Genomic DNA, 1,122,285 nt, shown 5'->3' with positions numbered 1-1,122,285 from the left:
AGCTTGTTAGACATGCAGTCTCAGGCTCCACCCCCGACCTACAGAAACAGAATCTGCATTGCAACAAGATTCTTAGGCGATTAATATTCACCTTTTTTTTCTGGTGTCAGCAGGGCCACATTCCTTCTGGAGGCTCTAGGGGAGAATCCCCTTCCTTGCCTTTTCCAGCTTGTAGAGGCCTGCATTCCTTGGCTCCAGACCCCTTGCTCCATCTTCAAAGACAGCAGCATATCATTTAAAAAGAATTTAAGAGGCACCAATATGGTGAGCTGCGTCTGGGCTTACAGTCCTTCCATGGTCTCTGGTGTTGTCTTTCACAGAAGGAAACCAAGTATTTATTCCTGTTCATTCAACGGACATTTACTATGTACTCACCTTGTGCCAAGCATCGAGCTAGACTCTGAAGAAATGGCAGTAAGCACCACCGGCACAGTCTAGGTCCTGAAAGAGTGATTGCCTCGAAAGGAATGGAAAAGGCCGGGGCAGATGCTTCCCTGGCTGCACTTAGGGAGATGCCCAGAGCGCTGGACATTCACTGTGCCATTTTCTCTATAGACACCTCACCTTGCTGTTGACAGCAGAGCGTAGTATGACTGCAGGTGCTGGAATCAGAGCCTGGCATACAGTAGGGACATACTGTTTGTAGGTAGAACGGAATTGCTCACCTGAGGCTGACTGCCTCTCCTTCCTCCTGCCCTTCTCCATTCTCCCTTTTTCTTCTTCCCCTCCTCCCTCTTCCTCCAGAATCATCCCAAAGAGGCCTCCTTTATTGTTTCCTGCCATTTTCTCTTGTCTTCCCCAAATTCCCATGTGCACTTTACCAGTCTATGGAACAACAACAGACTGGGATCCAACAGATTTCAAAAGTTTGTTTTAAGCCAGGATGACATACACACATCAGCTCCCCCTGACGCACAGCACTGAGGAACATCTATAGCTTTGTAACGTGACTCTTCCTTTTGAACCCTCTTTGCATAGTTGGGGCAAGTCAGTCACCCGCCCACAGGCGCCAGGACTCTGGGACTCCTCCAGCCGCCAGGCTCTGGGAAGATTAAACACAGCTGTAATGCTGACGGGCCGGTGGCTCTGCAGCTGCACGACATTTTGAAGGTCCAAGGGGCCTCTCCTTTTCTGCCAATAGTAGCAAACACAGCTCAAACTCCGGGGGGGACAGGGGAACACAGAGTAAGCAGGGCTGTTTGAAGTGCTATAATCCAAATTCACATCCCAGCTCTGAGGCACGGATTCTAGAAATTCATTCCTACAAGGGGAATACAGCATTGGGTTGTTCCAAACTGGTGGCACAGAGCGGATGGTCTATCCAAGTGCCTGAGCCCATACCCCACCCCGGTTCTCCCCAACATACACCCAGAGCTAGACTCCTTGTCTGTGATCAACGTCCTGGAAGAGGCCCAGACCCCAACCTTCCCTGTAATTGCGATGGATGTTGTGTGACTCCATGCCAGGAGGACTGAACTTGATCTCTAGGATAGAATATCCAGCATAGATTCTCTCTTACTGAAAGGAAAGAAAGAAAATTGCCTCCGGCTTTCCAACTGGAAGAAATATAGACAGACTCCCTCTCTCCAAGCCCCTGTTTACAACAAAGTTGACGTAGATGGGCTAACGTGTGTTTACCCAAGGCACTCAGGTTTTCAAAATACAGAGAGGCTGAGATGGGGGAGCAGGGAGGAGAACAAGAGGGAATTAACGTTGGTTCAGAGCCTTCTCTGTGATGAAGTGGTGCTTGACCTCCTTCATTCTCATGACCGCAACACAATTTGTGAAGAAAGCAGAATAAATACCATTTTAGAGATGAGGAAACAAGCTCAGCCAGAGGAAGAGAAACTCCCTTGAAATACCCAGATTCACAGAGCAAAACCAGGACTCAGAGCCCCACTGGCTGATTCCAAAGCACTTTCGTCTACAACCCACTGAGTTCAGGAAACCAACAAAGCTCCAGAAACCTCCCCCAGGGAGGGCAGGAGCAGAGCCATGCACGGGAAATGGAGGCTGGTAATTAAAGCTTGGAAAATCCATGACATCCTTGGAAACTGATAGCTCACTCCACATTGTTTCCCAGCAGTGGAATTGGGGCTCAGGCATTGTCAGTCCCGCCTCCTGCAGGACGTGGTAACTTTCATCATCCAGACCCAATCCTGGCAGGTGTGCAGCCTCTCATCCACCAGCCATGGATAAAGTTACCCTTCCAGCCACAGACCTGTTGCAACAGACACCCACACGTCCACTAGCCCTCTTTAAGCCATCCAGTTACCACCCTGGTTCTCAGGTAGTGCCTGTTTCTAGGCCTGGAGCCTCTGCCTATTTGTCTGGTTCCTGATATGAAGCCTTGCCCTTGCTTCACCCAGCTCCAACCCTGATGAACTTTCGGGTGGCTACCCACCTACCCTTGCTTCTCGTCTATGCCAAGAGACTCCCCTTTCTTTGTCCCATACTTGGATCCTAGCAAACCCTCATCATTTGCCAAACCTAATTACTGATGTGGACACAGGAATTTTTTGGCCCCCTTCCTCAGAATCCACCTCCACAAATGGGTCACTCCTCCTTGTCCCAGTACCTACCTCATCCCCACTTCCATTGCTAAGAATCCAGCCTGCCTTCCAGCCCAGCCCATCCGAGCCACGACTATTCAGAGGTGCAGACAGTGACGGTGATGTGGCTGCAAGGACTTGACACATTATTTAGCATCAATGTGTAAAACATGTAGAACTTTCACTGCCTGACAGAAACACAGAATTACAGAATTTAATCACAGCACTGGGACAATTAATGATTTTTCACCAATAACTTTTCATTACATGATTTATTGATTTTAATATGACACATCTAACTCAGGCACTCCAGTCCCTGACCACATGTAGTATTGATTTATCTTCCCGTTGCTGAAATGACAAAGCACTGGGAGGCAGACTTGTGAAACATGGCCTGAAAGCCCAGTGAGGTTGACAGTGCATGTGGCATAACATCCAACTGTACCCCTCATGGGAGGTGATGCCCTCACATCGCCATGGTCAGGAGTGCTGGAAGATGGGAAGGAGAAGTATAAGAGGGGCCGGGCATAGTGAACAGTGAATGGAGAACTCAAATTGCTCATTGACAGTGTTTGCTCATGCAAGGCAGCCATGAAGGGCATTACCAAATAATGGGGCAGGACGCGATAACTCATTGACAGCCAGCAGCTTAGAATCTTTGGCCTGTACCCAAGAGCATAAGAGCACCTGGCTGAGACCAGCATCGACTCTGGCCCAGCCCGCACATTAGGCACTGGCATGCCTAACCCGGCCTGCCTATCCCAACTGGCTACTCCACCCTCCTCCTCAGTGGGGCCCCACCAGCTTCCTTACCTGCTATCCTTGGTTGGCCATGGCTCCTCTTTCTGGATGGGACTTCTCCTCCTAGGATGCAACATACACTGGAAAGATGCCTTAGGGCCTCTTCAAAGCCAATACCCCAGACAGGCCAGGACATACCTCCCCAGCCTCCCCACGACTCTCATTGCAGCCCAGAAAGACTGCCAGCTCTTGCTTACTACCCTTTTCAACGTTCACCTGGGCTCCTTCTAGAGCTGTGTTTCTCAGAATTACCTGGAGAGCTTGTTAAAACACAGATTGCTGGGATCCACCTAACTTAGTAGGCCTGGAGGGAATCTAAGAATTTGCATTTCTAACAATTCCCAGGTGACACTGATGCTGCTGGTCCCAGGACCACCTTTGGTGAACCACTGCACTAACAAGTGGCTGAGAGTGCTTTGAATCAGTGGAAGGCACAGCCAGCACTTCCCCATCCTACAAAACTTGCCTATCCTGAGCCCAAGACAGAACCAACCAGACAGGAAAATAAGTAAACAGCTCTGCTCTCTCACCCAATATGAGACATTGTTCACCCTGGGCAGACGCCTGGCTTTAATATTGTCCTTGAGTTTGTTTCGGGGCAATCAGCAATTAAATGAGACTTTTATGGCGCTTTAATAACACACCATGTGGGATGGGCCCCAACACCTCTCACTGAAATCAAGGCAGCTGCAGATTCCAGGTTCTTAGCCTGGCAACTGACAGGGGCCAGAGTGGTGGCCGGATGTCGGGCAGCCCCACCTGGGGAAGGCATGCTCTGAAGTTCCTCTATGGGCCTTCCCCGAGTTGCTGCTTCCTCCTGAAGCAGACCTCCAGAACTTCATTCATTTACAAAGCCAAAGGAATGTGGAGGTCCACACACTGGAGGTAGCGTGATTCAGCAGTCTGCTCTGGCCTCCCGCATTCTGGGGCAGAGAACACTAGGCTTGGAGTGAAGGAACGCAGGTTCCAGGCCTGCTCATCCCTAACTGCATATGTGACCTCAAGCAGCGAGTGTCTCAGTATTACTGAATCTGTTATTTCTTCTGTCAAGCGAAAAAAATGAATCCGTCCTGTCTAATTTATAAGGTTATCACAGATGGCATAATGATGCTGTATGACATTATTTATTAGTATTGTTGTTATTTTTTTCTAGGACAGGATTATTTGCCCAAAAGCAGCTTCACAACTATTCTGGGACACTTTCCTGAGCCCCTCCCTCCTATATTTTTTTTCCGATGGTATCTGTTGATTCATCAAACACTGTTTGAGCCTCTTCTCCTTGCCAAGCCCTGCACCAAATACCGCACTCCAAAAATGAAGCCGACAAGATTCTCAGCCTTAAAGAGCTGTCAGCCTGGTGGGAGTGCTCACGAGTGTCAAACAACCCCCTTCCAGCGGATGTGTTGATAGGAGGCTGTGGGGAGGGGGGAGGGCGGAGGGCGGAGGGCGCTCTGAAGCACAGGTGAGGCCTGAGGCAGAGACAGTTCCCACCCAGTATTTGTTCTTCCTTCTTTCTTAGTAACAGAACTCCCAATTTTTAGTTTGATATAGGACCACCCAGAGTAAAGACTATATTTTCCATTCTCCCAGGCAGCTAAATGTGACCATGTGACTAAGTTCCCGCCAATGAAATGTAATTGAGAATGGTATGGGGATACTTTTAGAAAACTTCCTTAAACAGCAATTGGCATGTGCCCTTTCCGCTTACCCCTTCCTCCATCCTGTTGCCTGGAATGCAGAGGTGTTGGCTAGAAGTCCAGCTGGATCTTAAACCACGAGGATAAGGATGTTCTTGAGATGATAGAGCAGTGAACTGGAAGGGATCTGGATCCCTAACAGCTTTGTGTACCAGTCCTGGGCTGCCCAACTCCAGAAATCATTAACACGAGAGAAAGGAAATGTCTATCTCATTTTTAAGGCACCATTATTTTGGCTTTTCTGACATATGCAACTGAGCCTAATTCCAACTAATTCAAGGCCAGATTGTGAGTGGCCTGAGGACTTGGACTTTATTTTACAGGCAATAAAGAGCTATAGATAGTTTATGAACTGTGGAGTAACTTGATGTGGAGAGAAAAAGGAAGAAAAAATAAAAATGACCCAAGATGTAAAGAGATTGTGGAAACTTATTTCTGTTGATAGAAATTAGGAACTCCAGTTTAGAGGGAAGGGTGATGAGCATGGTTTTAGACTTGTGGATTTTGAGGCAACTGCAATGATTCCATGTTAAAGAATCCAAAAGGCAGCTCGGGTAGAAGTGAATCTTGACAGAGAGGTAAAGACCAGAGCTAGAGCTTTGAAATCACTCATGTAAAAGTAATAGCTGACATACTACAACATGGATGAAACCTGAGGATGTTATGCTAAGTGAGATAAGCTGGTCACAAAAGGACAAATACTGAATGATTCTGCTTATATGAGGTACAGACAGCCATCAGATTCATAGAGACAGACAGTAGAATGGTGGTTGCTGGGGCTGGGGGAGGCGGAAATGGGGAGTTAGTGTTTAATGGGAAGAGAGTTTCAGTTTGGGAAGATGAAAAAGTTCTAGAGATGGATAGTAGCAAGGGTTGTACAACAATGTGAATGCATTTAACACCACTGAACCATACCATGGTTCATAAAAATGGTTAAGATGGTAAAACATACATACATACATACATGAATAAATAAAGGAAATATCTAGTAACTTTTTAAAAGAAAAGTAATAGCTGAAACCCCAAGAGTAGATGAGGTTTCCCAGGAAAGAGGGGAAAGTGAGAAAGAAGGGCAGACCTCTGAGGAACAAGAAGGAAACTGATCTAAAGAAAGAGAGACAAGGGCATGGGCAAAAGAGCTAAAGTGGCACAAATATATGGTGACAGATAAAAATTAGACTATTGGTGGTGAGCATGATGTAGTCTATACAGAAACTGATAAATAATAACATACACCTGAAATTTCACAATGTTATAAATCATTATGACCTCAATAAAATAATTTTTTTAAAAAAAGAAAGAGAGATAGTTGGACTGAAAGGTGGGAGGAAAGGAAAGAAAGACCCTGTGTTACAAAAGCCAAAGAAGGAGAGAATTTGTGACATGATTAGGAAACTTTTGGAAAGTAGCAATGCCAAAGAGAGAGAAGGAGAGATTATTCAACAAAGTCTAGCCAAATTGTTTTGCTAACAAAGGAGTCTCTGAGCCAGCATTCAGTTCAAGCCTGGAACTGCAGGTGGTGACCATCTAAATTGGATTTTCCAAAGCTGGTCAAAGAAAACGGCATGTGCAGCAAGACTGGGCCTGCATGAAGAACAACTCAGGCGCCCACGCCATTGTAATCACTTTCAAAGCAAAAGACTGCCTGACATGAAGTACAACGGAGAATCCGTCAAATCAGAAGTCAGTTTCTGAGCCATGGTAGAAATTCAGAGAAATACAGAGTAAAAAATGCCTGCAGCAGGCTAAGGGAAATGCCAAGGAGGAAGGAGATAAATGGTCCCAGAGAGAAGGGATTCTAGAGAAGAATCGTCACTGACGTGAAACTGCTCCTCTTTGAGTCAGTCTGGGGAGGTGACTTTTAACACTTGGTCCATCTGTGGTCACTTTAAGAACTGAAGCGTGTGAAAACAAAGCCTTAGCTTAATGTCTGGGAGCAGAATTCCTCTTAGGGAGGAAACTGTTTTCCCATAGGAAAGTACCCTTATAAACCTTCAGATAGCAGGTATGGCTGGAGGCAGAGGTTAGTAGGAGACAAGCTAACAAAAGAGAAAGTTAAACAGCTGCATCAGTGGAGGGGTGAGAGAACAGAGAGGAGGGACTGCAGAGTCCCCAGACAACTTCCGAGAAGTGAGGGCTCTTCTAGTCCATTGTGATCTGTAATGAAAGTCTGCTCCTTCTGTCTTCTCAAACTTTTTGAGGCTTAAGTACAAAGTAAAGGAATAAAGGATGAATTCCATGTTGGCACAACACCACGGTAGCAATAAAGGGAGAGGCCCAAGGCAAGAGCAACGAACAAGAACTCATTGGAGACAGGAAGCTGGAACCTGAGTGACCACGAGAATGGGAGCGGGAAGACCCCAGGCAACATCTGGTATAGATTACTATAAAGGACTGGCTTCACAAATAGCTGTGCTGAGGCTCGGGGCTGTTGTAGGAGCCAAACAATCTTTCTTAGCAATTTACCACTTGTGTCCTTATTCTGTCTCCTTCAATCCTATGTTACAAGTTGCAAGGATGAGGGGGTGGTACACAGTGTCATGTGAAACTGAGAGATCAAAGAAAAAGAGAACTAAGGAAAGGTCATCAGATTTGCAAAACAGCAAGTCACTGATGATCTTGGACAGGGAATTTTTGGCAGGAGTGGGGCCAAGGTCACTACATGCAGTGGTGCAGATTGTGCACTGCACAAAGGGCACCCATCTTCAGGGCACTACTGCCTTCCTAGTCACCATAGAATGGATGTTCATGACAATTTTCCTTCCAAAAGGAGAAAAGTGCCTTGAGGAATGAACCCCTTTTCTTCTTCTTCTTCTTTTCTTTTTTTTTTTTTTTTAGCCCTGAGCTAACTACTGCCAATCCTCCTCTTTTTGCTGAGGAAGACTGGAGCTAACATTTATGCCCATCTTCCTCTACTTTATAAATGGGATGTCCACCATAGCATGGCTTTTGCCAAGTGGTGCCATGTCCACACCGGGGATCCAAACCAACGAACCTCGGGCCGCCAAGAAGCGGAATGTGAGAACTTAACCGCTGCTCCACCAGGCCAGCTCCATGAGTTCCTTTTCTTAATTGGCACAAAGCACCTGATGGGCCAGCAGCAGCCTTGGTGGGAACAGAAGGCAGATGGTAAGAAGGTTATGAATGAGTTGCTAGTGAAGAAATGAAAGCCATGTATTTGGAGCTCCTATGTAGGATGTATTATTTTTATCTATCGCCGTATAATAAATTACTTGAAAATTTAGCAGCTTAAAGCAACAAACATTCATTATCTCACAGTTCTGTAAGTCAGGAACCCAGGAGCAGTTTAGTTGAGGGATGCTGGCTCAGGGTCTCTCATAAGGCTGCAGTAAAGCTGTTGGCTGGGGTTGTGGTCATTTCAAGACTTAACTGGGGCTGAAGGATCCATTTCTAAGTTTACTCATGGGGAAGTTAGCAGGCCTCAGTTCCTCAAGGCTGATGGGCTGAGGGTCTCAGTTCCTTGCCACGCCATGTGGGCCTTTCCATAGAGTTGCTCACAACGTGGCAGTTTGCTTCCCCCAAGGTGAATGAGCTGAGAGAGAGAAATAAAGAGAAAAAAGATGAGGAAGGTAAAGGAAAGGAGGGAAAGGGAGGGGAAGGAATGGGAGGAGGGAAACAGAGGGGAGGGGAAGGGAAGGGAAGGGAAGAGAGGAGAGGAGAAGAGAAGAGGGAAAAGTGGATGTCCAATATAGAAGCCACAGTCATTTTATAACCTAATCTCGGAAGTGACAGCCCACCCTTTTTGCTGTATTCTGTTCTTAGAATATATCCATAAGTCCAGCCCTCATTCAAAGGGAGGGGATTACACAAGAGGGTGAATAGTGGGAGATGGGGATCATTGGAGGCCATCTTAGAGGCCGCCTATCAGGATATAAAGGCTCAACCACTCTTTCAGAGAGAGGGCAAAATCTTTCTCTCATCCTAGGTGTGAAATCACTAAGACACAAACAGGATTGGGGAAAAGTTCTAAGCTCATTTGAAGCAGGGACCAGAGTGTGCTCCAGTTAGTGACACAGTGGCTGAGTCAAGCTAGATGGCAGAAATAATTGCCATTGGCTGCCCCTCAGCAGGAGCCTGCTCATCTGCTTCACAGGGCTTTGGATTTGGTGCCCAAGTGAGTTGTCTGCGTCTGCCTCATGTGGTTATGAAGAAAGTTCATGAATGCCAACAAAGGTTTCTAATGCAGAGGAAGAGCCCATGCAAAAATTGAAAGAGGGATTCAAAGAAAACAAAGGGCCTCATAGGCCAGTTTTGTTTCTGCTTTCTGTGTGGGCAGACCTGTTATGCAGAAGTGTGAAGGGAAGGAAAAACTCACCAGATCAGCCAATAACAAGCAGTGCCTGATTCCAGCACCTCCAATATCTGGGGCTGCCCAGGCTCCCTAGACAGCTGGACTTGAGGCTGCCAACTATCCCTAGATACACAAGTCCTATGTGGAGAGCTGTCCCTGATCTCGCCCAGATGCACACCCACCATGAGACGTGCTATGCTTTCTTTTAAACTTCTAGAGTACAGAGAAACACAGGGATGAAAGAGACGTATTCCCAACTTGGAACATACTGTTAGACGACAGCCAACTCTTGTGGATTCTTTTAGAGGTTCTTGGAATTTCTGAACCACTCTGGAGTTGACTCAATTCATAAATATTTATTGAGGGCCTGTTATGATGTTGGGTCAGTTCCAGACCATGGGTTGCCTCAAATGAAGTGGGTCAGGAAGAAACAGAATTAGGAGGTAGGCCAAGCTGGTGGGCATGGTGGCAGGAAGTTGTCTTGCCAGAGATTTCAGTTGGGGATCAGTTCGTTGGGGAAGGAGATGTGCAGTTACCATGAACCCAAATATCAAAGTCAAGGGCAGAGACTGACATGAGATCAAAGGGAAGACACACGTAAGACAGAACCTACGTAAGACAGCCAAGGCTAATGCTCAACAGTTCCAAGTGAACTGGGAAAACATGGATAGTTCTGGTCAGAGAGCAGAGGCCAGGAGCCAGCATCCATTCCTGCAAAGAGAGGCCACGTCTGACTTGTTCAGCATCCTATCCCCAATATCTGGCACAGTGATAAATTCAGAGGCTCAGGCGAAGCAGGAGAACACAAGGGTGTGGTCATCCATGTAGACACCCATAAGTCAAGATTTGGGGTCCAACTTGGGCATCAGGAAAAAGCAAGGAATAGTGTTCAGACTCGGAAGCTGGGAAAGGCAGCTCAGGAGCCAGAACAGGTGGGTGGAGCCACTTAACAGCCCAACCAAGTTATGAATGCTGATTCCAGGGCATTCTCAGGATTAATTGTAGAATTGATTAATGCCAGGATTAATCATTTTAAGCAGCCTTCTTGCTTCTGTTAGACTGAGGTCTGAACCATGTCTATCTTGCTTATTGGGTATCCCCCGGCCTGGCACAGGGCCTGGTATGAAATAGGTGCTCAGTAAACATGTGTTGAGGAAAGTTCTCCCAGAGAAAAGTGGGAATCTGCGGGGGCGGGGGGGGGGGGAACACAGATAGCACCCAGAGAGCAGAGGTCAATACAGAAGTAGAGATTTTTTTTCTTCGAGGTGGTAGGGAATGAGGGGGAGCCAACAGAGTCCAGATTTCAGACTGAGAGCAAGCAGTAAGAGGCCAACCTTCTATTCCACGTTCCTCACCCCGTCACTCTCCTGGCCCTCCTTCAGAGCAGCCATTCACCTTTCCCAGGGCCTAATCTCCAGCCTGTGGATATGTGTAAGCAGAAAGCAAGCTAACAACTTCACCATGAGACTATGAACTCTGCCCTCTACCCATCACTAGGTGGGTGGCGTTGAGCAAGTCATTAACCTGTCTCTATTATAGCTTCAAACTATTTCCTCATCTGTACTGAGCAGAAGGTTTTCAGTTTGATATAGTCCCACTTGTTTAGTTTTGTTTTTGTTGCCTTTGCTTTTGGTGTAAAATCCAAAAAGTCATTGCCAAGACCAATGTCAAGGAGCTTACTCCCTATGTTTTCTTCTAGGGGTGTTACAGTTTCAGGTTTTATGTTCAGGTTTTTAATCCATTTTGAGTTGATTTCTGTGTATAGTTTAAGTTCATTCTTTCACATGTGGATATCCAGTATTCCCATCACCATTTATCGAAGCAACTATCCTTTCTCCATTGTATATTCTTGGCTCCTTTGTTGAAAATTAATTGACCATATATGTGTAGGTTTATTTCTGAGCTCTCTGTTCTGTTCCGCTGGTCTATGTGCCTGTGTTTATGCCAGTATCATACCGTTTTGATTACCATAGCTTTGTAATATAGTCTGAAATCAGGAAGTGTGATGCCTCCAGGTTTGTTCTCCTTTCTTAAGGTTGCTTTGGCTATTTGGTCTCTTTTGTGGTTCCATACAAATTTTAGGATTTTTTCTATTTCTGTGAAAAATGCCATTGGAGTCTTGATAGGTATTGCATTGAATCTATAGATTGCTTTGAGTATTTGGCCATTTTAACAATATTAATTTTTCCAAACCATGAGCACAAAATATCTAAAGGAAATCATCAAGAAAATGAAAAGGCAACCTATGGAATGGGAGAAAATATTTATAAACCATATATCCAATAAGGGGTTAATATCCAAACTATGCAAGAAACTCACACTACTCAATAACAAGAAAACAAATAACCCAATTAGAAAATGGTCAAAGTATCTGATTAGACATTTTTCCAAAGAAGACAGACAAATGGCCAACAGGTACATGAAAAGGTGCTCAACATCACTAATCATCAAGGAACTGCAAATCAAAACTGCAATGTGATATCACCTCACACCAGTTAGGATGGCTATTTTCAAAGACAAACTGATAACAAATGCTGGTGAGGTTGTAGAGAAAAGGGAACCCTTGTACACTGCTGGTGGCAATGTAAACTGGTACAGCCACTGAGAAAACTGTATGGAGGTTCCTCAAGAAATTACAAATAGGGCCAGCCCCTATAGCCTAGTGGTTAAGTTTGGCACTCTCTGCTTCAGTGGTCTGGGTGCGGGTCCCAGGCGTAGACCTACACTGTTCTGTCAGTGGCCATGCTGTGCTGGCAGGCCACATACTAAAAAATAGAGAAAGATTGGCATGGATCTTAGCTCAGGGTGAATCTTCCTGAGAACAGCAAAGAAGAAGAAATTAAAAATAGAACTATGATCCAGTAATCCCGCTTCTGGGTGTATATCAAAAGGAAATGAAACCATTATCTCAAAGACTTATCTGTACTCTCGTGTTCATTCCAGCATTATTTACAATAGCTGGTACCAACCTAAGTGTCCATCAATGGATGAATGGATTAAGAAGATGTGGTATATATATCCAATGGAGTATTATTCAGCCTTAAAAAAGGAAGGAAATTCTGTCATTTGTAACAACATGGATGAACCTAGAGGGCATTATGCTAAGTAAAATGAACGAGACAGAGAAAGATATATATTGCATAGTATCACTTATATGTAGAATCTAAAAAATATTTTAATGTTGAATTCAGAAACAGAAAGTGGTTGTCAGGGGCTGTGGGTAGGGGAAACAGGGAGAGGTTGGTAAAAGGGTACAAACTTTCAGTTACAAGATGAATAAGGTCTGAGGCTCTGATGCATAACATGGTAACTATAGTTGATAACACTGTATTATATAATGGAAATTTGCTAAGAGAGAAGAACTGAAACGTTCTCACCAAGAACAAAGGTCAATATGTGAGGTGATGGTTGTGTTAACTCACTCACTGCTGGGGGAATCCTTTCACAATGGACCTGTATATCAAATCACCATGCTGTAACTTTAAATATCTTCCATTTTTGTCAATTATATCTCAATAAAGCTGAAAAACAAGACAAAAAACTATATCCTCATCTGTAGAATGAAGGCATTAGACTAAAAAGAAGATTCTGTGGTTTCCCTTCTTTTTAGATATTCTGTGATTCAATGATTCTGGTCTGTTCTCAAGAGGATATGGATGCGGATTGACCCACCATGAGAATACGCAGTGCCTCAGCTTTTACTGAGAACTGGAGTGGGCCTGGAAGAAATGCCGCACACACACCCTCTCTGTTCTGTTTCCATGGAGTCTAGTTCTCCTGGAACGCCGCGTCTGTGCAGGAAGGTGAAGCATATTTCCTGTAGGCAGCTGCTTATGTTTCCTAAGCCCTCTGGGGAAGAGGCAGCATGACAAAGCTGAACGCTCATTGGACTTGAAAATGAGAAGACCTGGATGCTGGTCCCAAACCAGGCGTGTGAGCTTGGCAGTTCAGCCATCCTCTTTGGAGCCCCATTTGCCCATTTGTCATGCACAGAATGCCTGCCCTGCCAACCTCACGAGACTGTTGGGAAAAGGCCCCTCCAAAACATTAAGTGCTAAACAGATGTGTAATATCTTTAGGGGAATCCAGTCCAAACGGCTGGTAAGACAGGAGAGAATGTGTGAGGCAAACAGTCTACAGTTTGGAAACACAAAGCCCTCCTTAAATATTTGTACATTCTAGAAAATTAAGATGAAAGCTGGACTTTGTGAATCTGTCTGGTGAGAGGCACTGTGGCATAGCTGTGGAACGAGTAAAACTGGAGCGTCACAATTCCGACATTGCCATTTACGAGCTGAGTGACTGTGTGCACATAACTTCACCTCCTTTGAGTCTCAGTTTTCTCATCTATAAAATGGGTACAATCATCTCGCCCTGCCTACTTCCCAAAGTTGTCACTGGATCAAATAAGGTCCTGTTTCTAGAAATGTGGCCCACTGTAAAGGCCCTCACACCCTGGGCATCAGCGCTTCTGAGAGTGTCAGGCACTTAGCAGGGGCTCCTAGTAATTAACCTGTCTGAGCCAGTGAGGCCCATCCCACCTGCAGCAACAGAGTAGATAGAATAGACAGGCTCCCGCATGAGACGATTTCTGGGTAACTACAAGGCTTCATCTCCCACAAAACCTTGCTCTCCTCCCCAGCCGAGAATCCTTCCCATTAGAATCACTCCTGTGGGGCACATTCAGTTGAGAGATAGCTTAAAGCTCGAGTGTCCCGAGCAAGGAGCAAGTAGGAGCTAGAATCCAAACTCAACTCCACATAGCAGGACCCGAGCCTCTCCAAGGGAGAGGTGCTTGTCTCTCATTCTCGCGGACGGCCTGCCATATGGACCAGCACATCCCTCACCTGGAGGTTAAGAAACAAGGGATCAGCGTTTAAGTGAACACATGTTCCGTGGAACAGGAAAGTCACTCTTCTTCTGCCTCCGATTAGGAAATAGAACTCTGGGGAAATGAAATGCCAACCAGAGAATTGTGTGTGTGTTTGTGTGTGTGTAAACCTTAGTCCTTGAGGGTGTAGCAGGAGAGGGTAGTATGATGGACCCATCCAGGAAGCCCAGTGTTGGCACTGGGAGCTGGAAGACATGGGCAAATGCTGGAAATAGACCCAAGGTCACTGCAGCCAGATGGACTCTGGTGACCCCTGTGCTCCTCCTTTCTCTCCAGATGAGGCACTTCATTGTCTGAGGCTCGTGAATCCTCCAGGGAGTTCTGGAAACTGGACTCTGGGCAAGACAATAAACAGAGACGGCAGAACGTGCCGTTAGGGGAAGGGAAGAAGGTTTTCCTTCAGAGAGCACAGCACAGAGAGCACAGAGAGCCCAGGGTGTCACTTCCCACAAACCTTGCCAGTTCAGCCTCACAGCCAAGGGCACGCTCACCTCACAGCAGGAGGGCAGAGCTGTGGCCAGGCAGCTTCTCCAGCCTTCTAGACAAGCAGAAGGGCCACAGACAAGGGCTTTCCTTCTGGTAGAATGAAGGCTCTAACCTAACCCTTCCCCGTGGAGTCCATCTCCTCACCTTTGGAGTCTGGGAAATTATCCATAGAGAGAAGGAAAAGGAAGAAGATGTATGTGGGTCAAACTGCACACCCTCCCTGAAGCTCTGTTTTGAGAAGTGGAGAATAAAGGCTACTTATTATAAGAGGCCTTGTTGGTCTGGGTGAAGGCCTAGAAGTGAACGCTTCAAAGCATTTTCAAAGGTTCCTTCAATTTTAAGGCAAAATTGATCTGAAGGCCAAAGTGTCGCCTCTTTTCAAGAATGGATATTATGTTCATACGACAGTGCAGCTGATTCCTCTAACCCCCGTTTACAGCCCATTCACATTTCTCATGCTATTTCTGCACTTTTTGATGTGTCTGAACATCTACGGGGCATTAGGAACAAGAAACACGCAGCCTCGCTCTCCCAGTCATCTCAGTGAGTGATTCTCTGTCTTTTTAAATGGAGTTCTCCTTGGGGCTCTCATAACAGATCACCATGAAGCAGGCCACCCCTAACATTTGTGGGACCCCAGCACAAGAGTACAAATAGAGCCCCATTTACATAGGTCTAATACTTAAAAGTTATAGATCAAGCTAACAAACAAAATATGTTATACCACCCTATCTTGACAAATACATATTCACAATGACTCAGAAGGCCAAGTTCAAATTTAGAACTCTCACCCTCCTTAAATTCTGCTACACAGAGAGAGCCCCCTCGCCCATAGGCTCAGCCCTGGGTTCATGGACTTCTCCTCCCCTCCCCTACTCCACCTGCCCGTGTCCCAACCCACATGCCCAAGCTCCATCCTCACACCCCACTAACAGCCACCCCTATGCCACTCTTTGTACAGACTGGGCATACTGGCTGTGACCTCTGCCTTTGGTAGGATGGCCTAGGGAAAGAGGCCTGAAGAAAGCTGGAAAAAGGCTTGGGGCCATTCAGGCAGGGAATCCTAGGTACTCTAGAGATTCTCTAGGTACCAAGACAATGTTCTAGAATTCTTTAGGTAGCCAGAGAATGTTCTAGAAGAGGTGCATGGGCTCCAGGTGCATCCCTGGGCCCTGCAAACTCCTGACCCATAGGGAGAGGCATGGCTGGAGGAGGGTCATAGTGGGGGTCCTATAAAGTTCAGGGCCCAGTGTAGGAGAGGGCATCTAAGGGCATTATTGTTACATAAAGTCTGAATCCAGGAACTCAGTGCTCACCCATGTCACGGCCCATATGACTCTGGGCAATCCACTTCAACCCTCTGGGTCCAATTTCTTCACCTGTAAAATGGAGAGTTTGAGCCAAGAATTTTGAAGTGCCTTTACAGAACTAAAATCCTATGTTTCCATTTTAAATTAAATTCCAGTAACACGTATAGAGTACCTACCGTGGGCCAGGCACTGTGGTGAGTGTTTTTGCCTACATGATCTTGTTTAATCCATGATTCCATCACTCCACATCTACTTCCCAGCCAGATAAGTTTAGAGCACTGTGCCCAGGCTGGACGTCCCAAAGACTTCCAGGGATGGACACTAAAAATGATGCACTGGTAAGTCCAATGGCATCCGGGAGGGAAAATCCAAGATTCAAACAAACCCACAGTCCACCAGCAGCAGCAATCACGAGGAGCTGGCAGAGAGGTGGACACTTTGTAACAGAGCAAGAGAGAATCAGTACCTCCTGCCTAGTCTACAGGCCAGGCTGCAGTTCAGACGCTATTTCATTCTCACAAAAAACTGAAAGCTCCTGGGTCATCACATTCGCTCTCAAAGGAAGAGGTCCGGGTTAGGCAAAGAGAGCAGTCGTGGGAGAAGGGAAGCTAACTGAAGGAGGCATGAAGGTCAATCTCATGATTCTTGTGTTAAGACCAAGGTGGGCCTGCAGGTGTTTGGGAACAAGGCTTCCCATCCTTTTTCCGTTTCCCTAAGATTTCCTAGAGGTTCACAGCCCCCAGTTTGTGAAAACATCTCTTATGAAGGCTCCTGTTCTTGAGGTCAGGCTGACTCTTGTACCTCTTCTCCTTGGCTAGTTGGCTCTCCTCATGTCATGACTTACTATTTGACCTTGAGCAAGTGTCTTGACTCTCCAGGCCTCAGTGGTCTCAGCTGTAAAATGAGCCTTCTGAGGACTAAAGGAGATAATATCTGCTAAGGGCCTGGCACAGAATAAACAGTCAGTAATTGCTAGGTATTAGTATCACTTTCCTCTCAAATAGGAGAGCAAGAAAAAGAGGATAGTCAATCTGAAGCAGATCAGGCCTGCGGTTTTCCCTAAAGGACAATGTGCCACTCCTTCCCTGAGGACATGGGTCCTTGGCATGTCACACGAGGCCCAGGACAGCTTATAGTCACACAGCAGAGCTGATCAGCCAACCACCCCGCACCTCCTGAGCCTCGTCAAATATTGATGCAGTGTATTATGTCTTCCGAACACAATACATCGCTTCTCCAACACAAGCCTGCCCTTCACTGACCCCAGAGGAGAGCGAGGGCTTTTCACATCCCTTAAGCAGCTGCATATCTAGTAAATCTTGCCCTCATCAGGGGCAAACATCACTTGCGCCATCCCTTTCATGGCAGGATGAAAGTTCCAGCTGGCCGCTTTTAGATTTTTCCTACTAAGCGAGCTCCGCAAAAAGGGAAGGGAAGGAGATGAAAACTAATGTTGGAAGCACCTCCTCTGTTCCGAGCTCTGGATAGAGGACTGTGCACACATGACCCAATTTAATCCCAACAGGAACCCTATAAAGTGGGTGGTACTGGCTGCAGTTTATAGACGAGGACACTGAGATGTAAGGGGATTAATTAGGTAGCTCAAGCAGGATCCCAACATTTGTCCAGGGTGGAGTTGAGATTTAGATTGGGTCTAAATGGACGTGCTTCTGCTGACACGACTCAGGAAATGAGAACTGAGGAATGTGGGAAATTGCCATGACCCCAGCGGGTCTGTTCCTGGGACCACTGCCTGGGGTCAGGCCCACTTCGTTAGGCTACTTTCCTGGAAGGCTAGTCACAGAGTTGAGCAAAGTCAAAACTGTAAGTTCTATTGGTTTCTGCTAATAGAATCTTCTATTTGACAGATCACATCTCTCAACCCTCAGAACCAAACCTTGTTTTCAGCCTCTTTGTAAATAAAATTATATCTAGTCCTTAAGAATCCACATTAATAACAGACATTTATTGAGCTTTCTCTGTGATGGGGCCCTGAGCCAGGTCGGGGCAGAATGAGATTTGGGTGAGGCACATCCATTTTCTTGGCACGGCTTAAATTCAGTATTGCCCTCAAGTTATTTATTATCTACTTATAAGTCAGGAATCATCATCATAATCGATGTTATTTATAAAATGCATTAGAATTTAGAAATTAACTCCAGCTTAAGGCACCATCAAAGGAAGATCATACGTTTCGTGTGATCTTCACGACAGTCCTATGAGGCCAGTAGGGCTTATTATGAGGAAACTTGGTCACAAAGTAATTAAGTGACTGTCCCAGAGTCACACAGCTAATTAATGGCTCGGCCAGGTTTGGAACCAGAGTCTGTCTTACAACTGATGGGAACCATCACTTTAGAGATTAAAAAACCAGAAAACAAAAATCTGAGGCTCCAAGAAATGAAATGGAGTGGCTCGCCCAAGGTCACACAGCTGGGATCTAAACCCAAGCAGTCTGGCTCTGGAGTCTGGATGCTTAACCACTACCCTCTTCCTCTGTGCGAACTAAATTTCTACGCCAAGTCCCCCTCCACTGGGGAAGCAGAAACCTAAGTTGTGTCCCTTCGTGACTCCTCTTCCCTTTTCCCTGAGGTGTATACATGGTCTGGGGGGCCTGCCAAGTGCCAAGGGGCATCTCACGCTCAGGTTTGTCTGGGGTTCACTGACCCATCCAGGCCTCAGTCATCACGCCCCATGTGGGTTGTCCCAGCTCTTCTTCGTTCTTGTCCTCCAGCAGGGTGCTCCATGCTCAGGGCAGGGCACTCGTTCCCCCATTCCACGCCGCACTGGGAGTTCTCTAAGGCTGGCCAAGGCCTCGTCAGCCAAGGGTCACCGAATGGCCATCCTCTCTGGAGGTCTGGCTACCTCCCCAGGGCCCTGCTGCAGGAAGCCGAGTGCAGGGCCCCTTTCTCTGGGCCCACAGCTCCCCTCCCTCGCCCCAAACTCAGATCTCCTGCTCTTCCCCAGGGGTTTGTCTGTCTATGCACATAGTCCCCTCTGGTCACCCAAAGATAAAGTTTATGGCACTCCAAAGACAGGAAGACGCCTTTGTTTCTTCCTCTGCCATGTCACATCCCTCCCCTGAGGTGACAGGTTCAGAAAGGCCTGGCTGTTTGAGGGGGGCCGGGGTAACAGCAGGGGAGTAAAATTCTTGGAAAGAAAAAAACCTTGATTAATACAAAAAGACATATAATTATCACATACATATATAATATACACACGCATATTGAGGGAGCTCTGAGAGAGTGAATTTAGTAAGGCTTCACAGAATAAATGTATTCGAAGGAGATCTTGCGGCAAGTAAACACTGATCAACTGAGAGGAGAGAAAAGATAAATATTTCCATCCAGCGAGCCAAGGGATAATAACACCACCCCTCACAGAGCCAGAGAAGGTGAGGGAAGAGACTGTGAGTTGCCTCCTTCATGCTCAAATTAAAGGTGAGACCACTCACTTCATTCCTTCCTGAGCTCCTACTATCTGCCTGGTACTGGGGAGTCAGCCGAGAACAAAACTCAAAGATGTGCTGCAGGTCCAGAACCAACGAAAGGCCAAGAGGTCCACCCTTCCAGGGGGCTGTCATGGCCACATGTCCTCAGGAGGCACAGGCTCCCGGGGGCGGGGTGGACATGAGGTCACACACAGAGAACTCCTGGCAGGGGGCCTGCTCGCAGGGGGCGCTCAGCCAACAGCAGCTGCTGTAACGATTATCGCTATTTTGAGTCGTCCCCATTCAGGAGCCACATCACTCTTTGGACTCACATGGGCACCTCCAGGGTAGGCACAGGCCAGCAGAGGAAGCTGGGCGCTCTCCATCATGCTCCGTGGCCCCAGGGACCTGTGCCTCCCTGCCTCGGCAGTGCAGCCCCAGACATTAGCCTTGGCTCCAGCACTCCCCGCCAGCCTGGAGAGAAACCTGTTTCCCAGCAGGACTCCCACATTCCTTCTGGATGGAATGCCTTTATATGGCCAAGTCCTGTGGGCAGGGATTTAATTAACTCTTCACATACCTTTACAAAACCCCTGTACCATTGGGAGAACAATTCCTCCTCTATCCACGGAAAGTGCTGATGCCGAGGGAATGTTTTTATTTGATTCTCCCGTCTCTGCTTGATGAGATCCTGTAGTGCTGGTCAACAGGGGCAGGGATCTGTCTGAGCACCTTAGGGACAGGACGGAATAATTCGTGGGGAGTAGGAAGAGTTTGTTTAGTTGGGTTTGATGTTGGCAAGAACGTCAGACGCCTACTATGTGCAACACATAGTGTGAGGTATACAACGTTGGAAAAGATGCAATTCTTGATTTCAAGGAAGTCCCTAATGCAAACAAGTAAACAAAGAGTGGTGAATAAAAAGGAACAAGGAATCTGAAAGGGGGGTGACCCTCCAGATCATCAAGCACTCATAAAAAGCCTGAGTTTCGAAGCAGCAGTCTGACTGGAAAGGGAAGAGCCAGGTACAGCTACTTGATCCTCTCCCCGCCCCCAAAGTGACCGGATAAGGTCAGGGCATGAGAGAGGATCCCGCTTATCTCTGACACCGGCACTGAGCTGCAGCCACTGCCCGGCTGGCCTATGTAACCGGGCCGCCTTATCAGGAGCCCTGTCTGGCACAGCAAGTGAGGGCCAGCACAGCAAGGATGGTGGCAAGGTGGTTCCAGGTCCCCAACAGGGAAATGATAAGCTCTGACTACTGGACTATGGCAATGGCCTTCTAGAAGGTCTCCCCAGTGCCAGGCACTTCCTACTTCAATCCACGCTAGGTAGGACTTCCATTCTGAACTCTCTAAAAGCCAGTTTGAATCATATCAGTGTTAGTCCCCTGCCTTAAACCTTCAGTGGCCACTTCCCACTGCCAAGCTCCTATTTAAACTCCTCAGCCCAGCATCCAGTATCCTTCTCCATCTGACTGTAGTTTACCCCTCCAGCTTTCCCCTCAGTACTCATGCTGGTCTCTCCACCTAGCATACCCTCCCCTGGCTCCACCTTTTGAAATCCTACCCTCTCTATCAGGGTGGCCTCAAATGCCCTTTCCCTCATACAGGCTTCCCTGATCCACCACATCCTCCCTCTTCCTTCCCACCCCACCCTGCCTCCTGAAATGACCCTGCATTTTATCTCTGCCCAGTGTCACTTGTCACACTCCACCTAGGACTGGGCCTCTCTTACTCCATTGACTTGGAAGCTCCCTGAGGTCAGTCTCTTTCTGCCACTCTCCATCTCCCTTCACCAGAGTCCCACACATTAAAGAAGCTCTCTGTGCTTTAAAAAAATTTTTTTGCCAAGGAAGATTAGCCCTGAACTAACGTCTGTGCCAATCTTCCTCTATTTTATATGTTGGTCTCCACCACAGCTTGGCTGACAAGTGGTGTAGGTCCGCACCTGGGATGTGAACCCACGAACCCAGGCTGCTGAAGCAGAGTGTACCGAACTTAACCACTACGTCACTGGGCCAGCCCCACGCTCTCTGTGCTTTTATCCTGAGAGTCTCTTCCTGTTCCTGCTCCCCTCCCACCTGGACCTGCTCCCTCTTACAAGGCAGGTGGTCAGGGCCACTCGGGCCTCTGGGGAGATCCTTTGTTGTTGGTGGTGTTGGTGTTCAGCTTCAGCACCCATAGAGAATTAAATTGCTATGAAGTCCTGACAGACCCCCCTCTCTCCTCCTTACTTTGAAAAGCTTGGTTCATCATTTGGTATAAAGTGAATTGACCAGAGAACCTCCCCAGGCGTTTCTTCAATACTGACTTTTCACTCAGAACTTTCCACAGGAACAAGACCCACTGCTGAATCAAGGAAGCTTGTCTTACCCCGGGTTTTCCTGTGAGGCGCCTCCTCAGGTCTTCATCCTACCTCTCTGATCCCACCTCCTGTGACCTCTCCACCGGTGCTTCCTCCTCCAGCCCCCCAGTCTCTCAGGCCCTCTTCCCTCCTTGATGGTCTCTCCCTCAGAGGATGGGTTTATCACCACAGTTCCAATCATCACTTCAAAGTTGTTGACCCAAAAACTCAAGTTCCTATTTCCCAACAGCCCTCTGGGCATTGGTGCTTGTACATGCAGTTAGCATCAGAGTCAGCATGCTATTGCCCCCAAAGTACCCCAATTCCTTTTCCAAACTCAAATCCCAAAGTGAAACCTTTCTCCTCCCCCTGGACTTCTCTGTTTCTGCCAACAACACTGCCCAGTGCCAGTGGGGCCTTTGAAATCCCACCCGTGGGCCCCAAGTGCTCAGTGACTCTGAGCAATGGGCACTCTCAGAATTCACTCCCAAACCACCCTACCCCCTACCCAGGCCTGTTACCCTTTGGCCTTGCTGCTGCTGCTGTCCCTCTTCTTCAGGCCACCCCCTCCAGTGCCATGCACAGAGGGACCTTCTTCCCTGGCTGTCAATCTTCTTGCTATTCCCAGCCACAGACTTGGGATCCCGCCTTTACCAAGCTGGAGTAACAGATCGCCCTTCAGCTGGGTCCTGTGTTGTCACACATTTCCCTGCTCGTGGCAGCCCTGACCAGGCTCGGGTATGTCTCAGACAGATGCCATCAGTTGTGCAGGCTGGAAATCCCAGAATCAGCTTGAACTCCTCCCTGTCCTTCAGTGCCTTCATCTCTCCTCTTCTGGTATAATGACTCTAGAATCGCCCTCTTCAGTTCCATCACCCTTGTTTGTCATCGCCCTCAAACATTCATCCTGTACCAGTTAGTCCCCTCTCCATGGGCTCCCCTGAGCAGCAGTCTCACTTCCATTCCAGTGCTGAGCACTTGGCTATGAGTCTGCATCTCCCACCACACTGTGAGGTTGGAGACGGGGCTCCTCAGTCCTGTATCCCTAGTGTCGAGCAAAGTTCTCTTCATATAGTAGGTGCTCAATAAACGAAGACATATTGGATGAGTGCCTGCCTGCCATGTGCAAAAGCTGATGTGAAGTGCTAGGTGAACCGAGAACCCCTGGCCCCCTTGGAACTGTTAGATGTGGACATACAAGATGGATAATGGCACCGGAGCCTGGGATTCAAGGGCATCCAGTAGGAGACAGGTAGACTTAGATAAGTAGAAAGAGTGTGAGGTTAATGCAGGGAAAGCAAGGGGAACAGACAGGAGAGTTCAAGAGACACAACGGCACATAGCTAATAAGAGACACTAAGTAGGCTTGTTTTGGGAGGCCAGATTGGAGAAATGGGCTGGAGTACAATTACAGGGGCAGATAAATACCAGGCTAATAACAATAATTTAGCTAACTTTTATTGAGTACCTACTAGGTACCAGACACTAATCTGTGTTTTGTTCATGAATTATCTTGTTTATTCCTTACAACCTTCTGAGTAGTTACTATGATTACTTCCACTATAAAGACAAGGAAACTAAAGCACAGAATGCTTATATTACTTGTCCAGGTCACACAGTGATTAAGTAGTAGAGCAGGGGTTCAAACCCAGAGTTTGATACCAGTTCTCACATTCTTATCCATTATCCTTGACAGCCTCTCAAGCTAAGTCTTGATCTTTATCCTGAAGGAAGCCAGGAGATATTAAAAACGGCAGGTAGGGAGAGGAGAGCAAGAAGAGTAGCATGCACCACTGGAGTTTTTGAAGTATTCATTTATGAGCACTCTATAGGGCAGATTTGAAAAGGAAAAGCCAAAGGCTATGGGGTTAATTCAGAGGAACGGTACAAAACAGGACCATAGAAAGAGGCCTGAACTTCAAAGAGAAACCTGGGTTTGAGTCCATATCATACTTATTAGGCAACTCAGTCTTTCTTTGGGACTCAGTTTTCCCATCTGTAAACTGATAGGAAGAACTAGAGTCCCTTCCATCTCTGAGGTTCTATGGTTTTATGAGAATTTTGCAATGTGAGCACATGGCCACCCGAATTAATCCATGGCATCGGCTTAGCCAGACCCCAGCTCCAGCCCCACACCCTTTATGGAGCCTTCCTGAAACAGCCTCTAACTCCTGTGCCCTTGTCATTAGCACCACACATTGGTCACTCAGCACACATGGCCTCATGCCGTTATGGGACTTTGAGGGTTATGCCCTCTTAAACCTACAGCCCTTGGACACCAATATGATCTTGTCTTATGCTTCCCTGGGCTTTTCTCTCAGCATCTATCTCTGTGCACATACACAACAGATCTTTACTAAAGACATACTGAATTTTGAATGACCCAGAGGGTATGAAGGCCTGAGGTCACCCTACCTATGTTTTTAGGCCTGTCATTTACATCAGGCACCAGGTAATCGGACATATTCCTGTGACAGTTCCAACCTGCACTGGTTTTGCGTCCTAGCCATGGTCATAGACCCCACCCCTGGATCAAGGCCCAGCAATGTCACTTCTTGGCTGAGTGATTCTTAATCATTTTAATGTCCCTTTTCTGTAAAATCAGGCTAGTAATACCTACCTCCCAATGTGGTTGTGAGGATAAAATAAGATAGTATTTGTTAATGCATTTTGTATTTTATGGAATGCCATCTAAATATAAGGTGATGTAAATTCTACAAGGCACTGAGCCAGGTTCAAGTTCTGACTCCAAAGAGAACTAGCCATTTAATTTCCAGTCCCTTCCATCCTCATATGCACTATATCCCTTTAAAACTCCCATGGTCCTTCTTGACATATCCATTCCCACCTCTCCCCACTCCCAGGCTCTGGGAATCAAATTCCTTCTTAGCCTTCAAGGCCTGGCTTAAAAACCCTGCTGCCCACTCAAGTCAGAATTGCTTGTCTCTTTTTCTGGGCTGTCAGTTTAGATGATTTATACCTTTCCTGCAACAGGCTTCATCCTGATTATATATCTATCTTCCTCTCCAGGGTCAGCAAAACTTTTTCTATAAAGATCGAATTGATAAATATTTTGGACTTTGTGGGTCATATGGTCTCTGTTGCAACTACCTGATTCCACCATTAGAGCATGAAAACTGTCATAGACGGTATGTAAGTGAATGGACATGGCTGTGTTCTAATAAAACTTTATTTACAAAAACAGGCACTAGGCCAGAATTGACCCATCGGTTGTAGTTTGCCCACCTCTGCTCTAGACTGTCAGCTCCCTAAAGTACTGACAGGCTCTTATTCATCTCTCTGCCTTTACCTGTAGCCTGGAGGCCAAGCAGAGTTAGCCCCAAGAGGTGTCAAATAATAAATTAATAAATAGCAGTAATAATAATAGTGTCCTTTTATTGAAGCATTATCAGGTGCAAAATACTTGGTACTCTATAAGGAGAGTATTTATTAGTCCATTTTACAGATGAGGAAAATGAGAGATTAAGTAATTTGCCTGCATAGCAGGTAAGCAACAGAGCAAAGATTCACACCCAGGTCTGTGCAAATCAAAACCACCATGTCGTGTCACAGGAATCTGCAAATGTTAATTGGATTGAATTCGAGTGGCGTGGTTGAAGTAGGTGTCTTCCAGCTCTTCCAGCAAAGTCAGCAAAAATCTTCCAGTCCCAGCCTGGCTTCCCATGCAGTCCCAGCCTACCCTGCCAGGCTATGGGGAAGCACATTTGACATGCTCATTTGTCTTCTCACTCACACAGAGCCAGTCTGTACATCTGCTCTGGCATACACAGCTTGGCAGCAGGCACGGTGAGACCTCTCTGAGCAGGAAGAAAGCCTGCTTGGGGAGCTGGCCCTTTTGGCACTAACAGCCTGGCTCCCCACCCATTCTCTCTCAGGAGCCCGGCATGTGAGAACCTCTGAGTGACCTCCAGGCTGCTGCAGTGGGACCGCTGTCCCACCCAGGCTCTTCAAGAGCCGAAAGGAATTATGGGGAGAGGGAGAGCAGGAGGTGGGGTCAAGGGCCAGATGTGAGTTTAGTTACCCAACTTTCTGTTCCCCAACCCTGTCCCAAGTCACGGTAGCATCCCAGGCCTCAAACAGACAAAGATGAAAACCGAGGAAGCAGGTTTAGGGAGCAGGTCTGAGGGTAAGGACATGTCCATCCCCCTACACGTTCCAGGAGGGGGGAACACTGTGAAGAGTCCAGGTGGAAAGTAGGGGAGTAAAGTAGAAGATGAGGCTCACAAGTACACGACAGAATTTAATCACTACTCATCCAGGAGCCACTAACACATTTAGGCTCAAGCAACTGAGATTGTGATTTTTGGAAAAGACCACTGAAGCAGTGCTCAGGAAGACTGGAGGCCAGGAAAACAGTTAGGAGGCTGTTGTCATAGGTGACCTGTTTGGAAGCCCTGAAGCAGGGTGACAGCAGCAGGAATGGAGACAAAGGTCCGCTTGGTCTTTGCCAGTACTACCCACACTCTCTACTTGTTCCGTCTACTTCCTCTAGTCTTTCATTCATTCAGCAAATACCCATTGAGCCCTTCTATGTAGAGACGCTGTGCAACACACGGATACACCTGTTCCATTCTCTCTTTCCCCTTCCTTTCCTTCCTTCTTCATGCCTCTCAGTCTCTCCTTTCACCAGCTCCTGGCTTCCCCAACATCCTTCTTTATGCTACTTTTCCAACAGGAACTCAGGGGCTGAGACCCGACTCCTGTCTTCTCACCAGGGCTGGGGCTGCAGGCAGGGGTCATGCAGAGTCTCTGAAGTCCAGAGGGCATGTTGCCTATGCAGAACTTGCACAGAGAGCCCTCAGAGCTCAAACTGAGCAACAATGTGGTCTGGCAGACCACACAAATGTATCCAGCTGGTTTGTTCATACACACACAACCTTGCCCCATAATTAACTGGAAAAATACAAAAAGAAATACACCACCTCCTCCAAGATAAACATCAGTGACCTTACTCTCTAAAGTACAGTCACTAACTAAGCTGGTATATTAGTCAGGGTCCAACCTAGAAAGGAGAAACCACTCTGAATACCTACAACAAGGGAGATTTAATACAGAGAATTGGTTACACGAGTGACTGCGGAGTTGGGAAATCTACCAGGTGATGATGAGGCAACCCCAAGCAGCCGGAAGTAATGCTCACCCCTTCAAGGGCTGGGTGCACAAGGAGAAGGAGAAGCAGAATTACCTGAGCCCAGGGGCCAGGGTCACCCACCAAAAGCCGGAATAGTAGCAGGTCTATCTGGCAGGAACCAGAGACCCAGAAACAGTCACTGTCAGAAATGCCACTAGAGAGAGACAGGGAAAAGTATCCTAGCTTTTCCCCTCCTCGCTCCCTCCAGCTTCCCACCAACACCTCCCATTGGTCAAACCCACCCAGAAGCCACTGACATGAAGCCTTCAGTGGTCAGCCTCCCTGTGGTTCAGAGCAGAGCAAGAAATAGGCAAGGAATAGATGTAAGAGCAAATGGGTTCAGCTGGTACCATGTACTTGTGCCAGGCCTCCAGAAGCCCACCTTTCTTTGCCTTTGATCCACAAGGTTGGGGCCTGCAAATCAATGAGAAGCTGCTTTCATCCTGGTGGCCAGATGTCATTCTGGCCTTCATTCCCCACTTCCCTGGATGTTGGCTTCTGGATGTTCAGACTCGCTTGTTTCTATCACATACTCCTTCTTTCCTTTATTCCTTCCTTGCTTCCTTCCTTCCCTCTTTTCTTGCTCCCTCCCATTATCCCTCCTTTCCTTCCTTCCTTCCTTCCAATATTCCTCATTCGCTCATTTGATCACATATGGATTGCACTCTGTGTGTCAGGCACTGTGCTGGGCTCTGGGGACACGTTGGAGAATGAGACTACTCCCTGCCTCCGGGAGTTCACAGTCTAGTGACAATCCCACATAAACAGACTTTTGCAGTAGAGGGCCATATATAACCCACCGAAGCAGAGGAAGGGATGTTCAGTTCTACCTGGAGAGCCATCAGGGAAGGTTCAAAGAGGAGCCGGTATTTAAGCTGGATCTTAAAGAATATTTCACAGCTAAGTAAACAGAAGTAGGGCTGAGCAGAGAGAACAGCATATGCAAAGACATGGAGACAAGAAAGAGAACTATAATCTGGTGAGGCAGAGGGTATGACAGTGTGATGAAGAACGGGGTGACATCAAATAGATAGGCAGGGCTGGTTGCTGCAGGATCCTGCGAGAACATTTCTCCTGGGAACTACTGGAGAGTTTTAAGCAAGAGAGGAAGCTTATCAGAACTGACCTTTAGAAAGACCACTCTGGCTACAGTATGGAGGAGGGACTTGGGGAGAAACCCGTGGTTGGAGGACCAAGGAGAAGGCTGGTGTCCATGCAGGAGTGCACACAAGCAAGAGGAAGTGAAATCTGCCTCCCTGGGAGGAATTCACAAGGACCTTGTAATAGTCAAGGTTTGATTATTTGGAAGGAAGGAAGAAGAAAGGGAGAGGAAGGAAGGAAGGGAGGGAGAGGAAGGAAAGAAGGAAGGAACGAAGGAAGGAAGGAAAAAGAAAAGTTGTTTTCAGAAAGTCAAGCTTTTTTCCAGTAAATCAGCTGTCAGGGGCTCAGGTTGCTAAGCTACAGGGAAAGTGGAACAGCCCGCACTAAAAGGAGCTTTGGGGAAGTGGGTGTAATCAGTCAGGTTGCTCCCTCCTCCAGGCCCAGAGTAGCACGGGCTGCTGCGGGGGCCGGGATAGGGGGGTGGCTGCTCCACCTCCAGGAGGGACCCACGGGCTTCAAACAGCAGCAGAATCACCAGGAGAGAAGGCTTCAGGGCCTTGGCTGTATCTGAGATGCTGAGCTGGGTGTGTTCCTGGTCAGTTACCGTGGCTGCTGAGCACTGCACTCCCCCAGCTGGAACAGCATTGTTTGCCATGTAGGGTCACAAGTTCCATTTACTCTTTTAACCTGTTTTCAGACCTGGAAGTGTGGGATTTTTTTGGATCTCTACTCTTCCAGGTTTGCCTTGGGTAATCAAAGTGGGGTTTTTTTTCATCATCAGATGATTTTGCCACCACCTGTAGCTTCTTGGACAAATTCAGAGAATGGGGGTAGAGAGTTGCATTGCAGCAAGAAGCCCAGCAGTGGGGGCTCAACTTACTTTCCAAGGCCTTGAATTGACAACTTTGCCCCTGAAATTCAAACTTGAAGCCACATGGCCTTCTCAGGTCTGGGTGACCAGGACCTCCAGGTGCCATTCCTTTGACTCTGTTTCCCTATACTAGGCCCAGCACATGCTAGCTCGGTGTTTGCTTTATTAAAGTACTCTTAAGGTCAATCACGTCCAACCTCCCTCCTTCTGCTCTGACATGCAGACGTCCTATAGCCTCTGCCTACTCCCACTGGGCCAAGTGCTCCTGGGAGTAAAAGTCTAGGGAGCTGAAGCCAGGATAAGTTGCCTCCCAGGATCAGACTCTAAGAAGAGACGATAGAGAAGTGATGGGGTACCTGGAAATAGAAAAACCAGAGGAGCAAAAGACAGGAAACTGGGTGTTCTACGGGGTGGAGATTGATGAGGCATGATGAAGTCAAGACCTCACTGAGGAGAGAAAGCCTGTAGGAGAGGTGAACTGAGTCACAAGGGCTGCAGCTGAAAAGCAGCAAGGAGGAAATCAAGGCTGGAGATAGACAGAGAAGCCTCTGGGGAAAATGACCAAGGCAGGGAGGACCTGGAAAAAGAAACTGATTGTTGTCAGCATTACCTGTTAAGCTCCCACCTGAGCAGAGACAGAGCAAGGCACAGTGGTGGCACAAGGCCAGCTCTTTCTCAATCCATGCAGATCTGCAAACCCCCAGTCCCAGGGGTTTTTCCGTGCTTCTCTTACTGAGTGTAACTTCCCAGTTGCTACCTATGGAGCCTTGTGCAACGTACTTAACCTCACTGTGCATTAGTTTCCTCATCTATAATATGGGGATTCTAATAATCTCTGTCAAAAGAGTTGTTATAAGGATTAAATAAGTTAATATATGGGAGGTGCTTAGACCTGTGTCTGGTATATAGTAATTACTCAATACATGTGAACTACTTTGACTTTCTTTATCATCATTATCTGCATTTTACTGTAAGTGTGAAATGAATGGCTTCTAAAACATGTAAGAGGCAGGAACTCTCACCCCCTCTATAACTTGAGAAAACGAGGCTGAGGAGGTCAAATCCTTGCTAAGGCCACACAATGAATGAGTGTTGGAGCCAAGATTCAAACTCAGATCTGCTGGAGCTACAGCTTGGGTTCTTTGCACTGTGTTCGTTCATCTGTCTTGGTTCCTTGGATCCTCGATAATGATGCACACGGGAAGCAGCTGTGGGCTGGTGGGAAAAGCACAGGCATGAAGTGGGCACACCTGGATCCCAGGTCCTACCTGCTAACTGGATGACCTGGGACACGTCCCTTCTAGTCTCTGGACCTCAGCTTCCCCATGGACAGTGGATAACAACATCATCTCAGAGGGTAGAGCTATCCTGGTGAAAACACCAACACAGAGCATTTTCTGTCTTGTCATAGACAATCAGAAAACATTAGATGATTCTAAATCTTCTTCCCATCACATGTGGATCTCTCACTGCTGTTTTCTAGCTCCCTATCTTCACCCCCAGCCCTGGGAAATCATTTTGACCTCAAATTCTGAAATACCTTTCTGCCCCTTGCTCATTCTTTGTGCTTCTATTTTCTTTCCCTGGAAGTTTCCATCTACCTCCGAGGCTCCAATCCCTGTTTGCAGTTAGTGCCTAGATCTGTGCCTGTACCTGGGCCTTTAGCTGGAGAATTAAAATACTGTTTCATTCCGAGGACCAACCCCAAGCAAAACGTGGGATGGGGTAGAGCTGGTCTCCAGCTGCTGGTTTTTGTACGCCCACCTGCTCTAGCCTTCCCCTTCCCAGCCCCCCGCCACCTGATCTCTGGACAGAATCTGAAATTCCTTCCCACCCAGGTGAAAGTAACAGATAACCACTAATACCTCCAAAGACCATTTATATTTTAGTGAGGGTGAGAACCTTCTGGCACTGAAATCTCCCTGCAGAATTTCACTTTGATGCCTCTCCAAAGGGAAGATGCTTGATTCCAAGCACAGGGGCTTCTCTATACCATGCGGGCCGTTGCATCAGCCAGGCCCTGGAGATGTCCCTGGAATGTTTCCTTGCTTTTTAGGCAGAGTTATAGTCATACTTGTCATGCCTATGACATCTCTTATCTTTCCATCTCAAAGAGTTCTGGGAATGTTAATTAATGCAAGACACAGTCTAAAAAAGCAGACTTGCAGGCGGCAACCTCCAGCTACAACTGTGGTTCTTTTTATGCTTATAAGCCTCCATTAAGAAAGAAATTCAAGGTTTTTAAAGCCCATGTCAGCCCTTGTTCTAGCAAAGACGTACAATGCCTCGAGGGTTTTGGGCTACGTTGCTAGCTGATTTCTAAAAAGCATTTCATGACTATTATTCTATTTGCATTAAATACCTGCGTCAGTATGTGGGTTCAAGTTCCAGCTCCCAATCCCAACTGCGTGACCTTGGGCAAGTCTCATGAGCTTTCTGTCTCAATTTCCTCATCTATAAGATGGGATAATAGTACCTAACTCTGAAGATTGTTGTGAGCCTTAAATGAGATAATATCTATAAAGTACCTACCTCAATGCCTGACACTTAAAGGCACTCAGTAACAGTCAGCTCGCTTCTCCCATCCTCCTCCACATTCCCACTCCTTTGCTACAAAGCACTGTGGAGAAATAAACACAAAGATACATTCAGGGCCCTCCAGTACCCAATGTTCTAAAAGGAGATGCATTTGATTATTAAAAACCTCAGACACATATTCTTTTGGTTTAGACACTGCAAATGTTCCCTTTCACCCTTTTCTACCTTTACTAGGCAAGAGAAGAATGAAAAATGAACCCAGGAGAAAGTTGTGGAGAGTTGTATGTGCTGATCCTTGCGTTAGACACACCAAAATAAACAGATTGCTTTGAATGAGATCTTTGAAAGAGATTATTTAAAGTCTACAAAGAGGAATTATTAACCTGACTTAAACCCCAGTGTATAAAAAAGAAGCCAGCCAAGTGTTTCCTCCTTTGGAAGCACCATGACAATTAAACTGTCAGTCGACGGGGCTGGCATTCATCTCAAGATCACAATAACATAGAAATCTTGTCCACTTCCTTACGGCCTTCTTTAACCTGCTCTGGGTACCTCCACCATCCTAGATCCAGGAAAGTGGGGCAGGTCAATAGCTGTAAATTACTAATGACCTTTTGAATTTGGAGCAGAACCAACAGAGCAAGTGCAGCGGTTAAATCCAAAGAACAACTGTGAAGCTATGTTCAGAAGGCGAAGCAGGATGTTAGGAGACGAAGTCAGAAAATAGAATCGCAAATTGCGGATGGATCCACGACGGGGTGCCGGCTGGCTGGAGCGGTCAGCGTCACTGATCCAAAATGCCAGGCTGGGGCAAACCTGTAGCAGGAGCAAGCGCCAGCCCTGGAAAGAAAAGGAGCAGATGGAAGAGGAGCAAGGACCAAGAAAGAGCCAAAGCTGGAAACAAGTAGAACAAGTTAAGGTCCTGGTTAAGGTCAGAACTCGATGTCTGCAATGCCCCTGCCAGATCCAAGTGTGAGTGACAGCAAGGACAGAGTCCAAGACACAGGCTGAGGGCTGGTGCAGTTCCACAGACTGGAAACACCGTGAGGGCAGGGGTCCCACCGCCTTGTGCTCAGAGCCTAGAGCACAGTTTGGCAAGCGCACAGTAAGGCCTTCCTCTCTCTCCTTCCTAAATCCTGGCTTAGTTTCCTCCGGCTGCTGGAATGAACTGTGACAAATTTGGTGGCTTAAAACAGCAGGAATGTATTCTCTCACAGTTGTAGAAGCTAGAAGTCCAAAATAAGTGTTGATGGGCCAAAATCAAAGTGTCAGCAGGACACACTCCCTCCAGAGGCTCTGTAAGGAAGGGGGAATCCTTCCTTGCCTCTTCCAGCTTCTGGTGGCTGTTGACATTCCTTGGTTTGTGGCTGCATCTCTCCAGTCTTTGTCTTGGGCTTCTCAGGGCCTTCTCCTCCTCCTCCCCTCCTCCCGCCCTCTTTCTCTCTTTCTCTGAAGTCTCCCTCTGCTTCTCTCTCATAGGGACACTTGGCAGTAGCATTTAGGGCCCATCTGGATAATCCAGGATAATCACTCCACCTCAAGATCGTTAATCTAATCACTCTGCCAAGACCCTTTTTTCTTATAAGGTAACATTTGCAGGTTCTAGGGATTAGGACCTGATCTCTGGGGAGTCATTATTCTGCCTAACAGGGGACCTAAGGCACCAGTGGTCGGGAGACGATTCTGGTTTGCCTTTCCCTGGAGTGACATGGCAGGGACAGGAGCGTGATGAGAGGAGGAGAGCTGTCACCAGGGAAGAGGCAAGACAAAGCAGGGCAGAGCAGAAATGTGGGGGAGGCTGGTGGGGACCAATGGCAATAGGCAGGGTGACATCAGCAAAGCCGTGGGGCAGAGTAGAGCTCAGCACCAACATCTGGGTAGGGGCATGTTAATGGCCTCCAGGAAAAAGCATGAGTTACTTGGACACCAGGCCAGGGGAAGGAGGAGACCAAGGCCTGGCTGATTGCACTGCTTGGGCTCAGAGCCATGGTGGGCTGCACTGGGAGCCTCCTGGGAGCCTTTCCTGGACCTGAAAGCCCGTGCCCAACCTCTCTCAACTGGGCTCAGCTGGGCCACAATGAATAGGAAACAATCCCTGTCCTTGACGAATTCACATCTTAGTGGGGGAGACAAGCATATCTCCATCTTCACAGGGCTCTCTTCCCTTTGTGTCTTCTCCAGGTGTCTCTCCTCCATATCTCTTATAAAGATACTTGGTCCTTGAATTTAGGGCCCACCTGAATAATCCAGGATGGTCTCATCTCTAGGTCCTTAACTTGATTACATTTGCAGGGACTCTTTTTGCAAATAAAGTCACATTCACAGGTTCCAGGATGTGGACATACCTTTTGGAGGCCACCATTCAACTCACTACACCTCCCCTGTCAAAATTTACCTGTCCTATGCTTCATTCCTTCAGGTCCCAATGAGATGTTAAATATTTTGAGCAAAATTGTTGATGATTTAATGTGTTACCTCTCTGTTTTATCAGAGAACTCCTAGAGACATAACGCCTTTGTCAAGAGAGTAGTTCTCTAGGAGCTGAAATTTCAGGCTCCACTCTGGCCTCTTTTTAGCTTTGAGAAAAGGCTCTTTTATCAGCAGCCCTCCCATCAGGACACAACTTACTGTGAATTTGCCACTTTGACCCAATCACAGGAAATCCTGGGAGAGTTGAAAGTGCTGTTTCACCATTTCATCTCCTCCTGGCTTTCTTTTCTTATTTCTTTTGCTTCTTTCTATTCCTAATCCTTCCCTTTCAAACCAGGTAATAGTAGCCCTGCACTGTGCTAAGTAATTTACAAGCATTTTACTTAATCCTTGCAACCTTCCTAAGAGGTGGATATCATCAGTACTGCACTTTGCAGAAGAAAACATTGAGGCTTAGAGGTTAAACGGCAGAGCCAGGACTTAAACACAGGCTCTCTCTTGCCCCAAACCCCATGCTCTTAACGACACTCCTGAGGAAGCCCCTGCAGACCTTTGAATAGCCTTGCTCTCAGAACTGGGCTGTCAGAAGCATGATGGGAGTGGTCAAGGGAACCGTGGTGGAGGGCACTGGCTCTGCTTCCAGAAAGCTAGGATGAAGGAGTGTGATGGTTGACCCTTGGGGTCGAGAGTGTGTAAGTGTATTTATTAGTGCCACCATGACTGGGAGACCCCCTTCTTTTTAGGAGTGAGCAGTCTCAAATCAGCAAAACTGAGAAGGACAAATATGCAAAATGACCCAGCAAAATCCTCCCCAGTGTTTTCCTATGAGCAAAGGGAGAGGGAAGAATGAGGAAGAAAATACTATTGAGAAAACAAACAAGTCTAGCTTCTGGTAAGGTGGGGATGCCTTTAACAGCCATGAGGGTATTAGATAATGCGCTTGTCCCACCCGCAGCAGAAACAGCATTTGCCCCAGTGATGGTCTGTCACACTAAACTGCCTTAAGTCCCAGGAAGGAAGGAAACTAACGCTTATTTGATCATGTAGATTTTCAGACTATTTCCCTTGCATTATTTTACTGAATCTTGAAAATACTCTTCTGAGGAAGATGTTACTACCCTCATTTTACAAATAGGACAATGGGGCACGAAGGGCGTTAAGTGGTTTGCCCAAGGTCACTCAACTCGTCAATGGCAAAGCCATGATTTGAGCTTGCGTCTTCTGACTCCAATTTCAGAGTTCTGTTTTATATTGTAGTTCCACGTTGATTATAACACTTTGGCAATGCTCAGTTGCCTGTTCAGGTGTGAAGAAGGAGCCACTTGTCTCATAGCAAGTTGAAATCAGGAAACATAGAAAGTCGTGATCCCTTTCCCAACCCCACATTCCTCCTTATCTCTCAGCCGGACTTTGTCCACCTCTGCCTAGAAAACTCCTTCTTGAACTTAAGACCCACCTCAAATGTCTCTTCTCTTTGAAAATTTCTAGATCTACCACCCTCTGGCTCCAGGTAGAGTAGCTATTGTTTTATATATGTTCCCTCAGACCCCTATAGATATGTGCATTACTAACAGAACACTTTTAACATCCCTGCCTCCCCCACTAGAATGTGAACTCATCAGACTGTCCTATTCATTGTGGCCCAGCTGGGCACAGTTGAGAGAGGCTGGGCACGGGCTCTTGGGTCTGAGGCTCCCAGTGCAGCCCACCATGGCTCTGAGCCCAAGCAGTGCAATCAGCCAGGCCTTGGTCTCCTCCTTCCCCTGGCCTGGTGTCCAAGTAACTCATGCTTTTTCCTGGAGGCCATTAACATGCCCCTACCCAGATGTTGGTACTGAGCTCCACTCTGCCCCACGGCTTTGCTGATGTCACCCTGCCTATTGCCATTGGTCCCCACCAGCCTCCCCCACATTTCTGCTCTGCCCTGCTTTGTCTTGCCTCTTCCCTGGTGACAGCTCTCCTCCTCTCATCACGCTCCTGTCCCTGCCATGTCACTCCAGGGAAAGGCAAACCAGAATCGTCTCCCGACCACTGGTGCCTTAGGTCCCCTGTTAGGCAGAATAATGACTCCCCAGAGATCAGGTCCTAATCCCTAGAACCTGCAAATGTTACCTTATAAGAAAAAAGGGTCTTGGCAGAGTGATTAAATTAATGATCTTGAGGTGGAGTGATTATCCTGGATTATCCAGATGGGCCCTAAATGTTAGTGCAAGTGTCCCTATGGGAGAGAATCCTAGGGAGATTTCACACACACACACATGCACACACACACACACGCACACAAAGGAGAAGGCCCTGTGAAGCCAGAGGCAGAGATTGGAGAGAGGCAGCAGCAAACCGAAGAATGTCAACAGCCACCAGAAGCTGGAAGAGGCAAGGAACAGATTCTCCCCTAGGGTCTCTGGAGAGCATGGCCCCGCCAACACCTTGATTTCAGCCCAGCAATACTGATTTCAGACTTCTGGCCTCCAGAACTATGAGAGAATACATCGCCATTGTTTTAAGCCACTAAGTTTATGGTAATTTGTTATGGCAACCAGAGAAAACTAAGATGGGCCCCAAAGGGGTTGATCTTGCTCTCCCAGTTTCTTTCAACACCCCCTCCCCTGGTTTAACAACTGTCTTGTCTGCCTCACTCCGCCAATTTCTTATGGCCCCTTCTCTAAGAACCTGAAACAATAACCACCATTTATTGAGCACCTACTACCTGCAAGGCACTAAGCCAGGGCTCTCCGTGGGCTGCGTCACTAATCCATGCACTGACCCTGTGAGATGGGCATTGAGGCTGGCAGAAGTTAGGTCACTTGCTCAGGATCACGCGGCTTGAAAATGCTGGAGCTGGGATCTAAACCCATCTGTGTCTAACTTTGAAGCCTGTGGCTGTAGCCTCGGTGCCTCACAGCCCGAGTGGGACCTTCCCTAATTGACTGTCCGTTCTCCAGAAGCCTATTGGCATCGCATACAAATAACCACTACTTATTATGTGCCAGGCATTGGGCTCAGCACTTTACATGTATCATTTTATTTTTATTGTCAAAGCAACTCCACAAGGTCAGAGCCATTATTATCCTTTTTCACAGACAGGAAAATAAGCACTAGTGGTAAAACCAGTGCAGGGCCCGGGTCTCCTGGGGGTCCTGGACCAGTGTCATTCCTTCTGATCCACTCTGCCTCCCCTTTGCTCTAGCACACTGGGCCGTAATTTGACTTGGATGCAGTTCAGATCTCTGAAAAGCTTCTGTGTTGCCCAAAGTCTGGAGGACTTCCATCCAGTGTATGTGTGGAGCTTGCTTGTTAGCTTCCAGAGAGTTCAAAACACCCACCATGCCGCAAAAATATTCCACTGCCCAGACATTCACAAACACCCTGCCCACATTTTCCAAAGTCTCTCTCCCTAGTCCTATCTGCACCCTCCTCCTTCTCCTTAGAAATCTTGAGAAAGTGACACTGCAAATCATGCACTAAAACAATCTGCAAAATATAAACTATTATAACATTTGTCATTATAACAACGATAATATAAAAATTGAGAAGGAAGAAAAATATTAAGGCTTTCGCCAAAATTTGTGTCTTAAAAAAAAGTATCTTCACGGAGGCGGTGCAAGGAAGAAAGCCAGGGAAGAAAGAAAGAATGAGAGGGAAAGCAAGATTCTCTATATTTATAAGCCCTGAATACCTAAATTGATTTATTTAGAATCAGTGGTAATTTGCATGCTTTCATAGGAAATGTTGAAAAACTTAATTGAAAGAGCAAGCCATACAGCATGGCCAACAGACAACAAATTGCCTTTGGAAGTGAATTACGATTTCCTGGATCATCTTGGCTCTTTGGGGGGTTTGGGAAGGAAAAAGAGTCCAGTGAAAGGGAGAAAGAACTCTCCATGGTTGTCAACAGAAGTAGAATAATGAAAAGAGAACAGGACCAGTTTTGAAAACCTGAGTTTCAGTCTTTGCTCCTCCACTCACTTGCTGTGTGACCTTGGACAGGGCACTCTCCTTCTCTGGGCTTCAGTTTTTCCCATTTGCAGATGACTTCTATGGTGCCTTCAAATTCCATAGGTGTATTTTTAACTAATATAGAGTCACAACTATGTTTTTTGTTTTGCTCTTGCTTTTCTTCTCACAGTCGCATAACCAGCTAAGAGAATGTGGCGAGGAGATACGGCTGCTACTGAACCCACACATTTATCCAGAGGACAAAACCACACACACATTTGGTTAAAAATCTTCTGACGAAAGCTGTGTCTCACACCCAAATCCTGAGCTCAGTGGAACTGCCCTCGTAATGCTGGCTGGAGCAGCCTTGCTAGGGAGGAGTTCCGTGGAGTCTGAATCTTTTTCATTGCAACACTCCCAGAAAGCCAGCCCTGTCATTAGTCTGTGAAGTAAACATCATCCTCCGCAAAAGCCCAAGTTAGCAGTCACCTAAAGCCACCCTCGGTCTTTTAAAGAGAGAGCTTTCACCATTCATCGCTCCACCAGTACCTGCTTTAAAATGTGAAAACACGGGGCTCCCCTAGGAAAACACTCTGGCCTTTCCTCCAAAGTCACAGAAGACTGTGGGCAGGATTTGGAATTATGTTTCACTGGCTGGTCCAGACCACAGCTTGGGGAGAGAAACAGACACAGTGGGCAGAGAGGCAGGTTTGGGCGGGGCGGGGTGAGGGGTGGGGAGGGGCTGGTAATAAAGGGCCTCTCTGCTTGATTTCCACAGAGCTATGAATGGTATTAGCACGTTCAGAAAATTTTACCCAGCACTCCAGAGTTTAGACTTGTCAATAAGCATTTCTTGCCCTAAACATTTATCATAAGTGTATCAAGTTTTTACCATGTCATTCTGTTCTTGTTAATAGAGATGCTTCCTCATTATTATTCTGAAGCTGCATCTTGTGTGAATGTCCTTGAATCCCCACCTAGCTGGCAAATTCTTCAAAGGCAGAGGAAGTTCCAATAGTTTGGGTCCCAAGCCCAATAAGATGCTCAGTGCAGAACTGAGCCAAGACTGGCAGACTGCCTTTATTGGGAAGTCAAAAGCAGCTCTTCAATGTGCCTCAAAGCCCCTCCCCCACCAACTCATCCCCGTCCATTTCTGTGACCCACAGAGCAGTACTTCCTCCCCAGGTCCGAGAAGACTAAGGAGGACACTGAGGAAAGTGTTACTAGTTTCCTACACAGCCTAGACTAGTCTATACCCCATCTTGGACTTTCTGAATAATAATATTAATAATAATAGTTGGGGCTGGCCCTGTGGCCTACTGGTTAAGTTCAGCATGCTCCACTTCAGCAGGCCAGGTTCCGTTCCCAGGCGCAGACTGACACCGTTCATCAGCAGCCATTCTGTGGCAGCGACCCACATACAAAATAGAGAAAGATTGGCACAGATGTTAGCTCAGGGTGAATCTTCCTTAGCAAGAAAATAATCATAATAATAATAATAATAATAGTTAACATTTATTGAATACTTACTATGTACAGGCATTGCTAAGTGCTTTATCTTGTAACATAATCCTCATGATAACCCTTTGAGATGGCTACTTTTATCATCCCCATTTTATGGATGAAAAAAATGAGACTCAAAGTACACAGCTAAGAAATGGTAGACCTGAGATTCAGATGAGGGCTGGCTGACTTGACTGCTGTGTTTTAACATCTAGGATATACTGCTTCCTGAACTAGTTTGTAAGTTCCTCAAGAGCAGAGATGCTGTCCTTCTTTTCTATACTCTTGCGGAGCCTAGAAGAAATCCTGCGCAACAGTAGACTCTTGGCATCTACCTGTTAACTGACTGATTGATGAGAGATCCATGCCCAGGGCAGTCAAACACAGAGATAAGAGTGACAGAAGGATAGAAAGTGACTTTGCAAGGAGAGTTTGAATTTCTGCTTAGGGGCAGGCTGATTTAGGGTGAAGGAGTGTAGGCACAGAGGCCCCCTCTAAGCAATACTCAGAAACTTCTAGAAAGCCTTGGGAAGGAAGGTGGTTTTCTCTCCTCTGAGGAAGGCTCTCCAAGGAATAATGAAGCATCCAGATACAACAAGGGCACAGGGGTGGCTATGAGACCAAACCTAATTCAATGTCCCCATCTTCTAAGGAGCTGGTGTTGCTCTTTGCAAGAAACTGCTCATCTGATGTCCTGTCTGGCATCCAGTTTAGAAAAGTACACAGTGCTCAACTGTTCTTACACTTTGGACAGTCTTCAGAATTTCTCTTCCTTTTCTTGCACTAAAGATGTGAATGATTGCAGCCCCACTTTCCTAATGGCTTGTGTTTCAATATTTTATTTGTAAATCAGTCATTTGGAACCGAGAACACATTTCCCATAGGGAAACCTTATTTAAAGAGGTTAGGATCTCTGGTAGGACCTAAAGGTCTTATTTTACCCACTGTTAATAGTATTGAGTCCAAGGGTACATATCACCCACAAATAATCACATTTGGCTAGGAAAATACCCTCGAAGTAAGGACTCCTAAGAAGGAAAAGGTTGGCAACTCTGTGTACCTAATGGCTTTCTAACTGGGTTTGGAGAGGAGATCAAGATTTGAGGGTATAAGTTCATGCTAGCCTTATCAAGTAGGTCACATCTACTGAAACAAAGAGTTTACCAACACCCCTGATATCTGTTGCCTCAGGATGGCACACGTGATGGTATAAGTCACACTCCTGATGTCTGTCGGGGCATCTTAAAATTCAAAGGGATTTCCACCATACTCAGCCTGTGAAATCCCTGAAGCAAAGAGATCAATATTTGCCTACTTCTAGCTCCATCCCAAGACCCTATCTTCCGCTTATTACTTTGTGCTGAGGAACAGGGGGTTGAAGAAGGAGTGCCTCCAAGAAGCTCCTTATTTATATAAAAAAAAATTATTATAATAGCTACTACTTTTTTTTTTGAGTACTAACTTTATGCCAAAGGGTTTATAATTTATTATGCTTTAATTTATTAAATTATCATGACAACCCTATGCACATATTTATCGTTAGCCTTCCATAGGAATGAGGAAACTGAGGTTTGGCATGATTGAGTAACTTGCCTTAGATCACGTGGCTAGTGCATGGAAGAATCAGAATCCAAACCCCAGATTCCACTCTGTCAACTGCTATACTTGTTTTTCCAGAAAAAAGAAATCCAAAAAAGATATCACAAAGCAAAGCTTGTCGTAAGTATGTTAAAAATATGTGTTTTTGTTTAAATGATAAGCTTAAAAATTGATATAAGCATATTCTGGATCATCGAGCAATCCAATTATAACTGAGTTCTGTCACACAATTTAATGGCATCTTAAACATACCATGTTTCTGTATGATTAATTTGTAACCAAAAGGAGGCCAAATACTATTATGGCCCACTGAATCAATGGGAGTTTTGGGACATATCATGGGAGAATTTCTTCCTCACACAGTCACACAGCATGTAGCAGTACAAGCATGCTAAGCTCCCCAGGATTTGCCCCTTAGGTACCATGGTCATGTTGGAAGCAGATATATTGTAGAGATTCCATCTTTCTGTATCCAGCATTATATAACGTGTTGAATCATCATTTTGAGGACTAGCTACTTGGCTGTTAAACTGCTTTGTTCCCCAGTGAGAATTGTTAAGAAATAAAGTTTTTATCCAAGTCTCCTCTTAGCTATTCTTTCTTGATGATGCAATGAGTAGTTATTAATATCCTCTAGAATCTTCTCATTTGCCTAGTTAAAAGACAAAACCCTAAGAAACAAGAAGACAGAAATCTGCTAGTTCAATCCTTACATATGTATAGCACGTCAAACTTGTTTATGAAAAAGGAAGAATCACAAAGTCTAAGTTTGTTACAACATTAGAAAAAACAGGAGAGAAGGAAGCAGAGAGAAAGCAGTACAAACAGGAAGCACAAAAAGAGATTATAGAAATTATTTATAGAAATAAATCCAAATATCAGTAATCACAATAAATGTAAATGGATTAAACTGGCCTATTAAAAATACAGAAAAATATTAGATTGAAAAATATTATAAATCTAGATATACTTTTTATAAGAGACTTGCTAAACTATAAGGATACAGAAAGACAGAAAATAGAAGTATGAAAAAGGATAGAGCTAGCCAATACTAAGCAAAAAAAAAAAGCTAATGTGGCTGTTCTTAATGTGAGAAAAATGAGTTCGAGACAAAAAGCATTATTAGGGATAAAGTAAGTCACTACATTTTGATAAAAGTTTTAATTCATCAGAGAGATGCAACAACTCTAAACTTATATGTACTTAAAATTCACATAGGAGGAGTCATTTGAAAAAGCCTCAAAGGATGAGTAGGAATTCACAAGAAAGACAAAGGGAGAGGCCAGGGAGAAGAGTGTGCCAGGCAGAGGAAATATCACACACTGAAGCCAGAGAGGTGAGAACACACAGCACGTACAGAGGTCTAGAGCATTGGATAATTACACTGAGAAAGAAAAATTAAAACACTTGAAGGGGTGATGTCTTCACATCCATGAAGCTTTAGTTTCTATGATACTTTCATGTACCAGAAAGAAGGACCAGACCAAATTCCTTTTCAGCATAAAATCAAAGCCACTAGGAAAATAATACTGCAGTACTTACATGGGGGATGGGAGGGGTAAAAAGAGCTAATGGTTTCATTTTCCTCAGTAAATCCTACATTGCAGATTTGCAAAGTCCCAGAGTAATTCTTCCTGATGACATCATTTTAGCCTAGGCTGATTGCACATCCTAAACAATCGTGTGACTAACACCCTTGGGCTGTCACCGAGAGGTTTAAACAAGACCAGTAGCAGAGTTCAGCCTGAGAGTGCTAGCAAGCTGCTTTCCTTCCTCACTTTCATAACTACAATCTGACTTGTTACACGTAACGCAAAGGGGTAAGAAAGGAGAAAGAAAAACAAGTGTGGAAACTCTTTCCTATGAACGCCATGACCTAACACATCCATTTGATTTCAGTTGGCAAAGGAAGCAGAAGATCCAGTTTGACAAAAAAGATCAAGAACAGTTGCACAATGGGATTCTGAGTTGGGAATGTCCTTTATGTAGTGTCAGCTTCTACCACAACAGGGAATTTTCTCTGTCGTGAACAAAACATCTTAGAGAATAGCCAAAAAGTCTTAGGAAATAATGTACACTTTAGAAGGAACTACTTTTTAAAATATCAGACAAAATTGTATTCTTTGAATTTAGATCCCATTTATGCTATTTTCAATTAAAGAATTGTCTAATATGCAGTGGGAATTGACACTTATCTACCCATTTTTTATTTAGTGATGAAAACTGGAAATTGATAAGGGGAGGCTGGAGGGATGGGAGAAGGGTTATCTCCTTTTCTGGTTTCTTCAAAAATGCCCTTTTCTGCAAGTTAAGCCTGATGTTTGCTTTAATCCAGCAGAAAGCCTTTCCACAGCAGAGAAAGTGGAGAACAGGCCTTAAACCCTGTGCCCTCTTTTCTCTCCAGCTATCCATGTTTGTCCTCTGCCCTGCAAGGAGCTCTTATCCCCTCTTCTCTTATTGGCGTCTCCTTCCTTTGTTTATTCCTCATTTCCTTTCTTGTCTAACATAGAATGGCAGAATTTATGCAACCTAGTCCTTTTTGCCAAAGCTGCTTTATTCTAATAATTCAGCAGGTATTTATCAAGTGCCTGCCATGATCCAGCTCTGTTCTAGTTGCTGGCAGTACTGCAGTGAATAAAGCAGACAGAAATTTCTTCTGTCACTGAGCTACATTTGAGGGTGGTCAGGGAAGGTGGCTCAGAAGAAGTGCTATCTGAGCTGACATCTGAGTAATGAAAAGAAGTGAGTCCAGGAGAAAACACCTGAAAGAGTGTTCCAGCCAGAAGAACAGCCTAATGCAAAGGCTTTGAGAGGAGCATCAGCTCCATGCACTCCAGAAAAAAGAAGGAATTTGGTGAGCCATTCCTGGAGTCTAATCACCCACATGTGAAGGCCACGTGTAGCTGCTAGGTCACTGGGCTGGATCCATGTCAAGAGAGAAAGAAGTGCCCTCTGCCAAAGGTGAGAAATTCACATTATGAAGGGCTTCTGATTCCATTCCAAGCTATGGGAGTTAGGGGTGTCCGTGATTTCAGCAAAATAATGTGGCAGCCATGTGGGCAATGGCACAGAGTAGAAAGAGACTGGAGTCTGAGGAGCAGAGAGGAGAGGCCAATGCAACAGTACAGGCTCCAAAGGTGGTGGCAGAGAGCAAGAAAAAGATGAGATCTCTAAGAAAGAGATAAAGGGGCACGGTGCCTTCAAGAGAAAATCATCAGTTTTGGGTGAGGAAGAATGGGGCATTGGAAATATGAAATAGAAATTAGTTTAGGATATTTTGCCCACAGAGTTCCAGAGTTTGAGTAGAAGCAGGAGAGAGAATCCTCTTTAGAGGTCTGAAGAGGAAGAACTGAGAACTGGAGACAAGGTAAATTGGAGAGGGAAGATCAAGTTCCTGGAGGGGGTGGAGGAGACCGACAGGCAGGAGCTAATAAACAGACAGGTCTGCGCACTTACACAGGCACACGCGCACGCAGCAGTAGCGGGTGCCTTTTCAAAGTGCCAGGTTGAGGGAAATGAGCTAATGTATCTTTTTTAATACAGGAAGCAGGATGGCCAAGGCTCTGCTTTTATAGACTGCATTCTCAACACCTTCTTAAACTTTGTTCCCTTTCAGTACACATAAAATTCACACACCCTCTTTGAAAGTTGTTTGAAATTTCAAAATAAATACAGTCACTAAAAACAGAGCAAGGTGATTTCAGAATATGTTTCTTCAAGTTACTTACACCCCATCCGCCCAGATTTTGGTCCGTACTTTCTGACCCCGGACTTTCTGAGTTGCTGCAGCCTGAAAGTGTGGCCAGATCTGCATACCAGCCTCAGGCTAGGTCCATTAACTCAAAAGGGAAAGGAAAAAGGCTTCAACTCAGTGGAATGCCAAAGCTTGTCTTTAAAAATGTGTAGATGGGTTTAGTCAAGTGAAGGAGAAGAATGCTGAGGTGAGGAGAGAGCTGCCATGCTTCAGAGAGCAAAACTAGACAAAGTGATGAGAAGTTCCAGATTAAAAAGAAAAAACGGTCTGGCTAAAGATCAGACCTTTGTGATAGTGGAAGGAGTGAACACCCAGCACTGCAGGTGAGCTATGTCATATGAGCCTGCCCTGGGTCTAAGGTGCCTCCTAAGGCTTTTCTTCTATGCATTGCTTTATATCTAAACACCATGAGAGTGGCATTGAGTGAAGGCGTTTGTTAGCAAAGCTTTTTGTTCTCTCTTTCACCAGGAATAGCCAGTTAAAAAGAACTGTCAACATCATTAGCCATTAGAGAAATACAGATCAAAATCACAATGAGATACAACTTCCTACCTACTAGGATGGCTGTAATAGAAAAGACAGACAATACAAGTATCGACAAGGATGTGAAGAAACTGGAACCTTCATACATTGTTGATGGGAACGTAAAATGGTGCAGCCTCTTTGGAAAACAGTCTGGCAGTTCCTCAAAAGTTAAATACAGAGTTACCATATGACCTAGCAATTCCACTCCTAGCTATACACCCAAGAGAAATGAAAACATATGTCCACACAAACACTTGCACACAAATGTTCATAGCAGCATTACTCATAATACCCAAAGAGTAGAAATAATTCAAATGTCCATCAACTGAGGAATGGATACATAATGTAATATATCCAAACAATGGAATGTTATTCAGCAACGAAAAGGAATGAAGTCCTGATACATGCTACAACATGGGTGAACCTTGAAAACATTATAAGTGGAAGAAGTTAGTCACAAAAGACAACGTACTGTATGACGGCAATTATATGAAATGTCCATAATAGGCAAATCTTTAGAGACAGAAAGTAGATTAGTGGTTGTCTGGGGCCAGGTAGGGGAGGGAGAAGGAACAGAGAGGGGTTTGAAGGGAAATAAGAAGTATCTCCTAATGGCTGTGGAGTTCATCATTCATTTTGGGATATGAAAGTGTTCTAAAGTTGATTGTGGTGATGGTTGCACAACTCAGTGAATATAGAAAAAAGCAATTGATGTTTACACTTGAAATGGGTAAAGTGGATGATACGTGAATTATACCTCAATAAGACCGTTAGCCAAAAATACGTAAATAAATTCTGGCACCAAGGTCAGAATGCAAATTGATCGATGGATCCCAGACCAGTTTAAATTTGTGCTGGTAACATATGTGGAGAGGAAAGAGGAGAAAGAAAAGAAGGAAGGAAAGAAGGAACAAGGAAAAAGAAAAGAAAAAAAAAGAACTACTCTCACAGCAAAATGGGAAGTAAAATTTTAGTGTAACTGTTATTTGTAATTTGCTAATTAAAGTGGAATCTCTACCACGGAAATTCTGACACTGAATCTTCGAGATAGTACCACCCTGAGACCCAGACAACAGAGACCCCTGACATGCACCCTATATTTACCACACACACACTAAATTGATTAAAGGACATACATGTGCATCTGGTCCTCAGGATCTGGGACTCCAGGCTGACTCAGTGAACCCTAAACGTTTCTTCCCTAGATAACACCATCCAGGACTCACAGAAACACCTCTGTACCTCTCTGCCCAATGTCTTCAAAAGAAAAGAAGATTTTTGGGTTGTGTTGCTGTCAATATTAGAAATAAAAACTGCTTTGGACAGATTTGAGTGGCGGAAGCTCTTAGGTGAGAAAAGACTAATTAATTAATTTGTCAAATCCTTCCTCTCAAAGAGTGTGAATGCAATAGATTCTTGCATAACGAAGTATCATTATCCAGGAGTACTGAGCATCCCTTTTCTTGCTTCTCTTCGTGTTTTATCTCACTGTCCTGGAGGGATTTGAGAGGTATTCGCAGCAGTTATCCCCAAAAACAGTAACTGAGGATATTTTGTAATAGCAAACAATTCATGTTACTTTTAGAATGTAAATATATAGATATAGCTGTAGCATGCACGAAACACTATACTGATTCTTTATATTGACAACTAGATGGATATTAAACACTAGGATTGCAATAATTTAATTTTCATAAATATATTTAATAAGATTTAATCAAATATTTGGAGTTAAATTTAAAAGTTCAGTCATATTTATGAGTGAAATAAGTCAGACAGAGACAAATACCATATGATTTCACTCATATGTGGAAGATAACAACTACATAGATAAGGAGACCAGATTAGTGGTTATCAGAGGAGAAGGGCATCAAGGCAGGGCAAAAGGGGTAAAGGCGCACATACATATATGGTAATGGATAGAAACTGGACTGCTGGTGGTGAACACGAAGCAGTCTATACAGAAACTGAAATATAGTGATGTATACCTGAAATGTACAAATGTGTACAAAATAAGCCAATATGACCCCAATAAAAAAAAGGTTCAGCTATATTTAAATAATTTTCATTTAAAATGTTGATATATTGGTGTATTTTTATTTTAATTTTAACAAATAATATAAATATTTTTAAACAATAACTTTTTGAAAATACACAAAGTAATTATAATTTACAATCTACATTTACTTTAACTTACATTTTGATAAAAATATACCCAAATTTTAAACATTTTGTATACAATTACACTTTATTTTTAATCTGTTGTATTGCTGTCACTTGAGCACAATTTACATGAAAATCTTTATGGTAACAACATAAGTAGTGTTTTTTCTAAAATGAAGAAAGTAAAATAAACGTTATAGAAGAAATGAATGATTTAGGAATTATTTATGTGTTTTTTTACTCATACAAAATGTCACTAGCTCATCCAAACATGGGCAATAATAATTAAATTCAGCCATCTTTGATATTTTCCTGCCTTTCATCATATAAAGACCAAAACTTTATCAGTCTTTTTGGATTTTGTCATTGATTTGTCAAGATTGAAGGATAGAACACATTTTATTTGACCTTTTTTACAACTTCTAAGTGTGTGAACATAGGGCATGTGGGTCTCTGTTGTGCCCTTACCCGGCCTGCTTCTAGACAGGTCCAGCTAATCTAGGCATTTTAAATATAAGAGATGAGTTCGGGAGTTCAGGGGAAGGCCTGAATCCTTGCCTTTCTCTCCGAAAATAAAAATTCCAGGAATTCTTTTGGGTGGTCATACTTCTCTGAGCACACTTAAAATTCACCTAAGAGAAAAAATGAATCAAGCCTCTAAAACTTTGGAGGTGGAGACATTTTATGAGTCTTTTCCTCTGGAGTAAAGAAATTGAGTGGAGGGAGGAAGAGGAAGACGAGAACCAATAACAAGCCCAAGTCTCCATGCCAGTTTTCCATACTAAAGCCGAACAAGGCCTGATGCACTAACACTTCCCAACAGGGGTGGAAGGAGCCATTCAGAGCCTCCTACCCTGCCTGACCAAGGCCCCTTCGAGCTGAGAGACTGCCTCCCCCTCAGGACTTGACTGTCCGGGAAACACTGCTCTTCGATGCTCATCCCGGGGATTCTCACCCTGGCTGGAGCACTACAAATCCCAGGGACATGCAGGCCAGGAAGGTGGGGACAGGAGCGGGGTCAGAATCTCTCTCAGGAACATTCAGAGCCTTGGGCCTGGGCCTTGCCAGTTCCTAAGACTTTTGTGCTAATAAGAACACTACATCCCCCTCAGGCAGATGAAACATAAAAGGTGCCCTTTCCTTCTTGCAGTAGCAGCCACAGGCCAAGAACCTGGGTTTGGCAAGACAAGCCAGGTCTGGATTTAAGCCCCAGTGGCCCCCTTGGCTGGGCATCAAGCACAGCACACAACTTGCACTACCATGCATGCAGCTCTGGCCTGAGAAGTGGCGGCCACACTAGAGCAGGGAAGGTGGCCCAACTTCTGGTGGTGACACATTGGAGCAGAGATTCCGAAATTCCATTCTATGCACGCTTAGGTTCCATTGAGGTACCTCTGACCCCCATCCCAAAACCACACATCAACCATAGAGGCTCCTTGTCGCCTGATGGGTAGTGTAGGTTTTGTTCTTGTTTTTGCTTTTGTTTGAAAGAAGAGATCATACAACTTTTTTTAAAAAAAAAGTTTCTTTAAACTCCAGATCTAGACCAGCCACATCATAGTCTCTGGATGCAATGGGAAAGGAGGGAGAACCAGTGTGGGGAGGGGTGCGTTTTCAGGGACGTCAACAGACACCGGCTTTTGCCACCTTATAAGCAATAGGTGTGCTCCTTGACTCCGCCAGGCACAGTCCTTTACAGTTACTTCGAATTTTTCAGGACCTTGGATGGGGAGTCTTTCTGCAATTCCAGATTGCTAGGCTGTATTAAACCTTTCACACGCCAAAGCAGGCAAACAATATATATTTTTTAAACATCCACATTTGCAAATTCTTCTAGGTATAATCCACTGTAACATACAGCCAGCAAAGCAACCATGACATTCCCTCATTTTCCTGACTAAATTTAGAAGCAAACATTTTCAGAATACGAAATTAAATAACAAAGGTCATAGGACAATGAATAATATGTTGTGTGTGGTTAATTATACTTCATTCTAAAGAAAAGTCATCCTGGCCTCTCTATAAAAATTGTGTGTGTAGTTATTTCACTTTGAAATGTCATAGGGTTACTTCGTTTCAAAAAGAAAATGGAAAAGCACAAAGATTTTATGTAACACTGGAAGAAAATATTTCCCAAGAGAATGCAATGTTTAATTCTTTATGGCTTCCCTTTGTCCTGTGGCTGGCTTATAAAAATGCAATGCACAATTCTCTGTGCCATTGAAATTAAGGGGTCACAGTATTTTTAGTCTTTTCAGGGAAAAGAACCAAATAATTTAGATACAGAAAAGATACGATTGTGTCCCAACAGTTACTAAATCTGATGAACTGTTATAATTATAAGGTAGACAGAATTACATTTAATCTATTTCCATGAGGAGATAACCTCTGCTTTTAACTTCAAACAAAATGCTATTTTTATCTACCCTTAATACTTCAGACTTCAAAAGTAAAACATTTCTGAAATACTTGAATGAAAGTCACTCATCTGCCTAATTTCTATTTCTGCTATAATTCAAGTAGGGAACTTAATTGTGAGTGAACTCATTCTAATACTCCAATGACACAAAATAAGCACGCCATGTTGTTAATAGCAATGATGGAAGTGATAACTCTGGGCAGTCTAGCAAATGCTCACCTGTGACTTGGGTGTTCACCTAAAAAAAGACACACTGAGGTCAAGCTCACTTTTGCTTTTTGGGGTAATTTTGCCCTGCCGTGCCCTGGAAAAGCAGAGAAGGATTTTTCCTTGAATTTTTTTTTTTCCTACTGCCCTAGGATTTACACTCCTTCTTCTGATCGGTTTAACAAACATTACTGGGCACTTGTTAAGTGCCAGACACCATACTAGATGTTTGGAATTCAAAGATGAAGAATACAATCTTTGCAGTCAAGGAGTTCAGTCTTTAGGACTCAGACAATGGGAATACTGTGTGATGTGTGCTATGTTATGCTAGAGGCATGCGGAGGGTTCCTGGCCCAGTCCACCCTCAGATTTTGAGTCCAGAGGAGGGGTTCAGTTTGTTCATCTGGATAACTTCTCTAGGGTCCATTCAAACTCTAAAACGTGTATGATTCCAGTTGATGACTCTAGGTTTCATGTTATTTCAGACAAGGTGTTTAGTAGCTACAATACATCTGTAATGCTGATGCCAGGATCAGTCTTAGTCCCTTCCAGGCTCCTCTTAATGTTTTCCTGATATTATTAACCTACCTAAAGCCTTACAGTTTCATTTTTTCCATTGAGGGGGAAAGATGTTGGTGTGGGTATGATCTGAGAGTGCAATACCCCTTCAGTCCACCCACATTTGATGGAGAATGGTTTTGTCATCTCACTCAAGTTACTTAACTTGCCAAAGATTCAAATTATAAAAGAATTTACTTGTCTTTGATCCTTTCAAAATGAATATGAGTCTGAGACATACTTTTCTCTTCTATTTTAGAAAAGAGAGGCCTTAAAATGGTTCTACCTTATGATTTATTGGGTGGCTTCTTGCCAGTAAATGAGGCTGATCTCAGCCACAGTCTCTTTGTTTGCATCATCCAAGCCCATAGGGTTTGCTGATTCAGGAATCATTCTGTTCTTTATGGCTTTTCTGCTGGCCACTTCTAAATAAGTAGAACCGTTCTCCAGCTTGAGTTGTAAAACTCATGTGTTTTTTTTGTTTTGCTTTGTTTGAAAAGGTCTCAAGAACACCCAAAGCAAAATGAGATGAATTGTAGATCAGCGAATTTCAACTGGGGGGTAAGGAGGGATAAAAGCTCCCCAACTTCTCTGTGATCCTGTTTCATCTTCCGGTTGGTTACACTAATCTGTTTATTTGCATATTTCGAGTTTAAATAAATAAAAATTTAAAGTGACAAATTCTGAAGAACGAACTAGATAATGAAAAATGTATCATGGAAAAAATATATTTAGACTGTCTACTATACTTATACCAAAAAACAAACAGCAAAGTTGGTTAAATTGGGTTCTTTCAGTTAGTCTTGTTCCCTCCACAAGAAAACAGACAATCAATTGTAGCTAGAGGATCCACTTTCAAAATGATGCCCGTTCATTCACCGGGGTGCAATTGAGGCACGTTGTCCAAACTCCTGGGGCAGATCCCTTTACTCAGACGAATGGTAGAGAGCTGACAGGGCCTAGCAGAGCCGGTCAGTTACAGAGCCACAGAGGGGTGAGTGTGAGCTTGGAGACCCTTATGAGATGTCTCAGAGAGCCCTTGGATTTGGTATTTTCCGCCAGTTACCTGAACTCATCTCATTCCTGGCCAAGGGCATTTTCTCCTTAGCCGTCTCTAGAAAGTCTCATCTTGCTCTGCCCCCTGCCTTTCGTTCTGATAACCCTTGTTCTCTCAAGTGTTCCCAGAGGCAACAGCTCTTGTGCAGCCGCTGTGGTCCTTGTTCCCCTATTGGGCCTACCTGTCTCCTTGGTTATCAAAGCCTAATGTATTTGCTATCTGGCCCTTTACAGAAAAAGTTTGCTAACCTGTGGACTAGAGTACTCATGGCTCCTCTATTGGGGATTTGTGGGTTCTTGAGGATGTGTCCAGCTAGAATACACTCCTGGCCTCTAGTCTTTCCCTCACTCAATAGCCCCTCAAGAAGTCATGTGAGTTATATGATTGGTGAACTTGAGAGAAAGAACTGAGCTTACGTCAGGCTTTGTCTTCTCAGAGCCAGCCTGTCACAGGCAGTATAAATTCTGGTCTACTCCATGCCGTGCAGTGTGGGGCCAAGCTAAGTCACTCTGCTCTAGAACTTTATCTCGGAAGTAGACTCACACAAACCCAGGCTCACAGAGGCTGCTATATAGCCAGAATTCAAATTCATTCCATTTTACTGATAAACATAGCCAGCCCTGGTGATCTAGTGGTTAAGATTCGGCTGTCACCGCCGCAGCCTGGGTTTGTTCCCTGTCAGGGAACCATACCACCTGTCTGTCGGTTGTCATACTGTGGCAGCTGCTTGTTACTCTGAGGCTGAAAGCTATACCACCGATATTTCAAATACCAGCAGAGTTACCCATGGTGGACAGGCTTCAACAGAGCTCCTAGATTAAACAGACTAGGAAGAAGGACCTGGCCAGCCACTTCCCAAAAAATTGGCCGTGAAAACCCTAGGAAGAGCAGTGGAGCATTGTCTAATATAGTACTGAAAGGTGAGGGGATGCTGGGAAAAGAGTGGGCAGGGTTCCACCCAGCTGTACACAGGGTCACTAGGAGTCAGAATTGATTCCACGGCACTAACAACAACGACAATGATAAACGCAACCAGCTAGCAGATGGGCCTTCACACTAGGAGATCAGGGCACTTGCTCCCTGTGGACAGGGAGCAAAGTGACTTAAATTCTGTATTTAGAGCATGAAACCTGAGTAAAGAGAGGTAGATAGATGGTTTATCAAAGAAAACATTTGCCACAGAGATCTGAGAGCTCAAGGCCTTAGGCCAAGGCCCCTTCTCCCCTCAACAGTATTTAGGAAGGTGCTAAGCTTCTGGTTTCTTGGGATTAGGCATTTCCATGCTGTAGGCTGACAGTGCCGATACACGCTGCCTCTGTTCATCCAGGCTTTCTCCAAACAATTGCTTAGCTTTACACTTGTTAAATTGTCACATTCTGGTCCTCATCATCCTAAGATTACCCCAAGGTCACCTTGGCTGAAGTTATAGTTGTTTCCAAGGTCTTTAGTTACAGACTGGTTATCTATCAATTTACTTTTTCGGTCGATTTACCATAATCTCTGTGTGTACGTGTGTGTGTGTGTGTGTGTGTGTCTTACTGATTTAACTCTTAGAAGGCAACCTCATTTCCTATTTCCAGGTTTCTTTGGAAGACATTTTACTATTACCCCATTTACTGCCAACAAGGTATTTTTGACCTCTTTGGAAAGAAAACCTTTATAAGAGTTTTTATTATACTTTGAAACTTAATTACCTGAATTCAAGAACTTAAGCAGTTTTTCCTGATTTCATGGTGTTGTAACTTATGAGACTGAGTTAATGATGACAAATATCTAGTAAAGACTCTCAGTGTAACTCATCTGTTTTTTTAACGGCTGTTAAATAGTCTTATGCAATAAACTCAGCACGTCTTTAAGGTCTCTGATTTATTTCCAAAGGAGGCAAATAAAAATACTTTACTCTTAAGCAAAGAAATAGCCAGTTGGATGCCTCTGACAATCAGAATCAGCCTCAGATAAAAAATGTCTTTCCCCAGTGTCTTCCTATTTTCCTTCCCAAACATCTTTCCTGAGTTAAGCATAGTTTTTGGCACTGTAGATATAGCAGTGAAGATATGATATAATAGAAGATTCTTGACCAAATGGGGCTTACGTTCTGGTTGAGGGAGACAGACTACAAGAAAAAAAGTAAGTAGACAAAAAACTATCACCAACCAGTAAGTGCTATACAGAGAATAAAACTGAATAATGTAATTGTGACTACTTTAGATGGGGTCATTGTAAAGACCTCTCTGAGGGGTGACGTTTAAGCTGAGACCTGAACGACAAGAAGGAGCCAATCATAGGAAAATGAGGGTGAAGAACATTACAGGTAGAGGAGGCTGGGGACAAAGGCCCAAAAGGAGGAGCAGGCTTGGTGAGTGTGGAAAGAGAAAGAAGGCTAATGCAGTGGAGTGCTGCCCGCAAGGAGCAGAGTGGCCATAAGAAGTGTTCCATCCAGAGCATAGGATGTGGAATGTGTGCAGGGGCAAATACCTCGATGGTTTCCTCAACTAGAGGGACTGTGGAAACTGAAACTGCTTTACCTTGACTCATGTTTTTGCTCTCTTTTAAAAATGTATAAGGAAAGGTAGTTGTGTCATATGGGTTGGTTCTGTCTCCATACACTGTCCCTGGCCAAGCTCATTTGTGCGTCTTTTCCAGATTTACCAGGTAGCACCATGTTCCAAATCAAACAAATGACATTTGAGAAGAACAAAAGGGCAAGGATGTTAAAAATTCGTCACCATGCCCCTCTGTATCTCAGAGGTCACAAGTGTTAAAAATCCAAGGGTGGAAGGGTAGGACCCAGGTGAATGACTTTTTATGAATTGTCATCTTAAACTTCATCATCTTACCTTTTTGGAGGAATGGAGGTATCAGGATTCTGGGGCTCAAAATTTGTTCTCCAGCTAAGTGATGTGTGTATACTAAGAAAAGGATAAATCAGGTCTCAAAATGTATGTTGGCCTTGAGGTTTGCATGTTTATAAACTCATTGCTCTCAGTTCATTCGGGACAGAGCTGACTCTGAGAAATTAATTTGCATTAATCAGAGTTATAGTAGACTGATTAATAAAGTACAATGCCATTTATTCATTTCCTGTGAGAATTATAACTACTGGCTGAAATTCCTGTCTGTTGGTCAGCACATACTCCTCCTGGTAGGAAAATCTATTTAAGAAATCAAATTAAAGTCAGAAGGTTAAATGTTAAATATGGAAGCTGAACAAATCAAGTTGGGTGTTTCAAAGGGCTATTTTCATTAAGCAATGGCAGCCTGATACAGTCTTTTTTCACTACAAGGGCATACAGTGCCAGCCGGGCAAATGATCTAGCAGTCTGACAGACTGGGCAGAGAAGGCCAGTGATGGTGAAACACTGGCCAATTTTTACTCACACCCTCTCATTTTTCTGGATCTGGACCACTGCTTCCCAAAGGGTGGTCTAAGGGCGACCTATGGTAAATTTGTCTTGGGTATTTATTAGAAATGCATTTTTTTTAGGTCCTGTCCCACACTTCTGCATCAGAATCTCTGGTCTTGGGCTGGGAATATTAATTTTAACTCATTTTTCAGAGGACTGTAAACACAGTAATGTTTTGAAAACCACTGATAGCTTCCAAGCTATAAAACCTTAGGCGAGTTAGTTACTTAACTTCCCCAAGCCTCAGTTTATCTTGTCTGTAAAACAGGGATAATAATAGGTCTTATTTTCTAGGGTTATTGTCAGACTCAGTTGAATCAAGACATGTGAAGCCCTTAGAACAGTGTCTGGCACCTAGCGAGCCCTCAGTATTGCTATTATTGCTTGCTATTATTATGTTATTATTATGATTACGTGCTTGCTGTTATTATGATTACCACCATTATTGTCATCATCTTCATCGTCATTATTCAGCCCACCACATTTCTGTTTGCTCACAGATTTGATTATTTTTTAATCCAGCAAAACCAAGTTTATTGGTCACTATAGTAATGGAGACCACACCCTTGACAGAGTCTTAGTAGCATCTCCCAGACTGTTTTTCCATTGATGACATTGCAGGCTTTCTGCTTTTTAAGGAGGAAAAGATAGTGTCCTAAGCCATTTCAAAATCATGCAGCAGGATGAATTAATTTGGGGGAAGGTTTCTAATGGCGTCCACAGTGTTTGACTTAAACCTTACCTTTGATCTCAGAGTTTGGCACATCCTCGCCCTGTCTTGAAAGTTGGATTGCATCTTACTTTAGGGCTACCAGTTCTCTGTCTGCTGACAACAGCAGCATATCAACTTGTTTAAAGTCATCTCCCTAAATGTTGCCACGTTATGAATTACCCTTCTATTTACACCCTCCTTTAAAACATGGACAAAATGTAGAAATGGAGTCCTTTTGACTAGTAACAAGTAAGTGACAGTGATTTTAACTAAATCAGATGGAATCTTGGGGGCGCCATGCTAGTACATTTAGAAGCGGACTACCACACACCATGCTTTATAACTTGTCAGAGTTCGTAAGTAGAACTTAGAGTGGCACCATTCTTATCACCTCTCTCTTCATCTGAATACTTCAGAGTGGGTTATAAACATTAATTAAGCCTCAAAACATTCCTGTGACACAATTACACTAGTCATCGTTCTTGCATTTTAAATGGGCACATTACAGGAGGAAGACATTAAATGTAGTTAATTCTTCAGGTTAGGCTGATTCAGCAGCAAAACCACTCAGGGAACTTCTCATCATTGCAATCGTTAGTTCTGCAACTGGTGTCCTCAGACTTAAGAATAACATTTAAAACTGAGTTGTTGAAAAATGGGTACATTTTTGCAAAAACAAAAATTAATAAAAGTCCAACCTAGTGAAGGAAAAGGAAGGGATTCGCCAGGCCTTAGCTCTTCTGACCTCCTTTATGTCTAACCTGGACCTCTCCCCTTCTGATCGATTTGGATTCCTGTTCCTCCTTCTCATTTCCACTTCCCCATTAAACCATGAGCCCACACTGTGCTGCTGGCCTGCCGTGGAAGAAAGAGCCAGTTTTACTGATGACGAGCGTGGCCCCAACAGTCTGCTGAGAGACAGCCATGTCCACCAGACCCCGAGAGCTCTGCTTGGTTCCAGTCCATTTCACTTTCATGCTGGTTTCTGCTAAACATTGCCCAGCTCCCAGGTCACCAGCTGGCAAGGCTCTGAACTATTTTTAGCTAGGTCCAGGGCTCAGGGCACTAAATCTGGATAGGTAGCTGAGATTCAGCTCTAGCTTTTAAAAATAATAACTTCTATTTTTCTCTTGTTAAAATTTATCATGTCTTCATTTTAGACTTTTTGGAAAATATAGCTGAGAGAAAGGTGAGAACATTTAGAACACACAGCAAAAGGAAGAGAATTAAAATTTTCTGTAATACTCTTTATTGAGGTATAATATCTATCTAGTAAAGCATACATTAAATAAATTAAATATACATTCTGATACACTTTTATGTAAGTGTATACTTGTTTAACCACCACCTAGATCAACATAAAGGACACTCTAGCACTGTGGAAAGTTCTCACTTGCCCCTTCCCAGTCAATATCCCCATGCCCCAGAGGTAAATTCTATTCTGACATTTATCACTTTTGGTCCATTTTATCTGTTTTTGAATTTCAGTGGAATCATACAGTATACACTTTTTATATCTTCCTTTTTTCATTCATTATAAGGTCTGTGGGTTTCATCCATGTTGTTACATGTAGAAGCAGATTGGTTTTTTGTTTGTTTCTGCTGTGTAAAATTCCACCCTCTGAATACACTACAATTTATCAATTCCCCTCTTGAGGGATATTTAACTTGTTTCCAAATTTTGGTTATCAAAAATAAAACTGCTGTGAATGTTTTGTCTGTGTCTTTTAGTGTCATATGCATGCATTCTGCTGGGTATATACCCAGGAGCAGAATTGCTAAGTCACAAGGCAGTCTTGCATCTGGCTTTCATAGATGTGCCAGTATTCCAAACTGGTTGTACCTTTTTGCAGTCGCGTCAGCAAGGTGTAAGAATTCCAAAATACATCCTCACCAACACTTGATATTTTAAGTCTTTTTAATTTTTAGCCATTCCGAAGAGTGTAACTTGGTATCTCATTGTGGTTTTCAGTTGCATTTCCCTGGTGACTAATGATGTTGAGCACTTTTTCAGACACATAAGGGACATTTGGACATCATTCTGAGACAGTTTTTTCAAGTCATTTGTCCATTTTTAGAATGGGTTGTTTGCTTTTTTCTTATTGGTTTATAGGATTTGGGTTCTTTGTTGGATATATATACATATATATTATTTATACTATATATAGACAAATATGATATCTTCTCTCAGTCTGTGACTTGCTCTTTCACAAAACTTCTTAATTTTAATGAAGTCCAATTTATCAATCTTTCCTTTTATGGTTAATTATTTTTGTGTCCTGTTTAAGAAGTCTTTCACTGCCCTCAGGTCATGAAGATACTCTCCCATGTTTTCTTCAGAAGCTTTATTGTTTTATCATTTAGGTCTATGATCCATCTCAAGTCAACTTTTTGGGTATGGTCTGAAGTAATAGTTAAAGCTCATTTCTTTTCCATAAGAATTTCTAATTGCTCCAGAGTCATTTATTTATTTAATTTTTTTTTGAGGAACATTAGCCCTGAGCTAACTGCTGCCAATCCTCCTCTTTTTGCTGAGGAAGGCTGGCCCTGAGCTAACATCCATGCCCATGTTCCTCTACTTTATATGTAGGATGCCTACCACAGCATGGCTTGTCAAGCGGTGCTATGTCCACACCCGGGATCCAAACTGGCGAACCCCGGGCCACCAAAGCAGAACATGCGCACTTAACTGCTGTGCCACCAGGCTGGCCCCTCCAGAGTCATTTATTGATAAGACCATTTTCCCCCCACCATTTATGTATGAGTCTGTTTCTGGACTCTATACTCTCTTCTATTGGTTTGTCTATTCTTGTACCAATACCACACCATCTTAATTACTGTCATTTTATATTAAATCTTTTAATCTGATAGCATAATCCACTAACTTTGTTCTTTCTCTTCAAAATAATCTTGTCTATTTTAGACCCTTTGCATTTCCATACACATTTTAGAGATAACTTGTCAATTTTGACCACCTCCCCATCACCCAAGAAAAAAGTAGTTAAGATTTTGACTAGGAGTACATTGAATCTGTAGATTAATTTGGAAAAGATTGATATCTTAATACTGAGTTTCCAATTCGTGAACATGGTATATAGCTCCATTTACTTATGTCTTCTTTAATTATAGTCTACTTTTTTTCACTTAACAATAGATTACGTATATCTAACTACATCATTAAATATTCTTCTACAAAATGATTTGTAATGCTGCATAGTATTCCACTATATGGAAGCACCATAGTTAAAATAACTCCTAATCATTAGATATTTAAATTATTTCTAATTTTTCACTGTTACGAGAAACTCTGTGATAGTTTTCATTGTAGACACAAATCTGTAAGGGGACTGCTTTGTAAAAGGGACTTTCGAGGAATCAAGGGTTTTCTCTCTGAGCCTGCATGTGTGTGTGTGTCTCTCTCTTTCTCCCTCTCTGTCTCTCATTTGCTTTCTTTCTTACCACACTAAGACATCCATCAAAACACACACACACACACACACACACACACACACACACACACAGAGTACAATAAACAGCTAGCATAAGGTGTTAAACAAAAGTTTCTTCTCATTCTCTGAGAATGAGGACACTACATTAAACACTACATTTACATGTTTTATGGCTCAAGCAAATCCTATTCTATACAGGAATATCTGGGATATTTTTTTAAAAACTAGAAACTATTCTATTCACCTCAGCTACAGGAGAAAATTTTGTTTTCAGCTACTGAAAAATGACAATTTTGTGATTAAGTTCGTCAGATTCTTGGACCCTCAGATTCCTTGTTTATGAAAAGAATAAGGACCATGACATTAAAGTTCCTCCAAGCTCTAACGTTCTACAATTTTACTTAATGAATGCCATTGGTAGAGACAAAATAGATGAATTCAAATAAACAAAACAGATCAGAACATAAAATACCTATTTAAAATAAAACACAGAATGAAGAAAAATACATATGTTAAATATAAACAATAGGATCTTCCGATCTAAAATATATTGATAGAAATTTATGCAAATATATAGATTCAAATATGCATGGCCAATATCCAATTATATTCCATAAGCAATAAAATAAATGAACCAAAAGTTTGCACATTTGATTATAAACGTAGTAAGTCACCATTCGGAAAAATGGAGAGGCTCGTTAAAAATGCAAATTAAAATGACTTTGATGTATCACTACCCACCTATTAAACTAGCAACAATGAGTGGAAATGATAAATACCCGGTAATAGCTAAACTGTGGAGAAACATGATATTCAATGGCTGCATAATATTCCTCTACACAAATATACTATTGTTTAGTCTCCTACAGTTGGGCGTTTGTCATTGGACAAATTTTACTGAACAACAATCTGTGAATACGTGTAAAAGAGCTATACAACTGTTCCTATCATTAACGGATCATTCCACTTTGGGACATAGACTCCAAGGAGGAGGGTGGGGAAACCAGATGGAAAGTTTCTGTTGCTGTCCCAATGAAAGGAAAGGTACATTTGAACAGAGGCAGTGCCAGTGAAGATGAAGGAGAGGGACCAAATGACAAGAATGTGGACCCCACCAATACACAGAAATATGTTTATGGAGTAGGTGGGCTAGAGGAGTAGGCTAAGGCTACAGAGTAAGTGGGCTAGAGGAATGGGGGCAAAGAGCGTAAATGACATAGATAATACTGATCACTTCTGAAAATGTGTAGGCACACATGCTGATCTCCAAGGGCACAAACAGAGGAGAGAATGAACCCAAACTGAGAATTATGGTCCTTTATGGGTGTTACCTCATTTGGTGCTCCCAACTCTGCCAGGCAGGTATCATTACTCCTATTTTACTGGCAGGCATACCGAGATGCCCAGAGCTTAGATGCGCTGCCTGAAGGGTGTGGTTGTTTGTGGTGGAGCTGGGGTGAGAGCCCTGGTCTGTATGATTCTAAGTTCTTGCTACTCTGTCACGGAGACTTCCTCATTCTAGTAGAAAGTAGTATAACATTCTCTTCTTCCATGAAGTTTGGATCATGACAATTGAGGGAGAAAATCAGATTTGGAAAACTAGTGTGGGAAAGATTTGGAATCTTCTTTGATTCATCACTCTCCTTCATCCCTCTGTAAATCCTGTCCCACAAACTTCTGTTAATCGCATCTCCAAGACAACTCTAGATCCATTCCCCAACTCCATCACTATAGTGTAGCCTGGGTCAGCCGAGTCCTGCCCACGCTGATCTGATACCAGGCTAATTTACCTGAATGGCATTGTATCCTGCTCTCTCTCTCTGATCAAACTGAGAAGGAACTCTTCAGGACTTCCTCATGAAGTTGCTTCCTAAATGGTCTTCCTAGTTCCACTCTAGTTTTCCCACACTTTCTGAGTGATTAGGTTGTGCCTCTGTTCTCAATACTCCAGTGGCTCCCATCACACTCAATATAATCCTGCATCCTTGACATGGCTCACTCCATCTGACCCTTCTCTGCTTCTGACTTTCTCCTTTCAACCTCTCTGCCAACTTGCTGCGCTACATCTGTGCCAAGCATGTTTCCACCTCAGGGGCCTTACATGGTACTTCTCTCTGCTAGAAGTAATCGCCCCCCTCCAAATGACCCTGAGATATTTATATGGCCCTCACTCTCATTTTATTCAGATTGCTGCTCATTTGTCATGTCCTCAGAGAGATCTTTCCTAGTCAGGAAAGCCCTGACTAAATAGCATCCTTCTTTATCCCAAACTTCTTACCCTGCTTTATTTTTCTTTATGGCCCTTAGCACTACACACACGCACACACACATAGTCCACCTCCTAGGAAACCAACCATCCTGGTTTGCCCGGGGGGTTCCTGGGCCAAGGGACTTTTAGTGCTAAAACCCAGAAAGTCCCAGGCAAACCAAAATGGATTGATCGCCCTATACTTCCCCTACCAGAATATAGGCTTGACAAGGAAAAGACTTAATTTTGTTCTTTGCTATATCCCCAGCACATAACACAGTGCCTGGCACAGAGTAGGTGCTCAGTTGATATTTACTGAATGAGTGAATACATGAATAATTTCCTGTTTCAAATAACATCAGGTCTAAACTCTCCTGCCCAGCATTCCAGTTCCTCCTTGACTGTCCGTCTTAATTACCCCACCCTATTTCCTACCGCTCCCTCTGTGCACCCCTCTGCCCCTCACATTCCAGTATCCTTACAGTTTTGCAAACTTCACCAGAAATGATCCCTTCACCTGAAGAGCCTCCACTGGCTCTTCTATCCTGAGTCAGTCTCTTTGATATGTTTTGTTTTATTTTCTGAGATCTATTCCAGTGAAAAGTAGAGGAGGGATGCATGAGTTCCTATCAGAATTCTGCAGGGTATTGTTTCAAAATACATACTCTTCCACTCCCAATGCTGAGAATTAGATAGGACGTCCTGGAGGCAGGAGGGGAAATCAAACTGGTATTTTGAAAAAGCTTCCCAGATGATTCTGACAACAAACATGCAACCACTATTTGAAAGGCATTGATCTAAACCCCACAGTACTTCACAACTCAGCTCAGGTCCCTCAGCTATATGATCTCTATTAAGGCCTTACTTGACCTCATTGTCCTCTCCCTCTTTGGAATTCTAAAAAGCTTAGGATGTGCACCACAATCCTGAGCATGAGTCCTGCAGGACTGGCATGAGAATATGGACAAATCAGGATTGCTTATGTGGGACTGTTTATTGAGCCCTGGAGCCCTCAGATGTGTGGAGCAGGCATTCCTTACCCTTCCCCTTGCTGTAGCTGAGAATGACTCCTCCTTTCCTCTCATTCCTGAAGACTCTGCCCCACTGCAAAATCACCCACATTCTGCCCGCTGGCATCCTGCCGTGACCTAGCCATCAAAGCAGATTACAGCCACTGGCCCAGTGCACACCTCTACTCACTTCTCAGAACAGTGTCCTAGAGCTGGTCCACCTAACCTAACTAGCCTCAACCTCTGAGTTGTGCTGCCTGGTTGTTCCAGCCAGGGCTTTGGAATCAGACTGACCCATTGACTAGAGACAAATCAAAACCTCTGAAACTTCCTTCCCACATCTACAAAAGGAAAAATCCTTACCTCACAGGACTTTCAGGGAGATTACGTGTGATAATGTCAGTAAAAATTCCCAGTATGTGGTACACTTAGGAACCTCCAGCTAGAAGCCTTCTTCCTGACAAAGGAGCAATGCCCATCCTCTGGTCCTTGGGACGCTGGTTCTCCCAGCCAGTTTGGGTTCTGTCTTAACAGAAGCATTGCTACTATAAGTAACCCAATGTTATTAGAATTTGAGATTACTCACTCTCATTCTCTGGGTGGTTTGTTCAAACAGGACTGGAATATGAGGGGCTAGGGCAACCTCTCTTCAGCAACTAGAAAGTCATTCTTTGAGCTGGTAGCTATGTTAAAACACACAAAATGGGAAACTGCTGTGCTGCTCGTTGACCAGGCTGCCCTGGAAGACCAGAGGATGAACAGTAGGATGAGGCTGGGCATGCGGGTGCAGGGGTCTAAAGGATTCCTGCACAGGAAGGAAGGGGATGAGAAGAGTAAGTTCTTTCACAGAGTGATAGCTTTCAAGTAAAAATGACAGAGAGAGAGACAGAGAGAGAGACAGACAGAGAGAGACAGACAGACAGACAGATTTGGGCTGAAAATCATAAGTTCCAGATTCAAGCGGTAGTTTTGCTATTAAGTCAATGCAATTTGACCTTCCTAGATCTTAACTTCCTCAAGTGCCCTGTGAGTGAGATTAAAATCAATTGTATCTTTTTTAAAAAAGTTCCCAGCACGTATGTTTACTCCCTTTTTCCCTTCTGCCCTTACATTCTCTATCTTTTGCTTTGGAGCCAACTTCTTCCTGGCAACCAAACCTCCAGATACCACGGATTGTCCTCAGCCCACTCCACTTATGGGATCAGAGGTATCAGAGCCTCCCTCACTCTCCAAGCTGCCGGTCCAGCCTTCATCTCACAGTTAGGGCCCAGGTTTCCCTGTGAATTAGAACTGGAATTGTCTTCATGCCTATTGCTCAGGGTAGCAGAGAACACTGATAGTTGTTTTCTGCCACGCTAAATTAGAAACCTCAATGGCTTTTCCCCATAAACTTTGTTATAATTGGTGGTTAGAGTCCACATTACTATGGATACTCTTCTACAGTTATATTAAGGATTAAATTAATTTTGCAGACTGATATGGGAATTAAACCACCACTTGTACCTCAGTGTGTGCAGGAAAATGTATTCCGTCTTCCAAACAATTGACCTTTTGGAGTCGATCCAGTTCCTAAGTTGAGGACAGCCTGTACAATATTATGTTACATTTTAGGTTTCATTTGTATGTCCTAGAATCAAAGACTTGTTAGAGCTGGAAGAAACTTTGGAAATCATTTATTAATGAACTAATTTTGTAGTTAATGAAACCAAGGTTCAGAAAGACAGAGAGATTTGTCTAAGGTTATTCAGCTGCTTTGGTCCCTCACCTCTAAGTCAATGCTTTTCCCATTATCCAAATCACTTTGTGGTCATTTTCCCATATAGTCATTAAACCACTTGAAAGTTGGGAAGAGCAAGTCTTCTTCAGCACAGAATCAAACATACTAAATGTTTCATAAATACTTAATTGGTTCATTATTCACTTTGATTTAGAAGTCTGTTCATTGTAAGATTTCCTTAATAACAAAGACCATTAGGGCATTTCAATTAAAAATTTATTTACAATAGACTGGATTTGGTGTAAATGAAGATTTGAATAATAATTCACAAATATTCTATTTAACCAGTGTTTCTACATAAAAGGACCCATTGGCGTTGGGTCTCCCCAATAAATATTTTTCGCAGCTCACAGACACATTTTGTTTTAACTTTAGGAGATACATGCCATTAATTTTAACATGTTCTTAGGGGAGTGCTACTCATTTCATAACTACATTAGAAAGCTTAATAATGCTTTGCTTGTTTTATTTACCAAAACCGATTGAAACAGAGTCTTATGAAACCATTCAGAAGTAAACCTTCTCCAAATGAAAAGGAGACTCATGCATTTGGATACACTGTATAAGGAGAGCAACCATCACTAGAAACAAAACATTTAAAATTGTTTTATTTGAAACAAACCTTCACATTTTGAATACTTTTCTTCACCAACAAACATAGTTATTTTCTGGTATCTTGTTTGAATGAGCAGGATGGGAGTGCACTGAAAGAGAAACAATCTCACATATGTAGATGACATGGTTTTATTGTAACAAACTATGAGTGACCTAAACAGACGGCTGGCCCTGTAATCTAATTAGAAGAAAGAAAGAAGGGCCACAGATCAACTCTTCAAAAATTAAATAGTCATCCTTTGTGGTAGCTGCTTCCAACTTTTAATTGCCTTATAGTTAACAGTTGTATGTAGCCTGTTAACTCCTTCAATTACTAGGAATTTATTTGGCAATTATTTTATCTTGAAGGATATACCAGGGATAGTTTAAGAGACAATGCACCACTGTGAGTTTGCGTTTATGTGCTGGGGGATCTAAAGGGGGCCAGGGGTGGGGATGGGAGGGTATGGGCCAAGGGCAAGGGAAGAGGCCTTTGGTTCCACCCAGCTTCCTAATTTGGGGGCTAAAATGACTGATGACATACCTATGACTTAGCTGAAACTTTGGAGCTTGATTATTTTTTCATATGTGTATTGAAATGAAATTCAAACTAAACTTTAAGGAAAAATCTTGGTCCTGCCTGGGTGTAACACCTAGGCCTGGCTCTGTATTAAGAGGGGTGGCCTCCTACTGATGCATGTGTCTTCCTCTGGTTTCTCAACATCCTTGAATTAAGCTGACTACAAAAGCCTATGGTATTTGATATTCAGAATGGCTACACTCAAGATCTATGTAGTAAAATCTACTGCCACTTAAGACTTATTAAAGATTTGATTAGGAAGAACCATACTTATGGAAGGACAGCCCAATGAATGTTGATTCACTCATTTATAAGCTATCTTGGATTAGTCAGGGCAGCAAACAGTTATATATCACTATCACAACTTCCACATTTTGCTACGTAAACTTACTCACTTTCATATTATATTGGCTATTGGCTAATATTGAGAGGCATATAAAATCCCTGTAAAAGTCTGGGCTAAAAGAAATCACGCGGCCGCTGTTCACTGTGTTCCAAAGTGCCTTCTTTGAGGACAATCCATAGGGATATCTCTCTGGTCTCAGCACAGTGATGGTTGGGTTTCTCTGAGTACTGGTCTGCCTTTATCTAATGGTTACCGGTGTGTCCAAGGCATTTCCTGTTAGTAAGTACAAATAAGATCATGATTTTATTAAGACCCCAAATCATAATTCCCCAAGTCTCTTGCAATCAGGAAGTCCAATTTCCCTTCACAGATGTTTCTGGGATTACCCAAGAATATTGACATATGTGACCCAAATGTCTCCCTAAGCCCAGTGGTGTGCTTATAAATGTTTAACAACCAGCTCCCTGGTGGAAAAAGCAATAGATTTATAGCATTTGCTAATTTCTTTGGTGTAAATATTTCCACTGTGGTCAATATGACATCACTGAATGTGGAGCTGGAAAAAGATGCCTAGTAGCATAACATTATGTAGTGTTTCCACCATACAGATACAATAGATGTAAACAACCTCTAGACTATACATAATAATAAAATGCAGCAACATAAATAGGATGTGATGAGTTTTGAGTAATCATTGTCATCGTTTTTAGTATAATTTAATTATTTCTGTGTATATAATTTAATTATTAAATAATGGCTCTGTTTAACAACTGGCTTGCAAAATTCCTGAAAGTTTAACGATTGACTCTCATGAGCCAGTATAAGCTGGCTCCAGCACACCACTAGCTAAAGCCCTACTGGTTTGGGAGTCCCAACTAATAGTTTGCCCTTTGGTCTGTTAGATTAACAATCCTAGTCTAACGAGGAGCAAGACCTTAGCCTGATTCCTTTCCTGAGTTGTGCCACATGTCCAGAAAGAGTGGGAGGCAGTTTCCTACATGCAATCAGAACCACTATCTGCCCTGCTCCAAAGTCTACTAGTCTCCAGGCTTGGGTGCTCTACAGGGCTGCTGCCCACCACAGTGCCTGGTCCAACTAATGTCTCCTACACCAATGGCAGCCTTCTCATGTCTCTGCTTCCAAGGTGCCAGCTTCCCCAACTGGTGACTTCCTCTCTCCCCACAGACTACTGCTTACACCCAGGCCAGAAGTCTCCTCAATGTCAGTATCTGCCAAGTGGGGCTTCTCTCGCCTTGGTACCCACCTACGTACCCACCTGCCCCTGAACCTCATGCTGGCTCTGACTGCCTTTGTTGCTGCTGCTACCTACAGCATTGTCTTCTCCAGTCTCCAGTTCTCCTCCTCTTACCTCTTTCTCTGTCCTCAACCTCTTATCTGTATTTTAAAGTCCAAATAAACTTTGAAAACTGAGTTTCATGTAAATGTGGCACCAAAACTCATTTAACAAAGTAGAATAAAATGGAAGTGAAGCATAATCTCAATTTTATAAAATAGGTATGTGTGTGTACATATAAAAATATATTTTTGCCCCAGAAATAAGACAACAAAGTGGTTATCTATGGCTGGTGAAATTATAGGTGATTTTTATATTTTTTCTTTGTTTTATAAATTTCCTTCAATAAACACTTTTTATTCTGAGAAGATAAAAAAAGGCTACTTTAATGGTAAATCTGACCTGAACTGATATAAGGTGTAACGTAGTCTTTATCTTCAGTGATGTAAATATTCATATGACTGTTTTTTAATTTAAAAAAATATTTTTTTGAGGAAGATTAGCCCTGAGCTAACATCCACCGCCAATCCTCTTCTTTTTGCTGGGGAAGATTGGCCCTGAGCCAACATCTGTGCCCCTCTTCCTTTACTTTATATGTGGGAGCCTGCCACAGCATGGCTTGATGAGCTGGGCGGAGGTGCCCGCAGCGAACACAGGCCACCTAAGTGGGGCTCAAGAACTTAACAGCTGTGCCACTAGGCCAGCCCCTTATATGATTTCTTAAAAAAAGTTAATGTTTCAGATTACAGTGAGCTGCACCAGAAGCTGCTGGGGTATTAAGTAATATATAGTATATGCACCAGTTAAACTTCAAAATCTGAAGAATTCTGAGTCTGAATTCTTATATAATTTTTTTGGAGGGAGATTCCCACAGAAAAGTTGGTTAGGCCCCTAATGATACAGCTTTTTCATTTTTATAGTAATTCTTTCTCAGGATTCCAAGGCACTAGAAAACCTGGTGGAGGGTGGAGAAGGGGACATCTGCAGGCAATACTCAGAACCACTCTCAATCCCTTCTGACTCTCAGGACTCTGCTGAGTCTGGCCTTTCTCTTCCCCACTGGTGGTGTTTTTCTCTCAGAGCTCATTCACTTTGCGTGGTCGAGTTTCCTTCGGGTGTCCTTTGTCCATTAAATATGTCTGCATATACTTGAACCCTAATTGTGGACAGGGTTCAAAGTTTTTTTCATGGAATTCATGGGCCCACGAAAATTGAAGGATAAGCAGACACCTACTCACGTGGTTCCAAGCATTCTGTTACTCTTTAAGAGTCTCATGGAAGAGATTTGGAAAAGGGGCGTCCAACTCCACAATCTGCTACAGCAGATTCAAGTCCCAGGTCCAGCTCAGCCTGAACACCTACTCCCCTCGCAACTGATCTTTTTCTTGATTGCTAGAAAGCTTAGAATCATATTTGTGACCTGTCCTTAGGAAACCATGCATTTTGCATGAAAACTGGTTTAATCTTACCTTTCCCACTCTCCGTTTTCTTTTGTCCTATATTTCTCTGTACTGTTCTTAATTTATCCTTTGCATTTACTTAACTAAGCTAGCTTAAACCCCTTCTTCTGAAATAAAGCAGAGTATAAATAAATGTTCTTTAACAGAGAGGACGGAGACGTAAGATTCACGAAAGCACTCAACAGAAGGCAGAGAGCGGTACCCACGTCATATATTACTACTGCTGACGCCTCCAGGGCCCACTTTAACTTATTTCACCCAGGGACACTTGGGCAACTAGCCTTGTGAAACGGTAGGGTATAAAACCCGTTATTTGCAATGTCAAACTCTTTCAGCAGAGGAACCCTTTCTTGCTTTCCAAACGCGCAAACTCGAGTTTCAAATATGAGTAATGCAGTCCGCATTTCCCGTTTAACGGAAACATGAGGAATTGCTTCCAAGACCAGGGAATAAAGCCAAGGAAAGAAAAGCAAGGCGGGAAAGGCACAAGAACGACTTCTGCAGAGCACCCCAACAGGGGCAGCTGTGAAGCCGGAAAGTCAGCATAGCCTAGACGCGCTCTGCGTAACGGGAGCTTCCTAGGCGCAGCAAACCGCGGGAGCCTCTCGGGCGCCTGCGCGCCGGGGCGATTCGGCGCAGTGAAAGTGGTGAGAGACAGCGACGCACCTGCGCGAAGGCGGCCGTGGCGGGAGAACCGAGCCCAGTGCGGTTGCGCGAAGGCCGGGGCGTGCGGGGGGCGGGAGGGTAGCCGGGTGGCTCTGAAGGAGTGCGCCGTGCGCCTGCGCGGAGGGCTGCGTGGCGCGGTGGCGGCGAAGGGCGGTGTAGAGTGAGTGGCGCTGCGGGTGGGGCCGTCGGCGGCGCTGGTGAGCTTTGCGGAGTTGGGCGGTGCCGAGGAGGAGGAGGTGGCGGCTGGGTCTGACGCGGCCCGGTTCGTGGGGGCCCCACTTGTTTATTTATTTATTTCTCGTGTGTGCCTCCGAGTGCGCGCGCTCACTACTTGGTGGGGTGGGGGTGGGGGGAGGGCCCGGGGGAAAGGGGGAGTTGGAACCGGGGTCGAAACGCCGCGTGACTTGTAGGTGAGGGAACGCCGAGCCGTCGCCGCAGCCTCCGCCGCCGAGAAGCCCTTGTTCCCGCAGCCGGGAAGGAGCGTCTGGTGCCGACAAGATGGCGGACGGGGAGCTGAACGTGGACAGTCTCATCACCCGACTGCTGGAGGGTGAGTGCGGGACCCGGCCGGCCGCAGGGGGCCGTCGGCTTCAGCCCTCGTTCCCCCTCCCCCGCCGACACCCAAGGGGACCCCCCTTTCCCTCCCCGAGGCTCCCGCCGAGGAGGGGACGAAGAGGCCGGCTGGTCGGGGGAGCGGCCTCCGCGAACACGGTCGGGGGGAGGCAGGATGAGAGGGACTGTCCCCGCAGGCAGCCGGTCCAGGGCCTGGCGGGCAGGGGCCCTGCGGACCTTCGGGGACCGGCCGGGCGGCGCGCCGGCCGGGGGTGCTCGGTGACCCTTCCCCGGGAGGGCGCCGGGATGTGTGCTCGGGTGCATTGTATGTGCGTGGAACGTGTATTTCTCTCGGTCCTCTTTGTGCATTGCTCTTGGCTGCCTCCGACTCTTGTTCCAGGAGTGAATATTCTAAAAACCTCCTCCTTGAGACGGTTATTTGATCTGTTCTGTGTTTTCACATCATGCTATAGAACGAAGTTTATTTAAGTAGAGGATAACAGCGGGAGTTGAGTACCTCCCATTTATTATTTAGCTTAAAAAAATAGTAAAACAAAAGTCTTTGAGGTGAAGATGCACGCAAGAAGTGTGAAATATGTAGGCACATTTGTTGCAGGGATTGGCTTTCGGGTTTGAGAATTTAACAGGTTTCAGCAGGATTTAATTTCTGCACAAACTTAGAAAAGGTCTGTTGTAAAGTCTCTCTTGTGTTTAAAAGATATTTACAAGTCTTCGCAGCGTTTGAAGTTTCCGGGCCCTTCTGTTTTTATTGAACAGTTTTATGTTGGGGTGGGGGATTGAAGGAAAGGGACGAGATGGAGAGGCCAGGATATTACTCAAAGTTAATCGCGGTCTTCTGCCGGTGAATCCCTGCACCCTGAAATTTGCGTCATCACTAATTGCTTTGTGAGTGTGTAGAAAAGAAATTAAGCCTTTCCATTTAGAATCCTCTGTGTCGGAAACCTTCGAAGGACTGCATATGCATAACTGTGATTACTTGCTTTCAAATTACCCGAAGGTAATTGTTTACTACTGTGAAGCAGTTTGTTGTTACGTTTGGAAAATCATCAGAGAAGATTGTATGATTGGGAATGGGGGGAGGGCGCTAGTTCCTTCTTTCAACCAATGTGTGGGTATCTCATCGGTTCTGTATGTATCCGTTGTGTAACAAAATACAGTTTATTTGCTCCAGATGTGAAAGCCTTCCAGCAGTCTAAGACTGGATAAGAAGCAGAGTTTCGCCAGGAACTCTTATTTACCTTTTCCTTTACTATCAAGTTATTCCTGGGAGGCCCCCTGGTGCCTGCAGTCAGTGTTCGCTGCTTAAGACTTGGTGGACTTGAACAGATGCGCACATCTTGCTGGGTCTGTGAGACATTTGCTCTGACAAGACTTGTATTTTGTAATTGTGCATTGTTCAAAGAGTGAAATGATAGCTATTTAAAAACTTCAATGTCTTGGTACCTTTGGGGGACATTTAGGGCCACCACCATTTTTATAAATCTTAAACTTAGCTTGTAAATTTAAATATTTAAAAAATCTAATATGTGTGGCTCAACTTCTTCACTTTTGTTTTCCGTATACTTACATATTTATATACTTTATAGGAATAAAACAGTAGATTTGTGTGTTTCAAAATGGTTGATCTGGAACCTTTTAAGTCGGACGTAGCTTTTTATGATTATAGATATGTAAGAAGCTTCGCTAGTGAATTGTTCATGGTTATTGGAAAAAAGATATGGCGTGAAAAATAGGCTAAGTGATTCCATTTGTTTTTGTGAATTCAAATAAAATGTTTGGTTTTGGTTTTGGATGGTGTTTTTTCCTTTTTTTATGGTGAGAATTCTAGTCAAGACATTTTCCCCCTTTTAAATTACCAAGCGTTTATTAACCTGCTTCGTGCCAGTCACCAGGAATCCAGAGATAAGACAGTCTCTTCACTTAAGGAGCTCCCAGTCTAAACAAGTGATTTTCCGGCTTTCCTAGCCTCCTTTCTGTTTATATGTTCAACACACACTTGTCAGTAAAGAATTTCATTAGTTGCTTCTTAATCCCCGAAAGTATATTTAGTTTGACAGAGTCTCCCTGGGATTCTTAAATTCTCCAGGCTCCTCCTTTCCTTCCCTCTTTCAAAATCCAGACTTCTTCCAAAACAGACTTTGATTTTCTAATAAGTAATTATTTTTAGTCTTCGGTTAAAAATTTTTTTTTGTCTGCCTTGATTTTCAGTGATGTTATATGCTAATTAAATTTAACTCAAATTCAAGTGGTGGTATTTTGTAAAACTGCCCAAGCAGAATAACTACAGTTAGATTTTTTTTTTTTTAGTATTGAATGAAAGTACACCTTAAAATTTGGTCATAATTTCTCTATATTGGGAAAAATCAACAGGACTTGATCTTATTTTAAAATGTTGATTGTAGTTCCATAGCATATACTTGATTCTTTTTTCTTACATCAAATTGTCAATCAGCTATAACACTTTTAGTAACTACATTTTTGAGTTGCTTCGTCTTTTTCTTTTTTAGGTGGGCATATCATTGATGTAATATTTTCAAAACACCTTTAGAACATTTTAAAAATTTTGTTACTTTTTTAATGCAAAACAATAGACTAATTCATTGTTTGGATAGTACGTTTTCCTCCAGTATATTTTCTTGGGTTAACGTTTTACTTAGAACTAAAAGCCAGAGATGCCTGCCACTCTATCCCCTGTAGAGACCCTGCTACCACATTCTCACGGGTTATCATAGTGCTCTCGACTGACTGTTTAAATTAAAGCTAGTTCCTATGGATGTCCTAGAAAATCCAGTAAAAGCTTTTTACTTTGATCTCAGTAGTTCCAAAAGGAGTTAGGATGGCAGTGAGAGTATAGCAGAATTACCTGGGCAACTTTATTCAAACTATAAATGTGAAGTTTATTTTGGAGGAGGTGAAATGGGATGAGTAGAATCTGATGTGTTTGGAAAGAGGATAGTGTAGAAAACTGCTTCCCGCTGATTAAGATAGTACTGGTTCTGTTCCTGCCACAGACTAGATCCAAGGGTTTAAAAACTGGCTGTACCAGTTGATGATAACATATACCTATTATATAAATATGTTTGATTATATATATCATATATATGTGTAAAACTGTGCATCTGGGATTTTTATAAATTTTTGTTCACATACTTTACCTCGTTAGAATGTTTATATAGCTTTATGAGTTAATTTTTCAAGTATTGGGCATCATGACCATTTTTCCTTGTCATTGAAATGTTTTCAGAAATACTTTAAAAGCTATTTGCTGTATGGTAGAAAAGTTTTTTTTAAGTTTACTTTGCAACAAAGCTAAGCTTGAATATTACAGCATGAATTGTAGATAGTTAGCACTGTATAAACTTTCATGGCAGAAAATGATTGTGTTTGTATTTTTGGCCCACTGATAGCTTTATGAAAATCTTCGGTTGTGTGTGTTCTTGTTTTGTTTTTTGATCCATTTTTCACTTACTATCAAGCCGTCAGATGTCTGAATTTGTGGAACTGCTGTCATCGTTTAGTGTATATCTCCCTTTCCTTTCTTGTGGATCATGTACTTTTTTTTTTTATTAATGTTATGATAGATTACAACCTTGTGAGATTTCAGTTGTACAGGATCATGTACTTTTAAAATTTAGCTAGGCTGACAGACTAGCAAATAGGAAATTTTCCTCTCATGGATCCTTTTGAAAGTTAAAAAAAGGATTGAATTTGAAAAATGAAATAGATTAATGAAACCACATTATTGCATGTCCTCCTTTTTAAATAACAGTTTTATTGAGATGTAAATCACGTACCATACAGTTCACCTATTGGAAATGTATAATTCACTGGTTTTTAATATATTCACAGAGTTGTGCAGTCATCACCACAATCAACTTTAGAACATTTTCACCACCACCACCCTCAAACACAGCCCTGTTCCCATTAGCTGACATGCTCTTTTTCTCTTCACCCATCCCCCTAGCACTAGGCAACCACTAATCTACTTTCTGTCTCTATGAATTTTGCCTATTCTGGGGATTTCATGTAAGTGAAATCATACAATATGTGGTCTCTTGTGATTGGCTTCTTTTAATGTTTTTAAAGTTCATCCATGTTGTAGCATGTGTCAGTATTTCATTCCTCTATGGCTGAATAATATTTCATTGCGTGACCATACCACATTTTATCCATTCATCACTTGATGGCCATTTGTGTTGTTTCCCCTTTTTGGTTATTGTGAATAATACTACTATGAACATTCGTGTACAAGTTTTTGAGTGGTCATATGTTTTCAGTTCCCTTGGGTATATAGTTAGGGGTGGAATTACTGGGTCATATGGTAAGTCTGTGTTTAACCTTTTGAGAAATTGCCAGGCTGTTTAAAGCCTCTTTTCTGATTAAATTGTTTAATTATGACCCAGCAGTCTAAAGGTTAGACAGTTTGAAGGAAGTGCTAGTTGCTTCTGGCAACCTCAGCTTCCGCATAGATCCAAGGCCAAGTCTGTTAGAAAAGAGCAGGTTGGGGAGTCGGGGAGATCATCTGAGGGACACTTTCTTTTCTTGGCTGCTTCTTGGATGAGAACCTGGAGGAGGCATACAGGTAATTTAACTGATTTAGAGATTATTTTCCTGTTAATTAGTTCCATCAGTTGTGGGAAACACAATTTGAAGTAGTCCAGAAGTGTTTTTATTTTGCTATTTGAATGCAGAGCTGGAGTTTTTCTGGTAAATGTCTAAATCCAAGATTAGGATTCATGGGGATTTAGGAGTCTAGTTGCATTTGAGTCTAGAGACAGGATTATATTAAGATTTAGGATTAGTGAGGAAGATAGTAAATTGTATCCAGTAGGGTTTTTTCTCTCATATCTTATTCTCGACATTTATTGTTTAACAGAGTATCCATTCAAGTGACATGCATTCTCAAACAACTCTAAAAGAAGTAAAATAATGTAGGTATATAGGAATATAAAGATAGTTAGGAATAATAACTGAAATCTCATTAAGTGTTTCTGAAACAAAGATTATCCTGGAAGTCTTGGAATATAGTGATGCAAGGAGCAGAAGTGGTTTGTAAATGTCAGTAAGTTTAGCAGTGGTGTTGTGATAGAGAATAGAGATTCCCAGTTGTATCATCTAGGATTTAATTTTGAGTGGATACAAATTTATACCCTTAGGCAGGAATCACTGCTCCTCTGGCAGCTGTAAATAGCCTTTTCAAGGCTTATTCCTGTAAAAATAGAGGATCAGTGAGGACTGGAAGGAGGAGGAGATAAAGGTCACAGCTCTTTCTTCTTGTGCACTGTCTTTCTTCCCCCAAGATTGAATTGGATTACCTTTGAGGTCTTGGTTATTAGTAAGTGAAATGTAATTTTTTTACACCTCATTCTCTGAAATACACGATACAACAGAGATTTTCTGTCTGTTAGATAAAATTAAAATGCTTTAATGAAATAAAGTCTTCATTCCCTAATTAGAGTTAGAAGACTAAAAAAGGAGAAACTCATTCTGACATTAAATAAGTATAAATAACCAGTAGCCAGTCTTTTCCTAGTTTGATGGAGGAATTCAGTCCCTGGTCTTGGTGGCTACTTGTTAGTAGAAAAAGTAGTACAAGAATAGTGACACTTGTCTTTTATTCTGCCTCTGCACTGTTCACATGTGTAGCAAAGTGATTGGTGAGGGTATATATAACCTTCCTGAAAAGTCACTGGCCTCGCAATTCTCACTCCCCATATTTACCTGAAGATTCATTTACGTTATGAACGTAATCTAGTGGGAGCATTGCCTTTGGATCTTGAGATGTGCCAAAACTGTGTAATTTGGAGGTTTTAACACAGTTTATTTCATCATAAAGGAATTTTATCTTCAGAATGTCCCTGAGTTCACATCTAGTCAGTTACAGGTTGACCAAAACATTTTCTTGCTTTGAGTACTTGTCTGACACCATTTTAACCTTTCCCCCAATCCTACCTCCTCTTTTCAAGATTTAGAGAAATCAAAAGTTACTTTTAATAAAAGAAGTTTGAGAACGTCTGTTATATAGCTTTCTCTAGTGTAATATTTAGCAGTTATAATAGCTTTTTATTTTAAATAGTAAATTGAGAAGGAAACTTCTTAGGTGTTTGAAGGTTTTGTCTGTGTGTTTGAGTATTTATCAAATAATTGGGCCAAAGTAGTGAGAGAAATGACCAGGCTTCTGAGTGAAAGTGAGAGAAAGATCTGGATTACATGATCACACAAAGGAATATATTTATGACCATCAGACCTTAACTGCAATAGTTATGTGAGTCCTGAGTGATAATCAGATGTTTACGCAATTAAGTGTTTACTCAAGATATATCAGTAAAGATGGATATAGTGGGAGGCCATGTTTATACTGGTTAAGAGTACAGGTTCTGCATGTATTTTAATTTCAGCTTTGCCCCGATTTCTTCTGTGTATTGAGGATGATAGTAAGTACCTACTTCATAATGTATCTGTACAGATTAAACAAGTAAAATACTTCAAACAAAATTCTTGGCACATAGTAAAAGCTCAGAAAATGTTAGCTGTTGTTATTGTTTAGTACAAACCTGAACTGAGAAATCGGTAATAGAAGGCTTCCTATGCTGATGAGCCATGGACCTTCCCCATAGTCATTTTTGAGAAGGCTATTCCTTGTGAGGATCTCACAGAAATTGTGTCCTCCACATTGTGGTTATTGCATACAACCCCTCTTCTCATATATTTGTATGTATAACATTCTTTCCTATTCCCATTATCCAGAGTTCATAATCTGGTTTGGCATGCACTGTTGGTGCTGAGGGAGAGAGAGATTTCTAGGCGGAATAAAATGGTGAAAGGTGATTTAAGGAGATTCGTTGTATGCTTTCTTTTGGCTAGGGACTAGAGCAATGGATCTGCAAACTTTTTGAGTTTTAATACCACTTTATATTTGTAGAAAGAATTGAGGACAAGAGCTTTTATTTATGAGTTATTTTTCAGTACTGTATTAGAAATTAAAACAATTTTAAAAATCTATTTGATTCCTTTAAAGTAACAATAATAATAACTCATTACATTTTAGCATAATAATGTTTGTTTTCTGAAAGAAAAAAATTAGTGGTAAGCAAATCTCTATAATGTCTGGTTTTGTAGAGAACAGCTAAATTCTCATATCTGCTTTACTTCAATCTGTTTTGAAATGTTATTTTGGTTGAAGCCTATGAAGAAAATCTATACTTGTACAGATAAGTAATTGAAAAAGGAAGGAGTATTTTAATAGCTTTTTAAGATAATTGTGGATATTCTTTAACATCATGCCAAAAATTGACAACTGGTAATTTCTTTAAGGTTAGTTGTAATATAGAATCTAAAATATTGGTGAATTTTTTGGTTTCTTGCATTAAAGTCCATTGACTTATCTTGCACTTACTTTAAATGGATCTTACACATGACCTCGTACTATGCATTGGTCATTTGGAAAATACTGGTTAAGCTGAGTTACACAGATTTTCAAATGTTGACACGTCTTATGCAATATAAAAAAAAATACATTTGTTAATGTTACAACAATATAGAAGAGTCCTTAAGTAGGGAGAAGCTGTCAAATTCATGGTGCTGGATACAACGTTTCCAAAATTTTAATTTTCATTTGAAAGCTTGAATTTTATCGTTAGCCACAAATACTGTCAGTTGTTTTCCTTGAAATGACAGACTCACTTTGTTCCTTTTCCTGAGTATCTGTTAAATATCTAACTGTGAATAACCATAGTTTGTCAGTTATGTTTTTCAGTAAAAAAGATGTTCCATGAAAAAAAGTGGCTAGATCAGCTTGGAACTAAAACAGTCACACAAGTGTTTTTCTTGAAGACAACCATTGTACTTTGGTATGCAGCAGAAATGCTTTATGGATACTTTCCATTTCATCATACAGAATGTTAAAAAGGTGTATGCTCAGTGGTGGAGTTTTTTTTTCTTCTTCTTCTCCTCCTCCTCCTCCTCCCCCAAACCCCCCAGTACATAGTTCTATATTCTAGTTATTGGTCCTTTTGATTCTGCTCTGTGGGACACTGCCTCAGCATGGCTTGATGAGCAGTGCCATGTCCACACCCAGGATCCGAACTGGCAAAACCCCAGGCCGCTGAAGTGGAGAGCCTCTGAACTTAACCACTTGGCAATGGGACCGGCCCCTATTTTTGTTTTTTAAAAATTGGCACCTGAGCTAACATCTGTTGCCAATCTTCTTTTTTTTCTTTCTTTCTTTCTTTCTCCCCAAAGCCCCCCAGTGTATAGTTGTATCTTCTAGTTGTGCTACGTGGGACGCTGCCTCAGCATGGCTTGATGAGTGGTGATAGGTCTGGGCCCAGGATCCGAACGCGAGAAACCCTGGGCCGCCCAAGTAGAGTGCGCAAACTTAACCGCTTAGCCGCGGGGCTGGCCCCTCAGTGGTGTTGTTTTGATAAAATTGATCATTTTTACTTCTTCATCAGGGGCATTCTTAAATGAAAGTGGACTTTTTTGTGTTGCACTGTAGGTGCATGGCAGTGAACACCACCAGTGATTACCAGTATAATTTGGCACCACTGACTTGGTCTGTGCTAAGATGCCAGCAGTTTTACTAACCATTGCTTTTGCTTTTGCACTGTGCAGATGTTGATGCAAACAGTGAAAAGGGGACACACTTTGAGAACTATAGGGCTAGGGCACTCTTTCCTCCATTCCTGAAATGTCTGTCCCCCATCCCTTACCTATATCTGTTACTTTTCTTCTTTACTCTTTTCTCATTATCTGTTTGTTTACCAGTGTATCTGGAATGATTTTTTTTAACTCATGATGATTCACACACTCCTTTGAGAATTCATGAAAGCCATGGGCCTTCTCAGGAAAATATATATGTTCATGTACGTAATGATACAGGCAGTTTGGGATATTAATTATACAGAGCTCCTGAAGGCCATCTGGAGGCTCTGAAACCACATTAATCATTCCTATCAGGCAGACTTAAGGAAATTGAAATTATGGCAGCTGCCTAGTTCCTTCACTTAAAATCAAAATTCCATATTTTAGCCAATTGTAAAAGTTTTACTTTTATTCCTTTTTTGTGGCTTAAAGGTAGAGTTGTGTGCTACATATGGAGAAATTGCCATTTCATCATACAGAAAAAATCAAGAAATCTGGATTTAAGTTAGCTTTGCTATTGATTAATATGTAACCTTGAGTGAATCTTTTTTGGGGGTGGGGTAGGGTAGAATAAGTGGGAATTAAAATATTAAAGGCTAATGAAGATTACTAAGATTTCATTGGACAGGTGTGATAGTGGAATCGGTTGTTTTTTCTTGGCATTCTTTCTGTTTTAGAGAAGGCAGTTAATAGTAAGAACTTCTGAAGGAAAAATCAGATGGTTATTGGAAGATAAAATTTAGTATACATGCACAGCACACATACATATATCATACACCATTTGTAATTTAAAAGACAAACCGTCGTTGACAAAGTTTTTACATGAATATGAAATTTGAAATATTAGTGATTGAGTACAGTTTTGTCATGAGAGGAGGGGAATTCTTTTGGGAGAAGGTAACGTTTTGCTTAATTAAGTTTCAGAGTTAGTGTTCTGTATTATCAAAATCAATTCCAAGTGTTCCTCTGTTAATGCTGATCTGTAATGAGATTTTACATATTTCATCTTGGAGGATCTATGACAGATAGGTAGCGCAAAATACTGATATCAATGTACAAGTGTATGATTTTAGTTAAGTGATTTTAGTCATCACCTGGAAGGCATTTATAGAATTCTCTAAGTCCTCTCTTGATATTTGCCTTTTAACATGTCATTACCTTGCCGATTAATGAATTCCAGTAGAGGATTAGGTGGAAGCTTCTCAAACTGCACTGATTTTCATATATTTTGCACTAGCATTGAGGTCTAAAGAATGCTGTTGAAACTGTGATTTGAGCTTAGGAAATAAATCTGATACACATTTGTGAAGGAATGAAGATCTTGTTTTAACTTTTGACAGCACTGGAAAGTTGAGTCATTAAGAAACATTACCAGGTTTGCAGCAAAATCGGGTTTATAAAACTACTCAGTGTTTGATAATAGTGATTGCAGGTATTCTTCTCATTCAGAAAAATTTCTGTATTGGCCCTGAGCTCAAAAAAATCATAATAAAACTTTATCACTACTAAGCTATCAAACAGCTGTGTAATAGGACAAGTCAAGATATTCAGCTTTTATTTGTGAGAAATATTCATAGAACTGACAGTGGTTAAGTTCATGAGAGCTAATGAAGTTCATCATTGATAGTACTGGTTCAGTAATCCATGATAGGGGCTGGCCCCATGGCTGAGTGGTTAAAGTTCCCTGTGCTCCACTTCAGCAACCCGAGTTCTGGGCTTTGGGTCCTGGGTATGGACCTACTCCACTCATCAGTCATGCTGTAGAGGCATCCCACATACAAAATAGAGGAAGACTGGTGCAGATGTTAGCTCAGGGCTAATCTTCCTCAAGCAAAAAAAAAAAAAGAAGGATTGGCAATGGATGTTAGCTCAGGGCGAATCTTCCTCAGCCAAACAAAAGAAAATAATAATAATAATATATGATAGCTTAAAATGTTTTTCCACTGAGTAATTGCACTATAGAGTTTTAAGCACCTTAAGTTTTCATAAACTTTGTAAAATTGTCTGGTTAAGTCTTTTTTTGCTCCATGCGTATTTTTACTACCATCAGGTTTTTTTTGGTCAGCTTCTTCAAGAATATGCTTGCCTCTATTTGTTCCACACAAACCATTCATAGAGAGTAACTCTTCAGTCACTTTAGATTCAGCTCCTTAAATAATGAACAACTAAGTATTGGTAATATCTGTGAACTCATCAAAAGCCAAGGAAAACCACTCAAAATCCTTTGTTTTTTAACTGATTATTGCTTCCAGTGTCCTCAACTCACCTGTTTTACAGAAAGGCTAATAGTCTTAAACAAGTTTATTGTCTTGGGACATATTTCTTTGGCTTTTCCAGTCAAACACGATTTAATTAATTCACTTTAGTAAATGGCTTTCCTCTCTTGCTAACACTTGAACCAGTTGCAAACTTATTTTGGTTGCAGCCTCATTTTAATTTTTGTGAAGAAATTCTACTGTGATGAGATTTCACTTAAAATTTTTAAGTGTTTCTGACTCACTTTCTTGTGCATTGGGAATGTTTTGATGAGTGCTTAGTCTGGTAATGTGAACATATATTGTATTCTTTTAGCACAGCTATAATGTTGTAGATACAATGCCTCACCATCTGATTCAATAACAAAATAATCCATACTCCACTGTGCCTTAAAAGCATGACATTCACATTCCACTTTTCTTGTTTTGACATCATGAGTATGCACTGGTAATAAAAGTAAAATAAAATGTTGCAGTACAGCAGTAAGCGTGACACTCAAGGCACTGTTGAGTTATAACTGCATCTGTATAATCTGTAGTACTCTGAGAAGCAGTGTGAAGTAACTACTCAAATGCCATTGTATTGTGAAAGTGCCGTAATAATACACAAACAAATAAGAGTGATAGTATTCCAGTAAGACTGATTTATGGACACGGAAATTTGAATTTCATATAATTTCTGTGTGTCACAAAGCATTGTTCTTTTTTCCCCCCAACCATTTAAAAAAATGTAAAAATTACTCTTACAAGTCACATAAAAGCAGACATTGGGCCAAGTTTGACCCTCAGGCCGTAGTGTTTTCCCCCTTTTCTAATGTAAACATGATTGTGCAGAAAGATTACCTTATCAGGAGTCAGCTAGACCTTGGTGCTCCCACCAAAGTTGTGTGACTGATTCAGTCAGGTAAAATATGGTGTTAGGGCCCATAGTGCCTAGTCCTTGGCAAGGTATTTCTCAAAATTCTTTATGTAATCATCTCAATTTCTAATATGTATCTGGTAATCATGTTGTATACCTCTCTGTTTTTAATTGAGCAGCCATTCCATTGTTGAAGAGCAACCAACACAGAAAGTTTTTGAGGATTTTGATCTTTGAGAGAAGGAAAGCACCAGTGAGCTCCCCAGTCACTCTGGCTTTTTTCCTGGAGGCATAGGAATAGAGCCCAAACAGAAGGTGGCAGTCTTACTGGACTAAAGAGGTCTGGGGCCACTAAAGCAGTTGAAACTTCAGTCCAAAAGAGGAGAGAACTACATAGATTCTGGCCTCAAAATCCCTAGTCAGGTATCCCAAAGTCATTGACTGACTTCTAAGGTACACTTGTGTAAGATAAGATTCTAAGGAACCCAGAAGAAAACAGTAGCTGGGAAGCTAAGCTCTGAACAGAGATTCCAACAACCCCCTAGTGCCAAAGAGGCAAAGTTGAAGTTCAAACTCTGCCAAGTTTTCCATTGAGAGCCCATCAGGGCCATTCCCTAAGATTGGGGGCAAAACTGAAATAGCCCAGCCCTCAAGAAAATGTGGGTGAGTCATTGGTACTCTTTCTGCTGCTATAAGGGAATAACGCTCTCTGGAGGAAGGTGTCACCTAGAACTTCTATAATTTTTAATCCATAATCAAATATTTCATTCAGGAAAATGCTGTAGGATGTTAATTGACCAAAAATCAAGAGGGGGGAAAAAGGAGTAAATCCACAGATAATTCAGATATTAGAATTATCACACAGAGACGTTAACAATTTTTTTCTTTTCCTCCCCAAAGCCCCAATATGTAGTTGTATTTTCTATTTGTAGGTCCTTCTAGTTCTAATGTGAACCACCTCCACAGCATGGCTCTTGACAGGCTAGTGGTGTAGTTCTGCACCCAGGAAGTGACTCCTGGCCACCAAAACACACCAAACTTTAACCATTAGGCCATCAGGGCTGGCTCGACACAGAGTTTAGAATAACTGATTTTAATATGCTCAAGATAAAGAGGAAAAAATTTTATCAGAGACCTGGAAACTCTATGACAAAGAAAATACGTTAACTAAATTAAGAATTTGGTAGTTGGGTTTACTAGCAAATTAGAAACAGCAGAATAGAGGAATAGTAAACTAGAAGAAAAGAATTGAATAGAAATTATGCAGTGCTAAGAGAGAAAAAATGGAGGGGAAATACAGAAAGAAAGAATGAGACGGTGGAGGGGTTTAACATGTCTAATGTGAGTCCCAGAAGGAGAGGAGATACAGGATGGACGAAATATTGACCACGAATTGTCCAAAACTGAGAAAGATACCAAAACACAGATTAAAGAAGCTCTATGTGAATTCCAAGCAGGAAAAATACAAATAAAAGCTTATTGAGACCTGTCGTAGACTAAACTGCTAAAAATCAAAGAAAAAGAAAATCTTAAAGCTGCCAGAAGGAAAGAAGTCATTACCTTCAGGAGAACAGTAAGAGTGATAATTGAGATGTCACCTGAAATTAAGAAGTCAGAAATCAACAGAATGACCTCTTAAAGTGCTGAAAGAAAAAAGAGTGCTAATCTAGAATTCTAAATCCAGTGAGCATATCCTTCAAAAGTGAAGGCAAAATAGGACAGACTAAAGCTAAGAAAATTTATTGATGATAGACTGGCACTAGAAAATACTAGAAGAAGTTCATGTTGAAAGAAAATTATCCCAGATAAAGGCACAGAACTGCAGAAACAAATAAAGGACAATGATGAGGATAAATGTGTGTAAATATAAATTAATACTGTTTAAAATAATTATGGCTTGTGGGGGTTAAAATCTGTGGAAGCAGTATGTGACAACTGTAGAACAAAAGGCTGGAGACTGGCAAATCAGTGAAAAGCACATTAGCTATCTCTAGAGTGACCACCCAGAGAAAAAGAATGTGTAGCTAAAAAGCTCGTAGAGGAGAAAGTGGAATAATAAAAGATAATTGATTCTGCCAAAGAAATGCAAGAAAAGAGAAAGGAATAAAGAACAGATGAGATAAACAAAATAAATGACAGGATGGTAGACTTCAGCTCAACCTAGTAATTAAGTAAATGTAAAAGGAACAAAAGCTTAAGACAAAACTTAGAAGACCTAACTATGCACCGTTTACAAGGGACATATTTTAAACTTCAGGTCACGGGTGAGTAAGTGAAAGAATGAGAAAAATGTATCGTGCACACGTTAACCAAAAGACACCAGGATTGGCTGTTTATGTCAGAAAAAGTAGACTGTAAGGCAAGAAGTATGATTAGAGGTAAAGAAGTGCATTGCATAGTGTTAAAAGGATAAATTCAACAGGAAGATATAAGAATCTTACGTCTTTTAGGTATTTAATAATACAGGTCTAAAACACAAGAAGGAAAAGATGGCTGACCCAAAAGTTTAAAATGACAGAACCACAACTGTAGTAGGCTTGTGCACCTTTCTTAGTAACTAACAGGACAAACAAGAAAAAAATTGCCAAAGACCTACAGTCAACTTGACCTAATCGACACCCATAGAACACTTTCGCCAACAACTACAGGATATACGTGCTTTTCAGATACAGGCATAGCTCATTTTATTGTACTTTTCATGTATTATTGTGTTTTTACAGGACCCTTAACCAGCAAAAAGATTGTGACTTGCTGAAGGCTCAGATGATGGTTAGCATTTTTAAGCAATAAAGTATTTTTTAATTAAGGTATATACGGTTTTTTTTAGACGTAATGCTTAATAGACTACAGTGTAAATATATGTTGTATATACACTGGGAAATAAAAAAGTGTGACTAGCTTTATTGTCATCCAGTCATGTGTCACATAATGATGGGGAGACGTTCTGAGAAGTAAGTCATTAGGTGATTTTGTAGCGTAAACATCATAGAGTGTACTTATACAAACATAGGTGGTATAGCCTACTTACTGCACACTTAGTGTTAGCTATGGTGTTACACTTAGGCTTTACGGTGCTAATCTTATGGGACCACTGTTGTACCTGCAGTCTGTGCTTGACCAAAATGCCGTTGTGCAGCACATGACTGTACTACATAAGAAGCATTTTCTGAAATATATCATATGCCGTACCATAAAGCAAATCTTAGTAAATTTGAAAGAAATGAGATTTCAGATATGTTCTCTGATTTCAGTGGTGATAATCTAGAAAGCAATAGCAGGTAACTGGAAAGTCCTCAAATATTTAGAAATTAGGCAGTGTTCTTTTTAAATATCGACTTGATGGCACTAAAAACAACAAACTTTTACATATTGGCTAAAGAAGAAATATCAGTTAAAATTATAAAATATATTGACCTGAATAATAATGAAAAAATGTGTCAAAATTTGTCCAAGGGGCCAGCCCCTTGGCCGAGTGGTTAAGCTTGTGCGCTCTGCTTCGGCAGCCCAGGGTTTTGCCAGTTTGGATCTGGGGCTTGGACCTAGTACTGCTCATCAAGCCATGCTGAGGTGACACCCCACCTAGCAGAACCAGAAGGACCTAACGACTAGAACATACAACTATGTACTGGGGGAGCTTTGGGAGAAGAAGAAGAAGGAAAAAAAAACGATAAGATTCGCAACAGATGTTAGTTCAGGTGCCAATCTTTAAAAAAAAAAAAAAAGAAAAGCTTGTGAAGTGCAGCTAGAAGCGATGCATAGAGGGATACATACAGCTTTGAATGTATAAGCAAAAAGAAAGGCTGAACATTAAGCTTCTATCTCAAGACAAGAGAAGAATAAGCAAATTATAACTGAAAGAAGGTAGAAGGAAAGATAAGAGCAGAAATCAAATAAAAAACAGGTCTATGATTTTGTTTAAATGAAATTGTTAAAAAGATTAATAAAATTGATAAACCCCTAGAAAGCCTGAAATGTAAAAAGTAGAAAATAAATTGCCAGTATCAAGAAAGATATGGGAGACATCACTATTGAAGGACACTAAAGAGATGGAATAAATGCAATAATGTAATCCTGGATTGAATTCTCTGCTAGAGAAGAAAATGCTATAAAGGACGTGACTGAAACAGTTCTTAAAATTCTAGTATAATCTTTAAGATTTTTAGCAATATTAGATTCCCTGAATCTGATAACTTGTACTGTGGCTATCTAAGAGAATATTCTTAGGAAATGTATACTGATGTATTAAGGGTAAAGGAGCGTGTTGTATGCAATCTATTCTCAAATGATTCAGAGAAAAGTAATATATGTTAAGGATAGTAAGATATTATAAATAATGCTAATAAATTTGATAATTTAGAGAAACTCATTTTGGCAAAACTGACACAAGAAGTAAAAAATCTGAATAGTCTTATCTCTGTTCAAGAGAATGAATTCATACTTGTAATACTTCTCAAAAAGAAATTTCCAGGCCCAGGTGGTTTCACTTGTGACCTAAACATTTAAAGAAGAAATTTACCGATTTTATACAGTCTCTTACAGAAAATAGAAAAAGAGATAACACTTCCCAGTTTGTTTTTAGAAGCTAGCACAACCTTAATACCAAAATCTGACAAATAACAAGGAAAGGAAATTACTGGTCAATATCTCTCATGAATATAGCCACAAAAATCCTGAGCAAAATATGAGCAAGTTGAATTCTGCAGTATATAAGAGAGAGAATGTCACATTTCGGTAGAGTTTATTCTAGAAATCCAAGGTTAGCTTAACAATATAAATCATATTAACAGAATAAAGAGAGGGAAATCATATTATCTCAATAGATGAGATATAGTATTTGACCAGTTTTAACACCATGATAAAATTTGTTAGCAAACCAGACGAGTATGTACAAAGCGATAGCTGTCATACTTAATGGTAAAATATTGAATGTTTGGGGCCGGCCCTGTGCCCAAACGGTTAAGTTTGCGCGCTGCACTTCAGTGGCGCAGGGTTTCGCCAGTTCAGATCCTGGGTGCGGACTTGGCACGGCTCATCAGATCATACTGAAGTGGCGTCCCACATAGCACAACCAAAAGGACCTCCAACTAGAATATATAACAGTGTACTGGGGGGCTTTGGGGAGAAGGAGGAAAAGAAGAAGAAGATTGGCTCAGCTGCCAATCTTAAAGAAAAATTGAATGCTTTTTCCTTCAAGTTCAGAAACAAGACAAGGAAGATCATTAGCACCACTTCTGTTCAGCATTGTCCTGGAGGTCCTAGCCAATTCAATAAGGACAAAAAATAAAAGATATAAATATTGGAAAAGACGTAAAACTGTCTTTTCACAGATGATATGATTGTGTATTTGGAAAATCCAAAGGAATCTACAAACTGTTAGAATAGGAAGCAAAGTCAGTTTTCAAAAATCAGTTGTATTTCTGTATACTAACATCAAATAGTTGGAAAATAAAGTAAAAAAAATACTTTTAGAATAGCAGCTGTCCCCCCCCCGCCAAAATCAATTTAATGAAAAATGTGCAAGACTGCCACACTAACAGCTACAAAACTGCTGAGAGAAACAAATGACAACCTAAATAAAAGGAGAGATGTCATGTTCATGGATTTAAAGACTCAAAATTGTTAAGATACCCGTTCTCCCTAGACTCATCTATTTGTTCCCAATTAAAACCACACTAGCCAGTTTTAAAACATATTTGAAAATGCGAAAGGACCTAGATTAGCCAAGTCAATCTTAACAAAATTAGAATGCTTACATTACCAGATACCAAGACTTTATAAAAAGCTGCAGTAATTAAGAGAGTGTAGTACTGATGTGAGAATAAACAGATTAATGGACTGTAAAGAGTGTCCAGAAACAGACCCATTCATGTATAGTCACCTGATTTTTCTACAAAGCTACCCCTGCAGTTCAGTGGAGAAAGGATGATCTTTATAATAAACGGTGCTAAATCAATTGGATATCTGTATGGATAAAAATGAACCTTGATCTTTACCTCAAACCATACACAAAATTAAGTTAGGATGAATTATTGAATGAGATAGGCTGAAACAATAAAGCATCTAGAAGGAAACATAAGGATATATCTTTAGAGAATGCAAAAGTTTCTTCAACAAGATGCAAAATACACTAACCAAAAAAGAAAAAATTGATTAAATTTAATTAAGATGGATTTAAAGTTATTAAAATAACTTCTGTTTTCATCAAAAGATAGCATTAAGAGAGGGAAAAAGCAAGGCATAAACTGGGAGAAAGTACTTGTAACACGTATATTCAACAGAGGATTCATCTGGAATATATAAAGAATTATTGCAAATAAATTTTTAAAAGACAGTCTGGTTTTAAAGAATCAACAAAAGATTTAAAAGGAACTTCACCAAAAAGGATATCCAAATGGCCCAACATTACTCAACAACATTACTTATTAGGGAAATGCAAATTAAAATCTCAACAAACACCACTGTACACCCAACAAAATGGCTAAAGTTAAAAAGACTAATAATATCCATTGTTGGCAAAGATGTAAAGCAACATTGTTGGTGGAATTGTAAATTGGTGTAACCGCTTTGAGAAACTGGCAGTATCTACTTCTTAATAAAGCTAGTATTCCCTGTGACCCAGCTGGTCTACTCCTGTGTCATATATATTTTTATATATACACACACCCAAGAGAAATGTATGTGAATAATCATAGCATTCATAATAGCCCCAAAATGGGAATGACCTAAATAGAGTAGATAAGTATATTATGGTATATTCATACAGTGAAATACTTCATATGGCCACTAAACACAATAACATGGATGGATCTCACAGATATAATAATGAGCAAAAGTATATACTGTATATTTATCTAAAGTTGGAAAACAGGTCAGATTAATCTTACTGAAAGAAATCAAGAAAGTAAGCTTGGGCATTATTATTGAATGGTTAGGGCTTAAGGGAGCCTCCTAGAAGTATTCTGTATCTTGATCTGGGTGGTGGTTACTTAGGTATATATATAGTTAAAACTCATTGAATTATGCACATAATGTTAGTGTACTTTTCTGTATGTATGTAATACCTCAAAATGTTTTCTAAACAGTAATAGTGTAGTAGATAATTTGCTATAACAGGGTTTTTACCTGATTTGCAATTATTACGTGCTGAAATTTCTTTTTCTGGGAAATTTTTGACTAAAAATTTTATATGATGGAGTAGAAAGAGTATTGGCTTTTGAGTTAGAAGACCTTGGTTCTAAATTCTTTTCTTCTGTTTTTTACTACCTCTAGTCTTATAAAACCTGGGCTCTGTAATCTTATACAAGTTATTTAATCTCTTAGCATTGTACAGTGTAGATAATAACTTCTCTTTCTAATTCCTGGGATAGCGAAAGGATTGAATGAGATGATTGATGTGAAATTGCTTTGTACCTAATGAATTATCCAGATTTATAGTATCTTCGTAATCTGGTGAGACACTTGGGTCTAGGCTCATGTACACAAATTCTGGAATCCCCCATGGATAGTGATAGTGATGTAGTTTCCCTACGTAACAGGGTGCGTTGATTTATTCCTTTTTTTCAGGTGACTCTCAGAAATTTTAATTGCTCTTGGAAGTCTGGGAGTACATACCGGTGGATAAGGGAACACAACTTTTGAATTGAAAGGCAGCTGGGATTGCCCTGAGCCATCTACCCTCTTCTCCCAAACATTTGGCTCATTTGTTCCTAAGATTTGGTTACTTGTCAAAGGCTTAACCTTTGAAAGAACCTTTAGCTTCTCTAACTGCATTTCATCAACTCTTAGAGGTGATTGATTTTGAAATGAACTATTATTTTATGTGCCATGAAGGGAGAAAAAAGCCACTGCCAATTACAATTGTAAGAAATGATTGATTGCGGGATATCTCCTAACTTCAGAGATGTTAATTGCAGAAAAAACATGAATCTTAGAATCGGTGAAATATAAGAGATTTTGTGTGGAATGTTTGTTTTGGTAAATTTTTAGTTTCTGTGGATTAGCATAGCTTATAAATTGAGGCATTTTTAGCTCTGTATAAATGTTAGTCAAAGTGCATCTTAGTGTAACCTAAATTATTCACTTGAGGTCAAAATTAAATAGACGTAATTTACAGAGAAAATAAAACAAATATGAGATAAAATATTTACCATTGTAGTTTAGACACTTTAAATCCATACATCAAAGTGACCCACACTAGTTTTGACTTAATAATGATTGCCATCAAGTTACAACTAAATTTTGATAACTTAAGTGTTTTATCACTACACAATCACAAAAGAAATTGTAGAAGCTTTTGCAAGAGCCAAAAGCATTTTGTCTGTCTGTTGCTCATTATCTTTAAATAATTACTTTTAGGTGTGTATTTATCATCCTGAAGCAACCAGAGATCTTTAATCCTTCAGGGAGAGTACTTTTCCCCCCCAAACTGAAACAGATAGATATTTGATGCCCTGATGGTGCAACTATATTTTTTAACCATCACTTCCCAGATTTAAAATTTAATGCCAAGATTAAGAAGTGTTCCTATTGCAGGACATTGAATCTAAGCAGCAGTCTAGATACTTAATGGAAGAAGGTACAAAGTTAGATGTCTTTTTCTGTCTTAGAGAAATCCAAATGTCTTTGGGAAGTAGATAATTGATGTTTGAGAGCTAGTACTAAGGTAGAAGCTATGCTAAGTTCCCATAATAAAAGTAGTTCTGCTAATCATCGTTTTGAATTTCAGGAATGGTGTTATTAACAGTCATACTTGCTGAAGCACATTTCAACATTGTCTCTGTCTCTTCTTTGTTCCTTATATCTTACTATATTAATTGAATATATATACATGGGTTGACTTTTGCATGTGGGGCCTTTTTTTTAAGCCTCTGGACACGACAAAGGAATCATAGCAATTTTTAGCAAGAAACGTGGACTTAATTGTAAATGGGGATTAATAGAGGTGTATAGAAATATAGTCTGTGTTTTCTCTTTTTAAATGCCTTTTCAGTTAAGATTAAATGGGAGCTAGCAGTATATTTAACGATTAAAGAGAACCAGTGGAGAAGATAATGTTGAAAGGAAATGATTACAAGTTCAATTCGGTAGGGCAAATAAGAAACTCTGCATTCACCATTCCTCCCCACTCTATCCCAGAAGTTACTGGGAACTATATTAGTTAATGGATTTTATTGCCCATTCATATGAAAAATGCCTTCTTCCATCTAAATAGCTAAATATAATGCCCTATTGTGAACATAATAATGCATTAAAATTTAATAAATATCTGGCACCTTTTTAAAATTTGTTTTGTTTTAGTCAGAAAATGGAGGTCGTGATTGCTAAATTTTTGGGACTGCTCATAATATTCCAAGGAAGTATGTGAAGCTAAACCACCTACTGACAGATATGTTTATTTGGTCTCCCTTTCTTCATAGTCACTGGTTCTTAATGATGCTATTTTGGCCTTCTACTAAATGCAAGACTTTGCTGAGAGAGTAGGACAGACACTGAAAGTTGCTGTCCCTGAAACTTTTTAGATCTCTTGGGCTGCGAGGCTTCCAGTTGGCTACTGGAAAGCAAAAAATAGGACTGCATTTCCATGGCAGCAGCCTCATCAGGCAGTAGCAGCATCAGGAACCAGCAGGAGTGTAGAGAGAAGCCAGAGATATTAGAAGAACCTTACTGTTAGTCATAGGACACAATAGAGTGTCCCGTGGTTTGCTGCCTGTGTGCCTTTTCTGGTCTTCGAAATAATGGGCATGACACTTTTTTAAGGATTATTATTTTATGGATAACTTTTGGAAAACTGACCATTTTATTCATTGTTTATCAGTACGAGGATGTCGTCCAGGAAAGATTGTGCAGATGACTGAAGCAGAAGTTCGGGGCTTATGTATCAAGTCTCGGGAGATATTTCTCAGCCAGCCTATTCTTTTGGAATTGGAAGCACCACTGAAAATTTGTGGTATGTAAATGGATAAAGTTAGGAATGATCTCTTTTGAATCCTGGTTTTCATCCCATATTTACATTGAAGATTATCTGCAGAAAACATTTAAAAATTTTTTTATAAAAGAGATTTATAGTTTTTATTACATAAAATTATATAAAAATTGAAACTTTACTAAAATGACAAGTTACAAGAAGAAAATAATTTGCTACATGTATAAAAAGATTGCTAGTCACACTATATAAACAGTTCTTAGAAGTTAATAAGAAAAAGCCACTGCAGTAGGAATATAACAAAAAAAAGAAGCAGATCTTAGAAGAAATTCAAACGGCCAATAAACATAAGATCCTCAACCTCACTAATTATCAGTGAAATACAATTTAAAAACAAATCTCAAACTCTGATCAGATTAAAAAGTGTCAAAAATTGATATCCAGTGTTGCAAGGATGTGGAGAAATGGGCATTCTGATGTACTGGTTAGAAAAAATAGAATTTGGAGGGGTCAATATGACAGTATCCATGGTCTTCTAACTTTGTTATAATCATTTTAATTTATTTTGAAGAATAGCTTTACAATCTGTATTTGTTAAGTTTTACAGTGGCTTTTGGCCAAAAGCAAAAACTTGTGACCTTGAGTTCAATGATTGCATTGTTATAGCCATAAAAATTATCACACAGAAAGCATTTTTCTGTAGTTCACATAACAGCAGAAAGTGGTATAAATAATATATTGTACTGGCTTTTGGTTTAATAATGCAGTTTTTATTTGTATTGGCTGTTAGTCTTTATGACATAGCTTTTATGAGCGTAATCATCAACTTTTGCTCAGTCAAGGCTTATTTGCTATATGCAAAAACTTTCATTCCCCTACGTGTTTCTTAGTTCTCCACATTCATACCATGTAACTTGTGGGTGCTTAGTGTGCCCCTTAAAAACTTTTTTTTCTTTATTCATGTGGTTTATTAAGTCATATGCTTGGTGCTCCTTTGTACATTGCCTAGCAAATAAGAGATATTAGCTAAATAAATGTTTGTTGAATAAATTAATTCGCTTAGAGTATCACCTTTAAGTAAGAGGTAGTAGTTTGGAATTTTGTTGAAATGGTCAGTCCCTTTTGTGAATTTAAATGAAGCACACGTAGTTACTTTTAAGTCATCATAAAATGATTTGAATTCTCAGCAAGATACTCTTTAAAAGGCTTTAATATAGAAATAACTTGAAGGTAATAGAAGTAATTTATACTAAATATTTCTAAGTTTTTGCTGTTTGTCTCTCTATTTGGTATAACAAAATGACCTAAGTTACACCACCAGATAATAAGAGTAGCTGTATTAGTTATTCATTGTTGTATAACAAATTTTCCCAAAACTTTGTGGCTTAAAACAACAAATATTAATTTGTCATCTTGTAGTTTCAGAGGGTCAGGAATTTGGGCACAGCTTAGCTGGGTTGTCTGGTTCTGGGTCTCTCACAAGGCGGCGATCAAGGTGTTATCTGGGCTGCAGTCATCTGAAGGCTCAACTGTGAAAGGATTAAGTTTCTTATGGGCCAGTGGACTGAGGGCCTCAGTTCCTAATGAGTTGTTCACCAGAGGCCTCCTTCAGTTCTTTTGTCATGTGTGCTTCTCCATAAGGCAGCTGGTGTCATTATTGAGCATGAGAGAACGCAAAGAGTGCAAGCAAGGCCAAAGTCACAAACTTTTGTAACCTAATCGCAGAAGGGACAGCTTATCTCACTTTTGCTGTGTTCTCTTTGTTAGAAGTAAGTCACCAGCTACAGCCTGCATTCAAGGGGAGAGGATTATACAAGGGTGTAAACATTAGGAATCATTTCATAGAAGCTATTTACCACCGTAACCAAATTTTCTAAAACTGACTTTTTCTATTTTTAGGAGATATTCATGGACAGTATACAGATTTACTGCGATTATTTGAATATGGAGGTTTCCCACCAGAAGCCAACTATCTTTTCTTAGGCGATTATGTGGACAGAGGAAAGCAGTCTTTGGAAACCATTTGTTTGCTGTTGGCTTATAAAATCAAATATCCAGAGAACTTCTTTCTCTTAAGAGGAAACCATGAGTGTGCTAGCATCAATCGCATTTATGGATTCTATGATGAATGTAAGTAAAAATAAAAATTTATTTTTATTAATTTAATTAATATTAATGGAAAATTCCCCAATTTTCCATTTCAAAAGAGTTCCTTCAATTCAGAGGTTTTTAAAAACGTGATCTAGCAAGCATAGCAAGCATAAGCCCAAGAAGAGAGCCTTTAATGAAAGAGCAACCTGAAGCTGGGAAACAGGTTACTAATTAAATTGATTCCTTCGGATCTCCTTGATCACGTAGTTTCAGGTTGACTGTAGCTTACTCAGCTGAAAGGCCTTGTTTTAATTAGTTTACCGGGTAAAATAGCCAAGTGAAACAGAGGTACACTATAGACAGTAGCCTCTGGTTTTCTAGTGTCCATTAAGGTTTTAGCTCTCAGCATTCTTATGATAGGACAGAAACTCCCATGGGCCCTGTGTGACAGAAAATACTGAGAACTTCTTTGAACTTATTTAAAAGTTGAAGTGTATTATTAGATTTTTAATCTATGCTTTTAAACCTAGAGAGATAAGGATACTGAATACTCCGGGATATCCTTATTTTATTGTACTCTTTTTCATCAGGAAGAAATCACTGATTTGCTGTTGTATAGTGGTGTTTCCAAGTGTTATTACTAAATTACACTACTACATTTGAATTTGGTCTTTTACTTTTGTTAGGGTATGGGAGTGAACATATGTTTGGTTAATTACAATTTACAACTAATTACAATGATTTTCAAATTGAATTTGTTTTTTAGTGCTGAATTCTCAATTAGAATCTATTTTTGCTTTTTTTCCATCCTTAAATTTAGTAGAGTCCTTATTTAAATTCTTACTTCCTTGATTCATGTAGTCATTTATTTGACAAGTGTTTGAAGAAATGTTATATGCCAGGCACTATTCTAAACACTGGGAATGCAGCAGTGCACAAACAGGTGATCTCTATTCTCATGAAGCTTATGTTCTAATGAGAATGATTCTATGTTTGATTTTATATTGCATTTTTATTTCTGAGGTGTAATGCATGGTTCCAATTATTTAAATCAGACCAGTAGACAGAAAGTGGGTGTAGTACGTCAAACTATAACCACTTAGCTAAAGCTAAATCAGAAATATATATTCTTAAAGGATAAAATATGGGCTTGAATATCCTTGAGGATAGAAATGACATCAAATGAAATAATATGTATGAGAACAGCTTGTGAAAACTGTTTTGAGTTATACTTATTTATTGAGAGGCAGGTTATGGCATAAAAACATAGGAAGTTAGTGCTTGTGTCTTTCATCCCTCCCCTGGGTTGGTTGTTGCAATTTGTTGCCAAATTCAGAAAAATCGGGTAACACTAAAAAAGGTGAACACTTGAGATTGTCTTTGTTGTAGCTCTTTATGCTAGACTTCAGGAAAATTATGGCCTCTGTGTTTCTATTTATACTTGCTACAGTGCCAAGTTATAATTCACTCAAAAGTGATTACCAGTTAAGCACTTGGAAATTCTCCTTTCTTGGCAGTAAGTTTATGCTGTGTTACTCAATGCAGTAGAGTTAAAATGGACAGTCTCCAGAGGCACCACTTTCACTTCTTACTAATTTGGCTAGGTTAACTAGTGTACATGTTGAATGGAAAAAATAAACTAATAGTCTATTAGACTGTTTCAAAGTTGTTATATTATAAATGTGATCTTAGAAGACAAAAGTTTTTCATGTATTTGTTTCATAAAGTACCTATAGGACAGACTTTGAAGTCTTTTGTAACTTTACTGAAGGTGCTGAATATTTATTACCTTTTTAAAAGTATACAAGTAACACTTAGAGAAAAAACAGATTGCTAGGTAAACAGAAGAAAATTGAAATCATTCGTAATCCTGTGGCTGAGATTTCAGATTTATTTACTCTATTTATTCTTTTTATAGGCAAGCGAAGGTTTAATATTAAATTGTGGAAGACCTTCACCGATTGTTTCAACTGTCTGCCTATAGCTGCCATTGTGGATGAGAAGATCTTCTGTTGTCATGGAGGTAAGCCGACTAGTAAATTTACCTTTGGATTTTTCTTACTATTCCATTATAGTCATGCGCTGCATAATAACATTTTGGTCAATGATGGATTGCATATACGATGGTGGTCCCATAAGATTAGTACCGTTGTGGGCTAGGTGTGTAGTAGGCTACATCATCTAGCTTTGTGTAAATACACTGTATGATGTTCGCACAACGATATCATCTAACGATACATTTCTCAGAACGTATCCCTGCCATTAAGCAACTCATGACTGTATTTAGAAAAGACCTATAATAATTAAGCTGCTATGGGAAAACAAAGCAGTGCTTGTGTGAAAACTCAAGTGATTAAAACTCTTTTAAACGTGGCTAAAATTTCTTTTAATAACTAGAAATTTATGGTTATTTATACATAATGAAAATGGAAATCTAGTACTTGCCTTTAAGGAATTTCACGTATGAGGAGGTTAACCAGAGTTTTGCTTGAAAAAATGTCTTCCCTTTGCCTCAGTTTTGACAGAAAGATAACCGCTATCAGTAAAAGGGAGAGGATCATGGGGCTGGTCCCGTGGCCGAGTGGTTAAGTTCGCGCACTCTGCTACAGGCGGCCCAGTGTTTTGTTGGTTCGAATCCTGGGTGCAGACATGGCACTGCTCATCAAACCACGCTGAGGCAGCATCCCACATGCCACAACTAGAAGGACCCACAACGAAGAATATAAAACTATGTACCAGGGAGCTTTGGGGAGAAAAAGGGGGAAAAAAAGGCGGGGAAAGAGGATCATGATGATTTTCCTGCCTATATTAAACACCTTTCATCAGAATCCAGATAGAATTGAGCTTAATATTTCCACATGCCAAGAGTTCTAGGTTTTAGGTAATACATCTGTTTTAGTCCTAAAAATAATTTTTTGGTAGAGTGATAATTTATTCTCTGGGTAAGCTTAAATATATGAACGTTCATTTGAAAAACTAAATATGTGTCTTGCACTTGGCTAGATGCCATGAAAATATATGGACAGTTTATGATCTGGCTATCTTGAGGAATTTAAAAACCTGTTGATAAAATGTATATTTCAAAACATTGAGGAATGAATGGAATTTAATTATGTCAAAGTACTTGTAGAGATAGTAGTTGTTATGAGAAGTCACAAAAGGGAGAGAATTATTGGGTGAATGTTTATGAAGGCATTGAGTGTGGAGGATAAATAGAGTTTGGAGAGGTGAAGAGCACTTGAGACAGTCTTTTTTATGTTGTCTAATTCAAGGAATGTGTGAGTAACTGGCCCAAGTAGAATGTCAAGTACATGTTGGGGAATGATGGCATCAGATTAAAGAGATTTGAATACTCAGCAAAGGAGTTTGTTGACTGGTTTAATAACCATATTGGGTTTTTGTACAGGGAAGTAATTTAGTGAAAATACTGTAATAAAATTAGTTTTTCATTAATATGTGGGAAGAATTAAAGGTGGAAAATGCTAAAAAGATACTTGTCTAGGCCTGAGGTAATCAATGGTTTATTCTCCGATAGAGCATAATTCACTATATTAATTGAAACATTCAACAGTGGATACTAAATATTTCAGAAATGGTAGCTCTTGCGCATCAGTATAGCTAAGAATAGAAATATAGCAGTATGGAATGTGAATATTTAGCTTTATTCTTTGTGATGATACTTGGATTGTCTACCAAAGAAAAATAGTAGCTTATATTTATGTCCTCCTTCAAAGCTTGCAAAGTATTTTCATGTGCTTTTTCTTGTTTATCCCTTCTGATCAACAATTGCGCTTTTATTGAAGATAATGAGCCTGTTGGAGTGGGATGTATGAAGGTCTTCTGGGACAGTGTGAGACACTTTAACTTGGAAGTAAACATGTTTAAGATTAGGTGGTAAGAAGTGGCAAAAGCGTAGGATTAGAATTGAGTACGTACCTGTGAAGGGCGGGGAATGTTTGGAAAGAAAGAACGTAGTAGGATTTCTTTCCTTGAGAAATCTTTTGAAATGAAAGAGAATTTCATTTCCCTGTTAGGGAAAAGTGGAGAAGACCTAATCATAATGTTCTATTATATCAATGTGGGATTCTGTTTAATAACTCAGTGTATTAAAGATAACATTAAAAGGAAAACTTTAAATATCTTTAATTTCATATAGTAAATCTACTTTGATTAAATACTTTTATTTTATTTGAGTGAAAAACTTTTAGATGTCAGTACTATGACTCATCTTTTTATTATAGGACTGTCACCAGACCTGCAGTCTATGGAGCAGATTCGGAGAATTATGAGACCCACTGATGTCCCTGATACAGGTTAAGTATATAGAGAAGTTTAGTTGTTATATATAAAATGTTGGCATATTTGAACTTAATTATACTTAGTGGAAGTAGGATTGGTTTGTGTAATAAATAATAGAGTTTTTTTTGTAGTCAGTAAGCTAACTACAGATTACTTGCAGTAATATAAGATGCTTCCACTTTCACTAGTTATTCCCCGAAGTGCAGAACTTCTAAATATGGTTCTGTCAAACTTATCACAAAAGATCTTGCTATTGATTTCCCTTACCTTCCTGTCTTTCAAAACTCTCATTCATATCACCATTGGTTATGTCCTTCAAAGACTTGTTAAAAATTAGTCGAAGTTTTTTAATTAATCTAATTTTTCTTGTGGCCAGCCTGGTGGCATAGTGGTTAAGTTCACATGCTTTGCTTCGGCAGCCCGAGGTTTGTGGGTTTGGATCTGGGCGCAGACCTAGCACTGCTCATCAAGACACGCTGTGGCGGTATCCCACATAAAGTAGAGGAAGATTGGCATGGATGTTAGCTCAGGGCCAATCTTCCTCACAAAAAAAAAAAAAAAAAAGGAAAATTTTTCTTTCTTAACCAAGAATTACAAGTACCTTCTTTTAAATTATCTAGTAGTTTTTCATTGTTTTCTACATCATCTCTATTTCAAATTTTTAGAGCTAAACTTTAAGGCTCTTGAGATGGAAGGCTCTTTAGATGTGTGGTGAATTATGAAAATTGTGTCTGAAAGATTTATGAAAATTGAGTATTCAGAATTCCAGATATCTCTTAGATAAGTGAAGCACGTCAAAACAAAAGCATTTAAGTTCCATTTGAGGATAAATTGTTGTGTTGATTAATAAATGAGCCCAATTTAATTTTAAAAATAAGTGCTAGGCACAGTTGCCAGTTATCCTAACTTTTCTGTTGCCTTTTAAATGGTAATTATTCATATTTGAGTACCAGTGTATTTACTAAGGTGTGTACTAGTCGTGGCATTCATATCATAAGATGCCATGAAGACCTGAGAATTTAGTGCAGTTAAGTTCTATTTCCGCAGTTCAGCTTTTGCTTAACACATCAATACCTTTCTGTGTGGCATTTTCTTTTTTCTTTTTGTGTAGAAGATTGGCCCTGAGCTAACATCTGTGCCAATCTTCCTCTGTTTTATGTGGGATACTGCCACAGTGTGTCTTGACGAGCAGTGCTAGGTCTCCGCCCGGATCCGAACCTGCGAACCCTGGACTGCCAAAGCGGAGCTCGGGAACCCAACCGCTACGCCACCTGGCCAGCCCCTGTGTGGCATTTTCTGACACCACTTCTTCTACAAGGGGGTTTCCACAACCACGTCCTCAGATGCTTAACTTACATTTACCAGTTTATTATGAAGGATACAATTCAGGAACAGCCAAATGGAAGAGATGCATAGGGCAAGGTATGGGGGGCAGTGTTGGTGAACGGCTTTCACCAACCTGGAAGTTCCTCAAATCTAATTGTTGAAGGGTTTTTATAGAACTGAATTTCCAGTTCCCACTTCCCTTCCCAGAGGTGGCAGGGACAGGGTGAGAGGGCTAAAAGTTCCAACTCTAATCACATTTCATCTTTCTGTTGACTAGCCCCTTTTCTGAAGCTGTCTAGGAGGCTCTAGGTCACCTCATTAACATAAACTCAGGTGTGATGGAAAGGGGATCCTTATGAATAACAAAAGATACTCTTATCACTCAGGAAATTCCAAGGGTTTTAGGAGCTTTATGCCAAGAATGGGAACAAAGACCAAATATATTTTTATTGTATCACACTGTCATACTATTAAAAACATTAGCATAAGCAAAACTGCCCTTTCCCTCAGTTTCTACCAGACTTTTTTTTTTTAGGCAGACTTACATTGTTGAATTAATTGTCCCATTGTCATTTGTGTAATCAGACCTACCCTTTATGTATTGTATCATCAATTCTCAACAGACTTGAATATCTTCAAAATGAGGATTACCTAGAGTGCCATAGGGTCTAGAAATCCTGTTATAAATTAGGAACATCATATATATGGAGAAAAAATCTTTTAGTTTACTGATACTGGGATTGTTTATTGGTAATTGAGTAAAGAGGAATTGATTGTTCATCAAATAGGGTTGAGCTGGTTAGTTAATAAGTTCATTTCCCACTCGTAAGATCTAAAGATTCTGTAGAAAGATAAACATTAAAAAATGTGTGTAACTCAGTCCCCGAGCAAAACATAAGCAAATCTTTAAATTGGACTAAGAATGTGCATTTGGTTGCTTGTTTTTTTCTCTCTCTCTCTGCTCTCCTTGGCCTTTTTTTTCTTTTGTGAGGAAGATTGGCCCTGAGCTAATATCTGTTGCCAGTCTTCCTCATTTTTTTTTTTTCTTCTCTCCAAAGCCCCAGTACATAGTTGTGTCTTCTAGTTGCATGTCATTCTAGTTCCTCCACGAGGGATGCTGCCACAGCATGGCTTGATGAGTGGTGCGTAGTCCACACCTGGGATCTGAACTGGTGAACCCTGGGCTGCCCAAGCGCATGTGGACTTACCATTTGGCCACAGGGCCGACCCCCCTGGTTGCTTGTTTTCAAGTATGATTGGATTGTTTTGCTCGGTGTACTGAAAGCCTGATAATATCACTTAAAATGCTACTCATGACTAAACATCAACCATTATAAACAATTGTATAGATCCTCTTTTGTTAGTAAGCCACTGACATATTGCATGTTGTAGTAAGTTGCCTCAGAACTTACTTGTGTAAGTAGCACAACTTGTCTTGATTATAAAAGAAAAAGCATGCATTTTACCAGATTTTGATTGTAATTATAGAATATATTTGACTAGATCTAATAGAAACTAGTATTAAAATAATAGGGCATTTATTTAAAATGCTGTTTTTAAAATAAGGTACAATATAAATATATATTTCAAGCATTACATCTTCAGGGTTTCTGTTAATGGTATAGTTCAGACATAAATCAGTTTCAGGGGTGACAAGTTTCTCTCTTTAACATATTCTAGTGGAAAGTTTCTGAGATGCTGAAAACAGTCATTTTAAGCTTTGATATTCTCTATAAGCTTCAGAAATTTAGTTTATAAATTTATAAATTAACACATTTTTTAAAGCAGTAGTCTAATGATTGTGATGCTTGTTCATTAGGAATTGAATTAGAAAACATTGAACTTTGACTCTCAGATTGTTATCTTGATTCCATTAAGGTTGAAGGATGCCAGATTGTTGTTGTTGCTATCTCATTTTGTATGTGTTGACACTGTCATATTTCCCAAATAATTCTGAAAGCAACTACATTCTAGTTTTATCATCACATAAAAATTACAGGGGCCAGCCCTGGTGGCCTAGTGGTTAAGTTTAGTGCACTCTGCTTCAGCAGCCTGGATTCAGTTCTTGGGCACGGATCTACACCACTCTGTTAGCAGCCATGCTGTGCTGGAGTCCCAGGTACTAAAAAAAAGAAATAGAGGAAGATTGGCACAATGTTAGCTCGGGGCAAATCTTCCTTAACAACAACAACAAAATGTATGTATATATTTAGATTACTGTCTTGGACTCCTGCTCACAGCTTCTCCTGTGGAAACACTAGAAAGTATGAACATTAAAGAGCCCTGGGAGGGTGTGTATGTATTTTTTTAAAGAATCAGCTTATGTTCTTTAGAAATCAGAGCTTGTAAATTGAGACTAACTGTCCCAATGGATTTTGTATGCTGGTGGATTTCTTAGAACATTATAGTAGGAGCTTAGGAAATAATGATAGAAATTAAGAGTACATTACCACTAATTGTGAAGGGTGTTTTAGATAATTCGCCTATCAAGACAAGTTATACTGTGACTCAAAATGAACATCTCCTTTCCTGATGACTGACCTATATTATGAAGTTTGTGGGCTATAAAAAAAAATCTTCCCTTAACACTAATTTTTTCTTCCCTTAGCACCATCGTTCTTAGAAAAGTACTTATCATCTTCTCAACATCCACCCCCTCTTAGTCTCACTACAATTTGATTCTAACCCACTCTCGTCCCATCAGCCATCAAGAAACTGCTTTCATTAGGTCTTATGATCTAATTCTCTGTGGCACTTTTGGTTTTCATCCTACTCCACTTGTTCATTGCACTTCAAACTTAATCGTTTCCTACTTCTAGATAATTCTTAGGTCTTTCAGGAGATCTTTGCTAGTCTAATCTCTTCCTTTTGTTTTGACCATTCCTACTCAATATTTTTTATTGATTCCCCCTCCTCAGCTTGCTTATTAAATGTTTAATTCCTCAGAGTTTATTTACTGGTCTTCTCGCTTTGCATTCCCAAGGTGGTCTCAGTCCCTTCTAAGATTTGCAGTACTATTACTATGATAAAGATAGCCAGATAAATATTTTTAGCTCTGACCTCTTTTCTTAAGCCCAAAACATTACTAAAGCCAATGATTTTGTTCCTCCATATTTTACTTAAATCCTCTAGGCCTTCATGGAAAATGTTTTCTTCCCTCAAATTGATCTATAGATCAAATGCAATTCCAATGAAATCTGAATTGAGTTCACAGAATTAGACAAACTGATTCAGAATTTTATATGTGGAAGAACAAAGAATTAAAAGTAACCAAAACAATCCTGAAGAAAAGTATTAAGTGGGGATACTAGTCCTACCAAATAAAAAGATTTATTTAAAAGCTCTAGTGTGTTATTGGCTCAAGGATACATAAAATAGATTAATGCAATAGACTGTGGCACCCAGAAACAGACAGTATAGGTAGCTCTGTAAGGAAAGGATGAGCTATTCAGGAAATCCTGCTGGGTCAATTGGTTATCACTACGGGAAAACTATATACAAAAGATGAGAAGTCTCTTCCACATATTGTGTGCTTAAAGTGTGCCATACACATATTCCCTGTCTGTGGGAAGGGTTGGAAAGGTTGCCTGGCTACCTTAAGCAGCCAGGCAAGATATATTTGTATGATTGCTTTAATAAAGAGTGGCTCAGTTCAGTGAGCTGGGCTTCTGGGGACCAAGCGATTGTTACTGTTTTTTAAAAGGTAAGAGGGCAGGAGAAGAAATGTGATATAGTTATACCTTATTTAATAAACTTTGTTCTGCTTTTTTCATTGCTGTGCTTTTATTCTTTAAAGGTCTGCTCTGTGATTTGCTGTGGTCTGACCCAGATAAGGATGTGCAAGGCTGGGGAGAAAATGATCGTGGTGTTTCCTTCACTTTTGGAGCTGATGTAGTCAGTAAATTCCTGAATCGTCATGATTTAGACTTGATTTGTCGAGCTCATCAGGTATGAAATATAAAACTTTTGGATATTTTAATATTTATTAACTTCACACAAGTTCACTCCTTTTATTTTTGAGGAAACTGAGATCCAAGAAAGCTAATTATACGAGGAAAGCAGTGGGAGAGGTGAAGCCTGAACCTTGATCTCATAATTAACAATCTTATGATTTGTTAACCCTTTCTCACTCTCTAAGAGGAAATATTTCAAAAGAATATATTTTTGCAGTATACTGCAGTGCCAGCAAATTTTTCAGTGATTGTCTAAAGCTTTCTAGAAATACTTGATCCTGTATTAATATGATGTTTACCTGTTATAGGTAATAATCAAATGAATTGTGTGCATTTTGATAAGAGCAAACCATATATAAAAAGACAATTTAACAATTTTTGAGACAGTTGGGAAAATTCGATTATAGACTGGGTATTATATCAAGGAGTCATTATTAATTGTTTTAGCTGTGATGATATTATTGTTATGTGAGAAGGATGTCCATATTTTTCAGAAATGCATACTCAGGTATGTAGAGGTAAAACGACATGTCTAGGATTTGCTTTAAAATGCATCAACAAAGAAAAAGGGGGATAAATGAAACAAACGTAGCAAAATTCTGGTAATTGAATCAGGGTGGTGAGTAAATGGGATTTTATTGAGCTCTTCTTTGTCTGCTTTTGCGTGTATTTGAATTTTCGTTCTTAAAATACATATACAATGTAGGTTTGTTTGTTTGTTTGTTCTATGTCCTCCTCTACCACTAGATTGTACATTCTTTAAGGAGGGGATCGCAACTTACTCACCTTTGAATATCCATTGCCATGTAAATTTACTGACATACTGTAGCGTGCATTTAGTGTTTGTTGAATAAAAATTAACAAAAGCTTGTTTTAACAATTTAATATATTAAGTCTTCACCATCTCTAAAACATAATTGGTATGAAATACATTGAAAGACATTTTAAAAAATCTTTTTTGGTTACTTTTAAAATACTAAAAGTATTTGAAATTCGTAAATATAATATTTTTAAATATTCTTTGTTAATTCTTTGTCTGTTAAGGTAAAACCTAAGTGTAAGCTATAGATCTCCATTCACTGGTCTTTTCAAAAATGGGTGATTTTAAAAAGTCAGGTTACTGATCTACCTTAGTTTGCACGGTCTTTTTCCAGACACCTCCAATATCTATTCTACTTAATCAAACATATTATCTCTAAAATTAAGAGATTTATAATGTGAAACACAAACTAAAGATATTTCCTTTAAAAAAACCTGTTCTTTAGTAAATGTCTGAATGAATGAATAAGTGAACATTCAAACTAAACTAAAAGGATGTACTGAGTGCCAGGCGCTATGCTGAGCTGGAGTAGATAAAGTAACCAAGGTCTTAACAGAAAAGGTTAATATCTAAATTCTACCATGAGATAATTACAGCAGGAACATGTACAACAGGAACATGTACCTGATACTAAGGTAGGAATTATTTTTTTTTAATGTAAATTATTTTGGAGGTACTTTCTTATGAGCAAATATCGTAGGATAATTTTGCTTAATCAAAAGATACCTAAAAGATTTCAAAAGTATTCTTGCCTGCTATAAATAAATATAAAATGTTTACATGTCATTGCCTACCTCTCAAATTTGTAAAGCTGAGAAACGTAAATTGTTTAAATCACTCTGGAATTGACAACAGATTCTAGAAATCATGTTAAATCCTTAAGAAAAAGAATTATACACATAAAAATCTATAAGCAGCTAATTTTTATTAGGAGCTTGGTCTGTGTAAATTAAGCTCAACTTAGTAAAGGTTTCAGTGTCTAGCTACATAATACTAATAGAAAATTAGAGCAAGAAAAACATTCTTGACATAATCTGTCTTTCATTGTCTGGTTATGATTCATTGAATTAAGGATTCTATAGTTGGATTGTAATGCCATCATCTTAAGAAGTATTTGGTGTCCTAGCTCCCTGTAGACTCTGTACCTATTAGCATATGGAAAGCCTTGGAACTGGCATGATTTTTTAACTTTTTAATAATCATAACTTTATTTTTATTTCATTAACAAAACAAGAGTGTTTTTCCAGGTCTTTGTCACGTTAATTTCAGTTAGTATAGATGGTTGAGAATTACCTATAAATAAGTGTTTTTTCTTTTGATGTTTCCTTTGACAGGTGGTGGAAGATGGATATGAATTTTTTGCTAAACGACAATTGGTGACCCTATTTTCAGCCCCAAATTACTGTGGCGAGTTTGATAATGCTGGTGGAATGATGAGTGTGGATGAAACTTTGATGTGTTCATTTCAGGTATGATATAAATATAAATTTATAACAATTAGAAATCTAATTAAAACTATTATCAGAAGAATTTTTCTTTTCAATTTGTGTTCTTTCCTTGAGCAAGTATAGAAAATTGGTTTTATTCAGAAGTGATGATCACTCATAGACTTATTAGAGATTTCTAGTTTCGTTCACAAAGGGGTTCCAGCCTTTTTGGTATATATCAAATTAATTAGAGTCTTAGGGAACCTACGGTATGTCAGTCATTTTTTTTTTTTTTTAAGATTAGCATCTGAGCTAACATGTGTTGCCAATCTTCTTTTGTTTCCCCTTCCTCTTATCCCTAACTTCCCCCGCGCCCCCCCCAGTACATAGTTGTATATTCTACTTGTGAGTGCTTCTGGTTGTGCTGTGTGGGAGGCCGCTTCAGCATGGCCTGATGAACCATGCCATGTTGGCGCCCAGGATCCGAACTGGCAAAACCCCAGGCTACTAAAGCAGAGCATACTACCTTAACCACTCAGCCATGGGGCTGGCCCCATGTCAGTCATTCTTGATGCAAGTGTTTAAATTGTTAAATTCCTGTATGACTCCTTGGATAGTGGCTTACCTGCTAAAAGAATGTGAATTCAGTGAATAGTTTATTTAGAATTTTGTTTTGTTTTGCAAGATGAACGGGTAGGACAGACATTGAGGAAAAAGAATTATATTGTAAACTAGATGAAAATAACATAGAATATTTACCTAAGAAAAAACTTTCCAAATAATCTTAAAGTACCCATTTATAAATACAGAACCATTTACATTTTAAAAAGAGACCAACTATAGCTTTAGTGTGCTACTTAACATCATTCTTGTTCACGGACTAAAACAACTTTAATACTTTGGTTTTGCAAAGATTATTTTATGTCCCTAATATGCACACACCTTTTAAATGTATAGGGACTTTCCCATCCCTTTTTCTCTTTATTGCATTATACTGTTTCTATGAACTAGTACAATTGAATGGTAAACATTTGACTTCTCACTTACAATTTAAGGATAGTAACCAGGCCTTATGCTTCACCAGTCACCATAGTGGAGTTGGATTACTATGTTTTTTTCACTGAGGCGCTATGATTCTCTGAAGAGTTCTAAGAAATGCTTCATAAATCTTCTCTACACACTTTTTGTGTAAATATTGAGATTTTCTATCTATAATGTAGGTTAAAGCTCTATTTATACCCACCAGAATGAATATAATAAAAAAGTCAGACAGTAACAGGTATTGGTGAGGATATGGAGAAGTTGGAACCTTCATACACTGATGGTGGGAATGTAAAATGATGCAGCTGCCTTGGAAAACAGTTTGGCAGTCCTTCAAAAAGTTAAAAATAGAGTTTCTAGATGACCCAGCAATTTTCACTCCCAGCTATATACCCGAAAGAATTGAAAACAGGTACTCGTATATTTATATGCATATTCGTAGGAGTGTTATTTATAATAACCAGAAGGTAGAAACAACCCAAATGTCCATCAACTAAAGAATGACTGGGGTGTGGAATGTCCGTAAAGTGGCATATTGTTTGGCAGTTAAAAGTAGTGAAATACTGATAGGTGTGCTGCAGCATGAATGAACCTCAGAAACATCTCAGTGAAAGAAGCCAGTCACAAAAGATCACATACTGTACGGTTCCACTTATATAAAATAAGCCAGAAAAAACAAATCAATAGAGAAAGAAAGTAGATTAGTGGTGGTTTGGAGTTGCCACAGGGTCAGGGGAGTGGAGAGTGGAAATGAAGAATGATTGCTTATGGGGACAAGGTTTCTTTTTGGGGTAATAAAAATGTCCAAAAATTAGATAGTAACAGTGGCTGTACAACTCAGTAAATATACTAAAGATCATCGATTTGTACATTTTAAATGGGTGAACGTTATGATATTTAATATATATAAATCAAACTATTTTTTAAAATCTATTTACATATAAAAAATGGTCTGAAGAATTTTTGACTAATTACTCTCTAAATAAATAGTGACAGAATTATGATGAGGACCTAGGTCTTGTGACTCCTAGACTAGTGTTCTTTCCACACCACAGATATATACTAATTTGAAAAAAGTTTTACTTAAATCTAAGGGTTGGATAGTTGATAGGACTCATGTACTCGAGCTTTTGTTATTAAATTATCAACGGAATGACAAATAATAGCAGTATTCCGACATTTGCACACTTTAAATATGAGAAATGTTTGGAACTTTGCTGGTTTTTTATGCGTTTTTATTGCACTTTTACAACAATGCATGTCACTTATTGAAAAACCCACTATTACAACAATTGTCTTAAACTTATTGCACTTGAAAGAATAACATTGTTAATACATTGTTTACTTTAAGATATTGAAACCATCTGAAAAGAAAGCTAAGTACCAATATGGTGGACTGAATTCAGGACGTCCCGTCACTCCACCTCGGACAGCTAATCCACCGAAGAAAAGGTGAAGAAAGGAACTGTGTAAAGAAACCATCAGATTTGTTAAGGACATACTTCATAATATATAAGTGTGCACTGTAAAACCATCCAGCCATTTGACACCCTTTATGATGTCACACCTTTAACTTAAGGAGACGGGTAAAGGATCTTAAATTTTTTTCTAATAGAAAGATGTGCTACACTGTATTGTAATAAGTATACTCTGTTATAATATTCAACAAAGTTAAATCCAAATTCAAAATTACCCAATAAAGTTACATCTTCATGTATCACAGTTTTTAAAGTTGAAAAGCATCCCAGTTAAACTAGATGTGATAGTTAAACCAGATGAAAGCATGATGATCCATCTGTGTAATGTGGTTTTAGTGTTGCTTGGTTGTTTAATTATTTTGGGCTTGTTTTGTTTTGTTTTGTTTGTTTTTGCTAGAATGATGGCAAATATCTTAAAATTTTTTCCCTAAACATTTTAAAAAATGAAATGTGGAAGAGCTTTAAAGACATTCACTGACTATTATTTTTCCCTTGCTTATTTACTTACAGACCTATTTGATCTTACTAAAACTTCTGCCTCATTACAATAAAAAGGAATTTTAGAGATTGATATTTTTAAAAAATAGGTAAACTGTCCAATCCAGTGATTTAATCAACAGTTTGACTGGGCAAACTTTACAGCTGATAGTGAATATTTTGCTTTATACTGAAATTGCCACTGATTTGGATTTGTGCACTCTAATTTTTAACTTATTGATGCTCTATTGTGCAGTAGCATTTCATTTAACTTTAAGATAAGGCTCATATAGTATTACCCAACTAGTTGGTAATGTGATTATGTGGTACCTTGGCTTTAGGTTTTAATTCGCACGGAACACCTTTGGCATGCTTAACTTTCTGGTAACACCCTCACCTGCATTGGTTTTGTTTTTTGGGTTTTTTTTTTGTTGTTGTTATTGTTGTTTGTTTTTAGATTCACAGAACATGAGAATCCTTTTTTGACAAGCCTTGGAAAGCTGACTATCTCTTTTTTTCCTCCCTCTGTACGAAGGATGTATTTAAATGAATGCCGGTCAGTGGGACATTTTGTCAACTATGGTTTTGGGTGCTTAACTGTCTAATATTGCCATGTGAATGTTGTATACGATTGTAAGGCTTATGTCACTAAAGATTTTTATTCTGATTTTTCATGATCAAAGTTCATATAATATTGTATAGACATGCTTTGTAGTGAACTATAGTAGCAATAATTTCTGTACATGATCAAGGGTTTATTGCAGCATTTCTTTTCCTGTTCTCTCTTTTTTTTAAGGGTTAGTATTAACAAATGACAAGGAGTAGAAAAGTCAGCATAGAGATTTTAGAAGGAGAACTTACAGGACACAGATTTGTGATTCTTTGGATGCGACACTTTTGGATGTGATTCTAAAAGCTTTTATTGAGCATTGTCAAATTTGTAAGCTTCATAGGGATGGACATCATATTTATAATGCCCTTCTATATGTGCTACCATAGATGTGAAATTCTTGACCTTAATATCGTCTTTGAAAATGTTAAATTGAGAATTCTGTTAACTTACATTTTATGAATTGGCATATTGTATTACTGCAAGAGATTTGATTTTCAGCACAGTGCAAAGTTCTTTCAAATGCATATGTCTTTTTTTCTAATTCCATTTTGTTTTAAAGCACATTTTAAATGTAGTTTTCTCATTTAGTAAAAGTTGTCTAATTGATATGAAGTCTGACTGGTTATTTTGTTCTTTTTTTTCCTTAACAGTGAGACATTTAAACACATTTTATTCAAATAGATTTTAATGTCTTTAACATATATTGAATTGATTCTTTTCTGAAAGTGTTCATGTACTGCATATGATGTATTAGATTAGGTCACACAGGCTTTTATCTAATGTGATTTAAATATCTTCCTAATTGGGGTGCAAGTTGAGCAATCTCTTAATTTTAGATGTGCTCGTAGTAATCATAGTGAAGTGGGTCTAGAAAATAAGCCTTTGGCAGGAGACAGGGCAGTCTTTTATTAATCTCAGTATTAGTCAAAACACATTAATTTGGATCCTACTTACTGGATTTTTTTTTTTAATAATTCATCTAGTCAGTACTGAATATGAAAAAAGTCACTAAGCAAATTAATATTTAGTCATTAAATTTAAAGGATAGAAATTTATCATGTTTAAAAAATTATTCAGGCAGTCTTACAACCACTTCACTAGATTCTGTTCATACAATGTGTTCATTACAAATGTTATTTACTTGGTAACACTGCTACTTGAAATAAATCAAACTTTATTTCTTAGGAGAAAAGTATCCTGTAATTCTAGTGTCACTAATGTATATCATTCTTCCTCTCTAATTTTTAATATTTTCTATATTTAAGTTTCTCCTTATTACAAATGTCATGACATTCAAAATCATTAAACACTAGATAACTGTGATGTGATGGGTCACGTGGATTATTAAGGTCAATTTCTATTAGTTCCTTTTTTGTTTTCTTTAAAGATTTTATTTTTCCTTTTTCTTCCCAAAGACCCCGGTACATAGTTGTATATTTTTAGTTGTGGGTCCTTCTAGTTGTGGCATGTGGGACTCCGTCTCAGCATGACTTGATGAGCGGCGCCATGTCCTCACCCAGGATTCGAACCAGCGAAACCCTGGGCTGCGGAAGTGGAGCTTGAAAACTTAACCACTCGGCCACAGGGCCAGCCCCAATTTCTATTAGTTCTTGAATGGCAAGAATGGACTACATTGGACCCCTTGTATTTGAAGCTTAAACATTCATTGTTTTAATTTTGCCCGGGGACAAATTTTAATCATGATCAGCAAGACTAATCTGTGTAAAATGTTGAGTCAAAGTGCCAGCAAGAAGAATTTTAAAGGCTAAAAGGTGGTTAATTGGAAGTGTGAGAGTGTTCAGAGGATTTATATGCCTTTCAAAAAATAAATTCATTTGAGGGAAAGCAAGGAATATCTTGAGATGTGTCATTTAAGAATATAAAGGTTTATTATATTGAGCCAAGGAATTGAAATATATCTTCTTTCATAAGTTCAGGTACATTCCTTTGTCTTCTTGGCAGCTGTCACTTTTGAACCAAAAGAAGAATTTTTCTTTCACATCTTTATGCTAAAAATGTCTTTAGAGAGGGAAAATGGTCAGGCTTACTCTGCTTTTGCTACCCTGACCGAATCCACCACCTCTCCTCCTTGTGAATCCATTCTGAATCAAAGCTGCACCTGAGAAGACACTTAATAACCTGATTATACCAGTGGCATCCACTTAGATTACTGTGTCCTCTTTTTGCTAGTAGATTTCAGTGTTTTACAGTGTTCTTAAATGGTTAAAAAGTGGTTAAAAGGATTTTAAAGTGCCAGCATACCTTACAAAATGAACAATAGTTAAATAAGACCTAAACTGATTCCTTGTAAGTATACAGCTGAAGTTTTAATATATTTATTCTCTTTATAAGGTTTCTTTGACAAAAGTGAAATCCTGATACAGTGTAACAATTTTGTTCTCCTGTTAAAATTGGATTTTACCTGTACCTTTGAAAGCCAGAATTTCTAAACAAATCCTGATTGGGAAATTTAAAAAGTCAAAACTTACTTCCTTCAGCCACCCCTTCCTACATTGGTTGACTTATCAGAAACTTCTTTAATTTTTCATTGTAATTTATTTTCTCATTCAGGTAGCCAGTGTTTAATAAAACACTTATTTTTACAAGAGGGGCCATAAATCTTTGCTTCTTTCCTCTTAGGGATCTTTGCCAGCTACTGTGATTATAAAATCTTACTTGTAACCTACACTGTTTTGGGTTTCAATAGGGTGGAAGATCACAAATGAGTGTGTCACAGATCCGTTAGAATGTTGGGCATTCCTTCAAAACTTTGTTATAGTTGGCCCTTAGAACCCTTTAGGTCTAGATCAGTCTAAGTGTATGCCACTAGAATGTAAGCTCATATGGGCAGAGATTTTTGTCTCTTGTTAACTGTTGTATTTCCAGCTCCTGAAGTGGTGCCTGGCACATAGTATGCATGCACGCACATGTTTGTTTAATGAATGGCAAGTGAGTTTCAAAAATTATTACTATTTTAACACCTTGGCCTTTTGGAAAAATTAGCCAAAAATAATATAGTTTCAGTTTTCATTTATCCTCATCTAACTGCTTTTTGTTTCTGGAAGAGTCTCAGGAGAAAATTGATCTGGGTGTGTATGGCCAAAATAAATAGTTTGTTGTCAAAACTGTAATCCTTATTTGGTAAAATATTGGTAAATATGAAAAGTCAGTGTTCAGTTACTTGAAGGAACATTTCACAGCTAGCACCTGACAGGCACATTGGGAAGTTGCCTCTTGTTCAGAATCAAACTTCCCAGGGTCCTTATTGTTACTTTCTTGCCTCCCCCTTTCTGTAGTCTAGGTTCTCTGCTTTATTGACCTTAAAGTCATCCTTGTTGTGAGCAACTTTATTTTTTTTTTTTAATGATTTTATTTTTTCCTTTTTCTCCCCAAAGCCCCCCGGTACATAGTTGTATATTCTTCGTTGTGGGTCCTTCTAGTTGTGGCATGTGGGATGCTGCCTCAGTGTGGTTTGATGAGCAGTGCCATGTCTGCACCCAGGATTCGAACCAACAAAACACTGGGCCGCTTGCAGTGGAGCGTGCGAACTTAACCACTCGGCCACAGGGCCAGCCCCTGAGCCACTTCAAACATTTTTAGGAACATAGTATAGTTCGTATAACATTTTGTCTTTCAAAAGTAACCTAGTAAATATGAACACTTAAAACAAGGAAACAAAAGTTCAAAGTGTAGAGGCTGTTGCCTCAATATAACAAATAAGGATTATGTCGTAGGCAGAAATAACTATGGGAAAAGATCAAGAAAAAGATATTTTTAGTAAGGAACAAAAAAGAGATATAGTAGCAAAAACTACTCTAGAGAAATTTAATACGGTCCTTTTATCTAATTAGATTGCTCATTATTCTATCCTGATACTTCTCAAGAGTTTTTATCTCTACCATATAAAAGAGCAGTCAGGGGGCCGGCCTCGTGGCCAAGTGGTTAAGTTTGCCTGCTCCGCTTTGGTGGCCTGGGGTTTCGCTGGTGCAGATCCCTGGCACCGACATGGCACCGCTCATCAGGCCATGCTGAGGCAGTGTCCCACCTAGCACAACCAGAAGGAACTACAACTAGAATATACAATTATGTACTGGGGGGCTTTGGGGAGAAGAAAAGATTGGCAACAGTTTTTAACTCAGGTGCCAATCTTTAAAAAAAAAAAAGAAAAAGAGCAGTCAGCCAGCAGCCAGGCTGAATTCTTGGTCTTAGTGCAAAATTCCAGGAAGGAAATTTGTCCCAGCTTGGATGAAGGGCCCTTATGACCTGAATGAATGAGGAAGGGGAAAGGTGATATTGCAGGAATGTGGCTGCTACTTCTGTACCCAAGTGGTTTGGGAGGTTGAGTAGAACGTGTCCTAGAAAAGGGACACTGAAAAAATCTAAAGCTGTCCTCTGTGATATACTTCAAAAGATAATCTAGTCATAAAAAGTCTGAAATATGAAATTGACAAGATGTAGACTGATAGGAACTCTTAAAAACTAGTAGCAACTATCTAGAAAATTAAGCATTCATAATCTTGTAAAGTTGAAAATGTGTATGCCCTAAAACCCATCAGTTTCACTTTAAAGCATTTATTAAAAACTACGTGTGCACCGTGGAGCGTATATGAGCAGAAGTAGTAGTCAAAATATTTGACTTTAAAAGATGGGAACCGACCGATTAGACTACCAACTAATCAGAACCTGTGCCAACTATAAATAAATACTACCATTGACAGGAGCATTGATACATTATGGTACATTCATAGAATTCTATGGGTCATGCATTAGCATGTCTAAAAGTTAAACATAAAGAATACAAAGAGTATTAAATTTACAAACAAGATTTGTACTTAAGGATACTTAGGGTAAATCTAAAGAAAAAGGAATGGGAAAAACAAAAGCTCTTCAGAGAAGGGGAGAAGAAGGAGCATACAGAATCTCGACAGTACTATATGTTGAATGTTCATGCTTTTTTGGTAAGTAGTGTTTAGTTTTTATTATGCTTTAGGCTGCATATCTGTTACATACATTCTTTTGTACATATCAAATATTCCATTTTTTAAAGTGTGTATGCAATCCCATTTATGTAAAATTGTATCTATATGTACACATAATAAAAATAATGTTTTATAAAAAAGATAGCTGGTTAATAAGAGTACATAAAGCAGAACTTTAGAAAGTGCTGTAAGAATTTAAGAGTGGCACAGAGCCCTGCATTTGTTAAGCACTCAAATGACTGGCTGCTGACTTAAGCTGGATCTTAAAGGATGGATACCAGATAGAAAATTTAAGTGAAGGTGATGAAGACAGAAGACAATAAATGCAAGCTCAAAGAAGTGGGAAAGTTCAAGACATGCTCAGAGAAAAGCAAGTATGTTAGTAAGTCTGGAGTAAAGAATTCTTAACGGATAAAAGTGGGGCAGTATATTTGAAAGCAGAATGGGGACAAAAGAGGCAATGCAGACAACCCAGTACAGGGCAGTGTGGGCTGTGGGCAATCATCAATGATTTTTTTAGTAAGGGAATAATAAAGCCATACTTTAGAGATGGTCGACTAGATGGATAAGAAGAGGAAAGGGACTGTAGACAATATCACAGAGGCTGTTCACTTAAATAAATGCTTGAGGAGTTATGCAAGTTCCAGATCAAATGAAGGAGGCAAGAAGGGAATTAAATGCCTGCTATGTGCCAGTCCACTGCTAGACACAGTATGTCCCATACACTCTTACAAAGAAGATAGTATCCCACATTTACGTTTTTTTCTCCCCCAAGCCCCAGTATGTACTTGGATATCCTAGTTGTAGGTCATTCTAGTTCTATGTGGGAGGCCATCACAGCATGGCTTGATGAGCGGTGCGTAGGCCCACGCCCAGATCTGAACCGGTGAACCTGGGGCCACCAAAGTGGAACACCAAACTTAACCACTCGGCCTTGGGGCCAGCCCCCCACATTTACATTTAACTGAGCATACAGAGGTTAAGTAATTTGCCCACATTCATAGAGCTGGTAAAATGGAAGTGCTTATATTAAAACCAGGTCTGTGATTCTAAAGTACATTTTCTTTCTTGTATGTCACGGGCCCAACATAGTAAAAAACTTAAGAATGAGAACACTCATGAAGGCCTCGCTGGTAGTAACCCTTAACTTGAAGCCAAAACTTAAGTGATAAGCTGCTTCTCCAATAGCTTGGTTAACATCTGTGTGTATTTGCTGACTTGTGTGTGCAAATTTCGCTTAAGTAAAAACAAATTCCTGTGAAAATTTTGGGATCCTAAGGAGTACCCTCCTAACTGTACTTTACCTTTGCATTATATTTGCATCTCTCTCATGGCACAACTCGTGTCTTATATTTCAGTTATTTGTGTATCTGTCTAGAAAGTTCTAGAAAGGTAGGGCCATGTCGTATTCATCATTGCCTACTACTTTGCCTCCCATTTTGTGACAGTGCCTTCCATATAGTAAACATTCATTGTTCAGTAAACATTCTGTACTCAAGACTGAAAACTAGTAATCACGGTAAACCCTGATACCTTGAGGGAAAAAAGAGAAGAACCAGGGAATGAGGGATGAGGTTTGAAGCAGTCATTTTCCTAGGAGAATCAATATTGAAAGTTTTCACAACCAGTTGATGCTTCTTGATCTGCCCCTCTATTTAAGGGCCACGGGGGAAATGTCAAAGGCATTTGTAAGGAAAAATGAGTTACCAGATTGCACTGTTATCTTCCTTGTAGGTGATTTTGCCATCATTTCGCTATGTGAGAGCCCAAGAAAGAACTAATACATTTATTCTTCAGTTGCTGACCAAAGAACTAATTGCTGGGTTAGTACCACAAATAGGCAAGGCCAAATTGCTTTTTAAATGTAGTAATTATAACAGCTGAAAAATCTGGAAGCAATCCAAATATAAAAATGATTTAAATTTGGCCACCCACTCTGGAGTATTGTGCATTCACTAAAAATACCTAGAAAGACTGTAGCAACATGTAAAAAACGGGGAGAAAGGAGGTTACACATCAGGTAAAAGAGAAGTGAAGAGGAAATCATGTCACAGAAAAAATTAAGAAGCTATGAAGAAGCCTTTTATTTATTCGTTTAACAAACATTTATTAAGCACCTACTACATCCCAGGCACCAGGCCAAAGGCTAGGATGAGGCCAAAAAGAAAAGGTACCTGTAGAATTTACAGCTTAGAACAGTAGATTTAACAGAATAGAGTAACATTAACCCTTCCCACGAAGAGCCGCGGTATTCACACCTTTCTTTTTTAGTTGGAAGTGGTCTCTTCCTCTGTTTATGTAATTATTTTTAAATAGCAGTAATTGAGTACACATTATAATTGCTGCTGCGAAGTTCACTTCTGATTCTCTGTCCTGCTACTGACCTCACCATTTATGGAGTTCCCGCCCGTGTGTGTGCAAGGCGCCGAGCTCCCGCCCGTGTGTGTGCAAGGCGCCGAGTTCCCGCCCGTGTGTGTGCAAGGCGCCAAGTTCCCGCCCGTGTGTGTGCAAGGCGCCGAGTTCCCGCCCGTGTGAGTGCAAGGCGCCGAGCCGTGCCGGGGCGGGGAGGTGAGGTAAGACCTGAAGTCCCAGCTCTGGGGGCCTCTCCATCTAGCTGGAGGGAAGATTAATGGTTCTACTACTAGCCTGGCTTTGATAAGTGTCCAAGGAAAGGGGTTACATTAGGATGCAAGAGGAGATCTGGGAGGGCCAAGGCGCTCTGCCAGGGCCTTGCCGGGACGGTAAGCAGAGCAGCCCAACGGTAGAACTTCGGCCAGCGGCGGGGACTCCGGTCGCAGCCGGCTGGCGGCCGGGAGCCGGAGACGCGGCGCGCGCAGCCTCGGGCCGGCCCCGCCCCCGGCGGCGGACCCCGCGCGCTGATTGGCCCGCGCCGGCCTCGCTCCGGGTTGGCGGGAGGTCTCCAGGCGGGGCTTGCGGCTGTGTAGCGACCAGCGAGCAACCGTCTGAGGTCCGAGAGCGTCTGCGGGAGGCCGGCCTCTGGCCCCGGCCCCGCTCCTCAGCCCCAGGTTTCGGCAGGTACCTCCGCCCGCGCCTCGCCGGCGGCTTTCCGCTTTCGGCTGCGCCTGGTCCCCCCATTCCCGCTCGTCCCCAGCCCCGCCGCCCCCGGCGTGTGAGAGTGTGGCGGCCTCGGCCCCTTCCCCTCACGCTTCTGTCCATGAGTCCCCTCAGGTGCTTCGCTGCGACGGGAACACTCCCTCCCAGCTCCTTCGGGCTGGGCTTGAGCGGGCGGGCGGGGGCGGCGAGGGGCGTCGAACCTGCGGGCAGCGGGCGCCGGCGAGGGCGCGGTACGTGCTCCGGGGGCCGAGGCCGGCGCCCCCTCCGCGCTCGGGTTCGCAGGGGCTGTCGCCGGCACCTCGCCTCGCGGCTTAGGTGGTGCTGGCCGGCAGGCCGGGCCGGGGACGGGACCAGGACGGGCCGCCCGGCGGAGAGGGCCCTGCGGAGTGGCCCGGCCCGGCCTCCCAGCTCGGGTCCCGTCGGACACGCTGTGTCCCGAGCCGGCTCGGCGCCACACGTGGCCTCCCTGCCTTCTCTCGACGGCTGGAGACCAACCAGCTTCATTCAAACAGACAAAAAGAAGCCTTCGAAGTAATATAGCATTTAAAGGCTGATGAACCCATGCTGTGTTAGAAGTCAGATCCTGTTGGTCTACAAATTTTATTCTTTAACGGAGCACTTTTAAAAATCCTCTCGTTACCCCGAGCTCCTAGGGGAGGAGACGGGGCTCCCGCAGTGTCGCGGCGCGAGGTCGCGGTGAGACGCCGGCTCTCGCTGCAGGTCTGGGCGGGGGTTCCCAGGGGCCGCCGCGGGCTCTGCTCCTGCCGCCCCAGGCACGCCCGAGAGCGCTGGTCTTAGAGCACCCTCGCCTGACTTGTCCTTCGGGCTGCCGCTCCTTTCCTCTTTCTCATCCCCGCCGCGTCTAACAAGCGGAGGGAGGCGTTCACCCGTTCCAGCTCCCGCTCCCCGCGTTCTGTCCACCAGGCTCCGAGTCGCCCCCACTCCGGCGAGGGGAGCTGCTCCGTCCACCCATGGCTTGGATGTCTCGTCAGGTTTGAACTTACTGAGGCAGCTGCGCGTGGAACTGCACAGACGCCGCAGCACCTAGCCCTTGGCTGAGGCTAAGTGTGCTACAGCCGTTAGATGATTAGTTAAATTAGAAAAAAAATCTTTAAAGCATCAGAAGAGTGGAGATTTGAGAACAGCCCCGGCAAAGCTTCCAACTACTTTGCCACAATATTTTTTTCTAAATTTGCTGTATTGTTTTTCAATAATTAGATTCTGTGGTTATGACAGAAAAAAATGCTTTAGTCATTTCAATAAGGATTCTTTTTTAAGAGTTATTTTATTTTAGCAAAAAGGTGATAAGCCCACCTTTCCTCCCCGCAGCGATGGCTTATTTAACCAAGTCACAATTTATTGTGCCCATTTACACTGCAAATGCTAGAATAATTTTTTTTTAATGTTGACTTATAGCTGGGTTTGTTTTCCTGGGGAGGAATGCAGTAAGTAATATCTGACCGCTTACTGTATGTCAAGTATTTTAATCTTTAAAACAATTCTTTAGTGGTTAAAGAATAGGGGGCTTTGGTGTGGGACAGTCCTGGATTCAAGTCCCAGCTTTATCACTCGCTAATTATGTGGCCATGGGCAAATTTCTTAACTTCCCTAAGCCTCCAACTTCTTACCTAGAAAATAAGGATACAATAGTACCCACCTTATAGAAATGTTTTGAGAATTAAATGAGATAATACATGTAAAACTTTTAGAATAGTGTCTGGCACATACTAAGTGCTTGGTGTGAAGCAGTTATAAAGAAGTTAAGGCTTACATGCCTGCCCTGAATTGCCAGTGGGTATTGCTATTAGATTTTTCATATAGGCAGATGAATCCCTATACTACTACTTCTATTGTATGATTCTGTGAACACCCACCCTGTCACTCTTTATATTACCCCCAGAGAGAAGAAATTATTTTAGATGCCTATACATTAGCTGTGGTCTACTTACCAAAAAAAAAAAAAAAAAAAAAAAAAAAAATCCTAGGCATCCTATTCAAGTGTGAATTCTGGTATGATTTTTTTTCATGGTGGTGGAGTCCATGTAAAAACTCAGTAAAGGATCTTGCCATATGAGCATAGTTTCTCGTAGTTCTCCCTCCTTCCTTATCTCTTGCCCTTCCCTGAAATGGCCCATATTTTAATTTGCCTTTCATTCTTTCCCTCTTGCTTGCCATCGAACCCCTAATTCTCTTTCTATATCTAAATGAAGAGCAAAATTTAAAAGCTACCTCAAGGTGCAATTTGACCAAGAAGGTAGCATTAATAGCTTCTCTCCTTAAGCTCCTTCTCCATAACTCCTGCCAGTGTTTGCTCGTTAACCTCAATGAATCTCTATTTTGGGAATTTCAGGTATTTCCTTCTCTTTCTGTTTTCTCCAATTTTATAGGAAACATCCCAACACATACATAAGGGTTTAGTGAAACAGTGTAAAGCTATACTGTGAGCATGATATTTATTTTTTGATTCATAGAAAATTTGCATCCTATTTCATGATATATCCATGGTTGTTTTAGCATAACAACACTATTTTAAGTTACTTAACATTGAGTAAATCTTACCTCCTGGTAGATATTCCACAGTTATTCTATATTCTGATACATTCCAACCCAAGCGTAACCCACACAAACACACCCCTCCCTCCCCAATTTGAGAAGCCTGACTATTTAGTTTTTTCCATCTAGATTGTAAGGCTGCTCTTGCTTCAGGAAAAAAGATGCAGATGAGGCCTCCAGCTGTCTCCCAGATGAGGTGGGTAGGAAAGAGCAGAAAGTTGTTACACAAGTCTCAGGGCTCAATTTATCACCCATTCCTTTTTCTGTGGAGCCTGTAGCACCCCTACCCCCAACTCCATAATTGCCTTCAATTTGGTTGGACCTTAGGATCTAGGAAGAAAGATGGGGAGAGAGGAGGGAAGCAAAATAGAGGGAAGAGAAGCAATTAGAGAATCAACTGAATAGAATTTCCTCTGCCCATTCTTCATAATCTAGCCCTGTACTGTCTAATATGGTAGCCACTAGCCTACCCCATAGGGTAGCTATTGAGCACTTGAAATGTGGCTGGTGCAACTGAAGAATTGAATTTTTATTTTAATTTAAAATTAAATACTGAAGGAGTGTAAAATATTTTTCCCTTACAGACTACTTAATTTGGTAGGACTGTATTTCACTTTAACTGTTGGAAATTTAGCATCCAAATTGAGATACACTGTAAGTGTAAATACATGTGAGATTTCAAAGACTTAGTACACAAAAAAAGAATAAAATATCTCATTAATTTTTATATTGATTACATGTTAAAATAATATGTTGGATTATATTAGGTTACATAAATTTTATTACTAAAATAAATTCACTTGTTTATTTGTACTATTTTAATGTGGCTTTAAAAATAGAAAATTACCTATGTGGCTCACATTATATTCAACAGTACTGATCTAGCCCCACTGTATCCAATCTTATTTTCCATTCCTTCCTTCAGCAGGGAAGTTTCTGAGGGTCAGGAAGGAGAATCTGTACCTAACTCTTTGAACACCAAGGGAGGCATGGCTGCCTGGGTCACTGTGAGTTATGGATTCAGAGGTTCTCATTAGGGTCTTAGACTAGTTTCCTGCTTTGCTTATTCATACCTCCATTTCCTATTGCCCTATAAATACTTTGACCACAAAAGTAATGACTGTAGTAATTACGTGAACTGATTACCACCAAACATGATACTGATTATGCATATTGTTAAATATTGATGGATTAACTGTTTCAAATTTTTTTCGATTATAACACTATACATTCATGTACACTTATAATCAGCCACTCAAATATAATGGTCATGCACTCAGAACTTTAAAAATTAGAGTGATCAGTGTATGAGACTCCCTCAAAGCACATATACCATACATTTCTTTGCTAAAATTGTTTTTAACTTTTTAATAAATACCAATAAATGCTTGTTGAATAAGTGAATTTTGTAACATATCAAGGAATTTACCAGTAATAAAATATGTTTTTGTGTGTGGGGGGTTGTTTTTTAATATAACACGATATTGATAATAATTTAGTTCTGGAAATAGTTTGCCTTGTTCTATAAAGAATTGGAGGTGGCATATAAGAACCATATGATAAAATTATGTCAAAACAAGCAGAATATGGGGGGCTTTGGGGAGAAGAAGGAAAAAAAAGAAAAAGAAGATTGGCAACAAATGTTAGCTCAGGTGCCAATCTTTATAAAAGAAAAACAAGCAAAATAAAAAATTATCAGGAAAAAATAATATCACAAATAGATTATAAACTCAGCAGTTTCTATAATTAACTTTCACATTTGGTTTTGAGTTCCCTTGTTGTCAAAGCAAAATACTATGCAGGATCTTATTATTTGGGAAGAGGAGGCATATTAGTTACCCACAGCTTTTCTTGGCACTGAATTTAAAAGCAATTTCTCTTGTGAGTCACTGTCACAAATAACATTTTAGTAACAAGCTTAGTAACATTTCATATGACTGCATCTGGTAGTGTCATTCAATTGTTTTTATATAGAAATGAACGAGTGTGATAAATAATTGTATGTTTTATTTTTACAGGAATCTTGGGAAACCAAAATGAGGCATAATCAGCTGTGTTGTGAGACACCACCTACTGTCACTGTTCATGTAAAATCAGGGTCAAATAGATCACATCAGCCTAAAAAAACTGTTAATCTGAAGCGTCCTATTTTTAAAGATAGTTGGCCAGCATCTGAAAAAAATGCACATAATAGCAAAAAGTCTAAACGCCCCAAAGGACCCTGTCTAGTTATACAGCGTCAGGAAATGACTGCTTTCTTTAAATTATTTGGTAGGTTTAAAATATTATAATAGTGGTAATTGTAAAGTACTTAAAAATGAGAGAATGTAAAGATTTATTTTATCATTTTCATAGTAACCAAAGAGGATGCTCTTGTTTTCTGTGTCTGATTTTCCATCTTTTGATTGCTTTTGGAGTAGAAATTTAGACTCACTTAGCTTCTAGACTACTTAAATCCAAGTGTCAAATGTAAATTCTAGGCAACTCAAGTTTATAGCATGAGTTTTGTTTAACTTAAAATAAAATACTACATAAAGTCTCAGGTAAGCCAACTGACTCAGTTTGATTGGGCCTCAGGGGTTTCCTAGGACTTTCAGTGCTAAAACTGAGCAAACTATGGAAAGGTTAGTCAGTCTAGAGAAGTTTCAGTATTTTATCTGGGAAATATTGTCCAAAATTAACTATGCTTTATCATCATATTCATATTATGAAATTGAGTTTGAATTTGTTCAGATCATCAGACAGTGCTACTTTGCTGATAAATTTTAAAAAAATAGCCCAAAAGAAACTTTTTTATAGTACTTCTCCTGGCCAAGAAAGAGAAGGGATTTTCTTTTTAAGTAAGGTAATGAGGTAGACAGATTAGAATAAAGGGTAGGGTAGATGGAATCTGGTAAATATCTGCAGGAATAAATCAAGTCAAGTAGATAACACAGTCTGGTAGACCCAGGTAACAGGATTCCTTGTTTCTAGAGGATGGCAGATGCATGTAAGAGGAGAGGGATGGGGATCAGAGTATTTGCCCCGCTGAGAGGACAGAAATCTTAAAAAAAATAAAAATAAAAGAGGGAAAGCTGGTTAATATTTAAAGAAAAGCAAAATAAGGAGATAAGAAGAAGAAAAAAAATCTAAGTAATATAAGTAGAAAAATGTTGAACTGTAAGGATGTTCCCTGTCAGGATCTAGAATGCTGTTAATACAAGTTTCCCTCTTAAGAGTAGAGCAAAATAATTTACCCACAAACTTAATTAATCATAACTGATCATGCTAAAAGAAGAAAATACCTGGCTCTACCATTTTCGGTAATTTAAGAAATAGAAATAGAATTAACAAGGCAGAAATTTTTTCAGAAAATCAGTACTTATTCTTGGAACTTTCCATACATTTGGCTTTTTTGATGATATTTCTAGGTTGTAAAAATATAAAGTTATGCTTTGTTACTTAAAATGAAGGGGAGATTGGAAAAAAGTAGATTTCCTCAGATTATATTCCAACAACTACCCATATATTTTGGGATTATATATTTTCTCCTTTTAAAATAGAAATAAGTGTTTTGACCTACTTTTTGGATGTTATTCTTTTTTTTAACAAGTTTTTTTTTTTTTGGTGAGGAAGATTGGCCCTGAGCTAACATCTTTTTAACAGTATTTTTGTTTGTTGATCTTTTTGTTATAATACTCAGTTTTTCCTAAATTAAGTGTTAAGTAACTAATCAATTATGAATCTTCTTTATATAGACATTTTCATTTGTATTTGGATAATAGAGATAAATAGGAGGAGAGCAGAGGAATCCAAAACTAAAAAAATACCCTGGGACCTCAAAGGAGAAAGTAATAGAAAAAGTAAAACATATTTAGAAAACAAAGTATTCATTAAGTCATTATTTCTTAAAGACTGAGTTATCTTTTATCAGATTCCATTTCCACCTGTTAAAGATTGATTTTGGAAAGTAATAAAGAGCTAATCTAGAGTTACCCAACACATATTTCTCAAAGAGCTATTGGAATATTTAGTAAACCAAACACTTCTAACATTCTCCCTCCAGTCTTAGCTAATATATTAAGGCAAATCAGATGGAAAGCCAAAGAATAAAGCAATAGCTTTTTGTACAGTGCTTGCAATGGTAAATATACCAAAGAACTCAAAATTACACCTTAGGCAACACTGGTCCAGTTTGTTTGATATCTAATCGTCATTTATAATCTCCTTATGTAGAAATTAATTCTTCAAAAGGAAACAATCTATTTTTAAAAGACAAGTCATAGCTATCTTTTGTTGTAGATGATGATTTAATTCAAGATTTCTTGTGGATGGACTGCTGCTGTAAGATTGCAGACAAGGTAAATTTGGTAACAATATAATCAATAACCAGCATTATTATATTACTAGACCACCAGAACTTTAACAAAACCTTATAAAAATTTTCTACCTTATTAAGGTTAGGAAAAGAACTAGCCTACATTGCTCCTTCAAAGTGAAATCCTTACACACTAATTTTTGAAATTAGCATACACTATAGATTCATTCTATACTTGAGGAGTTGTAGAGTATTATTGATAAATTTAAATGACCTTAAGTCTATATCTGTTTGATTGAAAACAAGAATCTGTGTAGACTTAATATGTTTTGATCAGAATTATTACCTTTTATCAGGCTGTGGAGAAAGAATATTCTGTGATTCATTCTACTAAGGCAGTCTGTTGTACATTTTAATATTTTGAAGGTAGTTTAGATAAATCATAAAGTAAAATTAGTTTATCTTGGTCTTTAAGGATCAGTGTTTCACAAAAAACATCATGATGCTAATTTACATACTAGGGATGATGATGTTTCTATACTCTTTAGATTTAGGTGAACAGTTCTGATTTCAGCTTTGTAAATACCATCTTAGACCAGGGAGTCATATCAGAAAATTCCACATGACTTCACATTACACTTAATGTGCCAACCAACAGAAAATGGAATGAACAGAAGATTAGCTAGTGATTAAATACCCAACAAGTTAATATTGATGTGAACTTTTTTATTTCAAGCTTAAGATAGCAAAAATAAAATCAGAGAAACTTTAATTTTGGAAATTTAATTTTGGAAAATTTCAAACATATACAACTTAGGGTAGAGAGAATAGAACAAAGACCCTCTATGTGCCTGTCATCTAGCTACAACAATCATCAACTCATGGCCATTCTTGTTTCTTTTAATCCATCTCCCCAAAACTGGATTACTTTGAAGCAAATCCCAGACATCCTAACATTTTATCCATAAATATTTCAAGATGTATCTCTTAAAAGACAAGATCTTTTTAAACATGATCACAATGTCAGTAACACTTTTAAAAATTAACAGTAATGCCTTAATATCAAATATCCAGTTTTTGTGGAGTTGTAAAGTTTTAAACTTTGTTACAGTTTTAAGTGCGTTACAGTAATTAAAGTTGTTGGACAGCAGAGGGCAGTGCTTTAAAAGTAACTAACCAGGAGCACTGAATCTTAACAGTTTCAAAAGACCTCTACTGAAAGTTACCTTGAAAACTTGGAATCACCTTTGTCACCAATCTTGTGAAGTTAGCATGAAGAGGCATTTTGAGGGAGGGAATCTAATGCATCAGTAGTACAACTTGTTTTTCATTTGAACAGGCAGAACCTGGCATAGTGTCCTAATATCAAGCTAGACGTGTCTTTCTAATAATACATTTAAAACACTTTTTTCCAATGACAATAGAGCCAAGTTATTCTAATTTCTGATTAGAAGTTATTTTTAAAAGATTATTTTAAAAAGAGTATGGATGTCTGCAACTAAGTCAAAGGGTTCAGGAAAAAAATTTTGTATATACACATACATCAAGCCAATGTAGCAACATGTTAACTGGTGAATCTGGGTGAAAGGTCTATGGTTATTTGTTTTATTATTATTTCAGCTTCTCTATATATTGGGTTTTGGTTCAAAAAATATTGGCAATAATAAAATTTAGGAGTTAATTCTAGTTATAATCTTAATCATGATAAATAGTCCAGAACTATTTCTCACTGTTCACATGGATTACAAGAAGCCAAAAAATAAGGACTCAAATAGATAATTCTATAATAAGGATAAATAATGCTTTATTGTTTTAGCTTATTATTCATCTTAAAGGTAACTTTTAAAGCAGTTTTACTTATGAAAGCAAAACGTTAATATTAATTTTTAACTTTTTTCCCCATAGTATCTTTTGGCTATGACCTTTGTTTATTTCAAGAGGGCTAAATTTACTATAAATGAGCATACCAGGATAAATTTCTTTACTGCTCTGTAAGTATGCTTTCTACTAAGTGATTTTTTAAAATTTTAGTAATAGTTTATAACATTGTGAAATTTCAGGTTACGTTATTATTTGTCAGTCACCATATATATGTGCCCTTTTACCCCTTATGCCCACCCTCCCCCCCAACCCCCTTCCCCTCTGGTAACCACTAATCTGTTCTCTTTGTCCATGTGTTTGTTTATCTTCTACATATGAGTGAAATCATATGGTGTTTGTCTTTCTCTGTCTGGCTTATTTCACTTAACATAATACCCTCCAGGTCCATCCATGTTGTTGCAAATGGGACATTTTATCTTTTTCTCTGACAGAGTAGTATTCCATTGTATATACATACCACATCTTCTTTATCCATTCATCAGTTGATGGGCACTTGGGTTGCTTCCATGTCTTGGCTATTGTGAATAATGCTGCAATGAACATGGGGTGCATAGGTCTCTTTGAATTGTTGATTTCAAGTTCTTTGGATAAATACCCCGTAGTGGCATAGCTGGGTCATATGGTATTTCTATTTTTAATTTTTTGAGAAATCTCCATACTGTTTTCCGTAGTGGCTGCACCAGTTTGCATTCCTGCCAGCAGTGTATGAAGCTTCCCTTTTCTCCACAGCCTCTCCAACATTTATTTTTTGTCTTGGTAATTATAGCCATTCTAACAGGTATAAGGTGATATCTTGTTGTAGTTTTGATTTGTATTTCCCTAATGATTAGTGATGTTGAACATCTTTTCATGTGACTGTTGGCCATCTGTATATCTTCTTTGGAAGAATGTCTGTTCATATCCTCTGCCCATTTTTTGATCGGGTTGTTTGTTTTATTGTTGAGTTGTATGGGTTCTTTATATATTTTAGAGATTAACCCCTTGTCAGATATACTATTTGCAAATATTTTCTCCCAGTTGGTGGGTTGTCTTTTCATTTTGTTCCTGGTTTCCTTTGCCTTGCAGAAGCTCTTTAGTCTGATGTGGTCCCATTTGTTTTTTTCTTTTGTTTCCCTTGCTTGAGTAGACATAGTACCTGAAAAGATGCTGCTAAGACTGATGTCAAAGAGTATACTGCCTATATTTTCTTCCAGGTGTTTTATGGTTTCACATCTTACCTTCAAGTCTTAAATCCATTTTGAATTAATTTTTGTGTATGGTGTAAGATAATGGTTTACTTTCATTCTTTTGCATGTGGCTGTCTAGTTTTCCCAACACCATTTATTGAAGAGACTTTCCTTTCTCCATTGTACGTTCTTGGCTCCTTTGTCGAAGATTAGCTGTCCGGAGATGTGTGGTTTTATTTCTGGGCTTTCAGTTCTGTTCCATTGATCTGTGTGTCTGTTTTTGTACCAGTACCATGCTGTTTTGATTACTACAGCTTTGTTCTACTAAGTGAGTTTTGTGGTAGTTAATTATAATATATACGATACCTTATTTAAAACAGAGGTTGTTTAAAACCAGATATATATCTTTGCACAAGGCTTTCCTGTATAAAAACTAGGTTTTTTACTTTAATAGGATAGTTTTATATTCTTTTCACTGATCTTATCCTGCTACATACCTAATATTTATTATTCAGTATTCCACTTGAGTTTGTATTGTACCTTTACATTTTTCAAAGTACTCCATATAAATTATCCCAAATTCTCCTCTTTTGGACTTAGATCTTTTTTAAAAACCAAAGTATTCTTTTAAAATTTCCAGTTAATATATAGTAAAAGTCATCATTATCATTGTCCTTTTACATTGAATAGTTTGTGGAAAATGCTTTGGACGTACTCATTGTATATCAGGAGTTATTCATATCTGATACCTTTAGTATCCACTAACTGTTTTACTCTACACACTAAACTGTGACCAAGGAATGTTATTTGTTTTCCAGTTCTTCCATTCACTTTATATTAGACAGTTCATACTAACTTTGTTGAATACCACAACAGCTGTTAGCACTGAAGAGTAAGTTTTTACTCAAAGTCTGTTTAATTCAGAATCAAAGTGTGATTCAAGAAATAGGACTAGAAGAAACTCATCTCTGCATGTAATCAGGAGACAAATTTCCCCATGCATACGGAAAAATGAACTTAGTATAAAATTTGGTGCTGATTGCTAAATTGGAAGAATATAATAGTATTAGCTGATATTGGATATGATGTACAGGGACCACAAAAATGTTTTTTGTAAGTTCATTGAACCTCCCCTAGGAGATACATTTTTAAATTATCCCCATTTTACAGATGAGGAAATTGAGACTTAGGAAGACTAAGTACTTTCCAAGATCACAAAAGTTAGTAAGCTGCAGAGCTGGGGCGCAAATTCAGGTGTGAGTTGCCAGTGGTCTAATTCAGCCACTGACCACTAAGCCATATTGCTTTTTACGTGTCTCTTAGTATTGTATGATATGTGTATGTTGATGCACTATCTATTTTGTAGTTTTTTCTCACCTGAAAATTAAAAACAAACCAAAAGAAGCTTTAGTTTAAATTTTACTGGATGCTTGAAAGTGGATTTGTTTGACTTTTTTTGTAAAGTTATTACCAGTAAAGCACTGTGTCAGCTTACACTATATAGTAGTCTATGTGGTTGCATTGCATGTTGTATTATATGATACATATTAAAAATAACATGAATCATAATTTCCATTTTATATCTAATCATACTTTTTGTATAGCCTGACTCAATAGTTCTTCTCATTAAATATTTTCTCAGCCACAATTCTAACTCAAGTTCTTTTCCTTTGTATATATTCTTATAACACTCTAACTTCTATTGTCATTCTTCATATTCTCTTTTTTTTAAAGATTTTTATTTTTTCCTTTTTCTCCCCAAAGCCCCCCGGTACATAGTTGTGTATTCTTCGTTGTGGGTTCCTCTAGTTGTGGCATGTGGGACGCTGCCTCAGCGTGGTCTGACGAGCAGTGCCATGTCTGCGCGCAGGATTCGAACCGACGAAACACTGGGCCGCCTGAAGCGGAGCGCGCGAACTTAACCACCTCGGCCACAGGGCCAGCCCCCTTCATATTCTCTTTTACAGTTATTTGTTTCATACTTACTTGCCTCTTCTACTTGACTGTAGGCTCCTTAAGGGCAAGAAACCTGTATATTACTTTTTTTTGCATCCTTCAGTGGCTAACATATGACAGCTTCTTAATTCTTTATTTGAATAAACGTAGCTATTATGCAAAAGAAATGAACTCTGCTCCAGGAAAATCTAACTAGTTAATTTCAAATTAGAAGATAACTTACATGTATGCGATACAGATATTTCATCACATTGAGACTTAAAAATTGTTAATCTAGAATAGAATCTTGATGTAATCCTGATGTCATAGTACCATAATACATTATAGATTTTCCATGTTTCACTTAGCAAGCATGAAAGGGGCCAACCTTTGGCTCTGTCTACCCCTCACTGAGAACTATCAAGGATACTAAAGTAAGAAATTACTTTATGCAGTTTCACAGAAGACATGATTTGACTCCTGAATAGGTTTGACAATGAGGTGCTTTATAATAAGGTAATATTAAAATATGTACAATTATTTTGAGGGAGGATAAAGTAATATGTAGGTGATCATTTTATATTAATGTAACTAAATATGAATATGCACATGGTTTTTAAAAAAAAGTACATAAGAGGGTATACAGTTAAAAGTAAGACTTCCTCCTATCTCAACACCTTGGCCTTGCTCCTCAAGGACAATTAACAGTTTCATCTCTATCTGTCTAGAAATGATTTTCTGTATATGAACCAGTGTGTATATTACATGAATAGAAGTGTATTATATACTTGTATGCCTTTAAAAAGTTTTAAATGTGAAATATCTACAAAAGAGTGTGTGGAGTGTGTATGTATGTGTGTGAAAGAATTAAAGCAAAACAAATACTCGTGTACCCATGACGCAACTCAATGATAGAATATTGCCAGAATCTTAGAAGGTTACAGTACAGTTTCCCAATTAGAGCCCTCCCTTCCACAAGTAATCATTTTCTTACTTTTCTTTATTCTATGTATATACCTCTAATAATATATTATTTGTTTTTTTCTGTTTTTGATCTGTATATAAAGGAATTGTGTACTATTCTTCTGTAATTTCCTTCTTTTGCTTTATAATATGATTTTGAGATTCACTTATATTGATACGTGTAGCTGTAGTTCACTTATTTTCACTGCGGAATAATATTTTATTGTTGCTTATATATTTGGATTTTTTTTTTACCATCGTGTTATGTACTTTCTGTATGTCCCATTTTTTCTATTTCTTCTTCCCCCTCCATTTTTATCTTCTTTTTGATTGAGATTTTTTTAATTTTTACTTTCTTTTTTTTGAGGAAGATTAGCTCTGAGCTAACATCTGCCTGCTGGGGAAGATTGGCCCTGAGCTAACATCTGTGTCCATCTTCCTCTATTTTATATGTGGGACACCTGCCACAGCATGGCTTGATAAGTGGGACATGGGTCTGTGCTGGGAATCCAAACTGGTGAACCCTGGGCCGCTGAAGCGAAGCATGCAAACTCAACTGTTATGCTACCAGGCTGGCCCCTAAATTTTACTTTTTGACATCTTTTTTTCCTCTACTTGTTTGGAAATTATACAGTGTACATCTATTCTTTTAGCAATTACTCTAGTTATTTTTAATCACAAGAACCTTAAGCATTTTAACTCTTAATCACCCCCTTCCCAACTTATATTCTCGTTTTGCAATTCTATAGTTCTACCTGATGTCCTCCAAAAAGTTAGACATTATTCTTGTTATTTTATACATTCAACATTTTAGATTTACCCACATATTTAGGGCTAGCCCTGGTGGCCTAGTGGTTAAGTTTGGCATGCTCCGCTTTGGTGGCCTGGGTTCGGTTCCCGGGCACAGACCTACACCACTCATCTGTCAGTGGCCATGCTGTGGGTTTGGCTCACATACAAAAAGAGGAAGATTGGCAGCAGGTGTTAACTCAGGGCAAATCTTCTTCAGCAAAAAAAGAAAAAATAGATTTACCCACATATTTATATCTTTGCTTACTATTCTTTCTTGCATCTCAAACCTTCCACTTGAGATCATTTGCCTTCCTTTCTTTCTTTATTTTTGTTTGTTTTGTTTTGTTTGCTGAGGAAGATTTGCCGTGAGCTAACATCTGCTGCCAATCTTCCTCTTTTTGTATGTGAGCTGCCACCCACAGCATGGCCACTGATAGATAACTGGTGTAGGTCCACACCTGGGAACCAAACCCAGGCCACTGAAGTGGAGCATGCTGAACTTAACCACTAGGCAACTGGGACTGACCCTGCCTTCCTTTCTTACTGCTTTTAAGACCTCCCTTTCTTTGGTGTTTGTCTATTAATTCCAGTATCTTCAGACTTCAGGGTTTGTTTCTGCTCATGGTAACTTGTTCTCTTATGTGTTTTGTAATTTTTTATCGTAAGTTGCCCATTTTTCTTGGAAAGTCATCTATGGGGCTTGTGTTGTTTCCCATTGGATATCCTGGGGGATTAGGGAAATCTCCATACCTCTGTTCCTGTGTTATCTAACATGTGTTTTATTTTATGACTGCTTTTAAGATTTTTATCACTAGTTTTGAGCAATTTGATTATGATGGGCCTTGGTGTAATTTTCTTCATGTTTTGTGCTTTGGGGTTCATTGAGCTTCTTTGTGAATTTATAATTTTCATCAAATTTCAAAAATGTTCAGGGCCAGCCTGGTGGCCTAGTGGTTAAATTTGGCATGCTTTGCTTCGGTGGCCTGGGTTCACAGGTTCAGATTCCAGGTGCAGACCTACACCACTTGTCAGCCATGCTGTGGTGGTGACCCACATATAAAAAAATAAAGGAAGACTGGCATAGATGTTAGCTCAGGACTAATCTTCCTGAGCAAAAAAAATAAAAAATTTTCAGCCATTATTTCTTCAAATATTTTTTCTGTCCACCCACTACCCTTTAGGGACTCCAGTTTCACCTTTATTAGCCTGCTTTAAGTTAAATCACAGCTCATTGATGCTCTGTTCATATTTTTGTTTTTTTCTCTGTGTGTTTCATTTTGGATAGTCTGCAATATTTGATCTGCTATTAGTCTCACTGTGTATTTTTCATTATACGCATAGTTTTCATCTTTAGAAGTACACTTTCAATGTGTCTACTTATCTTTTTGAACATCTGGAATAATTATAACTGTTTTAATGTCCTTGTCTGTTACTTCTACCATGTGTGTCAGTTTTGGTTGATTATTCCTCTTATTATGGGTCGTGTTTTCCTGCTTCTGTGCATGCCTGATCCCCCTCCAGTATATGGCAAGATACTTATTTCCATATGTGTATAAGGAAACTACCTGAACGTGGGGAAAGACCATAAGAAAGGCTTAGAGGGGACAGTACCTAACATTCACCCAGGACTGTAAATAGTGCCTGTTCCCACCCGCCAGAGAGAAAAAACTCATAATTCACAGGATATTGAGTAGAGTACTCAGGAATGTCTTGCCTCAGTAGTGGGGAATAAGTAGCTCCAGACTGAACATTGCTCCAGATCCACCTAACAAATCATAAAAGCAAGACCTGAGAGGATCAGACTGTTGCCAAGTAACATCTGCATTCCTAGAACAAAGCTCAAGATTTCTAGGAATACAAAAATATTCAGAACTCAACAGGGTAAAATTCATTGTATCTCAGTTTTTTGGTTTTTTTTTTTTTTTTTTTGGTGAGGAAGATTGGTCCTGAGCTAACTATCTGTGCCAGTCTTCCTCTATTTTGTATGTGGGATGCCACCACAGCATGGCTTAACAAGTGGTCTGTACATCCGCGCCCAGGCTCTGAACCAGCGAACCCCAGGCTGTGGAAGTGGAGCACCCAAACTTAACCACTATGCCACTGGGCTGGCCCCTGTATCTCAATTTTTGATCTACATTTCTTTAATTATGTGTAAAGTTGAATATCTTCTATGTGTGTGGTTTTGTTTTGTTTTTTTTAAAAGACTGGCACCTGAGCTAACAACTGCTACCAATCTTCTCTTTTTTTTTCCCTTCTTCTCCCCAAAGCCCCCTAGTACATAGTTGTATATTCTAGTTGTGAGTGCGTATGGTTGTGATTGTATGTGTTTATAAGCAATTTGCATTTTTTTATGAACTGCCTGTTTCTTGTCCTTTACCCATTTCTTTTTTGAGTTGTTGGTCTTCTTTATTAGGTATCTGGCTAATACAGTTGAAGAAGATGAAGAAGAATCCAAATATGAAATTTTTCCATGGGCTTTAGGGAAAAACTGGAGAAAACTGTTCCCTAATTTCTTAAAGTTAAGGGACCAACTCTGGGATAGAATTGACTATAGGGCTATTGTAAGCAGGCGATGCTGTGAGGAGGTAAGATTTTAAGATACTTTATATATGTAATCTCTGTCTTCTGTTTATGTAATTTTCCTTGTTTGTTAATGTGCTTCTAATGTTTCAATTTTTGTATATTTAAGGGTAGACCATTAACTTTCATGGTTAACACGAGTACAACTTTTGTATCACAGTGGTCATGTTTCACTTTCACACCACAATAATTAAAAATTGTCATTTCTGTTTTTCAGAGCAGTCTATTTCTGTAGTAAGTACTTTTATTTTAGTGTGTTTCTCTTGTCTTAAAAGATCACCAAATATATTGGGAAAGGACAGTGTACACATTCCAAAATATCTTATGGTAATAACACTGGAGTTGAATAACAATTTCCATTAAATAAAATATATGAAATTTCAAGTTCCCAAGATTGAAATGCGAACTGCATGGTATAACATTTAAGTAAATTTAAATATGCTTAAAAACCATACCTCTTTTCACAAAGAATAGATAAAGTGAGTTTCCTTGATGCCAGATTCTATTAAAATAAAGCAGAAAGACACTAAAAATTAAAAGGTCGGTTATTTTATTTAATGTTCTGGTTTTCAATAAAGAAGAAAGTTAATGTTTCAAACTAAAGAAAAATTCTAGAATAGAAAGTTAAATGGAAGGCACTGATTACTGTAAGCCAGTACTATTTCAGAAAAGTCTGGTAAATATACACTATATAATACTGTAATTAAATGAAGTTATATACAGTTAAGTGACTATAGGCCAAAAGAGCGAATTAATGGATTAGTGTCAAACCTGAGGGAAGACTTTAGACATGTGTCAAAGAACTCTGTGCAGAACTAACCTTGTTAATTATATTTATTAATGAGATGAAGATAAGGCAAGTATGCATATTTGTGGATTAAATTAGGAAGATTGTTAAATGTTGGGGGAAATAAAAGGATTCAGAAAAAGCTTACAGGAGTATACAGCAGGTTAAGTCTTTACCAGATTACATTCAATAGAAAATATGAGAAATTGGGTATATATGGCCCTCCCAAATTAATGGATCCATCCTCATTATACGATTTAAATTACTCATTCCAGTTACAGGACACTGAAAGAGTCCTGTATTGTTATTTTTTGTCACTATCTCCCCAGGTCAGGAGTGGGTTTTGCACACCAGCTGCCATTGTTGGACATGATAGTGAGCCTTATTTGAACACTCTGATTTTTTCAGAGTAAATGCTTCAAGCCCCATGGGACACTCAGCTAAGGGCATGGAGGGGGCACCAGAAGCAAGAAGCCAGGATAAGCAATGTTCACCTCATGGCAAACTGCCCACCCTCTCCTAAGATACAACTACTAGCATTTTAACTGCAACAACTTTAATTTACACTATTGGAGCTGGAATTACCTCAGTTGCTGACACCAGGCTATTAAAGAGCCAGAGAATGATGTGGCTTAATGGCAACATCATATCTGTAAAAGACTTTTACATTGTTTGTATAAAAGACTAAAAAGTTTTAGACAGTTCTAAATGGATTTACAGAAAAGTTTAGTCTTTCAAGGCTTCAACACTGAGAACTAACAGATCTCGCCCCTAATTCCAGATCTGTATATCAAGTTTCTTACTAATATCTCATTATCTAGTAGATAATAAAATTTAATATGCCGAAAATTGAGCTTCTGATTCTTCCACATAGACCTCCAAACCTGCTCCTCCTGCAGTCTTCCACATGTTAATAAATAACTTCATCCATTGTTAAGGCCAAAAAACTGTCACCCTAGACATCCATAACTTAAAAGTATCCAGCATCTTACCATTTTTTACCACCTCCACTACTAAACCCTACTTCAACTCTTGCCTCAATTATTGCCATAACCTTCCAAATAGTCTCTCTTATAACTTTCTTCCTCTAGTCTATTCCTGATACAGTAGCAAGAGTAAATCTTCTAGAAAGTTAGTCAAATCATGACACCTCTACTCAAAACCCTCCAGAGGCTTCCCATCTCACATAGGGTAAAAGACAAAGTCCTTATCATGGTTCTACATGGTCTGCCAACTCTCCTCCCTTATCTCTTTGACTTCATCTCCCATCCTTTCTCACTCCATTCCAGTCACATTGGCTGCCTTGCTCTTCCTCAAACACAGCAAGGACACTCCCACTTCAGAGTCTTTGCACTTGCCATCCCATTACCTGGAACGCTTTTTCCCCAGATATCAGTATGCTTCACTTCCTCACTCCATTCAGGACTCTGCTTAAATGTAAGCTCAGAGAAACCTTTCCTTACCATTCTATATCAAGTAGTATCTCCCTCAATGGAATAAAATTGAAGAGTCCAGAAATAAACCCTCACATTTATGTTCAATTTAATTTTGAGAAGGAGTACCAAGAAGATTCAATGAGGAAAGAATAGTCTTCAACAAATGGTGCTGGGACAACTGGATATCCACATGCAAAAGCATGCAGTTGGACCTCTGCTTCATATCATATATAAAAACTAACTCAAAATGGATCAAAGACCTAAATGTAAGCTAAAAGCTGTAAAAAGAAAACGGGTAAATCTTCATGACCTTGGATTAGATTTCTTGGATATAAGAACAAAAGAAAATATACAAGCAACAAAAGAAAATATAAAGTGGACATCGTCAAAAGTTAAAACTTTTATCCTTCAAAGGACACCATCAAGAAAGTGAAGAGACATTCAATAAAATGGAAGAAATTTTTTACAAATCATCAGTCTGATAAGGAATTTGTATATAGAGTATATAAAGAGTTCTTACAACTCAGTAATAAAAAAACAACTCAATTTTAAAAAGGGCAAAGGATCTGAATAGGCATTTCTCCCAAAGAAGATATACAAGTGGGCAAAAAAGCACATGAGAAGATGCTCAACATCATTAGCCATCAGAGAAATGCAAAACCAAAACCACTTCACACCCACTAGGATGGTTGTAATAAAAAAGATAAGTGTTAGCAAGGATGTGAAGAAACTGGAACCCTCATACACCTCTGGTAGTACTGTAAAATGGCATAGTTGCTTTGGACAACAGTCTGGCAGTACCTCAAAAGGCTAAACGTAGAGTTACTATATGACCCAGTAATTCCACACCTACTTATATACCCAAAAGAAATGAAAACTGTGTCCACACAAAAACTTGTACGTGAATGTTCATAGCAGTATTCATTATAGTCAAAAAGTGAAAACCCAAATGTCTATCAACTAACGAATGGGTAAACAAAATATGGTATATCCATACAATGATATATTACTTGGCAATTAAAAGGAATGAAGAACTGACACATGCTATAACATGGATGAACCCTGAAAACATGTTAAACGAAAGAAGCTGGTCACAAAGAACCACATATTGTATGATTCCATTTATATGAACTGTCTAGAATAAAATCCAAAGAAACAAGGTAGATTAGTGGTTACCAGGGATTTTTACCAGGGATCTTTATGGAGTGGTGAAAATGTTCTAAAAAAGACTGGTAATGGTTGTGGTACTCTGAATATACTAAAAAGCCATTGAATTGTACATTTTAAGTGGGTGAATTGTACGGTATTTGAGTTAAGTCTCAATAAAGCTGTTAAGTAGACCTCCTACTGTTACTCTGTATTCCTTTTCTCGGTTTTCTTCATAGCACTTAACCACCATATAACACTCTGTTTTACTTATTTATCTTGCTATTGTCCATTTCCCCCTACTAGAATATAAATTCCAAAAGGGCATGGTCTTTATTTTGTTCTTATTGTATCTCCAGTGCCTAGAACAGTGCCTGGAATATAGTAGGTACTCAGTAAATATTGCTGGCTGAGAGAATGAATGGAACTTAAAGCTTTGAATTCTTTTTCATACCTTTTTATCCATGAAATAGAAAAACAATAAACTATAAAACAATTCTTCACTGAGCTCACTTAGCACTGCCCCTTATTCTATTGGCATATAGATAAGCTATTTTTTTTCCCAGTTCCAACCAGGTACATTTGAATCATGTTGGTGCATAGGAAAGGCAATTACTTAGTAGATTTTATCCTGTTCTCTTAAGTACTCATTCAACAGCTAAATTATGAATAAGACAGTAAGTTCAGTGTCTTTATTGTGATATATTATAAAGAAGTATTACACATCCTTGCCCTGCAGTTTGCTGTGTTAAAGTAGCAAGACATGCTGTTAGAAATTTAGTTAAGAATTCTATGAATTTGTTATTGACAGCCCTGTTCTGTCATACTGCCAACCCATTTCTTTAGTCTCATATCCTAAAATCAACCCAAGTTATGACTGTAGCCACAAACTGGCTTACAATAATAATACTCTACATTTGCATTGTGCTTTACAAATTCACAAATATTTTCATATAAATTATCTTTTTTATCCTCACAAAAATTACCTGTGAAGGCTGTAGCATTCTCATTTTACAGCTGATGAAACAGAGGAGCGAGGAGATTGAGAGTTACTCAAGATCATACATCAGCTAAGTGGCAGAACCAGAACTTGACTTCACATCTAATGATTTCCCAGTGTTCTGTTTTCTCTGACATCTAGCCTCCACCTCTCATATTGGTTAGTTTAGAAAATGCATTTATATCTATTATTTTATCTCATGAATTAAATAGCATAAGTATTCTCTCCATTTTTTTAGAGGAAGCAACTGGCTTAGAAAGGTGGTGATTTATCCATAGTCATTCAGTTAATAAGTGGCAGGGCTAGGTAGTACTTAAACTGAGCACTCTTTCCATTATACACCATTGTCTAAAAAAACCTAATTCTCTCCTTTCAGATAATATGAATTTTGTAATTTGTCTCCTTTTTAAAAAAATCTTTCCTGCTGCAAAGAAGCTAAGCGCCAGGCTTTATCCTTAACCACATCACTCTTACCCTTCGTTACTGGCACGTCTGCTTTCTTCCTTTAACCAGATTTTCCCTTCAGGGTTCTAGCTTAAAGAAAAAAAAGTTTCATTTGCTTTTTTTGTCAGCTGCCTTAAATCTTTTTTTGGAATGAGATGAGGTATGATTAAATTGAAAAATATATGTAGGGCTGCTCCAGAAAAAAGTAGACTATTTCCCTACTTATTCTGATCTTATCTTTCTACAATCAGCTTACCTTTTTGGAGACCAGCTCCTCTGAGGTAGAATTTATTTAGGTTGATTATAGCTTAATTTCCAGATTGACTCACAGATTACGAAGGATGTCAATCTGATGAAAAGACTTAGACTCCAATTCTAGCCCCTTTATGCATCACAGGAGGTAGCAATTTTATCAAGAGGAAGCTTTTCTCTATTCTTGTTATGTACTCTGGCCTAGATGGCATAATATCATCATAGCTGATTTCTCTATCAGCTACTACTATAGGAATTTAGAAAGCAGTGATGTGATATAAGCAGTGTTTTGAAGAAAATAATCCAATGACAGTATGCAGAAGGGACCCAGTATAGGCAAGGTACTGGAAAATCCTAAACTTGCTATAGGTCAGAAAGCAAGATGTAAAGCTAGTGCTGAAGAAAAATAAATGTTACAAAATTATAATTGTAATTACTTGGTGACCAGTTGGAAATAGGTCATATGGGAGAGTGAGCTGTCAAGAGTTTCAAATCTATATAACAGAAAGAGTAATTGATTCCATAATGGAAACAGGAAAGGTTAAAGCAAACTGGTTTATTGGAAGATAAGGAATTTGGTATTAGACATATAAATTTAAGGTGATAATTGAATAAGTGAATGGTCAACAGGTATGAGTAACATGAGTCATCACATATAAGTGATGTTTAAAGCTTGGTAGTGTAGATAAAAGAGCCAAGGTGAAAGTAATGTTAATACTTTTTGAGCACTTGTTAGGCACTGTTCTAAGTACTGCACATGTATTAACTTTCACAATTCCTGCAGATAGCTAGGTAATCCCAGATGAGAAAACAGGCACAGAGAGACTAAATGAATTCTCTAAGGTCACACAATTAGTAAAGCCCCACACCAGTATTCAAATCTAGGCAGTCTGACGCCAAAGTCAGTGCTTTTAACACCTATACTATACTATCTCTGGAGAAAAACAAGAGTGTCAAGTATTAAATTTTAAGAACACCACAGAGGCATCAAAAAAAAATCACTAAAAATGACAGAAGAGTAAGACAAAGTAAAAACTAAGATAATGTTTCTAGTAGTTCAGGTGCTACCAGTGCTTCAGAAAAGTCACTTTCATAGAATCACAGAATTTGAGGACTGTAAGTGACCTGTTTTTTCATATATTAAAGACACCCTGTGGCCCAGAAAGTTATGTAATTTGCTTAAGGTCATAGAACTAATAGAATTAAGACCAAAATTCTGCTCTCTTAACCCTGGTACAGTTTTCTTTTTAATTCAGTGTTATCACAATAACATTCTAAATGTATGTGTATAAAATATATGTAAACTATATATTTAAAAGTAAAAAAGTGTGCACACATTTTTCTAGCTGGGTTAACAAGTGGAGAGACTATGTCTATAGCTTATTGCAGAAAAAACAGTTTACCAAATTTTCTATTTTGTGCTCTTTGTATATCCTTCTGCTCTTCTCACTAGACTGCTGTAGAGTTCCTCCAAAAATCACATTTTCAAAAGTTCATAATGGCACATGAAAAGATGTTCAACATCACTAATCATGAGAGAAATGCAAATCAAAACTACCCTAAGATGCCACCTTACACCTGTTAGAATGGCTATAATCTCTAAGACAGAAAATAACAAATGTTGGAGAGGGTGTGTAGAGGAGAGAACCCTCATTCACTGCTGGTGGGAATGCAAACAGGTGCAGCCACTATGGAAAACAGTATGGAGATTTCTCAAAAAACTAAGAAAATAGAAATACCATATGACCCAGCTATCCCACTACTGGGTATCTATTCAAAGAACATGAAATCAACAATTCAAAATGACTTAGGTACCCCTATGTTCACTGCAGCATTATCCACAATAGCCAAGACATGGAAGCAACCCAAGTGCCCATGGACCAATGATTGGATAAAGAAGATGTGGCATATATCTAATGGAATACTACTCAGCCATAAAAAAGAATCATCTCATTCACAACAACATGGATGGACCTGGAGGGTATTATGTTAAGTGAAATAAGCCAGACAGAGAAAGACAAACACCCTATGATTTTACCCATGTGGAAGTTAAACAAACACTCGGACAAATAAACAGTTCGGTGGTTACCAGGGGAAGGGGGCTGGAGGGAGGGCACAGGGGGTGAAGGGGAGCACATACATGGTGATGGACAAATAATAACGTACAACTGAAATTTCACAACGTGGTAAACTATTATGAACTCAATAAAAAAATTCATAATGTCAGTGCCCTCTAATTCTGAATTATTTTCATCTATCATTAAGAAATATTTAATGACTGCATAATATTGTGTGGAGGGCATTTGATAGGTGTATAAGAGACTATTCCTGCCCAGAGGAGACTTTCAGTAGAATAGGTTACATGCATAAAAAGATATATCTGAGTACTAGATACTTATATGCTAAAAGTCCTAATAAAAGCATTAACAAGAAAACCTGAGAGCTGGAGTTTTTAGAAAGATGGGACTTACACTGGGCACTGAAGAAAAAGCAATGCTAAGGCAAAGGGAGACGACATTCCAGACATGGGAAATAAAGATATAGAAGTGTTGAGGAAAAAACAGTACATAAATATAGAAGGAATAAGAAATTCTGATATTCTACTTCCTCACCTTAGGTAACTCTGAACCTAGTTTTACATTGTTACAGAAGTTTTTACAGTTAAAGTTAACATCTTTATTTCTACCTTTTTAAAGATATGTAACTTTATTACATGTCTTTGGTTGAAAGCTTTTTTGAAAGATTTAAGAAGTGGATTATAAAATAAATTTAATCCTAAAATATACTTTAAAAAATTAGCATGGCTAGTATTCCTTATGCCATTTTCTTGGGGGAAGCCACAATACCCCATTTTCTGAGGGGAATGGTCTTAATCTGGGGATTTTAAGGAAGTTTTCATTTTTAACAGCAAAAGCCTTCTTTCTTTCCAAACAAAATTTTACATACAATTCCCAAAGTTAAGCTTCTCTACCTGTTCTGTCTTCCCTTAGCACCTCCTGGAACCTCTAATATAGTGAAACCTGGGGGCTTCTCAAAACAGTTTCAAAATCACTGGTCTAGGCAATTAATAAGGTACCACCTAGCTCTCAAATTCTACAGTTCTCATTTACTTTGAGTCATTCATAACTGCAACTAAACATTTTTGCTTAGAAGTAACATTCTAACATTTTGCTTAGAAGTTTTAGACATCATGAGGTCAGAACATAGATACACTTTCCTAGCTTGACTTCTTAAATGGCTATCATTTTCCAGATGCTTACTATATGACAAGGATTTTACACATATCTGATCCTCAGAACAGTCCTGAGGCAGATAGTATCCTCATTTTAGATGTGAAGAAATTGAGCCTCAGAAAGGTTAAGTAACTTGCCCAGGATCATACATCTATATCTATCCTGATTCTAAAGGCAATGTTGTGTGTAACAAACCATAGAGAACAATGCCTTATATGTAGTGAGGAATCTTAAGTGCTTTATAAATAATTCCTCATCTAATCCATGCAACAACCCTCTAAAATAGACACTATTATTCTCTCCATATTACAGACAAGGAAACTGAGGAACAGAGAGGCAAAGTAACTTACCTGTGTTCTAATTCACCATATCCCTTGGCATAACTGCAAACATTTTAAGATTAGCCTAACACACATAGTTGGAAACTTAAATTAAAAATATTTTCAACCCAATATATTCCAAAATTAAGAATTATGTATTGTTTTGGGCTAATTGTATTATCTTTCCCAAACTTAGAATATTCAGAATTGAAAAACCTGGAAGGTGGCTTCAGTCCTATTTCCTATTTGAAATAATTTAAATACTTTGTCAATTATTATCTTAAGGACCAAAGCGACAAATCACTTTATAGGTAATTTTGCCATATCTGGAGATGCTTTTTTTTTTTAACATTTGTAGCTTGGGTTTTTAGATCTAGTTTTAGAGATAGCTGTTCTTGAGTTATAATTTTTGTACTTAATTTTACAAAATTTTAAAATCTTATTAAAATTCTAAAAGAAAGCTTTCCACTATAGGTTATGGCCATTGCTCCAACCCATTATATATGGCAACGAGAACGCTCTGTGCATCACAGTGGAGCTGTTAGAAACTACAACAGAGATGAAATTCAACTGCCCCGGGGACCTAGTGCCACACCGGTGGATTGTTCACTCTGTGGTAAAAAAGGAAGATATGTTAGACTGGGATTGTCTTCATCATCTTCATCCAGTGATACAGTAGAGGTGATGGATAAACATTCTCAGGACTCACACAACTCATTCTCAATGGACATGGTAGTTGATACTTCTCAAGCTTATAGCTGTTCTCAAGGTATGATTTGGTGATGTCAGAATTAGATTTATGCAAGTTATTAATAAATCTAAGTTATTTATTGATCTGTAGTCAGTCCTTACAAGCAGAGGTACATAATTTATATATAAATATTTATATACTAAGTTAATTACTATCAAAAGTTTTCCCCTTTTCAGTTACTACTTTTTGTCTTCTGTCAGTATCTGTTTGGTGGTAGCTTACCTAAACGATTTTTAATTTGACTTATGTTAAATTGAAACCTAATACACCATGGGTCTCAAGTATTTTAAGTATTACGTATTTTAAGAACCTGAACCGTTTTCTTTGAAATGTTTATTTTATTCAAAACAAGTTTCAAGAAAATAAATTTACTTGTAACCTCACCATCTAGCTTTATCAGAGATTAACTATTGGTTTTCTTCTATACACTTTTTTAAATTGAGATATAATTGACATATAACATTGTATTAGTTTTAGATGTACGACATGATGTGATATATGTATATATTGCTAAATGATTTCCACAAGTTTAGTTAACATCCATCACCACAGTTACACTTTTTTTCCTTGTGATGAGAACTTTTAAAATCTACTCTCTTAGCAACTTTCAAATATATAATATAGTATTGTTAACTATAGTCGCCATGCTATAAAATACTTATTTATCTTATAACTGGAAGTTTGTACGTTTTAACCACCTTCCACCTTCTGCCTCTGGCAACCACCAATTGGTTCTCTGTATCTATGAGTTCAGGTTTTTTTAGATTCCACATATAGGATTCCATGTATAGGATCACAAAGTATTTTTCTCTGTCTTATTTCACTTAGCATAATGCCCTCATCCATGTTGTCACAAATGGCAAGACTTCCTCCTTTTTTATGGCTGATATCCCATTGTATATATATATACCACATTTTCTTTATCCATTCATCCATCGATGGACACTTAGGTTGTTTCCATGTCTTGACTGTTGTAAATAATGCTGCAATGAACATGGAGGTGCAGGAATCTTTTTCAAGACAGTGATTTTGTTTCTTGGATAATAACCCAGAAGTGAAATTGGTGGATCATATGGTAGTTCTGTTTTTAATTTTTTGAGAAACCTCCATACTGTTTTCCATAGTGGTGCAGCAATTTACATTACTGCCAACAGTGTACAAGGATTTCCTTTTCTCCACATCCTCACCAACACTTGTTATTTTTTGTCTTTTTGATAATAGTGATTCTAACAGGTGTGAGGTAATATCTCATTGTGCTTTTGATTTGCACTTCCGTGATAATTAGTGGTGCTGAACACCTTTTCGTGTATCTGTTGGCCATTTATGTTGTCTTTGGAAAAATGTCTATTCAGTCCCTCTGCCCATTTTTAAATTGGATTTTTTTCTATTGAGTTGTATGAGTTCTTTATATATTTTGGATATTAACCCCTTATCAGATATATTATTTGCAAATATTTTCTCCCATTCTATAGGTTGCCTTTTCATTTTGTTGATGATTTCCTTTCCTGTACAGAAATTTTTAGTTTGATGTAGTCCCATTGTTTATTTTTGCTTTTGTTGCTTTACCTTTTGTGTCAAATCCAAAAAACCATTGCCAAGACCAATGTCAAGGAGCTCACCTCGTTTTCTTCTACTTCTTATGGTCTTACATTCAAGTCTTTAATCCATTTTGAATTTATTTTTTGTGCATGGTGTAAGATAGTGGTCCAGTTTCATTCTTTTGCATGTGGCTGTCCAGTTTTTCCAGCACCACTTATTGAAGAGATTATCCTTTCCCTATTGTATATTCTTGGCTCCTTTAATTAATCTACCATATGTGTGTGGGTTTATTTCTGGGTTCTCTATTCTGTTCCATCGATCTATGTGTCTGTTTTTATGTCAATACCATACTATTTTGATTACTATAGCTTTATAATACTATATTTTTCTATTTCTTTTTCTTTAAAGATTTTATTTTTCCTTTTTCTCCCCAAAGCCCCCCGGTACATAGTTGTATACTTTTAGTTGTGGGTCTTTCTAATTGTGGCATGTGGGACGCCGCCTCAGGATGGCTTGATGAGCGGTGCCATGTCCCTGCCCAGGATCTGAACTGGCAAAACCCTGGGCCGCTGAAGTGGAGCGTGCGAACTTAACCACTCAGCCATTGGGCCGGCCCCTGTTTCTATTTTCTGTTTTTAAAAAATTAGAGCCATACTATATCTACACCTGCTTCTTTTCACTTATCATAAAGCATTTCCCCATGCTATTAGTTAGTCTTTGAAAACCTGATTTTTAATCATCACATAGTATGAGTATCATAATTTGCTTATTTCATTTTTGTTGGGATTTAAGGTGCTTAGAATAGTATATTAATTAGAAAATAATCATATGAACTAGAAATACTTTTAGTCAATTACACCATAGTTTTCATTCAAATTATATTTATAAAGGTAGAGTATTTCTCTGACATTTCTCAATTTGAAACAGAACCAGAATAATATTCTACTAGCAGTGATCCTTTTCACTTCTTACAAAGCCTGTCTCCAGATTTTCACCCATCTGAAGATAGGACTGACAGATTTCTTATGGTTCTTTCTAACTTTATGATGAGACCCACATTATTTCAGAATTTCCTCTATTTATTTTTACCACATCTTTATGAAATTAGCAGTGATTGGCTACTGGAGTTTTACTAAAAGAGAAACTAGACCCTTAAGACTCTTCAAGATAGGGATCATGCCTCAGTCATTGTTCCATTCCCTGGCCACAGTAATTACTAAACAAATTTGACTGACAGTGTAATCTCTTCCCTTGCAACACTTCCAAGCATCATTTTTATCAGTTCACTCATATTTGAAGGTAAGTAAGGTCTACCATAAAGCTAAATATAAAATAAGAATTGCCTTTTAGTATCTCTTCCCTCTCTCCCAGCTCTTTTTGCCTACACTCTTTGATCCTTATAATACTAGATGTTTAAAATGTTCCAGGCAATATGCTAAGCATTTTACATTCATAATCTCACTTAATATTCACAGCCAACCCTAAGGTAAATACTGTTATCTCCACTTTGCAGATAAGGAAACTGAGGCTTAGAGAGGTTAAATAATTTGCCCAAGGTGGTGGTGTGACATTTGAACCCAGGTCTCTGACTCTAGGCTGCAGCCTGAATTCCTAACTATTATGCTCTACTGCCCCCTTTCATGAAATCTTGCCTTTGGTGGTGAAAATAAGCTGCCACAGAAGTCTTCTAGCAGACTACTAAGGACTAAGGAAGTGGTGTCACACACTAAAGAACCATGTCCCTGATGAAAGGCTGTATGGAGTGAATTAGGAGAGAATTCCAACCACAATTTGAACAGGTATTTACAGAAAGCAGAACAGAAGCAATTATATTTTATTCAGACTAGCCCCTGTAGATATCAAAAGTAGTAACATTATATATTTTAGGCTTTGATCCTGTCCCTGGATGAAAGCCCGGAAGCCCTGGTTTAGGATAATAGAGGTCCTATATGGGAAGGAACAAGTATTTACTCGACTGTTTTATTCAGAGTACTAACTCAAGGTTAAATGTAAAAAACCTTTTGTTTCAGGATGACAGAGGGTAGGCAATACAAAGAAAAGTACTGCTCATACATATGCTTGACCGGTAAACATTTACATTCATTTTCGCTCAGTAGGCTTTACAAGGGAGTGAGCTAATTCAGGGTGGGGGAGTTTAAGGGTAACATGATGTTATCAGCAGCAGTGATCAGTCTCTCACTGCCTCGGCAGCTGCTGATTCCCAGTAGTGACCTCTGCTAGCAAAATTTCTTCCTCTAGTCCACATAAGGTGGTTGAAATCACTTAACAGTTTGTGGTTGCAGAAAACTCAATTCGGCATTCTCCAAGACAGACACAAAGAAGTGATGCTCTGTCCAGCTTTTATGCTAAAACTTAGCTACAGATGGTAATCAATGCTTCCATCTTTCTTTCAAACACAAGCAAGCAACTCCTCGCTTTTCAGGTAGACATGTTTTTCTACCTTAAAATTTTTTTCTCTCAAAACAGCATGCTCGAAAAACAAGTTTTACATAAACATGTTATGACATTTATTAAGAACAAAATATTTTTTTGACAAGGTTGGGGGGGATAGATGAGGCATTCTTTACAAATTTACATACATCACAATCACCAATCATATACAAGCACTTTATAAAGACAGTCTAGTCTCATTTAGCACCTGACCCCCCAAGAAATCTTGAAGTGGCATTATGACACTGATTTCACTGATGAAGAAACAAACTGAGAAAAGTCACAGTTGCAAAGTAAAACAACGGCAACAACAAAAACAGCAAGATGGGAACCCAGTTCTATCTGAGTACTTAGCACATTTTTATACTAACTAAATTACACTGTTTCTCTTTACTTTATGCTGTCTCAAGCCTTATGATACCTAGACTAGTCCATCTGAAACATGAGTAAGTGTTATTATGTATTATCTGAGGACTCCTAAGATTTTAGAGTAGAGCCAAGGAAAAAAAACAATATACCAAACCTTAGTCCTGGGTCATGTAGGCAAGCATGGGGCATTGTTATATAATATAAAACCAAGTAATTTTTCCTCAAAAATAAATCCTTCTCTGAACTTTATTTTTGTCATTACCACTGTTCAATTCATCCAGGTTTAAAATCCTTACATTTAATGAAGGCATTATTAGGGCTTATAAATTAATGATATGATAAGGGCAATGCTAATTATATGATCAACATTTAGGAGCACAAAAGATTCCAGAATTCTGTGGGGTGAGAGACTTAGTGAAGGCTTTTCAGAGGAAGTAATGTATGAGCTGGGCATTAACTGAGTCCTATTTTGCCCAGAGAAGTAAGAGAAAGGGCTTCTGAATAGCAGATAAAAGTTTGAAAATACATAGCCTCTCTCCCTCTACATCCAATGAATCACCAGCTTATCTGGTTCTTCCTTCACAATATTTTTTTACATCTGCCCCTTTTCCACACCTCATAGTTGTATATTACTACCAATCACCTCATAGTTGTACACTATATATTACTATGAAACTTCTCATTTAACAGTTTTTTACTTCCTTTAAATACTCATAGACACCACTAAACAGACTTTTAAAAAATAGTCTCCTTTTACATGACGATGGAACTTTCAGAAGTTCCCTACTGCCTCTGAAGTATAAAGTTAAAACCCAAAGGCTTCCATAATCCAAGAGCTATATAACTAAATTTCCCCCTAGAATAACAAAGTCAACAGATGACACAATACATGACCGAGTTAAAGGCTTAAAGTCATCAGCAAACTTTTATCGATCATTTACTGGGTGGAAAAGGTGAGGCCTCTGGAAGGTACTGGGAAGACAGTTGTGAGTCAGTCACAAATCTCCACGAGTTTACAGTATGGTAAAAGAGAGCCAGACATGAACAGAGAAAGCTAGCTTTAGAAGAAGGCATCTGCCCCATGAGCCAGACTGTAAACATGCTAACGTTTGATGGAGAGATGGAGAAAGGGCTTAAGCTGGACTTTGATAACTATATAAATAAATGCTTAGTTGCTTATGTAGTTTGGTTTTCAATTCAACTCAGTACTAGAATTGACACTGTTAGAGAGGTCTTGTTCAATTCAACATCTTCTGAGCACAGTGTAGTGAACAGAAACTATTCTACATGAAATAGAAGTAGAAGGCACAACTTTTCTTTGCTCTCAAGTCAGCCCCTTCTCCAAGTAGTACATTTAGAGCTTGCGTTCAAAACAATAAATGAAGGACATAATTTCACTATAGTTAAATAGACTGGCAGAAGAAAAGGGAGTATTCCATCATGGAATTTAAAAACATACTTCGGAGCTTCTATATATCTGGAAATATTACGAAAACTATAAAGCCATTATTATTGTATGAGTTCAGATACTTACCATACAGAAATATGACACCAGAAAAATACCCTGCTTATGATTCAATCAGCTCTCCAAATGCAACGAGAGTGATTTTTTTCAAAACACAGATGTAAGGCTGTTACCCCTTACTTCATTAAATCCTTCAGTGGCACCCCATTTTTCTTAGGATAGACAAACTCCTTAATGGTCTACAAGATCCTGCATGGCCTGACTCCTACCTATCTCTCCACTCTCTTTCACTCAACCCCAGCATCACTGGCCTTTTTGTTCTCATTTTCCCTGCTGTAGTTAACTCCTACTTACCATTCAGGTCTCAGCTCAATTGTCACTTGCACAGATAATTACTTGACCAGAGCAAAACCCCTATTATAGTACCTTATACTTCTTTGGAGCATTTATAACAGTTTAGTTTTATATTTGTGTGATTATTTAATGTCTAGCTCTACCATAGATTGTAAAGTCTATAAAGGCAGAGATTTTAGGTTAAAATTTTCCACATAATAAAAATATGTAAAATGTTACTTAGCATATACTTATTACTTTAAATAGTGCTAGCCTAAGGGATAAATCCAGGAATGGCAGCATTTATCCTCTCAAGCACTACCACTTTAAAACCTATAAAATATCTATATTTAAACAATAACCTAAGTACTCTAAGCTTTTGTTTATCTGTAAGATATGGATAACCTTAAAGATGAGCTAGACATATTAAATGAAAAAACATTATAAAGTTCTTAAAACAACGTAAGGCACATGGTAAGTGCTAAATAACTGGTACCGATAAATGATAATAAGCCCTGGTCCTAATTATTTCATATTTATAAAGTGTATTTCTCCAACCATTTAATTTATGCAATAAAAGAACAAATCGGATGTTCTTTCAAACTGGTTAAAATCATTCTGCGAAGGATAAGAGATTCAAGAATTGTTACATCTTCTGTTATAATTTTTAAGGTGGTCAGATCATTCTTATCAGTTTTCCCCCTATTATTTACTAGAACCCAGATTTCTTTATTTTTTAAGATACATACAAGCCATTAAAACATGTATTTAAAATACAGAGATACATAAAATTTATCTTAAAATGCATATTTTATTTTGGTAGCCAATGATCATCAATCAAACAAAGAAAAGAAAACTAATTTCATGGAGAAAGATAAATCTATGGAGTGGTTTACAGGAAGTGAAGAATGAGATGGCTCAACTAAACCAATGTGGAATCATTAAGTACTAACTGCAAGACAAGTGTCCAAATGGGACATTTAAGTAGTTTTGAAATGTTAAACATGTTTCTTTAACTTTTGTTATTTTTCAAAATTATATGTAAAAGTTATACAAATCATAATAAGAGCTGAAAATACCAATCTATGAAAGTAGTGATTTGCAGTATAAAGTTCTATTTTAATACTTTTCCATCTTCATATCAGTTGTCATCTGAGGTACTCAGTTAAGTTGTGGTTTGAATTTTCTCAACTTGACAAGAAAAGCTAATTTAAGGGGAGAAAAAAGTAAGGTCATTACAATAATTAGAAACAAACACCACTTAATATGGCCTGAAAACATTACTCACCTGTATGACCAGTTTGCCAGTGTATAGGTCTAGCAATATAGGGAAATGATCCATATGGAAAATCAGAATGTGATTCTTCTGTTATAGAACAAAATACATATTATAAGCTGCATAAAATATTTTATAATTTGTTCACAAAACTGTTAAAATACAAATTACTGTCCTTTACTGTAAGTTTTTTCTCTCAGACATTTTTTTTAGCATTTGTTTTAGAGCTACTCTGCCAGTTACTTTATAGAAACAATTTGTCAAAGAGTGCATGATAAACTCATATATGGTTTTATAACCAAATGGATAAGCCCACATCATAAATCAATGGACATACGAAAACTTGTTCATGGCCTAAATAATGTGTACATACAACAAGGACCTAAATTTAGTTCTCTGAAAAATTCCAGCAGCATCTTAGAAGTTGCTTTATGGAATATTAGCTAGTTGCATATCAGGTCCTATTAAATTATTTTCCTTCAGTAATAATTACTAATCTAAAAAACATTCTTTAGTATATTTAAAGTTTTTCATAAGCCAACTTCCTTGTCACAAGTATGAATACTATATGAAGCTCAATTCTTCAAAAGTATCAGTTTTACATAGAAAAGAGAAAAAGTCATTATTCTGTCCCTTAGAGATTTTTAATTTAACAGAGTAAATACCATATTTTAATTTCTATGGGAAAAACAAATAAATCCCTGAGAAATATTTTTATAATGTATTGGTCAAAACATTCAGGAACCTATTCTCTATTTATTATTAGAAATACATTCATAAAATAAAACTGAAACTCACCATGTTCATCCTCTTGAAACATCTCATCTTCAAGTCTAATTTTCTCTAGAGAATGTAACTGTAAATCTGTGTTGATTTTAGGTTCTACTTTTTGAGCTAAAATTCCATTTTTCTGTTTTGCAAGGCAAACCAACCAATCTCTGACAATGACTTCACTTATCTTTTCACATGAGAGAGCAAGTTCACAGATGTGAATTCCATCTAAAAGTTCAATGACCTGTGTGATGCTTTTAGAAAAGTGAAATGTACTTTAAATTTCTAATAATAACCTTATATTTATTTTAAGTTCACCATACCTCTTACCCAAATTTAAATGCTATAGTTAAATTAAGGGGGGGAGTAAAAATGCAAGTTACGGCATATAATAAACAATTTCACAGAATACTAAGTAAAAAAAATACAGAGACCATAATTTCACATTATTGTTCACATTACACTTTTAAAACTTTTCTTCTAAATTGTCAGAAGAAATATGTATCTTATATTACCATTTATGTAAAAGATGGTTTAAACAGCAGTATGAATTTGGGACATATATCATTTCATAACACTTTTACGAGATGCCATACACCTAACTCAGTTATAAAATGAACACTTTAGCCTACTACTTAAGACAAAATAAAAGTGTGTTAAAATCATATTACTAAGAAGAACAGCTATATTACTCACTTTGCTAGGTAGACAGCACATACACCACCCTGTTTAAGATTTGGGTATAAAACAGGCAAAGCAACTTGAGGATTCAACATATCCAAAGCTACCTGTAGGGGGAGGAAAGAGAATCAGGCTGAGTTCTGTTTAAATGAAGCATAGGTTTTCGTTTCTTACTGTGGTGAAATGATACACTTTTGGAAAGCAATTATTCAAAGTATTTCATTTTTTAGAATATAAAACTATTAACTGTCATTTTGCTGCTCCCAAAAAGGCATATTTCTTATTATACAATTTATCATAGTCTTGACTACATAAAAATCGTAATGGCATGTCTTGCACTTGGCAATATTGATAACACAGGAATCTTTCTTTAGCTTTATTTTATACACATACTTATACATACATATATATAAAGTTTCAAAGCTTTAGTTCAGCTTTTGGCAATAGGAATTCACATTATTCCAGGTATTTTTATGTTCACAAGAAAAGTTCTGAATATTAATTTTAGTGATCCTAAAATGCAGGTCCCTTATTTCTTCATTCACTTGCAGAATACAGGGCTGTACTCATGAAATTTGTCAAATGAATACAATGAGTAAATGAAATTTTCAAAAAAAATCATTAGAAACAAAAATAAACTCAGTCAAAATAGAAAATAGGGGCCGGCCTCGTGGTCAAGTGGTTAAGTTCACACGCTCCGCTTCCGCAGCCCAGGGTTTTGCCGGTTCGGATCCTGGGCACAGACATGGCACCACTCATCAGGCCATGCTGAGGTGGCATCCCACATGCCACAACTAGAAGGACCCACAACTAAAATATACTACTATGTACTGGGGGATGTGGTGAGAAAAAGCAAGAAAAAAATAAAAACCAATAGTAAAAAAAAAAAAAGGAAATAAAGTGACTTTTATTGATAGATAACTCTAGAAAGCTAAAAATAGTTGGCACATCAATATATTTACTAAATTAGAAATTATTCTATTGTTTATGTGTTTTTTTAAAAAACAGTACTGATGGGTCAAGGAACATTATCCATTATTAATTTACCCACCAAATGTTTATTCAGCACCTTCCATGTGCCAAGCATTTTGCTAAGTGGTAACGATATAACAGGAGCTTATATTCTGTTTCATGGTAACTTATATTCTAATAAAGGGATAGACATTAAACAAAAGTCCAATAAATATGTAAGTCAGAGGGTGATGAGTGACATGAAGAACTACAGAATTATAAAGCAGAATGTGAGAGAGAGAGTGATGGGGCAGGGAAAAGAAGTGCTATTTCATACATAAGCTGATCAGTGAAGAGAGCTGAAGAAAATGTTTAAGCTTACCCTGTGGAAATTTAGGGGGGACATGTGCTCCAGGTAGAAAGAATAGAAAATACGAATGCTCTGAGGCTGTAGGATACTTGGTGAGTCTGAGAAGGCCGCTGTCGTGGCAGTGAAGACAAAACGGGGAAAATGGTAAGAGAGGAGTTCTAAGGTGGTGGGAGTGGAAGAGGGAGAGATTATGTAGACTATCACAGGCTTTAGCTTTACTCAGGAAGAGAAAAGCCACTGCAGAGTTTTAGACATGATCTGACTTTAAAAAAAGATTTTTTGTGTGTGGTAAACACAACATAAAATTCGTCATTTTAAGTGTACAATTCAGTGGCATTAAGTACATTCTGATTTATTTTGTAAATCCATACATAGAAAAGACTGGAAGAGGGCAAGAAAGGATGATGGTGACTCGCAAGAGCAAATAGCATTGAATGTCATGAGAATCTTTCCCAGCAAAAAAAAAAAATTTCAATGACTGAATCAAAGGGTCAACATTATGGACAGAAATGAGTTTCTTTGACTATAGTTTTACCATATTATTGACAATTACCAAAAATCAGATAACCAAGAAACCTGTCAATCCTCTTGAATGCTCTATTCCCAGTTAACATTACCATTCATCCAGTCACTCAAACCAGAAACTTGGAGTCATCCTTTTCTTTACCTTGGATTCTCTTTTGAGAATCTGTGAGGTTTTGATTCTTCTGTTTGGATTAAAATTATCCAGTCCCACAAATATACCTCTTAAGTGTTTCTCAAATTCATCGTACTACTAATGCCTTAGGTTAGGACCTTATATCTTGTTGAAACATTACAATAGCTTTCTATATAGACTGATAGCCTCCATTCTTCCACCAGAATTATTCTAAAATAGGAATCTGGACATTGTACTCCCCTATTTAAAAACTCATCAGTAGTTTTCCATTATTTACAAGAGAATGTCCATTCTCCCTAGCTTGATATACATATAAGTGTTCTTCATTATATAGCCCCCCATGACTGCATCTGCAGCTTCATCTCCTCACTATACCCAATTCTACAACCATGGTGTTTCACGTTTCTGAATCTTTTTTTTTTTTTTGCTAAGGGAGATTGCCCGAGCCAACATCTGTGGCAATCTTCCTCTATTTTGTATGTGGGTTGCTGCCACAGCATGGCTGCCAATGTGTGGTATAGGTCCATGTGTGGGGCCAAACCTGGGCCACTGAAACAGAGCATGCCAAACTTAACCACTAGGCCACAGGACCGGCCCCTCTGAGTCTTTTTAATAAGTGTTTGTATATCTATCTTTTCTTCTAGATTGAAAGCTCCTTTAAATGTATAATTCATTTTTGTGTTAGCCTAGTACATGGCATATAGCAGGTCTTTAATAAATGCTTGTTGAATCAAGAAACAAAGTGGTTCAGTAATTCAGAGGAAGATAGTCCTCCAGTTAGATGATTATGGTATATTCCATGGAGGAGACCTTTGATCTAAGCCTTGAAGAAAGAGTAGAATGTAAACAAGTGGAGAAAAGGGAAACAGAGATAAAATAATAATGATGAAAATCATAGCTAATATTTATTTAATGCTTACTATATACTAGGTACTTGTCTATGTGGTTTACATGAATTATCTCACTTAATCCTCACAACTCTATGAAATAAGTACTATTATTATTGTTATTTCTGTTTAATACATGAGGTGACTGAGGCACAAAAGGTCATATTGGCTCTTATGGAGCCTGGGAGTGACCCAGGCTGAATGGACTCCAAAACTTATTTCCTTCTATGCCCCCACCCCTCCTTTTCTCTCCTCAGAGGTAATCATTGTCCTGAAGTTTAATGTTCCTAAATAATTTTATACTTTTACAACATATGTATATAGCTACAAACAACATATGGTACTGTTTTGTGTAGTTTAAAATTTTACATATATGTGGCCATTCCATACATATTCTTTTATAATGCTTTTTTCAATAAGCACGATGTCTTTAAAGATTTATTGATGTATACTACATTTATTTCACTATGTTAAATAATACTATTGCTAGTATTCCACTGTGTCCATTTCTCTTCTGATGGTTAGGCTGTTTCTAAAATTTGTTTAAAATCTTTTATTAGCCATTTTTCTTTCTTCTGTTCTCTTAGTCTTTGTGGTTTAACAACTTTTTTATTCATTTACCATTATTTTGGATGGCAGGAGTATAGGCAGCTTACATAAAGGGCTAGAGAAGAAAGGAAGGTTGAGATCAGATTCTGAAGGACACCATAAGTCTTTGAATGAAAAGATCATAATTGGTTTTTCAGCAGGAGAGTAACAGTGCCAGAAGTAGACTAATCTAGAGATGAGGACAATGGATTGGAAGTGTGAAGATGGCATCTAGGAGAGGCATTAAGTAGTCAAAGGGAGCAATGATCAACCAGGATAACAGTAACCAGAAATCAAGTGGTCGGAACATGAATAGAAATTTATGTGTAATATACATCTCTTGACTTTTGGGTAACTGCTAACTTCAAGCAGTACTTTTACCAACTGACAATTTTTAGAGACTTTCTTAAAGAAAGGAAAAATCTTCATGATCTAGCTTTAACTTAACAGTTCTATATTATGGTTAATTTATTTATGAACACCAACTACAATTCTTTGCCCTTTTGCTGGGGAGTGACTCTTCCCCCAGCAGCTGACAGCTCTCTTCCCTTCTATATTCTCTCATACTGAGTATTCATCTGGTAGTATTATTCAAGAGAGATTTAACTCAATAAATCTACTAAGGAGTATTCTTTCCTTTAGATGAGATGGTTCAGCAGGTTTCTACAAAGCTTCAATGATATTGTTAAAATCCTTTGTTGTGTTTCATGCTCATCAAGCGAAATTCTGATGATCAGTTAACCTCCTAGGTGTCTGTGACATTCCTACGGATGGCCTATGCAGAGCAATTCTCCTTTTTTTGCCTTTACTGAGTTACAATATGCAAGCTAAACAAGGATGTGGAAAAAGAACTGTGGTCTTTGTGTCCAGGAAGCTGTGCCACTAAAATTATAGGTTTTAGTTAAATTAAAGATGTGAACCAGGCCCGAGAAAAATCTCTTTGAACTTTACTTTGTTTCCCACCTAGTTTCCCTTACAAAGGTCCCAAAATAATCCATCTTCCAACAGCAAATTAAAACAAGTAAAGAACACTCCTTAACCAGACCTCAGTCCATAGTGTCAAGCTATGAACTGATAATGGCATCATCAAGGACAAGACAACTTATCCTAGAATTCTGAAACTCTGAAGCCAACAATACCCTCCAAGTCCCACATCTCCACCATCACTGGTCACAGCTTAAAACGTCATCCTCTCATCATCTATCCTTTTACCTCGATACTACTCTGCTGCTTCTCCCATAACTCAATCTCCCACTGCTCCTCTTCCTCACCAATCCTTCCACTCCACTTTCTGGAGCTTTGTTCATAATAAATGCTTCTATCCTCAACATCTTTAATGAATACTCCTCTACATCCTGACTTGAACTGCTTAAAGATGCCCTTGCCTGTTTCCTTGCAAATAGAGGCTATTTATTCTCCCAAATCTCATAACATGAGGTTAGGCACTGGAACCTGCTGCTTCCAAATTATTCCTTTATCCCAGAAGTGCTGAGGTCCACGATGCTTAACTACTACTCCTAGTATTTGGTCATTACCCCACATTTATTAACAACTCTTTCAGTATGTACTTGATTCAGTATGTCTCTCTGCTCTAAATCCCATCATCATATTAAAGGAAAATATTCCTCCCACATCTAGAGATAGAAGTGGGGCAAATAATGAAGGAAGATCCATATCCATAGAGAAGAAGTATGATCCTTCTTTAATTTGTACTCAGTATTATGTAGTATCATAGGACCCACTTTAAAAAACTTACCGCATCAAATGTTAAAGATTTTATGTCTTCACTTGCTCCTGAAATATCCTTATGAATAAAATCCACATTGTCTGGCCACTCTTCTACATGACTCATTTTCCATGAATCACGCCAGTGTTTGTAATTTTTCTTAGCCAGTTCATGGTGGTCTTTTCGTATTTCAAAACTTATGACTCTTCCTTGTGATCCAACTTAATTGAAAAAGATAATTTATGATATTTCATAATATTAATCAGTTCATAAAAGAATGTCAAAAATTTATTTTGCAAAGGTATTACATGCGATGTGAAAAAATAATTCAAATAGTTCAAGGTTACAAAAGTTTCTATCCTATCCCAGATCCCCAATCAATCTCCCACTTCAGAGGCAACCATATTACCAGTTATTTACCCTTCCCAAGATAGGCAGTGCTCTGTCTGCTTTTAACACTCATTGTGACATGTTATATAGACTGCCCTGTACCTTCCTTATTTACCAATACTACTAGATTAATGATCTAACGTATTCTTTTTCACAGCTATTATGTTCCACTATATGGCTACGCCATAGTTTTATTTAACCAGTTACCTACCAATGAACATTTAGCTTGTTTCTAGTCTTATGCTATTTCAAACAATATTGCAATGAAAATTATTGTGCCTAAGTTCTTGTACACATGAGCCAGCATGTCTATAGAATAATGTCCTAAAAATGGAACTGCTCGCTCAAAGGATATGTGAAATTTTTATTTTGAAAATTACTACCAAATTGTCTTCCACAAAAATGATACCAATTTACACTCTACCAACAATGTATTAGATTGCCTATTACTCCAGACTCTCTCCAACAAAGAGTTATCAAACTTTATCTATGTCAATCTAAAAGTTGAATATAGTTTCATTGTAGTTTTTATTTGCATTTCCTTTGTTATGGATGCTGTAAAGCCTTTCATATATTTAAAGATATATGTATTTTTGTGTGTGTCTGAAGAACTTTCAAAGTTTTTAGCATAGTAATACTACAGTTTCACAGAAGACTACTGCATTTTAACTTAAGGCAATTAATTTTCCACCACCTCTATCTGAGGTGATCTGATACCATTTGGAGGCTGTCTCAGGACAATCAGTCTGTAGTTTACTAATGAAAAGTTTAAATTCCAAGATGTCTTTTGAAATGTAACTCCAGCTGCAAGTCATCCTGTTCTCAAGGGATAAAAATTAATGTTAACAGTAGCATAAGCTAAACAAGTGGAAAAGAAATTTATGGGGGAAAAAATCCATCCAAAGGTGTAAACAGCAATCATTTCTTGATCACTCATAGTTTTGGATCATTCATGCCATGATACTCCTCTGATACTGCAGATATTAGAAATATGGGCACTCCTCCTGCCTGACAAATTTTTATAAATTTACTTTGTCGAAAGCATTTAGGAACCTGTCACAGATTATGAAGAAATGACTGCCTTTAACTATGAACAGAAAAGAGTAAGACAAACGAATTGAGGAGCCTAGAATGAATTGCCTGACAATATTATAAGCTGGATTATGTTTGTATGTGATGGCATTAGGTCAAAGAACAAAAGGTTTAGGTTTAATTCAGTATATTTCTATCTGTAATCTTTATAAAATCTACCCATATACTGCTCTACCCTACAACTGCTCCAACAAAGTTGATTAGTTAAAAAAGAATGCACAAATAAAGAACAACATGAATGATTAAAAAACAAAATCTACCCAAAGAGAGTGCTGCCACTGTTCAGCAATCTACTATTAAGTGAAGAGGGGAACACTGCACAGGCAGCCAGACCAGTCAAAGCAACCCTGACACTCAGAGGAGTAAGTGGTCAAAGGGGGCAATAAGCAACTAGGATAACACTAACCAGAAATCAAGTGGTGGGAACATGAACAGATATTTATGTTTACTATTTACCTGTTGACTTTTGATCAGATGCTACCTTCAAGCATTACTTTTAGCAGTACTTGTACCATCTGACAATTTTTAAAGACTTTCTTAAAGAAAGGAAAATTCTTCATGATCTAGCTTTAACTTAACTAGTTCTGTATTTTGATTATTTATTTATGAACACCAATTATAATTCTTTGCCCTTAATAGTATATGATCCTTCCCAGCAGCTGACAGCCCTTCTCCTTCTATATTCTCTCGTACTAAGTATTCATCTGGTGCTATTACTAACCAAAAAATGTACATATGTGCACCAAAAGTCAAGAACAAGAATGTTCAGAGCAGCACCTATTCATAATATTCAACTCAAATGCTCATCAGCAGCAGAATGGATAAATTGTGATTTCTTTATAAAGTGGAATAACTATATAGCAACTAAAATGAAAGAATTACTGTTACATGGAATGACTGAATCTCACAAACAGAATGTTGAATGAAAGTAGCCAAACTCAAAAGAGTACATACTGTATGATTCCTTTTATATAAGGTTCAAAATAGGCAAAACTAATCAATGATGATAAAAGTCAGAGTAGTGGTTATCTTTGGGGAGGATAAGGACTGAGAGGGGAGTGGTGCAGTAACAGTTCCTATCTTGATTTGGGTAATTACTATGTAAGTATGATCACTATATAAAAATTCACTGAGATATACACTTATAATCTGTGCAGTTTTCTGTAGCTATGTTATGCTCCAATAAAAAGTTCAGTTTTTTAAAAAAGGTAGAAGCATTAAAAAGCAAGGAGGGAGCAAGCAAAAGCAAAGAAAATAGGGTTAGAACGAGAGTGACTGGGATAAATGTAAAAAATGGAAAGAAAAATAGTTGCTTATGTTTGGTTTCAAGTAGAATGCTCTCTATCACAAAGTTATGTGAATACTTTGCCAAACATCTTTATCTACTTAACTTTCTGTTATTACGAACAGATTGAATGTTTTCTCTGTCATCTAAATTCAGCTTAATTATCCCAATCTCTTACCTGCTCTGGATAAAAATAAACTCATTCCACCAGAGCCCGAGCCAGCTTCCAAAACAGTATCACCTGGGTGGATATTCATCATCAACAGTATCATATTCATATCCTATGATTGAAACACAGTATGGGTGACTCAGTGACCAATAAATATGTATCAAACACAATGTTGGACGTGGATAAGAAAGGAGTAGAAAAAAAAGGATTAAACTCTGGCCCTGCCTTCCAAGAGTTTACATTATACTTGATGAAATAAGAGATTCAAGAATCACTTAGCAAATAAAACAGCACTTCAGTATAATACTGAAATTATAGACAATAAGTACAAAAGAAGCTCAGAGAAAGAAGTCAGCAGACTGCCCTAGCTCAAACACCTAGAGTGGAGAATTTAAGGAAACAATCACAAGGTAGGAACAGCTTTAAACAAAACAGAGGGAGAATAAATACAGTTTGCCCATTCGGCTCAGGAGGGGAGATAAGGAGAGACTTGAACTTATTTGAACTTGACCTGGTGAGTAACTGGGGTATATCATCAAGGTAATAGAAAAGGCATTTTGTGAAGATTAATCTATCAAGGGAATACTGGATATACTAGAGTAGAGAAAAATTAGAGACAAAAGACCAGTTAGGAAGTTATTACATAATCTCTGCATGAAATGATTAACTCTCATTTAGAATTAGGGTACTAGGAACAGACAGGAGGACCAATTTGCCAAACGCTATAAATGAAGAATTGTTTTAACAGGAATATCATGGATGAAGTAACAAGAGCTGTTTATTGAAACTTTACCACATACTAGGCTTCTATAACTATGCAAACTGCTTTCACATATTATCTTGTTTAATTAGAATAAGAATATGAGTAAAGTATCATCACCCCCATTATAAATATGAGAAGTGAAAGAGGTTAAATAATTTGCTGAACGTCACACAGCCAGGAATTAAACAGGCAAGTCAGGAGTAGGACCGATGTCAAACTCCCAAAGACCATTTGGGATCATTACACTATACCAAGTGTTACACAGAGAATTTTAAATCTTACCATTTATTTCAACACTCCCCCAATATCAAACCTTTCAAAGTTGCTAATAAACAGCACATCTGATAAGTTTTTACTATCTTTTCCTTCTCTGGGAAAACCTGCTATGAAAATTCTAAAAGAAGGAAGGTTTCTAGGATCCTTCTGTCAAGTCACCACAAGGTCGTGTATTAAATATAAGGTTCAGGTCTGTAAGGAAATATTTAACAGGTACACTTGTCTACTTAAAAGCCAAAATGTATTTTCTGAAATGTTGGACCAAATGATATGCAGAAATGTAGTTTTTAAGATGTATTAGTTTCATTCACAAATGCTGAGTCTTTCAGACATAGCTAGCCTTTCCTAAGTGCCAGGCACATGGGGGCACAGACAACTTCACCCAGGAGTGGGAGGCAGCTTGAGTAGTCATCTCAATGGAATATCCTAGAGAAGGCACTTTTATTTTCTTGGATCTTTCATATAAGGATACAGAAACCTGTATCTTATAGCATTATAAAAAAAGAAACTTGAGCACACTTTAGCATTTGCTTCCTGCCATTCAGGTTACATGGTCTCAATGGGATGAATTTTCTAGGTGGGACCCCACTAAATAGATCCCAGCAATTTCAGTCCAAAACTTGGGTGGGACATTAGCATTTATTCATTTCCCTGCCTCTTTCCTAAAGAGATTTGAAGCTACTGGGAAACTCCTCCAAAGTTATGAAACATCACTCTACCATTAAGTTTTCTATGCATTTTAAAATTTCAGGCATTCAGACAAACCTTCTAGACTTATTTTTTTTTCTCAGCAGGAATTCCAATCTCTTTGCTGATTAACTCAATAATGTAAATTTAACCCTCAGCCTAAGGTCTTAATATTTGGGCTACACTTTTGTCTTCATTAAGTGGCAACAATTTCTACTCCCCCAGTGTCCTTATATAAGTGTTATAATCATGCAAATCCCCAGAGAAGATTAATTTAAAAATTGGAGGAGTATTGTGATTTATACTTCTACTCCAACCTAAAATATCATTTGATATTGACCAATGTGAAATGTTGACGTTTCACAAGCATCTGTTAGGAAGTTTATTTAAAATTGCTCCCACAGACCCACTTTTAATATTAAGATAAAACTACGTACTTCTAATGCAGAGATCAACTTTCAAAAATCAGTTGAAATACTCCCTTAAAAAGCATTTCCAAGTCGTAAAAGGTTGGGGCCAGCTCCATGGCAGAGTAGTTAAGTTTGCGTGCTCTGCTTCAGTAGCCCAGGGTTTCATTGGTTCATGCCCGGGCACAGACATGGCACTGCTCATCAGGCCATGCTGAGGCGGCGTCCCACATAGAACAACCAGGAGGACCTACAACTAGAATATGCAACTATGTACTGGGGGCTTTGGGGAGAAGAAGAAGAAGGAAGACTGGCAACAGATATTACCTCAGTTGCCAATCTTAAAAAAAAAAAAAAAAAAAAGCTTTAAAAGGTTGAAATCAAATCTCCTGCAGCTACCACTTGGGAGGTCAAAGAAGGGAGGTCAAAGAAGTCAACACCTAGCAAGTCCAGTATTTAAATCCCTCCTTAGAACGGAACACTGTGACTTTTATCTGTGATAAATGGAAGAGCAGAAAGTGCACTGATGATTTACCTTTATAACTTTATAAAATACAACTACTCTCTCACGGTTTTGTCTAGCACAGAGGAAAAAAGACATGGGGAAGCAAAATGAAGTTACAAAAGTCTTTTTTTATGGCTAGGTTGTAACAGTCAAAAGAGGAAAGAGAAGAGATACACTAAAACAAGGGCAAAGTTTCCATCAAGACCTTATGATATCCCACTGACGTAAAGCCTCCGGGAAGGTTTTGGTAGTCCCTAGGTAGACCTTTTTTTTTTTTTTATTTATTTTTTTTATTTTTTTAAAGATTTTATTTTTTCCTTTTTCTCCCCAAAGCCCCCCGGTACATAGTTGTGTTTTCTTCGTTGTGGGTTCCTCTAGTTGTGGCATGTGGGACGCTGCCTCAGCGTGGTTTGATGAGCAGTGCCATGTCCGCGCCCAGGATTCGAACCGACGAAACACTGGGCCGCCTGCAGCGGAGCGCGCGAACTTAACCACTGGGCCACGGGGCCAGCCCCCCTAGGTAGACCTTTTAAAATACAAATTGGATTCTACTTAGAAACTTCCAATGGTCACGCAATGCACATGGAATAAAATACTCTCATCCCTCCAACCACATCTCATACCACAACAGAATCTCTGCAATACTTTTCCCTTTGCAAGAATGCTTGGTTTCTAGATCTTTGCATGGCTGGTCTTCCATAATTAGGGTTATCAAATGTACTTCCTTCAAGACCTTCTCTAACCAAGTGACATAAAGTATTATTCTCCCCCAGGCCACCCAACACAATGTCATTGTTAATCTATTTGTCTTCATGCCACTAAACACTCCCTGAAATTATCTTATTCTTTCCTTTACTCGTTTGTTCTTTGTCACCCCCTCTAGGATGTAAGGTCTATGTTGAGAGCAAGGACTATGGTTCACCACTATATCTCCCTATAATAATGCCCCGAATATAGAAGGTAGGTGATATTTGCTGAATAAATAATAAATGAATCCTCATCTGGAGACAAGAGGAGTTGTCACAATTACAAAGGAACGTTCTACTCAAAGACTGTGACTGTGATTAAGGACTGAAATAAACCACTAGTATAAGATTGTAACAAGGAACTAGATAATTTATTTATAAAGAATATTCCTTTTATTTTTAGTCTTTAACGTTTGCTGTTTTAATACAAAACTCTATTTTTTTCCTAAAGGGAAAGGCACAGTAATATTTCTATTTTTGGTAAAATATACCTCTAGTAACATACCTTATTAAATATGATGACTAAAATATCACCATAAGGTACTAAAAAATTGTTCCCAAAGGAGTTCAACATTCTCTTGTGTGCTCAACTTGCAAATGGTAAGAATTATGGGGAAGAAACGTAAGTACTTATTATGTGCCTAGTGAGTCCACATCACTCTATATAATAAGTTGATATTCTCTTCACTTTACAGATAAGATAATCAAGACTCTCAAATTAAAATTAAAATCTAGCTTTTTCCTGCTAAAATTAGCAATAAGAAATGTAAAAGTCATATCCATTGGTTTAAAAAAAAAAGGCTGAGAACCATAAAAACTTTCAATGTTCTGAGATGTGCTTTAAGTACATGAATCAGGATGTAGAAATGCATCACTTTTGCCCTTTTGGAACCAATACTGTACGCACTAACTCCCATCGCATTACCTTTGGATACGTTATGGCAGGCCCTCTTTTCATCAGTAATACATAGTCTTCCAGTGCCGGCCTCCTCAGCATGAAACGCTTACCAGAGGAACTCCTCAGTATCTGGCCGGGAAACTTCCCCACGATCTCGCTGAACGGCACTGTCCCCCAGCTACTATTTAAGTGTCCGGCATTGCTCAACCTAAACAATTTTTTAAATCGTGTATCTCTCTTCCCAGTCTCAGCTAAGATCAGCTCCCCAGCCCGAAAGGGCCCCTCTCTGGGAGCTGACCAGGAAGAGGAGACGTGAAGCTCTTCTACCTCGGTCGCGGATTGGGCCAGGGCGGGCAGCAAAGGACCCCCGGATCCCCGGTGTGCGGGACAGCACTGGCCCTGGTCTCCGCTCGAGTCCTCGCGCTCTCGAGGGGGTGACTCCTCCTGCGGCATCTGCAGCCTGAGCCTTCCCAGTGACGAAAGACATCTGGTCCCAAAGCCCCGGACGCGCGGAGGAAGAGATGGAGGCGACTCCGCGCTGGGGGCTTTCCCCTGTGCGGCCTCGCGCTCTCCCTCTCCATCTCGTGTGTCTCTGGGCGAGGAATCGCAACACAGTGACCGGGCTCTCAAGAAGGGCTCTTGCCCGAGGCCGCGCAGGAGTGAACAGCCCCCGTGCCCTGGCCGCCTCGGCAGGCGCTGCAGCTGTAGCACGATCGCAACCCGGCGCCCAGCCGACAGCATGGCAGCCCGCGCAGGCGCCGTCTCTGGCGAGTGACGTAGACCCCAGCCTCCCGCTGCCCGGCGCGCTGACGCAGCCGCCTGGGGGCTCCACAGGCCTCCCCGGAGGAGCTCCGAGGGGACAGCTCCGCTACTGCGCCTGCGTCCAGGTCGGCGCGGGAGGCCGAGCCCTGCCCGTGGGTGCCCGGGGCCTAGCAGGGCAGCTGTGCCAGGAGCGAGTCCCACGCCCGTGCGGGGGTCCGCTTTCCTCTTCGGAGTGTGGGCAGAGGAAAGAGTTGACCGCTGAGAAGTCTCCCCGCGCCTCCCCCGGGGGCAGGAGGATAAGAGAGACAAAGCCTGTCAAAGCGCTGTGTAGACTGAAGTTCCGCACCAGGGGTAGCTCGCCAGTAATCAGGAGCACGAACGTCACCGAATCACCTGCAAGATCTATAAGTAAAATGGATCTGAGATATGTTTGACAGGCCGTGTTTGGACGGGCCACCCGCTGACCGGCGTTGCTTTCCCAGCTGGCCGCGACATTCATCCCCAGCCCTAGCAAGTCCCTTTTGACTTGGCTCTGGCCACCTGCTTGCCCGCCCCAGGCCCAGAGAGTCCAGGACGGCCGATTAAAGTGTCAGTATTCACTGTGTGCTTCTTTAACAGAGTTGTTTTTAATAACTAAAATATAACAACTAAGTATTTTACCCTTCCCAAAACTACATGGAAGCATCTTAAGGCGGAAAAAGCCGTTGCTAAAACAGGTGACAGGGTAGAGAGGTGTTACAGGCTAAATTTCATCCCCTCAAAATTCACGTGTTGTCTCAACCCCCAGCACCTCAGAATGTGACTGTACTTGGAGATCCGGTCTTTAAAGAGGTAATTAAGCTAAAATGAGGTCATTAAGGTGGGCCCTAATTCAATATGACTGATGTCCTTAGAGGAGAGGAGATTAAGGACACAGGCATAGAGGGAAGACCTTATGAGGACACAGGCGGAAGTGGCCATCTGCAAGCCAAGGAGAGCAGCCTCAGAAGAAACCAAACCTGCTACACCTTGATGTTGTACTTCTAGCCTCCAGAACTGTGAGAAAATAAATTTGTTGTTTAAGGCAGGAAAAACAAAAAAGAGAGAGGGAGATCATTGACTGTATTTCCTGATTCCCTTTTATTGAATCTCTTTTGAAATTGATTATTCCCAGATTTTGGCACTCCCAAAAATTAAATAAAAATAAATTTATTTAGGGGGCTGGCCCTGTTGCCAAGTGGTTAAGTTCCTGCACTGCGCTTAGACGGCCCAGGGTTTTGCTCGTTTGGATCCTGGGCAGCAACATGGCACCGCTCATCAAGCCATGCTGAGGCAGCGTCCCACATGCCACAACTAGAAGGACCCACAACTAAAATGTACAACTATGTACTGGAGGGATTTAGGGAGAAAAAGAAAAAAAAAAGATTGGCAAGTTGTTAGATCAGGTGCCAATCTTTGAAAAAAATAAAAAATAAAAAAATAAATTTATTTAATTCTAAAAACAAAAAAAGGGGAAAAAGTTACCTTTGGAGTCAAAAATCTCAAATAATATTAAATATTACTAACCTATTGGATTAATATTAATTCACTTGGCAAAAGTTTATTGAGGGTCTGACAATACCAGGCACATTAGATATTTATTTCATTTAAGTTTACAACAACCCTGTGTCAGAAATAAGTATTCCTGTTTTACACATAAGAAAAGAGACCCAGGGAGATTAGATGATTTTGGCAACATCCCATAGCTGACAAGCAGCGGGACAGAGTTTCCTGTCTAGGTCAATCTGGTTCAGCAGTCCATGCTCTTTGTACCGTAACACCCTTCTCAAAGACTGGTCAACAGTCAAATGAATTCAGAGATAAAGTCAAAATATGTTCAGAGGGCTATGAATTCAGTTTAAGTTTGATAAGTAAGTCTTGCTATTACTTTCAAAGACGTAAATGAATACTTTTTAACCTGTGCTTTCTAAAACATCAGTCACCATGAACTCCATCATCAGGATTTCTCTCTTTTAATCCTAAAAATGAATAAAGAAACTGCTCTCTCTCTACCCCAATTGCATGTGTCACTTTTGGTTTTGATTTGTTTTTTAAGAAAGGTTTTGATGACCTATCTTTTTATTATGCATGGGCCTAAGTTGGAACCTTCTGAGTCCTGAGCCCTAAAATGGTATTTGAATTTATCATTCCTACTTTATTATCTCTTAAATATGATTAAATTATATTTGGCTGTTATTTTGAAGGAGTAGGAAGTGGAAAGAAGGTATATTGACAGAATACGGGAAGTAAATTTACATATCTTTGATTTCTGAGATAAACTATAAATAGTAAATGGCATCCCTTTCTATTGTTTTAATAACAGACACAATGTTATAAATATCTTGTCCTACACACATCTAATTAAATACATTGATACATTTTGAAAAATGGAATTATTCCTTATGTATTCATGATCTTTCAGAGTATTTAAACTCTCAAAAAAAAAGTCCCTATGTATGCCTTTCTATTTCTGGCTATACTTTTCATTTCCTTTTGTCTTCCCTATGAAACTGTCAATCTGCACTTTGAAACTGTTCTCTGAAAATACGAGGCATTATCAACTCATTATGTTTACATTATGATATAAAGCCAGAAAGTCACCATCATCTAGTGGCATTTAGTCAGGCAATTACTTTAAAGTCCAAATAGCTGTCAAGAAACACTATGGCTGATAGCTGACATTTTTGAATCACCAAACTAGACCACTAGTTCTAGTTCCACAAATGTCTTCCTCGAGCTCTTTGCATGTGTTTCTTCCCTCTATTTTGTATAACTTATGCTTGTCCTTCAGGTATCAAGCTCACGTTACCACCAGAACAGTGGCTTGTAATGACTCTAAAAGTCTGGGAGAAGTGCCTCTCCTCTGTGCTCTTGGTGTGTCCTGTCTTTAGAACTATCATGGCACCAGTCATACTGTATGGAAATCGCTGTTTCTTTACCATTTCCCAGGTCAGAGGGTACGACTGTTGAGGGGGCTGTGTCTCACTCATCATTATAATTCCGGTGCCTGTCATAGTGCCTGGCACACAGTATACCCTCAATAAGCATTTGTCATAGGAATGAAGAAAGTAGGAAATGAGAAAAACAGCTTCCCTGGTACCTAGGTCCCTATACTAAATAGTTCAACGTGTAAATATGGTCCAATTATATTTAATAGTTGTATGTTTTGTTCTTTATCTGTACATGTATTTAACTTTTATTAGAGCTGTTGAAGTTCAAAGATTTTTTGTTACTGACTTTTAATGAAATTTAAAGTTTCTAAGTCAGAATATAACTGCTTTTCTTTTGCTTTTTCGTTTTTTTCCTCAGTTGCTGCTGAATTTGAATCTGGATCTTGTAGAACGTCTCTAGGGTTTACTGTTGTATTATTAGAAATTGCAAATCTAAATCCAGAGAAGTTTTAATTTCTCAAATATGTGTACAGGTTTTAAAGAAAAATTGCATGATATTTAGAATTGGAGGATCTTCTTGCTTATCATCACCCGCCACCACTCACTAAACACCTTCTTCTAGTTCCTAAATTAGAGGATTCTTTGAAGACGACCTCGAGTCATTGTGAGCCATCATTTTAGACTGTCAAGAACTGATCAGTCCTTCTTGGGAGTCCTTGCCTGGAGAGGTTCTTAGATCCTCTTTCCTCTTCCTCAGGGTCCTTCTTTCGGAGAGTGGACTGACTATCACCTCCATCTCCACCCCCCCCCCCCCTTTTGCTAGGCAAGGTCCAGCACTAGTCTGGGCCACAGAGAACCTCCACACTGCACCCCTTCCTTCTGCCCTCCATCTCTTCTTCAGGTGCCACCAACTGACCCGGGTCAACAACCAGTCCTCTGTTTTTAAAGTTAATTGTGAAGCATTTTTATTTATGTACTCTCTCTTTGTTTATGAATGCACATAAGAGAATGAAACTCTTCTAAACTTGAAACTTAAAAGCTTTTATCTTTCCTTTTGCTCCCCAAAGTCCCCTGGTACATAGTTGTGTATTTTTAGTTGTGGGTCCTTCTAGTTGTGGCATGTGGGATGCCGTCCCAGCATGGCTTGATGATCCAGTGCCATGTCTGTGCCCAGGATTCGAACAGGCGAAACCCTGGGCCAATGAAGCAGAGCGCGTGAACTTAACCACTTGGCCACAAGGCTGGCCCCTTAAAACCTTTTTAAAACTTAAAACTTTGAGCATATCCATCCATCTATCCATTCATCTTTGTTCATTCATTTACTTTGCATAATTGGCTCCTAATCATGCATATCTCACCTCAAGAGGACTCCTTGGAACATCCAAGACAAATACTATTCTAATCTTTCTTCTATGCATTGCTTTTTATATAGTTTTTATAAAATTATAGTCATACTCTAATCTTTTTCTCACATGACTCTTTATATTGTAGATTATGAATGAGTATAAACAGCAGCAAAACCTTAGCAAGACCATGTCCATGTGCCACTGTTGTGAGTTTTCTTATATAAGCAATTCTGCCTAATTAAGTGACTCTTGTTGGTGCACTTAAATTCAAACAATTTGGTAAGGTTGTATATTAGTTAGGATACAATTTGGCTGTAAGAGAAGGTAAAAAATTCAGTGCTAAGTGGCACTCTGAAATGTCAGATACTCCTAGGTGTGGTCTCCATTCCACAGGTTACCTTATACTTCAACATGGCTGCTCAAGCTCCAGCCATTACATCCCAATTCCAGTCAGCAAGAAGAGGGAAGAGGGAAAAAGATCCTTCTCTCGTTCCTTAAAAACGCTTCTCTAAAAATGCACATATCACTTCTGCTTACATTTTATTGACCAGGACTCATCACACAGCCAGATCTAGCACAAGGGAAGCTTAGGAATTTAATCTTTATTACAGCTGAACATGGGCCTAGCTAAAAATCTATTCTATTAATAAATAAATTTAAAAATTCATTTAATAAATGTGTTGTATTCCTAAACTTGTAAACAGAGGATTTGCAATGTGGTGTAAATAGCTATGTCCCCAGATCAGCTCAAAAACCTAGTTATGGATAAAGTAGCTGAAGCAGTGTTCACTATTGAAAAAGACAATGGAGGGGGGCTGGTCCTGTGGCTGAGTGGTTAAGTTCGAGGGCTCCGCTTAGGGGCCCAGGGCTTCACCGGTTCAGATCCTGGGTGCGGACATGGCACCGCTCTAATTAGCCATGTTGAGGCGGCGTCCCACATGCCACAACTAGAAGAACCCACAACTAAAGTGTATAGCTATATACTGGGGGGATTAGGGGAGAAAAAGCAGAAAAAAAACAAACGATTGGCAACAGTTGTTAGCTCAGGTGCCAATCTTTAAAAAAAATAAAAAGGAAACTATAAACAAGCCACTTGTATCTTTTAAACAAAAAATTAAATGTAAAATCCATATTTTCAACTGTCTGCTAGATATACCGTCTCTGGTTGACATGCTGGTATGTCAAACTCAGCATGGCCCAAAGTAAACTAAGTCATCATTTCTGTTTTTCCTCCATTCTTCTGTTCTTCCAGTTCCCTGGAACCCTGGTCCTCTTATATTCTCCGTATCAAGTAAAATCACACAATTTCCTATTATTTCTGCACTAGGAAGTTCCAGGTCATCTGTGATTCTTCTCTCTGTAAGTCTCTTCTGATACAGACAGACACATGCTCACAACCTCTGATCAAGTCCTGTGGATTTCCTTTCCATTCCCGTTAGCCACCACTGTAGGCACAGTTACTGAAACAGACCATTTCAACCACCACCAAATTTGACTACTTGCCCCTGAAGCCTCCCTAGTCCTATTCCACATTCTTCCATTCAGTTATTTAATAATGCGTGTTGAGCATCTGCTGTGCGCCATGCGTTGTGCCAGGCTGAGGATACAGAGATTGAAGAGGCGGGTGGGAGTAATTCTTGCCCTCAAGGAATTCACAGCCCATTAGGGGAGACACAGTGGCATGCTAAAGTGAGAGTGGTGGGAGCTCTCTGCCCAGCATCCAGGCTATAAAGGGGTACACTATCTGTGAAGAATTCAAAAACAATACCAAAACCAGGGAAAAGCCAGTCTGCTTCCTGTTATCACCAGACAACACCCATTCTAAACAATGTCAGTGTAAAATACTTCTCTCCCAAAAAATCTTTTGTTGGCTCATGTTCTAAACAAGTGGTGTGGTTACCAGTGAGTTTTAATTACATGTATGTATATAAATGCTTCAAATTAGCACAGTGTTGTTACTTATCCTAAGAGAGGGCTGTAGTGTCTAAGGAAGTTAATTCCAGGAACTCCTAATTATGTAAGTCGGCCCCAACACGCACAGACTCAGGTACAAGAGTTGTTTCTAAGTTCTGAAAGTTTCAGAATCATTCAAGCTTTCTACGGGCACAATTCACACCTCCAGTCCCTGTGGTACTACATACTCCTGTGTTACAACGGGAGATTTAAAATGAACGATGATAGCACAACATATAAACAGATGAAGAAGCAGAACTTGAATTACTTCAATCCTGTCATTCTGTGACTACTCGGATTTTTTGTTTGTGTTTAAAATGTTTTAGCTGTAGAGACATCTGAAAGCTACGTAGCTACTCAAAGGAACAAAGCCATGGACGGTATTACGATATCTGAAATCTGTTATGGAACAGGATTTCTACAAATCTCTCTGTCATGCTTATCCCAAGTTTGAATCTTTTCTTAACCAGTCGTGTATATGTTGTTTCATGTTAAGAAATGGTTTAAAATTACTGCAAAGTGTTGTCTGCAGTGTGAGCAAATATAGATTGACAACTCTAGCAGCACTGACTATTGAACTTGAATGTGTAAAGATCAATTTTGCTGAAGTTATTGACAAATCTGCAGAAGTTAAAGTCTTGAAAACAAAACTAATGTTATTATCCGATTACTTTAAAAGACCAATATATAGATATAAGCTCCCCTGTTTAAAAATGTTTTAATGTAATTAAAAATATGAATCTATAACTTTCTCCTTTTTGTACTATAATATTTATTATATAATTTATTTATCTTTTTTAACTGGCAGGATGTGTGAAGTCCAGTAAGAGAAAATTATCAATGTGTCTCTTTTATGCCCTTTATTATTATTTGTTTCATTTCATGATTACTACTAAAAACAATTTTGTCATCTGGAGAAGGGGGTTGTTTTTTAAAAAACGATCCACTCTTCGTGTTAAGTATGCTAGGTATGCCCTGAGGTGATAGACTCTGGAGCACATTATTTTAATTATTTAATTATTTTAAATGAGATGATAGAAATCATCATAGCGGAAACTCAGACACTGATTGTCCAAAGTTGGGTGTTTGACGTTGGGGATCAAGGAAGACTTTTTTTTGGTAACTTTTACGTTGATATAATTTCAAAAGTTGCACAAGGGTCTCCCATTCCTCTTGTCCAGATTTACCAACTGTTTACACGTTAACCCCTTTGCTGTTTCATTTTCTCCTTCTCCCTTTCTGTCTCTCTCCATGCACACAACACACACACACACAATTTTTTTTAATGCTTTTTGGTGAGGAAGATTGGCCCTAAGCTAATACCTCTAGTAATACTAATTAGTTGACACTGATAATACTAATACTATAAAAAAGCAACTTAGGAAAGGCTCTTTTTTTTTAAAGCTTCATTGGGGTATAATTTACATGCCATAAAATTCATCCATTGTAGGTGAACAATTCACTGATCTAAAAAAATTTTTAAAGTACAGTTGTGCAACCATTACCACAATCCAATTTTAGAACATTTCTATCATCCTAAAACATTTCCTCATGCCCATTCGCACTTAATCTCTGTTCCCACCTTTAGCCCCAGGTGACCACTGTATGTTTTCTCTCTACATAAATATTCCTTTTCTGGATATTTCATATAAATGGAGTTGTACATTAAGTAGTCTTTTGCGTCTAAGTAAACTTCTTTTACTTAGCATGATTTTGAGGCTCACTCATATTGTAGCATATATCAATACTTCATTTTTATTGCTGAACAATATTCCATTGTTTGGATATACCATATATTGTTTATCCGTTCACTAGTTGATAGACATTTGTTTATAGTTTGTGGCTATGAATACTACTGCCATGAATATACATGTACAAGTTTTTGTGTGGACGTATGTTTTCATTTCTATGAGTAGGTACCTAGGAGTGGAAATGCTAAGTTGTATGGGCACTTCATGTTAAATTTTAAGAAACTACCAAATTCCTTTCCAAAGAGGCTATACTGTTTTACATTTCCATGAGAAATATTTCTTCACATCCTCATCAACACTTGTTATTGTCTGTCTGTTTTTTTTGAGGAAGATTAGCCCTGAGCTAACATGTGCCGCCAATCCTCCTCTTTTTGCTGAGGAAGATTGGCCCTGAGCTAACATCTGTGGCCATCTTCCTCTATTTTATATGTGGGATGCCACCACAGCATGGCTTGATAAGCGGTGTGTAGGTCTGCGCCTGGGATTCTAACTGGCGAGCGCTGGGGCTGCCGAAGCAGAGCACGAACTTAACCACTCAGCCACTGGGCAGGCCCCTGTTGTCTTTCTTTTTATTATAATTATCTCAGTGGGCATGGGGTGGTATCTTGTTGTTTTAATTTGCATTTCCTTAATGGCTAATGATGCTGAGCATCTTTTCATGTGCTTATTAGCCATTCATTTATCTTATTTGATGAATTGTCTATTCAAGTCTTTTGCCAATTTAAAAGAAAATTTTTTTTTTCTTTTTTAAAGATTGGCACTTGAGCTAACAACTGTTGCCAATCTTTTTTTTTTTTTTCCTGCTTCATCTTCCCAAACCCCCTGTAGATAGTTGTATATCTTAGCTGCAGGTCCTTCTAGTTGTGGGATGTGGGATGCCGCCACACCGTGGCCTGACGGAGCAGTGCCATGTCCGCGCCCAGGATCTGAACCCTGGGCCGCCGCAGCGGAGTGTGCGAACTTAACCACTCGGCCACAGAGCCAGCCACTAAAAGAAAATTTTTTTAACTGAATGCATTTTTTTGAGTTCATAATAGTTTACATCATTGTGAAATTTCAGTTGTACATTATTTCTTGTCCATCACCACATAAGTGCTCTCCTTCACCCCCTGTACCCACGCCCCCACCTCTCTTCCCCTGGTAACCTCTGACCTGTTTTCTTTGTCCATGTGTTTGTTTGTATTCCACATATGAGTGAAATCATAGGGTGTTTGTCTTTCTCTGTCTGGCTTATTTCGCTTAGCATAATACCCTCCAGGTCCATCCATGTTGTTGCACATGGGATGATTTTGTCTTTTTTATGGCTGAGTAGTATTCCATTGTGTATATATACCACATCTTCTTTAGCCAATCATCAGTTGATGCTTTTGCTGATTTTTCAGTTGTCTTCTTAATTATTCATATATTTTTTGCATGTGGATATCCAGTTGGCCCAGTACTATTTATGAAAAAGACTGTACTTTGCTATTGAATTGTCTTGGCATCTTGTCTATATCAATTGACTTTAAATGTAAAAGTTTATCTTTGTACTCTTGATTTTGTTCCATTGCTCTATATGCCCATATTTGCACCATTATCACACTGCCTTTATTACTGTAGCTTTACAGTTAGTTTTGAAATTAGGCAGTGTGAGTGTACCAACTTTGTTCTTCTTTTTAAAAATTGTTTTCACTATTTTAGGTCCTTTGCATTTCCATATAAATTTTAGAATCAGCTTATCAATTTCTACAATAGTCCTGCTAAGATTTTGATAGGGATTTCATTGAATTGCATTGAATTTATAGAGTGAATTGAGAATTGCCATTTTGACAATATTGAGTTTACCAATTCACGAACATGCAATGTCTTTCCATTTATTTAGGTCTCCTTAATTTTTCTCAGCAATGTTTTGTTCTCTTCAGAGTACAAGTCTTGAGCTTCTTTTGTTAAATTTCTTCTGAAGTATTTTATTCCTTCTAGTGCTATTGGAAATGGAATCATTTTCTTACTTTTCAGATTGTCTATTAATACTGTGTAGAGATACAATTGATTTTTTGTGTATTGATTTTATGTTTTGTGACCTTGCTACATTTATTTATTAGTTTTAGAACTTGTGCATTCCTTGAGATTTTCTGTATGCCATCTGTGAATAAAGAAACTTTTACTCCTTCCTCTCCAATTTGGATGCCATAAGCTAGAAGCTTCAGTAGCTAGAACTTTCAGTAAAATACCAAATAGAATTGGTGAGAGTGGACAGGACTGACTTGTTCTCACTCTTAGTAGGAAAGCATCATTCTTTCACCATTAACTATGAAGCGAGCTGTGGATTTTTCGTAGATTCCCTTTATCAGGTTGAGGATGTTCACTTCTATTTCTAGTTTGTTAAGTTTTTTGGTTTTGTTTGTTTGTTTGTTTTTTACAGGGAAAGACTGGCCCTGAGCTAACATCTGTTGCCAATCTTCCTCTTCTTTTTACCTCCCCAAAGCCCCAGCACATGGTTGTATATCCTGGTTCTCAGTCATTCTAGTTCTATGTGAGCCACTGCCACAGCACGGCAACTGACAGAGGGGTAAGTTTTTTTTTTTTTTTTTTTTTAAAGATTTTATTTTTTCCTTTTTCTCCCCAAAGCCCCCCAGTACATAGTTGTATATTTCTTGTTGTGAGTTCCTCTAGTTGTGGTATGTGGGACGCTGCCTCAGCGTGGTTTGATGAGCAGTGCCATGTCCACGCCCAGGATTCGAACCAACGAAACACTGGGCCGCCTGCAGCGGAGCGCGCGAACTTAACCACTCGGCCACGGGGCCAGCCCCCAAGTTTTTTTTTTTTAATCATGAATGAGTGTTGGATTTTGTTCAGTTCTTTTTCTGTATCTCTTGAGATTATCATGTGTTTTTTTATCCCTTATTCTATTAATGTGGTGTATTGCATTTATTGATTTTTGAATGTTAAACCAACTTTTCATTCCTGAGATACATCCCACTTGATCATGGTATATAATCTTTTTTACTAATTGCTGGACTTGACTTGCTAATATTTTGTTAAGGATTAGAGATTGTTAGGATCTATTACTCTTTAGGATTTATAGGAATTAGTTTAGTTACTAAGTTGGATGAAGGGATGGAATTGCAGGCAGAGAGAAGACTGGGAAAGGCTAAATTACAGGCATGAACAAAATGAGCAGAACCCAGAACCGAGGTAGTAAGGGCAGGAAACCAGAAGCCACTCAGGGTCTGGGGTGTGATGTTTGAAGCAAGCCATAGTGAGTGATGATTTTGGGGAGGTCAATAGGGACCAAACTACAGATTGTCCTGTAATCCATATATATTAAGCAGTATAGACTTTCTTCTATAGGTGCCAGCAAGCTTGTGAAGGGTTTTTTTTTGTTGCTGTTGTTTTTTGGAGGAAGATCAGCTCTGAGCTAACATCTGCTGTCAATCCTCCTCTTTTTGCTGAGGAAGACTGGCCCTGAGCTAACATCCGTGCCCATCTTCCTCTACTTTATATGTGGGACACCTGCCACAGCATGGCTTGCCAAGCGGTGCCATGTCCCCACTCGGGATCCGAACCAGTGAACCCTGGGCCGCCGAAGCGGAACATGCGCACTTAGCCACTGTGCCACCAGACCGGTCCCTGTGAAGGGTTTTAAGTAGAGAGGGAGAATGGTTAGATTTATGATTTGCAAAGATCATACCAATGAACAGCCTGGAGAAAGGGAGTCCAAGCAAAGCAGTGGTGGCAGTTCAGGTGAAAGATATAAGGCTCAAATAAGAGCAGAGGTGGTAGAATTGGATGGAGATGAGGAAATTGAGAGGGGAATTATTTAAGAGGTAAAAAGAGTATGATGACTGATCAGATGTGTGTATGTGTTTGGATGGAAGAGAGATATGGGATTGGGTAATAAACAGGGCTAAATTCTGGCTTTTTACGGTGGTTAACTGGATGGCTGCTGGTCTCACCAACTGGGGCAAAGGATATAAAAGAATGAGAACAATTAGGTTCAGCTGCATGTGACACAACTCAAAATACAGTAGTTTAAACAAGAGGGAAGTTTATTTTCCTTTGTATAAAAGACGTTCAGAGGATTTGGTCCAGGGCATATATAATGCTTCAGGGTCTCTAGGTCCTTCTATATTGCTGCTCTGCCATTCTTAGCATGTTATTTTCCCCTCAAAGTCCAACATAGATGCTCCAGTTTGGGCCATGAGATTTGAATGCCAGGGATTAAGAGGAAAAAAGCAAAGATGAATAGCATGCCCTCTCAATTTAAGGATATTTTTGTACTGGCCCATAGTCACATGGCCTCATATTACAAAGAAGGCTGGAAAGTATAGTCTTTATTCTGGAAAGTCATTTGCCCAGGCAAAGAAGTGCCCCAAGGCACCCTGATGTTAGAGAGTGGGACATGAGGAAGAGCCAGGAGAGAAGACTGAGAGGAACCGCCAGAGAAGTCAAAGGAAGCCAGGAGGGTGTGATGTCATGGAAGACAAGCACACTAATGACAAGTCAAGGAAGATTCGGACTTAGAATGGATGCATCTTTGGCAGTGTGGAGGTTATTGGTGGCCTTGAGAAGGGTTTTTTGTAGTGGTGGGCGAGAATGAAAGTCCCATTGGAGGAGAGAATTTCAGAAAATTCGACTACTTTTTTTGAGTTTTGTTTTAAAGGAAAGAAAATATTAGGAAGGTAACTAGAGGGGGAAGTCTGGTCAAGAGAATTTTATTTTTTAAGAAGGGAGAAATATTGTTATGTTTCTATGTTGATGAGAAAGATTAAGCTGAGAAGCAAAAATTCATGCTGGTAGAGAGAGGAAAGACTTTTTGAAATAATATTCTTGAATAGGCAAGAGAGGATGGGATCTAGAACTTATGTGGAGGAGTAGCCTTTGCCAGGAGCATGGACAATTCATTTGTAGTACCAGGAGAGATGGAGGACATGTGGGTAGAGTCTGTGGTACTGGGAGCTTGTGGAAGTTCTCTTCTGATTGTTTCTATTTTCTCAGACAATAGGAAGCAAAGTCATCCACTGAGAGCGAGGATGGAGGAGGAGGTTTGAGGTGATAGGGTATAGATTAATGTCTAGGAAAGTGGAAGAGTGAATGAACTAGGGAGCAATTGATAACTTGGTAGCATTGACTTCCCACGTGATGCTTGTGACCATAAATTTAACGTGGGTAAGAGTCATAATAGAGTGGTTGTGGCTTTTCTTTAGTCACATTCGCCTCTTTTGGGTGGAGAGTTAGATTTTACCAGGCTTGCAGTTTTACCAAGGAAGGACTATGACGTGAGAAACAGGCAAGGGAGTTGAGGGTTGCAACGAGAGAGTTTAAGATGAATTAAAAGGGAAGGGCAACCATCAGGAAGGAGGGATGAGGGCTGGTGAAAAGATTGTAGGATCAATGAATTGATGGTCCAGTGGGGTAGAAGGACTGGCTGGAGCCTGGGAGTTAGAGGGAGCAAGCTGAAAACACAGGGTGTTTAGAGGGGGTGGTGGTTAGAGGGCGGTGTATGGAAACTGAGATTATGGAGGGGGTACAGTTATTGTAATGATAAGGTTTGCGATACAATCATGGGAGTGAGCGGCCAGTATAAGGCAGATCCCAATCATTGAAAGGGAGGAGGTCAAGGAATGACATGTTTGGGTATTGGAAGGTCAACTACGTGAACACTGAATAGTCTCATTGGGTCAGGTCATCAGTGCCCAAAGAGGACTTGGGTTAGAATTCCAGTTCCTCCTCCACTGGCCAGCTCTATACCTCAGTTTTCTTATCTGAAAAATGGAGATATTGATAGTTTCGACATCCCAGGGCTGTTGTAAGGACTACATGAATGAATACATATACAACACTTAGAACCGTTCCTGACATATAGTAAGTGCACAGTAAGCTTTTATTTGTATATTTATAACTAACAAATCTATAACTCTAGCTCAGATATTTCTCGACACAGACTCAGTTTGTTCTTTTATAACAAAAATCCTTGAAATAGGTGTCTATACTTTTCTGCACTTTCTCACCTTTTTCCCTCTCTACTCTCTAAAATAAATATTTTTCCCCATACCTTTCTACTAAAAATGCTTTTGAAAAGTCACCAATGACCTTGATCTTAGCAAGTCCACTGGTTAACACTGTCTTCATCTTATAGCATTTGACATGGCTTTGATCACATCTTGCTTCTGAAATTCTCATAAAAATTTGGTTTCCAGGGCATCTCATTCTCCTGGACTTTCATCCTGCCTCACTCCTACCTCTTCTTAATCTTCTTTGCTGGATCTTCTTCCTCTTCCTGACCTCTAAAGACTGGCACAGCTTGGGGCTAAGTTTTCTTCTCTATATATACTTACACCCAATACGATCTGACCAGTCCCACAATTTCAAATAGCATCTGTATCCTAATGCACCTACAGTCTATATCTCTGACTGTGATCTTTTCATATACCCAACTTCCTGCACAACAACTCTATTTGGATGTCTAACAGGTGTATTATATTTCACTGGCCAAAACAGAACTCTTGATTTCCACTCCACTTAAACTTCTTTCCCCACTGAGCTGATGGTATCACCATTCACTTATTTGCTTAGGCCTTAGAGTCATCTTTCACTCATGTCTTTTTCTCACCCTTCACAATCAATCAATTTAGCAAATCTGTTGGGTATAACTTCAGATTATATCTTCTCACCACCTTTACTGTTTTCATCTGAGTCCAACCCACCATTATCCTTCTATCTTGTCTGTCTGCTTTCATGCTTGCCCCTCTACCGGTCTCCACCTAGCATCCAGGCCTTTTAAGAATGTAGATCAATTTATGACATTCTAAATAATCTAAAATGCCCAGCACTCCCTAACTGTAAAAGCTTTAGTCTTCCCATAGCCCTGAGGTTGGTGTTTTTTGTCTTTCTGGCTAGGCAATAAACTCTATCTGGGTTGAACAGTACCTGGCATTTCTTGCATCAGAATGCATAGATTTGGTGAAATATTATGGAGACATTAAAAATTGTCTATTTGATGTAGTAACATGGTATAAATCTTGAAGAAATAAAAGAGAATAGCTGCTGCCACCGTTACTTTACACTATTATGACTGAATAAATTGTTATTATGTGCATACATGACAGGCTGGAAGCGGGTAGAAAAAAATAGAAACGTGTTACAATCATGGACTTACAAGTGAATATTTCTTTTAAACATTTCGTTCAATCATATTATTAAAATAAAAACCCCACAACCCAAACCCTTTTTTGAAGGTATGGGCCCCGCTCGCCAGGACACAGTCACGTTCCTCCACACGTCCCCTACCGCCCCAGTACAAGTTAGCTTTGGCCCACCCGGCCACCGTCCACACGGTGGGCCCGCCCAACGCTCGCCTGCGTTGTGAAGAGCCACGCCCTCGGCTCTCTGCGCTCCCTCCGCCCCACTTCCTCTCTCCAGACCCCGCCCCGCGCCGGTGCGCCTGCGCACGGGCGAACACGTGGCTGCCGCGGAGCCAGAACAGCAATGGCGGCGGGCGGCGGCGGCGTTGCTGACCCCCTGTCTCCCGCGGGGGTCCCCTGCGCCTTCTCCCCGCAGAGCCAAGCCTACTTCGCTTTGGCGTCTACCGACGGTCACCTGCGAGTGTGGGAGACCGCCAACAACCGGCTGCACCAAGAGTACGTGCCTTCCGCGCACCTCAGTGGTACCTGCACCTGCTTGGCCTGGGCGCCAGCGCGGCTGCAGGCCAAGGTAAAGCGAGCGGGACGGCGGTGGGCGGGCGCTGGTCGGATTCGGCTTCCGCGAGCCCCTGGCCCGGCGGCGCCTGACTCGGCATCGCGCATGGCCCTCGACGGCCCGGGGCGAGGAGGCACGGGGCGCAGCGGCGGCGCAGACTGGGCCCACGCCGCCAACCCTGTGTGTCGCCTGTCCCGAGGGAACGAGAGAGGGCGCGGCCCGACCCGAGGGGCCGTGGGCCGGAGCCCTGCCGGCGGGCTCCATGCAGTGTGCACCCCGCGCCCGGCAGTCGCCGGGCCGCCATGTTTGCAGAGGTCCCCGGCCCCCCAGGGGCGGCTTCCTGCTGCCTGGCCTTGCTCATCAGCGTGCGCTCTTTAGAGCCCTGGCCTTTGACAGAGCTCCGCTTTGGGGGTGTGTTACTCCTCCGACCCCAACCCAGCTCATCGGCTTTGCCCCGGGCAGCTGGAATGGACAAGGCTGTTTCCTTGCTTCCGGACAACTGCAACCCCGCTTGGGTGCCGGCTCACCACGTGTTCTCTTCCACGTCCAGGATGTGGGACTCGCACTCTTCAAACTCTTGACTTTCCCTGGCTCGTTTCCATTCTCAGCCGTTTGAACCCTCTTGCTTTTTCATTTTTAATGTCTGCTCGGCTTCCCTTTTATACACCTCTTTTCCCCCAAGGCTGAAGTCTGCATTAGGATATGGAGGTAGAGTGAAGTTGTAGTTTAGCTTATTGAACATGAGTCCAGGTGAAGTTTCTCTTGGAAGGGACACTGCCGAGTTAGGGAAGGCTTTTCACTTAGGGACCCGTCTCATTCACTGTTGAGTCACTCGACTACATCTGCTCTAACTCACACGCACGTGGGAACTGCAGTTACGGGGTAGCCAAACCGAATCAGTCCAGTGTGATTTGGAAGCAACAGGTATTGTGAGATGAGTGGTGTTCAGCTGACAGTATGTGTACAACTTCAAAAGCTAGTGATTAGTACAGATCTTAACTCCGTCTGACTGCTCTGGGGAACTTTCTGCTAAATTTTTAGGTTGAAAGTAGAGATACATCTAACTTATACTTTGGATGAGTATGTTTAGGTATTTTCCAATTTTAAGCTAGATTTTCATAGTCTGTAGGTAAAGTGACTCCTGTTGATTAATAAGAGAAGCCTTCTCAGAGCTTGCACTCAAGCAGAAAGCTTGGACTTTTTTTAAAAAAATGATAGTTGTCAGTGTTAGAATTAGTGCACTCTGCATATTTTTCCTTCTCAAAGTTGTTTTCTAGTTTGTGTTTTGACACTCCTGTAAAGTGATAATACTAATGAAGAGAGGAAATATGGAGCAGTGATTAGATGCAAGGACCCAAGCTGCACTGCTTACATTTGAATCCAGACTTGGCTTCATAGTAGTAATTGTGCGTGTAGTTCCCCATTTGTCAGATGGGAATAGTAGTATCCACCTGGTAGAGTGGTTGTGAAGGTTAACATATTTAATAATGCATATGGCATTTAGAATAGTTCTTGGTGGGCAAGTGCTGATTGTTATTGTTAGACATATGTGTATGTGTATACATGTACAAATATGAAGTACTTGTGTATTTCACATTCATGTGGTTAGTCTTGCAAGGTGGATAAAGATTAATTTTTTGCCTTGTTTGGGAAGAGGAAATTGAGGCTCTGGAAAGTTAAGCAACTTGTAGAAAGCCAAAAATGGAACCAGAACTGTATTTAGAACTCAGTTCTCTATTATCTGCAACAAGTAGTTAATATTAGGCTGGCAAAAATTTGTTACCCATTTTGCCTTTCTGTTGACTTACAATTACATTGTGTGCTTCAGGAATAAAACTTTTGCCTAGTCTTACATTTTTTGTTAAGAGTCTTAGTTTTAGAATATGTATAACACTCTTGATACAATAGAAAAATACCTGGATTTGGTTTTGTAATCAGGACTCAACTCAAATTTGCTTTGTTACATTGAGCAAATCCCTTTAATTTTGGGGGCCTGAATGAAAAATGAGAGTTGGGCTACATTAAAAAAGTTTTTACAGGTTTCAGTATCTTTTTACCTGTATAGCTCTCATTTTAGCCACACAACTCTGAGATGCCCTGAAATTATTATGTTTTTGAAAACTGAGAATCAGAACTAAAGTGTAAATGACTTCACGCAAGCTTTAATAACCAATAAAGTAGTTGAGGCCTCTAGAGTCGAGGTACCCTGACTCCTGGTCCAGTGCTCTTACACTGTAACCTTAGATCTTGAGTCACAGAATTGAGAGCTGGGAGGAATGTAGAGATATCCAGGCCTCATCATCTTGGGGGTTTATTCTCTTACAGCATCAATTTTACTTGAAAATTAGAGAAGCAGTTTTCCTGTATTAAAAAAATTTGCACATATATTATGGTGTAAAGTTAAAAATTCTCATGATTGTTAAAGATAGGAAATGAAGAGTGATTTTGAGCAACTGCCTCAGTCTCTGCCCTCAGGTCCCCAGGTTCCAATCCTTGGCACTTAGGTTTTAAGATGCTCTCGTTTTATTAAGTCCTTTTATTTTACAACTTTGAGGCTTAAGGTATGAGGCATGAAAAGAATGTTATTCTGAAGCCCATGTTCCCAGCACCTTGTTAAGATCTTGGTCCTCTCAAATGTGAAGTGGAGCTTATGCCAACCACCTTTCAGGGTCCTCAGAGGGTTAAATGAAGCAATGTATATGACTGTTATAGTATGGTCTGGCATGGGGTAAATGCTCAATAAATGTTAGTTGTTATTTTTGAATGAATCAATGAGTGTTCTGTATGGCCTCATTTTATCATTTACTGCTCCGTTCTTCAATGTAAATCAGTTGGTAAGAGTGTCCTGCATCTGGGTCAGTAATTGGCAGTTTGCCATCCAAGGAGAAAGTTTGGTAATGTTACTCTTATCATTGGAGAAATTTGAGTGCTGAATTTCTTGGGTAACAGGAGTTAAAGCAATGGTTCATAAATGTTTAGAAAAAATAGATTGCTGCTTCTTGTTCTTCATCACAGAATGATTATGATACTTTACATTTATGCCACAGTAGTTTTTAGAGGGTTTTCATATATATTCCACAGCTGAGCATTCCATTTTGTTGATGGATCCTGGGGAAGAAGACCTCTAATGATGACAAGTGGAAGGAGACAGATTGATGGACTATAGATGGGTGCCATTTTTAGAGCTTCTCTAAATTTGTGTGTGTAAACTGGAGTAAATGATATGCCCAAGCCACACAGTAAGTGGCTGAGCCACCTAGGAACTGACCCTGCTATTTTATTGCCCCCTTAAATCCCTCAAACTTGTCTGCTTTTCCTCTCCTAACTGCTGTAGAGCCCTGGAGAAACAGACCTTGTCTGCTCTTGGCTACCACAGTAAATGTACTTATGCTGCTTTGCTGTCACTGCAGTTAAAATGATCCCACACAGCTAAGTGCTTGTTGAATGAATCACATAGCATTTCAGACATTGGACAGGACAAGCACAGTAGCATTAAGAATATTTGTAGGAAAAATCTCGGCTGAGTATCCCCAGCACCTTTCCTTAGAGGTGCAGCACAGTCTACTTCCTATATAATGCTGTCTTAAGGTCTCTCCAGTATTTAAACTTTGAAAGAAGGTAAAGTTTGCAGATTAGATCCCATTGGCAGAAATAGAATTATAATTGTTTTTGATATAAATACTGTAGGTAAGTATTGTAAAATGCATGCATTTTGTTCACTGTTATCCGTGAAACTTAAACATTTGCTAGAATAAGTGATAGTAAGATAGGCCAAGAGACCGTGGCATAGGAGACTAATTGAGGAATGAAACTTGAGACTTTGGCATAATTTTCAGTGTCTAGAGGTCAGTATTTTTCAAAAACAGGTTTTGATCCATTAGTGGATTGCGAAATAGATTTAGTGAGTTGTAACAACATTAAAAAATAGACAATATCAGAGTGTGTTTTGTGTGGTAAAGGATAAAGTTTTTGTGAAACTTGTTTCAGTTATGTATACATAACGTTTTTGGGAGTGTGTATATTGACTCTCCATGTAAACTCTTTTGTTACTCTGGGATCTCAGTCTAAAAGTCTTTGCTTAATTGATCAAATTCAGACGTCTCATCACCTGGGTGTGCTTTTTCTCTCTGTCTTCACCACATCTGCAAACATCTTCTGTACCGTGTCTTGCTTTTATAAGTTGTGCACATGTGCCATTCAGACTCTCACTCTGATTGTCAGCCTTCTGGGTCAGATGCTCGTCAGCTTTCTTCAGACTGGTTTGGTATTTATTGCTTAGCTCATTCACACCTTCACATTGGAAAAGACTCTTCAGTCTAAGAAATCACATCCTTTGGTCTTCACTCCTGGTACATCCAGGAACTCAGATTTTCCAGTCACAAATATATGAACTAAGTTTTTAGCCTACCCTTTCCATTACTTTATTTGTGCATGTAGTTAATATGCACATGACATTGTGCTAGGCACTTTAGGGGAAACAAAACTGAGTACGACTAAGAAATCAAAGAAGAAATAACGACATTCAGATATACCATGTTTATAATGCAGAGCAGAGTATGGCTTGTGCCTTAAGAGAAAGAAAAGGTTTTTGTGGAGAGATATTTGAGATGGACTTTGAAACATGGATAGATTTTTAACCAAATGAAAATTGAGGTGAATAGGAAAAGGCCCCTCCAAGTGGAGGTAAAAGCAAAAGCAAAATTGGAAAGCTTATTTGTGATTAGGGAGCATCATGTAAGGACGGAATTGGAAATAAGCCTGGAAAAGGTGGGTTGGAGTTAAATTGTGGATGCTTTTGAATGCCAGAGAGTTGTTTATATTGATTCATTCTTCTCTGGGGAGTCATTGAAGTTTTTGATCACAGGCGTAACAGGTTCAGAGAGAAAAGACCAACAAAAGTCTGACATAATCTAATCATCAGTAGCACTAAACCTTTGGGTTCAGAAATATTTAGTAATGGGGTGATATTTATAATATTAGATTTCACTAAAATGCACATTGCTTATATAAACTTATCTGGTTGATGTGTTACCTGTTTGGGTGTGTTCACCTTGCTGAATGGGAAGTTATTTTTAAAAAGATCATCCAACTTGGAGAAAACTTGGATGAGTCAGTAGTTCTTTGTGATTAATTAATTGGATTATTATTTAAGTTTAGATCAGTGATCCTCAAAATTGGGCAGAGATTCTGTGGATTCTCCTCCTGCTTGACTGCTTGCTTCTTCCTGAAATAGAGATTTTGCTGATGGGGAAATTAGGGTTTTGAATATGTTAATGTTTAATTTCTAAAATTTCTTTGCCCTTCTTAATCCAAATTCATATCTGCAGAAAAACATATAAATGTTCGGACTAGCCTGTGTTTCACACATTAGAAACCTCAGTGTAGATAATTTCAATTTGATTTGGAAAAAGCAAGAGTTAGAAGAAATAATTTCTGGAATCTTTCATAGAAGAGTTTTCTGATGAGATAGTAGTAGGTTGGTATACTTTCCCCCACTGTCCTTGCCCAAAACAGGTGTTTGTGTTCATAACCTTACGCAGAAGCACATTCGCTCTCTGGAATCATTCAAAGGTGGCTTTAGAAATTCATTTAACTGAAGGTGGGACCTAGGACAGTCCTTGTGCTAAAGTTTCAGTGTTTCAGACAAATTAAATGTTACTGAGGAGACCATCAGACTTTTTAATTTTTATGGCTTTTAATTGTAACTTCTCTTTTGGATTTATTAAGGTAGTACATTTCTCAGGACTTGCAAAATGTGCATTACGTTTTTCTGTATGTAAAAAGTTACCTGATTTTTTTTTTTCACTTTTTTTACCTTATAAGTTTTTTACTTTTTGTTGACCTGAGTGTGTCCAGTGAAATCAAATTCTTCAAATGGAACATCCTCATGACTAAAACAAAAAAAAAAGAGAAAGTGCTTTATAAGTCTGCTCCTTGATAGTCTTTGTGCACTGGTAAGATTGTAGTTTTCCTTGGTTGTTTTCAAGTCGGGCAGATTTTTATGTATCCTGGGCTGCTTTTTTGTGCTGTAGAGCAAAGATCTTGCACTTGCTGAGAGAAATTCTGAAATTATAAATAATTTTTCAGCATTATAAACTCTGATTTAGTACTCTGAAGTTGTGATCATTGATTGTCTTTTTGATGGACAGACAGGAGCTGTTAGTATCATTTTTGAAATAAATCAAAGAAGTCTTGTGGCATTTGACGCTAGATTGAAACTTGTGCCTCTTAAGTCATTAGAATCAGCAAGACCACGTGGAACTTCTCAGACTAGCCCTTAGTCACAGGAGCAACTTCTGTAGAGTGCTCTGTGCTGCTCTACTAGTTACAACTATTTTTTGACTCAAATTGAAGTAAATGCATTCTTGTAAATATGAAAACACTCTGAGTCCCTTTTTCTGCAAATGAAGCTAGAATGCAAGGGAAGGTTAGGGGAGACGCAGGGGAGGCGTTGGCTGCTTTGGTAGGGCTCTAATCACTGCTGGGAGTGGAGGCTTCACTTTGGCCTGTTAGGAGTGGTTGGTTTCTGAGAAGTGGAAGCAGCAGTCGGGCTGCTTGGATCTGTTGAGAGCATACCAACAGCATGCCAAATTGTCCCATCTGACACCTTTCTTCCAGGAGGAGATGGGGGACAGAATTAGGAGCTCTCCTTCCCATTGGAGTGATTTTTTTTTTTTGTAAGTAGTGAGAAAGAATCATCTGAGAGGGAATCCCACCTCCCCTTTTTTTAAAGATTTTATTTTATTTTTTTTACTTTTTCTCCCCAAGGCCCCCCGGTACATAGTTGCATACTTTTAGTTGTGGGTCCTTCTAGTTGTGGCATGTAGGATGCTGCCTCAGCATGGCCTGATGAGCAGTGCCATGTCCGTGCCCAGGATCTGAATTGGTGAAACCCTGGGCCACCGAAGCCGAGCACGCTAACTTAACCACTCGGCTACGGGGCTGGCCCCCTACCCTTTTTTTAAAGAAGTGTCTTTTAGTAGCAGTCATGTTTCATTTTTTGTCTAGTGGGCATTTGCATTTATGCATTTACGATGTTTCAGTGTTTGAAATACAAAATAAAACAATTGTTTTTTCTTTTTTCCCCAGGAAACTCCTCAGAGGAAAAAAAGAAAATCAGAAGCTATCGGAACGAGTAACCAGACTGACTTGTTGGCTCTCGGTACAGCAGTCGGTAGTATTTTATTATACAGTACAGTAAAAGGAGAATTACACAGTAAATTAATAGTAAGTACATACTGTGTGTGTATGTATATTTTATATAAAAGAGAGATGACAGGGAAACTGATTATTAGAGATTTATTTTCAAAAAACGGGCTGGCCCATTGGTGTAGCAGTTAAGTTCACACGTTCTGCTTCTGCGGCCTGGGGTTCGCAGGTTCAGATCCCGGGTGTTGACCTACACACTGCTTATCAAGCCATGCTGTGGCAGGTGTCCCACATATGAAATAGAGGAAGATGGGCACACATGTTAGCTCAGGGCTAATCTTCCTCAAAAAGAAAAAACCAAAACAGTTCAGCCTATGCTGTAGGATCTAGACTATAGGGGTATTTTTCTGCCCCTTCTACAATTAAAATTCTGAGTGGGAATATTTGATAATAGCTATGCTAGGTGATATAGTCCTTATTATGGGTTAGAATATGAAGAATTGTTGACTAGGTTTTTAAAATAAGAAAGGGTAAACACAATTCTAAGTATCAGAAATAGCAACTGCAAGAAGGAGCTCACCACCTCTGGGGCTGGGGAACAAAGGAGGCAGTTGGAGTTATTGCTGAAACTCAGACTTCTGAGGAGCAGGTGTTGCTCTCAGTGCTGCAGTCTCTTGAGGAGGTGTGGCCCCATGGGCTTGGGGTCCAGACCTCTGAGGAGGGGGCTCCAGCTGACTGCTGGTGTCTCTGAAGGGAGGTGATGAAACTGATTCTCCAAGTATTGGAAAAATTGCATAGTGAGTTCAGCTTCTGCCAAAAGGATTTCCACTGCTAGGGTGAAGAAATGTTGGGGTGGTGCAAACTGGGAGACAGGAAGGAACAAGTCCCCGTTCCTTCTCCGGCCTTGTCTCCTTCTACCACCCCTTATTGGTGGAGCCTACTGGCGATCCAGCTGGCAAAGCAGAGGTGGTTTGCAGAGTGCCAGCCCCAGCATTGCAGAGCAGAGAAGTGAGGGTTTGGTGCTGCAAGACAGTAGCTTAACTGACATAATTTGTTTCAGACGATATCTATTATAATGTGTTTTTGGTGTTCACTGAACAGTCTGTATATAGGAATACTTTCTGTATATATGAATAAAACAATGTTTTCTCTTTTACGTAATATCTACATAGATATTACGTAGAAAGATAATTTGGAACTACATAACGTTGAAAAGGGAAAAAATTTATACCTACATTTATCACTGAGGGATCTTCTGCTTAATAGATTGTGTATTTCTTTGCTTTATGCATGTGTTTGAAAAAACAAAGTTGGGTTTTGTCCATCTATTTTGTATCCTGATATTTTTCATTAAATTACAATGTAAGCAATTTGCATATTTGTCAAGCACTAATTATAAACGTTTTTAATGACTGACTAAAATCCCATTACGTTAGATAGTCCCTTGGTGATTTAACTATTACTGACCATTTAGGTGGTTTCTGATTTTGTTGTTATAAATATTTGTTTTCCTTACGTGGATTCTCAGAATTGCTAACCTCTAATTAGTCAAAGGGTTTGAGTGTTAAGGCTTTTTACACATAGTATAAAAATACTTTCTGGAAGTTTTCCTAATTTGTTTATATCCACAATGGAAGGATAGTACCTGTGTTTCAATAGCGTCATTGCCACCATTGAATATTCCCATTAAAACAGCAATAACACTAACAAAAACTTAGCTGATTTGATACATGAAAAATTTTATCTGATTTTAGAAAAGCATTTAAAAATACAGTCATGTGTCCCTTGACAACAGGGAATAGGTTCTGAGAGATGCATCATTAGGTGATTTCGTTGTTGTGTGAACATCGTAGAGCATAGAGTTACGCAAACCTAGATGATGTAGCCTACTATACAACTAGGCTGTATGGTACTAATCTTAGGGGACCGTTGTCATGTGTGCAGTCCGCTATTGACCAAAACAGTGTTGTGTGGTGCATGACTGTTGTTTTCATATTAAAGATCATAAAAATAATACACAGCTGTAAAAAAAATTAAAGCATTCAAAGGTATGTATAGCAGGAAGGGAATCTCCCTTTATTCCTCTCTCCTCTCCTCCCAAGTTAAGTGTGGTCCTCATATGGGCTTTTACTCCACTGTAGTCGGGAGCCCATCCTTTGATTTGGTCAGTCTTTTGTGGTCAGCAGGTATCTGTATCCTGTACAGTGTGATAGCTGCTTCACTCAGCTGCGGTGGTTGCAGACATGATGCTGATGGAGCCTAGAACTTCTTTTTAGATCATTTCAATACCTCACAGGATTGTACTACCTAAATCTTTAACAGAGACTGAATTTATTAAAAAGGAACCAAGAGGATCAGGGTAAGGAGACTTGGGATCATGTGGCGGAGTGGAAGAGGACTCAGCATTGGAACTTGTCTGCTCGGAGGTTGAATCTTTCTAGTTATGGCATCATGGATGAGTAATTGAACTTCTTACCTCTTAAGTGGATATTGTATAACCTACCTTGCATGACTTTATTGAGATTTAGACATAATGATACAATTGAAAGTGCTGAGTGTAGTGCCTGGCATGTAATTGGTATTGAGTAAATGTTTGTTGAACAAATAAATGAATGAATGAGTGGACAGTTGCTAGATTGCTTTCCAAAAGGATGTATTAGCCCCTAGCAATGTGTGATAGTGCCATGTTTACTATATAACCTTACCAGCATGGGTTTTAAAATGCTGAACAGGGGCTGGCCCTGTGGCTGAATGGTTAAGTTCCCGTGCTCCACTATGGCGGCCCAGGGTTTCTCTGGTTCGGATCCTGGGCGCGGACATGGCACCACTCATCAGGCCTCGTTGAAGCGGCGTCCCACATGCCACAACTGGAAGGACCCACAACTAAAATGTACAACTGTATACTGGGGGCTTTGGGGAGAAAAAGCAAAAAAAAGGAAAAAAAAAAAAGAAGATTGTAACAGTTGTTAGCTCAGCTGCCAATCTTTAAAAAAAAAAAAGCTAAACAAATTGCCAGATGAATGGACTGAAAATGTTACTTTTTAAAAAATTTGTATCTCTTGGATTACTGACTTTGAAAATTTTTATTTATTTTCTTACGGAATTCTTCCTGTGGAATTTATTTTTGTTCAATTCTTTGTGTGTCTGTAATAAAGGACTTAGTTCTTTGAATAGATGAATGATAAGGGAGAAGGGAAATAACTGAACTAAACATTTAAAAATATTTTTCTTTTAAGATGGGAGCATTCTATATGATGGAAGTACTGATTTTGAGTTTTAACTTTTATCGTTAGCTTAGATACATGTATAGTGCTGTTTCATTGTATATTTAATTTATGTGAATTCAGGTAGAAAGAGTGAATGTGATAATTGCATGCAATGTAGGTGATTTAGCACTTTATTCTACTGAGTCAAGTTTGTCCTGGAATGTGTGAGAGATGGGAGGCTTGATTTGCCCTTCCACAGTTGATGTCTCCATTCCTATGTGCCTCTGAGTGAGCAAGCATCTTGCTATGCCGAATGTGTTTAAAGTATCATTCGTATGGTATGATCTGTAACACAAGGAAACGTTTAGTGTTTACCTGAAGAAACAGTGATTTCTTTATTGAGAGATAGTTTGGGCACTTTTTTAAAAAAAGGAATTTTCAAGGATAGTTTTGACTAGACATAATTTTCACCTTAAGTGTTGGCTTTAAACTCTTTACAATTTGACTTTACTAGTTCTCTCGTGTCTCAAACTTTGTGCCACTATACATGAAGTATTTTATTATGCTTAGTGCTGGTGTTCGTGTCAAAAGCAAGTGGCATTTAGGACTAGTATCCTTTCACTTAACGATGTGAAAGTATGTTTTTCCAGCAGAGGAGAAGGCAAGGTTAACATTTGATGAAGTTATAGCTGATTTATCATATTTTTGATGTTAGAAATGGATAGATGTAGGTGAAGGCTCTTTTAGATTAAGGCCTAACATTTTAGTTAACTGTTCAGTAACTAAATTTCAGGGTGCATATTATCATATTATACCAGATGAGTTTTATTTTTTTCTTTAATTTTTTTTAATCTGCAGAGTGGTGGACATGACAACAAAGTTAATTGCATACAGTGGCATCAAGACAATGGCTATTTGTATAGTTGTTCAGATGATAAACATATTGTGGAATGGAATACGCAGACGTGTAAAGTAAAGTGGTGAGTAACATTGATGGTTCTATGGTGTTGGATGGATAACCTGGTTACTGTTTAGAAATGCCTTAGAGTTTGACAAATCAGGACTATATTCTTGCTATAAGTAAAATTTGATATTGGACATGGGGGGAATGTAGATAATAAAATTATAGACTTTTCTCAAGGAATTTTTAATCAAAAATAGGGCATGTAAGATTTTAATACATAAAGGTTAAATAATGGTACAAGAGTGAAATAACTGCACAGGAGAGTCATAAGGTAGCATGTGATTACTGGTCAAATGAATAGGGTAGTGTTGGGAAGGCCTGGTGGAAGGGAGGAGATTTCACTTGGGCTTGCTAGGATAGGGTAAGATTTGGGTGGAAGAGGATGGGAGGATCCTTTCAAGGGCGGGGAAGGAAGGTGGAGAGGTGACAAGAGCAAGGCTAGGAGAAAGGGAAGTGAAAGATGTACTTGCAAATGAGTAATTTAGATGAGGTGCATACTAGGGGATAATGGCTGGTGGAGGATATGGGCCAAAGTATCTCAAGACTCTGGCCTTAAGGGTCATAGATAAAAATCTCAGACAGGGGTCAGCCTGGTGACATAGTGATTAAGTGTGTGTGCTCCACTTTAGCAGCCCAGGGTTCACAGGTTTGGATCCTGGGTGTGGACCTATACACCACTCATTGAGCCATCTGTGGTGGCATCTCACATAGAAAGTGGAGGAAGATTGGCACGGATGTTAGCTCAGTGACAATCTTCCTCAAGGAAAAAGAGGAAGATTGGCAACAGATGTTAGCTCAGGGCCAATCTTCCTCAGACACACACAAAAAAATCTCAGACTGCTCTTCTAGTTCAAGCCCCTACTTCTGTGATTGTCTATATAGTAGATGTTCAATAAATGTGGACTGTCGAATGAAGTTCAGTTTACTGTGAACTTGTGTAGATGAGGATAATGATGCCCACGGTCCTACAGCTAACAAGTAGCAGAGGAGTTTGAATTCTGGTAGTGTTTTTCTACCATGCTTAAACTGCTTTCTTGGATTCTATTCAAACCATTTCTTTAGATTCTGTCTGGTAAGCAGGAGAGAGCCATTAAAGGTCAGTGTCTTGAGAATAAGCAAAATAATGCTTTGGGAAAAAGTAACCTTTCAGCAATGTGTAGAGTATGTGGGAATGGGCTAGTTCAAAGACAGAGAAGCCAGATCCCAGGTGGTGGTTGTAATAGTCCAGGTGTAGGATGGTAAGAGTGGGAAGTAAGAATGGACAAGATACCAACCAAGAAGAATCAGCAACACTTGGGAAGGATGGAGGGGAGTATTGAGTGACAGAAAGGAGTTAAATTGAAGGTAACTACTAAGTTTTCAGCTTTATGAACTTATTGGGTGAGTAGTGGTGCAGTTAATAGAATTATGGTCAAAAGAGGGAAATAGTTTTGGAGTATTTAGACAAGTTGAATTTGAAATACATGTGAAAGGCAAGACCCAGCAGACAGATTGGTGATAGAGGCTTAGAACTTAAAGGAGGGCTTGGGACTGGAGGTGCAGATGAGTAAGTCATCTGCCTAGAGGTTCTCAGTAAGGGTTTGTACTCCATTTACCCGGAGCAGTAGTTTCCATACTGGTGACTGTCAGAAACCCGTATGGAGATTGTCATTCACTAGGTCTGGGGTGGGACCCATGCAACTGTATTTTTTTTTTTTTAATTGAGTTAATGATAGGTTACAATCTTGTGAAATTTCAGTTGTACGTTAATGTTTGTCAGTCATGTTGTAGGTGTATCACTTCACGCTTTGTGCCCACCCCCCACCCTACCTTTCCCCCGGTATCCACTAAACTGTTCTTAGTCCATAATTTTAAATTCCTCATATGAGTGGAGTCATACACAGATTATCCTTCTCTCGCTGGCTTGTTTCACTTAACATAATTCCCTCAAGGTCCATCCATGTTATTATGCAACTGTATTTTTAAAATGCTATCTGGATGAGAGTTCACAAAGTCAGGTCCTTCACAGAGGCACTAGTAATGTTCAAGGCACTGTTCCGTTGTACACAGTATCGTATTTAGTCATAACACTGTGAGCTGGGCTCCTATTTTACAGTTGAGAAATAGGTTAAATCAGAGCCTGAGCTCTCATCTAAACTGTGCTGTCTCATAATATTGAGTTCTAGTTGCATTCTTGGCATTCTTATGCTGGTGTTAATTGATTTTGTTTTCCGGTTTAGGTACTATCTCTTTATTTCCTTCTGGAAGGTGAAGATTTAGCTCTCATAACCTCTGCCCCCACGTAACCCTCCCCATTCTCCCAATAATGTCACAGTTTTTGATTAAGCAAGTATTCAGTGTTTACATTCTGACTACTTAAATATTGTAATAGATGAGCCTTGGGCTGTACTAGGTTTATATTTTTGGCACGTAACGTAACTTGCTTTTCTTGGGGTTTATAATTGCCTTATTCTTCATTTGCTTAGTTTTGTATATACCTATCACTAGTTCATTCTCCTACAGTAATGTAAATCTTCTCAGTTATTTTTGGACATCAGTTAATCAGTTTTATTTATTTTTTGGAGGTGTTCCTCCAGTTTCATTTATTTCTTGGAGGACTTCTCTGCTGTCTTCCAGGGTCTGCTGAACAGTGATTGTCCTGGGATTTCCTTTCACCATCATCTTGAAAATTCTCTTGTCAGATGGAGCCTCTATTTCTTGGATCTCATTTTTCTCTTTGTTGGTTTACTCTTTGCTTTTGGTGAAGTACAAGAACTGGTAGCTTCCTGAGAAAGGGTGTGTGGATGGTACATTTATTTATTGCTTGTCTGCCAGTGTCTTTATTCTACCTTCACAATTGATTGGTAGTTTGAGGTTATAGAATTTTAGGTTGGAAATAATTTTCCCTCAGGATTTTGAAGCATTGGTTCATTGGTTTTTTAGCTTTTGGTGTTAATTATCCTTAGTATTCTAAAAATATTATGAGTTTTGTTCTTTAATCAATGAACTACATTGGCGTTTGAGGGACCGTTTAGGCTGGAAATTCCTGTTGATTTTTTTGCACTTTGTGTTTGATAATTTCATCCCCTCTGTTTTCTTTGATCTTTCTCTAGTATTCCTTACTGTTATTTAGATGTTGCATCTCCTGGACTAATCCTTTATGTTTTTTTCTTTTTTCTCTCTTACTTTTCCCTTTTGTCTTTTTCTACTGTTACCTGGGAGATTTCTTCAATTTCATCTTCCAAATCTTCTATTGAATTTTAAAATTTCTCTCAGCATATTTTTAACTCACAGGAAGTGTTTTTTGTTCTCAATATTTTTTTTGTTGCATCATATTCCTTTTATGCATAGAATATTTTCTAATCCTCTGAAGATATTAATTATGGGATTTAAAGTTTTTTTTCATTTGTTCCTTACATCATCTCCCTCTTGAGGATGTGTTTTGATTTTTGTTTGCTTTTAGTCTCTATCTTCCGTCTTAAAGGCATGCTTCAGATGACTGGAGATCCTTGGCTGCCTGTTGCTTTTTGAAAATGAAACACTACAAAGCTGATTAGAAGGCCTGTGTGGGTGTGTGGCTCAACTGTTAGACTTCATCTGTAGAGTGATTGGGAAATGTCAGTATGTGTGGGTCATTTCTCTGGAACCAGTCAGGTTTTCCAGAGAGGGGTCTTCTTATCTAGTGCTTTCAGTGAGCTCTAATGTGGGTGTACATTACTTGTGCATACAGATAGGATTTAGTAGGTCTAGGCTGGTGCTCGGGAGTCTTTACGTCTAACAAGTTTTCAGGTGATGCTGATGTAGGAGGCTTATACTTTGATTCTCGAAGCTCTTTTAAAGGGGGAGGGGGCGGGGACCGTGGTGTTATTAGCTCTGTGCTCACATTTTCACTGCTGAGTGGGAAAGTAGATTCAGGAAGCTTGTGAGGAGGGTGGGGATATGTCTTTTTTTTATAAAAATTATCAATTCAGTGAATAGATGTTGAATAACGTGTATAAATGAGCATCAAAGCTGTGGAAATCGATGAGAAATTGTCAGAAATGTTAGGAACCAATGAGGGTAAAGGAAGAGTTCTCTCCTATGTTGTTGCTGCATTTCCTTGATTAGTAGTGCAGTTGAATGTTTACATGTTTATTAGCAATTGGTATTTCTTCTATGAATTACCTGTTTATAGCCTTTGTCTATTTTTGAGTTTTTTCTTGAACTCAAGAAGCTATTTCTTGGATATAAGGAGCTATTTATGTATTCCGAGTATTAATCCTTCATCTGTTGTATATATCTTTGGTATTTTCTCCTAGCCTTTTGCTTTTATTTTAATTTTATGACTTATTTTATGGTACAGAGTTTTATTTAATTAAATCAGGTCATTTTTTCCTTTATGATTTCTGGTTTGTAATTGCTTTGAAAGGCCTTTCCTGTCCCCAGGATTATAAAAACATTCTGCTATATATTTTTTAATGCTTATTTTTATATCAGTAAGTTTTGTGTATGTATAGTATAAAGTAGAAACTTAATTTTGTTTTTCCAAATGAGTAATTTGACATTCCCATGTGACTGGCAGAACAATATATTTTCTTCCACTTGAGAGTTAACCTCTTTTAGTAATAAGATTGCTCCTGTCATTTCTTGATTTTATAAATGAATAGCCAAGCTTCTTGTGGCTCTAATAGCCTTAACATGTGCAACCAACTGCGAGGTCTCATTTGCTAATCATATTTGAGGTGTTAGAAAGGGATCATCTATAACTGATTTATTTTACCCTATCAGATGAGGGCTCATCTGTGTGGATTTGGGGTACAGATCACCTTTCTGGACTGTGCTAAGTAAATTAAAGATAGATGGAGAGGATGGAATGGACACTCAGAATTCCAGCCAACATGGAAGTTTCCTGAGCATTAACAAAATCCATCTCATGGATCACAGGATATACAACTACTCATTTTACATTCTTGTAACTCTTAGTCACTCATTTTCTGGTACCTCTTAAGAATCTCTCTTAGGGGCCGGCTCTGTGGCCGAGTGGTTAAGTTTGCACGCTCTGCTGCGGCAGCCCAGGGTTCGGATCCTGGGCGCGGACATGGCACTGCTCGTTAGGCCACGTTGAGGCGGCGTCCCACATCCCACAACTAGAAGGACCTGCAACTAATGATACACAACTGTGTACAGGGGGGTTTGGGGAGATAAAGCAGGAAGAAAAAAAAAAAAGGAAGATTGACAGCAGTTGTTAGCCCAGGTGCCAATCTTTAAAAAACAAAAAAGAATCTCTTATCGTCCCATCAGGGAGGTTTTATCTTAGTGATATGTCCAAGGTTAGTTTACCTGACACAAATTTTTAGGGAATGTAATTTGCCGTAGAACCTTAGGTGGTATTTTTAATGCCTGATTTGTTTTTGTTATTCTTTTGCTCTGAATTAAGGTTTCTCCCTATTCATTCAGATATTTTTGTTTCTCTTCACAATACAGCAAATGGAAAGGTGACAATAGCAGCGTCAGTTCTCTGTGTATCAGCCCAGATGGAAAAATGTTGCTTTCAGCTGGTCGAACAATCAAACTATGGGTTTTGGAGACCAAAGAAATCTACAGAGTGAGTGAATCAAATTAGTTATAAGCGTAGCAGTCATCTAGAGTAAGTCTGAAGAAGGCAGAAGTCTGAGCCGTAGAATATTGGTTTAAGAATACAGTCTGTATTTTCAAGCTTACCAAAGGTAAACTTAATAGACAAAAGTTAGCCTCCAAATCTGCTTGATGTTATATAGGTTAGACATGTCTGCTTAACATGCATTGGAAAAACGAATACAATGAGTGGAATTTGAATTAGAAATCTTTTACTCTGCTATGCAGAGATTATGGTAATTTTGATCTCTACTTTGCATCCAGCATTTGGTGCACAGATAGTATTTAACTATGGAGATTGAGTATCACATTTTGAGTACACTCAAGGGTTACTGAACACTTGGTGCTGTGATGATGCCTTAAAATTGTGGTTTCGACTCACTGAGAGTAAAATGAAGACCTACAATTCCTTGGCTGTGTCTGAGCACCCAAGCACCCCTTTTACAATGGATAGAATTAAGTGATTCTTGAACTCAAAAATTGAAGAAATAGATTGTGGGCGGGGTCATGGGAGTTGAAAGGGACATCTTGATTTTCACTGTTTTCAGATAGAGTTTTTAAGAAGTGAGAAGAATTTAGCAAATAATCTTAGTTACATAGAATTAAATTTAACTGTTACCTTTAGTCTAGAGCTCTAATTTCAGTTATGTATCATATATATCTTGCTTGTGATACATTTGGACTCTTAGTTTTTGTTACTGATCTGTATCCGTCCTCTGCTAAATGAGATTTAACTTTCTCTAGCACTTCACAGGACATGCGACACCGGTTTCGTCACTTCTGTTCACTACTATCAGACCTCCTAATGAGAGCCAACCCTTTGATGGAATTACAGGTCTTTATTTCTTATCTGGAGCAGTGCATGACCGGTTACTTAATGTCTGGTATGTAGTCTTTTGGATTTGGAAGGTAACTTTGCTTTGAAAAGACAGAATCTGTCACAGCTTACATGGTTAATATAAATGATGAGTATGAGACTTGCTTTATTGTATTTAATGTTAAATTCACACTGACTTGTAATGAAGAATTGAGCCTGCCTAAAAACAGATCTTTATGAGAAAAAGTTAAGAGCATTCATTATATAATAGAGCCTCCTCCTTGCTTGTTGGGAGCTTCAGGAGCCTGGATGTTTTTGTGACTGGGCAATTTAAAAATAACCTTTTTTTTTTTTTTTAATTTTAGGAAAATCCATGATTTTGTTGAAGTAGATGGCTCCACTGGGTTAATCTAGTGCAGTAATGTCTATTTACTGATGATTTGCTGAGGACGTTAAATTCCTTGGCTGTCTTTGAAAATTTGCAGTAGTTGCTGTTACTCATTCCCTTTGAAACTACTTTTAAAAGTGAATAATTTGATGTTAAAGGGCTGTCAAAAAGTTTTTAAATTTAAGAAATATAGGAAATTCCTTGGATTTTATGACATCATCTGTTGGTGAAGTTAACTTTTTTCAAACCTACTATTCATGGACAAAACAAGTAGAGATTTTAAAAATAGAATAGTTTCTCATCTTAGTTATCAATTAGCTGAGCATGTTCTTGGCTATATAAAGTTACTCTGAATTTACACGGAATAATACTCAGAAGTGGGACTCATCAAATGTGTATTCCTTAAAGTAGTTTTGTTGGGAAAGGTTCATGAGGCCTAATGTGGACCTCTGTTCACCTTCAAAACCATCAGCTAAGGCCTGGTTTCTAATTATGCCTCTTGTATCAAATTGAGTTGGTTTTCTGTTCTGTATCTGATTTTTAAGGAGCTCTTGTTGGGATAATTTCTTTCAGTTTTAGAGGATTTAACACTTACTTAAGATATTAGTAATGTCAAAAAGTTAAAATCTGCCACCAAAGGCTCTTGACATTACTGAGGTGCTTCAGTTCTAAATGCTTCACCTTTTTGGCTCCTTAGACCTAGCGGTCTCCAGCTACAAAATTTCTTCTACGAAAGAAAAGTTGATTTCTCTTGTAAGATCCTGAAAATAATATCTGTATACCTGGGGGCTTCCTAGTAATCGGGGAGTAAACTTAAAAAACAAACAAATTAAAAAGCTGTATTGAAAGGCTGCCTGAAAAGGCCACTTTTGAAGCTGTGGAAGTTTTGTTTTGGTAGGTAGAACAAAGGTAGCAAACACTGTAAGGTCCCATAATTACCTTTGAAAGACAGTTTCTATAAGGAAGTAACATTTGAGAGTTTGCCACTGAATGAAAATTAAAAAAGAAAAACAAACCTTTCATATTACTGTAAGGAGACTGCTATCTCCTATTGATGGGCTAAGAGAGTTTCTTGTGTATATGGGGGTCTGATGGCAGAGATTTTGAACATGTATGAGTGACTTCATGTTAGACTGAATTTTGTTTTCTTAACACTTTATTGTGCCTGAAATCTTTAGAATTTATCAAATCAACTCTTAATTTTGGTCTCGACACAAAAATATTGGAAGATTGTTCACTGGTAAATGTATAGAATCTCACGAAAATAAACTGATTTTTCTTTTTTATTGAGATTATGATAGTTTACAACTTTGTGAAATTTCAGTTGTATGTTATTACTTGTCAGTCATACTGTAGGTGCACCACTTCACCCTTTGTGCCCACCCCCCACACCCCCTTTCCCCTGGCAACCACTAATCTGTTCTCTTTGTCCACATGTTTATCTTCCACATATGAGTGGAGTCATACAAAGATTGTCTTTCTCTGTCTGGCTTATTTCACTTAACATAATACCCTCAAGGTCCATCTGTGTTGTTGTGAAATGGGACGATTTTTATCCTTTTTTATGACTGAGTAGTATTCCATTGTGTGTGTGTGTGTGTGTGTGTGTGTGTACACACCATATCTTCTTTATCCAGTCCTCAGTAGATGGACACTTAGGTTGCTCCAAGTCTTGGCTATTGTGAATAATGCTGCAATGAACATAGGGGTACATGCGTCTCTTTGAATTGCTGACTTCAAGTTCTTTGGATAGATACCCAGTAGTGGGATGGCTGAGTCATATGGTATTTCTATTTTTAATTTTTTGAGAAATCTCCATACTGTTTGCCATAGTGGCTGCACCAGTTTGCATTCTCACTGGCAGTGTATGAGGGTTCCTTTTTCTCGGCAACCTCTCCAACATTTGTTATTTTTTGTTTTGGTTATTTTCGCCATTCTAACAGGTGTAAGGTGGTATCTTAGTGTAGTTTTGATTTGCATTTCCCTGATGATCAGTGATGATGAGCATCTTTTCATGTGACTATTGGCCATCTGTATATCTTCTTTCGAGAAATCATATCCCCTGCCCATTTTTTGATCAGGTTGTTTGATTTTTTGTTGTTGAGTTGTGTGAGTTCTTTATATGTTATGCAGATTAACCCTTTGTCAGATATAATTTGCAGATATTTTTTCCCAGTTGGTGGTTTGTGTTTTTGTTTCAATCCTGTTTTCCCTTGCCTTGTAGAAGCTAAAAAGAAACTGATTTTGAATTGTGTTTGTAAATTGCTTGTTGCTGTTACTCATTGTTTATTTTTTTGTGCCTAGATTTTTTTAGCATCCTTATTGAGGTATAATTGATGTATCATAAACTGCACATATTTAAAGCATACAATGTGATAAGTTTTGGCATATGCGTTCATCCATGAAATCGTTATCACAGTCAAGACAATGACCATGTGCATTGCTCCCAAGAGTTTCCTCATCTTTGTAATCCCCTTCTCCACCCCCATCTCCAGGCTTGTTGACATGTTTGGGACATTACAAATAAAGTTGTTGTGGAAATTTGTGTACAGATCTTTGTACAGGCATACGATTAATTTCTCTGGTAAATACCTAGGAGTGCAATGGCTGGAGCATATGATAGGTGTATATTTAGCTTTTTAAGAAATTGCCCATTTTTTTCCAAAGTGATTGTACCATTTTACATTCCCACTAGCTATAAGAGTGCTAATTTCTTCACATCCTCACCAGCACTTGATATGGTCATTTAATTTTAGCTATTCTAATAGGCATATGGTAGTATCTCAGTGTGGTTTTAATTTGCTTTTCCCTGTTGGCCATTGATGTTGAGAATCTTTCATGTGCTTATTTGCTGTTTGGCCTATTTTTTATTCAGTTGTTTGTTTTCTTATTGTGTTTTGAGAGTTCTGTGTATATTCTGAATACAAGTCCATTATCAGTTTTAGGCTTTGCAAGTATTTTCTCCTGGTCTATGGCTTGTCTTTTTGAAGAAAAGAAGTTATTAATTTTGATGAAGTCTCGATTATGTTTAGAAATCTTTGCTTAACCCAAGATCATGAAGGTTTTCTCCTGGAAGTTTTATGGTTTTGCATAGGTCTTTAGGTCTTGCATTTGGTTCTGTGATCTGTCTTTTTTTTCCTGAGGAAGATTTGCCCAGCACCCATTGCCAGTCTTCTCTTTTTGTATGTGAGCCCCCACCACAGCATGGCCACTGACAGATGAGTGGTGTCTGTGCATACCCAGAAGCAAACCCGGGCTGCCGAAGCAGAGTGTGCTGAACTTAACCACTAGGCCACCAAGGCTGGCCCTGTGATCTGTTTTGAGTTAATTTTGTGAATGTGGCACGAGGAATGGGTTTAAGTTCATGTTTTTGCATTGTGGCTATCCAGTGGTCCCAGTACCATTTGTTGAAAAGACTGTCTCTAGTGTATTGGTTTTGTATATATACCTGTGTATAGACATACAGTCAGTTCTCATTATTTGTAGCAGGAATGTTGTATAAGGTCCTCATGAGCACTGACTTAGTGATACTATTACTCTTGTGGGAAAACACAGGGTTAAGTTTCTGCAAGCCTCTCTTGTCACAACATTTTTGTCATCTAATCAATATATAACCTTGTTTTATGTGTGTTTGTATTTAAAGATACCTTATATATATTTATATATGTATATACACATGTGCATATGGTTAACTCATGTCAGAACAGTGTTTATCTAAAAGAAATATTTTCTTCATAAGGCACGTCACAGCTTTTTTTTTGTTAGAACGCTAAACAGCACTTCAGCACTACTCTTCGGGGCCGTTTTAAACAGTGAGATCACCAACAAAAAACACAAAAGCAAAAAACATGGCACAAAATAGAGTGTGGAAAGAATACTTGCTCATAGTATGAGAGCTGAAATAAGAAGACAGAGCACAGCCTTGTTTGACCTCGTGCCTGTGGGGTAACCCGTACTTTTACTGCTCTGTGCATGCCTGGTAAAGACCATGAAAGCGCCACAAATATTGATTGTGGGGGTTGCAAATAAATTTTGGCAAGTAGATGAATTCTCAAATAAGGAATCAGTGAATAATGAGAATCATTTGTGTATGTGTGTGTGTATATATATATATATTTGTGTCTATTTCTGGACTCTATTTTCTCAGTATTATTGTGATGTTCTCCTCAAATTAATCTATAGATTCAATGCAAACCCAGTCAAAATTCCAGCAGATTTTTTTTTTTGGTAGAAATTGACAATTTGATTTTAAAATTCAAATGGAAGTGCAGAAAACATAGAATAGCCAAAACGACTTTGAAAACAAGAAAACAGTTGGAGGACCAACATTGTCTGATTTGAGGACTTGTTGTCAGGCTACAGTAATCATGATAGTGTGGTATTGGCATCTAGATAGACAAATCGATTAATGGAAAAGAACAGAAAATGTTAACTCATTGTTTAAATCTGCCATAAACATATCAGTGCTTACTTTTTCCCCATACAACCATGTTATATGGTAGTGACACGAATGCTTTCCTTATTTTGATCTCTAGTCACCTTATTTAGCTTTTAAAAGATGAAAAAGCTTTTCATAATCTAATAATCTAATCTAACAACCTGTAGGTGTTTGCTTTTTTTTTCTTTTAAAATCTGTCTTATTATCTAATCATTGGTTTTGTTATCTAGGCAAGTCCGGTCAGAAAACAAAGAAAAGAATGCAGTGATGTCTTTTACAGTTACGGATGAACCTGTCTATATTGACTTGACTTTGTCAGAAAACAAAGAAGAGGTAAATGGCTCGATTTTTGAGAATTTGTTTTTGGATTTCATAAATATTACTTTTAAAAGCATGGTTTTGATGATTTAATGACTCGGGGAAGAGGGGATGTGGGAGGAAGAATGAAACATAAAATTCTTCCTAGACTGTTTGAAGTAACCATTAAATCACTGTGGTGAGCTCTTAGGAGGGGAAAGGATGGTCACAGTGGCATTTTCAGCAGCCCTGACTGCTCTGACCCGTGGGGCATGCCAGCTCCCTGTCGTCAGCCTCTGCACTTGGTAGTCACTTCGCTCCCTTAACTTCTAGGCTGCATTTAATTTTGATGTTAACAACATAAATTGTTATTTTCATGGCAGTAATTATTTCTAAATGCAAGAGTTGAGCATCATTGCTGTTCTTTTTCTCTGATTATTTAAAGGAGCAGGGAGGAGAGTTGAATTTTCCTAAGTATATCATGCAAGTAATTATCTATTACAGTAGAGTATGTTACCTATTAGAGTAATCAGATAAATGTTTTTTTTTTAGCCTGTCAAGTTAGCTGTTGTTTGCAAAGATGGTCAAGTTCATCTTTTTGAACACATATTAAATGGGTAAGAAATTTTCAAGTCCCTGACTTATTTCTTCATACTTCCACTTTTTCTTTGCATTATATTACTTTTCAGTTAGATTATTTTGAAAGCATTCTTAATTCTTTCTTCATATGACTATATACATTCTCAGGGAGAACTCAAGCTGTTGGAATTGTGGGCCATTTCTTCACTTCATATTTGTGGTTAAGAGGGTGGCTTTTTATGATGTATGCTTAGTAAATGTTGGTAGTTCCAGTGATAAATTTTAAAAGAAAGTGGTCCAGTCGGAGGACTTTGCTTATGAACTTTGGTGACTTAATTCCTGTTTTTGATAGTGCTTCCCTTTGGCACACAGATGGGGATCAGTGAGGCTGGCTGTGCTAGTGTTTGGGTGGACAGAGGGGAGCAGTGCTGTTGGTAGGTTGTGTAGGAGGCATAGAGCAGGGCCAGCAAAGTGTGGCCTGTAGGCCACATCTAACAGAGAACATGTGTGCCCCTCCGCCAGCATAATGAAATGTTTGCTATCTAGCCCCTTACAGAAAGTTTGCTGATCCTTGCCATACTTTATAAACATGGTCTGAGACTCAGTTAGGTGCACAGTTATGTTAAACTTTAAAATGGTTTCAACCTTTTATTGTCAATTGCTGTCCTTTCTTTTAAAATCCTAGTATAGGGATTTATTTAAATATAAATTAATTCTGAAAACAGTATACATTTATTTTAAAACATTCAGGATGCATAGACAATTGATTATAAAATCCAAGTCTCCTTCCATTGAGTTCTCTCTAGAGCTGTTAATATTTTAGCGTAAGACAATTGAGCCCTTTATTTACCCAGTTGTATGTGTGGTAATCTGGTGGTTAAGATTCGGCACTCTCGCCACCACAGCCCGTGTTTGTTTGCTGGTTGGGGAACCACATCACCTGTCTGTCAGTTGTTAAACTGTGGTGGCTGTGTTTTGTTGTGATGCTGAAAGTTATGCCACCGGTATTTCAAATACCAGCAGGGTCACCCGTGGTGAACAGGTTTCAGCGGAGCTTCCAGCCTCAGACAGACTAGGAAGAAGGACCAGGCCACCCATTGCTGAAAAAATTGGCCTTGAAAACCCTATGAAGAGCAGTGGAGCATTGTGTGATATAGTGCTGGAAGAGGAGAGGATGGAGCAAAAGACTGGGCAGGGTTCCGCTCTGCAGTGTACAGGGTCGTTAGGAGCCAGAATTGACTCAATGGCACTAACAACAAAAATGTGAACATGGAATGTATAATTGAAGGTCCAGAAGTAGTGGGCCTTGCTGAGGACTTGACCAGTAGTAAGCCCTTAAAGGATTTTAAGCAGAGAATTGATGGCCTTGACTTAAGTTATTCTTTCTGATGTGTCGAGAATAGACTACAGAGGGGCAAAGACCAGAGCAGAGAGCAGAAATCCTGGATAGAGATGGTTGTGGAGTCAGGGTACAAGGAGGAGTGTGTTGGAAAGATAGAGGTAGTGGGGTGCTTAGAATGGAGATTATGGGTGTGCACTAACTGGTGATAAGATGTCTGTGGTGTGAGGAGTGAGCGGCTGAGATACAGTGGAAGACAGTGTTGTTGGAGGTAGAAAAGTTAAGGAATTGGGAGGCCAGAATGTCAGAAGGATCATTAGACGCTAAGAAAGGAAGTTCTGGGCCAGCTCTGGTGGCCTAGTGGTTAAGTTCCACGTGCTCTGCTTTGGTGGCCCAGGTTTGGTTCCTGAGTGTGGACCTGCGCTACTGTTAGTGGCCATGCTGTGATGGTGGCCCACATACTAAAAAACAGAGGAGGATTGGCACAGATGTTAGCTTAGGGCAAATCTTCCTCAACAAAAAAACACACACAGACATATATATATATAAAAGAAGAAGAAAGGAAGTCCTCAGGAGTAGTGTTGGACAGAATGACAGTGAGCCACTAAAATCTTTAAAAAATGTGGGAGAGTGACCCAGAGATCATTGGATGATGGCAGGAGGGGAACGTAGCTGGTACCTGGTGACAACAATTTCAAAAGTTGTAGAGGTGAAGGAGAGAGAGACTGTTTGTCTTGAAGTGTCAGTGAAGAGCAAAGGAAGGGCACAATTAAATCACATCCAAGGCCCTGGCACAAAGGGTGTTGGAGAGAAAACACCTATAACTTGGGAGGGCTGAGGGATGAGTCGACATAGAGCAAGAAGGTGATGAGATCCCTTAGGGAAGAAACTGAGAGTATAATTTTGCTGGTTATATTTTGTTGATAATTTTGTTCCTGGAACTATGTGGTAGGGTCGTGGTGAGGCTCTTGAGGGTTGGGAGCGATTGGAGGTGGGGCTTGTTGGAATGGGAAAGTACAGAGCCATTGGGACTGAAGCTCAGGGTGGTGAGAGAACACTTGGGAGCTTGAGGCCTCATGTCGGGGTTGACATTGGGAAATGGGTCTCAAGGCAGATTTTGGTGGTGAGTACTTCATGTTGCGGGTGTTGGGGATAGATGAAGTCTTGACAGGAACACTAATGCTCTGGGGCTCTGATCTCTTCTGATAGTAGTGTGGAGGCGAGAGGAAGGTCACATTTCATCACTTGATGCCAACTTTGGAGAATCAGTATGAAATGTTCTTATTTCAAATTTTCTAATCTAATTTTCTCCCCATTTGTAGATACTGCAAAAAGCCCTTGACTTCAAACTGCACAATTCAGATAGCAACACCTGGGAAAGGCAAGAAATCAACACCAAAACCCATCCCTATTCTAGCAGCTGGTTTTTGCTCAGACAAAATGTCATTGTTGCTTGTATATGGCAATTGGTTTCAGCCCACCATTGAGCGAGTGGTACGTAGATGCTAATTTAGAGTAAAACAATAGAGCATCAACATGTCCAATGGGAAAGAATGATTTTAAAATGATACGTTGGTCTGCTTATAGGAATACTTACAAAAGTCATATTTTCCCTTTACTGAAGGACCTTTCATTGAGTGGTTTATTTTAATTTGTGACAACTTTCTTTATATAAATTTTACTTAACTCAGTACATCCAAAATATCTTTTTAATGCTTAGTCAATATAAAACATTATTTAAGATATTTTATTCCCTCTCCTCCTTTTTTTGGCATTTTGTCTTTGAAATCTGGTGTATGTTTTACAGGCACATCTCAATTTGGACTAGCCACATTTCAAGTGCTCAATAGCCACACATTCCTAGTGGCTGCCGTTTTGGTCAGCATAGGTATGGGTGAATTTTGCCTAATTATGCAAAAGATAAATCTTCAAAAAAGAGCCCTTAGAAATAGCACCCATTGAATTGTCTAAGCAGAGATATAATGGGCAGTGCAATGGGTTAGCGTTTCTGATTACAGAAGTTTCTTTGGAGACTGTCGGTGAGTTATGAACATGTCCAATAGGCGATTTCTTTTTTTTTTTTTTTTAAGATTTTATTTTTTCCTTTTTCTCCCCAAAGCCCCCCAGTACATAGTTGTAGATTCTTCGTTGTGGGTCCTTCTAGTTGTGGCATGTGGGACGCTGCCTCAGCGTGGTTTGATGAGCAGTGCCATGTCCGTGCCCAGGATTCGAACCAACGAAACACTGGGCCGCCTGCAGCGGAGCGCACAGACTTAACCACTCGGCCACGGGGCCAGCCCCCTAATAGGCGATTTCTTAAACTTGCATTTATAATAGTTTTATTCAGTAAGGTCCTCAGGGGGACTGTGAGTGGAATATTGCATGCCCAAGAAAGCTCTTGTTGAGTTTATTTAAATGCTTTTTACTTTTTAAAAATTTAACACATGGGGGCTGGCCCTGTGGCCGGTGGGTTAAGTTGGCGCACTCTGCTTTGGTGGCCCAGGGTTTCACAGATTCAGATCCTGGGCACGGACATGGCAGCACTCATCAGGCCATATTGAAGTACGTCCCACATGCCACAACTAGAAGCACATGCCACAACTAGAAGGACCCACAACTAAAAATAAACAACTATGTACTGGAGGGCTTTGGGGAGAAAAAGGAAAAATAAAATCTTTAAAAAAAAAATATTTAACACATGGATATGGTTTAATAAAAGAAAAGTCTTGAGCTGTAAACGTAAGTCTCCTTGCCACATGGGAACCCCTTAACCTCCTTCTGCAGGTGCAGCCATTGATTCCTGTTTATTTTGTGTCCAGGTATTGATTGATTGTATGGGCATGGAGAATTACATAAAACCTTAAAGCTTTATGGGTACATAGGTACTTTGCTGCAACTGACTTCCCTCCCCTGTCGAATACCATGTCAGAACATGGAGATGCGCCTTGGAGCACTTTGTTTTAATCAGTGGTGCTGTCTTTGACTTACTTGTACAAGGATAGCAGTAGAAAATTTTAGGGTAGGACTTTTTTTCTTTTAAAGCACAGATTATTCTTTACAAGGGTGATGAACTGATATGTTTTCTTTAAAATCTGTTACATTTTTTAAAAAATCTGTTGATCTTTTGAAACTATATATGTGAAAAATTTGAGTAGTATGTAATTTAAGAAGAAAGTAAACATTATGCCCAGTATCTTCAGTTTATCCGTTTTCCTCAGCCACTATCAGTCTGAATGGTTATCAGTCTGAATGGCTTACCATTTTTGTGTGGAAGCTGTCCATACTTTTTGTATTTTTATAAAAATGTACAACTGGACATGTAGTTTTTCATTTTATTCTTATTCCCGATTGCTTTGTTTGATATTGTCTCTCTCTTTTTTCCCCTTCTCACCCCACTCCCCCTTTAAAATTATATTTCCAGGCATTAAATTCCAAAGAATCTCATGTGTGTTTAGTAAGAGATATTTCAAACTGCTGGGCTCCAAAAGTAGAAACAGCTATAACAAAGGTGAGTGCATTATGTATTAGAAGTTGAGAAAAAAGATTTGGGTGAATTTAATTGTTATGTAATACTGTGTTTAAACTCTTTAATATCCTCTGCGATCTTGACTTAAAGTTTGTGGGATTAGGTTTGACGTATTAAGATTGTAAAACTTTCTTCATTTCTTTGCTCTTGATTTGTTGAATGAATGAGTGAGTTTCAGATGACTAGAAGTTGAAAACCTTAGATTTAGTTCTTCCTGACCCCTGTGCATGATCATTTGTGCAAGGAAGTATGTAGGAATATATATCAATATCAAATTTATCAATAAATTATTTTGTCAATCTCAATACTTAAAGGAGCATAACTTCGTTGAGAGGAATGCTGTATTTCAGGGTGGAATAAAACCTAAAATCATAATGGGGCTGGAATTTGATACCATATATAAGAGCATCATCGTGATGCTTTATTTTGTATATAACGTTGCGTCTACATGTAGATATCTCATGTTTGGCAGTTACGAGAAAAGGAAAGCCAAGATATGCTGTGATGACATCCCATATGGTTTCGCTTCTGGCTGAGTTTCAGAGATGACACCTTTCTCTTGGCTGTCTGAGCATTTCTGGCAAAGATCGATTATTGGAGATGGTTGTAAAATACACAGCGTCACTCTTCAACATTTTTAAGTCACTGTGTCCTTGTGTGGTAGATTTTGTTTTTCCTGGTTTTTACTCTTAGGTGGTATTAAAAGCTTTAAACCGTGAACTTTCTCGTTATCCCTTAAAAACTTATTTGCCAACATTTCATTAAAATTTATCTTTGTATGACCTCAGTAAAAAAATTTGTCTTTAATTCGTATTACATTAAGTTTCCAACAGGAAAACCTTTTAAAAGGTGTTAGTGTTCTCATTGGGGATAAATCTTGCAAGGACTAAGGTGTAATTTCCTTGGTCATGCCTCCGGTATTCCTGTTTAACAGGTGAGAACACCAGTGATGAATTCTGAAGCGAAAGTTCTGGTGCCTGGGATACCTGGTCATCAGGCAGCTATCAAGCCTGCTCTTCCACAAACTGAGGAAATAGAGAACAAGAGGAAATTAGGGGAAAATGAGGTAAATACAATCACTGACCATTTTTGAGTTTGAAATTTAGGATTGCTTGGGAGATTCTAACAACTATATAGGATAGAACCAAAGTTGAAACTTCAGAAACTTACTGAGATTGCTGCTGTTTTCCTCTCTCTCATCCCCAGCAATGTTGGTTCCCAAATTCCAGATTGTGACCTTTGTAAGACTTATTTGGCCACTGTTAATGGAGAAGACAGAACTCTTATGAACTCAGGAGGGTGCTGTTTTGGCCATTTGTTGATAGCTCAGTAACTTGATTGAATAGATTAAGCCAGGACTTGCTGTGATGATTTTCATTGGGTTTCGCATGTTGCTGACTTCCGATGATGCCTCTTCTCTTGGCTGTCTGAGCAATCCTGGCTGGTTCAGTGCTAGTTGGACTTTAAAAGTGATTGTCATTATAAGCTCTTAAAGTGCCTATAAACGTCGTTTTTTTCTCAACTCCCAGAACCCTTCTGTGGTTACTGTACTTCCCCATGTAGCATTCTTTTTCATCTTCCATTTACATTTGTCACTCTTGTCTAAGTGATCGAGAATTTTAACTGTTTTATCGTTAGAGAAAGATCATATTTCTTACCTGATTCTAAATGTCTTACTTTATTGAGTGGGGAGTTGGGAATAATATTGCTGTTCATAAAAATTATTCCTCAATAGTATGAGAGCTGTATTTAAAAATAGTGAACCAGCTTTCTTTAGCTTGGCCTAGATCCAACCCTTTAATGTCCTCCTGCCTTTTTTATGTTTTTCCTAAGTTAAGGTAACCCAAACAAGAGGCTTTACCAAGGTATATCTGTTTGCTTTGGTAGTCATAGAACATCTGTATTTTGATTTAGTTACCAAGGGGCTGGCAGAACATGGTTGTTAGACATGCTTTAGTAAGCGGTCAGTTCTGTACAGTTGAGTTTTTGTGTAGCAAATTGCATCATGTTTATTTACACTTAAATTTTTGGTATTAAAGAAACTTGGTTGTAGGATAGCATCTACTAGAAAATAACTCATCATTTGGAACTTATAAAGAGGAAAATAGAAAGAAATTTCATAAATCTTCTGGGAACATAACTGTCCTTATGCTCTTTTGCTAATATTTGTTTCCTTTTGCAAATCTGAGGTTGATGGCAAGGGATAGTTATAGAGGGTGAAGCTTCTGTGGTAATAGGTCTTGTCTTGTGCTTTAGTAATCAGATGCCAGATTCTTGCTTTCTTTGAATCTTCATGTAAAGGAATTTTTATGAATTATATTTTCAAATCATGGCTTCTTAGGTAGTTGTTTTTTTCACTAGAATCTGGAAACTTGCATAGCAAATGTTTCACTTTGTCTCCAACACTGGCTTTATGATAATGAGATTTTTTTGGAATGAGAAAGAGCGTTTTCATGGTTTTTAGGATTGAGGTGTGAATCACTCAGTGCTTGTTGTCTCCTAAGACATAAGCACAAAGTGATTTGACCAAACTACTTTAGACCTTGTCTGGTTTAACATTAACAGGTCATTTCTATTCTGTAGGTTAGCATTGAAGAGCGCCTGGGAGCACTGGATATAGATACAAGAAAAGAAAAGGATGACCTTCCACAGACAAATAGCTTTCCAGTTCTTCTTGCACAGGGTTTAGAGAGTAATGATTTTGAAATGCTAAATGTAAGTATTATAGCAGTTTTTAAATGAATTTAAGATGGTTAATTTTTCTTAGAAAGTGACTGACATAGCACATTCACAGAGTGAATAGTCATGTAACCATTTTGAATTTAATATTTTGTGTTGAGTAAAATATATATCACTTGGTGGCACTATACGGACAGTCACCAACCTACAAAGGGATTGTATTGAATTATTTTGAACCTGGAATGCATTTTCTCATAGAAATATTGTTCTGAATTGTTATTAGGTCCTTAGGCTTTAGTTCACAAAAGCCTTTTATAAACATAGTGTAGCTGAATTATAACACTCAGCATTCTAGATCACAATTTATATTTTTTTCTGTAGGAAAATGCGTTCCTGAGTTTTTACTCTGGATTCCAGAAACTTATTTCCCCCTGGCCGTGAGAGGGGGCAGTGAGGTGGAACCTTGGCAATGGGTAGGAGGTTTGGGGTAAAAATTCAAGAGGGTTGGGGGTTATGTTGTAAAGTATTTAGAGGTAAAAGTACTAGAAATTTTGTATAAAGGGAGGGATTTATGATTTCTTTGTTTGTAAGTTGGTGACTGTTTGTATGAAGTTTCTTAATTCTGTCCTCTTAATTCCAAAATTTGATAGTAGTCTGTAGAGAAAATTTAAGTGTAAAAAATTGTATTTAAGCACTCCCTGATCAGATTATAGCAATTTACGTTTGTTAAGTGCATTTATTCTTAGTGACTCAGTGATATGGTGCCACTTAGTATAGATGTGACTTTAATATGTAACCTATGAGTTGTGTCTCACTGACTTATATTTTGATCTAAATAGGAGTATCTTGTATTTGTGTCTGAGATGATTTTGCAAAACGAGGGGAAACCAGCATGTCTAAAAACCTAAAATTACTGTTAAAACAGTTTGTGAGTGTATGTATTTTGAAAGGTAGATTTTAGTTTAATATGGCGTGGAAGCTAGGTGAAGATTTGGTGAAAAATAAGAAGCTGTAGAGAACAATTGGCAGTGTTTTTAAAGTGAAATATAACTTATCTGCCATCATTGCCTTACTTAACTATGGTTTGAAACCTTCCTCAGTAACAAGTGAATCAGCTACCAAGTTTTTCTTCTTAAAAATTTTTGAAGAAACATTCCAAAACATGTAAAAATAGTACAGTGGACCACCATGAACCCATTACCCGGATTCAAAAATTATCAACACTATTAGCCAGTCTATCCTTGTTTCATCTGTCTGCCCATATGCCTTCCCAGGTGATAGTGAAGCAAATCTCAGATGTACCATTTCATTCATAAATATATCCCTGTTCAACTCTGATGATGACAACTCCTTTTAAAAATACAACCACATTCCATTATCACACCTATAAAAGTAATAGCAATTCCTTAAAATCATCAAGTATCCAGTTGGTGTATACAATTCCATGATTGTCTCATAAGCTTTTTATTTTTCTTTTTACTTTGTTCAAAATAGGATCCCAGCCATGTCCACACTGTATTTAGTGGATCTGCCTCTTTTGTCTCTTGGAATTTGTCTTTGGGAGAAGCTAGGTTATTTGCCCTATAGAGATTCTCACATTCTGGATTTTGCCTCCTGCAAAAATCCATTTTACTGGATCATTTAACCCAATAAATAGTAGCATTTAAAATGTTCCTCTTTCTATCGTATTTCCCTTACAGTGGTAGCTGGATCTAGAAGCTTGAAGAGATTCAGATTAGAATCTTTTGGCACTTCAAAGGTGACAGTGTATACTTTTATCAGGTATCATAGAATTGTTGGGAGGACAAATGAAATGATGTTTATGAAAGCACCTCTTAAATTGTAAAGGGTTGTACATGTAAAGCTCTTTCATTATTAAGGACTTTGAGCTGATATGTTATATTACTTAAGTGGAAATTAGTTGAGTCCTGAAAAACTGTGTGCTGGAAAAGACCTGTGAAAGTTATAGTGAAGGGCTTAAAATAACCCTTAAAACAAAAGTAAAAGTGTGCAAATATTCCCATACTGTTACCTGGGAGATTATGCATTTATGTATTCTGTATGCCACTCTAAGAAGAAAGAGGCAAGTTAAAAAAGAATCAAATATTTTTTCCCCCTAAAAATAGTCTTCCCCATTCCTAAAAGGTACTTTTTGAAGATACATGAAATACAGTGGGAGGACGTTAAAGAAAGGAATGAAAGAAGAAAGTGAGCAGTGGCAGGCATGCAACATGGGACCAGAAGTGAGGTTAAGAGAACTTCACATTAAAATTTATACCTTTAGGAAGGTGGAAGTTTGACCTAAAGAAATAGTCTATAGCTTATGCAGAAAGAGAAGCCTAGTCGTTTAGGTAATTCATGGCTCTCATAGGAGATAGATATTTTTAAAAATTTATTTAAATTAAATGTTTTTTAAAAGTTCCATTTATGGTAGTACCAAAAAATACCTAGGATAAATCTACAAAAGATGCCTCTACCTCTACATTGAAAATAACAAAAATTGAGAGAAATTAACAAAGATCTAAGTCATTGATGAAGACGGTTTGGAAGATTCAACGTTGTTAAGATCAGTAGTTCTCCCCAAACTAATCTGTATCTTCAGTGCAATCCCAATTAAATTCCAGCAGCTACCTTTCAGAAAGTCAGAGGGCATGTAATAACCAAAGTAATTATAAGATAAAAAGCAAAATTGGAGGACTTACCCTACCTGATTTCATAGTAAAGCTATAGTAGTCAAGATAGTTTGATATTGATGAAAAAATAAGTACAGATTAAGGAAGCAAAATAGAGTCCAGTAATAGATCACACACAGTTGGTTTTCAGTAAAGGTACTAAGTTGAGTCAATGGGGAAAGCAAAGTCTTTTCAACAAGTGGTGCTGAACCAACTGAATATCCATATGGACGAAAATGGATCTCAACTCTTAGATTGCTTACACAAAAGTGATCATAGACGTAAACGTAAAACCGAAACCTACAGAACTTCTAGAAGAAAACAGGAGAAAATCTGTGCAAACTTGAGTGGAGAATGGCTTCATCACAAAAAGCATGAAACTCTAAAGGAAAGATTGGTCATTTGGACTTCATGGAAATTAAAAACTTTTGCTCTTGAAATGACGCTTAAGAGAATGAAAAGCAATCCTGCAGGCTGGAAAAAATATTCACAACTCATATATCCAGAATATGAAGAAGTCTTAATAATGAGACTCAACTCAAAAAACAATTGGTAAATGTGTGAACAGATACTTCACAAAAGAAATCAAATGGCCAATAAGTACATGTAAAGGTATTATATAGTCATTAATCATCACAGATGCAGATTAAAATCACAGTGAGATAAGGCTACATACCCTTATAGATTGATTAAAATTAAAAAGACGGTACCATCTGTTGGTGAGGATGTAGAACAGCTGGAGCTCTCAGATCGTGCTGGTGGGAATGTAAAAGAATACAACTACTTTGGAAAACAGTTTGGCAGTTTCTTAAAAATTAAGGGTACACCTACTGTATGACCCAGCCATTCTACTCCTAAGTATTTTTACCAAGAGAATCAAAAACAAATGTTCATGGAAAGACTTGTATGTGAATAAGCATAGCAGCTTTATTTGATTAATAGCAACTTTATTTGTAATAACCAAAAACTGGAAAGAACCTATATGGCCCTCAACGTAACAATGGATAAACAAATTGTTTATCTAGCTCTATAAGGAATGTATTGATATATCAACAGCATGGATGAATTTCAAACTTTTGCATTGAGAAAGGATCCAGACAAAAAAAAGTACATAGTGTATGATTCCACTTATATAAAAATTCTAGAAAATTCAGACCAATATATAGTTCAGTGGTTGCTTGGGGATGGGCGGAAGGAGGGATAGAATGTAAAGGGGCCCAAGGAGAGTTGAGGGTGATAGAAAAGTTTATCGTAGTCTTTGTTTCATGGCAATTCATTTATATCATATTGATCAAATAGTACACTTTAAATGTGCACTATTTATTATGCTTCAGTCATAAAGCAGTAAAACTATAAAAGAAAGATCCTTCAGTATCATTTTGCTAGTTGTAGCTGTGGTTTTATAGGGTTATTTCTTTAAATACATTCTCGGCAAAAGTTAACACTCACTCAACTATCCATTATCATTTTGCTTGATTTGGGATACCTTATTTGCTTATTTTAAATTTGAAAATTGTTATCATAGAGCCTCTGTCTTTAGTGAGCATAAGAATTACCTGAGAGCTTGTTAAAAATTCTTCTGCCCTGCAATTTGGGGTAACTTCTAAATAGCTAGGCCACACCTACTCTTACTTGCCTGTAACAGTTCTGGTTTACACCTCTTGATGTAGTTAATAGTGACTCTTTTTATTCTCAGAAGTGTCCCAGTTTGGAGAAGAAATTAGATGATTACTTTACCTTTAGCACACTAGATTTCACAAACGTATGTGTTTTTCAAAGCTTCAGTTCTACATTATGTTTCTTAACCAAGCTTTTGGTATAAAAAATGTGCAGCAACAAGGTCAAGAGTGTATTGCTTCACCTGAAGTGCTGCTACTCTATTTGGCCATTTAAGACAGGGAAGCCTGGTGGTTTAGTGAACATCCTTGAAAGCTGAGGACCTTAACAAAAGCGTATCATCTCTCAAAGAGGAATTTGTAGACTAGTTTATATCACTGAAACTTTGTGGTAACTGATATTTATAGTAAAGAGGTGATTTGAGGGATGTTTAGTATCAAGCAGCTTGTGAATTATCGTTAAAGTTCTGATCATATTTTGCTTGAAATCTTGTATTTCGATTATTTGAAAATGAAAATATTATCTTAATTGGGACTACTAAATCAGGACAGTCCATCCCTCAGTTCTCCAGTGATTGTGTCTAAAAAGTTTATTTCTTTTGCGTAAGAAACTATATAATTATTGTCAGTGATAGTTTTTAAGTAGTACTTGATGGATTTGGAAGGGCTTGGTGTAAAAATACTTTTAAAAGCAAATAAAATCCATAGAGAATTCTGAGAGGATATGTTAGGGCTGTTAAAATAGGTTGAAAACTAACTTTCTATATTTTGCCCTTGGGTACTTCTGCTGTTTATATCCTGAGTATGACCTTTGTAGGAACAACTACCACCAAAACAGAGCGTGTGCCAACCATTAGGGAAGTTCCTCTAGGAGTAAACCCTTTTGAAAGAATAAATATTTAAAAGTTTTCAAGAAGAAGGGGGCAATCAGGATTTTGAGACCTGAAAGGATTCTTATTTCCCACCCCCTCCTATAGATGAAGCATCTGGGGTTTGGAGAAGTTGAAAGGCCGCTAGGATTGGGACTAATCTGCTCTGTGTCCTTTTCTACACCCTGGGTGCAGACTGAGTTTTGCCCAGTGATGCACCCTTGAAGGGTTTTGACTGAGCACGCATGTGATCTTTTGGTTGTCTTAAAATTTTATCAAGAAGTTGACATTTAATATTAAAACGTTTGTTGCTTTCTAAATGTGATTTTAGTATGGTTTGTTTACTTTATGTGGCTACATTGCTAATTTCATAAAATGAAGGTTTGGGAACTTCTTTAAAGTATATGTCTGTATTCAAATGTCTCTAGAGGTGTTCCTTTCTGTTTTATATACAAAAGTTCATAAAAGTTTAGAATTTTTAGAGAAGGAACTGTTTATTGAAGTAAATGTCCTGATACCTGAAGACTACTTGTCTGATACGACATAATATGATGTTCTTCAGTCAGTCCCTCTGACCTTTATTTGCTAAAATTGAGTTGGTAGTTTATTTCCTTGGTTTTTAAAATATTTTTTACAGACAGTTTTTCCTGTAGTGTTCTTAGCTACTGAGTATATTTATCTTTATATTTATTTTTTTACAGAAAGTACTTCAAACTAGGAATTTAAACCTAATAAAGAGGACTGTGTTAAGGATGCCCCTGCATGCTGTTATTCCATTGTTGCAAGAGGTAACTGAGTCCGCTTTTCATTTTAAAGTCCTAATGCTGTGGGTTAAAGATAAAATCCAGTATTTAGAGAGATGGATTTGCAGTACGTAAGCAAGCAGGGTATCAGGGTGTTTAGAGTGGATGATAGATGACTCGGGGGATCTCTTAACGTACTTGAGAAAGAAAAGTGAAATTGGTGAATTCCTGAGGCAATGAAAGGAGATGTCATTGGCGTTTTTACTTTTATTCCACTAAGGGTGAGTGTGTTTCTGTGTGTCTGAAGGGCACTGGGAACTTTTAAAGTGAACCATTGAAGGCTGTATCTGCGTGATGTCATCCGCATGGGATGATTGCTGTAGAAATCCCAAGACAGAGCCACCATATTCTCATTTTGGTTTTTCTCTCTGTGACCTGTTAGATACCCTAACCTAACGTTGAAACTGCTTTTGTACGTTTTGATTTTCTTTATTGTAGAATAGCTGTTAATTGCTAGGCCTGGCAGTGTGGAATTTGAGAGGGCGTTAATTGTCTAGTAGTTGTTCAGCCTTTGGCTTGTACAAGAGTAACTTTCACTGTTTCTGACAAGTGGTCACCCTGGTTTTGCTTTAGTAATTCTGTTGCAGGATTTTAAGAAAGGGATAGGTAGCAGCTAGACAAGAAAAAGCTAATTGGAGTTCTGGGGACAGAAAGCATATGTGCGATCGGTGACAGCCAGGGGATAACTCCAACTCAGTGAAACCCCAGGGTCTGGAGCCGTTTGGTGGCCAGTGAAGGTAGTTTACCGAGGTGTGTCATACATGCAATTCAAATAATTTGTAATCATTAGTTATCTAAAGGAAAATCTTTTTTGTCTCTTAAAAGTATACATAGTTTGACTGAAGATTGTCCTAAAAATATGGGTACAAATTGTAAAATAGGCCTAAAGTTGGATTCTTTGTAATTAGAGATTATACTTGGATTACATTTGTTTGACATGCTGAAGTATTTTGAGAGTGTAGTTCTGATGTTAATGTGGGCTGGTTTACCATTATTGATAGGGGAAACCCCTGTATTTAGAAAAGCAGTGTTGTATATTAGAAAAGCCGGTCATATGGCTTTAGAATCTTATCTACTCAAACAAAATTTGCCTGACCTAGATTTTTTTCTATGTATTTTTTTATTGAGAGATGATTCCCATACCGTAAGGTTTACCCTTTTAAAGTGTACAGTTCAGTGCTTTTTAGTGTATTCACAGGTTGTGCAGTTGTCACACGGAAAAGAAACCTCATACCTGTTAGTCACACCCCATTCTCCCTTATCTCCAGTTTCTGGCATCCAATAATCTATTTGCTATTTCTGTGGATTACCTATTCTGGTCATTCATTCATATAAATCCTAGCCTAGATTTTTATCAGATAGTTACTCTTATATTCCTAGATTATGTTATGTTGGTTAAACATTCAGAGATTGGGAAATGTAGGAATAATGATTTCCTAATACAGTCGTTAGTTTCCTTTGTTCTCATGGATGTGTGTTCCTGGGAGTTGATGGGGATTGCCTCTGAAGTGCTTTTGTTAATGCTGTTTTTCTCCCCCTCAGCTTACAAAGAGATTGCAAGGACATCCTAATAGGTAAGATTTTTAGATGACTTAAATTGTTTGATTTTATGAATATTTTAGAGGTAATTGTTAAAAACAGCAATGTCTTGACAGCATGAGATTACATGGTAGATAGCCCCAAATTCTAACTAATAAAACTCTTTGTGTCAAATATTACTCTACCCATTTATTTGAAGTAAAATGATGCTTATTTCTAAGATTTTTATCGTAGTTTTTTTCTTTCTTTTAGAAAACTCCTGTGTAGTTTTTTCAGCTTTATTATCAGGTCATTTAATGAATTAGTCTTATATAATGATTTGGTGCTAATCATGATATGTAAAATTGCCATTTGTAGAACTTCCCTAACCTCTGGTAGCTACTAAGACACTGTAAAGAAATATTTTGTAAAAAACTAAATTTTGTGGGTCTTTTTTGTTAATGATTTTATGATTAAGTATTTAAATAGGGAGTTATCTTAAAGATCCTAAGCTTCTAGTATAGTGTTATTGGTGTCTACAATTTACAGACTCTTCTTTTTCTTTTCTTTTTTTTTATTTTTTGTGGAAGACTGGCCCTGAGCTCACATCTGTGTCCATCCTCCTCTATTTTTATATGTGGGACGCCTACCACAGCATGGCTTGCCAAGCGGTGCCACGTCTGCACCCGGGATCTGAACTGGCCAACCCCGGGCCGCCAAAGTGGAACGTGCGCACTTAACCGCTGCGCCCCCAGGCAGGCCCCATCAGTCTTTCTTTTCTAAGTTATTATTTCTTGATGGCCTCCATTAACTTTTGGAGCTCACAGAGGAAAGCTAAAGAATCATTAATTAGGGGGCCAGCCCCGTGGCTGAATGGTTATGTTCATGCACTCTGCTGCGACGGCCCAGGGTTTTACCGGTTCAAATCCTGGGCTCGGACACGGCACCATTCATCAGGCTACGCTGAGGCGGCATCCCACATGCCACAACTAGAAGGACCCAAAACTAAAAATACACAACTGTGTACCGCGGGGCTTTGGGAAAAAGAGGAAAAATAAAATCTTAAAAAAAAAAAGAATCATTAATTAGGCTCAGCTTACACACTTTTGGTCTATATGTGTCTTTTAATGTTGGTGTGGAAATCTTATGCTGTTTGTGCCTGATGATGAGTAGATGATGACCTCAAATAGTCTGAGCATAAAAATGCAAAGTCAGTTGAGCCCAGTTTACTGTCCTGGTATCAGTTAATTATGAACTAAAGCATGAGTTTTATCCTTGAATTGTTTTAGAAGAAGGAATTTTTGTCGTTTTCCAGTCCATCCTGCTTCCCCTTGCCTCCCCAGAGATTAGTATATTACATAGATCTGAAATAAACTCAGTAAAAGAATGAAAGGACTATTACATTCACAGGATTTTTTTTTATTATAGTCATTTTCACAGAGCACAATTTATAGATGTTCACTTTGCCTTTCTGGGTTTTTCTAATTTTATAACTCAGTTGTATTTAATTTTGAATTTGTGTACGTTAGTTTACGTGGATTTTTTCCCCCTTTTTTCAGTGCTGTTTTAATGGTTCAGTGGCTAAAATGTGTGTTAACAGTCCATGCATCATATCTATCCACAGTAAGTCTTTTCATCTACAGTTGCTGAATAATTTGACTTTGATGAGGATTATAAACTGATGGCTTAACAAAACCATCCTCTCTCCATCTTTCCTTTAGCTGTCAGCTGTTGCTTTTAGAGGTTTTGTTTTTCTACAGATACAAGGTCATAATGTCACTGTTATTGCCTTTTATAAATAGGTCTTTTGTCCCCTGGATAAAAGTGACATATGGTATGAGAACTTGGAGAAAAGTTATGTATTGACGTGCTGGCCTTCATGTTTTTTCTTTATATGAACCTGTTCAGCAAAATTATCTTTAAATTGTATGTATCTCACCCCCTCCCCTCTTAAAAACTTAGCAGATTTTTAAAGTTTTGTGCGTATTCTAACAAGTTTGTTCTGCCTTCTCCCAGGAGGATAAAAGGTAGCTTGTGATAAAAATGATATAAATTAAAGCTTTACTGCCTGACATTTTGCTTGGGCTATTGTCAGCTCTTGATTTACGTGAACAGAAGGGAGGGAGCATAAGATCTTAAAGGAGTACCAGAAAAAAACAATTTTATATGTCACAACATGAATTAAATTCTTTGCCACATCATCAAGTGAGTTAAATTTTAGGTTAGAAATAAAATTATACAGTTTAATTTTTCTTTTGTTTCATTATCTAGCACCTTACAGTAGATTTTCTTGAAAAGTTATAGTGGATAGTTGAAAAAGTTCTTAATTGCTCTTTAAACTATAGCTCTTCCTTACCTAACACTGTTTCACCCAGCTCCTGCCTTGTCACTGCGCCTTGTTCTCTGTCTCAGGCTCCTTTTGCCTTCAGTAGTTTGAAATAGGGAAAACTATTGGATAACTTGCGTTGAAGTCAGCAGTTTGTTCTTTGTATGTCCGTGGAGAACTCTGCCAGCCTATTAGACTAGGGGAAGAGACAAACAGTAAGAATGGATATGGGTTTCCCAGCTTGAAGGAGTCGTGGGAAGTGAGTTGGGGGCAGTGGTGAGTGGAGTGGCCGAGTGGCATGATGATGGGCGTGGAAAGACACCATAAGCCTCATCTGTTGGGACTGTGTCTGGTAAACAGCACAACACTCATTTTGTGACCTGAGTTACTTGTTTAAATGTGGAAAGAGCCCTAGGAGGCCTTGTTGTAGTGAAATCCCTTCTGGAATCAACTCCTAAGGTGTAAGTACTGGAGTAGTAGTGTTAACATTCAAAGTCACGGCAAACAGACCTTCAAGTTTGGGATAGGAAGGACTCCACAGCCCACAGCAATTCTCTCTCCTCAGAAAACAGTGCTTTTCCTCTTGCCTTTCCTTTATACCTTCCTTCCTTATCAGATATCTTTAAGTACCTTCTCTAGGCTAAGGACTGTGCTAGGCATGGGGGTTTGGTAATGTACAAGATGCTCTGATCCCCATCCTCCTGGAACTTGTAGTCTGAATAGGGAGAAATACAAAGGAGATGATGGGAATTGAAGTGCAATCACGTTAAACTTTGTTTTATTCATTTTTGTGTCTGTTTACTATTTAAAGTTTAACATTTGAATGAAACACTGTTATTTATGCCAAAGTGTTGGAGATAGAAGGGCAGGTAAAAGCTAATTAAAGGGCAAAAGAGTGAGGGTCCCTTTTTCTGTAGCTCTGAAGGAACAAGTAAAAATTTCCTGCTTTAATTTCAGAGAATTCATTAACAGAATGTATGTTCAAAATACTGTAAGGTCAGCTTTATAACTGTCACTGTCCTGTTGGTCTCTAAAAGCTGTGAAAAGCTTCCTCTAGCTTGCTGGGCTTTATAAGGTAGAGATAATGTGATATCATCAGAGAGTAAGTTTTGGAAGAAAAGCTCCCTTTAGCCTAGAGATATGTGGTGGGGTTATCTTTTATTTAGTGTCTCCTGTATATTGACCTCCTCTGAAATACTGCGATCGATACGAAGTGCCACCCTGCAGTTTTTTCTGCCTTGCAATTTCTCCTTCTGACCTTGTATCTTTTTTAAATGTATTGTTTTTTGCTTTGAAAGCCTCTGAAAGTTTGAGTATTGCTAGGCTGTGTCACAACCAGCCACTGCCACTGGAAGTGCAAGCAGATGCTTGTGGTGCACTGCCTAAATACTCAGACATAGCTGAGCATGATTTCTGTGTGTTATCTATATTGTGTCATAATGATATCAAATGGTCTTTTTTTCCCCTAGTTGCCTGACTTGGTACCCCAGCTGGGGACACTGTATCAGTTAATGGAAAGCAGAGTAAAAACTTTTCAGAAACTCTCCCACCTTCATGGAAAGCTAGTCCTTCTAATCACACAAGTAAGTAAATTGTTTTGTCCTGAAACGTTTGGATGTTATAGGAATGGGGGGAGGAGTGAGGATCATTTCCCTGAACTTTGAAAGCTCCCTATTACAGTAAGAAATTAGTAAATCAGGATCTAGTCTTTAACTTGGAAATCTTATGTATTTGACAGTAAGTAAACTTAGTTTGCCTATTTCAACTTTTATTCAAAGGCTCTCACCATTATATCTCAATTGTTAATACAGTTAGGATGGTTGGGGTACTGTGAACAAAAGTTACAGGATATTTATACAGGTAAAAAATTTGGGCACAGAAGGAAATTCTGATTGCCTTGAAAGGTTTTTTCAACTTTTACAGAGTAATTCTTTTCCTCTTGTATTTGACGAATATGTTTTTTGCCCTGAATTTGATCTACATTGTATTAACGTCATCCATTATAGTGGTCAAGGGTGAGTTTTCTCTTGGGAAGAATTGGCTGTGGTGGTGGTTGTGATGCTTGAGATTAACTTATGTTCCACTTCATAATAGCACTTTATTGTCTTTCAGGTTACAGCATCAGAAAAAACAAAGGGAACGACTTGTCCTGCACAGAAGGCAAAATTGGTGTATGAAGAAGGTAAAGCTGGGGGTAGGGTAGAGTCTAGAGTTGGAACATTTAATTTTTCACATTGACTCTGTTCTGTTATCTTATTTGATAAAGACATCACTGTGAAGAAGATGATGCTTTGGCACACCTCTAAAAAAATGGGCGAGCTTGTGCCAAAAATATGATCAAATAAGAAAAGAGAAGTTAACAGATATAATACAATAACAGAAAAGGGCATTAGGTATGGAAGAGATATAAATAGAAAAACACCGAACAAACTTTTTGCCCGTACGTTAGAAAGCCTAGATGATATAGGTGATTTCTTAGGAAATATCAATGACCAAAATTGACTTGAAAGTAAAAAGAAGTAGAGGAAGCCTTGAGCAAGTCAATAACTTTAAAATTGACTTAATCAACATTTTTCTTCACGAGATTACAGACAGGTTCTACAGATGAATTTTATCAGTCTTTCAAGGAAGAAGTCATTTTTGTCATATACAAACCATTTAGGCATTTTATGAATCAAAACCAGAGAAGGATAGTCAATAACATTTTCAGCCATCCTCAAATATCCTGAGTATCAGCAGATTAATTATAGACATGCTTAAGGAAAATAATACGTCATTACCAAGTAGAATTTATTTGAAGATTGAAAGGTGATTTAGCATCAAGAAACCTATCAGTGTAGTCACCATATTAACAGATTAATGGGAAACACTATATATTGTTTTAATAGATATAGAAAAAGAATTTATAAAATTCAGTCTTCACATATCTCATTATTTTATAGTCTAAGCAACCTAGGAATTTAAGGGAATTTCCTCAATAAATTTATATCAAAGTTTAGAAGCATTCCCATAAAGTCAGGAACAGGACAGTAATGTACTTTTCATTGCTTCTGGATATCTTGCCTAGTACTGTATGAAAGAAATGAATTCTAAAACATTGGACTTCTAGAGTCACACCATTATTAATGAGATAATGCAAATAAGCAAGTTTACTGGATACCAAGATCAGCAAAAAGGAATTAGTAGCATTATTATGTCCCAATAATGTGTTTTATGTCAACTAGTTTATATCCCAGTCAGAAAACGTATTAGGAAAAAAGATCTCATTTATAGCAGCAATCAAAACTATGAAGTACCTAGATTACCTAGAAATACATCTGAAAAATGAAGCAAAATCTTTATAGAGAAAGTTATAAAACATAACTGAAGGACATAAAAGCATACCTGAATTAATTAATTAAACTTCTCGTGAAGTTTTTTCCGGTTTCAATGAGATATAATTGACATATAACACTATATTCATTTTAGATGTACAACATAATGATTTGATATGTGTGTATATTTCAAAATGACCACCATGATGTATTTCATTAACATTCATCACCACACATAGGTTTACATTTTTTTTCTTGAATGAGAACTTTTAAGATCTGCTCTCTTAGCAGCTTTCTAAGACACTGTACCTTATTGTTAACTATGGTCACTATGCTGTATGCTATATCCCCAGGAGTCATTTATCTTATAATTGAAAGTTTGTACCCTTTGACCTTCACACATTTCCCCCACTCCCACATCCCCCACCTCTGGCAACCACCAGTCTGTTCTGTGTATCTGTGAGTTTGGTTTTTTTAGATTGCACATGTAAGTGGAGGTCATACAGTATCTATCCTTTTCTGTCTGACTTATTTCACTTAGCACAGTGCCCTCAAGGTCCATCCATGTTGTCGCAAATGGTAGGATTTCCTTTTTTTATGGCCAAGTAATATTCTATTTTGTTTAGATATACACACATTTTCTTCATCCATTCATGTATTGATGGACACTTAGATTGTTTCCGTCTTGACTATCGTAAATAATGCCACGTGAACATGGGCTGCAGATATCTCTTTGAGATCCCGATTTCATTTCCTTCATTGTATATCCAGAAGTAAAATTGGTAGATCATATAGTAATTCTATTTTTAGTTTTTTGAGGAACCTCCATATTGTTTTCCATAGTGGCTGAACCAGTTTACTTTCCCACCAACAGTGCACAAGGGTTCTCTTTTCTCCACTCTCAGCTTTGTTTTTTAAGATGAGATTTTGTTAAGAGTTTTTTGTTTTGTTTTGTTTTTTGTTTGTTTTTTTGAGGAAGATTAGCCCTAAGCTAACATCTGCCGCCAATCCTCCTCTTTTTGCTGAGGAAGAGTGGCCCTGAGCTCACATCCGTGCCCATCTTCCTCTACTTTATACGTGGGACGCCAACCACAGCATGGCTTGCCAAGCGGTGCCGTGTCTGCACCCGGGATCTGAACCGGCGAACCCTGGGCCGCTGAAGTGGAACGTGCGAATTTAACCGCTGCACCACCAGGCTGGCCCAAGATTTTGTTAGAGTTTTATTACTTCGTCCTGCTCAATGAGATTTTGATGGAATGATACCATAAATGTGCTTTTATGTGGATAAGAATATTGTAATTTACTTCTTAGATGGTTGATAGCTGAATATAGTATTTCTAAAGTGAATTCAGGAATCTGATTCTGTTTAGTTTTCAAGGCTATGCCCTCTACTTTGATCACAAAATTAAGGCTGGGCTTTTTCCAACTCTTAACAGAATCTTCTGAAGAGGAGTCTGATGATGAAATAGCAGATAAGGATTCTGATGTGAGTAATTTGTTTCCTGGTACATAGATCTGCCTTTAGATCCTTGTGCTTTGTAAGAATGGGGCCTTCATGAATGCTTTCCTTGCCTTAATATTTCTACTAGGAGAATTGGGATGAGGAAGATGAGGAAGAGAAAGAAAGCATAAAAGATGAGGATGTTGACGAAGAGAATGAAGAGGAAGATGAGGATACTGAAGAAAAAGATGAAGAAAATGGTGAGGACCGAGATGTGGCAAGTGAAAAAGAATTAAATGGAGATTCTGATTTAGATCCTGAAAATGAAAGTGAAGAAGAATGAAGATAGAAAAACAAGCCAGTTGAACTGTATAAACTCTGGCTCTCCTTACCCAGGGCTACCCAGTTCTCCTAGGGAGGGTTATCTCTGTGACAGGATGCCAAGGACCGTTGCACATTTCCAAATTTCTAATGGTGGCCCCTCGTACCACCTTGCTGTCCTGAGCACCCCAGACTTAACTGTGTAAATAAGAGCGTTTCATTCAAATGTTAATAAACTTTACACAGTAAATAGATACATTTTCTGCTATGTACTGACATGTGTCCAATATATGGTATATTTTTATAATTCCCTAGTATGATTGGTTATACCAAGAATTGACAAAAGTGAAGATAAAGACATTTCCCATTTAGGGATTCAAGAACTGGACTTTTGTGAAGGAGTCAGCTTTTATCTCAGGTTGGTATCTTTCATCAAATCTAGATGTAAAACAGCACTAGTGAAAAAATTTTTAATTTGGTACATTTGATTTGGTACATTTTCATAAAATATAAAGGGGTAACTAAAAACTGGAGTAAAATGATTGTGATTAAAAAAATAAAATCACCAGTATCCCTAGCTTGTCTGTTAACTGTGGTGATCTGATTTGAGTCAGATTGAGTATTTGGAGTGCTTGCCAAAAACAACCACTTATTTTTTAAGCTGTCATTTGAAATATTTTTTTAAAACACAGGAAATTATGGTAATTAAAAAACTAAAGAATTAGCCATATTAAGGATTTTTCTTGACTTCTGGTTGCCTGTAAAGAATCATCAGTGTATAGATTTAGAAGTGCTCATTACCTACAACTTTTAAAAAAATTCAGTTATAGCTGCTTTTGAAGAGGTGTTCATTTTTATTTAAATTACTAATGGATCAAAGAACAATTGTTTATTTTTTCTCTTTGGTTTTAGATATTAATGATAACCTCGTTGGAGTTTTTTTCCAAAGAAAATATTTTTATAATTCAGTAATTTAATGTGTCCCTTCTTTTTCATTACCCACCCTTGGCAGTGTTAGGGCATCTATTACCTTTAAAATTATAAATCTGACTGAAGATTTTTTATGTATGTATAGATAGGTATTTTGGTGTGCAACAAAAGCTTTTCAAATTATTGGTAATCTTTTTTTTTTTAAGAATGAGCCAGTATTTGTTCAGTGCTCTCTAGGGAACATGCAGATGGAAGCTCAACTCTAAGGAAGAGCTGGGGAGAGGGGTTTATTTTTCCCACCTGTGAATATGTAAAACACAAAATCATTATCTCCGAGGGACTTTTTATCATCAGTGGCAGAACAGAGATGTCTGTGCTCAACTAATGGAGCTGGAGCCGTATAAGCATCGTGGGAAAGCAAGTTTGAGCCAGCTACTGGTGTAATGTACAGTTATATTTGTCTATAAATGGAGCTGTTTATGGCAATTTAATACCATTCTCTTTGTAAAGTGAATAAATATTCATCTTTACCCTGTGCTTGTCTTGTGGTATATGTAGAGGAACAGCTACATATTTGGCCTTGTGGTGTGAAGCTTTCAAAAAAGCAATCTTAACTTCACTAGCGTTAAAATAGGTAAATGCTTTCAAGGCTTGCTGGGTGACCTGGCATTTGTTTGGAAGTGGAAGAAACAAGAACTTTGTCTTAATCTAGTGGTTGTTTCTTGCTGAAGTCCCCCTTGGCCGGGTCGTTCTTCCCCAGCTCAAGGCAGCGGTGACAGGAGGGTGCACGTGCTCATTATTGGAGTCCGTTTTGGGTCTGTGAGTCTATTTCCCTGCTGCACCCGGTTCTCTAAAGAAGTAAAGAGCTGCGACTGAGTGGTACTTACTTACTAATTATTTTATGGTTTAGACGAATCCAGAGTTAAATTAGACTTGTTAGAGAATTTTCTAGTTTCAGGGTATTTCACCTGGTTATTCCGTTCCTAATCCAGACAAAAAAGTTTTGTTTGTGTGGTGGTGTATTTTCTGAGATTAAGTTTTCTTCCCAGCTTTTTATTTTGAAAATTTAACCCTCCATTCATGCTCAAATCCAGGATCACACATTGTAATTGGCTGTCATACTGCTCTATTCCAGAATATTCCCCGTTGTATATGTGTGTGTTTCATGATTTTGATATTTAAATGAGAGTCTTTGTAAATTACGCTGTGTTGCAGAATGTCCTACAATCTGGATTTGTCTGATTGTTTCCTTATGAGTATATTCTGGTTTAAAGTTGTTTTGGCAAGAATACTAAGTAGTGGTATTTTGAGATTATTTTGTAAAAAGTTCTTTGGGTATAGGTGAGTATACAGTTATGCCTTGTTTAATGACGGGATACATGCTGAGAAATGTGTCACTAGGCAATTTCGTCCTTGTGTGAACTTCATAGAGCGTACTTACACAAATGGAGATGTATAGCCCTCTGTACACCTGTCTAGACACATCTACTACGCACCTAAGCTGCATGGTACTGATCTTATGAGACCACCATTGTATATGTGCTCCTTCATTGAGTGACAGGTCATTATGCAGCCCATGACTGTATTAGTATGATTTGACCTAAGTAGATGTCCAGGCTTTAGTTTTGGGACTTTTGAAGCCTTAGTGCAGCAGGTTGTTTGAGGGTCAGAAATGGGATCTTGGTAGTGAGAACGTTGGGTATGTTGATGCTGTATAAGGCTGTTATAACAATTCCTGTGGAAGTAATTCTCAACATTGCACGTTCATTCATTTAACAAGTATTTATTGATTGCCTGCTCTATGCCAGGAATGATTTAATTGCCTGGTATACGCCACTGAAAAAAGCAAAAAAAGATGCTTGTCCTGAGGAGCTGACATTCTACCAAAGAGATAGAGGCAATAAACAGTGTGTAATGAGTAAGTAAATTCTATATAGTATGTTAAAAGATGGTAACTGCTATGGGGGAAAAAAGTGGAGTAAAGAGATCGGGGGTTGGGGTAGGGTAGTGCAGGTTGCAGAATTAAATACATGATCAGAGTAGGGCCTGTTGAGAAGACATGATTTGAACATAGACTAGGAGGAGTGACAGAGGTAGCTAAGTGGGTATCTGGGGACGAGTGTTCTGGCAGAGGAAACAGCATGAGCAAAGGCCCTACGGCCAGTGCGTGTCTGATGTGTTGAAATATTGAGAAGAGAGAAATACGACCTGAACAGAGAGAAAGACTGCATCAAGAGATTAGCAGAGAGGTCATGGGCAGTCAGGTTCCATAATGCCTTGTGGGCCGTTGAAGGGACTGGTTTATGCTCTGCCTGAAACGGAGTTGCAGCGTTTGAACAGAGCAATGATGTGGTCTGGCTTCTGTGTTGAGAATTTAGTGTCGCCCTGGTGGTGTGTTAAGAAATTGGAGATCTGAATCCTAACAGGCAGAAGCCAGTAGGATGCTTTTGTTGTAATCCAGGTGAGAGGTGATGGTGACTTAGACCAGGGTGGTGGTAGTAATGGAGTTTGGTCGGCTTCTGGGATTGTTTCAAAGTTAGAGCTAGTGGGCTTTCCTGTCAATTGTGAGAAAAAAGGAGTCACGTGGGACTCCCAAGTGTTTTTTGCTGGAGCACCTGGATGATGCTGTGGGTGGAACAGGTTTGGGAAGGGAGATCAGGAATTGAGTTTTGGACATGTTGAGTTATAGATGTTTATTGGGAATGAAAATACATACCCAGTTAACTTGCGGGGAGAGGGCGAGGTGGAGGTAGAGATTTGGTATTGACCTGTATGTGACAGTAAAGCCACAAGACTGGGTGACCTTCCCACGGGAATAAACGTACATAGGAAAAGCACCCAGGCCTGACCACTCTAGTATTGGAGTACAAGGGAAGAGAAACCCCCAGGGACACCAAGAGAGAGTGGTGGCACGGTAGGAGGAATTGACGTTTTAGTCTTCCATTCTCTTCAAATCTGAGTTCATGACATCCTTCAGCCATGATTTCTTTCCAAGGTAATTGATATTACTGGTGAATCCTCCCAGGCTGCAGTGGTTTTTATGATGCCCTTCATATTGACCATTTATTGATCCCTTCTTTGAAGGCAACTCAGGCATAAAATTTGTTTTTCTTCTAATCTAGCATAGTGATCTTCATCTTTGTGGCATCTCAGCACTGTCCCTTGTGCTGACCCGTTGTGCGTCCACATTGTGCACTGGCTCAGAAAACTGGCGGAACGAAAGGCCACAACAGTGTAAACGAGTGAGCAGGCATCATTCAAACAGGAAGCAATGTGGGAGAAATCATAGGATCCACGGTGTCCATTCTTCTGTGCGGTGCTGGCTGACTTGGTGTGAGAAAACTAGATTGACAGTGCTCATCAGTACTATAATGGATTTGCATATATGTATGAGTAATTTTTAATAGGAAGATAGTTCTGAGAAGAACAGGGAGATTATAAATGCACTTTAGGAGGTAAGGAATGTCATGTAAAATCCACAAGTTGAAAATCACCAGTTTAAAAATTGTCTGGCATTTTCTTTCTAGGTAATAATGGCTCAAAGAGGGAGAAAATATACTTTTTGGATGCTACTGTTTAAAAAAAGGATTTCCTAATGGAAATAAATAGGTGTGAAAGCGTGTTGTTATAGGCTTGCCCTCGGCCCTGTTGTAGTTGAATTTGTTCTAGTTTGAAAGAGGCAAGGGTGTGCTTGCCTGGTGATGCAGTCACTAAAGTCACAGACAACTTGGCAGCTGCCTTAGCTGGACCTATGTGGTCATGATGTTCCAAAGCTGGGCCAAAGCTTTGCAGGTTCAGAAACTTAATTTTGTCTTTGTCCCTAAAGTTGATGCAATTTCGTATAGTTGAACCATTAACTAGGCTTCCAAGAAAAATTGGTATTTCAATGGTGTATTTATTTATAATGAGAAATAGACCTGTCAGGTGGAGCAGAGCGTTCATGTTGGGTGGTGATGTGTCTTTTTCTGCATAAGAAAGTCGCACAGTAAGCCAGTTTTATAGTTAGAAGATTGTCTTTGACCCGGAGTGTGGAATTGGAATAAGAGAAATGAATTGGATGGTGACAGTAGTGGACAGTGTGTAGTCTGTACTGAGGGGTTGGAATTCTTGGTTTCCGTATGTGTTGCTCTGGGTCTTCTTACTTCATGTCCTTTTCCTTTCAACAGGACGGTTAACCGTCGTTGGAATGTCGGTGTTTTGCATCTCCTCAGGCACCACTTAGGACTGCTGGTTAGGATGTATTCTGATAATTCAGGGGGCAGCTTGCTCCTGACCGTGGATACCATCACATTATGGTTACACTTAAGAAACACACTTGCTGTTTTCAGGCAAACTTTGACCTTGTTAATTATTCTCAACCTGACAAAGTCTGCCTCCTCCCACTTTTTGTTTTAATTGTGGTAAATATACATAAAATGTACCATTTTAACCATTTCTAAGTGTACAGTTCTGTGGCATTAAGTACATTTACATGGTTGTGCACTGGCAGAGTCTGTTAATTGGTGATTTTTGTGATAGGATCAGGTCCAGGCAATGAAAGGAGGCAAACATGAATACCATCAGTCTGTTGTGGAGAGACCATACTTAGGGCAGAAGCTCTAATTCTGGGTCCACACTGTGGCATGGCGATGATAAATCTACTTAATTTCTTCTTTTTTGGGCGTGTGACAGGAGAGTGATGACAATGCTGTCTGTCGCAAGGATGCTGTGATAACCAAATGGAACAATGTCTCTGGGACACTAAACAGCAGTGTGCAGCACCTAGCAAAGATTGTTTTCAGCACAATGAATCATTCGACATTTTCCCACTGTGGGAAGGGAGGGTGCGGCACAGGTTCTAAGGGAAGCTCCTTTTTGCATCTGGCATTTTTAAGAAATTCAAAAGAGCCTTATGGGTAAACATAGCCCCCTTTTCCACTGGTGAAAAAGTGAACTTAAATCTTTTTCCTTTTCTTTAATGTGTCTTTTAAATCTATTGTTTTAAAAGTAATAACATTAACTAAATTTTGGAAAATACCAAAAAGATTAAGAAGGAAAATAAAATCGTAGTAATGAAGATAACCATTTATAATGTTCCAGTGTATTTCCTTTTAATCTTTTTCTCTTTGCATGAGTGCACACATTTTTCTTACAGAAGTGGAATCATAATATGTGTTCATTTTATCCTTTGTCACATATTAAATTGTTAATTGTCCTTTGAAATAATGATGCTTGTGGTTCTTGGTATTCCACCCATGTTATACTTTCAACGTTCTCCTGTTATAGTTTCTTAACAGGTAATGCTACAGTGAACATTCCTACTCGCATTTTGTTTTTTCTTTGTGTGTCCTTATGAGATAGTCCTGGGAGTGCATTACTTAATAAAATACATGAATATTGTATTCTCTTCAGACTTAAGAAATTTGCCAAAATCCTTTTCCACAAAGGTGGCATCAACTTTCAGCCCTACAAGCAGTGCTTGTGTTTCCATTTCATCAGGAACCTGAGTTCACCTGCTTTTTTCATTGCCACTTGCATTTCTTTACTGTCTTTTTGGGCTTGGGTTCTTGTCCATGCTTAAAGGGATTGTCTTATTTACCTGTAAAGGTTTTTGTGTAGGAATGATATTCATCCCTTACCAACCACATGCACCAAATATTTCCCCTAATTTGCCTTTTCATTTTTTTCATGGTGCTATTTTCCTTTATAGTTTTCTTTAAGCTTCAAAGACTTCCCTTTAGGAAGATACTCCTTGTGTTTTGTTCTGGTCGTTTTATATCTTCATTTTTTACACTTACCTCTCTAGTAACTGGTTGTGATTTATCAGTGCATTGTGAAAGGAAGTGGGTTGCAACCACCGTTTTTCAAGGTAGAAATGATCATTAATTAGTATTAATAGAAAATATCAGTGCATTGCATGTACTTAAGGGTGATTGTTTTAGAGGGGCATATGTATATACCAGGTTACAATGTAACATGTGTTTCTGTGGGTGAGACATTTGAAAGCTGCTGCTCTAATCTTTTTCTTTTCAGTGGAAAAAGAATTGTTTTTCAGTGTATGGAATTCTTTTTGGTATATCTGTGAGATGAGGCTCTAACTTATGGTTCCCATACACACACTAGTTTTCTTCACTTTATTTGTTATGGACTGATTTTGTGTCTCCCCAAAATTCATATGTCAGAACCCTAACCCCCAATGTGATGGTATTTGGAGGTGGGGTCTTTGAGAGGTAAGGTCATGAGAGTGGAGCCCTCATGATGGGATTAGTGTCCTTATAAGAAGAGACACAAGACAGCTTGCTTCCTCTATCTCATGAGGATACCATGAGAAGACGGCCATCTGCAAACCAGGAAGCAGGTTCTCACCAGGTACCAGATCTGCTGGCTGGCACCTTGATCTTGGACTTCTCAGCCTTCAGAACTGTGAGAAGTAAATGTTTGTTGCCCAAGCCACCTATTCTATGGTAATTTGTTAGAGCAGCCCAAACAGACTAAGACATACTTTTTCTGTCTATAGATGTTGATCATATGGTATGTCTGTTTCTGTGCTATCCATTCCATTCCATTGATCTCTTGTGCTGGTACATTCGTTTTAACTATTGTAGCTTTATAATTCATTTTTGTTGTTGATATCTTTATACCTCTTTGAAATATTTTCCTAAATAATTTTTGCCTTTTCGTTCTTCCATATTATTAAGTAAAGATTCTTTGGTTGTAAGAAACAAACTTACTAGAGGCATCTTAAGCAAAACAAATGTGTTAACAATTTCAAAGAACCTCAATACACAGGCAGAAACAGCTGGGCCCCAGGAAGGAATTACCTGTGGGAGGGGGAAGAACCCTTAGGGCCTTCCTGTGGCCCCTTATCTGCTGCCCTCTGCTGTCTAATAATAGTTCTTTCTCCTTGGCCTTTGGCTGCCTTACAGTCCCAAGTTTATGATGTTAAAATCCAGCCACTTGCTGATTCTCAGGAGAGCTAGATACTCTTTGCCTCTCCAGGCCCACTCCCCCTTTCTCCATCTGCTCTATGCCCTAGGAGGTTGAATTTTACAAATTGCATCAGCCCAGCTCCCTTCCCTGCCTTCTGGTTGCCATCAGCCAGTGGGCGGTACTGGCAAGAGGTTGGAGGGTGGGAGGTGAGGAGGTCAGAGTATTAATTCCCCTGGTGAGCTCTCTGCTGGCTGTGGTTTGGCAGAGGCTGCTGCCTTCCTCTGCATGTGCCTTAACTCGAGCTGGAGCCCAGGAACAACTCCCTTCCTTTGTGCTTTTGTGGCTCCACGTTAAAGGTTGCTTTCCTTTGTTGTCTGTCCCAGGATGCTTCACTTCCCCTTGTTCTCTTCCTGAACTCTACTCACACCTTTGTAAGTAGTCTCCTCAGATACCCTGTTTGAGTGTGTCATCTCTGTTCTGCTGGGAGCCTGAGCCAGTCCAGATTGCCCATTCCTGGGAGAGACTGTCCGGGTGCATCTTGTTTCAGGTGTCCGCCATGTCCAATCCTTCATGGCCGGGGCAGTGACACACCACACTGATGACTCCTGCCAGCCGACCCCTGTGAAGACAGCAGTAGTCCTGCCAAAAGCTGGGTTCATTGTGAACTACGTTACTGTCTACCTCACAGATAGCTTAGGCATTTAAAAAAATACACTTTTTAATTTTTTAAGTTGTAAAATATTTATAATAGAATTTATCATTTTAACCATTTTTTTTTTTTAAAGATTGGCACTTGAGCTAACATCTGTTGTCAATCTTTTTTTTTTTCCCCTTCTCTCCAAAGCCCCGCAGTTCATAGTTGTATATTCTAGTTGCAGGTCCTAGTTGTGGCATGTGGGACGCCACCTCAGCATGGCCTGCTGAGCGGTGCTAGGTCCACGCCCAGGATCTGTCTGGCCCAGGATCCCTGGGCCACTGAAGCAGAGTGTGCGAACTTAACCATTCGGCCACAGTTCCAGCCCCCATCTTAACCACTTTTTAAGTGTACAGTTTCGTGGCATTAAGTACATTCACATTGTTGTGTAACCATCACCACCATCCATCTCCAGAACTTTTTCATCTTCTCAAATTTAAACTCTGTACCCATTAAACACTAACTCATTTCCCCCTCCCTGCAGCCCCTGGCAACCACCATTCTTATTGTTGTCAGTGAATTTGATTACTCTAGGGATCTCATTAAAAAGTAAATTTTAATTAAGTAATACAGAAATGTGTTCCTGTAAAAAAGGATGAAAACATTACATATAAGGCTAAACTAACTTTGCTCACCACTCCTGACCCCTTTCCTGCTTGCAGTGGTTGTATGCAGAGGTCACCATGTTATTTTAGAGTTTAGATTCTTCCAAATCTTTTTCTGTTCATTTGCATACATACAGATCTGTGCTCTCAGGAAATGTTTCTTTTTTCCCACATAAATGGTATACTGTGTGTAGCATTCTGCAACTTGAACTTGCTTTTTATTATCCAGCATATCTTAGAGGACTTTCCAAGTTAGTAATAGAGAACTACCAGCTGGAAGGCTGGTTAAGGCAGGTTGCTGGTCCCCGCCCTGGAGTTTCTGAGTCAGCGAGGGTGGGGCCCTTGAGCGTGCGTTTATAACCAGCTCCCACATGGCGTTGATGCTGCCATTCTGTGAGCACACTTGCTTTTGAGGACCGCGCCTGCAGTTTCAGGCTGTTGAACCATTCTCTGATTGATTTAGGCGTTGAGATTGTTTCCATATTCCCAGAAAAATAAAGAGTATTGCGGTGACCTTGTGTGTGCTTGTAGTACACGTGTGCCAGGATCTTCCTGGAGCGGATACGGAGGAGGAGAAGTCTAGGTCACAGGATGTGTGTACTTTAAGTTTTAGTAGATCCTGACAAATTGCTTAGCAATGTGGCTGTAACAAACTACAGATGAACTTTCAAATGATTTTTCCCCCAAGTTTAAAATAAATCCAATGGGAATTTTGATTAGGCTTGAGATAAAGCAATAGATTAAGAGAATTGATTTCATCATGGAATATTACAACTTTAAAATTTACTTTTCTCATTTCATAGGAACATAGTATGGTGGTTAATTTTTTTTTTTTAATGATGGCTCTTCTACCTCATCAGGCTGGGGTAGTTACATTGGAAATAATGATCTAGTTGCTCCTTTAAGACTGTGTGTAGCTGAACATCCCAGTTTAGGCAAAGTAGATAAGACTCTTACACATTGTATTTAGCAAGCTCTTACCTCTTGAATGAATGATTTTGTGTTTTTATTTAGGACTTCCATAGGACAGGGGAAGCACTGGGGGTCTGCCTAGTTGGGAATCTCTTCAGTGGGAAGGACTATTTTTTGCCTTTCTCTCATAGCTGAGTGCTCAGTGCTTTGCACACAGTTGACTGCATTTGACACACAGCATTGGAGTGTCCCTGGGATGGGAACTATAGCACTTATAATTTAGGGATGGGGATGAGTAGGGAGATACAGTTAAGTAACTAATTAGAATATAAGGTAGAATGAAGTATATGTCATTTACTTTTAAAGGTAGAGTGCTGTGTAAGCCATGAGACAGGAGAGATTGATGATCTATTCCCAGCCAGGGATCAGAATGATTAGGGGCCTGAATACATTGACCCAGGCCTTGAAGGAGGGCCTTTTCTAGGAGGCAAGAATGAGTAAAGTGAATGGCAAATATTGTTGCTTAATAGGTGCTTTCTAGAAACTTGCAACTCCAGCACTTAGGACTGAGGTCCATCCCTGATTCAGTTAAGTGTGGGAGACTGTTTAATTTTAAGAAACCAAGTTGAGTTCTCATGGATGGAGATATGGCACATTTTTCTCAGTTATCCCCAAATGGTCTTTTCTCCCCACCGGACAGTCCACGTTTGGAGTTTAGAGCACTTGTGTGTCTAGCTTATTGCTCTCATTTAATTTGCCGAATTTAGTGGGTGTTGTCATCACATTTTCTCTCCTCTTCACCAGGCCTATCCAGATTGCCCTTATTAATTTCTCAGCTTGGAAGGACACTGTCAGTATGAAAAACAAACACTAGGTGCCAGCCTTGCTTTGTGCAAATTTCTTATTGCAGACCAGGCGTCCTGAGGAAGAGTTGCTAGTGGTGACCTCAGCCCGTTTAAACTCCCATAGCAGGCGGGGGTGTGTTTTGTGTACGGCATCTTCTGGAGTTGGCCCAGGGAATCTCCGAGGTGCTTCTAGCTCTGTTTCTTTTCTGGTGTCCAGGTCCCAAAGCAGAGCCTGAAGGTCTCTAGCCCAGGAAACAACGTGTCATGAGAGGGACCCAGAATGAAGCCCAGTTTAGTGGAAAGTGAGTCTCCACGTGGTGGGCTGGCACCTCCAGATACACTGATTCAGGCACTGCCCTCCGAGCAGACAGCTGGTCTACCTGTACCCGTCCTGGACCCGGCCACACCCCCACTGGACTACAAATGCCAGCCTGACAAAATGCCCAGCTGACAGGGACAGCAGCAACAGCTCTTGGTCTGGAACAGTCCTTGAGCATGGGAAGCTTGAAAGATGTTTCCCTTTCTGCCTTTCCTTCAAAAGTGAAGTAATAATGATAAAGCCAAAATCAGAGAAAAATCACACACACCATACACCAACTGCATTAATTTACCCCAGGGACTTTGTCCTTGAAAACCATGATTTTACATTATGTCAATGATAGTGGGGGGGGGGTAGAATTATTTTTTTCTCCTTTTCCTAATTTATGAAAATTTCAAATATACAGAAACGTTAAAAGACTAGTATAATTATCTGTATGCACACCTCTTAGATTAAGCCACTATGAATATTATGCTGTATTTTGCTTTATCTACATGTGTATACATATATTTATTTTTCCCTATTTTTTTAAAATGTCACAAACATTCAAGCATACAAAAGAAATAACACAGAATGATATAGAGATGTATGTGAACACTACTGGATTTGACACATTTACATTTATTTTTCCTTAAAGAAATATAATGTTGCAGATATGGTTGAACACTTTCCCATTCCATTTCCCTCTCCCCCCACCCCCCCCCCCCACCAGAGAACCCTGTGTCTTAAAATTAATTGGTTTGAATCATCCCATCCAGGTTTTAAAATCATACATATTTATCTCTCTGGATCCACAATGGATACTATTATTTTGTGTTCTTAAAACTTTCACATAATATCACACTGCAAGGACCGTTTTGCAACTTGCTTTTTCAAAGTTATGCTTTTAAGATTTATCTTTGTTGAAACGTATCTAAGTTTATTCATTTCACCTGCTAGATAGTGTCTCCCTCTCTGTCTGTGCGTATAGATGGACATATATTACTTAGCTAGTCCCCTGCTGATAAAAATTTACATAACTTTATGTTTTGCTGCATTTCAAAAGATACTGCAATGACCAGTGCATGTATTTATTTTTGCTGATCTTTTAGAAAGTAAATTGGCGATATGACATTTTACTCCTAAATACTTCAGTGGGAAGTTCCTAAAGATTATGACATCCTACATAACCGCCATACCAATATGACTCCAAAAAAACAAAAGGTAATTCCCCAATATCAACTAATATCTAGTTCATGTTCACTTTTTCCTAGTATGTCCCCAAAATGTCTTTTATAGCTGGCTCTTTTCAAACCAGGATCCAGTCAAGTTTCACTCACTGGGTTTGGTGGTTAAGTCTTTTTTTTAGTTACTTTCGTTCTACAACAGTCTATTCCTCTCTCCCCACTTACTTTTTTCTGTGGTGTTGACACATTGAAGAGACCAGGCCAGCTGTCTTGTAGAATGAGCCATGGACTGGATTTGTCTGTTTCCCTCTTGTGGGTTTAACTCATTCCTCCATCCCCTGTGCTTTCTGTAATCTGGAAGTTAGATCTCAGCACTAGCCAATAGAACTTTCTGTGATAATGGGAATGCTCTCTGCCATGTCCAATAAGGTAGCCACTAGCCACATGTGGCCATTGAGCACTTAAATTGTAGCCAGTGTCACCCAGTTACTGAATTTTAAATTTTATTTAATTTTCATTAATTTACATTTAAACAGTCACATGTGGCTGGTGGCTATAGTATGGGATAGCGCAGGTCCTAAGGCTTGATTAGATTTAGGTTTAATAGTTTTGACAAGACATCAGAGGTGGCGCTTATACTTCATATTGCAACTCAGCAGGAGGTGAGATAATGGCGCTTTTCCCCACTGTTAGTGATGCTAGTTAAAAAAAAAACTTTATTGAGATATAACGTATAGTCAATGAAAACATATATTTTAAGTGTACAGGTCAATGGATTTCAACATTCTTCAACAAGTGTGTATAACCACTACAGAGTCCAGATACAGGAAATTTCTGTCACCCCAAAATGTTCCCTTGTGCGTCTTCCCAGCTAATCCCAAATGTCTCCCCTCCCCACAAGTCCAAGGCAACCACTGGTACGCTTTCTATCACTATGGAATAGATACCTTTCCAAGAGCTTCATATAAATGTACTCTTTTGATTATGGGTTTCCAACGAAGGAAACTCAATAATGTTTTTGAGATTCGTTCATGTTGTTGCATATATCATATACTTATTGCCAAGTGGTATTCTATTGTATGGATATGCCACAAGTTGTTTATCCCTTTTGTTGATGGAGATTTGGGTTGTTTCCAGTACAGCATTAAAAGCTAAACTTTCCCTCTAAGTACTGCTTTAGCTGTACCCCACAAATTTTGATATGCCATGTTTTGTTTTTTTTTAAAGGTATGTGCTTTTTTTTTTTTTGGTGAGGAAGATTGGCCCTGAGCTAACATCTGTTGCCAATCTTCCTCTTTTTTTTCCCTCCCCAAAGCCGCCCGGGTACATAGTTGTATATCCTAGCTGCAAGTCATTCTAGTTCTTCTGTGTGGGATGCCTCCACAGCTGGCTTGATGAGCACTGTGTAGGTCCATGCCCAGGATCCGAACCTGGGAACCCCGGGCTGCCCAAGTGGAGCACATGAACTTAACCACTTGGCCAGCTGCCGTGTTTTAATTTGCATTCAGTTCCAAATATTCTCTAATTTCTCTTTTCTCTTGTGAGTTCTCCTTTGACTCATGGATTATTTAGAAGTGTGATTTTTAAATTTCTAAACAATTTGGGGATTTTCCAAAGATCTTTGTTATTAATTTCTAATTTACTTCTGTTGTAGTGGGTGAACATCCTCTATGTCACTTAATTCTTTTGATTTATTGAGACTTGTTTTATGGCCCAGTATATACCTATCTTGGTAAATGTTTCTTATGCACTTGAAAAGAATGTGTACCTGATATTGTTGGGTGGAGCATTCTATAAATATCAATTAGGTCAAATTGTTTGATAGTGTTAGTCAGGTTTCCTACTTTTTGTGTCTACTTATCAATTATCAAAATAAGTCTTTTGAAGTATTCAACTATAAACATGGATTTGTTGGTTTTTCCTTCAGTTCTGCCAGTTTTTGCTGCATGTATATTAAGCTTTGTTATTGAGTGTGTACACGTTTAAGACTGTTACATCTTCTTGATGAATTGACCTCTTTGTCATTGTGATATGTCTCTCTCTTTTTTTTCTGTGAGGAAGATTGACCCTGCACTAACGTCTGTTGCCAGTCTTCCTCTTTTTGCTTGAGGAAGATTGTTGCTGAGCTAACGTCTGTGCTCATCTTCCTCTATGTGGGACGCCCCTACAGTCTGGCTTGATGAGCCGTGCTAGGTCCACACCTGGGATTTGAACCTGTGAACCCTGGGTGGCTGAAGTGAAGCGTGAAAACTTAACCAGTATACCACCGGGCCAGCCCGTGAGATGTCTCTCTTTATAACTGGTAACATCTCTTGTCCTGCTGTCTACTTTGTCTGATATTAAATTAGCCATTCCAGTTTTCATATTCTTATTGTTTGCATAATATATCTTTTTCCATCCTTTTACTTTTAACCTATCTGTGTTTTTAATTTTAAAGTGTTTTTCTTGTAAGCAGCATGTAATTGGGTCTTGCATTTACCCAGGCTCTCTCTTCCTTGTAATTTGAATGTTTAACTATTTACACTCAATATATTATCAGCATGATTGGGATGAAGAGAACCTTTTTACTATTTGTTTTCTATTTGTCTGTCTCTTCTTTCTTCCTTCTTTTCTTGTGACTTTTGGTTGGATATTTTTAAAATTCCACTTTATCTTCGCTATTGGCTTATTTGCCCTACTTCCTTGTCTTGTTTCTTTAGTGATGGCTTTAGGGTTTGCCATATTCGTCACAAGATGCATGGCCCCACTGAGTTTCCCAGTGAGTGCGCTGAGTTATCACCAAGGACTCTGCTTTCCGGCTGGTTGGAACTTAACTGCCCTGTAAGCTCTGGGAACTGTTCAGCTCACTGTCTCTTGGTAGCTCTTTGTCTGGCCTCCTGGAATTTCACTCTGCACATGAGCATCTTGGTATTCAGTAAAGACTTAAGGGGATTCCTAGGCAGGATTTTTTGAGCCATTTTTCTATGTATCTGTCTCTTCGCCGGAACTCTGTCCTGCAGCTTCCAGCTTTCTCATGTTCTCTGAACCGCGATCTCTTTCTCCTCAACACAGCTGGATGGGGGTTCCCCTTCCCTGCCCGCAGCCTGGAATGTGCCTGTGAGCAGGAAGGCAGGACTGCTGAAGCGCTCACTGCGTCTGTGGCCCTTCTCTCAGGAATCACGGTGCTGCCTGTCGTCCACGTCTGAAAATAATTGTTTCATATATTTTGTCTGGTTTTCTAAGTGTTTCTTGAGGGAGGGTAAATCCAGTACATGTTATTCCATCATGTCAGAAGGAAAAGTCTCATTTAACTTTTGGTTATTGAGCTTTTTTATGTGGCTACGTAGTCTTTATTATAGTAATTTTAAAAGGCATATAAATAATCTATGTTCATAGTAGAAAACCTTGAAATACTAATTGAAGTAAAAATCATCTCTAATGCCCCCATCCTGAAGTAAGCAGAAATGATGTTTTAGCGTATATCCTTTCAGACTTTTCTCTGTGCATGTGTATCTATAAATACAAAAATAAGACCATACCATCCATTGCCACGGCGATGGTTTATAACGACTGCCTACTCCCCAAGAACGTGGGGAAGTGGCACCCACTTCTCATCCACATGACAGCTTGTGAGCTTCACGGGAGAGCCTGCTGCGCTTCAGAGACGTTTACAAGGCTCTAGACTTGAGAAGTTTCATGTGTAAAAGAAGTCCGTGAAGTATGCAGCTCTGCAAATGCAAGCATTTGCAAAAGGAAAGTTTTATTTAACCAAAAAAAAAAAAAAAAAAAGGAAAAAAGGAAAGAGAGAGAAGAAAAGCAGCAGGTTTGACCTTGCATTTTTAGGCCCCCAGGAGGCTTCTCATCAAGGACATTGTTTGAGTGGGAAAGACAGATGGATTTATGGATTGTCAGGTTTCAAGAAATTTATCCAAGGCTGGACTGTTTATTAACTTGCATGTTTTAAAGTTGAGAGGGAAAAAAACCAGATAGGCCACTCTGCTAAAAAAAAAAAAAATGTACAAATTAAAGCTTTGTAGCTCTTATCATGAAAGGCCCTACAGTGGCCCTATCAGAGGCAGCCGTTGCTGGCCCTGCGTGCTTTTTCCTGCGAAGAAATTGAGTATGGCAGGAGCTTTGGACTTCCAGGATGAGGGCCCAGATGCTAGCACTGCCTCTGTGTGACCTTTGGCAAGCCGCTTACCTTCTTTGAGTGTCAATTTCCTCATCCACAGAGTGAAGACAAGAGCAACGCAGCGGGTGGCTATGAAGATGAGACAAAATAAAGTGTATGTTGTGTCCAGTGAGCAGCACGACATGGCTGTTCAGTAAAAAACCTCAGATGTTATGAAACTAGCTTAAGACCACGGAGCCTGCAGAGCATCAAGTACAAAATGACTTGTTCCAACCTAAGTACATTTATTCCCTCTATCTTCATCTATTTTCGGTTAGGGCCACTCTTTTCAACAGTTAAATTGGTTGGTTCTTTTTTTTTCATAACACTGCAAATTCTACATGTGACCACCTTGGCTTCTACGCTCGGAGATGTGCTCTGCTGTTATAAGATATTCTCTCCCTCTCTCAGTCTCGCTCCTGTCCCTTCCCCTCCTTTCGCCTCCTCTCTGAGTCTGCTCTTTGCCTCAGTGTGTCTATTTGGTGGAGACCAGGCCATCTTAGTCCTTTATACTTTTGTCCTCCTTCCCCAACCCACACACACCCTAAGAAAACTGTGCATGCTGGATGTGCTTCTGGGGACAGCTCCCCCGTGTTACCCACAGGGTCCTTAGCCATGGCTTCTGCCGTGGTCACAGCCAGTATTTCAGAGGGTCCCCAAGCAGGCTTACCCTGCTTCTAGGATGGATGAGGCCATCTCCAGGCAGCCCTGTGAGCTCCAGGAAGATCAGCATGAGAGGAACACAGGATATTTGCTCTTTGATCTCACCAGAAGAATGTGCCATCGCTATTTATGGCAAGAAGGACAAAGGTCCCTCTGTGCTTTTATGATGAAGCGTCGGGGTCTGCTGTGCACAGAGAGGCTCCAGGAGGATTCTAGCTGGGCATCAGCAGCTTCACAAGGTTTGCACTGCAACCCACCTCCGGGGCTCTTGACTTTCCATGGCTATCTTCAGTGCTGGTGTTAGCCCCACTGAAAGATGAGGCTATTGGGTCTGTAACCAGCTGGCAGGATATGGGACAGAGCAGCAGGTGATACAGAGGACTCGGAGGCAGGGCGTCTTGGGCTAGGGCGGGCACCTTGCCCGAGTGCAGATGTTGGAAGCTGCAGCCTTTCTGTGGCCAGTGAGACAGAACATGCCTACACCGATGGGCAAATGAGTATTCCAGAAGATCAGAGTCCCAAGGGGACTTGGGTTGCTAATGGGGTTCTTTTTGTACCCGTGACATGTTGGTGTACAAAAACATACAAACACAAAAAATGTAAAAACCAAAAGTTTGGGAATCAGAGAGACCTTTGTTGGAATCCAGACTCTTGGGCTTCCTGACTATGAGGTCTTTGACACAAGGCTTTCCCCTTAGGTTTCTTATTTTTCTGGCAGAATTAAAGATAAGCTATTGTAAGTAACAGTGTAACTGCTTGGCCCAGCAGGTGATTGACGAATATTAATTTCCTTTCTTTTTTTTTTTTCTGCTTTTTCTCCCCAAATCCCCCCGGTACACAGTTGTATATCTTAGTTGCAGGTCCCTCTAGTTGTGGCATGTGGGACGCCGCCTCAACGTGGCCTGACGAGCGGTGCCATGTCCGCACCCAGCATCCGAACCCTGGACTGCCGCAGCAGAGCGTGCGAACTTAACCACTCGGCCACGGGGCTGGCCCCTCCTTTCTTTTTCTCTTCGCTAAATTTGGATACCTTTGACATGATGCTTATAACAATCCTAGGACATAAGCAGGGAAAATATTTTTATTCCTGTTTTAGAGATGAGAAAATGGGACACAGGGACATTTAATGATTTTCATGAGGCCACAGGCTCAGAGCTGTATCTGGATTCCAGAGGTCCTGACGGCACGGAAGAACTGCTGTGGAACTAGACAAGCTGGGTTTTGATCCTGGCCCTACAACTGTGAGCTGAGTGACCTCTCTCAGCCTCAGTTTCCTCATCTGTAAAGTGGGAATAATAAGAGTATCTACCCCCAAAGGTGGTTTTGAGGGTAAATGAGCTAATATCTATAAAGCATTTCAACTGGCAAGTAAGTGGTAGCTCTGATTATCAAATGAGCCATTAGCAGGCCCTCCCTCAGGGGCTCCTGTTTGGATGTTTTCTTGGGGTATTGTGGGGATGTGTCTTGTAGAGTGCTGGGTTAATATGAAGGATGCTTCTCTATGTTAGGTTACTTCTCCCTGATGAGAGTGTGTGCTGTGTGCCGTGTTAGGAACCCAAGTGGGCTCTCCGGAGCCAGGCGCCCACTTGTGTCCACTCTGTCTGCAGACCCGAGCCTGCTCTCAGTCTGTCTCCCGTGTGTCTCCGCATGACCGCGGCTCAGGGAAAGCTCGCTCTTCATATTCAACCGGCGACTGACAGGTTCCAAAAATTGATTTATATCCATGGTAACTATCACCCAGGGGAACAGTGAGAAACAAGAGTCTTTTCTTTCCATCCACATCAGGCAGGGCCAGTGCCCAGAGACGGTCGGGCCTGGCTCTCCCTCTGGCCGGCCCTGGCTTGTCTCCGGGAGGATGTGTGTGTCTCTTCCTCGCCTCTCCCTCCCAGGGAGCCCTGGCTGACTGCTCGAGGCTGCTGGGGACCAGCCAGCCTAGAGACTGCAGAACCGCGACTAGGACTGTCCGCTTTGAAAACTCCCCTGAAGGCTGGCTCCTCAGGTAACGGGTGGGAGGCTTGGGGAAGTGGGTGTCAGTCATATTCCAGAGGGGCCTGAAATTGCTCTGAAAAGCTTGCCTTTGGTGGTAGGTAGTGTATAGTTTCTAGAGCAAAGATTGGCGGTGAGGGGGAGCTCTACTGACTTTCTGATGGTGGGAAGATGAACTCCTCCCTCTTCTCACCCCTGAGGCTGCTTTTGTTTCTTCTCTGAGATATTTTTTTCTCTGAAGGATTTTTATTCCTCTTCCGATTATGATGACTTTTCTAGGGGGAAGTATGATGTACCAGGTGGAGGGGGAGATACACACCCTGACTGATCTGGGCACCTTTCTTGATCTGATTTGTCTTGATGATCCCAAGAAGTAAAATATGATTTGGATTGAATTATAAATTTGTTATTCAGTAGGCTCAAGTTCTGAGCTAGTTCCCTTGGAAACTTTGAGGCAGATCAGAGCACTGTTTTGCCATGTGCGCTCCTAAAAACTCGGGTCCTAAGACGTATTTCATGAACAAACGGATGTATGGTCATGTAGATTTGGAAATTGCTTCACACCTAGCCCTTATTGGAGCATCACAGTCCATTGAACATATTAAAGCCCTGAGACGTGGTATAGTTGAGAAACTAGTTCAACATTATTTAAGTTCATGTTTCCCAAACTTTCTTTACCAGATTCTTTTTTTTTTTTTTTTGCATTTACATTTGTTCCAAAAAACACAACTGGGCATTGACTGGGCTGGAGATCCCCACTGGTCCTGAGGCAGGTCTGGCCAATAGCATGATTCTAGAGTGTAGCTGGAATGAAACATAGGATCAGCTGAAATACAGGGGACTGTATCTCCCATTTCCCCAAACTCCAGAATCACTGAGTGGGGCTGGGGAACAGGAGGCTGGAGGGGAGGGAGCCTGCCTCCCTATTAAACATCCTGTAAGGTTGCTGTCTGGCTTCTCCTCGAACATCTCTAAGGATGGGGAGTTTACTGCTTCTTGGGGAAGCCATTTGTTAGAGTGTTGGAAGTTCATCCTCCTATACACCCACAAATTAGTGTCCTGGCCTCTAGGACAGGCAACCATGCAGCCACACCCAGTCCATTGTGGCCTGTTACCCCTTCAGTGGCCCAATGGAGCCCTCAGATTCCCCTCTGAGTCCTTTTTCTCTATGTCTTCACTGTTGCTTACATGATGTGGTCTGGAGCCCCTCCCCATCGCATCCTCTTTCTTCTGGATGGGCTGTGGTTTGCTGATATCTTTCCCACAGTGTAGTGAGGGAGAGCAGATCTGAACAGACTGAGCATTTCCCTTCCGAGCCCAGAGCAGCACCTGCCCCCAGGCTGTGGTCCAGAAGGGTCAAGTTGTCCTCATCTGCTTGCCTTTCTCCTAGAGCAGCAGCTCTCATGTGATGGGGAAGGTTCTTTGATTAGCCTGTGTGTACCACACAGGTCCACACCAGGGATGTGATTTGTGTTCACAAGGCTTGAATTGGGTATCACCCTAGTGAGGAAGATGTGTTAAGGCTTTCTGTTTTAGTCATTACATTCTTCTCAGCACAAGAGTCTTTGACTGGATAGAAAGTCTCAGTAAAAAATTGCCTTGTCAGTTAGGAAGCTGTCAGCTTCAAGTAATAGAAAACCCTGTCAAAATGTCTTCAGCAATAAAGGGCGTTTACGAGCACACTAGCTGCCATCAGCAGCAGGGCTTGAGGGTTGCTTGACTCAAAATGCTTCATATATGCTCCTTCACTCTGTCCTTTGATGGTGTCCAACTGTGTGAGCTGTGCCTGCAGATTTCCAAGCCTGCGGGACACTGTTCCACCCTCTGTGGCTGCCCTTCTCCAGGAAAGAGAAGAAGAGCCTTATATATATATATATATAATTATATTTACCCATAGTTTTACTTTTTCCTTGTTCTTTCTTCATGTTTCAAGTTTCTTTCTTTTATCGTTTCCTTTCTGTTTGAAGAACTACCCTTACCTATTCTTTTAGGGTAGGTCTAATGGTGACAATGTCTCTTAGTTTCCTTCATTTAAGGATGTCTTGATTTCATCTGCATTTCTGCATGATATTTTGCTGGGTATAAAATTCTGGGTTGACAATTTTGTTCTTTCAAAGATTATTTTCTTTGTCTTTAGTTTTCTGAATTTTGGTTATGATATATCTTGATGTGGATTTCTTTGGGTTTATTCCATTTGAGATTTGCTCAGCTTCTTCGATCTGTAGATTAATGTCTTTCACTAACTTTCAGAAGCTTTTAGCCATTATTTCTTTGAATACTTTTTTAGTTTTCCGCACTCTTTCTTCTTTCTACTCCAATAGTACAAATGTTAGATCTTTGTTTATTGTCCTATGAGGCCCCATAGCTCTGTTATTTTCTTTTCAGTCTATTCTCTCTTATTCATATTGGATAATTTTTACTGTTTTATCTTCATGTTTACTGATTCTTTCCTCTGTCATAGTCCTGTTCACATTGAGTGGTTTATTTCAGTTGTCTTTTACAGTTCTAAAATTTCCAGTTGGTTCTTCTTTATATTTTGAATTTCTTTGCTGAGACTTTCCATTTTTTTATGTGTTTCAAGCATGTTCATAATTGCTCATCAAAGCATTTAATGATGACTGTTTTAAAATCCTTGTTAGATAATCCCAACAGCTCTGTCACCTTGGTGTTGCCTCATCGATTGTCTTTTCTCATTTAACCTGAGACTTTCTTTGTTCTTGGTATGATAAGTGATTTTCGGTTGTGTCCTGGACGTTTGGGTATTATGTTGTGAGACTCTAGATCCTATTTAACCTTCTTTTTTTCAGGAAGTCACCCTGCTTAGGTGTAGCCCACAGATCTGGGTGGGGATGGATGTTCAGTTCCTCACTGGGCCCCACCAATACCATCCCAGCAAAATCAGGGCACAGCCTCACACTGCCAAGCTTTGCCTCATTGCCTCATTCCACTCCTCACAGGACCCTGCTGGGTGGAGTCTTTTTAAAAAAGTAACAACTTACATGCAGAAATGTGTACATATCATAGTTCATCATGTATGTGCATCATGAAATTGATGAATTTTTCACAACTGAAAATATGGGAACATTTTAAGAATTTTCTTATTTCTTTGCATGTTCTTATAAAAATATATCAAATCCTTTTTCTCTATTAGCTCCCAGAATTATTCACTCATCTATTGATTCTTTCCCTCCCTCTACCCTTCATCTCTCTTTCTTCACATTCATTCTTTAATTTCATTTATTTATTCATTCATTCATATATTAGTTTCCCTCCCTCCCTTCTTCCCTCCCTCCCATCCTTTTGCCCATCTGTGCATTTATTGTTGAAGGAACAGATGCCCTGCCTCATGCCCCTTCCTGTGGCTGTGGGGCAGCAAGCTGTTCCCTTCTCCAACACTCCCTTTTGTGGGGGAAAGGGAGGAAGGGCATACTCCCATGTAGGGAAAGGGGTTAGCTCCTTTTGGGAGAAATCCCTGAGGCACAACTGGGGCCAGAAGCAGCATAATCAGAAGGCCGTGGTCTATGTCCTGTTACTACCATTGATTTCCTTTGTGACCTTCTGGGCCTCAGTTTCCCTCATCTGTAATTTGAAGGATTTGGCATGGTCCTCTCTCTAACTCTGTGGCTTAAGTTGCATATATTATTTTGTAGTTTTCCGGGAACTTCCAGGGAACAAACCAGCCCAGAGGAAATGCCCATTGGGTGGGGCCTGTTCTGTGCCCTTGGCCTGCTCCAACCTGCAATGTAGTCAGCATCTCTGTGGCTCTCCTAGGCTGGGCTCTGAGGGGTGGGCTGGGGTAAGAAGGAACATGAGTGATATTTTGGAAGGATGAGTCAGCCCAAGTGTCTGTCTAGACTCAGTGCCAGCTTGCCTCCATTGTTCTGTTTCTCTGAGTGGGGGGCATGTGGCTTGTGGAGGGGAGGGAGCCTTCCAGCCCTTCTCCTCAGCCTGGGGTAGGACCCAGAATACAGGGTGTCAGAGAGTGAAGGGAGCTGGAGGTCATCCAGTGTCTGATCCTCCTGTTTCACAAATGACAGTTTGGAAACCCAGGGAGGATGGGGACTTGCTGGAAGTCACACAATAAAGTTGATGAGAGTCAGGATTGGGACCAACTCCCTTGTCTCCTTGTCTGGAACCCTTGGCCTGGTCACATGCTGATCATTGTTAGTCTGGACTCACTTTATCTGGAGAGGCAGGAACCTGAGGCAGAAGAAGGGGGGTGCCCAGCCTGGGCATTTCACCTCCCTGGGGTCCCCACCAGGAGGGCTTTGCCCCACATGCTCCACATCACCTAAACTCTAGCTGTGGCTAGGACACTTCTGGTTTTTAATGGGGCAATGCCAGCCAAGGGATCAGAATTCCAATCCCCTCGCCCCCACTGCCCTGCTCACTCTGCCATACAGTGTCTGGTGCCCAGATTCTGGTCTGTAGCCTGGAGATAATGTCTGCTCCTGGGAAAAGCAGTGGACGTTGCTGGGAAAGGAGCTCTATGCCACCAACCATCCCCTTGCCCCCACACTGTCGGGGTTTGTGTCACTCACTCCCACCACATGTACTGAGTGTCTGCTGTGCACTCTGCTGGCACTAGGTTCTAGGGATCTAAAGACATGGGCCCTTCCCTCAGGGAGCACGCAGCCTAGTGTGTGTGTGGCTGACTGGGGGGCTGGGCCGAGGTGGACAGTTACAGCTCAGTGTGCTGAGTGGAGCTACGACGGGGACATGCAGGGGCTAGAGAAGCAGAGGAGGGCCCCTTTGGAGAGCTCCCCAAAGGGGAGTGGGACTTGGCCAGGGCGATATGTATACATAAGGGGGTAAGAAGGGCTATGGGAAAGGCTTCCCAGGTCCGGGGAACAGCATAAGCAAAGGCCAGGAGTGAGGAAGAGCATGGCAGCTGCATCCATCTGTGGGGTCCCTACTCGGAGCTGAGCTGTGTATTTAGAAGGCTATTTGCATAATTTAACCAGGACATCCAGGCAGTTTGCAATGGAAAGTGTGTTCAGGATATCTAGTCCTTCATGTTGCTGGAAAAAGAAGGAGTTTAATTCATTTTACAATTCAACAAGGACCAAGAGGACCCTCAGTGACATTTTTAATGAGGGAATAGGGTCAGACATAATTGTCTTCCACCGATCAAATTCATCAGCATGGAAAGTTACAGATACTGGTTTTTGAGATCGTCCTGAGCTGCTTTCTGGGTAGACAAGGGCTGTCCTGTGTGCATGTGGTGGAGGCTGCTTATTTGGGGCTTTTAAGAGCCCTCATCCCGGCCTGTGATTCTGCACGGTCTGTTAGTCTGTTTAATTCATTCATTTCAAGTATTTGTTCAATGCCTTCTGGGGCGGGCTGGGCCTTGTGTCCCATGCTGGGTGTATAGAAACATACAAGTACTTGATGGTCCTTGTCTCCAGAGAACTCACTGAATGGTGGGGGCCACAGACGTGGAGTCCCCAAGCTCACCGAAGAGAGTGTGATGACAGGGAACACAGTTACACTGACATTGGGTGATCAGACGAAAGTTTCATGACAGGGGTCTATACAGATGTGGGCAGGTGAGAAACCACAGGGGTAGCGCAGCAGCTGGCTGCTCATGCTGGGCACCTCCATCACCCCTAGGCTTCTTTTTTTTTTTTTGAGGAAGATCAGCCCTGAGCTAACTACTGCCAATCTTCCTCTTTTTGTTGAGGAAAACTGGCCCTGAGCTAACCTCCATGCCCATCTTTCTCTACTTTATATGTGGGACGCCTGCTACAGCATGGCTTTTGCCAAGTGGTGCCATGTCTGCATCTGAGATCCGAACTGGCGAACCCCGTGGCGAACCCCGGGCCTCCAGGAAGCCAAACCTGCGAACTTAAGCGCCACGCCACTGGGCCGGCCCCGATGACCCCTAGACTTGAAGGGAGTAGTTGTAGGGCCTCAGAAATGGAGAGGATTGCCTGTCTGGAGGCATGACCTTCAGGTGTAGAGCCGTCACCTTCAGGTGAGGTGTGCAGCCAGCCCAGCAGGACTGAGTGGAGGAAGCTGGGAGAGTAGAACCATGCCCTCTCTCCTCTATTGGTCAAACCCAAGGGATCTGGAGGCAGGACGGCCTGTTGACATAGCCCAGAGGGGCGGGCCTCTATCAGCAGATCAGCACAGAGCGGGGTGGAGGGGATGGACAGAGGACTGGAGAGGCATGGGAGGTATCCTACGCTGGACAGGGAGCACCAGCTCTACCTGGGGCCTTGGGGGAGGCCTCGCCCAGGACGTGTCGCTTGAGCTCCTTGTTAGTTTCCCAGGGCTGTCGTAACGAAGTACCACACCCTGGGCAGCTTAGAGCAGCGGACATTTATTGTCTCACAGGTCTGGAGGCCGGAAGAGCAGGGCCAGGCTCCGTCTGAAGGTGCTAGGGAGGCATGTTCGAGGCCTCTCTCCAGCTTCTGGTAGTTCCTTGGCTGTGGCAGCATAACTACAGTCTTCACACGACGTTCTCTGTGGGTGTGTGTGTCCACATCTCCCCTTTTTATAAGGACACCAGTCATAGTGGATTAGGGCCCATCCTCCTACAGTAGGGCTTCCTCTTAACTAATTACATCTGCAACGACCCTGTTTCCAAATAAGTTTGCATTCTCACGTTCTGAGGTGCTGGGGGCGGAGACTTCAACCAATGAGTTTTTGGGGGACACAATTCAATCCATAACAAGGTGTGTCTTGAAAGATGGGTAAGGATCCCCTAGGCAGACAAGCATGTGTGGGTGGGTGTGCATGTGTGTGTGTGTGTGGGGGTAGGTGTGCTGTCTAGGTGGGTCTATTAAGCAGACACCCAGAGGTCTAAGAACCACTTGTTTGGGGTCTGTGCATGCACACGCTGCTCTCAGACGGCTTGGAAGGCCTTGCCATCTGGCCGCTCCTCCCTCACCCCTTCCGCCGTTCTCCCTCCCGCCACCCCTGCCCCACAGGCCCTCAGGCCCTGCGATTCCTCCAGAGCCTCCTCGCCTACCTGTAGGCCTCTCCAGAGAGCCTGCCTGTGTCCTGGACACCTTCCATCAGGGGTCAGTCCAGGCTTTGTGGGGCTTGAAGCTCAAAAAATTTGGGGGCTTCTTCAAGAAAGAAGACAGAATTAGATATGAAAGTGAATATTTATTTAGAACGATAAAAGAAATCACAATGAATTATTGGGGACAAGAGCTTCAGTCCCTGTCTTTTGAGATCCGTTCAGATGAGTTACCGGAGAGCTTCCAGATGGCAGCCTGCCCTCCCCGCCCCCACCTGTTGCTCTCTCCTGTGGGGTGACGCCCGGCTCACAAAGGCCCCGGGCTGGGGCTTCAGGAGCTTCAGCAGTTTGCACCCCTGCCATCACCTGGCCAGCTGCTTACCCTTCAGGCTTCAGGTTGACACCACACCTCACGGTCCCCAGGCTCCCTCTCGTCGTCACATCGTGGCAGTAATGGTGAGCACGTGACCTGGCTCAGTGCCTGCTCTGAAAGTTAGTTTCCTGCCTGGGGTCACAGGGTGGCTGGGGGCAAGTCCAGTCTGGCTTCAGGGCTCTAGTTCTCAAGGGCTGTGCAAAATGCACCCCCCTTGTTACAGGTAACGCAGCAATGCATGGGAGTTGCCTGTTGGGGTTTCTCTCCATCACTCGGCTCCTGAGGGCAGACTGTGGTCTCTCCTGTATTCCCAGGATTTGGCACAGAGTGTGGCACAGGCGGCCCTTGGGAAATGCTTAATGCTCGATGGTCCAGCAGGGTCAGGGTGTGAGCCAGGGGAGTGGGAAGAGGCGCGGCTGAAGGAGGACAGAGCAGGGCCCACGGTGGAGGGGCTTGTCGCCATGGTGCCAAGTGTGGCCTTTACCCCAAGGACACTGGGAGCCATGGGGCATGTCCAGCTGGAGAGCGACTGTTGGATCTGTGTCTTAGAAGCTCTGACTCTTAGGCTGTGATGTGATGGTGGGCTTGCGTGTGGGGGAGGTGCACACTCGCCCTCTCCCAGGCCAAGCCAAGGGACGTGGGGGCCGGCCTCCCTCACCTACACCCTGTCTGGCATTCCCACTGGTGACTCACTCTCACTTACAGGCTATAGAACTTGGGCAAGTGTTGACATTGCTGGGCCTCAGTTTCCCCATCTGTAAACTTGGATTTCTTCATACCTGCCTCATACAAAGCACTAGGAGATGCCTCTTTCATGGAGCCTCTGTTGGGAAGAGTTCAGGAATTCAGTTCAACTTGCCAGCTTGCCACCCGGGGGGCCATGGAGGGGAGCAGCCTCCCTGTGGAGCCCAGCGGGCCTTTGGGCTCTGGCTCGGGGCCAGTGTCCACCATGGGGGATCTTGTCCTTGGCCCCTCTTGGAGTTTGGTTAATGAAGCTGCTCCTCCCAGGGACTCAGAGGAGGCTCCCATGGGCCTGTCCTCAGTGGTGTCTCAGAGAAGAGGAGAGAACCTCAGGAAAGTGCTGGGAAGCCCCGGTGTGGGTTCCGTCAGCAAGCCCTGGGCAGTGATTCCATCGGCCAGGCCTTTTGGATGTGTGAACAGCCTCCCGCCAGCTCTCCCTGCTCTGTATTTCACACGCCTGCCGATTCCTCTGTAAAGAACATGGGGAGGTCTGCCTGGAAAAGTTCTTAGTGTCTTTGGGCGAGTGGCTCTTTGCAAGGCTGCATAAAATCAGTGAGCCTCTGCCTCCCTCTGTGCCCCTTGGATGATGGGGGTTGGAAGGGGGTGGGGTGAGGAGTGGGAGCAGTTGCCATTTGAGGCAGGGAGATACCAGCTTGGGATTTCTATCCAAGAGCCTGGGCGCAATGAGGAAGCACACATCTGCTGCTAGGGTTCACATTTTCCAAAAGTTGGGGCGGTAGGACCTGGTTGGGGAGGAGGCCACAGGCTTCCTGCTATGTGAGTATTTCTGGGGAAGGGTGCTACCAGTGATGGAGGGCCTTCTATGGGCTAGACACAATCACAAGCCTGTCACCTGCCCTATTCAATCCTGACAGCAACCCTATCAAGTCAGTACTATTTTTGCCCTATTTTATGGACAAGGAAAGTGAGGCTGAGAAAGGTTCAGTCCTGGCTGGGGTCACACAGCTGCAAGAAGCAGGATCAGGATTCAAACCCAGCTCTGCCAGCTCTGCCTCTAGAAGCAGCTTGAGAGCTGAACCGGAACTGGGCCCAGAGACCAACTGCAGCAAAACCGGGGTTAACTGCCGCGGGCCTCCCTGCCCTGAGCCTGCCACTCCCTCCCTTGCCACAGTCGCCACACAGTGGGCCCAGCGCTCTCTCTCCGGTGGCCCCACAGGACAGGATGGCCACTTGGGAGTGCCCAGCGCCCTGGTGAGCCCCAGGGGAAATGAGGCCAAGGGGAACCGTCTCCTGGCTCCCTCTCTCCCCCATGCAGGGAGCTGTGGGCTCCTTCTGAGCAGTGGTTGCTATGCAGCCTTGTTTATTCCAGGAGAGCCTGGCAGGGAGCAGGAGGTGCCAGCAGCAGGGCCAGCAGCCGCCCCAACACCTGCCCAGACAGGAAGCCCACAGCCCAGGGCTGCAAGGCTGGGCTGGGGCCAGGGCAGGTCAGGCGTGGGGCCACCCTGCCCTTGCCTCCCTGGACCCACAGGCAGCATCGTCTGTGGAGAGACCATGGAACCTGGATTCCTCTGGTGACGGGGTTTGGCCTCTGGACAGAGAGGTGAGAGGTGATATGTCCACCAAGCTATCTGAGGGGGGAGGGGGGAGGGCAGGGCACCTGAAGTCCTTGCAGGGGCATCAAGGACCTGATCTGGAGTGAGGACAAAAGGCACGTGAGAGGAAAAGCATCATACCATGAAATGGAGGCTGTGTGACTGCTGGAAGGTCCCTCCCTCTCTCTGGGCCTTCCTGCATCAGCTCTGGAGGAGGTTGCACGGCTGTTCTCTGAGTGCTATGAGCCAAGCAAGGAGGGCTGCTGTGGGCTGTCCCCTCCCGGCCATGGCCTCTGTCAGAGCTCTCTGTTTGGGGGTAAACTCCACATGGCCCAGGGAGTGCAGAGGGCAATGTGCCAGGAGGGTTGGGGTGGCGTGCTGGCAGGCTCTCTGCTTAGGGGCATGGTGGCGCCCGGGGAACACACTGGCCTTGGGGGGCTCAGCTCTGGGTTCGAATTCTGGCTTCACCTCTTACTGGCTGTGTGGACTTAGTCTCTTTTCCTTCTGAGCCTCAGTTTCCTCATAATGCCTCCCTCGGGGGCTGCTCGTGAGGAGTAGAGGTTGTAAGGAGGGTACCGAGCTGTTAGCCCCTGTGCTAAGCGGAAGCTGCTTTTGTTGATGCTATTATTCTTGCGGAGACGATCGTGTTCCTTTCTAGAGCAGATCTGGGGCTCCTGAAACAGGGTTTGTGAACCACGGCTCCAGGACAAGAGCCCATGCTGGCCAGGACCCTGGAAGGGCTGGTATTTCCTCCAGAGCACTGGGGTTATTTCCAGATTTTGGCTGTTATCAGTAGAGCTGCTGTGAACCTTCTCATGCTTCTTTCTTAGTTTCTCCAGGGTGGATACTAGGAGTAGGATTTGCAGGTCTTTGACTTTATCAGATAAAGCCAGACGCCTTCGAGAGGCGGTGCCCAGTTACCTCTCACCCGTCACGGATGTGAGTCCCTGGCGCTCTGCGTCTCATCAGAGATGAGGTGGGATCACCTGGAATCCTAATTTTTGCCCATCTCGGCAGACAGGTAGTAGCATTTCATTCTGACTTTAGTTTGCGTTTCCCTGATTCCCAGGAGCCGGGTGCCCACCCTGGCCTTTCTTGCTCCTCACTGTCCCTCCTCTTGGGTCCCCTCCCCTGGTCTCCTGTCTCTCGGCCCTCTGTTCTGTTTCCCCTCTGTCCCTACCCTCCTGTTCTTCTTGGGAGATAGGACAGCAGGCCGCATTCCTCAGCTGCATTGGGCATAACATCCTTTGAGAAGCACTGCTTTGGACTCTTGACCCCAAGATCCACCCTGTCTTGGGAGGACATGCTATGCAGGCGCTCACTGCCTCCTTAGCAGGCTCTGTTCTGGCAAGACGGGATCTCTTGCAGTGTTTCCCAGCAAGGTGGCACCTGAGCTGCTCTTCTATGTGTCCTGCCTGTTGCCTCCTGCTCACCCCAAAGACGCCTGCCGTGGGAGGACGGCCAGCTCCACCAGGCGGCACCTCCATTTGGCCTCCCAGCCTAGGTTCTGTAGCTTCTTGCCCCAAGACTGACTTTTTTTTTTTGAGGAAGGTTAGCCCTCAGCTAACATCTGCCGCCAATCCTCCTCTTTTTGCTGAGGAAGCCTGGCCCTGAGCTAACATCTGTGCCCATCTTCTTCCACTTTATTTGTGGGACGTCTACCACAGCATGGCTTGCCAAGCAGTGCCATGTCCGCACCCAGGATCCGAACCGGCGAACCCTGGGCTGCCGAAGCAGAATGTGCAAACTTAACTGCTGCCCCATCGGGCCGGCCCTGCCCCAAGACTTTCAAAAAGAACATTTTGCCTCGCCTTGAACACCTGAACACACACAGTAAAATAGTTATTAAACAAACATTAATAATAATAATAGCCAGTGTTTATTGGGTACTTGCTGGAGGCCAGACACGGTTTTAAATGCTTTTCATATTTTCATGAATACTCTCAATAACCTTGTGAGACATATTATTATTTCCATTTTCCAGTTAAAGGAGGCTTGGAGGAGTTTAGTGACGTGCTGTGTGCTCAGAGGAGTTTGGCTGTGGGAAGTCACACGGCTGGCAGGCACTGGGACTTGATCCAAGTCTGTTGACTCCTAAGTGCACACTCTGTTCCACCACCTCCAAGAGCAGAGAACGTCAGCCCTGAGGCTTACACTTAGGAGCTCTGTGGCCTTGATCTGGTTACTTAACCTCTCTGAGCCTCAATCTTATCTATAAAATGGGAACACTAATATCTGTCTTGTTGCTCTAGTTCAAAGGTTAATTGGCATAATAATTGGCAGCACCTGCCCCGTGCCTGGCACGTGGCAGCCTGGAACTGAGGAATGTTAGTTTCCTTCACTTAGTCTCTTCTCAACAAGGTGGTCTGGAAGATGTGCTTTAATTTTGATGTCTTCACTCATTCATGCTACGAACAGTTACTGAGTTATTACAGGCACTGTGTTTGGCACTGGTCTGCATTTCTTTAAATTCCCGTGGTCCTCCTGGCTGACCTGCGCCTCGTTCTGTCGGGAGGACAGAACAGTGGGGTCACGGGAGTGTTGACCCCACATGATGCCATGGCGGGGAGATGGCATCTGCGGCCAGTGGCTGTAGCTCCAGAGCTGGTGAAGGGCCCAGGAAAGGAGCAGTTATGGTGGGGGGCCGGCTCGTCTGTGCACTGCCCTCCTGCTGGCCCATGTGCCGGTCACAGCTGGAGCCAGCAGCCTGAGTGGAGGGCCAGCGGATGCCCCTCCCAGAGAGTCTGGTGGGGTGGGTTTCAGTCTCTCGGTTTTGAGTGGAGGTGGCTCTTGGAACTCCCAGCTTGAGGAGTGGCTGAGTATCTGGAAGACGAGAGTCATTGTGGACATCAGCCCTGCCCCAGGCTAATGAAGACCAGGCATCTGGCTGGGGCGGTGGTGGGAAAAGGAATAGAATTGTTTGTTTATTCTGGGGTCAAAATATGCCATGTTGCAGAACTTCACTGATCTGAGAGATCCCTGAGTCCAGCTCTCATGCTCGGCAGTCTTACCTCCTACTTCACGGACAGTCCTCCCAATATGGCCATCCTCGCCTTCCTGCCGCTCCCCCTGGGCTGCCCTGGGCTGCTCTCCTCAGTGCCCGAGGACTGGTGCCGTCCTCCGGCCTGGGCGAGTGCCTCCTGTCCTGCACCCTTCTCTCTGCCCAGTGAGCTCTGGGATGCTGCTCTGTTCTTTCCCCTTCCTCCCTCCACGTCTCCAGCCTGTCCCTTCCCCTGGCTCTGTCCCTCCTGCTATGAATATGCTCCAGTAATGTCTATCCTTAAAAAGACACGGAGAACAAGCAAGCAAGGAAACAGCACAAGCTTCGTCCCTGCTCGCTCCTCCCCAGCTACCACCCAGGCTCCCTCCTCCTTTTCTCATCCAACATTTCCAAAGAGTGGTTTGTGCTGGCTGTCAGCACTCTTGACCTTCCAGCACTCCTTTCTGTGACCTCCAGTTCCCCACATGCTCCCTAACCTTCTGGATATTCCCCAATGGTCACATGGCTTTCCCCAGGCCTTACTGAGTTGACACTTCTGCTCACTCTCCTCTCTCGGCTTTCCTGGCACCCTCTCCCAGCCTCCCTGACTGTCCTTGCTCTGGGCACTTGGCCAGGTCTTCTCACTGTCGAGTCTACTCTCGGGGCTTCAATCGCTGTCTGATTACCGGGGGTTTCCAGGCCTGGAGCTCTAGCCCAGCCCTCCGTCCCTGGAGCCTCAGACCAGCTGCTTTCTGGGTGCCTTCCCCTGGCAGTCCTGGAAGAGCCACAAACCAGCCTGTGCCAACCAGGACTCAGCATCTCTCCCAGGCTGGCACCTCCTCCCGTGTTCACCATCTGGGCAGCCAACGGCACCCGGTCCCCCAGCCCCCACGTCAGAACCTTGCACTCAGGCGAGACTCCCTCCAGCCCCCAATCTATTCAGTCTCATGGTCTGTTGATTTGCCTCCTAAATAGTTCTCAGATCTCCCCCTGTGCCCATTCAAACCACCTCTGCCGCAAGTCAGACTCTTATCCTCTCTCTCCGGGATTATTTCCACAGCCTCCCACCCTGTCCACCCAAACCTGTCCTCCACCTGCAGCTGCTGCGAGCTTTGTTCGGGGCAACGATACTAATGCCACTGGGTATCGATTACTTGCTGGGGGCTAGACCCAGAACTAAGCGATTTTTGCATTTGATTGAATATACTGTTGAAGCGGGGTAGGCAACATCTCCATTTTTGCAGTTAAAGAAACTAGGGTTCAGAGAAGTTTGGTAACATGCCTGTGGTCACACAGCTCATGGGTGCTGGAATTTAGTCTCCTTTCCCCATGTGTCCTAGTTCCTAGAGTGTGGTTGAATGAGTGAGTGGATCTCAGACTTTCAGTGATAAACTGAACCCAGGAGGTCAGAGTCCGATAGGTCACCTGAGAATGTCTAGAGCTTGCCCTGGAGGTCTAGGGGACGGCTGCCTCCCGTGGGGGGGGGGAGGTGTGTGTATGATGAGGGGGGTGGGGTGGGGTGTGGGGGCGTCACTCCTTGCCCTCAGGGAGACAGCCTGGGGCACAGGAAGGGGTGTTCTGCCCAGTCTAAACTCTGTCAATAGCTAGTGGCAAATCTTGGCTCATTCGCATATTTTCTCTGTGCCTAGTCCAGAGCCTGGGCTAGTGGTCTCTTGGTTTCAGTCCTAAAATTTGGTCAAAGGCTTCCTTCCCTAGGAAGTCCTTCCCAGGTCTCACTCAAGGGGTCTGCATGAAAACACAAGTCAGATGACATCATTCCTCTCCTCACCACCCTCTGGAGTTCCCTCTGCCTGCAGAAGAGGCCCATGGCCCATCTCCCCATCCCGCCGTCACCCGCCTTCCCAGACTCGGGCCCTCCCTCCAGACCCCAAACTCACAGGTCCGTTTGTTCCCCCAGGCCTCCGCTCAGACCGTTTCCTCAGCCTGCTTGCCCTTCCCATTTCCCTACCCATCTAGATCCCGCTTCCTTCCCGGCCCAGCAAGGACGCTGCTCTTCCGTGGAGCGTCTCCAGAGTCCAGGTCAGCCAGCACTGCTGGTCTCCCTGAGTGCCCATCTCAGCCTAGGACGGACTGCATTCTGCCGGATACTGCGGGGAGCATTCACGTGGCAGCGTGGGTCCTGGGCAAGAACCGCAGGAGGTTGAGGGCCTGCGTGGTGTGCGCCTCTCACTCTACAGACACGTCTCTCTCCTCCTCGTGAGGGACGCCTCTGTCACTTGGGTCTCTCTTGTAGGAATGGAGGACTGGCCCATCGTAACTCTGAAGATAGTGTGGGTGTGCATGTGTGCATATGTGTGCATGTGTGTGCATGAGGGTGGGGAGGAAGAGTACAGACCTCACCTTATTGACCATCTACCAGCAGTAGTACTAAACTGGTTTTGCACATGACTTTATTTAATCCTAACAATACCCTTTATTAGGACATTTCTTCAAATGAAGAAATCGAAACTCAGAGGAATTACATAACTTTCCCAAGTTAATACGAGGGGACAAGGGCGGGGATCTAACCCAGCTGTCTGACCCCAGAGCCAGAGTTCTAGGTGTCCCCAGGGGGGCATTCAGGAGCATCCCCGGGCAGGAGTGTGGGAGGGGAGGGCTGCCCAGATCGGAGGCCTCTCTTCAGAATGTATTTCAGTGGGGGACACAGTTTTGGGTTCAGTAACTAGGTTTGTTAACTCCCCCGTCTTTCCCCTCCTCCCTTTCTTGATTGTTCCCACTGAACATGCCCGAGGGGCTGAGATCTCTGACTCACTAGGACACGTCTCTCAGAAGCCTCTAAGGGGAGAATGGGTTGTGTCATGGCCATGTGGAGGAAGCTTCTGTAGCCGCAGCCCTGGGGGGGAGGGGAGGCTGCGCCCCAGGATCGGGGCGCATCCCCGCCCTGGTCTCCCTGCTCTGATCCCTCCTCCCACCACAGAGCCTTTCCCTGCCCTCCTGTCTGAGGGCTGTTCTCTCGGGATTGGTCTCTGCCCAGCTCCTTCGGGACCAGGGTGGACACGAAGCGGGGCACTAGCTCCCTGCAGGCCGTGCGAGGCACATGGAGGTTGGGATTTTGTCCTTGGGGCTGACCTTCTTTATGGGGCAGTCCTAGCTTTTGTTTCCTTCCCACTTGAAACCTGAGTCCCTTCTGTGACCTTCCTTCATTCCTTGGTGCCGGTCACCATGGAACCTCGGTAGCCACAGCTTTAGTGGAAGGAGTGGACAACGGTCAGTTACCTCGGGCCACCCCATTCCTGAGCTGGGAAACTGAGGCTGAGGGGGGAGCAGCTAGCCATCTCGGGCAATCCAGAGCAACAGGGAGTGAGAACAGAATCCTGGTCCCCAGAACCCACTGGCTGTTAGCCCTTTAGTTCAGGGCTGTTCCAATAGGGGACAGTCACTCCTTGGTGCCCAGAAGAGTGCTGGGTACAAACAGGGGCTCAGTGAATTGTGCCTTGGGGGTCAGAGGCTAAGTGCTGTCCATACTAAACCCCAAAGCTTTGTCCACATTCGGGCTGGAATTTCTGATTCTGGTTTTTGTAGTTTGGACATGGATCTTTAAGTTCCCACCATGTCAGGGGCCTAAATGACTTTCCTGGGGAGATTCCACCCATGGTGCTCATGAAAGACTTGAGACATGGTTGTTTGTCCCTATGCAGCTGTAGCCACCTCCCCTTGGACAGGAGCCTAGGAGATCCTACCTGTGGACCCTGAGGGCCTGGGGTCAAAGGTGTAGACACAGGCAGGGGAGGCCTAAAAGGGGCTCTGTCTGCTGGGCTGCCTTGGCAGGCTGTGGAGTGGATCTGGGCTTCCTCTCTGTACTGCTGGTTGTCCTCAGGGCCCGGAGTAATGGGGGCTGTCTTGGCCAGGGCCGTTTGGCCTGCTGAGGAGTCAGTGGTGGGTGGGGCAGGGGATGGTCGGGTTCAGAAGGCCCTTTTCAGTGGAGGTGGCAGCTGAACCCTATGCTATCTGTACTCAGGCAGCTCCCAATCTTTTCTTTAGCCTCCTAGAGAGTGACCAGTTTGGGGAAACTGGGGCAGCAATCACCACTTTGACAGCCTCAGGTGAGAAATAAGACTGCACTCTTATTGTGAAGTGAGTCTGAGCTATAGCCCAATGGTCCTCAATGCTGTTGGAACATCAAAATCACTCAGCAGGTAAGGAAAAAACCAGACACATCCTGTGGCCTGCTCCCTAGAAGACTAACTCAGCGGAGGCCTAAGGTGGGCCCTTGGAATCTGTAATTTTAATCAGTTCCCAGGTGATTCTGAGCTGCAGCCGAGATTGAAACAAGGGCTGTAGCTAAATATTGCTTTTCCACGTATAACTAGCATAGAAAGTCTGCGCTCTGGTTAGATATGGGTAGCAGGGGTCTGCGGGGCCCGCAACCCTCACTGTCCCCGAAGCCTGGTCTCCAGCTTGTTTGCTTTAATTCAGCTGTGGAAGGTCTGTCCCCTCCTGGAACATTCCTTTGCAGGAAACAGCGGCCTTGCCAATCTCTTGTCTCTCTCCCAGCTCACTGGGGGAGGGATGGGATGCTGGATCCTGTGGAGTCAATCTTCCGCCACCTTGCTCAGGAGGAGTGCTCTGTCTCGTGGACATTCCTGGCTGCTTGTCACTAGCATGTGGCCAAATGCTTATCCTACCAGCCGGCAGACAGGGAGCTGCCTTCTCCCCTGGTTGTGAGGAAAGTCCTCCTCAGACAGAGAACCGAGGGACTCAAGGTCATAAGCTGGGACACCAGGCAAGGGCTGGCTGGGGCCGGGGCAGCTGGGCTGGGCTGGCATCTCTGTTTTGCCAGGAGGGTTGCCAGGAGCTGCTCTGCCTGCTGGGGCCTGGGTGGGGACGGTGGCGGGCTGCCTTCCAGACGGAAGGCGGGCTTCCTCAGTTCCTGAGTTGGGATTTGTCGCTCAGCAAAAGGAAGTTGGCACTGCATCCTGCCGTGTCCCCAGGTGATAGCTCAAGGGAGCTGCTCTCGAGCAGAGATTGGGAGATGTGGCCTTTACCCCCAATTTTATCACTAATTAACATCACCCGTCCACCTCCCTGCCTGTCAGGGTGAAAATGGGTCCCTGTTATCTCAGCAAAGAATTTATAAAATCGTGTGAAGCCACAGAGTCTGTGGTGAGACCCTTGTCACATGGAAAGAGAATGAAGTTAGGTTAAGGGCAAGAGCTGATGACTGACCCCCGAGGTTCAAGGGAGGCAGGGAAGGGGCATGGTGAGGTCAAGTGGTCAGCCACGGGACAATGAAATGCTGAGAGGCTCAGAGGATTGGCCTGGTCAGTGAGGTGAGAAACAGGACCAAGAATGTCATGCAGATGGAGGCAGGCGTGTCCTGAAGGAAAACTAGAGAGCTGGTTTCTGGGAGATGTCTCCAGATACTGGAGTGATGAGTGGGGACATAAAGCTCGACGTCCATCCTGAGCCTCCAGGGCAGCTGGCAGAGTGCTGGGTTTTTGAAGACCATAGAAACTTATGGAGAAACATGTCAGGTTCCCAGTGATGAATTCCACCATCCCCGAGACCCTAAGGTGCCCACATCAAAACCGCATGGAAGCCAGGTTCGGGATTTCCTGGACACTCTTCATAATGACCTCCACCCAGTCACGCAGCCTTGGCGCCTGGAAACTCTGAGTGTCGAGAGAGTCTAAATGTCAGAGAAGTGTCCTTAGGTCCAGGGACAGATTTTTCATCACGAGAATGCTTCGGCTCCTGATGGGCTTTCTGTGGAGAGTTTAGAAAGCATTTGTTATCTGTGGGTACTGACTTCTCTCTGCCCCTCCACCACAGGTCCCTGCGTGTTGACAGGTTGGGGCCCTCTGGACCTCTGGACGGCTCAAAATAGCTGCTGCCTCTGGACAACCTCCCAGGCCCCTTCTCCACCCAGGGCATGGGCACCCGGGATGCCGTCCCCCCAGGTAAAGGGCACCAAGCGAGACCATGGGGGTGGGGGTCTCCTCGGGTTCTCCCCAGGGCTGTGATCTGCCTGGGAGATGGAGCCAGGTGGCCGTGCCTTCCCATCCCAGCCCAGTGGATGCTGGCCCTCCCTGCGCAGCTGGCTGTCCGGGGGCTCCCTGGCCCGAGGACAGGCTTGGAGTATCCTAGGGACTCGGCCTGAGCTTTGCCTCCACTCTCTGAGCCGGTGCCTGGCTGAGGGGCTGACCGGTTCTGGGGTGGGAGTCTGTGCGTGGGCAGAGGCTGTGGGGCCGGGGCCTGGGGTGGGGCTGTGTCCCCGTCTCCTCAGCTGACGAGGCAGGAGAGTGTGAACCATGTGGCCAGCTCAGTGTCCAGAGGCAGGGTTCCAGGCCTGGGAGCCAGCTGTGTGAGCCTCAGTTTCCTCTGGAGAGTGAGCGGTCGACGGGTCCTGCCCCAGACAGAGTGGGTGCTTGTGAGGTGGAGGGCTGCTTCTCCCCGGAGAGGCTGGAGCAGAGGCCAGGCGAGCACGGGGGAGGAACGTAGAGAACCCAGGATGCTGTTCAGGAAAGAGGTCATTGTGCTCAGGGCAGAGCACCCTGGGGCTTTGATGTATTGAGGTGAAGACAACGGCATGATTTAGGGCTGCATCAGAGCCTGCCTGACATTAGATTCTTGTAGGGCAGCGGGAGGTGCTGAAGGCTTAAGAAAAATCTAGAAATCTAGAAATAGAATGCAGGTATGACTGTATGAGCCCCTGGTCCTGTACAACTCCTTTTTTTTACCAATCTGGGAACCGAGACTCAGGTTAACTTATTTCCTCAAGGTCACACAGGTGACGGAAACAGGACGAGAATCCAGACTCCTAGTCTAGGGACCTTCCACCCCGGGGGCGGGTGCGCTGGATTTCCACCTTGGTAGCGGCTTCTCCAGGTGGTGCGTTAGGGCTCCATGGATGGTCCTGAGGTTCAGCTCACAAACATCTAATTGCCTACTAAGAGCAGGTACTACAAAGATGAATAGGATGGCGTCTCTGCCTCAGGATGCGCAGGGCCAGACCGGGAGAGGCCAGACGGGAGAGGGGAAAACAGAGGTGTGCCTGGGGCACTGTGGGAGCACAGGGCAAGGCTTCTCAAAGGCAAGGCTCCCCTTATCCTGACTCTCCCCCGGGAAGACTTGCCGGTCCGCCCCTGGCTAGGGCTCACGGCCCCACACCGTTCCTGCTCGCTGTCTCCCCTCCAGACTTCAGGTCCACTGAGGACGGAGTCAGCCTTGCCCATGACTGTGCCACCCGGGACTGTGAGGGGCAGAGTCCCTGACAGGGCAGCACTTCATACACATCTGCAGTAGGGATCAATGGTGCCGTTTGCTGAGCTGGAGAGCTTAGGAGAGAAGGGGAAGGGTCAGTGCAGGACAGCCGATGAGGTGCTCGAGGGCTCCCAGCAGAGGGGAGCTGAGCAGCTGGTGGGACACTGTCCTGCCCCTGGGGGCCGAAGCCACAAGTTGGGGGTTACCGTGTGAAGGTGGAAATTAAGGGCCTGGCAGTGAGAGGGCGGCCCAGGGATAGCAGCTAGTGTGAGACGTGCAGGGGACAGAGGCGGGGGGCAGGGGTGGTGGAGGAGCGGAGCCCCAGACTGAGGCAGTGTGGTGCTGGGTGTAGAGCAGAGCCGGAGGGAGAAGGACCACAGAGTGTGAGCAGGGAGAGGGCAGCCAGGCCGAGAGGGGACCCTGGTGCCCTGGCAGGTGGGCTTGGGGTGGCAGGCCCACATCTGAGGGCCAGGCTCTGGTGTGGGGGATGGGCCTCAGATGACTCTAAGATGCCGCTCTCCTCGTGGTTCTGTCCCCAGCCAAGGTTCTGGCTCCGGTGGCTGTGTACTGCGGGAGTGTCCCTCGGACCAGTGCTGGGCCCCACACTCTCCTGGGTGGAAGCAGTGATTCCAACCCGCAGACCTACAGAGAAGGTGAGTTGGGAGGGCCTGGCCTGGTCACTTGGTCACACCAACTGGCCTTTGAGTGCCCTGGGCAGTCTCTCTGGGGATTTTGGGCAGAGAATGGGGGATCCCACTTGGCAGCTACCCAATCAGGGCCAGTGGCCTCAGATCAGAGCTTGGGCCTCTTCCTGGAGGGACGATACGGGTGTGTTTAGATGCCTGGCTGTGTCCTCAAGCTACCAGCATGTGTTATTTTTCCTGTAGTCCCTGCTGAAAATGGCCTTTGGTTTCAGGTGTGTCTTTTCAATTCTGTCTCAGGGGATGGAGGTGTTGTGAGGGTCACCCTCAGAACAGGGAAGCATGTACCTGGCTCGCCTAGAACCCGAGGGGAAGCCCCATGAGCCCTGGGAAGACAGGGTCTGCAGCCCCATACTTCGGGGTCTGGGGGACGTCCAGCATCCAGGGTGGTGGTGGGGAAGTGGGCACCTCTGGAGCCACCGCTGCTGGAGTGGTGATTTTCAGGACACCCCCTCAGCTTCTCCTCCACTTTCTGCTCCGCGACTTCCTGCTTTAGCTTCCAGCTTCTTCTCTGCATAGCTGCAGTTCCAGTGTTCTGGATGGGGAGTCTGATTGTTCTGGTTACTCGCCCTCTCTCAGGCCAGTCCCCTTACAGGTCTGTGGCTGGCACTGAGTCCGTCTTTTCCTGGGTCTGGTGCCAGGCCCAGTCCAGTGTCTGTGGCCTGGGCATCAGGGTCTCGTGGGTTACATCAAGGCGCTCCAAGAAGTGCTGCCTACGTGTGTGGCAGAGATTCTGAAAGCTGGTCTGTTTGTGTGCTTTCCCCGGCGCCTCCAGGGTCCAGGCTCCTTCAAGGCCCAGTGCAAACACCACGACTTCTTGAAGGTTTTCCCGCTCCTCATCCTCCTCCTCGACGTGCACAAAGCATTTTGTTGATATTTCTCTTATGGCACGTCTCACATTTTACCTTGTAATGAGCCCATCTAGGGACACAGCTTATTTCTCTAAGAGACTGAAAGTCCTTTAGTGATAAAGACTGTACCTCACACGTCTCTGCCTCTCCAACTGCCTGGACAGTGCTTGGTGCACACTCGATGCTCATTGAATGTTTGTTGAGTGAGTAGTTGGATAAACTGGTGTCTGCATGGGAGCATGCTTTGCTGTGAACAACCTGAACTTCTCTTTTCAATTTGTATTTGGTGTATGTCAGGGGCCCCATAAAATTGAATGAATTGGTTGGGTCCTGGAGATTGGTGGATGGTGGTCCCGGGTAGAAGGACTTCCCTGAGTGTTTATGGCCTCTCATCTATGCTTCTGATAGGGCTGCGTGTTGATTCCCCCTTTCATCCTCTGAGTGCCTCATGACACAGGTCTTGTTCAGGTTGCAGGCCTCATAGATACTGTTGAATGAATGAATGAGACAAGGAGTGATGGAAACATTGAATGACTGGGACTCACCAGGTGAGCGGCCGACTGTTGCAAGGAAGCGACACCAAAGAGTTTGCTGTGCCTGGTGCCACCCTGGGTGCTGTGTGTTAACCCACTCTTGCCTCTGTCTCCCTCAGCTTCCCTCCAGCCAACGCCAAGCATCCTGCCAGAGAAGCCATCGCAGCTCTTGAGTGGGCATGGGGACCCTGGCAGCCTCAAGCTGGATGCTTGCCGGAAGGGCTGGCAGGCCAGAAATGGCCACCCCGGGAACCTCGGGGCCCTGTCTCTGGGGCCCCACCCCCTGGTGCCCCTCCTCTCGCTGGAGTTGGAGGCCAACAGTGTGGCCCGGGACACCACCCAGATCAAGGACAAGCTCAAGAAAAGGAGGCTCTCCGAGGGCTTGGCAGCATCTGCCCGAGGTGAGCCTCGGCCCTGCCTACCGGCCACTCATCCGTTCCAAGGTCAGGGACCCCAGGCCTAATCACTCCTAATCTAGGACTGATTTTGTTTCCCTTTCTACCCGACCTGCCTTTGGATTTTAAATAGGGGACTTTGACTGGCATTTTCCGTCAAATTTTACCGAAGTGGGAAAGGACTCTCAGGACCATCTGCTTGTGCAGTCTAGTGGTGGGGTGGGGGTGGGGCCGGGCGGATCTGTCCTCCTCCCTCACCATCCCAGCCTTGCCCAGGACGTAGGGGCCTATTGCCAGCATCTGAATTAGCCCCCAATTCCTGTGTTCCTGGGACTGACTTATTCCCCATCCCCACCCCATACAGCCTCTCTGGATCCTGGGGGAGGCGCCAAAGGAGTTACCCTGAGGAGTACCATGCCCCGGGCCACCTCTCAGAGGTTGCTGAGGGTGCCCAGGCCTATGCCTCCCATCCAGAGCATCCCCACCACCCCCGAGGCCAGCGGAGCCAAGGAGAAGAGCCTGGATCCACCTGGGAGCAGTCAGGGTCCTCAGGAGCTGAGACCCGGTGCCCAGGAGGTAAGGTGACTCGACTCCTCTGAGTCTTGTCTCCTTCTTCTTCTGTCTTTCTGTCTATCCTTCCCTAGCCCCTGTTCTTGAGCCCTTAGCTTCCCTAGAGGTATCTCAGGGGCTGTCCTCGTGGATGGGGCCACACTGGGAAGGGCTTGGGGCCCTCCTCTCATCTTCCCCCACAGCATCCCAAACCTTTGGAGCTGGCCTGGAAGTTCTGGGTGGCTGCCCCACAGGTGCTGAGCTCCTGCTCAAGCAGAGGCTGTGTGACCATCTGTCCTTCATTTGGTGGTCACTAGGCCTTCTCTGGTCGAAATGTTTCAGAATTCCTCATGCTTCTGACCCTCCCCATTTTAGGCGAGGTCATGTGGTGGTGAGGAAAGAATGCTGGGCTAGGATGCAGAAAATTAGAACTCTGGTTTCCAGTCTGCCCCCTCACTGGTTGCGTGACATTGGGCAAGTCACTCCTCTCTCTAGGCCCCAGTTTGCATATCTATGAAAAGAGGAGATTGGATCAAATGTTTTTGGAGATCCTTTCCAGTTTTGACATTCTAGGATTTTTTGGAACTGAGAAGAACAAAAAAACCAAATAATAATAACAACCAAAGGGATTGGAGTAGGGGTGAGGGGACCCCCCAGTCTTCTCGCCTGGAGTGGAAAGGAAACAATGAGTTTTCCAGGGCTCCCAGGGTTGTGTGGCTAGGAAGACAAACCAGAGGACACTTCTCAGCACCGTCGCCCAGGTGGCTCCTGACAGAAAGGGCTGCCCTGTGTGAGGTGCCCGGGAGGTGAGCATCCAGAGTAGGATGTCTTCCATGGACCAGAACCCTCCCTGACCTTGGCTCTCAGGTGCAGATCTCCCGGCAATACCTGCACTGCAATGACGAGAAGATGCACAAGTCACTGGGGGGCATTGTGATCCCACCCATCCCAAAGGCTGGCGTGCCCACTGGGACGTCCTCCTGTGCTGCTGGCTCCCTTCCCAGACTCTTGCCTCCAGGCCAGGACAGCCTCACGGGCCCGAAGGCCCCCCAAACACAGTAAGTAGTCCTAAATCAAAACTACCGTTCAGTCCTCTCTCCTTCTATCCCCCCAAGATCCTCTTGGGCTCCCCAAGGCTGAACCTCCACCCAGGGCAGAGCTCCGGGGGACTGGGCATGTGAAGGGCAGTGTCCCCTAGCCGTGGGCCACAGACCTGGGGAGGCCGCAGCCTTGTTGCCCTCCTCTGATCCTTGACTCCAGCCAGCTGGGGGTATGGGCTTAATAAACAATGTCTCAGCCTCCATTTTCTACCAGTTTCCTGATATATGTGGTTGCTGCAGTGATAAATAAAATACTAATTATTTTAAAGCTCTATTGAATTCATGGTAGCTCTTTGTTATATATTTTCTTAATGGATACTAAAAATACAAGTATCATCATGAGGCTTTGGGGTGGGAGAAAGGGTAGCCCACAAAACTTTTGGACTTAAAAAGGGGTCTTCATATCCAAAAAGATTGGGAACCAGTCAGGTAGAGGTCTCAGTGTTGTTTTGAATCTGGGTTTATGGCTTGTAAGTGGGACAGACAGTGCTTTCAAGATGGCCAAGAACAAGATGGCCTTGTGTCAGTCCAGACTAATATCGGAGCAAGTGTGTGCACGGGTGCGTGTGTGTGAGAGAAAGTGTCGTGGGGAAAGAGAGAGAATGAGCTCACGGTCTATGGGCCTGGCTCACCCAGCGTGGGTCACCAGTCAAGTTCCTGCTGTGACTTCCTTCTCTCATTTCGTTGAGGCCTGATGTACTGAATTCTATTTCTCTCAAGCTTCTTCTCTCTCTCTGTCTCCCGTGCTGCCTTCCCTTGTGTCCATACCCATGTCTGCATCTTCCACCAACCCTGCTGAGGTGTGGGAACCCATCCGCGGATCTGCTCCTGGATCTGAGCTCTCTGCTTGACTCTTGCCATCAGCCTCCTCAGAGAGTCGCCTGCTCCATCGACCACTCCTTCCTCACCATCGGACACTTCCTCCTCCTTGCCTGCTTGACATGTGCCTCTTCCTCCCCTCTGAGAGGTGTTCTTGATGGCTATAATGACTCTCTGGCCCCAGAACAGTGGCCTTTCCTCCCATCTCATTGCTGTTGACTTCTTTGTGTCGTTTGAGCTGTTGATTCCCTTGAACTCTTCTCCTTCCTCGGCTTCCTGACTTTACGCCCGCTTCTCCACCTTCCAGGCAGTCTCCTGCGCACCTCTTTCATCTGTCTCTCAAATGTGGCTGTTGCTGAAACTGGTTCCAGGGCCCTTTGCTCCCATCTCCTTGTTCTCCCCTGGAATCTTATCTGTACAGGTGGCTTCCACCCACCATGTGTGGATGGGTGACTTGTGCATCCCCTGCTCTGCCCTGAGGTCTCCCCAGAGTCAAGCTCCATGCTTCCATCCTCCTGTTGGGCATCCCTAACATCCTCACGGCTGATGCAGATCCAGCATCAGAGGGAGGAAGTGAGGATGTGCCACCATCACAGCAACGCTGCAGAGCACCTCATGTTCGCCTAAACTGCCTCCCTGCCTTGACCTCCTGATTTCCATCACGGTGCGGGCATTCTCTTTGATCTTCTAATTTTGGCATCATCTTTGACTCTTGCTCCTATTGCCTCCTGTTCCTAACAGATTGCCATACCCCATCAGATTTTTCTTAAACAACAAGAAAAACAACAAAAGCTACCATCCCTTTCTCTTCCCTGCCCTTCCTCTCAGCTTGCACGTACCGGCCCCCTCTTGCCCTCCCCCGATATCTGCTAGCCTGTCTCCTTGCAGCCCTTGGCTCTGCATTCTAGTCTTTCATTTTCACATCCTCCTCCCCACCCTGCCCCCACCCCCACGGCCTCTTCCATGCACTTCATCTTTATTGACTTCCTGGTGGAAGCAGCTTAAAGACAAGTCTCCTCAGTCTGACATTCAGGGTGTCCCAGCCCACCACTCCACACTCTTCCTCCTGTGCTGACCTGTAAGAGCCTCCCCAACTCCAGACTGTGTGTGGGTGTGCCGACCCTGGACGTCACCTCCCTTCCCCAATCCCTGCAGCCCCAACAAGAGCCTTTCACCTTTGCCTGTTCACCGCCCCCGCCCCCAGTCAGCTCCACGTCTAGCCTACCCTAGCTCTAAGGTCTTCCTTATCCTCCTTGGGGTGGCAAGGAGGGGAACTGCCTTCTCTGCACTGTCCACATGGCACCCAGCCTGTGAACTCCATGACCACCCCTTTCATTGATTTGTTCAACTTTTATTTAAACCTTGTTCTATTCTTTAACTTGGAGAACTACAGGGCAAGGGCCATATCTCGATATCTCTGTGGCTCCCATGCTGTCAAGCTTGGGACCTGGTATGGGTTACTCACACAATCCATATCCACCCACTTGCCATTTGTTGTGACATAGATTTCTCTCCATTGACTCTGGGAGACTTGCTAGCAAATGAATGGAAAGAAGGCTCTACTGCCACTTCTTTCATTTGGCCATCCATCTCCCCATCCATTTACTCACTTAAAAGCTATTAAGCACCTACTATGTGCCACGTGCTGTAGAAACAAAGCCAGACAAGACACAGTGTCTGTGTTCTAGGTGCTCATGAGAGAGATCTACGAGTAAACCATTGACTTGAGGTCCAGTGAGCTCAGTGCTAAGTTGGAAGGCAGCTGTCATTCTGGGGAGCCCAGTGGAAAATGATCTCAATCTGGCTGGGAAGACTTCTTGAAGGAGGTGAGGGCTGAGCTGAGTTTTGAAGGCTGAGGGAGAGTTTGTGAGACGGAGAAGAGGGAGAGAGGTGGAGGGGGAGTAACTGAGGCATTTAGGGAGTTGCGAGGAGTTTGCACGGCTGCGCCCGTGTTTGTGGAGGCAGACAGGTGAGATAAGCAGGGCTGAAGGGGCCTGTGTGCTGGGCCGAGGAGTGTGAGCTTATCCTGAAGAAATGAGAGGCCCCTGAAGGCTATTTGTTGTGGAGTAACATCAGATCTGATTTAGAAAGGCCACTTTGGCAACCACACAGTGACATGGGGGGTGCACCCTGGGTGGAGGGCTGCTGCAGGAATCAGGGGAGAGGCCATGGTGCCCAGCCAGGCAAAGGCCCAAGTCTGCGGTGGAGCATGCAGAGGACTGGACAGGAGAAGGAGGAATGGCTGGGCTTAGTGACCGCCTGGATGTGGGATGAAGGCGGGGGTGCTGAGGACCATGGAGGAGTTCCTGCCTTCAGCAGCTGGACAGATGGTGGTGTCCTTCATGGAGGAGGGGAACTGGGAGGAGGAGCAGGGGTTGGGGGCAGTGGTGAGGCCACACTTGGATGGGTTCTACTAGCGCCGCCCAGGGATACAGGTAGATGCTCTGATGTCCAGCCTGGAGCAGGGAGAGGGCTCTTGCTGGAGATGGAGCTTCGCTGTTCCCACGCCTCTCCCTGGGGAAGGACCTCAGGCTGTGGTGGGGTTTCCGTGGGTCAAGCAGAGGGAGGAGGGACTGGGACACTGTGTGGAGAAGGGCAGAGGCTCTGGTGGGTGTGGATGGCTGCAGCCTCAGTCCTTTCTGCTGAGGGGTCTCTAGAGAAGGGAAGGTGAGAGCCTTCCCAAGGTCCACAGCTTCAAGGAGGCAGAGCCAGGGGCCACATCCTTGCTCAGAGGGGGAGGAAAGGCAGTCCTCAGCTTGAGGCCAAAGGGGCGAAGGTGCAGGCCAGGAGCAGGATGTACCCAGGCCTGGGAGAAGGAAGTGGCTCCAGAGTTTTCAGTGCCCTGCGCCCACCTCAGGCAGTGAGGGTTAACCACAGGGACGACTCAGCTCCACTTCCTGCCCCCCAACCTTGTTAGAGCAGTTGGGCAGTGGTAGGTCCCAATGGCAAAGACCTGGTGGGTGGGGTCCCTAGGCTGGGTGCCCTAGGGTATTTACCTACTAATTCCCATTCATACAAGCCCTCCATGTGGGTCCAGATCCAAGAGGCTTTGCCTGTTCCAGGGAGCAACTCCGAGTCCTGGCTGGTCCAGGCCCAGCCTGAAGCTCTTCCCCTCCTGTGGACCTAGGATCCCCCTGACCCCCTCAGTCTCCTCGGACAGGAGTCCCCTGGATCTGGGCAGGCACTGATGTGGGCCCTCCTGCTGCCTGGCCTCCAGCCACCGCGGCCTGGGTCATTTTGCTGAGTGAATCCTCTGAGGCTAGAGCACAGGACGTTGTGTCCCAGTCCTTTTGTTGTGGCTTGTTACCCTGTCAGGCCCCCAGCAGTTCTGATGTCTGTGCATTTCCACTGAGAAGGGAAAATCCACATTGGATAATGCATAACTGGTATTTATGGGCCTGTAAGCTCCATGAGGCAGCAATTGTCGTATATCTTATTGGTGCTCTATTCCTGGTGTCTAGAACCATGCTTGGCACAGAGGAGGTATTCAACAAATATCTATTGAATGAGTAAATGGTGCTGCCTATTTAAAAAGTTAAAACCAGTGCGGGACATGCCCTGTCTTCCCTTCCTGTGGGGAGTTTGGGATTGAGCTTCTAGAATACAAGAGTGGGGATTTCCTACCAGCAGCAAAGAGGGTCAATCCCTCTAGACCCAGGGGGCAGGGGGACGGGGATGACTATCATGAGGAGGAGGAATTTAGGGGTCTCTGAGCTCTCACAGGGCTGGGCAGTTTGGAGGACTTGAGCTCAGTCTGCTCTGAGCTGGGCGATTTACCCCATCAGCTGCAGCTGCTCTCCTGAGGGCACAGCAGGGGCCTGGGCTTCCTTTAAGACTGAGTGGTTTCCAGGGCCAGCCCGGTGGTGCAGCGGTTAAGTGCGCACGTTCCACTTCAGCGGCCCGGGGTGGCCCGGTTCGGATCCCGGGTGCAGACATGGCACCGCTTGGTGCACGATGCTGTGGTACGTGTCCCACATATAGAGTAGAGGAAGATAGGCACAGATGTTAGCTCAGGGTCAGCCTTCCTCAGTGAAAAAAGGAGGATTTGCAGCAGTTAGCTCAGGGTTAATCTTCCTAAAAAAGACTGAGCAGTTTCCATGTGGAGGCTGCTTCCTGGGGAATTAGTGGGCTGTACAGCCAGAAAATGGGGCTCAGAGCTGTGTGTGGACACCCAGCCTGGCTGGGTCTGGCCTGCTGCTCAGCCTGCCCTTGAGTTTGCGGAAGGAGCTGCATCCACTGCAGCTTTGAACTCCTGGCCAAGAGCCTCTTACAGGGCCACCCACAGCCCCATCTGCTGTGTCCCCCATTTTGCCATTTTGGCCATCACCCCCTCCTTGAGCCACCTGTGCCAGTTCCTCACAGCAGGAGCTCTTGCTTGCCATCACTCATGGTGCCTTTTTTTCTCCCATTCTTTTAAGATTGGTTCAGGAGAGTGGGCCTCGGGAGAAGACCCCTCAGTCTCTGGGTATGTACTCTCCATGCGCATCCCTGCTTGCTTTTCGACTCCCTGGTTCCTGGGCTGGGTCATGGGATCAGAATTGGGGCCAGAGGATATCTGAGAGCTCTTGTACCCGAACACCTCATTTCATGAACAGGTAGGCTGAAGTTGCCCGGTGCCATGCGGCGGGGCGGCCCCTGCTCTGTGCCTGGCGTGTCGCCATGCACCAGCACCTGTAGCTGCACGACGTCCCAGCTGAGAGAGAAGGCGCTGGCCCCGTTTGACAGAAGAAGGGGTGCACTGAGGCTCAGTGAGCCGGCCCCTCTTCCTGGTCTCACAATGGGGAAGGCAGGCCTGTCACATTTGCACAGGTCCGCACGGCTCCAAAGCCGGCACTTTTGACACATCATGCGGCTGCCCCTGCGCTGTTTCAGCAAGTAGAGGAGAGTGTTCCTCACCAGACCGAGTAAGAAATTAAACCACATCCCACAAACCCTTTAGTCAGCTGGTCCTGGAAGGTTTTGGTGTCAGGGGAATAGCGCCAACCAGGCTGGAAGCGAGGTCGGGCGGGCCGGCAGGAGGACGAGGTGCACAGAGGCTTTAGGAGAGGGAGGAGGGGGCTCTCCAGCCTGATGCCCTAACTCTGGGGAGAGATGGAAGCTGAGCCCTGGGCAGGTTGGGTGAGGGGACCTGGGCAGAGCACCCTGAGCCTGGCCGCAGGCCGTGGGGGTTGGAGGCAGCTGCTGTGCTGACCGGCAGGAGGCGGGGACTCCCAGTCCAGCTTCCTGGCAGGTCACTTGGTAATCCGCTCAGCAGGTGGGGCAGGTGGTGGAAAGGAGGCTGTTGCCCAAGAGGCCCCAGGCTCAGGCCGTGCAGCTGGGCCCGAGAGGCAGGCCGGGCACAGAAACCTCGCAGGCGGCTGCTTCTCCTGTTGCTCCCTGGAGCATCCCTGGCCCCTGGAGCGTCCCTTTAGAGCTAACCCTGAGAATGCTGGCTTGGGGGTTTGGGCCAGGAGATCCCACTCCAAAACTACTCCCTCGTCTGCCTCACCAGCTTGCAGCTTGAGAACCAGGTCCCCAGGGGCTTGGGGGCAGGGGCCAGGTTGCCCAGACAAGGCTTTCCAAGGTGTCTCCTAGAGGTGTGGGTGAGGAGGGGGATACAAAATATGAAGTCCTTAAAGGGCTCTCAAGCCTCCAGCTGTCAGCTAGGGCTAACGTTGCCCAATGTGTGTAACCCTCCTAGCATATGCTAGGGTCTCATGTGGTATTGTCTGAAGCTTCCGCAAATCTGGTGGCATTTCTGCAGTCCTTGCCCTGGTCAGCTGGTACCTGGACACCTGTGCCCTCTGCCCTGCCTCTTACTTCTGGGCACATGGAGCCTTCATCCCTCCTTCTTGGCCCTCAATCCGTCTCCCACGTCTTTGAGCACCTCCTGCACCCAGCAGAGGGATCCTTGGCAGAAGGCATGGGCCCAGCAGGGGTCGGCAGTGACCTGGGAGCCCTGCTCCTGTCTCAGCCTCAGGCAGGTGGCCCCCATCCCACTGGGCCTCAGATCTTCAGTTTCACCCAAGGACAGTGAGCTGCAGACTTTGTGAGCAGGAGAACCAGGTTAACACTTCCTTCATTAAAAGAGCTAATGAACCTGCCCCCACCCTGCCTCCAAGATAGGAAATGTCCTTTTAACATCATTTGATTGGGAAAATACAGAATGACAAAGAGATACTGTGGATTTGATGTCATTTGGAAGTGAATGTGTGTTTTATCAATCACAAGGGAATCTGAAGGTTGCTGGCTCTCAGCTTTCCCTGTGAAATGACAGGATGGGACTAGCATAGTGAGTTCTCTGGCCCCTTCATGCTGTGTCACAGTCTCAGACGGGTCCGTGCTGGTATAAAATGGCCACTGGGCTCATTTTATTTTTTCTCTTCCTGAGGTACACGCCTCCCAGGTAGTAGAGACTTCTATTCTCAGGAGCTATCTTATATCTCTTAGATAACTGATCTGCCCCTGTTTCCTGCCCAGCCTCATTCCTCCCTCTCCTTAGACTAAGGTGTGCAGTTGGATGGATGGATGGATGGATAGATGGATGGATGGATGAATGAATGAAAGGAGGAGGTTGTTGGCCCTTGGGCAGCTCTTCTATGCCTGCCAATGCTGCTCTGTAGAGTAAATTTAACTTGTGTCTTCCTCCATCAAGGAAGCATTGGGCAGAAGAATTGAGGGTGGAGGGCTTAGGCAGTAAAGTGTTACACTGACCAGAGCTCAGCGGCAGCCCGAAGGGGCAGCTGCTGCTGCAGGGTGCTGGGTATCCTCAGCTCCATTCTTATTCTTGACTCCCCAGAGCCAAAGCCTTTGGCCTTGCCCATCAGGGGCAGGTCTACAGCCCCTGAGAAGCCTGCCCTGCCTTCATCTCAGTCTGCTCCTACGCTGACAGCCTTCTCCTTCAGCCATGCCAAAGAAGCCCACCCCTTGCTAAAAGAAGAGGACCAGAAGGAAAGCAGCACCAAGGTATCTGGAAAGCAAGGGGAGGAGGAAGTCAGAGTCTGAGTGGACCACTGGCTGAACACAAGCATGTTTCTGAAATATACAAATGTGGGACCAGCTTGAGGAAAGCAAGGAAGAGCCCCAAGGCAGCTGCCCCTAGTAGTGAAGGCTAGAACGTGCAGGTGGGTTTGGGGTGAGGGCTGAAGAAAGGATGAAAAACAAGAGAGAGGAGAAGGATGTGGGTGGGAAACTAGGGGAAGGGAAGAGTACAACAGGAGCTGAGGGGCAGGGATGAGGGAGGAAGGGAGGGCAGAAGGAGGTCACACGTGGCTCGGAAGGAAGCAGGATGTGGGGGAGAGCACAGAGGGGCTTAGGTGAACCAAGCTGAGTAATTTGAACCAACACCCAAGATAGCAACCGAGAGGCCGCTGACTCAGAGGCAGATCTGCCAAAGGCTGTGCTTGACAGGCTGACAAATACCTTGCACTTCTAAGGTGACCTTGGTCCAGATGATTCATCCAGATCCTAGGCTTGATGGATTTAGTAGAACTTGGAGAGTCGCTACTTTGGGGGACCCGTGCTCATTCTTTTAAGCGGAGATGTAAAAGTGCAATAAACTTATCTTGAAGGCCTGCTATGTGCATGTACTGCTATGTTAGGACTAGGGTCCAGCGATGATGGTGATAAGGTGCAGGCACCACAGTGCTCCCACTCCAATGAGGGCAACAGAACGTGAAACAAAGGAAGAATAATTCAGTGCCATGAAATGATCTCACCCCCACCCCACCTGAGCCGCTGGCTCCCATGGTCGTACCGTATACCGTGGCACTGACAGTCCCTTCACTCCCACTGTCATCTCAATTTCAAGCATCCCATTCCCTTACCACCTTCTCCTGTTCTGATTCACTCCATCTAATACCCCAACTCCAGCATTTGTTCCTACTCTTGATCGACAATATTCTCCTTGACACTGGATCACGCCTGTCAGGATCTTAGCTTTCTGCTATTTCCTTCATTTTAAGAAAACAGAACTGCCTCATTCTCTCCTGACTCCACTTGGGTGGGCCTTAGTTCCCACCTCCCCCCTGAAACTGCCCACCTTGAGGCCACCAATGGCTGTCACCTTCCCGTGTGCAGTGCATCTCAGTCCTCTTCTAACTTGCCCCGTCAGCAGCTTTTCTGGCTCATCCTTCTTGAAACCCCCTCCTAGGGATGGAGGTGAGGGGGTGGTTTTTTCTTGGTTCTCTGCCTACGTCAAAGTGAGCTCCTTCCCAGGCCCTCTTTGCTGGCTCCTCCTTATCTTCCTGACCTCTCCATGCCTGAGGTTCCCGAGCTCAGACCTCTGGCCTCTTGTCTATTTATACTGACCCCCTGTGACCTGATCCGGTCATGGCATTAAGCACCATCTACATGCTGAGGACTCCCAAATTTCCCTTTCCAGCCCAGACCTTCCCCTGACTCCAGTAGCAGTTAAATTATATGATCTATATATATATATTAACTGATGCTCAACATCTCCATTCAGATATTTACCGTTCAAACTTACCTTGTGCAAAACTCAACTATTGAATGCTCACCTCCAAAACCTCCTCTTTTCCCAGCATCCCCGCTCAGTGAACGGCAGTAAAAAGCAACTCCAGCCTTCGGCTACTCCAGCCCAAAATCTTAGACCCCTCCTTACCTCTTCTTTCTCTCTCATCCCACATCTCATATTATCAGCAAAAGCGGTGGGCTCTGCTTTTGAAATGTGTCCAGAATCTGGCCATTCTACCATCCCCATTCCTGTTATTCTAGTCCAAGCCCCACCACATGGGAACTCTTGGTTCTATTTTTGCAACTTCTTGTCAGTCTTAAGTTATTTCAAAATAAAAAGCTATAAAAAACAACACAGAGAATCCCCCCACCAAAAAAAAAGAAAAAAAAGAAGAAAGTCAGATCATGTCATTCTTCTGCTCAAAACCTCCAGTGGCTTGCTGTGTCCTTCAGAGGAAAAGCCCAAATCCTCACCATGGACCACAGGGCCCAGCGTGCTATGGCTCTACTTCGTGCGCCCCCCTCCATGTTCTACCATCCTCTGACTCAGGGTGCTCCAGCCAGGGTTCTCCTCCCTGCTCCCAACCACGCCCAGCACACTCCAGCCTCGGGGCCTTTGCATTGCCCGCTCTCTCGCTTAGAACACTTCTCTCCTAGAAATCTGCACAGCCTGCTCCCTCACTTCATTTATGCTTCTGCTTAAATTTCGCCTCCACAGGGAGTCCCCCTGGGCCTTCCTACCTAAAACAGAAGCCCTGTCCCCATCTGTCCATTACTTTCCTTAGGCTCTTATTGCCTGACATTAGAGACTGGTCTGTTTGCTGTCTCCCCCTCCAGGAAAGCTCTTTGGGAGCAAGGCCGTTGTCATTTTGTTCCCTCACGGAACAGCGATCGGCACAAAGGTGCCACTCATACTTGTGATAATTGAATGAATGAAGGTATAGAAAGCACAGTTGGGTCCCCAAGGGTAATGGAGTTTGACTTGACCTTGCACCAGATCCAGGTCACCATCTCTAAGTCTGCCCAGGAGAAGATGCGGCTGAAGCAGATGAAGGAGATGGAGTTGTTCCGGAGGGTGAAGGACCCGGAGAGGGAGAGGGAGCTTGCTTCCCAGAGCCTGGGACCCCGGAGGACCTTGATGAAGGAAGGTACTGGGGGCTGAGGCAAGGTTCCCTCAGGCCAGGGAATTTCTTGGCAAACACTTTTGTGAAGAGAGAAAATATCCACAACTCCCCACCCTCCCCACCCGGGGGCTGGACCGTGAGCTGTCTACCTCTCATAGTCTGCTCATGGGCCCATTTCCAGAGGAGGACACTGGGTTTGGGGGACAGGCAGGGTTAGCTCAGTCTAGAACTTTCACTGCCTCCACAGGCCTCCTTCCCCTCCGGGGCAGCGGGACCCTGTCTGTGCCCACTGGGCTGAGCAGCCCACGCAGAAACAACATCGGTGTCATCCTGAGGAAGAGGGCCAACCGGGCCTCACTGCCCAGCATCCCTGTCAGCAAGCAGGAGCCCAGCTTTGCCCGGCATGCTTCAGGTGGGGCCCAGATCCCATGGGCAGGGAGCACATGTCCCTCTGGCTGTGCTGCCTTGGGATTCTTTGGGGTGTGGCAAAGGTGACCTCAGCTGTTCTGCTTCTTCCCATTGCCCATGTTAGAGTAGAGGGCAGCCTGGGGTGTTGTCACCTTGCCAGAGAAAGAGGAACAGTGTCTGGGAGTCAAAAGCATCTATGAGCCTGGTTGGGGACCCAGGGAATTGCAGCTGGAATTGTGGATGGCTGGGCGGGTGTGCCCAGCCTGCGTGAGATGTCCTAGAGGGCACGCCTGTGCACCAGGACCACAGATGCTGGGAAACAGCATCCACGGAAGTGGGTAGAAACACCAGGAAGGGCAAGAGAGGGTTCTGGGAAGACCTTGGTTTCCTGCATCTTGTCTCATAAAATGTCAGGGCTGGGCAGGGCTGGTTTCAGCCCGGGATCCCGGGATCCAAACATTCTACAGGACACTCAGGAAGGTGCTAAGGGACAAGGGGATGCTCTGTCCCCATTCTACCAGAGGAGCGCCTATTTCACCTCACCTTTTTTATACTAGGCGTCCACATGAGATTTCCTTTGAAAACAATTTGCTGCTAAAGAACATTTGAAAACAATCAGCCAGGTTCAGAGTTTCTTTAAGCGGGACCATGATGGTAGAATAGAGCATCATTTTAGTGCCAGAAATAATATTGATTCACCATCCTTTTCAATTGTCTGTCTATCCTTTTGCTTCCATCAAGCAGAAAGTCTTAATTTGGTGCTAGTCTTTAGTACCTCTCTAAGACTTGCAGATTTCCTTTTCAAAGAAAGAGACCTTTCTGGCTCAAAGACATCAGAAGTTGGCTGTAATTTTATAGCTAGAGTTTACAACATTTTATTTTTACTGTAAATATTTATCATGTTCTGTGACAAGTAGTATTAGTTTACCAATTATGGTAGTGACACAAATTTCCCTTTAAAATAAACTTATTTAGGATTTGATATATGATTGATTTGAAGAAAAATACTATATAAATTAAAGTATGGAGGCTGGTCCCATGGTGAGTAGTTAAGTTTGGGCGCTCCTTGGTGGCCCAGGGTTTTGCCACTTTGGATCCTGGGCATGGACCTAGCACGGCTCATCAAGCCATGCTGAGACAGCGTCCCACACAGCACAACCAGAAGGACCTACAACTAGAATATACAACTATGTACTCAGGGGCTTTGGGGAGAAGAAGAAGAAGAAAAAAAATATTGACAACAGATGTTAGCTCAGGGCCAGTCTTTTTTTTTTTTTTTTAGGAAGATTAGCCCTGAGCTAACTACTGCCAGTCCTTCTCTTTTTTGCTGAGGAAGCCAGGCCCCGAGCTAACATCTGTGCCCATCTTCCTCTACTTTATATGTGGGACACCTACCACAGCATAGTGTGCCAAGCGGTGCCGTGTCCACACCTGGGATCCGAACTGGTGAACCCTGGGCTGCTGAGAAGTGGAACGTGAGAACTTAACCACTGCACCACTGGGCCGGCCCCTCAGGGCCAGTCTTAAAAAAAAAACCAACCCAAAAACCTATTAAGGATAAAAGTATAGGTAATTAAAAGATATGATAAAAATCACGAAAGTGTTAATCGAATGGTTGATACTTGGGAAATATTGATCTGTCTAACCCACCCCACTTATTTTATAGACAGCAGAATTGAGACCCAGAGACCCAAGGTCACCCAAGGTCACTCAAGGTGATGGTGCCCCATAGGGACTAAGACTTTAGCTAATGACTCATGATCCACTGGCAGAGCTGAGAAGAGGGTCCAGGAATGAGGTCTTTGTGTCTTGGCCTTAAGTGAAGTATAGCCCCTCTACTCCGATTGGAACTCCTGGATACGCCATAGTGAAAATCATGCCAGTGGAGATGAACCTCTGAAGAACACTAGCCAGGAGGTGAGAGGTGGCAGAGAGGATGCTGGTGACCTCCTTTGTCCTGGCTCTGCTGATAGAGGAGCTGGGGGACTGCAGCTGGGGACCCCAGCCTTTCTGGGCCTCTGATGCCTCAACTCTGTGACTCAGGCATGGGACCTAATAGATGGCTCTAAACTTCCTTCCTGTTCTTCTGGGATTTTATGATTCTAGTATCTGTCCCCAACGAAGGAGAGCATAGAAAACGTGATCTGATTTTTAAACAACATTCCTGCTTATTGTCAGTCCCTGCAATGGTGGCCACATCTTGACCACGTGGGTGCTGGTTAGCTACATTGCCTTTGGGGTGCTTTCACTGTCCTCTGCTTCCTCCGGCCAGCTGCCTTTGGACCACTTCCCTGCCCACAAGCAACTTCACAAAAGAATGGAGAGTGGGGGGAAGGAGGAGAAGCTGATAACACGGGCTCCTGGCGGGGAACGAGGTTAGAACACCACCAAAGAGAGTAGGAAGTCATCCTTGACAAACCTGTGGGTCTCACCCCAACCACAGATAGGGCAGGATTGGGGGTGAATCACTGGTTTCGTGGGCTTGGCCACATGACATTAAGCTGTATATCACAGGCCAGTTTTGTTTCTAATAATCAGGTTGGCAATGGCAGGAATGGAGAAAGTCAACAGGAGGTAAAGAGTTATGTGGTCTCTGAGGCTCCCTGGTGAATGAAGGCCAGGCGCTGGCTTCTCAGCACCCCCAGCCCCTTGTCCCTGCATGCCCCTCCCTTCCTGTCCTCCTGGTGAAACTGTCCTCTTCCTTTCCTCTTTCTGTGAGTACAGCTAACTCGCTACCTGCGGTGCTGACGCTGGGGTCTCCTGAATGGGAAGAGGAGGAGGAGGAGGCGCATCTTCGAGCCTTTAAGGAGTTGAGGCCCTTCTCGAACCCAGAGGTGGGGTTGATGGATGCCCTCCAGTGCCTCGACAGCAGCGACTGGTGAGGAGACACCGTCCCATTTGTGTGCTGTCGCTGGGGGAGAGCGGCAGAATAGCTCCTGCCCCCAGCTGCCCTCCTCCCCTGCTGCCAGGTCCTGGTCCCATGGAAGGAGGCGTGCATGTGTGCGTGTGTGCATGTGAGTCTCGCCTCCTGTGTCTGCCCTGGGACTTCCAAGCAGCCCTGTGCTCTGCTCTATGGCACACCAGAGCCAGGTGTGGCAAGTATTAAATTTGACTCCACGACACTTCCTTAAGGTCACAGCCTTTTATTTCTCTAAATCAAGCTTAATCTGCTCCCAGTGTTCCTCCCACTGCCCTGGCAGGACACATAATCTTAGTCATGAGCTGAGTGATGAGCGACTTGTGGTCCAGAACACTTTCCGGAAGCCCTCTCTCTCTTCAGTCCTCATGTTCAAGCACCTTCTCTTGAAGGTGCTGGTTTTGTGTCAGGCGTGGGTTGGAGTTCTGGGGGTGGGTTTCCATCCTGGTCTGGGTGAGCCAGAGGTCCCTTAAAATGGCTTTTTCGGGACTTTAGGATTTCAGCCTGGGTGTTCCATCAGGAAACCCTACCTTCGAGGCCATCAAATCCCAACCTGCAGCGGTGCTGGGAGGGGTGGTGACATGGGTGCCCGTGGTCTGCAGAGGGAGGGGGCTCCTCCCTCCCACCTGCTTGTGACAGAGTCTGGACTTGCTTCTCAGGAAGATGAAGGAGAAGGGCCTGGTGAGCATCCAGCGCCTGGCCGCCTGTCACTCAGAGGTCCTCGCCGGGAGGTTGCATGACGTGTCCATGGCCGTGAGTGGGGAGGTGAGGCCTCCCAGACAGTCTGCGTACTGTGCACTTGCACGCATTCCCCCACCCCGCAAACCCCCCTGCCCAAGCCAGTCCCTCTTCACCGGTGCTGCTGCTCAGTGCCGGTCACACAGCAGCCACGGAGGGACTCCCGGAACATGGGCATCCCCTGCTTACTTCTCAGCCCTCAGCCGCTGAGAAGGGAGGTAGCCATCCATTTCTGTTCGGGGAACTGAGACCTGGGTTTCCTGACGTCTAATCTCTGGGTATTGAAACAATCAGTCTTGTATGCCCATTTGTCACAGCCCTGCATTGTCCTCTGTACTCAAAATGTCAGAGGAGGGATGGAGTGTTCTGGGCCCGATCTCCAACTTCAAGGCAGTTGTAGCATTTCCCAAGGCCTTTCTCCCATGGGACTGGGGCTTGGCCAAGGCTGGACCCAAAGGGGCAGTAAGATGCATCTTATCACGTGTGGAGGCCATGTCCCTCCCTTGGGGATGGACTGTCTCAGCTGGGGGACCTTGTGAAGATCAAATTGGACATTATTTGCAAAAGTGTTTTGAAGACTAAGTGTTGTACGAATTTCAGATGATAGTGATAATAGTGGAATTAGCAATTATGATGGTAACAACAATAATAGTATTTTTAAAATATGGGACTATTTTGCTCAGAGCTGCTGTAGGATTTCCCTTTCCAGCCTGGTGAGGCCTAGGCCTTGGGTGAGGGTGGAGGCGGTGGGAGGGGTGGTGCAGTGCCCCATTCTTGGTATGTTCTGGAACCGTTGTCAGGGTCCAGCAGCCCAGGAGGGTCCCTCTCCTGTCTCTCTCCAAGGTCACCAACCTCCGCTCCAAGGTGTCTCGCCTGGCCATCAGCACCCTGGGAGACCTCTTCCGGGCCTTGAAGAAAAGTATGGACCAGGAGGCTGAGGAGATCGCCCGCTGCCTGCTCCAGAAGATGGGGAACACCAGCGAGTTCATCCAGAGAGCAGCCAACCGGTCCCTGGGGGCCATGGTGGAGAACGTGACCCCTGCCCGATCCCTGGTGGCCCTCACCTCGGCGGGCGTCTAGTACGTGGAGGCCCGTTGTCTGAGGGGTGAGGGTGGTCTGGGAAGGTGAGGCAAGAGGAGAGGCCCAGGGAGAGGGGGAGGGAGATGGGGGCGCGGGAAGGAAGGATGGAAAGAGACAGGGAGGGAGGGAGGCAGAAATTGAGGCTGTAGCAGGGTCCTTCGGGATGTCAGAGGATCAGGTGAAGGGTCAGAGAGTCAGGGTGAAGGATGGGCCCACCTCAGGCTTCAAGTGAATGCCTCATGCATTTAGCTGGGCAAAGAAGACCCCTGCTTCCTGGTGGGCTTCCTCCCACCTCTCATGGGCCAGGCTGGGGATAATGAAATGAGCTCAGGGCAGCCCTGAGCCCCAGCTGGAAGGGGAGAGGTGCTGTTCTGCTCAAGACTGGGGAGCTCATACTGGCTGTGGTAATGTCCTGGGGAGACTGGGCTGCCTCTGTAGCCTGAGCCCTGTGCCTAAGGAGCTCCAGCCCCCTCCCAGGGGAGGATGTTTCATTCTGATGAAATCTGGGCGGTGAGGAGAGCAAGGCACAGCATCTCATACTTACTTGGCATCACTGGACCTTCTCCTGGGGAGGGGGAGGGGCTGGCTGCTCTTGGAGCCTTTCTGCCCCAGATTTGCTTTTCCCTTAAGTACCAACCCAAACCAAAAGCAAAACCAAAAGCGTTTTCCAAGCCCTTTCTCCCACAAGGTAGACAACTCTCAACTCCAAAAAGCCAGTCATGACACTTGGGCTAGGAGCCTTCTCAGACGGAACCCAGGGCGTTGTAGAAGTCAGCAGGCCTTTGCTGATGGCACCACAGCCCAGTGTAAAGGGTGAGGGGCTCTGGAGCCACATTGCCTGGGTTCATATCCTAGACTGTGACTTAACTTCTCTTTGCCTCAGTTTCCCTATCTGTAAAATGGGGATGATAAAATTGTTGTGAGGAGTAAATGAATTGATTCATGAAAGAGTACTTAGGACAGTGCCTGCCTCTACTAACATGTATTCAGTGCTTACTGTCGCTGACATTAACATGGGGGAAATTAATTTTACTTTTTCCTGGATTCCTTCCTTTGCCTCAGCCTCTTCACCTGCAAAATGACAGTCATAGTAGCTTATGGAGTTGATGGGAGATAATGGACGGAAGGTGCTGGCCACAGTGCCTGGCACAGAGGGTGCACTCACTACAAACTGGGGCAATTGAGCATCGTCAGCACGAACCAGGGGCAGGTGCTCAGGGGAGCCTGGAACAGAGCTGTGCATTTGAATTCCTGGGGATCTTGCTAAAATGCAGATTCTGATTCAGATACTAACAGTGCTGGCCTATGGACCACACTGAGTAGGGAAAGCCCAGAAGTCTCTCTTTGTGTTCCACTGGGATGGGACCTTGGGGGAAAAAGGCATTAGTGTCACCTAGTGGACTGAGGACATCTAGAGTCTGCTTGAAAAGGGTGAAAAAAAAAGAGGTCACATCCCGATGGGTTTCTTTTATAAGAATTCAGGTTCCCCTTGTTACGGTTACCAAATTCCCCATCCCCCCATCTCAATTCAGCTCAACGACTGTGCAGTGTGCAGTAAGCTCCCACTAAGTGTCAGCTGGGCACTGGGGATGTGACTGAGAGGGCGCTGGGTGTCCACTCCCAGGAGCTCCCAGCCTGGCTGGGGAGTCACAGGGATGCAACTGTACCGCCCAGTGGAGCAGGACAGTGCTACCCCCAGGGAGCATCCAGTTCTGCCTGGGAGTCTGGGGAAGGCAGAGGTAGGATCTTTGTAGGTGGGGAAAGGATGGGCAAGAGCATTTAGACAAAGGCAGGTTAAGAACTCAGGAGGGCACAGAGAACCGTAGGCACATGGTGTGGAAGGGAACATCACGTGGCTTCACAGCACCATTATTCCCTCCCCCTTGTTGCTGTCCTCGTCCTTGTTTCTATCGTCAGGAAATGATTGCACTTTCCTTGAAGAGTCCCTTTAGCCCACATGGACAGAATTTGGAGCCCACTGCGGCGTGAATCATGGATGCGCAGTTGTAGGTCCATGTGTGCTAGTGTGAGGACCCCCACACCTCATTCCTTGACTGAGCCCTTAACGGTGATTGTGTTTCCTTTCAGCCACCGAAACCCCTTAGTCCGGAAATGCACTGCCGAGCACCTCTCGACTGTCCTGGAGCAGATAGGCGCTGAGAAGCTTCTCTCAGGCACCAGGGACAGCACAGACATACTGGTGCACAACCTGGTGAGGCTGGCCCAGGACTCCAACCAGGACACCAGGTAAGGCAGGGCCAGGCGCCTGAGGCTGCTGACCCAGCCAGCCCAGAGCAGATAAGGCAAACAGCCAGCCCTGAGGGCCCTGGCCTGTGCAGCTCAGCTTCCCTGGGATCATGTGGAGGCACAGTCGAAAGGACAGACGGAGGGACTGTGTCCTTTCCTCACAGCTGCCATGCCCTCTCTCTCCACTGGCTTAGCCAGGCCTGGTCAGGGAATGGTCAGACTCCCCGCCTCCACTTCCTCACTTTCCATTCCCTCGCTAGCCTTGCAGTCTTGCTCTTATTCCTGTCCCACCCCAGCTCCATTCTCTGCAAGACCATTCATTCATTTTTTTCAAGAGATATTCAATAAGCATTCTTGTCATTATTATGGGTACAGAAGTGAATAAGAAAAATTAGGTCCCCTGCTGTCTTGGAGTTTACCTGGTGGTCAGGGTTAATGGATAATAAACAAATAATGATAATTTTAGATATAGATTATGGATATAGAGGAAAACCCAAAATGTGATGGAGAATGGGATGGGGGCTCCTGTACACCGAGAGTCGGGAGAGATTTTTCTAAAGAGTGACATTTGAGTTGACAACTGATCAGCTAGTAGGAGCCAGCTCTTTGAGGGTCTGGGGTGTGAGTGTCCCAGGCAAAGAAAATGGTGCCAAGGCACCCAGGATGGGAATAAGCTTGTGTTCAAGGAAGAGAAAGGCTGGGCTTGTGGAGCATCGTGAGTGAGGGGGAGTGGCAGGCAGTGAGGCAGAGAGTGGGCAGGGCTAGGCTGGGGAGGACCTCCCAGGCCATGGTTAGGAGTTGGGATTTTGGTTTGCATGTGATTAGAAGACATCGGAAGATTGTTTAGTAGGAGCATGAGGAAGTATTAGATGGTTTAAGCAGGACAGTGATAACATTTGATGGATTGTCTTCAAAGGGTTGGGGTTCAGTTAATCACAGTGCTCAGTTCATGGCATATCATCACCATAGCAGTACAGCATCCCAAGCGGTGCCTTCACATGGGTGGTCTGAGGGTGCAGCCTGGAGGGATGCAAGGCATGCTTTTCTTCCCAGCCTCCTCACTGCAACAGTGTGCATGTAACATCTTCCTCTGTGCCCTGGTGGAGCCCAGGGAGAATGTCTTTGGAAGTATGCCCAGGAGCAGGGCTGTGGTCAGGGGCACATGTCCACTTAAGCAGCCCAGGCATTGCCGGGAGCTCTCCTGCATGCCGCCCTCCTGCATGCCATGTTTCTCTGTCCCCCTCCTGCATGCTGCTCCCCTCTTCCCCCTCCTGCATGCCACGCCACTCTGCCCCCTCCTGCGTGCTGTTCCTCTCTGCCCCCTCCTGCCTGCTGCCCCCCTCCTGCAGTGCCCGAAGTGCCTACATCCTCACCACCTTGCAGTATCTGGATTTCTAATTTTTATTGATCTAATGGGGTAAAGTGCCAGCTCATTGTTGTCTCAGAGTGCATTTTTTCCTGATTACTAATGAGTTTGAATGTTTCTTTATATGCTTGCTAGCCTTTTTTTTTATTCTTTTGATTTAAAAAATAAAATCCCTCTGGCCGCTCATTGGAGGATTGCTAGTGGGGAGAGGGGCCAGGATGGAGGAGGGACACCAGGCAGATGGCTGCCCCACAGTCCAGGCGAGAGGTTCTGGAGGCTAGCAGCAGGGAGAGAAGGGGGCGGATTGGGGTATATCTGAAGGCACAGCCAACAGAGTGTGGGTGGTGAGGCTTTCAAAGAGGAATCAAAGATGACTCAACTTTTAAACTGAACAACTGGATGAATGATAGTGCCATTTACCAAGATGAGGAATATTGGGGGAGGAAGCAGAAGGGTTTGCTTTGTTGGTTTTGAATTGTTGGTGGGGGATGGAAATCGAGATCGAACCTCTCTCCAGATCTAATACTCCTCTCCATTCTGACCCCTCTCTCACACTGGATGGGGTTGGCTACGCTTCATTTTCTTTCTGGGAACCTTCTGCTTCCCGGTTTCCATGGCACTGCACTCCCTGGTTCTCCCCATCCCTCTGTGGCCATTTGTCCACCCTGCCTGCCCTCGGAGAGTCATGAGACTTTCCCTAAGGGGTCTCATCACTTCCCATGGCTCCAGTCACAGCAGACTCTGGTGCTTCCCAGTGTCTCCCTCCAGACCAACCCTTCTCTGCGCATCAGTCCCATATCTCTTTCTACAGGACCATCACCGGGATGTTCCACTGTCATCTTCTGTGCAGTGTCCCTAAATGAACTCATTACCTTCTCCCAAGCCTGCTTCTCTGGCTGTGTTCCTTCTATCGTTAGCAGTCGCTATTATTTACTGAGTTGTCTAAGATACATATGGGGAATTTCATACTTCATCGATTCTAAGACACATATTTCCCCCCCAGCTTTTACTGTCTTACAGTCAGAGGCATCTCACAGTTGCCGTTGGCCAGGCAGCAGTTATGATGTGGATTTTACTATCTGCATGTTTGCAAACTTGGTCATGGTTGCTCAGAGTATAAACCTTTGAATTAAAGTTTGCATTGTAGGAACTACACCATGAGCTTCTCTTTGCTTGTTAGCCTTTTATGTTTATTTTAAGAAGTCACTGTGGATGCTCTGTGGAGAATTGTTGAGTTTAATTGCTGCTTAAAATGTCTTAGAAATATTACACTATTATTTGGCATTGAAATGAAAAGTTATTGTGTATGAGAAAAGGCATGGAAATAGAGTGATGGGGCATAAATTAGATAATAATGCAAATATTCATCATTGAAGGAATGACTGAAATTCCACATTTTCTTGCAAAGCAACCACCAAGTGCTTTCCCAACCTAAGGAAGGGCAATACCCACAAGTAACATTACCTCTGTTTCTTTTTTTTCTTTAAAGTAAGATTTGTACTTTTTTCTCTTTTTTGAATTTCTTTTTTCTTTTTTTTATTACAGTAACATTGGTTTATAACATTATATAAATTTCAGGTGTACATCATTGTATTTTGTTTTCTGTGTAGATTACATCATGTTGACCACTCAAAGTCCAATTACAATCCATCACCACACACGTGTCTAATTACCCCTGTCGCCCTCCTCCCTCCCCTCTTCCCCTCTGGTAAGCACGGATCCAATCTCTGTCTCTATGTGATTGTTGTTGTTTTTGTCTTTTACTTGTGAGTGAGATCATACGGTATTTGACTTTCGCCTTCTGACTTATTTCGCTTAGTAAAGTACCCTCACTGTCCATCCATGTTGTTACAAATGGCCTATTTCATCATTTCTTATGGCTGAGTAGTATTCCATTATGTATATATGCCACATCTTCTTTATCCATTCGTCCCTTGATGGGCACCTACGTTGCCTCCAAGTCTTGGCTTACATTCAATTGTGAATAACGCTGCAGTAAACACAGGGGTGCATGTATCTTTATGCATTCGTGTTTTCATGTTCCTTGGATAAATATCCAGCAATGGAATAGCTGGATGGTATGGTAGTTCTATTCTTAATTTTTTGAGAAGTCTCCATGTTGTTTTCCATAGTGGCTGCACCAGTTTGCACTCTCACCAGCAGTGTGCAAGAGTTCCCTTTTCTCCACATCCTCTCCAACGCTGATTATTTCCTGTCTTGTTAATTATAGCCATTCTGATGTGAGTGAGGTGATATCTCATTGTAGTTTTGATTTGCGTTTCCCTGATAAATAGTGATGTTGAACATTTTTTCATATGTCTGTTGGCTATCTGTATATCTTCTTTGGAGAAAAGTCTGTTCAGATCTTTTGTCCATTTTCTAACTGGGTTGTTAGTTTTTTTGTTGTTGAGATGTGTGAGTTCTTTATATATTTCGAATATTAAGCCCTTATCAGATATATTGTTTGCAAATATCTTCTTCTGAATTGTTAGGTTGTCTTTTCGTTTTGTTGATGATTTCCTTTGCTATGCAGAAGCTTTTAAGTTTGATGTAGTCTCATTTTTAAATTTTTTCTATTGTTTCTCTTGCCCAGACAGACATGGTACTTGAAAACATGGTGCTAAGACTGATGTCAAAGAGTGCACTGCCTATGTTTTCTTCTAGAAGTTTTATGGTTTCAGGTCTTACATTCAAGTCTTTAATCCATTTTGAGTTAATTTTTTGTGTGTGGTGTAAGATAATGGTCTACTTTCATTCTTTTGCGTGTGGCAGTCCAGTTTTCCCAACACCAATTATTGAAGAGACTTTCCTTTCTCAATTTTTGGCTTCCTTGTTGAAAATCAGCTGTCCATAGATTTGTGGGTTGTTACCTTTGTTTCTGAGATAGCATGTCAAAGGGCTGCCTTCACACATGGGGCAGGGTCATTGAAGGCAGTTGAAGTTGCCAGTGTTTTCTTTTTATATTTTTCCTAAGTGGAAAATAAACTATGTTCATTTTATAATCAGTGGAGTCTTAGGTTGGGTGAAATATGATCGTTCTAGATGCTTCGTGCTCCACCTCCAGTCAGCCACCAAGTCCTGCAGTTACAACCTCCTTAAGCAGCTCTTGGATCCGAGCACCCCTTCCTGTCCCCACTCTACTGCTGTGTTTCAGGCTTTCATCGTCTCGTGCCAGGACTATTATGATGGCCTCCTAACAGGTCCCCTGGCCCCTTGCTTGTCCCCAAAGATCCATTCTCCACACTGCCACCAGAGACATTTTGACTATAGCGCACATCTGATCCTTCCTCAGCTTCCCATTGTCTACATGTTAAAGCCCAACTCATTCACGTCTCCCTAAACAGGGTCCTACCTTCCTCTCCAGCCTATTCTCTTCCTGCGTCCGGTCCCTGCCCCCTATTCTCCAAGCACATGCCTGCTGACATGTCAGCCTGTCTTATGGACCCTGGAATGGCCTCCATCTTCTCACTTACTCCCTAATCCTGTCCCACTTGTGAACTCCTACTCATCTTTTGAGTTCCAACCCAAGGGTCACCTCTTCTATGAAGCCCTCCTTGATTCCCTCCCTAGACCACCACTGTTCACCAGATAGAGTTGACCACTCCCTCCTATACTGCCCCCTGTACCCTTCCTCAGACTTCTAAATGTCCCATGCTAGAAAAAAGTGAAGTACATTTTGGAATAGCCACCAAACAGAATATTATGTAGCCATTAAAAAGGATGACATGGGAAGATAATTAATGATAAAGTGAAAAAAGCTGGGTGAAAGTTGTATATACATTCTGATATCAACTAAAATGTAAATGCATTGAAAAAAGACTAAAAGAAAATATGTAAAAATTTAATAGTGGATTTCTCTTGGGATTATGGATGATGTTTATTCTTTTACGAATCTAGTTTTTAACTAGGTAGGTATTACTGTCCTAATTAGAAAAAGTATTAAAAACTCTCTTACCATAATTGGAAAAATTATGTAAAGCTTTATGCAAGGTATGTTTTTGATGCATTTCTGTGGCTGTTTCTTCAGCTTGCTCTTTCTCCCATGGCAGGTTTTATGGCCGGAAGATGGTGAATATCTTGATGTCCAACACGAAGTTTGATGCGTTTCTGAAGCGGTCCCTCCCATCTCACGACTTGCGGAAGGTCATGGCAGCCATTAAACAGCGGGTGAGTGGTGGGGTGTGGGTGGGTCTGGGTGGGGTCACAGCTGAGCCTGGCAGCCCTTGCTCCGCTCGGGGAAGGGGGAGCGTGTACCAGAGGCTTTCATTTCCTCCTTGACTCCTGACAGGTGGGATCTCCTTCCCCCTGTGCTCGACCTGGTTCTGCCCCTCACTACCTGTGTCGCTCAAGCCTCCCTGGGCCTCTGCGCCTTCATCTGTTAAATGGGGATCTTGACCCCTGACCCTACTACCAGTGCTCTGGAAGGCTCTGAAGCTCTCCCAGGAGGGAGTAGAGATTTCTCTTGTTACGATCTAGGCTGGAGTGTCTGGCAGTTCCCCAGAGGCCACCCGTTTTGGCTCATCTTCTGTGTGTATTTTTCAAGGGACTAGAAGATGGTGAGGACCTTCCATCTGCCAAGGGCCGCAAGGTGTCAAGGAGCCTGGTGGTGTGTGAGAATGGGCTGCCCAGCGAGCTCGGGTATGGCTGCTCTTGTCTCTCTGGGGCTCCACCTCCAAGACTGTGACAGAGATGTTCTGCTTGCTGTGGGCCAGGAGTGGCTCTGGGAGGGCGTGTGGGTCTGGGCTACAGATGAGACCTAGTTGCGTCTGCAGAACTCATGAATGAACATTCATTTCTGGAATGTGTTCCCCCACCCACATCTGGGGAGACCAAATGCCGGGATCTGGAGCATCTGCCAGTGGAAGTGGGTTCCTGCAGTCTCGCCCGAGTGGGTGCCATTCCACTGGTATAGGTGGGGCATGTTGTTGGTCAGGCTAACTGTGTGAGCTCAGTGTTTCTCCGCTCACTTAAGGCAGCAGATCCTTTCACCATCAGAGAGGCCAGCCTGGGACTAATTTAGATACAGAGCTGGGACCAAGGCAGATGAGAAGGAATGGGCTGAGGGGCTGGATGGGGGCAGCTAGGAGCTTGAAACCAAGCCAGAATCTGATGGTCGCTCCTGTGCCTAAAACTTAAAACTCTTCCACAGTGTCCCTGGAGGTCCACATCTGAGCTCCTTAGCAGGGCAGCCACGGAACCCCCCGCCCCCACCTCTTCAAGGGTAACTTCCTGCCTCTCTCTCACGCAGCCTCTCTCAGCTAGACCAGGGCGGCTCCCGTTCCCTGCCTCTCCATGCACTCTCTCCCTACCGAGCCTTTGCTCATGCTGTGCCTTTGCCTTGTGCTGTGCCATCTGCACCTAGAATGTGCCTGTTTATTCTGTAAAATTGGGATCACCTGTCACCCTCTTTCAGAAGCTCTGTCTCTGACACTCTGTGTCCCCATGTCCTCTGGGTGGACAAGTTGCCCCTGTTCTTCAGTCCTCTGTCAGCCCCTTGACTTACCCTTCTCCCATTGGTTTGTGAGTGCCTTAGAGCAGAGACTGTGTCTCTCATCTCATTGTTCTCGGTGCCCAGCACAGCTCTTGGCGCTCAGTTGGCAAAGAGCGTGGAATGTGGGAATGAAGGACAGAATGAATGATGTTTGGGCTCTGTGGTGTGGGACCCAGGTGTAGGGCATGAGCTCATAGACCCAGGCTCTGAGCTAGGTTGGGGGATAGGATTTCTGTGTCGATCTGCCCTCATGCTGGTTGGAAGGGGCCAGGGGGATACAACGGGCATGTGATCCTGGCACAAGAGAACAGGGCTTCTTAACATTTCCCTAGTTACTGGAGGAGTGTGAGCAGGTCCTGGACAACCAGGGGTCAAGATGCAGGCACCTAGCAGGATCTTCCCTACTCCTAGATCTTTTTGTGGATTCCCTACTTCCTCACTGCAAGCTTTTCCTCTTATGTTTCACATGTCTTCTGAAAAGAGAAAAAAAGGCAGGAAGAGAGAGCCCTGCCCCCTGACAAGGAGATGGGGCTCTAGGCAGCTGTTGTCCATATTCCTCTAGGCAACCCTGAGGAAAAGGGAATTCCAGAGTCCCCAAGGCCAGTGTTCCCAAGCAGCAAGTGAAGAAGCTGGGGGTGGGCTAAGCTGCAGGTGACCCTCCCGTCTCAGGCCCACCTGTCTGTGTGAGGGGGCATGGGACAAGAGATGTGCCCATCCCTTGGGGCTGCCTGGATCAGATGCTCCTTCCACATAGGCTCAGTTCCAATGGCCCGCAGCTGGCCGGGCTGCGCTCCTCCATGCGAGGTGGCTTGGAGACGGTGGAGCAGCTGCGGGAGCTGACACGGCTGCTGGAGGCCAAGGAGTACCAGTCACGGATGGAAGGTGTGGGACGGCTCCTGGAGCACTGCAAGGCCAAGCCAGAGCTCATCACCGCCAACCTGGTCCAGGTGAGCACTGCCCCACGGCTGCCTTCCTGCCTGTCTGTCCCTGGGGGTGCAACTTCAGTTTGGAAAACTCGGAACAGGGTTAGACCTTGTGTCAGACCCCTCAGGGTAAAGGGAGCCCAACCAGCACTTGCTGTCCGGTTGCCTTGGTAATGCCACAAGACTACTGGGAAGTGGCCAAAGGGGCAAGGGCACTGCCTCCGCCAGAGACGGCTCAGGGATGTCCTGGGCATCTCTCGCCCCTCTAGCAGATTTATGGGGAGGAGGGCAGAGGTGGAAGATGCTGGGGCTGGGGGCCGCTCCTGGTCTAGCTATGCACATTTTGTTTGGGAGGCAGAGCGTGGTTGACGAGACAACTGGGTCAGTATGGCTGGACAGGAAGGTTAGGAGCGGGCACAGGCCTTTCACAGGCTGGAAGCAGGGCAGACGTCTGCTCCTTCCAGGAGCGAGGCTGCTGACAGTCAAGCCACATAGCAGAATAGTCAAGACACAGGCTTAAAGTCAGCAAACCTGGGTTTCCATCCAAATTTCTTACTAGCTGTGTGATCTGGGGCAAGTCATTTAACCTCTTTCAGCCTCCGTTTTTCTTTTGTTTTCTTTTGTTTTTAATGTGAAGTGAGCATGAGAACACCTGCCTCTCGGGTTGTTAAGATCACCTCACGAAACAGAGAGGGCAGAGTATCCAGCACGATACTCTAGGGCTGTGCACACAATGGGTGCCCAATATGTGCTCATTCCTCCCTCTTGCCCCCTCCCCTTTTGAGAGGGGAGCTCTTCATCATTGGGAATATTTGGGCATAGGTTGGATGACCCCTGTCACAACGCAGGAGGAATCCTTGCCCAGGGTGGATGGTTGATCTGTGGGACTCCTGCCCAGCCTGGGTTCCCATGGGCTCTTGGTTTCTGTTCTCTCAATAGGTCTTTGATGCTTTCACCCCAAGGCTTCAGGATTCCAACAAGAAAGTGAACCAGTGGGCTCTGGAGTCCCTCGCCAAGATGATTCCCCTCCTGAAAGAGAGCTTACAACCTATGCTGCTCTCCATCATCGTCGCTGTTGCAGACAACCTCAACTCCAAGAACTCAGGGATTTACGCTGCCGCGGCGACTGCCCTGGATGCAATGATTGAGAGTCTGGGTGAGCCTCCCGCCGCGGCCCCCTCTTGGCACTGGGAGGCAGCTGGCTCCTTTCCTAGTTCTTCCCTAGCGTGGGCCCACCCTTCCTGCCTGGGACTCAGCAGCGCAGTGAAAGGCACTGGTTGGCTGTCAGGCTGAAGGTTACCTGAGAGGCTGCATAGGGCGGGGGCCGGCAGCCCAGGGCCTCTGAGGTTCTTGGTTTGCAGGCTTTTCCACATCACATCCACCCATGTGTCTTAGATGGTAAGAAGTGGAGGAGATGTGGAGATGATCTAGTCTCTCCTCCTCATAGTACATGTGACGGAGATGACTCACCCAGGGTGACACAGCACCGTGGTGAGTGAGCCAACAGGGCACTGACGGAAAAACAGGTCAGGATTGCCAGGAAGGACTTGGGAAGAGTTGTCAGCAATTTTTTCAGTTGCAGAGATGGTAGCAGTGGATGTGGCTTGTATGGGGATCAGGCAGGATGCTGGGGAGACCGCAGGGCCAGCCTGTTGGAGAGGACAAGGCTAATGGGCTGGCTACCTTGATTGCCTGGCACAGGAGTCTGGCCAGGACCCCACTGTCTTTTTTGAGCATTGGATGGATGAGAGTTCCCTTTTAGGAAGATTGTTTGGGGCCAGGGCTTGGGGTGGAAGGGATTTGGGGTGAGGAGTGGGGAGTGAGCATGGAGTGGAGGTTGGGGGAGGAATGAAAAGAAAAAAAGGAGGGAGCTATGGGGGAGACATCAGGAAAGGCAAGAGCTCCTCAGATCCTCGTGTGCTTTGCAGCATCACACCTTGGTTCTTGAACGTTAGGTGGAATTTTTGGTGCATCTACTTCTGTTCTCCATTCCTTTCATAGATGAGGAGGAGGTGATATTTGCTGTATCTAGTACATAGACTGAAGTCCAAGTTCAAAACCTCAGGTGTGAGTGAGAATGTAGCACATGAGTAGACTTACGTCCAGACCAGTAGAACCATGAGTTTTCACAAACCAGTCTTGCCTCAACATGAGAAACTTGTGATCTGAGACCCGCCCTTGCTTGCCTTGTCGCCGTATGGACCAATGAGCACAGAGCAGCGTCCTGCCTTTAGGATGCACAGACCTTCCCCATGGTGAGGCTGAAAACACCGCCTGGCACACATCCCTCCTCCCCATGCCTGTACCCTGGCCTGAGCCCAGCTGCCTGGGGCTGGGACGGCAGCTGTGTCCTTGGCTGGAGCCTCTAGGAGAAGTTTCAGTTACAAATCAAAGGCCTGGTCAGGCCCTTCTCCGCCTCTTGAGTTCATAAATATTGTCAATTTCCTCTCTTCATCTCAGAGGGGATTTATGATTTGCTGAGTGTGTTGCTGTAGAACAAACAATATAAATCCAGCTCTAAATGACGGCTTGTTCTCAGTGCGGCTCTGGGTAAGTGAGATTGCTGTTGCCAGTAACCAAGGCTCTTGGTAAATCACCACTGGCCCTGGATTTATTGGGAAAACCTGCACCAAGCAAAATAGTCCTTAGATATTTGAAGAGGATAAACACCCTTGTCTGGGAGAGAGCTTTTAACTCTTCCCTCTCTAGGCGTTTCAGGTCCCCTTTGTGCCATTGCGCCGGCCTCCTTGAGTATGCTGGAGCTCTGGGGCTTTGGGCTCCAGAATCTGCTGTCTCACGTTGTTCCAAGACTCAGGACCCCTCTACTTGGGGCCCTGTTGTACCCACCTGGGCTGGACACCCTGGAAAGCAGGCCTGGAGATGGCCTGCTTTTGTGATCTGCCCACACCTAGAGGCAGGTTGCAGCTTACAAGAAGATGCCCATAGTTCTCCTTCCTCCTGGGACACGGCCCCCTCTGGTCCCTCAGCTGGAGGATCTGGTGCGGGGAGAATGGAGACAGGTGTGAGGGGTACTGTCCTCCTCTCTGATCCTAGGGTCAGCGCTGGCCTGGAATAGAATGCGATTGGTCTCACAGGGATGGATAGAGCCCAGGAATCCCCTGGCAAACGGCCCCTCTGGGGTCCCAAGTGTGAATAACGGGGTCTTGGCTCCAGGTCATTTTGAGCAGGTGTGTCAGGGGGCTCTTGAGGCCACGTGGCTTTGCCGTGAGCCATACCCTCTCTGCCCAACCAGCAACATCGGTTTTGGAAGTTTTCTTAACTATGCAGTGACGAGCTGATTTCTATATCCACAAAGATCACAACTGGAGGGATTCCGTTTGCCAACAAGAATCCATCACTGCCATGGGGAGCCAAGGGTAGAATCACGCTCTCTCTGAGAATGGTTCTCATTTGCCTGGAATGGTGTGAGCCTGGCCTGCAGAGGGAAACATGGATGCAAGTAGCTACACTTCCCAGTGTCCCAGGGGAGTGGGTGGCAGATTCAGAGGCTGGGACAGGTGTGACAGAAGAGAAGGGGTGTCAATCTTCCTTCCCATATCACCCAGGCTGAGCCTGGTGGCTTTAGTCAACCCTTAGCACCTTGAGGCCCCTTCTGGAAGTGGTGTGGAGCCACTGAGCAGAGAGAGCTTTCTCCCAAGCTTACTTCTTCATGCCCCACCGGGGAGTCTGGGCTCCAGGATGGAGAGGAACTGTGAAGTGCTGTGAAGCACTTAAAGGTGGAGAGTCACAAAGCAATGGCTCAACATGTTACTGTTTGTTTCCTGCTCTATTGGGGTGGGGGACAAGTGGATCAAGAACACAGCCAGGACATCTGCTGGCACGAAGTCCAGATCACACAGCCAAACTGGGAAGTTGGTCTTCTTAGGCGATCTCTTAAGATCCCTCTTGATTCTGGAACTCATGCTAAAGTTGACTCATCAGCCACCACATCTCTTCTAGCTCCTTGGTTTTCCCTAGGGCGAGTGGGGCAGGTAGTGTGTTGGGTGAGAGAGCAGGTGGGGATTTCTGCCCACGTCCCCGTTTTAGGAGGCGGTGAGGAAGGAGACATGTTGGCCACCTTGCTCCCTGACCTCTGCCCTTTGTCACTGCCTGCCTCAGGGCCTCTCCAGGGCTGAGCCTGGAGTGGTATCCTTTCTACTCAGCACCAAGACCTTCTGATTTCAGGGGAGTTATTCTGGGGTTCAAGGCAGTTCCTGAGCCGACTGGCTGGTTCTGACTTTGGGCTCTGTTACTGGGTCAGTTACAGAAGAAACTTCACTAATGAAAACATCAGGCTGCTGACAGCTCACCCGCTCCTGGCCAGACTGTGTGCCAAAAGGAGTTCTCTTAATTTAGCGCAGCCCCTGGCCGGTGCTGGAGAGAGCAGATAAGCTTGGAAATGGGCAGCTTCGCATCTACTTTTGACTTTAAATTCATTACCTTATATAAATCTTAGGACCAACATTATATTGTTAACGGAATTTAAAAATTCATCTTCGGTGCCCCTCTCATATACCAACTGCTTAAAAATGTCTCTGTCTTCCATTTTCTGTCTGCATGAATGCAAATTTCCCTGGTTAAAAAGCATAATATAAATACTTTTTTGACTTTGCTTCTTTCATTTAAAACTCCTCAGTTTCTCATGCTATTATGCAGTCTTTCTAATTAACTTGAAAATATCAAGTTTACTTTCCACCATTGTAAAAGTCATACTTATTAATTATTGAGAAAATGGAAAATACAAAGCATTTGGAAGGGGAAAAAAACTCATTTATAAAGAAAAACCTCCCAACTCCTGAAAGAAATTATTAACATTTGGCATTTTTCATTTTAGATATTTTTTCTGTGCATGTTTGTGTACAGAGTCATGGTTATATTACACATTTAAATTTGCATCCTGATCTTAAAAAAAGCAGAGCATGCTGGGCCAGCTCCAGTGGCCTAGTGGTTGAGTTTGGTGCACTCTGCTTTGGTGGCCTGGGTTTGGTTCCCAGGCATGGACCTACACCACTCATCTCTCAGTGGCCATGCTGTGGCGGCAGCTCACAAACAAACAACAAAAAGAGGGAAGATTGGCAATGGATGTGAGCTCAGATGAGTCTTCCTCTGCAAAAATAAAAAAAAAAAAATGCAGAGCATGAGTATTTGCATATAATTACACACAAGTCACTTGCGACAGCTCTGTCCCACGCTATACGATAGCTTGCATTTTTCTGCTGAGGTGGGTCATTCCTGGTTTTCCTGTGATGAACAGACCTAGTTTTGGTGGCCGCAGAGAATTCGGCTGTGTGACATCGTAACTTACTGAGTCCTGAGGTTTTTCTTGGGAGTCCAGTTTGACTCCAGTTTCTTTGCTGTCACTGTCCCCACTACCGTAGTTTTTATGCTTTCTGAAAAGCTCTTCTCTGGCTTCCCAGTAGCTTGGGATGATGTGGCCTGGTGGGCTCAGGGATTGTCTGAATGGGACAGGTGCAGCCCACTAGACCTCTGCCGCATTGTAGAGGGGGAGGCGAGGCCCGAGGAGGACAGGCTGGCTGGCCACCCAGCTAGTGGCTGTTTTCTCTCCACTGCACGGCTTTGCTCACCCTTTGGTGTGGCAGCGCCGTGGCCAGCCGGGGCTTCCTTGTGCTGCAGCCTGTGAAGAGGAGGCTTTGCATGCCCTAGACGAGGCTCATGGAGCATGGGTGTCAAGGTTTCAAAAGTTAGATCCCAGCCTCTTATTTGATCTCTCCACTGTGAAGCTTGCTGGGATTTCAGAGCATTTTAGGGTGATAATAATAATAGTAGCAATAATAGCTGATACTGACATCGTAATTATATGTTCGAGGCACTTTCCTGAGCATTATGTCAACTCACTTAATTCTCATAGCAGCTGTATGAGGAGGGTCCCAGTTTTATCTCCATTTTATAGATGAGGAAACTGAGGCTGAGAGGATAAATGACATTCACACTAAGATGTGGAAGAGCCAGGATTCAATCTAGGCGATTCAGTCCTTCCATCCGGGACCCCGAGTGCACACCCTTAACCACCGTCCGATACTGCCTTCCATGAATCCTGGGTGAGACCTGGAAGGTGAGCCTTCACTGTGAAAGTGGTCAGAGGAAGAGAAGCCAGCTCCCTGGGGCATGTGCCCGGGTGTGTAAACCAGCATGGGCAACCACTGTCTCTGCTTTAATGTTACCCTGTGCCCTGCAAACATTTATTGAGCACCTGTGGTGTGCCAGGCAGTGTGGGAACACGGTCTGGCCCAAAAGTCTGCTAGATGTGCATTTTCAAATATTCTCCAAGTTCTTCACCTCTCTCTGCATCCAAGAGGCCGTGTCAGTGGCCAGGAGTGGGGAGGTCCGGCTGCGTCCAAAGAATGTCCTGGATTGAGTATTGTGGGGGAGACCAAGCAGAGAAAAGTCCTCATTCTCAGAGGCAAGCTCATGGCTAATGATGGGCATGGGACAAATAGAAGCACCTGGAAACAATAATGCATAAAACCTCTTCTTATGCAACTACAGCTTTACCAAGACACTCTGAGACTGATTCTTGCTAACTGCAGTTATTCTAGAGGCTGGCACCTCTTCTATCTCCCAGAGCAAATTACTTTATAGACTCTTGCCTTATTGATGGAGCTGTTGCAAGCAGCAGAGATGTCCGTGTGTACATGTTCCTGTCTATATCCTTCCAGGCCTCAGGAAGAGAGCAGGAGGAGCAGGAATTAGCTTTTAGCTAGAACGGTCGGCTGATGGGAAAAGCAAAGCTTTGATTGCACATCTATGGGGATGCTGGCGCTCTGTGTTGGGGGATTGAAGGAACTTGGAAAAAGTGGAACCTGTCTAAAAAGACTGGTGTCACCTCCCAGGGCCCCAGGGGCTGGCTGTGGTAACGCCCCTCACCTCGCTAACAGGTGCAAGCAGGCCCCAAGCCACCTCCCTGAAAAATGCATTTTCTTACTTGTCCCGCCTCCCACTGAATTATGCTGTGATTGCTGTGGTTGCAAACTGTTGAGAGCTGGGTGTGCCGGGTGCCTTCACAGGCCACGGCAGAGGCCACCTGGAGGTCAGAGGAGAGCAATCCGACCTCAGGTGTATTTCCCAGGTTAGCACACTTTTCCCAGGTGAGGGGTCGCTTTCCTTGCCTCGCATGTCTGTGTGAGGAATGCGGGACTTCCAGTTTAATGGTTTGAGAAACCAGGAGATGTCAGCTGGACTGGGGAGGAATGAGCACGTTCTAAATTCAGTACCTGTGGGATCCTGCTGGAGTCGACTTTAGAAATACAGTCAAAAAATGCCAGAGAGCCTCTTTATCCCGAAACATCACCTGTGATTTCACTGTTAGTGGTTCGTTGCTGATAAATGCTCCTTCAGAATCCAAGTGGGGAGCGCTCATCCCCAGGCTTCGCCGTGGGTGTGGCTGGGAGCAGGGAGAGCTGGAGCGCGGGGCGCGTCTGGGGGAGCTGCGACAATAAACAAAGATGAAAACTCCCTCTTTTCCCTAAGCCTCGTGAAAGGTGAATGGGGCATGTGGGGGATCAACTTTGCTGTCGTTACTTGTGTGTCATCTGGGCCTGGGTCTCACACAGTGGGGTTGTATATAAACTATTGAGAGATAATATGTGCCCCCCAACCTGCAAGTTCCCTCCTCTGACCCTACCAGAACCAGCCAGGTGCTTCTGCTCCTGATAGGGAGACAGCCATCCTGGTTTGCCAGGGCCTGAGAGGTTTCCCGGGAAGTGGACTCAGTGCTGAAACGGGGAAGGTCTGGGCAGACCGAGACGAGTTGGTCAGGCTCGCTCCTGAACCCCAGGCTCTTGGTTACAGGAGCATGGCACTTCCCACCCTGGGTTAGGGTTCACTTTTAAGTGTCTGTCTCCTCGTGAAAGGAGTCCCTTAGAGGGGAAGAGGAGGAGGAGGAGCGGGTCTTATTTGGTTTCTAGCGGCATGCCTATTACAAAGAGATATCAGCAAATGTTCAGTGTAGAAATAGCTGGCCATCTGGCTGTGGGGACATCCTATTGCTTAGAGCATAAGTTCAGGCTTTGAGGAGAGCCATAGTTTCTGAATCCTGACCCCAGCCCTTTACTGACTTTTGGTGTGACCATGGCTCAGTGCCTCAGCTTCCCCTAAAAATGTATCTACATATCCACATCTATATTCATGTATCTATCTATCTCTTTCATCCATCTATCTGTCTATCTAGCTATCAATCATCTATCATCAATCACCTATCTATCAATCATCTATCTATCTACCTATCTATCTGTCATTAATCACCTGTCTCTATCTATTTATCTGTCTACCCTCTTTTGCCCCAAAGCTCACAGCAATTTTGAGGAAGCACAGACAGTATGAACCAGATCTGTGGGAGTAAATGAGGTCCATTTGGAAGCCAGTTTAACTATCCTAAGCCACTCAATCTTCCCCAAACACCCCATGTACATTCACTTTTTAAGTGGCCCAATTGTGACCTGGAAAAATTAATTCAGCTCCCAGAAGGGCCTCCTCACATAGGTGTTGTGGGTACCTGGCACAGCATCACAGCCACTGATGCTCTCCATCTCTTCCAGACAACCTTTGCCTCCTACAAGCATTTGCTGGGCGGGTGCGTTTCCTGAGTGGCCGTGCGGTGCTTGATGTCACAGAACGCCTGTCAGGTGAGCACCCCCACACCCCGCCCCCACCCCTGCCTCCTAGTCAATCTCGGTTCCTCTCTCCTGGCATGTGGTTGAACTACCCACTTATCTTAGACCAGAAATAATCACAGACCATTTAAAAAGTTTGATAATCTGCTTTTTAAAGATAATCCTCACATTGCTAGAAGACAGTCTTGGTTTTTGGTCAAAATAAGGCATGTTCATACATAACCAAAATAGTATGGATTTCTTCGTCTTTGCAAACAGGGCTTCCACTAGCCCAGAGGGCACTTTTGTGTGAATCAGAAAAAGCTGCTCTTCCAGACAGATGCTGCCTTGTGGGTGCCTGGCTTGGTCAGCAGCAGTACTGTCTTAAGAATTAGATAAAGTTGCCCCTTCTTCGACTTGCACAGCCTGGCAAGAGAGCATGCCCTGGATTTCAACCCCGCTTAAGACCTCGGCCAGGTGCCTGGGACTGCGTTACGTGGAGATGGGGCCTCACCCTGAATCTGTTCTGCCTTGTTCAAGCTTCAGCCAAGGAAAGCTTGCTCCAGGACTGTGTCTTAAGGATGAGGCTCAAGTGATTTCATTCCGGGGCTGAGCGGCTCTTGAGGTGGCAGCATGGAGAGGACACAGGCTTTTGGGTGGACGGAGCCATTTGCTACCTGTCGACTGTGACCTTGGGCAGGTTACTTAACTTGGTTTTATCATTTTTCTTACTTGCTAAAAGCCTTCTCCCCTGTCTTAGGAAGGTCCTGTCCAGGAAGGAGGCAGAAAGACTCAGTTCGTTCTCTAGACTCCCAGAGGCCCTCCTAAAATGCGGGTGGATCATGCCACCCCCCTGCTTAAATCCTTGCACAGCCCCCAAGCAGTCTTCAGGATAGTGTCCAGGCTCCCTGGAGTGGCCCACGAGGCCCGTTGCTGCCTGGACCTCTAGGCTCTGCCCTGTAACCTCCATCCCCTATTATATGCACTGGATCATTTAATCCTCATAACAACCCCACAAGGAGCGTGTGGGTTCCATGATTATCCCTTTTGTACAAAGAAGGAAAATGGAGGTCAGAAAGGTTAAATGCCCAAAGTCCCTTGGCAAGTAATCCAGGATCTGTCCCCAGGATGCTGCTGCAGAGGCACGCCCTCACGCTCTGTGCTAAGCTGCCTCTCCCTGAGCGGCCCTGCCTTTGCTTCTGGGTGCCAGCGTGCTGCCCTCCTCACCTCCTCACAGCGGCTAAGGCTAATCTCCCATCCTCTCACCTTCCCCTACCCACAGGCTCCCGGCCTGCACAGCCCTTCTCCACCCTCCTTCCTCCACCTGGTGGGTGCCCACTTGGTTCTGACATCACCTCCTCTGTCTCTGTCCTCCCAGCCCTCTGGCCTGAGGTCCCACATGGTGCCAGCCTCAGTCCATTGGCCCACCCAGGGCCTCGCGGTGTCGGCTCTCAGAAGGTGCTCAGCACACGTTGTCTGGCTGGGAGCATCATTCCCGCTCCCCCGCCACCCCGTCTCTTGCTCCTGGCCTTGCCTCTGTGTCCTGGTTCTCTTACCGAAACCAAAGTGGGTTCCCTCCTGGCGAGTTAAATCAGACTCTCCAGCAGAAGTAGTCGTCTCACAAAGTAAAGTATATTTGCAACAAATAGGAGACCATGAGGACTCATTTCCAAAGTCATGGCGTCCCCGAACAAAGGGAAGCGGGGACCTTTTATTTCGGATGGGGAATAATGAATATTCAAAAGGGAGAGGTGGGTATTCGCTTGTGCAGGCTCAGTTGGAAAACATGCTTCCACATACACTGCAGGTTATGGTGATAAGTCCTAAGCTCCTCCTGGAGAGGTGATCTTAGCATTAAAAATAAGGCAAAGGTCACAGGTGTAGCTCTCTGGTGAGGCTTGGTCTGGTTCAGGGTGGTTGGTGATAGGATCTCCTTAACAGAACAAAAGGAAAACACTTTGGAAAAACAATTAAATGCTTCCAAAGACCCCCTTGAGTTCCTGGGGGCGGGGGCAACTTGTGGGTGACAGTTCCATCCTCCCAGCGTCCCTGGAATGACCCCTTACTTCCCATCCAGGTGCCAGGCCTTCCCCAAGCAGTTGGGCCAAGTGAGGCGGGGCTGGGGGCCGTGATGCAGCCACAGTGCCGTGACGTGGGTACCCTGGGATGGGAATGGGCCCACATAACTGAGACCCTCCTGGGTACCAGACAAGAAACACTTTCTATTGCTCAAAATTAGCATTTTCTGGGTGAAACCCTTACCTGTCCTAGTATAGGTAATTTATGGGGCCCAGAGGCGGGCGGGTACTTCATTTTAGATTATCCATTTGCTGTAAATACTTTCCATCTATTTCCAAGAGATCCCAAAGCAAGAGTTTCTACATAGCTCTTCTGTTAATTTGGTGTCAGCCAGGAACAGAGAAGAAAATTTCAATTGACACAAGGTGGGGACTAAAAATAGCACAGCTTAACAGGAGCAATCTTGGCTAATTACTTCAGCTGCCTTTTAAGCTTGCGTTTAATGGGGTTTTCTTCCTCATGATGACTCCCAGGAGGGCCACTGCTGCTTCTGCCAGTTTGAAAGGCCCACCGCTGTCAGCCAGGTGACGGCCCCCTCCCTGGCCCTGGGGGCTGGGCAGCTGATGCCTCATTGATGGGAGGGAGAGCGTTCAGGTGCCAAATGTGGTGTCTCTGGAGGAGAAGTGGGCAGGGTCAGGTGAAACCCTCGCCCTTTGCTGGGGGCAGGGGAGCCCTGCCAGGGCCCGGTTTTTGAGAAAGTTCTTCCCTTTGTTTGCAGCTGAGTTTCCGTGGAGATTTAGGAAAACTCTGAGTTGCAGTTGTTCGGCATAGGTGGCTAATCAGAGTTATTGGTTTTCTTTAGGTTCCTTCTGACTGTCTCCCTCTTATCTCCACTTCTCCTTCCCTCTCTCTCCACCTCCCCACACCCTCCCGCCTCTTTTGGGGCTCACTGGGTGGCTTTCCTGTGACGGTGCCCTCCCTTTGCAGCCTGTTTCCAGCACAAGGAAGTAACTCTCACCTCTTTGTCCCACTTCGTGAAGCTGCTGACGCGGCTGGGTTGGGTGTAGTCCTGCCCTCCCCAGTAACAAGGACTGCCTTTATTTCTGAGGGCTGTGTGACACTTGGGCAGCCTCAAGGGAAGCCCCACAGTGTGGGGTGCAGGCACCCTGAGGCCTGAAAGACAACGTACACCTTCCGCAGGAAATGGCACTGAGAGCGTCAGGCTGAGCTTGGGGGGGAGGGGGCAGGTCATCTTCTCTGGTTCTCTATTGTCCTCAACTGGCTCTGAAATCAGAGGGACCCCGTGGAGCTCCTGCTGGAAGATATCCTGGGGGAATGGATGATGTTAAGCTAATGAGGGAAGGACAAACTGGGGGTTTCACTAAAAATAAAACAAAACTTCAGACTAGGCTCTGAAATGCGGAACCCCTAGAGGTTTGGGACAGCGAGGGGTGGAGAGAGCATGGGTTTCGGAGGCAGGCATGGCCTCTGACCTCTGCCGTTGTTGGCTGTGCGGTCTTGGGCAAGCTCCGTGACCCCTGAGAATTGGTTTCCTCCTCTGTGAAGTGGACGAGTGTCCGTCTCTCAGGTGCTGTGAGAATGAAATGGAGTCACGCTGCAAAGCTCTGAGCCCCAGACTCAGGGCGCAGGCAATGCTGGTTTCCTGGGGGTGTCTCGGCCCAGGGAACCTTCCAGTTTCTTGGCCCCATAAATAAATACAGCGCTGCTCTCAGCGTCATTTGCCTTCAGCAGCACTTATCCTTTGGCAAGATGACAGCAGAGTGCAAGGGTTACACAGCAGGCCTCATTAGCACAAAGGCACTTAGAGTAACACAGCCATGGCTGGAGGCAGGAGCAGCCCCTCCGAAGCGATTTGGGATAGCCTTGATATGGCTTTGACATTGGGGGCAACCCCGGCGTCTACCCTGCGGTGGAGGGCTGGCTGGCAGATTTAGCCTACTTCTGGCTGTTCTGGGGTTTGGAGAAGATGGGGGCCTTGTGACCAGATTTGGGGGCTTCATCACTGGGAGGAAGGGTCTGTGCAGAGCTCGACGCTTTACAAAGCACGTCCTCGCCTCCTGGATTCCCGCTGGTCTTCTTGTGAGCTTTGGCATCCAGACACTGGGGAGGCCACGGGTCTCTCATCTCCTGTTGGCTGTTTATTTTCCAGAATGCTCATTTGAGAGAGTCTTGACTTCTCTCCCTAGTAGGTTTTCTCCGTGTGAACTCTCATAGGTGGTAATGTGGATTAAATCAATGCTAGTACTGGCTACCTAAATAGTCACTTCATGTACATTTATTATCTAATCTCTAAAGTTTGGTTCGGGATTATCATCCTTACTTTACAGATTAGGGAACAGGCTCAGAAAGGTTAGGTGGCTTTCTCAAGCTCACACAGCTAGTAAATAGCAGAGGCAGGATTGCAATCCAGGTGTGTGTCCCTCTTTCCTCTCCCCTGGGCTGCAGGGACTGCTTATGACTGTCACCGGCCTTCAGCACTCTTGCCTTTCTTCCATTAAAAAAAAAAATTAAAAATTATGGGTTTTTTATGACTGGTTGGCATAAACATGAATATAAACCAGGCTGGATATCTTCATATTTTCTTGTTCTGATGTTAAAAGAAATTAAAACATTTCCAAGGGCTCCTAAACATGTCGTGAGCCCTAGGGAGTGTGTCTAATGGATTAGTCAGCACTGCTGGGCTGCTTTCCCTTTGAGGGACAGAGTCGGTGTCCAAAGAGAGGGCAGTGGGAGAGGGAGAGTGCCTGACTCAAGTATCTCTCCCTTTTTTCTGCCCCATAGTGCTGGTGGCCTCGGTTTACCCCCGAAAGCCCCAGGCCGTGGAGCGCCACGTGCTTCCGGTCCTCTGGTACTTCCTGAACAACATGCTCGGGAGCGGCATCCTGCCTGGGCTTGGCGGCAACGTCCGCACCGTGGTGTGCCGGCTGGCCAGGAGCCTCCAGGGGCAGATGGGCTCCCGGCTGCAGGACTTGGCCACCGGCCAGCCAAAGCAAGTCCTCAAAACACTCCAGGACCTCTTACACACGGAATCCCTGTGAGGCAGCTCCGAGATCGCCGACCGAGGGCTGGAACCTGACAGCAAGAAGACTGGCAGCTCTCGCCCCTTTCGGCTGGATTCGAGATGGATCTGAAGTGGGCAATCACTATTTCTCATCTTATTTTATTTTTCTGATGGAATAATCTCCTGGTCTACTTTCCCTTAGAGTTCCAGATGTACATAGTATATTTTGAAGTAGAAATAAAAGAATTACTTATTTTTCTAAGGTTTTATTATCTTGTACTTTTTTAACCTCAGAGAATTTTCCAGTAAATAGGTTTGTGACAAAGAAAACGAAACATGACAACAGCAAAACCAGCTGCAGATGATACTGAGATGAAAACTTAGGGAGAAAAAGTGTAGCACAGAGCCACGGGTGGCAGACCATTTTGGGGCTGAAGCTCCCAGCTGTGAGCAGCTCAAAAAGCCCCTCTTGACCCAGAGTCCCTGAGTCGGTCATTCAGATCCAGTCCATTTGCTACGAGCCTGATTTGAGGTAGTGTAGCAGACGTCCCCGGGGGCACGGCGCTTCTGTCTTACAAAATCTTCAGTGAAGCGTCTGTTGGTCCCACGGGAACCTTCTAAGGGGATCTGTCCGGCTTATCAAAAGGCAAGGAGAGTTTGACATTTGCATTACTAAAAACCTTCTCTGGAAGCTGGCTTTTTGGCTAGTTCTGAAGAGGACTAGACGACATTTCACACTTGAAATAGCAGAAATGAAAGCGTGTGGTAGAGCAGAAAGTGCTACACGCATGCAGACATCAAGCGGCAGGGGGGCTCTGAAGTTGCATGGTTACTCTGGCTGGGCCGATCATGGAGCTGGAGAGCTGTGTTGGATGCAGGATGGGCCAGGACCTGAGGAAGCTGAGAGAAGGCCTTGCCCACTGATAGAGCAGCCAGAGAAATGGGGCCCTGGCAGTGAGAAGGGGACATCTGGGGCTTGGGCTATGGACACCATAGGGGTGGCTCTGTTTTGCCTGGGGCCAGTGGCAGGTTGACAATGGTGTGACCAGAAAGAATGAGAACTCAGGTCATTACCTCAAACACCCGGGTAAGGTGAAGGCTGAAAGGGCAACATCCCAGTCCTGGCTGAGGAGGCCAGACCCACAGCAACACTCGGGAGCAGATCCAGGTAGCCGAGGCTTCATGCCAGCAAGTTTCTGGCAGCCCCACCAGCGGGCCGCTCTCCACCGTCACCCACCCCCTGGTATCACGTGAGTTGCACATCACTGTTCTGAGCTTCTGGGGAGTTCCGCCCACAGCAGGCTAGGAAGCCCCAAATCGACTCACTTATATATTTCCAAACCCCTTGGGTGCCCCTGGCTGAAGTAGCCGCTTTTCCATTTTGCCTGTGTTGCCAGGTGTAACTAGGTCACCCGCCCCCAATGCCCTGGCATGAGGTTGGGCATGGCACAGTTATCTTGGGACCTGGGCTTTTAATAGGTGGCTTAAGTGTGACTTTGGGTAATTCCAGCCCCGGTGTGAGCTGCTTCTCACCTAATTGTGACCCCAGCAGGGGCTTCTCCACTGCTACCCTGTCCTGTGTTGATTCTGACTGAACCAGGTTAAAGGCCTCTTGATGGGAGCTGTCAAAGATCCCCAAAAAGCTGATTGTAAACATTCGTAAACTTTTACACAGTTTAATTAATTGGTTTTGCTTGGAGTCTGAGCAGACTTCTCGGGTTTGGTCGGGACACTGGCATTTTCTGCTTGTCAAGTTCCTGGAACCTATCAGAAGATTTCAGGAGTTTTTAGAACTGTCGGAGCCCAGGGACGTGGAGTCTGGCAGGGATTTTGAAGGTAGAAATTAAGCTCAAAAGCCTTATCCTGTCTTCCTGCATCCAGGTCCCGACTTCCAAGGACATCTGCACAGCAGAAGCTTCCTGTTCCCTGTGATCTGTCCCCATCCTCATAGGCGGAGGTGTTTAAAACAACTGAAAACAGCTGAAAAGCAAAGGATAAATTTTGCATGGTCCTCTTTTCCTTCCCTATTTCAGGTTTTAATCTAGCCTCTGGGCAGCCGGTCTCTGGGGTGACCCCTTGGCACCCCACTGGGGAGGGGCTGGGTGGTTCTGGTGCCGCAGGAAATTTCAGCCTCAAAAGGTTTCCCACATCATTATTCTTAAAACAAAAGGAAGACAGCACGTTAGTAACCTGGGCCTGGGCCTGTTGGGAGGGCCCGCAGGAAGGAGTCCCAGTGGAAGGCTGGTCACGGGAAATGAAGATTGTCCTGAGAGCCAGGGGGCTGAGCCGAGCCCACCCCATGCGTTGCTTGACTCTGTGTGTGTGTGCGTGTGTGAGTGTGCACGCACGCGGGCGTGTGGCTGGAAACTCCACTTGCTGAAGATGCCCTTGGGTGTGGGAATATAGCCTCTAGCTACGGAAGAGCTCTCTCTCTCTCTCTCTTTCTCCAATGTGAAAATCAAGGACCAAAGACTGGTCTGAGGAATTCCTTGCTTAGGAATTTTTCATATTTTAGGAAAACTTTCCTAGAGGCCCCGCTTCTTGCCTTGTTTTCTCTTTCCTTTTTTGTCTCTTACCTTCAGAGCGAAGCGTTTCTCTACTCTCGCTATGCTTCAGAATCACCTGGTGAGATTTAAAAAATACTCATGTCTGGGCCCCACCCCAGGAATTTTGGATTCAGTTGGTGTTGGGTGGGGCCCAGGCAGCTGTCTTGTCCTTTCTCCCTGCCCGCCACCCCCAGCTTTACTGAGATATAATCAACATATAACATTAAGTTTAAGGTGTAGGTGCTGATTTGATACATTTATATATTGCAAAATGATTCCCACCACAGCGTTAGCTAACACTTCCATCCTATCACATTATTACCATTTCTTTTTGTGTTGAGAACATTTAAGAGATGCTTGAGAAGCTACCTCCGCCAGTGCATGGAAATCACTGGGAATCTTGTGAAAGTGCAGATTCTGATTCAGCAGGTCTGGTGTGGGGCTCAAGATTCAGCATTTCCAACAAGCCCCCAGGTGAGGTTGATGCTCCTGGTCTGGCAGGGGCCACATTGTGGGGGCCAGGCCCAAATTCACAGCTAGGAAGTGGCTGGAGCTTGGATCTGTGCTCAGGTCTGTTTGACTCCAAAGCTCCTGACCTGCTCCAGGATAATCTATGGCTCCAGGACATTTACCGCCCCTTGGGTCGGTCCGAGCCTGTTGAGAGGACCAGTTGAAATTCCATGGTCTCCTGGAATTAGGCTGGCCCCAGAGTTTTGCCGTTAAAAACTTCAGGGCACAGAGGGTCTGCTTGGTCTGGTCTGCTCATCAGGGCATGCTGTAAACTCTTGGCTATCCAACCATGGCTTTGGTGGGGACAGGGTTTGTGGAAATAACCAAAGACCAGCCAAATGAAAAAAGCAAAGACTATTTATTCAGGGCTTGCCATAGCAAGGGAGTCAGCCACGATTGCTTATGTTTTGGCAGAGACTCAAGGGCAGGAGAGAAGAGGAAAAGTTTTATAGTACAAAAAAGTGAAGACTTGAGGTATGCCGTGATTGGAGGCTGCTAGCATGGGGAAGATGTGGGCACAGTGTGGACTGTGGCCTGCTAGCAACAGCAGGACCTGTAGTGCTCGTTGAAGTGAGGACCCCTGGCTCTCGACAGTGCATCTACTACAGTCCCAGTGCTCTCAGTGGTTGTTAGGTTCCCAGGCTAGCCCACACCTGGGAGTCAGCATTCCTAAGCCAGTATTTCCCAAACATGGTTGATGAAAACAATTGCTTGGGGGAGGGAGGAGGGAGACGGGGATGGGGTGCTTGTTAAAAATTCAGATTCCTAGTCTCAGCTGTAGATCTGGCCCTCCAGCAAGGGGCGTGGGAGTCTGCAAATGATCGAGCAGCTGAGTGATTCCTAGGATCAGGCAGGCTGGAGAAGCAGTGCCGTGACTGTCTCGTCCTAGCTGGGCTCCAGGGGTCCCTTGGGCAGGCAGACCAGGCAGCATCACCATGTGCAAGGGGCCGCTCACCAGGTGGGTGTTTCTGAGGCAGGGACCACTTGGGGTTCCAGTGTGGTCCTTATCATTACTGGGCTTTATTCAAGGGGCATTATGGCTTCTCTGTATCCTGTCACCTGGTGTTTCAGGGATGAAGGCTATAATATGTGAAGGTTTTGTTTTGTTTGAATCATGGCTTTATAATTACCTCTCTGTGGGATGACAGCTGTTATTAGCATCACCTTGGGTTCTCCTTGAGAACTTTTACATCCAGAAAGTGATCCAGCATCCCTGCGGCTGGTGTCAGAAGTTGTTAACTAAACAATAGCTTTCAAAGGTCACCAGGTCTTATAAACACAGCCAATCCTGCCCCCTTCCAAAGGAGAAAAAAAAAGCCAGATAAATAATTTTCATGAAGGCAATTTGTTTCCCAGGGTCTATAGTTCCTTTCTGTCTCTTGCACTGGTTTTTACCGCTTTGGGGCCCTGAAGATGAAGTGTCAGAGCTGCCTCCTGAAGTGCCATTTGCTCCTGCTGGGGGGTTTCACCCTGAAGCACACTTCAGGGGTTTGTGGCGATGAGGAACAAAGATTTTTTGGAAAAACTTCTCTTTTTTTCTTGATGCCAGTACATGCGTGGGAGGGATGGGGAGTGGTTGAGGTACGTAGAGAGGATTATCATTTTTAAAAATTCTTTTGGAAATTTTGTTTTGAGTTTCCATGCAAGCTAGTTTAAGAGAAATGGCTAAAATTACAACCGGACTTTGGCTGCATATGGAAAATAATTTCCTGTTTGTAAATCTTAGCGAAAACTCAGATTTTTTTCCCAAGAAGGTTGTGGTATCGTTTTCTAGGGCTGTCCTCCCCCGCCCTCCCGCCCCGGAATAATCTAAACACGGCTCAGTAGGCGTGGAACCAAGGCTGGCCGGGGGCTGGGGGCCTAGATCTGCCTCTAGCTGGCAATGTGTCTTTGGAGCAAGACATTTGACATCTCTCAGCCTCTTTTTTCTCGTTTGTAAAAACTATTGAAAAAATACTTCCTTTGTTCATCTCATGGGATTTTTTAAAGATCTAATAAAACAGTGTGGATAATTGTATTTTGAAAAAGTAGAGTGTTATACACAAAGAAAAGGTATAATTATTATTAACTCTAGTCTCATCCCAGGAAAACCTGCTGTTCAGAAGGCATGAAAGTCATTCCCACTGTCTGACTGACAGATCACCCACGACTCAGCACGGGAATAAACGGGAGGTTCTGAAGCTTAATTTGTTTTTTTCTGTTTGGTATATTTGACATATGTAGTTGTGATTGCAAGCAAAATGTTTTAAAGCCTTTTCACTTTGAAAGACATGGAATCCTTGAACGAAGGAAGTCAATTCTAGCTGGGTTTGACAGCTGTTTTTAACTTTCTTCAAGGATCAAAGCAGATTGGGAAGGAGGGGGAAATGGTCCTGAATTCTTTTCTTAATCAGAATCTTAAAGTGAAGAGATGGCAGAGAGGAACATTAAAAACAAAAATGGAGAGGCCAGCCCAGTGGCATAATAAAGTTCCAAGTGGTCCACTTTGGTGGCCCGAGTTCTTGGCTTCGGATCACAGGCGTGGGCCAACACTACTCATCAAGCCATGCTGTGGTGGGGTTCCACATGTAAAATAGAGGAAGATGGGCACAGATGTTAGCTCAGGGCCAATCTTCCTCACCAAAAGAAAGAAAAGAAATGAAAAGAAAAGAAAGAGAGATTGAATTCACTTCCCCCCGGTGGCTCAAAAGATGGCTTAGGAACAAAGCCAGGTCACAGGGTGGAGTGATAGAGGCGTTGGGCCTCAGCTCCTGTGTCCTAATTCCTCACCATCAACTCTGGGATCAACTCTGGCTCCCCCAGGTGACTGACACATTCGTCATATCCCTCCTTCTTTCTCCTCCTCTTCCTTGTTTCATTCTTCTTCCTCTAATTCAGGACTATCAGGTTTGTCCATGGGCACTACCTGAGTCCTGCTAGTGCCACCATTCCAGCCAAAACAGACGGTTTTCTCGTGTGCTAGATATCAGGGGTGTCTAGAATTACAGCATTCAGATCTTGGGCTACTAGATCAGTTGAATTCTATAGTCACTGATGTAGGGCCCACAGACTATCTGCAAAGTTACTTTCCGAAGTCCGTGAGCGTAATCAAGCCAGCAGTGTCCAGGGTCCTCCATAAAATTGAATTAGAGTGCTGAGTGAATTAACTGTTCGCTCCTGTGCGTGTGCAGCGCATCTTTAATTACATTTCATAAAAACGTCTGGATGGATTGATGAAACTTTATTTAAACTTCAGGTAGGCACAGGGAGTAAACCACAGTGCAGTATAACATCTACTGTTAATATAGGCTCCGGCCACATTTATTTTATAGCAGTTCAACAGAATCTTTGATGTGGGGCTACTTAAAAATATATTACCTTTGAAAAGCTTTCCTTTGGAAGACAGAGTGGGTGTTGGCAGCCTGTAAGCAGTCAACCAGAAGATCAATTGACAAACATGTTGACACTTACAATTCACTGCACCAGCTCCCCTGATACCTGCAAAATACTGGTTTATTTTAGAAAAAAGAATATCAAAATCTCTTTCATTCACATTGTAGGGTTTATGAGGCAAGCTCTTCACAATGAAAGAAAGGTCTCTTTGCTCTGTCTGCCCTGCGTTTTCTCTCAACATGGCTTATTTTAGGTTCTCAACCACCTGTAAGATGTAAGGCAGGAAAATAGACACTGTTTATAGTAAACAACCACACAGACCCAAGCTTCGGAGGGAAGTTACATTTCACCTTGAAGATTGTATTTACACTTGCAAAAAGCTATCACTTTTCCACCAGAATATTACATTTGCTTTTTTTCCTCTATGAATCCTTTTGATGGAACCAGAAAATTGTGGTTTTCCCCTGGGGCAGAACTATTTGCTCTGTTACTAATGTGTTGGGTAAAGAGCTGGCCGGGCGCCTCCCTCCGCGCGGCTCTGGGGGTCTCTGTGGGTGTGGAGGATGAAGGCCATACCCTCCCCAGAACGGAGTTGGCCCAAATAAACACTTGTGGATAATATGCACCCCTTAAATTGATCTCCTGTCGTGGACTCCCTCTGTTTTTATACCCAACATTTCTTCTTGATGGGCTGGATCCATTGGCTTAATTGATTTAAAAAGAAAAAATGATACAAAACCTGCCCCTCTTCTCCCTTGAGCACAGGAAGGGGATTGGGCCCAGCGAGGATGAGGTTCTGGGGAGGAGGGGAGGCGGGTAAGAGTGACCACTGAGAAGCCGTGGAGCTGGGATGCCCCTCCCGCCACCAGCAGCATGCTGTCCAAGGAAGGACCAAAGGCCTGGGCTGAGGAAAGGTCTGGTCTCCAGAGGGGTGAGATGGAGTTGACACCACACAGGTGGCCTGTTGTGGTGGATTTAACTTCTTTTGTACAAAGTCTAATTCACATGTCATTTGGGCTAAGTCTGCTGGTTGGGATGGTAGCCAGAAACACATCTTTGACCTATGCCGGCTGGGAGTTGCTTTACCTTTGACCTTGACTACCTCTGAGACTCTTGGCCTTGGTGACTCCTCCCCTTTTCCCTTGGGGAAGCTGACTTGGGATTCTTGAAGCCTTTGGGGACTTGGGCAACAGGATGGCTATACCAGCTCACTGTACCTGTTGCCTGGGCCTAGAGGCAGCGGGGGCCTCTCATTATATAATATCACGTAGGGAGATATGCCGCAGGAGCCTAGCCCTGTCCTGGCCTGAGTAGGTGCTCAGCAAATGTAGAGGGATGAGGAGGAGTCATGAACTGCTCCCGGGCTGATGGCGGGAGGAGCCATGTACGCCTTCACTGCTGCCTGCAGTGTGGGGGCGGGTGGAGGGGGGGGCGCGGTGTTGGCTGCTGCCTACCAGCCTAGCTTGGGGGAGGGGACAACCTCTCGTCTCAGAGAGCCTCCTGCCAGGCACGCTCATGGAGAGCAGCAAGGGTTCATTCTAGACTCTTCCAGGGCATTCTCTCTCATGCTGTCCTCTCCATGATATAAGGTGCTGTCTGGCCTCCCACCTCTAGCTCTCATTACCCCAGCTGGGTGCACTCAGCCCCCACCTACACACTCAAGTCAGCCCCAGACCTCTAAGATGCGACCCTTTAAGGAGGCCCTGGGCTGGAGACTCAGCCTCACTCCCCCTTCCTGCAGATCTGGCTCCCACGTCGTATCCTGGTTCAGGTAACTAGACTTTTTATTTCTCCTGTGGTTAGGCCCCATGTTGTATCCCAGTTTCATCAGCTGTGTCCCTGTCCAGTCTCCCTGTAGCTGGGGTTCTGCTTTGTTTCTTCAGACCTCCCGGAAGCCTGCCCCACCCTGGCACAGGGCGGGGTTCACTTTCTGACTAGCCTTCTTCCTCATGATCTGGATCCCTCCACACTGCTTGCTTCCTGCCTGCTCAGCTCTGTGCCCAGTCTCCCCAGGGCCCACCCCGCTTCCCCATGCTGCCAGCTTAACCCTGCAGGGAGACTGCCCAGATCTATATCAAGCAAGTTTCCTAAACCTGGCTGTTCTCACTCTTACCTCAGCCCTGCCCTGCCTGGGTAGCTGGACTTCCTCCCATTGTCGGCAGCCCAGGGGGTTCCCAGGGCCCACGCCTGTGGTGAGTGTGGCTCGGCCCCAGAACAAGCTCTGCTGCTGCCTGGGCTCTGCTCTGACGACCAGTGAGGCTACACAGCTAATGTGAGCATACAGCTGGCTGCGTGCATTTCCCAACAGAGGGGCGGGTTGTGGCCCCTCTTTGTAGAGTTTAATCAACTGTTCCTTGAATGCCTTGGGAGAGATTATTCCTATTTTAATAACTGGACACGTCAGAGTGGGATTCATTGACTCGGAGTCATGGCCTATCCCTGGGAGAGGTAGCTGTGGTCCCTGGGACCCAGTTTAACATGTTCTGGAGTCATGATCTATTGCAACATAAAGGAGTTGAAGTCTATAATTTTCTCAAACTTAAAAAATCAGCTTTGCAGCAGATCTGGAGCATTGTCCCTTAGCTGTACCCCGTGGGTGAGAATTCTTGCCTTTTGACAACCCACTGAGCCAGCACTGAATCACCCAATTACTGCAAATTCTTTTCTGAATAGAAAGTACTCCACAGCCTCCAGTGGAAAAGTTCCAAGACCTGCAGCCAGTCTAGCTCATCAGCAGAGCAGGTTTTTGGCATGAATGGCCGTTCTTCGCTTCAATTTCAACTCCAGCAGAAGGTCAGCAGGTGACCTGGGAACAAAGTTGGCTGAAGAGCCCGTGGGGGAGACTGGTGTGTGTGCGCGTGTGCACCGTACCCACACGTCCTCCGGAGCCCCAGCCCCCATGGACACAGAGAATAGGCTGCTTGTCCATGCTTGTTGGGGAGCCTTGTTGTACCCACTCAGGCTGGAGGCACGTGGATGCGTGGGGCAGAGCATTTGAGACATGCCTCTGAGATGCACTTCCGCTGAGAGGCAGCCGGCTGCTCTAGTGGGCTGGCAGCTTCATGTTTGGGCTTTGGAGCTGAGCTTGGGGAGGAGGAAAGGAAGGAGGGTGGATGGGGCTGTATCTTAATTCCACCTCAGTCTCCTTATCCTTGAAACAATCAGCTTCTAAACAAAGCTTGTAATGGGGACTTCAATGCTGTGCCACTATTTAACCCTAAAAAGCTAAAGCTTTCCAACCGTTTGTGCAACTACGAATGCTTTAGGCAGATGCAGTGATGGAGTGGTCCCGGGTGATGAAATGTAATGAAAGACAATAGATTCCAGTGCCAGGCACACCTGTTCCAATTTTTGCTCTGTTCTCTTCCTAGCTGTGTGACCTCAGGCAAGACACTCGGCGGATGGGATCTTTGGTTTCCTTATCTGCAAAACCAGAAGAATGCTATCACTTCACTCACTGTTGTGGGGATTAAATGATATCGGGGAGCTAACCCAGGTAAAACACCTGGCCCATCAAGCACGCGGTAAACACATTTTCCCCCTAAATTAAGGCCAGTACTTGAAGGATTAAAGAGTGTCGTTGCAGGGTCCAAAGTTATAGTGAACCTTTGAACCTGAAGGCAAAGCAGGATCTGGGACTGAAAATGGTGAATGTTTAGAATGGAGCAGATGCTCTGGGTAGTGTTCCTTCCAGGCCTTTCCAGGACACCTCAGTAGGACTTGGGCTAGCCCACCATCTGTGGTTTATCCTGATGCTTAGCTGTCACCCTTTGCCTTCTGGGGTGACTGGCATCAGTGCGACCCCGTTGGCCAGCCTGTCAGGCCGCTTCCTTCTGCTGGGGCTTGTCCTGGCTGAAGCCAGTGCTGGCCTCCCGTTGCAGCCCGTGGCCCAGCACGCAGAGCTCCGGGGGAGATGCGCCCCTGCCGCTGCCCTTCAGCTCTGGGGCACAGGGGCTGCTCCACGGCTCTGCATCCTTCTTAGGGCTCTCCTCACCGCTGCTGCCGAGAGAAAGAACAGGTGCAGATCAAACACTCACCCGGTGTTCCTCCCGGTGACCTCCCTTGCTCTCCACTCTGCCTATCTCTGTCAATCCCTGTCTGTCTCAGCCACAGGCCAAGGGGACCCTTGGTGCCAGGCCTCTGCCTTTCCATATCAGGTTTGCCTGCGGGCGTCCTTGTGCGTTCCTCTGTGCTCAGGCACTGTGGGAGCCAAGCGCCTGGGGTTTCGGCTGACAAGTTGAGTCTTGTTCTTTCCCGTGATGCCCAGGATCCTGCTGCTTTGAACAAAGCAACTCCCTCAGGAGTTCTGGGAGCCGGGCTTTCATTTTGTTTTTGTTTTCAAAGCACTTCTTGTTTAATAAAGGGCTAGATTTAGTTAGTTGAATTAAAAACACCACCAACAATAACAGTAAAACCCCCCCTGCCTTGCTCAGCTGCCACCCTTTCCTGAATGGAGTAAAATGGAGACTGGTTGGCCCAGGCTGGCATTTGGGTATAACAGAGTTTCCCCACTGCTGAGTGATACAGCAAGAGGGGCTTTGAACGGGGAGGGACACCCAGTGTGCTCAGGGAGTGCAGAACAGAGGGCGGTCCCAAGCATAGAGCAGTCTAGGCCAGGAGGATCAGCTCAGAAAGCCACATGCTAGCAGGCTCGCCTCACAATTACCGCGTGGAGGGTGGAGTCTGGCTGCCTGGGTTCAAGTCCTGGGTCTTCCTCTTACCAACTGTGTGACCTGTAGCGTGTTAATTAATCTCTCCGATTCTGTTTCCTTCTTTGTAAAATGGAGATAATAATGGTACCCATCTCATAGGGCACTCAAAGTTATCAATATTGGTTGAAGCATGTAAAACCATTAGCGTACCAACTAGCATGTGACAATTGCTCAGTAAATGGCCAGCAGTCACTCTGGTGCTGATTCGTAGTGTGAGTAGGAAGCCACACCTGGAAAGGACCCCAGGACAGCCCTGTCATGCTGCAGGTGGGCACCTGATGGTCAGGGCCTCTCCATCAGTCGCTTCAGGGCCAGGACTAGACACAGCTGCCCACATGCACCAGCAGAAGCCCTGCTCTCCGCCTGTGACAGCACATTCTTGACTATTCTTGAGCTTGTGTGGTTAGGCTTACGTGGGATGTCAAGCCAATGGAGGACAAATTTGAGTTTGGATCCTACAAGATCAGGTGGCATGAGTCGGGGGTGAGGTGGGGCGGGCACTAAGACGGCCACACAGACATGATTTTCAGGCGGTGGGGAGCCATTGTGTTCCTTAGACCAGTCTCACCCATGTCAGCCTCCGGCCCCATTACAGGTCCCTGCAGGACACAGTGTGGTTTGTGGGTCACAGCTTCCACCTTCCTTCCTTCTTCTCCCTGTGCCCCTTTTGGAGCAGGGGAAGGCATATACAGGATGCACTTCACCTATGACCCTTTCTGCTCTCCAGCTGGAGCTGCTGGCAGGAGTGGGAGGGGCATGTCTAGAGGACAGGCTGTGGCATGCAGTGTCAGTGGTGCTGACACCGAGGTCTGACCAATGATTTGGTCCTAGAACTGTGTCTTCCTCAACCCCAATCAGCTTCCACATCTGCACGAGGCTCAGGCTGGGAGGTTGATTTTCCTGGTTGCCATGATGTGGCTGTGTTTCTACTGGTTCTGGAACTGCTGGGAAGGCAGCCTGCCCAGGCAGTCTGATCCAGGAAACGAGGTGAGGGCTGCAGAGAGCGCCTGCCTGGGCCGTCCAGTTCAGGCAAAAACTAAAAGTACCGCATTTAGGGGAGAAGGTCTGGACCTTCTTGATGCTCACAGTGCCCCAGCACGCTGAGACGCAGAGACTGACACCTCCACAGGGGATTCAACGCATAAATAACAGTTGAAGCTCCGTAACTGAGCTTCCTGGGTAAGCCTCCAAGGACTGTTGCCAATCCCCTGGGCTCCAAGATCAGGAGGATAGAAACATCATCATTTTTTCTATAAAAGGGGCTCGTGCCTAGCACAGGATGACCGGGGGTGGAGGGGTGGGGGGGGGGGGTCAACGCTGGACGCAGGCCAGTTCCTTCTGCAAGCCTGCCTTGGCTGCAAGATATGATGGGTGTGGTTGTGTCCCTGCCAGTCTCTGTTTGGGGAAACGGCCTGTCCTGAGCAGTTTCTGGCTCTCTGGCACCGGCTTGTTGGCTCGTTGAACGATCTTGGAGAAATCACGCTCAGTTCCCTGGCGTGCAGGCTGGCAGAAAAAAAATGCTTGTCCTCTACTGAGCAGCAAATGCTTGGTGCTCTTAGAGCTGGTGTGCTTCTGCTCACAGACGCCAACTTGACAGGGCTGGGTAGGTGGTGAGGGGGCTGGGAGCCAGCATTTTCCCATCACATGCTCACAGTTTCACACTTTGGAACGGCTTAGAGATGTGGTCTTCCCAGGAGACAGGGGAATGGGTGCAAACATTATGGGACCTTCTGTGCGACCTTGGGAAGGCTCCTGTTGATGCATCCTCCTCTCTCTTTTAAGCTACAAGCAATTCTCCACCTCCCCCCGTCTCTCCAAGTATTGAGATTCAGGACATAAAACAACCTTTTAGCCTGCTCTATTCCAAGGAGAAGCCTGCGAGAAGGGCATTATTTTCTTCTTGAACAATTTTATGTTGTTTTATTATTGCTCCTGCTGTTTTTAAATGTTAGTGTTTTTAATTAATGCCATCTTATTGTCCCTGTTCTCTCAAGCTCTTCTCCTGAAGGGCACAGTTTTAGAAATCTAATAAGTGAGTAAGTGGCTAGTGTGAGGAATAATCCATTAACATTTACAGAGGTTCTCAGATGAAATGCTCTGTGCTATAGGAGGCTTGTTTTAGATTTAAGAAAAGAGCAATGTTACATTAAGATTATTACAAGAATAATCAATATTTCATTTCCTTCAAGCAGCTGGGGAAGTTTATATAACTATAATAAGGCCCAACTTTCCAGAGATAACATCTTTATTTAAAACTGACTGCCGACTACTTTGTAAAAGATTACCATTTATGCCTTGACAGGTTGTGAAGTCTGTAACACGCATCACTCTGGCAGAAATTAACTGCTGATTTACACAACCGTGGGCAGTGCAAAGATAGCAAGGACTGGGGCTGGTTGAACTTTGTCTGATCTGGTATCAAGAAATATTGATAAGAGTCCCTCTCTAATAGGCCTCAGATTTACATTTTTTCCCCATGCCACTATTCTGGAAAAGATGTGTATTCTATAAAATAACCACTTGAACATACGAGTCCTTCTTTCAACACTCAGGCTATGGCTATACTTTGACTCAGGGCCCATTGCAGCCACATGCCCAGGCCCATCTGCATGGCTGGGCCAATGACATGACCCTCATGAAAAAGGCACACTTGGAACTCACTCTGCCAAGGTGGGGATGGCAGCCCTTCGGCCTGGGGTCTGGTGCTCAGCACTCATGAAGAGTCTTTTTCTTACTCTACACACCTCTGAAGGGGGAGGTGGACATGAGGCTAGAATGGAGAAGTGGGGACAGGTCCTTGGGGGAATGGGGAAGCCAACCGTTTATACTCCATATCTCCAGGATCAGCCGTTCTTAAAGCGGGTCCCCTGGGTGTCCCCAAGACCCTTTCAGGGGGGTCCATGGGTTCCAAACTATCTTCATTATAATACTAAGATGTTATTTTCCCTTTTCACTCATTCTTTCATGAATGTAGAGTGGAATTTTCCAGTCTACACGATGTGTGAGATCCCAAAAGATTGACTGCAGAACAAGATCTGAAAATCCAGCTGTCTTTCTGTGAAGCCACACACTCAAGAGATTTGCAAAAATTTAAGACAGTGCCACTCTTTTCACTAATTTTTTTTTTTGTGGAAAATATAGTTAAATTTCACGAGAAGGAATTATTTACGTTAACATAACGGGGGTCATTTTTGTTTTTTTAAATTTAATAAGTATTTCAAACATTTCTTAATTTTAATTTATCATATAGTAAAAAGCGATAGATACAACCGATATATGCAAAGGCTGTTTTGGGTTCTTGAGGACCCGAGGACTCTCCTTACCTGCTCTGGCCGAGGTGGGAGTCACAAGTGTTGCTGGTGGTGCCGGCGACAGGCAGATGAAGGCGGACGCCTGGCCGGCGGTCAGAGGCTGTCCTTCTGATGAAGGGCTGGGGGTTGAGGGCACACAGGGCCATTCCCCGCTGTGCGTCCCCCCTCAGTCGTGGCCCTGAGCTGCTCCTCCAGCATCCTGTGGGGGTCCCACCATGGTCCCCAACTTCAGGTGGCAGTGATGGTGGGGTGAGTGGGCGGGCTGTTGAGAATGGTGATTTCGCTTCAAACAGAGAGGAGGTGGCTGGGCAGAATATGGAACACGTGTTCCCGGGTGCTTTGGCTGGGGCCTCCCAACTGTCTTCAGAATCTCTTGTTTCCTTGAGTCCCTGACTAGGGGACGCTGGGGGGGATAGGAAGGGGCCAGAGGCAGGAGAACGTGCTTCTGTGCGCTGGGTAGGGGGGCTGGAGACCTTGTGCTGAGCAGGTGAGCTCACCAGGGGAGGGCCCGGCAGCTTGTGCTGGGGTGGTGGGGAAGCTCCTTTCTTCACTGTTGGGGGACTTAGCACCCTGGGGCTTGCCAGAGGGCTGAGTGGTGGGCTGGGGGAGCCATGCGTGGAGGGGACACTTGGCTGGGCATGTCTGTGACAGGAGGGCAGGCTGGGGTGACTCTTGTCTGCTCGGGGTGTCCAGTGTGCCCTTGTGGGAGAGGCCTTTCTGATCACTGGGGGGCTTCTCTCTTGGCTGTGTCTTAGAGCCTCCGGAGAACGTGGCCCTCGTGTTGATCTGGCCAGGCTGGGTTCTGAGGTCCTGGTCTGCCCAGATATGTGGCTGGAGTGCTGCCAGGGGACTGCCTTCCGGGGATGCTTGGAGAGGCTTGCAGCCCTGTCCGCTCGTGCCTGACTTGGAGCCCTGCTACCCTCCACTTCTGGGTTTTGGCTGGTTGCTGGCAGATGGTTCAGGTCCAAGGTGAGCTTTCCAGTATTGCACCCACTCTTGCCGCTCCCTGGCCCTGCACTGCGGGGCCCGGTGAGGGTGGCAGTTCTCCTGCTGGGAAGCAGGTCAGTGGGGCTCATGGAGGCTCTGAGCTTTGAGGAAGCCCACGTTCTCCCGGAAGGGCCAGCCCTTCCCAGCCCCGGCACGTGGGTTCCTTCAAGGGAGCTCCTCCTCAGATTGCTGCTTTCTGGGGGATCCAGAGAAGCGAAAGATTTGTCCATCAGGATTTCCAGAGGTGGTGGAGGGAGATGCTCTGGGTCCTCCTGCATTTCACAGTTAAGGTCCTCGCTCTTGGATGCTTCTGCTGTGAGCAGAGGGGGAAAGACTGGAGCTAAGCACCTCCAGCCTGTGCCCAACTTGAGAGAGTCTCTGCCTGCTGCTGGAGAAATCTGGGGCTTTGGATACATAGGAGCAAGCCCCCTGTAAATGGGAAATCTGGGAGGCATTATGGGGACCCCCCACTTCCTGAGGCAGTTCAACCCAGAGTCCTTAGAATCCCCCAGTGTTGTCAGTTTCTCAGGGGGACTGAAAGTTTCAATGAGTTTCTTGACTGATGTTCTAGTGGCATGGCCCCTGATGTTCCCGTCCTTGGCCCCGGGAGCCTCACTAGCCCTCTCGCCTGATGGGATGGCATTTGGAAGCCCCTCAGCTTTTGGCGGCCAGGGCTGTTCACCTTCCGGGGGGGGACTGCATTTCTGCAAAATGCTCTTGTCCTGACTTGGCAAAATGCTGAACTTCTTGGTGAAGGATGCCTTCAGCTTGCTGATGGTGTTGCTCGGGGGGACCCTGTAGTTGTTGTCAGGCCTCCTAGCTGCTGCTCTGGGGTGCAGAACCTGCTCCTTGCCCTGCCCCTGCCGCTGGGTGCCCAGGGTGTAAAACGCCTCCAGCCTCTGGCTGAGGTCTCTCTGGACCCTCCGCAGCTCCTGGAGAGTGGCGTCCTCCATGTGGCTCTTCAGACACCCCTCTGACTGGGACCTCCTCTGCCTCTCGGGCTCCCTCCTGCTGCCACTGACCGTGCTGGGTCTTGGTGGGACTGCTGTCCTCCTCTCCTCCTCCTCAGCCCAGTCCTGGTGCCCAGAGGGCAAAGGGACAAACTTGATCCTTTCACTGATGGCTTCCTTCATCTTCAGAATCATTTCCTGGGCCTGGGAGCTCCTGAGTCTCCCGGGATGTAGCTGAAATGTGCTTTCTGGGCCAGCAGGTGAAGACCTTGGCCTTGGGTAAGAAGTGTCTTCCTCCTCCTCTGGGCTGCTGTCCTCACCTTCGCTGAGGGATGGTGTGTCCATCAACCTGGAGCTTTTAGGAAGATGTGCTTCCACAGAGATCTCCATCCCAAGGGATTCATGTGGATTGCTTTTGCCCATCCCCAGAGGCCTGGAGGTGGTATTTTCTGGGCTGGTGCTGGAGGGGCCTGGGCTCCCTGTTCCACCCTGTGCTGCTGGCTGAACCTTTGCTGTAAGAGGCCTTGAGAGTGGGCAGTCCTGGGGTCTGTCTGAACCCATCTGGAAAGGACTTTGCTGCCAGGCATGTCCCAACAGCCTGGACTCCACTGGGGGTAAAATCCCCGACTTCCAGTCTGCAGGCTCCAGCCCTAAGTCCCAGCTAGCTTGCTTGCCCAGCTTGTCCGCCAGCAGCACGGAGTCATTGTCGGCACCAATGCCACTGTCCTCAGAGCACAAGGGTAGACCTTGTACTCCAGGGTCGCTGTGGTCACTTGCCAAGTTCTCCAGTTGCCCCAGAGCCCTTAGAAGGCGTTCATCCACACCCCTCTTCGTGCTCAGCTTTTTTCCCAAGTGGCTTGCGGTAGTGTGGAGGTAGCTGCTGGAGCCCTCCAGGAAGCTGCCGGTGAGTGAGGCCACTGCGCCACTGAGCACCTGCAGCTTGCTGACTGTGTACTGCAGAAGCTGTTGCAGGAGATCTGGCTGCTCCTGGGGCTCTCCTTTCTTCAACGGCCAAGCCAGATCCTCCCTGACTTCCTGGAGGAGCACTTCTCCGTCCTTGGAGATCTCCCCCAGGAGCTGGTTGACCTCATCAAAGCACAGCAGCAGGAAGCTGACCATGGGCTGCAGCAGCTCCTGGGTCTGGGTGGCCTGATGGGTGATGTGCAGAATTGCTTCATATTTGCAGAGGCAGGAGTGCAGATAGGTGTAAGCGTGCTGGTGGGCCTTTACCAGGGGCTCAGGGAAGTCCACTTTGACTTCAGACCCGTGAGCAGGAAAGATAGTTTGGCAGCAATGGCCCTGTTTGCCTGACTTGTGGCATTTTGGCTTCCTTTCCCATTTGGAGGTCTCCTGGGAATTGCTTTCTTCACTCTCTTCCCCAGAAAAGGCTGCCCCTTGTGACTCATGGGTCTGTGTCTTGAATGAAATGTCCTTAGCCATGTGACTTTTTGATTTGTTCAGCTGCAATGGGGAGGTTCTGGTTTCTGGGATCAGTCCTTCCACATCTTTCTTTTTGCCTGTAGTGGGATCTCTCATGAGCTGAGAAAGACCTTCAGCTCTGGTTTGAGTCCATCTGGAACTTGGCTGGTCCTCCGCCGGCCTCTGTCCCTGGGACAAGCCCCTCCCAGAGTCAGAGCAGGCGGAGCTTTGAGCCAGCAACGGGATAGAGCATTTCTCACTGTCCCCCTGACATCCTGGCAAAATTGCTTTGGGCTTTTTAAAAAACTGGATGCCACTCTTAGCGACGCTGTTAACAATTTCACTGTGGGAAGGTGTGCACCCCATGATCTCACCTTGTAGTCATCTCCCACCCACAACAGTCACAATCTTCAGAGAGCAGTATTTGAAATAGGAACAAAAGGCAGTCTTACTAATCCATCCAGGCAATTTCCAGGCCAGAATCCTGTGAAGTCCAAGGTGCAGCATCCTGAACTCGGAACCAGCTTTCTTCACTGCCTTGACCCCGCCGCGTGGAGGTAACGGTGCCTGTTGTCCTGTCGTTGTCGCAAGTTTTGAATCCTCCGCTGTTAGTGAGCAGCAGGGCAATTCTGAGAGACCTCAGTCTCGTGGATTACAGGCCTGCATTTCGCTCATGTCCTGACAGATGTGGATGGCAAGTGGAACTTTAAGCCTATTAGGTTAATCACGCCCTAGCCAGTCAGCACTCCCAGTGTGTTCTAATATAGAACTCCTCAGCATTTGCTATCTTGGGAAGCGGATTATTTCTGCACGTGCTCATGCTTATAATTCTGTTCAGGCGCCTGCCATATGAAACCTAGAGAAATGAGCCATAATTGCAAAAGGCGCTGGAAGAGACACATTTGTGGAAGAGAAGCAAGGACTTGCCGACTATAGATCGTGGCAGAGAAGCGACCTTCACAGCTTAACAAGGGCAAACCAGCGAGTGTGCTCCAACCTGCTATTGTCAAGACCCCAAAACACACAACAGACAGTAACTGAAGAAATACATTCTGGTTTGTGTGGCTTACAGAAACACCACAACTCTAGTGCTGGAGAACTTCCTTAAATCAGACAGTGAACAGAGAAGGCATGGCGGCTTTCCTCTGTATTAGAAAAGTGAGTTAGACAGCAGGGAAGCCATCCTCCCTGGTTTGGAGGAGGAAAGCGGAAAACCTCACCGCCATCTAAAGCTCAAGGTTGGTCACTGTGGACCGCAGGGGCTCAGGGAGGCGATGCTCTTATAGGAAGAGGTTTCTTGTTAGACCATTCTCACAGGAAAATAAACTAACACTGGGGGGTGGAGAACCATTTGGTCATTATGAGTAGAACACAAGGGAAGTTTTCCTTTTCCTTTTCAAGCACAGATTCTATTCAGTCTGAGCATGGTGCTCTTGCCCATGGCTAAGGGTAGCAGCCGCCCATTTTTAAACTCCTTTTAAAGCTTATTTGCTGTCAGTAAAGTCTAGAGCAAGGGCTTGGCGTAGGGAGACTTGGGTTTCCGTCCTGACTCCTTCTTTTAGGTGGGGGAACTTCCACAAGTTATTTAACTTCCCTGAGGCAGAGCTCATCTTTGAAATGGGGATAATGGTACCTCCTTCATGGAGCTGTGGTGGGGATCTAGCCAATTAATGCTTGTTAAGTGTTGGGTGCAGAGCCTGGCAAAAAAAAAATGAAGAAAGAAAAGAAATTCTTTATTCCTTTCCCCCTGGTATCTAGGCCAATTATAATAATAAGAGTCATTAGAAAATGCATTACTTTGTCAGGAACCAAGCCCCAATTCTTTCCTGAATTGTCTGGAAATAATTGCCAGCTGGTGGGCTTGGAGCTCCCCGCATCCAGGTCTTTGGCCATTCTGTGTCTGTGCCCTCTGCCCAGCACACTGCTGCCTCAGGATAGTTCTAAGGCCTCATTCTGTCATTTCTCAGCTCTTAAACACGCAACAATTCCCACCCACTGCAGGAGGAGGAGGGGCTTTTATTAAAACATTTCCCGTTTTTTGACAGTTAACTTGTGGCCAATTTTTAAGTTTCCTAATAGAAAAAATATTTCATTGAGTGTCTCCTGAAGTTGCTGAGGTTGGAGTTGATATTCTGGCTTTTTAGTTTCCATTTTCTCTTTGTGCCCCGTATAACCAATGAACATAGCACTGTGGGTGTCAGGACAGGTTCAGCAATGGAAAGGACTTAGAGACACCTCCTCTGCCGTGAGCTAGCTGGAGACGGGCGACCGGGGCCGAGTGTGGAGCCTGAAGCCAGTCACAGCCCTGCGCCCCAGAGTGCATAATTAATACAGTTCTCCGGTCTGTTTATTTGAAGTAGAACTCATGGGAAACACAAAGCTGACTCAGTGCCTGGGGGCGAGCTGTGTTGGGCATCAAGAAGTTGTTCCATTTGTCACAGCCCAGAGCTGGCTAAGTAAACAAGCACGCCATGTGAGAAGATTCTTCTCTCTTCCATTTAACAGAGTGGAAAGCTCATGGGAAGAGTTCTTTATGTAAATTCTTCTCCTCTCGGGATTTGGGCCCCTGCTCAAATCATCTTTGTGAAAACCTTTGATCTAGGTGGCTAAAATTATTTCCAAACCGACAATTAAAATAAAAGTATTTGCCTGAAGGATCAGCTGTCAGATAGCTCTGTGCCTTGTAGACTGGTTTTCTTAACTATTCCAAACAATTTACGATGCTCTTTATTCATTGCCACTCATTTTTCATTAAGACTCGCTTTAGTTTTTCTTTCTTTTCAAACTGGGGTTGCTTCAAATGAAAAAAAAAATCAAACTAAATTACTTTGAGTGAGAATGTAATATGACCCAATTACCTTGAAAAATTGTTTGACAGTTAAACATACACCCACCTTATGACACACCAATTCCGCTCCTAAGAATTATCCAAGAGTATTGAATGCAAAGGTCCACAAAAGGGACAGGCACAAGAATATTCATGTTGGCTTTACTCATAATAGCCTCAAATTGGAAATGATCCAAATGTCTGTCAATAGAGAAATAAATAAATTTGGCATAATTGTCTAATGGAATACTACCTAACAGTAAAAGGAACAAACTATTGGAACATGGAACAACATAAATTTAAAAAGTATTATGCTGAGCGAAAGAAGCCAGACATAAAAGAGCACACACTTCACAAATGATTCCATTTATATGAAGTTCAGGAACATGCAAAACGAATCAATAATACAACTCAGAAAAGTGGTTACTTCTGGGAAGAATTATTAACTGGATATGGACGTGAGGGAATTTCTTAGGGTAACGGAAATGTTCTCTATCTTGACCTGGGGAGCGGTTACATGGGTATATACATAGGTAAAAAGTCCTTGAGTTGTACACTTCAATTGTGCACTTTACTCTATTTATGTTAAAACACACACACACACACACAAACTCACACACACCCCTAACTAAAATGCAGTATTGTATGCTTGACTTTATGCCTAAGAGAGTCCCAGTTATAATGCTCTCGATCTTGGAAAAGGGTCCCTGTATTAGTTGTCTATTGTTGTGTAACAAATTACCCCCAAATTTAGCAGCTTAAAACAGCAAACATTATCTCATTATGAAGCACTATGTTTCTGTGGGCCTAGACTTTGAGAGCAACTCACTGGGCAGTTCTGGCTAAGGGTCTCTCATAGAGATTGCAGTCAAGACATCAGCCAGGGTTGCAGTCATCTGAAGGCTTGACTGGGGCTGGTCGATTTACTTCCAAGGTAGCTCATTCACATGACAGTTGACAGAAGGCCTCAGTTCTTTGCTGGATCTTTGCAGGAGGTCTCAGCTTCTTGTCATGTGGAGCTCTCCATGGGGCTGTTTGATCATCCTCACAACATGGTGGCTGGCTTCCTCCAGAGCAAAGGGTCCAAGAGAGAACAAGGAGGAGGCTATTATGTCCTTATCTCAGAAGTCATACACCTTCACTTTCTCCACATTCTATTCTTTAGAAGCCAATGACTAAGTACAGTTCCCACTCAAGGAGAGAAAAACTAGGCACCATGTTCAAAGGTCACTAAAAAAAAAAAAGATCTGGACATATCATAGGTCAAACCATGTCGTCCAAAACATAACTATGCACAGTGAACATTAATTTACTAAAGGCTCGTCCTTGCCCTTCAGCATGTTAAATAAATTCCACCCCATTTTTTTCCCCATGTGGATTTGAACTAATTCATTGCCAAAAGATGGTTCTAATGTGGCATCAATTTTGAGCCAAGACTGAAGGTCATGTAAGCAATCTGAAAAAATGTCTTATTTTTTAAATTCTACCAGCTTCAGCAGTGAGCTCTCCTACACCTTAAAAGCTAAGAAAAATTTTCCAGTAGCCAAGGTCTAGGGCATACCTGGTGCTTCAGCTCTGAAGGGATGCTCTTTATGACACAATTCCCTGGTCCAGATGCGGATGAAGAGGCAACAAGCAAGCAACCACTGTAGTGAGCTGGCAGGAAAATGGGGCTAATGCTTGTGTTCTAGGCATCGTGTCAGGCACTGTACATACGTTGTTTTACTAGCTTGCCTCCCCTGCTTTGCTGACGAGAATCATTAAGCATCATCAAAAAATTAATCTGGCTACCGTTATATACCTTAGAGCAGTCCATCCAGAGTGGCTCATGTGATAAGCAATTCTAACAAAGATCAGTGAGACATTCAGATGTCTGCCCTAAGTGACTTCTGAATTAGTGATCACATTCGAAACTCCTATTTGTTCTCTCCAAATGTTTGTATATGTGGCTTATTGTCTGAATCAGTCATCGCACAGGTCTCTCGTTGTACCTCTGGAAGTTGACTGCTTAACTCTTTGAGGTGCTTCCAAGGAGCCATCAAAAGGAAATTCATCTACATGATACAGACTGTGTTTGGAATCAAAGTATCCTAAATGTACTCTCCAAATTTGGCAAAAACTCATCCAGTTTTTTCTTTTTTTTCCTTGCATGATAAGCTGATTAATTGAAATAGATTCAATTTTTACCTATAAATTAGGTATTTACCTTACAGTAGGCTAACTGCTGTAACAAACAACCCCCAAATCTCAATGACAACACACTAAGAGTTATTGTTGTCCACACAATGCCAGTGTAGACATTCTTGATTGGATTGGTCTCTTAAACAGCTCTCCTCCAAGTGGTGACTCAGGGATCTGGGCCCTTCCATTCTGAAACATCAATATCTTCAAAATATGACTTCCAAGGCAGAAGAGGAAGGGAGTATGGGGAAGGCATAGCAGATACTCAACTGTCTTTGCTCAGTTGACACCCATCCTTTCTGCTCACATTTTAATGTCCAGGACTTGTCACATGGCCCCACTTAGATGCAAAAGAACTGAGAACTGTAATGGAGCCCTGGCAGGACAGCTACTTTCTAGCAATAGCTCTATACCACGGAAGGGGCGCCCAAGCTTTGGTGGCCAAGTAGTCTCCCCTACCACATCCATGTTTTCAGATGAGGAAACTGAGGCTGAAAAGTTTGGATCATTTACTCAAGTCACATAACTAGCATGTAGTTGATCTGGGATTAGAACCCTAGTCTCTCCCACTCCAAAACCTGTGTCGTTCCTACTATGTTTTTTTTTCATAAGATATCTGTATTTCAAGCTTCCCTGGGCTTTGGCTGTCCACCTCATGTTGGACTTTTCAGTCACGTGCCCAGATTCTGGCCCCACCAGGAGGAAGCTTACGGAAGCCTAGGAGAAGCAACTTCAGGTTTGCTCTGCAGCACAAAGAAGTCCCCTAAGTTGCCCTTCCAAACTTTCTCTGTCTCTAACCAGTCCCTTTGGATTGCTGACTCGGCTGGATGGTCATTGGTTTTAATTTTGTCCTCGGATAGGGACTTTCAGATAACCCTTAGCCCTGAATTCTAGGTCCCACCGGAAGCCCCACGCTCCACAGCCTCTGACCGCAGCCCAGCCTCCTGGGTCTCTGGCCCTCAGCTGGCCCACCTCCCAGGACTCTAGCTTGCCAGGTTGGGGCCAGAGAATTGAACATGTAAAGTGGCTTCATATTGGCCACAGATTTAAAGTCTCTCCCAGGGGAAGATAAGGAGTATAATTCTATCCCAGAGAGATTTTAAAGTAGGAGATGTTGATTTCAGTAAAAATGTTTGCATTCCATAAACACAGTTGAATTTTACAAGCATTGTAATTTTTATTTTTGCTTATTACTTTCCACCCTTTTCTTCTATTCGTATATATATTTTACATAGCTGCTAATCATGTTGTACATACCATTGTATCATCCTTGTTCACTTCAACACACTGTTAACATTTTCCACGTTATGCTCCTTCAAAGCACTTAAGGAAAAAATTGTGATGTGTATAATCAGGGCAGCAGTCTCTGACTTTAACAAAAAGATAAACAGCAGAGTCTCCAAAGCTGTAAATCAAAGCACAATTCGTGAATTTGCTAACTCTTCTTCCAAGGCAGATGTTTCTCAGAGAGAAGTCCTGTGCAGAAATGCATATAGACACAACCACACACCTACCCTGTGCCATAGGTGGATGGAGAAAAGGGTGACCAAATGGACAGGATTTATTTGAGAAGCCAATGTCTGTGGCAGAGCAAACATCTTGAAAGCGGGCAAGCCAGGACTTAACCTCGGGTCTGGCTGATTCTCAGGCTCCCGCTCTCTTCACTGTGTGAGGCTGTCTGCTGTGACAACTGCAAAAGAGGAGGTTGAAGTGCGTTAACGATTTTCACACTCTGTTCTAAGGAATCCTGGTAGGCCTATGAGGGGTCCAAGGGACACCTCAACTCTATCCAAGCACTTCCACTTTTCTCTGTTTAATATATTGGGTTTTCCTGTAAAATATCTTGTGAGGAGATTTAGCAAAGATCTACTGGGACCTAGCATGTGCCCGATTCTGGGCTGTCATAGTCCCCGTGCCATTGAATATATGATTTCCAAGGCCCTTCAGCTTCTAACATCCCCATACTTAAGACTGTGGTTCTGTAATCGTTTGTCCCTAACAGAGACAGAGCGATAGAGTAGAAGTCTGATTGCCATCCGCTCCTCACTAGTGATTGTTAGAGGGACCCAATTCTCAAACCCGGTAACATGGAATCCTCTCCTCTTATTGGTCAAGATTTATTGATCTGATTTTAATTAAAATAATATAGACATTCATCAGATTGTACAACAGCTTCATGGTCTTCCAACTTTCTTTTATTTTTTTGAGGAAGATTAGCCCTGAGCTATTATCTGCCACTCATCCTCCTCTTTTTGCTGAGGAAGACTGGCCCTGAGCTAACATCCATGCCCATCTTCCTCTGCTTTATATGTGGGATGCCCACGACAGCACGGCTTGACAAGCGGTGCAAACGTCTGCACCTGGGATCCGAACGGTGAATCCCGGGCCGCCAAAGCGAACGTGCGCACTTAACTGCTGCACTACCTGGCCGGCCCCTCTTCCAACTTTCTTAATGCCGCTGTTTTCATCATCATATTTTTAAAATTGAAAAAAGTTCTTACTATTTTTCCTCAATGTGAAGACAATCCCTGCACATACGTAAGTCAGAAAATAAAGAAAAAAACTAAAATGTGAATAATCTTATTGATTCGGAGATGATGATGATGTTAATATTTATCATCATGAGTGTGCCAGGCTCTGTTGCAAACACTTTATATATCTTATTTAATTGCACTGTCTGTAGCTCATACTGCATGAGGAGTGGGTTGTGAAACTGAACATCCGAAAATGGAATTTCACGTTGTTTTTAGACAAGACCCCACCCTAGGAAGAGAGGAAAGATAAAATTAAGCCTAGGTTTTCCCGGAGCTGGTCGCTGAGGTGTTGTAAGGAAGACTCTGAACTGAACAGACCCTGGCTCCATGGGTGAGTGGAGTCCCGTGCTTTCTTCACTCCTGCCCTTTCTTCCACCCCCCATGCCCATGAACATCCCTAGCTCTTTGCCTTTGCCCTCCAGGTCTTGGTCTCTCCATCTGTAACGCAGGGAAGATAAGATGGTGCAGGCAAAGGACTGCTGGCCTTGGAGTCGGAACACAGCACACGGGAGAGGAATTAACTGAGAATTCATCCAAACTGTTACGTCACTGCTCAGCCAAGTGTCATCAGAAGGACCCACGGGAAAATTCCTAGTCCCCAGCAGGGAAGTAACAACGGAATCTAATTCCTGGACTTCTGACTGGGTGTTTATTTGTGTACTTACTTTTAAACATATGTACCCTGGGCTTTGGAGGGAGGATAGCTGTTAGCAGTACAAACTTCTCAAAATAGACTCTTTACTCTTGCTGTTTATGGTTTTGCATGTGTGCAGCCACTTTGGGGAACGACATCGGGCGATGATATGAATTTGTGGTGGAACGTAAGCGAGGACCAAGTCTCATAATTTCCCAGGGTTAGCAACAGGGTAAGAGAGAGACTGGACAAGAGTCTTTGTAATACTGCAGACAACTCTGTGCATTTTTCCTTATATTTAAATACTGTAACTTTTTCTGAGAGTCCAACAAAACTGCCTTTGGGTTGAAGAGCAGAGAGCAGGCTCAGTTCTTCTTAGCCTTTACATCCGTAGGAGTGGTTTGTCCATGCTGAATGGGGGATGGGACACCTACTACCATTTATAACCTTATCTGGGAAATTTCGTTCCTGCTTACTCACAACTCTTTTGAATACATCCTGTTTATAAATTTAGGATTACTGAGACAAAAATAGTCATCTTCCCCCCAAGCCCCTAAGTATTCATAATAATATTTAAGAGAGATTAATTATCCAGGACTGACTCTGAAGAACAACTCAGGCAGGTGATGATTAAAATACTTGAACTGAATCAGCCAGAACTTTGATCTTGGATTTCCAGCCTCCAGAACTGGGAGAAAATACATTTCTGCTGTATAAGCCACCCAGTCTATGGTATTTTGTTATGGCAGCCCAAGAAGACAAAGATAGATATTAATTTTTAAGACAGGATATTTTTCTTTATTACGGAAGTAATATGTTTAAACAGAAACTTGTATATGAATGTCTATAGCAGTATTATGCACTACAGATAAAGGTGGAAAGAACTCGAATGCCCATCAACTGATGAATGGGTTGACAAAATGTGTTATATCCATACAATGGAATATTATTCAGCCACAAAAAAGAATGAAGTATTGATACATGCTACGACATCGTTGACCTTTGAAAAATTATGCCAAGTGAAAGAAGCTAGATACAAAAGGTCACAATATTATATGAGTCCATTTATATGGAATATCCAGAATATGCAAATCCATAGAGACAGAAAGCAGAGTAATGATTGTCAGGGGCTGGGGTGATGGGGGAATGGAAGTGACTGATAATGGGTAAGAGGTTTCCTTTTGTGGTGATGAAAAGGTTCTGGAAATAGATAGTGGTGATAGTTGCATAACAATGTGAATGTACTAAATGTCACTGAAGTGTGTGCTTTGAAGTGGTTAAAATGGTAAATTTTGGGGCCGGCCAGGTGGCGCAACGGTTAAGTTTGCACATTTTGCCTCGGTGGCCCAGAGTTCGCTGGTTCGGATCCCGGGTGTGGATCTGGCACCACTTGGCAAGCCATGCTGTGGTAGGCGTCCCACATATAAAGCAGAGGAAGATGGGCATGGATGTTGGCTCAGGGCCAGTCTTCCTCAGCAAAAAGAGGAGGATTGGCAGCAGATGTTAGCTCAGGGCTAATCTTCCTAAAAAAAGAAGGTAAACTTTATGTTATATGTATTTTTTTTTTAAGATTTTATTTTTTCCTTTTTCTCCCCAAAGCCCCCCAGTACATAGTTGTATATTCTTCGTTGTGGGTCCTTCTAGTTGTAGCATGTGGGACGCTGCCTCAGCGTGGTTTGATGAGCAGTGCCATGTCCGTGCCCAGGATTTGAACCAACGAAACACTGGGCCGCCTGCAGCAGAGCGCACAGACTTAACCACTTGGCCACGGGGCCAGCCCCTATATGTATTTTATTAGAATAAAAAAGCAATATATGCAATGTAAAAATTTAGAAAATACAGATAGCTCAAAGAGAAATAAAAATTAATATCTATCTATCATCTATCTATCTTGTCTCAGTAAAGACAGGATCTTGCTATACTTCCAATTTGGAACCTAGTTTTTCTCTTACTATATCATAAAAAGATTTATATTCATATCACCAAATATGCTTTACAGCACTTATAATGGCTACACAGTATTCCACTGAATAGAGGAAAAATAGTTTCTTTGGCCAGACTCTAATCATTGAACATTTAGGTTATTTCTATTTTGAATAATACTAAAATATCCTTGTAGGTAAATCTTTGCTCACATTTGTGATTATTTTCTAGGATAAATTCTGAGACATGGAATTACTTAGCCAAAGGATGTAAACATTAAAAAAAATTGACTTTATTTTTCTAGAATAGTCTTAAGTTTACAGAAAAATTGAGCAGAGAGTTGCCATATAACCTCGCTCTACAGTTTCCCCTATTATTAACATCTTACATTAGTGTGATACATTTGTTACAATTATTGAACCAATATGGATACATAATTGTTAACTAAAGTCCATATGTTAGTCAGATTTCATTAGTTTTAGCCTAGTGTTATTTTTCTGTTTCAGGATTCCATCCAGAACACCACATCACATTTAATTGTCAGGACTTCTTAGGTCCCTCTTGGCTACGACGGTTTCTTAGACTTGCCTTATTTTTGGTGACCCTGACAGTTTTGAGAAGTACTGGTCATATTGTAGGATGTCCCTCAATTGGGATTTGTCCAATGTTTTTCTTGTGATGAGATGGGAATTATGGGCTTTTGAGAGGAAGATCACAGAGGTATCGTGCCATTTTTATTCCATCACATCAAAAGTACATGCTGTCAACATGATTTATGACTGCTGATGTTGACCTTGATCACCTGGCTGACGCCATGCGTGTCCGGTTACTCAGCTGTGAAGTTATTCCCCCCTTCTCTACTACTCTCTTTCTTTGGAAATATGATGAGCAGCCACACCAAGGGAGTGGGGAGTTTTGCTCCCTCCAAATATAAACGTTTTTAAGGCTTTTGGTACAAACTGTGAAATTAGTCTGCAGAAAGATTTCACCAGTTTACATTCCCAGCAGCAGTGTGAATATGTGTCTACTTTATTGCAAACTTGCCAGCATTGGATATCATCTTTTCAAAAAATCTGCTGATTTTAAAGAGGAAAGATGGCATCTCATTTTAATTTACATTTATGGGTTTGTTAGAGAGTTTTTATATTTTAAAAATTATGTATTTTGTTGGCTATTGGCATATTTTCTTTCAGGGATTACTTGTACACCCTTTGTTCATTTTTGAAAATTGGGGTGTTTATTTTTGTTTTGTTAATTTTCAGGATATTAACATTTTAACTGGTCATATATGTTGCCATGTCGCCCGTATTTTTTTTTAAAGTTTTCCTTTTGACTTCTAAGTTTACTTATGATATTTTTGGAGTACACAAGCTTTCATTTCACATAATCAACTCTATCAGTCTTGTTCTTTATAATTTCTACCTTTATTCTCATGTTTAGGAAGGCTAAATTCATACTTTGTAAAGTACCTGGACAGATTTAGATTCAGGAAGCCATTATTATTGTTTTTTGGGATGTTATTATTTCTAAAAGTTGGGTTCTGGTGAAATGGGAGGACATGACTAGACTGAACTTTGTCTCTGAAACAGTTAACAGAGAACTCGTTTCAAGAAGGATGACTGTACATTATGGCCTCTCTTAGGGATTCCTGGGACTGGTTTTAATGTTTTAAAGAATTTTCAAAATGGAAGTGAACTGGCTGATATATGATACTAAGTTCTTTGGAGCCACAAAATGGCAAACTAATATGATGACTGGAAAATGTGAGAGGTGAGCTTTAAAGTGAATGAGGATAAGAAGTGTGATTATTAAGTAAAGGGACTAATTTGATCTCCATTCCTCAGTAATTTACATAGCCAAATGAGCAGCCAGAAATGGGGAGGTGGAGACTTGGGGGTGGTATGGTGGCAGGGTGGCCATTAGCATGTATTTCAAAAAGTAACTGTTTCCCAAAAATATTTTTAGAACAATCTCATTTAGAATATTTTTTGAGCCAATTTCAGTAGTGAAATAAAATTAGTCTAATTACTGTTCGTTGTACTTCACAAGGTAAAATAGTAAATGGAAATAAACCAGATGATACTACGGCAGACTCTGAAGTGGAAGGCTGATGGATGTGATTTTCTCTCTCCTTACACTCATCAGATTTCCTCAGGGCATCTCGAGCCCCTTTCCTCAGGGCCATGTTGGGGAAGCCTTTCAGTGAAGAATGAGAGCAGGTCAATGAATCATTGACTTCTAAGTTCAAAGGCTCCCCTTCAGGCGTAAGAAAAGATCTGCACAGGGATTGGAGGAGACAGAATAGAACAGTCTCCACCCCACACCACTGCCCCAATAGTTAAAAAATACCTCCTGGGCTAGGAATGCGAAAGAGTTTAGAGAGAAGGCACAGGGTCACGTGTGAGTGTGGGACTCTCTGTGCCTCCCCTCTGATCTCAAGGTCTCAAGTCCTGAGAGAAGAGGTGCCCGTGTCCCCTTCCTGGGTTACAGCCTGAGTTGGGGAGAGAGCAAGCCAGCAAGCCATGGGGAGAATGCCTCAGGTCATCTTAATGTGGCAGTGTTGGACAGGTGGTGTGGCGTGTCTAAGTTCAAAAGGATGAGAGACTTGCCAGCCCCAGTCTCCCGCAGGTCAGAGTGGCATAAGAAGATACTCACAATGTCCTGAAGGCCACCGTGTAGAACACATTTAGCAGAGACAGAGAGCAGGGGGTCAGCCCAGGATAAGATGTGAGAACCAGGTGAGGATGGAGCTGCCCTCTCAATGGAAAGAACTAATGGGAACCCCTTGTGTCCCATGGACCACCCCGGTCTCCTCTCATGGGAACACATGTCATCTGCTATACCCAGAGCCAGGCGGGACAGATCAAGACCAATAAGTGGACCCCTCAGATAAGCCCTTGAGAGCTAAATTCCAAGGAAGAGAAGGGGGGGAGGGGGAGAGTAGGGAAGTTTTAAACCCAAGTGTGGTAGAATTATGCCCTTGACTTGACTAAGAAATGACTGAATTTGAGTGAGTTGCTCCGAGAGTGACAAGATTAAATTTTCTCTACTTTGAAGGAGAATGGAGGCTCAAGGCAGAAATTACACTCAATTATAGGACAATAGAGAAAATTACGTTTTTGCACATTTGAGTCAGTGACTGTGAAATTTGTACTGGCTTCAATAATTGCAGGCAGCCAGGTGTCAGTAAAATCTTACTATTAGACCAAAGAATCATTACGGGCTGCGCTTCCGAGTGTTATCTGATCTGTGGCTGCAGCTCATATGGCCAGAGCAATGTCTTATCATCAGAAATCACGAAGAAATACATTCAAATTTCTGTTCAAAATGTTCTCTTTCTAGGGGCCGGCCTGGTGGTGTAGCAGTTAAGTTCCTGTACTCCACTTCCGCTGCCCGGGGTTCACCGGTTTGGATCCTGGGTGCGGACCTTCGCACAGCTTATCCAGCCATGCTGTACGGGCTGGTGTCCCACACATAAAATGGAGGAAGACGGGCACAGATGTTAGCTCAGGGCAAATCTTCCCCAAAACACAAAAAAGTTCTCTGTATATCAGAAAGCAGCGCTAACGCTTATAGGTAGAAAAAGTATATTTTTTGGAGTTCTGAGGAGGCCCGGTCCAGATTATAACCCTCTGACCAAAAGGGGGAAGATATGAAATTGCAGGTTGTGCTGGATAGCTTCTGTTTGCCCCACTCTGCAAGCCTCTCCACCCCCATCCCTAGGCAGAGCATCACCAGGGCTCCTGCCCTTGAGAGGCATTGGCGGGAGCTGGGAGGGAGCGAGAAGAGTGAGTCCGAGTATTGATTCCCCCATCTCCCTTTGGGAGAGTCTCTTCAGCTTCTGGGACTTCTTCCTTTCTGTGAGGTGAAGGGCCAGGCCCCATTAAGGATTCTTCTTCCTCTGCCATTGTTGCTGGCAGCCTAAGAGGTAGGTTAAGGGCCCTAACTGATGGTTCTGGCCCTTTAAATCTGGTATCCATAGCACCACAGGCAATGTCATTGTGATGTATTTGCTGCCTGTTAGGAAAGCAGGCTGGTGCACTCAAAGGAGGACTCCACCAGAGGAAGGCAAGTCAAAGCCTGCCACCACCACCCTGGCTTCCTGTAATCCGCATCTGCACCTGGGTCCAAGGGAGCCCATTATGAAAACACTTATTTCCATACACTCCCAACCCACATGCTAAACAATTTGTGCTCTTGCTGAGGAAGACTCATGAAAAACTGAACTGTTTTCTTCTGGGTGACATTGAGAAGACAGTGACATGATTTGGGTAAGTTTCATTGTAAAATGAATCTCATGCTTACCCAGGCCTCCGATGAAACCTCATTTCTGCTAAGGCACAGGTGAGCATCCTGAACAAAGCATAATATTATTTTAGCCAAATAAATTGGACATATATTGTGAAGCAATTTAAACATTTTACAGAAATGCATCCTTTCGTACATAATAACATCAAAAAGTCAGTTCAGTGCAAAAAACTTGAATGGAGTATCAAAAATGCTTCACGATCCACTTTTTTTTTTTCCTTTTACAATCAGTGAACCAATCTTGATATGTTACTATTAACTAAATGCTGTAGTTTAGGTCAGGGTTCACTCTTTGTGTTGTACATTCTATGGGTTTTGACAAATGCATAATGTCATGTATTCACCATTACATAGTTAGTTTAGTTTCACATAGAATAGTTTTACTGACCTTAAAAATCCCTTGTGCTCCACTGTTCATCCTTCTCTTCCTCCCTCCCAGACTCTGGCAACCACTGATCTTTTTACTGTCTCTATAGCTTCTTCTTTTCCAGAATGTCATACAGTTGGAATGATATAGTATGTACCCTTTCCAGACTGGCTACTTGCACTTAACATTATATATTTAAGGTTCCTCTAAGTCTTTTTGTGGCTTGATAGCTCATTACTTTTTAAACACTGTATAATATTCCATTGTATAGATGAACCACAATTTGTTTATCCATTCACTTGTAGAAGGACATCTTGATTGTTTCCAATTTTTGGCAATTATGAGTAAAGCTGCTATAAACATTCATGTAGAGGTTTTTTTATGGACATACCTTTTCAAATCGCTTGGGTAAATATCTAGGAGTGTAATTGCTGGATCATGTGGTAAGACTGTACTTAGCTTTATAAGAAATTGCCAAACTGTTTTCCAAAGTGTCTGTACCATTTTTCACTCCCACCAGCAATGAATGAGAGTTGCTGTTGCTCCACATTCTTGCCAGAATTTGATATTGTCAGTATTTAGGATTTTAGCCATTTTAAGAGGTTTGTAGTGGTATCTTATTGTTTTTTTAACTCTTTAATAACATATGATGTTGAGCATCTTTTCATATACTTACTTGCCACCTGTATATCTTCTTTGTTGAGTTTTGTTCAGATCTTGTACTGGTTTTTCTAGTTGAGTGTTTTCTCATTGTTGAGTTTTAGGAGTTCTTTGTATATTTTGGGTGTAAGACCTTTATCAGATGTTTTGCAAAGATTTTCTTCCTGTCTGTGGCTGTCTTTTCATTCTCTAAACAGGGCGTTTTGCAGAGCAGAAGTTTTTAGTTCTAATGAAGTTCAACTTGTTAATTTTTTCTATAAAACAACTGGATCATGTATTTGGTGTTGTATCCAGAAAGTCATTACCAACGTCTAGGGTCCCTTAGATCTTCTCCTGTGTTATCTTCTAGATGTTTTATAGTTTTGCATTTTACATTTATGTCTATGATCCATTTTAAGTTAATTTTTGTGAAAGATGTAAGGTCTGTGTCTAGATTAATTTTTTTGTATGTGAATGTCCAGTGGTTCCAGCACCATTTGTTGAAAACACTGTCCTTTCCCCATTGAATTATCTTTTCTCCTTTGTCAGAGGCTGGTTGACTATATTTGTGTGGGTATATTTTTGGGCTCTCTATTCTTTTCCATTGATCTATTTGTCTTTTCTTTTGCCAATACCATACTGTCTTGATTACTGCCGTTTTATAGTAAGTCTTTAAATCGAGTCTTGCCAGTCCTTTGACTTTGTTCTTCAACATTGTGTTGCTTATTCTAGGTCTTTTGCCTTTTGATATGAACTTTGGAATCATTTTGTCAGTATCCACAAAATAATTTACTGTGATTTTGCTTGGGATAGCAGTGAATGTATGGATCAATTTGTGAAGAACTGACATCTTAATAATATTGAGTCTTCTTATCCATGAACAGGACTATCTTCCCATTTATTTAGATATCCTTTAATCGCTTTCATCAGAGTTTTCTAGTTTTCCTTATATAGCTGTTGTACATATTTTGTTAAATTTATACCTGAGTATCTCTCTCTGTCTCTTTTTTTTGATACTAATGTTTATGATGTTGTGTTTATAATTTCAAATTCCAATTGTTCATTACTGGTATATGAGAAAGCAACTGATTTTTCTATATTGGTCCACTTTTTAAACGTATTCTTTGTCCTTTTCTCTCTTTGCTTCTTTCTGTCTCTTGAAAGAGAGGAAGGAACTCAAGATTTGGAGAAAGATATTAAATTAAACATTTAAAAAAATTAATAGAGGGTGGGAACAGGGGCTGAAGGGAGCACTTGTGTGGTGACAGACAAGAAATAATGTACAACTGAAATTTCACAATAATGTGAACTATTATGAATCTCAATTTAAAAAAAGAGAAAAAAAGAAAAAAATTAACAGATTTTATTTTTTAAGAGCAGTTTCGGGTTTTCAGAAAATTCAGCAGACAATATAGAGAATTCCTACATGCCCCATTTGCCCCCCACAGTTTCCCCTATTATTAATATCTTGCATTAGTGTGATACATTTGTTACAACGTTCAATTTTAAGTTTAATACAGCATTAGATATTGAGTGCTTTTAGGCATACAAAAGAAATGTTCCCCGCCCTCATGGAGTTTACAACCTCACTGGGAAGGAAGGGAAAATTGCTTCCACCTGAGCAAGTAATAAAAAATAGTATACAACCAGGTTTTAAAATGTGTCCTTCCTTAGCAAAAGGAAGAAATTAGCGTAGTTTGTAGTAGTTAGGGAGTTAGCTCTCCAGGGAAGAGGTGAGAAGTAGGAAGGCTCTGGAAGGGTAGTAGCATTTGGGTAGGTGGAGGTAGATTAGAGTCAAGGTCTAAGCAGGAAAGTGGCCTGCAGAAGGATGCAGAGGTGGGGATGTTGGAGGAGTGGGCTTTATTACATCAGACAGAGGTGGGAAACAACATTAAAGAGCGAAAAAGACAGAGGTCCTGAATGTCAATGTGAGTAGTAACCAGAACTTGATAAAGCGCTTAGAGTTGAGCTTCTAAGCAGATCCTTTGGGTCTGGTTCTTTCAGGACTATTGGGTTTTGGTTTCACATACACCTCAAGGCAGGTATTCTGAACCATTTTCTTCTTTGAATCAGAATTACAGGCTCATGCCAGGGAGTGTTTCTAAAGAGAAGCACTGCCCTTCTGGGAAAAGCCACCAAATGGAACTGCAGATTGTTCATTTGCCACAAGAGGAGCATCCCATGTACACACATCAGGAAGAAGGCAACCTGCTTGGGAGGTCAAAAATAGCCACGCATACCCGAAGGGAAGTTTCCCTCAGTTCTCCAGGCCTCTCTGACTGGCTGCATTGAACTCACTCTTTGAAGCGCTCTGCCATTTCTGATGAGCAGGAGAACTTCCTCTCACGGGGGAGGAAAGCCATGGGGCAAATGTACGAATCCCATAGCTTTAATCTCTTCTCACTACTAAGGGAAGAACAAAGAGGGCATTAAATGCCCCATTTTTGTTTTCTTGGTCTGAGTTAGCTTACCTCAAGAGGCCTCTCCAGAGTTACACGCAATTGCTTCTTCAGGTCCCAGAAATGACGCTGCAAGGATTCAAGAGAGTTTTTGTAGTGAAGGGACACATCCATATTCAGAACTTCAGTCACTGCCTTCTCCACAGACATTACCTTCCCTCATAGTATCTCTCTTTTTTTCCCCCCACTCCTACTGCCACCGCCTAAGTTCAGGCCACCACCTGACTATAAGGACAGCCACACACTTGATCTCTTTAACTATAGAGCCCCTCATAGTGACTTGAGTTCAAAACATTGGATCCGTTCCTTTCCTTCCTGAAGTCTCTCATTCTTTCTCTGAAACATCTCTTCCTTTTGGTTCCCACCTTATCCCAGGACCTTACCTTTAACTCTCCCGTACGCTGTGCATCAAACGTAAGCTCTTTGGCCTGGATCTCGAGGTGTTCCCCCTAAACACTTACAAGGCTCTCCCTTGCATTGCTCCTGTCTTTGTTCACTGCTGCTCATGTTTATCCCTCTGTCTGGCATTTTTTTCTTCCCTCATCCTTCAAAGAAAAATTTAAGTTCTACCTCCTTATGTAGGGTTGCCATTTTAAGCAAATAAAATACCTAGATATCCAGTTAAATTTGAATTTCAGATAAACAACAAATAATTTTTTAAAAATATGGTGCATACTTATACTAAAAGATTATTAGTTGTTTATCTGAAATTCAAATTTAATTGGGCCCCTATATTTTATCTGTGAACCCTACCACTATGCAACATTTTCTTGTTCCAATTCTCCCTTATCTCATTCTTTCAGTTCTTAAAGCATCTAATTCGGTCTTTCATTATATGCTATATTGTACTTATTGATTATATATACAGTATTAACACTTATCGAGCAATTATTCAGCATCAGGTATGGGGCTTAGTTCTTTTTATAAAACAGATTATTGAATTCTTACAAGAAATATGTGATAAAGTAGGTACAACTATTATACCTACTTTATAAATGAAGAAGCTAAGTATCTGAAAGGTTATTCTATTTGTTCAAGGTCCCAAAGCTAATTAAACTTGATCTTTGGTCTATCTATGGGGTGACCATCTTGTTCTGGTTTTCCTGCACTGTTCTGGTTTTAAAGCTAAAAGTGCCATATTCTGGGAACCTTCTCAGTGCCAGGCAAACTCTATATGTCTGACTTCAAAGGCTGGAATTCTATCACGTTTTCCATTTTTTTGAGAGTTTCACTTTTTTTTCTTTCAGTTGGGTTATAAAATCCATAAAGACAAGGTGATATCTGTTGGTATATACTATCCTAAGAATTACTTAGTAAGTGCTTGACAAATAAGGACTGGGAGCTCCCCTCACAGGCCACAGCTCTTTTCTTGGGCTCTTTGGGTTGCAGGAGCTGAGGACTGGGTCTTGGGGGTGACCGATCTTAGATGTGGCTGAGACTTGAGCACGGCCAGTGGCCTTTGCAACAGAGGTGCACAAGTGTCTGTGATGTCACTGGTCATTGCTTGAGAAGATGCTATGCTATTGTTACTCGCAACAATGCCTCTAAATTGGTGAAAATGAAGCTCCTTGGTAAGTGTATGGTGCCTCACACTAGAAAAGCTGAACTTTGAGAGATGCACTGCTATGAAATGTGAGTTAGGGCGTGGGTGAGGCTGGAGAAACAGAAACCCTGGTGCCAAGAAGAGTGGAGTGCCTAGGGTGGGCAATAAGTCTGTCAGCACCTTGTTGAATGGACAGCACCCAAGGAAGCTGAGTGGCTGGTCTTTTTTTGCTGGAAATGTGCTTTCGTGCAATGGGCATATGTTCGAAAGATGATTATATTACATTATTATAGAATATCCTGTTAAAATGATGATATGTATGTTATTGCTATGCAACAAAGTGGTTAACGAGGTGTGAGGGGAAATGCAGAAACAATAGATTTCCATCCCCCAAGGGCATCCGTATAACTTGTCTCAACTTCATTTTGAATGCGGGTCATTATTGAGCACACATTAAACATAAAAACTAAGCTGTCTGTGGAGAAAGCATTTGTAAAAATCATTTGCTATTTTTAAAAGATCTATTTGAATTAAGACTCTCAAGGCAACTTATTTTTAGTCGCTAAATTTCACTTCAAAATGCTTGAATTTGAAAATATGCTTTTGTTTCAGGCTTTTTTATTAAGAGAGCATAACAGATATGGGGCAGAAAGGTTAGGCAGGAGTTTCCATTTTGAACAGTGCTGACAGATTCCTTAGTCTTTCCCTTTTTGGAAACTCATAGTGGCTTTTCCTCATCCCCACGGGGTAATCCCTCAGCCTCTCAGTGTGACATTCAAGGCCATTCCTGGTCTAGCCCCAACCCATCTTTCAGCTCATCTCCTACCCACCTGTACCATAGGCTCTACCCCAGCTAGATTCTTCGTTTTCTTCTAAACACACGGTTAGCTTTTTTGTCTCCAAGACTTTCTCTTGCAAAGGGTCATGGTTAAGTTTAATTTCTTGAACTAGACTGTCTGGGTTCAAATCCTGGTTTTTCTACTTACTGTGTGATCTTGGGCAAGTTACTGAAGTATTCTATGCCATGAGTTCTCTGACTGAAAAGTGAAGTTAAAATGGTATTTCTCCTTCAGGAGCAAAATAATTCATAAAAGTCCTTAGAACAATGCACAGTAAATGCTAGCTCCTCATTTATAGAACTGGATCTCATTATCCTCCCCACTTAGCTCAAAAGCTCTGTCTTCCTTAGAGCCTTTCCTGACCACCCCACCCTGCCACGTGCTCTTCCTCCTGGGAAATCCTGAGTACTGACACTGTTCCTTTGGCACGTGGTTGGTGTTCTTTGCTCATGATTGTGTTTTCATTGATTGAGCACTCACTCAGAGTCAGGTCTTGTGCTCATGACAACACTTGGAGGCAGGTATTCTTCTTTACCTCACTTTGTAAAGGAGCAAACTAAGGCTCAGAGAGGTTAAGCGATTTGCTAAGCTTATAGAGCTAGGATGAAATGATTCTGGAGTTCCAACTCGGGTTGCCCACAGTTGCAGCCATGACACTCTCCCTCCTTTCCTAGAAAACAAGGAGTGGATCTTACACCATGGTTGCCTTCATTCTGCCCTTCAGGTGGGAGGCACTCAGTGTACTTCTGGTGATTTGATGGACAAATGTGTGATTTGGCTGCTTTTCCAAGTGTCATTCAGTGCCTTATGGTTGTGATTATCTTAATGATGATAAAGATACTGCATGATGTATCTTGACGGGCTTTAAAAAGATAGATTAGGAGCCGGGCCCGTGGCCTAGTGGTTAAGTTCAGTGCACTCTGCTTCAGCAGCCTGGGTTTGTAGGTTCAGATCCTGGGTGTGATACATGTCAGCCATGCTGCAGTAGCATCCCACATATAAAGTGGAGGAAGATTGGCACAGATGTTAGCTCAGTGACAACCTTCCTCAAGCGAAAAAAGAGGAAGACTGGCAATGGATGTTAGCTCAGGGCTAATCTTCCTCAGCAAAAAAAAAAAAAAGACTATAACTTATTCTTCTTGGGTTGAATCCCATGTAAATCTAAAAAAGCAATTCACATTTATTTTTCCCTTAACTGTTCCCTCCTGTTGCAAATACGGCTACATGAGAAATGTCAAAATAGTCTTATTATCAATGCTGTTTTTGTCGCAAAGGAGAATTTCTCATGACTCAGTACCAGCTAATTGGTCTGTCAATGGCTTTCTTTGTTAGGTGAGTTATTTGATCCATTGTTGACAAGGTGCAAGCTGCTTTCCACCCACTCTGGGGAAGCTCCAATAGGTCTGACATTCTTTCACCCTCTAATCAAGATGCTATTAAAGCAGCCGACAGTTTACAGTGAAGGAGGATAAAGCTGTATTGGTTTTGTAAACAGCTGCTGGAAAGACAACTTGATGGAGCTTTCGTGATGTACGAATGGTTCTCACTTTAGAGTGGGTGCAGGCATGTGATACAAAGACAACTTCTGTGATTTCTAAATTCATCAGACATAATAGTCTATCTCTACTGAGGCTGAAATCTTAAAAAACCAGGCCCATTCAGTCAACACATGCTTATTGAATTTGTACTAGGTGCCAGATACTATTCTAGGTATGAGGATATAGCAGTGACAGAAATAGACTAAAATTTCTGCCCTCTTGGTGCTTTTTCTTTTAAAACTTTTTATTATGGAAAAATTTCAGATTTATGCAAAAGAAGAAAGAATAATATACCCATCACTCAGTTTTAATAATTATCAATATTTTGTCATTCTTTTTTCATCTATCCCTCCCATCGTACACATTTTTATTGAATAAATTTGACATGTAACATTGTGTAAGTTTAAGATGTACCTTGTGTTACTCTGAGAACTTTATATGTTGTAATCTGATTGCCGATGTAGTGAGATTTACCACATTACATAATTATAGTACAATATTATTGTTTATATTCATTATACTGTGCGTTAGATCTCCATGGCTTATTTACTACTGGTTACAAGTTTGTACCCTTAAACACCATCATTCTCATCTCCCCTCCCCCACCCCCTGCTAACTACCATTTTACTTTCTGTTTTTTATAGGTTTAATTATCTTAGATCCTACATATAAGTGACATCATACAGTGCTAGTCTTTCTCTGACTTATCTTGCTTAGCATAATGTGCTCAAGGTCCATCCATGTTGTCGCAAATGGGAGGATATCCCTCTTTCTCATGGCTGAATAATATTCCATTGCGTATATGTACCACATCTTTTTTATCCATTCATCCACTGATGGACATTTGGGTTGTTTCCATATCTTGGTTATTGTGACTAATGCTGTGATAAACATGGGAGTGATACATCTTGTTGAAATTCTGCTTTCATTTCCTTTGGGTATATACCCAGATGTGGAATTGCTGGATTGTATGGTAGATCTATTTCAAATCTTTTGAGGAAACTCCAGATTGTTTTCCATAGTGGTTGGACCAATTTACATTCCTACCACAGATTTATTTTTAATGGAGCACTTGAAAGCAAATCCCAGATATTAAACATTTTATCATACATACTTCACTATGAATCTCTAACAGATAAAGACTTTTAATAAAGACATAATTGCAATGTCATTATCATACCTAACAAAAATGATAAAAAATTATAAATATCATTTAATATCCAATTCAAGTTCAATTTCCCTCAATTGTCTGAAGAATTTTTTTACATTTCTTTGTTTGAATCCAGATCCAAACAGGGTCTGCACATTATAGCGTGTGGAGAGAGCTCTTAGATCTCTTTTGATGTATACCAGGTCTCTTAGCTATTTTTTGGTTATAGGAATTAGGTTGTTTACCCTGTATAAGTTCCCACATTTTGGATTTGGCTGACTGCATCCTCATAGTGTTGTTTATGATATTCCTTTATGCTTCACGTTTTGTATAAAATGATAGTTATATCTAGAGACTTGGTTAGATTCAGCTTAAATTGGGGAGGGAGTGCATTGGAACCAACATTCTAGTGGAAACTGGCTTGATGCCATTTTTGTGTGTCAGAGATGTTTCTGGAGGTGTCTTGGTGGCAAGAAATTTGGGTAGCCAGTATGAAAAACTTAGTTCTTGCACAATGTGGCAATTTTGATCCTCATGCCATGAAACACTCCCTTTGTTCTTTCTTCCTTTATGTTGGCCTGTAAAGAAGACTTTTAAAAGTGGTTGTGTTACATGATGTTTGGGAGTGGCACCAACTGGAGGACCTAGGAAGATATTCCCCACATAAGAACAAGTTGGGTTTGAAACCCTCATTTGTCTGTGTCTTATGGGAACCAGGCTAACAAAAGAGAGAATAAGCTTGTAGAATAGCATGAATCTAAATTAGAACAAATAGTTGAATTAGAATATTTGAGGGGGTCTTTAGGGTTTATTTGTGAAAGATACCCAGGTGATTCAAATGTGCAACCAGGAATGAGAACCATAGATTCAGAAATAAGGCTTGTGAGGTCTTCAGTTTGTGGCGCTCTTCAGCAGGAAGTCCCCACTTGAAGCCTTGAGAAAGAAGTAGAGATGGTCAGAGGAAAGCAAGCTCAAGTAACAGTAGTAGGAAGTCTCCAATGACTATTGATTTGTAGGGATTTCGGTGGTATTGATGAATTTCTTCATCAATAAATGATGTCATAAACTTTTTTTAAGAATGGAGAATGGGACTTTGATTTGGGGAATCCAGAAATATCAAAGAAAGAAAGGATAACTCCAGTGAGCAAACAGAAGAATCGAGTTATCATTTATTGACATGGGGAAGGGTTCTATTTTGAACATGTTATACTTGAGATGCTTATTATACACCATAGACTAAATGCTGAGTAGGCAGTTGGATATATGTCTGAAGTTCAGGGCTGAAAATAGAAATTTTGGAATCATGAAAATAGAGATGGTATTTAAAGCCATGGACTGGATGAAATCACTTCGTAAATGAGAGAATGGCTTCCTGGAAGCCACATGAAAAAGGTCCTTATAGGACCATTGTAAGGGTTTCTCTGAGGCATATCTAGGAGGGTGATTGCCAAGTCATAAAGCATGCTGATAACATTTTCATGAAATACTGCCAGTCTGCTCTACACTATGTATTTACCAGTTATACACTGCGCATACACTATGCACTTACCATTCCCATCAACAGTGCACGAGGATTCCCATTTCCCCACATCTTTGCCAATATTTGAGATTATCTTTCTAATTTTTGCCAAGCCGATGGGTAAAGCAGTTGTGTGTTGGAGCCGGCTCATGAGAGCAGATTGAGCACACTCCTTCCCAACTTCTTCTTCAGTAACTTCACACTGGTAGTTTAAAATTGGCAGGTGTGAGAGTAATCACACCACGGAAATTGGCAAATGTTACAAATTAGGACTTTCTCCCCTCAACCCTGAGAGCTGGTTTTTTATAAAGATCTTTTTTATTTTTTTCCTTTTTCTCCCCAAAGCCCCCCAGTACATAGTTGTATGTTCTTCGTTGTGGGTCCTTCTAGTTGTGGCATGTGGGATGCTGCCTCAGCGTGGCTTGATGAGCAGTGCCATGTCCGCGCCCAGGATTCGAACCAACGAAACACTGGGCCGCCTGCAGCGGAGTGTGCGAACTTAACCACTCGGCCACGGGGCCAGCCCCCCTGAGAGCTGGTTTTTAAACATATATCAGCATACCAGGGGCTATAGGTAGTATCATACTGTTTGTATTTCTATTCTCTCATCACTAGTGAGTTTGAGCATCTCTTCTACGCTTGCTTGACATTCTGGCTTTCCCTTCTGTGAATTGCCTATCCTTATTCTTTTCTCATTTTTATGTTGGATTTTCTGACTTCTTTTTGTTGGTTTACAAAAACTTCTTATATATTTTAGATATTAATCCCTAGCTGCTTTTGAACATACCATACATCTTCTCCCAATGTGTCAGCTGTCTGTCAATTTTTTCTTATTCTTCATTGAAGATGTAGTCAATTAACTGACATGTAGGTAAATCTCCCAGTCTTTTAAGATTTGTGCTATTGTAGTCTAGTTTTATGAAGTAAATCCTTACTTCATATTCATAAGGATATTCTCCTACATTTTCTTTTCCACCTTTCAAATGTAGGCCTTTAATCTATCTGGAGCTCACCTTTGTATATGGTGCACATGGGGCATCCAACTTTATTTTTTCTTCATAAACTGTCTGTTTCACCAACACCATCTTCCAAATAATTTATATTTTTCTCACTGATTTTTAGTACCAACTTTACATATATTGAGGTCCCATGGGTCTGCTTCTGAGCTCTCCATTCTGCTTCACCGTTTTATTTGTTCCTGTAGTAGCCCCATACTATTTTTATCACTATGTGGTAATGTATAATATCTTTCTTTGCTCTTGCTTTTCAAAATTGATTTAACTATTGAAAATTTTATTTTTCCTTATATATTTTATAAGTTTATTGAAATTCCTTAAAATTTGAGTTCCCTCTGGAATTTTGGTTGATATAACATTGAATTTAGAGATTAAATGGACATTTTTACAATGTAAAGTCATCTTATCCATGGCATATCTTCATTTGTTCAAGCTTCTCTTATGTCCTTACACAGAGTTTTAAAATTTTCTCCATAAAGTTCTTGCGAGTTGTTAGGTTAATTTCCGGATATTATGCTGTAGAGTTTCATTGCTGTTGTCAGTGATCTCTTATTGTCCATTATATTTTCTGGTTGCTTACTGCAGACGTAGAGGAAGCTATTGATTTTTAGAAATTGATCTCGTACTTGGCAATCTTATTGAACTCACTTATTACTTGTAATAGTTGATTGTGTTGGGTCTTCTATGCTGATGATCATATCATCCGCAAACATGACAGGAGGATTTTAGGGGTTCTACCCAGTGCTCTGTTATTCTATATTTAACTACCTCTGCTAGTTGGGTTCCAATCTGGCAGCCCAATTCTGACAGCCAGATGACTCTTGTGGTCCTCATGCCCTGTACGTTCAGATTCTGGAAATGAGCCCTTGTATTCTTCCACTGTGAATGGTATCCTGCCCAATACCTCAGTCCGTGTAAGAGCTGTGGCCCTGTCTTCTTTTGTCTCTTTCCCCTAACCGTTTTCTCATGGTTTAGGGTCCCGTTAGCCACTGACAGACCTTCCTGATGCTGACTATCTCGTGGTCTGCCTGAATTTCTCAATGATCCCTGCTGCTCAATGCTGCATTTCTGTGTCTTGAATGCCTTAAAGGACACCCTGTGTAGGTAATGCAAAATGGAGGATCAACATAGGCCTTCACATCAGACAGACTTAAATTTAAATCTTATTTCTGCCCCAGGGTATGTCAAACAAGTTTTACAGCCTCCTGGAGTCTGTTTCTTCATTTGTAAAGTGAAGGAAGTAAGGGCTCATAGGTAGGGATCATGCAGGTGTCGCTTAGTAATGCCCCTTTCTCCACACTGATGCTGACTACTGATGCTGAGCACCTCCTGGGATTGTGGTTTGTTGCTTCTTTGTCCAGGAACCTTCATGTGCCTTCAGATATAGTCGAATCTGAGCAGCTGTGGCTGGACCATATCCCCATGTGCCTTCCCATCCCAGCAGATGGTTCAAGTTCCAAGTTCTGGCCCCATATCATTGCCCCATCCAACTCTTGTTAACTGGGCAGTACCTGGTTCTAAGACTTGTATGACCCATGGGGTGTTCCAGGAAGCATGACTCCAGTGAGTACTTGCATTCTTGATGGTGGTCTAGGGAGTAACTTCAGTATTTTGGACTAAGGCCACCAAACGAGTAGAGAATTTGCCCTGGGAATTTGCCCATATACTGAATGGTGTTGGGTGTAGCAGAAAAGGCCAGTAGTCTGGCTGGTTCTAACAGAGACTTCTGTTATAGTTAAGAACAATTCAGCTAGCCACACCCTAACACCTACTAACAGTAGTGTCTCTGAGGGATAGCTTAAATCAGCAATAAAAGTGAACTGTATACCTTGGGAATGTCACTAGCAGCACCTTCTATTAAACACAGATCTCTATGAGTTTCTATGACTTACTAACAATAGGGGCTCATTTACAATTGCTGAAAGCCAACCAAGGGCAGATTACCTTCCTCCTTTTAACCAGTTTAAAGAGGTGGGCGAGGTCAGACAAGAACAGGGTGTGATGAGAGCAGGGAGAGTGAGGTGGAATCCCCAAAGGGAGGAGGAAGCATCTGTGTCACATTAGCATCCCTGAGAGCACATGAAGATGAGGAACCGGCAGGGGCAGAGATACTGGCAGCTGACCAGGGACTGTAGGGTGGTCATGGTGCTTAACTATTGCATAAGTGCCATGGATTTTAGTTGACAGGATGCTGCACCTGATGCAACAATGTGACGTGACTGTTGCAAACAACTGTTTTGATATTTTGAGCTATGCTAATAGAAGCAGAGGACCTAGAAAGGGTGGCAGTTTCTCTCCTCTGCACTCAATGGGACACCCCATTCATTCCTGAGCGTCACATTCAAGAAGGCTCTGGATAAGCTGGGATGCATCACGAAGAGTTCCTCAACACACTGGTGAGTGGGAGGGCAATCATGTCACATAAGGAGCAGCTTAAGGGATAGAGAATGCTTGTCCTGAATACCCTGGAGTCAGAAGCGATCTGGAAGTCTCTGGGGTAGAAACAGCCCAGTAAGGAGACGCAGGGAACCAGATTTTAGCTCCCAAGGTAGGAAGAACTTTTCAACAAGGCTGGTCAAAGATAAAACGCCTGCTCTCAAAGGAAGTGAGTCCCTGGTTACTGGAGGTGTTCAGCTATGGCCACTCGGTGGGAGGATATTGTACAGGGGGCTCAAGAAACGGGAGGGGGGCCATTTCTAGTGCCTGGAATCAATGATTCAAACAGGAAAAGGTGCTCTGGTGTGCGCCCGACACTTAGCTCTGCTCTTGACGAGTCTCCGACAGACATTCATTCGTTTAACACCTGCTATTGCCTGGTACCGTGCGTGGTGAACACGGAAGTACAGTGTGGTAGTTTGTCTTTCAGAGCCAGAACAAAAAGGCCTCAGAGAGAGTTGTTCAGATGTAACACTGCTGACTCAGTGTTACAAACTTCAGTCTTGGGGAAACATGGGACTCATTAAGTCCCTTCGTTAAGGGGACTCATTAAGTGTCAAGTAACACCTTTCCTGCCATATGGATGACAGATGAAGGAAAACCAGGACGTCAGCATTCATCACCACTTTCTGGTTTTTGGAGGATGGAGAAGGGGACCAGGAGAGAAGAGGGTGAGAAGGGGGCAAAGCACCAAGGGAAATAAACTTCTGGGATGGCTACTTACTTCTCCTGTTCTGCCGCTACACTGACACCCATGGGTGTAATTATTTAGCTTGGGTATAGCATTGACTAGGATTTTTACAGCAAGACCTGGAAACAGGTAATTGACTGATGGACCTACTTTGGGCCATGCACAAGGCTAGACACTGGGTAGCCCAAAAAGGTAAGACTCAGTCCCTGCTCCTAAGAAGGTGGTAGGAGGGCTTCTAGCCTAGGCATGGGGGACAGGGAGGCAGGCCAGATTCGGTTAGCTAAGGACACTAATGGAGGAATGTCTGCACCCTGTGTCATGGGGTGCTTCCCACATTCACTGGGCCAGGAGGTGTTCCGAGAGCCTGCCTCGGGCTGCGGTGGAAATATCACAGCGGCACCACCTCCACGCAAGGTTAACCAGGGTACCCCCCAGACAGTCCTAACCTCGAGGCCCAACCTTCAGTCGGTGGAGGGGCTGCGGGGTCACAGGCAGCAGGCAAGCGGAGGCAAGCGGAGGCAAGCACGCGCTCCTCGCCTCCGTGCCCCCTTCCCGGCGCGTGCGCGGGACCGCCACCGAGGCCTGTGCGCAGCCCGGGCGCCCGCACTGCGCGCGCGCGCCGACCCCGCGTGGGTCCGGCTCGGGCTCGGGCGCGCTCAGACGGCAGGCGGGAGGGCCGGGCGAGGGCGGGAGCGGCGCGGCGGGAGGCTCCGCGGCCGGGCACCGCAGACAGGCGTCGGGCGGAGGAGCGCGCCCCTCGGCCTTTCCTCTGCGCCCGCGCCTTCCCAACCGGCCGCCCCGAGAGGACCGGAGGAGGCAGGTGGGGCAGGAGCGCGCGGGGGCTCCGGGCCGGCCGGGCGGGCGGGGCGGTTGGCGGTTCGGGGAGGGCGGCGCGGAGGCGCTGGGGGCGCCGGCAGCCTCGCGGCCGCCTCCACTGGGCGCCAGTGTCGCCGGCTCCGGGAGGCCTCCCTGGGGCGACTGCGGGGGTGGGGGCGGCGCGGCCCACCGGCGAGGATGTGGGTTCTCGTTTCCGTTCCTCGCGGACGGTTTACCTTAGGATGAGACGCGGCGGGGTGGGTAGGATGGGCCGGACTCCGGGGCGGAGGAGCTGGGTTTGGCCCCGGCTCTGCCGCCCCAGCCTTGACCGCCCTGCGCCCGGGGACTGCCTCCCGCGGGCATCCGTGTGCTGCGCGCTGTGCGCGGCCCTGGTCGTTTTCCTGGAACGGGCCTCTTCAGATCTCTCGCGTCTCCCTTTGCTTATTAAACTGTTTAAGAAACCTTTTGCCAGTGGGAATTCAAAGCTAAAGCAAATGACTTTGCTTCCAGTCTTTTGCTTCCCCGAGATTCCTTAATTCTAAGTCGTGGAAATTGGGAAGGGAAGTTGGCGGAAATACTTGCGCTGAAACCTGTCCTACACAGAGACGCGGTTTAGAGACGCATCCTTGTGGATTAGATGGATGGGTTTATATTGTCAGCTTTCTTTTGAATTACACCTCGGGTTGCTCATTCATCCAGCGACTACTTACTCAATTGGGATTTAAACTGTTTGAGACAATGTTTTGATATGTATCAGAGGATGATATTCTCCAGGGGTAACTGGCTCTATGTTGCAGGCTAGACTGTGGTTCGTATTGCAGCAATGCCATGGTGTAAATCGGTGCCTTTGAAATATTTCAATAAAGAAACACTCTCCTTCTTAGAAACACCCCCCAAATACTTTGTACTTCACTTTCACATTGACATTTGTCCTTTATGAATCTTATGCACAATTTAAAGGAAGTCGTCTGAATGTCAGAAGATCACGTGGTACAGGACATGTAGCAACTGTGGAGGGAAAGCACACAACTGAAAATGGCAGCAGTCTCCCTTTCTACATTTTTATGATGCAAAACCATCCCGGTGCTAACTTTGTTCACATAAATATGCATTTTTAAATACTTTGATTTGAGATAAACTACCTGGGCTTCAAGATTGGATCTTGAAATGTAATGAATATGTTTCTATTTTATAGAAGACTTGGCACATGGTATGTTTGTAGGATTTATGTCAGACATTTCAGGTTTAACAGATACGTTTCCCGCCAGCAAGATTTTTTAAAAAAGGGATATTTATATGGCGTCTTTGTTTGCTCATGACAACTCCAATTTTGAAACATATCCTAGTGATCTTTATTTTATAGAAGCAACTTAACTCTTTCCTCCTGTTTAAACCTCCGAATATCTGGCTACTTTTAGGCTTACTGTTCCCTTGTTCATTATGTATAATTATCTTGCTATGGGTTCGCTTCGTTTGTTAGTTTTTGTTTCTTGTTGTTTGAGGCATCTGTATATTGTTTTCTCATCTGGAGTTTGAGCAGCACTGTTTTCCTTCAGTGATGCTTAAGAGAACTTTCTGTGACAAGGGAAGTGTTCTTTGCACTGTTTAGTATGGCAGCCACTAGCCACATATGGCTTTTGAGCACTTGTCTGGGGCCAGAGCAATGGAGGAGCTGAATTTTTAATTTAACTTACATAGCCACATGTGGCTAGTAGCTACCTAGTTGGGCACTGCAACTTTAAATTGTTAGTCCCTCAGTAAGCCTCCCCTGGCCCTCTGGAATCGAGCATTTATTACAGTTATACTGTAGTTACAGCTTTCTTATAGGAATCCTACAGCAGGCTGTAATCTACATGAGGGCAAGGGCATATCTGTTTTCTTTACCTTTGCTATGCCCAGCCTAGGACTTAGTAAGAAGCTCTGGATAAATATTTGTTGAATGACTAAACAAACTTCTTGAGGGCAGGTATCTTTTATATTCTCTCTAGGGCCTAGAGCTGACTAAGTATCTAGTACTGCAAATACCTGCTTAATGATTGAACAAATTTCATGTAGGTGGCAAATAAATAGATAACTGGAGATATGTTTTAGATGCTTATTTTGGTTAATTACTTTTTGGAATGTGAAAATAAAGACTCATGAAAATGAAGACTCACGACAAAATACTTATGAGGCTGAACAAAAGGACCTCATGATGGCAACTCGTGGGGACACAGCTTGGGCCTGCTAGCTGAATAGCTCAAGGATGCCGCCCTTGAACCATATTCCAAATAAATTTGCGGCAGTCTCTCGCCCTCAGTGAGATTCCTTAATGAGGCCCTAACAGCCTTGAATCACTCTGAACTTAGCGGGCAGCCTACTCACCACCATTCTGTGTTAGGGCATGGACAAGGAATCCTTGAAAAGTCATGAGATAGCGTAGGCACGTTACGAGATGCTTTTGCCCAGAGCTGATGTGTGGTGATGGTGTAGGATGGGATTCCTGTATACATCAAAGATTGGGGAATTTGATTCTAGTTATTGCATCTGTTAGGTACACAGTTAATTAGGGCTGACTTTTATAGGCTTACCTATATCACCTGTCATCACCAGTTAACCATAGCAGGATTTGAAAGTATGTACGCAGTTCAGATCAGTACATCTCTAAGTTTGACCAAGATTCCCAGGTGTCATGCATCTCAAAATCCAGAAATGGCTTTTAGGGAAGGATTCTAAGACTATACAAAAGTCTGTAGAATGCATAATTTTTTTTGGTGGGACAAAAGGTAGAATGTTGGGTTTTTCATGAAGGAAAGGAAATGGGACTAGGGAAAAATGCCATGAAGACGCAAAATGCAAAGAATGTTCCCTACACTGGTGAGGTAATGTAGCTTCCCTGGGCTTCAAGTAGCTAACTGACAATGATGAAGTTGATTACATCTTTTTGAGTGAATCATCTTTCCACCTGGAATCTAGGATTTGAATATTTATTAAATATGTGTAAGACACTAATCTAGCTCCTGTGGCAAGTGATAGTTGTGTAGGATACAGGTCTTATCCTAAGGATCTCAACAGTCTACAAGGAAACGAAAGGTGCTCTGGGGATGACTTTCAAGAAGTATTTTTGAGTGGGAAACCCCGCTCGCTCTTTGAACAGGAGAGTTGGAAAGCTGGCCTCTCTTAACCGACTCAGAAAGACAACCACCTAACCACTCTGCTGAAGAAGTGAGAGTATAAAAAACGTGACTGAGTCCCGAAGTGTGATTGTAGTCAGATTACTCTCCCTAAAACACAGCTTGAATGGGGACACCCTCCTTAAAAAAAAAATCGGCGATTTCCTGGTCCTCATGGAATTGAGTGGTTTGGTGTTTGATCAGGTATTTAAAGTTCTCCCTAAAAATCCATTACAGCCTTACCTCTTACTGTTTTCCTAGATGTACCCCGAGTTCCAGCCTGCTGTTCCTTTAAAGTGCTCCCCTTTAAGTTTCTGCCCCAGTTTCTGCTGACTCATCTTTCAGGACCCATCTCAGGTGCTGCCTTCTTCACTGCACCCTTTCTGATTCTCAGGAGCTCCCGTAGCAGATATTGCTTGTACTCACATTATGGAACATATCCCATTCTGTTTCATCATCTACAGTTATTAGTGCTATTTTATTCACCCTAGTAGGTTGTAAGCTACCGACAAGCATGGACCATCTCTTACTCCTTCTCGTATTTTCGGAATCATCTAAAATAGTGCAGTACCTTGTACATAGTGATTAGATGTTTATTAAATTTTATTTCTGTTCTTTGACTTTAAAGGAAGCTTCACACCCTGTGTGGGATATTTTGTCCACACTGGCTGCCAAGCAAGTAGAGGCCCACAAGTAGAAATCCTGAGTTACTTCAGCCCTGAGAAGCTAGAGTTTTGAGGAGGGCCATCTTTGTGCTGTGTGTTACATTTTGGAATTGATAGTGTTTAAAGAAGATCCCCATGCTATGTGACACCAATTCCTTGTTATTTTCCTATATATGTGGTTAATAATAGTTATTAACTATTAGTTAATGGTAACTCATAGTCAATGTGAAAATGATTCAAAGTATTGGGTGGCAAGTAATTTTAGCATTCAAGAAAACTTGAGTACCTTTAACATGGTAACTCTGGATTAGGTTAACATATAATATCCACGTCCATGTAAACATGCACCTTATGAGAAAAAAGGAAATATCTTACTCTTTACTGGTTCCTACTACTATTCAGAAAACCTGCGAGTCAAGTTGGAAAGGAACTAGTTAGCTCAGAGAGGTGACTATTTCCTTGGAGAAGGGTGGTGATAGTAAAGATGACTAAGTTAGATGTAGGGTTGGTTTCCCAAGGACTATAGAGCACACATTGAGTAAGATCTAGCATGTATTATATGCTAGAGGAAACCATCAGTTAACTATTTTTGCTTATTCTATTGTTTCTACTGAAATAATCTAAAATCATTTTATTTGGTTTTGTAATATGGTTTTCTGCTTATATTTAAAAACATATAGAGATTCTTAATATTTCAGACTTTAAAGAATTGATGCAAAAGAAACTGGAAGGTTTTTAGCCTCATAGTTCAGTTTTACTAACATTTTCTCTGCTTTCTATGTCATTTCTTATATGTGGGCTAAGAGTGCGGCACCCATCTAATTTAGAGCAAATTTATTCTAAGTGCTCATATTTTCTGGGAAAAAGGGCTGATATAAGCGATGTGGTCTAAAAGGCATGGCCTTCCATCTTCTAGAATAGAATGAAGAACTCCTGTACATTGTTAGGAGGTGAAACAGTGTCGGTGAGCTCTTCAGTTGGTACGAGCGATGTGATTAATTTTCGGTAAAGTTTTCTTGGCTTTCAGAAAATAATGAGAACATTCCTAACTAGATTATTTTCATGTGATGAGTGCATGGCTTGAGCTATTGGGTGACAGATGATCTAACATGTCAGATGCCGTGAGAAGTTAACAGGTCCATCAGCAAGGAATAATATTCTCGTTTGTTACTGTGAGTAAAGAGAACACCACCCATTTAGATTAGCTCAGCATTGAAAAAATGTCTTCACCTATTGTTGGGAAATAATATTACTCCTGAGTTGATATTACCCCTGAGCTTTGTCTGAAAGGATTGCCTGTGCTGCTGACTCAGTGAGAGGGAGCGTGCAGCAACATACATTCTTTAACAGCAGTTTGCTAAAACCAGGTTTTTTCCTTCCCCTCTAAAAGAGATTCTTGAAGGTTGAAGTTAAAAATGTCAGTAGGTTAGATATTAAAGAATGTAGGCTTTTTGTGACTGAAAGCAGTCATTCTAAGTTGCATACAAATATAATAGATATGCTGTTTTTTCCCTCTCATTAAAGGTGGCTTTCTAGAAGATGACCATAGAAGACCTTCCAGATTTTCCATTAGAAGGAAGTTCTTTGATTGGAAGATACCCATTTTTGTTTCCAGGTTCTGATACGCCGGTTATCTTTTCCATTTCTGCAGCGCCAATGCCTTCAGACTGTGGTATGTTAAGTAGCTGTGTTTGTTTCTGTGAACTGGCAGCTTAACGTCTGTCTTATGCCCTTTTTGCACTCATAATTTTTCCTAAAACCACTTGTTACGGTTTTGATGAAATTCCGAAAGTTTTCCTTTTTCAAAAATATAATTGCTTATTGCTTTTTCTGCCTCTTAAGTTAAATGTTTTATTTCTGCTGTCAGCATTTTTACTATGTAAAAATGTTCATTTTAAGTACCATGGTGGATTTAGAGGATTTTATTTTTAGAATGCAATAGTGCTTAGACATCTAGCATTGTTCTGTATTGATGTATTTTGTTTAAATATACTGACTTGCTTAAAAAGCCATATACTAAAAAAAATGATTTAAAAGCACTGTGAAATAGCCATCTCTAAGGGCCCTGTTGTCTCTGAAATGCTAGGATTCTAATTAACAAGCCAGATAATCACTGCCGAAACGATTCAAGCTTGGGTGACATGTAAGGACAAGTTAGTGTTTCAATACGCAAGCAAGCCTTGTTAGGATCCTGTCTCTGTGGTCGCCAGTGTGATTATCAATGGATACACAGATAGCATATAGTAAAACAAACAAACGAAAAAGCCATGTTTTCTGGGCTTCTGCTTATGCAGAAGGTGAGACCTTTCCCTGGGATACGGAGTGAGATTGGTTCATATTTAAATTGGTTCATTTAAATTTCCTCTGTAAAATGTAAATTTGGAAGTATTCTAGTTTTTATCTATTTAGACTTATTTCCCCAGGACCATATTTTATCAGATAGTTGGTAGGGGAATGAAAGAAAACCAGGAGATAAATTTGATAGATTTGTTACATTTGTAATCTAGTTACAGTTTTTCAAGTAAAATATTGGGTCACTGTTTCAAATTGTCTTCAGAGGTAGAGATGACGCAGTTTTTAAATATTAGTAGGTATACAGTTACTGGATTGGGAATTTTTCTTTTTAGTCATATCTATTCTAATAACTGCTCATCTCCAAGTACGCTGTTTTTATGTGTTCAGATTCTGCAGCAGCTTATCTTGCAATCTTCAAAAATATTATGTAAAACCTGTGCCTAGATCCTAGGAATTATTTGCAGCTTTTCAAAAATTGACTGGGTTTATTTTCAGTTGGAACAAAATCAGTTATGCGGGGAAAACCTTGAACTAAGGCCCTTTGTACCCAGCTTGTGACCCTTACCTCACTGTGTCTTTGGTTATAGTTGTCGTATTTCCTTTCCTAGCCTAAAGCTCTTTGGAATGGGGTAGCAGTCATGTTTTATTTTTGTTTATCTCAAAAGGGTTGAGGGTTATTATAGTCATTTGTTGATATTAGTTGCTCAGTCAGTGTTTGTTGAATAGGTACATTGAATGAAAGGTGACAGTGGATATTGACCCCTTTGTATAACAGAAATTAAACATTGCCTATCTTCTTAGAATTAGAGATTCTTAGAATCTGAATGGTCCTATAGCTCAACTTTCCCTGCTCAGTTCCCAGTAGAGAAATTATATTTTTTCAGGATCTCTGACAGGTAACCATTCAGCCACTTGGATGTCTTTGATAGTGGGAAACTAATGAAGTAGTCCATTTCATTGTTAAAAAAACTTCAGTTGTGATAAAATTGTTTTTGTATATGGACTCAAAATATGTCTCCTTGAAACTTTGGCCAACTGGTACTACTTTGATATGTGGAACAAACACTTCTTTATATGATAGCCTTCAAATATTTGGAGATAATTTTCATATTTTTATTTAGTCTGTATTTCCTTCGGCTACACGTTTCTAGTTCCTTCACCAGGCCCTCATTATCAGGATTTCTAAACCCTTTTCATTCTAGATGTTTTCTTCTTAGTATACTCTACTCAGTGTCCCCTTAAAAAGTGGCTTCCAGAATTGTTGTTATTAAGTATTTATGGAGGGCCTGCTATGTGCTAGGTGCTGTCCTAGATGCTGGGGAATAGCACAGTGACCAAGACAGACATTCTAGTAGGGAAACAGACAATAAACTAATGAATAAACAAAACATAATATTATAGACTATAATGAGTTCTGTGGAAAAAAGAGACAGGGTGCTGTGAGAGAGGATGGGGAAGAGGGGCTGTTCTAGACAGGTAGACGCTGGAGGAACAGGAGAGTCGGCCGTGAGACGAGCCTGGAGACAGGCGTTCCAGGCAGAATAGGAAGTTGAAGACACAGACTCGGGGAAAAACTGTTTTTTTTCTTTCTTAATTCCTAAGGATGATAGATAGCGATTGTGGCTGAGAAGCGAAGTGACTGAGGGGCAGAATGGTAGGGGATGATGTTGGAGAGGACGACAGGGCTAGATGATGCAGGCTCATTTAAGCCTTGGCGAATGGGAGCCACTGAATGTGAGAATGAGATTAAAACCAAGAAACAAAGAAAAACAAACCAAACCACACAAACCAGAGCTTAGACATGCAGCTCAGTGTTGACTCTCAAGGTGGTTCCCTGGAAGACTAAAGGTTGTTGGAATCCTTTGCTTTGAATGCCATCGGAACCAGTTTACACGGAACACACATTACGTGCGCTATAAACCCCGCAATACATTGTTATTCTTTCTGCTTAAACAGTGAATCATCTCTTAAAGAGATTTAAATAATAACAGAAAGTCTTATTTACCCACGTAGTTACCAAAACAGTGCTCTTCATTCCATTGTGTAGATCCAGGTTTCCGTTTGACCATTTTCCTTCTGCCTAAAGGACTTCCTTTAACATTTCTTGTGGTGCAGGTCTGCTGGTGAGGAATGCTTTCAGCTCTTAACGTGTTTGAAAACATCTTTATTTTACCTTCTTTTTTGAAAAATATATTTGCTGGGTATAGAATTCTAGGTTGATAGTTTTTTCTTTCAGTACTTAATGTTGCTCTGCTCTCTTCCATCTTGCATTGTTTCTGACAAGAAATCTGCTGTCATTGTTGTTTCTCTGTATGTAACATGTCTTTTTTTCCCCTTGGCTGCTTTTAAGATTTTCTCTTTATCATTGGTTTTGAGCAGTTTTATTATGATGTACATTGGTATAATTTTCTTTATGTTCTTGTGCTTAGGGTCTGTTAAGCTTCTTGGATCTGTGGGTTTCAGGTTTCATCAAGTTTGGGTAATCGTTTCTTCATGTATTTTTTTTCTGCCCCGCCACCTTTTAGAAACTCTAGTTACATGTATGTTAGACCACTCCAAGTTGTCCCACATCTCACTGATGCTTTTCATATTTTATTTTATTTTATTTTTGAGGAAGATTAGCCCTGAGCTAACATCTGCTGCTAGTTCTCCCCTTTTTGCTGAGGAAGACTGGCCCTGAGCTAACATCCATGCCCATCTTCCTCTGCTTTATATGTAGGACACCTGCCACATCATGGCTTGACAAGTAGTGTATAGGTCCACACCCAGGATCTGAACCTGCAAAATCCGGGCTGCTGAAGCAGAACGTGCAAACTTAACTGCTGTGCCACTGGGCTGGCCCCTTTTTTTTCATATTTTAAAAATTTCTTTTCTTTCTGTGTTCCATTTCAGATAGTTTCTATTGCTATGTGTTCAAGTTCATTAATCTTTTCTTAGGCAGTGTCTAATCAGCTGATGATCTTATCCAGTGTAATTTTCATCTCAGATGTAGTTTTTATCTCTAAAGTTTGGTTTGCATTTTTTATATATAGTCCATGTATTTACTTAACCTTTTGGAAATTTAGAAAACAGGTATAATCACTGTTTTAATGTCCCTTTCTGTTAATTATAATATTTTGTCAACTCTGCGTCTGTTTCAGTTGATTTTTCCAATGATTATGGGTTGTATTTTCTGCTTTCTTTGCATGCCTGGAGGACTGATTGGATGCCAGACGTTGTGAGTTTTACCTTGTTGGGTGCTGGATATTTTTGTATTCCTATGAACGTTCTTGAGTTTTGTCCTTGGAGGCAGTTAAGTTACTTAGAAATGGTTTGATCCTCTCAGGTCTTGCTTTTAGGATTTGTTAGGTGGTTCTGGAGCAGAGGTCCTCTGGGGCTAATTATTCTTCACTATTCCTCTACCCAATGCCATGTGAATTTTTTTCCAGCCCTTTTGGTGGGAACAGGCACTGTTCCCGGCCCTTATAAGCACTGGGCACTAACCCCTCTAATCCTTTTGAATGGTTCTTTCCCTTGCCTCAGGTATCTCCTCACAAGCATACGTTAAATGCTCAGGTGGGAACCTCTGCAGATCTCGGTGGTTCTCTTGCTGTGCATCTCTCTCTGGTACTCTGCCCTGTGAACTCTAGCTGCCTTGATTTCCTTGGCTCTCAGCATTGTCTCTTCAACTCAGGGAGTCTGCTAGGTATTTTCTTGGTTTCCCTTTCTCTGCGCTGGAGCCTGGAAACTCTCAAGACAGAAACCTGGGGCAATTCTAAGACTCACCTTGTTTGTATCCTGTCTCTGAGGGATCACTGTCTTTCATTGCCTGATGTCCAGTGTCTTGAAAACTGTTTCATCTGTTTCCTTTGGCTGTTTGGTTGTTTCAGATGGAGGGGCAAATTTGGTCCCCATTATGCCATCTTGACTTGAAGTGGGACATCCTCTCCCCTCACTTTCTTTTGATTAATTTTTTTTTTTGCCCTATGGGAGCTTAAAATTTGGATGTAGTTAGATTTGTTAATATGCGATATAGCATAGAGGTTAAGATTATAGGTCAGTCTGGCTTTAATCCTGACTGAACCACTTACCAGTTGTGTGATCTTGGACAAATTACGTATTTTCTTTATCCCTTTGTTTCTTCTTTGATAAAATGAGAATAATATAGTACCTACCTCATATGGTTGTTATCAGGATTAAATAAGTTAATATATGTAAAGTGCGTAGAACAGCCTGGCACTTATTAAGCACTTGATAAGCATAACATTTTATCGTTAATATTTAAATGAGGTGACTGCTGTTTGCCATTACCTCAGTGTATAATTACTGAAGCATTGTTATACGCTTTAGTATTTATTGGGCTAGTCCCCCCTGACTCCCAAACATTATTCTTCTTGGTTCAAGTGTTCTTGCTTATTTATAACTCTTACATTTACTTTCTAGGTCTTTGCTACTCAAAGCGTGTTCCTTAGTCTAGTAGCATTGGCATCACTGGGAACTTGTTAGAAATGTAATCCCAGGCCCCACCTGAGACCTACTAGATCAGAATCTATATTGTGACAAGATCCCTAGGTGATTCCTATGTATGTTAATGTTTGAGAAGCTCTGGCACAGATGAACTGTAGAATAATTTTGTCTCTCTCCTCCCACGAATAAATCAGTTTTCTGATTTCTTTTGCTATTATAATCAATGCTAGAATAAGCATTCTTGTACATGTCTCCTTAGGACGCATATAAAAGAGTCTGTTTAGGTATATATTCAGAAATTTCTCTACTGGAAATGCCCAATGCCTAGTAAAGTGACTGATCCATAAATATTTAGTGAATGGATGAATCAATTAGACTAAAAAAAAAAATCCAGTCAACTGAAATTTATAAGAAACACACCCAAATCTATGAAGAAACTATGCAAGGTGCTTTTCCACGCTGGATACCGATCCTTTTCTGAGCACAGAGGACCATTTTGCTGTCTGAGATTTTGGATAGTATCTCCTTCTAGTTTTAGTCTTTCTGATTCTCTCCTAGTGGACTCCTAGTCCACTTTTCTGCATGTCCTTGGTTTTGTGCCTCTCCTTTTATCTTTTCGTTATCCTGATTCTAAAAGTAAGAATTATATGTACATGATATCATTTTGGAAAACATATAAAAGTACAACGAAGAAAATTTAAAAAAAACCACCAGCCCTGCTGCTCGTGCGTGCTGTTAGGATCTGAGCTCAATCGTAGGTTCTCTTAGGGGCAGCATAGTAGAGGCAGGAAGAGAGAGCTGGTTCTCTGCCCCGCATTTGCCACTTGCTAGCTGTGTCACTTTGAGCAGGTATTATTTAGTCTGAGCTCTGGTTTCCTCATCTGCAAGAGGAGAATAATAATATTGCCGGATAGGGTGTTTGTGAGGACTTGTAAGGTGTTTGGTGTAAATGGTAAGCACTTGGCAAATGTTGGCTTTCTAATGCTTCCCTTCTTCAGATGCCTCTAGTTTTTTAGATTCCCTGTCTTTTTAAGGATTGTTCAAGGTAGTAGAATTTGATTTTCTTTCATTCTCTTTTATTCTCTAACCATAGGACAATCTAACTTTTCTCTGAATTTTAAGGAAGTGAGTTTTTTTTTTTTGGTGAGAAAGATTGGCCCTGAGGTAACATCTGTAGCCAATCTTCCTCTTTTTGCTTGAGGAAGACTGTCACTGAGCTAACATCTGTGCCAATCTTCCTCTGTTTTGTGTGTGGGATGCCACCACAGCATAGCTTGATGAGTGGTGTGTAGGTCCACACCCAGGATCCGAACCTGCAAACCCTGGGCCACTGAAGTGGAGTCCGTGAACTTAACCACTATACCACCAGGCCAGCCCCTTAAGAAAGAGGTTTTAGGAGATATTTGGATCATGTTGAATTTTTTCTAGTATTCCATGTTTTTTGTTTCGTTTTGTTTTGCTGAGGAATGTTTGCCCTGAGCTAACATGTATGCCAGGCTTTCTCTATTTGGTATGTGGGTTGCCGCCATAGCATAGCTGCTGACAAGTGGTGTAGGTCCACAGCCAGGAACTGAACCCAGGCTGCTGAAGTGGAGTGTGCTGAACTTAACCACTAGGCCATGGGGTCAGCCCAGTATTCCATGTTTTTACTGATGCATATTCCAAAACAACCCCGTCACTTTGTCCCAAGGTTTCACTTCTGCATTGTCAGATATCGTTTCCTTATGGGTTGGCATGGCTGTTCCCCTCATGCTTCTTCAGGGGGTAAAATAATGCCTGTTTATTATAGAAGATTAGGAAAATGCAGAGAAATAAAAAGAATATTTTAAATTACGCATTGTTCTAGTACACTGTTGATATTTTGCCATTTTTCTTTCCTTATATGTATGTTTCAATTATAGATGTGGATCTACTGTTTATGACATATTTCTGTTTGAGAGGTGAAAATATTGGTAAAATTTGACAGATTTTCTGTGCCTTAGAAATAGTTCTTGGAAAGTTGAGTGTTTGAGATTAGGGTTTGTACACTCACATTTTTGTTCCATCTATAATGAAATGTGGTATGATAAATGGAAAGCTCATTCTCACAACAGTTCAGGAGTGCCTCATACTTTTTGGTGATCCTGAGTTTGGTTGTGAGAATTACTTAAAGTAAACCTACTTTTATTAGCATCTAAAAATATTTGTATCATTTGAGCCCTGGTCATATTGTCTGTTATTTTCAATGTATTCATTTGGAACTTTGAATAAATTTAATTTTCACCTTTTTAATTTCAGAGTTTTCTTTCTTTGATCCTAATGATACATCATGCCAGGAAATTCTCTTTGATCCCAAAACTTCTGTATCCGAATTATTTGCCATTTTAAGACAATGGGTTCCTCAGGTCCAGCAGAACATCGACATTATTGGAAATGAGGTAAGGAATTCTTAGATTTTAAGTTTTGCATTGTTAGCATTGTTAATGGTATAGATTTTCTTTTTCCCCAATATGAATGGTGATAAAGGAGAAAGCTTTTAAAGACCCTGATGTTTATTTGTATTTCTAGGTTTTTCTTGAAGCCGTGAGTGAGGACCGTACGTTCTTTCCCTTGTTCCCCCTGCTCCTCACTTTCTAACAGCTGCATCTGTGACATTATAGACTCTTGGTGGGAGCAGACATTTTCCATGTTTATTTTCTTTGTATGAATTAATTTTGTAAAGTTTAAAAAGTACATTTCATGAGGGGATTTGATTACCATCGGGTTTTATCTGGGTGGCCTGATAAAGATCTAGGCTTAAATATGATTTGTAAAAACATTTGATTTTTCTGAAGGAGGGATGAAAGAATAATTGGGCTCCCTGGCCAGCATGTTGTCATGTTGTAGGAGGAGAGAGCTTATACTTTTTTCGAATACCATTGCACCCATTAGAAAGAATACTTTGCTTATTCCTTGAGAGGTTAGAAACATGTTTGTAGTGCCGGATTATCTTGAAATATTCTTAAGAATTTCCTTCAGTCTGGTGACAAGTTCGGTTTTCATTATTGTTGTTGGGTTCAGATTTAAAATATATCCTCAAGTGAAGCCAGTTCTATCCACACATTTTGTTGAGAACTAATTCAGATAAGCGTTAACTTGATTAATAACGTGGTTCCCAGCATTGGTTTGAAATCAGTTGACTTCAGGAGCCAGGTTGTAATCGTGTCTTCCTTGGTTTCCACAGATTCTTAAGAGAGGTTGCAATGTGAATGACAGAGATGGGTTGACAGATATGACTCTCTTACATTATACTTGCAAGTCAGGAGCTCATGGAATTGGTAAGTATGTGTAAAACTATTAATTGCTCAGAACATTTGTATTTGTGCTTGTGTAAAAGCTATGTTTATGCCAGCCAGAGGCCCTGTGAGGACACCTAGCTGATGATAATAGTATTCCCTGAATAGGCGAGGATTCAGTTAGGTCCTTGCAAAAAGCTTGTTCCCTTTTCTTCCATTTCTCAAGGGGGTCTTTATAGCCTCCTGGCACCTCCCAGCTTTTCTGGAATAAGCTTCATGCTTGCGTGCTCTCTAGGTGAGAGTAACTGGTAACACCCTATAATCTTCCTGAGAGTTTACGGAAGGTTTGACAATCCAGGCATCCCAATCCCCACAGACCCCGGTCTTTAGGCTTGTCTCAGGTCTGCTCCTATTTACTTAACATGTGTTCATATTTTCCCAAATTGGTATTCTCCTGTGCTTTATGCTTGTAAACCTGCCTCTCTTACTTGACTGTGTATTGTAAACATCTCTCCCTGTTTCAGTAATCTGATATAAGGCTTCTTAAACTATGGATGGTGAAGGACTCTTTTTTTTTTTTTTTTGCAGTATCATGGACTAATACATTTGTAAAATAAAAATGAATTTTAATATAAAAATGAAATAAAGACATATAAAATATAAGCCAAAATGTTTTTCAAAGGTGTAAAATTACAGTTTGATTGAGATATTCAGAAGAAATGATTATATAGAGAAAAAGAAATGAGTTATCAAAACTACAGACAAATTGTAGCTTGGAGCTGGCAGTGGTCCACGGAGCACACTTTGAGTGGCGCTGGTCTAGCGCATTCTTTTTAATGACTCTATAGTATTCCATTATGGAAGTCTCACAATTTATTTAACCAGTTTCTTGTTATTGTACTTGTAGGTTGTTTCAGAATTTTATTCATAATAAAAAAGTGCTGTGATGAACGTCTTTACAGTTAAGTGTTTATTCGTATCCCTGAGTATGATTATTTTCTTAGAATAAATTTCTTGTAAGTGAAACTTTTGAGGTGTAAGTGTGTATTCAGTATGCTGTTTGCTTTGGCTTTTTAAATGAGGTCACAGATAGCCATCCATTGGAACTTAAAATTGTACTGAAGAAAAATAATTTAGAAAACCTTCTTTAGGTGATGTTGATACAGCTGTAAAATTTGCAACTCAACTTATTGATCTGGGAGCAGATGTTAGTTTGCGGAGTCGCTGGACAAATATGAATGCTTTGCATTATGCTGCTTATTTTGATGTCCCTGAGCTTATAAGAGTGATTTTGAAGACATCAAAACCAAAAGGCAAGTACTATGAGATCACCAATAGATGTTACTAATTGAACATTTTATTAGTGGCATAAAGATGATAATTCAAAGAGGTTTTCCCTTCTAATCCATCTTGTTCCACATGACCTCCTTTCTAATTTCTTTTTCCAGAAATAGTTTAAAATTTCTTTATTGAAGATTAATTACTATCCTTTCACAAAAAGGCTTTACAACGAATAACGAAGTAAAAACATGTTCTCTGGGTTTTTATATCTCTCCAAAGTCCCCAGTATAACCTGGATTTTATAAAGTGTAATTGAATCTTTGTGCTTTATAATTCTTTTTTCTTATTTGAGTAGCCAGAAATAGAGCAGTAAAGCCTTCAGAGCTAAGCATTGAAATCATAAAGAATATGTATTTAGGTGGCATCCAGTTCTGAAATTCTGTGATTCCATTAGAGGATAAAATTTGGGGGTTATTTTTTTCTCTTCCTCTCTTGATGGTGATATCCTAAAATTGAACATCATAATGTCTAAATTACAGCCCTGGCATTTTGACCTTCTCTCTGGTCTTCTCAGTGGGTCAGTTTTCTTTGGAGAAAAATATGAGAGCAAGTGCAGTAGTATCGCTTTAAGTTAAAGGCAGCATGCAGTGTTTTCTCCATTTGTGGAAGACTCAATGGGTAAATTCCCCAGAATGTTTGTTTCTAACCTTTGCTTTGTTTACTTGTCCATTTGCTCTTTAACTTTTACCTTTTCACTTTTTGATTGACATTAGGAAGAAAGCCTCTCTTGACAGTTCAGTGTCTTTAATAACTCAGGAGAGTTTGTCCTGAGCGTGTCTTGGTTGTTTGCAGTTGTGGGTAGGGCATGTGGAGTGGTGTGGTTTAGATTAAGGTGGGATTAGCAGAACCCAGAGGTCTATGGAACCCTTGTTGTAGAAAACATTCTAAATGGGATCTCCAAGTCTGGAGGATTTCCTCTGTCTAAGTATAGCATCATGATGATTTATGGGAAGTTATTAAAATGTCCTCAGAGTCGCAAGATTCCTTTTCTTACTGTGAAGTCCCAATTCATTTGTTCAATAAAGTGTTATGTAAGCATTTATGTGTTTAGTTAGTCTTTAACGTATTCCTAGTTTGAAAATTCTCCTTTGTTTTACCTATCCCTTTTTTGGTAAAGGGCTAGATAGTAAATATTTTAGGCTTTTTATGGTCTGTGTTGCAACTACTTGCTTCTGCAGTTGTGGCATGAAAGTAGCCATAGAGAATATGTAAATGAATGCATGTGGCTGTGTTCCAATAAAACTTTATTTACCAAAACAGATGGTGAGTTTGATTTGGCCTGTGGGCCATAGTTTGCTGGTCCCTGACCTAAACCCTACTACCTCACTGTAGTTGTCATGGCAAATATACAAGAGGTTTAACAGGAGATTGTATTGATACTTACTTTTGCTAATGTAGTTATTTGCCTTTAATTGCTTTTAAGTATAGTTTAGTTTGTGATGGTTGGAAAACCCATGATAACATCAGTCCATTTTATAATGAAATTTCATTGTACTAAGAATATAATTGGTTAACTGGATTGTAATATGAAGATTTTATTCCATTGTGAAATGGTGCATCTGGTGGGTTGGTTTAAATCTCATAAATGGCTAAGAAATCTCCTCTGCCAACTCCCCCTCAAAAACTCAGCCTGTCTCCTTTTACATTATAAGAGCTAAATTTAAAGTTTTAGTTAATACGCTTGTGATGTTTAATTGCAGATGTGGATGCCACTTGCAGTGACTTTAATTTTGGAACAGCTCTGCATATTGCCGCGTATAACTTGTGCGCAGGTACTGTGAAATGCTTATTGGAGCTTGGAGCAAATCCTGCGTTTAGGGTAAGTGGTTAAATTAAAAGTGAAAAATATTAAAAGAATTAAAATGTCTAACATTATCTCCCAGTAAAGAGAATTTGGATGTTGCTGTGGAACTCTTATATGAGCAAAGAATTTATGATTTTGTGCCCTGTATAAAAGGTAATGATGATAAACTTTATCTCAAATAAATTTAAAGCATAGCAGTGACTTTCAGTCTCCTTATTTTGTTAAGCTCTACAAAACTCATTTCATTCAGCAAAGTAAAAAGCTCCTTAAAGTGTCATCATCTTTGAGTTTAAGCATCTTTCATTTGGGCTTTTGATATATTTATAAAAAGTTAGCTGTTAAATAAAAATGCATCTATTAAAGTTGTATTTCTGTATTAAATGATATTTTAAATTCTTTTGGAAAGAAATTTTATTCCAGGCAATTTAAAAAATTGCATATTTAAGAATGGAGTAAACCTTTAAAAATCAAATTAAAGGAAACATTTATTTTTTCATGGTAATGTCACTGATTAACAAAGTTAACACTCAGGGTGGAATTTCATAATCTTTAAATCCTTTGGTGTTTTATTGTCTTCACAGAAGCAGCTTCCAGTGTTCTTTTCCCTTGTGTTAATGACAGTGACTGGCTCTGGCAGGGTTATTAGCTGGGTCTCTGCCTTCCCGTGAAGGGGCCGAATGGGCAGTCTTCCTGCCCGTTTTCCTCTCGTCTCCCCGCCTTCTTGTTTCCCCTCTCCTCCCTACTTGTTTGCCACTTTTCTTTCTGTTTAACCCCATCAATTAGTTAGTTAACCTCACCCTTCCTCCTTCCTTCTCTCCTTCCTTCATACCCTATTGTTTATTGGGCACTGGGAGAATACAGCAATAAATAAGATGAAAGTTGTCCTCGAGGAGACTAATCTGCAGGGGATGATGGACAAGTAAGCCGTCAGTTTTACTGTAGTGTGTTAAGTTCGGTGTGTTACAATACGGGGTCAGGCGGTGTCTACACAGAGCACCATGGGGTCACATAGGAGGGGCGTCTGTTCTAGCCTTAGGAAGGCTTCCTGGCACAAGTGACATTGAGTGCTTAAACATAGTTAAGAATTGACCAGACAGAGGAGGGAGGTGAGAAAAGCAGTTTAGGTGGAGAGAGTAGCCTGCACAAGGGCCAGGAGATGATAATTTAGTTTGGCTGCTATGTGAAGGTGGTATGTGTCTGCTTTTGCTAGTACAACCGTTGACACAGCCCCATTGGTGGAGAGAATATTTTGAATTTAGTAAGGTGTAGTAAGGTACATCATTGAGGTAAATTACCAATTCAGGCCATAAACAATTAATTATAGATTACCATATTTTGAATGTTAATACTTAAAAAAAAAAAACAGTGGTCACATGTGGTCAGCAGTAGCCCAAGGATACTACTCTGATAACCACTATTTTAGAAGAAAATAGAATTCTATAATTAATCATGAACAAGCCTTCTTATGTTAGCATATCATCGTTATTTTTTTATTATTTAGTGTTTTTTTTAACAAAAGTTTTAGTTGCTAAATTTTATAGGAATTGACAGAAGTATGTGACTTATTCTAGAAAAGTGAGGACTTAAAATCTGAAGTAAAATATTTATTGTAAATACTGCTTACAATTTATCAGTACAGATTTTTTTAAAACAATTTTTCCCTCTCTCTCCTTTTATCCATAGTACATATTAGTGTTGTACATATCTTCCTTATGTTTTGTATTTTTTCTTTGAAATCTGGGATTAAAATAGTTCACCATCATCTCAGAAATTTGATAACATGTCTTCCTACTGTATTTGGACTTAGGGCCAAACCAATTTGGATTTTAAAACAAAAAATGTGAGGTACGTACTTGCAAACTAAGTGTGTTCTAACAGCCCCATTCTTTTAACCATATGGATCATTTGAAGATAATTATTGCGAGAAGAAAAGGGAGAATAGTTTCTCAGCCAAAAGAATCTTGATTTATTATATTAAAGAGATTATAATCTAGAAACTTCCTCATGAAATCTGAGTTTTTTGGTTAGGGAACGTAGAGGAAAGATAAGTTGTTTGAGGGGAGGATAGCGTGGAGGAGAAAGGCTGGGAGTCTGGAGGGTCCTAGATATGGACTATAATGTCATCTCTGCCAGTCATCGTGTAAATGGCTTTGAGCGAGTCATTAATCTCTAATGCCTAATTTTCCTAATTGGCAAACTGGAAATGTTAGTAATATTTTACTTGTTTAGTTGGTGATTGTCTCTCCTACTGCAATATAAATTCTTAATGGACAAGGATTTTTAGCTGTTTTATTCACAAGCTTTTTCTTGATGTGAGAACCAAATGAGATAATTTATATGATAGGGTTTTGATTAATAAACACCATGCAAATGTGAGCGGGCATACAACTGACCGTTTTATCTTGTTGCAGGATAAATCTGAGGATACAGCCTCTCCTTTCTAGTGAGAACAGGGCTGTTTTCTTAATTATAGCCCAAATTTTAGAAGTATCAAAACTCTAGTTTCTGTTCCTGAAATCTGAGTCACTCCGTGAGTGGGCAGGATGGGTCGAGGTCACAGAGCTGAGGTGGCGGCTGTGGGCTGGTGGAGAGGGGCTCAGATCTGGAGCGGGGGAGCCAGTCAGTCCTGTGACTTCTGTCTCTCACTTGCCTTCTCTAAACCTGTGCAGCCAGGCATGCTGTGCCTCATGGCGGCCTTAGCACTTGCTCTTTTCCAGGTGTGGCATGCATTTCCCTACCAGCTAACCTGCGTGGTACCCCCTCATCTCCTTCAGGCCTCTTTGTCAATGCATTTTAGCAGTGAGGCCTCCCCTGACCCACTGCATGAACAGCCACCTCTGTCCAAGGGTCCCCTATTCCCTTTCCCTGGGTTGTTTTTTCTCTCTTCACTTTTTCCCATTAATATACCATATATTTTACTTGTTTGAGTCTTTGTAGTCTGTCTCTCCCGCCAGAATGTGTGCTCTTCGAGGGCAGGGCTTTTGTTTTCTTCCCTGTGGTACCTTTAGCACTGAGAATGGTCTCTGGCGTATAGCAGATGTTAAATGTGTTTGAATAAAGAAGTGGTGAATGAACGTAACTTTTTACATTTAAAACATCCAAGAACAACTTTGCATGACTGTGTGGAGCTCTAAGTAGGTGTGCATTGCAGTTTTCCTCTTCTCTTTGTTTGCAGAATGACAAAGGACAGGTCCCTGCTGATGTTGTCCCAGACCCAGTCGAAATGCCGTTAGAAATGGCCGATGCCGCAGCAACCGCTAAAGAAATCAAGCAGATGCTGTTGGATGCGGTGCCTCTGCCGTGTGATGTCTCGAAGCCCGCACTGCCAAATTATGATCGTGTTACCAGCAAGACAATGCTTACGTCCCTTGGCCTGAAGTTGGGGGATCGTGTTGTTATTGCAGGACAGAAGGTATCGTAAGTAACTACAGTCTCTAAAGCTCTGTCCCAGGTCGTTATGTCCGCGGCCTGTGCGCCAAGGGTGCAAGCAGTGTGGGCAGAGTTTTGAGTTCTTTTTAAAAAAATTCAATACATATGTAGAAAGATACTCAATAGAAAATGTGAAACTTAGCTGCACATTTACTTTAAAGTATGATTTAAGAATGTAAACTATTTGAACTTAATAACGAAGACGAAGACATCTTTATTGGAATGGGAAAAGAACAGGGAGAGCTGTTGGGTGCATTTAGCGGGTGAGCTGAGAAATCGTCTGGCCTGGAGGCTTTTCCTTGCAGCCGCCCTGCCATCCTCATGGTGTTTCTCCCATTGCTACCACCTCACAGAAATAAATGGAGCAAAGGAGAGACTCGCCATTCAGGGGCGTTTGGCTTTGAGATCCCACAAATAGAGAAATCTTAGGTCTTATTTTAACCTGATAATAAAAACGGATGTGGAGAAGAGGGCTCCCCACAGACACCTCTTTTCCTTCAAAGCCTCGGTGTCCTATGGCGCTCACATGTTGCTTTCTCCCTCTTTTAATACCTCATATGGGAGGGGTGTTTCTCTCTCTCTCTCTCTCTTTTTTTTTAAATTTTGGGGTTAATAGGGGGCTCACTGTGGAGAATGGAACAGAGAATTCCTGCTTGGGTATTCAGTTTCCTAACATAGTTAAATCTAAATATTTGGGTGGGCTTGTGGGAAAGGTGATGCAGGTTTCTCAGAAAACACTGAAATCCAGCAGTTTGATTTACTGAGAAAATTACTTTTAAAAGGGAAGTAAGCTACAAACTATTACGTTGAGAATGACATTTACCAACTTCCAAAAGCATACATTCATAGGACTTTTGTTAGTTTTTCGTTGTCCTAACTGTGGAGCTAAAATATCAAGAAGTCAGGAATGCATAGCATTTTTGTTTTTTTATTTAGGATTAATATTCAGCTTCTTTGGTATTCCTACCCTGTGTCTGAGAATGGACTTTTAGAAGAGTTATTCTGTTGCTTCATTTTACTTTTTATTTGGGATAATTTTGAGCTATATAAAAGCAGCGGCACAGGATGAATATGCATGTACCAGTCAGCTGGGTTTAACGTGACGGTCTCCTGGCCAGGCTCGTTACATTTATGCTTCTCTCAGTCTGTTGCTCATCTTTTCATTGTCTTGGGAGTGTCTGTCAAAGAGCAGAAGTTTTAAATTTTGATGAGGTCCATTTTATCACCTTTTTCTTTTACGAATTATATGTTTAGTATATCTAAGAAATTTTCTATGTTTTCTTCTATAAGTTTATAGTTTTAGGTTTTACATTTAGCTTTATATCTAATTTTGAGTTACATTTTATATAGTGTACTAGGTATAGATAGAGTTTGTTTCTCTCTCGCTCTCTCTTGAATTGCCCTCTCACCTTGGTTGGTTGACCATACATGTGTGGGTATGTTTCTGGATTCTCTTCTGCTCTGTTGATCTCATGGTTACCCTTTCTTCAATACTGTCCTGTCGAGATTGCTGTAGCTTTGTAGTAAGTCTTGCAATCAGATGTTTCAGGCCTTCAACTTTTTTTCTTTTCTCTTTTTTTTAGTTCCTTTGCTTTACCATGTACATTTTAGAATCGGCTGATAGATTTTTATTAAAAAATCCTGCTGGGATTTTAAATAGAGTTGTTTTAAACATAGATGAGTTGAGGAAAATTGACATCTTAAAATATTGAGCCTTTCAATTACAAACATAACATCTCTCTCTATTTAATAGGTCTTTGATTTATTTCATTAGAGGTTTGTTGTTTTAAGCATGTAGATGTTGCACAAACTTTGTTAGATTCGTGCCTAAGTTTTTCATGATCTTTGGTGCTATTGTAAATGGTGGTGTGTTTGAAATTTCATTTTCCAGTTGTTCATTGCTAGAATAGAGAAATAAAATTGATATTTGTATATTGACCCGTATCCTTTAACCTTGCTATATTTATTAGTTCTATTGGGCTTTTTTTGTGTGGTTTCTTTGAGATATCCTATGTGAACAATCATGTTGTCCGCGAATAGTGACAGTTTTAATTCTTTCTAATCTGTATATCTTTTATTTATTTTTCTTTCCTTATTTCATTGCCTGGGACTTTCAGTATATTGATGGATAGCAATGGAAAGAGCCAACATCCTTGCCCTGTTCCCAGTCGTAAGGGAAAAGCACTGTCTTTCATCATTTAGTGTGTTAATTGTTAGCTGTAGGTTTTGTATAGAGGTCTTTTATTAAGTTGAGGAAGTTTCCATCTATTCTTAGTTTGCTGAGAGGTTTTTTTAAAAATTATTATTATCATGAAAGGATGTTGAAATTTGCTCAGGGTTTTTCTGCATATGTCCAGAGAACAAGGTCCTCCTTGCCCTTTAGTCTGTGGATATGATGAACTTTGTTGACTAATTCTCAAATGTTGACCTAGCTTTGCATTCTCATGATAAACCTCACTTGGTTATGATGTTTTATCCTTTCTGTGTATCACTGGATTTGATTTGCTATCATTTGGTTGAGGATTCTTGTGTCTGTGTACATTTGGGATATTGGTCTACAGTTTTCTTTTCTTGTAATATCTTTGTCTGGTTTTGGTGTCAAGGTAATGCTGGCTTCATAAAATGAGTTGGTAATTGGTCCCTCCACTTTCATATTCTAGAAGAGTTTGTATAGAACTGATAGTATTTTTTCCTTAAATTCTTTGGTGAAATTCACGAGGGAGGCCATCTGGGTCTGCAGGTTTTCTTTTTTGAAGATTTTTCGCTACAAATTCAGGTGTGAGCTTTGACAATTTTTGCCTTTCCAGGAATTGGAACATTTCATGTCATTTGTTACATTTATAGGCTTAGAGTTATTCATAGTATTTTCTTACTATTCTTTATGTGATTGACAGAATTTAATGATGTCTCTCTTTCATTCATGATGTTTGTAATTTGTATCTTTTTTTTTCTTTGACCTCCAGCTACAAGTTTATTTTATTTATCTTTCCAAAGAACCAACTTTTGGTTTCGTTGATTTGCTCTGTTGTTTTTCTGTTCTTAATTTCTTATCTTTATTACTTCCTTCCTTTTGCTTGCCAAATTTGAGTCTTCACTTTCTAGTTATTAAGGTGGAAGTTTGTATCGTTGATTTGAGACCTTTTTTAATGTAAGCATTTTAGTGCTATAAATATCTAAGCACTGCTTTTGCAGCACCTCACAAATTTTGATATATTGTGTTATCATTTTCATTCAATTCAAAATATTTTCTTATTTCCCTTATGCTTTTCTCTTTCACCATGGGTTATTTAGGAATATGTTGTTTAATTTCCAAATATTTGGAGTTTTTCCATATATCTTTCTGTTAGTGAATTTCGGTTTAATTGCATTATGGTCTGAGAACTATTTTGTATGATTTCTATTCTTTTGCATTTGTATTCTGCCGTTTTGGGTGGAGTGTTTTACAAATGTCACTTAGGTCAAGTTGGCTTACAGCTAGTGTCAGCTTTCAGTTTTTCTGTACCCTTACTATTTTTTGCCTCCTTGGCCTATTGATTACAGAGAGTTGTGTTGAAGTCTCCACCTGTAATTGTGGTTTTGTCTATTTCTCTTTTCAGTTTTATCAGTTCCTGTTTTACTTGAAGCTCAGTTGTTAGGTGTGTACAGATTTAGGATTCTTATGTCTTCTTGGTGAACTGACTCTTTTTTGTCATTATTTAATGTCTCTTTATATTTAATGTCATTAATATTCGTTGTTCTGATGTCTACTTTGAGAGAATGGTTTTTAAAAACTTCCATGGTAAAGTTTCAAGAGTAGCATGCTTAGAATTACTAGTAATACTCAAAAGTATTCTGATTTATATTTTTTTTAGGTTGGAACGTTAAGATTTTGTGGAACAACTGAATTTGCAAGTGGGCAGTGGGCTGGCATTGAGTTGGATGAACCAGAAGGAAAAAACAATGGAAGTGTTGGAAAAGTCCAGTACTTTAAATGTGCTCCCAAATATGGTAAGGTAGATACTATCTAACTTAATGGGAATTAATTTAAAATAATCAAATTTTACACTTTCCTTGTTTTTAAATAGAACTTTCCCCCTGGTTACTTACGTGCTAAATGAAGGGGCTACCCTTTTTTTACTGTAAGCAGTAGAGTGATTGGGAGGAGGTGTCTCGCTAGGAGTACACCCTGCTCTGTAGACCTCCCTAAATCCTCCTCATGGTGGGATCATAACTGAGGGGGGGATTTTATTATCAAGGTGCTACAGAGCTCTGGAGGGTGAAAAACTTGAAAAATTGGAAAAGCAAGTGAGGCCAACTTCATTACTGTACTCCTCAGTTGGGATGCTTCTTTCTCTTTCTGACAAAGGTTTGTTTAATTAAATTCATGTTCTCTCTCTGTGTCTCTTACGGATGGACACACACATATACACACACACACACACACTGACACATTGATTTCAATTTGCTTTTGTCACTTACTATGTTGTGAATATTTTCCCTTGGTTGCACGGTATTTCATCTTCTAGCTTGACAGGGAGGCAGTGGGGTACAATGCTGAGGAGTGTGCACTGTGGACTTGGACTGCTCGGGTGTGAATCAGCTGCCCTACCTACCAGCTATTTGACCTTTCTCTTCTTTGCCTTGGTTTGTCTTTGATACAGTGGGGATAACAATACCTCAGGAATTTATATGAGGACTATAAATGTGTTGATAAATACATAAAGCACCTAGAATAGTGCATGGTTCCCTGTAAGCACTCAAAAAATATTAGCTATTTGCTAGCTCTGATAAATTTGTCAAAATTACCAGTTTCCTTTTATCATACCCTTAAGAGGGAGTTGGTCTGTTATTAAAGATTTTTTTTGTTTATAAAAAATACTCATTGTATAAGATTTGAAAAGCATAAAAAAGAAGAAAATAAAATCACCTGTATATTCTTTCTGTTTAAATTTTTTCACAAAATTTGGATTATATATATCGTTATATATTTTGCATTTTTACTTGACATCCTATTGTAATTTCACCAAATCTTTAAATATTGTTTGAAAAATATGATTTTTAATGGCTTCATTTCCTTTAATTTTTCTAGTTTGATGGGTGAAAATTTCTATGTTTGAATTCAAATTTCTTTGATTGTGGTGAAATGAAACATTTAAAATGTTTTGTTGTAGTAGATGGACTCTGTGTTATCTTGGCAATTGCCAAGAAATAGTTGTTCATATTATTTATCCATTAAAAAGGTGGGATATTAGTGGTTTTTAAAAAACTGATAAGAGTTTCAAAAAATACCAATATGTATTTAAGATATGAAGCTTTATATTTATTGCAAATATTTTGCCCAGTTTGTCATTTGCCTTTGAACTTCATTTACAATGTTTTGGACATATAGGTTTATGTAGTTAAAAGACTTTACATTTATAATTTCCTACATTGCTTTTATGCTTAGAAAGAGAATTCTTCCTAATTTAAGGATCAGTTATGTTATGTATTTTATTTTTTTGAATCTTTCAATTTTTTATACTACATTACTTAATCCACTTGGAATTTATTTGGTTGGTTGTGAGAGATTAAGAATTTAATTTTAATTTTCCTCTATTAGCTAATTTTGGCAGCTGTCAAGCAGACTAAAGGCAAGATCAAAAACCGTTAGCAACATACAAGGCAGCTGTAAATCAGATTTGTGAGAAATGCTTAGATTGTAACAGAATGCATGTGGCCTCCCCAAATCTCATCATCCTAAGGAGAGGCATTCCTGATTGGGATAAAGCTGGATACCCAAGAATCTTGTCCCTGTCCCCCGTATATACTTAAAGGCAAGTTGGGGGCAAGAATCATGTGGTGGATGATGTGAAAATGGGCTTCGCCTTCCTGCTGAGCCAGCTCGGTTCTGAGCCCGGGCATTGCTAAACTGCTTGAGGCTGGAGGGGGCAGGAGAGGTGGACATCCCCTGACTAAGCAGAAGCCAAAGATTTATGTCTTCTCAGCAATGGTTTTTTCCCTCTCTCTTTCTAAATCTATCATTTTCCCTTTGGCTTGTTGTATTTCCTTTATTATAAATTAAATTCTTATAAATGCTAGTCTGTTTCAGGATTGTTTTGCTCCATTGATCTTTAATTCTAGCATATATTAGATTTTTTAAAATTGTAGAAATTTTGTAATTTTTTAAGACTTTTTTTCAGGATAGTTTTGGGTCCACAGCAAAATTGAGAGGAAGGTACAGAGGTTTCCCATATACCTGCTGCTCCCACACGTGCATAGCCTTCCATGTTGTCAACATCCCTTCACCAGAAGGTACATTTTTTACAATTGATGAACCTACACTGACACATCATAGTTACTCAAAGTTCATAGTTTACCGTAGGGTTCACTCTTCGTGTTGTACATTCTATGGGTTTAGACAAACGTGTAATGAGATGTATCCATCATTATAGTATTATACAGGATATTTTTACTGCCCTAAAAATCCTTCATGCTTTGCCTATTCATCCTTCCTTTCCCCCCTCAATCCCTGGCAACCACTGATCTTGTAACTGTCTCCATAGTTTTGCTTTTTCCAGAATGTCGTATCATTGGAATCCTACAGTGTGTCTGTAGCCTTTTCACTACTAAGTTTCATTACTAAGTTGGCCTCTTTCACTTGGTAATATGCATATAAGTTTCCTCCATGTCCTTTTAGCACCGAGTACTATGTCATTGTCTAGCTACACCACAGTTTGTTTATCCATTCACCTACTGGAAGATATCTCAGGTCCTGCCAAGTTTGGCAATTATGAAAATTTCATAATGAATTTTAATATTGTAGTAGAGTTTTTATGTCTTTCAGTAATTACCAAAGTAACTACATGTACCTAGTTTAGTAAGTCCAACTGTATTGTAAGGTTTATTAATAACAACAACTCAACCCTCCCCTGGCTTGTCCTTACCTGACCCCGAGTCCTGCTCTTTAGAGGCAAGAACTTTTTCCAACCCCTTTAGCTTTATCTTCTGATATTAATATCCATATTTGTAAATAATATATTTATATGGATCTTTCTTGATTTTTCCAATTTTAGACATCTATTGACTTCGTACTATGAAGAGAAAGATTTGGTGCTCTTACTATTCTAAGTCAGTTTTTTTCTTTGTTTTGGTGGAACTCATCCTTCAGTAGATTTTTGACAAAGGACTCGTGGGAGGTAAATTTTTTGAGACCTTCCATTTAAAAAATATGTTTATTTCTTCCCTCATACTTCTTGTGATAGTTTGGTGGGATAAGGAATGTTAGATTGGGATTCATATTCTCTCAGTTTTTTGAAGGTAATACTCTATTAATGCAGTTTGGCAAACTTTTTCTGTAAATGGCCAGGTAGTAAGTATTTTAGGCTTTATGGGCCATACAGTCTCTTGTTGCAGCCATTCAGCTCTCCAGTTGTAGTGAAGAAGCAGCCACAGACAGTATGTAAACAGGTGGGCGTGGCTGTGTTCCAGTAGAGCTTCGGAAAAATAGCCGGTTGGCAGGATGTGGCTCCCGGCCATAGTTTGCCAACTGCTATCTTGAGCTTCCAATGTTGCTGTTTAGAAGTTTCAGAGTCTTTCTGTCTTCTGTCTTTGACCTTTCCCCTTCTCTGCAAAACCTTCTTTGGAAGCTGTTAGTATTTTTTCTCCTTCTTGTCATTTTCTTTAGAGTTTATACCATTTTTATTCCTTACTAATATTCTAGAAGAGTTTTGGGAGGAATTGGAGTTAAACAAAATGGGCCATGTTTATCTGGAAATTTATTACTCTTCTATTTTAAAATAATTCTTCCTTATGTGTTTATTTTTAGTTAAGCCATACAGTTATATGTCCCATCAGTACTGGATACGTGGATACAATGAAAAATCCCGTCAGTACTGGATTAGCATGAGTTACCGAGCAGGAAGGTTGCCTGTGTGCTGCACACACTCTGGGCTTCGATTATATCCAGTCATTGCTTTAAATTTAGTTTTAGTTTTCCCAAATGACTTAGTTAATTTAAAAAACAAGAAGAATTGAGAATTATATAGGTGAGGTTTTCTATGCTATAGAAATCTTTTAAAGCCATAGAAGTAAATATTTAATCCTTTTTTTAAAAAGAAACAAATATGTTTTATGATGTGGAAATTTTCTATTAAGACCTTGAAGGAAAAACCACATAATTTTCCTCAAATTAAGAAAAAAAATCATTCATTGAACAACATTATTATGACATTAATGACACAAATAAATTTGAAAAGTAATTTATAGTCTTTCATAAATATGTTTTAGTTTTCAATTTTTTAGTCTTTCCTACATCCACACATACGGTTTTCACAGATATTATCATAATGTAATCAAATATATAAGTTTTATTTTCTTGATTTTTCATATTTTTCTTATTCTATGTAATCTTTATTGTTTGACTTATTAATGATGATGTAATAGTTCATAGATATATAAATTCATTGATCCTATTGCCAAATAATTGTTTTCTCCTACTTATGAATAATATTGCAGTGATGACATATTCAGATATATGGCCTGTCCCTCCTTTTTGGATTATTTTCTCATGATTAATTTCCAAAAGTGTGATTGTATCATAGTAGTAAACTAGAAATTATTTTGGCTCTGGAAATCTATCTTCTCCTTATAATATGCAAATGTAACCTTATAACCTTTCTGCCCACCTCTAAATATAAATATTTCCTTATAATTAATGCTGTAAAGTGGATTAGGTCAGAATTTTTAACTTCCAATAAGACTATGCAAATTTATATTCCCAGAGTATAAAATAATATTTTTCTTCCAACCCTTGGCAACACTGAATGTAATCATCATCAAGGTCGTGTGTGTGCATGCGTGCGTGTGTGTGTGTGTGTGTGTGTATTTGGCAAGGAAAAGAATTTAGAGAAAAGAATAAAAGTCAGGGAAAATCTGATAGGCAGGAGACAGGAGAGAGAACATTGTGCATAGTCAAAAGCAGTGGGAAAATCAGGATAAAGTATTGCCGAATCCAAGGGAGGAAAGAATTTCAAGATTAGCAGGAGAGTAGTATAGTTGGCACCTGTTAGTTATTAACAAAGCACTCACTTTTTGTAGAGTCCTGAGCATTTCTGCAAACCTATTTTAAAACAATTTGTTTTTAATACATTACATTTTAGTCATAATGTGTCTTTGTTAGGTTGTTAACACTCAATGGAAGAGTGTAACATACAATTATGGCTTTATTTTGTCTTTTAAAATGTCTTAGTGAGATAATCTTGGTGTTTATAGTCCATATTTACGATCTCTAATGTCTTTGCCTACTTATTTATACTGAATATTGTATTGCCAGGATGAACTTTTTTAATGGAATTTTATACTTTCAGTGGCAGCAAATAGGCCCCCCCCGCCCCCCCCCCCCGGCTCCCCTGTCCCTACATTGCTCCCCCCTAACACCCTGTGGTTTCTGATTGTCAGGAGCTGAGGGCTAGGCCTTTTGGGAAGATTCTATTTCATACTCAAAAGGATCTTTTATATCCCTACGGTGTGTAAGGCACCGTGATTGTTAGGTGCAGTGGGGCAATGCAGAGGGGAGTAACATTGAATTTTGTCTTCTAAAGATATACAGTCTGGAAGACAGAGACAACATGGACATAAAAAGCTATTGTGTGGGAAAAATATGTCTTAAAAAAGATACAGATAAAGTGATACAGAAGAATACTTTCTATACTATATAGTGCACTATTATTTGCCGATAGCTTAGTCAGAAATAATTATAATGGCAAACTGTTACCTTTACTCCTTTCTCTTTTCTCTGAATTTCTCTTCATAACCAATTATGTATCTTTTATGTGATTCTTAAATTATTGTGCATGTTGTTAGTCTTGACAACTAGATTGTAAGCTCTTTGAGGGCAGGTGCTGTGTCTTTTTTTCTGTCTCTCACTACAGGCCACATAGTTGGCTCTAAAAAAGAACTTAAAAATTTATATCACCAAATAACAGGACTTACCCCTTTATTTGAAATTCTTTTAATGGCTTAACACTAAAATTCTACATTCTCCCTTAGGTATTTTTGCACCTCTTTCAAAGATAAGTAAAGCAAAAGATCGCAGGAGGAATATAGTACACACTCCTGCAAAAGCTGTGCCTTTCATCAGGTCCCAGAAAATTGATGTCGCTCACGTAACGTCGAAAGTAAATACTGGTAGGTCAAACCAGAACATTAAATATCTTGAGCATTTTTATTTTATTTGTGGAATGCCTCATATTTAGATTGTTTCACACTTTTTTGTTAGCGAATTGTGAAACCTGAATTTAATGAAATCTGCGTCTTGTTTTAAACCTCAGTCATGGTTTATGCTTTTTAGTACCTGACCAGAATATTTCGGATTTGTTCTTTCCTACTACCTCTGTACTTTTATCACCCCCTAATCTCACCTTTTGAGGCTAGATTTTATACTTCCAATAAATCTTTATACAACTCAGCTAGCTTTATATTTCTCACTTGTTCAAGAATTTTAGTGACTTTTTTAATCAGAAAACACCCTGACTCTTGAAAGCAGCAGAGTCCTTGCTCTGTTTGATGGAGTCTCTTCCTGCGTCCGTGGTTGGACTGTGTTTGTCACATCTCACTGCCTTTTGTGTACATTGTTCTCCCTCTGTCCTTCATGCTTTGTCTCATGCTATTTCTCTGGGTGCAGGAATTTGATGTCTGCCTTTTGAGGTCCTAGCCATTCTTTACCTCCTTTTTCAGATCTTGTTTCTCCTTGAAAATTTCCCTGATGACCCCAGTTCACTTTGATCTCTTTCATTCACTAACTTCATACACACTTTTATCCATACCACCCACTTGTTCCTTGTTATCTTGGATTTTGTCCTCTGATTGCTTTATTTGTATAGAGCTTTTATTCCCTCAGCAAAATCTTAAACTTTAAGTGGACTGTGAGAGTATTTTATACTTTCGTATTCACTGCAGTACATAAAATAAAATAGGTGCTTGATAAATATTTGCTAACTGATCAATAACTGAAGCGGAAGGGCTTTCTACCATGATTGAAGGGTTTTGTCCCAGAGTTTACTTGGCTTTTCTTCTCTGTTCCGTTGGGCTGTTTGAATATCCCTGTGTCAATACTGCACTTCGTAATTACTGTAGTTTTTAAAAAAGAAATCTGATATTGAGTAGAGGAAATTCTCCTACCTTATTCTCGAATAGTGTCTTGCTTGTTTGGGCCCTTGCAAATCACATTTCCATATATGGTTTTGAATAAGCTGTTGAGTTTCTTTTAAAAAAAAATTTGTCAAAGTTTTAGTTGGTATTGCATTTAAACCTTAAATCAATTTGGGAAGAACTGATATCTTTATAATATTCAGTGCTTTAATTATGAGCTTTGGCTCTCTCTATTTAATTAGTTCCTTTAAAAATATCTCAATAACATTTTATAATTTTCTCTATAGACGTTTGTACCTGTTTTGTTAGATCTGTTTCTAGATACTTTGTGCTTTTTGATGATGTCATAAATGGTATCCTTTAAACCTGAAACCCAGAAGTACACAGCAGACATGGAAAGAAAGCTCAAAGAAAAACCCTCTATTTCTGGTCTGAGGAGTAGAAAAGGGGCTGCCCACTAGACAGAAAGAGGAGGGAATCCCCTGATTGCATTTTTCTCCCTTTGGCTCTTTTCCACCCCAGTCCCTAGCAATCCTGCATGGTATGACAGCAGCAGAGGATGGCCAGATACCTAAAACTCCACAGGAGGGGAACTCTGTCTCTGACCAGAGAAATTGTGGTCCCAAGGACATGGATGGAATCCTCGTTAGTCTTTTTCCTTTTTCCTCACCACTTGCTCCAGAGACAGAGTCAGAGTCTCAGGAGATTGTATGGCAGAGCAGGGAAGCTAAAGCCCAGGCACTGTACCCAGAATACCAGGAAGGGGTGCCCCTGGGAACAGGAAGTGTTAGGGAGACCACAGAGAGGAGGGAGCTCAAGAAAGTGATCTCAAAAAACTTCTGCGCTTACTCCCAAGCTGTGTGTGCGTGAATCTGACCCCAGGCTTTGGTCTCCTGAGTAGACCACTGCCCGGGTCCCAGGCTGAGTACTGAGTGGCACAACACACGAGAAAGGTCCCAAAAAGCCTTTGGCAATTGAACTGACACTGGACCCACAGTGCACAGATGGTGGATAGGAACTTCCAGCCTGCGCTTAACTGGGTGGACCTCAAAACAAAACAATCAACATTCTCCAAAGGATTTGAACAAGACCTAGAGTCCTGGCGCATAATATTCAAAATGTACAGGATACAATCCAAAATGGCTGAAAATATGAAAAACCAGCAACATCTCAACATCTCTCAAGGAAAAAGACAAAGAATGCCAACCTCGAGATGACATAGACATCTATCAGATAAAGACTGTAAAGAATATATTGTAACTATGTTCTAAGAATTAAGGGTGAACACCCTTGAAACAAATGGAAAAAAGTTTCAGCAGAGGAATGAAGATACAAAAAAGAAACAAATGACGTGTGTGCACGCACACACACACACACACACAAATGAGCACAAGTAAAACTGGAGTAATCTAAGATGAGTGGATGGCATCAGCGTCAGTATCTTGGTTGTGATGTTATACTATCGGTTTGTAAAATGTCATCTTTGGGGAAAACTGGGCAAAATGTAGAACACATCTCCCTGTACTGTTTTTTTACAACTGTGTGTGAAGCTCTAGTTATCTCAATAAAAGATTCAAATACAAAGAGAACCAAAGGAGTATTTTAGAACTGAAAAACAAAAAATTCTCTCTGTGGTTTGCCTTCACAAAGTCTCTCTTGTCCGTGCTCCATTCAGTTGCTGCTGTTGGGGTTCTGGCCCTCATCCTGGGCCTCCTGTAACAAACTTCTAACCGGTGTAAACCTCCAGTCTCTTCTCCTCGAGTTTCCTTCTAAACTTTGCTGTCAGGGTAATGTTATTCACCTACAACTCTGTTCACGCCAGTCTTCCTTTTTAAAGCCCATCAGAGCCTCATTCTTTACAGAAGAGTTACAGTTCCTTAGCTGGCACTGTCACCCTCAGATTTTGCTGTGACCTATATGCAGGTTACTTATCCTACATCTCAAAAGTGCTCTCTATTCCAGCCAAGCTCCTCATCCTCTGATCCTGTCTTTAAGACATTTCTTTCCTTTTGTCCATCCAGAATGCCTACCCTCCGTTCTTTCTGACCACACCTCCAATATTCTCTGGAAGAAATCTGCCCTGTCCCTCAAGACCCGTCTCAGAATGTGATCTTCTTGATGAGCCATTAATTTGTCTTCGTGGCCGTGATTATAGTCTCCTCTTTCTGTGCTAGTGCTTGTATACCAGTGTCTGCAGATTTTAGTTATCCGTGTCCATGTCTTTCTACCACACGGAACTGAAAAGTTCTCCTTTGGGACTCGGACCGTGGTTGGTTCATGTTTGTGATGCTCAGAGTGCCGAGCACAGTTTTTTACCCAAAATACTTAATTCTGAGTAGAAGTAGAAGGGATGCTTGATGGAATTTAAAACTGAGTGTAGCCCATTAGGTTTCTTATTTAAATAATTTGGTTCTGTAGAATTGAAACAGAAGTCTTCATGAGGTAGAGTATTATTGATGAGCTTTTTCTATTTCAAAATGAGTTTTTTGTGGGAGTGGGTGTGGTGACAATGGGGTAGTCATTTTCAGAATGTCAGAATTCGGTGGCAGAGAGTACAGGATTTCTTATTCTCTGACTCTCACTTACATGAATAGTTGCCACAATGACTGGCGAAATTTTTTACCGAAAATTCGCTCTCTAAATAGAAAATCTTCTGTAACTAATTGGTGTGCATACACCAGGGAAATTGTGTGAGTTGTTTGCAAGTGCCAGCAAGCCTGCAGCAGACGTGTCTCAGCTGTGCTAGGTTTGCTTTACCTGCTCGCATTGTGCAGACACGCTGATGAGCACACTCAGCGTCAAACCACTAGGTAACTATGTTTTAAAAGGTTTATATTATCTAGAATTCCTTAGTGGATTGTTAAATGAGTTTGAAAGATACTTTAGTGATATTTGGGGAAATTGATTGGGGTTTTCAGATGGGCTGGGCATGCATGCTTTTCTTTCCCCTTTAAATAATGAAATATTGGCCCCTGCCATCTGTGAATTTGTTATTCAACATGTTTTCAGAAGTGGCTAAGATGTAGATAATGAGGGATGTCTGTGCTTTAAAAAGCAAACACATTTTTATGTTTAACATTAAACAAAATTCTTTTTAGTTGAAAGCGTACTGTTTCTGTGTCCTAGGATTAATGACATCAAAAAAAGATAGCGCTTCTGGATCAACACTTTCATTGCCTCCTGGTGAAGAATCGAAAACTGTAACTGAGAAAGATGGTAATGTAATTTAGAACTCTGTTCTCAAATTTTAATTTATTGGTGGAACTTTAAAATAATATAGTGATATAGCTTATGTGCGGCTAAGTTTTCAATTTTGTAAGGGAAAAATTATTATAGTAAAAATTACCCTTGAACACCCCTTAAACAGCTCATAATAAAGTCTATACATGGCTTTTGTATAAAATCCTGTACCATGACCCTTATGTACACTTAAATCAGAGAACTACTGGATTAGATTAAAAGAGAGAGAAAAGGAAATTCCACCGTGTAGATGGCTTGATGATAATGTTTCCGGTTGCCTTTAGCTGTCAAATCACTGGGTGACTAGAACACGAATGGGAAATTCACAGGTGTTCACGCTTCCTTCTGGTTAACGCGCAACATTTTCATGTTAAGTTTTGTTACCTTAAAACATATTAATAGCATTTTTTATATAAATAAGATGGGATTCTACTAACTCCTCTGAAGTGAGAGGTGAGAGAGAGTGGCGGTTGGAATAGGTAGTCAGTTTAAATTAATGAGGTGACAACACTCTGCTACCTAAGATTGTCATCATAGAATGTGAATTTCTAAAATACAATTGCTTGGGTCATAAAATCTTGTATGTATGAACTATGATATATTTGGATGAAACCAGGCATTTAATTCAACGCTAGATAATCCACAATTGAAGAAACTACATGGAGAGTTTCAGAAGGATTTACCTGGAAAAGCATCTCATTGGTTCACTGATTTTCCATCCGTTGATAGATTCTCTTCCTTTGCTGTTTTAGCTGCCCTGCTTGGATCCATCAGCAGCTCCTCCTCTACATCTTCTCTGGAGCACAAGCAGAGCTGCCCCAAGAAACCGAGCGCACGTGGCCATAACAAGAAGACAATGAGCAAAAGCCCGTCTGTCTCATCTAGAGCCAGTGCTGGTATCTATGGCTTTTTCAACCAGGCTTGCTTGGTGTTTTTTATCTTGGTTTGTTTGTAAGTAGATTTGCTCTTTTTAAATGTGTAGAAGGAACCCTTCACTTCAGTTAGACTGAACTACTTGCGCTCTTCCCTGTCTCCTCCTTAGCCCTCCGCCTCCCTCCCCTTTGTAAGCATACTCTGGAGTTCTCGGCCTTTCTCCCAGTGCTCACGCCATTTTCCTGGTCTGGACTGACTTCTCCTCCCTATGTGTCTAAGGCCTCCAACCCTTCAAGGTTCACTTTAAAACTTTATGATAGATCCTCAGAAGCTCTATGGTTTATTATCTTTCTTATCTCTTTTCTAATCCAAACTTAATAACTAACATATATTGTATGCTTATTATTTCAGATACTATTCTAGGCTCTTTACATACCTTATTTCATGTAATTCTCAAAATAAACCTATGGGGTAGGTACTATTATTGCCGTCCTCATTTATTGAATGAGGGAACCAAGGCTTAGGGAGGTAAGTCCTTGGTGCATGATGGTAGTTTCTCAGTGCACAGCTGGGCTCTACCCTCGGGTCTGTGTGATGCTTTCTCTGCTGCTGTTACCGTCCCCGCTCCATCCCAAGTACCTTCAGCTCTTCCTCATGCTGCAGGGTCTCCAGACCCCTCACAGCTGGCCGTGAAGAACTGAACTATTGCCTCTCAGTGTGAGCACAGTTGAAGGTCGCTCCCACAGGTGTGGTGACCATACTGTATTATTGGCCCCAGTGGAGCCCTTGGGCGGGGTCTCTCCATTTTGCTGCTTGATATAGGACTTTACATTTATTTTCATTTAATTGAATGTTAGAGGTTTCATCCCTCTGAATTTCACTTCTTATATCTTGCATATTAGCTTTTCACATACTTTTGTGTCATCTTCATACTTAAAAAGCATGCTTTCTCTATTTTTGTCCAAGTCATCATTTAAAACTATGAGGAGAGGGTGAAAGGCTCTCCTAATAGGTTGACAATGAAAACCTGTTCTGATGTGGCTTTCTAACCAGCTGGGAGTCCTGCATGGTCTCATTCAGTCCACATTTCTTCAGTTATGTATAAGGATGTATATGAAACACTTTATCAGACTTCTTGATGAAAATCAACATGTGTTGAATTTATTGCAGTTCCCTTACCTACCTATATGGCAAACTTGTCCAGAAAGCAGGGGCCCACCTCTTCTCTGTTGTCATTGAACAGCTTTCTAGCCGGTATTTCCCTAGGACTTCTCATGTTTAATAGTGGGCCTTTCAGGGTTTAGGTTTGAATCAAGGGCGGGGAAGGGGAGTGGTTTTGTTCTATTAGGAGGAAGTCAATTTGGGGTAATTGGAACTTTATAGCAATTTCACTTTCAGATCACATTCCTGTATATTTCATTTACTCTGAGACTTGGTGGCCACTATAATTCCAGCATTTTCCTAGAACAGGGATTGGCACACTAGAGCCCATGGGCCAAATCCACCCCACCACCTGTTTTTGTAAACGAAGTTTTATTACAGCACTCCATGCCCATTTGTCTGTGTCTGCTCTTGTGCTCCAACAGCAGAGGTGAGTGGTTGTGACAGAGATGGTATAGCTTGCAAAGCCTAAAATATTTACTATCTAGCCCCTTCCTCTCTGTTCTAGCAGAGAGTGCCCGGGCAGTGCGGGTGGAGCCGATGCTTTACCAGGGATCCAGTGTGAAGTTCCCATGGCAGTAATTTTCTCAGGAGACCCTGCAAACTTCCTTTGAGTAGCTTGACTGAACATGTGAGAAACACAGCTGTCAAGGATGTGTATAATGAAAGGCGTCATATATTGAAATCTCCAACTAACTAGACTGGTTAGAATAGACAGTGACTTTTTTGGCTAATGTGCATTTTGAGGGTTTTTTTCCCTTTTGTTTTTTTCTCCTGTTTTCTTGCCCTGTCCCCTTCCCCCACCAACCAATTAAACAGGTTTGAATTCCTCAGCAACTTCTATAGCGAATAACACCCGCTGCGAAGGCGAGCTCCACCTCGGAGACAGAGTGTTGGTGGTAGGCCAGAGAATTGGTACCATCAAGTTCTTTGGGACAACAAACTTTGCTCCAGGTAACTCATCGGTATAGTCTTTGCTCAATTTAAGTTCTTTAGAATACAAAAGGTTTAAACTTTTATATGTAAATAAAATTTAATTATAGAGAATTCTTGGTTAACAGTTCCTGTAGGTGGTGGCTGCGGTACATAAATGCAAAACAGTGGTTAAAACGCAGACTGTTTTTACGCAGGTTGACTATTAAGCATAAGTTTTTCTTGCCAATTGTGTTTTAAATTGTCTAATGTTAAAATTAGTTATAACTCTTCAATTTTACTCTCACTGATTGCCGAGTGTGCTACAAGACAGAGAAAACATCTTAGGATTCGATTTTTGCTAAGGATAATCTTCAAAATGAGTAGATAATGAGTTCACTGAATATAGCTTTTATCAGAGTGGGTTGGAGAGAAAAGCAAACAAAAGGGTTCGAAGGAAAATGAGAAAGCTTTTGGGTACCCTGGGACCCTAAAAATGCACATTTGTGTGCGCATATATTCATACAAGTCTAGACTTAATGTTGTGTTTCCAAAAGTAATGATTTTCTTTCTTTTGCATTTTCAGTGATTGTAATTTCAAATAGAAGCCAGTTGAATGAAACCATATTTGTATGTTTTAAATAGCAATATGCTATTTTGACACATGGTGGCATTGCGGCATTTTGGGATAAGGTTACCTGAAACTGATTTTTTAGAAAGTTTGTGGTAGTCTGTGAAGAACTGTGAAGGGTCTGAGGTGCTACCTTATTTGCAAGGCAACAAGTTAGATTGCCACAGTTTCATAGATGCTGGCAGAAGATGTTGGGCTCCTGGGTCCTCTGAGACAGGGGACTTCAGTGCTCACAGCAATAGCAGTAGCCAGAGAGTTAACATTTTCTTGCGTTTGTTCGCAGAGCCCCAATTCTCAGAGGATGAGCTAGAGAGTTCCAGGTGACACCAGAATACCCAGTGGTTTGTGCTACAGGAGAGGACCCTGAGCTTAGAGAATCTGACCTGTTATGCTCGGCAATAAGCATGCCTGGCTTTTGCAATGGGGAGACTCTGTCTGTATCCTCCAAGGCTGTCCACTCTACAGACATCCATGAGAAGAGGGTAATGCCTCTGTCCGTAAGATGTGCAGAAACCTGAGAGCGCCAAGGAGAACTGTCTCCCAGCATGTTCTTGTTTCATTAATACCACTTATAATTGCAATCCAACTAATTGGTTTGAGATGGACTATATGTTTTATAATTCATGTTTCTTGTAGTCCAGGTAGTAACTGAGATTAGTTAGGATGTTCTTAATATAATTCTTAAATGAAAATGGAGGAATCCCAGAGGTAGGTTTATTTTCCACAAGCACCATATGTCTTTTAAAAGAGTTCCCTTTTTCTGATTATGTTAAGCAAAGCTAGAGTGTTTTGATTTGTTGCATATAATTCATTATTGTAGGTTGACTTTTAATTTTTAACTTCCTAATGTAAAGCATTTAGAAATTTGGGAAGTAATAAGCAAAGATAATAAGAGTTGGAAACTTTTATGTTAAAATCTTCTGCCCTTTTAGAAAGTAGTAGCATGTATGTTTTGTGGCATCAAAATTTAGATCAGTCAGTTCTATAGAACAGTGGTGGTAGGCTTCTTAAAAATGATAAGATCTAAACCTGAGAGAGCTCGTCTTTAGCCTCTTCAGCATTTTCATCAGTCCCACCTCTGAAAGAGAATTACCATTTAAATGGGAAGACATCCATATCTCCCCACTACCAGACAATGCGCAGTCACTGCTGTTAATACTCCTCGTAATGTCTTTCTGCTGTGTGTTCACATTTTCAAGAGTTATGTGGTAAACATGTAGCAGTGATATGGTATATTAAAATAGGAAAATGCAAAAATTATAGAGGAAAGCGTCAAAGGCAGAAGGAAATAAAACTTGGAAAATTGTAGCTGTGTTACTCAGGGAAATAACAATGGCACCAGACTAGGCTGGTTCATGACCTTCAGCAAGGGGATGACCTCTCTTCAGAGCCTTAATATAGCTCAGCAGTAGGCTGGCGTGCGTTACTCTGTGCTTGTGTGTGGTAGGACTGTTTAAGTATCAAAGACAACGGTCACGCATTAGTCTTTTCAAGCCAGACTCCAATAGCTGGAAATGGGTTAAGTGTCATCTTTTTGGATATTACAGGAAAAAAATTAAGAACTCCTCGTTTGTGATTTTAGAGGTTATATACTAAGTTGAACTAGTAATCTGAAAGAAACAGCAATCTGAAAGAAAAAGCAGTTTTGTATCTTGTAATTTGCGATAAGTTTCTCAGTATCTATATTCTTATTTTTTCTTTTTTTTGATACTGATGGTAGGAGACCAAAAACATTTACTACTTTTAAACAAAAATTGAATGGACTATTAGGTGCTCTTAACTGGTCTTGAGACACCCTCAATCAAGAACTCTTACCGCAGGAGTATATGTATATTTACCACATATTTACCACACTAAGAGCAACCTTTCTACTTTCCTTTCGGGCTCTCTAGAAAAGGAAATCCTTTTACTTTCCTCCAAGTTGGCCCTTTTAAATACGTAAAAGGCTTTTAGAAAATTCTTCCTATTAGCTAACCTAAATCTTTTCATTTAGGTTAAAAATGATTTTTTTTTCGTTCTGGTTGGGAAAAAAAGAAAAAGAAGAGTCACCATGAAGTCTAGTTATATTTTCCATATTATTTTTATCCTTTAATTATTTAAGAACTGTTGTGGTGTTCTAATATTGGGAGAGTAAAATAAAAGATTGCATATTCATGTTATGATTTATACATCTCCATATTATGCTCTACTTCTCTCATTTAAACACACCATATTACCGAGGCAAGGGCAGTTCTTTATTCATTAGAGCTTTTAGATATATTTTGGTCATTCGCTACTTGCATAATAGCTAATCCTTGCCAAATTTGTGTTTATGTATGTTATCTTTCTCCCTTAATGTACAGCTCTGCAATTATGCTTGTAAAATGTTTTTCCTGTTCAATTTTTAAATTTTTGAATTTTATTTTATAATTTTATCATTTGAAAGCTTAATCGTCGTGGTGCTCTTCCATCATTTCGGTCATTTGTGAAAATGTTAAACCATCTAGACTCTGCGTTTGTAGAATAGCATAACAATTTTAGATACAGTGCAGCTGCTTTAAAAATCCAATGTTTTTGTTCTAGGATATTGGTATGGAATAGAACTTGAGAAACCCCATGGCAAGAATGATGGTTCAGTTGGAGGTGTGCAATATTTTAGTTGTTCTCCAAGATATGGAATATTTGCTCCCCCATCCAGGGTGCAAAGGTGAGAAAAATGGAATTTATGTTTATTCACAAGAACATCTTGTAATTTCAATGGTTTGTAGTTTGAATCTCTAATTTCATATTAAAGACACGCACTGCTTCCAGCTCGTGTCTTCTTTTAAGGGGTTAACCGACCACCTTCTTCAGAGAGGAGGCTCATGGAAAGCTAAATTTGCTTTGCTGAGGATTTGCAATTTTAAAAACCTCCTTTATTCCTCATTTGCAAACCCTATGAGTACGTGTAGGCTATTAGAAGTGGCGTTTGTGGCTAAGAACAGTGAGAGCAGCAAGCTTAATTTGTCATGCACACAAAAGGGAAAATGCGCTCTGATTGCTTCAGTCACATCCTAACTACGTTAAATTTCCTGCCAGCAGGCACCCCATTCATTCTACAAACCTAATGGAACCAAAATGGCTTTTTCCTCTGATTTCTTTAGTTTTCAAAAATAGATAGGCAGTAGATCTTTGGAGAAGTGAAGCTTCGAGGATTTATATATAATATACCTCCTGGATGTTTCTTCTTAAGATAGTATGCTTTTGTACCAGCTTACTCTGGTCTTAAAAAAATAAGTTGAGGGGCTGGCCTGGTGGTGTAATGCTTAAGTTCACGTACTCTGCTTTGGCTGCCTGGGGTTCGTGGGTTCAGATCCCAGGCACAGACCTACACACCACTCATCAAGCCATGCTGTGGCAGCATCCCACATACAAAATAGAGGAAGATGGGCACAGGTGTTAGCTCAGGGACAATCTTCCTCGGCAATAAATAAATAAATAAATAAATAAATAAATAAATAAAGTTGAGCAGAAGTAAGTCCTCATGAAATTCCAGGTACTATCATGTGAAATGACTTACGTGCTGAAAGAAGTTTGCTTGGCATGCTTTTTGGCGGTTGGGAAATGTGAAATAACATGTATGGTATAATCACATCCGAGAGACAAGATCTACAGTCACAACCTGGGAGTCTCATTGAGTTCCTTCCCAGCTGGACTGTGTGACTGCCTCCTGGCAAATTCAATAGTTTTTATATCCGTTTTCTTCCTCACTTTGTTTTCCTTATTGAAAAATTACACACAATTTTTGTATTCATTTCTTTCTATGATGTACTTGAAATAATTCTTTCCTATTATTTATGATAACATGACATATGTTATATAATTCTTTGTAGTTTATAAAATATCTGCAATTAAATGTTGTTTCATTTGATCCTATTAAGTATGTGGTCAGGTGTGCTGGAAAAGAACAGTAACTATTACAAACATATATTGAGCTGTTCGTAAGTGGCAGGCTCTGTCCAGTGCACTGGCCATGCGTCTCTCGTCAGCCCCCCAGACCCAGTGAGGTGTCAGGTATTATGATCATTTTCATCTTGTGGGAGAAGAAAAGTTGCAACAGATAAAGTAACTTAGCTAAAGTCATATAGTTAGTGTAGGGGGAAAAGCTTTCCCTCTACCCTCTTAGGTTCAGTCCTTGGTTGGGGGAGGTCTTTGAATTAAGCTGACAACAGATAGATTAACAGGAGAAAAAAGCATACACATTTATTAAATTTTAATTTGACATGCACTGGGGCATCACAGAAAGAAGTGAATATGCAAAGGAGTGGTGAGACTGGAGTGTTTACAGGCCATCTTAATTAATAGGGGAAGGGGAGGAGGAGAAAGGCCCCTTGTGGGAAAGTAAATGATATTTAGGAAAGATGAATGGGCCCTTGAAAAATGGTTGGGAGATGTGATAGTTTGTGACAATGTCTGTCTGGGTGTGGTGTTAACTTCTCATCTCCCCGCCTTCTCTGTGTGATGAAACTCCTGGGCACGGATTTAAGACGATTGAGTTCTTTCTTTTGGAGGATCTGTTTGAGGCAGATAAGGGGAGTTCAGAAAGAGCCTCTCCCTGCTTGTTGATTCTCAGATGTCTTCAGCTCAAAATTATCCTTATGCCAGAGCAGCAGGTTTTGGGGTGGCATATTTTGATCTCCTACGCTAGTTAATGATGGAGCTGGCCTGGCCCAGGTGTATTTTGTTGTTTTTTTCCTAAGCCCTTGCTTTTTTTTGGCAGTCCTTTTATAAACGAAGAAAAAGAGGTAATAGCTAATGACTACACTTACATGACCGGCCCTGTTTTTAGTGCTCTGCGTGTGTTTAGTCCTCTGCAGCAGCCCTGAGGGTCAGGGGCTATAATTATCCCTATTTCCCAGGTGAGGAAAGTAAGGCTCAGAGAGGTTAAGTGAGTTGTGCAGTTGTGCACAGCTCCGAAGTGGGTTTTTGGACCCGGGTAGTCTAGCATCAGGATGTGTTGTGCTCTTAACCATGACCCTATAGTGGTTAAAAGAGGCTCAGTGCCTTTCTTCAAGGCTCGTATCTTATAAGTGATTGATTTGGGAGTAAAATCCGTGCTGAATCACCAGTCTTCTGGGTTCTCGTATTGCTTTGGACGGATCTTCATTGACACGTTGCTCCAGTCTCTGAGCCGTTTGATTTGTCTCCTAGTCGTGAGGGCTCTGCTCCCATGTTTGATTACCCAGAGAACACGGTGTGGTGCATTCGTAGGCACAGTAAATATTGATCAAATCTAGTGCAGTGTGTTTTATGCTGTAACAGCTTTTCTTCTCTTTCAGATTGTGGAGGCACTTTCTTTCATGTGGTTTCATCTTTTTCTTGCTTTGTTTATGGAACCCATGTTTTCTACTTTATTTTTTTTCCCTCTTTCTATTTGGCCTTCTTTAAGGTGTTTCATTTAAAAGCAGCCCCTCTTCTTAAAAGAAACAGGGCTGTCTCTCTAAATGAACTGCCGTCTCCTTCCAGCTGTCTTCCTGTCATCTTCTGATTGTCTCATTCATCATCATCAAATACTATTAAGTGTCTTTAGCACTTTGTGCTGTGCTAGGCATTCTATAAGCAAATAAAACAGACATGGTCCCTGATTTTGAGGAGTTTCTAATTTAAACCAGCTTTGGAGCTCTTTAAAGACACCACAGATCTTCAGTAAGGAAGGGTTTTAAACTGGGGGCTGTTAGAGGACCGTCTGCATCAGTAGTGGCCAGGCTCACCTTGCACCCGACTCCTTCTGGGATCGAAGCTGGCCTCGTCGTTTCTCCTTTTTAAAAATGGGCCTTCTGTCTCAGAATCTTTGCACAGGTTATTTCCTCTGCTTAGATGACTTTCTAGACCCACCTGCTGTCACCAGACTTGCACCTAATTAATGTCTTTTCTTCTATTAACATATAAATCAACCAATATTTCTTTAGAGAAATTTTAAGAAAACTCACTGACTAGATCTAATCTCTATCTACTTTATCTATCTGCCTATCTACCTACCTATCTATCTGCCTACCTACCTATCTATCTGTCTGTCTGGCTTTTTGCCCCAGTGGTCTGTATCAGCATAGTATTCATTTTCTTATTCTTAGTTCTTGCCATTAAGTACTTATTAACAGTGAACTGGTTACTTTTAGACTTAAGTTCTTCACATCTATCCGTCACCACTTAATTCAAGTGTCTGTCTTCCTCATCAAGTCATATTCTTTGTGTGCATTAGTCTCTCATTGATTGCTTTATGTTGTAGATCATGTAAAAATGATGCATATGAATTGTAAGATGAAATGGAAAATATTGCGAGAGTTGCAGGATTTCTTGATGTTACCAAAGTATGCTGGAGGAAGTGAGTGACAGAAGGAAGGCTTTGCAGAGTTGAGTCAGTAAACAATTGAAAGAAAATGAGACTGTTAGGATTGGCTTTTAAAAATAAGGAATGATTTGAATATGAAAAAATAAAGACAAATCTGTTAGGAAAGTGACCTTTATGATTGTGCTTAGAGTTAGACATAAAGTAAGAGATGTTGAATTGTATTAGGCATACAAGTTTTTCAGAAAAATTGCACACATATACAGACTCAGGCAATATCTTTTTTCAATTTAAGAATGTGATGTTTTTACAATTATAATCTAACATTTGTTAAATTTAATATATAAAATAAATTTATTTTCACAGTTTTTAGTTTCATCTTTGAAGATGAAGTTCCAAAGAAATGAAGTTAGGTCCCTATTTTAAGTGAATTCACTTTAAGTTGATTTTTTCTGGACTAATTATCCTTGGATAATGAGGACTTCTTCCCTTTGATTATTGCCTGTCTCCCATGCTAAAGTTCATTCCTTGTGCATAATAGATGTTCAATAAATGTTTGTCAAATAAGTGAAATAAATGACCATTGGTGTGAAAACCTCAGCGGAGAGCCAGTCGTAAATCTGAAGACCAGCTGCTTCTAATGAGGTCTGCATTCCTTGCTTTATTCACAGAGTGACAGATTCCATGGATGCTCTTTCGGAAATTTCTTCCAATAAACAGAATCATTCTTATCCTGGTAAGATTATGTAGTTTTATGTTCCTAATAATTATTCCTTTGCTTTTATTTATTGAGAAATTTTTTAATGTAAAGTATATATGTATACCAAAGAGTGTATAAAGTGTTTTGTGTAGTTCATGTCCTCATAAAGCAAACATCTATGACCCACCCCTAGAGGAAGAGGATCACCTCCACCCTAGACACCCTTGAGGAGCCCCCGGCTCCTCTGCCTCTTGAATTTTTTCTTAATTCTTCCCTTGATTGTCTTTATAGCTTTATCACTCCTATACAGATAGATCAATAATATATGTTTAGTTTTGATTGTCGTTTGCTATTTTGTTGTTTAGTATTCCATTAAAATATATTATTCATTCTGTATTTGATGGATATGTGGGTCATATCCTGGTTTTTAGTATTACAAACTATGCTATTGTGCACGTTTACCAAAGTTACTCTGGAATTTCCAGGCATAGGGTATCGTGTCTTCAGCCTTCCTGGGTAGTGCCAGACTGGCTGCGGGCACCTTCTCCTGAGCAGGGCGTGAGAGGCTCTATTGCTCCTCACCTCACCAACACAGTCTTGTTTGATTCAGAAATCTTTGCCAATCTGATTTAAATGGTATCTCATTGTGGTTTTCATTTGCATTTTCCAGATTACAGATACGGTTAAGCCAGTTTTTGTGTTTATGGGTTATATGTATTTCCTATTTCATGATGAACCTGTTAAGTCTCTTGCCCATTTTTCTTTTGGTTGGTGTGTCTTTATTTTATTAATTTGTAGGTTTCTTTATGTTTTTGAACACTAATTTTTTTCAGTTTTGTGTGTTGCAGATATCTTGCCCAGTTTTTGACTTGTCTTTTGCCTTTTTTTTTTTGGTGTCTTGATGAGCAGAAGTTCTTAATTTTTAAGTAGTCAAAATAGCAAAAAATTATGTTTTGCATGTTTTGTCTTAAGAAATCTTTTCCCAAAACACACCATGAAGATATTTTCCCATATAGATTTCTAAAAGTTTTATATTTTTGCTTTTCGTATTTGTCAATTCACCTGGAACTGATTTAGTGTATAGTAAGGATCTAATTTCTTTTTTTTCCATATGGATAACCATCTGTGAAAGAATGATTTGTATAGTACCAATCCTTAAATATTTGTTGAGGTTAATTTTACGGTCTGTGGATTTTCGCCATTCTAATTGGTGTGTTAGTAGTATCTCATTGTTATTTTAATTTGGAATTCCCTCATGACGTATGAGGGTGTATTAGTTTGCTGGGGCTAGCATAACGAAGTACCACAGGTCGGGTGGCTTAAACAAGAGGAATTTGTTTTCTTGGAGGCTTAGAAGTCCAAGATCAAGGTGTTGGCAGGGTTGGTTTCTTCTAAGGCTTCTTTCCTTGCCTTGTAGTTGGCCGTCTAACTTAATTACCACTTTAAAGGCCCTATCTCCAAGTACAGTCACATTCTGAAGTACGAGGGGTACGGTCACCTTCAACATATGAATTTAGGGGGGACACAGTTCAGCCCATGATACATGTTGAGGATCTTTGCGTATGCTTATTTGTCATCTGTACATTTTCTGTGGTGAGTTGTCCGTTTTTTAATTGTGTTCGTTGTTTTCTTGTCATTGAGTTTTAAGAGTTCTTTGTATATTTTGGATACTAGACTTTTATCAGAATGAATTTTACAAATATTTTCTCTCAGTCTGTGGCTTGTCTTTTCACTGTCATAACAGTGTCTATCATAGAGCAGACTTTTTCTTTTTTTTTAAGATTTTATTTTTCCTTTTTCTTCCCAAAGCCCCCTGGTACATAGTTGTATATTTTCAGTTGTGAGTCCTTCTAGTTGTGGCATATGGGATGCTGCCTCAGCATGGCCTGATGAGCGGTGCCATGTCCGTGCCCGGGATTCGAACCGGCGAAACCCTGGGCCGCCAAAGCGGAGCGTGTGAACTTAACCACTCGGCCACGGGGCCGGCCCCAAGCAGGCTTTTTAATTTTAATGAAGTCCAAGTTATCAGTTTTTTCTTTCATGAATGTGCTTTTGGTGTTGTATCTAAAATGTCATCCCCAAACCCAAGGTCACCCTGATATTTTCCTGTGTTATCTTCCAGGAGTTTTATAATTTTGTGTTATACATTTAGATCCATGATTCATTGAGGTAAATTTTGTGAAATGTGTAAGGTTTGTGTCTAGATTCTCTTTTTTTGCATGTGAATGTCTAGTTGTTCCAGCGCTATTCGTTAAAAAGCCTGTCTCTTCTCCAGTGAATTAATTGCCTTTGCTCTTTTGTGAAAGATCAGTTGCCTGTATTTGTGTGGGTCTGTTTCTGGGTACCCTGTTCGGTTCCATTGATCTGTTTGTCTTTTCTTTCACTAACACCACACTGTCAGGATTTCTGTGGCTTTGTCGTAAATCTTCACATTTGGTAGTGTCAGTCCTCTGACTTTGATCTTCTCCCTCAACATTGTGCTGGTTATTCTGGGTCTTTGCCTTTCCATATAAACTTTTTATAATCAGTTTGTTGATGTCCACAAAATAATTTATTCGGATTTTGACTGGGATTGCATTGAATGTATAGATAAAATTGGGAAGAACTGACGTTTTCACAATATTGAGTCTTTCTATCCATGAGCACCAAGTACCTCTCCATTTTTTTGGATCTTCTTTGATTTCTTTCATCAGAGATTTATAGTTTTCCTCATATAGATTTTGTACATATTTTGTTAGATTTATTCATATATTTCATTTTTTGGTGTCAATATAAATGGTATTGCTTTTGTAATAATTTTCTTTTACCTATATTAGCTTTCTTTTGGTTATTTGCCTCATATATCTTTTTCTATCCATTACCTTGTAACCTTTCCATGTCCTTATGTTTTTGGAATATTTTGTAAATAGAATATAGTTGGGTGTTACTTTTTAAAATAAAATATGATCTGACAATCTTTGTGTTTTAACCTGAGGGTTTCACCTGTTTGCATTTATTGTAATTACTCATATATTTGGATTTATTTATGCTATTTTATTTGTTTTCTATTTTTTCAACATTTTTATACTTCCATGTTTTTTGCTCTTGACTTCATTCTGGTTATATTCATAGCCGCCTCTTTTTTTCCATTCCATTCTCTACTTGTGTAAAAGTTATACTCTATGAATATGCTTTTTGGTGATTACTCTGGGTACATTGAGATACAAACTTAGCAAAGTTGAAAGTTAATCATTATGTTTACCCTTTCCCAAATAATAGAAAATCCTTAAAAACTGAGTTATTCAGTTATTTCCCCACAATTTTCATATTAGTATAATAGTTTATATATAATCAATATTTATTTAACTTGCTCACATATTTACTAATATCTTTAGTCATTAATTCTCAGAACTTCCACTTGGGAGCATTTTGTTTCTGCCTCAGGTATCTTCTTCAGTTCTTTTAGAAAAGGTCCGTTGGTAGCAAACTCTTTCAGTTTTTATTTGTCTTTTCTAATGATAGTTTTACTGGGTCAAACTAAAAATTGGTGAACATTTTAGTTTGAAAGATATTTTCTCCCCTGCACACTGGCAATATAATTGTGCTCTTTTCTGTCTTCTGTCATTCCTGTCATTTTTTTTGAGAAGTCATCTGTGAGTCTGTCTCATCCATACTGTAGTAGGTAACTTTTCCTTTTTTGCTTGCTTTTTGAGGTCTCCTCTATTTCCTTTGTGCTGTACGGGTTCACTATGCTGTGTCTCGGTGGAGACTTCCCTTAGTTTATCCTGTTTGGCATCATGGGTCTTCCTGGATCTGGGATTAGTATCTTTGATCAGTTCTCTAAAATTCTTGTTTGTACACTTGTCCTTCATTCTCTTTGTCATCTCCTTCTGAAACTCTGATGAGGGTGCAATACACTTTCTCATGTCTCTGTCATAGTTTTCACAACTTTGTCTCTGGACTGCCTTCTGGATGTCTTCAGATCTTACTTTCTGTTTCCTGATTCTTTCTTCAGCTGTGTTTATTCTGCTGCTGAATCCAGAAGGTTTTTTTTTTTCCTGCTTTTTCTCCCCAAATCCCCCCAATATATAGTCGTATATTTTTTTAGTTGTGGGTCCTTCTAGTTGTGGCATGTGGGATGCTGCCTCAACGTGGCCTAATGAGTGGTGCCATGTCCACGCCCAGGATCCGAACTGGCGAAACCCTGGGGCGCCAAAGCGGAGTGTGCAAACTTAACCACTTGGCTGTGGCATTGGCCCCCAGAAGTTTTTAATTATAAAATTTTCATTTCTTTTTTTCTGTTTGTGAATCTGTTTGGTTGTTACTTTGTCACTTTATTCTTTCCCCATGTTTTCAAGTTTATCTTTTATGTCTTTAAACATTTTAAATATTATCTTTTATGTGAAATAATTTAACATCTGAATTCTTTGTGAGTCTGGTTCTGCCATCTGCTTCTGTTGAGCCTAACTTATGGTGACTTCTTTCCTTGTGAGTCTTGTAATTTCCTATCATGAGATGCTCATTTTACTAAGAATTTGATGATGGGAGTTCTTTGAGACCTGATTTGATGCCTCCAGATAAGATTATAGTTACTTCTGCCAGTTACTTAGAGGCACTGTCAACTTGGGACTACTTTAATTTACATTCTCTGCAATGTTTTTTTACATTACACAAACAAAGTGAATTTGGCTTGTGATCAAAAATTTTGAGGGGAGAAAATTCTACTTCTTCTGAGCATTAAGGTTGACACAAGCCACTTTCCTTTGTTTTTGCCTGAACAATGTTTCATATTGTTTCTCATTTAACTTTACCCTGAGGGTGAACTGTTTGGGATCCTCACTTAACCAGGAGTCTTTCGTTAGAATCCCCATCTTGACAGGCCCCAGGCTTTCTTTCCTTGCCCATCTCCTGTGTGGCCAGTGAGGCAGAAGCCCAAGTTCCCTGGAGTTCAGTGGCAGCCCTGTGGCACAAGATGGCAGTCCCGTGGTGCACGATGGCAATCCTCTGGTACAGAATGGCAGTCGTGTGGTACAAGATGGCAGTCCTCTGGTGCAAGATGGCAGTCCTGTGGTACAGGATGGCAGTCCTCTGGTACACGATGGCAAATTGCTTTGGTGCTTGGTTATCTCTCGTGGTTTCTTTTTTTGGTTTTTGGCCTCTTTGAAATTGTGCCTTTTGTGTCAGCTTAACAGTAGTTTTAACAAAATTATAGTTGCTTTAAATTATAATCACTTCAATCAAGAGATTCATTCAGCACATCTGGTCTGTCATTGGTGCCAGAACTGGAAATCCCATTCTTTTTTTAAAAACATCTTTTTAAAAATTTACCTTTCGTGAGGTCTTTTTTTTTTAATGACTGTTATTTGGGGATGACAACAACCATAAGCTCTGAAATTTATTGTTCAGTATTTTATAAATGGGATATCTTTAGTGATTTTTTAAAGCCATTTTTCAATATGATTTTATCAAGATTATAATATTTGAGACTAGAAAGATTCAGCTTTATAAATGTATAATTCAGTTATTTGGTTTTCAGGAAATTTTATAATAAAAACCTAATGTCACGATCTTAACTTATTCATATATGTGTGTAGTTTGATGAGAAAGATAAGATAAAAAATTTGTCAAGAAATCTAAACTACTGTTATATTCTGTATGTACTTATTTTCTTTGCTTTCTATTTCCAAAGAAACATTTGATATCATAGAACATCTGTAGAAGAAATGATAACAGATAAGTTTTAATAAGGACTGAAATTTGTGATTTATTTTCCCTCTTTTGACCTTAACTTTCATATTTAGGTTTTAGGAGAAGTTTTAGTACAACTTCTGCTTCTTCCCAAAAAGAGATTAACAGAAGAAATGCTTTTGCCAAGTGAGTATTAAGAAGATTTAGAAAAACACCTTTTGAGATGAACATGAGAGGATTCTGTGAAGAAAAAAAGTGGAATTTTGCATCTTTTACGTTGCTTGGTGGGATTTTAACACTTAGGAGCAAAGGCGTGATGAGTGTATTGAGAAGAGTTCTTCCTCCCTCCTTTGCAAACTCAATTAAAAATGTCGCCAGTGACTAAAAGTAGTGTACTGCATGTGTTCTCAAAGAGGCTTAGTACTGAGGAATTTAAATTTTGTGTTATCATTGAATAGGGTGAGTTTATTTTCAACTGTTGACTAATTAGTCAGCTTTGAGTTAGTATTTTCAGCAATACGTGAAAGAAATGTCAGACCTATTTGCGTAAGGTAATCTTATTATTATTTTAAAAATACTCCCATTTCCTCTTGTGGAGTATACTGCTCAAAATGCCATTTTTTTGTTGTTTCTTTTTTTTTTTTCCTGCTTTATTTCCAAAGCCCCCCCCCCCCCCCCGACAGTACACAGTTGTATATCTTAGTTGCACGTCCTTCTAGTTGTGGGATGTGGGACGCTGCCTCAACGTGGCCTGATGAGTGGTGCCATGTCCGCGCCTAAGATTCGAACCCAGGGCCGCCGGAACGGAGCGCGCGAACTTAACCACTTTATACAGACATTCTTTTTTTCTTTTATAAATATTTATTTCTCCCAGACCTGCTTTAGTCTCCTGTGGTTTTCTGAGACTTTTAGAAACTTTGTTGCTTTTAGAGGAATGTGAGGCCCTTCGAGACTGATTGGGTTAAGGAGGTTTTTTAAATCCTTTCTTTACTCTATAGAATAACGCCCTGGGGGAGGAGAGAGGCTAGCTGAGTAGGGAGTGTACGTCCCTGCGGAAGCAGCGGCTGAGAAGCCGCCAGGAATTGGAGCCTGAGCGCTGGGACTGGAGGCTGCGCTGGGCGGCAGGCAGGCCATTTATCTCAGAATCTGGCGGGAAGCTATTGGGAGGCTTCGCGAAGATCTGGAATTCTCCTGAGCACCCTGGTGGGACCTGAGGCACTGGTGCTGCTGCTTGGCAGGCTCGGTGGCTATTTTCCTCCCCTTCCTCAAAACCTTCACCAATTTTGAGAACTTTGAAATTGGTTTCCTCACTTGAGTAGCTTGAGTTTAAGGGCAGTAACTTTATGCTCCAGTTTATTGAAGATATTGGAGAGTTCTTAGGTAGAATGGAAGAAAACTAAGAAGAGACAACCAGGATATAAGGATTCTGAAGGGGGAGAGGTGTCAAAGTCAGTGTTGAGAAGTTGGTGACTGGAAGAGCATGATACAGAGGAACGAGGGAAGGAGGAAACGTCTGGTCCGTGAGGATTATACGGCAGGTATGGTTGTGCGCAGATGACCTGTTGACCTGAGGAGAAAACATCAGTGCTTCTATTTGTTTCTACAAAAATAAAAAGAAATGAAGCTTTACTGGTACTTCTACAGATTGAGACTAGTACCTATTTAAGAAAAGGAATAAATATACTTTTATTGAGGATATATAATCAATTTTAAAATTATTTATTTTTACTGTAGAATGTGTGACCAGAATGTTTGGTGATCAGTGTTGAAAGGAACAAGAGACAGAGTGTAGGTGCTGGGAGATCTTAGGGTTAAGAGACATGGTCGTGTTTGGGTGACAAGCTTTCTGCTGTTCAGTAAAAGAGTCGTGCATCTGTACATTTTGCTCCCTGTCTGCTTCCCTGTTCTGCCTGCTCATCTGTCAAGTAACCTCAAGACGGGAGGCGAGGTTCTTTCTTCCTTTGTGCTCCTTCTGCACCGGGCACAGTCTTCCTTGCAGGATCTGTAGTATTTTCCTGGTTATTATACACAAATCCTAGGACCTAGCCCCCGGCCTGCCATTTCATAGGTGGTCAGATAATGTTTTTGAATGTGGAAACACAGCTCTCAAGTGTCCTCTAATTCTAAATGGCTCACTCCCCCAGGCTTTTAGAGCTTTGACATGACATGACTCGAATCATTCTTATTAGAATGTTAAGTCTTTACCCAAACCATTAATTTTTGGTTTAGACATTGAATGCATTTATTACTTGTTTCTTTCTTTAACAATTTTTTTGTTAATTATGAAAGTTGATTGTACAGAGTTTGAAAAATTACAAAAACGAAATGCAGATAAAGATCACCTGTAATTTTATCACCTGGATGAGGTTATCACATGAACGTTTCGGTCGATACTTTTCCAGTTTTTTTCTAAAGCATGTATCTGAATTTTTAAGCAAAATTGGACAAGTCATACTCTAGATACTCTATGAAAGCTTTTCCTCTTAATATATCCCATATTCTTTCATAGTTTTCCTCAGTGTGACTTTTGAAATCTTTATAAAGACTGTGCTGTGATATGGAAAAAATTTTTATGGCATAATAATAAGTGAAAATATCATAATTTAACTAATAGTACGTACTAAACTTTTAAATTATGTATGTTTCCCTCCTTCCCCACCTCTGTTTGTGTGTGTTGTGTGTGTCTGTGTGAGATTAGATAAATGTCCAGCTTTATTTTCTTCTAGTTCTTTCTTTTTTTCAATTTATTCATTTAACTCTTTAATCTATTTGGAATGTATTTTAACATACAGTGAGTGGTAAGAATTGTATTCTTTTCCCCAAAATAATCAGTTTTTACAGCATCCCTAACGGAATGTTCACTCCTTTCCTGCTGATTTGAAGTTTTACTTTTTATCATGTAAGAAATAGTTGTGTGTATTTTCTAAGATATCTTTTCTGTGTCATTTAAAAGTACATTCTTGTGCCAGAGCCACATTGTTTTAATTATCGTAACTTTATAATCTAACATAATGGCAGTGTAAATCTCGCTGCTTATTTTTCAACCTTTTCTTAGTTACTGATACCCATTGTGGTTATCAGAGCCTGGCCTTCGGATGCGGACAGCCTTGGGCTTGAGCCGCTTTCTCCTCTTTACCATCTCTCTGACCTCAGGGAATGGCTTACTTTTTTTGAGCCTCACGTTTCTCTTGCATTAGAAGGAGATAATATCTATGTCACTGGTTTGGGTGAGGTGGAGTGAGATAGCGTATGGGAAGTGTCTGGGGGTAGTGAGTGCTCAGGACATGATAGATATTGTCATTATTTATATGACAGAGTAATTTTGTGAGGTTTCAAAAAATATCCTTTAGGGGTGAATTTGGGGAGAATCGACATTTATATGTTTCTATCCACAAACAAAGCTCTTTCGTTTTTCATTTGTATGTTCTTCAGTAAAGATTTATACTTTTTCCTACGGGTATTAGGTCTTTCTTTGTTAATCTGTCATTGTATTTGTGCATTTGACGTGGTAAATAATTTTTTTCCATTATACTTTCTAATTAGAATTCTATCACTTAGCAAATGTGGCTTACGATAAGTCTGTGGGCCTCAGTTTTCCTACCCATAAAATTAGAGTGTGCTTCCTTTCTTCCAGGATTGTTAAGGGAAGGAAATGAGACGCTGTGTGTGATAGTGTGTTAAAAAATATAGAAAGTGAAATAAAATAGAAAATAAGCAGGCCCCAGATTCTGTTCACAATCAGGTACCCTGCAGCTGTGGTGACAGGTTCTGCGTTTTCTCTGCTGTGGGGACGGGGAGAAGGGCTTCTTCTGGAGGAGAGGCGGCGTGGATGGAGGGCGGAAGGCTCCACTGCTGGTGGTTTCTGGATAAGCATTTCGAGATGTCTCAGGTCAGGGCAGCAAGATCCTCGTAATGTTTCTCTCAAGGGAGAGTTTCAGGGTCAGCTACTTCCCGGTGACAGTGGAGGAGGCTCTGGGGCAGAACTGGCTTGAGGTCTTGGATGAGTCTCAGGTTGTATCAGGTCAGGCTGGTGGCAGGTGCAAGGAGGCAGGCGGTACATCCTTAAGTGGAACTGGAGTTCATTCATAGAACATATATATATAAATTCATTTTCCAAAGTTGTAGATTAACAATTTTTAAAAATTGTTTTCATATAAAGAAGTATTTAAGAAGTGAACAAGCATAACCAGAAGGATCTACAACTAGAATGTACAACTATGTAGTGGGGGGCTTTGGGGAGAAGAAGAAGAAGGAAAAAAAAGATAAGATTGGCAACAGATGTTAGTTCAGGTGCCAATCTTTAAAAACAAAAAGTGAACAAAAGGCAATTTTAATTTACCACAATCAAAAGACTGTGTTCTTTTCTACCTGAAATCAGAAATCCCAAGAGTCCCTTGCACCCCTGTGTTCATCGCAGCATTATTTACAATAGCCAAGACGTGGAACCAACCTACATGCCCAGAAACTGATGATTGGATAAAGAAGATGTGGTATATATACACAATGGAATACTACTCAGCCATAAAAAAAAGACAAAATTGGCCCATTCGCAGCAACGTGGATGGACCTTGAGGGTATTATGTTAAGCGAAATAAGCCAGTCAGAGAAAGACGAACTCTATATGACTCCACTCATAGGTGGAAGTTAACATATTGACAAGGAGATCTGATCGGTGGTTACCAGGGAAAAGGGGGAGTGGGGGGAGGGCACAAAGGGGGAAGTGGTGTACCCACAACATGACTAACAAAAATGTACAACTGAAATCTCACAAGGTTGTAATCTATCATAACATTAATAAAAAAAAAAAGTGTGTTCATTTCTTTTTGCTTTATTTGGTAACATTGACAGCAGTTAAATAGTATGAGTGTTTTTTTTCTAATTGTTATTTTACTGAAAGCATACATATATTTAGAAATTGCTAGTGAAATCTTAAATCCAGATTAGGGTAGTATTAAAATAGCCAAAAGAGGAAAAACTTCTTAAATGTTAAACTAAAGTATATTCTAATGTTGCTATTTAGAATAAAAAAGCCAAGCTGTGAACATGCAGTATCCTCCTTTGTGAATGAACTGTGAGTCTGGCCGTGGGAGTGAGTGACTGATTGCATCCCGTCGCTTTCACTCTTACGGGTTTTCCTTCCTCTGCCCCGTGAACAGGTCCAAGCCTGCTCTGCGGCGCAGCTGGAGCAGCACAGCCACGGCGGGCGGCGGGGACGGGGCCGTGAAGCTGCACGAGGGCTCCCAGGTCCTCCTCACCAGCTCTAATGAGATGGGCACTGTGAGGTACGTGGGCCCCACGGACTTCGCTTCAGGGATCTGGCTTGGACTTGAGCTTCGAAGCGCCAAGGGAAAAAACGATGGAGCGGTGGGTGACAAGCGCTATTTCACCTGTAAGCCAAACCACGGCGTCCTAGTGAGACCAAGCAGAGTAACCTATCGGGGAATAAATGGGTCAAAGCTTGTGGATGAGAATTGTTGAGTTAAACTTCTAAAATATTAAATGAGCTCATACGTACATATATATATATATATATATGGTATAAAATAGTCCATGGCGAATGGTTTGCTTTATTTAGCCGTTATTTAAAATTTGAAAGTATAGCTATCTTCATAAAAACCATTATAACAATTCAGAGAGACTCCTTTAAAAAGCTAGAAATATGAACTATGGGAATCATGGTCCTCTTAAAATAATTTCAAAATAAGCCTTTTTTAAAGCTTTATACCCAGGAACATTCTGAGACTTGGGGAAAACGTGCCATTAGGTGGCCACCTGCCGTTGCTTACTCTGTTCACTTTTGTGCATAGTAGTGGATTTTTCAGATGCCATAATTCTGAAGGTTTTCACTAGTTTTGGTTAACGTATGATGTTCACGTGACCTTTTTCTGTCAAGTATTTTTGGAGTTTTTCTTTCTTTCAGTACTAATAAGTACAATAAGAGAATAGCTATACGACTAGTGTATTTTTCATATTTTTTGGTAAAATTGTTCGTCCTTTCCGGAATGCCTCATCTAAACATAAGGTAGACCTGTGGGGTTGCATGGGCCTCGGGGGCTCCAGCTCAGCCTCTCGCCCATTGGCAAATATGGACGTGGAATCTCCAGTGGGTCTTTTCTTCCCCGGAGTCTCCAACTGGTTGGTTAACAGAGCTGAGAACAGGCTGTGGGTCTCCTGACCTGTGGCTCTTGCTCTTTCCTCTATACAAAGTGTGTAATCTCTGATTTTTCCTCCATGTTGGTGACCGCTGCATTTGGATGAACTACAAAAACCCATGATTAGGTTTATGAATTCAAGCCATCATTAGAATTCTTTGCACGTACTTACTTAACTTCCCTATTGGACATAGCTATAAAACACACACCCATACACGAAGCACTTTTAAAACATGATGCACTTTCATCTTTGTGGAGAATTTGCCATCAATTCCTCCTGGGATATGAAAAACATTTTAAAAAGTTATATTTAAGAGAGGAGAGCAAATTAAGATGTGTTAGGAAGAATGTAGTAGTTATTCATTTAAATGTTTATGATTTCTTGATTCTTTTGTTTCATTATTCATAAGACTGGTGTTCTCTGCTATCATTGCTGTTCTTGTATTTTCGGTTGTTGCAGAATTCAGTCTGTTAGAAAGCTACAGAACTGCATCGTGTTTTCGTTTTCCTTTTTGAGCACATGTTAACAAACTAAGCTTCACAATAGAGTCCTGTAATAATGCAGAATGTTTACGTCGTGGATATGTATTGAAGTTTATGTCCTGTATGTATAAAGCTTTATCTTTGATTGTCGATATTTAGACTTTACCACAGAAATATTGGAACAGTTTGCTTTATAAAATTAAAAGTCTCCTTCAGACTGGAGCTTGCTTTGTGCTTAGGAATAATATGTTGAACTATTTTGCAATATACTAGTTAAAATCTAAATTCCGGTGCTTTGCTGCCTTTTTAAAAATATTGTGGTATTTCAGATATTGCTAGAGCTATTTTCCTGAAATGCATTTGCAAAATAAGGCTGCTTTATAATCAAGGAATATTTTTATTGATTGAAGAAAATAACTGTACTGCGATTCAAAAGTAAACTTATTTTATTATATAGCTTATTTCTTAAAAACTCTATTTATACCTTAATGTGCAATTCATGGCTACACTGAACTTGGGTGTCCATAATTCTCCCTGTTAAATATGAAATGCTGTAAGTCAGAACCAGTAATGCCAGCACTGAATTTATTTTGAGGTTGGAGAAACATTTGTTCTCATCTTTAGGTTAGGATGACTAAATCCATTTAATGTGTATGTTTCCATATACTATACGTAGAGATTAGGCGTTTTCATTTGTGTTTTGCTGATTAAATGTCATTCAGAGTTCTTGAGCATTAATAAAAAGGGACGCTCTTTCGGTTTGGGAACGGTGTCTGGTCATTTTCCCCGTTGGCAGCTCCTTGTCTCAGTCGCTTGGAGTGCGTGTCCTATGGACTCAACTTTTTTTTTTCTTACAGTGCTGACTTGAATTTGTCCTGTCCCTATAAAGAGGCTTGAAAAGTATCATGCTTTCTTCTGGACAAGTAAAGTTATGTTTGTAGCCACCCTCCTGTTATATTGTTTTGATGGACAGAGAGCCATTTAAGAAAAGAAGGTTTTTCTACAGTTTTCTGAAATTGCTTAACTTTCTTTTGTACCAGTGGGTTTTCATTTGTTTATTTAGGGTGGGATAGAACACTTGGAATTTAGATTAATAAAATTTATAAATAATTATCTACTTTATACTAAAAAGCTTTGTTTCTGCATTTTAGGCTAATTTGGTGGGAATGTTTTTAAGTGCTTACAAGCGTTCGGACGCAGACGGCTGCTGACCCTGAGCTGGGGTGCTGTGGCGTTGCTGTGAGGCCCCATCCTCTCCCCGCCTCCTCATCCCCATCTCACGTTTTTCTTTTCTCCTCAGCATTTACCACCCTTGCTCATGCTGAACTTTTTCCTTATTATGTTTCTTTTTCTTCCCTAGACTGAGGGGTGGATGCTACACTGTTTCATTGGTCGCTTCATCTCTCACACCCAGGATGCTACTTGGTACTTAGTAGATGCTGGGTAAATGTTTGTTGAATGAACAGAGGCAGTGAAGGCGTCGATTATGTAAAGTGGAGAGATCATCTAGCTGGCTTCAGACAGGTGGCCTTGAGAGCCCAGGCCAAGGACTTGGTAAATTTTGCTAGATAAGGGAGGAAAGAGGACAGGAAAGATTTGAATCATGGTAGCCCAACTTTACCCCAAAGTAGCGACATGAAGGAGAGAGAAAGATGTTTGGTGTTGGGGTAGAAAAGGGGGAGGAAAGAAGAACAGGGCCACCAAGGCCACTGCCCTGGGGCTGGCTTTGAATTTCTGTTTTGCTGTGATGACAGTTTAGAGAATATAGTAACATGTGTGGTCTAATCTAGAGCGAATGACCTGGACCTTACTCACGAGTGCACGGCATTGGTCTCTGGTGTCAAGTATTTTTATTACAGTTTTATTTTGGACCTACCTACTTAGAATATCTGATAATGTTATTTAAGCCATGTTGACCCATGGCTAGAGACCTAATGTGTTAAGAATCATTCTTAATTAAGAAAGAGATCTAGTAATTTTAACTACTCACCAGACATTTGTTATGTAAATGATTGACTCAGAGATGTATGATGCGTATCACCACACTGCAAGCCAGGAAGAGAGTTTTTTATTTTTCTTCATGCCCTTTGCTTCACTACACTTATTTATGATACGAATGCAGTAGTTAATACAAAACTCACATTATCACATTTTTTTAGTAATTTTTTAATAGTATCCCTTGGTACACAGGCCCTTATTTACAATCAATGTCACATAAGCTGCTTGAATCCACAGCAGACATTCCTAATGAAGATTGTGTGTAGCTGAACAAGTTAAGTAGGACCCGTTAAGATTTTATTACAAGCAGAATATGATGCCTTTGCATAGGCAAAAAGAATTTTTTCTACCAAAATTTTTGCTAATGCTCCTTTTTAGAGGAGGGGACAAGAAGTATATGTGGAGGAATTAGAGTGGATGGGCACATCTTACTGACGGTGATATATTTTCACTAAGCTTGGTAGAAACGAAACTGGCTTTCTGCTCGCAGCCTTTCCCTTGAGGAGGAAGGCACCAAGGAGTGTGGGAACCTTTTTCCTCTTATCCCTTTCGAGCATCTTATAATGAATAGAATTTTCATGGTGAAGCAGCAGTGAGTTTTGTCATTTACCGTACAGCTAAGATGGGAAGTGTGGTGGATGTGGTGGTGCTGGGGAGCTGTCAGTAAGTTCGGAATTATGTTGGTAGAGATATCTTAGGTGTTTAAATTGAGGCTATTAGCTTAAAATATAACCCGTTCCCAGTCATCACTGGTGTCATTTAAAAAATGCTCACAAATCTGGCTTAAGTCCAGCTCTAAAATCCTAAATGCACCCCGACATACAAGTTTGTTGCTACTGTAGCTATTTTGGTATTTACACACGTGCACAGCCCTGGGGCTTCCTTGTCAGGAGGAATTTGGTCTCAGAATTGGATACTTAGATTTGTTTGAATTGAATAAATGAAACTAATAGGGAGTCTCAGAAATTTACTTGTACTGTGCTGAATTTGAATTGTAAGCTTTTCTGAAGTGTAGACAGTGTAAGTATCCACATGCTGTGTGCTCCTTGACCTGTGTCAATCTCAGAGAAGTTTCCTTTCAACTCCAGCCTGATAGAGTTCGTCATAGCTTTACTCGGAGTAGACTCACCTTCTGGAAGACTGAACTAATTATTTTTCACATAACAAATCAAATCAGACTGACATGGAAATGAATCATGTTAAAGCTCTTCACACAGCTTTGAGCCATTCTTTTTATTTCGTCTCTAATATGACCTCCGAGATTCAGCTTAATCTCAGTTAACAGTGTTGCTATTGGCTGTCCCTGACAGTTCTTGTTATGAAGGGTAGGTGTTACTATCCAATATCTTTGGAAGAAATATCCTAAAATGGGTTTTAAAATGAATTTCAATAGTCATAAAAAGTCCCATATTGATGGCAGGGGAAAGTGGATTTTGCACTGTAGACAACAGAGAAGAAGAGTAAAGTGAAAAATTTCAGTCCCTTTTATTGAACTGGCCAATGAAAATGGATTTCTAGTAAGAATTCCAATAGATTATACATATCAGTTAAAAATATTGTTATTTTCTCAAATGATCTTTTCTCTTTCTTGACGGGAGTAGAGCTTAGGGAATTAAGAAATAGCATGAGATTTCTTGAGGTCTCACTTCACACTCCCTGGTGTGTGACAAAGGAAAATCCAGTGTAATGTTCTGCTTTAGTTTCTTTTATAAAACATCACAGCTGCTTACTGGTACATACATGAGGAAAAAGAATTTCTGTCTTTAATATTACTTTAGTTCTTCTGAGAACTATGAAATACTATATAAATATTACTTTGAAATAATGCAAAAAGATTTAAATTGGTTTGTTTCTTGACTGTTAGAGGCTCTAAAATGTAGAAAATTTGTGTGCAGTCTTCACAGTCTTATCTTTTGGTGAGATATTTGAATTGAGTATCTTTTTGGGATTCCCTGTTTCTAGAGTTCTGTAAAGCTATATTATTCACAACCAGTTTCCAAAAATTGCCATCCACTGGCAGTGGTTATCTCTATAAACCTGAAAAGGAGGGATTCTGCCCAATCCTATGGTACTTGGGAGAGAGGGCTCCTGTTATGAATGAATTCCTCATCACAATGGCACCACGACACTTATTTAGGGATGCCTGACTCCACAGACCACTCCTGGTCTCAAATATGTGGCTTGCTCTGGGCTTTGCTCCCTCTCTTTGGGAATGAGCACTGGGAGGTGTGAATTGACAACTGACAGAAAGTGCATCGGATATATCATCAAGTAGTAGGAGTGGTAAAAGATAGCCTTTAAAAGATAAATTTTATGAGTTTACTTTGCTAATAAGGCTGCAGTTGTAGTAAATGTAACAAAAGAGAAATAAGTGGTGCGACACTGAAGGCATGAAGGGCATTTAACGGACACGATTCTCATAGTCCTGTCAGCTTTGCTTTTTTCAAGAAACCATCCCTGATGGACCTCATTTTGCTATGTTAATGATTTTATGATTTGTTAAAAGAGCTTTGAATAGAAAGAATAAACGTAACTGATACTGAACTTCTTTCTGCTCTACTTCTGTATAAAGCTTAAATGTGGCTCAGTGGGGTTGTGCACTGAATTAATTGGCTTTGGTTCTAAATGAATTAAGAGTCAGGGTCAAGGAACAGCCCTTCCCCCCCCTCCCCCCCCCCCCGGCCCCCGCCAATACCAGTCGTGTCCTACCCATTGTGGGCCAGGTGTTGGGATTTGCCTCATAGAGCGGTGAAGTCTTAAAGAATCACGGACTTCAGAGTTGGAAGGAGGCTTTGAGACCAAACTCACTGCTCACGTTTTTAAATGAGAAAGTGTGAGTTTAAGTAACTTGCTTGAGTCGCATAGGTAGATAATTGCAGTCTAATACCTGGGTCGTTTAACTCCTGCCCGATCTGCTTGCTATCTCTCATGTAACTGATGAGTACTAAGCCATGCGAGGTCAGCCTGGTGGTGTAGTGGTTAAGATTTGGCTCTCTCACCACTGCAGCCCCAGTTCATTTCCCTGTCAGGGAAACGCACCACCATCTGCACTTATAACAGAAACCATCCAAGATGTTATAATCATGTGAAGTTTTATCAATGTGATATTCGTCTATATTGGCAAATAACTGCTCTTAAAATGTAAATATTCTAGGGAACGTTAATATACTCGTTGCTAAGGCTTAGTGAGAGTTCATTTAATAAGATTACCTTTCAACTAATACCAGCTGAAATGTGCCTACTGAACGAGCATTTTAGTGATGGTGGGATAAATAATTGTAAGTAATTGTTTTCAAGGAGGCAAGAGGCCTTAGCAAATTGGTGGAGTGAGGGGATAGCCTGAGGGTGTGTCAAGCAGAGGGATCTGAGCAGTGGACAGGGCCTGGCACTGCAGCAGCCCTTGGTGCCTGCCGTTCTTGTGAGGTTAGCCTGGTGGCGCCATCTTTACCTGGAAGGGTAACGTACTTGTTTTACTTTGAGAGGAAAGTCATTGCTTTAGTGTTGTGGTTATAGCTCATCTCCCTTCCCCAATTACAGGTAATAGTCTGTTCTTACACTGAGCTTTTCAAATGTTTTAAAGTTAAGCTAGAGCTAAAAATAGCTTTGTACTTGAGTAGTGCATTAAAAATTAAATACACTTACTCAGGATATCACATGAAATCAGAATCTTAATAGAAGCCTCACTGTTTGTTCTCAGTAATTATCTTTTATTTCAGGGCATCTTGTGGGGGATTATGGGAGTGCTGGTTTGGGTTTTGTATGTTCACACAACATGGGGAACCATCTGCTGCAATGAAATTAGCAAAGTCAAATTGTATGTTCTTTGGGGACCTATTTAAAAAGTCATTAGCTAAAGACAGATTGACAGCTCACTTCATAGAATTGTATGAATCTTGTCATGGGGAGTCTGGTATTCAGAGTAGTCTGAATTCATATGCATCTTGTTTTAGGTCTGTAAGCTAATATGAATTTTAATCCTATTATTGGAGAAAATCTTTGAAAACATCCTGATCATTTAGAATTTCTTAGTGGAATAAACTTTAGTCTGAAGTTACGTAATATAATACAGCGATAGAGTTTACCAGGTATTATATGGAGATGGCAGAAATTTAAAAAAAAGAATTACTCAAATTGATTACATATCTTCCTTTCTGTAATGCTTATCTTTAACACTTAGAACTCAGTTCTTAGTGTGCTAAGCGTCTTCACATTCTTCTTTTGGGATGCAAAGGACTTGGTTTCTGGTAGGGTTCTTGCTACTGTCACTACACAAGTGACAGATGAAATTAAATATGATACAAATGGGAGGGCCAAGAGGGCCAGAGGGGCGTAGAGTGGGCAGACGTGTGTGGACACACTCTGACTTTTGCACTTCTCCCTGCACCAAACTCCAGATCACTTGGGAATTCAAGAAGTGTAAGAGGGAGTGCCTGTGCTCTCACACAGGTTCTGAGTCCCCTGAGGGGCAGCGAGAAAGAGGTTATTAGCTTTGTTTTGTATTTGGAGACACCAAGGTACAGACAGGTCCCATAACCCAGAGAGAGCTGGGCCCCACACCCTAACTCATGGAAGAGAATCCGGTCTGTTGACTAAGTAGGTCATACGCTTCGGAAAAAATAAAGTGTATTCCTGCAATTTTGATTCTGAGGTGCCACGTACTAACAAAATGGTCATTCCTCACAAATTGCTAATTTCCCAATGGAACGGTTGTGAACTTTTGATGGGCTTCTTTATAGACACGGAATATAATTATACTAGCTTATGATTTAATTAGCATAGCTTCTTCAAACTTTAATTGTCCCTGTCCATGTTCTAGGTGGATTTTTCTATCATAGTTAATAAATATGAGAGTCCACAGCTTCTGTGTGAGTTGCCGTAGCCATATGGTGGGAGCAATATTGAGTGGACGACAGTCCAGATTAATATCATGCTAATACCTAGGGCTTACAGCGAGTTAAATGAAACATCTTGAGGTCATCATATCTCAGTGTGCAGGTGTTTATTTACTTATCCACGTATACAGGCTTTTAAGATTTGACTATCATTTACATGAAAATTGATACAGGTAAGGACGATCAGAGACAATCAACAACCAATCTCTGTGGTAGTAAGGCACAACCTGAAAATGTAATGGATTTGTAGTTTTTAAGAAGAGAAAAGGATAAGATTTTTTCTCTGTTAATAACAATAAAGAATTGTCAATTTAACCATTTAGCATGCTCCCTGTTTAATTGGTTACTGGTGTTACAAATAGAAAATGAAATTGTTCTTAGTTTTGACAGTTCCTCTGTTATTATGCTTTAGGAGAGTGTTTCTCAGAGTGTGATTCTGGGGCCCCTGCAGGTGGTTTATGAGTTAGATTGATGTTTATATGATTATACTATATACTTTTGTGCCTAGCAGGAGTCCAAACTGTCTTGATAAAGTTATTTAGAGATGAGTTCATTGATGTTTCATCTTCATGTATGTCTGATGAAAATATTTTTGGCAGTTAAGAAGATCAGGAAATGTGGCGTCCAGGGTATCAGGGCCCCTACAGATGTGCAGAAGCGCCCACTAGGATGTGGCATCTGCCATCGGAGGAAGGAAACTTCTCTACTGTTGGCTTAGAACAGAATGGCTTTCCCAAGTCCAAAGTGGTCCTCTGCTGTAGGTGAAGCTGAGAAGGTAGGGACATGTCCAGTCCTTTTGCTTAGCGCCTAGCAAGTACCACAAAATGCTCTCCTCCCAAAGCGATGCTTTGGCATAGCTCCCACCAGGAAGGAAACTGGGCGGGAGATGGAAGAGCAGCAGAAAGTAAGGATGAAAGAAAAATTTACTGACAAAGTGAAGCATTATTGCATAAGTACGTGTGTAAAATTTAACAGATTCCCAATTCATTTTCAGGGAAATAAATCTCACCTGTGAAAACCAAGTTCCGCACTCGCCCTATAACGTCAGCATTAACCTCAGCGCTCCAAGTCTTCCTAATTCCTTCACTCATTGCCACCCAGAGGGAAATCCCTCGTTTTAATCTGCATTTGGTAGCTAAACAAATTCTGCTGTGTATATTTTAGCGGATTTGTGTGCCCATGTATATTATGATCACATGATGAAGGAGAGAAAGCTCAGGTGAACACTGGAAGGAAGGATACTGCATTGCTACCTCTCCCCAGGGCCACCAGCGGCCTGTTACTCGAATGACCTATCAGTACAAGTAGAAACTCCAACTTGGTAACTAACGTTCATGATTGAAATCGTTAGAAGGTTTTCCTCTAAGATCTATTGACACTTATGCCCACGAATGGATATGTTTCTATGCTTGGATGTTCACTGCTGCTTAAAATTTTTGTTTTTAAATTATCAGAGTTTATTTTAATTAGTGGAAAGTTTTAAAATAAGTAATTAATAATTTAAATCTTGAGTTTTCAGTCCAGTAGGAAACCTCACACTCAGTTCTTCACTTTCAGTGGGCAGGTTTTCTTAAGGCATGAGGTGTATTAATAGGATGTTTGCCTCTCTGGAGCTGTCCTGGGTTGCAGCATGCCAAAGCACTTGCAATGTCTGCAGTTCATTTAGATGAGTATATATACACTTTCTCTATACCACGTAACTATTCACCACATTTTTACCATCACCGATGAAACAGGAGAATTGACAGGACCTAACCATCATCTAACGGGACTTTTCAGTTAGTTGTCTATGATTTTTCTTTTCCAAGTAAAGAATGCCTTTCCCATGCTGATGCATTACAAATAACTCTTTTATTTCTAGTCTCTCTCCCCACAAGTGGTCCATGTCCACATCAACAAGGTAAGGAAACCCCTACGACTCCAACTATGAAACATGTAAGCAGCTAATTCTGACCGCACTGAGCAGAGCACACACAGTTTGAAAGAAGCGTGAGGAAGTGTACACCAACCATGCACGAAAACCTGATGCAGCCAAATCTGGGCCTTGTATTTATCACTGGTCTCTATGATATTTTCTTCTTTTGAAAGAATAGGATGAACCCGTGCTCAAAACTAAAGCATTTTGAAAATACAGCTTTTATGTGGCACTTCAAAACAAGTTGGCACAAAATGAAAAGTGACGTTTGGTCTCTGGTTTATGGAGGAGCCATTACCTGTCCCTCCTCCATGGGCTCACGGTTTCCAAGAAAGAGAAATGAGTGCCAACAGGCTCAGGGCCCAGGCTGGGTTTTCAGAATGGCGTCCTCATAATGACTAGTTCCAGGGGCAGGGGTGGCCTCTAAAGGTAAGCCCTGTTGCTGGTAGCCATAGTTGACATTTCCACACGGGAAGTGACGCAGCCTAAACAGGGGAACTTCCTTCATGTTGGCAGTCAGCGAAGATGGTTCTAGGAGCAGAGAGGCGCCTGGAAGTCTGCCAGCTGCCATGTTAGGGGGGACAGTACAGCTTCCCTCACGTCCCAAGTTTCCCCTCTCCTGTTGCTCCATCTTTGCTGGAGGATTGTTCTTTTTGGCGGGTTTCTCTGTAAACCATGAGCCATAAGTTGGATTCCATAGGCTGGTTGGTTTGTTTCTGGATCCCTGGACTTTGTGCAGCTCTGATGGTGGGTTGGACTGAGAGAATGCCATATTAACATGTCCCCCTTCCACGGCTGGCCCTCTAGTGACTCGAACAGAGACCTCTGCAGCTGTTGGTTTCTTCATGGCTTTGCTAGAGGAAGTGGAAGGCAGAGGGAGCGGGGCAGCTGGACCCTGTCCTTCCTCACGTTTAGCTTGGGGAGGAGAGACTAGCAGAGGAGGCATTCCCTCGGGGTCTTTGGGCCTCATAGGCACTTTCTCTTCCTCCTCCACGAGTGGGCCATATTCTATTGGCAAAGCTGTGTTGATCACATCTGGGTCCTACAGGTAGGAGAAATGAACTGATTAAAACTTTGAACCACAATAAAAAATGTTGGATCTGGAAGACACTTTAGCAATGATCTCATCCAAACTTATTTTACAGATGAGGAAACCATTCAGTGTTTATTGGGAGTATGTTAATTTACAGGCCCTGGGAAAGAAGAAACGAACGGGAAATCATCCGCATCCTTGAAGAGCCTAGAGGATAAGTGCTACAGGAGAAGTGTGTGTGGGTGCTGGGAAGCAGCCACCTGCCTGGGGCAGGGAGTGGGGTCAGGAAAGGCTTTGCAGAGACCACCTTTGGGCAAATCTTACAGATTCATGGATTTTTAAAAAATTATAAATTAGTTTAAAAAATTATTCCAGTCTATTTCTAATAAAATCATTCCAACTAAAAAGAAAAGTCTATGTGTTTGACTTCAAGTGTGTGTATGTGTGTGTGTGCATGTGAGTGGGTGCAAGGGGTGGGGGAGGAGAGGAGAGAGAGACACTCGTGTTGGCTTATGAAAGGTGTGTCTCTTGTTCTCTTCCTAGCTACCTCCCACTTGATGATATGTGGATGGGTTGCAGTGGATTGTAACTCCTTCTGTGTCATGGCATCATGTCACTACATGTGCAGACAGCACAATGCAGTGGCTCTTCAACTAGCGTGGATATAATGAGGCCCTTAGTGAGATCCAGGAAATACTGAAGTGCTGGGAGGGAAACCATTTACAAAACCAACTTTGTGCTGTGCTAGATCATTTTACAGCAATAGACTATAATATAGAAAAGCAAAAGCAGTTGCCAGAGATTTAAGGGAAAGTTGTGGAAGGAAACTTAAACTTGGGGAAGTTTAATCTTTTAATATTTTATGCAAATTGGGAAAACTGTTACTTCAGTTTAACAGAAAAGCACATTGGTCCAGTCAGTAAAGAGTTTAAGAATAAAAAAAAAAAAAAAAACTACATGCTGATTCTCTTTTATTCTTTAGTTCCTTCCCTGTTAATTATTAATTTCTATAGTGAGTCATTCATTAGAACGATCTGTTTTTATTATTTTTTTTGAGGAAGATCAGCCCTGAGCTAACTACTGCCAACCCTCCTCTTTTTGCTGAGGAAGACTGGCCCTGAGCTAACATCCATGCCCATCTTCCTTTACTTTATATGTGGGACGCCTATCACAGCATGGCATGCTAAGCGGTGCCATGTCCGCATCTGAGATCAGAACCAGCGAACCCCGGGCCGCTGAAGCGGAATGTGCGCACTTAACCGCTGCGCCACCGAGCTGGCCCCACGATCTGCTTTTAAAAAGAGGAATATTATATACGTTGGAGAACAATTACTCCAACATATATATAATTAAGTGGGTATATTCCATTAATATTACAACATAATAAACCTAAAATGCCACTGAACACCAAGTTCTCTGAAAGAACCCCAAATAACTTGATAAAAGAAGTCCATCTCTGAAAGAACCCCAAATAACTTGATAAAAGAAGTCCATCCAGATAAATGCCAGTCCATCTACTTCTAAGCTAAAAGGACCTGAAAGGATGGAACCGTGAGGCCAGGAAATGACTGTAGTTTGAAATGTATACGTCTTTTGTCACAACTAAGATGAAGGAATTTAGAGAGGCAGTGGCTTATTGTCTGACTGCTGAAATATTCTGCAAAATTAGATCTCCTGGCGGAATGAGAGCCGAGAGAGGGAAAGGACGCAGACGCATCGGAGGCGGGGTGACTGGTGGAATGACGGGCCCAAGGGGCGGTTGGCGGTGCAGGTAGGGAGGTTCCTCGTGGAGGGGAGGACGGACACCGCTTGCACCGACTCGGGAAGGAAGGTGGTGAGAATGGGCGAGATGCAAAGACAGGGAGAAACCGAGGAGATTCTCACTTAGCCTCTCCGCTCTTGAGGAGGTACGAGGCATGGTTGTCTGCTGAAAGGGGAGTAGAAAAGGGAAAATTGAGAGTCACTGCGGAAGGAAACGGAAGAAGGATCTGCACACGAACCAGCGGAATTGCTAGGAAACTGTGCTTGGACAGCCTCCAAGCCTCAGCTCCTCGCCTGGAGACTGGGGACGTTTCCTGTGCCTCAGTGAGGATAAAATGAGATACATAAACAGTGATGTGTGTATTACAGACACTAATGCTACTGGTGATGTCAAAGTTTCTCCAGATTCCTTTGACATTCCCTTCCTTTAATCCAACAGTCATACACTGTTATTTACTTTTGCTATTGTTTATTGTTTCTGCAGCCAGGCTAGGACCTCTTTGAGAGCAGGTGTTTTCCATCCTTCTTTGAAGCTCCAGTTTTGTCTAACAAAACATCAGGTGCCCAGTAGGGATTTAGTTAATACTTGTGAATTTAATTGATTCCCCAATATTACTGAGTTTCTGCCACTTTGTCATGTGCTGGTGAAGAAAGTGGCAGTTACTAGTATTTATTTACAAACCAGGCAAACTGAGATAACAATCGTTTTACTTTATAGATAATTAACATTCACTCTCAGGATCATAACTCATTTTCTGGCTGGTTTAACTTTTATTTCACATTTTGGTGTCTGCCATCTTTAAGACTTCTCCATATAAATACTGGTCAAGGGGAAAAAAATGTTCATACCTGGGTGCAGTATTCAATCCTCTCCAAAATTATGGCAAAGTTGGGCCTGTCTTCAGGTTGGTGTTGCCAGCACTGGGTCATTATCCGGTATCTAAAAGAAGAATAAGCACATTAATTAAAATCAGGAGAAACAAGGATGAAAAATACATTTTTTTCTTTCCCAGCAGTTTTCTAAATGGGACTAAAGGTGGCACTGTCTTCAAGGGTGGCAAATCATCTAGGTCCCATGTGGTTGGCATATGCTGCCCTCTGCTGATGGGCCAAGGAATTGTGCCCAGGTGTAAAGTTATTATAATACCAAAGCTCATTAACACAGACATCCTGGTGTTTACATTAAATCTGGCTCCTCTCATTCCATTCCTGAATTAAAGTCACCTCTGGGGCAGAGCGCTCTGATTACATTCCCTGTGTGCCCTGCTTGTGGGAAGGAGGTGAGGGATGCCAGACAGGACAGCAGAAAATGCCTGCCATGGAAAAACGGAAGGGGGACTCAGAGTTGGTGCGGGGCAGCCGATGTGGAGGCCGGGACACAGATTCCAGGAGGCGTGAGGAGTGTGGGCCTGGTGAGTCCATGGCCTCCAGCCAGACAGTGGACATATTTTCAGGCATGACCTTATTGCTTTCGAGGAGCCAGAAGACTAACCCATCTCATTGAAGTCACAGACACGTTACCATCTTGGGGCATATTAAATGAGGTCAGCCATCTGCCCCTTCATCTAAAAACAAAAAAGCACATGTGGCTGCAGACATTTTCAGAAAAGGAAAACTGTGCTTAATAACTTGTAGAAATGTTCCTAAAAGAGTCGTACACAGGCCCAGGGCAGTTCTTAGGTGGGTCCATCCGTCCTCCGCTGGTGACGAACTCCAGAACTTCCTGGTTGCTTTTGCTAGGGTACGGCATATATCCGAGAGAAAATATTTCCCACAGCAGCACTCCGAAGGACCTGCACACGACACAGAAGACACAGAAGATGGATACACATCCCCATATGCGTGCACACACACACAGACACACACACATACACATGGGGACACACACCGATGTAAAATTTAAATTTTTTTATTACACACTTTTCTACAGTAGAGAGTTCTTAATATGGAAAAAAATAAAAGAATGACAAAGTAGCCACATGCAGTGCTCCATAAAAAGGTAACCACTGTTAGCATGTTATCTTTTTGTTCTACTTAAGTTTCTGTGCTTAGATTTTTTTTTACCTTAATTGCAGTGATATTCAATATGCAATTTTGAACCTTGATTTTTTTGCACATTTCATTATAGCATAAACATTTTCCATGCTAATACAAATGAAATTTTATATGGCTGTAAAACATTCCACTGGATAGTTGAGCCATAATTTGCCTTATCATTTCCATATTGTTTTCAATTTTTGAAATATTTACAAAACTATGATGAACACCTTTGTGTAGTTTTTAAAATGACAATTTCCTTAGGATAAATTCTCCAAATTTAGGATTAGGATAATCTAGGAAAATCTAGGGTAATTCTAATGGAATTACTAGGTCAAAAGTACATGAACACTGAAAAATTCTTGACACATATTGTCCATTTGACTTCCAAATGTGTCCCTCTGCTTATCAGTCAGCACTGGGCAAGAATGCATCAGGTACTCTCACCACCATTGAGTGTTCTTACTAAAAATGAGAACTTTTGCTGATTATAAGGTAAAAAATGGTAGAAGATAAAATTTTTTTTGACGTGATAATTGACATGGTTGAGTGTTTTCTCAAATATTTATTAGTTCACTTAATTTTTTTCTCCTATGAATTGTTCATATCTTTTCCCCATCTTTATCCACATATTGTTTTGGTACCAATTTTCCTTTTTGTTTTGAGATATACTTTATATATCAGAGATGGTAACTTTTTATCTAAAATTCAAACACTTCTATTAGTTGCTTTCTAATTCTACTTTTTATTTGTAAAAATACCAAAGATTTTTATTTTTAGGTAGTCAAATCTCTTTTTTGAAAAATGCATGATTTCCTGCATCTGTTTTATAGGTTATACAATCCTCCCTTTACCCAAATTAGATGAATATTTGCTATTTTATTCTAGTTGTATTTGTTTTTTCTCTCTTCTCCAATCCAGTTAGAATTTAGTTTGGTGTATAGTGTGAGGTAAGGATCTAAATTGATTTGTTTTTCCAAACAACCACTCTTCTAATACTATTCATAAAGTAATTTTCCCCTTACCCACTGACTCATGAGTAGAAACAGGTCTGTTTCTGGGCTATCCATTCACTTAATCTATTTGTCTGCTTCTTACATTGATACCATTTTGTTTTACTTTTTGTGTATTTATGATTTGATATCTGGTAGGGCATTTTTTTCTTAGTTCTCTCTATTTAAAGAAATGTATTTGATTTCTCTCTATTTAAAGAAATGATTTGATTTGATTTGATTTGAAAATGTATTTGATTTGTTATTCATTTTAAATGAACCTTAAAATTATTTTTATCATATTCCAGAATCATCTCCTTGATATTTTGACTAAAATTTCTATTTTAAACTTTTAATTTTATAACTAGCTTTTTGACAAAAAAAGCTTCTCTTTGTTTTTGTATCTGGTTGTAGTTTGCTGAAGTTAATAAATATTACCCCCACAATTGTAGAGAACAATGGCTCCCCATCTCCTGAGGAACACAAAGGACATTTATTGACATTGTCTTGGTGAAATTTCAGAGACTCTCGTGGGGAGGACTGGACAAAGAGGTTTTCCATATTTTCAGATGAGGAGGCTGAAGCAGAGGTTACCATACAACTAATCCAAGACAGACTGGAGTACGTTATTAGCTCTCTTGATTCTGTTACCTACAAATTGCCTGGCGCATATGTTATTCCTCTCTGTTTGGCAGTCTTTTTGCCTCCAAGGCAAAACAAAATAAGCAAAATCATGGAAGAAACTGGCAGCAAGGCCTAAAGAATACCAGCTGTATGTTGAGAGAGGAGAGAGAGAGAAAAGGAGAAAGAGAGGGAGAGGGAGAGAGAGATTGTAGTATCCTTTGAGACAACCAGTATATAGACTGCAAATAGATGTTTATATCCTTGGTTTAGCGTGTGGAAATTAATAAAAGAAACCTTAACTAAATTGGAATCAGAAGGCCTGTAGGGGCGCCTCTATCATCAATTACACCAAACAGGAAGAGAGGGACACTTGCATCTTGGACACGAAGTGAACTACTTTACCACTCAAGGAAGATTTCTCTCCCCACCTGGCAACAGCCCAGCCAATGGGAACACCGCAGCTCAGCCAATGAGAAGCTGTTGCTGCCCTGAACTGTTACTAACCCCCAATGGATTTCCCCTGTTCCCCCCTTTTCTCTATAAAAGCAGCTCCCCTTCTTTGTTTGCTGGATTTGCCTGTGATTTGTCACAGCATGCACATCCCAAATTGCAGTTCTTTTGGCTATTCCTGAATAAACTCATTTTGAGATAAAATAACAGGCAAACTTGCTTTTTAAGTTGACAAGAGTTCAAGGGAGCAAAAAGTAGTGTTGATTATAGAACTTTGATAATTTCAGCTAAGTACAGTTGTCAGATTTAGCAAATAACCATACAGGACAACCAATTAATTTTGAATTTCAGATAAATAAGAAATACATTTTTAGTATAAGTATGTCCCAAATATTGCATGGAATATACTTAAACTAAAAAATTGTTTGTTGTTCATCTGAAATTCAATTTTAAATTGCCGTTTTGTATTTTATCTAGCAACGCTACAGATAAGGTAAATCTATATTTTGTATGCCAGATGGTTCTTTAATCACTGATAAGCTAAGATTGTCCTAAATAGGAGCAACCCTTTTGATAAGGTAAATCTATATTTTGTACCAGATGGTTCTTTAGTCATCTATAAGCCTGTCCTAAGGAGGAACAACAAGGCTCAAAGCTTTGCACCAAAGCATTCAAAATCAAATAAAAACAAATATTTAAGAAAATCCCACTCTGCTTCTCTTGGTATTAAATTTGTTCTACCGGAAATTACAGAAATAGCTTAAGTGCTGATTAAATTGTTATTTTTAAAATTTGAATCAGTGAAGATAATCTGATGGAAAAGTTTTAAAATCATGCATTATGCTGTGCTTATCAGTCTTTTAAAGCTAAATTTTATTTTCCTTTATTCATAACCTGAAAGTGGAATATTGTCTCCAGATGTGGTAGAAGGTGGGGCACACTTTTATAAAAATAGGAACAAAAGTTACTGTATTGTATTTAAATATCCAGCCAGCTGTTTCCACTGCATTTTGCAGTTCTCTGAGCTTCAGATTCATATATGAGAAGTCTGCTCAACATCTTCACTGGCCTAGTTTATTTTTTTAAAGATTGGCACCTGAGCTAACAACTGTTGTCAATCTTTTTTTTTTCTTTCTTCCTGCTTTTTCTCCCTAAATCCCCCCAGTACATAGTTGTATATTATAGTTGTGGGTCCTTCTAGTCGTGGCACGTGGGATGCCACCTCAACATGACCTGATGAGTGGTGCCATGTCCGCGCCTAGGATCCGAACCAGCGAAACCCTGGACCGCTTCAGGGGAACGCACAAACTTAACCACTCAGCCACGGGGCCGGCCCCGTCACTGTCCTATTTTAATAGGCAACTCAGACTTGACATGTACAAACACAACTCTTTCTGCATCCAAACCATCTCCTTCTTCATTCTTTCCGGTTGAGTGGTACCACTCAAGCTGCAAACTTCGGAGTTGTCCTTGATCTCACTCATTCTCACACCTCCCATTCCATATCCAACTCTCAGCAGTCCTCTTAACTCCTGTCAAGACAGAGCTTCAATATGACCACATTTAACTTCTTCCATTGCCACGACTGTGCCTAGCTCCTCTCATCTGTTATCTAGAGATGTGCAGTATTTTCCTAATTGGTTTCCCATCTCCACCTGCCCCACCCCATTCCAGTCTATTTCCAATGGCAGCCAGAGTGAAGTTTTTATTTAAAGATCACATTGAATCTGTAGATTGCTTTAGGAAGTATGGACATTTTAATCATGTTAATTCTTCAAATCCAAGAGCACGGAGTATCTTTCCATTTCTTTGTGTCTTCTTCAATTTCTTTCAACAACGTTTTATAGTTTTCAGTATATAGGTCTTTCACCTCTTTGGTTAAATTTATTCCCAGGTATTTTAATCTTTTTGTTGCAATTGTAAATGGTATTGTATTCTTAATTTCTCTTTCTACTACTTTGTTGTTAGCGTATAGAATCGCAACTGATTTTTGTATATTGATTTGGTATCACATTTTTCACAGAAATAGAACAAAGAATCCTAAAATTTATATGGAACAACAAAAGACCCTGAATAGCCAAAGGAACCCTGAGAAAAAGAACAAAGCTGGAAGTATCACACTCCCTGCTTTCAACACATACTACAAAGCTATAGTAATCAAAACAGCATGGTAGTGGCACAAAAACAGACGCACAGATTGATGGAACAGAGTTGAGAGCCCAGAAATAAACCCACACATCTATGGACAGCTAATTTTCAACAAAGGAGCCAAGAACATACAGTGAAGAAAGGGAAGTCTCTTCAACAAATGGTGTTGGGAAAACTGAACAGCCACATGCAAAAGAATGAAAGCAGACTATTATCTTACACCATACACAAAAAATTAACTCAAAATGGATTAAAGACTTGAATGTAAGACCTGAAACCATAAAACTTCTAGAAGAAAACGTAGGCAGTACACTCTTTCACATGGGTCTTAATAGCGTATTTTCAAATACCACGTCTGACGAGGCAAGGGAAACAATAGAAAAAACAAACAAATGAGACTACATCTGCACAGCAAAGGAAACCATCAACAAAAGAAAAGACAACCCAACAAGTGGGAGAAGATATTTACAAACCATATATCAGATAAGGGGTTAATATCCAAAATATATAAAGAACTCATACATCTTGACAACAAAAAAACTAACAACCCAATTAAAAAATGGGCAAAAGATCTGAACAGACATTTTTCCAAAGAAGATATACAGATGGCCAACAGATACATGAAAAGATGTTCAACATTACTAATTATTAGGGAAATGCAAATCAAAAGTACGAGATATCACCTCACTTGTCAGAATGGCTATAATTAACAAGACAAGAAATAGCAAGTGTTGGAGAGGATGTGGAATATTCCACTGCTGGGTATTTACCCAAAGATCATGAAAACATGAATGCGTAAAGACATATGCACCCCACTGTTCATTGCGGCATTATTCACAATAGCCAAGACTTGATATCCTACCCCTTTTTGGAACTTGCCTTATTTCCACTAAATGTCGTCTTGAGATTTATTCATGTTGATATACGTAGGTTTAGCGTGTTCTTTTATTGTGCTGAATCCTTTTCCATCAGGTAAGTAAACCACAGTTGATTTTTCCATCCCCCACTTGAGGGATAGTTAGGTTGTTTTTGCTTTTTCTCTATTGTAAACAATGTTGCAAATGGACATCCTTGCCCAAGTCTGTTTGTGCCAACCTGTCTCTATTGTAGACACTTAGAAGGAGAATTGCCGGGCCATAGGATATGCATGTGTTCAGAACCGTTCCCTAATTATGTAAACTGCTATCTGTATCTGGATAGGGTAGATTGATGGTGCTCTAACCCTGGTGCACCTGGAGGGCTCCTTCAAACACAGATTGCTGGGCTCCACCCCTAGAGTTTGTTTCCTTAGGGGGCTGAGAATTTGCATTTCTAACAAGTTCCCAGGTGATGCTGATGCTGTTGATCTGAGGTCCGCACTTTGGGATTTACTGGGTTTGGGTAAGTCAAACCTGGTGGCTTAAAGTAACAAAGGCTTTTGCTCACATTATCAAACATGCGTCAGAAAGGGGGCTCTGATCATTGTGGCTCCACCATCTTATAACATTCTCTCAACACAAGGCTTTGAGAATTTGCAGGACTTGTGCCCATTGTCTTCTTGATTTCCTGTGTTGCTGTTGAGAAATTCTATGCCATTTGGATTCCCTATCTTCTATCTCTGACCGTTTTTTACTATCATTTTATTTTTCTCCTTGGCAGCTTAGAGAATCTTAATTACCACTGGTGTGAAATTTCACGATGATGTGCTCTTGCGTGGCTCTTTTCATCCACAGTGCTTGGCACTTGGTGGATGGCTTCATTCTGGAAATGTGTGTCCTTCTGTTTTGGGAAAAATTCGTGAATTATTTCTTTGATATTTTTATTCCCTTCATTTCCTCTGTTCATTCTTTCTGGGACCTGTCAGGTAATTGGATCTTATGGTCTAATCCTCTTAATTTTCTTTTCTTTTCTTTCCTATATATCCCATGTGTTTATAGTTGTTTTATTTTCTAGAAGATGAACTTTCTTTTCTTTTCTTTTTTTTAAGGAAGATTAGCCTTGAGCTAACATCTGCTGCCAATCCTCCTCTTTTTGCTGAGGAAGACTGGCCCTGAGCTAACATCCATGCCCATCTTCCTCTACTTTATATGTGGGATGCCTGCCACAGCATGGCTTGCCAAGTGGTGCCATGTCCGCACCCGGGATCCGAATTGGCGAACCCCGGGCCGCTGAAGCGGAATGTGCGAACTTAATTGCTGCACCACTGGGCTGGCCCCGAACTTTATTTTCTTAAGAACAGCTTGAGATTGTAAAGAAATTATGAAGATAACAGAGAATTCCCACATACCCCACACTCAGTTGCCCCTCTTTTTAGCATCTTATATTAGTATGGTACATTTGTTACAATTAATGAGCCAATGTTAAGGCATTATTATGAACTAAAACCCATAGTTTATGCAGATTTCCTTAGTTTTTGCTGAATTTCCTTTTTCTGTTCCGGGACATCCTGTTCTGTTCATTAGAATGTCACTTGAGATTTAGTTATCATGTTTCCTTAGGCTACTCTTGACTTTGGCAACTTCTCAGACTTTCCCTGTTTTTCATGACCTTGACAGTTTTGAGGAGAACTGGTCAGGGACTTTTTAGAATGTCCAATTGGGATTTGTCTTTTTTTTTTTTTTTTTATGGTTAGACTGGAGTTGTTGGGTCTGGGGAGAAAGATCACAGAGGTTAAGTGCCATTTGCATCATATCATATCAAGGGTGCATGCTATCAACATGAGCTGTCACTGTCGAAGCTGGCCTTGCTCTCCTGGCTGAGGTCGAGGTTGTAAGGCTTCTTTCTTCCCCTCTTCCTCTCTCCCTGTGCTCTCTGAAAGGATGCGCTGTATGCAGCCCACACAAGCTTCAGGGGACTAATGCTCCATCTCCTTGAGGGCTCTGTCATCATATTTTCATTTCTAAGAACTTTATTTCCTGAAAACATTGTTTTAAGTAATCTTTTGTCCATAGATTATGGTCACAATCATTTATGTTTCTGAGGACATTATAGTTTTTAAAAGTTTTTCTAGGCCTTCTGCATTTTTTTTTCGCACAAGTTGCTTTCTATATGTTTATCTCCTTAAGACTACAATCTTTTCTCAAATGTTTGTTGATTCTTGGCTGTCTGTTCATATTTTAAGACTGGGACATCACAAAGCCATGGGGCAGCTCAGTGTAGATGAGGCTTGTCGACTGGTGGGCGACTGGCTGGCTTGTTTCACTGGCTGTATTAGTTTCCTGTGACTGCTGTAACAAATTACCACATACATATTGGTGGCTGAAAAAAACAGAAGTTTATCCTCTCACAGTTCTGAAGACCAGACATCAGAAATCAGTATCGTCGGCTGACATCAAAGTGATGGAAGGGCCACACGCCCTCCAGAGGCTCTAGGAGAAGACCTGTTCCTTGTGTCTTCCGGCTTCTGGTGGCTGCCAGAATTCCTTGACTTGTGGCCACATCTCTTCAACCTCTACCTCTGTGTTCGCATTGCCTCCTCCTCTCTGTGTGTGAAATCTCCCTCTACCTTTCTCCTATGAGGACACATGTGATGGCATTTAGGGCCCATCCAGATAATCCAGGATAATTGTCCCACCTCAAGATCCTCACTCACATCTGCACAGACTCTTTTTCCTAGAAGGTAACAATTACAGGTTTCTGGGATTACAACTTGATACCTTTGGATGGCCATTATTCAGCCTACAACCACTTGCAGTATCTGGAGTTTTTTCTTCTTTGGTCAGTTCCTCCAATGAGGAATTCTCTAACCTACTCCTGCCTGGTGCTGCATTCTTGGCACCGAGGAGAGGAAGGGGACACACAGCTTTAAGTAGGTGGATTTAAAAAAAATATCCCTGCTTATAGTATTCACCCTTGATGATGTCTAATGTCCCCAAGACAAGAAAGACTTTAGTTCAGTCTCTTCAGAGAAGGAGCTCCTAGTCTTGCGTGAGGGAAGGGGAAGGACGGGGCGGGGGGGGGGTTGGGGGGGTGGAGGGGGGGTGGTGGGGTGAGGGGATGGGCTAGAGGATCGAGTTACGTCTTAAACGTCTGTAACTAATTTTCTTACCTGCTGCGCTTCTACTTCAGAGAGGCCCGGGGCCTTCAATTCCTGGGCCTTCCTGGGGCTCTCAGGCAGAGCGGACCACGCTGTTTCTGAACTTAGATATCAACTTTCTAGTCTCCTAAGAAAGGTACCACTTGTCCATAAACTTTCCAGTTTCCAAAATTTTGTCATTGTTGTTGTCTTGTGAATTTTTATGAACGAAAAAGACTCCCTTTAGTGGTTTGTGTGTGTGTGTGTGTGTGTGTGTGTGTATTTTGGGAGGAAGCATGGGTTCAATCTGCCATTTAAAATTATGTGTTGCTCTTACAGTCATTAGGTAAAACGGTATGGAGATTCCTCAAAAGTCAAAAATAGAACTACCTTAAGATCCAGCAATCCCACTTCTAGGTGTATATCCAAAGGAAATGAAATCAGTATCTCAAATATCTGCATTCCCAAGGTCATTGTAGCATTATTCATAATAGCCAAGATATGGAAACAACTTAAATATCCACTGACAGATGAATGGATAAAGAAAATGTGGCATGTATATATACAACGGAACATCATTCAGCCTTAAAAAAGAAAAAAATCCTGCCATTTGGAACAGCATGGATGAACTTGGGGGACGTTATGTTCAGTGAAATAAGCCAGACACAGGAAGACAAATACTGCATGATCTCACTTAGCTGTGGACTCATAGAAGCAGAGAGTAGAATGATGGCTGGCAGGGGCTGGGGGAGGGGGAAGTGAGGAGATGTTGGTCAAGGAGGACAAAGTTGCACTTATGCAGGGTGAATATGTTCTGGGGATCTAATCTACAGACAGTATTTTCCAAACTTATTGTTAACTGTCGCGTAGGTCTGACCACCACGATCACCAGCAGCACTTTTGTACTGATAATTATTTCCTCTTCTCCTTTATTATGTTAATGTGGAGAATTTCATCAATCAATTTTTCTAATGTTAATTCAATGTTGCATTCTTGGAATGAACCCAACCTTGTTGTTAGATATAGAAAAAAATTACATGTGGCTCTCAGTCTGTGGTCCTCTGGCCAACATCATCAGCATCACCTGGGAACTTGTTAGAAAGGCAAATTCTCAGCAACCCCAGACTTTCTAAATCATAAGCTCTCAGGGTGGGGGTCTAGTAACCCGCGTTTTACTAAGGCTTTCTGATGACTCTGACATATGCCAATGTTTGAGAGCCCCTGTTGTAGAGGTATGTTGAGTCTTTTCTTCTTACCCTTCCCTATAAGAGTCTGGGATCATTTGGCCAAAGAGCACCATCTTAAGGCCCATGGTGAGACCTGGAGGAGGGCAGCAGAAAGACTCACCACGTGTCTGTTTTAGAAGTAAATATTCCTTCCATGAAGGCCTCTGGGGGCATCCATTTGACTGGCAGCATTGCACAGCCTCCCTTTCGGTAGTAGCTTGCTCTGTGGGAGAGAAGAGGAAAACTGAACTAGGTTCCAGAGACGGCTCTGAGTGGAAGCTCCAGGCAACTTGAGAAAGTGGCAAAACAGGGTTTATCCATTAAAAGACTGAAATTAATGAGGGGTTCTTGTGGTTCAGGAGGAGAGAAGGGGAACACAGATCATTTAGTTAAGAACTTTGGGGTCATTTAATAGGAGACAAAACAGCCCACTGGAGGCATGAAAGAAAAAATCTGTGCAATGACTAAAATATCTACTAGCAGATGGTTAGATTTCCCCGATGGGTTTTGTTTGTTGTAACTCACAATGAATAACACTACTGCAACCTTGTAAGGACAGCCTGTTCCTTATGATCCACAGTAACGCAAGATCCAACATGGGAGAACTGAGAGCAGGGCTTGTGTCTTAGTCACTTTGGATCCTCCATGACACTCACACTGTGTTTAGTTCGATACTAGCACTCAACGAATAATCTAGGAGCTGGCGGGAAGCTGCCTCCCAGAGCACACCCCGGGAGGAGAACATAGGGCCAGGGGCGGAGGTGGCTTCAAAGATACAGGAGTTAATTTATTAGTTTTTATCAGTGAGTTGCATTAATGACATCACTGACAAAAACTAATAAATTAACTCATGCCTTTGAAGACCTCCACCCCTAGCCCCATATTCTCCTGTCATGGTGTGCTATGGGAGGCAGCTCCCCGCCAGCTGCCTAGATTAATTAATTACTCCATTAAACATATACTGAGTATTTAGCATGTATCAGGTACCCTGGCAGGTGCTGAGGATATAAATAAGTCATAGCCTCTCTCTTCCAAGGATATGGTTTAGTAGAAGAGACAGACATTTGCAGTACAGAACAACACAAATAATGATGTAGGTATGTACCAAGCTCAGTGACACAAACGGAGAATCAATTTGTTCTACCTGAAGCAGGGGGTATGGTATAGGAAAGGTGTCATAGAGGGGTCTGATGGGGCTGAGTGGTGAAGAAGTGCTTCCAGAAGACCACTCCTGACACATGCAATTGCACAGGATGTGTGGGAACAGTGGCTCTGCGGTAAGTTAGGGTGGTGAAGCCTGGCGTTGGGGAGCTGTCAGAATCAAGGATGGAGAGAAAGGGCCAGATCACCGAGGGCTCCCTGAGTCATGCTGCAGCATTTGTATCTGAAACCACAGGCACTCCCAGGGTATTCTGAGAAATGGGGGAAGGAACACTGAGACGCTGGGTGGTAAAGGAAGGTCAAGTGGAGCAGATAGACACACTGTGTGGGGACCAGTGGTGGATGACTGTAGTTCAAAACATTCCTAACCCATGATCCTCATGTGCTGCTACCCTGTGTAACAGGATGCCATCAGCATTCTCACCCCACAGAGATTGTTACTACTTCTGTTGGAGGCCTTCAGGGGGTCTTCCTTATTCTCCAAAGAGAGAAAACTCTAAAGGACCATCTCGGCTCACTCCACTCCTGAATCAGGGAAGGTGTCATTAGTGACCATGCAAAAGAGTGACTTGCTCAGCTCAAGAAACAAATCACTGCTGTAAATAATTAGACAAAGAAGAAACTGGGGTTAGGAAGAGCAAGTGAAATAAAGCACAATAGAAGTGTTCTTTTTTTCTCTTTTTAAAAATTGTTTTTTTTAATGTAGTCTTGAGAATATGATAGGAAAAAAGAAACGAAGCTAAGCTAAGTACCCATGGGCTTTGACCTTCACTCCTGCGTCTCCTGTGGGTAAAGAAGACCAACGAGCTGGGCCCAGTACCCTGGCAGTTCTGGGGTGCTCTTGCCTGAGATGATGGAGGCTAAGTCTGTTTAGAATTCCTGAGTACTGAGGAGAGGAGTTGAGTAAGTTAAAGTTCACTTAGAAGCTTTTTCCATATCAAGTATCGAGGTGATTCGGTGCCTCAGAGCATGCTAGGATTAGAGTCGGAACCAGAAAGACAACCCAGTTAAGGACCTGGTGTCAATTACTGCAGGCATTGTGGTCCTAGGATTAGACCTCAGGCAGGGGTACTAGTAAAGGTTTCCCATATCCTGAAAAGGAACTTAGTGGAACTTTAGGTGGCAAGTTGACGAGGTGCCAGAGATGATTTAAGGCACAAGTGGCCGCATCCCATTCATTCGAGGAGATGAGGTTGAGAAGGCGGCTTTGATGGGTGATGGCAGTCTTCACCCACCTGTAGATGTCTCGGGCCATTCCAAAGTCCCCAATCTTGGCCACTCTTCCAGGGCCTGGACAGGTCAGGAGGCAGTTTCTGGCAGCAATGTCCCTGAGAAGAAAAAAAATGCGAAAATGCATTTCCCAATTTTATCCCTGGGAAGATAAATGTATGATATTCATCACAAGGATTTTCACCTCCAATCCAAAGTTCAAATAGTTTCCTTCTCTGCCCTATAGTTCCTTTACTTCATTATACTTCAGTTTGAAAGACATAGCTAGACCAATTCTAGGCCTCAGCACTAACCGGGAAATGGAAAAAGATTAGGGAGATGATTGGAAATGTTTAATGGGATAATAATAATGAAAATAACTATAATAGAAACTGGAATTTATTGGCTTTTTACTATAAACTAAGCATTGTTCTAATCTAATTGTTCATTGTTCATATCTAATTCTCACCACAACCCTGTAAGATACAGGGTACTATTTTTATTTAAAAAATTAAGCTAAAAACAGATAATATAGAGACATAAGAAATGCCATTTGGCTTTAGGCTACTGTTTTTTGTTTTTTGGGTTTTTTTTGGTGAGGAAGATTGGCCCTGAGCTAATATCTACTGCCAATCTTCCTCTTTTTTTCCTCCACAAAGCCCCAGTACATAGTTGTATATCTTAGTTGTAAGTCCTTCTAGTTCTTGTATGTGGGATGCAACCACAGCATGGCTTGATGAGTGGTGTGTAGGTCCACGCCCAGGATCTGAACCAGTGAACCCCATGCTACCAAAGCGGAGCACGTGAACCCAACCACTACGCCACTGAGCCGGCCCCAAGTTTTATACATTTTGCTGATTGTTTTTCTGCCAGCTGTTTGAAGGAGTGTTCTGGGACAGACAGCATAACTTCCATGATCTCAAATTCAAGTAGATCCAGGTATTCCCAAATATTTCTAGTTTCCTTTTTTAATAAGCCATTATGGTTTTTACATCCATGATTTTATCTAAAAGCTTTACTAAGCCGTGTGCATGATCACTACATGGCTGAAGAACCACTTCTTTCAAGTTATAAAGTTATCTCGTCTTGTTTGTTGTTCTACTCCGTTTGGCCTATTTTCCTACAACATGCCTCTAAGGCATGATCTGAAGCTTTCCAAGACTCATCAACTTCTACTCACTGACTGCTTATCCATTCTTGACATGTATGTGGGAATGAAGGATGCAGCCAGAAAAAGTCTGGAGTGCGTCTCTAATGATATTAAAGTCCTGGACAGAAAAACGGAAGTACTTCTTAGCGGGCATAGGTGGTGTTTTCATTTTTTCAACTGGTTTCATGAAGGTCCTGATCTTTGGTTGAGAGAGAAGGACATGGAAAATAAACAACTGGTTAGTATTAAAAAAAAAAATAGGATCTGGATTGGGGCTCATCACTTAGGGTACCAAAACAATGGGCCAGGATGGGAGACAGTGTGGTTGATGCCCCTGACCTGATCCAGAAGGTTTAAGTTGAATTTTGAGGAGCAATGGTGAATAAAATGCCCCAATAAAACTATAAAAGCATAAAATGTATGACATCAAAAAGAAGAAAAATAGTGGGATATATAGCCATTACATCTCAAGAGAAATATAGTGAAGTAGACCAGGAACAATATTTATGGCTCCAGACAGGTCTTTACCACTATGTGCATGAAATGGTTGCTTAAAAAAGTAATCTTGAACTTAATGGCAAGAAAATAAATGCAGTATCATAGAAAACACCAAGAATTGATAGAATGACACATAATTCTTGAAATGGCAATAAACCATGTCCAAAGGAAACAATCTAATAGAAAAATGGGAGCGTGTAGATCTGGTGAAGGAGTTCCCCTCAGAATCCAGGAGGTGTACATGCACGGGTGTCTGTGGCTCTTAAGGAAGATATAGGGTGGAGGAGAGAGAGAATTAGAGGTAATATTATTGTGGGAATGTGCCACAGACCTCCTAGAATATGTAAAAGATGCTTTCCCAATACCAGTTACCCCAGAAGACAAGTTTTTTTGAGATGCACAATCTCTGCTAGAAGTCGCCTTTTGCTTATAAAGCAGATCATCTGATATGTTCTTGATTTGATCTTTGACAACTTCGTTTCTCAAAAAAGATAAAAGGAGCGACAAACTATTACTGCGAGATCTAATTCCGACCTTCAGGAACTATGTACAGCTATGAAAGTGATAGGAATCTTGAGAAAATGTGATCCTATTATCTTATTATCTATAGTAACAGAGCACTGGATATAGTCAAAATCTATCACGGCTCTAGAGAAGCAGATTTCAAAATATCAGAGGAAAGATGGATATGATCCCTGAGCCAGAGAATCTGTGTGCTTGGTGACCAACGTGGGGCAGAGATGAAAACGCAGAAACGATCTCAGTGAGAAAGCAAAAGGCTCTGACACCTGAAGTCACCAAGGTGACTGCACACGTTGCTCTCGGATGAGTCCAGACTTAAAGGACAAAGACAAAAGGTGGAAAGGTGGCTCTAACCAAGGATGAATTCCAAAACGAGCACAGCCTCGGCATGTCTGAGCAACAATAAAACCCAGAGCTGAGATTTATGGAAAGTTCTGAGCACAAGTCAAAGGGCAAAAACGACAATAGCAGGGCTGACCCGAGCTCTGAGGCAGAGGGTGAGCTAGGGACAAGGACATCAAGGACTGGCCCCAGCAACTCTCATGCTTCTATTATTTCGATCACGCACAATGATCTACAAGTTGGAAAGGTTTAGAATCAAGAGGAAGATCTGAAGACTAAAATCATGAAGTGACAGTAAAATGATAAGCCAACGGGAGAGTTTATCACCTTGTTTTAGGAATGACTTTGGGAACTTACATGAGTGTATTACTTGATCTTTAATTTCCCCATTTTTATTGGGGAAGAAAGCATAGCTTGTTAGCGACTTACGTGCTTTTCCATTTCTAAACTCATCCAGCGCCTCTCATTTCCCACTTTGTAGTTACATATTCTACTTTTTAGGAACACGACCTACCCTCTTTGAAGACGTGGGTTAGACTTTAGTTCACCAGGTTGTTATTTACTAAATTAGAAGCAAATCAGTAGGAAGACCTTTGAAAAGAGCCTAACAATCTATCTGACTTTTCAGGTTTCTGAATCATGCTGTCAGCTGAGAAAGTCATCAATATCCATGATGAGTCTGGACTCATGGAAAGAAACTCGTGTGATCTATGATGTCTACAGCATTACGTGTGGACTTGATCTCCCACTCCAAACACGATTCAAACACGAGGGTCATATAGAGTAGAAGAAATGAAGTAGAGAAGTAAAGAAAATAATCATTATGCTTCATCTCGGAGTATTTTAGGAAAAAATTCTCTAACATCATGGTGCCCCACTACATGCCAGGGATACAAATATGAATAAAACAGAGTCCTCACCTTTGAGTTACCCATAGTCAAATACATGAAAATACGGACTCCTTTAACTTCCCCTTAGGGAGCCCAGTTTTCTAGATGGGGGAGACATTAAGGTGACATAGGACTTGAATGCACCACTGCAAGACAGAGGCAAGAGTCCCCAAAGGAGGTCAGGAATAGCTCATGTCCAGCACTGGGATGGGTACTTTATGATACCCATTTTATATATGGGGCAAATGAAGCCCTGAGAGCGTAAGTAATCATCTTAAACAAAGCTGAATCATCCAAACAACTTTGGAGAGAGGTCTAGTATTCTACTCTGAGGGGGAGATCTGGGCCCTTGGGATAGGGAAGCACACAGAAGGTGGAGGGAAGAGCAGGGTCACTGACTCACCGGTGGATGAAGTGATTTTCCTCTAGATATTGACAACCACAGGCGATGTCCTGAGCCACGTGCAGAAGGTCCAGCATGGCCAGGGAGGACGGCTGATTCTGTGGGGAGACAGAAGCGATCCACTTGGGAGAAGCTCTTGGAGGAGAGAAAGTCTGAAACACTAGCTTCCAGTGCTCGCAGGAGGCCAAGCGTGGACACGCTGTCCACTTGGGGCCCTGGCCCTGGCTGCAGAGAAGCAATCACCTGGCAGCTTTAAACAAATGCAGAGGCCTGGGCCTCCACCCCGACCCATGAATCCCTCTCTGGTGGGCGTGGTGTTTGTAGGTTTCACAGCTCACCGGGCGAGTTAACGTGCAGCCAGGCTGAGAACCTCAAACCACAGGAGCCCGGGGGCGGGGGGAGGCAGAAGACTTTCCCTTTTCATTTATTCTGCACATTCTTCCACCCCAATCTTCACAAACATTTGAATCCCTCAAGCTTATAAACAAGCCTGTGAGAAAATCAAGGGGGATAATATGTTTTTCTTTAACTCCAGTATTTAAATGTTTAAAAATTCATTTTCTTCAAGAAGATCTAGACCTAAAGGGGATTGAAAAAGAAAAGCTTTTGGAAAATTCTGGGGAGCTGAAGAGCCAGCTCAAGCTTTTTCTGTATGAAGATGAAGTCTCCTTCGTGCAAAAGGAGACGTCACCCCCTCTGGGCTGCAGCCTGTCTTGGCTTCTCAGACAGCCTGTTGAGAGCTGCGAAGTCTCTTCTGAAGGCTGCATCTCGTCTTGGCTTTCATTCCTAAATCCCCAAAGTCTGCAGGAGCATGTCGTCATGCAGGGCCTTATTCACTTTGTTCTGTGTTTAATTTTCCACGTCTCCAAGTTAACTCCGAGGTCCCGAGGCAGGGACGTCAGGGTCTGTGCCTGCGGTACCCAGCACAATGCCTGGTAGCTGCAGTGGCTCCATGGATATTGGGGGCTGGTTGATTACAGTTGAACTAGGATTTACTTAGATGCCGGCAGGGGGTTCTCTGCCACAGATCGGGGCCTCCCCAGGACTCCTTGGAGCAATCGAGTGGGTCTGGAGGAGGCAGAGAGGAGCCGTGCTTCTTGAGGGCACACTTCACTTCTGGAGCAGACAACTTAGGGAGGGGAATGGTCTCTGCCCATGGCACATCAGGCAGTGCCTTATATCCAACAGAGCAAGTCCAAGTACACGATCTCTGTGCAACTTCCTGTGTGATCGGTAGGAAAGAGACATTAGATGAGATGGCTGAGGCCTCAGAGAGGCTAAGTGACTCACTCCAGGTCACACAGCTAATTAGGTGGAGCCGAAACTGCCCTGAGCTGGGCTTTAAGAATCTCGGTTGGGGAAGGCGTGATTCTAGGATTTAAAGTTGAGCTTCTCTGAAGAGCGTGTCAGAGAAGGGAGGCAGTCTACATGGTTATCGTGCCCAGTACACCAATGAGTACAGAATACAGCACACAAATGCAGCATGTGGCGTATTTCGGAGGTGAGTTGAGCTGACCTGGGCTTCACCCCTGTTTCACCCTTACTAGCTGTGTGACCTGGAGCTAAGTGCTCTGCCTCTTTCCAAGCCCCAGTACCCTTGTCTGTGAAAGCGGCATGACACTATTGAGCTCACTGGATTGTTCTGAGGACCCACAGAAAGGGGCACAGAGTGAATGCTTCATGGAGGGGTCTGTGGTTATGCATGGGGCTACAGTGTGGAGGGCCGTGGGGGTCTCAGGAAATGGTCCTTGTGTTTGGCTTCTCCAGGGGCCTTGTTAGGGTCAGAAATACTGGGCACTGTGAGAGAGATAGTCCCCATTTCCTAGGGGAAAGAAAAGTAATATACTTCCAAGGGAAATATTCATCTATGTTGCTATTATAAGCATTAGAAATACCTTTCCTCTCTTCAGGAAAAGGCTTTTTGTTCCTACCAAAGGAGGACCTAGTCCTAGCTTCCCCACGTCTCTTTGTGTCTTAGCCCCCGTCACTCAGAATTCGAGTACCATTGCTCAAATGCTCTGTGAGCCTGGCGCTGCAGGGGCTAAATCTTCCTAGGCATTAACCTAGGACCAGGTTTATCTGGGCGCCCTGTCTCTGGCTGCTCAGAGCAGATTAACTGCTCTGCTAATCAGTCTGCACAGAAGCATATAGTTGGCAATCCGTGGCACATGGGTGCATGCGTGTGTGTGCCCGTGTGTGTGTGTGTGTGTGTGTGTGTGTGTGTGTAGCGGGGCCGGGGGAGGTGTGGACATTGTGGCAAAACCAATACTTAAACTAGCAGTGAGCACGTAGCCAGTGTGCCTAATGCCATTTGTGTCCATCCTGGGCAAGGAAGGAGCTGCAATTAGCCTTCCCCCACTCCCAGCCCAATCTGCCACTGACTGTGGCACTTCCTTTGGCAACTAGACATCCTTCAAGCAGTCGCGGTTATGGATGTAGCCCGTCCAGTACTCAGAGAGATCTTGTCCAGTATTTCCAGAAGCAGGCTTATGGGATGGCATTCGATCAAACAGGCGTGGGAATTCCGGGTTAAATAGGCTTCTTTATCACAAAAATGATCAGAGTCTTGGCTACGCACGAATGTGTATTGAGAATCAGTGAGAGTGGAGCCTGCAGTGGCTCTGGAATTTGTTGGCCACAGAATTCTTTTGAGCATACATGTGCATGTGCAGCACTTCAGGGCACTGGCTTCCTTTCTGGGACACTGTTTAGACCAATATTCTATTTTTATAGGTGCGAAAACAGGCCCAGTGAAGCGGAATGATTTCCTCAGTCACAGCTTCTGAGAGGCTATTCCCAAAGGGTGATACGTACTAATAAAAGACAGAATAATACCGATGTTTATCCTTTCCTTAAGTAGCTTCTCCATAACCATTGAGAGACGGAGAACCACAGGCCATGGGATAGGAACTGTTTCACCAAGTGAAAAACAGAATAGGGATATATTTAAAAATGGATGCGTGTAAGGGTAAGAGAGAAAGATGAAAGGAAGAAGCAAATGCAGACAGGGGACACAAAATAGAAAAAGCAGCAAAACTCCATTTTGAAGGGTGATGAGAAGTTATTGCTGCTGGGGCCCTTATATTTCCTGGCTTCTGATGTGGGCGACTTTTCACTGGCACCAAATGCCTCTTCATGTATTGCAAAATGAGAGCCAAAGATCTAAACCTTAGCATTAGTCCATCAGAGGTTCTCACCTCTACGCTGTGTCCTCTGGGATCCAAAGAGCCACCTACGTACTGAGCATCTTCTCTAGAGGCATTACCTACAGGCATCGTCACATTCCGAATAGGTACAGACACTACTGTGGTTAATGACTGCCACCTTTAATAAAGAGATTACCAACTCCTTAATGGCTTTTGTCATTCTTGATTGAATCAACAGATAGTAAAAGACAGCCATTAGCCTATATCTGGCCTATGTTAAACCCTCAATAAATACTTGTTGAATAGACAGAGTCTGCAAATTTCTTTTGACCTTTAAAAAAGGTCCTTTCTTCTTGAAGAGCTGGGGTCCTGGGACCAAATGATGTTTTCATCTGTACTCATGACTTTCCTTTCCATGACAGACATGGTTGGCCAGAGCATCTATTCTGTCCACCGTGTCTGTGCATTTATTTTGTCACTTCATGTCCATACATATGTTATCTGAATCCAGAGCCTCTTAGCCCATCTCCGAAGTCCTTTGATCCTGATAATCTATGGATTACTGAGCCCCACAGAGGTGGGAAGTGAGGAGAGAGATCTCCTCTGATTCTGAATGCCCAAATGAGTGCCTGCAGACAGCATGGCATCAGGTAAGCGCTCACAGTGTCAGGGGATGCAAGCAAATGAATCAGGTGGCATCCAGGACTTTGAATGCAGTGAGTTCCACAGTCTGGAGGCACGACTCTGCCCACCCTCTCTTCAGCCTGTATATTTCTCCAGCCCTGATGTCCATTAGCCAGTCCCTTCCTCATTACGTGTGGGATTTACTGATATTAGCCCCCTCTGTCCACTCGAAATCGCATTCCTTTCCCACAGTCAACCTGGTCCTCACCCTGCTAAGCTGAATTTTGCGGCCCTGAGAATCCATGTAGGATGCCCAGCAAATGTCCTTGCCCCCCTAGAGAAGCTGCTGCCACAAGCACATTTACATGGGGTCACCTGAAGGGCTGTAATCTGACATTTAAAATCACTCCTTGTGGGCAGGTATCTCAGGAAGGACCAGCTCACCTGGGATGGGTGGGTGCGTATGGGGGTGAGGAGAAGGATGATTGGGGTGCTCCGAGACTTGGAGGCATGGTTGGCAAGGGGAGCCACACAAAGGAAGAGCAGGATCAGGGATCAAAAGAGCAAATTTAGTGGGTGGAATCCTGACCCTTAGAAGTGGCTCTCCCAAGGGAAATAGACTGTTTCTCAGCTGTGGGAGTGCCCCGGGCAGCGCGTGCTGGTGGAGGTCAGAACTTGGCAGCAGGCTCCTGCTCTGAGCCTCCTTGGGGTGGCACTGGGGTGGGAGGTGGTGGGAGATATCAATGATTTGTCCTTCCTTGCTGGTGCTTTGAGACAATATTCAAGTCGTCTTTCATCATCAAGGGAGTGAGATAACTTTGCCTCCAAGAAAGAGAAGCCCCTCCACCCCCAAGGTCCTTGGACTTGCCCAGTGGGTTCCCGGAGCCCCCTGGATAAGGAGGTCTCTCTTCTGCATGCACAATATTTCCTTCTCCTCAAGCCTCAGGAATGTCCAGTGGGAAAACCAGGGCTATGGCTCCTCCCAAGTTCTGACATCATGAGTCCCCCATTTGACCTCTGCCAGAAGCACTGCTGAGAATCTCAGGGCATGAGGGCTGAAGGCTCTCCCTGGCTGGGTGCTGGTGGGAAAGCCATTGAGGATGGTGCTCAGACCCTGGCACAGCCGCCTGCATAGCGGGCAGTGTTGGTTCTCGACCCAACCTCACATTGGCACTCCCTGGCTTCCCAAAGAGGATCACTGGGATAAACAGCATAGCAGGTTGGAGGCAGTACTGCATCAGGAGTCTCAAATCCTGAGTTCTAGACCACCTCGTCCACTTCCTGTGTGGCCTCGGCAAGTCACATAACCTCTCTGAGCCACAGTTTTCTCATCTGTAAAATGGGGGCGAGATGTGTTTATTTCACAAGGTTTTGAGAAATGTGAAAACTATGAGGAAGATGATAATAATGGTGATGAGAATTATTATAAGGTGGGGTTAGTTCCCCCCCTGCATCCTCCCGCCACGTGTGCTCAGGTGCACACATGCTCATCTTTTCAAAGAGTTAGCAGGATTTCCTCTTAGATGCCGAGACAGGTCACCCGGGAGCTTGCAGGAACAGTGTGGACGCTCCTAAGGCTAAGGCATTCTAAATCGGGCCTGACTGAAGGTGGGACTGGGGCAGGCGTGGCCTGTCAAGGGTTCTGCCACCACTTGGGTCCTTGTGAACAGTGTGTCCGGTTCTGGGCTTCTGTAGCAGGGTGGCTTTCAGTCTTTCTCTGCTTTCCTGGGAGTAGGGAGGGTGTAAGTCTTCCCTGTGGTCCTCACAGTCCAGCGGCAACTCAAGGAAGCCAGGTCCTAACTCAGGGGTCTGCTCCGCTCCAGTCCATGGTGCGAGGGCCCTCTGAAGACCCCAGCAGTGACAGGAGGGGGCAGCTGGACTGTGGGTTTGCCCAGTGTGCTGCGTTTTATAATTTAGAACCACCTTTGAGACGTTCTGGTCCACCTCTCGGACTTCACATTGCAGACACTGAGGTCAGAGGGGGTAAACTGCCCCAAGTCACATGGTTGTGTAATGGCCAAGCAGGCCTCGGCGTGGCATTCCCGGGTCCACCTAGGTTTCTTCACTCCTCCAAGCTCTAGCCCCTTCGCCATGAGACATAGGCAGCGCCTTCCTAAATATTTCAGCACTTTATTTTGCTAGTAAAACTACAAGGTCAGGACGTCCCCATTTGTGAGATGAGGACGTGGGGTCCAGAGTGAGTGGATATGGAGTCATCTGCCCCAGGTCAGTTGGTTTAATGACACGGCTGGCATGAAAGTTCCCCCTCTGTGCTTGTCTCTATCCCAGAACAGCAGGCTGTAAAAATGGATTCAGGCCAGAGAATCCACAGCATGAGCCTTGCATAAGCCCCCCAGCACTGTTGTCCACCTTCTGTCCGCTCTCTCTCAGCCCTGCCCCCAGATCCAAGCCCGGGGACTGGCTCCCTTGATCTCTGTGAGTATGTTGCTTCCCAGGCTGCCCCCTCTTGCTCCTTCCACTCCTTGCTCTGTTCCCTGGCACAACTGGGGAAAGACTGCTTCTCACTCACCGGGCGAGGGCGGGTCTCCCGGAGGAAGGACTTGAGGTCTCCTCCCGCCATGAGCTCCAGCAGGATAAACCGGGGCAAGGCTTGCAGACTCACCCCAATACAGCGCACGATGTTCTGGTGGTTGAATTTGCTGCAGAGCAGAGGGGAATAACCAAATTTAATGGAACTGAGTCTGGGAAGATCTTAAGTGGGGAAAACAGGGCACAGTTATGTTTTCAGCAGCCGCATTATGTGAATGCATCCTGTAAATGTGAGTAGCAGGGGTCCCATGCTGAGCCTAAGCCAAGAAACTCACTGCTGAGCAGGTGGAAGCAGCAGAGGGTGGGCCCTGCAGGAGTCCAGTTTGCACAAGAATACTTGGTTGGAGGCCCAGGACGCTGCACAGGCACTTGGGTGAGGAAGTGGGGTTTGGGGACAGGGGAGTTGAGTGTCTTTCTCAGAGATTGGTGCCTGGACTACTTGCTGGGATGCACATTTGAGTTCTCCAAGGAAGGGCTCAGGAGGAAGCTGGAGGAACTGCTTCCACGAGAGACTGTGTGAGACCTGCCAGGTGGTTGCATGAAAGAGAGCGAGAAAGAGGCGTACTGGATCCCACTGTGGATCCCTCACAGGGCCCTGAGATTTGGGTTTCTTTGTTAATGTGATCCTATTAGGACACAGGGCAGTGGCGCAGGGGATCTCCACATGGGCACACACAGAGCTGAAAGACTAGGTGATTAGACACTGAAATATAAGAGGGGTTAGTTATTGGCAAGTAATGAGACTGAATGATTTGGGCCTCCTTCCATAAAATCTTATCCTTTCCAAGTTTTATTCAATAATCACATTTTACATGTATAATCAGAAAATAAGTTATTTTTAAAGCAAGATGCTGAGCCCACTGTGTGTCCTCCTGTGGCTCCTGACCACACAGGCATGTCATACACTGCCCTGGCCTCAGTTCCCTGCCACTCCACCAAAGGGAGACCCCAGGCCTCCCCAACCTATCGGGGTGTTCGAGGTTCCCTAGGGCAACAGGAAGCCATGAGCCTGGCCAGATCTCCAGGTCAAACATCTGTGTTTTTAAGGTGATCTGCTGTCAGAGCCCCAGGCGCTGAGATTCCCAGTTAGGGGCCCCAGAGCCACAAGTTGAAGGATGCGGGCCAGTCGGTGGACCAGGGTGGGGCAGCCTCCGACGTGTTAGGGGTGCATTTCCTTTACGTGAGATCTAAGAGCTGGGATTGGTGAAGGGCCTGATGGAAGAGTTACCTACAAGGAGATGATATCTTCTACTGTCAAACACTAGGACGCTCTATTTCTTAAGCAAAAGGGGAAAAAAACAAATGGATGGCACAGGATGCTGGTTGAAGGTAGAGTGATATTGGTTGGATTCTTAGGCCACAGACATCTTTTTTCTGAGATAACCGTCTGGGGCAGTTCCACTCTGGTCAGACGTGTTAAGAATTTTGGAGAGAAACGGGTATGCTGGAGGACAGCACAATTTCTCTCGGAGACATCCATCTGTTAGGAATGTGTCCATGTTCCTTATAGGGGTGGGGAGGTGCAGGGGTGAGTGTCTCTCTGTGGCTTTACCTGATGATCAGGGCTTCCATGAGGAAATCCAGTTCATCCTGTTCGGAACATACCTCAGGCAGCGTCTGGGCACAGAAGGCAAGGGTGGGGGGAAGAGGAGAAGCCCGTGAGCAGCAGGAGTGAGAGGCTGTCAGCTGAGAGCTGCGGCCTACAGAGACCACCACTCAAGGTCAGGCCCACGAGGGAGCCCCTCTTACCTTTACAGCCACTTGCAGGGGGCTTGGGTCGTTGGGCATTCCAGACACCTGGCCTTCGTACACCTCCCCAAATGCGCCATGGCCCAGACCCCTGTGCAAAGGAGAAGGCAAGATGAGGCAGAGTTGGGTGGGCCATGAGAAAGAGGCCAGGGGCTTGTTTAGTGGACACACACAGGCGGCAGGGGTCATGCACACACTCAAGAGTAACTGCCTCACCCTGGCTTTGCTATGCACTCCTGGGCCTCCACTGCTTTATCTGAAAACTGGCAAGAAAGACTCCAACCAGGGATTTGGGACACTGGTTGAACATTCATTCAATGAACACTTATGGAGTCTCAGGTGTTTGCCTGGGACACAGACGGGACTAAGACCTGGTCCTCGCCCTGGGGAGGCTCACACTCCCTGGGGAGGGACAGATCATTGGCGGATACTTCTGTGGAGTGTGGTCAGTGAGTGAGAGAGGAATGCGCAGGGCGCTTGGAGCAGGTGGTGGGGGGCCTGGGAGGGGCACAGAAGTGGATTTTGAGGAGTGCCCCAGTTCTTTCCGTCTAGTCCTCCTCTCGTACAAACCCCATGAATATACGAGGGGTTAAAACGATTAAATGCCCACCAAATGGTCTTAAACAGTAAATGTTCTCCCCTTGGGAGCACTGGAGGTGCCCAGAGGGGTGGCTTTGCTGGTCTCTTGAGGTGAGAGGAATGCATGGTTCAGGGATGACATCTAGCCCCTGGAGCTCCCCCCACCAACGCACCCCACAGCCCCAGAAGACAGCAGCGGGGCACTCACCGAATGAGGGTGATGTTTTTCCGCGGCACCTCCTTCAGGTCACTGATGGAGGAGGTCTTGCCAGCAAAGCAGTAGTTGGGGTTGTAGTCGGTCATGATGGTTGAGGTGCGGAGCTTGCTCAGCTTGTACTCGGGGCTCTGCAGCTCCATCTGCATGGCTTGCAGCTCCTGGTGCTTCCGGCGGTACACTGCAGACAGACAGAGGTCAGTCACAATGTGGCTTGGACCAGGTAGTCTGGCCCTTGAAGCCCAGCACCGGCCACCTCCTCCAAGAAGCCTTCCTGGATCTCTATCTCCTCCTCTGAGATCGAAACCTTTCCATCACTCTCAGTAATACTAACAAAATGATTATAGATGCAAAAGTGTACTTTTAATTGAAGGATTATTTAAAGTAAACGCTTATAAATGGAAACAATTTTATTGTATCATACAGGGGCACAGATACATTAGTTTGGGTCCTCTGAGAAGCCGACCCAAGACAGGATTAAATGTGCAAGAATTTTATTAGGGAAAATATCTATGAGAAAAAATTGTGAGCGAGCCTAGGAAGGCTGGGAGAGCCATCAGACTGTGTTGAAAGTCTAACCGCATGAGCAGGAGAGAGCAAGGGATGGTTGAGTAAAGACCCTAGGTGGCCATGCAGGCTGAAAAGTTTTCAGCAAGACCGTTGGGAAGTTCTGGAGCCAAAGTTGGCCATTAGAGGAACCCCACGTCTCCCAGGAATGGGCCTGCCTTAGTATTTCTGTAGGGCCCAGTTGCTGGGTGGGGCAGCCTTGGTGCAAACATGAAAATGGTTGTGAGACAGCAGCTGGGGCTCCAGGACACCGGTGCTTCCTGCAGTTGGAGAGCTGCCAAGAGTGAAAGGTCTCTAAACTGGTGCCCGAGGACCTGCATTCTAATTGCACCTTCACTACTTACCAGCTGAGGGACCCCGACCAGGTCATGCAACCTCTTTGGACCTCAGTCTCCTTCCCTGTAAGCAGAGACAGTAACTCCTGCCTTGTCTCTCTAGGCTTGTGATAATGAAATGAATCTCCAACATAAAATGGCTTTGAGACTTCTAAAGAGCTCTACCAGTGCAAGTGACCACCACCACTGTTATTGCTATAGGTGAGAACGTCTGTAAGGCAGGATGCACGGAGGCGGACGACACTGTGATTCACATCTGGATTCTGCGTTTACCCACCGCCCACGGGCCAGGGCACGCAAGCCAACTGCTGTGAAATGTACCAATCACGATCACAGGGTCATCTGAGGATTTAGTGAACTAAAATGTGTGAATCACCTGGTAGGAGGAAAGTGTGTAGCAAGTGTTAGCTCTAATCATCCTGTCCCCTTGAAGGACGGCATCGTATGGGAATAACACATGCTGCCATCTCCCTGTGCACCCCCAGATTCCCTCGCCCCCAGGGGGCTGGTCTGAAAGTGCTGTCTGGAGCTGAGCCTTTCCCTCTGCCTTCCCTCATGTCCCTGCCCATCTGCCCTGGGCATTTCCAGCAATAAGAGCCTGGCTGGACCCTGCTGCACCCTTTCTGTCCTCAGCTCACCATGGCTTATGGGCCTAACAGAAAACACTCAGAAACCAACCTTGCATTCCTGCCTAGAGTGGGGAAGGGTGGGGCTGGAGGCCTTACACAGGGAGTGAGTGAGACCAGGAGCCATGCCCACTGAAGCGCACGTCTGATGAGAGACTTGAAAGTGAAATCTGGGGTGGCGGTGAGCTTTAGCTGTTGTGTCTGCCTCTGCTGAGTGCCCCCCACCCCTGACACACACCTTAAGCAGCCAAGAGACATACACGGGGCTGAGGTTTGGAATTAGGAGCTCCTGCAGGGAACTGCAGCTATGCTGGGCAGTGGAGGGCTGGGGCTTCTATGCTGATTTGGCTTGGGCTGCCCGAATCACCACCCACCCAGAGTGACATATTGGCATCTGTGGCACAGCCTGGGATGCTGTTCTGTTCTGCCAGATCTGCCTTCCCTGCCCCTCTGGAACCATTTGGGCTCTAGCACACTCACCGATCATGATGCCAGAGAAAGCCAGGACGAGGGCGGCCACGAGGGCAGAGGTCACGACAGAGAGGATCAGCGAGAGTGGCAGGTGGGGCTCCGGGGTGGGTGAGACTGGAAGACAGGTCCCCAGGGGGCACTGATGACCATGTCGATTCTCCTTTGAGCTGGCCCCAAGTCAGACACACCCTCCCCAGCCAGGACAAAGTCTGCCCACTCCTCCTCATGCCTGGAGACCTCGTCCACCTTCCTTTTCAGTGGACTCGGGGCGTGAAGCAGGTTTGTCCTAGTTTACAGGTTTCAACAGTACTTTTGGGTGGAGGGAACATGTAACAGGAAGAAATATCAAACTCTGGATATTGATCCACAATATCAAGTGCACGATGACAGGATGAGGATGAAAGGTGAGCCAATTGTGGCTACAGAAGAGACGCAAGGGCCTTAGGTGACAACAAACTCAATATGCCCCAATGGTAAGTGTGTCCATCAGTAACACTCTGAGGCTGAATTACTTCCTGAGGCCCTGGGAGCACTGGGCCCAGAGCACTGGAGGGAGGGTCCTGGGGGCACATGGCACAGACCACACTGAAGCATCATGCCTGGTACCAGACACTACATTTCAAAAGGGACACTGACAGTGGGAACACCTGCAGACGTAGGATACCAGGATGGGGGGGAGACATACAGCTGTGTCCTGTATGAATGGGTTGAAATAAACAGGTTATTTAGTCTGGAGAAGACTTGCAGGAGGAGGATGCAAGCACTGAGTTCACGTACAGCCCTGAAAGACTGTTTGTTACCAGTAGGGGGCTAAGGAGCAGCAGAAGTCGAAAGGAATAGGATCCCAGCTCTGTAACCCCCCGATGGAATAGCGTGCCTTAGGAGTCTCAAGGTCCCTGTCACCGGGGGTGCTCCAGTGAAGACATGGGGATGGCCCCTTGGTGGGGCTGTGAGGGTTCACACCCTGGGTTAGGGGTGGAACTAGATGGCTTAGGACTCCTTCAGGAGCCATGACTCAACTTTCACACACAGTCCCTCTGCCCAGCCCTCAAAGCACCCACGCTGGGGGGAGAGAGATGGGGGTCAGGAAGCTGCATCTGAGATGTCCTGGGACCATGGAAACCAGCTGCAGCTACCGTGGGCCAAAGCTCAAACTCTGGGCGCCGCTCCCATCACTCCTTCCCCATTCCCTTACCGATGCAGGAGACGCCATCCTCTGCCAGCACTGTCCCATGGTCACAGAAGCAGATGATCTTGTGGCTCTCGGGGTCCATGTGGCACTCATCTACCTCACAGTGGCTGCAGTTTAGGTAATGCTTAATATTTACTTCCCCGTGGCCCTCCATCACTGGTGACAAGGAGGGAGGGTAAGCTTCAGGCTAAGCTGCAAAGACCGCCCTGCACCCCATTTCCAGCCTCTGTACTTTTTCTCCAGCTGATCAGTGTGGCTTCTTGGGTCCCTGTTCCTACGACCTACTGCCACTGGAAGTGGAGAACGAGTGGGTGCATGTTTGCAGGTGAGTGGGAGGGTCCACAGGCATGGCCGGTAGGTTGGCTGGTACAGGTAAGGGCGCTATTACTGCTGCGTTTTCCAGGACCAGCCTGCCTGGTAGTCAGTATTCTGCCACCGCGTGCACATTAGACCACACATCCTGACTTCCAGAAAACTTGGTAAGATGAGCACTAGGAAGACTTGCCTGCAAGGGACCCATAATCATGCCTTTGTATCCTGGACGCATGTCAGTAGCCCGAGGTTTTAGCTGGGAGGGAGAACTGGCCTTGGGAAGTTGGTTCTGCCACCTGGCAGAGGCGGGTACCTTTTAAAGCCGGGGTGTACAGGATGCCCAGTGGACTGATGAAGGAGACCCCATCCTCTCCGTCCATCTCGGGGTCATTGTCTGAGGCTGCGTTGCCGCCTGTGGCAAACCAGAGAAGAGTTTAACGCAGAGAGGTGGGTGCCCAGTCTCAACACACGTGCGCATCAGCGGGGCATGCAGTGGGGGTCAGTGAGGGGCCTCGGGGGCAGGGGCAATGGGGAGGGGAGGGAAGGGAGGCTCAGGGCACAGAGGCTGCACTTGTGCTTGGCTCAGTAGACGCCAGGTGTGTGGGCCACTTTCCCCTCCAGGTCCAGGCCAGCTCCCAATGGGAAGTCTTCAGCACTCTGTTGGGGCCCCACTAGGAAGCAGTCCATGTGAACAAGGGTCAGAAATGTTCTAGTCTCCCCAGGCTGGGTTAGCCCATTGGGGCCTCTTCCAAGACTGACCAGGGCAATATCACTGAGGAGTTGCTCTCCAGTCTCATGCGGTCAGGGTTGGACATGGGGGATGGGCCCCTGTGCCTTTAGGCTCCTGTCCCTCCTTTCAGCTGGGGCTGGGTTATCTTTGGGCTCTGCCCGTGGGCTCCTCCCACCCACCCAGGGCTTGGAAAAGAAGAGCATCTGGTTAACACAAGCAAAGCATCTTACACAGAGCATAAAGCAAAACACAGACGGAACATCACAGTGCATGCATGCATTGTGTCCTAATCTGTGGGGACGGTGGAGCCATCAACTCCCAGCCTCTCAGCTTCAGAAGGCTCTTCTGCTCTGCTCTGAAGCCCAGAGGAGAGCTGGGGCCAGTGGCCAGCTGGGCTGGGGCTGCCTGAAGCTGCCCTAAAGAGTAGCGCCCATCAGCATGGAGAGTGACGCCATTCTGGAAGCTGGTGGGCTGGGGCAGGGAAGGGAGAGTGAGAAGTCCGTGAGACCAGAAGCCACAAACCAGGTCCTTAGGGAGCTGGCTTGGCAAGGACTCAGGCTAGGCCATCCAAAGGGAGGCACGGGGCTGGGGAGTCTGGCCTCCAAGGTTCTCATGCCAGTGCGACCTTGAGGGTGGCTCAGAGAATAGCTCTGGAAATCAAAGCCCCTTTGTCATTGTGTTTGGGGTGGGGAGATCAAGAATCACACAGGATCTTGATGCTGTCATTATTGAAGCCTCAAGGCAGGATGCTGGCTCGCAAGCCAGCATCCTGCCTCTGGCTGGTCCGGGGCTGAGACGAAGGCGTGCACAGTTACATTGGAGTCCACACTTGGGGCAGCCAGGGGAGGACAGGGGAGGGCCAGGGAGAGGACAGGGAGGTGAGGGGCCTAGGACTAAGGGGAGGGGAGTGACACCTTGAACACGAATCATCTTTACCTATATATCCTCCGCCTCCTCCACCTGAGGAGCACCCCCCGCCACCCCCTCCGAAACCCCCTCTTGTCTCCCACCCCCACTTCTTCATGGCCTGGGGGCAGGAATGTCCTCCGGTGGCACCCTCCAGCAAAGATTTTCCAGACCAGAGCAAGGAAGTGTTATCATTCCAGCCACCTCCACCACCTGCAGGCAGAGATGGAGAAAACTCCAAGTGAGGATGCTGGCAAGCTTCCGTCAGCCGCTGGTAAAGGAAGCAGGACATGGAGTGCTTTGAGGGGTGCTGCTTCAGCCCCAGCACCCAGGGGGCCTGTCTTCAGAGGGGCCTGGGGGCTTCAGAGTCCACAGCTGGAAAACCAGGAGTGTGCCCTTTGCCCTGGGGGACCTGTTTGGCCACAGTCACGAACGTCCAGATGGGAGCGTGCCTTGAACCCCTGCTTCCCATCAGGCCTCTGGCTCAAAAGCCAGGGAGTGTGCTTGGTTCAGGATGGGGGCAGGTGAGGGCACAGGCAGCGTGCCAGCTAAACTTGTTCCTCTGCCTTGTCTCCATGCCTGCCAAGTTCAGAAGTGCTGGGCCTTCCTTCATTAACTGCTTCCCATCCCAACAAGAACCCGGACCCGCCAGTCTTTGGGCAGCCAACTGTCAAACCCTGCCAGGTCACTGCAGTGAAGTTCCTTGCAGGAATCCTGGACCAGGCACCACATAGTCCAATGGGCTTTAGTGTTTACTGGCTGTGAAACCTTGGGCAAGACCTTCCCCATTCTGAGTCTCAGTTTTCTCACTTGTAACTTGTGGGGGTTGATGTTAGGATCAAAGGTGACAATGAGTGTATGAAATGGTCCATAAACCACCACGTGTGGGATCCTTGGGCATTTGTGAGGCAGAACACACGCGAGCAGAAGGTCTCACACTGTGAAGCTCAATCTGCTTTGGGGGCTGAAACTCAGGCAGTGTCTTGCCTGCCTGATTCTAAGGAGCTGCTCCAAGGTCAGGTGCAGAGAGGCCTGGGGGCATTGGTTGGTGATATCTTGGTGACAACGGCAGCAGCTAGAGCTGTGCTCCCCAATGCCTGGGGCTGCTTTGAATTCTTGCAAAAGAAATGCTTTTACAGAGCTGAGGGTGAATGCAACTTTATCTTAAGGCCACCGGCTGACCACAATAAATCTCTCCTGCTGGCCCTTGAGATTCCAGGACCCCAGCCTCTCCTACCACATTGTTTTGTATGACATTTCAGCCAGCTGTCTCCTCCAAAAGATCCCAAAGGCCTTTCTGCTCCAGCAGATGATGGGGGGTGGGGACCTGGAGAAACAGAGTGTGTGGGTCTGCTGGAACCACGAGGCTTGACAGGCCTGGAAGGGTTGTCTGGAAGAACTTGTGGCCAAGGTTCTTCTGGACCCAGAACGGGCAGCAGAGGGATGTCTAGGTGGGGGTAGAGATGACTGCTGTGCTAGAAAGAGCGAGCCAGGTTTCAGGAAATGAGGCCAATTTCAGGAACGAGCTTGGGTCTTGCAGACAGGGACAAGCAGAGCTGAATCGAGGCCCCCAGGCAAGTCATGGGGACCTTCTGTCAGCTTTGGGAACCGCAGGGCTGAGTTGCTCCTGAATTTCAAGCGGCTGGCCTCCCTTCTGCCAGCCAGAGGGTGGGGTTTGGGCTTGTCAAGGCTGATGTGGCGTGTCAGAGGGAAGGCCTCTCAGCTCCATTAGGGAGCAAAAGTGGGCTCTGGAGGCCGCCAGGGCCATGAGCATAGTAAATAAATTAGGATGAGATGGGCCTGATACCATGTCTGCCCTCCCTCCCCTGCCCTCCTCTCCCTGCACCCTTGCGTCCTGCACAGTCCCCAGCTGAGGTGGTTTCTAACCCCCTAACCCCATCTTGCAGCCTTTAAGCAAATACATGGAAAAGAAACCAATGGACATAAAAATAAAAACAAATCAATAACAACAAAGTTTTAAAAAATGCATTGAGTATAAAACAGTTTGGCCAAATTAAGGAAAAAATCTACCCAATCTCTATGAGCTTATTGACTGTTCTGTAAAATGGGAATAATAATATCTTTCTGGAAAACCCTACAGGATTGTTTTGAAAAGCGCATGAACAATAGATGTGGAAGTGCTCTGTAATTCAGTAAATGCTGTACCGGTGTAAGGAGCGCTGTAAATACTGCTGGAGGTAATTCCTCGCCGTGGACCTGACGACTACTTCTGCTCTTTCTTCTATCTCTAGCCATCTCTCGATTGAAGAGAAAGTTTGAATACTTGTTTTAATTAACCTCAAATCTTAAATACCTTCAAAATTCCTCCTGCAGTCTGATTGTGGAGAAAAGAAGATGCAAAAATAAATTGCATTTTCTCTCTTTAGAGATGGCTGGCTTCCGAGGAATCAGAGAAGTCACATCTGTCCCCTATTTCTGAGTGGTTGGCTCTCACCAACGAGAACAGAGAGCCCAGTCGTGGAGATTCCAGAAAGATTTCCCAGCAAGGAGATGTGTGAGCTGGCAGCCCAGGGCCTGGAGGTGTGAACACAGGGGCCCGGGAGGCCTGACCCTGACAAGGTTTCTTTTACCTGCTCACATCCAGTTGCATTTGGTAAAACCCAGGGACGGTCAGGCTGGCCGTCGGAATGCTGCTGCCTGTCTCATTTTTCTTGCTGACCTTCTGCAAGCCTGAACCCGGTGTCAGCATGGTGGCCTCCAGGTCCCAAGGTGCTGCCTACCCTTCCTCCCTTGGTACCAATATCCAGAGCTCCCAGCATCTCAAGTACCAGCGACTATGATGCCCACAGGTGTGTGATGGCACCTGGCTGAGCTGAAGCTCACACAGTCCTGGGAGAATGTTTTGGAAGAGGGCGGGCTTGCAGTGCTTTACCTGCGGCTCCGGAATTGCCGTTGAGTCCCAGAACCGAGGAGTTATTTTCCAGTCTCTCTGGGTGGAATGTGTCTGTCTTGGCCCCGTAGGCCCGGCCGCCACCGCCGGCTGCAATGATCAGGGGCACGGGCACGCCATCCTTCATCTGCCCGGAGACATTCAGAGACTGAGAAACCGAGCTGGGCTTCCACTCCGGAGACCCCGAGCCCTGGTTTAAATGTTTAAATGTGTCTGAGTGTTTGCAGGGCAGTGGGGGGCATCTCGGTGGTCTGAGGGCTCTGAACTCATGTTACAACAGCCCATCGGCTTCCCACCCCCACCTCATCCAGCTCCTGTATCAGTCAGGGTTCAATCAGAGAAACAAAAGCACCAGGAGATAGAAGCAGACATATGAATTCTAGGAGGCAGGCATCCACCTCAGAGGCTGCTTACACACCCGCTTCCCTGGAGCTTCGCGGACTAGCATCAGAGGTCTGGGTGCCAGTGGTTAGGAGCAGGTCTCTCTGCTCTCTCCTTCCTCTCTACTCTCAGGGGTCTCTGGCTCTGACCCCACAACTTCAAGATTAAGTCCTCAGCGTCACCGTCCATGGGGAAGGACCCAGCAGGGAGCCTTTGCCTGGTTACACTAATGTCAGAAAGTCCACTTTAGGACAGAGAAAGGCACAGGGCACTCTCTGGAACTCTGAAGCAGGGCTGGCAAAGGCCTCCATGGTGATATTGGGCTGGTAATCAGCAAGAGAAGAGCCTGCCTTTCTTGGACAGACAGGGAACCCTACACCCCTCTGGGCCTCGGTTCTGTCATCTCTAAATGGGACTAAGAGCACCTGAGGGGTTTCGTTCCCCTGGTTGTCGTGAGGATCCAACACCAGGACCCACTGAAGTCACTGCCCGTGGGGAGCTGGCAAGCTGGCCTTACCTTAAACACGTAGGTGGCTCCGCCCCCTCCTCCGCCGCCTCCTGCCCACTCATGCACGCTTCTGTTCACGCGGATTTCTTCTTCTATCACGTTGTTCTCTCCAATGCAGACTTTCTGGATTAATCGGTTTGTCTGTAGAAACAGATAGCACCTCAGGTTGTGCCCAGGGTTCTCTACCTCCCAGCAGATAGACCTTCCAAGCTTAAAGATAGGGTCTGGCAATCTCTCAATGGCTTACAGTTAAATTGAGGAGACAAAAAATACATACATATAACAGTCACTCTGGGGCAGCGTTGAAGAAGGACCAAGGGTAGCTTTGATGGCAAATGCCTGGGAAGTCGGCAGAGGGAGAGCCAGCCTTTGTTACCGACTGGTGATCAAGGAGGACTGCCTGCAGGAGGTGACATTTAGTTGGGCCTTGAAGGGTAGGGAGATTTTAAACACAGAGAGTAGGGGAAAGTTAGGACATTCTGGGAGGAGAGAGCAGCATGAGCCCAGAGGGAAGGAGGTGAGTGGGGTAGTTGGAGAAAAGCACAAGGAGACTCCTGGGCTCAGAAAAGTCCATCTTAGGACAGAGAGTCAGTCCAGGAGGACCTGTTAGGATCCTCTGGACTCTAAGGAGAGGATGATAAGGGCCCTAGGTGGTGAGATAGGGCTGGAAGGAGTGTAAATGGGCACAGGTAGAGGGAATTAAACTGGACAGTCAGATTGTGGCCAGAGGCCTTGAATATAATCAGACAAAGAGTCGGACTTCATTCTCTAGGCAGTGGGGAGCCACTGAGGTTTTTTGAGAAGTTGCAGTTCTGAAGCCTCATGGGAAGAGAAAAAGAAGAGGGAGGCCAGACTTGGGTCTTCTTCCCAGCTCATCTTTAGGAACGTCATTTCTCCCCCTTGGACATCTCATTCCTGCCAGCTAATGTCCCATTTCTTGCCTCCAGAAATCCCCTGGCACAGCCGTAAAGAGAGCTCTCTGTGTGCACCATGGAGAACAGGTGAGAATGTGGATCACACAGATACCCCTGGACGCCTGTGGAGGAGGCGCTCAATGTCTCTGAGCCGCAGTGCAGGACGGGAATAAAGAAACTGTAGGAAAGTACAGGAAGTTATCTAGGATGGTGTCTCACATGCGTCAGGGACTGTATAAGCGGCCACTGTTACTTTATTTGGATTCACTTCTGGGCTCACACGTGGTCTTAGGGTGGGTCCAGGCATCTGGGAGTCCTTGGGGATGTGCCAGAAATTCCCTGAATCCTGGAATCCCTGAATAAAGAGGGCAATGTCTCAAGAACAGCCGCCCTGCTTGTTGGTTACAGCAGCTAAGATGAACTCTCCAAACATCGGCCTGATCTCAGAGGAAAATGACTTTTCTTTCACTTAATAGAAAAAGGGCCAATAAAACATCAAATTTCCATTGAATGCTGCTGTGTAACCAGCCAGTGGACATGGCACTTCATCTTGAGCCACTCTTTATGCTAACGCACTGAGGGGTGCCTGCAATGAGTACTACAGAAATTTCCAGATAAATAGCTGAGATGCAATTTGTTTTATGGCATTTTGGATTTAATGATGGAAATAATTTGATATTTCTTAGAGTGGGATTTAGTATGGATGGAAGGCTCTGAATTGGTTTTATGAGAGCTGACATTCCTCCTGTGTATGTGCAGTGCTGTCCAGGGCAGGGGGTGGGGGCAGGGTGGGACTGCTGGAAGAAAACTCTGCTAACTGCTGCCTGGGAAGGGCGTGAGGTGCAAGGGGCATGCCCCGAGTGAGGGCCGAGCCTGGGGGGTAGGGGACGGAAGTGTGGGCTGTCAGGAGGCAAGAGCAGAGCACAGAACACAGGGTCCACTCTGGCTTCCTGATCTGCTCTGCCAGAGATTCGGTGGGCCACGTTGGTGAGGCACCTCACCTGCAAGGATCTGCCTCCTCCTCTGTAAATCAGGGAGCTGCCCAGTCTGAACTAGTGGTTCTAAGATGGTCCATCCCCTCAGACCCTGCTCCCGTGCCTTTTCTCCTCTGCCCAGCAGCAGCGGGGCTCCGTCCCTTGGGGAAGCCCTTTTCCCGTGAACAGAATCTAAGATGCCTGGAGACTGCAGGAGTGGAGAGGAGGGAGCAGTAGGGCTGGAGGATGGTCTTTCCTCTAACTAGAGCCTGGACTCATGCCCATCCCCCACTGACCCTGCTTGGGTGTCTCCTTTAAATCAGGTGGGGGGGGGGGGCAGGGAATCATTCTCAGTCTGCATCTTGCTGCAGCTTTTGGCAGAGTTGATCACTTCTCCCTGACAGACTTTCTTCACCTGTCTTCCAGGAGGCCACACCCTCTGGAATCTCCTCCTACCTCCTGGCTCCTCCTCCTCCTCAGCCTCTTTTGCTGGCTCCTCTTCATTTCCCTAATTTCTAGATGTTGAGGTTCCCCAGGGCTCAGTCTTTGGTCTTCTTCTCAATCTGTGATGCCCCCTAGGCGATCTCATCCTGTTATCCTGTCTTAACTTTATGCCGATTTCTCTCAAATTAGTATCTTCCCTCTAGACTTCTCTCCTGAACTCCAGTGGCACATCTCCCGTTGTCGACCAAAGTCCCCACTTGGCTGTCTACCAGACCTGTACAAGTCAGCATGTCCAACACTGAACTCCTGATCTTGCCCCCAAACCTGCTCCTTCTGCAGCATTCCTCAACTCAGGTGAGAGCAGCTCCCACGTTCCAGTAGCTCAGGCACAATTTTTGGAGCCCTCCTGGACCCTTTCTTTCTCTCAGTCCTTCACCTAATTGGACACAAATCTTTTTCGATTTTACATTCCAAATATGGCCAGAATTCAACCACTTTTCACCACCTCTACCGTTACCATTCTGGTCCAAGCCGCCATCATCTCTTGTCCAGATTAATGCAATGGCCATTGAGTTCATTGCCCTGACTCTTCCCTTGGGCCTATGGGGTCTATTCTCCACCTTGCAGCCAGAGTGGGCCTTTTAGTATGCAAATCACATCAGGTCAGTATTCTCAAAACCCTCTGATGGTCTAAATATGTCCTGATCAGGTCCCCGTTACTCCTGGCCTCATCTCTCACCTACTCTCCTTGCTCCCTCCACTCATCCTGGCTGTTCTTGAGTACACCAAGTGCGCTCCTACCTCAGGGGCTCGGCCTCTGCTCTCCCGGAGTCCCCAGACTTCTGGTTACACCCTCCACCTCTTTCAGGACTCTGCTCAGCTGTCATTTCTTGAACAGGCTTCTCTTGACCACCTTATTTAAAATTGCAACCTGCCTTGCACACTTGACTCCCTTTACCCTGTTTCTACTCCCCCAACACCTTCACTTTTGGACCGTCTGATTAATTTATGTTTACTAGTTATTGTCTGCTCATCCCTCCTTCCCCAGCATGAACGGTAGCTCCTTGAGAGCAAAGATCTTTTGTCCATGGATGTAGCCCAAGTTCTTAGAACAGTGACTGCCGTGTAGTAGGTACTCAACAAATATTTGCAGAATACATTTGAATGAATTGGGAGCTGTCTGGGTGTGGGCTGGCCCCTCACAATTATTTGTCCTTTTTGTTTTTTTTTGAGGAAGATTAGCCCTGAGCTAACTACTGCCAATCCTCCTCTTTTTGCTGAGGAAGACTGGCCCTGAGCCAACATCCATGCCCATCTTCCTCTACTTTATACATGGGACGCCTACCACAGCATGGCTTTTGCCAAGCAGTTCCATGTCCGCATCCGGGATCCGAACCAGCGAACCCTGGGCCGCCGAGAAGCGGAACGTGTGCACTTAACCGATGCGCCACCGGGCCAGCCCCTTATTTGCCTTTTGAGTGATGGTAATGGTAAGATTTAACATTCAGACAAGTGATTTTGCTCCCTCAGCGATATTTGGAAATGTCTAGATACATTTTTGATTGTCGTTATTGGAGGATGCTACTGGCATCTGGTGGGCAGAGGCCAGGGATGCTGCTAAACAGCATACAGTGCACAGGACAGCCCCACCACAAAGAATTATCTGCTCCCGAAAGTCAATAGCGCTGATGTGGAGAAGTCCTGAGTCATGCCACAAGATGAAGCTAGGAAGGAACTGGAGAAATGGGCTGAGGGGGATGTGTGTGGGGTTTCCAGCAGCTGGAACCTGCTCTAGGCTCAGATGTGGCCAGGTGCAAAGCAAGAGTGACTGCATAGATGTGCAGTTGAAGCAGCAAAGCTGCCAAATCCTGCAGTTTAATTCTTAGAGTCTACTTCATTCTATAGAGGATCCTCTCTAAACACGGTTCTTCTGCTTAGGGAGGAGTAGAGATTGAGGTAGTGCCTGCAAATGGGCTTTCTTTCTCCCTCTCCCAGTGACTCCTATGAGATGGAGGTGTGGAGCAACCCGGAAGACCAGTTACGTTCCCCCCATGTCCATGCTATGCCGGGCCTGACCAGCAGAGAGGGCTGCCCTCCATCCCCGGCTGAGAATCAGCTTCTTTGGAACTCTCCCTGCGCATCGATAAAGTTTGAGAGCAAGTAGGTTGATTAATAAAATGATAAAGTGCAACAACCCAGGGGAACAAGTAGATTACAATTGAATTAAAAAAAAAAAAAAGGATGCAGTCCTGTGAAAAGACATAACTGATTACAATCCAATCAAGTAAAAGTCCCTTGCAGAAGTCAATGCAATTTTTCTGCTTAGATGAAAGAATTACATTAGCACTCAATAAATTCCTGCGAAAATTACAGTAGTCTGTAATTTAATGATTTAATATATTATATCAGGTTGGAAAATCCTGACTATAGTTGCTAAATAAAAGTTGGAGTCCAGACATTTCTCATGCCGAGGCTGCACCTGCAGAGCTTACTGCTGTTGCTTTGTTTTAACCCCGTAAGTGGGGGTGGGGGATCCGTCTGCTTTACTGCTTGCCCCCAGCTTGGGACCCAGCTCTTAGGAGCCCTGAGTTTATTTTGTGGAACTGAACTGCTTTCTCAGTAGCCCTTGTTCCCGCATCTGTCCTCCAAAGCTGCTCTCGAATAATTTCCTGGAGAAGAAGCCCTGGGTCCTGGGCACTAGAACGCAGCTCCCTGTTCCAGCGCTGCCCACTGGGCCAGAAACCAGGCTTCAGGTGAGGGTGGGGCCTGGCCCGATGGGGAGACACATCCTGCAGGTGCTGAGTTCCTGCCAGGGTCCTGCCTCCTCCCAGCATAGGCAAGAAGCAAAAAACCGGGGTGCTTGGAGTTTGCACGGCTCCTGCTTTATTAGTCTTCACTATCTCATTCTCCTGGGAATTTTAAACCACTATGGGCTTTCTTAAGTCCTGCTATTGGAACTGTCCCTCTTTGACAGCTGGACACCCAAGTGGGGTCAGGAACCAATGACAGGCCATCTCTGGGGTTGCAAAGGATGGTAGTCTGGCTTGTGAAGTGATGGGCTATAAGTGGAAAAGGGAAAAAAAGCTGTAGAAACCAAGGTCCAAGCAAGTGTGGGGCAGTGAAATCAGGGGCCAGAATCCCTACCAGTGACTTTGGACAAGTCCCTGCATCTCAGCGGTCTCCCTCTTCTCATCTGTAAAACGGGGAACGTGCATTACATGGTCTCCCAGCTCTGAGTCTGTGCTTTACAAGTTTTTCTTTTTACTTTTAATCATACAAACAACAAATAATATATGAATGCATTCTTTTGGTAACAGTATCAGACATAACCGACAAAGCCCCCTCAACTCTAGTCCCCTCCCCGAAGAAATCACTGTTATCTGTACCTCTCAGAACTTTTTCTATGCATTTATGTACATATATGTGGCTATGAGTCTGTGACTTTGAGCTGAATGAGAAATGTTTGACACGGTGCTTTCCTGGTTGTAACAATATGGCTGAAGACAACGGCGCCCTAGCAGGAAAGTTTAGGAAGTGGGCTTCAGCTCCTACTTCTGCTGAGAACTATCATTTGCCCATTCAAGTAGGATTCAGTTCCTCAGTTTTAAGGATTGCTTATGAGACCCATGCCTTGGCCTTGTTCCCTGTGGGGATGTGAGATCCCAACAGCCACACCGCCTGCTTTCCCATGCACCCGAACGGCCCTGGAAAGGGCAGGGCAAGGGGCGAGTCCTGCCGTCTTTGATGTGAGCTCTCAGAAGGAGTGTGTCCAGCGTTGGTGCCCTCCGAGGGGCCTGCCTGGGTCCTGCTGAGTGTGGAGGAGAGACCCCTGCTCTGGGCACTTACGCTGGGGCAGGCGTCTTCCCCCTGTTGCCCGACCAGGATGTACAGCATGTCGTCCTTCTCCAGGTTGAAGATGCCCAGCACAGACACGCCGTGGGACCGCATCATGGTGTTCTTCCCGCCTTTCCCGCCAGCAGCTCCATAGCCCGAGATGCTGCAATGGAACAAAGCACATGGGCTCCTGCCCTGGTACAAAAACTGACCCCTTCCTGCCAACCCAGCAGCTTCCAGTGGGCCAAGTGTACCACCGTCCCCATCCTGAGGGTTCCCACCCACATCAGCCCATGACGTCCCCAAGGAGGGTTCCTTTCCCCACTATCAGGAGAGGAAAGTGAAGTTTAGAGAAGAGGGCCAGGGAATTGCCTCACTCACAGAGCTAGGAAGATAAAGAACTAGTAAGGGGTGCAAGAGAGAAAGAGAGAGAGAAGAATGCGGGGGGCAGGGGGCAGGGAGGAGAGAGAGAGCAAGAGAGAGGAGGAGGACAGAGAGAGTCTGTATTAATGTGGGGTGTTGGGGTGATGGGGTCCTGGATACCTGGGATTTCCCATTATGGATTACTCTCCCTGTCCAAGATCAAAGACTCATGTGACCTTAGACAAGTAACTTAACATTCTGGTTCCACATCTGTCAAATGGGGATAAGAGAATGTATCTTCTAGCCCATGTGTGTTGTGAGGATTAAAGGAACTAAGACCCCAAATCTTAGAATTGTGGCTGGCACATGATAAGCACTCAATAAATATTTATGATTATTATTATTAATGGTGGAAGTAGCAGCAATTGACTTGATACAAAGTCTTAAAGTCTCCCCACGAGGTCTAGACACACAGTGGTCCCACGTAGAATGATAGAGGAGAGTGGTGTTTATGAGCACAGACTGTTTATTCCCACCCTGCCAGTAACTCCTTCTGGAGCAATATGTGTGCAGACAACAAACAACAAATCATGAGGAAAATAAAAACAGACTGTGAGGACACGGGATTATTTCTGCTGCCTCTTAGGTTGCTGAGATGAAGTCAAGCAAGGATGGAAAAAAGAACTCAATTTGGTGAACTGTATCAGAAGAGCTATGTATCTGGAAGACAGCAAGGGGACCAACTGCAAATGCCACCCCAGAGACCGGCTGCCAGGGAAAGGGAGTCAGGAGGTTTCCATGTCCCTGTGTATTCAGATCCAAATCCTTTACGAAAAGCTTCCAGGAAGAGATATAAGGCAGCTTTGCTCATGTGCACACAGGTGGCTTTTCCACCTATAATTCTAGGAAATATCCCACATTCCCAACGTGCGAGCGGCCTCCTGGGGGCTCTCCTAAGGCGGAGCTCAGGCCCTTTCTATAGAGACAAGCCTGGAGGGCTGGCTGACTGCTAACACGGAAGGTGAGGAACGGAGGTCTCCGTGGAGCGCAAAGGAGAGTCTGGTGCCCATCTCCCTGTCGGTGGCCAGGCACTGATTGGAGCCCCCTGCGAGCTGGCTGTGGCAGAAGGCTGTGTGCATAAGAGGAGACCTGAGATGTCTCCAGGCCCTCAAGGGGCTTACAAAGAAAGTGGGGTGACGGTCACAGTTATGAAATGAGAAATCTCGCCATAAGGGTGGCTATACTGGGGAGGCAAGGTGGAGGGACCAAAGGGCTCTGGGCTTCCATGATCAGAGCAGACCATTTCCTAGGTGTGTCCTCTCATAGTCCCAGCTTCTTTCTAGTCAAATAGAACCATGTCTGCTTTTATGAACCCACAGGGTAGTGGGGAGGTTCAACATCAAGAGATAATGGGGCAAAAGCTCCAAGAAAGTGGCAAATCTCTGCACAAACTCAGGGCCGTCAGGTGCTCAGGGCCCCTGAGGGAGATGGATGACTGACAGGAATGCAAGGCAGCGGCACACTGCAGGTCTTGGTTGGTTGTGGGGCTGGGGGGTGGAGTTTTGAAGTTGATTTCACTGTGGAGATGCTGGATGGGTTTGGACTCTCAGACGAGCAGAAAGAGGTGGAGGGCAGGAGTCTGGCTGTGTGAACGGAAGCGAAGAGGCAGTGGTGTGTCTGACTGCAGCAGGTGGCTGAAGTGGGGAGGCGGGGGTTGTGGGTCCACAGAGGGAAGTAGAGGTCAGTTCCTGAGTACCCTATAGTGTGCCAGGCATGAACGCATATGGCATCCCCCAATAGCCATAAACAGAAGACGTTAGTCATCTCATTCGACAGGTGAGGAAACTGAGGCTCAGAGGGATTAAGTGACTCATCTGAGGCCACAAAGCTGATCAGTGGCAGCGGATCAGCTGGTCCAAACGCCCTACATTTCCTCTCCAATATGCTGCTGTGAGGCTCACATGGACGCACAATAAGCGTGGTTGTCTGAGAAGCTATTGTCCATCCTAATTCCTTCTGCCCCTCAGCCAAACCCTTGCTCCTGACCCATTAGAAATGGAGAAGATGATAAGGACAATTAAAAAGCTGAGGAAAAAGGAAAGCTTATTGGTAAAAGGAAAGAAGGCAGAATTATTTAGCTCAGAGAAGGGAAGCCCGGGGTGAGGGGTGGTGAGAGTGGTGGGGGTCTTAGAGACGGTGTAGAGTCCAGAGACAGCAAAGTGGACAGGCCCACCTCTGTTGTGCTCATGGCTCCGGGTTTCTGGGGCTTTGTCAGGTTGCATAAGAAAGTCTTTTCAACCTGAAGGTGTGTTGCTTGGAAAACTGCTGCCCGAGACGGAGTCCTTGTTCTGCCTACTCCAGCTTATGGCTGAGGGGTAAGTGGTACCCTTCTCATCCCTTTTTGCATCATTTGCATAGTCATCTGCATCAATCTGCATGCATTATGAATCATTCTGAACTCTTTCACATGTTTAAATTTAGCCAAATTATTATATTTCAGAAGTTGTTTGTTCCTGCCTAAGCCTTCTTTCCTATTTCTCCTGCCCCCGACCAAATCTGAATGCCAGCCCCATTGAGGTCTTGACCTAATTGTTGGCTGGGAGGTGGGGTGGAAAGAGCCCTGAGCTCTGAGTCATACGCTGGGTGCTCTGCTGGCTGTGTGACTTGGGGCAACTTGGTTAACTTCTTGGAGCCTTAGCCTCACCTACTAAGAAAAAAAGAGAGGACAAGGACCCCTGGCCTCATGGGGATAAGTAGTGTATTTGAAAAGACTGCAAACCAATGCCAAGTGCAAGGTCAGACTCTGTGGGAGTCAGCACTCAGTAGAGAGTAGAGCTTGGCAACCAGGTGTCAGCAGCCGATTTTGCTTTCCTGTGCAGTGGCCTCAGGCCCACATTTCCAGCCTGGACTAGGGACTGCTTAAAGTCATGGGGAGCAGGCAACTGCCTGCCTGGACTAAGTGTGGGAAGCAGTCCTCTGTCATCAGCCCTCTGAGGCCTGAGGTCCCACCACAGAGCTTCACTCCTTTGGAAGCTTCTAGTTGCTACTACAAGGCTGATCTCCTCTGAAGTGGGCTGTGCCACAGTGAAAAAAGCATGGGCTTGAATGCAGATAGACCTGGATCCAGATTCCAGCTCTGTTACTCAGGGCCAGGAGCTGGGTGAGGCACCTCTGTCTCAGGTGCTGATCCTGTAACCCATCCACCCTGAGAGCCAGTGCCTTCTTAAATTTTCTATTTGAAGCACCTTGCTTACCTCCCCTGGTCCTGGCCCTGCTGGTGTTACTCACTAGCTGTGTGACCTTGGGTAGGTTATTTACCCTCTCTGAGCTCCAGTTTCCTCACCTATAAAAGGGGGATGACAATGTCTACCATGAAGGTTGTTGTGAGAATTAAATGAGATAATGTCTATAAAGGACCTAATTTAGTAGCTAGAGGGTTGTCAGGGAGCAATAAATAGTGGCTGCTGTCCAGATGTACCCTGGTGAGCCTGGTGTCCATTCCTCTCCTAGCGGTGACTTCTGTGAAGCAGAAAGGGGTGAGTGAATGAGGCTTTGATTCCTAGAAAGAAGGACAGTAAGTGGAGCAGGGTGTGGCCAAGGGGGCCTGGGGTCAAGGCTGTTCAGTTTCACCAGGGACCCACCTCTCTGGGGAGCCAGTGGGAACACAGGCCAGCCTTGGCACTTCTGAAGACCGTGGAACCATATGAATCATGTTACACAAACTCGTGCCGGAATAATCACCTCAGTCTGAATCTCTGAAGCTTTCTCTCAATGCCTTGTAAACAATTTATTTTTGATGGTTGACAAATGACAACAAATTAATATACCTGCCACTCAAATGGGGAAAATGACACGCAGTGGTTCCAATATACTGGAAATTACAAGATACTCTTCTCAACGAGCTGATGCTGTAATTTTTTTGTTTTTCCTCATCTAAATCCATGTCCCCTGGTCAGAATGGATGTTTATTGGGTTTGTGTTTTGTATTATTGACTGTGAGCTATTGTTACCTGATGTAATTGAGTCGTGAATCTTTTTAAAACAAAGAATTAGCAGCAAATCAAAGTGGCTGCCTGCCAGATCATGAAATGAGAGCACAGCTGGTGTGCTGCACAACGGCGGTGTCGGCACCACACCTGCGAGAGGATGCTGGTGGGTGGTGGAGGGGAAGGAGCGAGTGGACACCACTTGGAGAAGCGTGGAGCACCTCATTTCTCTCCTGCACCCTGCTCTGGGCTCTGCCTCTAATTTCCAGTGGAACCTTGAGCCAGTTTTTTCCCTCCTCTGAGTCTCTGTTTCCTCCTCTGTGAAATCAGGTTAGTAAGATCCGCCCTGCTTATCCTAGCTGACAGGTTATCGTGAGAGCACAGGAGACGTGTGAGCGTGTACAGGGCTTGGTCAGTGGGAAATTACTGTTCAGATGTATAGTCGTATTATCCAGGTGGGCCATTAGAACCATCAGGAGACACCCTGGGGGTCAGTGGTGAAGGGCCAGCTGTGGAGGCATGTGCTCCTTGCTGCCCAAGTTCCATTCTGGATTGCACCAATGAGCAAGGCTCATCGTCCACTTCTTCCCTACAACTTTTTGACCAGCACAGCCCTAAGCGCCTGGGAATATCAGAGCTGGAAGAGATCTCAGTGACCTCTCTCTACAAACCCTCCCTCTCCAGAGGGGGCTCCTGTAGAGGGGGAAAGCACACTTTAAGGTCACATGACATGGTGGTGGTAGAAGTTGGACCCAACTCCATTCTGCCTGCAGCCCATCTTAGCACAATCACTCGTGCCTCTGACTTTCCTGCTCTGTGCTCTTCATGGCCATGGCTATCTGCACAATTACTTGGGCCACTGTTCATGCCTTGTGACTCTCTTCTACAAGTGTCTAGAACTTTACTGGCATTGTACACTGTTATCTAACTATTCTTCCCTGTGGTCTTTCCAAAGACTGTGAGGTTCCAGAGTCTCAGTCTTCTCTACAAGTCCTGCAGCACTTACTCAGAGCCCGGCACACAGTAGGAGCTCCATGGCTCAGTGCTCAGCACACAGTAGGAGCTCCATGGCTGTGGGTTGGGTTGAATGATGGTATCATACAGCTGCACACCCGGGTCCCTGGAGCCAGGTGGGGAAATGAGTGTCAGTGCTAGAGACTATCAGAAACAGCTGTAGCCCAGGTCAGCTGGCAGGATTTCCTGGCTCCAGCTGGGATCTGGGGCCTCTTGTACGTAATGTCTAAGGAATAAGTGAACCATGAGAGAACCGCCAACAGGAGCTGTGGGCTGTGCTTGACAAATGTTTTTATAGACGATCTGTATGTATGTGCGTGTATGTGGGAAAAGGGGAAAGGACTGGGAGGGCTAGGAAAGATGCTGAGCCCTAGAGAAGTAGGAAGGAAAGAAGGAAAGCTGAAGGGAGAGAGAGAGGGATAAAGAGGAGAAGTTAGGAACAACGAGAGATGGCCCCCGACGTCTTCAGAGTGTGGACTTTGTGAGGATGTCACCTAGAGAATTGCACTAAATCCCCAGCAGTCCTGGGAGCTGGGTTCTGTCAGCGGCTGTCTCTATTTTATGGTGAGGCTGAGGATCTTGTCCAGCCCAGCACATACCCCACAATCCAAGCTTCTTGTGCTCCACTTCAGCCACTCACCTGCACGGCACACTCTAGATGTCGTCAGTCAGAACTGTGACCCAGAAATCTCCCTTAATCAGGTGCCCCTCTCACCATTATCCTAATCCCCACCTGTCCTCCTCAATCAAGCTCCTTGAGATGGTAGCTGTCACTCATTGTCCTGGCTTCCTTAGACCCCAGGTATGGCTGTCATTCTGGGCATTGCCTCCTCCCCATCCTCCAATCATGCTGATTCTACCTCCCAAACACTTCTTGGCCCTACCCCTCCCCTCCATCCATGTTTTCCCTGCCCCGGTTTAGCCCTTTCTGACTCTTGCCTGCGTGACAGCAGCAGCCTTCCCTCTGCTCTCCCTGCCTCCAGGCTTGTTTCTCTCACAATCACACTCCAGCCATCACCTCAGGGAGCTAAAGGCACTTGGGAAGTGAGGTTCTAGCCCCAGGGCCAGGTCCTGCCTTGGCTCCTGCTGGATAGGCCTTGGCCCTGGTGCTCCTTGCGCCAGGAAGGCCCTCTCCTCTTCTTTGTAGACAGCTCCATCACCTGCAAGACTTAACTCCGGCGTCTGTCTTTGTGGAAGCCGTTCATGAGTTCATCCTTTCCCCTGGCCTCTGACAGCAGTGCCTGGTGTAAACCTCCCTTGTAGGCCTCTGCACCTCACACTGAAATGCTTTGTTCTTCCATCCACCACCCCCATTGGCTCGAGCTCCTCTTTGGCAGGGAGTGGATCTTGTTCATCTTTACATACTTTGTGTCAGGCCCAGTGTACTAAATAGGTGCTTACTATGGTCCACTGAGATTTGCAAGGCAGGAGAGGAGCAGTTCTGGACATCAGGACATAGGTACTTGGACAGAGTGACTGCATCACTTCTCCTGTTTTGACAGAGGAAGTGATGAATCCAGGGGAAGGGGAAGCCCAGGAAAGGAGGTGGGAAAGATGGGATTTAGGTGTTGCTCCTGAACCCCCACCCCAGCCTGTGGTCTCCTTCTCTGCAGCCTCTTCTTTCTCTCCCTCTTTCTGGGCCTCTACCTTCATGGTGGTGGGCAACGCAGTAGAGGGTGGGAGATGGGCCCAGGGTAAATGATCAGTTAAGAGTGCGGGTGCTTTCACCTGTACGCTTCCCTGAGGAAGCCCCAGGCAATCAGGGCCCCACCTTGGCATACTGTAGGTGCTTGATAAGTGTGAGCTCCCTTTCCTTCACCTCTCTAACCAGCAGGTAGAAGTCAGCTGGAGCAATAATAGAGCCAGGCCTTGGGCAGCAGCCAGACAGCACTAGCTGAGTGCCCACACTCATCAAGGAATAGATGGACTCCCTAAGAAATGCTCCCAACCTTTCTGTTTCCAAGAACGTTTTTCGCACGTCCTCTAGTGTGTCCCATATTTATCTCACTAGATTAGCTGCACTTACTAAATAAGAATCAGTTAATATGGAGAAAATGTCTTCCAGAGAAAGGGCACTTGACTTAATATGGATAGTCCCACTTGGGGACATTTTGATGGGGTCTGAAAAGCAAGTCATTAAATGGTCTGCTTCTTTGATTACTAAGCTATGTGACCAGTAGACATTATTGCCCAAGCCCTGGGCCTCACCCAAGGTCAAGGGTAAGGTGAGGGTCAGGAATATCTGTTATAGCCTTTATTGGGTTAAAAAACAAGGACTCGACAACAACAACAACAATAAAAAACCCAAACTAATGTTTTTCCATTTTGCTTCTCCCATTTTGATATGGTGCTATCTCAGGCCAGTTCAACACAGTCTCATAGATCAAAATGTCCCCATTACCAATTTGGACACTTCAAAGTATCCTGCTTTAACATAAAAATGGCTCCTCGTGTATGTTTTCAGTGAGTATTCACCAGGCAACGCTGGGGTCTGTGAGCTAGTCTCAATATTCCAAAGAGAGAAATGGAGACAGTTCTCCTATTTGGGCTGGGATTATATCAATGCAGTGTGGCAATATTCATGGAGGTCAGAAACCCGGCTAGACTTAGATATGGCTGTGATTAATTTAAAAAATGGGAAAATGAATTAATTATTATTTAATAAGTGCAGTTTGGCAGGCAAAATCTTTCACACCCTGGGGCCCATTTGAAGAAGTCAGAAAAAAAGCACTTTGAAGCAGAGAAGTTAAGTACTACTGTCTGTGGGATCAATCTGTTCCTGGAATGCCGTCTGGCTGCTGCCTGCCGCCTGCCACTGTCGTTGCTCTAGCCCCACAGGCCAGGGAGCAGGCAGCACGTGCAGCGTTGTGTGAGGCACTTGTATATGATCTTCACAACCCGCTGAGCTGGTGTTAGTAACCCCCCAACCCCCTTTACAGATGGGAAAACAGAGTCTCAAGAAATTACATAACCTGCCCGAGTTTAGAAGTGAGTCTGATCCACACTGTCTCAGGGGAATGCAGCCCAATAGGACCTCCAAACGTGGTACCTCCTGTTTATCAATCTTTCTGAGAGAGACAGCAAGGGACTTCTAGCCAGGCTGGCTTGGGAGTTGCCCTGAGCAGGGATAGGACAATGGGTCTTGTTGGGGATTACTGTTGACATCGCTGTCTGCCTTACAGCTCCTCTGCTTTCTTCTTCACGTTGTTTTTGTGTATGGGCATCTGCACCCAGGGCTTGGCTGACCACTATCCCTTCGGGTGGTGGGGCCTCCCCTCCCAGGCTCTCATTTCCAGATGATCCTGGGGTGGGTGGTGCCTGATTCCTATGCCTACCCCACTTCCCATTCCTCCTGTCCCCTGCATGACTCTCAGAATCCAGGTGTGAGTTTCAGTGGAAAGAACACACAGACTTTGATCCAGAGGGCCCTGGGTTCAAATTCCAGCTCTGTCACTGATTGATTGGCCTTAGATTTGTTGCTAAGCTTCTCTGACTCCAGTTTCCTCATATGGAAACAAGGGACTATTAATAATAACAATAATAACGACATCTGCCTCACTGCTGAAAGGAGGAGAATTACCCGGTGGGTCCTCAGCAAACATTCATCCCCTTCTCTCTGGGACAGTGGATCAGTGGATGGCCCAGACAGGAAGGGAGGCCTGACCCGCTCAGTGTGGCGGGGCCAGGGGTGCTGGTGTCTTCAGCCATTTACTGGGGATGTGTGGGATCTACAACAGCTAATCTGATTGCAGCCAAACCTTGTTACTCCATTCCTGCCTAGAATGTCACTTAAAAAGCACTTAGGGCTGTCCCTGAAATGCGAAGCGTGTTTACACTGAGGTCCCAGGGGTGAGGCTGCGCAGAAAACAGGGCAGCTGGAGAGGCCCCTTTCCTTCCCAGGAGGCTGAGGATGTGCTGGGGGCTGGGGACTGCAGGAAGGGAAGGAGAGCTCACTCCCCACTGTGTTCAGCCTCTGGGGGGCGTTCACACCAACATCATAATTATGATGCTTACTGTTTAAACAGCCTGGCTGCGTTCAGTGGAAGGAGCCGCAGGGAGGCTGCATCTCAGAAGTCTGGGGTTGGAGGCGATTTCTGGACTGTGTGACATGGGGAGGCTCCTGATTCTCTGGGCTTCAGTTTCCTCATTTGTCAAATGAGGATTGCAGCACTGGCCTTGCCTATGCCATCGAGCTGTGTGAGGACTATAGTCAAGGGTTTGACGGAACTCGACGGTTCTCAGGGGCTGCATCAGCAGCATCGGGGAACTTGTTAGAAATTCATGTTCTTGGACCCTACTCCAGACCTACAAAACCAGATGCTCTGCGAGTGGGGCCAGCAATCTGTGTTCCAACCAGCCCCTCACTCATTCCAATGCCTTCTCAAGGTTGAGAAGCACTGGTATAAGCCTTGCCATTAGCTTTGCTTAGCTACGTGGCCTGGAAGAGTTGGGCCTCCTCTAGCCTGGCCTTGCTCTAGCAGAATACTACAGGGTTGGGGTTGGGTATGGGAGAAGAGTTCGAGAATAGTTGCTTTACTTGCTCACAATGAACGCTCAGGAAAGGAGGCTCAAACATAAGAATATCACTTTTTACATGCATCATACTTCTGTTTCCCAAACATTTTTACATGCCCTGCCTCATTTGAACAGCATCAAGTAATACTCAAAGAACAGCCCACCATAACTATAATTATTAATAATAAAGACAAAGAGTGTTCTGAAGCTATCTCATGTATGCATATCATCTCCACAAATAGTCCGTGGGCTCCTTGAGGACGGAGAACACATCTTCCTTTGTTGCCATATTTCATTACCCAAAATCTCCGCATTACCAGCCCTTATATCCCACTATGAGCCAGAGTCTGTGGCCTCTGAGCCTTGGCGTGCTGGGTACCCTGGGGGCATGCACCCACAGGCAGGACCCTAGTCCTCTTCAGGAGGGTTGGATCTGCCCCTTGGCCTCCCCCTCCCCCATACGCACCTGTAGGTGTCGGTGGCTGGCACCTTCCAGGTCTGGATGCCCTTCAGGGGGCCCTCGCTCCCCACCACCACGCTCAGGTTGGAGTTCCGGTAGGCGTTGTTGCACTGGGCCTGCGTGGGGCCGTGGGGCCCGCTGGCCCCGCACGTGGTAAAGAGCCAGTGAACTGCAGCACAAGAGGAAAGGCAGTCACTCTCTTGGCCTGGATGTCCCTCCTTCCAGATTCTCCCTGGGCTGCCTCTGAGCCGTCCGCCCCATGGCCCCAAACCCACATTCCAAGACGGCAAGATCGGGGCAAGAAATACTGAACAGTCATTAAAACTGGAAACTTCTGTCGAAGATCTACTATGCACTGGGCCCTGGGGCAGATATGAGGGGAGAGTACAGATGGAGTAGACTTGGATCCTGGCTGTAAGAAGCTTACAGCCTGCTAAGGGAGACCAACAGGGATGCAACCGGCCACGATGCAGGGCAGTAAAAAAAGCCCTAGGATGGCCCGGCTAATACTGCACTGTGAGAGTTCTGAGGAGGGAGAGATGACCCCCTTCAGGTGAGACAGACATGGGCAGCAACTGGGTCCTCTCCTGCTTTCTCACTGAGTCCAGCACAGTGCTGGACAAAGAAGAGGCACTCCATCTGAGCTACTGTGACTGCATCTAACCTGCTCGCAAGGTCTGACATCTGCATACAGGATCCTCTTAGCTTGGAGAAGATCAAAAGAGTAACCCGGACGCAGAGTCAGCTCCGTGACCCTCCGGTGGCCCGGGGACCCAGGACAGTGTGGGAACATGAAGTCTTGTACTCTTGGCTAGTGTCTTTGTCTACCTGTCAGGCCCTCAAAAGGGCTCAGCCTCTGTATTCAGCAGCATTAGGGGATCAAAATGCAATGAAAGCAATTTTCAGGCTCTCAGTGTAACAGAGAGTGTAAAAAATGGGGAAGCAGGGCACATTCGTCTTTGGTGCATGCCACCACTTCCTGGTGCTCTGTCCTCACCTGGAGGACCCAACGTCCTTAGGTGGTCTTCAAAGGGTGCCTCAGGAACACTCAGCACACTCCACCCCTCCACCACCACTGGGCCATTTCCTTTCAAACTTTCTGTCTTTGAGCTGGGCTAGACCTTGGGGAGTTGTCTGATTTCATGCTGGCCAGAATTCTAATAGTTTTACAATCTATAAAAACTTTGAGAAAATGTTCTTGATAAGTTACTTTTACTTAAGGTACAAAAATCTCATTATACGGTTGCAGAAATTATTTCTCTTTAAAGAGATTAAGTCAAATTCTACCTACAGAAAATTATGGAGAAATTAATTTGGGTGTACATAGCTTTATTCACTAAAATATTGAAGCAAACATTTTTTGAAAACTTTCAACTAATTTAGTGATGCAAATATGAAAGATCGTTGAGTTGCTAATTATAAGCAATCAGACTGAAATTATGCTAGGCAGTTTGATAATCTGAAAACTGGGCCAGTTGTGATGGGCTTTTGTGACACTTCCCTGGCCCCGAGGCCAGGAGACTGAAGTTCTAATTGGGGTTCCAACACACATGGCTACTCAACACGGAGTACTCAACTCTTTTCTCAGCTTTATTTTTTCCAAATGAAGATGTTGATTTCTATTTGGTTTCTGAAGGTCATTTCAAAGGCAAGAAGATGATGAATCCATTCGTCTTTGGTGTGAATGGCTGACTGTTAATTTTCTGATCTATGTATTATAAAGAGTTAACCCGTTAATTTAAAGGACTAACTGTAGTGAAGGCATCGTAGCAGAGCTCTCTTGGCCTGTTGCCCTTTTACCCTCCCCAGTGCCCGAATCACATGTGTGGGCTGTGCCAGAGGGATGAAGTGGAAAGGACACAGGCTTTGAAGTCAGCCAGAACACCAGGGAGTGGGGGCAGCTTCATCACATGTTGGTTGTGGGACCTTGATAGAGTTCCTTCGTCTATAAAAAGGGTTGGATTAGCATGAGTATTAAAGGAAGCACAGGGTATGAATGGTCACTGTAAAGTCCAAAACTCTAAAAATATGAGTGTGTCAATGACTCCTGCTTACACCCAAGATGTGCTGTTCCTGACAATGGGAAATGTGGCCAGGGGAGTTTTTATCAAATAGGTCCCTTGCCAGCAGAACCTATAAATTTAAACTTGGTGAGTTGGGGATGAGGATGGGGACAAGGAAAAAAAGAAGAGCTCAGAAAGGGAGTTGAAAAATCTACTCCTTCCATGATCTTGAGCTCCTTGAAGCCTATTCTGCAGATCCTGTCTGTGCCTGCAGCAAAGAGCCTGGGTTTGGGGGCAGCCTCGTCAATCTGGCGCAGAAGCATGGTAGTTCATTTACTTACTTCAGTCCTGGAAATGAAGGAAAAAAAATACATGTACACACACACACATGCACACATATTTTTCTCAAGAATGTGCTGAGGAAGAAAGCTGACTGTATGGGCTTTGCACCCTCACTGAACATCCTACCTTCAGCCTAGGTTAACATTGCTCTGAGGGTTCTCAGACATTCCCAGAGATGCTGGGCTTCTACTTCTTGGCCAGGTGGGGCATTTGGTGAGGTAGGAAGAGGAGCATGAGCTTTGGATCCAGATGGGTCAACCTTTCTCTTCCTGGATTTTGCCCCTGACTAGCCGTGAGACCTCAGGTAAGTTATATAGCCTCTCTGAGCCTCAGTTTCTTAATCTGAACAAATGAAGATAATAATACCTACTACTTAGACTTTCTGCAAGAATTAAATGATGACCTAAGAAAAGTGCTTAGAATAATACTTGGCATTAGAGATGCATAATGAATATAGTTTAGAAAGTGTGTAACTTCCTGTTCAATTTCTCACTCTCGGAAGCAGAGATACCCAATCTCAAGATTTATGTTCTTCATTTCATAAAGGAGGGACTCTAGGGCTGTTTTTTAATAAAGGGACTAGTGTTTTCCCAACTCAGTGGACATATATTAGTCTCAGGTGGTTTCTACACACAAAATTTGGTTTTTATTTTCAACAATTTCTGATGGAAAGTCCAGAGAGGGAATTCTTTCTGAAGTGGATTCCGTGGGAACAGAGGATTTGCCATCCCAGGTCAGACCCACGATTCATTCAGCCAGAATTCTGTTGCTCCCAGCAGCCTTCAAGGCATAGTGGTCCTCCCTGTTCCCTCGGATGGCGTTGACCCTCATAAATCTGCTCAGAGTTGTTTGGAATCAATTTATGTGTCCAGCCAGCACCACCTCTCAGGGGTAGGGGTTTCTGAGTTTATTGCCCATTGTGCAAAGGCTGTCTTGCCTCTTATGTGTGTGGGATTGTCTTGCTCGAACTTCATCCCATTGTTTTCCTTTGTTCTTTCTGTCTGGAATCTCATAGATATCACAGAACGTCACAGCAAGCTGGGACCTTGGAGATCATTGAATTGGGTGTTTCCCAAATCACCTGAGGACTTTTAAAAAATACAGATTTCAGGGCTTGGAGCTTCAGATTCAATAGATCCTAGGTTGGGGTGAGGGTGGAGGCAATACTTGCATCATGTAAAAACCTTCCCAGATGAATCAACCAAATTTGTGAACTAGTCCCACCTACTTCACTATCCAGATGGAGAGAAAACATTCTAGAGAATGGAAGTGACTTTTCTGAGTAAGTCAGCATTGAAGAAGAAACCAAAACTGGGGGTTCCTCCTTCTCTGTCCAAGGATCCTTCGGTGGTGATCAAACCCTTCCCAACTTTCTGCCCTGAAGACTTCTAGACTTTTCAAGTTGTCCCTACATGAGTTCCTGATCCCCGTGTCCTTCTCAGGACCTTCTTTAATGCAAGAATCTGCTTTTCTGAGTTGAGGTCACCAGAACTGTGGGTTCCTGTGGCTTTGTATAAGGGGACAATGGCTCTTCTGCCTTATTGCTAGTGTGTCTCTGAAGGGACACTGTCTAACACAGTGTTGGCCTCCCTCAGCTGAACCTGGGTTGAGGCTTGCTGGGAACAGATTATAATAATTTCCAGATCCTTACCTGAGAGGTGAGCTATTGCTCTGTGCCTGGAATTGCTCTGGGCCTAGGAGGGCCCCACAGGAGGCCCCTGGAACAGGGAACCCTGGGAGCAGGAAGGGTTTGGCAGGTACTTCAGGCAGCGTAGGCATGAGATCAGTTCTAAGCTAAGGCAGATAGAGTTAGAACCTACCATTTGCAGAAGTGTCTGGGGGTAGAAGGCATTGGGTACAACTTTGTAGATAAAGCAGTCAGGTTCAACACCTGAGAGGCAAGAGAATTAGTGACAGTGGTTCCAGAGGGCAGGAGAAGCCAAGAGGAGATTTGATCCCCAGGTAGAAGCTATTTGTTTCCTGACTTGTCTTACGCCTCCTTCTGGGTGTGGGCAGCCCTGAACCTTAGACACCTGAGAGGTAAATTCTACCCACAAAGGGGGCAACCTCTCAATATTTATTGTGCACCTAATACAAGCCAGACACTGCGTTTTTACATATGTATTAAGTGTCTTCACACTTGCTTCTCACTCCTGAAGGTACCCCCTTTATAAACCAGCAAATTCAAGTTTAGAGAAGCTAAGTGAGTAGCTTGCAGCGCAGAGTGGATAACTGGTCAAGCCAGGAATTAAACGTAGATCTTCTGAGCCGAAGCTCAAGGCTTGAAAATGTGCCAGGATCACCAGGAAATCCTCATGGAAACTTTCTGCGAGTCTGGGTTTTTTTCTTCTAAATCCTTGAGCCTAGGGCTCATTTACAGCCAGGACAGACCATACCAAGGTGGCTCAGAGTCTGGGCAGGCCACCGTGAGGAACAGGTGAAGGCCTGGTCAGGGTACTGTGGTAGGTGGACCCTCAGCCCCGAAAGCCCCACAGTGGTACCAATAGTAGTTTAGCCTATCAGAGAGTGGGCTTTAGGGGGTCACAGGCACAAGCCAGGGAAAGCAGGTGCTCAGCTTCAGGATCTGGTCCCCAGAGAGGCCATGGGGAGCCAGGAAGTGTCAAATGGGAAGTCCAATAACTGGAATGTTTACAAGGTCAGGAAGCAGAGATATAAGAGAAAGGGATTGGGTCATCGGTAACAAGGCAAACGCTTGGTTTCTGAAGAGAAGATCAAGGTCACAGTGAGACCAGTAGAGAGGTAGGCTTGATGCTAAACTGCCAATCTGAGAGTACAAGGGTCCTTATATTTCCCCGTGGAGAGTCTACACTGGTCCCCGAGGCTCTGTGGAGCTGTAGGAGGATCAAATGTCCTTCAAGGAGGAACCTGGATTGGAGGCAGGGGAGGGAGGAAGCCTGGCTCTTTCCTCCTCTCTTACTTAAGAAATGATTGCATTAAAACTCATTTATGAAAGAAAAAATATAAGAGAACTACTTTCTCTTGTTCTTATACCATACACTGGAAACCTAGTTTAATACTCATTCACATCTAAATTGTATAAAGAACCCCCAAACATCAAAATACTGATTGCTTATAGGCATCTGAGTGAAGAAAAATCCATTAAGCCGTGGGTTTCATTTTAAGTATATTGCAGCACCCTCCAAGAAGAAACAAATCAATTAGTAATACACAGCACAATGCTAAAAAAAAATAGGCTAGACAGCGATTGTACTGGTTTTATTACTGTTGCTAAGCCATCTCATCTGCTCAATTGAATGCAAAGAAATAAAGCGTGATACAAAGGAAAATAAGTTCTCAACTATCACTATTAATCACAATAATAAGGATCTGCCTCACGCTGAAGGCCTGTGTGGTTATACCACAGAAAAGACTCAATGGCTTATGTGAATCTTTTGTACATTTTGATTCTGATCCATGGAATTGAATTTTATCTATATATATTGAATGAGCTGAACTTTGTGGAAGCTGTGGGATATTGAACCATTTTGATGGCCATCATGGATCCCATTAAAAAAATCACGATCAAAATCCAAGTAAACATAATCATTCCATCCATAGATGTATATAACGCCATTCTTTATTACAAATTGGAAAAAGTAACTTTTTTTGAGTACATGATGAAAATTAACAAATTGTTCTCCTTATTAAGGTGAAATGAAAATAATATAATAATGTAGCCATTGTGAGGTTAAAACATTTCTACCAACTGTTTCGACTCCTTAAAAACAGAGCAGTGTCCCCTAGATATGTGATCAATGTCTGATCATTGCTTTCTTTTTTTGATTTTAGCAGGTGTTGAAGTTTAATGTCTAGGTCCATTTATTTATTGAGAGCTGCAAAATAATGATATTCAAATTATATTACTTTTACTTCTTAGTTGGAATATACAGCATTTATGAAGAGATGTTTCCTCTCATCTACTATTGGTTACCCAGTGGTATAGTTCATATAGGAAAGGCAGGATAAATGCTCAATTCTTTCTCCTTATTTACAGTTTTCAAGATAATGACTTGGTTCTCTATCATCCTCTGAAGTTGACCAATTAGTTCTTCTTATGTTATGAATCCATGAATTTAAATATATTTTTGAGTTTTAACTAATCAAAATTATTATGCTTTATAAGCTCAAATTGTCACATTTTTGGTCAGTGATAGCTTCCTGAGTTGTTTTGCTTCCGTGCTATCTGGTGTGATGAAATGTTCCTTCCCCACACCTGGACTCAGACATTTTCTCAAAAGCCTTTTCTTTTAGTGGAAAAAGGTATTTTAATTACACAATCTAGGTGCTATAGACACATTGCTACTGGCTTGTGGATAGTTTCTAGGCTTCTTTAGTGGACAGAGCTAGGAAATATATATGTATGGGTATATATGTATTTCAGTACAAACATACATATATATATGAAATACACACAGGTATATGACAAAATACCTCATGAGCTCACATTGATACTTCAAATTCAGGACTACAGGGTTTTTAATTTAACCTCTTCTATATTACATCTGTATTTCTTTTTCCACAAATCCTTGATAATCTTGGTTCTCAAGAACACAGGTGATAATAGAATTAGAATATTCTGTAATTATTTATTTACTTTTTATCCTTCATTATATACACAATAGTATCAGAGTAACAACACTACTACCATACGATCATCAATATAAAAACTGAGATCTGTTAAAAATTTTTTTTGGTATATGTGCTCTCCATTTTCCTGTAATTCATTGAAGTTGAACTCTATCTGCACTGTTGGGGCATACTGCCATTACATATGACTCTCTTTCCTATTTAGTCCTTAGTTAGTCTTACTTCTGTAAGTATTATATGTTTAGTGCTCTTATCAGACATGTTTATGTATCTCTAGTCATTTTGATTGTCTGAAACTTGTTTTCAACTAGATTCCTTAGGAAAGTCTCACGGGAGCAATATTGCTTGAGTTCTTGGATGTTGATAATATTTTTTTCCCTTGAGTATATTAAATATGTTACTCCATTTTCTTCTGGTATAAAGTATTACTGTCAAAAACTCTGACGATAATCTAAATTACGTTCTCTAATAAATAATTTGCTGTTTTTGCTTAGGTGCCTAAAGTTTTTTTTTTTTTCTTTAAGGTTCAGCAATTTTACTAGAGTATCCTTTGGCATTGCTCACCTTGGGTCAACATTCTCAGATTCACAGTGTGCTCTTCCATAAGTAGTTTCAATCAGAAAAATTTTCTTGAATTACAGCTTTCAGTATCTGTTTTGTTCCTCTTTGGTTTTCTTCCTCAGGCGCTCCTCTTATCTAGATGTTTGATCTTCTTTGCCTATCTTTGATGTATGTCATCTTTAAAAAAATTTTCTCTTTTCACCTTGTATTTCTTGTAAGGCATTAACTATTGTGTTTATTAGTTCATGTTCTTTTTAATTTAGTCTTCATTTCTGAAATTATTTTTTCCTTTTATTTCATATTATTTTCTGAGTTCTACCGCTTAGTTTTTGATCTTTTGTTATACTGATTCATGTTATTTTTCATGTCTTGTATCATTGTTTTACTGTCTTTTAGCTCACTTTGAGATAGAATGCTACAATTTTGATCTATTCTGAGCACACCTTTTTGGTATGTTTTCATTTTTCTGGGGTGTTAATTCTGTCCTCTATGCTCTTCTTAAAATTCTTATTGTAATTTTGGATGGGATTTGATTTTAATACTTCTCCATTATGCATTTTTATATGAAATTAGCTTTCTAGAAGTTTTAGGGCTCAGGAGCTTTCTAATTTCACAGGGCTCCCTCTACACATTTTTCCATATGGTGTTTAAAAAAAAGTCAGTTTGCGTTCTGATGTTTCTGGCTCTGTTTGTTTCCCCAACTTTTATCAGGACACCCTCTTATTTTGTCTCTATGATTCCTGTCCTACTCAATATTGATTTCACTCCCAGAAGTTTCTTCTCAGTGTGGGCCCTTCCCTGGAAAGGAGGCACGGTGGCCAGGCTGCTCCACTCCCTCGGGTCACCTGTGGGCCCCTGGCACTCACACGCTACTGGATTGGGCAAGACTCCCCAGTTAGCTATTCTCAGCTTGGCCTTCTGTCATTTCTAGCAAACAGCTGCCAGCTCTTTTAGGGTTCTTCTGTTCTCAGGTTTGGAAGACAGCCTGACACGTTCCTCTTCTTTCTCTTGTTCAGATGCTGACGCTATGCAGATCTTGTGGCTGTTGGTGGTCTGCCTCCAATACTTGTATTTTGGGGTTTGAGGGGAATATCTTATCAAAAATTTTGTTGTAAATGTCACGGGTTTTCAGTTTTGATACACGGTTGCTTGGTTTTTAGATTTAGAGAGGTCAAAAAAACTATGCTGCTACCGCCATCACTGCCACCTTCCCAGAATCCTTCAAAAATTTTTCAATGTAGGTATCACTTGAGGTCATTTGCTGTGATCAGCCCCTTTGTACCATCTATCTGGTCAGGTCCCTCACCTGTATTTCTACTCCCAGAGCTGCAGGGTTTTCAGATTTCATGTCAGGGACATCTCCAATGACCATTGCCTAGAACCTGCTGTTACACTATGTTTTGCCTTTTTTTTTTGATACTGCCCCTAAATATAATTTAACTTTTTCTTGATAATGCCACCCAGACTTAACAAGTTGTTTAGGGCTATTTCACCTTTCATTAAATGGCCCCAGAGATATATATATATATATATATATTTTTTTTTTTGGTGAGGAAGATTGGCCCTGAGCTAACATCTATTGTCAATCTTCCCCTTTTTGCTTCAGGACGACTGTCACTGAGCTAACATCTATGCCAATCTTCCTCTGTTTTGTATGTGGGACATCTCCACAGCATGGCTTGATGAGCAGTGTGTACGTCTGCACCTGGGATCCAAACCTGTGAACCCTGGGCCACCAAGCATGGCACGTGAACTTAACCGCTACACGATCAGTCCGGCCCCAGAAGTATTTTACATGGATTCACTTTCTTCTCTCTCTACTGTCAGGTGCACTTTCTTAGTACGTCAGCATGTCCTCCTGTGTTTAATCTTATTTTATGTCCAGTGTTGGGTGAGTGTGTGAGAATGGCCCTAGGCTTCTCTGTGCATCAGGCCGAGGGGCAGCTAAATGCAGGAAGACTTTATTTCACAGTTTGGTAATGTATCTCTATTTTGGTACTCATATTTGCTGGATGGCGGAAGGTACTGGAATACCTTATATAAAAGGATGTTACTATGATTCCGAATGAACAGGGCTGGGAATCTTTAGGCCTTCAATTTCAGTGTGCTTAATTACGGTACATTTATGTAACACCTCTATTCTCCAGTAAGTTTAGCTCCGTAAATGTGACATTGGTAGATAGGCAAAGGGGAAGAATTGTTACTTTTATCTCATAAGATGTGCAACATGTAGAAAAGTTAAACAATTGGCCTGTGATCACAGAACAAACTTGAGGCTAAGTGAGGAGGCGCATGTCACATTTACTCTTTCTACAGTACAGTTTCAGTTGATGAATTTTTCCTTGTTCTAATTTGTTTCTCAGACTGAATTTGTATACATGCATACGCTCACCCACCCACACACCCACACACACCCACATACCCTGTTCATTCATGCAAAGCTTTCTGGTCATTTCTCTCTTGTTCTTTTTTTTTTTTTTAAAGTCATTTTATTGTAGAGTGATTCTTTTTTTGTTGTTTGTTAAATATTGGCACCTGAGCTAACATCTGTTGACAATATTCTTCTTTTTTTTATTCTTCTCCCTAAAGCCCCCCAGTCCATAGTGGTATATTATAGTTATAGATCCTTCTGGCTCTGCTATGTGGGACGCCGCCTCAGTGTGGCCTGATGAGCAGTGCTAAGTCCACGCTCAGGATCCAATCTGGTGACACCCTAGACCACCAAAGTGGAGCATGTGAGCTTAACCACTTGGCCACGGGGCCGGCCCCTCTGGTTCCTTTCGATGATGAGAAGTTAGGAGGTAGTAACAATAAAATTATAACACCAGCCCTGTCTTTTGTGCTCTTTTTATTTTACATCTTTTCTCCTTTGCCCCTCGCACAGTTCCTCTAGACAGGCAGGATGCCTGATAAAGCTGCCGTCTCCCTGGGAACAAAGACCAGAGGCGCACGTCCCTCTCTGCTGGGAGGCAGACACCCTTTGCTGAGAGGAACCTCCAAGTGGACCAGGTTCCCATCAACAGGGCAGCAAGTCAGGGCTGTGGAGATAAAAGCTGCTTTCAGGCCTGAATTACCCTAAACAGCTCTGACACCCCGCAATCAGAGGCTCCTGTGACGGCTGCTGTGCTGTGTTCTCAGCCATCCTCTGCTCCCTGAGGGAAAGTTAGTAACACGCGAGAGAAGAGAAAGGTCACGGGAAAAACACTATCCTGAAAGCAGAGCTGCAAAAATTAAGTTAAGGGAGGCCTCGGGGCTAATTTAGTTATTTCCAGTTGGCTCCAGGCCAGAGTTGTGTTAATAAAGTATTTGATATTGAGATGGGTGCTGTGGACTCACCCATCTAGTGGTTACACATAATGGATTTGGTTTTGAGGCTTAAGTGGGAAATGGTGGTGGTTCAATACCAGCCTTGCCACACTCAGGCCCAAAGTGCCACTGATTTCTGCTGTCATCTGCTCTCGTCTGCAGACTAGGGAGAGAAACCCTTGCTCTGGTGCTCAGTCATAGGGGTTATGTTATTAGGACTTGCTGCCTCCTGTTGTAAGGTTCACTGGTTCCTGAGAGGGAGGCAACAGTGTGGGAGGCCAGAACCCCTCACTGCTTTATTCTTAGTAGTTCTTGCTATTGTTTGGTTGGAAGTCATGAAGGGTGAAATCCTTAAAAGGCCCTTGGGACTGTAACACCTCTGACAGATGGGCAGATGGAGGTACAGGCAGCCCAACTGGCCAAGTGATCTGGGACTAGAAAGAACAAATGTCCTGACACGTAGGTCTGGGTTCTGGACCCTCTAAGATAAACTGGAGAAGAGGGACACATGAGAAGGTGGGAAATCCAAATGTCAAGGGCAGAAACAAAAGTAGTTGGGGAGCAAGTAGGACCAAACCATGGATCAAGAAGAGAAGACAAAGTATATAAGCCTAAAGGACTAGAGACAAGAAGGCAAGAGACACTTCTCTCTTATTCCTGCCTGCAGTGCAGCCATGGTGGCTGCAGATGTAGCAGCCATCAGGCAACAAGCAGAAGAAAAGGCTGAGATCTCAGACATGTGAGTCTTGACATCATCAGTCATTGAACTAACGACAGTAGTCATGTATAGGGCCACTGAACTAACATCATCAGTCATCTAGAAGATGATTTTTCTTACGGCACTGGATGCTTTCTTGGGCTCCCAGCCATTGGCTGGGTCCTACTTCAATCTGAATGGAGCCTCCTAGAATTAAGATATTCCACTTGCAATGAAAACACCACTGACCAGAGACTTCTGCCGCTATCCCTCAAACAGCAATGCCAGCCTGGATTGGGACCAGGTTTCCAATGCTTCTTTAGACACTGTTCGTGGCCTTCAGTCTGCTTTCCTTGGTGGAGAGCCAGGCATCTGGGTCACTCCCCTGGCCCAGCCTGCTCTCCTTTCTTCACCCACCCTCTGCTGTGACTCCACACACTTTGTTTCGTGGTCAAGGCCGTTAGAGCTTATGAGAGTTGTAGCTATGTTGTGGAGGGCCTTGGAGGTCTCCCCAGGCCACACAAGCTTAAGAGTGAAAAGTAGGATCTTAATATTAGTAATGAATAGTATTATCCTGGTTTTTCTCTGATGCACACTTGAAGGAACCTAAAGTTTTCTCCCTCAACACCCCATCATTATAGCATACGTGCTCTGTCACTATCATCTCTGTCCCCTTAAATTGCTTTATTGTTCACAACACATCACTATCTGAAACTATATCATCTGTACACTTGTTTGTTGTCTGGCCTGTTGTCACTAGCATGTAAACTCTACAGGAGTGGGGCTTAGTCGATTTTGTTCACTGCTTCGTCTCTATGACCTAAAACAGTGCCCATCACAAAGAAGGTGGTTAATAAACCATTGTTTAACAAAAAACAAAACAAAACAAAACAAAACAGAAAGAAGAGAATAGGCCAACACCAGCCCTCAAAGCCACTTGAGTGGTCAGAAGGGGAAGCTCATGTGTGCTGGGGTGCCTGAGTGTGGCTCAGTGGGAGCATCTTTGGCCCTTCAGAGTTCTGGCATTAGAATTAGAGCAATATAGGATGGAGTGAACCAGAAGAGTTCCGGCAGGATACATGTATCTTTATGGAAAGGTATTTTGTCTCTTACCCGTGACTGCACAGAAGAAACGGGGTAGGCTCCCGAGGAGCTGGCATATATCTTCACACACTCATTCGCACACACACCAGCACACACTCATACTTGCACACCCACACTCACGTAACAAGTGTAGGGAGCCCTTCAGTCTTTAAGAAAATGCTCAAGTCCTACTCCTTAGTAGTGCGAACACTCCACTGACCCAATGGTTGATGGAACCCACCAGCTAATAGACTGAATGGACTGGCTAGTAGGATCAAATTCATAAAGCTGGTTGAGGGAAAAGAAATAGTCTTCTTTATCAGGGAGCTATTCTGAAGCTTGGGGAGTTTTCCTGATTCTCAGTTAGGCTGCGGACAAGCCCAAGCTATGCCTTAGTGTCCTTACTGCTTCACTTTAATCGTGGAACAGGATCACTCAATCTGTCAGTCACTTAATAAATAATAATTAAATGAATAAAATGTGCTCTCACATTATTATAACGTCACTGTCAAAATTCACTACAAAAACCAAATCAGGCCTCTCAGATCCGGTCACCTTGAATTTGTTTGAAAACATGTTCCTGGAGAAAGTTCTGAGGTCTCCTTTATTTCTGAGATCTCGACAAGCTTTAAAAGACTAAAATCTCTCTTTCAATTTATATTGATGAGTGGGTCTTTTGGGGCAATTCTCTATGCCCCCAAACAATTCGTTTATTTCCTCCAAGTGGAGTTCAAGGGTTTTACCTACAAATTGATGATCAATTTGCTTGGGGGACTTGACAGACCAAGAGGACCCAAAATACTGCCCCTCCTTAACATACTAGCTTTAAGTGGTCAAAAATAGGAAACTGCTTGAAACTTTTGCAAAAAAATTTGAGGAAAACTATACCCAGAACACACACTTACGTGTATATACAAAAGAGTGCACAGCTCATAGGTTGGGGAGAAGGAGGATTATGAATACACTGAACATTTATAGAAGGCAACATATGAGGGAGGAGCAAATTGGCCCAATCGTTTTGGTTATATATTTTAATAACAATGTTAATAACAATATCATAACATCATTTTATATTAGTATATTCTCTTGTACCTTTCAAAGCCTGTTGGAAATTATTTCATTTGCTCACTACAATAGCCAGCTCTGAGAAAGAACTGTGGCAGGTAATTGTTATCCCTACTTTATGGATGAAGAAAAAACTGGGATCCAGAATGCTTGACTCTCCTGAAGATGCACAGCTAGAACCTTGGTCTCCAGGATCCTTTGCTGATCCACTTACCATCTTACTATGGACTGGCACTCAGTAGGTACTTTGTGAATATTTAAGTGTCTGTGCAATGTTGAACAGATAGGCTTGAGATTGCTGCCAGGAATTCTGCCCATCAGAATCCACAATGAACTCTCAAAGCTTCCTGGTGATTGGTTGATCTCTAGCATACAAAAGCCACTACAGGTAGGGTCTAAGGTGGTCCCCAATGATCTCCACCTCCTGGTAGTCACACCCTTGCTTAACCCCCTCCCTTTGAGTATGGGTGAGACCTGTGAATTGCTTCTAACCAATAGAATATGGCAAAGGTGAGGGGGTGTCATTTTCATGGTTATGTTACATAAGATTGTAACTTCCATCTTGCTAGCACTCTCTCTCTCTCTTCCTCCCTCTCTCTCTTCACTGGCTTCTCCAGGAACCGCCAACAACCATGTGAGCTAGGGAGTGATTCCTTTCCCAGTCAAACTTTCAAATGAGACTTCAGCTCTGGAAAACACCTTGATCACAACCTTACGAGAAACTGAAGCAGAGGACCCAACTGAGCTGTGCCTGCTTTCTTAACCCACAGAAACAGATATAACAAATGTGTGTTGTACAATTTAAGCCACTATGTTTATGGTAGTTCGTTACAAAGCAATAGATAACCATCCAGCCGCCCTAAAGATCTCCCAGCAGTCAATACTGTCTTTGGCCTCCTCATCTTTTGTGTAAACACCCAGTGTGGAGGGTGCTGGCTGGGCTGAGTTCTTCCCTGTGCCTTCTCTCTCCTTCTTGACTCAGTGATGGTCAAGGCAATTCCACTTCTTGTCCCTTTTCCTCTTGTCAGTAGAGGGGCAAGCAGGGGGGACCCCCTTTTGTTATCTATAGTTAGCATTTCAGCCTTTCTCCTCCTAATTCCTCTGTCTAGCTCTGGGTTTAGATGAATTAAAAAAATAATAACATTTCTTTGTCCAGGACCACTGAAGCTTTGCTGCAACAAGCAGAGAGCCGAATAGGCTCTGAGGGGATGCAGGGTTGTTTTGTAGGTAGAAGCAGCAAGTCTGGGAGAAGGATGGTAATTAAAAGTGGTCTTCCCAAACGACACACACTTAATGCACTTGCACCGATGGAGGGGCATTTTGCATTCTGCTGGTCTTGGAGCTAAATGGTCTTAATCAAGGCGTGCTGAGCCCAGAGTTCCTGGATCATTTATTGTCTCCCGCTTATGTAACCTTTCACTGAAACAAATGGCAAAAAACAATATGTTACTTTTGGAGAGGCAATGAGTCTTCTCCACTGCTGAGCGGAGCCACAGTGCGCCGTTAAGGCATTTTATCTGTAGCTTTGCCATAATTCCAACTACCAGTGTTAGACCAGAGGTTCGTGAGGTGTTTTTGAGTGAATCAGAGCTGGATGACGCTATTCTATTTGTTCAGTGGGGCCTAGGGTTGGGAAGTTCTGAAGTAACACTACTGAGTTCCTGCTTTCTCAAAGGACACTAGATTTTTTTTCATAAATGATGATCAGTTCAGTCTAATTTGCAATGCACCAATCTTGGATGAAGACCTTCTCACCATCCAGGGCAAGATGAAGTCAGAGCTGTGGAGTAGGGGGACCTGTCCTAATTCCAGATGTGATCAGAATTGGAAATTGGAAAGGGAACCAGAGTCCCTCTTGTGCTGGGACAACAGTGGCTTCCTATTAGGTTTCGTGGACCCAGCTTTGGGGGGTGCATTTTCAAGAGCGGCACTTTGGTCCCTTGCCAGCTGCAGGCCCCGAGGCACCCGCACGGTGCCTGGCACAGAGCAGGCACCCAGCACATACTTGTTAAATTGAACTTAGCTCTATATGATTTGTTTTTCTAGGATTGGGATCCAGGGAATTGTGAAAACATTTACTAAAAAGCAATGATGTTTTCTGCATGGAATGATGAGTTGAATCTCCTGAGAGGAGAGCAGACAGGCCAGGCTGGATGCAGCAGGAGCCTCTCCCTGGCCACAGTCAATAGCTGGGCAGTGGTGGGGTTAGAGCGGGAAGAATTTGGAGTGAGCCAGCCTGAGTGGGAACCCTGACCCTGCACCGATTGGTGGGCAAGTCACATAAGCCTCTGATTCTGTTTCCTCAATTCTAAAGCAGGGAAAACAGCGCGGGCTCAAGTAGCTCACTGTGCGTCAAGCACCTCTCTAAGCCCTTGACACATATTGAGTCATGTGATTCTTTCATCAAACCTATGAGATGTAAGCATGAAGAATAGAAACACCATTTTTTTGATGTGAGGAAACAAAGGCACAGAAAGGAGAAAGCAGTCATTCAAAGGAAGTGGCATAGCTGGGACCTGAGCACAGGTAGTCTGTGCTCTTAAAAACTATGCCATATCGCTTCTTGATAGTGATGCCTATCCTGGGTGAGGGGAGTCTGCAAGGATCAAACGAGAGACACTGAATGTGCTTAGTAACTGTAGACCGGTGTGCAGACGACAGGAGGCAGCCTGCAAATGGTGGAACATACACCCAGGAAGCCCTGTTGCTGGTGGGCGCTCTGCCTGGGGAGCAGGGCCTCCTACGCAGCCTTCAGTTCCACCCCGTCATCGTCACCAGATCCCTGTGGAAGTGCTTTCTCTCCCTTGGCAACCAAGCTGCCTGCAGGCCTCGACGTTGTTGCTTACCTCTTGGGGATGCTAGCTGGCTCTCCCGCGCGCAAGTCTCTTGCACTGGAAGAGACTTGTTAATGTCAGTAATGGGGATCATGAATCACGCATTAGTTCCACACCACCTCTCTTTCTGGAGCACAGCCATGCTAGCTCCCAGAGAAGGGAGACATACCCAAATGAAGAGTGACATTCTAATTGGGAGAGCGCCGAACCTGCTGCAGTGACTGGGGGCCCAGGAGTCTTGTTAAGGCTGGTGCTTCATGTGTCATCGCTAGCTCACTTGCTATAAATAGGTGATAATCTAAAATTAGTAGAATAAGAGAGAACACGCAGCACTTGGTTAAATAGCAGGCCAGCTGAACGGGGACATGGCCAGTGCCCAAAGGGGTTCCAAGGATTGTATCTATGGCCCCGTGCCTGCTCAACTCTTAAAGAGTTGCTCCCCTCAGTTGAATGGGCGCTGAGAGAAACAACCTCCATGTGCACCACTGAAGGCTGGGGTGCATTCAGGGATGCCAGTTAGCTGCAATTATCAGCTTTCTTACGCGTGTGTGGGTGCATGGTGTGCCTGGTGCGCTGTTTTGAATATTAGTGAAGATGCATATGTGCTCTGTTTAAGTGAAGACTGACACTAGAAAAGAGTTTTTCAGAGAAAAGAGAGTCCTCTAGAAGACTTATTCAACAGTGGGATTCCTTTAAGGTTTCTTGATCACAACTTTGCCCTTCCAAATGTGATCTGGCTTAGAAAACTTTATTTTTTATGTGATTTCTAAAGAAACATATTCTTTAGCCTTTTACACAAGTTGTATAACTTAGGGCAAGTTACTTCACCTCTGTGGGCCTTGGTTTCCTTGTCTGTAAAAGGGGGATAATATTACAACACCAACAAATGAGATAATTCTTCTGAAAGAGCCCAGCACAATGCCTGGCACTCAGCAACACTCAGTGACTAATGGTTATTATTGCTGTGTAAAGAGGCAACAACATAACACAAGGCTTTTGGTGTCTGAGAGATGAAGCCTTAAAAGGATGCTGTGTGGGGGGCCGGCCCTGTGGCTGCGTGGTTAGGTTCGCACGCTCTGCTTTGGTGGCCCAGGGTTTCACCAGTTTGGATCCTGGATGTGGACATGGCACCACTCATCAAACCATGCTGAGGCGGCATCCCACATGCCACAACTGGAAGGACCCAAAACTAAAAATATACAATGACGTACCAGGGGGGGTTTGGGGAGAAAAAGGAAAAACAAAGTCTTTAAAAAAAAAAAAAAAAAAAGGATGCTGTGTGGCTCTGAGCTGCCTCTCACCTTCCCAAGGCCCAGGCTTATTGATATTGAAGAGGTCAGGCTGCAGCCTGGGGTCCCTAAACTTTGTTTTGAATCAGGCTTTCCTTGAGAGTTTGTTAAAAATGCAGAGTTTGACCTCTCATTCCCAGACATTTGGATTCCACAGGTCTGCTGGGCCCAGGAATCTGCATTTTTAATGAGTAGCACTTGCAGGTCCCCCCTCCCCTAACCAGGTGACCAGAAGCAGATGATATGAGGACATACTTGGAGAAACCCTGGTGCCTGATCTAGGTGCCTGACAGGCAACCTGCTCGATCTGTGCTCACAAAGTCCCAGATTCTGTCCCCGGGGGCTTCTGGGGAAAGCTGTTAGTGACACAATGAATAAGAGTCTAATCTGAGACCACTGGAGTAAGCAGGGCTCCCTGGCTCTCCTATCCTCACTTGTTTCCTGTCTCTTAATGCCTTTGGGGACTCCTGCCTCCAAAACTGGCACATAGTAAAGAGTTATGTGATCCCAGGTTCCTCTCTGCCCCCAACCTGCCATGAGGTGGTCTGCAATGCCAACAGGTGATAAGATGACAGGACTTTTTGGAACTGGATTAGGATACATTTATTTATTTAGGAACTGGGTGAATCCTCACTATTGGGCCTACAGGGCCTGAGCACAGAAGGCTTTCATGGAGACAAAGACCCCCAGTGAGTGTGAAGAAAGGTTCTGAGTGAGGGGGGCCGGGCCCTGCGAAGCCTGCCTCCCAACAATGCCGTCATCCCCAGAAGGGCGTGCTTGGAACATAATGGCTCTAGCTACAAATTCTATTAACTCTAATAGTTGTTCTGTGGTGAATGGATAATGCATTTAGCTGAAATAGACCCAATCAATTTATATGAAACACATAAAACTTTCCCATGGAATTGGCATCTGTTCTTGAATCATAGGAGTGCGTGTGGAAATGGACAGTCAGTCACCCTTACTTCTGGGCACATTAGCTGTGCTATGGGTTAATTAGAGAGATGGGCCAAATAAAGCTCTGGCTCCCTTATGCCATATCCCTTCAGCACTTAGGACCATGAAGCTGGGATGGAGAGGCACCTGGAGACTGTCTACTTCAAACCTTGACTTTTAAAAATAGCAATTTTTCCATCCTTGTCTGTGTTCATGTTAGCTCCTCTCACACGAGCTCCATACAGGGGATGCAAGATATAGAGGACCTGTCCCAGGACCACAGCTTGCTAGTGTAGGCCAGCAAGGGCTGTGCACAGGGGTTCTGACTCCTGGTCCAGTGCTCTTTTCGTGAGCCTATGCATTTTTCATTGTCCTCCACTCTTTGGCAAGAGATGTGTACTCAGAAAACAGCAAACCAACTGTCACCAACCAACTCAGAGGCAAGACTGTGGTTTGATGCCAGGGCCCCTTGAGTTGCAGACACTGTGGCTTGGGCCCAAGGTTTGGATTGGTCCTTAGGTAAACTGAGCTGATTCCCTTGCACTCTACTTACACATGTGGGTGTAGGAGAAGGGGAGAGGGGTAAGGAAACTGAGGCAGGGCACTGGGACCTGGGGGTCCTGCCTGCCCTTACCTGGGCTGTTAGAGACTGAAAGGGTGGCAGAGCCTGCTTACACATCCTCATGTCTAACGTTCACTGCTGCCAGAGAGAGAGACAGAAAGAGAGAGAGAGAGAAAGAGAAAAAGAGAGAGAGAGTAGGAGAGAGAGAGAAAGGAGAGGCAGAGAGAGAGAGAGGGGGAGAGAGAGGGGAATAGAGCTCTGCAGTCCCGTGATTGCATTATCCCAACCATGTGGTTAGCGTAATTGTATGTGCAAAGCTGACAAATGTAATTTCCCCAGACTTAATACTTGCCCCATTTTCTCTCTTAGTATCTTCATATGATTAGCTTAAGTGACTCAGAGCCTTCCGAGAATGCTTCCTGAAGCACCTGGATAGGCGTCTCCCTGCCTGGATGCTCCAGGGGCTCAGCTCTGCCCTGTGGGCTGGGGGGTGAGGGAACCATCCTCAGCCACTGTTCAGAGGGTCAGGCCCTCGTCAACAGGCAGACCTGGCTTGGGGGACATGAGGAGTGTTCAGGGAAACTTGGGAGCTTTGTGAGTGACTGTTTTCAGAAGACTCCATGTGGCCTTTGCATTTCTAGGAGTTGCTGTAATGCCTGCCAGGAGAAGAGCTGAAATGCCACCAGCTGCCCTTGTTCCAGCCCAGCAGAAACTGACAGCACTGAACTTTGGGAAGAAAATCTTATTATCTTGTCTTCTCCATCCTTCGTCGCAGGGCTGGAGCTGATCTGTTTACTGGTCACGCAGGGGCCCCTGTCTAGGACGCTCTCCCTGCTCTTTCCCATTTTTAGTGTTGAGCTCTGACTAGACTTGGATACCTAGAAGTAGCTTAGTTGGCTGAAAGAATGTAGACTTCTGGGCCACATCCTGGCCCCTGTCATAGCCGCACAATGCTGGGGCTGTGGGAGGTGCCAGGCAAATGTCCGCTGGGTGATTATTTCTGAGTGGGTGTGGCCTTGACCTGGGCTTTCCCATGAGCCTGCTGGACCTCTCCTCATCCAGGAGCCCCCTCCCCACAGCACTTCTCTGGCTGTAGGCATGTTGCTCGGCCTTAACCATTTGTCTATTTGCGGTCTCCGCTCCTAGACCATGAAATCTTTGAGCTTCTAACCTGGGTCTTGTTCTGCTCAGCATCTCTGAGCACTGAACCAGCCACAGGGGAAGTGCACGAGAACTGTGGTTGGGTCTAGATTAAAGCCAGGTGAGGGTGGGCCTCAGCATGGGCCCAGGATCTGGCCTGTTCTCCCTGATCATGAGGCTGAGTCCTGGCCAATGCTGCCTCAAGGGCCCAGTGGACGTTGTCCTGTGAATGATGGGGAAAGGAGGCCCTGCTCCCCCTGCCCCCTATAAATGCTCCCTATGAAGACAAAGACACCCCCACCCTGCTCTGCTAGAGATCTGCAGCAAGGCGGGACTGGGAGATCTCTCAGGATAGGGGAGAGATGCATCCTGCTACTGGAACACAGCAGGAGAAGGGGTGTTGGGAGCCTGCCTCGGCTTCTGCCTCTGCTGAGCTGCTCCCCGATGTGGCAGTGGGTTCCTGGGAAAGCACTGGCTCTTTATTCAGTGCTCTGAAGCCTTTCTGAGGAGCCTACTAAGGCCTCCTGGGGATGTACTGGCTCTGTGTCTTCTTCCCTTTGAGTTGAGGTCACTCTGAAAGGGGGTCTAGAGACAGAATGCTGACCCATAGCCACTTGCCTGTCATGGCTGCTCTGAGGCTGGGGCAGGGCAGGGGGGAGGCCTGTGTTCCAGCCATTGTCATCTTCAGCCTCTCAAGCAGCTACTCGCTTCTAACTTTATTTGGAGGTGGTAGGGGAGCATCTCTGCTTTCGAGCAGCGGTGTGATTTCGTTAGTCTGAGTAGCCATTGGGCAGGCCCTTATTGATTAGACTTTTAGGGACAGTGGGAGTTCTATGGCGATAAACTCGAGAGTCAGGCAGGGTGGATGGCTGTTTCCTACATGCTGGCTGCAGGGGAGCTGGCTACCAACATCTGAGAATTGAGCTCAAGCATCAAGCACCCGCCAGTCAACCGATAAGTGTCTCTGAAGCCCCTGCTATGTAATCAGTGCTGGTGGTTAGGTGGGCAGGGGCTTGCCATGATGTTCACTTATCAGGTCCTGAATTTATCATGGGGAGGCAGTGGTTGACCAAGGGCCAGGAAGTAACGGAGGGGAATCGCTGAGGGTGGGAGGGCACACTGAACAATTCACATAGAAGGCTGCCTCCCTCACGTTAGACGTTTTCACGGACCACGAGGCTGAGTGGGGAAACAGAGAGAGAGAGCAGCTCTGGAGGCCATTATCCCTCTTGTGTGGAAAAATGAAAAGGTTTTTCTGAGGCTCTGGTTAAGGTGAAGGGAAGAAAGGGGAGAGGCGATGGAAAAAGCAACTCTTTCCCCTGGTTTGGCAGCAGATTAGATCAGGCGTGGATAGCGAAGGGATAAGAATTAGTCCTGGGGTGGCTTTTTACGAGGGAGAAAGGAAAAGATTTCTTCAAAGGCTAAGCAAAGCTAATATTTACCTAATAAGTTGACAGTTAATTTAGTGGAGAAGGCATAAGCCTCTACTTTTTTTTATATTTTGCACTAAACAAAGATTTCACATAAGTAGAAATGAGAGATTTGCCATTTATTGTTATTTTAATAAAGAATTATCTTTTATAGAAAAAAGAGCGTGGGTAGGTGGATTGTGTGCTGTCTACCTTCGTCTCCAGGTTACTCATGTTGGAAGAAGCCTCTCTTGTGCCTGGGTACCAACGCCCACGCACGGGACCCCTTGATTTGCTAGTGTCAGGCCTGGGTGGCCTTAGTCAGCTTCTCTGGGGCTAGGCTCTCAGCCTCTGAGCAAATAACTCCCGAGGAACATCATACTGGGTTTGGAGACTGATTCCAAGGGATTTCCTCCTGGTACAAAGAGGAGCTAAGAAGTCACACCCATGCTTTAGGGTCAGAGGCTGAAGAGGCTGAAGTTTGAAGCAGCAAGAGGCCCCGTGAGAAGTCTTTCAGCTGGGGGATGCTGAATCGAACAGCTTTGGAGGGGAGCCAAGCTTTGGGGGAACTGTGTTGAAACAGAAGCTTTTCGGGCTTTACCCTTGGTGGGGCATCCTGCCTTTGTGTAACAGATAACCTTGGTCTTGGGCCCAACCCTATTTATGAGGAGAAGAAATCTGAGGGAAGGTTCTCTTCGTTCAGTAAATGGGGAGTGGTTTCAGGGGACTGAGTGGAGGAAAGGCTACCAGCTTGGTTCTTCCCATGGGGATCGGGGCCTGGGTATTCCCCAGGCACAGAGGAGAGCTGTTCCTTTGCACAATTTCCAGAAGCTCCATTTGCCCAGGCAAAAAGAGAACCAAGCAGCTTCCTCTTGGCACCCGATAGCCAGTGGGTAGGTGATGTTCCTTCTAAAGGCTGACTATTTTATTCTTCAAACACATCTCCCCATCCCAATCACAGCACACATCTTTCTTCTGCCTTTGGCAACAAAAAATTACTTTGCTCAAATTTTTAAGTTGAACTCTTACCTGTAGGGTCAAAGATGGGGGTCTCTCCTGGTGTATTTTCCCAGGGTTTCGACTCCTTGTTTGAATTTCTTTCAAACAGATTTCTTGATTTGGGTGCTGTATTCTGTGGCATCTTGTCCTCCCCACTGACTGGAATAGAGAAGACACGTGGGCTGAGTTAGATGAGGCTCAGTTTAAGGGAGAAAGGTGAGTTTGCCCCAGGGAAAGTGGGAGAGACACTTGGGCTTGGGTTAAGGAGGGATAGTGAGGCCCAGGGTAGTCTGGGTTGGGGACAAGTGCCAGGGAAAGGGTGAACTCACTGGTGAGGTAGCAGTCCAGGCTGATGGAGATATTGTCAAAAGCCACGGTGGCTCTGGATCCTTGTCCCCACCAAGCAACAATCTGCAGCCAGAACCTGTACGTGTGTTAAGAGGAGTGTGTGTGAGGTACAACCTGGGTTGGTCATGTCTTAGGATTCAGCACCCAGCAAACGTGTGCTGATACCTGGCTCATGACTGTCGTTTTTATCAGCCTCACCTAATCTCAGAGCAGCTGCAATAGGGGAGCAGTCACCATCTCCTCCCACTTCTCCAGCAGCAAGCACTTCCCTTTCTGAGGGATGGCTCCATATGTTAATCAAATTTGGAGTTTGGGGCTTGGCTCCAGGACTCCCTGAAACTCTGAGAATACCTCTTTCACCTTCTAGGTGGGCAGAGTAGGCTGAAATGGGCCTGATGTTCAGCTAGTGCTCCCCAGTGGAGTTGAAGTCATTATTAAAACATTGAAATGCTTCTGGACCAACTGATAAAAAGCCACTGTCCCCAGAGTGTTCCCTTCTTGTTGCCTCAGGCAGCCTGGCTCCTTGCCTGGTGGCCCTGGTTCTCCTCATTATCCAGCAACCAAAAGGATAACCCTCACATGGCAGGGATCTCAAAGATCTATGTCTTGTCCAGCATCAGTTCTGATTGGGATCGGTCTGTGCAGTGCCTGACTGGTCGTTAAATATTAAATGATTTGAATATGATCCTCAGTGGTATCTGGAACCAACACAGAGTGGGCCATAAGTGTTAACAGTAAAACCCACGGAGACATTGACACTTTCCACCTCTTTCATAGCTTTGGAGGGTCAGGTCCTGGACTGTGGCCAGGGAAGGCTGTAGAGTAGGATAAATAGAAAACATCTTCGGTTCATTTGTTTCCTGAGAAGTCATCCTCCCAGAAGGCTGGATGAATTCCTTACTCCTGGGAGAATTTTTAAAACCTTCCTTTAAAAACCAAACTTTCAGAAAGTCAATCCAGAATGACCTGCAGAAGAGTGTGCAGTCTCTAGTGTGGATGTTAAAACACCCTCAAGAGAGGGAAGCTGTGCCTATCAATTGGTGACTGGATAAACCACATGTGGGATGGCCATATGACGGAATGCTAATCCCCGATAAAAAAGAATGGACCAGGAGGCAGGCCATAAAATGGATGGACCTCCAAAACATTATGCTAAGTTAAAGAAGCCAGACAATAAGTTAAAGACCTCATGATTCCATGTGTATAAATGATTCCATTTATATGAAACGTTTAGAATAGGCAAATCTAGAGTGACAGAAAGCAGATTAGGGGTTGCCTGGGGCTGGGAGTGGGAACAGTATCAACTGTAAAATAGCACAAGAACTCTTTTTGAGGTGATGGAAATATTCTAAAATTGGTTTGTGGTGCTCTTTTCATAGTTCTATAAATTTGGTAGAAGTCATTGACATGTACACCTAAAACAGGTGAATTCTGTGGTATGTAAATTATAGCTTGATAAAACTGTTAGAAAGAAGGAGAGAGAGAGGCAACCTAGACAATAGAGTGTTGGCAGTAAGGGGTAGCAAGAGCAGAAAACAGGAGCGTGGGCAGCAGTAGGAGACTGACGTGCGGAGGAGACAGGGCAGGGAGGGCATAGGAAGCAAAATGTTAAGAAAGGGAGGAAGGGCACATAGGAAAGGAAGATTAAGCAGAAAGAATGTTTGCTCAGAATCTGCAGTGAGGACAGCAAAGCTTTATAGTCAACGAGTGAATTGCCGCAGAGGCTGGAAGTCCCCGTCACGCCCATGAGCACATGACCTCCGATCAACATGTACAAGAGTTAGATGCTGGCTTGGTTACTCCTGGCCAGAGAACAATTACTGCCTCCTGTGGGGGAAAGACTTGAAATCAAAAGCAAACTTTTATCTAAATAGTACATTTGTGACTGATTATTCTTAACTAAACTACTCAGTAAATCCATCACTGCCTTCACCCATCTTGTGCAATCTGGTCATTCACAAATAATCCTTCCTGTTTGAAAGTCATAATTAGAGGGCCCAAATCTGGTTCAATTCTAAAGAGGAAATGTCTGACTCTGTTGTACCATGGCCAACCCCACTGGTGCCCTTCAGGCCTCACTCCCTACGGTGGGGTCTACATGCCCCCCTTAATCAGGATGGACCAGCAAGGAGGGCTGGTGGTTGGTTGGGCATAGAAGGACGAGTGCCCAGTGGAGACTCCCCAAATATTCCTTCAAGACACCTGGGCACGCTGGTTGAGTGTGTATGAGGGACAGGAAACACAAGAACCTACCCGCTTGTCCAGCCAGCTCTCAGCACTTAGGCATACGCCTCTGAGAGGTGTCTTTCATTATGACCTTGATAAGCATAATGACCTTGATTATGACCTATTGAACTGATTTTCATTCCACACACACCTATCAAGTATTGGGCCCTATTTTAGGCCTATGGGGGATTCTAAGAGAAATCAGATGAGAATGCTATATTCAAGTTGCTTACTGTCCAACGGAGAGATGAAGGGTATATACATTAGTACAGAATAAGATAGAAGGAGGTAAAAGCTACAGAAGAGATGCAGATAAAATGCTCTGAGAGCTCAGAGGAAGGAGAAGTTCCACCAGGCTGGGGAGATGGGGAGCACTTCACAGGGGAGGTGGTATTTCAGTTGGTTCTGAAGGAAGGAGAGGAATCAGAGATGTGGGTGTGGCAATGGAGAGTGCTGAGGAGAGGGTGTCTCCGGTAGAGGAACTGGAGTGAGGGGTCTGTCAGAGCAGGAATGGACCCCTCTGGCTCTAGTGTGAGGGCTGTGGAAGGAGGTAAGATGGTGAGAGGCATGTGTTGTCACACACCTGCATTGGGTTTTTCCGTGAGTCTTGGCAAATCACAGCCACAGTTTCTCCAGATCTCCATGGGGACACAGTCCACAGATGGGCTCCTGGCTTGAGCCTGTATAACTTTGGACAAAGTTAGGCCTGGGATTCTCAAGTGGCAAATAGGGGCCTTGATACTGCTGCCTCGTTCTCTTTACAGCCAGGGTTGCCAGGGTTAGGGAGATGCTGTTCCCAGGCAGCAAGAGAACAGGCACTTAGAGCTACTTGGAGATAGTGACTAGAAAGAAATCATGTTCCTGAGTGGAACAGAAGTGGGTAAGGGCCACACAGCCCACCTTTACAGCTCTCTATTCCAGGTCACCATCTCCTAATCTGTCATCCACAGCAGAGGGGCCAGGCCAGGTGCTGATCTTAGTGCTGAACACATGAATGTACCTTCCAGGAGGGCCTGGGGTGCCTGAGCAAGTAAACTACATGTGCATACCTATCGAGTGTGGGGGAGGGGGACAAAAAAAATCCCTGTTTTCTGGTACATGGGCCTTGCAGGGAAGTTGCACGTCTCCCCTCCCCTCTCTGTTCTCCTGCCCCTCTCTCTGCCTTCCTTCTTTATTACTGAAAGATTAGAGCTGCAAAGTTCTCAACCAGCCACGGGGTCTCTTAGCATGGATGGCATGACGCAAGCTGGGGCTGGAATGGTTTCTAAATAGAAGAGTTTCTAAAGTGCTCTGCAAGGCAACGGCAGTGGCAGCTGCTGTTTAAAAGAGTTTGATTGGCACTGGGAATTGCACATATTTTGAGTCAGGAACACTCACAACAATTGGGGAAGACTCAATCAGATGTCGAATCAGATGTAAACATGTAATGCTGCCTCCGTCCACCCAGAAGACCACGCTGCCAACCCTTCTCCAAATGCTCCAGGCTCAAGAGGCTGCAGGGAAGGGACAGGGGGGACAGAGAGGGGTCATGTTGGGGTGCGGGGAGGGCAGGGGTGAAGCAGAGGCAGTCTGGGAATGGGGTCCGGAGATGGTAGGTGTTGAGGCAGGGAGGGGACAGAAGAACCAATCTAGGAGTTTCTTTTCTGTGGGAGCACTGACCAGGAGATCAGGTGGCCATCAGGGCCACCCGGATTCAGGCTTCTCTGCTTTGAATGGTACCCGGTTGTGTGTCTTTACCTGAATCTTAGGTGAAGAAGAGATTTCTCCTGGATCTGCTCACTCCCTCCCTGTTGCAGATGGGCAAGACTTCCTCAAAGCTTTCAGAGTCTTTCTGGTCTAATCAATCTCTCCTATTGAGCCACACTAAGTATAGATACAAAGTCACTCTCCAGAGTCAGTCACAGCCTCAGGTCTTGAGTTCTAGTATGTACCAGACAGACTGCTCTGAGACGGAGAGGAAGTTCTAGCATGTAACTGGTGGAATGCTCCGGGTCTGAGGGAAAGTTCTAGCACGTACCAGGTGGACTGCTCTGGGACTGAGGGAAAGTTCTAGCACGTACCAGGTGGACTGCTCTGGGTCTGAGGGAAAGTTCTAGCACGTACCAGGTGGACTGCTCTGGGTCTGAGGGAAAGTTCTAGCACGTACCAGGTGGATTGCTCTGGGTCTGAGGGAAAGCAAGGCCCATGCCACATTACTGCCGCGACTGTAGGGGCCAGGTGGTTCTAAAAAACATGGAGGTTACTCTACTGCCTCTTATCCCAAAGCCTCAGCTCTCTGTGGGGAAAGGAAGCTGAGCCACCATGGCTAAAAGAGTCTTGCCCTCCCTCTCTGTGGGCAGCCTGGTCAAGGACAAGGGAAGAGCCAGGTCTTTGGGGTTCCTCCAGCTCCCTCACTGATCTGTGCTATTTAAGAACATGGCAGCTGAGCTCCCCTCTTTCTATCCCCTAGCAGTGGAGATTTCACTTCCTGCCCCTCAATAGTTCACACCTGCTCAGCTCTTTTGGTTTCTCCAAAGAAGACACTTTTGATTGCATGGGTTGTTGTTGCTTTTTCTCTTTTTTTCCAGCCGCTGGGGTTTAGAGCTTGTAGCTAAAACAGACTTGGCTAGAGATCTTGGTTGGAGCTTGGCTTTGCATAAAGAATGCACCCCTTGACTCTGTTTTGCTCAGCTTTACAGAGAGGCCTGTTGAAAATTGGCCCTGGGGGGATTCTGGGAGGCGGCCATTGGGGCAGTGGGTCAGGCTTAGAGGGGGCGGCCTTGGAACTGGGTGTCTCCCAGACTCATTGAGCAGATCTCTGCGTAGGATATGCTGATGCTGCTCATGCACAGCTTGGAAAATGCACAATCTCATTCAGGCAACAGACTGTTAATGGACAGTGAATATAATGGCTTATTTGCCACCCTGCCAGCCTTAGGGATTGACAAACCTAATTAAGTTCACTTAATGATTTTAAGTAGCTGACAAAAAGGTATGTGTCTGAATGTGGACTGAGGGAATAGGAACGCTTTGGAGAGAGAGCAAGAAAGAACGGCCAGACTGGGTAAAAGGCATTTAAAGGATGAACAGATTCCTCCATCCACCATTTAGTGGGCTAGGAAGGAGGGAGTGTTCCGCATCCCTTTTCGCAGCTGGGGCTTATCTGGGGTCGGGCTGCTTGGTATAGAACTGGCAGATACTGCCGAGGAAAAATGCTTTCTTCAATTTCTCACTGTGCAGTTGATTTGCTCGGCAAAAATCTTCTAAAATGGACTGTCACAAAGCTTGGGTCGCAGTATGCATTTCTATTAGAATAATGTATGTGATGAAAAAGCCCTGCTGCATCCATCCTATTATCTGCGTAATTGACTTCAGTTACCGATTGAAGAGGAGGGGCCGATGGCCAGCTTTGGGTTCCTGGGACCAGCCCTGGCTGGGATCAACATGGCTAGGGCTGGACATGTGCATCCTGACTCTAGGAGACTTTGGCTCCAGCACAGTAAAATGGGCATGGGCTGGACATTCAAGGCCAGACTCAGCAGTGGGAGCACCCCCTCTCCCTGCTCAGTCTCATCTCAGAAGTAATTCACCATCTCCTGACTTGGTTTCCCCTCTGGGTATAACGACCCCACTGAGCAGTGAGAGGAAGTCATTACAGAGCGATTCCAGGGCTGCCAAGGGCCATAGAGATCTTTTACAGTGAACCTGGCTTCTGTGAGGGAGCTTTTTGGGGTGGAATAGGGGAGAAAAGGACATTTCAGTCAGGCTGAGCAAGCATGGAGAATAACTCAGACTCTTCAACATTCTCAGTCCCAGACTTCCAGGCATCAGCTCACTTTTGGAGGTTGAGATTAAAGGATATGGTTCCCACATTTGCTCTGCATGCCACCAATGGTTCTGACTTTGCCCCACATGCCACCAATCGGAAAGGCCATCACAGGGATGTCCCACCAGCCTGCAGGTGGGGAGAAGCTCTTCTCCAGCAAGTTCCTGTTCTGCTCTTTCATGCTCTCATTCTGCATCACCTACATGGAGCTCTTCCAAGGTCCCAAGCTTTGAGGGGGGAAAGGCCAAGGATGGATCTTGCTTCCTGGAGCCCTGGTCCAGCAGAGGACGTGCCTGTGCACAAAAATACCTGCCCCACAGGCTGGAATGTGTCAAGTGCCCTGAGGGAGGAGAAGTAATCCACTTCCTCTGGTGGGAAGAGGGAGAGGGAGAAGGAGAGAGAGAGAGACAGAGAGAGAGAGATGGAGCAAGAGCCTGTGAGCCCGTGAGTCTTTTCTTTGGGATGGATGTCCCTGTCAGAGTTACTTAGGCTAGATTATCTCTGGGAGGGTCAGCATAAGAAGAGAGCCAAAGAAGGAAGAGCAGGGACCTCTTGGGAGTATCATCTGACTTGCCAGGTGACACAGGGAGACAGCAGCAGATTTCAAGGTGGGACCTCAGTCCTCTAGCATCCCAGGCCACTTCTTTTACCTTCCCTTGCTGAACTATCGAAATTCTTTAATCTCATTTAGTCTCCTATGTACTCCATGCTACTGGTGAAGTAAAATGAGCCCCTTGGAGCATCTAGGGGCCTGGTGGGCTGTCCAGAGTTAGAAACTGCCTGCATCCATTCTTCCCAGAGAGACTGGGATGTCTGCTCCACCTTTCTTGGGACACACAGACATTTCCAACAGTGGCTTCCTCTGCTGCTGTGCCGGCTTATGGCTTGGAGGGCTGAGATGGTGCCAGAGATGGCGGTACTCCCCATGGTGAGAAGACCCAGGAAAAGGGTGGTTGCTGGTTTCCTTCTCCCCTGACAAAAATATCTTTATGAAGGTGAATTAGTAGCCTTCTCTGTTTGGTGGAGGCTGAGTTTCAAAAGGCAGAGTGGAGTGAAGACTGGGCTATATACTTGGTGGGACTCTGGGCAAGTCACTGAAATTTGTTAGGCGCCATGTTGGTTTTTAAAAATCTATGTCACGAGGGTATTTTCACAGTGGAAGTCTTTCTTTAGCATGGGAGATTCTGGTTGATTGTTCTTGTTTTATATTACATTTTTATTAGGAATCTGTGTTTCTTCAGACAGTATTACAAGTTACATATCTCCCCCTCTGCCTTTGAACAAAGATTATTTGAGCACCTACTGTGAGTCAGGCACTGTGTCTACAGCTGGGAGTATAGGGATGCATAAGACATGGACCTTGGCCTTGAGGAACTCATATTATTCACTGACTAGGGGATTTCCAAAGTCCCTTTTACTTATGCCTCCATAGAGCTAGAATCTACACAACTTGGGAAAATATTGAATCTGGGTAGTGAGAGAAGAAGTCAAGAAAGACTTTGAAGAACTGAGTGCCAGGAGAATGGTAGAGCCATGGACAGAAGAATCACTCAGGAGTGAGGTGTTGTGGTGGGGTCATGTTGAAGGTGTGGGCAGGACGCCAATCAGGCAGCTGGAAAAGCAGGTGTGGAACTTGGGTGGAAACAAAGACTATGAGTCATCTGCATGGAGGTGAGGGTAGAGGCCATGAACATCAATGAGGTTCTTGGAGAATAGCAAATATGGAATTAGATTCTGCTGTGCTTCAAACGTCAGAAGCCCAGTTATCCCCTAATTCTAGTCTTCATGCCTGGGGAGAGAAGGAGCTGAGAATGCAGAGCTACATTTTCAGAGGCACTAAGAGTTATGAAAAACATATGCACCTGTTAACTTGTAAACTGAGCTATGGATATTACCAAGAAAATCTGGAGCAGATCTGAACACGCTGTTATTCTAAAGGTGTTCACTTATTGCCTTTTTGAGTGACTACTTCTTGAACCAGGCTCACAGGCCGTATCTGTCTCACTGCTTTGCACTCTTGATTGTGGAAGCTTAGCAATCAAAAGCAACAACTTGTCCCTAACGTCACAGTAAATCAGTGTTAGAAACAGGATTTAAAGCTCAGAATTGCTAATCTACTCCTTGCTCCAATGATCTGGGATATTTTCTGAGAAAGAAACAGGGCCAGATCCTTCCAGAGTTATGAATGTTTGATTTGTATATATCAATGCTTGGTTGCACATTGCATTGCTGAACCACCAGCCATGTCTCTCCCCCTCTTTTCAGAGGGCTGACCTAAAATTAAGGCTGTCCTGGGCCAATAGTGTCATTTGGAAGGCAGCAGCAGAAGGGGCCTCTTCTCCTTCAGTTCCTCTTCCCTCTTTCTGAGCTCCACTTTGAGGCTAAGATCATTTCACATTCGGTTCCTTACAAGAGCCTCTAACAGTCTCCTTGCTCTGGTTTCCTCCAGCCCATCTCTATGCTCAATGGCTCTCTATTCCCCAGAGCTCAGAGTCCAAAATACTTGGCCTAATATCCACATTCACCCCAAGGAGATTGCTCAGGATTCTCTGATACAACCTTGAACCCACATATAACATTCCTGTCTCTAAGCCTCTGTTCATCCTGATGACCCTCTCTGGAATGCCCGTGTCTCGTTCCCATTTTCTTGAGACTTAAATTTTCCTCGAGGTCCATCTTATAATAATCTCATTTTCTCCATGAAGGCTCCCCTGACACATGGAGATCACTGGGCCGTCCGAACACCAGCCATGCTCTGTGGCACCCTGCACAAGGCTCCACGTGTTACTGTTTGCCTCTCAATGCATATGCTTTTTGTCACCCCCCCCCCCCCAAGTATGCAAGCCTGGGACCCAGCAAGAGGCTGGGTCATACAACCCTTTCCATCCTCTGTACTTGACTGGGGCTTAGTATATGTTTGCTGACAATATGACAGCCAATGACACTTCTCCAGTCACTTGATTCCCTGTCTTGCCCATAAGACATGTGCATCTGACATTTTATGCCAGTGACTTCTAAATGTGGTCAAACATAAAAATCATTTAAGAACTTTAAGTTCATTAAGGTTAAGGAACTTTTAAAAAAATATACATTCCCAGGCCCAATATGTGATCTATTGAATTACAAACTCTGTGCATGGGGCCCAGACTCTGCATGAAAAAAAGTTTTCCAGGTGATCATAATGTTCAGCCAAGTTTGTAAACCATTATCTTATGCTGTCTACTAGTTTTAAGCCTTTTCAAAATACTTTTTCCTGTTAATTTACATTTTTGGTTTTAGAAAATTTAGTGAGAGAAATTGTGGGGTGATTTCTGTCAAAAGGTGAGGTTTTGCTACCTCCTAAAGTTTGGGGAATGAAACATTCATACCTTAGAATAGATCCTGGAATTGATTTCAGCCTTGAATTATGAAGGTTCTTGGAGAAGACTGATCAATGCTCAGAGTAGCTAAATAAGGAATCAGTATTCTCAAGTGACACTCTGATATATGCCCAGAGATGGAGGTTGTATTCCTTGGCTTATTCCATGACATAGCATATTTTTTTTTTCATCAAACTCATTTCCCCTTCTTCTGGGCACACAGCTAGACGACATTCACCAATATCCCTTGCAGTTAAGTATGGCCATGTGAGTTCTAGCCAATGGAAAGTGAGCTGAAGTGATAATTCATAAAAATTTTCCTATGTGAGAGTCCCTATGCTCTTTCTCCACTGGCTGTCTGAATGCAAAGGATTATAAAATTGAAGAAAAGAGTAGAGCCACAGGGAGAAGGAGTCTGGATCCCTGAATGACCAGATGGAAGGCCACCCACCAACTAGCACGTTCACTTTGGATTTCACATGAGCAAGAAATACATTTCTTTTTGTACAGCCCTGAGAATTGGAGGTTTAATGTTACTTTGGGTAGTGTTACCCCAACTAATTTATCACATAGCACAAGCCTAGTTACTCAGGTTGTTCAACACACCTGATGTGGTTGGGTTGATAACTAACCCACTCCTGGGGATGGAGTGATGCGTAAAGCTAGCCCTTGGCTGGCTGTAGCCAATGTGAGGTACCCTTCTCTCACATTACAGCCTTCCCCACTGCACACTCAGCACCACTCTAGGATTAAGGACACGCCTGAGTGAGGCAGAATGGACTTAAGGAGTATGGTCTAGTGCTCTGGGATGCTAGATTCCTGCCTCCCTCTGGGAAAGTAAGGAGAGCAAAGCCAAGTTTCTTGCAAAGGGCTTTGAGCTTGATGGGTTTAGTTAGTGCAATTCACTCTGCTTGGCATAAAATTGCCCTGGAGCCCATCATTTTCTCTCAGTTCAAAGAACTGATTCAGCCTAATGTTAATAAGCACGTCGAGGCCCAGCCCCAGCAGCATCAGGAAGCGACAGAGCTGGGTAGCGGGAAGAGCACCTTCTGTTTTCTTCACCTGCTGTGAGGAGGGCCCTGGAAGGGCTACCTTTTACCTGCGTTAATGGGCTCAGGGCAGTCAGACTCACCTCAGGAGGGGTAGGGACCACCCTGGAAAGTAGAGCCTTGAGATTTTCCCCTGCCCTCTGCTTCCACTTCCGACTTTGGAACCTGTGGGGATGCTCCAGAGTGAGTCCCTGCTGCGTGTTTGTTGATAGTGAGCGAATGAACAAACGCAGACCCATCCAGAGCAACAGTCATTGCCCTCTGCTTCTGTTGGCATGGGCATATTTGGTGAGGGAGAACCCCAAGCTGACTACTCGAGAGGTGCCTGTTTGGACGTGAGGAGCCCCAGCAGCTGTGGCTTTACTGGGCCTCATGCTGTTCTTCCTCTCTGTGCCTCCCTCTAACCCCCAGCCCTTACTGCCCTGTGATGCAACAGTCTTGTTTTGCTGCCAGCCTCCCCTAATAGATGACGTTTCTAGGGGGCTGGGGCTGTATTGCTTTTCAAGTAAGCCCATCACCTGGCACTGAGTAGGACAGTCAGTGTTGGCTGGATAAATGAACACATAATAGCTGGATGACTTTGGAGGTTAGTATCATTTCACACTTGAGCATCTTCACAGAGTGCTCTCTGGTGAAGTAGAAGGAGATGAAGCAGGAGCTCTAAGGAGGAGCCTCTACGTTTAACTACCTGTAGGACCTTGATTTAACCCCTTTCTGCCTGTCTTCTCAATTGGGGATGACACCTGCCCTAGCTACCCAGAGGTGTGGCACGGAGTGGGCACCTCACATTGTGAAGGAGTCAAGCACCGGGAAAGGGAGGTTCATGGCTGCTGAGGGTGGGGAGAACCCGGGGACAGAGTGTGGGGAGGTTCAGGAGCTGCTGTAACAGTCAGAGCACCCTGTCCAGCAGAGGAGCAGCAGGCGCTTGATTGCAGGGGCTTGTAGGGTGTGACATACACTCCTCCCAGGCATCCCTCCTCCCTGGGTAAGGACAGGTGGAGACAAAGCAGTTACAAATGGAAACTTCTGGAGAAGGGGAGGCAGGCAGAAGGCAAAGAATGCATGAGGGGCCTGACCCCCTGCCGACTTCTTCTAGGGACAGGAGGAGCTACTGTATGGCCTGGATTTTCTGTGTCAGTCCTTAGGGAAGTGAACTTCACTCTCGACTAAAGCATGATTTGTTAAATGTGTAACTAGATGTGTTTTATTTTTGTGCTTTTTTTAGACATAGAACATTAATATATTTTCAAATAAAAGATGCCTATCAGAACCTATTCTCTAGTTTTGGAGTAGAGATAGTCAAAGGTATGCTAGAGTGGTGACCTGCAAAGGCATGTGGAGGGGACCATTGTGCCCTGTGAGGAAAAGGGGAGACTCTCCCTGTGCCAGTGATGCTGCCTGGCTGCAGGTGAGAGAGAAGGGGGGTAGGGTGGGGCTGGGTGGGGAGTGGTCTTTAGCAGAAGCTGGTGGTGGCGAATTAAGATGATGGATTCCAGGGGGTGGATGAAGCAAAGAAAAAAACAGTAAAGTAACTCAAAATGATTAAGAGTTGTGGCCTAAAAAACATCCAAACCCAAAATATTTTGTTAATAACAATGGCTACCATTTATCAAGTTGTCTACTGCATGCCAAGCACTGTGCATTCATTTCCTCAGGCATGTACATGGGAAGCAGACTAGCCTGAGGGTTAAGGGAAAATTATTTCACCTCTTTAGACCTCAGATTACTCTCATTAAAAAGGGGATTAATTATAGTACCTACCCCAAGGGAGCTGTTTTAAGGATGAAATGAGATAATGCATGTTAAGTACTTGTTGTAGTGACTGGCATGCAGTTAAGTACTCAACAAATGCTCTAATCATCATCATTCACAACTCTTCCCATGGCTCTATGAGGAGTTGGGATTCAACTTACAAAAATCTGAATGGAACACAACTTTTTCATGCATGTGTCTAGGCCTGGAAACTAAGGTTCATTGAAAATTTCTGGATTTCCACTCACTGGAATTTACTACTTTTCTACTCAGGTAAGAATAAGTAATGAAAATGTTTCTCTAATGCCTTTCTCATCACAGAAAGAAGCTACACAAAGGAAGGGTATTGTTATTGATAGGAACCCATATAAAATGCAGATTCTGAGGATGAGAAACAAGAATGGCATAGAAGAAAAATCTTGGGTCTGTGGAGCTTCTGGTCTAAGTACATGAAGACATAACTCTGAGTTTAACCAATCCCACTTGAAAGATGCATTTGTGAAACACACTACTTGTCGTTTAGGACAAAGCATGCAAAGGAAACAGGGAATCTAAATATCTCTAGAGGGAATATTTTTTTCTTGTTAGACTATGTATATAGTGCACAGCTAAAAGCCTTTATAATGATAATGCTGGGGAATGGAGCCTACACACATGCGATAAGTTATGTACTTTCTATTTGGCTGTACGATTGCAGTGATTTGTGGGACACAATTTGACCCATGATGTTTCCAAATCCATCTCATAATGAGTTGAACTTAGCACTCGTGTCTACTCTGTAAGCATGTCAAAGCTTTGGATGGTCTGGGAACACTGTGCTTAATTTAGCAGGATATGTGATTATAAAAAGGAAGACTCGGGGTATGTGCCTGCAAAAGACCAACATTCAGAATAATCGGAGAGAACTTACCTTTCATCCATTTTGAGAAAGATAGAATTAATTCTGACAGAAAAAGTACCAATTGAATGGAGGGGGAGGAGCGGATGAAGTGGGGCGAGAATGAAGAAAGCTAGTTATATGAGGTGGATGTAAACTAATGAGATGACTTTTAAGCACACGTCAAGCCAATGTTTGAAGTGGTGCTGTCCTTCAAAATTACTTTGAGAGCACATGTCTGTATTCCAGGGATGTTGCCACTGCTCAAAACATCTTGGGTACTGCTCCTGGAGATGTTTCCTGTTACCCTTTATAGTGTGGCTGTACAGTTAATATCATTTCATAATGATGACAGACTATGGCATTATTTCTATCACTTTTCCTGTTTGTAAATGCGCAGAAGAAATATCATTCCATGGATCAATGTCTCCCTGTCATCAGCCTTTATATACCTGTGGTATATTCTCTGAGCCTTCGCAGAAGGACTACTGTGTGGTGGGAGCAATCTGAATATAGCTCTTTGCTCTCAAGTGTCCAGCTCTTCATCTTCCTACTCACAAGGACCAAGGCACACAATTAAGATCAGAGTCTTTCTTATAAAGTGATTCTGACAGGACAGTGACCAGAGACAAAGAAAGCACAGGTGCCAGGCAAATCTCTAAAGGGAATTCCTTGTCACAAGAGTGACAAATGCTGTTTGGGTTCATCTTATGGGACACAGGTGTTGCTTTGATGTACAGAACACTTCACAGTAGTATTTATCATAATGTGATTTTATCTGTTTTGTTAGACACAGGTTGAACAGAGGAGAAATGTTAGATAGATTCCAACAAGTGAAACTTTCAATTACTTCAGCTGGAATTTGGAAATATATGCAATTTCCATCAGTTCATCATTCTGTCAACACATATTTATCGGACATACTATGTGTTAGGCATAGTACGAAATGTTCAGGTAATAGTGATATATGAAGATCTGATCCCTGCCTTGTTGGTGTGTATATCCAGATATTTAAAAAACAGGTAGTAAAGAGTGGCAAGTTATTACAGGGATGTTTCAAGAGCCATGAGACTGTGTTGTGGGAATATATAGTCTGGGGGTCTGGAGAGGTTTCTTCAAAAAGTGAAAGAAGAGTGGTAGAGATGCAAAGTACAAGGAGAACATTTCAGGTGGAGACAATGGCAGGTGCAAAAGCCTGGAAGTAAGGATTTAGCATGGTACAGCTGAGTTGAAGGAAGGTCAGTGAGGTTACTGGGTAGAATAATAGAGGAATAATGATATGAAAAGGGGCTGGTGAAGTTAGGGTTGGACAGACCACACTTGGCCTAAATAAAGGTCTTATTAAAGGAGTTTGAAAGGCACCCTAAAACCCCACAGGAAGCCATGAAAGTATTTTTAAAATGGGAAAATGATTATATTTACATTTCAAGAATTTTATTCTAGCTGCCTTGTGTAGACTGGACTGGGCGGGGACAAAAAATGGAGGCAAAGAGACAAGTTGGGAGATCCCTGCCATATGCAGGCAAGAGTAAATGACTTAGGCTAGTTTCATGTAATGCCCAGGGGCTATGACCAGTGTCTAGAGCCTGGGAGAACCTTAGGGCCAACATGTAAGCCCTAATGAAGTTGCTTTTAAAAACTTGGTAATGTGTGGAGGTTGCAGAGGTGATTTGGAACATCACAGGGAATAAAGTTCCTGCCTCTTCCAGGTCCATGGTTGGGGAGCTGTCCAGGAAGCGGGTGCTGAAGTGCTGAAGCCAGGACCTGCCTAAGGAAGCTTCATGGGATGTGGGCAGGTGGTGCAAGGTGCTAAAGCCTACCTCAGGGTCAGGAGGAAGGGAGTTGGTCTTTCTTTGTCTTTTATCCATTTCCTTTTTCTCTTTCCCTTATTTATTTCCTTCCTCTACCTTCTCTCTTCTCCCATTTTCATTTTCTGGCAATCTGGGCAGCTATAGCTCACTCTCCCTGGAAGAAAGAGGGAAGAGTGTGCCTCTTGCTCCTCCTCCATCAGTGACTTAACTTTATAAGGAGTCTACAGAGTATTGATGATAGCAAATTCATAAGAATCCTCACTCCATCTTAGGGTTGGATGACTGGTTGTTATTGTTAAATTGGCCATCCCAGCCTCTTCTGAGGCATTAGGTGGGAAGATATTGATATTACATATTATAGATATTATTAGCAGTTATTACTCACTAAGCATTTACTGCGGGCCAGGCAGTTCACCAAACACTTTACTTCTCCAAGCTGCTAAGAGGTAGACTTTATTATGTTTGTTTTATAAATATGGCTTGACTTAGAAGATCAGTGGTTGTGATTTGTGCTATTTATTCAATAAATTATCTAAGGCTATATAACTGAGACATGAGGATGGAGAATGTGGGAAATAAGATTTATTAATATCTGCTATAAATAGATGCTTCTTATAGTCATTTTATTTAGTCTCATAACAATCCTGTGAAATCATACTGTTAGACTCATTTTACAGATGCAGATGCTGAGGCTCAGAGAGGTTCAGCAATTGGCTGAGGTCACACAATTAGTAAGTGGCTGAGCCAGTTTTTAAACTTGATACTCTATGATTCTAAAGTCTATGCTCTGTTGTCCACAGTGCTACTTTAGTTTTATGGGCCAGTTACATCTACAGTCTAGTTGGATTTTAGCAAGGGAAAACTGCTGTGCCTCATTCTCCTGCAGTTCCATTTACCTCTGGGTCTCGAGGCCTCCTATATTGTCTCGATTCTGAGGGGCATCTTCCCACGTCAGAGCATAGCAGTGGTGTGCGGGCTTCCAGTGAATGGGTGCATCTGTGTGTTCTGTAATTGCACACTTATTAGGTCATAAGGTATCATCAGACCAAACTGGCCTTTGTCTGAATCCCCATTGGACAGTTTGGTCTCAGTATCAATATTGGATATATCAGTCTGGTAAACAGCCTTTAACAGGAAGGAGGGAGGCTGAGAACAAAGTCTCCTTCCAAATGAAACTCTAGCATATGGGAGTGAACAGAGTCAACACCTTAGTTGCTTTAAATCCCCTGGAGTGGCTACAAAAGAGAGAGGATTTGCTGGAGTGAGGAGAAAAAATCCCTTTGATTCATCCACATTAATTTAGCATCTCCCAGGAGGGAGGGCTCTGGCATCACCTTCTGTTCTCCATCCCCCGCACACAGCCTCCACAATCCCAAAGGACAAAGACTAGTCTATGGTGGGGAGCGCCCACACTGCCCCTTCCTTCACTTTAATTAAATCCATTTGTCCTGGGGGCAGCACTGAGGCTCAGCATGTCCCAGGGCTTTGATCTTTAACCCACACACATCTGAAGGAGTGGGAAGCCAGTGCCCAGAGTGAGGACAATGGTTTCTTCCTATGACAGCACAGCTTGAGTTATGAGCTCTTGAAAACAGCAGACTCTCTGAAGTTTAGGTGAAGAATCTTAGACCTAGCTTTATATTACAAAGCTGTGTGCCAACTGAAATACCCTCCACCTTGACTTAAGCCCTTTGCCCTCACTTTTTGAACGTGGATCCACCAGGATGGCAATTTGAATTTGTTTTAGCAGTTTAATGCAGAGGCTTCTCTGGATTATGGGGTTTGACATTTAGCCCCTTCCAGATCCATTTATTTATCCCCTTTATAGAAATGACCCTCCTCCCACCTCCAGCCCTTTTGGTCTGGAACAGATCATCACCAACCATCTAGGGTTCAGCATGACACAGCAGAGTGTCACATGAGCTGCTGTGCTGGGCCAACTTTACTCAAGCACTGCTTGCTCAAGGCTGACTGCAGGTGGCAGACTGGTGCCATCCTGGGAGACAAGTGGCAGCTGAACTCAGCGGTTACTGCTTCATATCAGAGCCACATGGGGTTAATGATCTTCTAATCCAACCCTCTCAGTGTAAAGATGAGGAAACTGATGCCCAGAGAAGTTCAAGGTCACAAAGGTCATTAGTGATAGAACCCAAATAGGAAGCAGGGCCTCTGGTAGAAGTACTCCTCTGTTTACTGAAGAATTTGTCATCCACCTCATCCACCTGCCTCAGAGACCTGACTCCACAGAGCACTGGACTTGGACTGGCCTGAGCGCCAGTCCTCACTCTGATAGCAACTTGCTGGTGCTTCATCTCTTTGGTTCTCAGCAGATAAGGACATTGTAAAAGGGCAGAAATGGTGAACATGATAAGGCGTGTCCTACCTACGTTGCCGGTTCTGTTGTGGTTAATAAGGAATAAATAAGATGTCAAATGGGAAAGCAAGGTAAAAGTCCATTAATTAAGAGAAAATGCTATAAACATAGGAAGGCTGATTATTATTTGGGAGTAATATGAGTTGTTCAATTTTGTTTTTTCCTACAGACACTGGAGGCAGCCAATCAGGCCAGGCCAGAGATGCAAGAAATGAATGCTCATTAGCATAGAAATCCCTTGGAGAAACTCAGTGATCCCTGTAAGTCTGCAGAAAGTGTGTGTGTGTGTGTGTGTGTGTGGTGTGTGTGTGTGGTGTAGGTGGGTGCTTGCTCACGCATGCACGTGTGTGTACACATTTGTATGTTTGCACATCTGGATGTGTGTCTTGGGTAGAGGGGACACGGGGAGGGAAGCCATGGACCCCTTCTGCATTTTGGCTGATAGAGGAAAAGGGAGTGATGGGGATGGGTAGAGGCCCACCTGTCGGCCACATCCAGGAGAGGTAGCACTGTCCACTGCCACAGGCTCAAGCCTTCATTGGCAGCCACATGCCAGACCATCCTGCTTTGCTCCTTCCCAGTTTTGTTTTCCACCAGCACCAAGGAGACGTTTCCCTGCAAGACTCCATGGATGAGCCAGGACATTCGGAGCTGCAAGGGAGAGAAGAGCGTGAAGGACAAGGTGTTAATGTTGAAAGGAAATCTTCGGTGTCCTTCCTGGAATTCTCAGCTGAAGCCTACAGGATTTTGCTGGAGACTCAGCTGAGGTTTGCTCAGTGAGGAGAGCTGGACACCCACTGCCTGATCTCGCTCACTGTCTCCCAAAATGGCTTTCATTAAGGTTCAAAGAGCTGTGAGGGGCAACTGATGGCCAGTTTCGGAACTTCATTCAGATTGATATCATCATCCTAAATTTCACAAGATTCTGCCTCTGAGGTGAGATCAAGATCAAGATCTCAAGATACCCTGAGGGTTGTTAAATGAACTTCCTAAAGAGGACCCAAAGATTCTTTTCTGTGGCTCCAATTCACTTTGTGACTCAATTTCTTTCAGTGATTTAAGTGTCATAGATTTTTATTCCTTCCCCAAAGACTCTAATAATTTCATTTGAATGGTACCATGTTATATGTTAGTTAACTGGAGACCTATGACTTGATACCTATAGCCACTGGTAAGCAAAGGTGAGACAAAAATCTACATATCAAGATCTTTTAACAAGGTTATCTTTCAGAATGAAGATGCCCACTTTGCCAAAAGGAAGCCACAACCATATATTTCCATTGTGTCTTTTTGGTTTTTAAGATTGGCACCTGCACTAACATCTGTTGCCTATCTTCTTCTTTTTTCTCCTTCTTCTTCTTCTCCCCAAAGCCCCCCAGTACATAGTTGTATATTCTAGTTGCAGGTCCTTCTGGCTCTGCTATATGGGACTCCACCTCAGCGTAGCTTGATGAGCAGTGCTGGGTCTGCGCCTAGGATCCCAACCAGCGAAACCCTGGGCCGCTGAAGCAGAGCACATGAACTTAACCACTTGGCCATGGGGCTGGCCCTGTCATCATGTCTTTATTAAAGGCTTCTTTGTCACTGTTCCCTGGACATATGAAAGGCAATCATAGCTAATATTTCTAAGAAAGTTGAGTATGATTATGCTCAGAGGTAGTATACACTATAAACAGGGCCTCTGGTCTTTGTGTTGAAAATAATAGAGGTTGTATGTTTGATAGAAACAATCAATAAACAACATTTAAAACTTAGGACAACTACAGCATATCATTGCTCCAAATATTCCTGTTCAGATCCTGTAGTAAAAAACAGCTATTGAAGAAAGGAAGGTAAAATATGTCCTGTGGTAAGCTGGAGTTTTTATTAGCTATGGTGTCCCTTTTTCTTTGATTCTCATTGTTTGAAGACATGCTTCTCTGTAAATCCCTGCTTCTTTGTCTTCTACTTCCTGAGCTCATGGTTGCCTCACAATTTGATCAGAGAGGTTATGTACCGTGAGGTGCTGAAGCCAACGGCTTCCCACTCTGTTGCATATAACCCCTTCACTACAAGGCCACACCTACGTTGGGGTGCCCAGGTGCTGTTCTACTTCTGAGAGCCTGAGTCAGGTAAGCCTGGTCTATAACCATAAACCTCTTCACTTACACCTTTCCCATTTCCCCAAATCCGCTGTAGCGATTACTTGTCTCCATTGAGAACTCCTAGGATAATTTAACAAAGCTGTTGACTTTTTTCTGGTCCCATTTGGCTTTCTTGTGCTGTCTGGATGCCATGACTGGAAATTTTAATCCTACTCTTGCTAACTCAACCCTCTCAGGCCTCAGCCCAGGTGCTACAGCGCCCAGCTTGGGATAATGCTCACCACATGCTTTCTCTTCTTTTGCTCTTTGGACACAGAATGTTGTTGATTTGGATTCCGTGAAACATTCCGTGAAATGTTGAACCTCAGTGCCCTGGACAGTTGGTGGTACTTATTTATCCACTGTTGATTTCCACAGTTGATTTCTGAACACACATAGCACAATAGGTGTTTCAAACTCTTCCTCAAACACTGATGCTGTCACCTCCTGGTCCCCAAATCCTGATCCATTATTTTGATTCCTACTTTACTGACAAAGATTTACTCTATCAGGTGCAATCTCCTTCAGCCTCTTTTCTTTTTTTCTTTTCTTTTGCAGCATAAGTGTCTATTTACCCAGCTTCTCTCTTCATTTCCTGTCTTAGAGGAAGACGTATCCTTCATCTTCTTCTGTGTTAACTTCTTCTCATTTCACCTCCCCTTAGTCCTTGCTCTCAGTAATTGTCCCTCCTTTCTCCAGCACCTTCAGAGTCTCTCTACCTTCTGGCTCTTCTGTCTAAAAATAAGATCAGGTTTCACCTATCCTGGAAAAATATCCTTTATTTGATCCTGTCAGCTCCTCTGGCTTGCCACCTATTTCTGTACCTCCATTCAGATGTGAACATCTTGGCTAACTGGTATGTAACTGCTGCTTCTATTTCCTTGGCCCCCCTTCTCTCTTTAATTTCTTTCAACCTGATTTCTATCCTCCTTAGTAACAAAGCAGTACTCACTATGTGTTTTATAACTTACTCTTTGAGCTCTTTCCACAGCCTCCTAAAGTGCGTCTCCCTCTCCACTCTTTCTCCCTTCTACATTCTTTTGTCTATTTCTGCCATGTTTTCCTGTTTTTCACTGCCGTCTGTGAGTCTTCAATAGTTTCTCACTCTCTATCAATTAAAATCATGGTGTTCGCATTCCTCTATAATGTAAGCAAATCAGCTTTTTAGGCATTCAATGAATATTTATCCAGTACTTATGCTGACCACATGTATCCTCCATTCTAAAATGGTCTAAGAGCTCTAGAGTCAGAGAGATCTACATTCAAAACCTATTCTTGCCCCTTTGGTCATTTTGAAGCTCAGTTCTCTATTCTCTAAGATGGGAATAGTTTTATCTATCTTATAAGATTATAGTATAATTAAAGGAAATAATAAATAAAGCAACAAAGTATTAAAAAGGAATTTTGGCTAAAACTCTGTTAGAATAGAAACTGCATTTAAAAGGGAAGCCTGAGAACACAATGATGCAGGACTTTCAAGAGAGGTAGATGAAAATGGGTTACATAATTCTTAATTCCTCAACTACACTTTGGAAATAAAAAAGTTGGTGGTTGACTATTAGGAGAGAGTTTTTGGAATGTACTTTTGGTATATCATGGGTTCTACCTCACTTCACCCTCTTGCAAAGAAGGTTCCCTCTCCATCCCAAGTCAAGAGTAGTGTTAGTGATACTGCACTGAGCACTTGAAATTTACTCCCATTTTGGGTGAGCACAGTGGATTAGTGTCCGTCTCATAAATGGAAAATCTGAAGTATGAACAAGTGGCTGGTTAGCCGCTCTGATGGCAGAACAAAGGTGAAGTGGCAGTATTGAGTAGCCTGTACTCTCAGAGTTTGCTGGGGCAAAAATGCCTGAGCATTGCACATAGACTAGAGTGAGCTATATATGAGGGAGTCCATGTCGATCATTTTAGATCTTGTCCTAGAGGGCTGCTTGGAGGAGTAAATAGAACTCAGCAGAAAGAAGCTGCAGGTACCTCAAGGTGCTCGAGGGCAGAGAAAGGAGTAAGTGACCACCTGGAATGGAGACACATACACCCTAGTCAAGATAAAAGATTCCCAGCCATAGTGGAGGGGGTGGGGAGAAAGGTAGATCTCCAAAGAGCCTACATAAGTGTCTCCTGTGAGAAATATTAAGCCTTAAACATTTGTCACATCCAGAAAATACCAAAGCCAGGTCACCACAACAGTCCTGGTCAAGTAAGAACTCTCCTGCGCTCCTTACCTCTTCTCCCTCTATGTACTTAAGAACTTGAAGGGTCAGAAGTTAGCAAGACAAGAAGAGAAGAGCTGAGTGAAGGAGGAGAGAGATCAATGACCAGTCTTTTCTTGATTTCAGGCAATAGGGCCAAATGTGGTAGGTGGAGGGGAGGGAAAGAAGCCCTAACTTTAAAGCAAGATTGATGTTTTGACTGGATGGGCATTTTGATTTCTACATAAGCCTGTATTTTATGTTTTGAAGTGACTGAAGAACTGTCTATACTACCTTAGAGCAACCAGATAAGCAGTGAGGTCTGCCAGAGTTCTCACCCGGTCGTCCACACATGGGGGCTCAATGAATATTGGTTCCTCAACTCCCTCATACCAGTCCACATGCCAGTTTTGCACCTGCCATGAATTTTTCTTCTTCTGTGCTTTTGATCTTTACATTTCCTCTACGTGCTCTTTCCTTCTTGCCACTTAAAAAAGTTAAATCCATTTTCTTTCTAAGGAGCCATTTCTAATCATTTAGCTCAGAACTGACCTCTCCCTCCTCTGAAATCTTATAACTGATGCTATTGGGACCACCACAGGGCATAGCTATGCTGCCTTATCTTCCCTCCATACTCTCTATCCCCCTTGGATTATAAGTTCCTTCAAGGCAGAGACTGTCTTGTTCATCTTGAATTCACAGTGGTAGTCAAGGGAGGGCACAGGGTGGGAGCCAATCAATATCAGAAGGAATCAAAATGTATCCGTATACAAGAAGACTCTCCTGTCTTTACCAGGTCCCCCTCTTAGGGACAGAAATCAACTTTCCATCCTGTGAAGCTCCTTAGCACTTTCTTGCATTCTAGGGGTCAGTTTACAGGAAAGAGGAGAGGATCCAACCACTTTGCAGCCAACTGGCTATAGTCAAAACCGCCCAGTTCTCAGCTGCTCTTAGGAAACTTTCAGTTTGAAGTAGAGTCTGCTAGCGGCTTAAGCATGTTGCTGAGATGTAGCCCTGTGATATCAATGCTGGGGCCATTGGCCAGCCAACTACTGAGCTTTCTCCATCTTCCTGTACTATGTTTTAGGACAATTGGCCTGGGCAAGAGAGAACTGGGCTGGCTGCCAAGGGATGGTGCTAAGAATGGCATCCTTAGCTCCTGAGGTGGTCCACCAGGATCCCTCTTGGTATCAGTCCTTGAGGGAGATGATCATCCATTCATTCAATGAATATTTACTGCCTGTCTACTATGTGCTGCACATTATGCATATCTTCCCTGCCCTCAGGGACCTTATCACCTAGTTGGGAAATTTGAATTTAAATGAGTAATTGTAATTGTGCTGAGTGTAGCAAAAGAGGAAGTAACTGGAGCTACCTGACAGTGAAGACATAATACACAAGACAGCCGAAACACTTGACATTGACAGTCAGGACTTGGGTCAAATTGGCCACTTGACCCAACGGTTCAAAGCTATGGATAAAGAGAAGAATTAAAAATTTGAATTTCCTTTCACCTTATAATACCACCACCTATGTTTATAGCAGAAAACATATATCTACACCCAGACTCATACCAAGGCATGCACTGTCTGAGTTTTAGCAAGGTCTAGTTCTAGAAACAGATACAAAAGATTTGGACTAAGATTGCAAACTGGCAGCCAGTGAGTGGCTGGCAAAGTGTGTTGTTTGGCTATTTATTTTTTCGTCCACTGAAGGTTTGGTAAGGTGACATATCCAGGCAGATGTTATTCTTCCTCAAGATGCAAGCAGTCCAGAACCTGTGGTCTTTCACTTGGCCTACTTCTTACCTACAGTTATCCCTAGTGATTCCAGATCCCACCTCTAAGAGTTGGTCAGTGCTTTGCTACTCATAGTGTCATCTTTGGGCTGGTATGTTACCTGGGAACTCATTTAGACATGTGGAATCTCTGGCCCTACCCCAGACCTACTGCATTAGAATGTGCAGAGAAACATGAAGCTAGAGAGCAGCCTCTGGGACCCTGTCCCTGTGCTCCTATGACTCATCGCACTTCCTTTCTAGATGGCACCAAAAGCTACTGCCATTTGTATCAACATTCATTCTTTGGTGGCTTGTCAAACTATCCTTGTTTCCTTGCCTGTTGACAGGGGATAAGTTGGAGTTTGGGCTTCAAGGCCAAAGTGAATTAACTGTGTGACTTTAAGCCAATCACTTATCCACCCTAAGCCTGTTTTTCTTACAGACAAGCTTGTGACAATAACCATACCTTCCTTGCCTGCCTTAAAAGGTGGTTATAAAGTTTAAGTGGGATAAAGAATGTGGAAGTAGACCTCACATGTTGTGAATGAAATGGTTAAACCAGCGGTTTTTAACCTGGGCTGCAAATTAGAATCACCTGGGGGGCTGTCAAGACTATCCATGTCTGGGCTTCACCCCAGAGATCTGACTTAATTGGGCTTGGGTAGGTCCCAGGCATCAGCAGTTTTTCAGATCTCTCCAGGTGATTCTTAAGTACAGCCTAGGTTGTAACTGGGGAGATGAGGCTACTTAGAGCAGGAAGTAGCCTGGCTTTCTCAGTGAGGGGTCCATTTTCATCTTGGACTTTGAGTAAGAGGCAATTCTTCATAACTAAAAAATGGCTCAAAATGTGCCCACCATCACCAAGGTGTAGAAGGAGTGTTTTTCCTGGAGGAGGGAGGACATGGCCTTCAGCACAAGGCCTTCATATGGCTGCCACATCACTCCTGGGCAAAGACTGAGAATGACCCTGAGAGTGAGAGATCCCTGGGCTGAGGGTGAGCGGGGATGACCTGAGGATGCAAATAGGGCCAGAACTATCCTCTTGGATTGACCGGGAGAGGTTGTCACTAATTTCTTAACTGGAAGAACTGGAGGACTGATGTCAATTCTTACTGAATATCCTTTATTAATTACTTGAATCTAGGTATACAGAGCAACTATATTTGGTTCCTAGAGCAGATCACAGGTTCAAGTCCCTCTCAAAGACTTCCACGTTCCTTACGCAGTCCTAGATAGAAGACTCCTTTGTTATTGTTCTATATAGATACCCATGCCAGGTCCAGCTCAATCTTGACACTTAAGGTTCAGGTGCCCAGAGAGGGCAAAAAACATTCTTTGAATTTGATGTTAGTAAGACCAATTTCTATCCGGGTGGCCTATAGAATTAAGTAATTTGCTAGTTGACTATTTATTGAATACTAGAGAGCTGCACTAGCATTTGTACATATGCTGTCTCATTTTATACCCACAACATTCCTTCCTGTAGGATCATACCCATTTATCATTTTGACGAAGACTACCCCTGAGCTAACATCTGTCACAAATCCTTCTCTTTTTGCTGAGCAAGATTGTCCCTGAGCTACCATCCGTGCCCATCCTCCTCTATTTTATATGTGGGACGCCTGCCACAGCATGGCTTGATAAGCAGTGCCATGTCCGCACCTGGGATCTGAAACGCCGAACCCCGGGCCACTGAAGCAGAGTGCATGAACCTAACCACTACGTCACCAGACCAGCCCTGTCATACCCATTTTTAAGATGTGGAATCTGAGGCTTAGAGAGGTTAAGCAAGTCACCCATGGTCATTAAGCCCATATGCTGCAGACCTGGATTCCACACTAGTTTCTGTGCTCTTTCTACCATATCTATAGTGCTGTATACATGTAATATATCATGGTAATACTTAAATCTTTTGGGGTGTATTGTGAAGGTTTTCTAGATCCTTGTTGCTTAAAGTGTGGTCTGAGGACCAGCAGTGTCAGCATGACCTGGGAGCTTATTAGAAATGCAGAGTCTCAGGCCCCACCCTAAACCTACTGAATCAGAGTTTATATTTTAACGAGATCTTATCACAGAAATATCTTCACATTAAGGGAATAAGGGAAATAGTGGATTTTAAACAACTTACAACCTTTGTCTCTGCCAGACAATTAATAGTTATAAGTATATGTACGCATGTATCGATATCTATATCTCTCTCTACATAAAATGCATTCACACAAATATGGGAAAACTCGTACAAATCCAAAATAATATTCATAGGAAATAACACTTGCTGGATCTTGTAACAATAACAATTTTGATCCTTCTAGCCACATCCTAATAGATACAGGTTATAAATGACAGCCTTTAACTAATAAACTCTTTTATATGCAGACAGCAAACGAGACAATTGAAAAGAGACAACGCCAGGAGCACACCACTAGCAATTATAGCTACTGGCTCTGGCCAGCCCTTTCACGAGGGCCTTTATTTCCTCCCTCTTGGTGGGGCCCGATAGGCTTTCCAATTATGTGCTACCAGTGTTTGTCATTTTATTAATTAAAGTCCTGTATGTAAAGCAGGAGCAGCATTGTGGCTAGGCCTAACGCTATTATTTCTCTCATGGCCCTTTCCTCCTCCAGAGGTAATTACTGCAATTTTACGTCTAGAATATGCCCCGTGTTTGCTATGCATACCTCGTGGCAACTTCATAACAATCTTTTGAACCCATTAAAAAAAATCAGCATGGAATTTAGGCTGAAGTTGGACAAAAGAGACTCAATGGTATCAAATAATGTTCATTCTGCATGCAGTGCCACCTAAGGTAGGAAATACTATGAGAGGGAATGATTACCTTTCTTTGAATTTCTGAAGGGCTGCATGGATACCAGCAGTAGAGACAAAACCAAGGATGGACACTCTAGTGTGCATTTCACTTCCACAGAAGGAAGTTCTTTTTAACAGACAGATATGCTCAAAGATGAGCTTGTTTCGGGGTGTGGGTGCTCCCTGGATATTCCCCATGCTGGAGGTTGTCCAGCAGTGACAGGATAACCAGGATTGGGGTTGTTGTCAGGGGCACCTGAGCTTTAAATGGAGGTTAAGGCTCCTTCCCAACCAAGACACCATAGGGCTGTGATTCTGGGTGTGAACTCATAATTTTAAGAGTTTCTTGGTTTCAATATGGTCTCATTAAGTTTAACTGAGAGTATTGACTCACTGCAAAGCCCAGTGTTTTTGTACACCATCTCCTAATTCACCTGGAAAAAATAAACACCAATTCTCTAGCTATAAATAGCCTAATGAACATCAACCCAACACAGCAAGAAGCAGGCCAGATGCAGACTTCTGATAAGAAGCAAGTAAAATATGCTGGCAAATTCTTGCAATTATGGAGGCTTAAGAAATGCTGGATTTCTGGCCATGTAGGAAACTTGAAAGACTGAGATTTTTGAGAATTTTATATATGAGGATTACATATAAAAATAATAACCATAGGATCCCTGGCTGGTGAGGTTGTGGAGTTACAGGTATTTTTTCTTCTTTGGTCTTTTCTACATTTTTTACAATGAACATCTATTACCTTTGATAACTAGAACAAAAAAAAAAAAAGAAGTTTAGAGTATGTAGCTATTAAAAGCATGTTTATGAAGAATAATATTGATACAGGAAAATATAATATTAAATAAGGAAAGAGGACACAAAATGCTTATATGGTATGATACCAAATTTGTATAAACTATCTATCACTCTGCTCAAATCTACATTTATCTGTCTGGAAGGAAATGGACCCACATGGTAATAGGAGTTATCTTTGCGGGGGGTAAGACTACGGGCAATTTCAATTTTCTTCTTCACACTTCCTTTTATTTTCCTAATATTCTACAATGAACATAGAGACTTTTGTAATCAGAAAAAACAATAAATGCTGTATTAGAAAAGGCAGCGAGGGGGATTCTGATGTCGTTGGAAAGTGGGAAAAGAGAGTGTTGTGCTTTTACTCACTTCAGGGAGGATCAGGTTCTCTAGCCTGAACCTTTGAGAGAAAGACCGAGGGAAGGTGGAAGCTTCTGGGGAATGAGGCGGGATCATGCTGTGGAGAGAGCAAGGGCTTTGAAATCAGAAAGAGCGGGGCTGTCTTTCCTTAGGACACACTATCTCAGGGCCTCACTCTTCATCTGCAGAATGGGGCTCATCGTACTCTCCAAATAGAGTTACTGGGGGACTTTAATAAGATTATGTGAGCCCCGTGCTCAGCTTACCAAACACATCCGATCAATGTTAGTTCCTTCCTCCTGTACTGGAAAGAGCAGGCAGGGGACACCATGTCAGAGATAAACAGCTCACACAAACAAGAATAGGACAGGGTGAAGGCTGTATTAAAAATTTCAGTCCAGTGTTTTATCTTCCAGGTTCTCCAGAGAATTATCTTTCCAGTCTTATGGGAAGAAAAGGCTGACATTTTCTTTTGAGTTACATTATAATGGGGTGATCTTGAGCACACAATCTCCTCTGTGCCTCAGTTTCTCTGTGTGTGATGGGGACACTGCTGAGAAATAGCTTTGTAATCCTCTGGCTGGGGAACAGGATCAACTCTTTGCAATGAAACTCCTACAACCTTCACAGACAACCATCGGAAAAAGAATGGACTCCGGGCACACGAGTGTCTACAGGGCCCATAGCCACCCAGGCAGTAATTATTCTCCGACAGCTGGGGAGAGTCTGTGCTTTCAACAGGGTGTCCTCCCATATATGAGCCGCCCAAACGTGTTATAGTGATCACCACCAGTGGGAGCCACGGGGGTCCATGATTAACATGTGGATTTTGAACGTGACCCAAATCTCTGCCAAGCGCCCAGCAGGGTTTTATTCACACCCCTGAGCTTTGACAGTAAATCTTCATATGCCTCAGTTTCATCATGCAATGGCAGAGGTATTAATTTTGAATGGCTCAAAGGTATTAAATTAATTATGTCTGACTGTAATTACAATTGCTGTTGATTACTTTAGCCCATTAGCATGTGTCCGGGCAGCATCAACCACATCACAGTAAGTGGTGACAGAATGCGAGATGCTAGGGGCTTCTCAGCTCTAGGTACTGAGGTAAAAATTATTTTGGCTCAGAAATCTCAGTAGGGTTGTGTTCATTGGATCCTTGAGAATCAATGAGAAATCTCCTTGTTAGCTCTTATCCTGGACCAGGGTTATGCTTACAATTAAGGGGCTGCCCAACTAATTAATTAATTATTGATTAAGCGGGTTCATTGGGCATGTCCTCCTGGACATTAATGCTAGGCACCATGCAAAACAGTGCTTCCGTCCTGCCCACATGTTGCTGATTGAGAGGAGAAGCAAGAGCACACCCAGTGTCTGAAATTACATTGGCAGTGACATCTTTATGCCTGTGCAAAGAAGAGGGATAATAACAATGTGTTGTCATTCATAAAATCTTGTAGAGATTACAAAGAGTTTTTGTATTTTCATCTGATCCTTGAAACAGCCTCACGTAGCAAGTAAAACAGGTGTTTTTATCCCAGTTATGGAGAGTGACTTGCTTGAGTTCTTATGGCTCATAAGTGGCAGAGTTGGGATTCAAACTTGGGTGACCTAAGTCAGCTCTAGTGACCCTAGAGTGTTTGCAGCTTTGGCTGTGGAGTTGGACAGACCTAGTTTGAGTCCTGGCTCTGCCCCTCACTAGCAGGATGACCTTGGGCATGTCACTTGAGCTCTCTGAGTCCCAGGTTCTGCATCGGTAAGTGGGGGGTAACAATTCCCCACAAGCCTGTTTTGGTAACGAGATCGTGGATGTGAACTGCTTAGCAGAGTGCCAGCTACACAGAAGGGATTTGGTATTTTAAAAATACTCTCTTAGTTGGCTTTACAATTACAAAGGGTCCCTTCCCTCAGCCCTGGACTAAGGGAAGGTTTCTTGCTCCCAGGAGTGCAGAGTTAGGGTGTTTGAGGGCTCTAGTTAGGAATCTTGGCTTGCTTTTTAACGCAATGCAGCTGAGCGCTCCATGAGTAACTTGGAGACCAGGACCTGTAGTACTGAAAATAAGTTTTCTTAACTTTTCTGTTGAATAAATTCCCTAAAGAGATCCCAGATTCCTGCAGTCTGTCTCCGGCAAGGCTGGCCACATGGTGGGTTTGAAATGAGTACTTGCTGGCTCACCGCCTAACTGAGGCCCACTGTACTCCTCCCTCCCTCACCTCTCCTGCCAGGCCAGGCATCTGCATGCCTGCTCAGCCAAGTTTCATCCTGCCTCTCTGGTCCCTACCCGGCAGCTGCCCACCCTTCACATCCTAGGGTGCCACCCCTGACTCCCCTGAGGGAGTGGCTGAGTAGCTACCTATTAAGTCAGGAGACCAGGATTTGAATCCTGGTTTCTACATGCCTTAACTTGTGACGTTGGGGCATCTCCTAGCCCTCTGAGGCTCTTTCTTCCTCTGCAGAACAGGAAAGATTTCATTTACCTCACAGGGTGACTGTGGGGAGGTGCATAGGCTCTGCAATCTTTGACATATGTATAGGGGATTCTAATTACAGTGACGTTATTATAGGTGTGCAGCATGGGCGTCATTAGGGACTGAAAGTGGGGCCCCAAATCTCTTACTCATCCAGTGGGTCTTTGGAAAAGGCACTTGGAAATGCCTCAGGAACCACTTCCAGCCTCCTCCTCCTTCCCATCCCATGTGAAGTAGCACATGCTTAGGCCCCAGGCAAAGGCTTTCTGAGATTACTGTCTCCATCACCGGGGTGTTAGTGGCTGGCGGAACTAAGGCCCTTTTGGGGCTTCAGATACAAGCCTCAGAGTCAGAGTGACTCACAGGGTGGGGAGGGCAGCCATAGTTGAGGCTGGCTTTAGGGGTGACCAAGGCAGGGCAAATACTCTTCAAAATGCACCATCTAGGGGCCTAATGATGACCACGGGGGATGGAGTGAGATCACACAAGCTGGGGAAGATTTGGGTTTCAGAGAAAGGCAGTGAGGGCTGGAGCTCTTCTCTGGGCTTCTTAAACTAGGGTGCCTACTCCTAGATCCTCCTGGGGGTACCCAAAGCCACAGGGTAAATGGGGTGTATCTTCCTGGAACATTAGCCACTCAAAATTAAGTCAAGTCATCCCTTGGTATCTGCAGGGTGATTGGTTCTAGGTCTGCCTGAGGTTACCAAAATGTGCAGAAGCTCAAGCCCCTCACATAAAATGGCCTAGGACAGGGAATACAGTCGGCCCTCAGAATCTGCTGTTGGCCTTCAGTATCCGTGGATTCAACCAACCGTGGATTGAAATTTCATGGATATAGAGGGATGACGGTAATAAGTTGTGTTTTTGTATTCAAACAAACATGGATGTTAGGGAATAAAATACATAATCGGCATTCATTTTAAAGTTACAAAAAGAGCTTTTAAAAGAAAAGTCAGGCTTGTGATGTTCTGCTGTGGGTCATTTCGCCAGACTCCACCCGCCTCAGTTCCCTCCATCTGGCCTTCCTCTCCTTTCTCCAGTCGTCCCCTCATTTACTGCCACTGTTCCATTCACAGGAGTTCTCCTGAAGAGATGCTTTCGTGTCTTAGGGACACTCCGCTGCACCGCTGGCCAGCTGCGCGTGATGGCAGGCTCCCCTGAGTCTTAGTCTCCCCATTTATAAAAGGGTGACAATATCATTTCGTTAGGTGTCTGCTGCTGGGGCGTAAGTGGGAATGGAAGAGGAGCTGGTGGGGACGGGAAGGCCATGACAGGGGCCCATCTGTTGCTGGTAGAGCATTAGCTTTCTCAGACCCCAGTCATTGAGCTGGGCAGTATTGCCCATCCCCCTACTGCTGGGTCATCCAGGGCAGAGCAGAGGCCAAATTTCCAGATTCAGGATGCTTGGATAGGGCAGGCTCCATTAGCCTTTGATCCTGGAATCATCACAAAAGTCAGATAATAATAGTAACAGTGGCAGTAGATCATTATGTCTTCCTGGGTAGAGAGTGGACAACGCAGCTGGATGTCACACAGTTAGCCTGGGGTCCTGCTCCTAGTTCTTAGAAGGTCCCCAAAGCAGGAAGAGGGGCGGTGCCGAGGACAGAGCATGAAAACAACCTCTGGAAAGTCTAGCTGGATTTACTCCTAATTCAGGCATGCACTGAAGCCTGGAGTTATTGAAGGTGAGCTGGACTACCTTGAGAGTCAGTGAGCATTCTGTCACTGCAGTGGATGCCATGGCATTCAATGAGATAGGGTTAGATGTCCTGTCCTGAAATATCTGAGCAAAGGTGCTCAGGCTTTTGGCGGGGAGCTAGGGATGATGGGACCCTGGAATCCTCCCTAGCTTGGCACTCGCTCCTAACTATTTACAAGAGGGTTTCTACAGCCACCTCAAGGTGTTTGTGCAGCATTGCTTGGTTATACTAGGGCAGAGGCTCCCAGGTGGACCCTGGTAGGGACTGCTTGTTCTTCTACTGGTCAGAGGTTGGCTGTGACACGGGGGAGAAAGGGTGAGTAGGGAGAGAGGAAGGGTGCAGTTTCCTTCTCCACAGATGGGCACATGTTCTACGCAGAAGGTGGACTGGATCCAGGAAACAACAACCCTATTCAGGATCAAGGCCATGAGGCCTCTTGAAATAGCATTTCCTGCCTGATTTGCTGAAATAAGTGAGAGCACTGGGAGCTTAGAATAAGGCGCACACAAGGCACAAATAACATTTGAGTCCGTAGGTGAGGAGCACTGTCCCCTCAGCTGCTCAGGAATTAGACCCAGTGACTAGTCCTAGCCTGAGGAGAGACTAAGTGGGCAACTGGTCTGTTACAAAATGGGGCGGTATTTCTTTCCTGCCTCCTGAGATGAAGAATCTGAGGTGGGGTGAGGTGGGGGCTCTGGGTTAGGTGTGAGCGATGTCAGGACTCAGGGATGCTTTTGTGGCCCACATCGACTCCCCTGAAGCTGAGGAGGTACCCTCTGTTGTGTCGCCTGTGTCAGCTCCCCCCACCCCGCTAGCAGGGGCAGGCCAGTGTGATAGAAAGAGCATGAGGCTCGGAGTCATAAGGTCTAAGTTTGATCTTGATTTTATGTTTAGTGGTTGTGCATTTCTGCGACATTTCTTTCCTGCTCTGCCCAGATGGGCTGCTCCCATCCCCTGGGCAGCCCAGCATGCTCCTCGACCTGCCCCCCTATCCCATCGTGGGCACGGAAGCCTATGACATGTAGGATCTGCTCCCTAAAGTGAGCTGAATAGAAGATTCTAGCTCTACCGCCTTGGTCCCCCCTTATCAAGGGTTTGGTGGCGGCTGATAAAGCAAGAACGTTCTGCTTTTGTTTTCTCCTCTACCTCAAGCCATCCTGTAATAATTACTATTACTCTTATCCTCCTTTTCTTAAGAAATTTTGCCATTGAGTGTAATAAACTGTTAAAACACAGCAGTCATAAAAGTTCCTCTTTCTTTCTTATCTTGAAAGCCCTATTTGTCTGCCCACAGGGAGGGAGCGGGGCCAGCTGGAATAAGCCCCATCAACGCAGCCATGACTCTTACCTATTTTGCTTCTGAGTGATACTGAGATGCTGGAGAACCCCCCACCCGCCTAATCCCCAGGAAAGGATGGGCCCTTTGTCCAGGAACCACACCAGCACCCTGACAAGCCTTAACAAAATCAACCAGAGAACAATTTGCTGGAAAACTCCCTGGCCTCCAGTCTCCGGGGCCTGCCACGTTGGGGTTCCTTCTCAGTGGGGCTTTGAGCAGGGCTTAAGGGATGGCAGAGGACAAGTCCAGATGCCAAGCTGTTCTCCCACGTCCCTCTGGGCCATATTTGCTGGTTTTAATGATGCCGAGGGGAGGTCTCCTTCCAGGCAGGCCAGATAGCCCCCTCCGACACAGAGGAGCCCTGCTGGTCGCATTCTGCCCGGATCTCCGCAGCCCCCAGCAGCTAATCTAAGCCGACCCTTTCATCCCTACAGGGCTGGCGTCAGAGGCAGCAAGGCAACCTCTGAGGCTGTGTTCCAGGATCCCAGTGTGGTTGTATATCTGTGTCTTTGTACACACATGTCTGGGGAGAGGACAGAGGTGGCTGCAGCTCCAGCAAGGTCAGAAAACCAGCAGCTGGGAAGTGACCTGCCCTAGGGTGTCACCACCAATGAAGTGGGTCACATCCCACTTCCTGGGTCCCTTCCATGCACCTCATAGAAGGAAAACTGCTTCTATGCTTTGGAGTGGGAAAGAAAATGAGAGAAGCCCACTTTTTCCCCCGAGGCCTTGTTCTGTCCTGAGAACATGGTTTAAATTATTCTAGTCACAGGCAGGCTATTCAAATAAAATAGAATTTCAAACCACACGGGGCTTGTTGAGACATTCAGGCTTCTGGATGTGTGAAAGGCAGGGGGAGGGGCGGAGACGGCCCCTGCCACTCGCCCCTGCTCTTTATTACCAGCAGCTGCAATGCTAGACACATCCGAGTGTGTCTCCCAGCCGAGGCAGCCGCGAGCAGAGCAGGTCTGACAGCAAGTGAACACATGAAAGCCACCGCGAGGCTCCCCTCCCCGGTGGCAACTGTAATTATTTGAACTGGAGCTCAGCAAAATAAGAATAAAAATAAAATAAAATCTGAATATATTGTAGTGGCTTCCCCAGTTTCCCACAGAGAATAGCTTGTAGGGAGGAGGGGGCATTAACTAAACCCCACAACACCCGCTCTGGTTTGCGGCTGGGCCAGGCAGAGGTCTTTAAATATTCATGCCCCATATGCAACTGCGCAGAGCGATGGAAGAGGCAGTGCCTGCACTGTGGCCAGCCAGGGAGAGGCAGCTGGTCTTTGGTGGAAGCAGGAGCCTAGAGGGAGGAGGCTGAGGTTAGCATACTTCTGCAAGGCCCTGGAAGCTGACTAGCGCAAAGGCTCACCCTGGCCATGTCTCCATTGTCACTGGGCATTTGACCTGGCTCCATGTGGGCTCTGAGGGTGCTCTTCCAGTCCTTTCTGTCTCCTCTGCCTCTTCTCCCACCCCGTCAATTCTAACCTCTTCTCTTACTCATCTTTCTAAAAGTAAGTTACATCACACTATTTGGGACCACAGGTAATGGAGGAAAGCTCTCAGCATGGGCTCAGAATGAATTTCGGTCACAATTGGCAAGTACACCTATGGCTAATTACTCTCAAGTTACATTCTGTATCCAAATCATGGAGGATGGAGTTTAAAATGCAGATTCCCTGGGCCCCACTCAGTAATGTCATCCAGGATATCTGGGGCGGGGCCCAAGAACCTGCATTTGTTACATTTTCCAAGCGACTGCAACTGGAGAAGCACAGACCTACTAGTCAGGTTGTAGCTAAATTTTCAAGGAAATGCATCAAAGGTGACACCAGTTCCCCTATGGGAATCCACTATGGGAATCGTCAGATAAACTGACAATTGTAGGGTTTCTTGAGGAACCATTTTGAGATATTCTGCACTTATTTCAACTTCTTAGAGGTCCCATGGACCAGGACTGGTCTGGGTATAGAGAAGACACTCGGTGGTGGGTGTTAGCCCTGGAGCTCAGCTTAGCCAGCCACCAGTCCCTATGGGCCTGACCCTCATCAGAGACCTTTACCCACGGTTCTGTCTAGTGTCCACCTTCCTGCACTCGGGCGTCTTTAGGGTTGGTGGGGTTTGAAGGCCCTAAGTTAACTTCACACAGTCTCACATAGCAACACAACATCCATTTCCCTGTCACCGACGCTCAGCCAACCTGGGAGAAGGAAATCAACTTCCTGCCTTCTGCATTTAGGATCTCAATGAAATAAATGGCTGGCTTACAAACCTGGAAATGCATATTTCTATTTTGGTTATTTATTTTTCTGATGGAAACATTTCCCCCAACACTGGGAATTCAAAGACCCATCGGCATTAGATGAATGGTCTGAAAACCTGAATGCGAAATTGCTGTGAGCTGAGAGTGGAACGGACTCACTGCCTTTCCTTCATCACTCCTGCCGAGCCAAGTTCTGGAAAAGGGCAGGAAATAGCAGAAATAGCCCAGAGCAAATTGCACTGGAGGAAAAATAAAACAGGCCAGTAAAGCACAACACCTGTGTAAGCTATTGATCAACCCAAAGGTTATTAGAGAAATGATGAAGTATTAGAAAAATATCATTTTTACCTTGACATTTCTTTTCCTGAAATTAGGCTCATATTAAATCCAGTGAAGAGTAAATTTAAAGATCAAATGCTTTTAAGGATCCCCCCCCAACCCCCAAACCTCTCAGCTGGGCCAACCCTCTCTCCTCATTTAGATTTTCGTTGAGAAGCCTTCCTTTCTAGGTGCCTGCTCTGAGGCACCTGAGAAATATCAGCGATGACTGTGCAATTCCACCATCTGCATCAGACAGCGTGGTTTCTCAAATACAATTTAATGTAATGAATCTATTTATTTGTGCCCTGACTTCTTTGAAAAAGGATTTAAGGTGGCTCACAGAGATACATAAAATCCATTCAGATAAACTAGAAGAGGGTCAGAAAGACGGGGCCAATGTTGAGTTAGAAAATGGAACCAGGAGTGAGGCTGCTACAAACGGCACATCTTGAACCCTGATTTGCTTACCAAAAGGGGAGACTCAGATTTAATTTGGCCATTCTTCTGATTAAAAAAAATTCATTGATACATCTTTTCCATTCTTATTTACATCTGTGAGTTTTTACTCACAAAGAGCCTGAAGGGCTTGAATTGGCCTGCGCCCCTTAGCAGGGAAAGCCTGTTTCTGCACCTTTGCTGGTCAAAGCCCCCCTCCCGGGGTTTCTACCAGGCAGCGAAGGGGAAGCGAATCCAGTCAGTTTCATACTGTCCACAACATGAAAGAAAAGAAATTGCTCAGAGGGCAGATAGCTATCCTAAAAACGAAGCCAGAAAGGAATTTCTCCTGTGAGTTTCCAGAAAGAGAGGACTGGCCAGATCTAACCTATGTGTTGGCTTTCTACTACTTGCAAGATGTTGATGCAGTGCCACGGGGAGATGCAAAGCAGCACAGGCGTGGCCCAGCCCTCTGAGAGTGCAGAGTCTGAGTTTTGGCTGGTCCTCATATCCTCCCTTCTGCTTTCGTATGTTGATACAGGGTGCCAGGCACTGCTGGCTAACTACAGTAGTGCCTACTCCGTGCCAGACGCTGTGATAAGCCCTTTACATATATTAACCTGTTTAATCCTCACCTCCTTGGGGTAGGAATTCTCATTGTCTCCACTTTCCAGGGGGGGAAATTGAGGTCCTGAGAGGTTATTAACTGCCCAAACAAATTGTACAGCCAATCAGTGGGGGAACCTGGCCTGGACTTGGGTAGTTGATTCCAGAGTCCACGAGCTTAATCACTGGGCCATGTTGGGGTTTAAGCACATTTCTCACTCCCTAGAGACTATGACCTTAGGCTAAGAAACATAGCAGCAGTCCCTCAGTCCTCACACTAAAGAGGAACAGCTAGAGCAACCATTTGGGTAAGCAGCTTTGGAGATATCTCACCGAATGCCGTGGATGGCTTAGTGAAATTTATGCAAATCAAAATGTGACGTTCTTTAAAATTTAAAATGTATTACAAGAGCTTGATATTTTAAGAAGGATTCTGTGGAAAGTCTCTTGTAAATCACTATTACCTTCCCCTGTTACGCCTTGAAACTATTTTCTGGGTTTGCTTAAATCTAGCTCCTATTGCAAATAGTTCAGTGTGGCTGAGTATGAGTGTTTAAGGTGAGATTCTCTGTAGGTGGGATGGTACCATGTTGGTGGGTACTCTGCCTGGAAGACAGCAAAGATGGCCCTCCTGTCCCCCCTCCAGGAGAACAAGCAGCCCGACCATCCAGGGTACTTTGCTCAGAAGGTTGGGTCCATCTGAAAGTGCCCAAGGTGAGTGGTGGGAGGAGAAGTCAGAGAACTAGAGGAACAAGGGGACTTGCCTCACACGGAGAACTCTTCATGGGTGCAGGAAACGTAGCACTGGTCACCGTAGCACTTTCAGAAGTGGGGACGTCCGTGGTGCTGAGCAACAGGGCGTGGCCTGGGGCAAGAGAGGAAGAGTCAAAAATGCACCCCCATCATGCACTGCAGGAACCCAGGATGCAGGGTTAATGGACTCTGTACCGTTCTTCTCTAGCCTAGGAACATCTTTGAGGATGCTGGATTCTGCTGCCTACCGTGGATAAGACCGCCTACTAGCCACTGTCAATAAAACTTGGCTCACGCAAAGGTCTCATTTCAAATGGCCTGGGATATCCCAGCACCATATGTCTGGGCTGTGGCATCCTTGATCTCCCAAGGTCACCAGCTTTAGCCTGTAGCCCAGGAGCAGCCTGAGGCACACTGGGCTTCAGACATCTACCAGTGGCCATCTCCTGGGTGTGTGGAGGCCCTCGGCCCCTCTGGCAGTTGAGCAGGGGCAGTGGGAGGATGTATTCTGGTGTGAGGAGGGCAGGAGGTACCAGTTTGAACTGGGGGTGGGGGTGGGGCATGGCTGAGGAGCCTGAAGCACACTGGCTACCCCTCCCCATTTCCACTCATGCCAGCTCTTTGCCCTCCAGTGCTCTCTACCACCTTCACTCTTTTCTACTCTTTCCACCTTTCACGGCTAGCTTTGAGCTCTGCTTCTCTTCTCTGCTCCTACTGACAAGGTGCTGAGGATGATGCAGTGGCGGGGGTGGGGGAGGGTGGAGAGAGGGTTAGGGGGAGGCTGGGAGGAGAAGCAGGAGCCCTGGGGCTTCCACATCTGGTGAGGGCCTGCAGAACTCTCCTGTGGCTGCATAACTCAGGCTTCTTTCTAATGGGGCTGAAAGCCAACGCACTCAGATGCAGCTGGTTCTGAGGACCAGGGACGGAATTACACTGCTCTGGGATCCTCAGTGGTCGATCTGGATTTTGTCCTCACTCACACTTTTATTAGTATTATTATTAATTCTTAAAAGAATCCATAGGATGTGTGATCTTTGCTTGAAAAGAGAGGGATTTTGGTATGAGGGTCTCTAGCCCCACAAAAAGCAGGCAAATGCAGGGAAGGGAAGGGGAGAGAGACCCTCTAGCTCCATCCTGCAGGAAGGGGGGCCCCAGGGCCTGCCCAGACCTAGGCATCCGGCACAGCCCAAGGCCGGGTACCTGGCTGGATGGTCTGGCCTCTCCAGCAGCCTGACTCTCAGAGCTGTGCTGGCCTCACAGACCCCTCTAACCCCAGGCCAGGGCCTTTGTTTCAAGGTGAGGAGTCAGCTCAGCCTGGTGTGAGTGGCCATTTTCTGGGTGTGTGGAGGCCCTCGGCCCCTCTGGCAGTGGGGCAGGGGTAGTGGGAGGATGGGCTCTGGCGTGAGCAGGGCAGGAGTTGCCTGCTTGAGCTGGGGGTGGGGGTGGGGCATGGCTGAGGAGCCTGGGCTGTACGGAATGGCCCAGGTGTGGGGCAAGGTTCCCAGGCACAGCCCTGGGGCCAATGACAGCAGGTCTCCCTGTGCCTCAGTCTCCCCAATCATAAAGAGGGCTACATTTTCCTTACCTCTTCATGAATTATGTGCCAGACATAGAGTAGGTTCCCAGCAAACACTTGCTGAGTGAATGGATTATTATTATTGTTTCTGTTTTTCTTATCTTGCAGCTAATCCTTCATCAAAGTTCTCATTTTAAGGGACAAAAGGTGACATCTACCTTGGCCTGATTCAATCATTCTAAAACCCAGGCAGGACAGAAGAGGGAATTGTATGTGAGCACCCCAGGGCAAGCTCTGGGCAGCCTCCTGGGCTTGCCTTGCAGGGTGAGGGGAGGTGCAGCTGCCCTGGGGTGGAGCCCTAACTCTCTATCCAGGTGCGCACCAGCGGGAAGGGAAGAGAGTGGCAGTACCTTGGTGGTCCGGGAACCAGGCATCCTTTAGGGTCCTGACCTGCCATCGGGGCCTGTGGGGCGAGACTGCACCTTGGGTCCAGCCACAGAAGCCATCCTCGAAGTTGCAGTAAAAACCAGCAGGCAGTTTACCTGCAGGGAGAAGACAGGGGCACGGTCATTTCCAGGACTGCTAAAGGCAAATAGGCCAACGTCAAGTAAAATTAGCCAGGCGTGACCAAATTACTGTTATTAGGAACAGCTCTCCAGCCAGACCCTTGATGTCTAATGAAACTGATCATAATGAAGAGAAGCCTCAATCTCTAACTTGTGTATGTGCTGGTTTATGATTTTCTGATCTTTAGAAAATAAAACAGTAGTAACTCCACAGCATCCGTATAGTTAACCCATTTTATATACGACAAAGCAGAGGCTCAGAGATGTTAAGCAACCTGACCACAGTCATACAGCCAACAGGTAACCTAGCTGGGACTTGAACCTGGATCTTCTAGCTTCTAAATTATGTGCTCTTTATGCTGATCCACCATGAAAGTGACCCTGGGAGAAGCCAACATGTAACTCACTGGAATACATTTCTAACGGTCGACACATTGACAAGAATGTGGTGGTGCCAGTGGTAGTGTTGGCCTGGAGTTGTTTTGGGTCCCTCAAATCACCCCTGTTTGCTCCCCTTTATTTTCCAACCCCCTTGCAGTTAAGGGAAGCCACATGAGTAGTTCTGGCCAATGAAATGTGAGTGGAGGTGACGTGCGTCTTCCCTGGATGGAGACTGAAAAGCCCTCGTGTAGTTCTCAGTCTCTCTTCCCCTGCTGAAGGGGCCAAGGAGAGTTCTCATTTCAGGGGGTGCTGCTGTATGATGGTGGAGGCCCTGCCAGCCTGAGTCGCTGAGAGACCCTGTGGAGCAGAGGCCCCTCCCACCCCAACTCTCGGTGGAAAGGTACTGTAAATGTTTTGTTAAGCCCTTGAAATTTTAGGACGGCTTATTAGGGCAGCATAACCCAGCCTATCCTGACCAACCATCCCAGTCCCTGAGGCCTCTTTATATCATCTGTTGGCTCAGCATAAAGGGCTCTGTTATCCTTTTCTCTACATTAGATTGACCTCAGGTCCCACTGAAAAGGCCACAGTCAGCTTTAAGGACCATATATTTCCCAACTTCCCCCAGAAGGAGGAGGGAAGGAGAAGAGGGTTAGGGAGAGCTCTCATCCCCAGCTTACTCAGAGAAGGGCTGCTGGGAAGGCGCAGCCTCTCCAGGCTATTGTGATGGCACCCACAGCCCCGGCCAGCCTGTAGAGAGCCGCAGGGCCACATCTCTGCTGGGGGAAAGGCGTTCTCCAGCTGGACTCTCCATGTCCTTCCTCTGTCTCAGGCTTCTTGGCAGCAGCAGGCTGACAAAGAGGGCCCTAATGCTTCCTGGCTGTGACAGCACCTTAGTGAATTATTACTCATTTCCCCCTGATTCTCTGTGCATTTCACACAGAGGCAGAATTATAAATTAAAACCAGCTGTCACTGACTTTGAGCATCTCTTCCCATTTATACCCCCCTGAAGAAATCATTTTCCCCCCAAGCCCTGCACGTTCCTCTGATTAAAAATCCAAAAGCTAAGATCTTTCTGTTTTATTTTTTATGCCCCCCTCAAGGGATCCCACATCCACTTCTTTTGCAAAAACTAACTGGAAGCTGGAAGTGACCTTCCACGAAGTGTCCTTCACGAGCGTGCTTTAAACCGGGGACCCCGATGGAAGGTTCCAGCAGGTGATGGACTCCTGGTTGAAGGAGAGGGCAGGGCTGAGCTGAGGCCTGCATGGCACATCACCCCTTCCTTTTCCTTTCCTTTTAGGGGGGGGAGGCAGAGAACCTAGCCTGACTTATGGGTGTTGGTACCTCAGCAGCAGGGAATCAAGACGCCTGGGCTCTAGTCCTAGCCTCACCGCTTTCTGCTGTGTGATCTTGGGCAAGTCACTTGTTTCCTCAGAGCCTCAGCTCCCTCATCTGTAAAATGGGGTAATGTTAGTGTCTGTTTCACAGGGCTGTTTTGAGGAGAAAATAAGAGAGAGCATGGAACACGTTGTAAACAGACAGAGTTGAGTAAACACAGAGCAGTGGTGGCATTGTTAATTATCATTCACATCTGGGGCAGGGGAATTCATCAGGGGATGGCCTGAAACAGGCAACACTGCCCTAGGTGCAGAGACAGGTCCCTCTGCTGCCTCTCTGGAAATGCCTGCAGTAGCTCTGCCTATGCCTTCCACCGGGACAGGAAGGAGGAAAGCCATTGGCATTTTCCACCTTCCGGAAGCCCATCGTTGTCCTAGCTTGGCATAGGATCCAGGGTGAGCTGAGTTTAGAAGCCCCTTTCTTTTTGGCTGGTTGAATAAAGGGAGAGGAGGTAGGCAACATAGTTAGGTCAACTGACAATTCATGTGACAACTAAAACCTTTGCAGCGGGAGGGGCTGCTGAGAGGATTTCCACTATTGTGAGCACATCAGTGCTCAGCAAAAAGCCAGTCAGTCCTGAGGAAGCTGGTGGGGTAAGTGCTAGAACAAAGACTCTTGGTGGATCAGGCCAGATTTGGGAAATTGCTGCTAGGATCAATTGTTGAGCACGTTGGTACACAGAGTTGGGTCTAATGTCAACTCCTTTGATCATCACCTTCTCCGTGCTTGGTACATGGTAGGACCTCAATACTTATTTTCTGAATGAAATGGGAGTGGGTTCAGTCCTCTAACCCCTTGCCACTCAAAATGTGGTCCAGGAACCAACTACATCCGCATCACCTGTGAAACTGTTAGAAGTGCAGACTCTTGGGTCCTTCATCCTGCTACCACCTATTGAGTCAGAATCTACATTTTTAAAGCTCTCCAGGTGATTCTTATGTACCTTAACATCTGATAAGCACGGCTCTAACCAACTCTCTTCTTGGGCTGCAGCCAGTTATTTCATTGGCTGGATGGCCAAATCGGGCTGTGTGTGGGTCAATCAATCCCGCAACATTTGGCAATTATGACACCTGATTCCACTCTAAGAGAGACAAATTGGTAGAGTCATGGAAATGTGACCTCGGCAGCAGCCGCTGGAGCTGCCAAGTATAAACTCCAGGCCAAATGACACTACTTCTTTTCCTTCCTGTGTGACAACTCTGTTAACATTTTTGATAAATATGTGTTATACATTTCCTTGAAAATATAGAGGCATGGGAGAAAATGCTAGAAAAAATACATCAAAATATTATGGTTATCTCTGAATGTCTGAGAGGAAGGATTATGGGCAATAGTTATTTTCTCCTGAGTACTTTTCTAGATTTCCCAAGTATTTTACAACTAACATGTTTTATTTTACAATAAACTTTTAAAAAACTGTTTCTGCCTGGCAGGAAGAGTATCCTCACCAAACCAATGAGATTATTGAGTTCATGGAGGGGAAGCGAGCTGCCCACAATACCCAGTGAGTCAATGACCCATCCGGGGAATGAAGTGGGGACACCTGACCCTTTCCTGGGGACCTGCATGCCCCTGAAGCTGTTGCTCAACACACAGGGAATCTTAAAGCCACCCTTCGATGGGTTGCATCAACCTGGGATGTCTCAGCGAGATTGGCAGTGTTTAACTGGAAATGCAGGGTGGCTGCGTCAGAGAGGGAGGGAGGATGGTGTGTGCTGTGTGGGTTTGGGAGGATGGGTTGTGCATGGACACATTCAGGACTGGATGGAGAAGGGCAAGGGCACTGTCACTTCCATTTCAGGCCACCCACTTGCCCCGGCCAGAAACATTGCTCCAGGTTGAGTCTGATAATCTCAGTGAAGTTCCAGAGAGCGTGGGGAATTCCCTCTGGGGCAGGTGTGGGGAGTTGAGGCTTGGAGTTGACATGATACATCCTACTCTTTCCCACCATGCCAGGGCTTGGTTGACTATCCTGGCCCAAGATTAGTGACCCTCACTGGGGTTCCTTATAAGACTGGATATCCCAAACAGGGCTTGGGGTGACTGCCTGCTCAGAGAAAACATTCTACCAGGTTCCAGACTAGCTGGGAAGGACCAGGTGAGGTCAAGAGCATTGTCCTAAATGCATCATGGTCATCAACACATCATCAACACATCAGTGGGTATCATCTTCCAACTCATAGATGAGGAAACTCAGGCCCAGAGGGTGGAGACAAATAATCTGCTTCCAAAACCCCCACCCAAGAAAGGTGGTGGCAGAGCCCTGGCTCTTCCCTGACTTTTCCTGGCTCCTTCTTCCTGGGTAGATATATAGCTAGGGTTGTGCCTGGCACAACCAACCACTGGAAACTCATAAAACAAATGAGTCTGGCCTGCAGTTGTTCAGAGCGTGGGCTTTGGAGTCAGACTGAGTCTGAATCACTGCTCAGCCACTGGCTAGCAGTTCGACCACGGATTTCAGGTTCCTCATCTCTACAATGGGTCTAAGAGCATCACCTAGGACAGCTGTGAGGATGAAGTAAGTTAATACAGGAACAGGGTTTGCAGCAGCTCCTGCCACACAGTAAATGCTCAATAAATGTTAGCCAGTATTATTATCATTGTTGTTGCTCTTCTCTTCTTGGGGATGATTTCCAGAATCAACATCAGTCACTGTGACAGGGAAAACAGCAAAAATGCCAGAGAGAAATGGGCACACAAATACGGAAAAGTGTGTTTGCTAAGAGTACTGCCAAGATCAGAAGGACAAGATCAGAATAACTCTCCTTCTGAATTGAACTTCTCTTCCCAGCAACTGATTTGTGTTCAACACAGTGGGGTTATTTTCTCCAGTGTGGAGCTGTCATTCTGACAGTTAGTCCAAACAGCCTTTCAAGTGTGGCTGGAAAGGCCATGGGCCCCAGGTGCCTGCCCTCTGTGCCAGGGCCAGGCTGCCCTCAAGCTTGGAGTTGGCCCTGGAAACCTGTTAATGGCAAGCCCAGAGTGGTGGGAAAATGCCCTGAGCCCACAGTAATGGGCTGCATCCTGCAGGCTCAATGATCTAATCATGGCTCTGTTCCTGACATGCTGTGTGACCCTGAACAAGTCAATTACCTTCTCTGTGCTTTTATTTTCCCTATTGTAAATTAGGGCGTGGCCTGTCTGACCTGTGTCCCAGCTGGGAAGTGGGTATTAGAAAACTTTAAAAAGGCAAAAGCAAAATCACATAGCTCAGAGGCACTGCTGGAAATACGGCAGACACAAATAACTACAGAGACACACACAGGCCCCTGCCTGGGCAACATGTGCAGGCTGGATTCATTTTGGCCCAAGTGTACAGGAAGAGCTCTGTGAGAAAGGCCAGGAGCAAGACAGTGTGGGATAAGCACAGGGCTTACCTGCAGCTCCTTACTCAGTTTTATCCAAACAACCACAATTCCCTCATTATTGGAAAACTTTCCTGGAAACTTTTGTATAAAAAGGAAGTTTTTCAAATTGACAAATGGATTTTTTTATTGCTTTATTTAAAAGAGAATGAATAAACACTTTTTCCCCCCAAGGGCTAATCTGTCCTCCAGATGACCTGGGGGACACTGTTAACTTGGTAGAATTATCTTGCAGGCCATGGGGTCTTGGGGCCAGTGTGTCTGCGGGATGAGGCACTTGCCCCCGTGTCTGGCCTCACGGCACCCCAGGCGCCTCTGCTGTTTCCTGGCCCAGTTGCAGCTCCCTCGTTTCACTCCCCGCCCCTGCGCTGGATTTTCAGCATCTTGAGGGCAGGTGCTGTGTTCTTCGTCTCTGCTCCAGGATCTAGCATGTTTTCTAGCTCACATTATATGTGTTCTGTAAGTGTGTGGTTTACCTGACAAAAATGTAAAACCTTTGAGTGTTTCCTCCTGGCCAGGCAGCTGCTGGAACATTGTCTTCAATGGTGGGAGCACTGGGCTAGAAGTCTGACTCTGCCCCTAACCACCAGGGAGACCTCAGCAATTTGTTTTCCTCCACAGAGGCCGAGTTTCCCTCCTCACTTACCCATTTTAATCAACAAAGAGTCAGTGAGCACTACACTGTGCCAGGAATCATTTGAGATATTGACTGGGGGAAGATATTGATGTGAGGAAGAGTACCAGACCCAGTCTGTCCACAGAGAGGGAGAGACACATGGAAACCATCTCCATAAAATGTAATGGATGCACACCCCCTAGGATGGCTAAAGTAAAAAGACAAATAATAATAAGTGTTGATAAGAATGTGGAGCAAGTGGAATCCTTATCCATTACTGGTGGGGATGTAAGATGTACAGCCACTTTGGAAAACAGTTTGGAAGTTCCGCAAAATGTTAAATTTAGAGTTAGCGTATGATCCAGCAATTCTACTCCTAAGTATATACTCAAGAGAAATGAAAACATATGTCCACACAAAATCTTGTACACAAATGTTCACAGCAGCATTATTCATAATAGCCAAAAAGTGGAAACAACTCAAATGCCCATCAATCGATGAATGGATAAACAAAATATGTTATATCCATACAAAGAAATATGATTTGATGATACAAAGGAATGAAGTACTGACACATGCTGCAACACAGATGGACCTTGAAAACGTCACGCTAAGTGAAAGATGTTAATTATAAAAGACTACATTTTGTATGATTCCATTTATATGAAATGCCCAGCAGCCCACATAAGTAAATCTATAGAAACAGAAAGAAGATTAGTGGTTGCTTAGGGCTAGTGGGGGTGGGGATGTGGGGGAGGGCCTGAGGGAAATGACAAGAGATTGCTAGGGGTTTCTTTTGGCGATGATAAAATTGATCTAAAGTTAGATTGCGGTGATGTTTGCACAACCCTGTGACTATGCTCAAAAACACTGAATTGTATACTTTAAATGGGTGAACCATATGGTATATGAATTATATCTCTAAAAAGCTGTTAATAAAAAATAATGGATGTTATGGGGGGTCCAGAGGAAGAAGAACCAACTGTGCTTGTGGGGGATGGTCAGAGGAGACTTCCCAGAAGAACTGACTCTTGAGATGAGTCTTGGAGGAACAAATGTGACTCTAGAAGGGAGAGAGCATTTTGGGCAAGGGATGGTGGCACGAGCAAAGCCATGGAGGCATGAGGGAGCTGAGAATGGTTTGATATGGCTGGAGCTGGACTCCATGGAAGACTGGGAGGACAAGAGAGGCAGGTGGGTGATGAAAGATAAAACTGGAAAAGTGAGGGAAGAATGGGCGTTGAGGGCTTCTAACGCCGTGTTACAGAGCTGAGCTTTAGCTTGCACATTCACTCTGTGCCATGAGGATGCTGAGAGCATAGCTTGCGAGATTTGCTTGATTCTCAACTTATATGCTGTTTCTAGAGCATAGATCTTAACTCTGTCTCTTGAAGACTGCGTAGCTTTTTAAAGTTGCCACTGAGAGGACACAAGTGACATTGGGCATAATGAAGGCTGTCCAAGCTCCAGTGCCTGGGGTGATGAGGGCAGGAAGGGGATATGGGCATAGGGGGTAGGGTTGCGGGGGGAAGCCCCCATCTACTCACTGCACAGCTGACCCTCGTCTTCTCCCTGGTTGCAGTCCCGGTGGAAGTCGCAGGCCTGCCCAAGCTGGAGGACTGTCCCGTTCCAGCAAGTGAAGGAACTCTGCAAGGCCATCTTGGAGCCTGGGGACGTTCCTGGAGAGCACACAGAAACACATGGCCCTGGTCAGTTTGGGTGGCCCTGTGGGAAGGCTGCAGGGAGAGCATCACTCTGTCCTGCCAGTCACATCCAAAGGCTGACTGAGCCACCTGCATCTCAGTCTGGCCACACCTAGGACACACACCAGGAAGCTGAGAGGAAGTCAAAGCCCCTAACACCCCCAGTCTCCTGGGAGTCTCACTTTCTAGTGATGCTGAGTAGCAGAGTGGCCCAAGGTTTGGTCCATGTTCCCGCAATACTCTGGCATCCTCAAAGCCATGGCTTCAATGTGCTAGATGGACAGCCTGCAGGTGGAGTCTCATCTGCATACAGACAGCTCTACCCTCAAAGTTGAATTTGGGGCATATGCGGTTCAGTGTGTCTCCCCCATGTTCTTGATCCCAGATTCTGCCACTGGAGTGATTCTAGAAACATGCAGCACTTTCTGTCGTGGAATGCGAAGAACACCATTGTGAAAGCCAGGGCCCTGGGCCCTGGACCAGCTCCTCCATGACTGGCTGTGTGATGCTGACCCTGTCCCTGCTCTGTCTGGCCCCCTGTCTCCCTGTCTACAAAAGGAGGGATTGTGGTGATATTTCTAAGGTCCATTCCAGTTCTGAAATTCTTAGGTAACTCATATTACCCAGTGAATGAAGGGAGAGGGGGCAGTTTATAACGAACATATCAGCAGTTATTCCTTTCTGTATCAAGAACAATGCATTCTGATAATTAATTAACCTGTGACCCCAGAGAGCCAGGATTCCGGGAGAAGGCTGGCCCGGCCTAGCCTGCCCTACTGTATGGGGGACTTTGTCTGGGGACCACCTAGCAAGGGTCTGGCTGGTGCTTCTGAATGTGCCTCCTGCCACCCAGCTCTTGGATCATATGGGATGAGGGAGCCTCTGGCTCCTGTGGAGATGAGCAGGCAGGGCCCACCTGGGTCGAACCCCAAGTCTGGCTGCCTTGCACTCTGTTCTCTTTTCTTGTTCCATCCTGATGGTAGCTGGTACCTCAACAGTCTCCCCACCCCCATCCCACCCACCTCAATGCTGGGTGGTGGGGAGGATAAACCAGGACCCCCACTTGGACAAGTCTCACAGTCTCTCTGAGCCTCACATAAGGGGTGGGCTTCTCTAAACCTGGCAGTGAAATTAGACTCCCCTCTACTAAATTTTACTGTAATCAAACCTCCCAGCTGATTGTGAGGTGGGACTCTCCAGGTTAGGTGATTTAATATCTAAAATTCCATGAATTTTTTGGTTCATTGGACTGTTGCCAGGAGCACTGAAACTAACATCAAGTCCAGCCTGTTTACTTCTAGAATCCCTCTGTGTAGCTCAGCACATCTGGCCTTGTAAAGAAGCTAGGCAAGTCTTAACAGTGACCATTTCCTAAGTGGGAAACTGAGTCAGAGAGGTTAAGTGACTTGCCTAAGGTCACACAGCTAGTAAGTAGGATTCAGACCCAGCCTGTCAGACTGCAAAGCTGCCTTCTCCATCTCACGGAAAGAGGGCACTGGAGGTGGCCTTGGGCCCTCATTCACAGGCTGGTCCAGATGAGGCTCAATTTGTCAGCTGTGGGCAGATGGCCACACAACATTGTCAGACGGGCCTCCAGCCTGGCTGCGCATTCTCTGTGACTCCCAGGCACGGGAAGCGCAGGCCCTGCTTCCTTCAGGGAATCACATGCAAACTCTTTAACCTGCTCTTCAAGGTGCTCTGTGATTTGGGCCCCAATTTCCTCTCCTGTCTCACTTGTCTGTTTCTCTCCCCACAACCCCTGTGCTCCAGTCTTGTCTGGCGTTGGTTCCATGTAACCTGGTTCCAGAACTCATGTACATGTTCTCATGGAATTCAGCAAGTGGTTTGAGCCTCTGTGTGTTCCCTAGCCCTGGCCAGTGCCTGCCCCTAAGAGGGTTCATGGAAAGCCTGTGCATTGGGTTACCTGTCTGTGGTAGGCTGAATAAAAGCGCCCCCCCCACCCCCCCCGAATAGCCACACCCTAATCCTGCGAATATGTTACTTTTTGTGGTAAAATGGGCTTTACTGATGTGATTAAGTTGAGGGTCTTTAGATGAGAAGATTATCTTGGGTTATAAGAGGGAAGGAGGAAAGTCAAAGTAAGAAACAGGAGATGTGATGATGGAAGCAGGAGTCTGGAGTAATATGAGGAAAGAGTCACGAGCCAAGGAATGCGGGCAGCCTCTAGAAGCCAGAAAAGGCAAGGAGGCAGATTCCCCCTTTAGCCTCCAGAAGGAGCCAGCCCTGCCCACAACATGCCCTAGGCCAGTGAAACTGACTTGGGACTTGCAGCCTTCAGAACGCTCAGAGAATAATTGTGTGTTGTTTTAAGCTGCCAAATTTGTGGTAGTTTGTTACAGCAGCCACAGGAAACTAACACCCCGTCCCAACCTGACTCCAGCTAAAATCAAAGACTAAGGCAGCTGCGGCCCTGGTCGTCCGGACCCAGTGTAGCTTCAGATCATCTTCTCAGTTCTTGACCTGGTGTTGTGACTTGGTCTCTGTGGTTCCCTGGACTAGTCACCTCTGTCCCTTTCTTCCTCACACAGAAGGAAAAACGCACCCCCGTCCATCCCTGTTCCTCAAGACAGCCCAAGACAATGTTTTCTCCAAACCCCTTATCAATGCCAAGTGCAGCGAAATGCAAATGAAAACTCACCCCACCACCTCCCTGTTCCAAACACTCAGCACACAGGATCAAAGCGCAGAGAGACAACGCTCGTTCTCAAAAGTAAAGTGTCAAATTCATTTTATGGCTTTAATTTTGTGGATCAATTCTCTACCTGTCAGTCATGCCTTCTTGGAAGCTGGGAAATAAAATGCTTCTAAGGAACTGGTGCTGGTCCCTGGAAGGCACTGTTCTCCCGCTGCAGAGTGGGAGGAGGGGCGTCCTCCCTGGAGCACTGACTGCGGGGGGGGGGTGGGGGGGGGGCTTTGCTGGGCATGGGGGGGACTTCGTCCTAGCAGTCAAGATCAAGATCAAGATCAAGGCAAGGACACCTGGCATCACATACGGCGTACCTGCTACACTGTCAAGCACAGCATCAGGCCCTTTACCTGCCTGCTCACTAAACCTTGTAACAGGGTAGCTCTATTATTTCCACTTAACAGGGGGAAGTTTCCAATTAACTGAGGGGGAGGGGAGAGGCAGGCAAGTGGCCTCCAGCGGGGGGCGGCTATGAGGGCCAGACTGGTGTGTCCACCCCAGCTGCCTGGCCCCGCTTTCCCATTGACACCCGCTGTTCCCTCTGGCCCTCCTTCAGCGCAAAGGTGTTTTGGATAATAAGAAAAATTCTCCTTTACCTTTGCTTGGTGATTTCTGGTTTCCAAAGCATTTTTTCCTATGCCTTATATGTGATCATTAAATACATTTAGGACCTTATGGCCCTTGCTCTCAGCCCTACTGAAGAAAACGTAGTAAAATAAAAAACCTGTAAAGTCTTCCTCAACCTATGGAACAAATGGCAGCTGTGTTGTGTTTTATTTATACCTTACAATTAGGCCTTGTTCCTCACTGTGTTTTCATGAACATGTGCGTATTTCACACACCAATGACTTGTCATTCCCCAAATATGTCTTACAGTTTCTTTTACTTTCCTTCACTCTAAAAATATATGCCTATTGTCTAAAGTTCGAAAGCAGGGTAAAAATAAACAAAAACAATGCCCAGAATCCCACTATCCAGAGGCCATCATTTTTAACATCGTGGAAGATTTCTCTTCAGTTTTTTTGGCCTACGCTTTAAAAGTGTGTATAGTTGTGTCATATGTACATGTGCCTTAAAATAATTAAGGTGATATCACAAGCTTTTCCAAGGGTTTAAAAATTCCCCAGAAGACTACTTTTTAATGGCTACAATACAGCGTGATATGTACCATCATTTATTTAAACAATCTTCAATGATTGGATTGTTAGACTGTTTACAAAAACTCTTTAAACCATCTTTGAGCATAAACCTTTCCGGGCATTTCAGATTATTTTCATAGGATAGATTCCCAGAAGTGGAATTACTGAATCAAAGGGTATAAACATTTTAAAGGTCCTTGATACATATTGCCAAATTGCTTTCTAGAAATTAATCCAATTTACACTCCCACCAGCTGTGTTCATACATGTGTGCCCCTCTTACTACATCCTGGCCAACCCTGAATATTATCACGATTTTTATTTTTAACTAAAAGTATTTCCAGGCTGTTTTATTTTGTATTTCTTGGGCAGTTAGTGAAGCTGAGTACTTTTTCATATGTTACTAGCTTTATTTTACTTTGACTTTTAAAGATTTGCCCACTTCCTTTTGCCAATTTATCTATTAGGTCCTTCATGTTTTCCTATTAATTGTATGAAGTTATTAATAAAGATGTGAAACTACTACATTTTTGACAATTTTCCCTAGTATTTTATGTGTATTTTCGTTCTGTTTATAACGTATCTTGACATAAAGGAGTTTTCAATTTGTATGTAATCCAAACCTATCTGCATTTTCCTTGGTGATTTCTTCTTGTTCTTTTACACTTAGAGAGCTTGTTCCACGTGGGATTGGTAATGTGTGGGTCACCCGTGTAGTCTTTGGGTTGCCCTCTCATCTGGAAACATCTTCTGCCATCTCCTCATCTTTTAACAATGGGGGTCTAGACCTCACCACCTTATCGATGACATTTTTGTGGATTCCCCTGTTCTGCCCCTCCATGAGCCATGTCTTCACTTGGACTTCTATGGCACATTACTTCTTCTTGCCTTTAACGTAGTGGACATTCTGCCTTATGTTATAACTAGCTGCTTGTATGCCTATCTTTCTCACCAACTGTAAGTGACTTGAAGGGAGGTATCTTATCTTCATGAGTCTACAACAGTGCCTTGTATGGAGATCTTCCCACCCCAACATTTGAAAAGTAAACTGATCCTCTGTACTATCTGTGAAAGGTATTATTATGCATGTTTTATAGTTGAGAATACAAAGGCCCAGAGTGGTAACACGGCTTCCTGAGGGATTGGTGGAAATCCATAGTTTTGACATCTTGTTTTCTGTCCTTTGTACCGTGTCTGTCTGTGGGGTCCCCTCCAGGTTATGAGTGTCCTCAGGAGCCGTGATGGTGTGTATGGAAGGGCAGGAAGTCGGCATCCCTGCCCTTCCCCCACAAACCCATCAAGGAGGGGTCCAGTGGGGGGAGGGTAGTTTCATTTTCTCTCTCTGGATGCCAGGGAGGAGCTCATCCTCAAGAATTTTCTTCCGTGGCTAAAGCACAACCACAGCCCAGAGCAGCCATATCCTTCAGCTCTGCTTCTACCAGCTCTGCCCCACCTCCTGCCCCTGGCTGGAGACTACAGGCTCCTTGGCATCGCCTCCTCCATACCACAGGGAACTGTGTGCTTGTGAGAGATTCAATTATATGGACGCCTGGTACTCTGATGACTACTGCCAGCCCAAACTCAAAACTAATGACGCGCAACAAAAAACAACTGCTCTGTCTTCTCAAGTTTTTTTTTTATGGAACCCATAAATTCCAAGGAGGGAAGTACCCTTGGTGAAAGGTTTTAATCAAGGGCTTGAGTTTCCTAAACAGCATCCTCTCTGTGGTTTTGAAATGGTTGTTTTGGCTTACACAGTGGGGTAACCTAAGGCCTGGGGTGGTCACAGCCTGCCTCCGGAGCATCAGGGAAGGGCTGGGGCTTGGACGTGAAGAGCCAGCCCTGCTCCCTGCTGGCACTTCCTGATGTTTTCCACCCCCAGGTGCCGGGATTCCTGGCAACCACTGAAACACCAAAGGCCCTAATCACAGAAAGGTTAGGGAGATATAAGATCAAGCCACTCAGGGGAGAGTTGGTGCTTGGCGATCTTTTGTTAGTAAGGGTCTTCTCTGTGGGAATTTATTTATTACCTTTGAAACAGCAGTTCTTCCCAGAATAATGATGTAAGTCACCAGGGGTAGTAAATTGTCATCATTCCTTACTTTTGTATAGCATTTTAATAGCTTACAATGTGCTTTCCTAATCCTTCTTGTTTGAACCTCATAAAAAACTGGCAGACCAGTTATTATTATTCCCATTTGATTAATCAGAAGATCAAGGATTTGAGAGACATGTAAATCATGTGCAGAGAAATGCTTTTTAAATAGTGAGGCACTACAAAAGGCAACCAGCTGCTTGATAGGTGCTTTGCCTGCAGTCTCACAGCTAGTAAACTGCAGGGAAAGGTCCAGAACCTGGTCAGATGATCCTAGGTGGAGTTCTTCTCCCATGACTCAGATTAGATCACCTTCTAGAGCAGCACCCTGTCTGCCCATGGGAGTCACCTGGGAAGTTAGAAACACTGTTGGCGTCAGGCCGCACCGGACCAATGAAATCAGTATCTCTGAAGGAGACCCCCTTGGCATTGGTGGTTTTAAAAGCTCCCCAAGTGATTCTCATGGGCATAGGGTTGAGAGTCACTTCCTTGGAGAGCTAGAGGATCAGACCCTGAGCACCTGTGTGTCTTGAGTGCATCCTTTACCTCTGTGGGCCTCTACTGCCCCCTGGTAAAATGAGGGTGTGGCCTCAAATACAACTTTCAAGACCCCTTCCATCCGCAACATCCTGATTCCGGGGTTCTGGACAATAGTTAGTGGTTCTATGTTTATAAGGCTGATTTGATATAGTTAGTGCCATCTTTACTAATGCTGATCATTTAATGACACCCCTCCCACCCCTCGAAGACTTCTGTTCTCCCATGCATCTTTACTAAGCCGTTCATCCAGCAAGCTTCTCTTCGTTGCCTCACGTTGGCTTTTCCTGTCCCAGTCATCTGTCATTTCCATCCTGGAACATCTCTCCTAAAACAGCATGACACATTCTTTTGCCCATTTATCTCCTCTCTTGATGCAGTAGAAATTAGTTCAGATTTGCAACTGAGACGCGTGTGGCCCGGGTCAGGTTACGTGAATCGCTGTTCTACACCACGGGTGACTTATTAGGTTCACTTGCTGAGAATGATTCCTTTTCCCTAATTGTGCATTCAAAACAGAAACCGAATGTACTCTCCTCCTTCAATCATGTCTTGGAGATTTGATGCTACAAAATCTAAACAACTCTCCTAACTCAAATTTATTTTTTAAACGAACGTCAAATTTTAGGGCACTTAACTTTTAATTAAGATGATTTATGTGGCATTAAAAAAGGCATATTTGTGTCAGCTTCTGGGCTGTCTCCCACCTGCTTGCTCTTGCCTAACCAAGGATTCGTTAAAGGGGAAAATTGAGTGCTGCTTCAGTGAGAAGGAGGTCTTGCTCTCAAAGAGAAGGGGAGACTCCGTGTGGGAGGAGGCTGGCTTTTAGAGAAAGGACGTCAGGAGTAGGGCTGGAGCTGGAGCCCAGAGGCTGGGCCAGGTTCCTCCCTGCCATTGGAAACTTAATGTTTCCCAGGATGAGGAGAATCAGATGCTCAAGGGTAAACAAGCCCAGAGACATGAAAATGGATGGTGACATGATGAGGATGTAGTCAAATAGCATGCACAGGCTAACAGCTGCTGCCACTGTGCTGACGTTAATGGGGGTGTTGGAAGGCCTTCGAACTGTGTAAATTAAGCCTGGCAGAGACCAGTCCTGCTGAGGGCTTTGGGCCTCATAAATCGTAGTGTGGACAACCTCATTACAGAATTGACATCTTGAGTTCCTACTCAAAATGTAAATCGGCGAGGAGAGGGGCTAGCTGTGGAGGGCTGCCAGCAGGCTGGGTAAGAAAGCACTGCACTGGGAATTGGGAGAGCTGGTTGGAAGCCTAGCCTTGCCTCTAGGCTTCCGGGGCCATGAGCAAGTCAATTCTCCTCTGGGCCTCAGTTTCCTTGTCTGTAGACCCTCTGAAGCCAGCCATTTGCATTTACCATGGGCTTCAGCCATTGTGTCAATGTTTTGTCTACAGACCCTCTGCATTGAAGCCACACAAGAGCTTGGTAATCATGCTGCTTCCTGGGGCCCCCTGAAGACCTACAGAGTCAGAATATCTGGGGGTGGGACCCTGGAACTGCATGTTCCACAAGCTCCCTGGGTGACAACTGGGTGCACCAAAGTCTGAGAACCTCTAGTGTTAGAGAAATAAATGGATCTTCAGTTCCTTCCCCTCTTGGAAGAATCCCAAGCTTTCCAGCACCACCCACCCCCTCACCGTGATGATTCCCTCCTTGGTCCAGGGTTCTCAGAGTTCCTTTCACACCTAGACTACATTTCTGTTCTTACTCCAGCAGACCCGAGGGAGCGCTTTCTTCGTATTGAGGAGACCCCTAGGGTGTAGAGAAAATAATGCTAGGTTCAGTCTCCCCTTCTACTAGCTAGCGGTGTGAACTCTAACATGGTTCACAGGGTTTTTCTCTTCTGTAAATTAGGGATGCTATCTAATTTACAGGATTTTATGCAGATCAAGTGAAATTGTGTACAGGAAACAATATGTGGGGTGCTAATGAGCTAATTTCACAGAGTTTTCAAGGAGTTTAGGAGAATTGGCCATGGAGGGTGGGTGGGAAGGTGTCAATGAGAAGGCTGGACAGGCCAGATCTCGGGGACAGACAGAACCTTTGGGAATCCCTCACATCCCATAGTAGAAGTGAAGATCTATAGGGCCAGACCATTTCAGCAAAACAATGATAGAAACAGATGCAAAAGTAATTTGCAACACAAATGATAGCTATGAAAAATAATAATTGCAATGATGAAGTTTCAAGGTTGTCTCTGGAGTCACCCCACCACCAGCATTAGCTTTCTGAGACCAGCTCCTTTCAGGTCCTAATCCTACCTTGAATCTTTGCTGGTTTCCAAGGCATTCAATTCAAATTGAGGCTTTGCACGCCTGGCACAGCCCACTTGCCCAGCTTTGCCGCGTTCCTCTGTATCTTTAGCTAAACACCATGACTTGCAGTTTTTAGAACATGCAGTCATCACCCCAGCCTTTGTGTAACCCGATTCTGTTGTCTATAATCACCTTCGCCATCTGAACAATTCCTCCTAACTCAGACGTCACTTTCCCAATTGCTTGTTCTTCTCCCTTTAAGAAAGATGTGTGGCTCCCTCTGGGGTGCTCTGGTTATCACTGTACACCTTTAACTGTGCACTCACCTCACCCTGTTGCACGATTATGTCTGCATTGCTAGCTTCTCTCACTAAAGTCTAAATTGTTTGAGGCAGGGGGTCTGTCTACTCATTTTATCTCCTGGAGAGTGCCTGGCATGTAGTGAGTGCTAACGAATGTATGTTGAAGGAGTGCAAAATAGATCACCAAATTTAAGTAGAAGAATGGGGTGAAGTGGAATTTCCTTTCATTCTGGAAATTGTTAATTCCTTTAGGTTAAATGGTAGAAATCCCACCCCTCCCCCCAATTAATCTTTGGATTATTGATTAAACTATGTTCAGAGCTTCGGCTAAGAGCCTGGGACTAGGGTTAAAGTAGTGAACACAGAGTAACCCGGGTGACCTAGTTTGATAGGTGGGCCACATGACTCCTCTCCGGGGAGGTGACATTTGAGCTGATGCTGAAGGACAAGAGAGTGTCAGCCATACCAAAAGGCTGTGGAGGAGCAAGAGCTGCAACAGCAAGGGTGGGGAAGGATGCTCATGATCTAGAAACAGAGCAAAGGCCAGTGCGGTTCAAGAGGATCACAGAGGGTCGTGAAGTGTGGCTGGGGAGGGAGCCAGAGGTCCAGTCACGCAGGATGTTGCCGGTTGTGGTAAGGGGTGTGGTTTTTGCTTAAAGAGTTTAGACAAGAGATTGAAAACAATTTGATTAGTTTTTTAAAAGATCATTCTGAGCAATTGAGGGAGAATGGATTGGAGAGGGCACTAGAAGTGGGAAAATCAGTTTGAAGGCCGTTGATTGTTATAACCAACCAGGCAAGTGATGAAGGCAGCTTGCAGAGGCTGGTGATGGTGGAGCTGGAGAGAAGTGAATGATATGAGTTTCATGTTGGAGGTGACCCTGACAGGACAGGCTGATGCCCTGGAGGTAAGTGTGAGAGAGACGGGACATCAAAGATGGTGCTAGGACGAAAGCACAGCTGCCAGCAGACATGACAGAGCCACTGAGGGTTTGTTTCAAAATCCCAAATCCTCAGACAAAGTCAGTCTCCACGTAAGTTTACGAAGAATCACAAAGATTCCTGTAGGCCATTAGTAGGAAAGCAGAATGTGTTTCATTTTCATGGTTGAGCTCTCTGAAGAAAGTAAAAATTTTCTTATCCCTTTGTATCTTCAACATCCCCTTTATTTTGTTGTGTGGTCCTTTTCCCAAGCTCTCCCAATGTGGCATTTATCTTCATTGTTTTGATGAAAAGACACAGCAATAATTTTATTTTTAATATTGTAAATGACCTCTGTGCACTTTTTACCATTAATCTCCCTGAAAAGCGGTGACATTTAACCATTCTGCACCACAGCTCCCCATATAATATATCATTTTCTCCTCTTGTTTGTTCAGTAAACAATGAATAACTCAAATCACACCTTGGAGAATTAATATTAATCACAAACAAATTACAACTACAACTGAGACCACTGGAGGGACGATGCAGATTATGCAGTGGAGAAGGCTTCTTGGAACAGAGAGCAAAGGTGAGTAGGGGTCATTCAGAATGGAGGAGTAGAGACAGGAGCACTGATCATGTGAGCGGCCTCTTCAGGTACCTCCACTGAAGGGGGCCAGGTGGATTCAGTCCTTTGAAGATAGATGGGAGGTCATCCTGGCTCTATTCGATCCATGGTAGCCATGGAGGAAGGGATGGCTGCTTGCTGAAGAGACAAGATAGCCATTGGGTGCTGGTGCAGATATCAATCATGGTAAAAATAAGTACCATCCTTACCATTTATTGAATATTTCTAATCTTCCAGGTACCACATTAAAGACTCCATATGCATTATTTTATTTAGACCTTATAGCAACTATGTGCAGTAGTTATTATCTCCATTTTACTGAGAAGGAAACTGGGATCCAAGGATTTGTAAAACCATTCCCAAGTCATGGAGGCAGGATTTTATGTCTGTGTGACTCTGAAGCCCATGCTCTTTATCAACACACTAGACCTACCAGGTGGAAAAGGCCATGTGAGAAGCCCCAGGAATAAATGAGAGGGAGGATGGTGGACTGCAAGTCAGTGGAGCACCAGGCTGGAGACAGAGACCCAAGCAGGCAAGCCGGAAGTCTCAGGGAACTCTGGAGGGATGGAGGATGGAGAGTGAGGCTGGCCGGGATTCTGGATTGGATAGTCCCTCAAAGGGCTGGTGAAATGTTTTTAGGGGAATGATGTACCAGGTAGGTGATCCAAGCCCGGGGGAGCAAGATGGGTCCTGAATATCAGAATTCATACTGTGTTCCCTGGGCTAGGCAAAAATCCCATCTCTCTCAGAGACTATTGGGCTCCAATGAGATAGTTATGGAAAAGTACTTTGTAAATCACTGAACGCTAGCAAATGACAAAGATTTTATTTTTAGTATTAACCACCTGACATTCATACAGGATCTCACAAAGCCATAAGAGGCTCATCCCTCCCTTCGTTGTCTTTACTGAAATGTTAGCTTCTCAGTGAGGCTTTCCCTGGTGACCTTATTAAAATCTCTCCCTGCCCTACTCTAGACACTTCCTGTCTCTCTTCCCCTCTGTGCTGTTTCTCCTGATACTTACTCTTGGGCACTATACCCTTTCCTTAGTAGTTTTGGTACTAGTCTTTCTCCCTTGCTAGCATTGAGGGGATGGAGAGGTTAGGGTGCTTCACTGCTGAATTCCAAGTTCCTAGAACAGTGCCCGGCATATAGTGGGCTCTCAATAAAAGTTTTTGGAAGAATAACTGAATATATGTTCTTTAATAAAAAATTGAGGGCAATGGATTCAGAAGCAGGATTTATGTTTTATTCACAATTTAGAATTCGTATTTCAGAGAAAAGGCATTTCACTGAAGAGGACTTCCATGTGGCCCTAACCCCCATGGCTACATGTACACAAAGCTGGGATTTGTCCATAGAGAAAGCACATCATGTAAGAGTCTCATTGCAGTGACTGCGGCCTTCTCTGTTTCTAAGGACCTTGCTCAGTGTTGCCAACTCCATTTGGGACGATGGCTGCATACTCATACCCACAATGAAGGACTAACTAGGGGGTTAATGAAGCTGCAGCAGGTGCAGGCTTCTGGGAGCCCACCATACACAGAGGAGAGAAGAGATGGCTGATTCACAGTAAATAGTGAGAGGATGGGAGACTGTCAGAAAGTACTTCCCCAAACCAGGAGGGAAGTTGGGACCAAGCTCCAAGCTGGCAATCCTCAGTGGATGGGCCCATTCCAGCCAGGGTCAAGAGGAAGCAGGGTTGCCTTGGAGGAGATGTGATGAGCTTCTGTGTTATTTGACTTGATAGGCAGAGTCCGGGTAAAGAAATCTGGGAAGGTGGCAGAGTCTCCTATGAAAAGATCAAAGTTGCTTGCTTTGGCTAGGAGTGAAGAATCTCTTGGTGGCTTTTAGTTTTTAGTTCTTTTCTAAGACTCTGATATTAGAGTCTGACTTGCTCAGCACCACAAAATTGGGAGAAATCTAGTGAAGAAGGAAAGCTGGGTGACAGGCAGGTAGGAAGGATAAATAATAATAATAAGAAGAAATACTATTAAATGAGTACCTATTAGGTATCAGCCATTTTTTGTGTATTATGTTTTACTTGATTCTTTGACTGGACATAAATGAAACATACAAGAAGATGAGTGACTTAGAATGGCTACTATCAACAAAATGGAAAATAAGTCTTGGTAGGATGTGGAGGAGAAATTGGAACACTTGTACACTGTTGGCGGGAAAACAGTATCCTGCAACATGGATGAACCCTGAGCTAAGTGAAATAAATCAGTGACAAAAAACACTCTATGATCCCACTTATATGAAGTACCTAGAGTAGTCAAATTCATAGAGACAGAAAGTGGAATGCTGGTTGCCAGGGGCTGGGGAGTTGTTTAATGGGTATGGAGTTTCAAATTTGCAAGATGAAAAAGTTCTGGAAATTGGATGCACAATGTGAATATATTTAAAACTACTGAGCTGTACACTTAAAAATAGTTAAGATGATGAATTTCATGTTATATGTATTTTACCACAATTAAAAAAAAAGACGACTAATTATGCTAGCCTTGAAAATAAAGCCTAATTAAGATGGCAGGGCAAGACATCAGTGTGACTTAATGAGAAAAGCCTGTTGCTGTGGCCCTGCAAGGAGTTCAGGCTCTTCTTTTAAATCCCTCTTCTGTTTGGTTTCCAGTAGAATATGCTGGTATGTGAGTTAGTGGACACAACCAGAATGCACTGGCCTGAGAGTGAGGAGGCCTTAGATCTGCCCTAACACCGCCACGTACTACTGATGCTGGTGGATCAGGTATATGCCCTCTCTTAGCCTCGGTCTGATTATCTGTAAATAGTGGGATTGGACCAGGTGAGCTCTAAGGGGCTTTTCTTCCTCCTCCCCGGGGGGTCGAGGTCTCAGCCAACAACAGGAAACACTGAAGAATTCCATATGTAGGAAGAAGGCGCCAGGGTGAGGGGTAGGAGAGCTGGTAATGGTGATAAATGTGGATGACAATTTGGAAAGCCTATGGGGAGACTCCCAGCTCAGCTAGAAACCTCTCAGTCCCTACTCTTGCTATTAAATGTGGGGCATGTCACACAGAAGGCTGCTTCAGGCCCAGCAGGTCCCCAGGCATACAGGCTCCATTTCCACTTTTATGAGTATTTTCTGAACACTCGGGGAGTTCTGCCGCGTACTAAATGCTCGAGAGTGAAGTGCTACTGAACAGAGTTTACAACTTTGTTTAGAGAAAATAGGTGAGAAAACAGACAAGACTTGATGGGACAGGGCTGGGAGGACACCTACAGGACTGTTTATGCCCACCAGGCTTTGGCAGACCCACCAAGTTGCAGGGGCATCCTCTCAGTTCAGGAACAGTCCAGAAAGGAAAGTGGTTTTGCCATGGAACTCTACAAGGATGACCTGTTTTATATGGATCCAATGGAAAGGTTTTAACTCTGTGGCTGTCCTGAGTCTCCACTTTGTAATTTGCTGAGCATGTGCAGAGGCTAAGGAAAGAGTTTGGTTTTGAAGACAGATGGACTAAATTTGAATTCTCACTTCACCACTTGGTCTTATACAAAGTACTCTATTGCCTTGAACTTCAGCATCTACCTCGCAGGGTTGTATTAAGGTTTAGAAAAACTACAGGTAAGCCTCAGTGCCCCGTACATAGTAGGTGTTCCATAAATGGTAAATGGTGAAGACAACATAGTCTACATCCTTGAGGCCATCCTGTGTGTTGGGGCAGATATGTGAGCTAAAATAGGTGTGTGTTGTGACAGTTTTAAAACTTACCTGCAAATTCTTTTAATAATCCTCTTGAGAGGATTATTGAGAGTTGGGCATCTCTGTCACCTCCTCTTGAATCTAGGCGGGCATGTGACTGCTTGGACTAACAGCATGTGGTGGTAGCCACCATGTGACTTTTGAGGCTAGATCATAAAAAGCTATGCAATTTGCACCTTGATCATGGATACATTTGGCCTTGGAGCCTAGAGCTTCCATGTAAGAAGTCTGACTATCCCAAGGCTGCTGTGCTGGAGAGGTCAAGTGTAGGTATCTGGTGACATTGCCAGCTGAGCATAGCCTCCCTGCCATTTTGCCAACGCAGCAGACATGTAAGCAATGCCATCCTGGACCCTGCACACCCTTTGATCTGTCAGCTAAATGCCACTGTATGACCTCCATCAATGTCACGTGGTACAAAAAGATTACCTAGCTGAGCTCTGCCCAAATTCTTGTCTGACAAAATATAATAGTTGTTGTTTTAAGCAGCTACACCCTGAAGTATTTGTTACTGAGAAATAGATAACTGGAATGTATGAAGGATAGGCACACAAAAGAGGAGTGTCTGACTATAGGGCAAAGGAAGGCTCTAGAAAAGAGGTAACACTTGAGTTGTGCTCAAAGAATGGGCAATAGTTGATCCAACAGCGAGAAAGGACAAGGGAGCCCCAGGAAAAGGATGGCATGCTCAGGGAATAGCAAATTGCCTGAGTGAGCCCCAGTACGAGCAGGGGCAGGAGGCAAGCTGGAAAAACAAGCAGGAAGCAGTTCACAAAAGCCGCAAATGACACAGCGAAGAGTTCAGACTTTAGGCTTTATATGTATTATCTTATTTAGACTGTACAGCAACTACATGAGGTAGTTGTTATCTCCATTTTACTGAGAAGGAAACTGGGATCCAGGGATCTGTAAAGCCATTCCTGAGGTCACAGAGTATCAGCAGAGCCAGGATTTGAATAGGTCTGCCTGACTCTGAAGCCCATGCTCTTAATCAATATGCTAGACCCACTAGGGTATAAAAGGACATTTTAGAAGCCTCAAGAATAAATAAGAGGGAGGACTGTGGACTGCAAGCCCACAGGTGACAAAGAATATCTAAAATACTTTCAGAAAGGATGGGACCAGAGCAGGGGACAGAACTAGGATCATGTCCTAGAAGGGTGTGGAGAAAAGCATAGGGTGGGGAGGGGAGGGGGTCAGAGATGCTGGTGGCCAGAGGGCCATCGCAGGAGTCCAGGGAGGCCAGGGTCAGGACAGGGCTATGGGGTGGAGAGGAGGGGGTTGGGGAGAGCTATCTCAAAGGTAGAATTGTCAGGATAAGACTATGGGATGGTGGGGGAAGAAGTACAAGACGGCACTGAGGTTTAAACGTCTGGGCAATGGTGGACCTTTATCTGCAAAGGCAGATGAGAGGAGCTGCCCCGTTCCTTCATCTTGCAGGGCCTCCAGGGCCTTGTAGGGTAGCTGCTGTGGTATCAGGGAGGCCCAGGAGGTAGGGCCACATTGGGGAGTACCAGGATGACTGTGACTGTGGCTCCGAGTAGTGTGACCAAGATTGTCCTGAGGTGAGGGAGCATTCTGGGGGAGCAGGGCTCCAGGAGGAGCTGGCATGAGGGTACCGTGTGGGGATGGACCCGTTGGCTGCAGAAGGTCAAGGTGTGGAGACACAGCCTTGGTGACCCAGCTGGCCGTGGGCCGTGTTAACTCAGCTCCCCATCACAAGCTCCTCCCTGCTGCCCTCTACCAGCTCCTCGTCATGATGGATGGTCCTCGAGGCTCCACAGGCCCTCCCTATCCTGCAGTCACCATAAGAGTTTATGTGTCGTGGATTCTTAGTGAAGCCAAGACTTGCCTAAAGCTGGAGGGCTGCCTTCTCTCTCCCCTCCTCTGCTCCAAGGGTCCATCTCTTCCTCCACATCAGCTGCACTCATGCCAACAGTTGTAGAGCTAGCATGGAAGTGTCATGGTGTCTGGTGAGAGGCAGGCATCTGCATCACTGCTTTGGTCCTGCTCCCCCTGTGGTGAGTGACATGGTGGAGATGACACAGGGGGCTTCTCCCAGGGAGTCACAGCCTTCCCAGCCACAGCCACTCCCTCCCGCCTCTGCTCAGAGCACGGTGAGGAGGGGTCAAAGTCTCTGGAGTTAGCAGACCAAGTTCAAGCCCAGCTCAGCCACTTACTAGTTGTGTGACCTTGGATATGTCCAACCTCTCTGAGTCTCAGTCTCTTCTTCCATCTTTTTCTTTTGCAGGGTGATTGTTAGGATTAGGCAGCATTTAGGAAAGCAGTCAGAGAGAGTCTGGCCTGTAACATTCCGCTCTCCAGTCCTCCCACCTGGGATTCCATCCCACCAAGGAGAATGGGCAGGAAGCTCCATTCTGCGCTCAGATTGGCAGCCACTAGCCTGCCTTGTCGGCTGAGCTGAGCAGACGAGAGCCTCTCTCCTCTGCTTGGCACACACCTGCCTCTTAGTGGACAGTTGCAGGCCCTGGCTTCAGGGGGTGCCCTCGTGGCTCTCTGTTGAAGTGCTTGGCACAGCAAAGGGGAGAGGGCAGGTGCCAGGTGTGAGGGAGGATGCTGGCTCAGACCACAGGGGTTTGGGCCACTTTGCAGCCTAATGTTGGAATGTGAAGCAGCAGCAGAGCCATTTCTGGACCTCCCTGGAGCATTGTCAATGTGCTGGCAGAGCAGCCTCCTTGCCTATTGCAGATTCTGGGCAAAAGACCAGCACCACCAATGGTGATACCAGGACTCGTCCAAGTCATCAACAGGACCAGATCTACCAGCCTGGAATGTCTCAGATCAAAAGCAGGCTCAGCAAAGAAAAGACCCTCAGGAAGATGCTCGGGCACTGAACATCTCTGGGCTAAGCAGCCTACTGTCTGCAACAGTCATGTCAAACTCCTGAGGCCTCTCACCAGTAGAGGGTAAGGAGGAGGGAGGGAATGACAAGGAGTAGGCATGGTGGGTTGGTGAACCAGTTCATCACATTTGAATTTTACCAAGACTCTGGTGCTGGAGACCCATGTGTGCATCACTGTGAGTTTAAGTTTCAGAAAGGAAATGAAGGTGAAGACCACTAGTCAGAACTTCTCACAAAGTCTACTTTACTGATGGCAAAGCTACTCTCTTTGATGAGAATAAACAAGCTTAAGTCTTTGAAAATAATAGATGAAAAATGTAACTATTTCTGTATTGTTCAGAAAAAGATTTGAGGCTGCCTGCAATTACATATGATAAAAATATATGAATAAATAAATCAGGGTGATGTAAGGGTAATATTTTAGTACAAATGTGCCATAAGATTTCTACATAAGATTTCAGCCATAAAATTTGGCTCAAGTACATTTCTGTGCTTCCTAGCAGCCTAAGCAAAAAGAGAATCAGGATCAATTGTAAGGTTCAATGTGTTCATAGGAAAATGAATGCTCTTCCTGATATTGAGCTCCAACAGAAATTGTTTTGTGGGTCCTCATAAGTGGGACCTGCATCTGTGTAGTCAATACAGTAGTATGTTCATTTAGCCATTTTTAATAGTGCTGTCTCTGAAGCACATAAGTCACCTAAGGGTTAGGTTTTTAAAAATTGGGCTGCGTCAAATTAACAAAGGTTTTAAAATAACAAGCAGCACTAGCAAGAATGTAGTGAGTTAGGGACTTTTACATGCTGCTGGTGAGAATGTGAACTGGCGGAATTTTCTAGAAAAGTTTGGCAATACGTTTCAAGATCCTTAAAAATTTTATTCAGACCCTTAGACCTTGAAGTCCCACTTCTAGGAAACGTCTTTGAGGAAATAGATCATATACAGATATTTAGACACAAAAATATTCACAGCAGATTATAATACCACAGAAGTAAAAACAAGAAAACGAGATGTCCAACAACAGGAGACTGCTAATAATAGCCGGCACACCTGCATCACACAAAGAAAGACTTTTGAAGAACTTTTACTAGCATGAGAAAATTTTCATGACAAATGAACTTAAAACAAAAACAAAAACCAAAGCCACCTGTATCTAAGACTATTGGAACAGCATGACCAAACCCATATACACACAGAAAGAAAGACTAGAAGGAATATATCAAATTGGTAACCAAAGTTACCTCTGAGCTGGAGGATTATGAATACTTTGAGTTTCCTTTTTCATATCTTTCTGAATTTATGTGATCTATAATGGGCATATACAACTTTTATAATTAGAATAAAGGATGTAAGGTTACTCTAAAAGAAGCACGAGCAAGTCAATCCTCCCTCTCTTCCTAGACCAATGCTTACACTCTAAGGAGACAAATCCACCCGGCGTTTCTATACATGAAACTCTTCAAAGCACTTTCACATCCATCATCTCATTGGTTTCTCACAAATCACTGCAGGAGGCAGGCAGGGCGGGGATTCCATCCATCTTTAGAGGGGAAAAAAAGATCCATGGGAAGGTACCACTTGAATGGAGTCTCTGCTTTATTTTCAGGAATTTACACCTCATCCACACCCCTGACCCACGCCAGAGAACCTCCTGCTGTCGCAGTGAGGACCACGGTAGGGATGGGGAGATGGATCTTACCCATGCCTGGACCGCCAAGCTGGTGGCAGTTCTCAGGGCTACCAAAGCCTGGAGAAACCCACAGTGCTCTGGAAAGGCTTCTAAATCACGGTTTAGACCCGCACTTCCGACAGAGGCACAAATTGCCACTTTGCACTGCAGTGAATCTCAACATCTGATTTCCATTGACAGCTAAATTAACAAATCAACTAAACTCCGACATATTTTATGTCCTGTCTTATGCCAGATTTAATGTGTTCCAGGCACAACACAGTGCAGAGGAGTTTGGATTTACTGGCTCAGGGGTAAACTGTAAACTATTCACCGTGTCCATTGCACTCACTGAACTAGGAAGCAATTCCTGCATCCATCTGTCAGAGTCTCTGAACTCGGAGAAGATGAACGAACCAGAGGCAGCTGACTGGGCCAGGCAGTCCCCAGGAGCTGGTCATTCACTCTGCAACACGTTTCTGGGTCTCTGGTACAACCAGTGGGATAATTTCACTCATAATTTCTTGTCCTGATGGTCAGACTTGCTCTACATCTGCTTCCCTGCCCTCACTTGTCTCCCTTGAAGAGCAGCGACTCAGAATAATAAAGACCTTCATTTACACAGCACTATCCATTTTTCTAAGCTCAACAACATAAATTTTTTCATTTGATCCGGAGAACAACCCTATGACATGTCACTGACACTACTTTATAGATGAGAAAGCTGGTTCAAAGTCAGAATGGTTGTAAGGGGTAGAGAAGGACTAGAATTATGATCTCTTGGTTGCCAGTCCAGTACACCTTCTAGAACCTTCTAGAACACTCTGAGGATGGGGTCTCTGACCCTTCCTGAGGAGAAGAACGCTGACCATTCCTATAAAGCCCTGGTTTTCTCCTTCTGCTAGAATCTGGTTTTTCAGGTGGGCTTCTGTGCTTGTGGAGAACACACTGACCAGACAGCATGACTACTAGCCAGCCATCTGGTGGCTCCTTCTTTTTTAATATTTAAAAGAAAATAGTGGTAGGGGTCCAGCCCAGTGGTGTGGTGGTTGGGTTGGTGCGCTCCACTATGGCAGCCTGGGGTTTGGATCCTGGGCACAGACCTAGTACTGCTTGTCAATCCGCACTGTGGCGCCATCCCACATACAAAATAGAGGGAGACTGGCACAGATGTTAGCTCAGGGGCCATCTTCCTCAAGCAAAAAGAGGAAGATTGGCAACAGATGTTAACTCAGGGTCAATCTTACTCACACACACACACACACAAAAAGTGATAAAATACACATAACATAAAATTTATTATGTTAACCATTTTTAAGTATACAGTTCAGTGGAATTAAGTACATTCACACTGTTGTTACCATCACCACCATCCATTCACAGAACTCTTGTTATCTTGCAAAACTGAAACTCTGTACCCATTAGGCACAAACTCTCCATTCTGCCCTCCCCAAAGCCTCTGGAAGCTGCTCTCCTCCTTTCTGTCTCTATGAATTTGACTACTGTAGGTACCTTATATAAGTGGAATCACAATATTTGTCCTTTTGTGACTGGCTTACTTCACTTAGCATAACGTCCTCAGAGTTCATCCATGTTATAGCATGTGTCAGAATTTCCTTCCTTTTTAAGGCACTCAGCTGTATTATCCAAATAATACATTGTGTGCATATACCACAATTTGTTTATCTACTGATGGACACTTGGGTTGCTTCCATCTTTTGGCTATTATGAATAATGCTGCTATAAACATTGGTATACAAATATCTATTTAAGTCCTGGCTCTTCTTTTTAAAATGGCAGAATAAGCATCTAATCTACATTTGCTGAACTAGCCTCATGATTATTTGGGGGGCCTGAGACCTTTCCCTCTTTCTTTTTTACCAGCTTCACTGAGGAATATTTTATGTTTAATAAAGCACATTCACTTAAAGTGTACAAATCGATGAAGCATGACAGTGATACACACTGTAAAACCATCAGCATAATCAAAATAGAGAACATCTCCATCACCCCCAAGAAATTCCTAGCGCCCCTCTGTAGTCCATCCTTTCCCTCTATCCTCAGGCCCAAGTACTGGTCTGCATTCTGTCACTCTAGATTAGAATGACTTTTAGATAAATGGAGTCATATGCTATGGACTCTTTCTCCTTCTCCATTCTTGATCAAGCTGCCTGTTGATCTCAGAGCCCAGACCCTGGAGGGTGGGGTGGGAACTGCAATGGGGAGGCTTCTGTTTGGGGTTATTGTCTACATGTGGAGGGACTCATGACAAACTTCTGAGAAGCCACTCCAATCAGCAAGTGGACACCACCAACTTCTGGGCACAAGCCTAACAGCACAGATTTGTGTGGCCAGATCGTTCCATTTTTAACTCACTCTACAAGCCATAATACAACTAATTTTGAAACTATTTTCCTCAAATTTTAGGATCCCAAGATTCCTATGTCCTTATGTCAAAGTAGTGAGTCCTAAGAAGGGCTGGAGAGAAGAGAAAGTGACCTTACGTGATAAGGTGCTTGGTATATGACAGCTCACTTGCTTCTCACAGCAACCCTGGAACATAGGTTTTGCTCTCTCCATATTCCAGATGAGAAGCAATTTTTGAAGGTCTAGTAACTTTCCAAAGACTACTCCACTGTTTAGTTCTAGAATTGTCTTTCAGCCACCCAAACCTGGGCTCCTTTCCTTGGCCCCTGCCTCCTGATAGGCAGAGAGGTGCGTGATGATGAAGACAGAGGGATGGCAATGGGTTCTCACCACAGCCAATGCCAATATTCCCTTGGTAGCAATTCCTGCTTTCCCCAGGCCAGTCTCAAACTCTCCCTGAATTGCATCATGAGTAAAATCCACATCTATGCAGGCAGTGACCTCAGCAAACCCCAGCCCTCTCGGGGTTGCTGCCTGCCAGCCACAGGGTCACAGTCCGGCACTGAATTCAGTATTCCTTCAACCCAGGCTCTGCTGATATCACTCTGGTGACCCCAGGGCAGATTCATTGCAACCAAAACAACTACAGAGCACCTTCCACATGCTGTACGGGGCAGCAGAGATAAACGAGACATGGTAAGGTCTTTGCCCCTGAGCTTCCCTAGTCAGATACACCAATATGCTGGGATGTCAGACTAAACAAAAAGTATGCCTGCTTGCTTCTGATCACATTCTGGTTATCAGTTAATCTGGAGCTATCTGTCAAGAGCAGATTTCCCTGCTTAGTAATGAGAGGTGGGAGAAGTTCATTAGCACTTGGGAGAAATACTGAACAGGACCACTGAAGATAATCATTTGGTTTGGATGGGGTAGGGTGTGGGTGGGGAGGGAGTGATGAGGCTGATGCTCTGCGCTCTGGGGTCTGCCTGTAGCTAAGGTCTTGGCGCCTTTCTCAGAGTGCGGAGAGGAGATTTAGGTCCAGATTCTGGGCCCTGAAGAAAAAGAGTTTGGGAAGGCTGTCTCCTCTCACATCTTATTAATTATAAAAGAACTGAATTATGGTCCGATCCACTTCTAAGATTCAGGGGCTACTTAGGCATCAAGGGGGAAGAAAGGGGTGATAACTGAGTAGAGGGTACTTTAACCTCATTGCCTTTCAGGCTCTGGCCCTGGGAATAATGATTATTCAAGATCCGATCTGCCATAAATCTAACCGTATACTTCTGCAGAGAGTGCCTTCCATGAGCCACAGATGATCTTCGCACCTGGAACTGGGGTTTACTTCAAGAAAGTGGTTCTTAAACTTTAGCATGCATCAAAACCATGCTTCTTAAAACCCCCAGAATTTCTCATTCGGTAGATGGAAGGTACAGCCTGATAACTTGGATTTCTAATTATGCAAATTCTGATGGTGCTGGTCCTGGGATGCACCTTGAGAACCTCTGCTGTAAGGGTTTGGCTGCAAGGGATGGCTGTAGGGATTTGCTGTGTCACCCTGAAGACTCTCCCATTAACTTGATGTGGGCTGGTGAAATGGTCCCTAAGGACAAGGGGAAATTTGGGGGTGAAGGAGTCTACTCCTAGTCTCTCAGAGGCAACACAGTCTGTGCCAGATTGGGCGGGGGTTGAAAGTGTGAGTTACAGGATTCCATCCCCACCCCAGTAAGCCAGAGGCTCCCCATTTCTCTGAGGCTGAGTTGGCACATCTACCCAGCCAGATGGTCCCCCAGGGTGGTCCATCTGGGTCTGCTTATGAGAATGAATGAACTGTGTCTGTAAAGTGCTGGCAGCTCTCTGGAGAGGGCATCTTAGTGCAATCACTATTGTAATAAATGCTTTCCATTCATATGGTGCACTGTGCATCCTCAGGGTACCGATGGGCGACAGCTCACTGGGGCTTTACAACAACTTGGACAATCAGGTCAGAGGCAGGTGAGAAGGTGGCCATGTATCAATTGTGTCATTCTATGGTTGAAAAGCTGAAGTTAAGAGGTATCAATTTACAAAGCCAGTTAGGACATTTCAGTTAACCAGTCGGTAGCAGGACTAGAGTTCATACACTGGCTCTTCATATGACAGCGAGTACTAATGGCTCATATGGTCAGCGTCATGGTTTCTGAAGCACTTTGACACATATTATGAGATATAATCTTTGTAATAATTCTGTGAGGTAGTTATACAGCCACTAAGAGGTTTGGTTCTTGTCCAGATCACGTAGAAGGAGAGAAGCAGAGCTGAAGGCAGCCCACTTTCTACTATTTACAGCTCCCTCTGTCAGGACAGACTCTTAATTCAATGCCCTCTTCACATTAACAGTGCTCGTTGAGATGCTTCATAAGAGGGACGCAAATTCAATCAGGACCCCTCAGTGGGTGCTGAATTGAGCACTGAAGAGAGGCTGCCTGACTCTTGGCTCCATCACTTACGGGTCTGTTAGGTTGGGCAAATGGCTTACCCTTGCTAACATGCAGTTTCTCATGTGTATAATGGGGATAAGAGTACTTTCTTCATCGAGTCTTTGTGAAGAGCAAACGAGTCAGTGTCCATAAAGCTCTTGGTGGTGCCTGACCTGGAGGAAAGCTTGATGAATGCTGGCTGCATTACTGTCACTCTCCTGATGAAATGGGTTGCAGGCCACCATTTCCATCAGCTTGGTGAAGACAGTGGAGTCCACCTTTTTCTATGGGGCTTGCTGGGTCCTAATTACCAGGAAGCAACGGTTTTCCTGGCCTGGGGCACAGCCTGCCCCTTCATTCTTGATCCCACTCTGACTGGTTTCTTGACAATAGGCCTTAGCCTGAGTTTTGGTCTCATCCAGGGTAAGTCATTTCAAACTGCTTGCTTGTGATTGCTGCCCTGTAGGCTAAGATTCTTGGGGCAACACTGGCTTAATAGTCCATTATGAATCACAGTGGCGAAATCAGAGTGCATTATATGGAGGCAATTGGCATGGCATCTATGAGGGTAGGGGGCAGTGGCTAAAAAGAGAGGTTCATTTAAACACAAAACAACTCCACGTCTAGGAAATGGGGTTCCACAGCACTGGGGCTGCTTTCAGTCCTTCAAGGCAAAAATTGGTGGCAGCCTGTCCCCTGGCTGGTGGTCTCTTCTTTAACTATTTCCAGCTCTTGAGGGGCACCTTGCAGGTAGCATGAAGCACGTGTAGAGGTTGTCCAGGTGCCAGCTCATGGAGAGGGAACATGTGAGCAGGGAGAGGAGTGGAGACATGGTTTATACGTTCAACATCTGAGGATATGCCATGCCCAGCGGAGAGCAGCCTGGGGTATATAGTGAGGCTCCAAGCTGGATAAAGAGAACCAGGGCCTATAAGGTCCCTGTCACCAGGGCTATAGACTGGGCTGGTCAGGAGGAAACTGGTCAGACAGTTTGGTCCAAGCAAGGGAGGAATCAATGAGACAGGAGCATCACACACTCAAGGTGGAGGCTGGCAGGCCCCAGAGCCTGGGAGGAGGATTGAGAATCAGTAAGAGCACGTCCAGCAGGAAAGGCTGATGGACTGTTGATCTTAGGGCAAAGGCTTGGGCAACTGGCTTACTCTTTCCAAGTTTTGCTTTTCATATCTGTAAAATGGGCATAAATAATCCCTGTCCTGTCTATCTTACAGGGTTGCTGGGATCAGAACTGTCCTGTTGCACAATTCCAGGGCATTCTATGTGAGGTCTATCTGACTTGGTTGAGATAATGAGACAGAAGACATAAAGGAAAGCTCTTTGTGAACTTAAAGGAACCGTGCAAATGTAAGTGACTTTAATATTTTATTCAGTGTGCTGAATGAGAGTGGCCTGGGGCCAGTTGACATTTGTTGTGGCCAGAAAGAAGTTGGTCGTCTATTGATGATTTCTGGTTCTGGTAAGGGGATGGGCAGAGGGCGAGATCCTGGGAAGACCCATGCACTGAGCTGAGTATCTGAGTCAGCTGGTCGCACAGGGGTGGGCTGCCACTGGCTCTGGCCTTGCTGGGTTTCTGTTGGCTACAAGGAGGCTTCCAGACTTCTCCATGGTGCTATGCTTCTGAATGGGCACTTCCTGAATACCTACTCTAGAGTAAACTCAGCAGCGGAGGAATACCCAGAAACCAACAGTGACCGTGTATGGAGCACCCACTCAATGTCAGTCACTGTGCCAGTCACTTTGCATACTCTATATGTCATTTCATCCTTCCACCAACCTTTTGACTAGGTATTATTATCTTTGTTGAATAGATGAAAAACCCAGGCCCAGAGAAGTTAAGTGACTTGTCCAATGTTACAGAACTATGATTTATCTCTACCTGAGTCTAAGCTACTATCTCTAACTTCTGCTACGTTGGTGTCTCTCAAACTATTTTCTGTGGAAAACATTGGTTCTGGGGGCTGTTTTTGCTGCTTCATAAAAAGATAATTTCTTGGCAATAAGTACAGGAAGGCTACATATTCTGTTTTCCTCTTGGATATTTACATTGCACATCAGCAAATTAAAGGCTCTGAGAAGTCCTGGACTAGAGAAATTTGGGCATCATTTTAAAACTCAGTGTTCATTACACATATTTGAACATGGGGCAAGTTTTCACCTCAATATTGTTGGAAAATACTGTTACATCATGGCTTTTTTTGAATTAACATATAGAATTATTAAAGATAGGTGAAAAGTACTTTCATTCTTTTGGGATCTTATATTGTTGTGGGGGTCAAGACATGTAAAAACTGAGGAGAGATGTATCCAAGTTTAGAAGGAGGACTGACTCGCTCTCCCTGATGGCTTCGCAGAGGAGGTATCACTTGGGGTGGGCTATGGCAGATCAGTAGGGACCACCTGACAAGGACAGAAAAGAAGGTGTCCCAGGCAAAGGCCAGGGCACAAATAACATGCCTGCAGGGGATGTGTCAGTCCTGCTGCTTTCACTGCATCCTGAAAGGCCATCTCACTACCACACGACACCAGTTCCAGCCACATCTGATTGAGCCAGGGGCAATAAGTTCCTAAGCTGACCATAACCTATCACTTGTGTGGTCCAGCTCGAAGAAAGAGGCTAGAACAATCAGAGTCTCAGCTTGAGAAATCTCACCAAACACATGGAAAGACTTGATGATTTATGGCGACAATTGTAGCTGAAAAGTGTTGAAGTGGAGTTAGGCTGGAGAGGCCAGTGTGGGCCAGGTGCAATTCAATTACCTCAATGAGAGGCTGGGGATACAGTGGGGGAGTCAAACACTTATTCCTTAAGTAGACGGCTCAAGTTGGAAGACGAAGAGAAGACTGACACTCAATTGGGGCTGACCCATGTGAAGAGCAGATGTTGGCTTTAAAAGCCAAGAACTCTCCTGTTGGGATCTCTGCAGCCCTGGGTATTCAGAACCTCCTCAGCTCTGGCCACAGTGAAGCCAGCTCTATCATCACTCCTAACCTTGGCAGCCACCATCTCTTCTTCCAGCTTCCTTCAGTGTCAGAATTGGAGATGACCACCATCTTAGAGCAAGGTGGTGCAGTATTATGGAGAGACCACTGGGCTAGCAGTCAGTGATCTGGGTTCTGGTTCCAGTTGTTCTAACCATTGGCCACCCACTTCATGTCTATGCTGTGCCCTCACCTCCTCCACTGCTAACCTAGGGACAATAAGGATTGTGGAGAAGCACAAAAGAGATACCGTATGTGAAAGCCCTTGGTAAACAATCATGAGTGTCATAGATTTATTACTGTTATTAATTGTGGAAATGTAGGTAAAGAGGAAAGGCAGAGATGCTTTTAAAAGCTGCATGGGGGCCGGCACTGTGCTGGGGAGCCATATGAGCCAGTCTCCAGCTAAGGAGGACCACGTGGTCCCAAAGGAAGTGCAGCATGGAAGCCACTGCTTGAGGCCCACCCCAGCCTTGCTCTCCCACCTCTCTCCCCAAATGTCACATGCCTGCCTGGTGGAGGTATTGTGTATGTTAAAGCGAAGGCACAGAGGACAGAATGTCAGATGGGAAAACTGAGGCCCCAGAATGGTTATATGATGTTGTGATGTTAGCTAACTAATCAGCAATTAGCAAGTCAGGCGCTTCTGATCCATCTATGGAGTAGTGACTTCAAGATTCCAAGACTGTGATGGGTGAGAGGAAGGAGAAGAGAGGTCAGAGGGTGGTGCCTGGGGGTAGTGAGGAATAAGAGGGGATGTGGGAATAGGGCACAGCCCAATAGTGCCTGATGGGAGAGAGGGGTCTGGGAAGGAAGCAGAGTGAAAAGGGGGCAAGGCCATGGGAGTCAATAGGCAGGGACCACTCATTCACAGTCACAGTTGGCACAGGGCTCACCCTGAGTTCCCCCCTCACTCCAGGTTACCTGCCTATGTGCACCTCTGTCTCAGAGACCATTGATGCTGAACAGGAGTGAGAATATGCTTAACTGATAGTTCATCTTGCAGATGAGAAATCTGAGCCCCAGAGAGGGAAAGGGACTAGTCCTGAGTCCCCTGGTGTTAGTGGCTGACTTGACCCGCAGGTCAGCATCCTCGGGTGCTGCCTCAGCTACCTCCCACCATTCCTCCATGCCCCACCTCCTCCACCAGAAGAGCTGCTGAGCTGGCCATGTGTGGCTCCAAGGGAAGATAATGAGCTGGATGCATTGTTCTTCCCTATCAATCAACCATCAATTTTTCACTTTTTTTGTATTTACATTTGCAATTACTCTAATTTCCAGGGAAAAGGAAAAAGAAACTGGATTGAAGAGAAACTCATTTCTGGAATTTTCCAACCAGAGAACACAGAGCTTTTGTTGTGCTGCCAAGTCTGGGTCTGGCACCATACACAGCAGCCCCCACATCTAGAGGGCAGAGGACAGGGGGTTTACAAGGTGCTGTCTGAGCTAAAGCCTGCTCCATCTGCATACCAGAGAGAGGTGTTTTGTATATGACACACTTGTGTTGCTCTGTAAATGACCTGAAGGCAGTATGTTGAGGTTTCAACATTTTCTGGTGGAGAAGGTCATGGCGGAGTGAGGGGCCCAAGGAAAGTATTTATTGAAAGCCTCCTATTAGGTTGAAATAGCCAACATTGGTCCATTTTGGATCCAAGAACCTGGCAATTTCATATGATTCAGTCTAATACATACAGATGCTGCTGAACTCTTCATAAACATTCCACAAGGAAAACATCTTTCCTTCCCTTTGCCTGATTAGGATAGTGAGACTCAAAGGTAGGGAGAGAAATGGATGAATGCTTTAAGTTTCAACAGAGGATAACCATTTGGTCCCTATTTATGGAAGAGCCTTAACTCTGAGACTGAGATATTTCTTTCACTTACAGCTCAGATGTCCCCAACCATTGGCCCACTAACATTTTCACTTTTTGTACGACCTGCAGGGTGGTCTCATGTGCCAGCCACAAGGTCTTTCAGAATTTTATTTCTGAGTATATGGGTGATGCTGGCCCTGATAGCAGTTCCCCTACATTAAACCCAGCATTTATGGGGTTAAAACCAGAGCACTCCTTCCCTGCTTACTCCCTGGCTCCCTGGCTCTAGAATCCTCTATTTGCCATGAAGACAAACCGCCAAGGACAGCCACCTAGATTCCTTACCATCTCCTCCTCCTCTGTGCAAACGCAGGCTGGTGGGAAAGCTCCGACTAGCCAGGCTGCTGATTCCCGCCACCTCTCTACAAGCAGCCACATTCCTCACAAACCTCTAAAACCCCTCGCCTACCCTCTTTCAGGGAGACAAGATGAAACGAGACAAATTTGAAGGCTCGTTCTTGTCTCCCATCTGATATCACCCGAAACAAAAACGCTTTCCTTGCCATAAGCCTGGCATTCCAGTTTTTATTTGGCCCCTCTTGTGTGACAGGTAAAGAACCTATGTTTGTAGGCACTAACATGGGCCCCAGAGAAGCCAACTGTGGCCTGCTCCCTGCACTGGCTCCTACAAGAGTCTGCCCCATCTTAAGTGGCCAGGTTCTCTCTGTGCTGTGTGACCTCTTCCTGGCTGCAGTTGAAGAGCTGTCCCTTCACGGGCTGGCCAACCACCCATGGCTTATGTGGCCTTGCTTAAAAGGCTCATCTGGGCCAGTCCAAGGCTGTTTTTCAGAATTTCAAACTGATGCAGTGTTGGTTGTCCATGGGGGCTCAGCTGAAAAGTCCTGGGGTGGATTTGGGGCTGAGGCAGCCCTTCCTGGTCATGCTCCAGTTGAGATTAATAAGCAAATCATTAGCAGAGCAAGAAGAGCAGAGTGGCACCCCAGGAGAAGCAGGGACACCGCACATGGGACACCATGCTAACTCTTCATTTTACTCTTCATCCTTTCTCCTCATTACCCCAATTTTAGACATAGAAAGCTAAAACTCAGAGGCTTTAATCATCCCTAATACACAAGAGCAGAGGTGAGATGTTCTCATCTTTCCCTTGAGGAGTAAGATAAAGAGTCACTTTCTTGGTGTCCGAACATTTCTGGTTCCAGTCCCAGGACATGAATACCTTTATGATGCTCCCACTCCTCTTGGTGGTGACATGAGTGGATGTCTGATACTTGCCCTAGCAACTGACTGGTTTCAGAGGCCTTTGGCCAAACCATGGGTGTTTTGCCACTTCTCTGATGAGTAGGGCTTACTCTCTTCCATCTGGATAGAGCTTTCACAGGTATTATTTCACTTGATTCTACAATACTCTTGTGAAGAAGGCAAGGTGGCCATTATGATTCTCATATTTTCAATAAGGGAAACAAAATCACACAGGGCTGGGCTGAAACCCCAGGCTCCTGGATTCTCAATCCAGTGCTTTTCTACAGGATCTCTCTGGTTCTTGGGTCACTTCTACTAGATAACTCCTGAGTCTGTAAGTCCAAGACTCTCAGCCCATCCTGGCCTGTGCTCCCACCACACACACACATACACATACACACACACACACACACACACGCACACACACACTCATCATCCTTGAAGGTCTCTGCAATGCACGCCATTACGCCACACTCCCATCCCTCAGCTAAGGCTCGTTGCCCAATGGGCCCTAGCAGTAATTGAATGGCTGCACTCAAAGGGAAAGCCTTTTAGCCACAGGAAGCAGTTCTGCTGATTCAATCTCATCTAATTAAGAGTCACTGAACTGTCAGACACATTGCCTTTCCGATTAGGCATAAAACCAAGACCCTGAACTCTCCAAACTGTTTCTCTTGCTGTATACTCTGCCCATTCCCTGATGTTTGCCCACCATTGAGGGGAGCTTAACTCCAAAGTTTGGGCTACCCTGACGTAGGATATACAAAGCCAGTGCTAGGAGGGACCTCCAAGATTCTCTGGGTTCCACACTAGGCTCCTGAGAGTCTTGGGGTCAGTGGTGTGCTGGAGCCAATTGTGTGCATGCGTCTCTTCCCAAATTTGTGTTTAGTGACCTCAGGGTGGCATCTTACAATTGGCTCCACTCTTCCTGTCTGATTTTGGGATGGGAGACTGAGCAGACTCACTGAGGGGGTGGGGTGGAGGTGGAATCACTCAATCATGCTGAAAATGACATCTAAAATTGACCTTCGGGGGCGTTTACATTGCAGACATGCTAAAATCAGGGCTCCCTCTCTCCTACCTCCCTGGAGAGCAGTTGTTAAACATCTGCTAGCTCCCCACTGCCTGGGCCCCCAGAGGTACAGGGATCCTGGCGGGGAGTGGGAGTGGAGGCTGAAGGGTTGGGAGCGCAGGTCCCTCAGTCCTGAGGCAGCCTGGGCAGCCCTGCTCGTCTGTTCCAGAGAACAATAGTGGCTGACCTTTCCTGAGCATCAATACTTGAAAAGTATTAACTTGCTTTATCTCCTGACGACCCTAAGAGTAGGTAGCATTATTAACTGCCTTTTGCAGATGAGGAAAATGAGGCTCAGAGAGGATAAGTAACTCACCCCAGATTACATAGCTAGTGAAGGTGGCACCAGGATTTGAATTCAGGCAGTCTGACTCTTAACTCACACTCTTAACCTCTACACAATATTGCTTCTCCACATCGGACGTAATTTAGGAAAAAAAGTTCCAGGTAAAAAAAATGTCAGAAAATCAACTAACATTTTCACTAAAGTATGAATCGAGGGACTGAGTGTTCCCTTCTACCCTCCTCCACTTTGCGGCTTCTGGTTCTGAAATTTAGTAGAAGCTGCTTGCTCACAGTTGGCTCAATCAATAAATGATAAGCAAACTTCACAAACTCCAAACTTGCTCCACTCCTCCTGTCTGATCGTGGGATGGGAGACTGAGCAGACCCACTGCGGGGGTGGAATCACTCAATCATGCTGAAAATGACATCTAAATAAATAAAGAAAGTCAGGTGCACCATCTGGGCCCCACACACAGCATGGGCTCTGGTGCAGCTGCTGGGGGCTGTTTATTCTGGGCTGTCTTGGACAGAGAAGGAGAGACCTGAGTTGAGCTGAGGGTAAAGAATCTTCCAGGTTCCAGGGTATGAGCTGAAGCCTATTAGTGCCTGAAGCCTTCTCACCATTTGTAACCCACGCTGGACTGCCCGAGCTTGCCTTTCCTCAAAAACTCCCAGTCCCATCTTCTGGATCTTCAGTTCAAAAGTCACAGTTTCCTAAGCAAACCCCAGACTTTTTTCTGTGTTGAATGAATGAAAAGATTCAGTCAGGCCATGGCTGTCACCTTTGTTTTCACACATTGGCTCTAATTAAAGCTTAGGTTCTTTCTATCTAAAATTGGGATAGTGAGCTACCAAGTGGGCTATGGTGAGGAGCACGAGATAACCCATCTAAAGCGCTTAGCACAGAGTTTGGTACCTGGCCAGGATTAAACACGAGTCAGCAATGATTAATGGCGATGATGCTGATGTTAGCTGGTGTTCCGCCCTCATCCCCTCCTCACCATCATTCTCACTGTCCCCTGCACCTGGATCATCTCCACATCTCTCTGTCCAAGTTCTAACCCCTGGCAAGGCCCAGCTCATATGGTCCTTAAAGACTTCTGTGGCTCTTCAAGGAAGAAATGATCTCTCTCCCTTCACACAGCATGTCATAACAGTGCTTCTAGCTTCTAGAAAGACCAGTTATATTATTCCTGAAGTCTCAGCAGTCTTGGCAAACTTTCATGGCAGACGCCTTTGCTATTTAGGGTCATAACAGGGTCAGTTTCGACTCCCCTTCTGTCCTCCTGATCATAGGTGTTGCTGTGGCAACCCCCCTGGCCTCCCTGTCCTTTGGAATAGTGAACGCCCGCATGTCAAGTGCCAAGCTCTAGCTGGGATGTGATGTAGCAAGTTCTTTTACATCAGCAGTCTCCCTTGCAGAATCTGCAGGTTGACTTAGCATGTTCTTCCTGGAGGAGTGGGTGGAAGGAGCTCTCTTCTTGTATGAGGTGGTCGAGGGTATATCTCAGAAACTAGCCCCTTGATTTCTGAGATGCTTAATGATATCTCATTGGCTTGGCCCTTTTCTGGGTCCTTAAAAAATAATAATTACTGGTTATCAAATCTCCCTATGTACTAAGCACTGTGATAAATACAGAATATGCGATATCTTATTTACTCCAATCAGTATTTCTATGAGATAGGCACTACTATTATCACTATTTGACAGATGGATAAGCTGAGGCTAAGAGGAGCAAAGGAAGTGACCAAGTTCACACTACTGGTAAACAGCAGAAGGGAGACTCGAGCCTAGAACGTCAGACTCTAGAGCCAGAGTTCATAACCAAAATGATGTTGAGTTTGTCAGGGTACCTCTGAAGGTTTTTTTGTGTGTCACAAACAACTTATGCAAGGAAACCTGCAAAACAAAACAATAATTGTACTGAGATAAGTATTGTTCTTTGAAATAAGTAATGATGTCCTCATAAGATAATTTACCTTGTTTATTTGGAAATTTAAATCTCTGAATGATGACTGACAGGACTGATCAAATTCTATAATTTCTCTTTTTTTTTTGGTGAGGAAGACTGCCTCTGAGCTAACATCTGTTGCTAATCTTCCTCTTATTGCTAGAGGAAGATTGTTGCTGAGCTAACATCTGTGCCAGTCTTCCTCTATTTTGTACGTGGGATGCTGCCACAGCATGGCTTGATGAGGGGTGTTGGTCCACACCCAGGATCCAAACTCATGAACCCCAGGCTGCCAAAGCAGAGCATGTGAACTTAACCACTATGCCACTGGGCCAGCCCCAAATTCTATGAGTTTTAATACATGTTCTGGTCTTAGGTGAAAAGTGAAGATGGACAAAACACTGTATTCAAATAAATATTTGAGCCTCAAGCAGAATATTAGGGATTCAGCCTGCTTTGTTTAGGGGTCTCTGTCATGTTTGTCTCCAAATAAGAACAAAGGTCTCCCCCATGCATATGGCCCCCAGGAAGCAGTCTGTCCGACAGCAAATTCTTCCAAGGGCTCTGGAGGAGCTGTTTCAATCTTAAGTTTGCTCAAGCGTCGGGAAAGCTGACTATCCACCAGTTCTACTCGAATGTGGATTTGCTCTGCCCGTGGGCACCTACCTTTCTCTACAGCCTCCCAACAGCATCTCCAATAAATAAACTGAGTGTGGGCTCAGTGAGAGGCAGGCGTGGATGCCATCTCTCCCATCTGGAATCACCCGTCATTTCCCTGCTTCCCCAGCTTCCCCCACGGTGGTACTTCATTTCATTATATTTAGTTGTCATATGTACTTCTCCTTTACTACTGTATGTGCTCTGTGAGGATCAGCAATTCCCTACTACACACATTCATAGATGATCGATCAATGTTTGGGGGATTAATAAATAAATAGTTCCAGCATAGGACTTTTTCAACAAAGCGATGAACAATTGAGAATATTCTAGGTATATCTCGAAGGATGATCCACACCAGAATTTAAAAGGTGCCCTTCAACTTGCACCGTAATATCTTCACACATACCACCTGGGACTGTGTCTTCCCTGGAGCATCAAGTCGGGGGTTGTACTGCAGCCAGTTCCACATCCCTTGAAGAGGGGATTATTTGGGCTTAGTGCTCCTCTACACCCCAATTCCAGACCTCCAGCCCCTTTGAGTTCCACTAAAGCTGTGCCACTTAACTTTCAGACTGTCCCCCACACAGCAGGTTTCCTGGCAGGATTGGTGTCCCAGCCTTCTCAGTGAGGAGCTTAGACAATTAGCTCGGAAATTCTGTTCCTTCTTCACCGGGTGCTTTCTTGTGTTGGGTCAAGTCCTGGTATTTCATTAGGATAATAAAAGGGAGAAAGTCAAACTCTCAGAATGTGAAAGTCTTCCATATAATAAAAGCTGACTGGTAATTTATGGCTGTTCCACCTGAGGGTGACTTTGGGATCAATACAATCTTTAGTTGGACTTTCAGAGACTCAATTCATAAAGGCTCTCAGTGTGTCATTAGTAGGGTGCATCAGCCAGTTCACCTCCCAGAAGGCCGCCAGCGAGATCCAGCTCATCCTCAGACTGAAAATCTCTTGAGCAGGCGGTCTGGTTGGGTGGTCTCACCGCCTCTCCCCGTCTTGCAGACAACTCTACCTAACACAGAGTCCATGCAGCTTGGTCCTTTGGTGGTGCCTACGTCTTTGCAGACTTTGTCCAAATGCTTCCTCATGCCGTGGGGAAAAAGACATGCACTTCACCTCCCTTCCTATATCTAGGGCAGTAAGTGTCCAGAGTCTGAAAGCCTGACCAGATTTACAAGCCATGAGTTGTGGTTTTTCCTGCTTAGCTCAAATGTCCTTGGCCTTCTACAGTCCACTAACCCTCCCTTACTGGTCAGAGTCTATGCAGCCGTGAGTGAGTCTTCTGGGTCCCAGGCTCCATTTTAGCCTGAGTGGGCTCTGTTTCCTTTCTTTCTGAGTAAGGGGCTGCTGCAGAGTTTGCGCACTGTCCTGAACTTGGCCAGCCCATCCTCTCCCATCACAGGTCTAGCTTCCATGTAGCCTACTGGCCTTGGCAGAGTAGGAAGTACAAAGGGCGCACACTGTCCAAAGCTTCTTAAACAAGGCTCACTCCTGCACACTGTGGAGACTTTTCTCTAAAGCCATGTAGTTAACATGTTTTTGTCAGTTAATTCATGTTAAGTTTATTCATTGGGCATCTGCCCTGTGTACGGTGCTGTGGTGGCTGTCAGGTACAGTGGAAATACAGAGATGATTCATTGACTCTTATCCTCAAAGAGTAGCAATCTTACAGCAGATGTGACAGGAGCACAAATAACTAGGAATTGTGGTAAAACATAAGTACCATAATGGTGGTAAAAATAAAAGTCTGCAGACAGTTGGAGAAGAAGTTATTTCTTGGTTGATGAGATGAATTAATTATGCTTAATTTATGTGCTTTATAATTGAGATGCTTGTATATGAGGTTTGTTTAAAGAGAGGTGGTAGGAAGCCCACTTGTTCTGGGTTCTTCTAAGAATAGAGTGTTTCTCTAAATCCCCACTCCCTGTGTACCATCCATCGTTGGAACCACATAGGCTGCCAGGGGCTCAGTGAAAGAAGTGGAGAAGAACAACCTATCTGAGGGAGGCCCCCCCGGAGGCCGCGCTGTCAGAAGCTGAGCAGCCAAGTCTGCCCGGATCCTCCTTGTTGGAGACACTCTCTCAGGAGCCCTCAGGGAACTGACGAATCCGCAGGCTGATCTCTGAGGCAGTCTCAGATTGATACCCCTGATTGGAAAACAGGTCCCAGTGCTATTAAGAGTGGTGACAGCTTTCAGACGGGGCATAAACCAATTGTTAAAGACCCCCCAGCATATTCACCAGAGCGGGAGAATTCATTTTGGTATAGGGGAAAAACAACCATTTGGGTAATTACATTCTGTTTCTCGGCGTCTCCTCTAACACATTAGCGGGAGATAATATTCCACATTCTAAGTCCAGCACCATCCCACAGCGCTCTATTAAACAGCTGTCACCTTCCTCCCCAAAACTGGATGCATTTCTCAGCAGGAAGAAGGACTCCCTGCGTGTGAGTGCGTGTCAACTGCATCAATCCTGGCTTGTAGAAAATGTACTGGCAGGGCGAGAGGCAAAGCATTGTGGTGGGAAAATCACAGGACTAGTGGTAAAGAGACCAGATTCTGGATTTGCTCAGCTGTGACTTGCTGTGTGACCTTGGGTAAGTCACTTAATTTCTCTGGTGCCAGGGTTTCCAAAGCTGTAAAGTGAGGCAGCCTGGAGAGGTGATTCACATGGCATCTGCGGTTTGGGGTTACCATGTGGGCTCTTTCTCAGGAGACCATGGGCTCTCCATGATTCTTGCTTTGGGCTGGAAACTCTCAAAATGGGTTGGCAACATGATGCTTGGATACTGTGGCCTATCCACTGCCACCGACCCCCGAGAGTGAAGGCTGTGGAGGCATTGGGCCTGGGTTCTTCTTTGCTCCTCATTGACCTAAGGCCTAAGAAGATTGGCTGCCTTTGAAACAAATTATATTTGGCTTATCCTTTCCCTCACTTCATTGTGTTTCATGATCCATTTCAGACTTCTGACCCCACTAAAGTAATGGGAAATTAGGGAGAGATGGATGGAGAAAGAATGCAAAGGCCCAGGGGTAAGATGGGACGTGGGAAGGAGCAGGAAATGGAGGAGAAATAGATAAAGGGAGACTGAGGATGGAAGGGGAGAGAGAGAGTACAGGCATGGATGGGAGGCAGAATTCGAAAAGAACAGGGAGAAGAGGGAGAGACTTGGAGAAAGAGTTACAGGAAGGAGGCCAAATACAGGAGAATGACAGAGGTTATGGAAATAAGTGTTACAAGTTTAAGAAATTCATTCCCTCTCTTCCTCCCTTCTCCTTCCCTTCCGCCCTCCTTCCCGCCTTCTTTCCTTATTTCCTCCTTCCTTCCTTCTTTCCAACAAACACTTATTAACAGCCCACAATCTCACACACCATATTCTACATCAATATTCTAAGTGCTAAAGATGAAAACATGAATAAAACATGGTCCTTGCATGCAAGGAGTTTACAGTATATTAGGAGGCAGTGTTTAATGTGTGACAAGGTGTGGAAAGACCATCATAAGAGGCATGTGCACACAGCAAGGGGAGTGGATCAATTTACCGGGGGAGGGAAGGTGGGTCAAGGAGGCTTCATGGAGATAGCTGGGTTTCATGAAATGAGAAGAATCTCTGTGCTCTTCTCTTATGCAGTTCCCTCCCTATAGCTCTGTTGAATTATCTTCTTTCATGCAGGCCCTGAGTTAGTCATTCCATCCTCCATGTTTCCGCGGTGCTGTGAAACAGCTTTATCTGCATTCACCTCACTGTATTGTAATCACTTCCTTCCATGTCTGTCTTACTCACTAGACTGATCTCTTTAAGGCCAGGAAACTTGTTTATTTGCTTTTATACTTATATTGCCCAGTACCTAGCACAGCGCCAGCAAACAGCAGATGCAAAAAATCCCCTCAAAACCAAAAAACCACATTGAATGAAAGTGTTAGGCATATATAATTTCTTTCTTCTATTGGTTCCCATTTACATGGCTTACCACAACAACTGACTCCCCACACACTATTTCCATCACACCACCACAATTTGGGAGAAGGATGTTTCTCCAAATGCTTTTCTCAACATCCATGCCTTGCCTGCTCTCTTTTCCTTTCTTCTTCCTTCCCTTCCCTTTCTTTTGCACCTGCCTCTTCCCTTCTCCCAGGGTCCAGAGAAGAAGTGAGTTAACCTCAGTTTCTCTTTCATATTGGCTGTCTAGAACCTTTTTCTAAGAGTGTGGGGTTTCAGGGATCTCTTCGCAGGCAGAGACTGGGGTGTGCACTAATATAATAAATTGAGGGCTCCTAGGAATGTCTCTTTCCTCAGAGCACAGACCTCACTTTGGCTTCTTTCTTCCTAGGGAGACTTCATCCACTGCTGCTGGGCTATTTCCTGGAAACAGCATGGAGTTGGCCTGGAGGAATGGCCTGTTTCATGGAGTGGTGCCTCTCTGAGCTCACACCACTCAGCCCCGAATAGGCTGCCTTTTTGACTTGAAAATGTAGGTGGAAGCCACCTGGCCTCCTCTCTCACACCCTCAGGAAAACTTCACTTCTATTGGGATGTATCCTATAGGTCTATGAGCTCACTGGACCACTACCACCCCTGGACCGAAGGGGCGGGATTGCATGGTTGTCTACATTGTAGTTGGCTTGGCCTGCATACAGTTACTCAGTCTATTTTTCTGAAGGAATTGTGTCTTTTAATCTTTGTCCACAATCCCAGGGACCTCAGTGATGGACACCTTTTAAAAACTGATATAAATAATTCTTTAGTTCACAATTACCACCTCTGAAAGCAGGATGCTTGGAAAGCTGGTACAATTTGAGGCAACAATTCAGACTCAGTCATCTCTTCAGAAAAGTTCTTAAGAAATGTATAGAGGAAACCAGATTGCAACCTGTTTGTTACAAGCCGCGGGAGAACATAATGTCTTCGTTGGAAACTGGAGTAATGCTGGCATGAAGTGGCACCTCCTCCCCTACAAGACCTCCTGCTTCCTCCCATTTTGTGAGCGAGACTATGAAACTCTCTAATGGTTTTGCCGAAATAAATCTAAGCCCTTAAAAATGTCACCCAACCTCATAGTTCCTCATTATTAAGGGCTACAAACACAGACTTAAAAAGGGAAAACCTAAATATTACTGAGTTAGTGTTTTATATTGAATGGAGTCTTTCATGATCAGAGATGAATTACAGCAAGGCTACCTATCCAGATACATGGGTCTAAAACAGCTACCCCACCTCCATGGCAGATACCTGATGTTTTCAGACTAGGAAAAGAAATGCCCAGCTTGGGTGATGATAAGACCTGGCAGGGCTGACAGGCTTTGGTTTCAGGACTATCTCTCTGTTCTCTCCTGGAAAGGGAAATGGAGCAGTGTGAGGAGCTATGGTGACTTCTCTGAGACGCAGGGCAGCAGTTGAACTGGGGAAGGGCCAGCAAATGAAGTTGGCTTGATGTGGGCTTCATGCTCCTGCTTAGGAAAGCTGGAAGCCCCTCACATGCTTGCACTAAGAGGGAATCTGGTTCTGATAGAAATCCTGCCAGTTCTTTCTGAAGGACACATTGTCCTTGAGGAAAGAGCCAACTATCATTCCTTACATGTGACCTGGTTTTCATGGTCAAGGAAACTGAAGTCCCATTCAGGGATGCTTGCCAAGCTCTTCAGTAGCAAAACGGACAACGAAGAGCTGGGGCTCAGGGCAGTGGTCAGGAAGCTTCCCTGAGGCTGGGCTAAGCTGCTCTGGTGGAGAACAAATGTGGAACAGAGAGCAAGTGGGGGCCATGGAGCAATCCCGACATGTCGTTTGTTCTCATTACTTCATTTATCCATTTATCTTTCATCCATCTAGCACATCTTTATTGAGAACTTATTATGCTTTAGGCATCAGGCCATTGTGCGAGTTGGTAGGACTCATTTTGGTGAGTAGGGGTGGGAGGTGGGAGAAGAGGAAATATAGAACTCTAAAGAGAAAGAAGGTAGAGAATCAGCTTTGTTGAAAATTTTCTGTGCCCTGTTTTTACACAGGTTGTTTCACTGAGTTTAATCCCATCCCTATAATGTTGCATTATAACAATTCTCATTTTAGTTGAGAAATAACCAATGCTTAGACAGGTTGAGTTAGATGAGTGCTGTGTATGGCTCCAAAATCTTTTTCACTGTAGTGCAGAGTCCTTGGAAGCTTACCATCTAGATGGGCAGGAACACATTCTCATGTGTGTTGGATGAATCAAGAGTTGGTAGACTCCATCCAAAACATAGACTGGTACTAAACATGAAATCACTTTCTATAAGTCATGAGCAGATGACTTGAGACTAGTTAGTGCCAAATGAGTGGTTTAAATGACGATACTGTGGGAAGTGCTCATGGATGCCACTGGGGGATGAAATGAGATTCATGATGGTCCTTGATGAAGAGATGGGATGACTGTCCCTGGCCTGTTCAGAGGACAGATTGTTGCTTTGGTGGGCTGGAGTGTGGGATTTGGTCAGAGGCCAAAATGGAGAGGGCTGGGAAGGTACGTTAGGGCCAGAGAAAAAAGGCTTCAAGGTTTTTGAACTTTACAGGTGATTGAGATATTAAGAAGGAAAAAGATGTAAGAGTTCTTTCAAAAAATGAACCTGGCCATCACAGAACACAGGCTGGATCCTGCCTTAGGTCATGATCTTTTGATGGGGGAGAATAAGGTGTAAACCAAAAACATTCACGTATAGCCCCACAGGGCTGGCTCTTAGCCTGATTCAGGACTACAGTCCACACCCAAAAGGAGTGAATCTTTGCTGGAAGATCTTAGAATTTTAAAAGATTTTGAGTTCTTTGTCTCCCATCAAAATTATTGTGGAAACTCTTCCCAAGAAGGTCTTAAAAAGAGGTGCTGATAGCTCTCACTGGTGATTGTTTAGCTGGAGGCACAGCAAAGAACTGGAGTCCGGGGATGTGATAATATGATAATATTATTATGATTATGATCATTATAATTCAAAATATGATATTATTTGGAAACATCATCTGAGGTTTCTCTTTCCTGATCTTTGTAGACCCACTCCCTTGCCCTCCTCCATTTAGATAGTTGCTATTACTTTCTCCATGTACTGCCTTGGATGTGGAGGGCAGATACACTTGAACACAGATTTTCAACAATAAGATCTGGACTTTTTGAGAGCAAAACAGATTTTGGAGTAAAAAGCTCTGAGTTTTGAGTATCTGGAACCAAGAATTGGTAGGCCCCCAAACATAGGCCTACAGTAAAAGCCACAGAGTGAGGCAAAATGTACAAGGGTGTGGAATAGACTCTGTATATTGGGAGCAGAGAGACAATGACAGAAGGAGAGCAAGCAAGTGGCCCGACGAAGACAACAAGGTCTTGCATTTCCTATCTGGGACTTGGCCTGGTACAGGTGTGGGAAGGAGAGAAAGACCAGAAAGTTTGAGCGACTTGTGAGCAAGAAGATGTGTGCCCTAGGTTAGACATGTGTGCTCTCGGCTGCTTCAATAGTCAGGAGAGTGGAGGGGGCAGCCAGGAGATTCTTGAAAGGGAGAGCCCTAGAGCCGAGAATAGCATGGGAGAGTGTCAAGAGTCTCAGTGTCCCCCTGATTGGGTCTAGAGGTGGCTGAGAGGGTGAGGGCAGAGCTGTAGAGGCCTTGTAGACGGACCTTGTGTGATCCATGTGGACCAGATGACCTGCAAGCAAGGACTCTTTCAGTCCCACTCATGGGGCTGGCCCAATGACCAAAGACCAACAGGGGAGGCCAGAGTGGAGTGGATGGCTCTTCCATTACCAGATGGCACAGAAGCCTTCCATTTTTTCTTGCTTCCCAGAAGAATGGGAAGGAAAAGAGGAGAATTCTGAACTGTCTGAATATCTATGCAAAAGGGATAAAGAAAATTCCTGTGTCAGATTTGACTTTAAGAGCTGACTTTAGATTAAGCTGTTTGCCGGCAATGGAAATGGGGAGGTTCTCCTAAGAGCCAAGTTCAGTTTAATTTTTAATTTTTGCATATGGACTGTAAAATTCACTTCCTTTATATGATGTTTGAAATCCTTTCCAATGGGCTGATTCTCTCACAACTGGTCTGGCTTTTCTTCCCCCACCATACCTCTCTTCTTAAGCATGCCCTTTCCCTAGGCTGAGCGTGGGTTGGTCCTCTCTTTGAAAATACAAGCTGAGACATAAGGTTCCAGTAGGCTTATCATGCATTTAATACTTTATCAGGATTCTATGTATTCCATTTATTTCAATTAAGACCATTGACTGAGCATCTGGTCTGTGCCAGGCTCTGTGCTGGATGGTGAGGAACCAGGAAGAGGAAACAGAAACATATAGATGTTAAAGCTACTTTCTAACCTTTCCCAAGCTAGGGAGTAGCAGGGTGAGGTTGAAGGAAAAATGAAATAAGAGGTGAAAAGTTAAGACTTGGTTACTTGGTGATTTAAGAACCTTAATGTCTTTGGGCCTCAGTCTGCTAATCTGTAAAATTAGGGAGGAGTGAAGACCCCCCCCCCCCCAAAAATCCTTTAAGCCCTTTCCAGATGCTAAATTATATGGAACTTGTGACTTTCAAAAGTGAAGAATTGTTTAGTTAACTGAAGCCCTAGAAGGTAAGGGAGTTGATAGAATATGGCCAGTACAAGGACACTTGCTGTTCAATTCTGTTGTAACATCTTCAGGGAAGTGGCAAAGTCCCACCTTAAGTAAATCATATGGGGGTGAGTACATGGCTGATCACAGCCTGAGTTGTCCCAGTAGTGTTCAGGACCCAGGGAAGGAGTTTCTAGATGGTGTGTACTGAAGGGCCTGCTCTTGCAATATTATTATTATTGTTATTATTATTATTATTATTATTATTATTATTATTATTAGTAGTAGTAGTAGTAGTAGTAGTAGCAGCAGTATTTTGGCAGGAGAGAATCTGGAATTTAAGCTTATGCTACTGGGTGTGTTCGTTTTTGCTCATACTTACAAAGTAGAATGCCCGCCTACAATCATTACATGGATATCTGAAATCATCTGAAATATTGACATACTTGCCTTGTTTACAATTTCTAGCTGCTGACTGCATTCATAGACACTTTCGCATACCACTCCCTCCTGACTCAATTGTTCATTCACTCACTCAACACTCTACAAAAATTCATGGAGCCCCTATTGCGTGCCAGGCTTTGAGCCAAGCACTAGGAATGTAGAGATGAGGTGGAAGGCTCACAATGTAGCAGGAGGGAAAATAAGAGAAGCAAAAGTACTTGAATGATCCACTTGAGTCCTACGAAGAAGCCTTGCTAGAACTCTGCAGACAAAGCACTGGGCTACCCCTCATACCATACTTACTGGGGGTGTTTGTAGCTGGAACCAAGGGCTGGAGTCAGGGGTACAGTGGGAAGAACTCTACAGCTGACCAAAGAACCCATCAAATGGTGACTATATGACTCCTTTTCTATTTTTTATCTCTGAAAAGCAACAACCAATGATGAGAGATGGCGGGACCTCATATCAGTGGGGCTTCTGATGAAGTTGCACCAGATAATATAATAATATGAAAATACAAATATGATTTTTAAAAAATCCCAAAGAGTTTGAGTTCTTTGATAAAGTCTCCAGCCTAGGTTCTGGAAGCATGGACTTCTGTTGTGGAGTATGGTTACTAGGTGGTGGGGAAATGGGGAGCCAAGTTTATGCATCTGGACTGGTACTGGGTAGGGAGATCCCACTTCTTCAATCAGTGCCAGCTCAGAGCCACCAAGTTTGGTGCAGAAGGAGCACTTCATGGTGGGGGGAGGGGCTAGACCTCATAGCCTTTTCTTCCACCCTCCCTCCCTCTTTTCCTTACCCCCTTCCTTCCTCTTTTTCTGAGATTTGCCATTTCCTTGGAGAATCTTATGAATCACTACTGCCATCATCAATCAGGTCTCAGGAGTGATGTTTAAACCCTTTAAAACCTTGGCCAAAGCCCAGACAAAATTCTTGGAGTACAACCAAAATAAGCTAGAACGTTCAACCTGACTTTACAGAAGACTGAGAAAGACAAGGGAGAAAACCTCCCATGCACATCATGTGCTTTGCTGACCCAAGAAGGGAGGAGAGTTTTCCCAAGACTCTCCTTCCTAGCTTCTAGTGTCTTCCCATGTAGTCAGTGCAACCTCAGCTCCCATTACCCAAAAGCCCTCTCAAACTTCATTTCTTGAGCCCCAGAGGAGAACGCTGGACCTCTTATCTACCTAGATCCTTGCCTTTGCCATGTGATCAACACCAGGAAAGACCTCACTCTCCAACTGAAGGCTGTGGTCTTGCCCCTGAGGCTCACGTTAGGACCACCATGTCCAAATGCCCCACAAAACCCCTCACTATTCCTGTGCACATGTGTGCGCATGCCATGTGTGCACGTGTGTGCATATGTGTGTGTGGGGGTAAGGTCTCCTAATGAGGGAATGACAGGCACATGATGGGACCGGAGGAAGAACAGGCAGAGGGAAAAATGAGGAGAGGAGAAAATCTATGCCTAGAGTAAGGAAGAAAAGAGAGGAAAACTCCACGTGTGCACACCCTAGATCTGGCCCCAGTATAGCCAGTCTGACCATGTCAGCCATTGTCCATGGGTGCAGAGGTTCAGGACTGTGCCTGGAGTGAAAGCAGAGTAGGCTTCGCTGATAATTGGGTACCCACAGCGATCAGATGGCCAATTCCATACCCTAGTTTTCTTACCCTCACAAAATGAGAGGAAGAAAGTTGGGAAGTGAGAATGAGTCATAGACAAGCAAAAAGACAATGGCATCCAGAGTCTGGGAGAGACAGAGGGAAGAGAGGCTGAGGATGGGGAGATGTAAGGAGAGACTGTCCAAAGATGCCAAAACAAACAATGGAGAAGGGAAATGATCCGTCTGCCTTTACTTATTTATTATTACACAGAGAAAACAGATGATATGACCACTGATTGAGTAGAGGCTTTGGCTTTGCATGTAGCCACAGGTAACGAGTGCAGAGAAAGGAATGGGGAAAAGGCCCACGCAGGAGGAGGAATGGCAGAGAATGGACAGGAGGACAGTGCTCTAACATTAGTGTACAGACATGCACAGTGGATATATGAGACAGAGCGCATGACAGCCAGCAAGCAAGAGTTTGTGTCTGTGTACTAATAAGAAAGACAGGTATGACTCCTGAGGTGGTAAGAAGAAAATCAGAGACCACCTGTCCTTGTAATTCTGCTCTCTGTTCTAATGCACATAATGGAATTCTGGGAATTTCTCACCCTAGCTTTACACGCTCATAAGACCAAGTCCACAGGAAGAGGCTTTGGGCTCCTCACCTGCTCTCCTCAACCTCTGGGGCCTGGGGTGCAGGATGCTTGCTCCATTCCCAGCCCTCCCAGAGACTAAACTGACTCTCTCCAGGGTTTGGTTCTGCTGCTGTTCTGGCCATGACAGCTCGTTCACCTCCTTGCTGTGTGTTCCTGAACCATATACCTACAGACAGGTTGCTTCTCGACTCTAGTCTCAGGCTGTCTGTCCCTGTAGCATTCGAAAGCTAATCAGAGTCCTTGTCCAGAACTGATGTTTTCATTATATTTACATTTCACAAATGATTAAAAGGATCAGTTTATAAAAGCAAAAGAAAGTTGAGGTGTTCAACCTCTCTGGGCCTTTTAAGACAACAGACTTATTATGTCCATGTGAATTTCTAGGAAGAAGCCTCTAATGAAAGTTTATTGCCTCTCAGCTTCCACTGGCCAGTGATGTGGCTCGTCCTTCCTGTTCATTAGAGCAGAACGGCATCCTAGTGGGGTTGTAGCCTCACAGAGCCTGTGCTCACCTTCTGGCCCACACCCCCAATGAGCTTGGGAGGATCCCAGTGCTGCTATGATGGTCCCATCACCCTCCCAAGCATGTGATTTGGGATCCAGACAGGATATTGCACCCGTGTTCTTGAAGGAAATGATAAGACCCTGGCCTACCAGTTGCATGAATGATTAATGAGGAGTAATTAGTTAACGTTTGTTAAGCGCTTTATAGACACAAAGTGCAGGGTAAGAGCTAAATGAAGAGGCAGAAGCAGCACAAGCCAAAAGACTTGACATCCACCCAAATGTTGCTCATAGAATCCCAGACTGTTGGAGCTGAGGGAAGGAGGGACCACAGAGACTATTTGCCCCGTGGTTTGTAAACTGCACATTGCAGGGCCTTCTGGGCAGCTGCCCAGCAAGCATCTCCCAGTGCTGCCTCCCCAAACAATCTCAACAGGAAAAGCAAAATAAGGTTCCACAAAAACTGTGCTCACAGCAAAAACTGAAGACAGAGAATGCCAAAAACTTCAAAATAACCACGAGTGAAAAGAGACAAAGCATCACATCCCAGCAGTGCACGCCTGGACTCCCGTCTATGTCCATCAGCTGGCAATCGGCTCCCTCCGCCCACGCTCACATTCCTCCACTCCGGAGGACTTTGGTTCCCGCAGCCCCTGGTGTGAGGAGCTCTGTCCAGGCATCTGGGCAGAGAGGAAGTACAATGTCTCCTCGCTCTTCAGATAAACGTTTAGTAGCCCTCCCTGTATCCTCCTGCAAACAAAACAAAACCAACTCTGAGATCAGTTCTGTCCTTGGGGAAATTTAAGAAGCTTTAGGGCTACGCACAAATATTAAATCTAATATTTGGTTAGTCTGGCCCTGACTTGGTACCTCAATTTTAGGAACTGAGCCCTTATCTGACTAATTTGGTAGGCTAGGGCGCCCCTGCTGGGCTCTAGTGCCACCTTGGGATTCTGCTTGCCATCCTGCCCTTCTCTGGCTTGCACTGAGAGAACACCTTCCTTGTGGCTCCAGCTGTCCAGCAAGTGATCCCAGACCTGGCTGTATCTCCTTCTCTTACCCATGTCCCACTGTCCTCCCGGAGTGGTGCGTCATCAACACCCTCTCTTTTGTGCCCCAAATGGCAGAGAAGAGTGAAGTCAGCTCTCAAAATGTGAGGGATCACTACAAGCAGAAAAGGTCTTTAAAGCCCACGTTCTATCTTAAAATTTGTGTGCAGGTTGCGTTGGAGCCCAATATGCGGCCATGCTAATTTTAATTTAAAAATGTCCTTTCACTCAATCTTTTGGTAAAGTTGAAGCTCTGGAAAGATGTACCATTGATTCTGTGGGATTAGACACTCTCAGAACACCACTACATATTCTCGAGGTACAAGTGTCCAAGTGTGAGAAGTGCAGGCCTCAGTTTACCCCAAGCCACTTGCTGGATCCTGGCCCTTCCCGATTTGCCCACCGTCAACTGCCTTTAACCATTCCCTGTGTGGAGGAGGCACTGGAGGCAGTGCAGTGAGCCTGATCTCAGAACTGTGGGGCAGAGCACAGAGAGCAGAGTCAGCTCGTCCCTGCTCCAGGGATGTCCTTAGACTTCACCAAGCCCTTGAGTTGTACCGATTCACTGTTGGTCCAGTTTTTCTTGATGACTCATACCAATCATTTCTACTATGGGTTAATTAAGAGTTACCAAAGCCATTGGGTCAACACCACCACGATATGCTCTTTGGACTTAGGGAGGGGTAGAACTAACCCTGTTTGATTTGCCAGTAGGTTCTAGGCACTGCGTCATGTAGGGCGCACACAGTATCATAGTTACTCCTCACACAGACCCCAGGGTAGGTACCATTGTCTTTATTTCACATGTGAACTATCCAGTACTACAAGACGTAATGGACACGTAGCACCCAACAACTCAGGTAGGATTCAGATCCATGTTTTCTTATCCAAATCCTCCTCTTCCCACTATTCATGATGCAGAGTCCCTTGCTTTTCTTCTTGTTGCATCTTTCTGCCTATTTTAATTGTTATGGCCTCTATCAAAGCATGAAAGAAACAGAGAGAGGAGGAGAGGTTGGAAAGTATGAATTCTGCTGTCAGCTGTTTCAGGAAGATGGAGAGGCTGAGGGAGAGATGGTGGATTGAAACCGATGTCTAAACTGACATTTCTCTTATCATCTCTGGAATTAATTTATCTGGTCCCACCCTGTTCCCCTCACAGCCACAGATTTTAAGGAATGGCTACAAAGAGGCCTTAGAGACCTAAAGCAAGAACACAGCTTCACCAAGCCCCTCATTCGTCACTAGCTGGAGTCAGTCTCATTAATAACTGGGGCTTAATCCTCCACATTCAAAGAGACTCCCATTACCCAAAACAATAATTTTTTTAATTACCCAGGCAGAGTGGCAATTGCATATTGAATACTAAGGATGATTTAAAACTAATAAATACTTTTGGAAATTCCTTGAACATTTTAATGAATTAAAAGTTATGAAATATTTATAAGCAGTAACAACCCCATTTAGAACCATTAATAAAATAAATACATTAGTCAGAGAATGAAATTCATTACTATTTTACTACTAGACATTGATGTCAATGACTGAATATTGCTCCAAATTACTTGTAAAATAGAACAATTATTTTAGTGTGATTAATCTTTTCAATTATTTCTTTTATGTAGTTGTAATTTGAAAGTAATTTTCTTCTGGGAGTACAATGACCTCAGCACACTGGTTCCTTATTTATTTATATTTAAAACCCTTTTTTGTCTGCCCCCATTTCCAGGCGATTTCCAATGGTCGCATATCTAAAATAGTTGCCTAAGCAATCGTTATTGTTCCTAAGCACTTTGCGGGGCATTTTTAATTGGCTTTATTAGCAATTATGAAGAAGCTATTCCAAAGTAAGGAAGTCTCTGCCAACAGCAGCAGAGGAGGGGCTGCAAGTTCTTTCCCGGTTCCACCAGCTGGGGGCCTGGCTGTTTCAGGATCTGTGCTGTCTGCCGAGGGAGGCAGTGTGACAAACATGCCGAAGGACTTTCAGGCTCTTCCCCAGCCTCCAGCCATCCCCACAGGATTAAAGAGTCCTAACCCTTTTCGTAGCATGAGGGATTCTGTTCACCCAGCCACAAAGGAAAAATGACTTTATCAGGGATAAAAGCGTAGATTGTGGCAGGTAGAGAAGCAGCTGCTATTGAAACCAGACTGCGGACGTGGGCTGTCAGAGTCTCTGATGGAAATGGGGTAACCTTTCCCTTGGCCCAACGGTTCAGACAAGGCACAGATGGAAAGTGAAAGGTGGATGTGAACCTGCAAACATACCCTGGGGTAGTCGTGCAGAATTATTCAGCCCTGGTTCCAGAATGAGAACATTCAGCTGAGTCAGGGGACCCGGGAGAGAGAGGGCAATGGTATTTATTGTGCCAACTGTGCTACGGGCTCTATACACTGTATCAGTTTTAATTTCCCAACAAACCTATAATTATGTATTATTAGCCCCATTTACTGATGGAAAAACTGGAACTCAGATTTTAGAAAACTCTTCCAAGCTCAAAATGGTGGTAAGCCACAGAGCTCGGATTCCACATGCATTCTGGCTGATTCCAAAGCCTGTAATCTCTCTCCTACGTTGTAACAAGAAAACCTTTATTCAATATATTAAAAATATGTTGGTGGCTGTGCTTGCCATGAGAAAAGCATTGTTAGTTGTTAATTGGGATATAGAGATTTAAAAAAAATACATAGTATTTGATTCTAGGAACTTAGCATCTATTGAATGAGACACATAACTCTGGAAAGAAGCAGACTCTTCTAAAATAGAACTACACCGAAACTTAATTCTGAGCTGAGACTTCTTGGAGAAGATACTTTTGAGCTGAGATTTAAAAGAGGTGCAGGACTTTGAAAGACAGAATGGGAATGAGGAGAGGGAGAGCACTCTGCAGGGGTATAGCTAGGACAAACGCCTGGGGTGGGGAGGTGTGTTTGGAGAAATGAGTGTAGATCTCAGTGGCTAGATGAAATTGTAATTTTAATCTTATCTTTTAAATAGTACAGCCCACAGATAAATTATGAGCAGGAAGTTTTAGAAACAGGGAGTTAAGAAGAGGGGTGTTTGGAAATAGGGTTCATGCTCTACCTGGAGGACACAATGAGAACTGAGTGTGGACACAGACTGTGGCTATGCTTTCTCCTTGGCTTTCGCTTCCAAGCAATAGATCTCACCATTGCAGAGTTGACTCAGTCCCTTGAAGTGACTAACCCGGAGGATGGCCGCCTTGGTGCCACCTCAGGTTGGCAGTGCTGTGACTCTCATCACCCACTTGGCATTTGGTTATCATTAACACTGCAAAGTTTTGGAGGAGGCAGCAGAAGAGCCAATTTGTTTCTGTAAACAGCAGTTTCTCCTTGAGAAGGTGAGCAGGAGCAAGAGAGCAACTTGGTTTTAAAAGGCTTCAAGCCAGGTGAAGCCCAGAGAGGTCAGGTAGCTCAGGGCATCATCTACAACACACTTCTTTAGCCATCTTCTCATTTGCCCCTCCTGATTAAGGACAGTTTTGGGATAGCCACTGACATATCGTTATTCCTATTTTAAATTAAAAAAGAATCAAGGTGCCAATTCTGAGGGTGATCTTTAGTGTTCTTTCTGGACTGAAAAGTTGGCTAGTCTATGGTAAATAAGAGATGGAAAAGGGACTTCCATCCCCTGATTGAGGGTTCAGGGCTCATTCTGTGGTTTTTCTGAGAAAGGCACCTTGGCACTAGTAGGAGGATGACATCTCTATAAATGGAGCACCTATTCGACACCTCTGGTGCAAATTAAATGTATGTCCAGGGACGCCTTTTGGAGAGCAGTTTCTGTGCAGAGCAGAATGGAGATCTCAAAGCTATCACACCAAAACTCAGTCCTAAGATAGAAGCAACAAATTTATATCAATATCAGTATGCTTTCAGTTTAGTATTTACTCAGTGAATGTCTGTCAGATGAATGAGTGAGCACATGGATGGATGGATGGATGGATGAGTCTCTCCATACAGAGTTTTCTGCTCGCAGCCCCAAGACAGAATGCCACAGTAATTTCCCTTTTACAAGCACAAATGGAGGATCCTGCTGGGGCGTTTTCTGCTTTTGGAACAGAAAATGCCCAGTTTGGGCCAGGCTGCCAGGAGCCCGTGAGGTAATCCCTCATTTTACCCAGCTGGATTTTGAAGCCCACTCCAGAGGCTGATCAGTTCCACATGGCTGGCCAAAGATTAGAATCTGTTTGTTCAGCTTCTCTCATTTCCTCTTGTTCCCTCTTGGTTAAGTAGGACATCCTCCACTTCCCATCATTGTCTTTGGTGGACTAGGAGGAGAGAGAGGGGACAAAGCTGGGGGATGCCACACTTTTTTCTTTTTGAGGAAAACTAGCCCTGAGCTAACATCTGCTGCCAATACTCCTCTTTTTGCTGAGGAAGATTGGCCCTGAGCTAACATCTGTGCCAATTTTCCTCTACTTTATATATGGGACATCTGCCACAGCATGGCTTGATAAGCAGTGTGTAGGTCCACACCCAGGATCAAAACCAGCGAACCCCCGGCTGCCGAAGTGGAGTGCGCGACCTTAACCGCTATACCACCGGGCCGGGCCCCAGATGCCACACATTTTTTTACTGGAAACATTCATACTAGCCCTATGCCTAGCATCTCAAAGCTAGGACTCAGAGGGATAAGAACTTGCCTCATGAAAACGGCCCATATTCAAAGTATAATAGCCTTGTGCTTAGTCCTAGCTGTTTAAAGAAGGTATGGTTATCTAACTATTTTTGGCTATCACATTTTAAGTAAGTTCAGAATCATTGGATCAAAAGCCTGGAATTAATAAGAGAGTTGAAACCAGACTGTCAGTGGTTCTCAAACTGTATTTCATGAAACTCCATTTGGAGGAGGGGTGTGAAGGGCTGTGGAGCAGGTGAATTCTGTGCCCCCCACCCTCCCTTCCCCTCGGGCAGCCCTACTTATGTAATTTTATATACTGGACTTTTATATAAGACTTTGTTAGAATTAAGGGTTCAGCCTCTAAAAACTCTTTGAAGACCATGGATCTAGTTCCAATGCCCTCATTTTAGGCTCAGAGAGGTAAAGATATCTGTGCCTCTTCAACTCTTTTGAGATATGCGTTTTAAGGCATCCATGGTAGTGGGACTGCATTTGACACCTTGATTCCTCCCCCTTCCTGAGCTACAGAATTCAGTGAAATAACCCCTCCTGGGTAATGTGAGGGTTATGACACCCTCTCTGCTGAACGGGTCAGAGGAGGTAATGTGTATGAAAGGGTCTTGATAGGGTAAGGGGCTAAGAATATTTCTTATTGAGAAATCTGCTAGTGAGCTGAATGTGGCTCTGACCTGAGAAACCTCAGGCATGATTCTTGCAAGTTCATGAAAGAGAAAGGGAACTATGGTGGCCTGCAATAAAATATATTTATGCTCATACAGGAGCCATTTGCAGTTCTTTGATTTTCATGGATGGGGGCGTCCACTGTTGACCAGTGCAGTGGTACACCTAAGGTACTTTTGACCAACCCAGGCAAGGAGAAGGAAATTCTAAATTGGTTTCTTAGAAAACCTGAGAACTTGACAACCATAACGTGGAGGCAGAAATCACATTAGATTGGTCAGTAATTATTGTGTCAAAGTTCAAGGTAAATCTTGGGGTGTTTGTTCATTCAGTTTCCACATGGTGACAGAGGATCTTTAGAAGTATTAGATGCTTTCTTAGAAGGGGTTCTTTCCAGCAGTGACTTTCCACAGGTAGCAGCAGCATGTGGAGCTAAGAGCATGGATGCTGGAGCAGACGACCTCCATCCCAATATCTGCTGTGAGACTTAGGGTAAATTATTTAGGTCTCTGTGCCTTGATTTCCCCATCCATATAATGGAAGTGCTGATAATAATAATAGATACCTCATAGTCTTGTTGTAGGATTAAATGAGTTAATATATGCAACATGCATAGAACAGGCCCTGGTGCACAGAAGGTGCTAGATGGGTGTTTGCAATGATGTATATTTTTATGGCTGCTAAGAGGCACACTGATCTTTTTAAAATCCTTTTCAAGGAGCTAGTCCTTCCTGACCATCCTGACACGTGTTTTTCTATAGGCTCCTCTGAACGTGAGGGATCCTGATGAGTGTCCTGCATAATCCTATAGTTCTGCTATAGAACTAAAGCAAGGTTCTATCTGCTGAAGAAAGGTTTTTGTGAATGGGGAAAGGGTTCCCTGGGAGCCCAGGCGTGGGAGCCTCTGGGGGCTGGTATTCCTCCTGTCAGTGCTGAATATACAAACTGCTCTTTTAAGATAACAGGAAAAACTCTTCCAAGCAATTGCCACTCACTGCTACTTTTTTTGGAAGTAGAAGGCTAACAGCCCAAAGCTATTAAAGCAGGAGCAGCATTTATCAATTGATTCATTAACCAACAATCAGTCAACAAGTATTTATGTGGTGTTTCCTATGTGTTTAGCACTCTGTTCATTGTCCCCTGGAGAAATAAAACGAAATATAGGACAAAGTCTCGAACCTCAAGTTAGGGTCCCCAAATAACTAATTGGGAAATAATTATAAAACAGCTACTAAATTTAGATGTAGAGAGCAAATCTTCCAAGACAAACTTCTGTAGCTGTGAATGACATTCTGGAGGATTTGGACCCCAAGCTGGATCTTAAGCGATCAGTCTGTGTTCAGATGGAAGGCCTGGGACCAAGCGGGCCGTTCCTGGTGTAGTGTACAGAAAACCAGTCCGACGAGAAGGGAGGAGATGTGGGAGAACAAGGGGCATAATGGTCGCGGGTTCAGTGGGGCCAGATTGTAAAGGACCTTGGAAATCAAGCAGAGACACTGGGGCTCTCCAGGCAGGATTGAGCAGTGGTGAAAGTACCAAGGCCAGAGGCAAGATAGTCCTGATGTCAGTCTCAGCTCTACCACCAACCAGCTGGGTGATCCCCAGCACATCACTTTCCTGGTCCCAGGAATGAGGGAGGTGGCTCAGTCTAGCCCGCATATTTCTGATGTGGGAGGCAATAAGAAGTTACCGGAATTGCATGAAAGTGCCACAAGGAAAGGGATCTTTGGGGAGATTTGTCTGGTAATGAGTGAAGGATGGGTAATGGTATCAGGGAGGCCAGCTGGCTACTGCCAAAGTCCAAGTATGCATTTCCAAAGGCCTGGCTAAGCCTGTTGCTGAGAAAATGAAGTCAGAAAGGCAAATTTGAGAAGCAGCAACAGTAGAATTTAGACAACAACAGACAGGATGCAAGGCAGCCACAAGTCTAGAGTCCAGGGCTCAGCCGTTTGGATGTAGTGACAAGAGGAAGAATCAAAGATAATCCTAAGATTTCTGGTAATAAATAAATCCCCAGTCTCTATGCATTCCACAAAGGTGGCAGAATGTAGTGGACAGATGCACTGGCTTGGTGGTCAGATTGACTTGGGATTGAATTTAGCTCTACCTTTCCTTAACTGAATGACCTTGGTAAGTGTTGAAAGTTCTGTGAGCTTCAGGTTCCCCATCTGTAGAATGAGGATAATAGTACCTGCCCTATAGCGTTAGTGTAAAGCTCACAGTGGTAGCACATGTAAAGGGATCAATCAGCATTTTGCCTTTGCACATGGTAAGTGCCCTGTTCAAGTTAGATTTTATTGCTTATTAACTGAGCACCTATTAAGTGTTACACACTGTGATAGGTGTTAGGATTCAGAGAGGAGAGAGGCATGGGCTCTGCCCTGATGACACCCACAGATAGGTATCATCTCCTATGTGGAAAGAATTGTCCTAATGTCTCCTGTAAGGCTTTGTTGATTAACTGAAATAACGCCTTTCTTCATGTGGGCCACAGAAAGGCTGTAGAGTTTTACAGATGTGTTCCTCCTCATGCTCTGTCTGTGCCTGATGCATCATGGGGGGACCAAGTTGCTATCAGAAAATAGACCAGGAATCCTGCAGACCTATCTGTAACCTTGGCTGACATGTCACCAGCCCTTTTCACTCCCTCAAACATACTACTTCTCTCTCCTATCTCTTCCCCTTCATGACGTAACCAAATGGATGACCTCAGAAAACATCAATGTTCATCTACATCAAATAGGGCTTGAGTATACCTCCAAAATAACTCCTTCTCTTTAAATACGTGAGTGTAGTTTTAGGATGCTTCTTATGCTTGCAAGTTGTCCACACCAACTGATGTGCACCTGAATTTGTTCCACTATGGGAGGGAGGGTCAGAAGTTCTCAGGGAACACTGGAACCACTTTGTTCTTCTCTGCTCTCTGCTTTACACATCCACACTGATCCCTTCACACTCTTTGGTGGCCACAGAAGCCCCAGCCAGAGAAGGAGTGCAGAGAACATCTGTTTCTCCAAGAGACCATCTGTTCTTGGAGCTGGAGTCTCTGAGGGAAGGTAGCTGGGCCATGAGAACCTTCCTAAGTCTCCTGGCCAATCCACTTTCCTTAGAGCATTAGAGGCAGACTTCTTTTCTCCCTCCTCTAAGAAAGTGTCCTGCCAGAAGAAACACTTCATGGATCATTAGAGAAAGTTAGGAGGTTAACTCTCTTGGTTTTATGATGGTAGAGAAGCAGATAAGAAACAGGTCTTTTAATCTCTGCAGCAGACTCACTGCAAATGCAACATAAGCTTCAGAGAAAGATTTTATGGGTAAATGGGAGTTGTAGGGGTAAGAGAGGAAAAATTGGCAGAACTGGTTGAGATCCTTGATTCAAAGGTACAAAATTTTTGCAGGAATATTTCTGTTAGGCCTGATATCTGGGGTTTTGTAGTCTCTTATTCCCTTCTCCTCATGTTGCTCAAGTGAGATTAGGTCAATTCTGGGAACTGATACCTTCTCCCTGTCACATTCCTGTTAACTGGCTCCATTTCAACAGATGGCCTCTTTTGGACGGTACATAGACCTTTGACATCTGTGAGGATTGATGATGTCCAGAGACATTCACAAATCCCCAAGTTTGTGAGTGCAGAAACATTTGTACAAGCTCCTGGCTTTCTCCCAAACCATATGTTTCATGTACATTGCCTCACATCACAGGTTAACCACCTTTTCAACTTGAACTGAAGTTCAATCTATCACGTTATGATGATTTTTCTTTCTCCCACACATAAACCAGCTTTGATTAAAGGGAAAAAAAGCACTGTGTGAAAGTTCTTACAAGGTCCACAATGAATGAAGAGACACACATAAAGCGCTGGGTGGTCAGTGGGTTCCCTACCTAAGCGAGTCCTTTTCATATACCAGCCTCCAACAGGCACAAGATTCAAGGCTGGGTCTCTACATGCAATAGATAGCTGTGTGTTATGGGCTTTCATAGTTATTTACAAGCAGTCTAAATTGAGAATTAGGTCTGGGAGTGACACAATTTCCTTCCTGTCTACACTTCATTCTTGAGCCTCTCAGACCATAGGTTCCATGGCACAGGTGAGAGCTCCCTTCCCTGTGAGCCTCTGGGCAGAGGCAGGCAGAGCAGAAGAATAGCAGTAATAAAAGCAACTTCTTCCTGAAGATTTGTATAATTCAAGCCCATCTCCCATATCCTCTACATGTGAGAAACAATGTTTATAATTATGACCCTAGGTTTTCTGAAGAATCAAGGAAAGATCAGCCTCATATATCTATTGATGATCCATTTCATCCCGCTTACAATTAGACTTGAGCCAAAGTCTAAAGAAAGATAAATATAAAATATGATTTTGAAAATAGGAATAGAAGATCAAAAACTCCGTAGAGGAGGGAGAAAGAAGCTTATCAAAAAACTACACAGATATAGTTACTGTGACTGAATATTGCATTTAGTGAAGAGTTTCATAGCAACAAAGGCAAAAGGGAAAAAACCGACAAATTATTATTCAGGAGAGAGATGTCTCCTCTTAGTAATAAATCTTGAAATAAACTCACAGTGTGGGATTCATGCAAAAGGAATTCAACGACTCAGTGGACCATCCTCTAATGGTTCTTACAAAATAAACCAAAAATTTCACATATAACCATTTCCCATGTTGTCCCTTAATAATAGCTTAAATCAAATCATTAAAAATACTTAGTTGTTAATTTTGCCTCAGAAAAAAAAAGTAAAGTAACAATCATTATCAAATCAGTGGGGTGAAGAATGGGTAGAGATATAGGTGAAAGAAAAATGGCGGGATGTTGACAACTGTCGAAATTGGGTTGAGGGTGTATATGAGGGCTCATTGCACTATTCTATTTATTCGTACACATTTGAAATTTTCCATAATAAAAAAACAAAACAAAACACAGCTGAAAGCATTTTTCAGCTAGGGAAGTTAAGCTAATGTGTTACCTAACAAGGACCATATTCTATTTGATGAAGTTTTAAGTTAGGCAGATATAATGTTATACTCAATCTTTGAAGATTGATCAGCTGGGTTATGAAGCACTTGGTAATGCTCAGAATCAGGCCCAAAGAACTACAGACTTTTCTATATAAGTGTGCACATTCCCAGCTAATCATGGCGGCAAGTTATTGACACACTTAATACAACAAGCTGCCAAGGAGTGGAGGGAAAAGCCAGATTCAGATACCTTCACTGCAGTTCTTCAGGGCAAAGAAGTCCACTGCAGACAAGCTTCGGTTTCCACTGGAGATGTATTCCAGGGCCACTCGGAACGGGTTCTCTGGGCGCCCAATCCTTCCCTGCAGCACCGTCCAGCTGGTTGCATTGGAAAGCAGAGGGGAAGAACACAGAAAAACAGTGATGAGAAGCAGGCCTGACATGCAGAGAGGTCCTGCCCCTGCAGTGACTTCAGGGCCCACGTTCTTCATGGGCACCAAGAGGTGGAATCCTAAGTGGCTCTAAGAATGGTGACCATGGTAGCAACACGCAAACTTTTGTTTCCTTTTTGTCCAGCTTAGAGGCCCAATAGTCACACCCACTATAGCCACTGGTGTTTCCTTTGTCATATTCTTTTTAGGAAATTGCAGACCTTTGAACTATTTCAGTAGCTAGTCCTATAGGAAAAGAATATCTATACTTGAGAAAACCTGTCGGCAGAGTGAAAGAATTGTCTTCAAAACATTTATCAGTGTATTCATAATTATCTCTGGAAAGAATGCTTGGTTTTTGGAATTTTATCTGATCCCAAAGTCTCAGAACCCTCAGGTCTGCTGTATAGTTATTTAAGGGATGCTAGCAAGGGCTACTTATTTATTGCAGGAAAATTAAAGTGCACCGAAGCATGTATTTTGGGGTAAAAGGTACCTTAGATTGACGTGGACTCTGCAAAAAGGTGCAAACAGAAGAAGACAGAAACAGGTCAAATAGTGAGCTCTGCATCCATCTATAACCAAGGACTCTGACACTGCGGGAGAACGGAGAATAAGCTAAACGAACATTTTTACACCACACCCAGGCTATTAGCCTCTTGGAATAGCCTCCCATCACTGATTGGAACATCAAATTTATTTTCCAACATGGATTCAGGTTTTTTATATATATAGTTATCTTGACAATTTTCTGTGGAGAATAAAAATTACTTGGACTATTTCATAGTTTCTTTCCTTTTAAAGAAAAAAAATTTTATTGATGTATAATGATGTACAATAAATTACATGTACCAAAAGTGTACAATCTGATGAATTGACGTGTAAGAACTGAGGAGTTGTGATGTATGTATACACCCATGAACTCATCACAATGTTTCACATCGTCTTACCACTAGGTTGGGCTTAGGTATGGCTAAGGAATTTTGGGAAAGACTAGCTTTCTGTTTTAAGAAATTTTTAAAGCACCCTCCCCCCAACTATAAAGTGATGTTCACTATAAAAAATATTAAAAATCTAACCATTGAGAAGAGTTGGTAGAGGAAAGTAAAAGTCACCCAGAAGCTCATTATCCAGAGATAACCATGGTTAACACTTTAGTGAACAGCCTTTCAGCTACAATTCTACATAAATGAGACCACAGTACATATGCTCTCTGTGACTGCACTTTGCCACTCAATAGTATGTCAGGACACAATAAATATAGGTTACGTGATCAGGTCAATGATTGTATTTTTAATGACTTCTGCATTCCTCCTGATTTTTCTCTTTATAATCATGCTGAGGCTAATGCTGTGTATTTAAGTAAATACTGCCTTAGGATAAATTCTTAGAACCTGAGTCAAAGTGCATGTAAATTTAAAATCGGAGGCATATTGTCAATCCTCCAAGAGTGAATCAGAGGGCCCATTTGTCCGTTTGCTTGCTAACAGTAGACCCGTCAAGTCTTTTCTGTCTTTGCCAACTTTCAGTGAGGAAGGCATCGCCTAAGGCAATCAATGGTCTTTCAGGGGAGCACTCTTGGATGGCAGGTTTGAGTCTCCAGTCCTGCCACATTGCTCGGTATGCAGTGGGAGTCTGTTGAGTGAAGAAGGTAGTTTTGTTCCCTTTCTATGCCCTTCTGTAGTTAATTCAGATCACCGGAGCCAAGGCCTCAGCCATTTAATAAAAGTGTATTAAGTTTCCCCACAATAGATGCTGTAGAAGGGATTATTGCTGTTGTAAAGTTTGTTCTCTGTTACTGTACCCAGCAGGATTTCTATCCAAAATAAAACCAGTGCAACTGAATAAGGAAAAGGAGGGCTTTCAGTTTAAATGTGGGACTGTCAAAGAAATATTTGAAAAGAAAATGTAAACGAGGGGTTCTTAAGGAAACAAACAAAGACAGCAGAATTTTTGTTGTTCTTCTGAAAAATAAAGGACCCTATTTTTGAGAAAGATCGTGGTGAAAGGCATGACTATTCATATTCTGCCAAAATTGTAGCTCTCCGCTCCGAGGAATGACGGATTTTAATTCCAGGTACACAGTGGCCCTTGACAATGATTTCCATTTCTATATTGGCACTAGCCCTCTGGATAAATGTGTCAAGAGTTTTAGGAATTAGTTTCTGAGTTACTGATGCAATAACTTTTGTCTGAAATTCTCTGGCCTCCCATAGTTTACTGCTGCAACTTTAATAACTTTCAGAGCAGTCGCCAAACATGTATTTTATAACCAGGGAAGCTGAGACTAGAAAAGGGCAAGCCTATTCCTAGGGTCAGATTTGTTTAAGAGACAGCCAAAAACCTCATGAAAAACAAATCCAAGCTCTCTTTTCTGTCCGCCTCCATTTTCTTTGCTTACATCCTAGTGGTCACGAAACTCGCTCATTAGGGTCCTGTTTTCCTCTTTGGCTGGTGACAACTCTACTAGTGCTTGAAAAGCGGAAGGTTATGTTCCAGCTTAGAGCCTCCTAGAAACAAAGAAACAAAAGTGCAGCTGTACCCATGTGCTGGGGATTTGTGGCCATCTTAGCACTGGTGCTTCCATCAATCAATTTGACAGTGTGGGGAGTCCATCTGGGCTTCGAGAAGCCAGAAGGTCTGTATGGACAGCCTGTCACCATCCATTATCTTCCAGGTGTCTCTCTGGAGCTCTCCACTTTGAGTTCTGGCTCTGCCCCTCATCTGCCTGATGACTTTGAACAGGGTACTTTACTCAACCAGAAAAAGTATCTCCAACTTTGTGTGAATTTGCTGAGAAAAAAAAAACTGACCACACACTTTTGCTGAGTAGCTACATCATAATGAATTCATTAGAGTCCATCAGAAAAGGCAGGAGGGCTGGCTTGTGAATATCAAGGTCCATTTCTGACCTGGAGGCTGGAAGTGGTATGTACAAAGGCCACTCATTTGGGAGCTGAGTCTCAGATTCTGGTCCTGGATTTGCATGGGTTAGGGTAAGTACCTGCACCTCCTTGAGATTTAGTTTCTTTCATTAGCAAAATGTGGGCATTGAATTTAAAGTTCTCCAAGGTCCCTTGGTGATCTGATGCCTATACTTTTCTAGCAGATTGCAGGAGTTCCAGCGACAAAACACTTTATGAAACCCCTGAAAGCTGCAATGGACAAATAATGTTCTACAGAAGATGGAAGAAGAGTAATTAGTCAAAAAAATCACAGATTTATTCCTGCAAAGAGACTCAGTTCCACCCATCAGAGAAATGGAGAGACTTGCCCAAGGGTACACGTTTGGTCATCTGCAGACCTAAGATTAAAATCAAGTATATTATTGCTCCCAGATTGCAAGAAGAGACAATGCAATCTCTGGATCAGTCTGTGTATCCAGTCATTTTTCATATCACTAGAATCACAGAGATAGAAAAGGATACGTCTATGTAGCATTGCTAGGGGGATCACCAGTCTGGATTCTGAGGATAGACAGGCCAGCCAGACAGCAAAACATGGACATTGTCAGGAAATGCACACACAGAACCCAAAATTATAAGAAGCTCTGACATGGAAACAAAAACAATTTCTAGGGCTCCCATCACTCCATACCAGGTTAGTCTCTACATGTTTAAAGGAGACTATCTGGCATGTTTGATGTGAGGCAAGCTGCTGATGACATTGAAGGTTTGGCAGCCGTCTCAAGAGGATGAAGGCACCAAGTTATTTTAAGCCCAGAATGAAGGGGTACTTTTTGGCAGCACCTGATGGCCACGGATGGCAGTTGACAAGACAGAAGAATGTGCATTACCTTGCTTCTGTTTGACATTCCAATAGGCATAATGTTGATGTAGGGCTGGCTCACAAAAGTGAGCCCTCAAACTCTATATGCTATTTGATGGAATGCCTTCCTGAGATGGTTTTAGTTGTCACAATATCACGAGGCCTAGACTGCGTTCTCAGCTCCACCACTTACTAGCTAAGAGACCTTAGGCAAGTGATTTAACTTCTCTAATCTTTGGTTTCCTTATTTGTAAGATGGAAGTCATAATGCCTAGCTTGCTGGATACTTGTGAGAATTTGTGAGAAGGATGTATGCAAAGGAACATTCTTATTGGGGGCTCAGTAAGAGGGAACTATACTTACAGAAGACCACAGCTTTCTTCATGAAATGGCAGTGGTCCATGAAACTATCTGCATCTCAACTCATTTATGAGATTCAAGAGGGAAAGGAATGTAGGTAAAAGAAGGTAGGAAAGGTATTTGCAAGTTACGAATAGCAGCTGCCTTATTTATTTAAACCAAAAAAAAAAAAAAATCTTAGTTAAGTGAATCTTCACATGTTAAGAACAATCCCTCCCCCCCCCCCAAAAAAAAGAACAATCCCAAGAAATTATGTTGAAACACTCCTACTACAAAATATGTTAGGATTAGATTATGACAGCAGATCAACATTCTGCTCAAAACCCTCCAAAGTATCCCATCTCACTTATAGTACAGGCCTCTTATTTACTGTTGCATCTTCCTGTAGCATGTGAAAAGATGTCTTGTGTCTGAATCTTGGTTAGAATTTGTCAAATTGAATTCCATTTCTCAAGGATTTATTGGTGTGTTGTTTCACACCAGGTAAAGTATTAAATACTCTGGGGATCCTAAGTGTTTAGGATTTAGCTTTGCACTCAAGGAGCTTACAGATTAGTGAGAAGGAGTAGAAGCACGTACCAAAATTTACAGTAAAATGCAGATAGAAGAGAATAAGTGAGTGGCATAGGCACTCTATACTCTTGAAGCATAGAGGGCAAAGTGTTGTCTCTGTTTGGCTGATCAAGAGAGGTGTAACTTGAGGATGGGTTATGAAGAGAGGGTAGGAGTTGGGAAAACAACAAGGCAGAAAGAGAGGTTGGCATGAGCACATGAGCAGAGGCCATACAGTCTGCGTTCTGAGAACAGGTGGTCCAGTCTGACAGCAGTCAATGTTTTTCATTGGCCTCTATAGGAAGTAGGTCCCCTGTGTCTTACCCGCTCCCCACCTTAAAGCCAGAATGGTGGATCATTCATCATTGCATCTCCAGGGCCTGGTACATCATAGATGCTCAACACACATTTGTTAAATGAGAGAACAAATGCACAAACAGATTTCTGTTAAATCAGATAAGATTCTGACATTCTTGGCCAAAATGTATATTGTAGGGGAGCTGAGTTAATCTGAAAGTTCATGTCAGTTCATTATTGTTAGCTGTCATCCATTCAAGTAATTCATGCCCTCCCTGTTAAGAGGAGCCTAAGGATTGGGGAAGTTTGGGGGTTGGTTCATCACACAGCTCTTGGCTCCTGATTTGCCAACAATCCCCCTCTTTAAAGGGGCAGGGCCATAGGAAGCAGCCATCAAATCAGCTCTTGTTCATGTACCTAGAGCCCAAAGAAGGGATCAGAGACTTACTATAATTGAGACGTGGAGGTGACCTGAGTGCTCAACGAGAAGGGGTCCCATCTGATGCATGAATGTTCTCTACAATGCAGGTCAGTCCTGAACCAAGTCAATATGAATATTAGTAGCTGTAACAACACTAATAATATGACCAGCAACAATAGTTAACATTATTGAAGGCCTACTGTATATTCTGCTCCTAGTTTAGTTTTCAACCAAGGTTTTATTTTATTTTATTTTTGGTGAGGAAGATCGGCCCTGTACCAATCTTCTTCTATTTTGTATGTGGGTGACCACCACCACATGGCTTTATAAGTGGTGTAGGTCCATGCCTGGGATCCAAACACGTGAACCCTGGGCCACTGAAGCAGAGCATGAAAACTTCACAACTATGCCACTGGGCTGGCACCTCCATAGTCTTTATGAACACCATCTTAAATTGCCCTTTTAAGTTTCTTGAGATTAGAAACCGCGTCCTCTTGAGGCTTTGTTTCAACTTCTGGCCTTGGAACATGGTAGGGGACGTGAAGCTAAAAGATGTGGCCATTCTCATGCTCTGTAGTGGTCTCCAGACCCAAGTCATTCAGGTAGTGACTAACCCCCTTGCCAGTACAGCCAAACTCATGGGTTATATTAAGGATTATGGAAACCACAGAAATTAGACAACTAGCTGTGTCCCTTTCATGTAGAGCTCAGTCACATGATTATTATTATTACTGAGCTTAATGTTACTGAGCACGACCCTGTTAAGGTTCAGGCCACACAGCTGACATTCCCCCACATCTCCCTTTGTTAAGACTCTCTCTTGACAAGTGTCTGGACGTGGGTGTGAAGCTTCGTTAGAAACAAGGAACTGAGCCTGTGGGAGCCCACCTAGATCAATACAAGAAAAAAAAAGCCACTTGTACTTCCCTCCCAAATCTTATCCTAAAGGAAAAAAACACACATAACTTTTAAGTTTTCCTTACAATATACCTTGTAGTAAGTCTTCAGCAAATATAAACCATTCAGCACTATTTTTTATCGTTTCCATTAAATCAGCCTGCATTTAAAGCATTTTTATGAGAGATAGCAGGGAAAAAAACGCCAGATCAATGTAAATTTTAGTGCAACGTCCTTTGTTGCTAGTTAATTTTCTGTAATAATGATAACACTTGATGTGTGACATGGGGTCTTTTATCCATGTAGCCGTGGCTTTGTTATTCCTTTGCCCTTCACAATTTCCCAGAAGTTAGATGCATGTGCCCTGGAGAGGATCAAGTCTGGATGAAAATGAGGTTTCAGGTGGATCCAGGATGTGGCTCCCAGCAGGTTGTGGTGGAAAAGAGCTAGAGGCTGAGCGTGGCCTGTCGCTCTGCTAGAGAGACACTGGGCACAAAGGGCATGCTGAGACAGGGAAGGGCTCAGTGGGGCCACTGGTGGACCAGTTGAGACCTTAGCATTGGCAGCTGGAAAGCAGTTTTGGTTCTCATCACAGATGCTGTACGGGTGATGGAGACCTGGAAGGCTGCCCAGCTTTCCCAAAGTGGGGCTAAGAAAATATTCCCAGACTGCACATCTCCTAATTCCTCTCTTATGCTTATTGTGCAAAGAAAAAATGAATGGTCTTGGGCTCCTTTTCCTGGTCTCTCTTTAGCTTCTCCTAATTGTACCTCCTTCCTTCCTTCACTCTCTCCCTTCCTTTTTCCCTTCCTTCCTTCAAGAGAAATATATTAAGAGAACAAAACTGGGAGCCAGATCTCCTGCTTTATAATCTCAATTCTGCCTCTTACTGCCTGTGACCTCTGGCCAGCCTACCTAACCTAACCTCTCTGTGCCAGAGTTCCATCATGAAGAAGCGGGGATAATAGTAGAAACTTACAGGGGTGCTGTGAAGATCCCATGGCTTAAGATGTGTAAAGCACTTAGCTAACACTCAATAGCATTACTATTACAGTTATTGTTGTTAGTATTTCTTTTCTCTCCTAAACCCAGTGTGGCAGGAATGACCTTACAAGAAGGTGAAATAGGAACTGACCATGTGGTGGGATTTCAGGGACTTGGGGAGAACCTCCCACCTCAGACATCAAGATTTTCAGATCTCCTTTCACTCCCCCACGAGGAGATGAAGAGACGAGTGCACAAATGCAGATAACCTGGGGAACAGTGTGCCAGGCACTTGATACACATTTTATGTGTTTGTATGTGTGTTTATTTATGTTCTGCCTCATTCCAGAAAGGATTTAAGGCAGCTATTTTACTTTATCTCATTTAATATTCACAATAAATGCATGAGACAGATATTATCACCCCCATTTTATAAGCTAAAAAATTGAGGCTCAGAGAGCTTACATAATTTGCTCATGTAGTAAATGGTAAGAGGCGATATGAACCCAAGACTATTTATCTTCAAAACTCTTGCACTTTCTACTATATTGCACATAGATTTAAATTTATGTGAAATGTAAATGATTAGTTTTTTAAAAAAGCTTTTTGGTGAGTTGGGGTGGCTAGTATTTGAAGAACAGCAGTGCTCAGGAAAGCATGTATCCAAGAAATATTTTGGCTTCTTCCCAGTGTTGCCCTAGGCCATCCTATTCCTTCTCTACTCAACTTCCACATCATCATAACCAGGTTGGAATACACAGGCTTGTGGGAGGCAGACATCCAGCCTAGTCTCCGGCTGAGATTTTCTTCTTCAGTCTACATACCAGGCCAGGAAGCAGGAGACTGAGAGTCCACCTCTGCAGACCTAGCCCCCATTCACTGCGGGGTGGGGGGGGAGTAGACTGATCATAGCCACAGTTGTAGGGAAAAATAATAGCAGAAGAAGTCTTCTTAATTGGCCTCCATGTGACCAATTTGCTTGCTGGATTAGCACAGTCTCCACATTTTACATTCAGTGGAACACCCTGTGCCCTCTAAATGCTCAAGGTTACTGAATTTTCAAGGTTACTCTCTAGTACTCCTACACATTCTGCTCCTATCACTTGAGTTATACACCCACTGAGAGTCAGTTACACTGTTCCCAGGCCTGTTTATGCCACTTGTACTCATTAAATTGGTGCAACATGAGCAAGAAAAATTTGAATTACTTTGTAAAGACTAGTAGTGACACATCACTATAAATAATTGCTGTTTAATTAGGTGTGAATGGGGCAACAAAAAGTATTGGGGGAAAAATCTTAAAAATCTAGAAAGCCTTTAGATTAGTTCACGTTTTCTCCCCCCCAATTTTATTTATTTATTTATTTTTAATTGCAGTAAGATTGGGTTATAAAATTATATAGCTTTGGGATGTACATCATAATATATTTCGAATTCTGTGTAGATTGCATCATGTTCACCACCCAAAAACTAATTATAGTCCATCTCCTCACATGTGAGCCTAATCACCCCTTTTGCCCTCTCCCCCTTCCCCCATGGTAACCACCAATCCATTCTCCGTTGCTATGTGTTTGTTTGTTGTTGTTTTTATCTTCTATTTATGAGAGATCATACGGTATTTGACTTTCTCCCTCTGACTTATATCACTCAGTATAATACCCTCAAGGTCCATCCATGTTGTCACAAATGGCCGGATTTCATCATTTCTTATGGCTGAGCAGTATTCCATTGTGTACAAATACCACATCTTCTTTATCCATTCGTCCCTTGATGGGCACCTAGGTTGCTTCCAAGTCTTGGCTATTGTGTATAATGCTGCAATGAACATAGAGGTGCAAGTATCTTTATGCTTTTGCGTTTTCAAGTTCTTTGGATAAATACCCAGCAGTGGGATAGCTGGATCATATCATAGATCGATTCCTAATTTTCTGAGGATAATCCATACTGCTTTCCACAAGTTTTTAAAAATTATTTCTATTTTAGAGAAACTGAAACTGGAAATTACGGATGTGGCATCATGGTGTCATGAATGTGATTTATGCAGAAAGACAACACAGAACTCCACTCAACACACCCATACTGGAAGCAAAGGCCTGGGTTCTACATCAAGAGGTTGGTGAATTAGCATACATTTAGAAGTTGCAGTTAAAATAAAATGTTTAAGGATGTAAGTTGATTCCCCAGCAACTATTGGTCCCAAGCTTATTGTCTAAGAGGGCTTCTTCTTTGCTCCTTTGTATAAAGAAATACACAGAAGATTCACTAGTATTTTTTCTTCTTTTTAAAGGAAGGAATACTGATTATCCAGGCAAAAAAATCAAGTGAGAGGAAACTTCTTCAAATCAAGAGTAGCGAGCGTGAGAATCCTGAAGTCCCTCATTCAGTTTCTCTGAATTTTGGATTAGGTTCCACGCAAACCACCACTTCCTCCAGCATCTGCTGAACATCCCTCATCAGGGACTGTGGGGAGGGACCCAGCTGGATTCTGGACAGGGGAAGGGAGAGAAGAGAGAGTTTGGCTGGTGCTGGCGTTCCAGAAATCATTTAAAATGATAGAAGGGAGCACAAGAAGGGATCTTAGCAGGGTTCCTCACTCCACAGATCTGTCCGACAATCTCTCCGGCAGGGAAGGAGGTGGACATTCTTTGATGAGAGTCCCAGGTGATCATTTTGCCTTTTGAACTCTCTCTGTAAGGAGATTTGGGCACATCACCCACCAGCAGCCAGTGGGAATCTGGAATCTGGTTTCTGAACTCTTTTCCTTCCAACAATTTTTAGCACCATCTGTTCTTTTCAAATACAATCTTTTCTTTCAAGCCAACTCAATGCAGTTAGTTCTTTTGTTTTTGTTTTTTTAAAATACATCCTCTCCAGGGGGAAGGATAAAGACAACATTGAAACCTGAAATGTTGCTGTTCCTGTAGGATTCCTCCTTCAGCTCAGTCTGCCTCCAGCTTAAGCCCTGAGTCCTGAGTGGTGCTGGGGTTGGGGCTGTCATCCTGCGCCCCCCACCTCAATGCCCAGGATTTCCCAGACCTGGGAGCAGTCCTCCCTGCCCATGCTCAAATGACAGCCAGTCGCCCATCCTGCTCTCTAGAGAGCCAGCCTAAATACCATTTAATGTGCTAGCGTATTGATTGGTTCAATATGAACGCAAGCCTCTGCACCAAGCAAAATGCTGACACCCAAGCTCAGAGGCTCCATTTCAGGAATAAATTTCTGGCCAAGTTGAGCCACTGTGCTGAAACTTTATATGGTAGGGTAGACCTGGCCATAAACTGTGGCCCTGTAAGCAAATTCTGGGGCTGGGATAGTGATCACCTGGAAAAGGCTGGAGGGGCCTGGTGAGGGGGAGTCAGGACAGCCCACAGTCTAGTCCCCACTGGAAATGACCTCCCATTCCGCACACTGCTCCCACCCTGCCCCTTTGCTGGGTGGCCATCCAGGGATGTGGAAGTAGTTGCCAGAGGCATGGCTGGTCCATGTTCTGAGCTCCTTGGTGCAGAGGGGCTCACTGGCCTGCTACAGTGCCTATAGTGTACTGTGGCAAGTATCACAGATGATGATGTTACTGTGGGGTTGAAAGATGTAAGATGGGCACGAATCTTAGAAATCACCATGTTTAATCCTCTAACATGGCAGAGAAGGACTGAGGTCTGGGGACATACCCACCTCCACTCTGCAGACAGAGGAGGGTTCCATTCTATACCTTGTGTCCAGAATAATCCCTTTAAAACTCAAACATGACCAGGCTCTCCAATGCCCTCAGGACCTCCAATGCCTCTAGTCCTGACCGTGCCTCAGGATATGTTCTTTCCTGCCCCGTGCATGTGCTTAGCGTGTTCCCTGTACCCGGAATCCCTTTTCTACTTTTTCTCCCTTGGGCTGTTCTTCGCTGATCAGATCAAGACTCAGCTTGGTGTCCTTCAGGAATCCAACTCCCAGGTTGGACCGGGTAACTGGTACAGGGGAACAAGGGTAAGACACGCCTAACTCTGCCTGAGGAATTTTTAGGAAAGCTTCTTGGAGGAGGTGACTTTGATTATTATTGGCTGGCCTCCTCTGGGTCTAGAAGAGAAGGGCAGAAAGGCTACTGTTACGTATTGAATTGCCTCCCCTGCAAAAGATACGTTGAAGTCATAACTCCCAGTGTCTCAAAACTTGACCTTATTTGGAAATAGTGTCTTTATAAAGGTAATCAAGATAAAAATGGGATCGTTAGGGTGGGCCAGAGTCCAGTGTGACTATATCCTTATAATAAGGGGAAATTTGGACATAGAGACAGATACATGTACAGGGATTAGGCCATGTGAAGATGAAGGCAAAGATTTGGGGTGATGCATCTACAAACCAAGGAATTCCAAAGATTGCCGACAAACTACCAAAAGCTAGGAGAGCAGCGTGGGACCGATTCTTCCTCACAGCCCTCAGAAGGAACCAACTCTGCTGACACCTGAGCTTGGATGTCTAGCCTCCAGAACGGTTGTTTAAGCCAACCAGCTTGTGGTAGTTTGTTATGGTAGCCCTAGAAAACTAATATAGGTGGATAGTTCAAAACTGTCCTCACCAAGTAGAGAAACAAACTTTAAAATATTTTTACCGACTGTGGATGAACAGCATCATTTTTCTGTGTGATGACCAGCCTGTGGACAGACAGCCCACAGGCTACTGAGAAAACAACTCATTTCTCACAAGGAAGCCCCATTTTCTTTGGGGCCAGAAAGAGCACAGGACATTTTCCTCCACATTTACCTCTGCCTTCTGGATGAATAATATCACCTTCACCTTCAGGGAGGCCCCACTGTAGAAGGATATGAGGAAGTGCTTGCTAATAACCCAGGAATCATGGGCCCATTAGATTCACCCGGGTAATCTCAGACCTTTAAGTCATGCTTGAGGAAACTAATGGAATTTGGACTTCAGGCTTCCACTGTGTCAGCCATGTGGGAGCTTTCCAGAACATAGCAGACAGAACCGCTTGAGAGACCCTGAGATTTTGCCAATGGTGTGTTCACCTGGGAGCCAAATTCTGGGCTGGAATTTCTACCAATAATTTTCAAACGATATTAGAGGGTCAGCTCAAAATAGAGACCTGATACTTTTAAAGGATGCTGGGTGTGGGCTAGAAACAGAGACACATGGGGAGACGGAAGCTTTGGGCTGGGGTCAGGATGGGTAGGGATGCCCAGGCATGGGCCAGCCTTTCCTCTCCTCTCCTGATTCCTCTTGTTCTTGGAATATTTAGAATAAGAAAGGCCTGAACACTCAGAATCCTTCGGCACTGGCCCTGGCCCTGGACACTGGAAGTTGCACTTTTCTGGAAAGGCAGGCTCCTGGCTTTGGGCTGGTTCAATGCTCAGTGATACATTTAGTCAATAATCACCTAGAAATCAGTCACCTATAAGACAAGAATAGCCCATCTTCCTTCACCCGCCTCCTAAGAGATGTATCAAAAGAAAGGGCTGCCTTGATATCCACTGTATTGTGTCACCATAGCCACTGGTGAGCCTTTCTGTTAAAACTAAACCAAAGAGTCAATAAGAACTGACTCCTGGGGATGAGGCTGTAAAACCCATCTCTTTGCTCAGGCCTTTTACTGATAGATCATGGAAGCCGGAGTCTATCCAGTTGTTTGGCATGTTTCTCATGGAGCCAAGAGGCCAAGAGGGAGAGCAGAAGCTCTCTTTCCTTCTCAGTCCACAGCATCCTCAAAGGACAGAGGGCTGCAGGAATGGACTGTGACAAAGGCTGGGAAGACAGAGTCCAGCACATAAGCCTCTGGCTCTTGCAAGTTCTGTAGGTGGTTCCAAAGCTCTGCCAATTGCTCAGAGAAGGTTCAGAGACACCACTCACAACAGCCCAAGTCTTTGATTCAAGAGGCCAGTGGCCTCTACACCAAACAGGTGAACACTTATATTTGGCTTTTCAGGCTCATAGAGTAGGGGTTATGTGGCAGGTGCTGCTGTGGGTGGATCCTGAAAGATGTGGAAGGGATCTGTGGTCTGCTAGTGTCTTTGGCTTTGGCAACCTGACAGTGGTGTCATCCAAGCAATGATGGAAATAAATGTTATACTGCTATTAGATTATTATAATTATTATAATGTCTATAATGCTGTGCCAGACACTTTGAAGGAACTCTTCAGAGCTACCTCACTTAATCCTCTTAGGAGCTGTAAGAGGGAGGAGTTGTTGCTCCCTTGTACAGATGAGAAAACTGAGATTCCAGTAGGTCAATTATCTTGTTCTTGATTTGGTAAGTAACAGCTGAGATTCAAACCCAGGTCTGTCAAACTCCATGTCCACAGCTGTCTCTACATGCCCCAGCTTCCCACAGAGGCAGGATGCAACTTGGGCTGCTGGAGGAGATGGGAGAGGATGGCCTCAGACACTCAGAGATCCCACAACTTCAGAGCTGAGAGGAATTCCAGAGATGGTTGAGACAGTTTCTTGAGGGCCCACTGTGTGCAGAGTACAGTACTTACTCTGTGTATCAAGAGATTTAAACCTGAGAAGAGCTCAGGGTGAAGATGGATGGACTCTCAGTCCAGAATATTCAGGTTCACTGAGTGAGTGCTCCTTGGGACAGCCATGGGACTTCTGCCTCAGTACACTGGCTCCCAGCTGAGGGGGCTCCATGTTTCCACACACACCATCTCATCTGATTCTTACAGCCACCCGGGAGACAAGCACGCAGGTGCTCTTATCCCCTTTGTCACTCAGCCAGGTAATGAGGAATGAAGGGTTACGGGGGTTGCTCAGAGGACTAGTTGGAAGTGCTAGAGCTTGGTTTTGTGATTCCAAGGCTGCTGTTCACCTATCCATCCTCTGAAGACACTTGAAGATGGGAAGGGCCTCAATGTGTGGGATTGGCCACCATGTTGTCTGCCTGGTGCTGGTACATGTGGAGCCTGATTGAAGATGTTCTTCTGTTTCTAGAGCCATCCCCTAGCAGGGGCATGAGAAGTGTGTGTGAAGGGGGAACCTCTGACAAATCTGAGTTGGGAGTCTCCTCCTTCCTCATATTTTTACCTGGGTGAAAATAAACATCAGTTCTTGTAGGGCAGGGATAATACATGACTCTTCCCATTTCACAGGTGAGAAAACTGAGGCATGGAAAGCAGAAGGAAATGTAACCCAATTTTTTAGATAGGAAAAGAGCACAGACACTAGGTTCCTAGGGCCAGCATCTGGTGCCTAATCCTTGTAGTCTCTCCATGAACTGAGTAAAGGTAACTGCAGGGCCTTTCGTCCTCATCTATGACTTGGCTCTGTGTATGTTTGTGGGTATGTGCCTGTGCATGGGCCAGGGGCTGGAGCCCCATGTTGAATTAAATCAAATGTCACTAAATCCTTTAGCATCAAGTACATCATCTAATTTTAAAGATTTTATGACTTATTTTCATCCATTATAAAAATCTTTAGGGCATGCACATGTACTCCTGTCCATCTGATATTAAAAACTAGTGAAACTTACTATCTTATTTTTAAATAAGTAATACATATAAGCAGCTATGTTAGTAGTACCTCCCATGAATCATCTGGCATGCCCATGGGGTGACACTCCATCTGGAGATGCTCTGGCTCAGCCTAGTGCCATGTTAGAAGATCAACACTCTTACGTGATGAAGGCTCTTCTTGCTTTGGTCCAGCCATTAATCGTCTTCTAAAGGACCATTCTTGCCAGTGCAGGCAGTCCCTGTGCAGCCTGTGAAGTCCTGCTGACAGAGGGCCTGGGGGCACCTCCTCACCAAGGTTGGGGAGTGTCATTCTCTCTTGGCTGCCTCTACCCAGGGACAGGACTTAGGACATCAGTGTATGAGGCTTGAGTCCTGGTTTTTCTCTTTTTCTCCCAAGCCTCCTTGGTGAATTCTGCTTTCCCTACCTGAGCTCTGTCCCCTACCCAGCCCACTATCTCCCAATAGAAGCAACTGTTTGTGCCTATAATTAAACCTTCTTTCAGTAATTGGTGACTCTGGATACAGAGTTACTCATTTCTCCCATACAAATTGCTGTCACTAGATATAAAGCACTAAATGACATCTCAGAGGTGGCTCCGCTAGCTATTCCCACCCCTAGCATTCTGTCTTAGCCCTGTTCACTACATTCTGAACCTGTTGGGTCTTTGAGAACAGGGTAAGAGCTTGCTGTCACTGCAGCTCTTCTCTCCTCTCTGTGACCTGACTGCCTTTGCAGGCGGTTGCTGCTCTGGTGTCCTCATTCTGTCCTTGGTGCTGGGAGGTTCCTTTCCAATACTGCACAACCCCTTAGACAGCATCTGCTTTTACAGAAAGCATCCCAGGGCTCTCTAGGGCTCAATTAAAGGACCTCTCCCCTCCCTGACCCTCTCACTTGACTCCTCAAGTCATATTCCTTTAAGCTATTTCCCATGGAAGGATTCCCAACATGCGTTTGCATGTTCTCAAAATTGTACAGCTTTCACAACAAGCATGGCGAACATGCGCATCCTAACACATTAATTTCTTGCTTCCTATTGGGGATTGGCAGGCAGGGGTGGATGGGGGCCTTCCAGTCATGTGGAGATTCACAAGGAATCTCCTTGTGAAGACAGATTCCCTTCCTAAGAGCCCCCAGGCTCCTTGGTGGGACTGCTTGGTAGACCTGGTATCTTCAAACCGGACTCATGGCTAAAGCCTCACATGTGGGCCTCCAAAAGGAGGTGACACAAGTAGAGTATTCAGATGGGCCAAATCCCGGGGGCCACTGTGTGGAAATAATTGAAGTCCTTTAACAGAGGTGTCTAAGAGAGCGATTAAAAGAGAATTGCAATTATCGAGCCCAGAGGTAAAATTTCAGAACTGGCCCATAAATCTTGATCTGACATGAAATTTAAAACTCCCCAATGGTCTCCAACGCCATATTAAATGGGTTTAATACTAAGAAGTAGAAATAATGAAGGATAATCAGGGAATTGTTTCTGGGAGTCGGGGCAGCTCTGAGAGACGGGCTGGCAGGGAACCGCAGGTTTGTGTTTGGTTGTGTTTTATATCCCTTGCTTCACAAGAAATCAGCGAAGGACGGGAAAGCGGGCAGGCAGAGGGGTGTTGAGTGAAAACCTGGCAGAGCCACTCCCTGGTGAACTCCAGCTCAAGCTCCGCTGAAAGCCACAGGTGCGAGGGGCCCTTGCCTGCCATGCAGCTGCTCTGGGCCAGACTTTGCAGGGAGCAGATGCCGGGTGAGGGGTTGGTGGGAGCTGGCCTGGAGAGGCAGCATGGCGCCAAAAAGCGGGCTGGATTGAGAGTTTGGAGATCCTGGCTTAAGATTCAGCTTCTTCACTGGCTAGGGGGCTTTGGGCAAGTCACTTCACCTTTCTGGTCACTGTTCCTCTACTTTATCAACTTCCCCACAGGACTGCTGGGATGATTAAATGACAGAATGAATAGGAAAGTGCTTTGCAAATATATGCTATAGTAGGTTTCCATTGTTTTGGTTTCTGGTACTCACCTCAGTGTGATCATTCTCCTCTAGACTTATTTTAAGTTTGTTCCCTTAAAATTTTCCAACAAAAATACAGCTAGGTGACTCCTAAATCTCCCTTCAGCTCCTGGAAACCAGGATGATGGCAGTACCTTGCACTGGTTTGGTCAACGCAGGGAATGCTAAGGACACCCTCCCTGGGATTTGGGCTCTGCGCCTGCAGCCTCTTAGAGCACTGGCTTCTCAAGAAGCTGCGGCACACTATGGCTGTATGTTAACTTGTGATCAACAGCAATCCATCCCCCTCCTCACCCCTCCCTAGGTTACTCCTAATCCTTTTCCCACAAACTGTTTCCAAACCAGATTTCCCGGATCCTACAGGTTGTGGCTCACAGCAGCAGATTGTTTTGAACCTTAGTGCAGGACCATGACATTTCCTGCAGCAAATTTTAACTGGCTTGGTTTCTAGAATTTAGAATCTGTCATCTGTGGTATTAGCTCTCCTACCAAGCTTGGAGTCATCAGCAGACGAGGCCTCCTATGAAATGAGATAATGAACATACAGCTTCTAGCATGTGGCCAGAATGTAGTAGGTCTGAACAAATGTTAGAGTCCCTCTCTGCTACCACCTCAGTCATACATTAAAAACACAGAAGAGCCAAAAGTGAAGGCAAAATCCTTCATCACTTTTATCAGAGAGCCCTCCAGATGAACAAGGCTCACTCACTATGCCTCTTTGGATGAAAGTGTTCCTTCCATTTGCAGCAGACACACTCACCAGAACATCAAGGAAAACATTGTCATATGTGTTGCTTAAATAAAGATCTTCCGTGTCTGTCACATTCCTTATCCTACTAACCTCATGACTCTTCTGAAGAAGCTGTTTTCCAGGACTGGTTTTAGGTGAGCCCGTGCTGCATTCTTTTCTAAAAGTGCCAAATCCACTTTAGCAATTTGTTTAGAATCTGACTAGGGTTAATACTTTTAAATTTGAATCTTTTTTTGATTGACTCCTGAAATAAACAGAATCCTAAAAATATAGGATTGAGATCCTTGCATTTAAATCTAAAAATAAAATTGGCTATAAAAGGAAACCTACTCAGATTAGCCCAGTTTCATCATGTATAGAGAGCGTATAACTATTTACTCCAACAGGACACTTTACAGTTCATGCTGGATGGGTGTAAAAAACTGACTTGAAACAACAATTAACACGGCCATCAAACATGAGGAGAACCCGTTACATGAGTCTGTAGCAAGTGTTCTAGCAGAAGAACGAAGGAAGAATAAGACAAGAATCCTGCCTTCAAGGAATTTTTAGTGGTGAAGACTACAGAGATAGTATGGAATAAGAAACTAATAAGCCCAAGGCACATATAAGCAATGTCAGTGAACTGGACAAACACTTACTGAGCATCGTATGTGGCAGGCATGTGGTAGGTACTGGATATGGGTTCCTGCCCTCAGTGGACTTACATTCAAGAATTCACATGTTGAGACTGCTTAAACGCTGAGAAAATTCAAAGGAAGGGAGAGCCCAGCTCATCATGGGTCAGAGTTAATTAATTAACTGGGGAAAGAAGAATTTGGAGGAAGTAGATGCAGGGGAAAGACATTGCAGGTAAGCACAACGACATGAGGAAAAGCAGCTTGTCGTTACGTCCTTCCACCCAGTTCCAGTGAGGAGGGATGAGAATTTCCTGTGCAGGGACAAATTTGAGTTTCTGTCACCTGATTACTCCAGACTTTTAAAGTTCAAATCCCCCAGTCAGAGATAATGGTAAAAATGTCGAGAGAGAAGCGTAATTCAAGTTTAACAAGAAACAGATAATGTTACAGGTCAGGGAATCCGTTTCAAAATAAGACTTTCTTTCTGACAGTGTCCCTTTAAATGACGTGACTTTGGGGACTTTTTCTCGCTCAGCATCTGCCACCCTACACGATAATTAGCCAGCGGCACATTTTCTTTGTTGTTCATTAAAGATTAATGAGAGGCAGAGCTTAAGGCCTGGTTAGAGGGAGAAACCCTGAAGGGTTCATTTGAACCTTTCATATCTGTTCCTTTCAGAAACTCTGATGAACAGGTTTTCAATTCAACAGCCGTCTGCCTTCCAACCTACAATATGTCTTTGGTGGAAACGCAGACATTTCTGGCAGGCTGTCTCCCACCATCGGCTTAAAAGCACATGCACGAAAGGAGGCAGAACAGATGTTTGGAGCTCTGCAGTGGGCTGAGCATGTTTCATGCCAGGGTGATGGGCATTTTCTGCAAAGTTTGTCTCCTCACTTTGTGCTGAGTTCTCAAGGTCCCATCAAGAAGAAACACCAGGTAGCAAGGCACCACGGTGCAAACACAGCAAAGTCTGGCCAATTTGGAGTCAAGTCCTCCTTTACCTATTTATTTTGTTCTGTTAGATTTCTGCTAGTTCTCCCCCTGCAGACAGCCACACCAGGAAAGGCTGATAGGTGATAAAGAGAAGTTTATTTAACAAAAGGGATAAAAGGAAAGCTAATAGAAGTTTAAATACTTCTAGTTAAAAGTAGGCAGCTAAAAATAATGGAGACAGGAAGAATAAAAAGACTCTGGAATAATGAATGCCCTGCTGGAATTTAGGAGGCCCTGGCCCTTTAAGATTAGCTGGCAGGAATGGATTCAGGCTGATTTAGATCTTGCTACTCAGAATGATGCCTGGTTCGGTCCACTTTCTGCTCTTTTCTGTCTTTCATTTTCTGAATCCATATTTGGCACCGTTTAGAATCTTGTACAATGCTCTCTACCAAGACGAGCTCAAAACCCATTAATAGATGATGTTGATGATGCCAATAATCAGAGCTAGGAGCTGTGATTGTATTATAAGCAAAGCATTTGAATAATTGCAGAGCCAACAAGGCTTATAGTGACATTTCTCCATCCCTATCACTGATGAGCATGACCTTGGGACAAGTCAACCCCTACCATTCCCCAGGGATGCAATTCAGGGAAGGCTAGGGTATCTTCTACAGAAAAGGCAGAAGGAACAAAGGCAGAAGGAACAAATCATTCCACCAAATCTGCTGCCTGTGTCTTCCCTAGGAACTCTGACCTCCTGAAACCCCACTTCCACACCTCTCCATTCTCCATTCCTCACACCCAGAACCCCTTTGCACTGAGTCGCCTTAGGATTTGAGGTGGGATGAGAATCTATGAGGCTGTGAGCTGAATTATTCCCAACCCATCCTCAAGTTTGCCTTCAATAAACATGAGTTCCCTCTTAGGCTCAGAGGCCTCAGCCTGGCAGATGCCCAACACGTCTGAAGTGAAGCCCACCAATCACTGATTGCACCTCTACTCATTTGCAGAGCCTGCATGGAGCTGAGAGTGCTGCCCAACTCCTGGACCTTCTGTTTTAGGAAGTTAAAAGAGTCAGAATTTTCAGGAAGGAACTGGCCTGAATAATGATCAAGAGGTAGGACTTTCTGGTCCCCCACCCCATGGCACACTCTGATTTTGTCCACGTGTCAACTGTCCCCATTAGCAGCACATCTTACTTTGTGCATGCAGTCCACATGCATTCCCTATGCTCTGTGCTCAATCCTGTTCCTCAACTCTCCAGCCAACACTTCTAACTGCCTAGAATTCATAACTTTCTAATCTGAGGCAGTTCTTTATGTTCTTAGCAGAACATATTTTCCACCAGGCTCAACCATAAATAAACCTGTGAATTAAATTGTCCCCTGTGGGTGAGATGTGTAACATCCCAAAGGAGGGATTCAGGAGACCTGGGTTTCTAATTCCACCTTTATTGCTATTCACAGGCAACATTTCTTGAGTTCTTATTAGGTGCTGGACATTGTGTTAAGCACTTCATATCCATCATTTCACTCAACGTTCACCACAACCATATGAGGTAGTTCTATCACAATGAGAAAACAGAAATTGAGGAAAGCTAGGTGACTTGTTCAAGGTCACACAGCTAATAATCGATGTGGAGTTTGAACTGAGGACCCAGGTCTGTCCAATTTCAAAACTACTGCTCTTAACCACTATCTGTACTGCCTCCTGATCCATGTGGAACCAGGCAAGCCCCTTTGGGTCTCTGGGACTTGGTTTCTTTTTTATTTGTAAAATAGGGGAGTAGGTCTAGGATTCCCCTAGGGACCTCCAGTTCCCATATGCTATGGATCAAGTCCCAACACACCCTCTTTGACCCAGCAGGTTTTTTTACCCCACATTCCATTCAGAGCTTCCCAAGGTTGTGCCTTCTTCCTACTGGGCCACTGACATTTTTCTCCCCCATGTGCCGTGTCATGTGGCCCAGCCATCACATCACCTGGAAAACTCCTCCATCTTCTTCTGCCTCACCTTCTGAATGAGTGTGGATCTGAGGGAGGAAGTGAGCTGAATAAAGACCAATACCTAGTGGGGTGCCTTGGAAACCAAAAAGTCACAGAGCCCCCTATGACTAGAGACAAAGAAAGAGATACTACATTGGTCAAAGGAGAAAGAATGAGAATGCTATGGGGTGGGGTCTGGGAAGATTCCTGGAGGCAAAAGTATTCAGGAAAAAATCTTTTCATGGAACCTTCCAGGAGCTCAGGATGCCAGTGGGAGAGGAGCATACAACGCATTTCAACTGGATTCTTCAGGAGACAAGTCCCTATAACAAGTCACCTTGAACTAATCTTCAGACTCCTAACCTGGAGTCTGGAGTTCCCTGGAGGAATAAGCACGTATTATAGGAACTCATAATATATGCTTTTTTATTTTAAAAGGGGCTCATCCAAAATACTCTGATTTGAGAAGTACTATCTAATCCATAATATGCACTAATGACCTTGAGCAAGCCATTTCATCTCTCCTGGACTGGCTCTTCATGTTTAAAAAAAAGAGGGGGAAGAGGTAGATGAGATAGTTTTTAGTTCAATTTCAAGCTGAGAAGACAGGCATTTGGGAGGCAGGCAGACCTTTCTGAGATTGCTGCCCCAGCTGACCGCCTCAAGGTCTCCAGTTTTGAGCACTAGAATGCTCAGTTAGGAAAACGAATCAAGAGAAAAGCAGGACTTGCTGATATTTTCTATGGAGTGGAATTGCCCAGGAAGAAGGAAACATAGAAACATCCGTATCGAGGGGCTGATTTATTTCTGTGGCTTCCACATCTCAACCCACACTCTCTGAAGGAAAGGAAAACTAGGGACTTGTTTTGTTGTTGTTTGCATTCTGGAGACAATGGAGATGCCATCTCATCAGTGAACAATAAGGTAAGTGAAGGAGAGGCGCAGACAGGTGGATCTGATAATATGCAACTCAAGGAGGAAAGCCCATATTTATTCTTGTGTCCTTTAAAATGCCACTAGTCCTTTCTCCCACCTGCCTTCAATATATACTTCACTATTAGCCTCTAGAAAGGTAAGAGGACAGGTCACCTTTTAATTTATTTGCCCAATCAGAATGGGGGTGTTCTCTAAGATTGTCTTTGACCTTTCTCTTTCTCTTTCTGCTCTCTGCAGAGAGCTTGTCCATTCTCACAGGTTCAGTGCTGCTTTCTGTGGGCATGATTTTCAGATCTTCAGCTCCACCTCTGATCCGATGGCTCTCCTGGACCGTCAGCACTGTATTTCCTGCTGCTTTGAACCATTTCTACCTGGATGTCCTCCATCACACAGAGCTCCTTTCAATAAATCAGCCAGGCCTTCCATTTATAATTCTACATGTCTCCAGAGGATAGAAAACAATTCACAAGCCCAGGGCTTCCCTGCTCTCCTTTAATCAGAGAAGATGCCTTTGGATCACCCGTCTTGTAATTACCACCACTGGCAGGCCCAATGGCTCTCCATCAAGCCTCATCCTCTTCTTTGGTGCCTGGGGCTGGGCCCAATAATTTTGATGAGTTCTGCTTTTACTTGCCAAGACCCTTATGTGGGTCCTTGATTCCTCGTGGGCTTCCCACTTGCCTGCCTGCTCCATTGGTGACCCCAGACCTTACTCGCTCTTGAACTCTAGATTTCTCCTGCCCACTTCTCTACTCTATCACTTGTTTATGGCTTCTCTGATTGCGCATTCTCTGTATACCCTATTGGCTGCTCCTTGTTCTCTGGTCGGACCTTGACTTGGGTCAAGTTCTTCCAGTCCCATCCTCTTGCCTGAGCTTTATCTCAATCATATACATTATTAAACATATGTTCAACGTTCATAATTTGTAGTTCAGGAACGCTCAGAGGCAGATAAGATGGGAAGAACCCCTTACTATCTTTACCTGTAAATTAAGGATGACCTCTAGGATCTCTTACAGCTCTGAAATGCTATGATTTAAAAGCACTGAGAGACCACTGAGTTAAACTCTTTCATTTGAGAGATGAGAAATTAAGACCCAGAGAGATAAAGTAATTTGACAGATTGGGGACTGAGCTGGGATGAGAATTTAGGTCTTTTGAGTCCTGACTCTTGCCAAAACTCTCAGCTTTGTCATTGTTGTCTCCCTCCCTCCCTGCAAGTAGGCCCTAGTTCAACTCCCCTGGCCATCTGTTAGATTGTTGTTTACTTGCAAATAAGAAGGAAAATAAAGGACTCTTGCTCCCAGGTCACTCCTTGCATTAGCAGCTTCAAGATGACAGTGGGAATGTGCAACCCACTTACTAGAACAAACTGTTTTTAAGGACTTGAGCACATTGATTGTTTGTGTGTGAGTGGCACCACTAATTACAAATAAGTCCTGTCTATTTATTAAAGCAGGCCCCTTTCAGACATTTCCCGCATACAAACGATCCTTCCCCACAATTAGTATAAATTAGTAAGGTTTTACTGAACTAATGAGACAATGTTTGTGAGGCTTGTCTTTATGTCTTCCAGGCCGTTTTGAGACAAGAATCTATAATTGGGATTCTCAAACTGCCACATTCAGGGCAGGCTGCATGAGAAGGGAGGTTATCAAAATTCCCAGTCACTTCAGGAAATGCTGCCTGGAGGTGCGGTTCTGGACAGGGGCATGCACGTACACACAGGCTATGTTCACACTCACACATGCACTTATAGGCAGGCATACCCCCACACGTATACATACCCATAAAACCAAATCACATATGTCTGTTCACAATTAAGCTTCTCTTTCCCTCACTAACAAGCGACTATTGAATGTCATGGTGCTGACATGCTAGGTCTGAAATCTTGCCTGATTCATGAGGGATAATACAAAATATAATGCAAAAATAGTAGAAAGTTCCTTTTATTGCAAACTAGACTTTTGCTCTATATTAGCAATTATCTTCACATCCTTCCAAGTGAAGTGTTATTATCCCCATTCAATTGAGGAAGACACTGATGCCTCGTGACCCAAGGCACATGGTTAGTATGCTGAGCTGGCATTCAAACTCATTATCTTTCCACTGTGCCCCCAAAACACGTTCTTTATCTCTAGTCTAGTTTCTTCTGCTGAAGCTCTATTTGGTCACCTAACTGGCATGCTCTCTTCAATAACAATTTTTATCCTTTTGGCATAAGATGGAGTCTATCTAAACTCAGGTCATTAGCCTTCCCCCAGCCCCCACCTTGATCCCTTTGATCCTTCAGATCTCCACCCTACTGCCCTAGAGGAGATAGTGGGCAAGGAGCTACCTCAGGCTGGCATGGTGTGGCTTCAATCCATTAGGTGTGGAATGAGCAGCCTCTCCAGTCAGAACCACTGTGTTGAGGATATGGGCTCGAAGGCTGCAAGGTCAGAAGAAGTGGGAGGGTGGGACGGATACAGAATCAGTTCTACGGGGCTTCATAATTTCTTCCAGGTGACTGAATGCCTATGTGCTAATCCAACAAGAAGCCAGTGGCTTTAGGGAATGGGATTAGGGAATAAAATTCCAATTTGCCAGAGAGCTATCTTTTAGCTATTTCTTCAAGTATCTGATTTGCGATGTAAAATAGGACTAAGTCCTCTTTTAGCTTCTAGAAATACCAAATATGGGATCCAAGGGCCAGGCTTCAGAGATTTCGTTTTGAGTTTTCCAGAGGCAATTTTCCAAGGGATTAGCATGATTTACAGAAGATGCTTCAACAAAAATTACTAAGAGGAGCAAAGGATTTTCAGAGACTATCAGACTTTGAGGACAGTGTCAAGAAGCACAAAAAATTTACTTTGGTGGCTCCATTAGGAAGAATATCAAGATGTCAGATCCAGTCTCAGGCTCCAGACACTACTCCCTTTGGTCCTTTTGTCTCAATTCCCAGGATGCAATATGACATACTGAAGCAGTCAGAGGGACGAGGGTTCAAATTGTGATTCTACCCACCAAAGCTACGTGACCTTATGCCAATTACATAACCTCTCTAACTGTCAGCTTTTCCATCTATAAAATGGAATTAGACTATAAGCTCCATGTTGCATCTGCCGTACCTGGCTTAATACCTGCCTTGTAGCATGTAGTCAAAAACTAATTGGTGATAAGACAAGAATTACCCCTGTCTTATAGATGTTCCGTGCATTTCAAACATTCTATCAGGTCAATCAATGTTAGCAGCCTTTCTTTGCTTTGCTATTAAACTTTTGAAAATTTCTGCTTTCTTTTCTCAAAATTCTTGAACCTGTTCTTGTGATATCTCAAGAACTAACTTGTACTGAAAAGTTAGAGTCCTGCAGATGCTACAAAGAACAAAGATTCATACCCTCATAGAATTCCATGCACAAATGAGAGCCCTAGGGTTGAAAGCAGACCTAGAGACCCTCTATTCTAATCCCTTAGTTCACCAGATAAAGAGATTGATGGAGAGGGAAGAGACTTGCCCAAGATCACATAGCTAATGATAGAGCATGCTCATTCCAAGGCAAGCTTATTTCTTCTGATTAAACAGCCTCTAGCCTACACCCTGTGATCACCAACTAGATATTTCCAACCCAAATAAAAAATTCAGATATGAGACCAGGAAGAGAGACTCTTCCCCAAGGCTGTCCAATTGCTTGTGCTTTACGTGCATAAGGACTGGAACTGCTCTGTTCTATTCTTGCAGGTGCTGAGTATGACGGTCCCAGGTCCTGGAATACAGCCTAACACTACGCTTAAGATTGAGAGTGCACTTACCCTAGTGGCAGGGCTTGTACGCTTGTATGCTTCAGGACATGTTTATTTTGTGTATTTATTTTTTAAAAGTACGGCTGTAATTCTACTTGTGAAAATCAACAGAAGAGATCTGTAAGCTTCACCACCTGGGGCACAGCACCCCTTTAACTTCATGCTTTCTGGCTTCCTTCTCTTACCCTAAACTCACAACCTATAAGAAGTGGTTTGCTTTTACTGACTGGATTCAAGTAGTCCTTAATTTAAGTAAAACCACAGAGAGCTAGATTTCCCAGTTCATGACCCTTGAGGGCTGAATCAACTCTGCAATTAAAAAATATCCACCCAGACCAGAAAGCAGTCAACCTCTGTGTGCTCTGGCTGGTCTAATTCCTGATATTTTCCAATCTCCACACCACAGCACTCCTTGAGCATTCGTGAGACCAGAAAACCCAGCCCTTAGTTCCAAATTTTTATGCTTTACTCTCTTAAAGTATTTTTGCAACCAAAGATTTCAGAGAAAAAGCATTAGTAATAGATATTTTATAACCTTGCTTTTCAAATCACATTACTAAGAGGGGAGTTTCTTTGCTTTGGGTGGCATAGGAAAATAGAGACTAGAGGTTAAGGAAAGGTTTGCCCAGTATTAGCCAATTAATTAATTCTTGGTCACTTATTCATTTATATATTCATTCATCATTTAAAAAATTATTTATTAACCGTTTGTGATGCACAAAGCAGTGGGCTACTATAAGTGAGGGGGCAGGGTAGAATTATATGCCTATAAGACAAGGAATTCAGTAACAGGAATTATCAATGAAGATTTCTTGACCCTAGGGCATGAGTTGGAATGTGATAGGCAGAGATGGGAGGTGAGGGCCTTCCGGGTGGAGAAATAATCATAAGTAAAGGTTGTGGAGTTGGAAGGTGTGAAGGTTGATTAAAAATGAGGAGAGAACCTACTTGGTGGAGTGGAGAGGGCAGAGGATTAGTATAATACACAGCAAAAGACCTGCCTGCGCTACGAAGGAGTTTGTTTTTTGTTTGAGTCACTGGGGAGCTCATGAAGGTTTATCATTGTCAAGGAAGTTGTATATGTAAAGTGGTCCATAGGAGCAATGTCTTGGCATTGGCAATCACCAAGATAGTTAAGGATAAGGGGACCGGGAAGAGTGGAGACAGATCCATGTTGGGAAACTAGTGCAAAGGTCAAGCTTTAGGGGGATAAGGCTTGAACTAGGGTGGTGATAGTTTGACTAGAAATGTAGGGGCTACAGTGGAATGGTCTGCAAGGCATCATACTAATGCACCTGACCTGGATTTTCTAAAGAACAATGTTCCCCAACCTCTGTAACATAGGGATCAATGGTAGTCAGTAGACAGAAGGTATGTTAGGGAAACAAACTTTTACTGGTGTTTGAAGGTTTTAGATGCTGCTTAAAATTGGTCAGAAAAAGACCTAAGTGCCCAGAGGTATCAATTTCACCATGATGGAGCTGCTCCCAGATTCATTACCATATTTATTCAGTGGTTATTCTCATTTTTAGGAATGCATTCCTGCAGACGGCTGATTTTTCCTGCCAGCCTCCCACTCCATGCCTGTGAAACTAGAGCTTCCTAACATAGCTGGTTCAAAGGAGGGACAAATCCTTTCCTGCTTAACATTCTGCAAAAGGCACAGGCAGATCTCCGAAGTCAATCATCATGAATGAAGCCATTTAAGAGTGAGGCCCGCGACTCCTCTGTGCGGATGAATAACCAGGCGGAGTGAATCGCCAACAGAGGAGACTGCCGGCGACTCTCTTTCTGCTTTGTCACCCTTTATGACCCGCCTTACGGTCTCAGCGCCCTTCACGGGAATGTCTTGCTTTGCAGAAAGAAACAGATAATAACCACAGAGGGGAGAGATGCTAGCCCCGCAGCCCGTTATTAAAAAAGTCTGGGGAAATGGAATGCTGCCGAGATCTTACTTTTTACATTGACAAACTTGCCTCTCTGCTTTGCAGTTACATACCAGAACTGCAGCAGAAGCGATCTGGAGGCTTCCGTCCTCCATCACGGAACTTGCCAGGAAAGCAGTGGCCAGGCGAGCTGCTGCTGGCTCGGGACCCCTCTAGTCTCCACACTGTTAGTCCATGTTCTGCCCAGGGTGGCTCTGGTAGACCAGTACTGTTGGGTCCCTTCCTCTTGTCATCCAGTGGGGAAATTGGCTCCAATGCACTACCTAAGTCAACAGATATCCTCTGCTGGTACTGCAAGCTGTAGCCCCCTCAATCCAGAGGTCAAGAGAGGAATGAGAAGAAAGGTGCCAGATGGAGTGCAGGCAGGAGGCCATCTTTTGTGAGTCTGTGTTTGGCTCCAAGTGACTGTGACAATATTTGACATTTCTAAGGCCACTCCCCACCCTAACAGTCTGTGAGTGGGTGACTGGGCTCTCTGACCCCATCAGAGATGGGCACCAGATTAGAGATGTGGGTTCTGACTCTTGGTTCACTGTTTCATGCTCAGCCTGGCTGCTTCCTATGTCCAAGAGAGCCAGAGAGCCAGAGCATCTGAATCAGGCACGAGAAACCTGGCCTTCTTCGGGCATCCTGAGTAATCTCTGCCCAGATCACAGCCATGGTGGGTTAAAGAAGAGCCATATATTTGAACCTTTCTGCAAAGCCCCATTCTGCAAATCACAAACTATGGACTGCCTCCACTGTAACACCTTGAGGAAGACCCTTTGTTTGCTAGAAATTCTAGAGAAGCAACTGATTTTATAGCCAACTTCTCTTTTTCTTAACCTCTAAGAATGTTTAGGATTAGCTTTGAGGTAAGCTCCATTCTGGAATTTCCCAGACAACTTCATTTTGATAAGTTCTCCACTTTGAGGCTCCTTGGGCTTTGTCCATGAGGAGAGGCCAAGGAATGAGTCTAGAAATGAAAACCAGGATAGTCTCTCAGGAGCCTGGAGGTAAAGTAGGTGTGACTTAGTCCCTCTGGGCCAGGATCATAGAATTAAAAGGCTAACTTTAGTGATAGTCAAGTCCTTTTCAGAAGAACCTAAAGGTACCCAATAAAATCCAGTGAGATCCAGGAGGGTTACTCAGGTCTCTCAACTTACTAATAGAAAACAGAGTCCCCCTTGGCACACAGACACCCTTGAGGATGACTGACTGCAGGCCCCAAATTGGTGGGATCTACTCACTCAGAGAAAACCCCATTCCCGATCCTACGGGAGGCTTCTCACCACAAATGAGGAGCAGCATCTCAGAGGCATTAGGAGTTTCAGTGTTTCCCGGGGTGCTAGTTGAATGTGACACTCACTCTCCCTTTTCCAGTTTCCCTAACACTTACTTTCCAAGGAAATGCTTGATGAAAGCAACATGCTGCTCAAGAAGTTTTTACGTAGGTTTTTTTTTTCTTTTTGAGACTTGTTAGATATCCTTTATACCAAGCTTATCATATGGAAATAAGAAATGCCAACGACATCTCCTGCCAGCTGCGGTTTCCTCAAGAGAGCCCCGTCTGAAGGATGGAAGCATTTGGGATGGCCTAGGGCTATTGTTCCTCCAGGGGCCTAAGCTTTACTCCTCCTACAGATACTGGAAGTCTTTCGTCTTAAAAGCTTTCTCAGGAACTGCTTCAGAAGAGGTGTCTATGACAGCTCCAAACCTCAATCAGAACAGCATTTGGTACTTTTTTTTTTCCTGCATCAAATTTCTGTGCATTCTGAGGGCTCTTACCTGGAAGGGTCACCAACAATGCCATGGAGATGGGCATGGTGAAGTCTGCTCCCCGTATTTTTAGAAGGAGAAATAGAGGACACATTAATGCCAGAAGAAGGAGAAAGATATTTTTTCTGTTTTAGCAGGGGAAAAGGAAACTGGTAGTCAATCAGAGAACACCTCTGTTTGCCCCAGCAGTCATGGAACTACATTCTTTCCGATGTCATTTTATTTAATTCTAGAAAGAGGAGGAAGGGAAGGAGAAGGAGGAAGAAGAGAGAGAAACTAAAAGTGACTTGAAAGAGACTGTGACTTGCCTATGAGCCCTTCAGCTAGAGATGACACTAGGATTTATATCAGGATTGAAACCCCAAAGTCATTGTTCTCTCCACCATATTCATTCACCTAACCAACAATCTGCATCCTTTTGTGACTAACTACACGGGAGCAATTAGTGTCAATTGAGGAGATGGTCGAAATGAATGCCTGGATATGCTGCACCACAGTCTGTCTTCCCTGGGCTGCCTCAGCTTGAATATCTAAGCAAGGAAGCGACTAGCTATTGGTAACAGAATATGCCTCTAGAAGTATCTCTTCAATTCTCTCTGCTTCTTCAGGATCAAGCTGGTGTTTACTGGCAAATAATATAAGCAATAAAACTGCCATAATCTGCAGTAGACCAAGCTAATAGAAAATGTATATTGTAGATGAAAAAGGCACAGGCAAGAATAATGATACCCCATTTCTCCTACTCAAGAGAGAACAATTAAGAAGGGGTGAGTGATTCCTTGAGACACTGAGGGGACCCACTAGGAGGTTGTGGTTGAATTCACCTCATATACATGTGGGGATGCACACATTCTCACACTTTGCCCTGAGAATGACAGTGGGCACAGGGAACCAAGGGGAGGACGATACGTTCTCCCTGTAAAATATTGAAACATTGCAACAAGCCCAGTGTTCTCTTTGACCAGTAAGCTCCATTCTTCACCTTCCCATTTCCATCCCTAGAGGTAACCACTATATTAAGTTTGGAATATATCTTTTCAGGGCTTTTTCCATGTGTGTGGCACACACACTCAAATATGTAGCCACAGAAATTTTCACAGGGAGAAGACATTCATGTGTTGCTTGGGTAATGAAAATTTAATTCTAAAAAAGAAAGAGGAGGAAAGAAACAAAAAGTGAAACTTAAAAAAATAAAGCTCACGTTTGGAATGAAGCTACTGATTCAGCTTTTAAGGTGTCTAATAGATGTGTCTGTCATAAACAGACTCAGGTACCATCATACTGTGAATGGTCTGGCCGACTAAATTTCTTAACAATACAGCATTAAAAATGACCAAACTAAACATAGCCAAACTGACAAATTATGTAAAACTCAAACAGCACAAAAGAATATTACTATGATTTGTCACTGAAATAAACTTGAAGGGAAGACCTTTTGCAAATTCCAAAGAGCTTAGTATTATACTTCCTGAAGATTGTGCCTATATAATACCCGTTGATCTAATTTAATGAATTTACGATTAAAGTTCTTCTTATATGTTATAATTGCCACTAAGGCAAAGGAACTAATTAGCAAAGTCAGAGAAGTTGCTGTGAAGGGGCATCAATCAACCTAAAGGCAAAATGGGAAAGGAATGAAGGTGGCCGTGTGCTGATAGAGATTCTTAGGCTTCTTCGGCCTAAGAGTTTATTTATTTGTTCATTTACAATTTTTTGATTTATCCAGCCAACACCTGTATCCCAAGTACTATGCTGAGTGCTAGAGACACAAGGGCATCATGGTAGAGTGGGAAGACCACAGACTTTAGCGAGAGAGAGACTTGGTTTGGACTCTCGGCTCCAACACTTACTAATGGTGAGATTTCAGGCAAGTCACTACCTCCTAAGCCTCAGTTTCCTCACCTGTGAAGTGGTGGTAATAACCATCTTGCTATTGAGGGGACTAGAAATAACATTCACAGAGTAGCATAGTTTCTAGCACAGAAAATGTAGGCAGCAATTATTATTTGGACACATTCCCTGTTCTAAAGGAGTTCACCATCTGGTACAAGAGAGATAAAAATAAAGAAAGAATCGCAGAGGGGTTCCCTCTTTTGGAATGGTGACATGAGGAGCTCTGAAGACCTGTTCCCCAGTGAAACAAGCATAACTGGTGAAAATTGTTTTTAAAAATGCAATCATTTAAAGTCTCTGGAAATTGTCCTAAGGGCATACAGCAAGTGAAAAAACCTCACAAATTTACAATATTCAAGAAAATCTACTAAAACCTAGTAAGAACAGTGAAAATGTGTGACATTGGAACCCTCCATCTGCCTCCCTGCTCATTGTGATGGAAACTCCACTGCAGGTAGGTTCCGTCAGGAACAGAGGGCTCCCTCTTCCCCCAGCTCTCAATCTAGGGTTCTGGTACCTCCCCAGGTAGGGCAGGCTGCCGGCATTTCTCATCTTCCCCAGCTGTGTGTGGCAAAAGCTAAATTCCTGGTGGCAAAGGGTTCTCTTAGTCCACCAGCCCCAACTCATAGTGGAGACTCTACCTCAGGCATGGCACACTAATACTGGGGTCCTGACTGTTCTGACCACAGCTCACTGGTAGGATGAAGGTTCCAAGCTGGAAGAGGCAAGTTGCGAAGAACAGAAACTACTAACCCTGCCCAGCACCCTGCCCGTAAAGCAGGTATCATTCCAAGAGAAGTGGGCCACTATCTCCAGGCCCCAGCCCCCAGCTCCCAGCCCCCAGGGAGAGGCAGGCCATAAGAACAGAGATCTCCAAAGTTCTCCCCAAAGGAACTTATTTTATTTGAAACAGGGTAGAGAAATTCAAGCCTCAGTATGCTCTCAAAAACAATGGTGATTTGGGGGGTAAACAGCTGAGAGGAGACTGGTAGATTCATGACAGCAAGAAGGTAAACAGTTGACCAGCTATTTTGTCAGAGAGAGCCAAGGAAAGAGACAGCTAGGAAGAACCCATCTGAGGTCAAAACAAACTACAAGGACTACAAAGGGACGCAAATTTAATTGGATCATACTGTGGAGCAATACACGCTCCAGAGCTTTGCCAAAAACAATAGAACAATCAGCTAACAATTAGTGGAAGTTAACAGCTGATTCGATGCCAACAGAGGCAAAAAGTTTAACAGAGATCAGGGTCCAAGAGAGCCCTGTTAAAACCACTGTCACTGTAGGATGTCATCCTAGCATGCCCAAGACTATGCTCTCTGAAGAGTGACATCAGATGCTTCACAGTGCAATGGAAACAGACTTCACTAAAGCCAAATAAGGTCATGTAACAGGTATGAGGGGTTACGACGTCAGTGTTTCTTATTGGGGGACACAATTCAACCCATAATATCCACAGACAGACTCATTGTAGTAAAAATGCTAAAGACAAAAAGAAAATCTTAAAAGTAGCAAGAAAATAATGATGACTTATTTACAAAGGAACCCCACTAACATTAAGCGTTGTCTTCTCAGAAGAAACAATGGCGGCCAGAAGAAAGTGGGATGACATATTCAAAGTATTAAAAGAAAAGAACTTCAAACAAGAATCTTATATCCAGCAAAACTATTTTTCAAAAATGAAGGTTAAGTAAAAACATTTCCAGGTAAACACAAACTGAGAGAATTTGTTGCTAGCTGACCTGCCTTACAAGAAATACTACAGGAAATTCTTCAGGCCGAAAGCAAGTAACACCAGACTAATTTCACACACAAAAAACCAAGGAACACTGGTAAAGGTAATTATATAATCATAAAAGACAGTAAAAATGCTTTTTTTTCTGCTTCCTTCTCTTAACTTATTTAAATCACAGTTGTATAAAAATATCTGAATAGATAAATAAAAAGATTAAATCAGTAATTAAAAAACTACCCACAAAGAAAATTTCAGGCCCAAATGGTTTCACTGCTGAATTTTACCAAAAGTTTAAAGAAATAATATCAGTTCTTCACAAACTCTCCCAAAAATCAGAAGAGGAGGGAACACTTTCCGATTAATTCTATGAGGCCAGTCTTACCTGACTCCAAAAACAAAGACATCATGAGAAAAGAAAACTACCTACCAATATCTCTAAAGGATATTGTGATATTGTGGTTTATTGTAAGAAATATATATTTGGTCTTTGTCCCTGTTTCTGGCTCACAGCTCCTGAAACCCTTGGAATCTTCTGAATGTTGAGAGTGATAAAGGTGTCTTTTGTTATGTGAATGAGGTGACTTTTGGACCTCACCCAAGAGTGAGGGCTGGTTGCCAGGAGAACCAGCCATGTGTTCAGAGGACTGGAACTTTCAGTCTTACCCCCTGATTTCCAGGGAAGATGGGGGCTTGAGGTGGAATCATTGCCAATGGCCAATACTTGGTCAATCATGACTACATAATGAAGTCTCCATAAAAACCGAAAAGGACAGCTTGGCCTTTGTTCAGAGCTTCCATGTTGGGGAACCAGAACACTTCCACATGCCACCTTGCTGGGCCCCAGGCTCCATGAGGACAGAAGCTGTTTTGTATGGGACCTTGCCCTATGTACCTCTTTATCTGGCTGTTGATTGGTAATAAATTGGTAATCTAGTGAGTAAATGGGTTTTCTTGAGTTCTGTAAGTCATTGTAGCAAATTAATCAAACCAGAGGAGAGGGTCGTGGGAACTTCTGAGTTGTAGCCAGTTGGGCAGAAGTACAGATAACGACCTGGACTTGTGATTGGTATCCTGAGTTGGCGGGGTGTCAGGCAGTAGGGGGGTTGTTGTTGGAATCTCCAGTTTATAACCACTCGGTCAGTAGCACAGGTAACAATCTGGTCTTTTGACTGACCTCTGAAGTGGAGGGTGGTCTTGTGAGATTGAACCCTTTGCCTGTGGAATCTGATTCTATCTCCAGGTAGATAATGTTAGAATTGAGTTGAATTCTCAGACACTCTGCTGGTGTCCAAGAACTGCTTGTTGGTGTGGGGAAGACCACACACACACACACACACTCTCTCTCTCTCTCTCTCTCTGGAATTGGGTCCACAAACCCTTTTGTAGTTGGTGTCAGTGAAGTGGGATTTGCTAGAATGGCCCTGGCTCACAGAAACATGTGTTTTTTGAAGAGAAAAGATAAAAGGCTGGAGGATGAGGAACCTTTGATCCCTAGATGGCTATCTAGTCACCTATGGTATGAAACTGCAGCAACACTATGATCAGTTACTAAAGGTAAAAGTTACCAATGGACTTTAGAAATGGCAGTAAACCTGACCCCTGAGGAGTTGGCTCATTGGATGTGTAAGGAAATGCAAAATAAGAAGAAGCATGTTAAATATACAATTCCCTGGTGATTATTATCTGTAAATAGCCAAAAGGAAAGTAATAGAAAGTGCTGGGTCAAGTCTTGATGTTGAACCAAGCTCAGGTTTGGGCGGGTCTGAGCTTTGGTCATTAGCCTTAAAGCCACCCAGAAAAGGGAAAAATTATGCAAGGGCAAAAGAAAGTAGCTCTAAGATCTCTGGTCACCAAGAAGGTAGTTAATGTAAGGGGAGGACAAAAATCAAGAAATGACTGAAACCAGGGGGAACAGTGTGAAAGAACTGGCTCATTGTGTGGGTTGGTATCATGAACTTCCTAAAGAACCTTTACTAAAATGGATTATGAGAATAACCAATTTGGGGGCTGTGTCTTTGGTTTTGAATGCTGCAGAGTAGAAGAGTATGTTCGGGTTGATACAGGACCTGCAACTCACTATTGAACAATCACAGATGGCTGTATGTGATCCAGATACACAGGAGGTTATTCCAGAGGGAACAGCTGGCCCGGTGGACTGGATAAAAGTCACTGTGTGTTATCCTGAGAAGGGGGACTACCCAATTCCCTGTATAAATGCCAAACGCAACACCCCAGATGAAGTACCTACTATGCTTTGTATGCAAGCCATGTGGCGCCAGCTTCATGATGACCGGCATACTCACCCACTGAATATGCCCATTACCCAGGTTATGGTAAATGCTATGATTAAGGTGGCACCTGGTGGATGGGAACCCCATGGAACTTTACTGCCACAGAATCAAACAACAGTTTGAGAAGCCTTATCAGATTTGCTATCTCAACTTCCCTGTATGGGTCTTATCGATACTAAGAACATTAAAGTAATTAAGAAAATAGGAAAAGACAAAAGGAAGAGTCAAGGAACTCAAGCCAGCATAGTGGAAGTCTTCAGATGGTTATTGAAAAATGGGATGAATAAAGTGGACATTGATGGAATTCAAGCACTACCAGAGACTGGGTGGACCAATGGAACCCTTTGCTGGTACTCCGACATTAAAGGACCTCAAACAAATCTGCTCTGTTTACCCCAGTTTGGAGGAATTGAAGCCAGAAGGCAAAGATTACATGAGAAACCTGACCAGGAATCCCCTGGGGTGATTGTTTAGGAAGATTAATCAAGGTAAAGATTGACATAGAGGCCAAGGTCTTCTGGCCTCACCCCCAGCCAGGGACTCAAGGCCATATACACATGTGTTGGTAACATGGCCAGAGGGTAGAGAATAAACTTTTCTGGGACTCCTTGATATAGGAGCCCAAAACACTGTGATTCTAAAACCTTTTGGTGATGTCTCACCGGGGACCAAAGTTAGATTGGGAGGATACGGAGATGCAACGGTTTATGGGATTAAGGTGAAAGTTTGAATGAAAATTGGGACTTTTGAACAATTTTATATGAAGTTTAGCAATATTCCCAGATGTGGAATATGTGGTCTCCAAAATCCAAATAAACCAACCAAACATCAGCCTTCTTGTTTGGTGCTAGGGGTGGGTAGTGACAGCAGTTTATTTTTATCACTGGTAGAATAGCTCTGGTGGCTCCTGCCCAGGTTAATTTCTAAGAATTTCACTGTTTGGGCAGGCCCTTAGACCTTTCCTGAATTTATTAGCCAGCCCCAGTTGGTCACATGCATCACCACTGCATTCAAATCAGTCCTAGTCTGCTCTTCAGTTTCCGATATTATCATATCATCATCAATATAGTTTATTATTGCACTTGAGACCTGCATCAAGTCCAAATCCCTTCTGACCAAATTATGACAATAAGCCAGTGAGTTCAGATAGCCCTGTGGCAGCACATTAAAAGTAAAATGGGATCCTTCCCATGTGAAGGCAAACTGCAGTTGGCTCTTTTCTGAGATTGACATAGAGAAGAAAACATTTGCAAAAGTCAATCACTGAGTACCAGTCTCCTTTAGCCTGCTGCATTTTTCTGTATGGTAGGAACTGCTGAGGCTATGGGCAGTACAACTTTATTTAAGCCTCAGTAGTCTACTGTTAGTCTCCATGAGCCATCTGCCTTTTTTTACAGGGCACACAGGGCTATCATACAGTGAAGTCACTGGTACCAGCACTCCAGCTTCTAGAATGTCATTATTTAAAGTGGTAATCTCTTTTGTCCACTAGGTATTCTATATTGTTTTAAGTTAACCATCATATACAATTAAATGTGGGCTCAAGCAGTTCTAATGGTTCCCATTTAGCATGCCCAATTAAAACTAGCCTGAGGGCATACTTACATGCTTTCTGTTTTACAATATTAGGTAGGAGAAGCAATCCCCAAGTCAGACATAATATCTATCCCAATAATCCATTCAGGTAAAGAGTGGTCTTGTGAGACTGAGTCCTTTACCTGTGGAATCTGATTCTCTCTCTGGATAGATCGTGTCAGGATTGAGTTGAATTCTCAGACACCGTGCTGGCATCTAAGAATTGCTTATTGGTCTGGGGAAGCCTCCACACACACACACACTGGAATTGGGTCCAGGAACCCTTTGCAGATATAAACATAAATATCCTCAATAAAATACTAGCAAATTGAATCTAGCAACATATAAAAAGGATTATACATCATGACCAAGTAAGATTTGTGCAAAATTTGTTTAATATCCAAAATCAATGCTACACACCATATCAGTAGAATGAAAAACAAAACCACAGGATCATCTCAATAGACACAAAAAAGGATTTGACAAGGTCTATTATAAAACCTTCAACAAACTAAGAATAGAAGGGAACTTCCTCAAACTAGTTAAGGGCATCCACAAAAAACCCAGAGCTAAAATCATACTTAACTGTGAAAGACTAAGTGGTTCCTTCTAAGATCAGAAATAAGATAAGGATATCAACTCAGGCTACTTAAAGTCAACACTTACTAGCCAGGTTCTAGCCAGGGTACTTAGGCAAGAAAAAGAAATAAAAGGTATCCAGATGGAAAGGAAGAAGTAAAACTCTCTCTATTTGCAAATGACATGATCTTGTATTTAGAAAATCCTAAGGAATTCACTAAAAAATATTAGAACTAATAAATGAGTACAGCAAGGTTGAAGGATACAAAAATCAATTATATTTCTACACACTTGCAATGTATAATCCAAAAATAAAATTAAGAAAATAATCCTATTTACAATAGTATAAAAATTTTATAAATAAAATAAGTGCAAAACTTACACTCTGAAAAACTACAAAATATTGTTGGAAAAAATCAAAGATCTAAATAAATGAAAAAACATCCCACATTCATGAATTATAAGACTTAATATTGTTAGGGTGGCAATAGTTCCTAAACTGATCTAGAGATGAAATGCAATCCCTATCAGAATGCCAGGTGACTTTTTGGTAGAAATTGACAAGCTGATCCTAAAATTCATATGCAATTACAAGGTATCTGGATAGTCAAAACAGTCTTTAATAAGAATAAAGTAGTAGGATTCACACTTGCTGATTTTAGCCTTTCTTCAATGCAACAGCATTGAAGACAATGTAGTACAGGCATGAAGATAAATGCATTAGAATCGAAATAAACCATAACATTTATGGTCAATTGATTTTTGAGAGGGTACCAAGACACTGAATGGGGGAAAGAACAGTATTTTCAAAAAACGTTGCTGGGACAACTGGATATTCAATGCAAAAGAATGAAGTTGAACCCCTACCTCACACAATATACAAAAGTTAACTCAAGATAGTCAAGGACTTAAATGTAAGAGCTGAAACTATAAAAGTCTTAGAAGGAAACATAGGAGTAAATCTTTATGATCTTAGATTTGGCAATGGAGTCTTAAATATGATATAAAAAATGCAAGCAGCAAAAGAAAAAATATAAAAATCTGATTTCACCAAATTAAAAATGTTTGCACTTCAAAGGATACTATCAGGAAAGTGAAAAGATAATCCACAGAATGGGAGAATATATTTGCAAATCATATATCTGATAAGAGAATTTTATCTAAAATACATAAAGAACTCTTACAACTCAATAATAAAAAGACATATAAACCAATTTAAAAATGTGCAATGAATACTGTAAATCAATGGTAGGGAGACTTTTTCTAAAAGCCATATAGTAAATATTTTAGGTTTGAAGTTCACACAGTCTCTATTAAAACTACTCAACTTTGCCATTGTAGCATGAAATGGCTACAATGAAAAGAAAATATGTGACAGATAAGCATGGCTATGTTGCAATAAAATTTTATTTATAAAAACAGGTGGCTGCCCTGTGGGTCATAGTTTGCTAATCCCTGCACAAGAGCAACTCCTAAAAAATAAAACAAAGAGGTAAATCTAATAAGTCAATTCTGGAGATAAAATGGAATCTATGGGCATACTCAGACTGTGATAGGTGCTCATTACCTGGTATAAAAAGAAAAATTAATGAGTACTGTTTAATGAATGAACAAAGAAATGAATGAGGCAAGGCAAAGGCCATATATTGTGTATGATTTCCCATGTATTCTGATGCTAGATTCCACCCAAATCTCCTGACACCCTGTGTTTTGGGGCATCTCCATTGAGAGTTTCAAGAGGAACACAGCCCAGCTAGGGCAGCGCTGGTACACTTTCTCAGCATTCCAGATGGAATGCAGCTGGGCTGAAATGCAAGGTGAGCACAAGGGGCTATACTGCAGAGGGAAGGCTTTTTTCTATAACTAGGGAGTAAAAGTAAGAGTTCTTGGAAACATAATCACTTCCAAAAAAGATTTGGAGATGCCAGACACAAAGGAATCATTATAAGCTATGAGCCAGAAAGGATAACAGTAAGCTAGCTGACAGCAAAGGAAAATTGATTTAGGCAATTCAATCAAATGATTTCTGATATAAGACGCAAAGGGACCCAGGAGGTTGTAAAACAAAACCAAATGATAAATATGGGAAGATAACATGCTCTTTGGTTGTAACCCTCAAGAGTCATTAATGTGTATTTAAGGCTACGTTGACAAGACAGAAAACAACAGTGTGAAAAGCAGAACATTCAGGCTAATGGATTAAGTAGATGATGGGAGTCAGTCTTCTTGACTCCTGTAACCACCTGAGTCTGAATTTTAGCCCAAACTAAATCACAAATAAAAACTACTGAAGTAATTTATTTTCTCCATTCATAATAATCTATTCTAGACACATGAGAACTGACAACTCAATTCGGTCAAATTTTTCTTCTTGCTCAGGATTCTGTGCAAACTCCCTGCTTGCCCCTTGACTCAGCTGACTGACAGATGTGTGTCCCATGCCAACTTCAAGCAAGAACAGCAACCGGGACTTTGGAGGTGTTCTGGTAGGTCTGTACCCCTGGTGATGACTGCCAGGAGATGTGGGGTTCCCTGCAGCTCCTATAATCATTCTTGTGATGGAAGCTGATTCATTCTGTGAACTATGAAAGAGCTCCCCTAAACATTCCACCAAACAAATAGTGATTAAGGGCCTACTAGAGCCCAGATGCTTTGGGGACCCAGATATGATTCCGACGTGCATTCTCTCTTTAGGAACTCCCAGGCCAGTAGAGGAGAGAGTGCTCTTTCCCATTGCATTCCATTCTATTGTATTGCCTTCCACTTCATTCCATTCTCATTCCCATTTCCATTCATTGAGTGGAGGAGGCAGCATTTTAGCCAGCCCTTGAAGGATGGGGCTTGGGGGAGGGCATTCTAGCACAAAAGGAACTTTGAGGAGACTCTCTTCATTCCTGAGATTTCTCTCTGACACACTTATTTCCTGGGGTTGTCAGGGGACGAGTAAGCATAGATTGTATAACTAGGTCATTTATTTGATGATTAAACTTGGTTAGTCTCTATACTGTTCCTGACTCATGCCATGGCCCTAACTATACAGTACAAAATAGCTATGTCCCTATGATTTCATTTTCTCCCCTTGAGAATTTGACTGTATCCATTGCTTGGGATTGGTAAAAATTGGCAAATTATCCAATGGTAAATTAAATGTAGTCATTTTTTTTTTTAAGATTCACCCTGAGGTAATATCTGTTACCAATCTTCCTCTCTCTCTCTTTTTCTTTTCTCCCCAAAGCCCCAGTATACAGTTGTATATTCTAGTTATAAGTCCTTCTAGTTGTTCTATGTGAGCTGCTGCCACAGCGTGGCTACTGACAAGATGAGTGGCATGGTTCCACGCCTGAGAACTGAACCTAGGTTGCCAAAGCGGAGCCAGCCAAACTTTAACCACTAGGCCATCAGGGCTGGCTCTAGATGTAGTCATGTTTTACGGACTAATCTGATCCATTGCATAGCAACTGATTTGTAAGTGATTCATCCAGACAAGCCCTTCAGGCTCTGTCTTCATTTCTCAGTGAAGTGGAGGTGAATACGCACTAGATAATAAGTTGAGAAACCTCAGTTCTAGCCCCAGCTCTCCTACTTACTATCTATGTGCCATTGATTATGTCCCTGCTCTGGGTATCCTTGTCTCTATCAGCAGGAAACAGGTAGTCAGATCCTTCCCAGCTGCACTACCTATGATTTCACATAATCAACAAACAGACCTGTAGAGAGAATCTCTAATTATTTCCCAAGGCACCAGGCAATGTTTAACGAGTATAATGGGCTGTTATGACAATACTGGATGCATGGTAGGGACTTCACGATGCCCCCTGTGAGTACTCTTTGATTGGCTAAGGGATTGTTTCTCAGACTCCTGCGGTCTACAGCAGTGCTTCTTAAAATTTAATGTGCATATGAGTGACAGGAGGATTTTATTAAAACGCATATTTTGATATAGCAGGACTAGGGAAAGGCTGGGAATTCCATATGTCTAAAAAGCTCCCAGGTAATGCTGACGTTGACCACACTTTGAGTAGCAAGGTTCTAGAGGGTTTTGATGAGGAGACATGAGACCTGTATTAGGAAGCTTGATACCATATCTGAGAGAATACCAAATTTCCACTAACTTGTGTTCTCCCCAAGCGCTTACCCTGAGGCCTTACTCAAAGCAGGTGCCTAGTAAGTGCTTGCTCCTTGATTGATGGATTTTACTCATGTGTAAAGGTTAGAAGAAAATGCATCTCTTTCCTTATTTACTACCTAGGGCAATATAGCCCAAATGGCTCCCTCAACCTGGAATATCACATTCCATCCTCCTGGAAATTCCAATCAAGACTTTCTGAATCTCTTAGGGCAAGTTTAATGGAATACCTACAACAAGATATTTTAAACTCAGAGCTACTTTGGCTCCAACCTCCCAATACTCGGAACCAGTCAGTGTGCTTTGCATAAAGGAAAAGTGTGGAGAAGCGGCAGGCATAGGGATGCATGCTTTTGCCTGCAGTTTTATAAAGGATGTTTTTCTTATCACTTCACCACACTTGCACCTGTACCAGAATCCCCAACGTGTTATCCTTGGTTACAAAGGGAATGCATAAAGTTTTTAACTGAATATTTTCAAAAACTCCTAATCTCTATTTTATATATCTATAAGACACACTCCAAGTAGACACACTGTCCTTTAAAAAAAGAATGGAGGGGCATAATGGATGAATGAAAATAGGATTTGGGCTATTATGGGATACTGGGGATAGCTTAGTCCTTTTCTGAAAGTTGAGACAGCAGAATCAGTCCTAAGGCCCACTCCCACCTCTGCTTTGTCTCCTAGGAATATCAAATTCATATTGATTGCTCTCTGATGAATGATTTGCATGGCTAAAATGGAAAAATGTTCATCATTTTAAGCCCTGGCTCGCCATAATGTGTTTCTTCCTGAATACAGTGTGCCTTACTTAGACATGACACTAGTTGCATCATAAATATTTCAGCTAGCAATGTTTGGGACTTGTTTCTTTGACCTGGCTCTAAATCAGTCAATAAGTAATAACAATAGTTTGGTCTTTAGAGTTTGAGGAGTGCTGACAATCTGCATGATTAAAATTCATAAGATAAGCATTTATCAAAATAACACTTCACCCACAAAGGAAAGGCATTGATTGATCAGGGCGCCACACGTATAATATCCACTTACAATGGAGACTCACCTTCCAATTCTAAGGGACATTACTGGGCTCATGGTTGAGAGGCAATTGTATCTTTTCCCATTAGGTCGGTGGGGAATCCATTTGCAAGGGAACCGTCAATTTTGGATCACAGATCATTAGAACTGGAAGGAATCATAGAAATCTTTCAGCCCAAAGCTGTCATTTCATAGATAAGGAAGCTAAGACATAGAGAACTGAACTGATTTGCCCAAGGTTGCACGATTATTTAAAGCACCCACATTTCCTGGTTGTGAGGCCAGTATAGTTCAAGAAAGCACCTGCCGGATATCAAGCAATGCCCTGGAAGCTTCCAGTTTAGTAGGCTCTTACCATTTCTGCCAATAGATTTTTGTAGTTTTGATCCAAAACACAACAGAAATGAACTAATCAATCAAAGGAAACAAATAGAGTCTCTACCAGTTGGCATTCATTCATTACACAAAATATATATTGAGCCTACTATGTGCCAGGCACCCAAATGACGAAATCCCGAGGAGTCATTGAACTCTCTTATCCAGAAAGACAAAGCTCATTTCTCAACAGAAAGACTCATAGGAGTGTTCAGCGCCACCAAAACCACTCTGCTGAATCTCTACTTTAAGACTAACGCCTTTATGCAACTGTCAGAGGAGGCTCTGCCAGGTGCTATAAGCAAGAGGATAACTGAGAACAACATAATATCAAAAACTTTTTGAACCTTCAAGTGCAGTGCCAGGTGCTTTCATATTTATGACCTCACCGAGTTCTGGCAGTACCAGTGAAGTATTGCGCGCCCCCAACCCCCATGTTTAAAAAAAACAAACGTAAGAACGCAGAAGTTTGGAAAGGTTTTATGAAGTCAATCCAAGGTCACAGAGGTAATAAAAGCTGGAGCTAAGATTTGAATATAGGTAAAGTTAACCCCAAAGGCAATGTAAGCATCATCCTCTATTTATCAATTTTATTGAGGAACTGTCAAGAGCAGTCAGCTAGACAGACCTTGGCAACTTTAACCCTTAAAGTAATGCTATAGACTGAATGTTTGTGCACCCCCCCACCCCCAAATTCATATGTTGAAGCCTAAATCCCCAATGTGATGGTATTTGGAGGCAGGGCCTTTGGGAGGTGATTAGCTTATGAGGGTGGAGCCATCATGACGAGATGATGGGATGATGGGATTTGCGGCCTTATAAGGGAATGAATACACCAGAGCTTCCTCTCTCCACCATGTGAGGATACAGCAAGAAAGCGGCTGTCTGCAAACCAGGAAGTGGGTCCTCACCAGACACCAAAGCTGCCAGTCATGATCTTGGACTTCCCAGTCTCCAGAACTGTGAGAAAATGTTTGTTTAAGCCACCCAGTCTGTGGTGTTCTTAGAGCAGCCCGCGCATACCAAAACACGTAGCAAAGGGGGGATCCACTTGGCCATTAAAATTCTTTCCTCTGCCTGGGGCTGGCCCCGTGGCCGAGTGGTTAAGTTCGTGCGCTCAGCTGCAGGTGGCCCAGGGTTTCGTTGGTTCGAATCCTGGGCACAGACATGGAACTGCTCATCAAACCACGCCGAGGCAGCGTCCCACATGCCACAACTAGAAGGACCCACAACGAAGAATATACAACTATGTACTGGGGGGCTTTGGGGAGAAGAAGGAAAAAAATAAAATCTTAAAAAAAAAAATTCTTTCCTCCTATTTGTTAACCATTTAATTTTCCACTTTTGTCTTAGGTATTTTTTATTTTTCTGTATAAGATATGGCCTAATAATGCTGATTTGGCTTCGAGTATAACTTTGGTCCAAAAAAATGATAGCAAGAGGACGAGAAGGCACAGCAAGTTTCCAGAGGACTTTTCTAGCAATGCAAGAAAAACGCTGAATCCATATGTTATAAAACTATTAGTAAGATTTGAACACCTTAGAAAGCTGATAGTCATTTAAAATTTTTTACTGATAAATGTCAACCAATTTTGCCACATTCCTGCCTGAGTGAGACATGGTGAACTGAGAAGGGAGGTGGGGACCCTTCTGCTTCCGTCTCACTTGCCAGCACTCGCTGCGTATTCCCCAGGCGACTGGTTTCATAATGTTATCATCTTTCAGCTGATATCTCTACAACAAATTATCACCTCCAAACCTTCTCCTACATCATTTTCATTAGCCCCTTTAAATTAATCTGATTCAACTGAAGCTATTAACTGAGGTATAGCAGGTATCAAGAGTTCATCTTCTTCTCGGTATCACGAGGTCTTTGAAAAGAGCCCCTTTCAACAGAGGCCAGTTTTGTTGCTTTCATATTAATGTTTGCTCATCAGCTGGTAACTCTCTATTAGCCCATCAAGTTTAGCTTTTAATGGCAAAACCGTGTCTGTGACCGCAATTCAATTTCCACTCTCCACTTGTGGTTCCTTGATACCTTGGAATTCTTTAAAACTGCTTGATTAGCCATCTGAGGTAAATGGCTTAGTCATTTTAAGTTTTATGAAACATCTGTGCACTTTGATCACAGACCAGCCAAAGGAGAAAATGGCTCTGGAATCTTCCTCAAACTATTTAGGAAGCAGACCCCGAGATGTATGTGACACAGAATTCAGGGGCAATGGAAGAGGTAGTGTGGGGGATCAGAATTTGCCACCCCAAAATGTATCTCTTTGGCTTGATTATTTTTAAGGACAAAAGACTCTGAAAGAAACTTTGACCTTTCCTTTAAATACCAAAAAAAATTTAAGAGAGAAGGCCTGTCCCCAGGACAGGCCATTACCATAGATAACTCTGGGTATTGGTAGACTAGGGGGGTCCTTGCTAAGCCCCTTTTTTTATTGAAGTTCTGTCTCTAGTGTCTAATTGTTTATAGATGGCCCAGCAAACATTTGTGGTGGCTTCAGCCATTTGGGCAAGTTACTCAGTTTTCCTGGGTTTCTCCCATGTACGCATATTATTAAACTTAGTTTGATTTTCTCCAGAGACAGTTATTCTGTCTCACATCAATTTAATTCTTAGACCAGCCTGAAGGACTTTGGAGGTAGAAGAATTGCTCTTCCTCCCCCACAGTGGTTAGGGCCAAATCCGTAGTCAGTCCTAGGATTTGATTAAACTGGTGCCCCTTTAAGGGAATTGAGTGGTCTTGGTGTTTCCTAGGCTGCCCTTTTGGTGCTGCCTCCAATGGGGGCCTATTACGAAGTGGAAACAACTCAATCCATTTGAGTTCTTCCTCTGCTCCCGGAGAGTCTTGGTGGATGTGCAAACGCACTACAGCCTCACAACTTCTTTTCCCCTTTAAGTTTCTCATTTCTTCCTCCTTGTTTTTCTCCCTCCCTTCTTCCTTCTCTCTGTTACCTTCTCTGAGTATATCTATTTTTGAAACCCCATGTGGGCCCATGGTTCCACAGAGACTCTCTTGGTTCGAATATGTGTAATGTGAGAAAGAAGAAAAGAGCAGCCCCTGACATTCAGAGCCTGGCCTGGCACGCACAGCTCGGCTATGCTATTTTCCTATCAGACATGAGCACAGAATACTGAGCTCAGACAAGGTTACTCTGAGATCATGATAAAATGAGACAAAGCAAGGCCACTTCTAAGCACAGACAAAAATAAGATCACTGTACTGCATACAAAATACCAAACAGCCCCCTTTGTTGACCAAGATGAGTTATTCCTGCTTCCTTATCAATTAAATTACAGCTTTATCCTCTTCTAGTCTTCCTTCCCAACAGAGAAGATTTATTGAGATAGCCAATCACAGAATTGCCCCACTTTGTGAGAGCATCCAATTTGGAGCAAGCCCTTCTTGCCTTGACCCTCCCTCAAATTATCCAATCGAAGCCCAAATCCCATAACAGGTTCTTTTTCACAGCCTGTTACTGAGATACCCCATGGTACCCCATGCTATTTGCTTTTCTGTACTGCAAGGAGTAATAAAATCAACTTGCTGAACTTCAGGTGTGTTCCTGGTGGTCTTTGCCTGAAAGGCATTGATGAGTGGCAAAACCAACTCACATTTAAACAAACAATTTACATTTAAAAAGCTTTCACACCCATTTATCTTATTCAGTCTTCATGACAATGAGGGAGACAGGTGGGTGTTACTAGACCCATTTTCCAGATTAGGAAATTGAGGTTTAGTGTGGTTAAATGGGTTGTGTAAATTCAAATGTCTATTAAGTATTGGAAAAGGCCTTGAGAGAAGTCATCTTGCTCTACATTCAGTATTTTTTCTCCTTGGCTGGTCACGGAAGAAAGAAGTCACTCAACTATTTGATATTTAGTGCTCCAACTGAAGATTGCAGGTGAGAAGGGAATAAGTTGGAATATCTTTCAGAAGCATCAGTTTTAATCAAAGATTTTTGAGGAAACAAGTTAGTTTATTATTTTTTAAAAGAATAAAGTTTAAATATTTTGGAGTTAAAACATAACTTAAAAAAAGATAAAAAGAAAACAAAGAAATTCATTATTTGCTGCGAGTAGTTTAAGACTACTCTCTCAGATTCCCACCTCCACCCTCCAGGGTCTGTGTTTAGAGATACATAGGTAAAGTTGAGAATTCCATTTAACGTCTATCCATCTGTTTCTGGATGAAAGAGCATAAACCAAACATCTTGGACTGACATTGAGGCTCTCACGTTGGAGCACTGAGGGCAAACCTGGCCTCAGGGCCGTGAAGATCAATGGAGTAGGGTACAATGTCCCCTGGGGCTCCTATTGATTCTGGGGGAGGAGAGCTGTGGACTTGTCCTAGAAGCCAGTTCTTCCCTAGGGTTCCAGGACCACCCAGCTTTCTGGAGCTTGGCTATCTCCAGAGCAGCCTTCCCTGTGGGACTCAAGCCAGAATCTGCCCCATCTCTGGCCCAGATATTACTGCTAAGAGGCATAGAGGGAGGGGAGAAGATCTTAACAGAACTGACCTTGGCTCCAGGCCATGTCAGAAACCAACATTTACCTTGAGGGCATATTCTGGTCACAAGAGGTACACAGGTCTTCAGGGAATTTGAAATCTGACCACATGCTCAGGCAAGCTCCTTTTAACAGATGTACTTGTACAAACAAGCTTTGGAAAGGCACTGCCTCCTCTCACATCTGGAATTCACCTAGACCCCAGGGGCACTAGTGCTGAAACGACATGCAGCTACTTTAAATAGAACAAATGAAAATTGTTAAGGACTACCTGAGCTGACAAATTATTTGTATTATAATGTTATTTAAAAATGTTCAACATAAAAGTGAGTATAAACTCCTTATGTGTATAGCTCTCGTATGACTATTAAAACCAACAAAATAATTTAATAAGTATTAACAAAGTAAATACAAACAAATGTACAAAACCATGCAATTCAAATGAACAGACCAATTCAATTGGTGGAAGGTACTATTTACTGAAACAATATCACTGCTCACAGCACAACTAGAGCACAGATTGCTCCTACTCAGGTTCTGTTATGGGTTGAATTTGGTCCCCCAAAAAGATACGTTGAAGTCCTAATCCCTGGTACCTGTGAATACGACCTTATACAGGGTTTCTGCAGATGCAGTCAAGTTAAGATGAGGTCATTAGGGTGGGCACTAATCCAAAATGACTGGTATCCTTATAAGAAGAAAAAGGGAAAGACACACAGAAGTCCATGCGACAATAGAGGCAGAGATTGGTGTGATGCAGCTACAAGCCAAGGAATGCCAAGGATCAGTGGCCACCACCAAAGTAGGGGGAAGCAAGGTAGGATTCATCCAGAGTCTCAAAGGGAGCATGGCCCAGCTGACAGCTTGGCTTCTGGCCACCAATATTGTGAGAGAATAAGCCATTCAGTTTGTGGTACTTTGTCACAGCAGCCCCAGAAAACGGACACAGATCCTTCCAAGTTGACATGCCCGCACTGCATGAGTTGTGTGATGAATCAATCCTTCTCTGAGTTTTTGCTATGCCAACTGCTGCAAACTCTTCTCTTGTCAGAGTCCCCTGAGGTTGTTTGACTGTCAAGGGCATGAGCCCTCACCAGGTCTCACTTCTCTTTTCATGTGTCATGATAATTAAAGCACCACTCTTTGGTACCCAAGCGATTGAAGACACAAGCCCAAAGGTAGAAATGAAAATGTCTTTCTTTCAGATTACTATCAAAATGAAAACAGATCGCTTAAATTATCATAGAGAACTCACAGACCCTTGTGTGTCCATGGACTCTGATTGGGGGGTAGAAACATCTAGATTTTGTCCATTTATCATTCCTTCTTGTCTCCCTTGGTTCTCTGATACCTGTTTGGCTCTGGGCCTTGGCTGGTGACTCTTGATCAGGAGCCTCTGGTTTCAATAGTCACTTTGGATTTCTAGTCCCCACCATTGACTTTAACTTAGCCTTGCAGTCAGAGTCTAGGCAGGCAGCCTCCAACATTGCCCACCCCATCACTGTAACAGGCAGGGCTTGGCATGCCCTGCTCCAGTGGTATTCTTTGGGCTTGCCCATGTCAACCAACAAGAGGGCCCCATACCTGCAGAGGCCCCTATGAGAAGCATCAGCTTCCCTGTGTACCTCACTAAGGAATTTGAATACACAGCATGACATTAAAACCATTTAGTAACCACTCACTCAGGGTCCCTCTAGGAGAATAACAGAATGGGCATTTGCCTGCTTGAGGTCCACTGTGACTGTCAGAGATTCTGTCTCCCTCAGCAGGACAGAGCCTGTTTAGCTGAGGGACATGCAGGAATGGGGCAGGCATGCAGAAGACATGGGGGCCTGAGTGGCTGGTTGGTGGATGCCAGGACAGCTGCTTGTTGGGGCTCATCTGGGCTCCTTGAATGTGGGGCAGTTGGGGAAGTGATGGGGCACTTGTGGCACCTGGAGAAGTGGCTATTTTCCAACTTATCTGGAAATATGTCAATGTTTTAATAACTAGCACAGTTGTAGTGGTGTGGACCCCCTGAACCTCAGTCCTGGTTTAACAACCATAAAAGAGCCAATTACGTGCTTCCATGAAGGGGAAGGGGCTGAACATTTCTGAAGACCTTGATTCGGGTATCATGACTGTGCTGAGATTAAGGAGTAACAATGTCTTTTCCAACACTGGCAGGAACAGGAATACCCATCATTCCTCCGCAGCTCAGCAAGGCTTCTCTGATGCATCCATCTGGCCCATTGTGAGAAGAGTAAAAAGTTATGGTCATAGGAAAGAAACAACTTTCAGCTATGCTGTCTTGTAGAGGCACAAATCACTTCCAAACAAGCTAAATTAGCACGAATTGAGAAGCAGATGTCCAACTCCTTATCTGGAACTCGCTGGTTTCATCATTCAAATCTTTGCAGGAAGCAGGCTCACAGGTACATCAAAGTGTACCTGAGATCACTAATGACAAACCCAAATCATGCCTACCCTCCACTCTCTTCTGGCAGGCGTCTTTCCCCCTCCATTATAATCCTTGTGATAATGCCACTTGACCAGTAAAAAGAGCATCTGTCGGGAGAATGCACTAAATCAAAAAACCTTATATTACTAGGAGCTTTGGGGTGTTAATTATACAAATTGCCCATCAACTCCATTGTTACTCTCTTTCCTGATAAATTTAAAAAAAAAATGTTGAGACTTACAAGCATGAATACAGTTGAGCCAGAAGTTTTCCTACAAATATGGATGATAATCCTGGCTCCTTCATAAGTGCCATAGCCAAGAGCTCTGGACAGTTGGCTCTGAGGCAGTGTGGGGTGGTGGGAAGCGTATTGTCTGAGAGTCAGGAGAATGGTTTTTTACCAGGTTCGCTACAATGACCTGGGTGATATTGAGTATTCTCCCTTAGCCATTTTGGGCTTCAGCTTCTTCACTGGTAAAAATGGGGATATATTACTTGTTGTCTAGGCCTGGTTGCTATAAGGATGAATAAAATAATGAAAGCACACCCAGACTCCTGAGCATGCGTGTGTTTGTGTGCAGGTGTGTGTATACACATACATATGCACACCCCCAGAAACCTTATGCTCTACAGTGAAATGAACACTGGGCTCACTGGGCTGGACATCAGAACACTTGGGTTTTAGTCCCAACTTCATTGCTGTGTGAACTTGGACAAGTCCCTTAAGCTTCTGGGCTTCAATTTCCTCACCTGTAAAAAGACAGTGTTAGACAAATGATTTCCTGTGTCGTTTCCAGGTCAAAGACCACTGATTCTAACTCAGAACATGAAAGGGACAAAGCCACAGCTCTACCACTGGCTAAGGTTAGGTGCCACATGGTGGTTACAATGTGACAAGCATGTAGGGGGCCGGGGAACACTTCCTGAGTATCCTGCTCATGGGATGACTGCAATGGGGAATGAGGGCATTCCTCACAGGCCTGGAGTGACAATCAGGCAGTTGAGGGTGTCCTTTCCCTTCCCTATGACATCTTTCTCCCATCTCACTCTTCCCTTCTTGCTCCTGTTTCCTCGCCCCTTAGACTTCAGGCCTGCCATGTGGTTGACCAAGGTTCTCAGAAGTGGTTGGGAAGGGGAATTGCTAAGTCCCCAAGCTGAACTGACGGCTGGCTCACTCAGTCTTTTACAGGTTGTGGATGTGAAGTGAGAGTAACTGAAAATCAGGGCCCTTCCAGTAGTGATGAAGTTAATGGATGGTAACTCAGGAAGGAAGCGGAGGAGGACGTTTAGATCTGTAAACACAGGAAGTCCTTATGTCCTGGGCACTCTGAGAGGCTGGAGCTGACTGATACTCAGGCTAATAATAACTCCTGGCTCAGCTAGAATGTTTCTTCTGAAGGCATTCTGCACCTTCTCAGTTGTAATTTCATTCCCTTTCCCATTGCTCTTACAAGGCTGCTCTTATTAGCCCCAATTTTCAAATAGAGAAACTGAGGCACAGAAAGGAGAAAATCACATCATGAATTGGCATTGGTTCTCCTATTTTCTCAACAGTTTATATCAAATAAAGTACAGTAAGAACAATGTGATTGCTATTGAAATACTTATTTACCCTATTTGAACAACTGCTGACTGAAGAGGGCAAGGAGCAAGAGGTGGGCCATGGAAAAGGGAATCGGTGACCAGAAGACAACACAGGGCCAGGCAGGAGCATCTAGGGCTGCATTATGACTTTTGAGGGCTTGGGCACTTTTGCCTTCATGGGAAACTTCCTCAAAAAAAAGTCAAAAATTCTATTTTACAATTGCATCGATATACAGATAAATATATTAATAGCATATAATAAAACACTTCATTCAACCTAAAATCTCACTTTTCTCCCTTTCAGATTTTAGAAGCAATTAAAATATTTTTATAGGACCCTAAAAGTATCATGGGCCCTAGGCACTGTGCCTACTCAGGGATACATCAGCCCTGGGGACCTTTTCTGCTTCTTAGGGCTGCCGGCTACAGTAGATGACCCCTCAGGTCTGCCCAAGCCCATCCGGACCACGCCCACCCAAGTTCTTATGATCAGCCTCATAGCATCAGTTTGAGCTTCTAGGAGGTGCTTTTATAGATCAAGAAACTGAAGCTCAAAGAAGCCAGTCAAGTTGTCAAAGATGGAGGAGCCAGGATTTGGATTTCGCTCTGTTTGGCTCCAAAACCCATGATCTGACTCCTGCTTCTCACTGTGTGCATCACCCCTGGGCTGTTGTTAAACACCACTTCCCCAGACCAGAGGCCTTCCTGTCCAGGACCTGTATATATATATAGCTTAGCACATGTGAAAATTAGTAACTAGGCAAGGGTGGATTGGTGATGGTGGATCATAGGGAGAAAGTCTAAAAATAAATTCTACATAATGCAATGGAAAAGCCCCTACAGAGATGCTCAGAGGGAAAAGAAATCATCCCCAGAGGATTAATGTTCTAGTAAACTATAAGCTGCTTATATTTTCATCCCATTACCATAACTTTCAAGTAACTGTCTCAAACGATAAAAAGGCAATTACTTAGGGCCAGATGCATCACAGGCTAGGGAAAGCAGTCCCTGAGCCATCAGAGGGTTCCCTCATACAGCTTCCCAGTGGCAGAGTGATGGCTGAAGAGGAGATGCTGGATTAGCAGTAAGTGGGGACATTATGTCTCTTCTCGAGGGACCTCTGGGTCAATTCTCAGAGCCTCAAGGCTCTGGAGGAACAAGAGGCCTAGATTTAGAATAAAGTCTCAGGTTTACGTCTAGGCATGACCATTTACTAGTGTGCCATGAGCAAGTCATTACACCTCTGCAATCTCCTTCCTAATTAAAAGTTCATAACAACCCCAACCCTACCAAGCACACAGGATTTTGTGAGGCTTAAATGAAATTAAGGGCTGTGGATGGGATTTGTGAACTACCAAGTGCTCTCCAGATGCCTGAGACTACTCTGCTCAAAAGAGTTCTCTGATCTCACACTTCACTGTGTTTGTTTACCTCTGGTTAACTGAGGCAGCAGCGGTCATAGCTCCTAAAAGCCGGCTTTTTGCTCTTCCAGTCACTGGCCCTATCACCACCAGGATCCCCAAGCTGGGCTGCCATACAATGGCAGTAGATTACACTAATTTGTTTTATTTTATTTGACATACTTGGAATTAAGGCTTTTTGAAAGCACTATGCAAATGTATGTAAATGACTACATTTCATGCAAAATAATGTGCAAATAGTGTCCCTGTGTTGGCTTAGAAAAATCTGGTGGCCAAAGGCTGTTTATATCTCACAAGAATCAGGAAGAATATTTTAAACTTCAGTTACTCTTCCAGATGTTTAAAAAATGTGGATGTTAGGGAACCTAGAGTTTAATGTGTGGTTATTATCCTTTGTCAGTCTTCCTCAGGATATCTGACATCAGTTAAGCCAAGTCTTTCATTCAGTAATCATTCAACAATGATAGTGCCAGGCACTTAACCACTGGAAAAAGAGTAAGGTATGAGTCCTCCCTTAAGGACCTCCCTGACAATGTGGACACCAGTGCTGGCTGTTAAAACACAGCTGGGGCATCAATTTCCTGGCACACACTCATGTGTGGTGCCCAATTCCATTCTGAATAAAGTCTACATACCTGATCGAGGCACTCAAGACTCTTCACAACCTAGCCCCAGTTGCCCTTTCCATCAGAATCTCCCTCACTTCCCCTCCTCAAACAACTTCTGTTTTTCCCAAATGTTGAGCACGTAATATCTAGTATTCTTCCAAACATATTCACCTGCTCTGTGCCTCTCATGTTGCTTATTTCCCAAATATCAAAGAGCATTATATCATTGCTCCTGGCCTGGGTCTCCCATTAGTACACAAACAGGAGTGTTTTGTTAATTTATGCTTCCAAAGCCAAAGACAGAGCAGGTGAGTTTTTAGTGATCAATCACATAACCCAATGCTCTTGTTCTACAAACGGCTAAACTGAGGCCAAGAGAAAGGAGTGGAATTGATCAAGGTAGTAGAGCTAGACCAAGAACACAAGTGTCCTGACCCAACTCCAGGACTCTTTACAACAAACGGATCATGATCATGGTTACAGCCATAAGCACGAGAAAACATCGAGTTGACTCAGTTTCTAGGTGTCATCTTAACAAATCAGGCTATGTTTATTCAACACCTACACCAGGTGCAAAACAGTGAGGGGACACTGAAGTCCTGGGACAAGGTCATCCCCTCCAGGTGATTACAATCTAGATCTTCCCAGGGTGTGGAAGCAGCCTTTGGATTAACAATAATAATAGTAATAATGAGATAGCTCACACATCCTGTCTGTTAACTCTGGGTCAGGCACTGTGCAACTTTCTTCCACTCCTCCAGAGTCTGGACAAGAGGTTTTCAACCTGGCTGCATACTAACATCACTTGGGGAGATTTGAAACAGATCAGTGCTTAGGCTCCAACCCAACCAATTAAATGGAATCTCAGGGGTGAGGCCCAGGCATCAATACTTTTAACATACCTGGAGGAGCCAGGCTGGAGAGGTGAGATGGGCTCGCTGTGCCCAGAGATCCTCCGTGTGTCCTCTGACTCTCCCACCAATTCACCCTCCCATTTGGTTCATTCCCAGTGCATCAGCACAGCTTCAACACTGATGAACCATCTAGCTACCTCCTACCACCCCCCTGTATCCCCCCCCCCCACCGCCCCCGACAGGGCTGAAGGAGCAAACAGGGCATAGACCTCCCTTAACCCGTGACTCTCTAGGGGCAAGTCCTATTACTTGTCCAGAGGGCATTTTCTGTTGCTTTTTAGGGTGGCCTGTTATGACTTCTTGCAGAAACTTTTCTGGTAGGTATGCCAGCACCTGGGCAGGGAGCATTCAGATTAAGCCACAGCCTCTGGGTAGGATGAGAACAGAGAGTGCACACAGAACAGGTCTCTGACAGGCGGTACTTTTGTCAGATTGGGAAATTATTTTGAGCAGCACAGCAAGCAGTGGCTTTAGGAGGGGAAAAAAATCCTATGTGTTTATGATACTGCAGTCCAAGATGATTGCCCCGAATGAACGAAATACAATCGAAGAGGTCCTGGTTTGCTGAGCACACATAAAAGAAAAGAAAATGGAGTCAGGCCCTGTCCTTCCTTCCACAGTCTGTTTCTATTAGTTGATGACACATTCAATGGCACTTTTGGTAAAATAGAGGGTGGCTGGGGAAAGATTTCACCTTGAACACAGATGGCCACTTTAAATCTCAGGTGCAATGGCACAGGTCCTCCAGGTAAGCTCCTGGCTTTGCTTTCTTATCTTTGGGGAGGAGGGCCTTACCACTCTCAACTTGCCCCCATCTCTTTGCTGCTTGAATTTGTGTGAATTTTTCAGCACGAGCGTATTGCCTAATGGAGGGGTGGGGAGAAAGTAATGTCGCTTTTGATGCAATTTCACAATTGGTGGAGCAAAAGGGTGCACAAAAAGTGATGAAGAGTTGAAACTATTTTTTTAAATGACAAAGAAGAGTAACATTTTTGGTTTCTCGCATTATTGTTTTCTTTATAAATTTAAGGCCAGATGCAGCAATTTATGGTTTATTATTCTTTCCCATGATGCTTGGTAAAAATTTCAGTTATACCATACTGACTTTCTTTCCCTTTGTATTTCACTGCTCGCAAACACAGTTTGAATCAAATCTCTAACAAAGAGAGAAGGCTCAGAGCCTGCTTGTTTGCTGAAACTGCTGGAAACCTTTTTGATTTTCCAGGAAGCCACAGAGGATGAGGGGCTTCTGTAGTCCCCAGACTTACTATACAAAGTAATTTAGGAGGGAGGCTGGTTTGGTTTTGCTGGTAACATGAGTTCATTTGCAATTCTCTTCTCTTATTACCAGGCTCGAAAATGAGTGTTGAAATTCAGAAGAAGGTGTGCGTGCCTCTTGGGTGTGTTAAGCCAGAGGGTGTGTGTTCTCTGTCTACACTCTGGGGAAGGGACGGCTGGCCATGCATCATTTTTTACAGCTGTATTTGCATAGGTGGGAAATAACAGTGTCATCTTGGAACGGCAGACACAATGATATACGTGTTTGGGGGCATCTATAGAGCACAGTGAATCATGCAACATGCAAGTCAGTCCCACTATAAGTCAATCCACGCTGCCCACCAAAAGCTCCTTAGGTAAGTGGAGAGGCTGCCTCTGGATTACTTTGGAAGATGAAAAATATCCCTATATATATTCAGGCCAATAAAGCAGCCATGCAGGTGAATAAAAACAAATCCTGAAATTGGAGTCTCAAGGTTGGAAGAAGCCTTAAAGGTGTCTAGACCAACCATTCATCCAAATGCCCATGTGTGAATCCTCTTTAATATCTTTGCATATTCTCCTCCTGTTTCTGGTTTGAACCCCTTCCATGAAGGGGTTCTCACTGCCTTCTCCACAGCAGTTAATCCATCTCAACTTCTCAGTGTCCAGATGGTTAAAAAAGAAAACAAAACAAACCCCTCTACTTTATGTTGCTAAGATCATAGCATCTACTGCTTGATCCTAGTTCTACCCACTACTGCACAAATGGTGAAAACAATCTCTCTTTACACGACAATCTTCCAATAGTTGCAGACAGCTGTCATGCCATGTAATTTATTTGTTCATTCATCGGCTGAACATGCATTGAGCATCTACTGCGCGCCAGAAACCACGGTCTAGGGATATGAGGTGGATAAGACTTGGGACCTGCTCTCACAATGTAATAGGGAATCAGATACCTCATCAACTAATTTGAATTTACTGTGGTAAGTGAAGGTCTAAACAATGCCCTCTGGGGGCCTACAGGAAAGCAGATTGATTTGCTTAGTGGGAAGGAGGGTGAGTGGAAGCAGAGAAGGACTCCTAAGGTGGTGACTTCGATTTTGGACTCTGATGGCTGCATATTTCCTACCTTCTTTCAAGCTGCTTGGAAAATTCCTTACTGGGAGATTTGCATGGTGGTGTCTGCCCAGCCACTGTGTTGGGGTCTCCATTAACACAGGCTCTGACAGTCACAACTGTTAGGCACTTTTCTGCTCACAGTCCAGACCCAGTTTGCTTCACTAGGTATGCAACCTGGAGGCACTTCATCTGGAGCAGGGAAGCCCTTGGGAGAGGACAATGCCCCCAAGGGTCTGGCTGAGGACCTGAAGGCTCATGGATGTCAGTTCCCTCCCCTGTCACTTCCCTCAGGAACTGTCTGTGCAGGTGAGGCTCTTGTGTCAAAACCCTCACCTGGTTTACCGAGGCATGGATTGCCAAAGGAAATCTTTAGGCTCCTTTTGCAAGCATTTTGTCTGCAATGTGACATATTTGGAAGAAAGTGGCCATGTTAAATTGTGAAAGCTCCTTCCTTGTGTGGAACTGGAGGCAAGGTCTGTAATTATCACCCTCTGGACTCCCCAGGTACCTGTGAGTTGGGAACCCTCCTCTTGAAGATGGGCTAATGGAACAGCTGCCTGTTAGTGCAGATAGAGCCTGGGCATATGGCATTGGAGAAATAGGAAGAGAAAGTGCCAGAGCTGGAAGTGAATGACAGCAAGCAAAACCCAAAGGGCAAAGCGGAAGATACCGTCACTCTCCTGTTCCCTTCCTGAAAATAGGGCTCCTATGACCCCAGGGATAGAACAGCAGCATCACCAAACACCTATCTTCTTTTGGGCTACGTGGCGAAGAGCAAAACCTATGGGATGCTGGGTACAGAGACCCAGGTTCAAAACCACTTGGATATTTACTGTGTGCCTTTGAGGATGCCACTTAAACCCTCTGAGATTTGGTAATCTCATCTGTGACACGGCTTTCGTAACGACTCCAGTTCAGCAGGGTTATTAGAATACTGTGGTAGCAGTTGGGCCAGAGCTATGAGGGTCATACAAGTGCCAACCGTGTGATCCCAGGGCACCGTGTGAGCCCTGCAGGGTTTGTGCAAGTGCATGTCCTCACAGGACTTTTGGTTGTGCAGACAAGACAAAGCAAAACAATGTCAACATCAGGGATACATGGGTGAAGGGTAGACAGATCAAGCTCTGGAAATCAGCACTTTGGGAAAAAGAGGAAAATGAAGGGATACTTCTTTAAGCCTATTTTAAGTGGATAAAATAAAAAGAATTGTAAGTGAAAAAATATGTTACAGTTCTCTTAAATCTACTACTTCATGGAGGTGGGAGAAAAAAGCATCATGGGAGAGGAACATTTTTTTAATATCTGCAGGGCTGCAGCCTATAAATAATGAGAAGGGGAGTCTCTTAACTTGAAGACAGAAAGCTTATAAGGAAATGGGAGCGGCCAGTGTTTCTCAGGTGCCTGTCCTCAGGTTTCTGCTCCTTTTGTTAAAATCTAGGTCCTAGGCCTGAACCCATGCCTAATAAATCAGAACCTCTGGGGCAGAGCCCAGGACTCAGCATTGTAGCAAGCTGCCCAGGTGATTTTTATGAACACCAAAGTTTAAAAAACTTTGATTTGGGGGCCAGCCCCATGGCCAACTGGTTAAGTTTGTGTGATCTGCTTCTGTTTCCCTAGTTCGAATCCTGGGCGCGGACACGGCACCGCTCATCAAGCCATGCTGAGGCGGCATCCCACATGCCACAGCTAGAAGGACCCACAACTAAAAATACACAACTATGTACCGCGGAGCTGTGGGAGAAAAAGGAAAAATAAAATCTTTAAAAAAAAAAACCAAAAGACTTTGATTTGGGTCAATAAACATGGACAAAGAGTATCTGTTTATCAAATACCTGAATCAAATCCTGTGGAGTTTATAGGTTAATATTAATTTCATGGTTTCAGTATTTATACTATAATTATATAAGATGTTTGCTTGCTACAAAGAGCAACTGGTAAGGGCCAGCCCACGGCCTGGTGGTTAAGTTCAGCGTGCTTGAACTTCAGCATGTTCCTTCGTGCAGACCTACACCACTCATTGGTGGCCAGGCTGTGGTGTTGTCCCACATACAAAATAGAGGAAGACTGGCAGGGATATTAGCTCAGGGCCAATCTTCCTCAAGCAAAGAGAGGAAGATTGGCAACAGATGTTAGCTCAAGGTGAATCTTCCTCAGTCAAAAGAAAGTAAGTAGTATATTTTCAAATCTCAAAGTTTATTTCTGAATGTTATATTTCAAGCAACCTGTCTTTCTGTGCTTGAGAATGCTTCTAGGTTTTAGAAAAATACATGCTGGAATAGGAATGACCTCACGCTTGCTCTGCTGCAAATGGATTTCCAACCCGGTCCCTGGAGTCTGTCTCTCCCTAACCACAGTCCACCTCATTCGCCACAGATCGACCAATCTTTCTGAAGCTCAGCTCTGATCAGGTTACTCCTTTGGTAAAAACCATCAATGGCTCCCCACAGCCTGTGGGATAAAGATGAAACTCCTTAGCCTGGCTCCAAGGCCTTTCACACTGTATCACCCACCTGCCTGCTAATCTTCCTCTCACATTCTCCTACACACACACCCAAACTCCAGCCAATCTAGACTACTCGTCATCCTCATCTTGTACCTTATGTCTCCAAAACCTTAGCTCATACCAAACCTTTCATCAGGAATGACTTCCTCATCTCAGTCCCTCAGAATCTTACCATCCTTCTAGACGTTTAAGTGCTGCTTCTCCATGAAGCCTTTTCTATCTTTCAGTTGAAGTGCTTTGTCCAAATCCTACAGCATGTTTTCCTGGGCCATGCTCATGGTCTTAATACATACTACCTGATCTTGTGTTTATTTGTACATTTGTCTACTAATCTTAAAGTTACTGGAGAGCAGGGCCTGTAACTCACTCTTTTCTGTATTGCCCACAGAAACAAACAAATGAATGACTTCCAGAAGGCATACACAAGAGCTCTGTCTGATAGAACTTTCTACCATGATGGAAGTGATCTGTGTCATCCAATAGGATAACCACTAGCCACAACTGTAACTATTGAGCACTTAAAAATATGGCTAATATTGTGACTGAGGAACTGCATTTTTTATTTGATTTGATTTCAATCAATGAAAACTTAAATTTAGGTAGCAGATGTGGTTAGCAAATACTCTATGGGACAGCACAGAGAGAGAACACATTTAATGAAGGAAGCAGCACTGCACGTAGAGAACTTGCAAACTCTCTACCCCGCCTTCAGGGTTCACCTGGTCTGGCTCTCCCAACTTTTTTTTTTTTCCAAAAATCAACTAATTTATTTTTGAATGAACTAGGAGTCAAAGAAAAAATAGAAAATTAGAAAATATTTTAACTGAATGATAATGAAAACACAATATGTCAAAATTTGTGGGACAAAGCTAAAGCAGTGCTTAGAGGGAAACATATAGTTTTAAATGTCTATACAGGCCTATCTCATTTTATTGCACTTTGCTTTATTGTGCTTTACAAATATTGTATTTTTTACAAATTGAAGGTTTGTGGCAACCCTGGTGGAGTAAGTCTATCAGTGCCATTTTTCCAACAGTATTTGCTTACTTTGTGTCTCTGAGTCACATTTTGATAATTCTCCCAATATTTCTTTTTTTTAAAATTTTTTTTATTTTTACTTTTTTCGGATGTACATCATATTTCAAATTCTGTATACATTACATCATGTTCACCACCCAAACACTAATTATAGTGCATCCCCTCACATGTGACCCTACTCACCCCTTTTGCCCTCCCCTCTCCCCCCTTCCCCAATGGTAACCACCAGTCCAATCTCCAATGCTATGCGGTTTTTTGTTGTTGTTGTTTTTATCTTCTACTTATGAGTGAGATCATATGGTATTTGACTTTCTCCCTCTGACTTATTTCACTCAGCATAATACCCTCAAGGTCCATCCATGTTGTCACAAATGGCTGGATTTTGTCATTTCTTATGGCTGAGTAGTAGTCCATCGTGTATAAATACCACATCTTCTTTATCCATTCGTCCCTTCTTGGGCACCTAGGTTGCTTCCAAGTCTTGGCTATTGTGTATAATGCCGCAATGAACATAGGGGTGCAAGTATCTGTATGCCTTTGTGTTTTCAAGTTCTTTGGATAAATACCCAGCAGTGGAATAACTGGATCATATGGTAGATCTATCCTTAATTTTCTGAGGATACTCCAAACTGCTTTCCATAGTGGCTGCACCAGTTTGCACTGCCACCAGCAGTGAACAAGGGATCCCTTCTCTCCACACCCTCTCCAACATTTGTTGTTTCCTGTCTTGTTAATTATAGCCATTCTGACTGGAGAGAGGTGATACCTCATTGTAGTTTTGATTTGCATTTCCCTGATAGCTAATGATGTTGAACATCTTTTCATATGCCTGTTGGCCATCTGTATATCTTATTTTCTCCCTACTTCTGCATCCTTAGCTCCCACCCCTTCGCCCCGTGTTCACTCTGCTCTAGCCGTGCCTGGCTTGTCTCCTGTTCTCAAACAGGTTTTGCTCGTTCTGGCTTCCAGGCTCTTGCTCCTGCTGTGTGCTTTGCCTGGAGTGCTCTTCTCTCAGATCTCAGTCAGCTGGGTTTTTGTCATTCAGGTCTCAGCTCAAATGTCACTTCCTTAGAGAGGACTTCCCTGAAGTGCCAACTAAAGTAGACCTCTCTTTCTGTCACTCCACCTTCTTATATTTTCTTTATGACACTTTCACATGGAAAATCACCTAATTTATTTCATTATTTCTTTATTGTCTAACTCCTCCGAATAAAAAGTGAGCTTCTTGAGTAAGGAAGTGCTCAAAAAACAATGTATAAGGGCCTCCTGGTGGTATAGTGGTTGGATTCATGTGCTCCACTTTGGTGGCCTGGGGTTTTGGGGTTCAGATCCTGGGTGTGGACCTACACACTGCTTGTCAAGCCATGCTGTGGTGGGATCCCACATAGAAGAACTAGAAGGACTTACAACTAGGATATACAACTATATGCTGGGGCTTTGGGGAGAAAAAAGAACAAAGGAGGAAGATTGGTAAGAGACATTAGCTCAGAGCCAATCTTCCTCACCAAAGAAAAACAACCCCAAAAAACCCAAGGCACAATAAAATCAGTGGGTGAAAGTGTGACAAGAAAGAGGATTTGCATAGTCTCAAACTATCTCCCAGCAAAATACTAATTAATTACAAAATAGAAAATGGTAACTTTATTACAGAGGAGAAAACTATCAGACACTCACCAAGTGTTAACTTCAACAGTGTAACCCAGGATGAACATCACCAGTGACAAGACATTGTGACATCATGTACCTGCTTGATAAGATGCCCCAAGGACACATCACTTCTGTTGTATCCACCCAATAATGTAGAACCTCAATCTAATCATGAGACAACATTAGACAGTCCCAAATTGAGTGACAGTCTATGGAATACATGACCAGTTCTATTCAAAAGTGTCAAGGGCATGACACACAAAGACTGAAGGATTGTCATAGACCGGAGAAAAGTAAGGAGACATGATAACTAAACATGATACAGGAACCTAAATTGGCTCCTGGACTAGAAAAAGGAGTAGGGAAACTGGAAAAATCCTAATAATATCTGTAGGATTGGTAATAGAAATGCATTAATGTTAATTTCCTAGTTTCAGTATTTATACAACAGCTATATAAGATGTTGGCAGAAGGAGAAGTTAAGTGAAGGGTATATAGGAACTCTCTGAACTATTCTTGCAACTTTTATCTAGGTCTAAAATTATCTCAAAATAAAGGTTTTTCTAAAAAAATATAAACTTCTTGAGCAGAGGTTTATATATCATTTTCTAGAACAGTACCTATTACATAGCAGGTATTAACATTATTTGAGAATGGGAGGAAGGATGAGAAGGAAGAAAGAAGGATGGAATAGAGGAAAGTAGGAATTGGTGAAGGAAAAGAGGGAGGGAAGGGAGTTAGAGGAGTTGGAGGAAGTGTGGGAAGGAGGAAGAATGTGGCTTTGGGAAGAGTTGAGGTGTCCCTTGAAGGAGAAGATGTGAAACATTACAGACCTGTTAAGGTCCTCAAGGAAAAGGCTCACTCACAGCATCTGTCACATGCCATGGATATACAAACACTTGGGGATGCCCCCCAGGCAGGGGTTGTGGTTATTTATCTTTGTGTCCCCAGAACCTAGCACCCATGCCACATTCTAGGTGTTCAGTACACATTTATTGAATTTGATTTAATTAAAGTAGTTAATGACTTGGATTAAATGCAACGGTTGGATTAACACATACAATGCCCTCCCAAGGGAGTTCTCCAGCTTTTGGTCGGCAGGTTAACTGGCACAGTCTAAGGCCTGGGTCCTGAGGGCATGGGTAAGTGAGTCTCTATAGACTATTGGAAACTGCAGCAAAATTAATTCAGTGAAACATAGCCCATCCTGGGATGACCTAAAGAACTGAATTTATTTTTAATTGCAGGATATATAAAATTATGTGCCCTGCTGTCCTCCAAATCTAAGAACCTAGAAAGGGCTCAAAATTTGGGGTGTCTTTCCAGTAGGAGGAATGAAATTTCATTGAGGAATATTATTTTAATTCTACATATCAACGACTAATTGCATGCCTAGTATCTAGTTATATACTTCCTTATTGTTCACAATAAAAACCATCTGAGATTAAGCTAATATTTCTGCTCCACAGATGAGGAAAATGAAGCTCAGAGAGGTCAAATGACTGGTCCTAATTTACACAGCACTAAAGTCACGAAGCCAGAAACTCAAGCCCACCTCTGTCACAGCCGAAGCTCTGAAAAAGGGTCTTAGACATCATCTAATCTAAATTCTACACTGTTTTGCCCCATTTTTTCATGTTGGTAATAGGCATTAGCAGGTGAGATGGGCTAGACTTTGAGAGAAAGGCGCCCTTGGCCATTGTCTCTTTCACACAGTGCTGAAGCAAGAGGCCAGTGGGAACAGTGTACAGAAAGCCCAGGAGGGTGTCACCAGACTGGGGTCCTTTCTTGCCTCTCATATTATTTTAGCTGTGGGATCTCAGGCAAGGCATTTGCCCTGTCTGAGCTTTAGCTGTGCCATCTGTCAGATGACGAAGATATGGAAGCCCTCTCCTACTCCAGGAAAGTGGCAAGGGCGGGGGAGGGCTTATATCTGGTCTTCCATTGCAGACTCCTGTTTGCCTGTACACCAGGGTTAGATACAGAAGTTGTTTAACAGGCTGAAATGCTGTGCCATGCTAATTACATCAGTCTCACAATCCGTTCTCTTCTTCTCTTCCTCACTGCTTCTATTTCACTGTCTGTCTCTGTGTGTATGTGTCTCTCTCACTCCAAGTTTTCAAATACAAGCTGTTTGTTAGCTCCACAATCAAAATCATCTAATTGGCTGCAGAAAGGAACAAGCAAGATGTCCCCAGGGAAAACGTTAGTCCAGCTGTAGGAAAGAAAAGAAAAGGTCAACAACCACTTGACTGACCAAGAGAAGTAAGAGAAACGGGAATTCAAAATTCTCTATTTTTAACTGTAGAAATTGAAATTCTGAGTTGTGCTCTTGACCAGGCAAATACATCATGGAAACAGCTTGTCCATCCTTGGGTGGATCTTGGAAATGAAAACAGACTAAACTGGGCTCTTCTCTTAAACGGACTTTCTCCTTTGTGGTTTTCCTGAGGGCCCTGCATCCCTAGCATTCTGCTGGTGCAAAGAGTACAGCAAAAAGTTTAAGGTCTAAGAGTTCTAGACGAGAGTTGAAACTCTTTTGCTTACTAACAGCCTGATGTTGAATAAGCTCTCCCTCAGTTTTGAATCTCAGCTTCTGCACCTATAAAATGGAAATGCCACTTCACTTCCATTAGGATGATTATCATCAAACAACAACCAAAGCTAGAAAATAACAAGTGTTGAGGATCTGGAGAAACTGGAACCCTCATGCATTGCTGCTAGAAATATAAAATGGTGCAATTGCTGTGGAGAACAGTTTGGTAGTTCGTCAAAAAGCTAAACATGGAATTACCATAAGATCTAGCAATTCCACTCCTAGTTATATACCCCAAAGAATTGAAAGCAGGGACTCAAATGGATATTGTACGCCAATGTCCATAGCAACATTATCACAATAACCAAAAGGCGGAAAAAATGCAAATGCCCTTCAATAGATGAATGGATAAACAAAATGGGGTATATACATATAATGGAATATTATTTAACCTTACAAAGCAAGAAAATTCTGATACATATTACAGCATGGATGACTCTTGGGAAATTAAGCTAAGTGAAATAAGCCAGTCATAGAAGGACAGATACTGTATGATTAAGTACGTGGTTACATGAAGTATATAGAGTAGTCAAATTCATAGAGACAGAAAGTGAAATGATTGCCAGGGGCTGAGAGGAAGGCAGAATGGGAAGTTAGTGTTTAATGAGTACAGAGTTTCAGTTTGGGAAGATGAAGAAAGTTCTGGAGATGAATGTGGTGATAGTTGCACAAAAATGTGAATGCCACTAAACTTTACACTTAAAATGGTTAGAATGGTAAATTTTATGTTATGTATATTTTACCACAAATAAAAAATAAGACTATTACAATCTAACTTGTAGGGTTATTTTGAAGACTAAAGTAGATATCACATGCAAAATATCTAGAACAATGTCTGTCACACACTAGTTGTTCAACACATGCTGGTTTCCTTCTCCATAAGGCATATACAGTTTACATGGAGCATCTCCTTGCCTTCTGAGGGGATTATAACTGAGAAGAGGCTGCGCAGATGAAGATGGTATAGAACAACATTTCTACACAAAGATATCCCACTCCAAGAAGCAAGAGATTAATTACAGGTTAGTCTGGAGACCCTGCTTTCTTCCATTTTATGCCTTAAAAGTAATCTACTTCTTGAAGCTAACTGAATGGAGAAAGGTGCACCTGAGAGATCATTGTAAATTTCTCTTGAAGTTAAAACAGGGAGGGAGAAACACTTTTCTAGGTCTCAAAAGTGAAGGAAAACCTCCTTACCTACCTAGTTCACTGTGCTAACTAACATTTCAGCACAAGCTTGGTTATGCTGTGGGAACCAGAATGTCACCCACCTTGCTGAATGGGATTTCTGGGTGGAAGCCACCACACCTGCCCATCTATGCTCAGGAGCCCTTCAGAAACAGGGTGAGGAGGCAAACTGGAGGGTGGGTCCCTGCCTGAGGCAGATGTGGGGAGCGGTTCCACAGCTGGCAGGAAATGGGCTTTCAAGCGATTGATGCCAAAGGCTCCTTCTCTAATGCGTCTTCCAAATCCAACTTTTGGTGCGTCTGTAGCCTCCATGTTGGAGGACAGTTTGCAGCCTGCAGGTCTCAGGGAGAACTCTTCCAGCAGGAGCCCAGGCCAGGCCCTGAGCTCTACAGCACACCTGGCCAGGTGGGGCTGGGACTCTGTTCCTCCTTTTCAGACCATGCCTTTGAATACTATGAATCAGGGAGCTTAGGCTCAAATCACTTCTTCAAACCTATCACATCTAAGTATAGAGGGTAGTAAAAGTAAAAATAATGGCAGTTTATCAAGGGCCTAATGCGTGTACTAGGTGCTTTATCTACATTATCTATTTACATTGTTTATATGCATTACATATTTATATACATTATTCCATTCGATCCCCATAACAATCCTGTGACGTTGGTATTATTATTCCCATCTCTTGAATGAGGAAACTAAAGTTGAGAGAGGTTAGTTGTCTTGTCCAAGGAAAAAAAATCCTCCTTATTTCCGTACATTTTTACCCTTCCCCTTCTTAACTTTTCGGCATTTTGAAGGTGCTATCAACATGTTAGGAAGTTTAGGAAAGTCTCAGATGCTATGCTTACAAACAGCCTTTGTGTAAGCTCTAGAGGTGTGTTTAGCTTATAGGAAAATGTTGAAAGAATGACAAGTGGAGATATGCGGTCTACTTTTTAAACCAATAACCACATTGACTATGTGGCTCCCACGCTGTTTTTACAACATGTATGTGTGTACATATATAAATAAATGTAAATATATATGCATATATGTGTGTTATATATGCATGTGTATGAGTATATGTACACACAGACACATACACACACATATATAATTTTAAATATGTGTGTGTGTGTGTGTGTGTGTGTATTTGCATTTGACAATCATTTCAGGTCCAGTTATGCAACTAGGGATACACAGCCTAGAATGATCATCTATAACTTGATTAATTTGTTTCAAAATCAACCAGGAAAGCATTTGCTCAATCACACCCAGATACTTAGCTTCAGACATGCTATGTTGTTATGTTATCTAGAATTTTTCAGCATTCTGCCAAGGGCTTGCAGTAATTTATCATCTGCCCTTCTCAACACTCTGGGCTAAGGAAATGACACTAATCATTACAGCTTGAATTTGTTTTAGGCTGTCTTTATTTAGAGGGACTCTATATCCTTTAAAGATACTGTATCAGTCTTGCAAATACCTTCACAACAATCTTGAGGCTTGAAATTTCTTATTGACCTATAGAATGCATCGGAAACCTCCTACGTTCCCTGTGGATTGAATTAGGAGACTTCAAAGGTGTCTATTGCCGGCAGACTTGGGTGATAGTGACTTCATTTCACAGACGGTGACTGAACAACTGAACCATAGCTGAGGCATCCATTAAGATCTAGGTCTCCTGGTGCTGGAGAAAATTGTCAATAATCAGAAAAGTTGCTAACCTTATTGAGTCCTTACGCTGTGTGTGGGGCTGTGCTAAAGAGAAGGTGCGGTTGCTGTTCAGCCGTCCATTCTTTTGTTCAGTGTTCCTCTCTCTCTCATGCCCCAAATACCCACTGTAGGTGCAGATCTACCCAAGAATACCTGGTTCCACCTCACTGGGTTGTCCCCAGGCATGCAGGGCCATGGTTCTCCATTTTAAAGGGGCCAGAAATATTATTTGGGAAATGTTTTAAAATTTAGGTTCCTGGGACAAACCTAAAGGTTCACCTTTAGCAAGTCTGAATTTACATTTTCAGTTATCAATCCTTCTGGTGCCTCCCAATGTAAGCATCATGGGAGTATACTTTGATAACCACTGACTTAGGACTTTCAGTGCCATTCCTATTTTCTACTGAAATTTCCCCCTTCATTCACTTCTCAATCATTAGCCAAGAAGTTAATATACTGAAGAATCTTATTTTGATGGTGCTTTTACAGTTTGAAAATCACTTCCACATATGACCTCCTATGAAGCTCACAGCAGTCACCTAAACCTCATCAGGCAGGTAGGGGGCAGACATGGCAGACACCAGTGAGCGCTCCTCTTCTCCTCCTTCTCCCATGCCAACAGGACCCTGATGCATTGTGTTGTGCTGGAGATCCCATGAAACCTGGGAACATGTGTCCCCTAATCCTTCCCTAGGGGAAAACTTTTGATTGGTCCAAACTCATTGCTTTTGGCAACGTACTGACAAAGGATGGGCATATTCTAGCCAATGAGATATAAAAAGAAGTATGCTGGAAAAAATTTCCCTTCCTGAATTGAAAAAGCAAACAACCTCTGAGGTGGATGTGTGCTCTTCTTTCTTTCTGGAACTCATAAATGAATAGCCATCTTGTGACCTTGAAGCAACAAGCATAAGGATGAAAGACAAAATGCTAACTATGGTAGAGCAGGAAGATAAAAAGAGCTGGGGTCTCCAACAATATCATTGAACTTGTGAGAAAAAAACTCTCAGCAACTGCATACATCTGAACTTGTTTTTAAGTGAGAAAAATAAACCTCTGTTTTTTTTAGGTCACTGTAAATTACATTTTCTCTGTCACTTTCAGCTAAAAGCATCCCTAGCTGATACAGAAGTATCATAATGATTAAAATCCTTGCTATATAGAAAACAGACTCAGAGAGGTTAAGTAACTTGCTCAAAATCTCTCAGCAAGTAAATAGTGGGTCCTGGGCTTGAACTCAGATGGACTGACTTCAAATCTTGAACCATCCACTCTGGATCCTAACTCTACAATGAAGGGGTCCCAGTGACTACCTTACAATAAAAGTGGAAGGAATGCACTGACTTGGGAGGCTGGGCACCTTATCCCACTGCAATCAGAAGAATTCTTGTTAATCTATTTTATAAACTGGACTTTCACACAAAACATAATTTTAAAAAATGGTTCTGCTTAAAAGAATAGCTTAAAATAACGTAGCATTATTCCATGCTGCCTTCCTGTTATATGTAAGGCATTATAGATACAAAGAACCACCATACTCCATCTTCGTTTTCAACACATTTGTTACCTAGTTGAGGAGATAAGACATATACACATACCATGTTGAGGAGCAATGCAAGAGTTAGACTAAAGCCTTTTACAGCAAAGGCTACTTTTTGCTACAATATGTCCCTGAAAACAGTGTTATAAATCAAATCATTATAAAATGATTCCTATTTCCCTCATAGGAATTATATCTAAAAAGGCTTGTGTGCCTAACCAAAGACGTAGGATCCAATTAATTATAAATATAACCAATAATAAGGCACAAGAGAAAAATGTAACATCATTTGAAATAATAAAATGATGATCCAAGTCCTATAAAAATGGGAATAAATATATTGAACATATTATAGCACATTTGGGCTTATTGTATAATCAAAGTAGTCATATAACTTATAAACATAAAAATCTACACCATAAATCTGACCTAAAACTAACATACTAACAACAAGAAAATAAAAACATGTAATGAGTGATAATTTTACTTGCCTCTTTGAGACTTCAGGTGGAGTTTTACATGATAATTTAGATGTTCACTTCTCTTACAAGTGTGGAATATCCACACAAATTAGTATTCATACACTCGCTTGTTTTGGATTGACTCCTGCAGCAAGCAGAAGTAGTCCATATACTCCATTCACTCAAAATACCATGGAAAATGATGACTGTTGTCCAGAGATCTACAATAGCAGGTGTGGTATTTCATACTGAAAAAACGTTTTAAATGTAAAAGTTGGCTATTGCTTTGGTTTATTCAAAGCTCCTCATGGAGACTTCCACTTCTGCCCATGAGAATTAACTGCTACAGGGATTGGCCTGCCATCATAAACAACTAGAAAATTTGAAATTCATATAAAGTGGTGGGTTTCAGACAATGAACAACAGACAGCACAAGACTGTGATCCAAGAGAGAAGGAAAATAAATGAGATGAGGCTTATAATTTCCCCAGTTTATTGCCTGGAAGCAGCTTCCAGGCTGCAATTCAAAGAAAGTAAGCCCAAACAGAACTTGGTGACTTTGCTGAGTTGAGGAGGCAGAGATGGGAGTTTGGGGAGACCAAAGTAGCTATAGTTTTCAGGCAACATATCAGAGAGGAAGCTGGGGAGAGAGAGAAAGAGAGAAAGAGAGCACACAGTAGCAAGCATGAATGCCCTGGATATCTGCAGACAAGTCCCCTTGAATCTTTAGCTGAGTACTAATTCATGCATGATTGAGAAAACTAAACAGGACACAGAAAGAGGAACCAAGAAGCAACAGGCTAAACAATTTCTGGAGCCAAGGCTATGAATAGTCTGTGACCCAACCAGCCAGAGTGGATAGATCTAGTAATACCATTCAGTAGAGTCCTCAGAAAAATAACACTTTAGTGATAGTACTTTAGTCATAGTAGGGTTAAATTAGTCCCAGAATGAAGACTACTCTAAACCTGACACAGGAAACTTAAAAGCAATACTTGAAAGAACCAAACTGATCTGCAAGTTACTTAACTGCATGGCAGAACAAACTCCAACACTCTTTAAGGGAATACAGCAAATATCCAGCCCCCAACAATGTAAAATCACAATGCCCAGCATCCAACCAAAAATTACCAGGCATTCCAAGAAGAAGGAAACATGACCCATAATCAAGAGAAAAATCAGTCAATGGAAACAGATCCAGAAGTGATAGAGATAATAGAATTAGTAGACAATGATCTTAAAACAGCTATTATAAATCTTATAAATATGCTCAATGATGTAAAGTAGGGAAAAACTACCCCAAATGAAGCTCGGAGAGAAAAAGACTGAAAAAATTAACAGAGTGTCAGTGAGCTATGGGACAGCTATCAAAGAGTCTAATCTAACATATGTGTAAATGGAGGCCCAGCAAAGGGATAAGTATTTGAAGAAACAACAGCAGAAAGATTTCCAAATTTGTTGAAATCTATAAAATCCACAGATTCAAGATGCTCAATGAATCTCAACCTGAAAAAACATAAAGAAAATCACATCAAGGGGAACAGCCCAATGATGTAGTGATTAAGTTCATGCACTCTGTTTTGGTGGCCTGGGGTTTGCATGTTCAGATCCCAGGTATGGACCTACACATGGCTCATCAAGCCATGCTGTGGTGGTGTCCCACATACAAAATAGAGGAAGATTGGCACAGATGTTGGCTCAGGGACAATCTTCCTCAAGCAAAAAGAGGAGGGCTGGCAACAAATGTTAGCTCAGGGCCAATCTGCCTCGCCAAAAAAAGAGAAAATCACATCAAGACCTATCATAATCAAATTGTTTAAAACCAGTAATAAAAAATAATTTAAAGCATTCAGAGAAGAAGGATACATTAGGTACAGGGGAGCAAACATAAGAATGGCAGCCAACTCATTGTTAGAAGTCACGTAGGTCAGAAGACAATAGAGCAACATCTTTAAAGTGCTGAAAGAAAAAACTGTCAACTTAGAATTCTATATTCAGCAAAAACATCTTTTAAAAATGAAGGCAAAGTAAAGAGTTTTGCAGACAAACAAAAATTGATAGAGACTTTCACTATAAGACATGTTAAAGAAAGTTCTTCAGGCAGAAGAAAAATGATACCAGATGGAAATTTGGATCTTCACAAAGGAAAGAATGCCAGAAATGGCAAATATGTAGGTAAATATAAGAGACATTTTGTCTCATTTTTCCATCCCTTTAAAAGATTTGAGCGTATAAAGCAAAAATAATGACAACATACTGTGGGATTTCTAGTATATGTAGAATTAAAATGTATAACAACAATAGCACAAAGGCTGGTGGGGGATTGGACATAGACTAACACAACAATCTTATACTACACATGAAGTAACATAACTTTAAGACGAATACTAAAAACCCTAGAACACCCATTAAGATATAAAAACACACATGTATAGCTAATAAACCATAAGTGGAGCTAAAGTTGAATTTAAAAAAATATTCCAGTAATTTGAAGCTCTTCATGGTCCCAGGGCTTCTGGCCACCATGCAGACAACTTTATTTCTTATTCTTTAGAAAGCCATGAAAACATTAGTACAGACCTCATAAAAGAATCTCCAAACCTCTTTAAAAGCGTTGATATCTTAGTTCTCAGTATCTGCTGTCATTCTATGTCCAGAGAGTCACAGAGACCACACGCGTGCACACGCACACACACACACACACACACATCCCAAATTTTACTTGGGGACTGACTGTCAAATATGCCTCACAAATATGTGTATAAGAATATTCAAAGACATGTGAATGCTCTCATGGTGCAAATTTATTTTAAAGTGTTATTAAATTGATAGAATTTGCTGTCATTATACATTTTTTAATCAATTAATGTTTATGACTAAACAATTAACTTCTTCTACATGGGAGTCATTAAAGGGCTCCTCAGTTCTGGAAAGGTTAGGAACCATGAACCACTGGGATGAACTAATGCGCTTGGCCTTGAGAATCTGAGATCCTTACAGGTAACAAGCAACCACTGTTGGTTTCTGAATGGTGTGATGTATGACAGCTGAGCTCTCACACATTTTACATTTGATGACAGTGAGGTAGAAAAAAGTCAAATAGTTTGTTCTGAAGCTCAGTGACTAAAATTAAATTGAAAAATCACAAATCAATCACTCAACTGTTAACTCGGCTGGCATACAGTTCTCTGTTTGGATGTGACCAGATCACATATTATACATCTGACAATTTGAGTTCACACTTGAGTAGATAAGCCATCTGTTGATAGGTTACTATGATATCTCGAGTGGACATCTGTAATTTTGTGTCATGTATGCTCAGTGGTCCTTCTTTTTGGGAATTGCCATATTTTTCACTTAATTTTATTCTGGTGAAGTTGTTAATAATTTCACCCCACCTCTCCTTTTAAGCTGGCAATGCCCGTTCCCCTCACATACAATAATTGATTCAGCTTGGGCACATGACAGCTAGTTTTCCTCCCTGGGGAATAATGTGGATGCTATGTGAGGGAAGGGATGACTTTTCTCTGGGATTATGGGCACTAAGAACCATGTTTGGCCAGAGCTGCCAGGGGCCATCCTGCCAGGGAGTCTTACTGATAATAGAAAAAATAAGAGGAAAGTAGAGTTGAGGAATGACAACAGTCCTGCTAACGGTAATTAATCTATTGTTTAATTAATCAGAAAATATATACTGAGTACTGACTGTGTGTTTAGCACTGTTCTTGACCTTGGGGATATGGCAGTGAACAAGCCCTCTAAAGTCTTACATTCTAGGGAATTCTTGAGTCCCTAGATAGGGTGGAATCTGAAGCCTGGTCCCATTATTTTATACATGAGCCAATTAGTCTTCCTTTTTTCACCTAAATTAGTTTACCTTAAATTTCTGTCACTTGAAAGAGTTCAAATACACTACTAATTCTGATTTAAAAAGCTAAGAGGATGATTTAAAAAGAAGAGCATGATTGAAGACCAGGACTTGGAATCTTCTCACTCTTTCTAGCATAAAAGCCTATTGGCTAGACCAACGCTTCTCAAGGTTTGGCTCAAAGATCCCCAGGTTCCTGAGTCTCTTTTGGGGGGCCAAAAAGGACAAAACTATTTTCATAATAGTATTTAGATATTATTTGCATTTTCCACTCTCACTCTCTCATGAGTATATAGTGCAGTTTTCTAGAAGCTACATGACTTCTCTTAAGCCAGACATTAAAGAGATTTGCAAAAATGTACAATGTCACCCTTGTCATTAAATTTGTTTTAGTTTTGGCAAAAATAGTTTGTTTTCATTAAAATATGTTATTTATGCTAAGATCTAATGGGTTTATTATTATTTGCAAATGAGTTAATAGATAAATATTTTAAAAATTTCTCAGTTTAATATCTAATATGATTAACTAAAGAGATTTAACCCATATGAACACAATTTTTTGGCTTCCCCAATAATTTTTTAAGAGTGTCAAGTGATCCTGAGATAAAAAAGTTTGAGACCTGCCAATCCAGACCAGTGCTGAGCAGTTGGTGGGTCAACAGATATATTTTGTGGTGAAACTGAGGAGTCATGGAGATACAGATTAGAAGAATGCCAGCTTACTGGAGGCATATGCAATATAAGTTCATGAACACACATCTCTCACGTCTATCCTTCTAGATGAAAACTTCCTGCTTCAATCTAAATTGGCACAAAACAAACTGCAGTAATTGCCTCACCATTAATGACACAGACTGATGTTTCTTGGAAGTATCCAGCCCTAATGAGGCCTGAGAGGGTAAAGATGGTACTAAGAAGCTTTCTGAAGGAAGCTACTCTTGCTGTCAATCTGAGTGAAAGAGCAGACATCCTGTCAACAAGATAATGAAAAGATGAATGTTCGATCTAGTCACATTTGTTGATATTTTGGTCCAATGTAAGGAGTTATCCAAATCAGTGCTCATCAGCCATTATTCTGTGCCAAATTGACTTCTCAATACTCGGAGCCTTTGCTTTGACAGGGATTGAGAAGTGCCAGTGATGTCGACAGGAATATCAAATAAGGAAGCAGCAGGTGGGCTTCAGATATTACAGCTTTTATTAGCCTAAGTATTTTGATAAAGTCCTTCTCACTTTAATTTTTGACTTGTATTTCAAGGTGTTCTCTCCCCAAAAGCTAAAATCACTGTGTCTATTCAGCTTCAGCATCCTTTCACAGGCATGCTCCAATTCCATGGCAATCAAATCCTTCCCTTTTCTTTCCCAATTTTGTTCCTCCTTGAAGCTCTCTTAATGGCATCCTCCTCCTTGTCACTGAGGTTCCCAGCTAAGAGTACTTGACTTCTCCTTCTCTCTTGCCAATCCTAACCATCCCCTTTCCTCCAGCCACTGTTTTTCAATAACTTTGTGATTCCTGCCAATTCTACCCAGTCTTTCATTGAGACTCTACAGCCCTGAATCATCTACTCCTTGATTGGATCAACATGATTCGCCTGCCAAAAGAAAATGAAACTTCTCTGAAGAGCAACATCATGCAGAGCTTCTGTAATTCAATAAAATATAACCAGGAATGACAGGAAACAGGACCAAATGACCCAAAGCCAAGATAAAAAACAACAGAGAAAAGCAGACCAAGAAGTTGGGTACTGGAGTTATCAAATATATACTTTAAAATAATTATTTGAAAAATATGTTCCAGAAAATTGATGAAATATGAATTTAATCACAGAACATGAATCTACGAAATAAGAATCAGATGGAAATTCAAGTAGTGAAAAATATCATAACTGAAATCAATAATTCAACAGATGGGTTTAATAGTAGATTGGACACAGCAGAAGAGAGAATTAGTAAATTAGAAGAGAGGTCAGCAGAAAATATCTAAATTTAATCATAGAAAGAAAAAAAGATTAAAAATACAGAAAACCATCTGAAAGACATATGAAAAGGCATAAAATAGATGTAATTTGAAATTCCAGAAAGAGAGGAGTGAGAGGAAAAGACAGAGGCAATATTTGAAGAAATACTGGCTGAGGATTTTTTTGAAATTAATAAAAACATCAAGTTTCTTTATAAGCCCCAAACAGAATACATATAAAGAAAAATACATCTAATCGCATCATACTAAAGCTGTTGAAAATAAAAGACAAAAAGAAAATCTTTAAAATATCCAGAGGGAAAAACACATTATCTCCAAGGAAGCATCAATAAAGCTGAAAACCAACTTTTCAACAGAGGCACTAAAGGCCAGAAAACAGAGGGATATTTGCAAAGTGCAGAAAGAAAATGAATGCCAGTCAAGAATTATTTACCCAGTGAAAATAGCCTTCAGAAATGAAGGTAAAATAAAGACGTTTTCAGACAAAACAGCTGAGAAGTTTTTTTCCAGTAGAGCTTCACTAAAAGAAATATTAAGGAGAGCTCTCGAGGCAAAAGAAAATGGTCCCAGATAGAAGCAGAGTAAAACAAGGGACTGTAGAGAATTGGAAAGTGAAAATATAGAGAAATATTTAAGTGGATTTTGATGATTTAATACAGTAATAATGTCTTGAGAGATTTAAAATATGTGTAGCAATAAAATACATGACAACAAAAGGACAAATGATAGGGTGGGAGTAAATGGAATTTAGGTAATCTAAGGTCCTCGCCTTCTTCAGGAAAGGTAAGCATATTAATTTAAGACATACTCTAATGATCTCCAGGGTAACAACTAACAGCATAGTCAAAGGATATATAACTAACAAGTAATAGGATGCATCAATAAATACTTTTTCACAAAGATTATTGAAGGCCCAGGTGGCTTTACCAGTGAATTCTTCCGAATATTTAAAGATGGGTAAAGTCAATTTCAAACAAACTCTTAGCAGAATACAGAAAAAAGGAAGGCTTCCCATTTTGTTTTATAAGGTTAGCATGACTTTGATAAGAAAAACTAAGAAGACTTACAAGAAGGAAAAATTACAGGTCAATCTCTCTCATGAACATAGATGTAAAAGTTCTAAACAAAATATTAGCAAATCACTATGAGTTACACATAAAGTGGATAATCTACCACAAGAAGTTGAACTTATTCTAGGATATAAGTTTTGTTTAATTCTTAAAACTCATTCAGTGTAATTCACTACATTAATAGCAAAAAGAATAAACATTATATAAACAGCTTGATAGATATAGAAAAAGCATTTGCTACAATTCATCATCCATTCATGAATAAAACCCTCAGCACACTAGGAACAGAAGTTGTGGCAGATGGTATTTTCCAAAAATGGCCACAGCAATATTTCTGTTCCCTCATGCTCTTCCAGAACTTGCAGGACTCTGTGACTATCTTGTTGAATAGTATATAGTAGAAATGATGCTGTGTGACTTTTGAGATTAGATTATAAAAGGCAATGCAGCTTCTACCCTGCCCTCTCATAGGATACTCACTACTGAAACCTGTTTACCATGCTATGAGAAAGCTCAAATTAACCTGTATGGAGAGACTGTATGGAGAGGACCACAGCCAACAGTTAGCATCAACTGCCAGATGTATGAGTGAACAAGCTTTCAAATGATCCCATCTCCTCAACTTCAAGGCTTCCAGTCCAGGCCCTGGACATTATGATGCAGAGACAAGCCTTCTCTATTATTTCCTTTCTAAATTTCTGACCCATAGAATCTCTGAGCATAATAAATGGTTATTTTTTGCCACTAAGTTTTGGGAACCGGAGCAGAAGGAAAATTCCTCAATCTGATAAATGAGATCTCTGAAAATCCTACAGCTAACATCATACCTAATGATGAGATATTGAAATCTTTCCTCTGAGTTAAGAAATGAATCAATGATACTCATTATCATTACTTATACATTTTAGTGGCTCCCTTAGCCAATACAATAAGGCAAAAAAAAAAAAAAGAAATATAAGGCATTTTATTTAGAAAAGAAAAAATAAAACTATCAACTTTGGCAGATAAGATAGAAAATCTGAAATAATCTATAAATTTTTAGAATCAATCAATACATTTAACATGGTCTTTGGATACAATATAAGACAAAAATTATATTTTTAAATACGAGTCACAAAAGAAAAATGAAATTTTTAAAACAACTTTTACAAAGGTACTTAATCACATAGAAATAAACTTAAAGAAAACCTGGAAGAACACAAAGTAAATTACAAAATATTACGGAAGGAAATTAAGGAAGACCTAAATAAATGGAAGGCTTTATTATGCTAATGGATCAGACGACTCAATATTGCAAGAATGTCAATTCTTCTCAAGCTAATCTATAGATTCAATGCTTTCCCAATCAAAATCTCAGCAGGCACTTTTTATGTGAGATGATTCTAAAATGTACATGAAAATATAAAGGGCTAAGTATGGCAAAGACAATCTTGAAGAAAAACAAAATTGGAGCACTTATAATGCCAGGTATCAAGATACATATGAAGCTACATTAATTAAAACAGAGTGGTATTGATGCAAAGACAGACACATGGAGACCAACTGAATAGAGTCCAGAAACAAATCCACATTTATCATCTGACTTATAGCAAAGTTTCCATCATAAGACAATGGAGAAAGGATAATATTTTCAACAAATAGTCTTGGATCAATGGGATAGTTATATGAAAAAGTGAGTATGCATCTCTCCTTCATGATGAACATAAAAATCCACTTTAAATGAATTATAGTCCTAAATATGAATGGCAAAACAATACAGCTTCTAGAAGATAACATGGGAGATATGTTTATGACGTTGGGACAGGTAAAGATTTTTTAAACAGGACATAAAACTCTCTGATCACAAAAAAAAAATTGGTAAGTGGGACTTCATAAAAATTAAAATCTTTTCCTTAGAAGATACTGTTAAGTAAATGGAAAGGCAAGCCACAGAATGGGGGAAAATATTTGCAATATTCACAATGCAAAATCTGATAAAGGACTTTTGTTCAGAACATATAAAGAACTCCTAAAATCAATAAGAAAAATATAGATGATACAATAACAACATGAAAGAGCAAAAGATTTGCACAGGTCCAATAAGCACATGAAAAGATGTTCAACATCATTATTCATCAGAGAAATGCAAACTAAAAGTACAATGAAATACCACTTCATATCCACCAGATTGGCTAAAGACAAACAGAACAGAACAAAATAAACAAAAACCTGACCCTACCAAGTTGAGAATATGGAGCAGCTGGAAGTCTCATATATCGCTGGAGTGAGTGTAAATTGGTACAACCATTTTGGCAAATTATTTAGCAATATCCTCTAAAACTGAATGGACACAAACTTTTGACCCTCCTAACTAAATGTCCAAAAGAAATGCATACATTGTGCCATTGAGCATCAAAAGACGTGTACAAGAACAACCTAATAAACCAGGATAAATTGTGCTAAATTTATACAATGGAATATTAAACAATAATGAAAATTGAATTGCTGCTACATACCACTAAATGGAAATATCTCACAGACACAAAATAGTTGATATTATTGATATGCTTATTCATATAAAGCTATATACATTTTAAAAGCAGGAAAACCTAACCTATAGGGAAAGTAGCCCAAATAATAATTATCTTTAAGAGATCTCTAATGATTGGAGGGGTAGATAGAGGCTTCTCACATGTGGTAAATGTTCCATATCTTGATCTGTGTGGTAGTCACATGAATGATTTCCTTTTATAAAAATTTATCCACTGACGTGTGCTTTTTAGTGTAAGTATATTATATTTCATAAAAAGTTTAAAAGTTAAAAGAAGAAAAAAATGAGTAGTGGCTGGGATGCTGTTGGCAACAGTGGTGACTTTCTCTTCCTACGCAGACCTGTGTATCTTTTCCCAAATGCCCAAGGAGTGGGCTCCACGCAAGTATCACGTACAGAGTTCCAGTTAACACTGTGTAACTAACTCTACAGCAACAATGTCTGACTATTTTGCCTCTGGGAAAAAATTGTGAATTCAGGAATACACTCTCTTTCAAAAGATGGCATTATAGTACAGAAACTTACTCCTAATTCATTTCTTATTCTGTTAGATTTGGGGAAGTTTAGTTCAGGTTGGTTTTCTAGAGGAATAAAAGTGAGGGAGGATGTGGAGAAAGATGGGTATGGGGAGGGGTGATTCATCAGATCAAGTTGAAAGGCAAAGACAGAAGAGCACAAAGGCCTGAACTAATTATCTACTCAAAGAGCTTTGCCAGTCAGAGCCCACTCGCCACTGCTGCCACTTGTCAGGGCCCAGCCTTCGGCGTCACTTTGAAGGGAGACCTTAGGGGACCCTTGAAGTTCCTGCAGAAGCAGCCGCCAGCTCCTCTGTCTCATCTGAAGTCCCCTCCACCCGCCCTGCGCCACCTCCCCCTCCCCGCCCTCCACTAGGCCATCAACTCTTTGATTCCTTCAGCTCGCCTCCTGGAGAAGCAGTGCCCAGCCTCAACAGGAGAGGGAGGAGAGTGGAGAAGAAACAGCAAGGAAGGCAGTAGGCAGGGTCAGAGATCCAGCAGCCAGTCCTGGAGAAATCCCCTCCTTGCTGAACCAGAGGCACATCTCTGGGATAAACCCAGGCCTCAGGGAGCCCAAAGGCAGCATTGAAAGAAACAGACTTCCCTTTACCCAACGTCTATTATGTACTCCACATTGTCTCAGGTAACATTATTCCCATTTGACTGATGAGGCTACAGGCTCAGAGAAGTGAAGCCCCCTGCCCAAGGCCACATAGTGAGTAGGTGGCAGAATCCCTTTTCCTTCATTCTCATCCCAGAGCCCCTCCCCGCTCTGTGGGGGTTCCTCCCTTCTCCAGGCCCCCACATGGGGAACTTTCTGGGCCGCCTCGGGTTAGCTGCAGGAGCCTGTTACACTCCAGGCCCTCTCAGCCGGCAGCAGAGGCAGATCATTTCCCTGCTTTATTGAGTGGCTGAGTCCCTGCTTGCTCTACGGAGATAACAGCGAACCCCTGGGGCCAGTCTCCGTTTGGCCCTGGCCTCTTAGTCAAAGGTTTGGAAAATCAGGCTAGAAATTTAAGACAGCCAAGAGCACAGCTGGCTTCCACTGAGCAAAGAGCACTGAGCTCCTGATAAAGGCTCATTCATCTCTAGGAGCTTCATGCTTGAAAGGTTCTGTGCGCCTGAAGAGAAATTGTGCAAACTGACATCACAATAAACAGAGAAAGCATGTCTATAAAACCCCAGACAGGCGGCAAATGCGACGGTGACATCAAGTCCCACAACTGCAATGAAAAGAAAGCCTCAGTTGTGCCATGTAGGGCTGCCCAGATAGAAGGGCGGGGACAGTGGGACAGAGACCCAGCCAGGGAGCTGCACTTGCTGTGTAAGGGAATGGTCATGAGACTACCTTGGAACGATTTACTAATTTATGATGCTGAGACCAATGAGCTTTGTTACTCACTCTCCAGATGATGAAGTGAGGCTTGGATTCACGTCTTTAGTTGCTAACTCAACTGCTGCCCTCTTCTTCTCATTCATTCATCCATTCACCCATTCATTCATTCATCTGGCACACAATGAGCACACAATAGATTCTAAGCTTTGAAGATAAAACAAAACAGACCTGGTTTCTGGCCTTGGCCCATAGTATAGTTGGAGTGACAGATATAAAATAACTATGATCTTTTTTAAACACCAGCAATTTTTTTTCCATTTATAAAGATACTTGTGGGAAAGATACATTGTAGAAAAAATAGAAAATATCTGACAGTATCAGGAAGGAAATAAAAACCACGCATAATCCCACTATGTGGAGACAACCACTAAACATGTTTACAGATATGGATATAGCTCCATGTGACCAGTGCTGCGGAAGAGGCAGAGCACAGAATAGAAACGGTATCAGGCCCAGTGGCCAGGGGTATTTCCAGGTGGAGAAGGGGGGCAGTGCTTCCCTGGGAGGGAGTGCAGGAGGGGCAGGAAAACCTGATCTGTGGGTTGGAACTCAAGGTGTGTGCGGGCTGGCAGAGGAGGTGGGAGGAGAGACTGCAAAGACACCTCAGGCAGATTGCAAAGGAGCTCCTGGGCCCTGCAAAGAACTCAGATCCCATCCTGTAGCCTTTCTCACTGTGTTGTCACACTGCAGAAATTACTTGTGAGATGAATTGCTAGTAATTTCTTACTAATGACTCTTCAAGTATTGATTGACTGGTCTTTTTATAGTTAATTTACAGCAGAGCAGATTCAAGGCAGTCACTATGCCCTCACTCTCCCTCATTCACGTACTGATCGGCTTCAAGAGAGGATGGGAAAGGGGTACAGCAGAGCAAGGATGGTGCCACCCCCCAGAAGTGAGCATGTCACTCCTACCCCATGACAACTGTGTGCTTTGTCTCCCTTCCAGCCCTGATTAACTGTGAGCTCTGTGAGGGCAGAGTCCACACCTGTCTCAATGTTTACCATATCCCCAGCCCCTAGCACATGTCATTTATTCATTCAATATGTGCCAGAAAATTGACACACTTCACTACGGTGAACAAACTTCCCTGCCTCATGGAGTTTACAGACTAGTTGGGGTGGGAGGGTAGACTTTAAACAAATAAACATACCAGTAAATGTTTCATTGTAAGTGGTGACAAACATAGTGAAATATCAGCACAGGGGTTCTGCATGGGGAGGGCCCGACTGGGAGGAATGAAGAAATTACTGAGGAAATTACTTCTCAGTTGGTTCCTAAAGGGGCTAGAACATTCTAGGCACTAAAAAAATTATGGATTGAATGGCAAAAAAATCAAAATCTGCACATGTCAAGGGATATATATCATGCATGAGGTTGAGGCTCGTCTCGATTGAAGGCTGGTTGCTGTGGCCAATAGTGCTGAAGAGCTGGTATTATGGGAGTGGCACAGTCAGTTCTGTGTTTTAAAAAGACGACAGCTGCCTCTTGTGGACCTTAGTTTCTTTTTCTGTAATTTCTGGGAACAGGCCTTAGATGATCCCTAAGAATTCTACTTCTCCCATTCCAAAATCCTTGACTAACCCAGTCAACAACTACCCAGCCCTCAGGCAAATGGCAAATGGACAAGGCCGACTTTGTCCTGTCCTTTCTCATCCCTCTCCCACTCAATCTCCTTCTCCCTCAACTCCTATTCTCCTTTTAATTGTCCTTGAGTAACTCCAATGGGCCTCACACGATTCTTCCTTTCCTATCAAAACTACTTTCATAAAGTGAAATCAAAGAAGGATGCAAATGCCTGGTACAGCTCAGTGCATTATTACGTCCCGTATTAGCAATGATAAACTCTGGAGCCAAATAAATGAATGCCAATAATGGAACTCCAGCCAAATGGAGGGCCACAGACGACTGCCAACAGGGCCTGTACTTAAAGTTCCTCCTGAGCCCTACACTTTGCCTTTGGGGGCTTGACTGGGTGATGGGGAGGGGGGATTCCCATTTACCACTTGGTGGGCAGAGGATGCAGGAGGGTCTGGGTTGTGGTATAGACTGGGAACACCCAGACTAGAAAGGCTGTGGGAGTCCACAGGAAGAGGTGATCCATGAGGGAGAGTTGAGCTGAGCAGTGCAGGTTGGGTAAGGTTTGAACAACAGCAAGGAGATGATTCCTGGCATAGAAGGTTTGAGTGGGTCATAGAGACTGGAACGAGCCAGGGGGCCTTGAAATTATATAACCATCACCAACATACTTAGTAGCACCTTATCCCACCAGCCAGAGACAGCAGCATGCAACAGAAACAGCTGCTCTGTCACTTACCAGCTGTGTGGTCTCGGACACATTACTTAACCTTTCTGAGTTTCCATTTCATAAAATAAATCACAATACTTACCTCTCTAGTTGTGGTGATGATTTAGGAAGATGGAAACTATGAACTTGCCTAGTAGAAGGCCTGGCATACAATATGTATTCTATTGATGTTGATTTTCTTTCCTTCCCAGCTAAGCAAGTCAATAAATCCCACCCTCAGGTTCAGGCTGTTTCATCAGAGGCATTATATAATTCTTAATACCAGAGTGGTTCCCAAGTTTTGAAGGTCACAAACCAAAAGGATGACCTCAAAGGTCCAAGCTCTTCCTGCTCTGGGACATAGCAGTTCTGAGGGTGACAGATCCTAACTGGCTGCCAGTTTTAGAGCTGCAGTGATGGCAGGCATAGGGAGTGCTGAGAGATGCGAAGGAAAGAGGGGGCTTTTTGTGGTAAGTAGCAATAAGAAATGTGGGGACTTCAGATGTGGTTGGATGACTTAGGGCAAATTGATTACTCAGCCAGCACAAGGTTGGCGGTGAGGAAATACGAGCTGAATCTGAACGTGATTTAGGGTCCAAAAGCTTGGGTTCTAGCTGGAGGTACTGTGCAGGAGCATATAGGAAAGGTAAGTAAAGATCTTTTGCCAGCAGATACCACATTGATTTTAAACAAAAAAGAAAAAAGGCTATTTTCCCGAGTCTGAGTTCAATATTGATAAGCCGTGCAAAGCACTGCCCCACTTGATGTATGTGTCTCCATCCATAAGAAATGAAGAGACTGTCTCACTTTCAGCTTCTCAGAGCTCCCCAGTTCCCTGCTTTTGGCTCCAGAACAAACAGAAATACAAATATTAATATCATCACAAACACAAATACGAATACAAACACACATATGAACATAAATATGTTCAAAAATATAAAACAAACATACATATGAATATGGTACATGTCTATCTCCAGTAATCTTTAGGGGAAGACAGCTTACGCCATGTTCCTTTTAGAGTCAATCAATAAACCATCTTTTACTGTACACGTGACTATAATGACCCTTACTTTGTATAAAGTGCATTGCAACCTCAAAACAGCTCTCATGTCCATTGTCTGCCAGGAGTCACACAAGCTCCTTCCAAGACAGGTAGTGAAGGTGCTGTCACCTGTGTGTGAATGCGGAAACAGCCGTGGACAGGTGGAGGACTTGCCGCCCTGGCGGCTGCTGCATTCTTTCTACTACCCCCTTACTCTGTGCTGACCTGTAGGAGAGCTTTGAGTAGAGGACTCAATTCTGTGCTCTTGAGGCTCCTACAGACCTACTAGGAATGAGTTATTTGCATATGCAAATCAATTTACACCATCAAGTTATTTAGGGGAAAGTTTCTGCCCTGAGCTTTCTCGGTTCAAGGCTGTGGAATGTGAGCCCCTAAGCACATGCTCAGTCTCTCAGCTCTGTTGCCAAGACCTAGGAGGGAGCTAAAAAGCAGGCCCAGGGGATGCTTGAATACACAGGTCTGGAACTCACTCTTTAACCGCTTGGTGATTTTTGGAATTAATTAAATATCCCACTTTACAAAGCTTTAGGGTGTTTTTGCTCCAGAAAGCTTCTTTTCTCTTAACTAAATTGAGGCTCATAAATGAGAAATACAGTGCATGAAATCTCTGGATGTCACACCATAAATCTCAGGCATGCGACTTTGCAAATCTCCTTTAGGATAAATTGTAGCAATAAAGTGTTTACATTTTCTCCATGTCTTGTTGGATGCAGGGAGTTGAGCCTTCTCCAGTCATGGGCACTTTGATTGCAGACCATGGGGTATGACAGGTGGACATGAGGTAGCTTGGCTGTGGGCCCTGGGGGTTGCTGGTCCTCTGCCCTTCTGCCACCACCCAGAGGCATGGGTGCTTTTGCTCTGGCAATGACCTTGGAAGAAGTTATGAAGATGTGGAGAAGAACATTCTTCTCAGGAGTGGAAGGCATAGAATTAGACCAGAAGAGGGGCATGGGGTTCTTGCAATCTGGTACAGAAATTCTTTGACCTAAAATACACTAGACACATAACTAAAATTTGTTTGTTTTTTTCCTAAACAGCCTTTCTCATTCTCTTTAACCTGTTTTATTCATTCAGTTAAATATTAAACAGTGGTTTAAAAAAAAAGAATAAACTCTATATATTTCAGAACAGAAAAATCCCCAAAAAATGTGGAGTGAGGAAACACCAGTTCCAAAAGATACATACAGTGTGATCAAAACAAGAATATGCATTGACTATGGACACATTCGTATACAGGGAAAGTATAAAGTCGCGTGTGGAGTAACACCCAACAACTTCGGGAGGGTAATGGGGCAGGAGAAAAGGGGAATGGAGCAAGGCTATGGCTTTATTAAAAAGGGGGAAAAACCAAAGCAACTGGGCAAAATGTTAACGTCTATGAATTCTAAGTAGTGGGTATATGAGTGTTTGTTAAAGTTGGTATATTATTTTCTGTATGTCTGCCATAGTTCACAATTAAAAGTAAAGTATTATTTTAAAAAGAATAAAAATTACATGGAGAGTTGTGAAACAGTATCTCATTGCTTTAATTTGAATTTCCTGAGGTTGAGCATCTTTTCATGGATTTACTGACCATTCTGTCTTCTCTTTAGTGAATTTCCTGTTCATAGTCTTGTCCTTATTTGCTTGTCTTTTGTGCTTTTTATTCTTGAACTAGAAAAACTTGTACGACAACTCTTTAAATAAACATATCTTAAGCCCTTTCTCATATCGTATTGTAAGTATTTTCAGTTTGCTGAGTTGTATGGGACTGTATCTCTAAACTAAATGGTCCCAGGTTGTCTGTTTATATTTCTTGTCTCTGCTTTTGTTGTCCCCTTGCCCCAGGAACACAATGACTTTTTTCTTGCTGTTGTCAGTAACCTACCCACTTACTCTACACCCCAGCCAAGAGGAGAGCCCAGTCAGACCCAGGACGGCAAGCAGAACTGGGCTGGCAGGAGCCCAACAGGAATTCGTCACACAGGTGGTGGGTGCAAAAGTGGGCACTGACGAGGCTCAAAGAGAAGCCATCTATCGTCTGGGAAACTGGAAGAGGTGTCCTAAGCCAATGCTTCTCAAACTTAAATGTGCATATGAATCTCGAGGCCTTGTTAAAATGCAGATTCTGATTCAGTAGGTCTGGGTGAGGCCTGAGATTCTGCATTGCTAATAAGCTCCCAGGTGATGCCACTGCTGCTGGTCCAAGGACCACACTTTGAGTAGCAAGGTCCTAAAGAAGGAAAAAGAGATTCAGTGTGGTCCTTTGAGTCACCCACATAGTTCTTGGATGTATTCCTCTAACAGGAGCCTGTGCTCCTGTGTCTGAGGATTGACTCCAGCTTTAGTGAAGGAGAGGCCTTAGAGATTATTCCAGAACAGCTGGTGAGGAAATAACTACCCACAGAAGTTCAGTGACTCACCCAAGGCCACACAGCTGGTTAGTGGTAGATCTGGACTAGAGCTTGGATTCCAGATCTGTAACTCAGTGCTTTAACTATTTTACCATTTCATCATTTTCATCTTGGTAAGAAAACAAACTCAACAGTAAGAATCCATTGAATTGCCAACATAGCTGGCTTTAAGCAACTCCCCTTTAGCCAAACCCAGATTTAAAATAAAAGAAGAATGGGGAAGGGAAAAAAATTGTTTTTCAGTTTTTATCATAGGATTCCTGTAAACTGCAAGCTCCTGTAATAGACATCACACATAATTTGATTTTGCCAAAAATCAATTTATTCATACTATTTTATCAGCACACATTGCATAAATGAAGGTCCACCTTAACTGATTATTTTGTTCCTGCCGGATTCTAGGTCTGTGTCTTTCTTTAGCTTTCTAGAATCTCTGACTTCGGCAAAGCTATTTCTTTAAGCTTCAATTTCTTCACCTAAAAATGGTGTTGGACTCATTGTCTCTAAGGTCTTTTCAGTTTTAATAGTTTTTGAGTATAAAGCTTTCTTCTTTGTATACCTTGAATATGGTTTTCTGGGACTCTTCTCTCCAGCTGTCATTCTTCTCTTTACATGGTTCACAGCTTCCCTGCCCAGAAAAGTGATAAGTAAAAGGAAGGACTATTGATACAGTAGTTACTTTATATTCAGGAAAGAAGGTCAAGGAAATATTTAAAACTCAGCAACAGAATGACTTGTGGATTGATTTTCAAAGGCTCTTAAGCCTCAGTTCTTCCCACAAAGGAAAAAAAGTAATTAATTGCCTCATGTCCTATCTGCCTTAGAAGAAAGAATATGGTCGGTGCAGTGGGCCTGTTAGAAAACCTAATTAAGCCAATTGTGACTTTCCCTCCTTGCCTGTGACCACAGATCTCAAATGGACAAAGCATAAGCCTTTGGTGTAGCAGAACTGGGTAAATTCTGACCAGCCTCTGCCTCCTTCCCTTGAGACAGTCCTAGTTTGAGACTACTTAGAAATTAAAACTCCATTAGAGTTGGAACCATAAAGGCTCTCTCTGGGCTTGGAAAGGTATTGCTGGGGTAGGATCCAGGTGGTCAGTATAACATATACCACTGGACAGCATGCCATGAGCAGGAGGAAGTTACCCTACCACTTAGGGCCTTGTTTTTATAAAAAGGAAGTGTTGGTCTGCAAGGTTCTAGCCTCATAATTCTAACAGTATAAAGTTCTAGGATTCTGTATCTGAAGGTGGACTTGGAGCACAGGCATAAATCCTACTTATTCAAGGTTAAGGAGAACTAAGGGAGAAAGATGTCTATGCCTACATTTGAGGGAGTAAGTATCAAATCAGAGTGGATTAGTAAGAATGAACAGAGGTCAAGACTAGAAGAGAAGGATGAAAACTAAAAACACCTGGGAAAAGTTTACCCACTGTTTTAGGGCTGTGCCGAGCTAAGAGTGTGACATGTGGTTACAGAATAGGCTTTCTTTGGCATGAGATCCACGGATCTTATGGGTCCTTTGCACATAAATGACCGATGCAGTTGGGTTGTGCGTGCAATGGAATGACTATAGTGTCTTATACTTCAGCTGATAAGAGAGCAGGAGATTGCTGTAGAAGAGAAAGCAAAGCAAAAAACAAAACAAAATGAAACAAAAAATTGAAAAACTCTGAGACCTGGTCTTTGGAGAAGAAAGTTCTTTATTCCTCTTTGATGTCATTTATTCAAATCCATGGCAAGAAGCTCCCCAAGAGTGTACCCATTTGTGCATAGAGGGGCAATAGACAGAGGGGGAAGTTGGCTGGAGAGTGACAATAGCAGCCTGACTTGATTTACCACCATGCTGTGTATCTGCCCAATTCTATTTCACTTGGCTATGACTACACAGTTGGGCTAAGAGTGAATGAGCAACATGTGCCCTACTATAGGAAAGGGCAGGAACTTGGAAGAGACTAAAGTAAAAATTTGCACCTGGAAAGAGAATTGGAATAGGAATTGCAAGAGTAGGTTCTAGTGCCCAGGCAGCTGTGCAACGTGGGTAAGTATCTACCTCCCCTGGAGTCTTAGTTTCCTCAGCTATAAAATGAGCTTCGCTGAATGGTTTTAAACCACACCTGCATAATAGCATCACTTGAGGAGCTTTCAAGAAGTACTAATGTCTAGGCACCACCTCAGACCAACTTAATGAGAATCTCTGGGGGTGGGGTACAGGCATCAGATTCTTTCTAAAGCTCCCCAGCTAATTCTAATGTACGTCCAGGTTTGAGAACCACTATGGCTACTCAAAGTGTGGTCCAGGCACCAGTAGCATCAGTATCACCTGGGAACTTTTCAGAAATGCAGAATCCAGGCCCCAGCTGACAGAACTACCGAATGGGATTCTGTATTTTAACAAGATTCTCATGCACATCCAAGAAGCCCCTACACAGATGATCTCTAAATAACATTTTATTTTAAATTGTGAAACATTATTAGCATATAGAAATGCTTAGAAAATAATTTAATTAGTATCCATATGCCCAACCTAGCTTTATCAAATCATTAGTTTTCACCCCTTCACTTTAGGTTTTATTTAATGTAGTAACATATATTTTAAGTTGGAGCCCCTCTGTGTATTCATCTTGAATCTTATCTTTTTTCCCTCTTCACAGATGTAGCTACTATCCTGACTTTGGTGCTTTTCTATTTCACAAATGTTTTTATATCATTGTTACATAGGTAGGTAATTGATATATAGTTAGAGATACACAGATAAAATGGCTTTGCCTAGTTTATAGGTTTTCTGTTGTTGATCCGTCCTTCCATTCCTGGGACAAATCATAATGGGTTATGAGATATATACTTTTTAAATACACTGCTGGATTTAGTTTCTTGTATTTTATTTAGGACTTATGGTATTAAATGAGATTGGTCTCAAGTGTTTCTTCATTGTCAGTTTTGTTATCAAGAGTATGCTGACCATATTAAATGAGTCAAGTAGCTTTATCTTTTTATCTATTCTCTGAAATAGTTTGTAAAAGTTAGGAATTATTTGTCTGTTTCTTAGGGGGTTAAAAAAGCTTGCCTAAGACCATCTGGATCTTGTGTCTTTTGTAGGGTGCTGGGGGGTTGATTACTGATTCCTTTTTATTAATGGTTATCAATTTATTCAGAGCTTCTATTTCTTTTTGAGTCAATGTTGGCAATTTATCTGTTTCTAGAATATTATGCATTCATCTGAGTTTTCAAATTTATTGATATAAAATTGTCTAGTTCATTCATCTTTTAAAAATTCTGTTGTATCTGTAGTTACTGCCTGATTTTCCTTTTTCTCTTTTGTCTCATTTATTACTTTTTTTTTTAAAGACTCAGCTTTGTTAACCACTTATTACTTTTTTTCTTATGTTTTCTTTAAGTTTAGTTATGCTTTATATTTGTAGCTTGTTGAATTGAATTTTATAAAATTTTTTTGGAAAATGTGCATAAGTCTATAAATTTGACCTCAAAGCTCCCTGTAGCTGCATTTCACACATTTTCATTAGTACTTTTATTGTCTCCTGGTTCTGGATATCTAGTAATTTCCACTGTGTTTGTCTCTTTAATCCATGAGTTATTTAGGAGGACATTTTTATGTTTCCAAACATATGTTGGTATTATTTTTAGCTATCTTTTATTATTATTATTTTAATTTAATTGCACTGTGATCAGAGAATGTGATTTCTATGGCACCAGTCCTGTGAAATATAAGACTTCCTCTGGATATGGAATGTGATACATTTTTATAATTGTCCTACATGTCTATGTAAGGAAGGTACACTCTTTACTTATTGAGTGAATAATATATTGCATGTTAGTTTAGTTGTTCAACTCTTCTATATCCTTAATAATTATTTTTCTGTTTGATTTTCAAATTTCTGATAGAATGGCTTTGTCAGCTCCTCTTTGTTTTCGGGCAGCCTCTTACACTTTAGACATAACAAGGCCATATCATTAAGTGCATGAAAGTGTACTGCTGTGAGGTCTTGCTAGAGTCTTCCTTTGTTATTTTTACTGTGTCCTTTATCCATATTACAAGTTTTTGCTGTAAGTTCTATTTTGACTGATATTAATAATTTTTTTGGCCACATGGTAAATCTTTTTTCATCTCCTTATTTTCAACCTTCCTGCGTGGTTTTGTTCAGGGACGCTTCTCATAAGGAATAGGTAGCAGAATTCTGTTTACCTTAATTCTATTAAATTCTATTATTCTATTAAATTCAATTAATTCTAGTTCTATTAAAAATTACATTCTTAAATTAAATTAAAAACTTAATTCTATTAAAAAGACAGAATATGAAAATCTGTCTTTTTTCATAGATGAATTCAGATAATTTACCTTTTTGTGTGATTACTGATATATTTGACCTATTTCTACCAACTACCATCATTATCTTTTTGATTTGTTAAAAAAATATTTATTTATTTATTGTGGTAACATTGGTTTATAACATTATATGAATTTCAAGTGTACACAGTAATATATTTCGAATTCTATGTAGACTACATCATGTTCACCATGATCTTTTGTATTTCTGAGGTGTCCGTTGTAATTTCTCCTCTTTCATTTCTGATTTTATTTATTTGAGGCTTCTCTCTCTTTTTCTTGGTGAGTCTAGCTAAATGTTTGTCAATTTTGTTTCTCTTTTCAAGGAACCAGCTCTTGGTTTCATTGATTGTTACAATTTTCTTTCATTTATTTCATCCCCTTGCCTGCTGTTAAGATCAGTTCTATACTATACTATATTTCTATATATACTATATATAGTATATACTATATATATTGTATTCGTTTTACCCTAAGCTGATTTAGAAGCTATAGATTGTCTTTCTATTCTTTGAAACAGTCTTAAACTTTTACATACATACATAACTATAGTTTGTTTTTGAGAAAACAAAATTTAAATTTTTTCAGTGTTTCTATCCTTCTCCCCAAAACAACATAGAACTTAGCATCCTTAAAGTACCCATTGAACACCACTTCCAATTTTGTTTTAATTTTATTTTACTTTTTCTAGAATTTTAGTTTTTTATTTTGTTTTTGCTGAGGAAGATTAGCCCTGTTAACATCTGTTGCCAATCTTTCTCATTTTATTTGCTTGAGGAAGATTAGCCCTGAGGTAACACCTGTGCCAATCTTCCTCTACTTTATATGTGGGTTGCCACCACAGCATGGCTGATGAGTGGTGTAGGTTTGTCCCTGGGATCTGAACCTGCGAACCTGGGCTGCTGAAGCAGAGTGCACCAAACTTAAGTATTATGCCACAGGGCTGGGCCCTAGAGTTTTAGTTTTATCTTTTAAAATATCCTAAATTATTTCTTGTAATCAATGATTAATTGTAATATTTTAAAATTTACCAACATATTTTAATTATTTCTCTGCTAGCTACTGTTACTTATATCCCATACTTTCCCACTAGATTTATTTTCCTTTTTGATGAAATATATCCTTTAATGTTCTTTTCATGAGAGTCTATGGATTGTAAACTCTCCCAGTCCTTATCATTCTGAAAATGTCTTAATTTTGACCTTGTTCCTTAAAGATATTTTAGATGGCTTTAAAATTCTAGGTTGACAACTTTCCTCCAGCACTTTGAAGATATTATTAGTCTACTGCTTTCTGGTATCTTTTGTTGCTAATGAGAAGCTTGATATTCTGATTATAACCAATCCTCTTAAAAATATTCTACTAGGACAACGTATACAAATATTGAATCATTGTGTTGTATACCTGAGACTAATTTAATGTTATATGTCAATTATACTTCCACTTAAAAAAATTCAAAAAATACTCTGCTAGCTTTTAAGATTTTTCTCTTTATTATCCTTGGTAATCTGAAGTTTTACTATAATTTGTCTGAGAATATCTATTAATATTCTGTTAAATATTATCTGTTAAATATCTTAATTTTGCTGCATATTTGGAATGAAATTTTTAATCTAAGTAATTCTCAGTTTCTTCACTTCTGGAAAATTCTCGTATTATTTTCCTAAGTGTTGATTCTCCTCCATCTCCCCTGCTTCCTTCTGACCTTCTGACCCCCTAATAGACTGTGTAAGACCCTCTCTATCTTCCACTTCTCTAAACTGCTTTTTTCAAAAATGTAGACAATCTCTTTGTCTCTCTCTGCTGTATTCTGAGAGAATCCTTGAGTATAACCATCCACTCCACTAATGTTCTATTTGAACAAGACCATTCCAGAGTTCATCTCAACTACTGAGCTGTTAAATTTCACTTAAACATTCCTTTTTAATGACTTTTTTATTTCTAATATTTATAATTGGTTCCTTTTCACATCCCTCGGTTCTCATGTCAGCCTGCTTTTGTTTTCTAACTTTTGTTTCCTAACCTTTTAAAAAGCAGTTTTCCTTCATGTATCTATTTGAGTATATACTAAATTTACTCATTCTGAAGCTTATTCAGACTGGTACAAAAACTTCTTTTAATTTGAAGAGCATTCATAGCCTGATCATTGATTTTAGGCTTTCTTCTCGGCATATTTGTACATTTTGGGATTGTGTACTTTAAGGCTAGGCTCATTCTGAGTGATCAGTGTTCATTTACATGTCCTCTTCTTCCCAGCCAGGCTCACCTTTCCCTGTCTAGTTGTTTGTGTTGCCCCTGCTTGCAACTCCCTCAAAGCCAGAACCAGAACCAATCACTGGGCAGTTTGGTTCACTTCCAGGTCACAAGACATTGTCCATAGGACTGCGGCTTGCTAAAAACAGTAGCCTCACTGGCACTTTTTAGGTTCCTTTTATGATTGAAGGAGGTTATCCCACGTCAACACTGGCTGCAAGCACTGAACACTGAGCTCTCATCTTGGGTGGTCACCCTTAGAATTACCTACCCTGAAGGGGCCAAATTCCTAGCTGCAGTGGCTGCTTCCCTCCCCAGAGACCTTCAGGCCTGCAGCTTGATCTACTCACTATTTTCCACTTCTGTTCTGGATTTGAGAGATGGTATCTGCACTTTTGAGCTCAGTTATGCCATTCCATACCTATTATTGTGATATATTTAGAAGAAGAAGGGAGTGCAAAATACATGATCCTGCTCAAGTCTAGATTTGCAGAGAATAGTCCAGGCACGGTCAGCAGGTTAATGGGGAATCCTGCTTTCTCAGAGGGTTGGAGTTAGTATATACTATGTTATCTCCTACCCTTTAGAATACAAGTACCAAAAGGACAAGGTCTGTGGTTCTCTATCATTGCATGCATTTCCAGGTCCAAGGAGATTGGCATGAAATGAGTGCTTCACAGACGTTATAGAAAAAACTAAATAAGCTTCTCTGGATATTTTTCTGAACATTTCTGATAATGTTCTTAGGCTTAAATTCAAACATCTACCCCTGGACAATGACTTCAGTGTTGCACATAAAGTCAGCACATTTTTAAGATCAATGATGTCTTGAAGTCAGCCATTAACTGCAAAAGTCAGAGCTGCTTAAGAGAGATATGGGCATGCCCTGTTTTATCACAAAGGAGCAACATGGAAAAATATTCCCTGATAAACATCCTACCAGTAAATTAAAAACAATAAGCAAATACCCTCAAATTGCTTTCACAGTGTGTTTTGTATGTTTTTTCTTTGAATATTATTTATGAGGGATAATTTACTGATATTGTTCTTACCCCAAATTATATACCAAAGAAAATTAAAAGCACTACAGAGGAGGAAATAATGAATAGTAGCATTTAATTAAAACCAAAGCGAGTACAATCAATGCCTGTCCAATACAATAATGAGCTTAATTTAATTTTCATTTAATGGGAAAAAAAATGAAGCTTAAATCAACTGCCTATGGAATTAAATGACAGCAATTTCAAAGATGCAAGTTTTTCTAAAGCAGAATCTTAAGAGAATAACAATGACCAAAGCAATGCCAGCTGACAGGTCCCTATCCATTCTCTAGTAGAGTTACAGGGGACAGTTGTTAGTAGGACTAAGCATTTTGAGCTTCTGGAAAGTAGAATTAATTAAAAAGCAACACTCTAACTTTTTGAACTTTGGAGTCATCAAAAAAGTAGACCAAATTGGATTTCTAAGGATTGCCAGTTTGGGATCATGGCCCAAAAGGAACTGGAATAAACAGATTCGCGTGTGGGGGAGCTTGAACGGGCGCTTCCTATCAGCTCTCTGCTACACGTAGGGCAGCAACTGAGCAGGAGGTGGGAGAGCAGTGTGGGAGGACTGCCGAACCCCGACAGCTGTCTGCGGCTGTGACTGGATCTGCAGCTGACGGAATAGGATTCAGGTTAGATAATGAGGTGAGACTGTTTTCCTAAGTACCAGCTAGGAACTTTGAGGAAAGGAGGTTGCACGCGATTTGGATTGTGCTATTTATGAACTCCGTCACCTGAAGAAAGGACCCTACTTGAGATGGTTAATTCCTGAAAATGTGAAATGTGAGGTAACATGGTGTAGTGTTCAGAGCACCAGATTCAAGGTTGGAAGTCCTGTCTTTGTAGTTTAACAGCTCTGTGACCTTGGGCAGCTCACTTAATCTCTGAGGCTCAGTTTCCTAAACTGTAAAATGGGGTTAATGGTAGACGATTCAGGAGGTGGGGAAACATTTTTCAGTGCCTACTATGTACCAGTCACCTCACTAGATATTAAACATTATTTCATTTAATTTCCTGCCCATTTACTGAGACAGAATCAGGGCTATAGACAGGGCCAGACCCAGCACTGACAGCTTGTGTGTCTGCTCCCCTCCCCGCAGGAGGCATGCTGTCTTGTGCTTGTTCCTGGAGCTCAGCCCATATTCAAAGGCAAGGGGTGTCCAGTAGTTGGAGTTATTTTGGTCGTCTCTGCTCAGCATACTTTCCTGGATTGCTATTTTTGTTTCTGTTGGACTCTTCCATAACAGTTATATACACATGTATGCACACAGACACACACCAACAGCCTTCCACATTCTGTCTGCCCTACGTGGTCTTGACTTCATTGCAGCAGGAACCATCCCATACGCAGTTCTAGGTAATCCCAGGACAGTTCTCTGGACAAAACAAGTGGTATTAATATATGCCTACGTAAGAACTATTTGCATTCTCTTAGTTTTACAGGCTGCTTTTCAGGGAACTGACAAGTTCCTGTTCCTTACTCTTTGATAATTTGTCACCATGCTCTAAGAGGTGCCTACATCCTATTACATAAGTTGTGTTTCATCATGCTGTTGTACTCAGCAGAATGCTGGGGTCACTCCTAACCCCCCAAACTGATATTCAAACACTGGTGACTCACCAGCTCTCCTAAACGTCTAATTAATCACAGAAGCACTGGAGCAGAGCAGCACTAGTTCAGAGCGTGTCAAGGAGCTCCCCTCGCATGACTGATCGCATCGGAGCTACAGGGTTGGCTTGGGCCAGATAATATTGGTAAGAATCCAGATAGCCTTCATGTTCATATTTTATAAATTACACTGAGGTTGGTTGAAAAAGCAAAGAATGGAAAAAATGATGTCTAACATTCTTCTTTTTCATAATTTACTCAAGATCTCTACCTCTCATTTAATAATGATAGTCTACAGGGAGAATATCAAATTGTTCAGACCCAATGGAGCCCCATAACCACGCTGTATCTTCAAAAGGAGATGAGGGCATTGGAAGTGGGAATACCAGGTAGACTTAGCAGGAAAGTGAAATTAGTTGAATATTTTTGATCACAGCCTGGTCCTCTTCCATCTTGGGAGGCTCTTGTCTTTGTTCAAGCTCATTACTTTGATTTCATGGAGCAAAGAAGAGGGATATCACTTTATTAGCCAACTCAATACCAATAATCACTGGGATCAGTAGAGTAGTGAATGGGGCCACATGCTCAGAGAAGAAAGCAAAAGGACTGAAAAGCTGCCAAAGGAGAACTCACATTGGTCATCTTCAGGATTTAAAAAAACAAAATGTCCACTTAAAGAAGAATTAGAGATGAACTATCAACTAGAGCAGAACTATGCAAATCAATATGCAAAGGCGATGAAAAGAGACCACAATTATTTGTTTACATGTTTACATCTCATATTAGTCTGTGCATTTCTTTAAACAAGGTCTGCATCTTAGTTTTTTCCTTTTTATTCCTAAGGCCTGGCATGATGCCAGCACTTAATAGATGCTCACTCAGTAAATGATTAATTCTACAAGTATTAGCACTTCCAAAGATGTTATATTAATCTGATGCTTGATCCTTCCCCAAATAACAAAGCATGACAAACGTGTTATCTGGGGCATGATGGGGTAGGTCACAGTGGACTCCAGCAGGATGGATGAACTGAAGTAGGCTGGAACCTCAACCCCAGAAGCTTATTCCAGGATGGGGAGCTGTCTCAGGTACTGAGCCCAGGAAAAGTGCAGGATCTGGTGTCTGAAGATATGGCAATAAACAGCTGGTTATGCAGCTGTTCTAAAGAAGACGTGGCCTCATAGAAGAAAGAAATGTGTTAAAAAGAAGAGCAATAGCAGGCAATGCTCATAAATGCAGGAAAGTGAGCATTCTATAGATAGCAGGTACTGGGTCATTGCACCACACCCAGGCTAGGACTCCAAACCCTGAGTATAGGGCCAAGCACTTGTCTAACAGAGAGTGGAGCATGAGTCAGGGACTCATGTTCCATGGAATAAAGCGGAAGCTAGGTATCATCCCTGGGGACAGGGAAGAAGGGGTTAGAGTTGGCCAGGCAGCAAGTATGACTTGATGCTGGATGCCAGAATAGTCAGTGCTTCTTAAACTGCCCCTAAGTCAGAAGTGGAGCTAGAGACAGGAGAGGGGCTGAGCTTGCAAGCAGCAGGGTGCCATGACTTTGGCCACAGGCAGAGGAGGAGCTAAAGCCCAGCATGGCTGGGCCAGCAGAGTCAGATGGTGTATTCACGTGTTGCTGAACAAATGTGTTGCTGAATCATTTGCTAGCACCCCAATGACCTGAAAGTATTCATGTGCCAGGTCAGTGTCGGGGAGAAACAACATTTAAATTCTTATTATATATTAGGCCGATATTCTCAAAGCGTGGTCCCTGGATCCACAGCATCAGCCTTACCTGAGTACTTATTAGAAATGCAAATTATCAAGCCTTCCCTCAGACCTACTGCATCAGAAACTTAAGCGGTGGGAGACAGCAATTTGTGTCTTAATAAACCCTTTAGGTGATTTTGACTCACACTCAAGTTTGAGAACCTCTGTAGTAGACACTGTCTACGTCAGGTGTTCTTCCAATTTGTGTGTGTCACAGACACTTTTGACAGTCTGGTGAAGCCCATGGACTCCTTCTTAGAGTAAGGTTTTCAAATACATAAAATAAAATACATAGAACTACAAAGGAAACTAATTATACTAAAATATAGTTATCAGTATATAAACACAGTTATGATATAATGTGTACTTTTTTCTTGGAAGATTGGTCCTAAGCTAACATCTGTTGCCAATCTTCCCTTTTTTCTTTTTATTTTCCCTCCCCAGCCCCCAGTACATAGTTGCACCTCCTAGTTTTTTGTCCTCCTAGTTCTTCTATGTGGGATGCCACCTCAGCATGGCTTGATCAGCAGTGCAAGGTCTGTGCCCAGGATCTGAACCAGCGATCCCTGGGCTGCCGAAGAGCAGTGTGTGAACTTAACCACTCGGCCACAAGGCCAGCCCCTGTGTGCTTCTTTATTAACGCATTTAATAAGAGTATATCATAGCAGATCTAATAACATTCATAAATTTGAAGTAGTGATGAGCTTAAACAGTATTTCGTGATGTCTGCAACAACTATAATGAGACAGTGATTGTGAGAAAATCATATATACCACTACTATTATGGCAGCAGTAGATTTGTTGCCTACATTCACAATCGAAGAAATGCTAAATTTCCCTTACAAGCAATAAAAATAAAGATGCAATTTTTTCCTCCCAAGTTCACAGACCTTGCAGTTCTGTCCACAGTCTTCTAAGCATCAATTGGACCCAGGATTAAAATCTTTGGTATAAGTACTTAAAAAACATCATCTTATTTTATTCTTTTAACAATCTTATTATTTCTTTTGCCCCCCATCCTAGTTGCAGGTCATTCTAGTTCTTCCATGTGGGATGCTGCCATAGCATGGCTTGATGAGCAGCACCATGTCCGCATCCAGGACCCAAACCAGCAAACCCAGGCCGCTGAAGCAGAGCACGTGAACATAACCGCTTGGCTGCAGGGCTGGCCCCAACAATCTTATTTTTAATATTCTCATTTTATGGATGAGGAAATTGAGGCTCAGAGAACTAAGGAAATAAATCACATGTCTTACACAGCTGGTAAATATGGACTGCAGGTTTAAGGAATCAGGTTTTCCTGTCTAATCCACTAGTTTCTCCCCAATGTCCAGAATAGGGCCGGGCCCATAGTTTGTGCTCAATAAGTATTTGCTGAATGAATGAATGAATGAATGAATTGAACTGGATTGAAGGAAAACCAAGCCTGCCTACCTCAAAAGTCCATGCTCTTTCTACTCCTTACGCACCCTAGGCTACTATTAAAATGGGACATTTCTTCTTATTTACCCGGGAGTCAAGAAAAGGTAAGTTCAGTTATCTGATTCTAAAATACATGTTGAATGTACATATCATGAGCAATATTATCCCATCAAAATTGGAAAACAATTCAACAAATTGAGGAGAAGAGCATCTCAGCAAGGAACATGAGTCCCTGTGGTTTCTCTTGGAAGCAGCTGAGCTTGTTTATGAAACAGGTTGTTACTTTTACTCAACATGTGTCCTTCAACTGACAAATTAGTTGGTGCCAGCAGGAGAGGAGAGAGGCAGGGACTAACAGGGGAGGAGATGTGGAGGACACAGGATCTGGGAGAAATACAAAATGACTGAAAAGAAATGCAGAAGGCCACCTTCTCATCTGAGCAAAGCAAATTTTTCTCAGTGGCTTTTTATAGATATCTAACGTTCTTAACTAACCACTCTTAATTTAATTATCTTAACGGTGAATTGGATACTGGAAATTTCTTTACATAACAGCAATTCTAATGCTTATAAATTGCACAAGCATTTAAACCCTTATGAACAAATGCATAGGCTATATATGAAATATCAATCTAGTAGTATTAATCAAAAGCTAATCATGAAAAATATTACCCTTGGCCTGAATGGAAGAATGCTGGGGTTACTATTCCAAATTACAGTATTGCAGGGTCCCTTTTAATACTCAGTCATATTAATTGGCAACAGTATACTTAATGTGTTTCCATAACCTCTTCCTTCTGAATCAGAAATTTATCTATCTTTAGGCTGTGTCTTCTTGCCCCAATCCATCATCAACACTCTTATCATTGTTGCAAGTGTGTATTGAGTGTGTTTTCCATGGAAGATACAGGCCTGTCCAGTGGGGATGCATCTAGAAATAAAACAGTCCCTGCCCTTGAGGAGGGAAGAGACAATGGTGCAAGTCCTCGGTGGTTCAGGTTAGAGTTGCTTCAAAAAAGTAGGAGAAAGGCATTAGGAATGGGAAGAAAGAATCAGGGGCTTAGGACGAGACTCTGCATTGGCTTGGACTGGGCCCTATTCAGTTCTGGGCTTCTCCAGTGCCTGGTTAGTGTCTGGCACATAGCAGGCGCTTAACAAAAGTTTTGATGACTTCTCTTTGGTCTAGTGGTCCTGCCTAATGAGAATGAAACCAAGAGTACAGATGGAGAACTGCTTTCTGCTCATAAAAGTGCTTAAAGGTGATTTTTGAGGCCAGATGTAACATCAAGGGTGTGGTTGTCTAACCTATGGAGGTAACCCGAGCTGTCTGGTTATGCAGATGCCTGTTGCTGATTAGATGTAGTTAAGTCTTCTGATTTAAAAAATAAACTTAATACTGGTAATATTGGCATAGATGCCTGGCCAAATTTTAAAACATATTTCTAACCAGATTGTTTGGGAGCATTTAGAAAAGAACACAGGGATCACCAAAAACCCACCGTGGGTAAACTCAGAATCAGGCACAGAAGCCAATCTCATTTTCTCTTCTGATGGGCTTGGCACAAGGCAGGTTGGGGAATAACGCAGTAGAGAGCATGCATTTCATTTCAGCTTTTGATGAAATCTCTCTTGCTATCCATTCAAGTAATAAGACAGATGTGGATTAGTTGATAACAGTATTAAGTGGATTTACAGTTACTTGAGTGTCAACAGCAAAGGAATATGGATTAATGTCTCTCTGTCCTCTGCCTCGTCCTGTGGAAGGTTTTTATCCAACAGTGGGATAAGGACTAGAAGGCTTGCCAGTCAGATTTTCAGATGGCTCCATTTTGGCTTCAAATGGAGATCTTGGCATCTCCAGTTGCCTCAGGACTCCTCTGGTTCAGGCCCTGGTCTCCCCTCATTCCAAAACTCTGTCCCCTAACCCAGCCAAGGCCAAAGGCATATTACATCAGAGAGTAAGTATTTTCTCCAGTTGTCCCATAACAGAATGAGCTGCCTTGGAAGGGCATTGAGGGTTCCAGTCGGGACATTTTCCAGGACATCCCTGTGTCAATGAGAGGTTAATCAAGATGATCTCTGAAACTTTCCTGTTGTCCCTTTTTTCTCACACTATATGAGGGAGCAGTGTGCAGTGAAAAGAATATTAACTTTCAGAACAGAATTGAGGGTCCAGCCCCATAGCTGAGTGGTTAAGTTCACACGCTCCAATTTGGTAGCCGAAGGTTCGCTGGTTTGGATCTTGGGTGTGGACCTATGCACCACTCATCAAATCATGCTGTGGCAGGGTCCCACACAGAAGAACCAGAACGACCTACAACTAGGACATACAACTATGTACTGGGGCTTTGGGGAGGAAAAAAAAAAGAGGAAGATTGGCAGCAGATGTTAGCTCAGGGCCAATCTTCCTCACCAAAAAGCGTACTTAACAAAAAAAGAACAATTGATTTCACTCTTTACTTATTCAGTAAGTCTCAGTTTCCTCATATATACAATGGGAATAATAATTCCTACTTCACAAGGTTGTGAGAGGGTTAAGAGGCATGGCCTATCTGAAGTACAAAGCACGGAGCAGGCCCTCGATACATGTTGGTTCCCTCCCCTCTTCCAGCTCCCAGGTCTAGGGCATACACTTGCTAAGGAGGCTGAACAAGGCTCCCTGAGAGGTGCCCTGCATAGTCCTTGGGACTTGGTTAATGATGGAGCCCACAGAGACCCTCTTTGCAAGCCATCACTGCCAGGATAAAATGGCCCCAAACACGGAGAAGTAGCAGGTTCTTCCTGCCCTTGTAGGTCTTTGATTCTGGCAGAGCAGAAAGGAGAAAGCAGGGGAGTGCAGAGAGATACACTGGGTCCCCCGCTAACTTGTCATGGAATCTCAGGCAGGTTGCTCAGAGTCTAGGGAAACTGTCCCTGTGTCTTCATATGACCAATAATAAGCAGAATCCCCAACTTGATGGGTTTGGGGAGGATTACTCAAGATAAAATATATGTGATTGCCTGTATCAGAGCCTGGCACCCAGAAGGTGCTGAATAAATGGCAGGTTTTTATTATTATTTTTAGTAATATTAGTATCAAAAACAGCCCAAGCCTTTAGGTCCTCAGACTTGGAATTAATCCATTTCAGGGTCTCTGTTAATGGTGAAAGTGCATTTAAAAGCACTTGAGTAGAAGCTGTGGGAGGAATACATGAATGATGACAGGTGAATGCTAATACTGCAGAGAGCTTGGCAAAACAGAGGGTGTTCAGAAGGCCCACGAAGTTTGGGTCTCCAGGATCTTAAAAACCAGCAATCTTTCCCATACTCACATGGGCTGAGACATTGGAGTGAGGCATTGAGTCCTCAAAGGGGCTGGTGGGGGACTGGGGGCTGAGCCTGGCTCTGCCTCATCCAGGTGGGGATCTGACAAGTCAGGCCCTTCTACAGCTCATGGTAACCCACTCTGGAACAGAAGGGGGTGGGTTGGATCCACTTCTCCCTCAAGTCCTTCCCAGGCCTAAAATCCTGGGATTCCAGGTCTGCCTGGCATGTGAAATGGCATTATAATGGAGCCCTTTAGGTGCCTTAATAATTTTGTCTCAAGACTGGAATCTCAGGATTGACTCACTGCCTCATAAATTCCATGCTATTGGGAGAAGCTCAAAGCTCTTTAGAGGCTCTGTGTGTGTGTATATGTAGAGTCTCATAGCCCTTTGTTGTTAGACCTCAGGTGGAGCTATTTTCTTTCTTTCATCTATTTATTCTGTAAGTGCATTTTGCTCACCTACTGTGGCAGACTCCATGCTTTACATCATATTCTTCTAAGTTACTAGCACATTCTCTACTCAAAAAATAATTTTTATAACACATTTCCATTTGCATCCTTAAAGGGACAAGGTGTTTGATGTACTTTAAGTATGTTCACGTTAGATGGACTCAGGGAGCATGCTGGGTATCTCCTGCCTACCCCTAGACCCACTCTCTGCCCTTTGCCTCCCTGCTTCATGCTGCAGGATATTGAGTTGCATGGAGTGCATCCCCTGCTCCCTTGCTTTCTGGCTTCTGGTTGGGTTTGGACAATGGGAAGCATCACAAGAGATTAGAGGGAGGAAGGGAAAAGAGTGGCATTGGGGAATTTATTTCTCTACTTCCTTTGCTGGGACAAACATTACTGCCCCTCTTGCGGCGGCCTTCTCTCCACACTGTCTCCCTCTGGATTCTAGTAACCATGCCTCCTCTTCCCCTTCAGGACTTGGGTAGTGATGGCCTCTGTTTACTGGCCCTGGGCTACTGCCCTGTCCCCAGTGGTTTCCTTACCCTTCCCATACCTTTATAAAGAATCTTCTTTCTTAAAATCACCTCAAATTATCCAATTTGAATGTGCCATCTCTTTCTTCCTGCCACCTTGAATGAAAGATCATCTATTCTCACTTCCTCATTGTGACAGAGGAGGAAACTCAGGAAGTGATTTACCCAAGGTCATTCAACTACACAAAGCCAGGACTCAAACTGAAGAAGACCATGATGAATATATAGAAAGTTGACCCAGTTTTTCCTGTTTTCTTATGTTTACTATTTTTTTCTCAGTCCCTGGAAAATGCTGTCAGGAGGTTTCACAGAGTAATTAGTTATGCTGGCAAGCCAATGAATGGAGCTATGATTTAGATTTCAAGTCTACTTGAGATACTGATAAATTAAATATTGAAATGCACATTTCAGTTTCAATTAAGAGAATCCAAACCTGGTTGAGGAAAAGAGCTCAACCTTACATGCCTTTTTTTTTTTTAAAGAGGGAAGCTTTATATAACTCCTGCTCTGAGATCACTTCCCCTGCCAACTGATGCTGGTTCTTTGCTCAGGAATCTACTGTAGTTCCACATGTAGGATCAAATGAAAGAACTTATATGAAGTATTTTAAAAAGTGTAACATGCTTCACATGATGCAAAACATTATAGGTACTCAACCTATAAATATCTGATTTAAGGAGAGCATACACATATAAATGGCCCTTTTGCTCATTACCTATTACATCAGATCCAAACTCTTCAGGCAAAATTTTACAGCCCTCTAAAAACATACTGCCTTTCCTCTACAACTCCCTCGCTTTTTCATTAAGGCAGTGTGGAGTAGTGGAAAAAATACAGACCACCTTGAATCAAATCCTAGTTCAGGGTCACTGTGTACAGCTGTGCTGGGTGTGTCCTGCACAAGGATGCTACATCTAAAGTACTCATATCATAGATGCTGTAGATGATTATGTTTTTTATGACAATTTTCCAGAAGATGGTAGTAGAGTGGCTTGCTCTGTTAAAATTGTATACTATGACAATTTTACAACACATAAAAATAAAATGTCTTGAGAAAGGTATGCCTTTTTCTAATATGACCCTCTCCTAGCTTCACAAAAAGCAACTATGTGAGTTTATGAAAGTTCTTTAACCTAACCCTGGTTTCTTAGCTAATCAATGTGCACCCCTTAGAATAAAGATGGCAAATATTTGCCATGGGTACCACAACACTCTCTGCCCATGGCAGATCCCAATAACCTAGCATGGATGATGCCCTTTCTCACCAAGGCTGGATACCACCCACACTGTATCCCATGAGACCACTACCAACCAAATGGGGCTGGCATGCGGCTGACACCCACTTGTCATCACTACCTGAGAGAGTTATAAGGATTTCAAGATGATGAATCTATAACGCCTGGAACATGATGATAGCTGTGGTTACATGAGAACACAAAACTTCCACCAGAGCTCTGGCAATGTTCTCCACTTCTTGGCATACCTCTATTAACAATACCTGGCTCCCACCTCTCTAACAACCTATGCCCTGCCTCAAACTTTGATCAAATACAAAGACTTGGTCTGTGTTAGACATTGTGCTTGCAACCCAGAGTAACCTGAGCTCCCAGCTCTATGCAAGTCCTCACTGGCCTCAGCTCACTCAGGTCGCTTCTCTCCTCTGTGAGCTCTGCACAGACCCATGCTCTGTTGCTTTCTACTAATCGGAGCTTGGTGATGATTTTTAAGTCTTTGTAAAACTCATTATAACTCTTTTAGGTATTGAGGTTCTGGATTCCTATTAAGAAGGCAAATCCCTTGAAGACAGAATCTTTTTCTTCCATTTAGGTTCAAATCTCTGCTCCCATGGGAACTCCACAAACCGTATTGTTTTGGTCATTTCTTTCTTGACAAAGAAAGCATGATCATTTGTTATAACTAGTCCCTGGTCACCTTTTTCATCTGAGCTAAGAAAATGAATATAGTCATAAAATGATTATTGCTCTCCTGGTCCAGAAAGTAAATTTAAATTTTTTCTCTCTTCTTAAGTCCAAAAAACACAAAACTAATTGCGAGCTCCTGATATCTTTATAATACAATCACTTGTAATAAGTAATAATAGCATGTCAAAATACAGTTTCTTATGATATTACTGTTAACTCCTTTCTTTTTTTTTTCCCTGAGGAAGATTCACCCTGAGCTAACATCTGTGCCAGTCTTCCTCTATTTTTCACTATGCCGGCCACCAACATAACATGGCCGCTAACAGAGTAATGTAGGTCTGCAGCCGGGAACCAAACTTGGGCTGCTGAAGCTGAGTGCACTGAACTTAACCAGTAGGCCTCTGGGGCTGGTCCCTCTATTAACTTCTTTAGGATTAATTTGTCCTCCTCACTTCTCATTTGGCCAAATGCATTTCAGTAAGTGCATATGGGAGCTGAGATGATGATGAGGAATTATGAGTTTCAGTATTTATTCTATGCTTTCCTAATACTGCAGCTATGTTCCATGTAAATGAGATGGCATTTTGACTGTGGGTGATATGATAAATATCCAAATATGGTTTGAACAGTGGCATGGAAAGCATGGTGACCGGTTGGTGGGGAGGGGGAGATATCCTCCATTAAATATTAAGCTATTAAGGCAAGGAAATACTCATTGATATAAAATATACAAAAACCAAAACAGAATAGTTTGAAACGCAACCCTTTTCAGGAATCTAAAGCATGCAGGGTTGGAGTACTGTGTGTGGGGGCTCACTAGGTGTGGGGAAATTACCGAGGCTTCTGTGTTCTGATTTCTTCATCTGTAAAATGGGAGTGCTGCCTCTCTGTCAATGACACTTCTGTTGTCACAAGGATTGAAATCAGGGTGGAAGCTGTGCAGCCTGGGGCCTGCACTGGAGCAGCCTGTGGAGGGGAGGAGGGCCCCTGTCCAGGCTGGCTCCACTTGCCAAGCACGGCCTTTTGCTCATCTGTCTTTACTCATTTGTCTGCCAAGAGCTGGGGGGCTTTTTCTAATTTGCAAGAAGGAGCTTTTGGTGCTAGTGGCATCCTGATTGAGATAAGTATGTAATGACAATATTATTCAACCAAGGGCTCCCACATTTTCCTAATGAGTGTGTATCCCTCCCACCAGTGGAGAGAATGTGGAGTTGGATCATCATTATAACCAAACACAGCCAGAAACGGTGGCATGAAGAGGCCAAGGACACAGATTCACAGGATCACAGCATTTGGAAGCTGTTAGATCATCTATTCCAAACACTCTCTTTTTGCAGAAAAGGAGTCCAAGATGCAGAAAATCCACCCCTCCCCCCAAAGAAAGGTTTATTACTTAAGTTCATAAAGCTGCCCGGTGGCAGTTGGAATGAGAACCCTGGTATCCTGCCAGGCAGGCCTGCACATTAGAAGCAGAAGTCTTCCCTTCTCAAGACACATGCTTGTCATCCTGGTTTTGTGGCACTTCAGAATCCAACACTGGAGTACTGCTCTGGACCTCCTTCCCAGGGTCCATGACATTCAGGTTGAAGGTTGACTAGTTTTACAGACACTTGGAGTTTTGACCCCAAGTTCCTCAACACACATTTCCCTGACTTCACCCTTCTGTAATCCTCTCTCAGTTTTCTAGTCTGCCTCTTCGTCCAGCTTCTTCACAATTATTGCCCAAACTATAAATCCCAAACTCCAGCTTTCTCCCTCCAATCATCCTTCCTTCATGGGTGGCCTCAGCTTTTCCCACAGCAAACTCTCTTCAGTGGAAGTCCCTCCTGCCCCCAGCCTGTTTCTTCCTGACTGACTCCGTCTTCTGGAGTCCTCAGGTCCCATCCCTCCAAGACCTGTGCCTCCATCTTTCAGGAAGCTCTTTCCCTTTTTGTCCTTGCCAGCCAAGTAAACCCTCCCCTTCCCCTCTCTTCCCTCTCCAGTGGTTTATTTTCTCATTCATCTAACACTTGTCTCCACCTCATCACCCTGTCACTATCACTGGGGACATTTCAACATTCCACAAATACTTGGACCTCACAGTTCCTTGGCTTAAACTTGGACGCTGTCCACTCCTCGTGAGCACTGCTCTCCTGTTACTTGCCCTCCCACACATCTGCTCCTCAAGCACGATTTCAGACCCCAAGTTTCCTCTCTGGCTACTGTTTCCTTTCCTTCAGCCTGGCCTTAGCCTGTCTTTCTTTCAGAACCATCTCCTCACCCTCATCATGAGCTCTAGTCCCTGATTTCATATCCTCCTAGCTCCCCTGGGTCCCGATTTCCTTACCATCCAGGCTGGACTCGATGGACATTGATTTTATCCATGCTCTTGCCTATCCTGAGGAAACATGTCTCCCTGCTGCTGACCCTGTTCACCCATGCCCATCTGGGCAAATCTCCCATTTGCTCTCTTCCTTCAGGTCACCAGGAGCCAAGTGTTGTCATGTCAGGTCCCCTGGTCTCCTTGTACACACAGGATCAAAAAGTGTAGTCTTCACCAATTTGTGCCTGTCCACATTCCCTATAAAACCAGCTCCAAACTCTCCAACTCTTCTCTGGTGTATGCCCGTCTTCTCACTGTCAGCACTTGGTCTTGCTTCCTACCTCCCTGAGGAGACAAGAGCCCTTCAGCTCCCTCTTCTCCACCTTACTTCTTCTTGATACCTCTTCCATCATCTTATCCTGATCTCTTGTTTCAAAGGGAGGAGGACTCCCCCAACTCATCCTTCCCAGCCATTCTAGATCCTTCCAGAACATCTCTCCTTTTCTTTTAATCCTTCTGTCCCTTGTTAATTCTTTTTCCTCTCCCCTCCATTGATTCCTTCAAGTTTCCACTCTTATTCTCCTTCCTTTACTATCAAAGCTCAATGTCTTATTCTGCATTCACTTGGCATTTAACCCTGCACAGCCTCACTGCCATGTTCACAATTCTCTGAAGAAGCTCTACCAGGGGTTGCCTGTTACCTCCTACTTGTCAAATCCAAAGGCTTTGATCAACTGCTGTCATTCTCTAAAGGCTCTCCTTGGAACTCTCTGACCCTTAATTTCCATGTTCCTAACTGGCCCACTGCTCCTGCAATTTCTGACCACTTTTCCCTTGGCCTCCTTTCCTTGACATTCCTGGAGTACAACCTCAGCACAATTCTATGCCCTCTGATTCCTCCCTCCCTGGGAAAGCATACGTCCTCCCAATGATCCCTTCTCCATGGAACACTCTGTTGCCTCTCTTCAAGCTCTCTATGGACTTCTTGCTAGCCCTTTAAAAATTTTTGTTGTGGTGGTGGTGGTGGTGGTAAAACACACATAACGTAAAATTTACCACTGTAACCACTTTTTAGTGAACAGTTCAGTGGCATTAAGTGCATTCACTTTGGACTACAACCATCACCACTATACATCTCCAGAACTTTTTTCATCTTGCAAAACTGAAAAACGCTATACTCATTAAATAATAATTCCACATTCCCTCCTACCCTCAACCTCTGGCAAGCACCATTTCACTTTATGCCTCTCTGAATTTGACCTACTAGGTATCTCATATAAGTGGATTCATATAGTATTTGTCCTTTTATTATGGGCTTGTTTCACTTAGCACAATGTCTTCAAGGTTTATTCAGGTTGTAGCATGTGTCAGAATTTCCTTCCTTTTAAAGGCTGAGTAATATTCCATTGCATGTATGTGCCACATTTTGTTTATGTATTCAACCATTGATGGACAGGTGTCATTTAACAAATTTTTAATGAGCTTTTCTGTGCCAGGTCCTGTGATAGGCACTGGGTAGACACTGGAGAGTGAACAGACATCGTCCCTGTCTTTGTGGAGCTTACAGTTCATGTGGTGCCCTGGCTGGGTATGACTTGCATCTTCCCTCATGGGTATCCCTTGAGGGTTCAGACCATATCTGGCTCCTGTGGCAGCCCCAAACCCCTAACAAAACTTCTTGCACAGAGTTGGTGCCCAGTAAAAATTTGCTGAATGAGTGAATGAATGAACCCAATAAACACTTGTGAATAGATCAGTTTTATAAATACATACCTTGAAATCCTTCTCTTGAAATTTCATCTCTAGAGAGTGTTTGCAGTAGAAGTTACCTCCAAACACAGCATGGATCACTCAAGTTTTTATTACCGAGAGGTTCCTGTTACTCCATAAATCTTGGGCTCCCCCAATGTAAATTGCCATTGAACAAGCAGAATGACGACATGGGCATTCTTTTTATCAAGGGCCTAGTATGAAGACAGATTAACTTGGAGAGAACGGCACCAGCCTGGGTATCTGCCCCATCCCTCATTCTTATTGTGATTAATGAGATGGGGCGCATATTTTTTTCTATTCTGCCTGAAAACATATTGAGTTTATGCCTCATCCTACAATGTTAAATATTGTCTTAGAATTACATTATCTCTTACACAGATGGATGGGACTAGTGCTGTGTGTACTGCTGACAGTTTTCCTGAAGTGGAACCAGGATTGCTAAGAGAATCATTCAGCCGTGATTATAGCTGGAAGCATGCAGAGACCTCTAGTAAAACTAGAATATACAGGTATGCAGTGAATCCAAGAGCAAAGGATTAATGCAAAGATGCTGCAGACCAAGAACCAAGACAGTCAGGGGTAGGTATGTTTTTCTGGTGGGCAGCTAACTAACAATAATGCCATCTTGATGAAGTAGAATCCTTAAGGGATCCTGTCTTCATATTTGTAACTCGAGCACCTTAGCACTGAGTGAGAACTCAATAAATACTTTTGAAATGAATGAATTTATATTTTTCAAACTATTTTCATATTTACTATTTCATTTTATTCTTAAACTAACCTTATGAGATAGATAGGCAATGAACTATTATTCCCAATTTATAGGTGGAGAAACTGAGACACGAAATGGCACTATCAGTCACTTGCATTACCAGGGTGCTGGGATTAGTAATCTGGCCTCTTGACCTGACATCCATGGGCTGTTCTCCCACTTGATTCAGTCATCTTTTCAACAAATGTTTGTTAAGCAACTAACATGTTCCAGGTTCTATACTTGATTGTGAATGAAGATTGGGGAGATGGAGAAGACATGATCTCTTTCCTCAGGGATATAACAGTTTACAGAGGATATGGTTTTGAATAAAAATCATTACAATCAAATTTCCAAGAGCAACAATAGAGGCAATGGGCACTATACTGTTGCACATGGAGGTTTAGGGCACTAACTTCACTTGGTGAGGCTGGACAGGCTTTGGAGAAGAGATGATATTTCAATCAGAGGAATTTTCTAGGTAGACATGGCAGTTTAAGAATCCCAACCTAGGGGCATACGCAAAGGCACAGAGAAATAAAGCAGCCTGCATCTTCAGGGAATTCCAGTCAGCATGGTTGGAATGTGGCTGTAGGGGTGGGCAGTGGCAGAGAAGAAAGACTGGAGAAGGAGCAGGGGCTAGATTCATTTAGCATTCAATCAACTAAATTTATGGAGCACTTACCAAATGATATGAACTGCATTTGATGCTGTAGATGCAGTGGGTATAATGAGAGAAAATCCTTGCCCTCATGGAGCTTTGAGGGAGTCTGACAATAAATAAGGAACCAAATACATTAATTAATTACAGATTGTGAGTAGTGCTAAAAGGAACTAAAGAAGGTGCTGTGATAGAGAAAAACAGGTCACAGCAAGCATTCCTGAGGTGGCGATGTTTTAGCTGAAACTAAAAGATGAGGAGGAGATGACAGTATAGAGCCGACGAAAGGGTGTTCGGGGGAGCAGTAAGTGCAAAGGGCCTGTGGCTGGGAGAGACAGATGGACAGTGACTATGGGGAGAATGGTATGAGAGAGGGTCAGGTATGTGAGCGAAGCCAGGATCTACAGGGCTTTTGGCAAAGATTTTACTCTGAGACCAATAGGAAGCCATTCAAAGGTTTTACTGTGAAATGACATAATTTGATTTATATTTTTAAAGTTTACTTTGGCTGCTATGTAGAGAATGAATTAAAGGGAGCAAAAGTGGAAGCAAGAAGGCTAGTTAGGAGACTACTGCTGTATCCTGGTGAGAGATGACAGTGGCTTGAACCAGAGTGGTAGGAGAGAGGGGGTAAATGGGTAAGTATATATTTTGGAGGTAGAATTGATGGGGCTTGCTTTCAGAGAGAACATGTGGCGAGGGGTGAAGGAGGGGATGAGGAAGAATCATGGCCTTGGGTAATGCTCAGATGATGGGCCACTTCCTGAGATGGGGTGAAGGAGGCAGCCAAAGGTGGACTAACACGAAGAAACTGGAGAGAACTCGAGGCTTGGCACAAGACTGGGCTTGATCCCATAGGAGATAGCAAGCCACTGAATGATGCTGAGCAGAAGAATAACGTGACCATGATGTGGATCAAGGCTGCCCCAGGGAGAGAAGCCCAGGGCATCCTGGCGTACATGCTGATCTATATGACCAGATTCATATCCAAAGTTATACGACCACACAATAACCAGACCCCATCTGCACTGAAACCATTTAATGACTTTTTACATCATCTTTTCTTTGTCTAGTAAAAATAAGTCACGTACCCATGCCTTATAAATTTAGGTCTAATCCTCGACACATTGCAGCTCTTCCTGCCCATGGGTCCTGTCCCCATGGATGCAGCTCTTACTGCCCATGGGTCCTGTCCCCATGCCTGCAGCTCTTCACTGCCTGTGGGTCCTGTCCCCATGCTATTCTCTGAATAAAGGAGCACTACTGTCAGACTTTGAGAGTCCAAGAAATCTTTCTTTCGACTCCTTGACTCGCCGAGCCTGCATCAGTCAGATTGGCACTTTAGAAGGTTGTTTTGACAGCTGGGTGGCAAGTGCAGGTAGGGAGCCTAGAGGTGGGGTGGGGGGAAGGCAGGGGGAGGAGTCTAGGGTGATGGTAGCAGTCAAGACAAGAGATGATGAGGGCCTGAAATAGGGCAGAGACCCAGACTGCTTATTGTCTGCTGACACCCAAGGTGTCAGGCTCTGTTAGGATTATGAAAGAAAATGTGGTTCCTATCTAGGAGGGGACAGTAACTGGACTGGTGTAAGGGAAGCCAACTGGACTGAGAGTAATTCTGAGACCTTTAGGGCCTCTTGATGGAGCATAACTTGGGGGCAGCTGGGCTACTCTCTGGTTCTCAGGGCAGGAAGGCTGATGAATTCCCTACTGGGTGAGATACCCTGATGGCAGTTTTCTAACCATCTGGGGCACCCAGTCCTGACATAGTCCTCAGCACAGCATCCCAGGACTGTCAGGAAGGGGTGGTGTCAAGAGACCTGCTGTTACCCCAGAGCTGGGGAGCTGGTTTCTTCTCCCTTGGAACATGCCAGTTCCTCCTCAGGAGACTTTTGGAGCATCAATGACCCCAGAACAAATGTGCTGTCTAGAGATGATTGAACTGTCTTGGGGGTAGTGAGTTCCCTGTCACAGAAGTTCAAACACTTGGCAGAGGCTTGAAGTATCAGCTGGAAGTTGTACTAAATATCCTAAAAGTCTCCCACCTGCCCGAGCTTCTCGTTCTCTTTGGTTCTGATGAGCTTGAGAGGAGCTCTGTGTTGGGCCGGCACTCCTGACATGCTTGGAATTTCATTCTGGGTGGAAGAGCTTGAAAGGGCATTGGAACTGGGCCCTCTGCTGTGCAGGCACTGTCTGTGGTGGCTGGGAGCTTCAGGGAGTTGCTTCATACAGATAAATGGGTGCAGGAAAAGCCAGAGATGGTAGCAGACACATCACGTCAGAGCATTCATGTGATGGCAGAGAAATCATCATTCAAAGAGGCCAATCCCAGCACCATCAGCTCTTCCTATAACATAAGGCAGCCACAGGGTACTATAGCCTCCCTAAAGAGAACCCAATGAGAGGCTGAGAAGATTTCAAACACAAAAGGGGGCAGATTAATTGGAAAAAAAAAAGTAACATTTGTTTGGTTCAGCAGTCAGCAGCGCCCCACTGGGGCTGTTTACTGATGTCTACCACTGGGTGAATGCATGTGGAAGAAAACCCAGCACTTGTGTAATGTAAGTGGCTGCAGACGTTGTAATAAAACCCACATGGACTCCCATAGCAATCCCCTGAACTAATGAATTCTGGCTTGCTACAGATTTGTGGTTAGCCCTCGCAGAGCCAATCCTCCTCTGAGAAGCATCTCTCCTCACCTTGTGATCTTTAGGGTCAGTGCTCTCCAAGGCAACCGTGGCTGCGGGAAGGATGTCTGACCAGGTGGGTCCAGAGGTTTTTAGTAAGTCTCCACCAGAGACAACATTCTGGGGCAACAGGACTCAGTTTCTTTTTTCCTTGTACAGAGTTCTCAGAACAGGAATCGAGCTTTGGGCATTTGATTCCTTTTTCAGTTTCTGCATCCTTCTTGCTTTTCTTCATATTATTCTATCAAATAAGTTACAACAAATACCAATTGCTTTTACTGCTAGGTAAAACCAAGGAGCACAGAACATGACCTCTGGTTGGAGCAACAGATTCGAGATTGAGACACTCCGTCAAGGGAACACAGGAGCAGTCTCAGGTGTAGACAACGTGATTTCATCAGGGGCTAATGTCATCAGACTTTTTAGAAAACTTGGGACGACTTGTCTTCAGAAGTTGAGCAGGATTTGTAGAGGACAGAGAAGACTGACAGAGTGTTTCAAGTGGGACACTGGGGCAATGGCCCAGATTAGAGCTAAGGAAGTCACTTAAAGTAAGAGGCAGAAGTATTGGCAAGGATATTGGGATACTGGAACCCTTGTGCACTGTTGATGGGAATGTAAAATGGTGCAACTGCTATGGAAATAGTATGGTGGTTCTCAAAATAATTAAAAATAGAATTACCATATGATCCAGCAATTCCACTTCTGAGTATAGATCCAAAAGAACTGAAAGCAGGTCCCAGGGAGACATTTGTATACTCTTGTTCATAGCAGCATTATTCACAATAGCCAAAATGCAGAAGCAACTTAAATGTCCATTGACAGATGAATGGATACACAAAATGTGGTATATACATACAATGGGATATTATTCAGCCTTAAAAATGAAGGAAATTCTGACAAATGCTAAACATGGATGAACCTTGAAGACATTACAGTAAGTGAAATAAGCCAATGGCAAAAGGACAAATACAGTATGTTTCCACTTATATGAGGTACTGAGAGTAGTCAGACTCATGGAGATGAAGTAGAATGGTGGTCGCCAGGGGTTGGGAGGAGTGAGGATGGGGAGTCAGTGTTTAATGGGTAGGAGTTTCAGTTTGGAATGGTAAAAAAGTTCCAGAGATAGATGGTGATGATGGTTGCACAACAATGTAAATGTATTTAAGACAACTGAACTGTACACTTAAAAATGGTTAAGATGGTACATTTTATGTAAATTTTACCACTATAAAAATTTTTTTAAATTAAAAATTATTAAAAGAACAAGAGACAGAATGGTTTTCAGATGCAGACCAGGAGAAGCAGGGCTCAATTTTCATTAGCATTTTTGTGACCCCAGTACCTCGCAGAGCACCTGGGGCTTGGGAAGGTTTCCCATTTGAGGGATGAAGGAATGAGTTGAACCCAAACACTTCAAGAGAAGCAAGAACTTCTCAGAATAGCAGCAGGAAAGGCAGGCCAAGCTGACTGAATCATGACTTAAGATGTGTCCCCACAGTAGAGCAAGAGGCCACTGAAATCACTCAGCTGACACTTCTTAAGGCCTGCTCGCCAAGCCACCTGCTGATTATAATCTGATATTTTGGCTGCCCATGTGGATCTGCTTGCAGGCAGAGAATGCATTGACCAAAGACAGGATTCTCAGTAATCATTATATGTTTTATTGGATATGTAAAAATTAGCATACATAACTTACAGATGTCTTTTGGGAGTGTGGTTAGCCTGGGTCCGGAGCACGTATGGCCCTGCAAAACTGAAGATCTGATCTAGAACTTGGTGAGTACACTGAGAAATTGCTGCCCTGCAGGGCCGTGCTGGCTTTCTTAAGAATCCTTTCTACTATCAGATGAGCAAGAAGAGCAGAAGGTGCCTCTATAATTGTTCTCTCCTCTGGTCCCAATTAATACCTGTGTGTGGACATTCGGATGCATTTCCTTTAGACCCTTGTTACCCAAAGGGGTCGGAGCAGCATAAGCATCTCCTGGGAGCTGGTTAGAAATGCAGATTTTCAGCTCCATCCCTGACCTACTGAAACAGAATCTGCATTTTAACTAGATGCCCAGGTGATTCACATGCACAACAAATCGGGAGAAGCTTTGCTTCAGACCATCTAATTCTTGTTTCTCAAGCTTCCTCAGTCATGGGAGTCATCTGGGTTTCATTATTAAAGAGATTTCCAGGTTCCTCTCTTGGTGATTCTGATTCAGTAGGTATTTTTACTTTAATGGAAAAGAAGAAAGGTTAAAAATGGGATGTGAGTAGCTTGTGCAGGTACTCCCATGTGTCAAGGGAAGAGGGATACTCAACCCACACTATAAAAAGACACTTGTTTCTGGAACACACGCACATGCTCGCACACACACAGAGACATGTGTGGGTCACATGTGGGAGGTCATGTGTGGGAGGCTTCCTTGTAATGAAAGCTTCCAGAGGAAAAGAGCATTAATTCTTGTGAATATTTATAAACAATTTGTAGCAAATTTTGGATGTTCAACATTTAAATAACAATTCTGGCTTTGACCTTTTCCAGCATTACTGATTTCAGCTTTATCTCTCATTGAAGCATCTTCAACACATCCTTAGTTTCCTCTGATATGTTAAAAGAAACTTTGTGTTTTTTTTATTGTAGCCAAGAAAGAAAGGCTTAAGGAGAACACAGATTCCTTCAACCATGGAGAAAGCTGGTTTAAGATTAAATTAGATCAGCAAAAGCTTTCTGTACTCACTAGTACAATCCCTTTCAGTCCCTGCTACTCTCATGCTTTTCACTGAATATAAACTCTGAAATCTGGAAGAAAGAGCCTTTCTACCTTCTTGGCAAGTATCTCACTCTGGATCCTCATGAATCCTTAGAAACCTGTATTCATGAATGAATTCGTATTCCTGCACTGATTCATCAAAAAACAGTGACTCATCCTAAATTACGCAAAAATCAAGGACACACAACTGGAATCTAGTTCCAATGTATTTCTCAATCGAATGCCTTTTACAACAACTTAAAAAAATCTTTCAGGTAAGCAATTATAATGCAGACTTTTGGGACATTAGAGAGTCAGAAGGAAAGAAGGTAGAGTGGGAGACAGACATTGAGAGAGAGAGAGAGAGAAAAAAAAAGAGAGAGCTAAAGAGGGGACTTTATTTGCAAGGAAACTAAAAGGTAGTTTTTATGTTTAGCAATTGTGATTCCCTTGTATTTCACATTTGGGACTTGTCACTTTGCACTTAGAAGAAGAAAGACCAAGCAGTGGCTTCAGTCACCACTTCCTGCTCCAGGAATCCAAATGGAATCATGAGTATAATGGAAGCTCCTACATTGGGTCTGGGCTAAGGTGACCAGTGGAAGTGGCCACAATCCCCTGACATCACCATAGCTTCTCTTGAAGGGAAGGAGAAGTCCCAGAGGAGGTGAAAAGGCAGCTGGGATGAGCAGAGAGAAGAGTGTCACTCAGACACTGACAAAAACCTGTCGTCCCTTTAATTAATTCCTTCATCTGCTTCATCAAGGATGAAATGTACCTAATAACTGACATTCTTAAAGCCCCTTAAGAGTCCCTGGAGGGAGGTGGTTGCTATTTTAAAGCATAAAAATATTAGCGGAGAGAATCAACCAATGAATAAATCAATACTTGTTTAGCATCTGCAATGTGCTTAGCATCATACCAGTTGAAAAGGTGGGCACAATAAGTATAAAACATGGCCCCAGTTGGAAGGTGGCCATGCCTACAGGCTTTAGAACTCAGAGTGAACTGAGAACTCAGAACTCACAAAAACCTAAGTTCAAATCCTAGTTCTACTGCTTTGGGAAGTTGCTTAATTTCCCTAAGCCTTACTTTTCTTCCCTGTAAACTGAAGTTAGTAATATTTACTTCACAGGATAAGTATTCAATATGTACAATATTTGTAAACTATTTAGCTTATAGCAAAACTTCAAAACTAGTAGAGAAAGAACAGTCTCATTGGAGGAAACCAGAAACTTCTACACAAACAATTTGTGAACAAAAGTACCACTGGGTATTGCTAGACTAAGGAAACAAGAACTGAGTAGAGCAACTGACAGGCATGATCTGATCAGATGGGACACTGGAGTGGTATTTTGTAGTCTAGACAGTTTGACAGAGTTGAGAAGAGAAGAGAATAGAGTGGGTTGAAGTCTTCCAGGAAGCCTTCGTGAGGGAGGTGACTCATGAATGAGGGGCTCCATCTTGACCAGCTGTATCTGAGCCATGCAAGTCAGACTGAAGGAGAGGTAGGGCATGGATAAATGGCCTTGATCCCCCTGACCCTCCAGCTACCAACTCTCACCAACCTTTTACACTTAAGCTCCTCAATATAATTGTCTGCACACACACACTCAGTTTCCCATCTCCCTTTCACTACTTGTATTCTCGGCTCTTTTGTCTTCTCACTCTTTTCTCCCTCCGGGGATTTTTTTTCCCAAACAACTTTATTGAGGTATAATTTATGTGCAATAATTACATTCATTTAAAGTGTACAATTTGATGAGTTTTAGAAGTCGTTGCACCAGGAAACCATAACCACATTCAAAATATAGAACATTTCTATTATCTCCCCATCACTTCCTGAAAGTCCTCTCGCCCCTTTGCAGTCAGTCCCGCCCTACTCCCCAGGTACACCCTGCCCTGCTTTCTGTCACTGTACATAAGTAGAATAGTTTGCATTTTCTGGAATTGTATACGAATGGAAGCATACACCATATGGTCTTTGTGCCTGGTTTCCTTCCCTGGGCAGAAATGATTTTGAGATCCATCTGCACTGTTGTAAATATCAATAGTTCATTTCTTTTTGTATCTGGATAGTGTTCCATTGTATATACAAACCACAATTTATTTATCCACTTACCTATTGGTGAGTCATATCCAGTTTGGGACTATTGCAAATAAAGCTGCTATGAATTTTAACATGTAAGCCTTTGTGTGAACGTATATTTTCATTCTCTTGGATAAATATCTAGGAATGAGATAGCTAAGTTGTATGGGAGATGCATGCCTAATTTTCAAAGAAACTTCCAAACTGTTTTCCAAAGTGGTTATGCCATCTCACATTCTCATCAGCAGTTTATGAGAGCTCTAGTTCCTTCACATCTTTGCCAACACTAGGTACAGTCAGCCTTTCTAATTTTAGCCACTCTAATTTTCCTGATGATGAGTGATGTTGACCATCTTTTCACATGCTTAATGGCCATTTGTATATCTTCTTTTGTGTAATGTCTATTAAAATCTTTTGCCCATTTCTTAATTGGGTGGGTACAAGTCATTCGTCAGATATATATATATGTATATACATATATATACACACACATATATACACACACACACACACACACATATATACGTCAGAGAGATATATAATCACAAGTATTTTCTTCTATTCTATGACTTGGCTTTTCATTTTTTAAATGGAATCCCTTGAAGATCAACAGTTTTTAATTTTGATAAACTCCAATTGATTAATATTTTGTTTTATGGTTTATGCTTTTTGTGTGTTATCTAAGAAATCTTTGTTGACCCAAGTTTGAAAAGATTTTCTCTTATGTTTTCTTCTAGAAGTTGTATAGTTTTAGATTTTACATTTAGGTCTATGATGCTTTACCAGTTAATTTCCTATGTATTTTAATATACTCCCATGGCTCCAAGGTCATGCCAACATGCCAACAACTCCTAAATGTTTTTCTCTAGCCCACATCTCTTCTATGAGTTCCAGACCCTGTGTCTACCTGCACATCCACTTGGATGTTTATAAGTTCCTAAAAACTCACGATCTCCAAACTGAACTCTCTCCTTTCCTCTCCATGCCTGTGCCTCCTTCATTTTTGCCTGTTTTAGCAAATGGCTCCATCAACCCAATTAGTAAAGACAAAAGTACCTCCCTTTCTCCCCTACCTGTATCTAATCCATTACTAATCCTGTCTATTGCACCTTGCACATATCTGCAAATCCATTTAATTCTCTCCATATCTTACTCTCTAGTTAGGACTACCCTCCTGTGCCCTAGGCTGCTGCAAAGGTCTGGGGTCTCCTTCCCCACTGCTGCCCTACCTCCAATTTGCTCTCAGTCCTATCCTGAACACTCTACATCAGTTTTCTGTGGCTCTTAAGATTAAGGTTGTGATCCTCAGTGTGCCTGATCTCTCCTCTGCCTGTCTTTTTCCCCATCCTTTTTCCCAGCCAGGGTTCTCTTCACTTTCAGGGCCAGATGTATCCGTTTTCCTAAAAAAGGTCTCACCTCTTTCCCTTCAGGGCCCTCACATGCTGTTCCTACTCCCAGGAAGAGTCTTGCCACTCGTCATATTACTACTCTTCCTTCAGCCTTCAATTCAAATGCCACTTCCTTGGGAAGGTTCCTCTGACCCCCCGGCCCAGGTCGGGTCCCCCTTTATAGGAGCTCATAGAAGCCTGTACTCCTTGGTAACTGCATGATTATACATGTAATTATTAATGCTCATCTCCCCCACCTAGTCTGTAAACTTCATGAAGATAGCAATTGTTTCTGCTTGTTCCTAGCTCTATTTCTACAGTCTAGCACATTTCCCTGCACATAGTAAAGGAATAGTTATTGAGATAAGTATTTACTGAATGAACGAATGAATGAAGATAAAGAGAAGGGCAACTTAGGATGGAAAGGAGGAAGGCCATGGGACACGAGCTCACCAAGACAGGGGGGTCAGAATAGAATCATGTGGTTGTGGGAAACACGTTATTGATCTTCTTTTTGAATCGGGAATCAATAAATAATTTTCTCTCCCCAATCATGTAAGCAGACAACTAATTATAGCGAGACTGGTGGGACTACATTGCTTTCACCAAAATCAAAACCTGTAACCAGTTTTAGAAGCCTATGGTAAAACAGTTCAGCACAAAAGATGCAGATGTAACTCTGAATTCTCTGATCACAGCAGCTTCCTGTTTAAAAGCAATTAAGCGCAGGCATCAAAAGGCACAAGCAAGAAGGGAAAGTTCAACTAGAGGAAGATATTCTCATTAGCCAAGTGGAAAAGAGAGTGATTCTTTTCACTTTTCCTCTAGAACTTTTGGAAATTCTATTCACAGGGATGTGAAAGGCCAGTTCAAGCCTGACTGAGCAGGGTTGAGGAGAGAGCAGGGTCCAACGATTTGAGTGGGGGCTCGGCAGTGAGAGAGCTAGAACCTGGGTCCCAGCTCAGCAGGAGTTTCCACAAAACAGCAGTAAGCATGCAGATCTAATTTTTTCTTGCCTCAGTTTATCCAATAAGACATTACGTATGCATCCCTCCGCCCGTCCCTCTCCTTAGTGGTTTGTTATTCAATTTTGCCTCTAAATAGAACAAAATGACTAAGTGCACTGCTGGGGTCTGGTTGGAGTGCGGATCTGATCTCCTCCCTTCCCCCTCCCTACTCATGTCCTCAGGACACAGGGCTGTGCAGTAAACTTCTCTCCTGCTCACACTGAAAGCCTGTTCTTCTTCTGCTCTCGTTTTTCCCAAACCAGCACCACACATGAGGCTTTGCATAGCATCCTCCTCCCAGGCCCAGCTAGCTGAATTAAGGGGCTCATTTCTCTACCCTGCAGGAGGTGGTGTGTCCCTGGGTAGGCAATGGATGTGCTGTTTCACATGAAACAGGTAGAGGAGACAGTCTCTTCTCATGGTGTTTGCCCCTGTCCACCTGACATGTCACCTGACAGGGCCACCAGTGAACTCCCTGGGGGGTGGGAGTGGGGGCGAACCACCTCTTCACATCTCTTTTGGAGAGGTCATATCATATAGCATGGTAGTCATGGGCTCTGGAGCGAGACTCTGTAGGTTCGAATCCTAGCTCTGATCATTACTAGTGGGACTGTGGGCAAGTTCAGTCTCTTCATCCATAAAATGGGGATAATAATGATATGTTACTTCACAGGGCTATTTGAAGATAAAATGAGTAAAGGTTCTTGGAATAACACCCGCCATATAGTAAGTGCCATACAAGTGGTGGCAGTGGTCTTCATCCATGTTTTCCACCTCTGGTCAGGGATCCTACTGCTTTCAGCCTGCCCAGCACAACAACACAAGATACCTTCGCTCATCATCTACTTCAACTCACAAATCAGCAGGACAATATTTTTGAGGTCTACTTGTAAATATCAGGCAACAAATATTTATTAAAAACCTGTTCTGTGTCGGGCACTGTTTTGGACTTTGGGCACACCAAAATGAAAGTACAGTGTATACCTATGTGAAGTTTGGTCTCTATTAGGGGAAATGGCCAGAAATGCACTGGTGAGTTTCCATGGGATTGGAGCTATTAGTTACAAGGGGCCTTAGGGGTTAAGAGAGAGGGATGCACAGGGACAGAGGTGTCTGGGCAGATGTCCCAGAGAAGGTGCCACCCTTACAATCCTCATAGTCATACATCTCAGGGCCTCAGGATCATAATTATACAACTGATATTTTATTTCTCTTATGTTATCTAATGCACCATCATATCTCTGAACATAAAATTATAATAGACTGAATAGATTCGACCACCTTTTACTAAGGCACTGTGCTAAGGGCTTTCACACACATTATGTCATTTAGCCAATTCTCTATGAGGACGTCCAGATTTCCTCAGAAACCAGGATGCCAGATGGAATAATTTTTTGATGGATGGAGTCCATTACCAGTTTAGGCCATGAGCCCAGGGGATTGAAAAAGCATAAATCAAGCAATTGTCCTGGTGATGCCACTCTTTCCAATTTTTAAACCTTCTGTGACCAATGGAGATATTACCTGACTCTCTCGATGATAAAAGAATTAGCTCATTGAATCACCACAGGATCATCTGGATTGCAGCTTTTCTTCTTCACTGGTTTCCAGAACATGGTTTAATTTTGACACTAAAGAGGGTTGGCTGGTGTCTTTTGTTTCTTTCTGTGTGCTTTGTTTTACCGCCAAAGACTTCTGGCTGTCTGATTTGTACTTAAACCTAGATGTCGTGTGCATGCCTGATGTATGATGAGAGAGAAGGAGAATGTCTCCCCTCCTACTGCCTTGCCCCCCCAGCCCCGATCGTCTCCTACTCCAGCCTGGGCTTCACTCTGAGATCACCAAGTCAAACTCAGTTTGTCAATCAAATTCCCAAATCTGAGCTCTTAAAAGATCTCACATAGTTCAAGCCCTTGCTAAAGGGACAGAGAGTAAAACAGGGCTGGTGATGGCTACAGGGTTCCCCAGTTCCCTTCTCTGGAGTCTGGCCAGCTGCAGAGAATGAGTCAGAATAGTCATGAGGCTGTCTCTCTGGCACTAACCTCGGACCCATTTTAAATAACGCATCTAAATGTTAATGCACACTTAAGACAACAGTGCCGCTCATACACTTCCCAAATTGATTCATTTTGCAGTGAGCCTGATGCAATTTATTCAGTATAAAAATGTCTCTGGCAATTAGGGGAACAAAGGGGCAAAGCTGGTGGACTGCAAGGATGACAAACAAAGCAAGATGACGTGAAAGCTGGGGCCAGAATTAAATTTCTTTTTGAATCAGATATTTTGGGGAATGTCAATAGCAAACAAGAAAGGCCTTCATTGCCTGCAAGAGAAACATGAGGATTCTCCATCTGAAGGAAAAGATGCAAACAATCTAAGAAATGGTTTTGATGAAATGTCCCAGCAGCCTCCCTGGTTCCTAATGGTGACAACTTTAGGGTGTCTGGGGTTCAAACAGCAGGATGCAGCTGGTAGAAGAGTGAGCCAACCTTAAGCTACATTGGTGGGTAGAGGTTTCCAGATCACTGAAGAACAGGCCCCTGACCCCTTCACTTGTAAGACTACATTGGAAGAATGTGGCTCTGGAAAATATGCTGTAGAAGAAACTGAAATTGTTTAGCTTGGGGGAAAAAAACATTAAGAAGAGATGTGAAAGCTATCCTCAAAAGAATGAAAAACTGCCTTGGTAGGAGAGAGTAGGCCTGTTCTCTATAATTCCAGAGGAGAAACAGAGGATCAACCAGATAATGGTGACACAGGAGAAGGAACTATCATATGTTGTCTGCTCAAATTATTCTAGGTGCCTTATTCACCTGACCATAGTACTACTTCATAGGGACACTGCAGTATTAAATGCAATCACATGCCTTAGCTAAGAACATGGTAAACGCTCAATACACTTCAGCTATCCTTGTTAAAAACAATAATCCTTACAAAGCTCCTATAAGGTAGGCATTACTAGTCCCATTTTATGGATGAAACACCAGAGGTTGAAGAAATTAAATAATTTCTTAGAGACATTCAGTAACTTTCCAAGGTTACAAAGCCAGGAGGCCATTAGCAAGTTCTTCCTAGTGGCTGGAGCTGCCCCATGGTGGGGTGGTCTGCTCCACAAGATGGTGAGCATGCTGCTACTGGCTGGATTCAGGCAAGGTGAAGTCAGATGAGCTTTGGAAGAGGCTCTTGCATTGGTTTGGGGTCGAGGTCAAGGGATTGAATTCAATTACTTCTAGGGTTCTTTTTTGTTCTATGACTGAAATATTTTTCAAGTTTTGCTGGCTAGAATCTATCTTAGCATAAATAGTCACCTGGGAATGTGAAATTGGAGAAGCAGCCACAGAAGCAGTCCAAGGACCCAAGGGCCACAAGCATACAGTGAAATGCAGGAGTTTTTATTTCCATCTGAACTCTGGCTTTGCCAACCACCAAATTTCCTGGCTCACACTGCATATACAATGAACCTGCTGCCACCAGCTCCCCAAGCCCCAGAGGCCAGCCTGAAGTTAGACAAAGTAGCAGAAGGTTAATCAAGAAAGTTGATAGACAAGTGAGGATTTTTAGAAACAGAAATCATCTAGGTCTATTAAGAGGATGACCCAGGGGGCAGCAAGAGGCTCCCAGGAAAAGTGACCAGGTTGGAAAACTGCAGACAGAGGAGTTACTCTGAGGCCTGCAGATGAACAGCCAATAGAATAATGATTAGAATTTCATGGAGTCAGGAAGGAATTTTAATTTTGGGAGAGAAAGACAAAATAATGGAGGGAATATTTAAGGAACAATTGGAGAGAATGCAATTGGAATTCATCCTGGCTAGTCTGAAAAGATGAAAACTCAACAGGAGTCAGTGTGTTTAAGTGGGAATATAAACACTAGTAAACTAAGGAAAGGGAGAAATTGGGGGGAAAATACCAAGTAGAGTCTCTTGTGGAAGATTAGAAAACCTACAGGAAACACATATAGGAAATTACCTGGAAAATCAGAGGGGCTAAAAGGAACACAGAAAGGGGAATCAGAAAGCATGGGAACCATCTCATTTCCAAGGCTAATGTATGCCAGCATTTGCTTAGTAGTGTGAGATGGTTAGGGCTACAAATGGAGATGACACAGGCTGAGGACAGTCAATATATCTGGGGTTGGTTAGAAGGAAGTGAGTTGTTATGGAGGATAGAGATGGAATTTTGGTCGAGTTTTCTAGACACATCTTTTTCTTAAAACCATATCTCAAGTTCTCAAAGAGTTCCTGGTTCAATTAATTGGGGGTTTGTTCATTTAATAAGCATTTCTTCAACATATACTGTGAGTTAGGCACTGTGCCAGGCACTGGAAATACAATGATAAATAATGCCAATCCCTATTCTTAGGGAGCTTAATTGGTGAGAAAGACATATAAAGGAACAAATGTGGTGCAGTGCTGAGAACTCTAACAGAGATGTGGAACAGGCAACAAAACTTAGTGCAAGGGATGGTGTAATCAACACTGCTTGCAGTGGGTCTTGGGTCTCGGGAAAGGCCTGGGAGCTGAGAGATTCTTTTGTTGAAGAAGGAGGATTGTACTTGGTGGCCAGGGAGGTGGGGGAAGGCAAGAGGGTGTGAAACAGCTTGCTTCACTGGGGGCCACTGTGAGTAGTTTGATGTGAATGAAGTATGGATCCAAAGCAATGGGGTAAGCCGGGCTCAGGAAGGGTGGGGCCGGATCAGGGCTGTGTGCCACGCTAATTAGGAGCTCAGACTTGATCCTGGGTTCCACAGGGGTTCCTTGAAGGGTTTGAAGCAGAAGATTAGTAGCCTGCAATGTTTACCTGCCAGTCCGCTCATCAAGGTCTTGATTTGCTTCATTTTGGGACTTCCTAATGCCCAGGAAGAGTCCTAGAAGTTATCATTCTCAAAGACTTCAAGGAACATTCTACAGAATCAACAATACAACACGGAAGAACAATTTGGCTCTGGCTTCTCGCTCACCCTCCTTCAGATGAACTGAAATTTTGAGTCAAGAAGTGGGGCCAAGGGGGAAACAGCACAGCATACAACTCTCTGCTCAGATTCCCGCTGTGTACCAGTCATTTGAGCGAAGTTGCCTTGAGGGGTGGAAGAAGGCCCCAGACCCTCAGGCAACCTGGTGACCTTGGATGAATGGTCTCAAGAAATATCCAGGCCATTGGCAATGGCAGTTCCCGTGCCTGGGCTCAGCCTGCTCTAAATTAAAAAGCTGTGGCCTTTCCTACGTGCCCTCCCCTTTCTCGCCATCACAAGACTTACCAGGGCAGATGGAAAGCTATCAGTAATTTGAAAGCAGTGGCAACAGTCCTTCTCAGAGCTTAGTGGGGTGACATCCTCTCAGGAATAGACATTGCATCAAATCTGTGTGTAGATTTTGTAAAGTCTTTTAAATGCACAAGCCCATGGTTGATATGGCTCTTAACTAAGGCTCTGAACCATGAGAGACTGCATTTTTATTAAAAAAACAAGGAGTTTAGCTAGACATGTAAGAGTGGTACTATAACAAAACAAAGGGGAAAAAAAGAAAACATAGAAGCAGGCCAGGAAATGAAAAACAGGGAGGTTTTCTTTGAGGCCCGGAGCAAATGCAAGGCTGAGTGGGGCTGCTAAGCAGGTCGTGGTGTTTCCTTCTGCTGTGCCATCAGCACTGGTTGCCTGGACTTTTTCCATTAAGACTAGAAGAGCTGATGATTCCATCACCTGATTCTGCCTCCTCACCACAGAGACCTGGTCTCTGCAGGCAAGGGGGACTGGATTGGCATAGAGCTTCAGGAAACAGGGAAGCCAAGACCACGTTCCCTGGGTAGACTTTCTACACCTTCTGCAGGGCCAGGCATAATGCTTTCTAGTTCCTGTTTCAGGGCTGCCTGGTTCCCAAAATGTGCTTTCCTGTAAGCCAAGGCCTTAGAATTTTGCCCGTTATTTTGGATGTGAAGGATTACAGATATACCATAGAAAATATGCAGCTGGTATTTATTAAGAATAAACAATGGTTAATCATCAAAGGTAAATAATAATGTATTCTTAATTATTGGTTGGTGATAGGGAAGCCTGGAGCATAGTGATTAGGAACATGGACTGGAGAACTAGACTGTCTGGGTTCAAATCCAGTCTGCTCCTTCCTAGTTGTGTGACTCTGGGCAAGTTACTTCACTTCACTGAGCTTCAGCTTCCTCACTACAAAATGCAGGTAATAAAAATGTCTTCCTCAATGAGTCTTGATAAGCATAATATTAAGTGAGATGACACATGGAAGGCACTTAGAACAATGCCTGGCACCACAGAGTAAGCCCCAAGTAACTATTCCTCTCTCTCCTTGATATATGATCTGAATGTATCCCCTCCAAGTTCACGTGTTGTAACCTAACCCCCAAAGTGATGGTATTAGAAAGGGGGACCTTTGGGAGGTGATTAGGTAGTGAGGGTGATGCCCACATGAATGGGATTAGCACTCTTACAAAAGAGGCTCCAGAGAGCTCCCTTGCCCCTTCCACTGTGTGAGGACACAGTGAGAAGACACCAACTATGAACCAGGAAGGGGGCCTCACCAGAAGATGACCATGCTGGCACCCTGACCTTGGACTTCCGACTCCAGAACTGCGAGAAATAAATCCACTCAGTCAGTGGTATTCTGTTATAGCAACTCAAATGGAATAAGACATTCCTCCTCCTCCTCCTTATTATTATTATACAAATTAAGGGAAATGCAGGAAGGGAGATGAGCTCCTACTCAGGCCGCCAGAGGCCTGGCTTGTCCCCAGCTAGCAGCCTCACTCTCCCTTTCCTTTATGTGTTGGCACTTAGGAGCTGGCAGTGAAAGGACCCTGAGCCCCTGTCGACTGGTGGGAGAGACAGGCTTATAGCTGGATCATCATGAGGCTGCAGGGCCAGTGCCATTTGGGGAACCCTAAAATGGCTTCTCAGAGGAGGAGACATTGAACTGGGTGCTGAAGAATGAGTAAGAGTCTCTGTGGTGGGGAAGGGGGTAGAGGACAATCCATGAGGAATGACCCGTCTCCCTGCAAAGGAGGCAGAGCGGAGGGATGACAGAAAAGTCCTGGAGTCTGAGCCAACAGTAACCAGAAGCTGTGACTAGCTCCTACTCTGAGATCCACTTGTGCTGGGGGAGAAAATACTTGCAAACATGAATTGTCTACAGGAACTTGGAGTCCTCATGGGGAGGAAGATACTGTGGAGAGAAAGAGAAAGTAAGAAAGTGCCTGGCCCCAGGGTGAAATCTTTTGAACACTTGTAGCAACACATTTACCACAAGAAGAGGTGGGGGTGGAGGGGTAGGTGGGGGAGGGTCTAGGGATGAGACTCTTCTGTTTGGAGACTGCCCTGGTGGCGAGAGGATGGGTTCTGTTGCCACATAAGCCGGTGGCACATACACATGAAAGTGTGAGCACTCTGAGAGACTGGATGGGGCAGGACGGCTAAGTGATCGTTCAGGCCCAGCACCCCACCTACTTTCTCAGGCTGCCAGGCCTTGGCACACGTGCCCTCTTGGCATGGAATGTTGTCTTGTCATTTTCCACCTGACCACTCCCCTTCTCCCTTCAGAGCCAGCTCAAGCTGTCTTCTCTGGGCCAGCTTGCCTGCCGGCCACCAGCACACACAGGCATGCATCCCCCCCATACCTCTATGGCACCAGTGCATGCACCCATTATACCCCTTTTCCCACAGCATCGCAGTTGTGCCTTGTCATCCAACACCAAACCTCATTATGAGTCCCTTGCAGTCAGGATGAGCCACCAGAGTCCAACCAGTGCCGGGGACAAAGTAAGACTCATAAACGTTTGTTGACAGCACGATGGAATTAATGAGTGAACTCCTTGATACCAGTGGTCTATTGCCTAAATTCCTCCACCTGTTTTTAGTATCTTCCTCCCCATGGGGAAATGGTGAGGCCTCAATAAACACTTCTGAGATGAGAAGTGATTGTTTCCAGGCATTTTGTCATTTCTTTGTATACAACATGTGTTTATCATTATGGGATTTGCCAGATGGCATTCTGACAAGCCAAGGGGTTCTAGATAGTCACAGTTCTCTCATCTTTCTAGTGTTCAATCCATCAAGTATACAGGGCAGAATGGGAAAATGAAGGCAACCAGTTCAAAAGAGCCCCACTTCAAGCCTTGAGCTGCCAAATCTCGAAGGTCAAAACTGACAGACGTCGATAGTGTTTTCACTTATTTTTCTTGACGCCCATCAATGAAAGCAATTGTGAGCAGAAGTTGTACCTGCCAGGAAAGGAACTGTCCTTTGTACTTAGTGGCAACCTTCACAGTTGAGGTGCACTCTGACAGCTGATTCCTGAGCCTGGAGGCGGAGAACCCATCTGTCCCCGGGCGTGAGCAGAGGGTGGGGAGAAAATACTTTCCATCTTTTCATTGACTGGGGACTCTTCTGGGATCTCTGACTGGGCTTTAAGTTTTAGACCCAGAGCTTAGGCTTAAGAAGAGTCAAATCACAGACTACCTTAAATTGATCTGATGTCCATTTCCCTAACACAGAACACCCACTGTGTGCTAGGCACCATGCCAGGCACTGCAGGGAATAAGAAGATGTACAAGTCGAGATCTCCACCTTCAAGGCTTGTGGCCCAGAATTAGATGGCCAAAAATCACGAGTCCTCCTCAAGAAGAGCTTTTCCTGACTGGATAAGCACAGCTCTCAGTTTCCTGTGTTCCCTGTTATTACGACTATGAGCAAATCACTGAACCTTTTGAGATTCAGTTACTCATCTGTAAAATGAGGATAATGATATATATGACATAGAATGTAGCGAAGATGAAATGAGTTGATGGATGTTGATGAACCTGATAACCTGAACATGCACTGTACAGATATTCACCATGAATACTGACAACACAGTATTTCCCTCTTAAGAACAAAAAGGGGTGCCATGGCTCTGCTATAAACCTGGGACCTAGATGAGAGTCAACACATGACACGGACCTAGACGAAAGTCAACACATGACATTCTGAAGAACAAAGATGGATGGTGGATGGTGGATTGATGGATGGATGGATGGATGGATAAATGCATGGATGCATGGATGGAAGGATGGGATGGAGACTCCTTCTGACTCTGAAAAGCCTAGGTCTCTCTAGTCCACACTGTGTTCTTCTCAGTCCCCCGTGGCCTTGAAAGCCACAGTCCTTTAGGAGAAAGAATAACAGATGTGTCCTGAGTAGACCCACCAAGGGAGACAAGTCCCATGCATGGTCTTGAATACACCCTGGCTACCCCAGATTGGGGGCTACAGAGGCAGAATCAGGCCAGAGTTGAACAGCCCTGTCACTAGCCTGTCCACCCATGAGGAGAAAAAAAGACTTTCCACCCTGCACACAAGTCTATCTCACTTTAAGCTTTCTTTTTGACTTTTCTCCTTTAGTGTTTAGTAAATGGTTATAGAAAGTCACCAGCATATGTGATCAACCAATTCAAGTTGAAGTGTTAGCTGTGATTCTTAATTTTTCATGCACCCCAGAATCCCTATGGCACTTTAAAAAAAATACATATGTTTATGCCCCCTTCCCAAGATGAATAAAATCAGAATTGCTTGGGATGGGACTCAGTTGTATGAATTTTGAAAAATCGCTGGTGTTGCAGAATGGAGAAAGGAGTCTGATTTGCACCCCCAAGGCTTGAGACCTAGCATGTTAATGGCTTAAAGTCCAGGTGCTCCAGAGAGTACTAGCATTTTAGTAGTTGCTTCAATGTTACTACCCACAGGCGTGAGAAATATGATAAATCCAGGCACAGTCAGTGGGACTGGTACTTTGGAATCCAACATAGAGAACACAGATGGTCACTCTGAGAACGAGGCGTGAAATCACTAGCCTTGGCTGTCCTCACACCCACTCTCCTATAACCCTGAGCAGCTGGAGGAGGGCTGGCCCTGGACCCCTAGGAGGGGCAGCCAGGAGCGGGGCAAGGGGAATACTGTTAGCACCCGCTCTTCATGTTATCAATTTAATCCTCCCAACAATCCCTTGAGGTGGGCCAGTTATTACCATTTTATAGATGGAAAGGCTGAGGCTCACGGAGGTTCAGAGACTTGCCCAAGCTCACGCTGTGTGTGGGAGCTACCTCTCAGTGCACTTAGGACCCAACTCTCACGACTGTGCTGTGCTCAGAGAACTCCGAGTTGCACTATTGTTCTCGGGTCAGGATGTCCAGGAAATATGTCCCTGACAAGCCTCGGTGTGAGTTTTAAGGCCTTTAAAAATTATCTTTAAAGCCTTTGAATGGCTCTCTCTTTTTAGTGTAAATCACCCAGACATTAAAGCCCTTATTGTATATTTATTAGTGTGTTATTCAGACCAAGGGGAAAAAGAGAGAAGCTGACACTAAGAATGACTTTGAAAGTGAGAAAAAGCTGGGCCTGAAATTAAATCATTGTGACACTGCCACTCGAGGGCATCAATTTCAATAAATGATCACCTTTTTTATTCCCAATCCCGTCTATCATGCAGGCAGGATGCAGGAGAACTTTGGCCAGGGGTGCTGAATGCCACACGCCTCTAACTTTCCCACACTGGCCAGACCTGCCACACTGTCCTGGGCTGACTGATGTGAAAACCAGCACAGCTTGGCAAAGGCAGTCAGGCATCTTTTCAGAAGCAAATGCTTGTGGTGCCTTTCCATGATGCCCTACCCTGAGCCTATCCCTCGCTCAGCCTCTTGAGACCATTCAGTCTATTTACAGGAAAAGTCAGGGTTCTGTATATTAGCGGCTGAAGGTCTCCATGGGTCAGTAGCAGTAACTGTCCTGTTTGCCAGACTAGGGGAGGGGAGCAAAGAGCAGGAGTATGGGTGTGGGGAACGATTTCCTGGTACCCCAGTCTTGAGTAGCAACCTGAAGTGAGGTTGCTGGCATTGCAGGATGGAGGAAAGGCAGAGTGCAGCTGAATGTCCACTTGAGAAGGTAAGAAGCCGAGGCCAGGAAGGGCTGTGGTTGTTCCATAACCGTGCTGCAAATTAGTGGTGGAAACAGGACTGACGCTGATCCTCTGAATGCCCAGAAATCAATATTGCTCCAGATTAAATTACTTCGGCAGGTCTCCAATTAGGATTGCTTCTGGTTTTACAGCTGGGATCTTTGGTCAGAACTGACTGGTTTAAAGAAATGTGGCAGCCGTGTGGGTACCCAGCATGTTCACCTGGGGAGGGTGGCTGTCGATTTTAATCTAAGAGTGGTGAGCTGGAGCATTTCTTGACAAAGCTGTTCAGCCAGGAGACAGATTGAAGAGAGCGTGGGAGGGCTGGGCTCCAGAGTGCCAACATGGACATGAGTCCTGGCTTGCAACTTGGTCTTCATCACATCACATGGTCCTCTTGGCCTCAGCTTCCCCATCAGGAAATCAACGGGAGTGTGGAGAAGATTGAACTCAAGTCCCTTCTGAACATAGGGGTTAAGACCTTGCAGAAAGGTGAAGTTTGCACCAAGGAGAATCTTATTTCTCTGCCACCCCCTGGAATAAGCCTTGTTTGTGCTGCAAAATGGCCCTGACAGCTTATCTTGGCTCAGGCTCGAGTATCACTAAATCCTTTAGATTTAAAACATCTTTTCAAGTATTAGTAATTCAAATGATTGGCAACTTCTATCCCCTCAGGGCCCAGTTCTTTCCTCCACACACTTTTTGTAGTTCTGGTGACACATAATAAAGTCCCCAAGATACCCATGGCTGCAGGAGAAAGCCGTGCACTGGGAGAGGAAGGAAGACTTGTGATGGATGTTCGGGAAGGAGTCCTGGAGAGTCGCTCCCATGGCCCGAAACACCACTGGTCCTTGAGCTTGTGTTCCTGAGTCCAGGAGGGTGACGATTTCATGCTGCCAATTGTTGCCGGATTGCTCTTTCTAAAAGAGCTTTCAGCAGAAAGGCAGGGAAGCTCAGTGGAAGGCACAGGAGGCGGAAGCAGGAGCTGGGCTGCCTATTCTGGTTCTGCTGGCCAGTGATCTTGGCTCAGCCTCTTTATATCTCTGGGCTCCAATTTAAAAACATCTGCACAAGCATGTGCTGTTTCTAGTTTGCCTGTGTCTTCCTTACTGGTCTGGATGCTCCTGAAAGCTGTGCTCGTGTCGTCTTTGGCTATGTATTCCCAGCACTTTATTACACAGGAGGTGCTCAATCCATGGTTGTTAAATGAATGTATGAGCTGAAAAGGATCTAGCTTGGATTAAGGGCCTACTACAGTTGGGCACAGTGTGACCATTTTCCTTACGCCTTTAATACAGTGAATTTCACAATTCACTGTATTAAATGGGTATCATCGTATTCATTCATTCATGGGAACTTTGTGGCCTCTAATTTCTAGTCAAGATGTCCTATGTCTGCTGGATTCTGTGGCCAGAGGGGCTGGTCTGTTTGACAGCTCATTTTTTTGCTTCCTTGCTTCTATGGCCATTCTGACCAGGCAGATGAACAGATGAGCAGGCCAGGTATTCATTGCCATGTGCCCCCTGGGAGACCTCAGCCAAAGCCAGGCTGCCTTCCTTGGCAGACGCATGTGCTCATGCTCTGTGATTCATTAGAACTCATGCATGCTGCTGCTTTCTAGGTAGCAAGGAAGGGAGCAGCTGCTAGGATTCCCCCACTGCCTTCCCTTGCCTCCAGCACCTCCAAGCAGGCTGCCTCTCCCTCTGACATTGCAGCATGTGCTCACGACTCGGTGGTTTCTGGGCACTCAGTGGCCTCTGACTAGTAGTTTCTCAGCCCACTCCTCTGAGTCAGGTTCTCCCCAGCCGACTGTGTCATGACAACTTCCTCCCTTGTTACTACAAATGCCGAATGTTGTTTTCCAAATAGCAGTCCTCCAACCACCATGTTCTGTTCCGACAGGAAGCCAGTCCCATTTGTAATCATCACTGTCATCACCACCAGGATTTCACTGTGTTCCCCTCTCCATACGGAGCACTGTGCTACTGGGGTTGTCTCTGACATTAAAGGGGATGAGCTTCCAGAGAGGAAAACAGCCAAGGATCTCAAAACCAAAGGATTCTTGAGACTGGCACTGACCCCATAATCAGAGAGCAGATAAGTCTCAATCCTTTGTGAGCCCAAATTCTGAGCAGAGCAGAGCAGATTCAGGTATTAAATAATGGCCTCTTACATTCGCATCCTGCTCAGAGTGTACAAAACTCTATATCATTTATTGCATTGACCCCACAGAAGCATGTGAGCAGGGCTAGCAACATCATCCCCACTTTACAGATGGAGAAGCTGAGGTTTGGGAGAAAGTGGGATTTGCCTAAAGTCATCGAGCTCTTTCATGGAACATCCTTTCATGGACCATCAAATGCTGGCCTTTTGTATCCCTAGCACCTTTATGGTCCTAACAAATAGAACGTACCCAGTAAACGATTGTTCATTGAACTAGGATTAAATTCAGGGCTTTGATTCACAGCATAATAATTTTTCTGCTGCACTATCGTGGCCTAATTGAGGTCTTCCAACAATGGGTAAAAATAGTCTGGTCAGGCTGATTAGGTTCAGATCCCTTCACCCTGTCTAGCCAGTGACCTTGGGTCGGTTATTTGACTTCACTAAATTTCCTCATCTGTAAAGTGAAAGATAATAACAGTACATGCTTCACTGTGCTGTTGAGTATTAAACAAGAAAATGCATGTAAAGTGCACAACAGTGACTGGCTAGTGCATCTAGGAAGTCCTTAAGTGTTAGCAATAGTTATTATTACTCGAGGGTAGGGAGTGGGACTTACATATCTTTGGATCCCAGGACCTAGTACAGTGGTTGGCACCTATACTTGAGTGTAGGGCTTACGACACTTGTTTATCAACACTGACACTCATCAGGTGACACGGAGCAAGTCCCTTTGCCCTTCTGGGCCTCAGTTCCCACACCTGTGAAATGACGAGGTTGAACCAGGTAAATCCTTGTGTTCCTCCCAGCTCTAAAATCTTCTGTTTATTTCAGGGGTTCTCAATGGGGGTGATTTTGTCCCCCAGGGGACATTTGGCAACGTCTAAAGACATTTTTGTTGTCACAACCAGGGGAGGTGCTACGCAGCTAGTGGGTAGAGGCCTGGGAAGCTGGCGACCATGCACAGGACAATGCCCACAAACAGAATTGTCTAGCCCCAGATGTCAATAGTGCTGAGGCTGAGCAAGCCAGATCCAACTCTACACAAACACCCAGAGCTCTTGGAATTGCTGGACAAGCGCCTGTGTCCCGCAGCTTGCCAAGATGCCTGAGGCAGCAGAGTTCCTCCCCACAGCAGAACAGCCTATGGATTGCGCCTCCAGCTGCTACCTTCCACCCTCACCACGCTGATCTTGTTGCAGCTGGGGAGCCTGGCTCAGGTATCTTTAATTTAAATTTGAAATCACTCCTGCTCATCATCAAACTTTAAGATGGCTCTCCCAGGGCTAGGGGAGAACATCTCTGCAGGGAGATGCTCAGAGCCTGGCCTGAAGCAAAGCCCCTGTAGATGTAGAGGCAGTCCCAGCAAGGCCATGAAGTCGGTGGGCTTGCCCCAGCACCCCCGCTCCCTTTCTCCTGCCTCAACTCCCAGCCTCCAGGGGGCAGACCAGCTCTGGTGATGGAAGAGTCGCCTTGGGAAGAAAATGCACTGGCCAGCGGGGTGGACCTTGAGGCTGGTGGCTGAGACATCTTCAGGAGAAGTTCATGGCCTGTACACACTGCCAGGTCTTGGTCTCCTTGTTCTCACCACATGTGATGGGAAGGCTGCCATCACATGCCCCCTGGGCTCATCTGTCTTGACACACCAAAGAATCTAGATCATCTCTTTTCACAAGGTTCCTTCACCTTCCATTTCCTCTCTCTTGACCCACCATTTCCCCCTGAGATCCTGCTGAGAGGCTATGGGTTTCCCAGAAGGAGCATGAACGATAAAACAGGAGACCTAGAGTCCAGTTTGGGCCACATAACTTCCTATTTCCTGTCTCTGCCTCAGTTTTCTCATCAGTTAAATGGGAACTCACTTGATAGTTATGAGCCAGCCCAATGAGGCATTTCAAAGGCAAGAAGATGGATATGAGTTTAGCTATGGGGAGAGAAGCTTCTTGAAGCCAAGATTTCATTCCTCCTGGGATTGTAGCAGCCTGTAGTTCTTTGAAGCACAACTAAATACAGTAGCAGGGGAATGGGGTAAAGACTTTTAAGAAATTACTAAGGAGGCCATACAGCTTTATTGGAAAAGCAGTAGGTAAGATCTCCCTCACCAATCCAGAACACAGTGGAGGCGGAGGATGGGTAATAGCATTGTTCAGGTGGGAGCCCTCTGAAAGATATTTTCTTAGAGGGAAGCAAAGTCTAAGTATAGCTAGAAACTGGACTTCTTTCTCCTGCAAACAAGCCACAAGGAAGGATCTCTCAGCCTTGCTGATTATAAAGTAATCAGATCTGCTGTTCCTCAAAACTGAGGTCTTAGGGTGGAATTGATACTCATGGAATGAGGAAAAAAGGCAGGCACAGAGATGCCCTGGTTCAAGTCTGCTTCCCACTGTCACTGCTTCTAGAGGTCTGATGGATCACTGAGTGAGCAAGTGAGTACTTCCTGGAAGCTTAGAGGATTTACTGACATAGATATTGGGTGTGACTTCAGTGTTGTATAAGCCTTAGAGATTCTAGAACAAAGCTTGTTCCAATCTCTGCTGAATTGATACCATTGCGGTTCCCTGACCAATTCTTCTCTGGGGTCCCACACTCCCGTAGGACCTCCTTGGGTGGCCACAGTAGTTTGCTCTTTCCGTTCCTGCTCAAGTTCTGCTGCTGAAACTGTTTCCAGCATATTAAGTTACTTTTACTTTGGTCTTTTAACATTCCCCTTGGCTGTTTTCTTCTTGGCTTCATCTGGACTCTGGGAAATGAATATCTTTAACACCCACTCATTAAATGCCGAATCTGCCAGCTGGTTCTCTGGCCTCTGGAAGGACTACCAGCCTGGGCAGCCAGAGGATCCCACAGATCAGTGCCCAAGACACTACCCAGAGGATATTAGCAGTAATAGCTCAATCTGGACCCTACTCTTTAAAGGACAATTGTGAGTTTTAAGTAGATGTCACAGACTCTGGAAATATGCAGCCAAAAGCCAAATCATTTATATAATCTATTTAGGACTTGGGGAACGACTTACCCATGCTTCCCCGGAGTGGGTACCAGGAGGATCTCTCTGCCAGCCTCGTTGTGGGGCAGCAGCTGGGCGACGTACCTCCCAGAGGGCTGCAGGTGCCTGTGCACTGAGACAGCCAGCCTGCAGTGCTCGCTGCTGCTCCTCATCCACGGACTCAGGATGGTGTGCTTGGAGTTCGCTGAAGTGTTGAGGAGGAGGAAGGAGCCTGCCAAGAAATAGGGAAAGTGACTCTGCAGGTGTGTCCAGAAAGGAGGACCAACAGCAGTTCTGTTGCAGGATTTAGAGACCAATGGCAACAAAGTCAGTGATGCTGGAGGCTTTTCTCACCTTCTTCACACACACTCAGCCCTCTTCCCTGTCTCTTAGATTGACTTTGTAAAAACTAAAGCCTGAAGCAAGAGGACAGTGACTGAGGTCTTAGGTTTTACAATCAGGCAGACCAAAGTTCTCACCTTAGCTACTCTGCTTACTAATCTATGTGACATACGTATGGAGAATACTTTACCTAGTTTTAGGCAGAGAGGAAGCACCCTATTAAATAATCAATTATTTGATTTCAACTGTCCTCTAAGTTAAACGATGACAGTTCACAGATTCTTTGCCAGCCAATAGGAACAACTAACAAAGTCCCATAGGAAATGGGAAGAACAGGGAGTATTACCTAACCCCCCAAGAGTAACCAGAGTCAGAAACCCAACCCAGGTGCTAACATGTTGTTATAGATTTACATCCTGGTCTAGGGTGACAGGCTAAAACAGAGTCACTCCCTCCATAATGTGCCAAGAGTGGAGCCAGGACATCAGTGTCATCTTGTAAACATCCATGTATGGTATCTCCATACCCTGCAAACTAGGACACTCAGAGGTATCTCAGGCCACCCTATAGGTCACAGTTTAAATCAAGGCAGATCTGAGTTTTCCATATCACATTCAAGCCAACTTGACAACTGAATTCATGTCTGTTGGACAATTCAGAGTTTCCTAGGAATGTATGGGTTGGATCTATGTTCTCAAATAGTTATGACTGGTTAAAGGTTTTCCTTGAGAGGTGGGTGGCTTGGAGAGGCAGCATTTGGGTCACTTATTATGTAGTGGTTAAGATCATGGCTCCTGCTCCTTCGTTTACTAGCTGAGTGATCTTGGGCAAAGCATCAACTTTCTCAGGTTTCCTGATTTATAAAATGGAGTGAGAAGGGTTGGCTGAACTCAATAATCTCTTAAAATCCATTTCAGCTCTTAAGTCTATGAGTCATGTGAATTTGCAACTAGTCTCCACAAAGAAAGCCCTACAAATCCCCCCTGGTGCCATGCCTGTGGCAGAGTTTCCCTCAGGGGCAAGCCAACCCTAATTCCAATAGCACGGGCCAAGTGACCTACAAGAAATCTATATTCATGGGGATTACTGTCAGTGTAAAAGCACAGTAGCATTTTATTGTTCCAGGCATTCCTTCTGATGCATTAATTTTCCTTGCCACACTTCTGCACTGAAGTTTTGGACCATTAGACACTGCTCCTTTAGCAGTGGAAGCCTATTCCAACAAGATCCCCGACTTCTCCAGTGGGAACCAGCTAATGAGTGCTCATTCTTTTTAAATCACCCCCCGGCACTTTGAATTGGTCTCCTTCTGCTGATAATCCAATTTGCCAAGTAGGCAAATGAACTAGCAGCTTTCGATAGAGAACAATGCAGATGAAATAAGGGGGTTCCTATCAAAAGCAAGCATTTGTGAAGGAGAAGGTATTGTGTCAGGAACCGGAGATTTGCAATATGGGCATATCTCATTTTATTGCACTTCACAGATATTGCTTTTTTCACAAAATGAAAGTTTACGGCAACTCTGCATTGAGCAAGTCTATCAGCACCGTTTTTCCAAAAGCATTTGTTCACTTTGTGCCTCTGTGTCACATTTTCAGAGTAATTCAACCTTTTTCATTATTATTGTATTTGTTAGGGTGATCTGTGATCAGTGATCTTTGATGTTACTGTCATAATTCTTTTGGAGCACCATGAACTGTGCCCATATAAGACAGTGAACTTAATCGATAAACGTGTGTGTTCTGACTTCTCCAAGGGCTGCCCCATCTCTCTCTCTCTCCTCAGGCCTCACTATTCCTTGAGACACAACAATACTGAAATCAGACCAATTAATAACTCTACAATGGCCTCTAAGTGTTCAAGTGAAAGCAAGAGTCACACATCTCTCACTGTAAATCAAAAGCTGGAAATGATTAAGCCTAGTAAGGAGGGCATGTCGAAAGCCAAGACAGGCCAACAGCTAGAGCTCTTGTGCCAAACAGTCAAGTTGTGAATGCAAAGGAAAAGTTCTCGAACAAAATTAAAAGTGGTACTCCAGTGAACATATGAATGATAAGAACATGAAACAGCCTTATTGCTGATATGGAGAAAGTTTTAGTGGTCTGGAGAGAAGATCACACCAGCCACAACATTCTCTTAAGCCAAAGCCTAATCAAGACCAAGCCCCTAATTCTCTTCAATTCTATGAAGGCTGAGAGAGGTGAGGAAGCTGCAGAAGGAAAGTCTGAAGCCAGCAGAGGTTGGTTCATGAGGTTTAAGGAAACCAGCCATCTCCATAGCAAGGTGAAGCAGCCAGTGGTGATGCAGCAGCGGCAGCAAGTTATGCAGAAGATCTAGCTAAGGTAAGTGATGACGGTGGTACACTAAACAGCAGATTTTCAGCATAGACAATGCAGCCTTATATTGGAAGAAGATGGCACCTAGGACTTTCACAGCTAGAGAGAAGTCAGAGCCTGGCTTCAAAGCTTCAAAGGACAGGGTCAATCTCCTGTTAGGGGCTAATACAGCTGGTGACTTTAAGTTGAAGCCAGTGCTCACTCACCATTCCCCAAATCCTGAGGATCTTAAGAATTATGTTAAATCTACTCTGCATGTGTTCTATAAATCGAATAACAAAGCCTGGATGAGGGCATATCTGTTCACAACATGGTTTACTGAACATTTTAAGCCAGCTGTTGAGAGCTACTGCTCAGAAAAAAAGATTTTCTTCAAAATATTACTGCTCACTGACAATGTACCTGGTCACCTAAGAGTTCTGATGGAGATGCACAATGAGATGAATGTTGTTTTCACGCCTGCTAAGACAACATCCATTCTACAGCTTATGGATCAAGGAGTCATTTCAACTTTCAAGTCTTATTATTTAAGAAATACATTTCATAAGGCTATAGCTGCCATAGATAAGTGATTCATCTGATGGATCTGGGCAAAGTAAGTTGAAAACCTTCTGGAAAGGATTCATTATTCTAGACGCCATTAAGAACATTCATGATTCATGGGAAGAGGTCAAAATATCAATATTAACAGGCATTTGGGAGGAGTTGATTCCGAATCTCATGGATGACTTTTAGGGGTTCAAGATGTCAGTGGAGGAAGAAATGACAGATGTGGTGGAAATAGCAAAAGAACTAGAATTAGAAGCGGAGCCTGAAGATGTGACTGAATTTCTATAATCTCATTTAACTTTAACGGATGAGGAGTTGCTTCTTATGGATGGGCAAATAAAGTGGTTCCTTGAGATGGACTCTACTCCTGGTGAAGTTGCTATGAAGATTGCTGAAATGACAACAAAGGATTTAGAATATTATGTAAACTTAGTTGGTAAAGCAGTGGCAGAGTTTGAGAGGATTGACTCCAACTTTGAAAGAAGTTCTACTGTGGATAAAATGCTATCAGAAAGGAAGAGTCAATTGATGAAGCAAACTTCATCGTTGTCTTCTTTTAAGAAATTGCCACAGCCAAGCCAACCATCAGCAACCACCACCCTGATCAGTCAGCAGCCATCAACATTAAGGCAAGACCCTCTACCAGCAAAAAGATTAAGACTCACTGAAGGCTCAGATGATGGCTAGTATTTTTTTTAGCAATGAAGTATTTTTTTAATTAAGGTATTCACATTTTTTAGATAGAATGCTATCACACACTTAAAGATTGCAGTATAGTGTAAACATAACTATTATATGCACTGGGAAACCAAAAAATTCATGTGACTTGCTTTATTGCAATATTGGCTTTATGGTGGTGGTCTGGAACCTGCAATATATCCAAGGCATGCCTGTATTCTGGAAGTAGATTAATGTGACTTCTAGTTAAATTCAGGATGAGGTCAGCACAAGACTGTTTCTGAGCTGGATCGGCGACATGGGGTCAGTACTAGAAACTGAACCCTCTTTAATTGTTGGGAAGTTTCAGCATGGTATATAGGCCTTTGAAAAGTGCTCTACAACCCTCAGTAAATAATCTATATTATTACCCTGTTTTACAATCGGGGACACATTCTTGTCATGGGCACAGAGGTAAAAGAAACAGATTAGAATCAAAGACTCAGAATTACAATTAGACTTAGAATTAGAAAGGACTTAGAGATCACCTGATATAATGCCCCTGCTTCTCTAGAGAAGCAGACTGGAGATCCGAATGGAGAAATGACTTGTCCAAAGTCTTACTTTGAAAGTCCAGACCAGACTCTAGGTTTCTGGAGTCCTAACCACTGCTCTTTTCCTTGTATCTTCCTCATCGTCCCACTGTATCCTTTATCCTAAAGTATGATCAGGGTGGCTTGTGGCCAAGTTGTGTAGCTCAGGAACGAGAGGATGGAAAGGGAGACAGACAAGCAGATGGGTACTGGACCAGATCCATTTGTTCACTGGTTTCCTTATTCTCTCCTTTCTGCTCTGAAATTTCATTTATTGGATACCTACTTTGAGCAAACACCCAAGCACTGGCTCTGCCCTGGAGACACAGATATGAACCAGACACAGTTCTGGCCTTTAAGAAACTCCAGGTACAGTAGGGATGATGAGATGTCTGCATTAACTATAATCAAAAGTAGAGGTTGTAAAGTCACAAGACACATACAGGTAAAGCACTTTGGGAGGCTCCAGGAAGGAGACATTAGGTTCAGTTGGGAAGGTTCATAAAGAAGATGAACTTTGAGCTAGGTCTTAAAGAGAGAGGAAAAGAAAGATACTGGCAGACCTGGCTGTGCAAGAGTTGAGAGGAAGAGGAGTAAAGGCATAAATGTAAAAAGTGTGCAGTAGCATTTGACTGCAGAGTGGGGTACATGTAGAGAAGACTGGGAAATAAGGCAGGCTTGGGTTGTGGATGTGGGACCAGTTCATAGAGAACATGTAACTCTTGGCTGAAGATGTCCAGCTTTATTTTGTGGACCATAGGGAGTTAGAAAAGGTTTTTGAGCAAGATAGCGACATCATCAGAGTGGTGCTTCAGGAAGATTAATCTGGTATGGTGAGGGAAAGGAAAGAATCCTTTCCTATTGACCCAACGTCATCCTTGTCATCCTGCACCACCAGTCTGCATCAGGCAAGGATATGACTACATGCAAATATGAGGTATTTAGTATGTTACCGTTGTAAGCAAAGGTGCCATGTTGGGGACTGACTCAGGGATCGCATGGGGTTGCCAATACTAAATTAGTTTCTATCTATCCAGAGCAGATGAGAGTCCTGGAAGCATCTCTAGGGGCAGAGTCTTGCTCCAGACACTTTGGGGGCATGGTCTGGGATTAGGATGAAGCCACACACGTCACACATAAGGGAGCAACAACTGTGCCCTGGTCTAAGACCCTGCTCTGACGTTTTCAAGTTGGAGGAAAGTTGGTTTGAGACCAGTTTTTTGAGCTACTGAAGGAAAGAATGTAGGCAAAATAAAGGAGGCATTCTCCTTCTCAGAAAGCTTACATGCATGTGCGCATGTGTGCAGACACACACACTCCTGGGAAACTCAAGTTCCCAGCAGGAGAAAATCAGCCTGAAGGTGCTGGGGCCTGGGGCTCTTCCTGCACTACTGTTCCTCCTTCCTGGCTGTGGAAACATATGTAAATTCTGTCCTTGTAATTCAGTACCTCAATAATGAGACTCTTTCAAAACTGACTGGAAGACGGATTATTTTTCCAGTTCTAATATGTGAGATGATGTTTATATGAATTTTATTTTGTGCAACTGGACTATCAATAAGAGACTGAGCTTAAAGTATTTTCACTCTCAATGAAACTCTATAGTTGGGAGCTATCTCTTCATCAGCAGCTTTCCTCTACCAAAAATAAAAAGGAAAAATACATTTCATAAGCTCCTTAGGATATTGTCAGTATAAATGTTTTAAAGTCAGTGAGAATTCATCTCTCCTCTCCCTCTTTTCTGTTTCCTGTTTATTTTGCTCAGGCTAGCTTAGGGCTACGCAAAGGCTCCTGGGGTCCCTTCTAATTAAGAAGGATGGCCTGGCAGCTCACAGACCTTCCCCCAGTGTGGGCATGGGGGAGTGGAGAAGCAGATCAAAGAGTCCTGTTTATACGGTGCCAGGATCATGTTTTGCTTATTATTGGATCGTGTTGATATGTTCAACGAAATACGAAATGGTTATTATTTTCTACCTCTGGTCACCAATGTAGGGATATGTTGCTCTCATCTCAGCCAGCAGGACTCAAATTACGAGCAAGAAACGAAGGGGCCTGAACCTTGATGTCAGACAGACTCTATCATATCCAGGTTCTGTCTCTAACAAGTTCTAGGCTTTAGACAAATTATTTAAACTCTTAGTTTGCTCAAATTTAATATGGGTAGCCTACCTTATATGTCTGTTGTGGAGACTAAATTAAACAACATGCATGAAGTGGCCAGTACAGTGGCCCTTAGTAGGTATGTGATAAATGTTGACTTCGTGCTTGGAGTCTTAGTCTGGAGCTCCTTTTATCCATCACTAATCTTGGAATCAGGTCTGAATTGGAGCCTGAGCTCTACCACTACCAAGCTTCTTTTGTTTGTAAAATGAAAGGGTTGGATAGAGACTCTCTAAGGACCTATAGAGCTCCAAACTGTCAGTAATTCTATCTTGCTGCCTAGAATATTATCAATCTAAAGGAAACATGTCAATTCTCCAAGCCCCCAAGTCCTAAAGACTTCTCTTAATTCACCTCTCTGAGGATTCTATCCCAACAGTTTCAATCAGCTGGCCAAATACTCCATTAACTCTGATTGCCTGCCCTGCTTCCTCTCTTCCAGTTAACACAAATACATCCCTGAGAAGGGCTCCTGTCCTAGCATCACTTCTTTCTGTAGACGCTTCTGCTATAAGGCTGGTACTACCCTTAAATGTCTGGAATTTAACACAATGCTTGCCACAGGGCAGGTACTCAATGACTTTAAAAATCAAAGTAATTTATACATATGGCAAGGGGTCCAATAGTTCAGAATACCTCATAATAATAATTTTTTAAAAACTATCCCAAAATCCTGCTCTTCTCACCAAGTCCCAAAAACATTTTTAAGGATTTCTAATTTCTTTTGATGGCTGCCTTCATAACTTTAAATATTATGATATAGTGTTATTTGTTGGTGCAATAACTTTATAGTTTTTACATTAATGGTACAATAAGAAAAATTATACTCCTCCCTCCTAATACTTAAATTTTTAAAATCACTTTTTACTTTTTTATTGCTTACCTTTGTAACTTTACATGATAAATTTATTACTTGTTCCATACACGTTAGACAGTATCACCTGACTCTCTCACTAGAAGATGAAACTATTAGTCTTCCTACCCCTCTCTGCACTTTTTCTCTTCCATGTCCAGCTCCAAAGTCAGCTGTGCTTTTCTGTACATTGTCAAGGTTGGGCAAGAATGATTAAGTCTTGTGTTTTGTTTACAGGTTGATGTTAAATGTTGAAAATCAATAAACAGAGTTTTTATACTGATGACTATATATTTTCCCGCTACAGTGAACAAAGGTTGTATTTATCATCTTCTCCATAAGTTCAAGAATACATCCCAATCCATGGAGAACATCCCTAGCATCAGGATCAAATGAATATTCTCTCTGTCTTTCTCTCTCTTACATTGTCTTACATTGTCACTTGTCAAAATTGTCCCACATTTTAATTTGCCTTATATTTACACCAGAACTTTCTGGTGCAGTTTGTTTTTCCAGAAATTTCTAATTGATTACTCTTATATTTATTTTATATGGCCCTTCTTTCTTTCTTCTCTTTTATTTATTTTCTATCTGCCTTTTTCACCATATCACTAACACTTCTATACACTCTGAAAATTCACTTCCTTCTTCTTGAAAACCTTGACTTTCTGTTTTAATTTGTACCAGTTGCTTTCTGGGCCTCCAGAACAGCTATTATTCAGTAATTTCTTTTCACTGGGACTCTTCCATTAGTCCCACCACCCTCAGGAAACTTTCTCAGGGGGAAATTTCTTTGTCAATCTTTGAATATCTGAAATATTTTTATATTGTCTTCACACTTGGTTGATAGCTTTTCTTGCTATAGTTTCTAGATCAGAAATTTTGCTTTAGAAATTTGAAGGCCCAGCTCCAGTGTTGTCTAGCATCTGTGTGACTGAGGAGAAGTCTAAGGCGGGTTTTATTGTTAATTTCTTTGTAGTCAATCTATTTTTCTCTTTGGAAGCTTTCGTGCTCTTTCTTTAACACCGAAGTGCTGAAATTTCAATACAATATATCAAAGTATGGATCTCTATAAAAATTCCTCAGTAGCATTTGGTAGGCTCTTTCAATCAGAAAACATGCGTCTCTTTCATCTCTGGTAAATCTGCTTTACTATTTCTCTGCTACTGTCATTCCCGTCTCTTCTCGGTCTTCAATCTTTCTGAAGAGCTTTATCTTTTCTCAGTCACCTAATTTATCTATGTTTCCTCTGGGGTCAATTTTTTATGTTGATATTTCTTTTTCCTGCCACTGGGTTATTCATATGGTGGATGATCCTGGATCAGCCCCTTATATTTGAGCAAGAGAGGCTAGGAACACTATAGGAACCTCTGTGTCCATAGATGGTGCTTGTTCTCTATGTCAGAAGTGGCCTGATATTAGGCAAATGTCGGGGGCAGGTCATTTTGCAGGTGCTTGTTCCCCAACACCAGCGTGATGAACACATCACCGTGGGCATGAATGGTCCGATTGGCAGCCCTACTTCTTTCAGTCCACTTGAATTTTTAGAGATGAGCTCCCTTTTTCTTTCCCTTGTGGTTAAGCATCCTGCTAGTATTTAGTCTGGAAAAATGGGGTTGAAAAGAAGTGAAGACCAGATGGGTTAACCACACCATAGAGGAATTTCATTCTTCTTCCATACTATCATCCTTATTTCTGGACAATGCCTTATTAGTACTCATTGTCATGCCTCCCAGCAGATGGGCTCCCTCCTCTGCTCCAAATCCCTTTTGCATCTTCTCAGCTATGGCCACTTTATTTCCTCCATAAACATCTCCTCTTTGTGCCCTAGAAATTGCTCATGGTTCTCTGTTCTGTTTGCTATTCATAATTTATTCCTCCATTGAATCCTTTATTATCAATTTAGTGGGATTGCAGGAGAGAAGAAGACGAACGTGTGCTCAATCCACCATCCTGAACCAGAAGCCTCTTAATAATATTAAGTGAGAACATAAATAAACAAATGTATAGATGGACAGATTTCCATCTCAGTAAATCACACATGATTCTGGCACCATTGGCTAATTGTCGATATTGCAATTAAACTATTAAATCATTTTTATAAGCTATACTCATTCAATTGATCATGATGCCATTCATATTAGACGAGACCTAAGGAACAGCAGAAGTTTAACAGTCTGGAATATGGACAAAAGAAGTGCAACGTGATGCACACAGGCCTCATACAGACACATGCCACTAAATGCAGCGTCAGGGAATAATGCTGCGCCATCCCCCAGAGTATCTTCCCCAGAACACAAGCTCCACAAGGTGCTAATAGGTACTATGAGAAAGCTCGGAGATCAAGTAAGTTTGCGGATTACTGGGTTAAACAAGAACAAACAGGCTTTTTCACTGCAGGACTTCTTAGAACCTTCATGTGCCAATAAGAGTTGTGACTCTTCAAGCGTGGAATATAAAATGAAGATTTCCCAAACTCCTTTAGGCACAGAACTCTTTTGCTATTGTGTATAGTGTACCATGGAATATGCTTTGGAAACTCTCCTCTAATCTACTTCTGCTTTAGTGACTATTTGCAGAAAGTAAGAAAGGAAAAAAACACCATGAAACAAGAAGATCGTGTAGAAGGTGAATAATTTATCTATATCTATATCCATCTATACCATCTCTTAAATCTTCTCGGTTTGTCTGACTTTCAAATTATTCTCTCATCAAGCACTAAGCTCCTGGTGACAAAGTAGTTAATTTCGTGTGCTCTGCTTCGGCAGCCCAGGGTTTGCTGGTTTGGATCCCAGGTGCTGACCTACACACCACTTATCAAGCCGTGCTGTGGCAAGCATCCCACATATAAAGTAGAGGAAGATGGGCATGGGTGTTAGCTCAGGGCCAATCTTCCTCAGCAAAAAGAGGAGGATTGGCGGCAGATGTTAGCTCAGAGCTAATCTTTCTCAAAAAAAAAGAACTAAGCTCTATGGTAGAATTATGCTTTTGGAAAGACTCCTCTGAATTACTGTTTTGTGTCTCTACCTGGGGAGATGTAAAAACTCTACATTCCATATCTGACTTTCAGAATGTCAGAACTAGGAAAAAACATTGTAGTCACATAGCTTAACCCTTGTTGTACCAGGGAGAAAACCAAGAAGCAAAGAAGTTAAGAACTTGCCAAGGTCACACTGCAAATTAGTGGCAGATCTGGGATTAGAAGCAAAGTTTTCAGACTCCATGTCCAGTGGAACACTCAGCATCTGCCTGTTCATGATAGAAATCTACAATGATGTTTTCAGTCAAATGTCCTACGGTTTGGTCCCCACTTACCCAGACAACACTTTCCTTTCTCTGCACTCTCATAGCTCTGAGGATCAGGCCCAGTAGATTGTCTCAAGCCCACCCATCTTACTGTCCTCAGAGGTCACAGACAAAGGACGGAGCAGGTGGGACTCAGACAGATGAGTCCTCCTTTGGAAATCACTCATGGGGGCTTAGGGTCGTCCCCGATAGCTGGGCAGTATTTGAGGGTCTCATCTGTTCATGTGGTCTCATGAAGGTGGCCAAAGCAAATTGTGGCCACCGAAAGAGTTCCCTTATTGTTTATTTTTCAAATTCTAATTCCATGACCCTCTAATTCCTTGACCCTATGTAGCCTCAACTGAGGTTTTAGATTTTAGAGAATTTTGAAATTTAGAAGAAGGAATAGATGGGATCATCCTCATTGGCATGCTTTGCCTAATGGAGAGATAACGTAGGAACCCAGAACTTCAAAGGCCTAGAACTCTTGGGACTCTTTAGTCCAACCTTTCCACCTTGCGGGAGAGGACATCCAGTCCCATGGGGTGAAGGGATATGCCTGGGTTCTATAAGCAGGTAGCTGAGCTGCATTAGGACTTGGACCCTCCAACACCAGCCCTGTGCACTTTTACTGTCTTACCATGCCATGAGGTCAAATATTTAGAATTAGCTTTGTTACCCTATACTGCCATGACTTAAATGTATTGTTTTTCTGCACCTTCACTGGGCAGCAGTTTGAAGAGAAATGGTATCAGTTTTTGAGCTTAAATGATTAGAAAAACAAAATGTGTTTGTTAAGGGAGGGGAGGGAGGTAGAGGTAGTGGATTGTTCTCGACAGTGTTATTAATCCCAACGCTATGAGTTCAGTTGTAGCCTAAAGTAGCAGTACATGTGTATGCGTGGCGAGTTCTGTAGACTACTCTCAGGTCCAAGTTAACGGAGGCACAAGTTTCCTAGAAATGGTAAAATATATTGATGTTCATCTGTATGTATAGTAAATATATGTATCTGTATATACGTGTGTGTGTACAGCTACATTTACATATATACACACACGTAAACACATACATATATGTGTATGTATGTGTGTCTGTGCATGAGTATGTTTATATAGACCCCCTTTTAGATTTCTGATCCTGTTAAAAAGAAGAAACCTTTCTGGAGGAGACACAGCGGTTTTTTTAACCACAGGTTTCATTTAGCAAAAAGAGAAAAAGCTAATAATCCCTACATACTGCATGTGTGTCCTGGGGTGTCAGCAAAAAAAGATAACAAAAGGCAAAGCAAATAAATAGAAGGAAAGAGAAGCTAAAGTGCTGAGAAACCCTTTTTCCCAAAGAGCTCATTTTGGTAATCCTCAAGGAAAACAGAAAAGCACTTGATCTGATGAGAGGGAGAAAGCGAAGCCAAATGAAAACTACACAATTGATTCAAGTCAATGAGAAACGGGAGGAAGGACAGAGGAAAGTGCCTGCTGTGGGCGGTAGGGAAGGGAGGCAGGTAGGGGCCCACAGTGTCCTCGGTGTAACAAAATCCACTTTGCAGAGAGAGAAGCACGAAAGCAAGTTTTCCCCTTTCCACGTAGGTTCTTAGCTCTGGAATCACACTGTTCAGTTTTTGCTTTAAGTCCCAGATGTCAGGGTATAAAAATCTTCCCTGTTGCTTTTCAAATTTTGCTAAGAGGCAGCAGATTTCATTACTTTTTCTGTGCATTTCATTGATTTCTTTTAATTAAAAAAATTAAAAAGCAATTTTTCACCCCTTTCCTTGTGGGAATCTCACAGGATTGCAGACTCATAATAATAAGTTCTGACGTTCCATGTCCTGTGGCTCTCAAGCACTCCACTGTTGAAGAGGAATATGAAATGTGGGCGAATATTGGCAACCAAGCCATGCAGCTGAAAAGCAAGGGAAGGCCACCATGTGTCACCCACGTGTCACTCTAGGAATGCTGCATGGAGCACCAAGAGACCATCCCTCCCAACTCTTCACTTTTCAGGAGCAGAAACTCACATGTAGGAAGGTGAGGTACCTGCCTGAGGCAGGCCAGGCATGGCAAGATGGCTAGGCTGATTTCTCAAAGGTTCTAGAATGATCTGGGCTTCTTCTAACTGGTCTTCCCACTTCTCACTTATCCTCCTCCCATACATTCTGCACACAGAAGCCAGAGCCATATCCTTAAATGTAATTCAGTCATTCCCTTCAATGGCTTCCCATTGACCATAGATTAAAATCCAAGTTCCTTACCTTGGTCTACAAGGCCCGAGGGGAACTCACCCGTAGCAGGTATAGTAGGTTGGCTCACTCAAATCCCCGACTGACTTTCTTCTCTCCTGCCTTTCTCTTTTACTGAGACTGGAAGTTAAAAAATGACTTGATTTAACTGACTTTTATTACAGATAGGAGTGGCCATGTGACACAGTTCTGGCCAATAAAATCTAAGCAGAATTGTGCTCATAGAGTTGCCAGAGTTAGCAAATAAAAATACAGATCACCTAGTTAAATGTGAATTTCAGATAAATGATGAATAATTTCTTAGTACAAATATGTCTTGAATATTGCACAGGACATGCTTATACTAAAAACATTGCTTATTGTCTATCTGAAACTCACGTTTAACTGGTCATCCTGTGCTTTATCTGGCAACTCTACGTGCTGGGGAATTTTGGGAAGACTTCCCCTCTCTGCTTCTTTCTTCTTCTTCTTCTTCTTCTTGCCTGGAACATGGACATAATGGCTGGAAGTGTGGCAACTGTACTGTGACCATGAAGTGAAAAGCATGAACATGTAGAATAGAAAGGTAGCAAGAACTGAGTCACTAACGGTGTTGTGGGACATCTGCACCATTGCTTGTCTCTGGTCATCTTATGGGAAAATAAAACACCCAAGATCTTTATTTGGCTAAGTCGCTGTTACGAGGGCTTCTGTTGTTTTGTAGCTGATGCTCTGTGAGCAGGGATCTTGTCTGTCTTGGGCCAGCTCTTCAGTGCCTAACACAATGACAGGGACAGTGCGTCCTCAGTAAACATTTGCTGAATTGATAAAGAAATGATACTTAATAGAAAAGGGGGTAATTCACTTGTTTCCTTGTGTCTTATCTAAAATAGAGTCATTCTTCTTATTTATATTGGGGAGAACACTTTTCCCTTTTGAATGGACTGGTGGCTACAGGAAGGGGCATTATTTGCAATGCAAAACAAATCACCTAATGTTGTTTTTTTTTAAAGATTGGCACCTGAGCTAACATCTGTTGCCAATCTTCTTTTTTTTTTTTTCTCCTTATTTTGCCCAAAGCCCTCTGGCACATAGTTGTATATTCTAGTTGTGAGTGCCTCTGGTTGTGCTATGTGGGACATTGCCTCAGCATGATTGACGAGTGATGCCACGTCCGCGCCCAGCATCTGAACCGGCGAAACCCTGGGCCACTGAAGCGGAGCGCACAAACTCAACCACTCGGCCATGGGCCATGGGGCCGGCCCAAAACAAATCAATTTTTAAACACCTGGAAATTTGGACTCCTAAGATCAGTGTTTTTTAAATTGTGTTTTGTGACTCATCAGTGGGTCATGAAATCAATTGAGTGGGTCATGATCAGAATTAAATGAAAAGGAGCAAAAGGAAGAGGAGAGGAAGAGATCAGGAGGAGGAAAAAAAATAGAATGAAATTTTAAATATCCATATTGTAATTTTCCTTTGGGAAATAATGGCTGTTGATCTATACGTACATACACACACACACATGCAAACAAACTTCTGCGTACCATGTTGTTCTGTAAAATATACTTCTCACTGTGGATCACAGTTAAAAAAAACTGAAAGGCTCCAGATGAGTATTGTTGACAGGTCCATATATGGAAATTACATTGGCCTGCTTCTGGCCCTTGAGCCACCTTTCATTAGCTAGGTGACTTTGGGAGGAGAAGTAATCTATTTGGACAGCATTTTATGATTTATAAAACTCTCTCATACAAACAATCTTACAACAACTTAATGAAACAGATGCTATCCCCAGTTGTAGCTGTGTCTAACATGGCAGCCACTAGCAATACACGGCTACTGAGTACTTGAAATGCGGCTGATGCAACTGAAGAACTGAATTCATTTTATTTAATTTCAACGAATTTAAATTAGAAATTGATGCTTGATTCAGTTATTGGAAAAATATGTTTGGAATAACTTGGGCATGAGAACCTAATTTTTCAACAATAAATTTTATGAAATACAGATAAAATATTTCAGATAAAAATTTAGCCTCCAAAATGAAATATAGTATTAGTGTAAAATGCACACTAGATTTCAAAGATTTAGTACAGAAAAAAGAATATACAATATTTCATTAGTAATTCTATATGATTACATGTTGAAATGGTAATATTGGATATAGTGGATTAATCAAATATATTACGAAAATTAAGTCACCTGTTTCCTTTTACTTTCTGTAATGTGGTTTCTAGAAAATCCAAAATTACATTTTTGGCTCACATGATATTTCTCTTGGACAGCACTGCTCTAAGGATTAAGTGTCTTGCCCTAGGCCACTGGATGAGTAAATGCTCCAACCACAATTACAACCCAGGTCATTGGATTCCAAACCCATAGCTCTTTCCACTAAACTACAAGCCACATCTCCCTGGGCCTCACTGTTATCTTTAAAAAGAGTGAGTGAACTATAGGGTGATAATAATGATAATGACGGCTAACATCTAATGAGTGCCTAACATGTCCTGGATGCTAGGTTAACATTTTACAAGGTTACTGCATTTGATTTTACAACAACCTGATAAGGTAGATAAGTGATTATTATACCCATTTTTCAGCTGAGAAAACTGAGGCTCAAAGATATTGATTAACCTGCCTATCAGCTCAAGGTAGCGCAGACTGAGGGGCCCTGAGACTAGGAGGTCCACGCAGATGACTGAATACTTAGGGCCTTTCCCTGGACTAGGGCTCTCATTAAAGCGCTGGGCTCTGTTTGAGTAACATGTAGCTGTACCTCCCAGAGGCCTGTTAGATTAATTTCCTCTTTCACTGCTGATTCCAATACTAGACAGTAGAAATCTCGAAGCACCACAGTCTTTGAACATATAGATAAGGCTCGAGAAGGTGACTTTGATAAATTTTCAGCCAGAAAAGTGAAATATGAGCTTCATTACTAAAGGTGCTTATTTAAAGATCTACTTGCAATGTGAAACTAAATTTCAATATATCAGCCTTCAAATATGGGGACAAATCATACTTTCCCAGTGAAATTATTTTTCTTTTGTTATAAACATTGTGTATGCTCATTAATTACAATTTAGAAAAAAAAAGGTAAAAGAAAACAATTTATCTACAGTCCTACTACTCAAACTTTCTATTTTGTTTGTTTTTTGTTCCTCCATATGCGTGGGATGTTTAAAATTTATAATTCCACTAAATATGCTTTTTTTCTTGCTCTTTCACTTAACATTGTGTCATAAGCATTTTCTCTGCTCTTATGTAGGCTTTGTAAATATATTTATCAATACCTGTATAATATTCCAATAAGTTGATATCACATTTAAACTATTGCTTTAGTTTAGACAATTCAGTTGTTTCCAGTTTTTTGCTCATATAAAGTTTTCCCCTGTTCCTCTGAATATCATACTCGTCCTAGAGGGACAGTCTACCCACATGTACCAAAAACCTTAAACCGTGCAAGTTCTTTGACCTAACAAGTCCTTTCCTAGGAATATGCTTCAAAAAAATAAGAGTATCTATAAAGACTTCTTTGCAAAGTTGCTTAGCGTTATTTAGGCGAACAAATATTTAGAAATGGCAAATGTCTGACATAGGAGATTAGTTAAGTAATGTATGATGTATCCATGTGATGAAGCACTTCATGAAGCCACTAAAAATATTGTCTTAAAGAACACGTGAGGATTATTAAACACCATTGCTAATAATAACAACAGCTCTCCCTTATTGAGTCCCAGGCACTGTGTTTATGCATATTCAGGATCTTCTTTAATCCTTAGCAATCCTAAACAACAACAAATGTGTTTGGTATCATTATTCTCATTTCCTTTGTACAGACGGAGAAACAAGCTTAGAGGGTTAGGTGACCTCTCAGGGCCACACTGCTCGTTGCCGAGTAAGCAATAGAACTAAGACACAAACCTGGTGGTCTGTCTCCAGGGCTTACACCCTCACTCATGCTATGTAAATACCTGTGATGTTCATGCTCTGTCATTAGATGGAAAAGAAAGGTACCAAACAGGATGGGTAGTTGATCTCAATTTAGCAAAATCTAATAAATATATAGATTGTTTAATATGTAATATAATAAACAAATTATATGGAAATAAAATAGGTATATGGAAAAAGAAAACACTTGAGGGCATTTACCAAAAGGTTAGATGGGTAACTCTGGGTGGTAGAATATTTTTCATTATATTTTTTAATTTTCCAAAACATATGTTACTTTTTTGTATTTTTTTATGGTAGTAAAATATACATAACATAAAACTTACCATTTTAACTATTTTTAAGTGTACAATTTGGTGGCATTAAGTACATTCACAATGTTGTGCAACTATCACCACTATCCAATTCTAGAACTTTTTCATCATCGCAAACAGAAACTCGCCATTACCCACCACCCGCCCCTGGTAACCTCTTTTCTATTTCTGTCTGTATGAATTTGACTACTCTAGGTAACTCATATAAGTGGAATCATATGGAATTTGTCCTTTTGTGATTGGCTTATTTCACTTAGCATAATTTCCTCAAGGCTTATCCATGTTGTATTATAGCATGTGTCAGAATTTCATTTCTTTTTGTTTTTTTTTCTCTGAAGAAGATTTGCCCTGAGCTAACATCTTTTGCCAATCTTCCTCTTTTTGCTGGAGGAAGATTTGCCCTGAGCTAATATTTGTGACAATCTTCCTCTATTTTGTATGTGGGTCTCTGCCACAGCATGGCTGACAAGTGGTGTAGGTCCATGCCCAGGAAGCAAACCTGGGCTTCCAAAGCAGAGCATGCTGAGCTTAACCACTAGGCCATGGGCTGGCCCCTGGAATTTCACTTCTTTTTAAGGCCAAATAGTATTCCATTGTATGTACATGCCACATTTTGTTTATCTACTCATCTGTTGATGGACATTTGGGTTGTTTCTACCTTCCGGCTTTTGTGAATAGCGCTGCCATGAACATGTGTGTACAAGTACCTGTTTGAGTCTCTGGTTTCAGTTCTTTTGGATATGTACCTAGGAGTGGAATTGCTGGGTCACGTGGTAATTATATGTTGAACCTTCTGAGGAACCGCCACGTTGTCTTCCACAGTGGCTACACTATTTTCATTCCCACCAGCAATGTGCAACAATTCTGATTTTTCTATATCTTCACCAACATTTATTTTACTTTTTTTTTCAAATAATAGTCATCCTAATGGGTATGAAGTGGCATCTCATTGTGGTTTTGATTTGCATTTCCCTAATGACTAGTGATGTTGAACATCTTTTCATGTGCTTATTGGCCATTTGTATATCTTCTTTGGATATCTGTCACTCTTTAAATTAGAAAAATAAACCACAATGAATTTTATGCAGGATTAAAAATAAAAAACATATCTAACTGTGTCCTTTCCCTGCTTCTATTCTTGGCGCTGAGCCTGGGGTGAAGTTCACGTTACCAAAGCGTGGGCTGGCCGGGCTCCCTCTGCAGCCTCCTATCCAGCCTCTCTGCCTCACACCCAATGCTGCAGCAGTTCCAACCTTCCTGTAGACACCACGTCTTTGCCCACGTGCTACCTTTTGCAGAGATTGCCTTGCCTTCTTTTCTTCCTTCTCATTGTTCTTTTTCATCCAGCTAAATTCTAATCACCCTTTAAGATTCAGCTCAGGATCGTTTCTTCAAATAATCCTTCCAAACCCTTCCGACCGAGCTATGGTCTTACTCCTGCATTTGCTACATGCTGTGGATGCTTCTGCCATTTGCCACCTAATGATGGAGTTATCTGTGTCTGTCTCCAGCACGGGACATACTCACTCATTGAGAATAAGGGTGGGCCTTTGTCATCTGCATACACCAATGCCTAGCATAGAGAAGGAGCTCACAATTTCTTAACAGAACTGAACTCTTGATTTATATTAACTAACTGCTTACCAACAAGCCTTTCCATTTTATCTATCAGCAATGCATGGAGGTTCCTGTTTTGTTGCACTCTTGCCTGAACTTCAAATTATAATATTTGCTGTTTCAATTTGCATTACTTTAATTACTAGTGTGGTTGAATCATTTCCCCATATGTTCTTTAATTAGTAATTTCTCCTCTTTTATGAATTGTCTATTCATTTCTTTTGTTCAGTTACCTATAGGAGGCTTAGTGTTTTCCTCAATGATTGGTAAGAAACTCTAAAACAAGGCTATTAACCCTTTGTCTCTTATATTTGCAAAAGAAATTACTCCCATTTGTTCTTTGTCATTTATTTATTTATTTATTTATTTATTTTTTGGTGAGGAAGATTGGCCCTGAGCTAACATCCGTGCCAGTCTTCCTCTACTTTATATGTGGGATGCTGCCACAGTATGGCTTGATGAGCAGTGTGTAGGTCCATGCCCAGGATCTGAACCCGTGAACCCCAGGCCGCCGGAGCAGAGTGCATGATATTAACCACAGTGCCACCAGGCTGGCCCCCTTAAGTTTGTTTTTAATGTAAAAAATTTGAACAATTTTATGCTATCAAATCTTATATATAAAGTTTACCAATTTGCCTTTTTATATTTATGAACTTGAATGTTCTGTAATGGCTTTGTATAGTAATACTTTCAATAATATTTGATGAGAATAACCATTTTATTTAAAGGTATACCAATTACTTTATGGGTCTTTGGATGGAACTTTTAAGCATAATTATATTCATAGAAATCATTATGTGAAAAAAAAAGAAAATCTAAGTGAAGTCACTGAATTTATATTGTAAATTGAGCTTTCTTTAGACTTCTTATAGCTATTATAGCTAGGTAGAGAGAAAAGCCCTAAATTTCAGGTGAGATCTAAATTGCAAAACAGTAGTCAAGCCTAAAGAAGACTTGGGAAAGAGCCAGCAAACTGTCAGCCCTCAGAGCCCATTGTCTATGGGTAGGCTTTCCTTTGGCCCAAGTCTTGGTCAACTGTTTTAAAATTTGAGTTGGCAGTCAACATTTAAGAGTCAGGAAACATCAATCACACAAATATCTGCATACCAGCTGCTCTAGACAAAATTTAAAAAAAGATAGATCTGGCAACAATAGACCTGGTTTTTTGGTGACAATAATTGGCTGAAGCTGAGTATTGCTACCCCTCAGATGGTCATGTGCTCTCACTTCCCTGAAGCCCCCACCACTCCCTTGCATCTCATCACTGAGGATGAGGATCAGTGGCCATTTATCATCTTACTCTTGGCCCACTTCACTCGTTTACTTTGTCTTCCAGGCTGCTGTAGGCATTTGAGTTTTGGTTTAGGATATCAAATCAGGCTCCTGGATCTGCTTGGTAATCTTACCAACTAGGGAGCTATGAGCATTGAACTTAAATCCAGTGCTTCTGAACTGAGATCAGTCAATCTGTGAGTATTTGATATATTTCTATAAGTGGAAATTGCTGCCTGCTTCCCACCTCTGCCCACTATACCTCTCTGCTCCCCTCTCCCTTGGTTTGCATTTAGTGAATATGATTTATATTGACATCAATTTAGAAATTCTGTAACTAAAGCCCAGCTAAAGAAGTAAATGGTGAAATGACCCCCATTGGGAGAGCCTGAAGATGCAGTTGGTATCTTGCATCTTGCATCCTAATGGCCACAGGTAATGACAGTAAATAAATAGAGGCAGGCTCTCAATTTTTTTGGAAAGCAGGAATGCTATGAGTTTAAAAATAAGAAAAAAAAGACCAAACATCAGTCAGTTGTCTAGGATTAAAGAAAACGAAAAGGATAACTGTTAAATATTTATAAGTGAGATTTAGAAAAAAAATTTGGTTGTGGAAGAAAAAATGGGTCTTCAGATTGTTAAAGCTGTAAGTTTGTGCAGAAAAAAATTGCCTGAAGAGCCAGGCTAAAGGATCCTGACATAGGAGAGGGGATTTCAAGCCTGTGTGGCTGCATCCCTACTGAGCGAGGAGATAGTCAAACTGGCCCCAAGGGGAACTTGCCATCAGAGCTCTGCTGGCCCAACTGCAATGACCAACTGGTACCCGGGAGCCTACCTGGGAGATGCTGTAGCCTAAAGTGGTTCTAGTCCCAGTGTTCAGAGCTCTGACCACCTGGGCCAAATCTTGGCTCTGCATTACTCGCTGTGTGGTCATACTGTAGGATCAGGTAAATAGCCTCTCTCAGGCATTTGTAAAATAGAAACGGCAATAGGACCCTCTTAGCAGTGGTGATTAACAGGGGAAAACCATGCAAAAGGGCTTAGCATCCTCTCTGGTATTCAGCAAGGGCTCAATAATAGCTCACTCTCACTATTATTGTCATTACAATTGTTACTGTCACAAACAAGACTGTCCTGAGCACTCCTGTTGCTGTCAAGATAATTTTCAATGATGAGGGATAAAAGAAATGCAGCAGAGACAAATTCTCAGGTCACAGTCACTATATACGGACCTGAATTGGGGTAGGCCAGTCAGGGGGATTAGAAAGGCAGCCACTGTGATTTCACAGGTTCACTCTTCTTTTATTTATTTATTTATTTGGTGAGGGAGATTGGCCCTGTGCTAACATCTATTGCCCATCTTCTTCTTTTAGCTTGAGGAAGATTGCTACTGGTCTAACATCTGTGCCAGTCTTCCCTTACTTTGTATGTGGGATGATGCCACAGCATGGCTTGATGAGCGGGCTGTAGGTCTCTACCCGGGATCCAAACCTGTGAACCCTGGGGCCACCAAAATGGAGTGTACACACTTAACCATTATGCCATTGGGCCGGCCCCAGGTTTACTTTTCTTTAAATACAAAAGTTATTATCAAGAAGTCTTAGGGTTTGCTAGTGATTTTTGTGGGACCTCTGAGAACTACCTAGGTTTCATTTAAACTTGGAAGTGACATTCAGCTTAGGGTTTTCTGATCAATATTTTACCTGTACAGGTTTCTACTGATGACATCTTCTAGGTTTCTCAAGGCTTGTTACTAGACCCCTTATAAGCTTACACTGTTTAGCTTATGTTATAAGCTGTAAATATCTCTTCTCCAGCAACTTGCCATAAGTTACATTTCCATATTTTGATTTCTTCCTTCTAACTAGTTAAATCAGAAATATCTTTACAAATCTTTCAGGTTTATTATCTGACTCCCTTCTACAATATTTCATAGAGCATGCAGTCTATTCCATGGATAGGATCATTTGTCACACAAATGTGTAATAAAATCACACATACTTTGTTCTCTAAGTACTGTGTAGGTCCTAACAGGTAGATGTTCACTGACTGATTGATGGCTGAAAAAGAGCAAATGCAACCATTTTTTAATGGAAAAAAAAATAAAAGAATACGGGAGCTAAGCATAACCCTGAAACTGAGACACATCCTCTAAATTCTGCTTATAAGTAGCCTAGAGCAGATCATCAAATAGCCCATTTGGAAACACTAAGGTATACTGAAAGCGCTTGGTTCTCAGGAACCAAATGGTCATGAGCAATGTCAGTATTTCCTATCTTGCCAAGGCTGCTGATACTCTCTTAGGGAACTGCTTCTGAAATAATTCCAATCAGATCCTCAGAGCTCAGGGCTCAGAGCTCACTGGCCTCAGATCCTGGGGCTTTCAGCAAGAGAGATGTGAAGCTGGCCAGAGCGGGAATAGGTAGCAGAGGCAGGTCAGCATCATTTACTTTGACCCTTTAATTAACGGCAGGGCTCCAGACAAAACTGGTGAAGGGCCCCCAAATGAAAGCATTCTCCTTCATCTAAAATACCCACTGATAGGTTATGAAATAGATCTTAAGCATCTACTATACACAGCATTATATTGGGTGGGTGGGGGATGTCACTAAAGGGGTAGATACACCCTCTTTGTCCTCAGGGAATATATGGTACAGTGGAAAGAAAAGCAAGAACAAACAAAAGGCACAGATAGGTCATAAGTGCGAGAGTTGTAAAATAATGCATGCTGGGTTTTTAGGTTATCGGTTAAGGTCAGGTATTTGTATATGTCCCATCTCCTGCCTTCTCTCCTCCAAGGTGACTCAGAGAGTCTGAGCTTGCAACCATGTGCTCTTTTGAAGCCCTGACAAAAGAGTCTTCTGGGCCCAAGAGCCCTCCACGCCTTTAAAGAGATGAGAGGCTGTCTCTTTCCTCCTTCCATGTCTGGTCAGTGATGTCTGCACTGCATTCCTTGTTTGAGTCCTTGTATTTCAAAAACTCTTCTGGTTGCTGAAAAAGACTGACACCAATCAAATCTGATGTGAAAAATTCTTCCCTCTTTCTGCATCTATAAATGCTACATGATTGTCCTTAATCAAGGACGGTCTCTTCTTCATTTTCAAATACGTTTGTTTATGGCATGTGTTGTAACACTTCAGATCATTTACAAAATCAAGAACTTTAGACCTGGAAGGACTCTTAGAATTGGAAATTTCTGATTCCATGCTGACATATTCCTGCTTATCTCAGGGTTAGTCCTTGGCTAACTGCTTTCACTCTGCTTCTCCTAGGAGTCCTTTTTACTTAGTTTTACCTACAGAATTAAGCCCAAACTCTTGAGCCCGACCCAACATCCTCTTTACATCTCCCTGCCCTCAGGTCCTGAATTCACTCTGTCACCCAGCCCCCAATCCACAGAGCTGGTTAGTGCCATCCAAGATGCCATTCTTCTTTCTCCATGCCACCAAGCCTTTGCACAGACCATCCCCTCTGCCTTTCCTCCCCTTTTCCACTTGGAAATCTCCTGCTTATACTTCAAGGTCTGTTCAAAGGTCATCTCCTCCGGGATTCCTCTTCCAACTTCCTCAAGCAAAGGTAGTCTTGTTTTCCCTTCCTCCATCCATAACTTTGTACTTAATATTTTATAAAACTTAGGGCATTATTATGACTGTGTGCCTGTGTTTCCAGGTAGTCTATGTTCTCCCCAAGGGCATAAATCATGATTCTTTCATTCATTCTCTCCAGCATTTATCCTAGTCCTGGCACATAGTAGATACCTATAAATGACTCCTGAATTAAATTAACAGGGAATTTAGGCATAGAAATGTGATATAATCTGTCAATTGTTATATCAAATTTGAAAATTTTAAGATAGTAGTCTATAATTTTCTGTCCATAAACACTACCATATACATGCACAGTGGGAAAGCTATCTTTGACTATAGTCAATATGCATCCAGTATCTGACACACTTTGAAGGATTCAGACAGGTCTACCCAGATCTAAAATTAAAGAGAGTTCTTCAAATGTTGGATGGACTTCAGCTTAGCTGCCTAAAGTCGTATAGATAACCCCAAACTAAACTTCAACAACCTTTCCAAGAATCAGTGTATTGAAGGGGGACCCATCTGATGGCCGTGGGACCCTTACTCTGTAGGTGGTTTTGGAGACTCAGAATTATATTGAAGCTACTTGTTAGGGATTCAGAGAGCCAAGAGACCAAACATCTTGGCATCTTGGATAACTGGGTAGGAGTGATGGAGCAGGTAGGAGAAGTGTCTAAAACTCTTGCCAATAGAGGCTTCACTGGCTGAACACTTGTCATCTCTGATAAGTAATAGAGATCTTCAGAATTATGGCACAATTTTTAATATGTTCAGCTTTCTAATCTTCGTTGTCTCTCTCCATTCTTAATATTTGCCATCAACCCTTAATGAGGTTCTATATCTTCATTTTGGGGGATATACTTCTGTTAATTTATCACCTTCAGTCCCATGAGAAATGTATTTCAGCAAGCCATGGATAAATTATTGTAAAGCATATTTATTTAGCATAATCTAATTATTGCAATATTCAGTAAAGGCAAAAGAATAAATCATAAATGAAGAGTAATGAGGGTGGAGCTACTGTGCATGTTTTTATGGTGTGTGTGTGTGTGTGAGTCTGCAAAACACATTCTCCAGACCTGGCTTGGTATTCAAACAGGATGTCTGGGCAGAGACACAGTACACTTTTTATCTGTACTGTCCAATACAGTAGCTCCAAGCCCCATGTGGCTTTGAGCTTTTGAAATGTGGCTAGTTCAAATTGAAATGTGTTATAATTGTAAAATACACAGCAGATCTTGAAGACATCATTTTAAAAAAATGTGAAATGTCTATTTGGAAAGCCATTTTAAAGTTTCTTAAAATGTTAAACATAGAGTTAACATATACCAGCAATTGCGTTCTTAGATACCTACCCAAGAGAAATGAAAACATATGTCTACACAAAGATTTGTATGTGACTGTTCATAGCAGTTTTATTCATACGTAATAGTCAAAGACTAAAAACAACTCAAATCTTCATTAACTGGTGAATGGAAAAACAAAAGGTGGCATATCCACACAATGGAATATTATTCAGCAATAAAAACACCCAAAGTACTGACACATGCTACAATATGAATGAATGTCAAAAACATCATGTTAATGAAAGAAGCCAAACACAGAAGACCACATATTTTATGATTACCTTTAAGGGTATGGAAAGAGGAAATAGATTAGTGGCTGCCTAGGCTGGGGAATGGGAACTGAGAATGACTATAAATGGACTGAAGGCTTCTTCGTAGGATGATGGAACTGTTTTGAAATTAGACTGTGGTGATAGTTACCCAACTCTATAAATTTAATAAAAATCATTAAATCTTATTCCTAAAATGAGAAAAGTTTGTATTACGTAAATTATACTCACTAGCTCATTAATATGTAATAATTTCCAATGAAATTTCTAATGTAATAATTTTTACATCACTTACATATTGAAATAATAATATTTTGGATATATTAGGCTAAATAAAATGTAATATTAAAATTAATTTCATCTGTTCATTTTTACTTCTTTTTAAATGTGGCTACTAGAAAATTTCAAATTACATCTCTAGTTTGCATTATATCTCTATTGGAGAGCACAACTTTAGAAGGTCCTATGATACCAACTAAATAATCCTCATATCTCCATTCATTTTCAGAGAATGTGTTTGCCTTCTCCTGGCTCACAACAAGCCCCATGTGGGAACAGAGGGCTTGAATCCCTCACAAGACTCTAAAGTAGGGGGGACTGCCGGGATTGCAGGCTGACTATACAACAGCACACTGGTGATTGGAAGAGGGGTGTGGACTGGTCATGGAAGAAGCTGTGGCTCTTTGCCAGCTGAGGTACACAGGAGCATAAGGGGAAACCAAGTTCAGTGTCAGGAGAGCATCCATCATGTCTGAAAATAGATCACGTTTGCTGTGAATGCATATGTCCCCACATCCTTTATCTCTCAACGCCAGTATTACCTGCTAAAATAATATAAGAGGATAAGCTACTAAAACCATCTAGGAGGATCTAAGCTTAAATGATACTAATTTATTGAGACAAAACTAAATTTTATTTTTAAAAATAATATCATTCAGCATGTTAAACGGGTAGATGTTAGTGGCCTGGTTGCGGGGGGAGGTATTATCACATTCTCTCCTTGTCTGGGCCATTAGTTCCCAGTTCAAGCTTCCCACTAAAATTACCTGGGGGACTTTAAAAATACGTGGATGCCTGGGCCCCATCCCCAAATATTTTGATTTAACTACTCTGGGGTGGAGTCTTGCTAACGATATTTTGAGAGGTTTTCAAAGTGACTCTAATATGGGCCAGCATCAGAGTCACCGATCTAGGGCCTTGCTCAGCAAGCACTTAATAATGGACTTTGGATTAACAGAAAGAAGAGGAGGAAGAGATGGACAAGGAGGAACCACAGACTCCCACAGGCTACGCACACTTTACGGTCTTCCTCCCAGCCAGGGTAGGAATCCCTCTCTGCTCTCCCTGGCAGCTTCTGCTGGAGAACCTCTAGAAGGGTGCTGCCTGCAGTTTATGACGCAGCTCCTTCTGTGTTGGACAAGCTTTTATTGTGAGATGTGCCTCCTAGTCCAAGCTCAAACCTGCTGCTCTCTAATGTCTCTAATGTCTACTTACGGGTCCTATCCTGCCATCTGGCCGAGACTGAATAAGTCTGTCCTCTCTCCATACAATGGTCTTTCCATTATTTGAAAACAATTATCAAGACCTCTAGGCTCTCTCTATTCTACACTATACACACCCAGTTCCTTGATCTGTTCCGGGCATGGCCTCCTCTCCAGGCCTGTAACCATCTCTCAGCACGAGTTTGTCAATTTCCCCTTTATAATGTGGAGACTCCAAATGCTCATCCTCCAGATGGTGTCTGCCCATGCCCGAGTATAGCAGGACAATTACATTCCTTGATAAGCCATTACACCCCTAGTAATGCAACCACCACACTGCTTTGGCTCAACAGCAGAACAACTGGAAAGAGGAGAGAGAAGAAAAAAAGTAGGGAAAGCTAGATTCCCCAAATTTTCATCTATAAAATTTTGTTTGAGCATGGCACTTCACAAAATACTCATTGGAGTAAATGGGACCCAATTTAAGAGAACGAAGAGATTGTGGGCAGAGAAAGGAATTCTCATTGTTTTAACATATTTCTTAACTATTAGCCTTCCATCAAGTGCTTCAGCAACCAAAGGTTGAGGACATAGGCAAAATGACAATACTCAGCAAAGTGCTTAGCAGATCTGAAAAGGCTGGGCCCATCCTGGGTACGGTACATTCTATTTGGGGAAATGACTTGGTTCTCAAAGATAAGCCCAGATCAAATGCAAATCATATCCCCTGCCTGGAGAAGCCATTTAAATTCCATGTTATGAATTGAAGCTGGGCCTTACATAGATTTGCTCACAAAAACATGGCCTCCTAAAGAGCAGCGGTCACATTCGACGCCTCTTTGCTGGCATAGCGCCCAGAACATGGTAGAAGGTATTTGCTTCTTAGCTGGCTTAATTACCCATATCTCTCTCCAAAGACAATCATTTCAAATTCAATTTACATTTATCAAATACTTGCTCTGTGCTAGATATCTAGGTAGGGTATCTTTACATATGGTTTATTATATAAACATTCAATATTTTGCAATGGGGTAACTTGGATGGTAGAATGGAAGGGAGACACCAATTGCTATTCAGAGAAGATCACTGGACTCCAGGGGGATGCAGGGTTGATGTTGGAGATGGGAGAAGATCCAGGGAAGTATCAGAAAAACTCAGGAATATCTAGTCTTCCTGCCTAATCTTGAGACTATTCATAGACTAGGATCATTTTCAAAACCTAACACATCCCCTTCCACAGTGACACTGCTCATGTGGATCATGGCTCCTTCTCCCCAGGAAATTAGCAAAATTCTACAGACTGACATGGCAGAGGCTGAAAGAGATACCAGCAGGCGGGAGGGCAATTGATGATATTGTAACATACAAACCAATAGCCTCTTTCTGATGTGGGGAGCTGCCTCACCCATCCCCCAGATAATACACCCTCCCATGGGATAATCCTTCTGAACCCTGGGAACAGACCATTCCAACTTGGACTCGCAAAGGCCAATCTCAAGGGGTGACAGGCCTTTCTCTTACTTATCTTATTTATTTAACTATCAAAATAAAAATAAAATAAAATCAACAGGAACAGACACTGTCAAATGGGTGTTCCAACAAAAATGAGTGAGCATAGAACACCTGGCCCTGTGCCTGGCATGGAGGATCTCCACCACCAGTTCCTATCCCTAATAAAAGTGGACAAATGGCTGCTTGCTAGCTCTGTTGAGACCATGTAGCAAATTGCCCATCTCCTCCAAGATTTCCTGTCACTATCATGGTCATCTTGAGGGGATGCCTCTCACTGGGTTAGTCAGCCTATGGTCCCATCTACTTCTCTTCTTTCTTCATTTCTCTTTTAATAAATAAATGAAAATAATAAAAAGCACCCATATTTTCAGTTCTGGAATGGCAGAACTCACTGGATCCACTAAGATCATCATGAGTGAGGAATCAGAGGCCCCAAGAAGGGAGGTACCATCAAAAGCTCCGCTCTGAGTCAGAGACAGGTTGAGCCACGCTCATCATCTTTGGGTTGTTGCTTTATTTTTTGGTGTGTTTGTGCTGCCATAACTTGATTTTTCCATGGTTCTTTTGGGGTTTGATCTGAGAGGACCTCTGTACCTTCTTGCTTTATTACAGAGAGACCAAAGGAGGGAGTCCTGCCTGCAGAGGGCAGAGTGATGGAAAACTTTTCCTCTGGTTTACTTTCTCTTCAGGCTCTAACTACGGTATTTGTACAGCATCCTCTGAGTTCTTCCCAGGAAAATACAGATTAGATGCTGTGCACATGATGCATGTCAGAAGGTAGCCTTAGAAAAAGACATCATGGCATCATGATCAATGGAATGAAACAAATAGCAAATTTCCCAGCAACCCTACTTGGGGGAGTGCTATGGTGAACCAGATAATGGCAGGCAGGGACCGTGCTGGGCTCTGAGCCACTGCACAGCCTTGACCGTCTTTCCACCTTAGGCTAAACCAGTGCCTCCCAAACCGGTCTGTCATGGGAATCATCTGGTGGCTTAAAAAAACTATAGTGTCTATGTCCCACCCCCAAGATTGTGACTAATTGGTCTGGGTGGGACCTGGTTTGACGACTTGAAAAAATTTCCAGGAAATTCTAATGTGCAGATAAATTTGGGAACCACTGGGATGAATTGCTGGAAAGCATTGTTTCTAGAAGAGACCCAGGAATCGATCAGTTTGATAGTGAGATCAGTTCCAAACTCCGACCACAACATCTGACAGAAGGGGTCCAGGTGAGTCTCAGTGATCTGATGATGGGGATTTTAGGGCAGCTCAAGCAAAGCAACCAGTTTCATTCTCACAGGTGTAAGCAACATTCCACAGGCCTGCTCTGCCTAAATAATGGACACATGATAACCTTAAAGGCACCTTGCCTTCTTCCTTTGGAAGGAGAAGACTTTGTCTGCCTTCAGGTCTATCATTCACGGATCTTTCCAGAGAGGCAGAATGGCAACCTCTCACTGGGACCCCAGGTTTGCAGGCCACGTATAACCATGGGCATTCACCAGATATCCTTTGGGGATAACAGTCCGGCCTGATGACTTGAGGCTGCTTTCAGAAAGTAGAAGATGATAGTAATAACAACAACAATAATTATAGCTTCCATGTACTAATTATGTACTCTGTGCCAGGCATGGAGCTGGAGAAGGGATGATTACACAGCACAACTCTAGCTGACAACGTGAACTGTGCCCTTTAGGCTTGTGTGCTTTTGTGGCCCTGCATGGCAGGATGGCTTAATATATTCTCATTTGATCCTTACATAAATATCTGGGAGAGAAGATCATTATACCTATTTTTGCAAAGAAGTTTCAAGGCAAAGAAGGTTCAAGTCTAAACAAAATGACCCTAAATGGTAGAACCCAGATTTAAACAGGTTTTACTAGAATGTAGCTTCCTAATGGTGAGAATGAAGAGCGCAGAAGTGCAGGAAGATAGATAGATAGATAGATATAGAAATGGGTATAGATATACACATAGACAAGGATATAGATATCTCAGGACCCTGTTTAGCTATTCAGCAAGCCTAAGGGAGGCATGCAGTTAGTGAAGGAAGGGTAGACAAAGCAAAGGGATGCAAAGAAAAACAATGGAGTGTTAGGAACTAGGCATCAAGCAAGTGGGTTATGGAAAAATAATATTTGATAACTACTGAATAAACAACAACAGAGCCTAAGCAAATGAGAGGAGCCCTGGGGATCTACTTCTCAGTCAGATTATTCAGTGGAGAATTCCCAAGGCAGTAGCTCAGCTCTCCTAATTGCCAGTGGCCACTTTTCCCTGGGCTTGATTTATTATATGGAAAAGCAGAACAAGACAAAGGCAGCCAGCCTCACCTTGCCCAGTGACTAGTGCATAGCGGCAACTTTACAGCACCTTGCAAAACTGACAGATTGTTATTCTGAACATAAGCTCTGTTTTACTACTAAAATGATTCTCTTATCTTTCACATATGAGTTCAATACTTGGTGAGACTGAATTAGAGCAGTTAAACAAAACAAGAAGAAGAAGAAAGGAAGGAAAAAGAAGAGAAAAGAAAGAGAAACATCTATGGACAGATGTGGGGACCACTAATAATACTTAAAACTTTGTGTATCAGCACCAAATCAGCTTTTACTGCCTTGAGAGACTCTTCCAGTATGGCTAGTTATAGAGGGTCTCCTGCAGCTGCCCTTTGCGGCAAGTCCAACCTGGTGTTCCTTGCTTGAGCTACAAGCTTGCAGGGAGGAAAGCTAGGCCAGGAAAACGAGTGAAGGCTGAAGCCAGAGCGACTTGCCTGGACCACTTTATAACCTATACAATTTATTCCAGGCTGTTGATGGTGGCCACTCACCATGGCTGACTCCTAATCAGTTATTAGGGCCCAAGTGATTTGAGTGGCCACACCTTGGTTGATCTGGACATCTTGGGTTTACACAGAACTTACTAGAGCATCAAGGAAGCATTGCTCACTTGCCTCATTATATTTAAGAAATCAGTAATAGTAGCAAAATCAACTTGCTGTATCTCAATACAAGAAATAAGATGCTCCAGCTATGCTGACTCATGTCCACATGGAAGTTTGATGATATTGGGGTGGGATATCCCCAAATACTCACATGTTATAAAGAAGTTAATCCTTGCAAGAAACCAAGGGAAGGGGCTGGCCCCGTGGCTGAGTGGTTAAGTTCGCGCGCTCCACTGCAGGCGGCCCAGTGTTTCGTTGGTTCGAATCCTGGGCGCGGACATGGCACTGCTCATCAAACCACGCTGAGGCAGCGTCCCACATGCCACAACTAGAAGGACCCACAGCGAAGAATATACAACTATGTACTGGGGGGCTTTGGGGAGAAAAAGGAAAAATAAAATCTTTAAAAAAAAAAAAAAGAAACCAAGGGAAGAAGGTGGAGAAACAAGTTGTCACATACATTGCTGGTAGGAATGTAAATTGGTTGAAGATTTCTGGTGGAAAATTTGGCAAGAACCTTAAAATCTGGCAAAAACCTTAGCCCCACCAACTCGAAACTTAAAATTTGTTGAATGGAAATGATACAGAGGAGAGTAAAAATTTAGTATCCAGAATACTCTAATAAATATTGATTATAATAGCAAAAAAAAGAAAAGAAAGTATAAACAGCCTAAAAAGAAGATAGAAACAGCCTAAAAAGGAGAACAGTTAAGCGAAGTAATTCACGCACACAATGGGAATAGGAGATAAGGTTGGAGGAGAACAATTAATGACCTGGAAGATGATCATAATATATTTCTATGTAATAAAAAAAGTCACAAAACAGAATTGTAGTATGATATATGAACTATGTATGTAAATGCATGCACAGGAAAAAGAGAGACTGGGAGGATACGTACCAAAATGTTACACGTGGTAAACTTTCAGTCATAAAGTTGAGTAACCTTTTTGTATTTTTTTGCTTATTTTTGTTTTCTCAATTTTTCACAATGAATATGTTATTTTAACCACAATAACTTATGAAAGTGATTTTTTTTAAGATGCAAGGAACTCTGGGTTGTGCTTTATGTAAATGAAGAAGTCATAGTACAAGAGGGGTCTTCAAGAAAAGCCAGCCGCCATGTGACCGAAGGCAACAGAAAGCAGGTAACACACTTGGTTCTCTTACTGCCTTCTGTATTTTCACAACATGAAGGACTCACTAGACACTCAATACATCTTTGTTGACAGATTACCTATGGCTTATTGATACAGTGGAATCACGTTTCTAGGGCCCAGAAATACAGGCCTTGCCAAGAGCCAGCAAGAAGGATCTGCTGACGTTTTCCATCTCAGCACAGTCACTCATAAACAGACAGGGCCAGGCTCATGTTCTTCCCCATGTGCCAGTCCCATGCCTGGCACATAGTAGGCACTCACATATCTCCTTTGAATCCACAAGGCTTCTCTCTGCTCTCTGTTTCCAGCAGGAGTGACATTTCAAAGGATCTTAGCCAAAAACGTCTTCAGACAGAAGTTTCACAGTCACGGAATATCATCAACTTACTGCTACACTTGAAAAAGTTCTGAAAACTTTGCACGCTCCTTCCTTACAGAGTCCCTCTGCACAGACTCCCTGAAACAAGTCACTCGCTCTCCCCTAGGCAAGTATAGCCAGGTTTCTACTTTCCAAGCAAAGTGGGAAAGATGAAGCAATTATCTGGAGAGTTCAGTTAAAATGTCAGCTTTCTTCCGAATCTCCTTTCTAGTCTAAATCTCATTCCATTTCCAAGAAAGTGTTTTCCTGATTTATTCTGCTACATTTTCTCAATTCCTAGTTTAGTTTCAGAGAGAAGGCTCAGCCTATTAGTGTTAAATACTAGGCGTGGAGATGTGTGCACCTCGTGCTGTCTCTTGAAGGAATATTTTACCGTGAAAAATGGGCTTTAATAACAGAACGTTGAGAAAGATGACATGGAGATGATTTACCCACGTATATATTGTGACATATTAAATTGCAGACAGTTTGGGTGAGACTGAGTCTTAAATGAAACATCCAATATCTGCACCAGCACACAGCCAAAGAAACTGCAGAAAAACAAAAACACGAAAACATCCATATGTCACTGGCAGCAGCAGGGCCAAAGGCAAGTCTCTCCCTCCCCCTGCCCCCAGCCCTCCCCGAGAACGGCTCTCCCGTGGGTTTATGCCTAGCTGCAGAGCACTGAACTGAAAAAGTGGTTAATTAATGAAAAACTTAAAATTCAGCAGCGAAATTACCTCTCCCAGTGACTGACAAAAGCAGTATAAATAATTCAGTCTCTCCCACAGTCGATTGAGCAGAGTGCCTTTCCTCTTTTGTCAACAGCACAGAGACCTTTTTTTTTCCACCACCACATTTTGTGGCAGTGACAAGTGTCACTGCCTAAGTCCAGCCAGGGGAATGAGAAGGGGCAGAGCAAATCAAAAGGAGAACTGATTTCAGTTAGTAATTCTGAATGTGCAGTGTGCTTTTTAGGTGGGTGACTCAAAGCATAGGGCAGGCCTTTCAAGTCGAGGTTCCTAGTGGTCCCTGGGCACAGCACAGCCACTAGAACCTGGGGGCCACGTGTCTCTTTACCTCCCCTGATCTACCTGCTCACTGATCCCACAGCCTCTGAAGTGAAGGAAGAAAGAGAAAATGTGGGCTGGGCCCTGGTTGGCAGAGATGGTGAAGACAGGGGAAAGAACTAACTTGAACTGGAAGGAAGCCCTTCTCTTCTGGGTCCTCATATTGGTGTGTGTTGCCAACATTTTCTCAGTGGGGCTGGGTGCGAAAAGTAATTGCTTGGCACTGTGTGGCCTTCGGCGATGACATCTCGTCAACCTGACTCTGGTGTACAGGCTGCAGGAGGGACCGACAGAGCACTGTCCAAAGTTATGCTGAGTCTCTCTGCTTCTGGCCGTGGGGTAGGGGTGGGGGAAAGTCTTTCTTTAGAGACCGGAGCCTGGGCTCTCTGCTGTACACCTCTACACCCAGGGAAGGATGCAGACGCTGACTGCCCAGAGGACTTCCAACCACAGGGCTCCACTGGCAAGCCCTTTGGACACGGCTGTTAATTTGCACCTGTATATGGCTTAAACTACTTGAATCTCATCCAATGTGTGAGGTTCCTCATGCTATCTCAACGAATTTTGCATGTTTCCTCTTATTCATTCTTAGAGCCTGAGCTTAGAAATCAAAGCCAGAGCCTGGCTTTGCAATCACAGCAGTGGCAGCAGCAGAGGTGACCACCTCCTGAGCCCTTCCCACTGTCATTCTAGGTCCCTCCCCGAGTAAGTCACTTAATCCCATCACTATCAGGTAATAACTGTATTACCGGGGTAAATCACTTAGCCTCACTTACTGAGCCTCAGTTTCCTTGTCTATAAAATGGGATGGATACTAAAGTGTGCCTCATAGAGAATAGGAGTAATAACAGATGGTAAAGTACCTAGCACAGATGTCACCCAGGCTCAATAAATGTGACTTCTTTTCCCTTTTCTTCCCCCAAAGGAGGTGGAGAGACTGTCTCCTTTTACAGATAAGGACATGGAGGCAACAAGAAACCTGATAGAGTTCCTTAGCCATGTCTCAAACAATTAAGGGGGACAAAGGGCTCCTGGGGGTAGTACAGAATCCTCTCTGCCTGGGGACTATGCTGAAGACTTAAGGAAATATCCTCTTAAGAAAAGAAATGATCCCAGCCCTGAAGGAACCTCCTACTTAATTGGGGAGTAGCCTACCACTGTTGAAACAATTAGCAAATCTTCTTAACAAGAGCCTCTGGGTAAAGAGTTTATCCTTCATCCCTAAGGGAGGCTACTTAGGATTATTTATCTCTCATTAGACTCTCTAGGGCATGCTAAGAGCTGCACAATTAAACTCCCTACATCAAGGACACAGCTATTAAAACCTAGGATTCTAATGGGTTTCTAAAAAGAAAGAAAAGATAAACAACTAAGATTGATTCTCAAGATATCACAGAGCCACTAGACCTGGACGATGATGTTAAGGAAAGGAGTTGATATATGCATGTGTAGTCATCTATGCATATGAAATTGGCTCGTTTTTTAGGACCTCTTCTCCCAGGGAGCTTGGTAAGTTTGCTCAGGTAGGATTGATGGTGCTCAAGAAGGAGAAAATTCTGGGAGTGTTCTGTGTGAAGAGGGAAACATTTGAACAGAAAGTGTGTTTGTGAAAGTGCTATGGGCTGAAAGGGCTCGTTAGGGTCACCCAGTCCCAGTGCACAGGATCTCACACGGAGATGGAAACAACCTCAGAGGGAGCGGGACTTAAGGCTGAGAAAGCTCTTCCTCAGGACTTGGTAACTCCAACACCAGGGTAGGGATCCTTAGAGCCTCTGACAAGCACAGCTTACTTTTTAGACTTTTCACTCTCCCAATAGGAAAGCTGGCTGTGATTCTGATGAGAATAGAGTTCCCTGGCATAGGGCATCTTTGTGCAGAGAGCAGATGGCAAACATTTTATCCAACGAGGGCTCATCAACAAAGAAAAACTTGTATTTACCTGTTTCTGTGAGAGGAGTATAATACTGTTCTCTCATCAGACTTTTAAACCAGAAGCAGGAAACATAAAATCTTTTCATGTAATTATAACAAAATAATAAAATCTTCTGTTTATATTATGGATAATTACGGAACAGAGACTCAGGGAGAGAGGAAGTGGAAAGAGACAGTTGGAGGAGAGAAAAATGGAAACAGAGGAACACAGAAGGAGCCTACAGGCCTGGAGGGCGGGGAGGCAGCATCACTTGCCTCCTCTTCCCACTCTGCAGAGGGACCTACGGAGACGAAGGGAGAGCCACACAGAGCCGCACACTCAGGCACCCAGAGATACACAGCGGCTCAGCCACACACCAGGGTGGTTTATAAACAAGAATACGTGCAAAAACAAAGAAAACTCAGCTGAAGAATGTGCTGGCCCTTACCAGAATGAGTGATAAAGGTTAAGAACCACTGTGAGGGAGGATATCTCACTGGAGACAACTCTGAACTGTTCATCCTGCAAAGTGGGGAGAGTCACATCCCACTTTGAAGAAAAATAGGCGTGTGTTCAGAGGATCATTTCCAAATTGTGGTGCTTTGTTTAGAGTATCTTGGCTGGTGTCACTTAACGCCATTTGGGGTTTATTCAGCCCTAAGTGTAGAAGGGGATTTCTTTTCTTGGAAACTGCTCTGTGAAGCAGATTTGATGAAAGGTCTTGAACCCTTGATGGGGAACTTAAAATTTTAGGCATCCAGAGAGGTACTTGGCCACCATTCAAATGAAAGATTTTAGACTTAAGGATTTGAACCTAAACTCCTCAGAACAGCACACAAGGCCCTACGTGAGCTGCATACTCCCTCATGGGAAGGTCCTTACCCCCATTCCCCAGCACACATCTCATTGTGTGGCCATACTGATGGCTCCTCCACGCCACTGGGCCTTTGCACATCCCCTACATGTATGGCATGCCCCTTCTCACCTTGTCTGCCAGACAAACCCATACCCTTCTTAGCACCTAGTCTGGGTGCCTATTATATTCTCATAGTACCCTCTACTTCTTCTCCATAGCACCTACCACAAATTTAATGAAATAATGGTTAATGTCTATGAACCCCTTGCAACTGGGAGTTCTTCAAAGGCAAAGCCACGCCTGTCTTCATCTTCAGCTCCTATCCCAGTGTCTCTCAACATGTGGTAGTTGAATGTATGAAGGAAGGCTTCCCTCAAATATTTCCTTCTGAGAAAGTACCTCAGATCCACCCTGCTTCCCCAGGCAGTGGGAGGGACCTCTTTCCCTGCCTTCCCACAGGGCCCTAGACACACAGCACTGTAGTTGTCTAGGCATATCTGGGGGTAAGCATTCTGCAGTGTCTCTCTAGAGAACCAGGCCCCAAAGATGACTTGGTCTCCCTTCAGCCCTGGCTTCTGAGCTCAGCATCCTGTCTCTCCATAAGTCCAAAGAGGTTTGCATTAAGGGGACCTAATCTCTGGGTAAGCTTCAGGGAAGATGAGATAACCCCCTGGCTTCCTCTTGTCCTGATAAACAGCTCCCTCCTTGCCCTCCTTCCCCTTACAGGTAAAACAAGAGTGTGGGCTCCCAGAGCATAGAGCCGTGTCTGACTTCTGGAGCTTCCGGAGCACCCCTCACAGCACCTACTGCTTCATAAACACCTGATAGCCGCTTACCTGTTGCTCACTGCAACTGCGTGATGTACTTACATTACATATTTGTTTAGTCCCTCATTCCACAATTATTTACTGCATGCCTCCTCTTTGCCAGGCACAGATCTAGACCAGAGATCAGCAAACTATGGCCTGAAGGCCAAATCCAACCCAACACCTGTTCTGTACAGCCCACAGGTAAGAACAGTTTTTATATTTTAAATGGTTGGGGAAAAGAGAAAGGAGAATATTTTATGACATGTAAAAATTATATGAAATTCAAATTTCAGTGTCTTTAAAGAAAATTCTACTGGCACACAGCCATGCCCATTCGTCTACATATTGTCCATGGCTGCTTTCACACTACAGTGGCAGAGTTGAATAGTTGCAGCAAAGAATGTATATCCCCCAAAGCCTAAACTATTTACTGTCTGGCCCTTTATAGAAACAGCCAACTCCTAATCTAGACACTGAGATGGAGCAACAAGCACAACAACATCTCAGCTCTCAGGGCTGGACTCAGAGGGAGGAGAGAGGCCATTGACAAATAAAAAGTGAGAAATGCTATGGAGAAAAATTTAAGAGAGTAAGGAGGATAAATTTGATGGGCAAGGGTGAGTGGTAAGAACAGACCTCACCAGTGAGCTGGCATTTGAGCAGAGACCTGAGGGATGTGCAGGAGAGAGATTTGGATGTATAGGGGGAGAATTTCAGGTAGTGGGGAGCACTAAGTGCAAAGGCCTCAAAGGAGGAGAGTCCTTGGCCGGAACTTTCCATTTGAAAACTTTCCTTGCAGCACTCACTGATGCTGGAGCAGAGAGGGCAAGCTCCACTGATTCTATTCTTGTATGGAGAGCGAGTGCGGTGCGGTGGTGGGATCAGGGCTGCATGTCCAGAGAGCTGGGTTTGGATCCCACTTATGCTCGGAGAGGTGCTCTTGCCATTCCATGCCCCTGACCTCGGCCTCCTTGCCCCTAAAGCAGGGCCATGACACCTCTTCCCAGAACGCCGAGTGAGATCATGAATGCAAAGTCTCTTTCTAAACTGCATGAGGGGGAAATGTGCATGAGGGGGTTAGGTAGCATCCTGATGGGCTTCCGCTGCCTGTCTTTGCTGCTGGTCTATGCTTTTGATTATAAGCCCCCATGGGTTGGCTACCATTTATCTTGAGTTTTCTGGGACAGCTTTGATTTCATATGTTTGGTCCCACCGGCCCTGTAAACCATGGCAATGTCCCAGAAAACCTCACATTTCAGCCTCCAAACTACATTTCCTGACTGCTTCTCACACGAAGTGCCCCTTTGCAGACCCTTGTTAATGAAGATTTGGTGAGAAAGCCTAACCTCTGGGCACATGGGCAGGAAAAGGTAAAAGTTCTCTAGAATTGCTCTGAGCCCAGTGCTTCTGACGGCCCGTGCTTCTACCATTTGGCTGGTGAGGAGTCGGGGGGGGGGGTGGTCCCTGGATTCCTCTCAGCTCCTGCTCAGGTCCTCGGGAGCTTCTCATGGGCCTGTGCTTTCTGCTCTGCAAATGGATGGGCACAGACCTACACACCCCTTTCCTAAAAGGATGCCTTCAGGATGAGAGTGAGCTCTGCATGCCCTTTGATGCCTGGGAGATGCCCGAGAGAAGAGGAGCACGCGAAAACCAGACGTTACATTATTAATACTCGTTCGTCGGTAACTTCAGAGAACTCGGGCAGCCACAAGCAGCGGCACTCTGCTGCAAACACAATTCCATTTCCTACTGCAGTTCTCCTCTGAGAGCCTCTCGGACTCAAACTCCATTTCTGATTTCGTGAACTTTGTTTGCTGATGAACTCTGATTCACAAAATAGTCACTCTAGGTGGAAATGTTCGTGGAACTCAATTAAACCAAATCGATTGTGGTTGGTTATAAGAGTGAACTGGGGCAGGGATGGAAGGATCCACGAGACGATACCAGTGAAAAAAAATAACTGTTAAGAAAACTGCCGAAATAATAGCTTTTTGCTTCTTGCAAGAGTCCATCAACACCACCTTCTACAGACTTATTTTATGGCAAGCTGTGAGGGTTTTAACCAGTTTCATTCTCCTTAGTTATCTAAGTGGCAGCTGAGATGTGAAATCAAATGATAGGCCCCCCCCCAACTGCTCCCCCACCCCCCAATCTGACCAGGTCTCCTAAAGGATCACTGTAGCTCTGTGACATTTTAATTTGCTAGAATGAGGCAGAATGTAAGCAGGAAGGCTCAGGTCTGTGCATTTATCTTGCTTGGGGGAAATTAGTGCTGGCTCTAGAGCACACCCACTGTACGCCAGTGAAAAAATACAATTCAATTTGTGTTGGCAGCTTTAGGAGAGCAGGGCAACCATTTGTTAAGTGCGGGGTAATTCAGCGCCTGGTTTTGCAGAGAAGCAGCGCTGAATCCCCAAGTTGGCAATTTTGCCGGCAGATAAGTGAATTCCCAGCCCTCTGGAAGGTTTCTGGGCAGAAGATTGCTCTTCTGCAGTGCTGTGGCCCCAGAATGGTGTTTCTGTTGGCCAAGTCTGCCTAGCGCCAGGCTCGCCAAACATGCAACCAGAATGGAGACCTGGGGGCTTCACCCAGGGACGTGGTTGATGTTCTCCTGAAAGGCGTACCCCGGAAACTACAGAGTGTCACAAGGGAAATGTTTTTATTTGAAAACATTGTGTGCATTTTCAGCCTCCCGAGTGGAGGCTCCTAACAGTCTCCCAGCTGCCTCACGCTGAAGACCAAACGAGGAGGAACTCCAGGCAAGAGCCTGCTGTGGAGAGCCACCTGTGACTCCTTTTCTCTCAGACGGTAGATGAACAGCAGGGCAGTGGCAGGGACTGAGGCTGACCGATTTGCCGCTCACAACAGAAATACATTTTAGAGACTGTGAAATGAATGAAACAGAGAAATATGATGTGCTGAAAAAAGTAGGGGTTGCCTATATATCCCCAAATCATCACACTACATTCAGAAATGGCCCAGTTTACAAGTGTGCTTTGCCTCAAACTCATCTGCCCTTTAAGCTCTCAGAGATCAGGAGCAAAAACTCCAAGTCCCTCTCTCCTGCCTCTGCTAGGGCTGTGGCCGCAGGCCCCAGTCTGGGCAGGGCTCTTCATTTTCCTCCCTCAGCTTCCTTCCTGCACATCTCTGACTGCAGGCTAGCCTGGCGGTTTCCCCTCCCAAGCGTCAATATCAGCGTGGTGAGGGAGGCGTGTACATCCCCAGCAGGTGCTCTGTTAATGTTTACCCAGGAAATGGCCTCAGCTCTGCTCCCTCCTGGTTCAGATCCTTTCTTTGTCCACCCAGTGCCCTTGGGAAAACTACCTGCTGATTGCCAATGCCCCTGAAAGCCCCTCCCCGGGTCCCTAGGGGAACTTCCCAGCTGCCTGTGAGCCCCCTCACGTTTCTTGGGAGAGCCCTAGACTTTATCCATAGTCTTACGTGAAGTGGCATCGGAAGTTCATAAAATAAACTCTGGTGTATTTGAGTTCAAATCTTGGGCCCACCCTTTGTTCTCTTTGAGTTATTTTACCCCTCTGAGCCTCAGTTTCCTCACTTGGAAATAAAAAAAGATATCTACTTCAGATGAGCTTAAGGCAGATGACTTTTGTAGCAGTTCCTATATGTCCCGTGCTGGCACCCAGCAGTCACTGAATAAATCACACAACATTTCCTGAGGTGTGAAAAAAGGCAAGAAGGGATTTAGTGAGTAGTCCAGTGTTGAGAGTGTGTCTAATTGCCTTACATAACATAGATAATAATATGTGGGTGCAAGGGGGGTTGGTAAGTCCACACACAGGAGATTTGGGGTTAAGTTAAAAGGGGAAGGATTAATAAAGGTAGAGAAAGGAGACAAGGGTCGGATCTGGGGGGATGATGCAGCTCCAGGCTTTATTGCCTATCACAGGACCATCATTTTAGCATGTGCAATGCCAATGTCCCCCACCCACGGACCAGCTCTGCAAATACAGGAGCATTCCTCACAGCCTCTTTGTTTCCCAGATGGCCTAAAACACTGATCCGAGAGCAAATCATGTGCTTGGTGAGTCTCTGCCCCGGTTCTCATGTGAACTGGTAAGTGATGAATCTTTTCCAGCAAACTAAACAGACAGTCTAACCCACTTCTCAACACACCCAAGGCCTCTCTTCTTTCAGGGTAGGGTCCGCAATCCTTGTAGCCACGCTGCTGCCTGGATCAGGGGAAAGCTGAAAGAGAGGCACTGGGTACCACAGAGGTGGGCAGGCCCAGGGTGGCACCCCTACCTGCACTGGGTAAAGAGGAGCACAAGAGGATCTTGATCTGCAATAGCTCAGGGAGGGGCCACAGGGCATCATGCCCTGTATTAATACGGTCTCTGTCCAGACACCTGAGTCCAGGCTATTAATAGAATCATAAAATGCTGCAGCTAAAAGGGCCTTTGAGATAGCCTATCCCAGTGCTTTTCTAACCATACTCTGCAGAGTCCGAGCTTGAGAAGGGGCCTCATGGCTTGCCAGGGGTGCAGAGGGGAGAAAGAAGGCACATGTTCCTCCCTGCCTTTGACTAGAACAACTCCACTCCAACTCTTTCTTAATGCTAGGGTATGTGGCCAATGAAGGGTCATCTGGAACAAAAGGTTTCCACTGCAGCAAAAAAAAAAAAAAAAAAAAAAAAAAAACCCTGCCACAAAAGCCCCAGAGAAGGTTTATTCCATGTCCACATTTTAGAGTCAAAGGAGCCTGAAGTCCAGAGAACTGAGGAGACTTGCCCAAGGTTACCCAGCTTGTTAGTACAGATCCCAGCGGTTAGTCGATCTCTTCCCCTGACCTGCCCTTCAAGCAATCTGGGTGCTATCTCTGTGCTTTCCTGGCTAGTGATGCCAGGAAGTGTAGCCATGGACAGCTGATGTGGGAAGTGGAAGGGAGTCTACACAATGTTGACCTGGGACTGCAGAGTCTTGAAGCAGCAGCAGTTACCTGCAGTGTGAGCTTTGGGGGAGTTCTTGGTTTGCCAGGCCCTTTCTTTAGCACCTGCTGAACAGGCTGGGACTCCACAGGACATGAAACAGCACCAAAGAGCCTAGGGTTCTAGCCCTATCTCTGCAGCCACTTTGCTGTGTGACCTTGGGTAAGCAATTTTGTCTTTGAGTCTCCTTATCAATGGATGGATTATTTCTAAGATTCTTCCAGCTTTAGAATTCTAGGCTTTCTCTGATCTTTAACGATGACTTCATCCTTGCACCAAAGTCTGTATTTTAAATCAACTTGCCATGAAAAATAGGTCTCTGCTCCTCCTTTCTATATCTACAAGCTTCAGGTGTCTTAAAGATTCCTATGGCTTATTTAATCTAACCTCCAAAAAGATGACATTCTGGTCCACACGGGAGTGACATGATAGTAAATATTCAGCCCAGCTTTGATGATTTCCTGCATTGTTATGTGCAAACAAAGCTCCAACAGCTCCCTGCACGTCCTCAGCGATGTCCTCTGTGCTCTTCACTGATACTTTGCTCTTTTCCTCCAGGCCAGGCAAACTAACTCAGTGCACACGAGTCAATCCCAAAGCTTGTCCAAGAGCACCTGCTATGTGCCAGACTTAAAATACCATACAGCCAGCTAGTCAGACTAAGAAATAGCTGCTTGGAGGGATGAGAGGGCCCCTATGAAGCTCCCAAGGGTGTGGAGATGGGACGTATGGCAGACTAAAGGTAGTTCCATGTACTGGATACGAAGAGGAAAGGTTAACAGACCCCTCAGCGAAGATTTCCATCTTGACCAAGCTAGGCACATGGATATATCGCCCCCAAAGAGGGCATAATTCTAGGAGTCAACACCTTCAAGTTCTTTACCCACCAGAGCCCAGACTCATAGTAGGAAAAAGCAATGATTCACTCTGAGGCTTCAGAACAGTATTAAATTACTTGTCCATTATTATGTGATTTATGCTAGGATTGGGCTGAGAGGTCCCTGCATTGCTTTCTCCTCCTCACCCCACCACCCCCATTTCAACCGCTGCCCAAACATCTACAGAATTTATAATATAGAAATTGCCTCTGAGACCCAGTGCTGTGGCATTTTCTTTCTGCCAGGGGTTTTGCTACTGTGTGGGTTTTATGCATATGTCCAGATGATTCTTATATTAAGCCACAGGAAAAAAAAATTCAATTTGTTTTTTATTAAAGTCCAACCGCTGCCCTGCCAGTCAAACCCATTTATCTCACTGAGCATGGATTGCTCATGTCAACCCGTGATTACCGTGCGCTACCTCAATAACAGCCTGCTGATTATCCCAACATCTGAAAAGCTGCCTTTTGTAAATTACATTGCAACTAATGAAGCCCAGATGCACTCGCTTCAGTGTCCTCTCTTGCTCTCCCTCTCTCTGTCACGCACAGGAGCCAAACCACAAGGCCAGCGCTGGCATCTGAATGTCATTATACCCAAAGCCTGGGATTTCAGGCCCAGCCACAGGGGAGGTCTCCTTTGCTGCGGCCACGTGGAAATCAGGTTTACATAACTCCCCTCTGATTCAGTACGTTTTCTCCCAAAGTTTGAGAGTCAGATTAGAGGTCCATTATTACAGGCAATGCAGAAAATCCAGACACCATGCAACACTTTAATTTGGGATAATAAGGAAGATGAACAACATGTGGTGCCGATCGAGTAGGTGCAAGAGCTGTGATTTTTAAATTACTCTAAACAGATGTGGAGGGGAAAGTTGCCATCCATATGACAGTTTAGTTCAGCTTGAACAAAGACAGGCCCTGACGTGGTTTGGGGCTATTTTTACTGTCCTGCTGCCCAGTGGCATCAAGTCAAAAAGGCTGAATGGCAGGCTCACGCCATGGGCCCAGCAGTGGTCAGCTCTGTCGTGTTCTGCTGAGTGATGGCTTAAATGCCCTTTCTATCTTAGCTTCCTCATGTCTCAGGCAAAGAAAGAAGTGTCAAGGCCAGGACTAAGGGATGAATCAGTATTGGTGAACACACAATGCCTCTTTTTCCCAAGGTCAAGGTGTTTCACACAGCTCTAAGGTCTTACTACGTGGTTCTACCAAGAACTGCATGGAGCAGAGCTTGTGCACAGCAACAGCTCAGAGGCAAGGTCTTATCTGGTGGAATCCACCCATAGCCCCAGAACTAAGGGAACACCAGCTAGGACAACTTTGCTGTGCCCACTTCCCACCAGGCTCTGCTCACCATTCCCTGCTGTCAGAGCACTAGAGGAGGAGAGGCTGGGAAAGTGAAATATGGCCTGGGGGCGCCTTGGGGGTCTACAGGTTGCAGGTCAAGGCTAGAGGTGGGAGTCACTTGGACCAAGAGCCAGAGCTCCAGGAAATGATGACCATCATAGAAGACCAGGGCAGTGAGGGTGAAGCAGGAACCCCAGTCCCTAGATTTCCAAATCAGGAAGGAGTCTCTTTCTTCTCTCTTCTTTCTCTTTCTTTTCAAATTGGAATAGTTTCTGAAAAGGCTGACATTTGGCCCTGCCAAGATTCTGCCCCCTGATGGCTTAAATGCCCATCCTGCCTCATTTCCTCATGTCTTAGGCAGAGGAAAAGGTGTGAAAGGCCAGCATAAGGGAAGTGTGGGCATGGGTGAATATGTGGTGCCTCTGCAGAGTGGGCTGCAGGGTGACAGTCACTGTGCAATTCTATCCCTCCTCTATCCTTGAGTGTAGGCTCAAGTAGAACATTCACTCAACAAGTACTTATTAGGCTCTGTCTGTTTGCAAGGCATGGGACCAGTGCAGCAAAGACATAGAAATATCTCCCATGCAGTCCCTGACCCCATATTGTTTGCACTTTTTAGAGAGAAGAAGATCTGCATAGACAGAACTGTGCCTGGAGGAGAGAATGGGATGAATGCTTAAGAGGTTAGAAACAAAACACTGTGCAGGTGCAGCAGAAGGAGAATGGCCTTGCTCAGGCAATCCTGAAGGCCTCATGGAGGAGGGAGATGTTTGAGTTGACCCTAGAAACTCCATCTCCAATCCTGGAAGATGGGAATCTCACTTTCCTCCTATGTCTTTTTTTTTTCTCCCTAAATGTAGAATGGATTTTATCCTGTCTTTTCATAACAGGGCCTGGAGAGGGAGTTTGAGGCAGGAGATCATAGGACCAATCTGATAACTAGGAGCTAAAATTGGGATCTTGGGTTTGGGTGGGGGCCACGGAAGCATCAGATTGTTCAGATACCTGGTCCTGGACATTCTCACCTGTTCTTTTTCTGCCGGGCTTTTGTATGGCTACGAGGCTTGCAAATTAAAGGGACACTGTGATGCCATCTCATTCACTTAGTTCCTGTGTTGAGGCTCTAAAGAATGTTCACCTGCATAGTAATTCTGGGGGAACAGGATTCTCCAAAGTCTTGGATGAAGATTCCCTTCCAAGAAGTGGTCACATTTGTTTCATAGACAGAAATAGAGAGAGACAGAGGGTGAGATAGAGTACAAGACATGGATACAGAGAAAGACAGACTGAGTCAGAGAGGCAGAATTTTTCCAACATCGTCTTCACACAGGGACAAGAAAGAAAAGTCAGAATTCAAGCCAGCTCTCTTCTTAATCCATAAAAACTGTTCTTTCCACTACACTTTGCTTCCTGCTGTTATTTACATAATATTATAATAAAACTAAACATTTGCATCATGCTTTATAATTTGCAAAGCACTCTGAGTCTCACAATCGTTTGGTGATCCTTTCACCATTATTAGTCTTTACTTAGAGATGAGGAAATTAAGTCACACAGACATGGGATGATTTGCTCAAGGCCACGCCACTGGCCAGTGGGAAATCCTGCAGTCTGTCTCTGTTAATTCAAGAAAGCTTCCTCCAAGCAACCAAATGGCCTGGCTCTCTGCTAGACCTCTCTGCTAGGCCTTTGTCGCAGCAGAGCCCACATGGAGAACGTATGCCAGACATATCTTGATTCTAATGCCAACCTCTCTTGACCTCAGTTTCCTGATTTTTAACACTGAGATAAAAATGTTCCATCTGTTCTATTCATTTTCCTCTTGCAATTACCATGAGAAACCTGCTCCTTCTTCCCTAAAAAACCCTTTCTTGGGTGCTATTCTCTGATTTCTTCTGTGAACACAAATGGGAGGACAGACCCATGGAGGTACCAGGGACACATCTTCCTTGCTGTTTGTCTCTTGTCCCTTCTTTTGCAGACACAACCACCTGATGAGCCAGATAAACCGTTCTACAGAAAATGTGGAATGTTAACAGGGTGATAGCTGGCATATGCCTCTGGGGCATTGTACAGCCTCCAGATGAAATCTGATTACCTCCCAAAATTTGTTTACTAAATAAATGAGACAACCTATTTATTTATCATGTAAATTTAATTAGAGGCCTGATTTATTTACTGTATGACTATCAAGGTTCTTACCCTTTTCTCCAGCTCTGCATCTCGGCCACTCTAGCCATGGAGTGTAACAATAAAAATAAGCTGTCTTTCTTGGATCTTGGCCCTGGAGCAGCAGGAAGCCAAGTGCTAAAGGAACAGCCAAATGGGGTAGGTTGAGAGGGGCAGAAGTTCAAAAGACAGAGCCTCTCTTCCCACCCAAAAAACCTCCAAAGAATCACCAAATCTGAGTGGGGTTTCTAGAAACCATCCTGGAGTCAAATTTAGTAGGATTTAATGCAAGGGCAAGGACATCGTGAATCCATAGGAAACCGCATGCACAGTCACTCCATGATATGCGGAACTTCTTTTATTATTTGTTAAACGATATTCTTCTGTTTTTGAAAGCAATAAATGTTCCTTGGGAGTTTTTCCCAAAGTAAAATCTGAGAAAGACTAATGGCTGGTTCATCTAGATCTGAACAGAAATTTTTCAAAGAAATTAGTCAAATAAATTTGGGCAAACCTGAATTAAGCAAAGTTTGATTTGGTATTCATGCACTGGCATGTGGAGTACATGGGCGTCCTCACACACCTAGGGCCATAGCTTCCTCTTCTCATGAAGAAACTTGTCGATCAAGGATCTGCAGAACTCATTCTAGAATGGCTGGCTTAGGGGCCTGAGAGTCTACCCCTGGATTTAGCCGAATGACCAGAACTACTTTCTGATTTTACACCTTGGTATGGTGACATCAGGCCATATTTTAAGGTCATTGTAAGCAATGCTGCATAAAATGCATTACTATGATTATTCAGATGACGTAGAGTGTTGGTCTTTCTTTAAGAACCCATCTAAAACATTTTTCTCTGGTCATAGTTGCAGACCATGTATATTTTCTTATTATGCAATTGGTTTGATTTTACTTTAGATGCACTGTGAATCTTGTAACTGAATGCATTTCATGCTTCGTGCAGGCAGCTAGGAAGCCTACAGCCAAATCTGTGGTTTCCTTGATCAGTGTATCATAAAACATGGCATGATTTTTTGTACTAAGGACATCTTGAGATCCATAGTAACTTTCTCATCCACGTTTTCTCCTCCATCTTAATTTCTTAATTATTTTAATGTATTTTGTCTGGCTCAATTATTCATATTTTTAAACCCTAAGTTCTTTTTGCAATAGGCAAGGTATAAATGCATAATTAAAAATTTTTTAAATGCTCAATTTAAGTGATGATGCAAAGAAGAAAGTGAAAATCAACTGTAATCCCAACACCTAGAGAAATTATGCATTGCTAATATTTTGATGTATTTTCTGTCATTTTTACAAAATTAGAATTATACAATATATAAAATTTGTATCTTGCTTTTTCCACTTATAGTATCATGAGCATTTTTCTGTTACTTTAAACATTGTCTCAATTAACATGTTTTCAGGGTTTGGTTTTGGTTTTTGATGTTATAAATAATATTGTATTAAGATCTTTCTAGAATTTTTTTGTTGGAGTTTTCAATCATTTTTCTAGGATAGATTCCTAGAGAATTAGTAGTTTAAAGGAAATAAACATTTTTAATGCTTCGATTATATTGTACAACTGCTTTCCAAAAATATTGCATCAGCCACATTCCTGCTAGCAGCACAGGAAGCTTGCCTATTTCATCGTGACTTCACTGGTATTATTGTGTTATTATCATTAAAAATCTTTGCTAATTTTGTAATTGCAAAAAATTATTTTTTATTTTTCATTTAAAAAAATTTTTAAATATCCATCACCATACATTGTTACAAAATTTAATTTGCATTTTTGATTACTAGAATCTCAATCAAAATCTTCATCTCTTTATTAATCTTTTTCACGTATTTTTCTTTGAATTGTTGCTTCATATCAGTTGCCCATTTTTCTCTTGGGGGCATTAATGCTTTTCTTTTTTATTTATATGAAGCTTTTTATATATTAAATACATTAACTACTTTCCTATGTATTTTTGGTAAGTATGTTTGTATTTCTATTTATAATTTTTTGATTGCAGGATTTTAATTCTTATATAATTATCTCAACAGAGTTGTTTAATTCATCTTAATTCCTTTCTGCAGTCAAGGATGAAACAACTATCCACATATATTTTCTTTTAAGTTTCAAAAAATGCTTTCGTCCTTTAAATTTAACTAAATTTGGCTAAAATCCAGGATTTATTTTGGTATATTTTGGGCTTCTGTTGAAGGCTCAAGGCTTGAGCCCATGAGAACGCATCAGCTCTCTCTAAGATCCTCTGGGCCAGTGGTTCTGCAATCCAAACTGGGAAATAAGAAGACTTGGCATTGGCCTGCCTCTTTGGAGAAAGGAATGCAGGTAACAACCTACATGGTGTGATTAGAAGTGAATCAGGAAGATCTATCCCCCACTGCTACAGACCAAAATATATACAGCACCCTTAGCATCTAGGGACAGGAACCAAATTTCACCATTATACATAGATTCTTTTTCTTCCTATTAGATTGCAACAAACAAACAAAAAACAAAAGCCAGGGAAATACAATCCTTGAGTTGGTTTCCAGAGTTAGGAGTGATTATTTTCCAAGACTTTTAGCTAAGAGTCCCAGACTCAATGAGACAGAATCCAGGATGGAGGAGCACTGGAATGAGAGATTCATGAGGCTAAAGTGGGCACAACCTAACCTGCCTGTGAGGGTGGGGTCTGGATCACAGCTTTGCATCTGCATCTTCCTACTCCTGCCTCCCCTAGTCTGAGAGATAGTCTCACTCTCACAGTGGACCTTTCTGTGTGGTGAGTTGGGCAATACCCAGGGCAACTGGAGGGTCAGTAATATTTTCTCCTCTGTATGTGAAGGAGGGGCAGGATGTTTCCAAGTTTCAGACCTGGGCACAGACACCAGGTCCCTGGTCTCCTGGTACAGCAGACGTGCGATCCCTGGCTGTTGCTTGATGTGTGTTACATGTCTTTCATAACTGGCTTAGGCTGTGAGCTTATTTTTAAGCACAACTCAAAGCATTGATTTCATAATGAAATATAAAGACAAAGGTGATATGGCCTTGACTTTTTTTGAGAGATCACTTTTCCTTTTGCCCTTACCAGAGGCAACCAGGTTATTTTTTTCCTGAGATGAACTAGTTGGAGGATCCAAAGGTCTCAGCCTCTGAAAACCACTTTCTTTTTCAGTTCAACCACATGCTAATGTGTCAATTCGCTGGCCTGGGGCAAATACTTACCATTTTGCTTTTGGTTTTCCTTAAAATGCATAACTGTCAGCAGCTTCACATTTCTTCCTTTGACTTCTTTCATTTCTGATCTCCCATTCAAATAACTTGAGGCTGGGCGATGGACATATTTTTAGGAGATTTCCAGGACAAATAAAGGTGAGATCCTGTGTTTATGTTGTGCTCAATATTCTCTTATGAGCTAAAAATAAAAATTTTAAAAAGGTAGCTTATCCCTCCAGAAGCAAGAACATATAAAAATATTGAAATATTGCGTAAACAATGGGGGCGTGGGAAGGGGAAAGAGGTGGGCAGGCAGAGCAAGCTCTATAGAGCAAGGGGAGGTCAGCTCTCCCAGACCCAGCCCAGAAGGGGCTCCATTCTTGTGCAGAGATGCCTCTTCTAGTTCAGGAAGCCTGAGAATGAATCTTTTAGAGTTTGGGCCAACAGAGCCTTCTGTCCCCACCTTGGATAAATTTAGTTTAGTTCGCTCACACCAAGGATTTTAAGTAGGGTGACCGTGTGTTCCAGCTTTCCAAATTCTGTCTCAGTTTATGCATATTGTCTTCTTCACTATGTACTATGGTCTGAATATTTGTGTCCCTCAGAATTCCTTATGTTGAAATTCTAATGCCCCTCGTGATGGTATTAGGAGGTTGGCCTTTGGGAGGTGCTTAAGTCATGAGAGTGGAACACTCATGAATGGGATTAGTGCCCTTATAAAAGAGACCCCACAGAATTTCCTAGCCCCTTCTGCCATGTGAGGATATAACGAGAAGTCTGGGACCAGCAAGAGAGCCCTTACTCAACGATCCTGGTACCCTGATCTCAGACTTCCAGCCTCTAGAACCGTGAGAAATAAATTTCTGTTGTCTATAAGCTACCAATCTGTGGTATGTTATTATAGCAGCCTGAATGGACTAAGATACTCTCAAAAAGGTCTTAGTTTGGACAATAAATTATACAGTTACCCTAGTTATTTGTGGAGAAAGAAATAAATTAGAAACTAAACTCTCCCTTTTTTTCTCTCTAGATTTAGGGATTGAGGTAAAGTGAGTCACATTCTATTCCAGGAGCTGGCAAACATTTTCTATAAAGGATCAGATAGTAAATATGTGATAGTAAAAATCTGGCTTTGTGGGTCAGACAGTCTCTGTTGCAACTACTCAATTTGGCTATTGTAGAGAAAGTGGCCATAGACAATATATAAACAAATGAGCTTGGCTGTATTCCAACAAATCTTTATTTATGGACACAGAAATCTGAATTTCATACAATTTCGACGTGTCACAAAATAATTTTCTGCTTTTGATTTTTTTCAACCATTTGAAATGTAAAAGCCGTTCTTAACTCATGGGCCAGATTTGGCTAACAAGTCATAGTTGGCCCCTGTGCTATTCTCTCAGCTTTGTGAACACTCACAGGTGCTGGTGGATAAGTCCTCCACTCTCCTCTGGGAGGGGCTCTGTTGGATCTGTTCTCTTGGTATAGATTTGGTAACACTGTCATCAACATTTATATTTACATAGCCTGAACACATGCATGGGGTTTGAGATCTTTAGAGGTGGAAGAACCATCTCCCCTATTTTCAACCATGGAGCAGCAATAAGTGAGGTGTATCCTAAGTAATGTGCTATTGATAATAAACTACCAAAGCTTGCGAGTGATTTATGCCTATTTGTAAATTAAAGCAGATTCGACACTCTCACTATAATAATGCTGTTCTTTCTCACTTGCCTTCTGATCTGCTTTCTTAGGGTAGAGAGAAAGGGTCTGCCACATCATGAATGACAGGTGAAATTTGCATGTAGGATGACTGTCACGGATGTCCCAGAGCTGTGTGATGGGAGAAGGTGAAGAAACTCTGACCTAGTCCAACTTCACCCTTTTTCAGATGGGGAAAGATCTGCACAACAGCCCTGCACAAGGAAGGTTCAGGAAAGATGTGGTGGTCCTGAGTTTGCACACTGAGCAAACCAAGGGGCATAGACTGAGCAACTTGCTCCAGGTTGCACAGCTTATAAGCAGTAGAGCTGGAACTCTAACAAAGGTCTTTGGAGTCCTGACACTTACGGGGTTTGCTACACTGCACAGTTTTTACTATCACAGGTGTCAGAGAAGCCCGCTGTCTTCAGGCTGTGACTAAGACAACAATATCCCAAGGCAGTGGGTAACTCTACCATTATTGTACAGAGTTGAGACCTTCTCATCCATGATACCAGTATAGGAAGTTGCACTATCCCCATTTTATGGATGAATAAGCTATTTTCAGAACAGGACCAAGATCAAAAGGGTCCAATCAATATTCAGAGAACTGGCAAAAAGTACTTCTATAAAGACGGATTCGGTGGCCAGGGAGTGGTTATCTCTGTGCCAGGTGGAAGCTCTTTGACAGATTGGAAAGTAAACAGCAAAGAATCCTGTAGTATGATTGTCAAATTACCAGTCTGGAATGACTCTGAGGGTCATTGAGTCAAATTGTCTATGTGCTAGGGAATAAGACATTTTTGAGCACCTTAGGGAAGTATCGCCCCTGGAATGCTATCCAGCCACAGTCAATCTAGCTTGTTGGACTAGTTATGGAAAGGACTTCTTCATCAGCCAACATGTGCCTACATCTACAGGGCAATGATGACCAATGTACATAATTATGACTAGAGGCACTCTAAGAAGAATGCGTGCATTCTTAGTTATGACACAATTTAGTTATTCTAAACATATTATTATTGGTAGTTTTTAATTGTTTGAAAATCAGTCACTAATTTGTATTTCATTAATTACACTACAGTGGTATACCCAAATCATGCATGGTTCTGGAGTTCATTTGCAGTTGGTCATTTTCAAAGGCTGATTTTTTTACATCCAAACTCATGTACATGTTCATTACTCCCATATTAAAACAAAACACCAGTGCCATCTAAACCAATTTCATTTATCCCAGGTCCTTTGGAATTCCTCATTCTGATAAGCTAAATTCTTCTCTCATTCCTTTTAGTCACTAGAAAGAAGTTCAAAGATGTAAAGCTCTTCTTAAATTTGAGATCTCAAAGAATATTTGGCTTACCAAAGCATCTAGCCAGCCATACCCAGTATGGGAAACAAAGGGAAGCACAGCAAGCAGGACAGAGCATAAAGAAGGGCTGGAGTTGGGCAAGTGGGAACGGCTGCCTCCTCAATTACACTGCTAAGCTGTGAAACATTAATGTTGACGGCTAGAAAGACAGGAGAATATCGAACACCAGAGGAGCACAGGGGAAGGCTGGATTCTGCCAGAATTTAAAGAGACAGAAATAAACATAGAGCTCCAAAGCAGCCCCTTGGAGACTATGTTTTGGATTTTTCTTACTAAAGGTCGGAGACAAGAGGGAGGCAAGAAAGGAGAGCAGCAAAGACAGAGAGAGAGAGACAGAAAGAGAGAGAGAGATGAAAGAAGAGAAAGGAGGGGGCTTGGTAGGAGAAGGAAGAAAAAAAGAATGTTTTTTTCCCAAAAATAATCAATTCCCAGAACCTTAGTTATGTATATTACGTTCTGCCCAAGCGGCAGCAGCCTGTGCCCTCTTATTTTTGCTGTTATCAGAGCTAAAACAAACCTTTCAGGCTGTTGCTAGCATTTTTCAGGACCTAAACTCATTCTGGGTTTTATTCTGTCTGCTGTCTTTCTCATGGTCCATCTTTATCCTTTTTAGCTTAAGATCCCCTTTTGCTAATCTTTTTAAGATCCCTTTCTATCTCAGATACAAAGTCAAGGCTCCCAACACTTAAGACTGAGCAAACTGTCTGGAGAACGAGTTCCAAAAAAACTCAGATGACAAAATCCTCAGGGACAGGCTTGAGGGAGTAGAAATGAGAGTGGGGAAGGGTCGCCCCCTGAGTCACCCACACCTGAAGGCTCCTTGGGTACTCAGAGGAATCTCAGAGCATCTGTTGTTCCCTCTGGGTCTCCTCCTCACCCTCATATCCCTCCTAATTCCAATCCTTTATTCCTGTAGTACCACAAGCCCAGCCCACCCCAGCCCCAGCCTTGGGGCCATCACCCTGTCTCTTTGCTGCTCTGGGAATTCTAATAGTAAGGGGCTGGTTGTAGACAAACGAGTCTTTGAGAAAATGACTCTAGACGAGTGCTGAAGTGGTGGCAAGGACTCTGGCCACTCTAGAATTCTCCATGCTCACTGGGGCAAGTCCTGACTCCTAATAAGGAGCATTGAGAGTTATGTGGGGAACCTTCCAGGAATACTTCCAGAGCGCATACTGCTACTACATCTTGAATGAGGTCAGACCTCATAAACTGGTCCATAAGGTCTTTCATCATTACCCTTTGTGATGGGGTCTAAAGGGACCTTGCCTGGTGCTGAATTCCTTCCCAGAAGGAACAGTCTAGTCTAGGCCATTGAGCCTTTAATTTGTGTAACTATGGGCTAGTCAGTACCTATATCTCTTAGCATCCCCCAACTTCAAAATGGACATGAAAATACCACTTACCCCAAGACTCCAAGGGAATAAGACAAAGTCAATGAAATTCTTTAAGGCCACAGAAAAGTGCCTGGGAAATATGAGATTATTATTAAAAGTTAGGTGAAGGAAATTGGAAAGAAAGGGACAGTCTTGTGGAAATCCAATCCCCTGACTGACGGTGACAGAGGTAGTGGACAGCAAGCCTGGCCAGCATCACAAATCAGACTCTACTTAAGCAGCTACTGTCAACAGGGTGGTGAGGAAAAGGAGATTTAGTGCTCATTCCCAGAGCCATCATATCTGTTGTGCTTCAGAGCATGTGAAAGACGATAAATCAAATGAGAATATGAATCGACACTGCTAATTTGATGCTGAGTTGTTCCATTTGCCATAAAGTCGTCAGACATTCCTCAACAAAGCCAGGTGCCCTTTTCTTAAAATTACATAACCAATCAAATAATAATAAATTTATTAATTCTTAACATGAGAGTGACTCATACAGATTTTGCATTAGGGGAAAAAAAAATCTGACAGCCGAGAGGTCTCAACTGATTCTAACGGTGTAATGAGTAATTCTGTCCATTAAGGGAAGATGTGGCTTCCTGATTAACATGGAACCTTAGCCGTGTTTTTAATAGAAGTTTTAATATGTACTGCTGCTTGGCTGGCGTCATGTTTAATTAAAACCTTGAAGCTCCTGGAGAGCTTTCTTTTCTTCACCAGAGGAGGAGATGCAAAGGGGCTCCAGGAGACTAAAAGGACACAGGGCAGGTAGGAGGCACAGAGCTGAGGAGGGGTGGAGAGAAGAGTGGCTGAGCACCATCTGCATGAGAAGAGTGGTGGTGCCAAAGCCAATGTCTGCCAAGGGAGACCAGAGTTTTAACATCTACTCTTACCTCTCCACTTCATGGAGGAGAAAACTGAGGTTCAGAGAGTACTTTTAAAAAGGGAACACTCATTTTTTTGCACATGGACTAGTGTACCAGGACTCAGTATAGGAAGCTAGGGGTGACACTAAGGCACGGCATGATCCTAAAGCAAACTGTTCTCATCCTAACACGTTTTATTAGGGACATCATGAAAGCTCATGGTTTCAGCATCTTACAAAGGAGAAAGGGAGCTGCAACTCATCTGGAGCAAAGGGCTTCTGGTTCTGGATTTAAAAGTACATAACACTAAGTGAAAATAGTGGGCTATAAAATCTACATATATATACTGATTCCTATTATGGAATATATGATATATATGTACATTTATATGCACTGAAAAAAGACTAGAAGGAAATGCTCCAAAAATTAGTAGTGATTAATAGCCTCCAGATGATAGAATTATCAAAGATTTTTATTTTCTTATTTTGTTCATATATGTATTTGGTGAATATTCCATAATGGACGTGAATTGCTTTTATAACAGGAAAATACTATAAACATGTAATTTATAGTCTACAAATAAGTACCATGTTTTAAATTATAAGGCACCTTAAGCCATGTCTTCTGTTCCCTAACACAAAATAAATGGATGCCTAAAACTACATATAAAAGGACACAGAGAAAATCACAGACCAAAAAAAATATTCTCTACTTTAAAATAGCGATGTCCAGGCACTTAAGCTGTATGGTGTGGAGCACTGTAAAAAGATATAGCTGTGTCATCAATAGGTAAGTTACCCTCAGAGGTAGCTTAAGAAACAGTGGCTGGCTTTAAAATGGCTACAAAGAAAACCTGACAATAAAACTCACTTAAATATCTGACTCTGCAAAAAAATATTACACTCTGCCCTAAAGGAGTGGGAAGTAATTGAAAAGCCTGTGGTGTAACAAGAACATCCTTAGTATAAGGGACAATCCCAAATGTGATAAAACAAAAATGTGAGCTGTTAAGTACTTTTTAATGTTTGAAAGTCAATGAGGGACTGACTGCCAGGAGTAGGATGGTGGCTCTCTCACCTGATAACACGTCTTTAAGCTGAAAAATCCCTCAGCAGGGATGAGGAGTTTTCATGAAGGAAGCTGGAGGCTGAATTATGAAGTACCGAGGGCGCTTTTAGATTAAGCCATTGAATGAGTCTGTTCTTGGGGTACAATAATGTGACCAGGGTTTTGTCTGCAGAACCTGCAGGAAGATGTAGGTTCTCAGAGACCTATCTGGACCAGAAAGGTAAAATTTGAACTTGAACTTTCTGTTCAAGATGGAAAATTGAGCACAAGCTGATATTTCACTTTCCATACCAAATGCAGAAAAAGATAAGAAAATATTTGAGTAATATGAGTTAACAAATATAGATTTATTCTCAAAAGCAAGAAAGAGACTGCTCATTAGACCGAAATAGGGATTCCTTAAACCTCAAAAGGGAAGAGAAAAAAGAAAACCCATCATGGGCAATAGGGCCAACATTTTTTGCCTACAGTGAGGCCAAGACCACCTTCACGGGGCAGGGGGCTGGGTTATGATGCTCACTGGTGTTGCAGAAGTGAGCTGTGTCATCCCCCACCTCTGCCATCTTCCCAAGGTTGGGTGGCGGTGATGTCAAACTGCTCACCTGCGTCTAGGTTAGAAAAACTGCAGTCACATGAGATCAGGACCCAAGGCCAAGTGTCACCAGTAAGGACAGGGCTCAGAACCACACCGCCCATCCAGAAGGGGGTCAAACCAGTGGTCAGCACAGGTCTGGCTGGGAGCCACTTCTCTTCAGGCCTGGGGCTAAGGCTCTGCAAGACTGTTTTCCTGGGACATCACCCAGAATTCAGAGCTGAAATCTCTGGTGGAAGATGAGCTCACAAACCAAAAATCTTCAAGCCTGTGTGGGAGAGTAACACCACAAAAGGCAGACAACAAATAGAAGAACTTACATGAGGAATTAGAAATAGAATAACCTTAAGCGAGCTTCTAAGAATCTTTAAGAAACTCAAAAAGATAAAGGAGGCAATAACATCCATGGAAAAGAACAGAAGATATGGAATAAGAAGAGGTGGTTTCAAAAAAGAAAATTCATAGAAATTTTGGAAATGAAGGCTGTAAATGTAGAAGAAGAAATTAGAGTATCATTTATGTGTGAAATGAAATGCTGAGGCTGAAGACATAGCTCTTGGCATTAGAGGAGAAGCAGATGGGACAAGGGAAGCAGACTCTGAAACAACCTGGTGACAAGGTGAGCAGTGCAGACTGAGACCTTGGAGCTGCCCCTGTGCAAGGCGCTGCTTGTGAGTGGTGCTGGTTGCACAATGGGGTGGCCCTCAGAGCTCAGAGGACAGGAAGGGCTGAACTCAGTGGAAGCTGGACAGCAGGATGAGATGATTCAAATGGAGAGGATTGGGCATTTTAAGAGCTAGGGTAGTAAATAAACAACAAAATAGAAATGAGCAGAGCAGAGACGCATGATGGGTGGGTGGGAGGCATAGGACAGGAAGGAATTCAGGTCGTATATTTGGAAATAGGCAGCTTAGCTTCGAGAACTAAGAAAGGGCTAAGTGTCTCCACTGAAGCTTAACGGCAAATTCCTTAACAGGCAAGCCCAGAGGGACATCCACCTAGGTGGAAAGGAAGAGGGCTGCTTGGATCACCGACTATATTTGGTTAAAGGTTTCAGAATTGGGTTTGTAACCTATTTTATAACTCAAAAAAGCACTCATTTCTGGAGCTCAAATTCACTGTAAAATAGCTCAAAATAACCAGAATTGCATTTGCACATAGCTCTGCCTATATGTAGAGAAATTTGCTATGTCTGATGCCCCTTCTAAAAGCATTTTCAAACTAGTCAATTCAGAGCTTGGCAAACGGCCTCTGTGAGCAATACAGAAATATCGGGGGAATCCAAGAGTGGGAACCTGGTGTGTTGCAACAAGTCCCCCAGACCAGTTCTAAGCATTTCACAAATATTAATTTGATACTTAATCAAGACCTTGGGCAACAGTTCTAGCTGCATCCCTATTTAATAACTTGATCCTGGTGCGTCAGTTTCCCCATGTGTCACAGGGGATAATCATGCCTCCTCTGCCTACCTATTAGGGTTATCTTGAGTATTCATTGCAAGGATATGAATGAAAAGACTTTGTTAACTGTGATGTGAACCCAGGGCAGAGGCGGTGAGGGCATGTACCCCCAGGGGAAGGAGGTGCACAGAGGCTTGGATTCTAATGACTCCATTCGTTTCAGTGGGAAATGTCAAGAGTACCAGTGGGTTTTTTCTCAGTGTGATGATCGTGTGGAAAAGACAGGACAGCATTATGGTGCTCACTCAGCTTCTCTGAGTGTGCTGTAGAGTGAAGAGAGCCATGGAAGGAAATCCTCTGAATCAAAAAAAGGCAGGCAGGAAAGTCACACAAAAAGTCCCGAAGAGCACGTCCAGGGGACTGATGCTGGGTCTGGGTGACTCAGAACACAGTTTGGGCAGGTTTCCACAAACAGGGTCCAGAAGCTCATCCTAGCATTCTTTGTCTGGATGTCCCTTACCAGATCCAGAGGCAAAGCTTATGGGCCCATCAGAACTGAGGGGGAGATAGAAGCTCTGACAGAAGCATGTTCAAAGTGGCATGTGAGGAAGCTGGATGGAGTTAGGCAGAGGCCCCCAGGATGCCTCTGACAACACCTGAAGGTTTGAGGGGGACAGGAACTTGGCTCAGCTCAGCATTCTCTGGGGTGGGAGCCCCTCTGGTAGGGCGCTGATTTACTGGGCAATTAAAGGCCTGCCACCTCGTTTATGTCACTAATTGCCTGTGGTGCCACTGACGCAATAGAAAGCTGAACAACCTTAATACGAATCGTATATTTTTGATTTTTCCTGATATTTTGCCAGCAGGATGGGGACTATCATTTTCCTGAAGAAAACAGCTTGATTCTCCCTGACTCATTACAGAAAGCTTGGATGGGTACTCCCTTATCCATTTGCCCAAGGAGTACCCAGACCTGGGTTCCCTCCCGCATCAGGATCCAACATGGACAGGCTTGGAGAAGAGACCTATCACAGAATCACAGAGGGCCAGGCCTGGGGAGGACCCAGCAGTCATGAAGTCCAGTAAGCTTTTTATGGAACTCTGTTTTTGAATAAACTCCTTAATATACAACAGATGCAAATGGGGCTGCTCTGAAGGAGCCTAGAGTCCCACCACTCAGTCATTCTTAGGTCACTTGCCTGGAGACTCCTGATGTACAAAAGTTCTTTGTTTCTCAGTTTAGGAAAGGTTAAGCAATGTGCCCAGGACCACATGACAAGGTGGTGGCAGAACTAAATCCAGAACCCAGGGCACCCGACTCCCAGTTGTACAGAGTTCCTGTTTTGCTTCATAATGTCACTACCCCTCACCTGCCTCCTAAGGGAGGAATAACAGTGATAAAGAGCAGGACGAAGAGGCCTGCGTCTCTGTGAAAACACAGGAGGGCAATAAGGGAGGTATAGGGAACTTCCTTTCCTGTGTCACATTTGGAGATGAGGTTGTTCTCTCACACTTTTCCCACGTGCTGGGGCACCACATTCTCTCTGAAAACTTCCTGGAGCAATTAATTGCCTGCTAGGACTGCAAAGAAGGACAAAAACCACCACTCAGTTAATCAGTTTGAGCTATAATTCCCCTCTGCCTGGAACACTTCCTTTTTTATTCACTTTTTCCTGGCTAAATATCACTCATCCTTAGGTCTTTGTTCTCATTTCACTTGCTGATTTCCCAATCTAAATGGCATTTTCCTGTTATAATCCCTAATTATACCATTTATTTTCCTTCCTATGCAATTGGTAATGGCATAAAAATTTTTCAAATTATTGTTTAATATCCATCTTTTCCATCAACAGTAAGTGCCATGAGGCTAGGACCACATCCATCATTGTCACCTCTGTATACCTTAGGTCTAGCACAGAGGTTGGCAAGCTATAGCCCCTGGGCCAAATCTGGCCCACTGCCTGTTTTTGTGTGACCCAAGAGTAGAGGAAAGTTTTTACATTTTTAAATGGTTTGGAAAAAATAAAAGAAGAATAACATTTCATGACATGAAAATTATATGAAATTTAACTTTTAGTGTCCAGAAATAGTTTTATTGGAATACGACCATGTCCATTTTTTATATACTCACTCTGCCTGCTTTCATGTTACAATGGCAGAGTTAAGTTGTTATAACAGAGAAAAAAAGCAGAGAAGGTCCATACTGAAGTTCAGAAATGTGTCAGGGATTAAACTCAGACCTTTCAAACACCTGCAGGGTTTCAACTTATTGAATTTCCCCCAACTGGCAACAAGGACTGCGAAAACCATGGCCCAGAAGCTAACCTGGCCCCCGCTTGCTCGGCAGGTTTTCTAGATATCCGTGATAGGTAAATATCCCCAAGGACCCGGGATAAAAGGTGCCTTGTTAAAAGCCACTTTGAACAGCCCCCTGAGAAAGGACACTTAAAGGGATAAAAGCATTTCTGGTGAAAAGGCCTGACGTGTCCTGTTTGTGCTGAAGTTGAGGTTGGTTTCCATTCTATTACAAAATGCAGTAACCCTAGGAGTTTCATGTTCTGAGGCCACACTGCTCTGCTTTCAGATCTTGCATTTGTTCCTGCTCACATCTCTGACATGGGAGGAAAGACACAGGCCCATGAAGACAAATGTCCGTGGATTATAGTGACTTGCCTCAGCTTACGCCGCTCAAACTAGAGCCATTTAAAGGTGGTGACACTGGTGTCAATTCAAGTCTCTTGAAAGTTGGTGAATCCTCTCCTCAATCATTGCCATTGGGATATTCTGGCATATTTCACTCCAACTAATAAATATAGGTGATGTTCAATGACAACGGGGACCAAGGTAGTTGTTGGAGAAAGCTAGGCCGTAGACAATAATCTATGGCCCAGGGAAAACCATGTTTGAGTTGATAGCTTTGATCTCATAAACTTTCAGGATTGGAAGGGATCTTAAAAGGTTGTCCAGCTGTTAGAGACTGAATATTTGTGTCCTCCTAAAATTCATGTGTTAAAATCCTAACACCTAATTTGATGTTATTTGGAAGTAGGGCCTTTGGGAGGTAACTAGGTTTAGATTAGGTCATGAGGGTGGGGCCCCCATGATGGGATTAGTTTCCTTATAAGAAGAGGAAGAGTGACCAGAGATCTCTTGCTCTCTCTCCACTATGTGAGGACAAAGCTAAAGAGAAGGTGGCCATCTGCAAGTCGAAAAGAGGGCTCTCACCTGGAGCCCAATCTGCCATCACCTTGATCTTGGACTTCTCAGCTTCTAAACTGCAAAAAATGTTTATGATTAAAGCTCCCGAGTCTATGGTGTTTTGTTATAGCAGCCTGAACTAAGACACCAGCCCATCCACACACCTGAGTTTTGAGTATCTTCTCCATAGCCTCTGCTTGAATGCTCATGATGCCACCTCCCAACTCCTCTGACAAAATCAAATGACTCCTGATCATCACCTGAAATTTGCTCCCCATAAGTCCAACCTGTTGGTCTTGCTTCCATCCCTTGGATTCCAAAGGAAAAGTTTCCCTTCAATGAAACAGCTGGTCCCCACTCTCCACATTCCACCCAGCCCCACTTCCTACACCCATTGCCACCTCCCCATAACCTTACCAGTCTTCTGTTTTTCAGACCCAACAAACTACTATTTTCTAACCATTCTTCACATGATATGGTTCCAAGTCTCATGTTTCTACTAAAAAGACAATAAGCAGCCAATGTGGTGGATGTTCACTTCATTTCCCTTCCCTGTTTCCCTCCCAGGAAGTGGAAATGAGGAGACACAAGTAAGTAAAAGGCCTACTTGATAAGCCACAATCTACCTCCTTAAGAGCTGCTTTCAGTTTGGACCCAAATGGTTGTCTTGTGGAAATGGCATAAAGAGTGGATACTCCTGGTGTTAACAAGAGGGAAAAGGGGCAGGCCCAGAAAGGTAATGGGAATCTAGATGGGTTATTCTAGGTCTTGGGCCTCTGTGCTGAATGTCAAAGAGTGTAAGTGTATTTGAGAATGCTCCTAAGTGAAAAGTAAAGAAACAATAGTCCCCGCCACATAGAGGTGGCTAGAAACTGGGCATCCCTAAGGGCAGTTGGACTGAAGGAGAATGAATTCTTCTCTTGAGGCAGATTATCTGATTCAATGGTTGGCAAACCACTATGGCTCTCAGGTCAAATCCTCCTGTTGCCTATTTTTGTAAATAAAATCTTATTTAAATAAAGCCACTCTCATCAATTTATCTATTGCCTATGGTTTCTTTTGTGTCACAACAGCAGAGTTGAGTAGTTGCGACAGAGACTATGGCCCAGATAGCTTCAAATATATACTATCTAGCCCTTTGCAGAAAAAGTCTGCCAAGCCCTGATCTAGTTCACTATTTCCTGTATTGTATGCCTTGTAACGCTAATCCTATATGATATTGCCCCAAATATATTGGGGGAAATTCTTCACACTAGATGCCCCTCTTGGAAATGTGGGGTGCAACTAGGCTTTTAAAAGACTCCAAGAAGTCGTGCAGCACACACATCTGTTTAACTCTGTTTAACTCAGCATTCCTCAGACTCACTTGACCCTATCAACATCCCATGGGGCATAAGGAGCACACTCAGCGAAGCACCAATCTTGTTGCTTATTACTGTTCTTTGAATTGATTTTCTTTCTATTTTTTTCTAAGTCTGTAGACAAGCCTTATTTAGGTTTTCCAGTCTAGTGACAGTTATGCTGATGCAATCTGAGGGGAGGGCTGTGTTCCGCTTAGGCCAGAGCAGTACAGGGGAGTCGTGCCTCTCTCCCCTGGGAGATGGCAACATCAGAAATTGGGGAGAACTCTCAGTGAGCCAGAGGATTCCCCCTCCAGTGTTATCGTATTTTCCCTCTTTATTGGATCATTCCTATGAGCAAAGAACATAATATCTTTCATATCGAAAAAACCCCCAAACCCTCTCTTGAACCCCATTCCCATACAACTACCACCCATTTCTCTCCTGACATTTCCCTATTTTCTCTGAACCCACTGTAGTCAAGCTTTCTCCCCAGTGACTCCCCTGAAATGGCTCTCGTCAAGGTCACATGACCTCTGTGGCTAAACCCAATGGTCAAGGCTCAGTCATCATACTCAAAATATCTGCAACATTCTACACAGATAATGACTCTCCTTCCCAAAACACTTTCTTCTCTTGGCTTCTGGGATCCCACTCTCCTTTGGATCTCCTCCTACTGCACCAGCTCCTCCTTCTCAGCTACCCCTTGGGTCACCCTCAACTCCCTGACCTCCAACTGCTGGAATGCCTCAAGGTCCCTCACTGCAATGCTTTTCTCTAGGTAATCTTATCCTGTCTCATGGCCTTAAATACCATTGACTCCCACATTTCTATTTTTATCCTCAATCTGGAACATTCTTTCCCCAGAGATTTGCTTGGCTCACTTCTTTCATGTTTCTGCTAAAATATCACATTATCAGTAAGGTCCTCCCTGACCACTCTCTATAAATATATGTATAAATAATACCCTTACCCCTCGTGCCTCCCACCTACCAGTGCTCCCTTACTGTGCTTTTTTTCCTTCTTAAGACTTCTTACCATCTGATAGCCTCTATAACTGCTTAGGTATTTGTTAGTTGTTTGTCTCACCTCATTAGAACACAAGCTTCATGAAAGCAGGAACTATTTTGTTCTCTGCTATAATCCTGGGGCTGTGAACTCTGGGAGACAAATAGTAGGCACTTAGGAAATATTTTAGGATGGATAAATAGAGGTGTGAATTGTCTGCTTTAGGATTCTAGGGTTCAACACAATTTCATAGCAAGGGGAGTTAAGTTTAGGTCTTTTTGCCTCAAATCAAGTGACTTGTTAGTGGTAGACCTTATATTAGAAACCTGGTCATTTATTAAGTTTCTACTAAGTGCCAAGCACTGTGATGGACAGTGGGGACACAGGTTCCATTTCTGCTCTTGTAGAGTTTTTCAGAGAAGACTCACTTTGTACAGAGAACAGCAACTCAACCCTTGACCTCTAGGCCAGGTTCTTTCTATGGCCCCTTGTTATCATTACACCATAATGATCCTTTGAGACCAAGAAGATGTTTGCCCTTAAATAGCCATTACTCCCTCATGTGGCATAAGTCTTAGACAGAGGATTCTACAATAGGAAATGAATTTAGACCTCACGTTCAAAACAACTTCCTCAGCTCTCTAAACTATCATTGTTAACAAGTGTTAGGTATCTTGTGTGGTTTGAGAGGTGTCCCAGTATTTATTGGTTGTTCTCTCATATCTTCATTTCCAGTTTTTAATGCTCATACCTCATCTGGGTAAACAGTTTTAATTTTGTTCACCTTCACTGGTGCTAGTCCAAAGCATTGCAAGTATGCCTACACAGTAGCAAGCAGAGAGAGGCAGGGGCTCTGTGAGATCTTTATCCCATCCTGACGGCCCACAGCAGAAAAACGTTAAGAATCATTGTTTCAGAGTCTTCCCTCATCTACACATTCAAAGTAAATAAAATCTTGGAACCCAGAATCTTAGATTTGGATGGGATCTCAAATGTCATTTTGTCCCACCATTTTGCACCAACGTAGTGATCCCTGAAACATATGTGACATATGGTGATCGTCACTTGAGCCCTTTGATCAGTAAAACACATTCACTCTCACACAACTTTCCTTAGGATGAGTAAAAACCAGCCTCCCTAAAGCCTCCGAACATTGGTCTTGGTTTCTTCCTTGAGCCCCAGTCCCATGTAAATCTCACCTTTCACTTATTTGCCAGGTCTTCAGATAGGCCTACGAGCATAGAGGAAGCATTCATTCCATTTGTGTTAGCCCTAGATACAAGTATAACTCTGTTGGCTATTGAAGCAAATATAGGTTAGTAAATCTTTCTATTTACCCACAGGTGCAACAGGAGTATAAAGCATTGCCATTAGCAGGGTGTGGATGGGGAAACCAAGGCATATGGATGACAGGTGACTCGTTGTTGGCTCAGTGGACAAATGATTCCAGGCTGCTCATCCTTTGCTCCGACTTGGATCCCCTAATGTACTGCATCCTCTGGAGAAAGCTATTATAATAACGACTCCAAGAACATTAGAATTCCTATTATTGAGAAAGATGCACTTTCATTTAAAGGGTTTCATTCTTCTTAGATGAGTTCTGGTTCTGCTTTCCCTTCATTCGAATTCCATGTTTATTATTTCTGCTCCACTGCTGGCCTGATTAAGCTAAAATTCCACTCACATCGGCCAGCAAACTCGACTCTAGGTAGCAGCAGACAGGAGCCCTTGGTCTGTTGGAGACAAAGGTTTCTCTCCAGTTTGGTCAGTAAGTTGGATTTAAACTGACAAGATCATAGCTATACAAAAATAGGATCTATTTATTGTACTGTGGAAGGAAAAGGTCATTGGGCAAATGTTACTCTGTATCTCATTTTACAGCTAGAGTCTGGGCATTGGCATCAAATCATTTCTCTGTAACTGGATCCTGCCTCTCAACAATAATTAAAAAAATGACTGCATAAAATCACACTCTAGGTCTGCTTGTGAATTTTGTTACTTGAATACATTTCATTTCTACCGAAATCAGTCTGGAGTTGCTGACACTGTACTTTCTCCAGGACCTCATTGAAAAATGTATTCAAGATGTCTGGGACCCTTAAATGATTCTTCCAGATCTCTGTTGGAGCCCATTTCTCAGGCACAGCTCCTAGGGAAGAACAGAAGTTTCCTCCATGTCACCTGGGTCAATTACAACGGCAGAGAGGGAGAGGGACAGCTGGAGAAATGCTGCCCATCCCCTGACAGCCTCTGAGGAGGGACGGGCTGCAGGAAAATGGCAGCAAACAGCACGGCCCTCAGAGGTACAGGCCTTGAGGGCATGGGAGCTGTGGGATGATGCACAGGCAAAAGCAGCTGCAGAAGAGATTTTCTCTAGCTCTCCTTGGGGCATTGTGGGCAGAACCCACAACACTTCACCTCCTTGGGCTCAGATTCAACAACCATTTACTGAGTATCTGTGATGTGCCCATCCAAAAGTAAACATTCTCATACACAGTACTTCGTTTAATCCTCACCATAACCCTGTGAGATAGGGGGACTTTTAATGTCCTGTTTGTCTTTGCTTGTTTATTTGCTGTTAGCAGTTCGACTAAATGGTTACATCAGCCATCTGAAATCTTACCAGGAGGAAGGGGGACATTGGATAAATGAATGAACACACAGCAGACAGAGGAATAGGCTCTTCCTCTACAGTATCAATGCCAGCACCTCCTTACAGGAACAGATCCAGGCAGAACAACTCGCCCAAGATCACACGGCCCAGAAGTGGCAGAATTGGGCCTTGACATCAGGGCTGCCCAGAACCCATGCTTCCCCCTCCTTCCGTGCCCACTGCCTTCCTTGTTAATGATCTGTTTAATGCCTTTGTGCTTGCAGTCACCACCTCAGTAGTGTTCTAACAGTGTCTCTGATTTTAAATGTAAGGAAATAAAAAAATTAAGCCTTTACAAATATAATTTGTATCTGCCTCCTTCATTTTTAGCTGTGATTTTTTAAAACAAATCTTTATCTGGATGATCATTAAAGTCCCTGATGAGTTTCATTTCACTCTGCTTTCTTGGTCTCACTCATTCCTGGCAGTCATGTGCACAATGCAGGGTTCCACGCCGAAGACCAATGTAGGGATTCTACTTCCAATACGGACAATTTCTCCCCAGTTCCCCAAGTTATTATGAGATCAACCAGTGCTGAGCCAGCTAAGGAGGAATCACCTTCGTCCAGAGGAGAGTTCTCCCTGGTGGTCATTCTCATTCCAGCCACTGCTCTTCTGACCTTCTCTTTCTTTTCCCCTGGCCCCAAGCCCTGAAGGCTCGCCCTGCTGTGGAGGAGTCCAGGATGGCCACTTCTCCAGGTGGTGTAGCTCATGAAGAGGGTGAGAGTGGGACCGGGATTGCTGCACAAGGTTTACTGAGGGGTTGGGCTGTTAATGTTAATAAGGAGGTGACTCTGGGAACAGGCACCTTTGCTGCCTTCCCTCCTGTCTTCTGACTAACAACTCAACCTGCCCTAACTCTACTCAGGCTGCTCTAAACCCGCTGGCCTTGACCTTCAGTTTCCATCCCTGTTGGGTGTGCATAACCCCAATTTTAGTTTGAATCCTGTCAAGTCTGTTTAGCCAGAATCCCTCACCCTCAATATCTGACCAAATTACTCAATGCCCACAATCCCCAGGTAATATCTGATTACCTCAGCCTGCCTCAGGAAGGCCAACTGACTGTTAGGTCAACGTAACAAGAATTACCCTACTCTTTTAGCAATTTTCCATTCACCAACTGCTCTTTGGTCATAAATTCCCACTTCACTTTGTCGTATTTGGAACTGAGCCCAGTTCTATTCAGAGGTCTCTTTTCTCCTATTGCAATTGTTCCTGACTAAAATATTTTTTTACCACTGTAACTGCTGTCCACCTCTTTGACTGATTCTCTGATTCTGATTCTGAACTGATTCTCTTTGACACTTCCACAAACACCTCTGGAATTCTGGAGTTCCGTACTACGCATCTCCCACAGAACAACTCCAGACCAGTTTGGGAAGAAAGGAATCAAAACATATAAAAAATTTAGGGAGCATGACCTCCTTTCACTCTGGGCGTGCACACACACACACGTATACGTCGGAGTATACATGTTAAGGTACAATACCAAACCTGAGCTTCACCGGAAAGGAAAAAAATTGAGAGCAAATTCATGAATTCTAGTCTGATTTACATTTCAATCCCCAAGCTAATTGTTTAGTCATAAGTGTTCTGCCATGATTGCGGTCATTGGTAGCTTTCTGTAAATGAACCTAAAAAACCTTATTAACCCAAATTATTCTTTGAATGCCTGTACCAAAAGGAGGCCTAGAGCTAAATTTAGTGTTCAACTGCAATCATAAATTTATCCCAGATGCCTGGCATTTCTCATTCTCTTCTCCTTTTAATTAGTTTTGGCTCCCCTTCCATTTTTAATTGTTAGGGTTTATTTGAGATTTAACATAATAAACCACTTCAATCCCTTTTGCATTTCTCCTCAGGAAGTCAAATTAGCTAATATTTTCAGATGTTGACACTTCCTTTCAAGGAATAAGCCCTTCCTGTAAAAAGTCAGCTTTGGAACCACAAGTATAAATGGAAACACAGTCCATTGGCTTGGGCACTGTCCTTCCCTGTTGTGGACATCAGCTGACATTTGATCTTCGGCTGGGGCATATATCACATAGGTACACAAGCACCTTATGCTTCTATATCTCCTCCACTAAGAAAATAAAACCCTCTTCTCCATGGAATGGAGAATTTGAACACAAGGTAGTGGGCCTGAGTTGTGTTTTTCCACAACAAATAAACAGCATTTTATACCACAAAATGAATTTTCACTGTCCGACCAAAATGGCTTCAAATAGTGCCAAATGCAATTACCAAGAGTGATTTACTCCCGCCCTGCGGTAACCTGGTTACTTAGCTTTGGCGAATCCAGCTGGACTTGCTTTACCCTCTGGCTAAGCAGAGGCTGATCGGCTTCCAGCGAGTCAGGGAGAAGGTAAGCTCTAAAGCAGGGACTAATGGGAAATAAAGCAGAAGCCAGTGTCAGCTGCCTAACTCCATCACCTTGCTTCCAACCAGTGTTGATCCAGCCCAGGCAGCCCAGGCTAGAGAAGAATTATCAGGGATGCTGGGGCTCAGGAAAAGTGGAGAGGAGCTGGGGATGGTTACTTTCCCTTTGCTTTTCCTGTGATTCCTTCCCTAAACCAGTGCCCCACTTTTCTTGGGCTCTGGGGTCCTTAGACACCTGGTGACCATGGCCACCTGCCTCCCAGCCCCTCCCTCGACAGCAACCCCTGAAGCAGGTTCTGAGCATGCTGCCTCAGTGCGACCTGGTTTCTAAGCCCAGCTCGGCCACTTACCAGCTCCGTATCGCTTGACCTCTTAGAAATTTGGTTTGCTCAACAGGGGGAAGAATACCCACCTCCTGATTAAATTTTAACCTATTTCAGAATGAAAAGACATCAGCAGTCCCATGTTTATCGAAGTGTTATTCACAATTACCAACATATGGAAACAACCTAAGTGTGTATCAATGGATGATAGATAAAGAAGACATGGTATATATGCACACAATGGAATATTATTCGGCCATGAGAAAGGAAATCCTGCCATTTGCTACAAATGGATGGAACTTTAGGGCATTACGCTAAGTGAAATGTCAGACTGAGAAAGACAAATACTGTACCATATCACTTATATGTGGAACCTAAAATAGACAAACTCAGAGAAACAGAGCAGAGCGGTGGTTGCCAGGGGCTGGAGGGTGGGAAAATCGGGAAATGTTGCTCAAAGGGTACAAATTTCCAGTTATAAGATTAAGAAGTTTGGGGATTTAAAACTTCTTCCTGATCTGTACAGCACGGTTATTATAGTTACTAATACTGTATCATACGTTTGAATGCTGCTAAGAGAGTAGATTGTAAATGTTCTAACCACAAAAAAGAAATGGTAAGTATGTGACAGGATGCAGGTTTTAGCTAATACTATGGTGGTAATCATTTTGCAATATATATAAGTGTATTTAATCATCACATTGTATACCTTAAACTTACACAATGTTATGTGTCAATTATATCTCAACAAAGCTGAAAAAGTTGTTTTTTAAGATTTTTAACCTATTTCAAGTGCCTGGCATGATGTTAGGCCACCAGCAAAGGCTCTGTTATGGTTAGTCTCCTTCATTCTCTATTCTCCAGCCCCTCCCCTGCAGACCCACCTAGCTGGTCTCCTTTCTTCTAGGTTCTCCCCTCTAGAATGACAGCATATCTCCACTGCAAATGATTCAGAGACTGACAAATACTTTCTCCTTGACCAAACTTCAGTCAGGCTCCTCTGAGCCCAACAAGGCCATATCCTCCAAGAGCCCAACTTAGCAAGAATCCTGTCGAGATAGTTTAGCCAGGATCCCCCATCCTTGATATCTGATCACCCTGGCCCTGCCTTCAGCAAGACTCCTGTGACATCCATTTAGGCAGAATCCTCCCTTATCCCTGACGTTTCCTCTTAGCAATTTTCCATCCCCCCTCAGCCCCAACTCAGTGGCTATAAATTCCCATTTTGCCTTGCCATATTGGGGGCTGAGCCCAATCTCTCTCCCTTACTGTAAAATCCCTATTGCAATAGTCTTGAATAAAATCTTCCTTATCATTCTTTAACAAGCGTCATGGACAATTTTTTTCTTTAATAAGACCCTGAGCATCTGTGCTCTTGCTTGTGACTTTTAGGAATGCTGTTCCCTGTTCTTCTCTTTCTTATTTGGTTAAATACTCACTTTTCAAGATATAATGTCACCCTTCTCTGTGAAATTGTCATTGGATAACCCTCACCCCCTACCACCAACTCCTGTCTAGTGCAGGGCTCTGGCATCAGCCAGGCTGGGGTCAAATTCCAATTCCACCTTTCTCTAACTTTTGATCTTGATCAAGTTATTTAACCTGTCTGTGCCTCAGTTCCTTCATCAAAAAACGAGGATAATAATACTACCTACCACACTGGGTTGTTGTACTCGTGCATTTATTCTATTAAGTGCTTAGATATAGTGTCTGGCTCATAGTAAGTGCTCAATAAATTTTACCATTATTGTTATGAGAGCTCTTCTCACATTTTATAATTATCATTGTCATCAATACTATCTTCCCTATCACCACATCACCTAGACCACATCGTAGACCAAGCAGCAGGGTTTGGGTCTCATTCATCTTTGCACTTTTCCTCCAGTTTCACATCACTATGGCTCACAGTAGGCACTCAGTCCCTGTGCCGAGAACAACAGGTCTGATGAAGGAGTCACAGCAGGTGTTGATGGGTGCTACAGCTTTCATTTGACCTCTCTGGCAGTTTACTTGCATTTTTTTTCAACAGCCTTATTGAGATATCTTTGATATAAAAAAGTTGTGTATATTGAAGGTGTACAACTTGATGTTTTGATATACATATACACTCTAAAAGATCACCACAATCAAGCTAATTAACATATCCATCACTTATACATAGTTACTAGTATGTGTGTATGTGTATGTGTGTTGAGAGGATTTAATTTAAGATCTACCCTCTTCACAAATTTCAAGTATACAATACAGTATTATTAATTATTGTCACCATGCTGTACATTGCATCTCTAGAACTTACTCATCTTACATAACAGAAACTTTGTACCCTTTGGTCAACATCACTCCATTTCCTTCTCCTGATAGCCACCAATTCTACTCTCCGCTTCTAGGATTTTGATCATTTTAGATTCCACTTATAAGTGAGATTATGCAGTATTTGTCTTTCTGTGTCTGGCTTATTTCACTTAGCATAACATCTTCCAGCTCCATCCATTATGTGGCAAATGGTAGAATTTCCATCTTTTTTAAGGTTGAATAATATGCCATTGTGTGTGTGTGTATATATATATATATACACACACACCACATTTTCTTTATCAATTCATCCATCAAAGAACATTTAGATTGTTTCCATATCTTGCTTATTGTGAATAATGCTGCAATGAATATGGGAGTGCAGAGATCTCTTCCTGATCCTGATTTCAGAGCCTTTGGATATATAGCCAGAAGTAAGATTGCTGGAACATATTGGTCTTAGCAATAATTTTTTGGATATGACACCAAAATCACAGGCAACAAAAGAAAACATAGATAGTTGGGATTACACCAAACTAAAAGTTTCTGCACAGCAAAGAAAACAACCAACAAAACAAAAGACAACCTATGGAATGGGTAAAAAGTATATGCAAACCATATATCTGCTAAGGGGTTAATATCCAAAGTGTATGTCTATTTGCATTTTAATAGGGGCCTGCAAACAGTGCTTGAAACACTAGGAATACCTTTTTCATGTCGCCTCAGGAAGTCAAATTACCTAATATTTAGGAGGCTGAGGAAGACACTTTTGAGTCTAACCTCCAAATCTCATTTGGTATATGGCCACATCTCCCATGCAGAGGCCAGGGTTTGGGCCCCACCTAAATGACTTCTACTCAAAGACAGTTTTTGAGTCAGGGATGAAGAGCTTCAGGACCTGATCTGGTTGGATTGGCATCTCTATGGTGGAGTCAGCCAACCAGGTTATGTCACAAGGCAGAGTGTGGTCACAGCTCTCAGAGTGTTGGAAAGGACATGGGGATTCTAAGCGGGGAGAGAGAAGCTCCTACACGGAATACCTGGGAAGTTTTGTGGAGAAACCATCATGTGTGCTGGAATTTGAAGATGGGCAAAATTTCTACGGTTGGAATTAGAGGGGAGGGCAGCCTAGAGAGAAGAGAAGGGACTGTCAGCAATGACTAGTGAGGGGAGGAAAGGAGGAGGAACTGCTATAGATTTTTGCTTAAGTTTCCATCTAGGAATTAAACTTATGCTCTGTTTTTGAACTTTCATAGAGCTCACAATGGCAAGAGGGAGGATGATTTAAGATTCAGGGATGGAGGGGTGTGAAGAAGCTGTGAGGAAAGGGTACCAGGTAATTCCTTCTTCTATCTATGTTGACCATTCTAGACACACAAGTGTCTTTTCTTTCTACAAACACCTCTGGGGAAAGAGAAGTCCACACATGGGGTCAGGAAGCACTATGTGGTGGGAAAACTTTGGGCTTGGGGAATCAGAGGACACTGAAATCAAATCCAAATCTAATACCTGATTGGCTATAGGCCATGGGCAATGGGTGAGCCTCAGTTTCCTCTTTAATCAAGTTGAAATAAGCCTTCCTAGTTCCTATGGTGGTATGATGCTTGCCTTTCAAAGGCTATAGCCCAGTTCCTGGAACCTAGTGAGCACTCAGTACTGACAAAGACCCTCCTTGACCAAACTTTGGTCAGGCTCCACTGAGTCCTCTTCTCAACTAGGCCTCAACCTTAGGCCCCATCCTGTCTTTGGCCTGCCTAGCCCAGTTCTAGCAAGAATCCTGCCAAGTCAGTTTAGCAAGAATCCCCCTACCTTTGAAGTCTCCTCTTAGTCATTTTCCACCCACTGACCCCTTCACCCTACTCTTTGGCTATAGATCCCCCCATGTCCTTCTTGTGTTTGGCATTGAGCCTGATCTCTCGTCCCTATTGCAACACTCTTGAATAAAGTCTTCCTCACCACTTTGTTTTGTTGTTGTTGTTGTCTGATTTTTTTTTTTTTGATGAAGACTAGCCCTGAGCTAACTACTGCCAGTCCTCCTCTTTTTGCTGAGGAAGCCTGGCCCTGAGCTAACTGCTGCCAATCCTCCTCTTTTTGCTGAGGAAGCCTGGCCCTGAGCTAACATCTGTGCCCATCTTCCTCTACTTTACATGTGGGACGCCTACCACAGCATGGTGTGCCAAGCGGTGCCATGTCCACACCTGGGATCCAAACCGGCGAACCCCGGGCCGCCGAGAAGCGGAACGTGTGAACTTAACCGCTGCACCACTGGGCCGGCCCCCTTCCTCACCACTTTTAACAAATGTCAGAATCATTCCTCTTTAACAGTACATGCCAATGATTATTTGCATTATCTTTCCTCTCTTCTAGGGTTCAAGAGATTGTGAGATTTGCCTACCTAGTTCCTGGCTGCAAAGGCAGCACTTCTATAGTCATGTGATAACTCTTCCTTCCTGGCATCACAGTTGGTCTGGGGAGATCTGCCCTTATATGGTGACCACAGGCAGGTACTTTGGGGTGAAAGGGGAGGGGGGATACAGAGTCTGCCCCAGCACATCCCTCAATCCCCTTCCTCAGGGTGAATATGGTGAACTGCCCTGGAGGGGTTTGGTCAGTCCTTTAGAAGCTGCTCCTAGTCTCTGACACACATTCAGCCTAGTTCAGAGCAATCAAACCTGCCTTTATTCAGGGAGAGGCCTCATCTTAGGAAACCACTGTTTCTGATCAAAGGTCAACCTCAAAATCCAATCCAGAAGCAATTACAGTAGTGTTTTAAGAACCATAGTCGAGGTTCAAAGTCCAACTTTTTTTTCTGAAAGAACTTGCCTCTGACCTTTGACAGACAAGGTTGAATCTCAGGGGACTATAATACAATTTTAATTTAAAATCTAAAGCTCAGTGCTCCTTTCAAGTTGTCATCAGGTTGTTAAACTGCTTTGTTGAAAAAATCAAGGTCAGTGAGCATGAGCTCTGTCATCTTCTTTCACCCCATTTCAATGCTGCTCTGTCTCTGAACCTACTCGCCCTCATTTTGGGGGAAGAGGGTCCCCCCTCCTCTCCAGTCCTAACCGTTCCCCCTGTGCTCCCAGCTGGTCCCCTCTCTCTCCCTCCATGATTCTAAGCTGCTCTCCCTGCCTCCAGTTCTCCTGTCCCCATCACCTGCCATCTCCCAGTGCAGTCACCCAAACTAGGGAATAGGTGGTTACTACTGATGATGTGCAAGATGATTAAAAAATAAACACTTTAAAAGTAATTATGCATTTAATTTGAATATGCATTAAGAAAAAAATTACATATATAGCACATCAAACTCATAATTTTGTGAATATTATTGCTTTAGATGAGGTTAAATATATTTAAGTTTTTTTTTAAAAAGTTAACTGACTTATAATAATACCAAGTAAATGATAGCAGGAGTGATATGAGGCTTTGGCAACAATGGACTGAAGTTTAGACAATCTTCGTACAGTACAGAACCCTGGGCTGGCAGCCAAGAGCCCCAGCTCCGCCACTCACTCGCCGTGTGGCCTTCGGGAAATGCCGTAACCTCCCTCGGCCTCCTTCAGGATCATTTTGATTTCTCGGGGCTGGCTCCTTTCCTGATTCTCCAATGTGCTGGGGTTTTTTGCAGTGTGGTAAAATGCAACCCCCCAAAACTGTTCGCTGTGGGTGCTGAACCTCCAAGTTCCAGTTCTCCTAGTTTTCTCCCTCCCTTTTGAGTGTGTGGATTCTGAGGGTATTGCATTCTTCACCCTTCTCTCCCTTAAAAGCCTCACAATCTGCCTGCCAGCCTGGCAACCCCACTGAAAGAGCCCTCTACAATGACATTGTGACTTCCTAAATAGCAAGCAGCACTGCTAGTATGCAGCTTCTAGAACAATACAACTTACATGGGCTTTGTGGACAGGCCTGGGAACACCCCCCACCCCGATGTACAGTGTGCTTTATCCCAGGAGAGTGGATTTTGAGTTCCCAGTGTCTCATGTACAGTAAGACTTTTAGAACCCATCTCCACTCATTCATAGTTGAAGACCCGTCCTGGATTGTCAAACAGCATGCAGCGAGGGTCCCTGGGCTGCTGCCCTCACTCAGCTCTTCTGCTGCCTTCTGATTATGTGAAGGATGTCCGAGGAACGCCAGGAAGCAGCCCTTGGGCACTGGCATATCATTATGGGCTGTATCAGGTGCCTATATCCACAATGAGGGCCTCCGAGAAACACCAAGCTAGGGCTGCCCAACTTCAGCAGCCCTGAGAGGAGCCCTGGGGTGAGTGAAGACAAGCAGATTGGTGTCTGGGTTCATTACTTTTCTTTCCAGCCTTGAACCAAATAGCTCCCTTTTTTCCTGTCTCAACCTCTTAATGTGTTAACTGGCAAAAACTGGTATTAAAAGTAGGAAAGACTTTGTGTTAGTTTGCCAGGGCTGCTTTAAAGAAGTACAATGGACTGCTGGCTTAAACAACAGAAATGTATTGTCTCACAATTCTAGAGGCCAGAAGTCCAAAATCAAGGCGTTGGCAGAGCTTGTTCCCTCTGAAGGCTACGAGGTAAGGATCCCTCCCAGGCCTCTCTCTTTGGTTGGCAGGTGGCCGTCTTCATGTTCACATGGTGCTCTCCCTCTACCTGTGTCTGTGTCCAAGTTTCCCCCTTTATAAGGACACAAGTCATATTGGGTTAGAGGCCCATCCTCTTCCAGCATGACTTCATCTTAACTGATAACTTCTGCAACAACCCTATTTCCCAATCAGATCATACTCTGAGGTAAAAGGGAGTTGGGAATTCAATATATGAATTTTTGGAGGGGCACAATTCATTCCATAACAGACTTGAAGAACTGAACAAGGAGTCAGGGCACCTAGATTCTAGAACCAGCTCTACCACTAAGCAGCTGCGTGGTACTGGGTAAATTGAATCAGTCCTCTAGGCCTCAGCTTTTTCCTTGCCTCCTCAGTATGAAGGTAGGACTAGATCATCTCAAAGGCCCCTCCAGCTCTAACAGCCAATAGCTTCGTCATCTAATTGAAATGGATCCAAATGTTTGCCAAGCATGTAAAACTTCTTACACTGGAGATACAGTATAAATCCCAAGAAATAATAACCCCCAAGCCACCACAGAAAGAGTGCATACAAATTCAAAGTGGTTTTCAAACATTATTTTATTAATACTTACAAATCCCCTGTGAAGTAGGATTATTAAAGAGCAAACAGACCATTGTGCTATAATCTGGTCAAGCAAAAGAAGAATACCTCAGACAAGATAATAGCAGACTTATCTGCCACAAGGGAGGGCTGAAGATGGGAACGCCAGGCAAGTTGGAAACAAATAGGAAATTTCATCTCAGGTGGCTTCAATAGGGTTGGAAATGAGACTTTGGCTGCCATCCTGGGACTTTCGAAAGGAGGAAGGGGAGATTTACGAGCAGACTTTCCAGAACACATGCATCATTCATGGCCTCTAATTTTTCATGCATAAATGTTTGAGCTGATATTTAAGACGTAGGAAATCTTCTGGGAGGGAATTACAATGTTTTCCTGAGGTGAGGAAAAAAGTACTGTCCTAGATGATTTTTTTTTTTTTTTTTGTTACCTAGAAGGTGGGAAAAAGATATCAATGTTTTTCTACCAGGGATAAAAAAGTAGATGAAATTGAGGTTATGGAAATGTGGCCATTTCACAGAAGGCTTCCCCCCCCAGTCAGCCATGGGCCATCAGCCTGAGTCTGATTAGCTTTCAGAGACAGCTGGTCATGAGACACACACTATCCCAGGACACTGATCCCATTCTCCATCTAGAAGGCATGATGGCATAGGCAATCTGAGGTGAAAGCTACCCTGGGCAGTGGTAAAAAAGGTTACTCTGCTGTGCTGGATGATGGCAGGGGCCAAGAAGGCACCGCCTGCCTGCCCCAACTTTAAATAGCTCCTTCGCTGGCCAGCCTTCTGGCTGAAATTCCACCATTGGAGATTTTTTTGAGTTACAAGAATTTCTATCTCCAAGTGACCGCCTTTAAAATCCAAATGCTTCTGGAGAGCTGAGGGCTGGACGTCTTAACCACGCACCAGCATCTTACTGTCAGAGTTTAATTCAACAAGGCTTCTCCATGGTACTGAGAGATTACTTAGAGAGGAAGTGGGCAGGGCAGGGCCCCAAACCTGTGGTGGGAACTAGGCAGGAAGAGAGGAACAAAAAAGGGGTGAGGAGGGGCACCAGGAAGACAGTGAGGATCATTTCTGCTGCCTCACTACTCTGCCTCATGGGCTATGACAAGCCCATAACTTCACACGGTGAAGCACAATACTAGCAGTTTACAGGTTAACTTTACTTAGTGAAGCGTCGATTACTTTCACATTTAATACCGTGACCCAGTTGGTAAATCTGGTCATAGGCAGTCGGAAACTCTCTTGCAGGGTTTTACTGAGGCTGCTTTAATTTATCAAGAACAAACAAACAAACAGACAACCTTTAAAGACTGTAACTTTAAAAGAACCCAGCTTCTCTGCATGACCTGGCCCCAGCCTCATCTCAATACTCCTTCAAACAAACCTATACCCAATTTCTTGGAGCTCCCCAAATGTGCCAGCCCTCTCACACCTCCTCTGCACATGCTGTTCCCTTGGCATGGAATGAATCTCCATAGCTCTTTCCACCTGGCTAACAACTATTTCTCATTCAAGACTAAACTCAAGCCTGCCCCTTCCAGGAAGGCTTCCCTGACTTCCCAGGCCAGGTGAGGGTCCCTGTCCTGCACTCTGCAGCACTTATCACTCTGGCTGTAATTGTTAGCTTAGTTTCTAGTTTCCTCCTCTAGAGCATAGGCAGAACCAGTGGTCTCCAGCTAGCAACCTCAATGTGAGACCCAGTGCCTGGCACCTAGGAAACGCTGAACAATATATATTATGAATGAACCATTTTTTTTTAATCTGTTAAATATCCTGATTAAAAAAATGATAGGACAATTCTGTGAGGGTGAGTTGCATCACTCATTCTCTACTTTGTGGAGGAAATAAAAATTGAATCAAGGCCCTTGGAAAACTGTTTGGCACAACGTATCACGAGCAATAGCAACTTTATAGCCTTTGACCCTGATACTCCTCGTCTAGGAATCTATTCTCAGGAAATAGTATAAACTATGAAAAAGTGATCTCCATGATGATATTCAGGGCAGTGTTATTTAAAATAGAAAATACCTAGAATGAACTTGAATGTTCAATAATAGAGGAATGGTTAATTAAAATCTGATGCAATGTTTTGCAACCATTAAAAATCAGGGTTATGAAAAACTACACCAAATGTGGAAAAGAATTACAATAAAACACTAATGAAAAAGATATAAAATGCATGTACAGGATGATTATGACTATATAAAATAAAAATAACAGCTAATGCATATATGGTGCCTTACTTTATGTGTATTAACTCTTTTAATTCTCACAACAACCCTCTGTGGTAGGTACTGACAAAGATTCTCTCCTTGACTGAACTCTAGGCACGCTCTTCTGAGCTCTCTTTTTGACTAGGCCCAACCTTGGGCTCCCATGTCCTTCTTTGCAGAGTCCAGTTCTAGCAAGAATCCTACTATGTCAGGTTAGCCAGAAACTCTCAATATCTGATCACCCTCAATATTTGATTGGGTTCTTCATCTTCCACCACTCCCCAGGGTAGGTCTGATCACCCTGACATGCCTTCAGCAAGAATCCCATTAGGTCACTTTAGCCAGAATCCTCCCTGACCCCTGTGTTTCCTCTTAGTAATTTTCTACCCACTTACCCCTCACCTTGCTCCTTGGCTATAAATTCTCACTTTTCCTTGTTGTATTTAGAATTGAGGCCAATCTCTCTCCTCCACTACAAACTCATTGTAGCAGGCCCCCCTTAAATAAAGTCTGCTTTACTGTTCTTTAACAAACGTCATAAATAATTTTTTAGCAGTGCTCTTAACATTTCCATTTTATAGACGATGGGGGCAGAAGCACAGAAAGGTTAAGTAACTTGCCCTAAATCATATGGCTAATAAGTGACAGAGCTTGATTTTGACTCCAGCCTGTGTCCAGAGACTGTTCTTCACCACCATGATATAGAATTCATCCAGAATTTGGAAGAAAATAAACAATGTCATTGCCTCTTTAAGGTTGTGAAAATATATATTTTTCTTTTTTTCCCTCTATTTAAAGTTTTCTATAATGTGCTTATACTACCTTTACAACAGAACAATATTGTTAATTAAAAAATTAACAATTTAATCATAATACAGAAGTCATCTTCAAATGCCTACTTGCAAAGTAAGGAAAATGTTTGCAACAGTTGTTCATTTGTTGGGTTACATATTCTGGAGCTGTCTTGAATTAAAATGTTTAAATACTAAGTTACCTGATGCACATACAGATACACATAAAGCTACAACTGTATTTCTGCTTGTGCATTTTTCTTCCTTTTCAATAAAGTGTATTCACTGTAATGTGTAACATATGGAATTAGATGTTTATACTCTGGCAAGACTCTTCATAGAAAGAAATCAATTCACTAGTCAGGAAAAAAATCCCTTGTCAAACCATGTGTCCTGCTTTCAGTTTGCAAAATAGGCTCCCTGCAGTGTTGGAGAGACCCTGTCAAGGAGAAAGAATTCTCCCTCTGCTCACACACCAGCCCTGCTCTAGCTGGTAGTAAGAACCACAAACCAGGTCCTGGGGGAACTGCTCAGGTGGAGCTGGGTGAGGGGAGACCAGTGTTATGCTTGTTTCTGGTGCACAAGGAATGGCATCCTTAAGTTCCTTCCAAATTCATCCGATTTGAAGTCTTTTATAAAAGCAGAACCAACCCTCCAGAATTCCTTGAGCTCTCACACAAAAATGTTTCTGTGTTAACAAAGGGAGGTTTAATGTCTGTGAGGAGGGAGAGAAATTCTAAGGGGTGTGAAGTTTGCAAGAGAGAGGAAGTGTCGAGGAGAGGGTCCCTCTTTCACCTTGGTGTTCATACCTGCAGAAAAGAAGGGCAGACCTTGGTTTGGAGGCACTATTCCCACAGAGCAGCATGAGAAGGACTCCATCACCATTACTCAATATCTAAGATTCATTGTTACTGTATTCTGCCCCAGTCCTCACTCCAAGGCACTATAAGCAAGAACATTCATTCAACTGATATTCACAGGGAGGGTGTTCACTGTGGGCAGAGCCCCGTGCTGGTGAGGCGGGGGTGCCTCATCTCCAGGAGCATATCCACTGGTTGGGGAAATAAGATTAACACCCAGGGAAAAGGTAACTGAGAGTCCCATACTATGTGGGATTCATAGTTGCCAACATGGATATTGTGGACACAAGGAGTGCTGGGTCACTGTGGCTTGAGGTATGTGTGGGATACAAGGTCAAGCATCTGTATAGTCTATAGGCACTGGGCTAAGCAATTTCACTACTGTATATTATGTCATCCTCGCCAACATTCTATATTTATTTTCTTGGTTTTACAAATGAGAAAATTAATCATGAAAGATTACATAGCTAGAAAGGGGCTGGAGTTCAGCTTCACAAATAACTGTTTGATTTCAAAATCCATAGGTAGAAGGAAGGAAGAAGATCCACACGTGTGTGTGTGCGCGCACGTACATACGTATGTATGTGTCCCCAAAAAGCTTTCCAAAGAGTTTGCATCAAACAATACTTTACCATTTACAAAGCTCTTCCCCTCTTGATGTTTAATTTGATTCTCTGAATAGCCCAGCAAAGTAGCAATTATAATTACCTCAATTTTACAAATTAGAAAACTGATAACCAGAGAGTACGAGAGATAAGTAAACTAGTAAGAGGCAAAATAGGTATGTGAACCCACTTTTCTGAGTGTCAATCCCATGCTTGACTCATTCATCCAGCAAACCTTCTCTGACTACTGCTGGTTGGCCAGGCCAGGGCCAGGCTCTGGATAGAGAGAAGAATCTGACTCTGTCCCTGCCTGGTGGGGAGGAGGGCCCTGCACTTTGTGTGCCATGGGGAGAGAGGAGGAGGGTTCTGGAATGGGGCATGTACTGGGGGCTTTATGCTCCACCTGGGGAGCTAGGATAAGGCTGGGAGGTCTTCAAGGACCCCTCAAGCCGCATCTTAAAACATGGGTTTGCCAAGACAGCAAGATAGATGAAGGCATTTTCATCAGAGGAAACAACTCACACAAAAGCAAAGAAGTGAGAAGCAGCACAGAGCTCTGGAGAGCTGCTGACAGTTCGTGTTATGAACTGAAAGTCTGTGTCCTCCCCAAATTCATATGTTGAAGCTCTAACTCCCAATTTGATGATATTAGGAGGTGAGGCCTTTGGGAAGCAATTCCCTCTCTCTCTCTCTCTCTCTCTCTCTCTCCACCATGTGAAGACACAGCAAAAAGGCAACTATCTGCAAGCCAGGAAGAGGGCTTCCACCAAAAACCTGACCATACTGGTACCCTGACCTTAGACTTCCAGCCTCGAGAACTGGTAGAAGAAGTGTCTGTTTTTAGCCACCCTGTCTATGGTATCTTGTTATAGCAGCCCAAGAAGATTAAGAACAGTATGCTTTCTCCTCTCTACTTTTCACTTTGGACATGGTTGCCTTCCAGCAAGACAGGCCTCCATCTCTGCAGAGATGATGGTGGAGGCCCACAGGAGTAGGAGAGACTTGCAGTGAAAAGAAAGCTCCTCTTATTCCTCCTCCAGCTGTCAAACAGCCCTGCAACCAGGGGCTCCTCCAAACCACCTGCAATCTACCCAGTGCAGTTATTAGACCTGCTTCTAGGAGCCTGGCTGCAGTTTCCAAAAAAGAAAGACACCAGTGTCAGGTAATCATGCCCATCATCCCCTAATGATGCAGGTGCCGCTGTGGCTCTGAGGCCCAGCTGACGCAAGGAGGTTCGGCCAGGCAAGACGATCTCCGGAAGGCAAACAGCAGCCTTTTCCAGACCACCATGGCTCTGTTTTATAAAAAACTTCTCTCTAGCCCAATTATAACAGAAAATTCTCCTCTGCTCTCCACCCACAGCCACTCTCTACACAGTACCCAGAGAGGACAACACATCACTTTGTGCATTCTAAAGATGGAGCTGTTTGCAGGGAAGAACATTTGCCTGCTCTCCACTCCCTCTCCCTCAAAACATCGCTCACTGTTGATGCTGCAGATTTCTGCATTAGATGGCAGGTAGCCCATTTCCACTCCCTAATTCAGTAAATGAAGACGATTATTGTATTTATGTTGAATGACCTGCAGTGGGACAGGGAATTGTGAAACATTTGATCCATCCAACTGAAGTCTCATTTCTTGCACACGTGTCTCCGGCTGGTTTACTGATGAGACCCCAGCAGGAGAGAGGAACGAGAAGGCATGAGTCACGTCTCGTTTGTCACAACAGGAAGATGTCCCAGGACCTTCCGAAGGGGGAAAGGGGGTGGGACAATGAATACTTCAAGTTCTATGAATCAAATGTGAATTGAACTGCAATCAGGGCTTAAAGTAGATGGCTGCATAATAAGTGCTAAACAATTCATCTTTCTGTCAGGCAGCGGAAAGTAATTTATTCATTACAGTTTAGGCAAGAAGAGATTTTGTGTGTTTAAAAGACAGAAAAGTTTAGCGTGCTTCATTTTAGATGGCATTGCAAAGGGCCCAAGTTGAAAGTGCTGAAAAAGGAAAAAGGAGTGAAATAATCTTTAGAGCATCGAACTTGATTTGGCTTGGGAAATGTCATTAATTCTCTCTCAGCATTCAGTTGAGAAATCAACAGGCCTTGGTTTAAGAATTCTTTAGAAGAAGAACCGGTAAATTCAGTAAAACTTGATCTTACTTCACGCATCTCAGCCAGTCCTCAAACAGCTATGCATAAAATTAAAAAGTATGTATTAAGCTCCATTCTTTTCCCTTTGACTCCCATTATGATTTCCGAGATATGTGTCTTTGAGACCCCAAAATACAATAAAAGCACCATTTAGGCCTCTTACGATTCACTGCAAGCATTCTACCTTTGTCAACCCTGCCATCTATGAGCATTAAATCGTCCCACAAAACTGTAAGAAAAATTTACACTTTTCAATATAATCTTAGCACATTCAGGATGAATCACATGTATTCTCCATTAAAACAAGTTATATAGCTAATTTTCATTTTACTGCAATTTTTCATGACTTCATGGGACGTAAGTATATAAGCAGCCACAGTTACCAGGAGAATGCCTCAGGATTTCAGCCAAACTTAGGAGCTGGAGGAACCATATGGTGGAGTTTTCTTGGACAGAATTCAGTTGTACTACCTCACAAGTATTATACTGTATTCATTTGCTATTGATAGCAAATACTACATTGTGTTATAAAGAAACTGGTGTACAGTTCTGTTTTAAAACTTAGTGGAATTCTGTTTAAAATGCTTGAGTCAGAAAAATATGTCTGGCCACCTTAAGAACTAAAACCAAAGCTTTGGCAGAGACCAGACTGCAAAACCTGTTTTCTAAAATAGTTCATGTGAATCCCAAGTAATTCAATGCAAGTCACTTTTAAATCAATGAAGCTTTAAAGGAAAAGCTATTCAAATACCGAAAAATGGAGAGACCATAATAAAAGCATTACATGATACAGATTTGGTATGTTCAAGACTCTGTGACTCGTCCCCACAGACAGAGAATGATCCATGCACAGGGATGAGCCATTCTCTCTAATGTAGAGAAGATGAAAGGAATCAAAATAAACATGGAGCCTAAGACTACCATGGAAATGTTTAGAAGGTAAAGTTGTACACTTTCTCTGATAAGTGCAAGTTGTTACTTAAAGAGGGCACGTAGTACTCTGTTTAGCGATGTGTGCACTAAAGCAATGGGGTCAGATCTAGACCTAGGCACCCTGGAAGAATTCTCCCCTCGCACGTGTTTCTGGGTGCTTAAGAAGCCCCATACTCAAAGCCCATCTACAGGACTACTGCTTATTAACTATGATTAAACAAATCTGTCTTATCAAATATTTAAACCTTTACTGTAGTTTACAAAGTAGTACAAAGTGCTAGAAAGTTCAAGAGTCTAGGGCAAGAATGGGGCAAATGGAAAATTGTTTTCTAACTACAGGTGTTTTTTCAAGCAGACATCTATGATAGTGAACAGATATACAATGGCCTACAATAGTTTTATTTGTTTGAATCTTTCTTGAAATGAAATATTGACTTTCCCCACATAGCAGTCAGAGTTTTCTTTTAGGATTTTTAAAGCTAAAGTTTATAGGAGAATCTTAAATTGAATAATATGAAATTGCTCCCATAATTCCTTCTGTTACAACAAGCACAGATTCTAAGAAACCACAATCCAAGGCATTGTTGTCCACTTAGTAACCACCATCTATCTTTCAACAACAACATCTAACATTGTGCTGCCAGGCACTATGCTAAGTCCTTTATGTACACGATTTCAGCTAATCCTTACAACCACCCTCTGAGGTGAGTTCTGTTTATAATTTTCATATAACTTTAAATGTTGTTCTTAAGAGTATCACAAAAAATGTTACGCAAACCATCAAGTATTAGCAATCCTCCTAGATTAATGCTTTGCTATCTTAATGAAGACATATTTTCATAGGAAATATATACCATAGTTACCATAGGTTATATTTTGAAATTTGGTTATCTATGTCTTTGAGGAACTTTGGCAACACACTGCATGACCCACAGCCTAGTTACCTATTGATACCTACTTTTTCTTGTGGGCTAATTTTACAAGCCCCATCATCACATTGGCCAACATTCATCAAAGATCTATTGCTAATCCCTCTATTGATAGATGTATTTAGGAGTGATTTGTGTAGTGCATGGTACTTTTTAGGTTCTTTGTGAAAGATGAGGATCTACAAATGTACATTTTTAAGATAAGATTGGCAAATAAGAAAGCCAATTCAGAGGTCTGTAGATAAAATGACCAAAGTGAAATTGTCCTAAATATACACAAACTCAATAAAAATTTAAGTGAATAACAAGTTCTTACTGTTATATACAGAGCTTTAAGATTTAGAAAGCATTTATGCATTCTCTACATTGTAAATGTTCATTAAGGTTCATTAAAGAAAATTTCTCATTAATAGACATCAATGAACAAGTGATGATTTTGGCCCTTGGGCCATATCCCATGAGAAGAGTGACGCAGATTAAGTCTAAAACGTTCACAAATCAAAGGAGACCTAGTCTTTATCATCATTCCAGGTAGGAGCTGTAAGCTATTCCTAAATTCAAGAGAGTTCAGATCAATCAGGGAAATCTTGCTGACATGGAGGAGCCCCTACTCCTGGCTTGCCTAATATGTGTGAAACTGAGCATGAAAATGGGCTTTGATTCTAGATCCTATTCAGGGACTGGCTGTACATTCCTACAACATTTGGGTAGGGCAGTAAACAAAGGACTAGCGTAGGAGTTAGAAATCCCAGCTCTGCCAGTTACTAGCCGCATGATCTTGGCAAATTAGTTAACCTCACTGAGCTTCTTTTTTTTTCCAATGTCTAAAACTGAGAAAATAATACCTGATCTGTGCAATTCAAAGGACTGTTTGTGCATCAAATGAAAATGGATGTCAAGGTCTTCTGAAAGCTGTAAAAGAGATATGCATTGAACTTCACAGTTAACCTGTCTTAAGAATAAAGATTAGATCTTGCTACATAGCCTTAAATGACCTACACTATCTAGTTCCATTTTATGTACCCTGCCTCAGTTTTCCCTCCATTGATCCATGTATCCTCTGTTCCAGCAACATGAATCAAGTCAGCATTTTCTCCCATATGGCAGCTTTGCATCTCAACCCTTTGATGCAGGCAGAATAGGTATTATCTCTAATTAGCAGATAAGGGTGTAAGTGAGTGAACTGCCCAGGTCCCATGCAACTAGTAAGTGGTAGAGCCAGGAGGTGAGTACAAATCTGTTTCTTAGTGCTGCTTCCTATACAGAGTTTCTGCATGTCTCTCCCTGGAGTAGGTGGTAAACTCCTAGAGGGCTGAGACTCTTCCCTCTCCATCTCCATGCTGTTTGACACAGAGCTTCACACGGAATATGAAGTCAATAAAAGTGAGTGATGCCAAACTGAATCTGGGAGAGCCAAGAGAGAGCCAGGTTCTCCTCTCAGGGTGTGGAGCTGGTGGGAGTGCCAGTGCTACGGACTGAATTGTCTCCCCCCACATTCATATGTTCATATGTTGAAGCCCTGAATCCCCAGTGTGGGTGTACTTGGAAGTACAGCTTTAAGGAGGTACTTAATGTTCAGTTTATGCAATTTAGGGGGTAAATAAGGTTAAATTTAGGAGGTAATTAAGGTTAAATTTAGGTGATTGAAGTAATTAAGGTTAAATAAGGTTAGGATAAATAAGGTCAAATTCGGGTTAAATAAAAAGGTTAGAAAAGGTAATTAAGGGTGTGATCCTAATCCAATGGGATTGGTGGCCTCTCTCTCTCACATGAGGACACAGTGAAAAGGTGGCTATCAGCAAGCCAGGAAGAGGGCTCTCACCAGAAACCAACCATGTTGGCACCTTGATCTTGGGCTTCTAGCCTCTGGAACTATAAGAAAATGAATTTCTGTTGTTTAAGCCCCCCAGTCTATGGTATTTTGTTATGGCAGCCCTAGGAGACTGAGACAGCAGGGGCACATACTGCACCTTGGGCTGGGGGTGAACTAAGTCCACGATGAGCCACCTCATGGATTTTAATAGGCTTAAATCCTCACTTCTTCCTCTGGTAGAATAATCATAGTTATAACAGTGATGTGAAACATGATCTTTAGGACGTGAGGAGGCTCCACTTCATGTATGTGCTCAGGAGGTGTAGGATAGCTTTACCCACATCAAATACTACCCATGGGTCAATGAGGTATTCTCAAAGGAAATTTAAAAATACATTGAACTAAAGGAAAATGAAAAAACAACATATCGAAATTTGTGGGAGATAGCTAAAGCAGTGCTGAAAGGGAATTTTACAGCACCAAATGCTAACATCAGAAAAGAGTAAAATTTGCAAATCAATAATCTATGCTCCCAACTCAAGAAACCAGAAAAAGAAGGGAAAATAAACCCAAGCAAGTAGAAGGAAGCGCATAATAAATATAAGAGCAGAAATCAATGAAATTGAAAACAGAAAAAACAATAAAATAATCAATAAAACAAAGAGCTGGTTCTTTGAAAACATCAATATAATTGACAAACTTCCAGGAAGAACAACAAAGAAAAAAAAGGGAAGATGCAAATTACCAATATGAGGACTAAAACAAGGGATCCTACAGATCTCACAGCCATCAAAAGGATAATAAGAGAATAAGCAATTCTACACACATCAATTTAACAATGTAGATAAATGTACCAATTCTTGAAAACAGAAATTATTACAACTCACCCAATATGAAACAGATAATTTGAACAGCCCTATAACTATTAAGGAAATTGAATTTGCCATTTAAAAACTCCCAAAAAAGTAATCTCCAGGCCCAGATAGTTTCATTGGAGACTTCTACCAAACATTTAAGGGAGAATTAACACCAATTCTACACAATCTCTTCCAGAAAACAGAAGAGGTATACTTCCCAACTCATTTTATAAAGTTAGAATCACCCTGATAACAAAACTAGACAGACACAGCATAAAAACACAAAACTACAGACCAACATTCCTCCTGCATATACATGCAAAAGTCCTCAACAAAGGTTTGAGAAATAAAATTCAGCAACATATAAAAATAATTATGCCCCATGACCAAGTGGGATTTATTCCAGGAAAGCAAAGCTGATTCAATACTTAAAAATCAATCAATATAATCCACCATATTGACAGGCTAAGAAGAAAAATCATAGAATCTTATCAATTGATGCAGAAAAAGCAATAGGCAAATTCAACCCTCATTCATGATAAAAAAACTCTCAGAAAACTAAGAATAGAGGGGAATTCCTTCAACTTGATAAAAGAAGTCTACAAAAACCCTATGCTAATATCATACTTAATGGTAAAACAGTGAAGGCTCTTCCCCAAAGATTGAGAACAAGGCATGACGCCCACTCTTATCACTGCTATTCGATATAGTACTGGAACTTATAGCCAGCACAGTAAGGCAATAAATAAATAAATGGAAATAAAAAGCATATGTATCAGACAGGAAGACATAAAATTGTCCTTATTTCCAGACGACATGATTGTGTACATAGAAAACCCCAAGGAATCAATTAAAAAGTTTGCATAACTGTGAATTCAGCAAGGTTGCCAGACACAAGTTCAAAATACGAAAATCAATTGTATTTCTATATACCAGCAATGAACACGTGGGCATCAAAATTAAAAATACAATGCAGTTTACAATTGCTCAAAAATGAAATACTTGGGTAGAAATCTAACAAAACCTCTACAAGAACTTATGTGCCAAAAACTACAAAATGCTGATGAGAGAAACCAAAGAAGATCTAAATAAATGGAGAGACATACGACTTCAGAGATTAGAAGACTCCACATAGTAAAGATGTCAGTTTTGCCAAATTGATATACAGGTTTATAGTAGGAATGAATAATAATAACCATCCAAATATATCAGGTTCTAATCCCTGGAATCTGTAAATTAAATACTATCTTATAAGGAGAAAGCTTCTTTGCAGATGTGATTAAGCTAAGGATCTTGGGTATGGGAAGAGTATTCTAGATTATCCAGGTGATTGGAAGATCCAATCACAAGTTTTCTTGTTAGCAGAGTGGCAGAGGGCAATTATACACACACAGAGGAGAAGGTGATGTAATGGCAGAGGCAGAGATTGGAGCAACACGGCCAAGGAATGCTGGAAGGCACCAGAAGCTGGAAGAGGCAAGGAAACAATTCTCCTCTCAGAGCCTCCTGAGGGAGATGGCTGTACTGACATCTCGATTTTGAATTTCTGGCCTCCAGAACTCTGAGAGAATACATTTCTGTTGCTTTAAGCCATCAAATTTGTGATAATTTATTATAGCAGCCACAGGAAATTAATATAAGGTTTAACACAATTCTTATCAAAATCCCAGGAAAATTTTTGTAGATATAAACAAAATTATTCTAAAATTTATATAGACAGAAAAAAGAAACCAGAATAGCTAAAACACTTTTGAAAAAGGCAAATAAAGTGGGAAGAGTAACTCTACCTGATTTCAAAATACTATATAGCTATATTAATCAAGACTGTGTGGTGTTGGTGGAGGGACAGAAACAGACCCACAGAAGTATGCCCACATTCTTGACAAAGGTGCAAAAGCAATTCATTGGAGGAAAGATAGCCTTTGCAAATGGTCCTGGAGAACTGGACATCTATTAACTCAAAATGAATCATGGACTTAAATGGAAGATGTAAAACTATAACACTTTTAGAAGAAACATAGGAGAAAATTTTGTGGACGTGGGGCAAGGCAAAGAGTTCTTAGACTTGACATCAAAAGCACTATCTATAAAAGGAAAAATTGATAAGCTAGATTTCACTAAGACTAAAAACTTTTGCTCTGAATAGGATCCTGTTAAGAGGATGAAAAGACAAGCTACAAATGGGAGAAAATATTTGCGAATCACATATCTGAGAAAAGACTAGTATCTAGAATACATAAAGAACCTCAAAATTCAAGAGTAGAAATCAAACAGTCCAATTAGAAAATAGGCAGAAGACATGAAGATACATTTCACCAAAGAGGATATATAGACAGCAAATAAGCACATAAAAGATTTTAAACATCAATAATTATTAGGGAAATGCAAATTAAAACCATAATGAGATATCACTACACACCTAGCAGAATGGCTAAAATTTTAAAAAATGATGATGCTAAATACTAGAAAGGACACAAAGAAACTACAGCACTCCTACATTGCTGGTGAGAATGTAAAATTGTACAGTCTCTGGAAAACAATTTGGCAGTTTCTTATAAAACTAAACATGCAATTATCATATGACCTAGCAATTGCATTCCTGGGAATTTATCCCAGAGAAATGAAGACATGTTCACACAAAAACCTGAACTCAAATGTTTAGAGCAGCTTTATTCACAACAGCTCCAAACTGGAAACCCAAATGTTCTCCAATGTATGAATGGTTAAACAAATTGTGGTACATTTATACCATCAAATACTACTCAGCAATAAAAAGAAAAGAACTATTGATATATGCAACAATTTGGATGAATCTTCAGAGAATTTATAATGAGTGAAAAAAGCCAATTCCAAAAGTTTACATACTGTATGATTCCATTTATACAGCATTCTGGAAATTATAAAATTATAGGAATGGATAACAGATTAGGGTTGCCAGAAGTTAAGGAAAGGATGGGGATGGAAGGGGACTGAGTGTGGCTATAAAAGGACAATATGAGGGATCTTTATGGTTGTGTAACTGTTCTGTTTCTTACTTCTATCAATACCAATATCCTGGTTGTGATGTTATACTTAAGTTTTGCAAGATGTTATCATTGACAGAAATATTGGGTAAAGGGTAAATGGAATCTTCTATATTATTTCTTGCAACAGCATGTAAATCTATAACTATCTCAAAATAAAAAGTTTAATTAAAAATATATAGTTGCTATTAAAACTTAAGCTGGGAATTAAATCCAATACAGAATTTTGAAATAAACTTGAAAAAAATTAATGTGCATGTCAATCAAGTGAATAGAGAGAACTAGTGTTCAAATCAGAGCTGTATGGAGGTCTGCGAAATTCATTCCTCTTTATTGACTCCATTCTGCCTAAAAAAATATCACAAACTTAACACTTAGAGACTCTCCTGACCATGACTGGCATCTCAGCAATGACAGAAAGAAGGGGCAAGAAAATGGAGCACCGGTACTTGCTAACAGCATGACCATGGGAAACCTCTGTAAGCCTCAACTTCTCACCTACAATGCACAGATAATAATGTCTACCATGCTAGGTTTTGTGAAGTTTAAATGAAATAATGCCTCTAAAGGATTCAGAACATGACAGTATCTCAATATGTAGCAACTTTTACCAATATCAGTATTCAGTGATTAGTATTCACCTTCAAGAAGCACCTTCCACTCAGAAGGATGCTGTGGATATGTCTATATCTGTATCTATATCTGTATCTATTTCTAAATCTATATCTGATCTTTATCTATATATAATTTCCTAGAGTCAAGAATGAGGAGAGCCAGGATAGCCTAGACTGTCAGGGAACTTGTTTGTGGCAACGAGAGCATGCCAAAGATGATGGGAAAGGGGAGGCAGATGGATGTAGGTTAGGGCAGGGACATCTTCACTGAGGACAGAGGCTGGGTCCTTATGAGAGTCTCCTCCTCTCTCTTCTGCTTGTGTCTGAGTCCTCTCCCAGCTCCACGTGTGACTGCTCTTTATATCACCCATTGAGCAGTCTGTTTTTTACCATGTCAGTTTTCCCTACTCTCACATGATCTTCCCGTGGACCACAGAAGATCAGCCTCACTGGGATCAGAGGATCTGGATATAACCCTGGCATCACCTCTCATTAGCCAGGTGACTTTGGGCAAGTCTCTCTCTCTGAGCCTTGTTTTACCTATATATAAACATTATACGATAATGAGCAGATAGTGAGCCTACTTCACAGGGTGGGTACAGGAGTTAAATCAGCCCATGTGAGGTACGTACATAGTATCCAGCGTACAGTACATGCAGATCATGTGCTCATTCCTGCTTTCCTTAGAGACAGAAATGAATGCCAGCTTCTTAAAGTAAATAGGGTTTCCACTGCAATGTTGGACATTTAAGGAGAATTGGAAAGTAGCAGAAATTACAGTCTTGCCTACAAAAGCACTCTAACCCTAACCTTATAATAGAAGATCTATGCCAAAGGAAATCTAGCTTTCACACAGAATTTCAGGACAAATTACAAGGCTCACTCTATTTAGCCACTCCCCAGAAAAGGATTCAGACCTCAAACAGAGGACAGTTACTTACACTTCTGGGTCACTTGAGGATAGCTTTGGCAAGAGATCAGAAACAAAATCACCTCAATAAGCTTTTCCAAAAGGGTTTCCTTTCCTCGAAGCCCTGCCATGTCTTTGCATGGCTAATGAACACTCTTGCCAGCAGGACTCTCTCTATTCATCCCTCCTGCCAGTACCACCCATAGAAAGGAACACTCTGCACTTTAAAGGAAATGTATCTCAGAGCCTCATCAATTTCTTTCTTTCATATATCTCCCTGCCTCATCCTATTAAGGATTTGAGGAAGCTTACAAGACTTCATACTCCAAAATGGAAAGCTATAAATAATTTAATAAATCAAGAGAAGAGAAAATATATTTAGAATAGAAAATCAAGACCAGGATAGAGTTACAGTGCAAGCATGTGAGCCACAGGCTTCCACAGATACAAAAGTTGGGCTGAGAATGTGGCATTGAGCTCCTGGCAGCAAAAGCTAAGAGAAAAAAACATGGTACACAAATTTAGTGGACACAAGGAAAACATTGACCAGCTTCTGAAGGAAGCAGAATTCTTCCTAACATTTAAATCTAAAAGAGCCATTTCTTGGGTGGGCCTTTCCATAGGGGGCATGGGCATGCAAACAGCATCCTCATCAATGTATCCACAAAAGTATAGTTCTGCGTTCGGTGCAGCTTTATCCATGCACCCTCTTAGAGTAACACTGAGGCAGCAGTTCTAGGAGATGTAGATCCAATACGCTGGGTTTTGACGTTCCATTTAGGGATAAAATATTCTAATCACTGAAAGTTTTTAATAAAATATTTGGTGGAGGGTGAAGGGGAGATGTAGACACTGGGAAAAGAAAGGCAGCACCTAACTCTGGGGATTAGACTGGGGGAGGCCCAGTGCCTTCGGTTCCCCTTAGATTCCATGAGTCTGTATGGTTAGTTCAGGTGGCAGGTGGATTCTTAAACTCATTCCTCCAACAAATAACTATTAAGCCAGGTATGTGTTAAAAAAAAATAAGAAATTAGCTTTGAAAGGACAGCCACATCCTTTTGGGGTTTATCATAAGAGAGAGAAGAAAGATAATGAACACGTAATTACTGCTGTAGTCACTGTTACCAATAGAGAAGCATTAGGTGTTATGGAAGGGATTGACTGGGGTATTAACTTAGTCTGATGGTCAGGGAAGGCTCCATGAGAAACAGAAATTTAAGCTGAGATCTGAAGAAAGAGGAGGAAATAGCTGGGGAAAGTATCTTACAAACAGGGAGAACAGCATGTACAAAGTCCCTAGGTTAAGAGATGTTGGAACATTCCAAAAGCCCAAAACAGTATGGTTAGAGGGAGAGAAAGAATGGCTGGTAATGAGGCTGCCGAAGGAAGTGGCGCGGTTTTTTAGGGCCTGGGAAGCTTTGCCAAGGATTTTAATTTTATCCTAAAAGAAATAAGCAGCTATTGGCAGGTTTTAAGCAAGGGAATTATGCCATTCACAATTTTGATGATTACCAGCTTCTGTGTGAAAAAAAGGATGGGAAGACAAGAGTGGGGGCAGGCAGACCATAGTCTTCCTAAGATTACCTTATTTGGGGGTGGGGGCAAGAGTCTTGAATGAACAATAGGTCAGCACCAGTAAAGGAAAGATGACCACATTGGATTCTGAAAACCAATCCATTAACTTGCAAGTCTAGCACTGCAAGTACAGTACATTGTGAATCACGTCTGCCGAACGCAATAGCCCCTGGGAAAGGCAAGAGCCCTGAGACAGACACTAATAACAACGCAAAGTCATTCATGCTGTTATTGTTCAATTATAATGAGTCCACTCATCACGGTAATAATAATAATGATGTGTTTGAATAACATAATTGCTTAATAGCCATTCCTTACCACCGCCACCACCACCATCCTCTACCATTAGGACGAAACTAAAATAATCTAGAGTATTTATCATTCTAAAAGAGGCAGAAAAAATTGGTTTTCTGTGTTAGTAGCTTTTAAGAAATAAATTATATACAGGATCCAGTTATTTCTGTGGCTTTGACGGGGAACTTTCTCCTAGAGTAACAAAATGCAGAGAGGTTATTTTTTCAGGAAAACTGCTACACTCTGAACGGAATCTTTCTTCAGGGAATTCAAGCAGTCTCTGGGCCTCAGTTTTGCCATCCCTAGTGAGGGAATCAGATGATATTTGTGGTTCTCAAATGCAGCTGTGCATCAGAATGAGCTAGGGAGCTTACTGAAAACTCACCTGTTTGGACCCCATCCGAGACTCTGGGTGTACAGCCTGGGCATCTGTATTCTAAGATGCTTCCCAGGTGATTCCAGTGACCAGTTGGGTCTGTGAACCGCTGGCTTGGCTGAGCTCTAAGGTTGTTTCTGTCTTCAAAAGTCTGGGACCCTACTATGCATTGTGGTCCATCTGGGAGCTGGTTAGACATGCAGAATCTCAGGCTCCTCTATAGGTCTGCTGAAACAGAATCTAACTTTTCAACAAGAGTCCCAGAAGATTGAATGCACATTAAAATTTTAGACACTCTAGATTAGGACTCTACCTTTTACATGTGGTCCTCATTTTCCACAGTTCAGAAAAACTTGGCAGTGGGGAAGAAACCTACTTTCGAGGAGTCGCACAGCAGCTCAGTGGCTTAGGCTAGACTATAGTTCAGTTGTCCTTTATCAGCAAGGACACAACACCTCTCTCATAGCCATAAATAAGCTCAGAGAAAAGAAGCCGAATCAGCAAAGGTAAATCAAGTCTTGAATTGTGCTGGCTCATGCATATACTGGGAGACAAACAAAAAAGGAAGCACTAAAATCTTGTGTATATTTCTTTAAAATATATAAATGGTAGATAATCAGAGGTTGACTTCAAATCTGGGTGTGCATAAATTTCTCCTCAGGGGTAGTGTATATCCTCCTCCCTTTCAACATCCTTTTTCACTGGGTCCTTCTCATCCTGGGCTGAGTTCTGCAGTTTCCCTTGTCTCAGACCTTGCTCTCACCTTTGCAGCTACTCTAAAAAAAAAGGTAAACAAAATAAGTGACAAAAACCTGTTGTAACTTCTTCCATGAGTAGTATATAGATAATAGTATATGGATAAATTCCAAATCTCTTCCCATCCTCACCTTTCTACTTGCATGCAAAACTAAGTTGCCTATTGTCTTCAGGAATTTATTTATTAACATTCATTTAGTTAGTCACTCAACTAATATTTATTGAGCACCTACTTAGTTTGATACCCCGAGTATCATACTAAGTGAAATTAAATGAAACCTGTCTTTACTCTCTGGGGGCTCATAGTTTGTTAGGGATTTAAACTTCAGGAATAATAACACCTAACAGAAAGTGAAAAGTGAAGATTTCAAAAGAGAAAGAGATAAAATGGTTTGGGACAAAGCCAAAGGAGAGAATTCTTTTGGTTGGGGAAAAATAATAAAGGTTTCTTAGGGATCACAGTGGGTTGGAAATATGCATTGAAAAGTGAAAATAGTGTTGGTAGGTGTTATATTTTCCAGGGTTGGCAATGAAAAGAAAGACATCACCAGCAAAGAGAACACCATATGCAAAGGCCAGGTGATGACCACATATAGGGTTAGTGGACAACTGAATCTAGCAAAGTTGACATGAGTGGCCCCTACATGAAGATAAATAATGGAAAAATATGTTAGAAAGATTGTGGAGGGTTAAAATTTTAGGCTAAGAAATTTGAACTTTACTCTATAAGCAATAGGAGGCACTGAAGACTTTCTCAACAGAGAAGTGACATTGCCAAGTCTGAGATTTTGGAGGAAAACACTGATAAAAGAGTACTAGACTCTGAAGGCCCAGAGGAAGGGTATCATAAAAGGCTTTGTACAGGGCAACGAGGGTGTGAGCTAAGAGCAGGCATAGAACATGGGGGAGGGGTGAGAGATGCAATGATGAGAAAAGTGACTACAGTTGGCTTCTAACTAGACCGCAGTTCATCGGGAGATTTGCAAGGAAGAGAAAGAAGTAAAAGTAATGCTAAATGTTTGGATCAGGATGCCTAGGAGGATGATGGTGCTAATTAGGAAACCAAGAAGGTCATTTTGAAGTAAAGGTAGTAAATACAGTTTGGGCATCTTCAGTCTGAGATGTCAGGGGGAATCTTGGAGGAAACGTGTGGCAGGCAATTGGAAATATATATTGGAGACTAGAAGAGACTAAAGACAGTGATTTTGGGATCCTCTATCTCAAGATAAGAGTTGAGACCATGGGATTGAAAGAGACAGGATAAAGAGAAGGAAGAGGAATCCACCAAGGGTGTTTAGTTGGATGTTATAAAATCAATATGGCAGAGCTGAAGATTCTTTCTGATCTATCTACCCTCCCCACCACCCATCTGTCCTTCACAGTGGCTTTCCCTACCCATCTCTAGCAAAGCTCTTCATTCAGATATGCCTCTTAAGTCTTACAGTTCATGGAGGGCTTAAAGATGTCACTGAAATACTGGGAAGAATACTAGCCTTGGAAACCCAGATTCTAGTTTTGCTGCTGCACTAATTCCCTTGAGATTTAGGGTAAATAATTCTACTTCTCTGGCCTTGAGTTTGCATCTAAAGTGGAGGGAAGTAGATCAGAAGATCCACAGTCTAACTCTATGTATCTTTCCACTCTGACATGAAGGAGATTACGAAGACCAGTTGTTTCACTTTCCACAGCATCACTCAAATATGCCACATTTTCTCCTTTCCAATGCCAAATCACTGATCATTTGACACTTCTACTACGAAATTTACTTGGTCTGCCTTCTGCTTCAACTAAGATCATTTCTGGCTTTCAATGGCTTCTGATTTCTTCCCATATCAAATTATAAATTTGGATTGTAGCATGTATAGATCTCCATCATTCTTTGGATCCTACCCATTTCCTCTCATTTTCTACCATGATTAGTGAAACTGCCACCCAAAGATTAAGCAGAACGATTTTAAATTTTTATACATTTACACAGAACTACTGCAAGAAATAAACATCCAGGTAAAGCTATCCTTTAAAGTGATCTTAAATTCATGTGATATTTAATTGCTTCCTTTATTATAGAGAAATTCCAATATCTTTATTTCACTCATTTGATCTGCTGTTGAAACCTCGGGTTATTCAGGACAACAATATAGACTTCTTTGGGGAAAATCTCCCTTCTCCTCAGTGTCACTCCTAAACATGGCTCTCTCTGTCTTAGAACTGAGACCATCTTCTCTGAGCTGCCTCAGGAAAATCAGGGAGGAGAGGAGATGGGGTGCTATAGTGATAGAAATCTGGCAGTTTCCTGTTATCTGTTATTATTCCTTGCTTAGAGCTGCTTCCTGCTTTCCCTATGTTTTCAGAAACACAGAGAGATTATAGTCATGTCAGTGTGTCTTTGCATCAGCAGAATAAATCTCAGTAACTAGTTTTTCAAATGAAATGTTTTTCCTTGGTTTTACCTTGTTTTTTATTCTCCAGAGATAGCAGAATCTTCTCCGTTCATGTAGGAATCCAGTTGTTACCTATTACGTTTGCTGATAATTTAAAGAAGTTTATATCCCTTAGCAACCAGATATGCTCACAGTTTGCCTCTGACACAGATGGAAGATCTTAAAAATACAAAAACTCAACCTCTACCAAAAACAGTTTTCTAGAAGTACTTTTTCATAAAGACAATTTTAAAAACAACACTTACCTAGATAATTTCTTAAAGAGAGAGTTTAAGTGGTTTCAGAAAATCAGGATTAATTTTAATGGCCCTTGCTTACTTGGTTTATTTCCCCAGGAATATTTGGAAAATATTCAGTGTGTCTGGATTTCATCCGCCTTGGATGTAAGGACCCCTTGCCAAGCCCTAGGCATCAGTGCTCCTTGAGGTCATGCAGATCCCACAGCCTCGGAGGCCTTGGAGATATCACACAGTCAATATCTTCCCCAGAAAGACCTAGGACCAATCCTTAGGAGCAGTGAACTAAGAAAGCCTCCTTTCTTTGCTTTTCCTCTTTTGCTCAATTTTGTAATATTTTTGCTACCACCAGGTGGTAGTAAGTGGGTGCATCCATGGGAAAGGTGGAGTTATTAAAGTGTAAAGGCTCACTTTCAGGAAATTACCAAAACACACTCTGTTTAATGAGAGTCTGGAAATCTTAATTAAATAGGATCAATATTACACACAGAACAAAAACAAAAATACAAATATAAATGAGGTGTTTTTCCCTGTGGGAAAAGTCATAAAATTTGTGTGTGTGTGTGTGTTTGTCAAATTGTCTTGAAATAAACTACAAACTAACTTGGCTTCTTTCACATTAAAGCCAACGGTCAGTTTGCTAATGTCTTGCATTTCCACCCACATTTTCCTCATTTTGAGGAAAGAGAAGCCCCATACACAAGTTTCAGATTCCAAATACTTTTGAGTTATCAGTTTCACAAAAAGAATAAAACTTGTTTCATTAGAATCATCACAAAATCTTAAAATTTTAGAGCTACAAGGAGCTTTAAAGATCTTCTAGCTCAAACCTCCACACTTGACAAATGAGGAAACTGACTCCAGAGAAGTTGCGTGATTTATCCAAAGTCATCCAGCGCATTAGTGGAATGGACCAGAGCCCAGCAATTATGACTCCGGTCAGGCTTTTGCCTCCACCTTCCACCAAGCTACTCCTGTCAAGGTCACCAGCCACCTCCGTGTAGCTAAATCTAGCAGTCAATCCTCAGCCCTCTGACGCTCTTCCTGGAACATCAGCAGCATTTATTCCCAATTGATCACTCCGACACCCACACTTTCTTCACTTTACTTCCAGGACACAGACTCTTCTTGGTTTTCCTCTGACCTCACCATCCTCTCTTCAATCTCTTTTCCTGGTTGCTTTTTATCTCCCCAACTTGTTAACTTTGGAGATCCCCAGAGCTCAGCCTTTGGACCTTTGCTCTTCTTTAGCTACACTCATTCCCTTGGCTAATCTCATCTCCCTAGTGAAGAATCTTCAGCCCAAATCCCTCCCCTGACTTCCAGACCCATTTATCTCTCTGCCTTCTTAAGATCTCCACTTAGACATCTAATATGGTGTTTCTAATTTTCCATGTCAAAAACTGAATTCATGATCCACCCACACAAACTTGATCTATCCGGAGTCATTCCTAACCCCAATCAACTGAAACTCCATCCTTGACATCCATTGGAGTCACTCTTATTTGCTTTCTTTCTCTCATATTCTACATCCAAATCATTGGCTCTACCTCCGAAATACACCTCAAATCTGATCACTTCTTACCACTTGTCCTGCTAGCATCTCATTCAAGTTAACTTTGTTGCACTGTAGTCTAGACTCAACACTCCAGCTAAAGGGATCCTTTCAAAATTTAAGTGAGGGCATGTCACCTCTCTGATCCAAATCCTCCAAAGGTCTTCTATTTCTCTAAGAGTAAATAAAAGCCAAGGTCCTTACAATAGTCTACAAGACCCTGTGACGCCTGCCCCCAGCCCCCTCTCCCCACCAAATCTCTCTGACCTCATCTCCTGCTACTCTTCTTCTGGCTTGCTCTGCTCCAGCTACATTGGCCTCCTGGCTGTTTCTGAACATTTTAGGCATTCTGCCTCAGGGCCTTTGTACTTCCTACTCCTTCTACCTGGATGCTCTTCCCCAAGATTTCTGCATGGCTTATTCTCTCACCTCCTTTAAGTCTTTGCTCAAATGTCAACCCTCATACAAGTCTTAAACTGACCACCTTTTAAAAAATTATACCCCACCATTCCTACCTTCTCAGCTTTATTATTCTTTTTAGCACTTATTCTCTTCTAATACAGTGTAAATTTTATTTGTTTATTTTTTTCTCTCTCTTTCTATAAGAATATAAGCACTGGGAAAGCAAGAATTGATGTCAGTTTTGTTCACCAATGGATTTCCAGTATATAGAACAATTCCTCACACATGTATTGAATAAATACTTCTAGTATAAATGAATGAATGAATGAATAAATGAATGAATGAATGGATGGCTTCAAGTCGAGTGTCCTACTATAACATATGGCTCCTCTTCTAGTTTCACACTCTTCTGGGCTTGGAAAAAGTTTCTAATACCACTATTTCTAATGATGTAACTAATCATGGGGAATTCAATATGGCAATGAACTTCTGCCATCACTTCTTTATTTGGGCCTATAAGGCTTATTCTCAAAGAGCTGTTTATTTCTTCATTAGTGCTGTACTTGCAGTTCAGATGAGCTGCCACCAGGTACAACACTAGGCTTGTAGTCAGGAGCTCTATGTCTCTAATCTGTCTCCTCCTCTCCCCTATATACTGTCCCAGGCGAGGTCCCCATAGTCTCCTGTTGGGCCACTTGCAGTAGCTTCTCTCTTGTCTCCCTGTTCTCTGCCTTTCTGTCCTAATTTACCTCCACCCAGAATGATCTATCTCAGGGGTCTGCAATTTTTTATTTTTTAGTGGCCACTTCTTTTTACTTGTAAGCAGACTCATAGAACAGAGAATCTATCTGAAGCTCCATCTCTCACCTCAAGACAGCCTCTAAAGATGTCTCCAGTTATCAGGGAGCGGTAGAAGGCAGTTCATATTCCCTGGATCAATACAGGACTCAAACTTGGCCTGGACACTCTGCCTCACACAACCCATCAAGGGATCCCTATCGCCCACAAAAGTGTTTCCTCTACTTTGGTCATCCATGCACCACCTTCACGATTTTTTGCAACAATTGTGTGCCTCTCATAATATTATTCACGTAATGTTTTTCCTAAAACCAACTCACATTTATAAACTAAAATTTAGTTTAAAGAATCTATATTACTACTATCACCACCATAAACTAAAAACCAGTGTCATTTGTTATGAATAGAAGGTAACCTTGAAATTAAACATGTAACTATTCAAGTGACAAAAATCATCAGGTACATCTGTAAGTGCACAACACGCTGTGAGAAACTGGCCTAGGGGAAAAAGCCCCGGCTCCTTCCCAAAGCCTATTGAATGCCCCCTAGGAACATGGAACTTCTTATGGTTCCCCTCACGCTGTTTCAGGCCTCCCTGACTTTGTTCATGCAGTGCCCTTTGCCTGGAATGCCTATAGCAATTAAAATTTAGTTTCAGTTTAAAAAAAATATTTAATTAAAGTATTACCCATACGTAGTTTTAAAAGTCAATCAATATTCTAGGCTTACAAAAAGAAAACAGTTGCTGTTCCCTCCTAATTCCCACTCCCCAGAGCAAACACTTTCGATTCTTTTTTAAAAAATTGTGGTAAAATATATGCAACATAAAATTTACCATTTTAGCCATTTTTAAGTGTAGAGTTCAGTGGCATTAAATACATTCACATTGTTGTGCAACCAAAACTATCATCCGTCTCCAGAACTTTTTTCTTCTTCCCAAACTGAAACTCCATAGCCATTAAACAATATCTCCTCATTTCCCCATCCTCCTAGCCCCCCGCAGGCACATTCTACTTTCTGTCTCTATGAATTTGACTACTCCAGGTATTTCATATAAGTGGAATCACACAATATTTGTCTTTTTGTAACTGGCTTATTTCACTTTGCAGAATGACTTCGAGATTCATCCATGTTGTAGTATGTAACACTTCTAATTCATCCCAGGACTTCCTTTCACTATTATACTGAGAGTTCTCTTTGCCTCTCTTCTGGGATGGATCTTCTGTTTCCTGGTCCCCATGTTTTCCTATTCTTTGTTTTATTTCCTTATTTCCAGGTGGCACACTCTCCAGTATCTTTTTAAGAAAGGGTGCCTAAATGGTAAATTTTTGGAGACTTTGCATTTATGAAAGTATCTTTATTTTAACTTCACATTTAATGATAGTTTGGCTGGGTATGGAATTCTAGGTTGGAAATTATTTTCCTTTGGGATTTTGAAGGTATTTATCAATTGACTACTAGACCGCAAAATTGTAGCTGCTAAAGCAGATACTATTCTGATTCCCTATTATTTGGATGTGATCTATATATTTTCTTCTGAAGGATGTACAATCTTTCCTTATTCTTTAGTGTTCTAAAATTTCACAATTATATGTTATTGTAGATGCTTCTTATATTTTGGAATTAATTGTGCTAGGAACTCTCTGAGGATATCATTTATATATGTATATGTGTGTGTGTGTGGGGACGTGTGTTTAAAGTTTATTCCTGCTCCCTGAATTGACTCTGAGAACCTTCTCTTCCTCTTTGTTTTGCTTCTTGATTTCGGTTTTGGTCTCTGTTTTTTTTCTGTTAGGACTCTATCATCAAATATCTGGTGGTCTTGGGTTGTCCTTTCTTATTTAAGATTGGGAGAAATTAAAAGCCTATTGGAATTTCTGTGTGCATGAATGAGGGCTCTCACCTTGTAATCTTCACAGGAGGTGATTGCGCCAGGGCCTAACCATTGTGTAAACAGTCCCCCTTGTCAATACAGTAGATCCTTCTCTTAGGCTTGCTAGTCTCCTCAGGGAGGAAACTTCTGCTTTCTTTCCTGGGTAGGAGGACATAAGCCTGACTACCACTCTTCTAAAGCCTGGGGGATGAGGAATAGGCTAAGGAATCTCACCATTCAGGATATAGATTCTCCCTTAATCTCTAGTAGTTAGTATGGTCCAAACCTATGCTTTCACCTCTGTCTGTCTCTTGGACTCTGTCCTTAGACTCCATTTTGGGTCCCTCTATTCTTTCCCTCAGTTGACCCACTTCTACCTTTCAGCCTTTACATATGGCTCCCCCATGAACCACTTTCCTCCCCTGCCAGCCTTCAGTTCAGATATAATATCCTTGATATTTTTAATGAACTCATAATTTTTATCTTCCACATAAAAAATAGAGCCTATATGTAGACCCCTAAATTTAGGCAGAGGACAGAGACTCTTTGGGAATCAAACTCCATATCCTTGGAACCACAAGAAGGGAAGGAAGAATAGGAAGTATCCAATTCATGCCTTTCAGAGTTAAGAGGTCCCTGACTTTAAGACACTAGATAACAAGAGATTGAAGATGAATATCAGGAAATATTTTAGACTCAAGCAAGTCTTCAAACGAGTATGCAAATAGTAGATACTCTATGGAAACATATTAAGGTGAACTTAACATATGGGAGGGTGGCAGGTATATGGTAGTTTCTTACTGGAACTAAGATTTGGGGATCTTTAGATGTCTTAGTGCCTCATCAACAATTGGCTTCCTAGCACTTTTTTGACGGTGCACTGCCTCCCCTTTAACAGGGCCTTTAGTTTCGAACCTAATCTCATTTGTCATGATTCTTTGAGACATGCCAAATAAAGCTCCCAGGTCTCTGTGTATTTTGGTATCTGGATATGTCTGACTCACTTAAGGGTTTTCATCCAGTGACAGTAACCATACCCGACGAGGTCTCCATGTTAACAGGGCTTAAATGTTTTCTACCCCTCAGGCTCTTTGGGTGATGATTCAACCAAAGAGAAAATGGGAAGTGAAAGTTTGCTCCCCCTCCCCTCTGACTCCAGTGCATTGCAATAGGGCTACTTTTAATGTGCTTAGCAACAATTAGCTCTTGAAGCTGCAACAGCTGCACAATGCTGATGCTCTCCAGATGCAGCCAACGAATTAAATCATGCGATAATTCAATTGGAAAATTGGGTGTAATTATGGAGAATGCAGAGTCTGCTAGTCGCCTCACAGTGACTTGGAGCTCTTGAAACAACAGTGGTGTGGGCTATTCAGGGAGTGTGTAGCATACACAGAAACTGATATGGGTGTTTGCAGGAATCTAGTTCCCCTGTCTGACGATGACAGCATTACCTAGCCCTGTGCTCAGTTAAGAGCTGGCTGAGTGCCACCAAAACAAATGTCCTTTGTAACTTCAGAACTTTTCACAGACCACTCTTTGGGACACGGTAGTGGCTATACTTCGAGTACCTGCAGGTTGAGAACATGTAAAACAAGCAAAAGCTAGAGTCCCCAGGGATAAGCAGCTCACGTGTTAATCCAAAAAGCCAGTTAAGTCAGAGAATCCTAAAATAGGATACTTTAAACATTCTATTTTCTTATATATATTCATACACCAATCTTTTGATGTGGGCCAAGGTCAAGGTCTCAGGTCCTCAGCTTGTGAGTCATCTTTCTTATATTCACCATACCCTTAATGCATTGTCTATAATTTCCCATTTGGGTTTACATAAAGGGGAATAAGAACCTGAAAAGATTTGTGAAGCATTTTGAATAGAGAGTTCTTAAAGATATTAATGCTTTTCTTTCCAAACTTTTACAGTCATCTTTCTCCCAGTGCAAAGGCTCTGTGCACTGCTTTGCAGTTATACCCTAGATAACTCAAGGGAGCATCATCTAGACCACTCCTTAGAGCTGCCTGGTAACAACCCATAGAGCCTTTCTCAGTGGCCCTGCCTCATGCAGCAGCAACTTCTTTTTTAGTGGCTTGCCCAAGTATTCAACTGAATTTTCATAGAAACAATAGCTCTTTTCTTGCATTGTAATTGAATTCTGTAATTACCATAAATATCTTTGAGAACGAATCCAGTGTATTCTTGGGAAGCTAATATCTTAACTGATGGCAGCAGACGTGTGCAGGTATACTAGAGAATAGCCTGTTGACCTCGAGTGTTCAGGCTGCTGTGGGCATCAATCAAGATGCTTTACAGAGGAAGTGCTTAATACAGTGAGTTGGTAAAGTGGAGGTTAATTAAGGGAGCTTCTACTGTCCTATGAATTTAGAGATGCTCTTAAATGAATTTGTATTTTGTTTTTCACTATTGCTACTATATATTTGGGAAAAATAGCCTGTAGAGGGGTGAGGCATTTTATCTTTTTAGTACACAGACAGATTTCAGGATTCCTTATCATAACTTCCCAGGCATAATAATTCTGAGTTTGGGACCCCTGGTTTAGGGTTTCCTGCCCATACTAGAATAAAAAATAATTGAGACTGGTTAATAAAATGGTAAGAAATTCTCTTTGTACAACAGTGATTTAAAATCAGTGGCAAGAAGGATGAAGGTGTTCTACTGAGAGGAGCAAAGGGTAACAGAGTTTGATTGGAAGGTAAAGCAATTGGGAAAAATGTAAGGTGTGAAGGTCAGAAGATGCAAAATAGGGAGAGAAAGAATATGAGATGGAGTAGTAAAAATAATATCCAGAATTTTACAGTTACAAAGAAAATTTATGCACATTATATCATTGTCATAGCCCAATAACCCTGTGAGACATAATGGGCATTAGTATTCATTTTACAGATGAGAAAGCTGAAGCCCCAAAGATTAAGAGTTGGACAAGATGATGGAACAGAGTTAGGACTAAACCCAACGTCTCCTTATTCCTAGCCCAGTACTTTGCTCATGAGGCCACGTGACATTCAAATTTCTATCTTTACCAGACCAGCCCAGGGACTTCGTGATGAATCATATCCTTCAGATGACCAACTTTTGGTCAAGAAAGAACTAATGCAAGCAGAGTCAGGACTCTAGGAAGCTGCTTTGTGTCTTTTAATCTAGCATGGCTTCCAACAATTATTTCAAGAGAAACAAGGATGGACAGAATCTATGAGAAAGAAAGCTTGAGCCATGAAGTTGTATACAGGGGAGCACTGAATATGAAAATAACAACTTGAGGTCACCCATTGAAATTAAGAACCAGAGGAAAGTAATGTTATGAGATCTGAGTTGTTATTAGTGGACAGAAAATTACAGGAAGTCGCATGTTTTGAGGATACAAATTTTAAAGGTCTAATGTAACTCTCCAGGCATATTAAAAGACGTTATTCCATATTCTTCTCGGATAATCAATCATGCCATAGCAAATTAAGAGTTCTTATTTTTAGCCCTATTAACTACACAATGATAATGAAAATTGATTACAGTCACATTCTAGTTCTTAAGACACTGTCAGTAAATGAGCTGAAATGCCCCAGAATCAATCCATTTAAAAAATATACCAGAGGTTGAAAAAAAGAAAGGCCCCATCAATTACTCTGACATCTGTTAATAAAGAAAAGATGATAAACTGGCTGGTTCTGTCATTGCTAGCTTGCTGTAGGCCAATAAAGCTAGTTCTTTTGTTCTACCAACTGGAGACATCTTCAAGAAGCTTAATGAATTTGAACTGCTACAGACCAGATATTGGTTTCCAGAAATAGAATTCAGAGAAACATTGAAAAACTAACAGGAATGTGCAAAAACCAAAGAGAGCAAGCAATGTTTGTCTCTGATTAATCAACCTTCAAAGTCTAAGATGGTTTTCTGTGTCTGGATTAGAGAAAAGTGATCTCAGGATGCTCCTGCAGATGGAAAAGTGGCAACATTGGAATATCACAGAAATGCTGGTAGGTGTTGAATATGGTGGCATTAATAAACTAGAGATTTGTAGAAAGTGGGAGTTGTGCATTTTGTGGACCTAACGGAATGGTTTTGAGCTTCATAATTTTGGAAAGACTTCAAGACATCCAATGAATAGTAAACGATATATGCCAGCTCCCTATGGAGTTTTTCCAAGCCAGTCTCCTGGATGCTTGAAAAGACACTAAACATGTTATCTTAGGAGATCCACACTAACGTTGTAATCTTACTAACTTACAACAGATTCCATGAGGAACTCAACAAGTCCTCCCTCTGGTTATTCTGAGCTGTGTCCACGGAGGTATAGAAAGGCTCAGTAATGACCACGTGGGCAAGAAGATAGTCCTTTGAGTTCTAGGCCCAGGATCTCTGGACTCTGCCACCCTCACCTTCTGTTGTAAAGTCTCAACTAGTTTCATAGGTCAGGTTCATTAAAAAACAAGCTCACCAACATGTATTGCTTTTTATCAACTATAAACTAGTCTAGATACTGTGTGCAGAAAAAAATTAAAAATACAGAGATTAATTTCTCTTTTCTGAGGTGCTGAGTTTAAACAACTTGGAAGAATGCTGGATTAAATCTGAAGTTTCTCAATACTTCTTGCATTTCTCTACTGACTGACGTATGATCATACAATAGCTGAAGATTGGGTCAAAGGAGTTGAATCTGTGATGCTAAATGCCTATATCTATATCTATATCTATATCTATATCTATATCTATTAGGCTTCTTCCTCTAAGAACATATAACTCTGTCTGAGCGTCAAAAGCATATGTGTATATACAAATCCAAGTACACAGAGGAGGCACGACAGAAATTTTTGAGGTGATAGAAATTTTTTCTTGATTTTGGTAGTGGTTTCATGGCTGTATGTGCTTATCAAAACTCATAGGACTGTACGTTACAAAGGGTGAATTTTACAAATGTAAATTTGTACATTAAATACTTCAATAGACCCAACCGTACATATATATATAGTATACATATTTATATAGTCTATATATATAAAATTCTTAAAGACAAAAGTCTTTGATTAAGTCCAGCTTTCATGTCCTCACTGGACCTCACTGGAATAGTAGAGGGATTGACTGAATGATATACAAAAGTCTCTTGTATATATAGAGAGAGAGATATTTGAGTTTCTTCCAGTTCTAATATTATATGAATATATTTAAACCATCCCAAACCAAGCACTTTAAAATTTATATCCTACAGAACACTAATAGGAGAATAAATGACCATAAGCATGTTTTAAAACCTGGCTAACATATATACACACATTTCTTCTCATTCCCAAGGGAACATATTGAAAGAAAAAAAACGTTAATATCACAATTCTTAGCTAATGTGTTAGTACTAACTAATATTTATTAAATACTTCTCGTGTGCCAAGCATTTCCACGTGACATACATATGCTAATTTTCTTAATACAGCAGCCCTATGAAGCTGAGATTATTGTCTTGACTTTACACATGAGGAATCTGAAACATAGAGACCTGTTCAAAGCTAAACAGCAAGTTGCTAGTGAAGCCAGGATTTAAAGCCAGGCAGTCCGATGCTGAGTCTGCAGTCTTTGTGGGGAGACTCAGCATCCAGCGAGGGAGGTGGGATAAAACTGTACTCCATGCAGAGGTAGATCTGGAGTTTTGGAGCCCATGAGTCCCCATCACAGACTTGGTCCTCGTTGTCCTTAGTCTTCGTTCTCCATCTCTTTTTGCATGGAATAAAATTGTTCAGAGAAGAAATCTTAGAAACCCTTTCCTATTTAGATTAGGAGCATGGTGTCTCCCTGATCTTTCTCCTCATTTTCTCCTCCTCACTAAGCACCTACACAAAGTATTCATCAAGGATTTAGGGCATCAGTTTGGGTGAGCTGCCAGCTTGAAGCAAGATTTTTGAAGTTACAAGGAGCATGAGCCAATTGGGTGGATCCTTTGCAATCCAGTGCCCCTGCCCTGCCACTTACTTAAGGTGGGATTAAGACAATCAATTGGGCCCAAAAGTCTTAAAGGAGCAACAGGCCTAAGGTGAAAGAGAGTAGGTAGAGGGGAATGCAAAATCTATTCTGCAAAGATAATATGGGAAAACAAGGGACGAGAGGCAGCTGCATTGGGTTAGAAAGAGCACTTGACTTAGAGTCAGAAGCGCTGGTTTTCATACCAGTTGCACCTTTCAATAGAGGCATGATATGTTATATCATGGATATGTTACCTCTCTGAGCCTCAATGTCCTCATTTGTAAAATGGGGATAGCACAATAGGGTTGTTTTGAAGACTAAAGATGTCTTTGAAACTGATATGCACGTTGTAAAGCACACTGCAAATATGAATTACAATGGCAAAGCACCAACTAAAGGTGGCTGGGTAGAAGCCAGGGAGGTTAGGAAGATGGACGTGGAGAGGCCAGAATTACTCTCTTTCCAACAAACGCCCAGGTCAACACAACACAGCTCTGCTGTCAAGAAAAAAACTGTAAGTAGGTATGCTTGAAAGTCACTCCTGAAAGAGACCTTGAAGAAGGGATGGAGAATGTTGGGGGTGGAGAGAAACTCCTCCCAGCAAGACAATAAAAGATGACAAGTTAGGTCATGTGGCTGAAGAGGAGACAATGATTTGTTGTCTAACTCTCCAGCCATGATGAGACAGTAACTAATGAGGTAATTCTGGTTACAAAGGAAGCATTCAGCCCCCTAATGAAAAACTCTCTGGCAACTGGTGCTAAGGAAAGAAAAAACAAACCAGTAGCTTATTACTACTTCTGCAGCAAGTTAATTAATTTTTGCCAGTCATTTCGGGTCACTTGCTGGCCAGAGCATCTGTCTCACTAAAGTGAACAGCTGGAAGGATGGAAGGCGTGTCTCCAGGCCATGCATATGTCCTGGTTCTTGGAGTAGGAGGTGGGGCCAACTACAAGGTGGAAAAAACATGAACTTCTAGCATTCCTCCTGCTCCTTTCCCTTCATGATCCACTCAAGCCAGGCCAAAGGATTGTAATTTCATGAGATACAAAGGAAACAAAAATACTGAGAACGAAGTTATTTCTGCCTCTGTTCATCTTTCACATGAGGAGAGTGCAATGAACACTGTAGCGGCCTGCAGAAGTCCTAGTCCAGACTATGGGCCCACTTCTCCCACTGAAGAGCTCTGGTGCCTTGATAAGGTTGCCTACCTTCCCCAGGTTTCTCTTAGAAGCTCATTTGGCATCTCTTCTAGAATTAGGAAGTTTGAGTTAATAAATATATCTTTTCTCAGACAAATGATAAGCATTTGTCAGATACTACTGCACATGCTTTCAGAAAGACATCAGTGGCCTGGTAGAACCCCTCTTCAGAGATTTGAGAGCCAGAGCTAAGAAAGCGCTCAAATAAAATACCCACATATTTGTACAGAGGGTGACCTGGCCTCAGAAAATACTAGCAGTTTTTTTAAAGATGTGTAATATGCAAGTACAGTGAATGCTGTTTTGTTTATCATACATATTCATGTTAGCAAATTTACTTTCTAGGGTGGATTAAGTGATACAAATTTCCTTAATTATGTGTGCTGCATAATATATAATACATATATGTAATATTTATTACATGCTCACCCCCAGAATAGACCAACATAAAGAGGCTCATAAACTACACTGGAGCAGGACCATAAGTTTAATCCCCTCTTTGAGCCAGTTTAAGCTACTGTTCAGTTGCTATGGTTTTTAAATTTCTTATATTTTATTCAAAATTATAAAGTTTCTCCAAAAAGAAAAAATCAGGTTGGGATGGGGCTCATTATCTCAAGTCCCCACATTTTACTGGGCTTTCAGAACTGCCTTCCCTCCACCTCCTCTTGAATAAGAGACTATGTAAAGCCCAAGTTTTTGTTTTTTTTTTTTTTTTTTTAGGAAGATTAGCCCTGAGCTAACATCTGCTACCTAATCCTCCTCTATTTTGCTGAGGAAGACTGGCCCTGAGCTAACATCCATGCCCATCTTCCTCTACTTTATATGTGGAACACCTACCACAGCACGGCTTATTGCCAAGCAGTGCCATGTCCGCACCCAGGATCCGAACTGGCGAACCCCAGGCTGCCCAGAAGAGGAACGTGCGAACTTAACCGCTACACCACAGGGCCGGCTCCATAAAGCCGAAGTTTTATTGCCTATCCAGGTGCTTGAGAACTGTGATTTCCTCTCCTTCCACCTCCCAGAGAACGCACATGCACTGCCAAGCCTGCTGCAGGTAGTTAACAGGAATGATTGGAATCCTCTAAACCATTCAAACAAAAGAATTAGCGGCTGATAGGGAGATTTGCAGTCTCACTAGGAACAACGCTACTTAATGAAATAAGTATTGCATGGATAGACAGCACTTCATGTCCCGTGGCAAATCAGCGGGCGAGGGTCCCACGTGGGCAAGTATGTATGACTAAGACCAATGCCAGGGCTCCTCTGCCTTGGGAAAGTGAGCTGCGGAGATGGGAGGGGGTCTCCACTGTGAGTGCTGCTGCCGTTTACCGTGACGTGACACTGCATAGGACCTGAAGTGCTCACAAAAGCTTGCCACACAATTCCTATAAGCAGCCCCCCTTAAGGAAGGTGAGACATTCTAACTGCTGTGTTACACATCAGGAGACTGAAAGTTCAGAGAGATGAAAGCAAATTACCTAGTCTCTCAGGGCTGAGACCAGACCCATGACATTAAGAAAGCAAACAAACTCCACCAGCTTACGAGGTAAATACACCCCAAAATAAAAACCCACCCATCTTTACATTTACAAGAGCTGTCTCACGGACTAGGCATTTCTGACAATTCACTCTAACTCAATATTCTCTTGGAAAGTGAGTGTGGGTGTCAGTTTTAAAAATTTAATTTATGCATGTATGTATGTATAAATGTATACATGTATCTGTTTTTATTTTGAGGTTTTGACCTCCATCAAAAAATTTAATATAAACAATTTAATCAGTCACTTAGAGATACCCTTCCTCCCTCCTTCTTTCTCTTCCTATCTGCGCTCTTTATATTCTTTTCCACCTTCTCATTTTGTCTCCTCTCTTCTCTCCTATTCTGTGCTGTCTCCCTTTTCCTTATCCTAATATGGCCTTTTCTTATATATCCTCATTTTCTGTATGATTAGCTAGAATATGTCTTTTGAAGGATCAACACTCCTACCCCAGGACATCATAAAATAAACAGTCCTTTAATATATACAATTTTGGAAGGAAGCCTTGACCTTAGCAAGCAAGTCCCTGATGTGCCATGGAAAATGGAGACATTGAGTGTTTGCTCAGAATAGTCCCCCTGGGGCCCAGGGTTCTGCATCCACAGACCCTAGACATGCTTGCTGACTGGTTGCGTGCTTAAACTCTGGTCTGGGAGATGCTGTACCAGCTGAACAAGGAAAGTACATGGACTGACTGTGAACACAGACCCAAGAACCTTCTAAAGCCTGAGTCATCTGTGTCCAATTTGTTCAGAGGAGTCAGGAACAAACAGTCCAAGGACAGTAGCCAAGGCAGGCCTCAGCTGCTTCCTCCAGAGGCCACTCTCATCTGGAAGTCACCTGTGGGGCCAGGGCTACCTCCTGGATGCCAGCCAACCAGCCCTGTCAACACTCAAACCAATGCTTAATGCTGCCCCTTCTTTCCTTTCCAAAAGATGGGGTGTGATGAGGAAGGAAACATACAGAGGAGGAGGTGAGGATGAAAGGGAGATGAAGAAGAAGAAGAAGTCTTCTTCCCAGGAGAAGACTGGGGAGAAGAAAAAGAGGAGAAATAGAGAGATAGGGCCAAGCGAGGAGGGAGAAGGATGGCATGAAAGGGTGGTAAGAAGAGTAGTAGAGGCAGCAGGTAGGAAGGCAGGGAAGGCTGGAACTTTGCTTCCAGTCACGAGTGTGCACAACTGTACCAAAGAGTGCTGATTTCTTCCCTTTGGAATCTTCTCCATTTCCCTTATGTTCTGTATTTCATGCCTCTGTCTGAATGTGATTATATATCCCCACCCCTCCCCATGTCCACCTTGAAGTACTGCTTTAGCCATAAAGGCATAGAGGAATTAGACTACACATTGCCCTAATGGAAACTGTGGTGCTTGCCCTACTTCTCACTTGGTTGACTTCTCCAATGAAGCCCTCATGTTGAGTATCTTCCTGTGTAGTCAAGAGCATTTACTGCCCCTCTGCTCCTCTCTGGCTCCTGGAAACATAGCGTTGGAAAGAGAGGAAAGAGACCAACATTTATTGAATATTAAGCACTGTTCTAGGGATTTTATATACGTTGACTCATTTAAATCTCATCATAGCCCTACCAGAAGGTATTATTATTATTATTCCTCTTTTATAGATGATAAAGTAATTTCACATTGATGCTGTGATTTGGGGCATATCCCCAGAGCCTACCACATTGTCTGGCTCATTAGATTTTCATTGAATGAATAAATAAATGTTTCCACTTCTATAATTGAGATAGGAATAGTTTATGGCAATGTTGTGAGGACACATAAGTGTGAAATCCTTTTGAATTCTAACAAGAGATAGAATAATGATTGTTTAGGTTTTATAGGTGCTGTTCTAAGGCCTTGCCATGTATTAATCATTCAATCCTCACGATAATCCTATAAAGTAGGACTCTCTATTTTCACTGTACAGATGAGAAATAAAGTAATTTTCCCAGGATCTCATAGCTCATAAATATAGAGCCACAATTTGATCTCAAGCAGTCTGACTCCATGGTCCTGGTAACCACTCTATATTCCACTCATACACATACTGAAATGGCTGGACTGCATCATTTAGAATCTACATAGCAGGAAACTGCAACTCAACAGAGGCCAATGTAAGAAATACTCCTATTCGCTGAACATACTTAGCAGGTTTCATACTGTGTCTTTTATCGATATCTTTTCAGTTCATAAGTCACCAAAAGTCAACCATAGCTTGCCTCCCTACCCTTTGAGGTCTAGAGAACATGAGCTTAAAATTCCAGTTCCATACCTTTTGGAAGTCTAATATTGTCAAATTCTCATTAGGATTTCCAAAATTCCTAGGTGGTAATGGCCATTTCTGGCTTCAAACTCACGGATTGTCTCATTTGTGCCAATGTCATGTGTGTTTCATATCAAGTTGGCCCCCAAGTGAAACGTGATCCCTTCCTTGAATTCCATCAAAAACCCCACTTATACAAGGCAATTTGTATGTTTACAACAAGATTTGGTGGTGGTAGTGCCAGGCAACAATAATACAGAGAAAGAATTTACATCAGAGGAATGTAAACAACCTCAAAATGAACATTAGGCATGCTATCTCCTACAGTCTTCAACCACCCCTCCAGTAAGAAACCATCAAAGATGGCTTCAACCATTGGTCCTCTCTCCCTTCTCTCTTAGTTCAGGAAATGTTCTCTCATTATTTTCCTTAGAACATATGGACATCATGACTTCAGATCTGCTATCTACCCCTCAAGTGATTCATATGAAGATACTTTTCCAAATAAAGACAGTTTCTTCCCCAGAGGAATTTGTATGCCAGTTTTTATAATACGGTTTTTAACACTTGCTACATGTTTGTGACTTAGCACTTTGATGAAAGTATAAGCTCATTGGATCAAGTACCATATCTTACACTGTTAGTATTTCCCACTAGGCCTAGAAGAGTGCCCAGTAGATACCAGGTGCTTAAGAGCTGTTTGATGATTGACAAGAAACCAGAGATTTGTATATTCGTACACCGACTCTTAGGAAGTGTGACTATTAGACTAATACTCCCATTACTGAACACATTCTCAGAACAACACTGACTTTCCATAAACCTATGTTCAACTACCACTGTATTTCCTTAAAGAGCAATACATAAATTAGAGCAGACTAAATTGTGGGTCTAACTTTCCCATTGAAACTCATAATATTCATCTTCCTGAGCAGCCATAAAACATGATTCCAAAATGACCTAGTGATTACGTCTTGGGACATTGAAAAAAGTTTAAGTAAAAATGTCTTGATTTTGCTGACACAAAATTCTTTCATGAAGCCATGCTCTTATTAATCACTTCAGGTGAGTCAAAGTAAACATAATCAGTCAAAGCTCTAACGGAAGAGACTGAGAGAAAATTCTTGGTCCAAAAATGATTGCTCGCCCTCCCTTTCTCTTTCCCATCATCCTCCTTCACTCCCTCCCCCATTCTCTCAGAAACTTTTACCCAAGAGAGAGCACAAGCAGTGATGACAGCTGTGAGATCCTGGAGCAATTTCCCTCGATTGAGTTTAACCTCACGAGGACCATTTCAAGAGGACTGGATTGTATTGTGGGTGACTCACAGTTGCGTCACGTATCTAAGATATAATGAATATCTTCTCACAACAGGTTTCAGTGAAACAGGCAATATCTTGAACTATTTTTCATTCTCTTCTGTTTAATGGTTAAAGTAAAGCATAGGACAAAATCTAACTCTGGACATCAGGGTTTATGAAAGGTTAGACTTGGTTCCATGTAATGATGCAGGAAAATCATAGCAAATAGATCTAGTCTATAAGCTGGTACGTTTCATGTCAGGATATTTATAATGCTTCTCTCTAGTATTAGCCTATATGTCAAGTAGAGAAATAATGAAATGTGTGGCTCCATGCTGGAAACACCCTGAGAGGGATTTCTGAAAATGTGTATTTGTTACGTTGAAACAACAAAAAAAGAAGGAGAAAAGAGAGGAGAGTAGTATCTTTGGAAAATCCCTTGCTTTCTTGGTTCTTCATTTATTTCTTCCCAATTAGTACAGCTTTTCCAATTCTTCCCCAGGTAAAACCTCCAGAGATGTTTCTCTTACAAACACTGCTATTGCCGGGAGAGACTGCTCAGTGTCAGCCTGTTAAGATCTCACTTCTACAGACAAAGGCAGTCATGAGAATGGCATTCCCATTATAGTTCAGAGCCTCGATTTGCATAAGTCCAGAGAAGCTTTTTGTGGGATGATAAAAAACCAAATTTGTAATCCACTGTTTCTATTTCTAAGCTCCATTTCTTAGATAATAGTATTACTAAATGTCCAGTTGCCAAAACTATACAATCAAGTTAATATTGATTCTCTTTTCTTCGGCTATCAAGACAGACCTCAGATTCATAGCCTTTTTCCTACTCCCAGCACAACTGCTCTGGTTTGGGTTTTCATCTGTCACTTAAGTAGCCCCTTCTTGGCCTTTTTTGGGCCACTCTTCCCCCATATTTTTATCCATCACTATCAAAGTGATGTTGGCAAAACAAGATCTGGCTAAGTTCTCCCCCTGTTTATAAGCCTATTAATGTCTTCCCATTGTCTGCCTTCTAAAGTCTGGGTTCCTTAATATGAATTTTAAGGTCCTTCTTCACCAGTTGACTCTAAACCTGTCTTTTCATCCTCATGTCCCACCACAACCCCACCCCACCTTGACCCATCAACAGCAGCAGAATAATGGCTTCCAACTGTTTAACCTCTATTCTGTGTTCTGCATGGTGCTGTTTTATATAGATAACTCTTTACTTCATTCTCCCAAGAACACTCAGGGCTGATAGATTACTGTTAGAGTTTTACAGATCATTCACAGAGGTTGAGCAACTTATCTCCATCCTCTGGCTGAATTGCACTTTCCTTCCCCATCCTATACAACATTTTTTCCTTTCTTTTAATCCCCTGGTCAAACATCACCTCCTCTTTGAAGCTGGCCTCAGCAACCTCAGGCTCTCCCAAACTCTCCATTTCCCCCATCTAATTTTACTCTCAGCCTCCTGTTTTTCCATAGAATATTGTTTAAATGTGATTACAGCAATGATCACTACCAGTTTAATGTGTCTGTCATCTACTCTAAACCATAAACTATCCTTTATGCCTTATACATTTATGACACCCTTTATTCTTTATATCTACCATGAGCCTGGCACATAGTAGGTAATAAGTAGTTGATTAGAGGGTTGAGTGCTGGGCTCTGAGGTGTTGGAGGGCTCCCAGGTAATAAGAGTTGAGAGGGAACCTACGCAGGATAAGGGAAAGGTGACAAGGATAAGTTAGGCTCTTGGCTAAGGCCATTGTATTCTGAATTAGAGTTGAAGTTCATTATGGGACCACATGATATTATTTGCATCCATAAGACTTCTCCTGGGACCCAGAACGAGGCTACACCTGGGACTGAAAACCAGGTAGACTTGCTAGCTTTCAAATAAGTTTTTCATTAAAGCACACAGATAAGATCTACGATAAATTTCACTCACGTAAGAGCTGCCTCCACTTCTTCCTGAGAAGTAATGAAATAATTAAATAGAACTGACCTCTGACCTGAACCTCCCCGCCCCACATCTCCTCAGTATGATACATCACCCTTTCTCATTCTCTTCTGCTGTCCTGCCACCATGCTGAAGTTCACACAACAGTGCTCATCTCTAGGCCATTTTCAATTAATTTCCTGAGTAAAATTTCATGAGACACTATCAAACCTTTTGCTAAAATCAAGATATATTACATCTACTCTATTCCCTTAGTCTACTAATCAAAAAAGCAATCAACTTTGTCTGGCATGATTTGTTCTTTTAAAACCCATAATGCTTATTGCTCATAATTCCATTATCCTAGATAGTATTCTTTCCTCCTAATATTTGTTCCACTATTTTAACAGGGATTGAATTACTAGATGGTTATTTCTAGGATCTCTTTTTCCCTTGATGCTTTGAAAGTTTGCTATCTAATTTGATACTATCAACAGAATGGTATTTCCTTATTCTGTTGAATCACAGAAGAATAAGAAAGGGGCTTCCAGAAGTCACTTGAGCAACGCCCTTATTTCTTCACAAGGCTCTCATCACTTTCCTAAATCATTTCAGACCAGTATCTATTATTCAATGTCTCCTAACAGAAGCGTCTGGGCTTCTTTTGATAATTAAATCAATGATTCACAACCTCATGCTCAGGAAGCACTTCCTAATTTTTCATCCAGGTCCCTTCCAAAGGAGGATGGTATGGTGGAGAAGACACAGATCTGAGTCCAAATCTTGAGTGTGCCATTTACTAGCTGTGTGACTTTAAGTTAAGTCACTTTATTTTATTTTTTAATGGGAAGTAAATACGAATTTTTAAATAAAAACATTAAACAGTTGTATTTCTTTAGTCTTTAATTATAAACGAAATATGTGAAAAAAACTCTAACAATACAAAAGGGTTTTCTCCCCTTGGCTCTCCAACCAAAATTCTACTCTCCAGAAATAACTGGTGATAATGGTTTGATGTATATGCTTCCAGGATATTTTTATACCTAAATACACATATACAAACCAAAATGAGGCCAAAATACGCATACTGTTTTACAAACAACATTTTTCATTTAACTATATATCAATATCTTTCTATGTCAATACATATATCCGTCTGAAATTTTTTCACAATATGTATTAATTTTGTAATTAAATTTGTTATGGATAAATCCTAGTTAATTTGGCTGGTCCCTGTTAATGGGAATTTAAAGTAGTTTCCAATTTTTCTCTATTTGAAATAATACTGACAATGAACTATAATAGTGTTGAAAAACAATGAAAATTAAGTGAGGGAGAGTGAGAGCTGTGAAACCATGAGAGTTGCCCACTAAAGCAGGCTGTTTCTCCCTCTTCCTCTCCCTAGCAATCTCCACTGACGGCAGAACTTAATGGGATAGGGACCCTGGAGGAGGTCCTATTCTTGGTCACTTAAAATCATGGAATGGCCCAAAGGAGCACCTTCTACTCAGCCATTGTGACATTCATTATGAAATTTTCTAAATCCTCCCTGGACACTGCAAGCTGGAGCCTGGTTCATGCTGCTACCTATACGCTGAGTATCCTTGGGCAAGTTCTTTACCTTCTTTGGAGCTCAACTTGTTTATTTGTAAAATGGTGATAACCTTTCTGGTCATAACTATCACTGCCATTATTGAATACTCATTATATGCCAAACATTGTGCCAAAGAGAGCTTTAGTGCATTATGTTGTTTAATTCCCTTTGAAGTGGATGATCTAAATCCCTTTGAAGTGGATGATACGATTCTCAATTTTAATTGTGCTTTTAGGCTTATTATTGAATTGTAAGAGTTATTTATATATTCTGTATACAAGTCCTTTATATAATATATGATTTGCAAATATTTTATCCTAGTCTGTAGCTTATTTCATTTTCATAATGGTGTCTTTAAAGCACAAAAGTTTTGAATTTTGATAAGGTACAATTTATCAATTTTTCTTTTATTGATTGTGATTTTAGTGTCCTATCTAAGAACTATTTTCCCAATCCAAAGTCACGAAGTTTCAAAGTCACAAACTCCTAAGTTTTTTTCTAGAAACTGTATGGTTTTAGCTCTCATATTTAGCTCTCACAGCTATGCTTCATTCTGAGTTAATTTTGTATATCATGTGAGATAAGGGTCTAAGTTTATTTTTTTGTATATGGATATCCAATGATTCCAGCACAATTTGTTGAAAAGTCTACCTTTCCCCCACTGAATTGCCTAGGCATCTTTGTCAAAAATCAATTGATCATGAATGTAAGGATTTATTTCTGGACTCTTCAATTCTGTTCCATCGATACATGTGCCTCTCCTTGTCCCAATATCACAGCGTCTTTATTACTTTGGCTTTAAAGTAAGTTTTGAAATTAGGTAGCATAAGTCCTCCAAATTCTGTCATTTTTTCTTCTTGTTTAAAAATTGTCTTATTTATTCCAGGTCCTTTGCATTTTCATATAAAATAGGCTACAACAACAACAACAACAACAAAAAAGCCTGCTGGGATTTTGATAGGAATTGCATTGAATTTACAGATCAATTTGGTGAGAAATACCATCTTACACTATTGAATTTTCCAATCCATGAAAATGTAATGTCTCTTTTTATTTATATTATCCTTAATTTTTTTCAGCAATGCTCTGTAATTTCCAATGTGCAAGGCTTACTCTTCTTTTGTTAAATTTATTCCTAAGTATCTTCTTCTTTTTGATGATTTTGTCATCTGAACTGTTTTCTTAATTCCCTTTGTGGGAATTGTCTGTTGTTAGAACATAGAAATATAACTGACTTTTGTATATTGATTTTGTATCTTGTGATTTTGCTAAAGTGACTTATTTGTTCTTTTAGTTTTTGGGTTTTTGTGAATTCTTTTGGATTTTCTAAATAAAGGATCATGTTATCTGCTAATAAAATTTTACTTTTTCCTTTTTAATCTCTATGGCTTTAATTTTTTCCTTACTTCCTTCCCTTCCTCCCTCCCTCATCTTTCTCTCTGTCTTTTCCTTATTGCACTGGCTAGGTTCAGGTTCAATGTTGCACAGAAGTGATGAAAGCAGACATCCTTGCCTTGTTCCCAGTCTTGAAGGAAAGCTTTCAGTCTTTCATCAAGTATATTGTTAGGTATGAGTTTTTTTATAGATGTTGTTTATCAGGTTTAGGAAATTCCCTGCTATTCCTAGTTTGCAGAGAGATTTTATCATGAATCGATGTTGAATTTTATTAAAAGATTTTTCTGTGTCTTTTGAGATGATCATATGGTTTACATCATTTATCCTGTTAATATGGTGTATTACATTAATTCCTTTGTGGATGTTAAACCAACCCTGCATTCCTGGGTAACTTCCAGTTGATCACAGCATCATCCTTTTCATATGTGGCTGGATTTTGTTTGCTAACATTTTGTTAAGGATTTTTGTATCTCTGTTCATGAAGGATATTGGCAAGTGGTTTTCTTTCCTGATGATGTCTTTTTCTAGCTTTAGTATCAGGGAAAAGTGAGTGGCCTCATAAAATGAGTTGGGTGTTCATTCCTCTATTTTCTAAAAGAGTAAATGAAGAATTAGTATTATTTTTTCTTTAAATATTTGATAGAATTCATCAGTGAAGATGTCTGGGTTTGCGCTTTGTAGATTTTTAATTACTAATTCAAGTTATTTATTTGTTATAGGTCTGTTCAAATTTTTCTATTTATTCTTGCATTAGTTCTGATAATTGATATCTTTCTAGTAATTTGTCCATTTCATTTAAGTTGTCTAATTTATTGGCAAAAAACATATTTATAATATTTCCCTACAATCATTTAATTTCCTTAGGGCCAGTAGTGATGTTCCCTTTTTCATGTCTGATTTTGGTAATTTGTTTTGTCTTCTCACTCTTTTTTCCCCTTGGTTAGTCTAGTTAAAAATTTGTTGGTTTTGGGGGCTGGCCCCGTGGCTGAGTGGTTAAGTTCACGCGCTCCGCTGCAGGCGGCCCAGTGTTTCGTTGGTTCGAATCCTGGGCACGGACGTGGCACTGCTCATCAAACCACGCTGAGGCAGCATCCCACATGCCACAACTAGAAGGACCCACACTGAAGAATATACAACTATGTACCAGGGGGCTTTGGGGAGAAAAAGGAAAAGAATAAAATCTTTAAAAAAAAAATTTGTTGGTCTTTTCCAACAACCAACTTTTGGTTTCATTGATTCTCACTATTGTTTTCTGTTTTCTATTTCATTGATTTCTCCTCTAATCTTTAGGTTTTCATTGAATTTTTTTTTTTCAGTTTCTTGAAACAGAAACTTAGGTTATGGATTGGAGACTTTTCTTCTTTGCTAATGTAGGCATTAAAGCGATACATTTCTCTCTAAGCATTTTTGGTTTTAGTTTTATCCCATAAATTTTGATATGTTTTATTTTAATTTTATTTAGCCAAACCATTTTCTAATTTTGCTTGTGATTTCTTCAAGAATGAATTATTTGCTTAATTTCCTAATATTTGTGGGTTTCTCAGATTTCTTTCTGTTGTGAACTTCTAATTTATTCCATTGTGGTTGGAGAACATATTTTGTATGGATTCAATATTCAAACTTATTTTTTGGCCTAGCATACAGTTTATCCTGAAGAAAGTTCTCTGTGCCCTTGAAAGGAATGTGTATTCTGTAGTCCTTGGGTTGAGTCTCCTATATTTGTCAGTTAGATTGAGTTGGTGGATAGTATTGTCCAAGTCTTCTCCGTTTCAGTTAAGCTGCTCTTTTCATCACTGGGAGTGGGTTATTAAAATCTCCAACTATAATTGTTAAACTATCTGTTTCTCCTTCAGTTGCGACAGTTTTGCTTCATGTGTTTGGAGGCTCCGTTGTTAGATACATATATATTTATAATTGTTATGTCTTCCTGGTGAATTGACTCTTTTATCATTAAAAAATGTCCATCTTTTCCTTAGTAATGTTTCTTGTCCTAAAGTCTATTTGTTTGATACTAATATTAACGAAGTCTATTTGTCTACTCCCGTTCTCTTATTGTTACAAATTCATGGTATCTCATTTTCTATCCTCTTACTTTCAACCTATTTGTGTCTTTGAATCTATGGTGTACCTCTTGTAGAAAGCACATAGTTGGATCTTGCTTTTATGTCTAGTCTGACAATCTCTGCCTTTTGATTGAATGTTTGGACTATTTACATTTAATGTAACCAGCAATTTGGTTGGGTTTACATTTTTCTTTTTGCTATTTGTTTTTTATAGGTCTCATGTGTTTTCGTTCCCCTGTTCTCTCTTGAGTGCCAAGTATTTTTCAGTGTACCATTTAAAAACTTCTGTTGATTTTTTTTTAAGTTTTTCTTTTACTGGTTGCCCTATGCTACATGCATCTGAACTTATCACTGTCTACTTCAGATTAATACCAACCTAAATCCAGTAAAATACAGAAACTTTGCTCCAATAAAGCTCCATTTCATTTCCTAACCTTTGTGCTCTATATAGTCATATATATTATGTTTATATATATGTCAACCCAACAATATAGCTTTGTGCATTTATGTAATCTTTTGTCTTTCAAAGATGTTAAGAAAATAAATAAGAAAAAACATTTTTATTGAGTCTTTTATATTAATCTGCTTATTTACTATTTCTGGTGTTCTTCATTGCTTCCTGTGGATTCAAGTTATTTACTGGTATGATTTCATTTCAGCCTGAAGGATTTACGTTAATATTTACTGTTAGTTTGTTTCTTTGTTTAATAACTTAGCCAATCTATATCTGCAAAAATCTGTCTTCCCTGTAGTGTGTGGCTGCTGATGTCTCTGTTCAGTTTGTTTTTTAAAATGTTCTTGTTTTTATTTTTAATCCTGGCTTTCTATGGGTCATCTGTGTGTAGCTTAGAGGTCTGCAAATATTTTGACAAAGGATGTGCTCAAACACCTTAAACCAGTACGACTTGTGTCTTTTGCCAATAGATCTGTGTGTGCATAAGAGAGTGTGTTCAATGCTTAGGATGTTGATTTATTTCATGTCTACTCTGTATCTACATGCAGTCTTAGGGTTGGCTAGAAAGTTGTGGCTAGCTGGGATTGTTTCCCACCTCCATTGGGAATATACACAGTCTCCACCATGAATATGCCTGCCCCAACCATGACTGAGCTTCAGGCCAGTTGAATCATAGATTATCACTTTCACCTACAACACTGCTGGACATGTATTCTATCCCATCCTCCAAATCAAGGGAGCCCCCTTGGATTGCAGTATAGAAGCTGTTGATCTTCATGGTGTACCCTACTTTGTCAGGACCTCTGTTCAGGCTGAGTAAGGCAGACAGGAGAAGCACCACATGAGAATGCCACAGAATCCCATGATTCTTACCAGGGTCTCATCTGCAACCACACATTGTAGGGAAGATAGAACTTCCGCAGTTTCTTAAGTACAAATGCTTCTCAAATTGTTATACTTATTTGGTCAATTTTCAGATACTTAAAAATGGTTGTTTTTGTCAACTTTTTCCACCTTTTCGGCTGCTTTTTAGGGAGAGAATTTGCCAATTCTTCACTTGGCCATAGCTGGAAGTCCTGCCTCACCTTACTTGTTTGAATCTCACTTTATTAGTCTGAAACATGGATATTCACGTTTCTGAAACTATTTTATGGGGTTATCATAAGAATCATATAAGGCAATGTATGATAAGTGCTTAGCATAAAGTAAGCCCTTGATAAAAACACTGATGGGGTCATTGTACACAGTTGGGTGATTTGTAACCTGCACAAATGTGTTGAGTGAGGGATCGAGTGGGGCTGAGATTCAGCTCATGCTCTGCTTGTCAAGCTACGAGTTGTAGCACTGGCTGCATCCAACCAGAAGAGGCATCTTTTCCTAATTCCTCACCTGGAGGAGGCAAGTTTTTTCTAATTCACACAGAGGTGCCATATAGCCTAGCTGGTCCCTTAACATTGGCTCCTGTTGCCTTTTCTTCCCTCATTCCTGGCCCTCCTTAGTGCAGGCTAAGTCCTTTATCTAGAGTTGGCCCAACATGCTCACACAAAAGATGGTCTTTGGTTGTTTCTCCTCTATTTTCACTTTAGTTTTTCCCCCTTTTCCAGGGTAAATGGGCTCAATGACTTACTCATGGATTTATGGAAGCATGAATTTTAAAAAAGTTGTGGGCTGCTGCTGATGGTGGGGTGTTGGGAAGAGTACTGTTAATTAGTTTTCCTGCAGAAACTCAATGTCTAAATCCCTCTGAAAGACATAGGATTCCATCAGGATCCTTCTTTCACTCCATCTAGGCACCTGGTTCTCTTTTGAAGGACACTGATTTTCCATCTTGCCTTTGATCCCAGAGATAAAGAAGCCAATTGACCCAGCTATTTTTCTATTACATGAGGTTTTTATTTTAATTATTTCTTCATGGAGCAGAGGACTTCTAGAATTCACCTAACTCTCTTGTTCCTCAAATTTATCCTTATACATGTGTGACACAAAAGGCCAACAGGTCTGAATTGGTCTTATTGTTAGGGGAAGCCCACTTCCAGTCTGTGTGCTAGCCAACCCTGCTGATCTTGCCTGTTCTGCTTTCAGAGTTGTAGATGGGAAGGATGCATTTAGCTTTTGAGCAGAAAGAGAGGTTGAGGAGGGAAGAGGAACAGAGGACACAGGAAGAGGAGAGAGAGGGAAAAGTAAGAGCCAAAAAAATAGGAGAAAGGAACGAGGCACTGGTGTGATGGCTGGAAAATTGTGAGTGATCTCTGAAGGGTTTCCAAGCCAAAAGAATTGAGACTCTTACCTTCTCCCAAATCCTCATCTTGAAAGCATTATTTTGATTTCTCTCTCTTTTTTTTTAAGATATTCTCAGTGCTCTTGATATAACTTATAGTTAAAGGCTCCAAATAGGATATAATCTGAGTTTAGAGCTTGGACATGGGAGGGATAGCAGCAACTGCTCTGAGCTCTCCCACACTCAGCTCCCTGAGTATACACCACTATGAAAAGGAAATCTTCTGAATATAAAAACATCATATGAATAAATGGAGAAAAAGAATTCTTAGGAGAGGGGTAGTATATAATCTAAGGAGTGATACCTTAATAATACTTTATATTTGTGTAACCCAAGCAATGTCACAGATGACCGTATTAAATAGGAGCATCCTATGCTGTTGTTGCAGAAGTGAATTTAATGTCTATCTGCTTTGCAATGATAAGATCATTCTCACTTTAAGTACCTTGCAATAATCTCTTATTTGCAACAAAATATTTCAAATATCTCCTCTACTGCTTTCAGGTGCAAAGAATGCTGATCACATCAGAGAGAAGACAGTTGCTAAAGAGAACACAAGTGCAGTTCAGGGTACTCTAGCGACACAGGAAACTGCCACACCATGCATGTAACCAGTTTCAATAACAAGTAAATCCTACATACAGCATAATAACAGCTTCCATAAAAATCAACTAAGAAAGACCTGATACCCAACAAACACGTTTTGATCAAGTCAGACTAGCAATCAGTACTAGGAATCCCAAAGCAAGAAGTGGAAAGAATCAAAATAGATCATAATGCTTTAGATAAGAATAACCTATCACCATAGCCACCCAGGTTAAAGGTTCTTGCCAATACTTGAGTGGAGAGAACTAGACACTGAGATCTGAACCCTTGTGTATTCTTCAGTGCCTACCACAATTCCATTCGTAAATGTGCATGATTACCATCACAGGTGGGCTCAGTCATTCGTGGCAAATTCTTTTGTCATGTCCAAAAAGTCTTAAGTTTAAAAACACTCCTAGATATGTTATACACGGATACCTGGGCCAAATACACCTATTCCCTTTTATGATCAAGATTCTTAAATCAAGACAGAGTAGAACCCCTTGCTTCAGGCTGCCGTGGCTGGGATGACTGCTGTCAGGCTAGGCTACGCGATACTCTACTATGCCATTTTCCTGTTTACAGAGTGGTCTCTTGTGCATTATTGCCATTGATTTTTATAGCAAGTCAGGAGAGAGAGCCACAGAAGTAGAATGACCCACAGATCTCTCTTCAACTTACACTGAACCAGTCTTTCTCCATCTTGAATGAGTAAAGATTATGTTTCCACTCTTAAGTAGAATTACACTACAGGTATCCCCATTCAAGAGAATTCTATTTTATTCCTCTTTTCAAGATCCTGGCTTTCCTTCAATTCTCTTCAAGCATAAATTCAGAGCAGTTTATGGCTTTTCTTAAACAGAGCCCATATTTCTTTAAGATGTATCTTATCTGAACCATTTGATACTTAGAAATCAGTGAGGCTAAAAACTCCAGATAATACTAATAAAAGGTTCTTAATAGGAGGAAGTAGGAAATCAGAAAGACAGCCTCACATACTCTAAGAAATTATCTAGTCCTGCCCACTCAATTTACCAATTGGAAAACTGAGACCTGAGGTCACATGTCTGCCAATGCAAACCCACCACTCCTGATTCTCAGCACAATGCCCCTTCCATTTCTAAAAGGGCAGGGCTGGTTGCAGTAATCTGATTCCACCTTCTCACACTGATTGCATCACTGTGTAGCCTGGATGGCAAGCTTCATGCTGTGGCTGCCTTACGCAGCACTTCTTGCCCTAGCCGTCTGCAAAGAAGACATAGGTGAGAGTGAGCTTTCCAAGACCTTCTGAAGACACTGCCCTTACCAGATACCACAGGAAATATAATTTGGTTATGTCATAGAACAGAGTGAGTCTCCCCAGCATCATGGGTATGTGGACAATACCCTGAACTCTGAATGCACTGCCAGACATTTAATGAGGGTAAGTCTTACATAGCAGTAGGCATGGGAAACATTGTTTTAGGAAGAGTTTTATATAATGGAAGGAACATGAGATTCAGTGTTTAAAAACCAGAATTCAAGGTCTGGCTCTGCCACATACTGGCTTTGCAGACTTGAGCAAACCTTTTTCATCTCTGTAAGCTTCCAACTATGGGTCAAGAAATATTTGATGAATTTCTATTTTATACTGGGCCTTGGGCTCTTGGGACACCACAATGAATGAGGAAAAACTCAGTAAGTCTTTGGAGCTTACTATTTAGCCTCAGTTAACAATCTATATGTCAGGGACACTAGTAATACCTATCTTTCTGTGTTGTGAGAAACAAATGTGATCACGGATGGAAAAGCACTTTGCAGACTATAGCTCTTGCTAGTTTTATTTGGGACAGAGCCCAAGGCCAGTCTCTGAGCTGATGGCAGCTGGCTGCAGGCCCGCTGTGTGTGGTTTCGCTGCCTTCAGCCAGCTCATACTGGAGCTTTGCAGAAACTGTCCTGGGCAGCATCACGGGTTCCTTCCTCGGGCAAGGTAGGCTCACCCAAGCTCCACCATTTCAGGCTCCTGCTGGGGGTGCCTTCAGTCCTTCTTACCTACAAGAGCTGCATGCTTCCAGCCTCAGCTCCTGCTATTGCTATTTCTGTTCCATTTCTAGTCCAGAGATGTCTGTTCTGTTCCCAGTGGAGGGGACAGTTAATAGACTACGCTCCCAGCAATGACTCATTGAGCACCTTCTACAATAACTACAAAGAAGCGTGTCTCTAAGGCCCAGTCAGTCCTCTGAGCCCTGCCCTTTTGAGAATGGTGCCCTGAGAGCATACACTTTCCCTCCAAACTTGGTCAAGACTAGCTGTATTACTTTCTGATTCCTGCTGTAACAAATTACCAGAAACTCAGTGACTTAAGACAATACAAATTTATTATCTTACAGTTCTGGAGGTCAGACGTCTAAAATGGATTGGCGGGGCTGTGTTCCGTCTGGGTGAAATTTTAGGAAGCGTCCATTTTCTTGCCTTTTCCAGACTCCAGAAGCTGCCTGCATACCTTCTCTCACGGTCTATTCCTCCAGCTTCAACACAAGCAGCTGCTGTGCTACCACTTTACATGGAACTGTCTCGCTTTGATTTTAGATCCTTTGACTGAGATTTTAACCTGCGGGGTCCTGCATTCACTAGGGGCTTACCAATTGATGGCTTAATGAAGGGATATATGATTCAAAGAATAAATAAAAATTGTTACAAACTAGCACATAATTAAATGATTTTGAAATCTCTCTCTCTCTCTGACCTCTGCTTCCACTGTTACATCTTCTCTGACTCTGGCTCTGCTGCTTCCCTATTTCACTTATTTGGACCCCTGTGATTCCATTGGGCCCACCCGGACAATCCAGGATAATCGCATCTGCAAAGCCCCTTTTCCCATGTAAGGCAAGACAGTCACAGGTTCCTGAGATTGGGACTTCTTTGGGCCGCCTCGTTTTATGTGCCACACTAGCCCACGGCACTATGCTGCTAACTCTCCTCAGGCTCTCTAGCCTCAAGGAGCTAACCTGAGAAATTCCTCTATACTAAAGGGCTAATTGGCACAGGAGCTCCTCTTTCTTCTGTCCAGGCACCCAGGTTTCTAGAGGCAATGCTCACATCTTGACACTGTGGTCCAAAGAGTGACCTGAGCCATGGGGCTGTGAGACTTACAGAAGCCATGGCCAAGGATGGGTATCTCTCTCAAAGCTGGTAGGAATTTCTATAGCTAACAGATTTTGTGCCTGGTACATTGCCATCCTTTGCAATGGATATGTCTAACCCCAATCTTATATCAGAGCAAGAAATAGGCTTAGTGACAATCTAGTCTAAGACTTTTGTCTTACAGATGAGGAACCCAAGGACCAAAGAGGTAAGTGATGTCTCTTATGGAGAGCTGGAATGAGAACTCAGGTCCCTTCTCCCTCCAACACTTATCCTGCTTTCCTTTTTCCACATGCCTACCTCCCCATCGCCCTACGGGCAAGGTTGTTAGGTTCTACTTAGGAAGGGTGTAATGCTCACCAAACGACCATAATGCATACCCTCCCACTGAAGACTTTCCTTCAAAGGCAGAGAAGGCAATACCCTGGGAGAGGCCCATCATGATGGGGAGGTGGGAAATACTTCACCAGACAACCCATTCCTTAGGCAAGCATGCCAGCTCATTGAGTCACTCTCTGGAGCTCAAGTTCCAGCTGCCAGGTTGGTACCAGAATCTCATTAGGATAAATGAATCACAAGTCACATCTTATTGAAGGGATTACTCAAGTGTCAAGATCTAAGACCTGGTTACCTCATTGCTTGGGAGATGAAGGACACACTTCTGCAAACAAAACCAAAGAACTAACGTGGCCTCTCATGGTGAGTTCCAGAAGAGAAGCAGGGATAAGAGGCTACAAATCCCCCCAGTGATCTTATGATGAGAAGTTATGCTCAAATGAAAGGCATGATCACCTGGAACCCTTCTGATATGTCTGAAGGGGCAAAGACTGAATCAAAATAGGACATGTTTGTGTCACTACTGCTTATGCGCTCCCCTTGGTCCCTGGGTACATTCCTGAGCTGCCGCACATTTGGTTCCTACAATCTCCCTTTCCCACCCTTCAAGAATAAGACAAGAAGAAAGAGGGTTGGGTGGGGGCACTCTGGATTTGTGAGCCGATGTGAATTGCTGGTGCCCTGTACCCTACCCAAGCAGGTGGGAAAGCAATTTGCTTGTCTGTCTACTTTTCTATCTCACTCCAGTCAATAATTCTGGCTTTTTTGGTTGTTGTTGTGGCAGAAAAGAGTTAAATGCTTTTTTCTGCAAAAGAAGTATGAAATAATTTAATAGAATATAGCCTCAAATGAGAATTTTTGATCCCCTTGCATTAAAAAATAATGTGTTTTATCTTATTGTAAAAGTAATGCACGTTCATGGACTCAAATTTGGAAAATACCAAAAGCACTAGGAGAAAATAAAAATCACTGATAATTCAGTCATCTAGAAATAACTTCTGCCACTATGTTGGTATATTTTCTCATAGGCTTTTTTCCTAATGTATATATATGGTTTTCTCTTTTGCAAAAGAAGTTATATAACACACATGGTTTAATCTATTTTTTAAATCTAATAATAAGCCTTGAATACTTTCTCAAATTATTAAATATTTTTACATACCATAAATGTAATGGCTCCATAATATTTCAGGTATACTACATTTTATTTAACTAATTCCTTATTGTTTGAGCATTTAAATTATTTCTAATTTTTCACCACCATAAACAACACCAACAAGAAATTTTTTTAGAAAAGCCAGTAGGAAATACTTGGTTGCAACCCAGTACCTTAGGTCTATCAGTTGAAATGGAAACAAGAATTTCTATGAGAAAGGTATCTTTGATTTTTGAAGGTGAGTCAGTATTGTTAGTAGCACGCAGCCCAGAAGTGATTTCTTTCCTCTCAAACCATGTAGATTCTGAGAAAACAGACTAAATGGTCTTTGAAACTTAAGAGTCAGAGATCCTACAGGGGCCAGATCTGTCTGCAAGGCCTTCCTGGTGAAGAAGTGCCCGGCTAGCACAGCCCAGCTGATGGGAAGTGAGTGCATAGGAAGAAACCTGACCAGGAGGCTTTTTAAAGGACTGGAAAAGGAAGAGACATCAGTGACCCTGGGGCCAGAATGAGATGTCTTAGCGAACCTGGAAGTCGAATCCCATAGAGGACAGATGTCCTGCTGTTGTCTCCAAAGTCTGTCAATGACAACATTTATTTTTATCTAAAGAATTAAGAAAGAACTTAAGTTTTACTAACAATATTCCACAGTTAGGAACAAATATATGCATATAATTGATGACTATATACATAGTAGGGGTGTATGCTCAGAAATATTTTACTGATGGGGCACACAATAAAATAAAATTTAGAGACCACTGCCTTAAAACAGAAACTTCCTAGTAGACAAAGTGAACAGAGGAAGGGAGCTTCTGGAGGCCGGAACCCATGAACACTTGGCATGGATAGTCCCAGTTTGGGTCATCCCACTTGAAATAAGTGAAAAGAAAGGAACATTGTTCTGTCCCAGAATATGTATGTGTGTATGTACGTATGTGTGTGTGTCTATGTGGGTGTGTATATAAATCTGTCACTCCAATTACATTTTTCTTCTATTCCAGTTTGCCTGTCTCTCCTGACTGCTCTTCCAGCTTCCACATCCTTCCAAAACCAGAGGTCTTTGCTAAAGGCTGCTTATACAGACAACATGAGGTGAGCAATTATTGACTCTCTCATTAACCGGGTTATCTTAAAGGTGACCACTAAACCCTGAGGGCTCTAACCACCTGACTTTAAGCCAACACTAGCACAGTGCACCTCTACAACAGTGCGGGGCAGTGACAAGAAGGGTGTTTCCAGGGCAAAGCCCGAGATCATGCTCTCAGTGACTCGTCACTGCCTTCTCACTGACAGCCTATCCTCATGCCATCTCCTCCCTTACTCATCTATGGAACTTGCTCTCCAGAAAGATCTGTGAACCCACTCACATGTAGGTGTGTCAATGACTGACGAGGTGAATTTATGGGGTCCCAGTCAATGAGCCAATAAAGCCTTAGGGCAGAAATGGGCAGCTAATGATAAGTTTCTGGATGAAGGAAGAAGTACTGGGTAGACTTTCATCACACCAGTTGTCTATCAACACCACAAAGGGTCAAGGGTCAGAGCATGAGACTTAGAGCCAACTCAGTCAGCCAGCTGCAGCCTCCAGTGACTGCAAGTGCAAAGGGAGCTGTATCCTGAGAGAAATTTCCTGTCAAGCCTGCATCTGCAGCTCAAAAGGTAGCCCAGGTTCCAGCTACCCCTGGGATGGAGTCTGCTTGAGAAGTGTTCAAGGACTCTTTTCAGAATATTACAGACCCTTTGGGCAGGGGAAGGAATTGAAGGAATAATGAGAAATGCTGATATTAATCTCGACTCCTCTGAACCTGCCTAATCTAACTTCTTGAAGAGTCTAAGAATCCACAGCCCACAGATGCAGGGAGAGACACACAGGATCCATATGCCAACCCTCATGTAAGTAGAGAAAAATCATGTGTAGTGAATTGAATAATGGTCACCAAAAGATACGCCCAAGTCCTAATCTCTGGCACCTGTGAAGGTGATCTTATTTGGAAACAAGGTTTTTGCAGATATAATCAAGCATCTTGAGATGAAATCAGGCTACATTTAAGGTGGGACCTAAATACAGTGACATGTGTCCCTATAAGAGACAAATTTGAGATACAGAGTCCCAGAAAAGAATGCCATGTGAAGATGGAGGCAGAAATTGGAGTGATGCATTTATAAGCCAAGGCACACCAGAGATTACCAGCAATCACCAGAAGCCAGGAAAGAGGCATGGAATGGATATTCCTGCAAAGCCTCCAGAGGGTACCAACCCTTCACTTGATTTTGGACTGCTGGCTTCCAGAACTGTGAGAGAATACATTTCTGTTATTTTAAGTGACCCAGTTTGTGTTAATTTGTTACAGCAACTACAAGAAACTAAGACACAAAGGTACAACAGGAGTGGACTAAAAGTCTGAATGACTCTATTCTGGCATTGCAGTAACCCAGTCATCTGTGGTGACATTGTTAGCCATTCCAGAACTCCAGGACAGTGTTTCTCAACCTTTTGAAAACTAAGTCATCTTGATAAACAGAATAATCTCAGTAGCAGAGTTCCATCTAGGACCTCCACCAGAAACAAAATAAAAAAAGCAAGAACTTGAAAATCAGTGCCCTGGAAGAGACTTGAGTTGATACAGGAAGAATGTCAGCCCTCCCAGCTGAGTCTACTCCCATTCTTCCTCTACGTGCATATGAGCGAGGAGTTGGGGAGGGGCTGCCGATCCATTTTCCATTTCCAAGCTAGGGTTCATGCTAGAGATCAAAATCTTGTCTTGCTGGAGAAGAAAAATATGTTCCCTTAACTACATTCCAAAACACCGGAAGTAGTATACATCAAACATGTCCCTGGCACTTCTTAAAAAGTCAGAATGCCTCAACTTGATTATTCCTCAAGATTTTATTAATTTGTAATATTGTGTTCCATCAAGATCATCACTTTTTATTATCTTGCTGCTCTGAATTGTATCTCCCTTATTATTCTCAGCTACAGAGGCCATAAATTAAAATCATTCACAATTTATACTCTTACAGTTCATTATCTATGATTGGTATTATCTCACTGCCTTTTTCTGGCCCTTCTATATCCCCTGGCAAGAAATATTGCAGTAGAGTCTAAATACCGTCCAACTAATAAATGTTGAGTTAAAAAAAAAAAAACCTCTGGTGACTACACTAGCCTAAAGATCACCCATCACTCCTTCTAGCTCCACCATCAGCATCCTTTCTGCAAAAATGACAGAGAAAGTGAGATTCTAAAGAGTTGAGCATTAGGACTGGGATGTAGGTCCTTGCTTTGCTATTGTGTAAATTGGGCGCATCATTTTCTCTCACTTCACCTTTACCTCTTTCCCTGAAGGTCAAGGGACATTAAGATACATCAGCCTGCTTCATGAGGAGCAACTCTACTTCAGGGAACAGGTAGTGATGTGATCAGTTGACTCAAAAAGCAATGACTGGCCCATTACTGGAAGTTCTGAACACTTGTCAGTGACATTCCAGAAGTGTCTCTACAAAGGCTGGGAGGCTGGTCCCTTGTCTAATGGAAAAAGGTTCACATTCAGTGCATGTCCTGACCCTGGGGACCCAGCTTTTTAAAAACACAAAGGCATCGATATATTTCCACATTCAGGAACATTGAGACGTGAGCATTTATTTCTTCCTCCCCTCCTCTCCTTCTTCCATTTTTCTTCTCACAGCTCTCAGTGTAACATGCAGACACCAGAGATCACAAGATAGAGGGTGGAGGAGGAGAAACAGGTCAGAGAGTGGCAATGCACAATCTATGGGCACTGTTTAAAAAATTGTTTAAAAATTTAAAAAGCACTGACTTTCAAAGTTATAAAGTCTGACTCCACAAAGTCTGTGGACAATTGCCACTTGTCCCTCTCTCCTGATCTCACTGAACTGTGACCACAATTCAATAGTTATGAAATTAAAAAAATCTACAATGACTAAAAATGCATGTACTGCCAGGACTGTTTCTAGAAGTTAGAAATTCGGATCCAGAGATATCCTTAGGGGTAGTTGAATGGGCGTAAGTCTGAAAGGGCATCCACATTAATAGTAATAATCTAGCTATGCCTCAGATTCACCTGAGAAACTTATAAAAACATACAATAACAAGGTCCCATGGAAACTGAAGCTGCAATGAGATAGTGTATTTTATGCACTAGATGGACAAAAATGACAAAGCCTGACAATTCTAGGTGCTGGCGAGGATGTACAGTCCTGGGGAGGAATACTAATACATCACTAGTGGGAGTATACCTCAGTGTCATCACTTTGGAAAATAGACTGGTATTACCTATTGAAATGGAAGCTGCACCCCAAGACCCAGCAATTCCCTCCTACTTCTATGCTCTAGGGAAACTCTTGGACATGCACACGCACCAAGAGACATGTACAGAAATGCTTACAGTGGTGTTGTTGGTAATAATAAAAACCTGGAAACAACCCAAATGTCTAATGACAGTAGAAGAGATAAATTGTGGTATTTTAATGCAAGGGATTAAAAACCAAATGAACCACAGCTACATGCATCAAAATGGGCAAATCACAAAATGCCAGTATTATTCCATTTATATAACAGGTTGCAAACCTAATCAATATGTTGTTTGGGGCTCAATACATAAGTGGTAAGCCCATAAAGAAAAGAAAATGAATGATTAACAGAAAATGCAGGCTAGTGGGCTATCTCAGGGGAGGGAGAGAGTTTGATCTAGGTGGAAGACAGAAGAGGGACTGACAATAGTCAAATTCTTACACTTGGTGGTGAGAACACTGCGTCGATTTTATTGTAATCTTTAACCCATATGTATATATGTTCTATCTACTTTTTTGCACATTTAAAAATATACATATTTCTAGGCTCCATCTCACATTTATTAAATCAGAATCTCAGGCTGTGGGGCCCAGGCAGTATTTTTTCACAAATTCTTCAGAAGATTCAGAGGCACTCTCGGGTTGAGCCACTTACCTACACACACACACACACACACACACACACACACCACAAAACACATCAGTAACCAGGTGAAAGCAACTTAAAATATAAATCAAGACCAAGCAATTGCAAGAGAGTCATAAAAACAGAAAAGGTCAGCCTGGGAGAGTGTGTAGAAAGGAAATGTGTCTCACAGTTCAAGGTTCGAGGCTGGTGTAGAAGCCTGAGAGCATTAATTAGTTTTGTGCCACCTCCAACCTTCCCCATGAGCTTACCTGAGCCCCATCCCTGTTAGATTCTCAGCAGCATGAGCCTGAGATAATTTTCCCAAAGAACTGGGTCCAGGGAAGGCTTTCACCATAGCCAATGTTACAAAGACAGAAACACGATGTGGTAGACCGTGTCCTTGTCCACGATGCATCACAGCAGACATCTAGACCTGGACACACATGTACAAGCTGTGTGATCTTCACCAAGTCACTTCCCCTCCCTGAGCCCTGGCTTTTTCATCTGCCCTGCCTCCTTCACAAAACTGGAATCCAATGAGACAGTGCAGGTGGAAGGGCTTTGCAAAGTGAAAGTACTACTTTGAATGTCCAGTAAGTCTATTACCATGTCAGTTGTTATTTCTTCCTAAAAGCCAGAACCATAGGCTGCCAGTTCTGGCTCAGTAGAGTTTTCTGGGTCCAAGGAATTCGGAGCTCTAAGATTTACCTCAGAGGGACCTGAAGGCAGGACTAGGGCTTAGTGCCTCCACATCTCTCTCTTAAAAACTCAGCAAATACTTAAAATAACCCACCACTTATCCAGAACCTACCTTTTCCAGTCCCTGATCATTCAGAAGATGTTCATAAACAGCTCAGGACTTCCGGAAGCACCTTGCAAAGCTAATATTCAGCCTGAATATTCAGTAATGACTTTGAAACTAACATTTAAGCCAGTTATACAATATCTTCCAAATTAGGGTTGCCGGATTTAGCAAATAAAAATGCAGGACACTCAATTATATTCGAATATTTCTGTATAATTGGAATAATTTTTAAGTATAAGTATCTCCCAACTATTGCATGAGACATACTTATACTAAAAAATCATTTGTTGTTTACCTGAACCTCAAATTTAACTGGATGTCCTGTATTTTATATGGCAACCCTATTCAAATGAACAAACAGATTAGCACTTTCTCCTGCATCTTACATTGGGAAATCTGCATGAAAGAGAATTATAAATCCTATTTGCTTAGTAAGAAAGTAAAGGGTTGGATTGATTTTGAAACTGGACTTGCATTCTCCTTTCCTTGTGCAGCCCAAGAAGACATGCAGAAGCATAGATATTAAAAACAGGTTTTAAGGGAAAAAGGATAGAGCAGAGGTGGGCAAGCCTCAAAATATCAAACAGAAATAGATGTCCCAGCCCTGTCCCGACCGATCCAGGACACTTCACAGTGGCCTCTACCCTTACCTCTGGGCATCTCTTTGGAATGCTCTGCCTCAGGTCCATCCAACAGGTCCATCTGGGAGGCCTCCTCGGAGGGGACGCGGCGCCAGGACCAGCTCTGATTCCCAAGGTCGTGCAATGGAGGGGAATACTCTAGCTCACAGGGGAGGTCAAAGCTGCACTCCAGACCTGCAACGAGAGCCAAAGGTCAGTGGAGCAAGCTGTCTCCCAAACACCACCTTCCAGCCCCATCCCTCCACCTCAGGAAGTTAGCCTTCATCTCATCCACAACCTTCACCCTATCTAGGGGTGGTGAGCTGCCAATTCCGCAGGTGGCTAGGCTCCTATTGGGGAAAAGGGGACTAGGAGAGAAAAAGTGTTCTTTGCATAATTCAGATTATGGAAGGAGTCCTCAGAGAAGGCAAGTAAAAAAAAAAAAAAGAAAGCCAACAGGTTGACCACGAGGAGCTCTGCATCCTATGAGATTAGCTGGTGACGTGGAGAGGCCCTGAGGTCAAATGGGTAGAGCCCGGCTTTGCAACCAGATAGGTCTGAATGTAAGTCTGGCTCTGCCATTTACCAACTGGGTGATTCCAGGCAAGAAACTTACCTTTCTGACCTCAAATTTCCTTACCTGTACATTGGAGATGATAATATCTACCGGTGGAGTTTGCTGGAAGAACTAGTTGGATAATGCCTTATGTTATACATGAGCCTGGGACACAGGCGATGCTCAGGAAAAACCCTGAGCCTGCCCTGGCTGAGAAGAGAAAGGCCAAAGGGAACACAAGTCTTACTCACAGCCCTGCATGCCAACCCTGTCAGCTACCCTTCAAGGCCCTCCAGAGAAGAGGGCCAAGGCTAGGGCAGCTAATCAGGGCTTATTCTCTCGGGAAGGGAATGGGGAGGTCACTGGGTAAGGAGAGAGAGACGGCGGGGCAGAAAGAGCCATGCCCTGGGACATTTTATGATCTGTTTTTGGGCTTCTTTGGAGGGAGTCATCCTTGTGTCCCAATCACTCCCTGCCTGCCCTACTTTCAGGATATCTCACCTTCTCTTGTCCCTTCCTTACTCATTGTATATTACCCAAAGTGGCTGAAGTACTTTGTACATGATAAGCTCTCAATGTTTGCTGATGGATCAACAGAATGTGTGCCAAAAAGCAAATTAGTCAGTCACCTTTCACTTCATCGTCTCCCCTCAGCTGTGGGAATGTGAAGAAAGAGAGAATCTGATATAAAGGACAGACCATTGAACTGGGAATATGGGGAATTTTGTTTGTGTCCTCGCTTGGCCACTTGCCTCTCATGTGTGGACTTTGGTACCCTCATCTGCAAAACAAGGGGTTTAGACTAGATGATTCTAGAAACAAGCGCTCCATGAAACCTGGGTTCCAGCTCCAGCTCTGCCACTAATTTGCTGGTTACCTTGGATAAGCCACTTAATCTCTCTGGGCCTCAAGTTCCTCAAACACAAGATGAGACCCAAACCAAGTGTTTTCTAAAGCTCCTTGTTGATTTGACTTTTTTAATATTTGAAAGTCTTTACTCTTAGAGGAGTTATAGCTAATTTGATAAATCAATCTGTATGGTGGTGCTAATGGGTGCTAACACTCAATTAGTATTGTGGGTGTTTTTTGTTTTGTTTTGTTTTTCGGTGAGGAAGATTGGCCCTAAGCTAACATCTGTGCCAATCTTCCTCCACTTTGTACATGGGACATCGCCACGGCACGGCTTGACAAGCTGTATGTAGGTCCGTGCCCAGGATCTGAACCTGTGAACCCTGGACTGCTGAAGCGGAGCATGCAAACTTAGCCACTATGCCATCAGGCCAGCCCCAGCATTGTGTATTTTAACAGCTGCTTCTGGGGCTACTGCTCCCTTGATTTCCAAGATGAGTCTGGTGTTGGGAATTTCAGAATGCAGAGAAGTGGGACTGATTCTATCACAGGCAGCCAGTCACTGATTGTCCCTTAATCACACCCAAAGGAAGCTGGCTCTGCCCCAGAGTGGGAGTAAAATAGTTCCCATTGACACTAGCCAAACTATCTAAGTTTAGGAAGGAATGAAAAAAATCCTTCAATTACACCATTGTTAAGTATCTTTCTGCTTTCTGGCCTGCAGAGATGTATGCACCAGTTTCTCTCCAGAAGCTGCCATCCTTCTGGTCCTAAGGTTAATACCACTCACCCTTTCATGACTCAGACAATTCACCTTTATAATGGCAAGCTGAAACGGGCAAAGCTAGCCTTGTTTGAGTTGACATGCCACTTGCTGCCTACACGTTTTATCAGCCTTGAGGACTTTCTACCTGCCTCTGAGGACTGAGCTGCTTCTATAAGTAGATGTCCATGAATTGTAAGCTGCCTTAATGTTTAAGACTTGCTTACCAGGCACCTGGTTTTGACAGCAGAATGCAAGGACAAAACCGATCCAGCATTTTGTTCTTTGCAACACAAAAATTATCCTTATAATGAAAGGTGTAGCCATTAAACCTGGCTCCTTTGGGGATGGTCAAAAAGATTCATCCACATTAGTGGGTGATCAACTCAGAAGATGAAAGAGAAAGCTACCAGCTGCCCTCATCCCACATCGACAACTATTGGTGCCTTTCCTGAAGCTTTAACCTCTGCAGCCCATTCTCTGCCTTGGTTTTTCTCTTCCAATTAAAGTCATCCTATTTCCATTTGGGACAGGGGTATGGTATGCCAGCTCAGACACTGCCTGGTAAATGTGCCCTGTGCACATCTTGGACAAACAGACAATAGAATATACAAACTCAGCATGGAGCAGCATCAATCCTGGGATCTTTGAACTCTGGAAAGTCTGATAATCGGCTCTTTTGGGGCCAGACCACATCTAGTGAAACAGGCTAAGCAGATACTCCGATTATCAGAGAGGTTCATTTTGAAATTCTTGCTCCAAGGCAGCCTCCCTTTAGCTGTCAAAGCTGTACTTTTTGGCTTTAAATAGGAATGGAGTTAACGTTACCGCTCATTTTGGATGAAACTGAATTGGGCTCTTCTACATTCTGATTTAATTTCTTATATAACATTGAGACACAGGTTTCTCTCTCCGGAGCTAGCCTCAATGCCTTTAGATTAAGAATATCTGGGACTCGTCTTCTTTAAAAACACCAGGTTAAATCTTGTTTTCCTTAGGCCACTTCTGAGCTTCTAGACCTAGTGTGCTTCTGGAATCTCTCTCTCTTTAACCCTGTGCAGCAGGGACTGAAGAGCCTATTTTACAGACAGGATTCAGAGGGATCAAGGGCTCCAGTGAAGTATTCAGCCTTAAGCAACCCAACGGCTGAGCAGGTCCACGCCCAAGGGAAGGGGTGGGGATAACATTCACTGACCTCCCCACTGTCTGCCAGGAACTGTGCTAGGGGTTTCTTACATCACTATATTTAATCTGCAGAACAACAGTGAGAAGTGGATAATGTCTTCTCTCTACAGAAGAAACCGAGGCTTAGAAAGTTTGCTCTACTTGCCCAAAGATCGAGGACTACACTGAAGCAGAACCAGAATGTAAGTCAGGACTGAATAATGATAAAGATCTAGGCATTTTTCATCATACCTCCACAGCTTCAGAATCTTAATCCAGGGCTAATAGATTAAATTAAATAATATATGAGAAACCTGTGAAGTGTTATATTTTGGTTATTAGACCCAAAGTCAGCAAACTTTTCATATCTGCAAAGGCTTCTCCACTACCCTTGAGGGACAGATCTATATTTCCTCTGTCAGGGCCATTTTGCAAAGTGACTGTGGCCTTCAGAAGAATCCAGAGATCTCAACATTATTTTACGTACCTGCTAGGACCCAGGAGAATCTAACCATTGAAAAACAGAAATGAGAAAAAGATAAACTTTTCAGAACCTGCTGATCACATAGTTGAAATCAATTGCTACCTACTTTCCAGTTACTTCCATCATGGAAGAACAATAAGGTGATGGAATCTTCTGGAAACAGTTCACCTACTGAGAGGAGTGTCAAGTGCTGTGAAGGGAAAAGCCTTGGCAGAGCAATGAGGATGATTCCAGGCTCAGTTCTGCACATAGCAGCTGAGGGACCGCAGCAGGTTCATTCTTTTCTCTATGCCTGGTCTTTTGCATTTGAAAAATAAAAGAAATGGAGCATACACCCTCTACGGTGCCCTCCATCTCTGAAGGTCAGTGATTCTATAGGGCTCATCCCGGGCCAACACAATCAAACCAACAGACAGTCAATCACTTCACTCTGCCTGCCTCTAAACGAGGGCTTGTTGCCATACTTAGAAGTAGATTCCCCATGGAAAGAGGCTGAACGTGCACCAGCCTCAATGGGGACTCAGTTTCCCTTAGCTTTCTCAAAGATTTAAGAAGGAAAACTCAGGCAAGTTTTACAGATGATTGTTCCTGGGTGAGTGAGTAGGTGTGTGTGTGGGGGCGTGGTGTGTGTGTGTGTTCATGCATTTTTATCAGTTTGTACACATATTCTGAAACCTTCCAGGGTACGAGTCACGTTTCAAAAACTGAATTCATTGACAATTAGCTTCAAGACATTGTTCTAGTATAAAATGCAGTCATTCAGAAGAGTGTTATAGAAACTGACGAGAAAAATCTTGTGGTGGCCCTGCCCAGAGATGCCCAGTCCACTTATCAAACCCTCTTGGCTGAAGAGGAATTGTCAATGGTCACCTACCTTGACACTGAATCTGAGGGTGGAAATCTAGCCTTTGGAAATGTGCAAGACTACCAATGCAGTCGTGCCCACGGCCTATGCCTAGGAAGCCAGCACTGGCTATTTGAGCAGAGATAGAAGACCTGCCACTAGTATCCTCAGTCATCTTAAGTGACCTCAGTCGAATTCAAATTAGGGGACCTGCAGCCTCCTTTAGTTTTTAAGACTCCCCTCCAGGGCTAGCTGGCTTGCAGGAGACCACAGGGTAGCAGAGGCCTTAAAGAACAGACACCCTGTCAGGTCCACAGGAACCCACCGATTGATGTCACTCAGTCTCTGCCCGTTATGAGGTTTGGAAGCAAATATTACAGAGTCATAAATAAGCGGAGTCATAAAATAAGCAGAGTCATAAAAAAGAGAACAACGTCATGATTATCAATCCCATGCTATTTCATCCTTCTTCATTTTGTCTTTTATTACTAGTGTTTTGGAAGTCAAGTTTGGGATCTGACTTAACATTCTTGACTCTGGCAGCACTGGGTGTGTTTATAGGAGAGACACAAGCCCGAAGGGGAGGACCTGCATGAAGGCCTTCGGAAGTCTTTTCATAATTGATATTCAATGAGGGCTTACTGTGGTAAGACACTATGCCAGGCACCTTGCATCATTATTTTATTTAATCCCTATGAAGTAGACAAGGTTATTCCCATTTAATAGATGAAGACATTGGGGCTTAGAGAAGTGAAATGACAGCTGAGTCACTCAGATAGGAAGTGACTGAGTGGGCTTTCACTGACCTGCTTCCTCCCTGGGACTCCTGAGGCTTTGATGTCAGTACCTCACATAAAGGAAATTAAGAGTTGAAAAGGCAGCAAAAATAGCTCCCCTCACTCAGAGCCACAGACACCAATAGGAGTTAAGACCTGTAGTGAGGCAGGACAGGAAGTGGACCCATGGAGGGACAGGCAGGGCCAAGCTGGAGGCAGGACAGGAGGCAGAGCATCTTAGCTGTCCTTGAAGGTCCTGATCTCACCTTTACAAAGTTGGACCTGATTGCCCTAGCTGCAGACTGAGTCAGAGTATTTCCAATATCCAAGTCTTAATCCCAGTGGGTGTGTGCCTCCAGACGCCAAGGCTACACATGCAGTAAAGGCCTGGGGCTCAAACTTCCCATCTAGATTTCCTGATGTCTGCCAGAATATCTGCTGTGTTTCTTGGGTAGGGCCATGAGTCCCCGCTGAGAGAACTGAGGGTGGGCAAGTTTTCCATGGCCATCAGGGGCCCATGAGAGAGTTTATCCAACTGGATACTTGGCCATGGGATCTGTATCTGAACACAGAGAATCATCAGGTTTGCTGCTAGTTTAAAATATGTCAACATGATTGTGATTTTTACTTGGGGTTATTTTCCTGCTAAAACTGCTATTCTGTCTCTAGTTATCCTAACTCGATGTTTAACAGCAGGGATGCAGACGGCCTGACATTGGACCTGACACTCTCACTTGTTGAATGGTGGTCTCTATGGCTCCACCCAGCTCTACAATCTTTTCCTATGTGTCTATGCCCACATGTCTTACTCATTAAGTGACATTAATATCATCATGATTGCTTTTCAGAGAGAGAGCACAAGATCTGAGATTTGACTCCAATTCTGCCACCTGACAGCTGTGCAATGTGGGGCACTCTCATACTCTCTGAGCCTTGGTCATCTCAGTGATAAGACCAACTTCCCAGAAGCGCTGGGAGGATGCAATGAGACGATGCACGTGCTTGGAATGGAGAAATCCCAAAACGACATCAGCTGATTCAGAATTTTTACAGTCATGTTGTTTTTGAACACAGCCTCCTGTTTAACATGAGAAATAGTATTTATGTGGGGCATTCTAACTGATGGCAGGTGACCATTTCCTCAGTATTTTATTGTACCATTGGAAGATTGGCATGTCTGCCTGTAAGTGATACTCACAGAGTCAGAGACTGTTAGAACTTGAAGTGACATTTGAGGTCAACCATTTCTCACATTGGACAGGTAGAAAAACCAAGACCGAGGCAAAGAAAAGACTTACCCAGGGTCATGTGGCTAATCAGAGAGTCCTTCACACACAGTGTGGAGGGAATTTCTCTTAGCTGTGGAGGCTTTTGTGAATGCTATCTTTTCCAGGCAGCATGAGGCCTGGGCCAAGTTGAACGTCAGAGTTATTGAATCACCAGCTCTTACTTTCTCAGGCTGGCTTAGTAGCACATTTAAGCTGAGACTGGATTGCTTCATAGGTGGCACATACAAACGCCAATGTATTCCTGACAAGCCTGATTTGTGTATTCAATAAAGAACCATACGAAGCGTCATGCACATGTGGGAATTCTCTTATAGATGGCCTTTACAGGCATCCATATTTGAAGCTACAGTTCATTAAATAGAGCCCCAGAAACCAACATTCTCCAAACACTGTCAGTTCTTAAGGATTGTATACAACTCAAGAGAATCCCCTTGGCAGCCATCAATCCTGTGGCACAAGGCAGGGTCTCCTTTTCTCAAGAGATTTTCCAGAACTTTCCAATCGTTGACCTGCATGCTCATGAGTGACCTTGGGGACCATCTGAGATGAAACTGAGGCCCAGAGACATGATGGAGCTTGCCAAAGGATGCACAGTGGATGGGTGACAGAATTGGTACTAAAATTCAGTTCCTAACTATGTGAGTTTTAGTATTATATACAAAGCTATGAGTAAAAAACAAACAAAACAATACTTTAAACAATTAGGAACATTCTCAAAAATCCATACTGGTTTTCTGGAATAAGCTGGCAAAAACATACATGGCTAGGTTTCAAATATCTCCCAGTAATTAGATGGCTCACATAATCTCCAATAAGGCTTTCTGGCTTCTATCATCCTAGATGTACTCTTCTGCCAACAAACTGTTTTTTGATGGTTGCTGGAAGCTCCCTGTTGGCGAGCAGGTCTGTGCACAGGCCAGAAGTTACAGTGAGAACAGAGAGAGGGAAAGAGGTGGCCTAGAAGTGAAAAGGAGAGATCACTACAGAACTCTTAGAAACTCTTTCAGCTCTGAGCGAATCAGGCTTGTGCTTTTGGGCAATTCATTTAACACTTGAGTTTTGGTTTCCTCATGTATAAACCAGAGAGAATTATCACAACAATGATGATCAAAATAATAATAATAATAATAATAATAATAATAATATCTGCTGTGACAATCAAATAAGGTAATGAGTGTGGAAGTGATTTCTTAACTATGAGACTCTGTATGGATTTTCTTACCACTTTGGCCTTGTGATGCAGGACACATCACTTGGTCTCCCTGGGCCTCAGATTTACTACCAGGAACCTAGGGATGAGCTGAACTGACTTGACCTTGGAAGACCCACGGGCATGCTGACTAAACAGGTATCCTCCTTCCTTGTCCTGTTTTATGTCAGACTCTCAGAGGGGCGCCAGAGGGTCTGGGTAGTAATTAGAAGCATAGATCCTGCATGGGGTCAGGCTGCTCAAGGTGAAAGCATGGCTTTGTCACTTTACTAGCTATATATCTCAGGGCAAATTATTTCATTATTCTGTGCCTGAATTTTTCCATCTGTAAAATGGGGATTAAAGCAGGGACCACCTCAGGGACTTATCATGAGGAGGATTAAACGCAAGACAGGCATACCTCGTTCTACTGTGCTTCACTTTATTGCACTTCAAAGATATTGTATTTTTTACAAATCGAAGGTTTGTGGCAACCCTGTGTTGAGCAAGTCTATGGGTGGCATTTCCCAACAGCATTTGCTCGCTTCATCTCTCTGTGTCACATTTTGGCAATTCTTACAATATTTCAAGCTTTTTCATTATTCTTATATTTGTTATGGTGATCTGTGGTCAGTGATCTTTGATGTTACTATTGTAATTGTTTTGGGGCACCACAAACCGCATCCATATAAGACGATGAACTTAACTGATAAATGTTGTGTGTGTTCTGACTGCTCCACTGACCAGCCATCCTCCTGTCTCTCTCTCCCTTTCCTCAGGCCTTCCTATTGCCTGAGACACAACAATATTGAAATTAGGCCAATTAATAATACTACAATGGCTTCTAAGTGTTCAAGTGAAAGGAAGAGTCACACATCTCTCACTTTAAATCAAAAGCTGGAAATGATTAAGCCTCGTGAGAAGGCACATTGAAAGCCAAGATAGGCTAGAAGCTAGGTATATTGAGCCAAAAAGGCAAGTTGTGAATACAAAGGAAAACTTATTGAAAAAAATTAAAAATACTATTCTAGAGAACATACAAATGATAAGAAAGTGAAATAGCCTTATTGCTGATAGGGAGAAAGTTTTAGTGGTCTGGAGAGAAGATCAAACCAGCCACAACATTCCCTTAAGGCAAAGCTTAATCTAGAGCAAGGCCCTGACTCTCTTCAATTCTATGAAAGCTGAGAGAGGTGAGGAAGCTGCAGAAGAAAAGTCTGAAGCCAGCAGAGCTTGGTTCATGAGCTTTAAGGAAAGATGCCACCTCCATAACATAAAAGTGAAGGGTGAAGCAGCAATTACTGATGTAGAAGCTACATCAAGTTATCCAGAAGATCTAGCTAAGATAATTAATGAAGGTGGCTACCCTAAACAATGGATTTTCAGTATAGACAAAACAGCCTTATATCGGAAGAAGATGACACCAGGACTTTCACAGCTAGAGAGAGGACGTCAATGCCTGGCTTCAAAGCTTCAAAGGACAGGTTCTCTCTCTTGTGAGAGGCTAATGCAGCTGGTGACTTTAAGCAAGTGCTCATGTCCCATTCCAAACATCATGGGGCCTTAAGAATTGTGCTAAATCTACTCTGCATGTGTTCTATAAACGGAACAATGAAGCCTGGATGAGGGCACATCTGTTTACAACATGGTTTACTGAATATTTTCAGCCCACTGTTGAGACCTACTGCTCAGAAAAAAAGATTCCTTTCAAAATATTACTGCTCATTGACAATGTACGTAGTCACCCAAGAGCTCTGATGGAGATATACGATGAGATTAATGTTGTTTTCATGCCTGCTAACACAACATCCATTCTGCAGCCCATGGGTCAAGCAGTAATTTTGACTTTCAAGTCTTATTATTTAACAAATATATTTCATGAGGCTATGGCTGCCATAGAGAGTGATTCCTCTGATGGATCTGGACAAAGTGAATTGTAAATCTTCTAGAAGGAAGTCGCCATTCTAGATGCCATTAAGAGCACTCGTGATTCATGAGAAGAGGTGAAAATATCAACATTAACAGGAGTTTGGAAGAAGTTGATTCCAACCCTCATGGACGCCTTTGAGGAATTCAAGACTTCAGTGGAGGAAGTAATGCATATGTGACGGAAATAGCAAGAGAACCAGAATAAGAAGTGGAGCCTGAGGATGTGACTGAATTGCTGCAATCTCATGATAAAACTTTAATGGGTGAGAAGTTGCTTCTTAGGGATGGGCAAAGAAAGTGGTTTCCTGAGATGGAATTTACTCCTGGTGAAGATGCAGTGAAGATTGCTGAAACAACAACAAAGGATTTAGAATATTACAAAAACTTAGTTGATAAAGCAGTTGCAGAGTTTGAGAGGATTGACTTCTATTTTGAAAGAAGTTCAACTGTGGGTAAAAAGCTATCAAACAGCATCACATGCTACAGAGAAATGGTTCATGAAAGGAAAAGTAAATCCATGTGGCAAACTTCATTGTTGTCTTACTTTAAGAAATTGCCACAGCCCACACCAGCCTTCAGCTGCCACCACCCTGATCAGTCAGCAGCCATCAACATTGAGGCAAGACCGTCCACTAGCAAGAAGATTATGACTTGCTGAAGACTCAGATGATGGCTAGAATTTTTCAGCAATAAAGTCTTTTTCATTAAGGTATATATATTGCTTTTTAAACATAATGCTATCGCACATTTAATAGACTATAGTGTAGTGTAAACATAACTTTTATGTGCACTGGGAAACCAAAAAGTTCATGTGACTTTATTGCGGTATTTGCTGTGGTCTGGAATCGAACTGGCAATATCTCCAAGGTATGCCTGGATGTATGTCAAACACTTAGGGTGGTGTCTTACACATAGTTTGATTATTATTAAATGATGGCAGTCATTGCTGTTGCTCTTCAGGTGGTTCCAGGGGTCAGCCATGGCAGAGGGGAGGGAAAGGGATGCGTGTCCAGCACTGAAGGTAGAAAGCTTTGACTGTGTCAAAACTTGTTGAAACTCCTTACTCAATCTTTGCTTTTAGATGTGGTGATCAAGCTTCCCTTTGGATATGAAGTCATACTAGACCTTGAGAAAGAAGAGCTTGGTTCTAGCCCTGGCTCCGTGGTATGACTTCAAACAAGTCCTTTAACCCCTCTAGGCCTCAGTTTCCTCATCTGAAAAATGAAGTGGTGGAATAAAACTATTCTCAGGTCTCTTCCATCTCTACCATTCTAAGACTAATTTCCCCTTTTGGGCAGATGGCCAAAACATGCTCTCTAACAGGCTTAGATGATTAGGAACTTCTGCTCCCCCTTTCTGAGTTATCTCCTAAAGGGGCACTTAGCCCACCAGTCACTCACCTTTGATATCAATCCACCAGCTGCCATCAACATCTGGTCACTCACTTCATAAGACTAAGTGCAAAACCTGGCCCCTGCCCACTCCCATCCACAACCACTCTTCATTTGTCATGGGGCCCCAGAACTGAAATCACTCACTTCCTTTCCACCAGCTTGCTCCCTAGAACGCATCTGGGAGCCAATCACCCAATTCAAGACATCTGTTTAGCTCACTTATAATCAAGCTGCAGCAAAAAAGGGTCAAGTCTCCTTCAATCAATCAATTACATAAATACAGTCTCGGAAGAGGGTGTGTGTGCACACATGCCCACGATGGTGGGAGATAGGCACAGAAAGCTTCTCATTTCTCTTATCTGTGGCCATAACAACACTACAGTTTGAAGAAATGGGACTTTGCTCTTCATCCCAGAACAGAAAATTGAGAATAATTAAAATCCAAGACATTCTGAAGTTAACTAGTCCAGCCTCCTTATTTTACAGATGGGAAAACTGAGGTTCAGGAGGGTGAAGTGACTTGGCCAAAGTGGCATAATCTAGGGTCTGGAGAAGTAAGAGAGCAGAGACCAGAACCCATATTGGACTTCCAGTCCAGCCCTCTGCCTACAATTTCCAAGGAGTGTTCATGCAGAATACGAAGTCTCTAACAGAATGAAGCTGGCTCCAGAGAGCATGGTGAAAACCCTAGTAGTTTGTATGCTGCTCAGCATGACATCCATCCGAATGGGATCATTCCTGAAAGCAGAAGGTTGGAGGAGAGCTCTGAGCAACGTGGCATCCATGACAACTGGAGGAGGCTGAACATGATAGGAGGTCACGCTCTCAGAACACGCAAAATGACCCTCCCCATTTACTCTTCTGTCTCTGATGGTAAGGGTCTGCTGGGTGTTGGAGCTGAACATAGGGTTCCTCCCTAATGTCAATCTCAACAAACAAGCAGATGCCATGCTTCCCTAGCACAGACCCTGTGCCCTTCAGGGACTCCTAGTCCAACTGGGGAAATGGACTTACACTAGACTCTCACAGGAAGTAGATACAATGAGGCCATGGGGACACAGAAGAAGAGAGAGTCTGCTGGAAGGACCAGAAGCTCATGGAGGAGGCAATTTTGGGGCTGTATTTTGAAGGATGAAAGGATTTTGACAGATGGTAAAGGTTTAGCCAGGAAGTTTTTTATGAATAGAAGAAGGAATAAGGTTATTCCAGGAAGGTGGGGAACTAATATTGCTCATTTTAGTGTAGTTGCATGAATTCTGAAGCTGGACTTCATGGGATTAAATCCCAGCTCAGAAAGTATCATGGTTAAAGGTAAAGTTCTTTAGGTTTCAGAGAACAAAACTATGGACCTAAAGAATTTTGAGGAAAAATCTTCTAGCAAATAGAGCCATGCCACCAAAATGTAGGCTACTGGCCTCTCACTGGAATGGGTCTCATTCCTCTTTAGGAAGCATTATAGAAGTGCCCGTGCTCCGGGCACATGGAAATCTGTCCTCATAGTCAGTCTTTATAGTGACACTGTTGATTAGGAATTATGACCATGCTAATTTTTCAGATGACAAACAGAATCAAAGAGAGAGGTTTACTGGCTGAAGATAATAAAACTCACAAGAACCAGAGCTGGGAATGAATTCCATGTCTCAAATCCCAATTTGAGTTTCTTCCCCAACTCCTCTGCACTTTGCTTCCAGACACAGGCTGGAAGACAGCTGGCTTGGATGTTACAGAGGAGATTTAAATAGGCACTGAGGAGAACAAAAGATACATGATTCCCAAACCTAGTCTCACAGTTTGGGGCCCCCAGAATCTTGGTTTTAGGAAGTTCCCCAGGTGATTGTGAGGCAACTAGACTGAGCCTGGCTGTGGGTTGATCCACACCAGGACAATATTAACCCTACACGGATGCAACCCTTGGGACAGCACGAATCTGCTGGGCTGATGGAGACTCAAGGAATTAATGTGGAGATTTGCAAATATTTTTTCCCATTCCATAGGTTGTCTTTCCACTTTTTGATGATTTCTTCTGCTATGCAGAAGCTTTTTAGCTTGATGCAGTCCCACTTGTTTATTTTTCACTTAGTTGCTTGTACCTGAGGTGTGATTTCCAAAAAATCATTACCAAGACCCACATCAAGGAGCTTTTTTTCCTGTTTTCTTCTAGGAGTTTCATCATTATAAGACCTAAATATAGGTCTTATATTTAAGTCTTTAATCCATTTCAAGTTAATTTCCATGAGTGGTATAAGATAGGAGTCAAGTTACATAATTTTACATGTGAATATCCAGTTTTCCCAGCACCATTTGTTAAAGAGACTATATTTTCTCCATTGGGTATTCTTAACTCCTTTGTCAAATATTAGTTTATGAATATACTTGGGTTTATTTCTAGGCTCTCTATTCTCTTCCATTGGTCTATCTGTCTGTTTTTATGCGAGTACCACACTGTTTTAATTACTCTAGCTTTATAGTATAGCTTGAAATCAGGAAGTGTGATGCCTCCTACTTTGTTTTTCTTTCTCAGGATTTTGTTGGCTATTCAGGGTCTTTCGTGGTTCCATTTAATTTTGGGACTGTTTTTTCTATTTCTGTAAAAAATGCCACTGGAATCTTGATAGGGATGGCATTGAATCTATAGACAGCTTTTGGCAGTATTGACATTTTAACAATATTAATTCTTCCACTCCATAAACATAGCATAACTTTCCATATATTTGTGTCTTGTTTGATTTCTTTCATCAATGTCTTGTGTAGTTTTCAGAGTAGAGATCTTTCACCTCCTTGGTTAAATTTATTTCTAAGCATTTTACTGTTCAGCTATAAAAAAAATGAAGAAATCCTACCATTTCCGATAACATGGATGGAAGGCATTATGCAAAGTGAAATAAGTCAGATAGAGAAAGACAAATACTGTGTGATCTCAGTTATAGTGTGGAATCTAGTTAAAAAACAAAACAAAACACCAAACTCACAGAAAAAGAGATCAGATTCATGGTGAACAGAGGCAGGAGGTGAAAGGGTGGGGGAGCTGGAGGGAGGTGGACAAAAGGCACAAACTTCCAGTTATAAGATAAATAAGTACTAGGGATGTAATGTACAACATGATGCTTATAGTTAACACTGCTGTATGATGCATAGGAAAGTTGTAAAGAGAAAATCCTAAGAGTTCTTATCACAAGGAAAAACTTTTTTCTTCTCTTTTTATTTTATCTATATGAGATGATGGATATTAACTAAACCTATTGTGGTAATCATTACACATATATGTAAATCAAACCATCATGCTGTACACCTTAAACTTACATGGTGATGTATGTCAATTATTTCTCAATAAAACTGGAAAAAAATTATATAAAATGATGAGATGGGTAAGGCAATAGATGGGAGTGACATGTGAGGAAATGCTTTGTAGCGCCAGTATTGAGAAAGCATGAACCATCACCCATGCCTCTGTGGTGAAGGGGTTAGATGTGGGCTCTGCCAAGCAGTTGGCCTGGGTTTGAGTCTCAGCTTTGGCACTAACCCTGGGCAGATTACTGACCTCTCTGGCCTCAGTTTGCTCATCTGTAAGATGAGGCTATTTGACCAGACTGCTGTGGGCTCTCACAGCTCACAATCTGTGAATTTCTCACAGACCAAATTATTCTAGTCATCTACCCAAATGGGCTCATTAAAGTCCTGTTACTCTGAGGTCTCTTCTGACATAAAGTTTTGCATCTGACGTTGCTCTTGACAAAACATTTCATTTTAAGAGGATTTCCTCTCATTTTTCCCACACTGGATCAGTCATTTTCCTGCATATGTTTTGGACACATGTCTTCTTAGGCTGGTTAGAAATGCTCCGTATACAATATCTCAGATGTCCCAAAGCGGTCAAAATAAAAATCCCTCAGCTCGCTCATGTCTGCTGAATATGCTTTTTTAGATTGAAAAGAGAAAAAATAAACCTGCCCAAAGTATTTAAAGTCACGGTTTTGAATTCTAAACCGAAGTATGTCCAGCCCAGGAACTGTTTTCCCCTTAGACACACGTCTTTCCTGAAACCAATTAATATGACTTTAGGAATGAGAGGGCTGGTGGGAACATCTCTACATTTTACCAAAACACAGAACCTCAGGGGTGGAAAAGCCCCAGCATGGGAATTGAGAGACTCAAGTATGCTCCTAGTTTGCCCCCTGATTGTTCACCAAATATTGCAACTTCATCTAGTGTACATTTATTGAGAACTCAACCGAGTACAAAACACAAAGTACTTAACCAGTACTAAGGATGCAAAAGGGAACAAGATGTGGATTCCTCGATCTCTAAGAGCTTCCAGTCTAGGAGTTGTGATGATGTAGGCTCACAAGTAACTAAGATATGAGGAAAAATGTTACATCAGACAGGCAAAGTGCCATTATATAACCTTCCTCGGTAAGAAAATGGGGACAAAGTAAGGTCCACAACCTTGCAGGGTGTTCTAATTTGGGGTAATGTAGTCACCAGCTGCTGAGTGTGAATGTTCGTTATATGGTATCTAAAAAGAAGCTCTCCCCTATTAGGTTTAATGGTTCATCAGACCCAGGAGTACTGAATACACATACAAAACAATCATACAACAAATATTTAAGAAGCACCTTCCTGACAGATGTTTGGGACCATCCTAAACCTATGACAAAAATGAACTAGGCTAGAATCACAATGAGGGGCAGGGGCAAAGAGCTTGGCAAATGTAGACACTCATCAGATGAATGAATCTGTGATAGATGATGGATAGATAGATAGACAGATAGGTAGATAGATAGATAGATAGATAGATAGATAGATAGATAGATAGAAGAAAGATAGTGACATTTAACATCTCTGCCTTCTGGTTGGGTAAAATAGATTCATCCATGTTTGCTTTACCAGGTAACCTGGTTTACACTGAAATACAAATGAAGAAAGTGATTTGGTTGAAAAGAAACATTGGGGAAGCCCTAGGTTTTGTGAGGATGGGCATCATCCAATGGGATTCTTGGAGAATTGAGGATGTTTAGGAAATAACTATTCCCTGTACAAGTCAGAATCTTCTCAGACTCAAGAGAGGGAATGATACTACACTAGTGTTATAAAAAAAATTCCATCAAATTTTTCTATCAAAAAATTCTAAGGATTGGGGCCAGCCCCATAGCCCAGTGGTTAAAATTCTGTGCCCTCCACTTCATGGGCACAAGTTTCGTGGGTTCTGATCCCAGATGCAGACCTATTCCACTCATCAGCCATGCTGTGGAGGCATCCCACATACAAAGTAAAGGAAAATTGGCATATCTGTTAGCTCAGGGCTAATCTTCCTCAAGAAAAAAAAAAAAAACAATCCAAGGAGAAAGAGCTATCAGGGAAGCCTGGGTCTTCAGGAAAAGCTCTGTGGTGGAGGCCAGGACTGAACTGGGCCTTGCAAGTTGGAGTAGGTAGGCTTTAGGGAGACAGGTTCAAGGGAAAGTAAAATAAACCAATGGGGACAAACTGGAACAAGAAAGTAGGAAACATGGTGGGGCCGCGGGGAGGAAGAACATAAAACATAAAGGGAATTTACTGGAGTGAGGAAAAGCCTCCTTACAGTCCCTGTTCTACTTCATCTCTAGCCGGCTTCAACACTGTAAATTCCTTCACCTAAAATTCTTTATCCCCTGGCTTCTATGGCTACACCATCTTCTGGTTCTCCTCCTGTCTTCCCTATTTCTCCATTTATGACTATTTGCGATGCTCTTCTTCCTCTGCTTACCTCTTAAATGCAACATTCTGGATCTTCTCTGAGTCTTCATCCTCCAATCACCAGCCTCAACTGCAATCTCTAGGCTAATGACTCTCCATGTCGCCTGTCTCCTCAAAGCCAAGATCTGGATTTACAACACTCTACTGGCCATCTGCATCTGGATGTCCTGAAGGCACTTCAAACATAACTTGTTTAACATAGATCTCACCCCCTTCTCCCCTCCCTCTCAATGTCTTGGTGACCATCTCTCTTTGTTAAATGTTTCTCATCCTCCTTGTTTCAGTTAATAGGATCTCCATCTACTCAATTACTCATGCTGGACTCTCCTGAATGGTCAACCAAGTTATGCTCACCTTATGTCCAGAATCTCTCCCAGATTCCCTTCCTGCCCTTCCTTTTCCAACCGATGCTTCACATGTAGGCTCATGTCTAAACCCAGAAGCAACTGTTTCTCATCCTTGCTGCTTCCTCCCAGGTCCTCTATATGCTATGTCATTGAGCTTGACCTGTTCTTGAACATGTCTTTGCACATTCGTTCCCTCCACCTGGAATGCCCTTCTCACTGGTCTTGGTGGTCCCTGTGGTCCAAGCCCTAGCTGAGCTGTCCCTGTCTGCAGAACGTCTACCTTCACGCATCCTCTACAAAACTGGCCCTTCTTCCTTTGTATCAGGGAGCTTTGAACATGTCCCTGTTACTGCACTTGTCATAGAGCAGGCATGTCTGTCTCTTCCTTGAGAGCTCCTTGAGGGAAGGGAGTGTGTCCTTTTTGTCTTTACAACTGACATGCCTAGAGTAGAACCAGGCATACACTTGGTGTTCAAAGAATGTTTATACCCATCCTCCCATTCTCTGTGATGTCAGAGACACACTAAGGGGGAAATGATGCAGGCAGGTAAGGATGCACAAGTGACCCTCAGGAGAGAGGTCAAGATTAGAGCAAGCATTAGGGAGCCACCTGCCCAGGAGTGAGTAGCAGGATAAAGAATATGCGGACAGGAGATCAGACAGCCCTGAGTGATCATGTTTGTCTGACTGTTGGTCTGTCTGTCTCTGTGTGTCTTTCTCTCCTCTGTTCCCTCATCCACTTGTCTCTCTTTTTCTTTCCTTTTTGTCAATGTTCTTCCCTCTCTGTCCATGACAACAGTTTTAAAGGATTTCTTTTGACTTGCTTTTCTTGCCTTTGTGTCAGTTGGTCATTCTTTTATGTTTTCATTTGACTTGTTTCCTTTCTTTGTCTCCTTACTCAATCTGCCAGTAATGTAGAGATAAATCATTGGTATTTATTGAGCGACTTTATGCATCTTCATTTTAAAGGTAAGGTATATGATCAGGTGGAGTATTCTAAACAAGTCTCTCCTCGAAACACCTAAGCCAATTTCTTATTATTTAATTTCCATGGGTTTTGTTCATTGGCTCCCAGTAGGTCAGTGGTTTTGCCAGTGACAGAGTTCCCTGTTCTTGGTCTTGTATGACAGCCAGCATTGCTGTCCTCTTTGGGACTCGACCTTTTTGGTTATGTATCCAGAGGCCTTTTGCTTACCAGGTTGCAGATAAAAATGCAGATGCATGGACTAGGAAAGAACTTGACTTCCAAGTTCAATGAAGCAGGGCTGGGAAGAGAACACAAAAAGGCCTGGCCTATCAGGGCAGAGGAATTGGTAAGAAGGCTTTCAGCCCTGACAATGGTCCACAAAGGAGCTGGGAGCTGCTTTTCACTGATGTCAGGCTCTTGAAGGTGGAATGGCTGATCATGTCCAGCCACATTAAATGTGTAATTTTAGAAATGTGATCAAACTGACTTCCTGCCAGACCTATGAAGCAAATTCCCCAGGGGGCTGGAGGGCCTTTTTGGTTTCCACTTGTGATTCTGTGGTAGGTTGATCTGTTCTTTGAGATAGAGAGAGAGATTTGATTTACCCAGTCTTTTCAATCAAAAAAATTGATACATTGACAGGACTGGTGATGGTGGTAGCAGCAGCAGGGTAAGTAATTAAAAAGTCTAATTTTTCTTTCTTTCCAAAGCACTAGCCCCTAAATTGAATGGGTCCCCATGGGCTTGAAAGCAGACAAAGTTTTAAAAGAACTTTTATTTAAAGTCCAACAATGGCTTTGGTGTGCTCTGATGTTGGAATGTTGGGAGGAATCTTTCTTTCCCAGGAGTCAATGCTCTGGACATTGAAGGACTGCAGAAATGGAGGATTGTATTGGTTTGCTAGGACTGTCATAACAAAGTACCACAAACTGGGTAGCTTAAAACAACAGAAAGTTATTCTCTCACAGTTCTGGAGCCAGAAGTCCCAAATCAAAGCATCATCAGGGCTTTGTTCTCTTTCCTAGGGGAGAATCCATCCCATGCCTCTCTCCTAGCTTCTGTGGTTGCCGGCAACCCTTGGAAATCCTTAGCTTGCAGATCCATCCCTCTGATGCAGTATGGACTCAACTTGATTGCATCTGTAAAGACTCTATTTCCAAATAAGGTCACATTCACAGGCACTAGGGATTAACTTCAACATAACTTTTTGGAGGACACAATTCAACCCATGACAGGGACCATAGTCTACAGTAGGAAGACAGGACTGCCCATGGTGCCTGGGGGGCTTACGTCCATGTTTAGGAAGAGGTGAATTACCTGGCTTGCCTTGGATAGTCTGTTTGAGGACATCAAGCGTTGGTCCTACAGTTGCCCAAAATCTTAGCTATCAGACTGGTCATTCAGTCCAAACACCAGGTTGTTGGGGAAATGAGAGCCCTCTCCACAGAGGGGAGAATTCATCTTTGAATTAACTTTGTGATGTGTGGAAAGAGCACTCAACTTGGAATCAGAAATATCTGGGTTCCGGCTTGCCTAACTGCTTACCTGCTCCATAACTTGAGAGCACATTAACAAACTTCTTTGGCCCTCAATTTACATTTCTATAAAAACGAGATATAAAGTAATTTACACACCACAATTTTATAACAAGCTTAAGTGAGAAAAAGGGGTGTGAAAGAGTTTTGCAAATTATCAAACTTTTTTTTCAATAAATGAAAATTCTCTTTCTCTTCCTCATCTGGGGCAGAACCTTTGATAATTCTGTTTTAAATGTTGATCTGATTCTTCCCACACCCAGAGTGGGCAAACATGAATTAAAGTTGGGCAGAATACATCTGCCTCTGTGGCTCTAGAACTCAGGTGATCAAAACCCCAGTGGCCTCAATCTCCTAGCACCTGGAGCTACTGGTTGGAACGGATTTTTATCTGGGTAGGTAATTAGAGCCCAATCCTTTAGTCAAGCCTATAAATAAGTCTTAAGATGTCAGAGCTGATGATAAAAGGAAAAAAAAAAAAAAAAGGCTTTCTTTAGATGTCCTCCCTCCTTCAAAGCCTTGGAGGAGGAATGTGCGGCTCTCTGCTTGTCGATGATGAAATTAGCGAGCTCCCATCATTCAAGACAAGAGGCGAGAAAGAGCTGGAATCTGATACCAAATGCCACTGAAGAGAATATATTTTACACAACATAAAAGGCCCCAATGTAAATTAGAAGAAATATGGGGAGACTTCAAAAAGGTAGGTCAAACTTTTTCCTCAAGCAGATAATTACAGGCTGGGGGTGAGTAAATCTTATTAGCCTCTCTCCACCTCGTCTCTTCTCATAAAACACCAGTGAAAAGAAAGCTATACTCAATTCAGGACTGGACAGCTTGCCTGAGAGGGCTGGGCTGCTGCTGTCTATCATGATGCCTGTGGTTGTGGATGCCTACTCTTGTCACCCCCTCCTGTCTTCCCCTCCAGAATGTCTCCTCCTGCCTCCTCCCCAGAACTAAGTGAAGACAGACAGCCAGGCAGAAAGCTCCACCACTCAAGTGCCCACATCAACTTGTTGAGACTTGGTTACTTCTCACTGTCTGAAGAACTATCCCTTCAGGCGGCAATTTTCCAGTCAAATTTCTCTGCCCAAGTCTGAGGCCTTAAAATTAATGAAGTTGTTAACATTTCTTAAAATGTCTCTCATGGCAGTTGAAAGGTGTATATTTATCACCAATGAATCTGCTGGCCTCTTTGCTTCATAGAGACATGGGGCTGAGCCCTCACAAACATCCTTAAGGGGACAGGAGTCTTGGCCTTCAGTTTGCTCTGCAATGGGTCTTGGGGTGAGTCCTCAACCTCTGTGCTCTGGGGTTAGCCCCCAAAGGCACCTTTTGTGTCAATGGGTCTAGCAGCCTATTGAATTATTTCTCTGGTCTATGACCTCTGAGAGAGCAAGACTAAGTTTTGCACTTGTATCACCTCTGGCATCTGGCACTGGACCAGGCACACAGAGGTGGTTGGGGGGGCAGGTGGGTCTTTATGGGTCTCAGCTGAATTAAATATAGGAAGAAGATGAAAAGGCTCTGAAATTACCACCACACTCATTCAAGGAGCCATCAACTAAGAATAAGCTCTTCCCACTCTGTGAATCAATAGCAATAATGGTGCTGACTTTGGCATTCTCACTGAGCATTTGGGCAATGTCTGGCCGATGGTTTGGGTCCTCTCCTCCGCTAAGAAGGGAAATCATGAGGATTCTAGGCCACAAGGAGAGTTTAAAAGGGACCTTAGGGATCTTCCAGATCTACTCCTTTGCTTAGGCATCATGCCACTCCACCTTCATCTTACAGAAAAGAAAGATGAGGACCAGGGTGAGGAAGTAGGTGTATGAGGGCCAAGTAATGTTAGGTAGCAGTTAATAAACTCCAGTGGCTTTCCCCTGTCAACTTGTAACTGGTATAACTTATAACTGTGGATGCTCCACAGAAAACACAGTGCTGTCTGTGTCATGCAGGAGGTAGACTTGCCTTTTTTGGACATTCTGCATTTTATAAAAGTTGTCATCCTGTGTAGATACTGAATGACTTTGAGAGCAAATTCAAAAATGTTATCCAAAGACTGGTTTTATCACAAATCTAGTTAGAAGGCAATAACAATACAAAGGGCTAGATTTCAATTATTTATAGACACTTGTCCTTATCATAAGATTACACTCAATGTCTGGCTTAAATAAAATCAAGAAGTAATTCTTATCTGGAATCTCCTGACAACTACCGATCTTCCTCTCCCACTGGGGAGGCTTTAGTGTACCAGGAATGTTCCAGCAGAATATAATCCGAAAGTGCCCTAAGGTTTTGATGCATTTATTCTTTTAAGTTTAAAATGAAAGATATAGCTATTATTAACCAAGACTAACCGCATTATGGATGACGGACAGCAGTGAGTGGAAGATCTCAGTTAGGTGCATTTTTAAAAGCTCAGGCCCAAGGGCAGAGACTGAGCATCAGGAATAGGTAAATATGCCCAGAAGGGAATCTAGAACTCAGTGCTGTACTGGCTTCATAAATACTTAATTGAATCAGGCTGATGAGTGAGTTCTATCCCTGGAGGGCTTCTGCACAATTCATCACGCACAACCTCTATGAGTGTCTTCTATGTGATGGGATAAAGTGAAGAACAAACACAACTTTGTGCCTGCCCTCACAGCATTCACTCCAGAGGAGTTCAAGAGAAAAAAAATGTCCACCTGGAAATACATCAGCTCTCCTCCAAACCTGCTCTTTCCTCTGCAGAAGCCCAGCTCCTATGAGCCGTTAGGATGAGCACGGAGAATGAGGAATACTACACCATGTAAATATGGCCTCCCGAGGGCTCCCAGGACAGGACCTAGAAGGCTGAGTAGGTGGCCCCCTGGGAGAAAAAATGAACATAAAGGAAGAACTCTGGTTTTGTAGTTAGAGAATCCTCTCTGTGTGATCTGATTAAGTCAGTCTCCACATCCGTGAAAACGGAATGGGACCTGGCCTCCTTACCTCCAAGGTTGTTGCAGAATCAAATGAGCTGAAATAATATCTAGAAACACACCTGGGTACCTCTAAGGAGCTACCCAAATGTAAGAGAGTCATTTGCAGGGTCCCAGAAGACCTGTGACCCTCATAATAATAATACTCTCTCAAGAGATCACCATTGTTAGAAACACTCGTGAGTTAGAGCCCTCTATTTAGAAAACCACAGTAAAAATGCAAATAAGCATTGCATCTAATGATTGGTAAGGAGATGTCGGGAATACTAGACACCATAAAGGCTGGGGGGAGGAGGGAGCAGGATATGGTGGCAACAAAGCCCTTGGCTTCCTCCAGGATACAGAATGCAGCTGTCTGTCTGGAGAGGGCAGGTCTGGCTGGAATGGTTTGGTAGAGTTGGGTACCAACAGAAGACAAAGGACACAGAAGGCCTTCCTCTGAGAAGGGCCTAAGGGATGCCAGAGAGCCATGAGTCACAAACAGAGGTGGTGACTGCACATCACAAATAACTATAAAAATGTACTTACCATATCGACTGCGATGAGACAGGAAAGGAAAGGAATCTTTCATTATCCAGGTCAGATTCCATGCAAAAGAATCAGGAGGAAGAGAAGGCAGGTTTGTTGGTGACTCCAAGAAGCTGTGACCTAGACACAAAAACAAAGAGAACACTGATCCATGTGTGTGGGATATACCTTTTAACTGTCACTCATATTGCTTGTAAAGGAAAGTTTGTAAAGGGCTTTCATTACATCCACTGGAAAATGAGGGGAAAAAAAAGACTGAGCCACTAGTAGACTTAATTGACATCAGGACTCAGTGTACATTTTCCACCCGGGGCAGCCAGATCTAAGAAGCCTGAACTTCGTGACCAAGGCCATGCCAAAGATCTCTGGGAGATGAACTAGAAGCCAAGCTACTTAACAGCTTGTTCTACTAGCTCTATCCAAAGCCTATCCTGCCTATAAGAATCTGTGCAACTTTATAGAGAACTTCAATTCATCTCATCCAAATAATGCCTCCATTTTACTTTATGTTCAGACTTGTAATTTCATCTAATGTTGTTTGCTTGTGTTATTGCCCTATCAATGAGAGGGATGAAACTGCACTCAGAAGTTATGAGTTTTTGGCAATTATGCTATTTTCACAGGGAATAAAAGCTAGGTGATGGGTTTTCCCACAGTCCAGAGTCCAGGGAGCACCACAGGATTAACATTTCTGATTTGCAAGAGAGAAAAAAGGGTTGAGAGAAAAAGAAAGAGGCAGCATTATGCCATTGCTTTAATAGTACCTCAAGTGAGTTTGTGTGGTGAAAAGTAATTATAATATATCTACAAATCAAACTAACACACATTGCATGGTCCTACGTAGTTCTTCCCAGAAAATCCCCAATTCAATCAGTATTTGCTAATGTTTTATGGCAGGCAAAGCTTTTTCTGTTAAAGAAGGAAGGGTTTTGAGAATGGGTTCTGTTTGGTAGATAGATGCGTAGCAAGACTGAGTGTGGGGAGGAAGGAAGGAAGGGAACTAGGATTTCTTCTGAAGCTTCCATGGGTCAGGCACCATGCTAGGCTCTTTACCCACATAATCTCACATTGTATTCACAGTGGCTCTCTGAGATAAGCATCATCATCCCATTTTACAGATGCAACAACTGAGGCTCAGAGGAACAAATGATGGAATCAGGAACTGAACCCTAGTTTACCTAGCATCAAAAAGGCATGCTCTACCATGAGTGGGCTGGCTTGCTACTCAAACAGTAACTCTTAAACCACCTGGAGTGACTTGGTGAAAAGAAAAAAGAGGAAGAAGAAAAGAAAGATGAAAATGAAGCAGCAGCAGCAGAAACATTTTTCCAGCCTGTGCTCTCTGTAGTCTCTTCCACATCACCTCCAGCAGCAGCTCCTCCGGGCCCTAGTCTCCTGCCTCCAACCCCCTTTTAGTATCAACCTCTCTTCACATGTTTTAAGACAATACTAGCCTGGAGGACCATGACAACCTTTTGTTTCCAGATCCCTAACAGCACAGCTGCACTTGGGTAAAGCTGACCACAGGACCATGTGCCCCCGCAGGTAGAACAGGATCGGCATTCTATGGTCTCCTTCCTAAAAGAAACACTCTTATCTCTGCCTTCCAAAGATCTGAGTTACAAGTGCTGGGTCCTGAGTACAAGAAAAGAGTTTTTGACTGTTCTATGTATGATATAAAGAGATCAGAATTACCTTGAGGGAATTATGTTAAGTGAAATAAGCCAGTTAGAGAAGGATAATCTCTGTATGACTCCACTCATATGAGGAATTTAAAAATGTGGACAAAGAGAACAGATTAGTGGCTACCAGGGGAAAGGTGGGGTGGGGGGGGAGGGGGGACAAAGGGTGAAGTGGTGCACCTACAACACGAATGGCAAACATTAATGTACAACTGAAATCACACAAGATTGTAACCTATCATGAACTCAATAAAAAAAAAATCACAGAATATGCATAAATTTAGAATAAAAAGAAGAAAGTACCTCTGCATTTAACAAACGCAGGGAAGAGGCTCTCTGTTCCCTTCACACTCCCTCTCCTCCCCTACCTCACTCTTGGTGGGAAGGGGGTATCTAGCGCAGGGAAAAGTGAGGCCATGAGAAGCAATCCATGTAAGGAAGAGAAAGGCTTGGTTTCTTGCTGCTTCATTGTGAAAATGTGAGGATCCAGAGTGAAGTGGGCCTCAGCAGCACAGCTTTAGGGGAAGAAGGCGTGAATGAAGACCTGCTGGCTGCAGTAGAGTGTAACTTGCACCCTGGGGAAGAGGGGTGGAAAAGAAAGGAAAGGTGAAAGTAGGAGCAAGAGTTTCCAGGTGCCCAAGTGAGGCTGACCAGTAATGGCCAAGACCGCTAAGGAGAGAAGAGTAAAGAAATGCACTCTGGATGGTGGCGTTATTGATTGGCTACAGACAAGATCGTTTTAGGGATTTTTTTTTCTGGTGATATCCTGAGCCCTTTCCAGACAGTGCACAATGTCCAGGCAGAGTGAAACCTCCAACCTCTTGATGCTATTCTTTCCACCGTGTATCACCCCCTGGTGTCCTTGGCCTAGATTTCAGGTTCATCACTATATTAATTCCCTTGCAGACAACCACAACTCCTGCCTCTTTCCTCCTTCACAACTGTCCTGAGTTGCTGAATGTGGTGGTGGGAGAGGAATGGGGCTGAAGGGGAGGAGGAATACACCAGGATGACGCAAGTCTCACTTTAAATTCATGACCACAGACCTCAAGAGGACCCTCAGGACTGCCCAGGAATCCTACCGCATTCCCTGACCCACTGAATTCACCCTCTCTCTCTCCAGCACCATTACTTTGAAATGTCTCTTACTCCTCAAACCTCCACTTCCCCCTATTCGTCCACATTCTCAGCTAGGCATCTTGTTTCTCATGTCATTGAGGAAAAAAACCAAATCTACCAACTTACAAGTACTGGTACCCCATACACTACTTTCTCTCCTGTTAAAACAGATATACTGTCTATTCTGGTGAGCAGTGGCCGCCTCTCCACTTAGGTGCTTATCTCACCCATCCTCAAGGAATGTGCTGTTATAATTGTCCCCCTTTCTCCTGGATCAACAATTCTGCCCCCTCTACCAAGTCAATCTCATCTGCAGCAAACATGTACCATCTTAAAAAAGAAAAAGAAAAAACATCCTTGACCTCCACACTCTTCTTTAGCCATTGTCCCAATACTCTGTTCTCCTTTACAGCTAAATCTCTTAAAAGATTTGTCTATCCTCCTGTCTCCACTTTCTCTTTCCTATTTTCTCTTGAACTCAATAAAATCAAGATTATCTCCACTACTCCAGTCCAAGGTCACCAGTCACCGTGATCCAAGTTGCAGATACAATGGACAGTCTTGGTCGGTCCTTATCTTACTAACCTCGCAGCAGCATGTAACCCTGCCGACCCCTCCCTGCTTCTTGGATTTCTCACATCTTGGTGACCACATGGTCCTTAGTTGCCACCGTCCTTCCCTCCTACTTCAGTGGCAGGTCCTCTTTACTCTTCTTTGCCAGATCCTCCCCATTTTCAAGGGTGTACAAAAGGAACATTCTCCACTTTCCAGTAGCAATTACCTAGGAGATTTCATGGCTGACTATTGTATTTCATCACAGTGATTTTAAACGGCTTTTAATGATAAATGACCACGAATTTCAAGTGACCCCAGGACACCAGCGTCTTCCTTGACCTCACTGAGATTGTTGACAAATGCAGAAGGGACTTGTTTTAACCAAGCATGTACAGACTTACGAACTCATTCTCTCCTGTCCAAAGTGCTGATTTTCAATTCCAAATTAGCATGCCCACTGTGTAACCCTCTTCTCAAGGCTTTCAAAAACTCTGACTTTTCTTCCTTAACTATGCAGTGAATTTTTTCCTTGCCTGACATGTTAATCAGATCAGCTTTTTTTTTTTTAAAAAAACTCTGGGGGGGGGGGCGGTCTTTGTTTTATTATTTGACAGTAGGTAAAAGCTGGGGAGCTTGCGCCCTTCCTCTTCTCCATCCAAACTTACTCCCAAAGCAGTCTCATCCAGTGTCATAGCGTTAAATGCCATCTATATTCTAATGCTATTGAATTTCTATCTTCAGACCCAACCTCTCCCATGAACAGTAGAATATATATCCTACTGCCAGTCTGAAATCTCCATCTGATTGACTGATAAGTAGCTCAAACTTAACACATGCAAAAATAAACACTAGATGTCCCTCCACCTACACCCCAGGCATTCCCCATTTCTTTTTTTTTTTAAAGATTTTTTTTTTTTCCTTTTTCTCCCCAAAGCCCCCAGGTACATAGTTGTATATTCTTCGTTGTGGGTCCTTCTAGTTGTGGCATGTGGGACGCTGCCTCAGCGTGGTTTGATGAGCAGTGCCATGTCCGCGCCCAGGATTCGAACCAACGAAACACTGGGCCGCCTGCAGCAGAGCGCGCGAACTCAACCACTCGACCACGGGGCCAGCCCCCAGGCATTCCCCATTTCTGAAAGTGATGATAAAACTCTCCTGGTTGCTTGGACCAAAACCAAGGAGGAATCCTCGACTTCTTTCTTTTTCCCACACCCCACATCAATTCATGAACAAATCTGATGGCTCTACTTGAATTTTACCCCTTCTCATCTCTCCCCCATCACCTCTCACCCTGACTACCGCTATAAGCTCCCAGGTAGACTCCCTGCAGCTACTATTGTTCATTTTCAGTGTGTTCTCCACACTGCAGTTAGATTGACGCTTCAGCCCTGAAATAGCTTTCACATTTCTTGCTGTGGCCCAGCCCTTGAAGGCCCCATGATCTGGCCCCTGGTTCTCTCTCTGCCTCATTTCCAACCATTCTTTCCTTGCTTGTGGAGCTCCAGCCCCACAGGCCTGCTTGCTATTCCTCAAACTCGCCAAGCACACTCCTGCCTCAGGGCCTTTGCACTGGTGGTTCTCTCAGCCTTAAAAAACTCCTCTCTCCATCCAGGTCTCTGCCCAAATGTCACCTCCTCAGAAAGAACTTCCTGATCATCCTGTCAGAAACAGCACAGCCCATAACCCACCCTCTATCCCCTTGCCCTGCATTTATTATTTCTTATATTTAATTTCACTTGTTTATTGCATACCTCCTGCACTAGTCATTGCTACAGCCCCATGTCTGACACATAGTAGGCACTATGAAATAAATATTGAGAAATAAATATTTTTCAAATGAATGAAATCAGCCCTCGAGAAAATTATTAGCTCTGGCACTTATTAGCTGTTATTAGCTGTTAAACTACAGGTTAATCACCTGCTCTGTGGAACCTCATTGTTCTGTAAATGATGATAAGAACAAGAATAATGTGTGCTCTACCGACTTGCAGGGTTTTGTAAGGGCCAGATGAGATAATGCGTGCATGATCTACTCTTTCAATATCAATCACACCATTCTTGAGTTTTATGTTTCTATCTCTGCTTCAGAATCCAAAATGAATGACAGTCTTGGTTCATTTCCTATATCCGAGGATCTTGGATACGATGTCCAGAAATCAAAAGTGCCCCCAAAGAGCTGCTTCTCTCTCATTCACTGGTTAATTATTAACTCAGCCAACTGTCCATAATCTCTACTACACTAGTTTCAGCCAACTGGCAATGTCTCTATTTCCAGCCTTTATTTACATGTCTCACTGTGTGTCTATTTATTCCTAAGCCAATGTACATACTACAGTGGATATATCATACTTGCATAGGTATAAATAATAGAGAGCTATGTGTGTGTGATGGCTATTTACACGAATGCCCTGGGTTCACTAGCAAGCATGTTTTACAAACTTACATCAATAAAATGTAAAAATGCTTCTATTCTAAACACTCCTTGGAACTGCTCCTGCCTTGCCTCATACACATTTTACTTATTTATTTTCTTCCAACAATAAAACAATCAGTGACAGCCTGCTAGTTTCCCCCCCTTATTTGAAAACACACTTAATAATGCATTCTTTTACAATGATTTTGTGTCACACAAAGCAAAGCTTAATGTGGGCAAATAAATAGTTGTCCGGATGTCAGATGGTGGTGAGCAAGCACAGCAAGACCGGCTCCCAGGGCGGGCCTCCCCGTTTGGGATCGGCAGCCGAAGGAAGCGGCTTCGGTATTCACAGGGCTGAGCCCACACCTGTTCAGCCAAAGAAACCTTCTCAGTGAATTTACGTGACTACTAGAGTCAGCCGTGATGCTGGAGTTGTAACAGGCAGTTCATTTAATCTGAAAAACAGAGATGTGATCTTCAGAGAAAAGAAAGGGAGAGTTAGCAGATGTGTCCTTTGTCTAAACACACAGACCTCCCCACACCTTTCTGAGGCCTGGAAAATGAGGAGGTTGGGCTGGCTGTTCGCTAAGGTCCTCTCCAGTTCACACATAGTTGGTTCTCCGTAGTTTGCTTTCACATTTCCTCGCAGCTGGCTCATTCAGAGAGGAGCTATTAGTGTCAGGGGCGGAATTTGAATGGAAGTAAACAGCCCCCCTCCACCTCACCTTTCTCCAGCCCCACTCCCACCCACCAAGTTTGTGCTCTTTCTTGGCAGCTCAAGTCTTGAAGCAAAAATTATTATCTCCCATAATACTCCCTTGTACCATTGAAAGTCATAGTTTCAACACATTTCTTGCCTGTCCCCAAGCCCAAAAGGACCCATGGATAACTACTGAGTTCATTCAGTGGTGAACCATATCTGTCAGCCAATAAAAGCAGGCACTCCTTCCCAAGGCACAGTCTTAAGGAGCATGGAGGGCAATACAAGGGAAATCACTAATGTGTCTCTGCCCTTGGGGAGGGGCTTACCTGCAGTATATTGGGCCCACACCAAAAAGGGAATCACAAAGAGGTTGCTGCAGAAATGGCTAAAACGTATAAATTTGAAGCTTTCACACTTTGACCACTTCTTACTTGTTCAGCCTTATTTCCCATTCAATCTTTTCACATTCTATGGTCTCCATTACACACATCTCCAAATTTTTGCCCAGGCTGATTTCTGCCTACAACGTCCTTCCTCACCTCCTGCTTTCCTAAATCCCACCCTTTCTTAAAGATCTAAACCAAATTCTTCCTTCTCCAGGGCTCCCCATCTTCCCAGAGCTGTAGCCCCATCAAAGCAGTTGAGCTGAGATTCAGGGTGGGCTGAAACAAAACTTCGACCGGGCCCTCCTGCCTCCTTAACCACCATGGCTTATTGCCACTTAGAACAGGGGCATTTAGGTCATTTATTAAATGTTGTTCAAACTGTCTTGGTTATTCATGACAACAGAGTATAATTGTATTAATTTCACTCATAGATCTCAAGCTCACAGATTTAGAAGAAATTAGGAAAACCTCATTTATAGGGACTGTTGTTCAGTCTCATGGTGGACATGCTCCCCAAGGTCAAGGTCAGGGCCAAATCAGGGGCACAGACCCCAGAGATCACCTGATCGGTGGGGATATCATGTCTATGTAGGTGACTTGTAATTCATAGTCAAAGCCAGATAATGATGGCAATGTGATACTTGATGCTGCCCCTTCAGAATTTGTGTTCCAAGTTGTCATATTTTGACCTATCTAGAGATGACTTCAGTGTCCCAAGCAAGTGCTCCTGACTGGCCTATGAGCCCTGCAATATCTCCTTTTGTCCTGGAATCCCTGTTCCAAGTATACTTGGTCACTAGTCCTATCTACCTAGCCAGGGTGGTCTCAATGGCTTTTGGTAGCAGAGGAAGACTAACTGCCATTTGTACTAATTCATGAAAGCAATGAAGAGGGTGTCACTATCCAGGTGACCTGATTATTCACACACACACACACAAGCACATACCCCAAGCCTGAGTGCTTCCCTCAGCAGGGACACAACTGTCCATCCCAGCTCCATTTCTGCAGCTTGCTTATACTCTCTATGAAATTTACTCCACTGTGATCTCACGTCTATTTTCTCCCCCCAAAATATGTTGACTAGAATAATAATCAAAAAGAAGAGACTTTGAACTGCCACCAGGCCTTTTATCTTGTGATCTCAGGAAGCTTTACTAGGCAATAAATAATTGATGTACTGCAAGTGACACAAAGACCAGATAGCCTAGAAAACCAAATCCACCAATGAAAGACCTTTCTCTTTTGGAACGAGGGAGTGCCTGTGGGGACCACTTACCAGTGGACCCAGTAGTCTCTAGATAAGCTGGACAAGAAGCTACAAACTATCCAGGAACAAATAGCTCTTCTCTTGACCTGATGTTTCAAGTTGGGAAGCAACAGTTACCAAGGTGCCTCCCTAGAGAGAGCCCACTTTCACAAGAAGAGGTGAGCTCCAGCAGGAAAGAGTGGATACTAACTACTTACACAAGCACCATGACTTTTGACCCACTGATGCCTTTCGGAGCCATTTACTCTTATAATCTTTATGATAGTCCTGTTAATTAACCCCTTTTACAGATGAGAAGATTGAGGCTCGAAAAGCACAACTGCCCTATCCAAGATCACACAGCTAGCATCAGGATAGGACATATGACTGAGGACCCCTGATACATGGACCAACTGGAAATGCCATTCTCCAACAAAGACCTCTTGGAGATGATGTTGACTGCCCAAGAGAAGAATGACATTGAGTCAAATACAGCAGAAAGATTTATCAGATCACAGATGCCTGCAGAATTCTCCTAAATGAGGTGACAGGACCCTTTCAGGTCAACCAGCAAGGTGACCTAGAAACATACACCTTCAGTCAGGGCAGCTGGCTCTCCAGGGCCTCGAATTCAGCCAGCACTGTTTCCATGGCAACCACCACCAGGTCTGATGCTTGCCCCTTGAGATGGACCCTTGGTTGGTCCACAAAAAGGATACCTGCGGTGGGAGGAGGAAGAGGGGCAGAACACTTTCTACTAACTTCCAAACCTTTCAAACCCTTTTTATCTACTTGTCACCCCTCTCATTCCAGTAAAAAGAGTCTAGCCTCCAAGAAACCACACTTTAAATACCACATTGCTCAGAACAAAGACCTCTTACCCATGGCTGGACACATTTCCAAGACTGGGAGCAGAATGCTCTAACAGGCTGGTGTGCCAGATAGAGACCTGGCTGTCTGGGAACAGTGTTGTTACTGTGTGACCTTGGGTAAGCTACTTAACCTTTTTGAAGCTTTGTTTCTCTGCATATGAAACAGAACTCATCATGCTTTCTCATCCAACTTTAGGGATCCTCTGAGAATTAATGAGACCGTATATACAAAGCCCTGAGGCTCTTTTGAAGAAAGATACACTAGAAATCCTTGTGCTGTTACCAAGGGGCATTGTCATGATGATACATTTTAAAACATTCTTCACCTGTATTACTAAAATACACTTAGCTTGTACAGAATTAAAATAGATAGGCCAATAGCCTAATTTGCTTCTCCCTGTTCTGAAGCTGCATTTCCTTTTTTGCTTCCATTCATCTTACACTGTGAACAACAGTGGTCAATGTTCCCCTTGACCCCTATGCTGAGACCCAGGGTGAGAGAGTTGGGAAGGACTGTAAAGACCATTTGTCTACGTCTTCCCATCACATATACAAGGAAGCTGAAACACAGAAAGGCCAATGCCTTACCCAAGGTCATCTCGTTAGTGAAAAATTGAGAATGTGATCTTCTGACCCTTCATTCTGTGCCTTACCCAACCACTGAAGAAGGTAATAAAGAAGGAGAAGAGGAAAGAAATAGAGAGACATGTATTTTTGCTCTTTAAACCCTTAAACTACGGATCTGTGCAATACTCTCAGGTGAAAATGAAACTATGGAAAAAACCCAATACTGTATACGTATGCCTATTATGCATGCAGGCCCCATTATGGGTTCTTTACAACCATTTTCTCATGTAAATCCCACAATTTTATGAATAGGGAATTATAATCTCCATTTCCAATGAGGGATCTGAGGCCCAGAGAGGTTAAATAACTTGCTCAAGGTCCTGGAATGAAAAGGGATGGAACTAAGATTAATTAATTAATTCAATGAATATTTACTGAGCATCTCCTATGTGCCAAGTTTTGTCTTTGGCAGTTAGGATGCATTACTGGGCAAACTTAATCATTACCCCCTTAGAGCTTATGACTGAGGAGCTTAGAGGTGGTGGGGCAGCAGACAGTAGTCCAACAACCTCACAACTCCTTGCAATGTCTCAACATGGGTATGTGTTGTGAAAGAGAGATACACAGTTGTGTGAGAATGTATAAAAGAGGGATCTGGGGGCCAACCCCGGGGTGGAGTTGGTTAAAGTTCTGCATGCTCTGCTTCGGCGGTGCTGGTTCAGATGCTGGGTGTGGACCTACTCTGCTGATCAGCCATGCTGTGGAGGCATCCCACATAAAAAAAATAGAGAAAGATAGGCATAGATGTTAGCTCAGAGCTAATCTTATTCACACAAGAAAAGAGGGATCTGACTTCATCATTAAGGCCAGGGAAAGACTGCCTAAGAAATTGATGCTTAAGCTGAGGCCCTAAGGTGGATGAGTAGAGTTAACTAGTTAAAGAGAATGGGATGGGGTGGGAGGCTGGAGAGGGCAGGTGTCTACTCAAGCCCAAGTCTGTCTCAGCGTAGGGCACCTGCTCCTTATTCACCATCAAGAAAGGTGAGGTGTTGCTGAGGACCCTCGTTGTATGGACCAACCAGCGATGCCACTGTCCCATTCAGAAAATCTTGGAGATGATGTTGATTCCCCTGAAACAGGGACATTGAATTATATATAGCAGAAAGATTGATCAGATCACTGACCTTCCTATAGCATTCTCCTAACTGGAGGATGACAGACTTCCTTCAGGTCAACCAGGAAGGTCACCTAGAAACATATACCTTCAGTCAGGGCAGCTGGCTCTCCAGGGTCTCAAGCTCAGCCAGCATTGTTTCAACGGCAACTCCCACCAGGCCTGATGCTTGGCCCTGAAATGGGGCCTTGGCTGATCAGGGGAAGGATGCTTAGGATGAAATTTATCAGAGGCCTGGCAGTCTGATGGAAAACATGCTGAGGAGGAAACCGCAGGGGATTAGACCTTCAGAACTCAAACACAGCCAGACACTAGAGGTAAGGGCTGGAGTCTGGGGTCTGGATTCCAGGCCCCTTCCCTGTAGGAAGCTTGGCCAACAGGCTGAGCATCAGAGAAAAGGCAAGAGATGATTAACAGGACAGGGAAGTCCTACCAACAGGGTGAAGGCATTCTAGGTGGCAGTTCTAGGCCATCCCCTTGGTTGATCCTTGCCCTCTCCAGCCTCCCACCCCATCCCATTCTCTTTAGCTAGTTAATTACTCATCTATGTTGGGGCCTCAGCTTAAGCATAAATTTCTTAAGCAGACTTCCCTGGCCTCAATGATGAAGTCAAATGAAGATACGTCAGTTGTTATAGGTCTGAAAACCAAACTACCTTTCGGAAAAGTGGAGGGATGAAAAGGCGCCTGGAACCACCCTTGCAGCCACCTAACTCCTAATGATAAATCCATATTTTCACTCCCCTCATTGAGGCCTGGGCCAACATGATCAAATGCTTTCTTTCTCACCACCATGTTTAATTTTACTTTAAAGATTAGGTGAAAAGAGGTGAAGAGGAAGAGGGGCAGCAGGAAGAGAGAGAAAAGAAGAAGGAGCAGGGTGAAGGAAGAGACAGTAAAGACATTAGCATTAAGGAATGGGCAGAAACAAAGAAGAGAAGAAAAGAAAGGGAGAAAGAGAAACTACCTGATATTTTTCACTATTTGGAAGTTACTGAGAGAAAGTTATTCAAACTACACTGTAAAAAGGCCATAAAACACCTTGGGGAAAACATGAAAGTCACGCTGCCACCATACAGATGAGCACCCTGGAATTAGCTGCCAGAGCAATGTCTGAAAAGAGGAAATTCAATGGCCCACATTGCTGCCTGCTCCCCCTCCCTCTTGGCTTCCACCCCCTCCAAATCGCCTGGCTCTGAAAGCAGAGGCAGTAATTTGCAGCCAGCAAGTGTGAAGGAATGTTGGAGCTGTTATTTGCCTTCATGCAGCACATCTTGAGTGCATCTTTTAGAAATATAATTTAAAATACACTTTCAGTTTCACTATAGAAAATCTGAAAAAATCAGAAGCTCTAAAGAAGAAAATAAATGATTCATACTTCCAGCATCCAGAAAACCAGTGTTAACATTTTATGGTGTATTGTTTTGTGAATTGATTTTCACATACTTATCAAGATAGCATTTGGCTTTAGACCTGTTGAGGAGAAGGACAGTTTAGTTCCTCTCTGCCCATGAGATCTCTGTCTGCAGGACCAAGAGAAGTCATTCTCTGGAAACACCTAGGGTACCAAGACCAGCCAGCTAACACCCTAGAGCACAGATGCTGAAACCATGAAAAACTGAGATGCTCTTGGCCCAGGGAAAGGGCCTACAGTTGAAGGCAACACAGGCTCAGAGGGAGCAAAGGCTCCCTCTTTAGCAAGAAGGCGAGGCCTTGGCCTGGGTGGACTTGGGAGTAGCTGGGACATGAATGTAGATAGACCAATGGATGCAGCTACACTGCTGTGTACCCTCAGCATCACTGGGCAGAGGGGCAAGGAACTTCTGCTCTGGTAGAAATCTTAAAGAAGTCACAAGAACCAAAGACTACAGAAAATGTATCATGTCAGTGCTTGAACCTCAATGATAGATGCAGTTCATTGATTTCATGACTTGGGAAAGAGTGAAAAAAAGTGGAATTCCATCAAACACTCAAAGGGACAGCCAGTGAGAATAAATGGAGATAGATTCCTGTCTCTCAGTGGCCAGTGATGCACCCAGCAAATGTATGGCAGTTCTTAAGGTCTCTTCATATGCATTCAAGTTTTTGATCTTCACGATGGTCTTCTAAGATAATAATAAAAAATCCCAACTTAGAAAGGAGAAAAATGAAAATCAAAGAGGTTAAGTCAATGCTTCCTAACCATTTTTCATACCATGACACACAGAAAATGATACTATTTGTACGGCCCACTGGGGTAAACAGAAGAGGCCGCCCACAGTTAGAGGCAACTGGCCCAAGGGCTTCAGCCACTCCTGGTCCAACCTGCCTCCCACAGTGCTGAGGGGCTCAATAGTTCAGTATCTCTACACACTTGTTGGCCACTGCAGCACACGCATGACCATAGCACATTGCTAGGGAAGGACGCTCTAGGCCAAGAGATGTGGCCGCATTTGTACTGCAAGAAGCAACAGAGCACTCCATCACTCTGCATCTTGCCCTGGGGATATCTTGAAACAGCAACAGAGATGTTAGTCACAGAAGAATCCTTGGGTTTACTCTGTGGGCAGAGTCAGGAAAAGAGCAGGTGTGTCCAACACTGTGTCATCACCCTACAGAAAGCAGGCGATTCAGGTGACTAAGAGTCTTGAAGTCAGATCTGATGGGGCCATAGAAAGTTCCCTTCAAGCATTTATAAGAGCTCGGATGCTTCACCAAAGAAAAGGGGTAAAACTCAGCTCCTTTCTCTACTCTGGGAAATTCAGAAAATAATTTCACAGAGTGGTTATTGAATGGCCAAAAAGTAATGATTACAAATAACTGAGTTAACTGCTGTATGTGGCCTCATGTGTCATCATACCAGAGCCTTATCAGAAGTCTCATCAGGATTAGTTGCTCATCATGACTGATGACATTTGCCGACCAAGAGGGCTTGGCTCCCTTCCTTGCCCGTTCAATCACAGTGGCAGGAAGAGCCTTCTAAGGTTTGAGCACAAACTCTGAGAAATTGCTTTCGGGAATGACTCCTGCAGTGGCTTCCAAGATAATGGACTCCTTTTCTGCAAGTGATACTCTATCTCCCCAAGACTTCCCAGGTCTTACTGTCATTGGAGATTCTGGGTAGTACTGAGACATGACAGGTGCTGGCAACAGGTATGTAAGAAACTAAACTTTCTAGCCCACAAATAAAAGGTTATATTCCATATGGGCAGTTTCCACTCAGGCAGCATCTACACAACACTAAACCTCTAGATGGAGAAATGAAAGTATTTCCTCAATTCCTCAAATATCTCCAAAGGCAAACCAAACATTTCCATTCTCAGCAGGATAATGTGCCCTATACCAATCCAGCCCAAGAGAAGCAGTCAGGAGTAAGCATTAAAAATAATTGCAGCAGGTGAATGAAACATGGACTAATTGGATAATATTATTTATATCACTTATAATTGTGTATAAAGAGCATTTCTGACTTCTAGGGAGGTTCTGTCAATGACCTGGAAAGGTGCTGTAGGAAGGTGAAGTCAATTCCCTGCTGATTGCTCACACTCAGCAACAGAATACAGTGGGTGGGGAGGAGAGGCTCACTCTGCCCTCAGATTGCACCCACACTAAACCCTTGTTTTTTGCGCAGGATGCATCCAGAGACTACTGGAATCCCCACATCTGTGGATACTGCTGTAGCATATCATTATCTCCATAAAATGCATTCAGAAAAGAATAAATCACTCATTAAGTGACTTGTGACCACACCCAGAATAATAGTATGAGATTTTCAAATTCTAATCTCAGCAAAATGACAATTTGCTACCTACCATGGAATTTGGAGTCACTTGTAAATAGTAGAAACCGTGACTATTAAATCTGCCACTACTGAGAAGTTGCTGTAGTCAGTACATGAAAGGTAGAGGAATATGACCAGACACAAAAGCTACTTTTCCAGGTACATTGAAGTTCGCTGGGAGATACTGGAGTTCCAGACTTTGAAATGGGCAGGGAGGAGGAAAGAACTGTCATCACACCCCCAGAAGTTCTATCCGTGACTTCCTCGCTGTCCACATTTGTAGATCTGTGCACTTTTCCTGTCTGAGATAAGTAGCAAATATATCCATAATAGGTTGAACTCACCCTTGAGGTGAACAGACCTGAGGAAGGCATGTTTGTGGGTTCCTAATTGTTAGGGAGATCCCAAAGATAAAGACACTGAGATCCTGAACCTCCACAGTGGATATAAGTGGAAAAGATGTAAGACTCTCAGAGAGAAGCTCTAGAATGTGAAGCAGCCTGCCGGTAAGAGCAAGAAGGAGCTAGGAAGTGAGTAGAAGGAAGTCCACTTGCAAAGCAAATAGGAGAGGGTGACAAAAGAGAAAGATACGTGACTGGCTGGTGGGGCTTTTGCCCCGAAAGGGGAGCACTGAAGAAGAGTAACTCAGCTGGGCTCCCCAGAAGTTGTGTAGCAATTACAAGCAGGATCAGGGAGGAGAAAACCTGATGTCACCCCAGCAGAATGAAATGGCAGTGAGGGCCTTTCCCAGCTTTGAATTGTCCTTGTTTATAGAAATATGTGGTAGGAGATGCAGGTTTATTAAAGGGGATGTAAACTGATTAGGAAAAGGAGGCCAGATGGGGAATCCCAGATGGTGCCATATCTTAGAGTTTAGATCACAGGCTTAGACATCACACCAACCTGAAGTCAGCTCACGGCTCCAACATTTACTACTAGCGGAGTGATCCCAGGCAGCTACTTAACTTTTCTAAGCATCGATTTCCTCATCTGTGTGTGGGAACAATGAAAGAACCAACCTTAAATGCTTGCCTTGAAGATGCCATGAGAGAGTGCTTATGAACTACTTAGCACAATGCCTAGCACAGAGTAAGTAATCAGAAAATGTTATTTATATTGCCATAAATAATAATGTATTATTATTATAGTAAATAAAGAGAATGCTGGACAAAATTTGGCAGCAGCCATTAAGAGGTCTGAGTTCTAAAATTTCAGGGAGGAGTCTGTATGACCCCTATGAGGGAGAAGATGAGTTTTGTGGGCAGTGGGCAAAGATCCGGAATCCAGACACCACCACAGGGATGGAGCAGTTTTCAGGGCTGTGTGGACAGTAACAGGAGGGGTTGAAGGGGCTGTCTCAGGAAATGTGGCACTGGGAACTTGGACCTGCAGATCCTGGCAGACCATTGGCCAATTCAGAGAGGCTAACAGTTGATTGCCTGAACTTGGAGTTCTGATGCTTACAAAGGGTGAGAGTGCCAGATACATTGTCAGTCTGGAAGCCAGTAAAGCATAAATTAGGTTACCAAGGTGAGAACTCAGGTGTGGAAAAACAAGTTAGAGACCCAATTAGGAGGGAGATCTGAAGAACAAGCAGAGGAACGGGGCACAGAACCAACTCTGGGCCAAGGTGTCAGCATCCTTCTGGCCCTGTCTCCCAGGTTCATTGACTACAATCAAGTAATCTGTGCTCTTTATATTTATTCCCCTGAACCCACTTTCTAGCCCAAGGAAAAGGTGCTGCAGACAATCTCCATCACCTTCTGGAAGCTCAGAGCAATCATGGAGTTTTCAAGTTGTTCCAGAGATAGGAGATTGGCTAATGTTTTCAGATTTTTTTCTTCCTGAGGAAGATTAGCCTTGAACTAACATCTGCTGCCAATCCTCCTCTTTTTGCTGAGGAAGAGTGGCCCTGAGCTAACATCCATGCCCATCTTCCTCTACTTTATATGTGGGACATCTGCCACAGCATAGCTTGATGAGCGGTGCTAGGTCCACACCCGGGATCCAAACCGGTGAACCCCGGGTCTCTGAAGCAGAGTGTGTGAACTTAACTGCTACACCACCGGGCCAGCCCCAGATTTTTTTTTTATTGGGAAAAAAGAATGGAGTCCAGGGACCTTAGACTTCTAAGCTTAACAACACTCTCTGGCAAAATTCTAAAATGGATAATTAACTAGATGGCTTGGAAACTTTTAGAAACATATACTGATCGCAGGAAGACAAAACTAGTTCAATAGGAATAAGACATGATCAGACTAAGGATAATATCCTTACTATCAAAAGAGCAACACAGTCTCCCCCTAAAAAAGGAAAAGATGTACAAAACAAAGACCCTTGTAAAATAAATAGATCCTGATCTCTCTCTCTCCCTCTCCCCCCACCCTCTGACACATATTCACACACAGAAATACAAATGACTAGTAAATATGTGACAAAAATTCAACTCCAACAGTAGTCAAAGGAAAGCAAATTAAAACACTGAAATACTACCTTTCACTTATTGAATTAGAAAATATTTAAAAATAATTTTTAATAATTTAAATAGTTTAAATTAATTTGAAATAAATTTTATAATAATAATGCTCAAGACTGATGAGGGGCAATCAGATAGATAATTTTATACATTCCTGGTAGGAGTATAAATTATAAATTTAATTGTTATTTGTAAAAATAATGTAATAATGGCTAACAACGAGTGCTTACTATGTTTAAAGCCCTATACACATGCATCATCTTATTTATTTATAGCAACAACCTTACGAAATAGGTATCGATAGCCTCATTTTGCATATGAAGAAATTAAGAAGATACGAGTTTCAAATGCCCCAGAGATTCTGATTCTCAAGTGTCATCTGGGGGAGGGAGGATGAGAATGGGTGAAGAGGTGAAAAAGTCCCACAGGTGATCCTGATTTGGACATACCTCCCTGCTGAGAATAATAACACTGCACTATACTGTAGATAAGCAATTCTGGCAATATTTAGAATCTTAAGAGCGTATATAGCACTGACTTTGATTCTCTTCTAAGAAAATATTCCAAGGTTATAAAGATGTGAACAATTACACTCTACAGTAATTTTAGAATTAAATTACATCATTAACTGTCAGGGAAATGCAAATCAAAACTACAGTGAGATATCACCTCACTCCAGTCAGAATGGCTATAATCAACACGACAGGAAACAATAAGCGTTGGAGAGGATGTGGAGAGAAGGGAACCTTCATACACTGCTGGTGGGAGTGCAAACTCGTGCAGCCACTATGCAAAACAGTATGGAAATTCCTCAAAAAATTAAGAATAGATCTACCGTATGATCCAGCTATTCCACTGCTAGGTATTTTTCCAAAGAACATGAAAACACGAATGCACAAAAATACATGCACCCCTATGTTCATTGCAGCATTATTCTCAATAGCCAAGACTTGGATGCAACCTAGGTGCCCGTCAAGAGACGAATGGATAAAGAAGATGTGGTATATATACACAGTGGAATACTACTCAGCCACTAGAAATGATGAAATCTGGCCATTTGTGACAACATGGATGGACCTTGAGAGTATTATGCTAAGTGAAATAAGTCAGAGGGAGAAAGTCAAATACTGTATGATCTCACTCTTAAGTAGAAGATAAAAACGACAAACAAACATATTGAAACAGAGATTGAAGTGGTGGTTACCAGAGGGCAAGGGGGCAGGGAGGTGGGCAAAAGGGGTGATTAGGTGCATGTTAGCGGTGATGGATGGCAATTAGTCTTTGGGTGGTGAACATGATGTAATCTACACAGAAATCGAAATATATAATGATATACATCTGAAATTTATATAATGTTATAAACCAATGTTACTGCAATAAAAAAAGAATTAGATAGTAAATGCTATCTCAGTTAGAAACAACTTAAATATCTAGCAATAGGTAGAATGATTAAGAAAATAATAGTAGTAATAATAACTTTTATTGCACGCTCATTATGTGGTATGTACTAGTTTAAACTTTATTTGAATTGTCTCATGTATTCCTTATAGAAACCTTAAAAGATAGAGATCATAATTATCCCTGTTTTGATATAAGGAAACTGAGCCACAGAAAAGGTAAATGACTTGCCAGAAATCACAAGCTAACCATGGCAGCATCAGGACTAGAATCCATGCACTCTTACTCCAGAGTTTTCACCATTAACTATCAAACTCTATATATTTAATTTACTTCCATGATGGAATATTAGGGAGCCATTAGAGATAATGTTTTCAAAGAGTTTTTCATAACATGAGGAAATATTTACATTATACGCTTGGAAAATTGCATATATAATATGATCTCAGCTATGTAAAAAATATACAAAGAAAAAGCCTGGAAGGAAATACACCAATTAACAGTAATTGTCTTTGAATGGTCTGGTTATGAGTCATTTATTTTCTTTATAGTTTTCTGAATTTTTCTAATTTACTAAAATAAGCATGTGCTTTTTAAAAAAATCCTGGGTGAAAAAAAGGAAGTCATGCTTGTGCTGAATTACCCTTATTTCCATTTCGACAATGTATTTTAAAATTTGACAAAGTAACATATTTAGTACATTAAGAAAGGGGAAAAGTTTAACAAAAAATGTTTCAAATTGTTTATTAATGGAACAATGCTTTCTATATTAAGTAAATAAAAGAGGACCAAGATTAAGGCTTATGTACTCTTGAATTTCTATTCCTTTTACCCCAATATCTAACAGAGTGCCTTATACAGTGTTAACTTTTGGAAAATATTTGCAGAAGGAGTGACCTTAGCTTTTTAAACATTTTTCAAAAAACCAATGACAAGACATGGAAGAATTGCTTATCAAATTTGTAGTGATAACTGATGCAACAGAGAATAGAGTCAAGATTTAAAATTATCTAAGCCAAAGTGAGATGAAACGTAATACTCATTAAAGTCTCCAAAGTATCATTTATGTATCAAAAATCTTAAATAAAAACCACAATGAGATATTACCTCACAACTGTCAGAATGGCTATAATTAACAAGACAAGAAATAACAAATGTTGGAGAGGATGTGGAGAAAAGGGAACCCTCATACACTGCTGGTGAGAATGTAAACTGATGCAGCCACTATGGAAAACATGAAGATTCCTCAAAAAATTAAGAACAGAAATACCATATGAGCCAGCTATTTCACTTCTGGGTATTTATCCAAACAACATGAAAACATGAATGTGAAAAGATATTTGCACCCCTACGTTCATTGCTGCATCATTCACAATAACCAAGACCTGGAAAGAAACTAATCACCTATCAGTGGATGAATGGATAAAGAAGATGTGGTATATATGCACAATGGAATACTATTCAGCCATAAAAAAGATGAAATCTGGCCATTTGTGACAACATGAATGGACCTTGAGAGTATTATGCTAAGTGAAGTAAGTCAGAGGGAGAAAGTCAAATACTGTATGATCTCACTCATAAGTGGAAGACAAAAACAACAACAGCAACAAACAAACACATAGATTCAGAGATTAGATTGGTGGTTACCAGAGGGGAAGGGAGGAGGGAGGAGGACAAAAGCGGTGCCAGGGCACATGTGTACAGTGATGGATGGTAACATTGTGGTGAATATGATGTCATCTACATAGAAATCCAAATATAATGATGTACACCTGAAATTCATATAATGTTATAAACCAATGTCACCTCAATAAAAAAGTTCAAAAAATAAAATAAAAAAGAAAGTGGAGGTATCATAGGCAGGCAGACACAGCAGGACTGGATATTATTATAATGTTTTTTTTTTTTACTTTGATGATAAAACTATAGCTACTAGCCTTGAAATATTGTTTATACATTGTTGCCTCTTATATGTTTATTAATTGATTTGTACAAACGTACATAAATAGTTATCGATACGAATACTTTGCCAAAAAAAAAGTCTTAAAATAATTTGCTCATGTGATTTTAGAAACTTCCCAGGGAAATAACTAAGAACTTGCACAAAGACCTAGGCCCAGTGATGTTCCTTGGTAATATCTAAAGATTAGAAACAATCAGATTTGTAACAGTAGATAATAGGTTGAATATACTGTGGGCATCCCTAAAGTAGAATATTATCTAGGAAAGGGTATTACAGGTATTTATTTAATGATGTAGAAATGTTTTCCTCATATGTTAAGTTAAAAGGTAGGTTATAAAACAATATAAACAGTGTGATCCCAGTTGGTTAAAATACATACGTGGTAAATAGCCAGGGCTGTTGCATGTGAACTACTTTTTTTAAAAAAATGTAAAACTATCTCCTATACAACTATAGAATGTGTTTTGGGGTGTTGCAGTTGGTGGTGATTTTACAACATTTCATGTCAAAAGAAAAAAAAAAAAAACAGAACTTGATGTATGATTGCCCTAAGCTCTTATACAGCTAGCAGTGCAGCATGGCAGGTAAAAAGACATTAATTCCAATCTTAAGTGACACCAGTAGCAATGAAACCTCAAGACTATGGGCAGCAGTGACTCCCCTGGGCTCTGCAGTGGGCAAAGCACATTGATAAGATTGCATTCAGTTCTTGCATTGTTTTAGGAAAAGAACCAACAAACCAGGGAGTCCAGAGCAAAACAAGCAAGTGGCAGGGACATCTGCCATGAGCAAAGTTTGCCCAGAAAAGAAGAGTCTACTGGAGGCATTCCCTCTATCATCTTCCCAACCTGGTGTCTGTCTTCTTTTACATAATCTTCCCCGAGGATCTACCACTAGGAAATATCCTCGACTGGTGCCCCAGAATAACACAGTATGTCTGCTTGGAGAGTGGGAATGGTTTGAGTTGGAATTGGAGTGAGACCCAGGAGGATCAGAAAGGTCTTGCCGAGAGTAACTGAGAAGGAAAAAGACAGGTACGAGAGGGGACAGGGGCTAAAATGCAAGCCTGGTGGGCCTAATAAGAGCCTTGAAACCAAGCTCCTGGCATGGGAAGCATTCAGAATCCCACCAATAGCAAGGAAGAAAGACAGCTTTAGCAGTAGCTTCTAAAGAGCCTCAGGCCACGGAGGATCTCATGTTATATTATACTCATTCATTTCTTCATCAAATACTGCCTGAGTACTTGGGTGCTGCAGACATAAAGCTGAGTTCTAAAGCCAAGTGGCCCTGGCCCTCATGGAACTTGGAGCCTGTCTCAATAGAAAAAGAACAACCAAACGGACTTTGTTGAAAAGTAAATGACACATTACAAATTTACATGTTATTTTTGCAGAAGAATCATGCTCAAATTCTATGTATCATTACTTTTTATCATAAAATGGGCTTTCATGTTTATATTCTGACAGCATAATTTAGCTTACGAGCCCACTGGGCAAATTCTTTAACTTGCGCAGTCATCTACTATTTTGTTGTCACTCCAGAATTACAGGGTGGTGACAACGCAGCTTATGTATCATTCCCTGCTCATATTTAGAGGAGGTTGCCCAGGTTTTTAAGACCAAGAAAATTTTGAAGTATTCTTTGAGTAGTATACAGTAATCCCCCATTATCTGCAGAGGATAAGTTCTAAGACCCTCAGTAGATGCTTGATATCACAGATAGTATTGAAACCTATATATACTACGTTTTTTCCTATACATACATACCTATGATAAAGCTTAATTTATAAATTATGCACAGTAAGAGATTAACAACAATAATAATAAAATAGAACTATAACAATATACTATAATAAAAGTTATGTGAATGTGGTCACTCTCTCTAAATATCTTATTGTATGGTATTCACCATTCTTCTTCTTGTGATGATGTGAGATGATACAATGCCTATGTGATGAGATGAAGTGAGGTGAACGACAGAGGCACTGTGACATAGCATTATTTTCTGATAGTGGTTGACCAAAGGTAAAGGAAACCACGGAAAGTGAAACCACGGATAAGAGGGAACTACTCCATAGATCTTAAGACTTTTCAACATGGGGAAGGGGTGTAAAATGAAAAAATGAAATGTTCAACCAGGGCCTATTGAAGGGAGACTCGTTTACCCTCTATTGGAATTGAATTCATTAAAGAGTGGCCTGGATTTAGGGCTAAAACATGGTAAAGAACACCATGGGCCATTTGCACTACCTGACAATTTGAAGCTTTATGCTTAAAGTTTCATGAGACTCAAAATGAAATGTTTCTAAGATAGAACATGAAAGAATATTTGCTATTGATAACCCAAATCCAAAAACAGCAAAGTATTATTTCTGTGATGTGATTTCAAGGGTGCACAGAAAACGGTGGAAAGCACATGATTACATATTTTGTAAAGTTTGATAACCTTGGATTTACATTTCAATCCTACCACTTATTAGGTATGTGATTGAGGCGGATTAATGACTATATTTAAGTCTCAATTTTCTTATTGTTAAAAAATATAATGGGGATGAAAATTCTGCCTTATGGGATTATTAAAAGATTTCATGAGATGTGTATTGTGAATGCCAAGCACATATCAATGCCCACTTTAATGTGAGTGTCCCCCCGACTCCCCATTAGAATCAGATTACTGGAGGCCAGCATGGGTTTTGACTCTGCAGCCAGTGAATCACAACATGGCAGAGCAAGGAACTCTATCATCATATGTGCCAGGTGCTAGGGATGTGAGTAGGAATGTAGATAAAATGTCAAAAATGTCTTTCAGTACATGTAATGAAGTTTTAAAAAATGCATTTGTAATGTCTCTTTTATCATTTTTATTGCATTCAATTCAGCAAACATTTATTGAATGCCTACACCATTCATATTCATTCTCTAGTTTAGTAAAACTTCAGAGAGCTATTGCATTTTGATGTGAGGTCAGAGCCTGGTGTTTCAAGTCCTTCGTTCTGACACTGAGACGTTTTCTGTCCTCGACTCTGCAAGGCCAGTTTACCTAACCATTAAGCTCCACGCTGGTACAAAGGAGTTCTATCAGCTTCATAAATTAACAAAAAATAAAGCTTTCCATACAGCAGGAGATCAAATACTTATTCAATTAAAAAAAAGGAAGAAAGAAAGGAAGAGGTGGAAGAGGGGAAGATAGAGAGAGGGAGAGAGAGGGACAGTCAGTCACACAGACAGAGGGCAGTCAGAAAGACAGACAAAGAGACAGTCAGCCAGACAGAGGGACAGTTGGTTAGACACAGGGAGAGTCAGACTGACAGAAAGACTCTATTACCTATCCTCTTAACTTTTGATCATGACAGTTCTTCCTATTTCATGGACTTTTTTTTTTTTTTAAAGATTTTATTTTTTTCCTTTTTCTCCCCAAAGCCCCCCAGTACATAGTTGTATATTCTTCGTTGTGGGTCTAGTTATGGCATGTGGGATGCCGCCTCAGCGTGGCTTGATGAGCAGTGCCATGTCCGCGCCCAGGATTCGAACCAACGAAACACTGGGCCGCCTGCAGCAGAGCGCGCAAACTCAACCACTCGGCCACGGGGCCAGCCCCCCTATTTCATGGACTTTTGAAACAAATATTTTAAAAATGAGTGAAAGCATTAGGTTCTAACTGGTAATGAAGAATGTCAATAGTAAGTCTCAAGAAAAACAGACAAATCATACTAATGTAAGCATATTTGATTTTTTTTAATTCCTATAATTTGCATACTGAAGCCAATCGATCTTTGCCTAAAAATCTGAAAAAGAGGTCCTATCCATTCCTGAGCTTTTATTTTATTTGTTTGTTTGCTTGTTTTTGCTGAAGAAGATTTTCCCTGAGCTAGCATCCACTGCCAATCTTCCTCTTTTTATTTTTGGACGTGAGACGCCACCACAGCATGGCCACTAACAGACGAGTGGTGGAGGTCTACACCCAGGAACCAAACCCGGGCTGCCGAAGCGAAGCGGAGCACGCTTAACTTAACCAGTAGGCCACCAGGGCTGGCCCCATTTCTGAGCTTTTAAATTGAGCTGTTGGTTGTTAAAGCTAACCAGCCCGAGTCTCCCTTGTGACATTCATCCAGTCATTGGTAAGCTCACAAGGACCAAGTTCAACCCCTCTCTTAGAATTAGAGAATCATTTATGATGACTCTTCCAAGATAAAAGCCTCTTCGGCCTCCATTCTCTTACAAAAGTCTCCAGGGCAAGTTGAAGGCACCATACAGACTGACTGAATCAGATTCAAGCTGCACGGCTCCTACATAGGCACAGAGGGACTCTAGTCAGCAAGGCCTGGCAGTTACATGACTGGGTCCGAAGGAAGTTTGGAGGAGGAGCTGAAGTGGGGAGGAGAATTACTCACCCAAAGTGCTGGGACTCAGAAGGTTTCAGTCATCCATGAAAATGAAAAAATATATAAATATTTTTGCAACAAAACCTGAAATCTGCCTCCCATGTCAATGAGCATACTGGCTTCCTGCACACGAACAACTTCACTGCCACAGGGCTCCCCTGGGACTTGGAGACGATCTCTCCCAGGTGACAGGGCCTGCGTTTCCATTCAGCCTCAAATCAGGCAAGGCTGTATGACTATGGATGAACTGGGCACGGACGTTATTTTGCCCAGAGCCCTCTTGCTGGAGGAGACTGCAGGGATAGGTTCATTAGGCAAGGTGCCATCTTTAACTCTAATGTGGCAATGCTGACAAACACTTGTAGGGCAAACAGTCTAATCTGCTTTTCCCATAGTTGGTATGGGCTAATGGTGCTAACCTCCTCCTCTGGTCACCCTTGTGACCAAGGGCCTGTGAACAGGCTGCCCCACCTGGAGTTGAGAGAAGAGATGGGAAGCCCTGCCTCTGTTACAGGCTATAGGAAAATCACTCCCCAGCTGTGGGTCTCAGTCTCTCCATCAGTAATAGAAAGGGGCTAGACTAATTGGTTGCCAAGGTCCCTCCTGGCTCTGATTTTACCTACCTCCTTTATATCCATGTCTTAGATCTTTCACCCAACTAGGGATCCAACACTGGGTATGGACCCCTTAGTCTAGTGCTCTAACCAACAGAAGCCAACAACCACAGCTCCCTCTCCCAGGTAGGAGATCTCTGGCATGTCAAACCTGACCTACTGTCTTATTCTAGCCATGTGGGAAATCTCAGTTGAGATTCCAACCCAAAAGTGCTTATTCCACACTTTTCCTTTGCTCTAAGACAGAGAGAGCAACCCAGAGCAAGGGCCAACTCTACACACAGCTGCAGCCTCCTTACCGAGATGACAACTGCAAAACTCAGCTGATGAACAGGGCCCCTCGTGTGCTGGGCCACACTTTGGTTAAAGACTCATAATGCCAAGCACCTCTTACACTTTGGCACCATCTCTGCCAATATCACAATAAGGGCCAAGCTCCAAGCAGTAGTAGGAGAGAAAAACCAATATCCCAGGAATATAATCCGATGTCAGCAGCCTTAAAGAGACCAAGAAAAACAAGTTGTGTTCTTGCTGGGCTATTAGTACTAACTATTTTTGACATTGAGTTGCATGATCTGCCTATATATGGGTGGAGGTAGGGGGGAGAAAAACAAACAAATCCATTTTTCCATATTGATAATCCATAAGCTACCTGAGATCTCTAAAACTTCTATAATCTTTTATTTATTTTTTCTTCCCAAAGCTTGCCAAGAACTTTCCTTTAATTAGAAGACTTTCTTCTGTTTCACTTAGAGTGTGATGTTCAATATGAAGATCTGGTTTTCAAAGAACCCCTTTCAGGCTAGCTTTTGTTCATCGGAGAAGCCTAGCCTACGACAGTAGTTATGTACACAAGACAGAGCTGACTCACCTCAGTGGTATGAAATTAAAGAATAAATGAAGGAGGCAATAGACTTCAAAAGAAAAGCTAGCGCCTCAGCAAAGGAAGGGGATGAGAACAAGAATGCTTGAAACAGCCCAGATCACTTCCCGTTGTCATTAGAGAGCCCCTGAGGACCGATTCCTGTTTGACTTCGGAGGCTGTAGTTTTGACAAAGTCCCCAAACATGACCCCTAAATTGATTTTAAATCCTTCTTCAGAAAAAACTGAAATGATAAAACACACAGCACCCTTTAGAGACCATCTGCCAGAAACCACTCAACAGATGGGGGCTTAAAACTCTGTTAGCTTGTGGCCGGCTAGTCTTTGTTTAAACTTTAAGAGAATTTGCAGGTGTTAAATGGGCCCCCAGGATTGCAGGCCTCTTTGAGGTGCAGGTTCTAATGAGGACTCCATGAGAATTACTAGACAATTGGATCAGGACAGGCCTGCGAGGTTCCAACTAAGCCTCTTTCATGGTTCACATGGATGTGTTGAGACGTGCAAAATCTCCCTCTCAAATCAAAAGTGCTTACACTGTGTTTTCTTTAACTGAAAATTCACAAAGAAGACTCTCAGAGAACACTGGATTTCGACATTATGGCATGTAAAATTTACGCTTATAATCCAAAATACCTAAAGCTTGCAACTTTTCCTATTTCTGTATTGGTTTCCTATATGACATTGTGACTAGCAAATGCCTGAGAGTAGCCAATCCAAAGCCAGCAAACGGAGGAGGGAGCTCTGGCCCACAGAGGAGAAGCTACTTGCCCAAAACTTGGAAGGGTGTTGGTGGAAGAAACAAGAACCCACTACAGTACAGTGTCCTGCTACTCTGAGCCCATGGTGATGAGAAAGACACTGGGTAGGTGGCAGGATGGACCAAGACAGGGAAGTGTGCTATTCCAGTTACCTGATGCTGTGTAAAATCCCACTCTAATGCTTAAGGCTTAGAACAAAAGCTATATTTATTTTGCTCACAAATCTGAAGTTTAGGTAGGGCTTGGCAGGGGCAGCTCATCCCTGTTCCTCTCAGGGTCAGCTAGGGCATTTGAAAGCCAGAGGCTGGAATCATCCTAAGGTTTGTTCACTCATATGTCTGGTAATTGATACTGGCTGTTGGCTGGGACCTCACCCAGGGCAGTGACTGGAACACCTATAAGTGGTCTTTCCATGTGGCTGATTAGCTTCTTGGCAGCACGGTGGCTGGGTTCCAGGGGGATGGGGGCATCCTAAGAGAAGGAGAGCCAGAAGGAAGCTATTACCTTTTCTGATGTAGCCTTAGAAGTCACTCAGTATCACTTCTGCTGCATTCTATTAGTTAGGTGTGAGTCATCCAGACAAGCCCATTTTCAAGGAGAAACGAGGAGTGTCAAAGAATTTGCAGACATGTTTTAAAGTCACCACATAGCCAAGACATCTTTTTCTACCACACAGGGTAGAAAATAGGGGTGGGTTTCCACTATTTTTAACGATGCTACAGGAAAACTTGCTTTACTCTGTGCCTACTCTATAAAACACACTATATTGAACATTTTATTTGCATTACCTCATTTCAATTTCAGTCCTAACGACAACAGAAGCCACGCTCATATTTTACAGATGAGGAAACTGAGACTCAGAGATTGGTTAACTTGCCTAAGTTCACTCAACTAGGAAGTGGCAGAGAAAGGTTGTATCCTGGGTCTGGATCTAAATCCACTCTCTTCTCACAAGTTACACTTCTTCAGCAGTGGGTAGGAACTGTATCCTGGTGATGTGTGATGGTTAACGTTATGTGTCAACTTGACTGGGCTAAGGGATGCCCAGATATCTGGTTAAACACTATTTCTATATATCTGTACAGATGTCTCTGGAAGAGATTAGCATTTGAATTGGTGGACATGGTAAAGTAAATAGCCCTCCCCAGTATGAGTGGGCATCACCCAATCCATTAATGGCCTGAACAGAACAAAACCGGGGAGGAAGGTTGAATTTTCTCTCTCTTCCTGACTGCTTGAACTGAGACATGAGTCTTCTCCTACCCTTGAACTAGAACATGGTGCTCTGGTTTTCAGGTCTTCCAACTCAGACTGGAAATTACTCCACTTGCTTTCCTAGGTTTCCAGCTTGCACATGGCAGACCATGGGACTGCCTCCATAACTGCATGAGCCAATTCTTTATCATAAACCTCACTATACGTATATATATGTGTGTGTATATATATGTGCGTGTGTGTGTGTGTGTATATATATATGTATATCCTATTGGTTTTGTTTCTCTGGAGAACTGCAACTAATACATGGTACAACATCCCCCAAAATGCTGAGGCACAGAAAACCGTGATATGATTGAACCCTCCACCATATGCAGTAAAATTAGCAAAACTCTCTCCCAGTAGCTGGCAAAGTCTACTTGTACAGACAGGAAGAAAGCTGGGGCTCTCAATCTTGATGGAGTACTCCTGGTGAAACTGTCTACCTTGTGTGCTAATAGAGGGATCAGTGGTTCTTTCCATGGCTGGATCTTTTTCATCCTTCAGGTCCAGCTTAAGAGTCACCTGCTTTAAAAGTCCTGCCCTGATCACCCTATCAGAGGAGGTTCTCACACGCTGGTATGTTCCATCACTGTCCATTGTTCACTTCCTTCATGTTGTTCATCCCAATCTGTAATTACAATTACATATCTGTTTAGTCACTTGCTCATTGTCTGACTCCCCTCTTAGACTGTAAGCTCCATGAGGGCAGGGACAATCTCTATCTTATTCATCTATACCAAGTGCCTAAAATAGTGCCTAGCAGAGAGTAGGTGCTGTATTTGTTGGATGAACAAGTGAATGAATGAAAGAATGATCCCAGACTGTGAAAATCTTGAGATAAATTCTTGATCTCCAGGATACTAGGACCATAGGTCCACACCCTCAAGCCCCACTATGGAAGATCAGGTATAATAATAGTGATCTTAATGAAGTAATAGTGATTACTTACTGTGAGTCAGATAACTCTGATACCACTTTATGAATATTATCTCACTTAATCCTTATAACAGCTCTGTGGCATAGGTGTTAGAACTATTCCCATTTTCTAGATGAGGAAACTTAGGTTCAGTGAAGATATGTAGCTTGTCCTAAGTTAACACCACTAGGAAGAATCAAAGCTAAGATTCCCACTGAGATATGGTTGACTCCACAGCCTCATCTCTTTGCTATTAGGCAATACTGCTAACTAACTATGGGTTTCTTTAAAGGTCTGATACAAAAGCAACTGGAGATCAGTTTTGTGAAAAATGAGAATGACACACCAGAAACTCTGGAAATGCATTTCTGATGTAAAGATAGTATTTGTACCAGGTCCCTGCTTACTAGTGACAAGTGCTTAAATTGTAAGAGCAGCATTCATGAGCCTCTTGAAGCCTGCATCTTCTGAAGACAAATAGGGAGTGCAATAACAAGGTGTGGCTTTGCTTGAACCCTTTAAATAAGAGGATGACTTGATGTAAATTATACTAACTTCCCAGTTTTCTACAGGGATAGGGTTTGATGCAGAACGTGGCCCCCATACCATCTCCAACATCTCCCCTATATGTATCTTGTGATACACTCAAGTAACTTAGATACCTGTTAGTGGAGGAGCCTGATGTTTTCTGGGCTCCTCTATAACTCTAGGGCTTTAGACCAATTTAGGAGGAAAAGTTCCTATAATTGTTACCAGTTGCTAGCTTCAAGATATCTATTGCACTCTAAGCCCTTTATGTTTTCTACTTAGTCCACTGCGTTTGAACTATATTCCAGTGTTTTCTCACCTGGGAGAGAAAAACAGAATCTAGCTTGCATTTGCCAGCCCTTCCATCCATGCTGCACAAATACAATGGAATAAGCCATGTAGATGTTGTTATGCTAAAAGAACCACAGTCCTTGAGATGAATCGCATGCATTTCTATATTACTCACAGAATCTCAGGGTTGGAAGTTACTTTAGGAGGCAAACAAGTCCATGTCCCATCTCAAAGCCCTGAGCAATGACAGCTGATCCTTCTGCCTCTCCTCCACCAGTTCCAAGTGTGTGCATGTGTGTGGGGTCATGCTACTCTATGAGAAGCCAATGCTGACTGATGCAAAGGTCCTCCTTATTCAGAACTTCAACTGGACCGCCCTTTTGGAAACCAAAGGAGAAACAGCCCATTTCTTCTCCTCTAATCAGTGCTTTATTCACAATAATATGTTCCAACTAGTCTGAAATTGTAAAAACTTATCTTTGGAAACAGGTGCACTTAAGAGAGATTGCTCCCATAATCAAACCTAAAAACAAATCTCAGGAACAATTATCTACAAGTAATAGCTGTTAAAAAAATTGTTGAACAAATGAATGAAGAATGAACGAGTTTCCTCACACTAATAAAAGTGGAGGTTTCCATAAGATTCCTTATGGATACTATTGGGTCACTATCCAGGTACATTGGTTTTGGAGGGAGAGGAGGAGAATATCTCATGGACCTCAGAGGGAGGGCAGATGTCTCTGTCCCTCTCACCAACCCCGGCCTGGGAGACCAGAAGAAGCATCATCTTAAACTTCTCATTCCCTCGATGTCCAGCACAGGGCCTAGCACAGAGTGAACGCTCAACAAATACTCCATAGAATTTCCAAAAATGGAAAGAGACCTAGAGACTATTCAGCTCAACCATTTTCCTCCCAGAAATACAAAAGAGAAACAAGCAATATTCAGATGTTAGGCCCAGGTACACCCGATATGAACTCAGGAGTTCCTGGAAGGCTCAGTAGTTGAAAGTCCCCATGCCCAAACACCTTTTCATCTGCTGTAGATGCCTCAAGTTCCTTTAATGGGAGCGTAGAGCTGGTCACAGTACACACCATCAAATTTTCCTTCTAAAGTGTCAAGGGGCTGGCCCGGCGGCGTAGCCATTCGGTTCGCATGCTTTGCTTCATCAGCCCAGGGTTCTACGGTTCAGATCCCGGGGGTGGACTTACACGCTACTCATGAAACCATGTTGTGGCAGGCGTCCCACATATAAAATACAGGAAGATGGGCATGGATGTTAGCTCAGGGCCAATCTTCCTCAGCAAAAAGAGAAGGATTGGCAGTGGATGTTAGCTCAGGGGTAATCTTCCTCAAAAAATAAATAAATAAATAGTCAAGACCAAAAGGAAAGATAAATTAACCTCAACTCACACTAAGGTGTGAAGGATTGTTGGCAGGCCCTTTCTGGAAAGCTACAAGAAACCAACTACAAACAAAAGATTGAGTTAAGTGAGTCCCATGTCTCTGCTTCTCTAGGCTAAGTAGTAAGAATAAACTGAGACTGCCTGTCTCCTCTGGAAAAAACAAATGGTAGTTTGGAAGGATGTTTGAGTGCATTTCCCCTTCTGAAAAGATGCAAGACTGACAACAAGGGATCCACACGGTGTCCCCCAACCCTATACTCATTAGGTGTTGGTCATCTCTTCAGTGCTTTGCAAAGTTATCTATTACCCCACTAAGTACACAACGGTGCAAGCTCCAGGCTGTCTGAGTCAGGACCCATGGGACCAGGGTACTTTAAGAGTGCTTGGTCTACTCTGGAATGACAAGCTCCACTCACAGCTCTAAGAATCAGCTGCCCACATATAGTAAGTGCTCCAGGCACATGATTTAAGGTAATGCTTCTCAAATGTTAATATGTACATGAATCACCTGGGGATTATGTTGGAAATGCAGATTCTGATTCAGTAGGTCTGGCTTGGTCTGAGATTCTGCATTTCTTTTTTTTTCTTTTTTGAGGAAGATTAGCCCTGAGCTAACATCTGCTGCCAATCCTCCTGTGTTTTTGCTGAGGAAGACTGTCCCTGAGCTCACATCCGTGCCCATCTTCCTCTACGTTACATGTGGGATGCCTGCCACAGCATGGCTTGACAAGGAGTGCGTATGTCTGCACCTGAGATCCGAACCGATGAACCCCAGGCCACCAAAGCAGAACGTGTGAACTTAACCACTGTTCCACCGGGCCGGCCCTAGATTTCTAACAAGCTCCCAGGTGGTGATGCCCATGCATCAGGTATGGTCTACAGACTATACTTTGAGCAATGAGAGTATATTCAATGAGGTAATTCCTAAAATTTACTGGGTGTAAGAAGGTTCTGGGGAGCATGTTAAACATGCATTATCCCCAGTCCCCCAACCTCAAAGATTTTGATTCAGCAAATCTGAAGTAGGGCCAAGGAATATGCATATTTAATAAGCACCTCAAGTGATTCATAGAAGACAGTTAGTGGACAGTACCTTAAGAGATAATGACATTGAAGATTTTGTGGAGAACTCCTTCTCCCGGTGAACTGTCGTAATTAGAGTTGTGGTCCTCCTCCCCTAAAACAGCCTCAGACCCTTGAAAGCAGGTTCATGTTGACATCTCAAGGGCAGCCTTAACCAGAAGAAATGAGGGCTCCCTGCCAGGAAGGAATAGCCTTGAGAAGTATTTCAGGGAAGAGGTGGAAACCAGAGCTAACAGCCGTCCCAGACAGACAGCACCTCCGCTGAGCATGTGTACAGGGGGCCGGCACACGTGGAGTAGTTTTATTTGGGTTCAGCCTGCCCTGTGTTGTTGGTGCTGGTGAAGGCGTTGGGTCTCACACTTATTGGGTATGAACATCTCAGTTTCTGTTTTTAGTTCTATGTAATGACTGCAGTTTCTGCTCCTCCTGCCTTCTGCTGCTCTGAGTTAATGAATTACACCAGATAACTGGTTTAAAAGGCAGCAAAGGATCCCAACTGTCAGGACCCTACCTGTACGAGGCCCCAATTTGCCAAAGCTTAGGTGCAGTTCTGAGGCGGGAACCACCTTTGGTGAGGTGAGACATAGCCACATAAGGTAGAGGCAGAGAAAGTGTTCATCGAGTTCTCACGTTCTAGATTTTTGGGGACAGTTTCTGGTTCAGATATTCTGTCTTCTTGTTTGACCACAAGTCCTAATCTTTGGTCATGGAAATATACATAAACCCTAGAAATACTATTGATAATAATTGTAAAATAATAGTGATGAAAATTACAACTAATATTTTTGAGATGTGTTGTATAGGTAATGTCCCATTTTAGAGATAAGCAGAGACTCGGAGAGCTAAGTAATTACATAAAGCTACCACTATCTAATCCATGTCTGTCTGCCACCAAAGACCTTGCCTGTTCTCTCTTCCCTGCTTCTCCTCCCCTTACATACCACCCAACACCAGAGCATGGCCCTGGCAGGTGAGAAGAAGGGAAAACAGTCTTGTCAACCTGGCTCCCCAAGAAGTTGAGGGACACACCCAAGGCTGAGCAAGGGGATTCGGAGCTGGAAGAGGGACAGGCTCTTGGCTGGATGGACTCCAGCAGCAGCTAGTTGGCTATCTGCCAGGGCCTGCATGTGAGCCAAAGGGGATATCCTATATGCCACAAGTGTCCAGCTGCCATGGGGTCTTGAGGCTAGAGGCAGTGGGGCTGTGTGCATGCCAACCCTGGCACTCACCCCAAGCCCAGGACAAAGGGCCTGTCTCCTCTGCTAGGCCCATTCAGGTTCATTCCTCCTCTCATTCACATCTTGCTGAGGGTCTGCCAGCTCAGAAAAGGACTTTGGAGCTAATGTAGTTCTGCCCATGGCAGAAACACACAAAGGCAGGAGAAATAGGTTGCGAATTTCAGAATGTGCAATAAAATGGAAACCCTTCCAATGTTCCCAGCACCAAAGTGTTAAAATAAAATCATTTGACAATTATTTGCCTGGATCAAGAAAGTAAAGCCAAGAAAGTATAGTTGAAGTGGCCACTAATCTTAAAAAATAATGAGTGTGATTTGATCTGTGCAAGCAACCAGAGCACTTGAAGATATTGCTGCTGGAGGCTGGGTACTTCCATGAGGCATCAACAAAGACCACAGGGTGAATTAGGGGGGAGCACGAGCACTGTGAGCATTGCAGAAGTGCCGGGAGTCGCTAAGTTAAGATCAATGATTTCCTTGATTACCTTCCTTCCCCCTCTCGCAAGCCTGGTCTCCGTCTCAATTTCTATTCCTATCGGCCAGAAAAATAAAGATTGTTTACAGAGCTGAAATAACACCTGCTTGGTTTATCTTATTTTAGAAACAATAAAAGCTAGGGAGTTGGAGGGATTAAGGAGAAAAAAATCAATTGTGTTCTTTCATGTTGGAAACATTAAAAAATAAGTCACCCTGCTACCTGCTCTAAGGTCCAATTTGGCTCTCCATTACCCAGAGCGATTTCCAATTTCATCCTGCAACTTCCCAAGGTTTAAACTCAACTGAACTATAACTGGGTGCCCTTGACAGACTCCAAGAAACTTTTTTCTGGTCAGTTTTTGATACTTCTAGGCGTGAATCTGATGCTGAACATGCCAAAAGAAAGGAAACATTTGCTGTTGGCATTGACACGTAAACACAGTCAGCAGTCTGAATCTAGCTGAATTGCTTTAAATGTTTTCAGTGTTTTACATCTTGTTACTTTGAAGCATCTTTGCAAGGAAAACAAAGGAGATCCCCCGACTCCCCATTATACAGATGTGAGCATTGAAACCAAAAAGAAAAAAAAAACAATGATGAATTGACCGGCCCCAACCACAAGGATGATAATACAGTAAATGGTGAAGCTGGATTAGAATCCAGCTTTTCTGACTCCTAATGCAGTGTTCTTTCTGCTCTGCCACGTATCTTTGCATGATGCTGCCAGCCCATATGTAGGAGTGGGCTTATCAGATAAGACAGCCAGGCCTCAAAGCCATCAAGGGTGACCATGAGCTAGCATGACAGAATGCAGAATACAGCGTCCTTTCTTCCCCAGATGCATCTCCCTGCAGGAGATTTCGCGGAGGAGTGGGAAGTTTGAAGGCTGACTCCATCACACAGGCCATGAACTGGCACACACAGCTCCTGCCCATCCTCACTGACTGTAGGCACGATACCAGCCTCTCCGTGACTCAGTTTCTTCATCTCTGATGAGGGAATACCAAATATTCTAAAGCAACATTCCAAACCTATTTGGGAATGAAGATCCCTTCTTAGGCTAAACAGTTTTGCCAATCCTTGCATATTGGTAATTGTACCTTACTAGTCAATTATATTATTTATTAATAAGAAAAAAAATTCTGAATGAGTTCATATTTTCCCAACCACAACAGCTTCTAAATTCATCTGAGGAAAAGGTGTGTACAAATGTGCAGGACAAGCTGTTCCCTCAGTCTAAGGAGCTGCTGGGTGCTAGCATGGATATACAGATGGCAAGGCCTCTTCTGTCAGACTCCAGCCCCAGAGCAGGTATGAAGCATGCATGAATGGGTGATTTTGAGCTTGGCTGCCTCCGAAGGAATGTTTATGAAGTTTCTCCTACAGCAGCTTCTCTAATGGCAGTAACTTCAGGAGGGCCAGTGGGCAGGGGCAGTGAGGGGTCCTCTGGCAGTTTTCCACAAAGAGGTGACTTCATCTGAAGCTAGCGGTCAACCCACTCCCTGTGGGACGCTGGGTTCTTAGGTCCACGTCCCCTCACGGGACCAGCCTGCTTTACTCCAAAACACCTCAACCCTGCACTCACCAGCCTTGACTCTCCACAGGGGAGTGGCCCTGTGTGAGGACTTATGCTGCAGAACAAAACAACTTTGTCAGGAAGCTCCAGTGTGTCAAACATCCAAACATCCTGGCTCTGTGCTGAGACAAATCCATGAGGTTTTGGGGGAGGAATCCTCCAGGGACCTATTTTATCACAGCACCTATTTGTGCAGACTCTCAGGTGACCGGGATTCAAAGGACACATGATGGTTGCTAACCCAAAGTCCTCCTTCCCAGAATGCATCCTGCCAAGTAGAAGAGGGCTGGGTTTGAGAAGGGGAGAGCGGGAGACAGGAGCTCTTATTCCTGGGTGCCCTGCCTGTGACAGGCAACAAACTGAGCATATCTCTTCTCATGTAATTATTTTATTAACTTTATGAGGCACACCTCAGTGCCCACCTCACCATTTTGTACACAGGGAAATCAAGGCTCTGAGAAGGTAGCTAACTTGCCCAAGGTCAGAGCTTGTGGGCGGAAGAACACACAGGGCTGGCTGGAAGACTGTGCTCTTCCACAGGCTGTCCCCCCCGAGAAGGAATGGCAATGAAGGGGATTGAGGCCCCTCATGGTATCTAATGCCGTATGGTGAGTCCATAGATCAATTTTCGACCTGTCAGTTCATCCCTTGCCACCAGTGCGAAGAGGACTCACAAAGAATAAAAAGCACAAGTTTTGAAAAGCACGTGCAAGGAGGCTGCTGTTAGCCCAGATCCATCTCAGTAGTGCCGACATAGCATCTAGCAGAACACAAACACCTGAACACGGGGCACAGGACTGACAAGCTGCTGAATATGGTGACACAGCGCCCACACCCTTTGGCATCCTAGACGCCTCTGTGCTCCGTGAACATGCTGTGGCTGCCCCACCTCCAGGCCCTGCACATGATGTTCCCTCAGCCTGCAGTGCTCTTCCTCCCCCTCTTTACCTGGCTCAATTCTGGTCTTTTTCATGGCTGAGCTCAGAGGTCCCCTCCTGGGAGAAGCCTTCCCTGACCTCCCTGCCAAATGCTCTCAAAGCCCCCAGGACATAACAGCCATTTTCGGATTTTCTCCTTCATCATTCCTAAGTGCTTGTGTAATATCCAGCCTTCCCAACTAGGCTGTAAACTCAAAAGGGGGCCAGGACCTCATCTGCTTATTCACCACTCCCTCCCCGGCACGTAGAAGACCCTCATAAACACGTGTTGTACTTTATAACTGCCACACAACTCTGAACTAAGCCCCTTATGGAAGTGCAGTCCATCATTTATTCACTCATTGTTTCTTCAAATAAGTGCCAGATGCTGTGCTGGGGATTAGGAACATAACAGCAAACAAGACCAGCAAGATCCTGCCACCCAGGAAGCTGGCATTCTAGTGGGAGTGCAGACCAAGAGCAAATAGCATAAATGAATAATGACAAGTAGTGGCAAAAGCTATGATGACAAGGTGAAGCAGAATAAGGGCCTAGAGACTGACAGGGTGGCCAGGCATCGTCTCTTGAGGAGATGGCGGTTAAGCAGAATCCTGCATACACGGAGAGAATGAACACTAGGGGATACTGGCTAGACGAGAGTTCTGGGTAGGTGATGCCGTGGATGCAAAGACTTTAAGGCAGGAGCTGTGTGCAGGGTCTGGGAAAGACCAGGGGGCCACTGTGGCTGGAGTGAAATCTGGGAGGGGAGAGGAGCAGGGGTTGAAGTCAGAGAGATAGCCTGGAGCAAGATGATGTAATAACAACAGCTGGTGCTCCTAACACTCTTACTAGTGCCAGGCACTTTCCAGATGCTCCATGAGATCCCATCATCCCTATTTTACAGATGACAAACTGAGGCACAGGAAGGTCAACTGCTTGCCAAGTTACGTCAATGGTAGAGCTGGGATTTGAATGCAGGTGGTCTGATTCCAGAGCCCATGCCCTTGCTATAGAGCCCCTTTATGCTCTGCCTGTAAGATTGCCTGATAAAATACAGGATGCCTAGTTACACCTGAATTCAGATAAACAGTAAGTTGTGTTTTAGTATAAGTATATCCAAATATTGTGTGGGAGTCCTCTTTTTGTTGTTGTTGTCACTTATTTTTTTGTCAGATCTATCAACACTACCTGTAAGCCATGATAAACAGGAGTTTTCCTAAATGTGCTGGAATCCTATACAGCAGAGATTGGCAAACATCTACTACAAAGTCAGATAGTAAACATTTTAGGCTTTGAAAGCGACATACAGTCTATGTCGCATATTCTTTGTTTTTGGTTGCTGTTGTTTGTCTTCAACAACCCTTTGAAAATGTAAAAAGCATTCTTAGCTCACAGGGCATGCTGTCTGAAGTTCTGATCCTTGATCTAGAAAGTTCTGAGTACTGGACAGACAAGATCTGACTTAGGTCTTGATTCTTTGCACTCAAGAAAACTCTCGCACATTCATAAGAGATGGTATTCACACCTTACACACAACACTCTTATTTGGGGAGCTTGGAGGGGTTGACTGTGATTTTAGGTTCAACATTGACTAGAGGAACGGCCACCTGCTGGCCTCAGAATTGGGACTCATTTAGGCATTACGGTTCAACATGGCTCCTGATTAACAAGGCACTGGATAAGCCTTTTCTGAGGATCAGGCTTGTCCTAGTTGTGTCTGGGATGGTAATTTGACCCCAGTGATTTCATGCCCACAGGATGTGTCAGAGATGAGCAGGATTTGTACCTTGTGGACCAAGTCTCCTTGGGCTCCTTTCTGCTCCCCATTCCTTGTGTGTTTGCATTAGGCCCTGAGATTCTCCTTGGCTTTTTCCTCTCTCCCCAGACTCTGCTCCTGCCTTATTCATCACCTGTCCTCATGGGTACCCTCCTCTGGCCTCTACTGCTTCTTTCTTTCTTCTCTTGTTAATTAAAAAGCTTCAGCCAAAATGCACATCCTCCTCCACCAGACCTTCAACTTTCCTGTTTTCTGGACATTTCAGATTTGCCTGGAAAACTCTCAGAGGCAGAGCCTTGTTTGCCTTTTGCTCTCACCACATCCCACAATGCCCCTTCATATGTGTGGAAACCACTGTTTCTTTATATGTGTAGTGTACATTGTCCTACAATTTGACTTCACCAAGGATTAAAAGCCACATCATGCTCTTTTTTTGCCAACCACACTTCATTTTACACATAAATAAGGCACGAGAATATTTGCCAAGTGGAATTCTTTCATGCCCCATCCCCTTCCTCTGTATATCTAAGCTGTCCCCTTGCTGCTGGCCAGCCTTCTCTCTTTTCTGAAGTTAACCAATTTGAATGCAAGTCTACAGGATCCTCACACAAGACCTTTTTCTTCATTATCATACCTTCCTGTCCCTTGAGAATATTCCTCATCCTTCAACTAACTTAGGATTTCTGTCTGCCTTTCCATTCAGCCAATTTAGTGGGTGATTTAGCTAACTCTATGGTGCCTGGTGTACAAAAAATGGTGAGTAATAACAAAACAGCCAAGCAATACTACTGACTGAGCCCTCCAGCAGGTACTTAGGAAGTTCTAGAAAAAGAAAAGATCTCTGTATATGCATCTGTGTGCATGCGTGTGTGTGTGTGTGTGCACGCACGTGTGTGGGGTGGAAGGAGAGGAATGTCATTTTGATTTAGTCTTCCAGGCACGGGATACAGTGCAGGAATCTTCCCCTTGACATCCACTCTGGGGAGTTTCCAATGTCTGGCTTTGACCAATCTGACTGTTTTAAATCGGAAACACTCTATGGCTTTTGGACAGGGTTCAAAATCATAATAAGAGAAATGTCTATAATTTCTCTCCCTCTTTTTTATAATCTGATCCTTTGGGTTGCACAATCTTGTGGAATTTCTAGTTGGAGAAATCCATCAGTGATAGGCACCACGATGAACAGATATAAGTATTTATTTAACAACACTACAGATGAAAGTACTAATAAGTCTCTGCTTCCAAAGTCAAAAGCCACTGTCACATTAATTCATTTGTGCACACAAGATGTCCGCTGCTCCTAAGGGTGTAAATAATAGCTTTGCCAATATGAAAGCAAAACATAATTACTCAACAATAAACACACTGCACTGGTAACAGCTGTTATCAACAGCATGTTTGAAGCCAAAACAAAGGAAATATTACAGGATATTTTAAACCCCTGTCTGTCATTCTCATGGAGGTAAAGTCATTTTTTTCTGTCACAGGAAGTGTAACTAAGCCAGAAGTCTCTCATTCAGCAACCATGCTACTGCTGCTTGAAGGCTGAGCAAGATGATTGGCCACATTTGTCTAGCCAGAAGGTGGGAAGATGGATTCCAAAGGAGAGTTACTTACTAGGTCTTCAGGAAAGGCCTATTCATTGAGCACGTATGAATTTTATTTTTTCCTCCTTTATACTGGAGAAATAGCTTTGAAAATTGTATACTCTGTGAATTTTATACCAGCCTTCCAGATAAACAGAAGTCCTTATAGCAATAGCCGATCACTATTTATACCAAGAATCTTGTCTGATAGCCCTCACCATGGGGAAGAAAGTGATGGTAAATACAGTCTATTTTGGGAATTTCCATATATATGTATTTTCTTTTTTTCCCCATATGGTCACAATAATTCCAAAGCAACTCAAGACAAAATGTGAAGTAGGCAAAATCTCCTACCCTTTTATCACCCCCTACACACACACACCCCCCTCTCCATATACTCAGCCTGTCTCTGGAATCTGAATGACTGACCTAGGTGAGACTCTTGGTTCCAGCACTTATTATCTGGGTGACCTCAGGCAAGCTATTTACCCTTCCAAGACTCAGTTTCTTCATTTGGATATGGGGATAGTAATAGTACTTGCATCCATATTGGGTAAGGACTAAAGTGACAAAATGCAGGTCAAAGTCCTGGCTACCACAACTGGTACCTAGTAAGGGCTTGCTAATGTCAGCAAGTATTGCTATTACTATTAGCCAAGCTCCCCCAGCACAGACCTTCACCAAGGCCCATCCTTCCCAGTAATGTCCCAAGTGCTGGACTTTAAAATGCACCCATGGGATTCCATAAAGCTCTCTTGCTTAATCTTTGCTAACTAGTCCAACCTATGACCTGGTCTAGGTGAGTGCCAGTGAATTCACGGGTTACCCTGTTTGACTGGCATTTGCCTCTCTTACAATGGACATTACAGACACTAATGTTGGGGACCACTGCTCATTTTTGTTTAGAGTGCTTGGGACCCTGGAATCCAGGCATACAGAGAACTTTGCAGACAACTCACTAACCTTCAGAAAGACCGGGTGAGCTGTCTTCAACATGCCCTGCCTTCCTTCCTGGATCTCTGAAGGAGCCTCTGGCTGTTTTCATACCTACACCCCTCCAGAGCCTCATGGTACCCCCCACCTTCCCTTCTCCTCTAAGGAAAGAAACAACTATCTGTGGCTGCAGGTTTTCCAGAAAGCTCTCAGGAATTATCTCTGCAGCTGATCATGCCTGCCAGGAGACACAGGGCCCAACTGCCCAGAAAGAACACCTCCCTTCTCTTAGAAACTTTGTTGTTATATTGCAGAATCCAGCAGCTGCAGGGCCATAGGGACCCCCTACCCACTAACAGAAAATAAACTTCATAAGCAGACACGGGTCTTCTTTTCTGAAGAACCTGAATATGAGGCCTCCTTTACAGATGTGGGAGGTAGCACAGTAGAGAGGAAGAGCAAACAGACTTCGAGGCCAACAGATGTGGTTGAGCTCCTAGTTTTTCCAGCCACATGATGAGGGGCATGTGTCTTAATCCTTGGAGCTCAGCCCTCCTGTGCCAAATGGGGGCAATGATAAGGATAATGACACTCTGCCTGGAGAAGCAGGCACTCCTGAGGATTAGCTCTCCCCTTCTCAGCTGAAGCTGGAGGACAGCATCACCCCAGGGGTGTGGGGAGTTACACTCTTCCTGGAGAAGTAAATCCTTTAAAAGCACAAGGAAAAGCCAGCACTGGCAAGCAAAGCAAAATAGATTGGAAACGATTTCCAGTGGAATCTAAGCAAAGAAAACGGAGCAGCCTTCTTCTTTTGCTGTCTGCTGGGGACTCAGGGGTAAGTCCCTCGGTGCCCCATTAAAGAGCCACTGGGCTTGTCCTCTGGTTTCACACAACCACAGGTATAGGGTCACATTTGTGAAACAGATCATCTTCTGTGGATGAGAGTCACCCTCCCAGAAAAAGACTTCTAAATGGAGTGAGCAATCTCTCCCCTTGGGTTCCAATAATGAGTCCAGAAGTTTAAAAGGACTTTAAGCAGGAAGCAAGGAGAATACAATGTATATTTAGGATCTAATTTAGACGGTTCATTTAAAAATCAGAAAGCATTCACCTCTACTCAAAAATGGCCCATTCTAGGTTAAATTCTTAATTATTCTGGAAAATGCAAATGAGAAGCTATAAATATAGAGTCGGGGAATAATCACGGTCTGCACAGTGTAAATTCAAGTCAATCGGTAAAGGGGGAAAGAAAATCATTTGCCTTTGACATTAAATCCAGCTGTTCTTTAACATCAGTTTTCCCTAGCCGAGGATTTTGCATTTGCTATGACCAAACCATCTCCAAAACCTTCTGAGTTTAGACAACACTTAATCTGAATGTCTAATAGTTCATTCTTCCCTAACATCATTGAACACTTCCATTAAACCAAAGTTATTATTATCAACATTATGAGGCCTGTCAGAAGCAAGCCCATTGTTCAAACGAATTGACCTCTACTACAATTGACCTTAACATTGCTCAACTGTTTGACAGTCAATTATCTCATGATCTCTCTTCAAATGGGCCTCATTGCTGAAATAACTAATCCATTACAGAGGGAAGGTTATTTTAATAGCTGAGCAGAGGGTTGCTTTTTGCAGTCACCCCAAGAGTATATATTGTGGAGCAACTTGTAGCCCTCGATCCATCTGACAAGAGAAAAGCATCATGCCCGATCCACATTTCAGCAGAGAGAGAGAAAAACAGAGGGTTGGTTAGGACTCAGTTAAGGCTGGGATAATGTTAGACCTTAAAATATATAGCTTTTGGAGACATATCCCTCTGTGCCTGTACTGCGAAACAGAAGAGGAACTGGGACACAGGGAGGGTTAAACAACTAGCAGAGGGTACCCTGTCACAGAAGGAGGCTGAGGGGAGAGCTGTAAGCTCCTTCCTAGCTCCAAGAATCTATGGCAGTGCCTCAAAAATGGGCTCTGGAGTCAGATGACATTGATATGGGTCTCATACCACCACTTTCTAGCTGTGTGACATTGGACAAGTTGCATACCTTTGCTAAACCTCAATTTCTTCATCTGTATAATAGAGGTAATGGTATCCATCATATAGAGTTGTTTTGAGGATTAGATGACACATAAGGCAACAGTCCAGGATCAGGCCCATAGCAGGCACTAAAATAGTGTTATTACAATTAATATAAATGCCATTATCTCCTTCTTTGAGAGTCAGCTTTTCTCACAGAGATGTGACTCCTGAGCATCTCTCTGCTTGGATGAAGATCTTGGTATTGAGAACCATGAGGACAGGGATTTTCCCAGGCCATGAATGAGGCCTAATAAAATAGGATAGTTAATAAAAATGAGTGCTTCATAAATTAGGAAATTAGGTGTTTCCCCATCAAATCAGGCTCAGTCTCCATGCTTATCCACCATTGGAGACCCACTGCCTCTGGAGGAGCTCATAGCACCTCTGCTGCAGGGAAACCAGTTGGCCCTGCCTGACAGGTTATAGGCTGTAGCAGAAGGGTTGTCCTGCTGTCTCTTTCATATTAGTTTTGAGGGCTGTGCTCTACAACTTACTTACAAATTATCTCAGCTGCATGAAATCCCTGAAACCTTAACCCATGTCCTCTAACCCCAGGATACTAAAAGTGAGTCTTGGCTCTTGTTCCCATATAACAGGGTCTCTGGCCAATTTAGGGAGAGAGATGTAAATGGGAAGAGAAAGAAAGGGCTTTCTTCAGGGCTCCATGCTCACTTTCAGGGATCCTTAAAGCTCCCTCCAGTAACAACTTACTTATTTTACTCTCACAGCTACCTTGGGAAGTAGAGATCACTAATCTCCAAGAAATAAGTGAGAGGACAGAGACCAGAGACATCATGTGGTCAGCCATGACCAGAACCCAGATTTCCCTCAAACCTAATGCAATGTTGACAATGGATTCCCTATTTGGGGTCAATCCCTCAACTTCTCTGAGACTCTGTTTAGGGACCATAGCAGTCATTGTGAGTGTCTACCAGGTCAGGGAGAAGCCTTGGGATGACTACAGGGCTGGGGGCAAAGCAGAGCTCTCTAAGTGATTAGGGCGAGGGTGGGTCTACACAGAGAGGTGCCTGTTAGTAGTCACTGGAGGCCTGAATATCAAGTGAGCCTGTTGTGTGCTGGAGCCTGCTCCTACATGCTCCCAAGAGCCCACTGTGCTCATCAATTTCCATCCCCAACTTCGATGACTTCACACATAGCTTGAAATTGGCCATGATGGGATCATTTATAGCACAAATGCCACAAATTAGGAAGCTTTCCTTCAGAGAGCTTGTTGTTCAAAATTTACCAGCACACCACAGGAGTAGCCCCATCTTTTGTTCATTCATCCATCAAACATTATTTGAGCACTCACTCTGGGCAAGGCACCATGCAAGGCACTACAGATATAAAAACAAATAAAGGATCTTGTCCACTTACGTCGTTTGTTCTGTCACTGGCTTGATCTATCCCCATAGGGTCCACAGAGAATCCCAAGAGCAAAGATGTTCAAATCTGGCTATTTTACTTTTTGTCATCAGTTTCAATAACAATGAGGTTGGGAGAGGACTTGAAATTCTGGGCTAGAATGAAGTTCAGCAATCATGTTCAAACCCATGGATGCTTCATTTTCATATTTATTTCTGGTTTTCCTTGGGTTGGTTGTATAAAAGTATTGCCCAAATATCCATTCTCTGTGGATTTCTCACCTGAATATGACTGAGAGTCTTTGAAGTCATAAGGTGGCCTCCTTCAGAAATCTTACGGCAATATCCTCCTCTTTCCTTTAGCAGTGCCCTATCCCAGGCTCTCATGAGTTCTCTCAGGACGGTCCAAATGACCTCCTAATTAGTCTCCCTTCTACCATCCCTCATAATGATAATGCTGCCAGAGTAAGCACCATTTTTAGAAAATTTTTAAAAATTTACCTAAGTAATGCATGTTAATTTCAAAACCTTGGAAAATACAGACAAGCAAAGAAATCACCTCTGATGTCAACACCTACTGGTGGCCAGGCTTCTCTCTGAATATTTATAAATACACAGCAGTGTGCTGATAAATTAACAAGTGGCTCTCTGTTAACAACAATAACAACAAAAAGCCCTGATTTGTAGTACTTGCCCATATCCATGACAAATAGTTTCACTTGGCTGATGTCAAGCTACCAGAATGACGTCACTGAACATAGACTTGGGAAGAGATGCTAACAACTGGTTCTTTCGAGCTCATATGATCTGGCTCCAGCACACCACTGTAAAATACACACATAATTTTAAATGACATGTGGAAATACTGTATCCTTCTTTGTATCCCATCTTTAAAGTCTTTCCATGCCAATGAATATACATCATCAATATAATTTTAAATAGCTCAGTGACATTCTCTTGTATCAAAGCATAATGGACTCAACAGAATCCGTAAAAATTCTTTCTAATTTTTGCTATTATAAACAATGCCATGGGGAAAATAGCTGAAGACAAATCTGTGTAGACAAAGCAAGTTCAAATCCAGAAATCTGAGCATCTCCATCTCCTCTTTAAACATCTGGGATGGATCCCCTTGGACCACCCACAAAGCCCAACTCCTTCACAGGGTGTTCAGTGCCTTTCAGGCTGCTCCAGATCTCTTGAAGCTGCAAGCTGGGCATTTAAACTTACACAGAGTGGGCTCCATTCACTTCCCAGACACCATGAATTACTCTACATCTCTATATTCTCCATACACGCTATGCCTCACATACTTGAGCATTGTCTCTGCACTCTCTGAAACTCCCTTCTCTTCCCCACCATCCCCTGTTCATTCTTCAAGACATATCCCGAGCAGTCAGTGTTTCCTCTGGGCTTCCCAGCACTGCACACACACCTCTGTTATGGCACCTAAACAAACATCTATGACCCAAAGCTATGTAGATCTGTCTACTCAACAGGACTGTGACTGCTCAAGGATATGACTGGAACTCAGTCTCCCTCACTTTTGTATCCATAGCAACTTGTACCAGGCCCGGAGCAGAGCTGGAGCTTAATAAATGATTGTTGAATAAACCCTGTATAGACTTTTCCACCTCCCCTGCAGCATTTACTTTCTAATAAGAAGCATGGAACTATTGTTGACAGAATTGGAACACATGTCCAGGGGAAGAGGAGGAGATCTTTCCTGCCAGCTTCCAAGTGTGGCTCCTAACTTGATCAGAGCCCAGCCTCCACAAGGTTCTTTTAGAAGCTAGTGTACACCCTGGCCTTCTGAGACTCCTGACTCCTCTGGATGAGAGCAATCCAACCCAGAAAGGCCTAAGTGGACCTTCCTAAATCCAAAGACTCTTCCAGTAATAATGATATAAGTGTAGCCTACTTTTGACAATGTCCTACATGCAATGAAAATGAGAGCCACAGCTAACTTTTAATAGGGCCTACAACATGCCAGGCACTGTGATGAGGAATTTACATTGAATTTTTACTCTTCATTTGATTCTCACTGTAATCTGATGAGGTGTTCACTAGTATTACCCTCCTTGTAGAGACCAGAAGGTAAGATCAGTAAAGAGGTTAAGTAACCTGATCAAGGTCACACAACCCATAAGTTACTCTGCCTTCCAAGACCTTGGTGATCTTTTCTTCAACTCTTTAAAGGCAGACCAGGGACAGATGTCCAGAGATAGGAGCTCAGCAGGATAAATGATATGGTCAATGACACAGCTAGTTAAGGAAACTAACCATCCCAGTTTGCCCAGGATGTTGCAATTTTAAAATGAAACATCCTGTGTCCTGGGCAACCCATCAGTCCCAAGCAAACCAGGATGGTCAGTCACTGTATGAGGGAGTAGAACCCAGGGCCTCTGACCCCTAGTACAGTGCTCTTTCCACCGCAAACTATTTTCTCTCTCTGTAGTGGAAGATGAAGTCATTAGGATGCACATGTTTATTTGTCCTGGGCATTTCAGAATCTGTTTTGAACATCAATCATGCAGGCTCTCAAGAAGAGACATACCCCAGCTGGAACTGTTCTTTCTAGTACACTCCAGTGATGAAATGCCCAGTTTCTCCCCTGCCTCCCTCCCCCAACCCCCAGCACACCTGGACTTCTGCCACTCATCTGCATAATGTGCCTAGTGCCATCTGGCCCAGCATCTCATGTCCTGTCAACAGGGACGTCAAACAGGCAAGATGAAAGGACATAACTCCAAGGAACACTGCTCATCCTCTAGCCCCAGTCTGGGGGAAGTCATGACAATTGCTCATTAGGTAGCTACAAGGAAAGAAAAATGACTTGTTACTGTCCGGCTGTCAGTTAGTGCCTGGAGCAGGCTTTGCTACTTCTTGTTTTAGCAAGTCTTCTGAAGAGGAGCCTCGGACTTTCAAATTAAGGTGGATATAGGCTGGAGTATCCCAAGGGGTTACTGGGGAATTTTCACGGTTTAGAGATGTGATGACAGCTGTGGGCAATGTCTGTGGTTCTGACAGCAGCGAGCAGGTCCTCTCTGTGAAAGTGGCAGAGGGAAGAATAGACTGATTTAGCAAAGAGGCCAGAGCTCTAAAGAGCCTAATCTTCACATTCAGTATCAGAGCCAGCCTTCAGATTCTGAGCAAATGTGGGCCTAATAAATGGTAATTGAGCAACTGTAGGAAAATCTGATGGCTTTTAGAGAAATAAACCTACTGATGTCCTGTTCAGGAAATCCACCTAGTATACTTTCTTAGTATAAAGCAAAAAGAAATTGCAAAGAAAGAAGAATAGCTTTGATTACATAAAAATCTACTAATCTCTATGTCAGGAGATGTCAAAACAAAAGTAAAAGAGGAAACACCCTAAGGAAAAGACACAACACAAGGTTGACTACATTGATATATAGAGTTCTTAATAATCAAAAATGATAAACCTCAAACTATTAAATTGAGTGAAATTAACAAAATAGTAATTTTAAAAAGTTACTTAATATCTAAAAAAATAAGAAGGGGGATAGTTTAACCAAATATAGAAATGCAAATCTAAAAAATGAAACTTTCTCATGAAAAATACACACACACACATACACACTGTTTGAAGGACTAGAGAAACAGTCTCTTTCATATACTGCTGGTGGAACTACATATCAGTGCAAGTTTTTTATTTAGCATTCTTATAATATTCATTAAGCTCTTTAAAAACATCCATTCCCCATAATCCAGTAAATCCATTTCTATAAATTCTAAATAAATAATCAGAAATTAGTTAAATGGTTTTGTATATGAATAATAATTAAAGCATTATTTATAATAATAATAAAATAGCCTAAATAGTTTAAAATGTAAAATATAGCTACAAAGTAGAATTTTGCAGCCACTAAGAATCATGCTATCAAAAGAAATTTAATGATGTAAGAAAAACTCACAATGTAATATTGAGTACAAAAGCAGTAATTATACTGTATTTGGTATGATTCCAATGTCATTAAATTATATATGTGTTTATATATGTGTATATATGTATATTTATGTGCATATATCAACACAATTTTAACAGAATATTTAAAGATAGTAGGATTATCAGCAACTTTGTTTTTTCTTTATACTTCTCTTTACTTCTCAAACTTCCCACATTGAGCTTGTACTGCTTCATAATCAGGAAACAACCATATAAAAGAGGGCAAAGAAGAATACTGAAAGGGGTTGGAGCCTCTCGACATTCATCCTCACCCCAACCCTTCCTTTTCCTACCAGTCTACAGAATGTTGTCTCTTTGTTTCTAGGCTGTCTTTCACCACCCTCTATGTCTCTTTTCTGATAAAGAGAGAGCAAGGAAAGCTCATGATTACAGCCATCACTTCTTTCTTTAACCATTGAGATGCCAACAGTCAGAACCAGACTCCCTCTGGTTGGAGGGAGGAAAATAGCACCCAACCATAAGCTCCTTGAGGGGAGAGACTGGGCCCACCAGAGTCTGAGCCTCAGCACCTAGCCCTGTGCCTGTCTGGGCCACTGAACTGACCTCAGGGTAAGTGCACTTCAGCACATAGCTATCTTTCACTGCTAAGTACTGAGGGCTATTAAATTGCAGTATGCCTCTTTTTCTTCAGAGGAGCTACCTCTTTAGAGGAGAGATTAGACAGATTTACAGTGAACTATAACACACAAAAAGAGATGCCATGAAATAAACGTGTACTGAAATGCTACGAGAGAAAAGGAGGGTATAAATGCTCAAGGACAAAGAGAATGAGAAAGCAGACAACAGCAACAACATTTTGGAAACTGGGCTGCAAGTGGATGACTAGACTGATAACCAACTGATTTAACAGATCTGAGAAAGCTGTAACCTCAACTTACAGTGTGAGGCCTAGAAGCAGCCCTGTTTTCCCAACAGAATCCCTCAAAAGGATGAAGAATTGACTCTACCACCTCTGGGAGTGTGGGAGGGAAGGGGAGCTAAGCAAAGAAACTTGACCAAAGTCCACTCAAGAAGCAGTAGGATCCACAAATCTCCTCCCCAGCCCCAGTAGGAGGGAGAGGTATGTTTGCTCTCTCGACTGGGAGAAATGGAGACTCCATGGTCCAGGGGACACCAGGCACAACTAGAGGACAAGGGCAGAGTACTTGACACAGGGGGAAGAAGTGAGAATTTGCATTCTAAATGCCAAGACTTCCAACCTTCTTCACCATTGAGTTTTTATAAACATGGCTGCCAGGCCTACACCTATAAGCAGGAGACTGTGAGAGCTTTCCCAGGAGGATTTCAACAGCACAAGAGGAAAGACCTGAAGACACTGATATCAAGGTTCTCCAACAATACCCTACAGTGAAGCCCACAGGTGACAAGCCCCAGTGGCAAGCTCAGAGCTTCCAGACAGCATTTGAGTGCTCCACTCTTAATAGGAGCAGAAACTAGAGTTTACAGACATCTGAAGAAAATTGCTAACATAAAAGATGGAAATCAAATCAAACAGGATAAAAGAAAACTAACAAAAACTATGCAAGGAAAACATTTTATATTCAGAATATATTTAATATCCTGAGCAATATAAAAAGACATATATTGCATTTATGAAAACAAGAACTGGATAATACAAAAAAAGAACACTGAAAGAGGAAAACAGGACTGGTGAAATTAAAAATATTATAATAGAAATGGAAAAAGTCAATAGAGGGTTATGACATAAAGAGATAGAAAACAGGACAGGAAAGCTAGGAAAAGTAAATGACAAGTCCAGGATGCCCAATATGCAAATAATAAGGATTGCAGAAAGAGAAAACAAAACACACACACACACACACACATACACAAAAGAGGGAAAGAAATTAACCACAAAATAATTCAAGGAAATGTTCCTAAACTGAAAGAATTGAATTTCCAGATTAAAGGGGTCCATACAACAATGTTAAAATAAACTCAAAAGGCACAATGTCATGAAATTTTAGAACATGGAGGAAAAAGACACAATCAAATAAACTTCCAGAGAGAGAAAAATAGAACAGATCCCATTCGAAAGACTGAATCTTAATGTCTTTGAATTTCTCAATAGCAATGCCAGAAGCTACAAAACAATGGAATGTTGCCTTCAAATATCTGAAGAGAAATGACTCCCAACCTAGAATTCTATACACAGAGAAAATACCAATCAAATATGAAGGTAAAAGAATGGCTTTGTTAGATACACAAGGTCTCCAATATTTTATCTCCCTATACTTATTCTCAGGAAGCTGCCTGAGGATGTGCTCCACCAATTATCAGTGGAACCCTGAAAGACGGGTCTAACATAAGAGAGGCAAAGAGAATTCCTAGGATGAGGCAAACGGGAAGGCCCAGGACGTCAGAGGGTAACCCATCCAGGTCGAAGAGGGGCAGAGTGCTCCAGGAGAGATTTCTTAAAGATGAGATTGTCAGGAGAGTGGAGGCATCTGATATGTGGAGAAGACATTTAGACAACCGGCAGAGTTGGGGTTGAAACAGTGACAAACTCAGTGGAAACAAAGCTAATATAAAAGGATATAATGTAATCTAAATGTAAATATAAAACAAAACAAAACCTCTAGGGAAAATAAAAGATTGTGCATGAAAGAAAAAGTAGAGGTTTAGCCATGAATATCATTTGATTACTATATAATATAAACACTGAATATTTATTTGAACAAAATTAAAATGTAACACTATTGGGAGAGTGGAAGGAAAAGAAAGGCATATCTTGGTATGTATACTAGGGTGGGGGCTGGCAGGTGGCAGGGATGGTGGCACATGAAAGAATCCATTCCTCATTTACCACAGTGGGAAGGCGACAGACAGTGTCTGAAATCCCAAATCAAGAAATAACAATATAAGCATATTCTTTACAGATATGGAGCTGCATGCTCCTCAAATCAGCTAAATGAGCTGAAGGTGGAGTCTCTGCTGAGAAGAAATGAAGGGTGAGAGAAGACTGCTGTGTCTCACGATAAGTATTGGAAACTATTTATTTTTTTAAACTATGGACATGTATAATATTTGCTAAAATATTAGAATGTAAAAAAAGAGTGTGAATCTCAAGTCTCCAAGTGCCTTTTCCTCTCCCAGGTAATAACAGTGTCTTCCTATCTGTTCTCATGTCCAAAGCAGGGGACTGGCTTAACATGCAACATGAGGACTTTGGGTTAGACTTGGGGGAAAACCTCTTTCTCCTCATAGCTCTGGGAAGATGGGACTCACAGAACATACGCTGGAGTTCCAACACACACCATTGCTGTTTCATGTTTGTTTTAGTTGTTAATGTCAATAAAAATAACAACCAACATTGATGTCAGAACTACACTCATTTGTTAATTACAATCATATGTTGGCTACAGAGAAAAATTTTGGCAAAAATCAACAAAAGCATTCTGTGAGAATCAATTTGAATTTACAAAGAAAAAGAATACCTTATTATTACTTGTAAATTGTGCACTGCACATCTTTTATATCAGTAAAATATACAGTAAATGTGTGTGTATACATACATATATACGCATGCACATACAAACACACATTTTTCTTTTCAGAGTGCTAGTTATTAAACATTTACCAGCACACCTCTGGACCTACATAGCTATTGCTTAGGAATGAGTGAGGAATGAGGAATCCTGATGAGAAACAGAGAATTGACCAAAGTAATCCCTTAGAGGCCTGTATTCTTGGAAGCAACCTCTATTTTCATCTCTTTATTCACTACCACTTGGGGAGAGGCAGCCTCTGCCCTTTGGGAGGGTCTCAGCTCTGATTTCACCAATTAGCAACTAGTTGGGTTTCCCCAAAGGGCATTGCCATTGATGACCATAGAGGGCAAAACTCACTACATAATAATGGATTTCTTTGGTATAAAATTTAGAATTATTGATAACTGAAAGGCTCATTATTTTTCAATGAAATACAAGTAAAACACTCATCTATTGGGATGAATGATGGAAATGACAACTGAACTATTTATTGCATTTAGCACTATGTACATTTTTGGCTGAATTTTGTTTCATGAATTTCCTCGTGATATTCTATTCTTTTCATAAAGCATCATAAAAAATAAGACTTCAAAGGAGGAAGATATTAATTTAGAATCTTGAAGGAAACAAGGAGAAGGAAGATCTGTAAAGTTTTCTTTAATGTGAATATTTCTTTAAAGAGAAAGTCTTAGAACTATGATGGCACCAGATTTATAAAAATCTCCGGAAAAATGTAATTTGGGAGCATAATATCCAATGAGAGCTAGTTCTATTGAGGAAAATGTCTAAAAGATACAAATAATATGCCTGATGATGCTCAGAGCCATTGGAGGCAACTCACAGTGGTGACTGGAGCAACACACCTCTGGTTCACGCCACCTCCTGAAATGGCCTAGGTAAGGTTTATGTTATACTATCTTTGGTGCTATTTACAAACAGGATGCTTAATTAGTGTTCATTAAATTTGTACAAATGGCTGTCAGCTGATTTTCTCCCCACCATTGCTTTGAAATTCCCTGACTGACACACTTTTGACTGACAGGAATGCTCAGCTCTGAGGCAACTTAATTTCAACCCCTCCCAGACATCTGCAAACACACACTCTGGATAGACAAGAATCAATTGTCAGGTTGAGAGTCTGGGGTTTTCTTGCTCTCTGGTTCCCCATCTCCAAACTTACCCACTTGATAACCATTCTGGGAACCCAGGACTTTGGCCTTACATTTGCCATCTTATATTATAATTTACTAAGAGCTCTTACATACATTCCCTGTTTTGACCCTCTCAACAATCCTATGAGAAGAGCAGGCTGGCAGAAAGCCCATTTTCCTGAGGATGAAACCAGGATTCCCAAAAGTTAATGCCTTGACCAAGGTCCCAGAGCAGAATCTAACCTAGGATTCACTCAGTTATTTTGGCTTCTAGCCCAGTGCTCTTTCCATAAAATGCTGACATTTGAACTCTGGGGTGGGCCTTAGCAGTAAAAATAGAATGCTGCACATCTGAAAAATTTCTTGCGATAGAATGCAAAAGTCACCACTCTGTGGACCAGAAAAGTGTGAAAAACAGAGACAGCAATTAAATAGCTTTGGTGGTATATATATGGCCTCTCTTTGAAAATGGGTGACATAATTGTACTCCCAAGAAAAATCAGTAGATGGAACAAACTTCACCAAAGAGCTGCTGAAAAAGATGATTTCAAAATTCTGATTTGGGAATGGGTTAATTTAAATTTACATAGTTAATCATTCTATAATTGAGAGAAGGGATTTCTTTCTGGATGTAATTAACCTGGATGTTCATGTCAGCAGATATGCAAGTTCTAAGAGGAGAAAAGATGGAGACAAAAAAAGGAAGCCAGATTAAAGATTCAGAACAATGCAAAAAAACCCCCATGATTTCTTATTTTAATCATTGGAAGTGTCAACAAGCACAAGACCACTTTTGACTGATTAACAGATAAACCAAAATACAACACAATGCTTGGTGGAAGGTTATAAAAGGGAGTCGTAAATTAGATGGAGATTTGGACAAAAGGGCCTTTAAAATCCTTTCTAACTTTTGGGTCTTGATTAACTCTGAGCAAAACCATTCTCTAACTTGGAAGTCAGGGTAATGTTTCACTGAAGCTGACTATTCTGTTACCAAAACACTTGACCTAAAGGAAAGCATCAGAGTCTTATTTTGCTAATCAAAGAAAGCGGAGATGCCACTAGGAGAGAAGGAAACCCCTCCTAAGTAACTGAACACCACATGGAGGGATGACATGGAGGACTCAGATGCTATACCCCAAATCTCTTCCTCATAATCAGAAACCTATTCCACCACGTAGGACATGAGTAGTCTTCCTCCTCTGCAGAAAAGCCAAAGCAGAGGTAAAAAAAAAAAGAGAGAGAGTGAGAGAGAAAAAAGGGTTCCATATACCTTTAGCAGATGATAACACAACAGTTAATAGCTTGGGCTCTTCTAGACAGACTTCTTTGGATTCAAATCTCTGCTTTCCCACTTACTAGCTGGGTGATCTTGAGACAGTTACCTAATCTGTAAAATAGGGATAATAATAGTACTAACCCATAGGCTATCGTAGGATTAAATTAATTAATTTAAATAGAGCTGCTTAGCCTCCTGGCTGGACTGTAGAGACCACCTGAGGAATACTAGAATGAGCAATTACTTTAGTTCAAAGAGTTAGTGAGAAAGTATTACATTGAAGGAGAACCATGAAGGTTATGGCAAGAGAAGTCTTGGCATCATGGGGTGTTGCACAAATTCTTGATCATTTTGAAAAAGTCACATGACTTTTAAAAGATCAGGAAACTCCCAGGTCTATTACATCTGTAAGGCAGTGGAGAGAAACATTTTCTAATTTCCACCTTTGAAGTAGTGAACCATGTGACTTATGGTATCACAAACCCTTCACTGAATTAGACATGTATTGATCATCTTCTCCTCGCCCAGCTTAATTATACTCAGATCTTCCTTGAAGAATATATACATATATATATATATATATATATATATATATATATAGCTCTTAATGGTAAGTAAACTAAAAAAAAAAAGCAATGGAATTTGGAAAAGAGAGCTTACTGTCAGAAAGACTTCGTGACAATTAAGCTGGCCCTTTAAGCCTGGACAAGAAGAATGTTCATCAAAAATTGATTGACGAGTCAAAAGCAGCCATGATTCTTAACCCCTAACTCGATACTTCCGCTGCCAACCTTGATTCAGTGTTGAGTGAGAAGCAGTGGTGGCAGAGAGGTTGAGGACAGCCTTTGGGAGGCCAGCTTCTCCCTTTCCCTCCTGGCTATGCTGACCTCCTGAATGGGTCTGTCAGGGACCCATTCCTTGAGGCATGCCTCCTGCGGGTCTGTCAGGAAGCCAACTTGTCCCTCTGATCCTCATCAAGCATTGAGTGAAATGCTGGTAGTTAAATGTCTAGTTGGCTTTTTTCAAGTCTGAGTCAGGTCTGTTTTTCATCAGCATCCAGACACTAAGATGTGGATAAACTCAAAACAGGTTCTAGTTTGTGTCATGCCCAGGAAGCCAGCATTATTTTCATGATTCCTTCAGGGTGCCAGCTTTGCCAAGGTGGACCTCGGATTAGTTGTGACCTGAGCAGCAGCACCTCAACAAGTAGAACCTCAGAAACCAGGGTTCTGGCCCCTGATCTACTGGTAAGTGGCTCTGTCACCAGGAGGGAGTCACAGAGCCAGAACCTCAGTCTCCTCATCCAGTGTCAGGAGCAAGTCTCCTCAAACTGCAGCGAAGGTGGGACAAGGGTGCAGGGGGCAGAGTCTGACGCCCTAGTGATGTACTTGGGCACCAACAAAGCTGAGGCTCACCCACAAAACTCACATTTGCTATTTTAAAACAAGGATCAAAGTATTCATCAAGGGGACATTTAGATTTTCATTGGACTTTTTATACTTGTTTTACAGTTTACTGCTATTTTATTTTTAATTCTATGGCAGGAGTAGGGAAATGGGTACAATATAAACATCTTAGAGACCAGCATCTCTTAAAATCATCACCCAGTCTAGAAATGAGCACCTGACAAGGTCAGTGGTAGTTGGTTTGTGGGGAAGGAGAAGAGGAGAAAGGGATGTCAAGGAAGTGTGTGTCCACTCAGACTTCTCTCTGCACCTCCTCATGCCACCATCTATTCCTTTGCCTACTGCTGGGTTCCTTGGTCCTTCTGCTGCCAAGACTCCAGAGTCAGAAATCCATGGTGCAAATTCCTGCTGGCTTGCTTCCTTTCTGCTCTCCACGTGGACATTTTCTAAATATAATATATCTCAGAGGGACAGTTATCAGGAGAATAGCTCTTAAGATGAGGAAGCTGACTGGCTGTTTTCTCTAACATACCTACACATCACCTGGGGCTCTTGTCAAAAATGCAGATTCTGATTCAGGATGTCTAGGTTAGGGGCTGAGATTCTGCATGCTACCAAGTTCATGGGTGATGGTGATGTCTCTGGTCCTCAGGCCACAAAAGTGTAGGAAGGGACTAGAGGATCTTCCAGCTCTGACTGCCCCAAGCCTGTGAGCTTGCCCCAGAACCATCTCAGCTAGAAGTTCCCAGAACAATCAAGTCTCAGGGGTAATTCCTACAGGTCGCCTGCTTTCTGTGCCATCCTCACACACCAGCCCAGTCTTCCACCTGGTGAAGACAGGAAAGCTCAGATGTGGAAGGACTCCGGGAGCAGGAAGTCACCTCAGCTCCAGAAAGGGTTGTGTTGCTGAGGAAGCTTACAAACATGCCAGAATGACTACAGCGGGTCTTCAATAGCTCCAGTTATCCTCCCCGGGGGAGTCCTCAGGAAAGGATTAAAAGTCTAGAAGAAACTCCCTAAATCATTTGCATTCACAGTACAGGAAATACAAACCCATTAGGATGCGCTCCACAGTCCTTGGTGTCAGGTGGCAGAGCTAATCACCTCACGGTGAATCAGATCAGGTTGGCAGCAGTAATTTAGCCTCCCTTAAGCATAACTCTGGACGCATATGTGAGGATAAAAGACTGAAAATACTCTCAAACAAAGAACACCTATGTGGTTGGACCATGCTCCCAAGAAGGGCCACAAGTTGGCTCAAGTGCCAGACTTGGAGAAGATGTCTTCCCACCAGGGTGAGAATGGGCCAGAATGACAGTACCATTTGCATTTGTAGTCAGCTCAGATTCACCAGCTTTGCAGGTGTGAGGCTATGTGTGTGCATGCATGCATGTGTGTGTATATGCATGTATGTGTGTGCATGAATTTGTGTATGTGTGTGTGTGTACTGGGAGAGAGCAGGAGCAAGATGGAAAGGAAGAAGTAAACACACTGATCCTTTCTGTGTAAAATGGTTGCCATTTCCTTAGCATCCTCCTTTCTATGGCACTTGAAGGGCAACTCAACCACCTTTTCTCTATTTCTGTGGAAAAGACAACACTAAAACTCTGCCCTTCAAAAATCTAACAAATTTGAATAGGAAATAGAGTCCACTCTTATGAGATAAGGGGAGGGGTTGTGATTACCACCTTGGCACTCCTTCCACCCCCTGCATATCCTGCCACAGATTTTCCTGTCTGAGGGAACAAATATAGAATAAAGCAAAGAAATATATAGAATAAAGCAAAGCCTTGTGGAGGTTTGACTGGGCTTCCAAGAAGGACCAAGTGGAGACGATTTGGTCCTGATGTCTTAGCAAATCCAGTTTGGAAGCCCTGGGTGTCCTGCATCCCACCGTGAAGCACTCTGGACACCAGGGAGGCCTGGAGTGACTGGGCTAAGTGCCCGCTGTGACCGTGGGGGCTGGCTAGCTTCTCTAACTGCACCCGCCACACTTCTTTGGCCATGACAAGTAGACATGGGTAAAGTGCACTTTCGAAGACCTTGAGGGAGCTCTAGAAGAAAGGTCACAGTGGGCATTAAATCAGGTCTCCTGATGCCTAATTCAAGCCAAGGCTCTCCCCACACCAGCTCCATGGACTCCTGAGTTGCACACAATCTATCTGCAGATTCCTTGGTGGGTGTTCAGCCTGGCTACTCAGACATTAAATTCTGCAAGAGAAGCTCTCCAAGGAAGCCAGTCCTTGGTTCTGCAGATAATACATCATGTGCTAAATCACTCAGGGAAGTGCCACCCAGTTGTTAGAATAAAGAAGGTTTAATTGCCAAATATTGGGCTTTAAAAACCAATCAAGTATAGAAGGTAACTTTAATTAGACAGAAGAATCAGATAAACAGAGTGTAAAAAGCTTAGTGTTTGAAGAGCACGTACCTCATTGTGCTTTTCTTCTCCAAGGACACAGAGTCAAAATAGAGATTAGGTTTCTGCTACCCACTTTAGGACAATTATGAGCAAAGGGAACAAATGTATTACTTCACTCACGCCCACAAACAGTCTTTCACGTACAGGGCTTTTGGACAAGACTCCTCGATCTCAGGAATGCTGAGAACCAAATAACCAGCATCAACTGTGGATTAAGAATCCCAGCCCTACAAATAAATAAATAAATAAACAAACAAACAAATAAATAAATAAGAATCCCAGCCCTGAAGACAACGGGTATCGACTCCTGATCTCCACATGCACACTCAAAAACAGACAAGATTATCAACCGACTTGCGGTCAATACTATCTACACACTGCATCCATCTTGAAAAAAAGTTTTGAGACATGTCACAGCCATTTTCGACTCAGGCATCTCAACAACTTTCAGGATCTTGGTGCCCTCCCCTGTCTTCCATGGAGTTGAGATTGCCAGGTGACAGAATGCTCACTTTCCTAGTCTGTCTTTCATAAAGCTCATTTCCTGAAGGCATGAAGGTAATGCATTCACCCCTGTGAGTTTATCATCAAGCCCTGGAGATCCTCACCTTCTGGACCAGCTTTGAACTGCAGGAGTTGAGCCTCCCACTCACTCAGGTACTTTTAGAACTGAGCATAGAACAAAAATGAACTTTTCAAACAGGAAAGGAATGCAAAGTGCTTAGGGCTGGTTTTCAAAGGGCAAAGCTTATTTAAAAAGACTATTGATTGGGCCTAAATGCAACATGACAGGGTCCCCTGTGGGGTCACAAGCATACAGGAGGAAGACAGGTGGGGAAGTCAATCCCTGGACACCCAAGAGAGGTCTGAGCAGCACTCACTGAAGTGGATAGTTCGGATTAGTTTAGCCTGAGGATTGCGGGGGGAAACAGATGCCACAAGGAAGAGCCCATGTTGCTTAAGGAAGGTGATGCTGGTGAGAGGTTCTCCAAATATATCCAGCATCCTTTCTGTTGACTAAGCTTTGGGCTTATCATCATATGGAAGCCTAAGTTCTACTTTTTAAGATCTGTTTCTTGCCTGCTCAGCAAAATGTTTTTTGATAACTTTCTGGATGCTTAAGCGTAGTTTCAATAGCAGGCCAGGTAGGAACTGACTGAAAATACTCCAAGGCAGTCAAGCATCATCTTTAGAAAACAGAGAACTACCCTGAGCTCTGTTCGCCCCCTTCACTCACTCTTATAATAAGTATTTTCTGTGAACCTACTATGTGTCTGGCAGTTGCTAGGAATGAAGGGAACAGAGACAATTCAGACACTGCCCCCCAGGGAGTTCAAGATGTAAGGAAGGAGAAACTCACACACAGATATTTAAAACACATCTATCTCCTTCCGAAACTGAGCCGAAATGCAGCAGCTTGTTCTGGAGAATACCACCTTTCTTTTCTTTCTGAACCTCTGCCTTGGCAGGGCCATTCCTTCAAAGAACTGTATCCAGCGTTTAAGCTTTTGCACAAATCCTGTGTTCAAGAAACAAGTGGAAACCACTCTCTGGGCTTCTCCCAGGCTTACTGATAGCTCTAGCAGACCAGTTTCCCCACTCACCTATGGGCCTTCCCTGAGGAGAAACCGCTCCCCATCTCTAGGGTGGAGAGAGAACATGCCCATGATCACACAGTTGACACACTAGGCACACTTTTTAGAAACAGATCATCTGCAAAGTGGCATGAAATTATTACAATATGCAAAGCAAACAAATAAATGATCTCACCTATACAAAATTACACTGCCCACTTATTATGACTGGTGATGAGCTGTATTGCATTTTTTTCCCCTCTCATCTCCCATCCTTGTGACAAAAAGATTGCAAGCCATAAAATATTAGATCCAGCCAGGTTTCTTATGGGCTGTTTCCTCTGTCTCCTGTCCTCTGTCCCCTATCTTACTCTGCAAAACAGACCTTTGCAGGGCTTTTGGATCTGTGAATTGCTTGCAGGGAGAATTTCTTCTTAACAAGAAGCTGATGGACCCACAGGTGGGTCCACCAGCTGACTTGGGTGCAGGCTTCAAATCCCAGGAATAGGGTAAGTGTTGAAAGAAACATATGGAATGAAGTGGAGCGGGATAACAGTTGGAGATAAGAACTGATGGACTTTTTATTCCGTATATTTCCTCTTACCCAGTGACACTCTCCCTTCCCCATTCACTGCTTCAGGGAAGGGGTGACAAGAGTAGAAAAACCAAGAAGAATGATTCAAATCTAAGTGCCAAAGCTTTTGCTTTGCAAGAGTCTGGGCTTTGCAACAGCCTAAGACCTGAAGAGCCAGAAGCTTAAACAAGGGATTTGGAAGCTAGCTCACAAATCATGATCCCCTGTCCAGAAATTAGATTAGGACTCGCAGATGTGGGGAGGAGGGGGCTAGAGGTCAATCAGAGCAAGGTGAAGAGGTCTGTGAGTCAGACGTGGCTTTCTTCATGAGACTCAGTCCAGCTCTCTGTCCATTGTCCCCAAGCTGGTCTGCCTACAGGCTGCCCTCAGGATCCCTGCAGCCCTCACACTTTCAGGGACCAGAGGAATAAAGCATTTTCCTCCCCCAACTGCACTGCCTTTCCTCTCATGCCTGCCCAGCATTTATCGCCCTCCTCATCCCAGCAGAATCCTCTCCTGGCCTCAGAACAGTTCTGTGCCTGTTACCCTTCCCAGGCTTCGGCAGTCTTCCAGGAAGGGAGACCAATTACACAGAATACTTTTAGGAAGCCGACTGAAAGCCAGGACCTAATTTCCCATCAGCCATCAAGCCGTAACAATTTCCAGCAGTTAGGGTTTGAACTGAACCAGTGACCCGCACCGAAGCAAAAGGCTCCAAGCACCATTATCACTCCCCAGAGCCAGCCTTCCATGCGCCTCAGCCTCTCACCTCGCCTGTTTGAGAGCACAGACAAATGAGCCTCTTGACGTGTTTATGCCAGATCCTCTCCACCAGTCCCCATTCTCAGGCCCTTTTGCAGAGTGCCCTCGACCACATTCTAGACAGATGTCTTGTTGTGTGAGCCATTCTGCTCAACATTAACGTTAGTCAAAACAGCTTTCTTTAACATCATTCCTGCTGCCTTTGATGGTAGAGATGTTGGGCTCCATTTCCAGGCTGATTCAAAGAAATCTGGGCCAGCACAAGACATTTGTCATTACTCAAGAGCAATGACTTAAAGATAGCAGGCTACATTACAGACTCTCCATTTTTTTCCTGCCTTTTTCTCCAGGATGGGCTTTTCTCTTTTCAGCACCATAATCAATAGTTCTTCTCTCCTTTGTGATGGATCATATCAGGCACTCCTATGCTAAATTGTCACCTGACACTTCGTTGGATGCTATTCTCCCAGATGGAACACAATTTTCTCTCTCTTCTAATGCCCAGAATATTGAAAGAGCCTAAGCAACAGTGTCCGATTACGTGTCAAATCACAGTTTTGTTACAGGACTAAGAAAAGAGAAGACATCCTCAGCCGCTTCCAACTTGCCACGGACCAATGAAAAGCAAATTCATTAAGTGTCAACTTGTCTCATAACAAAAGCCCATTTATTACTGAGAAAGCAGACACACACAAAAATTAGATCAAAGGCCCACTACTGTTCATTCATGATGTACTATCCATGCTGAGCAACTGTAGATATTTTTATGACTAAAAAAAAAAAAAATTCAAATACCCCTAGTCCAACAACAAGAGAATTTCAGGAGAAATCTCGGCTGAGTTTTGCTGCCCCAGGAGATGAGCTGGTTTAACTGTTTTATCAAAGAGCTTTGAAATATAAAATGCTCCTGAGGGTTATAAAGGAAAGAGGAAAAACGCTATCCTTTAGGGAGACTGCAAACTGTAAATCCCTGTCCTCCCCAGGCTCCGTGGGGATAGATGTCGCTCACATGGCCACCCCCAGGGACAGAGAGTCATGAAAGCAGGCTGGGCACCCACCTGAGTCCTCTAGGATTCCACTACCTGGTGACCTGGTATAGAAGCCAGTTTCCTTGGGGTTCAGTTGTCTCATCTGACACCCAGGAGCTAGAACCCAGAATCTCCAAGGGCCATTTTAGCTATGAAATTTTATGATTCTTAGATGAAAGAGAGAATAGGAATACTATAGCATTAGATGTGAGAGAGAGCGAGAGTGAGCAAGCCAGGGGGGTGGAGGGATTAGGGAGTGAGGAGACAGAAAACAGAAAATGTCTTTAGGCAACCACAAGAGAAGTATGACAACAGAAAATGGAAGGGTAGACAAAGTGAGGAGGTGAGGTTAAAACAAAGATGAGGTCAAAACAACTTTTGTGCTAATAGACACTAAGAATAACAGTTTCTATTTATTCAGCAGCTACGTTGCTGTATATACATTTGTATACATTTTCTCTGATATTCACAGCTCTCTGAGGTTGGTATTAATATACCCATGTTACAGATGAGGAAACGGAGGTTCAAAGAGGTTAAGAAACGGGTCCAAGTTCACACTGCTAATAATTAATTAGACCATGATTGAACTCAAGAACCCAAGCCAGCCTTTCCACTATGTTATACTGCCTCCTAAACCATTCTCCCAGTTGACAAAGCAAGAGATTCAGTGCTCTCTTGTGCTTTAGTTTATAAAGTACAGTTCAAGTAGAGAAGCTGTGAAAAATTCACAAAGGCAGCATCTTCATCCTTTAGCAGTTATGAATGTGCCCGTGATGGAGAAGGAGAGGATCAAGGGGAACATGCTCTACATCATTGACAAGAAGTATCACGTTTTAGGATGAAGTCTACTATGGGGTGATGGCATGGAAAAAAGAGGGACACGCACTTGCTTAGACATCTGGAGAGCTTGGTCTAGACTCTTGCATGGTTATGGATGGGCCCTACCTGCCCTCCTTGCCTCCAAGCACTGCAGAAAACCTGGGTGCACATGTGCTAATGGGGGTAAGGTGTTAGACATAAGCAAAGGACAGCTCTGTGCCAGGCACTTCCTGTTGGTAAGTGAGGGGAATGGAGAAATGGAGCTGATTCAGCAGAGTATACTGATGTTCTGCAAACTGCAGACACCTACTCATTGCTTCAGGAAAGTCGGGCTCAGCTTTAAGAAAACTGGTGATTAAAAAAAAATTACCTTTCAGAGCAGACAAACTGGTATGTGAGAGGGATTGCTAAAGTCTTTTTCATTTTGTGCAAGACTCGAGCCTGGCCTCTGTTAAATAGAAAGCTCCAGAGTACATTTGAAAGATGATTAGATTTACAAAAGTTCCATTTGTCCACAACCTTTCACACAGCCTTGCATTAACAAAGGAGAGTTATATGAGTATGAGTCCATGTGATTTGGGAAAATGTGTAAAACAAGAAGCAAGGCATGCAAATTTGTGCAGGCCATGAGGCTAAGACCCAGAAAGAAAGCAGATGGGACTGAAAATGAATCCAGTGGGAAAAAGAATTTAGCATCAACTGCAGCCATGAACCATCACCAGCCCCCATCCTAGTCTCACCAACGGCACGTCCTTATGGGGTCTGACTACTCCTTGTCCTCTATTCGCTTGATATTAGGAAGTATAGGAAAGGTTCAGAGGAATTTCATCCACCCAGGGGAAAAGGTTTTAGAGTTGATAGATTTCTTTTCTATCCTATCTGCAAGGTTGGAACTAAATATCTTTCTTATTCGCTATTTCTAGATAAAGTGGCTTTTAAAAGTTATTCACCATTGTCATTTCCACTTGCGCCTTCACTCACACACAGAATGAGAATAAAATGAGACGGGAAATGATTGATGCTCATCTTTTTAATGATGAATGCCACCAATTTTTGTGTCCTTTGGAGAAGTTTTTTCATATTCGTTTTCGTTGCCTAGCTTAGTTTTTCCATCTTCTTCAAAGCACCCAATCTTTTATTTCTTTCCCTCCCATTATCTGAAACTTCTATAGAGCCTAAAAGGACAAGGGTTGCTCCCCCAGTGCTAACCATATCCATGAACCAACACAAGTGGCAGTTTCTAACAATATGAAAATAGAAACCACCTCATTCCATTTAACTAAAGCATCAGCACAACTGTCAGGGATTCTTTTTTGAGGACAATGTGAAGGCAAACAAGCTGCACTTGAACAAATAACTTTGCCTGGAGAGGAAATGGCATCCATGACGATGGACCTTAAACCAAAATGTGTGTTAGGAGAGACGGGGCTAGAGGCTTTACCTGGGCAATAGAGACATCAGCACGTGGTCCTTCATTCAATAAATATTTATAAAGCACTGATTTTGTACCAGGCACTGGGTTAGGGAATTAGGGTTCAGGAAGAATAACACACAGTCCCCTGACTGGAGGAAGTCAGAGTCTCAGTGGCAGCCCAAAGTCTAGGTGAAAAATAAATGCAAATGAAAAGTTTCCTTTTCTTCCTTCTGCTTCTTGAGTTTGCACAGACAAATGCCCCAAGGATTGTCCTGGGAGCTTTCAAAGTGGAATGGAAACCCACTCTACAGAGAGAAAATTCTCCTGCATGTTCCATATCAGGTTCATCTAACCTAAGCAAATATCATTTTTAGGTAGGGCACATTGGCACCACAGTAATCCATCTGGTGACCACTCGTCTAGAAAACATGTATTATTCACCTACCATGTACTAGACACAGTGCTAGGTGATGGGTGAAGGATACAAAGATGAATTAATCGGAGCTTCATTCCTCAAGCCACTTAACATTTTTCCATGATTGAGCAAAAAGTAACAGATGGCAATCTAAGACCCATGTTTGTTATTTTGCACTTAAATTATTCACTTGTGCCAAAATACTTGTTGCACTCATACTGTGCACATAATTGATGTGAAACTAAATGATGCCAAGGCTTCTGCTCGAGGAGCTTAAAGAAATATAAGTGGTCTATGAGATGTACACAAAAGGTACTTGGACACAGAGAAGGAGGATAGCTTGGGGAAGGCTTTACAAGGAAGTTGACATGTGGGTCAAGGTTTGAAGGATGAGTAAGAATTAGCCAGAAAGAGAGGGAAAAGGACATTTGAGAGAGAGGGAGCAACAAGTATAAAAATATGGCTCTGTGAGAGAGCAGGGTGGATTCCATAACGGAGAACATTTAAATGGTTCTTTGAAGCAGAAGCAGGAAATGATGCATGGTCTAAATAACCAACCATGCCCTGCACCAAAGAATGGGATCAAAGTCACCAATGATCCTCTTTGGTACTCTTCTGTAAACCTTTATCCCATTAGCAAAATTAGAATCTATACCTTTATTGAAAGTGTTGGTATATGAAAATATTGGTTAGGTGTGGCATGAGAGCATAATTGTAGAAATGGAAACACATCATCATTTGCTGTAGCCATTAAGGATTTCTATGAAGGTAAGAGAGTTTCTTAGAAGCAGTGATTACAGTTGGTAAGAGATCTGCTTTATAGCCTCTGCCTGGTCTTTAGGCTGTGACGTGTCTGTAGGGACAACAAATGGAGTTGTCTTAGCTCATCCAGCCGTCTGACAGTGGAACAGCTGTTTAAATTAAGGAGGCTCGTAATAACTTGCCAAGTGCCTCAGTGACGTGGTTCACATCCTGGCCACATAGCCACAGCACCTGTCACGACAGGTTTCGTAACAAGAAGGATTAGAGTGTCATGGGAGACAGGCAGTGAAGGGATGTTCCAGTGGACAAGTTAACATTCTTCATCAGAGAGGGAAGAGGTCTAGCTATTGAAACAAGAGAGATCTAGACAGACCTGCCTTGAGGACTGGGAACATCGATCGCTTTCTTTCCATTTTTATTGTTTGTGTCACGCAGAGGCAGATTCCTAGGCCTGGGAGAACTTAGAGGTTGTACAGGAACATAGGGACTCATAACAAAGGGAAATGGAGAGAAATAGACAAGGGCACAGTTCCTGAATAAGAAACAGGAGAATGTCCACAGGCAACATAGAGAGACTCAAATCACTGGGAATAGAGCACAGGTCTGGGCAGGACTTCAATGAGACTGGCTTACTGTCAAAAATGATAAAACTGAAAAGGTCATGGAGAGCTACTGAGCTGAGAAATGGGAGTGATCCCAGATTCCAGGGTCAAGGGGCTTTAGTTTTAGGAGCCAGAGGGCTAAGGAGCAGAAGCCAAGAGATCCACTATAGCTGTACCTCACGTAAGCTAAAAAGTAAGGGTAACTGCATGTTTTATGCTGACACAGCTTTCTGTTGTTTGTGTTTCTAGTTCCCCAATCAATGCCACTTTCTGTACTCCTCCTTTTTTCTGGAGGTGAAGGAGTGAATAGACTGGTTGTTTTTTCCTCCTACCTCAACTTTAGCTAACTTTTGCAAATAGTCAAGTCTAAAAACCTGCTCCATACTGGCACACTATGTATGTGTGTGTGCACTCATTGTGCCTGTCTAGTTCTGGGTCTAGCTCATTGCAATATCCCAAGGCAATGTGAGTAAAACAATTGCTACCATTTACTGAGCACCTACTATGGGCACTGTGATGAAGTCTTAAATGTCTAATCCTTATAGTGCCAGAGGATAGAATTTCAGTTTTTTCTCTTAGAGGGCTAATGCTGAGTCTCCAGTGCTCCCCAGCACTGAGCTTATGATAGAAAATAATATAATATATAAATATAATATCATCACACCTCCCTGTAAAAGGCAAGGTCTAGAAAAGTAATGTCCACACCTAGACAACTAGGCAGACCATTCTATCTGAAATGATTAAGTCACCCAACCAACTGATATGACTAATTTTTTCCAGTGACTTGATTAGTTGATTGACTGGCTTGGAAGAATAACATATTTACTTCAGCATGGTGTTGCCACAGCTTTGCAATGTGCCTCTGCTGGCGAAATGAAGTAAAAGCTAAGAAATTACTACAAATACTTCCTATTTCAAAGATGCCAGGCTGGATTGCTAAAATCTCAAGAATTTCTTCCATAAGCCAAACTGTATGACACAGAATGACAAAGGGAAGCCATGGATGGATCCCTAGACTAGAGTGTATAAACAGGGTTTCTTCCTCTGGGTTTGCCTTTGTCCAGCTAAATCTTAACTCTGGATACTCGTTAGAATCATCTAGAAAGCTTTTCAAATCATTGATGGAGGGAGGTCCCAGAGACATTGATTAAACTAGTCTGGGGTGGAACCTCAGCAATGGTACATATTTTTAAAGCTTCCCAGGTGATAATAACACATACCATGACTGAGAATCCTGGAGCTCAGTGATATGACCCCTCTGGGCCTCAGTTTGCTGTTTTTTTTTTTTTTTTTAAAGAAGATTAGCCCTGAGCTAACATCTGTGCCCATCTTCCTCTGCTGTATACTTGGGATGCCTGTCACAGCATGGCTTGACAAGTGGTGTGTAGGTCTGTGCCCAGGATCCGAACTGGGGAACCCCAGGCCACCATAGCAGAGAACGAGAACTTAACCACTACACCACCCGGTCAGCCCCAGTTTCCTGTTTATTTAACTAGGATGTTAGATCAGGTACTATGAAGGGCCCTGTACAGTTCTAAGATTCTCTGTTAATGTTGATCCCATCCTCGGCTGGCAAGCAGCTCTGAAAAGACCACTTTCTCTTTGCATAATTCAATTTCCTAATGCCGCCAAGACAGCTGACCCACCACAGAGGGTTGGCATGTGGGTTAATGAGATCATATTTGCAAAGTGTTTGGGGCTCTGGGGAAGAAATCTCTAATATATGCAGCTAAAGAATGATTACAGCAACATTAATGTCATTTTTTTTTAGGAAGAGTAAACCACAGTTCACAACCCTGCATCTGCCATAATTAGACTATCTTGCCTGGATGGAGAGCGGCAGAGTGGAAAGTAGATTAAAGCAGGTCTGCTCTTGTTAAGACTAGATGTCAGGTCAAGTCTTCATGAGACATGCCTGTGCAATCACAATTGACACGGACTGGACGTAAAAAATGCTAATCTGTGTAGAATCCTCTGGTCCTCAAGTCTATCAGTAGACTCTTTTGTGGCCAAAGTCTTTGTGGACCAACTTCCATATAACAGGAACAAAAGAAGAATCTTGTCAGTCTTTTCCAAGAGTAAATAATCATCAGTGGGACTCTATTTCTAAAATATTACTATCCGTGCCACTTTTGATACACTGAAATTGGAACAGATGAAATAATCTTTCTTTAAGAACCTATACATTAGACCTGCTCATGCACAGACTATAGGAACTGAAATGAATCACAAGACTCTGGAGACCAACACGTAAATTTGAATCTGGCTCCACCTCTTAGAACCTCCATGACCTCTGGGTAAGTATCTTCCTTTTTTTTCTTTTTTTTTGAGGAAGATTAGCCCTGAGCTAACTACTGCCAACCCTCCTATTTTTGCTGAGGAAGACTGGCCCTGAGCTAACATCCATGCCCATGTTCCTCTACTTTATACGTGGGACGCCTACCACAGCATGGCTTTTGCCAAGCGGTGCCATGTCTGCACCCGGTATCTGAACCGGCGAACCCCAGGCCGCCAAGAAGAGGAACGTGCGAACTTAACTGCTGCGCTACCAGGCCGGCCCCATTATCTTCCTTTCTTTTACTTTATTTTTTTTTTTTGTTAGATAACACATGAAAAGAACCTAGCAAAATGCCTGGCATAGCTCAATAAATATTTAGTTTCTGATCTCTGTACCATAAATGGGGAACCATTGGTTGTTACTAGCAGGCTTGATATCAGGGATTTCCAAGTAACAGTCACTCTGCCCAGATGGCCCTGAAGGCCTCTGATAAGTCAGATCTCTTGTTTTTCATGGCCCATTTGTAAATGTCATTCATTCATTGACTTACATTCAACTAGTTTTCATGTTTCCTCCAATATAGTCCCGGAGACAGACTTTGTTATTAATGATCAATTAATAACTGAAATTCTAGAGAATTTGAAACATTCCATTTCAGAGTTCTCTCCAAACAATCAGGGTGATTCAGATGTACCGAGTAGTCTGAAAATCAGCATTTAGTATTTTATCTTTAGGAATCAGCAATTCTGATGATAACATGAGCTGATGAGAGAAAAGTTAATTTGGAACTTTGAAGAAGCTTGGGTTCATGTACAGGTTTAACAATTCCAGCCAAATAACCAATAATACCAATAACCAATAACACCAATAAGTTTTCTTTGCAACTTGGAAAAATGGTTCTAAAATTCCTGTTATAACAAATAGTTTAAAACGGTTTTAACCTTTTTTGAAAAAGAAAATTAATGAAGGGAGGGAGGATTCTCTTAACATACATTAGGGTATTTTATAAACTTTTATTTCTTTAAAAGTGTGGTGCTGACACCAAAATAGATCAGTGGAACTGAACAGAGACTCTAGAAACAGATCCAGGTCTACATAAGAATTCAGTGAACATAAATGGCATATCTCAGCTTAGTAGGGAGGGCAGGATTAGTCAATAAATACTGCTGGGACCACTGTTTAACTATTTGGAGAACCTCAATTCAAATCATCCACCACAACAAAAGGCAGATAGAATAAAGTAAGTATATATTAAAAAAAACTAATCTATAACTAAACTCAGTGGAAATACAAAGTAGTATTTTATGTATCCCTAGATAAGAGAGGACTTTCTAAGATTAAAAGCAATTAAAAAATTAAAAGAAAAAGGAAGAAAATTTAACCACATGAAATTTTAAAACTTCATAAAAATTATGTAAAAGGCTTTCAAACTGGGAAAAAATTTACAACAAATATGGTAGTCAGAGAGTTACTCCTGACATCATCCAAATAATTTAGAAAAACACTAATAAGACTAATAGGTAAAAATGCTGTGAACATTAACAGAAAATTCACACACACGTAAACACACACAAATTGCTAATGAACATAAAAAATTGTTCAACCTCACTAGTAAGCAAAGAATTGCAATTTAAAATATAATGGCATTTTTTCTTTACCTATTAAATTAAAATATTTTTTAAAGTAATATTCAGGTCTGGCAAGTGTTCACTGAGATAAGCATTCTTGTACACTGCTAGTGGAAATGTAAATTGTTCTTATAGAGTATTTTTACAAACCGTCTAAAGGCAAATACAGATAGTCTTTACAAGGTGCCTACCTTTTGACCCAGTAATTTAACTTATTGAAATCTATCCCAAGAAAATGATCTGATATGCACATAAAGCTTTTTGCATAAGGATATCCATTGCTGCAATCTTTATTGGAAAAATATAACCAAATAAAACAATAACAAAAAACAAATAAAAACTAGGAAGCAAACTAGTTGTCCAAAATGAAAAATGCTAAAGTAAATTATGGACATCTGCAAGATAAGTTACTATGTAACCTCTGACACAGATGTTTATTAAGAGTTTCTGTAATGTTAAGTGAAAATATCATCTTTAAAAGCTTATATGTAATATATTTTCAAGTCTATGTTTATAATTCACAAAGTACCGCAAGAAGACATTAAATTGTTAAAAGCAGTTATTTTTTTTAACTTTTTATTAAGATTATGATAGTTTACAACCTTGCGAAATTTCAGTTGTACATTATTGTTAGCCATGTTGTAGGTGCACCACTTCACCCTTTGTGCCCTCCCCCCATGCCCCTTTCTCCTGGTAACCACCAATCAGTTCTCTTTGTCTCTATGTTTAACTTCCACCTATGAGTGGAGTCATGCAAAGTTCATCTTTCTTTATCTGGCTTATTTCACCTAACAATACCTTCAAGGTCCATCCATGTTGTTGTGAATGGGATGATTTTGTAAAAGCAGTTATTTTTGGTTAGTAGAATTACGGACAATTATATATCCTGTATTTTTTAATTATTTAAAAATATATATCATTTTTATAATTAAAATATTATAGCTTTATAAACAGAAGATAGATGCACATTCCAATTATTTACTTTGCAACACAAGAAAAATGGGATTGGGTCTTCAAGCTCAGTCATCCTTTCTTTCTATCCTTCTCTTCCTTCCTAATCTCTCTCCATGAAGCCCACATGCATGGCCTTGAAGGAGGAATAAAAGGATGACTCGTTGCAGGCCTGATTTTTCTCTTTTATCTTAGCAGCCAAATGGGAAAATTTCCCCTAAACAGGAGATCTAAGGTATTATGCAGGAAGAAAAATAGATAAATGCTTGACAAAGGCTCTCTCTGCTGGGGAAAGGCTCCTGGAAGGACCAGAGGCTTTTGATAAAATGTGCGGTATCCATGGCTTTCTTTCTAATAAGCCAGAAGCACATTTACTGTAGCCTACTGGGTGACGATCAGCAAAACTTATGAAAAAATACAGCATAGATTTCCTCTAAATGTTAGCAGCCAATTTCACTCTGGGAGGTAAAATTACTGGAACTGATAAACCAATATTAAAGGACCAAAAAAGCTCCTTAAATATTCCAAAGACCAATTTGAGCCATCAGACCCGCATCTGAACAAACAGGAAAATGCCAATCTTAAAATTATAATAAGAATGAATTGATTTTGTACCTCTTCTCCAGTTTCATTATGATCTCTGACAGCAGAATGGATTCATTTTATGTCATTTTCTCCCAAGCCTCATAGAATATTTTCTTTTAGATCCTGAGATATGAGCAGAAAGCACAGATGGCCCTGTCTGCTTCAACCCAGCAGAGACTGCAAATGACTTTGGAGTTGTTTAAACTTATTCCTTTACTCCAAGCAACCTGGCTATTCAGCAGCTGTTCACTTCGAGGTTCAGAAAGATGCAGGTGGAGATGGAACTACGTTAAAGGAAACTTGGGGCTGGCAGAAGTGCATGGAAGCAATACACGATGAATATCACAGAGGAGAGGGCGGTTGAGCTGTCTTTTAATGTTTTTTTTTAATGTAAAAGAATAAGTGCAAATAAAATTCCTATTTGTTTCATTTTAGGAGATACACATAGGGTCATGATGTCTACAACTTACTATCAAATGGTTCAATGATAACAACAATAACAAAAAATTATATATAGATGTGTGTATATATATATATAGATAGATGCATATACAGAAAGAGAAAGAAAATCTAGTAAAATGTTAAGAATTAGAAAATCTAACAGAAGTGTATATGGAGATTTATAATACTATTCTAGCAACTTTTCTTTAAATTTAATCATTTTTAAAAGATTTAAAAAATAAATTAAATTTAAAAACAATTTGTTCTGTAACTTCTTTTAACAGTCTTGTCTCCATGATTGGGTGTACACTCTACATTCTGACAGTCCAGATAACTCTGTGTTTCTTGAGCACATTCGCTGCTTTCCCACCTCCTTTGCCTTTGCCTATGCTATTTATTCCCTCCACCAAAATGCTCTCCTCCTGCCACTATCCACCGATCTTTCAAAGAGTATTTTTCAAATGTTTCTCCTTGAAATATCCTCTGATCTCTGCCCTTCCATCCCCAATTATATTTGATTTATTGCCTTTGAATTCCTCTTAAGACCCAGTTGACTAGAATAGTCACCTTGACTATGAGATCCCAGAGCAGCCTGTCCTTTCCCCATCAAATTATCTATTACTCCTTACTATCATTGCTTGTTTAATGGTCTCTCTCTCTTTCTGGACTTTAGGCTACCTGAGGGCAGGGACCAGGTCTGTCTCATTCATCAATTTAGCCCAAATACCTGGGACAGTGCTTGGCATAGAGGTGCTCACTAAATATTTGTTGAATGAACGGGCTACTTATGTACTGACTAGTTATTTGTCTACTCTTAGATTTTAAATCTCTTTTAAGATCAGGGATTCTTTCTTACTCATGTCCACACCCATGCACAAAGTAGGTGTTCAATAAGTAGTTGTTGAATTGAATATATAAAAAAAAAAAAGAGCAGAGAAATGTGAGCAGTCTTTCACTTTCACCAAAAGACTAGACTTGTTTATTCATGTAGTCACTGGCCCAAAAGTTTGGGTGAAGTAAAGCTTTAGCCCTGGCCATCCAAGGGGTATAAGGGGAAGCCAAAAATGAGTAGGTGGGACCATCTGCAGAAGACAGTGCAGTGGTGAGCCTCAGATCTCCCTGATCGGTAAGCAAGTCTTACAGCTGAGCGGGGCTGGGGGATGCCGAGAGTGCTGCCTGAGCATTAATGACTAGGTACTGTAAGGGTGAGCACTACCTTGGTATTGTCATCAAGCACTGATCCAGGAAGGTGAGGGCAAGCAGACAGATTTCTCACACCTGCCTATATCCTTTATTATATTAGCTAATCAGGAGAAAACTCAGAAGTCTAAATCCAATAGGGGAGTAATTACCACCACATTGGTAATTACGACGTGGCCAAATCCTCCCTTTCTGTGCACATGTGTGAAAGTATTTGGATGCTTTATTATTAAATCAGTGTCTTCACCAGCTCCCCTCAATTTTAGGATAGCCAAGTGTTCTCAATCATAGGTTCACTCACAAAGACAAAATTATCCACAAAAGTCGCATTAAAAGGAACTCTAAGAACTGAGATTCTTTTTAATTGCAGCTGGAAAGTTGTGGTTTCTAATATTGCTGGAATGAGAATTGTCAGTCAGGATTTAGAAGTCATACATGACATAGATTTTGTGTTGGATAGAAAATATGTAGAATTTGGTCTTCTCATCACAAACTACAAAATTTCCTGCTCCTAACGTCAAGCTCTTTCTAGTAAATGTATTTTCATGTGCATTTAAGGAATGGTGAAGCTCTTGAGAAGTAGGGAACAATCCTTGACCATGTTCTGTAAATTGCCACCACATCTAGAACCTGCCACACCTCCATGGGCATCCAAAGACAGGATGCTAAGAACCCAAAGAACTCCATTCACCCTTCAAACTCAACTTAGGTAAAGAAGCCTTTATCCTGTCCCTAAGAAGAATGTGCATAGAAAGAGAGGGAAGGATGCTGACCTTTCTGGAGAGTTTTCCCGAAAACTAGAGAAATAGGGAGAGCACAGGGAGTCCATCTGCTATAGTGCTTTCAGTCAGGGGCCCTGGCCCTAGTCCTGCCTCTGAGCTCACTATCTATGAGCACTTGAGTAAGTTGTTGAACCCTTCTGAGTATCAGTTTTACCATCTTTAAAATGGGAACATAAAGTTTTGCTTCATCTACCTCACGGAGCAATTGAAGGAATCATTGAGATGAGGGGATGTGAAAATGTCTGAAATACGAACTCATGCCTACAACCAGCTGGCTATTTTTGTTGTGGCATTTCTCACCAGCCCAAACAAGTTTCCACAGCATCTTCTCTATGTTTTTTGTTCACTTCACTTCTCTTTATATTAAAGAAGAAACATTTTCAGAAACTTCTCATCTAATTTTTAAAACAATTTTAAAATGTCCTGAATGATCCACTGAGATCAGCCAGGGCAGCAGGGAGGATATTGAAATGGCTCTGAATGAATGGGGCTGAGGGAAGAGATAGGTTGGCAACAATGTCCATGCATCACTTTAAGAATCTTAGTATTTTGTTGCATTTTTGTTTTTAAAGATAGAGAACAGTTGGTCAAAAAGCAAAAGAAACAGAGAAATAGAGAAAAAATCATTATAAAAGAAGATAGATCTCAAAATGAGAAACAGACATATTATTGTACTATCGTTAACAAATTGTATTTTACTGAACAAGGAATAGAGAAGTGGGCCCCAAAAAGGCATGATGTCAACAGTTGTGGCCAGAGCCAGTATGTCATATATTCCTCTATTCACTCAGTGTACCTGTGCTCAGGATTCTCTGTGCCAGGCACTGTGTAGCATCAGGGTGCAGAAGAGGACAAAGGCCCTGACTCCAAATAGGAGTGGTAAATACGCAAAGTAACAACTGTACTCATTGTGGTGCATTTAGTACTCTAAGAATGATGGCGACCCAGAATGAGGACACTCACGGTGCTCAGAGGTAGAAGTGAGGGGTGTGGAGGAACATGAAAGGGGCTATCCCTCAGAGGAGGTGATGCTTGAACTGAGTCTAAAAGGATGAGAGGTGGGGCAGGGCCTTCATGGCTAAAACACAGCAGGATCAACCTCTCAGAGAAGAAAGATCTAAGGTAGGTCCAGCCACCACCATACGGACTGAAGGAAAGGCCCCAGATTTAGTCAGCCCTTAGCCTTCATCTGGGCAGAACAATGAACCCTTGCATGTATCTTCATTATTCCAGCATTTCCTAAAGCTCAGACAAGGAACCTGAGCCAATCATTGGTTTAACTTGTTATTTATATTCTTCCCTATTTCAAAAGCAATCTAATCTGGTTTCATAAAGTGAGTTGGAAGGAGTTTAGGACTATGCAGAGAATAAGCTGCTATGGAGCAGGATTCTTGTTATGAGCACCAGTCAACAGGGAAAGACTGCTCACAACCCCATACAACTGCTCCCCACCCCCCAAAAAAACACAATGAAATTAGGGCCCCCAGGAGCTTCCACTGGGAAGTGCTGGCAACTGGAGATCTTTCAGAAGGGCCAGGGCCCTGAAAGCATTCAGATTTCCTCCACAGAGGACTTACCAGCAGGTTCTTCTCTTTGAGACCCAAGAAGAATCCTTTTGGCTCAAATCTATCCCCACCCACTCCTGCCACCAAGGAATGCAGCACAAGAGAAGAACCACAACTTCCTCAAGGCTTTGGGCCTCCAAGTCCTAAGCAAGACAATTTGGGGAGCTAACTCACAGCTTAGTCACTTCACAACTCTCATATGTGGTGACAGGGCAGAGCCTTGCAACTGGGAATGCCCACGTTATTGGCTCCCATATGCACTGGCCCTCTCTCTCTCTCTCTCTTATCTAGATTCAAGTGGGTCCTACTCACAGTGAGGGGCAGAGTAGCCTAAAGGCATGCACAGCCTTCTCCTTCCCCAGGGAGGGACAGGTGCTGAACCAGCTCTCCCAAGCTCCCATGAACCCATAGATGGCAAGACATGTGCCATCTTTCACCCAGAGAAGACTACAGAGCCCAGGGAGACTCTTCTCCCATATAGCTGATGGAGGAAAAAGAAAACTATACATACTAACTAATGGATGGTGTGAGAAATGTCTCCCACCAAGAGTAAGAGGGGACATGAAAACAAGAAACATGGGAGCCAATAACCCATTTGCTTTCCCAAGTTTCAGTTCCCCTTCATTGCACCCAATTTGAAAAACGCATAGAATTTTTTAAGCTCAATGACTAGTCATCTATCACTCGGTCCCAGAGACTGTTCCGTTATTAAACAAACAAGAAAAAAAGGAGCATTATAGTTGCTACCTATACTGAGCAATGCTTCAGTTTTCTCATTTACTTTTAATGATTATGAATTCAGCTCCAAGATGTATAAGCTTTGCCTATACCATGCATTGTGTGTGCTGCTGTTATGCCACCTTTAGCCATTAAGGATCAGAGGAACCACACAGCCACTTCAGTAGAAACTGGCCTCTACTCCTTGTTTTTGACTTCTTTTCTTCCCTTAACCTTTTCCTTTTTTGTTTTCTTTCCTTCTGCCTGACTTCTGTCTTTTTCCAGGAGGAAAGAAATACATCTCTCCATTTGCTGGGAGTATAGGCCACTAAAGTTAAAAGAGTCTCTAGAAATCTTCCATCATTTCAAATAGAGGAAATCAAGGGCAAGAAATAACAGCCTGGAATCATAGTTGTTCAGTGAGTCAGCTCTCAGATCCTATGCCTGTAGTCTTTCTACTACAGTCTTTCTACTAATGCAGTTGCAGGACAAATCAGTTTGGGACATAATAGAATTAACAACTTCTTAACCCCTAGGTCAGGAAGGGCATAAATAATAATTATGATAATAATAATAGTAGATTCCAAATCAAAACCTGCCTCTGGTTTGTAAGATAAACTATACAGTCGAAGAAAATAGTTCTGCTTCAAATGTTGACTTGGTTTAAATGTCCAAGCAAAGCAAAATAAAATCTCCCAAACCTAATTAAGATCAAATATGTTTGACTTAGTCAACTAAGAAACCCATATATGTCTCCCAAAATAGTCACCCACTTAAGGTCAGTCAAGTACAGAGACTGAATGAGAGGAGAAGAAAGCTTAATAGTTGATTGTAGTGGGCAACTCCATGGTCTTGTTTATCATTAGAGAGAGAGAAAACCCTCTATAGTCAATTCTGTATTCAGGTGCCGGTTATCAAGTTGGTAGATTATTCAGAATCTTTGCTTTTCCCATCTCCCTTTGGCAACATGATTTTTCAATCACTGTTCCATCCCTTTGTCCCTACACTGAAAAGGGACAAGGAAACAAAACACTGAAACTAATTTGTTTGATTAGCAGTTCTGATTTATAACAATGACAAAGAAGGAGGAGGTTGAAAACCAAAAAGGAAGTCCAAGACACATTTTAGATAGTTGTAGCCATCCTCTCTACACTGACCCCCAAACCATGCATTCTGGCTTAAGTCCAGTTTACCTGTTTCCCATTGAATGTGAAAATAACCTAAATGAGGTTTAAAAAAAAGAGAGAGAGAACATTTAAAAATAGTTAAGATGTAGTCAAAGGAATTCTTTCTTAATTATCTAAACAGCTTGAACTGTAACACAAGTAAGGAATTGCCTTTATTAAATGCCAAATCTTTTTTTAAAGCAACCTCAGGGAGATACTTTCAATGATCTGTGTCCATGCCAGCAAAACAAAGTGGTAATTTGGGCAATTGTCCACATAATTCAGACCAAAGAAATCTGCCATTGCCAAAACTCGATTAACATGAGGTTCTGAGCAACTTAGCTCATTAGGGAGTAGACTTGGGCAGGGAGTGGACCAAAAGAGATCAAGTTTCCACAAGCTTACAGCTGAATATAGTCAAGCAAACCCCCGTTTACTTTAATTCAATTTTACTTATTATTAAACAACCAGCAACTGGTTCTTAACTTCTTAAAACAGTAACTAGTTGTTTGCACAAGTCCACTACCCTACTATCATGTTTGGGGTATTCTTCATAGTCAAGATATGAAAAATTAAATAGAGGGTTTTAACTGTTGCTGGCTCTGTTTAGAGAGAAAAATAAAATGGGGCTGTCAGGGTGCTGGTCTTCACCTTCTTAACTATTAATTCCGATTGCTGTATGCTTGATCAGATCCATCATGTGGAAATTGTCTTTTTATCCTACTAAGAGAAATAAATTGACTGCACCAGGGTTGATTCATTCATGTAGAATAAACATTGTCTTGGGTTGTCTGCACAGTGAAACGTAGATCTGAGACAGTTATGCAGATAAATAGTGCAGATCCCAAGCTTGGAGGTCGAGGGTGGCAGGAAGGGGGTTCCAAACCATTCCATGGATCTGCGCCTCAGTAAATCACGCAACTCTCCATTTCCCCATTCATCTATATGGGCTCAGCCTCAGTGTCCCTTAAAGGCAGCATTTTCAGGAAACAAACAACTTAGGCTGAGTAGAAATTAACCTTCCCCAAGCAACAGTGGTAAATAGAGAAGTAAGCTGGGAGACATAATATATGTATGCTTAGTATTAGAAGCTGAGTAAGAAATACCAAGTCAATTGTTTTTCAAGACAATTAGGCAATACTCAGAGGTAAACCAGGAAAACTGAATCTCTTTTTTTCCCTTCATTTCTGCATTGCAAATGTAAAAGCCTGCCTATCTGTGAAGCCAGCAGTTAGAATGTTTTCAGAACAGTAATCTCATCCTCCAAGAGCTGACTACTACATTTACATACAAATTTCCAAGCGAATGCTAAAGGTGACTGCCTGCTGCCCCTGGCCCCACAGACAGGTGAGGGGGGTGTCACAAGTAGGGTACAAGGCAGGGCAGCCAGCATCTCTGTCCTGCTTGAGGCCCTTTCATTCCATTTGGAACTAATGAGTTCTCTGAGAGCTGGAGGGGGCCTGGATGCAGGGTGTGAATCAGTCCCCAAAGCCTTATATTTGCACAGCATTCTTTAGGTCACAAAGAACTTTCATACTCTCACCTCATATGCAGCTTATGATCATGATCATGTGAGATAAGTAAGGCCAAGAAGACTGCATTCGGCAGATAAGGCAACAGAAGTTCAGAGAGGTTATCGAGCTAATAATAACCTCCTTACCTCGAGGTAGGGCCTGTGGCTCCCACCATACTTCTGTGCTTTCCATTTTCTGGAGGAGTGCCAGTGTTGGATTTAAGGTGCTGACCAGGCGTGGGAGTGTTGGCCCTTTAGTGTTGCCTCTGACCTTCCACAATATGCCTACCTTCTGTTTCTTAGATCCATCACTCAAGAAATGAGAACAAGGATAGTACCCACCTCCCAACCTCCAGGCTTTGTGGGGAACAGCGGAGATAATAGACAAGGAGACCTCACATCCCTCAAGGGTTACAAGACAGAACCCTATATAAGTGGGCATAAGCCCCAGGGCGCACTTTTTCTCATTATTACCACCCCTCCCTGGGATCGTTTGTGTGTGTCAGGCTGTTAGTTTCTCCCATCTCTCTGTCCCTGTCTGTCCGTGACACACACACACCCCCATGCCCACTACAACAACATGGGTAGACTAAAGATGAATCTATACAATCTCAGGCTTCAGTAGGTGAGCAACTTCCAGGAGCTTTCAAATATGCAGATATTTAATTAAAAATCCCAATGCATTGTTATACTTTCCCATTGTCTTCTAGCTATGATACCATATGGAAAGGCCTGAATGCTTTAGGGAGGTTTTAAGGTTTGAGGACAAGGACCAGAGAGAGTTGAGTGAAAAGCCCTAAAGCAGCTGTGTGCATGTGCGTGTTGTTTCTGTTGTGGTTGTTTGGGGGAGGGGTGCGGAATGGCAATGGCCTGAAACTAGCTTCTTAATAGCATTTGAGAAAGACTAATAGCGTCATATATTGGAAGGAAAGGGGTCCACGGAGGAAAAGAAGAGGAAAAAAATAGTTTAGAAAACAGGAAGTGAGATAGAAAGCTAGGGATACTCCAGTAAAATGTCAGGAGAGCTGTAGACCCTACTGTTAACTGGAATTTAGGGAGAAGGAGCTGCAAGTCCATGTGGGTAAAACAAATCTACCTGAAGACTCCACGGCGGCTGGCAAATTTGGGCAGGGCCTACGGCCCGTTGAGGCCATCCTTCCCATGTGCTCGCCTGGCAAGATTTTCTACTTGAGCAATGTGGATGTTTCTAGAATACTGGGACTGGGAGAAACACAGAGGTGAATATCTAAAGCTTTCCAGGGGAATGTCGAGGAACTGGTGACACTATGAGGAGGGCAGATAGAGAAATAACTGATTCATGACAGCTCTCCCCATCACACAGGGAGCATCCAGGCCTGGACAGGGGGCCATTTCTGGTGGTTAAGAGACAGGGAAAAAAAAGAGGGAGTCTCAGAGGAAGGTCTCAAGTTAGACGGTTATAAGAAGAACAAGCAGAGGTCTTGAAGGAAAAGACCATCGGTCTGTATTAGACAAGCATAAGGGAAAATGTAGATACACACAGACACACAGACATACACACACACCCCGCTTCATTATAGAGGTCTCAGACAACCCGACCACCTTAAGTACTTTTAAACTTCACTTGGGAGCAATCCTCAGCAAGGATTACAGTCTGGGCAGACTGAAGATGACAATTAAAACGTTAATTTTTTTAAAACCCACAAATAGCACTGTGGGTCTTTATGGCGAGTTGTCAGGTGCTACAAAGAGCACATCTTTCCTCTCTCTCCCTTGACAACCTAGCAATATCTGTCACTGTTGTCCCTGTGGCTACAACAGTGATATAATAAGAAACAAGGGAGGAGATGAATCTCTCCCCAGACTCTCATCTAGGGAAGCCAAGGGAGGTTGAGTGAGAAAGAATGGAAGATAACCCGAGCGGTGTGAGTCTAGTGCTATTGATTTTGCATCTGTCTCAAAACATTACTCATTGCAACGGCAGCAGCCTTCAGGAAGGGAGCGAGGAAGCTTTCTTCCGCTAGGGAAGGCTCTACACTCACAGGCTCAATGCATGCCAGGAGCCATGGGCAGAGGGATTCTCAGGGACTCCTTTGGCCCGCTTCTAGGCTCCAGTAATTTACTGAGTTTAAGCGTCAATGGTTTTTAGCACCTGGAAGTTTTTTGAAGATGCAAAGTGCTGGATGGGCAGTTTAAATAAATACCAGCTTAATATAAGCCAGTAAGCAAGTAGTAGAAATGAAAGTGGAAATAGAAATGGTTAATTAGGTGATTATTAGGAATAATAGATGGAACTAAAAAAATTTGGGGTTGAAAGGAAACTAGTTTTCCCTAAAGTATAGGATTCATACCACTGTTAATATGACATATGAAAATGCTGTAGATGACACAAGGATGGGTTATTAAATAACCTTAAATTACATTGTGCAAAAGTTACTCCTGTTTCAATTCTATTTTAACCTTCTGAGTATCTCAAAGAGTAAGTCTCCATTGGATCAAATAGATCTTTACCACTTCTCTAACACTTGCCAAGCTCCCTTTTTAACAAAAAGAGGTGAGCTTCAGGTGTAGAGACTGGATTTGGCCAAAACATCTAGCAAGAATTTAATCTCATTGTTTGGTTTTCATCTCATCTATTCTTTCAAGTATTTTCTGTATCCACTTACTATAATGATACAAGCTTTCTTCCTTAAAAATAAACCTATTGAAATAAAAAATTTGTCTATTTTAAAAAATATTAAGTGCATATTACACAAATAGGACATGGGTAATGAAGGTGACACGAATGTGACTGGAGTTTGGAAAATAAGAACGCTGGGCCCAGAGCAGGAAATGACTTGCCCACAGAGGCTCATTTGGTTATTGTCTTCTACTCTTACTGCTGGGGCCCTGTGAAGAAGGAGAGAAGGTGAAAGTCAACTTCATCCAAAAAGCATCTGGCACTCGGAGAAGCCACATGACTGTTCTAAAGCTCTGGGTCCCAAGAGCCTCAGCAGGAGCCAGTCCCTCCTTCTTAGGCCAGGAAACCTACATCAAGAGTCCACTGACCCCCACTGGGGTACGTCACATGGCAGTGACAGAATTAGTCACTTCATCTCATTTTCTTTTCCTTTTCCATCAATTTCCTAAATCCCTGGGAGATAATAAGGGAGCTCAAGGCCAGGACGCCTATCAGATGGAAAAACAGACAATGCCATTATCCTACATTCGCAGGTCCATTCTCCAAACCCCTGCTGTCCTGAATGCTCCACCACAGGAGGTTGTGACTGCAAAGAATGGTGTAAGTACAGGATTCTGGGCCTCTGGAGGGCTAATCGCAGCCTTTCCACATGGCAACCCAGCATGACCAGAATACAAAGTGGAAAGCAAAGTCCACCCCCACACTACCTGCCATGTATCACATCCATACACAATTGTATCTTGATGGATGCAGCAAACACAACTTTGTATGTCTGCCACGGCCTCGGTGACCTTTCAGATGCCTGAGTTAAAGGGACCATTATTCATCTTTATGTACAGCTTCCTATGACAGGTCGGCATGATAAAGCTCAGAGACACTTTGATGAAGTAAATAATTTAGCCCCATCCATAATCACCTGCCATTCCCAAATCCTAATGCCTTTTCAGAGATTGCTTTACCAAACCAATGAAATAATCAGTCCCTTATTGATAACACCAGGGCAGCATAAACTTTATGCAGAAGCTAAACTCCATCCAAGAGTATATGAGTTTTAAAGAAGAACATGGATAAGAGATATTTTCTCATACAAGGCTTTGGAAACATAAGCCTATCACACATTTCCATTTTTTAAATAATGGATACTATTTATTGGGCACCTACTGTGTGCCACATGTTGTACTTGGAACTTTCATGAATTATTTTTTTTAATTCTCCAAATAGCCTTTCAAGGTAGCTGTTAGTACCTCCATTATACTGAGAGTCAGAAATCAGTTAAGAAATCAATTCAGGCTGGCTGAATGTCACCTCAATAGCAAGTAGCAAGGCAGCAAGCCATTTTAAAATTTTGCTGGAACAAGGGAGGATAGGAAAGAATGAATGACTACATGGCAGAGTTGGGATGTGAACTAGAGCTGGTCTCACTCCATCCATAATCATTCTACTAGACCTTACTACTTCTCTCTCAGTAAAGAAGCCTGATTTAAGGAGGGGGGCTGCTGCTTCTTGATGTTTTAAGCCTAACATCTTGCTTCCTCACAGCTCCTTCTCATGATATGAGGGGTGTGGGACATTTGGAAGAGTATATAAAATCCCAGTGACACCCACTTCCCATTTTGAGATACAGTCAGAGCATAGACTTTAAGCGGCTCTCAATGTGTCTTCCACTGCTCTGTCTTGAATTCAAATGGTTACTTCCCAGAAACCTACATAAGGACAGGAAATTTCAGAAAGCAACTAGTGAATACTATTTTTGAAGTATTGTGGTGGTTTGTGAAGAGAGTAACAGAGTAGCACTGGACAGTCCAGTCTCATGGGAAAGGGCCCGTCTATCTGAGACCAGTTTCTACTTCATGGACTTATACCTGCATGTGGCTTTGGAATCTCCCAAGTGATTGATTTGAAGAGCTTGACAAGCACGTGGATTTCCTGAGCCAACTTACTTATTAAACCAAGTGTAATAAATATATATAGATAAAACTTGAAAGGTGACACAGACAAAGGAGAAGAGCAATGGTGTGCTGATGGTGGTGTTTTGGGTAAAATTTTCTCTGTTATGATTTAATTTAATAGAGATGTAATCATTAAAAAAATAATGGGTATGTACTCATATTGTTAAATATTGTCAAGGAGATAAGGCTGAGAAGAGACTGTGGTATTTTTTAGTTGGGGATGACTTGTGTTTGAGGACCTGGGAGAATAATGGGAAAAGGCCAGGGGCAGAGTCAGAAAACTCAAGTTCTCTCCCCAGCTTCCAATTGACCAGACTGGCAACTTTGTACAAGTCATTTGACTCCACTGTCAACTTTCTGAGCCTCAAGATCCTATGCTGGGGCTGGCCCCATGGCCAAGTGGTTAAGTTTGTTCACTCTGCTTTGGTGGCCCAGGGTTTCATCAGTTCCGATCCTGTACACGGCACCACCCATCAAGCCATGCTGAGGCAGTGTCCCACATGGCACAACCAGAGGCACTCACAGCTAGAACATATAACTATGTACTGGGGGGCTTCAGGGAGAAGAAGAAGAAGAAAAAAGAAAAGATTGGCAACAGATGTTAGCTCAGGTGCCAATCTTTAAAAGAAAGGAAAAAAAAAAGATCCCATACTAATAAAATGGCAATCACAATGCCTGTCCTGACTTTCTCCTGGGCCTTATATTAAGGGTCTGTTATGTTTTGGACTGAATTGTGTTCCCCCTAGAATTCATAGGCTGAAGCCCTAATTCTCAATGTGACTGTATCTGGAGCTAGGGGCTTTAGGGAGCTTCTTAAGGTTAAATGAGTACATAAAGGTGGGGCCCTAATCTGATAGGATTGGTGTCCTTACAAGAAGAAAAAGGACACCAGAAAACTCTCTCTCCATGCACACACAGAGGAAAGGCCTTGTGAGAACACAGCAAGAAGGTGGCCATCCACAGCCAGAAAGAGAAGTCTTACCGGAAATCAAGGTGATAGCACCTTGATCTTGGGCTTCTAGTCTCCAGAGCCGTGAGAAAATACATTGTTATTTAAACCACCCAATCTGTGGTATTTGTCATGGAAGCCCAAGCAGACTAATACAGGGTCCAAAGAGATGAGGTATGAAAAGAGTTGTAAAGTGACACACGAATGAGGAACATTCATGTAGCACTGGGGTCTACGGTTATGAGGGATCAAGGGGGAGGTGCAGAGGCAGAGAAGGCACATTTTGACTCCTCCTTTGGAATTTAAGAGCAAGAGACAGGGGAGTAGCTTGAGGAGTTGACACAATGGAGAGAAGTTTGGTAGGATGGGGTCAAAGTCCTTCCCATATGTACCTATAAGAAATATGGAGATTACCAACCTGTGAGATGTTTAAAAACAGTATTTACATAGGGCCATCATGAGGTTCAGCCATTTCTCAAGAGAAGAGGATTAGACCAAATTTAATAGTCCTTTGAAATGGGGTGTTCCCTAATTATGAAGGCCATACATGTATGAAGCTTTCAAGTCTCCAGGCTTGTGACTCACTGACAGGAACATGGACAAATGTGAAAGATGACAAGGTAAATCCCTGATTTTAAATGACAATAATTCAGGTCCTCCACGCCTCCTTGTGCCTACCAGGTTGTTAGCCAGGGGAAAGGCAGTTGCCTGAAGAGAGAAGAAGGTTTGAGACCAAGAAGGCTACAACACAGTCCACATTCACCCAGTTCTTGTTCACATATCTTACTATGCTGGGCCCATCGCAGCTACAGACAGCAAAACCAAGTACACACAGGCAAAGCCTGGAGCAGGAGGGGAAGAAGGTCAGGGGTACACTGGTAAATGTTTAACAACCTGCTTTGAAGAAAATAGAGGAGAAAAACTCTGATTTGTAGCATTTGCCAATTTCTGTGGTGTAAACACTCCCACCATTGTCAATTTCTAGCTACCAACAAAAAGTCACTGAACAGAGTTTGGAAAAGATCCACATAATTGGCTCTCAGGGGCCTGTGTGAACTGAACTCAAACACACCACTGTGGGGAGGGAAATGCAAGGATACTAACAACTGCTCATTATCTTATACACATCAGTTACCCTAAGAATTTTATATTATTCCATATATATATAAATATCCCATTCTTGTTTTTATTGGGTTTTAGATTAAATTCCACTTGCCTTCTACCAAACAAGTGTAAGTGTATCAGTATCACCAAATAGTGCTTGGCTCCAGGAACTAGAAGCCCAATGAGGCACAAAGAACCCCTGATTTGGCCCAGCCTATTCAGGCTGATGATGTCACCTGAAAGGGAGTTAGCCATCTGTTGGGAGACCTCTACCCCCAAGATCTTTCATAGAGCCCACCATCCCTTCCACCATCTTTGGCTGTTTTTCCTCCCATAACATCTCCTGCATGATTTTCATGTATTCAGCACATATTTACGGATCATTTATTAAGTGTTAGGCACTGATCTGGGCAGTGGGGCTACACTCACACACACAAAAACACACATACACACTCTAGGAGAGGGGACAGACATAATATGACAGTGGAATAGGTGCATATGGAGTCTGTTCTCCTTCCCAGGTTCCATCATCTATTCAGCAAATATTTATAAAATGTCAATCCTGTTATTTATTCAACAATCTCTTTGCCTAGCCACTATAAGCCAGGTTCTCTATTAGGTATAGTGATGGCACAAATAAAGGAAGAATCAATTCTTCTTCAGTGGATCTTCTTCTGCTGGGAGTAGGGTAACTGAGCAGGGTCTTGAAAGATGAGTAGAAATGTGTATCTCTGACAAAGAGATGACAAATGCAGTTGCATACGGGGGTTATAAGCATGGTTGTTTGAGAAGCATGTGGTTCTGCCATGGGCTAGGGAGGCAAAGATGAGTAAGACACAGTCTCTGGCCTGCAGGAGCTGACAAAATGGTGGGAGAGACAGACAGAGTTATAATACAGACCACCCTCACAGAGAAAATGCTTTCAAGTTCACAGACACACACACACACTTTTCACTAGTGGGCTCATGCTAGGTATTGTACAGAAAATAAAGATGGGGTCAAGCTGGTCCTGACTTGAAGATATTTGCAGTCCTGCCAAGGAACCAGGAATTACATATGACACAATGTGAAGCATGATACTCTCTTAAGAGGTAAAGATAAACTTCATGGGACTTCAGATTGGAAGACACTATTTCCAGATGAAGACACAATCAGGAAAAGCTTCACAGAGGAAGTGATGGAAGGTTGAGGAGTATCCCAATAAACATGGCTGATTCTTTGTACAGCATGTTCATGCCTTCCTCCAGCCAGCATTTGCTGAACCCCTACTAAGGGTTCCACATTGTGCCAGACTTCGAAGGAGATACAAACATCTCTTCCGGGATCCCTCATCCTCTGGTCAACCTACTTTTTCTTGTATTAAGGTGAAAGTGTCTATCATCCCTTTCAGTCTGGCAAGCAAGCGCCAAACAAGGGCACAGAAGAGGTGTCACAAGCTAGAATCTCTGGGCACTAAGGATGGATGTGTAAGAGGAAGTAGGGAGTGGACAGAGAATGAGGCCAAAGGAATAACCCTGTCCAGGGCTCAGATTGAATACTTATTCTCCTTAGACCAGAAGCACGGGACAATGTCTCCCTCAAGGCAGTCTGCTGAATTCATTACTTAGATGAAAAGAGAAGGGCAAAAATAAACCTCCTAGAACTTTCAGGGACATGGGTGTGTGTTTGCTCAAGAAATGAGAGGCCCCCACCCTGCACAAATAATGTTCGATTGTAGTAAGACCAACTCATTACCTAGACCTGACACTGAACTCTCTAGCACACCCCGGAGCATCTACACCTGCCCACTCCGAGACTCTCACCTAAACTATCTAAGCATGTTCTCCTTGTGGAACCCTTTAATTCATAATTGTATGGTGAATAGCTGTTATCCTGCCAGCCCCACAAACAGCTCCCTAGGAAAGCTCCTTCTATCACTCATAACCAGAACTAATAGAACTTTAGTGAATTGAATTCTATTAAGTCTGTGGCTGTCATGGCTGAAAGAAACTTAAGGAGAGAAGAAACGATAAGTTAATGTTTCCATAACATCAGAGAGGCTCTTTTGGTCTGGGGCTGAATTTCTCCCACAGTGGTGCAAGGGAAGAACAGACACACAGCTGACCTCCTCTCCTCAGAGCGAGGACACAGGCTCAGGGCTATGAGGAAAAAAATAGAAACAACAGCTAACACTTCAGCCTGTGTCAGGCATGTCTCTGAGCACTCTACATACATTAACTCAGCAACAACCCTAGGAGGTAGGTATACTACTGTTATCCTATTTTACAGATGAAGCACTCAGGCTCAAAGAGGCTAAGCCCTTGACCATGATACACTGTACTCACTGTAAGTAATGGAGCTGTGATCCCAATCCAGGCACCTCTGCTTAGGAGTTAAGAGTAAGCTATACCTAAGCCCCAAACCTGAGTCTGCCTTATTAGCTGACTGAACTTGTGCAAGTTATTTAACTTCTCTGAGCCTTAGTTTCCTTCTCTGTGAAATGGGACTAATATTGTGTCGTAGGATTGGTCTGAGAATTACATGCAATTAAGTGCACATAAGAGCACCTGGCAACTAGTTAGCAGGAAATGTTACTGACAGTAGGGGTGGTGGTTGTGTCTCAGAATCATGGAACGTCAAGTCTTAGAGACCCTCTAATCTAATCTGGAATGAATGAAAGGACGAATAGATGAGTAGATCCAGCCTTGGTATAACATACAGTTTCTGGTGTGTTGCAGGCTCTTAGTGGACAACTATAAGAATCTAGATGTCTTGTGAATTGTGTCTGGAACCCAGGTATTTCTGGTGCAGCAGTCTAAACTGGGGTTAAATCCTACTTCTGTCACTCAATAATTGTGTGACTTTGGATAAGTTACTTAGACTTTCATAGCCATTGTTTTCTTCTCTGTCAAATGGGGATGATAACAGCAAATTCGCAGGGTTATGAGGATAGGAGTGAAAGTTTGTAAAGTATTTAACACATATCTGGCATTTCTTTATAGAGTCACTACTAACACCTCTTAGGTTCATACTTAAAAAAAAATATGAGTAGCAAAAACTTTCTGGCCTCCCATACACCTTCAAAAGTTTCTCTCCTTCCCAAGGCTCGGGGCCTGGGCGTCAGTCACATGGATGCAGTCACCCCATTGGATTTCTCAAACTCGTAGCGCAGGTTGTATCCTGCCCCACAGTCAGTCTTGTTTATCCCACAAGGTTTTGCGTGTGTGTGTTGTTTTATTTTGTTTTCATTTAAATCATTTGCTAACACTTAAAAACAGTGAGCTTTCACTTATGGCTCCAGATTTCCAAAGGGCAAGAGTTGGCCTAAGCCTGCCCTCTTTCGTTGAAGCTAGCTCATCCCATTTTATCAGACTGGCCTCTTTTCATTCTTTCATTTCATTGCATAAATTGCCTGCACCTTAGGCATTTAAATGTGTGACCCCTTTAGACTAAATTAAAATTTTCCGTGTTTCTACAGATCTTCCTAATTTATTTAAAAATAAAAGGGAGGAGGTAGGGGTTGTTCACCAACGTCTTTGAGTGACCCCACTATTCCTGGTCCACCATCTGTTTAATTTAAGCAATCCTCTTTGTTAGGACCCAGAAAGCAACGGAGGCACCTGGACAGTGCACTGCCCCCTTCTTGCACTTGTCCCTCTCCGACAGAGTGGGGTTTGCTCCTGGAAGCCTTCTGCTGTCAGATCGTAGAGAGGTCTCTCTTGCGGGATTCACAGAGGAGGCCACGCAGTGTTGTATGGAATCGACTGCTTTAATGAATAATATTAAGGCGGTAATGCCATCATTAATTCATGAAATAAGGATGTAATTAAAGATTGAGGAAATTGGGTACAGGAGTGGGTTAGTCAGATGCCTCCCTCCCACCTCCTGTCCATGACCCTCCCAACTTTTGCTTCCTGATGTAATCCTGAAACACCCTGTTCCACGACTGGGCCTCTGAATTATGAAGCTCCCGGATGCACTTTCTCCCAGCTTTGTGTTGAAACAGCCTGAGGAGTCCACAAACATTTAGTTGTCAGCCTGCTCTCAGAGCATCATCAAGAATTTGAAAGGAAGCAAATAGCTTTAACCACATTGTCCAGAGGAAGAAAGAGAAACACAGACTGAGAAGAAAGTGGATTAAGGCCATATAGCCAATGATACTTGCGTCTGAACAGAGTCTATCTCTTCAGGGTTGGAGGCAACAGTGAAAAATTGTTACTAATTTCTTCAACAAACACATATTGTGAGCCTGCTGTGATTACTGTAGGCTCTTTCACATGTGGGATTCTTAACACATGGCCCAGGCCTTCCACTGAAGGAAACAAGACAAATCCACATGAAACATTAGGTAACAGATTCATTCATTCAGGCAAGCAGGAATAGCAGGGCCATTTGCAGACAGATGGGTTTTCCTCCTTATTGGCTGGGTGGCCCTGAGCAATTCTCTTCCTTTCTGTAAACCTGCTTCCTCCTCTCTAGAGGAGATAAAAATAATCCCTGCCTCTTGGCATTGTTGCATCAATGAGATAGTAATATATCTGAAAGTACTTTGTAAATAATGACCTCCTAATCCAATACAGCTCATTATTATTAGTGAATACCTACTAGGGACAAAACAACATGCACAGAACATGGGGATGTAAGATTAATCAAGAAAGGCTATTCTAAAAGTGATTACGAATCACATCCCAGTAAAAAGGCTTCACAAGAGAGCAACCACCAGAAAGAAAGATGCCCACACCATGAGCTTTCAGTTCCAAAGAGGGAGGCTGCCCAGTGTCAGAAGGAAAACCCTGGCTGGAAGGTCGGTCCCCCTGGGTTTGTGGCCAGTACTGCACCAGCTGGCTCTGCGACCTTGAGCAACTGGCTGTGCCTCTCTGTGCCTCTGACTTTTCATCTGCAAAATGAGGGGGTTGGATTCAATTATCTGCACAGCTCCTCCCAGCTTGACAGGCAGTGATCTATGGCGTATGAGGGGCTGGGCCTTGAAAGTAGAATCAGATTTCAGTAGAGGAGTGGGAGCTCATGAATAAAGGTGCAGAGGCAGAGACAGGAATATACAAGAGAAAGGGAGGAATAAAAAGAGCTGACATTTATTGAGTGCCTACTTCGAGCCCTGTTTTAAGGGCTTTATGTGTATTAACTCATTAAATCCTCAAAACTACCCTACAAGGTAGAAAAATTATCATTCCTCTTTTATAGGAGACAAGATGGAGGCAAAGGGAGGGTAAGTAATAACTTGTTCAAGGTCACACAGCTTTGTAAGGAGCAAGGCCTGGGATCTGAACCCTGGCAATAAGATCCCAGAGCTGACACACTCAACACCCAACCACTAGAACAAATTACAGATCACAAGGCATGAACATAGTTGGGGGTGAGGTGTGAGTTGAGTAAGCAATGTGACTAAATGTGGTATCTTTTCTAGTGGCCTTTTATGCTCCTCTGAGCAAGAAGGCTGGGGCCATGTCTTCTGCCACTGCTCTGCCCAGCCAACTGCAGGTGGACTGCTAAGCCAGAAAAATGAAAGGTTTCTTAATGGGGCATCAGAAGAGAAAGGGTACTTCAAGATCATCTCCCCAAACTCTTCTCCACCAACACTGTACTCACTTGAACACAGAGGCCCAGGGAACTTAAACAACTTTCCCAGGGACTCATTCATTCATTCATTCATTCATACTAAGCATCTCCTATGTGCCTTGTATTGTGCAAGGCCATGCAGATGTAGGGCTGAGCTACACCTAGATTAAACAAAAGTAACAAAGAGAAACGAGTCTCCTAATGGGGAAATGGAGGGGGTGCTGGGGACTTGGAGCTGGAGAATTTAACTTAGGCCAGGGGACTAGAGGATGCCTTCTACAAAGGCTTAAAGTTTAAGCAGAGCTCTTAAGTGTGGGTTATCTAATTATAGAGAAAGCAAGGAATGAAACCAAAAACGAAGTGCCCATGGGCAGTCCTCCTCAGGCTTTGTGTTAGAATGTTAATGACATGTTTCCTCTCACCATCCAGCGTTTCTCTACAGAGAACAAAGTGTATTACAGATATCCTCTTGGCTTGCCAAACTCCACTTTGCAAGAGGCAGGGAGTAAGACTTATTATTCCTCTCATTATCTCTTATTACTGTTTGTTTCCATTTTTCCCAGGGTTTTGAATCTGTAAAACAGACAGGAGTTTTGATGTGACCTGGATTATACAAACACCTGCGTGGACGTCACCGCTGTTTTCTCTCTCCAAGAGAAATTACTGCAACTGTGTGTGTTTGAAGTAACTTGGTCATTATACCATTTGAGTTTTTCCCTTTTCCGTGGCCTATTTTTAGATTCACTCTCCCATTTTCCGAGCTCTATTAGAATAAGGTTTTCATTTTAATCACGCTCTCTGGGCAGGCCAAATTTAGGCACAATGAAAACAAAAAGTGTTATGCAAAACGAGACGTTAGAGGAAGCCCAGCCGGGCGCGTGCACTGCATCTCCAACATGCACTGGCCAGAAACAGTGCACGGGTTTTCCAGGCTGGGACCTGCTGTTCTCCCCTAAAGCAAGGCAGCCCATTAGTGCTCCAAGAATATTCTGTTGCATAAGTAACGCAGCTGTGAGCTAGTCTGACCCCAATCCTTTCAGCAGCTCGGCAGCTTATAAAGGGTTTGATAGTACCTGGACGAGCATGGGGCGGCCCTCACCATGGGGACCTGTGCTACGGCTTCTGTAGAGGGAGATGATACTGGTCTGGTACTAGACTGAAGATTTACCCTTATTGGTGCTACACCCTAGCTGCACATGAGAATCACTGGAGTGCTTTTAAAAATACTGCTTCCTCAGGAAGACACCCCATACCAAGTGAATTATAACATCTGAGGATGGAAGACACGCAGAAGCATTTTTCTTTCATTTTTATTTTTGTTTTCTTTGCTATTGCCATCCTCCAATCCATCCCCAACCCCAGCAATTCTAAAGTCCAGCCTGGGTGGAGAACCTTTGTCCCAGAAGAAGAATCGGGAAAAAGGAAGGACATCTTGTCACTCAAAATGTAGTTCCTACCACTTCATCAGCATCACCTGGGAGCCTGCTAAAAAGGCAGAATCTCAGCCCCCAATCACAACCCATTGAATCAGAATCTGCATTTTAACAAGTTCCCCTGGACTCATATTCATATTACAAATTGAGAAATATTGTCTTATTCCCCTGTTTCTTTCATTCAAGGCTATATATAAAGCCACTAAGACTATGTCTAAGAGCTCAGATTCAGCAGTCAGACACTGCAGGGGTCAAAACCACTCTGCTGCTTATTTGATATTAGATATGTTATACAAACTTTTTGTGTTTCAGTTTCCTCATCTATGATATGAATTACAGCACTTATTTCACAGAATTGTTATGTGAAGAAATTAGTTAATACTGCTTGAAACTTACAATGTGCCTGGCTCATTGTAAGTGTTCTCTGAGTGTTATTACTACCTTGAGGGGGATGACTGGGTGAAGCCTTAGACTCCCATTCACCCTGGTGTTTTCATAACCCCCTGTTGTGCACAGAAAAGTTTGTTGCCACACCAAATTGATTGAATGGTAGTATTTATAGTCATGGCCTTAGGAAGGGGCTAAAGCAAGCATATTCAGCATTAGGATGTATGTACCTTTGTTCTCTTTCGCTAAAAGGACTTTATCCTGAGAGGTAGACTCCCCACAGTCAGGAGGCACTGAAAGATGTTACCAGAAGTGACTGCTTGCTTTACACCATCCACACTCTCTGATCCATGATGCTAACTGAGTGGACCAGAATGCAATGTGTCATTCCTAGGGCTTGGCCCCATTGCAGGTGAAGCACAGGCAATCCCAGTGCATGAGGGTAGAAAACATCAGTCCCTGTGATTGAGGTGACTTGGGTAACAGGCTGTGGTGGTTTTTAAATATGTCCACAAATTCTTTGATACTCCTCTCTTCAAAAGGTAGAGCTTCATTCCTCTCTCCTTGAAAGTGAGTAGGACTTAGTGACTCACTTCTAATGAATAGAATATGGTGCAAGTGACAGTATGTATGTGACTTGCAAGATTAGGTTACAGAAGGCATTGCAGCTTCCTCCTTGCTCTCTCTTAGATCACTTGCTCTGGTGGAAGCCAGTTACCACATCATCATGTCATTAACTCAGTCAAGCAGCTTTACAGAGACGTCCACATAGCAAGGAACTGAGGCCATGTGAGTGGGCCTTCATGGAAGCAGATCCTCTATCCCCAGTCAAGCCTTTGGATGACTGCAACCTTGACCAATAACTTGACTGCAACCACGAGAAAGACCCTGAGCCCAAACCATCCAGCTAATAAGCCTTTCCTGGATGCCTGACCCACCAAAACTGAGTAATATAGTAAACACTTATTGCCATTTCAAGCCACTAAGTTTTGGGGAAATCTGTGATATGGCTTAAATAAAAGATAACTTATAACTGGCCTTGGAAAAGTCAAATGGATGTCTTTGAAAGCCTGAGCAATGCAGAGAAATGAAAGAGGATAGGGATTCAACTGAAAAAGAAGCAAGTCTCAGGCCATGAGAAAAGATGACTCATAAAATCCTTGTCTTCTTAATAATCTTGAAGGACACAGACTTAGGAGCCTGGAATTCTGAGTTTGCTTTTAGCTGTGCCACTGACTGGTTTTGTGGCATTGGATGAGTCCATTAACTGATCTTCCTCTTATAAGAATAGAGACAATGTGATGTCTGAGACCTAACCTATGGGACTCTAAGGCTTGGAGTTGCTACCCCTACAATACTTCTCCTCTTTCTCCTTCTCCTTTTTCTGTTTCTAACTCTCAGATCCTATATAGCTGTTAACCCCAGTACATTTGCACTGGGGGCCAGTGTTGCTATTATGGGGTGAGGGTGGGGAAGGAGGAGGATGTGTGAAGAAGAGGGAGGGAGGGGATAGCACATCTACTCAATCTGGTGCCTGCCTGGGTGAGGGGAGGTGTCTGACTGAAGCCTCCACAGAGCAGTGATCGAGAGTGCCATCAAACCAAGCATCCCTGTGACACTTGGGGAAGGGGGCGCCATGTGGAATCATGTGGAATCCACCTTCTGCTCTCCCACCCACTGGTGCCAGAGAAAGAAAAGGAGGGTTGTGAGAATAATAGAGGGTATTCTTTCCTACCCCACCTTCCACCCTCTCCTACCCTGCTTGGTTTTCCTCTCCTTTGTACTCTGTTCCCTCCCCCCTCAGGAATCTACCCCTTAGAAAGACTGTGGGATGACTAGCACTAATCTTGACAAATTTCTCTTGCACAGAAGACAAAAGTGAAGACAGCCTGAACTTCAGGACCAAGGGACCCTCCGGGTAAGAAGTTTTGATACCTGAGACTCAATCTTCCTGCACTGGGAGGGCCAAGACCAATCCCCACAAATGAGAATGAAACAGAAGACAGCCCACCCCCAGCCCTGGCCACCCACCCCTTATGAAGTGCATCTGGAGGGGTTCTGAGGTGCTCAATTACTCCAGACTACTTGGCTCCTGACATCTTCCTGGCACTAACTGGAAGACCTCTGGGATGCATTTCACAAAGTGAACTGTCCTGGCTTCCCTCTGTTATTCCCATCCTCAGACCTAAGGAAGAAGAGGGAAACTCAATCTCCTGCCTGCCAGCCATGATTAAGTCTTAGCAAAGGAAAATCAGTCTTGTATGAACTTCCCTTCCCCTCAGTCACCCTCCTAAAGATGAACACAGACAGGGGATTTGGAGGCTGAAGGGCCACTCCAAGGTGGCTAGCCCACATGTTGTCCTGACATCTCCTCATGGCCTCTTAGGAAGTAAAAGGATCTCAGGAAGCTTTCTCAGTCCCTGTTTGCTTAGTTTCTAAACATAAAATCAGGAAGGAATAAAGATGATGTCTGGAATTTACATTGTCCTTTTTCCCAAGGAGTCCAAAGGATTTTATGCACGTTTTTCTGGTAATCCAGTAAAGTCAGTTCCCGGGCTCTGCATGCCTCCCAATTCAGCCAAAAGGAGGAACCAAAACACAGAATAGTGAGTGGTTCCATGTCTCCCTGCTGCTCAAGAGGGATCTGGAATTCCACCTAGTTGGTCTTGGACCACTGCCTAGTATCTGCTGGTGGTTTGCAGCCCCAGCCTAAGGAGCTAAAGTGCCAGGGCAATTAGGCAGAGAGAAGACAAAGACAGAACCAGCTATCAGCTGGAGGAGGGCAGAGGAAAGGTGAAGCTGGTGTGGCCGAATCTGAATTCTGACCATTTGCTGGGGGTACCATCCTGCCTCATCTATAGTCAAAAGCCATGCACTGTTGGCTCATGGGTTGCCTCACTTCGGCTTGGCAGTGGCTACAATTGAGTAGCTGATGTCCATCCTGTTCTCTAGGACTTTCGCAATTTATAAAAACTGACCTGGAGCAAGTCCCTCTCCCTTCTGCGCCTCAGTAAGGTTCTTCATTCATAAATGATGAAGAGATTCTTACTATCTCTAAAGTTCTAGGAGTTGACAAATGAAATATTTGGAGATATAGCAAAGGATACAGGAGAATTACTAGAATATGCATTAGAAGTCCTGGATTCTAGTCTTAGGCCACTAGCTGGCTATGTGCTATTGGGTGAATCACTCGACTCGTCAGAGCCTTGGTTTCCTCACCTATAAAATGAGCCTGTTGGTTATATTGTCCCTAAGGTCCTTGCAGTTCTGGCCTGTATCTCTGATTTCAATGATTGATTGTATGTGGAAGGAGCTACAGTAGAAAGAGTCTGCTCTAGACATTGACTCCCTTCTTTGCCCGGAGGAGAGTGATTATAAGACACTCTGGAGGCTGGGGAATCATGACTAAGGATGCCAGGTGACCCATGGCCTGGTCTTGTGACTCACTGAATACTAAGCCAAACAAAGGAAGTTTTCCCTACATATCTGCTCTCCTGGGGCCCTTTCAGGTAAGAGGTACCCACTCACCTGGGACTGGCCTGCCTTGTGCTGCCCTACCACCCCCTCCCCAGCAACCCTGTCATGGCCCGACAGTTCTGTAGGAAGGACAATCAGCTCAGAGTTCTGAAATCTATGGGAAGCCTGCCTCTCCATCTGGGATAGTAGAAATCCAACTGCAAAACCCCAAACTCTTGGAGAAAAAAGAAGACAGAGAGGCTGCGATTTTATAAGACTTTTTTGTGTGTGAAAAATCAAGCAAAACCAGAAAATATCCCTGTAGTTTTTGGCACTTGGGCTTGATTTATCATGGGATTTGATATATCACCATGACAAAATTCTACAATGAGAATCATCAAAATATTGTGAGCCACTACAGAGAGCCTCACCAGTTGATAAAAAAAAAAAGAGACCATCTCAGGTCTTTACCAGGCTCTCTCTTTCTCTCTCTCCATCTCTTTATGTGCCACGGTTTAGCGTTCACATACTCAGTCTTATACAAGCCTCATGCAATATTAAAATGTTTATGCAACCCTTTCTGTGCTTGAAGCAGCAGCAAATATTTGTGGCGTGCAAAGAATGAGGAGACTAATGTTCTCACACTCTCTGAGGAGAAAGTCCCACACCAGAGCAACTCCTGTCTTGCCCTCCATAATTAATCAGAGCAATAAATCAGAAGTTTTTCTTCTCAGCTACCTGCCACCTCCTTGGGACCCCCAAGCATTGACTGAGCACTGAAGAGAGGGCAACTCCTGGTTTCTTTGCCGTAAGGAACAGAAAATTGGACTGGTGCTCAGAACGCTTTTATCCAAGCTCATGGTGCAATTCTACAGGCAGATGCTCTGGTGATATCAGTCAGATATCAAACTTTAAACCCATTTAAGGGAGTATGTTAATGGTGTGCCATTTCAGAAAGGTTTGCCTTCAGCTACTGCACTCTTACAGGAGACTGATTTCCAAATATACAAACTCAAATCCAAGTGTTGGAGACTAACAGGGAAATTGGCTTCAATCCAGTATCTTTCAACCAATGATTGTAAGATATTTGATGGAGCAAATATTGCTAGAAGGAAAAGAGAGGGTTAGAGATATCAAGTAATGGTCTCAGGACAGCACACAGTTCAGAACCAGCTCTGGAAACATAGCTTTTGCCAAGCCCAGGAAAATTAGAACATCAGAGCTGGAGGGGAAGGCCTCCAAGATTATTTTAAATGTGAGGAGTCAAGGTCTGGAGAATCTAGGGAATTTGTTCAAAATCCCTAATCTGTGGTTCACTGTCTAATGCAAAACCCCACTGACCTTCTAAGAAGAAAGGGCAAGCCAAACATTTCCAATGAGAAACACACTTGCTCCCTGTGATTCGCTGTAATCATGTGATGTTCTCTAATGTACAGGTCTTCTCTGCTTATGAGCTGCTATCAAATGATTCCTTTGCAGAGTTTACACGTGAGAGGTGCTTTTTTGTTATTATTTCAAGTACTTAGTCCAATGTGTTTAGTGAACTCTGTTGGCTGAGGGCAGAGGCAGGGACTTAATGGGCAGACTCAAACCCTGTCTAAGGTGATTTAGTGTCCCTACTGAGAAACTAGCTCCATAGTCCAAAATCTTCCCACCAGTGGCGTTGCAAGGGGCCCTGGGATGAAGGGTGGATATGGCTAAACTAACCCACCTCCACCGGAACTGAGCTTACAGATTCTGGTATCTCTCCCAAGACCAGGGAGCTGGGTGGGAAGCAGCCTAGGGTGTTGTTTATAACAGCAGAGAGCAAGAACACCTCTTGTTCTCAGCCCTATTGCATGGAGCCTAAGATCATCACTAAGCAAGGTTGTACATGCTTTAGGCCTGGCACAATTGTTTTGAACATGTTTAGAATCAGACTATAGGTGTGTTTTTGTATGAATGAGGTGGGTCTACTACTAAGAACATTCCCACCCATGAAGGGATTACATTATTCATTAGATTAATTCTCTGTGAACAGTGAACTCGTCCAAATACTAGTGAGTTCTGGTGTTAGAAAAATCCCAGGCTACCAGTGCAAGGCTGTCCCAGATTCTCTGCAGCCTGTTGCCCCAAGCTATAGGTGTATGCATCTACCCCTCAGCCTGGTGTGGCCCTCATCTGTGAGGCTCTCTTGCCTCCTGGACTTTGATCTCTCTTCTCAATAGCTACAGTCTCAGCAAATGCTCTGGGCTGATGGGAACACAGGAGCTGTCAGGCTCTGGGTGAGGATTTGAGATTTCCATTAAGTTGATGCCATAATTTGCTGTCTCTCTCAAGGTTTCATTTTCCAATCTGGGCATCCTTCATCATTCTCTTGGCAAACTGAAGTGGCATGGAGCCGCTGGCTGCTGAGAAGTTTAATGTTGACTTGGCTCCAACTTGCTGAAGACGGAGTGTTTGTGTAGCCTATCACCCCCTCTATTCAATGTGAAGTGGATGTTTTAGTGAGGCTCTTGGCTGTAAATACCTTCAGGAAAACTTATTTTCAATCATTTCTTTCAACTCTATGAACAAATGCATGCTTTGTCCTTCACAAAGACAGCAATGGTAGAGTTCTCTCTTCTTTCAACTGAATTAATCATTGCAGAGGAAAAAAATTCCCAATCTTCAAAATGTAGGGTTGTTCCTAATGTAGTCTAGGAGAAAAACCACTGGTCAATTTCCAGGATGTGGGCACAGCCCAGTATGCCCACTGCCAGTCACTACCTTCCCAACCTTAGGATGTAGGAAGACCCCATTGTGGAAGTAGATCTGGGACATTCAAAAGAGACTTCAGTTATGAAGAGTCCTATTGGTACGAGATCTTTCCCCATCACAGCCCAGGGGTCCTGAGACCCTGGCTATTCAAGGTGATCCAGTGGCCAATAGCATCAACATCACCTGGGAGCCTTTCAGAAATTCCGAATCTCAGGCTTCACCCCTGACTTGAACCAGAATCTGCATTTTAACAAGATCCCAGGAAATCTATGTGTATATTAAACTTTGAGAAGCATGCTTCAGATCTGTCCCTTGTGCCCTTAGTTATGATGACTCCACTACAGGCTGAACTGCTTGTTCCAAGTCAGCTCCTCTCCTGCTTGCACTGTGTCCCATGCTGACCCTGTCTCAACACTGTTGACTCAGGTCATTCTATATTTTGGGCTTCTCATCTCATCCTCACTCTAATTTACAGCTTTTATGGCACAAGTATTCCAAATGCAATGCCTTCCCAAGGTTCAACACCTAATAGTTAGCCTTGGTTGTTAATAAAAATCACTTAACCTATCTGGGCTACAGTTTCTCCAGATGCTAAATGGTGATATACATATGTGTCACTCTCTATGGGACACACATGCCAGGAGGACAAATGAGGTCTTTCATATTTAATAGTGCTCATTATTATACAGCAAGTGCAAAGCATTATTTGTGAGCATCTGTCTGAATTAATGGCCACCATCTCCTGAATAGACTAACCACTTTCAGTGCACTCTTAATTCTGAGACTGTTAGAAAAGTTGGGATTTCACAGTACTCTCCAACTGGGTACAGTCTTATCATTCAAAGAGCTCAGTGAACTTAACAGGCTTTTTTAGAACCTCTAGCAACAGAAAAGGAATCGTGTGTAAGGGTGAATCTTCACTACTATACTGGGAGGTAAGTTCCCCTGGTCTGCATTGTCCTCTCTACAGAAATGGACAGGCAAAGGATGGGAATGTGGGGCATCTTACTCAACATCCTGGAGAGACTGGATTGAAATTCTGGACGTTCGGAAGTGAATTCTATAGGTCTCTGGACTAGTGGCAGGAAGAGACAGAGCGGAAGACCCAGAAAGCAGGAATATGGGGTAAGCAGGTGGCAATTTCAGAAAGCTGGGTGAGGGAGTCCCAACACATCAGTCCCTGACAGGAGGTCTCATAAGCAGGAGTATGTCCGAGAAGCAGAGACAGAGCCCAGTGTGTCAGAACCAGGGAACCAACGTGAAGTGAAGAGAAAGAGGTGGATCTCCCAAAGGGGCAAAACAAGAAACAACAACTAAGAAGCTCAAAACAGGTTGTCTTTGGAGAGGAGGAATATGTAGAAAGCACATGAGAGTGAAGGCATGTGCACACTAGGGCCTACACAAATGCCCTAGCTTTCCCTGTGCCTCATCAGACTACACATGCGTGTGTTTGTCCAGGGAATCTTAAAGTTCCTGACCTCAGCTTCTGACAGCTGGCAGGAAAGCCAGAGACCTTGCTTCTCCAGCACATTGAGCCAACCATAGACCATTGTGCCTGCTTCCTAATATTCACCCATCTACTCATTTATCCACCCAGTCTACAAATATTTATGGAGTACCTACTATGTGCCAGACTCTGAGTGAGGCAGTACCCACCCTTGTGGATCTCAAAGACTGTGGACATAGATCAAATAAGCACAGAAACGAATGTAAAATTGTCACTCTATTATGACAGCAAGTAAGGGAATTTAATGTAGTTAGGAGGTCAGGAGAGGATTACTTCCCTGAGAAAAAAGCAGTTGAGCTGCACTCTGAAGGATATGTAGAAAATGACTTGGCAAAGAGGGGTAGGAAGAGCATGCTCAATGGAGGCAAGGAGAATGGCAAGGAAGAGGGCCAAGAGAAGGCCACTGTGGGTGGGGTGGAGAGCCAGGGAGCACTTGAGGCAGTGAGGTAGAGTCTCACTGCGCAGGACAGAGAGGTCTACAAAGGACAAGACCTCCAGGGCAGTCCTCAGATTCCAGCCAGTTAGAAGTCCTCATGCCCAGAAGACCAGTGGGCATCAGACCCCTAGTTTCCTCTCCTCTGTTGGAATCTCTGCAGATAACTGACAGGAAGAGAGATGAAAAGGCAGCTCTGCCCTGCACCCCTCAGAGCACCTGTGTGAGGACCAACTCTCCATCAATAATATAGCAGCCTGGAGGGTTGGCCCTGAATCTGGAAGAGACTGGACAAAATAGAAAATTTAGCTGTCCTGATGTTATCAGATAAGTCTTTAGAGATAACAGTTTTCCATGCTCTACAGTCTGAATTTTCACTAGTTGAGTTGAAGAATTCAGTTATTTATTTTCCATATTCTGAGCTCTCTAAGAGACTGAAGTTAAACATAATGAAGGAGTCCCTATAGCAAGGATTAGTCAGTACACAGAATAATAGTTGCCTTTATAGTAAGAGCACTTACTATGAGCCAGGCACTGTACATGTGCTTCACAAGAATTGTTTCATTTTATCTTCACAACAATGCTGCACATTGTAGGCATTTTAACCCAATCCTCATTTATAAATGAGGAAACAGACTCAAAGATGGAGAATTTACCTAAGGTGACACAGTTAGTAAATGGTGGATTCAGAATTGGAGCTCAGGTCTACGTGATTCTAAAGACCTTCCCTACAGGCAAAGGGCATGTAGCATCTCCTTTCCTGCAAAATTACAAACACAACTCACAACCTTCAGCTCTAGAGAGTTTGGTGCCATTGTCCTTAGAAGGTTAGTTATGGGGCTTCTGGAGACCCCTTGTAGACTGTCATTAGCAATATCAACTGCATTCCCAGCCCAACCCAGCCCTCATTTTCTTAAGCCAGGGAGCACAGTTTAACCCTGTAAAGTCAGGAGGACACATAGTTGGGCAGATAAAATGGAGGCAGGTGTATAAAAGCACTTTGTAAACTGCCAAGGGCCATAAAAATGTTTGATATATTATTAAAATTATCCTAAGATATACATCCAGGAATCTGAGACTCCAAAATGCTAGTGAAATTAGACAATGTATCCAGCAAGGTCACACATCTGGTAAGGTCAAAACCACTGACTTCTTGGACAATACTGTTCAGGGACAATGTGAGAAGAATGCTTCTTTCTGACTGGGAGCTCCAATCACATGGTATGTTTATTGTCTACATGGTACCCACCCAATTAGTAAAAAATTCAGCTGAGTTAGCCAGGTTTTGTGGGCTTGACACAATGCCAAATAGCCCATCTCATCAATTTTCTCAACTGATTTGACAAGATTATTTTGGTAAACAGGTTGACAGAGCTGGAGGCAGAAAATTCTACAGGAAGGATCAGCTCTAAACAATTAGGTCAATGCTAACTTGTAGAAACTAGATAGCGTGGGAGAGGACAGTAAAGATTTTCCAAAGTAAATAGTAAAGTTGATTTAGACATCAGCTATAATGCCAATATATTAGACATTCTATCAGTTTAAAAATCAAGATGAAGAACTGAGATTGCAATAGGAAATACTTTGTCCAGAAATGTCAACAAATATAAGGGGTTTGAGAGTGGGGAGAGGAGACCACAAAGAAAAGAGAGAAAGAAAAAGAGAGGTATGATTCTATACTTCTGAATTGGCGATTGGTCCCACACCACTTTACTGTACCTAATTTAGAAGTCTTTCCGCATCACTCACACCAAAACCCAAAAAGACCAGAGTTCCCTGATCTGCCTTCAGCACCAATTGTACCATCAACTGCACCAAAAGAAGCATACACCTTCACTTCAAATCATGGCAGGCAAATTTCATTTGCTTTACCCTTCAAAAGAGCACAAAGCAGAGTAACTCATTCAGCTCTCTTAGTAAAGAAAATCTCCCCATTAGACAAGTTCCCCAATGCCTTGTGATCTAAGTCAAATAAGGAGGCAGTCCCATCACTTAGGCGGGGCTGGGGAGGGGGGAAATCAAGTAGTGACGAGGAAACAAGCACTTGTGACCATGTCTTTTCGTAGAGCAAAAGGGTCTGAGTACCCTGCTGGCAGCCAGCAAATAATAAACAGTAACAAGAGTTGAAGGCAAATTCTGAAGCTCTCTTTTGCTCCAAGTTGATTCAGAGGCTGAAAAAGTAGGAGAAAATAAAAAGATTTGTGGCAAAAATTCAGTAGCTACACCATGGAGTGTTTATTGGCAGTCAAGACATCCTGAAATAAGGGAGAAAAGGCTTTTCCACCAGAGACTTCTACAACCACCAGCATTTTTATCCTCAAATAATATTACAGTGCATTTATTCCATGCCATTTTTAAAAATGATAACAAGTTAGGGGTCTTCCTGCCATACAGAACTGCAAATGCAGGTACAGAGCTTTTCCTTCCTCCCCTGTGATCACCGCAGTGGGCCATGCTGGTGCTTCACCTAGATCCTCTGGTATTGCCTTCTGCTCATTATGTGTGCACCAGCCTCCCCTCCCCAACCCTGGCTGTAGGTAGCCATAAAGAAGACCTACTCCCTTGCCTTGAGTTGGGACAACACCAAGGCAAAACTTAAGTTCCAGAATTCTCCTGCAAAATCAGGCTGCAACATACCATCTGAGGGAAGTTTGCCTGAGATCACACCTTAACTTAGTTTCTCCCCTTCCCTATCCTGCTTCCACCACTCTCTTGGCAGTCTCCCATGGGAGCACTTCTTTAAGTCACTTGGAGGGGCCAGCCCAGTTGGGTAGCAGTTAAGTTTGCATGCTCTGCTTCAGCGGCCCAGGGTTCATGAGTTTTGATCCTGGACACGAACCTAGGCCCTGCTCATCACACCAAGCTGTGGTGGCATCCCACATACAAAATAGAGGAAGATTGCCACAGATGTTAGTGCAGCGACAAGCTTCCTCAAGCAAAAATGAGGAAGACTGGCAACAGATGTTAGCTCAGGGTCAATCTTCCTCACCAAAGAAATAAAATAAAATAAAAGAAGTCACGTGGATACTAATTTTCATCTCAGGGTCTGCTTCTGGGGAACCAACCTAAGAAAATTAAGTTTTATCAAAATTCTCTCTATCACTCAGGATAGGCTAAATATACCATGATAACATACACTCCCCAAAATTTGAGTGGCTTAAAACAATAAAAGATTATTCTTTTTCATGCTACCTGTGTACTGAGAGTTAAGAAGTGGTCTCTGCTCACCTTAGTCACCCAGAGACCCAGGCTGACAGAGCCATCATCTTGAACTTTGCCAGTTACCATGACAATGAAAACAGAGACTGGAAGGCCCAGCCAGCAATGTGTTCACTAAGAATTAACACATACCAGTTCTGCTAAGAACTCATTGTCCTGAACTAGTTTCATAGACCAACCCAACTAAAAGTGGGCCAGGGCAAACTTCACTAATGAGTATTGCAGTAAATTAGAGCTTAGAACTTAGATCTGTTGCCTCTCTATGAAATACGGTTTGGTTTCCATGCATATCAACTTATCCCCATAATCTGGTTATAGACACTTTCTACAAGAGATGTGTGGTTGGTTAGAGAAACCAAGAGCTGAAAGCTGTTGCCATTATTACAGCTTTACCATGGGGTGGTAATATGGTGATCCTAGATAATCTAAGGTCAATGCCTTGGTTTCTCCACATGCAAAATGAACTATATTTATGTGATCTTTCACTTTGGTCAAGATGAAATAACTGGTACAGAGTTATATGTCCTAAAGAAAATATTTATAAAATCAGAAAAATATATATGAAAATATGAAATCATTGTTTTCAGACATTAGACAGCAAGCAGCAAAAGACTGATTCTTGAGAAAAGGGAAACAGAAGAGATGAGCCATGCAATTGACTCAGTTTTCTATCTGAAGGCACTTGTTGGACTGTGGCACAATAAGAGGGAAACCAAACATGATCTTCCTGAGCCCAGGAGACAGATATTGGGGTTCAGGGCTACTGAGGTGGCTGTAATTTGTGGGATATGATACCAGAAAGAACTGTGCAAAGAAAGAGATCCACAAATCTGCACAGAAATCCCCTCGAATTTTTGGCTGAACACTGTGCTGCATATGTGCGTGGAGGGCAAGACTTCACAGGGCCAGGAAAATAACATATACCAAAGAAAATCACCAGAGGATAACTGTTCCCTTATCTATTAGAGTTTGTATCCTAAACTACTGAAGACTGTGCAGGACTGGGAGACATTAGAATTCTCACCAATCACAGCAGGAAATCCTCAGTAATTCAGTAGAGACCCCAAAAAGTCTGTGTCTTAAGAGTAGGCTTAAGCTAGCCCTAGGTTAAAGGCTACTCTAGGTCATCCCTAAGAAAGTTTAATATCAAGCCTCAAAAAGATTGAACTGATTTACAAGTAAGCTAATTGCCTTCCAGAAAAAGATTCAATGATCTCTTAAGGAAGACAACAAAATCCAGGCAATCAACAATGTAGCATCAATAATGTCCTGCATACAAAACAAATTACCAGATAGGCAAACAAACAAGAAAATGTGATCCATTAACAGAAGAAAAGTCAGTTAGTAGAAACAGATCAGAAATGATAGAGAAGAATGAATTAGCAGTCATGATTTTAAAATAGGTATCATAAATAATCATAGATATCATAAATATCATAAAGGAAAATACGACCTTAATGGAGAAATAAAGAAGGAATCAAATAGAAAAATGGCAAGTAAAAAAAGAATCAAACGGCAATTCTAAAATAGAGAAATATAATACCTGAAATGAAAACTTCACTGGATGGGCTTAACAACATATGATACTGCAGAAAAAAGATCAGTGAACTTGAAAATCAGGAAATAGGAACTATCCAAACTAAAAGGAAGACACAAACAGATAGAAAAGGATGACAAGAAAAAATAAACACAGCCTTAGTGATCTCTGGGAAAGTATTAAGCAGTGTAACACACATGTGTTAGTTCTAACAGAAAGAGAAGAAAGGGTGGTTCAGAAAAAAAATATTTGAAGAAATAATAGTGAAAAATTTTCCAAGTTTGATGGAAACTATGAATCTACAGATCTAAGAAGTTCAGTCAACCCTAAGCAAGATAAACAAAGAAAGGTACACCAGGACACACCATAATCAAACTGTTAAAAACAAATGTTAGAGACTTGAAAGATTTGGATAAGACTGTTCATAGTTTACTTTATCTATAATAGCTCCAAACAGTAAATAACCCAAATGTCCATCAACAGGAGAATGTTTAAACAATTTGTAATATCATTATATAATGGAATACTATTCATCAATAGAAAAGAGCAAACTGATACACACAACAACATATGGCAGTCTCAGAGATATTATGCTAAGCAAAAAAAGCCAGACACAAAAACTAATACTTTTGTCAAAGTATGCTAAGTGAAAGAAGTCAGAGAAAAGAACACATACTGTATCATTCCACTTATATGAAGTTCTAGAACAGGCAAAATGAATCTATGTTGAAAGAAATAACAGTGGTTGCTTCTGGGGGATTACTGGCAAGGGGCATAAGGCTTCCTTTGGTGGTGATGGAAATGTACATCTTGACAGGGGTGAGGGTTATGTAGGTGCATGCAATTGCCAAAACTCTTCCAACTGTATACTAAAGATATGTGCATCTCATGATATATATATTTTTTCAATAAAAATTTTTTGTAAAAGGTAAAATAAAATCAACATCTATGTCTAAGTGGTCAATAATTTGCTTTTATTTTTTAAGTACACACTGGTATCATCTTTACCACACAAATGACTTCCCTGTGTGACTATGGATGCCTGAAATTCCAAATCATTTACCTTGAAGCTCTATGCTTGTTCAAAAAGCAAAGAGCCCTTAAATAGGGTCACATTGAAAACCACTTGCACTGTATTATAAATTAGTGTATCAGCTCCTTTTCCAAGAATGTGTCTTTGGAGGGATGACTGGGTCAAATGCCATGAGGGTCACAGGAGATAGTTTTTCTTGTATTATAATTTCTCCTCAACAAATATATATTACTTATGTATTAAGAAAAATAAATGAAGTTTTTTTAGGTACATGGAAATCCTACTTGGCTGGGCAGGGTGGAAGGCCCTAGCAAGATGGAAAACTGGTAGAGGGAAAAGTAGCTGAGAATTCCAGAAGACAAATTTCATCATCTTTAAGATTTCACATAACTGCCTTCCAATTCAGACCAGCAAAGCATTAGGATAATTGAGGCAATTTCCTACACAGAGAGACATGGCAAGACATCTTTATGGAAATTTCAAAGTCAGATGAATACATTAAGTAGATCACAACATGAGCTTTTTGTTCATGGCAAAATGAATGTCTTGTCATTCCTAGAACTTGCCACATTCTCTCCTGCTTCCCTCCTTTGCTCATATCCTTACTTCTGTGTTCCTCTCGAATGAGTTTTTCCCTATATTTGCCAATGGCAAATCCTCTTACCCTTTAAGTAGCCTAGGGGTCATTCCCCACAAAGCCTTGCTGAGTGCTCCCGTCTCTGAACTTCCGTGGCTCTCACTGTCTGGCTTGTGAAATCTAGCATGGCTTGGTACTGTGACCCCCTGTAATAATGATGATGATACCAATAATAACTACCATGTATTGTCGTTTGCTACAAGCTACTCACTGTGCTTTACACACCTCAGCTCATTTAATCCCTACAGTCACGCTTCAAGGAAGGCAACATTAACCCAATTTATAGAAGAGGAAATCAAGGTTTATACGAGCCAAATAACTTGCTCAAGGACAAATCTAGTCTACCTAGCAGATTTAGGATTAGACCCAAAGCTTTCTGACTTCACAGCTTTTGCTATTAACCACTATACTACCACCTTGACATCCATGTCTCATTTATCCTAAAAGAACAAGAACAAAAATCTATCTCTCTCTATCTATCACTTACTATGTAACAGGCCAAGTGCTCACTGTTCCTTGAAGGGAGGCATCATGGTTTGTACATCTTTGTATTGCCTCCTGCATCTAACCTGGTATCTGACAAATAAGTACATCTCAACATATGCTCGAAGGGATGGATAGATAGACAAGCCCATTGTGAGACTCTAGTTCTTTCTCAAATTCCAAAATTTGTATTCCTAGAATACAAAATTTGTATTCAGTTCCTCAAGCAACTGAAATGAATGAATAAATGAATAAATAAATGAATACAATCTTAGTTCCTACTTCAAACATTGTCTCAATATTGGCTAAAAATCATCTGGTTCTGCTCAGTCTCTTGAATTCCCTTCCATTTCCAAGATCTGAAAATCTAGCTGCTGTTTCTCTGCACTTTAGTAATATTTCTTTTCTAATTTATTTTCTGTTGAAAGAAGATTACAAAGAAAAACTATGGCTATAAAGTGGTTTATATGAAATCTTAAGTTCAAGAAAAAAAGGACTCAAGGCATTCACACATACTATGTCACTAAATTTAGACCATGTAAGTTAGTGCATCTATTAATAGCTGAACACTTCTGTGACACATTGCAATAGGCAAAGTACTTCTAGTGTATTGTCTTACCTAATCTTCACACTTTGGAATAGGCAAGCAATTTGGATGATCCCAACTTTACAGATGAAGAAACTGAGACTCACAGAAGTGAAGTAATTAGCTAGTACACAAAGTCAAGATCACAATCTAAGTCTTTTGGCTATAGTCAATGTTATCTCTCTCCTATGCCATACTATCTCTAGCTTACTGGTCATCAAAGACTGCTTTCCATAATCTAAGTATTACTCGAGGTACATAATAGGACCATTTTGTTATGCCTGTGTTGGGGAGACAGGATTAACCCACTTCCTTTTGAGTAAGCTTTGTTTTCTCAGATCACTCCTGAAAGTGGTTCCTATAAGTTGTAGTAATAGAAGGTTATACCTTAAAAGATTTTAGAAAGCCAGACTCTAATTATCATACCATCGTTTTTTTTAAGTAGGCAGACTGAGACCTCGAGAAATTAAGTGATTTTTTCCAAGATAATAGTACATAGAATCAAGGCTTCAACATATCCAGCATACTGTATACATACTGTTTACAAGCTAATCTAACCTGAGCTCCCTCCAATGCAGCAACTTCTATTGCTTTCCTGGCAGGTTCTTCTCCATCCATACCTTTATCATTTGAATCCAGTTCTATCCATTTGTGTGTTAGGTAACCATAATAACCACTGCCATTATAGTTGAACCTCTTCTTGATGACTTCCATCCACTTCTGCTCAGTGTTCTCGGGAGCCCTCTATTGGCCTTCTGGGTAATAGCAGACAGCCTCTGCTGGGGGCTGTGCTCAGGAAGTCCTGGGCAGCAATACTGAACAATCAATGAGTCAAGTTAGTACAGCCCAGCTAGGGCTGCTCATTTCGGCGCCATCCAAAACACAAAACGGGGTGAAGAAATCTGTTTGCCAAATTGAAACAGGCAGACTTGGCAGTGAAATAAACTTCCATTTTCTCAGCTTCCAAAAATATCCATCAAAATTAATTTCTCCAAACACAAAACTCTGCTCTGAATCAAGGGCTTGTCTGGTCTTTCTTAAAGAAGAATTCAGCTTCACCCTCATCCCAACTTCTACCCACTTTCTCCCCACTCTTACCCCAGCCATGGTGTACAGAGTAATGACATTCAGGTTGTGCAGGTCACATAATTCCTAAAAATTAACTTTCCCTCCTTCCTTCCTCCCTTCATTCTTCTCTTTCCCCCTCCTTCCTTCTTACTCTGCCTCCTTCTCTCCCTCTCTCCCTCACTCCCTCCTTCTTTCCCTCCTTCACACCTCCTCTCCTTCCCTCCTTCCCTTTCTCTCTTTATTCTAACAATTTTTATCAGAAGCTAGAAAGATGACTCTGAACTGGAATCTGCCTCCGTTTATAATCTGATAGGGAATACATGGCAAGTATATTTACAACTATTTAAAAAGTAAAAAAACTAAGAACCCTAGAAGAGGTTCTAGCTAGCTAGAGTCTTGTGGTTGCAATGAGTTACTTTAAGTAACAAGGGATTTATTGGAAGGTTACCAGAGCACAGGAACTCAAGAAGAGCCCCATCACAACACCTCAGAAAAAGCAGGAACTGGAGGGAGAATAGGAACCTGAGGGTGTTTTAGGGGTTCAATGATTATTATTCTAATGTTCCACCAGGGCACACAGCTACATCCTGTATGTCTGGGGGGTTTTTTCTTACTTAACAATGGGCTTTCTCACCCCCTACACCACACAGTTACCACTCAGCTCTGCAAGGAAGACACTCATGCTTCTGAATTAGGGGTACCTGTGGTTAAGGGGCAGTGAGGACTCCAGGCATGTTCAATGGCAATAGGGCGGCAGCTGATTACCACCACCCTCCAGGTCTCCACAACATGGACCAAACATTGGGACTGAACCACATGGGGAGGGAAGAAGGTGAGGAGGTATTGAGCAAGCAAGGTTAATTTCCATCAGAGCATCTTTGCCAAGTGCTATATTTGATTGTGTAGTCTCAACAATAAGAGCAGTGTACTCTGAGCACCTGGGGCTGTGAAAACATCCCTTTTCACATCTAGTTCCATCCCAAATCCTATCTTGCAAGTGGGGAGATAAGTTGTATCTGGGGAACTGTGGGCTCAAAGGCCATAAATATTTGGATGGTGAGATGCTGAGGGAAAGTTTTAGCGAATGTTCTAGCATTAAGTGCAGAAGAAATGAGAAAAGGGAAGGCCTCTGGCTTCTCTCCTTCCCTCTCAAGGACCTCTCAAGGACCAAGTGGCAGGGCAGGGTGAGAAGGTGAGGGTGGTTGAGTGAGAAAGGTATTAGAGCCTGAGACTTGAGTAATAGTGACATTATGAGGTTGTGTTGATGGAGAGGAGGGCAATGGGAATGGGTAGAAAGGGAAAGGACTCATCAGCTAGGAGGGGTCTTAGTGCCCTGTCACTATGTAGAGTTAGTTTCAACTATGATCAGTAAAATTTTGTCTTACTTTGCATCCACTCTCACCCACTAGGTATACACATACACAGAGAGTTTCCTCCAAGACATGTATATGTGTGTATATACATAAATATGATCTTCTCAATTTCTTAACTTCTGAAGGTGCCTATACAACTGCTACAAGAAAGGAGGCAAGAAGAAAAGAAGGGAAGAAGGAAGAAAGGAAGGAAGTGTGGAAGGAAGGAGGGAAGGCAGGAAGGAAAGAAGGAAATGTATATGTGATTGTATGGATGGCTGCTGATGAATGTGGTCATCATATACTCCTACAGCCTGAGGGTGGGCAGAGTGAATTCCAAGTTCTGCCTGTACATGTGCCCATTGAGGGAAATTTATATTGGAGAGACCTGGCCAACAGTTTTGTAAAGACTGAAGTGGTCATTGTTTACTTACAGAAGGACAAAACCTCTCATCATTTGTAGGTATAATGGACACAAGCAATAAATTGTCACTTTATCGAAAACCAGAAGCCAACAAAAGCTGTGGGGCCATGGAATGGGTTACCTGGAGACACAGCGCACACTGGCAACCAAAGATCATCCCCTCATCCCACACACAGTTACCACTGAGCACCCACTGTGTGCCAAGGGGTCACAGCATGGCTAGACAGGCAGCAAATGTTTGCAGAGAGAGTGAGTTGTGCCAGATAAGGCCAGCAGGGAGCAGGGACAGATCATGCAGGGCTGTGTGTGCCAGTTTAAAGAACACTCTTTCCTTATCCTAAGAGCAAAGAGAGTCAATTAAGGGGATTTAAATAAATATTCATGAAAAGGTTACTGAATATACTATAGATAAGGGATACCAGGAATGTAAAATGGCTTGTAAACCTCTGATGTTGTAGGTAAAATGTTATTTGAATATTTGTCTGTGCTTTTTCTCAAGGGTCAAGGTCCACAGTAGTCATTAGATTCCCAAAGGGGTACACAATCCTCCAAAGGTTAGAATCATCATCCTGGTTCTTACTGGGAGAGTGGATTGGATGATTTCTCATTAGAGTCCCTTCCATCTGTCTAAGATTCATGAGCCTAAGGCCAACCCCGAGTCATCCAGGTGATTGACAAATTAAGGTTTACTGTCACCAGCAGTGAAATTAGAGCCAAAAGTTAGAAAACATTAGTTTGATGTCACTAGCATTAGAGTAGAGCAAAGAATACAATCATCCTCATCCTGATTCCTCTCTCTCTCTCTCTCTCTCTCTCTCTCTCTCTCTCACACACACACACACACACACACACGCACACACGCTGCCCATCCTAAGGAAAGGGGCTCTCACAGGCTGCTGCTATTGACCTTTTCAGGAGATTGGCCCTGGGGGTTCACAGGGCTGTGGTCTAAGATCCAAGAGCGTTTTTATAACCAGCTCAGTCACGGCCGAGTCTGGGGGGATTATGAATGCATGTCTACTCACTTCCTCTCTCCAGGCCCTCCCTTGTCCTACTAGCAAAGTGAAAATAAAACAAGTGGATCAGAGCCAACAAAGGCATAGTTGACACTCAATGATTTGAGTCACTGGAGGGGATCATCAGCGTGAACAATCTGGGCACAAGTGGTAAATCATTCACCCCAGGATCCCGGGGCTAAAGCTACCAATCCCTCAGGCCCACACAAACCGCAGCTTTTTCGTCAGCAGTGATTCCTAAAGGATGTTCCTTGGTATCTTAATTCTAAAGAAGAGTAATAGGAGTTCTGAAAATAAATAATATTCCATGGTCAAGTGTAACTTGGGATACCCTGGATTACAAAAGGTGAAATAGGCATCTTTGCTGCAAGACTTCCCCAATTCTTTATGGCATTTTTTTAACCTTGGAGAAGGAAATTTAGTTTAAAATCCCCAGACATTTTAAAGACTTTTCTAGAAGCCTTTGGTTGAACATCTCACAGCATCTGTGCTCCAAGGCAGATCTTGGGAAATGTGCTCTCCAAAGTGCTCATAAAAGGCCTCTGTACCCTGCTTCATGCCAGGGCTCTCTGTAGCACAATGCATGACTTTTATTTCCCATTCAAGACACATATTAAATCCCACCTCATGAAGAAAGCCTTCTCCAATGGTCCAGTCTACATTAGTGTTTATAGGCTGGGCCATACATTTTGGCCCATGATTATAAGAAATTTAATTTGGGACTCGGGAACACAATGTCTTATGTTTCGCAGGCTCTCCATGGTCTGGCCCTGCCAGTCTCTCTGACCTCACTGTGAACTGTCCTCTCCTAAGCCAGTCACCCTGGACTCCTGTCTGTTTCTTGTCAGCTTCATTCCTACCCATGGCCCTTTGTACTTGCCCTCTCCTCTGCCCCACAGCCAGTTCACACGGGCTGGCTCTTTCTCATCAGTGACTGGAACTCAACAGCACCTCTCTCCAAATCACCTAATGTTCCCTTGCCCTGTTTTATTTTCTTCACAATACTTATCACTATGTAAAATTGCCTTGTTCATTTATTTTTATGCTTATTTATTGTCTGTCTCCCCCTCTAGAATATAAGCTCCATAACAAGAACTTGTCTCTTGTATTCATCCAACACCTAGATCCTGGCATATAGTAGGGATGTAAATATTTGTTAAATGAATGAATGTTCTCAATGATTTATTGCTGATAACTTTTGTCCCATAAGAAATATCACAATCCCTTTCAAGGCAGAGACTACTGTTGGTGCAGTACAGATGAAAGTCACTAGGGTAAGCAAGAGGAAGTCTAGATACAATCATAAGTCTGCCACTGTGTCCCCTTAGAGAAGGCTCTTGACCTCTCTGTGCCTCATTTCCTCCTTCTGCACAGCAACTCAGCTTATTCACCATTGTACACCTACCTCCAACTCAGAATAGGCACACAAAAGGTCCCTGAGTGATTGAATAAATATCTGTTACTCAGTTAGTACCCAATAAGTATTTGTTGAAATAGAACAGTAACACTTTACATTTTCTTTTTTCTTGTTTATATTGGTGAGGGGAATATAATCTTTTGTCCAAAAGAAATAGGCATTTATTTTAAGTATTAGTGAACTTTACTGGCACATATATTGGTGTTCAAAGATTGATGTTGCTCCATATTTAGACTTTCTCAGTCTCCACAGCCTGTCCAGTCTATTCTGATGAAGGTGTTCTTTTCTCCATCCACAGTCTTCTGAGTGGTCCAAGACCCACCACTTCTCCCTGGGATTGAAGGACATTCAACACTGCAAGAAAGGGATGCCATCCTCCCCTGGAGACCATCAAAAGTTGGGCAACCTCCTTACTGGGCAGTTGTTGGGAAGAACTACTTGTACTGCTGTTACTAGCAGTAGCAGTAAGAGCAGCAGTAGCCGCCCCTTACTGAGAGTGTACTATGTGCCAGGAACTACGTGAATCTCTTTACATATATCATTTAATCCTCGCTCACAAGAATTCCAAGAGATAGGTGTTATTATTATTTCCATTTTACAGATGAGGAAACAAAGCTCAGAAAAAATCATTTGCCCCAGGATTTATAAGCAGATCTGCCTACCTCTAAAACTAGACTCTTGCTGAGCTGTAGAATCTGTATATCTGTAAATTCCCATGAAGGGAATAAGAGCAGAAATAGCTCTGCCGCACTTGCCATCTCCCCTGCGTGGAAACATGGGAAGAGGGGCCAGGAGGCTCCATCAGCTAAGGCACAGGGAGGAAACTCCTTGCGGCTGGGACATGGTTTAGGAATTGCCAAGAGAAGCTCTGATTCCAGGGGTTTCCTCCCCCCTCTGCAGGGCCTCAGCATTCCCCTATCTGTGGATAGGTAGCCCCCCTCTTCTAGAGGTAAACATAATGAGTTGCTCCCCACACAGTTAGAAAAATACTATTGGGAAAGCTGGGGGCAGGAATCAGGGGGATGATGTGTTGACCCAGGACCCCTGGAAGTCTGCTCCTATCCCCCTGGAGCTGAAACTTTGCCAAGCCCAAAGAGCTGAACAAATGCTCCAGGAGCCCTGAGGTGCTAGGAAACCAACAGAGGATTTTAATTAAAAGCAACTTGCTGATCAGGTACATACTTAATGTTATAATTACCCAGTGATGACAGCACCGTGAAGTAGAGGCAAGCAGGAAGTACTGACCAAGCAATTTTGAAAGGTTGGTCTAATGCTCTTCATTTTTCACTAAAGCCTAAATTGAATTTGTGCTTTCAGGGAATAATGAAAAAGACAGAAAGGTGAACACGACAATCCAGTTCCAAGCACGCCAGACTTAAAAAAAAAGTGAATTTTCCTCTGAAGCCAAATAATGACATTTATTCATCCATTTATGAAACACTATGGAATAGCTATTCTGTGCCAGGCACCGTGCACAATGGTGGAAATATGGAGGGGAAGAATGGAGGGGGAAGGAAAAGGAGAGAAGAAGGCAGGAGGGAGAAGAAGAAGGAGGAGGAGAAAGAAGAGAAGTGGGGGAAAGGAGAAGAGGAGTGGAGAAGAGGACACACTTTTGCCTTTGATGACCTCATTGTCTAGTGGGGGAGACAGACTCCTGGCTCCAAAAACATAGGCTCAGCTCAGGAGCCAACTGGATTTAAATCCCTCCATAAGTGGCAGGGATTTCCAGGTCTCTAAGAAGTGTCCTCTTGGCTGCTAGCAAGGCTGGGTACACAGCTGCCAGAGTCCCTAGGGGCTCAGGGGCAGAGGGCTTGAGTGTGCCTTAGTCCTTCAGGAATGGGGAAGGAAGAAGGCTTTTCTTCCCAGCCAACTCAGCAGTATAGTGGGGCTTCAACTCCAAAGACAGCACAAAAGGTAAAAACGTCATAGAGTCAAAACTATGCTTGAAAAATCCGTTAAATTGCCTATAAAGTGCAGCATACATGCTTTGCATTTGCCACCTAGTTTAGAAAGCCTTTTTCACAAGCCAGGTTGAGAACCACTGAGCTAGACTTAAAGGGAAGAAGGAAAGGAACATCTCTATGCAGATCAAACCATAAGGACTTCAAGGTAGTTATCAAATTGTTGGCGCTGAAAGGGGGATGAGGAGAGAATTCTAAAATGTTTCTGCTAGCAAGCTGGGTTTCTGTACAGTGTTTTAATACCTAGCCTCCAAAATCTTAACAAATGTTAATGGATTTGTTTGTTGTCCAGAGAGTTCTCCAGGATGGGGACTACAGGTTAAGCTCTCAGGTCTGTGGGAAGGGAGAGGCTCAGGCAGGTCTCAGCTCTGAGCTCCCTACAGCTAGATCCTGCAATCAGATGCCGAGAGGACAAGGTAAGGGCAGCCTCACTCTGAGGGTCCAGCCGAAGGCCCCAAGCAAGGCCATGTCCTAGGGGGCAGGACAGCAGCTGACTTAGGAGACTGGGTTGGGAGGGAAGCTGAGCTCAGATGAAATGCAGAAGTCAGGACCACAGAGAATTGGCGCCAGAGAGCCAAACAGTGGCCATGCCACAGAGACCCCAGAGTGGGAAATACTGACTCAGGCAAAACTTGGGGGATTGACCTGCCACAATATCCTCCTAGAGTTTGTATTCCAAGTACAACCAGGATATGCCCCCCCTCTCCCCAGAGTCCCACCCCCTCTGAGCAGCCTCCTCCTCAGGCCCACCCTAGGAGGGTGCTGAAGCTGGTCCCCCATCTCATAGGACCTACCTGCTCTTCTTCAGCTGCATAAGCATCACCCATTCTTCAAGGTTCCACCCAAACTCCACATCCTCCGAAAATCTGGGCCTCCCACAGCCCACCTGGGAATTACTCCATGTCTGCCCCTCCTCCCATAGGCCCACAGCTGGCCCTGTTCATTTGACACCAGTCGTGTGGCAGTGAAAGCATGGATTCAAGCCAGACTGATCATGAATGCTACTTATGACATTCTCTGAGAGTACGGTCCTGGCAAGTTACTTCGGCCAGCTGTGCCTCAGCTTCCCCATCTGCATATGGGGGTAAGATGAGTAACTACCCCTCAGAGCTGTATAAGAATTAAAGGAGGTGAGGATGTAAAGTGCCTAGCAGGTGCCTGGGATAGGCATAGTGCTTGACAAACATTTTTCAAAAGATCCTCAAGAGAAGGATTTCATGCCTCACTGTATTCTCAGGGCCTACCTGGCACATCATAGATTCACAGCAACTTGTATGCTCTGTTTCATTAGAAACTCATTCATTCAAGAAACATTTACCATATGCCTACACCTAGGCATTTATAAAAATGAACAAGATACATTTCCCGCCCTCCACAGGTTCCTGAGAGCAATCCACCTGGCCCAGTTGTGCAGGTGTCTGGCTGCTAGTACCCCTGAGCAAGTTGCAGCAGGTGCCCTTAACCTGGGTTCCCTGAGGAAGAGGAGGAGGGGGCAGGAGCGGAAAGATGGGGGAGGTGGGGTTTCTCCAACCACCTACCTCTTGCTGTTCATTTTTTTATTTTGTATTCTTTTCTGTTTACTTTCTTTGCCAAACACACATACAACAGAGCATTCACAGGTCCAGAGGAGATGAATTTAGTGACAAAAAGGGGAATCTGAGCAAACTGAAGAAGAAGACCCAGATCAAAGGTTAAAATGCAACAAAATAACAGCCCCAAACTGGAAACTACCTAAATACCCATCAACAGTAGAATGGATCAGTAAATTGTCACATATTCACACAACAGAATTTCCTACAGCAATGAGAAAGAATAATCTACAGCTACAGGCAACAACACAAATTGAGCTCACAAACATAACATTGGGAAGCCAGAAACAGAGAGCCCATAAGGTACAAAAAGAAGCAAGTTAGGAGTCAGAACAGTGTCTCTAGAGAGGGATGCACCTGGAAGGGGAATGGTGGGTGGAGGGAGGCTCCAGGGTGCTGAAATGTCCCGTATCTTGATCGTGGTGGAGTTAATGAAGGGGTGTTCATTTGGGAAAATTCTTTACGCTGTTAATTTAAGATCTGTGCACTTTTTTCTATGGTTAGTATATTTCAATGAAAGGATTTAAAAACAAGTACAAAGCAGTCAACTATCAGGACTGCCCAAGAGCCTGGGAAAGAAATGGAGAAGAAATTCTCAGGGGCTATTGAAGAAAATGGGCCCTATTATTCTGGCCTCCCAGCAGCGCCCACGCCAATGACCCCAAGGATGGTTTCATCTGGGGCCTGCATGGCCAGGATGAGGGGCTTCTCTCCTTAGGTTGGGTTGCATGGGTTGCACAATCTGATCTTAGCTGCTCCTTTCACTGTATTTTCCAGTACTTCCCAATGGGAAATGTGAACTCCTGTCAAGCCTGTTCCTCAGGACACAGGGAAATTCCTTGTTAATCTCTGTCTCTATGCTTTCCTCCAAGGTCCGCCTCCCCTGCCAAGCCAAGCTTGTGCCCCACCTCCTCCAGGAAGCCTTGTCTGCTACCACAGCACTTCTTTAACTACCTAGTCTCTGGAATCCTGCCACAGCCAACGCAGGCGATTAGGAATTTAACATGAAGATGCCTGATATCCTTCACCAGGAGTTGTGTGTGTACTTTCATCTCGTCTTCTCATCCAGGTTCTCAATCCTTTGAAAGAAGGAACCATATCTCTTTCTGTATCCTTTATGGTGCCTAGCACAGTGCCAAACACTCAATTAGTGGTGATTATATATTCATGGATTGGCCCGCTAGTTATATTGTGCCTTTTCTTGAATTAGAGTGTAAAGTCCAATTAAGACAATTAACTGCCTTTATTGGATTGTAAGGAAACGTTTTAAAATTACAATAGCATGTTATTGACCAGCAAAAGCCCTTCCCCGCTCAAAACCCTGTAATGGCTTCCCATTGACCTGAACACAAACTGCAAAGTCCTTACCGAGGCTTACAAGGCCGCTTCCACAGGGTTCCTTCATTCCATTCTCTTCAACACTTGCTCTTTCTTTGCTACCACCTCATTAGACTTAGTTTCTCAAAAGGACTAAGTTCTCTCTTGTGCAGGACCTTCCTCTAGGATAGTATTCTTAACCCCACACTCCTCTCTTCTGTGTCTGACTAAATTCTAATTATTTCTCTGGTTTCATTGAAATCATTTTCTCAGGAAAGCCTTCCTGAATGTCTAGAGCAGTGGTTCTCAATCTTGGGCATGAATCAGAATGTCTTGGAGGGCTCACTGAAATACAAGTTCTCAGCCTTTCTGATTCGGTAGGTTTGGGGTTGAACCTGGAAAATGTGCATGTTTAACCAGTTCCCAGGTGATGCTGCTGCTAGTCTGGGGACCCCACTTTGAGAACCACTGGTCAAGACCAAGTGACCCCCACCTTGTTATAGTCTCCAAGGACACCTCTTCTTACCACTTTATGGCCACACTTGTCATTGTTCCTTCAGTGTTTATCCTCCTCACCGGACTGTAACTTCCACGAGAGCGGGGTTGTGGCTGAATACATGAAAACAGATATCTCATACTTTTATGGCACTTTAATGTTGCCAAAGCACCTTCATACTTGTTGTCTCATTTGATCTTTAAAACAGCTCTAGAAGAAGAGCAGAGCAGGCATAGATTGCTCCTATTCCACAGATGGACCAACTAAGGTTCAGGATGCTCAGGGGACTTGCAGAAAAAGGTCAGACAGGCAGTCAGCAGTAGAATGAATGCTAGAACCTGTATTTTCTTGTGTTTCAGCCCAAGAGAACTTTTTCATATTATTACTCTGTTCTGGTCATATCTGCCTGTTGGGGAAGATAGAGACAGAACAAATACTGTTATCTATTCTTCTCTTCCATTCCCTTAGGTGCCTCCACAGAAAGAACTCTAGCCCATTATGTAGCATTTATCCCATGACCTGTGGCACAAAGTTTGATTCCTTGGAGAGGGCTGTGCTAATATAGCTAAGGTAGCAATGGATCTATAATTGATACAACATCTTACCTTTCCATGGACATCACAGACTTCCAGCCAGGTGACAATCAGACAGGCAGACAGGGTGTGTCAGTGCAGAGGCTGTGAACTTGCTCCTCTGCAGTGGAATCTATATGCCTCTCCCTAAGGGCCCGCTGCCTCACCCACCAACACCCAGGCTCACCAAGACAGGCCACCCCAGGTAGGCCTAAGTGTATGACAGCTGCTGTTGATGCATTCCGAAATGTTGAGAAGGTCTCTCACACCATGGGACAGATCTCTCAAATCTCAGCTGTATGAATTGGAGTTGGAGGAGCAGGCTGCCTGGCAGAGAACTCCAATAGTTCTGAAATCTTCCTTCACAAATTCTCCCCTTATCCTAAGTCACTCAGTTACATCTCCTGATGGTACACAGCCTAATTCGTGTGTTTCACAGCTATAACTGAAAAACACACAGAGAAAACTCATAAAATATAAGTTGCTATTATTATTATTAAATAGCAATATAATGACTTCCAAACTTATCCCAACTCCTCCACAGCTTGTTTGATGTCACTAATTGGATAATTGACAGGCACCTCAAACCCAACATGTCCAGAGCTGAACTCTATTTCTCCCCACAAACCAGACTTCCCCATCTTAGTAAATGACACCTTGATTCTTCTTATTACTTAAACCAAAAATCCAGGCTTCATTCTTAATTCTTTACCTTCTCTCACCTGGATACCAATCTACCAGCAAGCCTTATTGGTTCTGACTCCAATCAACATCTCAGAGTCACCCATCTTGCTCTCCCCACTTCGACCACCCTAGTGCAGCTGCCATCATCTCTCACCTAATCTTGTCCAGCAGCCTCTCAACTGGCCTCCTGGTTTCCACCTCTACCCTCCTCCCCACTGATTCTCCATGTAGCCATCTGAACAGTCTTCTTAACGTGTAAATCAGATCATGCCATCCTCCCACTTAAACTTCCTCAAAGGCTTCCCATAATACTCAGAATAAAATCTAAACTCATTCTGATGGCCTGAGAGACCCGGCAAGATCAGATCCTGCTTGGTTCCCCAGCCTCTGATACTCTCCGTCTTCCTTCAGTTCTGGCCTGGCTTGGGGGCTCATCTTTCAGACTTGCCGAGCCCCACCCCCAACTCCCAGCCTTTGCATTTACTGTTCCCTCTACACCAGTAGTGTGCACTTCCTACCCTGATGCATCCCCCCATTCTGCCCAGAATGGGTCTTTCTCATCCTTCATTGGTTTAACAGTCACCTCCTCAAAGAGGTCTTCACTATCCACACTATCTATATTAACACTCCCTGGGTTCTCTTTTATTTATTTATTCTTTATGGATTAATATCATTTACTTAGTCATTCATCCACTGTTGGACATTTAGGTTGTTTCCAACTTTAGATTAACAATCCTGGAGTTAAACATCCTTGCAATTAAATCTTCATAAATTTCACGATTATTTTCTAAGAACAAAGCCCTAATATTTGAACTTACTTATTTTAGTCAACACACATTTATATAGCACTTCCTCTGTACCAGGCAATATTCTAAATGCTTTACTAATATCAATTTATTGATGTGTATACAGACTTTTTACAGTTAGGTACACTAGTTTATTTGTGCATTTATTTTATTGTGCTAAGAATGCTTAACATGAGATTTACCCCTTAATAACTGATCAAGTGCACAACATAGTATTGTTGACTATAGGCACGATGTTGTACTGCAGATCTCTGGAACTTATTCATCTTACAAAAATAAAGTACCCTTTGAACAGCAACTTCCCATTTCCAGCCCCTGACATATTCTTTTATGTTGCATTGTTTTCCATGTCCTTTATCACATTTTGTAATCATATATTTTATCTGTGACTTTTTTTCGGTCTGTCTTTTCCATTAGACTGTGAGCTCCTTGAGGGCAGGAACAACCTGCATTATTTTCCACTGTAAACAATGTGACTCATGGTAATCCTGGTGCATGGCACAGCCTTGGCACAGAGAGGGGCTCAATAAATATTTATTGAATGAACCAACAGAGGAGCAGGTACCTCGGCCCTTAACATACATTATCTCATTTAATCTTCACAGCTGCCCTACAGTAATACTACTATTATTTCCTTTCTATACTTAATACACCAAGGCCCATAGGTTAAGAGGTTTATACATGAGTCAGTTTGAATCTTGGGCTCCTGCTGCACAGTGCTGCTGCCTAGATGCATAAGTGACTCATCTCTTTATGCAGTGCCATGCTCGTATCCCAGGAACAACACTGGAAGAGTTATCCCCTTGTTCCATCTACCAAGAGACTGCTACCTCACACCCCTGGGTAAGTGAAAATATAAAGATGAGAACCTTGATTAACAGGACATACATAATGTTTAATTAATTGGTCAATATTCAAGTATTACACCTTTGAACTTTAGGAAAAAATAACAGAAGAGCTCCTAGAAATTAATTAGTAGAAATCAACACACTGACAAAAGTCTACAAGCCTCTCTTAAATAAGTGGTTACAGGAATTTATAAGTTCTAGTTCTCACTTTAGAGCCACTAGGTCAGAGAGGGTGGGACACATGGAAGCCCTGCCCATTTTGTCTTAGTTTGGCCATGGCTTTGCAGCTCCTAAAACAATCCTGATGAAAATTAGCCTATGTTTAGTCTTCTCAATTCTTCCATTATTTAATTGTTTATTCCCTTGTAATTTGCTATGTGTATAGAATCATTAAATTTTAAAGCCAAAAAGTACCCTAAAGATCATGCTTTGTTTCTTTAATATGTGATCCCATTAATTCAGATGACATTAATTTGAAATTCATGGTAATTACATAAACATCGAGTGAGGTATTGTGGCTCCCTCCAGTTAAAATACGCATATTTTCTTTACTGATATGCCTTCTCTTCCCAAGAAAGATGTGAGGTGACTGCCTGATTAACGTATTCAACTTCTCAGAGGAAGGAAGGGGAAAAATGGATGACATGGAATTGTGAGTTAGGATTCTTTCCTCGGGTGTCAGAAAAATCTGAGGTTGCATTTTGGCTCTACCACTTTCCAGCGTGTGGCCTTGGGCAAGTGACTTAACCGGCCGCAGCTCTCTCATCTGTGAAGTGGGAAATGATAATAGCTCCTTTATCATAGGGTTGTAAGGAGCAAAAATAAATATTGCATGTGAAGTGCTCGGCACGGTATCTAGCACATAATAAGAACTCAGTAAATTATTACAATGACTACTAGTAATGCAAGTAGTCAAAGTGAAAGCACCTACAGTGTACCAGGTATTTTACATACAGGACCTCACTTTCTTCTCACTTCAACCTTTTGAGAAAAGTTTTACACATGAAGAATCAGTCTGTGTGTGAGTTAGTAATTTGCTCAAGGTCACCCAGTTAGTAGGTGTAAGAATAGATATTTGAACCCAGATCTGTGTAACTCCACTATCAGGCTGCTTTCACCAAATCACACCTCCGTGGAGATGCTCCCAAATAAGCAGTAAAGAAGGACTGGTGGTGTCATCTGTTTACACTTGACATGCACAAAATGGCTGAAAGAGTGAGTGGGTGCAACACCAAGGAAACAGCGGTTTCAATTTACAGAGAAGCATCATATGTTGAGGGACCTGTGTCCCTCAAGAGGGCGAACAGCTTGGACTCACCATAAGAAAGAACATCTAACAAGTGAAGTACCTCAGTCAGTAGAGTGCTGAATTAGAAATAAGATGTCCTCACAGTCTTTTCTGCCTCTAGGATTCTAGAGTAAGGTAGACCACAGTTCTTAGTCTTATTTTTTAACAAGTCATATTCCTTGTCCTTGTGTAACTGTGTGTACTGGTCAGGGGACTGTGGGGATGGGAAGTGGCAAATACAGGGCCCTGACCTAGAGGTAGAATACATGCAGAAGGGTAGCACGCTTTTCTCTGGGGAATTAGAATTGAATTCAAACTTATTTACCTTATTCATAAATTACCCAGAGGATGGAATGTGCAGTACACTTTCAGATCTTGCAGGTGGCATTGAGGTTTTTTGGATATTGAATGGGCTAATTGATAGGAAGAAGCCACACGATCCTGGAAGACCGTGACTAGGCAGGAAAGGCAGCAGGGGAGTTTTCTCAACTCAGAATCTGAGCTCTGAGTTCTCAGTTAAGACGCTTTCATTCACCTGGGGGTCTTTCCCAGACTGGACCCGAAAGGATTCCATTTAATGTGTTTCTGTAGCCAAAAGCATTGGAAAGGAAAAAAAATGAGGAAGACAGAAAATAAAAACCAAACAGAAGATCCCATGCTGACTGTGCCAAATCATGGTGCAGTCACTGGTGGGCTGTGGCCAAGTATAGAGTTTCAATCCCTTTTGCTTTAGAGGGGAAAAAAAAAAGCATGGGTGAGAGACCAGAAAAGAGCAGTTCAAACTATTAAAGGGACACTGAGGTTGCACTAAAATTATTGGAATTCTTCAGTCCATAGGCATGAACACCAGTGAAGGTGTGAGTGATGTCTACAAAATCATAAATATAATAAGGAGAATGCTGCAGAAGCTGAAGCCAGAGGTACATTTTGAAAAGAAAGTGGAAACATTCTCTCATTAACTGAACAAAAATCCCATGAAATTTATTACTCCCAAGAGGCAGAATTGGCTGAAAGAATAAACAGCTCAGTTCAACAATACCACTGAGCATTAAAACCAGGAGTGCTAACATTTTTTAAATTAAACTTTACATCTTGAGGTAAGTGTAGATTCACAGCAGTTGTAAGAATTATACAGAGAGATCCTGTGGTATACCTCTTACCCAGCTTCCCTCAGTGGTAACAGTTTGCATAACTAACAAGAGCATACTCAGGTTACTGACAATGTTACAATCCAACAGTCTTAGTCAGATTTCCCCAGTTTTACTTGTACTTGTGTGTGTTTAGTTCTGTGCAGTTTCATCACATGCCTTAGCTTCTGTACCCACCACCAAAGTACAGAACAGTTCTTCACTACAAGGATCTGTCATGTTGCCCTTCTACAACCACACCCATCTCCCTTCCGCCCCCATTCCAAACACCCAATAACTACTAATCTGTTCTCCAGCTCTATAATTTTGTCATTTCAATAATGTTATATAAATGGAATCATATGAGCGCTAACATTTTATGGATAACAGCACATAATTAAGGATGAGGAACATCCCTTGAGGTAATAATTGAGACCCAAAAGTTGAACTTTCCCTTTCACACAGTCTGTCTTATGCACTAACAGTGGGCTACATAGACAACGGGTCTGATAGAATTCAACTTTCTGACATTCTCAGGAACCAGCCACTTTGTCTTATTTAACAACTTGAGTGGCTGAGGCAGGACGCAGAGGAGGGGCTGAGGCTAGGAATTAGATTTGTCCCGCTAGAGGGGCCACGCACTGGGGACAGAACCCCCCTGTAGATGATAGGGAGAATGACAAGAAGATACAGTGTCTGAAAGGTCAGGTGCAGATAACCGTTGTCTGGCATGCGGTCAGGTCTGGGATGGGACCCAGGTCAGTCCTGAAAGAAAGGCCTTGATGCTGAAGTTGGCGTCTGCTCTCCCTTAAGAGCCAGACCTATGGAAATGATGTGTGTAAAGAAGGTTGCAAGCTGCTGAAGTTGTTGAGGACAAACCATTTTCAAGAACTTTGAAAACACTTTGACTTCACCCATGCATATTAAATAATCAGCAGATGGTTCCAAATTAATGGAGGGATCTTGGGCAGGCAGCAAAAAGACCAGTGAGGAGGTCACAGCAAAACCCCAGGTGGAAGGAAAGAAGCTGAATTAATACAATGGCAGAGAAGCTGGAGAGAAGAGAGTGATCTCTTGTGAAAAAATAAACAGAAGACTCAGGAGTGACTGGAAGTGGAGGAGAAGGAGAGGGACTAGCCACACATATACCCAGTTTTCAGCCCTGAGTGACCAAGAAGATAAAAGTGATCAGATCTCCAACCTACGTGAACAGGAAACCCAGAGAGGGCAAAGGTTGGGGGTGGAGAAGATGGTTGGTCATGTTGAGACTGAGTTACTGGCAGGACTTCTTCTAGGAGAAATGATCATAGGAAAGTTGAGAGATGTGGTATGAAGCTTGGGAAAGGTAAACACTAGAGATATTGATTTGGCAGTCATGCTCCTAGTTGAAGTCATAGATTTCTGAGGGGAGGGGTGTAAGAGAGCCTTGGGGTTCCCCAAGAGTGGGAGGAAGAAGAGAAATCAACAAAGATTACAGATATGGAGCAAAGAAGGGGGAGGGGGTTAGGACAATCAGAACAGCAGGGACCGGTGAAAAAGACAGGGAGAATTTCAAGGAGAGATTAAGCAATATTGAGTGCTTCCAAATGGTCAAAGAGAACAAAGACAAAGACCTACAAGGATAAGTCCTTGAAATATTCCCTTTGGGAGCTGTGGTTTATGGCTTATTCCAAAAGAAGAAATTTTTAATGACGGACCTTCTGGTAGTGTGACAGGTATTTTGTTTTGTTTTTTAGGAAAGGACAATTTTAGTGTTATCTCCCAATGGCAACTGCCTGCTCTCTCTTATTAGCAACCCCTTGCTCAATCATGAGGTTGGGTAATGTCCAGAGGTTCTAGCAGCTGGCTAGGGAACAAGAAAGGCAGGGGAGAAAGAAACAGAAAAGGAATCAAGGAAACAAGGATAAGATAACAATAGTAATTATTAAAATTCTTGGTAATAATAACCAAAGCTGCACTTTAATTTTAATGCTTGTTATGTACCAGAGGGTCTGCTAAGCACATACTGTTGGCAGTCATGAAAATGTGCTGCTCAGGTCTTCTGCAGTGGGAGCACAGTTGACTGACAGCCCCAGCAGCCATCCCTCTGGCTCCATGGGGTCCACAACAAGGCCACGCCTTTCCCTGGGTAGTTCCCAGTCAATGACTAAGCAAAGCAGTGCTAGTACTATCAGCCCATTTCTGTGGGTCTGAGACTCCTCCAACAAGCAGCTCTAGCTCAAGGACTCCTTCGGGCCTGACCAAACCTTTCTTGGAACGCCTTGCTTCCCCTTCTCCTTCACAGGTGTCAGACCTGCATCAAGGTCTGAAGACTCTCTCACCTTTTCTGGCTTCCTCCCCTTTATTCTTCAAGATGTTTCATCCAGTGCAGTGCTAATCCTGTCTTGGCATCTGTTCCTCAGAAGACTTGAATGAATACAATGCTTTATCCCATTTTATTACTATGATAACCCAAGATTTAAGTACCACTGTCCCCATTTTTCAGATGAGGCATAGAGTGGTTAAGTCCTTGCCCAAGAACACTGCAGTCACACTGGGGATATTCTGTGTCTTGAACACACCCAGTTCTTCCTGCCTTGTGTTTTTGCTCACAGTTTCTTCTATCTAGAATGCTCTTCTCATGAAGGGCTAGCTCCTTCTCCTCTTTCGGGTTTTGGCAGGGGAGTACTCCCTAACTAAATAGCCATGGCCTCCCTAACTAAATAGATGCTTTCTGTTTTTCTCTATCTCTGTTCCTGGTTTATCTCCTTCACAGCACTCACTTCAATATAAGATTATTTCCTTTACTTTCCTGCTTAGTGTTTTTATCTGCTTCTGTCCCTAGAATGCAAGTCCCATGATACCTAGAATCATGTCTTTCCCTTCCTATTGTATTAATAAATCCTAGTACAGTCATAGGATAAATCCTAGTACAGTACAAATGTGTATTGACTGTGTGCCAGTCAATATTTGTTGAATAAATTATTTGTTGAATAAATGAATGAATGGGTGAATAAATGAATGTATTTGCATGGTATTTTCCCACATATATTACCTTGTTTAATGACAGGGAAGAGAACACAAAGGGAGAAAAGAGAAAGGTTAAGTCCATGGAAAAAGATCACTCCTCACATCCCCAAAATAGCTTCAGGTGCCAGGGTGTCTCCGATGATGGGAGAGTCTGCAGCCTACAAGGACAAGTCCCATCTTTGGGGAAAAGGCAGTGTTTCTCCTAAAAGAGACATGTATAGAACATAGAACTAGCAGTTCAACATGCAAGTCACATCATGATGACAAACACCTCCCGTCCTCTCCCCTGAAGGACACTAGAGCCCAAGTAGGGCTGATATCCATCAAAGGTGTCAGAGATGTCAGCTAAGTCCTTTCAGCCACACTCTGGCTTGATGCTACTGAGTTCAAAGGGTTTGCCCCTGGCAGCCCAAGGCAGAACTCTGCTGTTGACAATTAAATTAACAGAGCTAGTGGCTGGGGTGATCTGGCTCAATGACGTCTTCCCAATATAGCTGTGACTTCCTCACCACCCTAAGGTGACCTGTTCAGGGCATGTGCACTCCATGTGACTGCAATTTAGCTCCCTACTCTTACTGAGCAGCTGGCCAGAGCTAGTTCAAGATAGTGGGGTTAGGGCCAGGAGTTGCCAGGAATAGGAGGAGGAAACAGATCCTTTCTTGGGAGGGAGGGAGAACCTTTCTGGCAGATCTAGGATAATAGTTCATGCGGCTCTTTTAAAAGGGAACCCAGCTGTTCCCCTGGCCCAAGCTCTAAACTCACTGAGCTCAAACTTCTAGATCAGCTCCTACGTCATGCTGGAAGCCACTGGGTCCAACACTGAATCCAGATCTACTCCACCTGATGCCAGGTAATACCAGCATCATTTAAGCTCTACTGGAAAATTCTTCTCATCTCACAATTTATAAACAGCTTAATCTGTCTATTGTTGTATGATATTAATCATTATCATCATCATAATCATCATCGTCATCCAGTAATCTCTTGCATTTTAAATAAATTCTTACAGATTACAAAGCATCTTCAGAAGTGGTCACATTTAATTCTGACAATTACTCCCTTTTGCACAAAAGAAATGTATTATTAAGGACTTATTGTTACAAAGGTTAGAGGGCCAATTCCTACTAGCTCCAGCCAAGAAGGGAAGATTTTGCTAGAACTTGGGCTGTCTCACAGAGCCCAAGATCAGGCAAAGAGCTGGGCAACCAAGGCATACTGGTACCTGGGTCTGGGGAGCCCCTGGAACCTTCTCACCTTCTTTTGTCTTCTCCTTTCTACCAATATACTTTATCTGTTTCTTAAGTGTGAGTTGACTTCCTCTACTCCTCGGCTGCTCCTAAGTTTCATGTGTAACAATCCATACACCCAGAGACTCACAGACTCACCACCTTCCTCTCTCTCTCTCCTGACACAACTCACTCCTGTCCCCAAATTCCAGAATAAGGAACTTTGGCCCATCTTTGCTCAGACATCCATCCCTAGATCACACAACCATGGCCACAGGTGGTGGGCACAACAGTAGCAGAAGAAGTGAGCTGACAAAAAAATCTGTCTAGTACAAAGAAACTGAAGGTCAAAAAGGCAAATTTACTTAGATAATGTGTGTGAAATCACTAATATTCTGCCTGGCACATAGCTAGCACTCCAAAACAGAAGTTATTATCATTATTATTGCCCAGAGCCATACTGCCAGTAAGAGAGGACTCAGAACTTGAAACTAGGTCTCTGGATGCCCAGGGTCTTTCTCCTAGGGCCCCAGGGTCTCTGGGGGCAGGGACCAGTCAATTCAGCATCATATCCTCAGCATCTAGCCCAGTGTTTGGCAGGGAGTCGGTTCTTTAATTTTTTTTTTAACTAAACTAACAGATGTTTTCCATTGTTCCTAGAACTACAGTAACATCAGTGGTTTTCTCCACAGGGCAAAGAAAGACAAAGCATGGGGAAAGCAAGGAGGAACCAGAGACTGACCCTGACCAGCCCAGAGGCAGCAGAGAAGCTCCTCCCACCCCCTAGGAAGTGGAATGAAGCCACCTTGCCCCTGGGGAGATGGGGTCTTCCTCCTCCCTATCAACTCTCATCTCCAGCTCAGCTCCAGGAACTGAACTCACTCCCACTGACTCTCTGGTAACTGGAGTGAAAGGAAGGGCAGAGAAATCTGCTCACGTATACAGAGCAGCATTTGACAGCACGGTACACAATACACTGGGGGCCTTGAGCAGTGGGAGCTGGCAGCGTGTGATGCCTTTCAGAGGAAGGTGCCAGCTCAGTGTGTCGCAAGCACAAGGGTTTCACAGCCCACTAGGAGCTGGCGGGTTTAGCAGACCCTGTCTAGGGACCAAACCTACGTGTGAGTGGAAGAATTTTTAATTTCTATGTTAATAAGGAGCTTAAACTCCAGTTCTATTTACAGGCTAAACTTATGAGCTACACCCCTATGCCCCAGGCTGATCACTATGATATGCAAATTTACCAGGGACTAGCGAGGACTAAAGAGAACCTACATCAGGAGGAATCAGAGTTAGCAGATGAAAAGAACTCCATGATTAAAGAAGTTGAGAGAGACTGAAACAGAGAAGGGACTGAAGGAAAAAGTCCTTAAAGGCCTACGGAAAATGTGCCACAAGGAGTACAAGTCACCTGTTTGAAACTCCAAAACTCTTGCAACAGCTGTGTGGGCAAGACGAGCACACCAGGTGCCCCGGTGAGGCTCCTCTCTCTCTGATCTGTGGTTCATAGAAGGCAGTGTGCACCGGAAACCCACAGCACCTGTCGAAATTCTACATTCCTATGCCTTTCTGCCACTTACAGACAAGCCGGTTTCTACCTTTTGGCTGAAGTACATATACTGGCTCAACATTTGAAGGGCAAAATTCATTATCAGGCTGGCACTGGATGACAGTTTCCAGGGTGGTAGAAGGATTAATATATTTACATAAAGAAAGCCTCTAGCCCACTCTGCATTCTGCAGGACACTCCACTAAATGACAGCAGAATGACAGGTTGAAGGGGAACCTTCTAGAAAATAGTCTCCATTTTATCGAGGACTGGAGGCCAAACAAGCATGTCAAAGAAGGCCAAAAAAAGTTATTTTCTTGTGTGCTCACGTCCCTTCAAGGAAGTTTAGTCCTTAAAAAAAGAAACAAATTTAAGAGATTGTCAAAATGTTCTCCAGAGTGAAGGTAGCAGGAGTAGAAGTATCATAACCAAAACAGTCATTTACTCTGTATGTGACTTCTGTATTAAAAATAGTCAAAATGGTATTTCTGGAAGGTAATTTGATCAAATTACAAAGTTCACTTGTCCTAAAGAGATATTCAACCATTTTGTTGCTATGTTTAAGCTATTCAACTGATTCATGAATTGCAACAATGCTGTTTCTGTCCCTGACAACTTGAGGGCTTACAATTGCCTTACAACTTGGGATGTTTTTTAATTTCCTTTTGGGGAAACTTAAACACAAAGAGACTGAAAAGTAACCCAGAGTCACAAATTAAGACAGTCGCCAACCAGAAGGTTTGAGGTATACAAATGGAGATTCACGGACTCCAAGTCAGAGCATCTGAGCTCCAGCTGCTGTTCTTTATAAACCCGGGCATGCTCTTCTACTACATGACTCTTCACTTTCCTCGTCTGCAGATGGGGGTCTCCATGCTTGGCCTTCCTGCCTCCCAGAGTTGTCCAGAGGACCAAGTGTCCTAACCCCACTTGAGCGAGGGCTGTGGTGGAAGGAGATGACACAGCCACAGTTGGTGAGGATGAAGGAATAGGCAGCTGCCCAGACAGCACTGACGTTACTTCCCACTGAGGGGTGAAGGACAGAGAAGACACAGGCCCTGCATAAACGGGTGGAGAGCAAAGGTAGCAGGAGCAGGTGTGAGTGACCCGGAAGGCTCAGAGCCTGGAGAGTACTGCCCTGACTTCAGCTGGGGCTGAGCAGGGGCCAGCCATTAAAGAAGGAACAGTGAGCAGAAAGGCTATAGAGTTGGAGCAGGAAGGTAGGAGTGAGAATTCTAGAAGCCAAAAAAGGAAAATGAAGGAAAGCAGATGGACTGGTTGCCTCTTTTGGATTCCAAAAGATCCCCAAGAAGGAAGGTGGCCAGGAGAAAGAAAGGGACGAGGCCCTCCTGTCCTTCATTCATCTATTCATTTATTCAATAATTTTGAGCACCTACTATGTACCACTTACTATTCTAGGCACTTAGGAGATGCTCATAAATATCAACAGAAAAAAATTCCACTTTTGTGGAGAGTATATTCTACAAAGGAGAGACAGACGATAAACAATAAAATGACAAATTAGTCAACTAGATTGCATGTCAGGTGATGGTAAATTTTATTGAAGAAAAAATAAAGCAAGGAATAGTAACAGAGTTCCAGGATATGGGAAAGGTGAAATTTAAATAGGGTAGTAAGGGGAGACCTCACTAAGGTGGCTTTGAGCACAGATCTGAAGTCAGTGAGGCAGTGAGCCATGTGGGTATCAAGGGTATCAAGCAGGAGAAATGCCTTAGTCTAGCTTGACAAGGTTCCCTGCTCTGACATTTTGTACCTCATCCAAAGATGGCCACAACAGTATCTCCCATCCCATATGCTTTCCTTACAATGTGACTTTGACATTCCTTCCATTACCTTGAATCTGGACAGGTTTGAGACATTGGCAGAAATGACCCTACATAACTTCTGAGGCTGAGCCATAAAGGTAGTAAGGGTTCTGCCTGATTCTCACGGGACACTCACTCTTGGAACCCAGCCACCACACTGTGAAGAACCCCAAGCAGCCACATGGAGGGACTACAAGTATGTATTCTGGCTGACAGCCATCCTCTATCAGTAGACAGGTGGGTGAACAAACTTTCAGATGATTCCAGCACCCAGCCACGAATCACTCCCAGCCTTTGAGTCTTCCCAGCTGAAGCCTCAGACATCATGGAGCAGAAACAAGGCATCCTTGCAGTGTCCTTCCCCATTCCTGGCCCATATAATCCATGGGCATAACAAAATGGTTGTTTTATGCCTCTAAGTTCAAGTGGTTTGTTATGCAGCAAGAGATAGCTGGAGCATCCATATTAAAGCTAATAATAAAATATTATTGATTTGCTTGTCCCTTGTGCACATACCTTCTTTAGGCAGCTCACAGGGAGGAGAGGCAGTTATACTAAGGTGAGATTAATGTGTTTCTTTGCCCCTTGACCTAGTAACTGCCTAATAGTTTCAACATTACCCCTAATAGAGACCAGCAAAAAAGAACAAATAGTCCAGAAACAAACCTTAACGAAAGTTAAAGGAAGTGTCACAAATCAGTAAAGAAAGTAAGATTATTCAAAAATTGATACTGGAAAAATTGGTTTACTACTTGAAAGAAAATCAGTTTAGATCCTACACTTAAATAAATTCAGTATGAATCAAAGAGCTTAATGTAAAAAAGTAAAAAAGTAAAAAAGAAGAAAATATAGATAAAGGTATATTTTATATTTCTTGGGGGTAAAGACTTTCTAATTTAAAAGCAAAGGAATTATAAAGGAAAATACTGATAGACTGGATTGCATACCAAAAAGTTATAAACAGTATTAGACGACAATGAACAAGGAACTATATCTGCAACAAAGAGGCAAAGAACAAACACCAAAAACAAACAAACACAACAAAAACTCTAAGATCTCAACTGATTAATGCGCAAAGGATGCAAACAGAAAAATTCCAAATGAGAAAATCCAAATGGTAAATATCCAACTTGATGGGTTATCAAAGAATTTCACATTAAAATAATAATGAGGTAATAATGATCTTCCTCTACAATAACAGCAAAATGATAATAATGGTGCATTGTGAGCTGAGTGTTCTCATACATTGTTCGTGGAAGTGTTCATTTAAATAACTTTTGGTGAAGTATGTTGGCAATATGCATAACAGCAAGCAAAAGAAAAGAAAAAATACCTTGAAAACAATTTAGGGTAAATTTCCAGCATTAGGATATAATCAAATTATGATATATCTGTTTTAGAAAATATTGTATATTTATTAAAATCATGTTTACAAAAAGTTTTTAAAGATGTAGAAAATGTAATCAAATTTTCAATAAATAAAAATATGCAAATATAGGTATGTTTCTGCAAAGAAGAAAGCCTAAGAAAATGTACCTCAAACTAATAGTGCTGGTTATCTCTATGGATTATTGACGAATTTACTTACCTACTTTATACATTTCTGTTTTGGTAGATTTTGTGTGTGTGTGTGTGTGTGTGTGTGAAGAAGATTGGCCCTGAGCTAACATCTGTTGCCAGTCTTCCTCTTTTTGTACGTGGGACACTGTCACAGCATGGCTTGATGAGCCCTGCATATGTCCACGCCTGGGATCCAAACCTGCGAACCCTGGGCTGCCAAAACAGTGCACAAACTTAACCACCATACCACCAGGCTGGCGCTTGGTAGAATTTTTTAGGGAGGAAAAAAGAAATCAGGGTAAGACTATTTAAGACATGGGTCCCAACTTCCCTGTAGGAGGAGTTAAGTGCTGTATGGCTCTGATGAAGAGCAATTCTCACTGCCCACAGGAAGCTAAGTCCATGCAGAATCATAATGCAGTTCAAATAACCAACTTTGGAGGAAAGGGGACCAGATGTGATGACTCCAGGCTGTGTCGTATTTCAGCTCTCAGTTTGTGGATGACTATGTTTCATTTTCCTTTTTCAGTCCCTTGTGGGACAGAGAGGTCTAGCTGGTCAACACACATGAACCTTGGTATAGACCCCACTGGTTTTAGGAAAGTTGGTAGAAGCCAAGTGTTGAGGGATAGGATGCCTAACTACAGAAAAGAGATCCCAGTGAGATCAAGCCTACAACCAACCACCAGTGCAGGCATCCTCCGGTCTAGCAGAAGTTTGCATCTACTAATCCAGGCTCTCCTGGGTTATTTCCAACTAGTACTAAAGCCATAATATACCCATGCAAGTACCCAGCACCGACCTCATAAATCCTACTGGATGGAATGTCCTGGATGGGCTTCATGGGTTCAGCCATTACATTCCCTCATAGGGGTCCTCTCACCCTTGCCCACTTAGTCCCCCATAGACAGGAGTCTAAGATTGGTCATTGGCTGAGCACATGGCAGTGGGAAGCTTAGGCTCATTAGGCACAAGTAATATGAAAAGAGAAAAAACAAATCAGGGTAGGCCCAGCATCTAAAAGCAACAAAACCTCTGCTTCTGGAACCAACTCTCAACCAATGGCTCCAGTTATATTCTTGACCATAAGAAGCTTGTTAGAAATGCAGAAACTAAAGATGTGCTTAAAAAGAGGTTTGAATCACTCTTGAATGGATGTTATGAATATTGCATGGGTCATGGAATGAGGGACACCCTAAACGTCTTAGATATCAGCAACTCACCTTGTTTTACAGAGGAGAAAAGGTGAAGTCCAGAGAGGGAAGGTGACTTGTCCAAGGTTGCACAGCTGGTTCACAGCATATTCTAAACCAGTTCTGACAGAAGCCTGGCATTAGCTTTGAAGAAGCGATCACAAATTGAAGCAATGATAGTACCTGCCTCATTGGGTTAGAGAGAAACCACTCATAGCTCGTTAGAAGGCCTCTTCTAACCTGCCCTCCCAGCTAAAGAAACCATGTAGTCTGTTGCCCGCCAAGCCCTAGATCGGGTACCGTTAAATCCATAATGCTCTCATGGGCCTGTTGGACACCTGGACTCTCAGACCCAAGCTTCAGGGAACCTCACACCCTCCACCTTCCTCTCTTTTAGATTAAGTTCTAGATACTTTCAGAGAAGAGGCTCCAGAATATTTTAACAATGATAGAGAGTTGACTAAACATTCTTAATTCAGAAGAAATGAGGGCCTTGTAAATTCAGGGAATTTAAGAACAGAGCCGGACAGGGGCTGCAGCTGATGAGTGGAGAGTAGTGTGGCACTTACGGCATCTTGTGATCTTTCCAGGCCTCAGCTTCCTCCTCTGATGAGGAGACAAAACAGGTAGGCAAGTAAGATCATCTCTAAGGTCTCCTATAGCTAGCTAGATGTTTCTTTAAGTTTCTTCTTCCTCATCTCTGCTATAGATTTGTTCAAAAGCAGCTCTCTTTCTCGCTTTCAAGTTCGCTGGAGCATTTAGCCATCAAAAAGTAAGCAGTATCTCTCCTTAGAGGAGCCCCAGGGAATTTCCAAAGGCTTCCTTTGAAGTAGCCCAGACTGTGTGGGCTCCTCAGCTCTCTGTGTCCCCATCCACACTCCCTCCAGGAATCAAGGGCACTGATGGTGACCACCTTGGGCTGTGGCTCTGGCCTCTGACTCTAATGTTTTATCAAAGTGGCAGCTCAGTGCTATGGGCTCCCAGTGCAAAGAAGCAAGAGGTCCACCTATCATTTCTCAAGATTAATGATAAAAAGTCAAGAATCTGATGGCTCAGTTTCAGATGCCTCTTCCCCACAATACCCCCAAAGATACCCAGAGCCAGGATGACATTTGAGGGGGTGGAGGGAGCAGCTGGAGAGAATGAGTGTACTGGGATGCAGAGAGCTCCTGAAGCCAGGCCAGCACATGTCAAGGGAGGAATAGAAGCTGAGGCAGGACCAGAGCACTGGCATTTGGTGTATACAGGCCCTTGGAGTGGGAAACTTAGTGGTGATGGTGGGGATACAGTAATAACGACCGTGCTCAAGGACTGGCTCCAGGTCACACAGGAGGTAGAAGGGCAACTAAAACCAGTGGAGCAAACCAAGATGCTAGATATCTGCCCAGAGACAGAACCCAGAAGGGGCCTAGAGCCAAATTCTAGGAATAGAATTCAGCATCAGGAGTGACAGCAGAATCTTAAAGGAAGCAGACAGGAAGAAGCAGATACCTCACAGTGGCCTCCTCCTGGGCAAAGCAGTGGCCCATGGAGCTGGAGTCACCCTTCCTGGGCTCCTGTGATATGGAAATGCCACCAGAACAATAAAAACCCTTGCTGTTTCCTACTGTCCAGACTGCAGTTGCCTGAGAAGCACTTCCACTCTGATGTTGGGCCACAAAAGCCTGACCCTTTTAATGTCCCCAACAAAGCAATGGCCTCTGGTCAATAAAGCAGATAATTCTCCATTTCTCATGGGAACCTAGTTTGTTCTGGAAGCTCTCCCTTTTGGTATACCCCAAATTTAGCAGTGGAAAAAAGAAAAAGACGTATAAATCCTCTTGTCCAATGCCCCAGGATTTGCACATCCCAAATCATACTTGTTGGTATGATTGCTTGTGTGGCTTTAAAAGATTCTAAGATTATTTCCTTATCTGTGGTTTCCTCACTAGATCCCAGCCCACCCCCACCACCCAGGACAAGCAACACTTGACATCTGTCAGCTGAAGCCCAGTACAAAAATGCTGTCTTGGTGTGACAAAGGCTGATATACTTGAAAGAAACCTGGGCAACGACAAGCTGAGTCCAAAGGGACTAAGTGAAATATCAGATACATCACATCGGACATTTTCCTCCCTCTTGAGAGGAACTCAGAGATCAATGAGAAAATTCAGACATTTCCCACCCATCAGATGAACCTCCTTAGTACTCCTCACATACAGGCAGTCCTTATCACCCTGGCTGCACATTAGAATCACCCAAGGAGATTTTATTTTATTTTTTTTCTTCTTCTTCTCCCCAAATCTGCCCAATACACAGTTGCATATTCTGGTTGTAGATCTTTCTGGTTGTGTTACCCAAGGAGCTTTTAAAAACATACCTGTATTTGGAGTTTCCTCAAAAAATTAACATGAAATTACTATATAATCCAGTAATTCCACTTTTGGGTTGATATCCCAAAAAATTTAAAGCAGGATTCAAATAAATACCTGTACACCCATATTCATAGCAGCATTATTCACAGTAGATGAAGGTGGAAACAACCCAAATGTTCATCACTGGATGAATGGATAAACAAAGTGTGGTATACACACACAATTAACATTATGCTAAGTGAAATAAGCCAGACACAAAAGATCAAATATTGTATGATCCCACTTATATGAAGGACCTAGATAAGGAAAATTCATAAAGACAGAAAGTAGAATAGATGTTACCAGGGGTTAGAGGAAGGGGAGAATGGGGAGTTTTTATTTAACGGGTATAGAAGTTTTGTTTGGGGTAATGAACAAGTTCTATAAATGGAGAGTGGTGATGGTTGCACAACATTGTGAATGTCAGTGTACACTTAGAACTGGTTAAAATTTTATTTTATATATATTTTACCACAATAAGAAATAAATACATAAATATTTTTTAAATAGGCACAAAAAACTTAAAACAAAATCATACTTGTGCTCAAATCTCACCTAAGACCACCTGAATCATAATCTCTTGGGTGTGGCCCATGTGTCTTTTAACACCTGACCACCCTCTCAGCCTTCTGTGCATCCATTCTTGCCTTTTCTCCTAGATAAATGAATAAATATTATATCCAATGCCTTGCGTGTTTTAAGCAGTAAGCTAAGAGCCAGAAATGAGCACCTGAGGGACAAAAGTTAACCATTTGATGAAGTTCCCACAGCTAAAAAGTGGATGTAGTGATTTTTAAAAGTCTACAAATTCTTTCACATTCCTTTCTTCAAGAGGGGGAGCCTATGTCACCTCCCTAGAGTATGAGCTGGACCTACAGACTGGCTTCTAATGAAGAGATCAAAGCCCTGCAGCTTCTGGCTTGCTCCCTCATTCTTGAGTCACTCGCACTGGGGGTAGCTAGCTGCCACACTGTGAGGAACAGAGCCAGAACCTGCCTCACCTTAGTCTCTGGTCCTGGTCCTGGTGCAGACGCTCCAGCAACCCTTTGGAGAGGCCCTAGAGATGAGGAACTGTGGCCTCTTTCCAAGAGCCATGTGAGTGAGCCATCTCAGAAGCAGATCCTCTAGCCCTGGTCCAGCTTTGAGGTGCCTGCAGCCCAGGCTAACGGTTGACTACAACCTCAGGTGAGCCCCACCTAAGCCATTGCTTAGAAACTCTGTGAGATAATAAGTGTTTGTTGTTGTAAGCTGCTGCTAAATTTTGGGATAAATTGATATGCAGCGAAACCTGTATTCAAACACTGGAGTTGAACTAGATTCTGAGGACCAAAAGTGACCTTAAAGGTCACCAAATTGACCCCTCAACCCCTTCATTCCCAAGTGCAACCTCCATTCTTGACTTAGCTTTTCCTTCTGTCCCTCATCTTTCTGCCTGATTTCTAGTTCATTCATTCAGCAAACATTTACTGAGCGCCTCTTCGCCGGGTATGAATGCTACAGGGCTGAAACAAAGATAGCACACCTAAGCAGAATGCCTTGGTCCTGGCTTCTCCCTGCATTCATAACCTACCAGTACCCATAATAAAAATCAGTCTCCAAACCCTGTCCTATAGAAGGGAGCTCAGAGCAAACCTAATCTAACGCATTTATACCATAAATGAGTAAACTGAGGTCCAGTGAAGTAACTTGCTCGAGGATCAGTGTCTCCTTTGACCCCCGTGGAGTCACACTTAAACATACCAGAAATAAGCATGTAACTTTTTTGCTGACTCATAAGTTATAGCTGGAGGCAAATGTGGGATCAACATATACTCCCACCTGGGATCCTTTGTGCTTGCTGTTCCCTCTGCCTGGGATCTTTCTTCCAGGTATCCTCATGGCTCCATCTCTCACATCATTCCCACTCGTGCTCTAACATCAGCCTGATGCAGAGCCTTCCCTGCCCCTCCTAGGTAAATGAGCACCCCCTTATCACTGTCTACCCCTTTTCCAGGCGCCATTTTCTCCCTAAACCTTGTCATTCCCTGATATGTTATGTATTTCGTGGTTTATTGTCTGCTCTCCCCTCTAGAACATAAACACTATGACAGCAGGAACCTTTTTCCATTTTGTTCACTCCTGTGTTCCTACTGTCTAGAATGGTACCTGGCACACAGTAGGTATTAACTAATAATTGTTCATTTGTTCATTCATTCAGTCAGTCAGTAAGTCAGTCAATCATTTACTGTATGAACTCCCAAGGCCCCAGTCCATCATCAATTTAATTGGTTCAAAATTTCACAGCATGTAGAGGCAAATAATGGGCAAGACCTCCACTTCACCACTCCTCCCACAGAGAGGCTCTGCCCTTCTGTGGTTTGGGAACCAGGCCTTCAAGGCAGGAGGGCTTCTAGGCTACTCCTTATGGTTGCCCCCAGCTCGGGTGTTGGGAAAATGCAGTGGACTGCCCAGAAGCTGCTGTTCCCTGGGGTGTAATGGGCTGCCACGTGGCTCTAGGACACCAGCCTCCTTCCCAGACCCAGAGGAGAGACATGACCACTGGATCAGAGGGTGGGGGGGGCCCCCATGCTTACTGCAGTCTGTAGGTGCCATTATCCCATCCACCCCAACTTGGGAGACAAATTGAGGAGAGTATTATTTGGTAAGAATGGCTTTTCTGCTATTGTACAGAATAAAAAGCTGTTTCATTGTTGGATTGCAGGATAAATCAAGTACACAGCTTTTGTTTAGCAAGAAACCACCTGTTTACCATTTATAAAGAGATTTGATTGCCTCCAAGAAATATTAGTGTGGAGTTGCAGTATTCTACCTACTGAAGACTACAGGAGGTGCAGAAATCAGAGAGAAAAGACAAAAAAAAGTTATGGGTCTTTATGGAAATTAGGTCTCCAGGAGGTTGAGTGATAATAATGGAAACTATTGTAAGCCAAGCCTTGTGTTAAGTGCATGTCCACTGCATTGATTGTCCTCACACATTTCTTTGATTATCTATATTTTATAGACTGAGAAACTGAGGTTCAGTGGTCATGGGACTTGCCTGAGCTCCAACAGCTGGTAAACCATCAACCCTAGAGTTAATTCCAAGCCTCAGTTTTGTCCTTTGACTATCATTCCTAGGCAAATATGCTGCACTGTCCTGCTGGGGCATTTTCTAACACAACATCAACTAGCTCAGATCTGGATATTGGGCCCAGGTCACTACTGGGGCCTTGGAATTTCCAGTCCACCCTGGAGAATGAACCTGTTGCCAGTCACTATGAGGAAGGAACTCCCTTGCCATAGGATTAGTGAGCAAAGGGAACTCCAAAGTAGGGGAGTTAGCTAGCACAGTGGCACTAGGCCCAGCAGAGAGCTGGGCTGAGGGATTGGAGGGCATTACAGTTGGCAAGTGAGCCAGCAAGAAATAGGACTGATGCTGATGAGTGTCACCCTGGTGGGCCCTAATGCCCCCAGGGAAGGCAACTCCACTCAGCATAGTTTGCCAACAACAACTCCAGAACCTTGAGGTCCTTTGAACTAGGTCCAAATGAACGAGGGCACTCAGCTTTCGTCATGCTCAGCTTCCCGTGCGTGGTCCTAAAAGGCTACTATCCACAGGTAGCAACACCAGGACACACAGACCTAACCCAGTGGACAAGAATCCCTCCTCCAATCAATTCTCCTGGATTCTGGCCTGGAAGATTCATCTGGCCTGGAAAACTTCCAATCTATCGACAAAGCAGCTTAAAGAAATACTTTCATTTTCAACCTGTGCTTCTCAAAGTGCCAGTCCATGATGAAATAAGGAGTGTATACCCAGCATGCAGCAACATACTGTGTCCTCCTTTGAGAAGGTCTTGCAATGAAAAAGATGTCAGCTAAACTAACCCACGAACTCAGTGATGAAAATGATTTACACTCTGAGGAAAGATCCTTACCTCATCAATGACTGGTAATGGTGTATGACCAGGCAGCCTATTGCAAACTATTCTGCTCCAGCTCCTTGGTCTAATGCCCTCCCTCTCTCACACCAATGCTTCAATTCCACTTGTGTCCCAGGAGACTGACAACATGGGAAGTTGGGGCCTCAAGGACTCCCCTTCTAGACAATGGTCTGTTCATCTTGACTCAAAAGATGGGGTGGCTGTAATGTACTAGCTTCTTCTGTCCTTTTGTTTTCAAAAGCAACAGAGTTCTTATTCCTTGGAAACAAAGAGACATGTCCTCTTATGAATCAGAAGAGAAAAGAAGATTGCCAGGCCAAAGTCTTTTAGGAAGAAACTTCCCTTCCCTTTGGTAAGAAGCAGACAGTAAGTTTCCTGTAAATCTGGTAACTAACAAGGCTGAAACTTCATGGGCTGAATCTGTCAGAGAGAAGAAAGGCTGCCTGAATCATTTCAAAGGGATGAATTATTACTTCATAGTCATCTGATGCTAATCCAACTCTTTATCACCTGAGATGATTTTCTCTGACTGCCAATGTCCCATGGCAGATTTAAAGCAGATCCAAGAAACCTTGTCCTACAGATTTCTTCTGCATCTGTTAAAGGCTGCATCTTGTCAGAAAAGGGATTGGGGAAATGCTGTCTTTTCTGCAGACCCTTCCTTGGAGAGATGTCTGCCTCATTAATGACAAGGCCACTTTGTCATCTCTCAGAGCAAATATGCCCCTGGCTGCCTTGGGGAAGAACCTGCTCCTCTCCATTCTGCTTCACGCCTTTGCTATCTGTCAGTTTCTATCTTGATTAGGTCTGTGGTCATTTGGAATTAGCTGTGAAGTAGGAAGAACTAGCTGAGATGGCTGATGTGCCCCAGGGCAGGAGGGTGTGATGATCTGATCTGGAAAGGAAACAGGAGCTTGGGGTTTGGTTTGTCAGAGCCCTTCACTGACTTGCTGAGTAATCTTGGGCAGCGGTCCTTAAATATCAGGAGTCATGAATCCTGCTGAAATCTGATGAAAATTATGGACTCTCTTCTCAAAAAGGAAAAAAAAATTGCCCATAAATACTACACACACACACACACACACACACACACACACAATTCCCCAACCCACTTGTGGACCACAGCTTAAAAGGCACTGACTCTGACCTAGGGCCTCTCCCCCAACTCAAGACCTACCTATGCTCCTCCTTTCCTCCCTTCCCAGGACTTTTCCTTAGGTCCTTGGGTGATCTATGGATAGATGGACTTGGATTTTCAGCACTGAAAGAATAACCTAAGTGGGTTTATTGCAAGGAGCATATGCCTGGGAGAGAGGAGATCTGGGTTTTAATTCTTCCAGTATCTAATTGCTTGGGTGAAGGAGAGCTGTATTTCCTTTATCCCCCGTCTTAAAAAATGAGGGTGATAAATAACTTCTTCAAGGAGTCTTAAGGGTTCCATGGAGCAACCAGGTGGCTATAGCCAGGGACAAGTTGGAGGCTGGGTGAGCAGGATTTTGTGGGCATTCTCTCACCCTGCTCCTTCAATTAGAGCAGCTCTTCCAGCCTTAAAGGTCTGAAAGTTTCTCGATTAGAGAATCTCTAAGGTCCATTCAAGGGCTAACTTTGTAGGAGTCTAGGCCTAGCCAGGACAGAGAGATTATTCAAGGATGGATAGCTCAGAAGGCACCTCACTGGGATCTGCATAGTTCTTTCCTCTACCCCAACAGAAGGAAAGTCTACCTTCAACCTTGTAGCTTCAGAGGCCACTCACTTGAGCCAGATACACCTGGCGTGAGATGCAAATTGTATGGAAGAGAGCAAGGAAGAGAGATCTTGCTGGGGAAGGAGAAGATGCAGACTGTTTAGCTCTCACATGCACTCCCTCCAGTTACAGGGAGCTGAGCCTTGCAAAGTTCCAGGGGCACTGCGAGAATACTGAGAGAAACAGCAGGCTGCTCCCGACCTACTCAGTGTCAGCTGTGTTACTGGTATTGTTCTGCTAACTTGCTAAATAGCTACAATTAAAAAGGGCTATTATCATTAATTATGATCTTCCCTCCTCTGATTGGCAAGTTGGTGATTTCACCAAGTTTCAAAGAGCAGCATTTCTGTATTTTACAGGAAGCAAGAGAGATAGATGGCGCTGAATTGTTCTGACTCTGGAACAAAGAGCATGGTGGCATTGTGGGCACAGCAAACTTCTAGGCCCGTGGGGCAGGCTCCCCTGCCAGCTCATCCAGACACAACAGGCTGCTGGCTGTCTCCCTGCCTTCTCTGTGTGCTGTTACAATTTGGGCCGTTGCACTCTTCACAAACTAACATGATCGGACAGGGAGAGTGCACGAGATTACACAGGCAAGAACAGGGCAAAAATTTTACCCAGCTTTTGAAGGCTCAGCTGAAATGCCACCTCCTCCATGAAACTTTTCCCAACTCCTCACCCTCCCCCATCCCATTCACCTTCTCCAGGTCAAAATGAATCACTCTCTCATCTTCTTCATTGCATGTACCCCTCCCCGTTCCCTAGGCTTAAGCCTCAAATTCTCTATAATTTCTACTGCCATCAAATTGGAGGGAGAAACTGCAGACTCCTGAACCCAGTGAGTCCTAGGAGTGGGGCACAGCCTGTTTTGTTATGCCCTCCTGTCGTGATCCTCAGCTCTTCAGCAACCTGGTGAAGACCCCCACCCCGCAAGACAGCCCCCAGCCAATTGGTCCATCTGCAAACAGGGACACCATGTGAGGTTGTCTAAATAAATGTAGTCATTTCCAAGTTTAAACACAAAAGTTTACGAAGGATTCTAAGTATGAAAGCCTTGGCGTCCCCTCACAGCAAACCTTGGCTTGAGGCAGAACACCTTCCAGAATTACGGTCATCAGACTTGAAAGTGTTAAAATCAGGAGAGTAAAGGCAGACAGGAAGAAACTAAATGACAAATTGCAAACAGGTCGTTTAAAAGAAAAACAAAAAGAAACAAAAAATAATGTATAAACAAAACATGATGTCTCAATATAAACTACTACACTGGGTTAAATTGAAACTTCATTTATCTATAAAAACTAGACAATACCAAGTAAGTTTCACCTCACCTGTGGAATAGACATGAGGAGTTAAAGGGGATATTTATATTTTCCTAATACTACAGTTGCCTGATAAAATACAGGATGCCCAATTAAATTGAATTGCAGATAAGGAATAAATGTGTAGCACATGCATATCCCAAATATTGTACGGAACATGTTTATCTGAAACTCAAATTTAACTGGGCATACTGTATTTTTATTTGCTAAATCTAGCAACTCTACCTAATGCCCAAACATTTTTTGTTGGTCATATACAGAAAAACAAGTAAGCTTATTGTTGATATTGACAGGGAATTTTTTCTCAAAAAAAGAAGCATTAAAAAGTCCTTGTCCCTTACTTCCCTGTTAGGAAGGTTAACAGGATGGGGTTCCCCCACCCCAATCTCACCCCATCCACACACACAATGGGAAGCCTAGATCAACTCCAGCCACTGATGTCTCTTTGCCGTTCCCCAATCCCTCTGGCTTTTTCCTTACTCTAGGCCTTTGCTTTAAGTATCCCCCTGACTGAATGCTGTTAACCCCATCTCTGTCTGTGAAATCCCTCAAGGCCCACCTTAGACCACCTTCTCTAGAAAACCTTCCCTGCTCCTCCAGACTGTCCATCCTCTGGCCCTGCTCAGTGATATTCATAGATGCTTGATGATGAAGTCCTGAGGTGGGGAGTCTTTTTCACCACTGTATTCCCCCCAACAGTGCCAGCATTGCACCAGGCACACAGTGACACTCAGCAAAAGATGCTGAACAGATACATGATGACTACAGAGAGATGACTACAGAGAAGTTGAATAACACAAACTCAATGGGCTAAAAACAAGGCTCAGACCTACTCACTCCTTGAAGAGTGAGACAGAATCTTCTCTTAGGCCAATTAATTATATTTAAGCCTGTTAACTGAGAAAAATTCATCACATGTGTGCAGCACCCTGGTCCTGTACCCCTCTAGTCACCTTGCATCTTGGTCTTTGTTAGCCCTCCTTCAGAGCCTTGATATAAAAAAAAGATGAAACTCAAAACTCAGGCTGGTCGTACCAGCTATGTCCTTTTCCTCCCAGGACGGAAGAGAAGGATGGAAGAGTGCCCTTGGCTGATAGTACCTTGTCTGGCCTGAGGGCAAATGCATTTCAACCTTGTGCCATCAAGAGATGGTACAACCTGGGGAAAAGAGGCATTCAAATCAGAGAGACCTACATTTAACTTCCAGGTGGCTTACCTTGGACAAGTTATATAATGTCTTTTCCTTCAGTTCCATCATTTATAACATAGGAATAACTATACCTACCTCATAGGGTTGTTTTGAAGAGTAGCTGATAGAACACAGTAAAGCACTTAGCTCAATGCTTAGCAGAGTAGACACTTAATAGATGTCAGTTTTCCAGTTGTTATCCTAAGACTTGCCATAGTTTACACAGTAAAGACGAGAAGACAAAGACCAAAAGAGGAACCTTCCCACTTGAAATCAGGACCATCTTAACTCACTCTAGCATTTTGAATACTCTCTGCACATTTCTCTCAATGTCTCCCTGAGAGATTTATTATTGTTATTTTGTCTGGTGCTTCTCAAATTTTTATTGGGCATATAGTTCATCTGATACAGATACATTTCAGGTATCTTGCTGCCTAACAAAGTACCATCAAAATGTAGTGGCTTAAATAAACAGCATTTTATCATATCTCATGAATTCTGTGGTTCAGAAATTCAAGTAGGGATTGGCCAGGCAATTCTTCTTTGTGTGGAATCAACTGGGGTCACTTGGTGGTATTCGGTTGGTGGATGGGCTGGTCTGGAGGGCCCACAGTGGCTTCATTCATATGTCTGGCACTTTGGCAAGGATAGCTGGAAGTCTAGGCTCAGGAGGGACAGATTAACAAAGTGTCTTCACGGCTATCAGCGGATGCTCAGACTTCTTACATGGCAGCTGGTTTCTCCCATGGTGAGCCTCTCAAGAGAATCAGGAGAAAGCTATATGGCCATTTATGACCTACTCTCAGAAGGTTATGCAGAGTCACTTCTGCCATACACTATTGGTCAAAACAGTCACAGACCTGCCCAGATTCAAGGGGAGGGGACAGACTCCCCACTTCTCAATGAGAGGAATTCAAAGAATTTGGGCCCCATTTTTAAACTGCCACCCTGAGAATCTTGTTAAAATGCAGATTCGAGTTCAGCAGGTCTGGGGTGGGGCCTGGGATTCTGCATTTTTAATAATTTCCTAAGTGGTGCTGATACTGTTGTTCCAGAGGTTACACTTTGAGTAGGAAAGTTTCGACAACCCCTTATGTTGCACATTCCACTGTACCAAAATGCTGTCTGTTACTGTTTCTGTTGTCTCATTCTCTGGTAGCTTCATTTAATTTAGAACTCAGCCAGCTAATCTTTTCTCAGACTCACTGGAAGGACTGCTATGTTCAAAGACCTTTATTTCAGAAGAAAGAAACATCCCTGTGTTTAGATTTCACAAGAGAGTTTAAAATGGCTAAAGGGAAAACTTTTGGCAAATGAGGACATCAGGTCGGGTAATCACAAAACCTTTTGGGTAGCTTTTTCTCCACCGTCCATTTGAGTAGAGACACATCCAAAAAGATGATTGGGAAAAGGGGATTCACCGGCAGTTTATCACCTCTTGGAGACTCAGACAGTATCTGTGACTCAGCTAGTTGGTAAATATCGATGCCTTGGGTTCTGGTCATACAAGTCAATGACCCAATTACCAAGGCTGTTTCTGGGTGGAGAGGGTTGGGCCTGGAGGCATTAAGCACACACTTCAATCAAATTTTTTTTCTATTAAAAAGGAACTTATGTATTAGCTAATGATCAATGTTAACACAACTTTATGTGCTAACGTTTACCTGCTAATTTAAGGAATGATACAATTCAAAGCATGATTTTAAGAAATATGAACCTCTAGATACAATGTGGCAACTTCTGGGTTAATTCTCAACTGTTACAAATTACCATCTCAGTAGCACCTATTTTCTTTTTAAAGGGGCTTTTCCCCTTGTTCAACCAAAACAAGTATAGGTTTTGTCCTGTGTAGAACTTCCAGGGGCTGTGCTGCTCCCGCTACAGAACCTAGTTGAGAACTCAGAGGCACATGAGCACCAGCAGCCTTGAAACGGATGCAGTAATTTACACAAAAGAAACCACTAATACTTCTTTTCAGAATACTATGTTAGCTCTGGAGAACTCCATTTTCACAGAAGCCAAATTCAAGAGATGTTTGTGACTCCTATTGATTCCCAAAAAGGACTTCCTTTTACTATACCCACAATCTTTGCATCTTTTACACTTTCATTCAAAAACCACTTGGGAAAAAAATATCAAGTTACATGCCAATTTCTAAGATGGTTCCCTTACCATTAGAAAAATCTTACTTTAACATCCAGTACACCATTTCCTTCTGACTCCTGGGAAACTCACTGTTGGTGTAAAAGAGGGATTTGCATGCTGTTTATTTGTATCAGAACATTTTGTCAAGTAAAGTCCTAAGAGGATCCCAGGTATGAAACTAATGAAAGTGAGTAACTATGGTGGAATCAAAAGTGGGGGCATCACAATCTCTGGACACAGTTTGCAAACCACTGAGTAGAAGTTAATTTAAATCAAAAAGGACTTTGAATGGAAAACCAGTCTGGCAGCTCCCTCTTAAGAAGTTCTGTCTTTTCTATCTTGCTAACATGTAAAAGCACATTTCAATAGAACAAAATGTTTCCAGAGCTGTACGATGGCTTCCCTGCAGAAGGAAGAGAGAAAAGAAGAAAGAGGATCTAGATCTGGATCTCTGTCTACTGAGAGAGAAGGAATGAAACCGGGAGTGGAGTGGGGGTGGGGGGTAGATGGTGAGGTGAGGTGGATAGAGTCTCGATGAAGATGGGCTCAAGCACGAACGAGCACACAGTTCATCCCTCTATGACCCAGCTTGTAAAAGAAAAGAACAACAACCAGCTAGCCAGCTATTGCTGGATTCTATTGTGAAAATAAACTGATAAAACAAGACAACAGGGTGCTTTACAAATACGTTATAGAGAAATGCTTCAAAAAATGTGTACATCCTGAGGTTTTTAGCCCTTTAACAAGTATTTCCAGGCCATTTACACTTTCAGCTGAACATAGAGCACCTACACGTGGGAGAGAAGCAAGCTCCGCCCTGTGTTAACTAGGCATTTCTTTGACAGTAGACCCCCGCACCCCACACCACTCTGCACCACCATGCAGCTGTCCTATGTGAGGGTGCCTTTTCCCCACTCAGATCAGACTGCATGTCACCAGAATGAAGGGATCATGTCTTATATTTGGTAACTTCCGTTAATATCTAGCCCAAGCAGTGTTCTAGGATGAAAAAGTGGGAGTTTCCAAAGTCAAACAAGTGTGAGTCTGAACCCCTGAATGCCTCAAAGGAAATGTGGATTTCTCACTGGGTTTTCTAAAAGTGAGTTGGAAATTCTGTCTTTTGTTTTCCTTGCTACAAGGAGCTACAGATTTGATACTCTTTCTCCTATATCCTGGAACCCTCAAAACAAACATTTTGGGGGGCAGGATTTCCTTTTCAGGCAAAATCTGTCTTCAAGAGGGGAAGTGGCAGTTAGCTTTGTTCCCATTTCCTTCTAAGGAGGACTACCAACAATGCCATATATTTGAATAATATTAAACAGTTTATGAAGTCTTTTCACATGTGTTCTTTCCTCAGACTCCTTTAGAATCTGTGCGAGGTAGACAGGATAGGTATCATAAGTCCTGTTTTATATATGTGACTAAAGTCATTGAATAAATAAGCTGTGAACCTGGATCTAAAAATAAAGGTCTCCTAGTAGCTAAATGTTCCTGTGCCTCAGTGCCACATTGTCAGAGACTTGCCTCAGCCTGCATGGACCAGAAGCAGGCTCAAGTCTTAGACAGAGGCCCCCAACTCTTAGCTCAGTGCACATCTCATCCAAATATAATAAAAGGAGAATGGAAATTGCAGTGAAAGAGACCTAAGTTTGCATCCTACATCTGCCATACCTGGCTGTGTGACTTTTGGTAAGTTAATTTATTTAGAGCTCAGTTTTCTCATCTATAAAATGGGGATTCTAATATTTCCTTCAAGGGAGTTCTGTGAGGATTAAGTGAGCCAAAATAAATTAAAGCACAGGGCTTGGTGAGAAACATAATGAGTGCTCTATAAATATTTATCAAACTGGAATAAAGGAAGAAAAGGGCCCTTCCACCCTAAAATGTCTTCATCTATACACCTATCACATCATGGGATTTGAAAGTCATTCCTTTGGGGGTAAAGACTCATCTCCTCCAAGAATGGAAATAGTGATCAGTCATGCACACTTTAGTGACTCCCTGCAGGCTTGCAGCAGATTTCTTGAAAGAGCGGGACATAAGAGAAACAAGCACCCCAGGGTAACAGGAGACTTGGAGAGGATGCTGAGTGACAATCACCCTTTTATAGTAAAGTGGGTAATGTAACGATCTTTAATGAGCATAATGTTGCAATTAACACTTATCTATATTAGGAAGTTTTATACATGCCTCCTAAACACTTGTCAAATCATCATGGTCATAGACCATAGAAAGTAGAAATGGCATTAGAGATCACTCTACCACATCTTATTTAAAAATGACAAGTCTGAGGCCCATAAAGAAGGACATTTTATGATTCTGGGGAGAACGATAAGAAACCACTGAATTCTGATGCTGCCTGGGAACAAGTGTTAACATTTGCATCCAACTGCTTAGGGAGACACTGACTCACCAACAACTCACACAGACCTGGAACTGCCACCCAAGAGCTGACAGCTGAAGGAGCTGGTCAGGGAGGTCACTGCCACATCACAAGTGGAGGCACGTATGCAGCAAGACCTAAGCGCAATAGTGGTAGGGAGAACCTGGACACAGCCCTCCCAACATCCAGCCTCCCTCCACACAATGCCAGAGCCAAGGGCAAGATGCAGCAAAAGCCCATTCTCTGACCATGTGCCCACTGCTTGGGTAAACAGTGGCTTAACTGAGTTCAACCACTCTCCTCGATCCAGTCAAATAACGTTGTATACACAGCCATGGTCCCAAGCATACCCCTTGAGGTGGACTCTATTATTGCCCTGCAAATATTCAGTCTCCCCTCCCCACCCCCCATGGGAGGATATACTTACCTGTCCCACTGATGTTGGCTTTGGCCTCAGGATTTCCTTTGGCAATTGAAATGTATGTAGAGGCAGCAAAGTACCAGCTCCAAACAGAGGCTCTCAGAGCTCTCTGGCACTAGTTTTCCTTGCCATGAGAATATGGAGGCTTAGATAAGAGGTGCCCCCTTCTCCCTGAATCCCAGAATGAGAAGATGCATGGAGCAGATCTGAACCTACTGACAGCCTGGAGCAGAGCAGCAGCAGCTATCCCATGGCACCAACAAGCATCATGAATGAGAAATACGTAAATGTTGTAAAGCAACAAGAGTTTGATGTTATTTATGCAGTATAATCCAGAGAAAACTTTCGACTACACACTTCACTTGGTGGATTGTGATTCCTGAATGAAGGGATACACCTATTTTCCCCTCTAATAATTGCTTCTGATCATTTACTCTGCACTAGACCCTGTGTTAAGTGCTTTACAATCATTAGCTCATTTGATCCTCACAATGAGCTATAATTGAGATATTATTGTCCCCAATTCACAGATGATAAAATTGAGGCTGAGAAAACCTGAGGGCTGAGAGCTGAAGGGATTGGTCACATGACTGGTATGTGGCTGATCTGGAACTTGAAACCAAGACCATCTGTGCCAGGACTGAGGTTCCTACTACCACCACTCCAGATTGCTTCTATGGGCACTGTCGGAATTGGAACACATAAGGGCCTGGAGGCCCAGAACTGCTTCCCTGCTCCCACACACATACTATTTCCCAACAGAATATAATCTCTTATTTTAAATAAGCTCTTGAGAGAGGAAAATAAATGACTTGTGGATCTTCCAAACAATCTAAGCACCCTACAAGCCCACTTTCAGAGACGTGTTGAATTTTGAGCCTTTCCAAGGTTGACACAGTCAATTCCATCATCCCAGAGCCTGGTAGACCCAGCTTTATAAAGTCCTCCAGCCCATTCCCCACTAGGGCACCACAATGCCTTGCAATGGCTGTAACGTTCCTTCCTTGATTTACAGCCCCATCTATTCCGGGCCACTCCTGATGGGCTGCTGTCATCCCCTGCTGCTTGACAGCTTTAGGGATTCTTCTCAGGCCATAATTTCTGAATATTTCCACCCCTCCCCTTCCCTGGCCCTGGAATTTCAGCTACTTTCCATTCAGAAAAAGATTGCTCCATTTATTCTCAGCTTCATGGTCCTTTTTACATTTATCTCCTGCTCAGCTGCCTTCCTGATCAGGTATTTAAAGATAAGCCGTTGACTTCTGACGAGTGACCCTGCTCCTCCTTCTCATTGCTCTGAGTTTCTCCCTGGCAGACTCAATATCATTTTATATATTTGCAGGCTTCCAACTTATTCCATTATTCTTTCCTACTATCAAATGAGATGATGGATGTGGAAAGGCCTGGGAAACTATAAAGGGGCATATAAATTTCAGTTCTTTGTTATTGTTCTTATAACTAACAACTTCCCAAGTTCGATTCACTGTGGTGAAATGGTAACTCTTAATGATGTGAGGGTTCCCAGATTCATTCTCAGCTTCAAACAAACCAAACACCAGAGTTGAGGCTGTCCAGTTCTGAATTCTCTGGTATACAACGCTGCCTATAATAAGCAGACTGGTGCCTGGGCTTCTAGCGTGCTCACTTACCTAGATTTCTGTTTCCATTTTATCCGTAGTAATAGGAATTAGTTCATTTAAATGAATGGAGCTTATTAAATTTCAAGAGCAGTAGCTCAAGAAGTTGCTTACATGGGGAAAGAAAGGGGCTGAGGGAGCTGGGTTCAAATCCCAATTCTGCCACTTATAAACTGACAGACCTTGGCTGAGGTAACCTCTCTGAGCCTCCATTTCCTCATCTGCAGTCTCTCCCTGGACTAGTATGAGCACTAAATCCAATGGTCCTATAAAAACTCTTAGCAGAGTGCCTGGCACATGACAGTCATCCAATAAAAGTGTGCTGCTAATTTATTAATAAATAAATGGAAGATTAGAAGTCATTGCAAATAGTTTAAATGCTTATAAACTTTCAAGTTGAAAGGGATATTGAAGATCCAAACTCTTTTTTTACAGTAGAAGGTGAAGAAACCCAGAAAGAACTTAGTTGTTTTGGTCTGCAAGCTCTAAGGACAGGGGTCATGTCCCTCTCCATCCCGTTCCTGGGGCCTGGCTCATGGGAAGCATTTGATGAATATTTACTGCTGTTATGGATGGTAGTGCTGGACTCAAGACTACAACATAGCACGATGGCAAATGGCGGGTGCTGGGAGTCTGCAAGCCCTGAGCCAGAGTTCTACCGCTTGGGCAAGTTACTTAAACTTCTCTAAGCCCCTGTGAAATGAGAAAAGCAATCATATTTGCCTCATAGAGTTGCTGAGAGGGTTATATGAGAAATGGAGGCAAAACCTGGGTCAAAAAAAAAAAAAACCACATTTGGGGCCAGCCCTGTGGCCTAGTGGTTAAGTTCAGCGCTCTCCACTTTGGCAGCTGGGGTTAGGTTCCCGGGCATGGATCTACACTACTTGTTGATGGCTGTGCTGTGGAGGTGACCCACATACAAAATAGAGTAAGATTTGGACACGTTAGCTCAGGGCAAATCTTCCTCAAGCAAAAAGAGGAAGATTGGCGACAGATGTTAGCTCAGGGCGAATGTTCCTCAGCAAAATAAAAAACACCCAATAAAGTGTTAGCTCTTAAAACCATCAATAACTTATCTAAGACCATCTAGTTGATAAGTGGGAGAGCAGCAAGAACACAAGCAGCATGATTTCTAGTCCAGGAAATTTTCTCTGTTGAAAAGTACAATTTTAAACATCAAGGTGGTATAATGTTATCTATCTAATGCTTCATTCTTACTCCTAAACACTTTTTAAAAGATGCAGCATATTCTTTGATTCTGGACTCCCTTTAAATTCTTAAATATTTTGCTTTTCCATTAGGAGGATGACATGGGAAGATGTCAATATCTGAGAATGGTGATGCTTCAAACACATATACATACATACACACAAATCACTTACACGTGCTCCTCTTAAAATGCACTTTTTGGGTCAATATTTCCTATAGAAAGATATAGTATTTGCTTAACAATTAATGCGAACCATAAAAACCTTAACATTTCTATTAGTGGTAAAAGTTCAATATGTTAAGTCATATGCCCAGGCTCCTTTCCGAAGACTTAACATCAAGGTGTCATCATTATCCATAACGCATTTTTGAATAAGGTCTTAAAACTTAATGTAGCTTTTATGCCTGGAGATAACGCAGGATTTGGGGTTGGCAAGTTGCAGTGGTACACATGAGGGGCACTGGTTGATCTTAATTCTCTAGGATGATTTAAGACCTTAATTAGCTCTGAAATTTATTATGTGGGATGGCCTCCTCCCCGCCATTTTGCACTGTGAATGGGTGACAACCTGAGAAGGCAGAGCACACTGGAGTGAATCGGGATTCCATTAGAAAATCTTTTTTCATTCTGAAAGACACTGAAAGTGAACAAGGGTTAAAAGACAAAGCTTTTCTCTAAAAGGGAATGGGCTGTAAGTGGAAAGTTATATGACTGAAAGTCTTGGCAGAGAGACAAAAACTGAGAGTGGAAGCAGAAAGCTGCGGCTCCAAGATCCCCGCACTATGGCTGTCAGCCTGGCTAACCCATGGTCTGGCTCCTGCAACATTCCTTCAAAAACCCACTGGGTGACTGGTTAAATAATGTGGAAAAGAATTCATGTCTTTGTAAATGAGTGTTGCATGACTGGCCATAGTTTCTTATTTTATTCCTTCTAGATAATATTTGCATTTTAATAGTCCTTCCAGTGGCTTAATCCAGGAGGTCCCTCACCATCTCAATTCAACAGTTAATTGTGAGCCTCAACTTGGTCAATTACTGGCTTACCAGCCAGGTTATCGGCTCTCCCAGGACTCTCGTTTTTGCTAATGGGCATTCAAAAGCAGAACCACAGGAGTAAGCCCCTGGTTCTCCAGCATTCTCAATGGCTGGAGTGAAGAAAGGTTATGGGTCTGTTGTTTTCCCTGGCTGTCTATGCATGTCCCCGACATTGTGTTTGCTGCCAGAAGATTCTGCCATAAGTCTCTCCATTCTGAAATAAGGGACACTTACTGAATGTCCGCATGGGGTCCACAAATTGTTCCCTGCAATGGAAGGGTGACAGTCATAGTGGGAGTGCAAGAAGGTAGATAAACTGCCAGAGAATTGGCAAGACAAAGCATGCAGTCACAAGCTCTTGGGGAACATGAAGGAGGGGGCACGTCCCTCTTGTGGAGGCAGGGAAGGCTATGGAGGCTATGTGTCTTGGAGGAGTTGACATTTGTGCAGACTTGAGGTATGAAGAGCATTTCCTAGGATGGAGAGGAATGGAAAGGGCATCCCGGAGAGGGAACAGCTTGACAAAAGCACAGAGCTGCGAGGGCGACCTGAGTGTTGCTGTGGACCAAACTGTGTTGCCCTCAAATTCCTATGTTGAAGCCTTAATCCCCCATATGAAAAGAAAGAAAAAAAGAAAGGAGGAGAATAAAGGGAAAGGATAGCAGAAGACCCCGTTTTCTCCTAACAACAGAGCCACAGAGAATCTCTCTCCCAACCCGTCCTCCAGCCCCAGGCACACCCAGAGATGTCCATCTCCTGCTGCCACCAGTAGCAGAACATGTCCGTTTTTTCAGTGAGCCTATTTTGATTCCTTCTTCCAGGTTTTAGGTTTAAAAGCACAGGGAAAGGCCACATTCCTAACCAAAAATGAAAGAGAAAAGAGTTTCTTTGAAACTGATCAAATGCAATTAAGGCAGAATATCCAACTCATATACCTTTGATTAACCTTTATCTGGAGAGAAATGATTGGTGATTAAAAATTAGATGAGGTGACTAATTATATCAGGAATCTGCCTTCGAAGAAATCTCTTTCAGCACCAGAGAAAAAGCTGATAAAAAACAATCATGGCTGTAATGGTGCCTTTTAAGGAGAATAATTAACCTGTAATAACAATTTTGGCCTCAACTTAAGCCCTATAAAATAATCCTTTTTCATTAACTTCAAGTTCAATTAGCATCAATAATGAGCATTCATTTAGAAGTAACCACAGCATCAAGCTCCCTGATGGCTGAGCCTGCCTGCACTGCTCAGCTTCCAGCTTTAAGGCCCTCAGCCCTTGCAGCCACAGGAGCTGCAAATCCCCAAAGTGGGAAGCTTTGACTGGACTCATTCCAGGGCAAGGAAGAATTTGGTCTTCTGAAAGGTAGAAGTTTCATATGACACTGAAGTGTGTAGGGAAGAAAAAGAGGAGGAAGAGAAAGCAGAAGCTGCCACCACCATCTCCAGTAGTCGGCTAATCTAAATCTTTGATACCCACAAGCCTATGTCCCAGAATGATAGTGAAATTTCTCCTATCTTCAGCTGACTTGGATTTGAAGTCCAGACATTCTCCAGAATTGTCCCAAATGAAGAGAGCCCCCTACAAGATATGACCCAGTGGGAATCAAGAGCCTTATATGGAACTGTCTGTCCTTTCTAAAACTCCAAATATTAAAGATGATGATGTGGCTACTCAGTAGGCATTTCCCCATTCCTTCTTGCTAACAGAAGCTCTACTTTGATCAGGTTTGGGGCATCTATGTACTTCAAGGCACTACCGTAGACCTGGGAGATGACCGTTGAATAGTTTAAGCCAATGGTTCTCAAAGTGTGTTCCCCACACCAACAGAGCACTTGACAGAAATGCAAATCCTCAGGCCCCTACCCTAGACCAACTGAATCAGAAAACTCTGGGGATGGGGCCCAGCAACATCTGTATTAACAAGCCTGGCCAGCGATTCTAACGCACATTCAAGTTTGAGACTAATTGAATTGTGTTATTTTCTCTAGATTTCGGCATAGTCATGTGAGGCAGCCCTAGCAAATGGGACACAAGCGGAAATCCAGTGAGGCCCTTTGGAAAAGTTTTCCTTCTTCTTATGAGGCAATAAAGGACAGACACTTTCCCCTTTTCAGCTGTGTGTGAAGGTGCCTGGAGCTTCTGCAGCCACCAACCCTGAGGAAAGCAGAGTGGAAAGACAGGAAGGACCTGGGTCCTTGAGTTTGTCATGTGTGCAAAGTTAACCAACCCTGGAGCCACACCAACTCTCGATCTCTTATTATATAAGACTATTTAGATACTTTTAGTTGGGTCTTTATTACTTGCAGCCAAAAGCATTTTAACTGATCTCAATGAGAATAAGCATGATCACAGTACAAATAACACGAATACGCACTTACCATGTGCTAAGTGCTGGCGTGACTGCCTCATGTGCATCATCTCAATTCACCTTCACAGCAGGCCTCATCTCCTTGTTGACCTAAAATCCTTACTATTAGCAACATTTCCCTGGAAGGCTATAGTTAACATGCACTGGCTGACCTGGGAGTGCTTTAAAGGGCTCGACCCACTCTAATTTTCCTGTCTTGCCCAGATTAATGGGTCTTGAAAAGTACAGATGGATGTACCCTGAGGGTAGGCCGACTCATTCATGTACTAGATTTTAGAGAAGGAGAAAAAGGTAAGGAGAGAAGAAAATCTGCATGGATCACTCCCTGAGGGATGTCAGTGGAAATGGCTGCCTAATAGAGAGCCCTGGACAAACGAGGGCTGTGGACCAAGAAGTGGCCATATAGTGGACCAGGGCAGGTGGCCAGGGCCACACATCAAGCTGTCCTTGCCTTTTATCCCCAGGAACCTGTTAGGTTCTAAGCAGAATTGCTGTCTGCCTTTCTCTCTTCCCCACCACTTTCCCCTTGGCACATAGTTCTTAAATATGCACACACACACACACACACAAAAGCACACTTTTATTTTTATTTTAAGTAAATTTCAACTTAATCACTTAAAGTAATTTTTTCTAGCACCCGCTGTGGTACCTTGTACATAGGAGGTACTTCTTTCAATGTCTGTCCATAGCCAACAAGAAAATCAGAGGCTGTAATGCAGCCAATGGTAGTATCCACATGCCTTTGACTGGGCTCCACAGAAGGTCAATGAAAAGTGCACAGGATGCCCTGAAAAATGGAGGACTTGATGTTGTGTTGCTTCAACACTCTGCGTCCTCCTTTAACCTGTCCATCTCAAGAGAAAGAATTGTAAGAAGAGAAGAGGGAATCCCAGTATGACAGGCAGAGGAGAAACAACAGAGAAAGCAGGACGGAAAGAGGGACAAGGGAAATGACTGATCCAGCTGAGAAGTAGAAGGAGATGAGCACTACAGATTCTCATCCTACTCCACAGGTCTCTGCAAAATTATAATCAAGTGTCTTTTTTAAAAATAATTTTTCCTTATAATAGGGATGGGAAGGAAGCACAAGCTTGGAACAAGGAGGGGATCTTCAGGCTTAGAAATCTAATCCTAGTTCTGGGAACCAAATCCTAGTTCAGCCACTTACTAGTTGTATAATCTGCCAAGTCACATAACCCCTCAGAGCCTCATTTGTGAAACAGAGATTAAAATATCCATCTTTTGCAGCTATAAAGATTAAACGAGAATGTCTGTAAAGTGCCTGGCATATAGTAGATGTTCAATAAATGCTAGCACCATGTGTCTTATTTCTCCAACGCACCCTCCCCATCATGACCTTATCTAATGTCAAGTCTGTGCCAGGTAATTCTTGAGAACATCTAAATAAATTGCTGAGGAAATTTTCTCCTTGAAGGGGAGGAAGAAGAGGATTAAACTAAAGAAAATTCAAGTCCTGACTGCTGCGCCTGCTGTTTGTGCTAACTCAGCCCAAACCAAAGATGAAAGCTTGGTGCCAGGAGAGGAGTCCCGGCTTCAAGCCCATCCATGATGAGGTACGAAAGCCCTATTTCATCTGATGACATTATCTGCTAAGCAGCTTGTCTCTCATTGAGAATCAGTGCTTTACTTAGGAAAAGCTGCAAATCAAACAACAGGGTTGTCCAGGGAACTGAGAATTTAGCTCTTTAAACATTTCCTCCTATAAATATAAATGGTTGCTATCCTCTAGAGAAATCTTCTATCCCTCTGATCTCTGAAGGATTGGAGACGATGCCAAGAGGATCGTCGTATCTTCTGGTGAACATTCCTGATCACCTTAATCTCTGCATTGACAATCTTCTGATCTGACAGAAATAGAAGTTATTGTGTCCCTCAGTTTATAAAGTATTAGGGGAAGGGGGAGTGGATCAGAGGGAAGAACAGAACACAAAAATCACCAGGGAGGCAGACGAGAGGGAGAGAGAATTACTTTTAATACTGTTGCATAATCCATAATTCAGCAAGCTTTTCATTTCTCTTATCTTCTAAAAAACATGAAATTAAGTTCTAAGCAAAGTGCATAATTTATGAGAAGTCTCTGTGCTAATGATTCCCAAATCCCCACGCCCAGCCCTGACTTCTTTCATGAGTTCTAGTCCCACATTTCCAATTGCTTACAGGATGTTGCTGCCCAGAGTCAGTTATCATCTCAGCTCCCCATGTGCAAGTGGAACTCAACTCTTCCTCCCAAAATCTTTTCTTCCCTAATTCTTCTTTCCTATCAAATGAACCACTGATATTCTAATTTTGCCCACAGAAAGTTATAGAAAAACTTGAATTTCTCTCTCTTCTGCCTCTGATAACAGGGGCCATGAAGTTTTTCTGGAATCATCCTTTTCTCTGCTATCCCACTTTCCAAATCTTCCCCCTCACTCCACCCCAGACTACTGATTCCAGTCTCTACATTCTAATCTGGACTACACATTACTAGTTTCATCTTCCTGAAGTGCTATTCACATCAGACCTATTGATTCCTGCCTGTTTCTTGCTATATGAAGGTTAAACACTCTTGCTTGCTCTCCAAGACTCTCCTATCATGTCCTGATCCCATCCTGTCCATCCAACTGTACTTTCCAACACAAAATCTCTCTCCAAACAGAGAAGTCACAGCAGAGCATGAGGGTCATAATAGGTACTCCAGGAAGACTAGTAGATTTAGTCAAACTGAATTGAGCACCCCTTACTCCACGCTCCATACTCCCTGCCTGGAATGCTCTCCTTTCATCCTGACTCTCCAAACCCTACTCATCCTCCAAAACCCATCGAGCTTCAGCTCTATTGGGAAGTGTCTACTCACCACCTCTACTCACAGTTCTATGCCCCAAGACACTTAGCCTCTAAGTCCACACCTTCTTGTACTATTTCCAATTAAAAAGCTGGTGTCATGCTTACAATGCCTTCAATTTTACAGAGCACTATTCTACATATATAATCTTAGTCAACCTTCTCAACAACCCTGTGAGGTTGGAATCATCCCCTGCACTTCACTAGGACTCAGGAGAGCTTAAATGAAGATCATGAAGCTAATTGATGCTGGTGTCAAGTCTTGAATCCCCAACTTTTGACTGCAAATCCGACACTTTATGTCTTTTATCAGACTATAAGTCCTTTAAAGCCAGGTACCACATTTATAATTATTGTCTTTTACCCTATAAAACTTTACAAAATTCTGAACACACAAGAGATCTCTATGATCATTTGTTAAATGGAGAATTGAACTTAAGGAAAGAGTCAATGAGCCATCAAGAAGTGAGTGAGTGAATATAAGACAAACACTATGTTCATTGGGGCATGGGTTATTAAAGATGGAAAGAACTTGCTCAATAGCCCTTTTCATATACCATATTTTCATTCCTCATTCATTCTTTGTTCCTTCCTTCATTGATTCAGCAAGTATTTACTGAGCACCTTCTGTGTCCCTCATTCTGAGATAGATGAGTCAAATACTCCTTTATCCTTCAATCCTACTCCTAACATAAACCCTACCCAAATAAGGAAGAAGAAGTACAGTTTTTATGTATGTTTGTAGGTAGGTAGATAAGTATTTGGCTGTCTATCTATCTGTCTGTCTACCTATCTATTGATCGTCTCTGTCCTCACAATTGATCCCTGACTGTCTGTAATGATCATAACAGAAAACCAGAACAGAGCATCTGGAGTGAGTTTACCGTTTATCCAGAAAAGCACCAAAATAACTTGGGTTTTCCTTTTGGGTGGAAATGAAAATAAATTTCTTTAATCTTATCATTGTCTCTAAGATAAATTAGCTAGAGGTAAGCAGCTCTTATCATAATCTGCTAGTTACAAATATGTAAGAATCAGAGAAGATTATCATTTCTTTTCACAACTCTGTGAAATTCTAGTTGACCCTGCAACTGTTTATAGAAATAGCATCTTTCCAGAATACTTCAACACCAGCCCTGGAAATAAGTTAGAATCACAGAATTTTAATATGGAAGGGATAGTAGAGATTAGAACTTGCTTATTTGATATGAAAGAAACTAAGACACAGAAAATTGAGGTGATTTGCCCAGGTTCAAACAGGACAACTTAGCACATCTTAAAATGAAAACCTAATCCCACAACTCCTGGTCCAGAACTCTCCTCCCTCCTTCCACTGCCTCAGCTCACATTATAGTTTTTCAAAACTTATAGTTAATTATTGAAATAAGGACTTTTTCCACTATGAAAGCAAAAGATCTTATAAGGAATATCTTAAGAGTTTAGAAATAATCTTTATGCCTTAATTAAAATTCTTTAACACTAAAAAATAAATTAAAAAAAAAAAAAACCTGCTGGTTCCACAAGGAATCCTTAGGCAACACATAATGGGATGGCACTGATTTTCCGATGACTTTACACTTTGAGTAAATAGGCTGCTTTAGTCCACAATATTTAAAGATTTATTTTTGGCCCTTCATTTATTTAATTGTATTTTCTATAAGATAATCTCTAATTTTGAGTATAGTTAGATTTCAGCAAAGATGATATGGAGGAGCCGGCCCTGTGGCCGAGTGGTTAAGTTTGCACGCTCCACTTCGGCAGCCCACAGTTTTGCTGGTTCAGATCCTGGGAGCGGACATGGCACTGCTTGTCAGGCCACACTGAGGCCATGCTGAGGCGGTGTCCCACATGCCACAACTAGAAGGACCCCACGACTAAAAAATACAACTATGTACTAGGGGGCTTTGGGGAGAAAAAGCAAAAAAAAACAAGATTGGCAACAGTTGTTAGTTCAGGTGCCAACCTTAAAAAAAAAAAAGATGATATGGAAAGGAAGCCACAAAAAATAACCGGGGGAAACCCCTTTATTAATAAAACAAAAGTAATAATAAAATAGAAGATAATGTATAATATTTTCAGTGCTTTAACCATGTGCCAGGTGCTGCACTAAACTCTTTTTAAAAATTATTGCATTTACTCCTATGAATAACCTCATAAAGCAAGTGCTATAACAATCTCTACTTTATAGACGAGGATGCCAAAAGCAGAAAAGTTTAGTTATTGTCTTACTACCTTAAGAACTTTTAACTAGTAAGTTCTAGAGCTGGGTACCAAACTCAGAACTAACTCCATATTCTGTTTTCTTAACACAACGCAATACCATCTCCTTTTAGAAGTAAATGGGTTAACTAACATTCACAGTTCTTAAAAAACAGAAAACCACCTCTCAGAGCCTCCTGTCTGAAAGGGACACTGCTGCTTCTGATGATAATTGAGTATGAGGCTAGTAGAGAATTACACTCCAGGCTGGAGGATTATACTTCTATCAGGATTTGCACAGCTGGAGCAAGATAATTCTCCCTCTTTCTGTTTTAACAATAAAATGTTTTTAGTAAAATGAAGATAAGTCATACAAGTAAACATGCATATATAAAATATTTTGTATTTAATCAAAGGAGAGGAAATGTGAATGTGGGTCTTTCTCTGGAATGCCACTATACCACATCACGCAGATATGAAAAACCCAAACACAATTTTGTGTTGCAAAATACTTTCTTGACATTATCAGTTGTTCTCATTACCTATCAGGGATTGTTTACCACTTCATTCTATTCTGATTTTTCACATTTTCTGTTTTCTGAAATGTAAACATCACTGCTTATGCTGCCTCGTTAAAAGTACTTATGATCTTCGTAGGGAAGAATCTTCACGTAAATTAGACCTAAGTCTAAACTATATGTTTCTTCCCTAAATATTTAAACATAGAAATAATCTCTAGCCATCCTGGCTGTCATTTTAAGCTATTTGACATTTATTGTTCTGAAGACAAGGAAGGTCAGATGTATCAAATCTGCATTTGTGATTCTTGACATTTTTCTCTAACCAGGGGCTTCCAAATTATGGTATTGACACTAATCCTATAAAAGAAAGAAAGAGAGGGAGAGAGAGAGAGGGAGAGTCGGCTGGCAAAAGGAAGGGTGGAAAGACATGCAGGGGAGGGGAGAGGACAGGGAGGGAGGAGAAGGAAGGGAAGGAAGGAGGGAAGGCAGGAAGGGGAGAAACATTTCCCTGTAGCACATTTCCTACCTCAGCTGCCCACAGTGACAAATGCCTATTTAGTGCTTCCCTATCAGCTGCATTTGTCAAGCAGTTGTGTGCGCAGGGGGATGAGGCAGAGCCTGGAGCATGAAGAGAAAGGCAGGTTCTGTGGAATGGAAGGGGATGCATGGCTTCATGATCTATTTAGCATGACCTCTGGTCATACTTCATGGAATGGATTGAGATCATCTGGCCCCATTCCTGAGCTCTCCATCCTTGGTCTCTGGATGGCCCTCTGGACTTCTGTTTTCTTGCCTCAGAGGAGGGAGTTGTGTTCCTTCTCTCCAGTCTCCCCTGCCTGTGGTCCTGCCCATTCTTGCCTCTAAGCTGCAGGAACACAAGGTTTCCCAGTTAAGAGCCTCACTGTGCTCTGGGATGGTCACGTCACAGCTGCAGAAACTTGTCCTCATTTGAAGGCCACTCTTTAAGAGGGAAGGGTGTCAGGAGGAAAGAAGCAAGCATAGTGAGCACTCTGAAACTCAGAGTTTATGAGGAAGAGTGACAAGGGAGGCTAGAAATGTCTGTTTCTTTCACAGAACTCATCATCATTTCTTATTATATTTTTATTTGTTAATTTGCACATTTAACAGGTTTCCCTCCCCAGTCTATAAACCCATGAGGGCAAAGCCCTGGTCTGTTTTGTTCATTACTGGCTGTGCAGCACCTAGCACAGTCTCTGATATACTGAAGCTGCTCAAAAAATATTTGTTGAATTTACAACTGAAAAAAAAAGAAAAAAAGGAAGAAAGAGGAGAAGGAAGAAGAGAAGGAGACAAAAGAAATTATCCAGGGAATGTGGGATAACTGACTTCAGACGTTTGAAGGACCCTCATGTTGGAAGAAGAACAATACTCGGGGGCAGAATGACATTCACAAGTAGAAGCAATAAGACATAGAGATTATAGTTGTGAAGTTAAACAGCCTGGGATTCAAATACTAGATCCTTCTTTCACTAGCTATGTGACCTTGGCCAGTTAATTAACCTCTCAAGCCTGTTTCTTTATCTGGAAAATGGGGATAATAATAAAATCAATCTTACCATGTTATAGTGAGGATTAAATAAAGTAATCTCTGAAGAACTGTCCAATGGTAACTGTTATCATTATTAAGTTACAGAGGAGTAAAGTTCAGCCAGTATTAAATATTTTCCCAACAGATCTGTCCAGAAAGCACAGGCAAGCCTCGTAAAATAGTGACCCCATCTCCCAGAACTATGTAAAAAGATGAGATGGCAGGGACTCTATTTCAAGAAAAGACAGCAGAAGCAGACAGGAGCCTGGAAGGAATGTAACTAAGGCCCGTATAAGAATCTGCACTCCTATATTGAGTGGTCTTACTAGACAATTATCCCCTGCATTTCTGACACCTGAAAATTCCTTTCTCTTTAGCTTTTCCCTTCTAATTTTCAACATTAAGAAGTTTCATCTATCCTTAATACGCCTTTTCTTCATTCTGCTGAACCCTCTAACATCACTGACATTTCATTCTCTTTTTCTTCCCTTCTTCCTTTCACAGACAGAATCCTTGAAAGATTACTTAAGCACATTTTGCTTCGATTTCTTCAGCACTCCCTCTAAACTTCCTTCTACCTATGCCTGCACTCCAGAAGGCTCTTGGCCAAATACAATGGCCTTTCCACTCCATCTGTGGAACATCTGTTTCCCTTAGCTTCCATGACACCACACAGTCCAGTGGTCTGTCTTTCTTCTTGTAAGAAGCTCTTTCTGGTGACATCATTGACTTCCATTCCACTATCTAATTATGAACTTTCATAAATCCAAGGTGTGACCTTCCTTCCTCTTTCTTCTTCCTCAGGAAAATGCATCTTCTCTCAAGAATTAAACCACCAGGTCCATATAAATATCTCCCACATCCATATCTTCCACCTAGACCTCTCACCAGTTTCTGCCTCTGTTCCATATCTTCATGTGCATACCAGATAACCTGACCTTCAGATGGATGCCCACTACAACAGTTATTATGCCAGCCACTCTCCCCGTAGACCAAATCCTCTTCCTAACTGTCTGCTTTATCAGTAATACCACCAGTCTGCAGGGTCCTCAGGCCAAAACCTTAGATCTTTGACTCCTTCCTTTCTCTTCCCCTTATATCTGGGCATCTCTTGGCCCAGCTCTGAGTCCCTCACTCTTGAGCCAGTGGAACAGCCTCTCAGGGATCCAGTCCAACTACCAGCTCTTGCTTCAGTCCAGGCCTGAGACCTGTGACTAAATTACATTTTCTGAAGAATCTGCAGTCAAGGTGCAGTCAACATGTATCACCCCTACTCAAGAACTAAACAATTTCTGACTTCTTCAGCATCGAATGTAAATTCCTGACTCAATAAGCCAGTCCCACCTCTAACTCAGAGTATCTGACTCATCACCCATTCCCTCAACTTTCAATACTCCTTAGACCTCTCTGCTCTGGCTAGTCCTACTTTCTTACACATACCCACAAACATACAGAGTCAGTCAGTCTGTCTGTCTGTCTCTTTCTCTAACCAATTGTTCATTCTCTGGGCATTATTTTGTGCTATTGCCCCAACTTGGAAGGTCCTTTACCCTTCTCTTTTTCCAGTCTAATTCTGCACTCCCTCCAAGACCCTGTTCTCAAATCACCTCTTTCTGAAAGTTTTTCGAACTCATTTATATCACAATCCCAAAAGAAAACCATCATTCTCAGTAAATATCTTTCGACTTGGCAATAAGCTTACTCTTTCAAAAATTCCAGAGCTATAATTTCCTGTCTCAGAAGAACTTCACCCCTCCCATCATGCACTGAATAAGTGAAGCTCATCAGCCTAAGGGGAAGGTTTTGGAGATCTGGAAATAAAGAATGAAACTGTCCCTAATCACCTCAGCAGGAATAGAACTCTCCAACCTCCATTGGACCACTGTAACCACTTGCATCATTTTTTTTTTGAGGAAGATTAGCCCTAAACTAACATCTGCGGCACAATCTTCCTCTTTTTGCTGAGGAAGACTGGCCCTGAGCTAACATCCATCCCCATCTTCCTCTACTTTATGTGTGGGACATCTACCACAGCATGGCTTGCCAAGCGGTGCCATGTCCGCACCCAGGATCTGAACCGGCAGACCCCAGGCCACTGAAGCAGAATGTGTGAACTTAACTGCTGTGCCACCGCGCTGGCCCCCACTTGCATCATTTGTTCAGCATTCAAGTGCTGCCTTTCACTGGAGTTATTTATTAGCATGCTTTGTCTGCCTTTTCTCCCCAACTAGTTTGTGAACTCCTCCTGGGAGAAAGAGATTGCACTTCATTCAACTTGGTAAGGGCTTGGTAAAAAAACCCAAACCAATAAATAAGCATTTCCTCAGGCAAAAGTCCAAACATATAGATATCCATAAAAAGGATGTCTAATTTCTATTTGGTGAGCACTCCTCATACAGATCTATATGGCATCTCTAGAGACAAGCCAATATGACCGTGATCTCAAAGTTCATCATATAGGCTCCCAGATATTATGAAGTAACAAGCATTGGACTAGCCCTTCTGTCATAAACAGCTGTAAAATTGGACAAAATATATGAAAAAATTCTGGTTTTACTGGATAATCTGTAGCATAGGATTATAATCCTTGAGAGAGGGAAAATAAATGTGGTAAGCCCTAGCACTGTCCTGATTTTCTGCCTTGAGGTATTTACCACACCCATACAGGAAGGAGGAACCCAAACAGAGCATGGTGGTCTCTTGGGCATAAGGTAACAGAGAACGGAGTTTGGGAAGGCTAACACAGCTTGAATTTCCAGGGAGAAAACCAGAGAAGGGGCAGAGAGAGAAATACACTCCATAAAACTGCCTTAGGGGTCCCCTTGAGTCTTTAGCTGAATATTAAGTTGTACATTCCTCAAGGCCAGGAAAAGAACATCTATCAGGGATTATAAGCTAAACAACTTCTGCAGCTCACACAGAGTTGGGAAATGTTTAAGTGCTTAATAACCAGAGTGGAGAATCTCATTGAACACTTGAGGCATTCAGTGGAAATCCCAAAATGGCCAATTAAAGAACAGGCCTAAACTAACCACAGAATAAAGGTGCCTCTAAACTCCTTCTAACAAAGCTTGACAATAATCTTTGAGAGTATCAAATTGATGGGCAAGTAATTTAACTGCCTGGCCAACAATACTTAACAGTCTTTAAATGAAGAGAACAAAATCCACATACTCAACAATGTAATATTTATAATGCACAACATCCAATAAAAATATTTTTAGGTATGCAAAGAAGCAGGAAAATGTGACCTTTAACCAAGACAAAAAAATGATGACCAGAAACAGACACATAAATGACAGAAATACTTTAACTAGAAGAAAAGAAGTTAAAAAAAAAATCTTACAATAGTCAACATTTATTGAGTGCTTGTTATGTGCAAGGTACTGTTGTTCTAAGAGCATTATGTATTATCTTATTTATTCTCACAACAACCTTCCAAGGGAGGTAATCTCTTTGTACCACTTTAAGGAAACTAAAGCACAGAAAGGCTAAGTAACTTACCTATGGTCAACTCAGCTTCCAAGCATTAAGACTAAGATCTGAACCCATGCACTTTGACTCTAATGGTTGTGCTCTTTCCCATGGTACCATATTGCCTCAGAAAAAACTTTAAAACAGTTATTATAAATATGTTCAAGGACTCTAAAAAAAAACATAAGGAAAGAAACAAAAATGGAAATGGGAATTCTAGAGCTGAAAATGTATTGGATGGGCTAGCACATAAGATTAGACACCGCAGAAGAAAAGAAAGCGAACCTCAAGACAAGCAATAAAAACTATCCAGACTGAAGTATAGAGAGAAAGAGGGCTGAAAAAAATGAACAGAATCTTAATGGAATGTGGGAATATATTAAATAGTATAACATAATTGTAATTAGATTCCTAGGAGGGGGGAGCAGAAAAAATATTTGAAAAATTTCCAAATATGATTAAAAATATAAACCCACAAAACCAAGAATCTCTCAACAAATCCCAAGCAAGAAAAACAAAAAGAAAACCACAAGATACATCATAATCAAATTGTTGAAATCCTATGATAAAGACAAAATCCTGAAGCAGCCAGGTGGGAGGAGAGGGAAGGGAGACATAAGGGGAAACATATATAAAGATAATCTCTGACTTCTGATCAGAAACAATGCAAACCATGTAACAATGGAACATCATTGAGGTGCTATCAATCTAAAAGTACATCCAGTGAAAATCTTCAAAAATGAAAGACACTTTCAGCAAACAAAAGCTGAAAGAATTTAAATACGGAAGAATGGCATAACCTTAACTATTAAAGGCTGAAAGAAAAATATTGTTGATGGACACTCTCAGTCAAAAAAGGAATGAGGGACTTCTAGTGCAGCCAAGGTAGAGTAAGCCCACTACATCCTACTAACCCTGCTGCTTACAACCAAAAGCTCTGGACAAAATACAAAAAAATTACTACTAACAGACTCCGAAAAGTAAATAAAACCAGAGAATATTGAGGAAGAGAGCCAAAACCTGGAAAACCAACCCATAAGCAGGTGAAAAACTCTTTTTTTTTGCATCTGTGAGCCAAATATGGGCACCCAGAAAAACTATGGTGTTGGTGCCATGGACAGCTAAAATGCCCAGAGAAATCCTTTCTTTCTGGCCAAAAAGCCAAAAATTGGGGCCCTGTGACCCAGAAACTATGGAAGTAAATTTCCATTTCTTTGTTTCTTCTCTTTTTTCTCTCATTTCAATGATGGTGAACCCTCAGCAGAGTCAGCATGGCTGCGGATGTCAGCAGACAAAACCCTAATAAAAACCCTGTTAGAAACCATATATTCCAGGCTAGAGGACTAGGGAAGGGGTCCCCTTAAGCCAAAGAGTATGGAGGAAAGTCCTGTTTTCTTTCTCTTTCTTATCTCTCTGTTTTGCCTGAGGCAACCCTAATTGCAGGAATTATGCAATAGTAACAGATATGTAAAACTCTGAGTTTAAGAAGAAACTCAAAGAGAAGAGAGTTGGAGAGGGAAATATGCAACTTCTTTGAAGAAACTGGCCAAGGGTCCCAGCTCACCTCTGAGCAGCACATGTGTGGACAGACTCAAAGCAGCATAACAAAGTCTTTGAGAATAAAACTAAGATTTAAACCACATCCAAGTCTCAGAGCAAACAACATAACATTCAAATTTTCCAGGATACAATCTAAAATTACTCAATATACAAAAGATAAAAAGTGACCAATTCTTAAGGGGAAAGATAATCAACAAATACCAATAATGAGATGATGCAGATGTTGGAATTATCAGACAAAGACTTTAAAGAAGCTACTATAACTATGTTCCATGAGGCAAGACTTCACATTGTGGAAAATAGATAGAAAGGTAGTTCTCAGTAAGTAAATAGAAATTATTTAAAATTATTTAAATCATATACATTAAATTATGTAATTTATATAAAATTATTTTAAAATGGAAAATTTAAACTGAAAAGTAGAATATCTTAAAAATTATAGCAAAATCAAGACAACAGAGGAAAGATTCAGTAAATTTAAAGATAGATCATAGAAATTGTCTGATCTGCAGAATAAAGAGAAAAAAATTGAAAAAAGAAATTAGCAGAGCCTCAAAAGTATGTGAAACAATATCAAAAGGTTTAATAGCTGTGTAATTGGAGACTCAGAGATGGGGAGAAAGATATTGGTGCAGCAAAAAATGAGAAAATAATGGTTGAAAACTACCCACATTTTATGAAAGACATAAACTTACAGATTCAAGAATCTCAACAAACTGCAAACTGGATAAAGACAAATAAAATCATGCACAAGTCATCAAAAGCAAACTTCTGAAAACCAAGACAAAGAAAAAAATCCTGAAAACAGCTACATATAGAGAAGAACAATTTAATGGCAGAATGCTCATCCAGAACTATGAATGATAGAGGAATAGCATTCTTAAAGTGTGAAAAGAAAAGAATTGTCAACCCAGAATTCTGTGCCCAGTAAAAATATACTTCAGAAATAAAGATGAAATAAGGACATTATTAGAGAAATGAAAACTAAGAGAATTTGTTGCCAGAAGGCCTGTTCTAAAAGAAATGTAAAATGAAGTTCTTTAGGTTAAAAGAAAATGATAAATAGGAAAAATTGGAACTTCAGGAAGAAGGAAAAGCAAAAGAAATGGTATGTCTCTGGGTAAATATAAAGAACTAATTTTCTCTTCTTAAGTTTTTAAAGATATGTATAACTCCCAAAAGCAAAATAAATATATAAAATTTGTCTAGCAGAGTTTTAAATTATGTAGATATAACACATATGACAACTATAATATAAACGAGGAGAGTAAAGGGACACTGTAGTGAAGCAGTAAAATGTCAACTTGAAGTAGACTATGAAAGTTTTATATATATATATATACAAATAAATATATATACACATATATATGTAATGTCCAGAGTAACCACTAAAATAATAATACAAAGAGATAAGCCAAAAAAATAGATAAATCAAAACTGAAATACTAAAACATATTCAAATAACCCAAAAGATGTCAGGAAAGAGACGAGGGAAGAACAAAAAACAGGGAGAGAAACAAATAATAGTAATAATAAAATGGTAGACCTAAATCCAATCATATCAATTATAACATTAAACACAAGTGGCCTAACACACCAACTAAAAGACAGACATTGTGAAATTGAATTAAAAAAAAAATAAGATCTAACTATATGTTTTCTACAAGAAACCCACTTTAAATGGGTTTAAATTAATAAACAGATTAAATTAATAAATAGATTAAAAGTAAAAAAATGGAACAGATATACCATACAAGCACTAATCAAAAGAAACCTGGAGTGGCTATATTAATATCAATCAGAATAAACTTCAAAATATAAATATCACCAGGGATAAAAAGAGATATTACATAATAATAATAAAAGAGTCAAATTATCAGGGCTGGCCCAGTGGTGCAGCAGTTAAGTGCACACATTCCACTTCGGCAGCCCAGGGTTTGCCAGTTGAGATCCCAGGTGCGGACCTATGCACTGCTTGTCAAGCCATGCTGTGGCAGGCGTCCCATATAAAATAGTGGAAGATAGGCACAGATGTTAGCTCAGGACCAGTCTTCCTCAGCAAAAAGAGGAGGATTAGTGGCAGATGTTAGCCCAGGGCTAATCTTCCTGAAAAAAAAAAGAGTCAAATCATCAAGAAGGCACCACGATCCTAAATGTGTAGGCACCTAATAATAGAGCTTCAAAATAAACGAAGCCTTTAAAAAGATGATAGAATTGAAAGGAGAAACAGACAAAACAAAAACTTAAGAGACTTTAGCACTCCTCCATTGCTAACATATATAACAAACACACAGAAAACAGTAAGCATAGAAAAGACCTGAACAATGCTATTAACCAAATTGACCTAATTGACATTGACTAAGCACTCCACCCAACAACAGCAGAAAACATGTTCTTTTCAAGTATACATGGAACCTTCAACAGGAGAGCCAATATTCTGAGCCATAAAACAAACCTTAACAAATTTTAAATAATTGAAATCAAACTAAGTATGTTCTCAGCCATATCAGAATTAAACTAGAAATCAATAAGAGAAAGATATCTGGAAAATCCCCAAATATTCAGAAATAAAACACACTTATAAATAACCATGGGTCAAAGAGAAAACCAAATGGAAAATTAGAAAATATTTTTAACTGAAAGTAAATGAAATTTTATCACAACATAATGAAATTCATGAGGCGCAGCTGAAATAGCTATTAGAGTGAATTTTTAGCACTACATGCTCCTGTCAAAAAAAGAAGAAAGGTCTCAAACCAGTGATCTAAGCTTTAACCTTAAGAAACTAGAGGGGGGCCGGCCCCATGGCATAGTGATTAATTTCGGCTCGCTCACTTTGGCAGTGTGGGTTCACAGGTTCGGATCCCAGGAGCAGACCTACACCACTCTTCAGGCATGCTGTGATGACAACCCACATGCAAAATAGAACAGGACTGGCACAGAAGTTAGCTCAGGGCTAGTCTTCCTCAAGCAAAAAAGGAGGAAGATTGGCAATCGATGTTAGCTCAGGGTGATTCTTAAAAAAAAAAAAAAAAGAAAGAAAAAAAAGAAACTAGAAGCAAGAAGAGCAAATTTAACCAAAGGCAAACAAAATGAAGGAAAGATAAAATAAAAGAAGAAATCAATGAAATTAAAATAAGAAAAATAATAGAAGAAATCACTATCACAAAAAGCTGGGTTTTGGGGGGAGAAAAAACCAATAAAATTGGTAAAGCTCTAGCCAGAATAACCATAAAGAAAAGAGAGAGACAATGCAAATACCAATATCAAACATGAAAAATGATAAAGGAATACTATGAACAACTTAACTTGCATTAATTCAGCAACTTAGATGAACCAATTTCTTGGGATACAAACAACTAAACTTCACTCCAAAAGAAATAGATAATCTGAATAATCCAATAATTATTATTAAATAAATCTAATTAGTAATTTAAAACTTCCCAAGAAAGACTACACCAGGCCAAGATGGCTTCAGAGGCAAATTCTACTAAACAAAAATTTAAGAAAGAAAAGGTTGCAATCCTCTTCCAGGAAAAATAGTAGAGGGAACACTTTCCAGCTCATTTTATGAACCCAGCATCACCCAGACCCTAAAGCCTGTCGCAGGCCAACAATCCTCATGAACATAGATGCAGAAATCCTCAACATGATATTAGTGAACTGATCCAGCAATATGTAAAAGGATAATATGACATGACCATGTGGAGTTTATCCTAGGAATGTAAAGCTAATTCAACATTTAAAAATCAAACACTGTAAGTCATCATATTTGCAAAATAAAGAAGAAAAACTATATGATCATCTTAATACACGCTCACTCTGAGGGAAACCAGACACTATGTCATAAGGATGTTCTCGCAGCACTGTGGAGAAGACCACCTGGAGAAAAACTGAGACCACCCACCAATAGCCAGCCCAAGCTCACCAGCCTTGTAAGCGGATCCAGCAGCCTCAGTCAAGGTTTAATGACTGCAGCCTTGGCTGCTCTGACTATAATCTCATGAAAGACTCCAAGCAAAAATAACCCAGCCAAGCTGTTCTCAAATTCCTAACTTGTAGAAACTATAAAAGATAATAAATTATTAGTAGTATTTTGAGCCACAAACTTTTGGGGTGATTTCCTATGCAATATTAGACAACCAATACAAAAGAAATGTAAATTAAAACCATGAGATGCCACCACACTCTGACAATAACAAGTATTCTCAAGGAAGTGGGGCAAGCGGAACTCTCATACATTACTGGTGCGAATGTAAAATGGCACAACTACTTGGAAAAACAGTTTGTCAATTTCTTATAAAATTAAACATACATTTACCATACAATGCAGCAATTCCATAATGGATTTAAGAGAAATGACAACATATGTCCACAAAAGAACTTGTATACAAAATGTTCATAACAGCTTTATTCATGAAAGCCCCAAACTGAAATCAACCATCAAAAGATGAATGGATTGGGGCTGGCCCAGTGGCCGAGTGGCTGGGTTCGCACACTCTGCTTTGGTGGTTCACCAGTTCAGATCCTGGGTGTGGACCTACACACCATTCATCAAGCCATGCTGTGGTGGTGTCCCATATAGAAGAACTAGTATGACTTACAACTAGGACATACAACTATGTACTGGGGTTTTGGCGAGAAAAAAAAAAACGATAAAAAAAAAAAAGACAAACGGATAAACAAGTTGTGGTATACTCATACAACGGAATACTATTCAACAATAAAAAGAAATGAACTACTAATACACACAACTACACAAATAAATCTTTAAAGCATTAGAATTCTAAGTGAAAGAAACCAGACACAAAAGAGAACATATTGTATGATTCCACTTATATGAACCTCCAGAACAGAGAAAATTAACATATCGTGATAGAAATCAAATCAGACGTTGGCTAAAGCAGGAAGTGTAGGGGGTTCATTGCAAAAGGTCAAGAAAGACCTTTTGGGGGTTGACAGAAATGTTCCATATCATAATTAGGATGGTGGTTACACAGGTGTATAAATTTATAAAACAAATCAAACTGTACACTTAAAATAGGTACATTTTATTGTATGTGAATTATACTTCAATAAAATTGAAAATAACCATCATATAATGTTGGCCATAGATTCAGAGTGCAGATTTTGACACCAAAAATCAGATTTGTCAGAATCTTTCCCAGCCAAAAATAACCAACTGTTCCCTCCCTCCTCTTTCTTCTACCCCCATTCTCTTTCTGTCACTCTTTTGGTCTCTTTTTCTATATCTACGCTTCTCAGGGTCCAGGAGATAATTCCTGCCTTTGACTTTCCTGGGTTGCCTCTTCTAACACATTCCTCTCTTAGTGTCTCTACTTGTGTCTCTGTCATTCTCAGTCATTTTTGTGTCTCTGTTTATGTAAAAGTGGCTGTGGCTGTGTTTCTATCCATCTTTTTTTATGTCTCCTCTAGACTTTTTTGTCTCTTCTTTAACTGATCTGAACATAAGACCAAAGATTTTTAAAATTTGTGATTATTTATTGAATAGTTGATTTACTTTCTTAATTTTAAAACTGTAAGAAATATTTTGTTTTATTAAAATTATTTTATTTATAAATAAATTTATTTATTCGAAATTAATGCACATAACTTACATGGTCCTTGGTTGTTACTTTCCCCTCAGTTAAGGACCTCACTTGTATAAAGGTTCCCCTTCTCTGCTTCAGGAAGTTTTGAAAGATCCATTCTGGCCACCAAGGGAAAAAATAAGCTCAAGAACTGGGGGAAAACACTAACACTTGTTGAATACCAACTGTGGGTCAGGGCCTACTACCTGCCTTATCCCATGTAATTTTCACAACAACCCTGAGAGATAGGTATTATTTTTCTCACTTTACAAAAAAGAAAACTGAAGTTCAAAGAGAAGAAAATAAATAGCATTGGGCCAATAAATGGTAGAGCAGGGCTTCAACCCCACATCTGTGACTTATTCTATCCATTAGTTGATATTGACTTTTATTTTTGATTTCCCAAAAATCTAATTCATTAGCAGGAAAAATAAAAAAGAAAATGGATTTTAAAAGGGTGATATATTTATAAAGGAATACAATACAACAATAAAAAAGAAAGAACATGGTACACACAGCAAAACTGATGAATCTCACAGAAATCATGTTGAGTAAAAGAAGCCAGACACACAAGAGGACAGACATATGATTCCACCTACATGAAGTTCAAGAATAAGGAAAACTAATTGATGATGTGGAAATCAGGATAGTTACCTTGGGTGAGGGATGAATACCGACTGGAAAAGGACAGGAGGGAACTTTCTGGGGTGCTAGAAATGTTCTGTATCTTTATCTGGATGGTGATTATATGGATGTTGCATATGTGAATTATCAGCAAGCTGTACACAAGATTAACACACTCAATTGTATTTGTAATCCCTCAATTTTAAAAGAAATCATATTCTGTTGTTAAAATGCAGGTTCCTGTGTCCCACTACCAGGGATTCTCTTCCAGAAAAGTCTGGCATTGGGCAAAATGACTTCAATAGAAGAACATCATCCTGAGAAACCTTGGAGAGGGGCCACACAATCCATTTTCAGGGCTGCTGGGCTGTTAACTGAACCCCAAGGCCTGCCTCAAAGCTGGGACCTTGTACTGCTCCTCCTAATGCCAAGGGTTGGCTGAAACCACGAATGGATGAAGAAGAATCTCAGCACTTTTTATGATCTTGCATATTCATTTTTCTACTGCATTATATATTTATTTCTGAATAACCCAGACTGGAGTTTCTACTTAGGTTACACCATACAACACTCATAGTGACTCCATGAGGTAGCCAAGACAAGGTATGTGTTATCTCCTTTAGGAACAAAGACCCAGAGGCTCAACAAGTTTAAGGGAGTTGCACAAGATTTCAAAGCTAATAAAAGGCAAATATCATAAGAGAATCTAAGTCTTCTAGCTCCCAATGTAGTGCTCTCTCCACCACAGAACACTTACTCTAATGATCTGGGCTGAGAATATGGAAAGGATCTATAAAGAATCCTACCCATGCCCATCCTCATGAACCCATATTCCAAAGAAAACTGAATAAAAGATAAATAAGAGGAAAAGAAAAATATAGTCAATGATTTAAATTTTCCTTCTGATTTCCTTTGGCTATTTGCCTGATTTCCTTTAAGCCTGCTTAGATTTCCTTTGGGTTTTTTCCATACATTTTTCAGACCTTCCCTTTAGCCTTTTCCCTACTCCAGCAAATTCTGACTGCCTACCTCTCCAGGCATTTGTTGTTACTTAACCAGAAACGGAAGGTTCAAGGAACAAAGACTCTTATTTAACCACATGGTTGGGTTTATCTGCCCCAAGGGAGCTCTCCTCAGCCCTGTTCTGGGACCTCCCACTTTCTGGAATGCCTATATCACCAAGTGAATCTGACAGAATTTCCCTGAGAAAGAACCCAAGCTCATAACGGCCCAGCTGGAAACTTCATCACAAGATTTACTGATGAAAAAGAAGTTGTTCTGAGAAATCTGGCTCACCACAAAAGTTACTGGGGTACCTCCCACCTTCTCACTACCCCATCACCAGGCCAACACTGTCTTTTAACTGCTTCCCCCTTATACCTTGACCTGTGTGAAAGAGCCTAGGTCATCACTAGGTTAAGTTACACTGGCCACATCTGAGCCTAGAGGACAACACAATGTCTCTAAGGAAGAAGGCTCCTTGATAGCTTTATTCATAGCTCTCTCCATGTGACCCCTGGACCTATGACCATCCTCACCAACATGCCCTATTCTTCATCTATTCCCAAGCAAAGATGATGTCCACGTGCGTCTTTTGGAGGCAATGGCTCAGCTATGGTTCATAAAAAACACCACCTATAAAATGCTGTATGGATGCTTAAGAGCCTTTTAGGTTGAGGCACTTTCCTGAGGCAGCCTCCCACTCAAGTCCCTGGGCTATGTGTCTCCATGAAATCTAAAAGGTTTAACTGCTCTTAACGGGCTCATGTCCATTAACCAGTTGGTGCTCTCCATCTCTCTCCTGCCTTCCACATAACAAAACTACTCTTCCGTAATGCCTCTATCTTGTTCTTCATCAGTATTAGATTTCATATTTTCATAAAGTTAAAGCTTAGTTTCTTTCTGTAGAAGAAAAAAGAATTGGATTATGAATATGCTGCTTGAATCTTTGGATGAATCCAAGATCAAAAGACCTACAAGAGGATATTAGTTGATAGAAATGAAGTAAATACCATACCTCAACCCTGCTCTTCATGCACATTTCTAGGAAAGACAGGCCGTCTATGGCGAGACAATAGAAACTGGTCACATGGGGAACCCACAGTATCACGACTACTGCCACATACAGCCACACAAAGGAACTACACAACTCCAGATGGCACCATTCAAATAGACTAAAATGTATACACAACTCTTGGAGTTGTAGAGTGCACAATCTGTGCATTCAAACGCTGGGGTTTTGCTGCTGCTAGAAAAACCATACGCTTCATATTGATGGAGCACTATGTTATGTGTCAGGCACTGGGTTAAGGATTTACATGTATCATCTAATTTATTCTCCATGACAATACCTTGAGATAACTATTCCCGTTTTTCTAATGATGAAATTGAGCCTCAAAGATCTTAAGGAACTTTTCCAAGTCACAGCTATTGACCACCAAATATTTGTTGCATGGCCTTCTGATAAGGATAATGTAAAGCTTTTCATCTATTTACATGTCTTGGTTGTTTATTAATCTGCACCTTGAGATGATTCCCTTAGTGAAAAGGGCCTTGATGTGAAGGCAAGGAGATCTGTGGTCCTAGTCAGTACCTAGCACAGCATCTAGCATCTCAAAACCTCTCAACACATAAATGAAAATGTCAGGTCTACCACTTTCTATCTGTATAAGCTTGAAAAAGTGTTATCAAATGTCTGGATTCCAGTTACTCCATTTATAAAATAAAGCAAATACTTGCCCTGCCTACTGTAGGATTGGTAAAAATAATAAATGTGCCCTTTATAAATTGTAAAGTCTCACATAACTGTAACAAGACATTAATAATGGTTATAAAGGAAAGCAAAATGTCCTTTATGAGTCAGGCTGGGCAAATTCCCATGAAGTGAGGTTATCAGGCAGTAATCCTAAGAGTGGCAGGAAGCTGCAACTTCTGCAGACCCAACTCTCCCTCTCTTCTTCTCTCACCTGCAGGCCAGGCCCTCCTGACCTTCAGCAGACAAACTTCCTTATAAAGGCATTCGCTTTTATTAATGATAACACTCTCCTCCCATACCCCACACACAAACTCCTCATGGATCTTCTTTTACCTGGTTTTGACTTGTGAAAGGATCAGTTGGGTTTAGATGAGCTTCATCTTTCAAATGGTCATATATATTCTCAGCATTTCAAAGGGTTTTCAGTTAACCAGTAGGATTCCACCAAACCTACAACTGATCTCATCTGCTCAAGACCCAGGTACCTTCCGCCTTGCCCAATGACTCAATGCCGCACACGCCTATAGATGCATCTTAGATGCATAATGCCCTGGCAAGTGTGCCTCCCCCGAGTGGATGTACACACAGCACACCAGAAAAATATTCTATGTTTAATCTGGAGGTAGGGACGAACAAGCCCTGTATTTCAAAATATTTTTTCCAGTATCAACCTTCTGTAAGTGCTTCCTATCAACTTCAAACAGACATATGAAATCATTTTCTTTTCCCCCTGGAAAAACCAGTACCCAAAGGCTCTCAAGAGTTGTATCCCAAAAGATCCTGATACCTGCTGCTCTTCCCTATCCCAGCTCTCCTGTCTGTTGTGGCTTCTCAACATCTGAAAATACAGAACTGATTAATTATGAATGCTGTGGCTTGTCTGACCCACATCTCACCTTACTCTTTGCCCTCTTGGAATTCCATTCCATAGTCAGAGGAATATCAATTTCAGAAAATAAGGTTTCCCTGATATTCAACCTGAAGTTTCCTTCTGCAAGTCTCATCCTATTACTTCTATGGGCCACACTAAATAACTCATCTCCTTCACTGCCATTCTCCCTCCTCAGAGATTTGTAGATTGTTACCATGGCTTTCCCTTCATCGCCACTTAGCCCAGCCATATATATTTAATTCTTTTCATCTTTCATCGTAAATCAGTCCCTTCAACTCTTAAATCAGCTCTGTGCTCTTCTCTGGACTAATTCCAACTCTCCCAATTCACCTCCAATAACTGATATCCCTTCTGGGAGCTCCAATTTCCTCTCTATCTTCCTTTGCTCTCTTTGCCCTCTCCAGAAATGAAATGGGAAGAGACTGACAGATACGTGAGGTCAACAGTCAGGTATATTGCATTGCATACATCCACTTAAAATTGCTCAGGCCTCTCTATAGTACATGTAAAGTCCCCAGTCATATAACCCCTTTCCTGGAGTGGGAAGGGAGGTGTTTAAAGGGAAACAGGCCCTCCTATCCCACAGGTCATCATCAGCCTGGGGGAATACGGAAGCAAGACGTCAGAACATCTACAAAACAGGTTACAAAGTGGAGCTGTTGGCAATGTGGTAGCCTCTGGGTAAACACCTTTTCTGAGGTCTGGGCTGTCCCAGGATGGTGCATCACCATTCATACAGTCCCAGCAACTGCCTCTCTACCTCTTCTCCATGAATGGGTGCTCTGGGGAACTGCCTCAGACTTTGAAACACTGATCTCATTTATGAATTCAAAGCAGCCCACAAAGAAAAAAACATTAGCATGTCATGCATTATAAGGCCTCTCAGACATCCTTTTGTCCTCTCAGAAAGACCAAACAAGAAATATGAAAGTCTTGCTTTGTCCTGACTGGGTGCTTTTCCATTTTTACCACATCCCTAGTCATGGTCCTGCTCAGATTTAGGAAGCTCTCTTCAGTCTGAGAAAAATAGTCTGCTCCAAGCCCCTCACCACAAGGGGTGGCAGAACACCCATCCTCTCTCCTTCCCTCCCCACAGATAGCTCCATCAGCATGATTGTGTTCCACTAGACAAGACCACCAATCACTTGGGCAGAAGCAGGAAGAAATAAGCTGAGTCGTGCCTATTTTCCCTTTGTATAATTGAAGATCTTACGTTACAGAAGAGTTAAATGCCTTTTCTATAAATCAGAGCCTATATAAAAAGAAAAACCCATTTCCTCAAACATGATAAATAGCAAAATCAATCCAAGTGGGAGAACCTAAGCTTGAATTTTCATACAAGAAAATGAATGGAACCACAATGACATATGTTGCCCCAAACATGAAACATCATATAGCAGGGTGTGTCCACTCCCTCCATGGGGAGGTCTGCAGTGGTGACCGTATCTGAATGAGGCTAGGGAGGCAGTGGTAAGGTGAGAGGCTAGTCCTGCATGGCCGGCTGCCTAACTGCAGACAGCATATGTCTCAGAACAGGAGAGTCCAGCCTGCTCCAAGTGTGATCACCACAAGGCCTGAAGTGCTTTTCAATAAGCTACTTGTCTCTCTTGAGGTCATGGGGAGCTCATCCAGTTACACTTAGTGTCTTATTTGATCCCATCAATAATCATTTGATCCCAATCCTGCTGAAAAATACCTAGCCAAAATTTCTAGCCTTTTAATGGCAGAATCCTGGCTCTTTATGAAAACAGCATTGCTAGATGTGTCAAATGATGCATAAGGGCTTGGTCCAGCTGCCAAATGGACTGTGCTGCTGAGGGAGGACGTGGGATGATCACAGTTCTTCCCTACTTCCAGAGGCAGAGCAGCTCTTGGAGCTCACTCCTTTCTACATGAAACTCCCCCACGCAGCAGCTTCAACTCCTTATCTAAGGCTTGACTGGAGTATATTCTTCAAATGCACTAAGCATGAGACTCTTTAGAGACACCCACTGATAACTTCATGCAACCTGGTTGTATATAGTAGGCAAGTTCAAGGCTGCAGAAAAGACCCCTTTGCCTGTCACCAACATCTGACAATAGCTGATATAGACTGCTGGGACCTGTGGTCATTTAACAAGAGGTGAATGCAAAACTCCAGAGATGCTCATAGACATGAAAATGAAAGAAAATCCCCATTTTTAGAGAAGTCATTTTTATAGCCATTACAAAAACATCAGGCAGTAAAAGAGACTGTTGCATGTATAAACCACAGAGGCCACAATGACTTTAAAGCACAGCTGTTCTTTACAAAAGTACCTGTGGTGAGACAACAGTATTGGTTTCCCATCTCAGTTCAGAAGGCACTATCAAACTCATCAGACCCTGCCTCCTACTATAGACAAATATAAATTCCAGCATTGAACACAAAGGGGTCATTTTAGGTGCCAATGCCACTAATGCTAATGCTGAAATATGCATCCAGACTCTGTTTTCCTTGAGGACCACACACCAGTATGTTTTCTGTGCAATAACTGAGGAACCTCAGCTTCTGGATATCTCTGCTGTATTGGGTGTATGTGGGAGTGTGTGTGTGTGTTGGGATAAGCAGGGGAGATACTTGTAGCTCTACAATAGGCCTTTTTCAATGCTTTCCATCCAATTAATACTAGACATTAGTAACCAGTGGAGCATAAGAATTTCATTTATTTCTGACGATGAGAATGATAGAAAAGAAGCTGGGTTTGCTCAATGGAATTAGTGTAGGCTTTTAAAAGGCATGATTTCTTTTCTGGCCTTTCTCATTCATTTACACTGTATATTTTATTCACGAGTCTTTCCCCAGTGGTCTTATAGGAGAAATATCCATTGAAAACCACCTGGTTTTCCAGGCAAAGGATACTATGGGAAGAGTTAGAAGTAAGTGCCTGCACACACACCCCCAACTCAGTGAATAAGGGAAGAAAATGAGAGAGGAAATGAAACAGAAACCTCATTTCAGGAGTCTCCAGCAGAGAGATCTGCAGTGAAACAAGCCTGCCAGAGACTGACATCCAGAGCTGCTGCTGCAGACATTCAAGCTAAGAATTGGAGGGGAGGGAGGGGGCGGGGGATGAAAGGCAGGGAACTCAATTATTGTCTCTCCTTGGCTTCACAGTGACTCCCCCAAAGCAAGACAACCTTGGCAACTTTGCCCCTTCTCTCCACATCTCCCTCTGGTCCCCTGTACCTTAGCTCCTCTGGGGCTTTCTCAATGACATCTGAGAGGAAGAACAAGAGTCTGAGAATGAACAGTAGACTGGGGTTGGGGAGAGGGGTGGGTAGAATGAATTAATGAAGCAGAGGCAATCCCTAGGTGAGCCAATATTTGGAGGGGACAGCTGGGTAGGACTGAACAATATGAAGAGGAATTCTATATTCCCTGAGAAAGTGTACCAAATTCCCAAATCTGTGGTGACAGGGAAGAGTAACAAGGGGAGGGAAGAAGGGCAATAGCTTTGAGATCTAGAACTAAGCTTGGAACATAGAAGTAATAGGGGCATTTCAACTGTCCCAGGGGCCCTGGAATAAGGAAACCCAATTTTGGCTGGGACCCTGTGTAAGTCAGTAGAAGGAGGCATTCTGCAATTCCTCCAAGAAACTTTCCTCCCAACTTGGTTGCTAGAGAGGAAGACACTTGGGGACTGACTGCGTCCAGGGAGAAAAATGGTCTAACTGGGGGAGGAGGTTTGCAAAAGGAAAGCGTGCTAATAACCAGAGCCTGAGATTTTGCAAACGGGCGTTAGTGGAAAGTGATTGCAAACTGATGTGACTAAAAAACCAAATCCCCACACGCTCAGGCAGGAGCTGCTCACCGGTCCCGAAGATCTGGAAGAGAAGGCGGGGCTGGGAGGCTCTGATCGCCGCGGACAGCCTTCCCTCTCTGCCCACTTCCGACGCCTTCTTCTCAGGCATCAGGCGGATCCTCAGCCGCCCTTCGCCGTGGCGAATCCACCAGCTGAACAGCTCGCTGAGGTTGAATTGGAGCAGTTCCGCAGCCGCCTCCTCTGGGGGCCCGACGCAGCCCTCAAGGATCGCGTCCTCTCCCAGCTCCAGCACCAGCTGCTTGGCGCGCCGGAGCTTGCGAATCGACCCGCCCTTCAGCACCCTGGACAGCATCCGCGCCGGGGCCGGGGCAGGCGAGCTGGCGCCTGCTGTCCAAGAGACCCCCGGTGGTGGCCCCACCAGCCTAAGCAGTGGGGCGCAGTCGAGAGCCAGCGAGCCGCGCGCCTCCAGCCGGCCAGCCCTGGGCTCCGAGGCGGACGACGGCGGCAGCAGCAGGTCCCGGGCATAGACGCGGAAAAGCGAGGGCACTACGAAGTCCACTGCCAGGCTCTTCCTCTGCAGGCGCGAGTAGCTGAGAGGCTCCCGGGGCTGCAGCGCCGGCCCCACGGCCGGTGAGCCCATGCGCTGGCTGGTCCCGGTCCCGGTCCCGGTCCCGGAGCCCGAGGCTGCCGCTGAAAGCAGCGGCAGCAGCCGCCATAGAAGCCCTATACCTCCCATCCCGCCAGAGGAGGGTTGCTTATACTAGTCTCCCGACTCTCCGGGATCCAGCCTCGCCTTCGCTTGCCCCCAGATGGGAAAGGGGCTCCGAGCAGTCCTTAGTCCTGAATGGCTCCTTCTACCTGATCTCTGGGGGATTGTGCGTGCACTGGATTCTCTTGCTTTCCTCCAACTGCAAAGAGGCGAGCAGGAGGAGTCTGAGTAAAACGGGCCTGGAAGCTCAGGGGCGTGTCAAGAGACCCTGAAGCGCGAAGGGCTTTAGCAGCTGGGACCCTGTACCTCTCGCTCGCCGCGCCGAGAGCCGCGCCCCCGTCTGTAGCCCGCTGCGCTCTGGAACAAGAGAAACTACTATGGTCGAAGGGAGGTGGTAATTCAGTACCGTCCTCTCCTGCCCCCGCGGCCTGAGCTGTGCTCTGTCCGCTCTCGAGCGGCCTCCAATCCTCCGTAACTTTCTAGCTGGGAACGGCGGCTCCGAGCTGGTGTCTGCTGTCCTGGACGCCTCCTGTGCTCCTTTCGGTTCCTCTGAGCTCCTCTCCCTCGTCTGGGGGGGAAACCAAGGGTAGAGGCTGCTTTCTCGTGCACCCTCCTGCGAACCTCCGTAGCAGGAAGTCTTCGGACTGCACTGCTCGCCGAACTTCTGGGCTTGAACTGAACGCCCGCGCTGTGAAGCAAAGTCTCAGGCCGCTGCCGCGCAAGTTTGCAGCGTCCTTGTTCTCCTCCCGCGTCTCGTCTCCTCAGAGTTCTCAGGCACCAAGGCGGCTCCGAAGGCAGAAGCGGAGGGAAAGCATTCAGGGCAGGAGAGCCCGAAATCTTCTTGCCCGCTCCTCATCCATCGGCAGCCCCCGAGACTTCGGGTAGCTGGCCAGAGGGCGGCCAGAAGGCAGCCCAGTGCCCCGTGACCCTCCGGACAGCAGCGGCGGGAGGTACCAGCTGCTACCGCCGTTGCCGCCCCCAGAGCCGCTGGATCGCATCTGCCTGGGTGCCCGCCACTTGCAGCTGGCGGAGCCGCGAGCGCGCTCTGGGAGGGGGCGGGGCCACAGCCGCAGCGGGGGCGGGGCTCGAACGCCAAGTCCGCGCCGCTGCCTGGTTCACGCAGGCCCGCCCCGCCCCGCTCGCACCCGCCAACCAACGGCGCGCCGAGGTCGGCTCCTATGCAAATCTGCAGAGGCTTCAGCATTCATTGAGAAAAGCACAGAGCCCGCCCCGCCCTTCCTCTATGCCTCTCCCCTCTCTCCTTCCTTCCCCTCCTCCAGATTCCCTGCCCTATTTCTCTGCTGTGTGAACAGGAGCCTGTTTGGATAAATGTGAGGACCGGAAGAGGCCTTTGTAATCAACCACTCTTTCTAACTATGCACTTAAGAGATTAAACAGGTCCGACTTCGGAAAAGCAGGTTCTGGAATAAAACTGGTGGTAAGGGGAAGGGAGGAGGGGCAGCACGACACTGCCAAATCCAAGAACAGCTTGGATTAGGGCCCTGAGACAGAATCTTCTCTAACCCTTCAGTTATCTGAATACATCCCGGGAACCTGTGGTCCCACCATCTACACAGGAAAAGTTGGCAGGGTGGAGGTGGGAAGTGGCAGCGATCTGGCAGAGTTCTTCAGCTACAACTCATCTATTTCAGACCTCTCAGCCACCCCGCGTTTTCTCAGAAGGGTGCTTGAACATGTGTCCTTTAGTCTCTGCAAGGTAAATATTTGAAATTCCAGTTTCAGAGATAAGAAATCTGAGTCACAGAGATCTTAATTGATTTTCCTTGGGTCGCACAGTCATATGTGCCTCCCAAGCCCTTACTCATGTGCTCTTAACCACTGCTCTGCCATATCCCTCCATGAGTAACAAGCCAAGAAGCTCTCTGGGTGACTTAGCTGGAAGGGATAATGATCAGACACTCTTGCTCACAGCCTTGGGAGTAAGAGTTCAGAACCACTGTTCTTTTTTTACTCACCTGTGAAATAAGAACTGTACCTCTGGTCTCTCTTTCCCTTCATCTCTCCTGAGCTGCCAACACAGAACTCAGATAATGGCTGTGTTTATAACAAGTAGTTCACTAGAACCAGAGACAGAACTACAATCTTTGGTTTACAAAAATCCTTCCATTCCTTCTACTCAAAGGTTGATTGTCAGGCCTTGTGCTAACTGTCGGAGCTAAAAATAAGGCAAGATGCTCCCTTGAGGAGCTCACAGCCTGGCAGGTAGCAGAGGAGCTTCCTCACAGAGTTAGAGCACAGAATGGAGTTGAATCTTCCTCACTGAGTCACAGAGGGCTGCAGTAACTTGCCCACTGCCCCACAGGAGGTGGTGGCCAAGCAGGGCCTCTGCTCTCTGAGGTTGGGCTCCTTTGAGCATTGTGGCTTGCCTTTGGCAACTGGAAGACCTAATAACAAAAGAATATTGATTCTTGGAATGACTTGCTTCCAGCTCTATGTTTGACAACTCACTTAATTTGACAAGCAACTTGCCTCTCCTTGGAACTCAAAGTGGGTGCACTGACTTGACAAGTTCAAGGACAAAGTATGATCTGACCCAAGTGGAAGAAATGATGCTCCTACCTTGTTGGAGGAAGGGGGGAGGAAGAAAGAGAAAGAGAAAAGTAAGGAAAAGGTATGGAGATTAATACTTCCCCAGTATGTGAGCATATATGTTTGGATTTTCATTTCGCTAGCATGCACACTAGTGGAAGAATAATTTTCTATTTAAAGTGTTAAAAAGACTAAAATGTAGGCTCTTGCACTCCCCATTCCATCTCTTATTTCTCTATATAATTCTTGCCCAAAGTCAAATTGACACCAGTAATTTGTCAATTAACTATAAATTTTCTCCTACAATCAATGGCCACTAGGGGGCTGCAGAGACTTGAAACTTCAGATGAGCTGCCAGGGTTTAACATTCTCCCAGATAATATCCCTGACCATTTACCTTTGCACCTAGTGGACTCAGGGGTCTCAATTAATTCTCACACTTGTATAAATTCTCTCAAATTTCCCCCAAGGAAGGATGAGTGCTTCTCCCTGTAGATTAAATCACACCGAATTTCAAAAATGTTGTTCCCTTTTTGTTAATTTAAAAAAGGAGGCAGGAATGAATATTGATAGAGTCTACTGGTCACTATACATATGCATCTGTAGGAGTGTGTGCATGTGTATGTGTATATGTGTGCGTGTGTGTGTGTGTGTGTGTGTCACATCACACAGTGGTCTTTTAGGGGAAGGTATATATTATTATTTCCATTACAGAAACAAAACAGTTAAGGCTCAGAGAGGCAAAATAATTTGCCCAAGGTAAAACAGCAAGTAAATAACAAAGTTGGAATTAAAACCAGTGATTCTTTTCTCCAAAATTTACATGTCCCACTGGAACAAATTAGGTCTTTTCCCTATGCCTACAGCTAAAATTTTGACACCTCTATCCTATATCACTGCCATCTAGAGGATGGGAGATGAGAAAGTGGAGAAGATGAGAAAGAGTAAGTGGAGGAAATAGAGATAGAAAGATAAAAAGTGTGAGCAAGAGTGACAGTTAATACATCTTGTGCACTTATTATGGGCCAGCATATTTCAAAATAATTTTCATGCATCACCTCATTTAACATTCACATTAACACTCTAAGGGGAAGTAATAGTATCTCTATTTTACAGATTACAAATGGAATGGCTCAGTGAGGGTAACTTCCCAACAAGAAGACTACACAGGTGACAAGATCTGTTACATGATTTGGACCTGGATATCTGACTAAGAAGTCCATGCTCTCAAACCCTGGAGAACCTCATAAGACAGAAAATGGAGGGGATGGAATAGGCTGAGATGGACAGAGGTGAACAGAGGAAGAAACCGAAAGCCTGACTCAAAAAGAGACAGACAGAGGATGGGAATGGCAGGGAGAACAGACAGGAGATACTGGGAGGCCCGAGGAGACAGTTAATGAGGTGAGCTGCTCCAGGTCACCTTGCCAATGACTTCGGCAGTTAAGTTGAGGAGGGAGGAAAGTGAAAAGACCAGGTACCAAGAGAGGAAAGGGCCAAGCTGGACACTGAGAGTAGCAAGACCCTCCTCAGGAAATTCCCCACTTCTGGAAATGGAGATGTGGACAACTCAGTTAAGGAGAGGTTTGAATTCTCTATAAGGGAAGCAGTAATAAAGACAGCATTTCAAATCCAAGAAGTAATGACTTAAGGCAAAACACACCTCAGAACTGCAAAATCTGACTGAGACCTACAGGGTTAATTAAGTCAGGCATTCAGCTGGTCAAGAAAAAGGAGGAGGAGGAGGAGGAAAGAGAGAGAAAGAGGGAAAGAGGAAGAGGAGCAGGAGGAAGAGGAAGGAGAAGGAGAAAGAGAAAAATCAGTAAAGTCAAGCTGAAGCAAGGCAAGAGAAGATACTTACTGCTACGACATTGGAAACCCACAACCAGTGTAGCTTACACTGGGCCAAGAGCAGGAATTGGGAACCAGAAGAAACATTCAAATGAACTGTGGATTTGGGTTCAGGAAACTGGATTTCAATCACAGCCTTGGCTCTCAGAGACTCTAAGACCTTGGGAAAACCCTTGATTCCTCTGGGCTCATCTATCAAATTAGAAGGAGTAGTTATAGTCTTTGAGACACATATCCACTCTGAAATTCTGTGTGAGATTCTCCAAGTGACTAAAAGGTCTCATCCAAGATTGGGGACCAGACTTGACGGGAACTAGAAGGAGACTATGAACTTTCAGGGGAACCAGGAAATGAGCTTGGACCTAGGCTGGCCAGAAGAAAAATAAAACAAAACAAAAACTTCTTTAAGAAAATATCTCTGCCTCTAGACAAACCTGAGCTCTGAATCTACAGCCTGCAATTTCTGACCAGTCATGAGATTCTTCTAATAATCATCATGCTAAGAAGAAAGTAAAGTTATTAATTCAACTATTATTAGGTACCTACTGTATGCTTGGCTTTGCATGAAGTGCTGAGGACAAGGACTGTGGTGAATAAAACAGTCAAGGTTCCTACCATCATGAGGCCTTGCTAAAATTAAATGAAAAACCCAGAATACAAAATTGAATTCATGCCTATCCTACAACTAAGCAAAAATTACAAATACCAAAAAAAAGTAACCAGAGGAAAACATTGAAAAATACACTTAATGAGGTGGCAGAATTGTGGGTGATTTTTTTCTTTTTTATGAATGACTTTAAATGGTTTTGTATAATAAATAATAGAATTTGACTCCTTTACAGAAATTTTATCACTCAGAATAGTCAGGTTATGTTGTAATAACAAAAAAAAAAAAAACCCTCAAATCTCAGTAACTTAAAAACCATAAAGTATGTTCTTCTCATGGTCCATGTCCACTTCAGGTGAGCAGAGGTCTCTGATCGTCATAATCATTTAGGGATCGAGGCTGATGGAGCAGCCACTACTGTAAACTTGGAGGGTCTTGTACCAACAATTAAATACTCCAGCCCGGAAATGGCACATGTCATTTCAACTCACAGCTCTGTCTGGAAATATCCATGTGGTCCTACCCTATCATGAAGGGCCCACAAGGCAGAGAGTTAGAAATATCTAGCAAACAACCTATTTGACTCCCAAAGAAGGAGAAAACCTGCAAGTGTTGCATTAGATAACTTAGACCAGGAGGGGTTCTAGAAGACTAGAGTTACCCAGAGAAAAACGACTGTGATTCCCCTGGGATCCCAGCCACCCTCAGGTAGCACAGCCTCTCAGTCTGTGCATACATCATCATGGAAACAACAAAAGAGCTCAGACCCCTCTCATCCCTCCCGAGGCATGCTACGAGAGGCTGCACAGACATGGAAAAAGTCCTTCTCAAACACTAAAGAGTGACAGCCCTCTCTTGGAGACTATAAACAATGTCACATTTACCGAAGAGAGAGAAACAACGAGAGAGATCAAAGCAAACAGTTCACCACTTCACAGCAATCCTGGTGGTTCCCAAAGCACGGTACATTAGGGAAGAAGGGTGTGAGCTATTACTGTAACTAACACATGTTGGTCTTATCATCTGCTGCTATCCTAATATTTTTTCATCTTTTTAAATATCCTTTTTGGTCAAGGAAGATGAAAATATAACTGTTGGGGCAATTTGGTTATCACTATAGTCTTCTTGAAAAGCCTTTTAAAGGGCTCCAAACCAATGCACGGTGTCCATTCCATTTAGTTCTTTCTGACTTTCAGCCAACAGAGGTTAGTGCCCTGGCCTATGACTTCTAGTGGATTCAAGGAGAAGGCTTTGGTATCTTAGAGCCTAGTCATGTCTACATGATGGATCAGTTTGATGGCAGGCAAGTCAATTTCCGAGCAATGGATTACATCTAATTGACTTGCTCTAGCTGTCTTAATGATCAAAATAACAGATGGTTCCCACTGGCCAGTCCCATCATTCCACATCTGCATTGCCATGTCTAGTCCTCTGTCCCTCCCTTCCTTTCTTACCCAGACCCAGAGCTGATTGAACCCCTTGACTGAGCCCTACCCAGTTTAAAGACCAATCTTGGTTCTACTTAGGAAGAATTAAGATCAGAAGGTACAGCATCAATTGACTCTCATGCTAATCCCCTTCTTACTTTGAATCCTATTTCAAATAACTGTTATTTTTTCTTGCCCTTGTGAACAAGCCATACCTTATCCCTAATTTCTTAAAGGGATGGACTTAGCCTTGTTCTTACAGGACCCTCCCTCCAGGCCATACCCTTTCTCTGAAGTCCGCTCTCCACTAACTGGCTTCCCTGATGCCAATGCCTTGCCGGCCTACCTGTTTGTATACTAGTTCCCAGCCCTTTCTCCCAGGGATGTGAACTAGAGAAGCCCATTTTTCCTCCCTTTCCTCATTCTTCTCTTTGGGCCCACAGCCAAGAGGGAGCATCACTAATTACCACAGGATGCAGGCCCTGGCCATGGCTTATTAGACCAGAGCTGAACACCTGACTCTAGAGAATCCAATCCCCAGGCTAGGTTGATCCAGTCAGCTTCCCTCTCCAAACTTTGAACTAGAATGCAGAGACTGTGGAACTGACCATTGAGTCATGTTAAAAGTGGGGCACCAGAATGCCACCTTTCCTGAGGACTGATTTTTCCATCAGATCTATAAGCTTACAATAAATATCTCACTTTTTTGAGCAAATTTGGGATGGACTTTGCTCCTATAAAATCAAGCTAAGACAAGCTGGGACACTTGCCCTTTCCCTCTCGCTGGTCCTTCCTGGCACTGACTCTCTGCAGAGGTCCTACCTAGCTACTGTTCTCTAAGCCCAGAAATATCTGACCCCCAGCACTGCTCACCTTGCTATCCAGGACTGGCTTGGTTTATCCCATTAAGACCAAGCCCCAGAGTCCTCTGTTTTCACTTCTGTGCTGACTGTGAAGTGAGTACCCAGGTGGATTTGGCCAACACTGGGGAAACCTAGGTTCACAAGGACCATATTTTCAAAGCCACAGATCTGGACATGTGGTCTGGTATGACTTCTCTATATGGCAGGTTTCCACATAACAGGCAATTTGGATGCTGCAATGTTCATATTTTGCAGATATTTCAAGGTTTTATGGCTAATAAAATTACATCATGCTGATCCAAAGAATTCAGGATGCAGGGTTATAATTCCAGTGGCCCATACTTGGGCTCCTAGCACACAGCAGAGTCCTAAAAAAAAGGGAGAACCAGGGCCAGCCCCATGGCCGAGTGGTTAATTTCGCCTGCTCCACTTTGGTGGCCTGGGGTTCACTAGTTCCAATCCTGGGCACAGATCTACACACCCCTCATCAAGCCATGATGTGGCAGCATCCCACATAGAAGAACTTGAATGACTTCAACTATGAGATACAAATATGTACTGGGGCTTTGGGGAGGAAAAAAAAAAGAGGAAGATTGGCAAGAGATGTTAGCTCCGGGCCAATCTTCTTCACCAAAAATTATGTGTGGAAAAAAAATATCACCATCTAGTTTCAGGAGGGAAGAACCTCTTCTATACCTCCTTCCCCTTTCCAAGTCCCACACCTTGCCTGATGGCTCCTGGTGGCTTAGCAGCCTCGGTATGGCCCAGCTAGTCAGTCCCACTCTGTGAAACAGACCCTCAAACCTCCCACCAGTCCACAGTGCCTGGCCATGGTACACTGGCCAAGCTCTGGAGCCTTGCTCATTACTTTGAACAGCAAGTGTCCATTATCAAAGATGGCCCTTTCTCCTTATATTTGCACCTTTGTGCATTGGCCTCCCAACCCCTCCCTGAATGGGGCTCACCAATGTCACCATAGGATATATGAAAATGATAGTGTATGATTTCTGAGTTTCATCATAAGAAACACTGTGGCTTTCTTGGATCACTTGCTCTGGGGGATGCCAGCTGCCACATTATAAGAATACTCAATAAGCCCTATAGAGAGGTCCATATGGCAAGGAACAAAGGACTCCTGCCAATAGCCAGCCCTAACTTGCCAGGCATGTTAATAATTTGCCTTGGAAGCAGACCCTCTAGCCAGGTCAAGCATTCAGATGCCTGCAGCCTCAGATGATACCTTGACTGTGACCTCATTAGAGACCCTGAGCCAGAACCACTAAGATAAGTCAAATTCTTGACTCATATAACCTGTGAGATGGTAATATTTATTGCTATTTTAGGTTGTTAAGTTTTGGATTAATTTGTTTTGTGCTAAACAATAAATAAACCACCCCTTCCAATTCACCAGTTTCCTCTATCTCCTCTTTTACCTGCTTTCCCAGCCAAACCATGCCATTGCAGGCCAACCACCACAGCTAGTGCCATGAGTGCCCCAAAATCCCCAAGATAGGGTTCATCACTACAGGCCACAGCCCCCCAGCCTCAGTAGCCAGAGGCAGGATATCCCTCAAAAAACACTTCATCATTCCATCAGCACCTGCAACAGAAGCTACACAACCCCTCATAGCCCTGGGAATGAATCCTTTCCATTTTTTTCTTTCTTTTATAGTATTTTCTCTCTGATTATAAAAGTGGTACATATTAATCATAGGAAATTTGGAAATTTCAAAAATATATTAAAAAGGAAGTTTAAATAACCCATAGTCTCACTACCCAAAAAAATGACTCAAAATTTTGGTATATTTCCTTCCAGCATTGTTTTAAATTAGTGAAATTTGGTCCATGTAATGTTATATCCTGCACTGTTTTTTTAAACTTAGCATTATATTGTAAGCATTTTCCCATATAGCAGAACATTCTAGGGATTTATGATTTTTAATGACTGCACAGAATTACAATGTATAGATGTTCCATAATTTGTTTAACTAGTCTCTGTTTTTGAACACGTGAGCTGTTTCCAAGTCTTTGCTGTTATAAATAATGCTGTGACAAATATTCATGTACATCAATCTTAGCCCATGACTCTGATTAATTCTACAGCTCATAAATCTCTGTTTGCATTTCAATTCATTTCTCTAGATCCTTAAATTTCTTTGTAAAAACTGCAAGCGCTAACACATGCAGAGAAATTGAAAAGTTACAAAAGGTTATGCAGTGTAAGTACATCTTTCTCACATCAGGGTTCCCTGGCCCTCCCAATGTCTTTCTCCACAGGCAACAATTTTTACCTATTCCTGGGTATTCATACAAAACTTTTCTATGTATATACAATCACATATTCCTAGATCAGTGGTTCTTAAAGTGTGGTCCATAGACTCCCAGGGGTCCTCAAGACCCTTTCAGGAAATCCATAAGGTCAAAACTATTCTCATAATACCAAGGCATTATTCACCTGCTTCACATTTACTCTCCCACAAGTGTATGGCAGAGTTTTCCAAAGGCTGCATGATATGTGATGACATCATTTGGACAGCCAATGGAATGTGTACTTGTGTATTTTGGGGTTTTCTAGAATTTTCTAAGACAATCCTCGATTGGAGTCCTTAGTAGTTTTTAAGAGTGTAAAGGCCTCCTGAAACCAAAATGTTTGAGATCTGTTGGTACAGACCTTCACAAACACACACACACAAATGGTAGCATGCTATACCCATTATTCTGTAGGGTTCTTTTTAATATGACAATATATCTTTGAGATTATCTCATCTCAGCACCTATAAAACAGCCTTGGTGTTTTTAAGTGACTGTATTTCATTCTATTTTGTGGTCATTCCATACATATTCAACCAGCTCCTATTGATGGAATTTAGTTTTTTTTTCAAATCTTTGCCTTCATTATTACTATTGCATAAAATAAATATTGCACAGAATAACATTGTATGCTCTTCATTTTGTATAAATGCACGTATAGCTCTATAATAAATTCATAGTGGTGGAATTGCTGGCTCAAAGGGTATGCACATTTAAAACCGGTACTGCCAAATTGCCTTCCATAGAGAATATATCAATGTTTATACCTAAAATGGTTGAGAGTGATTGTTTCCTCACAGCTTCACCATCACAGTGTTATCAAACGTTTGATCATTAAAATCTGATGACTAAAAATATGGTATCCCCAGGCCAGCCTGGTGGCATAGTGGTTAAGTCTGAGTGCTCCACTTCAGCGCCAGGGGTTCATTGGTTCGGATCCTGGGTGCGGACTTAAGCACTGCTTGTCAAGCCATGGTGTGGCAGGTGTCCCACATATAAAGTAGAAGAAGATGGGCATGGATGTTAGCTCAGGGCCAGTCTTCTTCAGCAAAAAGAGGAGGATTGGTGGCAGATGTTAGCTCAGGGATAATCTTCCTCAAAAAAAAAAAAAATATGTATATACACACATACACATGGTATCTCATTGTACTTTTAAAGTGCACTTCTCTCACTATGAGTAGATCACGCATATTTTCTTATTTGAAAAGTCTTTTGTATCTTCATCTCTGGAAAGTCTCTGCTTATGTACTTTGCCCATTTGTCTTTTGATTTTTTGGTTCTTTCTCATCCATTAGTAGGATTTCTTTATATATTAAGGCAATTAGCACATTTATGTCTTTTGCCATTTGATTATTTTATCTTACTATGCAAAATAAATTTTGCAACTAATAAATTAATAATCTCTTCTTTGCTTCCAGGTTATATACTCCTCCATCCTCCTGCAAACACACATATGATATTTTAAATTTTATCCTATATTTTCTTCTAGTATTTTATGAGATATTATTTTTTAATCTTTGTAAAGCATTTGGATTTGGGGGGTAAATAATTAGATTAGAATTCAACTTTATTTTTTAATGTTCTTCCTATTTGGGACACATTGTCCCAACATTCTTTTATAAAAAATATTTTCCCCACTGATAAGAAATGCCACCTTTATTATAAAATAATTTTTTGCCTGTTATTTGGGTCTCTTTCTGGTTCCCCCATTCTGCTCATGGATCCATCCATCTACCCCTTCCCAGAGGTTAGTAAGTAGAAAGCTGGCCCTTCCAATTATTCTTCATTTACAGAATTTACCTATCTATTCTTGCTCCTTATTTTTTGCCATATGAATTTCAGAACTGACTCAACTAGTTTAAAAAATCCCATTCTTTTATTTATTGAGATCACTTAAAATTTACAGATTAACACAGGGAGATCTACATCTTTATAACATTGAATCTTTCTATCCAAGAATATAGGAGGTCTTTTTTACCATGTTCTTAATAATATTTAACAATTTCTTCACATAGTTCTTGCATATTCCCTGTAATGTTTATTCCTATCATTTCTTTTGCTATTGTAAACGGGATTTTAAAAAAATATAGTATCTAACCAGTTATTGGCATTATATATTGGGATGCTATTGACTTTTCTATGCTCATTTTGTTTTCAGCTTTCTTGCCAGATACTCTTGTTCCTTGTAACAGTTTTTCAGTTGACCCTCTTGGATTTTCCAACTATACAAGTATATCACTCTCAAACAATGATATTTTTCTTTTTCTCTCCAACTTTCATACCACTTTTCCTTCTCTTATCAAATGTTATTGGCTAGCTCCTCCAAAAACAAAATTAAATCCTAGTGAGGGTAGTATAGAGCTTCCTGTTGTTCCAGACTTTATGGGAATGATTCGAACATTGTACCATTACACCTGATGCTGAGATTTTCCTTGAGAAATATATCATTTTTATTGAATTACAACTCTTACATTTCCAAACTCCATGCTCCCATCAAAATTTCAGACCCCTCAATCAATCATTGTGGCCGCCATCCAGCACCTGCCAGACAATGTGTGTGTACATCTTAAATTGGAGGAATGAGTTGGTTGTCTAGAGTCAGGTGGTAAACCCTGGCCTGAGGACCAAGACAGGGTATTTTTAAACATTATCCTCTAAAAGGGATTACCAAAAAAGAGGCACTACACAAACTTCGATTTAGGGTGAGTGAGAAGTTACTATTGGGGCCTGTCTAGTTTTCAAGGAACATTTAAGGAAAGGAAACTGTGCCTGCAAAATCTTCAAACCCAAACCTATTTACACATCATTGATCTATCTGAGCTCTCTCTCCCTCCTGAGCCTCCTAAGTCCTTGCTTGTCTCTGACTCACAAAGCATAGCTAAACCCTAGCCCCAGAGCCATTTCAGACACATTCTCTATCCTGACCCTAAACCAACTAATGCTGTCCCTGTGCAGACTGTAAAACCACGCTTCATAGCAATGTTTCCTAAGAAACATAACAATAACCCAGGAGGCTTGCTTAAAACCTTAGAATCCTGGGCTCTACTCAAGACCTGCTGATTCTTATGCACACCAACATTTGAGGAGAATCGCCGCCTTATAGTTCCATTAGTGTTACAAAAGCCCCGCCATCTCCCATCCCCTCTCTGCGCGCCCCCCCCCCCCCCCCCCCCGCCACCAGGGCCTAGAAGGTCCAACTCTTCTTCCTCAACTCTTTCAGGTCCAAGTTAAATCATCAGGCTGTCCTTAGAGCTATTTAAGTGTGGTCTGACCACCCTAGAAGGAATAAACACTATAAACACTATTTCTGAACTATCTTGACCCAGAGTCTGCAAGGATTCCACTGCATTTATGGGAAGATGGAGATACACCCAAATCATCCCCGGATAGATTCTAATAGACATTCTGTAGAAAGTAGATAAGACATGTCCATTAAACTCAGAACTAGATGAGGTAAGTTGGACTCTTCTTTAGAGAAATCAGCCTTTACTGGTATGGGCCATGAGAGCCTATGACAATGAGATCTTTACACCTATAGAGAGAATGTGCCCAAGGCTGGCTCTGTACCTCCATATCCATGGAACAAGCCTGCTCTAATTCCACAGTGTCTTACAACCACACACCTGCTCCTGAACTGCCTCAGATATTAAGGCTAACAGGAGCCAAGAGGGCATCTGTTGCACTCCTTGTTGCCCCAATCACTGCTCTGCCAGCTCCCATTTTTGTGGGAGATGGTTGATTGTCCCATACCCATCTCTGCCCTCTTCCTACTTCTTCCTTTTCCCCATAGTCTGATGATGGTGAGCAGGTCTCCCCTGCAGCCCACGTGAGTTATGGCCACAGGTAAGGATAAACATCCCTGAAGATGAACAACCATATTTACAAACTATCTACTGCTCACGTGCATAGAGTCAGGGCCACTGAGGAGACCCACAGGCAGCTCCTGTGGTCAGAGTCAAGGGTGGTGAGAAGAGGCAGAACTGCTGAACTGCTTTTAAATTGGTCTTTAAGCAAAAGAGTAAAGCAGCTCAATCCATTAAGGAACCCTCACTCAGAAGCGATCCCGCTGACATGTCTCCTGGGGCCTTCAGGGACTCCACTAACGAACCTCCACCACTGCCGCCAGTTACTTCCCCACAAGTCACACTACATCAAGGCGAGTTTGCAGGGACACAAACGCACGCCTGGCCCATCAAGGGAGCCCATCTGGTGAGTTTAGCTTCTATCTCCAGCAGCACAACATAATGAAGAAAGCTCCTTTGAGGGACGCAAAGCATTTTCCCAGCCTGTCTCTCCGCCTTCTTTGCAGCAGTGATTTTCAAAGCCTGGCAAATGCAAGAGATCTCCCTTTCTTCCCGGAAATGATGAGCTGTTCTGTAGGCTTTCATCTTGACATGGGGCTATGGGCTACTTAGTAACACCTTAAATTGAGTTATATAGGTTATTAAATGTTGGCATGCATAAACTAAAAATATCTCATTATTAGAGTTTGCAGAGGAGTGTAATTCGGTATCCTTGAAAGAGGATGCCTGCACAGCTTGGCAACATTTCTCAGCTCCTCCTTCCTGTTCATGCAATGCCTTATAGGTAGTTGTACTCCAACAGCTTTGAGGAAGTCAGCTTTCTTGTCACCAGGTCTGCAGTGCTAATGTGAGTTGTACTCACAATGCAAATAACACTCCATGTGATTTCTTACTAGCAAGAAGATTACCACAACTATTGTGAGCTGGTGAGGGTTTTCAGAGCTTTTTATTTTTTAAATATATAAATTGCTGTTCATTTAGCTTCATTATTATCAATTTAGAGAATTATCGATTATTTGGGTAATGCTACAGTATGTAGTGATATATAGTTGTATTAACAGTATTTCAGGCCTATAATTTTTCCATTAATTAAAGTTTAACATTAATCATCTATATCCCTGTGCTAATTTGCTTTTATAAGGACATTTAATTTGTAATGTGCTGCCTGTGAACTTGTGCCATTTGAATAACTTGAAATTTCTATCAAAGAAAGTGTAATAAAATCACTGGGTTGTTTTAAGATCACAGGGCATTGTTTTAGCAAATACAGACTTCCATATGCTCACTTTCGTCTTTTACAATGTGACTAATATGCAATATGTATTTCTTGCTAGCAACAAGCTTATCACAATTTGTTGATTTTGTTTTTCTCCAATTCTTTTTGATCCTCGCCAACTCCTATCCATCACTGACAGACGGCATGGGAAGGCCATGGAGTCTTTTGCCTCATGCAAGTAGACTATGGTCAAAAACATTTAAGGACTGTGGGGGTCAGGAGGGGCACTGTGGGGAAGCCTATGGCTGGGGGTCTGGCCCCCTCCCCACTTCATTTAAGTACAGCAACTTGCCTCAAATCTGAGCACACACTGAGTTTCTATGTTTGCAGAAAGAATCCTGCTGCCCCAAAATGTTTGAAACCTCTGCACTATACTTTTCATTTTATTCAAATACCATAGCCATTTCAAACAATACTAGGAAAACCCACAGAAAGAAAACGCTACCCTGTTAGTCGTGGGAGTTGCTTTAATTTAAGAAAAGGAACATTGAAATAAATAGTCAAAGCAATGATAAAAACAAAGGTGGAATTAGGTAAAGAAGAAGGTTTAATTCAGCTCAATTTAACCTAGCAAAGCACCCAGCTGGGAGGGGATGGGGTATGAAGGATGCCAAGATGAATGGCTAAGATCCTAAATTTTCTGATCCAAGAGAATAATGAGAGAAGTTCAAAACTCACTATAATACAGGCAAGAGAGATGCAGAGGGCAGTAAGGAGGACAAGGGTTGTGCAAAGGAGATGGGATCATAATCGCTTTGATTGTGCGGGACCAGGGAGGAAGCTTCTCCCCCAACCTTGAGTCGGCATGAGTTATTCAATCATTCAGCAGAAATTTACCACGGACAAGGCACTGGGCAAGACAAAGAAAAGGATACCAAGAGCCAGGGATTCCCTTGTTCATCTTGACACCAAGGAAAGTCATTTAAGACAAAGCTTCTCAAACTCGAGAACATACAAGTTTGTTGATACAATTACAAGGTAGGGGGTTCTTGTTAAAAAGCAGCTTCTGATACAGTAGGTCTGGGGTTGGCCTGAGATCCTGCATTTCTAACAAGGTCCCAGGTGATGCCAATGTTTGCTACTCAGATACTTTGAGTAGGCTGGATCTAATAAAACCATGCCACACTTAGATGTTAGTAATACACTATAAGGCATTAACTTCTGTGATAAATACTGCCTACCCAATATCCACGCTCCTTTTATTTTATAATGAGTTGTAGTTTTGCTAGGGAGGGCAATATGCTCAGCTAAAACCATTCAGTTCCCCAGTATCCACTGTAGTTGGGGTGGGGGTGGGCGTGACTTAATTCTGACAAAAGAGGTGTAGGCAGAATTTTCTATAGAAGGCATCCCTTCTTGTTTAAAACGGCAAAGCTTCTGGTGGAGAAGGTTTTGGTCTCTGTCTTGGCTTTTGCTGTTTTCTCCTTTTTACTGCCTGAAACTTGGACCTAAGGCCTAGAGGGACAGCAGCTCTCTTGCCATCATGACATTGAAAACCACAGACTGGAGATGGCAGAGCTGGAAGCAGCAGCCTGGTCCTTCATGCCTCATGGATTGTGCCTGCTGTTACCTGGTGTCTCAGTCTGGGTTTCCCCAGAAGCAGCCCGAGTCTAGATTTCAATTGTAGTTTATTTGGGAAGTAATCCCAGGAAACACCAGTAGGGGGATGGGAAGTGACACAGGAAGGGAAGGAAGCCAAGAACAGCATCATCAAGCCAATTACCATAGCGGGAAACTGGAACTTTGTTCCACTGGGGAAGTCTGGGAGAATGAATAGAACACATACCAGAATTATTCCACTGAAGGGAGAGGGGCTGGGGTACACATGCATTAAATCTCATCCATCCTAGAAGGAGGGTGGTTTCTGTAGGGCATTAATTCTCCAGCACACTGGCTTGCGCTGCAGACAGGCCAAACATGCTCCTATCACCTGAAAAATCCCTAGGACCAAACTGGGGACATCTGCAGTAGCAGCAAGACCCTTGTAGACAGGCACGGGTCGGGTACTGAAAGCATCTGCTACACCTGGTAAAACTCAGTCCAGACTCTGTTACCCCAAACACCATTCTAGCTGAAAACCACCCTAGGATTATTCTGATTTTAACAGGTTCTCACCCCTATCACACGAACACAGAGGGCAATATTTAACACTAAATTATATATCTGTAATAGAAGAATCCAAGGAAATATATTTAGAAGCAGGAAGCTTTTTCTAGCAAACCTTAAAACACACTATATAGGCAACCACCCACTCTGCCAATGGGAGCAGCCAGCAGACCTCTCCACAATGTGGAGATTTTGACATAACACCCAGAGCTTATAAATATGTTATTCACACACAATATTTTCCCACTTAGTCTAGATTTTATTTTCTTAGTTCTGGGCAAATCAAACAGACTTTCAATGAGTTCAGGAAAAAGCATTCTCCAGGTAGGGAAAGCTCCCATCCTTCTAAATGATTAACATCCTTATGAATGACCTAGAAGATGAAATAAAAAGAAAGTTACTCAGAAGGGCATATGGTACCAAGCTGAGACAAGGCAGAAATGTGAAGAAAGATTAAAAGAATGAGTTCATAAAGTTCTTGAGTGTAGAAACTGGAAGCAAGCACACTGAGATCATCTTTTATTCTTGTCTGAGCCCTCTGGCTGACCTTGGGGGGATTGAAAGCAGCGCGGAGAAGGGAAGGCCTCAGTCTCAGACTCCACTCCACTGTCCATCGCCGCAGTCTGCATAGGGCCAGGGTTAAGGGTTGGCCGCAGCCAAGGCAACACAGATTGGAGATTAAGCAGGCCTAGAATTTCAAAGGTCAATGATTTCAAAGAAAAACTCATCAGAAAAAACAGCCATCACTGAAGGGCAGAGAGCAGCAGTAGCTGCAATGATACCACAAAGCTCCCTCCACTGACCCAAGGAATGAGCTTTGAGCAGACAAGGCCAGAGTCTCACCAGGTCAGAAAAACAGACAGAAAAATCAGTAAGCCCAGGGTCATAGAAGGGAAGGGGAACGTTTTCCTTTTAAAGAATTTTGGGAACTTTTCAGTCTTAAATATTTCCAAATCAGGTTTCAACAGAGCCAAAGGGCACACAACTAAGCAAATGCTTTTGCGTCTAAGAGAAAACACTTTGTTTTCTTTCTCTTGTAAAAATTGCAAAGATGGGATTGTCTTTCTCAAAACCCCAATGCAATCCCCTTGAAGTGATCTTCATCATTCTTTCTTAGGTATTTGTTGGCCTGTTAATTTACCTTAACTAGTCTCAATTTCCTTGTCTATAACATGAGATATATCCACTCTTTCCAGGTCTTAGGGTTGTGGCCAAAGTCAAAACAGAAAAGGTATCACAGATGAGCAATGGCTTATAAACTGGGAGTAAATGTAAAATACTATTATTACTGACATTACTATTGTCCCCTAAGCAGGTCTGGGTTTGTTGTTTATACAACATCATTGTTTATACATTAGTATGACCTTGGATTATACAACATGGCTCTGAGGATTAAATGAAATAGTATGTGTATACACTTAGCACAGGCCCTAGCACATAATACACATGCTCTGTATGTGCTGGCTATTGTTAGTGTTACGTCACCACCACCATCCTCATCATTATCATTATGTGTCCTCATTTTAAATTACAAACACCCCTAATTAGTGAACGTTCTCTTCCCTTGATTCATGGGCATTTGGTTGCTTGCGTTTCCTTTTTGAGTCAATCTCTAAACCACCAAGCAGCATTAGAAAAGTGAGCAGTAAGGCTTTCTCTGACACCCTGAGAGGTTTTTCTCCTCCAAAAGAGGAGTAATGAGTGAATGTGAGATTACTTGGAAAACCAAATAATGCACCCTCCATACTGTCGTTGCTTTTGCCTAATTTTCATTTTTGTCGACAGCACTCACAGGGGTGTTGTCATCACTAAGCCTGGAGAAATATAGATCTACAGGCTGAACTTTTTCAACCAAACAGTCATGGAGCAGATTTTTCATTAGCCCTGGAGCTAGTCAAAGGTAGTTTATGCGCCAGTGGACAAATCAGGTTCATCCCACCCATCTTCTTTCCAAGACTCATAGCATCATAAAATGTGAATGCTGGAAAAGCCCTCAGCGATCTAGTCAACCTTTTCATTTTACAGATGGGAAAACTGGGGCACAGAAAAATAAAAGATGTGCAAAGAATACCCAGATAATGAGAGGTGGGAACAGGGCCAAAACACATGTCTGCTTAACTTTGAACTCATCGTTCTCTCATTATCTGGTGCCACCACTTCTCGGAATCAGATGGCACTGTCAGAGCCTTGGCAGGAGGGATGGCAGAAAGACAGTTCATGCAGGTAGGAGAAGCCGGGAGCAGCTGGAAATAGCTGGCTGGAGTGAAGATGAAACAAACATGGAAATAAGCCCCAAGGCCAGATAGAGGCAGGCATGAAACAAGGCAGGAACAGAGCAAGCATGTTCAAGGGGTAGGCAGAGCAGATGGGAGTCCAAACCCAGCTGGCAATGACATCTAGCCAAGCTGCTCAGAGGCAATTACCTGGGATCCACACTCAGGGGACTCGCTGAATTACTGGTCCACATCTCCAGGAAGTCCAGCCCTGACCTAGAGTGACCATGTCTGACGGTTGGACTATCATTCTGAGACATAAAGGGTTGGCTTTGATTTCTGATGTTATTTTGGGTGATGGCTGTTCCAACGTTACCATTCTGAAGAGTCCCATATGATAAAAGTTTAGATCAAGGGTGGAAACCACAGGGTGGGAGTGAGGGTTCCCTAAATCTTGAGTATAAAAGCCTGGAAAAATGAAGCAGGAATTTCCCCACAAGCCTTGATCCTAATAGCATCCACTAGGGACTGAGATTTTGTAAGAGCTGACAATTAGGGGAATCAGAAGAAACTGGTCCTTAATGAAGAAGATTTTTCATGTGTTTGTCCCATGACTTACGTGTGCCTTAAAAAATAAATCTTAAAAATCAAACCCTTTTGACAAAGTGGTCCCATTTACAACAACATGGATAGACCTTGAGGGTATTATGTTGAGTGAAATAAGCCAGACAGAGAAAGACGAACTCTGTATGACTCCACTCATAGGTGGTAGTTAACATATGGACAAAGAGAACTGATCAGTGGTTACCAGGGGAAAGGGGGGCTGGGGGAAGGACAGTAGGGTGAAGTGGTGTACCTACAACATGACTAATAATGATGTACAACTGTAATTTCACAAGGTTGTTAACTATCATAATCTTAATTTAAAAAATGCCAAAAGAAAATCAAACCCTTTTATTCTGAGCCAAATATACATATTTGTGGAAGCCCAGGTTTCCTACCTATTGGCATCCCTTGAGTAGAATAATAGCTTACCTTTGTGAGGACAAAGAGGAATTTTAGGCAGAAAATACTCTGTACAATGGTACAGAGGCAAGAAACAGCATTCCCTAATCAGAGAGCAGCAAGGATGCCTGGAAAATGGGGTGTGAGTCACGGAGCAGCAGAAGAAAGGGCTGGAAAAGCAGGCAGGGAATAGATCTTGGAGGGCTTTGCACACTAGATGGAGTCTTTTGGACTTTATCACAATAGATCCTCATGATGACTCTCAAATACAGTTGATCCTCATTATTCACACACTTGATATTTGCAAATTCTCCTACTCACTATTTATTTGTAACTCCAAAATCAATTCTTACAGTGCTTTCATGGTCGTTCTCAGATACGCACAGAGCAGCGAGAAAATTATTGTGCATGTGCCCAGCTGAGGTCAAACAAGGTGATGCTCTTTTTGTTTCAATTCTCATACCAAAAGCCAGTGCCCTTTTTGTCATCTATTTAATGACATGTTTTTCATACTTCTGTGCTTTGTGTTGGTGATTTCACTGTTTAAAATACTCCCTAAGTGTAGTCTGGAGTGCTGCACAGTAAGAAGGTAGGAAAAATGTGTGTGTCAGATAGGCTTCATTCAGCCATGGGTTACAGAGCTGCTGGCCAGGAGTTCAGTGTTAAGGAATCAACAATGTACATTAAATAAGATGCCTTTAAACGAAACAGACATAAGACAGGATTATGTATTGACAGACTATTAAACTAGTGTGACCAGAGGCTTGCAGGAACCTAACTTTGTATTTCCTCCAGGAGCACTGGTTCAATATTTGCTAATTCAGTGTTCCCAGCAATTTTATAGAACATTACTGTGAATAAAGAGAATCCACTGTACTTGGAACAGGTTTACTTTATGTTACTTTTAAATTTCCATTTCTTGCCCAAGGCCCCATATCTCCTAAGTGACAAAGCCAGGACTTGAACCCAAATGGTCTTGACTCGTACTCCCATGAAGTTTCTACTCTGACATGCTACAGATGCTGAAATAGCAGAAATGCCAGTATCCCACAGACCAGGTCTTAGAAGTCTGCAGTCAGTCATGCCACAAGACTGAAAGATAATTCAGTCCAAGTCTGCAGGATGCCTAACTGGCTCTTGATTGGAGGGAATGGCCAGGCAAAGAGCTACAATCCTGCCTGGCTCCACCTGAGCTGGGCTTTACAAGGACTCAATTTATCAGTGGGCTGTTACAGGATCCACAATAAGCTGCTTGCAGCCCCTGGAGGATCCCAGTGTCTTAACATTCCATGTGCAGCAGTGCCAGGTGGCCTGGAGTCAGATAACAGTAGCCTCGTGTGTGTACACTTAATATTCCTTCCAGCAAGCCCAAAGCCCTCCTTCTGCCTCCAAACAATGCTATATTTTTCAGGAAGACTGAACAGATTATGAAGGAAATTCAAAAACGGCATGGTGTTCTGGGGGAGCAAACCATGAAGAGGAGGCCATGGGGGTGAGACAGAGCTGCAGCTTTGTACTCAGCCTGTGCTTCTCTTGGGTTCTTAGATGCCTGTTCTATATTCAGCTGGTCTGCACGAAAATGTAAACACAGCTAGTGAGTGGTAAAATAAGTGTGCGTGTGTGTGTGTGTGTGTCTGTTGGCAAACGGGGTGAGGAAAGAACCAAAATACCAGAAGAAAGAAGAAAGAATTTTTTTTCCCATCTGATATATTAGTAATTGACCATCTCCATGAGATCCCCTTCAAATCTAACAAAATTATAAGAACAGAAAATCCTTCCCAGATGATGGTCCTCCAAAGAGAAAGGAATCAAAGTTGAAAGTGTCAAACTAGACTGTAGCAGCCCCAGGCTAATTGTGGAGTTTGTCTTATGAGCCCCAGCTTCTCCTTCTGAGGTCTTCTGTCCCCTCACAGATACTTAGGACCGCACGGTCTCACTCTATGTCCACCCTCTAAGAAGTGTGGGATTTAGTGTTAAAAGGGACCCCACAGGCCAGCTAATCAGAACCCCTACCCAAGACAGAGATATACACCTTGGCACTATTAAGAAGGTCTTTCAACCTCTACTGGAACCCTGTCCTCCCTGTGGTGTTGAGGTGGGGGGGTACTTACTACCTACTTCCAACAGCTACACAATCCTATAGGTGTTCCTCTAATGCCAGGGTCAGCAAACTATGGCCCATGGGCCAAATCTGGCCTGCCACTTGCTTTTGTAAATAATGTTTTATTGTCACACAGCCACGCTTATTATGTACTGTCTATGGCTGCTTTCACACTCCAGTGGCAGAGTTGAGTAATCATGACAAAGACTGTATGGCCCATAAAGCCTAGAATATCTACTATCTGTTCCTTTATAGAAAAAGTTTCTCAACCCTTGCTTTTAATGAAATGGATGAGTTTTCTTACCTTACACTGAAATCTGCAATTTGCCCTGTTGGTCATCGTTCTCCCTTGGAGTGCTATGGGAGGCCATGCCCTCCTCCATTAGACAGCTCTCTGCCCTCCTGCATCAGACAACCCTTTGGTTATGTATAATCAATCATTGTGATTTGCTCTTGGTTCTCTCTTCCCTGAGATGGAAAACTTTGCCTTATTCAGTCACTGCTTGTATTTTAGAGAGGGGCCCATGCATACGCATGCCTAATCATGCTCTGCATTCTGAGAAAGCTCTGTATTTCTCATGCCCACTCTCACCTCTCCCCTACCTCTGTCCCAGAAATCTTCGGGTTCTTAAACTTAAGCACTTAAACATACAGTGCTAGTTATATCTTGTATTTATTCAGCCATCAATTCCTTTTACAAAAAGCCTGTCTGGTGATGTGTGCTTTGCCTATTAATCACTTTATAGCCCCCAGCCAACTGGGTAGGGTAGCAAGTAAATGTAGACAAGAAGGAAAAAAAATGTTTCAACTCAGTTTGGCTAGATATTAGAATCAACGGTGGTTGTAATCCAAAAAGAGCTTACAGGCCAATTCCTTTATTTTTTATTTTATTTTTTTTGGTGAGGAAGATTGACCCTGAGCTAACATTTATGCCATTCTTCCTCTATTTTATATGTGGGACGCCACCACAGCATGTCTTGATGAGCAGTGTGTAGGTCTGCGCCCAGGATCCAAACCTGTGAACCCCAGGCCACCAAAGCAGACTGTGTGAACTTAATCACTAAGCCATTGGACAGGCTCCCCAATTCCTTTATTTGACAGATGAGTAAGCAGAGACCCAGAGAGTTTATGGAACTTGCCCAACGTTATAAAACTGAGCAGTCATGGGATTTAGACCAGAACTCAGGCATCCTGACTCCAGGATCATTCTTTTCACTGTTGTTGATTTTATTTTTCTCTCTCCACATGGCTAATTCCCTTAGATACGTAGTAAAATGTTTTGAGTATTTTAACGAACATAAACCGGGAGAGGAGAAGATCTTTTTCTAGGCCACATTAGCCTATATCCAAGGATTCTCCTTCATCCCTCTTTCCCCTCAACTCTCTGAGGCTCCAGAGGCAGACCTGGGACATTCAGAAAAAATTATCAACATTTATATAATTGATATAAGTTATGGATCACCTGCTATGTACCAAGTACTCTGAAAACTGCTTCTATACTGATAGTTTCATTTAATCCTTGTAACAACAATAAAATAGGTGTTATTATTAGCCACATGGTATAATACAGAAAATAGGGTTTAAAGAGCCAGGTGAATGGCCATTTGATGGACCTGCGATCCCAACCAGACAATTTGACTCCAAAAGTGGAGCCCTTGTTCTCTTCCCTTTAATAGCTTAGATCTGCCAAAGCCCCCACAGGTATTGCCAGGTCAGACAAAGTATGCAGGAATAAGAGTTCGCTCCCCTTTGGATCCTGTTCTGTCAAAGATGTGGTTGATCCTGTCGACCCTACTTCCTTCAGCAAGCACCTGGCCCCGACCTGTAAAAAGGGACAAACTTAGACCCTGAATTCGGTTATGTTCATATTGGACCTTTCTATGCCACACACTATGAGTGATGCTTGAATATAAAGAGAAAAATAGAAACCCTGCCACCCTGGAGCTTGCCCTCTAGTGGGAGAGAAAAATACGTAAACAGATCATTTCAAAACAATGTAGGATATAAGCAAACCATGAAGCTCAGAGGAGGGACATTTGGGTCAGCCTAGTAGGGGTCAAGGAAAGTTCCAGAGAACGAAATGCTTAATCTGAGTATTTTAGGATCAGTAAGACCCATTCAAACCCAGGAATTGGAAGAAGGTATGGGTTCATGCAGACAGTCCACTGAGGATAAAGGAGTCTCTTGAGCCTATTCATGGGGTGAGACTAAGGGTCCTTTACTCATACAATAGGCACCATTCAGTGAGTGCTTACTCCATATCTTGTACCCTTTAAATGTTATCTCATTTAATCTTACAACAAACTACTAGGTAGGTAGCATTAGCCCTATTTTATAGATCATTGGGGCTTAGAGAAACTAACTTCCTTGCCCAAATCCTGCAGATAGAAAGTGATAGCGGTAGGGCTGGAAAAGTGCTTGTTCTGATTTTCAAGCCTGTGCTCCTAACCTCTACATACATGTCTGCCCTCCCTGGAGCAGTGTGAGCTTCTCTCTTCCAACCTGGGACATACTCATCCATCATTCATTCAGAGCGTTCATAAGAGGTAGGGTAGGGGATGGAACATGATATGCTCAAGAGGGTTACCCTGAAGAGATGAACCCTGAGGGCAAATTGTCAGGAAGGGCATGGGCAGCTGTGCCCTCTCAGAAGTGTTCTCTCTGCTCTGTGGCACAGGAAGAAAAGCACATGATGCTCAAGGGTAATGTGATGTGTTTGCACTCTCTCTCTCTCTGCCACACTCTGCAAAGGTTGGCATCTTTGCAGCGTCCCTTAGACTAGCACTTGGGGCCTGTGTCTCCCTCCTGTCACTGCTAGGCCCTTGCCTTACACTTGGGTGTTTGGATGTTTGCTCACCGGTAGCAAAAGATGGCTCTGGAGTCCCTCAGGGCTCCCAGTGCCCCCCTCCTCTTATATCTGTCTCCATTTTCCTCTCCTGGAGCCAGGCTGAGCTCCAGATTAGCTCCGGCACAACTTTGGCCTGGTAATTGCCGATTGCTTTTGGTACTGACATTGCCAAAGATTCAATCCTTCCTCCAGGCCTCTTGCTGAACTTAAATATCCAGTACTTAAGAAAAACTCCAAAACCCAGAGTCAGCAGATTTGCAATAATTAAGCAAAGCCCTGTAGGCAGAGCTGATGCAAAGCCCAGGTCCAGAGCAGCCGGGTGACCTGCAGGTTGGAGCCTGTGTATGCACCTCCCTTTGGGCCCAGCAGCTGGGGCCCGGCCCGCGTGGGTCTGAGGGCCAGGTGCAAGATGAGGAAACCAGCCCTCCTTAGAACAGAAGCCAGCTGCTGAGGCTAAAAAGAGTCTTGTGAGGCCAATAAACAGCGGGTTTGTTTTCCCCTAAAGGTCCCAAGGGTGTTAGTTACAGTCAGAACAATCTTTTTAAATCAAACCCTCTGTTTTCTGGCCTCCAATCTTATGTCTGAGCAGGGTTAAGCTCTGGGAGACAGTTACCTGTGGCAGATATCCGACACTCAAGAAAGCAGGAGGGTTTAAAGTCAGAAGAGCTGGATGGAGTTATGTCTCCATCACTTTCTGGCTGTGGGACCCAGGGCACAGCCAAAATTCCCCTGAACCTGATTTCTTCCCCTATAAGATAAACAAATGATGTATATAGACCACGAAAACCTTACTCTGAGAATCAACTGAGTTAATCCATGCAGAGGGCAGACATACAGTAGGAAATTAATCTCTCCTCCCCTTTGGTGAAGACTTCCTTGTTTATACATCAGATTCTCTTTTACTTTCAGAGAACTATCAGAACACAACATTTATTTTATTGTAATTATTACTTTATAATTCCCTTTTTCACATTTGATTTAGAATCCCTTAGGAAGGAAGGTTGTAGCTTTCTTATCTTTCTTTGTATTTATAACACTTAATAAACAGCAAACATGCCCCAGAAAAGGTTTGTTAAATGAATTCATGCATCCATGTGCTTAGTGGAATAAAGAATAGCTAGAAAGAAATTCCCATATGCATTTAATTAAAATCTTTCCCTCTACTGCTCCCTCCTTTTCTTGCCCTTCCATCTTTTCATTCACTGATTCAGTAAACATTCGGTGAATAGCTCCCATGTGTCATCCCTACTCCAGGCACGATGGAGGTCACAATCATGTGTAAGGCTTTGTCCTCATGCTCTTCTAATCCTGTCAGAATAAGACGACAGGTGTGAAAGTCAAAATACGGGGCATGGGCCATGTCCTGTAAGGACTGTCTATAGTATTCAAAGTGCTCTGTATATTTAGAGGAAGGAGAGATCCCTGGGGTTGCAGTGGCAGTTTCATGAACCACAGGGCCTTTGAAGAGTGCCTTTGGGTTTGTTTCACTCTGGCTCGAGTTCTAAAACTTTTCTATGGTATTCCCAAGCACTGGGAGGCTAGTGATTAGAATGCAGGCAGGACTAAGGACAAAAGACCTCCAGCCATCGGCCAGGTCTCACAGAAATCACGAAACACTTTCCAGCCAGACCTCATGGGAGAACAGGCCCATGGCACAACCCAAACTAATAGAGTCCGGGACTAGATAAAGGTCACTTGGGCCCCAAGACACTTGGTCTTGTTTTGTCATTCATTAATGCCTCACCATTAATGTGACTCAGCTTGTGTCTGTGTTTGCTTCTCTCCATGTGTTGCTGACTCCATTCACCCTCTTACCTATCAACTAACTATGCAGTAGAGAGTAAAAGATCCAGTTTAGTCGCCATCAGTCTGATCAGGTAAAGCAAGGTAAAGTCACCTCATAGGCTGCTGTCACATCTATAGATTGGTTTTCCTTGAGTCCTGGCCAAGCTTCATACAATCAGCTGTGATGGCTCAGAGGGAGATGAGTAGGTTTATACCTAGGAAAATTAAAAACAGAATGCATTTATAGAGTGCTAGAAAAAAATATTTGTGGAACTGCCATATCTAAATTTAAAATAAAGAGTAGTCCAAATGCACAATGGTGGCATTGCCAGAGGCAGAGAACTTGAGCAATGACCCCTGTTAGCAAAATGTTGATAATTAAGACTTATTCCCAGGGGCTGGCCCGGTGGTGCAGCAGTTAAGTGCGCACATTCTGCTTCAGCGGCCCGGGGTTCGCCGGTTTGGATACCAGGTACAGACATGGCACTGCTTGGCAAGCCATGTGGTAGGCGTCCCACATATAAAGTAAAGGAAGATGGGCATGGATCTTAGCTCAGGGCCAGTCTTCCTCAACAAAAAGAGGAGGATTGGCAGCAGTTAGCTCAGGGCTAATCTTCCTTTAAAAAAAAAAAAAGAATAAGAAAATAAACATTAAAAAAAAAAACTTATTCCCAAAGATAGTAGACAGAATATATGTCTTATTCCTCCCAAGACCTCATTAAAGATCAAACAGAACAGTAGAACAGCAGGGAGCCATCAGCAGACCAGAGTACTCAACAAAGGGAGAAGGAAATCATTTGGTAAGTACTGACTGACCACAGATGAAACTACAGCCTAGAATACACTTAGAGTTGGCTACAGACGAGGAAGGAGTTAAATTTCAGGCAAAACTCCAGAGGGGACAAGTACAATGGAACTTGGAGTCAGAATGGAGTAAAGATTAGAGGTATGTTTATGGAACAATTTACCTCCACTCTCACTTACAGAATACTGGATATTAGCATTTGCCCCAAGCAAAGAAGAAAAAAAGAAAGTCTCTTTTCTAATGAATTAGAACAAACTATGTGGGGAGGACTAGAGCCTTTCTTGTGAAGGGTTGGGTCCCTGAGCAAAATCCTCCTCATTTGGGCATTTGGGCAGCCCATAGGATAAGGGCTCCCAAGACTCCACATGCTAAGGAAAGCTGCCAGTCAAGAAGCCCAGACAAGTACCGAGTTCCCAGTCAGCCTTTTCCCAGTCTCAATCAAAAAATGAGCAGACAAGCAAAGCCTATAGCATAGTGAAGAAATACCAAGATTAAAAGAAATGTCCCCAGTGGTATTCATAATGAAGAAACATCAAGATTAAAAGAAAATGTCCCCAGTGGAATTCAACAAAACAAGATCAGGGTGCCATTTTTAAATATCAGAGAGCAATAAATATCTCTTAGAAATCAAAAATATAATTTCCCAGAGAAAAAATAAATAGAATCATTGGAAGATAAAGTCAAGAACTACTTTCAGAATGGAGAACAAAAAAAACCAAAGAGATGTAAAATATGAGAGAAAAAAGGAGACAGTGGTCAATTCAGAAAGTCTAGATTCCATTGAGAGAGTTCCTAGAAGAGAAAACAGTGTCAAGGAGGATGAAAGAAACTGACCCACATCCAGAAACAGGACAATCAAGCCTAAATAGAAGCTAACAAAACTACCCAGAGGGGGAGAAAAGTTTACCTACAAAAGAAAAAAATCAGATTGACACTATATTTCTCGTCAGGAACACTGGATGCTAGACTATAACAGAAGAATATCTTAAAGGCTAAGGAAAAATTATTCGTAATCCAGGAAACTAATTAATCAAGAGTGAAATTAGAAAAAAGTTTTTTGATACATGCAAAACCTCAGAAATTTAACATTCCATGCATCCTCTCTTAAAAGTTACTTTAGGATGCACTTCAACAAATTATGGGTGGAAATAAAGAGGAAGCTATGGGATCCAGGAAATAACGGATATGATCCAGTATAACAATATAAAAAAGCTGCAGGAGGAAAAAGCTAAAGGAATTGAAAGCAGGGGCATCATTCTTCTAGAAGAACAGAAAGGGGAGGATGAGAATATAAATAAACTACATCCTCCTTCACCACAGGAGGAAGTCAACTGACACTTTCTCAAGGTGAGAGTGATATCAGTGTGCCGTAGAACATATGAAGGGAGCCAGACTAAATGCAGGAAGGGCCCAAAGGGATTGCTTCCGAGGAGCAGAGCCAAGGTTGAGGATGGGAAGGGCAGCTCCGGACTGGGCCGGGGGGGTTGGTTTCACCATAAACCACGTGTGTATATTAGTTTTGCTATTGTTTTATTTTAAAAGAAAAATGATTATTTCCAAAAGGGTTATTAAAAATCTCAAAATCCAGTGTCCATGAAAAGTGCTGTGTATCCCTGGTTTTTGACTAAAGGGCAATCTAATTCTCTAATTCACACATAATACAGAGCAGGCCTTAACAGAGCTTTGAATATTTTTCTTAGCCACATTAATTTTGTTGTTAATTCTGTATTTTCAAATAATTTCAAGCTTACAGAAGAGTTGCAAGAACAGCAAAAAACCTCCATACAATCTTTACCCATATTTTTAACATTGTGCCATATTTATTTTATCATTCTCTCTCTATATATATACACATATACATCATATCATATATATTATTTCTAATACATATATATCATTAAAGTATTGATAATAATTAATACTTTATAAGTATATAAATTATATGTTGTATATATTTAATAATTTTTTCTGAACCATTCAAGAGTAATTATATATATCATATCCCTTTAACGCATAATATGTCAATGTATCTCTCGTAAGAACAGGGATATCCTCTTATAAACCATAACACAGTTATCAAATTCCAAAACTTCAACATTAATATATATTTTATCTAACTATAGATTGTTTTCTAATTTCATCAATTGTCCCAATAATGTCCTTACAGTAATTTTTTTTTTCAGAAAAGGATCCAGTCCAGGATAACGTATTGCATTTAGTTGTCCGTTTTCTTAAGTTTTCTTTAATCTGAAACACTTCCTAAGTCTTTCTCTGTCATTCATGTCATCGATATTTTTGAAGATTACACATCAGTTACTTTATAGAACTTCTCTTGATTTGAGTGTGTTTGATGTTTCCTCGTGAGTACATTCATGGTATATATTTTTGGCTGATACTATATAAGTAATGTGCTCCTCTCAGACACACATTTGCAGGCACCACTTCTGACACTATATATCCATTTACCCCATATTCAGCTGTGTTCATTTTGATCACTTGCTTAAAGAGTTGTTCATTTTTGTCACTCTATGTTTAATATTTTCCTTTTGCAATTAATATGTGATTGTGAGGAGATACGTTGATACTTCATAAGTATCCTGAATCCTAGAACTTCCTCAACCCACTCTTGTCATATTTAGAATAATTGATGATACTTGCTTGAGTCAATTTGTACTATGATAGTTGGAAAATGCTGCTTTTCTATCAGCATCATTTCTTCTATCTTTAATAGTGGACATCCTACTGTAAAAAGAGCTTTCCTTTCTAATTTATTTATTTATTTACTAGCATTACAGACTCATGGATACTTATTTTATTCAATAGGTTATAATCCATTTCCGTCCTAATTTACTTGGATGCTCAAATTTCCCAAATTTGGCTGGTAGGAATCCCTTCAAGCTGCCACCAATGTCTTTTTTAATATACAAACATAACAGCTATATTGAAGTATAATCCATATACCATACAATTCACCCATGTAAAGTACACAATTCAATAGTCTTAATATATTTACAGTTGTGCAACCATCATCACAATCAATTGTAGAATACTTTCTTCACCCCAAAAAGAAACTCTGTACTCATTAGCAATCACTACCAGTTCCCTCACAGCCCTCCTAGCCCTAGACAACCATTAACCTACTTCTTACCTCTATAGATTTCCTTATTCTGGATATTTCATAATAAATAGAATCACATGATATGTAGTGTCTTGTGACTGGCTTCTTTCATTTATTACATACTTTGTTTTCAAAGTTCATCCATGTTGTAGCATGAATCAGTACTTCATTCCTTTTTATTGATGAGTGATACTTCATTGTATGGTTATACCACATTTTATTTACCCATTCATCAGTCAATGGAGCCCTCAGTTTCTTTTTGACATGTCCTCATCTTTTTTTTTAGCAGTTAATTTTCTAGCACAACATGTTCCAGGCCCACCTGGCATCTTTCCTGCCCCAACTGTGGAATCAGTCATTTTTACAAGGAGCCTTAGTTTCTTTTAGTGGGAAATAATAATGAGGAATATAAGATCTGGGTTCTAAGTGTACTAACTGGTCCTGGGGAGTCATTGCTTTCAGGTCCTTTCAGCAGGCAGAAGTAGGATAGATAGATAGATAGATGAAGACAGAAGGACAGATAGATAGAAAGATAAAGACTGACAGAGAGAGACAGAGATGGAGAGATAGACAGAATGAGTTTATACTAATAGTTGCTCTTTCAATCCAACCAAATCACAGAGTTCTTCCTTGCCTTCCTCATTCCATATCCGTATTTGCTTTCTTCCACAAGTGTTTTTTGTAAACTTAACAATATAGCCTTGAAATCATTCCATATTAGTTTATAGAGATCTTCCTTACTCTTTTTTTACAACTGCATAGTACTACATTATGTGAATGTACTATAGTTTATTCAACCAGTCTGCTTTTTCCAATATCTTGTAATTACAAAAATACTGTAATGAATAACCTAGTAAATAGGTATTCTTTACTGTTGGAGGTGTATATTAAGGGATATCTAGATCAAAAGTAAATATTTAGGTAGTTTTGTTAAATATTACCAAATTCCCTCAGTAGAGGTTGTATCATTTCACACTCCTACTAGCGATGAATGAGAGTTCCTATTTTCCAACCCTATTTCTGAAGGGTGAGAAATGATCTCTCGGTACAATTTTAATTTCTTTTATTCGGAGAGTTAAGTTGCATGCATTTTTTTCCTTTTTATCATTGAAAGGTTTCTTTTTTATTTTGAGATAGTCAAATTTATCAATCTTTTCTTTTAATACATCTGGATTTTACAATCAAAGTTCAAAGCAGAATTAATAAGCATATACCTAGGTCATAACAGAATTCACCCATGTTTTATTCTAGCAGTTGCGTAGTTTTGATTTTCAAATGCAAGTCTCTCATCCATTTGGATTCCTGGAATAAATCCTATGTGGTCACTGTGCATAATCCTTTTACATCTAGCTGGATTCAGTTTGTTAAGGATTTTTGCATCTATTTTCATGAGGAATAACGCTCCGTAGTTTTCTTTCCTTGTGATGTCATTATTTGGCTTTGGTGTCAGGGTAATACTGGCCTCAAAGAATGAGCTGAGAAGGGTTCTCTTCTCCTCTATTTTCTGAAGAAGTTTGTGTAACGTTGGCGTATATTTGATTGAATTCAGTAGACTGAATTCAATTCATCTAGGCCTGGGTTTTTCTTTGTGGGATGATTTTTAATGACTAATTCAACTTTTTTACTCTTTGTATTTCTATTCAAATTTTCCATTTATTCTTGAGTCAGTTTTGGTAATTTGTGTCTAGGAGTTTTCTCATTTCATCTAAATTGTTGAATTTGTTGGCATAATATTCCCTTATAATTCCTTTAATTCCTCTAACATTTCTAATGATGTGCCTTTTTCAGTTCATGATTCTTGACAATTTGTGTTTTCTCTTTTTGTTAAGTCAGTCTAGCTAAAGATTTATCTTTTTAAAAAATCTTTTCAAGGAAACAACTTTTTCATTATTTTCTCTACTGTTTTCCTGTTTTCCATTCATTGAAAATGTATTATTCCTTTCCTTCTACTTACTTTGAGTTTGATTTATAGAAATTTAGATTGTTGATCTTGGATCTTTCTTCTTTTCTAATACAAGCATTTTAAAGCTATAAATTTTCCTCTAAGCACTGCTTTAACTGCAGCTTAAAACTTTTGATATGTTGTATTTTTATTTTCAGTCTCTTCAAGATATTTTCTAATTTCTCCTTCTTTGACCCATGGGTTATTTAGAAGTGTGCTTAATTTTCAAAATTGGAGCATTTGAAAAATTTCTTCCTGTTACAGATTTCTTAATTTATTTCTGTTGTGGTTGGAGAACATATTTTGTATGATTTCAATCCTTGTAAATTTATTGACTTGTTTTATTGCCTAGCATAAATTCTACCCTAGAGAATATTCTATTTTTCACTTGAAAATAATGTGTAGTCTGCTGTTGTTCAATGGCATGCTCTAGAAATATCTGGTTAAATCTTCTATATCCTTATTAATTCTCTGTCTGGTTCTATTTATTATTGATGGTGGGGTACTGAAATCTGCAACTATTATTATTGAATTGTCTATTTCTCCATTCAATTCTGCCATTTTTTGCTTTACGTATTTTGGGGCTCTGTTGTTAGGTGTTTATAATTGTGATATCTTCTCGATGTATTCACCCTTATATCATTATGAAATTTCCCTCATTCTCTCTAGTTATAGTTCTTGCCTTCAAGTCTACTTTGCCTAATATTATCTGTAGCCACTCCAGTTCTCTTATAGTTATTGTTTGCATGGGATATTCTTTCCTTTTTACTTGTGTCTTTGAATCTAAGGTGGCTCTCTTGTAAATAGCATAGAGTTGTATCTTGCTTTTGAAATCCAATCTGATAATCTCTGCCTTTTGTTTTCTTTGAGGAAGATTAGCCCTGAGCTAACTGCTGCCAATCCTCATCTTTTCGCTGAGGAAGACTGGCTCTGAGCTAACATCCGTGCCTATCTTCCTCTACTTTATATGTGGGACGCCTACCACAGCGTGGCGTGCCAAGTGGTGCCATTTCTGCACCTGGGATCCGAACCAGTGAACCCTGGACCAGCTAAGCAGAATGTGCACACTTAACCACCAAGCCACCGGGCCAGCCCCAAGCTCTGCCTTTTAAGTGGAGTTTTTCATCCATTTACATTTAGTGTAATTATTGATATGATTGGATTTATGTGTGCCATTTTGCTATTTATTTTCCATACATCTTCTGTTTCCTTTTGTTTCTCTGGTCCACCTTTAGTGGCTGTTATATTAGACAAATACTTCTAGTGTACCATTTCAGTTGCTCATTTTATTTTCAGTTATAGTTTTTAAGTTATTTTCTTATTGGTCACTTTAAGTATTGCATTATATTTCTTCAATCAATCATAATCTAATTCAAGTTAATATTGTCTTAATTCCAGTAGAATGCAGCAAGTTTGCTCCAATATAGCTCAGTTTCCTCCACTCTCCTTTATCCTTTACCCACACATTTACCATTTCTAGGGCTCTTCATTTCTTCCTACGTATTCAGTTAACATTTGATATCACTTCCTTTCAGTCTGAAGGAGTTTTTTAGAAGTTCTTGTAGAGTAGGTCAGCAGACCTACAAGAGTAGGTCTGCTACTCTACCCTATTCATTCAGAGAATGAATTCTCTGTTTCATTTATCTTGGGAAAACTTTATTTTTGTCTTCATATTTGAAGGATAGTGCTGCTGGATACAGAATTCTTGGTTGACACTTTTTACTTTCAACACTTTATAATAAGTCATTACACTACCTTATAACCTTCATTTTTTCTGATGAGAAGTCAGCCAATTAAGTTGTTGTTCCTTTGATATGATGAATCATTTTTCTCTTGCTGCTTACAAGATGTTCTTTGTCTTTGGATTTTATCTTTGACTATGTGTCTAGGTACAGTTCTCTTTGTATTTATTCTACTTGGGGTTAGTTGAGCCTCTCGGATCTGTAGATTCATCTTTTAAATCTGATATGGGGAGTTTTCAATATTATTTCTTTAAGTATTTGCTCTTCTTTTTCCTCTCGTCTCAAAGATTTTGGGACTCCCTTTACAGATATGTTGGTATGTGTGATACTGTCCCAGAGGTCTCTGAGGCTTTGTTAATTTTTCTTCAATAATGGTTTTTACTGCTTTTCAACTTAATTTTATTGAACTATTTTTTATTTCATTGGTTCCTTCTATGGCTATATCAAATCTGCTATTGAGAAAATCTAGTAATTTTTAAAATTATTATATTTTTCAATCCTGAATATTACATTTGGTTCCATAAGTTTTCGCTATTGAAATTTTCTATTTGTTGAGTCATTGTCACTATATTTTCCTTTAATTCTTTGGAAACAGTTTCCTTTAATCCTTTGAACCTATTTATAATAGCTCTTTAAAGTTTTGTTTGTTAAATCTAATATTCTCAGCCAACTCAGAATCCATTTCTACTTAATTCTCTTTTTTTCTTGAATATGAATCACACTTTCCTGTCTCTTTGCATGTTTCATAATTTTTTCTTTTTTTTTTAAAGATTGGCATCTGAGCTAACATCTGTTGCCAATCTTCTTTTTTTCGTCTTCTCCCCAAAGCCCCCCATTACACAGTTGTATATTCTAGTTGTAGGTCCTTCTGGTTGTGCTATGTGGGACGCTGCCTCAGCATAGCCTGATGAGTGGTGCCATGTCTGCACCCAGGATCCGAAACTGGTGAAACCCTGGGCTGCCAAAGAAGAGCACGTGAACTTAACCACTCAGCCATGGGGACAGCCCCATGTTTCATAATTTTTGTTGGAAATGTCATTTTAGATAATATTTTGTAACAACTCTGGATTCTGCTTTTTTTCCTGAGGGTTTTTTTCCCCTTTTAGTGGTAGGGAGTACCTTGCCCGGACTTCAGTTGCAGAATTTCTCTCTGTTATGATTAGCAAACACTAACATCTCTCATCAATTTTTTTTATTCCTACCTTCATTTTTTAACCTGACTTTCTAAGGATTATATAGCTTAGTGGACAACCAATGATTTGAGTAGAGGTTGTTCTCAAACACCTCAATCCCTTAAGGCTTCTACCTACCCCACTACTGACTTATCTATGTATAGGTTAGGAAGAGTTCAAAGTTCACCCAGTTCTCAAGTCTGCCTTAACTTTCATTTTCCAGTGGACTCTCTTGAGGCTCTCCTGAGCATGCATCTAGTTTCACAGTCAGTCAAGGGTAGGTGGAGAGCTTACATAGCTCTTCTATGACTCTCATTTCCAGAGTTCCCCCTTAAATATCTGACTGAGCCACCACTTGGCCCTACTTGCCCTGGAACCACAATCTCAGGTAGGTAAGAGTTGTAGGTTTTCCCTGTTCATTTTATACTTTTGTACTTTTACTGACTAGACCCTGAGTTTTTGCCCTCTGCCTCTTATTGAGTTCAATCTCCTTGGCAGCATAGCTGCAGTTTGTCCCAGCCAATTCCACAACAGTGAAATTACAATTCCTGCCAACAGACCTGTGTGTGGATGCAGGAATGGTGGTGGGAGGGTGACAGCAGCCTCAGCAAGTAGGTTGCAGACTCCAGTAACTTTTTAAGCTCTAGTAATATTTTAAGAATAAATGCTTCCCAATATTTTTTCTGCCTTTGGCTGATTTCTAAATCCATTAAATGATTTTTCTTACAATTTTTTCCAGTTTTATACTTATTTAGAGTGAAAAAAATATACCAATTTCTTGATGCCACCACAGCCAGAAGTTCCACTCTCCCTCTGATCCATCCAAACTTTATTCTTGCGTATTGTATGGATCTAGTTTTATCTTTTACTATATGCCTATATATTTGTCTCACATTATAAATTAAAACATCTATCTTTTCCCCAGTGATTTTAGATGCCAGCTTTATCATACACACTAAATTTCTATATGTATTTGATTTGCTTCTATTTTGGACTTTCTATTTTATTTCATTGGTCTGTTACTTTATGTTCCAGTACTATACTATTTTAATTATAGAGACTTTGTAGTGTGTTTTAATATCTGGTAGACCTTGTCCCTCCTTCCACCCTCCCTAACACACCCACCCCTGACACATATAAAGCTATCCTTTCATGTTTATTTTTCCCACGTGAACTTTCAGTATCATCTTTTCTAGCTACAGAAAAAAATGCATGTTAGCATTTTTATTGTGATTACATCAAATTTATAAATTAACTTAAACAAAACCAACGTATTGATGATATTGAGATATCCTATCCAAGAAGAGGGGATGTGTTTCTACCTGTTCAAGTCTACTTTTGTGTCTCTCAGAAGCGTTTTATGGTTTTCCTCATATAGGATTTGCACATTTCTTGTTAAGTTTATTCCAAAATATTTTATGTTTTTTGTTGTCCTAACCACATTTAAAAGCCTAATAGCATTTATCTTTAGCCTCAAATCAGAACTCACCCATGGTGGAATAAAAAGAACATGGACCTCAGAGTCAAGTAAACCTGGACTCAAATCCTGACTCTTCCTCTTCTTTACCATGTGACCTTAAATAAGTCATAAACTCTCTGAACCTCAATTTCTTCACCTGTAAAATGGAGATGATGATATCCACCTCTAAAGGATATTGTGAGGATGAAATGAGTTGGCCTATATAATATGCATACAGAGTTGTCACCACCACTCTTCTTTATTTGATATAATTATTGATTCTTGGACTCTGAGCTTTCATTTTTATTTTTTCAGATTTGTTGCTTATCCTCACAGATATATCTTCTGGATCTCTCGCTGATGCTTTATCACTAAATTAATGGGGTTAGAATTGGTGTGTAAACAATGAAGCACAGTGTATTCTTTATTCTTTTATATCACAAACTATTCAAAGGGTAGAATATGCTTGCTTTTCAGGTTTCTTAATAATCATCTAACCCCCACTTTAGGATTATTTCACTGGTGATATTTTGAAGAATGAAAAATGAAATTCAGATCCAAAAGCACATAATCTCCCCTTTCTTAATTTCAAGCTTCACAAGGAAAAGAAAAAAAGAAATCCCATCAAATTTCCAATAGTGTCTCAAGGTCTCCTCCAGCCCTAAGTTTTATTCACAACTCACTATCCCCTAACTAGCTCATCCCGCAGGCTCTGTTCTCTCTCCTGTCTCTATTTTCTCTATATACAGCTGAAGTAATCACCCTTAATGCCAGGTAAGGTGCTTTGAGATCCTAAGATGAAAGGATTTGGGCCCATAAACATGGAGTTTGGGACGGCTCGATGGTATAAGTTTCTGAACCCTTCATTCAGCCCTGAACATCTCTGTAAACTTGCTACCTTTCAACGTGCGGAGCTCAGAGTATACTGCCTTTAAAGATACCAAATGTCCTATTTTCAGAAAACAGCCTGTTCGTTTCTGAGGCAGCTCTTGGCTGCTGCTCTGGATTCCCTGAGCCAAACAGAACCTCCCAGAGCAGCTGGGAGAGGCAGGTGCTTCCTGGCTCCTCCACTTTCACCTGGAATGAGAATACTCACAGTCCTACTCTTTGCAGGCCTGCCCTGAACTAGAAACAAGTGCCCCCACCCTTTGCTATTTACCCTTGCCCCCCACAACTCCAGACCTGGCAATCCAAGGGGAATGGTTTCCTCTCAGTGGTGGTTTCCATATTATTTTTTTGGCAGTGGAATCCTCTTTTCAAATTCAAAAAATTTTTTTTCCTGAAATTCAGTCTACGTAACAAACAGTAGGGGAGCAGTTCTGGATAAAGAGGGGTTGAGGATGAAGGACCCTGCTGATTCACCACCACTCCCCACCCCCAGTCCTCTCTACCACCACACACTCACATGCTGTGGTGAAGTCACATTCACAGAACCCTGGGTCTCCTTGCAACATAATCGGAAACTAATGAGAGGAAAACAACTATATTTAGCTCCATAAATAAGATTTAAAAAGATTTTAAAAAGGGAGATTGTAGCACCAGATGACATTTCTAACAAAAACTAACAGTGAAAAGCAGCGCTTAAACTTTAAAGACCAGTGCACAAGCTTAGAGGTCAGGGCCCTTAGGCTACACAATCCCCTCTGCTACTGATG

The 1,122,285-nt window shown here is 42.6% G+C and overlaps 8 protein-coding genes, 1 long non-coding RNA gene and 3 other non-coding genes across 28 annotated transcripts; 8 read left to right on the top strand and 4 right to left on the bottom strand.

The window, feature by feature from the left end:
• Positions 1–25,223: 25,223 nt before the first annotated feature.
• On the bottom strand, positions 25,224–38,544 carry LOC123286512 (uncharacterized). The gene is made up of 3 exons (XR_006528949.2): positions 37,884–38,544; positions 31,482–31,569; positions 25,224–30,164 (listed from the first exon to the last, which is right to left on the bottom strand). It is a non-coding gene; the product is annotated as an uncharacterized lncRNA (long non-coding RNA).
• A 30,238-nt stretch (positions 38,545–68,782) lies between these two features.
• PPP1CB (protein phosphatase 1 catalytic subunit beta) lies at positions 68,783–109,561 on the top strand. 3 transcript variants are annotated; one of them, XM_070512364.1, is made up of 9 exons: positions 68,783–69,159; positions 69,589–69,728; positions 91,323–91,454; positions 93,330–93,560; positions 95,440–95,544; positions 97,763–97,834; positions 102,943–103,094; positions 105,254–105,388; positions 107,739–109,561. In XM_070512364.1, the coding sequence occupies exons 2-9, from the start codon at positions 69,677–69,679 to the stop codon at positions 107,841–107,843; spliced, it is 984 nt and encodes a 327-aa protein (XP_070368465.1). In that variant the 5' UTR covers positions 68,783–69,159; positions 69,589–69,676; the 3' UTR covers positions 107,844–109,561. The 3 variants fall into 3 exon arrangements, with proteins under 3 accessions (XP_070368465.1, XP_014705896.1, XP_014705897.1); XM_014850410.3 differs by having other exon boundaries at positions 69,148–69,375; XM_014850411.3 differs by lacking the exon at positions 68,783–69,159 and adding an exon at positions 69,298–69,440.
• A 6,925-nt stretch (positions 109,562–116,486) lies between these two features.
• SPDYA (speedy/RINGO cell cycle regulator family member A) lies at positions 116,487–149,614 on the top strand. Of its 4 annotated transcripts, none has more exons than XM_044772163.2 (7): positions 116,880–116,970; positions 119,692–119,758; positions 121,581–121,833; positions 123,844–123,902; positions 125,765–125,850; positions 133,010–133,181; positions 142,269–142,934. In XM_044772163.2, exons 3-7 carry the CDS (start codon positions 121,599–121,601, stop codon positions 142,575–142,577), a joined length of 861 nt encoding a protein of 286 aa, XP_044628098.2. In that variant the 5' UTR covers positions 116,880–116,970; positions 119,692–119,758; positions 121,581–121,598; the 3' UTR covers positions 142,578–142,934. The 4 variants fall into 4 exon arrangements, with proteins under 4 accessions (XP_070368466.1, XP_044628097.2, XP_044628098.2 ...); XM_070512366.1 differs by lacking the exons at positions 116,880–116,970; positions 119,692–119,758 and adding an exon at positions 149,526–149,614 and having other exon boundaries at positions 120,585–121,833; positions 142,269–142,563; positions 142,636–142,638; XM_044772162.2 differs by lacking the exon at positions 119,692–119,758 and having other exon boundaries at positions 116,853–116,970.
• TRMT61B (tRNA methyltransferase 61B) lies at positions 146,166–164,878 on the bottom strand. The gene is made up of 7 exons (XM_014850413.3): positions 163,856–164,878; positions 159,556–159,658; positions 156,641–156,831; positions 151,446–151,537; positions 150,777–151,003; positions 149,991–150,068; positions 146,166–149,907 (listed from the first exon to the last, which is right to left on the bottom strand). The coding sequence occupies exons 1-7, from the start codon at positions 164,567–164,569 to the stop codon at positions 149,864–149,866; spliced, it is 1,449 nt and encodes a 482-aa protein (XP_014705899.3). The 5' UTR covers positions 164,570–164,878; the 3' UTR covers positions 146,166–149,863.
• Positions 164,879–179,975: 15,097 nt separating this feature from the next.
• On the top strand, positions 179,976–227,540 carry WDR43 (WD repeat domain 43). Its single transcript, XM_014850416.3, has 18 exons — positions 179,976–180,241; positions 187,316–187,453; positions 191,440–191,561; positions 196,988–197,108; positions 197,882–198,021; positions 203,011–203,113; positions 203,630–203,694; positions 206,318–206,489; positions 208,417–208,503; positions 209,456–209,587; positions 211,105–211,236; positions 217,059–217,145; positions 218,703–218,734; positions 220,238–220,301; positions 222,474–222,587; positions 223,117–223,186; positions 225,755–225,804; positions 225,908–227,540. Exons 1-18 carry the CDS (start codon positions 180,017–180,019, stop codon positions 226,100–226,102), a joined length of 2,049 nt encoding a protein of 682 aa, XP_014705902.2. The 5' UTR covers positions 179,976–180,016; the 3' UTR covers positions 226,103–227,540.
• Positions 197,481–197,565, top strand: LOC123286781 (small nucleolar RNA SNORD53/SNORD92). The gene has a single exon (XR_006529584.1). It is a non-coding gene; the product is annotated as a small nucleolar RNA SNORD53/SNORD92 (small nucleolar RNA).
• Positions 209,018–209,096, top strand: LOC123286779 (small nucleolar RNA SNORD53/SNORD92). The gene has a single exon (XR_006529582.2). It is a non-coding gene; the product is annotated as a small nucleolar RNA SNORD53/SNORD92 (small nucleolar RNA).
• Positions 209,881–209,956, top strand: LOC123286780 (small nucleolar RNA SNORD53/SNORD92). Its single transcript, XR_006529583.1, has one exon. It is a non-coding gene; the product is annotated as a small nucleolar RNA SNORD53/SNORD92 (small nucleolar RNA).
• A 17,516-nt stretch (positions 227,541–245,056) lies between the features above and the next one.
• Positions 245,057–308,708, top strand: TOGARAM2 (TOG array regulator of axonemal microtubules 2). Of its 4 annotated transcripts, none has more exons than XM_070512362.1 (21): positions 245,057–245,272; positions 263,670–263,797; positions 265,640–265,753; positions 267,305–267,586; positions 267,945–268,156; positions 268,997–269,187; positions 274,467–274,513; positions 276,827–276,993; positions 279,500–279,650; positions 279,874–280,038; positions 282,759–282,912; positions 283,611–283,716; positions 284,533–284,768; positions 286,858–287,016; positions 292,432–292,549; positions 292,926–293,020; positions 293,532–293,603; positions 294,628–294,820; positions 295,736–295,952; positions 303,352–303,438; positions 308,227–308,708. In XM_070512362.1, the coding sequence occupies exons 2-21, from the start codon at positions 263,770–263,772 to the stop codon at positions 308,481–308,483; spliced, it is 3,051 nt and encodes a 1,016-aa protein (XP_070368463.1). In that variant the 5' UTR covers positions 245,057–245,272; positions 263,670–263,769; the 3' UTR covers positions 308,484–308,708. The 4 variants fall into 4 exon arrangements, 3 of the variants coding, with proteins under 3 accessions (XP_070368463.1, XP_070368464.1, XP_070368462.1); XR_011504118.1 differs by lacking the exon at positions 245,057–245,272 and adding an exon at positions 254,767–254,904 and having other exon boundaries at positions 295,759–295,952; XM_070512361.1 differs by lacking the exon at positions 245,057–245,272 and adding an exon at positions 254,767–254,904.
• A 3,731-nt stretch (positions 308,709–312,439) lies between these two features.
• CLIP4 (CAP-Gly domain containing linker protein family member 4) lies at positions 312,440–414,055 on the top strand. Of its 8 annotated transcripts, none has more exons than XM_070512356.1 (16): positions 312,440–312,460; positions 361,015–361,162; positions 368,509–368,648; positions 369,434–369,527; positions 370,637–370,798; positions 372,527–372,645; positions 375,806–376,042; positions 379,911–380,046; positions 386,065–386,202; positions 390,292–390,381; positions 391,158–391,301; positions 393,259–393,393; positions 396,545–396,668; positions 400,958–401,022; positions 406,767–406,839; positions 411,810–414,055. In XM_070512356.1, exons 2-16 carry the CDS (start codon positions 361,030–361,032, stop codon positions 412,129–412,131), a joined length of 2,112 nt encoding a protein of 703 aa, XP_070368457.1. In that variant the 5' UTR covers positions 312,440–312,460; positions 361,015–361,029; the 3' UTR covers positions 412,132–414,055. The 8 variants fall into 8 exon arrangements, with proteins under 8 accessions (XP_070368457.1, XP_014705906.1, XP_014705905.1 ...); XM_014850420.3 differs by lacking the exon at positions 312,440–312,460 and adding an exon at positions 340,396–340,623; XM_014850419.3 differs by lacking the exon at positions 312,440–312,460 and adding an exon at positions 353,813–354,126.
• Positions 314,708–329,040, bottom strand: PCARE (photoreceptor cilium actin regulator). Of its 2 annotated transcripts, none has more exons than XM_070512355.1 (2): positions 322,910–329,040; positions 314,708–318,870 (listed from the first exon to the last, which is right to left on the bottom strand). In XM_070512355.1, exons 1-2 carry the CDS (start codon positions 326,617–326,619, stop codon positions 318,693–318,695), a joined length of 3,888 nt encoding a protein of 1,295 aa, XP_070368456.1. In that variant the 5' UTR covers positions 326,620–329,040; the 3' UTR covers positions 314,708–318,692. The 2 variants fall into 2 exon arrangements, with proteins under 2 accessions (XP_070368456.1, XP_014705904.2); XM_014850418.3 differs by having other exon boundaries at positions 314,708–318,873; positions 322,910–329,036.
• Positions 414,056–422,012: 7,957 nt separating the features above from the next.
• On the bottom strand, positions 422,013–1,084,762 carry ALK (ALK receptor tyrosine kinase). Its single transcript, XM_070512354.1, has 29 exons — positions 1,082,987–1,084,762; positions 900,482–900,601; positions 877,205–877,369; positions 740,924–741,125; positions 603,872–603,999; positions 546,629–546,760; positions 539,158–539,289; positions 537,243–537,343; positions 517,755–517,924; positions 500,002–500,096; positions 499,703–499,831; positions 476,845–477,007; positions 466,513–466,663; positions 460,344–460,475; positions 459,428–459,572; positions 456,565–456,747; positions 455,212–455,310; positions 454,590–454,742; positions 453,404–453,508; positions 451,390–451,576; positions 450,603–450,693; positions 450,406–450,470; positions 448,834–448,963; positions 442,534–442,631; positions 438,755–438,847; positions 436,480–436,581; positions 426,546–426,680; positions 425,737–425,827; positions 422,013–423,135 (listed from the first exon to the last, which is right to left on the bottom strand). Exons 1-29 carry the CDS (start codon positions 1,083,672–1,083,674, stop codon positions 422,449–422,451), a joined length of 4,872 nt encoding a protein of 1,623 aa, XP_070368455.1. The 5' UTR covers positions 1,083,675–1,084,762; the 3' UTR covers positions 422,013–422,448.
• Between the last annotated feature and the right edge of the window lie 37,523 nt (positions 1,084,763–1,122,285).

This window comes from Equus asinus, chromosome 6, assembly GCF_041296235.1.
Source record: "Equus asinus isolate D_3611 breed Donkey chromosome 6, EquAss-T2T_v2, whole genome shotgun sequence".
In the NCBI taxonomy this organism is placed as follows: Eukaryota; Metazoa; Chordata; class Mammalia; order Perissodactyla; family Equidae; genus Equus; species Equus asinus.
The sequence above is the reverse complement of the archived record's forward strand: the minus strand, read 5'-3'. Positions and strand labels throughout refer to the sequence as shown.

What these genes read in the sequence shown, in the direction of transcription:
- TOGARAM2 (XM_070512362.1), top strand. Translation starts at nt 263,770, where the DNA reads ATGGGCACCCGGGATGCCGTCCCCCCAG. An exon ending in AGAAGGAAAGCAGCACCAAG is followed by an intron (nt 276,994 to 279,499) that starts GTATCTGGAAAG and finishes ACCTTGCACCAG; the next exon opens with ATCCAGGTCACCATCTCTAA. An exon ending in GAGGACCTTGATGAAGGAAG is followed by an intron (nt 279,651 to 279,873) that starts GTACTGGGGGCT and finishes CTGCCTCCACAG; the next exon opens with GCCTCCTTCCCCTCCGGGGC.
- SPDYA (XM_070512366.1), top strand. Translation starts at nt 121,599, where the DNA reads ATGAGGCATAATCAGCTGTGTTGTGAGACACCACCTACTGTCACTGTT. An exon ending in ATAAATTTCTTTACTGCTCT is followed by an intron (nt 125,851 to 133,009) that starts GTAAGTATGCTT and finishes CTTCTTTATTAG; the next exon opens with GTATCTGGCTAATACAGTTG. An exon ending in GCAGGCGATGCTGTGAGGAG is followed by an intron (nt 133,182 to 142,268) that starts GTAAGATTTTAA and finishes TTTCCACTATAG; the next exon opens with GTTATGGCCATTGCTCCAAC.
- TRMT61B (XM_014850413.3), bottom strand. Translation starts at nt 164,569, where the DNA reads ATGCTGTCGGCTGGGCGCCGGGTTGCGATCGTGCTACAGCTGCAGCGC. An exon ending in CTGCCATAACGTATCCAAAG is followed by an intron (nt 159,659 to 163,855) that starts GTAATGCGATGG and finishes TTTCAATCATAG; the next exon opens with GATATGAATATGATACTGTT. An exon ending in CTGGCAAACTGGTCATACAG is followed by an intron (nt 149,908 to 149,990) that starts GTGAGTAATGTT and finishes CCCTTAAATTAG; the next exon opens with CTTTTCTTGTCAAGTTGAGA.
- ALK (XM_070512354.1), bottom strand. Translation starts at nt 1,083,674, where the DNA reads ATGGGAGGTATAGGGCTTCTATGGCGGCTGCTGCCGCTGCTTTCAGCG. An exon ending in ATGGAAGCCCTGATCATCAG is followed by an intron (nt 448,964 to 450,405) that starts GTAAAGCCACAG and finishes TCTGCTCTGCAG; the next exon opens with CAAATTCAACCACCAGAACA. An exon ending in GAAAATCACTTCATCCACCG is followed by an intron (nt 438,848 to 442,533) that starts GTGAGTCAGTGA and finishes TTTTCTTCTCAG; the next exon opens with GGACATTGCTGCCAGAAACT.
- CLIP4 (XM_070512356.1), top strand. Translation starts at nt 361,030, where the DNA reads ATGACCATAGAAGACCTTCCAGATTTTCCATTAGAAGGAAGTTCTTTG. An exon ending in AACGTCGAAAGTAAATACTG is followed by an intron (nt 386,203 to 390,291) that starts GTAGGTCAAACC and finishes TCTGTGTCCTAG; the next exon opens with GATTAATGACATCAAAAAAA. An exon ending in CTCATCTAGAGCCAGTGCTG is followed by an intron (nt 391,302 to 393,258) that starts GTATCTATGGCT and finishes CCAATTAAACAG; the next exon opens with GTTTGAATTCCTCAGCAACT.
- PCARE (XM_014850418.3), bottom strand. Translation starts at nt 326,619, where the DNA reads ATGGGGTGCACACCTTCCCACAGTGAAATTGTTAACAGCGTCGCTAAG. An exon ending in TCCCACCTCGGCCAGAGCAG is followed by an intron (nt 318,874 to 322,909) that starts GTAAGGAGAGTC and finishes TTCTCTCGGCAG; the next exon opens with CAGCGGTGAGGAGAGCCCTA.
- WDR43 (XM_014850416.3), top strand. Translation starts at nt 180,017, where the DNA reads ATGGCGGCGGGCGGCGGCGGCGTTGCTGACCCCCTGTCTCCCGCGGGG. An exon ending in CAGACGTGTAAAGTAAAGTG is followed by an intron (nt 191,562 to 196,987) that starts GTGAGTAACATT and finishes TTCACAATACAG; the next exon opens with CAAATGGAAAGGTGACAATA. An exon ending in TGTCAGAAAACAAAGAAGAG is followed by an intron (nt 203,114 to 203,629) that starts GTAAATGGCTCG and finishes TTTTTTTTTTAG; the next exon opens with CCTGTCAAGTTAGCTGTTGT.
- PPP1CB (XM_070512364.1), top strand. Translation starts at nt 69,677, where the DNA reads ATGGCGGACGGGGAGCTGAACGTGGACAGTCTCATCACCCGACTGCTG. An exon ending in CATCACCCGACTGCTGGAGG is followed by an intron (nt 69,729 to 91,322) that starts GTGAGTGCGGGA and finishes ATTGTTTATCAG; the next exon opens with TACGAGGATGTCGTCCAGGA. An exon ending in GATCTTCTGTTGTCATGGAG is followed by an intron (nt 95,545 to 97,762) that starts GTAAGCCGACTA and finishes TTTTTATTATAG; the next exon opens with GACTGTCACCAGACCTGCAG.